A 1,122,517-nucleotide genomic window follows, 5' to 3' on the forward strand; every position below is an offset into this window, starting at 1 on the left:
AGACAAATATATTCCAAAGATCATCATTTGGGATGAAGTGTGCACAGTGTCGTTGGAAATATTGAAAACATTTCTCGATTGGTTGTTATTGAAAAATGCATTTGTGATCATGTGCGGTGATGACGGCCAACCACCACCATTTGTTGGACCATCTCCACATGATTGGTTGAAGAATTTTGTTGATTATTACTCGGAGATAACTGACGATCACAGATCTCTTGATACAGAATTAAAGGAATTAAAAAATCAATCAGATTACAACCGAACAAAATTCAACGTGAAATAGCGCGTAAAATAATTTCAGAAACTTCTATGAACGAATTTCTACAAACGTGGAGACCAAACGATTTGATAGTGGCAAGTAGAAAGATAGTCAGAGACACGCTTCAACAGCGGTTGTTTCAGTTACATAAAGAAAAATCTCCAACGTTCCCAGTGCCGCTGTGTTATCGACCAGCTCATACGCGACAGCAGAATATCGACGTTGATATACCATGACACATGACAAGTCAAGGACACAGAATCTTGTGTTGAATGATATTGTCGCAGTTGATGTCAGTGTTGTTGAGGATGCTCTGCACGCTGACCAATCTCCGTGGACGCAAGGATACGCGATGACGATTCACTCATCTCAAGGATTAACTATTACTGATACAGTTGTTTGGATCGTTGATGATCGTATCGAATGGTCAAACTTAGTTTATCTTGCAGTATCTCGAATTAGCAAAATATCTCAACTGCGGAGAATCGTCATGGACTCGACAGTGATCAATGATGATATTGACAACGATATAATAAGAAAAAAATTGGCTGGTTATAAACAAAGTGACAAAAAAACCCGCGACTTTGATCTCGACGTTGAATTTATTAACGCGCTGAAACAGCAGCAGAATAATCACTGTGCAAGTTGTAATTGTATAATGTTATGGCAGTACTCGAGTAATAATCCAAGACAATTTACTGTAGATAGAAAAGATAACAGCCACAGTCATACACGAGAAAATGTGATACTGACTTGTCTTGAGTGTAATCGACGTAGGGGTGCTAGTTAAGTGATTTGGGCGGTAATTGTGTCTTCGGAAATTACTTGTAATTGTTCACGTGTAAATCCACGTTGAGGAGCAGTTGAATTCAGTCTGTAGATTGCCGGTCTACCCGTGGATCTTGTTATGTTAGATATTTTGTGTGTCGTGATGCTCGAAATAGGATCAGTCGCTCTTTTTCACTGCCTTCAAGTTCACCCGGTTCATATAAATATCTTACAGTAACATTACTTAATACTGACTGCGCTGAAAAATCACGTCGTTGTACAGGTATATTTTTTTGTAATTGCATGAATGGGTTTCATGTTGGTTGTTCGAGTAATCTCATTATTTAACGCGGTTATCACATTTGGTAATCTTGCAACCCATTCGCGAGATCTCTTGTCTTGAATAAATTCCTTCGCATACTGATATCCAAATAACCGCTCAGCAAGTGTTCGATTAAATCGTTCAACAATTGCCTGATCACGATGAATTGCAGTATGTCCTCGTCTGATGGTTACGTTATGTTGTTTCATCAACGATGATTCTGCACCCTGAAATTCCTTGCCAGGATCAACCTGTAATAGTTGTGGCCATCGTAGAGGTCCACGTTGATAAATTCATTTAAACGCAGAAGCTACTTCAGTTGCTGTCTTTGTTGATAACGGCTCTGCTTCTTTATATCTACTTGCAACATCAACTACAGTTAGCGCGTACTTGTATGTTATTTGACGTCTACCAATTTTAATAGTATCATGTGGTAGAAATAATATATCAGCTTGATGAACTTCATCAGGAACTCAAACATCAAAATGTGCAAATTGAATTTGCTTAGGTGGTGGTAGGTAAATTTGCCATATTGCCTGTTTGGAAAACCACTTTTTAACAGCGGCACGTGTAACTTTTGTTGCTTCAGCGAGTTTACTAATCGCTGCGTTACTTTTCCAATATCCTGTTGGGGAATAATAAATCGATTCCATTATAATTAATTAGCAGCACCTAGAACTAATTTACCTTTCATCGCGGATCTTCCTAACCAATTAGCCAAAGATTCCTTGAAGGATTTATTCGTGATGGAATTTAGCGCGTGAATTAATTTTACATCTGCGATATGTCTTTGCTGCAGATAATTACTTTTATAAGCTACATCGTGAACATGACACGCTTTATAAATAGCAATTATCGGATACTCACCTGGTTTTGGTTGATCTTGGTTGTCAAGTCAGATATCAAGTCGGGTTCCAGGGCCACAGTAATTATATCCTGGAAGATGTTTTTCTCCCGGGTATTTAGCCCACGGAGTCCCTGGTAATTTTGTTAATTTTGCTGCAATATCACCTCATCGTTTTTTTTAAATAATATTATTTGACTGTGAGGTAATAAATTTAAATTTCTTTGTACCACACCGCGTACACTTACCCGTAACCGCTGATCTGTTATTTTTTATTGTAATGGTTGTTAGATCACCTGTTGAGGTACGTGTCCTGCATTTCACACAATATAAATCCATAATTATTTTATATATAACATGGATATAATTGATTTTTCCGCGACAAGAAAACAAGAACCGGTCAAGCATCATGCTGCACTACCAAATTCTATCCGAATGATTATCATAGGCCCATCTGGAAGTGGTAAGACGCAACTGTTACATAATTTGATAATGAGATGGTTAAAATGGGATAAGTTGTATTTAGTAGCTCCGTCTGTAGATGATCAATGATGTTATTATGTACTTAAGGATTTTAATGAAAACGCAAGATTGTTGGATGACGACGTCATTGAATTTATAACCGATATTGATGAAGCACAGTCCGTTGATGATTTAGACGGATTTATTAATAAGGTCTCGTGTATGATGATGTAATGCTCGATAAACAATCAAATCCAGCTAAGATATTTTCCAGAGGCAGGCACAAAAACACTTATGTTATTTATGCAACCCAGCGATATACACAAGTACCAAAAGTGATCAGGGATAATTGTAATATTCTTGCTGTGTTTAACGGAGTTGATACACACACGCTGAGAAATATTCACCTGGTGTAGCGGTGATATGGACATAAACAAGTTCAGAAATTTATTTAGTCAGGCTCAGTTATCTCCGCATGGATTTATAACAATAAATGTACATGATCCTCGAGCACGATATCGAATCGGACTTGATAACATTTTTGGATAAATTAATAGCAGCAGGGAGAGCGTAACTCCAACTTGGTACCCAGTCACTGTATCCATTTTTAGGAGGATTTTTTTTACAATTCCAGGAAAAGTCAATTTCTTCTTTCAATAGCAGCAGAGAAAGGCGCCTCCAAATAGACATCTAATCATCGCGATCCCATTTTTTTACAATTCCAGGGTATACCAATTAGAGTATGTTCGCCCTCCCTGCTGCTTAAGTAAGGAATGATAGCCAGATTGCAACATGTATATGCTAGACCCTGAGGCTAATTATTCGCTTCATAAATGTTGCGAGTGTAAGCCGACATCAAAAAGACGGGTGGGAAGCCAGTTGTATATAACATGGCCATGGGAACTTGTTACTGGCGCCTTATTTGGCTGCGTGCGATTCACAGGTAAGTGGCATGAATTGCCGGTGTTATGCTCAAAGGAACATCAAGTGGGGGTCGTAAATCCACCCTTGACAGACTGCCGGGGAGGGGGCAATGTCTACTAACTATGTAGACCATGGGGGAATCGACATCAACTCGGAATTGAGCAAGGTGTGGCCACCATTGGAATCGCAAGTTTAAATCTAGTGTCTTGAAACTAAACGTCAGTAGTCGCTAAACCATCTTGCAGGAATTACATAAGGAAGTTATAAGCTACTCCGACGTCATTCGAAATTGGCGGGAAACATTGTTATTCTGGGAATTACAAAGGAGCTTCAGACAAGATGCTTTTAGGGACCGGATGAGAGTTGTAGGAGACAAAGAAGGGAAATACCCTGGTACAGTTGGTCCCGAGTCTCTGGGGGACACGAAAAGGAGAGAACGGAAGTGTAGGAAGTGGAAGGGTGAAGGACGTGGTTGTTGGACTGAAGGGGTACTGGGTACCAGTCAAGAAATACTACAGATAAGTAGAAACAGAGGCCAGGAGGAAAATCTATCACACTAAGTCAGATTATGAAACAGGCCATCACTTGGTCGAGTGAAAAACGAGTGATAGGGTTTTGAATATTGAATTTCATTTGAGGAAGGACTATCTGTTATTGAATGGCATTAAATTTGTTGTTTACTTGAATTCCACCTTTTGTGTATTCAGTAATTGTCGGCATCGCTGACTGGGGGCTCGGAACTTTGCATATCTATCACTACTTCAATTTCTAACAAAAACGAGCCAGGGTGGGTCTTCTCTAATAATTAAAGATAATACTGGGAGCACCCCACCCCAACCTAAGATAGTCTACAAGACCTTTACAAGCGTAAAATTGTAGTTAGCTGCTTCTACTTGCTGCTAGAGTGAGTACTTCTTGTAGGCCTCTTGATAGAATTGTGTAATGATTCTGACACCATAGTGCCACTTGCTATTCATTTATTTTTGCTTTTATTTATGTTAAGTGTTTCACGCGTTGCACGCTTATTTGTGTCCGACTGAGGCAAAGGAAGTAGTGACCCAAAAGACAGGCGACCATCTGCAGGCAGGAGTCCGCTCATTGTTCTAAAGATGAGCTAGGTTGCATTGGATGGAAAACTCTGTGCTGCTTTAGTGTTAGTATGGTCTGTATCACATAATTAGGCCGCAGTATTACTTGGCTGTCTTTCATGTTAGGGTTAGGAAGAGAGCAGAGGATAAGATTTCTTTTATAAAATATTATTTTTGTTTATTTTTTAAGGATATATTTGGGATTTAAGAACACGGGAACCTTTGCTGAGTAATGAGGTCCCTAGGCACGTGTAAAAAGCGCCCGTCTGTTTATGTATATTTATCTGGTTTTAGAGAGTATTTGGGTGGGTTATGTATGTTTTACAGGTTACTTTTAAGCTAGAGGGACACCCTTGCTGAGTATTCAGGTCCCCCAGGACCTGTCAAAGGTGCCCATGTGCTAGTGGAAATTCATTTTTAAGTGAGGCATGGATTTTTATTTTATGATTTTAGGGTGTTTTATATTTTTTTTCTTTTAGCTTGGATGTGTCAAGGAATTTAAACATGTTTTGGTAGGTCATATTTAATTTGGGGTTGTTATTTTTAAGGAAATATGGTAAGTGGTAGGGGATCCAATTTTGTTTTGAGCTTTTTGAAATTCCATTCTAGCTTCCTAATAGTTTGAGCAGCTATTGAATATATGTGGCAGGTCTTATTCAACATAATTCGCACAACATACCAACACAATATAATGCACAAATACAACAGGACATAGCAGACTTCTTAATATATAAGCAAATCATTTTTAAAAGGCAGCCACTAAAGTCACTAAAAGTTATTACATTATTTAGGTCACTAAAATAAAGCACATACGCACAAGCAGCAGGGAGGGCGAATCCTACAAAATACTTTTCCGAGATACCCCTTCCACGGAAACTATTCCCGATAGAAGCATTATTTCGACGAAATAACACTTTTATTCAGAAAACGAGACAAAAAAAAATGTCCCTGAAAATTCGGAGAGTCTCTCCTCGAGAAATTTTTCGAATTTCCCCAGGGATGCAATACTTTTCCGCTGGCAACTTGGGTTACTTCAATAAATCTGAAACAGTTTCCGTGGCGGGGTCGTTATTGAAAAATCCATGATCGGTCCAGCCCCCCCTGCTGCTCTACGAAATGAGTTTCCAAGAAAACATTTTTATGTCGCAAATAGTGTATCAAGGCCGACGCGGTATCGTGTACGCGGGTCGTGTAAATTTATTGTCACAAATCCGTGCTGGTTTCTTTGAGCGTGACTAAAGAAATTCTTAAACTTATTAATATCCATATCGCCGCTACACCAGGTTTGATGAATATTTCTCAGCGTATGGACATCAACTCCATTAAACACAGCAAGAAGATTACAGTTATCCCTGATTACTTTTGGTATTTGTGTGTAACGTTGAGTAACATAAATCACATCAGTGTTTTTATGACGACCCCGGGAAAATATTCTTGCAGGATTTTTTTGCTTGTCCAGCATCACATCATCATACACTACTAGGTTATTTATTTCCCCGTCGAGGTCTTCCACGGACGGAGCTTCTTCAATATCAGTTATAAATTCAACAACATCCTCGCCGTCTTCACTCAGCGCTTTTGCACTCTCATTAAAATCTTTTATAACATCATAACAACGTTGATCATCCACAGACGGAGCTATCAAGTATAGTTTGTCCCATTTCATCCACTTCATTATCAAGTTCAGCAACAGCTGTGTTTTACCTGAACCGGATGGCCCAATTATAATCGCGCGGATAGAGTTTGGTAGCACTGAATTATGCTTAACTGGCTCCTTTCTTCGCGTCGCAGAAAAATCTGTAATTTCCATTTGTATATAAAGAATAATAATTATGGATCTATATTGTGTGAAGTGTAAGGCACGAACCCCTACAAACGACATAACAACCATTACAACAAAAAATAACAGACAAGCACTTTCTGGTAAGTGTACGCGATGTGGCACAAAAAAATTTAGATTTCAAAAAAAAAGCCTGACAAAGTCAGCGGAGGTGACATCGCAGCAACCCTCGGACGACTTCCAGGTACCCCTTGGGCTAAATATCCCGGAGAAAAGCATCTCCCAGGATACAATTACTGCGGTCCAGGGACACGACTAGATATCAGACTTGATGAACAATCTAAACCAAAACCGGGAGAGTATCCGATAAACGCTATCGACGCAGCGTGTCACATACATGATGTTGCTTATCGAAGTAAAGATCTACAAGACAGGCATATCGCGGATGTGAAATTAATTCATGCACTAAGCGCCATAAAAAATAAATCATTTAAGGAGTCACTCGCTAATTGGTTAGTAAGATCAGCGATGAAATCTAAATTAGCATTAGGCGCTGGATAATTAATAACAATGGAAGCGATTTATTATTCCCCAATCGGATACTGGAGAGGTAACTCAGCAATTAATAAACTCGCCAGCGCAGCAAAAGTAACACGCAAGGTTGCCAAAAAATGGCTGTCAAAACAAGCAATATGGCAAATCTACTTACCACCACCTCGACAAATCAACTTTGCACATTTTGATGTTAGTACCCCCAATGAAGTTCATCAGGCTGACATACTATTCCTGCCTCATGATACTGTCCGTAGAAAAACATACAAATACGCGCTAACAGTAGTTGATGTTGCTAGTAGATACAAAGAAGCAGAACCGTTAGCGACTAAAACAGCCGCTGAAGTCGCCTCTGCGTTTAAACGAATTTATCAGCGAGGACCTCTAAGCTGGCCCCGATTATTACAAGTTGATCCTGGCAAGGAATTTCAGGGCGCGGTATCATCACTGACAAAGCAGCATAACGTTGTTATACGACGAGGGCATACTGAAATTCATCGGGATCAGGCAATTGTTGAGCGATTTAATAGAACACTCGCTGAGAGATTATTCGGATACCAGTACGCGAGGGAATTCATTTACGATACGAGATCTCGTGAATGGGTTGCAAGACTGCCAAACGTGATAGCCGCACTGAATAATGAAATTACCAGAACAACAAACATGAGACCTGTAAATGCAATCACAAAAAAATATATACCCCGCGTCAGTGAACGTGTTTCAACGCAGCCAACGACGCTAGCGTCCCCACTGCTGGGTAATGTCACCGTTAGGTATTTATACGAACCCGGCGAACTCGAAGGAGGAAAAAAAAGGGCAACTGATCCTATATGGAGCGTTACAACACATAAGATATCTAGCATAACCAGATCAACTGGGAGAAACGCAATCTACAGATTAGATTCAACTGCTCCTCAGCGTGGATTCACACGCGAGCAACTTCAGGTGATTCCCACGGATACACAATTACCACCTCGATCACTTAAATAACTGCAGCAACACCTCTGCGTCGATTACACTCAAGACAGGTCAGCATTACATTTTTACGCGTATGACCGAGATTGCTGTCTATTCTATCCACGGTAAATTGTCTTGGGTCGTTTTTCGGATACTGCCATAATAATAAACAATTACAACTCGCACAGTGATTATTCTGACGCTCACGTAACGACAACACAGCGTTGATATCCAGGTTAAACTCTCTATTATTTTTCTTATCGCTTTGTCGGTAACTGTCTAATTTTTTTCTTATTTGATCTTTTTGCGTTAACTCAACAACGGCTGACTTCGTTGACGTATCTAATACAATTCTTCGTAACTGAGCCATCTTTCTTACTCTGGACACGGCTAAATAAACTAAATTTGACCATTCGATGCGGTCATCAACGATCCAAACAGTTGTATCAGAAATAGTTAATCCTTGTGCTGAATGAATCGTCATAGCATATCCTAGTGTCCACGGTGATTTATTTATTGCTAATGCATCTTCGACCGCATCGACGTTAACTGTTACTATATCATTCAATACTAAATTTTGTTTCTCTGGTTTTCCGGGAATATCAACATCAATATTCTGCAATCGTGTATCATCTGGTCTATAACATAACGGCACTTCCAACGTTGGAAATTTCTGCCGCTGTAACTGAAATAGTCGCCGCTGAAGTGTATCTCTGACTGATTTTCTACTTGCAACAATTAAATCATCTGGTTTCCACGCCGTTAAAAAGTTATCAAATGAAGTCTCTGGAATTATTTCACGCATTATTTCACATTGGACTTTATTGGTTTGTAGCCTAATTAGTTTTTTAAACTCCTTTAATGTGTCATCAAGCGCTCTGATGTCATCACGCATTTCCTCGTAATAATCAACAAACCCTCTCAACCATTCGTGGGGAGATTCGCCGACAAATGGTGGTGGTTGACCATGATCGCCGCACATCACAACTGCGGTATTTTTCGTTAACAACAACGTCAGGAACCGTTGTAATGTATCCAGCGGCACAGTGTCTATTTCATCCCAGATGATTTTCTCCGGGATATACTTCGTTCCCATTCGCTCAGGAGTCCATGTACCGCCGCTGTATTTGAAAAAGCCGTGATAAGTGCAGGCCTTTACTCCGCGTTGTATCATTTCTCTGGCAAGTCTGTGTGTTGGTGTTAGCACGACCAAATCAGAACCGGGGAATAGTTCGATTGCACGAGTTGTCTTACCACAGCCTCCAGGTCCGTTCAAATAAACTGTTCTGTGTCTAGCAATTGGATCGTACACAGAAGGCAACGACAAAGTTGTCCACGACAAGGTTGTTGATTTACGATATTCATCTTTAATTTCAACATCAGCTGATTCACAGTACGCGTGCAACTCTTCCTTTTTTACTCGCCATGTTCCCCATTGATCATCCGATGTTGGTAAATCTAACGCTGTTAAATCGTCTTCGTTAATATAAAACGAATCTGTTGCAACCCTTACCGCGAAGGGAACTCTATTCACCATCGACAATAAATTTATAGAAACATAAGCCAGCATAGAGGATCTCAAATGAGTGTACTGAGCTGAATCACCGTCGATATAACTAACAACTGTTCCTAATCGTTTTCCAGGCATCCCCGGCAATGATATTATTATATCCTCGCGGCTACAAAATGTATCTTTCGCAGTAGTATCAGCGATAATGAAATTTAATTCTTCTTCATCCATAATTAATCGACTGTGATGTCGTTTATGATCATATGCTCCACCTTGAGTAAATTTACCTATCAATCTTCGGCCGAGATCTTTACAGTTGAGCTCATCATGTTTATACGCCAGTGTGCGTAATTCTTCTTCAGACGCTGTAGGATAATTTAATTTTAAGTCAGAATAACACGCAGTATCAGTTGGAGTTGGTAACCAAACTGAGGTTTGTTTTGAGTAACAAATAATCCCCTCACTGACAACAACAGATGTTAGTATTGTTTTGTCAACCATAAACCGCAACAACGGAAACGGCACCCACTTCCTTTCGTGGAAATGTCTGCCAAACCAAGCATAATTAATAGGATGTAACCGTGTTGCAAATTCGAACGATTCCACGCGAGCAAATCCAGTCAGGTCAAAATCAGGTAAAGGTCCGTTAATAGCTACTCTTGTCATTAAATTTGTGGGATGTCCAAATCGTTTAAAGTATTCAGCGCATTCGCCATAGCCAAGAAAACTTCCTGGATAGCACGCAATCATATCCACCGATACCATATTATCACTAACAAATACACTATTCCATAAACCGCCGTGTCCGTATTCGATGCAACTCTGCTGAACATTCTCGAGAAAACTCTTCATGGTTGGTTTCCAATTATTTTTTTGTCGTGCTATATGTGCGGCAACACTTGGAACAGTAAAACAATTAGTTAGTAATTGATCAACTTGCTCAGTTGAATATTTTTCTGTGAGCGCTTTCATTTCATTTTGTAACTCCGCAGTTCTATATATTTCTCCGTTCGGGGTCACGAACTGGTCATAATCACCAACTTCAGAACTTCTAAACAACCATACCGATACCGGATCGGTTTTACTCATTTGATAAATACAATCAAACATACCCGCGGAATAATACCTTATAACACGATCGCGTGGAAATATTTTAACTGATTCCGTCCAGGCGTGGCTGTTATGATCAATAATTGTTATTGAAGCTCCACTACGGTTGTATTTCGATTTATACAATTCCTCGCCTGTTAGCGATAATACCGTTATAGGAAATCTTAATAATTTTTCTAGCGCGGCAACATCCTTAATTGACGCCCCTGTATCTTTGACTCGATTAGCCCATGTTGTTATTTTATTTTTTCTGATCTCAGTTAGACCATTTCCACGTGCTGCGTTTTTAAAATGTTCCATTACTCGCTCAGCTACACAATTTAACATTACTGATGTTTTCATTGGCGTGAGTTTATCTACACTTGGTTTCTTTATCGGATATATTCCGTAAACGACTGCAGTTACTGGATACGATCTGGCGTAATACGGTATATCAACCCCCGTCAACATTCCTGGTCTAGAATTATTGCTCAACAAAATAGTTTTCCTTTTAATGTCAAGGATAGGATCATTTTTATCACGGATAATCCACGTGTCATCGTCGTTTTCGTTGACCACTTTGACAATAAATTTTATCTGTATGAAATATCTTCTATCGTCGAGATACCCAATTATGTTACGCGCGATTGTATCGTTCATGGTAGCATCAATGATAACGCTCGCGTCGGGGATAATTTTATATGTCGACCACACATGTGCGGCACCATCACGACGAAACTCTTCCTTGGCATTCTTGATAACACCAAGCAGTTCCTTTAACTCTCTTCGTCGTGGATCAGCGGTTAACCGGTCAAGATCGAATCGAGAACCTGATACGGGTTTTATTCTGGATAGTCTTTCAAATTCCTCCATATTATAATTAAGACAAGTATTTAAATAGACAAAAATATTATATATAATGAACGGAAACTCAAAGAGTTTCTCTGGAAATGCAAAGCATTTCTCATGCAAGTGGATTAAACTAAATTCATCAGCGCCGTGTAGCAGACGTTGCAGAGGCGAATACTGTGGACAACATGCTCAACAGGTCCGCGGTGGGAGTCTAGGACCGATACCGTGTATCAGATGCGGCATTGGAGTACGAGGAAAAACGCAATTATGTTCAGCGTGTGGGGGGAAACGCTATCGAGAACTAAAACGGTATTATGATAAAAAAAATCCAGACTCGAACACTCTCTCGGAGCGTGATTACATAAATAAGTTTTCAGACAAATTATGAATTAGACAAATGATTTGCTTATAGTATAATGAATCAAGAATTCGTCCCCGAACAAGAATTTGTTCCTCATCCAACTATTCCAAATTATGAGGCAAACCGAGATGGCATAGTGAGAAACTACAGGCTGAGGAAACAAGTTGGTACAGTTGATAATGCTGGTTATTTAAGATTTACTGCCACGTGCTCAAAGAGGTATTTATGTCATCGTTTTATTTACGAATGTTTCTTTGGAGTGATCCCTAAGGGTTTTGTCATTGATCACATTAACGGTAACATACTTGATAACTCTATAAACAATCTTCGCGTGGTCACTCAGAGCAAGAACTGCCTACTGGGTAACACAGGGCGTTGTAAAACAGTTGCAAGAAGAGCTATTAAATCTATAAACGCAATTACAGGTGTATTCCAGTCAATAAACGCCGCCGGTAGGTATTTCGGTATTTGTTCACCTGTTGTACAGCGTGTCGCAGATGGGATCTACAAAACAGCATTTTCAAAGAAGCTCAAACAGAAGATTTCATTCTGTTATATAACTCTTATCGCTGACACAAACGACGATAACTCCTCCACGAGTGTGTAACGCTTTGCAGAGTTGTCGTTGGGTCAGAGGATTTGCTCCCCCTAAGAAAGCCACCTTGATAAAATATTTTATCGAGTTCATAACATGTAATCATTTATTTACCGTAGAATATATATTTTTTTACAAACAATATCCTCGTTTTACTGAATATATCCGACTGTTTTGCTCTTCTGTGCTTGTTATATGACCGCGCTTAAGAAAACATACAATTAAAATATTTTAAACAAGTCCCGCCCACTGCTAGAGCGAATTTCCAACTCGCAAGTAACAGTTGGGTTATATACGAAATCGCTCCCTAAGACCTTTGGGTCGATCGAAAGTCAGCAGCGCAAGCAAAACCATAAATTAAATCCGCCAATGGCGGGTGTTTTTACACCATCCAATGGTCGATTCAATGGATGGTTTTGCTCTGCTGCTGACCGTAGAAAATGACCCACCTGTGTATGTTTGTGTCGTCATAGGATAAGGTCTTAGGATAAGATTACATGTTCATTGTGCCTTTGCCTGCTATGACACTCGAATCAGAGGTTAAAGGTTGTTCTGTGTTGTATCGTCCCTCCCGAGCTTCTAGACCGTTATTTGACGATCTAGAAGTTCCTCATGGGGTGAGTGACCCCCAAAAATAAACAGATAGATGGATGCATAAAGCTCTACGTCACCTGGGTGCCCACCAATAGAAACATTCAGAAAGAGTGTTGGCCAAAAATAAACGGTAACATGAGGTGCCTAAGGGAAAAATCACAACACGAAGGTCTAATATAAGACCAAGAAAAAAAAATCCTAACAAAGGACTCATGAAAGAACCGTAGGCCGGTGAAGAGTACCCAGTAAGTGATAACCGCTCATCATCTATCTGTTTATTTTTGTTTTTGGTGATGCTAGCACGAGAAACTCTTCGAGTTTCCACGCTCATGCAAAGCATTTTTCATGCATTTAAAAATATAAAAATATATAATAATATGAATCACGAAAATATAAATACCATACTTGTTGAAATTAAAGAATTACAACAGCGAGGTTTTAATATTTTACTAGACACTGAAACAATTATGTCAGATTTTGAATCCTTGAATGAGCTATCACAATCGGGGAAGAACAATCTCCCCGCGTGTTATAGGTTCATTAAGGGTTTGCAAGATCGCATTTACAGATCACTTGCCGGGATAACTGAAAATCAGGTATCTGAATTTATTCCACTGTGCCGTGCAGTTGAGAAGATTCGTCTTGTATTGTCAAGCGAGTATGAGACTCGAAAATTAATTAGCACCAGGGTGAGACGGTTAAAAGGTTATATAAAGAATCTAGACACGGAAATGCCTTGCATTTCTGACGAAAATACTAGTATTTGTGACTACGAGGCCGACAAGGAAGTATAAACCGCATAGCGTGTGACTCACAGCACAAAGTGAAAGTAGAACCTGAGAAACGCTAGCCCCCCCGCTTAAGTGTAAAGCACATTTCCACGGGTAAAAAAAAGTGTATTATTTTTTTTGCCCGGGCGATGCTAGCATCGCCAGAAACTCAAAGCATTTCTCTGGAAGTCCAAAGGACTTCTCAAGGGCGTTTTCAGATTTGAAAATGTTTTACATGAGAAGTCCTTAGACTTCCAGGATTTGCTCGAGCGTTTCAACATCAATACAACAATGAGAATAGTTCATAATCTGTTCTCGTTGACACCAAGCTGTGATCATATGATTTTGCTGTAGCTGTGTTAATTGTGACGACGTTAACAAGAAGTCTTCGTCACCATACACGTCAATAACTATTTTAACGGGGAAATACTGTCCCGAGAAACTCCTTGAGTTTCCAAATGCGGTTTTTATTGCCTCGTGAAGAATTTGCTTATCATGAATATGAACTCGTGCGTGAATGTATTCACATTGATACATTATACACAACCGTTTTTTTTAAATGCGCGCCTGCGTGCTAAGCACTCGCACGAGAAACTCTTCGAGTTTCCAACGATGCTGGTTTTGATGGGGTATTTGCACGCGATGACGAAAGTGGACCACTGCAGAAAAAAAACTATTATTATGGATCCGTTGACTTGTCCTTGTCCTCGAAGAGTTTCTCATGCAGAGCATTTTAGGACTTCACCAGTAAGTTCACGGAGACAGTCTCGCCACGCAGGTCCAACAAATCCCCCCGTTGGTCGGTGAGTTTAAAATTTATCGTTGACAACCACGGATTATTACACCGCAGATAGACCACATTGATTGGTTCTTGCACAATCAGAAAACCAGGGGGGTCTTTTGGTGTGAACGTATACAGAATAAACCCCTGCGTCGCCGTAGTATTATCTGATGCGCTGTAACTGCCATCGATGACGTCACATACAAGATTGACCGCGATAACATCTGTGATATTTACGATCCCGGGTGAGATGTGTCTGCCATCGGATGCTGTACTGTTGTCGTGTCTTAAAATAACAGGTTGTGGTTTTGTTCGCGTGTACGTGGCAGAAATATCTTCGAAAGATTCCGCGACAAGATCAGAGACCGATTTTCTCAGCGAGTGCGCGTTATATCCAGGAAGTTTAAAATCTGGAATATCCTTCACCGGAATACCAAATCGGGCTGCAAACTCCGATCTTTTTTGGTTTCCATAATCATCTTTGTAATCCAGTAGATTCTGAATTATTTTTTGATTTATAATTTCCATCGCGGATGCGAGTTTGTTTAGTTTTTCTATGGCTGTGATAATTTTATCGCGCGAACTTGTTAAATCAGAAATATAATCTTGAAAATATACTCGCAACAGTTCTAGCTGTTGTTTATGTGCTTGTTTGATCGGATTAAAAAAATGAGCTTCTATATCTTCTATAAGGTAAAGACGGTATCCCCCCCCCCCGTGAAAGCTGCCCCTATATCAAAGGGGGGATTTGGTTTTGTAAACCAGGCTTCTCCTGATTGTAATTGATCTGAAAATAATAAATAATTGCCGTACACGAGGTCGTGTAGTTCTTGTTTATCGGTCATAAAATCCGATTTTTTAGGTTTTGGTGGACCCGGTTCGACCTCGGGTCGTTTTTGTGGCCATCCTAATACGGTCCGAATTGAGCTGTTGTAAATATCCACGGCGTATCCCGGTGTTGAGATTTCAATGACCGCAGACAGCGTTGGTTCGTGCGCGGTCACAGATATTATGGCTTCCTTGCCGGTGATTCGTTTTATTTGGCGTTGTATCTCATTGTTGATTTCTTCGATCTGATAACTCCCAGTGGGTAGCGTAATTGTATCCCAGTCGAATTCGTCAGAGTCGGCTTTGGTTTTCCACGAAAACACAAACGAATTATTTGGCTGCAGATCACCAAATGATGCCGCTCTGACATTAGGCCAGCTGTGATACGCACTGAGCTTCGACAACGCGATTTCGTTCACCCGAATTGGAGTTCGAAAATTAATGCTGAATTCTGGTGTCGTCGAGGACACTGAGATCATTGTGGTCCTTACCGGTGTTGTGTTTGTGACTATTTGCTGAAGCAGTTCTATTGACATTATTTATTTGTTTAGTTTTCAAATAGTCATTGTACGCATCTGACATTAGTTTGAATTCAGAATCTGATATCAACGCAGCATCGCTACTTTGCACGTCTAACGATGATGATATCAGCGATGATAATTTCTGATATGCGGTCGTGGCTGTATTTAATTTTGTCGTGTAATCGTGTAATTTTGTGTTAGCACACGAGGATATTTTTTTTGCTATGATGCCGAAAACTCCTGCCGCGGTAGTGGTCGTACAAACAGAGATTGTGGCCGCGACTGCAATTACCGGAGTGACCGCTGATAGTATTACTCCCGCGGATGCAACAACGGCAGATACTGAATAAACCATAATGTCTAACACTGTTATGCGTCTGCGGTATTTTTTTACCTTTCGACTGGTTACTTCGATGACAGTTTTTAACTCAGATTGCCACTCACGGACTTGATTGTATCTATACGCGGATGCTTCCATTATTACTTTACCCGGTGACCAATTAAGGTGTTTCGGCGACAAATTCCAGACAATACCAGTAATTGACTGTGGCTAATCCTTCCGGATTTTCGGCTTCCAGCGTAAAAGTTTCTTCGGTTCTTTTGTTTATCACCACAGACGCAACTCGGGAAAACTTGCTAGTTAAATCATGTCTGGTAGATATCTTAAATTCTACAGCAGAGAGTACTGTCAGTCTGTATATTCCAGTAACATCTGCAGTATGTGTAATAGTCTTGTTTTGTTGTGACCATGTTTCCCTTCCTGATTTTATCGTACACACAAGGTTTTTTGGGGTTACTCCGGCAGGAATTTTAATTAAATTAAATTTTTCCATTATCTGCGGAATTCCATTTACTACGTTATCTAATGTTTCCTTAATTTCGGTGAGTTTCATACTGACGGCATTAGGTTTCCCGAAGAACTCATCTACGGTGTTAAAAACGTTTCTGCGAAGTCTTCCAAACTGGGTCACATGAACATCATACTCAGCTCGTAACGTGGATAATTTGGTATCTATGACGCTGTCGGCTGTGTCCACATACTGTTTGTTTGCTGCATCGTCGTTCGAGGCTGGATCTCTGAGTACGGTTATTTTGTTTCCATTCATGCTGAGTTCGCCTGTCATCGTGTCACCGGCTTTTTTCACACATTTATCAACACCTTTATCAATACTGTCTTTGATGCTTGCGATTGATATGTTCGAGTCCTTGATCCGGCCGCCATCACTAAATGCAACGAAGTTATCCTTGGTAGCTCCAAGAACTCTGCGAATTATATCATTCCACTTAATGTTGCTCGTTCTTAGTTTTCCCTGCTTGTCCTGAAAAATAGCAACTTCATCTGGGTCAACTCCAGCTATATTCAAAAGATTATCGACTTCATCTCGGGTCGCATATTTTGAGAGATCAGCATCTGTGCTTGGTTTGACTTTTCTTGTGAAAGGTCTTCCGTAAATATCCACCATTATTCTTATTGCTGTTTTTCAAATGCGAGCATGAAAATGCTAAGCATTTCTCGATGCGGTATATTCATACACTACTCGATGCGGAGGAGTTGCTGGATTTCTTGAGATTGCATCAAGAACATTTAAAACCTCGTTTCCACAAATGGGCGGATCAACTAATGTTTGTGTTGGTAGCGTCGACTGCCACACTGGAATATTAAAAAATCTGCTGTTGAGAGTGCGAGGCACTCCGCGGACATACTTGAGAAACTCAACTGGCGGTGCTAAACCGTACGAATCAAAATAGATAATTCCACGTGGATCGATCGCGTAAGCAACCCAGTGAGTTCCAGGACCGTCTTTGTTGTCGAGATTGATAATGCCAGTTTCTGGATTATTTGGTCGTTGCGGTAATTGATCTCGCATGAATACACCTCTGAAATGTTTTATACGCAATTTTTTAACAGCATCGAGTAAATCAAAATTAGAAGCTGGAAGCGTCAACGGCGTTAGAATTTTTTTGGATACCATGATGCGGGAGTTCCCGGTAGTCTTAGCCCTGATCCGCGAGCGGATCTCCCCTTTTTTTTCTTATACCCGTGTCCGGTTGCTTTCTTTAGTGCCATTCCAGCTGCGGTTCCAACTGCACCAAGTGCTGCTGCCTTTGCTACGGCTGGTGCTGCCGCGGCAATCAACGCCGGTATTGCTGCGAGAAGAGGAAATATTCCACCGGTTTTGGTCATGTCCTTGATAGCTGCAGCAGAGAAATTAAGTCGGACACCGGTTTTTGCTGTTAGTGCCTTATTAAAATGTTTAATCTGAGTATTAGTCAACGACAATTTGTTTGGACCACCAACAAGTTGATCTCGTTTTAGTGTTATTGATGTCCCGCACGTGCTTGCGTTTTTCGATTGCAATTTTTTCGTTTGACCGGAAGTCAAGGTGACATTAACATGACTGTATGACATTATATTTCAGAAACTAATCTAATTGTTACATATTTTCTACTGGAGCGTCAATAACTCTCATTCGTCCGCCAACACCTTCAAGCAGCATGGCTTTATCGGAGAGTATGACAGCGACAGCTCTAAAACCACCAGCGGGAACACCTACACGAGCTCGGAAATGTAGGTCGACAACAGATTGTTTAACCAGATCAAGATGTTCCAGCGAAAAGTAATAAATCGGATATAAACTCATAAAGTCTCGCTGTGATATTTGCAGGCCAGTGTCTACATTAAGGTCGCGCCCCATAAATGACATCAGACGATGATACGCGCGTGCGACACGATGATGTTCGAAATCTATTAATATATCCTCAGATGGCTCCTGATGCCCATTTATTCTCAACGAAACTTCAGAAACTCCAAGTGTATCAAATACCATTGGAGTTCTTTCCTGATTATCTATTCTAGCACGGTATTGAAATGCAATGAAAATATGTCGTGGTGCTGATACTCCTTGTTGCGATGATATATGCCATGTAAACAACCCGCCGTGATCACCCTGAATAACGTCCGTGGTTGTTGTTTTCCAGGATAGCAGTGATTTACCGCCCGTGTCCATAAAAGACAACAGTCGTTGTTCTTCGGTGATTGACGGAGACAACACTGGCATCCACAACCACAGTTTAGTTAGTATTATTTGACCAGCGGCAACAGCAGCATCTCGCCAGATAGCGTCATTATCATCAGGTTTTCGCACAAGTACAACTGTGTGTTTGGCACCGAATATGACCTTGTGGACATCTCTGCAAAATCCAAAGATATGAGACAATGGAATCACACCTGAGAACTCTTCATCTCCACTTAACATCGATCTACGTGTTGCAAAACCCAAATTAAAATTTTCGTTCATCGATGCAACTTCGGTACCACCAGCATTCATTGTTACATTCCTGTTCTCGGGGCTGTCGGTTATATCCTTTGCAAACATCATTGATGGTCCGGCTGATCTGGTGTAATCATCCGAGTATCTCGCCAACCCGAGAATTGTTGTGGCAACGTCGACGTTATCATGAATTGTTTCAATTTCTTTTCCATCTATCATATAAATAGCGGATTTAAATAACGCCATGATCCCGTTGTTAACAAATCCAACTCGGTCGCCGATTCCGTAGTTAGTGTTATCATTCTTTAAAAGCCTACCTTCAACTTCGATGAAGGCCTCAGCGGGCAAGAAGTATCTACTTGTATCCTGGACCTGTAGTTCAATTCTTCCGCGTTGGTTAGGATCACGTGCTTCATAAGAATAATATTGAAAATCACGTACAGAATCATCTTTAAGTACTGGTTTGGACATATCAAACGCGTCATTGGATTTTCGTGCAAACATTATTATTATTTGTGATGGTCTAATTAAAATGTTATCGTCACCGGAAACCACTACCAGCTATCAAATTAGCAGTTACACTATCTTGCAACGCTTTGGAGGTAATTCCTGCTGTTGCGATCTCAGCTAATTTCTGATTTACGGCCTTATTTACTACGCTACTAACATTTGCCGGCATAGCTTCAGTGGATGGTAGTTTTACTGGCACCAACCTCTCGACTGGGTTTTTTTTTCGTATCAGCTGTGCTAGTCGATCCTTGATTGATTGAAATGCTTTCCCGGCAAGACTACCAACAGTGCCAATGGCTTTATCCTTGACAACATCAGCGGCTTTCATCGCGAATTGTTTTGCTAACGGTCCAGCTTTCGGAGCGATTCTTGTGACTAAATCCCTAACAACATCACCGACTCCATCTCCGTAAACAACCTCGTATACTGGTAATCGTGAGTTTACTACTCTGACACTTCTTGGTCTGCGAAAAGAATCGTGTAGTATCATTTTATTTAATTATTGTTTCTCTAACTAAATTTACTAGTCGCTGTGGTAACCATCCGTGAGTTCATCAATGAACCCCCGGTAGATGCCGATATCCATGATGCCACGCTGAAATAGTCTCTGACAGATATCTGCGGCTTCATTTATAATTTCCGGAGAGTTGTTTCCGGCACGTCTTCCTCCGATGAGAACTTCCAACCGTGATACGTCATTGACGATATTATCAGGGCAAGTAATGTGACCACCAAGACCACTACCTGTAGCTCCAAAGAGGCCAAGATCTCCGAGAACATCACTGCCTTCATCTGGACGCTTCTCTGGTGGCGGTGAATAGGGAGGAGGAGATCCTTGTTGTCTACTTTTGTCAATTTTCTTCATTGCGCCTATAAGTGCTGAAAATTTTGAATCGTTAGATTTAACCGTTTTCTTGTCGTAGTATATACGATACACCCACTTAACAAAATTGTAATCAGCCGTGGACTTATATTTCTTGTTTAAAACTTTTTCTTTGTTGCGTAAACCCCCTAATATCAATTCAGGTAATTTTTCTTCTGGCGTATTTTTAAGGAATTTAATAAAACCCGGATCAAATCTCGCAGTTAGTTCAACAATTTCCTTTGCTGGTTGGGGTGTAGCAGCTTCGGAGACTTCAGCGACTTCAGCGACGGGTGGAGGCTGAGCTGCAACTATCTCAGCCGGAAGATCTTGTAAAATCTTTTTTGTTTGCTTCGTTCTTTTTGCTATTTTTTGAGTCAACGGGATAATACCCAACTTTTCTCTCTCCTCCTCTTTAATATCGCCCCATATTGCCTTTTCAGCGGCTGTTGCGGCTTTTTTTGTAGCTGTTGTAACGGGCTTAAATAATTCTTCCGCGCCAGCTGCAAATTCGATTTTTGCTTCTTGTCTTGCTTGTAATTTTTCTCTGACACTATCACGGACAGGAATAAATTTTTTAATTGCTTCGAGTCGTTCTCGTGCTAGTCTAGTAGTAAGTGCTTCTCCGATATTTGCCATTATTTATTTGTCCATGATTTAATTCTCCCGAGCAGCAGCACACAGGGGGCTGGACCGATCATGGATTTTTCAATAACGACCCCGCCACGGAAACTGTTTCAGATTTATTGAAGTAACCCAAGTTGCCAACGGAAAAGTATTGCATCCCTGGGGAAATTCGAAAAATTTCTCGAGGAGAGACTCTCCGAATTTTCAGGGACATTTTTTTTTGTCTCGTTTTCTGAATAAAAGTGTTATTTCGTCGAAATAACGCTTCTATCGGGAATAGTTTCCGTGGAAGGGGTATCTCGGAAAAGTATTTTGTAGGATTCGCCCTCCCTGCTGCTGCACACCCATGCGTGCGCGCGTAAACACACACACACACACACTTGTATTTGGTGGATATAGAGGATTTGATTACGGAACCGTACCGAGGGCATTTGTTATGGCGATTTTGAAGTGAAAAGAAGTACAGTTTCTGGAAGTAAATTTATAGTAAATGGTGACTTATCGAGGAGGGAACTGTGTGATTAATTCAAAGGAAAATGAACTTTCGCAATGTTAGCAAGGACGCACACGTTTACACAAATAATTTGTACAATCCATTAAAATTAAGGACATATAGCATTGACTACAACATGGAAACTGTAGAAAATGTGTCGTCAAGAACACCTGAATAGTAAATGGGGATACCCTAGCCTCAATGGGAATTAGCATTACAGAGACCCCTGGGACACTCTAGCCTCAATGGAAATTTAACATGGAGAAAAATCGTGGGCCACTCTAGCCTCAAGGGGAATTTAACATGGGAAATAGTCTTGGGCTACTCTAGCCTCAAGGGGAATTGAACATGGAGAAAAAACCCTGGGACCACTCTAGCCTCAAGGGGAATTGAACATGGGATTTTTTTTTTTAATTTTTTTTAAATTTAAATTTAAATTTAAATTTAAAAAAGGGGTAGGCAATTGAATAAAGTCATTCTCTTTTCGAGAAATATGGCTGGCCCTGAAAAGGGCCTTTGGTTTTTCTTCTTCTTCTGCTTCTAATTTCTTCTTTTTCTCAACCAATTTCTTATTTTCTCTCCTACACTCTTTCTCTTCTTTTCTTTCTTTTTTTTCTCCTCCTCTTCTTTCTTCTTCTCTTCCTCCTCTTCTTTCTTCCTCTTCTCATTTTCTTCTTCTTTTTCAATTTTTTCGTTCCATTTGCGTATTCTTATCCTTTCCTCTTCATCCTCCTTCTCCTCCTTTATCTCTTTCATTACACCACTTATCTTATCCTTTACCTTTCTTAAGTTATTAATTTCCATCTTTACACGATGGGGACTATAGGAATAGTGGTCTTCAACGAGTCTTATTAACATCTGCTCCATCATTCCTAAATTGTCCAAAACGTCTTGCTATGTTTGCATTTTGTCAATTTGGTTAGAAGCCATCTTCTTTGTAGAATGGTTTGAACGACGAATACTGTGGGTTCTTATAGTGAAAGCGCGGACGTGATGGAAAACATCCCCCTAAAACATAAAATTGATATTACCTAGATCATGACCTAACATCGTGCGGACGTGAAAGAAAACATCCCCTACTTTTCTCATTTCATATAATATACTATCCACATAAGTGAAGCAACAACAAACAAACCCCAAATCTACTATTTACACACGCAAATCATTAAAACAGAATCCATAATCTACTATCCACACAATCGTACGTGAGCAGTTACAAAACCCAAACTATACTCTCCACATACGCTAAGAAACAATAAACAAAATCCATAATCTACTATCCACACAATCGTACGTGAGCGGTTACAAAACCCAAACTATACTCTTCACATACGCTAAGAAACAATAAAGAAACCCATAATCTACCATTCACACAAACTTACGTGAGCAGTTACAAACACAAACACATACCCTCGCACTATGAAAAAAGAGTTAGTGTTTATAATCACACTACTCTACCTACACACACACACACACACACACACACATTGGCAAATCGATAGTTATTTCTTTTCTAGAGTATTGGGTAGCCCTGAAAAGGGCTGTTTTTTTTTAACTCCAGATGCAACTATCTAATGATTGCACCTTCCTGGCCTGGCGCCACACACGCATCTTCTTCCCCAGTCTCCTTTCACCTTTCTTCTGGGGAGCGAAGAGGGAGGATGATTCGCTTCAGCACCCCAATCCTCTGTCTCGGGAATATTGAACGACATCCTCTCTTCTCTTTTCTTTTCCTCCTCTTCCCTCTGTCTTCTCTCCTCCTCTTCCTTCTTTATTCTTTCTTCTTCTATTATAGCCTCCGCAGCCAGTTCATTTACCAGGCGCCTGACATATTCCAGATGTATCTGGAGTTCAAGAAGTTTGCTTATTCTCCTACTATTCATTCTTGTGTTGATCAATCAACAAGGGTAGCTAGACTGCCGAAGGAGTTTCAATTTATAGTGAAAGCGCGTACGTGAAGGAAAACATCCCCCTAAAAACATAAAATTGATCTTACCTAGATCATGACCAAAAAAAAAACAACAACGCGCGGACCTAAAAGAAACACTCACTCACTTTTTTATTCTCCCCATCACTATTTTAAAAATTTTTATAAATCACTTCAATTGACTATCCACATACTCAAAGCAATCCAATCTAACCCCGAAATCTACACCTCAAACACCAAATAAAGACATCATTTTAATCTACTATCCACACCAACGTACTTGATCACTTACAAACACACAAACTCACAAACACATACCCTCACATTTTTTAAAAAGAGTTAGTGTTTATTTTCACACTACTCTACCTACACACATTGGCAAATGGATAGTTATTTCTTTTCTAGAGTATTGGGTAGCCCTGAAAAGGGCTGTTTTTTTGTTTGCTATGGCAATCTTTTAGTTTCTAAGAATGCGATGTCCTCTGAGGATAGACTTTCTGGCGATAGGTCTGCTTCTTCGGAAAGAGAAGAAGAACTCTTTGGTGTCGATACGACAATCGGCAAAGCCTCTGTCAGCTTCAGGTTCTTGTTGCTGCTGTTGTTGTTGTTGCTGCTGTTGCTGCTGTCTCTGAAGTCTGTACTTCTCTGTCCATTCTTCTTTTTCCCTGTTCATTTCTTCTCTGAAAAGCTCTTCTATCAGGTCTTCAGTGATTTTTAACATTCTCACATTCTCTATTTCTTCTGGCTTCGGTATCAGACTGTGTCTGACCCTATGCAAATTCACGTAGGCTTCGTTGAGCTTAGCTAGTTTGGAACACATCTTCTTAGGAGGATGAGTCGACAATGGATGGTTAGACTGGAAACAAACCGGTTCTTAAAGTTAAAGCGCGGACGTGAAGGAAAACATTTCCCACACGGTTTTCGAGTCGCAATGTCCAGTGAGTGTCATGAGAGGGATAGTAAGAAGTCAAAGAGCATCAATCCAACATTCTTATAGCTAAACAAAAGACAAAGGCATTTTTTTCAAAACACAACATTTTTATTCAAAAATCACTTAACACTAACCAACAACAACTCTAACATTTTTAACAATGATCCAACACTATAACATCAAACAATTTTTTCAAATCACCAACATTTTTTTCTCAATTCACAATCTACTTTAAACAGGGCTGACAACGTTGTGAATGAAATTGTGATTTCCACTGTTGGAAATCATTAGGCCATTGATGGACACTACGTTTCCTAGCTTGAGACAAAAGATAAGCATAATGGTCACAAAACCATCGATCTACTTTCACATCATTTCCTGAAGAAGAACGAGGATCAAAATGAGTCACTAAATGTTCTAAGGAATAGCCCAGGCTTCGATGATGCAGAAAATACACGCAATATTGTCCACACACCAAGGAATATGTGCCTTGTAATTTCACATTATTGAATCGGGTGGTCTGAGCATTTCTTCTCATAAAGTCGATGATATCGTCTTCCAAAGGGGGCAATCCGTACGAATCGAAATATTCCACACATCCTTCTTGAGGAAAGTAGACGGCTACCCAGTGGGTTCCTGGGAGATGACTGTCGTCCGTGTTGATGACGTAAGCTTGATGGTCTTGAGGTTTGCGATGAGGGAGTTCATCTTTAGCACAGACGACAGGATTCCAAGAAGCCGTATACGAACTGTGGTAATAAAGTTCCCAGGTATCCATTGATTTGTGTGTGTTTTTTTTTCTTTTTCTTCTTCACAGGTAATAATAAGTCGTCAATTCGATCCTGACTTTTTGCTTGAAAATGTCTGACGAATAAACGGTTATTCGTTCTGTTTCCTCACTCTGATTCAGGAGAGCTTCGATACGATGGATCTCTTGAGTGGTTAATGGTGGACAAGAATGTTTACGCAAGTCTTTATACCACTGATGCAACACGTCTTTGTTCGAGATGAGACTCCAAGCTTCGTCCAGATACTCGTCCAATTTTTCTTCTTGACTCAACATCAGGCATTTATCGTGTTGAATTTGACTGGGATGATCGTTTTGACATCCATAGCAATTTTTCTTGATCAATTCCGTCATTTTGTCGACCAAGTGTTTGGCAAAACAGGAGACTAAATGGGCTTCTTGTTCTGGCCATCTTGACTTCATCATGATCACTTCTTCTTTTTCCACGGTCTCCTCACATTTCATGTCCAAAGTTTCTCCACTAGGTAAAGAGGGATAACAGTCTTCCATGGTTTCTAGTAATCTAGGATGACTTCTCTGAAACCGTTGATTTCTATTGTATTATCGAATTCTGCATACAGGATGACGTTCACCGTTTCATCAGGGTCTCGGTCTTTAAACTGAATTTCCACACGAATCTGGCCGGATTTTATAGGGTGGAAATGTCCCTCGTCGCTGCCTTGGTCTGGAGTGAAATCGAAAGCCCACAAAGCATAGCCTCCTGCATAATCTTCGTACGTAATGCCGTGACTGGTGTTGGTTCCTAACTGTCCGGTGGCTTCGTACAGGGATAAGTACGATCTCAAGTAATTCTCCTTGGTAAAGTCAGGTTCGAAAGGTCGGGTACACAAGGTCTTGCCATCGCGACTGACTTCGATTTTGGACACGCCAAAGTGTTGAAAGTAGAAAGGATTTTTTTCGGCAGCTCCGTTGAAGGTTGTATTCTCGACGATACCAACGATCAAACGTTTGGGTAACTGTCCTTGGAACAGATGATCTTCGATCATGGATCGCTGTCCCTTGGGAATGGTGAAGGTTTTCACTTCCACGCGTCGTATGGGATACTTGGCAGTCGTTCTGCTCAACGTCTGACTGATGTCGTTTCCCACTTTAGGTAACACTTCCACACGGCGTACGTAGAGTCTGGCTTCTTGGATTTTGGTTTTGTAACCGTCACTATCAGCCATCAAATGGAAAGCGGCACTGCTACGATTCAGTCTCAGGCGGACATCCACCCCGTTCAGCAAATACTTTTCTTGCAACCACATGTCCAAATGCAAACGATCCATCAGTTCTAAATTTGTGTCGACTCCCGTGATTCTCTTTCTTCGTTCTACAAATCCATCATTGTTGTCTTTCTTTTCATCAGTTTCCAATATTTCAAACTTGGTAGGTTCGTCAGCTTCCCATACCACACAGGCATTGAGATGAGTGTTCTTGGCATCTATTCCGTACGTCAAGAGATTTTCCAGGTAGGCACGATAAGGGTAAGTATCCATGCTGCTACTGACCAGTTTGTTATTCAAGTACAAGTCCACTCCACTGAACAAGGAATGCATGAAATTGTTGACGGGAGCTACTGCTTCATCGTCTATAGGACTTCCAGTCTTATCTAGAATTTTGACTTTCAGGTACAAGTAACTGCTATTCAGATCGATGTAATCTTCGGGCTGTCCTTTGATTTCAAACTCGATGGGAGCGGAATCGGTCAGTGAGGAGACGGGGTGAAATTCCACCCATTGGGATTCTTGCATCGTCATCATCGTGGGGGGCATGGCAAACAGGTCCAGTTCCGTCTTGGAACAAGCGCAAGATTCTCGGTGCATCATTTTTTTGTCTCTTTTCTCAATAATCGAAAACGTCTAAGTCTCGAACGGTTCTTCTTTTCTTGGCCTTTCTCGCTTGAAGTCTGGTGAAAGGGTGTTTTCTTCGTCGTCTCTTTCTGCCTTGTCCTTGCTGAATGCCTGACTCGGTAGCGTGCAGGGCATTTATAGGTGTCTCTCGTTGGCCTAAAATGTCTTTGCCCGTTTGCAGCAAGATATTTTTGCCTGCCCTCATGAAGGCTTCTTTAGGGTTTTGTTTGTCGATGATGACATTTTGGAGAAATTCTTTGCCTTGCGTCAGTGCCGCATCTTTCAAGGCGTGCAATCCGCGTGTCACCATCGGTTTCAACACCGGGGCCACCGAACGAAAGGCCGATTTTAACATGTCTCCTAAGCCGTGTCCTCGCTGTCGAGCAACCCCTCGGTACACTGGATACATGACTTACTTACGAGTCGTGAGAGAACCGTTTTCGAAAATGGAGTTTCACCTTGACTTTTCCTTTGGTGAATGGAATATTTTGTCCCAAATCTCCTTTTATAGCAATGTTGACCGTGTCCAAATACGACTTGCTGACCGGCAAATAGTGAGGATGGACAAATTCGCGGTGGACGTTGTAATTGTTTCCACCTTCCTCGTCAGCGCCCGTGGCAGAATCTACTTTGAAAGGAATGACACGCAGTAACGGTACGGAGGTGTGTCCCACCACGTTGTACTCCACCACATCGGAATACACGAACATCAAATTCAGTCCTTGGTTCAGTTCTACCGGGGTACGAAATAACTTGCTAAAAGACTCGTTGTCGTAAACGATGGGTAATTCGTTTTTCTTGAGCATGGCCTTTCTCATGTCCATGTCTCCGCCCAACATGTCAAACAATTCAGGACAAAATAAAATGGACACGATTTTACTTCGTTCAAATTTCATCAAGAAGCGACGAGCTGCTTTGTGGTACTCCATGGTGACACTTTTGTTGACATGCTCCAAAGCTTTCAGAAACACGACATTAAACCTGGAGGCTATGGTGCTGACCAAATGTTGACCACTAAAATAATAGCCTGGGGGAATGAACAAGTGATAGGTGGTGGACTTTTGATTTTGTGTACGGGTTTTCTTGTCATACTTGACATTGCTATCCATCCACTGTTGCATTTGCTCGTCATGAACTTCCACATCAAAAAAATTTTGATTGGGAAGGACATTGAGGACTTGGGTCGGGTGAATCATTTCTACTAAAGCCACTTCCCAATGGGCTTCGTGATCTAACTGGATGGCCTGAGGTAATTTGGCCGTGTAACAGCACAACGTGTTCTTGGGAAACACCTCCATGGAACTGTCACTGGGTAAAGTTAAGTAAAATTGGTTTTGGTGACTCATAATTCCAGAGTTATGTGGCTGTCCGAGGGGTTACTGGACGTCAGAGGCGTGTCTCCGTCTAAAATGGGGTTCTGGTTGTGGTTGAAGTGGTGACTGGCACTGGCACTGGACACAAGGTTCCCGGGGTTCCCGTTCGAGGTGAATTTCAGGGAGGGATTAGGAAGCAGGTAACCGATGCAACTGCTCAATAAAATGCTCCACAATTGTTTGTCTCCTTGTTGCAAACTCAAATTGGCGATGGCTGCCCCGATGACACAATACACCACGAAGATTTGGCAGAAAAAGACGATTTGCGTTTTAGGCACACGTTCTCCACACCACACCCACAAGGGTTGTTTTTGTAAATCTTGCACAGAAGAACTAGGTGAAGGAGGAGTGGTCGACGTAGCTCCGTCTGCTGTGTGAAAGGGCATGATGGTCACTTCTTTTTATAGTCGATGACTTGCGAAGCGTCGAACAAAGAATCAAAACTGGGTGGATATCCTTTCCAACGTACTTTGACTTCTTTGACACGTCGTTTGCCCACTTTACGGGTTCTGCGTTCGAGAATGCTTTCGATGTCGTACACGTCGTCTTCTTTTTTGGTGACAGGTTGTAACTCGGGCAAATAAAACGTTCCTTTGAGCACTTCTCCGTTCATGTCTTCCAATTTATAGACGGCAGGATGACGGCCATGCACTCGTCCAGTGACGCGAAACAATTCGGTCGTCCAGTTAGGTAAGTAACCTTTGTCGAAAGTGCGTTTGGTTTTGCCAATGCGCACCCAATCTCCTACGGCCAACACTCCACTTTTCTTGGGGACAGCTCTCGTCGGGGACGTACCAAACAGACGCTCAAACACCAACACTTCGTTGTCGGGAGTCACGTCTTGCGGGGCACGTCCGATGCTTCGATGGTAAGATTGGTTGTACGCTTGCACCAGGTGCGGTAAGATGTCGATGTACTTCAGAGTGTGGTGATGCGTAAAATATTTCCACATGCGCTCTTTCAAAGTGCGTTGAAAACGTTCCACGATGCTGGCTTTGGTTTCGGGATTCTCGGTGGTAAAAAAATGAATGTCACGTTTCTTTAATTCTTTTTGGAAAGCTTGGTTCAGAAATTCGGTGGCTTTGTCCGTTTGCCATCGAAGAGGGTGACGACCGCTTTGTTTCAACACCCGTTGCAGGGCTCGCACTAACTCGCTGCTCGATTTGGAAGTCAAGGGCACGACCCAGGCAAATTTGGAAAAGACGTCGATGACACAAAACAAATATTTGTAGCCACGATTGTAGCTGGCCAAATGAGAGACATCGGCTAAATCGGCTTGCCATTGATGATCGATGCCTTCCACTCGGGTGCGACTTCTGGCAAGCTTGCGTCGAATGGGTTTGTGTAAAGTGTAGGTAGCTTGTTCTTGTAACCATCTTTGCACTTGAGGTAAACGGAGACTTTTCAGTCGAGTTTTGGCAGCACGATACAATTTTTGAACTCCTGCGTAACCTGCAGGATGGGAGGGATCGTAGTAAATGCTGGCTAAGACTTTTTCCATTTTTTTTTGTGTTGGTTGGTGTGTTAATAAGACACCCACTCTTGGAGGATGCTACTCTTTTTCTCTTGGGGTACTTTCTTGGATTGCAATGCTTTGCGTGTGCGGCCGGCAATAGGTGTTGATGAGGAGGATGTCTGAGCGGGGGATATCGGTTCTTGTTTCACTTCTGTCTTCACTTCTGTCTTCACTTTCTTTTTCTCTTGTGATGAAGAAGGGGTGGCCATTATCTTTTTAATCCATCCAATTCTGGAGGTAGGTGGTGTTGTTAACTTGCGTACTTTTTCTGGTGGAGTTTGAAACCCTTCTTCTTCTTCTCCTTTTTCTGTCTTGGTCACTGGTACTGGTGGTACTGGTACTGGTACTGGTACTGGTGATGGTGCTGGACTTTTCATCAAGGTCTTAAAATCTTTTAGAGTGGGTAGAGCTGTTTCGTCTAAAGCTTTCTGGTGAAAGAGTTGCAGTCGTTGCAAGAGTTGACCGTACTTTTGCGATTTTTCTGTTTCGGACAAATCTTGGCGATCCATCAAGGACTGCAATTCGTGTTGTAACTGGGACATTTCGCTCAAATTGGGATTGGGAGGTAAATGCGGGGTGCGTTGTTCTTGCCACCGATGGTATTCCATCCATCGTTTGTAAGGCACTAAAGCTAGTTTTCGTCCTTCCATGGGGTTGTCAGGGGTCGATTCTGAGATCTTGGGACTTCCGAAGGCCTTTTTATCTTGCTCCCACTAGTCCTCCCAACATGGTTCCCAAGACTCCTTTCAGTATGGGGCCTAACAAGAGAGGCACGATGCCTCCACGTTGGACCAACATCTTCTTTTTTTGACGAATGGGAATTTTCTTTTGAACCATTTGGCGAAGAACGTGACAATGTTTGCCTAAGCATTGTTTCTGGTGTTTGGACAAAGGGATCGTGCCTTTCAAAACGTTCAAACAACATTCGCACACGGTATCGATGACCTCTTTGGAGGCCGTTTGAATGAGTTTTTTTCGTATGGGTGGAGAAGCTTTGGACAGGACAGATAACATGTCCCCATGTTTGGCTAAACGTGGTGGCAGTCCTTTCCTTTTCTTTCCTTGGGGTTTTCTGGAGGGTGACATCTTTGAATCTTCAGGAGCACCAAAAAAAACATGATACCCTACTCGGTCACAGGCCTTTTTTATACTGGAACGCGTCGCCACTGATTGTCTTGACGTCGTATCAGTTTGAGGACAGGCATGACACGTCGTGCAGGGGTACGTAACGGACTAAATCGAGCCAGTTCTTGCTTGGACAAATCCAGTAAACTTTGTAACATACCCGATCTTTCATGGACTTTGATTTTGGGAGAAGGTACTTTGTGAGCAGCAGCCACTGCCACTAAATTGGAGGGTCCTGCCACTGGGGAAGTTCTTTTGGGGGTCATCAACGGAGAAGTTCTTGGTGTGATCAACGTCTCCAAGTACTCTTCAGTTCCTGGTGTCATTAACGGAGAAGTGGACAAACGTGAGGATGCCGGAGACGCAGTCACTGCCGTGGCAGATCGTGGTTTGCGAGTGTAAGGTTGCGTCCTGGCCGAAGTGCCAATCTTGCGACTAGTTTTCTTCTGTGGACTTTTCTTTTTCTGGGGACTTTTTTCTGTTTCTTTTTCTGGGGGTTTCTTTTCTTTTTCCGGGGTGGTGGTGGTGTCTGGTAAGAGGAGGGTCCTGCCACTGGAGAAGTTCTCCTTGGGGACCTGGTCTTTTTCTTCTTGGGGCTTCGTTGGACTTTTGTCTTGGGTATAACTTTGGGGGCATTAGGATCCCATCTTAAGAGTGAGCGAATGATGACCCGTCCTAGAGTACCGCTCCCTCCAGGTTTCAAAATGATTTGTTTTTTGGTTTGAGTGTCGGCCAGTTGGACCAAAGCGACTTTGTTTCGATCGAAAAAGCGTTTGGTTTGATGAGGAATCTGAATGATTCCTTGGAGTAATTGACGTGCCGTCACCGTGAACCATCGTAAGACTTCTTTGAGACTAGCTTCTAAGACACGAGCTCGTGTTTGTGGATTTTTTTCTCGACTGATGCCATGCAAGGCACGAATCAATTTGACGGGAAGATGCGACTGAAGGGACGTCATGTTCACACTGTGTGAGACAGACTAAAAAGGGTTTGAGGTTTTTATAGATTTTTTGATGGGGAGTGAAATGAAGTCGAGGACGGAGACGTGTACAGGGCAGGCCCTCCGTCTTGGCACCAGTGGTGAAACAAGTGGGTACGAAATCGCAAATCCTCGGGGGTCGTAGGTTTCAAATCGACGAGTAAATAGGCGTGTGGCGTTTGAGTGGCATCGTCGTACGCCTGAGTCAGCCAAGGCGTTCCTAACTGTTTGGCTAAGACTTGCACTTGCGATTTATCTCGAGGGCTTTTAAACAAGACCACGTAATGAGCATTGAGACTGATGGTGCGATGGGTTTTACTTTGTTGAAACAAATTTTGGGTGATGTAAACGACACTGGCATTACGGTGATGCCCTTTGCGCGTGAACCACAGTTTAATTTCTTCTTCGTCTTCTCCTAACATGTCGTCGAAAATGACCAAATGGGTTTGACGGGAGTCAGAGACGAAGCCGTCGTCTTCTTTAGGAATGCCTTCCACAAGCACGATGGAATCGCCTTGACTTTCTCGCAAGAGGCTGTACGCCGATTGCCACTCTTTTTAACACCACACGATCCGTTGAGGTGGCCGATCGATCAAATGATGTTTATGTTCGATCAAACGTTTGACGAATTCGGTTTTGCCTGAACCGCTAGGTCCAGCAATGAGCATGTTAAAGGGATGGCGAAGATACAAAGCCTCCCAACTGGCACGATCTAAGTGTTCGTCGATGACTTTGACAGTAGAGGAAGAGGGAGCAGAGACAGCAGAGGTAGCCATTGTGTGAGAAATGTCACTTGTGACACGAAAAACAAACAAGACAAGAGTTTATATACTTTTTCAGAACACGTTTATTGAATGTTTTTTTTTAAACATGAATACGAAAGACAAAAATACATAAAAGCCAAAGGCTTAAGTACAAGGATAAAAGGCACATGATAACCATGAACGTGGAATAAAAACAAGTGTCTGTACAACATGTTTTGGGTAATGTTCTAACCAGTTCTGTAGTAGGGGGTAAGGTCACACAAGTGTCCTCCCGAAAGGGTCTTTCAGGCCTGTCCACGACAGTCCCGTCCTGGGTGACGGGTTCTTCTGGCACCGTCACTAACACGGGTTGAAAAGTAACTTTTTTCCTTGAATAACTCTCGTGCATACTGGGCCACCTCTTGGGTCCAAGCCAAACCAATCTGGTTTCTTCTTCGTCAACGACATGGTAAGTTACTTCAATGAACAATGAACTATCGATCTTGCCTAGGGTTCCTTTTTATATACAGACCAATACCGACGTGACCGTACGGCAACGTAAAGTGATTGGGAAGTCGCACTCGCTTCTGGTATACAATTTGATAGACCTTTTCCAAGGGTCGACTGACGATGTGGTGAGTGGGTAAACGTACAATCTTGTTCGGTTGATAGGTGGTCATTTTAAAGTTTCCATCCTCTCCCGATTGCAAGGCTTCTTTCAATACCCCAAAGTTGACCACTCGACTGGTACGATGATTCAGAGTCAGTCCTTTCACTTTGCACGTCGTGTGCACTTCTCCTTGTTCGTCCCGGGATTCGTAGCCGTAATTTTTGGGGCCGCCACTGACGAAACTTAGAATCTTGTCGTCGGGATGCTCGTCTGTCCAGGCTCCTAAACGGTCTCCTTCGATGTCAGGGTGATGTTGAATCGGGTGATGGATGTAAATGCAACTGTCCGTGTCAAAGTACAGGACGCGTTCTTCTAACAGTTCTAAAGCTTCGAACAATTTTAAGCGAGCATGAGCTGTCACGTAAGCCGCAATGATGACATTTCCAAAAGGGTCGTCTTGTACAAAGTCCAGATCTTCTTCGTAATTGACCAAGATCAAATCCTCTCGAACGACGTCCACGTGTTTCATGTATTTGGTTTTGTCGTGAATCATCTGGAAGTAGCGGGAAGGTTCTGTCAAATATTCCGTCTTGGGTAAACACGGTCGTTGTGCCATTTTACCCCACAAGCAATTTAACATCACTTTGGCAAACGATCGCCTGCCTTCGTTTTTTCAATGTGGTCTAAAGAGATGCCTTCTTGTTCGTAGTATTTCTCTTTGAATTGTATTTGGTCTTCGGGAGTGTGACACCAGGAAGGATAGCCGCTGGCTTCTTGTTTCAGTTTCAAAAAGGCATCCACGTAGTCGGCGAAAATGCCTTTCTGAGTAGGGTCACCCTTGTGGTACTGTTGTGTCTTGGGAAAGTGGCAAATTTCGTACACTTCTAACAGTTGGTATCCCATGTCCAGAGCTTTGAACAATTCCACGCTGACCCAGGTTCCCGTCAAGGCCCGTTCTTCCTGGCTGTGATGGCAAGGTTGGTCCTGGTTGCACGTTTCGGCACAAGTACGGCACAAGGGAAGCATCAGTTTGCCTTGACAATGGTGAGGTAAGACGGGATGGTATAGGTTCGTGGGAGGCAAAACTTTACACTTGATCAAGCCTTCGTATTGTCGAATGTTTTTCAGGTCGATGTGTTCCGTCAGCAATTGCGGGTGCCCTACGGGAAAGCGACAATATTTGCACACGTAGGGATACAGCGAACACACGTCCAAGTATTTGATTTCTTCTCCTTTCTCTTCGTCGGCTTGGTACAGCAAACAGGTGGCATTGGTCCTTCCTCCGTACAAACTATCCCTCGGGTTCAACGGGTCCATGAACTGGTAACTTTCCACGAGGCGTTTAAACTCGGGATCGGTTTTCAAACGGTGATCGTACTCGTGTTCCCACATTTCCACCACTTGGTATCCTTGCTGTTCTAACTTTAGGCGTCGCTGACAAGTGTCCTGGTACAAGTCTTCCATGGTTCGTTGCAAAAACTGATTTTTTAGTGTCACGGTCAGGGTAACAGACGGGACATCCATGAAATAAGCAACCGTTAAACTCGTACACGATCTTGGGGTTTTCTATGTCCCAGCCATCGACCGAATACGTTCCGATGGTTTTTTCGCCTCCTCCGTTGCGTGCATGCTGAATCCATTTGTCTTCCTTGTCGCACAAGTAATGTAACCAGCGTAGGGCTTTGACCGAGTATTGACGCTTGACATAGTGGGTCGTTTGAGGGCTGATGACAGCCACGGTGTTTTCAGGAATGAATCGTTGTCGGTACACTAAGGAACACGCTTTGGCAATGGTGCAAGCTTCTTTCAAAGGATCGACCCCTCCGTGTTCCATGAACAGTTCTCGAAATTTTCCACAGCAACGCCGTAAAATGTCCACGTCGGAACGACAATACTTTAGCATTTCTTCCTGAAAGTCGAAAGGGTCCGAGGCGTGAGCCTGGTACCAAGCGTAGAAAGCTTCTCGTTGTTCGGTACGCATGTTGTCGGGGTCGTAATAGTGAGCCTCAGGCAAATGGGGTAGAACGGCATGTTGATTGGCTTCCGTATTGAAAAAGTGTGGTAAGTACCCTTTAGCCATTTCTGTCATTCCAAACGTTTTAGGCATTCGACTCAAAGGCATGGCCAAATAGCTCATCGAATCTTTAAACTGTACTTGTCCCACTTGCATGAAAATGATTTTACCTCCGTTCAAAGTGACTTTAGGACGCTCGGTGCCTTGTTCCGTATAGTACATCAAAAGAAACTGTCCATCGTATCCGGAGAAATTGTGAGCCATCACCGTGGCATGACGATGACAATCTCCGTAACGTTCGATGTCCTCTTGGCTCCACGTCTTGTCGATGGGGTCTAAGACCCATCGGGCAAAATCGGCTAACGTGTTCGGTCCCCGAAAGATTTTTTCACGCCCTCCAGGAATCTTGCTGCAGTGAGGGCAATGACTGAAGATAGGTTCTTGAATGCACTTCTCGCACGCTCGATGAGCCACGCAGAAATTAGGAATGTGAATGCCGGTCTCTTGCATGCATTCGAAATCGAAAAAGATGAAATTGCCTTTCTTCTTGTGACCGTCCTCTTCCTCTGGTGGGGGTTGGTATTTTTGCACGTAACATTCGTGTTCCAAGTCCACAATGTGGTGACAAATGTGACATTTTTTCTTTCCTCGACATACGTGTGCCTTGGTACTATTGGTACGTATGCCTTGTCCACACGTACGGCACAATCTCAGGAGTTGACAAGCACATTTCTTCTGTGAACCTTGTGTTTTCAAATGTTGCTGGTAACAGGTAGGGGTGACAAACGTGCGCAGACAAGTTGAACAAGGCACTGGTTCTTCGCTCAGACAGGGTGGAGAGGCCAAACATCCTGGGCATTTCCATCCACAAGACTTGTGTTGCTCTCGATTGTTATAACCATAATCACATTTCTCACAATAATAACCGTATCCCAGGAATCCAGTGATACTGGTAATGGTATCGAAATGTTCATCGTGATAATAGACATGAATGTATTTTCCGTCCTTAAAATCTTGGCCTCGAAACAGCAGAGACCCACGCATTTCTTGAGGGTGCACTTTCAAGGTGTAGCGTGGAGCTAGGGCATCTTGCAATTTTTGCATCTCAGGAATGCCACAGGGTGTGTCTTTGGACAGGCCAGCTTGTTGCAACAGGAGTTCTGCTTCGTTTCGTTGTTTGGCTCGGTCCGATTGTCGAATAGTTTTCCAGGCTCTTTTCCATTCTGTCGTGTCGTTCTTGTTGGCATAGGTTCGTCCCACCACGATGGCTCGAGCTAAACACATCTGGTCTTGAGGGTTGTTAATTCGGACGAGACTTGTTTTGGTGTTGCGAAGGTCGTCCACCAATAACATCTTTTTGCGTCCAGTCCCTTGAGGAGGAGAGACGTGGGCCATTTTCAGTGTGGCTTTACCATCGGTGATGTCAAACTGGTCATTAGATTGTTGTACGTGTTGAATCTTGTCCATGACTTTGGAAGGGGTTAGTTCTGCGGGTCTGCTAAACTCGATCCAAACAGGGGATTTCAAACCGTCGTGATCTATGGATAGTGTCAAGCGATCGTCTTCTTTGGCTTGACATTGTCGCTTAAGTGCGGTGAGCAAAGAATCCCACATCTCGGTGATAAACCCTTCTGCTTTCTCTAAGGGTACGTCGGACTTGAAATCTTTAAACTTCACCGTGTATTTGTAAGCCGTGGTTCTAAATTTTCTAGAGGAGCGCTTTTCCGTCTCTCGAATGGAATAGTACTTTTCAGGGTTGACACAGGGTGGTGAACTTGGTTTAGAGGGTTCTGATTCTGGTTCACTCATGTCCTCTTCAAAATCACTGGCATGAATTTGTGCCAAGATTTCAGCCCTGGTACGAGGCGATAGATCACGTTTCTGCCTCTTACTTCCTTCTTCTTATTCTTTCTTCTCGAATGAATAGGATCGTTTCATCTTGAGTGAAAAACGTCAAATGACTAAAGTTTAAACACCATAGACTAATTTATAGTCATGACAAACCAGCGTATATAAAAGGGTGTGTGTCTTGTCCTTTCACTATTCATTTCACTCTCAAACCGAGCACAACGATGGAAGAGACTACCCAGATGGAACGTTTCGTCAGAGCTTTGCGAGGGGTCATTAGAAAATTCTCTTCAGACCAGCCTACGGACTACTCTCCTTCCTTTCGAGATAAAAGTCAGGATACTTGCTATATCTGTCAGAAGAAAGGGCATTGGTCTTCAGAGTGTCCAGACCGTCAAAAAAGAAAAAAAACAGGGGCTAAAAAAGACAAAAGTCAAGATACCTGTTATTATTGTAAAGAAAAAGGACATTGGTCTCCAGATTGCCCAAAAAAGAAACAAGAGGAGTCAGAAGAAAAGAAGGATTCTTCAGAAGAAGAGAGGGATTCTTCGGAAGAAGAGAGGGATTCTTCGAAAGAAGAGAGGGATTCTTCAGAGGAAGAAGAGGAAGAAAGAAGACAATTCTATTTAAAAGAGGCAAAGAAACAGGAGAAGAAAAGAAGAAGGGAAGAAAATGAGGAAAAAACGGTGAAGAAATTCAAAAAACAGAGAGACTAAACAAGGAGAAAGAAGAAGTCAATGAACTTTTAATTAAAGTGTTCTGTTGTGAATTGTGAATTGGATTGTAACTATGGAGAAAAGAATACATTAATGATATAAGGTAAGTGTCTTTGAGTTTTGATTTTAAAATAAGAAGCTACACTCACGCACTCATACACAGACACGTACTATAAGGGAAAAATGGGTGGGGTTTATTTTTGAGTTATTGGCAAATTGAAATTGTATTTCTTTTCGAGAAATGTGGGTGGCCCTGAAAAGGGCCTTTTTTCTTTATGGTGTAGGAGTGAGTTTAACCAATCAACTTTAACTGCCTTAAGCCTTTGCCACGGCCAAGGCCTACTTCTGATGATTGGGTTGAAATCACTAAGGGTGGTACGATAGGCTTAGTCACAGGGTTGGCGTGTTTAGCTCGGGAAGGTCGTATTCTCTTCGGTCGTGATAAAGAAGTCTGATACATTTGTTTCAGACTTCTTAACTCCGCTAAAATGTCCAACAGTACCGTAGCCGTTTGATTTTCACCCTCTTGTTTCTTTGCTGCTACTTCTTCTTGCTGTTGTTGCTGTTGTTTTTTTCTTACCTCTTCTTGTTACTGTTGCTGTTGCTGTAGGAGAAAAGCTTGTTCCGCTTCCTTTTGTCGTTGCATAAATTTCTCCAATTCTTCTTTCTGTCTCTGTCTAAAATTCTCCACTTGCGGTAATGAAGAATGAGACGAAGGTTCCGGAACAAATTCTTGCGAGGTAAGAAAATCCACAAAATCCCAATGTACCTCTTCTGAAAGTAAGTCCGGGTTCCCTTGGGCGGTCTCCCCTGCTGGTGCACCCCAATGGATCGTTTTCTGAATTTCCGTCATGTTGAATCACTGTCGCATAGATTGACTGCACACAAGCGCTAGCGAATCTATATAGACCAACTGACGTCACAGACTAATCTCTTCGGATTGGATGCGGGCTGACTGAATTTTGTAACGCGTGTTTGGATTGGTGAATGAACTCAATCCGTTTCAATCCTACCTCTACCTATAAATAAGCGCAGTTCAGTGCATTGATTCACTTGTTCTCGTCGCTTCAAGATGTGGACCGATGTGCAATCTTCTACGCTTGTGTCTTCCATGATGTTCCGGACGGACATACCCATGTATGTCCGATCCAAGTGGACCGTTGTCCACAGGACAAACACCAGCCTGTGGATACGTAGGATCTACGTAGAAAGACAAGGATGCCTCAAAAGAGTCCTGATTTACGGTCCTACAGTGAAACGCAGCCTAAGGACAAGAAGAAGACCAATGCGGTGCCCTTTATGTTAATGGATACATTAACATAAACCCAAAGGCCCTTTTCAGGGCCAGCCATATTTCTCGAAAAGAGAATGACTTTATTCAATTGCCTACCCCTTTTTTAAATTTAAATTTAAATTTAAATTTAAAAAAAAATAAAAAAAAAATCCCATGTTCAATTCCCCTTGAGGCTAGAGTGGCCCAGGGTTTTTTCTCCATGTTCAATTCCCCTTGAGATTAGAGTAGCCCAAGACTATTTCCCATGTTAAATTCCCCTTGAGGCTAGAGTGGCCCACGATTTTTCTCCATGTTAAATTTCCATTGAGGCTAGAGTGTCCCAGTGGTCTCTGTAATGCTAATTCCCATTGAGGCTAGGGTATCCCCATTTACTGCTCACCTGGGCCTCCCATTATCTTGCAGAATGAAAATGCGGAGAAACGTTATGAAGCTGTACACGAACGTTTCATGCTCGGAGACTGTCCTCGTACGTAATTGTGGTTCGTACTTTCATCCCAGACAGATCTTTAACCGTTTCCAGATTCAATTGACGATAACATTATGAGTATCCCTTCCCGATGCAATTCATCAGTCGTTAATTATGAATTGTTACTTCATACAGCAATGTGGCAGCCTGGTGATTCCATTCAGTTCATAAATGTATTTGGACGGAAGCACATGACGGAGTTTGTAAAGAAGCTCATGTATCAAAACGTGCATTTATTGCTTAGCCAGTCTATTCCACAAAATCTGAAACCATCGTATAATTTACGAAATCTTAAGCGTTTTTAAATGCATTATTAACGAGCCTGATTTATTTGGATTCTATTATTATTTTCCTAGTAGTTACTCCATAGCTTGTTTGTTAAATTTTACCTAAGAATTTAACCCACTCTTATATATTGGTGGTCTCTACTATGCTTTAAGTGAAAGACAATAATAATTTCAAAAATCATAAAGACTGTGGACAATCACGCATCATCGTCGAAGAGGAAATTTTCATAAACACAGAATGAACTACAAATAGTATAGTGGGATCCATTAGCGACAATGGGAAAATACATTACGCACACACACACACACACGGAACGTTTAGCGACTATACTTTTTAGATCACCCTGGGAATGTTTAGCGACAAGGGGAATTTAACATGGGGTGAGGTGACGTCACGGTACTGGACATTGGCAACAATGTGGCAAAGGTTTGACCTGAATACGCGCTACTGTAGGTAAAGACAAATACAGTAGAGACATAGACATATAGAACACATACATATATTGATGAACATCAATCCATCACACTGTTACGTATATCTGATTTAATTCATATTTATTTTACTTTAATTGTTTGTCAGTTTTAAAAATTTTATTCTATTACAGGCTATTATAATGTAAAATTATTCACTAGAGATGATACTTTTTCAGAAAATTGTTTGACCTTGACTGTTAGTTTATAAACACCAGGTGTTGATCTAAATTCTGACATTGTTTCAGAACTTTTAGCTACTTTCATAAACAAGTTCTATTTTATTTTAAAATGATTGGCTGTTTCCAAGGTCATGATGGGATTACATTTAAGATGTAAACAATTTTTTTTCTTGGAGTAAAAATGATTGGTTTTCGTCAGGGTAATTTTTGGTGTACGTGACGATCACGTGACCCCTCTTCGATTTCGCAATTACGGTTTTTCCATTACGCGCATTTGTTAGTTTTAGTAGAGATGCTTTGAGAGAGATTTCTCAGTTTCTGGCTTTTTACACTGATGTCAAGTTATTTTGTTGTAGCCAGATTTATAGTGTTCTAATTTTCTTCAAATCAGTTGGATTTCAAAAGGATTAATTCTTTTTTCTCTGGAAATATTTTGAGGAGTGCTCAGAAATTGTGGAAAGACATTGCTTACAAATTTATTTTAGATTTTCAACACCGGAGTGCTATTATTTGTATTTCTACAAGGAACTGTAGATAAACACATTACTGACTACAGCACACGTCATCATCACACATCTTGGATTTACCATCACGATTCCAACTTGAAATTATTAGAACATTTATTACTAGGACTTTTGCAATTTAATTCGTGGATTGTGGGAAGGAATCTGAACCACATCCCCCATACATTAAATAGACCGTATTCAGTGACGTCAGAATTTCATGTGCACGCATTAGCGCTCGAAGAGTGTTGTTAATTTAGCCCACAGGTCGTGGGAACATAAGGCTCCATACGACCTGTATGTAAAGGTATATATGAGTGGGAATAGTACTAATATTAGTACCCTTACTCGTACCTCGTGGACAGGGTACTAACATGAGCATATACGTGTTAATGGAGCAAACCGGGTGTGATTCACACCCGGCGCTCTTTAAGCCTAATAATAACACTTTAAACATATTCCTTGCATATAATCCAATAAATTGAGTAGTCCTCTTATTTAATACCGGAAGTATCGAAAATCATTGTAGAAATAGTTGTAAAATCTCGTTTACCTTTTTCTAAGCCGGTATTTTCGTTTAGATTGTCCGCCATATTAGTTCAGATAATGATTACTTCCGTTCTCAGCCTCGTTTGTTTGTGTGCCATATAAGGACATTGACGCCTTATTTGGAAACGTAAACAAATCGTAGTAAAAATTTGGCGCCGTTTGAGTCAGAATTTCTGCGCATTAAAAGTAAATACGATTTATCGGCAACTTTGAAATTCCACCTGGAAGCGATTATTCGCCACTTGATTGATAATAACATAGCGTAGAATATCCAAATATGGTCTGGCAAGCCTTAGGTAGAAAAGGGGTCACGGCGAGAGTCTCGCGTTATCTGTCATGGCGGACAGGGTGAGGTTAGTGTAACCATGCCAATTTATTTTATCGTGTAAGGGCTTAATAAATTCAAAATAAGCCAAATTTCTTTAACAACATGATTATACTTATGTAGTAGATTTCTACACTGTTTGTTTTTCTGACTTTAGTGATGATTTTTTTTTGCTCCATTACATGATATGGGATCAGTTCGTAGCCTCAACCACAACAAAATCGAGTTGAGGCTACGACATCGTAGCTAGAGTGGGAATAGACCCAACTCACACTCATGTTAAAAAGTACCAGTGTGTTCTACTGAGATACCATGTGTCTACCAAGGCAGAATGAAACGTCATTCGCGATTGGTCACAACTATGACGTCACATTGGGATACCTGATGTTTTTTAGACGGGTGGAATTTGTTCCACATCTCCATCCTGGTACGAAATGTCTGAGATAGGCAAGGAGGCGAGGGACCCTGCAGAAGACGCAGGCGCAGAGGGCCCTGAAACGCCAGCTCGTACTTAATCAAATCTAGTCCAGTTTTTTTCTTCTTCTAATGGACAATATAAAATACCAATAATGTGTAAGCCACCTGTGCAGTTAATCAAATCAAATATAGTAAAACATTTTTTACTATTGTCCAATATTAAAATTCTGCATACTAAGCGTACATAAGTATTCTAAATGTATTCTACTCGATTTTAGTCAAAGTGACTATTATGAATTTCTATCAATATTAGGTTATAGGTTATAATTTTGAGCGGTCATCAAAAGATCAAATTCGTTGATTGGTTTTATCGAATTGGGATTCCAAGCCAAAATGAAATCCCTTACGTAATAGGCAGTTTTGGAGCCCAAAGAAGAGCTATTAGGTCCGCAGCCTGAAGGTTTAGCGGTGGTTATCCGTGTCCCATATCTCTGCCGCCGTTCGTAGTTCCTCATTTGACATAATCAATAAGGGTGGTGAGAGGATATTCCTGGTAGGTTTTGTCATAATGCTGAGAGAGGAGGCGCTCTGCAAATAACCATTGTTGTCTGCTAGGTTTTTCATTAGTCCTTAATGCTTAATGACCTACAAGCCATGTACTGCACAGAGCTAGCAAAGTTTTTAGCCTTGTTACGGCTGGTTAAGGTTTCCTCCATTCCTAATTCTTGATAGCGCTGCACAAGTTTTGTCTCTTCATTCTCATCTCCCACTTTCACCGTTTTTCTTCTGCGTTCTGTTCGTCTGTATTCCGGTCTTCTTCCTAGTCTATCTGTGTTGGTGTCTTAGTTTCTGTAGCAGCTTCCAATGTGATACGGTCCGATCGAGTTTCCATGTCCTTGAGAATATTCTGCCGAGTAGTAGTCTGGGTAAATATTGTTGTTCTAAGCATTTGTGGAGCCTGTATCTGGTGTGGGTGTCCATGTATGTTGCCAAAATTACTAGCCGATGTATTGAAGTGGATAGACACCTTGTCTTGAACAGGTTTCCTTCCCTTGATACGTTTTCTATTGCTTTTCTTTTAGCTATACCATAGTCTCCCAATCCCTCGATATTCAGGTCTTCGCCCACCGTTCCAGTCCGCAAACTCCAGTTCGAAGCTTGCTGTTTTCTAAGTGCCTTAATAGCCCTTAGGACTGTTGCAGGAATAACTGCAATAACTGGTAGCCATTTTGGTGCCACGCTTTGCACGCTTTGTGCTGCAGTATTAGCTTCCACAAATCACGATGTGCTGTTCTGGCTGGTTTCAACGTGAATGATGGCGTGAATGTTTTGTTTGTTTATTTATGCTAGAGTGGCGTGCGCACAATCGTGCATGTGCTACTGGTAATGCCTGGACAGCAGGCTGTAAATTCTTCCTGGGAAAAGGAATCAGTGTCACATCCCCCAGACGTTAATGCACTCAAAGTGTGCTGTTAATAAAGCCATCATGTAGCGAAACAAAGTGTTCCAGGCTACCTGAATGATAGGCTGTCATGAGTGGGAGTAGACCCAACATACACTCATGTTTCAGTCCGCCTCTCCCAAATTTAGTAGATGAGTGGGAGTAGTACCAGCACGCACCCAGGTATTTCGCTGTAGAGATTTGTTGGTATAATATTTATGCTCGCATTGCACGCTATTAAATTGTTGTCCGGCCCAGGCATGAGATGACGTATGGCAGGCAGGCGCCGATCCACCGTAAGATGCTCCTTGCATCTAGGGTTTTGGCCTTTAAAAAATTTCGTCTTGTACGAATTTTGAATTTTGAATACTGAATTTGAAAAATTGCCGAAAATTTCTTGACATTTCTGAATTTTTGAAAACCGCTATTTTGTATTTGTTAGTTTAAATGTGGTACCTTAGATGACAGCCATTTGTATGCTATTTACTTTCTGTTTGTCACCTTGTGTGACTGGCCCTGATGGTCCTGGGCTTAGACCACCTTGTGTGACTGGCCCTGATGGTCCTGGGCTTAGACCACCTTGTGTGACTGGCCCTGATGGTCCTGGGCTTAGACCACCTTGTGTGACTGGCCCTGATGGTCCTGGGTTTAGACCACCTTGTGTGACTGGCCCTGATGGTCCTGGGTTTAGACCACCTTGTGTGACTGGCCCTGATGGTCCTGGGTTTAGACCACCTTGTGTGACTGGCCCTGATGGTCCTGGGTTTTGGAACATCTTATATGAGCTAAAATGTTGGGATCTTACATAACCTACTTGATTATTTTCGGGGCCTATTGATCTTGGGGTATGTCAACCTGTAATTATTTGGGATCATAAGTAAATGCAAATTAGTTTTTGGCCGCCCTGTGCAGAGGGGCCTGATGGTCATAGGGCTTTTGAATACCTTATATAATGCTATTTGGGACCCTAATGTTTCTCTAATCTAGGTATACGTAATCGTCTTGTGTGGCGGGCACTGATGGTCATGGGTGTTTGGACCACCTTTTTACATTAAGGTTTTGGCATCAAAAAACTTCATAGTGAGGTGGCTGTCATCTTTTCTTTGAGAGATGGTAGTGTGGTAGGATTATTGGATGAATTAGTTTGCAGGTTAATTGATAGATAGTGGGAAAAGGGTGGGTGGGGGGAGAAATGTAAAAAAAATTGATAGAATTGTTTGTTGATACTGTTGTTTCGCTAGAACTTTAGCTTAGCTAAGGTCTATGTATGGTGCGTTTTATGAGGAGTTATTGTAGTGATTTTAAGTTTTAATTAAGTAGAGTTAACGTTGGGGAAGACGGACATCTTTGCTGAATAATCAGGTCCCAGGGTGACGTAACAAAGACATCCGTCTATAGGGTTGAGTCTTATGTTTTTCCCTATTTAGTAGGTTCTTGATAATTGTTACTCTGTTGGGAGGGATTCGTACACTGCTTCTTGGAATCCTGTCGTGTGTGCGGAAGATGAACTACCTCATCGCAAACCTCAAGACCATCAATCTTATGTCATCAACACGGACGACAGTCATCTCCCAGGAACCCACTGGGTAGCCGTCTACTTTCCTCAAGAAGGATGTGTGGAATATTTCGATTCCTATGGATTGCCTCCTTTGGAAGACGATATCATTGACTTTATGAGAAGAAATGCTCAGACAACACGATTCAATAATGTGAAATTACAAGACACAGATTCCATGGTGTGTGGACAATATTGTGTGTATTTTCTACATCAACGCAGTCTGGGATATTCTTTAGAACATTTAGTGACTTATTTTGATCGTCATTCTTCTAGAAACGATGAGAAAGTAGATCGTTGGTTTTGTGACCATTATGCTTATCTTTTGTCTTAAGCTAGGAAACGTAGTGTACATCAACGGCCCAGTGACTTTAAACAGTGGAAATCACAATTTAATTCACAACGTTGTGAACCTTGTCCAAAATAGATAGTTAACTGAAAAAATGTTTGTTAGTTGACTGAATGGTTAATTTTTTTAAAAAATTGTTAATTGTTAGTTGTTAGTTGTTTGAATAAAAAGTTGTGTTTTGAAAAAAATGCGTCTGTCGTTTGTTTGCCATGGGTATCATGAACCATGCTCTTTGACTTCTCTCTTTCCCTCACATCAAACTATTTTAGCGTTCCGACTCGAAACCGTGTAGGGATGTTTCCCTTCGCGTCTGCGCTTTTACCATAAAAGCGGGGGAGTCTCCAGTTTGACTCAGTAGGGACCAACCAGATTAGATGTCCTTGAACCCACTTAGAAGGTTCGAGTAATCGACAAGGATAACTATCTGGGACTAAAATAAATCTGATCAATTAACCTCAAATAGGGTACAAAGAAAACATATATTAAAACCTAAAAATAAATAACATACTAATAAACAACACGATAAGGAATCAGGATAATTCGATAGGGGCTACCCAGATTAGGAGTCCCTGAACGTCTCTTAAAGATAGGGAACCAGCCAAACAACCCATCTCCCTCTCCTCCTATCATAACACTCTCTAACAACATCCAGCTAACAACAAACGTCACTCTACCGAATAACTAACACCACCACCTATGTGACAGCCCCATAACATAGTCTTCATACCCGCAATACCCCAAATTAATACGTATAAGGTGGTCTAAAACCCAGACCATCAGGGCCGCCCGCAACACAAGATAGGACCCATGACTAGATTATATAAGGTAGTCTAAAAACCCAAAGACTATCAGGTCCGGCAGCACAAGGCTGCAAACAAACAAGAACTAGGCAGTAGGACCCCAAATTAGTATATATAAGGTAGTCTAAAAACCCAAAGACTATCAGGTCCGGCAGCACAAGGCTGCAAACTAAACCGAATTAGGAATTGAGACCCCAAATAACCAATTAACAATAACCACTACGCTTTTATCAGCAAAACGTGGACCAAAAACCCAATACCAGCAGGGCCCGCCACATCAAGTGGCAACATCACAACCATAGCTGTCAACCTAGACTCTAAAAAATACAACTCTAACCAGCTCTCTAACAACAACAGCACAGAGTTATTTATTCAAAATTCAAAAAGACGGAATTTAGACCATGTATACCCTGATGTCTAAAGCACTAACGACCTGTGCCATAGGCCCACCTCCCGAACCTCAGCCTGGCCTACTTTACCACGAACAGACACCAAAACCATACGTGCAGTGCACGCCCTAACAAGCAGCAAAGCGACCGTAGGCTGGGTCCATTCCCTCTAGTCGCAAAATCATAGCAACTGAAAAACGAGTGTGTGTTGGGTCCAATCCCACTCATCTTGGCCCTACACTCAGATCGACAGGCACTCAATGGTGCCTCGATCTGACGGCCAAATTAATAAGTGTTCTGTGAACACATTAAAACCTGGGGGAAGCGGCACTATACCTCCTCCTAGGAAAAATCAAAAAAACACGTGTGGTGGCATTAACCAGTGGTAAATGTCCAAGTTCGACGCACACCACTTTAATTATAGACAACAACAACAAGTCTGACCATCGCGAAAGCAGACCCAGTTATCACGTGACCCCAGCGTTACGACTCAACAATTAAACGACCTACAGCAGTCTATCTCTCCTACTATTAAAACACAAGGGGTCAGGATAGAGAATAAGACTGCCCATACAAATACGGACCACGAGCCGTTAGTAACTCAACAACACCTTGCTGAAAAATCGACCAAGCTAAACAAGATATTGCTACAACGATATTCAGCAAAATCGAGGCAATGCTGCAAGACGAACCCCAAGAAGTTGAAACTTCCACGCTGGCAGCGAACCTAGAGGTATCATCATCTAGCGGCGAAGAAGCTGAAGAAGCTAAGCCAACTGAACCGAGAGATACAAAGAAAGACACAAAATACCGGAAAATGGGATGGGATCTGCAACTGATGATATCAAAAAGGCGGGACATTACATCAGTGCAGTCCAATACATTAATTGGCGCTAATTGGATACCCCGAAACCACGACCGGCACAATGGCACTATATAGTTAGAATGTTGAGTCAATTCTATTATGAAGCCTACTCAGCATATTCACTTCACCAGCTGTCCATAGCGGCTAGACACATCGCATCACTCCATGGTTATGCCTTTCCTGACACACTTAAAGAAGAAAACAGGACAGCGCAGTTATACAGGGAAGCGGAAGACAAACGGGGAACGTTTGCCTAAACAAAAAGCCCTTTTTAGGGCTCCTAAATTGCCTTTTACTTATAGGGAACCATTTTGGCTTGGTATCCCTCCATGACAAAACTTTATTCACACTAATCCGATCCATTGGACCACCGCAAATTCTTTAAGCCTTTACAACCTAACAGTTACTAAACTTTTATATGTTGCTTAGACATATAGTTAAATGGGGCTATTAGGGCAAATGTTATGTACACTAAGTACTAGTATTAGATAGACCATTAGGAAATAGGAAAATTATTAGACTTGGATGATTTGAACTAATTGCACAGGTGGCTAACACACTATTGGTATTTTTTATTGTCCATTAGTAAAACTGGACTTCTAGAATTAAAAAGTACTTCTGTGAGTACGTTAAAGCTTGGGGGATGTGGCACTTTTCCTTCCCAGGAGTAATTAAAAATCACGCTATGCGTGAACTAACTAGTGATACATGTTCTTAACGAACGAACATCACTTTAATCCAAGTCAGTCAGTCAGTCAGTCTGACCATCCATTGTTGACTCATCCTCCTACGAAGATGTGCTCAAGACTAGCCAAGTTGAACGAAGCTTACGTGAATTTGCATCGGATCATGACAAGTCTGATACCGAGACCTGAAGAGATAGACAATGTTAGAATGTTGAAAGTCACTGAAGACCTGATAGAAGAGCTCTTCAGAGAAGAAATCAAGAAGGAGAAAGAAGAATGGACGGAGAAGTACAGACTTCAGAAGCAGCAAAGAGAGCAGCAGGAACAAGATAGAGGTTTTGTCGACTGCCGTGTCGACACCAAAGAGTTCTCCTTCTCATTCCGAAGAAGCAGATCCTATCCTGTAGGAAAGCCTGTCGCCAGACAAACCCACAATCTTAGATCATAAAAGATTGCCATAGCTCCTCGTTCACACAAAAAAACCACAGCCCTTTTCAGGGCTACCCAATACTCTATACAAGAAATACACATTCAATTGCCAATGGTACGTTAGTTAGTTAGAAAAAAAATAGAAGTGCGTCTATAAGCACATTATTTCTTTATCTTGGTTAGAAAGTGTGACTCTAAGCCCTTCGTTTCCGTCGCTTATCAAAAATTTTAAAATATTGATTGTCAATACAAAAAAGTGAGTGAGTGTTTCTTTTAGGTCCGCGCGTTTTTGGTGATAATATGGATAATGTAAGTTTTGGTATTAGGGGATGTTTTCCTTCACGTCCGTGCTTAAAGTATTTATAGGAAACACTCGTCAGTCTGGCTACCCATTGTCAACAAGACATCAGTGAAAATGAGTAGCAGAATCACAAAACTGTTGGAACTCCAGATGCACCTGGAATACGCCAGGCGCCTCCTGGACGAGCTGGCTATGGAGGCTGTAGCAGAGAAAGCCAGGATAGAGGAAGAGGAGGAGAAGAGGAAAAAGAAAGAAGAGGAGGAAAACAAAAGATCTATCCTGCCTCACGTAATTATGAGGCCTATGTGTGAGGCGAAGCCATTGCTACCTCCAGAGCCAATACCAGTGCCACAACCACAACGTCAACAACAACAACCACAACCAGTACAAAGACTAGTGGTTAACCAGAGAGAAAACTGGGAGGAGCTAGAGAGAGAACGGGAACAAACTCAAGGACAACATCCTAGACTACGGGATAGAAGAAGAAGACAGAGGGAAATCTTCCGAATCCCAGAAACTGAAGATTGGGGTGCTGAGGCTGACCATGATCCTCTGCACTCCCATCTGCTACAGTTAACTGGGATAATGACTTGAGCAGGAGATGTGTTTGCGGTGCTAGACCTGGGAGATGCCATCACTAACAGGTGCATGTGGAGTTAAAAAAACCCAGCCCTTTTCAGGGCAAACCAAAGCTCTAGAAAAGAAACACTATTCAATTTGCCAATTGTATGAGTGTGGAGTATTGTGATTATAAACACTCACTCCTTTCCTGGTGTAATTGTGTGTGTGTTTGTATGAGCTCAAGTTCGTTTGTGTGGATAGTAGATTATTGGGTTTTGTAAGCGTTCACGTACGTTTGTGTAGATAGTAGAGTGTGTGGATTTTTAACCTTCCCTTCTGTGTGGATGGTATGTTTGGGTTTTGTTTTTGCTTCTTCGTGTGTGGGGATAGTATAATTTGGTTTGATTTGTTGGCTTCTTCGCGTGCGTGGATAGTATATTTTGGTTATGTTTCTGCTTCTCGGCGTGTGTGGATAGTATATTTGGGTTTGATTTTGCTTCTTAACGTGTGTGGATAGGATATTTTGGGTTTGTTATGCTTCTCGGCGTGTGTGGATAGTATATTTTGGTTATGTTTCTGGTTCTTGGCGTGTGTGGATAGTAGATTATGGTTATCTTTGTTTGCTTCTTCGCGTGTGTGGATAGTAGATTTTGGGGTTTTATGCTTCTCGGCGTGTGTGGATAGTATATTTTGGTTAATTATTTGTCTCCTCACCTCTGTGTGGATAGTAGATAACATGAGAAGAGAAAAAATAGGGGATGTTTTCCTTCACGTCCGTGCTTGACAAATATAAACTCAAGTGTCTGTCATTCGCGCCATTCTACGGAATAACCAAAAAGAAGATGGTGGCAGTGACGGAGTTGTTTAATAATTTGGTAAATATATATTATTGATTAATGGATGCTACCTATGTAGTGAAAAGGTTAGAACAAGAATGGAAGTTACCAGAGTGCATGGACTATGCTAATAGCCTAAACGTAGCCAAAGACCTGGTAGAAGGGATGTTAGAAGAGGAGGAAGAGAGGTTGAGAGGTTTGATTAATCCCCCCTATGGCATAGTGAGAAGCTTAAAGCAATCACTTGACAATGTAAGCAAAGTCAGGTGCCTTCTGGAAGATATGTTGTATGGGACAGAGTGGTCTTATGTGAAGAGGGGTCTGGACAGGCTGAAGAAAGGAGATGAATTAATGAGGAAAGTGATGGAGGTATAGGTGAAGAAGATAAAAGAAAAATGGTCAAAAGAAAGAAAGGAAGAAGAGAATATAAAGAAGAAATTGAACTTTGAGCAACTAAATCAGAACTTGATGAAGGTATAAGACAAGTTTAGAGCGACTGGTCATCCAGACTGGATGCCGGACACGGAAAAGAAGAAGAAGAAAGGAATCATTGAAAAAGTCAGGCAATGGCCTAAGAAGTGGAGGAAATAGAAGAAGAAGAAGAAGAACCCAAAGGCCCTTTTCAGGGCCCCTCATAGGCCTCGAAAAGAAACGACTTTCTTGCCTCCCCCAAAAAAATTATTTTTTAAATGTTGTATAAGTGTTTGTCTCTTGTCTGTGTTCTCTCTGTACACCCGGCTCTTTTGCTCAGTCCTGTGACGTCACCTTCCCCTAGTTGCTACATTGTTACAAATCTTCCCTACCGTGACATCAGACGCTATCTTTCCCTTGTCCCTACAGGTCCAATACTTTTTTGTCCCTGTATAGTCCCACCCATGTTAAAATTTCCCATGTTAAATTTCCCATTGTCCCTATATCGTCGTCGGCGGGGGGGGGGGGGGACTGTAATGTATTCTTCCATTGTCCATATAAATCTTGTCCCTATATCGTCCCGGGTGGATGGGTGTCTGTAATGCATTTTCCCATTATCCCACTATCGTCCCACTTCACTACTATTGTTAAAGCTACATTAAAAATCCAAATCACACACAGACATACACATATACAGTCCCAATCCATTGTCACTATACATCCCTATGTTCAATTCCCCTTGTCCCTATACATTCCCAATCCATTGTCACTATACATCCCTATATTCAATTCCCCTTGTCCCTATACAGTCCCAATTCATTGTTACTCTACATTCCTATGCTCAATTCCCCTTGTTCCTATACAGTCCCAATCCATTCAATTTCCCTTGTCGATATACAGGCTCAACCTATTTTAATCTTTCCCCTATCCCTAGAGTTTATAAAAAAAATTCCCCATGTTAAATTCCCATTGATATTCTCACCAACTTTGATATACCAATTTTTAGCGCTGAAGTCCCATTGTCGCTAAAGTGACCCACCTTACTACTAATTAATCATTTTTCAAGTACACGACATGATAGAAAAAGCTAAGACATAACAGAACAGACAGATGTAGGTCAGTTTCCTCCCTCTGTAAAACATTCAAAGTTGTCGACATGTTTAGCGATTGCCCAGTGGAAAACTGATGTCCTAGACAAACATTAAAAAACATGCGTACCTCGATTAATAATTATCTGAATATTTAGTCTGTCCTCAAAGAGAAATATTAGCTTATGTTTTTTACGATATAGATCTCACTTGCCATGTACACCATTACCTTGATTTGTACAACATTTAAGTACAAAATACAGATATACATAACATCTGATCACGGAGAAAATGCGACAAACAATACAAATTAAATATAGATAAACATCATTCAAACGTGAATCTTTGGTGTTGGCAAGCTTACAGTCCAATTCGGTCTGTACGAGACGATACACCCATTTCTCGATTGCCACCTAATTTCAGTTTGAAATCAACACACATCAATGCTCGATTTATCCATTGTTTTCAAACATGATTATGGTTGCGTTGAGAGTTAGACTCGCTACTTAAACAATTTTATCACTATATTTAGCCAAGTGTGTTTCCTAAAAACATATGTCCTTTTGTCGCAGACTGAGAAAGGCATATAATACTTTAAAGGTGACAGAATATCAAATAGTAACAGTTCAAGTAAATTCAGTCACTAATAATTTGCGGAATTCATGTGGAAACTAATTTAAAAAAGTTAATACTTTAAGCTTACTTTTTGTTCTTTGAGGTTCGTTTTAATTGATGGCGCTTTCTTATTGATTAAATAAATGTATATCACAGGGTCCACAGTCTTGACACACTGAAAGATTTCGTTCATCGATTGATCGATGTGGCAATAGCATTTTTCTCTTATTGATATATTTAATTATCTCGTTATGAAATTTCAAAAATCGAGAGAGAGAGAGAAGTGAAATGTGCCCAAATATGGAAATACTGATTTGAATAACATACATAAAAGCAGGTATATTTCCTAAATGGGAAAGAAAGTATGTCTAAAAGTGATGTCGCCAGTGTGGCACAGCATTTTTCTCTTACTGATATATTTATTTATCTTATTATGAAATAAAAAATAAATACATTTATTACTTGATCGGTGAAAAGTTTACACTGAAAAAGAAATAATAATAAATAGCTTTATATGAAAATTTTCCACTTATCAGGGATTTAATTTGGTCAATGCATTGCTCCGTGTATTTTAATGACATTCTTTGATGCCTCCTATTATATAGTTGGTTCTTTTGGTTTTGATATTGAACTGAATATATCCCTTGCTTTTTCAACAATGGCTGAATCAAATAATTTTATCTTCTCTCATCTGTAGTTTTAACTCTGACACATCCTGGAGGTTATCTACGTCAATGACCGAGTTAGACAATTCCTAAAAACTTAACATCATGTTACAAAACGAAGCTTAGTAGGCCATCCAAGTATACATTGTTAACTGTTTACCAAGCGTACATGAATTATATTCAGTGAACTCTATTACTGCCTTGTCTTCTAAATTCTGTGGCCAGTCTGAATAGGGCAGATAATGTACAATCTCATTTTACTCAAACGAGATATAATAAATGTTCTGCAAACACATTTACTAAATAATTTTCATCCAAAACGCTTTTTATCTCATTAAATAATTTTGTTTCTTCCAAATTTCATTAAATTTGAATAAAGATCGCTAATAACTAATTGTTGATTTTTTATTAAAAAAATATTTTTTGTTCACATTCATCAGCTTTGTGTTCTTCATAGACTCTGTCGTTGTCGCTTGGCAACAATGTTTGTCCTACACGGACACTGCCATTATGCTTTACAGAATATATTTGTCACTCTCAGACACTCTGTCGATGAAATCATCCTTTTAATATTTTACGATATGCTTAATATTTACTGGATTATCAATTACAGTTTTATGAGTTACATAGTTAACCCGTCTTTTATTTCTTTTTTTTTTAAATCGACCTTTGCTTACTGTTTGCTTCCATCAGTGTCCCTCCGTACATCAACAGACTTTATACTTTTCTTATTTTCCGGTTATATATATATATATATATATATATATATATATATATATATATATATATATATATATATATATATACATACTTGTTTGGATACCTAAATGGAGATGGTATATCAAATTCTGTTATGATTTTGTAATAAGCAATCGAGGATTTCTGAAAGGCTTCCCTCTCCTCCTCAATGCACGGTCCTATCCTTCGATATATCGCGGTCTTATTGAGGAGTACCGCAATATTTACTATGGTATACCACAATTATATTAGGGGATAACAATTTAATATTCTGAGACATGGACCTTATACTATTCTGAAGAAAGTGTCTGTCTGTCAATAGTCTGATGAATGTCGAGCTCTGATTTATAGCAAAATAACACCATATTATATCCATTGTATTATTTGAAGAAGAAAAAAAGGTATCTTGAGATAAAAGAAAGAAGAAAATAAATATCAGGGCTCGAAAGAGGATCGCACCCCACCCCACGCGAAAATTAAATGGTTACAGTGCCGGATTATAAAATAAGCAGAGTAGGCATAGGCCCCACGCCTTTTAGGGGCTCCGCGACAACGGATTAAAATAATATTGATTTGATCTTGAAAGAAAATTACAACCAAGCTTTCTTAAAACTGTTTCCAAAAGATAGAGAGAAAAAAAATGAATAAAAGAAACGAAAACTTTACGTTAAAGACTCCTTAATGAAAATAATGTATTAATGTAGGGACTAAGGGCCCCCCAAGATTTTGACTGCCTTAGGGCCTCCACAGGGTTTAATCTGGGACTGAATTGTCAGAATCTTAAAGTAGATGAATTTGCGATGTGTAAATTGTATCTAAACACTGTAACTAAAGTGATTTGATTCAGCTACACTATAGTTGACACCCGGTAAAAGATAGTCTGCGAATATTAGAGAGCTTGTTTATTCCATATCACTTGTTGACAATAGCCTACAATTCACTAGCTACAACATTGATATAATAAATATGGACGGTAACTTTGAATGGGCAAGATCTTTATCAGAGAGGGCCACGTTCAACTTTACGGTCTTAAACTTTGTAATACAAAGAAAGCAAAACAAATAAGTGATGTAAAACCAACAAATTATTTATTGCCAATACACGGAAAGGGTACAAGCAAAATGTTGGCAAAGAACGTGAAAAGGTAAATTCATGTAAAGTTGAATTTGAAAGACAACCACTGAAACGTTTCCAGGAATTAAAAAAAAAACTAGAAGTCTTTTTTTTTGACTGTGCTTACATCTTGCTTATTTATACATCTTCATTCTTTTCCTGCTGAGACAAGTATCGAATGAGCTTGAATTATTTTCTTATTTGCTTTGACGTCAGTCAATCAAAGTAATGAAATTATCAGCATTGATTCATTTTACTAGCAATACTTCAAGATATATTCCACTGCTAATTATTTATATTGTGCAAATTATTTAAAATTATGCATGTGATCGTGCTTTGTATGGCCTGCGTCATTTTGCCATTCTGTTCAATGCACAGTACAAATTACTGTCTGGTTTAAACCTGTTTAATCTGCTTTAATCTGGTTGAGTGGCAGGGACGCGATAACATTTTGCTTTCAACATAATATGAATGGCCCAGTGTGTCGCGTGACATTTTGCTTTCAATATAATATGAATGGCCCAGGGTGTCGCATGACATTTTGCTTTCAATATAATATGAATGGCCCAGGGTGTCGCATGACATTTTGCTTTCAATATAAATATGAATGGCCCAGGGTGTCGCGTGTACTGACGCTAAAGACAAAACACAAAACATTCGAAGCTATGTATTCAATAAAACTATTCTTAAAAATTATTTTAAATTTTAATTCTTTCCTAGAACACCCGTATATGATCTATGCATTACCATATCGTCAAATTATTGAAGGTCATGGCCATTTGTGGTAAAATTATGGAGAGTTTTGCATTTGAATTACCTGCAGGAGGTGGGTGGACGAGAACAATCAGTCTTCTGGCGGTATTTTAAAGTCGTAACAAATCACAAACGTGCTTTTTGCATTTACGTCTCCGGTTCTTAGATATTAATGATTATTTATTGATTATGGGAGTAGGTGATGTGAATATATTTCTTAACCCTAGTAATTAGCCTTTTTCTAGCAGTAGACATCATAATGCACTACATTCACAAGACATTATAACAGCATGGATTGATTTCATGAAATGAACCCTCCATAATTTCTTAGTATAGAGAATCTCCAGATATTTTTAGATATGTGTGTTTAGTAATTTGATATAGAAATAATTCTTTGTATTGAGTGTTTGAGCTGTGTTTTGATTTGAAAGCCGTGAAGTACTAATATTCGGCTCGGAAAGGCTTACCGATGAATCATGCAAACGTGAAACCAGAGATATAAAGCAAATATAATATTGTTCGAGTTTCGCAATCTGAGGACATTAGTTGATTAGAAATACATTACTGTACTATGTTCACGTTTAAGAACCATTCAGTTGACAACGACTGTTGCCTTGAGGTCCTGGCAAATAGGGGAAACATTGAAGTTGTTTGATTTGGGGGGGGGGGAGATAGAGCCCTTGCTTGTAATAAAATAAATTCCATGAGGTGTGAAATTAGTCAGACATTATGTGAAAATGATTTACATTAAATTAAAGTATGATTGTCATGCATGAACGTTAAAACTTAAGATCGGTTACCAAAATTGTCCATCTGCAATGGTTGACGTGATCTAGAATACATTTCTCGTATGAGTTAGTACATGAAACTAAAGAAAAGAAACACAGGAGATGTGGCTTTTTTTACTACTGCGAATACAGTTTATTTGCTTATATATATATATATATATATATATATATATAATATATATATATATATATATATATATATATATATATATATATGTATGTATATACTTTTATGGTCCTCCTGTGTCTGCGTAACAAAGATTCAGGATATAACATTATTACTTCTGAACGGTGGTGTGTGGAGGGATTTATCTGGGAAGGAATCTGTTGTATATAAAGCTATGTGGGCAGTAGGAGAAAGTAATATTTTCCAGAATAAATGAGAGAGGATTCTTTTAAACGTCCTCTTCCTCGATCATAAGATTAAATGACTGGTACCTAAAACGACAAACATCTAAAAATTCATTGGGGTGAGTCAGCTTATTTTCTTAAGAGGCGGATGATTTATTTGTGCAAGCCTATATACATATATATATATATATATATATATATATATATATATATATATATATATATATATATATATATATATATATATATATATGGGGGGGGCATATCTGTACTTAAAAGGCCAAAGTACAATGACAATTAAAGTCTGCATTTTAGATGATGCAAGGAAGAAAATGATTACTACCTATAAATAAACATTTATTTTAAAATTAATTTAATTGATATAATAAAATTATTTGTGCTTTAAATCTGAGGCAAAATACTCTTTCAAACTATGTAAGAGCCGACGCCACCCTCCCCCGAAAAGTATTATGGCCGATCTCGAAGAGCATATTGGTACTTGAGAACTTTATGACCCCTTCGAACTTGGAAAATGAACTCACCCGCCTTATATAAACCAAACGGGCACCTTGAGATATTGTAGGTTGGAAAATTTACTATTTTTCATTTGATACATTTTGTTTCAGGACAGAGATACATTTTGTTACAGGGCAGGATATGGAAAGCATGGTAAGTGAGTACATGTAGGTATGAAACTGATTTTAACGCAACCCTTGTTTAAAATTTCGGGCTTCTAGCAAGTCCTAGAGACATCGCTGTCTGTTTGTCTGTCTGTCTCTCTGAAAATAAATTATAGGCTACTTTCCGATTTGACTAGATCTTACTATATTCAGAGCTCATCACTTTCTAAATAGTATGTGTCCAATACCGTTCTCTTCTTCCGCATTGACATTAACTTAACATCTAGAAGTAATCGTATTTCCAAGAACTTAATTTTAAAGAAAGTACGTTTCAGGAGCGGATCTAGTGTAATGAGATAGGTGAGATGCAGGACTTGTCGTGCTTCACCCCCACCCCCACCCCAAAAAATAATCCAAAACAAAAGAAACGTTTCCAATAGTACGTTTTCTTTACAGCTTAACGGTTACAGTGGTTTCCACATATACCTGTTTACAACCCTTTCCAACTTCCCCGGCCATTACTACGTATTGAAACATGCCTGCTGAAAGATAAACCCAGCCGGAGAAAATTACATCCCCACCGATTCACGATAACGTAAATTTATTCTATTCTTTTCACGTTCCATTTATCATTATTTTCTTAACAGTATTTCAGTGAATACGTATGGCGACAAATATTTAGTTTAGAAAATTTTGCTTCCCACCAACCGCACTCTAGAGAATCCACTACGTATGGCACGAAAGGTACAGTCACATCCCTTGACACAGAAGACGTGGGGAACTTGATCCCTCTCGCCCCCTCCCCAGTCCATCAATGTATTATACATCAGCATGTTCAAGAAACTTTCTTAGATTTAGCACATTGTTGAGGGAATTTGGACGTTGGCAGTGTTGTACATCATCAATTCAAGAAAATCTTTCTTAGGTTCAGCACATTATTGAGGGAATTGGGAAATTGGCAGTGGCGTAACTAGGATAGTTTGGCCCCTATGCAGGCCCAATGCAAAACTTACCGTTGGGTCCCTGCCAAATCTATAGTGTAAAAAAATAACTCCTCGGCCCTATGTTTTGCATACTCTGGTATCTAGGCCCCTGGACATTGGGTTTGAACAGCTGTCACTTTGTTTAAGTCAAGTAGAGACACCTCCATTTTGTTTTGACATGTTTTGCCTGCATAATGTGGCAGAGTGAACGAAGCATTGAAATTTATATCAAAACTATGATTTATTTGAAAATTTAAAAGGATTTTAATTTAAATCTGATACGTTTGAAAAAATTTCATTTTGCTTTTACGATTACATGTTTTGCACTTAAAAATTTCAGAACTGCTATGGCTTTCGTGCACGAGACTCCAAATAATCTCCACCTGGAGGAAACCACGACGTCAAAATTAATTATGCGTCATTATGTGTAGGATATCATTAGACAATAGGAAACATTGCTGGAATACTAGCTGAATGGACCTTCCGAAACTTGTAAAAGCATCGTAGCTAAAATAAATTAGAAGAGAAAAACGCTTGCTGGTATACTGAAAGTTTGACGCACTAGTCAGCAAAATGAGACCGTTATTTGCTTGTACCGGCTACGAACTACATCGGCGATTTAAACCTAACGCTCCACTAGTGGAGATGATTTTTGATTGTATCAAATTATTATTGAATGTTTTAAAGACACAAATATACTGTAATTATGTTTCCCAAAATAAGGAAGGATGTAAAATTAATCTAACATTACGAGAGAGAGAGAGAGTCAGCGCAAACAATTTGCAAACATTATGTCGTTTGAGGATTTGCGGAAGCAATATGCACACCTCCCCATCCCAGAATATGTATCGTTATTGATAAACAGGATGAGATAAATGTCAAATTAATTTATTGTTTAGTTGTTAAAAATGGAAACAACCGTTTGGTTTTGTTTGTTTTTGTTGTTCAGAGAATTGTAAGCTTTCGCGTGTCGGTTGAAAGTGTGTGCGTATAGCACTTAGTTTTATCGACACAGTTCGATGGTAACATTGTTAAAATTTTAGTTGTTTGTTTATTCTGTAACCTTGAAGAGAGAGAGAGAGAGAGAGAGAGAGAGAATTAAAAAATATAAAGTCATATCTCAAGTATATGAATAAAAAAATATTTAAAAAATATTTTTAAAAAAATGGTGCGAAAACTCTGGACCTATGTTCATTTGACCTTTGTGTACGAAAATCCAGTTAAAACTCGGAATTGAAAAAGAAAATTGTTCTCATTATGCAACTTCGATTAGAATAGGGTAGTCTTTCAGTTCGATTAGAATAGGGTAGTCTTTAAGTTTGATTAGAATAGGGTAGTCTTTAAGTTCGATTAGAATAGGGTAGTCTTTCAGTTCGATTAGAATAGGGTAGTCTTTAAGTTCGATTAGAACAGTGTAGTCTTTAAGTTTAACGTACATTTCCACACAGTCTGAGAGAGACTTAGCATTCGTCTGTACGGCTTGTAGAATCCCTTTAAAAAGTAGTCAGGTTTTCTTTTTTTTTTTTTTTTAATATTAGAAGCATTCAAAGATTAAGAAAATACAAGTGATGTTGTAATTTCAGGTGAAGGACTCAAATCGCCCAGCGAAAAGTTTGCCTTCCTTCGCCGAACTTGTCAGCGACCTAAAACTGAACAGGGTATGAACACACACACACACACACACGCACACGTCAGGACTTGAAGGTTGCTAAAAGAATAATGAAAAGGTCTAAGTAACACACACACACACACAGATATAAACGGAGACGTAAATACAGATGGCACATAAGTAAAAAGCTACACAAAAGGATCAACCTTCATAGATCTGATTGGATGACAAAGAAGCTGTATAGAAGCCCGGTCGCAGAACACTTCTCCTCCCAATGGCCACACGTTCAGTGACATAACACTTATTGCAATTGCTCACAATCCAAACTGGAGTTCCCAAACCAGGAAAGAAAAGGAATCTTACTGGATACGCCGTCTTAGAACATTAAAATCAAGCGGTTTAAACCAAGACTAGAAAAAGACAGCCATGCACAAATAAAATTATCTTTTGCAGCCGACAAATTTGCTTTTAAATAATTCTCTAAATTTGCTCAATAGCCTATAATGACCACTATAACAATAAATATCCGGGATATAATTTCGCTTACAAAAATTTACATAAAATAACAGATATCGTTATGGCTCATCGATTTCTAGGTCAGTACAAATATTTTACAGTATCAGCAACAAGTTGAAATAAACTAGTTGAAATATAATAAAGTTAAAGATTTATTTCCTGTTAAAACAGCCATGTAAAGTTTTGCAAACATAACCGTTTTTCTATTTTATTTGTCTTGCCTATGTTTTGTATTTGCCTTTGAACATGATTCATTAAAGAGTTGAAGCGCTCATGCCAGTTAGATATTAGTTTCGCACTGTTCGTCGTCAGTTTATTGCATATATATTTGTATTATGTATAATGCATACTTATTAAAGTTATAGAACAAAAAAGATTAATAAAAAATATAAAATAAAAAAATGTAAAACAATTAAATAAAAAAAAAAATTTCTTGATATATTCTTGACAAATCTTAAATACTTTATCAGAGCTCAATTTATATGATAAAAATTATTGTGTGCATAACGCTTACTATCAAGTATTTTATAAATAATTAATCATATTATATTGAGAATTAAGTTAGAAATGCATTTTCATTTTTAAAGAATTAGTAAACTTATTTTTATGATATTAGATTATACTTTTACCAATTAAGTTTTTCTGCAAAGTAGAATAATATAAAAATATTCTTATCTAATAGTAAACATGGGACATAATTCAGAGAAAATAAAATATAAAAAAAACTATTAAAAAAAAATTTTAAAAAAAGAAGAAAAATAAAAACAGAATTAATGAATGTCATATAGTGTTTTTTTGAATTTAGACCTTTTGGATATATCGTATTAAGACGGTGAATCCAATAGGTTTCCTTTAGCAGACGTTCCATTTCAGAATCAGCTTTAACAATATGTTGGAAGGAGAAATCTTGCAATGTATGGGAAATTTTGTTAAAATATGCGGCAACATGAGATGAAAATGATTGATCGATATAATTTTTTTATATCTGATCTATGTTGGTTCATACGTTTAGATATTTGTTGACTGGTTTGTCCAACATATTGGATGCCACATTTTTTGCATGTTATCAAATAAATAACATTTGATGTTACACAATTAGTACCACATCGCATATTAAAAGTTTCATTCTTATTATTACTATTGAAAGAAGTATTTTCATTAATAAATGAGTGTGAACATCTAGGTCTATTACATTTAGTTGATGAACCTATTTTATATGATTTTTTAAAATTTAGAATTAGTTAGGAAATCTTTAAGATTTTTAGTCCTTTTATAAGCAGGTGTGGGTTTGCTTTCGTATAGCGATTTAACACTTGCTTTACATGATAAGTTTAATAAATCCCAATATTTATTGATAATCTTACCTATATTAGGCAAACTTGGATTATATTCAATAACAAAAGGAACGCTATCTTCATTTCTCCTTTTGATTTTAAACTGTAAAGATTTAAGCTTTGTAAGAGAAGATACTTTTTGGAAAGCATTATTAATTATGTCAATAGGGTAATTTCTGTTTAAAAAATTCTGACCTAACTCTGTCAAAGATGATTTAAAAACAGCGTCATTTTTTAAAATTTATTTATTTATTTATTTTCTATATCTTTAATAAGTGTGCATTATACATAATACAAATATTGATAAAACTGTTTATCGCTATTTGGTAATAAATGTTATATATAGTCATCAGTAGAGATATATGTATCTTTAAGATCCAGTTTTATATATTTTTATGTATTAAGATATCATTAATCTTTGCTGTATATGCATTATTATTCGATCCAGAATCAAACACAAAATTTGTTCTCTGTGCTACGTTTCACTGTCGGACTCTAGTCCAACATACCTATCCGACCTCACCCATGTGTACACACCAGCAATATACTTACGCACCTCTTCTGTCAGTCGTATACTCATTATTCCCATTATGAAAACAAAGTCATATGGACAGCGTTCTTTTGCATTATTAGGGCTTTAAGTTTGTTCTTGCAGTCGAAATCAGATCCCTTTTCTGTCTCAAACAGAGTGAAACAGGGCTGTGTACTGGCACCAACACTTTTCAGTCTCATGTTCCCAGCCATGTTCACTGATGCCTTCAGAAATGGTGACATGGGAATCAGCATCAGGTACCGAATGGACTAAATAATGGTTTATTAATAATCCCTGTCTGTTATCCTTGAAACTTGTACTTTGTTATTCTGAGCAGCAGAGAGGGTGAACAGACCATAGAATTCCGACAAAAACAAATAAAACAAACAAATAAATCATCTCGTAGAAAGGTCCAGATTTTACAAATGAACTTTCCTTGAGATGTTTATTTTTGCAATGGACGATTGTGCTAATAAAACCTCAGTTCGAAATAGTATCTGAAAAAATAAAGTACTCTACGTGTTTATTTATTTCTTGTTTATTTTTTTGACGACCAATGTTGGTAGGCACCCTCTCTGCTGCTATTAATTTACCACCATACCAAGTTTGATGAATATTTTTCAACACGTTCTCGCTGTACTTTCTCCTCATCTGTTTCATCTTCATCTGAATCTTCGGAATTTGTTCTATGTTTCAAGTAATATTCAAGTTCTGATGGTGGTTTTTCTATTTTGGGATTTATGTTTTTTCTGTGTTTATAATATATCATCAAACTTGGATATCGATCTCCACCGCAATTTTTACAAATCTGATATAATCCTCTAACGCCGTTGTTACATCCAACACATCTTCGTGGACCAGCATGAGGATTTTTCTTTATAAGATAATTATGTTTCTTGCAATATTCTCCACGGCACCTTTTGTTGCATTTATCTGTTGTTCCTTGACGCAGCCACGCACAGTTGTTCATTATATTAATGATATCTATTTAATTAAATTTAATTTTATCATCACCCCTGTTACCCAAATATTTTATCAATACCCACACAATATCTTGTTCTTGGATCATGTAAATTTATTGTTATAAATCCATGCGGGGTAGCTTGCGCTCGTGAGAAGAAATTTTTGAATTTAATTATATCCATGTCACCACCACACCAGGTTTGATGAATATTTCGCAACGTGTGTGTGTCTACGCCATTAAACACAACTAAAATGTTGCAGTTGTCTCTGATCACTTTTGGTATTTGTGTATATCGTTGAGTAACATAGATCACGTCTGTATTTTTATGTCTACCTCGGGAAAATATTCTGGCTGGATTTGATTGTTTATCTAGCATCACATCGTCGTATACAACTAAATTATTAATAAATCCATCTATGGAATCTACGGATGGTGCTTCATCAATATCGGTTATAAACTCTATAACATCATTATCTTCATCCAGTAATCGCGCGTTTTCATTGAAATCTTTAAGTACATCATAACATCGTTGATCATCAACGGATGGTGCTACTAAATATAATTTATCCCATTTCAACCATCTCATTATCAGATTAAGTAATAATTGCGTCTTACCCGATCCAGATGGTCCTATGATAATCATTCTGATGGAGTTCGGTAGCGCAGGATGATGCTTAACTGGCTCTCGTTGCCGAGTTGCTGAGAAATCAATTATATCCATATATGTTATAACATGAATTTATATTGTTTACGCTGTAGAGTTAAAACTCCAACTATTGATTTAGCTACAGTTACAACAAAAAATAAAAAAATAGCGTACGGTGGAAAATGTTCTGTATGCTGTAGAAAGAAATTTTCATTTTTACCTAATAAGCGCGGTGGTGATATTGCTAATTTGATGTCAAAGTTTCCAGGTGCTCCATGGGCTAAATACAGCGGGGAAAAACATCTACCAGGATATAATTATTGCGGTCCTGGTACCAGACTCGATATCAGGCTCGATAATCAAGATCAACCAAAACCAGGCGAGGAACCAATAAATGCTATTGATCGAGCTTGTCATGCTCATGATGTAGCTTATAAAAGTCAAAATCTACAAGATAGGCATATTGCAGATGTAAAATTAATTCATTCATTAAATTCTATAAAAAATAAAAATATTAGAGAATCATTAGCTAATTGGTTAGTAAGATCCTCGATGAAAGGTAAATTAGCGATTGGGGCTGGTAATTAATAATGGAATCAATTTATTATTCACCGAGAGGATACTGGAGAGGCAAAGCAGCAATTGGTAAACTCGCTGATGCAGCATCGGTTAAACATTCTACTGCTAAAGCGTGGTTATCTAAACAAGCAATATGGCAAATTTATCTACCACGTCCTAAACACATTCAGTACTCGTATTTCGATGTCAGTGTTCCTAATGAAGTTCATCAAGCTGATATTCTGTTTTTACCGCATGATACTGTACGTGGAAAAACGTACAAATACGCGTTAACCGTAGTTGATGTTGCAAGTAGATATAAAGAAGCAGAACCGCTATCGGCGAAAACATCATCTGAAGTAGCCGATGCGTTTGAACGAATTTATCAACGAGGTGGTCTACGATGGCCACAGCTACTACAAGTTGATCCTGGTAAGGAATTTCTTGGTCCAGTATCATCGCTGATGAAACAACATAATACCAAAATACGACGAGGTCATACTGCAATTCACCGTGATCAAGCAATTGTTGAGCGATTTAATCGAACACTTGCTGAACGGTTATTTGGATATCAATACGCGAGGGAATTTATTCAGGATAAGAGATCTCGTGAATGGGTTGCAAGATTACCAATCGTGATAGCTGCATTAAATAATGAAATCACACGAACAACCAACATGAAACCCATTAGCGCGGTCACAAAAAAAAATATACCAACACAACGGAAAGATGCTGGAAAACAAAAAATATTAGGTGATGTCACAGTCAGATATTTATATGAGCCTGGTGAACTTGAAGGTGGTAAAGCGAGAGCGACTGATCCTATTTGGAGTGTTACCACACACAAAATATCTACCGTGACAAGATCCACTGGAAGAAATGTAGGCGTTTCCAGACCTGCAATCTACAGATTAGATTCTGCTGCTCCTCAACGTGGATTTACACGTGAACAACTACAAATAATTCCCGCGGATACACAACTACCACCGCGATCACTCCGGTGATTTCGATCACTTAACTAGCGCCAAGGGTGCCTGCACCCCGACGTCGATTACACTCAAGACAGGTTAACATGGTATTTTCTCGTGTATGACCGCGACTATTATCTTTTCTATCTACGGTAAATTGTCTTGAATCATTACTCGAATACCGCCATAACATTATACAATTACAACATGCGCAATGATTGTTCTGCTGCTGTTTTAACTCAATAATAAATTCAACATCAAGATCAAAGTCGCGTTTATTTTTTTTGTCAGATTGTTTGTATCCGATTAATTTTTTTCTTATTATATCATCATCGATGATGTTAAATTTATCAACGATTTCAGGAATTATAATTCTACGTAATTGAGATATATTTCTGACCCTCGATACCGCTAAATAAACTAAATTTGACCACTCGATGCGATCGTCTATAATCCAGACTCGTGTATCAGAAATAGTTAATCCCTGAGACGAGTGGATCGTCATAGCGTATCCTAACACCCATGGAGATTTGTCAGCGCGTAATGCATCTTCGACTACACTGATATCAACGGCGACAATATCATTTAATACGAGATTCTGTTTCCTTGACTCTGTCAAGGGTCCTGGAATATCAACATTAATATTCTGTTTTCGTGTATCTGATGGTCTATAACACAACGGTACGGGTAGTTCTGAATATTGTTCTTTATGTAGCTGAAATAACTGTTGTTGTAAAGCGTCTCTGATTATCTTTCTACTTGCTACGATCAAATCGTTGGGTCTCCATGAGTTCAAAAAATCACTCATTGATGTCTCTGAGATCACTCCACGTATTATTTCACACTGAATTTTGTTTGATTGTAATCTGATTAATTTTTTAAACTCCTTCAAATTTGCATCAAGAGCTCTATGATCATCATCTATTTCTTCGTAATAATCAACGAAATTTTTTAACCAATCATGTGGAGATGGTCCAACAAAGGGCGGCGGTTGACCATGATCGCCACACATTATTATGGCGGTATTTTTCGTCAACAACCAATCAAGAAACATTTTTAATGTATCCAATGAGACCGTGCATATCTCATCCCAAATAATTATTTTAGGTATATATTTTTCTCCCATCCGTTCAGGAGTCCATGTATCCCCGCGCCACCGAAAGAAACTATGATACGTGCACGATTGTACTTGCCGCTGTTTCATCTCACGTGCAAGTCTATGTGTGGGTGTCAGCACGATCATATCTGAATTTCTAAAAACATTAATCGTTCGAGTTGTTTTGCCGCATCCACCAGGTCCATTGAGATATACTGTCTTATATCTGGTTATTGGATCACTCAACGATGGTGCTTTCGACATTTCTGATATTTTATTACCCTTACGATAAAAATCTCTCACTGGAACATCTGCTGATTCTACATAATTGTGTAATAGTTCCTTTTTTATTCTCCACGAACCCCATCGTTCATCATTACTTGTAAATTTCATAACAGGTTCTAAATATTTACTTGAAATATAAAACGAATCTGTTGCGACTCTGACTGCGGTCTCAGGAAATCTATTAATCATCGATAATAAATTTATAGAAACATAAGCCAACATGGAAGATCTTAGATGAGTATATTGCGGGGATACGTCATTTATGTAACTAACGATCGTACCTAATTTTGTTCCGTCGGATAAATAAACACTCTCTCGATTTACAAATGTATTTTTCGCCGTTGTATCAGCGATTATAAAATCGTACTCGGCATCATCTAAAATTAATCGTGCGTGATGTCTTTTATAATCATATGCACCACCTTGAGTAAATTTACCTATAATTTTTCTACCGAGATCTTTTGCGGTTTTGAGTTTATTAGGAATATCATCTTCGGAAACTTCAGGATATTTTTCCTTAAACTCGCTGATAACTTCAGAATCTGACATGGGCAACCAAACTTTGGTCTGTGCATGATATGATATAATTGCCTCACTGACCACCAACGATGTCAGTATCGCACAATCTAGCATATATCGCAACAGAACTATAGGTGCCCAACGTTTTTCACAAAAATGTCTGCCAAACCAAACATAACAAATCTTGTGAAGATTTTCGTTAAACTCGAACGACTCAATACAGGCGAATCCAGTCAGATCAAAATCAGGTAATGGTCCATTAATTGCCACTCGCGTCATCTCGTTTGTAGGGTGACCAAATCTTTCAAAGTACGTAGAACAATCTCCGTATCCTAGAAAACTTCCCGGATAACATGCAACCATATCAACCGAAATAACATCATTGTAATTGTATTTGGTATTCCATAATCCGCCATGTCCATATTCGACGCAACTTGCGCGTACGTCCTCGAGTAAATCAAATCGTGTTGGTTTCCATGAATTTCGTTCTCTGGCGAAATGAGCCGCAACAGATGGAACGGTAAAACAATTAGTTAGTAATTTGTCAGTATTTTCCGCGTGCTTGCACTGTAAAAACGTCGCAAGATTTTTCATCTCGTCATGGAGGGATTCTGTGCGATATATTTCACCGTTCGGTTTGACAAACTGATCAAATTCACCCTCTTCATTACTTTTGAATAACCATACCGATACAGGATCGGTTTTACTTATTTCGTTGATAAAATCAAACATATCTGCCACAGAATTATCTGCCACAGCCATATCTGTGGGGTAAAATCTAACAGTTCGATCACGTGGAAATATTGTTACTGCGTTAGTCCATGCGTGCGCGTTATGATCGATAATATTTATTGGAGCTCCTTTCGATTTATATTTCGACTGGTACAGTACTTCTCCCGTTATTGTTGCTACGGTTATTGGAAATTTTAATATTTTTCCTAACTCAGCAACATCTTTTATTGTAGCACCAGTATCCCTAACTGAATCAGCCCACGAGTTTATTTTTTCACGCCTTAAATCAGTTAATCCATTTCCACGCATCGCGTTTGTAAAGTGTTCTATTACTCGTTCAGCCACACAATTTAACCTTGACAAGGTCAAGGATGATAATTTCATCGGCGCTAGTTTATCAACGTTAGGTTTTTTATTTATCTCATAAATTCCATAAATAACCGCTGTTACAGGATACGCTCGCTCATAATACGGTTTATCAATACCAGTCAATAGACCCGGTCTGGAATTTTTACTTAATATGATAGTTTTATTATTACCAAGGACAGGATCATATTTGTCACGGATAATCCAACTACCTGTTTCTGTTAATACAATAAATTTTACTCTGAAGAAATATTTTTGATTGCCCTCGTATTCAGCGATGTAGTTAATGATAGTTGCCGCTCGCTTGTCATTCATTGTAGCGTCCGTGACAGAGTCAGTGTCCTTGACTCCGTTAAGGCGTATAATCTTGAACGTTGACCATGTATGAGATGCACCATCCGTGTAAAATTCTTTCTTAGCGTCATGAATTTTCGAGATCAAACTTTTATTTTTCGGATCAACCAGATCTCGTACTGGCAAGTCAGAAGATAATCTGTCAAGGTTGAATTTATACTTAACAGGCCTAGTTTGGGATAATCTCTCAAACTCGTTCATATAATTAAAACAAATATTTAAATAAAGAAAATTATATATATATATACAATGTCCCAATGTAGATGGTTGATGATCGGCTCAGTAAATCGATGCAACAAATCCTGTAGAAAGGAATTTTGTTGGATGCACTCACAAAACATACGACGAGGAAGTCTAGGACCAATACCATGTCTAAGGTGTGGTATTGGAGTACGTGGAAAGACAAAATTATGTGGGAAGTGCGGCGGGAAACGGTTCAGAGAACTTAAAAGATATTATGACAAAAAAAATAATAGCGGTGAAAACGCTATAAAATCCGTGGAGGATTATATATCAAGATTTCAGACAAACAATGATTTAAACATATAATATTATTATAATGGAGCAAAATATATTTGTCCCACATCCTGTCATAACAAACTATGAATCAAATATTAATGGTATCATCAGACACTGTAGGTTAAAAAAACCAGTTGGTAATGTTTCTAATACTGGCTATCTTAGATTTACAGTTGGAAAGAGAAGATATCTATGTCATAGATTTACATACGAGTGTCACAAGGGTTTGATCAATGACGGTCTTGTTATTGATCATATTGATGGAAATCCTCAAAACAATAATTTATCCAACCTTCGTGTTGTCACTCGAAGCGTGAACTCTGCATGTGGTAATACAGGAAGATATAAGACAATCGGAAAGAGGGGGGTAATTTCTACAAACATAGAAACCGGTAAAGTAATTATGTTTCAGTCTATGAACGCGGCTGCGACATATTTTGATATTAACTCGCGTTCAGTACAAAATGTAGCAGATAATATAACCAGATCTGCTTTCTCGAAAAAATATAAGCAGAAAATTACATTTCAGTATCAATAACTATCATCACCACATTATTAACTATCATCACCACATTATTAACTATCATCACCACATTGAATTAATTTTTTTAATTTATGTCACAGTAGGTCCTCCATACACTACTGAATTTTTGATTTAAGGGGAGATTACTTTGTAATATATAGTTTTCTTCGTAGATGGTTGGTTTTTTATGATCGTAATTAGTCAGTTTAACTAATTACATCGTAACTAATTACATCGTAACTAATTACTCGTAGAAGTATTATTTATGGTTTTTAAATATTTTCCCATCATACAAAAGATAATATTATTGATCCGTAGGAAGCTGTGTGTAAACAGAAACCGTTACTCATTGTAATTGACCTGCAGTTGTGTGTTCACTGAACTTACAATTCTGGAAAGTTCTTTGACTGGTGCATTAATGATACTGTTATTATTGATTTTCGGTCTGCTACAAATACAGAAACTATTATTCAGAAACTGTTATTATTCAGAAACTGTTATAAATACAGAAACTGTTATTATTCAGAAACTGTTATAAATACAGAAACTGTTATAAATACAGAAACCGCTACAAATACAGAAACTGTTAAATACAGAAACCGTTATTATTCAGAAACCGCTGTTTAGTGTAAATATTGGTTCCTTAGCTATATATTAACTTCCGAAACATATGTTCGTAACAATGTTTGATAGCTCGATCAGTATGGTATTGGACTGTGGCGCTCGCGGTCCAGGATCGAATCCCCATGGCTGACAATTTGTCGGTGGTGCGCATAATTGTGATTTTTATAATAGTGGGGGGAACCGCAATAACCCCTCCGCTCAGCAAATTCACAAACCACAATATTGACTTGTGGTTGATACATATTTTCGTATCACCCACTGGATTAATTATTGTGGGTGTGATTTTGCTGAGCGTATATGTTTGTACTGTCCTTAGTTAAGTTATATGTTTGTACTTCATTCATAATCTGAGCTCGCTAATACACTCGATAGGGGCTCTTCATTCATTGTATATAACCATTTCATTGTATATATGTATACCTCTAAACTTGGTAGATTGCGGTGGCAAGCTACGAGTTTAATGAGGACTGTGCTGTCCTTGTGCCGTCCTTAGTTAGTTATATGTTATATGTATACCTCTAAACTTGGTAGATTGCGGTGGCAAGCTACGAGTTTAATGAGGACTGTGCTGTCCTTAGTTAGTTATATGTATATCCTCTAAACTTGGTAGATTGCGGTGGCAAGCTACGAGTTTAATGAGGACTGTGCTGTCCTTAGTTAGTTATATGTTATATGTATATCCTCTAAACTTGGTAGATTGCGGTGGCAAGCTACGAGTTTATGAGGGTTGTGCCGTCCTCCCTCTTGGGCCTCTAGACCGTTGTTTGGCGGGTTAGGGGCTCTCGTAGAGGGAATATTTGCCTAATGAACTTGGTAGATTGCGGTGGCAAGCTACGAGTTCTTGGCTGTGCTGTCCCTGAAACATCCCGACGAACTCGCTAATACACTCGATAGGTGTTCTAGGGATATTTTTTTTATTTTAAAGATTTATATATTATATAATGAACCATGAAAATATCAATGATGTAATTGTCGCTATTAAAAAATTAAAAAAAGATGGAATTAATATATCTGATGAACTTAATCCTGAAAAAATAGTTTCTGACTTTGAGATTTTACAAGAACGTAAAACCATGGGGACACACACACTATCATCTGAATACAGGCTCATGAAACGGATTCAATCGGCAATGTTTCAGTCGCTAGCTACCGTAGAAGATGATCATGTGAAGGAGTTCGTTCCTCTTTCTACCGCCGTAGAAAGAATTAAGTCGTTATTATCCCACGAGTATGAGGCAAAGAAAACGATTAGTACCCGCATAAGACAATTAAGAAAAATAATGTCAGCGAGTAACTTCGTTACTGGTGAAACGATCCAGAGTAACTTCGTTACTGATGAAACGATCCAAGGTAACCTCGTTACTGATGAAACGATCCAAGGTAACTTCGTTACTGATGATAATGAAAATGAAAGTTTTGGTAACTGGGGTCCATGTCAACGCTGACCACGTGTATTGGTAGTCAAAATCAAGAAAGTTCTAACCTTGTCAAATTTGTTCCTAATAAATTTTATTTATTATAAATTTTATTTTTACTGAGGATTTATTTTTTTTTTACTAAAATCAAGAAAAATGTACAAATTGCTTGATTCTGACGGGGTAGTTGGTAGTCAAAATCAAAGAAAAATGCACGAACTACTTGATTTCTGATGGGGTAGTTGGTAGTCAAAATCAGGAAAATTGAGCAATTTCGTTGTATTTTAGTAAAAAAAAAATAAAAATCTCAGTAAATAAATAAATAAAATTTATTAGGAACAAATTTGACAAGGTTAGAACTTTCTTGATTTTGATGGGGTAGTTGGTAGTCAAAATCAAGTAATTTGTACAATTTCAGTAAAATTAATAAATATTATTTTTTTTAAGTTGATCGAATTTGAGTCTGATCTCTGTTACAAATGTTCTTCTAACTGTTAAGAAATCCTCGCGTGTAAAACCCTCCTCCACATGAAGATCTACGATAAAAGTCCTTACGACAAAAGTCCTAGGACTTTACATACAGATTTATTACAAGCTCTTCTTCACGTATGTCAATCAAGCGATTAAGGTGGTCTGTGAGTTTAAAATTGATTCGCGTTAACATATTATTGTGACACCGCAAATACACGGGATTAGTTGGTTCTTGCACGATTAAATTTCCAGGGGGAACTTGTGGTGTGAACGTGTACAGGATGTATCCTTGTTGAGCCTGATTTGATCTTCCGAGATCTATTTGATAGCTGCCATCGATTACGTCACAAACCAGATTGACCGCGACCGTCGATGTTATATTAACGATCCGCGGGGATACGTGTCTTCCGCCGCCATGTGGATCATTATCATGTCTGAGAACAGTTGGAGGTGTTAGTTTTTTCCACGCATCGAGTATTTTAGGGAAGTTTTCGTTGATAAGATCGTTTAATAATTTTACTAGTTCTCTAGCATCAATCCCGGGTATTACAAATGTTGGTAATTGTTGTTCAGTTATTTTGTAATGATTGAGAAACCATGGTCCAGCTTTATAATTATCAATATTTAAATCTCCGTATTTAACCATGTTCACAATGATAGTTTTATTAGCGTATCTAATATCTGATATGACCTGATTTAGATGTTTTATCGTCTCAATGATTTTTTGTTTTACGTCATCGCTGTAGCTATCAGTAAAGAAATTTCGTAGTTTGTTGATTGATTGTTTAAATTCAAAATTAATAGGATCAGAATATGATTTAATAAATTTTTCATCAACGAGTGGATTTACTCTAGCATTTGTAAGATCATTAAATACATTACTTATTATTACAGGAATGGTTTCACCATCAGGAGCACTTGTAATAAGGGAAACCATGCCGCTCTCCTCCCATCTCCACGGATATTTACCTCTATATTCAGGAACTGTCATAAATTTTGCTTCATCTGTGATAAAATCAGCCCGAGTTGGTTCTGGTGGTCCTTTATGCACCGGGGGAATTTCAGGCCATCCTAGCACTGATCTGATTGAAGATTGATAAATATCAACGGCATAATCAGGCGAGTTTATTTCAACCGTCGAGGACAACGTCGGCTCATGAACGTTTATTGATATTTTTGATTCCTTTCCCGTTATTGATTTTATTCTACGTGCAAATTCCTCACTGATCTCTTCAATCTGGTAACTGCCAGTTGGTATTCCAACAACAACCCAGTCAGGTGTTCCATCGGATTTGTTCTTGTTAGCAAATACAAGCGAATTATTTGCTGGTGTACCATGAAACGATTTTGATCTGATATTGGGCCAGCTGTAATATACCCGTAATTGAGCTAGTGCTATTTCTTTTACTGGAATTGCAGTAGGAAAATTAACACTAAATTCAGGATTAGTTGAACTTACCGAGATCATCGTTATCTTTGGCGGAGTTGTGTTGGTCACGATCTGCTGGAGTAATTCTGTCATTATTAATACTTGTATCTTTAATACCTTCATCGTATATTTTGGTCATCATTGAAAATTCGAAATCAGATATAATTCCATCACTGAGACTCGCTGATAACAACGAGGATAATTTCGAGTATGCTACCGTCGCTGTATGTAATTTTATTTTGTAATCGGATAACTTTTCGTTCGTACAAGTACATATTTTTTTTGTGATGATACCAAGCACACCTGCAATAGTTGTTGCTGCTGAAATACAAACAGTTACAGCTACTGGTGCCATCGTTGTCAACGCTGATAATATTACACCGGTTCCAGCAACAACAGCGGATACTGAATAAACAATCACATCAACAATAACCAATCGTCGTCGATATTTTTTTACTTTTACTGTATATTGATCGACTTGATCTTTTAGCGCAGCCTGCCATTCACGCGCTTGATTGTATCTGTATTGCGCACCGTCCATATATATTTATGCAGTAAACAATTGAGGTGTTTCAGCTACAAATTCCAAACACCACCAGTAAGATGTTGCGGTTAATTCCTTATCAGTTGCTTCCAGCATAAATACTTCTTCGGTTCCGCTATTTAATACAACAGATACAACCCCGGGAAACCTGTCGGTGGAATGACGCCATGGAAACGTTGTAAATATGTAAAATTTTGCAGCACTAAACACAGACAGCCTGTACACGCCAGTGACTGTTGCGGTATATTTGATGGTATTATTTTGTTTTGACCATGTTGCGAATCCCGATGATACCGTGCATACGATGTTTGTGATATGCCCGGGAGTTATTTCAGCTGGAATTTTAATCAGATTGGTTTTATTGATAATCTCAGGAATTCCCGCTACGATGTCTAGTTGTGTTCGTTTGATCGTGTCTAGGTTACTTTTGATATCAGAAAGTTTCATGTCAATGACGGGAGGATTTCCAAAGAACTTATTTGTGGCATCATCGGTTTTTTGAAAATTTCTTCGAAGCCTTGTAAACGCGCCCGTGTGAACGTCATACTCGGCCCGTAGCGTGGATAATTTACCGTCTACGGTGCCATAGTTGACATCAACGTATTTTTTTGTTGCTGCGTCTTCGTCAGATGTTGGATCTTTTAAAACTACTATTTTGTTTCCGTTCATGCTGAGTTCACCCATCATTGTGTCACCGGTGTTTCTCACGCGATTAGCAACACTTTTTACAATTTCATCTCTGATGGTTTTAAGTGACATACTTGAATCTCTGATTTTGCCGCTATCAGTAAACACAGGAATATTATCCGTAACTGCACCAAGTACTCGCCGGACTATATCATTCCATCTGATATTGCTGGTTTTTAGTTTACCATATCGATCTTGAAAAATAACAACTTCATCTGGGTCAACTCCAGCAAGGTTCATAATATCAGCGAGGTCATCTTTAGTCGCATACTTTGACAGATCAACGTCGGATTTTATTTTCTTACCAGTAGAAGATCTTCCGTAAATATCAACCATTATAATAAGATCCGTTGTTTAAAATGCTTTACGCGCAACATATCGGTTGCTTGTATAATCGTGCACGACTTTATGTGGCGGCTTGGATGATTTTGATATTGCGTCGAGTACATTAATTACTTCACGGCCGCATATTGGCGGATCTGTCATTGTTTGTGTGGGTAGCGTTGAATACCAAACTTTATAACCGCTAGTTGTTGCGTGGAGTGGTGCGACATACTTGATAAATTCAACAGGTGGAGCTAACCCGTACGAGTCAAAATAAACAATTCCACGCGGATCAATCGCGTATGATACCCAATGAGTACCAGGTCCGGAACGTTCATCGAGATTAATAATACCTGTTTCTAGTTTGTTTGGTTGTTTCGGTAATTGATCTCGCATAAAAACACCTCTAAAGGCGGATATTTTTAATTTTTTAGCAGCATCAAGTAAATCAAAATTTGATGATGGAACATTTAACGAAGTGACCCTGGAAGTCTTAGGCCTCTCCCCCAACGAGATCCCGGTAATCTTAGACCGCGCCCCTTTTTTTTGTACCCCCGCCCTGTTGCTTTCTTTAGTGCCATTCCAGCGGCTGTTCCAACAGCACCTAACGCGGCCGCTTTTGCTACGGCTGGAGCAGCTGCAGCTATTAATGCCGGAATGGCCGCAAGAAGTGGAAATATACCACCGGTTTTAACCATGTCTTTGATGGCGCTCGAGGAGAGATGGAATTGAACTCCAGTTTTTGATTCTAGGGCTTTATTGAAATGTTTAATCTGATTATTTGTCAACGATAATTTGTTTGGACCACCACTAATCTGATCTCGTTTTAGTGATATTTTAGTTCCGCATTTGTTGGCGGTTTTTGATTGAAGCTTTTTTACCTGACCAGGAGTCAGAGTAACATTAACATGACCATACGACATTTTTATATAAAATATATTTTTCTAAATAACACGATTAAAGATTTTCCACCGGTGCATCAACGACCCTCATTCGACCACTACCACCTTCGAGTAACATGGCCTTGTCGCTAAGTATGACCGCGATCGCTCTGTAGAAGCCGGGAACAACTGGTGGACCGGGTATATCAGGAGGAGGGTTAGTAACATGGGCTCGAAAGTGTATATCAACAACAGATTGTTTGGATAAATCAAGATGTTCTAATGAAAAATAATAAATCGGATATAGACCTGTAAAATCTAGTTGTGATATTTGCAACCCGGTATCTATATTTTGATCACGTCCCATGAATGACATTAAACGATGATATGCGCGCGCTACATGATTTTGAACAAAATTTAGTTGTATATCCTCGGCTGGTTCTTGATGTCCATTTATCCGTAAAGAAACTTCATTAACTCCAAGGTTGTCAAATATCATATGTGAACGTTGTTGATTATTTATCCGGTTAATATTTTGTAATGCAATAAAAATATGTCGTGGTGCAGAAACACCCTGTTGTGATGCTATATGCCATGTAAATAAACCATTAATATTGCTTTGAGCAGCATCTGTGGTTACTGTTAACCATGATAGCAATGATTTACCGCCTTGATCCATAAAAGATAGTAATTTTTGTTCCTCAGTAATAGATGGAGTCATTACTGGCATCCACAATGAAAGTTTTGATATATTTACTTTACCATCGGCAATACCAGCACCTCGCCAGATTGCATCATTATCATCACCTTTTCTTACGAGCACAATTGTGTGTTTAGCTCCAAAGATGACTTTTCTAACATTTCTGCAGAATCCAAAGATGTGAGATAATGGAATTGCACACGAAAAATTTCTATTATTTCCTGACAGCGCTGTTTGGCGTGTTGCAAATCCTAAGTTGAAAGTCGCGCTATCACCTTTTACAATATCAAAATTAGCAGCTGGTCTGGTTGCGTGTTCAAAGTCAACTGGTTGTGGATCAACTGAAGTATCTCGTGTTGCCAGTATTTTAGCATACCTGATATGATCAGCGTTGTCAGTAATATCCTTAGCAAACATCATTGTTGGACCAGCCGATCTTGTAAAGTCGTCAGAATATCTGGCTAGACCAATTATTGTTGTAGCAACGTCGACATCCTTCTGAATTGATTCAATATTTTTTTCATCAATCATGTATGTGGCGCTATCAAACAGTGCCATAATCCCGTTGTTGACAAAACCAACACGCAAATTAGCATCATATGCCGTATCAGCTACAACATTCGTTACAAGTCTACCTTCTACTTCAATAAACGCCTCAGCGGGCAAGAAATATCTACTTGTATCATGAACCTGTAATTCGATTCTCCCCCGCTGATTTGGTAGTCTTGCGTCATAAGAATAAAATTGATAATCACGTACTGACTCGTACTTAAGGACAGGTGCATCCATATCAAATGCTGGGTCTGATTCGCGCCTGAACATTTTTATTATAGTTACCATTTTTCCAAATGATGATCATCGTCGACGAAGACCACTTCCTGCTATTAAATTTGATGTTATATTTTTTTCTGCTTCTTCAGATATCGCCGCTAGTTTTTGATTTGCAGCCTGATTTATTATTTTACTAACATCTGCAGGCATCACCTCAGTACTTGCCAGTTTCACCGGTGGTTGTTGTTTTCGTCGCAATAATCGTGCTAGTCTTTCTTTGATCGCCGAGAACGCCTTACCAGCAACATTGACAATTGCACCAGGAGCTTTATCACGAACAATATCAACAGCCTTCATCGATAATTGTTTTGCAACAGGTGCTACTTTGGGAGCTATCCTCGTGAATAATCCTCGAATGACATCACCAAGTCCATTTCCGTAAATTGCTTCATAGATTGGTAATCGTGAGTTTACCGCTCTAACCTGTGTGGGTTTACGATGATTATCATGCACGATCATCTTATTTTATTTACCATTTATCTAACAACTAGTCATCAACGAGCTCATCAATAAGTTCTCGGTAAACGCCAATATCCATGATACCACCTTGAAATAGTCGCCGACAAATATCAGCTGCTTCATTGGTTATTTCTGGTGAATTATTTCCAGCTCGTTTTCCTCCTATGAGAACTTCTAACCGTGATACGTCATTGATGATATTATCAGGACATAAACCAGATCCTGTTTTAGGATCATCTTGGGGTGGTGGTTGCGTTACCGGAGTAAGTACTTCAGTGGTGTCCGGGGGTGAACCTTCTCGAAATCCATGTGGTGAATCTGCCGGTGTAAATGTCATTTTCGGTGCAGGAATTTTCTTCAAGAAGGGTGATTTAAGTGACTTTTTAACCTTTTTAATTTCCGACATCAACCTTTGCTGCGGCGAAGAAGATTGTTGTTGTTCTATTTGTTGCAGAGGTGGAGGAAGCTGATACTGGGAGGACTCTCCTTGTCCTAGTTGTTCCCGTCTCCATCTAAGTCTTTCTACTTCTTCTTTAAGTCTTTTAAATTCTTGACCTCTAGCTTGTTTTCTGTTGTAATATACGCGATATATCCATTTAATGAAATTATCATCATTTGTTTTTTCATGACTGGGTTTTAAAATACTAGATTTATTAGATATACTATTTAATATTGCTTCAGGTAATCTCTCTCTTTCAGTGTTTCTAATTTCCTCAACAACTCCTTCTTTAAATCTTGCAATTAATCTTAAACTCTCTTCTGCTGTTTTGGGTTCAGATGCAAGTTTTTTTCTCACATCGGCGACTTCAGCACGAAGTTCTTCAATACCTTCAAGTATTTCCTCATCAACAGGTGGAGGCTGAGCTGCGGCTATGTCAGTTGGAAGGTCTCGTAAAATCTTCTTTGTTTGTTTGGTTCTTCTTGCTATTTTTTCAGCCTGAGCCGCAGTTTGTTTTGATACCGGAAGAAGATCTTCTTTGATGACAGTTGCAACTTGTTCAGTAGCTGCAGTGACGGGCTTAAACAGTTTTTTAGTGTCTTCTTCATACTCAACTTTTGCTTCTTGTTGCGCTTGTAGATTTTTTCTAAATGAGTCTCTGACAGGAAGAAATTTTTTAATTGTTTCTAATCGTTCTCGAGCTGTTCTTGCAGTATGAGATTCTGGATGTACCATTTTTTATTATAACATAATAATTTAATTAATATCAGCAGAAGAGGAGCAGCAGAGAGGGTGCCTACCAACATTGGTCGTCAAAAAAATAAACAAGAAATAAATAAACACGTAGAGTACTTTATTTTTTCAGATACTATTTCGAACTGAGGTTTTATTAGCACAATCGTCCATTGCAAAAATAAACATCTCAAGGAAAGTTCATTTGTAAAATCTGGACCTTTCTACGAGATGATTTATTTGTTTGTTTTATTTGTTTTTGTCGGAATTCTATGGTCTGTTCACCCTCTCTGCTGCTTTCTGGAAATATCAGTTAATTTGTATCAGTCTGATGTGGAACTAATTGTGTGCGCAGGTACACACAGCACAGCAGAACATGTACAGTAAACAGCTGACATTACCGTAAGAAATCTGCTAATTTACTGTGTCACAAACTTTTGGTAGCCAACTTATGTGAGCATAAAATAAAAAGAATATTTGCTTGAAACGAGTGAATAACGGATACATTTCATCTCGTGGGTGAAAAACTAGTATTTTCACTCGTGGCTTCGCCACTCGTGTAAGTACTGAGTTTTTCATCCACCCAATGAAATATATCCGATATTCACTCGTTTCAAGCAAATATCTCTATATATAATTAGGTTAAAAATATAAGCTATGACGTCATCTTGTTTATGTCATATTGTTTTTTTCATTGATCACTTAGAAACAACATATTTAATATGTAATGACGTAAGCAGTGATATTGATTTGAGTTTTAATTCAGTCTGATGAAGCATTAAAGCGAAACCGGTCACACATTCTACATGTTGGTGTTGTTTATTTTACAATATATATATATATATATATATATATATATATATATATATATATATATATATATATATAGAGAGAGAGAGAGAGAGAGAGAGAGAGAGAGAGAGAGAGAGAGAGAGAGAGAGAGAGAGAGTTTTAATTAAACTCTTTCATTTCCTAGGGGTATGCATATTCGCTAGCTAAAGTTCAGATGCGACAACTATATATCATTACTAAAAGCGAAGCCAACTGAACCGGGTTTTTAAAGGTGGGGGTGGGTCGGGTGCCTTGTATTTTACATCGAGCAGGCAAATATAATGATTACATTTCGTGGGGGTTGGGTTTGGGTAATTAGAACAACAAGTATGAGTTACTTGTTTTCCTGTTAGCAGGGATATATATATATATATATATATATATATATATATATATATATATATATATATATATATATATATATATATATATACGATGTTTTAATTGTGATTTTATAGTTTGCAATAAATTGCTAGTATATCGATTTGAAACACCGATTGGAAACGTCAGCAAATAAAAAATATATGTTTGTAAGAACAACTTTGTTATACAGAAAAGGAGATGGGTTGCAAATTTCTTTGATCGCCCCATTTTCCCCACACGCACAATTACATGGTTGATTTTGTATTTAAACTGATACAAAACTTGACAAATAAATATTGTTTGGAATGAAAAAGCGTTATATGTATTATCAAATGCCCTGTGGAAAAGATATTTTGGCTAGCAGGGCATTCAACTGAATTTTAAAGGAAATAGAACCGGATCTAATTCTGGTTTAGTTCGGAGTACAACCAACCAATCAAAATTGTATCTCCCAACAACCAACCAATCAAAATGGTATCTCCCAACAACCAACCAATCAAAATTGTATCTTTCATCTAATATTTGCACCGTAAAATTTTATTAAATATGCTGTCAACACATCTGCTCATTGTTATTGATTACTTTAATAATTACAGTCATCACAAATTATATATTCCTTGATTTGTAGAATCATCTGACTGATGTCTTGAAGGCCGCTAATTCGATGGAAGAGGAAGATCCTTCCAGAGGTAGTATGGCATATTCCACACCCTCAACCTTTACGTGCTAAATAAAATGTAATATGTATACCATCTTGGTGTTATTAATAATGATTCCGGATTCAAGAAATGATACAGAAGTAAATCAGACTCGTGAACACTTTTTTTTTGTGGTGCGCACGTTAGAAGAAAGCGAGACAAGTTTTTAGTCTCATTCGGACCACCTTGACTATTCTACGAGACAAAATTATGCATTAGATGTATGTTGGTGCCATAATGAAGTTAAAAACAAACAACTAATTTTGTTTGCCGTAAATGTCTTCGCAAAATGAAAACAGCAATCTTTTCGGACCACCTCAGCTATTTCTACGAAAGAAATGACTGTAGGATTGATCGAGAAGTTTATATGAATAAATAGCTCGATCCTTTCACAGACATTCGCTCAATCCTTGTTTCGTAAATAGGAGAGGCGGTCCGAATAGAAGATATCGGCACACATTTGAGGTTCGATCGGTTGGATTCATCTCAAAGCTGCGAATGATAGCAGTCAATATTACGTCGGCGATAGTATGTTCACGGTTTGGTCAGAATGTTTTATTTCCTTTTTTTTCCCTAAAACCCTTGATATTCTTATCAATCATATTAGGCCTGAATCATTATGAAGCTAAGAGAATTCATTCTATGACATGCTGTTATTTCCTTTTACCTTTTTTCAAGGTCACAATATAAAACTTACCTCAAGTTTTTGGTTAAAGTTTTTTCCTTTGCTAATATTTATGAAACCCATGGACAGATTCTCATTATGCTTTGTTGAATCGTGTGTGAAGCTAAGACAATTCATTCTTCAACATGCATGCAGCCATATTAATTTTTTCTCTGGTTTAAGCTATCTGTTTTTCTTTTTATTCGCTTAAATTACAGAAACTCCTTGATGGATTTAATACATGTACATTTGTCCCTATGACCTTAGGTCAATGTGAAGGTACTGATTAAAGTTTTTTCATTTTCTAATATTTCCTGAACCTCTTGAGAACTTTCCATCATACTTGGTAATATTTCTATTTTACTCTAAGACAATTCAATCTACGCCATGTTTGGCCCCCTGTATCACCTTATTGAACAAGTTCACAGTCATACAAAGTTTTGCTCAAGGCTTTGTGTTTAAGTATTTTTCTCTTTCATGTATTCTGTTTCCACGTCTCTATGATGGCCTTTCTTAAGACTTAGGATGACTCAATATGACGCCAAGACTATTCTTTCTATGAAATGCATCCTCATGATTCGATCTTTATGTCATTTAATGTTACATTCATAGAAAATTTGACTTTGGGTTTTGATTAAAGATTTTTCATTTGCTTATATTTACATAAGTCACAACCTGACTTGGTTCAAATATTGACTGAACCGTTATTAAGCTAAAATAAATAATTCTGTGACATTCTCACTCCAACTTTTGACCGTTATTTCAAGGTCACACATTTTACAACAATGCTTTGATCGTAAACTTGATGGAGGCCATATCCTTCTTTTATAGCATAGGTAATATCATTGATTCCCACCAAAATCGGAAATGATTTTTGTATTGATTATAATAAACTTAGAATAATAAAATATCAATATTTTAAAGGCTCTTTGCCTTTTGTATTTGGCACATATGCATACACATAGATCAAGATACTCTGTCTTACAACTCGTCTTATTATTTGACTATTATTGTTCGTTTAATATTTTGGAAATGAACAGTAACAGCCGCAACAAAAGTAACAAAGAAAACAATTTTCGAGACAGAGGAAACTTCGTCTAGCATACACAGAACTTTAAACACACACACACACACACACACACACACACACAGTGTAAGGAATCAGTATATCTTAATTTCTGATTGTTGTACCTGTGTTATTGTTCACATGGTACATTAAAATAGACTTTTGCGTTTCTGCATCTTTTTTTCCGTCTCTGCATCCACTCCACTTTAATATCAGAGCAATCCCTTAATTGTCCTTTCATCTCAACGTAATTTGGTATGGAGCGTAATACTGGTGACCCCTTGCTTGGCAGACTTCGATCGTCAGCATTCTAATCCATCGTTTTGCGGAGTTACAGCCTCTGAGGGCAATCCCCCGCACCCTTTTGTGTCTGTACAATAAGTTCCTTATTATTATTATTATTATTATTATTATTGGATTTCAACCAAAATATCGCGGGCACTTTGACATTGAAGAGGCCAAATTAAACTAAAAACCTCCACCTCCAACAAAAAGCAAAAAAGCAGGTGCCATCAGTTCCAGGAATTTACTTGTTCCAGATGTTATTATATGTAGCTTTAAATGTAAAACTTCACTAAAATTATATTTGATAAACTAAATGTTTCTAAAATGTAAATATGTCTTGAAGTTCCTCCTACTTTCTGCAAATGGTACTAGCAATCTTTTAAGTACATATTGAATCTTTCTTCTGCTCTTTATTGCAAAGTTTGGAACTTCGCTATTCGCCTGTTGAAGAAAGAAACCTATGCAATACCATCAGCGCCAAACTATGGTATTAAAAAATATTAAATAGATAAAAAAGTAAATTTTAAATTAGAAAGTAAAAGATAAAATGAAATAATCACGATTTTAAACAAAAAGTAGGTGAGCTCGAGAAAAAGATCAATATTCAGATAGTCAAGCTGAAAAGAAATCTGTATGATGAAAATTGCAGAATAAAACGAACTGATGTCAAATAAACAAAAAAATAATGACGATGACTGAAACTGACACATGTCAAACGAGGCAGACTAAAATAAAATCTGCATCGCTGGTGATGATGAGGCCTCTGCCTGTCGGTGACTCCACATGGATTAATGCCACGGATGTAGACATACATAAACATGTAAACTAGTGCGACAACAACAGCGACCAAGGATACTTTTTAAAACATTTACCCGGAGTATCCAGACGAGCTGTACAACACCCACAATAATTATCCGCTAACCCTGAAACGCTGTTAGTGCCTCATGAGTGTCTGTAACCGTAAGTGGAATCGTGGACGATTCCAGACGCAGGTTCATAGAATGCGCTGATAATAGTGTTACGATAATTGTGTATTCGTGTTAATGACTTGTAATTCCACTTGCACTAATGCTCTTCTTGGAGGTTGGACCGCATAGATGTCTCGCACATGTTCGTTTAATGGCGCTAAATGGTGACCCGATGTTATTATTTTTCTTCTGAATGTCGATTTTGTGTCTGAGATGACAAATGCGACACGGGACCACACTGGGCCAGTAGCACGATGTTGTCCGCCCTCCTGCTTCTCCCCCCTCCCCACCGCATACAGATTCCGAACAATTTTTTTTCGATTGGGTCTAACGTGGTTGACTCTGAAACCGCTTCGTAAGTGATGGTTTCAGTTTCCAGACGATTTGCATTAACCGGTTTTAACACGATCGTACATGCGGTTGCATTATTCAACACTGCCATGGTCGACCGAAACTTTGTCACCTACTCGCGAGATCGAGCTGTACTATTCATCAACAGTTTTGTACATACTGGTGCTTGAATAATCGTTCCATAAGTATTCGATTGAATTGTTTCACAATGGCTTGATTTCAATGTACGCCGACATGTCCACGACGCACCCGAACAGGATCGCTCGTTAACAACACAGTAACAGCTTCAAGAAATTATTTACGTGGGTGGACCTGCAGAAGATTTGGCCATTTTAGAGGCTAACGTGCATAGATATGTTTGAACGTGTCTGCAACGCTTCTTGAATCTTGGACATCAACGACTCGACTTTCTTTTATCAGCTGGCAATATCCACGGTAGTTAATGCATATCTGTACGTACGAGAACGTTCCTGATCACATGGAAGATACAAGATACGAACCTGATGAACTTTGTTAGGGGGGTTGAAACAAATTACTAACGGGTACTTTTCCATTGTCGCGGGTAAGTGGATTTTATCCATGAGGTTTTGCCTCCCAGTGTCATCGTGGCCTTCGTGCCTCCTACGATCCACCTGGCAATTCTATCTCCTAGTTTAGGATTAATTGCATTCAAGTCATAGATGAGATCCGCGTCAGCGTTTCGACGTACACAGTTATAATTTGGTGTTTTATACACAAGATCTTGTTGGTAACATACAGCATCGATTGGCTTACATTTCTTTTCCAGACTTCGATTGGCTATCATGCAGTCCTATATCCACACGTGTTGCAGGTTAGCAATAACGGTATCCAGGGATATGCATTTCACTAGGATATTTACTACACGGTACCCCAAGTAGCTTCTTTAACGCAGCGTCTATATCACCTCTAGCGACTTTGTTTTAGATCTCGCCCGTTTACGATCAGTGGAACTGGAATCTCCAAATAACGTAGTATGCTTTACCCCACATCCGAGTCCAGCGAATCCGGTTCTACTAGTACACGTTACACTACGAATTGGATTTGAGATACTAGTTTTCATGCGCAATAATATGAAGCATGATGATAGCTAATACAACAAATTGTGTAGTCCGTCCATCAAATCGATGAGGACCACTTTAGTCATCCAATATTTAAACGGGAACAAATCGGGAACAAATGGTATGTGGGTACGTATGTGGCCGACGAGGCCGATGTACGCCCTGAATATTCTGTGACATGTGATGGTAGCAACGCTGATCGTGGGGTTACTGGCTCGATATTTCCTGGCCTGCCTCCGTTATTCTTCTGCGGATGTCTTGCTGGACTCACAAGTGATGGAAGAGCGCCACACGATCCTGTCCTGGGCAGTATGCTCCCACGTGTCCTGCTAATGCAATAAGTTCTTCAATAAAGTCTTCAGGGTATTCTTATATCGTTTCTCTTGCCTCCTTTGTTGTGTTTTATATGTTCAAGCTCGCCATAAGGGACTTTTTGGAAGCCGGTGGTCTGGCATGCGAGCTACATGGCCTGTCTATCGCAACCTTGATTGAATCAAGATGGCATAGATGCTGGGAAGGCCTGCTTGGGTAAGGACCTCAGTATCCAGAATTATGTCTTGCCACTTGATGTTTAGAAGTCTTATGAGTCACGTAGTATGGACGTGGTTCAACTTCTTTGCATGGCACTGGAGAGCTATCCAGGTTTCGCAGGAGAATAATAACACACGGTGTAAAATCGCTATGTACACCTTCAACTTTGTCTGGAGACTAATGCCTCTTCTGTTCCAGACCTTGGCGTGTAGTCAGGCGAATACTGCACTGGCCTTTGAAATCCTGGCATTAACTTCGTCATCTATTAAGACATTCTGGGACAGAATGCTGCCAAGATAGGTGAAACTGTTCAATGCGCTCAGTTTGTATCCGTTGACTGTGATTTTAGGCTGAGCATACGGTTTTCCTGGAGATGGCTGATACATTATCTTCTTTGTGTTAATCGTAAGGCCGAAATTTGTGAAAGCATCAGATAACTAGTTGGCGTTTCTTTGCATGGCAGCTTCAGAGCCAGCGTTGAGGGCGCAGTCATCAGCAAATATAAACTCTCTGATGATGTCTGTTGTGACCTTAGTTTTTGATTGAAGCCTACTGAGCTTCAACAGTTTGCCGTCCATTCGGTACCTGATGCTGATTCCCATGTCACCATTTCTGAAGGCATCAGTGAACATGGCTGGGAACATGAGACTGAAAAGTGTTGGTGCCAGTACACAGCCCTGTTTCACTCTGTTTGAGACAGAAAAGGGATCTGATGTCTCACCATCGTTCCGGTCTCTAGCTTCCATACCATCGTGGAATTGATGCACCATGGTGATAACGTTCCTAGGGCATCCGTACTTGGCCATTGTCTTCCACAGACTCTCTCTAATAACAGTGTCGAAGGACTTGGTGAGGTTGACATAGGTAGAGAAAAGGTCATTATTCTGCTCTTGGCTTTTCAATTGCAACTGGCTATCAGCCAACGCCATGTCAATGGTTCCACGCTCCTTTTGAAATCCACATTGGCTTTATGGTAGGATTCCATGGTCAAGGTGTGATGTGAGACGGTTGAGGAGAATCCTGGCGAGTATCTTTCTTGCGATGGAGAGAAAAGAGTTACCTAGGTATTTGTCACAAGCCTGAGCATTTCCTTTTTTGCTTATACATGTATATAATAGTAGCATCCTTGAATTTCTGTGCGATCGTCTCTTTTTGCCACATGAGATGAAACAACTGATGAAGCTTTTCAGTCAGAGCTGCACTGTCTTCCGTGTATATCTCTGCTGAGATTGAGTCTGAGCCAGGCACGCTGCCACTAGAGATCAGACTTATTGCTTTCTGGGTCCCTTGGTTGGTGGGTCATTCAGTGATTCATTGACTGACACTTGGGTCAGCCGATCAATAGCTTCATCATTGTTGGATGTTGGGCGGTTCAGGACACAGTTGAATTGCTCAGCCCACATTTCAAGGATCTTCTCTTTGTCTATAGTCAGTGTTTTCCCATCCGCACTGAGGAGAGGGAATGATCCTGATGATGATGGGCCATAGACTTCATTCAGCGCATCATAAAACCTCTTCATGTCATGCTTGACGGCATGGATTTGGATCTCATCAGCTTTGTTACTCAGCCAAGAGCCCTGCATCTGCCGAATATTATTGAGGCATCTTTCTTTGAGGTGGACTTTAGATCATTTAGGTATGCTTTGTGGAGGCGATGTTTTTCATCCAATTGCTGCCTGATGTGTTCGCAATTCTCATCAAACCAGTCCTTGTGCTTTCTGGGGGACGGCTCTAAGATATCGGTGTTGTAGATCAGCTTTATAAGGGTCCCCCAGGCTGCCTCCATATCCTGGGTGTCCAGGTAGGGGGAATGAAGATGGTTTTCTAGAGCGCTGACAAAGGTAGATTTGGAGTTTGAGTTCTTCATCTTGAAGATGTTCAACCGTTTTTGGAATCTTCTTGCCTTACGGACGTCTTTTAGATTGGACACGGATGTTTAGCTTGGAGCCTACAAAGCAGTGGTCAGTCCAACGTCCTGCACCACATAAGGACACGCTCACCCGTACATTCTGCCTATCCCTCTTGCTGAATATCACTTAGTCAATGAGATGCCAGTGCTTAGATCGGGGATGCATCCACGTCGTCCTGTTGCGGGTAGGGAGGCAGAAGACTGTGTTGGTGATGAGCAGTTCCAGCTCTGCACAGGTCTGAAGCAAAAGAAGCCCATTGCTGTTTCAGCGACCGACACCATACTTTCCAATGACCCGTTCCCAGAGTCGACTCTTGTATTGAGGTCACCAAAGATGATGAGCTTGTCAGATTCGGGAACAGAGGTCATGACATAGTCGAGTTCTTCATAAAATTTGTTCTTTGTTTCATCTGGATTGGCCATGGTTAGAACGTAGGCACTGATGATCGTGACATGCTTTCCTCCACTCGACAGTGGGAGTTTCATGGTCATAAGGCTGTCATTCACACCCTTTGGAAGTCAACAAATTACATTCAGCATGGCATAACGAAAAAGAAAATATTGTACCATCACTGTCTTCTCTGCGTCTATGTTGACTCGACCACTCAAGCATAGTTCCGATGGAGCCAGTTCAGTGTTTCCAAACTCGGTTCGCTCGTTAATTATTGGCCTGGCCGGATCTGGGAAAACTTAAGTGTTTCTGAGTCTGATCATTCGATGGTTAACTTTGGACTGTATGTACATGATTATAGCATCCGCGAACGATCAACCATGTTATGAGATTTTGCGGGAGCGCATGAGTTGTCAAAGGCGTCTCGTATTGCGCCACTGATTTCTTTCCACGATTGACGAAGCATCTGCGATTGATGATCTTGACCCCAGTGCACAATAATCTTGTCGTGTACGACCATGTGATGCTTGACCGGCAAGACAACCCGTCTAGTTCATTTTCCCGAAGCTGTCACAAGAACACAGATGTGATCTATGTGACCCAACGATAAACCCGATGGCCTAAAATGATCCAGGACAACTTCAGAATGTTGATCTTCCTTAGTGGTTGCGCATGGCCTTGCCAGATTACATTAGATTTGGTGAGCCAGTGACCACTACTGAGATATGTTCGCGGAGGTAACCATGACCCCGTATGGTTTCCTCACAATCGAAGCTGGTATCGCCTGGGTTGGAAAACAGACTTAATCGCGACAGACCGGAAAAGAAGACCTCACAATTGGATTTGAAAAAAACGTTTTCACCACCGCTCAAACCCGCACGTAAAACTCCATAGCGCGTCCAAGATAACAAAGAAGACACAAGAACAACCGCAGCGACTATTGAACTCTTACCAGAGGATTCCACAACTACCACACCAGTACAAGTCGTAGTTGAAAGTTCAATTTTTTACTAACCCAGCTCGTCAAGAAGATCGGTAAGAATATAGCATATTTCGCTCAAAACAGTCACCTCTTATCCAACTGTAAGCAACACATGTTAAAACTAAAGTGGAAGACATGAATCATCATTTAATGAGATCGAACCGACAATGGACGTCACACTCTTAAAATAGAATTTTAAGTGCAGTACACGTTTAGACTATTTATTCCGTGTGAAGATTCATTGGAATTTGACGGAAAACCTGTATGTGACAATAGTGGTAACGATTACACCCGCGGTACCAATATTGGATTTGTGAATAAGGGCATATTGGTGATGTTCTACAGCGGACGATATCTCATCGATGGACAGGAAATCAAAGCTATTCTCGACAACGTTGACATTGCAAGGACGATTATCGAAATCGCTAGATTCAACAACAATTATGCGAGATCTGCCCGCCGTCTATGATCTTTATTTATCTATGGTACGCCCAGTCATGCTGATCATATACAGTATACCATTTTAAATGTCGATGGAAATGGCATCAGTGAAAATTTCAACGACGGGTCGTGGAGACCAATTATTGTTTTCGCTTGCGATTCCTCTCATGACGTATTTGGATTTTGCAGAGATGTCCTTAAGGGTTTTTTCCGGGGCCAAATGCAGTCATGTTAATCCGTAATGGTGTCGCTGATGGCAAAGTTGACTTCTCAACATTAAAATTATGGATGCCTGTGCTAAACCCATCACTGACCACACACTCATGTTTGTTGTCGTTTATGCAGTTTGGAGACGCATCAACTCGGTCTTTTCTTGCGTTCACCACCTACTCAAACGTAAGCCACGTTCTGCGACAGTTAACATGGCAAATAAGTACCCAACATGGTCTCGGCGCACCAAAGAAACACGTGTTTGTAGCGTTTCAAAATATAAATCATGTAAATGACGGGCAAGAGCGTAGTGTGATGATTTTTGAAGGTTATGAGAGTCTGGAGTTCCACTTCGGTTTCGACATTTCCGTTTAATTTGCTTTTGTATGTGGTGTGTAGGTTTTGCTTTCACGTGTATTCATTTTTGCTTAACATTTGTATGTCTCATTGTAATTTGCATGGTTTTTGTGTTATAATTTGTTTAATTTAACATTTGTCACTTTCAGTCCTCATCAGTTTGTTTTACTTATTTATTAGTTGATCTTGCTATTCTTCACATCATACAGCTAATATCTGTTTTGTTTCTGCCTCGTTCGTTTTATTTTAATATTGACTCATTTCCTGAACTTCAAACTTTTTAAAACCTAGCTTGTTTCTTTTTGCTTGTTCTTTGTTTATATTTGAAATTTACTTATTTTGTTTTAATGTTTCCATAGCAACCCCAATAAGATGTTATAATATTTGATGAAGTATATACACTAATATCAAATACTTTTATCTGCAGGAAGCATAATTGGTGAGAGGGACATAATTGGCAGAGTTGTCAAGAATATCGATAACGATGATACCGTATTAGTGCATCATCTGGCAGCTCCCTCAGACCAAACTGATACTGTATGGAAGTACCGGACGAGTGCTGAACCCCAGGGGTATAATGGCAGGAATATTGTCCAAGGCAAAGCAATCACTGGGGATGACGATAATAGAGATGTCAGCAAAAAGACTCCGATCAATGAATCTGTTCCTGCCTGGATAAAGGCCCCATTATTGTTAAACCAGGTATCGTTGGATTCAACGTATTGCAATGACGTCCACATGGTCCCGGCGAAAGACCATGTTACATGTTGGTTTGAAACTCGACAAGCGATGGCGAAAATTTCATCCAATTCTGTCTCTAACTCTGTGCCTGTTCAGTATCACAAGAAGATGATTCTAAACAGCTCTAAAGTTCCCAAAGGGTTAGGTAATGAGGCAGTTATAGAGCATGTTGATGGTATGGTGGGTTTTGATAGTAATGACAAAACTCCGAAACGGCAAGAAGCTGAAGATCGAATGCTGCAAAGTCAAATAAGCCCAACGTTTGATCAGGGAACTGGCCAACAATTTGCTGATGATTCGTGTAATGCTAAAGCGAAGGACATTAACGAGAGTAATGAACAGACACTTGCATGGCCAGAGAGTGGAAGCATACGCATTAAGATGGCAGGCCACACACATAGCAAACATCTGTGCAATAGTTTGGGCTTCGTGTATAAGCAATTACCAAGCCAGCAATTTGTCGACAGTACAACTGATTCTTTTGAAGCTGAAATATTCGATGGGAAAGAAATTATTTGGCCATCTTTTGGAGATAATGAAGTGAACAGTGAAGTAGACACTATGAACAACAATCGGCAGAGTTATAGCTTGGCAGCCTTCCCAGTGCAGCATGAACTTGGAAAGGGATTGACCCATGCTTATTGGGACAAGGTAAGTACGTGCTTGTGATTTATATATCGCATACCGAGCATGGATGATACGTAAATGTCACCTATCCTACAGAAGTTTTGTCTTGTCTTTGTTCAAAATTATGTATTGCGGGCACTGAGACGTAACTTGATTCACAGTTAGGGCATGTGTCCAGAACATTATCTCAGAGTTGGTTATTGCCTAGTAATAAATGAATAGAATCGATGGGTCAAAAAGTCAATGTTCCGACTGTCAAGGAATCTGAAACTAAGTCTGATGAAATATTTAAACAAAGGACAGGAACACTGAACCAGCCACTCTCTACTTCCTGAATACGAACACTTTCACTAGAAGAAGACTTTTCATACAAAGGCAAAGTACCTGATAATAAAAGACCCTGAGATGCTCCTGTGTCCCTTAAATATTTAATAGGGATGGGCTTGGCAGAATCGCCAATGACTGCTATAGACCCTTTCGACATGAATGGTTCATAACTCTCCACAACAAAAACAGACTGGAGATTGTTTGACGCAACATATGCATTTCTTTAAAAATATGACCTTGACCTCTTAGAAATAAAAGCATTCGGATTAGCACTGTCTTTCTCTGTTGCTTATTTTTCAATCTGTAGCAATCAGAATCAGCAATCAGAAATAACGTACCGTTTTTCATACAATAGGTGCAAGTAGGAAGATTTTTGATTTGCCTTATCAGAAGCTTGATTCCTAAAACATATGCCAGATTGAGGTTGGAAGTACTCGTATGACAATGAAATGAGGTGGGGTTATTTTTAATTTTAAAAAAAAAGAAAACCGCTGAGGAAGACTTATTGACAAATAAAACTTTGTAAGTTAAGAAGTAAGTATTTTATACGTTTTCGACCATTTGCTCTTCAAGTTAGGTCTTGACGTCACTTTGTCTAAATTCTTGAACTCTTCCAAGTCATCTGATCTTTCTGAGGTCATAGTAATTTTGATCAACCTTCTTGGCCGAGCACTACCTATCTAATAGCTGTTCTTTTTCCCTTGAAATTCTACATCGGTCTGTGCAGTTTCTTTTCTACAATTCCCAAACCTTTGTAGATATGCCTCGGGTACTAACTCATAACCCTTCAGGATACATTCTTTAACCACATCATAATTGGCACTTTTTACGTCGACATTGAAGTGCAAACTTCACGAGCTTTTCCAATAAGTACACTTTGTAATAACGAAGTCCAATGTAAAACAATTTTCTCAAAACGAATTTTCCTTAATTGGGAGTACTAAAGTAATATTGGTGACATCAAAACATAAACTTATGTGTAAAGCATGTTGCTTTCCCATGCCAGTTTTAATTCTTTTAATTTCAATATTGAATTTCCCTTCCTTGTCTCTTTTTCTCTGCATCTGTATTTCTCTCTGTCTCTGTCTGTCTGTCTGTATCTCTCTCTCTCTCACACACACACACTGTTTCGTTATTTAAAAAATTCGATTCCATACTTTCATTTCATTGCCAGAAAAAGACTTCCTAATCAGTCTCAAAGCACTTTTATCCAATCAAATCTTTTCCACCAAATATTGGACCAAAACATTTTTTATTTCTTGATTCTTTAAAGAAGAAGCATTTGGTTCAGAAAAACCATGTTGTCTAGAAAGCTGTAGCAAGTCGTCCTTTTTCAAGGATTCTAACACATCTTTGGCAAGATTTGAAACATATTTCTGTACTTTGGTTTCGCTCTCAAGATTTGCAAAATATATGAAACTGAAATATAAAAACCAAAATCAGAAACAAATTGAATTTAAAGTTAAAAAACAAAGGTATGTTTCCTTTCTTAAATATTTTAAAGACATTCGTATCTTTGATGAGCCCCGAATTTTTTATTACGATTCAGTGGTCTTAAACTAAGTCACAGCAAAGAGCGAGAGCCAGCACGTTTAGTAAAATTCAACAAATAATTTATTTCCATAGAATTGAAAGTGAAAATTAAAAATGAAATTCACAATAATGTGATTTAAATCACAAATGGTTCTAAAAGTTCTATTCGAAGACAAAAGGTAAAGATTATTCCAAATGGTGTTTGGAATGAATTCAAATCTTGAATGTCAAGATGTACAAATAACTTGAAACAATAATGATGTACTAAGAGTCTTGATGCATCACAATGATATAACCCCAAATGTCTCTAAATCACAATAATCCCAAATTGTGATTTTGTCCAAAAGTAATAATAGGCACTTTGTAAATCCAATGATAAATCTAAATAAATCAATCCTCTCACATATTAACTGAAACATAACTAAAATACTGATTCCAATTGACAGATGGCACAATAGGGATGAGTAATTCTTATGTAAACAACGTTGATATAAAATCCTAAGACACAATAAAAGGACCAGGATAAGGGTCTAAAGTTTATTATTATTACATTCTCTGAGTTGTGAACAAGGTCAGGTTCTTTATCAATCTTAGAAAGACCATGACAAATACCATGAATTCCCAAGGGGAAACGTAGTATCCTGAATCCAGAGCCAAGTAAACGTGTTTACCTATAAGTGATCCTTATCTTACAACATAATCTACACTCATACACTAAAGTTATCTGTGCAATTTGTTGTTTGCCAAAAAAAAAGATATCAGTGACGTAAACCCAAACTCTTACCCTCAGACAGCAGTCAATAACACAAAAAAATTAAGTATACATAGCACTTGACATGTCACCTTTTCGAAATCTACAAAATCTAATTGTTTGGAACGTGTCTTATTAATTACGTCTCATCTAAAATGTTCCTTTCAATCCACGTACATTTTTAATTCTTCATAACAATTGAAGAAACTGGCACATGCAACGGTATGTTATATTATTGACTCCTTTGTCATGACAATTTTTTAATGCAATTTTTTTGTCACCCTAACTAATAGTAATTGTACCCTAGTAGTACAGGCAGTAGTCACTATTATACTATGACTCCTACAAATGGTAGCATTAGTAATTCCAGTAGTACAATACCATAATTTCCTTCAAAGCAAAAGTATGATCTTACTTATGCGTAACATTTAATTCACTTTATGAAATTATGATGCAGTCTCTGCTCTGAACATAATGTTGTCTACCCATATTTCAGAATGTCTTTAATTAAATTTCAATTTAAAAAAAATCATCATTATCTGATCACAATTTTTACATTTCAGACATTTTGTGAGGAAAAGCAGAACGAGAAGATACATACAAGTTTGGAATCGATTCAGGTTTCTCCAAGCGACAACATATCAGAAGATACGAAGCTACGTAAGATGACTTCTCAGTGTGAGCAGAGAGTTGATATAGGAAAATTTGCGTGGAGTAGTCTTGGAACCCAGGTATACCCGAATGATGGTGCCAGTTGGCATCGGATGCCCTTACAACACGAGGCTTACTCACACAATATTTCAACAAACCCCACGTCTGCATGCTTCCTCTACCACCCGCTTATTTATCCAGACTGTCGCAATCAAGAAGGAAGGAGAGATATTTCCTTTTCTCAATTCGATAAAAGAACTCAAGAAAGTAAAATGTCGAATTCATCCCATGTTCAGCAGAAACTGAAGATGGTAACAATTGATACATATGACGAAATTTCTTCTGCTAAAGATCGATTGTCTTTCCACGAGCAGAATGGGCTTTGTGAAGATGATGATACACTGACCACCATGCATAGGCAGGCGTTGCTTACTAAATCTAACGCTGGTTTCCAAAGACAACAACAAACTGTGACGATGCTTCAACAAGATGCACCTCTTTCAGATATCGGGTCCATGGCAACCGAGACATCCACATTTGCAGGTCAGGTCGATCCTTTAACATGCGCCTACGCTATTTCCACGCCTTATTTTATGGACCAAAAATTTACGTCTGCAGAATCCAAGGCAAATCAAGACCAGAAGTCTTCAGTTTCTTCTTCTTCTGAGTATATTCTCGATGGAGCTCAACGCCAGGAATTGTGGCTGGGAGACTCTGGTTATTTTGGCCTACAAGCTTCTGTTCCAAGATTAAATAGTTTTGGACAAGACAATCAACTTTATTGGCGCGAGAGAATGGCACCTGTTGACCGATGGCAGCACAGTGATAACCCTATTTCGCCTATAAGGATATACGAAGACGGTGCCAGAACTTTCTCTTGGATGGATCCACAAGTAAGCGTCGAAAATTTTAGGCCAGTGAATCCAAATCTGATACATAATAACTGCATATCGACGGTTTCAAGAAGATATAACCAAATACAGACGCAGATGTCTTTTCCGAACTGTGAGGAATGTCCATATGGTGTTGATAGTTTCCCATTAGTGAACAGAAAATCCGATTGTAGTGACCGGCCGAGTTGTTCCTCGTCGCCAAGTAGTCATACAGAAGAATCTTCGCTATCAACATCCTCAGACTTTACAGTGCTGAAAAGTGTTCCAAGTACCAGACGAAAACAAAAGACATATAACGGTTCATATTTACTTCCAAGTTCCTTTGTTCAATACTTTTTTTCAGTTACCTGCTTGTTGTTCATATTTTGTCCTAAAGGATATTTATTTTATTTTTCAATCTGTTGTTGATATTTACAGCATGGTGTCATTTTGATTTATTCGTTGTGCTGTGCTCTTTGTTTGTTTGTTAACTACTTGTTGAATTTTGTTTTCAACTGGGCCGTTTTTTAACCGGCATATGTGTTGTTTGGTTACTATTATAAGTTTATTTCTTTTTCCCTTTCTCTCTTTTTTGTTCGCATCATCCATCATAAGCATTTCAATTACGGGCTAAAAATACAGCTACAGCACTTATTTCAGTTATTGAAATTTGATTCTCAAGTCTTTTTCCATTCCATTTTTACCGGTTACGCGGATATAATATTGATAATTAATGATTTTACAGTCCAATTTAAATCGTACACATGCGTGATAGGATATCTGGTAAAATGTATGGCAATAAAATATGCCCTTCAGCAGCAATCTCAAAATACTCGTACCTTTATGTTAAAAAGAGGCATCGGAAAGATACATCAAGAAACAAAATATGAGGACAGTTTTAAAACCAACCAGGCACAAAATACATCTATTAAAGAGAAGAGGACTAAAAATGTATATACATAAACATTACAAAGAGTTGATGTTTATGTCATGTGCAGTTTGCAAACTGGCACAGAGTACTTTCGGATCAGTGACATGAAACATCCTGGCACAGAGTACTCTCGGATCAGTAACACAAAACATCCATGACCTATTTATACCAATGAAAGAGCAACTTTTTGTTCAGTGACAGCCATACAGATGAAGAAGGTATGCGCGATTCAGGTCGCTATAAAAAAAAGTACTACTACTCACTGAAACACAATTATTTCTCAAAGAACTTTGTGTCTTTTAAAGATAACAGACTCAGACGCCCCAAGAATGGTTTCATTCGCTTTGCAAATGAAAAAAGAAAGGAGCTGGCGAAAAAGTATCCGAGACTTAATAACCGGCAAATATCAAGACTACTCGGAAATAGATGGAAACAGATGTCCGAAGAAGATAAAGAACCATATGAGTAATCTCTGTCTGTCTGTCTGTCTGTCTGTCTCTCTCTCTCTCTCTCTCTCTCTCGTGCTGAAACTTCGTGATGGTAAATTCTTACGTGAGCAATGTTCCAAGTTTCTTGAAATTTATTTCGTCATCTTTATTAGGTAGCTGCATGGAAACAGTGCAACATGCATGATAGGCAGGTATTATTAATACTTCCGTACCAGAGACAAATAAAGATTTGTCTGACCTTGGTCATATGCATTAAGGAGACCTTAACATGGTTGAAAGTAATACTTTTTGTGTGAAAAGGACAAAACCGTCAATGGGAAAACATTTATTTTCATATTTTCATGTTGAAATGGTACCTTTAAGCATTGTAGTTGCTGATTACTTGTGCAACTACTTTCATGATCAAATACGTATTTTTAGCCCTGGTGCACGTGCGTACATGAATGAAGTCTGTACATCCTTGCCTAGTGTGTCCGCTGCAAATATAGTTCTTTATCTTTTGTGGCTTTATGCAATCTTCTTTGCAGATTTATAAGTTGGTTCTTTTATTTGCTGAACTTTCATTTTCATTCATATTCATTAAATAAATATAAGACACACTTATGATTTAAACATGAAAGATGGTTTAAAGGAAGAAAGCAGTGTAATACAAGCACAGCTTGTTTAGATAAATGAATACTGATCACGCAGACATTCACTTACCGGATAGCATATTGAAACGGGTGAGAAATAAAAACTAAGCGAGATGACGAACCAAGTCGACTAGTTAGATGTCTTATCAACCAGTGAGAAAATGAGGCCTGGGTGGGCGAGAGGCCTTCGGACAGTTTAAAAAGTTAGATGTCTTATCAACCAGTGAGAAAATGAGGCCTGGGCGGGCGAGAGGCCTTCGGACAGTTTAAAAAGTTTAATATTCAATAATCTGTTTTTAGATTATTGTTATAATATTGATAGGTTATATGATATAGGATGAAAAAAATAAAGCATTAAATAGATTGCAGTGTGTTCCTCCTAAACAAGAAATGTACCTTAAGTCTGGATAGGCAATTGCAACTTTGTATCATTGGTATTGTGAACACTTTGTATCATTGGTATTGTGAACACTTTGTATCATTGGTATTGTGAACACTGCATTAAAATCCCATGCTACTTGTACACCTAGCCTTTACAAACATAATGGTTCTTGTAGGTCATTTGGTGTAAGCTCAGTCTGATTTTTCTCTCATTAGACAAATTTCCCTGTATATTGTCCTTTCAGTATTAGAGAGAGAAAGATGATCTCGATGAAATAATGTACCATATTTATTTTATTTAGAAAAAGGGTATTATTATTTTTTCTCGTTATTTTCTTACGTAACTAATGATCAAATAGTGGAAATTCAGCACTGATCAAGGGAGTATAGAAACGAAAGGATGCAGTGGATACATTCCTACTGTTGAAACAATATTTGTTGTTGTTGTTGTTCTAGGGTTTAAAGCCATTTTTCAGCACAAGATAGGCTATACATGGCGGCCAGTATAACTGGTGGAGGAAGAACCCTGGAAAACCTAGGGAAGAACCACCGACCCACGAGAAGCTACTGGCATGCTTTCCCACGTACCCACGCTAGCCGAGCTTTGGTCTCGAACCCACGCAGACAGAGGTGAGATGGCATGATCCGGAACCGTGAGCGCTTTAGACCACTCGGCCACTCGGGGCGCCGAAACAGTATTTGAACATGAGCATTAATGCGGCATGGGCGGATCTCAATTTGGTATACTAACAGTATTGGAATGTCAAATTGCTTTATACCAACAATTTAAAAGCCTTGTTATTTTTATGCAAGTAAGTGTTTTCCTGTCAACCAAAGTACTAAAAGGATTATTTACACCCAGAGTAACATTTCTTAAGGCTTTAAATGTTGAATTAAATGTGTCGGTGGACAATTTTTTTTTTTTCCGTGCTAGAGGACAGTGGTCTGGATAATGTCGGTTTTCAAACGGTGACTAGAAAACAAAGACCGGTAAATACACTTGGAAGTTTTGTAGGAGTCGAATATATTTAATACTGTTTCGATGTTGTATAAACTTGCTTTCATATATAAGGATTTACAGATGATTAAATCAGAACAACCGGTATTGTTTGAAGGTGTTTCGTCCTTTCAGTCTGTCGTGTTTTCCACTTGCAAATTTTGACCACGTTATTTAATTCCAAAATAAAACTGCTTGTGTTAAAGATTCCGGCATGCAAATCACTAGATGTCGAAACTCAAAGTAGAAGAAACAATATGGGTTGTGTGGTAGCATTGATGAAACTTAATAGAAAACTGTTTTGATGTGGTGCGAAATTTTATTTACAGACAGACAAGTTCGATGCAGACTCCATGTATATTGTTCGTGCGCACAGATTGGACGTAAATCGAGAGTTGCGTAACCTGTTATGTCGAGGAGTGAAGCGCCCGATTCCGCGACAATAATTGATATATGACGTAGTCTTCTCTGCTCATTGTACTAGATTTTTGAGCTTAAGGGTCACCAAAGAATTTTCGCAAAGTCGTCTTCACTGGAAGAAAATTGAAATGTTAGCATGACATTTTGCTTCTAACGCTGAGGTACTTATTACGGTGGGTCACTAGGTCAGTACACTTGAATGCTTTGCCGTGTCGCGATTTTTTATTTTTGGTTCAGATAGAGTTTCTTGCCATTAAAAACAATTTATTCAATGATAGACCCAGGATCTTGATGGAATCAATGTCCATCCACATTCCCCTTGATGCCAACCTTACTACAGTTAACAAATCCGAACCAAACAAGTTTGAAAATGTTTTTCACGGTCACTGCTATCGTGCATATCTCATAAAAAGTTCTCCTGCGGTCCGTATCTGCAAAGATCGAGGGTATTGCAAAGGTGTTACATATATATATATATATATATATATATATATATATATATATATATATATATAGTTACAGTAACACAAGAAAGAGTGAAAACAATAAGCTTTGAAAAATACAATAATTTATTTCCCTGGAAAGATTCTGTAAAAATGAAAAAATATGAACTTACGGTTTTAAGAATCAAATCCAAAAATAATGAACGAATACAATTTTAGTAGTCCCAATAATGAATTGTTCTAATTATTTCAAGTTCGAGTCCCGACGAAGAATCCAAGATGGATGACGATGACGTATTCTGTAATCTGTACTGTTGAAGTCTACAGTTCCTTGCAGAAACAAGAATTAAAACTCCGGTTTTGGAAATCTCAATAAATGTTTTATAAGAACTGTCTTTGATTAAGAATCTCACATGAGCACACGTATTTTCCAGAAAAAAATAATTAATCCTTTTGAATCCAAGTAATTTGAAATAACTCCAAACAGCACAATATACACCTTCCAGTGTAAAGAAAAAGCCCGACTGCTACTGAGAATATCTCTCCAAAACAAAGATTATATCGTATTCTAAAACGCAAAAAGGGGATCACGTAATCATGTTTAATAACCTCGTGGAAATTATGTAATTGTTAAAAATCACGCACACCCACTGTGGCCCTGACGAAAACCTATAATTTTACTCCAAGACATAATTTTTTTTATTAAAATGTCACATATTAAATCAGTAGTCTCATCATGACCTCGACAACAACCAATCATTTTAAAATAAAAATAGAACTTATTGACGTGGTTGCTACTAATTTTGAATCAAGGTCAGGATCTAGATCAACACCTGGTGTTTGCTTAAACAGTCATGGTCAAACTATTTTCTGAAAAAAGTATCATCTACAGTGAATAAATTTACATAACAATAGCATGTAATGAAATGAAAATTGAAAACTGACAAACAAGCAATTAAATTTAAATAAATATATATATATATATATATATATATATTAGATCAGATATTATTAAATCAAATATACATAACAATATATTGTTATTGAAATGATTACTGTAAATACAAAATATGTGTCTAATTAGGCTAAACTGTTTTTAGCACACAGAAACACTCATTTGATTTCTTGGATCATAGGCTGATTAACAGGAACGGTTTTCCTGCAGGGTGAGTTATTTTTCTTATGAACTAAATTTTTTGAACTGCTATGGTATAATAAGCCTTTTGATTTTATATAGGCTGAGCTTTTATGAAGAACTAAAGAAGATTCGTGATGAACAACCAGAGTGGAAATGGCGGAATGCCTCAGAACCGAAAGACGTGAACCAAATCATGACTACTAGGCTTCGTCCGAGAAACAAGCTTAAAGTTCAACACTCGGTAGATACTTCCTGTATCTGTTAAACAACGTGCGGAATAGAAATAGCCAGCACACATTTCAGATCCACCACTTACCAGTATACATATTCTCAATCCACATATTCCATTACTGAATATTAAGCTGTACAGCACTTTTAGCCTTCACATTTTTAAATATAGTTGACATTTAAAGCGATAAATGTAATTTTTAAAACTACGTCAGGTTTTCTTTTCTCCTCTCTCTGTCTCTCTCTCTCCGTAAAAGTGTTTTTATTTCCATTTTTATCTTTGTTCTTCGTGTTTTAGCTGTAATTGTCTTTTAATTATTCAATGAGCTCTTTGTACTGATAGGGAAAAGCCGTAAATGTGTTGTTATGACATGCATGCATTAGTATGTTATCTTTGATCTGTTTTTTAAAAAATACGTTTAACATTTTCAGTGTAAGTAGAGTACTGTATAGAACAAGAACAGAGATACACATAATGTAATCTAGGATAAAATTAGGACTATTTGCCAAATAATGAAGGAATTAAATTCATTATTGACAATACGCCACGCATTAATGTACACGTGTGGCCAATAAACATTTATGTACACATGTGGCCAATAAAAATGTATGTACACGTGTGGCCAATAAACATTTATGTACACGTGTGGCCAATAAACATCTATGTACACGTGTGGCCAATAAACATTAAAGTGCACGTGTGACCAATAAACATTAATGTACATGTGGCTCATTATGCGTTGCATTTTTGGTCCATTTTGTATCGTGTTTTTAGCTTGGTGTTTTTCATTACAGCTTAATGCAATTATTGGTCATTCTTCACGAAGTTCGGAGACGGAGCATGACAAAAGTGCGGAGCCTCTTTTTGGTAATAAAGACTGTTGGGTTCAGTGTGATCTCTGTCTAAAGTGGAGACAACTGCCAGAAGGAGTAATTATGGAAAACGAAATCCCAACATTTTGGTATGGAAATTACTAACGCTTGAAAAATCTTCAAAACGATGGTTACTAAAAATCGGTCAGAACCAACTTAATATTTGTTATATTGTAGTCGTTTAATTCTGACAGAGTTCATGAAATTAAATAACCATGCATTAATTTTAATCTTGCTAGCATAAATAAAGGATAATTAGGAACTTCTGGTATACAGTCCAACATTGATGCTAATCAATGAGTTTTGTTTCACCCGAAATACGTGCTCAACAATGATAAATGAAGCAGTCTTATTATTATCGTTGGCACATGCACTGTGGTCGTTGACATCTTTAGGTCAAGTAAATTTTTAAAAACTGTACATGTATTTCGATGTCGCATTGGTCAACTGCAATTCGCATTTATATAGATTTTTGTGCCTGCTTATAGGATCATCACAATATAGGAAGTTATTGTCTTTGTTTATCGTGTTTGTGGTGATTACCGGCATGGCTCGGAGATACATTGTTGGAATCTGCTTTCAGGTTTTGTTACATGAATCCGGACACTTCAAAAAGCGCCTGTTACGTGGAGGAAGAGCTTCCTGCCCCCAACAGTCGCTAGGGACAATTGGACATTGTGGGATCTTTTAATTCGAATCAAGCTTTATGAATAGAAACAAATGATCATATTTCGATGCCTACTTTTTCAAAACTCTCCTTCACTGCGACAAAGATCGTCTTTTAGCAGTGTTTTAGTTTATCAATGCTTTGGTGATATTTGGTCATGGTGGTGTGACATAATTTTTTCTTCAAATGTGTAACCGAGTAAGCAATATTTTCGTTTCCAATGTGTATGTACCGAAACAAGGTCACGGACATGAAGCAAAAAATATCATGTTTCTAGTTGACTTACTCTGGTCGCAACAGACATCGTTTGATAAAGCCTCTAAAGGCACCCCAGAGAAAACAATAGCTTCTCTTTAAACCAATACATGTTCTTTTTGCAGATAAATCGGTTCTGATCGAAAGAATATTTCAGTAAATATATTTTAATATTGTTCCTGTTGCTTTTTAACTTTTGTATTTTTCATTTTTATGTAAAATAAAAGGAAAGCAATTAACTCCGTTTTCTTCAAGCGAAATTTCTTCTTTCTGTCTTATTCTTTCATTATTGCAACGAGAGGTTTGTTTATGTGCTCTGATGTCCATTAGCTAACCACAAACATGATGCTATTTTTCCAAAACCGGAGTGATGATTATTGTTTCTGCAACTTCAACACTACAGATTACAGCATAAGTCATTGTCTTCCATCTTGGATTCTTTGTCGCGACTCGAAATTGAAATGATTAGAACATTTTATTATTAGGACTACTAAAGTTTCATTCGTCGATTATTTTTGGATTTGATTCTTAAAACCGTAAATTAATATTTTTTTTTCATTTTTACAGAATTTTCCCAGGGAAATAAATTATTGAATTTTTCAAAGCTTGTTGTTTTCACTCTTTCTTGTGTTACTGTTTATTCGAACCTAAACATGTAACATAAGAATTGGAGAGCTCGTCCTAAAGATAATTTTGAATTTTGGCTAGAATATTTCAGAAAAGTTTTGTTTTTGAAACTTTTAGTGAAATCGGCGAGCTTTTTCTAAAATGTCGTCAAAAGTGGAAGTCTTTCTTTCAAATCCTACCCAGGAACAATTAGATCTTTTCAAAAAAGATGAATTGATTCAACTTGCCAGAAAATACGATCTTTCTGAGGTAAAAGTAGTGAAGGGGGGCACCCTACGGACAATGGGAATTACCATTAAAAACACCCTTGGGGCACTCTACGGACAATGGAAATTTAACATGGAGAAAAATCGTGGGGCACTGTACGGACAAGGGGATTTAACATGGCAATAAATCGTGGGTCACTCTACGGACAAGGGGAATTTAACATGGCAATAAATCGTGGGTCACTCTACGGACAAGGGGAATTTAACATGGGATTTTTTTTCTTTAAATTTTTTTTAAAAAAGGGGTAGGCAATTCAAAAGGCTATCTCTTTTCGAGAAATATGGCTGGCCCTGAAAAGGGCCTTTGGGTTTTATGTTAATGTATTCATTAACATAAATGGCACCGCATTGGTCTTCTTCTTGTCCTTAGGCTGCGTCTTACTGTTGGTCCGTACATCAGCACTCTTTTCAGGCATCCTTGTCTTTCGACGTAGATCCTACGTATCCACAGGCTGGTGTTTGTCCTGTGGACAACGGTCCACTTCGATCGGACATACATGAGCAAGTCTGTCCGAAACATCATGGAAGACACAAGGGTGGATGACTCAACTGTAGTCCACATCTTGAAGCGACGAGAACAGGTGAATCAATGCAGTGAACGGCGCTTATTTATAGGCGGAGGAAGGATTGAAACGGATTGAGTTCATTTACCAATCCTAACACGCGTTACAGAATTCAGTCAGCTCGCATCCAATCCGAAGAGAGCAGTCTGTGACGTCACGTAGTCAATATAGATTCGCTAGCGCTTGTGTGCAGTCAATCTATGCGACAGTGATTCAACATGACGGAAACTCAGAAAACGATCCAGTGGGGTGCACCAGCAGGGGAGACTGCCCAAGGGAACCCGGACTTACTTTCAGAAGAGGTGAATTGGGATTTTGTGGATTTTCTCTTCTCGCAAGAATTTGTTCCGGAACCTTCGTTACTTTCTTCATTACCGCAAGTGGAGAATTTTAGACAGAGACAGAAAGAAGAATTGGAGAAATTTATACAACGACAAAAGGAAGCGGAACAGACTTTTCTCCTACAGCAACAGCAACAAGAAGAAGAGGTAAGAAAAAAACAACAGCAACAACAGCAAGAAGAAGTAGCAGCAAAGAAACAAGAGGGTGAAAATCAAACGGTCACGGTACTGTTGGACATTTTAGCGGAGTTAAGAAGTCTGAAACAAATGTATCAGACTTCTTTATCACGACCGAAGAGAATACGACCTTCCCGAGCCAAACATGTCAACCCTGTGACTAAGCCTACCGTACCACCCTTAGTGATTTCAACCCAATCATTATCATCATCAACATTACGCAGTCCAGAAGTAGGCCTCGGCCGTGGCAAAGGCTTAAGGCAGTTAAAATTGATTGCTTAAACTCACCCCTACACCATGAAGAAAAAAGGCCCTTTTCAGGGCCACCCACATTTCTCGAAAAGAAATACAATTTCAATTTGCCAATAACTCAAAAAAAACCTCACCCATGTTACCCTTTTAGTACGTGTCTGTGTATGAGTGCGTGAGTGTAGCTTCTTATTTTAAAATCACAACTCAAAGACACTTACCTTATATCATTCATTTATTCTTTTCTCCATTTCTTACAATCCAATTCACAATTTATAACACAAAACTTTAATAGAAAAGTTCATTAATTTCTTCTTTTCTCCTTGTTTAGTCTCTCTGTTTTTTGAATTTCTTCACCGTCACACTCTTTTCCTCTTCTTCCTCCTCGCTTTCTTCCCTTCTTCTTTTTTTCTCCTGTTTCTTTTTCTTGACCTGTCTTCTTTCTTCCTCAGAAGAATCCCTCTCTTCCTCTGAAGAATCCCTCTCTTCTTCTGAAGAATTCCTCTTTTCTTCTGACTCCTCTTGTTTCTTTTTTGGGCAATCTGGAGACCAATGTCCTTTTTCTTTACAATAATAACAGGTATCTTGACTTTTGTCTTTTTTATCCCCTGTTTTTTTTCTTTTTTGACGGTCTGGACACTCTGAAGACCAATGCCCTTTCTTCTGACAGATATAGCAAGTATCTTGACTTTTATCTCTAAAGGAAGGAGAGTAGTCCGTAGGCTGGTCTGAAGAGAATTTTCTAATGACCCCTCGCAAAGCTCTGACGAAACGTTCCATCTGGTCAGTCTCTTCCATCGTTGTGCTCGGCTTGAGAGTGAAATGAATAGTGAAAGGACAAGACACACACCCTTTTATATACGCTGGTCTGCTATGACTATAAAGTAGTTTATGATGTTTGAACTTGAGTCATTTGACTTTTTGCTTTCAAGATGAAACGAGCCCATTCATTCGAGAAGAAAGAAGAAGAAAGTAAGAGGCAGAAACGTGATCTATCGCCTCGTACCAGGGCTGAAATCTTGGCACAAATTCATGCCAGTGATTTTGAAGAGGACATGAGTGAACCAGAATCCGAACCCTCTAAACCAAGTTCATCACCCTTAGTTAACCCTGAAAATTACTATTCCATTCGAGAGACGGAAAAGCGCTCCTCTAGAAAATTTAGAACCACGGCTTACAAATACACGGTGAAGTTTAAAGATTTCAAGGCTGAAGTGCCGTTAGAGAAAGCAGAAGTGTTCATCACTGAGGTGTGGGATTCTTTGCTCACTGCACTCAAGCGACAATGTCAACCCAAAGAAGACGATCGCTTGAGACTTTCCATACAACACGACGGTTTGAAATCCCCTGTTTGGATCGAGTTTAGCACCCCTGCAGAATTAACTGCTTCCAAAGTCATGGACAAGATTCAACACGTACAACAATCTAATGATCAGTTTGACATCACCGATGGTAAAGCCACACTGGACATGACCCACGTCTCTCCTCCTCAAGGGACTGGACGCAAAAAGATGTTATTGGTGGACGACCTTCGCAACACCAAAACAAGTCTCGTCCGAATTAAGAACCCTCATGACCAGATGTGTTTAGCCCGTGCCATCGTGGTGGGACGAACCTATGCCAACAAGAACGACACGGTAGAATGGAAAAGAACCTGGGACACTATTCAACGTTCCGACCGAGCCAAACAACGAAACGAAGCAGAACTCCTGTTACAACAAGCCGGACTGTCCAAAGACACACCCTGTGGCATTCCTGAGATGCAAAAATTGCAAGATACCCTAGCTCCACGCTACACCTTGAAAGTGCACCCTCAAGAAGTGCGCGGACCTCTGTTGTTTCGAGGCCAAGACTTTAAGGACGGAAAATACATTCACCTTTATCATCACGATGAACATTTCGATACCATTACCAGTATCACCGGATTCCTGAAATACAGTTATTACTGTGAGAAATGTGACCATGGTTATAACAATCGAGAGCAACACAAGCATTGTGGATCGAAATGCACAGGATCTTTGGCCTCTTCACCCTGTCTGAGCGAAGAACCAGTGCCTTGTTCCACTTGTCTGCGCACGTTTGTCAGCCCTACCTGTTACCAACAACATCTGAAAACGCAAGGTTCACAGAAAAAATGCGCTTGTCAACTGCTGAGATTGTGCTCTACGTGTGAACAAGTCATACGTACCAATAATACCAAGGCACACGTATGTTCAGGAAAGAAAAAATGTCACATTTGTCACCACATCGTGGACTTGGAACACCAATGTTACGTGCAAAAATACCAGCCCCCACCAGAGAAAGAGGACGGTCACAAGAAGAAAGGCAATTTCATCTTTTTCGATTTCAAATGCATGCAAGAAACCGGCATTCACATTCCTAATTTCTGCGTGGCTCATCGAGCGTGCGAGAAGTGCATTCAAGAACCTATCTTCAGTCATTGCCATCACTGCAGCAAGATTCCCGGAGGGCGTGAAAAAATCTTTCGGGGACCAAACACGTTAGCCGATTTTGCCCAATGGGTCTTAGACCCCGTCGACAAGACGTGGAGCCAAGAGGACATCGAACGTTACGGAGATTGTCATCGTCATGCCACGGTGATGGCTCACAATTTCTCCGGATACGATGGACAGTTTCTTTTGAGGTACTATACGGAACAAGGCACCGAGCGTCCTAAAGTGACTTTGAACGGAGCCAAAATCATTTTCATGCAAGTGGGACAAGTGCAGTTTAAAGATTCGATGAGTTACTTGGCCATGCCTTTGAGTCGAATGCCTAAAACGTTTGGAATGACAGAAATGGCTAAAGGGTACTTTCCACACTTTTTCAATACGGAAGCCAATCAACACGCCGTTCTACCCCATTTGCCCGAGGCTCACTATTACGACCCCGACAACATGCGTACCGAACAACGAGAAGCTTTCTACGCTTGGTACCAGGCTCACGCCTCGGACCCTTTCGACTTTCAGGAAGAAATGTTAAAGTATTGTCGTTCCGACGTGGACATTTTACGACGTTGCTGTGGAAAATTTCGAGAACTGTTCATGGAACACGGAGGGGTCGATCCTTTGAAAGAAGCTTGCACCATTGCCAAAGCGTGTTCCTTAGTGTATCGACAACGATTCATGCCTGAAAACACCGTGGCTGTCATCAGTCCTCAAACGACCCACTTTGTCAAGCGTCAATACTCGGTCAAAGCCCTACGTTGGTTACATTACTTGTGCGACAAGGAAGACAAGTGGATTCAGCATGCTCGCAACGGAGGGGGCGAAAAGACCATCGGAACGTATTCGGTCGATGGCTGGGACTTAGAAAACCCCAAGATCGTGTACGAGTTTAACGGTTGCTTATTTCATGGATGTCCCGTCTGTTACCCTGACCGTGGCACTAAAAATCAGTTTTTGCAACGAACCATGGAAGACTTGTACCAGGACACTTGTCAGCGACGCCTAAAGTTAGAACAGCAAGGATACCAAGTGGTGGAAATGTGGGAACACGAGTACGATCACCGTATGAAAACCGATCCCGAGTTTAAACGCCTCGTGGAAAGTTACCAGTTCATGGACCCGCTGAACCCGAGGGATAGTTTGTACGGAGGAAGGACCAATGCCACCTGTTTGCTGTACCAAGCCGACGAAGAGAAAGGAGAAGAAATCAAATACTTGGACGTGTGTTCGCTGTATCCTTACGTGTGCAAATATTGTCGCTTTCCTGTAGGGCACCCGCAATTGCTGACGGAACACATCGACCTGGTCAACATTCGACAATACGAAGGCTTGATCAAGTGCAAAGTTTTGCCTCCCACGAACCTATACCATCCCGTCTTACCTCACCATTGTCAAGGCAAACTGATGTTTCCCTTGTGCCGTACTTGTGCCGAAACGTGCAACCAAGACCAACCTTGTCAGCACAGCCAGGAAGAACGTGCCTTGACGGGAACCTGGGTCAGCGTAGAATTGTTCAAAGCTATGGACATGGGATACCAACTGTTAGAAGTGTACGAAATTTGCCACTTTCCCAAGACACAACAATACCGCAAGGGTGACCCTACTCAGAAAGGCATTTTCGCAGACTACGTGGATGCCTTTTTGAAACTGAAGCAAGAAGCCAGCGGCTATCCTTCCTGGTGTCACACTCCCGAAGACCAAATACAATTCAAAGAGAAATACTACGAACAAGAAGGCATCTCTTTAGACCACATCGAGAAAAACGAAGGCAGGAGATCGTTTGCCAAAGTGATGTTAAATTGCTTGTGGGGTAAAATGGCACAACTACCGTGTTTACCCAAGACGGAATATTTGACAGAACCTTCCCGCTACTTCCAGATGATTCACGACAAAACCAAATACATGAAACACGTGGACGTCGTTCGAGAGAATTTGATCTTGGTCAATTACGAAGAAGATCTGGACTTTGTACAAGACGACCCTTTTGGAAATGTCATCATTGCGGCTTACGTGACAGCCCATGCTCGCTTAAAATTGTACGAAGCTTTAGAACTGTTAGAAGAACGCGTCCTGTACTTTGACACGGACAGTTGCATTTACATCCATCACCCGATTCAACATCACCCTAACATCGAAGGAGACCGTTTAGGAGCCTGGACAGACGAGCATCCCGACGACAAGATTCTAAGTTTCGTCAGTGGCGGTCCCAAAAATTACGGCTACGAATACCGGGACAAACAAGGAGAAGTGCACACGACGTGCAAAGTGAAAGGACTGACTCTGAATTATCGTACCAGTCGAGTGGTCAACTTTGGGGTATTGAAAGAAGCCTTGCAATCGGGAGAGGATGGAAACTTTAAAGTGACCACCTATCAACCGAACAAAATTGTACGTTTACCCACTCACCACATCGTCAGTCGACCCTTGGAAAAAGTCTATCAAATCGTGTACCAGAAGCGAGTTCGACTTCCCAATCATTTCACCTTACCGTATGGACACGTTGGTATAAAACATTGGTTGTAAGAGGATAGCCACCTACCAGAAAGATGACTTCGCCACAGCAAGAATCGAGTGAGAAACCCGATGAGAACTCCAAGTTCAAACCCTACCATTTTCCAGTCTTCTTACCTGACTATTGTGATTGTGCCCGTCGATTGGACACGTTTCAGAAATGGCCTACGGATAGGGAAGGATTACCTTCTTCGCATGTTTTAGCTAGAACAGGATTTGTCTACTTGGGACCTGAGTCAGGATTGGGATACGAGGTACAGTGTTTCGCTTGCGGACTGAAGTTACGAATGGATCTATGTATCTATAAAGATTCAGCTATTCTGGAACATACTCGATGGTCTCCGCACTGCCCTTACCTTTCTATGGCCTTTCCACTCATTACACTACGGTACAATGTTGACGGTACCTTAGAGACGGTACCTTCCGAAACAAGACATAAAAAACGTAAAAAAGGAAAGATGTACAAGCTGGAGACTGCATTGAGACTAGTATAAAAAGGGGGCTATGGTCAAGATCGATAGTTCATTGTGACTACCAAGACCGAGCGAACAAGATGAATACTTTGAAAAAGACATCGTTTCAGTTTGGGGATTGTAAAAAAGTTGTATCTTCCTCTAGTGTGACTAATACTGGATGGATAAGACCCATGCATTGCGACGGAAAATGTCCGGAAGGAAACTGCGATTGTCCATGTGGTTACCATTGTAATTGCGTAACGGAGTTTGCAGACGAGTGCGATTGTGAGCCTTGCGATGGGACCGATGCTGTACCTTGTGACCTGAGCGATGCCGTAAAGCATCATGGGAACTTTAGTGCCCCTACCCCTGTCATGGAAAGTGATGCTGTGCGTGTCAAACCTGTGGGATGCGAAAGCGATGCTGCTCGTCCTCTTGGACATTTTACTGGGTTTCGTTTTAAAGGGGAATGTCGACCTTCACGTTTACCTCCCTACGGATGTCATCCAGCCCTGAGCAAACTCCTGCCCATTTCACTCAACCCTCATCGAAACGAACCTGTGAAAAACGAATATTCGTTTCCTGTGCGTTTGTCGGAATACTGCGACTTTGAAAATCGTCTTCAATCGTTCAAAGGAAAATGGCCAAAGTATCTGGGAGGACCGACCCCCGAAGAATTAGCCAGAGCCGGATTTTTCTACTTGGGCGAAGGAGATAAAGTCAAGTGCTTCAGTTGCGGTGTGTCACTTCACCACTGGGAACCGCAAGATTCGGCCTTCGTTGAACATGCTCGATGGTCACCGAATTGTCATTACTTACCCTTAGTGGGACCGAGACATTGAAGTAACTTTTTACCATAATCATCTGTTCATGGATACTTTACAAGAGAACATTCGTGCTTTGCCTGTGGAGTTGAGAGAACGCATTTACCGAGAGCTGGTCAAAATACAAGTGAAACGTAAAGAACAATTGCATCCGATACGTCACCGGTGTTTGAACCACTGGTACCTGAAGGCTATACAAGGACTGATTCAATTGAAAGTGTTCCATTGGACAGACATTGATCAACGACCTCCTGGTTATAAAAAGGAATGGTTTGGTATTGACGATTCTATCTACTACATTGTAAACGTACTGCATCGAATTCCAGAGGAAGAGTTAACGTATTACCAACATCTTGAACACAATGTCAACTTGGTGAAAGAGGAAACTTCTGAACGAATTGTAATGTGTAGATTAGTGACTCAACGATTTAAATTCGACACTGAAGTGAAACCATGTTTGTGCAAAGAGTACATTTCTTGTGTCAGACCAAAGAGGATTTAGTATGACCTATTCATGGATACTTTACAAGAGAACATTCGTGCTTTGCCTGTGGAGTTGAGAGAACGCATTTACCGAGAGCTGGTCAAAATACAAGTGAAACGTAAAGAACAATTGCATCCGATACGTCACCAGATCTTTAACCACTGGTACCTGAAGGGTATAAGAGAACTGATTCGTCAGAAATTCTTTCAATGGTCAGACACTGTTCAAAACTTTGAGGTCGCTAATGATCGACATGTTCATGATTATGGTTACTTCGAGATTCACCTAGTGCAATGCATTGAGGAAGACAAGTTAAAGGATTACCAACATATTTTACGTGGAATCTACTTAGAGGAAGAGGAAACACCTAAACGAACTCTGACGTTTCGGTTACAGTATGCAAGATTTAGATTCCCTACTGGAGAACGAAGATCTCTGGCTAGAAAGTACGTCTATTGCATCCGAAAAAAAGAGAATATAAAAACAGGCTGCCATGCCACGGTTTATGTCACATGTCATCCAACAGATTCCGTGGAAGGAACTCAATGACCATATTCAAACCGTGGATCATTACCATCAATTATTACAAGAACTGTATCCATTAAATTTTGGACGACAAGTGGTGTGTGTCTTAGTGACTTGTTTTCTGGGATTTCGTTTACCAGCCGATTCTTTGTGGACTCTTTACGATCAGTACTTACCACCTCCATGGCCTTAAATGGTCACGAAAAACTCCTTTTGTTCAAAGCCTTGCGTTTTCATCTGGATACTTCTCGACCTCAACAGGAAAAAAAGATTCGTGAACTTTTAGCGACCCAAGACGTGTATGACGATGTGTGTGTAGCTTGTGACTTACACCCTCATTGGACAGATGTTCGTGATTGGAAAAAGGGGGGTTTTGAGGCTTGGACCCAAGAAGTGGCCCAGTATGCACAAGAGTTGTTCAAGGAAAAAAGTTACTTTTCAACCTGTGTTAGTGACGGTGCCAGAAGAACCCGTCACCCAGGACAGGACTGTCGTGGACAGGCCTGAAAGACCCTTTCGGGAGGACACTTGTGTGACCTTACCCCCTGTTGAACTGGTTAGAACATTACCCAAAACATGTGGTTGTTGTACAGACACTTGTGTTTATTCCACATTCATCGTTATCATGTGCTTTTATTCTTGTACTTAAGCCTTTGGCTTTTATGTATTTTTGCCTTTCGTATTCATGTTTGAAAAAAAAACATTCAATAAACGTGTTCTGAAAAAAGTATATAAACTCTTGTCTTGTTTGTTTTTCGTGTCACAAGTGACATTTCTCACACCATGGCTACCTCTACTGTCTCTGCTCCCTCTTCCTCTACTGTCAAAGTCATCGACGAACACTTAGATCGTGCCAGTTGGGAGGCTTTGTATCTTCGCCATCCCTTTAACATGCTCATTGCTGGACCTAGCGGTTCAGGCAAAACCGAATTCGTCAAACGTTTGATCGAACATAAACATCATTTGATCGATCGGCCCCCTCAACGGATCGTGTGGTGTTACAAAGAGTGGCAATCGGCATACAGCCTCTTGCGAGAAAGTCAAGGCGATTCCATCGTGTTTGTGGAAGGCATTCCTAAAGAAGACGACGGTATCGTCTCTGACTCCCGTCAAACCCATTTGGTCATTTTCGACGACATGTTAGGAGAAGACGAAGAAGAAATTAAATTGTGGTTCACGCGCAAAGGGCATCACCGTAATGCCAGTGTCGTTTACATCACCCAAAATTTGTTTCAACAAAGTAAAGCCCATCGCACCATCAGTCTCAATGCGCATTACGTGGTCTTGTTTAAAAGCCCTCGAGATAAATCGCAAGTGCAAGTTTTAGCCAAACAGTTAGGAACGCCTTGGCTGACTCAGGCGTACGACGATGCCACTCAAACTCCACACGCCTATTTACTCGTCGATTTGAAACCTACGACCCCCGAGGATTTGCGATTTCGTACCCACTTGTTTCACCACTGGTGCCAAGACGGAGGGCCTGTCCTGTACACGTCTCCGTCCTCGACTTCATTTCACTCCCCATGAAAAAAATCTATAAAAACCTCAGACCCTTTTTCGTCTGTCTCACACAGTGTGAACATGACGTCCCTTCAGTCGCATCTTCCCGTCAAATTGATTCGTGCCTTGTATGGCATCAGCCGAGAAAAAGATCCACAAACACGAGCTCGTGTCTTAGAAGCTAGTCTCAAAGAAGTCTTACGATGGTTCACGGTGACGGCACGTCAATTACTCCAAGGAATCATTCAGATTCCTCATCAAACCCAACGCTTTTTCGATCGAAACAAAGTCGCTTTGGTCCAACTGGCCGATCCCCGCATCGACACTCAAACCAAAAAACAAATCATTTTGAAACCTGGAGGGAGCGGTACTCTAGGAGGGGTCATCATTCGCTCACTCTTAAGATGGGATCCTAATGCCCCCAAAGTTATCCCTAAGACAAAAGTCCAACGAAGCCCCAAGAAGAAAAAGAAAAAGACCAAGTCCCCAAGAAGAACTTCTCCAGTGGCGGGACCCTCCTCTTACCAGACACCACCACCATCACCCCGGAAAAAGAAAAGAAGCCCCAAGAAAAAGAAACAGAGAAAAAGTCCTCAAAAAAAGAAAAGTCCACAGAAGAAAACTAGTCGCAAGAGAGGCACTTCGGCCAGGACGCAACCTTACACTCGCAAGCCACGACCTGCCACAACGTCTTCGGCAGCCTCACGTTTGTCCACTTCTCCGTTGATGTCACCAGGAACTGAAGAGTACTTGGAGACGTTGATTACACCAAGAACTTCTCCGTTGATGACCCCCAAAAGAACTTCCCCAGTGGCAGGACCTTCCAATTTAGCGGCAGTGGCTGCTGCTCACAAAGTACCTTCTCCCAAAATCAAAGTTCAAGAAAGATCGGGCATGTTACAAAGTTTACTGGATTTGTCCAAGCAAGAACTGGCTCGATTTAGTCCGTTACGTACCCCTGCACGACGTGTCATGCCTGTCCTCAAACTGATAAAACGTAAAGACAATCAGTGGCGACGCGTTCCAGTATAAAAAAGACCTGTGACCGAGTAGGGTATCAGTGTTTTTAGGTGCTCCTAAAGACTCAAAGATGTCACCCTCCAGAAAACCCCAAGGAAAGAAAAGAAAAGGACTACCACCACGTTTAGCCAAACATGGGGACCTGTTATCTGTCCTGTCCAAAGCTTCTCCACCCCTACGAAAAAAACTCATTCAAACGGCCTCCAAAGAGGTCATCGATACCGTGTGCGAATGTTGTTTGAACGTTTTGAAAGGCACGATCCCTTTGTCCAAACAGCAGAAACAATGCTTAGGCAAACATCGTCACGTTCTTCGGAAAATGGTTCAAAAGAAAATTCCCATTCGTCAAAAAAAGAAGATGTTGGTCCAACGTGGAGGCATTTTACCTCTCTTGTTAGGCCCCATACTGAAAGGAGTCTTGGGAACCATGTTGGGAGGACTGATGGGAGCAAGATAAAAAGGCCTTCGGAAGTCCCAAGATCTCAGAATTCACCCCTGACAACCCCATGGAAGGACGAAAACTAGCTTTAGTGCCTTACAAACGATGGATGGAATACCATCGGTGGCAAGAACAACGCACCCCGCATTTACCTCCCAATCCCAATTTGAGCGAGATGTCCCAGTTACAACACGAATTGCAATCCTTGCTGGATCGCCAAGATTTGTCCGAAACAGAAAAATCGCAAAAGTACGGTCAACTCTTGCAAAGACTGCAACTCTTTCACCAGAAAGCTTTAGACGAAACAGCTCTACCCACTTTGAAAGATTTTAAGACCTTGATGAAAAGTCCAGCACCATCACCAGTACCAGTACCAGTACCAGTACCACCAGTACCCGTGACCAAGACAGAAAAAGGAAAAGAAGAAGAAGAAGAAGGGTTTCAAACTCCACCAGAAAAAGTACGCAAGTTAACAACACCACCTACCTCCAGAATTGGATGGATTAAAAAGATGATGGCCACCCCTTCTTCCTCACAAGAGAAAAAGAAGGTGAAGACAGAAGTGAAGACAGAAGTGAAACAAGAACCGATATCCCCCGCTCAGACATCCTCCTCTTCGACACCTATTGCTGGCCGCACACGCAAAGCCTTGCAATCCAAGAAAATACCCCAAGAGAAAAAGAGTAGCCTCTTCCAAGAGTGGGTGCCTTATTAACACAGCAATCAACACAAAAAATGGAAAAAGTCTTAGCCAGCATTTACTACGATCCCTCCCATCCTGCAGGTTACGCAGGAGTTCAAAAATTGTATCGTGCTGCCAAAACACGACTGAAAAGTCTCCGTTTACCTCAAGTGCAACGATGGTTACAAGAACAAGCTACCTACACTTTACACAAACCCATTCGACGCAAGTTTGCCAGAAGTCGCACCCGAGTGGAAGGCATCGATCATCAATGGCAAGCCGATTTAGCCGATGTCTCTCATTTGGCCAGCTACAATCGTGGCTACAAATATTTGTTTTGTGTCATCGACGTCTTTTCCAAATTTGCCTGGGTCGTGCCCTTGACTTCCAAATCCAGCAGCGAGTTAGTGCGAGCCCTGCAACGGGTGTTGAAACAAAGCGGTCGTCGCCCTCTTCGATGGCAAACGGACAAAGGCACCGAATTTCTGAACCAAGCTTTCCAAAAAGAATTAAAGAAACGTGACATTCATTTTTTTACCACCGAGAATCCCGAAACCAAAGCCAGCATCGTGGAACGTTTTCAACGCACTTTGAAAGAACGCATGTGGAAATATTTTACGCATCACCACACTCTGAAGTACATCGACATCTTACCGCACCTGGTGCAAGCGTACAACCAATCTTACCATCGAAGCATCGGACGTGCCCCGCAAGACGTGACTCCCGAGAACGAAGTGCTGGTGTTTGAGCGCCTGTTCGGTACGTCCCCGACGAGGGCTGTCCCCAAGAAAAGTGGAGAGTTGGCCGTAGGAGATTGGGTGCGCATTGGCAAAACCAAACGCACTTTCGACAAAGGTTACTTACCTAACTGGACGACCGAATTGTTTCGCGTCACTGGACGAGTACATGGCCGTCATCCTGCCGTCTATAAATTGGAAGACATGAACGGAGAAGTACTCAAAGGAACGTTTTATTTGCCCGAGTTACAACGTGTCACCAAAAAAGAAGACGACGTGTACGACATCGAAAGCATTCTCGAACGCAGAACCCGTAAAGTGGGCAAACGGCGTGTCAAAGAAGTCAAAGTACGTTGGAAAGGATATCCACCCAGTTTCGATTCTTGGATCGACGCTTCGCAAGTCATCGACTATAAAAAGAAGAAGTGACCATCATGCCCTTTCACACATCAGACGCAGCTACGTCGACCAGTCCTTCTTCCCCTAGTTCTTCTGTGCAAGATTTACAAAAACAACCCTTGTGGGTGTGGTGTGGAGAACGTGTGCCTAAAACGCAAATCGTCTTTTTCTGCCAAATCTTCGTGGTGTATTGTGTCATCGGGGCAGCCATCGCCAATTTGAGTTTGCAACAAGGAGACAAACAATTGTGGACCATTTTATTGAGCAGTTGCATCGGTTACCTGCTTCCCAACCCCTCCCTGAAATTCTCCTCGAACGGGAACGTTGTGTCCAGTGCCAGTGCCAGTCACCACTCCAACATCCACAACCAAAACCCCATTTTGGGCGGAGACACGCCTCTGACATCCAGTAACCCCTCGGACAGCCACAGAACTCTGGAATTATGAGTCACCAAAACCAATTTTACTTAACCTTACCCAGTGACAGTTCCATGGAGGTGTTTCCCAACAACACGTTGTGCTGTTACACGGCCAAATTACCTCAAGCCATCCCCTTAGATCACGAAGCCCATTGGGAAGTGGCTTTGGTAGAAATGATTCACCCGACCCAAGTCCTCAATGTCATTGACGATCAAAGTAAATTTACGGTGGAAGTTTATGACGAACCATTGCAAAAGTGGATGAATGACAATAACAAATATCCCCATAAAACAAAAAACAAAGTCAATCCAAATTGGACCGACTATGAGTTGTTCATTCCCTCAGGCTATTATTTTAGTGGTCAACATTTGGTCAGCGCCATAGCCTCCAAGTTTAATGGTGTGTTTGGGGAAGCTTTTAAGACTTTCAAGTCCAAAGCTGTCACCCTGGAATACCACAAAACAGCTCGTCGCTTCCTGATGAAATTTCCTGAGGAAAAAATCATGGGTTTCTATTTTAATGATGAATTGTTTGACATGTTGGGTGGTGACGTAAAGATGAGGAAGAAAGTAGAACAAACACTAAAACAAAAAACCGTCATTTACAGCAACGAGTCTTTTGGCCAGTATTTTCGTGCCCCGGTAGAACTGAACCAAGGACTGAATTTGATCTTTGTGTATTCCGATGTGGTGGAATACAACGTGGTGGGACACACCTCCGTGCCGTTACTGCGTGTCATTCCTTTCAAAGTGGACTCTGCCACAATCGCTGACGAGGAAGGTGGAAACACTTACCACGTCCACCGCGAATTTGTCCATCCTCACTATTTGCCGGTCAGCAAGTCGTATTTGGACACGGTCAACATTACTATAAAAGGAGATTTGGGACAAAATATTCCATTCACCAAAGGAAAAGTCACGGTGAAACTCCATTTTCGAAAACGGTTCTCTCACGACTCGTAAGTAAGTAAGTCATGTATCCAGTGTACCGAGGGGTTGCTCGACAGCGAGGACACGGTTTAGGAGACATGTTAAAATCGGCCTTTCGTTCGGTGGCTCCAGTCTTGAAACCGATGGTGACACGAGGATTGCACGCCTTGAAAGATGCGGCACTGACACAAGGCAAAGAATTTCTCCAAAATGTCATCATCGACAAACAAAACCCTAAAGAAGCCTTCATGAGGGCAGGCAAAAATGTCTTGCTGCAAACGGGCAAAGACATTTTAGGCCGACGAGACACACCTATAAATGCCCTGCACGCTACCGAGTCAAGCATTCAGCAAGGACAAGGCAGAAAGAGACGACGAAGAAGAAAACACTCTTTCACCAGACTTCAAGCGAGAAAGGCCAAAAAAAGAAGAACCGTTCGAGACTTAGACGTTTTCGATTATTGAGACACAGCAACAACAAAAAATGATGCACCGAGAGTCTTGCGCCTGTTCCAAGACGGAACTGGATCTGTTTGCCATGCCCCCCACCATGATGACGATGCAAGAATCCCAATGGGTGGAATTTCATCCCGTCTCCTCATTGACAGCCTCAGCTCCCATCGAGTTTGAAATCAAAGGACAGCCCGAAGATTACATCGATCTGAATAGCAGTTACTTGTACTTGAAAGTCCAAGTTCTAGATAAGGATGATGGTGGAGTAGAAGACACTGAGATTAGAGCTCCCGTCAACAATTTCATGCATTCCTTGTTCAGCTCAGTGGACTTGTACTTGAACAACAAACTGGTCAGCAGCAGCATGGATACTTACCCTTACCGTGCCTACCTGGAAAATCTCTTGACGTACGGACCAGATGCCAAGACAAGTCATCTCAATGCCTGTGTGCTGTGGGTAGATGACGAAGCGGGCAAGTTTAAGATAGCTGACGCAGGTGACAATGACGGCTTTGTGGCAACTCATTGTCGACTCATCCTCCTAAGAAGATGTGCTCCAAACTAGCTAAGCTCAACGAAGCCTACGTGAATTTGCATAGGGTCAGACACAGTCTGATACCGAAGCCAGAAGAAATAGAGAATGTGAGAATGTTAAAAATCACTGAAGACCTGATAGAAGAGCTCTTCAGAGAAGAAATGAACAGGGAGAAAGAAGAATGGACAGAGAAGTACAGACTTCAGAGACAGCAGCAACAGCAGCAACAACAGCAACAGCAGCAGCAACCTGAAGCTGACAGAGGCTTTGTGGATTGTCGTATCGACACCAAAGAATTCTTCTTCTCTTTCCGAAGAAGCAGACCTATCGCCAGAAAGTCTATCCTCAGAGGACATCGCATTCTTAGAAACTAAAAAGAATGCCATAACAAACAAAAAAAACAAAAAAAAACAGCCCTTTTCAGGGCTACCCAATACTCTAGAAAAGAAATAACGATCGATTTGCCAATGTGTGAAGGTAGAGTAGTGTGAAAATAAACACTAACTCTTTCTTAAAAATTTTGAGGGTATGTGTTTGTGTGATTGTGTTTGTAAGTGATAAAGTAGGTTGGTGTGGATAGTAGATTAAAATGATGTTTGTTTTTTTTGGGGGGGGGCTGTTTGAGGTGTATATTTGGGGTTAGATTGGATTGCTTTGCGTATGTGGATAGTCTATTGAAGTGATGGGTAGCATAAAAAAGTGAGCGAGTGTTTCTTTTAGGTCCGCGCGTTGTTGTTTTTTTTGGTCATGATCTAGGTAAGATGAATTTTATGTTATTAGGGGGATGTTTTCCTTCACGTCCGCGCTTTCAGTATAAATTGAAACTCGTTCGGCAGTCCAGCTACCCTTGTTGATTGATCAACACAGCCAGAAAAATGACTAGCAGAATAGTGAAACTGTTAGAACTCCAGATGCACCTGGAATATGCCAGGCGGATAGTAAACGAACTATCAGCGGAGGCTATAGTAGAAGAAGCAAGAATAAAGAAGGAAGAAGAGGAGAAAAGACAGAGGGAAGAGGAGGAAAAGAAAAGAGAAGAGATGATGTCGTTTAATATTCCTGAAACAGAGGATTGGGGTGCTGAAGCGAATCATCCTCCCTCTGCGCTCCCCAGAAGAAAGGTGAAAGAAGACTGGGGAAGAAGATGCGTGTGCGGCGCCAGGCCAGGAAGGTGCAACCATTAGATAGGTGCATCTGGAGTTTAAAAAAACAGCCCTTTTCAGGGCTACCCAATAGTCTAGAAAAGAAATAACGATAGATTTGCCAATGTGTGTAGGTAGAGTAGTGTGTATATAAAAACTAACTCTTTTTTAAGATAGTGTGAGGGTATGAGTTTGTGTGTTTGTGTGTTTGTGTTTGTAAGAGCTAAGGTATGTTTGTGTGAATAGTAGATTATGGGTTTCTTAGCGTATGTGAAGAATAAAGTTAGGGTTTTATTACATGAAATGAGAAATTAGGGGGATGTTTTCCTTCACGTCCGCGCGTTGTTGGGTCATGATCTAGGTAAGATCAATTTTATGTTTTTAGGGGATGTTTTCCTTCACGTTCGCGCTTTGAGTATAAAACTAACAGTGTTGGCCATTGGAACCCATTCTACGGAATAAGCAAACAAGAAGATGCCAGCAGCTTCAGCTTTATACAATGATCTTATGGGAAGTTGGTATTGGATGGTAGATGGATTGAGTGTAGTAGAAAGGGTTGAACAGGAATGGAGGTATGCAGTGACAAAAGACTTCGTCTCAAGACAAGTAACCAGCCTCCACTTATCCGTAAATATTGTAAAAGAAATGATACAGGATGAGGAGAAGAGAATCAGAGGTTTAATTAACCCACCGTATGTCAAAGTGGGTAAGTTAAAAGAAGCGATAGATCATGTGACGAGTGCAAGGTGCTTTCTAGAAGACATTGTAGAATGGACAGATTGGTGTTTCGCGAAGTGGGGGTTAGAAAAACTTAAGAAAGCTGAAGAACTAATGAGGAATGTGTTGACCGAAGAGGTCAAGAAGATCAAAGAAAAGTGGTTAAAGGAAAGAAAAGAAGAAGAAAATAGAAAAAAAAGGGATGAATTCGAAAAACTGAACACAAACTGGATGAAAATCCAAGAGAAGTTCCGGGCCATGGGCCACCCGGACTGGTTGCCGGAAACAGAAAAGAAAAAGAAGAAAGGAATGATGGACAAAATAAGAGGATGGTGGAAGAAGTTAAGAAGTTAAAAGAAGAAGAAAAAACCCAAAGGCCCTTTTCAGGGCCCCCATATTTCTCGAAAAGAGATAGCCTTTCCATTGCCTACCCCTTTTTTAAAAAATTTAAAGAAAAAAAATCCCATGTTAAATTCCCCTTGTCCGTAGAGTGACCCACGATTTATTGCCATGTTAAATTCCCCTTGTCCGTAGAGTGACCCACGATTTATTGCCATGTTAAATCCCCTTGTCCGTACAGTGCCCCACGATTTTTCTCCATGTTAAATTTCCATTGTCCGTAGAGTGCCCCAAGGGTGTTTTTAATGGTAATTCCCATTGTCCGTAGGGTGCCCCCCTTCACTACTGGTAAAGGCTTCCTTAACGAAACAGGAAATAAGAAACATTTTGGTTCAGTATTTGGTAGAAAAGAATGTTTTGGATAAAAGTGCTTTGATTTCGATCAGTACGTCTGTATCAGACTCCGACATACAAATTAAGGAATTAGAATTAAAATACAAAATGGAATTGGAGTTGAGGAAGCTGTAACTTCAGAAATAAGAAAGAGAAAAACAAATGCAGTTACAATATGAGAAAGAGAGGAGAGAGAGAGAGAGAAACAGGAAGGATAGAAAGAAACAGGAAAGATAGAAAGAAAAACAAATGCATTTACAAGCGGAAGAAAAAGAGAGAGAGAAAGGCAAATGCAGTTACAAAAAGAACAAATGCATTTACAAGCGGAAGAAAGAGAAAAAGAAAAACAAATGCAATTACAAAAAGAACAAATGCAAAAGGAAGAAAGAGAAAGAAAGACAAATGCAGTTACATAAAGAACAAATACAGTTACAGAAAGAGCAAATGCATTTTCAGTTGGAGAAAGGGAAGCAAGAGAGAGAATATCAGTGTAAAATGAAAGAAATGGAACTGGCAGGTGAAAACACATTCATACTTCAAATCCAAATTTAAGTTTTGATCTCGCAAAGAGTATTAGAAATGTTGCACCCTTTCAGAGAAAAAAATGTAGACAAATACTTTGCTCGTTTTGAAAAAGTTGCTGAAAACAATGTGTACTCACTGGTAAGGCTAGTGATATTTCCAATTCACTGTCAGTTCACCAAAGTAACTATGATGTAGTTAAAGAATACATCCTAGGGGGTTATGAGATAGTCCCTGAAGCTTATCGGCAAAAATTCAGAAACTATAAAAAAGAATCTGGAGAAACTCATATTGAATTTGCTAGAGAAAAAGAGCCGTTGTTTGATTGATGCTGCTTAGCCAAGAAAGCTGAACGAGATCATGAAAGTCTCAAACAACTTATATTACTTGAAGATTTCAGAAACTGTGTCAATAGTGACATTAAGTCTTACCTTGACGAGCATCAGACTGAAACCTTGGAAAATACTGCTGATGAGTCTTCTTTAACTAATAAAGTTCCTTTTGTAAATAAGACTTATACTCAATAGTCTTCTGGCAAAAACGTATTTCAGCCTAATACAAGCCCTTCTAAAACCCAAATTGGCACAACTTCTAAAAATCAAACTTCAGAGAAGCTTGATTCAAGATCCTTGTCTCTTCCTACGTGTACCTATTGCAAGAAAAAGGACACGTTATTTCTGATTGCTACAAATTGAAACATAGGCATCAGAATCAAGACAGACCTATTCCAAACGCCCTTATTTCTAAGAGGTCGAGGTCACGGTCATGTATTGAAAGCAATACATTTGTTGGGTCTAATACACCTGTCTGATTGTATTATGGAGAATTATGAGCCATTCATATCGAAGGGTTTTATATCACTCTTGGGTGAGTCGGCCAATCCTATCCATATTAATATTTTAAGGGACACAGGAGCTTCTCCGAGTCTCTTATTGTCAGGTACTTTGCGTTTTTCTGAGAAATCTTCTTCTAATGAGTGTTCTTATTCAGGGAGTAGAGTGCGGCTTTGTCAATGTTCCTCTCCATTGTGTAAATTTGTCATCTGACTTAGTCTCAGGACCAGTGACAGTCGGAACAGTATTTTTTACCTGTTGAGGGCATTCATTTATTACTAGGCAAAGACCTAGCTTGAGACAAGGTTGTGTTTAATCCACTTGTAACTGACAAGCCTTGCTTGGATCAGAAAGTAGGTCCAATTGAAAAAGAATTCCCTGATTTATTTCCAGCTTGTGCAGTTACCAGAGCTATGGCAAAGAAAGCTCTTGAGAATGACGTAGATAAGGAAAGTATTCCTTTAGCTGACACATGTACTGGTCACTCTTTTCATGAGGTCACTTTCACTCTTTGTTTGGATCAATCAGAAGGTATTGATAACAGTGATCCGCTTTTAACGACTTATTCTCTTTATTCTAATCAGGGTGATAAACGACAATCACTTGTCGTCGAACAGGAAAAAGATTGTGGGATCTCCTGTTTGTATCAAAGGGCCATTAGTGAAACTGAAGCTACTGACGATCCTATGTTATTTCATTAAAAATGGAATTCTTATGAGAAAATAGAGACGACCCCAGGTACCTGCTGATAACGGATGGTCAGTGAACTATCAGATTTTAGTTCAAAAACCTTAACGACAGGAAATACTTAGTCTGGCCCATTAAACTCCATTGGCTGGTCATTTAGGAATCAATAAAACTTATCACAAGATTTTGAATCACATCTACTGGCCAAAAATCAAAAGTGATGTTGGTAAATACTGTAGATCTTGTTATACCTGTCAAATGGTAGGAAAACCAAATTAGAAAATTCCCAAGGCTCATCTACAACCTATTCCTGCCTTTGGCGAACCATTTAGTAGAATTATGGTAGATTATGTTGGTCCCTTATCTAAGACCAAGTCAGGTAACCAATACCTGTTGATCATTATGTGTGAGTCAACAAGCTTTCCAGAGGCAATTCCTTTGAGGAATATTAAAACTTTGATAAAGTTTTTTTAAAACTCAATTTGGCATTCACAAATCTGCCCAATCGGGTCATGGGTCAGATTTTATGTCTAGAACTTTCCAGCCTATTCTGCTTGAATTTGGCATTCCGCAATTGAAGTCAAAAGTGAAATTATGGTTTAACAGAACTATAATGGAGAACTTTTTGAGTCGGTAATAATGGAGTTCTGTCTCTCTCGCTTATTCTTCAAATTTTTCTTCAGAATAGATATCATGGCCCTTACAACGTTAGGAAGAAAATGAATGAGTTAAATAATAATATTAGTGCTCCTGTGACCTAAATAAATTATAGGAGTACCATTATATTGAAAGAGATAGCCAGGTTAAACATGCAATTAATTTAGTTGTACCTGTCCTACTCAGTGAAGATATAAGTGAAGGAATATCATCGGATTCTACTGACACTGGAGTGACAAATCTTCGGAATTCAGAAATTATGAAAGATCTGGACCAGAAACTTTCACATTTCCAAGAGCAAGAAAGAAATTGACTTAAACAGCTATTATTTGAATATGAGCATTTATTTCCAGACGTTCCTACAAGCATGAACAAAATTTTTCATGACGTTGAAAGTCTAAATTCCAAACCTGTGAAACAGCACCCGTACAGGATGAACCCTCTCAAACAGGAATACTTCAGAAAAGAAATTCAATATTTGCTGGAGAATGATTTTATACAGCCCAGTACAAATGACTGGAGTTCACCATGCATACTTGTTCCAAAACGAGATAAAACTTTCCATATGTGTACTGATTATAGGAAGGTGAATAGTGTGACAAAAACAGATTCATTCCCATTACCAAAAATCGATGACTGTATTGATAAGATCGGGAATGCCAAGTATGTCACCAATTTGACCTTTGATCTGAAAGGATTTTGGCAAATTCCACTAACGGAAAGAGCAAAGGAAATATCGGCATTCGTGACTCCCGATGGACTTTAGCAAACTATAAAGTAATTCCGTTTGGGATGAAAGGGTCGCCAAGTACATTTGAACGTCTCATGAATATGATTACCACTGGTCTAGACAATTGTGATGCTTACATCGATGATTTCATCATCTACAACGACACCTGGAAAGAACATTTAGCAACAATTCGGAAATTCTTTGACAGACTCGCTGATGCATGCTTGACAATTAATTTATCTAAAAGTGAGTTCTGCCGTGCTAGTGTAACTTTCTAGGACACATCGTGGGACATGGACAAGTTAAACCTATAGATGCTAAGGTCAAGGCTATCTCTGATGTTAATACTGTTTTAGAAAAGTGACCACATTGCAGCAAAAAGCATTGCATTGTGTATAATGTGTGCTAAGACTGCCTGCTTGAAAAAAAAAAAACTGTATGCAATTGAAGATGTTTTCTGTTTTTTCTTTTATCGTAATAGTCCTATGAGACACGCTCATAGTTACCAATCATAGAACTTCTCTAATTTGGAAGCATATGTGTGTTGATTTTTAAAAAAATAGAAAGTCCACAAGTTAAGAAAAATGTCATCAGACATTTACATTTCTAATGTTCTTTAAAAGTGATTTTACCCTGACACGAAATCCTGATCTAGTATCGTTGTTTTAGTGATGCTGATATAAAGGGGCTGAGGGGTTACACCATTGCCTAGCTTACTTAGAAATTGGGCAAAAAAGGACAAAGGAGGGAAATATAATGTGACTAATCTATAATAATTACTTGCATATGCATACAGAACCAGAAAATAATAACATGTGGTTCACTGCACCAATTAGGGGCCGTTCATTTAGTACGTACGCATGAAGGGGGAGGGGGTTAAACTCAAATGCACACGCTTGCGTAAGGCGGGGGGGGGGGGGTCTACTGATACTGTACGTACACATAGGAAATGGGGTGGTGGGTGGGGGTGAAACCTCGATAATAATTTGTCTAATACGTAACCTGTTTGACTGGGTTCAGTCTTCGCTTGAATTTTAGCGGACACTAGACAGACTTTTTAAAGTTACGTAGCTTATTTCTTTGATATTTCTCTAGCAATTATTTTTACCGCTCCGGCAGCTTAGTGGTTAGAGCGTCCGCCTCGAATGCGAGAGGTTGATGGTTCGATTCCAGGTCGAGCCATACCAAAGACTTCTAAAAATGGTACTAACAGCTGCCTCGCTCGTCGCTCAGCATTTAGAGGTTAGTGTTAGGGCTGGTCAAATGTGTCAGGATAATGTGACTGGGTAGGACATGATGCTACATGTCTGCGGCATGATGCCCCAGTGCTAGACATCACTTTCAACTGCCACACTGCAGACATCGTAGCGACATGACTGGCAGCTTGTTAAAGCTACGTTAAAAATCTAAATCACACACATCACATGCAATTATTTTTAATGCATTAACAATTTCGTTAGAATCTTAAGATACACATAGCTAATGCTGTAATTTCAGTATTTACAGTAGAACTTTAAATTTCTCTCATTATTCTAAAGTAACAATTTCTTCACTTATAATATTTCGTCTAGGATCCATTTTCATGAGTTTGAGACATTTATATATGCGACAGTTAGTTCCTGTTCTTTGAGAAGATTTGTTTGCAACTCCCATTTGTATAACAGTACAAGAGTTCGCCTTGACGTCAGGATACAGTGCAGTTAGAAAACTTCATTTGGGTTATCATTGGTGACGTTTTCTCACCACATATCGCCTCGTTCTAATTAATCGTGTGTGTTTATTGAATGAGTCCAATTTCTCTTCACATACCACACTATTGCTAATATTAATTGTGCGTGATCATTGAATGAGCCCATTTTCTCTTCACATCCTACGCTTTTACAAGTATACATTGTGTGATTATTGGATGAAAATAATTATCTCCTCATATCACTCCTATTAAGTTCCATAAATGTATGTGTGATCATTCACTGTATATACTTATCTTTAAATAAGACTGAAACTCTCGATCTGATGAACTTATGCGTTCGTCGGGCAAACACAATCTCCACCAACTCACCCAACTGCAAGTAGTCGTCAGTTCGGACGCAGTCTAAGGGAAACAACTCTTTTCTGTCGAGACAGTCATACGACAAGTTGTCTTCCTTGATTTATATGCAGTCCAATTAATTCAACATATCTACTAGAATCCTAAGTGATAAAAGTCGTTTTCTGCCCAAGATTGTGTACTATATGAATAAAGACAATCTTCTCAATAGTACCCCACCCTTTTTTCACAGCCAGTAAGCAATAATATGCTCAGTAGGAGTCAAGTCAGATACAGAAAGCTGGCAATATTTTCCCCTGTATACCAGTGACTGCAAGCAAGGATAAAGGTTAACCATGTGAGAAGGATACCCGAATGCCAGACCTGATGCCAAAGTTTGCATCTTCATCACTGTGATGTGTTTCTGGGAATCTAGGTGACTGCTGAATATTCAGTTTATTGCTGTATAATGTATATGAATCTTGCATCTTGAATAAATATGTTTAGTATGCATACAAAAGTCTGACTCTGTCATGCTTTCAATCAAGTTTATTGCATATGGTGTCTTTAATCAGGTTTATTGCATATGGTGTCTTTAATCAAGTTGATTGCATAAGGTGTCATTAATCAAATTTATTGCATATGGTGTCTTTAATCAAGTTTACTGCATATGGTGTCTTTAATCAAGTTTATTGCCTATGGTGTCTTTAATCCAGTCTATTGCATAAGGTGTATTTAATCCAGTTTATTGCATATGGTGTCTTTAATCAAGTTTATTGCATATGGTGTCTTTAATCAAGTTTATTGCATAAGGTGTCTTTAATCCAGTTAATTGCATATGGTGTCTTTAATCCAGTTTATTGCATAAGGTGTCTTTAATCCCATTTGCATAAGATGTCTTTAATCCAGTTTATTGCATATGGTGTCTTTAATCAAATTTATTGCATAAGGTGTCTTTAATCAAATTTATTGCATATGGTGTCTTTAATCAACTTTATTTCATAAGGTGTCTTTAATCCAGTTTATTGCACAAGGTGTCTTTAGCAAACAAAGTGTCAGTGGTGTCTATGGTGTGTGTGTGTGTGTGTGTGTGTGTGTTCAAAAAAAGTAATCAGATCTGGAATAATTCTTCAATTGCACCAATTGCTGGAAGTATAGATATCAGCACAATGTCTTTTATAGTATCAGCCATTGTGTAAGTTTAATCATCCCACTTTAGTTACAGTATTTAGATTACAACTTATAAAACAATTAGCAAGCAAACAGTAAACTCATCAACTATAAAGCACTGGCCATTAATATATTATCTGTATTATTACTTGGTACACTGCAGTTCAAAATTGTTCATGGTACCCAGCTCTAACATGGAGGGAATAAGTTCAGTGAAAAGTGTCTGTCTCGAAGGAAGCATCTCTAAGAAGGTTCTTACTGTGATCCAGTAAAATTTTTAGAAGTATACAGGGCAGTATCTATGCAGAGTTGGAGCAGCTGTACTGCCATGGATGTCAACATGTCATGCCTTGAGGCACAGGCAACTGCACCAAAAAGCATTGTAGTGTGGCTACAGATGGAGATCATTTCTCTCTCCAATAAGCGTTGTAGTGTGGCTAGAGACGGAGATCATTTCTCTCTCAGAAAACTGAATGAGGTTGTAAAAAAATACCAGCATGCAAGGCTATGGTGACCATGTATAAAGTCATAATTTATATGATGTCAAAAAGATGTTTAGAACTAAGTTGTTTTTCCAACAGTCTTCCTCACAGATATAATTGTACTTTTCTTTGCCTCAATGGTGTGAGTTGGTCAGTCAACAACACAACTGTGATTGAAATGGATTCCCACAGACTGACACAAAACATGTATAAATTATTTATGAAATCCCTATATATATTTATTTATTTTTATTTTTCCCACTTAATCTGTAATATAATAGAATGTGTAGCACTCCCATGGAAAAACCTAGTCTAACTGTAAACAAGGTTGGCCTTGAACTCAAATTCTATGTAAACATACTGTTTACAACTTACAATCATGGACAAATGTCAAGCACACAATGTATATTAAGTATACTGGGATACTTGTTCTGATGGATGTATAGATTATAGACAACAGGCCATCCCTTAATTCATCTAATCTATCATCAGAGAGTTACATATGTTTTTTTTCCCTTCAGAATAACTTTTATTCCCAAGTCAATTTCTTGACCAAACTTTGTGTATGGGTTGCACTTTGGGTAATAAAACAACTGATAGATTCTGGGATCTAGAGGTTAGAGGTCACCATAGTGATACTATGATTCAAAGTTTCTGCATAGTAATTTTAGTTCAAGACTGGATATGTTGACAAAAGGTCCCTGTCAATGAGACCCACTTACTGAGAGTCAACCATGCTCTACTAGTTTCAACAAAACATGGGATGACATATAATGTGACATTCACTGTACTCTAGGTGGAACTGTAGGCACTGCATTTAAATTAGTTGGGCTAAAATCAACTCCGATCACTGTTTAATTCTGGTAAAATTTTATTTCATTATTTCTTAATATACACTGGTATCAACAACACAATATACAAAAAAATACTTTCCTTCATTTCTCGATACACATTGCCTCAATGATGGTCAGTAAATTATGATGAATGAGCATGTATGAATACTGGTCTTAATCATTTATAACTGTCACACTGTACAAGGTGGCTGATGATTCTATCCTGGTATTAATCATTTATAACTGTCACACTGTACAAGGTGGCTGATGATTCTATCCTGGTATTAATCATTTGTAACTGTCACACTGTACAAGGTGGCTGATGATTATATCCTAGTATTAATCATTTATATGTGTAACTGTCACACTGTACAAGGTGGCTGATGATTCTATCCTGGTATTAATCATTTGTAACTGTCACACTGTACAAGGTGGCTGATGATTCTATCCTGACAGATGATAGGTTTTTCTGTGGAAATGATGTAGCACTGAATACATATGTACATCTGTTACACCACTTCTATGTATATTTAATTTCTCTGGTGAATATCTGCATTGATAAAGTCTTTCCCCACATCATCCCTGTGATAGGCAACCACAAAAGTGGACTAAGTTAAATCTGAGGTTACCTTATACTGAGGTTACCTTATACTGAGGTATATAAAAGACCAATATCAAAACTATAATGAAAACCATAACCATTCCAATGTAACAATATTGCCTGTGCCATTATGAGGCTCCATGCCAATGTAACAAGATGGTATAGGTTATTATGAGGATCCATACCAATGTAACATGATGGTATGAGTTATTATGAGGCTCCACACCACTGTAACAAGATGGTAGTTGTTATTATAACTCCATACCAGTGTAAAAAGATGGTGTGTGTTATTATGAGGCTGTACACCAATGTAACAAGATGGCATGTGTCATTATAAGACTTCGTACCAATGTAACAAGATGGTATGTGTCATTATAAGACTTCATACCAATGTAAGAAGATGGCATGTGTCATTATAAGACTTCATACCAATGTAACAAGATGGTATGTGCTATTATGAGGCTTCATACCAATATAACAAGATGTTATTATAAGACTTCATACCAATGTAACAAGATGGTATGTGCTATTATGAGGCTTCATACCAATGTAACAAGATGTTATTATGAGGCTCCACACCAATGTAACAAGATGGTATGTGTTATTATAAGGCTCCACACCAATGTAACAAGATGGTATGTGTTATGATAAGGCCTCACACCAATGTAACAAGATGGTATGTGTTATGATAAGGCTTCATACCAATGTAACAAGATGGTATGTGTTAATATGTAGATCCATACCAATGTAACAAGAAAGTATGTATTACTATGAGGCTCCATACCAATATAATAAGATGGTATGGGTGAAACAATACACTTGTGTTATGTATTGATACAATTCATAATACACAGCCTGCTATATGATACATATTGATACACATACAAACTTGATGGTCTTCCATCTTTGGAAGGTAGGCGTTGCTCTGTTATATATATTGGCATACTGGTTCTATTTCCAATATACAGATTACAGATAGACATAGAGTTATCATATATTTATATGCAATTCTCATTGATGAAAATATAACAAAAATACTTTCCAGCAGACTACCTGTAGGTTGTCAGTGAGTTTTATTCAATATTTTAGGCCTTTTAATGTAGGCTCCATTTAGCTCACTCTAGCCATCACACCCTTTGTTTTGCATGGCACGAATGCTTTGAAAATATCTTTTTACCAATTTCTTATATCTCACTTAAACTTAAAAGACATTACAATGTTATCTTCAAAACAGAAGAAAAAAAGAAATTTCCTCATGCAAAGAAAATCTCATCTAGAACAAACTAGGCATGGGAATGAGGATAAATACCCAAAAATCTATGACAGTGTAGTTCCTGCAGATGGCCACAGTACTTGTATTTGCTGGTGAAGAAGGAAAACTATTGACAACACCCAGTCGTTTTCTATAATTTAAAAAAAAAAAACAATTTTGCACAAAGTGATAAACTTGAGAGGTTTGAAGTCTGCACCCTTGTTGATTCTGTGCTAATTTTATTTATTCCATCAGAACCATCACTCACTGGTTAAATATCTCTGCATAGAAAGAGAAATTCCAATTCCATGTACAATTTATGGAGAGATGCTGCCAGGATTTTATCTTAAGGGAGACCTCCTCCTTTGTCACTGAAATATGGTGGGATTAGAAAAGATGGTTGGGGAAATGGCTATAGTTCAATATTTACCATATACTTCAATATCTGTATCTCTTCCTTCCTGATCTGCTTTCTTAAACATCCAATGAAATTAAAACCTTTAAAAGATGTCATCTTTAGATGTACATTTATAAGTGTTAATCTCTTAATTATTTCTGAGCAAATTACTCTGTTCCTTATCTGTGTATGAATATTGCTGTGTGTTCCTTCTGAAGGGGCATATACATAACTAGCTTTGTCAGCTTGAATATGTTGGGAAACTGATCTTTGTGACTGTTATGTACAATTTTCCAGAGCTCACAGATATTATCTTTTGGATACGTCTGCTCCAAATTAGGAATTTTCACTAACATAAACTTCCTTTGTTAAATCAGTAGTTTACTGACTACTATGCCAGATTTCTTCCATAATGCTATATTCGGGTTTTTAGCCAATCAAATCCATAGCCTGTTTGTGCAGACGTGAGTTATTCTGATAAATATCTTTGTTTCTTAATTTAAAAAAATTTCATTCTTATTTCTTCAATTTATTTTAACCATGATATGGATACATGGTTTTGTAGTATATGATATGTAGGGTTAAAATGATTCATAAAAGAAATGGAAACTGCATTCTACTTTTAAATTGTCTGTACCTGAATTAGGCTCAGTATTCTGCCCTTTCTACATATAATTTTCGAAATAAAGGGAGACTGACCATCATGACATATATATTTGTTTATCCTACATGTATATCTGACTTGTATTTAACACCATTTCAGGCTCAAAATCACTTTCTCCATTAACACTTTCCCAGCTCCAATAATTTCACATACTTAATAACTTTAAAAATGTTTGCCATCATCACTATCATTAGCCAGTATTTGCCAAACGAAATTGTAATGTGAAGATCAACCATGCCGGGAGTCAGACATTTTGATTTTTTTAGGTAGCCCATATCTTAAACATGCATTTACAAATCTTTTCTTATGGAAGGTACAAACTATGCCATAGTGGTTATTCCAGGGCACAATATGCAAATCAAATTAAGTTTATAAAACATTCATATCATGCTTGATGTGTAAACAGTTGCTGCTTGAAAAACAGATATTGTGACAAGAATGGTTAAATAAAAATTGTATACATCACTGAGCACATTTTCATATGCAGGACTTTCAACTAATTTGTGGGATTTCTTGTGCATCATTGTTCTCCAAGTGTGTGAATTGATACAAATTTTGTATGATTCATGCAATTGTTCACCCGAACAGTATCTCAGTTAACTACCTTACATTATCAATAAATGATTGGAGGTTAAACTGTACAGGAACAAGCAATAACCACCAAATGAGAGGTCAGTGTAACATATTTCACTGTGTGACAAGCCAGTAGTGTAGCCATCAAACTGACCAAAGCAGACAAGATACAATTCAACTTGGAAACTTCATGTAAAAGTAGTTATCAAACGATGAATAAAGTACTTCATTATGCATGTGAAGCACATTTAGAATGTATCCTTTATGCATGTGGAACACATTTAAAATGTATCCTTTATGCATGTGGAACACATTTAGAATGTATCCTTTATGCATGTGGAACACATTTAGAATGTATCCTTTATGCATGTGGAACACATTAAGAATGTATCCTTTATGTATGTGGAGCACATTTAGAATGTATCCTTTATGCATGTGGAACACATTTAGAATGTATCCTTTACGCTGAACATACTGCTGGGTTAAGATAATTAGCATTGAATGGGGGGGGGTGCAGATTATGAACTATATCACTTTTTGTTAATTTAACAGAGCGAGTATTCTCAAGTCATTTTAGTTTTCACTAACAAAAATGAGTGCCTGTAGCTGCAAATGCTGTTTCAGATGAATTCTAACTTTAAAGAATAAAAAGTCAAGGCAAACTAATAATAATTATTCATGATTGCTGAAGACTAAAATAACTTGCATATGGTAAGTTTTGTATCGATTCTCCATCTCTTGTATTGATATGAGTATCTTTACTGCAAAAGTATTAATTCAGCGATATATCAATGAATTGCTTTCACCCCAATAAGATGATCTATATTACTATGAGGCTATTTACTTATTGTACTATGAGGCTATTTATTTATGCTATGAGGCTATTTACTTATTGTACTATGAGGCTATTTACTTATTGCACTATGAGGCTATTTACTTATTGTACTATGAGGCTATTTATTTATGCTATGAGGCTATTTACTTATTGTACTATGAGGCTATTTATTTATGCTATGAGGCTATTTACTTACTGTACTATGAGGCTATTTACTTATTGTACTATGAGGCTATTTACTTATTGTACTATGAGGCTATTTACTTACTGTACTATGAGGCTATTTACTTATTGTACTATGAGGCTATTTACTTATTGTACTATGAGGCTATTTACTTTTTGTACTATGAGGCTATTTACTTACTGTACTATGAGGCTATTTACTTATTGTACTATGAGGCTATTTACTTATTGTACTATGAGGCTATTTACTTATTGTACTATGAGGCTATTTACTTATTGTACTTGTTTTCCAAATACTGTATATGACTCTCTGATTCATTTTCAAAATGCATGAAAGAAAATGCAATAAAGTGAGAATAATAAATGCATACCAATGATACAAAAATTAATAATAAAATGCACTAAAACAATTATTTACAAATTGCAAAGCTTAGTCTGAGAAACTGTGCTGAAAGCAAAACAAAAAAGCCTGAAACAAAACACAGTCCTTGTCTGAATGTGGTAGTGTTTTTCATGTCTTTACATGCACTATATGAAATAAAATGATTCTGCAGGCAAACAAGTGGAGTATTAAAAATTGGTAACAATTGCAGAATTTCTTTAAGCAGATCACACACACACACACACAAACATTCATTTGAACAAAAAAGAGAGAAAATTCTACTTTTCCAACTGCCGTTCCAATAAATAGTAAATGAACATATATATGCACCTTAATTGCTAAATATCAAGTGCAGAAAACAAATAATAACAATCCATGATGTCATTTAATCTAAGGTAACATTATTTCAGGAGACCCAGCATCAAATTGTTTATGGCACTTGTTTTCAACTGAATCTGACAAAAATCTGAGCCAATTTGAATATAACAAGACCAAATGAATCTTTGTACAACAAAGAGCAAACTTCTGTACTGAAATTCAGTTAAAATTTACTTTTATAGCACCTACTCCTGTAATTTATTTCTGTTAAGCAGCTTCGGAAAAAAAGTAAATTAAAGGTTTTTCTATCTTAAATCATGGTAGGCATCTTTGATTGTGGACCATTACTGCAAATTCTAAAGTTCATTTTAATGTCAAAATGAAACAAAACAGAATTTACTCACCGCAACAGTATATATTATATTGATATATCCAAACTGTGTGTTAAAGTATAAATTTCCAGGCAAGCTTTTAGAAGTACATGTAATTCTGACTGCATTGGAATTCATAACATTTATTTACTTTACAATGAGGAGTGGTGACAGCCTGTTAATACTGCATTTTGAGTTTTGAGTACAGTGCAGATGGTAAAGTTCTCTGAAATATTCTCTATGTATGTCAGTAAAGTGACGGTAACCATGAAATACTGTACTGAATCTAAGACATTGCATTATGCATGAATAATCATGAACTTTGACCATGTATAGTGCATTTTTTCATGCAATGCGTCAAAAGAAGCATGCATACATTTTTCTAGAGCTGTATATTAAGTTGCAGAAGCCATATTTATAATCTTTTCTATCCATCCATCTGTCCATTAATTAGTACCTCTTGCAACCTCCAAAAGGTATGCAATCCTTATCCATAATTCAATACCATGTGGTATGTGATTTGTATATTACAAGTAGATATGACTTTTAAAGTTTTTGTCTTTTTAGGTCCAGTTTTAATGGAGTTCTGCACATTTTTTTCAAAATTCATCTTCACTATAATACATCCTTGTAGCTTCATTGTTGCTCAGAACTTATTCAACATATTCTATGCAAATTGGTGTGTGTATTATCTCACAAACCTTAGAGTGTGCCTTTTAGTTGTTTTGCCTCCTTTGCAAACGTCACACCCCTTGACTGTGGAGCCTGGTATATTACATCCATTACTAATGACTCGTATTCCACCTTGTACTTCAAACTGGATAGTACCAATGATGAAAAAATTACTCTGAGTCATAATTTTTTTCAGAAAAAATGGAGGAAAGTTCATTTTCCTTGTAACATTAATACTGGACATGTTTCATCATGTGGTACAAAAATATATATTTTAGCAATATGAAACATATTCAGTATTTACACACAAGCAAAAATTTTCTTTTTGTTATATATCATGAATCAAAGTTTAGATAATTAAATTCATATTTTAGCCCACCTCCCCCCACCCGTTTTCATAAGTTCACCTCAGTGTCAACCATGTTAATTTGATGATCATTAAAAATATCACCAATTTCAGAGAACAGTAGGCTTAGGATTAACCTTTCCGTTTCAATAAAATAATTTTTTAACATTATGCAAAATATAACATGGTGTCTGACCCCATCCCTAAAACAAGCTATAGACATTGCTGACAAGACAGTGAAAGAGAGATAACTTTATCAAAAACAAACCGCATTACCTTTCAATTAAAAAATAAAATTGTCCCCGAAAGGTAATACAGTTTCCATTTGTTGTTCAAGTTAACAAAATATTTGTTTTTCTTGCTACAAGTGTAACTTCTATAGGCACATATATTCAAGTACTGAATGACGTTATGGGAGCTTGCATAGAAATCGAAAAATATGAAAAAATATTTCACCAATTAACTCTAGAAGAGAATACACACTATAAGAATGAAATTTTTCAGATGCTTCTGGTAGAAAAGGAAAAATAGAGGCAATATATCCAATATCATATACTGGCATACTTGCATGTAAGTAGAGAAAACTGCAAACTGGCTGATCTGGGTCTATGCAGTATGTTAGAAGAAATCAGTAGAAACGAAAAAAAAACCACAGATCCTGATCTCCCAGCACATAATGTGATGGCAGATTAGTGCCTATGCTGTTTGCAGTTTGACTTGATTAATAAGCAAGCATATATGGTGCCTATTTAAATAATGATCCCTATATTTATAAATATATCAACAACTTGAAACGTGTTCACAGTACAGGGATTCTCCACCACAATGTATGAAATTACATCAGCACAAAACTTAACCAATGTGTGCATAAAACTGACATTCATACAGCCAGGTCTAAGCCAGCTTATCTACAAAAACAATGTTCTGCAGAAAAATACTTAACTTAGTCTGATAGTCCTAGTTTGATTATCAATACACATGTCTTTCCTTTCAGAAATAAACATTAGTTTATATATTACCATAAAAAATCGATATCTGATTCTGAGACACACCACGAGCTCCGATCGCTCCATCTTTCAGCAAGGCCCATTGCCTCCTCATAACTAGGTGGTAACTCCCCTGGAAAGCCATTAGGGGGAGCCTCAATGACAGGTATGTATCCATCTGTGATGCTGATATTCTCCTCTTCCAAACTGATACTTGCTCCGCTTACTGTGTCCACATCACTTCCATTTGAGCTGGAATCATTTTGTCCTTCAATGAGAGGAGAACAGGTAGAATTCTCATTCTGACTTCCTGAGGATACATAGGTAAAATAATCCTCCACTCTGTTTCCCATAAGAAGGTCTGAGCAGCTAATTCTCCCAAGGCATTTGGGTATGTGAGGATGAAACATGGATACAGTTTCAGAAAACTTATTTCTGTAATTCATCGATACTGGAAGATACAAACCAGATGAGCCGTAAAATCTGAATTGATATTGAAAAGATGGTACAAACAAATCATGCTGGTCACATCCTCTTGAGTTATGTCTTTGCGATGTGCGCCTAGACCTTCTCTGACCTCGTTTTTTAAAGAAGTCCCACATCTTGCATGTTCTTTATTCAGTCATAACATGGTCTGCAAAGAGAACAAAGTCTGTTCAAATCCAAATCATGAAAGCATGTAAAAACTGATGAATCAGATGCAGCTATTCCTCAATACAACATGTTAGCCAGTAATTATACCTGAACACAACAGTAAATGATTCCAGACTGATACTGAAAGGAGGAATGAATAATTGTTTACTTAGTCTTCCTTATATGCAGACTGTCACCTGACTTATGACAAAACAAAATGCCATGGACTTGGATCATTTCCAATGGCATTTCCATCAAATTTGTAAACAAGGTTGGGTCTGTTTACTTAAATTCTAGCAAAGAACCTGAAAATATTGGGTAAACCATAGGAATTCCAATGGAACAACCAAGGTCCTGAATTCAAATCCAAGTAAACATGTTATTTACAAATGATCATTATGTTAAATTATAATCTACAATCATGGACAAAAGTTAGCTAAGTAATATGTTGTTTACAAATTACAGTTACAATCTACAATCATGGACAAAAATTAACACAATATATATTTGGAAAACACAGTAATCATGAAAGTTTCTAGAATAAGCTTGAGTATTAGACACATTTAATCTATCAACACAGCCAAGCCATTATTGTGGGTGGATAAGTGTTTACCAACCAAGATTTTTCTAACTGGACTTCACTGTACTCAACTGAGTGACTGATTGGTCTAAAGCACTCACCATTTCAGACCATTGCCATCTCACCTCTGTCTGTGTAGGTTCTCGTCTCGGGTTCAGCCAATGTGGATATGCGAGAAAGCTTGCCAGTAGCTTCTCGTTGGTCGGTGGTTCTTTCCGGTATCTTCCTGGGTTCTTCCTCCACCATTTACACTGGCCGCCATATAAATCTCGTGCTGAAAAATGGCATTAAACCACAACAACAACAACCACAACAACAACAACTGTACTCGATAACTTTATATTGAAAAATCCAAATACTGGTACCGGTACTTGAAGTCATATTTTTCTTGAAATATGTCTCAATTAATACCTGAAAACATCCAACATAAAGTACTCTACTATACTATGTTTATGTGTACCATATACACTCACATATATGAAACAAGTCAAACTGCAATAAAGAAATATCTTGATCTGCCATAGCATAATGTACCTTCAGATCAGGGTCTATGCCGTTTGTTCTACTGATTACAACTAACAAACTGCACAGACCTAGATCTGCTGGCACATAAGCAACTGCAGATCTGGGACTATGCAGTTTGCAGTGGACTCATCTTATAAGTGAGTATATACAGCATGTGCGAAATCAATTACCATGTCTGATTCAAATATACGCTGTTTCATAAATAAACTAAAACATGTTCCTTGCAGTTTTGATTTGTTAATCATAAGAACTATATACTATTCTATTCAAAACACTAATATCACTGAACACATGTAATACCTATTGCGGGTATATGGGAGAAATAACAAAGTTACGCCCCCATGGGTTCTTGGGGTTTAATCAGATGTGGTGATGAAGAAAAATAATCACCAGAAGACCTACAACATATACATATGAAATAATTAAAAGTTATCCAATCCATCACACATGATAAGACCTGGAATTATTAAAAAACTATCATAATGTAATTCCTAAAAACTTACCAGCACCATGTAGTATTCTGATGTACAAATGTTATTGTCTTTGATACCATTTGCAAAATATTGAGTAACTTACTGCACCCATAAATGTTGGAATTGACTCTTGGAGTCATTGGAGGAGTGAACAATGGAATATGGAACTTATTAATAGAAACTGGCAGGTGCTGCAAAGGAAGCAAGTCACATGCTACTCACTCACCATACATACAACAAAACAACTTGTGTATATGGACAATGGACATCACTGTACTGAATCTGTAACACATAAACACACAAAGACAATAACAATAACAAACACTGGTTTACACACATTTCATGCAAATAAATATCAGCTGAATAAACAAACAGCAAAAATCAATTCTCTTTTCTCAAAGCCCAAGTTTATTCATGTTAAATCTAAGTGGCAGTTTATTATCTGTGTCGATACTGTCTATAATTGCTTATAAGTTGAGTCAAACTGAAAACAAACAAAAATCCCAATCTGCCAATGTTGCATAATGCACCTGCAGATCGAGGTCTATGTTGTTTGTTCTACTGATTACTCCTAACAAACTCTACAGACCCAAATCTACCAGTGCATTATGTGATGGCAGATCTGGGTCTTTGCAGTTTGTAGTTGGGCTCATCGCTTAAGTAAGTTTATATGGCAATTCACTTCGTATAAACTGTCTTAAGGGTATACATCTTCTGGTCAACCAAGATATTATCTTTGAGTAATCTACACTGTCTACTATTTATTTAACCAAGCAATAACCTGGGCTGTGACATATAAATATGAAGGTTTCATTATCTTTGTAACTTGTCAGAGGGAATAGTTCTTGTTGATTTTTTTAACTAATCACTGTGTCTTATTTGTTAAGTTTATATATTCCTAGCTGATGGTGCCAATGCTTTTTGGGTCATGTGACATTAGATTCCCCCCTCCCATTTCCAGCAGGCGCTAGTATCACAACATTATATTTGTGGTTTGTTTAATGCAGCCAGGATTTAAGAAGTGTGTATTTTTATATGTTGGTCCTGATTTATGATACACAGTACCCCCCTCTCAGTCACGTGTCATAGCAATAAGTGTATACCATAGTCCTCAGCTCAGACAAGTCTGTTGCCTGCACCAACAACTGCATTTCTCAGTGCTCAGACAAATGTATCAACATCAGCTCAATCAGCTCACACAACTGAGACACCAATTTCAGCACCCCTTCCTCCAAGAGATGTGTCTAAAATACAAACCAGAGTCCAACACATGAAATCATAAGCCAGAAAAGATAGGACTCTAATAATTGGCTCCTCAATATTGAAAAGTATAATACCAAGGAGACTTCTTAAAACAAATGTACTGACTCTAAGAGGTGCAAAAATTGACAACATCATGGACAGAATAATGAATACTGACCTAACCAAATACAACCAAATTATTATTTTAGTAGGTGGAAATGATGCCAGTGATGGAAGGTCACTAAATCAAATCAGAACAGATTTTGAAAGTTTACTGTATGCTGCTAGGTATTGCAGCCCAAATACATGTAAAATAATGATATCAGGACTACTTCCTCATGTGGACACCAGGGTGAAAGAGTGTGTGTGATTTGGATTTTTAATGTAGCTTTAACAATTTTTCATCATTTTGCAATGATGTCTGCTGTGTAACAGTTTATAGTGATGTGTAGCACTGGGGCATCATGACACAGAAATGTAGCATGATGTCCCACCCAGTCATTATCCTGACACCAGGCCAACCAGTCCTAACACTAACCTCTTAATGCTGAGTGTCAAGCGAGGCAGCTGTTAGTACCATTTTAAAAAGTCTTTTGTATGACTCGGCCGTGGATTGAACCCATGACCTCCTGCATCCAAGGCGGACGCTCTAACCACTAGGCCACTGGTACAGTCACCAGGTTGAAAGAAATCAATGACCTGATAATTGACCTATGTGAAGACTTCAACCTATAGTACATTCCACAATACACATCTTTCTTTCTCCAGAACCAGGATGTTGACCTAAGCCTCTACCACAGAGACAAAATTCATTTAAATAGGAAAAGAACCTCTCAGCTACTGAGAAAAATTAACATGTATGCCTCCATTTTCAAGCACAATAATGATGAGTACTGTCTGGAGAAACTGGGCATGTTACACAGGTATGTCATCAAAAAATTGGGCATGTTACACAGGTATGTCATCAAAAAACTGGGCATGTTACACAGGTATGTCATCAAAAAATTGGGCATGTGACACAGGTATGTCATCATGGCAAACAGATTGAGTGCTTCAGATGCCATAAATTTTGACAAAAACAAAGACTCTGTCAATCAATGTATTATACATATTAGGAAGCTGGCAAAGAGGAGAATGCCAATGATTCATTTATAACAAATCAAAATGTACCTAGTGAGACTCTTGTCTCTAACTATTCAGTGGAAACTATTGAAAATGCAAAAGTTAATGGATTTTCAGGGTCTGTATGTGACTTTGAAGATGCTAATATATATGAACAATTAAATATAGAAATAGGGTGTCAGAATGATAAAAGTAGTATGGAGACAATTTCGGTGATTACCTCATTGCATGATGATATATATATAATTGATATGAAACTAAATACAAAAGGTTTTAACATAGGTCACTCAAATGTACAAGGTATAGTGGGAAAAATAGACCAGATTAAGTTAATGTTGTCTTCCAATGAAAATAATATACATGTTTTAGGACTCACTGAAACCAAATTAAATGCTAACCACAATGATAATCTATTTCACTGTCAAGGCTACAATAAACCATTACACAGGGACAGAGAGACAGCAGGCGGAGGTCTTGTCTACATTAGGAAAGATGTAAATGCAGAAAGGCAACTTGACTTGGAGTCACATGAAATAGAGAGTATCTGGGTGGAAATTTCTCAAAATAATGCAAGATCATTCCTAGTTGGTTTCATTTATAGGCCACCTTCCTCCAAAGCAATTTGGAATGAAAACTTTTTGAAACAAATGGAAAATGTTCTTGCATAGGAGAAAGAATCATATATACTCTGCGACATAAATAAGGACCTTCTCAATACTCAAATAAGGAACAACTGCATGGAATTTATTGAATTATTAGGCCTAGACCAGATGGTAAATGAGCCCACAAGGGTAACAGAAAATCAAGCACTCTTATTGATAACATTTATACCAACCTACCAGACAACGTGGCTTGTGTTAATGTTGGTCTTAGTGACCACTATCCTACTTTTTTGACAAAAAGGTTAAATGCAAGAGAAATAAGAAAAATACACACAAAACGATCACTTACAGATTGTTCAAAACTTTTAACGAAAAACAATTTCTCAATGACCTACATAAAGTTCCATGGAATATGATAAAAAATTTGGATGACATAGATGAAGCTCTGAGGGTGTGGATTGACTTATTTATGGATGTAGTCTCTAAGCTTGCACCACTGAAAGTATGTAAAGAATGAAATCCAACCTAATTGGCTTACTGCTGAAATCCTAGATGCTATGAAAACATGAGACCAATTCAATGCTATGGGAAACCATGCACAATATAAAGTATGGAGAAATAAAATAACAAGTATGAATAAAAAAGCTAAAAAAGTTTTATTATCAATCACTGCTTGAAAACAAAAACAGCAACACAAACTCCATTTGGAAAGTCTTCAGTGAACTCACTGGAGGAGCACACAAAGATCACACAAAAAAATTCACTCACTTCTGATAAATGACACCACAGTCACTGGTGACACTGACACTGCAAATGTTTTCAATGATTTTTTCACCAACATTACCAAAAAATTTAAAGAACCAGTGATAGAAAACAACTTTAATGAAATGAAAAAGTTCTGCAGCAGCAAAATCTCTAAAAAGGTATGTTTCTCTATCCCAGCAGTATCAAAAAACTTAGTTAAAATATGTCTCAGTGAACTTGATACCAAGAAAGCTATGGGACTTGATCAGATTGGTCCACGACTCATTAAATCTTCTGCCTCTGCTATTGTAGATAGCATAACATTCATAATTAATTTAAGTATTACAACCTCATCTGTCCCCAAAGTATGGAAAACTGCAAAAGTAACTCCTATTCACAAATCTGGTTCTAAGGATGATGCTGATAAATACAGACCAATCTCAATACTACCAAACATGTCAAAATTGATTGAAAAACATGTCCAGGACTCATTCACGTCATATTTAACCAAACACTTGCTGTTACACCCTAATCAATCAGGCTTTAGTCAGAAACATTCCTGTGAGACTGCCTTGATCTCCCTAACTGATAAATCATGCTTCAAGCACTTGACCAAGGTAGAATAATAGGATCTGTATTTGTAGATTTCAGGAAAGCTTTTGACATGGTGGATTATGAAATCCTTTTGAAGAAACTGAAAATCTACTAATGTGATGAAAACACAGCTGGTTTACTGCATACTTAAAAGAGAAAACATGTTTATATAAATAATGTTCTATATGAACCAGGAAGAATTAGATGTGGAGTCCCACAAGGCTCAATTCTAAGTCCATTACTATTTATTTTATTTATTAATGACCAACCACTTTTACTAAGGGACTCAATGTCATCTACAGATCTCTATGCATTCCAAACACAAAGCATGAACTCAAAATTTCTTTGCAGAATGCCCTTAACAAACTGGACAACTGGTGCACATGCAATCATATGGTGGTAAATACTGGTAAAACTAAAATATTAGGTATCTCAACACGGCAAAGAAGGACATTAATCTTGATAGTGATGAACTATGACTGACATTGAAGGATAAATATCTGCAAATGGTCTGTCATGATAGACTACTTGGTGTTTTGATAGATAATTACCTATCATGGACTGAACATATCAAACATATCGGTAAAAAAGTCAATTCAAGTTTATGGCTTCTCAGTAGGATAAGACATTTTCTCCCTGAAAGGCACAGAAAACTATTTTATAACAGTTACGTATAACACTGTTTAGACTACTGTAATACAGTATGAGGTAATTCAAATGACAAAAACAGTAAAGCTGGCACGTCTTCAAAAAAGAGCATTTGGGCTAATATCAATCAATCAAGAAAGCAAGGAAAATTTAGCTGGAAAGTTAAAAATATTACCTATTCATGACCTAATCCATTTGAGAAAAGCAAAATTAATGTACAGGATATCAAATAATAGTGCTCCTGAATATTTACAATCACTATTCCAGTATAGGCTACCTGGCAATACTCCCCACCTGCGATCCATGTCTACCAAAAAGTATAAAATTCCCAAACCAAATAAGGAATTATTTAAAATAAATTTTCAGTATACTGGAACTTTGCTCTGGAATATTATACCAGTTGAGATTAGAAATGCCCCCTCTATTTCCTTCTTACAAACCCAGTATATCCAGTGGCTTCAGAGATGCAGCTAAAATAAATACATTCTTTTGTATGAGGGCCTCAAGGTAGATTAGTTCTTAGCTAATTGTGTTACCCTCTTTAAATAAAGTCATTACTGTTATCATTATTATATAAATATACACCCTTCCTTAAATGTTACTGGGGGTGGCCTACTCCTTTTGGTTTATACGTGTAACACTAAAAGAAGTAGATCCATCTCAAGTGCGCCATAGCACATGATGTAATGAACTAGCTTTCTCATAAAAGGTCATCTGCTTATAAGCATCCAAACAAGGGTATGCGGAATATGTCACTGATATTTGATACAAATGCTTTACAAAAAAAGCTACTGTTTCAAATGAAATTATGCTATCATAATTGATTGTGAATTGAGTATATTTCTATAAAGGTAAAACTATTTGCTTAAATACAACAAAACTAAACTGAGGACTCTCGAATATATAATCATGTGTTCATCAGCCATCACTCACTTAGGTGGCAGGGTTCAGTTTCGTAAATTGGCCCCTGGCAAATTTCTTAACTTAAGGCTATAGTGTGATTGCTTACTATTTAAAGATATGGATATATTTGTGAACTAGGTGTTTCGGGCTTGTGTTGTTCTTGAAATTGATGTCAGGCATATACACCTTCCACAGTTACTCTGCATTATGTTGATAGTGAAATACCAACAGTCAGTTAGGAAGAAGAGCTAGCTTCCCATAGCAGTAAACACATGGGTTTGGGGCAAGTAGAATATCTCACAAACGGCTTGGATGACAACTATTTTCAACTGCATAAGCCTGTTTAGTACACACTGTTTTGCAGAAGTGTCATCGAGGAAAAGGGCTTGTATTTGCACTGTGAGCATCACATGTTGTCAAAAATGACCTTCGGACATGAAACTTGCAGGTAGAAATTTGGAGTTGGGGTGCATAAACTTTTGCTATGAACTGCCGTTGACTTCTTTGGTCAAGTGGATAAAATTCTTATGCTTTGTTTTAATATAGGTATCCCAAAAATATGGACCTTTTTGACCTCAGTTGTGTGTTTGATTTTTTACGATTTTTTTAATAGTAGGTCACTGATTGCGGCATTAAATTTTATTATACATAAAAACTGTCCCCTGCCCCTTTAACATATCCCTTGATTTACTTTTGCTGATACCCTGGACAATCACTCATTCAATTCGTTCAAAGTCTTTTCCTCAAGTAGAATAAATAATGCATATAATTTACATTAAAATCAACACAAAACTCTTGGTAACTTACATTCTCGTTTTCGTAGCCATTCTGTCAACAAGATTTGTTTACTTCCTGATTCAGGGATATTACAAACGGTTTTCAATATGTCGTAAACTTGACTTCTTTTTGTATCAATGTCATTTCTCATATATTAGAAAGAAGCCTATTGTTCTTGATTGCAATTACTGAAAACTAATTTTGGTTGTAAAAATGAGATTAAATGTTTGGAAAGTTTTACGATATCTGCACGGAAACCAATATGCGTTTATGGTACCAAAAAGCGGCATGTAAAAACTTGACCCTAGATGGACGTTTGCGTTTTGTTTCCAAAGTAACTATTAAAATATTTGGTTGGAGAAGAAAAACAGATAACGCATATATTTATTACACTCATAGTTTTTCAGTTGTTGAACGTAAACTTTGCGCAGTTGTATAAAAAGATGCATTTGCAGGGTCATGATAATGTGTTATCTAATTTCGAGATACACATCGACATACAGATATACGGTTGAGTCTTTCATATAAACTTATTTCTGTGCTATTGTAAGTCAACATGACTTGACTAAGAGCTATTTCAAACATTTTTTTTTTTGTTGTAAATTACTCAAACATAAATCCGCTTAAGTAGATTTCTGCTTGAAACTTTGAATGTGTAATAGGTCTATAACGGAACACAAGATTCACGTTTTTCAAAAATCGCGCTTAAATTTCAGCTAAGTTAAAAAATAATCATGCGTAATATTTTAAAGCTGGTCATTGTTGAGTTTGTTAAATCCCATTTATGTTAATAATATTCACACACTTTTAAAGAATTTCCCAACAAACTTTCAAGCTCTGTAGTGTGTTTATCTCCATGTTACTCTAAATCTTTTTGACTCTCTATTCTGGAGTGCGCAGTGACGTGTTTAAATTACCAAATTTAAGGGTGAACATCAGCGGTCTTGCTAGGATATTAAAACTAAGAGTCCCTTATTCCTATTTTGGTGAAAATAGGAGTCCCACCAATAAAAGCTGCAGTCCCCCCTGAGAAGTATGTTGGGCATAAATAAGTAGTTAAATGACCAGATTAGAAGAACCAGTGGTTTCCATTTAGTTTAATTTTTCCAAACTTTACACCACTGACAAAGCTCTTGTTTGTCCATCAGAGTGAGATTGAATTTTGTCAATCCAACAAAAGAACTTTTTCCAAACACTAAGCCAGGCATCATGCACTTCTTACTCTTGCTTACTGTCCCATCTGAACTATCAGTTCTAGCAACTTTAGCACATTCTGAATCTCATGTATACAGTGGAGAAGCATGGCTGGTAAGTCTTTGAATTTTTATGATGAGCTATTGCATGTGTAAAGAGGACTCCTGCATAAGTGATTTTCTTCATCCCAGATAAAACATTTGTGTCCAAATATGTGTGATAAACATTTCCGAGGCCTCTGAACATTATGAGAAAGCAAAATCACTTTAATATTTTCAGTAGGAAATTGTTATGATTGTTTTGAGTTGATGACTGCATGGACTACTTATTCAGTTATTAAAACAAAGAATACGAAGAAATGCAATGATTTTAACCCCAGTCACTTTTATGTTGTTTTCTTAATAGTTTCCCACAATGAAATATACATAATGCTATTGAAGATACAGTCTTTAGTCCAGCCTATTTTTAGTACTTCCAAAATGCATGTACATGTGACATTTTCTCAAGAATGAAGTATCAAGATACATGTGTTTAATTTTATGTTGCACTCACTGTTTGTACACAGATTTTACTAAGCACATGATTCTGTATTCTTTTGCCAATATACTTATGACTGTTGGTTTGGTCATTTGGTGAGTTCAGTATTTGCAAATATAAGTTGTTGAAGTAATAATTGGAATTAGAAGCAAACTTTTTGAAAAGTTACTGTACCTGTTTCAAACTTGCTGGTTAATTGGGCACGCTGCAATTTGAAACATTTAAATCAAAGTACTGAATTTGTTGAGTTAGTAAATGCCTCATTAAAAATTGTACTACATGCCTGTGTCAGTTTTATTAAAGGTCATTTTAAGATAAATCTTTAGATGTATTGAAATTGCACTTTAAAAAAATGTTACTTTTTGCACTTCATCTATCTCTTTTCAGTGGTTTTAATGGGTACCTTTCACTGTGAAACATCAGATGGAAAGATGACGTAGAAAAACTGGATCTCGTTGCCTAGTATTCAGAATGGATGGAATTGACTTGGATTCCAATGAGCTGTGCCTGATAGATTCAGGAATTCAGTCCATGAAAAATGTCCCACTTCGCTCACATCTCCAAGTTTTAAACCTTCACAGCAACTACATTACTAAAATTGAAAATCTCAGCCACTTAAGACTTCTAAAACATTTGGACTTGTCGTCAAATCATATTGCTTATATAGAGAATTTGGATGGTCTCGTTTCTCTAAGGACGTTGAACTTGTCATGCAATCTGATTTCAAGAGTGGAAGGGTTGTCAAATCTAAGGTATATTGGACAAGTTATTTAAATCCACATAAAATTAATGTGAATTCGCTATTTATTTTGGGCACTACAGTAGTTTTTTGTACTTGCTTATTAGTTCAGTCCAACTGCGAATTGCAGCAGATCTAGATGTGTGATCACATAATGTGCCAGCAGATCTGCATCTTTGCAGTTTGTTAGGAATAATCAGATGAACATGCAACATAGACTTTGATCTGCAGGTGCATTTTGCTACAGCTGATCAGGGTATATATTGTTTGCATTTTGGGCTTGATTTGTTGGTGAGTATAGATGGAACTTTTGTGGTTGCTACAGACCACAGAATTTAAGATCCAACAATTAGTGATCCTTTAGTTTAAACAATATGTTGCCTTATCCAATCTGAGTTCATGTACTGGCAAAAATGTAAGTTTTGGGAAAACTTCAGAAATTAATACAAATGAAAATATACAAGTCCACTATAACTATGCTGTTTTAGTGGTTTTTAATGATGTATAGATGTACCTTTCCTAATAGTGTCTTCATTTTGACATGTTTATGTTTTTGTATTGATATCCTTTGACACATCCTCAGAATACTTTGTATCCAACAAATTTGGCAAGGAGGATGAGTTGTAAAGTCTTATTTTCCATCACCACATTCATGTATTTAGACATCACCACATTCATGTATTTAGACATCACCACATTCATGTATTTACAGATCACCACATTCATGTATTTAGACATCACCACATTCATGTATTTAGACATCACCACATTCATGTATTTAGACATCACCACTTGCATGTATTTAGACATCACCACATTCATTTATTTAGGCATCACCACATTCATGTATTTAGAAATCACCACTTGCATGTATTTAGACATCACCACATTCATTTATTTAGACATCACATTCATGTATTTAGACATCACCACATTCATGTATTTAGACCACCACATTCATGTATTTAGACATCACCACATTCATGTATTTAGACATCACCACATTCATGTATTTAGACATCACCACTTGCATGTATTTAGACTTTAGCATTTTAGTAAAAACCCTTCAACTAGTGTTGGAGTAATTTCACAAAATACCCTTTTGAAAAATATAATTAAAAACTTATCCCATCCCAAAGATGGGGATTAGGAAAAAAGTAAAACCTTGTTGCACTTTTACACCAAATACACATAGCTTACAAAGCTTACATTAGCACTTTGTCTTAGTCATTATGCACATTATTTCTTTTCCAATTCATTCACGATTTTTCCACTGGACACCCAAAAGACTTATTTTTCAGTTACATATACATAACAATTTTAAACTCCTGTTATCACAGTAATTTGGAAAGTTAGCTTATCTCCATCACCAGAACCAGTTAAGTGTGTCTATTACAGTAATTGATTGACAATACCCAGTTAATTGTGTCTATTACAGTAATTGATTTACAGTACCCAGTTAATTGTGTCTATTACAGTAATTGATTGACAATACCCAGTTAATTGTGTCTATTACAGTAATTGATTTACAGTACCCAGTTAATTGTGTCTATTACAGTAAATGATTTACAATACCCAGTTAATTGTGTCTATTACAGTAATTGATTTACAATACCCAGTTAATTGTGTCTATTAAAGTAATTGATTTACAGTACCCAGTTAATTGTGTCTATTACAGTAATTGATTTACAATACCCAGTTAATTGTGTCTATTACATTAATTGATTTACAATACCCAGTTAATTGTGTCTATTACAGTAATTGATTTACAGTACCCAGTTAATTGTGTCTATTACAGTAATTGATTTACAATACCCAGTTAATTGTGTCTATTACAGTAATTGATTTACAGTACCCAGTTAATTGTGTCTATTACAGTAATTGATTTACAGTACCCAGTTAATTGTGTCTATTACAGTAATTGATTTACAGTACCCGGTTAATTGTGTCTATTACAGTAATTGATTTACAGTACCCAGTTAATTGTGTCTATTACAGTAATTGATTTACAGTACCCAGTTAATTGTGTCTATTACAGTAATTGATTTACAAGAGGGAAAATTATGCTGACTTACATATCAGTTCCTGCTTTCTTGCCATTACTGTGTCATCTTTATGTGGATGCTAGCAAGATTACAACTGAGTTTTGATGTGTTGGCATACCATAGCAAATTTTCCATACAAATTAGCAAGATTACAACTGATTTTTGATGTGTTGGCATACCATAGCAAATTTTCCTTACAAATTAGCAAGATTACAACTGAGTTTTGATGTGTTGGCATACCGTAACAAATTTTCCATACAAATTAGCAAGATTATAACTGAGTTTTGACGTGTTGGCGTACCGTAGCCAATTTTCCATACCAATTAGCAAGATTACAACTGACTTTTGATGTGTTGGCATACCATAGCAAATTTTCCATACCAGTTAGCAAGATTACAACTGAGTTTTGATGTGTTGGCATATTATAGCAAATTTTCCATACAAATTTTCAGCCAGACTATTTACTGCCACTAGCATTCAAACAGATTACTGCCACTAGCATTCAAACAGATTACTGCCACTAGCATTCAAACAGATTACTGCCACTTGCATTGAAACAGATTACTGCCACTTGCATTGAAACAGATTACTGCCACTTGCATTGAAACAGATTACTGCCACTAGCATTCAAACAGATTACTGCCACTAGCATTCAGACAGATTACTGCCACTTGCATTGAAACGGATTACTGCCACTTGCACTGAAACGGACTACTGCCACTTGCATTGAAACGGATTACTGCCACTTGCATTCAAATGGATTACTTCCCACATCCTGCTAACAGTATATACATACAAAATTTTATAAATATTTTCTAACTTTGTTAAAACACATCCCCTAAAACTGAACAAACTATCTTTTACGAAAACAGACTATTTGTTTTTGTTTTGGTTTGTTATGGTAATGATATATTTGTTATTAATGTCAGAGAGAGAGAGACAGAGACAGAGAGAAAGAGAGAGCTATTACTAAAATCTTGGTAAGCTTATACATTACTGGGTAAGTGCAATGATGTGACTGATTAGCTGGAATATCTTCAAAAAAGAGCATTTGGACTTAATATCAATCAATCAAGAAAGCAAGGAAAATTTAGCTGGTAAGCTTAAAATACTACCTATTCAAGACCGAATCCATTGAGAAAAGCAAACTTAATGTACAGGATATCCAATAATAGTGCTCCTGAATATTTACAATCACTATTCCAGTATAGGCTACCTGGCAATACTCCCCACCTGCGATCCATGTCTACCAAAAGGTATAAAATTCCTGAACCAGATAAGGAATTATTTAAAATAAGTTTCCAATACTCTGCAACTTTGCCCTGGAATATTATACCAGCTGAGATTAGAAATGCCCACTCTATTTCCTTCTTCGAAACCCAGTATATCCAGTGGCTTCAGAGATGCAGCTAAAATAATAAATTCCTTTGTATGAGGGCCTCAAGGTAGATTAGTTCTTAGCTAATTGTGTTACCCTTATTAAATAAAGTCATTATTATTAATATTATTATTGTTGTTGTTGTTGTTGTTGTTATTATTATTATCATTATTATTATTATTACTATGGCTCGAGGTATTCTCACCATGAAAATCCAAACTTTCAAAATGAAAACAATGGAACCCTCTCAGAAAAATTGCAGTTACAGGAGAGTCATGGACTAATGGATTTCAGTTACATGATTGTCAGGAACCAGTGGATGGACAGACAAACTGGTGACTGGTTCATAAATCTTTATTCAGTAGGGAAAGAAATTGATATAGAAAGAACCCAAACTAAAAATGAAATTAATATTTACATGTACCATTTTAGAATAATGTTTTATGTGTTTTTCAGGTCTCTAGTGAAGGTGAATTTCAGTTATAATCAGATAGAAGATCTCACAGGTTTCAAGGATCTAGCTGGGCCAGAGTTCAGACTATCTACACTTGATCTACATGGCAACAAATTGGCATCCTCATCACATGTCATTCAGTGTCTGGGTCTCTGTGACAACTTGAGAGAGCTTGTCTTGAGTCAGGATGGGTCAGCCAATCCCCTCTGCCACAGGCCTGGTATGTTTAAATAATTGAATTTCAGAATGCCTTAGAATTTATCGGATCTTTTTGGATTCCTGATATTCATTCCAGACTATTCTGATATAATCAGTGCATAGATAAATCACAATATTGTATCTGGCAATAGTATCGTTACAGATATAACCTGTTGATATAGGGGGTTTCACGGTTATTATCTCCCCTTGAAAATACCAGAGGGCATATCAGTGCAACTCACTTCCGGATAGTCAATTAAGATGGCAGAAAATCTGACAGACCGCTCACATTATGCAAGCAGGATCGATATCTCACTATCTTAAAAAGAAATTCTATCAATATTTGATTAACTATTTTTACATCTTTTATTTTTTTTCACTAACTTGCGCTGCTCCCAGCTTTCAAATAAATATTATCTGCCCATTTCAGAACTTCATTATCTTTCCATTACTACCTTATGCTCTAGTTTGTATTATTTGATTGTGCGAAAATGTATCACTGCGTAAAAAGTTATTGCTATTTATCTCGCTTGAAGAATAATGAAAATATATTTATTTTGTACAGCTTCAATCATAGCAATTAATGGAGGTTGAACGACAATGAGAAAAAAAATTCTAACTTCTTAAGGTTTTTATTATTGATTTAGACTGTTGCTTTTCTATTAATGTTCTTTTTATTTTTCATGAAATAACTTGAGTTTTTTCAAAATGCACAAATGTCAGCCACGCTTGAACAGACAGGTGCACATACGAGTCTCCTTGATGATTATTTTAAATTTATTTCCTTGGCTTTTCTATTATTGTTCATTATATTTTTCATGAAATAACTTGAGTTTTTTCAAAATGCACAAATATCAACCACGCTTGAACAGACAGGTGCACGTACGAGTCTCCTTGATGATTATTTTAATCTTATTTCCTTGAACGGTTGGAAATTTTAGAGTATGCAATTTGGAGAAATATGATGTTAGACACATTATGCATGTATAGGACATTTGTGGCTCTCACCTATCTGTCTGTCTGTCTGTATGTATGTCTGTCTTCTTTCATCTGGTGCATGGGTATGTATATCCTCGAATGAATATGTGTTCGCATACGTATAGTACATAAACATACTTCTGGTTAAAAACAAGTATAAAATGATGCTAAGTTAGAAAGAGTGACTGATACATAAAGACAACAACTATGAATATTTGTGAGTATTATTATTGACTTTTAGAGTATGTTCTTACAAGCAGTCTCTTTTTTAAATCATACTGTTTGCAATTTTACATTCGGTCACGTGGATCAATATTGATTTAAAAGGCGAACCAAAATAATATGACGGAATCTGTGAAATAATTGGATCTTTAAAAATTACGTATTTGATGCAAGGAAAGTTAAACAGAAATAAACTAATTTTAAGAAGTCTGTTCTAGATGAATTTGCTGGTGGCAATCAGAAATGTTGTCTAAAGACCCCAGCAAATTTGAGAGTTAGGCCTATTACACGTCAGCATAAGCAAAGAAAATCATGCTGAAAGTTACTGCATGTACCGTTTGATATTTGATGTTTAAAAAGTCAAAAAGAAAATGAAACAGAAAGAAAAAAACGTCATTGGGTATGTTATTTAATCTGAATATTGCACGATATTTACACCCAAATATGAATACATATTCCGTCTGCATTAATTACACTCATTTATCGTTATGACAGTTAATGTAATTATTGCTTTGTTAAGTTCTTCTGAATACATTAAAATACTATGTTCCATTTTTTTTATAGAAAACAAATGTTTCTGGCTTAAAATATTCAGCTTTAGAAATCAGCTGACGTATCGAATTCATATTATAATTTTCTTATCGAACTTGTGTTATAACTTTCTTAACTCGTATTATAAACAAACTATTAGCCTTGCGAAAATAACAGAGAAAGAAGGATATATCAACATATGAAAAATGCAATTATGTTGAGATAGTTTTTGTTAAAGTTATATAACAAACAATGTGCAATAAATGTTTAAAATCGGAGAACAGAGTAAAATGTTCCTACAAATGTATTTGAAATTATGGATAATCAATTTATATCATTAGGTATGGACAGTGTATTTAATTTAATTATTTGATATCATTTAAGTATGGAAAGTAAATATTATTTAATTATCTGATATAATGTAAGTATGGACACTGAATATAATTATCTGATTTAATGTCTATAATTATTCTCCTAGTATGAATAAAAGATGTTTGACAATATAACTGATTCATTGGTTTAACCATGATGATCTGTAGTACAGCTAAGATACCTTCCTTTGTTGACTTTATGTTTCGCTAACCAAGTGTAGACGGTGAACTATCCGGAACTGGAAATTTTTTGTGGGCATGCGCATTGGAGCTAAAGGAGGTAATTTTAGGCGCTACGATCAGTAACTCCTTTGTAACCGTGAAACCCCCTATAAGATGACAGTGGAAGGAAACAAGCCAAATGTTAATCCTCAGCTGTCTAGCTTTTGTTGGAAGTTTTGGGACATGTATTTCTTGATAATTATACAGATAATTTTGGATAATTGTGCTGTTCAGTGGTTATACACCAGGCAGTCTAGGTTTTGTTGGAAGTTTTGGGACATGTATTTCTTGATAATTATATAGATAATTTTGGATAATTGTGCTGTTCAGTGCTTATACACCAGGCTGTCTAGGTTTTGTTGGAAGTTTTGGGACATGTATTTCTTGATAATTATATAAATAATTTTGGATAATTGTGTTGTTCAGTGTTAATACACCAGGCTGTCTAGGTTTTCTTGGATGTTTTGGGACATGTATTTCTTGATAATTATACAGATATTTTTGGATAATTGTGCTGTTCAGTGCTTATACACCAGGCTGTCTAGGTTTTGTTGGAAGTTTTGGGACATGTTTTTCTTGATAATTATACAGATAATTTTGGATAGTTGTGCTGTTCAGTGCTTATACACCAGGCTGTCTAGGTTTTGTTGGAAGTTTTGGGACATGTATTTCTTGATAATTATATAGATAATTTTGGATAATTGTGCTGTTCAGTGCTTATACACCAGGCTATCTAGTTTTCATTGGAAGTTTTGGAACATGTATTTCTTGATAATTATATAAATAATTTTGGACAATTATGCTGTTCAATGTTAATACACCAGGCTGTCTAGATTTTCTTAAATGTTTTGGGACATGTATTTCTTGATAATTATACAGATAATTTTGGATAATTGTGCTGTTCAGTGTTAATACACCAGGTTGTCTAGGTTTTGTTGGAAGTTTTGGGACCTGTATTCTAGATAATTATATAGATAATTTTGGATAATTGTGCTGTTCAATGTTAATACACCAGGCTGTCTAGCTTTTGTTGGAAGTTTTGGGACATGTATTTCTAGATAATTGTACAGATAATTTTGGATAACTGTGCTGTTCAGTGCTTATACACCAGTAGTCAAGATCAGAATGCTCTCAGCAGAGTGCATGAAACAAATCATTGACATAAATACAGTTATGCTCTTAGATTGTATTGAAACTATTAAATAATAAAAAATGGAGTAATCCAAATGAAACATAATGCAATAATTGCATTCCCCAAAGTAAAATTTATCTCCAAAATCACTTGTACATCTGACAAAATCTCTAAAGCATCTGCATTTTCCTGTGTCCATTCATTTTTCTATCCATCCATTATAGAAACACCAGGAAGGTCCTACAAGTGATTCTCCAAATGATTCAAACAGTTTTTTTTTTCAACTTTTTTTTTGGGGGGTGTGTGACAACATAAAGCTGCCAACATAATTAATGTAATAAAATCTCTAGTAGCAGCAATTACTTATACTGCTGCTGTTACATAGCTAACCTATTTGCCTGCCGAAAGCTCACCATCCGTTTATGTGAATACATCCTCCCACAGATGGAGAAAATTCAGAATAACCTTTTGCACACCACTCGTTATGTGTTATGAGTCCATGCTCTTAAAATAAGCAACAGAAAAGAGTGAAGACAACAAGCTTTGTACAATTTAACAAATAATTTATTTTCCTTGAATACAAAGGGAAAAATTAGAAAAAAAAGAACTAATGGTATTGTGAATTAAATCCAAATTATAATCCAAGAATTAAAACCACAAGACCTAATAATAAAAAAAATCCTGAATGAAACTCAGTTCAAGTCCCAAAGAGGTCCAAAATTGAAGGCGACGACATGTCTGTTATGGTCAGCGAAGTTCTGATGTGTCAGTAGTCTCTTTTTGAATCACAGAAATATTATTCCAGGTATGTATTCAGTATAAATTCCAATGAACATCTTTACCTAAGAATTTTATCAGAGCACTTTTGTATTTCCAGAGCAAATAATCACATGAATTCAATAATTTGAAGAAAATGAAATTCAGCCCAAACTGGACACAACATGATACAACTTAAAGTGCTAGATGTTAAAGCAGGAATGGTAAAATCTTCACAGTCACAAGATAATGTAGTTTTCTGCTCGACCTCAGGTCACATTAGCATATTTTAAAAACAACTATTACCTAATGGAAAATAACCTTCCAGAATGGTCTAGTGAGCTTTGTTTACTTAAACACAATAACCTATAAAATGGGAATCTCCAAAACCCTGACCCTGATCAACATATTTACCACTTCTTGTTTACCTGATTAATAATTTGGTTAATAAGCTCATACACATAGAGTAGATTGAAGCTATTATTAGTTGTTTACATAAATGAAATTTAAAAAAATTAAAAGAAAGTCAGTCAGGTCAAGCAGAAATGAACTCAGTTTTGGACAAGGTCAAGTCCAGCAAAAAATGTTACATTACAATAACATGTAATGAAATAAAAATTTAAAAATAACAGACAAACAATTAAATTAATTATACATAACAGTATGTCACATGGTCATGTGCAGAAGTTAAATATTATCTGTCATCTTTTCCACAGATGCCATATTGTGTAGATGTCTGCCAAAGAAATTATGCCTGTGGCAACTTTCCGCAAAAATAAACCATCTTCTGCAGTTTTTAATTAGTCTTAGTGTTAAAACTCTCCCGTTGTATAAGAAACAGTATCATAGCCTTAGTTCTTCAAAGGGCATTAGTAAAGGGCATTAGTAGTAAAGGGCATTAGTAAAGGGCATATCAAAGGGCATTTGAGGCTACCTCATATCCCATCTTTAAGGTGAACACACATTCCTTACCTCATTATAAAAACACTGTAAATCCTTGTGTTCTAAGGAAAATAACAATAGACCATGCCTATCATTGAGGACATTGTTCCCTTCATCTTCATTTCATGTTGTATATGTTTTGTGTTGCTCACACTCTGATATTGCATATGTATTTGAATGTTGCTTTAATAAACAAAGTTCACAGGTGAATTGTTTTTTTTTTCAATTGGAAAAACTACAGGTAATTTCCATGGAGTCAGCTCTTTTGTTTACTTAATGCATTGAGTGTTCTTAGTGCATACACAGGTGTGTACAAGGTATGATACTGCATACAACCAGGTGAGTTTCAAGCATACAGTGTTCTTAGTGCATAGACAGGTGTGTACATGCTACTACACTGCATACACCCAGGTGAGTTTCGAGCCAACATCATACAGTATTCTTAGTGCATCGACAGGTGCGTACATGCTACTACACTGCATACACCCAGGTGAGTTATAGCAACAAGTGATTTAAGATGACATTCATTATTTCTTTATTGCAGGATAATATCGGAACAGTGTGTGGGACAGTGTGGCCACAAATGGGCCCTTGGGATACTCTCACAGACTGCATAAGTGCTTAAAGTGAGCAAGGAAAAATCATTGCACTTTTTGCAAATTATGGTTTTATATCAAGGCCAGAGGAACATTCCCTCCTCTTCTTTTTCAGAATTGTCTGGAATCTCTTCAAGGTCTCACATGTTGGGACAACTTCTTTGGCACTTCAGGTAGTGGGTTGCACACTCCCATTAGGGAGGCAGAGCACCACAATAGCAGGTTGTGCCTCTCATTAGGGAGGTAGAGCACCGTGATGGTGGGTTGCACCCTCCCATTAAGGAGTTGGAGCACTGTGATAGTAGGTTGCACCCTTCCTTGAAGGAGGTGGAGCGCTGCAACCAGGGGTTGCATCCTCCCTTAGGGAGGTTGAGCACTACATCAGCAGGTAGATTGGGCCATCTCCATCAACCTTCAGGATGCATATTTACACATCCCCATATTCCTCCAGACTGCAGATATTTTTGTTTTGCCTTGTGCTCACAGAGTCTTCACCTGAGTCATGGGAGTAGTAGCGGCCTACCTCCAAATACAGGGAATATTTATTCTCCTGTATTTCAGTGACTTGCTGATTCACCATGTCCAAGTTCAGTCCCTTCATAAGATATGTTCCGCTGTTGGTCCACTGTAACTCAGTTTGGTCTCCTACCCAACCTCGAGAAGTTGGAACTTGTTGCATCACAGGATTTTGTTATGTGGGGGATGAACTTCATCATCAACCAAAACTTGATTTGGGCTCCCTGGGTTGGGTAGATGGAATCCTGGCTCAGCTAGAGATGCTGTGAGCAGACACTGTGCTGTCTGCTTGCCTTTTTATCTTTCCCTACTGTTAACTTTGTATGCCCCTGCTGATTTGGTTCCTTTAAGACGTCTCCACATGTATTCTCTATAGTTCCTCATTCTTGAAGGGTGGAAACCTCACACAGATTCTCTATCAACCCTGATCTCTCTAGGGCCAGTTTTTCACCACCATTTGCTTTGGTAGATGAATTGAGATAGATTCTTGATGGGGATCCACATGCACACACCCAACCCCATTTCTTATCTCTTCGCTGATGTGTCAGATTCAGGCTGGGGAGCTCATTTAGAGCAGGAGAGCATAATTCTCCATCGTTCCTGCTATATTGTCCCTCCTCATCAGCAACCTAGAAATGAAAGAAGCAGTATTTCTAGCAATGGAAGGGTGCATCAACATGATAAGGGACCGATGTGTCATTGTATCCTCAGACAACATGTCCGTTGTAGCCTACCGATGATGTCAGGAGGCACACATGCCCCTTCTCTTTGCGTGGAGGTCTGGAACCTCATCATCTGGTCAGCCTCAGAGAATGTCTCAATCTGAGTTCACCACATTCATGGCAAGTTAACATATTAGCAGACAGTCTATCCAGAAAAGATAAGCCTTCCTCAACTGAACAGTTTCTTCACCATTAAGTAACAGAGTCCCTGTTTTTCCCTCTGGGAAGACCTCTAGTGGTTCTTTTTGCAACCAAGCTCAACAACTTCCCTTCTACTTGTCTGTCCTGGATCAGAGAGCACATTCAATCGATACATTCAGCTTCCAGTGGAATTGCTGATTCACATATGCCTTCCCATTCTTCTGACTTCTACCACAAGTTCTGCAATGAGTCAAAACTTCTCTCCTCAGATCATTCTCATTGCCATTTTGTGGCCCCATTGATCATGGTCCATTGATCTTGACCTCTTGATTGATCGACCCAGATCTCTACTTCACAGGAAGGATCTCAGTCGCTACACTGGGGAACCCCCTTGGAAACAGCCTGAACATTCTCCACCATCTTGCTTGGCTTATCTCTAGCATTCTCTCTGTCAGAACAGGTTATCGGGCCTAGTTGCCATTTGTGTCATTCAGGCCATGAGAGCTTCTGCTTCCAAAGTTTATGATGCCTGGTGGAGAATCTTCTGCATATTGTGTAGTAGGAACACTCTCTGCTCCCCCTTAACTTCATTGCTGATTTTCTTTTGTTCCTTTTTAAGACTAAGAGATGTTCAGTATCCACTTTCAATGGCTCTCGAGCTTCTTTCACCTTGATGCTCTTGTCTAGTGTTTTGGGTTCTAGAGACCTGTCTCCCACTTTCTTGTACCCAGAAGGAAAAACCTTGTTTCTTATGGTCATTAACCAAGCCCCACGTGAACCATTGAGTGAAGCTTCCTTCTGCAAGAAAAAGAAGTGAGATTCATGCCTTGCTTTTTGACACTGGCTGTCTCTGGTTTCTAGTGGGTTGCATCCTCCCATTAGGTGAGTTGCGCACCCTTCTCAGGGAGGTAGAACATGATTTCAGCAGGTCGCTCTCTCATTAGGAAGGTGGAGCACTGTACACATGATACATGTGTTTCTCTGGGGCCCATTGGTACAACCCAATATGGGGCTCAGAGAGACATTGATCTTCTATAGATGGACCTCTCCTTCTACTGTGAGTGCAACTCAGTTTCTGTTTTTGATCAGTGTGACTAAAGCATAAATTAAAATTAGTTTTACCTCCCCAATCCCTCCCATTTAGCTAACTGTGTGCTTGGCCAAAATTTGGCTAATGACTGTATGGACCATCACCAATTTGTCTGAAAAATTAAATTAAGGTTAAATTTATTATTAACCAGCTTTTGAAAAAAATTAAATGAAAATTAGGAGAGAAAAAATAGTGTTGTTCGTTTTTACAATGATTTATGTTATTTATGCATTTAAAAATGTTTATTCAGTAAACCCATATCAATAAAATACAGATGCTATATGGTGCCTATTTTATTGTAAGTGAAGTTTAGTGATAAACAGTAAAATCATTGTTTAGTAGCCACTTGACCACAGAGCTCATCATTTTGTTGATCCCTTTAACATTTCTTATACAGATTGCTTGATATTGATGACCACTCTGATCAATCTGACTTGTAACCACTGTTGCTATGCAACATCATGCACTGTGTAAAGAGACAATGAATATCCCATCAATAAATTTATCATCTGCATTTTAAAAGACACTAGTGATCTATCTTATTTGAACAATATGCCTAGTTACACTGGTCACATATTTGGTTGAGTTGAGCCTTTTGCAGTCAAGCAATGTACTATTTGTTGCCTTTTTTATCCATCCATCTGCCCAACAATCCATTTATCTATCAATCTACCCATCTGTACATGACCAGCTATTATTTCTTGTCTTTTTTCTTTCTGCTTGCCTTCGACCCCCCCCACCATTTTCTGTATCATACATTGCTTGTACAATCCTTATACACAGTACTTATTTGTACCTATGAAGAACACTTAAATGTGATCCTTTTGTGGGTTTTATTATAGATGTTTTACTTGTGTGGGGATGGGTGGGCAGGTGGGGACCAAACCCTGAAATTTGATATGATAAATTGTAAGCAATTCACATTGTTATTAAGTGGATTTACTGGTATGCAAGGATACAATTTTAGTTTATTAATAATTGAATACTGTTGTGATGCATATTGTATTAAAGATAATTTTTGGGATACAACATTGCTGGTGATACCCAGGTCCTTAATATTAAGTACCCATGACTAAAATCATAAAAATTAGATGCCCATGAAATTAAAGTGATCTCCACTATCTTAAATTGGATTGATGCAATGATACAGTTTTTGTTTTTATATGTATGCAATACTGTTGTGATGCATATTATATTAAAGTAAATTAATGTGATACAACATTGCTGACAAAACCTAGGTTGAAAATAAATGCCATATTGTATTAATGACAGTTATTGGGATAAAACATTGCTGGCAATACCCAGGTCTAAAATTATTGGGATACAACATTGCTGGCAATATTCAGGTCCAAAATTATTGGGATACAACATTGCTGGCAATACCCAGGTCTAAAATAAATGTGCCATATTGTATTAAAGATACTTATTGGGATACAACATTGCTGGCAATAAACAAGTCCAAAATTATTGGGATACAACATTGCTGGCAATAAACAAGTCCAAAATTATTGGGATATAACATTGCTGGCAATACCCAAGTCCAAAATTATTGGGATACAACATTGCTGGCAATAACCTGGTCTAAAATAAATGTGCCATATTGTATTAAAGATATTTATTGGCATACAACATTACTGGTAATAACCAACTCTGAAATTTATGTCATCTTTTTGTGTAAGGTTGATGTTTGATAAGTCTAAATTTACTTTAATGATGAAATTTGGTTTATATCCCAATACTTTCAATTTGAACATGGAGATAATGTGATATCTTTTATCCAATCAACCATCCTTCGGTCCATTACTATGTCTTCCCAAAAATTACTTTGTGTAGTACATCTTAAAAAATGCTAGTTATGTTGTCTGTCTATCTACAAGAGTGAATCAAAGGTCAAATGTGTAAAAATGTAAATTATATTTCTTGACTGAAGGTTGGTTATATCATTCAAAGCAACAAGACACATAAAACATATAAAGGATTTTAACTCATTACATTTGGGTCACAGTCCTCTACCCCACTGTCCTAGTAAGGTAAGAGACTGAAAGAGGGATAATTTATAACAAAAATAAATGTACAGTATACTTGCTTGTAAGTTGAGTCCAGATAAAATCAAGATAGAGCCTGAGCTGCCATTGTATAATGCACTAGCAGATCAGAGCTTTCGTTGTTTGTTTTACTAATTACTCAGAACAAGTGGCATAGCAGTTTTATTTGACTTATAAGTGGCTATATAAGGTATGTATACATTTTATTAAACTGAAGGGTAGTGAAACCATGCCTTGTTTTCTCCAAGCCTTTTGAGTACAATACTCATACTTGGGCTTAAACTCCTAAATATCAGATTTTGATACTTGGAAATATAATATCCAAAATGCAGACTCTTGGGTGGCTATTCATGTATAATTTTTTGACAAATCGAAGAGATAAACTTTAAAACATATTTTGTCGTGTGCTTTGTGGCTGTAGAGTGTTGAAAGAGTTAGCATAACATAAAGACAAAGAATCGCATAGGAAGATTAATGGCACCTAATGTTCAATGTCTGAATTGTAAAATTTCAATTGTCATTTGAGCTCATTTGTTGATCATGTTTGGTAGACACAGTTGTTTTGTGGTCTTTATGTATCTATAACAGTCTGATTACAGATAGACTGTATAACAATCTGGTGTTTATAAGAGTAGGCTGTTTTGGAATGAAGAAATTGTGGTCATTTTCAACAGTAAACAAGGTAAATATCAGCTTAATACAGCTGAAGTCTCAAAACACTAGAGGAGCTTAACTTAAGTATGGGTTACAAAGTGTTATTTAAAAATGTTTAAGATCACAAATATGTATAGAAATACCACCAAAATATTTTAGAACCCTGCAAAGAGCTTCAAGTGAGAAAAATGAGTATGATTTTTATTCACAGGCTACCAAAGGGAGATAATCACAGCCTTGCAACAGCTGCAGTATTTAGATGGCGTGGACAGAAGTGGACGGTTAGCAGCAGCAAGTGATGTTCTTGCAGATATTCCAGGTTGAACAAGCTAATAAGTTTTTCCATGAATATCAGGCTTTCTTATTTGTCAAGGATGTGTGTGTGTGTGTTTTGAGACAAAAATAAGATGTATGCATGTACATGTACTTCATTGCAGTTTTCTGTGTTTTTTTATACAGCAACTGTAACCACTTAAAATCAGCATAGACAATACCCTTGCGAAGATTAAAAATGCTCTGGAATTTGATACTGTATTAGTTTGTAGAAATTAACCAGTTATGACTGATAGTAAATAGTGTGTACATTACACAGATTTGACAAAGATGAAGTGAGACGTACCTTCATAATGTGTTTTACTGACACAGAAATCAAACCAAGTACTACACCAAAAATAGTACATACATTACACAGATTTGACAAAGATGAAGTGAGACGTACCCTCATAATATGTTTTATTGACACAGAAATCAAACCAAGTACTACACCAAAAATAGCACATACATTACACAGATTTGACAAAGACGAAGTGAGACATACCCTCATAATGTGTTTTATTGACACAGAAATCAAACCAAGTACTGCACCAAAAATAGTACATACATTACACAGATTTGACAAAGATGAAGTGAGACGTACCTTCATAATGTGTTTTATTGACACAGAAATCAAACCAAGTACTACACCAAAAATAGCACATACATTACACAGATTTGACAAAGACGAAGTGAGACATACCCTCATAATGTGTTTTATTGACACAGAAATCAAACCAAGTACTGCACCAAAAATAGTACATACATTACACAGATTTGACAAAGATGAAGTGAGACGTACCTTCATAATGTGTTTTACTGACACAGAAATCAAACCAAGTACTGCACCAAAAATAGTACATACATTACACAGATTTGACAAAGATGAAGTGAGACGTACCTTCATAATGTGTTTTACTGACACAGAAATCAAACCAAGTACTACACCAAAAATAGTACATGCATTACACAGATTTGACAAAGATGAAGTGAGACATACCTTCATAATGTGTTTCATTGACACAGAAATCAAACCAAGTACTACACCAAAAATAGTACATACATTACACAGATTTGACAAAGATGAAGTGAGACATACCTTCATGATGTGTTTTATTGACACAGAAATCAAACCAAGTACTACACCAAAAATAGTACATACATTACACAGATTTGACAAAGATGAAGTGAGACGTACCTTCATAATGTGTTTTATTGACACAGAAATCAAACCAAGTACTACACCAAAAATAGTACATACATTACACAGATTTGACAAAGATGAAGTGAGACGTACCTTCATAATGTGTTTTATTGACACAGAAATCAAACCAAGTACTACACCAAAAATAGTACATACATTACACAGATTTGACAAAGACGAAGTGAGACGTACCTTCATAATGTGTTTTACTGACACAGAAATCAAACCAAGTACTACACCAAAAATAGTACATACATTACACAGATTTGACAAAGATGAAGTGAGACGTACCTTCATAATGTGTTTTACTGACACAGAAATCAAACCAAGTACTACACCAAAAATAGTACATACGTTACACAGATTTGACAAAGACGAAGTGAGACATACCCTCATAATGTGTTTTATTGACACAGAAATCAAACCAAGTACTGCACCAAAAATAGTACATACATTACACAGATTTGACAAAGATGAAGTGAGACGTACCTTCATAATGTGTTTTACTGACACAGAAATCAAACCAAGTACTGCACCAAAAATAGTACATGCATTACACAGATTTGACAAAGACGAAGTGAGACGTACCTTCATAATGTGTTTTACTGACACAGAAATCAAACCAAGTACTACACCAAAAATAGTACATGCATTACACAGATTTGACAAAGATGAAGTGAGACGTACCTTCATAATGTGTTTTATTGACACAGAAATCAAACCAAGTACTACACCAAAAATAGTACATACATTACACAGATTTGACAAAGACGAAGTGAGACGTACCTTCATAATGTGTTTTATTGACACAGAAATCAAACCAAGTACTACACCAAAAATAGTACATACATTACACAGATTTGACAAAGATGAAGTGAGACGTACCTTCATAATGTGTTTTATTGACACAGAAATCAAACCATGGACTACACCAAAAATATATTGTTGACAAGAGCATAAAGTCTTTTCTAGCTTTGCCAATCTTCTTTTGCTTTTCTTGTGTTAATTTGATGATATCCCACAAGTCGAGTCTGTATACTACTGATATTTTTATAATTCACTCCATCGTATGACTGGTTTCATTGCCAATATCTCTCTTAGTGAGTACTGAAAAACACACTTCATAGTGATATTTTAATTACCCTGCTACAATGTTTGACTGTCAGTCAATTGCCATACCCCTCTGGATGAGTATTGAGGAAAGCCATGTGTTTTTGTACCATTTACTCAGATCATGCATCTGTGAACAGCATACTCAATGGTGCACACTTACAGATCAGGGTCTGATTTCTTTTTGTTATCTTGATGATTTGAAGTGAACCACATAGGTCAGTGCAGTACAATATCTTAGTTTTCTTGTTTTGTATATTTAATCAAGACAAACACATAACACTTTAAAATGATCCATATACAAAGTAACATATATGAAAAGAAACACCTAGAATAACAGTATGAAAGAAACACCTAGAATAACAGTATGAAAAGAAACACCTAGATTAACAGTATAAAAAGAAACACCTAGAATAACAGTATGAAAAGAAACGCCTAGAATAACAGTATGAAAAGAAACACCCAGAATAACAGTATGAAAAGAAACACCTAGATTAACAGTATGAAAAGAAATGCCTAGAATAACAGTATGAAAAGAAACACCCAGAATAACAGTATGAAAAGAAACACCTAGATTAACAGTATCAAAAGAAACACCTAGAATAACAGTATCAAAAGAAACACCTCAAATAACAGTATGAAAAGAAACACCTAGAATAACAGTATGAAAAGAAACACCTAGAATAACATATATGAAAAGAAACACCTATTTTAAACAGTGTAGAATAAGTGAGGCAGCATCATGTGTGCATCATTTTTTTCAGAATTTGTGGTAATAATGATTATTGATTTTTCCTATTTTCTGCTTTGGTTTTTTTTATAGTGTTTAGGAATTTAGTTCCAAGGTCAATCTTTTACAATGGGAAATGTTCTGACTATTATGTTATAACTTTTTGTTTCTTTGAACCTGTCATTAAATTATTGCCATCATGTACAATGTTGTGGATATCTGCAGATATATGCATCAGACATAACATAGTTAAATGACAGGGATGTTAAAATGTCAGAACAGAAACAGTCATGTTACTGAACAAAGAGCATACCATAAAATCCAGGCACTCTTACTGTATTCTCGAACAAATATTAAGGCTGGCATGGATAAAGATTTTAAGGATATAATTCTATGACCAATCCTACAGTTGTAAAGTAGTTTCATTGTTGTAAAGATAGTCATGGAACCATGGAAGAGGACCCTTGTTCTGGCAGACTAATATCTGCGATTGGTGAACAGGGAATGGCTGGTATTAAAGTGCAATTGATGAAGATACTCAATAACCAATTGAAGATGTTTTCTTTATCATGGGCAATAATTCAGCAGTTATGTTTTATTTGCTGAAGAATCATTTGAAGCTAAGAATGTTTTGTGCATTGTGTGTCCTGTATCTGTCAGTGGCTGATCAAGAACAGACTTGAGCTGAAAATCACCAGAAAATTACGTCAAATATGAAAAGACAGACCAGAGACAATTTAATGAGATTATAAAAAATGATGAAACATTGATTTAGTTTTTTGAATAAAGTTTAGATAGGAAAAACAAGTAGAGATCACAAGTGGACTGTCATTTTAGTTTCATATGCATTATTTTTCTAAGCTTAAATCTATTTGTCCTTATACCTGTGTCCGACTCATCTAGTGTCACTGGATATTCCTTTGCCTCCAGTGTTGCCAAATGTTGTCTAATACAACTGAACTAACTGTTTGTATTGTCTGTTTAGGGTCTTTCTGAAGTTGTCTAATACTACTGAACTAACTGTTTGTATGGTCTGTTTAGGGTCTTTCAAAAGTTGCCTAATACTACTGAATTGTTTGTATAGTCTGTATTGTATAGTCTGTTTGTATAGTCTGTTCTTTCAATACTCAAGGTTACCATCTACTTAATGACATTGCACAGGCACATAACAAATCTGCCATCTTGACAGACTTCCTGAAGGTGCACAACATTAGAACTTTGCCTAATCCTCGTATAGCCCTGATTTAGAACTTTGCCCATCCTCGTATAGCCCTGATTTAGCTCCAGATGATTTTGGTTGAATTCCATTATCAAATTTCATTATCAAAGATTTTCTGAGGTGCAGATGATTTCAAAGTTGGCATGCAGATCGAAGTTGTTTTCCCATTTATGAATAACATTTTAAAAAATGAATGCAAAGTGGTAAACAAATTTTTTCTGAGAAAGTGTGTAGAGGTGGTTAGGAAGTATTTAGAGGTACTGTTCACTAATAAAATCTTTGTCTTTCAGTGCAGTAATATTCATTGTTATATGCTCATTTGTTTCTCCGTTAACTTTACCATGTCAGAATCGTTCAGTATTTTATGATATTGCACTCGCACACAACTTCATATTGAACTCATGTGTACCCAATGGTGTATTAAGAACTACTTTGTAAACAAATCATGTACACTCTCGTAGTAGGCGCTTTACATTTTGGTTGATTAAATTTGTTTCTGAATGAACTAAACGAGATGTTTCATGGACTGCCACATACCAGCTGCTTTGGCACATTACGCGTTAACTTATTTGATACAGTGTTTTGGATTTAGGCTAGCTATACTGACAGTAGACGCCAGACAGGGTCCTTACAAAAAACATGCAAGTAACAATGCATAAACTGTCTTCTTTAGCTGGTAATAAGGATGGCAAAAAATATTCTTACAGTTTTACATCCTATATTTCCTCAAAATGTACTTTCTTAGTTCTGCAACTCCAAATTACATGAGCCATGTCATGGGTTCTCAAGCTAGATTACACATTTCGAAATTGTACTGTAATTTTGACTATATTCCAAGTACAATTAAATCCTCCTTACTACACTCAAAATGAAATAAACATTACATTTCATAGCATCTTTTTGATAATTGCAATTGAAAGACTTCATATTTTCTCCACATTCAATGACACTTGCAGATGTCAGCATGTTTTCCATCGCTGCTTCAATCTGATTTATTTCATGTAGAATTGGCAGATAAATCCAGTCCATAATCACAAAATTTTGTAGAATCTACAAAAGTACCAAAATCTATTCATTCCAGATCAAATGGAAAAGTTGTTGCAATGCGCATTCATTCACAATATGACTCCAAATTTCAATTTTAAGTAGACCAAAACACTGTTTTCTTTCAAATGTTATGTCTAGTGCACGACTAAGTTCAAATTTATCTGGGCAGAGTTATGTGCACATTAATAATGTTGTTTCGTAATGATGAATCTGTGCTTGTGTATTTAGTTTGGAAAACAGCATACATTTAGTTACTTTGTTTCGTGTATTGTAGTTTGTTTTCATAGTTAAGCCTTAGGTAGAATAAAAAAATGAGCATATAATAAAAAGGTTACTGCATTTGTGGTTAAATATGAACTTGTTTTGTTGGATGGATATACTGTACTCCAAAGGTCATGCAGTATTTCCATCCAAAAAACTCGTTCATATTTTTCCATACAAATGTAGTAATCTATAAACATTATTTAATGATATGCACATATTCTTTTATGCTGTATGTTTGATTCTTTTAAAAAAAATAACCTGGACTTATTCAGTTTGCACGACAATTATCTTTTTCTTTCAGGTTTAGATGATTTTATGGACTATCTTTTATCCGGTGGTGAAACTCCTGAAAAGGTGAAGACTTTAATCTATCCCTTGTAATCTAACCCTAACCCTTCTTGATGGAACTTAGAAATGTGTTTTTATCTATCCCTTGTAATTCTTGCAGGAACTTAGAAATGTGTTTTTATCTATCCCTTGTAATTGTTGCTGGAACTTAGAAATGTGTTTTTATCTATCCCTTGTAATTCTTGCTGGAACTTAGAATGTGTGTTTTTATCTATCCCTTGTAATTCTTGCTGGAACTTAGAATGTGTGTTTTTATCTATCCCTTGTAATTCTTGCTGGAACTTAGAATGTGTGTTTTTATCTATCCCTTGCAATTCTTGATGGAACTTAGAATGTATGTTTTTATCTATCCCTTGTAATTCTTGATGGAACTTAGAATGTGTGTTTTTATCCATTTATCAGTCAGTTTTTCTATAACTTTTGTGTTGACTCATAAACTTAAATAACTGTGTATGCTAATGGTAAAATCTGTACAGCATGAAGTTATTGACCCCCATTCAACTCTGATACAAGATATATAGAGTTATTCTTCAATTAATTGAGTTCCACACTCAGTGACAACTGAAAAAGTCCAGTCAGTATAGTCTCTTTAGGCTTTGTTTTATATAATGATTATTATTAATTTTAATGGTCTTAAGGTTTGGAATACAGGGTTATGATGTCATTTCTCTGAAATCACCTTATCATGAGCATATCATAACCTGTGTTTATTGGAATTGAACCAGATTTGGCATGTTGCTTAATGAGACCTTGAATTGAACCAAATTTGGCATGTTGCTTAATGAGACCTTGAATTGAACCAAATTTGGCATGTTGCTTAATGAGACCTTGAATTGAACCAAATTTGGCATGTTGCTAAATGAGACCTTGAATTGAACCAAATTTGGCATTTTGCTTAATGAGACCTTGAATTGAACCAAATTTGGCATGTTGCTTAATGAGACCTTGAATTGAACCAAATTTGGCATTTTGCTTAATGAGACCTTGAATTGAACAAAATTTGGCATGTTGCTTAATGAGACCTTGAATTGAACCAAATTTGGCATGTTGCTTAATGAGACCTTGAATTGAACCAAATTTGGCATGTTGCTAAATGAGACCTTGAATTGAACCAAATTTGGCATGTTGCTTAATGAGACCTTGAATTGAACCAAATTTGGCATGTTGCTTAATGAGACCTTGAATTGAACCAAATTTGGCATGTTGCTTAATGAGACCTTGAATTGAACCAAATTTGGCATGTTGCTTAATGAGACCTTGAATTGAACCAAATTTGGCATGTTGCTTAATGAGACCTTGAATAGTTTGAATTCTGGCAATCCATGACCTCATTTACAGTAGTTACAACCCCATATTTACCTTTCTCCACTACCTCCTGCCTTTGATATTAGCAGCATAACTGGTGCCATTCACTTTTGCTTTTGCAAAGGAGGCAATAAAATATCATCTTGTTTTGCTGGACAATGGGTGGATTGAATTTGTTTTGTGTTCACAGGATAAGCCTGAAAGAGATACTCCCAGGATTGCTCAAGCTCTTCAGATGTTCCAGCTGAGGCAAATGAAAAGCTCAGGGTCTCAGTCTTCTTTGCCAGGAACTGACACAGAAAGCAGTCCATCTTCAAACAAACAGAAAAAGGTATATATGTTTCTGTTTTGCATTTCTTTGAAGATAAGCTGGACTGTGTGGTATTGTTAATCCATGTGTGTTAACTTATGCATGTGTCTTTAATGTCAGACATTTCCTCCATCACAGTCCAGGTAGAAGTCAGGGGATAGTAAGGTGAACAACAATTAGATTTTTCATATTAACTGAAAAAATAGTAAATTCCAAGAAATTATGTCTCATCCCCTTTCTGATACGGATATGTTTTTATTTTGAATGACCCTGAGGGATGGTAAGGATGCTTGAATGTGGAAGGAAAAGGCTTAGTTATTTTATAGACTAAATATGATAGCATTCCCTCCAGGGATTTAGGACTTATGATCACACAAACTTTAACCAAAGACTAAACTAAGAATTTGAATGACCTTGAACTTACCCACAGGTCAGACGCAGAGTAGGGGTGCATGAGTATGAAAAGGCCATGCTTCCTGATTCCACAAAGTACACTTTTTCTTGGGTTCCCTATATGATTTTTAGACATATAACTAAACTAAAAGGCTTGAAGAAAGACATAAACTGTTAATGACAATAATATTGCTGGTCCTGCCAAAATAATGGATGCCTTAGTCTTTTTTATGCTAGAGCATGCAAGACATAAATGTAGAATACACATATTTAAAATTGACTTGTTAGTTGCTATTATATATTGGGTATCTTGAAAGTGAGCTATAATGATGATTGCTGTACTGTCATTGCAGGAAAAGCAGGCAGCAAACTCAGATCACAGTAATCGGCTTGAGAAGTTGGAAGAACAGATTTCAAATCTTCTTCTTGGTACAAAGGTATGTTTTGAGTATAATTTTCTTTCTGTTATTCTGTCCTCAAAAATTTGTACAATAAGAAAATGAAAATATTATGTTAACTTACTGTTGTACAAATGCCAGAACTTAAATTCATGAAGAAAATTATATTTTCTCATATGAGAGACATTTGTTGTAATTTGTTTCTCATATGAGAGACATTTTTGTTGTACCTTGTTTCTCATATGAGAGACGTTTTTGTTGTACCTTGTTTCTCATATGAGAGACATTTGTTGTACCTTGTTTCTTCTCATAAAATATAAATGCATGAAGTACTTAATTTTTTAAAAAAAATTTATGTTGGATTTGTTGAAACAAAAACTGGTTAAGAAACCTGGGTTAAACAAATAGGTTATATTGACGTTCATAATTTTAATTAAGTGGATCTTTTAAGTCTGAGTTCTTTGTTCAAGGCAAATGGGTTGCACAGAATAATATTGTGTACCGTTTGAAAGCATTAAATCACCTACATCATCTTAACTTGTAAATTTTTTTAAAAAGCTTTGGATAAGACTTTGTGCATGTAACTTTGAGGGTACAATCTTGCCGTTTGTCTTGGTAAGGACTTTAGATTCTGTTATTATGAGTGTAATTTAAAATTAAAGGTCTTGGTAAGGACTATAGATGCTGTTATTATGATTTAAAATTAAATGTCTTGTTGCTCTCATATAAAAATACCAAAACCTTTTTGAAGCTTTAAGGCTTTGCTCATGTTTAAGGGTAATTGAGGAAAGTTTAAAATTAGAAAGTGCCTCAGGAAACTGTAGAATGATGCACCTACTTATTGACGTTGCTATTCCTTGAAAAGGTATGTTTTAAATGTATACAGAACATTTTAAGAGTATGGTGAAAAGTTCTTAAAAATTGGTAAATGATGTATTTTGTTATATATTTTAAAGTGAGATAGTGAAATGTATCAGTGGGATACAAATGATACTGCCATAGTGGCAATACTGGCAATACCTGTTTTATCACCACAGTGGGATATAAATGATATTGCCATAGTGGCAATACCTGTTTTATCACCACAGTGGGATATAAATGATATTGCCATGGTGGCAATACCTGTTTTATCACCACAGTGGGATATAAATGATAATGCCATGGTGGCAATACCTGTTTTATCACCACAGTGGGATATAAATGATAATGCCATGGTGGCAATACCTGTTTTATCACCACAGTGATCACTATCAGAAATACTTTTGCCACATTCAGAAAATATAACTGCCCTTATGTATGTTAATTAGAACTGTATTTTCATAAATTGGTTTCCATTTTTCTACTTTTTCTGCTGCTTTTTTTTTCATTCCTTACTCTCTCTCCTTTCACATCTGGATGTACAGATCTTCAAATGTGTCATCTGTAGACCCTGTAGTCTACGCATGCAATCAATGAGGTGCCATAAAGAAATGCCTAAAAATGAAATCAAAACAGCAAAAGTTAGACTTCAGGTTTTTATAATTAGCTCTCTACATGAGTCATGGAAACTGTGTTACTGGACTTTCATGACCTGTTGCTACGTGTCACCCATACCGTTTTGTATACCTGTAATACTCTATGACTAATGATACACATTTTTAAGAAAATAAATTGATTAAATAGAGTTACATACTTTTGTATGTAGCAAGTTTAATTTTGCATCAAAGAAATGTTTGAAAATGATGGATAGATCAGGCATTGATTAGTGTTGATTGTAAACTGAAATTAAGTGACAATTGAAAATTGGATTCAGCTATTAAGCAACTGAACTAGACTATATCTGGTCAAGGCCACACAAAACTTTGCATTGTAATATAGAAATAAGCAAAATAAAGAATGAAAATCCTAACAAGCAAATTCACAGTCATTAAAATCTGTCAGATACATCAGTTATGTGCTGTTTCTTCATTAGGCCTACCCCACACAACATGAAATGTGCAAATAGAAAAGAAAAAAACTCTCTTCATTTTCGTACTAATAGTCATTATTTTGACAAAACACACAGCTTGATGCCTAATGTCAACTCTAAATTTGTAAAATGTCACTGTCCCAGACTTGTAAAATTTAGAAATTCTTTTTACCAGTGTACTAATGCACATTTGCACAAGCTGGAGGAAGCCATGCAGATTGCCATTTTTGCTTATTGAAAAATATATAATAAGAAGAAAATCTGTTTTTTTATATATATATATATATATATATATATATATATATATATATATATATATATATATATATATATATATATATATATGTGTATATATATATATATATATATATATATATATATATATATATATATATATATATATATATATATATATCACTGTTAAGTGGAAACATTTTGTATTGTCACTTGTGGCTTTACCACTTGTGACAATACCATGTTTCCACATGTGAGATATTTATGTCCCTCTGCTCAAAAAAACATTGATATCTGCTAAGTAAACAGTTAAAATTGTATATGATATCTGTTAAAAACTACCAGGTGATCTGTATGGAAGGACAAGATATTAAACAACTGAACACTACCAGTACAAAATTGACTGTTGTATGCATCAATTCGAATTCTGTGGTGATTTATTTTTTGTTTTCATTTGTAGTTAAACTTTGCTTTATTTTCACTGTGATTTGTAGTATGTTCATTAAATAAGCAGTGTGGTAAACTAATCAAAACAATTTGTTAACAGCTTTATTTACAAAGAAATACTGATAATATAAGCACATGGAAATTGATATTGTGAGCACATATGGACGTAAATTGATAATATGAGCACATGGATATAAATTGAGAATGAGAATACACATGGATATAAATTGGTAATTTGAGCACGTGTGGACATACATTAACAGGATGAGCACATATGAACATAAATTGTCAGTGTGAGCACATATGGACATAAATTGACAATGTGAACACATGTGGGCATAAATTGACAATGTGAACACATATGGGCATAAATTGACAATGTGAGCACGTATGAACATAAATTGATTAATAAATAATAAAATGCTTTTTTGATCATTTTGTAGATTTTATTAATCATTGTCATTCATGCAACAAATAATTAATTAGAGGGACTTCAATTTTTCTCACTGCTGTGGACAATATTTAGTCCTGTTCAAACTATGCACTTTAACTGGAAATTGTGAAATGCATTAGCCATCAAGCTCACAAAAGAAAGGACAAGGATTTGCTTTTCTTGATAATCCCAGACAATAACTCAGGGTAGTAAAATGCTGTATCAGATAGAAAAAAGACTGGTGAGTGAAGGAAATAAATGAAACTAATTACAAGAGTTTCATCTCCTGAATGATAAATGAAACATTTTGATCTCTTATTGATGGAGTTTGTGTAGCCATATGAAATTAAGAGTTCAGTAAATATACCACTTCATCCCCAGTAATTAAAGTTAAAATCTCCCTACATCTTAGCTGGGTCTAGATAGTTTCAAGTAGTTGCTAACATTTGTCTTGGAAAAATGTATGTGTTGATTGGGTGTAATAGAAACAGCGGCAATTTGGAAATTTCTATTTCAACTCTTTCTTTTAGTAAACTTAAGTATTCACTCATTAACAAATAGCTACTAGTGTTTTTTTCATAATTTTCCTCTATCTCTGAATTAGGTATTTTTTTAAAACTTGTAAATATGTTTTAAAGTGCTAAATGGTGCATTTCTTTAACTTATTTTCTCAAAAATGCCCCTGATTCCAATATACAGCTCAGAAAATATTACATTCCAGATTGTCAAGGAATATTTTAAAAGTTTTGTTATAACATTTTGTTTGAGCCTGTCAATAAATTTAGTGCCAATCAATAATGTTATATAAATTGATCTGCAGCTGCAACTGCTGCATGCTGGGTACAGATTATGCATTTGACAAAACATAGGTAAACAACACTGATTTAAAAATATCAAAGAAGGAGAACAAATGTTTTTCTGTGCAAACATATATTGTAAAATCTGGGTATCCTTAGGGTTCTCTTAAGTACACCAAATAAAAGCTGACTTGGATGAAGTTTACAGATGTAATTCTCTGCCATATCCAACAATTCTGAGCCAGTTGCATTGTTTTAAAGATGTTTTGTGATTCCATGGAAGAATACCCATGTTTTGGAAGACCATTATCTGTAATTGTTGAGTGGGAGGTGGCTGTGGTGAAGGGGACAATTGATGAAGATGTTCGTCACACTGTGGAAAATATTTTTGTTATTGTGGGTATTCATATGTAACCTGCTTTTAATATATTGAAAAATCATTCGAAGCTCAGAAAGTTTTGTAGAAGATGGGTTCAGCATTTGTATACAGTTGATCGAAAACCAACTCAGATTAAAATTGCTGAACAGTTACTCTCCAGTTATGAAAAAGTGATGAGAGACATTTTGAATGTCACTGTGATGAGAGGCATTTTGAATGTCTCTGTGATGAGAGGCATTTTGAATGTCACTGTGATGAGAGGCATTTTGAATGTCTCTGTGATGAGAGGCATTTTGAATGTCACTGTGATGAGAGACATTTTGAATGACACTGTGATGAGAGATGTTTTGAATGTCACTGTGATGAGAGGCATTTTGAATGTCTCTGTGATGAGAGGCATTTTGAATGTCACTGTGATGAAACATGGATTTCCTTTTATCAACCTGACTCAAGAGAAAATAATATAGTTTTGATTGGAGAAAACAAGCATAGACCACAAATTATTCAATGTAGTCAAACTGCTAAGAGGGTTTTATATGCAAAAACCTAGTTAGCTAAGTACCTGTGACTGACTCTGCTTTGATTGATTGATTACTTGGATATACATCGCATGCACCCAAAAGGGCATATGCAATGGACTGACTCTGCTTGTGTAAAGACATTTGTATGCCTGCTAATTGCTAATAAAAGTTGTGGAACTTTACCAAGCCACCTTTTCATGCAGTAGTACTCAAAGAATCTATCTACTTCATGTCAACACACTGGCACATAAATCTACCATCATGACAAACTTCTTCAAGGAGCACAGCATCCAAACTTTGCCACTTCCGCCATTCAGCCCTGATCTATCTCCAAGTTATTTTTTGGCTGAATAATGTTTTGAAAGACTTGCCGAGGTACATTTGGCTGGAAGTTCAGATATTTAGTATATGACCAACCCATCAAAATGGCATTGAATAGTGGCATAATCAGAGTGTGAAAGTGTGTAGAGGTGCATGCATAATGCTTTGAGGGGATGCCCTGACATACTGTTAATTAATAAAGAACTTTGTTGTACAGTGCACTAATATTCAGAACTTTTTAAATTTCCCTCATATACTGCAAAATGGGTACACAGCTGGACAAACTTCAAAGCTCTCAATCGCCAAAATGATTTTATTAAAAGAAACCACCATCTGAAACTTTTGATCCTCACTGCTGATTTTGTATTCTTAACACTTAAAAAGCAATAGATGTATCTGCAATCACTAGAATAGAAAACACGAAAATTCAGCACTCTTGTTTTGCATTAAAGTTATTAAGTTTTAGATCTCTGAAAATAACCTGCTTTAAAGTATTGTGTTTGTGGTTTTAGCATCCCATTGACTATCATTTAAAATACTGTGTAATAGAAATTATTTATAAGCTGGGATATCACAAATCAGTAGTCTTGTATTTAATACAGTAACTGTTATTTCCCTTTTTCCATTATACACAAAGACTGTGTCTCTAAAGTCATCATTCGGCTGAATTAGATATATACATTGCTTGTTGGTTTTACTAAACATGTTGTTTTCATTCCTTTTTTTTACTTAGTTTAAGACCTTTGGTTGTAACACTTAGAGTTTTGTCATGAAAAATTGTTGTTGGTCTTTAGTTCTTATGATGCTGCTTTGGCTTGTCACCCTTTGTATACAAATAATTATTCCCTCTTTTTTTCAATATACTGCAGCCATAGTTTATTAATCTGTCAAGAAAACGACATCAGTCTTTTCAAAAGAACTTTAAAAAAAGTCAGTAGTAAAACCATTTGAACCTGGAAAGCATCTTAATGCTTCCTCAAAAGATATTGGATCTTTTAATGATAGTTTTATATTACATAGCTTGTTACTTTTATCCCTTCTGTTTGATGTGATTACATCCTCCCAGAGAGGAGAATTGTCAACTATCCATCATGCCTGTGCAGAAATAGTCATCTTTTTGATGGTTCATTCGCTTAAATCGTGACCAGAAAAAATTGTCTTTTGTGGGTTTTAATCACATTTTGGATCTCCCTTCAGCTTTATTTCATCTAGTGTTACATTCATCCATCTTATCTTCTGTTATGTTGGTAACCCTTTTCAGGAATTAGTTCTGGAATGGTCGTTGAGGTCTTAAGGGTCAGGGTTCACTCTTATTTGTCAAAATAATACAACTGGTTCATGGGTAAGCAGTATTTATTGAGTTATAAAACAACACAAGTCCAACCTCAGTTAATAGGAATTCTTATTTGAACTAATGAATAATTGTTCAAGAATCATTTTAGGTGATTTTGGTCTATTACACCAGTGTGTTTTAATCCCTGTGTGATGTGTAACATTGTTATTGTATGTCTCTGCATTGCCGATAGAGTAAAATGAAGGTTAAACAAATGTCTTCCTTACTAAAAGGTCAGAAAGTTAGAAGATGATAAAATTATGAGGACCCTGCCATACATATCCTGCCTCTACCTGGTGTCCATATAGGTACTTCTCTTGACCTCTTTTCAGAGCCCTTGTCTTGCTTCACTGATGATGGTTGGGTTCATTCCATTGTGATCAAGGGTTGTCATCGCCAGTTGGGGAACAACATCTTCAAAGACTCCCATGTTCTTTCAAAATGTGTATCTTGTAAAAAAATACGTAGAAATTTCTTATCTTTTAAAAAAAACTTTTCTCACTGTAGGGTCCTTTAATCCATTACAATTGATTAAACAGATCTGGATTGCTTTATGAATTTTAGAATTTTCCCTTACACAGAGCATAAATATCTTAGATATCTTAGAGTTCAAATTTTTGGGCAATATCACACTGCCCTCTTCAGTGACTACTGTTGATCATGTGACTTATAATGGAGACATTATATCTGACATAATTATAACGCAGTCTCTACTCAACTGCTGAAAATATCCCGAAAGCTATATGGGTTACCTAAAATTCGCAAGTCGGATGCCCAGCTCTGACCTGTAGTATCTAGTTTGGACATGCTTTGGCCAGATATCTTATTTCTGTCATAGGGCCTCTAGTGGGCACAATTGAACACCATATGATCAACAGCATACAGTTTGTTCTAAAGATCAGGGATCTAGATGTACCACCATGTAGGAAACTGGTCTCTTATAATGTATCAGCACTTTTCACCAGTATTCCAGTTGATAACACTATGAACGTATTCAGAGCGAAATTAGAGTAGACAGTACTCTGAAATCTAGATGTCACCTCCCTGTTGAGCACATCTGTGCCTTATTGAAACTGTGTTTGGACAGCATATGCTTTATCTATAATGAATAATTTTACCACTAGCAGGTTTGTCTTTAGTGTTGATGCAGGTGAGCTTGTGATGTTTGAAGATCAGAATGGTAAACTTAAACTTAAAATATCAAATGTGCACATTCAAAATATTATTGTTAAGTTAAACGGTGCTGTCACGAAAACCTGGGTGAAATCATTGAAAATATGGGAATCAGAGACAGCGGTGTGTCATTTGTGTTTATTAAAGACTATTTTTATACAGAAAATGGTGGGATGAAATATTACATGGATGAACAGATCGCAGAGTGCCCATACCGCCAGATGTAGTAAGTTCACGGAGCACAATTACTGGAATATTAATCAAAGAAGGAAAGGAAAATCTGATGTAACCTTAGTAAATGGTTGACCTATTGTAGGTTCTCTTATTGAGATGGCTTTAATAGACCTAAAACTCACATCTTTAGGTGCGTGAGTCCTGATTATACTTGTTTATCGTAACTCAAAGTAAAGCTACATGGGTTGAATAGGAATGTTGATAAATATTAAGTGGCATAATGGTTTTGATTTTGTATCAGTAATATCACCTGTCACAAAATGAGACAATAATGAATGTTACACACATGACATATCAACATAATTAGAGAAGAAATTTAGTTTAAAGCATTGCACACTTATCTGGACTGGTAACTGTCTTCATCATTTTTATTTAAGACTAGATTTTGTCATTATATATGAGTAATGGAATGTGACTGCAGTGATTAGGTTGCAGAATTTGCTGAGGAGTTGTTAGATTGGCTGACCAATGATGCTAATATTGATAGCAATTTTTTCCCACCTCTTGATGAATATCCGCATCAAAACGTTGTTGATAATTTTTCATGAACTGTGATATAATTTTGTTAAGGGCAAGTAGAAATTGGCCATTGGAATGACCCTAATGTACCAAAACTAATTTGAGATCTTTGAATCATTGCATTAGCATGTGAAAATGCCCAAGTGTTGACTGCACCACTAGGTGCAGAAACACTCTGTGATTGTTTCTACAGTATTGAAGTAGTAAACACCAATGTATCTACCCCGGTTACATTCAGTGATGAATGTTATACACAAACACTGAATCAACTGAGACATAAATGAACTAGATTGTTATGTAACAAAAGATGCACTTGCTCGAGTAACAGTCATTGGGTAATGACGATCTTCAGATGTACATGGTATTGGCATAATCAGTGGGTTTTTTTATGAAAAGGGTGCCAAGCCACCAGAATGTGCAATTGCCAGAGATTTATATATTCTCCAAGAAGAGGCTTTCTATAATTGTATGACAACTGTGCCATTTAAATAGAATAATTTGTTAGAAGTCCATGTGTGTAACGCGCCTGGACTTGATGAGTCCAGACTGAGTCTGCCTGTTGTGCAATTATACTGCTCTAATGTATTATTAATAGAACTATGATGGACCCTCAGTGTTACTGACATGAAAAAATAATCACATTGGAGAAACAGCTGTGAGATGAAATCACCCAGGGAACCACATTTATTGTAAATTACAGACACACATGTTTAGTCAAGATCCTATATGTTATTATGCCACAGCAACCAGTGTACATATAGGTGCACCAATCAAAATTATTATTGGTGCTATACGATAGTCTCTGGTGATGCTAGCAAATGAATTTCGATCTGATTGCTTTCATGAGTATGTGTTTGTTCAGAGCTGCTTGCAACAGCACATAGCAGTCTTAACATGACCAGTAAACTGACTCATTGGCCTTCAAGGATACAATACAATAATTAGCAAGGCTGAGTTTGAAATTGTGATGGCAGAAATGGAAAATCACTGACAACTCTGAGCATAAATAAGGAACTGTGCAGTTGAGGATTTAAAGACAGTAAAAGTCAAGTAAAACAGTCTTTACTTTCGTGGGTCATTAATACTGATCATATAGGCTTGCTTGCCAAATCATGGGGGATAGAGACTGGGCTTTGGGTAAAGACCCGAAGGGGGGGGGGGAATAGGCAAAATGCCCAATCTGACACTACTATTGTATACATCATTGAGCTTTTGCATACAGAGATTTGCACATTTACATTTGAATTGAAATCATCATAAATAAGCATGAATAGTTCTATCATTAACTTTATTGGCTTGAAATCGTCATAAATTAACATGAATAGTTTTATCATTAACTGTATTGGCTTGAAATCATCATAAATTAACATGAATAGTTTTATCATTAACTGTATTGGCTTGAAATCATCATAAATAAGCATGAATAGTTTTATCATTAACTGTATTGGCTTGAAATCATCATAAATAAACATGAATAGTTTTATCATTATTAGCTTGAAATCATCATAAATTAACATGAATAGTTTTATCATTAACTGTATTGGCTTGAAATCATCATAAATTAACATGAATAGTTTTATCATTAACTGTATTGGCTTCAAATTATCATAAATAAACATGAATAGTTTTATCATTATTAGCTTGAAATCATCATAAATAAACATGAATAGTTTTATCATTAACTTTATTGGCTTGAAATCATAATAAATTAACATGAATAGTTTTATCATTAACTGTATTGGCTTGAAATCATCATAAATTAACATGAATAGTTTTATCATTAACTGTATTGGCTTGAAATTATCATAAATTAACATCAATAGTTTTATCATTAACTGTACTGGCTTGAAGTCATCATAGATAAACATGAATAGTTTTATCATTATTAGCTTGAAATTATCCTAAATTAACATCAGTAGTTTTATCATTAACTGTACTGGTTTGAAATCATCATAAATTAACATGAATAGTTTTATCATTAACTGTATTGGCTTGAAATCATCATAAATTAACATAAATAGTTTTATCATTAACTGTATTGGCTTGAAATCATCATAAATAAGCATGAATAGTTTTATCATTAACTGTATTGGCTTGAAATCATCATAAATAAACGTGAAAAGTTTTATCATTATTAGCTTGAAATCATCATAAATTAACATGAATAGTTTTATCATTAAGTGTATTGGCCTGAAATCATCATAAATTAACATGAATAGTTTTATCATTAACTGTATTGGCTTGAAATCATCATAAATAAACATGAATAGTTTTATCATTATTAGCTTGAAATCATCATAAATAAGCATGAATAGTTTTATCATTAACTTTATTGGCTTGAAATCATCATAAATTAACATGAATAGTTTTATCATTAACTGTATTGGCTTGAAATTATCATAAATTAACATCAATAGTTTTATCATTGACTGTACTGGCTTGAAATCATCATAGATAAACATGAATAGTTTTATTATTAGCTTGAAATTATCATAAATTAACATCAATAGTTTTATCATTAACTGTACTGGCTTGAAATCACCATAGATAAACATGAATAGTTTTATCATTATTAGATTGAAATCATCATAAATTAACATGAATAGTTTTATCATTAACTGTATTGGCTTGAAATCATCATAAATAAGCATTAATAATTTTATCATTAACTGTATTGGCTTGAAATCATCATAAATAAACATGAATAGTATTATCATTAACTGTATTGGCTTGAAATCATCATAAATAGACATGAATAGTTTTATCATTAACTCTATTGGCTTGAAATCATCATAGATAAACGTGAATAGCTTTATCGTTATTAGCTTGAAATCATCATAAATAAACATGAATAGTTTTATCATTAACTGTATTGGCTTGAAATCATCATAAATTAACATGAATAGTTTTATCATTAAGTGTATTGGCTTGAAATCATCATAAATAAACATGAAACGTTTTATCATTATTAGCTTGAAATCTTCATAAATAAAAATGAATAGTTTTATCATTAACTGTATTGGCTTGAAATCATAATAAATTAACATGAATAGTTTTATCATTAACTGTATTGGCTTGAAATCATCATAAATAAACATGAATAGTTTTATCATTAACTGTATTGGCTTGAAATCATCATAAATTAACATGAATAGTTTTATCATTAACTGTATTGGCTTGAAATCATCATAAATTAACATGAATAGTTTTATCATTATTAGCTTGAAATCATCATAAATAAACATGAATAGTTTTATCATTAACTGTATTGGCTTGAAATCATCATAAATTAACATGAATAGTTTTATCATTAACTTTATTGGCTTGAAATCATAATAAATTAACATGAATAGTTTTATCATTAACTGTATTGGCCTGAAATCATCATAAATAAACATGAATAGTTTTATCATTAACTGTATTGGCTTGAAATCATCATAAATTAACATGAATAGTTTTATCATTAACTTTATTGGCTTGAAATCATTATAAATTAACAGGAATAGTTTTATCATTAACTGTATTGGCTTGAAATCATCATAAATTAACATGAATAGTTTTATCGTTAACTGTATTGGCTTGAAATCATCATAAATTAACATGAATAGTTTTATCATTAACTGTATTGGCTTGAAATCATCATAAATTAACATGAATAGTTTTATCATTAACTGTATTGGCTTGAAATCATCATAAATTAAAATGAATAGTTTTATCATTAACTGTATTGGCTTGAAATCATCGTAAATAGACATGAATAGTTTTATCATTAACTGTATTGGCTTGAAATCATCATAAATTAACATGAATAGTTTTATCATTAACTGTATTGGCTTGAAATCATCATAAATAAACATGAATAGTTTTATCATTATTAGCTTGAAATCATCATAAATAAACATGAATAGTTTTATCATTAAGTGTATTGGCTTGAAATCATCATAAATAAACATGAATAGTTTTATCATTAACTGTATTGGCTTGAAATCATCATAAATAAGCATGAATAGTTTTATCATTAACTGTATTGGCTTGAAATCATCATAAATTAACATCAGTAGTTTTATCATTAAGTGTATTAGCTTGAAATCATCATAAATTAACATGAATAGTTTTATCATTAACTATATTGGCTTGAAATCATCATAAATAAACATGAATTGTTTTATCATTAACTGTATTGGCTTGAAATCATCATAAATTAACATGAATAGTTTTATCATTAACTGTATTGGCTTGAAATCATCATAAATTAACATGAATAGTTTTATCATTAAGTGTATTAGCTTGAAATCATCATATATAAACATGAATGGTTTTATCATTAACTGTATTGGCTTGAAATCATCATAAATAAACATGAATAGTTTTATCATTAACTGTATTAGCTTGAAATCATCATAAATAAACATTAATAGTTTTATCATTATTAGCTTGAAATCATCATAAATAAACATGAATAGTTTTATCATTATTAGCTTGAAATCATCATAAATTAACATGAATAGTTTTATCATTAACTGTATTAGCTTGAAATCATCATAAATAAACATGAATTGTTTTGTCATTAACTGAGTATGTAGATCTGAAGAACACCTTGAATGGCACCATTTCACTAACTTCCATTTTCTTTGTGTTATATTACTTACAGCTCGAATAAACTTAGCATGTGGTTATATCTTGACATTCTAAGGTTGGGTAATATCAGGTTCAAGGACATGATGAAGAATTTTGTTCCAGGTACAATAAAGATTGTTTATTACATATTTTGGATACAACGTTTTCTCTCTTAGAACATTTGACTTTAAGTTTGTCAGCTGAATTTCTAATTACTATGTATTCTAAAGGTTTTTTTGTTATAGTGTTCCTTTCTTACAATGTTTAATTGGTTATAACATTTGATCTGTGCTGTCCACCTGATAAAGTTAGCTCATTTATACATTTTTTGTTACCAACAGGCAGATACACAATGGTGGTCATTTAAATAACAAACTCATAACAACAAAGACACCAGTTAACAAAAGCGTGTTAATCACACTTCATTCATAATCACAGCCTTAGAATGACGGGTTACTGGTTCAATGAACTTAAAACAGAAAAAGGAATAATATCTAAAGACACCTAAAATATGATGAGGAATAGAAGTCAAGGTAGCAATCCATTACTAAATAAACATACTCAGAAATCAGAGTTATCATGCATGGCATGGTGTTTCCACAGGCTGTGTTGCAAATGTTTATTTAGGCATGGTGTTTCCACAGATTGTGTTGCAAATGTTTCTTTAGGCATGGTGTTTCCACAGGCTGTGTTGCAAATGTTTCTTTAGGCATAGTGTTTCCACAGACAGTGTTGAAAATGTTTCTTTAGGCAGGGACAAGATAGATGTTGTTATCAGTGATATGATGGTGATAATGATATTAACCCTTGCTAGGCATGTAATGGTGATATGATGGTGATAATGATATTAACCCTTGCTAGGCATGTAATGGTGATATGATGGTGATAATGATATTAACCCTTGCTAGGCATGTGATCGTGATATGCTGGTGATAATGATATTAACCCTTGCTAGGCATGTAATGGTGATATGATGGTGATAATGATATTAACCCTTGCTAGGCATGGGATGGTGATATGATGGTGATAATGATATTAACACTTGCTAGGCATGGGATGGTGATATGATGGTGATAATGATATTAACACTTGCTAGGCATGTGATGGTGATATGATGGTGATAATGATATTAACCCTTGCTAGGCATGTGATCGTGATATGCTGGTGATAATGATATTAACCCTTGCTAGGCATGTGATCGTGATATGCTGGTGATAATGATATTAACCCTTGCTAGGCATGGGATGGTGATATGATGGTGATAATGATATTAACCCTTGCTAGGCATGTGATCGTGATATGCTGGTGATAATGATATTAACCCTTGCTAGGCATGTGATCGTGATATGCTGGTGATAATGATATTAACCCTTGCTAGGCATGTGATCGTGATATGCTGGTGATAATGATATTAACCCTTGCTAGGCATGTGATCGTGATATGATGGTGATAATGATATTAACCCTTGCTAGGCATGGGATGGTGATATGCTGGTGATAATGATATTAACCCTTGCTAGGCATGGGATGGTGATATGATGGTGATAATGATATTAACCCTTTCTAGGCATGTGATGCCTACTTTTGGCCTGGCAGGCTATTGAGAATGTTGATTTCTTATATTTCCAATGTCATCAACATGGACAAATGCACAAGCATTTAAAAAAAATAAAAAAAACACCAAAAAACTGACAAAGAATTTGATGTAACATTTCTGTTCTAACATTCGAATAATACCAGTACCTTGTAAACCATTATAAACAGTCATCATTTCTGTATGTTGTGAACTAAAACATTAGATATTTTGTTGTGTTGGAATTTCTCCAGATGATTTCAGTACTCAGCAGTTCAAAAGAAGAAATGGTCTTATCTTTGATTCATTTAAATCGTTTTTGGCTGCTAGAGTATTAATCCCTTTCATGTTATCTTGTTTTACATAATGCTTTAACATACAACATATATCTGCTTTCTCATGAGTCAACATAATCATTTTTGACCATTGCTTGCATGAAATGTAGAATTTGTGTTAATTCAAGTTTGTAATATTTGCATTCAGTTGAAGTGGTATGATTTAATTATAGTCATAAGCACTACATGATGTAATATATTACATTAGACTGGTCAGTGTCTCCAACTACATTGTATAGTAGTTCTTTTTACTGTATTTACTATTTCACAATATCTGCAGAGCATGTTATGTTTGTATATTTGCAGAGGATAGAAGAGAAGGAGTCGACTTCAACGGCAGATGTGGGTAGCAGTTCCACAACCACAAATACTGGGCCACAACTACACAAATATAAACAGGAGGCAAGGAGAGGTAACCACAGCAAAATCTATCATTACAAAATAATAAAGGGAACGTGAAAGTTTGTCCATTATGGACGTACATTCTTTATGTAGCAGTTGAATTTGATAAATTAGGATAAGGGATTTGTAACTTTTAACCTGTTTGAACAATTGTTCTTTAAATGGAAGTACCCAATAAGGCAAGATTGTTTTTGCTGGAATCAATACAAGTCCAAATCTGAGATCAATTCATGTACTATGTACTACATTTTGTTGTGGACAGAACCATTAGGAGAAGGTCATGCTGTTTTTTAATGGCACTCTTAACACATTACTGGTTGTATCATGCAGAGGGAGTCTGAGCAAAGTGACTTTCCAAAGGAAACATCAAGGTAATAGACCCAGCTGGCTTTTTTGGTTATTGAACCCATGACCTATAGATTAAAGGTCTGAGCTGTATTGACTTTCTAAGGATTTAAGGACACAGCAGGGATATTTTAAGGGTCATAATAACCGAAGTCCAAATCCTCATGGAAGTGGGTTTTATCTGGAAATATGGTAAATATTTCTGTAGAGGTCATCCAGGGGATGAGACAGTATATGTCCTCTCTATAAAGGACACACAGGAAACAGGACTCAAATGTTTTGTCTATAAAGAACACTCTCATGGCAGGACACATATTCTCCATCTTTAAAGAAGTTGTAATTTTTTTTATTCATTACTTGCTATTGTAATGTAACATTATTTACTAGAATAGAGTTCAGTTCTGACTGATTTGTTTTATTTTTGATGTAAACAACTTTATAGAAACATTGTATCTAATGCTGGCCTAGACCCTGACCTTCATTCAGAACCAGTGATATTTTGTAGTAAACAACTTGTTTAATTTTTGTATTCTTTCTCAGAGTAAGATTCATAAAATGGGATCAAGGCCATACTTGAAGTATGTGACAAATAATGTGTGGCAATTTTTAAAAACTCTGATTTTTCCTGAGGACTGACCAACATCCGGGCATCTATTTTGCGTTGTTGTTAGATTTATTGCTGATATTTTGAGAAATAATAGTTATTGAAAAGTTAAAGTTTTTTATGTTGTGACCAGTTTTGGGCTAATTATTTTAATTTTCTTCAAATGATTTTTAAGAAAAGTGATTCTTTTCCTTGGAAATACTAGTGCTCTAATTGGACAAAGACATTTATGAAAATTAACACAGAATTCAAAAACTGGAATGTTATTTTCTGTGATTCAACAAAGAACTGTCAACACATCAGTACGACACTGACCACAGCATATGTCATCGCTTTCTGTTTTGGATTTCATCGGGATTCGAACTCAGTTTCATTAGAACTTTTTGTTTCTAGGACTTCTATTTTTTAGTTCTTGGATTACTTTTGGGATTTGATTCATAAAACCATAAGTTCTTTTTGTCATTTTTGACTAGTTTTTCTAGGAAAATAAATTGTTTGTTAAATTTTATAAAGCTTGTTGTCTTCTTGTTACATTTTGTAAGAGCCTAAACATGTAACACCCTTATATATTGATGTCCTTTAAATGAAAGGGTTTTACTTTCATATGGCTACTTTTAGAAGCAAAAGTACTAACACTGCCTTCTTTCACTTTGTGACTTGTTTTCCAGAAGCATAATTGGTACATCTTTGTGACTTATTTTCCAGATGCATGCTTGGTACATTAGTATGTTTGGATGTTTATTTGTGGATATGTAGATACAGTAGGTAGATAATTTTTGTGTAGTATCATATATTGAATTTTTATTCAAGAAAACTTGTGAAATGGAGCTCAGTGCAGTGTACTCCAAATATATCTTATTTAATAACACATGTACATAAAATATAAGATCAGTTTTGTGGCTACCATTTTGAGAGATGACTAATGGGAAATTTCTGGCAGGTCTTGTCTCATACCCATGATAGCTATGCTAAGACTAACCAATGCAGACAGAGGTGAAATGTGAGTGATTTGTGAAAGCGATCACCTTAGACCACTCTGCCACCCAGGGCCCTTCAACAGTTTAATGCTAGAACCATTATGACATCTCATGGCAAAATTAATGCAATATGTCTCCAGGCATAAATGTAAGCCTAGATCAATCTTAATCCACTACAGGAGCTTTACAGTGAACTCCCACACCCATAAGCTGAAATAATTATCAGTTGGAAAGTTATTTGATATTAACCTGGCTACTACATATCACTACAAATATCTGCCATTAAAGTACTGATAATTTCTACTGATTATATAATATGCTTACAGTCCAATGGAAAGTGTTGATTCCAAATAGCAACTATACAAATGGCTTTTACTAAAACTGGATATTAACATGTTTCTATTTGCCAGTCTATCTACATGAAGTTATGCATTGATATGTTATGTATGTTAAGTACATATGTCTGTTTGCAATGAGGCTTCATTGGGTCATCCCTCATGAACCTCGCAACATATAGTATCCCAGCTGTGTGTGTGCACCTATGTATATATGTATGTATGTATGTGTGTGTGTGTGTGTGTGTGTGTATGCATGTATGTATGTATGTACTATGGTTTCCTATTAGCTCACCCATATTTCATGCTTCACTGCCTTAGTTTCAGCTTCAAACACAATTTATGTTAGAATTCTAGCATTAACACTTTAATAATAAAAATTTTAAGGTGAAATTATTGAAATCATTGGAATATTTAATGTAGGAGTTAAACTTGTATACTTAGCTGAAGTTGACACAGATACAGCTTCAGTTGATGCAGTAGAGTCTCTCAGTTTATATGACACATACATTGGATAAGCACAGTTTCTTATTTCACATGACACAAACTTCATGTGATAATGTACAGTCTCTTGGTTCATATGACACATACTTCAAGTGATAATGTAGTCTCTTGGTTCATATGACACATACTTCAAGTGATAATGTACAGTCTCTTGGTTCATAAGACACATACTTCAAGTGATAATGTAGTCTTTTGGTTCATATGACACATACTTCAAGTGAAAATGTACAATCTCTTGGTTCATATGACACATATTTCAAGTGATAATGTACAGTCTCTTGGTTCATATGACACATACTTCAAGTGATAATGTACAGTCTATTGGTTCATATGATACATACTTCAAGTGATAATGTACAGTCTATTGGTTCATATGACACATACTTCAAGTGATAATGTACAGTCTCTTGGTTCATATGACACATACTTCAACTGATAATGTATAGTCTCTTGGTTCATATGACACATACTTCAAGTGAAAATGTACAGTCTATTGGTTCATATGACACATACTTCAAGTGATAATGTACAATCTCTTGGTTCATACGACACATACTTCAAGTGAAAATGTACAGTCTCTTGGTTCATATGACACATACTTCAAGTGAAAATGTACAGTCTATTGGTTCATATGACACATACTTCAAGTGATAATGTACAGTCTCTTGGTTCATACGACACATACTTCAAGTGAAAATGTACAGTCTCTTGGTTCATATGACACATACTTCAACTGATAATGTATAGTCTCTTGGTTCATATGACACATACTTCAAGTGAAAATGTACAGTCTATTGGTTCATATGACACATACTTCAAGTGATAATGTACAATCTCTTGGTTCATACGACACATACTTCAAGTGAAAATGTACAGTCTCTTGGTTCATATGACACATACTTCAAGTGAAAATGTACAGTCTATTGGTTCATATGACACATACTTCAAGTGATAATGTACAGTCTCTTGGTTCATACGACACATACTTCAAGTGAAAATGTACAGTCTCTTGGTTCATATGACACATACTTCAAGTGAAAATGTACAGTCTATTGGTTCATATGACACATACTTCATATGAAAATGTACAGTCTATTGGTTCATATGACACATACTTCAAGTGAAAATGTACAGTCTATTGGTTCATATGACACATATTACAAAACTATTCCTGAATGTCAAGGGAATATTTATTTATTATCAGCTGAGTTACTAACTTGTCACATTTTGACCTTTCAAAGAAGTTGTCATGAACAAAAAAAATCCTGGAGATTTTGTTACCAGAGAATGTGTGCAAAATGCATATTCAAATTGATATAGCAATTAGACCAACAGCAATGTGGAGTTAATGAAATTATGTCCCATAATTACCCAAATGACATTGAATTGCTGGGAATCATAAATTCAGTTTAAAGTCACTTTAACGAACTATGGACACCAAAAGTAGAATTAAAGCAGTATTAATCCAAGGCTGACTGTACACGTTACAGAAGAAAGAGTGGGGCCAGTTAGTATGTACCATACTCCCACTAGTCCAGCCTGATGGACCCCACCCCCACCATTTGTTTGCCATATTGTAGTAGAAGTTAATTTGTCCTTTACATGGATCCTCTTTTGACATTGAACTGAAATGCATACTATTATGCAGATGTCCTTTCTGTAGTAGATATGATTGTTATTTCTTAAAATATATAGCTGTAGTTTTTGTACATTGGTTCTAATTTAACTTGTATCACTCATAAGCTAAGACATTGTACATGTATCTATCAATAATGCCTTGTACATCACCCACAATTGCTAGGTCACATGTTTGCCAAGGCTATAAAATCTATCTGTAATTGTATTTGTAGCAACTGCTGCTCCTAATGCATGGCTTAATATGATTAATGGATTTAACATGTATGACACGGAAAACTTCTTTATCTAATCCGAACTGAAGGTCAAAAATGTTTGACTTCAGAGGCTGTAAAGCTAAATTATTTCCTGTTTTTTTGTGAATCTTCGATATTAATTTAAGATCTGTCACAGATATTGTCAGTGTTCATTTTGATTATGTTGGAAGTATTGGGTCATTTGACTTTCATTCTATTGAAATCGTGAAGATTTCAGTTTGTTTATGTTAATTATAACCAAGTTGGATTATAAAATGAAACTAGAAATAATAAGAAAATAAAAAAGCATTATATTAGTATGTTAATAATCCAGTAAATTACATACATTCTTTTTCAACTACATCAGCATTGCTAAGCAGCAATTTAGTAATTTATTATCCTAAAAAGATGAGTGATATAAAAAAATATATTTCTAAATTTTGTCAGTAGATGAAATCCAAAATGAACAGAATTGTAGCACATTTAAAAAATGTATGCTTCCTAACAATCACTGTTATTTTCCAAGTCTTTGGATAAAGCTGCAGGTTATGTTCATTGTGTTATGAAAGTCATGCATAATCTCTCCCCCCCCACCCCCGTCTCTCTGTCTGTCTCTCTTTTTATTTGCATTTAATTACCAAGATATGGAAGATATATTTTTAAATTTAAAAAAAAACTAGTGTAGTACAGCTTTTTTACATGTCATAGCCATGGGATTCTGTGATAGATGATAGATTAATGGGGAAAAATGTGTTGTTTGTGGTTTGCTTTATAGAAGTCTAATAGAAACCAATTTTACATGAGAACATCAAAACTGATTCTCATGGCATTTGTCAGACTGTGTTACAAGTCCAGATTATTTTTCACCAAGTGATATGCTATTAGTTTTATATAGTTGGATTTGTGACAATTGAATCTCATGGCATTTGTCAGACTGTGTTACAAGTCCAGATTATTTTTCACCAAGTGATATGCTATTAGCTTTATATAGTTGGATTTGTGACAATTGAATCTCATGGCATTTGTCAGACTGTGTTACAAGTCCAGATTATTTTTCACCAAGTGATATGCTATTAGCTTTATATAGTTGGATTTGTGACAACTGAATCTCATGGCATTTGTCGTCAGACTGTGTTACAAATCCAGATTATTTTTCACCAAGTGATATGCTATTAGCTTTATATAGTTGGATTTGTGACGATTGAATCTCATGGCATTTGTCGTCAGACTGTGTTACAAATCCAGATTATTTTTCACCAAGTGATATGCTATTAGCTTTATATTGTTGGATTTGTGACAATTGAATCTCATGGCATTTGTCAGACTGTGTTAAAAGTCCATATTATTTTTCACCAAGTGATATGCTATTAGTTTTATATAGTTGGATTTGTGACAAACAAGAAATATTTTCTTTCAGCAGTTAATGCTTCATTTGATACATTGGTACTAAATATAACATTGGTACTAAAACTAAATATAACATTGGTACTAAATATAACATTGGTACTGAATATAACATTGAAGCTCAGCACCTTTTTTAATGGCTGTTAGGAACTGTAAATACATATACTTTTGAGTTGGCAATGTTGACTTAAAAGGTTGGAAGCTGACATGCAGAGTTGTTGACTTCAAAAAGTAAGAATGTCATACCTACGCATTTGCTTGATGATCAAACTGATGAAGAAAGTAACATTTTTTAAAATCAAAATCACTGTCAATGATGTGAATTGATAAAGTGCAGCTGTCACTATGATGTCGATGAATTCTGTGCTTTTAAATATTCTCATACTGTCAAATAATCAGTCATTTTCTAAGACACTGCAACAATAAAACTACAGAAATACATTTTCTAAGACACTAAAAAAGTAAAACTACAGAAATACATTTTGTAAGACTCTACAAAAATAAAACTACGGCAGTCCTTTTTCTAAGACTCTACAAAAATAAAACTACAGAAATACATTTTCTAAGACACTACAAAAATAAAACTACAGAAGTACATTTTCTAAGACACTACAAAAATAAAACTACAGAAATAAATTTGTAGACACTACAAAATTAAACTATAGAAGTACATTTTGTAAGACTACAAAAATAAAACTACAGTAATACATTTTGTAAGACACTATAAAAATAAAACTACAGAAATACATTTTGTAAGACGCTACAAAAATGAAACTACAGAAGTACATTTTCTAAGACACTACAAAAATAAAACTACAGAAATAATTTTCTAAGACACTACAAAAATAAAACTACAGAAATACATTTTTTAAGACACTACAAAAATAAATCTACAAAAGTACATTTTGTAAGACACTACAAAAATAAAACTACAGAAATAAATTTTGTAAGACACTACAAAAATAAAACTACAGAAGTACATTTGTAAGACACTACAAAAATAAAACTACAAAAGTACATTTTGTAAGACACTATAAAAATAAAACTACAGAAATAAATTTTGTAAGACACTATAAAAATAAAACTACAGAAATACATTTTGTAAGACACTACAAAAATAAAACTACAGAAATACATTTTCTAAGACACTACAAAAATAAATCTACAGAAATACATTTTCTAAGACATTACAAAAATAAAACTACAGAAGTACAATTTCTAAGACACTACAAAAATAAAACTACAGAAATAAATTTTGTAAGACACTACAAAAATAAAACTACAGAAATAAATTTTGTAAGACACTACAAAAATGAAACTACAGAAGTACATTTTCTAACATACATGTAGCTGACATCAATTCTTACTATTTTATGTCACAGTATTCATATTTAAGAATCTTTACAAAGAATTATGATATGTCATTGTGTTCCATATACTTGTCATACATGTACAGTATAAATAGTATGGTGTTTATAATCTGTTTTTGTTTTTTTGTATATTGTTTTTAATAATTTGTTCAATGGAGATCTAGGAAACAGTATGGAAATTAAAGGGAAACTTTTGACAAATGTATAAGCAGTACAGCAAGCATATTTATTCATCATCCTTGATGGAGAAAGAACTTAAAAGGTAGCACCTGATGTGAAAAAGAAAGTAAATTTCTGAATGTATATATGCTAACAGGTACATATACATACAGTCGATCAACAAAGATGTAGAGAATATGTCTGCTGTATATTATGTTATGATTCAGAGGTTGGGGGATAGCCAAAAAGTACATTGTGCATGTTCATTTGTGCCAGTACCTAGCTAGGTTGCTGCTAAATTCCTCAAGAAATGCTACTACTGTATATTTTGTACAGGTAAAGATATGAAATTGACACTTGTCAGGGTTGGGATTATGGCAGAGGGGTTCTTCCATCTGTTTCTTTTAGTGTGTTGGCCTGCAGAATGATTGAAATAAAATCATCATGTGTTGCAATAAAATCTATGAGTTACACTAGAAGTGGACATCCAGTAGGCTTAGTTGACATCCATCAAATGTAGTGGACACCAACCATCCTTAGTGGATATTTAATCTCATGTCCCCAGTGTCCATGCTGATGGTTTTATGTGGGTAATGCAAAATCCTTGATGTGAGCACTGTACCTAACTTTAAACGTATTTGTTTGTTATACTTGTGTACTTTACCTATGTTAATTAGCCAAATGGGCTCTTGCACGGCAAGGTTACAAGTACTAGCAAACACAAAATCACCCAAGGAATTGTCTGTCTGTAAAGTCATTTATAGTGTGCTGGTTGTTTATATAGTTAACAACTGCCATGGCAACATTTTCCATGAACATTAAGCATGATGCTATGTGGGTCATGACTGGTTGCTGTTACAGGCATATGTTTCAGCATGAAGAAATGTATATCTCTCTTTGTTATTTCTTTATAAAATTTACTAGAAATCATATTTATTTTTGTCACCATGATCATGTCAGGGTTAGTGAGCAAATCAGTTGTTTCTTGTGTGACATATCCAGACTTAGCAAGTATACATTTCAAACAGGAGAACATGGTCCTTCATACATGGGAATGAAAGAACCATGGAGTCCTTTGGGTTCTCAGTTTATCCAGCAACCCTACCATTATTGCACATCATTAACATACTGAGGAGTGCAGGAGTAGTCCCAAGTTAAAACATTTGGTTCAAGTGCTTGGCCAGCTCTGTGGTGCAAAGCTGACATCTTGGTTTTAAATATCAGAAGTAAAATGGCAATATAATTTGTAAATATTTGACTTGGTCATTTCATCTGAGTACATTTTCTGTAAGTAATGACATTTATTTACTGCCAGTTTTTTATAAACTGGATTTAAGGCAAAACAATCAAAATACTGAAGAATAAGCAGATATGGATGTCCCTGATATTTTCATCATTACAAGGGATGCCAAATATTGTTCACCCACAGATGTAGATAAAACAGATGAAAGTCAAGAGGAATCAGAGCCCAGACCACAGAATATCAAGAAGTCTAGAAAATCCAGAATCCCAGGATTCAGAAAGACAACTGCTGCCTCAAGAGCAAGGAAAGAAGCATCAAGGTAAGTGATTGAAATAAGTGTGACAGAGAGATTGTAAATTTGATAAACTGTACAGTAAGCACTGATTGCAACAACATTTAGTACAAGGGGCAATTTGGGTTCAGAAAAACGATGGAAACATGTTTTCAGTTGTAATGGTGATCTTTAGAATAAAGTATTTAGAAGTCAGCATCAATTTCATGCTAACAAACATGCTGTATATTTCCTGGTAACAAACAGACTGTATATTGTCCGGCACCACAGGCTGTATATTTCCTGGTAACAAACAGACTGTATATTGTCCGGCACCACAGGCTGTATATTTCCTGGTAACAAACAGACTGTATATTGTCCGGCACCAAACAGGCATTATATTTTCTGGCAACAAACAGGCTGTATATTTCCTGGTTAAAAAAAACTATATATTTCCTCATAACAAACAGGCTGTATATTTCCTGGTAACAGATAAACTGTATATTGTCCAGCATCAAACAGGCTGTATATTTCTTGGTAACAAATAGACTGTATATTGTCTGGCACCAAACAGGCTGTATATTTCCTGATAACAAACAGACTGTATATTTCCTGGTAACAAACAGGCTGTATATTGTTTCCTGTATATATTGCTTTTTACATTGCAAGTGTGAACTGACTGGTTATGAAATACTGCATGTATTTGATTATAGGTCTCATCCAACATAGTGTCCAATCTACTGTCACATAAGGTACCAGCAGATCAGGTTTATATTGTTATGCTCTATTGATTGTTCCTAACAAACTGCATGGACCCAGATTGGCTGGTGCATGATGTAATGGCAGATCTTGGTCTATACAGTTTGCACTTGGATCCAGCTTATAAGCAGGTACATGCATTACTTATCACCAACAACAATCACATAGCTATCACTTCCATCCTGCTGTTTTCATGTTTTACATGTATTTACTGGCATATGATGTCATACAATTATGAAGTACCAGAATATGGTTTTACATATATTTACTTGCATATGATGTCATACAATTATGAAGTACCAGAATATGGTTTTACATGTATTTACTGGCATATGATGTCATACAATTATGAAGTACCAGAATATGGTTTTACATGTATTTACTTGCATATGATGTCATACAATTATGAAGTACCAGAATATGGTTTTACATGTATTTACTGGCATATGATGTCATACAATTATGAAGTACCAGAATATGGTTTTACATGTATTTACTGGCATATGATGTCATACAATTAGGAAGTACCAGAATATGGTTTTACATGTATTTACTTGCATATGATGTCATACAATTATGAAGTACCAGAATATGGTTTTACATGTATTTACTGGCATATGATGTCATACAATTATGAAGTACCAGAATATGGTTTTACATGTATTTACTTTCTTATGATGTCATACAGTTATGAAGTACCAGAATATGGTTTTACATGTATTTACTTGCATATGATGTCATACAATTATGAAGTACCAGAATATGGTTTTACATGTATTTACTGGCATATGATGTCATACAATTATGAAGTACCAGAATATGGTTTTACATGTATTTACTTTCTTATGATGTCATACAGTTATGAAGTACCAGAATATGGTTTTACATGTATTTACTGGCATATGATGTCATACAATTATGAAGTACCAGAATATGGTTTTACATGTATTATTATTTTACTCATTCATCACATTTACAGTCATTGTTTCACATAATAAAGATGAGGGATGTAACTATTCTAAAATTTAAGGCATTTTCATTGCAATGGCAGGATTGTTGCAATGACCAATGTAGCTGTAATTTAATGACTTGATTGTTGTAGCAAGGAGTTGTCTGTATCTCAGAAAGTTTCATACTCTGAAATGGTTTGTTCTTGAGCTTCACAGATATGACAGAATTAAATGTACACTTCAGCCGTCATTAAGCAGTCATAAAATAGTATCAAATGGGCTTCTAGGCATGAGTGACCTCTGAATGGAGGTTCAACTATTAAACCTGGTTCATGAACAAGATATCTTTTATTATTACTATTATTATTATTATTATTACTATTATTACTATTACTATTATTATTATTATTATTATTATTATTATTATTATTATCATTATTATTGTCTTTATTTTTATTGTTACTATTACTTTAGTAAGTTTCAGTTTTATTCCAAAATCTTCAATCAGTATTCTGAAAATTTTCACGCTTTTTAATTTTCTTTATTGGGGAATTTTTTTTCAGGCAGTTAAGATATATGTCGAAGAATTCACTGTACAATTTATCATTCATAAGTTCTGATGGTAAAGGGTCTCATTTGTAGATTGTTTCAAGCTTTCCCTCTATAGTACATTTCTGAGTTTTCACTGATATATGTGGTAAGGTGGCTTTCCCTCTATAGTACATTTCACTGATATATGTGGTAAGGTGGCTTTCCCTCTATAATACATTTCACTGATATATGTGGTAAGGTGGCTTTCCCTCTATAATACATTTCACTGATATATGTGGTAAGGTGGCTTTCCCTCTATAGTACATTTCACTGATCCATGTGGTAAGGTGGCAGTTAGCTCAGCTGCTTGTTATATTGCAGCTGGTATCATTTGTCTCAGAAATAACAGACCTAGGCTAAATATTGATAGTGTCCACCCAAGGATTAAAAGGTTTGCTTTGTTCAAAGACTTGTGATGCCTTTAACATACAAACTCTGGAAACTCTGGATAAAGCATAGGGCAGAAAGTGATTTTTTTCCAGATCTGGATAAAGTATGGAAAATACAGATTTTGGCCATTCGGTCTGAAGAAAGTATGTTATTTCAGGTTTTGTTTTGTTATTGCAACAAAACAAAAAACTCATTTACTTGACTCTGGTGATAATACTATGGAACGAACTCCCAGATCAAATAGATTATAAATAATCTAAATGTGTTCAAAACAAAAACAAATGACTACTATGTAGAAAGACAATTTTCCATGTAAACTTTGAAATACATTTATTGTGTTAATGCATTTCATGGACACTTTGTGATTTATCCTAAATTGTACAAAAAAAGAAATTTTAAAATGTTTTTTATCTCTTGTGTTTCCAATAATTTCTTCATCCTGAGAGTTTCAGGAGAGAATTGCATTATATACTGAGTTACTCTCATAAAATAAATTATTTATTATTATTATTATTATTATTATTATTATTATTATAACACATTCATGTGTTGCACCAGTGTTTAACACCACAGGGTTGGATATGATATCAGCTGATGCATATTAGTTTAGTGTGATTGGAGATACACACAGGACCTGTGAACCACTTGTTATTGGTAGATATTATTTTAGATAATGTGGGTACCACATACTCATTTATATGGACATAAACATTAAATACATGTGTGAGAAAGGGGTGGAATAAAGTGGAAACCAGTCTGAAAAAGGTCTAAAAAGAATTTTTAACGAACAGCTATATCAACCCTGCTTTAAATTTGAAACAGTCCCATCATTTATTTCCTATACAATGTGCACAACTTTTCGTCTTCATTTTAATGTACTTTAAAAATTAAATCTGGCCAGTTTTGTTTATGTACAGTAACTTGAGTTGTCCACATTCTAAAGTTTACCAAACATTGTGGATTGCTTCACTTCAGGTAAGGAAGAATTAATTTTGGGGTCAGAAAGTCACAATTCAAGGTCACTGTAGCTGAAACAATAATAATTTGTGTCCCCACAGTAAGATAAGTTATACGCTAGTTACTAGAACCAAAACTTTGTGGATGCCTTACACTTGGCGCTTGGCATCATGACAAGGGAGACAATCTGTTATGCTCCTTGATCACCCATTGCTGCGAGTGATGAAGTGTTTTTATGTGTATACAAAACTGCATTATCAACAACACAATGTAACAGTCTCCTACAATGAAAGTGCTTGTTCTATTGATCGATGAGTGACTGCTTTAAAGAGAAACTTTGATTGTCTCATTCAACTACATGATGGATCATTTTGGGTAACAGTGATGAGAAAAATTTACTCATGCTTGCAGCTTATTGTTTCTGAGATCAAAATTTCCAAGGTCAAGGTCATTGTGACTAAAAGAAGAAAAGTGGATACTTCACGTTTGTTTTTTCCTTGAATAATTACTATATACCTATACAACAGATATGAGCTCCGTTTGAAAGCTGAATTTGATTTGTCTCATTGTGAACAAATATAATGGAATATCATCTTGATCCCCAAACTATTAATATCAAGCAAAACACTGATATAGCTTCTTGAATAGGTCAAATTTTAGAAACGAAAGCAAATTCAGGGTAAACTTATTTCTCCATTAAACTCTTTCATGAATGCATTTAGTATAGCCATCAGTACCCCCCACCAAAAAAAATAAAGATTGTAGGGGGTATAAAGGAGACTTTACCTTGAGTGTTTATCCAATAAATTTTCTATCATAGCTTAGTTCAAATTTATAAAATAAAATTGGAGAAATCAGTCAGTTTTAAATTATACTGATAGATTAAGTTGAATATGGTGAATATAAAACAGACAATTTTACATATAACTCCTGATATGTCTTTACCTGAATAAAATCTTTTCTTGCAGAATAAATGTTTTTCATTTGCATACACATAGTCATAGTCAATATGCTTATTGTTAATGTAGTTTGATGTCACTGTTTGGTTTATGAATATATGGCCAGTGACATTGAAGGCTGTGACCATTTAGTACCTTACTTTTTTAGTGAAAATTCAAAGGGGTGGGGGTCCTAGCCAAGTTGTACCAAAGACTTATAAAATGGTTCTAACAGCTGCCTTGCTAGGTGCTCAGCATTAAGAGGTTAGTGTTAGGACTGGTCGGCCTGGTGTCAGGATAATGTGACTGGGTGGGACATCATGCTACATGTCTGTGGCATGATGCTCCAGTGTTAGACATCACTATAAACTGCCACACTGCAGTCATGGTAGTGATATGACTGGAAAATTGTTAAAGCTATGTTAAAAATCCAAATCACACACATGCATACACATACACACACACTCAAAATGGGGTTGGGGATGAAACTAATTGCTGAGACCAGGTGGCGGGTGTATTTTTTTATTTACTACCTCAATGCAATTTGTATGCTTTACCTTGGATAAGCATGGTTAATACAACCTTGAAAAATCCTTAAATTTGAGTGATTTCATAAATACCTGAATTTGAAAGAAGTTGGTTTTATCCTTGAAAAGTTCTTGAATATTTTTAAAATAAGTCCTCAGATTTTTCCCATAACTTCTTGAACATATCTGACAAAATACACATATTAAAACTGGATAAAACTGAGTGGTTCAGATGACACTTGATTCAAGTAGTTACCTGGTGGAGTAGTGTCCCTTTGCAGTTGCTGTTGTGGCACATTACTTAGGTGGCACTCTTCAGTTTTGTATTTTGCATGGTTTAGAAATTAAAAAAAAAAGAATTTCCCTGGCTTTCCTCGCTCATTATACTGGCTGTTTAAAAAAGACCTTGTATATCTTAGGTATAGTTCAAAGAACCTTTAATTTCCTTTATTTTGGTATATAATTGATGGGTGCAATATGGGTTATAGAGTATACAGCTTGGCCTTACTCCAGATGTGCACCTTTCAAAAAAGTGCTAGCCCTACTTGGTCATTTTCACTTCCTGAACTTCAGAGGTAAATTGTATAAAAAAGAGCCGATAACTTTTTTTACATTTTATATATTTGGTAATTCATTCATAATGCACTTTCAGAAGCTGGTATTATCTAGTCTGGCAAAATTCATTTTCCCTATTTTAATAGCTGCTATGGATAGTGCACTTTAGACTAATTCAGGCTGATTTTAATTTTGACCAATGAATTCCCCTATCTGTTCAATTTCATGGCATGAAGTACTATGTGGAGGGGGTCAAAATGCCAAGTCTTTAGTACAACTAGTTCCAGATCATTTCAAAGTAATTTACATGAAACTTGGTAAAAGTTATTGTCATCACTGAAGGTGTGCATATCACAATTAATTGCTCCTTCAATTTTTGTTAGAGTTATCACCCTTTTTGTCTTGTAGTAGTACATGTATATGACACAATTATACAACTACAATTATTCCCTATAATTTTTTATGCCTTGCCTTGGTAGATAATATGGGTATGTGATCACTTGAAGATGTGCATATCAACAAAACAATTTTCGTCAGAATTTTGTTTTGAGGTATTGCCCTTTTTGTCTTGTAGCCTAATCCAGTTTATGACACAATCTCACTGGAGCTCTCCCCCAGTTTTTTTAATAGATTACTCTGAAACATGGTAAACATTGTGATTATTACTTGCACATGTTGACAAATCATTGTGTTCCTGCAATTTTGTTTTAGTAACTGTTGACCATTTTGTCTTGGTAATGTGTTGAAAAAGGCCTGAATGAATCCTGAAGATACTCTGGTGCAGTTCTATGTAGACATTTATTTAAAAGAACTGCCTTGTCAAAATCTATCCTTTCATATGTTGTGAACCATTTTAGTTCTGCGAACTATGCTTTTGTTGGATGATCGATAACTGCATCTAAAATAATCCGCACTGCCTGTTTCTGAAGTTTATAAATCCATTTAAGCTGAGATTTGATACAATTTCCCCATACAGTTGAACAGTAATCCATTGTTGGAAGAATATATAAATGTAGTATAGATTGCGAGTTTGTATTGGAAAAAATTCCTCGATTCTGTTGAGTATGGCGATTTTAGATGACAGTGTTTTACAAAGCTTATTTCTATGGTCATCCTATCATAAATTATTATCTATAGACACACCTACAAGCTTTTTCATGTTTAACATTTTCTAACTGATGATTATTTATTGTAAGAGATAGCTCTGTATTCCCTGATTTGTGTAGTTTTTGTGATGTCCCTAAAAACATACATTTTGTTTTACCTTCATTAATTACCATACTATACTGTTGTGCCCAGTTTTGGACTCTAATAAGGTCTGATTTTCATCTCATTTGGATAACTTCAGTATCCGAACTAGATTTATACAAGGTTGCATCATCTGCAAACAAATCTGTATTTGTGGATTAATTATTTAATGGTAGATCATTGATATAGATAAAGAAGAGGATAGGGCCTAAAACTGAGCCTTGAGGGACCCCTGAATGAATAGTGCGAGTTTGAGAGCTAATATTGCCAATGCTTACTTGTTGAGACCTCTAGTTTAGATATGATCTAAACCAGTTTTGAACTCTAATAAATTATGATTCTAATCTTTTTGGATAGCTTCAGTGTCAGAACTAGATGTATATGAGGTTGCATCATCTGCAATCAGATTTGTATTGTTTTATTTGTTATTTAAAGGTCTACTAGAGTGTAATACACATTATATATCAGAATGTTCATTTTTTGCTAAATAACTCAGAAATGCATATTTTAACTCACAAAGAAGAAAATGAAGATAATGTGTGTATTTATTTATGTTTTACGGAAAATGCTTGGAAATATTTGTATACTTCTGGTGATAATACGATTTTTGGAAGTGACATACTGTCAGGAAGTCCCTAAAGTTTAGCGTATTTGGTGATGATGGCTGAATCTAGTGATGATTCAAGCGAATTTGCAGCAGATTTGACATGCTCATTTTTGTTGTGTGAGGAAGGTGAACTCGTAGAAGATGGCGAACATAATGAATCTTAAGAAGATTCTGCTTGCTGAGGTTAGACAGTACCAATTTAAGCCCGAACGAGATGAGAAACTGGATGAAGACCCTAAAGAGACCATAGGGCATAATGAGGCTGAGCAGTGCCTGGCCTATTCATTCTGGTAATTATTATATTCATTCTGGTAATTATTATTATCATTATGGCAATTATTATTATTATTCTTTTGTTAATGTTATTTCAGTTTCATAATGAAAAGAAAAGGGCACAAATTTGGACAAAACTTGGATGTCTTCAGAGCAGATTTTCATGTGGGTAGGGTTCATCAGTAACTAGTGGTGTTAAAAGTTAAACACTTAAGACTCAGACTATGAGAGGTGTAGAAATAAATACTTTATTAACTTGATGACTCGAGCTTGTTTTTTTCAACTGTGATGAAATGCAGACCCCAAATATACTTTGGGTTTGATTGTTTATTACCCTCCACAAATAGCAAAATTGAAGAATTTTATTTAAAAGAAAAAGTAATCATAGATCTGGTGTATCCAGATGTTTAGCAAGCATATATTTTCTCTTTGGGTCTTGGTGTATAATTTAGCAAGCATATATTTTCTCTTTGGGTCTTGGTGTATAATTTAGCAAGCATGTATTTTCTCTTTGGGTCTTGGTGTATAATTTAGCAAGCATATATTTTCTCTTTGGGTCTTGGTGTATAATTTAGCAAGCATATATTTTCTCTTTGGGTCTTGGTGTATAATTTAGCAAGCATATATTTTCTCTTTGGGTCTTGGTGTATAATTTAGCAAGCATATATTTTCTCTTTGGGTCTTGGTGTATAATTTAGCAAGCATATATTTTCTCTTTGGGTCTTGGTGTATAATTTAGCAAGCATATATTTTCTCTTTGGGTCTTGGTGTATAATTTAGCAAGCATATATTTTCTCTTTGGGCCTTGGTGTATAATTTAGCAAGCATATATTTTCTCTTTGGGCCTTGGTGTATAATTTAGCAAGCATATATTTTCTCTTTGGGTCTTGGTGTATAATTTAGCAAGCATATATTTTCTCTTTGGGTCTTGGTGTATAATTTAGCAAGCATATATTTTCTCTTTGGGTCTTGGTGTATAATTTAGCAAGCATATATTTTCTCTTTGGGTCTTGGTGTATAATTTAGCAAGCATATATTTTCTCTTTGGGTCTTGGTGTATAATTTAGCAAGCATATATTTTCTCTTTGGGTCTTGGTGTATAATTTAGCAAGCATATATTTTCTCTTTGGGTCTTGGTGTATAATTTAGCAAGCATATATTTTCTCTTTGGGTCTTGGTGTATAATTTAGCAAGCATATATTTTCTCTTTGGGTCTTGGTGTATAATTTAGCAAGCATATATTTTCTCTTTGGGTCTTGGTGTATAATTTAGCAAGCATATATTTTCTCTTTGGGTCTTGGTGTATAATTTAGCAAGCATATTTTTTTATCTTTGGGTCTTGGTGTATAATTTAGCAAGCATATATTTTCTCTTTGGGCCTGGGTGTATAATTTAGCAAGCATATATTTTCTCTTTGGGTCTTGGTGTATAATTTAGCAAGCATATATTTTCTCTTTGGGTCTTGGTGTATAATTTAGCAAGCATATATTTTCTCTTTGGGCCTGGGTGTATAATTTAGCAAGCATATATTTTCTCTTTGGGTCTTGGTGTATAATTTAGCAAGCATATATTTTCTCTTTGGATCTTGGTGTATAATTTAGCAAGCATATATTTTCTCTTTGGGTCTTGGTGTATAATTTAGCAAGCATATATTTTCTCTTTGGGCCTTGGTGTATAATTTAGCAAGCATATATTTTCTCTTTGGGTCTTGGTGTATAATTTAGCAAGCATATATTTTCTCTTTGGGTCTTGGTGTATAATTTAGCAAGCATATATTTTCTCTTTGGGTCTTGGTGTATAATTTAGCTAGCATATATTTTCTCTTTGGGTCTTGGTGTATAATTTAGCAAGCATATATTTTCTCTTTGGGTCTTGGTGTATAATTTAGCAAGCATATATTTTCTTTTTGGGTCTTGGTGTATAATTTAGCAAGCATATATTTTCTCTTTGGGTCTTGGTGTATAATTTAGCAAGCATATATTTTCTCTTTGGGTCTTGGTATATAATAATAGTTGCAGAGGAATTTATGGGGAAACAAATCTTGAGAATAATACATTGCTGATTAAATGTTCATTATTGTGGTACAGAAAATAGAGCAATGTCTAACCATGTATCACACACATACACACACACACACACACACACACACATCATGGTAAAGCAGAATTCATTTTGGGGGGTAAGGATGGAGCTATTATAGTTTGCAAACACCCTCCCACTAAAATCGCCCTCTTCCATTGATCATTCTTTTACTAGGTATATTTGTGGCAAGTGGTAGGGGTTGACAACCAATAATATAGCAAGATAAAGATGTATAAATATTTTACCCTTGCTAGCTCTCGCTTCTTTACAAGCTTCTCTTGGTCTACATGGTGTTAGCACTGCCATAACCCTTGGTTTTTGTTGATCTGGTGTTCACTGACTGAGTTATCTGACAAGAAAACATGCTCAGAGTTGTCTGATGGTTGTATTACCAAATGACTCTTTAATTTTATAGACAGTATAGAAATTGTTGTCTCTCAGATGGTCATTGCAGACTATCTCGCCTGTCACTGGTTGGGTAACGTGCAGTAACAGCTACTGAATGCAACTAACAACGAAAGTAGAAATGCACAGTTCCCTACAGCACATCATTTCTGCTTTGTCTTATGGAAAATCCTGAGCGCGAAATTGGCAAGGAGCGTTCTTCCTTGTGCGATAAAAATCGATCTTTTGTGGTCATTATTTTCATTAATGATGAGGTATTTGACATAATACCTTTCAAAATCACATCTAAAAGATTAAATTTATTGCATAAACGAAAGCTGTGTGAGCACACTAGTAGACCTTTAATGGTAGATTGTTTACATAGATAAGAAAGAGGAGAGGACCTAAAACAGCCTTGAGGGACCTCTGAATGAATAGTGCAAATCTGTGAGCTAATAATTCTAAATCTTATTTTTTGAGACCTTTGGTTTACTATGATCTAAACCAGTTTAAAGAAAGATTGTCAAATCTTTAACAGTTCAGTTTTTGTAGCAGAATTTCATGATCAGTGAGTTCAAAAGCTTTGTTGAAGTCAAGGAAAACAATCTGATGGATAGAACCATTATCCATTTCTTGCTGCCAAAGTGCTGTTAATTTGGTAAGTTCTGTTTGGCATAAGTAGTTCTTTCTAAATCCTGATTGTACTTTATGAAATATAGTGTAAGTTTTAAAAAAATCATACACTTGCTTTTCAAAAAATTCTGATAATATCGGTAGAATGGATAAAGGCCTGTAATTCCCAGTATCCTCCTTTTCTCCTTTCTTAAAGATAGGTGTAACCTTTGCACATTTCAGTGCTTCTGGAAAATCTCCACTCATACTTAAGTTTATGATATGTGTCAGTGACTTTCTTATTACTGGTGCGGCAATTTTAAGAATTCGTGGACCAATCCCATCTAGTCCAGAGGATTTATTAATACTCAACTTATTGAGCAAATTAAAAACATCAGCTTCACTAACATTAGCTATTGACAAATATTTATCATCAGGAATTTTATAAATGATAGAAGAGCATCACGTTCAATTGGGATGTTAGTCTGGTTCTGAATACTGTTACTGGAGATGCTTATGAAGAAATTATTGAACATTTCCACAATGTCTTGTACAGATGTTGCTATGTCATCATTTTGCTCAAGTCTAGGGGGAAGACAACTGTTCCTGGGTGGGTTCAGCTCTTTTAGATGCTTCCATAATGTCTTGGTACTCTTACTTTCATCAGTAGCCTGTTTATAGTAGTTCTCTTTTGCCTTACCTATCAGGTGCTTAGCTTTATTCCTCCACTTTCTATAGCTTTTCATGTCTTTTCTCTTATGGAAATTATCTCTTAGGTGCCTAGCCTCACTGATCTTGAGTGTAATCCACTTGGGTGTAATTTGGTGTTAACCCTTTTTTGTTTTAATTGGGGATGCTTGGCTAAAGCTGCATTGAACATCTGATACTATTTGTCCAAGGCAGTGTTGACATCAGCTATATTGCTAACTGAGTGGAAGGGTTTGAAAATTAAATCATTTAAGAGGTTTTCCTCATCAAACTGTTTAAAGTCTCTGTATTGTATTTCAGTGTGGCAACCATTTTTAGACAATTTGGGAACATGTCTAGTTATACAGACTAGATAGTGGTCACATAATGCGTAAACTGGCATATTAATTTCGCTTATGTTTTCAGGTTTATTAGTATAAATATGAACAATGATAGTAGCACTTTTATCTGTTACTCTAGCTGAGTGTTAATTATTTGCATAAAGTTGTACGTGTCAAAGTTTTGTATCCATGTTAATGGTGAAGTTTTCGTGTAATCAGTGTTAAAATCACCTAAACCTTGCTTTATTAAAGCTTTCTGAATTTGTTCCTCAGTCCAATCAGCTGTAGAACTAGCTGGCCTGTAAACTGAACATAATAGTATTGGCTTTGATTGGGCAAGGGTACTTTGATCTAGATACTCTCCACCCCAATAGTCTCTAGTTCAACACGTTTGTTATAACTAATGGAACTGTCTACATAGAGAAGAATACCCCCACCCCATGGATACCCTGTCTTTTCTTTCAAAGTTGAACCCCTGTATTTGGAGAGCCATTGATCATCAGTATCATCAGTTAGAAAGGTTTCACCTAGACCCAGAATATGATGGATCTAATCTCAGTCGGGTGGATATGTAAATTGGCTACTTGACAGATCCCTTTTGAGTATAGGCCAAACACAGGCCAGTTTTGATCAAAGAACTGATTTTAAGACATGGCACTATGGGATGTGTTGTTTTTAGACTTGACAGATTTCTTTTCATCACCTTGATTATTTACATAAACACACAAAGAAGATAACATACAAGACCCATCTGTTGTACCATGACCACATGTAGTGGATACATGAGAATGTTCAATATGAGACTGATTTACAAGAAGACATTGATATATTAGACACCTGAGGAGTTTCAGAGGGAGAAGTACCTTTGAAGTTATCACATAGTTGTTTACATGTGTGCAAATCAGATAGTGTTTCATCAGAATTATGCACAGCTGGATATTTGTTGAACAAATTTAGTTCCTGTCTTGTTACACTTTGTCTTTACTTTAGGGTGTGGATTTTGACAATTAAAATATTGGATTGGCTTTGTACATTTACACTTAGTTTCATGCATTCTGTGCATATTTATAATAAAACATTGAACATGGTATTAATTATTTTGTTAGTAAGATTGTAAAAAGTAACATCCCAACATGTAGTACAATTGACATTCTCTTCATCGCCATACCCCATAAGATGATTATTAGTTGAACAGAGTTTTTGCTTGTGTCCGAGTCCATTGCAAATATAACACCCGATGGCTTTGCCATGATGGCAGGTTTCTGTAACATGGCCTCTTTCACCATAAAAATGACATTTAGAGGATGTTTTCCTGAATATAGGGGTATAGCAGTTTAACTAGTTGATGTTTTCCTGAATACATGGTTTTCAGTTTAACTGGTGGATGTTTTCCTGAATATAGGGTTATAGTGGTTTAATTAGTGGATGTTTTCCTGACTACAGGGTTATAGCAGTTTAATTAGAGGATGTTTTCCTGAATACATGGTTTTCACAGTTTAACTAGTGGATGTTTTCTTGAATATAGGGTTATAACAGTTTGATTAGTGGATGTTTTCCTGAATACAGGGTTATAGCAGTTTAACTAGTGGATGTTTTCCTGAATACATGGTTTTCACAGTTTAACTAGTGGATGTTTTCCTGAATGTAGGGTTATAGCGGTTGAATTAGTGGATGTTTTCCTGACTACAGGGTTATAGCAGTTTAATTAGAGGATGTTTTCCTGAATACATGGTTTTCACAGTTTAACTAGTGGATGTTTTCCTGAATATAGGGTTATAGCAGTTTAATTAGTGGATGTTTTCCTGAATACATGGTTTTCACATTTTAACTAGTGAATGTTTTCCTGAATATAGGGTTATAACAGTTTGATAGTGGATGTTTTCCTGAATACAGGGTTTTTGCAGTTTAACTAGTGAATGTTTTCCTGAATATAGGGTTATAGCAGTTTAATTATTTTATGTTTTTCTGAATACAGGGGTATAGCAGTTTAATTATCAGATGTTTTCCTGACTACAGGGTTATAGCAGTTTAACTAGTGAATGCTTTCCTGAATATAGGGTTATATCAGTTTAGTTAGTGGATGTTTTCCAGAATACAGGGGTATAGCAGTTTTGGTACAATGTAGTGAGTATATTTGGTACAATGTAGTGAGTATATTTTTTACAATGTAGTGAGTCTATTTGGTACAATGTAGTGAGTATATTTGGTACAATGTAGTGAGTATATTTGGTAAAATGTAGTGAGTTTATTTGCTACAATGTTGTGAGTATATTTGGTACAATGTAGTGAGTATATTTGGTACAATGTAGCGAGTATATTTGGTACAATGTAATGAGTCTATTTGCTACAATGTAGTGAATCTGTTTGGTACAATGTAGTGAGTATATTTGCTACAATGTAGTGAGTATATTTGGTACAATGTAGTGAGTATATTTGCTACAATGTAGTGAGTTATTTGCTACAGTATAGTGAGTCTATTTGCTACAATGTAGTGAGTGTAGGTAGGTAGTTTTTTTCCCCCAGTTCCACGTCTGTTTCAGTAGATTTTAAATAGAACATTTGGAACTATGAATTTTAAAAATATGCTTCCATATGCTGGGGGAAACATGAGGACAGCAACGATTGTAGTGTGGGCACATTGTTGCATTATTCTTGTTTGTCAGAAGGCAATTATTTTTATCATAATTTTTTATGGAGTATGTTTATTTTCCCTCTAAACAAGTCATCAATTGAAAGTCAGCAGTGTTAAAGTGCTTTGTGTAAGTTTTTGGAAGTCACCTCTCATCTTCTTCTTATTGGCTATGTTCAACTATATCTATTGTAAAAATAATACCATGTCCAAATGTTTGTTCTTGTATAGCTTGAGTCAGAATGGTGCAAACAATTAATGCCTAATGAAGTCATAATGCTGAAGTGAAGGCAGGTAATTGAATCCATTTGCCCATTGTTCAAACACTAGTTAATATAGGACATATATACAGTATAATAAAACAAAATCAGTTTCCTCCATACACTATGATTTGTTGACTGTGTTGGGTATTAATAAATTGTTCCACCATTTTGACTTTGGCTATATGCAAGGAATTTCTTTCTCCCTGGGTGAGATGAATCATGACACCATTTACAGATATTAGATACAGTGTTCCTTGGAAAACACTTGTGTTAATTCAATTCTTGAGAGATTACCTACTTTATTCTATCCTAATTTTTATTTAGTTAGATATTCACAATGACAGCAATCAGAAGAGTGAAAGCTAACCATTAATAAAATGCAAAATGAAGCCCACCAAGCAGAAGATTGGTAACAGCAGTTTTGTGCTGTTAGAGTTGTCTTGGAATTATATTGTCATTACTGTGCTTATTCCTTCATAAACCACACTACAGACCCAGATTTGCTGTCATGTATTGCTGTTTGTCTACTTTCAATTTTCATGTAGACATTGTAAACCCAGATGTACAAGACAGTATGCAGTGACATATCCGGGTCTACAATGTTTGCAGGTAGGTGTGCATTATGAACTGGTAAATATGGTAATTGGTGTCCATAACAATCTTTAATGCATAGGCATCAGTACAAATGTTAGATGAGTACCATATGTACTTGCATACTGGTGACAGATAAAATGCAAATTGCATAGACCCATTTTGCATTCACACTGATAAAGTAATGTTTTTTCAACTGTACACAGACATGCAGTCATCTGCAACTGACACCAATTGTAGATTGGAAAAAAAGTTAATAACTGTTTACAAAGGTTTAAAAAACACTGCATAAATCTGCTACAATTTGACCAAATCAAAAAGAACTAGCTTGAATATACCCTCAAATTAACTACTGCTTGAATGGATAGTTATTAATTTAGTTGTTTGTTTTTCCCCCAAGAACCACACATAGATTTGTTTTAATATAGTTATTATTATAACAAATGCTGAATCGTTGCAAAATCAAATTGATGTGTTGTCAATATACTTAAATTTTTTCTGTTCTGTAATTCTGTCAATGTTAAGTGGTTTATTAACATTACTATGACATTGTTGTTGTTGTTGTTGTTGTGGGGTTTAACGCCATTTTTCAGCACATGATAGGCTATGTTCGGTGGTCAGTATTAATGGTGGAGGAAGAACCCGGGAAAACCCCGGGAAGAACCAACGACCCACGAGAAGCTACTGGCAAACTTTCTCTCATACCCACATTGGCCGAATCCTAGACTCGAACCCACGCAGACAGAGGTGAGATGGCAGTGATCTGTAATGGAGAGCGCTTTAGACCACTCAGCCACTCGGGGCCCCTGTTACTATGACATAGCACGGAACATATTAAGAGGACTGTACATGCCCAAGTTTGTAATTTTATACCTGAGAGGTTCATAAACAAATTAAAACAATCGGCCTCACTGGACTGAACATACATGTTAGAGACAGCCATTTTGTTCCAAGTTTGTAATTTTATACCTGAGAGGTTCATGAGCAAATTAAAACAATCAGCCTCACCAGACTGAACAAACATGTTAGTGACAGCCATTTTATTTTTCTGAGATAGGACAATGTGAGAAATAGAATGTCTGTAATTGGCCATCCAGTAAAAAGTAACAGCAGAGCAAGTCATCAGAGGAGACATAGTTACAGATTTTACCTAAATGATGATAGTATTTTTAAAATATATATGTATTTGCACAAAAAATGGGTCGGGCGTACACAAGATATCCTGCTTAGCCTTAAAAATATAATAGGCATTAGGCATGCCCTTGTCCACTATGTATTATCAGTACTACATGCATGACCACTAGTCAGTACTGGGCTACAGGCTAAACAGCTTGTCTGACATGGTCCAACAACACCATCTGTGGCACACATATGTCTCTGGATACAGGAATCAGTGTCAAAGCAAGCCTTGGATTTTTTTGGTTTCACATTTTGAAATTATTTTACATTTCAGATTATACATGTACATATATTTACATACTTTAAAGAGTTTTACTTATGATTTTGATGTATATCACTTGAAAATTGGGCACTAGCAAAAAAAATGTCTGTCTGAAATTTGTCACCAGCAAATGATGCAAAAACTTGAAATAACAACTAACATTCTCTTCATTTAACTCTAATTTTATTAGTGTGTAAGCATAAAATTTTAATCCCAAAAGAGACAAATCTCTCTCATACTTGACAACCCAGAGCCTGGAGCCAAGTCCAAGTATCCTAAAAGAGGTCAGAGAAATAGGAAGGATATTCTGTGTTGTGCTAAATAAGGAAATCCTCCAGATTGAGAGTGGTGAACCCAGCTTCTGTCTGCATCAATCTTCCAAGAGAAAATTAGGCCAGGCATTTTGTAGCATCCCTGTGTGTGTGGTGGGGAGAGACTTCAACACTTTGGCACAGAATGGGAGAGATGCTGCCCCAATGATCAATGGGTCTTGCAAATTGCCTTAGAGAACCTCCAGATCGTGTTCATCTACCCTTTCCCACTGTCAACGACTTCCATCACTACCTATATTCTTGGAGACCCATTCAAAGCTAACATTTTGTAGCCAAAAAAAACAAACAGTCTCATTATTTAAAGATTCGTAGAAATTATTCACATCACAGTGACATTGACATATGTTACACTTGTGAAACATGTAATTAAAAGATCATAAATATAATTATATTTGCAATATTCACCATTAATTTGTAATAGATAAAACAGTTTTGGAAAAAAAAACTTTTTTATGAATATTTTGTCAAGAGTAATGAAAACTTGTTGTTAATATCATTAAAGGAAATATTTGTTAGGATTATTCATTGGAATTGCAGAGTGCTCGTTTGACTACAACATTATTCTTGGACTATTATGAATTATTCAAAGGCATTCTGGACAGTGCCCTTGTAATATATACATTCAAGGACCTGAAATTCATTTCGAACATTCAGTTCTTTTGGACTTGAATAGAACCTTTCAGGATTAGTCTGGATTCACTTCATAATATTGTAAAATCCTCTTAAATTTCCATTTTATAACTTTGAATGTTAAATTATTTTTTAAGTTTTACAAAACTTGTTGGTTATGCTTCATTCTATTACTTCGTTTATGAACATAGAGTTGTAATACAAAGAAGGAGGGAGAAGGAGGCCAGCCCTAGGGACTCGAACCCTCTCCTGCCATGCATTCCTTTCCCCAATTTCCCCTTGGTCCTAATCCTGGCCTAAATTCAGAGGCTTAGTCAAACATCATAAGCAATCAGATTGGGGTTCCTTTCTATTGTTACCAAAGGTTAATGACTTCAGATTTGGGAACAACCCTATCTATCAAGTTCCCCAGTTCTATCACCAGTCCAATCTAGTGAAATTAACTAAAGCGATACACACCCTTTTGCAGAAAGGAGCAGTTGAGATGGTTCTTAATGATCAGTCTCCCACATTCTAAATCTTCCTTGTCACCAAGAAAAGTGATAAATTTTGTAGCATCAGTCTCTCCATATTAAACAGATTTTTTTGTGGAGGAACATCTCAAGATGGAGACCACTTCCTTAGTTCAGAACTAAGTGCAGTGAGTTGAGTATCAGATGGGACAGTCTCCATCGACCTTCAGGATGTCTATTCACACATCCTGTTTATTTTTCCACATAGAAAATAACTCTACTTTTGTTGGACCAAGAAGTGTTTAAATTTTGGATTCTGTCATTCAGAATCAATTCCGCTCTCCCAGTCTTCACCTGAATCATGGGAACCATAGTGTCCGATCTGTAATTATTGGAAAAAACCTATTCACCTGATTTTGATGACTGGCTGATCCAGTCCTTTCATCAGAATCTTTTCCTTTGTTGTTCCGTAAAACCAGAACTTAGACCAACTTCTACTGGATAGGATAGATCAAATTCTGGCCATTTTGGAAGAACTATGGAGTAAAAACATCATTGTGTGCTTATCTTTACCTATCTCTATTGGGAACCTTTACTGCTGCAGCTGATCTGTTTCCATGTGTGTCTCTTTCCATGTCTGTGTTCTCAACAGTTTCTCTATGGCTGGAAATGACACAGAGAGTCTGTATCAGCTCTAATTCCTCTCAGAACAGATTTTCATCACTATTAGGGTTGCTGGTTGAAGTTGGACAGATTCCTGACTGGGGACCCCATGCATGCCCCTGGCGTTGTTTACCAATTCATCAGATTCTACTTGGGATGCACATTTAGAACCTGATGGCATAATATACTGCAGAGTTTTTGGACTCAAGATGAAATCGTCCCTCCATCTCAACAACCTTGAAATGAATGCCATATTTTTCTAGCTTTGATCAACAAAGTAAGGGGCCAATGCATTATGGTCTTCTCAGACAATACTCCCTGTGTACTTCCTTTGTAGCACATATCCGACTTCAGAGGCATTCATACCCCTTCTGTTTGCATGGAGGTCTTGAAATTCTCAACTGGGCCACCTCAGAGAACATCGCACTTTGAGTTTGCCACATCATGGGAAAGTAGAATGTTTTAGCAGACAGTCTGTCCATGTCAGGCAAAACTATCCACATGGAACATTTGGCATATATTTTCATTGACATTCTACACTACATTAGTACATGTATTTGCTAAACGTAAATAAATATCTACACTATATTAGTATTTGCTAACCGTAAATAAATATCTACACTACATTAGTATTTGCTAACCGTAAATAAATATCTACACTACATTAGTATTTGCTAACCGTAAATAAATATCTGCACTACATTAGTATTTGCTAACCGTAAATAAATATCTACACTACATTAGTATTTGCTAACCTAAATAAATATCTACACTACATTAGTATTTGCTAACCATAAATAAATATCTACACTACATTAGTATTTGCTAACCATAAATAAATATCTACACTACATTAGTATTTGCTAACCGTAAATAAATATCTACACTACATTAGTATTTGCTAACCATAAATAAATATCTACACTACATTAGTATTTGCTAACCATAAATAAATAAGCTGGTGCAGTACTGTGTATTAGGAATCTAGCTAAAATACACTTCCAATGAGTTTCATTTTTATGGGTTTTTTTGTTTTTAAAGTGTAAAATTGAAATTTGGATTAAAAATTTGTTTTGGTTTTAAGAGGATTAGTGTTTTAGGGAAAATATTATGATATTAAAGAATTAAAAATTCAGAACTCCCCAAAACTATATTTCTTATGGGGATTCTGGTATAACAAGGGTTCAGTTTTAAAGGGTTGCACAGTATATGCCTGTTTATATACATGTTGAGAAAGACACTCTAGATCTATGGCCTTCAAATAGAAGCAACATATATTTTAATCTTTAAAGGAAAAACTAATAATACAGCAAGGTTATTGTATCATATATATGTGCTGTAAATCTTCTGTTTTAGCTTCATTACCTTTTCATGAATGCAGCTAATTTAGCGTGTGAGCAAAATAAAAAATTTCACAAGTTATGTGACGGTCAGTTTTGTATAGTACAGTGTTTAGCACTGTCCATGAACAATGTAAGGAATTTAGATTTGTCACAGTAATTTTAAAATTATTGAAATTATAATATGCCTTTCTTTAATCATTGATTAATTACACTGTTGTATGACTGGTTACAATCCGTTTGGATTTAAGAGGTCACATTGGTTGCTTGCTAAGCATTCTGGATTCAGAACCACAAGGGTACAGGTTTGAACCCTTCCATTGGACCAACCCGTATTAGCTATATATAGTACAGTGGAGTGTCCTAAGACAAGGTTTTTTTTATACCCCATTTGCACTACATAATCTACTTGTGTTTGTCTGTTATACCATAATGAAAATCAACAAGAAGAAAACAACATTTCTTTTGATTTTTGTCTCTTTATAAATATTTCCAGATAGAATCAGCAACCAAACTTACTTGATAATACAGGGATGATTGACGTATTAATACTTGACATACAGTTTATCTTAATCAAGCAAAAGCTTGGTGTTGCCATTAATTGCATTTAATTATTTTATATTAGGGTCCAAACTGAACCCCCATTCTCCAGCCCATATGGAGCGAAGTTGACAAAAGTATGGAGAAGCAAGTGCAATAAGTTCAAATTAGTAACTTTAAACTACTGTTTTTACTTACTTTTTATATATAATTAATAAGATACAATTGAAAAATTATTAAAAGTTTATTAAAATATTAAAACATTTCTTATGTTGCTTTACGACAAATGTTATATAATGTCAAACAACCTCAAAAATAGGTTACAGCAAAAAAATCTACAAATTTCCAAAGTACAAGTGCACTTTTAAATGTCTGATATGATGAAATATTGAATAAAATGATTCATTTTGTCATTAATGGATCAGGATTTTTACTCTAAGTCCTAATTGCCTTCACAATGGGCTACAAAAATTCAATTTTTCATTGTTTTCCCAAGCCCTAATTGCCTTCAAAATGGGCTACAAAAATTCAATTTTTCATTGTTTTCCCAAGCCCTAATTGCCTTCACAATGGGCTACAAAAATTCAATTTTTCATTGTTTTCCCAAGCTCTAATTGCCTTCACAATGGGCTACAAAAAATCAATTTTTCGTTGTTTTCCCAAGTCCTAATTGCCTTCACAATGGGCTACAAAAATTCAATTTTTCATTGTTTTCCCAAGCCCTAATTGCCTTCACAATGGGCTACAAAATTCAATTTTTCATTGTTTTCCCAAGGATCATGTATAAATTTCAGTGGGATTTTCATAGCTTATAAAATTTCATATTTATATAGGATTGTCAAATTAGCACCAAATTGGACTACAGATCATAAGACCTTTCTCTTTTTAGAAGCTAATATTGAAACAGAGATCAACGTTTTACTTAATTAGGGGGGTATAATTTGGTAACATTGTGAAGTCAATGATAAGTAAACTTTAGATTAAATGACAACTCTAAATTGATTATTTCACCTGAATCACCCTCTAGCATGGACCCAGTAGTAAGTATTTAGATCCTCCAACAGCTGACAGATCCCCATTTTCATAGTGAGAGATATTTCTTCCATAATTCTAAGTGCTCTTTTCTTACATTTTGGATAGTGATTATGGTCAGTACACACATTTTATGCTTTGATTCAACACATGGCCTAACCTTTGTCTGCATTGTTATGCTTGGAGTCCCATGGACCTGTGTGAGAGACATTTAATGACTTTTTGACTATTTCTAATGACACAAATGTTTTCTTTTAATGACATTCTATTTCATGCTTATTTTTGTGATAAATGGAATATTGTTTAGTATTCTAGCTTGTTGATTTGTGTCTGCTTGGTAAATATGCTGTGAAGATTCCTATCCTTAAAACAGGACTACAATACAATGTGAGTTTGCTATTTAAAACAAAAATTTCTCTAAAATACATGAACAATAGTATGTAACTAATTTTGGATTATGATGTTAATTGTTTAATCTGCTATGAATTAATGTCTGAAAATATCTTGCCCAAACAATATGTGGTCAGGGTTGGGGGGTTAGAAACCATAAACCTGCCTATGTGTTAAACATTCCCCAAAATATTTGTTTGACGATGGAAAATTTTCTGTTTTAGGGATGGGTTCCCAGTATTTTATTAATAGAATGATTCCAACAAGTCTTGTACTGTATGTATTTGCATATAAGTTGGTCAAGCTGCAAACAACATCGACTTTGATCTGCTATCTCATAATGCACTGATACATCAAATTTTATGTTACCTCAGTCCTAGCAAACTGTATCTACCAAGATATGCTTTTACATTATGTTATGGTTGATCTGGGTCCATACAGTTTGCAGTTTGATGTAACTTGTATTGGAGTACGTATAGTATCAGTAATAAGCTTGTAAATAATGGTATTCAGTCATTTGTGCCCGAGCATATTTACACGTTTTTAGGGTTTGCTATTAGCTTCAGGTTGTTTCCATTTTATAATGTACAGACAACCCACATGGTCTATTATGCCTTATTATCGTGGTATTTCTTGCCGACAATTACCAAAAGGAAAATGATCTAAGTTTATTATAGGGCCTTCTTTTACAATGAATAATAAGATAGACACTTGCAATATATTTTACGAGTGTACATCGTAATTAACTGAACATCAAATCAAGGATCTTCCTGTCACTAATTATACTTATGAAGAATGGGATAATTGATTGTGCAGGATGTGGTCTAACAGATTCATCATTAAAAGGGGCGACTCGTAGGTTGCATGGTAAATAAGTGACCAGTACAATCAATACATGTCCAGAATCTATAACTTTCTCATCCAATGAGGCTGTACATCAGTTACATTCTGTCCATTTTCACTATGGAAGTCCATCAGTTAAACATAGGGTCTGTCTTTTGTCATACCATGAAAGTCCATCAGTTAAACTTAGTGACCATCTTTTGTCATTGGTTTATGCCAAGGATGTTTGTCCATGGAGGGTCTGTATTTGACAATGATCATGATAAAATGTACCAAGCACAGACAGGCTTAGTTTGTCCATGGAGGGTCTGTATTTGATAATGATCATGATAAAATGTACCAAGCACAGACAGGCTTAGTTTGTCCATGGAGAGTCTGTATTTGACAATGATCATGATAAAATGTACCAAACACAGACAGGCTTAGTTTGTCCATGGAGGGTCTGTATTTGATAATGATCATGATAAAATGTACCAAGCACAGACAGGCCTAGTTTATCCATGGAGGGTCTGTATTTGATAATGATCATAATAAAATGTACCAAGCACAGACAGGCTTAGTTTGTCCATGGAGGGTCTGTATTTGACAATGATCATGATAAAATGTACCAAGCACAGACAGGCTTAGTTTGTCCATGAAGGGTCTGTATTTGACAAATATCATGATAAAATGTACCAAACACAGACAGGCTTAGTTTGTCCATGGAGGGTCTGTATTTGACAGTGATCATGATAAAATGTACCAAGGACAGACAGGCTTAGTTTGTCCATGAAGGGTCTGTATTTGACAAATATCATGATAAAATGTACCAAGCACAGACAGGCTTAGTTTGTCCATGGATGGTCTGTATTTGACAATGATCATGATAAAATGTACCAAACACAGACAGGCTTAGTTTGTCCATGGATGGTCTGTATTTGACAATGATCATGATAAAATGTACCAAGCACAGACAGGCTTAGTTTGTCCATGGAGGGTCTGTATTTGACAATGATCATGATAAAATGTACCAAGCACAGACAGGCTTAGTTTGTCCATGGAGGGTTTGTATTTGATAATGATCATGATAAAATGTACCAAGCACAGACAGGCTTAGTTTGTCCATGGAAGGTCTGTATTTGACAGTGATCATGATAAAATGTACCGAGCACAGACAGGCTTAGTTTGTCCATGGAGGGTCTGTATTTGACAATGATCATGGTAAAATGTACCAAGCACAGACAGGCTTAGTTTGTCCATGGAGGGTCTGTATTTGACAATGATCATGATAAAATGTACCAAGCACAGACAGGCTTAGTTTGTCCATGGAGGGTCTGTAATTGACAATGATCATGATAAAATGTACCAAGCACAGACAGGCTTAGTTTGTCCATGGAAGGTCTGTATTTGATATAGATCATGATAAAATGTACCAAACACAGACAGGCTTAGTTTGTCCATGGAGGATCTGTATTTGATAATGATCATGATAAAATGTACCAAGCACAGACAGGCTTAGTGTGTCCATGGAGGGTCTGTAATTGACAATGATCATGATAAAATGTACCAAGCACAGACAGGCTTAGTTTGTCCATGGAGGGTCTGTATTTGATAATGATCATGATAAAATGTACCAAACACAGACAGGCTTAGTTTGTCCATGGAGGGTCTGTATTTGATAATGATCATGATAAAATGTACCAAACACAGACAGGCTTAGTTTGTCCATGGAGGGTCTGTATTGGATAATGATCATGATAAAATGTACCAAACACAGACAGGCTTAGTTTGTCCATGGAGGGTCTGTATTTGATAATGATCATGATAAAATGTACCAAACACAGACAGGCTTAGTTTGTCAAGTTTATATTTGATAATGATCATGATAAAATGTACCAAGCACAGACAGGCTTAGTTTGTCAAGTTTATATTTGATAATGATCATGATAAAATGTACCAAGCACAGACAGGCTTAGTTTGTCAAGTTTATATTTGATAATGATCATGATAAAATGTACCAAGCACAGATAGGCTTAGTTTGTCAAGTTTATTGGTGAAAAACCATGAGTTTCAAATAAGGAAAGTTGTAGACAAACATAAAATATGGTCATACATGTATTGATATATACCAGTCCTTCCATGAGATGTAACTAATCAATTTTTATTTTTAAAAATGGATTTCTGATCATGTCCATCAGAGTAATGTCTTATATGTGAAATATGCCATAAAAACTAGTTCTTTTCCACACTAGTGGAAATCTGCTAAAGTCATACCTATCTCAAAGACAGGTGCAAGGGATGATAAATTATTGATCAAATTCTGTTCTTCCCATGCTACCAAAACTATTGAAATCACACTTTTACACCTGTAACCATTTTTTTCCTTTTTTTTTTGACTGATGATTTGTTATCCAAAATTTCCACTCCTGTCAAATGATAACAAACTATTGATTCGTGGTATCAGAAATTAAATACAAGAATCTTACCGGTGTATAACAGTAGGATTTTAGAAGAGGTTTGACCTCATCAGTCACAATATTCTTGGACAGAAATTAAGTTTTGATGGATGGTCAAATTTAACAGTATGGTTCTTTTACCTAACAGGACCCAGTATGCTGAGCTTTTAACTTGCAGAAAGGGGTCGCATACAAGCTTTATATTCTGCTGTGAGTTCAGTAATAATATGTACTGTCATTCTTTTAGTTACTAAGAATAGTATTTCTTTTATTATTTTATTTTTGCTGTTCTCCATCTCCAGTACTCAGGATTAAGTATTGTTGATGTCATTGTGATATTTGCCTTCAGAACTCATAAATAAGTATTGTTGATGTCATTGTGATTTTTGCCTTCAGAACTCATAAATAAGTATTGTTGATGTCATTGTGATTTTTGCCTTCAGAACTCATAAATAAGTATTGTTGATGTCATTGTGATTTTTGCCTTCAGAACTCATAAATAAGTATTGTTGATGTCATTGTGAGTTTTGCCTTCAGAACTCATAAATAAGTATTGTTGATGTCATTGTGAGTTTTGCCTTCAGAACTCATAAATAAGTTTTGTTGTTGTTTTATGAGTTTTACCTTCAGAACTCATAAATAAGTTTTGTTGTTGTTTTATGAGTTTTACCTTCAGAACTCATAAATAAGTATTGTTGTTGTTATTGTGAGTTTTGCCTTCAGAACTCATAAATAAGTATTGTTGATGTCATTGTGAGTTTTTCCTTCAGAACTCATAAATAAGTATTGTTGATGTCATTGTGATTTTTGCCTTCAGAACTCATAAATAAGTATTGTTGATGTCATTGTGATTTTTGCCTTCAGAACTCATAAATAAGTTTTGTTGTTGTTTTATGAGTTTTGCCTTCAGAACTCATAAATAAGTATTGTTGTTGTTATTGTGAGTTTTGCCTTCAGAACTCATAAATAAGTATTGTTGATGTCATTGTGAGTTTTGCCTTCAGAACTCATAAATAAGTTTTGTTGTTGTTTTATGAGTTTTACTTTCAGAACTCATAAATAAGTATTGTTGTTGTTATTGTGAGTTTTGCCTTCAGAACTCATAAATAAGTATTGTTGATGTCATTGTGAGTTTTTCCTTCAGAACTCATAAATAAGTATTGTTGATGTCATTGTGATTTTTGCCTTCAGAACTCATAAATAAGTATTGTTGATGTCATTGTGAGTTTTGCCTTCAGAACTCATAAATAAGTATTGTTGATGTCATTGTGAGTTTTGCCTTCAGAACTCATAAATAAGTATTGTTGATGTCATTGTGAGTTTTGCCTTCAGAACTCATAAATAAGTTTTGTTGTTGTTTTATGAGTTTTACCTTCAGAACTCATAAATAAGTTTTGTTGTTGTTTTATGAGTTTTACCTTCAGAACTCATAAATAAGTATTGTTGTTGTTATTGTGAGTTTTGCCTTCAGAACTCATAAATAAGTATTGTTGATGTCATTGTGAGTTTTTCCTTCAGAACTCATAAATAAGTATTGTTGATGTCATTGTGATTTTTGCCTTCAGAACTCATAAATAAGTATTGTTGATGTCATTGTGAGTTTTGCCTTCAGAACTCATAAATAAGTATTGTTGATGTCATTGTGAGTTTTGCCTTCAGAACTCATAAATAAGTTTTGTTGATGTCATTGTGAGTTTTGCCTTCAGAACTCATAAATAAGTTTTGTTGATGTCATTGTGAGTTTTGCCTTCAGAACTCATAAATAAGTTTTGTTGATGTCATTGTGAGTTTTGCCTTCAGAACTCATAAATAAGTTTTGTTGATGTCATTGTGAGTTTTGCCTTCAGAACTCATAAATAAGTTTTGTTGATGTCATTGTGAGTTTTGCCTTCAGAACTCATAAATAAGTTTTGTTGATGTCATTGTGATTTTTGCCTTCAGAACTCATAAATAAGTATTGTTGATGTCATTGTGAGTTTTGCCTTCAGAACTCATAAATAAGTATTGTTGATGTCATTGTGAGTTTTGCCTTCAGAACTCATAAATAAGTATTGTTGATGTCATTGTGAGTTTTGCCTTCAGAACTCATAAATAAGTATTGTTGATGTCATTGTGATTTTTGCCTTCAGAACTCATAAATAAGTATTGTTGATGTCATTGTGAGTTTTGCCTTCAGAACTCATAAATAAGTATTGTTGATGTCATTGTGAGTTTTGCCTTCAGAACTCATAAATAAGTATTGTTGATGTCATTGTGAGTTTTGCCTTCAGAACTCATAAATAAGTTTTGTTGTTGTTTTATGAGTTTTACCTTCAGAACTCATAAATAAGTATTGTTGTTGTTATTGTGAGTTTTGCCTTGAGAACTCATAAATAAGTATTGTTGATGTCATTGTGAGTTTTTCCTTCAGAACTCATAAATAAGTATTGTTGATGTCATTGTGAGTTTTGCCTTCAGAACTCATAAATAAGTATTGTTGATGTCATTGTGATTTTTGCCTTCAGAACTCATAAATAAGTATTGTTGATGTCATTGTGAGTTTTTCCTTCAGAACTCATAAATAAGTATTGTTGATGTCATTGTGAGTTTTGCCTTCAGAACTCATAAATAAGTATTGTTGATGTCATTGTGAGTTTTTCCATCAGAACTCATAAATAAGTATTGTTGATGTCATTGTGAGTTTTGCCTTCAGAACTCATAAATAAGTATTGTTGATGTCATTGTGAGTTTTGCCTTCAGAACTCATAAATAAGTATTGTTGATGTCATTGTGAGTTTTGCCTTCAGAACTCATAAATAAGTATTGTTGATGTCATTGTGAGTTTTGCCTTCAGAACTCATAAATAAGTATTGTTGATGTCATTGTGAGTTTTGCCTTCAGAACTCATAAATAAGTATTGTTGATGTCATTGTGAGTTTTGCCTTCAGAACTCATAAATAAGTTTTGTTGTTGTTTTATGAGTTTTACCTTCAGAACTCATAAATAAGTATTGTTGTTGTTATTGTGAGTTTTGCCTTCAGAACTCATAAATAAGTATTGTTGATGTCATTGTGAGTTTTGCCTTCAGAACTCATAAATAAGTTTTGTTGTTGTTTTATGAGTTTTACCTTCAGAACTCATAAATAAGTTTTGTTGTTGTTTTATGAGTTTTACCTTCAGAACTCATAAATAAGTATTGTTGTTGTTATTGTGAGTTTTGCCTTCAGAACTCATAAATAAGTATTGTTGATGTCATTGTGAGTTTTGCCTTCAGAACTCATAAATAAGTTTTGTTGATGTCATTGTGAGTTTTGCCTTCAGAACTCATAAATAAGTTTTGTTGATGTCATTGTGAGTTTTGCCTTCAGAACTCATAAATAAGTTTTGTTGATGTCATTGTGAGTTTTGCCTTCAGAACTCATAAATAAGTTTTGTTGATGTCATTGTGAGTTTTGCCTTCAGAACTCATAAATAAGGTTTGTTGATGTCATTGTGAGTTTTGCCTTCAGAACTCATAAATAAGTATTGTTGATGTCATTGTGAGTTTTGCCTTCAGAACTCATAAATAAGTATTGTTGATGTCATTGTGAGTTTTGCCTTCAGAACTCATAAATAAGTATTGTTGATGTCATTGTGAGTTTTGCCTTCAGAACTCATAAATAAGTATTGTTGATGTCATTGTGAGTTTTGCCTTCAGAACTCATAAATAAGTATTGTTGATGTCATTGTGAGTTTTGCCTTCAGAACTCATAAATAAGTATTGTTGATGTCATTGTGAGTTTTGCCTTCAGAACTCATAAATAAGTATTGTTGATGTCATTGTGAGTTTTGCCTTCAGAACTCATAAATAAGTTTTGTTGTTGTTTTATGAGTTTTACCTTCAGAACTCATAAATAAGTATTGTTGTTGTTATTGTGAGTTTTGCCTTCAGAACTCATAAATAAGTATTGTTGATGTCATTGTGAGTTTTTCCTTCAGAACTCATAAATAAGTATTGTTGATGTCATTGTGAGTTTTGCCTTCAGAACTCATAAATAAGTTTTGTTGATGTCATTGTGATTTTTGCCTTCAGAACTCATAAATAAGTATTGTTGATGTCATTGTGAGTTTTTCCTTCAGAACTCATAAATAAGTATTGTTGATGTCATTGTGAGTTTTGCCTTCAGAACTCATAAATAAGTATTGTTGATGTCATTGTGAGTTTTTCCATCAGAACTCATAAATAAGTATTGTTGATGTCATTGTGAGTTTTGCCTTCAGAACTCATAAATAAGTATTGTTGATGTCATTGTGAGTTTTGCCTTCAGAACTCATAAATAAGTATTGTTGATGTCATTGTGAGTTTTGCCTTCAGAACTCATAAATAAGTATTGTTGATGTCATTGTGAGTTTTGCCTTCAGAACTCATAAATAAGTATTGTTGATGTCATTGTGAGTTTTGCCTTCAGAACTCATAAATAAGTATTGTTGATGTCATTGTGAGTTTTGCCTTCAGAACTCATAAATAAGTTTTGTTGTTGTTTTATGAGTTTTACCTTCAGAACTCATAAATAAGTATTGTTGTTGTTATTGTGAGTTTTGCCTTCAGAACTCATAAATAAGTATTGTTGATGTCATTGTGAGTTTTTCCTTCAGAACTCATAAATAAGTATTGTTGATGTCATTGTGAGTTTTGCCTTCAGAACTCATAAATAAGTTTTGTTGATGTCATTGTGAGTTTTGCCTTCAGAACTCATAAATAAGTTTTGTTGATGTCATTGTGAGTTTTGCCTTCAGAACTCATAAATAAGTTTTGTTGATGTCATTGTGAGTTTTGCCTTCAGAACTCATAAATAAGTATTGTTGATGTCGTTGTGAGTTTTGCCTTCAGAACTCATAAATAAGTATTGTTGATGTCATTGTGAGTTTTGCCTTCAGAACTCATAAATAAGTATTGTTGATGTCATTGTGAGTTTTGCCTTCAGAACTCATAAATAAGTATTGTTGATGTCATTGTGAGTTTTGCCTTCAGAACTCATAAATAAGTATTGTTGATGTCATTGTGAGTTTTGCCTTCAGAACTCATAAATAAGTATTGTTGATGTCATTGTGAGTTTTGCCTTCAGAACTCATAAATAAGTATTGTTGATGTCATTGTGAGTTTTGCCTTCAGAACTCATAAATAAGTATTGTTGATGTCATTGTGAGTTTTGCCTTCAGAACTCATAAATAAGTATTGTTGATGTCATTGTGAGTTTTGCCTTCAGAACTCATAAATAAGTTTTGTTGATGTCATTGTGAGTTTTGCCTTCAGAACTCATAAATAAGTATTGTTGATGTCATTGTGATTATTGTTGTTATTTTTATTCATAAGACAGCTGGGGAGGTCAAGTGGTTTTATTCAACCCAAATTCTCACATTTAAATCATTTATACTTGTACTTGTTTTCTGAGAGTTTTTTTTTACAGCAAAGCCTAAGCAGAGTGTGGGGTGGTGTGGGCACAAGAAAACCCCTTGCCCAGTGTGTACCAAATGTCAAAGGACATATAGTCATTCTTGTTGCCTTTGGAAGGAGAGATCTGGGACCTTGCTGAAAACTGACATACATATAAGGGGAGGAGGAAGGGACAATTAATCACCAACTCATTGGTGGTAGAATACCATGAATCAAGAAGGATGAATACATGTATCTTCTGTCTATTTGGAACCTTCTTAGCCTGGCAACCTTGGAAGGGATTTCTCACGGGGTTCATCATATTCCAGGCAAGAAAACCATTTTGGCAGACAGTTTGTCAAGGAGAGGCAAGGTAGTTCTCAAAGAATGGTCTCTACATCAGTCCATAGCAGATTCCCTGTTAAAACAATGGGGAAGACCTTTGGTGGACTTGTTTGCAATGAGGCTAATTTTACATTCCCCACTCAGACAGCCTAAACCTTCTGACCCATCAGGATTATTTCACAAGTGCTTCAAAAGTCAGGACATGGACTGCTCAGATCATTTTGATAGTTCCTCTGTGGCCTCATTGATCGTGGTTCAACAATCTTCTCAACCAACTGGTAGACCAACCCATGACATTACTCTAGAGGAGGGACCTTTGTCATAGCAAAGGGGCTTTCTCAAGAAACAACAGCCTAGATTCTCAACCTTCTTGCTGGGCACATCTCAAGTGAATGACCCAAACAGGCAGTTCATTTTTTTAGCAAAGTTGCCAAGTACATTGCTTGGACCAGGAGATGCTCCTTGTCCAATGTCTATGATGCCAAGTGGAAAATCTTAATTGATGCAGTAGGAAACTTGTTCATGTTAGGTGTAGTGCTTTGAGCGCAGTGGCTGGTTTTCTTCTCTTTCCTTTGAAGAGAGATGTCACTCTGTTTCTACTATACTAGTTATAAGGCAGCCATATACAACAGACTCAAACTTTTTCAGGATCAGCTATTGGTTCAGATTCTCACATTGTTGATATTATTGGGTATTTCAAGATGGAAAAACCAGTGTCTCACCAACTAATGCCTACATGGAATCTTTTGTGTTTCTTATGGTCTTTAACTAAAAACCCAAATGAATCTATCTGTGGAGCTTCTTTTGAGAAGCTTACCTCAAAACTGTTTTCTTGCTGTGAGAGACAAAGGAGTGAGTTCCAGAATGAGACTGTCTCTGGTTCAATGACAGTTATAAGTCAGTGTCTCTCCTTTACCAATCAGAATTCTTGGTAATAAACAAGCCTCCATTGGTAGCTATAGATTTCCAGTCTCAGCCATGTACTTGGGGTGATCAAGATTGACTTTTATGCCAATGATGCTAGGATCTTTGTGGAAATCATCATACAGGAGTATGAATTCTTATTTTACGAGTGAGGGTAATTTCCATCCCAGAAAGTATAAGCTATGAAGTAGCAACAGATAGCATATTAGATCAATAAACCTAGTTCCTCCTATCCACCTCCCACTCCCTCCACCAAAAAAAGACCTTTTCTCTGGCTATCCATCTTAACATTCAAAATCTTTTGGACTGAAATTAATTTGATACAGGAGCTACTGGTATAGTTAAATAACCACCACAAATTTGTTGATTTTAGAATGCAGCAATTTTTTGTGGACAAGCTATGAGTGATATTTGTATAGGAATGAAATTTTTGTTATGATTTGGTGGTGGTAGGTTTTGTTGTTGACACTTTTGAATGCAGCTAGCAACTAAGCAGGCTGGAACAGCTGACCCTGGAAGTTTTTGTGTCTTCTCAGCTTGCTGCAATCAATACAGGGCATACTCTAAATTAAATGTGCTACTGTCATTAATGGCACTAGATACATCTCACATGTATTAATACATCATTCAGACTGATAAATCCTTCTTTTAATGTAATCAGAAGAGTGTGGTACTAACTCAGTTAATATTACAAATGATGAAGAATTAAGGAGCTTGAATTAACACAAAATGAAATTGTGTTTCCATTGAAGTGTAGCAACAATAAAGACATGAATTATGGATACAACAAAGTAGATCTGGTGGTCATGAGAAGTTGGGTATAAACTTGTTTGAGGTTTACTCTCAGTTCTACTCACTCTGCATTGTCAGCCTTAAAATATATTTTGGCTAGTTTATTGTGTTTTTGTAGTGGGTAGGTGGGGAATGGTCAAGTGACTAACCTTGTTCATACATGATACAGGTCTTTATTCATGGTCAAGACTTTATTGATAATCTGGCACATAAGACTAACGATGTGGTATTTTTTCAGTGATTTTAACCAGATACAAAATAGTAGTCCATTTTGCAGACACTTTTTGACTTTTTGCAGTTTGGAAGTAGAGGATGTGTGTGTTTTGATTCAAGTTGTTTTAGTTGTTTATTCTTCCTTAGTTAAAGGGCAATTAGTCAGCATAACCTCCATAACCCATTGTCATCTCTATCATGGTGGACTAAGATTAGTAAGCATAACCTCCATAACCCACTGTCAACTCTGTCACAGTGAACTAAGATTAGTCAGCATAACCTCCATAACCCATTGTCATCTCTATCATGGTGGACTAAGATTAGTAAGCATAACCTCCATAACCCACTGTCAACTCTGTCACAGTGAACTAAGATTAGTCAGCATAACCTCCATAACCCATTGTCATCTCTGTCATGGTGGACTAAGATTAGTCAGCATAACCTCCATAACCCACTGTCAACTCTAATCACAATGAACTAAGATTAGTCAGCATAACCTCCATAACCCACTGTCAACTCTGTCACAGTGAACTAAGATTAGTCAGCATAACCTCCATAACCCACTGTCAACTCTGTCACAGTGAACTAAGATTAGTCAGCATAACCTCCTTAACCCATTGTCAACTGTCACAGTGAACTAAGATTAGTCAGCATATCCTCCATAACCCATTGTTAACTCTGTCACAGTGAACTAAGATTAGTCAGCATAACCTCCATAACCCATTGTCAACTGTCACAGTGAACTAAGATTAGTCAGCATTTCCTCCATAACCCATTGTCAACTCTATCACAGTGAACTAAGATTAGTTAGCATAACCTCCATAACCCATTGTCAACTCTATCACAGTGAACTAAGATTAGTCAGCATAACCGACTGTCAACTCCGATCACAATGAATGTCTGTTCAGAAAAATTCCACTTCGCATAAATTATTTATCTTTCTTGGCATAAATTATTTATCTTTAAAATACCCAAAGAAAAAGTTCTGAAATTTTTGCAAATTATTACAACAATTAAATCAAGAAGTCTAGATAATATTGGACCACATCTTCTGAGAGCTGCTGTCTGACAGCATTGCTTACATATATAATCCTGGCATATGATTGTTTCCCAAGACCTGGAAATTGGCAAAATTATCCCCATTCACAAGTCTGGCAACAAAGATGTCAATATCTACAGACTGCTACAGACCCATATCTATCTTACCAACTCTGTCCAATCTACTTGAAAAACATGTTTAAGACAATCTTTTGATATACCTATCAGACTATAACTTAATTCATAATAACCATCAGACTTCCAAGAAAACCACTCCTGTGAGACAGCCTTGGTCTCCATGATAAATAGATGGATTACTGCTTTAAATTAAGGAAAATAACCTGGATATATACAAGCTTATCTTAGAAAAGAGATTGACGTTTTGATCATGTTATTCTTATCAACAAATTGAGCATTTATCAATGTGACAATTCAGTGATTGGTTGGTTTGCATCATATCTAACAACGAGCAATCAGTATGTCAAAATAAATGTTATTTTGTCTGAGGAAGAAGCAATTGCATGGGGAGTATACCAGGGATCAATCCAAGGCCCACTTCTATTTCTCGTTTTCATAAATGATTTGCCACTGAAAATAGGTAACTGTATTTCATTTACCAATTGTATGCAGAATATACCACATTATCAGATTTCAAAATAGCTAAATTCAGACCTAGAAGTCTCCCTTCAGATAGCTTTACTTAGAATAGATTCCTGGTGTATGGAAAACAGCATCAAAGTAAACACAAACAAGACTAAAGTATTATTTATTACTACCAAACAAAGAGAGCAAAATGTTTATAAAATAGCAATTGGAATCTTAAGTTGAATGAAATTTACCTACAAATGGTTACCCAGGACAGAATCCTTGGGGTGATGGTTGACAACAATTTGCAATGGGATAAACATATTCAAATCATAGAGTCAATTCATGTCTGTGGTTATTTATCAAGATAAAGCCATATCTATCAACTAAACATAGTTTACTGTAGTACAGGTGTTATAGAGAGCCATACCTATTATACTGTATTGTTTTCTGGGGAAATACTACTGACAAGAATATTTGCAAATTATTCTGCTTGCAAAAAAAAATCCTTGCAGATACATCTTAGATAATGCTGAAAGCATCCCAAATGCATCTTAGATAATACTGAAAGCATCCCAAATGAAGTGAATAGTATCAAAATGTTAACAGTAAGTGAGCAAATATTTTTGAGACACTTAATGTACACTGTTTCAAACAATATGACCCCATTATATCTTAATGAACTATTTCATGCTAGAAAACAAGGCAACAGTCCCAATTTAAGATCAGTTTCAGCTAATTGCCTTTCCATTCCAAAATGAAATAAACAACTCTTTAAGAAAACTTTTCAATTTTCAGGATCACTAATTTGGTACAGAATCCCAAAGGATATTAAAGAAAATATGAATATAAATGCATTCAATTATATTCTAATTCAGTGGATGAAAAGTGGAACCTGTTCATTTTGACAAATACATTACACTTAAAGTATAAATTCACTAACCTTCCACATATTGTCTCACTACTTTTGTACTGTATATACACAATGTACACAGATTGAGCATGTTCATTTTAATTTTCTGTTTATTATGTCCATGTATATAGCTTATTATCAGTGCAGTGTGAGAGAGAGAGAGAGAGAGAGACACAGAGAGAAAGAGAGAAACTATATAATATACTCTGCAATTGAATAGAGCATCCATCTCAGAAGTGGGAAGTCACTGGTTTGAACCCTGGCTGAGTCATATTAAAGACCTACAAATGGTACCAACAGCTGCCTAGCTACGTGCTAAGCATTAGGAGGTTAATGTTAGGACTGGTTGGCCTGGTGTCAGGATAATGCAACATGTCTGTGGCATGATGCTCCAGTGCTTGATATCACTATAAACTGCCACACTGCTGACATCACAGAGATATGACTGAAAAATTGTTAAAGCAGCATTAAAAATCCAAATCACACTCACTGTACTCAGAATGTAAATATGCATACACTAGAAGGTCACAAGATGGATTAGTTCCAAGCAACTAATTGTGTCACCCTCTTTAAATAAAAACATTATTATTATTATTATTATTATTATTATTATTATTATTATTATTATTATTACTCTTATGATTATCATTATCATTATTATTATTATTATTATTATTATTATTATTATTCATTGTAGTAACTCAAATTACTTTTGTCAAATGTGTACTTAATTCTGATTCCAGAGCTTAATTTTCCATCTTTATTCCATAGATGATGTAATTATCTTCAGCCAATGAAGGAAGTACCGTACGTACTCACTAATAAGGCGAGTCCAACAGCAAATTGCACAGACCCAGATCTGCCATTGCATAATGCACTAGCATGTCTGTGTTGATGCAGTTCAAGATGATATAAAGTTTTGGAGATAATTTACATGGATCACGGCCTTATAATAATCCCATGAAGTTAAATGATCAGCTGTTAAGTTACTGTATGTAGTAAGCCTCGTGAGTTATTTCAGGCCTTGGTGTCTTTTTAAATGAAAATAAAGTTTATCTTTCAAATGTTCAGAGCTTAAATAATTTGAATAGATGTATACCATTTAGGTGATACATGCTGTTATGATAGACAAGCTTTATGTTATTAAAAATCTTCATTATTAGAACTTGTTGCCATTGCGTACATTATTATATGTGGAGTCACAGTCGGATCATCACATCCTCTTGTACCTTAATCAACGGACTTTTTAAAATATAGCTGTGCCCATTGAAACATTAAGTCAAATGATATCTGCCATGGTTCATGACTTTGCTTATAAATTTACAGAAATTCCAGGGCATTTTTAGCTGGTCACTAAAAAGTTTGGTATTGTACACCAGTGGTACTATATGTATATGAACAGATTGACATAATTTACAAACAAAAAAAACAAAACAAACATTGGAACAACAATTAGAACCAAGATGTTTTGCTTTGTAAAATGCTAAAACGAAATTAAACACCAACACATTATGTTGTCATTGTTATTTATTGGTAGGCATGGTTATAATGGAACTTATTTTATCTGGACTACTTTCATACAGCAAATGAACTTGCTAGGCACTTCAGTACAGAATGTTTACAATAGAGACATGAATTTTTCACCAGCATTGAACTTGCTAGGCACTTCAGTACAGAATGCTTACAATAGAAATATGAAATTTTCAACCAGCATTGAACTTGCTTGGCACTTCAGTACAGAATGCTTACAACAGAGATGAATTTTTCAACCAGCATTGAACTTGCTATGCACATCAATATAGAATTAGAGTTATAAATTTTTAAGAAATTCTGGGAAAACTATCATTTTCATTAGTACATAAAATACCTACACAGAGAGAAAAATAATTTTTAATGTTCAGGTACTTGATGATAAATTTGGAATACACACAGAGAGAAAAATAATTTTTAATGTTCAGGTACTTGATGATAAATTTGGAATACACACAGAGAGAAAAATAATTTTTAATGTTCAGGTATTTGATGATAAATTTGGAATACACACAGAGAGAAAAATAATTTTTAATGTTCAGGTACTTGATGATAAATTTGGAATACACACAGAGAGAAAAATAATTTTTAATGTTCAGGTACTTGATGATAAATTTGGAATACACACAGAGAGAAAAATAATTTTTAATGTTCAGGTACTTGATGATAAATTTGGAATACACACAGAGAGAAAAATAATTTTTAATGTTCAGGTACTTGATGATAAATTTGGAATACACACAGAGAGAAAAATAATTTTTAATGTTCAGGTACTTGATGATAAATTTGGAATACACACAGAGAGAAAAATAATTTTTAATGTTCAGGTACTTGATGATAAATTTGGAATACACACAGAGAGAAAAATAATTTTTAATGTTCAGGTACTTGATGATAAATTTGGAATACACACAGAGAGAAAAATAATTTTTAATGTTCAGGTACTTGATGATAAATTTGGAATACACACAGAGAGAAAAATAATTTTTAATGTTCAGGTACTTGATGATAAATTTGGAATACACACAGAGAGAAAAATAATTTTTAATGTTCAGGTACTTGATGATAAATTTGGAATACACACAGAGAGAAAAATAATTTTTAATGTTCAGGTACTTGATGATAAATTTGGAATACACACAGAGAGAAAAATAATTTTTAATGTTCAGGTACTTGATGATAAATTTGGAATACACACAGAGAAAAATAATTTTTAATGTTCAGGTACTTGATGATAAATTTGGAATACACACAGAGAGAAAAATAATTTTTAATGTTCAGGTACTTAATGATAAATTTGGAATACACACAGAGAGAAAAATAATTTTTAATGTTCAGGTACTTGATGATAAATTTGGAATACACACAGAGAGAAAAATAATTTTTAATGTTCAGGTACTTGATGATAAATTTGGAATACACACAGAGAGAAAAATAATTTTTAATGTTCAGGTACTTGATGATAAATTTGGAATACACACAGAGAGAAAAATAATTTTTAATGTTCAGGTACTTGATGATAAATTTGGAATACACACAGAGAGAAAAATAATTTTTAATGTTCAGGTACTTGATGATAAATTTGGAATACACACAGAGAGAAAAATAATTTTTAATGTTCAGGTACTTGATGATAAATTTGGAATACACACAGAGAGAAAAATAATTTTTAATGTTCAGGTACTTAATGATAAATTTGGAATACACACAGAGAGAAAAATAATTTTTAATGTTCAGGTACTTGATGATAAATTTGGAATACACACAGAGAGAAAAATAATTTTTAATGTTCAGGTACTTGATGATAAATTTGGAATACTGGTATAACACTAATGATCTTATATTTCCATACTCTCATTAGCATCCCAGCTCTTGATTATGTCCATTGTTGGGGCACATGGGGTCATGAGGTTATGCCCTTTGATATGCTAACAGCTCATCCCTGAGCATACCTGTGTTTCAAGGAACACATTTCTTTTTTGGTCACCTGGCAATAAGACCAAGTGAGGTTAATTGGTAAAGGTTTTCACCCATCAGCAAATGCTATATTTTCACAAAATCACTGGACCAGTTTTGCCTAGATTTGGCAGAGAGCATCCTGAATTGAAGAGCTTTCTAATTTATGCAACTGATGGCAACCTGCTGTAATTAAAAAGAGAAAAAAAGTATATGGCTTCTCCTGATAAATCAGTAGCAGAATTGGATTAAATTTGAAAGAAAGCAACCTAGCTGGAAGACATTTGATATTTATATAAATTACGCCAACCTGCCTTCAGATCTTGCTGCCATTGCTAAAAATATAAGAAAAAAATCCATTGTCTCATCAAAGGTCACTATTTTCATCATCTTCTAGAAACCAACAAGAATGGTTTTGACCAAACCTGACAGAGAACATCCTGACCTAAATGCCCTTACAGTTTAAACAGGTTATGGCAATCCACCATCAAATATGGCCATCATCACACAAAAAAAAATAGATCAACCTTTCAGTCATGATATTTGGCAGAAAACATCCTGTCATGAAGACCTTTCAGTGATGATATTTGACAGAAAACATCCTGTCATGAAGACCTTTCAGTGATGATATTTGGCAGAAAACATCCTGTCATGAAGACCTTTCAGAATTATATAAAATAATATGTATCTGCAATCAAATATGGTTATCATTACTAAAAATAGAAAAACCTTGGAATGAATTCTTCAAAGCCACCGATGGAATATGATGAAACTCAATAGAAAGGGTCATGGTTTGAACACCTTTTATGTTTGTACAGATGATGCTGAGCCATCATCAAATGTAGCCATCATTACCAAAGAAAAGCCAAATCTTCTGAATGGCAAAATTGAATTGAACCAAAATTAATAGAAAGCATCCTGTCATGAAAGCCTTTTAAATTTATGCAAATGGTACCAATCTGCTGTCAGATATGGCCATAGATTAAAACAATGGAAAAACTTTAAATGATTTCCTCTCAAAAACCACTCTTTAGAATTTTACGAAATTGACAGAAAGCATTTTGCTATAAAGGGCTTCACATGTGTACATTTGATACCAATCTGCCATCAAATAAAGTTTCTTTTATTAAAAATATAAGAAACATTAATAGCCTTCTCAATAATGATTTAACAGACTTTGATCAAATTTGACAGAAAGTGTCTTAGTTTGAATGCCTTTCAGATTTATACCACTGATCCTGTTCATCATGAAAATATCGCTGCAGTTACCAAAATGAAAATATTTACACAGCTTTAAAAAAAATAAAAATAAACAGCATTCAACCTATGGCATTATGTACAACCTATAAACAGCATTCAACCTATGGCATTGTGTACAACCTATAAACAGCATTCAACCTATGGGATACAACCTATAAACAGCATTCTGCACTGTCTACAATTGCTCAAGCAATAGGTAAGTTCCATGCAATGTCCACTTTTACACAATTATACTGCTGCAACTAGGGCAGTAAAACTCAATTCATTCACTACAAGCCATGATATGGGCATCCATGTTGACTGCTGTATCCAGTCTATGATGGACAACAGCATGGATGGATTAATTTCCACTGGAAACCCAGTCTATGATGGACAACAGCATGAATGGATTAATTTCCACTGGAAACCCAGTCTATGATGGACAACAGCATGGATGGATTAATTTCCACTGGAAACCCAGTGTATGATGGACAACAGCATGAATGGATTAATTTCCACTGGAAACCCAGTCTATGATGGACAACAGCATGGATGGATTAATTTCAACTGGAAAACCCAGTGTATGATGGACAACAGCATGAATGGATTAATTTCCACTGGAAACCCAGTCTATGATGGACAACAGCATGGATGGATTAATTTCAACTGGAAAACCCAGTCTATGATGGACAACAGCATGAATGGATTAATTTCCACTGGAAACCCAGTCTATGATGGACAACAGCATGAATGGATTAATTTCCACTGGAAACCCAGTCTATGATGGACAGCAGCATGGATGGATTAATTTCCACTGGAAACACAAGTTTTCCATGATACAATAATACACATTGCTTGTACTGTATCCATGAAAACAAGAATTTACATGTAATTAGAAGCCTTGTTACAGATTTTATTACCTGGTGGGAACTTAATTTCAATCAGTATTGAACTAGAGCTATTCAAAACATAATGATCATGTACATCAGCTTTCCTGGTAATGAAGATAATACACAGGTCATGTGCTCTAAATGGGCAAATGCTGATGAAATAATTCTCAAAGCTGCAGGAGCTGGTTAAGTTCATTCTGATATGCCGATGGAGTTAATAAGCATGCATCAACATTTACATTTGTCTTAAGTGAAGACAAAGTTAGGTAACTTTTTGGTCGAAAAAGTTTATTTTTTCATTTTCTTAATACTAGAATTTCGCTATGAAAACACTGCAGTTGTGCAATTGACAGTTCATAACATTTATGGATTATACTTTTTTTAAACAATCTTTATATGTCAGAATTAATTATAAATATGTAAAAAGTGTCTTTAATGTAGAGACATAAAGATTAGACATTTATGTTTCTTTGATACTAACAAATCCTTGCAACAGAAAAGTTACTGTGACCTATTTTTCATGTTTTCAGTGACTGTTGGTTAAGTTTTTGTGTTCATTGTTTAGTTCTTGATGGTATAAGTTTTGCACACTGTATACATTAGCCTACCATAAATCTTTTTCTGGTGACACTGCATTGAAAGCTTGAATAAAAAGATTTATACAGTGATAAAATATGAATGTTAATGACTGAATATATATTGTTTTTTTTATGCTTGTCCATGATTTATTGGATTTTCCAGGAGAAATAATTTTGATTATTCACTTGAGTGAATTCTTAAAATATTGGTTCGTTGCAGTCAGTGTGTGTGTGATTTGGATTTTTAACATAGCTTTAACAATTTTTCAATCATATCACTACGATGTCTGCAGTTTTGCAGTTTATAATGATGTCTAGCACTGGGGCATCATGTCACAGACATGTAGCATGATGTTGCACCCAGTCACATTATCCAGACACCAGGCCATCCAGGCCTAACACTAACCTCTTAATGCTGAGCGCCAAGCAAGGCAGCTGTTAGTACCATTTTTGATAGTCTTTTCATTGCAGTCAGTAGACATTGATAACATTATGACCGAGAAATTTAATCTGCCCTTGTGTCACTTGCTCCATCTACTGTTTAACATTGCTACCATTTATGCAGATGTGCCATTTTCAGATTCCACAATGTGCTTACGATTTTTTCTTCATTTGTTTGGATTTATGTGTTTTTTACACTCTGAATGTGGAAAGAGAATTATGTGACTACTGATATTTTCTGTGCAAATAAAATAGAAGAATATAAACATCATCATACAGGATACCATCATCTACATCAGACTGTTATACATATTGCTAGCCAATAAGGATATCCTTGAGCTTAAAATAAACAGAAAATTTGCTTGGTCCAAGTGAGGAACAAATATATTTTATCCCATGGATATATATATATGTGTGTGTGTGTGTGTGTGTGTTTTGGATTTTTAACGTAGCTTTAACAATTTTTCAGATATTGCTATCATGTCTGCAATATATTTAATGTTACAGGTTACTCAGCATGTTTATTGCTTGCTGTGCATGTAGATTGGTATGTATGCAAATAAGAACAATGGATTGAATAATTTTCTCATGATGTCTCAGTGGTAGTGGCTAATCAAGGGGATTATTCATGCATGTAACAGTGATCATTGTGGTTGTTACCCATGAGATGTGCAAAGCTTGTTTCCTATAGCACTTGTAATTTGGCCCCAGTGTCACTAAACTTATCAAATTTTCTTTGAATTGGAGATAGTTTTCTTCCTTAAATTCAGAATTATTGAGTTTTGGGACAAACTCCAGGAGTTGGACTAGGACGTGAGTGGGCACATTGTCTGCAGTTCTTGTTTCCCATGAAACTCTACACGCCTATATCCCTTCATTGTGTGGTATGTTTGTGTACAAAAATGTGACATCTAAGGAAATAAGCAATGTATCTGGCAGTAATGGTTCACTTACTTTGCTTTGCCAGGCACAAATAAAATTATCTTTTTGCAGCCGATACATTTTCTTTTAAATAGTTCTCTAAATTTGCTTATTAGTCACCCAGTAGCCTATAATTAATACTATAGCAATGAAATATCCTGGATATAATTTGTGCTTACATAAATTTACATAAAATAACAGATGTTATGGCTCATTGATTTCTAGGTCAATATACAATATTTTCCAACATTAACAACAAGTTGAAATAAACTGGTTGAACATAATAAATTTAAAGGTTTCATTCCTGTAGAAATAGTCATGTAAAGTTTTTCAAACACAACAGGTTTTTCTGTTTTATTTGTTGGTCTTGTCTGTGTTTTGTATTTCCCTTTGATGAAAGACTCATTAAGAGTTGAAAGTGCTCAGGCTAATTAGATACTAGTTTTGCACTGTTCAATGTCAGTTTATTGCACACACACACATATATATATATAACTTTTATGTCCTGTCACAGGAACCAACAATGTGCCAGACTTTAAAATCATTTTAGTCTTAATTGCATGTCTGCATCATAATTAATGTTATTATTGGCATATGGAGACCACTGAAAGTTTTGCAGAAGCAAGATGTAATTGTCGACTGAATTCTGGGACTTTTTTGCTGATTGATTTTCAGCAACATTATACAATGGCACTGTTTAGTAGGTCAGGCTCTATCAAAATATTTTATATGATAACTTCAGCAGTAGGGCTTCTGTAGCAAACATGGAAGCCCTATTTTTGACATCTCTGGAATGTCTAAGCTAGTTTTGATATAAAATTTTGTTGGACTGTTTCTTAGGACATGCTGTATCAAAATTATTATTAGAGTTTATTTCCTAGCAGTGGTATGGCTTGCATAGCAACCAGGTAGATGACCTATTTTCAACTTCTTATTTAGAATGGTTGAACAAATTTGGATCAGACAAGGTAGAAGTGCTTATTTGGACATATTCTGTCAAAATTATGTCAGTAGAATCTCCCCCAGCATTGGTGTGGCTTTGACATCAAAGATGTGAAAAACCTATTTTGAATTTCTTCAGAAGGACTGATCCAGTTGGATCAAACTTTGTAATGTATGAATGTTTTTTGGACATGCTTCATCAAAGTTATGTCTTGGGTAGCTTCTCTAGCAAATGTGTAACTTCCAAAGCAGTTGAGTGAAAAAGATCTATAGTTAATACTTATCACCATCAAATGTGGATATTTTTTTATTTATGTATGAGGGAAAAAATGCCATCATATAAAACTTTTTTCTTCAAAACTGCCTTACTATATCAGACCAGATGTGATAGGTATATTTGTTACATGAATTCCATACACACTTATTTAAAAGATGCCATAGCACCATTTAGTCCAGCCAAAGTTACACAAAGTAACAATGCAGCTAAAATATATGTCATGTACCTACCAAGTAGTTGGCATTCATCTAGACAATGGTGTTTTTCAACCCTAGGTACTAGCGTTATGGCTACATTTGCCTTTTAAACCAATGTAAATCCAGGTGAGTGATATCAGACACTTGGGTCTCTAGCATTTAAAAGCCATCCTGTGTGTGTTCAACTATCTTTGTAGCCCTGGTGGTCTGCCAGCAGATTTTTTTAAATATTTGAAACCTGACTATTATGTCACAATTGATCAAGTTGTTTCCTCCACATCAAAGTACATAGTGTATTAATAGGTATAGTAAGTAATTTGAGCCATTTTGATACACATGTACCCGAAATCCATGTAAGAAAGGACACCTGATCCACCAGAGTGACACTCTAGCATACCTATGCAGAGTTTATATATTGTCTGATGTTGGTGTAGGCAGAGTTTGTATGGTTTTCTTGATGGCAGTTTCAGGGTTAGGGTTGTAATGATTAGTTGTAAACAGGTTCAAAATCAGATTGTTACAGATGTAATTGTTTTGGACACACTCTTGAGGCTTGTATGCCAGTATGCATATTACAGACCTATTTTGTCAGTCATTGTTGAATTTAGGAATTTCAAAAAGACTGATGTATTTTGATTCACAATGCCATTAAATCCACAGGATCTGCATTTGTGTGATTAACTGTAATGCAAGTGATTAGGCGTGTGACATTTGATAGACATATAATGGAGGCAGCATGTGATAGCACTAATCTGTCCAATTACAGTTCTCACCCAACTGTTTGAATTTACAGTCATATTACACTGAGCTATTTCAAATTTAGAAAATCAAAACATTTTTAAAAAATTCTTCTTGTACTTTTGCTTACAGATTTGTATTCCTAGAGACATAAAATGGCAAAGTGAAAAACATGCTATGCACTACTTTAATGAAGTTATGGTCATTGGTCACTATAAAAATGTTTGCAAGCATTGTAATATAAGTGACTTATCAAAAACTTTTGAAAAAAATCCACACCTTGTACTTAATATTCTGTCAGGTGAAGGTACTAAAGGAAGTAGAATAAAATCCACATGTTGTACTTAATATCCTGTCAAGTATGGTACCACAGGAAATCAGTATGAAATCTGCATTTTGTACTTAATAGCCTGTCAAGGATTATACCACAGGAAATCAGTATAAAACCAGCATTTTGTACTTAATAGCCTGTCAAGGATGGTACCACAGTAAAGCAGTATAAAACCTGCATTTTGTACTTAATAGCCTGTCAGATGATGGTACTACAGGAAATCAGTATAAAACCCACATGTTGTACTTAATAGCCTGTCAGATGATGGTACTACAGGAAATCAGTATAAAACCCACATGTTGTACTTAATAGCCTGTCAGGTGATGGAACCACAGGAAAGCAGTATAAAATCCACTTCTTATAGCAGTGCCAGTGCCAGACAAAAAATGAAAGCTCTTAGATTCATTCTAGAAACTTGTAGCATGCTGTAACCTACTCAGCTCCACCTACTCCCACCATGCAAGAAAATTATATACATGTACTAGATATTTTCTGTCTGTTATGTTTTGATGGTCATCCCATCAGGAACTGCACTGCATTAGTTCCACCTTACCAAAAACACATTTAGTGTGACTAGAGTTAGTGCTTAATAATGTATACTTTGCAGAATTTCCTGGTTGAGAGTTGAACCAATATGTGCACTTATATTTCACAATATCAGGATTTCCACAGCATTATGACTTTAGTTTTACTCAACAATGGCAAAAACAAACAAATGAATTTTTAAAGAACATCTCACATTTGCTCATCATGAAAAAATATTCTTACTTGAGACAGATTATTTGACCTACTAATGTAATATGCCCCTACATGTTTTAAAACTCTACGAGTCACAGATCAGAAGAGCCTATAGCGTGATCTTTTGTCTGTTGTCTGTCATCCATCGGTCCATTAGCACAAGCATTGTTATCGCTACTTCTCCTAAACTACTGGGAGGATTGCCATAAAACTTTACACACATATTTAACGCATAGTCTAATTGGTCATGACAGAAAATGGCACTGCTCAGATGTCCACTATAATCAGCACATTGGCCATCTTGAAAATCTCATTATTGCTACTCTTGAATGGATGGTCATATCAAAATGGGATTTTCACTCAAAGACTTCTTATAATGTCAGTTGTGTCTTAAATGAAAATGGCAATCTGGCTTTATTTCCTGATTAGAAAGTCATCCTGACTTAGGGTTTTCACCAAAAGACTTCATATCACATGACTTCTTATGATGTTTAGCTAGTCCTGTATGAAAATGGTGCCAGTCTGATGTGTAACATGGCACAGTCCTATATGAAAATGGTGAGTCTCATTTCTAATATGGCACAGTCCTATATGAAAATGGTGCCAGTCTGACGTAAATATGGCTGCCACAGTGGCCAGCTTGAAAATCTTGTCATCACTACTTCTAAATGAATTCTTCTCTCAGCATGTGTTTTTCACTAAAACACATTATGTAATGTTTTGTTGATCCTAAATTAAAATGGGGTGCTGTTCTGACATTCATTATGTGGCCATTTTCAAAATCTTGTTTTCACTATTCTTCTTAAATGAAAACTCAATTTGACATAGGATTTTCATTGGAAGAGTTCTTATGGTGTTTAGTTGGTCTTAAATGAAAATGGTTGCCATCTTGAAAATATTGTTATCTCACTCCTCTCAAATGGTGCCACATGTATATCCAGTATTTCTGTCATGATGACCATCTTGAAAATGTTGCCACTACTCCCTTGAATAAATGTTCATTATGACATTGGGATGTCACCATAAGATTTCTAATAGTGTCTTTTTTATCTTACATAAAAATTGTCCAGTCTGACGCACAACAGCAGCTTTAAATTTGAAAATCTTGCAATTGCTGAAGAATATCAGAGATAGTTTCAACACTCAGCAGTTAAAATGAAGAAATGATATAATATCTTGAATTACTGGAATGTCTTTCCAACCAGAACATCAGTCCCTTCCAGAGAATTTTGTTTAAGGAAGTTTCTTTCTTTCCAAACCAAACAATGAATTGAATATATAGCAGAGTGTTTGGTAGGTGTTAAAGTGGGTAGTAGGATAACAGTGATTGAGAGGTAGAGGATAACAATGCTATGGAAAACAAAAAAACAAAAAAACATAATTCTAAAAGCCTTGTGAGCAGCCCTGGTGATGGACAGCATGTACAATGCATGTGTGGTGTAATATAGGCAGTACTTGGTCATTGTGACAGGTCAGTTAAAAACATGATTAGAAAAACAAAGGCTAGAAGCTGTTTTGGATAAAAGCACATGCACCATGACTGATTGATCACAGTTATCAACAGTGACAGCTAATCATGCGTATCGAAAATACTACATAAAACCTTGATTTTCATCCTTTTAAACAGATCAAAACCTGAAATGAGTTGCAGGATAAATTAAGTCAGTCATCTCATCACAAGATTACCTAAGATTGAAGTGAATGAGTCAGATGTGCCCTCTTGATAAGTGCCCTATTACCTAATGATATTAATAAAGTACAGTAAATATGTGTAGGGTAATAACAATTAATAAATATGTGTAGGGTAATAACAATTAATAAATATGTGTAGGGTAATAACAATTAATATATACATGTTGCTGTTCATTAAGAAATTAGAATGAAAAGTTGTGTATATAAACCATAATTAATCAAAATTATTATTTTTATTGAGTTCAGCACATTTTATTTTATTGAGATGTAAATATTTTGGCTGATATGAAGCAGAGGCTAATATCTCTATTACACGGCTCTGCAAAACAACATTTTGAGTGAATCCTGTAATTATTATATGCCCACTATAAGATATGATGTTGTCTGTCCATCCATTTGTGAGTTTTTTTATATACTAATTTCTTCTCTGTACATTAGCTCATTTCTCCACCAGCTACACTAATCAGACTATGCACACAAGATAAAAAACAAAGTTTATTGATTTCAGAGCTAAACATTTAAAGCTCAAGGTCACATTGACTCAGAAGGAAATCATTTCTGTACAGTAATGTTAGTTCTACAAGACATACCTGGAACAAACTTGGCTTGTGGATGGCTTGATCTTTGCATATGTTAAGAGTCTGTTAATTTTGGGTTCAAAATGACAGACGTCAAGGACACTGTAACTGAAAGATGGAAAATGGTTTTTGCACAAATGTTTTAGTGCTTGACTATGTACCTTCATCAAAGATATTGGATGACTTATGCCCTGGGTAGAATGAAACCTTTTAACTTAGGTTTTAGTCAATGTGACTGATAGAAATGGTTTTTTTCTTCATAATAACATATCTTGATCAAACTTAATGGAGGGCTGGCATTTAAGGTATGGAAGAATCCTGTTTGCTTTTGATGGTCAGAAAGTAAAGAGCATTGTGCCTCAGGGAAAATTTGGTTTTAAAGTTATAAGGGCATTGTGCCTCAAAGAAAAATTGTTTTTATAGTTAAGGGCATTGCATCTCAAAGAAAAATTGGTTTCAGAGTTAATGGCATTGTGTCTCAAGGAAAAATTGTTTTAAGAGTTAATGGCATTGTGCCTCTAAGAAAAATTTGTTTCAGAGTTAAGGGCATTATGCCTCAAGGATTCTGAAAAAATGGCAGCTCAAGGACACGCAAATGCTAGGCCTAGACTAAAAGTTGGCGCTGTTCCAGACATAATGTTGAATATTTTAAATCCTGGGAAAAGTGTTAAACGTGCAAATTATGAAAATATTCAGAAGGCTGAGTAAGTGACCACAAAATGCAACAATCAATTCACAGTTATTTTATCTACACCAGCAGTGCTAAAAATAAATCTGATAGCCCGACCCCCTGGGCCCCTCTGGTTATAGTTCCGGCCCATCCTGTATTCAAAGTGAGGTGCCCGTCAGGCTTGTCGAAACAAAAATTGTTTGCCTGAGGAAACTTTAATCGCGCTGGTGAAATGAGTAAATGTATTTTCAAGATGTTGACATACATGCCTTAACACGGCACAATCTAAATCAAATCACTACTGTCCAAGGTGAAATTTAGATTTGATTTTAATCAAATGGAGGCTTTGCCAAAAATAAGATTCTAAACCATTTCATGTTTCAAGAAAACACAATTTTCAGTAATCTTATAAAAATTACAAATTAAAAAAAAAATCATTGTATACATGTAGTATGTATAAACGGTAATCTGTAATGATTGGAACTGATATAAAACTATTCCTTGGGCAGTTTAAATAGCAGCAATTAAAAGAAAAGAGGTCAAAGTTTCAAATTAAATGGCTGACAATAGAAACTGGGGGGGTGACTATTAACCCAACCCCCAACCCCTTGCTCCAATGTGCAAGCGCCCATGGGACGTACCTTTTCTCCATGTGATACGCCTTATTATTCCCCCAGGATAAGCCCATTTTGCATATTCTGGTCAGCTCTGACTAAATTGCAAAATAGCTGAAGTTTTGATTTAAGTACGCAAACAATGAAGCCTGTGTGACTAATGAACATACTCTTATCCTTGCATTGATCTTGTGAAAAGAACTGCTCTTCGGACATACTTCAAAGAAGCCATGTTCGACAGTGTGTGTATGTGTAAGCACCAGCAATTGATTGCCAAATAAACGTTGCCTATTTTGTTGTTACTTACGATGGCATGGACTTCAGGTTTAAGTCTTAATGCATGTAACACTGTTTGCTGAACAAAATATTTATTCAGAATTAGTTCTTTAGGGCCACATATACTGCATGGTATATTTTGTTTTATTTCTTGTAATTTAATCATGGTAATTAAACTTTACATATACGGTAGATGAATGTCAGGTGTTAACTGGCCGAGTTTCTTTGGCGGAAATGGAGATGCGATTTTGTTTGCAGAGAAAATTTCACAGTGATCATTCATTTAAGCTAATTGGTGACAATTTTATTCTTTTAATTTTTGTATGCTATAGTACTGTTGTAGTTGTTTAAAACATCTGAAATTTACTTGAATAATGTTTAATTTTCACGTTCTATTACTGAAGAAGAAAAAAAAAAACTTGTGTGATATTAATTATTTCGTCCAGTGCTGGATTTAGATGTGTGTGCGTGTGATTTGAATTTTTAACGTAGCTTTAACAATTTTTCAGTCATATCACTATGAAGTCTGCATTGTGGCAGTTTAGACTGTGCTTGCATACATTATATCTATTTATAAATGGTTTGGGGTTGTTTTTTTTTTCTTCTGACAAATGAAAATTGACAGACATAATGTAATAATCGGGACTTTGCTTTGAAAAATTTGGAGATATTACGAGATCAGGATGTAGATGAGGAAATACCCCCAAAATCGGGATGTTTTTCTCCCGGCTTGAGAGTTGACAGGTATGAACTGTCCGGGCTTGTGGAATTTCAGTCAGGGCTTGAGTTTATTTAAGTCACCAGCCTGGGGCCTGTCCCTAAAACATTTCTTTTAGCACTGACTAGTACAATACATAAACTATTATATCAGACTGCAGATTCAAGTTTTGAATGTGCAACCCAAATGTGGTCTCCTTCTGTCTGCCTCACTCGCCATTGTTTATGTTTGTATTCGAGGACTGGCTAGTATTGCGTCATGGTACCATGTGATTTGTCGTCTCATCAAAACTCGGAAAAACTTAGGAATTTACGGAATCGTGGTATTTTCCATGCAATAAAATCACTACCCGCTTGCGATATTTAATTTATAAACGTGACATTCAAATTAAAATCTGTAGAGAATTACATACGTAAAAGGAAAATTTTGATTTCTAGTCTCCTTTAAACAGATTTCTACGTTTTAGACCTCTCCAATCCTGATCTGTAATTTTACTGTAGATTTGCAAACCAGTACTATATATACCAGTGTATAATGTGCACCAGGTGGCACAGACCCATTCTCGTACAGTACATTATGCATATCAGGGAACCAGTACTATGTGTGTACCTGTGTATATTGTTGACCCAAATGACACAGACCTAGTCTAATATAATGCATTATGCACTGGCAGATCAGGGATCCACTTGTTATGACTCCTTTGTCTGAAACTATGCAACAGAAAGAAGCAAAACCAACAAGTTTAGTTTAATCAACAAATAGTTTATTTCCTTATGTTACACAGTGAAAATTTAAGAGGAACTTGCAATATTTTCAATTAAATATATACAAAAACTAAATGTTGTATCACAAGTCTAAAAATATAGAATTTTCTATTGAATTCAGTGTCTTGAATGTACTGATGTACCACTAGTGTTGACTGTCTTGATTCATACATGATGTCAGGTCTTGAACTTAAATTCAATCAATTATCATGACAGAAATCAGGTAGACAAAACCCTCAGCCATGACAATAGTCAAGGAGGCCAAAAGTCTACCCTCAACCATGGACAAAGGGCAATCACACAGTATAAATTAATAGGTGCTATAAGATCAGGGAATCAGTACTATTATATCCCTGTGTATATTATTGACCCAAATGGCATAGACCCAGTCTCATATAGTGCATTAAACACTGATAAATTTATAATTTGATAAATTTAAACCTCCACTGAAGCAGATCTTTGTGAGCAGTATAGCTGAGGAACCATTAAACATATTTTAATGCAATTTGGTTTGTAGATTCTATCATAAACCTGGATTACCTTTTATTGGTTTTGTCATTCAACATATTCTGATGCAAATGCAGTTTGTTATGAACAGTGTCTCATATACCCACCCTCATATGTCTTTTATGAATTTAGTCTCATTTAGTAAAAATCCGGCTACGTGATTATTCATCTTTCTGACTTGGGTTTCTGCAGGATATTTTCATAAAAATGTTGCAGAAAATTTTAGCCAGCTTTGACTTGTGCTTTTTAGATTGATGAAACTTTAAATTAATTCAGTTTTGATCATTCCACATTATCATTGAATGGAGTTATATACCCATATTGCCCAGCATCTTCATTTGGTTTCCATAGCACAAATTTACTGATATGTGTTGGATTTCAGCCAAATTTGGCATTTAGTTTACATTGTTGCATCCTTAACTGAGATCAGTTTGCAGCATTCCTCATCATCATTCACAGTAGTGATGATTTCATATTTCCATTCTTCCTTAATTTAATACTTAAGCTTTGATTGATTGATATTGATGAGATCTAGTGTTGATTGATATTGATGAGATCTTGATTGATACATGACACTGTTCTATATGATTTCCTGCCAGTTTTCCCGACTTTGTTTTATTTCCAGCATTACATAATGTACAAGAGTTATTACCCCTGATTGCCCATCCTTCTCCATTTTCTTTCCACAGCAATACTTCATTAAGGGGGCGCTCACCAGTTATTATGTACTTTTGAGAGAGTGATATATGTAAGGTGAAGTTGCTTGTGTTTAAAACAAGCACAGTGTAGAAAATATGGCATACCTCTATACTACTTTAATGTAATGTGGCTGACATTTCTTGGATATTGTACTTTTGAAAATTGTACATGATCTAAGCACACTGCTAACTAAAATGACTGCTCCCTTGTACTAAAAAAATCAGCCTGAATTAGTCTAAAGTACACTATCCGTAGCAGCTATTAAAATTGGGAAAATGAATTTTGCCAGACTAGACAATACCACCTTCTGAAAGCGCAATGAATGAATTATCAAATATGTAAAATGTAAAAAAGTTATAGGCTCTTTTTTTTAATACAATTTACCTCTAAGTTCAGGAAGTGAAAATGACCAAGTGGAGCTAGCACTTTTTTTGAAAGGTGCATATCTGGAGTAAGTCCAGGCTTTATACTCTATAACCCAAAGTACACCCATCAATCATACACCAAAATAAACGTAATTAAAGGTTCTTTGAACTGTACCTAAGATATACAAGGTCTTTTTTAAATAGCCAGTATAATGAGTGAGGAAAGCCAGGGAAATTCTTTTTCTTTAAAATTCTAATCTAACCCTATGCAAAATACGAAACTGTAGAGCGTCACCTTAAAACAAATATAAAAATGTATGCAATTTTTTTTTCTTATTTTCATATCATTATGTATGATGTTCTGCATAAAATGGTACATTAATATTGATGTTAAGCATGAAAATAAGCTAATTATGCTCTCTTTGCTCTTGCTTACATAATTTGCTATCAGGCATGTATGTGTGAGCAGTGACCTTAATTATGGGGACATTAGAAGTCTTAGAATATAGGAATAGAGTCAACATAAATTTAAAACTTTTGCATTAAGTAAAGGAAATATATACTGAAAATGTTTCTTTTCATTTATTTGCAATGAAATTAAAAAATAGATGATGACAAAGCAAATTTGCTTCTTCCTTATTAAACAATAGGCAATTTTTTACCCTTTGACCTTTGACCTTTATGAACCTTATCTGTTCCAACCCTTTTCAAAATGTAAAATGTATTGTTGACATCTCAGGAATAATTCTGGCTAGTTTCCTGTTCCTGTCTTTCAGCATAACATTGGTTTCTATGTTGAAAAAATGTAATTTGAATTTTTAAAATAGCTCCCTTTTTATCATGGGTGGGGTGCGGGCTGGACTTGTTAGAGGCTCTGACACTAATAAATATTGTTCTGTGGGGGTAAATACAGGAGAATTATTCAAAAGGAATGTTTTCATGCTTGCGACTTAAATGTTTCAGCCATACAATCAAAATTAAATCATCCAATAATACCACCTATGTTCTCTTTAAGGGGGCACTCACCAGTTATTATGTATTTTTGAGAGAGTGACGTATGTAAGGTGAAGTTGTTTGCATTTAAAACATGTATGTTGGAGAGAATGTTGGCATACCTCTGTGCTACTTTAATGTAATAAGGCTGACATTTTCTTTGGATATTGTACTTTTGGAAATTGTACATGATCTAAGCACACTGCTAACTAAAATGACTGCTCCCTTGTACTAAAAAAAAATCAGCCTGAATTAGTGTAAAGTACACTATTCATAGTCGCTATTAAAATAGGAAAAATGAATTTTGCCAGACTAGATAATACCAGCTTCTGAAAGTGCAATGAATGAATTACCAAATATGTAAAAGGTAAGAAAAGTTATCAGCTCTTTTTTATACAATTTACCTCTGAAGTTCAGGAAGTGAAAATGACCGAATGGAGCTAGCACTTTTTTGAAAGGTGCACATTTGGAGTAAGGCCAAGCTGTATACTCTATAATCCATATTGCACCCATCAATCATACACCAAAATAAAGGGAATTAAAGGTTCTTTGAACTATTTCTAGGATATACAAGGTCTTTTTTAAATAGCCAGTATAAACAGGAAAGCCGGGGAAATTTCTTAAGAATTCTTACCCTATGCAAAATATGAAACTGCAGAGCGCCACCTTAGAAATGTTGTTGTTGTGGGTTTAATGCCATTTTTCAGCACACGATAGGCTATGCATAGCGGCCAGTATTAATGATGGAGTAAGAACCTGGGAAAACCCCGGGAAGAACCACCAACCCACGAGAAGTTACTGGCAAGCTTTCTCACATACCCACTTTGGCCGAATCCTAGATTCAAACCCACGCAGACACAGGTGAGATGGTAGTGATCTGTAACGGATAGCGCTTTAGACCATTCGGCCACTTGGGGCCCCCCCACTTAGAAATATTGAACTTTGAACCAAATGTAGCATGTTGTACCACATTATCATTAAGAAGTTACGGCCCCTGATGGCTAAATTTACTATCTGAAGCGTTACTTTACAAAGAAATGTTGGATTTAAACAAGCTTAGCATGCACCATTTTGTGAAAAGACCTTGAATGAGCTGAGTTTCTAGCAATCAACATCATCATTTAGAAGAGTTATGGCCCCTGAATGTCCTTGTTCTTCAAAGTTAGGTTTTCCATCAGATAGTCCATTGTTAAAGGCCTCTCAAAGCAAATTGTGGGCACTGGGGCCCTTTATGATTCATCCAGTGCAAGTTTCATTTGGAACAAAGAATGAAAAATTAATGTTGCCAGTTCTCCACAACTTTTGGTATTCTGCAAGAATTATTGAGGTGTTGTCAGTTCTGTACAATGTTTGGTATACTGCAAGGCCATTATCATTACCTTATATACATATATATTCACTTATAAGTTGGGTCCAGCTGCAAACTGCAGACTCAGATCTGCCATCACATAATGTGCCAGCAGGTCTAGGTCTATACAATTTGTTAAGAGTAATCATTAGAACCAATAAATAGACCCTGGTCTGCCTGCACATTATCCAATGGCAGATCAGGGTCTATGTTGTTTGCAGTTGGAGCTGACTTATAACACAAACATCAATATACAGTGCTTTAAAAATATATAAACATCAAGATTTTAATGCAAATAAAAGAATGAGCCTGATAGGAGTTATCTTAGGCAATGATTGTAGCAAATATATTGAGCATTGTATAAGCTGCAAGCACACGCATGTCTCTAAACTGCTACTCTCTTTGCTCCTGACCCCCCCCACCAGTATAAATTAATTTACTGCTTTGCTAAAAAATGATGACATTGATTGTCTCTTTAAATGTGAAATACACTGGCTGAGGGAAATACACTGGCAAAGGGGAGAGATAACACTGGCTGAGAAGAGAGATAACACTTAACAGAAATATCTCTGGATATATTTTGTACCTAATAAAAAGCCAAGTTTGATAAGTAAAATTAATTATGATATTGGTTTACTACAAAATATATTATAAAAACTTTTTCATACACTTTAGATCAAATAAAAAATTTCTTCCAAAACATAAACACCAACATGCACAACATATATACTTGCTAATGAGTTGAATCGAACTGCAGACAGCAAAGATCCAAATCTGCCATTGTGTAGTGTGTCAGCAGATCAGGGTCTGTGTTCTTTGTTCTACTGATTACTATGAACAAAAAGCATAGACCCAGATAAGCCAGCACATTATGTCACGGCAGATCTGGGTCTGTGCATTTTGTCTTTGGGCTCAACTTATAATCTGGTATATATGGTACCAGATGTATATAGCCGCCCTTTTATGTGACATTTATTCATCTCACAATTACTTTTATCTGACAGAAATATTGGAAACCATTGTGTTGTATAAAATTGAGTCTAATCAATGCAATTTCCGAGTGTGACACTAAGTTAAGCACAACATTTACTAATCTAGTGCAAAATGTATTCTTTTAACCTGTAGTCAGGCAAGCAGAATATCATGCCATTTAACCATAGTGTGGGTCTAGCTGCCTTTAGTAAGGGATGCTTTGCCTATTCATGCCATTTAACCATAGTGTGGGTCTAACTAGTAAGGGATGCCTTGCCTATTCATGCCATTTAACCATAGTGTGGGTCTAGCTAGTGTGGGATGCCTTGCCTATTTATGCAATTTAACCATAATGTGGGTCTAGCTAGTGTGGGATGCCTTGCCTATTCATGCCATTTAACCATAGTGGAGGTCTAGCTAGTGTGGGATGCCTTGCCTATTCATGCCATTTAATCATAGTGCAGGTCTAGCTAGTAAGGGATGCCTTGCCTATTCATGCCATTTAACCAGTGTGGGTCTAGCTAGTGTGGGATACCTTGCCTATTCATGCCATTTAACCATAGTGCAGGTCTAGCTAGTAAGGGATGCCTTGCCTATTCATGCCATTTAACCATAGTGCAGGTCTAGCTAGCAAGGGATGCTTTGCCTATTCATGCCATTTAACCATAATGTTGGTCTAACTAGCAAGGGATGCCTTGCCTATTCATGCCATTTAACCATAGTGCAGGTCTAGCTAGCAAGGGATGCCTTGCCTATTCATGCCATTTAACCATAATGTTGGTCTAACTTCCTTTAGTAAGGGATGCTTGGCCTATTCATGCCATACAACACTCTTTGCTATCACTGGATCCCATGACCAAAATCATAAAAGTATATAACCAAATGGGTTGAAAGAAAACAATTTGAAGCTTAGTTTTTTAAAAATCTTATTTTACCTTTTCAAAACACCATTATTAAACAACTTTTGATAATTTATATATGCACAAATCTTGTTATCACGCAAGAAATAAGAGCATGTATATTAGGATAATTTAGCGTATTTTACATTTTGACACATTAAATACTTCCCCCCAAAATTTACTGACACATTGAAAAAAAACAATTACACAGATAATGCCGTATATACTTGCTTACATGTCTAGTCTAGATCTGCCATTCCATAATGCACCAACAGATATGGATCTATACATTTGTTTGGAGTTTATGAGTAGACTAAACAACATGACCCTGGTCTGCTAGCACATTATGCTTTGGTTGATCAGGTATTTGTTGTTTGCAGTTGGATTTGACTTTTAAGTGAGTATATACGGCACCTACAAGGCCATTACTACCGAAGTGAAAAACCACTCCGGTGGCCTAGTGGTTAGAGCATCCGCCTCAGATGCAGGAGGCTGTGGATTTGATCCATGGCTGAGTCATACCTAAAACTTACAAAAATGGTACTAACAGCTGTCTCGCTTAGTGCTCAGCATTAAGAGTTTAGTGTTAGGACTGGTTGGCCTGGTCTCAGGATAATGTGACTGGGTGGGACATCATGCTACATGTCTGCGGCATGATGCCCCAGTGTTAGACATCACTATAAACTGCCACACTGCAGACATCATAGCGATATGACTAAAAAATTGTCACAGCTGCGTCAAAAATTCAAGTCACACACACACACACTGAAGTGAAAAATATAGATGATGCAACTAAGTTAAATAAAAATGGTGTAAAATGAATTGCACAATCCTGATGCAGCACGTTGCTTACAGGCATCATTGTGTATTATCTGATACCATTAAAAGTCAAAATTTAAGCCTATCTACCTATGTAAAGCACTAAGAGGAATAACTTGTTACAGAACAGCATAGTTATTTTGCTCATCAATGAGATTCTTCTAACCCCTTCCCCACTCCATATGGTTAACCTTGACTTCAGATTTTTTATTCCGTCTCTGTTATCCAGGAAAATTGTGAATAATTCTGAACCTTAATGACATGGTATTCTTTTATCTTTCACTTTTATTTTATCTAGGGGCAATCTTCAAGACAAGCTTGTTACCTTGAGAAATGTATGCAGCCTTCAAGTACTAAATTAATAGTCAAAATATTGTTAGATTTTCTGATATTACTTATAAAGTGTATTACATATGATAAGTTATTTTTCTTGTGCAACATATTTGGTGATGGTCAGTCAAATTTTTTGTATTCCGCTGACTTATAAAAGTGAAGATGTGTAATCATAAACTCTTGTTCCGTAGCCATTTACTCTCTGGCGCAGATATAGTGAACTTTCATGTGTTGTGTACTTGAATCTTGGTTTTTGCTTCCTCAGATTAAATATTTTGAGAAACACATGTCGAAACCTCTTTCCAACAATGCAGTACAACATAAAATTGATGGCAGAGTTGACAACAACTAGCAAGTTACTGATTGTTGTAAATTCCACATAAGCTATGGAACACCGAAGCTTGTTTTGGTCTGACATGGTGAAAATTATATTGTCAAAAAGAGCTGGTAGCTGACATGCAAGAAAGGTATTAATCAAAACAATTAGCATGACTGTTAGGTTTTTCTCCTTTGAGACAGATGCACTTATCACATTTCTGTCTAGTCGAGCGTTATTGACAGCACGAATAAGAAGGATGTTTAAAATGGATATGATCCCAAATGGGAGAAGAAACATAAAGATGAGGTAAGAGTATACAAAATACACTCGCTGAAAAGTTTTGTTCATTCCAAGGTCAGTGTATGTTACTTCTGGAACTGTTACATTGGAAAAACTATCATACACTTGGATGGTTTTGTACTCTAGGAAGCGTGGAATATTATATGTAATGGAGCAAAAAAAAATAATAAATATGACTCGTTTGGTTCTTGATAATGTGCAGGTATTTGCAGCATGGAGAGGTCGGCATACTGCAATATATCGTTCCACAGTGCAAGCTAGCGTTGTGTAGACAGTCCCTGTCTGAGCAATTAGAGCCACTGGATAAACAAATGGATGCATGTACTTGTAAGCGAAAAAGTAGTTCTGCATCACATTCTTTTCCAAATAAATTGTTGGCAGAGACATAAAGAGCACCATCGATAGCAAGACCAATATATCGTAGATAGCCAGAGATATCAGATAGTAAGATGTAGAGTTACGCATTTGGCAGTGACGAAGAACAATTATGGACAGAATATTTCCGATAAGCCCATACACAGCAATTATGTTAGCCACAACACCCCAGGTGTAATATTGGAATGTAACCATAGAATGAGATGCACATGTTTCTGTGACAGTTGCACTGGAGTTAGTGTCCTCTGATACAGCACTAATATTGTCTTCCATCGTGAAATATCTGAAATAAAAGAAAAATAGATTTCACTATTTTGTATTCATGTTTAAAATCAATTATCAGAAAATTGTATTGAATAATGGAATATTAAGAAAATATACAGATACTTTGTTAAGAATGCTCATAATCAGCAGAAAGGAGTTGTCTGTGAAGCTTTCAGCCTAACAAGCTTCCCTTCTCTCTATCAGCATACAATTTAAGGTCTGTTAAACCATTCTAGAAGATCAGGTCATTTTGCAGTTTTTATTTGCTACTACATACTTATCAGTCAAGTCCAACAGCAAACAGCATAGACCCTGATCTGCCATCTCACAATGTGCTGGCAGATCAGGGTTTATGTTTGTTTGTTCTACTGATTATTCGTAACAAAGTGCAAGGACAAATCTGGATCTGTGCAGTTTTCAGTTGGACTTAAAAATTAAGAATATTTGCTGGTGATTCAGACATTCCTGTAGAGTCTTAGCTTGTACACTTCATCAGCTAATGACAAGTCAGTCTTCTCGTGAATACTAATTATGTATTATATTTAATCCCCATTTTTCCACATATCTGCATTTTCCCCATTTCTCCAAGTTTCCCTATTGTTCCCGTTTCCCAAAATTTCCCCATGGTTCTCTCTTTATAAAAATGTCCCCTTTGTGTGTGTGTGTGTGTATGTGATTTGGATTTTTAATGTAGCTTTAACAATGTTTCAGTCATATTGCTATGATGTCTGCAGTTTGACAGTTTATAGTGATGTCTAGCACTGGGGAATCATGCCGCAGACATGTAGCATGATGTCCAATCCAGTCACATTTAGGGCATAACCGACTTTTGATCCGGAAATCGGATTCCACCGGATAGTATGAACTTCCGATTAATCGGAGTCGGACAAGGCAGGAACGACCGATTCGGATAATAAAAATAATAGAGTTGAATTTCTATAGCACCGTGTCTAACACTGCGTGTCATTCGATAGTGCGTTAATAAAGTTAAATAAGAAGTCAGAAAAGTCCAATATGGTCAACACAACGGGGTGAAACGATAATACTTGAGTTAGACCGAAAGATTTAAATTTATTAAAATATATAATACAGTCCTACCCGTTTATGTCAACATCCTCAATAATGAAGGCATAATATTGAATACATTGACACATGCTAATGAGGTATTAAAAGAAAATGATTCCGCAAGAGGCCAACTTTATAGGACCAAACAAAAGCCTGTTTTATTTTTATTTGACCGCGACATTAAAGCATGGCGGCAAGATCAACTAATTGTTGAATAAAGTACAGGATGGAACTGGCCGCTTGCCGACATAAATGATTAAGGCGGGAAAATAAAAGCCTGGCGGCAAGATCAACTAATTGTTGAACAAAGAATGGGTCGGAACTGGCAAAAAAATAAAAAATTTCATGGATTCTTTGTGGCTTTGAACTTCGTTGCATTTTGCTATAGTCCTGCCATATCCTTCCCCTTGTGACATCGGTGTGAAATGCAAAACGTGTGTAACACGGTTTAAAAAGTTAATTTGAAAAACCTTTTAATTTAGCATTTCCGATTAATTGAATCGTATCCAGAATCAGAAAAATTTCATGCCCAAAATCTGGAATCGGAAATCAGTAGAAAAATGCTAATCGGTTGTGCCCTAGTCACATTATCCTGACACCAGGCTGACTAGTCCTAACACTAACCTCTTAATGCTGAGTGCCAAGCGAGGCAGCTGTAAGTACCATTTTTTCTGAGTCTTTTGTATGACTCGGCCAGTCATTATAGTCACGATATCCCACATCCGAGGCAGACACTCTAACCACTAGGCCACTGGAACAGTATTCCCCTTTGTTACTATGTCTTAAAAATGTTCTCACTGTTCCAGTTTCTCAAAATTTCCCCCATTGTTTGAGTTCCTCCATTGTTCCCATTTCTCAAACTTTCCCCATGGTTCCCATTTTTAAAAAATTCCATATTGTTCCAATTTCTGAAAATTTCAGATGTTGGACTTACTAAATCAAGATTTTGAAAGTGAAGGATCACAAACTTTAACATCTTCATGTTAATAAATCAGCTCTTTTCTGAAAGGTTCCTGCTGTTACAGTCACTCATTACTTCAAGTTATGAATTGGTTTTCCAGTTTTAATTGAAAAACAGATGTAGTTAAATCAGAGTAACTGTTGTGTAGGACTATGCTTTAAAAGCAAAATTTCCCTATTATTACTTCAAATGTAGGTAAGTTAAACTACAGTATTTAAGCTGATTAAACTTGGGGACAAATATGCACATGTTGATGTTGTTACATACAGTTATAAACATAAGGAACTTTGAGAGCAATAACTTATTCAAATTAATCCTCTGAAAAAGTAGTGAATTTCCTTTGAATTGAAAGTCTTGTTCTAAAGAACCTGCTTTGAATGTTATGAATTATGATACTACTCAGCATAGTAAAGAAACAAGAAATGTAGAGTGGAAATTCTCTGGATAAATGAGTCATGTGAAAACATTGGTAAATCATATTAATAACATCAGGAGATGCCACATCACATCCTATCCATTAATCTTGAAAACTATTTCCAGTTCTCCAGATCAGTTAGGGTAGTCATTGTTGCTTGCTGTCTTGTGGCAGGTGTGCTCTGTTTTGATTCAAAGGTTATATTTTTTGTACCCATTGTGGTTGCTGCACCATGTGTTTGGGCCATATGACTTGGAATGAAAAAAGTAGGACTATAAATTTGTATGAATTTTAACTGAAAGGAGAATCTAGATTACATTATGCTAATTGCCAGTAGGTAAACTATTTTATTAACTGTCATTTTCCACAGTCCCAAAAACTGTAAAGATATTTGAAACAACCACTATATAGAAGACTGCTATTAGTTTCAGATGATAGTGGTCGTCATGTGTTCAAACCATCATGGTGTTATGGCTGAGCAAACACACCTTTTAAACTATTCAAAACAGCATGTCAATGTTTGGGGCATAAAATTTCATAAAGTTTTGGAAACAAAATGGAAAATATTTTAGCTCTAGTGATAGTTAATTAAATCTTTTCAACTATTTATAATAACAAAAATACTATATTTCAGAAAAACTGTTTGTTCAAATGGCCAGTGAATAACTATTTTTTGTAGTTATTTGTAATTATAATTATGTAATCTAGGTATAAAAGATGCTATAAATTAGATTTTAACACTTGAAATGAGGCCAGTTGGCTGTCAGATGTGACCACCATTACAAAAAATGTAAAACTATTAGAATTTATATAAATTCACAGCAAGTGTTCAAATATAAATATCCTTTCATATTATAAATGAAAACATTCTCTAGATTGTTCATATTATAAATGTAAACATTCTCTTAGACTGAAATACATATCATGGATACAAATTTGTATTGATTTACTATGAAATACATTTCATGGATACAAATTTGTAATGATTTACTATGAAATACATATCATGGGTACAAATTGGTATTGATTTACTATGAGATACATGTCATGGGTACAAATTTGTAATGGTTTACTATGAAATACATGTCATGGGTACAACTTTGTATTGATTTACTATGAAATACATATCATGGGTACAAATTTGTAATGATTTACTATGAAATACATGTCATGGGTACAAATTTGTATTGATTTACTATGAAATACATGTCATGGGTACAAATTTATATCGATTTACTATGAAATACATGTCATGGGTACAAATTTATATCGATTTACTATGAAATACATGTCATGGGTACAAATTTATATTGATTTACTATGAAATACATGTCATGGGTACAAATTTATATTGATTTACTATGAAATACATGTCATGGGTACAAATTTATATTGATTTACTATGAAATACATGTCATGGGTACAAATTTGTATTGATTTACTATGAAATACATATCATGGGTACAAATTTGTATTGATTTACTATGAAATACATGTCATGGGTACAAATTTGTATTGATTTACTATGAAATACATATCATTGGTACAAATTTATATTGATTTACTATGAAATACATGTCATGGGTACAAATTTGTATTGATTTACTACGAAATACATGTCATTGGTACAAATTTGTATTGATTTTGCAGAAGCTACAAACTGAAGGAAGCAGCAAACATTTACTTTCTCTGTGGAAACAATAGGATCCCTTATGCAGTCCACCAAGTTAATTACCAATAAAAATTGAACATTTAAAAAAAATAATAAACCCTGAAAATGGATAACCACAGGAAGAATTCAGAGTATATATTATAATATGCATGATTTTATATACATCTGCTGGACATTGTAGCAATTATGAGTTTAAAATTTAAATATTCTTAGTCAGGTGCTCTGATATTTTGACTCACAATGAATATGGAGGGGGCTGTCAGGTATCTGAGTTATCTTAAGGGCTTCATAGTGAGTGACCTCCATGCCCAGACCCAGGTTATATTAGGCACTTCATAGTGAGTGACCTCCATGCCCAGACCTGGGTTATGTTAGGCACTTCATAGTGAGTGACCTCCATGCTCAGACCCAGGTTATATTAGGCACTTCATGGTGAGTGACCTACATGCCCAGACCCGGGTTACATTAGAATTTCATTATGTGAGGGACCTCCATACCCATACCTGGGTTACATTAGAATTTCATTGTGAGGGACCTCCATGCCCATACCTGGGTTACATTAGAATTTCATAGTGAGGGACCTCCATGCCCAGACCCGGGTTACATTAGAATTTCATAGTGAGGGACCTCCATGCCCATACCTGGGTTACATTAGAATTTCATAGTGAGGGACCTCCATTATTACCTGGGTTACATTAGAATTTCATTGTGAGGGACCTCCATGCCCAGAACTGGGTTACATTAGAATTTCATAGTGAGGGACCTCCATGCCCATACCTGGGTTACATTAGAATTTCATTGTGAGGGACCTCCATGCCACCTCCATGCCCATACCTGGGTTAATACATTAGAATTTCATAGTGAGGGACCTCCATGCCCATTAGAATTTCATTGTGAGGGACCTCCATGCCCATACCTTAGCTATACTTAGCATTTTATAGTGAGGTTTTTCATAGAGTCACCACACAGTTTAAACACTGGTACTTGAGATAGGGTGATGAAGGTGCAGTGATGACAACAATGATGATGACAGTACCATCTCAAGTCAAGAGCAGAATTGAAATTCAAGAAGGCTCAGGGCACAGTTCTACTTAACAAACATGATTATACTCTTTTTTTTGTCAGTGCCACAGAGGAAGTTCCACATTCTTATAATGTCATTTGTCATTTGAGGTTTAAAGGGTTATTTCTTGAAGGTTGCTAAAGTAGGTTCAAACATAAGACAATTCTGTGATTCCTACAGTAAATAGGTTAGACAGAGTCGGTAATAGATGCATTTTTAATTTGGGATTTCATTTTGAGTTCAATTATTGGGTTTCCAAACAGACATGTTCCAATTACTGTGCTTTTCCCTCAGGCTTTTGAAATCTGATACTTTGGAATAGTGGATTTGGAATCATCCAAAAATTTCTTTGGTTCCATGGACTAAGGACTGACAGTTTCTACCAGTGATCATTTTTTTTCCTACACTGGATGACATATTAAATTTGTGTATCACATACACCTACGTACTTACCTACTTACCGGTACCTATTTAGATCCAGATTTTGCTGTTACATTGTCAGCATCTAGGCTATTTATGCAGTTTATTACCTCAAAACAAATAAGGAAGGCCGTGTTCTACTGACATCATTTTACATCCCAGGCAGCCGGGTTGATGGTTCTATACCTTACACAAATATGGTTGACCCTGTTCTGTAGGTTTTTCATTTCATAGCAAATGTGTTCTGTTTAAGAGATACCAGACAAGTAGGGTAGATGTTTTACTAGTTTATCATTTGATGGCAATTCCAGGTCTAGGCTGCATGTTCTGTTTATTATTTCCAAAAATGGGTATACCCTGTTCTGCTGACACAGCAGATCCTGGGGCTTTGTTATTTGTTCTATTTATTATTTCCAAAAAGTAGGGTAGACCCTGACATATGATTAGACAATTTGACAGCATATTGGGGAGGGGAATAAGATTTTTGTTATTTACATATAGGATAGACCCATTTCTGCTGGAATATTATGTTTGTTTATCATCCATCAACATATGTCAGTTTTCAGTTCATTTTAAACAAATTGGATCAGTTTCAACTTTAAAATAGGGCAGAAAGCATCCTTACATGCAGAATTTTCTCCAGTGTGTGTAGTTGCACCTTCTTAGCACAGTATGATCAAAGGGATTTTAGTGTGAGAATAAAGATCAAAGGTTAGATAGGGCAGGATGAATGGAAATGATGGAATCAACAGTTTTTGACCAAATCAACAGTTTGACCGAATCAATAATTTGACTGAATCAACAGTTTGACTGCATCAACAGTTTCACAGAATCAGCATTTTGACCGAATCAACAGTTTGACTGAATGAACAGTTTTGCTTAATCAGCAGTTTGACCAATTCAACAAATTGACCGAATCAACAGTTACCATTATCAGGTTTCAGATTTTGAAAATCAGACATTTAGACTGGCATGGTCCTTGAGGATGATAGTAAAGATGTGAAATCTCTCCCATAAGCAATTTTAAAAAAGAAATCCATTTCCAGTTGAGCTAGAAACTCAGCTATCCAGAATGTTCTCCACCATGATGTCTGACCCATGATGTCTCCACCATGATGTATGACCCATGATGTCCCCACCATGATATCTGACCCATGATCTCTTCTTGTCCATATAACCCTATGTTTTGGGTGAGGTGACCTTAGTGTTATACATGTATAAGAAATCACTAATCATTAAGTAATTTTTGATAATTACTGTTTACTGCATACTAATTTCTTGTCTACTTCTTCAATTTTTTTATAAGACAATTTTAACTACATGGTTTCAGATGGGTAACACTACTCCACTTGGTTCCTTTTGTTTTCCTTCTTCCATTGTTTCTCATTCTCTCTCAAAATATCTATATATGACATACCAATACCAACTTCCTTTACGTGTAGAATATGTTTTGCTAACCCTTACTAATTGAAGGATGGGCCTTGAAAGCCACCAAGCAATTGAACGATGCTGATTCAGCATTTTAGAAGAATATAAGTCCTGTTCCCAAGATTGTCATTGATTTCCCGACTCCCACAAATTTTATCTTTTCTACTGTCCCTTATGTTGATATTCCTTGCAAATTTTTCCTCCCCAGACATGATAATGTTAACGGTTGATTCTGTTATTTCCATTCATCCTGCCCTTACAGAACAGCTTAACTGTTTCACACACTAGAATCCTTTTGTTCATAACAGTAAAATACCAAATACTGCATTTAACCTAAGTTGGTGTTTAAACAAGGCATTCAGAAATAACTATGTATCATTTGCAAGCTTGTGCATGATGTTCCTAACTAATGAACAAGTTCACCTAGTGATCAAGATGCTTTATTTTCTTACTCAGGCTTTGCATCAAGCTTCATGTTGACTAAGGATACCTCACCCAATAGACCCCTGGGGGAGTGAGTCATAGGGAATATCTTCTTTACTTACTACACAAGTTGGTGACTGTAATAATGATTAATGGCCTTACAACATAAACATAATTATAGTGTTTTCAGAGGCTGCACAAGCCCTTCAGGTGAAATTGATAATGATGACAAGGGGAACATTGCATCAGCTAACTGTAAAAAATAATATTTTGGCAGATCAAGTGTAAAGAATGCAGAGAGAGATTACCATATATCTGCAATGTTGGATCCAACTGCAAACTGCATAAATCCAGGTCTGCTGTTGCACAGTGCACTTGTAGATCTGGGTCTATGCATTTTGTTAGGAATAACATGTAGAACAAACATGATAGACCCTGATTTGCCTGTGCATCATGTGATTGTAAATCAGGGTCTATAATGCTTGCAGTTGGACCCAAAGTTATAGGCAAGTGTATCTGGTAAATACACTGCTAATAATCACCTCCCCACCCCAAACCAAAAAACAGATTAGCTTCAAAATGATCTACATCAAAAATAAAATATTTTTACAGCTGTGTAGCAATTTAAAAGAAAACATGTGTGATTGAGTTCTTGTCTGTTATTTCAGTTGTTATACATTTCAGTTCTTATTTTGAATAAGAACAGGTGAAAACAATTAGACAATCATTTTTTTTTATCAAGAAGAAAGAGTAAATTAATAAAAATATTCATAATTTGATGTTAAGTAATACATGTAAATCAAATGTGAAAAGGGCCCCGAAAATTGAACCTTTTGGGATGTAAGGTCCCTTTTTTTAAAATCAGAAAACACTGCATGAAGACCTTCATACTTGTACAATTAATGCTGATATACCACTAATATATAATAATAATAATAATAATAATAATAATAATAATAATGATAATAATAATAACAATAATGATAATAATAATAATAACAACAATAATGATAATAATAATAATGATGATAATTAAAATAATAATAATGATAATAATAATGATAATAATAATAACAATAATAATAATAATAATGATAATAATAATAATAATGATAATAATAATAATAATAATAATGATAATAATAATAATAAACACTGATATTCCATCAGGATGTGGTGATTACTAAATTCAGATAAACCTTCAAACATCAAAAACATTTCAAAATAATGTGATCTAGACAAATACAAAGTATCTCAGTTGATAAGGTCTGTTAAATTTCATGCCCATAATTCTGATCCACCCATAGATTTGGTGGCAATCATGCTTGCATGTTCTGATATGTCTAATAATTCAAAAGCTTCCACATGTGAATAAGTGGGATGACCTTTAGATTCCTGAGTAATTAAAGGAGACATTTTCATAACAGCAATTATATAGTGATGCCTGTATGTAGTCAAAGAGTGAGGACTTTACTGAGACTCTGGTTACATTGAATGTGATGTTGAAAAGAGTCATTAGTTATCTAGACAGGGGAAAGCACTGATGTATCGATTTCTCTTTTAGAAATATGAAGGTTTTATTCTGAAAATCCATTAAACAATGTCTCTGATTTGCTTCAGAAAAATTGGAATATTTACTATGAATTCCAAAGTTTTAATAGGAGTATCAATCTTCTTAGATTTTGTGGTTGGTACAGACAGTTTAAAAAAGCAGTGAACAATGATTTTCTGTAGATAGGACACTTACCGATTCCTTAGACTTTAATATCAACAGAAAAAGTCATTTTCAGCAGAAAGACAAACTCAGTAACCACAAAAATAAACAGGGCTGAAACAATAAACTCCTTTGCCAGTTAGTAGTAATATATTAATTGAACTGTAGCCATTTTAGCACAGTCTGAAACTCCATTTGTACAGTCTGAAACTCTGTACAGTATGAACTGAACTGTAGCCATTTTAGCAGTCTGAAACTCCATTTGTATTGTAAACTGAACTGTAGCCATTTTAGCACAGTCTGAAACTCCATTTGTACAGAGTGTAAACTGAACTGTAGCCACTTTAGGAGTCTGAAACTCCATTTTGTACAGAGTGTAAACTGAACTGTAGCCATTTTAGCACAGTCTGAAACTCCATTTGTACAGTGTGTAAACTGAACTGTAGCCATTTTAGTACATTCTGAAACTCCATTTGTACAGAGTGTAAAAACTGTTAGAATTGGAGCATAATCAAAGTTACATTTTCTCAACTTGCATGAAATTTACATGTAATGCTTGCTGCCACAAAGTTAATTGTCATTTGTTTTTGCATGACCTTCATGTTTATAATTCTTTTCTCATAATCTCTTCCATTTCATGCAGTAATTGGTACCAATCATGCTAACCATCAGGATCACTAAAATGCTATGTGTTGAAATTTTAAATTTTAATCTTTTACTTTCTGGTGAGGGTGGGGTATCTGAGTTTTAAAAAAAAATATTCAGGCCCACAACTGGAAAAAATAATCTTGCTGTGGTTTATGGAAGACAAGAACTGAACATTTTCATAATAGTATTTGACAAAAACAATCTTTCTATGATTTATGGAAGACAAGAACTGAACATTTTCATAATAGTAGTTGACAAAAATAATCTTGCTATGATTTATGGAAGACAAGAACTTAACATTTTCATAATAGTAGTTGACAAAAATAATCTTGCTATGATTTATGGAAGACAAGAACTTAACATTTTCATAATAGTAGTTGACAAAAATAATCTTTCTATGATTTATGGAAGACAAGAACTTAACATTTTCATAATAGTAGTTGACAAAAATAATCTTTCTATGATTTATGGAAGACAAGAACTGAACATTTTCCTAATAGTAGGTGACAAAAATAATCTTGCTATGATTTATGGAAGACAAGAACTTAACATTTTCATTATAGTAGTTGACAGAAATAATCTTGCTTTGATTTATGGAAGACAAGAACTGAACATTTTCATTATAGTAGTTGACAAAAATAATCTTGCTATGATTTATGGAAGACAAGAACTTAACATTTTCATTATAGTAGTTGACAAAAATAATCTTTCTATGATTTATGGAAGACAAGAACTGAACATTTTCATAATAGTAGTTGACAAAAATAATCTTGCTTTGATTTATGGAAGACAAGAACTGAACATTTTCCTAATAGTAGGTGACAAAAATAATCTTGCTATGATTTATGGAAGACAAGAACTTAACATTTTCATTATAGTAGTTGACAAAAATAATCTTGCTTTGATTTATGGAAGACAAGAACTTAACATTTTCATAATAGTAGTTGACAAAAATAATCTTGCTTTGATTTATGGAAGACAAGAACTTAACATTTTCATAATAATAGTTGACAAAAATAATCTTTCTATGATTTATGGAAGACAAGAACTTAACATTTTCATAATAGTAGTTGACAAAAATAATCTTTCTTTGATTTATGGAAGACAAGAACTGAACATTTTCCTAATAGTAGGTGACAAAAATAATCTTGCTATGATTTATGGAAGACAAGAACTTAACATTTTCATTATAGTAGTTGACAAAAATAATCTTGCTTTGATTTATGGAAGACAAGAACTGAATATTTTCATAATAGTAGTTGACAAAAATAATCTTGCTATGATTTATGGAAGACAAGAACTTAACATTTTCATAATAGTAGTTGACAAAAATAATCTTTCTATGATTTATGGAAGACAAGAACTTAACATTTTCATAATAGTAGTTGACAGAAATAATCTTGCTATGATTTATGGAAGACAAGAACTTAACATTTTCATTATAGTAGTTGACAAAAATAATCTTGCTATGATTTATGGAAGACAAGAACTTAACATTTTCGTTATAGTAGTTGACAAAAATAATCTTGCTATGATTTATGGAAGACAAGAACTGAACATTTTCATAATAGTAATTGACAAATATAATCTTTCTGTGATTTATGGAAGACAAGAACTTAACATTTTCCTAATAGTAGTTGACAAAAATAATCTTGCTATGATTTATGGAAGACAAGAACTTAACATTTTCATTATAGTAGTTGACAAAAATAATCTTGCTTTGATTTATGGAAGACAAGAACTGAATATTTTCATAATAGTAGTTGACAAAAATAATCTTGCTATGATTTATGGAAGACAAGAACTTAACATTTTCATAATAGTAGTTGACAAAAATAATCTTTCTATGATTTATGGAAGACAAGAACTTAACATTTTCATAATAGTAGTTGACAGAAATAATCTTGCTATGATTTATGGAAGACAAGAACTTAACATTTTCATTATAGTAGTTGACAAAAATAATCTTGCTATGATTTATGGAAGACAAGTACTTAATATTTTCATTATAGAAGTTGACAAAAATAATCTTGAGAAAAAAAAGGAAAATATATCTTGGCTTAAAGAAAATCACATCTCCCCCAACTACAATTTAAATGGTTGGTTTGTAAGAAACCTAAACTATGAAAGGAAGAAAACAATGTTTCTTTGTATGTGAACACTCGTGTATGTTTGTTTATGTAAATTATGAATAAAGATTATATAAATAAAATAAATTTTTATTTAAATTCTGTGTGTATGTCCAGCAGCTGTAATTGGAAATTGACTTTGTTAAAATTATTAGACCAATGACCAAGTTAGCAGATACAGTGTGAAACTGCTTCGATATGCTATCATTGGCTGAAGGCTCTTGTAAACTTCCAAATACAAGAAACCTTGTCATTATGTTGTTGTTTTGGATACATGGCAGCCAGTACAAACAATCTGATTAATATCAGATCTCCGCTGTCCTTCGTGAAGATCTGACGACTATCGCTTAGGGGTCATGTTCTGATCACCTTTGAATTAGCCAATTGAAATGCAGCTTTCAAATATCAGAAAGTGAATTGAATCGTTCAGTACACATTCATACTCTTAATCCACACTGCTTAGTCTCCAAAAGTGAAAATATAAGACTTCATCTGATTAGCTGATAAAATTAGTGATTATTGTAGTAACATAGGTTGCCAGAACATGATCCATAAGTGGTCTCTGTCAGATCTTCATGTATAAAAGTGAAAATTTCTTATATATCAATGGCTGCGACAAACCTTATCGAAAGGATAGGAAAACAGGTGGTGGTGGGCTCCTTATCTATGTTAGAACCGGTACTGTTCGTAAAAGATGGGAAGACCTAGAAATACAGGAAATAGAATCCATTTGGATACACATCACTCCAGAAAACGCTAAGCCCTATTTAGTAGGTTTTGTGTACAGACCCCCATCATCACATACTGATTGGTGTGAATATTTTGAACTTCAAGTAGATAAAATTTCAAAAGAAGAGAAAGAAGTTTACATTCTAGGCGATATAAATAGAGACCTCAATGATCAAATAAAAGTGAATTGGATGAATTTTATTGCTTCATTAGGTAATGAGCAACTAGTAAATGAACTCACCTGAGTACCATCTGCCTCTAAAACACTTATAGATCATATTTATACCAATACAAAAGAAAATGTTTTGGAAGTAATGGTTCCAAAGATTGGTATAAGTGACCACTTTGCAATTTTGCTGACACATAAAGTCAATGGCAAATGAACAAAAAATAATATCCATAAATCCATTACTTATAGATCCTTTCAAAACTAGTAAATGAACCCACGTGAGTACCATCTGCCTCTAAAACACTTATAGATCATATTTATACCAATACAAAAGAAAATGTTTTGGAAGTAATGGTTCCAAAGATTGGTATAAGTGACCACTTTGCAATTTTTCTAACACGTAAAGTCAATGGCATATCAACAAAAAATAATATCCATAAATCCATTACTTATAGATCCTTTGAAAACTTTGATACTGTTAAATTCCTAGAAGATCTGAATACATGGAATCCATGGAATACAAATCTTTGAAGATATTGATGATGTTTTAGATACTTGGACAGATCTGTTCATCAGTATAGTGAACAAGCATGCCCCTTTAAAAACACACAGGATAAAGAAAGACCACCAGCCAGGCTGGATCTCACCATAAATTTTAGAAGCAGTAAAGCAAAGAGACCAACTAAAATCAGTAGTAAATCAAACTGAATATAGAGTTTGGAGGAGTTTGGAGTAATAAAGTTAATAAAATGATACATGAAGCCAAACAAGCGCACTATAAAAAAGTGCTTGATGAAAATCAAAATAATCCCAAAGCTATCTGGAAAGTGTTTACAGGGTTTGGTGCAGGCAAATGTAAGAGTAAAGCTGAAATTTTATCCCTCAATCATGAGGGCATTTATACTGATAATCCAACTGACATCTCAAATATTTGTAACAACTTCTTTGATCAAATTGCTGAAAAATTTAAAGAACCCAGAACTTCATCTGATCATCTGGAACTCAAACATTTTTGTGCTAAAAAACTACCAAACAATATAAGTTTGAAATTCCTGAAATGAGTCCCAAATTTGTGTTGACATACATTTAAAAAATGGATGATTGTAAAGCTACAGGACTTGATATGGTTGGACCAAGGCTACAAAAGGTAGCTGCACCTGCAATTGTAGAGAGTATAGCTTTCATTTGCAATGAAAGTATTAGGTCTAATAAATTTCTACAAACATGGAAAACTGCCAATATTATACCATTGCATAAAGCAGGAACAAAAGATGATTTAAATAACTACAGATCCATCTCTGTCCTTCCTTAGGGGCCCCGAGTGGCTGAGTGGTCTAAAGCACTCTCCGTCTGCGCTTGTTTGAGTCTCGGATTCAGCCAGCATGGGTATGTGAGAAAGCTTGCCAGTAGCTTCTCATGGGTCGATGGTTTTTTCCGAGATTTTCCCGGGTTCTTCCTCTACCATTAATACTGGCCGCCATGTATAGCTTATTGTGTGCTGAAAAATGGCATTAAATCCCACAACAATAACAACAACTATCATTCCTTATCTCTCCAAGTTACTAGAAAAACATGTACATGATTCTTTTCTCAATTATTTGAACACTTATGATCTTATTCATGATAATCAGTCTGGCTTTCACCAGAATCACTCCTGTGAAACTGCACTTGTATCTTTGATTGATAAATGGCTGAAAGCATTAGATCAAGGAGAAATGGTAGGCACTGTTATGGTTGATTTTCGTAAAGCTTTTGATCTTGTAGACCATGAAATTTTGCTTGAAAAACTAAAAATCTATCAATGCAGTGAAAACTCCCTAAACTGGTTTACTTCTTACTTAACCAATAGAGTGCAGAAAAGTATCTTTAAATGGTCAACTTTCTGAAAGTAAAAATATTAATTGTGGAGTACCACAGGGCTCTATCCTTGGACCTCTGTTATTCATTCTATTTATCAACGATTTACCTCTTAAGATTGGAACTTCAATTTCTTCCACTGACATCTATGCAGATGATACTACACTGTCTGAGATTGGTATAACCAAAACAGTACTTGAAAATAACTTACAAGATGCTCTCAACAGACTTCAAGTATGGTGCAAGGAAAACAGTATGATCATAAATACAGAAAAAACGAAAGCCCTACTAGTTACAACACAACAAAAACGGGCAAGGCTAGATAGCGACAAACTCCAGGTTCTATTTCACAACATGAGCCTCAATATGACCTCTTAAGATAGAATTCTTGGTGTATTCATGGATAACAATCTTACTTGGTCTATTCACATTAAACTTATTTCAGAAAAGGTTAATTCTTACCTTTCACTACTGAGGAAAATCAAAACATACATTCCTCTTCAATATAGGGTCATCTTTTATAAAAGTTATACTCAGCCATATCTGGACTACTGTAATGTAATTTGGGGTAATACCTCTAATTCAAACATAACAACACTTTTAAGACTCCAAAAGAGGGCTTGCCATTTAATTCTATATCAAAGTATAGACAATTTTCAGGATGCAATGAATAATATAAAGATTTTAACAATACATGAAAGAATATTTCTTAGAAAGGCCAAATTGATGTATAAAGTATCCAGAAAAGACATTCCTGCATGTCTAAGCAATATCTTTCACCAAAGAGATGCTGATGGTACTCCAAATTTAAGGTCCATAAGAAGAAAAAATTACATTATACCAAGGCCAAAGAAGGAATTGTTTAAAAAAAAGTTTTCAGTATACTGGTCCACTGGTATGGAACAACATTCCCAGTGACAGGCTCCTAGCATTTCATCTTTTCACAATCAATGTCTTAAATGGATTAAATCTTTAGAAAATTGAACAGTTCTAGTACAAAAAATACCGTCCGCTTTTCTGTAATTTTGTCATTTTCATAGCTGAATTTTTCAATGCAGGAAGATATTTTATGTTTTATATATGTTTATGTTTTCACTGATGCCTGTGCATGTGTTCCACGCTTGATACTTTGAATTTTAAAATTACTTAATTATTTAGTGTCAAACCAGACTCTTCACATCATGTTGTATATACTGTATATATTGTACATAACAGATAGAATATCTGTAACTAATTGAGTTACCTTCTCTAAATAAAGTCTTTATTATTATTATTTATATTATTATTATTATTATTATTATTATTATTATTATTCTGTGCTGTTGATACACCAGTACACTTCAGGGAATAATTCAAAATAACATTGGAACTCATTTGGATTACTCAATACTTTAGGACTTGATAAAACATTTAAGACTGTTTAGGATTGCATTCACCATACTCTAATTCTTTTCCACTTGTATTTTAGGGAAATATATTTTCAATTATATAAAACTTTCTGGTTATTAATGCATTTTGTAACTTTTTTTAAGGCTATAGAGTTGTAACAATGGTGTATTTCTTGTTAAATATGAAAAGAATTAGTTAATCAATTAACTTGGAAATTAACATTTTTTCTCATTCTGTGATACTTCTTGTAAATAGGAATGTTTTATATCTGGTATTAATTTTTATAATAATGATTGGAATTATTATAGCCATAAATTCAATTTAATCATTATCATCATCATCATCTGCTGATGAAACTGTTGCTGCTGTTGATGGTGATGATTATTATTATTGTTGTTGTTATATAAAGGTGATGCTGAAATTATTTACTTATATAAATTCAAATTACAGAGCATTTATCTTATGAACAAGAAATAACAGTATTTGGTCAATGTATTGTGCAGGTTGTTTTGTCTGCAGTCAAAAATTGTTCATTAACAAGTATATTTATCCAAATTAATCTGAAAGTATTTTGTTAAAAGTTTTTCACTGTTAGCATAGTTTAATGAGACTGAATCTAATTCTGGAACAACAACAACAATAATAATAATAATAATAATGATAATAATAATAATGTTAATAATGCCATTAATCCTTGGTATTATAATATAAATTAAAAAATTGATACCATTACTTTTTAATCAATAATCAAACAATTTAAAAAATGATGGAAGGATATGCACCTGTCAGCATATATGATACAATGACTAATTAGAAAAATAAAGTAGCAAATTATCGCAAATATCTTTTCTTAAAAATCATTTCCACCAAAAACTAGTTCTACTGCCCTCAAGAAAATGTGATAAGTTGCAAAATTATTCTAAGAAGATTGTCATTTTTCATACAATGTGTAATTTTGTTTGGTATGATGGGAAAGAACTTGCTATCACTTGTTAACTTCTTACTGTCATTTTGCAGAATTTTGTTTTTATGATACTGAAATATGGTTTAACTAAAATACTGTCTGTAAAGGATTAACTTTTTCCTGAATATGGTTTGAATTCTTTGTAAATATTGTTTTGTAGTAATGTAGAAATAAATTGAAGTGCATTTTGAACAAAGGGGGAAATAAAATCAGACTGGAAGAAAAAATATTATTGATAAGAACTGTTGTAAATAATGTTAGCAAATAATCACTGGCAGAAACATACAAGTGAACAAGTGTTTGGTATTTTAAAATCGTTGGGAGGAGGTAGGATCAGACTTGATCCAACTTCTATGGACTGGACCAATTGAGCTACAGGACTCATTTCTCATAATAAAAGCAGAGATTGCTCCAATTGATGGAACATCTTTTCCAGTGGTGCAATCTAAATAAGAGATAAATAACAGGGTCATTTCCTTTTTATTATTATCTCTGATGATAGAGATGCTCTATGTCAGTATTAGACATTGATATGGTACTTAAACAGATTCATACACTAATTATACCTTATGTACTAGATGTGTGTGTGTGTGTGTGTGTGTGTATGTGTGTGTGTGAGAGAGAGTATGTGTATGTCAGTATGTGTGTGTGTGTCAGTAGGTGTGTGTGTATGTCAGTATGTGTGTGTGTGTCAGTATGTTTGTGTGTGTATGTCAGTATGTGTGTGTGTCTGTGTGTGTGTGTGTGTGTGTGTGTGTCAGTATGTGTGTGTGTATGTCAGTGTGTGTGTGTCAGTATGTGTGTGTGTATGTCAGTGTGTGTGTGTGTGTCTAGTGTGGTTACCCATACAAAGTTGACAGTGATAAGGACATAATTTTCACTTTTATAAAAAAGCAGAGAAGTGTTATTTTGCCACACCTTCCCCAAAGTTTGAAAATATTTATGAAAATATTAACATATCCATACATCAACCAAAAACTGACATATAAATTATATACCTTAGAGAAAATTCTGTATCCACTAACAACATTTAGGCACAGTATGAAATCTTGGTGAATTTTACTGTCTTACTCGGCACAGTATTTCCCACAATCAATAATGCCTGTCACTGGACAATTTCAGAACTCTTCGTCTCCACCCATTCACAATCAAATTGCCATGAATTGATTGTTGTTATTCATTTGATATCATATTCTTGGATTTTGGGTTGCTGTACAGAGAAGCAGTTTAACCCAAATTAAGAAATCTTTTCCAGAAATGTCATTTGTGTTGAAGGAATATATATATATATATATATATATATATATACACACACAACAATATACATTTGTTTTTTGTTTTTTTTTACAAAACCATGCAAAATGATAATTATAAAAAATTGTTAGTTCATTTTTTATGTATTATTGTCTGTTGTTTAATTTAGATTGTTCATAATAACAACAGAATTTGCATTTCTATACCATTTTTCAGGGCAAGTCTAAATTGAGTATCTGTTGATAGTTTTAGAAATAGTCCTTCAACAATGACATTCGGACAGTTAGATATTTAGAAATAGCCCTTCAGTAAATAACATTTAGACAGTTAGATATTTAGAAATAGCCTTTCAACAGTGGCATTTAGACAGATATTTAGAAATAGCCCTTCAGCAGTGGAATTTAGATAGATATTTAGAAATAGCTCTTCAGTTGTGACATTTGGACTGTTAAATATTTATAAATAAGCCTTCAACAATAACATTTGGACAGTTAGATATTTAGAAATAGCTTTTCAACAGTGGTATTTAGACATATATTTAGAAATAGCCTATCAGCAGTGGAATTTAGGTAGTTAAATATTTAGAAATAACCTTTCAAGAATAACATTTGTACAGTTAGACATTTAGAAACAGCCCTTCAAAAATGACCTTTTGACAGATATTTGAAATAAGCCATTCAGTAATGGCATTTAGTCAGATATTTAAAAATAGCTCTTCAACAATGGTATTTGAAATTTAGATATTTAAAAATAGCCCTTACATAATGACATTTATACAGTTAAATATTTAGAAATAGCCCCTCAGTAAAGGCATTTATACAGTTTGATATTTAGAAATAGCCCTTCAACAATGACTTTTGTACAATCATGTATTTAGAAATAGCCCTTCAAAAATGACATTTAGACAGTTAGATATTTAGAAATAGCCCTTCAGTAAATAACATTTAGACAGTTAGATATTTAGAAATAGCCTTTCAACAGTGGAATTTAGATAGATATTTAGAAATAGCTCTTCAGTTGTGACATTTGGACTGTTAAATATTTATAAATAAGCCTTCAACAATAACATTCGGACAGTTAGATATTTAGAAATAGCTTTTCAACAGTGGCATTTAGACAGATATTTAGAAATAGCCCTTCAACAGTGGCATTTAGACAGATATTTAGAAATAGCCCTTCAACAGTGGCATTTAGACAGATATTTAGAAATAGCCCTTCAACAGTGGCATTTAGATAGATATTTAGAAATAGCCCTTCAACAGTGGCATTTAGACAGATATTTAGAAATAGCCCTTCAACAGTGGCATTTAGACAGATATTTAGAAATAGCCCTTCAACAGTGGCATTTAGACAGATATTTAGAAATAGCCCTTCAGCAGTGGCATTTAGACAGATATTTAGAAATAGCCCTTCAACAGTGGCATTTAGACAGATATTTAGAAATAGCCCTTCAGCAGTGGCATTTAGACAGATATTTAGAAATAGCCCTTCAACAGTGGCATTTAGACAGATATTTAGAAATAGCCCTTCAACAGTGGCATTTAGACAGATATTTAGAAATAGCCCTTCAACAGTGGCATTTAGACAGATATTTAGAAATAGCCCTTCAGCAGTGGAATTTAGATAGATATTTAGAAATAGCTCTTCAGTTGTGACATTTGGACTGTTAAATATTTATAAATAAGCCTTCAACAATAACATTTGGACAGTTAGATATTTAGAAATAGCTTTTCAACAGTGGTATTTAGACATATATTTAGAAATAGCCTATCAGCAGTGGAATTTAGGTAGTTAAATATTTAGAAATAACCTTTCAAGAATAACATTTGTACAGTTAGACATTTAGAAACAGCCCTTCAAAAATGACCTTTTGACAGATATTTGAAATAAGCCATTCAATAATGGCATTTAGTCAGATATTTAAAAATAGCTCTTCAACAATGGTATTTGAAATTTAGATATTTAAAAATAGCCCTTACATAATGACATTTATACAGTTAAATATTTAGAAATAGCCCCTCAGTAAAGGCATTTATACAGTTTGATATTTAGAAATAGCCCTTCAACAATGACTTTTGTATAATCATGTATTTAGAAATAGCCCTTCAAAAATGACATTTAGACAGATATTTTGAAATAGCCCTTCAATAATGACATTAGACAGTTAAATATTTATAAATAGCCCTTCAGTAAAAATATTTAGACAGATATTTAGAAATTTTAGAAATAGCCCTTCAACAGTGGCATATGGACATTTAGATGTTTAGAAATAGCCCTTACATAATTACATTTAGACAGTTAAATATTTATAAATGACCCTTCAGTAATGGCATTTAGACAGTTAAATGTTTATAAATAGTCCTTCTGTAAAGGGATTTAGTCAGATATTTAGAAATAGCCCTTCAACAATGGCATTTGGACAGTTAGATATTTAGAAATAGCCATTCAAAAATGACATTTAGACAGATATTTAGAAATAGCGCTTTAATAATGGCATTTAGTCAGATATATAGAAATAGTCCTTACATAATGACCTTTAGACAGTTAAATATGTAGAAATAGCCCCTCAGTAAAGGCATTTATACAGTTTGATATTAAGAAATATCCCTTCAACAATGACTTTTGTACAATCATATATTAGAAATAGCCCTTCAAAAATGACATTTAGACAGTTGGATATTTCAAAATAGCCCTTCAAAAATGACATTTAGATAGTTAAATATTTATAAATAGCCCTTCAGTAAAAAATATTTAGACATATTTAGAAATAGCCCTTCAACAATGGCATTTGGACATTTAGATATTTAGAAATAGCCCTTACATAATGACATTTAGACATTTAGATATTTATAAATAGCCCTTCTCTAAAGGCATTCTGTCATATATTTAATAATAGCCTTTCAGCAATGACTTTTAGACCATTAAATATTTATTAATAGCTCTTCAATAATGGCATTTAGACAGTTAAATATTTATAAATAGTCCTTCTGTAAAGGCATTTAATCAGATATTTAGAAATAGCCCTTCAAGATTGGCATTTGAACAGTTCGATATTTAGAAATAGCCCTTCAGTAATGGCATTTAGACAGTTAAAAATAGCCCTTCTGTAAAGGCATTTAGTCAGATATTTAGAAATAGCCCTTCAACAATGGCATTTCGACAGTTAGATATTTAGAAATTGCCCTTCAGTAATGGCATTTAGACAGTTCGGTATTAGAAATAGTCCTTAAAAATGGCATTTATACAGTTTAATATTAGGAATAGCTGTTCACCAATGGCATTTAGACAGCTAGATATTTAGAAATAACCCTTCAACAATGATTTGGACAGTTCAGTATTTTTATAGTAATACTCAGGTGGGTATTGAGAAAACTGAAGCAAAGCTGTTTGATGTATTAATTATTGTGACTGAGATAAGATATCAATATTGACACAAATAGTATTGTAATAACTTATGGGGACAAAGTTGTTGATGCTATTACTTGCTGTTAATGTACACATAATTTTCATGAAGTAAAATAAATGCATTTTTGTTAATTTATAAAGATATCTTACCTCAAAAAATTGTGGTTTTCTTCTGTAGTTAAACTTAGGAAGCTTTGTATTTAGGAATGCAGCTTCTAATTCTAATGGCTAACCAGTGATTGCCAAGTTTGAGATTAGTCAATCTTATTAAGGCCATTGTCATTTTTTATGTATGCGATAATTTCCTGTGCTCTGGAAGTATTCCAGTTCTAATGTGAAAGACCTGTGGAATAATAAGGTAGTAATTTATAAACAGGAAGTGGAAGGGTTGATGTTGCTATGGGTTTCATGCAGTTTTTAAGGCTGTAATTGGCTACATATGGTGGCCAGTATATTTGATGAAGGAAGAACCTGGGAAGAAACACTGACCCATGTGAAGCTACTGGCATGCTTTCTCACACAGCCACATTGGCAGAGCCAAGACTCAAACCCATGTGGACAGAGGTGAAATGTCAGTGATCTGTAAAGGTGAACACCTTAGACCAATAGCCACTTGGGCTTCTGGAAGTGATATCTGTTCTTATTTTTTTTATCTTTCGGTTTGCTTTTTAAGCTCAATGAAAATACATGGAGAAATTTCATTGGATCCTCCATGATAAAAAATAATAAGCCTATTTCTGTAATTTACAAAGCCTAGATAAAAATAAATTTAAAGCTATTATTGATTATAAAACTATAAAACTATTCCTAATTTTGAAAACATTATGACAAAGAATAAAGTCCTTATTATTATGAGAGGAGAAATATTGTTACAGTATAAGTTGCTGTGATTAGGTCTTTTCTTGACAATATAGTTACAGTACAAGTTCCCACAATGAAGTCATCATTTGACAATAAAGTTACAGCACAAGTTGCTTTAATGAAGTTGTCATTTGACAATAAAGTTACTGTGAGCACAAGTTCCTATAATGAAGTTGTCATTTGACAATAAAGTTACTGTGAGCACAAGTTCCTATAATGAAGTTGTCATTTGACAATAAAGTTACAGCACAAGTTGCTTTAATGAAGTCTAAACTTCATAATACTGTTACTGTATGAGTTGCTGTTAAAAATGACGTTTTTAATAGACAGTTCAGTTAATGTGATGAAGTTTTCACATTATAATACAGTTGCAGTAAGAGCTACTGTAAGGAAGTCTTCACTTGACAGTACAGTTATAGTACAAGTTGCTGTAATGGAATCTTCACTTGACTGTACAGTTATAGTACGAGTTGCTGTAATGGAATCTTCACTTAAACAATACAGTTACAATATGAGTTGATATAAGGAAGTCTTCACCAGTCAATGCACTTGCAGTACAAGTTGATGTAAGGAAGTCTTGGCCAGTCAATACAGTTACAGCATGAGTTGCTGTAATGGAATCTTCACTTAATAATATGGTTAAAGTGCTAGTTGTTGTAATGGAGTCTTCCCTCAACAGTACAGTTATAGTGAGATTTGCTGTAATGGAATCTTCACCGAGCAGTATAGTTACAGTATGAGTTACCGTAATGAAGTCTTCACTTGACAAAACAGTTCTGCAGTATTTGTTGCTTTAAATATTCTTCACTTGACAGTACAGTTTGTGACTGAGTTGCTATAATGAAGTCTTCACTTGACAAAACAGTTCTGCAGTATTTGTTGCTTTAAATATTCTTCACTTGACAGTACAGTTTGTGACTGAGTTGCTATAATGAAGTCTTCACTTGACAAAACAGTTACAGTATGTGTTCTTTGATGGAGTCTTCACTTGACATAACAGTTACAGTATGTGTTCTTTGATGGAGTCTTCAGCTGACATAACAGTTACAGTATGTGTTCTGTGATGGAGTCTTCAGTTGACAAAACAGTTACAGTATGTGTTCTGTGATGGAATCTTCAGTTGACAAAACAGTTACAGCATGCGTTGCTGTAATAAAGCCTCCAGTGTGTTAAAACTTGATGGGCCGTGTATTATTCATGTAATAAAGCCTCCAGTGTGTTAAAACTTGATGGGCCGTGTATTATTCATGTAATAAAGCCGCCAGTGTGTTAAAACTTGATGGGCCGTGTATTATTCATGTAATAAAGCCTCCAGTGTGTTAAAACTTGATGGGCCGTGTATTATTCATGTAATAAAGCCTCCAGTGTGTTAAAACTTGATGGGCCGTGTATTATTCATGATAAATATCATGAGCTTGATTGGAGCTTTGTAAACGTCCAGAAAGAAATAAGTCTTTTTTTAGTTGAAAGCTCTCATGAATAATTTATTTTCATAGCATTTTCCATTTCTCATTTGTTTAAATTACATTTTTGACCATGTTGTCAAACATATGCACAATTCATAAGAAGCTGGCTTAGTTATGCAAATCGACTGCCATCACAGACACTAAATAAAACAAAAATGATGAGATGTTAAAAATGTAATTCTCGGGTTCATTTCACGGAATTGATATTGCCAGAAAATTTTATATCATTGGACCCATCTTTTGTTTAATGCAGTAAATGTCTGCAACTTATCAATGACCAGAAGTGAGACAGCCAAGTCTGCCCATTATCACTGCATTTCTGACAAGTTTCTTTTGAAAACTTTACCACTTAACACAAGACACTATTTTTTTAGATGATAGTGAAAATATCCCTCAAAAGATTGGATGAAAAAACTTTTGAGTTATTACAAATTAAATTTTAGGCATGTTGCATAGTAACTGGTGTTTAAAAATTATGGCTGCATGCATCCTAGACATACTTGGAACAACGTGTGTCATTATGTAATAATATTCACATTTGGTGTGAGACACGATTGGCTAGTGGCCCTTCGTAATTTCTGTTAAACAGCAATTGAGTGATAGTTAGTCCCCAATAAGAAGAATTAGCTGTTGACATGAAACTTGTGTAAGTATGTCTATTCCAAAATGAGGGAAAAATGTCAAGATAATGACTTGTTCTATGATATGTTGATGTCTAATGTCTCACTTAAATGGGATTGCATGTGTGTTACCTGTTCATTTGTAGTACCCATTGTCACAAGGCCAAGTGAGTTTAATACATGGTCCTTTGTCGATTACACATTATCCATTCACAGTTACTATTTGCATTTGTTTTTGAAAACCGGCTTGACCAGTTGTTACAGTGATTTTACTGAAATCATTCTGTCTTCACGACCTTACAAATTTTGTGATTTATTCAGTGAATGGTACTTTGTCATCCAGTATGACCGCTGTCACATAAAAAGGAGCTAATTCAGAAGAAAAAATACCTGAAAAGAATTTGACTAAATTTAACAGAAAGCATCCTGATACCAAGGCATTTCAAATTTGATTCAGATCTGCCATCAAATAAGGACACTGTTACTAAAAATTAGATTTTGTTTTGAAATGATTTCTTTTTGTTTAGAATTTGATCAAATTTGACAGAAGGCTTCTTGGTTTGAAGTTGTACAAAAATGATACCAGTCTCCCATCAAATATAGCAACCATTAAAAAGAATAGATAACTGCTTCTGTGCAAATGCTACTCTTCAGAATTTTAACCATTGTTGACAAAAAGCATCCTAGGATAAAATCCTGTCAGATTTTTACATACAACACCAATCAGTCATCAAATATATCTGCCATTATTGAAAAAAAACTGAAAAACATTGGCACAGCTTTATGTCAGAAAATCGCTCAACAGCCTTTTACCAATGTTGACAAAAGCCACATCCTGTTGAAGACAAATATTGTGGATGTGACATCAGATATGGCTGAAGATTAAAAAACAAAATCTTGAAACAATTAATTTCACTGATATGGAATCAGCAGCATTGGAAGAAATTTCTTTGGACACTATCATAGTGACTCAGATTTCCAGGTTGATTGCTCAGGACCGCTCTGGTGACCTAGTGGTTGGAAATCCACCTTGGATGCAAGAGGTCATGGGGTTGATCCTCGGATGAGTCATGCCAAAGACTTATAAGAAATGGTATATGCAGCTGCCTTGCTTGACACTCAGCATTATGAGGTTAGTGTTAGGACTGGTCGGCCTGGTGTCAGGATAATGTGACTGGGTGGGACATCATGCTACATGTCTGCAGCATGATGCCCCAGTGCTAAACATCACTATAAACTGCCACACTGCTGACATCGTAGCAATAATTTTCTCTCCTCTTTTCTTAAATTTGTTACAGATTAACACATCAGAATCAGAAAAGGTTAATAAAATCACTAATGCATAATATCAACAAAACAAACAAACAAACAAATAAAATAACCAAACACACATTGATGCATTGTTTTTAAATATATGGAATATCTGTGCAACATTTCTAGATTATACAAGCATATCACATCAAATTAGCAGAACGTAATTTTATGCACTAAATAAAATATAAGAAATGGTCATTTTACCACATCCACCCCTCCCTATCAAAAACATGAATCACAAATAAGAATACTTCATCGACATTATTTCAGGGGGGAGGGGGGGCTGGCAGTTCCCTTGGAAAATGTAATTGTACATTCTTTTAATTAAGGAAATGTATTACATATTCACATAGGATAAATATAATCAACTAGTACTGCTCCTTTCAACAGTATAACTCTAATGAACATAATGCATTATTGTATGTTCTAAACTGCTCTTTTCCACACCATAACTCTGATAAAATATAATGCATTATTATATGTTCTAAACTGTCATTCAGAATTAGGATTTGTTTGTAAAACATACATTGAAATAAACATATAAATTTTCTCTCCTCTTTTCTTAACTTTGTTACCGATTAACACATTAGAATCAGAAAAGGTAAATAAAATCACTAATGCATAATACAAACAAAACAAAACCCCAAAAAACCACCACCCCCCAACAAATATTGATACATTGTTTTTAGACTTATGGAATACATATGAAACAGTTCTAGATTCAACATGCATGTCGCAGCAACTAAGCAGAGTGTAATTTTGTGTGCTAAACAAAATATAAGAAATAGTCACTTTCCTACATGCATCCTTCTCTACGTGTATGTTAAAACATGAATCAAATATAATAATACTTCATCGGCATTATGTAATGAGGTTGGGTGGGGGTGGCAGTTCCTTTGGAATTTTTATCTAAGAATATTCAGGGTATATCTATCGGTGATGAAATGCAAGCAATTTGTGTATTATACTGTTCTAGAAAGATTCATAAAATTTGATTTAAACAGTGTTCAAGCTTAAGTACCACTGTAAGTAAATATTGCAATGCACATCTATATTTAGATGAACAAATTTATCGACTGGTACATGGTTTTCAAGTAAGAACAATAATACAAACAATAACACGGTAAAGAACACTGAACGCCATTACATCAGTTTGCCTTGTCTGAATGGCTAGTTTTAGAAACTGATATCACTGCATGTGACGTTTCACAGAGGTAAAAAGTACAAGTGCCATAGCATATCGTGGGCTGAAAAATGGTCTAATAATCTTTTGACAGTGATTGTTTACTATTTAGAAGGGCCTTTCTCAGAAAATATGGGTGATCGATTATTCATGACCTTTACCATATATACTCACTTATAAGTTGAGTCCAACTGTATAGACCCAGACCTGTCAGCACATTATGCACTAGCAGATCTTGGTCTATGCAGTTATCAGGAGCAGTCAGTAGAACAAACAATGCATTCTCTGATCTGCTAGTTTCTTTTGTTATTGACATTTGAACTGAATTATAAGTGACTATATATGGTACATTAAATTTGCTTAGTCATTTATTTTCAACACTATCATGACTGTCACAATGCTCTAAAGCAGTCGTTTTCAATTTTTTGAATCACAGAACTCCATCTTAACTTTAAAAATATTTGTGCAGACCCTCACATACTAATGGTTGTGTTTTTAGGCTCCCTTGGGATAACCCTGCACCCCCCACTAGGGATATGTGGCTGACAGTTTGACAGTTTGGGAACCATTTCTCTGGAGGACAACATTTGTCATAAAACAGAGAGCACATTAAATGGAAAATTGTGGACAGATTTTGACAACTGAGTGATCGGCAATTTCTTGAAAACGCAATTATGGAGTCAGGTCTTTGAGTGAGAGACTTAATTCAACTTGAACAAAATTAAAAATTTAGAAATGAGCTTTAGTTTAAAATTTATTTTGATTCAACTTCTCTGTGCACACTATGGCAGAAAGTGCTCTACTGATCAATGCTGTTGTGTATTATTCAGTTTCATATAGCTATTTAACTACTAAGAAACTTGCCTTGCAACTTTATACATGCATTCATCCCTTGGTCTAGTTGTGCCAAAATGAACATGGTGCTGTTCAGGCATCCAGTATTGGCCATAACAATGGCCATAATGGAGAATCTTCTTATTGCTACTCCTTGTAAATGATGGTCATATCAACATGGGAATTTTATTGAAATATTTCAGTACAATATGTGTATGTATCAATGTATGTATCAATGTATGTATGTATGTATGTATGTATGTATGTATGTATGTATGTATATGTATATGTATGTATGTATAATAGATATGATAATTTAATTATTTGTAAAAATCAGATGAGGAATATTTCTCAAGCTAGAATTTTTTCAAATCAATCCCAAGCCACTCCCCACCCTATCTCCCCACTGCCCACCCCCACCCAGAAATAAATGGTCAGTCCTTTATGGCCCATGTTTACAAGCACAGATGTTTAGAGTTCTCTTACATCAGCCTGAATGTAACAAACATATGTAGAGTTCTTTTACATCAGCCTGAATGTAACAAACATTTATATGCTACCTGGCCCCCTCGCACTAAATCAGAATTTATTGATTAGGATATGCCAGGATAATACTGTCACTTTATTCAATTTAGAAAGGCCAGTTCAGAATCCAGCTATGTAAGTTCTGTCTTCTTATGGTTTGTTGGTGCAATACAAGACATCTATAATATCCAGCAGTCAAGCCAGTAAATAGATCATAATGCAATCATTTTATTTTCCACTTGCAGACCATGACATTTAAAGATATTTTGTGTGGAGACAGTAACTTCAAATTGAAGTTATTCATTTGCTTATTATGTGCATCCAACCATTTGCATCATATTAGGCCCAGACTATTCTGTACATGGTACTGATTCATGTCAACAGTATAGACCCAGATCTGCTGTCACATAATTCCTTCCCAGATTACAGACTTAGTTGATTATGCTATTATTTTAGGTGAACATTATAGACCCAGATCTGCTTTTATTTAATGTACTCACTGATTACAGACCATTCTGGTCATTCTGCCATGGCTTAAAGTAAACATTGCAGACCCAGATCTGCTTTTATTTAATGTACTCACTGATTACAGACTATTCTGGTCATTCTGCCATGGCTTAAAGTAAACATTGCAGACCCAGATCTGCTTTTATTTAATGTACTCACTGATTACAGACCATTCTGGTCATTCTGCCATGGCTTAAAGTAAACATTGCAGACCCAGATCTGCTTTTATTTAATGTACTCACTGATTACAGACCATTCTGGTCATTCTGCCATGGCTTAAAGTAAACATTGCAGACCCAGATCTACTTTTATTTAATGTACTCACTGATTACAGACCATTCTGGTCATTCTGCTATGGCTTAAAGTAAACATTGCAGACCCAGATCTGCTTTTATTTAATGTACTCACTGATTACAGACCATTCTGGTCATTCTGCTATGGCTTAAAGTAAACATTGCAGACCCAGATCTGCAGTCACTGAATGTGCTGTCTGATTACAGACTACTCAGTTAATTCAGTGAATTCAAATGTAGACCCAGATATGCTGTTACATAGTTCACTGGCCAGTTATAGTCTGTTCTGTTCATTCTACCAGTTTCAAGTGAAGGGTATAGATGCAGGCCTGGTTTCCTTTGGTGCAAAAATATAATGAACTTGCTTGTTATGGTACAGTGTTTTCCTTCTACTCTGATTTCATATGAACATTTTCAACCCTGACCTAATGTTGTATAATGCCCTGGCTTATCATGGTCTGCTCTGTTCATTTTTACTATGGTTTCAAGTGAAAAATATACCCTCACCTTCTGGCACATTATGTGACTGCAGAATTAGTTCTGTGTTGTTGGCATTCATGATGGTACTTCAATTTAAATAACCATTGATAGGCATTAACATTAAAATACATTGTTCATGCATAAGTCTTACAAGTGTAAGTGTCAAAACCCATTCAAATGTAAGTGTCAAAACCCATTCAAATGTAAGTGTCAAAACCCATTCAAGTGTAAGTGTCAAAACCCATTCAAATGTAAGTGTCAAAACCCATTCAAATGTAAGTGTCAAAACCCATTCAAATGTAAGTGTCAAAACCCATTCAAGTGTAAGTGTCAAAATGGGTTGTGTCAAAATAGGTTGTCAAAATGGGTTGAAAGTACTTATGTTTTAAGTATTTAAAAGTGCAAAAATTCACTGTTAAGCTAAATTTATTCTATGTATATAAAAAAATCCAACATTCCCATAGTTCATTTAAATATAACTATTCTGGAAATGGAAGGTTATTCTTGTGATTTCATTTTCATTTATGAATAATTTCACATATTATATCTTTACACTTGAGTATGTTCCATGCCATAGATTATACTTTTTTATACTCTAAGCATTATTGATGTCCAGCAGCAGAAAAGTTAAACCTAATGACATAGCCAGTGCCATAAATTGTCAATGAGAAATAAAACCTTTTCGATTAAAGATAATTAATAAATAGATTACCATGCAAGCTTGCTTCAGATGAAGTTTATTTCGGAATCAGCAGTAATTATTTTACTTTAGTTTTCAAGAAATGATAGTGGGTTTTATGTATTGGTTCTATTAAGATAAACTTTCAGTGTTCTAAAGCCAACATGATGAAATCAATACAAGTGTATGCAGTCTAACACCATGTCTTTCATGTGAATCTTCATATGATGCAGAACACCATGTCTTTCATGTGAATCTTTTTATCATGAAGACAGCTTCAACTTTTCCGCACAAGACAAGAATTTTAGAATATATTGGAACAAACTTTGAAGGCATTTAATAATACTTTATTTAATTTATCGCTGAATATAGTAGCTGATGCAGAAGATATGTGACGTTTTGAAAAAGAAAAGTGATACATGATGTGTGTTTCTATTCACAGACAAATCAATCAATGCCTTTTTTGACAATATTTACAGAGTTTTGGACCATAAAGAAATGTAATCAAACTATTCTTTAACTTTTTTAAAGAAATACTGCTGAAATCCCCATTGCCTGTTTATTTTACTGAGTTATTATTCTGCCAGATGTTAAATTTGCAAAGAATGGGCATCGGAAGAACTCGTCTCACTTTGAAGCATTGGTGAGATTTAGCTGTTAAATTTGTGCTCAGCTACTCTGGAATTCAGGAGGTTCACCAACTAAAATTTACAATTTGATCAAAGTTTCTTCGGCATGGATCAGACAAATGGATTGCCATAATCTGGTAGCTTCCCTACTCTGAACAAAAAAAATGATTCTTGCAAGCAACATAATATTGAAAATGGTCTGAAATGTCTTGAATCACCATAGCTACAATGGAACCCTCATGTAGCATTCATTTTAGCTCCTTTTCCCAATGAATTTGCCAAGCTTTTACCAATCTGAAACAGTGTATCCTCTAGTGATGTAATTTTCAGGGTTAAAGAAACCCTTGGGGTCTGAACAGCAGGTCAAGTGGGGGTCAAGAATGTACTGAAGAATTTTCATCTCACGCCAGATATTTTCAGTTGAACAACTTGCATTGCTCTCTTTCTTTTATTTAAAAAAATAAAAATCAGCAAACATGCACTAAAATTAAACAAATGCATTGTCCAGTCATGCAGGTTATTTTTGTTGGAGTTTTGAGTTACACTTTTAACAGTCACTTTTTTCTTTTCTGTTGTAATCACATATAACTTTTATATGCCAAAAATATATATAAACTGTTTTAACTAAATGACAGCTAGTTTACTGCCTGTTATGAAATTTGTACTTTCATCAGTTTTATTTTACTTCTGCCTAAACACATTTATCCAAAAGTCATAGAGTTTAAAGGTTCATTGTCCTTTTTGTAAGTTGCACTTAAATTTGTCAGTCTTTCTTTTAGGCTGCAAAAGCTACAAACCAACAAATTATATATAAATCATTACAAAAACTACAATGACCCCCCTTTGTAATCCAAGTATGTGTAGCACATTTTTCTTTGTAAGCTTTAATGCCATGGGTGACAACGTGTTCTCTATGTACCTCTTGGCAAGGAAGGGTACATTTGTGAAAATTCTTAGACCCTGTCACAAAAGGTTTATACAGTCTTTGCAATTGCACGAACTTAAGTAACATGCTGGGTAATCCCAATGGATTTGCTGTATTCCAGCCAAGGAAATTAGTTACACTACATAGTTAGTCTGGTGAATGTTTTGCTTCTTTCACTTTTGGCGGGTGATTCAGAGTCATAGTCATCTGGAGATCTTTTTCTAATCAGAAAAGTATTGAGGTTTGTTTTTGAGGTTGAGATGCTGCTGAGCCTGATGAGGAAGTTACTCCATCAGAACAGTGCCTTGTCGTCTGCATTGGGAAGTTAACAAGTCCTGATCACAGTGCATGAATCCTTGGCATCAAAAATAATGCATGGCAACAAAAAGTTTGTCAGATATTGTAAACTTAGGTTTTTGACACACAAATATGTTCAAAGGAAACACTGTTGAAAGGTGATTTAGTCTGATCCCTGTTAGCTACCCGTCACAAACTCTGCCAGACTGTAGCCTAATCAGGGTGGGGTGGGGGTATTATCCCCAAGCTTGCCTTATACTGCCAAGTATGTGACTCCGTAAGAGAAACTTGTGTCAATAATAACAACATAACATCCTGGAGCTACCATTATTCCTGCCATCCATGCGATCATATGCCATGGGTCCATAGTTCTTTTCTGTGTTGTCTCAGTTGCTTCTTCCTCCAGTTTAAGTCTGACTGCCATGTTCAACCTATCATGTGCTGAAAAATCATTCAATCCAAAAACAACAACTCTGTAAAGAAATCTGTGAACAGTCAGTCACAGAAAGTTACCATTCATTGCATACTTAGTTACTAGAATTAGCATTATTTAGGCACCGCTCAAGTATTTTATTCTAAATCAACTGTAGCTTAGCTTTTCTATGATGTTTCTTCCACATCAGGCAATGTAGGAATGAATACAGCAATTTAAAATTTATATAAATATCAGGGCTAGCTGACTGGAAAATTGAAATTGTTTTTGGGAAATCTGAGCTGGTACCAAACATAATATCCAGACAGGAGTGAAACATTAAGATAAAATAAAGTATGGTGTATTTTAAGCAACTTGTTTGACACATAAAGTAAATCATGTTATATTTTTTAAAACTTTTATCCATATGCAGATAATTAAGGTTATCAAATATATATATATATATATATATATATATATATATATATATATATATATATATATATATATATATATATATATTATGTGAGCATAGATATGAATATTAGAAAGAGTTAGAATGCACACATAGTTAAAAGAGGATGACAAACGTATATGTATATAGACATATGAATGGATAGGTAGAAAAGTGTTTAAAAATAGCTAGATTTTTAAGAGAGAGAGAGAGAGAGAAAATGCTAGACTATTTATAATGTTTTATTTATACTTACAACTAAAGGATTTGTGTACGCTTATTTATTTAATAATTATCAACTAGTTGCTTTGAAATCAGCAGCATGCAACAAAATATTTGATAATGGTAATTTTTGAGAATAATTTGAGATTACTGATTTTTGTCCATTTTATTGTTTGCAGAGCAGTAAGGATGTATCTGTCTCCTGCAATTATCACAAAATCAATCAGTGATCAGGAATACTACTTGTGGGTGCTACATTTCCTAACCTCAGTCTTGTTTTGAACCAAATCCTCCTGGTGGTTAATCAATACCAAGGAGTGCCTTTTATTTACAAACACACATCTGAAAGAATTCTCCCTAGCAGTATTGTTAACAAATTAGCTTCTACTTGCCATAAAATCAGCAACATGCATGCAGTTTTTTTAAAAGCTGATGGTTTAGAGTCAGCGATTTTACAAGCTGTAAAAAGCTAACTTAGGATCTGAAAGTCGGATAGTCCTGGATATGAACAGATATTATATTTAAAATGTAACTGATAAGTTAAAATAAAAATATTTATTCCTTATTTGTCAAAACTAGTAAATATTTACATTATCACATCTGAGCAAGAAAATGCAAGTCTGACCTTGTCATTGACTACAAGATAGAAATGAAGAATACATTCAATGAAAGAAACTGTTGGTAAAATAAATCACACAGAGCTAGCATTTTATTTATTTTACCCAGACCACTGACTTGAATCAAATGTCTTGTATTCTGTATCTCATTTTTTTCAGGACATGTCTGTGGACATTGCCTTTTGCTTAACCAATTTTGAGCTTGTTCTGGGAATCAGGCAAGTGGATTTGCAAATCTCTGGAATAAAATGCCCAAATTGCATGTCATGTACCCAGCTACCTGAATTCTGTTGGTTATTCAAGCTTTGCTTTCAGTTGGCTGATGCATGACAAGTGGCAAAAATTTGTTTTGGAGAGAATTCATGTAACCTAATTGACAAACTCTAAAGAACAGTTTCAGTACCTTTCTGACAATCTGAAATAGGAAGAGATTGACTTGACTGATTCATAGAATTTAACTTTTGAAGCAGTATGTATCTGACATGATCTATGACATTACTCACACCTCCAGTTTCATGTGTTAAATTATGTAATAAAAAAAACCCCACAATAGTAGAATATCTGGTATCAAATTGCAGCAATGACAATGGGATCATCTGCATTGCAATAGTTTGTTTAAGCGGTAACTTTCATATCCTAGTGATTGGCTTCAAGAGGATTCAGTCTTGTAGCTAATGGCCACTGAATCTTCATAAACAGATCTGATCATTTAAGTAGGATAATCTACAATGCAGCAAGCATGTTTCCAATATATCAAAACTGCAGGTAGATTCTGCTTAGGGAACAAACATTTAGTTTTATGGGGATAGGTTACAGGTCTGTTATTTTCTTTCAGAGTCAGAATATTTTTCTTTTTTTGTGGCAAGATATTTATATTTTTCAACCAATATAATGGATATAAGTTCTTTTTGTTCTTCAGATCAGCGGAAGAATATTTTTCAAGCTATTTATGGGATGGACATTGTTAACCCCAAAAATCCTTGGCCCCTCAAGAAAATTAAATGGCTCCGTCCTTATCACAACGAAGCCAAGCCTGGTATTACCTAAATGAGTCTGTTCAAAATATTACTTAAGCTATACCAGCTTTCTTCCATTGAAACAACTCCATTGAATTCTGCAAGAATTACCAGATTTTTAATACCATCAATAAAAACTTGGCACTTTCACCCAAATAGAATGCAAGAAAAGCTTTGATCTCAGACAATGTCCATAGACATTCACTCAAATTAATAATCCTTGACTGCTGCAGCAGCTGAGCAAATCTACTTCACTTTATAGAGACTAATTCTAACCAAAATCATGAAAGCTGTCCTGAAGCCTCACAGGATCAAAGCTACCCAAGCCATGAATCCAATGCAATTGGCCGTAAAGACATAATTAAGTATGCACTCTTCTTCATATGGTAGGAACTAAAACGTTGGGCTAATTCCATCCACATAATGGGTACCTTTAATTCTGTCTGCAGCTGGTGGGTAATTCCATCCTTGTAATAGATACCAATAATTCCGTCTGCAGCTTATGGCTAATTTCAATCATGGGGGAGGGGGGAATAATTCAGACGATCTGAGTATCTTAAATCCTTTCAATTAAAAAATTTCATGTTTCAGAGAGGCAGCCAATTTTAATTTTATTTATGACAATAAATGTACTGTTTGAAAAGGTGACATTGTAAAACACTACGTCACTGTGTAAATAAAACTAGAGAATTGATTTTTTTAAAACATATATTCAAAAGCTACTTTTAATAAGTAATAATTAATTTAGCTTGATGATATTTAACTGACCTATTATTAAGTACTACTTGGTTGTGCAAGCATTTCCTGGAAATCAATCCAACATGCAAGTTTTTTTCTAGGCTTTACAGGAAAGTCTGCAGAAAAGTCAAAGGTTGCTTTGATTGGGTAATTCTAGTCAACATAACAGTGATTCCAACCAACATATAGGTAATACTGATGAACACCCATTGCACTTCTACTTTCTAGTATTTTATTATGTTTTGGACTAATAACTCAATATAGCACTTATCTTACCATTGTACCATTGTACCAGATAGTTATAGAAGCTTGTTCTGTTTGTATATCCCTCAGTGTAGCAAAGACAGTGTGTACTTTATATCCCTCAATGTAGCAAAGACAGTGTGTACTTTATATCCCTCAATGTAGCAAAGACAGTGTGTACTTTATATCCCTCAATGTAGCAAAGACAGTGTGTACTTTATATCCCTCAGTGTAGCAAAGACAGTGTGTACTTTATATCCCTCAATGTAGCAAAGACAGTGTGTACTTTATATCCCTCAATGTAGCAAAGACAGTGTGTACTTTATATCCCTCAATGTAGCAAAGACAGTGTATACTTTAAGTTCCACATTAGTCTTCAAGTACATTTAAACAATAGGTAAAGTAACATTTCTTTTCATACCAAGAAAGAAGGGAGATAAAAAGAATATTAAAAATAAATCATATGTTTCTTTTCTAAAGAGAAAAATGTGTTTATCATAAAAAAGACAATGATCATGATTGGTTAAAAGAAGATTTTAAGGTCTCTTATGATAGAAAACATGTGAAACTGTTGCACTTTTCAAATGAACAAAAACATGTGGAACAGTTGTACTTTTCAAATGAACAAGTGCTACATCATTAGAGAGAGAGAGAGAGAGAGAGAGAGAGAGAATGAAGGTGTTCAGTTAGAATTTATCCATTAATTAGATGGATGAATTTATTGTAACAAGCTCTGTCTTCCAAACAAATCTCAATTTAGGTACATTTTGTGAAGCAATTAATCTGTCATGAAGTGTTATTAATACATTGTAATTGAGATTCTTGTTCAGTGTTATGTTTCCTAATTGTGAATTTCACCCACATAAAAAGATACTGTGGGAAGAATTTATCAGTAATTCAATTTGCAATTTTCAGACAACACAAATTGCCAATACTATTGAACAGCAAGAACAACTACATAAATGTTTTCATCATCATTTTCGTCATCATCTAATGAAGATGATGTTTAGAATGAATTCATTATTATAAAATTCCAAGAATTGTTATAAAAATAAATATAATTTAAAATAATGAAAATGTTCCAACTTACCAATGTGTATCATAGAATGAGGAAAAAATAAGTACTGTATTTGTTTATTGTACATAGTTGTGTAAGTGTGTTGCTGTTTTCCCAGAAAGACACAATTAAGATGCTTTTAAGACTGTGTTGTCATGAAATCTAAAAAAGAACAGGAAAATGCATGCCATGATTCATTGTGAAAAACTTTGTTTTTATTTGTCATTTAAGGTAATGGATACATATTTTTTTTCCTACAAGATATTATGACAGGTTTTTGGGGCAATCAAAACATAACCGAGACAAAAACACAGACATGCATGGTAAGTTAGTTGCTGAACTAGATTTTCAGATTGCACTACCTATTGGATTCAGGTGGATGCAACTGAATTTGATCCCTTATTCACCTTTTTGCCCTTGACCTTTGACACCAGATGAGAAACAAATTACTTCAATCTCTTATTCACCCTGTGACCTTAATTATTGACCACCTAAATCTGTTATCTCCAAGGATGTAACTTGTACACTGGTGAATCTGGTAAGAAGTCAGACACCTACCAATTCATAGACCCATAATGCTGCAGGTGTTTTTGGATAAAATAAGGGACAGTAATTGCATAATTTTAAAATACTGCAGATGTTTTTGGATAAAATAAGACAGTAATTGCATAATTTTAAAATGCTGCAGGATTTTTGGATAAAATAAGGGACGGTAATTGCATAATTTTAAAATACTGCAGGTGTTTTTGGATAAAATAATAGACAGTAATTGCATAATTTTAAAATGCTGCAGGTGTTTGGGATAAAATAAGGGACAGTAATTGCATCATTTTAAAATACTGTAGGTGTTTGGGATAAAATAAGAGACAGTAATTGCATAATTTTAAAATGCTGTGGGTGTTTGGGATAAAATAAGGGACAGTAAGTGCATCATTTTAAAATACTACAGGTGTTTGGGATAAAATAAGAGACAATAATAACATAATTTTAAATGCTGGATTAGGATCATTATTTGGTAGACACTTTAAGTGAACTTTGCGAAATGTTTGTGAAGTTTTAAATAAAAGTGGCATTCCCATTAAATTGGTCCTGTTCTTCACTTCAAACCTTTGCTTAAATTAACTCTTTTTACTTTTAGTTTTTGGGAAAACTTCACTTTTACAGAAATTAAATGGATTTTATGTAGATAATTGTAAAGATTCAATTTGGCTTTTGGAAAAGAACTAAACTATAACTGGTACAAATTAAAACACAAGAAAATCATGCAGACAGAATAAATTTATGTCTCCTATATATGTACACATCAGAATTGTTCAGATTAGGATATTTTAGAAATTCAAACACAATCTGACATACTTACTATTTGTGTTTACTGTTTTCAGTGATGTTTAAAAAAACACAACAAAGTATAAATTATTATAATTAAAAATGGAAGTCAATCACAATAAGTCATTTCTTTTCAGCAGATATATATATATATATATATATATATATATATATAGATATAGATAGATAGAGAGATAGAGAGAGAGAGAGAGCATTATAAGTACATGACAGTACTATACTATTTTCAGGGTATTTATGACAAATTGAAAAGTATTTAGGAAGATTTCCCATGTAATCATTTCATGTAATACAATACATGAGCAGCATGTCTTTGAACAAGGTGAGTAACTTTTGAATATGCAGAGTGATTTGAATGATGAATACCATGTTCACAGCAATATCAAGAAATTCTAATACAGGAAAAATATTGTTTCATTCTTGCTTTTGTCATGACTATAGATATGCACACTTTTAGGTCTCAGAAGTATACAATGACTATTGATATGCACACTTTGAGGTCACAAGTACACATTGACTATTGATATGCACACTTTTAGGTCACAGAAGTACACTATGACTATTGATATGCACACTTAGGTCACAGAAGTACACTATGAACATTGATATGCACACTTTTCAGTCACAGAAGTACACAATGACTATTGATATGCATACTTTTAGGTAACAGAAGTACACAATGACTATTGATATGCACACTCTTAGGTCTCAGAAGTACACAGTGACTATTGATATGCACACTTTTCAGTCACAGAAGTACACAATGACTATTGATATGCACACTTTTCAGTCACAGAAGTACACAGTGACTATTGATATGCACACTTTTAGGTCTCCGAAGTACACAATGACTATTGATATGCACACTTTTAGGTCTCAGAAGTACACAATGACTATTGATATGCACACTTTTCAGTCACAGAAGTACACAATGACTATTGATATGCACACTTTTAGGCTACATGAGTAAAGAAGCAGGGACAGGTGGAAACACTCATGTTGCATATCAGATGATGACATTGGCAGATTAAATAGGTTGATCGAATGGAGAAATGGTATAAATTTACTAGTGTTGTTTGAATATCTAGATCTGTTATTAAATTGTTATTCCTAACATTTTACCACCTTGACCGCCGTCATTGCTGACTGGGGGCTCGGAGCTCTGTATCCGTCTATTTAAAAATTTCAAATTGTACATCCTCCTACAATATTATATCAGAATTTGCTCTGAGAATCCAGCAGGGAAGTTTGAACAACTCTACCATCTAGTCTCTAATGAGTGCAAAGATGGACACTAATGACACATGCATTACTTTCAAATCCCCTATTGAACTACTGAGAGCGGAAGACTGCATCAAGTTAAGCACGTTTTCCATCCAATGTATTTTAATGATAGAAACTTGATGTTTGTTTTCCTTTAAGGTCAGTGTGGTTGTGATTTTGTGAATGTCCACACATGAGTATGGCTTGCTATTTGACAGTGCTAAGTCTGCAAGTCAGTAAATATATTAAATGCTCTAAGAAAACAGGCAAGTCAATTTCTTTTATTCACGTTTGAATTTCCAGTCATTTTCTATAGTCTTATATGAAAAGATACAATATAGCTTATTTTCAGTTTGATGAAGTCAGTTTTTGGAAGCCATGCACACTGACCCCCCTCCCTTGGGACCTAAAAACACGCTTTTTTGTGTGTCCAAACTGAACCCCCCATACACACACACACACACACACTGTCTGGGAATATAGTAGGTATGCACTTGTAGGCAACAAAAGCACTCACTGTTAGGAATCATATGTACTTTGCTTGAAAAGTGCCCTAATGGAAAATATTCTATTTTGATGCAAAAACATAACAACAAAGCACTTGATGTTTTATGTTCTCAGTTTACCATTCCAGCAAGATTCCAGTGTTTGGTTGATAAAAAGATTCAGTTCACTTAATTTTTGTTTGTCATTCTGTTATAAACTCTTAAATGATTTATTCATAGAATTTCTAAATATTAGGCTTGGAAAATATTAGAAATATTTGTTATGTATTTTTGATTTAATTATATCTGATTTAATATATATATATATATATATATTTCAATTTAATTGTTTGTTTGTCAGTTTTAATTTTTTATATTTTTCATTGCATGCTATTGCAATGTAAATTCATTCACTGGAGAGGATACTTTTTCCAGAAAATAGTTTGATGTTGACTGTTTGTTTTAGTAAACACAAGGCGAGATCCTGACCTTGATTCAAAATTAGTAGCAACCACGTAAATAAGTTCTATTTTTATTTTAAAATGATTGGTTGTTGTTGCGGTCATGATGGGACTACTGATTTAAGATGAAGACAGTTTTTTTAATTTTAGTTCTTAGAGTAAAATAATTGGGTCTTATCAAGGAGATACAGGGGATACATGATTTTTTTAATATGTACACATGACCACGTGACCCCTATCCGGGGCATAAAATTCAAGTTTTAAACCATTGTATTGGAGAAGTAAACACAGTTGGGCTTTTTCTTTACACTGGAATGTGTTGTGTCATTTGGAGTTATTTCAAATTACTTGGATTGAAAAGGATTAATTCCTTTTTCCTGGAAAATATGTGTGTTCATGTGAGAATTTTTAACCAAGACAGCTCTTATAAAATATTTATTCAGATTTCCAAAACCGGAGTGATATTTCTTGTTTCTACAAGGAAATGTGGACTTCAACACTACATGGAAATGTGGACTTCAACACTACATTTTAATATGTCATCATCTTCCATCTTTGATTTTTTGTTGGGACTCAAAATCAGTAGAACATTTTTCATTAGGACTTTAAAAAATGTATTCGTGTATTATTCTTGGATTATTTTTGGATTTGATTCTATAAAACCATAAGTTCATATTTTTTCACTTTTACATAATTTTTTCAGGGAAATAAATTATATTTTTTTAAAGCTTGTTGTTTTCACTCTTTCTTGTGTTACGGTTTTATTCGAGATTTATAAGATATGAAAGTCTGTATTAAGATATTATTTACAATATTGTCTAGTCTAACCTTACACAGAAATGGCATCTTGAGAGGATTTTTCGTTTATAAAATATCAAAGATTATAAGTGGGATGGACACTGGTCAGATCACTTTTTTACTTGGACAACATAATGAAAATTTGGTTTCTGATTATGCAAGTGATTAAATCACAGTCAAATTATGGGTTGTTTAAAACATGAATGTCAGTTGGCAAAATTATCTCAATTAGACAATCAGAATAGTAGTGATGTTTCAGGAGGTGGTCACAGTGACTGGGAAAAAACCCATATAAGGTATATACCTTGCTGCCAACTCTTTCAGTTCTATACATGTTTTAATTTAATTTATTTTAGCAGTTCTCTACATGTTTCAAATAATACAATGGATATAATATGGTGTTATGTTGCTATAAATCAGAGCACGATATTTATCTGACTGTTGACAGACAGACGCTTTCTTTAGAATAGTGTAAGGTCCATGTCTCATAATATTAACTTGTTTGTCCCTAATATAATTGTGGTATATCGTTGTATGTATCGTGGTATTTCTCAATAAGACCGAGATATACCGAAGGATAGGACGATGCGTTGAGGGGGAGGTGGAAGCCTTTCAGAAATCCTCGATTGCTTACTACAAAATCATAACAAAATTTGATATACCATCTCCATTTAGGTATCCAAACAAGTGTGTATATATATATATATATATATATAACGGAAAATAAGAAAAGTATAAAATCTGTTGATGTACGGGAAGGACACTGATGGAAGCAAACAGTAAGCAGCGGTCGATTTAAAAAAAAAGAAATAAAAGACGGGTTAACTATGTAACTCATAAAAAAGTAATTGATCATCCAGTAAATATTAAGCATATCGTAAAATATTAAAAGGCTGACTTCATTGACAGAGTGTCTGAGAGTGACAAATATATTCTGTAAAGCATAATGGCAGTGTCCGTGTAAGACAAACATTGTTGCCAAGCAACAATGACAGAGCCTATGAAGAACACAAAGCCGATGAATGTGAAAAAAAAAATATTTATTAAAAAATCAACAACTGGTTATTAGCGATCTTTATTCAAATTTAATGAAATTTGGAAGAAACAAAATTATTTAATGAGATAAAAAGCGTTTTGGATGAAAATTATTTAGTCAGTGTGTTTGCAGAACATTTATTGTATCTCTTTTGAGTAAAATGAGATTGTACATTATCTGCCCTATTCAGACTGGCCACAGAATTTAGAAGACAAGGCAGTAATAGAGTTTACTGAATATAATTTTCTATGGACTTTAATGCATACAAATCAATCCCTGGGCCTTTTTATTTTTTTGCTTGGAAGTGCCATAGCCTAACTGCATCCAAAAATGTAAACTATGACCTGTTGAAGGGTAATGGGCTGACATATCTGCATCAATACTGTTGGTTTGAGATCCTGTATAAAACAAACAGTGATATTAGAAACTGTGATGTAATGACCTGTCAGATAAGCTGTGTCTTTATCATTGGATATATATTTTACATCAAAAAATAAATGACTTTGTAATTACACTGCGCAGACGAAGGCATGTCTTAGGTTTCATAATTAGTCTCGATTGGTAAAGGGAACATAAAATTGTAGAGATGTCAGACATGTTGTGAATGTAGAAACCAATTTAGAGAATATTCCTTTCTTCTTTGCACCTAAAAGTACACTGTGCTCCCGTTTTCTGTAAAATACCATTCAGTTGCCAATTTCAACTTTGCATAAATCTTACAACACATCTTGAACAATACCGCAAAATGTATTGACGTAAATTAATCTGTCAACTTCCATGAGATTTTTCTTTCTTTATTAGAAGACAGATTTTAAGTGAATAATTTTAATTTATTGGGTTCTTCGTGTGCATTTGTATGTTTATTTAGAAAATGTAAGACCAGCAGTTTTCTATTTACTACAGATTTATTCAGGATTGCTGACATGTGGTGTAGGTGCAAATTATCACTGCATTATTTAGTCCCCAGAATTGCTTGATGTTTTCTCCACCTCAACTACCTTATAAAACATTTGAGTCATGCCTTGAGAATTTTTAAAAGTTGACAACATAATCTAAATTATGACCATCAACAAACGATGTAGAAAAGGAAAAATTAAATAAATGTACCAAGATTTACTGAAGAGGCCATTCCCCATTAATTGCAGCTAAAACACTTGTACTGGAAATCACTTTGTTTCTGTTCAGCAGCCTCAGAATCACTGGGTGGATTTAGATCAAATTTTATCCCATTTTAGATTCTCTGCTCATCAGCAGAAGCCAACAAAAAAACAGGTCTGATGGAAAATTAAGTAAAGTTTCAAATGAAGGTGGATTGTGATTTTGAGTGCTTGATAATGTTTATAGCACAAGGAGGATTCAGTGGAAAACCAAGAAAACTTTATTTAAAAAAAAGAGAAAACTTTTTAGTTTGCCTGTCCATGTATGACCAAGTGAGCTAAAATGACCTTTCGTCCATTATCTGTTGTCTGTTGCTATTTGTTATTTACAATTTCTCAAAAACTGCTTGACCAATTTTTACGTGATTGTACACTGGTACATTCTGGCTCTAAGGCCTTTTTAATTTGTTCTGTTGATGCAGTATAGCCAATATGAAAAGGTTTGTGAATAAAACATAGATAAACATCAAAACAAAAACTACTCAACATAATTTTATCAGATTTTACAGAAAGCATCCAAACTGTATGTTTAGCAATCAGCTTTGTGAGCTGAATGATACTTGATTCACTTTTGAAAAGAGATATTTTATGTTTTTGCTTATATAGTTTCAACGAAGCAAGATATGTATAGTGACTTTAAATTACACAAGAATATTAATCTTTTGTGAGCTTAATAATGCTTACAGTAGTCCCTGTCAAGGAAATAACATGAATTAATTTCACAAGTCTCCTAAAAAATGCATCATTCTCCACAAGAAACCATTAGTTGTTAAAAGCAATTTCCTCACATTTTACCCCTTGACTAACATCTAATGATTTTTTTGTGTGTGAAACATTGCTAAACTTTTGATAATAGATTATTTTCAAGGTGACAAGTTCATCAACCTCACTCACACTAAAATGTCTCCCTTTGTGAAATTTGATTGATTACAAATTATGAATGACACCAAATTACACCAACACGCCATATTTTCAACTCCAAAGCAAATATGTATTTTCATTTATTGAATTTAAATTATGAACTGCCATTAATGTAGTGCACTGTAAATGGATGTAGATCTATTAATTGTTTCCTAAATTAGAAAAACAAATGGCTTATCTTACAACCAGTTTAACAAGGTTTGACCGGTTTTAACACAATCATTCGAGCATTGAGGACTTTCAATATCGGACCAGTAATTCTAATGAACCATCAGATATTTAAGAGAGCAAAAACTAGAAAAGCCTGAAATAATTGCAGTCAACATCGAAGGAAATTTCTCCCTCTTACTTACCCAGATGTCTTTTGCCAGCTTCTTGAACATTTGGGTATTAGATAGATGTCAGTCAGTTGACCATTCATAGGCCCACTTTGATCTCTTGTTTGTATATATCGTCATAGTATGCAGAATTAAAACATACAAAATATTTAATGTGAATTCAATTTCAGGTTTGTATGTCTTTGATAAAGTTATGTACTCCTTTGCATCATAAATTTCATAATGTTATCATTTACTATTTAACTGAATTACCAGCAGAATCTTTGGGCTGATTTAATATCATGTGGAATGTTATTTCAAACAAGTGAATCCAAAAAGTGAAAGTCATTTTTGAAAGCTTCATTTTTGGCTTGGTACTTAGAACTTTTGCCCTTTTAATAATCTTAAATTTGGGGTACCAGCAGATTCTTTCCTGGAAAGTGGTGTTTTAGGTAAGTGGAGGCAGATTTTGTAAATACCTTATAGTTTATTTTTGCCCTTCTCAAAAATATTCTTTTATGTATTGGTAATTCTTTATGTATTGGTAATTCTTTGAATGTAACATTTTGAGTTTGAACATTTTCTGTTTGCTGATCAAGAATTATTTTACATGCCCTTAGGAGTCTAGAAATTTTTCTCATTTTTGTAGCAGTTGTGTTCCCACAAATTATATTACAGTAGTCAAGATGTGGTTGAATGTAACAATTGTAAAAAGTAACTCTGTAATTGAATGAAAGCCTTGATTTTCTTTAGGAGCCAATAATAAGAGTTTATTTCCTTTGAAACATAATTTATATGATGAGACCATTGCAAGTTATTATCTAAAAATATTCCAAGGAGTCTTTCTAAACACGTCATTTTCAGATCAGTGTTATCATGCATCATATTAGTTTGCAATCTTACTCTTTTCTTCTGTGTATTAATCAACAAGATTTTTATTTTGTCTTTAATGAGGATCATACCATTTTTGTTGCACCATATTTGAAGTTTGTCGATAGCAGTTTAAAGTCATACCATTTTTGAAGTGTTTCGATAGCAGTTTGAAGGTTGTTTTTCTACTTCAGCTTGGTTGTGTTGAGCATCAGACAAAGTATTGTCGTTAGCATACATTTCAGCTCATCAGACTGCATCTTTATATTTAGGGGTAGGTAATTCATGAAGAGAAGAAATAAAAAGAGTCCCAAGATGAAACCTTGTGGCACTTCAAAACATATCATTTTATTTTTATATAGTTGTCTGTTTAAAGTTAAAGGTTGAGGCCTATTGCTCCAGTAGGATGTGAACTACATAAAAGTATCTTCACTACATTGATAGACTGTTAACTTTTCAAGAAGAATTCCATGGTCGACTAGGTCAAAACCCTTTCAAATATCAATCATTACAACTAACTGTCTTTAATCAGAGTCTTTCAACCACTTGTCTGCAGTCATAGAGATAGGCGTAGTTTTGCAAAAATGATCTTTTCGAAAGCCAGAATAATTTTCATGAAGTAGATTGTGATAAATGAACTGTGTACATAACTCTTCTAGTAATTTGGAAGGGGGATGGAAGAATTAATATTGGTCTATAACTAATTTAGAGATCTAATTCAGCACAGGTAATCTGTAATAATAAAGTTAAAATTATGTTTGCAAGCTATGGTCTGAAAAAGATTTATGGCCCTTTTTGGTTGATATTTTAAAAGAATTAAGTACATTTTCTTGGAGTTTTTGTTAATATGCCTGACAATGATATTTTCTTTCTTTTATGGTCCTTTCTTCCTTTCTTAATGATTTGTACTATCAAGATTTTGTACTGGACATAGACCAAGAAAATTTATGGGATAGCCTTTTGTCTGTCATCCATCATGCACATCTGTCCATCCATTAGCACATCTGTCCATCCATTAACACATCTGTCATCCATTAGCACATCTGTCCATCCATTAGCACATCTGTCATCCATCATGCACATCTGTCCATCCATTAGCACATCTGTCCATCCATTAGCACAAGTTTTTTTATTGCTGCTCCTGTTTAACTACCTTGAGGATTGTCATGAAACTTTGCAGACACATTCATTCCAACAGCCAGTTGATCTTAAATTAAAATTATGCTACTTAGGCATCCAGTATGGCCACCACAGCCACAATATTGAAAATCTTCTTATAACTACTTCTCCTAAATGGATGGTCATATCAGCATGGGGTTTTTACTTAAAGACTTTTTCTGATGCTTAGTTGATCTTAAATAATAAATGTTGTTGATCTTAAGTCAGTATGGCTGCCATGGCAACCATCTTGAAAAACTTCTTCTGGCTGCCCCGCCTGAATGGTCTATCCTTTAATAAATGTTTTCATGAGGGGCCATACATTTAGTACATATTCATGGAGGGGGAAGGGGGGGTTAACCCAAATGCATACACTTGCATATGGGGGGGGGGGTGTCTACTGATAATGTATGTACACATAGGAAATAAGGGGGGGTGTAACCTTGATAATAATTTGTCTAATACATAACCTGTTCGACTGGGTTCAGTCAGCGTATGAAATTTAGCGGACACTAGACAAACTTTTTAAAGTTACACAGCTTATTTCTTTGATGCGCCATTCAACATCAGTGGACTGTCTGTTTTATTAAACTCGCTAATATTGTTAATCCTTGATCGTTCTGCATGGATTAAATATAGGCCATTCTAGAGAATTCAGGTGTGTGTGCATCAAGAGTATGTGTGCAGGTGTGGTATGTGTAAAAAAAAGTATGCATGTATACGGGCGGGGTCATGCTTTGAAAGATTTTTGCGTACATACTAAATGGATTGCCCCTAAGCCACTCCTTCTATACTGCCATAAGACTTTACACACACGTTCATCCCAATGTCTAGTTGGGCCCAAATGAAAATTGTGTTGCTGAGACATTTATTATGGCTGCCACAACAAACATCAAATATGGTCACCAGAGTGACTGTTTTAAAATCTTGTTATTGCTACTCCTCCAGAATGGAAAGTCACGTCAGTATGGGGTTTACTCCAGAGGATTAAGGTTTTTAGTAGGTCATAAATGAAAATTTTAATGATCTGGTTACGAATATCATCACTTCAATGGCCTTTTTAAAATCATATCCCTACTCCTCGATGTAAAGTCATATCAACTTTGCAGCTTAAACAGAAGACCTCTTATGATGTCTAGTTGATACCACGTGGACACTGGTGCCAGTCTCACAGATACCAAGTGGACAATGGTGCCAGTCTGACAGCTACCAAGTGGACAATGGTACCAATCTGACAGCTACCAAGTGGACATTGGTACCAATCTGACAGCTACCAAGTGGACATTGGTGCCAATCTGACAGCTACCAAGTGGACAATGGTGCCAATCTGACAGCTACCAAGTGAACAGTGGTGCCAATCTGACAGCTACCAAGTGGACAATGGTACCAATCTGACAGCTACCAAGTGGACAATGGTACCAATCTGACAGCTACCAAGTGGACAGTGGTACCAATCTGACAGCTACCAAGTGGACAGTGGTACCAATCTGACAGCTACCAAGTGAACAATGGTGCCAATTTGACAGCTACCAAGTGGACAATGGTACCAATCTGATAGCTACCAAGTGAACACTGGTGCCAATCTGACAGCTACCAAGTGGACAATGGTACCAATCTGACAGCTACCAAGTGGACAGTGGTGCCAGTCTGACAGCCAATGTGGCACCATGATGGACATTTTGAAAATCTTGCTGTTGCTTCTTGCTCTAAATGGAAAGTCAAGTCATCAGGTGGTTTTCACCAGAAGACTCATTAAGATACCAAGGTGATGTTGAATTAAAATGGTGCCAATTTGACCTCATAAATGGCTGCTGCAATGAACATATTGAAAATTTTGCCACTAATTCTCCAGAATGAATATTCATATGGACATGGGGTTTCATGCAAACATGTTCTAATGGTTTGCAGTTTGTTTTGTTTGAAAATGGTGCCAATCTTTCATCCAGTGTGACTGCTACAGTGATTGATTTTAAAAACTTGTCAGTCAAGAACATCAGAGTTGGTTTCAACACTGAGCAATTAAAAAAATTCTTTTCAGCCAGTAGACAGTCAGTTTATGCACGACTTTTGTTTATTTTTCTCTCAGACACCCATTCACTCCTTCATCAAACTGTACTTGATATTTCAAGTTATAAAATATTATGTCAAACTTGGAAGTATTACTTGAAATGTGCAAATATTCCTGTTTGATTGGTCAGATATACCTGTTTTTTGATTGGTCAGATATTCCTGTTTGATTGGTCAGATATACCTGTTTTTTGATTGGTCAGATATTCCTGTCTGATTGGTCCGAATATTTTCAAGTAAGGTTTTGAGTTGAGTCAAATTTTATGTTGGAAAAAACAGACAACTTACTGTTAGCTGAGATATCGTTTCATAAACTGATAATGAAGTTGCTGTCATTTCATATTATAAATTGGCTCTTTTACTTTAAAATATAAGTACCTGATATAGAAAATAAGATCAGAAATAGACAATCCAGTTAGGGATTGTTGAGTCAGTAGCAAGTCAAGATCGGGCTTGAAGGATTGATTTGATTTCATTTTTGTTACCCACTCTGTGCTGTTCTCATGACCACAATTCATCACTGGATTTCTTTTTTAATCATTGATGCGTGTGTTAACGGCTTTAATAAGTTGTTAGACAAGGGAATTGCAGTAGATCTTTATTCATGACCAATTTTTACATCTTTGTTAACTTTCTGACTTTTAATATTGCTGTAAAATTACCAATGGAAAGAACTGATATGATATCTCAGACTGGAGACACAGGTTTTTAGCCTTGGTTCTTATTGTGTGAGATACCATGTTTTAATGTACAATGGTCCCTCACTATAAATCACCTTATTATAACACAGTATTATAACACAGTCCCTTTTCTAAATAGTCAATATAGTGGTAACATTACACACACCATACCTTAGTGTAAGGCCACCTCACAGGTCTGCCATTGCATATATGGACTAACTGATCTAGATTCTTGACTGGAGAGTAAGACAGAGTAGACCTTGTTATGTACTGCATAATGCATTAGTTGATATGTGTTTCATGCATAATGCATTAGTTGATATGTGTTTCATGCATAATGCATTGGTTGATATGTGTTTCGTGCATAATGCATTAGTTGATATGTGTTTCATGCATATTATACAGAAATACAGTAGCTTTTGCAAGGACAGCTATAACAGTTAAAGGTTTTGGTAGTCCGCTCATGCTTGCATGTTTTCAGGATCAAAAGTATATAAATATTGGAGCTCATATGATTGTTGAATCAGTGTACCAGTTAGTGTAATGCATGATTGCCTATCCCAACGTGTACATTAGGTCTACCAGATGTAGTTAGAATGTGTACCATGTGTAGCTAGAATGTAAACAAGGTTTAGTTAGAATTTTACCGGGTGCGGGCAGAATGTATACATTCTAGCTACACCTGGTAGACATTCTAACTACACCTGGTAGACAGTCTGGCTGTTATTGTTGTTTGTGTTGTTATAATGTCTACAAGGTATATTTAGAATGTCTACCAGGTGCAGCCAGAATGTTTACCAGGTATAGTTAGAATGTCTACCTGGTTTACCTGGAATGTCAACCAGGTGTAGCTATAATGTCTGCCAGGTGTTGTTAGAATGTCTGCCAAGTTTAGCTAGAATGTACACCTGGTGTAGTTAGAATGTCTACCAGGTGTTGCTACAATGTCTACCAGGTATAGCTAGAATGTCTACTAGGTGCAGCCAGAATGTTTACCTGGTGTAGTTAGAATGTCTACCAGGTGTAGCTAGAATGTCTACCAGGTATAGTTAGAATGTCCATGAGGTGTAGCTAGAATGGCTACCAGGTGTAGCTGGAATGTATACCATGTGTAGTTAGAATGTTTACCAGGTGCAGCCAGAATGTCTGCCAGGTGTAGCTAGAATGTCTGCCAGGTGTGGTTAGAATGTCTAGCAGGTATATCTGCTAGAATGTCTGCCTAGTGTATACCTGGACAATATCAAGGAATTGGTACTAATCACAGGCAACATAACTCTCACATGTATAGACAGGTATGTATGTGTAGTGGTGTATTTATTTGGTGTAGGACTTTGGTAAATAATGATGACTATATAGATTGGTTGACATTTAAGGCATGTATTCACATGACTTTTGTGTAGAAATTGTGGGTGTTTTTACATTGAATTAGTTAATTTCTCAGTATTCAGAACAATCATTGTTTCCTAGAAATTTACAATGTAAAATGGTAATGTGTGAGACTTAACCACTTTTTAAAATATATTTGTCAGTCAGTTAGGCTCTTCACGGCCTATTCACTGAAAATTACCTGTTTACGTGACAATTGCAGCAAAGAACGTTGTTTTCTCCATATGATTGAAGTTACTTAGGGATTAGAGACAGTGGATGTTAACAGCAGTCCAACGGAAATTAGGGCTGTAAATGGCACTGTGGTAGCATCTATATAGCTGATAATATCCATGATAACAGTGTGATGTCTAATTTGATCTGGGAATATTACTTGAAGGTACTAAGTGGAAAGAACAGTGAAAAAAGAAAAATACTGTCACATTGAACTGATGTGCACAAATGGAGGTAATAGTCAGATTGCATGCTGTACTCATGTATAAAAAGTATTAATTTATATAATCAGTTTTAAGTCAAGTCAAACTGCAAAACAATGATGATCCAGATCTGTTAATAAGCATAATGCACCTGCTGATCAGGGTCTATGTCTGCATAGACCTAAATCTTCCTGCACATTATTTGATGGCAGATCTGTGTCTGTACAGTTTGCAGTTGGTCTCATCTTTTGAGCAAATAGATATGATAATTCATGTAAGCATTAATAGGTTAAGTCCTTTGTTTCAGGCACTCAGGCTTGATTTGTATTCAGTGAACTGTCAGATTTTAACATCATAAATGTTTTTCTGCAAATAAAATTAGTTGATGGGGTAAATTTATCATGTGATGAATATTATATTATTTTAATTTTGTATTGTTCTAAAATTCAATTTATGGTGTCGTTGTTGTTGTTGTTAGGCATATCAGCACATAAATTAGAGTATAAAGTGCCTCTCCTAAGGACAGTGGCTGACCTAGTCTGGTCTGGATTTTGAACCTCCCTTTGAAGGGGTCTTGATTGCTGCCTATTGAACAATGCATTCCAGGAAATGTAGGAAACACATTGAATGAACAATGCATTCCAGGAAATGTAGGAAACACATTGAATGAACAATGCATTCCAGGAAATGCAGGAAACACATTGAATGAACAATAGATTCCAGGAAATGCAGGAAACACATTGAATGAACAATGCATTCCAGGAAATGTAGGAAACACATTGAATGAACAATGCATTCCAAGAAATGTAGGAAACACATTGAATACTCTCTGTATCTGCTTCTAAGTCAAGTTCAGCTGCAAACAGCATAGACCTGGACTTTTGGACCTGGACTTTTATACCCGGACTTTTCTTGTGTATTACACACTGTTAGTTCTGGGTCATTGCAATTTGCAGTTCTATTTAACTGTAAGGATTAGTTTGGTTTGGTGTCTTTAGCAACAGTTTTTTACCATCTGATGGGACATACATGGCGGTCAGTATATTGGTAGGAGGAAATACTCTGAAGATGTTGGGAAGAACCACCAACCCACTAGAAACTACTGATAAGAATTCTCACATACCCACTTTGATCAAGTTGAGACTTAATTCTACAATGACAAAGGTGAGATGTGATCTGTGTAGGCAATTGCTTTAGATCACTCTGCCACCATTGGCCCCTACTGATCTTATAAGTTAGTATATATGGTAATTTCAATCAGTTGCTTGCCAAGGCTCAAGGAAGAAATTGAAATGATTCAACTCAATTCATAAATTTTGTCTGAAAGGCTCTGCTGTGTTTATATATTTAAAGCATCCATTTTTGCTTTATCAATGAATATTTGGTCTTTGAAAAGGTTACAACTAAGTAGTGCTAAATGTTTCAGTTTTTGTAGAGCTGGAAACAGAACTCTCACATCTCCCTTGAATTCTATTTTTGTTCATCTGTCATTCTTTGTATTGATCCATCTTGGATGGGATATCAAGGCCTTAGCTCTATGAATATATGCATATTAACTAATCAGAAATCCATAAAAAATAGACCTGTCTCATTTGGTGATACTATCACACCAATATTTACACTCAAAATCCTTGTTGGTTCAACATGAAGTCTCTTTTGGTAATACTATGACACCAATATTTACATTCAAAATCCCTGTGGGTTCAACATGAAATCTTGTTTGGCAGCATTATCACACTCCAATATTTACGTGCAAATCCCCTTTGGGTTCAGTGATGACAATCCATTCGATAATATTGTTGCACACCATTATTCACATGCAGAAGTTCAGCATGAATTGGATTAGTAACTTTAATAGCAACAATGATTTCATAGTTTTACTTCTTCATGTCAAAAAACCAGCATCTTTGGATGTGATTATATCCTTCCACTGAGTGGAGAATTGTCAATATGACAATGTCCACTCATGCACCTGGCATATCAAATACAAAAAATGGTCATCTTTTTCAAGGATGCCATGCTGAATGACTGTTATGCCTTGACAGACACCGAAGAAAATTTAGTTATATCACGTGTTTACTGCATTAGCAGTCTCCCTTCTAAAGTTAATTCAAATCTCAGTGTTTACTGTCTGTTCCATGATTTAATTTCTGTGCCATTATCTTTGCTCCCTTTTAGAAATAAATTCTTTCAGGGACATAAGAATTACCTTCACTACTTTTCAAAATACCACTAAGGTACATGTGAGTCCTTGTGTTAAGGGATAACAACATAACCTGCCTAACATCAAAGGGCAGTGAAAAGCCAGTGGATTCCTGCCTAACATCAAAGGGCAGTGAAAAGCTAGTGGATTCCTGCCTAACATCAAAGGGCAGTGAAAAGCCAGTGGATTCTTGCCTGACATCAAAGAGCAATGAAACGCCAGTGGATTCCTGCCTAACGTCAAAAGGCAGTGAAAAGCCAGTGGATTCCAGCCTAACATCAAAGGGCAGTGAAAAGCCAGTGGATTCCTGCCTAACATCAAAGGGCAGTGAAAAGCCAGTGGATTCCTGCTTAATATAAAGGGCAGTGAAAAGCTAGTGGATTTCTGCCTAACATCAAAGTAGAGTAAAAAGCCAGTGGATTCCTGCCTAACATAAAGGGCAGTGAAAAGCTAGTGGATTTCTGCCTAACATCAAAGGGCAGTGAAAAGCAAGTGGATTTCTGCCTAACATCAAAGGGCAGTGTAAAGCCAGTGGATTTCTGCCTAACATCAAAGGGCAGTGAAAAGCCAGTGGATTCCTCTCTTTCTTCATTGAGAAAGTATATCAGCATGAAAAGATCATTGAAATTATGTTGTTGGTATGAATAATGTCTGTGCTATCACATCACAACTACTATTGCATGTTCGGATTTTTTCCTCAATACTAGGTTACAACAGTGAGAAAAATATCAGGTTAAACACGTCACTCATTTGTTTACCTTGTGCATACACAGAGAAGTACCTGCATATGACCAGATGAATTTATGTGTGACATTAAAGCATATTATCATTATTTCATTTTTCAGAATAATGTCAGGGCAGGCTGTGGGACAGTCTTGCCTTAAAATGGGCCCTTGGTAACACTCACCAGACTGCATTATTGCTCCAAGTGCACATGAAAAAAGCATGGTGCACTTTTGCAAATTATGGCCTTCTGAAACCTGGAATCAAGCTGATTTGCCAGCCTTACCTATGAGCAGCATACGAATCCCTGGCCCCCCTCCCCATTCATCAGAACGTTGAGGTTTTTCTCTTGCAAACCCCTGCAAGGCTCAATTCTCTGTTAGATGCTTAGTTCTTCAACTCGAATGAGCACTTCAGGGTCCCAGGAATTTATATTTGGCAGCCTGTTAGTCCACTTCAGAAGGAGGGACTGAATGCACGAGAAGTCAGACACTTGTCATGTTCAGGGCAGCATGTTGATCCATCCTGAGAGGGAGTTGGTATACATCTTACCTCATACCTCATGTAGCATGTTGCTCTCCTCTGATTGGGAGGTGGTTCACTGCACACCTCATATGCAAGTCAGTATGTTGCTCCCACCTGTTGGGATGTGGTGCACCATACACCTTGTGTAAATGGCATTGTGTTGCTCTCTCCCTTTAGGAATGTGGTGCAATTACAAAAAGTATAATGTGTAGAAAATTTGTATGCTTTTTTATACAATTAACTTCTGAAGTCTAGGAAATGAAAATGACCAATCAGAGCTGGCAGTTTGTTTTATAGGTCCACATCTGAAACAAGGCCAAGTTGTATACGCTATAACCCATATTACACCTTCAGTCATACACCAAACTAAATGGAGTTAAAAATTCTTTTAACAAGGCCTTAGATATAAAAAGTCTTTTTTTAAGTAGCCAGTATGACCAGTGAGGAAAACCTGGTAAATTCTTTTCATTTAAAAATCTAACCCTATGCAAAATACAAAACTGTAGAGCATCACCTTTATGGTATTAGAATAGGGTACAGACTAAGTTTCTCTTCTATCATCATGTGCATGACTGAGAGTCTGACCACTGACTAGGAAAGATGATGAGATTGGTATCCACTTCCTTATTATCACTGTGAATCCTTACATGATGTGTGGTCCTCCACCTCAGTGTACTTGGTCCTTTATGCCCCCATGGGCTAGACCCAGCCTTACAGTAGGGATGATGATGCAGTTCATGTCCCACCATCACCTCATCACAGGTGATGTCATCCTGGAAGGCTAGAGGCATCCAGGATAGACAGACAATCTCATCTCTCCTCTACAATTTATAGCACATAATGATGCCTAACCACTCTCCAGTTTAGAGTATGCTGGATGATAATGATTATGCCATCTCTGTCCTCATCAAGTCCAGTGAGTTTGAGGTAGAAGCAGTGCCATTAATGCCTCCTATCAGGCCCACTCCTTCCTCCCATTAGATGAGGAGGACAAGTTCTGGTCGTTCAGTAAGGTGGTAAATGAAGTCTCCCACCTTGTACCCCCAGACTTGTGCCTGAACCATATGGCACAATCCAAGAAGATCTCAGGGGTGCAACCACAGTCAGGCCTCTTGTTTCTTCCTCATTCCTTTGTGATCAAGGAAATTTCTCAGAGGTTCTTGGCAGGCAAAAACATTGCTCCTCATCAATGTGGCTGGGGGCCCCGAGTGGCCGAGTGGTCTAAAGCGCTCTCCGTTACGGATCACTGTCATCTCACCTCTGTCTGTGTGGGTTCAAGTCAGGGATTCGGCCAATGTGGGTATGTGAGAAAGCTTGCCAGTAGCTTCTCGTGGGTCGGTGGTTCTTCCCAGGGTTTTTCCGGGTTCTTCCTCCACCATTAATACTGGCCACCATGCATAGCCTATCATGTGCTGAAAAATGGCGATAAACCACACATCAGCAACAACATCAATGTGTCTGGTCCATCACTCCCTCAATGCTGAGACACCTGATTTTTACTGCCAATTATAGGTAAATTTTCTGAAGTAGCTTCCTATGCCTTCCCAGTTGGACACTGGTTCATTCAAAGTGGCTATTTCACCTGGAGTCTTTGCATGCATTCCCATCAAAACAATTGAAGCCATGGAACAGAAAGCCGGGTTACTCATCACCATAGCTTTGCATGCTGAAATCTTCTTGGCTGTTTCATTCAGTATGCTCAGCAAGGCCTCATTGAATCCAGCCACCTTACAATGCATGCTGTGATCAAGACATCCTGACATGCAATTTCTGTCAGAATGGCATTATTTGTGGAATTTCTGTAAATCCAAAATTACAGTGCATTGGACAGAATTTATTAGCATTTGTTTGTTAGTTTGTGTTAGCTGGAATAGTGGCAGACTTGACTGACATGGCCAGTTTGTGTTATAAAGAAAAAAGGCAGACTTGATTGACATGGCCAGTTTGTGTTATAAAGAAAAAAGGCAGAATTGATTGACATGGCCAGTTTGTGTTATAAAATTGATTGGCGTGGCAAGTTTGTATTGGACATAATAGTGGCAGAATTGATTGGCATGCACAGTTTGCTGTTATTATTGTTGGTGCATTTAGAATGTCTTCCAGGTGTAGCTAGTATGCCAACCAGATGCAGCTAGGGTGGTGCACACCCTTTTGCAGAAAGGAATAGTCAAAAGAGTCCTGAACACAAAGTTGCCCAGATTTTATTCCCAAGTCTTCCTCGTTACCAAGAAAGGTGGAAAATTTTGCATTTAATCAATCTATTCCTTTTAAACCATTTTCTTCTGATGGAGACCAACTCCTCAATCCAGAATGCACTTCATCTGTCAGACTGGGCAGTCTCAACTTCAGGAGGCCTATTTGCATATCCCAATATTTACTCCACACTACAGATATGTCTGATTTTGCTTAGACAGGAAGTTTTTTGAATTCTGGGTCTTGCTGTTTTGAATCTCTTCTACACCCAGTCTTCACCCAGGTTATGGGAGTTGTAGCAGCCCACCTATGATTAATTGGTACACCGATTCTCCAGTATTGGGATGATTGGCTGATCCACAGTGTTCAGGTTTAGTCCCTTCAGCAGAATCTGTCCCATTGTTGGTCCACAGTAACTCAGTTGGGTTTTTTACTCAGTCTCAGGAAGTTGGAACTTATTCCATCACAAGACTTCTTTACATGGAGGTAAACTTCCGCATGAATCATATGTTAGTTTGGGTTAAAACGTATTCTTAAAAGCACCATGAGCAAAATTGTCTGCTTGCCTTTTACCTATTCCTTTTGGGAACCTTAAACACCAATGCAGACTTAGTTCCCCTATGGACATCTAAACCTATTTGACCTCTACAGCTCTCCTTCTTGCAAGATGGAAACCACACAGATTCTCTATTATCCCCGATCACTCTAGGACCAGTTTTTCATTACCATTTGTGCTGGTGGATGAATTGGGACAGATTCATGACTGGTGTTCACATGCATGCACCTGACTCCCACTCCTATCTTATTCATTGATGCATTGGATTCTGGTTGGGGTGCTCATTTAGAGCTGGAGGGCATAATTCACCAGGTTTACTGGACCCTAGCCAAATCACTGGACCCTAGCCAGATCATCCCTCCATGTTATAAACCTAGAAATGTAAGCTTTATCTCGAGCATTGCAAGGTTGCATGGACAGGATAAGTGGTTGATATGTCATGGTCTCTTCAGACAACAAGTACGTCATAGCACATTTGTCTTTAGTACCCTCCCCTCATGGTCTCCTCAGACAAAACATAGCACATGTTTCTTTAGTACCCTCCCCTCATGCATACCCATCTCAGGGATTTACAAATCCACTTGTCTGACTCCTGAGACAAGCTTGAATTTAGTTCGGGCAAGTGCAAAAAACTGAAAGAGGGATACAAGAGACAAGAAATTTTATTTAATGTCAATGGTCTGGGTTAAATACAGTAATTGTGTTTGAGCAAATGTACTGACATAAGGGTCATATCCAGTTCCACTTTCTGTTCTTTAACTTTTCTGCCTGTAATCTCACTTAAATCAGCACCTTTATTTACTGTTTATATGTAGCGCATTCTTTTTCTGCATACCTGGCTACAGTTTCTTTCGTTTCCATGATGTAGTCAGTGTTTTGATCTTTCTCAGATCTTTTCATGTAGACATGATAATGTGAATATGTTTACTAATTAAGGCAGATTTTGACAAATAAGGAATAAATATTTATATTTTAACTTAACAGTTACATTGTATTTATTATATTTGTACATATCAGGGATTTGCCAACTTTCAGGTCCTAAGTTAGCCTCTGGCAGTTTACCATATTGCTACCTCTGAGCTATAAGTTTAGAAAAGAGTGTTTCCATGCATAGTACAACTTGAGAGACTTCTTTGATATGTGTGTGTTTGGAAATAAAATGCACTCATCTCTAACTTCTACCTACTCAGAGAATTTTGTTAAAACTTGATGTTAGGAAAATGTTGCACAAACAATCTGTGTTATTTGTTGTTTACAAAATAATTAAAGGAGACTTGATACATATACATACTGCTAGGCAAACAAATAAAAGTACAAAAATAAGCATTCTCAAAAGTTAGTTTGATGCATGTTGCTGATTTGGTAATTGTCAAGTAAATGTTCACAAATCCTTGAGTTGTGAGTAAGTTCTAGATTTGTAAATAAATCATTACAGTCTTATTTAATTCTCTCTCTCATAAAAATGTAGCTATTCCCAAAATCTTTTCCTTTTATATGTTTATTTACATGTACCTGTCTGATTTTGCTCTTCCAACTGTATCTGCATTCTAACTCTTTCTAATTAACATATCTACATGTATATTTACATGTACATTTTTGGATAACTTTCATTATTGGTGTATTGTTTAAGAAGCCAACTGAGATGCAAAGGAAACAAAAGATTCAATAAATATAATGTGATTTCCTTAAAATATATCACATTTTATCTTATTGTTTTACCGATGTTTGGATATTACATTTGGGGCAAGCTCAAATCTTTCAGGATGAAGTCCAGTTTTCCAATCAGCCCTGCTAAGCTGAAATGTATAGAATTTGTAAATCCCTGCCTCTGAAATTTGATTTTCACACAGTTTTGACTGTTCAGTTTTAACTTAGCCAGCGATTTAAGGAGATTCTTTTCATTACCCATGTCATTATCTCATGTGTGTCTCTCTCCCTTATTCTCTCTCTCTCTCTCTATACTCTATCTATCTATATATATATATATATATATATATATATATATATATATATATATATATATATACACACATATATGTGTGTATTCAAACTACTATCCGATCTTGAAATACAAATATTTATTTCAGCAACTGAAGCAAGTCAAGTTCTTTTTTCCTTTGACAACTGTCAATATTTTGTTTTTTGCTTTTTTAATCATGAAGTCAAAAGAGTTCATGGTGAATTATTTTCTGAATATGTTCTCTGACACACAAATTGTGCTTCCAGACAAACTCCAGAAACAGATTTCCAACAGTATCCTTCACACCTGCTTGAATATTAGTAATAATTCAGAGTTCAGTCTCTTTGCCAAAAGGTACTTTATTTTTATGAAGTTATTTTATACCCAAAACTTTTTATTTTATTTTGATCTTTACTATAAATTTATACACCTCTGTGCTCTATTAATCACTTGTATTGATGATAGAATTTTAAAACTTCATTTTGGTTGTACTGCCTTCTGACATTTTGAGTATGCATGTTTTTATATGGTTTATACATTGAAAACATTCTTACAAGACTGGAAGCTTGTCAATACTGCATACAGAAAGATCAAACGGAATAGTATACTCAAAGTGTCAATACTGCATACAGAAAGATCAAATGGAATAGTATACTCAAAGTGTCAATACTGCATACAGAAAGATCAAATGGAATAGTATACTCAAAGTGTCAATACTGCATACAGAAAGACCAAATGGAATAGTATACTCAGAGTGTCAATACTGCATACAGAAAGATCAAATGGAATAGTATACTCAAAGTGTCAATACTGCATACAGAAAGACAAATGGAATAGTATACTCAAAGTGTCAATACTGCATACAGAAAGACAAATGGAATAGTATACTCAAAGTGTCAATACTGCATACAGAAAGACAAATGGAATAGTATACTCAAAGTGTCAATACTGCATACAGAAAGATCAAACGGAATAGTATACTCAGAGTGTCAATACTGCATACAGAAAGATCAAATGGAATAGTATACTCAAAGTGTCAATACTGCATACAGAAAGATCAAATGGAATAGTATACTCAAAGTGTCAATACTGCATACAGAAAGATCAAATGGAATAGTATACTCAAAGTGTCAATACTGCATACAGAAAGACAAATGGAATAGTATACTCAAAGTGTCAATACTGCATACAGAAAGATCAAATGGAATAGTATACTCAAAGTGTCAATACTGCATACAGAAAGACAAATGGAATAGTATACTCAAAGTGTCAATACTGCATACAGAAAGACAAATGGAATAGTATACTCAAAGTGTCAATACTGCATACAGAAAGACAAATGGAATAGTATACTCAAAGTGTCAATACTGCATACAGAAAGACAAATGGAATAGTATACTCAAAGTGTCAATACTGCATACAGAAAGACAAATGGAATAGTATACTCAAAGTGTCAATACTGCATACAGAAAGACAAATGGAATAGTATACTCAAAGTGTCAATACTGCATACAGAAAGACAAATGGAATAGTATACTCAAAGTGTCAATACTGCATACAGAAAGATCAAATGGAATAGTATACTCAAAGTGTCAATACTGCATACAGAAAGACAAATGGAATAGTATACTCAAAGTGTCAATACTGCATACAGAAAGATCAAATGGAATAGTATACTCAAAGTGTCAATACTGCATACAGAAAGATCAAATGGAATAGTATACGCAAAGTGTCAATACTGCATACAGAAAGATCAAATGGAATAGTATACTCAGAGTGTCAATACTGCATACAGAAAGACAAATGGAATAGTATACTCAAAGTGTCAATACTGCATACAGAAAGATCAAACGGAATAGTATACTCGAAGTGTGTTGGGTTACATAGCACATTTATTTTGTAGTTTTTATGAATAAACAGTAGATTTAAAAGGAGAAAATGTGGAATTTGAGGATTGTTCAATAAATGTATTCTTTTTGCATGCAAACTTAAGACATTCACCATAAAAATAAACTTGCTTTGATGATGTAAAACAACAAATTCCTGATAGTATACAGTAATTCCAACTATTCTAAAATTTGCAGAAACAGTAAGATCTTATAACACATTTTTAAGCTTTATAAAAATAAAATTCAGGTCTTAGGGTACAAGAGCTTGGTTTATCATCAGTGGTCATTGTGGTATATTTGCAGGACATAAGTACATACTTATATATAGTATGTGAATAAATCTGCACAACTCATGCTACTTTTATCTTCATGTTCTGTATGAATTTTGTTTGTCATTCTTCTGCTTTTTCTTCAAGTTAATTTTGAACAGAATCATTCAAATTTGGGAGGTATGGTATAAAGACAGCTTTAATATCTTAAGATTGTTGCTGCACTTTTAATAGTTGCCATAGTAATCAACAATTTGATATAAATTTCAATAAATTAAATGTTAGAACAAAATATTTTTTTATATTTGAAATGTTTAAAATTATATGAGTACATTAAAGGAAAATACATTCACAGAGTATACAGCCAAAACTTGACTGACTTTAATTGTGCAGTCTTAACATTTCTCTCAAAGTAAAACACCTGTTGTGCCTATTTTATGAGTAACCAAGCCAAATAATTAGGAAATCTCACTTTTCTTAATCATAAATTAAACAAATTCAAACCTTGACTAATTAGCTTAATGTAAATGAATACTAAACAATATGTAATTTTGTCTTGGTTTTTAAACATTCAAGGCTGGACTTGATTGTCATGGCAACCGACCATTTAATTTGCTGCATGCTGAAATAAAGCATATCCAATACCAATCCAGTGTCCCAAACATTAGTTTCCCACTGTGAAGAAAATTATTATTGCACAAGAAGTAAACTCAAGAGGGTCGCCAAATTATTGAATTAATAGATAAATCCTGTGCAGTCAGACAGTCAAGCCTCCAGACTGATGTGCAGTAAAGGGTTAATGGAGAAATTTTGAGACTGGGATTTGCATTTAAGGTTTTGTTCATTGCTTATATGAAGGAACTGTGCAATTTCAGTTCTGTATGTTTAGTATGTGCCAGGTGTTAATCAGTACTTTTTTTTATTACCCAATTTTACTGACCTTATTTTATAGTTTTTGCAGGAAAAATTTATGTTACAGTTTCCTCTTAAGTTTTTTATTAGTATACAGCAGGTTAAAATTGTGTTACATGCATATGCAGGAACTGTGCATTTAAATGTCACTTCTTTCTGCTGATAAACACTTTCCTTACCTTTTTTAAAGTTATAAATAGAGTTTAAGAAACAATTTTTTATGCTGAAAAGTATCAGATTAAAAACTTTATTATAGTTGCTCAATCAGGTTTATGTGTTAAAATCCATTTTTTGTTAACCTGATGACAACTTTTTGGCATGCTTAGAAAGAAAGTGCCATTTTTGTTTGATCTGCAATAAATGTGGGAGGGGCCTATGGTGGTAACCTCACTTTCCTGTCCATCCGTTCTGTCCATTTCTTCAATATACATGTATCTTGGTCTAGTTTTGAGTCACTCTTGGTCACTTTTACAGATACTATCAGTTGTAGTGTTTTGTAGTTTAGTGTGTTGATCCAGCTTGGGAAGAATTGAACTGGCATGCCAAAAGTAGGTGGTAGTATATTGGATTTGGCTGGTGTTATCTAGAGGATGACCTCCCTCAGTATTATAGCCCGGTGTGAGTGGATAGATAGAATTTCAACAGAGAACTGAGCAAGACTCTTGGGAAGAAATAGTGCAATACGAGCCCACTTAGACAAGGAAAATAACAAATTTAATCAAAACAAATTAATAGCAGCAATTCCAATTCAGCTTAAGTTATGTCAATGGAATTTAATAGCAATATCTAAATTGGATTTATTTCATCATAATTACTATTGCATAATATTCACAAAATTCAAACAGTACAAAATCAGATATAAATATGCGATTATTGTTAACTCATGATAATAAAAATTATCCTAACAGACCAAGAAAATTGTTTCATATAACCCTATGAAATCCTACACATATGAAAACTTTGATAGCATGCAATCCTCAGTTTTATCAATAAACTAGTAACTGTAAAATTAAACAGATCCATTGCATAACAACTCAAGCATACACAGATTTCCATGAAATTAAATAAACAATACATAATATGGATCCTAGTCATATCAAACACATTTGCACAAAACAAAGAATCAAAATAGAAGATTACGTGGAAAAATTAAAAATGTGTACCTTAACGCTGTTCTCTTTCAGAAATTGTGAATATGTTTTGATCTTGTCGTTATTACAGGTAGTCCATTCTGTAATAACAGTTCAACACTGGCTCAACTTCCAAGTTTTCAATAGTTTCTCTTATTTTTTTCTCCATAGGGTATTATATTATTTTCTCTATAAAGTAATCTGATGTTATCCCAAGAAATAGTATGCCCCAATTCTTTGCAGTGTTCACCAACTGCTGTAGGGATTCTCTGTTAGTATATAAATGTTCTTTGACTCGTGTTGCAAGGCTCCTAGTAGTTTCCCCAATGTAGTCTTTTTCATGATCATCACACTGGAGTTTACAGACAGCAGTTGGTGAACATTACCTTCTGCATCTATTATGATAATTTTCTTAAATTAAAACTCACTTTTACGTCTGGATTGGCTCAGATTAGGCATTGAATAATGTGCTGGTAGATCTGGGTTTGTGGACTTTTTATGAGTAATCAGTACAACAAACAACATAGATCCTGATCTTCTGTCAGCACATTATGCTATGGTAGAATAGGGTCTACATGCTATGGTAGAATAGGGTCTATATACTATGGTAGAATAGGGTCTATATACTATGGTAGAATAGGGTCTATATACTATGGTAGAATAGGGTCTGTATGCTATGGTAGAATAGGGTCTTTATGCTATGGTAGAATAGGGTCTACATGCTATGGTAGAATAGGGTCTCCATGCTATGGTAGAATAGGGTCTACATGCTATGGTAGAATAGGGTCTACATGCTATGGTAGAATAGGGTCTACATGCTATGGTAGAATAGGGTCTATATACTATAGTAGAATAGGGTCTACATGCTATGGTAGAATAGGGTCTATATGCTATGGTAGAAGAGGGTCTACATGCTATGGTAGAATAGGGTCTATATACTATGGTAGAATAGGGTCTATATACTATGGTAGAATAGGGTCTTTATGCTATGGTAGAATAGGGTCTTTATGCTATGGTAAAATAGGGTCTACATGCTATGGTAGAATAGGGTCTATATGCTATGGTAGAATAGGGTCTATATGCTATGGTAGAATAGGGTCTTTATGCTATGGTAGAATAGGGTCTTTATGCTATGGTAGAATAGGGTCTATATACTATGGTAGAATAGGGACTACATGCTATGGTAGAATAGGGTCTTTATGCTATGGTAGAATAGGGTCTACATGCTATGGTAGAATAGGGTCTACATGCTATGGTAGAATAGGGTCTTTATGCTATGGTAGAATAGGGTCTATATACTATGGTAGAATAGGGTCTACATGCTATGGTAGAATAGGGTCTTTATGCTATGGTAGAATAGGGTCTACATGCTATGGTAGAATAGGGTCTATATATTATGGTAGAATAGGGTCTGCATGCTATGGTAGAATAGGGTCTATATACTATGGTAGAATAGGGTCTATATACTATGGTAGAATAGGGTCTATATACTATGGTAGAATAGGGTCTATATGCTATGGTAGAATAGGGTCTTTATGCTATGGTAGAATAGGGTCTACATGCTATGGTAGAATAGGGTCTATATGCTATGGTAGAATAGGGTCTGTATGCTATGGTAGAATAGGGTCTATATACTATGGTAGAATAGGGTCTATATACTATGGTAGAATAGGGTCTATATGCTATGGTAGAATAGGGTCTATTCTGTTTCCAGTTGGACCTGATGTTTAAGTAAGTATATACAGTCTATGAAACAAAGATAACAATACACGATGCATTAAGTCAGAAAAACTGGCCATGCACTTTTCAGATCTGTATATCCCTGTGTCAAGGAAGATGACACAAGCAATGAACAGCTGCAGAAACAAAACATAAAATATATATTTGCATGCTGTGTGAAAACAAGATCACAAAATCACAAGATCACAAAATCTAATAATAATATAATCTGCAACAAAAAAAGGACAGAAAACTTTAAACTATTTTTGGTAAATCTTTTATTAAACACAATAATCTTGATTGAATGTTTCCATTTGGCATTGGTGTACAGACAAGTTTTCTTGTCTTCTGACAGCACTACTCAATCATTCATTAATCAAACCAAAAGTCAAAATATATTTTCTTGATTTTTGTCTTTGCACATTATATTCAGACTAATTGATGAATTTTCAGACAAGCGTGATCCTTTCAGAATTTTTTCTTGCAGATAAGTATTCTAACAAACTTCAGAAATTTGTAGAAATTATTTTGACAAAATTCAGAACTGTTATAGATAATTGAGGATTTGTTTCATGGGGCAGACGACAAATTTGACAGGGATGATGTGCTACAAAATGAAGCCAAAGTTCAGCTGATTTATTCAGCCATAGTTTAGACAGAATTCAAGACTGATAATGATTGATATAAACTTCAATCAACACACTTTGAGATACTATTTAATAATCCATATTTCAATGTTCAGTGACATCTGGGATTATATTTTCATTGGATAGGAAGTCAGTCATGTTCCACTCATTAAAAATATATTGTCAAGGCTGCAGTTGCCAGAAGACATTTGGCTTTAAACCATGGAAATAAAATTGGTTTGAGAATTGTTTACAGATAGTGATAATAGTTTGTGGTATCCATGTATTTGACAGTCCAATTTACTCAATATGAATTTCTAAGCCAAATGCATGTAACTCCCAGTACTAATTGTTCAATTCTATGCATCTTAATTTGTCTATAACTCCCAGTACTAATTGTTCAATTCTGTGCATCTTAATTTGTATGTAACTCCCAGTACTACTTGTTCAGTTCTGTGTATCTTAATTTATATGTAACTCCCAGTACTAATTGTTCAGTTCTCTGCATCTTAATTTGTATGTGACTCCCAGTACTAATTGTTCAGTTCTATGCATCTTAATTTGTATGTAACTCTCAGTACTAATTGTTCAGTTCAATGCATCTTAATTTGCATGTAACTCCCAGTACTAATTGTTCAATTTTATGTATCTTAATTTTTTATGTAACTCCAATTCTAATTGTTCAGTTCTATTCATCTTAATTTGTATGTAACTCCCAGTACTAATTGTTCAGTTATATGCATCTTAATCTAGCTGTTATGGTTACAGTGGTATCCTAGAGACAAATACATAAACCTTTTGATCTATATATATATATACTTCTGTATGGGACAAGAATATAGTATCTATCTGGTATATGCAACGAAATACTGCTTTCATTGATTTTTGTTTTATAGGGTATTGAATTTTTAGTTTTAAATTTATTACAAATTAACATCTTTAACCCAGAACATACTTTTTCTTTTTTTTTGCTAAGCATTGGATGATGTACAACTTCACATTTTCATTCATAAAATTACTTTCTTCATGCATTTAATTTTTGCTATATAATGATCAATAAATAGTTCAAGCAAAGACCATATAAAGATACTTTCAGTCGGGTTTGTCCATAATATTTTAGTTACAAGTTAGTTATCCAATGACATTATATTGTTGCACATTTGCTGTGATAATGCAGCACAGATGTTACTTTGACATTACTGCAATAAATATTGTCATTAATAAACTGTGTGAACTTCCGGATCTATTATACTTAGTTGATGGACCAAGACTTTAAATGTTTACAACTTTAACTAAGTATTGAGATATCCTAAAATTGTGCATTCTGATATTGGAGCCAACGTACCCAAACCTCCACTTATACTTTTAATACTTAATAGATTTACTTATATTTCATCTTCACCTACTATTAGTATTTATGCTTAGGGAAATATGTTAAGTTCTCCCACTGAATTTTTATTTCATGAATGTGTAGCTTTCTTCATCACTGTGTACCATACTGAATATGGAACATGAATGTGTAGCTTTCTTCATCACTGTGTACCATACTGAATATGCAACATGAATGTGTAGCTTTCTTCATCACTGTGCACCATACTGAATATGGAACATGAATGTGTAGCTTTCTTCATCACTGTGTACCATACTGAATATGGAACATGAATGTGTAGCTTTCTTCATCACTGTGTACCATACTGAATATGGAACATGAATGTGTAGCTTTCATCATCACTGTGTACCATACTGAATATGGAACATGAATGTGTAGCTTTCTTCATCACTGTGTACCATACTGAATATGGAACATGAATGTGTAGCTTTCTTCATCACTGTGTACCATACTGAATATGGAACATGAATGTGTAGCTTTCTTCATCACTGTATACCATACTGAATAATTGGAACGCGAATGTGTAGCTTTCTTCATCACTGTGTACCATACCGAATATGAAAACAATTTTATACTTGCTTATAAGTTGAGGCAGACTGCAAACAACAAAGATCCTGATCTGCCCTGCATAATATGACTGCAGATCAAGGTCTTTGTTGTTCGTTCCACTAACTACTCCTCACAAACTGCACAGACCCAAAGCTGCCAGTGATTTATGCAATGGCAGATCTTGCTCTATGCTCTTTGCAGTTGTCTTGACTTCTAAGCAGTTATATATGGTATAAGTCAAGGTAGATGGCAGATACCTGTCCCTTCTGTAATTCCTTTTTTCTTTCACTTCTATCATACTCTTCCTTATGTGCATTTAAAACTTTGTTTTAAGAGTTAGGCTTTTCAGCCCTGTACTAAATAGTGCCATCACTTCATGTATAAAATAATGTGTTAGAAAAAACTTTCAAAAGTACAAACCATGCAATAAAAAATTCTGTGAAACAAAGTAAATTCCATACTTTTTACACATTTCATGAATTTTAACCTCAGTTACAACTTTGTTTCATGCAAATTGTTCTTGGAAACCTTCTAAAGTACCAATTTAATTCTGTTTTACTTAAGATTAGACCACACCAATGGCCTAGTGGCTAGACCGTCCACCTCAGATGTGGGAGGTTGTGGGTTCGAACCCTGGCCATGTAATACCAAAGATTTTTCAAAATGGTACTAACAGCTGCCTCGCTTGGCACTAAGCATTAAGAAGTTAGTGTTAGGACTGGTCAGCCTGGTGTCAGGATAATGTGACTGGGAGGGACATCATGCTACATGTCTGCGGCATGATGCCCCAGTGCTAGACATCACTGTAAAACTGCCACACAGCAAACATCATAACGATATGACTGAAAAATTGTTAAAGCCACATTAAAAATCCAAATCACACACACATACACACACACACACACACACACACTTAAGATTAGTTCTAGACTATTAAGAACCAGTTAAAACAACTTCATGTCATTTTGTTTTGTTATTGTGAACTGTTGTGTCAGAGATAATGTATATACTTCCTTCTGACTGCACACTGCAGACCCAGATCTTCTTTTGCATAATGCACTGGTGGATCTGGTTCTCTGCAGTTTGTTAGGAGTAGTCAGTAGAAGAAAACGTGGACACAGATCTGCCAGTGCATTATATGACAGCAGATCAGGGTCTATGTTGTTTGGAGTGGGACTCAAGTTACAAGTAAGTATATATGATACCCTGTATAAGTCTTCCTCATTTATAACATGGTTCTCCTTTCAATAATAATAATAATAATAAAAATAATAATAATGACCTTATTTAAAGAGGGTAACACAATTAGCTAAAAACTAATCTACCTTGAGGCCCTCAATAATGTCATTAAGAGGAATTTTAATGGAATATTACTTTGTATGCTAGTATAACTATAAAGCTTATATTATTATAAGCCATGATATTAAATTGTTGTTGATAATCACACAGTATCCTTCTCTGTTTTGAATGAGTCATTCTTGAAGTAAATAAAGACCTATGGTTTTATGCTAGATATTAATTGATATATAATTTTATTACCTATTATGAGATATATCTGAAAAACTATATATTTAAGAAACATACCCAAAGAAGTGATACAAATCTTTTGCAATAAATACACTTTTGGGGCTTTGCTTTTATAAAATTTATTAACAAAATTCACTGAAAGAATAATTTAGCTTTGATATCAGATATTGCATACAAGTGATAATTCTTCTTTTTAAACTTCAAATATGTGATTTGAAAATTTTCAGAACATTTAATTTTGAAATAATTTTAGGAAGAGTGAAGGAAGTATTATCTAAATATTCAGAATCCCATTTTATATTTTCTCTTTCCATATTAGAAGTATTATCTAATGTATTCAGAATCCCATTTCATATTTTCTCTTTCCATATTAGAAAGATTAACATAATATGCCAGCAACAAATAAAACCAGAATCACTCCAAAAGACTTCATTCCTTAGGTTTAATTCTGTGAATTTTGGAAGTAAAAAGAAAAAGAGATTGATTTATACATTATCTGACAAATGTTTTGGTTTTTAAGGAAATTAATGCATTTATAAATGAACATATTCAGAAATGAAAGCTAATGATAAAGAGAAAGATCAGAGGAATTAAAAAAAGGAATCTTAAAATTTAAAAACCTACCTCAATGCTATTTCAAAGTTCTTCACTTCCTCCAGCTTAAGTATACCAAAATTGTTGAAACCTTTTCAAATTCATGAAGGTCACGTTTGAATTAGGGGTTTAATGCTGTAACTATTAATACATTGTTCCAACTTAAGCTGGGACTGGCGTTATTGAATCTGTCCCTGCTGCAGCATCTGTCTTTTGTACCATTTCACCACACTATATTGGTCCAATCAGAAAATGACGAACTGAAGATGTATATTGATCAAAGTGTGTAGGTCACATATGTTGAAATGGTATCAAGAATGACATATATATGGATGTAATTGCAGCCCTGTCTATTTGAGGCCACTTGTTTAATACAGGAAGAAGGAGTATGGGGGCATTTCCTCCCATCTGCTTCTTGCCAGTACCCCCATCCCCACCTTGCCACCACAGTCCTTGATCTATCTCTTTATCCATGCAACATTCTTGTTGATTTAACTCTCTTTAAATGGAAGTACATGCATTTTATTTTCCACTTTTTTTAATACAGTTCATTCATTCAGAATGACAGAAACAAGACTATGTTTTCTATTTAGGTTTTTTAATGGGAAGAGTAAGAGTTGTTACCATATGGACAATCAAAGTTAGTTTATGGCCTAAAAATGTGATAGCTATAACTAAATTGGTCTAAAGCTCTCACCTTTATTGATCACTGCCGATTCAAACCTCTGTCTACTTGGGTTCAAGTCCTGGATTTGTCCAATGTGGGTTTTTGAGAAAGCTAATGCCACTTGCTTTCCATGGGTCAGTGTTTCTTACCAGGGATTTTCCCCAAGTTCCTTCTCCACTAGTTATACTGGCTGCCATGTATAACTCATCTTGAACTGAAAATGGCATTAACCAGCCCCCCACCCCCCAGTCATTCAGAATTTGTATATTGAGTGTCGTCAAAGTTGTTTCTACCTTCCACTCATAGCATCAGTTTATTTTTTCTAGGCCTATGCTGGCTCATTCAAGTTTACTTTTTAACATACCCATACAGTTCAATATGTTCTAATATTAGTTGTTGCAGTATTGTTATAATAGTAGTATTTATTCTAGAAATAAGGAAGATATACAACATGATAGATAATTTCATTCAGATATTTACAATAATAAGACATTGTTACATTTGTAATTAATGATCTAAAAGAATTACATCACCAGGATGTACAGTTCTTAACATTTAAAAAATTAACAGAATTACATCACCAGGATGTACAATTCTTAACATTTAAACAATTAATAGAATTACATCACCAGGATGTACAGTTCTTAACATTTAAACAATTAATAGAATTACATCACCAGGATGTACAGTTCTTAACATTTAAAAATAATAGAATTACATCACCAGGATGTACAGTTCTTAACATTTAAACAATTAATAGAATTACATCACCAGGATGTACAATTCTTAACATTTAAACAATTAATAGAATGACATCACCAGGATGTACAATTCTTAACATTTAAACAATTAATAGAATTACATCACCAGGATGTACAGTTCTTAACATTTAAACAATTAATAGAATTACATCACCAGGATGTACAATTCTTAACATTTAAACAATTAATAGAATTACATCACCAGGATGTACAATTCTTAACATTTAAACAATTAATAGAATTACATCACCAGGATGTACAGTTCCTAACATTTAAAAATAATAGAATTACATCACCAGGATGTACAGTTCTTAACATTTAAACAATTAATAGAATTACATCACCAGGATGTACAATTCTTAACATTTAAACAATTAATAGAATGACATCACCAGGATGTACAATTCTTAACATTTAAACAATTAATAGAATTACATCACCAGGATGTACAGTTCTTAACATTTAAACAATTATTAGAATGACATCACCAGGATGTACAGTTCTTAACATTTAAACAATTAATAGAATTACATCACCAGGATGTACAATTCTTAACATTTAAACAATTATTAGAATTACATCACCAGGATGTACAGTTCTTGACATTTAAAAAATTAATAGAATTACATCACCAGGATGTACAGTTCTTAACATTTAAACATTTATTAGAATTACATCACCAGGATGTACAATTCTTAACATTTAAACAATTAATAGAATTACATCACCAGGATGTACAGTTCTTAACATTTAAACAATTATTAGAATTACATCACCAGGATGTACAATTCTTAACATTTAAACAATTATTAGAATTACATCACCAGGATGTACAGTTCTTAACATTTAAACAATTAATAGAATTACATCACCAGGATGTACAATTCTTAACATTTAAACAATTAATAGAATTACATCACCAGGATGTACAGTTCCTAACATTTAAAAATAATAGAATTACATCACCAGGATGTACGGTTCTTAACATTTAAAAAATTAATAGAATTACATCATCAGGATGTACAATTCTTAACATTTAAACAATTATTAAAATGACATCACCAGGATGTACAATTCTTAACAGTTAAACAATTAATAGAATGACATCACCAGGATGTACAGTTCTTAACATTTAAACAATTATTAGAATGACATCACCAGGATGTACAATTCTTAACATTTAAACAATTAATAGAATGACATCACCAGGATGTACAGTTCTTAACATTTAAAAAATTAATACAATTACATCACCAGGATGTACAATTCTTAACATTTCAACAATTATTAGAATTACATCACCAGGATGTACAGTTCTTAACATTTCAACAATTAATAGAATGACATCACCAGGATGTACAGTTCTTAACATTTCAAAAATTAATAGAATTACATCACCAGGATGTACAGTTCTTAACATTTAAACTATTAATAGTATTACATCACCAGGATGTACAGTTCTTAACATTTAAACAATTATTAGAATGACATCACTAGGATGTACAATTCTTAACATTTAAACAATTATTAGAATTACATCACCAGGATGTACAATTCTTAACATTTAAACAATTAATAGAATTACATCACCAGGATGTACAATTCTCAAGATTTAAACAATTAATAGAATTACATCACCAGGATGTACAATTCTTAACATTTAAACAATTAATAGAATTACATCACCAGGATGTACAGTTCTTAACATTTAAAAAATTAATAGAAAGTGATAAAATGATTTTCTTAGTTGAAGACCATACTACTAATTTCTCATTGTATAAATATGTAATAATTTCATTTCAGGCACTTCCTTGTTATGTTATATAAAACAGAGTAACAAAGTGTAATAAATAGGAAATAAATATATTGACCTGTCCAAGGCAGACCTGTTTACATCTTACAGACTGAATTCTTGCAGGGTCCTTTATCTAATCAGGATGTTGGGGCTAGGACTTCATAAGTCTTAATTTTGTACTTTTGTTGTTGTAGATGAATGATATTAGGTGGAAAAAAGGAATTATTATATCAAATTACAGTAAACTACAGTATTATCTAGAGTGGAAAATAGGAATTATTATATCAAATTACAGTAAACTACAGTGTTATCTAGAGTGGAAAATAGGAATTATTATATGAAATTACAGTAAACTACAGTATTATCTAGAGTGGAAAATAGGAATTATTATATGAAATTACAGTAAACTACAGTATTATCTAGAGTGGAAAATAGGAATTTTTATATGAAATTACAATGAACTACAGTGTTATCTAGACTGGAAAATAGGAATTATTATATGAAATTACAGTAAACTACAGTGTTATCTAGACTGGAAAATAGGAATTATTATATGAAATTGCAATAAACTACAGTATTATCTAGAGTGGAAAATAGGAATTATTATATGAAATTGCAATGAACTACAGTATTATCTAGAGTGGAAAATAGGAATTATTATATGAAATTACAGTAAACTACAGTATTATCTAGTGCGGAAAATAGGAATTATTATATGAAATTACAATAAATAAACTACAGTATTATCTAGAGTGGAAAATAGGAATTATTATATGAAATTGCAATAAACCACATTATTATCATGAGTGGAAAATAGGAATTATATATGAAATTACAATAAATAAACTACAGTATTATCTAGAGTGGAAAATAGGAATTATTATATGAAATTACAATAAATAAACTACAGTATTATCTAGAGTGAAAAATAGGAATTATTATATGAAATTACAATAAATAAACTACAGTATTATCTAGAGTGGAAAATAGGAATTATTATATGAAATTGCAATAAACCACAGTATTATCTAGAGTGGAAAATATGAATTATTATATCAAATTGCAATAAACCACAGTATTATCTAGAGTGGAAAATAGGAATTATTATATCAAATTACAATAAACCACAGTATTATCTAGAGTGGAAAATAGGAATTATTATATCAAATTACAGTAAACCACAGTATTATCTAGAATGGAAAATAGGAATTAACAGTATTATCTAGAGTGGAAAATAGGAATTATTATATCAAATTACAATAAACTACAGTATTATCTAGAGTGGAAAGGTCATACATTAGCATAATGTGGGGTTGCATTCTTAATATAGCCAGATATCTAATACCGTATTTTTGAAGAAAAAAACCAAATCGTTTCAACATGAAATGTAATTATTTCAGTTACTGATAATTACATACAGAGATATCAATAGTACTTGTAGCAGAGATGATAAATAATAATAGAATGATGACAAGATCATCTTGCAAAGAATTAAAGATATATTACCAAAAATATTGTAACAGATCTTGGGTATATACTATTTGTATCTAGTATATACTACATGTATTTGTATCCAGTATATACTTAATATGTATCTAGTTGATGCTATTTATATCTAGTATATACTGTTTGTATCTAGTATATACTATTTGTGTCTAGTATATGCTATTTGTATCTAGTATATACTACTTGTATCTAGTATATACTTAATTTTTATACTATTTGTATCTAGTACATACTATTTGTATCTACATCTCCATTTAAAGATTCAATAGAGTTTAGCGATCATTTCTTTGCTTATTGGCAATTGACTGTGAGAAGATATTTCTCAAAGTATATGTAATTAGCCTTTGTTAGTTACAGTCATTTTAAACCATGTTTACCACAGATGGTGCTGGGTACCACAAAATATATTGTACTATGGTATGCTACAGTGTTTCTAAACATATCCCGATACATACCAATATAAACCACAATTATATTAGGGACTGACAATTTATTGTTCTGGAACAGGACCTGGCATCTTTTTTCCCATAAATTTCCATCTGTCAGAAACAAAATATCTAGCAAAAGAACACTGTATCATAGACCACTCTGGTGGTCTAGTGGTTTTAGCATCCACCTCGGATGCAGGAGGTTGTGGGTTAAATCCCCGGCCGAGTCTTACCAGAGACTTTTCAAAATGGTACAAACAGCTGCCTCGCTTGGTGCTAAGCATTAAGAAGTTAGTGTTAGGACTGGATGGCCTGGTGTCAGGATAATGTGACTGGGTGGAACATCATGCTACATGTCAGTGGCATGATGCCCCAGTACTAGACATCACTATAAACTGCCACACTGCAGACATTATAGTGATATGACTGAAGTTTTTTAAAGCTATGTTAAAAATCCAAATCAGAGAAACATACACACACACACACATACACCATATCATATCCATTATAATTATTATTTGAAAAAACTAATTAACCTGATATTAAAAAATATATCACAGCTGAAAAGAAAATCATAACCCCAAGGTCCCCCTCCTGAAAATTACATGGTCAACACCTTATAGTTGATGAATTTGCTATGTGTATGTTACAAGTGGTAATCTAAAAACTGACTAAAGTGGGATGATTACACTTAGCTGATACCCTGTGAAAGACATGCTGACATAGAGAGCTGGTTGATAAAAATTAGAAGTGTTGACAATGAAAGCTACATTTTGCAAGCTACACAATTAATATAATTGGCAGGGAAATTTTGAGTAGGATGTCAACCCCCAGGCAAGATATTTATCAGAGGGGGTCAGTAAACATAAAAACACACTTAAGAAGTAAATAAGAAAATAATACAGTTGATTGAAAAATGATGTAAAATTATAAGAGAAAAATATTGCTGACCTGATTTGGTGGATATGATCTGATTAATATATATTATTGTATAGTATAAGATATTTTTGTTAGATCTCTAGTTAAAGGTGGCAGATATATTTCTGTGTGAATGAATATCACTGTATTGGTACAAATGGGATATAATTTTGTGGTGGAGCTGAGTATATTTATTGTACAGTACTCAAGATGTTCTTAAAAGCAGGGTAATAGAAGACCGTCATCTTGTCTGTACACATACAAAGAGTAAATTTCTAAATTGGTGCAAGAAATGCATGGTTTCAGTTAGTTGGGGAAAACCTATCAGCTTCTCCGTAGACCACTGAGATGTTGTTAGTAAAGAAGAATGACAATGTCTTTTAACATAATAGCCCACTATAAGGTACAGCATGTTATGTTATGTCAGACTGTCCATCAACCTATTACCAATTTCATTTCTGCACGATAACTCCAGTTTTCCACCATCTACAATTACTAAACTTTGCAGATGGCTTGCAGTTGGGATAAGGAAAAACTTTAGAGATTTGGGGGTCTAAAGATCAAAGGTCAAGGTCACCATAAAAAAATAAAAATGGTTTAACCACACTATCTTGTGTTCTTCATTACAGACTTAGAGCAACATTTGTGAATGACTTACACACTGAGTACAGTAGAATCTTATTGATTTGGGGTCAAAAGTTTAAGGTCACTGATTGAAAGAAAATAGATTTTTTTGGGGCATAATAACTTAGACCTATTGATTTTAGTGTCTTATGGTCAGAGGTAAGGGCCATTGTGGCTTAAAGAGAAATGGTTTTTTTCAGAATAGCTTTTGATCAAGAGGAGGTTATTTTGCCAACCTTTGTGGATGGCTTACACTTTGCATAATACAGAAACCTGTTGTCAAGGCTCTAAAAATATATCCACGAAACTGAATTTTTTCCAAGTTGGCAGAAAGAACAAGTTGTAATGGTTAGGGATTTGCCACATCAAACAAGTTCTTTCCCCTGACTCACTACAAAACATGAATATGGTTTCATATTTAATACATATTAAATTTGTATGCTTTCTGAATATTTTTAGCTTGACTGTATAAACAGAATTGAAAATGAACTGTGAACAAAGAAGGCAACTAAGTATATAGTTCAAATCTGGGTGTGTGATGCAGAAAATATGGGTTAAACAGTTGTATTGAAGGCCAGAGAAATCATGTTTGATTGAAATGGATATGTAATAAAACACAGTACTGTTACTGACACTTTGACCAAACTTAAACCATTTCTCATTTGGAAAATAAATTGGTCTACAAAAACACATAACAGTATGGGAGAAAGGATACAACATAAACTTTAGTTTTATATCTTTAAATCCTTTTTACAACATTATTATTTGAAAATAATAAATGGACAGTTAATTTACATAAACTAGAATTATTACATACATTTGACTGGTATTTTGATTATTACTGCCTCGCCCCCAATATACTTGCACCATAGCAGCCAACCTACAGTGTGTATGTATGTGTTGGGAAAGGGGTTAAGCCTTAAAAAATGTTTTGTGGTCCCAAGGGGAATAAGTGCACATCACCCAAATAAGCATTATTTTACAGTTAAGAATTAGTTCACTACTCAATAAGCCTATAACTGGAAAGTTAAGTTTGAATAAAATATGGAAAAATTATATTTGGTTTGAAGCATTTAATATGTTTCCAAACAAAATATGTTTCAGAAATCATGATTGATGGAGTTTGACTTTGTGATGTACAACATTTTATACTTAGCAGGTACTGCATACATCTTATCAATGGTCACATACCACCCTACATAGACAGTCCAAAAATTAATCTCAACAGTATCTGACATTTATAAACAATTATCAACAGAACAAGTCAAATGATAGAGGTGTTTTGCTATTATACAGTACCATCCAGTCTCTAATCATTGCAAAGATGAACACTAATGCATCACCTTCTAATGAACTAATGAAATCAGCAAAGACCGTTTCCTCAAATTATACTGTAGTCTACTGTCAGGTGGATTTTAAAGGCAGAAACATTTTGTATTTTTTATTTGGTGTATTTGTGGGTGTGATTGTTAGTGTGTGCGGGTGTGGTGATGATAGGTGACTGCTCAGTCTAGTAACTGTTTTTTGAGTGTTAAATGCTTCAAAAGGAAACCTTTTATTTCCTTGTACTGAGATTTGAATTTCCATTCTTTTTCTGTAGGTTCATATGAGTAGATAACTTTTCTGGACTGTAAAATGTTGCTTATTTGGATCATATACACTGATTCCTCATTGGTACAAAAATAAACACTTTCTGAGACCCCACCCCAACCCCACTTTTAAAAAGTCATGTCTGGAAGGTTGGCAAGTACATTGTGTGGAATAATTCCTAATTCTAGATTTAATGTTATGTGTTTATCCTTGTATCCAGCCATTTGTCTGTTTATCCTTGTATCCATCCATTTGTCTGTTTATCCTTGTATCCATCCATTTCTCTGTTTATCCTTGTATCCATCCATCTCTCTGTTTATCCTTGTATCCATTTGTCTATTTATCCTTGTATCCATCCATTTGTCTGTTTATCCTTGTATCCATCCATTTCTCTGTTTATCCTTGTATCCATCCATTTGTCTGTTTATCCTTGTATCCAGCCATTTGTCTGTTTATCCTTGTATCCAGCCATTTGTCTGGTACAGTCTAATTAGCACAGGTAGTCCTGCAGCTGCTGATGGATTTCCATGAAACTTGGTAAATGTTATGGTCATCACATGAAGATGCATGTGTCAACAAACCACTTTGCTATCATTATTTTTAGATCTACTGGTCACAGACATGAAAAGCATATGAGATGGCCTGTTGTCCATTTTCCATTAGCACAGATTTGTTATTGCTACTCCTATATATATATATAGTCCATGATTGTAGGTTGTAGTTTAAACTAATGGTCATTTGTAAACAAATGTTTTGATAGCTAACTTTTGTCCATGCTTGTGGGTTGTACTTTAAGATAATATTTATAAACTTGTTGGAATGGCTTTTTGATCTTGGAAAATTCTAGAAGCGAACTTATGGCCAACATCATGGTTATATTATTGTATCCTAGGCTTTTTACATAAGGTTCTGATGAACAAAATATTCATTCCTATTTTAATATCAGTCTTTGTAGAATCACTTTTAGTTGTGTTCAGATACAATTTGAGAGGAATTATCTATAAAACTTATTCATTTTAATTACAAGGTGCTCATTAACTTTGCACTCAAATGCTGCTTTGGGATTACTCAGGACTCATTCAAAAACATTCTGGATTATATCAGTGTGTTATAGCAAGGCTGTTGGTACATCAACGCGTTCAAGACTACTGGTACATCAGCATATTCAAGGTTGGAATTCATTCTGAACACTGCTATAATTCATTTGGAACTTTCTGTTCTTTTGTATTTGGGATAGAACTTTTAGGATTATTTAGGATTTAATTCACAAAACTAAATTTTTCTTAAATGCTCATTGTATAACCAACATAATTAAATTATTTGTTGATTTTATTCAACTTGTTAGAACATAGAGTCAGAACAGCAGTCACAATGGCCATGTAGAAAATCTTGTTATTGCTACTCCTTATTAATGGATGGTCATATCAACTTCATTCAAAAAGGCCAATTGCTAAATTTCATTTGCATTGGCCAAGGGAGCTAAGAACAAATGTGCTGAACACAAACACAAAACTTAACTGGCATTTTGTTTATTATTCCCCCCCCCCCAATATACCATAGCAGCCAAAAATGTCTATCTATGCACATAAATGCACTTGACATTAATTAAACAAGATTTTACCAGCAAGCTTATAAATCCAACAATTATTTAAAGAATTTATATTCACTCAAATGGCATGAAAATGTAATTGGATTGTCTTAGCTGACCTACATATGGACAGAAACAATTGCCTACACATTTTATTTGCCTATGTGAAGTGTTTTTTGCATAATCATGCAATGGGACTGACCATATAATTGGGGTAGGGTGAGGTGGGTGGGGTAAGGGCATGGGATTTTTACAAAAAAATTACAGCCTACAAATATATTTTTGCTCATATTTCTAGGAAAAAACCTAATTACTTGTATATTTATTATATTAGTTGAATTATTTTTTATCCTGAGGTAAAAACAAAAAAAAGAAAATCACAATCTCCATCTCTATTATTAAATGGTCAGTCCCTAAAATGCTAGCTGAGGCAGACAGGAATTCCAACATTTCCAAATCAAGATTCTCTCACATCATCTAGGGCATAAAAATATACACCATTTAGAAACACATAGGTTGAGAAATTCAACATCTGTATATTTATATATAATAGTATATAAGAATTGACATCTTTATATTTAACAGCAAGGAAAGCACTTATCCACAGATCCCACATTAGCTGTCTTTTTATTATAATATGACAATATTCTTGACAAAGTAACACCACACACAGGACATCACATGGAAAAAATTATTTTATAGCAGACAAATCTGAATCACAAGGAATGTTTTAACAAACTCTAAGGTACGAGTCTCAAAAGACTAATCTCTTCAACTGTTAATTCTTTCCAATTTTGTTTCATTTACTCCCTTATTAGTATAAGTAATTTGTGTAAATTAGTAGAATTTGGCCTATGATCAACACGACAAAGATTTTCATGTGTTATCAGGTTCTTTGATTTGATAAGGGAATACAGATTTGTTAAATTATTATTACCAATATTATATCTGTCATCTCAGATAATTTATACTAATGGATAGTGTCTCTATTTTTCAGTGTAAAAGGCCAAGATGTGGAGTCGGGAAACCAGACTAATGCAGAAGACCAGCGCATGAGAAATGATATCCAGTCTACATATGTGGTTAGTCTTACTTGCTGCAAACTTACATTGAAATATGTCTTTCATAACTTGAAGTGATTACTGTATTTAATGTAATTTTTAAAACCCTTTTAATAATTGTTTACATTTAAAATGACTGTTGGTAAAGACATTATATTTTTGTTTAACCTGCATAAGGTTTGTGAAGATTAGAAAATGTCATTCTTGTGAGATTTATCACATGACAAGAATTTTTAGATCAGAAGGTCATAACTTGGTTCCAAATATGTTGTTTCATAGAATTTTCTCAACTCTGTTTTCAGTGAAATGAATCAGCCAGCCCATACACAACTTTGCCTTATTTCATTGAAAAGATTCAAGTTTCCATGATATTTACTCATAGAATGTTATGTTTGTATTTTAGCTCACCTGGTCATGAGGTATGGCCCAGTGTCTGTCAAGCATTGTTTGTACATCAGCAATAGATATTTTAAACTCAAAAGGCACCTGGACCAATTTTCACTAACTTTTGCAGAGCATCCTGACATGAAGGATTTCGAATTCATATAAATCAATTCAGTCCACAGTCAGATATTTGCTGCCATTTCTAGAAAAAGAAAAACATTAAATGACTTGTTTCTAAAGAAAATAAACTGAATTTGATGAAATTTTACAGAAAGCATTCTGATTTGAAGTTTTTGGAGTTTGTGCAGATGATATCTAAACTGCTGTCAAATATGACAATTATTTTTTTTTAAATATACCAATCCATTCTTCATCATCAATAAATGCTATTTTTTATTTTTTTATAAAACCCCACCAGACCAATTTGAACTAAACTTGCCAAAAATCACCCATGCATAAACGTTGTTCAGATCTATACAGCTGATGCTGTTGTGAAATCAGATATGGCCACCATAACAAAATGAAGAAAACCTTAACTTCTAAAAAAAGACCAAATATTTAATGGAAAGCATACTGGCATATTGTCAGCATTACACACCTGATGCTGATCCATTATCTGATGTGGCCACCTCCACTAAGAGTAAGGAAAAACAATCATTTTAATAGTAGCAGTAGCTTACCCATACCTATTGCTCAGCTTTCTTTTTTGTGCCAAAATAATGCAGCAGACATTTGATGTGCATACATCTTCCCTTAAAGTGAAGAATTGTCTGTATGATCCTCATGCAACTCACCTTGTTCTTGGTATGTTATGTGCGGAACAAGCACAGATAGTTCATCTCTTTCATATCAGAGCAGGTTAGGAGAAGGACTTTTGACAATGGCTATGGGTACGTATTGCATCCTTAAAATTAATTTTACCCTCCAGAAATATACAGCTATTATTTAGCTGAATTTGTCAGTATGGTGGCATTGGATGATGCTCCATAAAACTGATTTTAAAAAAAACAAACAGAAAATGGAAAGTACTCACCACTGGATGAGAACTGCATGTTCTGGAATATTACTATTTCTTGGGGCCATGTGCTGCAATGATGAGACCCAGAGAAAAATGCCTGCACTTTGTAGTCATAACAAGCAGAGGTAAAATGTGATCAAAAATTCCTGGAATTTAGTTGTTGTAGTTGTTGTTGTTGTAGGGTTTAACGCCATTTTTCAGCACACGATAGGCTATATACATGGCGGCCAGTATTAATGGTGGAGGAAGAACCGGGGAAATCCCCGGAAAGAACCACCGACCCTCGAGAAGCTACTGGCAAACTTTCTCACATACCCACATTAGCCGAATCTGAGACTCAAACCCAAGCAGACAGAGGTGAGATGGCAGTGGTCCGTAACGGAGAGCGCTTTAGACCACTCGGCCACTTGGGGCCCCCTGGAATTTAGTATTGTACCATGAAGATTTTATAAGCCAGTAGAAGTAGATCTGCTGTCAGATATGGCTGCCATTACCAAAAATTCCAAAGAAAACTAAACAACTTGTTAGAAACAGCTCAGAATTTGACAAATTATCCTGGTTATAAGGGTTTTTAAAAAAATGTATACAAATGATGTCAATATGGCCACATTGCTAAAAATAGAATATCATTTGACTTGCTTTTTCTAATTAAAAAAATCTCAGCATAATTTTATTGAATCTTACAGAAAGCACTGAACCACTATGGTGGCCTAAGTGGTTTGAGCGTCTGCCTCAGATGTGGGAGCTCATGGGTTCAGACTTGGCCAAATCTTACCAAAGACTTATAAAAATGGTACAAGCAGCTTCCTCGCTTTGTGCTCAGCATTAAGAAAGTTGTGCTAGGACTGGTCAGCCTGGTCTCAGATAATGTGACATGGTGGGACATGATGGTACATGTCTGGCATTAGCCCACATTGCTTGGCATTACTACAAACTGCGACATTGCAAACATCATAGCAAAATGGCTAAAACTGTTAAAGCTATGTTAAAAATCTAAATTACACACACAGAGAAAGCGGCATGCAGAGTCTTTCAATTTTTACAAATGCTGCCAAATTGTCATCAAACATGGCTCCTGTTACTAAAACCCAAAAACCTTTAGTAACTTATTTTCATTGACTGCATAACACCTAATTTAACAAAATGTGACCTAGTGTGAATGCTTTTCAAAGAGTTACACAGCTGATGCTTATAACCTTGCTCTTATTAAAGGTAGAAAAACATTTCACAACTTTATATAAAAAAATTAAAAAGAATTTGACCAACTTTGACACAAAGCATATTTTCATTGTTGGACAAATGATGCTAATGTGCATAGATAAAAGACGAAAACTTGAGAATCCTTGAAATAGTTGTTTCATACAGTCAACAGTATTGGAAAAATTTAACAGAAAGCATGGTATACCTTCAAGGACTCTTCTTCCAATGAACATACTGGCCACCATGTATGGCCTGTCATGAGCTATAATTCAGATTAAATTCCCAAAATGACAAATCACAAATGATAGTGCCCTGCCCATAGACTCGCCATCTCTGTCTGAACTGATTTGAATCTGTACCCATTCAGTTATGGTTGTAAGTCTGGCACACTAACCACTCAGTTTATGTGGCTCCAATTTCAAATTAGGACTAAGGCACTATAAACATGCAGCAGAACACATTTTGCATATTCCACATCCAAAACCTTGGCGCTATGGCATGCAGGGGAGCACATCAGGCATGCTTAGCATCGGTTCTCCAATTATTTGAAATATGTATCAGAACAATACAATAAAGCCTGATTGCTGTTCTGTAAAACAATCGTTTGCATAAGACCATATTTCTAATTCAAGAATCAATGGTTCTGTGTTACAGTGACCACTTGTTCTTTTGAGACTTTATTTAGTTGACACAAGGAATTGTATCTCAGGACAAGTTTTCTTTACTGGTATGTTGCAGAAAGTAAAAGCACAATTTCTGCAAACCAGTTAATGTTTATATAAATGTTTATTATTGTCCTTTAAGTAAAATAACAAAATGTAGTTGTATAGATGCTTAATGAAACTTATGTAGTATTATTGATATTTAATTTATGTTATGTGCTTTACTTGAATTTATTTTCAAGATCTGATATTGTTTATGAATTACCGGTAGTGAATTTTTCCATTGGAAATCATCAGTTTTGCATAACGTTATGTTGCATCCAATGTCAGGTGACAGTTTGTATAAAGATGGAGGTTTATAAAAAAAAAAGTATCCCCATGGAATCATTTTTAGTTGTGTTCAGATAATTTGAGAGAAATTATTTATTTAAACTGTTCATTAGAATTACAAAGTGCTTATTTATGTTTTGGACTAAAACACTACTTTGGAATTATTGAGGACTCATTCAAAGAAATTTTGGATTATATCACTGTGGTACATTAATACATTCAAGACTTTTAGAATATCATTTGGAACAATCTGTACTTTTGGATTTGTGATAGGACATTTATGATTATTCTGAATTTAATTCACAATACTATAAGTGTCTTTGAATTTTCACTTTGTATTCCTAGGAAATAAATTATTTGTTGATTTTATTAAACTTATTGCTTTCACTTTCTTTCTGTTGACCTAAATTCATAACAGCAGATGGTGATTATTGTGAATATAAAGAAATAAGCCAATAACCTATTCACCTTAAATTCATAAATAGATATTCAGACAAAGAGGAAGGTAATAAATGTTTCTCGTACATGCAATATACAGTTCTGAATAAAACTACAGCAGTAAAAAAATGGAAAAAATATTTGTCATGGGAAATTTAATAACCATAAAGTAGTTTCAGAGGAGACAGTTTGGAGTGATTTAGTTGTCTCTAAATTAGATCACCAGAATGAACCATAGCAAAATGTATTATGCACAGAAATGATTTAGTCCAGATTTAGTCATTTTTGTGAAACTTTTGCAAAATCATGAAACAAAATGGCTTCTTCAGTTTGTTAAATGACAATACACTGGTCGTCTTTGTTTTTTGCAATATACGTGATAAAAAAAATTCAGTAATGATCATTTGTTGCAACTGTTATCAATGTTGCTTTTCTCCTGAAATCACCACCAGTATTTTTAGCATTGGTATATAAATTAAATATTGGACTTCAAAATCATGTTCATGTATTAGAATTTATTAATCATTGCCATGGATTGTGTGAATAACATCCCATTGAGTGCTGTGAAAAATATTAAAGATTGATGCCTTTTTACTGGTAATTCTGGGGCCCTGAGTGACTGAGTGGTCTAAAGTGTTCACTTTTGGCAATGACTGCTTGTTTCTTGAGCTTGGCCAATGTGAGAGAACTGCCTGTAGCTTCCCGTGAGTCTTTTTCCAGGGTTCTTTGTACACGAGTGAAACTGGCGAGAGAGAGAGAGAGAGAGAGAGAGAGAGACACACACACACACACACACACACACACACACATCTTTGTATATGATTTATTTTTTAAACTGGTCAGCAGAACTGACCAAATTATACAGAAAGCCTCACAGACATTGCTGCTATATGACACTCTATGACCACCATTAGTAAAAATAAATTAAGTGACTTTTTGAAATAATTAAAAATACACTAAATTGTAAAGCAACAGTCAACTTCTACATGCTAATATTCATCTATAAGAAAAAGAATTGCATGAAAGAAGAATTTTAAATATAGTTCAATTATCATTTCAGTTTACTATATTTGACCTAAATTACCATAATCCCTCATTACACCACTGAACATTTTTACATGAGCTTTTAGTATAGATGACACAAACTTATCCAAAATATTTTAAAGCAGTTAAACACAGTGAATTTCACTACATCACCATTGTTAGTGGATGATCATTTAAACTTTTTCTCTGTAGCAAATCATGCAGGAGCTTGAACAAGAAAGAGAAAGGCGATGGAAAGCTGAACAAGCTGCTAAGAGATTAGCCACTTGCATTCAGGAGATGCATTCAAAAAGTAAGTATTTTAATGTTATACAATGTAAGCTAAGCTCTCAAAAACCAAACTCCCTTTCGACCAAATTAAGTTTTCAGTTTTGAGAGTAGATGTCCCTGCACATTAAGGTAATTATTTATGGTTGTATAATACATAAATAGTCAGTTAATTTATTGCACTACTGGTCATAGAACACATAATCTTATGAGATGACCTATTGCCCATGCGTGTGTAAGTTGGATTTTTAATATAGCTTTAACAATTATTCAGTCATATTGCTATGAAGTCTGCAGTGGAGCAGTTTATAGTGATGTCCAGCACTGTGGCATCATGCCACAGACATGTAGCATGATGTCCCACTCAGTTACATTATCCTGACACCAGGCCAACCTGTCCTAATTCTAACCTCTTAATGCTGAACACCAAGTGAGGCAGTTCTTAGTACCATGTTTATAAGTCTTTGGTATGACTCAGCTGGGGTTCGAAACTGCGACCTCCCAAATCCAAGGTGGACACTCTAACCATTAGGCCACCAGAGATGTCCCTATTGCCCATCATCCATTGTCCATCTGTACATACATACATACATAGATACATAGATACATACATACATACATACATACATACATACATACATACATACATACATACATACATATTGGCTTTACATACATACATACATACATACATACAACAGACAGACAGACAGACAGACATTACTCTACTTTACTTTTTACTTTACTTTACCATGCCTTACCTCACCTCACTCACCTCTTATCATAAGCTTTAGTTGGAACTATTTCAACCTGGTGCTATTCAGAGATCTATTATAACCTCTACAGTGGCCATCTTGATATTTTTTTTATCACTGCATCTTCAGAACAGATGGTCTTATTAATATTTAATTTTCACTAAAACACTTTTTATATCTTGTCGGTCCTTAATGAAAATGATGTTATTAATGAAAATGGTGTTATTAATGAAAATGGTGTTATTAATGAAAATGGTGTTATTAATGAAAATGATGTTATTAATGAAAATGGTGTTATTAATGATAATGAAAATGGTGTTATTAATGAAAATGGTGTTATTAATGAAAATGGTGTCATCATACCTTCCATATTGTTGTTGTGATGGTGATCTTAACTATCTTGTTTTTTCAACTCCTCTGGGAAGGATGGTCTTATCAAGATGGAGTCTTCACCAACAGACTTGGTAATTCTAGCTAGGTCTAAATAAAAATAGTGCTTTTCTAAAATCCAATATGGTCACCATTACAGTAATCCAATATGGCCACCATTACAGTAATCTTGAAAGAAATATTGTTATTTGTATACTTCTTAAACAGAAAATCATATTGATATGTGGTTTTATATGATAAAATCATATTGATATGGGGTTTGATATGATAAAATCATATTGATATGGGGTTTGATATTATAAATTCATATTGATATGGGGTTTGATATGATACAATCATATTAATATGGGGTTTGATATTATAAATTCATATTGATATGGGGTTTGATATGATAAAATCATATTGATATGGGGTTTGATATGATAAAATCATATTGATATGGGTTTGATATTATAAATTCATATTGATATGGGGTTTGATATGATACAATCATATTAATATGGGGTTTGATATTATAAATTCATATTGATATGGGGTTTGATATGATAAAATCATATTGATATGGGGTTTGATATTATAAATTCATATTGATATGGGGTTTGATATGATAAAATCATACTGATATGGGGTTTGATATGATAAAATCATATTGATATGTGGTTTGATATGATAAAATCTTATTGATGTGTGGTTTTATATGACACAATCATATTAATATGGGGTTTGATATTATAAATTCATATTGATATGGGGTTTGATATGATAAAATCATATTGATATGGGGTTTGATATGATAAAATCATATTGATATGTGGTTTGATATGATAAAATCTTATTGATATGTGGTTTTATATGACACAATCATATTAATATGGGGTTTGATATTATAAATTCATATTGATATGGGGTTTGATATGATAAAATCATATTGATATGTGGTTTGATATGATAAAATCATATTGATATGTGGTTTGATATGATAAAATCTTATTGATATGGGGTTTTATATGATAAAATCTTATTGATATGGTGTTTGATATGATAAAATCTTATTGATATGGGGTTTGATATGATAAAATCATATTGATATAGGGTTTGATATGATAAAATCATATTGATATGGGGTTTGATATGATAAATCATATTGATATGGGGTTTGATATGATAAATCATATTGATATGGGGTTTGATATGATAAAATCATATTGATATGGGGTTTGGGGTTTGATATGATAAAATCATATTGATATGGGGTTTGATATGATAAAATCATACTGATATGGGGTTTGATGTGGTAAAATCATATTGATTTAATGTAATTTTGTTTACAAGGAATTTGATATTTTCCAGAAAATTCAGTTTTACCTGAATGTTTCCATAAATATTTAATAATAGAAATACTTGTTTCTATTTTTGACTTAGTTCCTGGCCTTGATTGAGGGTCAAATAAACAACTTTTTTCTAGGAGTAAAATCATTGGTTCTTATCAAGGATATACAGGAGCTATGTGACTTTTACATGTAAACATGATCACATGATCCTCTATTTTGCAATTAGGCATTTCCAAAATTGTGAAATACTTAGTATTAATAGTGATGTTTAGAGAGATCTCAGAGTCCGGGCTTTTAAACAGTTGGTGTCAAGTTGTTTTCTTCTGTTGTGACCAGTATTGAAGTATTGAAATTTTTGAGTTTTTGAATTATATGTTAATTCTTCTTCTGATTACATGGACTCAAAAAGATTAATTCGTTTCTCTGGAAATATTATTGTATTCATACAGGACTCTTGAACAAGGACTTTTCTTGAAAATTTTATTTGGATTTCCAAAACCGGAGGATAAATCATTGTGTTTGTACAAGGAACTGTGGACTTCAACACAGTACAGGCTACAGCATATGTCATTGCCTTCCATTTTGGATTCTTCATTGGGACTTGAACTTAAAATCATTAGAACATTTCATTATTAGGACTTCTGAAATTTTATTCGTGGATTATTCTTGGGTTATTTTATGATATGATTCTTAAAACCGTAAGTTCATATTTTTTCATTTTTAAAGTATTTAAATAGGGAAATAAATTATTTATATTTTTCAAAGTTTGTTGTTTTCACTCTTTCTTGTATTGCTGTTTATTCGCGCTTAAACATAAGATTTGATATGATAAAATCATATTGATATGGGGTTTGATATGATAAAATCATATTGATATGGTGTTTGATATGATAAAATCATATTGATATGGGGTTTTCACCAAAACGCTTCTTATTCTGTCTTGTTGGTCTTAAAGGAAAAATACTGCCAGGGCAATTTTAACATCCATCTTGAAAATCTTTTTATTGCTACTTCTACCGGATGGATGGTCAAATGAAATGGGGTTTTCACCAACAGATTTGTTATGATATCTAGTTGGTCCTAGATAGAAGTGATGCTAATCTGAAGTCCAATATGGACACCATGGCAGCCATCTTGAAAATCTTGTTATTAGGGTGTGTTGTTGGTCCTAAATGAAATGGTGCTGATCTGACCTCAAATATGACCACTGATCTGACCTCCAATATGGCCACTGATCTGACCTCTAATATGGCCACTGATCTGACCTCCAATATAGCCAAAGTGTTGGCCACATTGCAAATCTTGTTGCTGTTACTCCTATTAAAGCAAAGGTCATATTGACATAGTGTCTATTTCAGGGACTCTTGTTTAAATAAATATACTGGTATGTGATAGATAAAATTTAACACTGTCTGTTTTTCCATGTTAGACTATTTTTCTCATTATGGCTTAGATTTTTCTCAGTATGGCTTAGATTTTTCTCAGTATGGCTTAGACTGTTTAAGACCATTGGCTGACCACATGCACTAAGTTGTAGTTTTACAGGGGTCATTTTAATTTTCAATTGAAATTTGGAATTGTAAATTTCTTTTTGTTTTTATAGTAGAGAGATTTCAGTTTGAAAAGTTAATGTTTATTGATATAAAGAAGGACAAAAATTGAGGACCAGAAATATGACCCAGATTTAAGAGGTTGTGGTCCTGCGATATTTCACAGTAACACCAAAAAAAAATATCTTCCTAGTTTTGTCTGTCATGCAAAGTATAGCTGAAATATATCTTATGTACAGATCACCTTTCTGACAACATTGTCACTGTTATTGTTGTTGGTTTTGGCATCAGTGTTAAGGTTCTGCATTTAGCCTAGCTCTTCAAAACATTTGTAATAAGCTGTCCCGAAATTTTAAGGGTAGATTCACATTGAAGGCACTTACCAGGGGCAAACATGGGTCACAGTGACTTATTTTGTTAAAACTGATCCATCTTGGCGGGTTCTATATACTGCTCACTGCTGGCAAAGTCTTAGTGACTATCTTTCTTGCTCAAAAGATTATTTAAAGTTTTTGGCATTGATCTCATTTTTGTTTGAAATTGTTGAATGTACATTAATGACACTTATTTGTTCAGGGTTCCGACACTAACAAGAAATTGGGGAAAAAAAATCCTGACTTGGATAAACCAAAATGTCACAAGCAGAAAGATGCATCAAGTACACTTTGCTTACAGGAGCAGAATATAAAGCTTCTCTGACTGATTTTTGTGGTAAAATCAGCATTTCCATTTGGGAATGGAAATACTTAAACCCAAATATTTATTTGTTTGTTTATTTATTTATTAAATAGAGTTGGTATTATACTTAAATTAATTAAAATTATTCTAAGTGGTTTAATTTTACGTTTGTAAGTGTACACTGACACAGTGTATGAATGAAGAAGCATAAACCCATAGATTTATTAATATTTTAACCTAAATTCTCATTTTTTTTGTTTAGTTTGCATTGGAAATGTATCATTTTCTGTTGCATTCAAAAGAGAAAAGAAAAACAAATATCTTTATTTTAATATGGAATGCATTTATGGCCCAGCATTGTTCATTATGCCCTGATTAACCTTTAGCATTATGCCCTGATTAACCTTTAACATTATGTCCTGATTAACCTTAACCTTATGCCCTGATTAACCTTTAACATTATGTCCTGATTAACCTTAACCTTATGCCCTGATTAACCTTTAACCTTATGCCCTGATTAACCTTTAACATTATGCCCTGATTAACCTTTAACATTATGTCCTGATTAACCTTTAACATTATGTTGCTGTTGTTGTTGTTGTGGGGTTTAACGCCATTTTTCAGCACAAGATAGGCTATGTATGGCGGCCAGTATTAATGGTGGAGGAAGAACCCGGGAAAACCCCGGGAAGAACCACCGACCCACGAGAAGCTACTGGCAAGCTTTCTCACATACCCACATTGGCTGAATCCTAGACTTGAACCCACTCAGACAGAGGTGAGATTTAACATTATGTCCTGATTAACCTTTAACATTATGCCCTGATTAACCTTTAACATTATGTCCTGATTAACCTTTAACATTATGCCCTGATTAATCTTTAACATTATGTCCTGATTAACCTTAACCTTAAACAAGATTGCAAATCTTGTTGCTGTTTCTCCTGTTAAATCAAACATTGAACATTATGCCCTGATTAACCTTTAACATTATGCCCTGATTACCTTTACTACAACTTGATAAAGTATTGTGATGGGCAATTCATGCTTGATATGTTAAAATATTGTCCAAAATGGAATCTTTGTAGGTCAAATTGCATTTTTCATTGTTCCACTACCAAATTGTCATGTGACACCATGACTGTGGCACATGCCTATGATGTCACAAAGGTACGAGATTGAACTATTATTGCTATTGTAACATTTTATGAGAGAGATAAGTCTATCCATGAAAATGTATCTTTTTTTAACTAGATTTTATGGGCATTCAGAGCAAACTAGTCCTTTGAGAAGAAGAAATATGATATAATGTCATAACAGTTATAAAAATATTATGCCAGTTCACCAGCAAATATGGCTGCTATGGAAAATCTTTTAAACAAATTCTCAAAAATCTTGCAGCAGAATTTGACCAATTTTTACTTAAAGCATTCTAGCATGAAAGACTTCTAAAAAGAACACTTAAGAGACTTTGATTAAATTTGATGGAAAGTGTTTGAACACTTTTGTCATATCTATACATACTGCATGATGCTGTTCCACCATTAAATATGGCTGCTGTTACTAAAAGTAGGCAAACCTTATGGCACAAAAAAATCCCACTGAACAGAATTTGACAAACTTTGACACAAAGGATACTAACATATGGGCCTGTCGGAATTGGACAAATGACATCCTGACATATGGGCCTGTCAGAATTGGACAAATGACGTCCTGACATAAGGGCCTGTTAAAGTAGAACAGATAATACCTGATGTACCATCAGGTATGGAGGATGTAAATTACAGGTACAGAGAAACCTTGAAACAATTATTTTCATGACACATGCAATCAACAGGACTGGAAATTTGTTATGCAGAAATTATCCCACTGACTCCCAATTTCTCCACCTACTGCTCATGCATTGGCCTATTTGGCAGATGTCAGTTGAGCAATTTCAGGGCCACTTGAGTCTCTTTTGTTTTACCTATAACTATTTAGCAACAAAATGAACAAAAATATATACCAAATAATTACAGACAATACAGTATAGAAGTAAGTTTTTCATATAGCACTATGTCTTGCCTCTTTTGGTCACGGTCACCATCTTTCTGTTGGTTAGACATAAAAAATATACAAACTGACATTAGCTTTGCTATGTCTTGCAATTTTGCTTTAAAAGTATTAAGGCAAGATAAAAATTAGCTTTACTAAGCAACTACCTGCCTAAGATTACCAATCACTGAATACAGTTTTTACTGCAGTTGTCATTGCTCTTGAATGGCAGTAAGTCATCTCTTGTTTCAACATTTTGACACAGCATAATTACACTTGGAATTTATTATCTAGGTAAACCAGACAATCTGATTCTTCTATATTATATAAATTTCTTTTCTTTTCAGCAAAAGAAGAAAGAGACATGAAAGAAACAGCAGTAGAAGCAATCACAAAACTAAAGCAAGCTTTAAGCAGTGAAAGAGAAGCCAAATTGCGGCTTTTAGATGATACAGAAAAATTAAAGGTAAGCATGTGGGATATGGATGCATTTCAGTCTTTTGAAGGCCTTGAAATATTTTATTAGATTTAATGAATATTCAAACAACACAAGACACAGGTTCAATTAAAAGTTTATTGTACGTATAAAATAATCTGTGGCATAATGGGGCTAATTTCATCACAGCACATTGTATCAGCCAAATTCTGAATTTGCCTATAAGAATATCTCAGGAACAAAGACTTGGGTGAGTTTATAGGGTTGTGAAGAGTGTCTAACACTTGTGTATGAAACTGCAAAGGGCTGTTATGAGGTATATAGGGACACTGATAAGCGAAACTCAGCAAGTCCGATCCTGAGGATTGCTATGTTATAAAACAGCAGCTAATACTCCATGCATGCTTCGAAGGAAAAAGGTGTGAAGTATATGTGCGTAATAGTAATTAAATTGATTTGTGTGGTGTTTTACACCAGTTGAGTACATTTAAGTACTGACAGAAGTTGGGGGGGGGGAGTGCAAAGAGAATTTCCACCTCAACCCAGATTTCCTACCTTGGTGCATATATTTTACGTCATTGTGTTGATCTGATATACAACACCAAATAAATCAATGTATTAATTTTTCTAGAAGGTGTCAGATGGAAGTTAAAATAAACTGGTCTTAAGAAGTTCCTTTACCAGTGATTTGTATGTACTCATTGCAATAACAGTGATTTGTATGTACTCATTGCAATAGCAGTCATTTGTATGTACTCACTGCAATAGCAGTGATTTGTATGTACTCATTGCAATAGCAGTGATTTGTATGCACTCATTGCAATAGCAGTGATTTGTATGCACTCATTTCAATAGCAGGGATTTGTATGTACTCATCGCAATAGCAGTGATTTGTATGTACTCAATGCAGTAGCATTGATTTGTATGTACTCATTGCAATAGCAGTCATTTGTATGTACTCATTGCAATAGCAGTCATTTGTATGTACTCATTGCAATAGCAGTCATTTGTATGTACTCATTTCAATAGCAGTGATTTGTATGCATTCTTTGCAATAGCAGTGATTTGTATGCACTCATTGCAATAGCAGTGATTTGTATGTACTCATTTCAATAGCAGTGATTTGTATGCATTCTTTGCAATAGCAGTGATTTATATGCACTCATTGCAAGAGCAGTTAATTTGTATGTACTCATTGCAATAGCAGAGATTTGTATGCACTCATTGCAGTAGCAGAGATTTGTATGCACTCATTGCAATAGCAGAGATTTGTATGCACTCATTGCAATAACAGTGATTTGTATGTACTCATTGCAATAGCAGTGATTTGTTTGCACTCATTGCAATAGCAGTGATTTGTATGCACTCATTGCAATAGCAGTGATTTGTATGTACTCATTGCAATAGCAGTGATTTGTATGTACTTATTGCAATAGCAGTGATTTGTATGCACTCATTGCAATAGCAGAAGGGCAGGATGTTGCCTTAATGCTGTCTGTCCATAAGTCTGTATGTCTGTAATCTTTAGATCCATTTTAGCCTGATTGCACAAAATCCTTTTTACTTAGCACATTGAAATTTTTACAGACTTCATCACGGTTATAAATAGATGACCTAATTCTTCATCATGGTCATGAATAGATGACCTAATTCTTCATCATGGTCATGAATAGATGACCTAATTCTTCATCATGGTCATGAATAGATGATCTAATTCTTCATCATGGTCATGAATAGATGACCTAATTCTTCATCATGGTCATAAATAGATGACCTAATTCTTCATCATGGTCATGAATAGATGACCTAATTCTTCATCATGGTCATGAATAGATGACCTAATTAGATTTGCAAGATATTACAGATATTTTCCAATTGTTTTACACATTTTAAAACTTATTCAGGTTACCCTCTATTTTTAGACCGAAAAATATTGTTGTTAAAATAATAAGCAAAAACTATTTGAGGTAGCCAAATGGGATTTTGTAAGCAAATTTATATTTTTTGATTATGTTTTCATATCACATCAGTGGTTCCATTTTGTCACACATTTGTGAAGTTTTGGGACTTTAAAAAAAAGTGAAGGTGGAACATCAAAATTTGGCATGCTTGACATGATTTTGTGCCATTATAGCAATTTGTCCAGTTTTTCTGGTTTTAATTTTTTTTTACTTTGACTTGTTTAATCGCCATTGGGGCATACACGTGTTACAAACACAAATCTAGTTATTTTATGATGCATTGACACCAAAGACCAATGTTCAAGGAGATTAAATTAAACATCTCGCTATTTCCTCACATCATGGTTTATTTCTGGTTCCACCATTTAGAATTAATTCTGTACCCAATGTATTCACTGGAATTGTGGGAGTAGTAGTGTCTTTCCTTCGATTACTGGGAAGACTGATTCTTCAGGACTTGGGTGACTTGCTGATCCACGATGTTTAGAGGGTCTGCTCCTTTGTTGGTCCACAGTAGTTTCGTTAGGGCTCTTACACAACCATGAAAAGTCAGAGCTCATTTAATCTCAGGACTTTGTTTACATGGGAATGATTTTCCACACAAACTACATCTTTGTATCATTCAGTCTCCTGGATTGTCCAGTAGTCTTTTGATTTTTGACCCCATCTTTTGATCTACTGATTTGCCAAGAAAAACTTGGAGAAATAAAAAATCTGCCAAAGATAGGTGTTTTTTTGCTAAAGCAACATCTTCCAAGCTTAGGTATTTCCAGCTTAAACAACATTCATTGGACTTTTACGGTTATTGTAATCCATCAGTTACGTGATTAACAACCTAACAACCATTCAGATTGCGCTTGCAAAACACGCTGATTCATTTATTGCTGATTCATTTATTGTAAAAACGTAAGTTATTTTGCTCATCAGTGTTTCATTATTGAGTAATGTGTCATATATAACAGTAATGTGTCATATACAACAGCTTGCAGGCAATCTGACTAGTTCATGATTTACGTGGAAATGTAATATTTTTGATATCATATTGAAATGAATGCTAAAAGATTCGCAGGAAAATACTTACTTCTAACCCTTCTCTGGTGTCTGGCATAATTGTTGTCTATGAAAAATATGTACTTCGCATGGGTGTGCAAGGTGAAAGGGTTGACCATGTCTTAATGACAGTTCTCTGCCATGTGGGAGGAGGTATTCGCACCGAGCAGACAAGATTATTTGAGATGAAAATGCAGAAGCTATGAAATAGCGATAGGTAAGTATTGCATAACTAAAATTAGTTTTACCTTCTCCCCCCCTCTAAATAAAAAACTTTTAACCCTATGGTTTGTTATGGGTTTCCCCACAAGTGTTTTTTTTTAAAAACAAGACATAATTTTCGCTGTTTATCCTATTACCAATCGGGATGTTGCCACATTTGTGCTGCATCCACTCACTTAAAATTAATCAGTTTCATGAAAGTATTCTCTTTGTGTTATTGGTACAAAAGTCTGTTTTGATTTCCCATCCACTTCCTGATTGCCAGCATTGACTCAAAGTCTTTTATATCACCATCAATATGATTTGCCATATTCTCGTAAGTTCATCAAACTATCAACACTCAGTCTCCATCACAAAATTGTTTTGGTCGAATTACGGCACAAACTCCTTGCTCACACTCCATGCTCTACGCTGGAAGTACTCCATTCTTGACACTGGAACTATTCCAGGCTTGACGCTAGAAGTACTCCATTCTTGACACTGGAAGTACTCCATGCTTGCCACTGGAAGTACTCCATTCTTGACACTGGAAGTACTCCATGCTTGCCACTGGAAGTACTTCATGCTTGCCACTGGAAGTACTCCATTCTTGCCACTGGAAGTACTCCATGCTTGCCACTGGAAGTACTCCATTCTTGCCACTGGAAGTACTCCATGCTTGCCACTGGAAGTACCTGTGAAATTTCCATCAGATAAATCACATTCAGGTTCTGACCTTTCACTGAAAATAGTTTTGACAGTCCATAAATTGCTGATGGTCCTCTGTAATTGTTACACAATGTGCATGAGAAACCATAAACTCCTTTACATTTTCCGACACTGACTGCCATGTCACTGTTCTCTCTTTCTCAACCAAAGTCAGCATTCATTGTGTCTGTGTGATCATTACAAACCATGATATGTTGCTACATTTTCAGGAAAAGTGTTTGACTCAAACACAACGAATGCATTAGAAATCTTTTGGCCCAGGAATCTGTCACATATGTTTCCATGAATAATCCTTAAAATAATAGAATAAAATAGAAACAAAAAGTCATACATATAATTATATTGTTATAAAGGATATACAATATATCAATTAAAAAAAGATTATATAATTTTATATAGTGCATTAGCATTAAGGCCATTAGGATACAACGTATCTAATTTATGAATCCAGTAAGTTACTTTTATGAGTCTATTGGCAGGAAAGAAAAATCGAGTAGAGAGTGATTATTGGTGTTAAAGTGTGTTGAAATATTAGAGGAAAACTGAGGATCTCTATAACTTTTTATATGAAAGCGATAATTTTTCATTCTCTTAGAAACTTGTTGAAGTATTTGTCCAACATATTGCATGCTACATTTTATACAGGTTAGCAAATAAATCACATCAATTGATATGCAGTTAGTTCAGGTTTCATTAGAGACTCATCTGTCTTATAGATCCTGTCATATATATATATATATATATATATATATATATATATATATATATATATATATATATATATATATATATATATATGTTATGACGATGCATATCATCTATGACAATACATAATTGTTATTTTAAAATAAATGATGTTAACAATTTCTTTCAAAATGTGAACTAGTTGCACAGAATTTTTGGCATTTGTCTTGTTTTTTTTATCTCAATTCATGAATAATACTTGCACACTGTATTGCTTTAATTGGCAAGTCACTGTCATGTAATGAGCCCTTCAGTTCTGTCACTTTAAAGTCACTGCTGTCACTTGTGACTAAGCAAATCAGTGCAATGAGGCCCAAAATGTATACCGGCCATATTCCCAGACAGTGTTAGGGGCCTTTTGAGACTCAAAATGTATACCGGCCATATTCCCAGACAGTGTTAGGGGCCTTTTGAGACTCAGAATGTATACCGGCCATATTCCCAGACAGTGTTTGGGGCCTTTTGAGACTCAAAATGTATACCGGCCATATTCCCAGACAGTGTTAGGGGCCTTTTGAGACTCAAAATGTATACCTGCCATATATTCCCAGATAGTGTTAGGGGCCTTTTGAGACTCAGAATGTGTTTTTTTGTGATTACAAGGGGAATCACTGTGCTTGACCAAAAAAGTGAGGTTATCCAATTGAGAATAAGCTATCTTTTCATATAAGCCTATAACAGATTTAAATCTTAACTAATTAAAATAACTTGTCGATTTTCTTCAAAGCTTTTAATACACTTATAAAGCAAAAACTAGTTGCTACACTTAGTATTGTCAAATATCAACACCATACACATATTTGCAAACACTCACATAATCACAATCACTGTGACATTGAAAAAAGCAGACACAAAATTTCTTTAAACTCATTGGATTGCAAACTATAGGATTTATTAGATGCAGTCATTACTGCTTTCAAAAGTTCAGTAGTGGTTTGAAGTACTGCATGTGTCACTAGTGTTCATCTCTGCATTCATTTAACACATTAACTTCTAGCGACGACTTAACGGGGCAGGAGGTAGTAGCCTACTGCCGAGCTCTGTAGTGTCATGGTCATGCATGATACACTAAAGTGGGTGGTATTATAGAAAGGTAGACAGATGTTGCTCTACAATGATACCAAATAATCTGGAATATCTAGTTGTACTACAAAATGCAGATAATAAAACCTCATTTTTTTGACCCAACTTTTTTCTACCTAATATTCGCCTGTGGTCGGAATCTGATTTTGTGTCCGGATTTTAGACTTTTTGGTCTCAGATCTAAGACAGACCGGTATGAACTGCAAACAGACAGATGAGCCTTTGCAAAAAGTAGGATAAGATGGGCATTTGGAATAAAGAGTGGTCTCAATACAAAAATAATGGCTCTGTTTAGCAAAAAAAATAAACAAAAAAAATCCAACTTGTACCCTTCTGCTCATGCACAAGTCAAATAGCCAATGAAAAACGATGTTTCCAACACAACTAGGCAGTATGTTATTGAAAGATCACTGGGGATTTGGTGTGTTTGGATCTATTCGGAAATAGCTTTCAAAATGTGTTTCCTACTCGATTTTCAGGCAAAAATGACAAAAACCTCCAGGGCTTAATGTGTTAAGACTGTTGTTCAAACTTCCCTTCCTTAATCACCTTGAAAAATGAATCACATTTGAACACTATCCTAAAACTTAAATAAGCAATTGTTGTGTTTTATGGATGGACTAAAATCTGCTTTCAATGCATAAACTTGCCAATAATCTGTAAGAGATGGCTCATTCAAGGCAATGATGTGTACTAACTTTTGCTTTTCATTGCACATCTAGCATCTCTTTGATTTATCTGTAACTTCAAACAAATTGGGTCATTCCATTTGTGAACTTTCCCAATCAAATAGCACAATGGATTCTCCCAACAGCAGTTTAAATGGAATGCCACAATAGCTATTCTTAGCCAAGTAAAAATAATATATGAAATGGCGGTTGCTAGTACATGACCTGTTTGTCATTTAATTGTGTCTGTGACAGTTTGCTATATAAACTGCCCCAAGGATAGTTTTTCCTTGAGATCAAAGCAGGGCTATAATCTTGGATACATTACACATATTATTGGCGTATACCGAAGCTGAGTTTGGGAGAGTTTTTTAGGTATATTTTTGATGAAGATTACTGAAAATCTTGTTTTTTGAAACATGGCATTGTCAGAGGGTTTTGGAGTAAAACATTGTGTTTTTAGCATAACACAATATGGCAGGTATGGGTTGTACATGTACCTCCAAGATATTTAGCTTACATTGTTGTCAAAAATTCATGAACATCTTGCTTAATTGTATTTTCAGGCATATCTCTTGACTGCAAACTGCAGCTAACAGTTTATTTTTCCAAAGATATCAAAAGGATGTGCAGCAAAAACATGAATTTGTATGTCAGGTTCCAATGAATCTGTCGTAAGGTCTTTGTTGGCCTGGTCACTGAACATGCTGATTATAGACACTACTGATTATAGACACTACTGATTATCAAAAATTGAAATGTTTTTTAAAAAATGGTTGACGTCTTTTATTTTAAAATAAAAATTATGTCATTACGTATTGTCATAAATGATATGCATCATCATAACAATCATATATATATATATGGCAGGATCTAAAAGAGACATGAGTCTCTAACGAAACCTGAATCAGTAAAATAATACAATAAAATAGACAAACATACATAAAATTATGCTGTTATAAAGGATATACAATATACCAAATCAAAAATAAAAAAACCAACTGCATATCAACTGATTATAGACACTACTGATTATCAAAAATTTTCAAAGCCTTTCCCCAAAAACAGCCAGTGTCCTCATTGAACCTCAAGGGAGCTCCATATGGGGTTTTCAGTGATTGTTTGCAAGACTTGCAGTTTGGAAGGATGAGTTAGGGATCTATTGTAGTAGATATGAAGAGAGTCAAAGCTATCTCTCCTTGTAGCTTATCTCTGACACTGTATCTACTCTCCTTGTAGCATATCTCTAACACTGTCTTTGCAGTATCTACTCTCCTTGTAGCATATCTCTGACACTGTCTTTGTAGTGTCTACTCTCCTTGTAGCATATCTCTGACACTGTCTTTGTAGTGTCTACTCTCCTTGTAGCATATCTCTGACACTGTGTTTGTAGTGTCTACTCTCCTTGTAGCATATCTCTGACACTGTCTTTGCAGTATCTACTCTCCTTGTAGCATATCTCTGACATTGACTTTGCAACATCTACTCTCCTTGTAGCATATCTCTGACACTGTCTTTGTAGTATCTACACTCCTTGTAGCATATATCTGACACTGTCTTTGTAGTGTCTACTCTCCTTGTAGCATATCTCTGACACTGTGTTTGTAGTGTCTACTCTCCTTGTTGCATATCTCTGACACTGTCTTTGCAGTATCTACTCTCCTTGTAGCATATCTCTGACACTGTCTTTGCAGTATCTACTCTCCTTGTAGCATATCTCTGACACTGTCTTTGCAGTATCTACTCTCCTTGTAGCATATCTCTGACACTGTCTTTGCAGTATCTACTCTCCTTGTAGCATATTTATGACACTGTCTTTGCAGTCTCTACTCTCCTTGTAGCATATCTCTGACACTGTGTTTGTAGTGTCTACTCTCTTTGTAGCATATCTCTGACACTGTCTTTGCAGTATCTACTCTCCTTGTAGCATATCTCTGACACTGTCTTTGCAGTATCTACTCTCCTTTTAGCATATTTATGACACTGTCTTTGCAGTCTCTACTCTCCTTGTAGCATATCTCTGACACTGTCTTTGCAGTATCTACTCTCCTTGTAGCATATCTCTGACACTGTCTTTGCAGTCTCTACTCTCCTTGTAGCATATCTCTGACACTGTCTTTGCAGTATCTACTCTCCTTGTAGCATATCTCTGACACTGTTTTTGCAGTATCTACTCTCCTTGTAGCATATCTCTGACACTGTCTTTGCAGTATCTACTCTCCTTGTAGCATATTTATGACACTGTCTTTGCAGTCTCTACTCTCCTTGTAGCATATCTCTGACACTGTGTTTGTAGTGTCTACTCTCTTTGTAGCATATCTCTGACACTGTCTTTGCAGTATCTACTCTCCTTGTAGCATATCTCTGACACTGTCTTTGCAGTATCTACTCTCCTTGTAGCATATCTCTGACACTGTCTTTGCAGTATCTACTCTCCTTTTAGCATATTTATGACACTGTCTTTGCAGTCTCTACTCTCCTTGTAGCATATCTCTGACACTGTGTTTGTAGTGTCTACTCTCTTTGTAGCATATCTCTGACACTGTCTTTGCAGTATCTACTCTCCTTGTAGCATATCTCTGACACTGTCTTTGCAGTATCTACTCTCCTTTTAGCATATTTATGACACTGTCTTTGCAGTCTCTACTCTCCTTGTAGCATATCTCTGACACTGTCTTTGCAGTATCTACTCTCCTTGTAGCATATCGCTGACACTGTCTTTGCAGTCTCTACTCTCCTTGTAGCATATCTCTGACACTGTCTTTGCAGTATCTACTCTCCTTGTAGCATATCTCTGACACTGTCTTTGCAGTATCTACTCTCCTTGTAGCATATCTCTGACACTGTCTTTGCAGTATCTACTCTCCTTGTAGCATATTTATGACACTGTCTTTGCAGTCTCTACTCTCCTTGTAGCATATCTCTGACACTGTGTTTGTAGTGTCTACTCTCTTTGTAGCATATCTCTGACACTGTCTTTGCAGTATCTACTCTCCTTGTAGCATATCTCTGACACTGTCTTTGCAGTATCTACTCTCCTTGTAACATATCTCTGACACTGTCTTTGCAGTATCTACTCTCCTTTTAGCATATTTATGACACTGTCTTTGCAGTCTCTACTCTCCTTGTAGCATATCTCTGACACTGTCTTTGCAGTATCTACTCTCCTTGTAGCATATCTCTGACACTGTCTTTGCAGTCTCTACTCTCCTTGTAGCATATCTCTGACACTGTCTTTGCAGTATCTACTCTCCTTGTAGCATATTTATGACACTGTCTTTGCAGTCTCTACTCTCCTTGTAGCATATCTCTGACACTGTGTTTGTAGTGTCTACTCTCTTTGTAGCATATCTCTGACACTGTCTTTGCAGTATCTACTCTCCTTGTAGCATATCTCTGACACTGTCTTTGCAGTATCTACTCTCCTTGTAGCATATCTCTGACACTGTCTTTGCAGTATCTACTCTCCTTTTAGCATATTTATGACACTGTCTTTGCAGTCTCTACTCTCCTTGTAGCATATCTCTGACACTGTCTTTGCAGTATCTACTCTCCTTGTAGCATATCTCTGACACTGTCTTTGCAGTATCTACTCTCCTTGTAGCATATCTCTGACACTGTCTTTGCAGTATCTAGTCTCCTTGTAGCATATTTATGACACTGTCTTTGCAGTGTCTACTCTCCTTGTAGCATATCTCTGACACTGTGTTTGTAGTGTCTACTCTCTTTGTAGCATATCTCTGACACTGTCTTTGCAGTATCTACTCTCCTTGTAGCATATCTCTGACACTGTCTTTGCAGTATCTACTCTCCTTGTAGCATATCTCTGACACTGTCTTTGCAGTATCTACTCTCCTTTTAGCATATTTATGACACTGTCTTTACAGTCTCTACTCTCCTTGTAGCATATCTCTGACACTGTCTTTGCAGTGTCTACTCTCCTTGTAGCATATCTCTGACACTGTCTTTGCAGTGTCTACTCTCTTTGTAGCATATATCTGACACTGTCTTTGCAGTGTCTACTCTCCTTGTAGCATATCTCTGACACTGTGTTTGTAGTGTCTACTCTCTTTGTAGCATATCTCTGACACTGTCTTTGCAGTATCTACTCTCCTTGTAGCATATCTCTGACACTGTCTTTGCAGTATCTACTCTCCTTGTAGCATATCTCTGACACTGTCTTTGCAGTGTCTACTCTCCTTGTAGCATATCTCTGACACTGTCTTTGCAGTGTCTACTCTCCTTGTAGCATATCTCTGACACAGTCTTTGCAGTGTCTACTCTCCTTGTAACGTATCTCTGACACTGTTATTGCAGTCTCTACTCTCCTTGTAACATATCTCTGACACTGTCTTTGCAGTATCTAAACGTGCAAGTGAAGTATCTCCACATGCAAATGAGAGTCTATGGCCATAAAAAACATTTCAACTAAACTGGAGCAAGTTTCTTTAAGTAACTGTGGTACACCTTCCATGTTTCCAAGCATCATGGGTACAGATCACATAGCCATAGATTTTTGTTTGATCTAATCCTTTAGATTTTAGATGTGGATGCAGTTTTATTGCAAATGCATCAGCTGATGTTAATTGATCCATTGTACATTTTGAGTATGCAGTTCCCCTTCTGCTAAATGTATATAATCAAGTGCTTATCTGTTGCAAGGTCAGTTGATTCATCAGCAATTGTTCCCAAAACAGGACTAGCTCTGACCTCATCAACCAAATATTCCTCCAGAAGTGCCTGCAAGATGCTAATGAATTCAGAACATGTGTTATCTACCAGATACAACTTTGTGTTGATCTCAGTGACTTAAGTGTGGGAACTTGTTGAAAACTTTTAATTTTTTAGTAGACAAGTTATCCTTTTTAATGAAGTATGCAGTTCTGAATAAGGTAAATACATTGGTTCAGCAGCTTTCTCTGAAACTTTATTTAACATTATCACATAGTAGGTATAGTTTTCCATTAGTATGGGCAATTTCATATTTTCTGTACTACCATATTTTTAAATATTATTTTGTGATTCAGATTGGTCCAAATAAGCCCATGAGATTATTGTGCAGTATTCTCTTTACTGATTGGCTGCGACTGTGGGATAACTTTTTAGGCTGGATTTCTGGAATTTTTTGTTTTTAATGAACATTTTTGGCTGCCATGTTTCAAATCAACTTGCGAAAGGAAATTGGGCAAAATGGTCTTGTCTGTTCAATAAGGCTAATTTATTTACCCCCCACAGGGATTTGTTATGTCATGTACTTCATATAATAACATGAAAATTGGCTAACACCACAAGTCAAAAACAATATCCACAACAAGTAAAACTACGGGTATTGCTTGTGTTGGGGGTGGGGTGGGGGAGGCTGTGTATCTGTAGAATGGAATCCACCCTATATACAAGCATGGTTTAAATGTTTAACAGAAGTAAATGAACTCACCTCTGTTAACAGAAGAATTTGGACATAAACCAGTCTCCAAACTGACAGAAGTTTATCCAACCACTGCATATTTACGCAGTAAATATGTGATGCAATTCAAAGTCAGAATGCAATTTGTTTGCATATTCTGTAGTCTACTGTTCCGATTCAAACATTGCAAATATCCAGTCATAAATACATTGCAGTAAATATGGGAATTTCTGCATCCAGTAAACCTTCTTTCACATGAATATTGCAGTATCAATGTAATGTTTAATTGTGAAAGTGACACTTGCAGTATCAATGTAATGTTTAGTTGTGAAAGTGACACTTGCAGTATCAATGTAATGTTTAGTTGTGAAAGTGACACTTGCAGTATCAATGTAATGTTTAGTTGTGAAAGTGACACTTGCAGTATCAATGTAATGTTTAGTTGTGAAAGTTACAATCAAGGTTACATAAACATGGATCATCAACTGTATGGGTAGTACATCAAACAATGCAACATCACACACACTGGACATTCTGTGCTGAAAAATAACTTTGTGTAAAATGTTCTCTTTATTCAGAAGGATGCTTGTTCTTTGATTTGTAGTTTGTAAGAAAAGTATAATTTACTTTTACATGTCATTGCTAGTTCACCTCTGGTTAGGACTATTTTTTACGCACAACAGATGAAAGGTGCAGCATCTGTCAGAATTAATGAAATTATTTGTTCTTTTTTCCATCTAAATAACTTTCACATAAATAAACTCTATGTGATAAAAAGAATCTCAAATAGATAATGATTCTGTATTAAATTAATAATGAAACTCGTTGAATAATGTCCAGCTTTTGCTTCCCAAGGCTTGCTAAAGCTGAACATTATTCAACGAGTTTCATAAATTCAATATTAAATCATTACTCATTTGAGATCATCTTTATTTGACCAGCTTGTTATCTTTAGCTGCATTTTTGGCTTTGACTGATCTTGCATGGTTATTGCATGCAGCGTTGCTCTACTTATGCCGATTTCATAAAGTTTGCAGATCCATGAAGTTTTTATTATCATGCTTTTGGCAGATTTAAAACAAAAAAACAGCACAGAGTCTGCTGTCATACCTGAACCAAGTGAATAATTCTGTCCACTTTCTTTTAAAGCTCTAGCTAGTCAGCTGGCAGTTTTCAGCAGTATTATGTTTCGGCTTTGACATGTTGAGTATTGATGACTCAAACAGAAAAAACCTGGGACTGATGCTTGTTATTGTCCTAACTAGGTGTGTATAAATAAACCTTCCAACATACGAAAAAAAACAACTTCAGTATAACATACAGATATTTTACTGGGAAGCTGATCATTGAAATATAATTCTCTCATGGATTAAGTTGCTCTTCTCTAACCCCATATGACCAGTTTAACTGTGAGCAATATAGCCCTCTAACCCATATGACCAGTTTAACTGTGAGCAATATAGTCCTCTAACCCCATATGACCAGTTTAACTGTGAGCAATATAGTCCTCTAACCCCGTATGACCAGTTTAACTGTGAGCAATATAGACCTCTAACCCCATATGACCAGTTTAACTGTGAGCAATATAGTCCTCTAACCCCGTATGACCAGTTTAACTGTGAGCAATATAGTCCTCTAACCCATATGACCAGTTTAACTGTGAGCAATATAGTTCTCTAACCCCATATGACCAGTTTAACTGTGAGCAATATAGTCCTCTAACCCCATATGACCAGTTTAACTGTGAGCAATATAGTCCTCTAACCCCGTATGACCAGTTTAACTGTGAGCAATATAGTCCTCTAACCCCATATGACCAGTTTAACTGTAAGCAATATAGTCTTCTAACCCCATATGACCAGTTTAACTGTAAGCAATATAGTCTTCTAACCCCATATGACCAGTTTAACTGTGAGCAATATAGTCCTCTAACCCAATATGACCAGTTTAACTGTGAGCAATATAGTCCTCTAACCCCGTATGACCAGTTTAACTGTGAGCAATATAGTCCTCTAACCCAATATGACCAGTTTAACTGTGAGCAATATAGTCCTCAGACTACTGAGCTATATCAAGCCGAATCAGAGAGGCCACTTTTGATTGTTCAACAAAGAAAAACTGTAAGTAAGATCTACTGACCTTAAATGAAGCTTACTTGATGACAACCTTACTCATTGTTCAGCAGAGACACCATCTTTGCAGATCGTAACCTTTGAAGTTGACTTCATTAAGGTGTTTGTTTCATACTTCATTGGATAAACAGATCAAAGGCAGTTTGATATAATTATAGTTGGGATTTCCAATTACTGATTTCTGGTTGCTTCAAGTATGTGCAAAAAGTCAAAACCTTTGAATTGGTGGTCATGTCCAGCAAATATAGGAATTGAATGAAGTTATATATATATATATATGTGTGTGTGTGTGTGTGTGTGTGTGTGTGTGTGTGTATGTGTGTATGTTAAGGAACAAGATAACCTATTTTAATATCAGCAATATGGCTTTTGTTGCTATTGCATAGCTAATATTCAATCTCCCATAGGGTGACTACTTTCTGGAAGTAACAGAAGCCTGCCCTATTGTAACGACCATGGGTAGAAAAATGCCATTTTCCACAGATCACATGGCTTTAAGGGTTACAAGCAAAATGTCATTTTCCACAGATCACATGGCTTTTCATCACAGGTTCAATGCAGACAATTTAAACCCTATGCACTCATTAGGTCTGTAGTCCAGAAAATACAATTTCTTGGTTACATTGATTATTCAATATAAATTCAGTACACGTATATCAATAAGCAGCAGTACAACTGACATAGACTTGTTATTCTTCTTTTTTATATCAAGGATCACATGTCATGTAGAAAAATATCACACAATACCAATCTAATCAAGGGACTTCACCTTTGCATCATTTTGGAATTACAAATATTCTACAGTTTGTGTATTTGAATAATATAGAGTGACTGACTCTCATCTTCATTAATAAATTGATTCAATAATATTTATCACTGAATCAAATTCTTCAACCTTAGAATAAATTCCAGGGAAATAACCCTATACAATTACTTGTTAGGACTTGGAAATTATACAACTTGTACAAGAAAGATGAGAATAAACTAACCAAATATGTCTCACTTGGACAGAGTTTCAATTACATTGATTGCAGTCATGCAATGAATGTTAAACTCAGTGAAAAAATATATTAATTCTGCAAAATGAAGAAAATGTGATTTTGCTAATAATCCTTGTTTTCTTCTCATAATAAACTCAAAGGAAATATTGTAGGATTTACTTAAGAACCTTTGAACATGCCCACTGGAAGCCTCCTCTCACCTCAAATAGCTGCTTTTCAACTAAAAATTATAAATATCACAATATCACTAGGTCATATGCAAATCAGTTGGACTGGGAGCAAATACATTTCATTGCCTCCTGGGCAGGGAACATCTCATAGAAGAAATTGAATATTTCCTTTAATTAAGAAATAATTACTATCTAGTCATATAAGTAAACAAAACAAATAAACTACAAAAGTTCTCGTGGTTTATTTTCTAAATGATGCTCATTTTTTTAGTTTTTCCAAGTTTATTTTATAGTGTCTTATGCCTACCATGGTAGCCATGGTAACTACTGGAAACAGAAGAGGTATCACATTGAGGCTGCAGCATATGAACATGTCGTAAAAATTGAATACACAAATGGATCTTATGAAATCAACGTGACTCATTATGAAGATTCTTCGAATCTGACAGTTAAATATGATGATATAAAGAGTAGAATTAGACTACTATTGGTCCATAAAGCATGTGGTTTGAAATTCCAATAACTTGTTCTAGTCATTGTGTAGCTTACATTACCGTATATACCCCCCCTCTTTTGTGTTTGATCATTAAAAGATCATAGGAAACATAAATATCACAATTATACAAAATGACCCAGCACATGCCCAGTAGTCTTCATCTTTTTTTTTCTTCAAATGACACCATTGGAGAATTATATTCTATGAAAAATTCTTTTGCTTTATATCTGATTACATGCATTGTGCATTTTAATTACACATATTATAATTCTTAGTGTATTTATCAGCAGTCAAAGTGTTTTTGGAATTAAGCTCCCTTGAGATTTCTTGACAATTTTGGGCTCAAGTTTTTCTTAACCTCACCATTAGCTTATCCCCACCCCAACACATACAGCATTTAGAGTTACTTTCTTAATCTCACCATTAGCTTACCCCTACCCCAACACATACAGTGTTTAGGGTTACTTTCTTAATCTCACCATTAGCTTACCCCTACCCCAACACATACAGTGTTTAGGGTTACTTTCTCAACCTCACCATTAGCTTACCCCTACCCCAACACATACAGCATTTAGAGTTACTTTCTTAATCTCACCATTAGCTTACCCCTACCCCAACACATACAGCATTTAGAGTTACTTTCTTAATCTCACCATTAGCTTACCCCCACCCCAACACATACAGCATTTAGGGTTACTTTCTTAACCTCTCCATTAGCTTACCCCTACCCCAACACATACAGTGTTTAGGGTTACTTTCTCAACATATCTTATTATACATAAGTTTATTTGATTCATTTTGTTTTCACTAGGGGGTAGGTGTTGTCTCCCTATCCCTACCAATGTGATTTCCCCATGCCTTAATTTGGTCGTGATGTGAATCTCCAAAAGTTTACATTATATGTTATATTGATTTTTGCAGAATACTGCTTATGGAAGTATATGTCACACCAGCTTGCATATCCTATTGTGTGTGTTGTCATTTGCACATTTTTTATTTTATGTTGCCTTTAAAGAATAGTATTTCTTTTTAAGTTGATTCAGTATACTTTGCTGGGGTCTTTTCGCCTTCTTTGTCACCAATTACATATTGCTAACATCTTTCAGTTGTTGTTTCGATTCATATTTAAAAGAGACTCACTGAGAAATATTGGTATTTTAACTTGCATTCATTTTGGTTCCTACTCAAATTCATAGACAGTCTTTGGGTATGCAAGATTTGTTCTTGTTTTCAGAATTTTTCTTCATGGAGATCTTTGAGAGATAAAGGTTAAGAACACTTAGTTGACCTATTTTGTTGTCTGTGGTCAAATGAGGCGTGGGACCATCACTGAACACAGTCAATTGTAAAAAGTCAGAAGAAATGCATCTTCCTCCTCCAGAATTTTCGTGATTTTTCCATCCCTGAGAACCTTGGGTCCCAAGGATTAATTCAGTCTCTTTGATACCTACAGGACCCCTACCAAGAGAGTTCGTGAAAAAAATCCATCACTGTTTCTCTCTTGGCTCAGATCAGAACTGGATCAGTCTCTTTTGGAGACTCATAAGGCCCATTAGGCCTTTCAAGGTAGTTTGTAAAGGATCCATGGCTGAGTCCCTACAAGCTCAGAACAGGATTAGGTCAGTCTCTTTGGAGACTCAAAAAGCCCATCCAAAGAGTTAGTAAAGGATCCATAGCTAAGACTATTGGGTCTCAGAGCACTTCTGGGTCAGATTCATAAGGCCTATGGTACCTCTCCATAGGGAGGTTATAAGCTGTTGAAGAGTGAATCATGCTCCCATGAAGGAGATACAGCACCCTCTCCACTCCCATAAGGAGAGAGAGAGAGAGTTGCACTCATTGATCTCATTCTAGAGAGGTCACTGTTCCAGTCCACAGACTGACTTTGCCCTTTCACATTGTGGAGGTTGAACAGAGGGAGGGACACAAGCTATGTTCTTCCTAATGACTCATGAGGATTGGGAGCTGATCTGGTTTTCCTGCAGAATCAGACACCAGGGGAACATGAATTTTTAAAAATCTATATCCTGTGTTAATATATGCACTAAATGGGCATATAAAGATTAATTCATATATGCAACTTGAATGACTTGCAGTCTATTCTTACCCCTGGGACTAAACCAGCAAAGCAATGATAGGTATTTTAATATATATATATATATAAAGTAAAATATGGCTTTTTTTACTTAAGTCAGAATTGTATCTGCTTTTTCACCTACTGTCATTGACCCAAATATCTGGACTCTAAAAATATTTACTTTTTTATCTGTCCAGATCAATAGTATACTAATGAAAATAATCAGTTTTCATGATTATTTTGTTTAATCAGTTTTCATGATTATTTTGTCCAGAAAATTACAGTAATATCTTTATTGTGATGATCATTTGTTAATGTTCAGTGTTAGTAAAAAGTGGTCTGGGTAGGTAAACTAGTTTGAATTACATCCTTGCTTGCCTGAATTATATCCTTGCTTGCCTGAAGAACGCTTGCCCTATTATATATCAATATTCTTTAATAATGAAATTCTTCTGATCGCAGTTCTGGTGTTTGTTTTTCTTTTTTTTTTTTTTGGTAAAAAAACTATAACCATCTGCAATACTCTTCTACCATTGGAGATAAGTCTCAAAAGAAACTGCCTACGAATTCTTGAAAATAATTTTTTTTTCTTCTTAATGACAACAGAATGTATCCCTTCATATTATCATCCCTCTGAGAAACTGAAATATAATCCATATTTTCCATCAGAACTTCTGCCTCAACACTAAAACTCCAAATATTTTGATGATTGCCTTGAACAAGTAATGAAGTCAATCACTTAGAATGCTTCAGAATTGTATTGCAGAATACCATTATTTTTTTAACTCCAATCATAAGCATGAGGACCAGACAATCTGTGTAAATTCAAAATGAAGTTAGCAAGGGATGTATGGTACTGAATAAAACTTTTACTTCAGAAACTTGTGACAGTCTGTGTGTCAGAGGTGTTTACCACTTTATCACAGATATATATAACCCATTTTATTGATTGGAAAAGAGAAAACAAAGATAATAACCCAAATGCAAGTAGTTTTATAACCAGATGGTTGAATACTCAGTTACCAGTTTTTAAGTACAGGTAATACATTCCTTAATTTAGGTGAATTTTTTGTGCTTTCCTGGCTTTAAACAAATGCACTCATTGTCTGTAATTTTTTTAAATAATATTTCAATTATCAAAAATTTGGAAAATATGATATCCAGAAAATTAAAAGGTCAATTTAATTAGGTTATTTATGGTAGCAAGTCTCGAATTTATTTTAATCTGCAGCTCTTGAAATTTTAGCAGTTTCTTTGAGTGCATGTGATTTCATGATTTTAGAATAATACAGTATTCCAGGAAAATTGAAATCACAGCATAATGTGTGGTTTTTATATGGTGAATATAATGAGACTTTTGTTCTGATGTAATATGAGAAATTGGATGAAAGCTTCAGAGTCCTTAGTGAAGATATTTTGTGCCCTTAACGTTACCAGGTTTTACTGTGTTTGAATTGTGAATTGATCTCATCCAATTCTGTCATGTTTCTTTCTTTGACACTTTGATTAAAGTTCTGCATTTCTTAGAAAAATCAATGCATTACTTTCTTGGATTCATTTCATCAGATGTTTTTTTTTTTAAAATGCAAATTTTTTCAGATACTAATTTCTCAAAATATTGCTTCCAGAATCTGATGAATGGAAGTAATTTTCTCATATGAAGCCTTGGAGTCATTTATCACAAATGATTGTTGTCTGCAATCTTTGGACAAAAATGTCCATCATCAGTGAGACACAATTACCTGTCTACACTGAGAATGATTGTTATGGACCAAAAAAGTAAATACCCCTAAAGGCCATCCTAGATGGGATATATATAATGTGTTGCCCTGCAAACACTTAGGTTATATCCTGCTGAAGCAACATTGCTAGATGAATCCTAATTAATACAATTTGTGATGACTCATCTGATTCACAGTAACTAATTAGCTGATGTTTAATTGTTTTCTTAAAGCCATTTTCTTCTACCTTTTTATATAATCCAGCCTTTCATGGAAGGTATTTTGTCCTTCTGTCCATCTGTTCATTAACTTACATTTTCTGCATGATAACTGCAGTTGTCCATCAGCTACATTTACTACATTTAAGTGTAAAGCATGAACTTGGGATCAGGAAGAAGCCTATTAGAGTTTAAAGACCAGCCACTAACTGAAAGAAACCAACAAAAATAGTTTTTTCACACATGTGCTTATTGTCCAGTATAGTTTTTTTTTTAGGCACATGCACTTTCTGTCCAGTATATACATATTTACACATCTGCACTTTCTGTCCAGTGTATACATATTTACACATATGCACTTTCTGTCCAGTGTATGCATATTTACACATCTGCACTTTCTGTCCAGTGTATACATATTTACACATCTGCACTTTCTGTCCAGTGTATGCATATTTACACATCTGCACTTTCTGTCCAGTATATACATATTTACACATCTGCACTTTCTGTCCAGTGTATGCATATTTACACATATGCACTTTCTGTCCAGTGTATACATATTTACACATATGCACTTTCTGTCCAGTATATACATATTTACACATCTGCACTTTCTGTCCAGTGTATGCATATTTACACATATGCACTTTCTGTCCAGTGTATGCATATTTACACATATGTACTTTCTGTCCAGTGTATGCATATTTACACATATGCACTTTCTGTCCAGTGTATGCATATTTACACATATGCACTTTCTGTCCAGTGTATGCATATTTACACATCTGCACTTTCTGTCCAGTGTATGCATATTTACACATATGCACTTTCTGTCCAGTGTATGCTTATTTGCACATATGCACTTTCTGTCCAGTGTATGCATATTTACACATGTGCACTTTCCGTCCAGTGTATGCATATTTACACATATGCACTTTCTGTCCAGTATATGCATATTTACACATATGCACTTTCTGTCCAGTATATGCATATTTACACATATGCACTTTCTGTCCAGTATATGCATATTTACACATATGCACTTTCTGTCCAGTATATATGTTTATTTTCACGTATGTGCTTATTGTCCAGATTTTACAGTATGACTGAGTGCCAGTTTTGAACATATTATACATGTTGATGCAGGCATTCCGTCACATGCAGTATTTAATGCATGACACCACTTGTATGATTATAATAAAATGACAGTTATCTGGATTGTTTGTTTATACTGACACCCAGCATATCCCCATAAAATGTAAAGTCCCCAGTTGAGTAAAATCGGCTATCCAGATGACTGGTTTTCCAGGCAGTATCACTGTCCCCCATTGCATCCAACATTTTACTGTATTGTGAGCGAGTCTTATCATAAGTGCATCTGGTGGAAAAAGAAAGGCAAGAAATGAGATGAAATCTACAAGATTACATGCTACGGTGAAGGACCGTATATATTCACATACAAGTTGCATCAAACTACAAATAATATAGACACTAATCTGCCATCAAATAATGTCTGTTACTTGGTTCTACTAAAGACTCATACAAACTACATAGATCCAGATCTGCTGGTGCCATTTATGTAGACAGCTCTGGGTTTATGCAGCTTATTGTTAGATCAACAACTTAACAGCAAGTATATGCAGTTCTACTGTTATGTATATCTATATTATGTGTATTATTTTCATAATAATGGTTTCTCTAAGATTTTTTTTCTTAATGACATTTTTAGTACTAATATTCCTATGATCAAAGTTGGCAATTTAAGTTATGTATATTGCATCTATTGTTTGTTCATGGGTTTCAAGATTGAGTTATACTGTTAGTACAATTAAACATTATGTGATCTAACAATGATAAGTGTTCTTGTAAGAGGCCAAGCTGTGTGTGTGTGTGATTAGGATCTTAACATAGCTTTAGCAATTTTTCAGTCATATCGCTACAATGTCTGCAGTGTGGCAGTTTATAGTGATGTCTAGCACTGGTGTATCATGCTGCAGACATGCAGCAGAATGTCCCACCCAGTCACATTATCCTGACACCAGGCTGACCAGGCCTAACACTAACCTCTTAATGCTGAGTGCCTAGCGAGGCAGCTGCTAGTACCATTTTTGTACGTCTTTGGTATGACTTGGCCGGGGTTCAAATCCACAACCTCCAGATTCCAAGGCAGACGCTCTAACCAAGAGGCCAAGCTGACCTAATTCCTTATTGATCAGTGTTATGTCTGTTTACTGATAAGAGTGATTTCAAAATGAAAAGATCATTCAGTCAAAGTCTGATGTTGAATTTATCTCTATTGCATGTTAATTGTTCTAATTGAGAGAATTATTACTTAGAAATAGGCATTCTTAGCAGTATTATGATTGAGAGGAATTAAATTATTTAATAAAATATTTGTGGGAATTGCAGTGCTTGAAATACATCAGAAATTGGAATGATAGCTGTTCAGAATTACTATGGAACATTCAAAGACATTTGGATTTATTGCTGAATTGGAATTCTTTTGTGATTATGTTTGAATGTGATTTCATCAGTACTGTTGACATATTTGAATGTGATTTCATCAGTTCTGTTGACATATTTGAATGTGATTTCATCAGTACTGTTGACAGATTTGAATGTGATTTCATCAGTACTGTTGACATTTTTGAATGTGATTTCATAAGTACTGTTGACATATTTGAATGTGATTTCATCAGTACTGTTGACACATTTGAATGTGATTTCATCAGTACTGTTGACACATTTGAATGTGATTTCATCAGTACTGTTGACACATTTGAATGTGATTTCATCTGTACTGTTGACATTTAAATCTGATTTCATCTGTACTGTTGACACATTTGAATGTGATTTCATCAGTACTGTTGACACATTTGAATGTGATTTCATCTGTATTGTTGACACATTTAAATGTGATTTCATCTGTATTGTTGACACATTTAAATGTGATTTCATCAGTACTGTTGACATATTTGAATGTGATTTCATCAGTACTGTTGACATATTTGAATGTGATTTCATCATTACTGTTGACACATTTAAATGTGATTTCTACTGTACTGTTGACATATTTGAATGTGATTTCATCAGTACTGTTGACACATTTAAATGTGATTTCATCTGTATTGTTGACATATTTGAATGTGATTTCATCAGTACTGTTGACACATTTGAATGTGATTTCATCAGTACTGTTGACACATTTAAATGTGATTTCATCTGTATTGTTGACACATTTAAATGTGTTTTCATCTGTATTGTTGACACATTTAAATGTGATTTAACCAGTACTATTGATATATTTGAATGTGATTTCATCAGTACTGTTGACATATTTGAATGTGATTTCATCAGTACTGTTGACACATTTGAATGTGATTTCATCAGTACTGTTGACACATTTGAAAGTGATTTCATCAGTATTGTTTGACACATTTAAATGTGATTTCATCTGTATTGTTGACATGTTTGAATGTAATTTCATCAGTACTGTTGACATATTTGAATGTGATTTCATCAGTAATATTGAGATATTTGAATGTGATTTCATCAGTACTGTTGACATATTTGAATGTGATTTCATCACAACTGTTGACACATTTGAATGTGATTTAATCAGTCCTGTTGACACATTTAAATGTGATTTCATCTGTACTGTTGACACATTTGAATGTGATTTAATCAGTACTGTTGACATATTTGAATGTGATTTAATCAGTACTGTTGACACATTTAAATGTGATTTCATCTGTACTGTTGACACATTTGAATGTGATTTCATCAGTACTGTTGACACATTTAAATGTGATTTCATCAGTACTGTTGACACATTTAAATGTGATTTCATCAGTACTGTTGACACATCAGAATATTACTGTCTATGGTCCAGAATTCCTTTGGAATTCATTCGGAATACTCAGAACTATTGGAATCAATAGAACATTTAGGATTTTAGGATTTCATTTACCATATTGTAAGTTATTCTTAATTCTCTCACTGAGAATTTAGGAACATACATTCACGATTTAAACTAAACAAAACTTGTTGGTTTTGCTCCTTCTTGTTACTTATTTTAAGACCACAGAATTGTAACACTACTGACAGTAAATTGTAGTGAAGCATGTGTTGTACACTATTTATCTCCCAAATCTGCACCAGCCTTCCATGTTTTTTGTCTCCCTTCCACCTACTTCCATGAGAGAAAAAAATTATGACCAACAAACTTTTAGAACTAAACACTGACTGACCGTGCAAATGAATGAAATAAAATCACGGTAAAAATGAACCTAAATATACTCATAGACAACCATGTCCCTATCTAAAAATACAGGTAGACAACCATGTCACTATCTCAAAATACAGGTAGACAACCATGTCACTATTTAAAACTACAGGCAGGCAACCTGGTCACTATTTCAAAATACAGGTAGACAACCATGTCACTATTTAAAACTACAGGCAGGCTACCTGGTCACTATTTCAAAATACAGGTAGACAACCATGTCACTATCTCAAAATACAGGGAGACAACCTTGTCACTATTTCAAAATACATGTAGAAAGCCATGTCACTATCTCAAAGTACAGGTAGACAACCCTGTTACTATCTCAGAATACAGGTAGACAACGTTGTCACTATCTCAAAATACAGGTAGACAGCCATATCACTGTCTCAAAATATAGGCAGTCAACCATGTTACAATCTAAAAATACAGGTAGACAATGTTGTCACTATCTCAAAATACAGGTAAACAACCATGTTACTCTCTCAGAATACAGGTAGACAACCTCGTCACTATTTGAAAATACAGGTAGATAACAATGTCACTATCTCAAAATACCGGTAGACAACCATGTCACTATTTCAAACTACAGGCAGACAACCATGTACTATATCAAAGTACAGGTAGACAACCCTGTTACTATCTCAGAATACAGGTAGGCAACATTGTCACTATCTCAAAATACAGGTAGACAGCCATGTCACTATCTCAAATGATATTGCATGTTGCACACACATGTCATGCTGAGTATTAAAATAGTTAACCATTCTTTTAAAAAGAAATAAATAATCATTCATCTTGAATATGATTTATATTAAAGTTTTACACTATCAGGAAGTTATTTTATTTAAACTTCATAAATACCATTTTGAGGTTACAGTATAACCTATATTAACAGACAGCTGTATACAATACCTATTATAATGGACACTCTATGGGATTCCCAGTAAAGATTATTTTTTTTAATGCCCTTTTTCATAGTGAATACCTGTCTGATGCAGACAGCAGTTGGTATTGTTTGGTGAAGAGCTGTGTGTAATAAACATCTTGACCATGACTGTGCATGGATTTTCTTATCATTCCAGCATTATTTCAGAATTAAGTGCACAGTGGACAATGGCCACATTCCACTAGATCTCAGTACATCACTTAACATGGATTTTGTAATGGATATGGCCTTGCTTTGTTTAGATCCAAAAAGAATATACTCATGGTGATTTGTACAATACTGATAAACAGAATGGCAGCTCTGAACATTGTGAAAATTAAGCCATTAATGAAAAAGGTATAGAGGACTAAATCAGGTTCCAATTTAATATAATTTTAATTGTGATCTCAGTTAAAATCCTTACATATCAATGTATGATGTACTTTGGTTTTGAAAATTTAATTTGAAGGTCAGTAATGCACACTTAATTGTCTTATTCAGGTTGATAAGCACTGCAAAGCCTATGTACTTTATGTTAGTGCAATCTTTTCTTTATAAGGGAAGATTGTTAGTTACAAAAGCAATTAGATATTATAAATGATAATATTACATTTAGAAATTACCTAAATCACTGTTGACAACACTGCCATGTATTGCAAAAAAGTAATGTGCTACTGACCTTTGACCCCCAATAAGGCAACCTGTTTGAATAAATGTTAATTTTGTTTAAAAATTATTATCAGGATTAAAAGTCCTAGTACATAGTAGTGCAATAAGTAATTCTTGGTTTTTTTTGTTAACTTACTGTGCATTTCATTGTTTAGTTTCACTGGTACTGGAATTGGACATTTTCATTGATGGATTTTTATTTTTATTGAACATAATAGTTCATTAAATTTTTCATACAGAATCCTATTATCCCTAAGAACCTCTACTCTCTTGCTTTTAATGCAACACTCAGAATCAACACCATACAAGTGGTAAAGCAAACCAGGATTAGTAAAAATTCTTCATGTCCCATGACTGTCCTTAATATACAGGTTCCACTGTTCTTAGAAAAATCATTTTCATTTTTTTATGTCTTACTCAGATACATCACAGTAACAAACTTGCTGGAAAATCATTTGGATCAAATATCTAAACAGTTTTTTAAAGAAAAGTGAAATTGAATATTACAGAACTTACCCATAACTTTGCCAAATTATTTTCATACATGCATGTATATGTATGTATGCAGTTATTTCTTGGGGCCCTGAGTGGCCGAGTGGTCTAAAGTGCTCACTGTTCCGGATCACTGCCATCTCACCTCTGTCTGCATGGGTTCGAGTCCAAGGCTCGGCTAGCGTGGGTACGTGGGAAAGCCTGGCAGTAGCTTCTCGTGGGTCAGTGGTTCTTCCCTGGGTTTTCCAGGGTTCTTCCTCCACCAGTTATACTGGCTGCCTTGTATAGCCTATCTTGTGCTGAAAAATGGCGTTAAACCCTAGAACAACAACAAGTTCTTTCTTATTTTTAATTGTGTTTTAATGATTCTTGTATAGTCTGATAATTCTGCCTCTAACAACAAACAGTCAGGTTATTTTGTTGTAATAAGTTCTCATTAAATATGTGCTATAAATGATATCAGTGTAGAAAATATATGTAACAGTATAGAAAATATATGTAACAGTATAGACAATATCTGTAACAGTATAGACAATATCTGTAACAGTATAGAAAATATCTGTAACAGTATAGAAAATATCTGTAACAGACTTCAGCTAGTGATGTAACAGCTGGTATGTCAGAGTGATGCAGAAATGCAGAAATTAGACATGAGACAGCAGATAGTTTGAACAGAGGGGATATTTGTCAAAAAAAAAGATTACGAGATTTTGTTAGACATTATGTTTAATTGCTCTTCTTTCTTTGTCTTTTGACTCATAAACAAAAATCAGCTTAGAAAATGCTGGTTAAAATTATATTCAAGAAAACATCTCCATCCTTTTTGTTCTGTCTGCAGAATATTTGGAGCAAAGCCCCCAGCATCTTGTTTTTGAGGTTATAGCATGTTTAGAAAAGGTATTGAAATTAGGATTTATGAGACTCTATATATATATATATATATATATATATATATATATATATATATATATATATATATATATATATATATATATATATATAATCATGATGAACTGTAGGCATTTCCGTATTCTTTTAAGAGTATATGATTTTTCAATCACAACCTGCCCAGTTTGAGTTTGAATATATGCAACCATATCAATTTCCAAACTAAAACAGGTGTTTCAAAAAATAAAACCCTTGGAAGCAATATCTGTCTTGATTTACACATATCCTCCATAACCTATTTTCTTGTACATATATTATGGGCATTTATTTTATAGGAGCAGTTACAAAAGGCACTTCATGACCTTTCCCTTGCCAAGGAAACAGAAGAAGTTCAGAAGAAGTCCTTAAGGTTGATGGAAGAAATGGCAGCTAAAAATGAGAGGGAAAAACTAGAACAACAGACACATCAAGTTAGTTCTCATTGTCAGCTTGTTTTTTTAATGTTTGCCATAACGTGGAGTGTATTATGTTATAATGTTTTTCATCTGTCTGTCTGTTATCAGTTTTGTTTCCACACAGTGACTAGAGTTGTCCATCATCAACCTTTACCAAACTTTATGACTGGCATGCAGTTGGGGTAAGGAAGAATCCTTTCTATTTCACGGTCAAAAGGTGATGGATTAAGGTCACTGTGATTGAAAGAAGAAAAAATGGTTTAAAAACAACAAATCCATTTCTCCACTGTCAACAGATGCCAAAGAATAAGGATAGCTTACACTTCAGGCAGGGAAGAACCCAATCAATTTTGTTTTCAAAAGATCAAAGATCAGTGTCACTGTGACTGAAAGAAGAAATTGGTTTCCACACAATAACTTCAGTTCACCATCATCTATGGTTTCCAATCTTGTGGATGGATTGCATTTGGTGTAAGAATGAAATGTATTGATTGGATTGTAGTGTCAAAAGGTAAAAGGTCATGGTGATGGTGACTGACAAAAGAAATATGGTTTTCACATAATAACATTAATTCTATATCACAGACATTGACCAAATTTTGTGGATGGCTGGGGGCAAGGAAAAAGCCTACTGATTTGGAGTCAAAAGCTTCAAGATCAAGGTCACTGTCATTGAAAGAAGAAAAGTATTTCAGCAGAAAAATTTAAGTTATCAACAAATACTACATTTTACACATGGGGTTGGTATACAGTGTGCCAACTATGATACTCTTGTTAATCTTACCTTAAGAAAATAAATTCTATTTTCCAAAAACAGACATTTTTAAAAGACATTTGATTTTAAAATCTTGTTGAAGTAATTTGGTTGAGAAAAATAATCATTCAACTTTAATAATAATGAAGTTTGTCACAGGATTTTACTTAATTTACTTGTACAGTATATTGGGGGAATTGTATAACCTTCATGAATTTGATGATTTAACCAGTGTTCTACACACACTACACACTATTATGCTTAGATTTTAGGACTGGTCTGTTTCAGAAAATATGGTGGCAGGTAATAAATGTATATCAAAACTGACAAACATGTTTATGTTAGCTCACCTGGCCAAAGGAGACTTAAGTGTATGGTTTTGCCTTGAGTGTATGATGTCATTGTCCTTCATCTATCAACATTGATATTCTTTGACTTCTTCTCACAAGCAGCTAAGCCAGTTTCAATCAAACTTGGTAGAATTGTTTATCAGGATGTGCTGCAACAAAGTTTTGTTCAGGGTTGCTCCACTAGCATCAATTTGGATTTCACCGGAACCAAAATGGAACCTATTTTCAACTTTATCTTAAGAACTGTTCAGCTTAAATTTGTTAAACATGGTAGGCATATGCTACATAAAAAAAATTCTAACTATGGTGGATCCCCTAGCAATGATGTGGCTTCCTTAGCAACCAGTTGGGAAGCCTATTTTCAACATTACTGAGCATATCAAATCCTCACAGTGTACTTATCTGTTACTGAATACACCAAATCCTCCTCACAGTGTACTTATCTGTTACTGAATGCATCAAATCCTCACAGTGTACTTATCTGTTACTGAATACACCAAATCGTCCTCGCAGTGTACTTATCTGTTACTGAATGCACCAAATCCTCACAGTGTACTTATCTGTTACTGAATACACCAAATCCTCACAGTGTACTTACCTGTTACTGAATACACCAAATCTTCAGTGTACTTATCTGTTACTGAATACACCAAATCCTCCTCACAGTGTACTTATCTGTTACTGAATACACCAAATCCTCATAGTGAACTTATCTGTTACTGAATACACCAAATCCTCCTCGCAGTGTACTTATCTGTTACCGAATACACCAAATCCTCACAGAGTACTTATCTGTTACTGAATACACAAAATCCTCAGTGTACTTTTCTGTTCCTGAATACACAAAATCCTCACAGTGTACTTATCTGTTACTGAATACACCAAATCCTCACAGTGAACTTATCTGTTACTGAATACACCAAATCCTCCTCTCAGTGTACTTATCTATTACTGAATACACCAAATCCTCACAGAGTACTTATCTATTACTGAATACACAAAATCCTCATAGTGTACTTATCTGCTCCTGAATACACAAAATCCTCACAGTGTACTTATCTGTTACTGAATACACCAAATCCTCACAGTGTACTTACCTGTTACTGAATACGCCAAATCTTCACAGTATACTTATCTGTTACTGAATACGCCAAATCCTCCTCACAGTGTACTTATCTGTTACTGAATATGCCAAATTTTCATAGTGAACATATCTGTTACTGAATACACCAAATCCTCCTCGCAGTGTACTTATCTGTTACTGAATATACCAAATCCTCACAGAGTACTTATCTGTTACTGAATACACAAAATCCTCATAGTGTACTTATCTGTTACTGAATGCACCAAATCCTCACAGTGTACTTATCTGTTACTGAATACACCAAATCCTCACAGTGTACTTATCTGTTACTGAATACACCAAATCCTCCTCACAGTGTACTTATCTGTTACTGAATACACCAAACCCACCTCACAGTGTACTTATCTTTTACTGAATGCATCAAATCCTCACAGTGTTTGTATCTGTTACTGAATACACCAAATCCTGCTCACAGCGTACTCCAAGAAGTAGATTTTCTTTTTGCAAAAGATTGTTTGGAGTGGGACAAGAGACCCATCTTAAAGAAAAGTTCTTAGTAAAGATTATCATGAAGGTGGCCTTATAATGATTGATATCAATATATTCATAGCTTTGATGATAAGAAGAATGAGTACTCATAAGCCTCTTCTCTCAAACAGAAAAAAAATGTCATATTAGAGAAAGATTTTCTTATAAGATGGAAGACTATGTTTTGGATAGATGTCTTATCAGCATAAAATAAATGTACAAGTTTGTTGTTGATAGCAAAGAATAATTCCTTCAAATGCATACCTTATGGATGAATCCTAGTATCATCGTTAAAAAATCAAGGTCGTGCAGTATTTCCATCTGAAAAACTGTTCATATTTTCCTGTACAAATGCAGTAACCTATAAATCCTAGTATCATCACTAAAAATCATAGTATACTGTTGTAAATGCATGAGTATATAGTGTATTTTTCTATGAGAATGACTTTGTAAATAAAGATGGTTGATGGATTAATTTGTAAATAATTCATTATGAATTTAGGTTCATTTAAATTTTTAGAATTTCACCTGGTTATCTTAATGCTCTAAATGTATGTGGAAGTGACATTGATATCAGTATTGATTTTATAGTTTGTTCAGCTAAGCATCTGAAATGATCTGCATCTGTTTCTCAGTGAATTTCACTGACTAAAATGGCAATAAAAATGCCAAATTTGTTTCATGCACCAATGATTTCAACACCAATTATATCAAAATGCATGGAAACACCATGCATTTCATACATTCTAAAAATGAGTGGTCTCTGCTTATGTAATCTGCCAGGCTGTTGGTCCTGGAGATATCGAAGAGTCAAAGTTTAATATAACACTGAGTAGTTATGGTATTTATGGGAACTGTTGTATGCCATAGCTAGATTAACAGATTAACATAATTAACCTTTTATGCAAGTGTCCAAAAACAGAATCGATCTTGATATATTTGTAGAGGAGATAAAGAGCAAGTACTCTCATCTATACATGTAGATTTTCTATGTACCTTCTGTCACCATTTAGAATTTCATGGCGACATCTGGCTGTTTTCAGATCCAGCAAGGAGTCAGTTGCAGCATTCCCTTATTCATATGTTTGAAAGTTTTGGTTACGTTAGTCATGTGCCTTAACTTCAGAGTCTGCAGATTTGTCAGGTGACTGTCATATGAGCTTAGTAAGCAAGCATATATACCTAACAGGTAAAAGTAGTTCAGATTACCCATTATAGTGGTAAGTATGCATCTATACATAACAGGTAAAAGTAGTTCAAATTACCACTATAGTGGTAAGTAAGCATCTATATGTAAGAGGTAAAAGTAGTTCAAATTACCCATTATAGTGCTAAGTAAGAATCTATACATAACAGGTAAAAATAGTTCAACTTACCCATTGTAGTGGTAAGCAAGCAGAAATATGTAACAGGCAAAAGTAGTTCAAATTACCCATTATAGTGGTAAGCAAGCATCTGTATGTAAGAGGTAAAAGTAGTTCAAATTACCCATTATAGTGGTAAGCAAGCAGTAATATGTAACAGGTAAAAATAGTTCAACTTACCCATTATAGTGGTAAGCAAGCAGTAATATGTAACAGGTAAAAGTAGTTCAAATTACCCATTATAGTGGTAAGTAAGCATCTATATGTAAGAGGTAAAAGTACTTCAAATTACCCATTATAGTGGTAAGCAAGCAATAATATGTAACAGGTAAAAGTAGTTCAAATTACCCATTATAGTGGTAAGCAAGCATCTGTATGTAAGAGGTAAAAGTACTTCAAATTACCCATTATAGTAGTAAGCAAGCAATAATATGTAACAGGTAAAAGTAGTTCAAATTAACCATTATATTGGTAAGCAAGCATCTGTATGTAAGAGGTAAAAGTAGTTCAAATTACCCATTATAGTGGTAAGCAAGCAGTAATATGTAACAGGTAAAAGTAGTTCAAATTACTCATTATAGTGGTAAACAAGCATCTATATGTAAGAGGTAAAAGTAGTTCAAATTACCCATTATAGTGGTAAGTAAGAATCTATACGTAACAGGTAAAAGTAGTTCAACTTACCCATTGTAGTGGTAAGCAAGCAGTAATATGTAGCAGGTAAAAGTAGTTCAAATTACCCATTATAGTGGTAACTAAGAATCTATACGTAACAGGTAAAAGTAGTTCAACTTACCCATTATAGTGGTAAGCAAGCAGAAATATGTAACAGGTAAAAGTAGTTCAAATTACCCATTATAGTGGTAAGCAAGCATCTATATGTAAGAGGTAAAAGTAGTTCAAATTACCCATTATAGTGGAAAGCAAGCAGTAATATGTAACAGGTAAAAATAGTTCAAATTACCCATTATTGTGGTAAGCAAACAGTAATATGTAACAGGTAAAAGTAGTTCAAATTACCCATTGGTAAGCAAGCATCTGTATGTAAGAGGTAAATGTAGTTCAAATTACCCATTATAGTGGTAAGCAAGCAGTAATATGTAACAGGTAAAAGTAGTTCAAATTACCCATTATAGTGGTAAGTAAGAATCTATACGTAACAGGTAAAAGTAGTTCAACTTACCCATTATAGTGGTAAGCAAGCGGAAATATGTAACAGGTAAAAGTAGTTCAAATTACCCATTATAGTGGTAAGCAAGCATCTGTATGTAAGAGGTAAAAAAGTAGTTCAAATTACCCATTATAATGGTAAGCAAGCAGTAATATGTAACAGGTAAAAATAGTTCAAACTACCCATTATAGTGGTAAGCAAGCAGTAATATGTAACAGGTAAAAGTAATTCAAATTACCCATTATATTGGTAAGCAAGCATCTGTATGTAACAGGTAAAAGTAGTTCAAATTACCCATTATAATGGTAAGCAAGCAGTAATATGTAAGAGGTAAAAGTAGTTCAAATTACCCATTATAGTGGTAAGTAAGAATCTATATGTAAGAGGTAAAAGTAGTTCAAATTACCCATTATAGTGGTAAGTAAGAATCTATACGTAACAGGTAAAAGTAGTTCAACTTACCCATTACAGTGGTAAGCAAGCATCTATATGTAAGAGGTAAAAATAGTTCAAATTACCCGTTATAGTGGTAAGCAAGCATCTCTATGTAAGAGGTAAAAGTAGTTCAAATTACCCATTATAGTGGCAAGTAAGAATCTATACGTAACAGGTAAAAGTAGTTCAACTTACCCATTATAGTGGTAAGCAAGCAGAAATATGTAACAGGTAAAAGTTGTTCAAATTACCCATTATAGTGGTAAGCAAGCATCTGTATGTAACAGGTAAAAGTAGTTCAAATTACCCATTATAGTGGTAAGTAAGCATTTGTATGTAAGAGGTAAAAATAGTTCAAATTACCCATTGTAGTGGTAAGCAGGCAGTATTATGTAACAGGTAAAAGTAGTTCAAATTACCCATTATAGTGGTAAGCAAGCAGTAATACGTAACAGGTAAAAGTAGTTCAAATTACTCATTATAGTAGTAAGCAAGCATCTATATGTAAGAGGTAAAAGTAGTTCAAATTACTTATTATACTGGTAGGTAAGCATCTATATGTAAGAGGTAAAAGTAGTTCAAATTACCCATTGTAGTGGTAAGCAAGCAGTATTATGTAACAGGTAAAAGTAGTTCAAATTACCCATTATAGTGGTAAGCAAGCAGTAATATGTAACAGGTAAAAGTAGTTCAAATTACTCATTATAGTAGTAAGCAAGCATCTATATGTAAGAGGTAAAAGTAGTTCAAATTACCCATTATAGTGGTAAGTAAGCATCTGTATGTAAGAGGTAAAACTAGTTCAAAATTACCCATTATAGTGGTAAGTAAGCATCTATATGTAAGAGGTAAAAGTAGTTCAAATTACCCATTATAGTGGTAAGCAAGCATCTATATGTAAGAGGTAAAAGTAGTTCAAATTACCCATTATAGTGGCAAGTAAGAATCTATACGTAACAGGTAAAAGTAGTTCAACTTACCCATTATAGTGGTAAGCAAGCAGAAATATGTAACAGGTAAAAGTAGTTCAAATTACCCATTATAGTGGTAAGCAAGCATCTGTATGTAACAGGTAAAAGTAGTTCAAATTACCCATTATAGTGGTAAGTAAGCATCTGTATGTAAGAGGTAAAAATAGTTCAAATTACCCATTGTAGTGGTAAGCAAGCAGTATTATGTAACAGGTAAAAGTAGTTCAAATTACCCATTATAGTGGTAAGCAAGCAGTAATAGGTAACAGGTAAAAGTAGTTCAAATTACTCATTATAGTAGTAAGCAAGCATCTGTATGTAAGAGGTAAAAGTAGTTCAAATTACTTGTTATAGTGGTAAGTAAGCATCTATATGTAAGAGGTAAAAGTAGTTCAAATTACTCATTATAGTGGTAAGCAAGCAGTAATACGTAACAGGTAAAAGTAGTTCAAATTACCCATTATAGTGGTAAGCAAGCATCTATATGTAAGAGGTAAAAGTAGTTCAAATTACTTATTATAGTGGTAAGTAAGCATCTATATGTAAGAGGTAAAAGTAGTTTAAATTACTCATTATAGTGGTAAGCAAGCAGTAATATGTTAAAGGTAAAAGTAGTTCAAATTACTCATTATAGTAGTAGGCAAGCATCTATATGTAAGAGGTAAAAGTAGTTCAAATTACCCATTACAGTGGTAAGCAAACATCTGTATGTAAGAGGTAAAAGTAGTTCAAATTACCCATTACAGTGGTAAGTAAGCATCTGTATGTAAGAGGTAAAAGTAGTTCAAATTACCCATTATAGTGGTAAGTAAGCATCTGTATGTAAGAGGTAAAAGTAGTTCAAATTACCCATTATAGTGGTAAGTAAGCATCTGTATGTAAGAGGTAAAAGTAGTTCAAATTACCCATTATAGTGGTAAGCAAGCAGTAATACGTAACAGGTAAAAGTAGTTCAAATTACCCATTATAGTGGTAAGTAAGCATCTGTATGTAAGAGGTAAAAGTAGTTCAAATTACCAATTATAGTGGTAAGCAAGCATCTGTATGTAACAGGTAAACGTAGTACAAATTACCCATTATAGTGGTAAGCAAGCAGTAATATGTAACAGGTAAAAATAGTTCAGACTACCCATTATAGTGGTAAGTAAGCATCTGTACGTAAGAGGTAAAAGTAGTTCAAATTACTTATTATAGTAGTAAGCAAGCATCTATATGTAAGAGGTAAAAGTAGTTCAAATTACCCATTATAGTGGTAAGCAAGCAGTAATATGTAACAGGTAAAAATAGTTCAAACTACCCATTATAGTGGTAAGCAAGCATCTGTATGTAAGAGGTAAAAGTAGTTCAAATTACTTATTATAGTGGTAAGTAAGCATCTGTATGTAAGAGGTAAAAGTAGTTCAAATTACTTATTATAGTGGTAAGCAAGCAGTAATATGTAACAGGTAAAAATAGTTCAAGCTACCCATTATAGTGGTAAGCAAGCATCTGTATGTAACAGGTAAGCGTAGTACCAAATTACCCATTATAGTGGTAAGCAAGCAGTAATATGTAACAGGTAAAAATAGTTCAAACTACCCATTATATTGGTAAGCAAGCATCTGTATATAAGAGGTAAAAGTAGTTCAAATTACCCATTACAGTGGTAAGTAAGAATCTATATGTAAGAGGTAAAAGTAGTTCAACTTACCCATTATAGTGGCAAGTAAAAATCTATACGTAACAGGTAAAAGTAGTTCAACTTACCCATTATAGTGGTAAGCAAGCAGAAATATGTAACAGGTAAAAGTAGTTCAAATTACCCATTATAGTGGTAAGCAAGCATCTGTATGTAACAGGTAAAAGTAGTTCAAATTACCCATTATAGTGGTAAGTAAGCATCTGTATGTAAGAGGTAAAAATAGTTCAAATTACCCATTGTAGTGGTAAGCAAGCAGTAATATGTAAGGGGTAAAAGTAGTTCAAATTACCCATTATAGTGGTAAGCAAGCAGTAATACGTAACAGGTAAAATTAGTTCAAATTACTCATTATAGTAGTAAGCAAGCATCTATATGTAAGAGGTAAAAGTAGTTCCAATTACCCATTATAGTGGTAAGTAAGAATCTATACATGACAGGTAAAAGTAGTTCAAATTACCTATTATAATGGTAAGCAAGCAATAATATGTAACAGGTAAAAGTATTTCAAATTACCCATTATAGTGGTAAGTAAGCATCTGTATGTAAGAGGTAAAGGTAGTTCAAATTACCCATTATAATGGTAAGCAAGCAGTAATATGTAACAGGTAAAAATAGTTCAAATTACCCATTATAGTAGTAAGCAAGCATCTGTATGTAAGAAGTAAAAGTAGTTCAAATTACCTTTTATAGTGGTAAGTAAGCATCTGTATGTAAGAGGTAAAAGTAGTTCAAATTACCCATTATAGTGGTAAGTAAGAATCTATACATGACAGGTAAAAGTAGTTCAAATTACCCATTATAGTGGTAAGCAAGCAATAATATGTAACAGGTAAAAGTAGTTCAAATTACCCATTATAGGGGTAAGTAAGCATCTGTATGTAAGAGGTAAAAGTTGTTTAAATTACCCATTATAGTAGTAAGCAAGCATCTATATGTAAGAAGTAAAAGTAGTTCAAATTACCTTTTATAGTGGTAAGTAAGCATCTGTATGTAAGAGGTAAAAGTAGTTCAAATTACCCATTATAGTGGTAAGTAAGAATCTATACATGACAGGTAAATGTAGTTCAAATTACCCATTATAGTGGTAAGCAAGCAATAATATGTAACAGGTAAAAGTAGTTCAAATTACCCATTATAGTGGTAAGTAAGCATCTATATGTAAGAGGTAAAAGTAGTTCAAATTACTCATTATAGTGGTAAGTAAGCATCTGTATGTAAGAGGTAAAAGTAGTTCAAATTACCCATAATAGTGGTAAGCAAGCAGTGATATGTAACAGGTGAAAGTAGTTGAAATTACCCATTATAGTAGTAAGCAAGCATCTATATGTAAGAAGTAAAAGTAGTTCAAATTACCTTTTATAGTGGTAAGTAAGCATCTGTATGTAAGAGGTAAAAGTAGTTCCAATTACCCATTATAGTGGTAAGTAAGAATCTATACATGACAGGTAAAAGTAGTTCAAATTACCCATTATAGTGGTAAGCAAGCAATAATATGTAACAGGTAAAAGTAGTTCAAATTACCCATTATAGTGGTAAGTAAGCATCTGTATGTAAGAGGTAAAAGTAGTTCAAATTACCCATAATAGTGGTAAGCAAGCAGTAATATGTAACAGGTAAAAGTAGATCAAATTACCCATTATAGTGGTAAGCAAGCAGTAATATGTATGAGGTAAAAGTAGTTCAAATTACCCATTATAGTGGAGTTCTTTTTCAGTTCATTTAATGCATGATCAGACAAAAACAAACACAGCCAATAATAACATTTGTCATGTTCATCCACTTGACCCAAGCAACCAAAATCCATAAAATAAAAAATGTAAAAACATGAATACACAATAAGTGATCAATATTATAGGTATTTGTAATGAGAGTAAAATATCTTCATATATCTGGGGACACAGATGGCCAAGTAGTCTAAAGCACTTGCCTTTGTCAATCACTGCTATCATCTTTATACCCATGGGTTCAAGTCTCAGGCTGAACCAATGTGGGTGTGTGAGAAAGTTTATCTGTTGCTTCCTGTGGGTTGGTGGTTCTTCCTCCCCTTTATAGGACAGTGGAGATCTGTATTTAATGAGATTGACAAATTATACCATATCTCAAGTATTGCTATTACTAATATGATTGTATGAAAAACAACTATCATAAAATGACTTTTCCAAGCTGTATTAACATGTCTACCAGATGTGATTGGTAGAGACCTGGCATGGACACTTTTTTCCTGTCATGCAAAAGATGCCAATGCACCATCTAGTCTAGCTGAAGTTACTCAAAGTAGAAACAGGGTTAAACAATGTGTCATGTACAACCAGATTTCCACCAAATGGCTGGAAATTATCAACACATTAGTGTCTTTCAACTCAAGACAGGTGTTTCTACTGCATGTGCCTTATAAATGAATGGATGCCAGGTGAGTGATATCAGGCCAATTTTTGGTCTATTATTATTTTTTTTTAAATTATATTATTTATTTATGTTTGGATGTTCATAAGTTTCAACTATCAAATTGACATGAGCAACACAGTGCCTGACAGAAGTTTGGTGTTTCTATCTGAGTTTGAGTTTCTGTTCAAAACATTATGGCTTGTCTTGTTACAAGTAGTACAATCCTTTTGCAGTGCCTAATTGTCATTGGAATGCTATAATTGGATCATCACTAACAAATTGATACAAGCAAATTGATATGCACTTCTTTTGCACCAGATGTTTTCTTCCAATTTTCAGTTTCTGTTGATAACATTCTTTTAACCCTATCATTGTAGTGCTGTAATTGTTTCATCCCTTCTTTTCTTCAGAATTCATTTAAATTCAGTTTGGTTCAGTTAAATTGTTTTTCTGTCTGCAGCCAAATTTAAAATTCAACAAAATGCTATTAATCCCTAATTCCATTAATCTATCCTTCATTGAAGATTCTATCTTTTTTTATTTTGTCCAAATTTTATATCAGTTCATTTCAGCGATATTATTTTGGTGCCCTCTCAATCATGACGCATTTTGCCATTATCACTGAAGCAAAGAAATTAATTTGTGTAAAAAAAAATGTTTGGCTTTTATAAATAGTTTTGATGAATTATGTAAAGGGACCTACCTGTATACCATATATACTCCCTTATAAGTCAAGCCCAACTGAAAACTGTAACGATCCAGATCTGCCATTGCAAAATGAACCAGCAGATCTAGGTCTCAGCAGTTTCTTAAGAGTAATCAATAGAACCATCAACATAGGCCATGTTCTGCCACTGCATTTTGGAACAGCAGATCTAGGTCTTTATTTTTTGCACTTACCTTGTAAATCAGTGTACTTTATATCTTCCTATTACACATGATCTTCATGGTCGCTCCAGTGGCCTAAGTAGTTACAGCATCCGCCTTGGATATGAGAAGTCGTGGGTTCTAACCTTGGCCAAGTCGTACCAAAGACTTATAAAAATGGTAATAACAGCTGCCTCGCTAGGTGCTCAGCATTAAGAGGTTAGTGTTAGGACTGGTGTCAGAATAAGGTGACTGGGTAATACTACATGTCTGTGGTATTATGCCCCAGTGCTAGGCATCACTATAAACTGCCACACTGCATACATCATAGCGATATGGCTAAAATTTGTTTAAAAGTATGTTAAAAATGTAAATCACATACACTTCATTAGAGGAGCTTATTATGTGTCATCAGATTAGACCCATTACATGTGTCTTTTGAAGGACTTCATGGATTAATACCAAAATGTGGTGTACATGTCTAGGTCAGGTTTTCATTGTCGCCCATGTCCATCAAAAATATACTGAATTACAGCTGTCTGACTTAGAAGCTCCCACAGAATAACTTTTAATGCCCATTTGAATTGAAACCATGTTTAGTATCAGATCTAAATTACCTTGTAAGTCATCTATGATTGTTACATTCCATATATACTCACTTATAAGTGAATTCCAACTCCAAGCTGCACTGACCCAGATCTGCCATCACATTATGCAGTGGAAAATCTGGGTCTGTGCAGTTTGTCAGGAGTAATCAGTAGTATAAACAGCATAGACCCTGATCTGCAGGCACATTATGCTACATAAGATAACGATATTTGTTGTTTGCAGTTTGACTTGACTTTTAAGAGAGCATATATGGTATTTCTGTCAGATCTTGACCAAATTTCAGCCCTAGTTTACATGGAGTTTACCTTTATTTGACAATGTCCATTTCCACTCAGTAACATTTGAATTTTGACATGAGTCAGAATCAGTTTACTGTTGGAGTTTGACATGAATCAGTTTACTGTTGGATTTTAACATGAATCAGTTTACTGTGGGAGTTTGACATGAATCAGTTTACTGTTGGAGTTTGACATGAATCAGTTTACTGTTGAGTTTGACATGAATCAGTTTACTGTTGGAGTTTGACATGAATCAGTTTACTGTTGGAGTTTGACATGAATCAGTTTACTGTTGGAGTTTGACATGAATCAGTTTGCTGTTGGAGTTTGACATGATGTAAATCAGGGTTGATATCTTGCATTCTAAGGAGTAGATGTAGATCAGGATTGATATCTTTCATTCTAAGGAGTAGATGTAGATCAGGGTTGATATCTTGCATTCTAAGGAGTAGATGTAGATCAGGGTTGATATCTTGCATTCTAAAGAGTAGATGTAGATCAGGGTTGATATCTTGCATTCTAAGGAGTAGATGTAGATCAGGTTGGATATCTTGCATTCTAAGGAGTAGATGTAAATCAAGGTTGATATCTTGCATTCTAAGGAGTAGATGTAGATCAGGGTTGATATCTTGCATTCTAAGGAATATATGTAGATCAGGGTTGATATCTTGCATTCTAAGGAGTAGATGTAGATCAGGGTTGATATCTTGCATTCTAAGGAGTAGATGTAGATCAGGGTTGATATCTTGCATTCTAAAGAGTAGATGTAGATCAGGGTTGATATCTTGCATTCTAAGGAGTAGATGTAGATCAGGGTTGATATCTTGCATTCTAAGGAGTAGATGTAAATCAGGGTTGATATCTTGCATTCTAAAGAGTAGATGTAGATCAGGGTTGATATCTTGCATTCTAAGGAGTAGATGTAGATCAGGGTTGATATCTTGCATTCTAAGGAGTAGATGTAGATCAGGGTTGATATCTTGCATTCTAAGGAATAGATGTAGATCAGGGTTGATATCTTGCATTCTAAAGAGTAGATGTAGACCAGGGTTGATATCTTGCATTCTAAGGAGTAGATGTAGATCAGGGTTGATATCTTGCATTCTAAGGAGTAGATGTAGATCAGGGTTGATATCTTGCATTCTAAGGAGTAGATGTAGATCAGGGTTGATATCTTGCATTCTAAGGAGTAGATGTAGATCAGGGTTGATATCTTGCATTCTAAGGAGTAGATGTAGATCAGGGTTGATATCTTGCATTCTAAGGAGTAGATGTAGATCAGGGTTGATATCTTGCATTCCAAGGAGTAGATGTAGATCAGGGTTCATATCTTGCATTCTAAGGAGTAGATGTAGATCAGGGTTGATATCTTGCATTCTAAGGAATAGATGTAGATCAAGGTTGATATCTTGCATTCTAAGGAGTAGATGTAGATCAGGGTCCATTGTTGCCAGTTTGCTTTAAAATTTTTAGTTAGCAGCAACAGTTTGACCTAGATTAGCTAAGAGTTTGACCTATATTAGCTAAGAGTTTGACCTAGATTAGCTAAGAGTTTGGCCTAGATTAGCTTGTTCTTGCATCTTGATGTCTTTTTCTGCTTAGTCACTTGTCATGGACTTCATGGATTGAAACTTGTAATGGACATTTGGTAATAGATTTTGGATCATATTAGATTTTCAGTCTTAAAACTCCTTTATGAATGAAATTTTGTCATTGCCTCACCAATGCCATTTATGCACCACCCCTCCACCCCAAAAATGTTTTTAGAAGTTCTCAGATTGAAACCAAATTTGACATAAGGTTTTAAGGTAAAGGTTCTTTTTTTCTTCTGTTTCCGTTAAAATTTGTCAAAGTAGTGGACATGATTTCCTAAGAAATGTTATGGCGTCGTGGCATTGCTAATCCATCCATTAACATTTGCTCATCTGGAAATAATTTTGTAATTTTTGTAGAGATTTTCATGAACCTTTGTTATATAATTTGTTATATAATGACTAGATGTAGTGTCATCTACCTCAAGGTCAAGGTCGGTATAAGGGAAAATGTAATTCTCTGACTTGTATCCATCTTGGGTCGAGAACTTGGGTAGTGGGTGGGGTGAGCAGAATTATTTCTATGCAGTATGAATTTAAGTGGAGCAGGTAAAATTCTGAATTACTTTCACTGAAAAATATAATATATTTCCTTAAAGATCAGAAAGTCAGATACCCCCTAAACCCTCTAAATCCAAAATTATATCCCTTGACTAATCATCAATAGGGACTTCAAAAGTCGTTACATGGGAACGAGCTGTTGCGATTCATGTGTGATAAACCTAATTTGTGGATCTTGCTCTGCTTGGAATTCAGATGACAGAAAAAACATGAATTAAATTAGCTTTTATATTTTTTAACAGGTATGTACAAAATTCAGGTTGTGTGTATAATAAGATGTATTTTTGTAGCACAAGAAGGTGCAGAATGCCCAGATGCATGCAGCAGCACTGAGCAGGGAGGTTGAACTCATAAGAAACACTGTGGAGACCCAAAAGGGACAAATACAGCAGCTTCAGGGCCTACTGGCCAGTAGGGAACAGGAACACAGGTAAATATTTTTATCCTTTTATCCTTCTGTTCTTTTTGGAAGTATACCAGAATTACTGAGAAGAGGGTAGAGTGAGGAAGAAAGTAATAAAGCCATCTGGGCATAGGAAGCCACTCGCTGCTCTGAAACTTTCAGTCTAAAGGTGTGTGTACCTTTAGTGCAAGAGGTCTTAAGTCAGATCCTAATCTGCAGGTGATAATTACAAAATGATTATTGTGGTTTTGTGAAATAAAAGTATTGAACACACTATCCTGAAGCATTTTGTGTGTGCATTATGCAGGTGATCTTTGTCAGCAGGTACTCTTATAATATCACTGCTTCAAGTTGCAAGCACAATGGTATGCACATTTGCAATGAGTACTTTCCAACAAAGACCTGTTGACACATCAGTAGGACACTGACCACAGCATACATCATCACCTTCCATTTTGGATTTCATCGGGATTCAGACTCAATTTCATTAGGACTTTTTATTATATAGGACTTTTAATTTTTAATTCTTGGATTATTCTAGGATTATTTTTGGATTTGATTCGTAAAACTAATTTTTTTTCTTAATTTTTACCTTGTTTTTCCAGGAATATAAATTATTTTTTAAATTTAACAAAGCTTGTTGTCTTCTTATTTCTTGTTGCTGTTTAAAAGAGCCTAAACACATAACAATATATATATATTGTTATGTGTATGTGTGCATGAATATATATATATATATATATATATATATATATATATATATATATATATATATATATATATATATATATATATATATATATATATATATATATATATATATATATACACATACATACATACCGTATTTGCCAGCCTGTAAGTCAATGCAGATTATAAGTCGAATGAGCAAATTTGGCAAATTTTCCATCCTTTATCCATATAAAAGTCGATGCCAGGTACAAGGCAAGGTGAGATCAATAACTTGGCTTTGGTTTTTTTCACTTCGTTCTACACAGCATTGCAAATTTTATCCAATCAACATATATTGCAAACAACGTACATTACTGGTGCATGCTGCTTTAGCGCAGTTACATCTAATCTGTATTAATTTTTAATACTGACAATCCTGTAATTGTTTAAAATACTCAATGTGGGATCCTATATTTTTTCATACATGATCTCTTCTTCAAGATGAAATATCTTTTCACATTATTTTTCATACTTTTGAAGAATTATTTTCCATATGAAAAGTACGATTAAGCAATTCGGATGACATAATCCAGATATACGTCGATTCAGAGTATAAGATGAAGCTAAGATTTTCTGGTAAAAAAGTATCATCTTATCGGCCAGCAAATACAATATATATATATATGTATGATTTGCTAAGACCTATTGGTTATATGCAGGTGTCTCTTAATGTAGAGCTTTTTATCAACATACACTGCAGATTTTAAATTTTGTGTAATGCTTTTGTGCATGATTATGGATGTTTCACTGACAAGAATTGCTTACATTTGAAAACAGGTGTAAATGCAAAGATTTTTGATATGTGAAAAGCAAGAGTGAAAGAGCAGGCTCTCTTGAGATGCTCCCTGACATTCCAGTAGATATCATATGGTGTGGCTTTCTCTTATAAAGATATTTTGTAACATATTTTTACATGTTTTACATAAATGAATAACATGAAAACATTTGTATGTGCAATGACACATTTTACTTTGAAACTGAAAAATATAAACAATTGCAACTTTAAATCACCAATTTTGCTGAATTTCCTTATAAACAAACATGGTAGAAAAATGACACCATGTTCAGTATGTCAGGGTCAGGAAGTGCTGATTTTCAGAGAGGCATTCCAAACAGTATAATATAGATGTTATTTATTAAATGTTTTAATAATGGCTAATGATAAGAATTATTTTATGCAGACTCTTTGGTCATTTGATACAAAATATGTCATATGAAACAAAAAAAGTAATATAATAGGGCCATCTTTGCTGTGGAAGCACGAGGGAGAAGGGGCAATTTTTACCCAGGGGCTAGGTTAAGGGGATGCCATAATTTGTTTTTCTGGCGGCTAAAAATTTCAAGAATTTCCCATTTACCATAGTGTAACTGAGACAATTCTTACTGTAGTATTACTGGGTCACTTCTTACTGTAGTGTAACTGGGGCAATTCTTACCATAGTGTAACTGGGGCAATTCTTACCATTGTGTAACTGAGGCAGATCTTAACATAGTGTAACTGGGGCAATTCTTACCATAGTGTAACTGGGGCAATTCTTACCATAGTGTAACTGGGGCAATTCTTACCATAGTGTAACTGGGGCAATTCTTACCATTGTGTAACTGGGGCAACTCTTACCATAGTGTAACTGGGGCAATTCTTACCGTAGTGTAACTGGGGCAGTTCTTCACAAAACTTATAATTATGAAGGTAGAGGCAGTGTAGTACCTGACATAAAAACTTTTCTGTAAATAATTAGGGGTGCCACTAAAGAACATTGATGCCAATGGGAAGTTTTGAAAAGACAATTTTGCAGGTAGTATCTACAATATCTGTACAGATTTTAAGTATGATTCATTTAGACTGAATAATTCCATCATGAAATTATTAAACTATCCTCACTTGTTTATATTCCTAATTCCACTGAAATTGCATATTTTTACAATAAACCTCAGATTTTGTGATTAAGAAACATTGCTGCATTATGTAAACCTGTTCAGCAAATTATAACCTGGCCCTGTGTACATCCAGCAAAATTTGATCATTTAGTGCACAGAGCATGGTGCCAAAATTCAATTGAAATAATTTAAATTGATCATTAAAATAACAGGGTCCACATTTATGCCGATACCTATTCACTCAACTGCACAGAATTCTGGTAATGCTCATTATCAAATAGCAGAACAATCACTTCAATAGCAGCCAAAATTTAGCGCCAAGTGAATGAATAAGATATAAACAAAAATTAAAAACTAATTAAATTTAAAGCTTAATTAAATTGAAAGCTTAATTACATTGTCTTCAAAAATCTATTTAAAGTTTGTAGCTTTCTGCAGAAGAATGTTGTTCTTTCCTTATAACTAAATGACTATCCTTCACTTAATGAAAAGATTTCAGTGATTTAGTACAAGTCTACATATTGTCTCTTTTTATAATTAATTGTACATTTTTTTTAAATCAGGGTGTTCAGGTAACTTGAAACAATAGCTTTTAACTCATTTCATAATGCCTTACTGTGACATTTTATGACTCCTTCTTTGTTTCATAGAGCCTTACTATGGTATTTTAGCTTAATCTGCATTTACCCTAAAGTATGCTGGTTTACAGAGATAATGTTTATGAAAAAAGCAATGAAAAGCAAAATAAACGTAAAAAATGAAAATTGAATCTTGCATGACGTCCAGGTGAACAGACTACAATGCCATCAATGGAAGGAATGGGCATATTTTGCAATATTGAAATGCTGTTCAAATGCTTTCTTGTCCATGCTTTACATAACCAATTTGTGTTTTGTTATACGTATGCTTCTTGCTGTGTGTTACATAGTCAGCTCATTTTATGATGGATGTCACATTTTTCCTCTAATAACCATTATCCAAAATGTCTACATTGTTTTAAGGTAAAATCTTCGTTAGGATGATGAAAGATTTTGTCATTTCTATCATTAAAAACAAGTGACATTTTTTTCTTCTTCTAACATTTCCTATGGATATATTTATGAAATGTACTTGTGAAATAGCGTATGATTTTCTTAACTGAAAACTTCAAAATTTTGTGCATAAACTTATAGTGCTTGTGAAACAGGGCCCATGTGTTTAACTGTACTGATGAGAATTCCTTTAAACAGGGCCCATGTGTTTAACTGTACTGATAAGAAGTCCATAAATGGGGCCTATGTGTTTAACTGTACTAATATGAAGTCCTTAAATGGGGACCATGTGTTTGACTGTACTGATAAGAAGTTCCTAAACAGGGAATATGTGTTTAACTGTACTGATACGAAGTCCCTTAACAGGGCCCATGTGTTTAACTGTACTGATGAGAATTCCTTTAAACAGGGCCCATGTGTTTAACTGTACTGATAAGAAGTCCCTAAATGGGGCCCATGTGTTTAACTGTACTAATAAGAACTCCTTAAATGGGGCCCATGTGTTTGACTGTACTGATAAGAAGTTCCTAAACAGGGCATATGTGTTTAACTGTACTGATACGAAGTCCCTTAACAGGGCCCATGTGTTTAACTGTACTGATGAGAATTCCTTTAAACAGGGCCCATGTGTTTAACTGTACTGATAAGAAGTCCCTAAATGGGCCCCATGTGTTTAACTGTACTAATAAGAAGTACTTAAATGGGGCCCATGTGTTTAACTGTACTGATAAGAAGTCCCTAAACAGAGCATATGTGTTTAACTGTACTGATAAGAAGTCCCTAAATGGGGCTCATGTGTTTTGGCATATGTGTTTAACTGTACTGATAAGAAGTCCCTAAATGGGACTCATGTGTTTAACTGTACTGATAAGAAGTACTTAAATGGGGCCCATGTGTTTAACTGTACTGATAAGAAGTCCCTAAATGGGGCTCATGTGTTTAACTGTACTGATAAGAAGTCCCTAAACAGGGCATATGTGTTTAACTGTACTGATAAGAAGTCCCTAAACAGGGCATACATGTTTAACTGTACTGATAAGAAGTCCCTAAATGGGACTCATGTGTTTAACTGTACTGATAAGAAGTCCCTAAGTATTATTATCTGACTCATTTAAACTATTTCTGATAGTTCTTGTGCTTTTAGTACTTGTAAAATAGAGTAGGTCTATATCATCAAAGAACAGTCACTTAAACTGATTCTGTTAGAGCATGATATTTGCAAAAACCATTATAAGTCTTCCAATTAGAATTCTTATTAAAGAAAGCCACAGGCAAGTATTCAGCCTCACCAAATTTGAGACCATTATGAATACTAGCTAAACCCAAAGGTGATATTTACCTGGTAAGGACCACTTTTAACCTTGCTTCAGTTTCTAGATTGACATTGAACATTTCAGGAGAAACAAATTAATTTATATTATGTAAGCTTGTCCTTCATTACATGTGGGGACTTTTGATTATCTCAACGTAGAGTTAAAGGAGTGGAATGTTTTAACTTGGGTATTTATTTTTAAGTGACGGGCTGGAGAGTCTAAGTAAAGGCACAGGTGTTTTATCATAAGATTTTTATATGCCTTTCATAATGAGGATTATGTTTTATGTGGAATATGCATTGCACCCATCTGTTTTGTTTCAGTGCAATAACTTGAGTTTTCTAAACTTACTGATCTTTGCGAGTAGCTTTAAGTTGGAGTAAGATATTTGGCTATTATTTTTGGGTCAAAGGTCAAGGTCAAAGTGATTATTTGAAGAAAAAGGGTCTCTGCACACTAAAATTAGTTCAGCATAACAGACTTCAACCTAGCTTTGTAGATGGCTTTTATTTGGGGTGAGAAAAAAGCCTGTTCATTTTAGGCTTGAAATGCAAAAGGTCGGGGTACTGCAACAGAAAGAAGAAATGTGGTTTCTGCACAGAAGTCAACTTTCTTGACCATGTACCTTTCAAGAAGTTAATGGATAATGTCATACACATTGGGTAAGGCAAAAGCAATTAATGTTTGGGTCAAGTGACAAAGTCACCAACTGAAAGAAGAAAAATCGTTTTTGTCCATATTTTTTGTTCTAGATCATGTATCTTAACCAAAATTTGTATATGTGTGTGTGGTATAGATTTTTAACTTAGTTTTAATAATTCAAGTCATATTGCTATGATGTTTGCAGTGTGGTAGTTTATAATGGTGTCTTGCACTGGGTCATCATGCCACCGACATGTAGCATCATATCCCACCCAGTAACATTATCCTGACCTCAGCCGACCAGCCCTAACACTAACCTCTTAATGCTGAGTGCCAAGCAAGGCTGCTGCTAATACCATTTTTAAAAGTTATTGGTATGACTGCTGTTTTGTATATTTGATTTAATTTATATTTGATTCAATTTAATTGTTTGTTTGTAGGTTTTAATTTATTTATTCCATTACATGGTATTGTAACTTTATGTACTGGAATAGAGTTCAGTTCTGACTGATTTTTTAAATTTTTGATGTAAACAACTTTATAGAAACATTGTATCTAATGCTGACCTAGTTCTGATCTTGATTCAAAACCAGTGATAGTTTGTAGTAAACAACTTTTGTTAAGTTTTTTTAATTCTTTCTCTGAGTAAGATTCATAAAGTGGAATCAAGGTCATACTTGGAGTATGTGACAAATAAGATTTAGCAGTTGTTATGAAGTCTGTTTTTTCCAGAGGATTGACCCACAACTGGGCATCTGTTTTGCATTGTAGTTAGATTTATTACTGATGTTTTTAGAAATAATAGTTATTCTTGCTTTAACACTTGAAAAGTTAAAGTGTTTTATGTTGTGACCAGTTTTGGGCTAATTATTTTGTTTTCTTCCATTTATTTGCATTTCAAGTTTCTTTTCCCTGGAAATATTAGTGGTCTAAATTAATTCTTGGAATATTATTTTCTGTGATTCAACAAAGACCTGTTGACACATCAGTATGACACTGACCACAACATACATCATCGCCTTTCATTTTAGATTTCATCGAGATTCAAACTCAGTTTCATTAGGACTTTTTATTACTAGGACTTCTATTGTTTTTAATTCTTGGATTATTTTTGGATTTTATTCGTGAAACTGTAAGTTCTTTTTCTGATTTTTACCTTGTTTTTCTAGGGAAATAAATTATTTGTTGAATTTTACAAAGCTTGTTGTCTTCACTTTTTAACCCATTTTATCCTGAATATGACTGCGGTCATAATACCTCATTCTATCCTGAATACGCCAGCAGGCGTAGTATCCCATTTTATCCTGAATATGACTACGGTTGTACTCTAATATGTATGTGTGCAGCTTCTCTAGAAATAACATGTTATACATCACAAATATTTGTGTACTTCTTCACCTACACAGGAAATGGTTAAAACACACATGCGCAGCGAAATTTTAAAAAAACACAGTTGGAAAAGAAATTGTTGACTTGAAAATCAATTGATAAAATGATGGACAACAACTCTGATGTAAACATGGATGTTGATAGCGAGGGTAGCAACATTGAAGTTGATGATTTGGATGATTCTGATGATAATATTGACTTAAATGATGGGTTAGAATTTAATAAAGTTGATGAAAGAGATGATGCATGGCTTCATGCACTTTTCGACAACAATTTCGAGAATGAAGCTGACTTTGAAGGCTTTCAAGAGGAATGGATCCAGGATGATTTTTCACTTCGGTACAAGCGGAGAAAAGGAGTGAAAGACAAATGCAGTTACAAAAAGAACAAACGAAGTTACAGAAGAGAGAGAAACAAATGTAACTACAATCGGAGAAAGAAGAGAGAGAGAGAGACAGATGCAAATGCAAAGAGAGAAGGAAGAGAGGGAATATCAGTTTAGAAAAAAAGAAATAGAACTGGCAAGTGAAATGCATGTACCCACTTCACAAACAGATTCAAGTTTTGATGTCACTAAGGATATTATGTTAATGTCCCTTTTTAGAGAAAATGAAGTCAAATATTTTCCTGAGTTTGAAAAAAACAAACGGAGCTTCTCAGAGTCTTTTATTATCAGGTACTTTGCCTTTTTCTGAGAAGTCTTCTGATGATGAGAGTGTTCTTATTCAGTCAGTAGAGTGTGGCTTTGTTAATGTCCCTCTCTATTGTGTAAATTTGTCATCAGACTTAGTCTCAGGACCCATGACAGTCAGAACAGTGTATGCTTTACCTGTCGAGGGCATTCATTTATTACTAGGCAACAACCTAGCCAGAGATAAGGTTGTGGTTAATCCACTTGTAACTGATAATCCTTGTTTGGATCAGAAAGTCAATTCCTTTGAAAAAGAATTCCCTGATTTATACCTAGCTTGTGCAGTTTTACTAGCCCTGTGGCAAAGAAAGCTCTTGAGAATGATGTTGATCAGAAAAGTGTTCCTTTAGCTGACACATGTATTGGTCAGGCTTTTGATGAGGTCACTTTCACTCCTTGTTTGGATCAATCAAAAGATATTGATCATGTTGATCCTCTTTTAACTACTCATTTTTTTTATTCTAATCAGGGTGACAAATGACAATCACTTGTCATCAAACAGGAAAAAGATCCTGAGATCTCCTGTTTGTTTCAAAGGGCCATTAGTGAAACTGAAGCCACTGAATTACCTGTCTGTTATTTCATTAAAAATGGAATTCTTATGAGAAAATGGAAACCTCCCGAGGTACCTGCTGGTGACAAGTGGTCAGTGAACTATCAAATTGTAGTTCAAAATCTTACAGGAAATTCTTATTGTGGCCCATGAAACTTCTTTTGCTGGTCATTTAGGAATTAATAAGACTTATCACAAGATCTTGCCTCACTCCTATTGGCAAAAAATCAAAAGTGATGTTTATAAATATTGCAGATCTTGTCATACTTGTTAAATGGTTGGAAAACCCAATCAGAAGATACCTAAGGCTCATCTGCAACCTATTCTTGCATTTGATGAACCATTTAGCAGAATAATGGGAGACTGTGTTCGTCCCTTACCTAAGACCAAGTCAGGTAACCAAAACTTCTTGACCATAATGTGTGCATCAACAAGTTTTCCAGAGGCAATTCCTTTGAGATATATTAAATCTAAAACAATAGTAAAAGCTTTAATACAGTTTTTTACTCATTTGGCCTTCCCAAATCTGTCTGTTCTGATCAAGGGTCAAATTTTACATCTGGAACTTTCCACCTGATCATGCTTGAATTTGGCATCTAGCAATTCAAGTCAAAAGTCAAATTACTGTTCAACAGAACTACAATGGAGAAAACTTTTTAGACTGGTAGTAGGGTTCTGTCTTTCTTGCTCATTCTTCAAAATTTTCTTCAGATTAGGTATTATGGCCCTTATAAAGTTAAGAAGAAAATGAATGAGTTAAATTATAATAATAGTACTCCTGGGATGTAAATAAATTAAAGGAGTACCAGTATGTTGAGAGAGATAGTCATGCAATTAATTTAGTTGTACCTGTCCCACTCATTGAAGAATTAAGTGAAGGAATACCATCAAACTCTACTGATATTGAAGTGACAAATTGTCAGAATTCAGAAATTATGGATAATCTGGACCAGAAACTTTCCCGTTTGCAACAAGAAAGGAAAGAACTTATACAGTTATTATTTGTATATGAGCACTTATTTCCAAATGTTCCTACAAGAACAAACAAAATTTTCTATGACATTGAAATTGTAAATTCCACACCTGTGAAACAACACCCATACAGGATGAACCCTCACAGACAGGAATACTTGAAAAAAGAAATTCAGTATTTGCTTGAAAATGATTTCATAGAGCCCAGTAAAAGTGACTGGAGTTCACCATGTATACTTGTTCCGAAACCAGATAAAACTTTCCATATGTGCCCTGATGATAGGAAGGTGAACAGTGTGACTAAAACAGATTCATTTCCATTACTAAGAATTGATGACTGCATTGATAAAATCGGAAATGCCAAGTATGTCACCAAATTTGACCTTCTGCAAGGATTTTGGCAAATTCCACTGATGGAAAGAGCAAAGGAAATTTCAGCATTCATGGCTCCAGATGGACTTTATCAGTATAAAGTGATGCCGTTTAGGATGAAGGGTTTGCCAAGTACTTTTCAATGTCTGATGAATATGACTACCTCTGGTCTAGATAATTATGATGCTTACATCGACAATGTCATCATCTACAACAAAACCTGGAAAGAACATTTAGCAACAATTTGGAAATTCTTTGACAGACTCACAGATGCATGCTTGACAATTAATTTATCCAAAAGTGAGTTCTGTCATGCTTGTGTAACATTTCTAGGACATATCATGGGACATGGACAAGTTAAACCTGTATATGCTAAGGTCAAGGCTATCTCTGAATTCCCTGTGCCTGTTAGTAAAAAGCAAATGTGATTTTTAGGCTTGATTGGATACTTGGACAAAAATAGGAAAATAAATACATCACTGTGTAGACAAATTCATTTGGAATAATTGGTGTCAATTTCATGGAGTTTTATTGTATATAAGAAGACAAATTAAGGTAAGAGTGAATGCATGTGCATGATGTTTGCAAAATTTTCCAAACAGGTAAAAGCTCTCTGGGGCACAAGCATCTAGACACAGCTCAGTGCTGCTGGGGCATATCAGCATTGATACTGATTAACAGTGCTGGGGCATATCAGCATTGATACTGATTAACAGTACTGGGGCATATCAGCATTGATACTGATTAACAGTGCTGGGGCATATCAGCATTGATACTGATTAACAGTGCTGGGGCATATCAGCATTGATACTGATAACAATGCTGGAGCATATCAGCATTGATACTGATTAACAGTGCTGGGGCATATCAGCATTGATACTGATAACAGTGCTGGGGCATATCAGCATTGATACTGATAACAGTGCTGGGGCATATCAGCATTGATACTGATAACAGTGCTGGGGCATATCAGCATTGATACTGATAACAGTGCTGGGGCATATCAGCATTGATATTGATAACAGTGCTGGGGCTGAATGAGTTAAGACTTGAGAAGTTAAAGTGTTTTATGTTGTGACCAGTTTTGGGCTAATTATTTTGTTTTCTTCCATTTATTTGGATTTCAAGTTTCTTTTCCCTGGAAATATTAGTGGTCTGAATTAATTCTTGGACAAAGACAGTTATCAAAATTTACACAGAATTCAAAAACTGGAATATTATTTTCTTTGATTCAGCAAAGAACTGTTGACACATCAGTATGACACTGACCATAGCATACGTCATCACCTACCATTTTGGATTTCATCAGGATTCAAAGTCAGTTTCATTAGGACTTTTTATTACTAGGACTTCTATTTTTTTAATTCTTGGATTATTTTTAGATTTGATTTGTAAAACTAAGTTTTTTTCTCATTTTTACCTTGTTTTTCTATGCAAATAAATTATTTGTTAAATTTTACAAAGCTTGTTGTCTTCACTTTTTTCTTGTTACATTTTGTAAGAGCCTAGATTTGTAATACTGCATTGTGATGATTGTTTTCCATAAGTATTAAGTGCAACTGTTTACTGTTGATACAGGATGCTGGTTGCAGGCATAGAAAGTCCTCTGTCTTTTATCGTTTCTTCATAAGTTGGCTGGAAGCTGTTTATAAGCACAACTCTGTCTTGGGGTTGGGGGTATTTTACATTTTGCATAACATGTCATGTTCTCACAGGTGAATCCCACATTGGGAACTTTTAAGGGATTAGACATTTAATTTTAGGGAATTTCTGACCACACATAGTTTGAACAAGAATACTCGTGCACTGATTTATGTGTTTGTTTTGTTTTTGTGGTTTAAATGTCATTTTTCAGCACATGACAACGAATTAAGAAGGGGATGCCAGCACCACTAGAAAAAGAGAAAACTGAATCATTAAAGAGCATTTTTTTCTTATGAAATTGTTCCTTTTTTTAAATCGATTTCTTTTCAGGATACCCAACATTTGTAAGGTTGTTAACAACATTACTCCAAGAGGTTTAAAAAACCGTCATATGTATGTAAAAACATTACTCCAAGAGGTTTAAAAATCCGTCATATATATGTAAAAACATTACTCCAAGAGGTTTAAAAAACCGTCATATATATGTAAAAACATTACTCCAAGAGGTTTAAAAAACCGTCATATGTATGTAAAAACATTACTCCATGAGGTTTAAAAAACCGTCATATATATGTAAAAACATTACTCCAAGAGGTTTAAAAAACCGTCATATATATGTAAAAACATTACTCCAAGAGGTTTAAAAAACCGTCATTTGTATGCAAAAGCATTGTATATTACTGCTTTTTTGTTTGTTCAAAATCTAGGGACTTATTAGATAAAACGACCATCAACACTGAAACTTGATTATTTTTTTAATTGTTTTGTTAGTGAAATATTGATGCTGTGTTCTTAATGCAAGTAGTAGTGACATTTCTTCTTGAGAAAATTTCAGGCATTTTAAACAAACTGTGGAACCCTGTCCTTCACAATGAACTATATCAGTGAATGAATTTTTTTTTGTTTACCAAATATGTAATGTGTTTGGTTGCCTTGCAATCTTTGATCATATTTGTGAACGAGTTGGCTGATATAAGGTAGTTGAATTATAATATAATAAATATAATTATATTTATAACAGTTTTGATTTATCAATTCAAATGAATTGACCTGTCAGGTGACCACTAGCTCCCATGCAGGTAGGATTTGCATGCCTTTTAACTTTTCTTTTACCCCACCCCTATATTTGATTTGGTACCAAAGACATAATTAACATAATAATACAAAATTGGGTCAGATATTAAAAGAGTGTAAAACTACAGCATATAGCATGGCCAGTACTTAATTAGGTCAGCATTGTCAGTACTTAATTAGGTCAGCATGGTCAGTACTTAATTATAGAATTGTATGTGGACATAGCTGTGATGGTAGAATACATTTGAATCCAAGAGGGCATATTACACTTAGAAATGAGTACACTAAAATCAGGTTTAGATGCAACTAAAACTTCACAGAACATATTTATTTGGTGTTTATTTATTAAAGTGTTGCTACCAGGGAAGTTTATCCCACGGACATGTTCACTGGTCAAAATTTCACCAAATATTGTTATTTATAGTATACCGAAAATGTTGTTTGTAACAAATATTGAACAAAAATATGACATCTTATTAAACATTTAGAATTTGATGATGTTGATTCTAATTTCTGGGCTCTAACCACTGTCTTCAGTTACTGCATACCATGTATCATTTACTAATTTTGATAGTGGTGTTTCAAATTTTAAAAACATGCCTGCCCCACATTATAAACAGTTTTTAAGTTACATGGAAGCAAGATATAAAAGGAATGGTGTAGTTGAAAAGGCAATTATCCTGAGATAACAGAAAACATTTTCATTGGAAATTAAATTCTATCCACACCCCGAATTAAGGGTTAGTCCCTAAACATAGGGTGGGCATATAACGTGCTTTCATGTTACTCTTGCTTTTGCAGGGAGGACTTAAAAAAGCGCTACACACTTGACAGTAAAGAATTGCAGGAGGTGATTCATACGGAGGTCAAACGCATTGAGAAGGAACACAATCAGGAGCTCAAAGTACAGCAGGCAAAGTAAGTTAACAATGTTTCTGGCAAGGAATCATTAGTTTGCTTAAAGGCTGAAAGCTACGTTTTGATAACTTACAAAATATAAAGCATGTAAGTCGCATGCATACATATATATATATATATATCTATATATATATATATATATATATATATATATATATATATATATATATATATATATATATATATATATATATATAACTGATAGGATAAATCAATATATCACTAATGATGACCTCATGTGGCCAAGTCTTAGACCTGTGCAGCATACACAGTCTGTATATGGCAGTCGGTGAGACATGTTCCCATTGTTTTTAGACCTTTATCCCATGAATGTAAATCATGCATACATAGTGATCAATGACATGAAATTTTTGCCTGCAGGTCTATGAGAAATGGGTTGTTTTTCTTGTTGCTTTTGCTTTTGTGAGTCTTCAAACCTGATTTCTAAAAAAGGACTTGGAAAAACCATTTGGGCTGGAAACATTGCTGTCATACGAAAGCACTCAATTTGGGCCACTGTAGGAACATGGCTAACAGTAAGCAGCTTCGCCAACTGTGATTATACAACATCTCAACAGTAAACATAACAAATAAAAGAAACAATCACTATCCTCAAAAGGATGAATGTGTAATATTCTATGAGCTTGGTATAACACTGTCATGTCTTGGTATAACACTGTCAAGTCTTGGTATAACACTGTCAAGTCTTGGTATAATACTTTCAAGTCTTGGTATAACACTGTCAAGTCTTGGTATAACACTGTCAAGTCTTGGTATAACACTGTCAAGTCTTGGTATAACACTGTCAAGTCTTGGTTCCTGTTCATCTTGGCCACATTTACCCTATTTGACACTTGTATATAATGCTGCCTGTTTGCTAACCGTTTAAAACTTTGCTGTAAAATGCAGACTTGAAAGCACTTAACACCTGTATATACAATAATAAACACATGTACAGCTAATAAAGAAATCAAACAGAATGGAAACAGAAATGTACAATCTAATGTAATGTTCATGCATTGAAGTCTCCAAGTTGCCACACAAATAGATGAGTGTCATGGTCAATCATATCTCTTGCAACATTTAAATTGGTATGGTTGGTAACCAGTCTGTTTATAGTGTACCATACACAAAACATTTAAATTGGTAAGGTTGGTAACCAGTCTGTTTATAGTGTACCATACACAAAACATTTAAATTGGTAAGGTTGGTAACCAGTCTGTTTATAGTGTTACTACATACCATACACAAAACATTTAAATTGTTAAGGTTGGTAACCAGTCTGTTTATAGTGTTACTACATACCATACACAAAACATTTAAATTGTTAAGGTTGGTAACCAGTCTGTTTATAGTGTTACTACATACCATACACAAAACATTTAAATTGTTAAGGTTGGTAACCAGTCTGTTTATAGTGTTACTACATACCATACACAAAACATTTAAATTGGTAAGGTTGGTAACCAGTCTGTTTATAGTGTACCATACACAAAACATTTAAATTGGTATGGTTGGTAACCAGTCTGTTTATAGTGTCACTACACACCATAAACAAAACATGGTTCCAATTTGGAAAAAAGACAAATAAGTCAGTTAGGGTATTGTGCAAGTTAAGATACTTCAGGTAATATATATAAAACCATTTTGTTAAAAATATTTCACTCATCCAAGGAAAAAGTCATATGCAGTATTGTACCTGTGTATGCACCAAGAACACTGTAGACATGAAGTAAACAATAATGTTGACCTTGGAAAAAAATACTGGTAGTTTTACAGATTGAAAAGCAAATTAATTCACCAGTGAATTTGTTTATTAAAGCAACATTCAAATACATAGGCATTGTCAATGTGTAGCATGGGCAGACAAAAGGAATACAATGTGTAGCATGGGCAGACAAAAGGAATCAATGTGTATCATGGGCAGACAAAAGGAATCAATGTGTAGCATGGGCAGACAAAAGGAATACAATGTGTAGCATGGGCAGACAAAAGGAATCAATGTGTAGCATGGGCAGACAAAAGGAATCAATGTGTAGCATGGGCAGACAAAAGGAATCAATGTGTAGCATGGGCAGACAAAAGGAATCAATGTGTAGCATGGGCAGACAAAAGGAATACAATGTGTAGTATGGGCAGACAAAAGGAATCAATGTGTAGCATGGGCAGACAAAAGGAATACAATGTGAATTTGAAGATAAAGAAAACATGTCTGCAACATTAAGCAGGCCTTTTGTTATTTTCCTTATAAAACAAAGACTTACCCTTACCACAGTGATTTGTATATATGTAAGGAATGCATGTCCACTAACAAGATGGAACACGAGGTAACCTTTGAATCCCTAAAATGAACTAAGTTCTTAAAGAGAAAAAGGTTCTGATATGGTTTTCTAGAAAATGGAACAGACAGTTGTAACACTAATTAAAAAACTGCAGAAGACTGCTTCAGATGTAATTTCTCTGGTGACAGTTACGGCAGACATAGAATGACATATCTGACTAATGCATATAACCATGTGACATATAGAATGGTGTGCAAAATAAGAGCTTGGAATGCAAAAGGTCATTCTAACTTTTTGTCCACTCTGCTAGGATTTATTCGCATTGATTGGATGGTTAGTTTTCAAGACTAAAAAAAAGATTAGCTACACAATAGCGGCAGGTAAGTATTGCATACTTAAAATTAGTTTTATCCCCAAATAAACTACATACCTCCTTGATGGAAAGCTGTCACTGTTTTATTTTCTTTCACTTTTATGAACTGAAGGTTCACTCTCAGATTTCCAGATTATACTCTCAGTTTTGGACACAATAAGGTCTTTCACCCAGGTACTGAAGTCATACAGAGAACCCTATCTGTTGTGGTGTATATTTAATTTATTTTGTGTACCTGGCTGTTATCATATCTATGACTATAAAAATGGAATATTTGCCTACCTGATTTTCTCATGAATCTAAGAAGCCAGCAAGATTTTGATAAAAATTGTATTTCAATCCCTAACTTTGTTATGAGCTTAAAGTTCTGGGAGTGAACTTGTTTACAATTTGGTGGGATTCTTCAGAAATTTCAGTTTTTTAGAACATTCTGTTGAATCATAGGTCAAATGACAGTTTGTATATAAAGGAATTTGGTAAACAATGATTTATTCCCACTTTATGATAAGTCTGTTGAATCATTTATAGTTTTGTTCAGATATGATTTGAGAGGAATTATTTATTTAAATTATTCATTAGAATTGCAAAGTGCCCTTTGGCATTTTGGACTAAAACACTATCTTGGACTTATTGAGAACTCATTCAAAGACATTCAGGATTACATCATTTTGGTACATTAGGACATTCAAGACTGTTTGAATTATTAGGAACATTAAATACTTTTGGACTTGTAATAATAATAATAATAAAAATAATAATAATAATAAAAATAATAATGCTTTATTTATAGAGGGTGACTCATTAGTCAAGGACTATTCTTCCTTGAGGCCCTCTTAAGGAGAGTATAACAATGCACATTATATGAAGATAGCAATAATTACTGTTTATTTTAAATGTTTAGTATTAAAATACTAAATTCCATTATCTGTTAGAAACACATACATGCTCATGATATCTCTTCTTAAATGCTCTAATATTTTCAGCATATTTTACATGTAGTGGAAGCTTGTTCCACAGAACCGTACCAGAGTATTGGAAGCTGTTTTTAAATTGCTCTGTTCTTGGTTTTGGTGCTAGAAGGTTTCCATGTGATATTGATCTCAACTAGTATTTTGTTGAAAAAGGCCTGAATAAGTCCTGAAGATACTCTGGTGCAGATTCATGTAGACATTTATATTAAAGAACTGCCTTGTGAAAATCAATCCTGTCATATATTGTGAACCATTGAGTTCTGTAAACAATGTTTTTGAGGGATGTTACGTGTTTAGGCTCGAATAAATAGTAACAAAAGAAAGAGTGAAAACAACAAGCTTTGAAAAAACATCATTATTTCCCTGCAAAATTCTATAAAAATGAAACAAATGAACTTACAGTTTGAAGAATCAAAATCAAAAATAATCATAGAATAATCAACGAATAAAATTTTAAAGTCCTAATAACAAAATGTTCTAATGATTTCAAGTTCGAGTCCCAACAAAGAATCCAAGATGGAAGATGATGATGTATGCTGTAATCTGTAGTATTGAAATATATAGTTTCTTGTAGAAACAAGAATTATCACTCTGGTTTTGGAAATTTGAATAATTTTTTTACAAAAACTGTCCTTGTTCAACAATTTCACATAAGCACATGTATTTTCCAGGAAAAAAAGAATTGATCCTTTTGAATCCAAGTAATTTGAAATAACTCTAATCCAAGTAATTTGAAATAACTCCAAACAGCACAACATACAACTTCCAATATAAGAGAAAGCCCAGCTGCAACTGAGAATAATTCTCCAAAACACAGGTTATATCATCTTCTAAAACATAAAAGGGGTCACGTCATCATGTTCTAGAAGGTTGTAGAAATTAGGTACTTGTTAAAGAACATGCACATCCAGTGTGTGGCCATGATGAAAACCAATCATTTTACTCTAAGAGTTAAAAAATTAAAAAATTGTTTACATCTTAAACACGTAGTCCCATCATGACCTTGACAACAACCAATCATTTTAAAATAAAAATAGAACTTATTTACGTGGTTGCTACTAATTTTGAATCAAGGTCATGATCTATATCAACATGTGGATATGTGAGAAAGCTTGCCAGTAGCTTCTTATGGGTCGGTGGTTCATTCCGGGGTTTTCCCGGGTTTTTCCTCCACCATTAATACTGGCCACCATGTATAACCTATCGTGTGCTGAAAAATGGCATTAAACCCTACAACAACAACAACAACAAAACTTATCAATATGGTCATCCCATAATAAATTATTATCTACAAGCTTTTTATGCTTGACCTTTTTCTAACAGATGATTATTTATTGCAAGAGATAGTTCTGGGTTCCCTGACTTGTGTAGCTTTTGTGATGTCCATAAAACCATACATTTTGTTTTACCTTCATTAATTACCATTCTATTTTGTTGTGCCCAACTTTGGACTCTAATAAGGTCTGAGTTTAATCTCATTTGGATAACTTCAGTATCAGAACTTGATGTGTACAAGGTTGCATCATCTGCAAACAAATCTGTATTTGTGGATTCGTTATTTAATGGTAGATCATTGATATAGATAAGGAAGAGGAGAGGGCCCAAAACTGAGCCTTGAGGGACTCCTGAATGAATAGTGTGAGTTTGAGAGCTAATATTGCCAATGCTTACTTGTTGACACCTTTGGTTTAGGTATGATCTAAACCAGTTTAAAGAAGGATTGTTGAACCTGTAATAGTTCAACTTTTGCAGCAGAGTTTCATGATCAAAAAGATCAAAGGCTTTCTTGAAGTCAAGGAAAACATTCCCAGTCATATGTCCATTATCCATTTCCTTCAGCCAAAGATCAATTAATTTAGTTAAGTTCTGTTTGGCACAAGTGGTACTTTCTCAATCCTGTTGTGCTTTATGAAAAAGAAAGTAGGTTTCAAAAAATGTATAGACCTGAATGGCTACATGCCTTGCAAATAATTTTGACAGTACAGGTAGAATTGATCTTGGTCTGTAATTCCCTGGGTCCTCTTTTCTCCTTTCTTAAAGATAGGTGTAACCTTTGCACATTTCAGTATTTCTGGAAAATTTCCACTTATACAGTTTATGATATGCATTAATGACTTTGTTATTACTGGTGCAGCAATTTTAAGAATTCATGGACCATTACCATCCAGACCAGAGGATTTATTAATACTCAACTTATTGAGCAAATCAAAAACATCAGCTTCACTAACATTAGCTATTGACAAATATTTATCATCAGGAATTTTAGCTCTTACTAATGAAAGAAGAGCATCAAGTTCAGTTGGGATGTTAGTCAGGTTCTGAATACTGTTACAGAGATGATTATGAAGAAATTGTTGAACATTTCCACAATGTATTGTACAAATGTTGCTGTATCATCATTTTGCTTAAGTCTAGGGGGAAAACAACTGTCCTAGGGTGGGTTCAGCTTTTAGATGCTTCCACAATATCTTGGTTACAACTCTTACTTTGAGCAAAATCTCTAAGGAGGTATGTTTCTCTATCCCACCAGTATCCAAAAACTTTGTTAAAAAATGTCTCAGTGAACTTGATACAAAGAAAGCTACAGGACTTGATCAGATTGGTCCACGACTCATTAAATCTTCATCCTCTGCTACTGTAGATAGTATAACATTCATAATCAATTTAAGTATTGCAACCTGATCTGTCCCCATAATATGGAAAACTGCAAAAGTAACTACTATTCACAAATCTGGTTCTAAGGATGATGCTGATAACTAACGACCAATCTCAATACTACCAAACTTGTCAAAATTGATTGAAAAACATGTCCATGACTCATTCATGTCATATTTAACCAAACACTTGCGGTTACACCCTAATCAATCAGGCTGTAGACAGAAACATTCATGTGAGACTGCCTTGATCTCCCTACCTGATAAATGGCTTCAAGCACTTGACCAGGTAGAATAATAAGATCTGTATTTGTAGATTTCAGGAAAGCTTTTGACATGGTGGATCATGAAATCCTCTTGAAGAAACTGAAAATCTACCAGTGTGATGAAAGAACAATTAGATGGTTTACTTCGTACTTAAATGAGAGAACACAACATGTTTACATAAATAATGTTCTGTCTGAACCTGGAACAGTTAGATATGGAGTACCACATGGCTCAATTCTAGGTCCATTGCTATTTATTTTATTTACCACTTTTACTCGGGGCCCCGAGTGGCTGAGTGGTCTAAAGCGCTCACCGTTACGGATCACTGCCATCTCACCTCTGTCTGCGTGAGTTCGAGTCTCAGCCTTGGCTAACGTTGGTACGTGAGAAAGCCTGCCAGTAGCTTCTCGTAGGTCGGTGGTTCTTCCCGGGGTTTTCCAGGGTTCTTCCTCCACCAATTATACTGGCCGCCATGTATAGCCTATCTTGTGCTGAAAAATGGTGTTAAAACCTACAATAACAACAATAATAACAACAACAACAACCACTTTTACTAAGAGACTCAATATCATCTACAGATCTCTATGCAGATGACACAACATTGTCAGACATCCAAAACGCAAAGCTTGAACTCAAAATTTCTTTATAGAATGCTCTAAACAAACTGGAAAACTGGTGCACATGCAATGGCATGGTGGTAAATACTGGTAAAACTAAAATATTACTTATCTCAACATGGCAAAAAAGGACAAATCTTGATAGTGATGAACTATGTCTGACATGGAAGGACAAAAATTTGCAAATGGTCTGTCATGATAGACTACTTGGTGTTCTGGTAGATAATAACCTATCAGGTTAGTTTTTAGCTAATTGTGTTACCCTCTTTAAATAAGGTCATTATTATTATTATTATTATTATCATTATAGCCTTTTTATCGTAGTTCTCTTTTACCTTGTCTATCAGGTGCTTAGTTTTATTCCTCCACTTTCTATAGCTTTTCATGTCTTTTTTCTTGTGGAAATTATCTCTTAGGTGCCTAGCTTCATTGATCTCAGGGGTAATCCACTTGGATGTAATTTGGTGTTTAACCCTTTTTGTTTTAATTTGGGCATGCTTGTCTAAGGCTGCATTGAACATCTGATACCATTTGTCTAAGGCAGTGTTGACATCAGCTGTATTGTGGACTGATTGGAAGGGTTTGCATACTAAATCATTTAACACATTAACCCATGGAGGTTTTTGTCGTTTTCACCTGAAATTCGAGTAGGAAACACATTTAGAAAGCTATTTCTAAATACATCCAAAAACACCAACTTCCAAGTGATCATCCAATAACATACTGCCTAGTTGTGTTAGAAACATTGTTTTTCATTGGCTATTTGGCTTGTGCATGAGCAACAGGGTAAAAGTTTTTTTTTGTGTGTTTTGTTTTGCTAAACGGAGCCATTATTTTTGTGTCGAGACCACTGTTTATTCCAAATGCCCATCTTATCCTACTTTTTGCAAAGGTTCATCTGTTTGTTTGCAGTTCATACCGGTCTGCCTTAGATCTGAGACTAAAAAGTCTCAAATCTGGACACAAAATCAGATTCCAACCACTGGCAAATTTTGGGTAGAAAAAAATCAGGTCCTAAAAGTGAGGTTTTTCCCTCTGTATTTTGTAGTGCAACTAGAAATCCCAGATTATTTGGTACCATTGTAGAGCTACATCTGTCTACCTTTCTATAATACCACCGACTTTAGTGTATCATGCATGACCATGACACTACAGAGCTAGATGTGTACAAGGTTGCATCATCTGCAAACAAATCTGTATTTGTGGATTCATTATTTAATTGTAGATCATTGATATAGATAAGGAAGAGGAAAGGGCTTAAAATTGACAGCCATTGGTTCAGCATGTTGCAAATTATTACAATACTCTATAAAGCAAATTATTACAAATACTCTATAAAGTAAATTATTACAAAATCTCTATAAAGCAAATTATTACAAATACTCTATGAAGCAGTGAGTTTTCGAATTAGCAAGCAGTTGAATTTATCGGTACATCACTTGACCTTAAATGAGTAACAATTTGTATATTATACCTATAATTCAGGTCTAACTGCAAACAACAAAGACCCTGATATGCCATCACATAATACATAGACCCTGATATGCCATCACATAATACATAGACCCTGATCTGCCATCACACAATGCATAGACCCTGATCTGCCATCACATAATGCATAGACCCTGATCTGCCATCACATAATGCATAGACCCTGATCTTCCATCACATAATGCATAGACCCTGGTCTGCCATCACATAATGCATAGACCCGCCATCACACAATGCATAGACCCTGATCTGCCATCACATAATGCATAGACCCTGATCTGCCATCACACAATGCATAGACCCTGACCTTCCATCACATAATGCATAGACCCTGATATGCCATCACATAATACATAAACCCTGATCTTCCATCACATAATGCATAGACCCTGATATGCCATCACATAATGCATAGACCCTGATCTTCCATCACATAATACATAGACCCTGATATGCCATCACATAATACATAGACCCTGATATGCCATCACATAATCCATAGACCCTGATCTGCCATCACATAATGCATAGACCCTGATCTGCCATCACACAATGCATAGACCCTGATCTTCCATCACATAATGCATAGACCCTGATATGCCATCACAATACATAAACCCTGATCTTCCATCACATAATGCATAGACCCTGATCTGCCATCACATAATGCATAGACCCTGATCTTCCATCACATAATGCGTAGACCCTGATCTGCCATCACATAATGCATAGACCCTGATCTGCCATCACATAATGCATAGACCCTGATCTTCCATCACATAATGCATAGACCCTGATTTTCCATCACATAATGCATAGACCCTGATCTGCCATCACATAAAACTGCATAGACCCTGGTCTGCTGATGCATTAGGTGACAGACCCAACTTATGTCTGTATAAACAGTAACTAACGTGCAGTATTTTGAATATTACAATCATTATTAGAGTTAAGAAAACAAAGTATCAGGTTGTGAAGCATTTACAAGACAGATTACACGTCATTACTTTTGCCAATGACAATAAAGGTGCAAGAAACAGTTTTTATGTACGAATTTAATGCCACATCCACACAACTAATATAAAAATTCATAAAAATATAGAACACACTGAGATCAAAAAGGTCAATATTTTTGGATGGCTATAATAAAGATAGCTATAATAAAACAAAACATAAGAATATCATTCTCTTGACAAGTCAGTGGAAGTTTATGTACATACATCCCAACCCTAAATTTGATACATGCATTTTTCACATCCGAAGGTCATTATTGACACAGAAGTTATTACTCTGTTAAAAAAAATTTCTTGTGGCAAAATGTATTGCATTGTGTATATTGTGAGTTATGACTGCCTTCAAGTATTTAAATATTTAAAATTATGTGCAATGTCAGATGCTTCTTGGCGTCTTTGTATACCTATATAGCATCAGGACGTTACCAAAATTCCTTTGCAATGCTGCTTGGATGCCAAGAAGGAATTTTAGAGCTAAATTATTTATGAACAAATGACAGAAATACTATAAGTTAATTGTCAATGTAAACTGAAAAGGTTGTTTAAAGTGTTCTAGCTGACTGTGCAGAAAGTCTACACACAGTTAAGTAAATAATGTTTTAGAAATAATTTTAGCCTGATATAAAATAACTATTGTTGTCAATAATGACCTTCGGATGTGAAAAATGCATGTAATCACCATAATATAGCTAATGGTGATCAAAGTTTAATCAAGAAACACATGCTAGAACATTGATTTACAGTTGTGTGAGACCCTGCAGAGTGACATGTCAAATAAATCCAATGATACTTTGCCACTGAAATCAACCATATATTGTCCATACAATTTAACAGAGAAAGTGCTTCTCAGACTTCAGTTCCCTTGCATTTGACCTTTAATGATTGTAGTTTACAAAATGATTGTAAATAGATAAGGTATAGAACAAATATCAACAGTGGAAAATTCAGTTCAAGATAGAAGTATTTCAGCTGCTTGGCTTCTAATGAGGTACCTACCACAAAATACAACTCTTGTGGAAGCCAAGTCTGACATGAAAGTCATTCACATTTAGATTGGTATCTGGATGAGGTTCAAGCTGTTGCTTCTATCAGCTTGATATGTAAATTAATCCTAACATTTTACCATGTAAATTGAGACCTGTAAAAGGGAAAGAAACAAATGATACTAATGCATGTTTAACATGAGATGTTCTTAAGAAGAAAAACTTTTTTTATTAACTCCAGTAACCTTTCAAAAATAAATAGAATGTTTGAATCCCATGAATGTGAAAATGTTGTTCCCTGTGGTGAAAATTTATGTAAAACATACTTTTACCTTCAGTTGATAAAGTCAGAGTAACTCTTATTATTTCTAGGGGAATCAGCATGCCAAAAGGAAAGAATGATCTGCTCCTTTGACAACTTGTATTCTTACCATCAAAAGAATTGTTGATACACTGCTTTCAGCATGATTTTCCAAATACTGCTTATTTTTAAATATTATTATTCCCCATAAAAAATTAGGATTGTATACAATAGGATTTCACCTTGGCATATTTAATTTTTAAACATGTTTCATTTAGTGGTGTTGTTACAATTGTTATCTTTCACAAAATGAAACTTGGTTCATTTTTGTTATTGACCAATGAAGTATCTACTCTCTATTATGTGACCTTTTAACCTCCATTTTTTGTCCCTTGTTTGAGGTATTCATGTTTTGTTTTATTGTGCATTCACATCATTTGTAGCTACCATAGAAGATATAGTAATACCAAGCCATTCTTCTCCTTGGAGTGCACAAAAGGATGATGCCCTCTCTCCCCACCCCCCTTAACTCCATTGAGTTTGAGGTAGAAGCAGAAGCCTTCTATCAGGTGCACAAGTTCTTCTCATTTGGATTAAGAGGAGGAGGTCTGGGAATTTGATACGGCAGTAAAAGAAGTCTACTGCCTTTTACCCACTGACTTGTGCCTGAAATCATTTGGCATACAGTCCAAGAAGATCTCCAGGGCTGAACCATGACCAGACCTGCTTCTTCCTCATTCCTTGATAAGTTTGAGGAAATATCATAGAGGTTTTTCACAGGCCAAGACATCACTTGGTGACAAAGAGGGTGGTTTGTTCCTCCCTCTACCTTGAGATCTGTGATTTCTGCTTCAAGTTACCAGGCACAATCCCTAAAGTGATCTGCTAAACATCCCCAGTTGGATACTGGTTTGTCCCAAGTAAGTATCCTTCCCATAAAAACAATTGAAGTAGATAGCCAGGCTATTAGTCACCATAACTTCTCATACTCACCTATTATGAGCTACTTCTTTTAGTATCCCAATGGAGGAAGGACACATTTTACCCAGCAGTTTACAATGTGGGCTGAAAGTGGTGGCCAAAATATCCCATTTCATTAGCCAGGATGCATACAAATGTGAGTCAACTCCTAGGGACCATCCACAAACTTCTTCAGACAGACATAGCCTCAGCCCAATATGCAACTTCAAATGAGACCTTCTCGACAATCGGATTCAAAGGACAGTTGCCAACAAACCACTAGGAGAAAATTTGCTAACCCACCTTTCACACATCTCCAGTCATGCATACCTCACCCAAATATCTCCATAGGTGCTTATATAAGCACTTTTCAGAGGCATGGTCAAGTATCAGGGTGATTGGTGGGTCCTTTCTATTGTGAGCAAGGGTTACCAACTTCTGTCAAGGACCCCCAAGGTCTTTCAACAGTCCAGTCTGGTGAAATTCTAGGAAGAGATGCACACCCTTTTGCAGAAAGGGACATTTGAGGATCCTGAATAATCAGTCTCCCTTATTATATTGCCAAATCATCCACTACCGGGTAATACCTCCAGTTTTTCTTGGACCAAATGTTTTTAATCCCTGGTTCTGCCCTTCATAATCTCTTCACCACTCAAAGTTGAAACCCAAGTTGCGGGAGTAGTAGCAGCATATCTCCAATTACTAAAACCCCAATTGTCCAGTCTTTTTATGATTGGCTGATCAGTGATGATAAATGTCTGTTCTGTTGTTGGTCCACTGTAACTCAGTTGGGTTTTTTTATCCAACCTTGAGAGGTCATTTACATGGGAATGAGCTTCAGATAGATCAATTCCAGGCACTATGAACACAAATATTGTTTATTATATTCTAGCATGCCTTTACCTATTCATATTGTGAACCTTGAATGCTGCTGGTGATCTGGTTCCTCACTCCAGTTCCTCCACATGAAGTGGAAACCACTGAGATTCTTAGTCAACTTTGATTCCTCTATGACCAGATTTGGGGTGCTCATTTAGAGCCAGTAACTCTCCAGAGTCATTGGACTTGAGATGAAGAGGGTGTAATCCTCCAGTTGGGGTGCTCATTTAGAGCCAGTAACTCTCCAGAGTCATTGGACTTGAGATGAAGAGGGTGTAATTCTCCAGTTGGGGTACTCATTTAGAGCCAATAACTCTCCAGAGTCATTGGACTTGAGATGAAGAGGGTGTAATTCTCCAGTTGGGGTACTCATTTAGAGCCAATAACTCTCCAGAGTCATTGGACTTGAGATGAAGAGGGTGTAATTCTCCAGAGTCATTGGACTTGAGATGAAGAGGGTGTAATTCTCCAGAGTCATTGGACTTGAGATGAAGAGGGTGTAATCCTCCAGTTGGGGTACTCATTTAGAGCCAATAACTCTCCAGAGTCATTGGACTTGAGATGAAGAGGGTGTAATTCTCCAGTTGGGGTACTCATTTAGAGCCAATAACTCTCCAGAGTCATTGGACTTGAGATGAAGAGGGTGTAATTCTCCAGTTGGGGTACTCATTTAGAGCCAATAACTCTCCAGAGTCATTGGACTTGAGATGAAGAGGGTGTAATTCTCCAGTTGGGGTGTCATTTAGAGCCAGAGGGTATAATTCTCCAGAGTCATTGGACTTGAGATAAAGTGTCCCTCCACATCAAAAATATTTTAAACATCATGACAATATAAGCTGACATTAAATAAGGAAAAGAAATTAAATATTTTCAATATTGTAATTTCAGGAAGTAATATTTCCCCAAAACAGTTTCACTTTATTTGCACATAATCAGCATAATTCATTCACAAATTGTCATATGAGGATGTCATCCTGACCTTTAGGGGAAGCAAGATCCAAACTAACACCTCCATATGAGGATGTCATCTTGACCTTTAGGGGAGGCAAGATCCAAACTAACACCTCCATATGAGGATGTCATCCTGACCTTTAGGGAAGCAAGATCCAAACTAACACCTCCATATGAGGATGTCATCCTGACCTTTAGGGAAGCAAGATCCAAACTAACACCTCCATATGAGGATGTCATCCTGACCTTTAGGGAAGCAAGATCCAAACTAACACCTCCATAAGAGGATGCCATCCTGACCTTTAGGGGAAGCAAGATCCAAACTAACACCTCCATATGAGGATGCCATCCTGACCTGTAGGGGAAGCAAGATCCAAACTAACACCTCCATATGAGGATGTCATCCTGACCTTTAGGGGAAGCAAGATCCAAACTAACACCTCAGTATGAGGATGTCATCCTGACCTTTAGGGGAAGCAAGATCCAAACTAACACCTCCATATGAGGATGTCATCCTGACCTTTAGGGGAAGCAAGATCCAAACTAACACCTCCATATGAGGATGTCATCCTGACCTTTAGGGGAAGCAAGATCCAAACTAACACCTCCATATGAGGATGTCATCCTGACCTTTAGGGGAAGCAAGATCCAAACTAACACTTCCATATGAGGATGTCATTCTGACCTTTAGGGGAAGCAAGATCCAAACTAACACCTCCATATGAGGATGTCATCCTGACCTTTAGGGGAAGCAAGATCCAAACTAACACCTCCATATGAGGATGTCATCCTGACCTTTAGGGGAAGCAAGGTCCAAACTAACACCTCCATATGAGGATGTCATCCTGACCTTTAGAGGAAGCAAGATCCAAACTAACACCTCCATATGAGGATGTCATCCTGACCTTTAGGGGAAGCAAGATCCAAACTAACACCTCCATATGAGGATGTCATCCTGACCTTTAGGGGAGGCAAGATCCAAACTAACACCTCCATTTGAGGATGTCATCCTGACCTTTAGGGGAGGCAAGATCCAAAATAACACCTCCATATGAGGATGTCATCCTGACCTTTAGGGGAGGCAAGATCCAAACTAACACCTCCATATGAGGATGCCATCCTGACCTTTAGGGGAAGCAAGATCCAAACTAACACCTCCATATGAGGATGTCATTCTGACCTTATGGGGAGGCAACACCTCAATCTCAATCGTTTCATACATGACTTTGAAATCTTTAAATTGTTCACCCTGAGTGTATGTAATGAATAGTTTTTTGCTGAATTAGGTTGCAACAGTTTAGTTATGTATGCAGGTATGTGTCCATTTATGGTTTTGTAATCAAGAACTGCTTTTTAAAAGTCAATTTTTGCACTTAATTGCATTTGCTTCTTGGGACAGATCTTTTAAAAGTTACGCCAAGTTGCACTTAAACAGTGGAATTGATCTCTTAAAAGTTATGCCAAGTTGCACTTAAACAGTGGAATTGATCTTTTAAAAGTTATGCCAGGTGGCATTTAAATACATTTGTTTCTTGTAATGGGTCTTTTAATTAAAAGTTACACAAAAATAGAATAATGTTTTCCTAATTTCCTTCATCAAAATAATTTTTTTTATAAAAATCTCTGTGTATTCAGAATCAGTGTCAATTGGCACTGCAATATGAGGTCTGTCTTCCTTCTCTATACCCATCATGGATTTGATACTGAATGTTCTTCACTGTCTAATTCAACATAAATTTATGGTCACATTTATGAGATGACACAGGCTCCACTGTATAATATATTATTGTGCAACCTGATTTGGAAGACATCTTCCTGTAAAGGACACCTTTCAAAGATAAATCATAATGGGTCCCTATTGTTAATTTTCATATTTTGACCTCTTTATAAAACTCATCTGCCATGATAAAACTCATCTGCCATTATAAAACTCGTCTGCCATTATAAAACTTGTCTACCATTGTAAAGACAGATTATTGTGATCCACAGAGTTTCCTTTATAAAAGGTTTTACTTGTACGTATTTCTCAGCTAAATGATGAATCTCCCATTCTTTATTCTCAACTTAGCATGGAGGGGTTATTCTGCCATTTGTCAAGGAGAATTCCAGTGATGAATACAATATTGGCAAACGGCAAAAATCTATACTGCCTGTAATCTTTACACTTGAGTTAAAATCTGTTTGACATGGTAATATAAACTCACTTCTCCCCAGCATGTTTGCAAGTTGGATTGAATTTATTTGGAATTATCCTTCCATCCAGATTAATGGCAAATATAAAAAGGGATTACACAGAGCTTTGAGCCCAAAGGAAATGTATGATGTCATCATCTTGATAGTGGGAGTCTTAATGCATTTTGAATTGTCTTTGCTCTGTATGGTGCTATTCTGGAAGGCTTGGCTGACAAGTCAAAGAAATTAATGGAACCAACCTTCCAGGAAGTACATGCATATTGAAAATGATAAATTTTCCAGACTTTCTTATTGACCAAGGTGTCAATATTATTTTTGTAATGATATTCTCCAGGCATCAGTCTTAGGTCTTGCAAATTATTCCAAAAGATTTCAACATTTTCTTTATGGTTTTTTTCTTCTTCAGTTTTTCCATCTGCATTGGTTTTTATTGCTCAGCATGTTACTTGGATTCACTTCTATATTGCATGAAGAAATTACAGATTGCATGATGTAAATAAATATATATGAGCCTGTTCACTGGAAAACCGACTTTATGACATAAAATTTTTATACCTACTTTTTTACTTCGTCAAAAAAACAACTTTATGACATAAAATTTTTATACCTACTATTTTACTTCATCAAAAAATGACTTTATGACATAAAAATTTTATACCTACTTTTTTGCCTTTGCTGATAGAGTAATATTTGAAATTATAATAATATACATTTTATGAATAAAATATTAATAATGTAAATAAATAGATAATATTTTTGACTACTTCTCATTTGATAGAAAAGATAATTAAAGATTGACATAATACAATTTACCTTAATGTGTTAACTAAAAGCGACTATTGAAAAAAATATGCAAACATCTTGTTATCAAGGAACTTGAAATATTTTGCACTACATTACAAAGTTACTTCAGTTTCCTATAGTTAAAATATAATTTGAAATTACATCTTTTCTGCTTCTTATAATTTTACTAATTAAACCTTCCAATTATTTTTATGATTCAGTGGACTTTTATAAACTTTCATTGCACAAAAAGCTTGACTATAATATCAAAGATAAACATCAAACATCCTTTTAAATTATGATTATCCTCAGCACAAGGGTCATGGAAAGTGTATGATTCACACAATATGCAATAGATGAGACCTTGAGTAGGTAGATTGAAAACTGAAATCACCAGTTTATTCAATATCAGTGTATGTGTTGCTAGTTGAACTGACAGACAGGTGAAATGAGGAAAAGACACCTTATTATACAAAATGTATATTCATCAACTATTATATGATTATTAACAGTATATATTTATATATATTTTTGGCATTCCTTAGATCTCATCCTCCACTGCATAAGATCAGTTGCAGTAATCTCTTCGAGAAGCATGCATTTTCTATCAGGCAGAATCACCAGTACTACTGAATGACAACTGTCAAAGCCCACTAACTGACATGCACTGTCTATCAGGCAGAATTGCCAGTACTACTAAATGACAACTGTCAAAGACCACTAACTGACAGGCACTGTCTATCAGGCAGAATTGCCAGTACTACTGAATGACAACTGTCAAAGCCCAATAACTGACAGGCACTGTCTATCAGGCAGAATCACCAGTACTACTGAATGACAACTGTCAAAGCCCACTAACTGACAGGCACTGTCTATCAGGCAGAATCACCAGTACTACTGAATGACAACTGTCAAAGCCCAATAACTGACAGGCACTGTCTATCAGGCAGAATCACCAGTACTACTGAATAACAACTGTCAAAGCCCACTATCTGACAGACACTGTCTATCAGGCAGAATTGCCAGTACTACTGAATGACAACTGTCAAAAGCCCAATAACTGACAGGCACTGTCTGTTAGGCAGAATTGCCAGTACTACTGAATGACAACTGTCAAAGCCCACTATCTGACAGGCAGTCTCTATCAGGCAGAATCGCCAGTACTACTGAATGACAACTGTCAAAAGCCCAATAACTGACAAGCACTGTCTGTTGGGCAGAATTGCCAGTACTACTGAATGACAACTATCAAAGCCCAATAACTGACAGGCACTGTCTGTTAGGCAGAATCGCCAGTACTACTGAATGACAACTGTCAAAGCCCAATAACTGACAGGCACTGTCTATCAGGCAGAATCACTAGTATGGCAGAATGGCATATTTTTCAAGGCAGAATAGCCAACATATACTAGAGGCAGAATTGCCAGTACTACTAAATAACAAAATTGTCCAAGCCAAATAGCTGACATGCACAATCTCCCAGGTAGGCTTGCCATTATGACTGACATAAACTGTTTAGGCAAAATTGCCGCAGTATTAAGGCTTAACTTGTTATGTCTGTCAGTTTAGTAGATTGAGGATTTTAAGCCCAAACGATGCTGTATGATAGGAAATAACTGGATTAGTATGCAGCAGAGAGCCCCAAGGAATGGACTTGCATTGAAGAAAACATAGGATCAGTGTTCATATTTGAACAACTTAATTTTGATTGGATGCAGTGGCTTGCCACCTCATCCAGTGAAATTCACAGACCCGAGGCACAGAAATATTTGCTCAATATGCCAAGGTGTAGATAGGGTTATTGGAAACTTGGCTAGTGAAGATGCCACAGAATCTGCACGATCACATCGTCAGAATCTAAACAGTCACATCCACAGAATCTGCATGATCACATCCACAGAATCTGCATAATGACATCAACAGAATCTGCGTGATCACATCCACAGAATCTGAATGATCACATCCACAGAATCTGCATAATGACATCCATAAAATCTGCATGATCACATCCACAGAATCTGAATGATCACATCCACAGAATCTGCATAATGACATCCATAAAATATGCATGATCACATCCACAGAATCTGCTTAATGACATCCACAGAATCTGCATATTGACATCCATAAAATCTGCATGATCACATCCACAGAATCTGCATGATCACATCCACAGAATCTGTATAATGACATCCACAGATTCTGCATGATCACATCCACAGAATCTGCATGACATCCACAGAAGCTGCATGATGACATCCATAAAATCTGCATGATCACATCCACAGAATCTGTATGACATCCACAGAATCTGCATAATGACATCCACAGAATCTGCATGATCACATCCACAGATTCTGCATGGTCACATCCATAGATTATGCATGATCACATCCACAGATTCTGCATGATCACATCCACAGAATCTGCATAATGACAGCCATAAAATCTGCATGATCACAGCTAAGAGGAGTACACTGTAAACTCACCATACACTTAACAAAATTTGTAGATCTACACATGGCCTGATGCGAGCATAGAATTTCAGCATCCAAGCCTAGTACATGTAGGAGCACATGTAACCCTCCATAAACATTAATGTAGAAAGTAAATTGATACCATCTGCAGTAAATAACGAATAAGAAGGCCTAAGACAACCCACATTGCTAAAGAACTCTAGATAAATGTGTTACATATATTAGATTTAATTTATATTTGATTTAAGTTGTATTTGATTGTTTGTAGGTTTTGGAATCTTTTTATTTTCTTTAAATGTCAATATAATGTAGTTTTGTTTACAAGGAATTTGATATTTTCCAGAAAATTCAGTTTGACCTGAATGTTTCTATAAATACCTAATATTTTTGGCTTAGTTCCTGGCCTTGATTGAGGGTCAAGTGAACAATTTTTTTCTAAAAGTAAAATGATTGGTTCTTGTCAAGAACATACAGGATCTATATGACTTTCACATGCAAACAGAATCATGTCATCCTCTTTTTCGCAATTTGGCATTTCTTAAATTGCAAAATACTTAGTATTACTAGTGATGTTTAGAGAGAGAGATCTCAGAGTCCGGGCTTTTAAACACTTGATGTGAAGTTTTTTTCTTCTGTTGTGACCAGCTGTGAAGTTTTGAGTTTTTAAGTTATATGTTAATTTTTCTTCAGATTATTTGGACTCTAGAAGATTAATTCATTTCTCTGGAAATATTATTATAATCATACAGCACTCTTGAACAAGGACATTTCTTGACAAATTTATTTGTATTTACAAAACCGGAGGATAAATTATTGTGTTTGTACAAGGAACTGTAGATGTCAACACAGTACAGGCTACAGCATATGTCATTGCCTTCCATCTTGGATTCTTCGTCAGGACTCAAACTTGGAATCATTAGAACATTTCAATATTAGGACTTCAAAAATTTTGTTCATGGATTATTCTTGTATTACTTTTGGATCTGATTCTGGAAACCTTAAGTTCTCATATTTTTTCATTTTTACAGTATTCTTCCAGGGAAATAAATTATTTGTTATATTTTTCAAAGCTTGTTATTTTCACTCTTTCTTGTGTTAATGTTTATTCAAGCTTAAACACGTAACAATTGTTTATAGTCCTCATGGGACAAGGACAGTTATCCACTGGGAAAAGACTAATCTGCATCCCATATTGGTATGGATCAGACTTTGATACCCTCAGAATTTAAGTACCACTTGACTTATCTCCAGCAATGATGAAGTCATGGATGCTCAAGTCCAGTCACAGATACTGCAAGTACTCCATATCTATGGTTGATCTAACAGTAAATTTGCCACAGCGTAATAAAGCTAATGAAGATGAGGCATTCAGTATGCCATCATCCAAGAGACCAAAAAATGCATTTTTAGGTACAGTTGACATGCGCACCAGTATATCGAAGGTGTATAAGTAAACTTGTGCTTGGATCATTTATTTGAGATTGTTGACATGCCTACATACTATTGGAAAATTATTGGGCCATGATTCTTGGAACCAACTGCCTTGGAAAAAAACACACCACTGAAACCAAGAGTTGGAGTTGCATCAGCGAAGACTTCAAACTATAGTGCAATGGTAACATTAGAGACAGGGAATAACAAAATTCTATTCCATTGAACCAAAAAGGAACTCCACATCTTTAGATTCAATCTACACACATTAGCCAATTTCACAAGATGATTAAATCAGTGACAGTTATTGACAAAGTCAAGGGATATGTCACTTGACATGCAAAATGAAATGGCCCAAAAAGACTCAGCATTCTCTCTTTGTGTGTGATTGCTGTAAAGTTCCCAAGTTTTCTTTATCATGAGGAGCAATTGTTCTTTTCCTAAGAATAATATTCTTTTCCGTCCTTGTCTATCCATTGTAGTCTGTCTATATACTGACATGCCTTGCCGTATTAGATTATTTGCTGTCTGTGGATTTCTATTGCACAGCACTGTATCTTGAACAAAACTGTGGCAGTGCTGGCATGCAATTTTTTTATAAACAGGATATTTTTGTAGCTTCTAATTCGTTCTGTTCCAATCTCCTTTAATGGTACTGCAGTAAATGGTTACTCTGCATGCAGATTCTTTTTGGTACTCATAAAAGGCAGGACTTCCTATGGTTGCTTTGCATGCAGATTCTTTATGGTACTCATAAAAGGCAGGACTTCCTATGGTTGCTTTGCATGCAGATTCTTTATGGTACTCATAAAAGGCAGGACTTCCAATGGTTGCTTTGCATGCAGATTCTTTATGGTACTCATAAAAGACAAGACTTCCTATGATTGCTTTGCATGCAGATTCTTTTATGGTACTCATAAAAGGCAGGACTTCCTATGGTTGTTTGATATGATTCCAATTCTTGCATTCTTTGTAGTGATGAAACCCAATATGAACTTGCTGATAGTCAAATTTCTGGAAAGTTTATGGTTGCTGACATGGATCATAGATGAATATTGACTGTGAAACTTCCACGCTAAATTCTAAACCCTACTGACCTTACAGGATGGATATTTGGTCTTTGAATTCACGAAGCATTATTAATAATGATAAGTTTATGTATTATACCTGCAATGGTCTCCTTCCGCAATTGTGGGTAGATGGTGTCAGCATCCTGCAACAAAAGAAATAGTTATGCATTTGTAGAAAAAACTAGGACATACATAGAAATGGTGATTGTAACATCGCCCTCTTAGTAAGAGGGGTGGTTAATTGGATTTGGCTGGTGTTATCTAGGGAATGGCCTCCCTCAATTTTTTAGCCCAGTCAGAGTGGATAGATAGAATATCAACAGAGAACTCAGTAAGACTATTAGGAAGAAATAATGCAATATGAGCCCCCTTAGACAAGAAAATTTAATCAATAACAATTAATAGCAGCAACTCCAATTCAATCTAAGTTATGTCAACAGAATTTAATAGCAGTATCTAATTTGGATTTATTTCATCATAATAATGAGTGGTGAAAAGAGCACAATGTCCATGACTGATTGCATCACCTTCCTCTCATGACCCTTGTATCATGTCTTCCTATTCTGAATGCTTCATCTATTCCTGGACCTCCTAGTCCTTTATTCTGAATACATCATCTATTTCCAGACTTATGACTTCCATCTTTGGACTGTCCTGTCTCTTCCAGAAAGCTGTTTCCTTCAAGGACAAAATTACCCCATAATCTCTATATGTGCCACTTTCTACACCTACATAAAATCCCTCACTTGCGTTACTCAGAAGTGTACTAGCTATCCACACTGCAAAAATTCTGAACTAATCTGATATAACATCTCCCCTGCTTCACAGCAATCGGCCATAATTAACACATTAGCGGTATATCTAACGTTACCGTATCTCTTTACCTACACTACCACATGCTCGATTACTATTGCATAAAACTCACAAAATTCTAGCTCACAGCAAGCCCTAACTTACAAGATCTCTAAAACATTATAAAATCAGATATAACATGCAATTATCATTAACTCACGATAATCAGTATCGTCCTACAGACAAAGAAATTATTTCATATAACCCTATGAAATCCTACACATATGAAAACTTGCAATCATCAGTTCTATCAATGAATTAGTAACTGTAAAATTAAAGAGATAAATTGCATAACAACTCTAGCATCAACAGATTTCCATAAAATTGAATAAACAATATATAATATGGATCCTAGTCATGTCAAACACATTTGCACAAAACAAATCAAAAATAGAAAATTACTTGAAATATTAAAATTGCATACCTTAATGCTGTTCTCTCTCAGAAATTGTGCATCCTAGCACTAAAACCTGTCTTTCTTACAAGACAGCCACCTGGTCCCCTTTTCTTGTTTAACAAGGAAAGCACTATTTCTTTTTAGGCTTCCATGGAGCCAAACTTCTCCTCTCTCACGATTTGGACTAAAGAATTTTGACCTAGGTCATCACTTTCAATTCATATTGCTTCCAAAGTGTACGCCTCAATTTAGTCTGACCAATGGTAAGCAGCAGTCGCTGAATTATCCTAAGATTTCTTTCATCAGATATTGGACAGCTTAGAATCTCTGAACTACGTTGCATATCAATTTCCCTTTGAAAACATTAATTTCACATGGGTTCCTAACAAACGGGTATGGTTGGTAGCTCAAATGTTTACTTTCTCAGGATAGCGTTGCTATGCCCTGATCAAATCTCAATGAGTCATAGAAGTTAGCCTTTAAAGTTTAACACTGATGGGGTGGGGAAATAAAGAAGAAAGGTTGAAGTGACCTTTCACAAAGACCTTTCTGACTTAAATGTGATAAAATTTTAATGCTCAATGCATTCAACTTTAAGGTTAAATTCAACACTTTACAGTGATGTTGGTTCTGGATTCGTTAACCAAAATGGCTGTTTGTGAGAGTGTGCAACTATCATTCAGTACCAACATTTAACTTGGCTTGCATTTGGATCACTGATCCTTAAAAGAGGGGGCACAGCTTCCAATAATATGGTATCCTTTTACTGTACATAGTGTTCTTGGTGTTGCTGAATTTATATAAATATATATACATTCGATTTGATTGACAACATAGTCTCTAGGTGGGTAGAGGTGCAATATAAAATTTTGTCCATTTTTTTAAATATATTGTTCACAAATCAGACCATGCTTACATTCTTGGCTTATTATCTGCCAGCCATATGACTGTACAGACAGTAGTTCCAGAGTAATCCCCAAAAAGCATTGTAAATTCAAAATGACACAAATTAAATCCAGCAAGACTGAAATTAAGTGTAATTCCATTACTAAGGTCAAGTCATGTTTTTTATATATTTTTAGCTCAACTGCTTATAGACCAGAAGATATTATGGGATAATCCATTGTCTGTCACTTTGGGATAATCCATTGTCTGTCATTATGGGATAATCCATTGTCTGTCATCCATCTGATTGTTAGCATAAGTTTGTTATCTCCTCCTTAATTTCTTAGAGGATTGCCATGAAGCTGCACACACATATTCATCCATCAGCGACATGGTCCTAAATGAAAATGGTGTCATGTAGACATCCAATTTGATCACCACAATGGCCATCTTGAAAATAGTATTATTGCTTTGAATGGATAGTCATATCAACATTGGATTTTCACAGAAAAGACTTCTAATGCTCTCTGGGTGGTCCTAAATGAAAATAGGATTATTGCTATGAATGGATAGTCAATGGATAGTCAAATCAACATTGGATTTTCACAGAAAAGACTTCTAATGCTATCTACTTGGTCCTAAATGAAAATGGTACTGATCTGATGTCCAGTATGGCCACTACAGTGGCCGGCTTGAAAATCTTATCATTTCTCCAGAACAAAACGTAATGTTTCCATCAGTTTTTCACCAGAAGACTTCTTATAATGTCTACTTGGTTCTACTTGAAAATGGTGCTTTTCTGGTGCCCACTTTTGTCCCTACAATTTCAAAATTTTTATCAGTAGTTTGGCTTCTGAACAAATGTACTTTTTATGACAGAAATGTTATGTGTTTTAAGGGAATTAAAAAGAAAACAAATGCATTTTTGCTCTAATATCTATTGTCAGTTATGACACTGAAATTCAGACTCTTCTACATATTGTAAACTTTTCTGTCCTGGAGGGGTTGGGGCCATGATAAGAGTGACAATGTATTTTGACTTCATATGCTGGCATGAAAATTTATCTGCAGCCTCAGAGCCTGGAAACAACATTAACCAGTTTAGTAAAGTGATATGCAGCAGGAAATGATCAATTGTGATCTGCCTCAAATTTTGCAAATAGAGTCTATGCAAGTTCTACTTTATTCACTTTTGAATGAATCCTAAACAAGGCCTTCAGAATGAGTGTCTTACAGAAGAATCATTGTTTTTGTTCATTGGTGTCTGCATATGTCTGGTGATATCATGTCAATGGTGTCTGCATATGTCTGGTGATATCATGTCAATGGTGTTTGCATGTGTCTGGTGATATCATTTCAATTGTGTCTGCATATGTCTGGTAATATCATTTTATCCACTTTGTACAAAACAGACTCAGGGCATTTGCTATTTGCCTACACACACCTAAACTCTAATTTGCAAACATTGCTGAACTTCTTGAAATATTCTTAGCTACTGTTTTTTTATTAGTGATATCAGGCACATGTTGCATCATTTTAATATTAATTGACCAAAAATAGTTTGAAGCTTTCCTTAAATATCCCTCTTTAAAAAGTTAAAATATCTAAGTGTTTCTGTGCTGCCAAAAAATATTTGTTATATGCATTTCTTTTTTATCTCACCTGTGCCAGAGTTGGCCAGTTTTTAATCAAAGATTCAAAGCTATCATGGGCTATCTTCGATCCTTTCACAATTTATAACACCTTGAAATGCATTCTACCTTTGGCTTTAAAATCCTAAAATTACAACTATAGGGTAATGAATACAAGTTCATTGTGTACACATCACTGCCTTTGTTTAATAATATTCCTCATCCGATTACACAGCAGACATCATCAGACTAGTGGAATAGTTCCCAGTCCCAAGTAGACTGGTTCTGGCTGGTTTCTATAATGTGTGGATATAACATGTAAAAATTCAGATGTATGGGTTCTTCTTTCAGTATAAAAAAAGTCTTTTGATTTTCAAAGGCAGCAGATTTAAAATATAAAATAGTATATGCAGTATACTGCCTTTTTGTACTACCACCAGTAGAATCACATGTATGAGAATGTAGCAAAATGGGAATGACAACATGGTTCTTATGATGAGATGGTCACATTATGGAGTTGGTTGGTTTACTGTATTTTCAACATGTCTTTGCAGGGTTGATGAACTGAGCAAGAGATATTCAGAACTGGAAGATGAGTTTAGGATGGCTCTGCAGATTGAGGCAAATAGATTTAAGGAGGTAAGATTCTTTCATAGTCTACAGGACCATAATATGCCTATGTAAGGAGGTAAGATTCTTTGATAGTGTACAGGACCATAATATACCTACGTAAGGAGGTAAGATTCTTTGATAGTCTACAGGACCATAATATACCTATGTAAGGAGGTAAGATTCTTTGATTGTCTACAGGACCATAATATACCTATGTAAAGAGGTAAGATTCTTTGATAGTGTACAGGACCATAATATACCTACGTAAGGAGGTAAGATTCTTTGATAGTGTACAGGACCATAATATACCTACGTAAGGAGGTAAGATTCTTTGATAGTGTACAGGACCATAATATACCTATGTAAGGAGGTAAGATTCTTTGATAGTCTACAGGACCATAATATACCTACATAAGGAGCATATTATGATGTCCATCCACCTGTTCTGTACAAAAACTCAATTTGTCCACCATCTACAGTTTCCGGACATTTTGGATGTTTGCCCTTGGGCTAAGAAAGAACCCTATTGAGTAAGTGGGAAAATGTAAATGGTTATGGTCACCTTAAAAGAAGAAAAATGGTTTCTTTCACATTAACTCAAATTTTATTTATCATTTACAATTATGCATCTATGGAGATGATTTGCACTTTGGGTAAGAAATAATTCTACCAATTTTGGGGTCAAAAGGTCAGGGTTACTGACTGGAAGGAAACAAATGGTTTATGTACAATAACTCAATTCTCCACTAGCTATAGTTACCAGAGTCAGTGGATGACCCATGCTTTGGGTAATCAATAACCCTTTCAATGTCAAATGCCTCAAGCCCAAGGTCATCATGACCAAGAATAAAAATGTTTTCAGCACAATAACATTGCTTCTACATAATGTACATTATGGATGGCTTACACTTTAGGGTAGAAATAAGCTTATCATTTTTGGCATCGGTGTAATTTTCACTGTAGGGATGACTGTCACTTTGGGTATTTTTGGTATCAGTTTTAGGGTCAAAAGATCAAAGATCAAACTTGAATTTAGTGAAAAAGTAAAACATGGCTTCTGTACATAAAATTAACTTATCAACAATATACTTTCACCAAAGTTTTGGATTACATACACCTTAGGTTGGAAAGGAACCTACTGATTTGGAGGTCAAAAGGTCATGTCTTACGGTCACTGACTGAAAAAAGAAAATTTGTTTTTTGATTATATGGTTAGTACTAGAGTAAGTTCACTTACCTAACTTTGGATGACTTGCACTTAGGGTTTTAATGAATGGTAGATCCAGAAATATTGAGAAGGGGGCTTAAACAACTAAACAAAAGGTCTGTGGGATGAAACCCACAGAGGTTCCAGAAGCTCCTGCATTTTCATCTTTTCCAGGGCATATTTTTAACTGACTATAAAGAAAACTTATTGCAGGAAATATACCACTTTTTAACAGTTATTTTTAGAGAGAAGGGGCTTACATATAGGTTGAGCCCCACCCTTGGAAATACCCCTAAAGCCTAAATATTCTGGGGTCTAAATTCAGCTATCATGGTCATTGTATGTCTAAGAAAATAATGGTTCTGCACCGTTAAGTTTAAATTAACAACCAGATATTGGTTGGTGATATTTAGAATTAACCATGCCCAATACAGCGGACATAAAGGACTATTAGACATGTAGCTGGTGTACAATAAACTGTTGACAGTACTCTTAATACAGTAGTCCTCTATTAGACATGAAGCTGGTGTACATTAAACTGTTGACAGTACTCTTAATACAGTAGTCCTAAATTAGATGTGTAGCTGGTGTACATTAAACTGTTGACAGTACTCTTAATACAGTAGTCCTCTATTAGATGTGTAGCTGGTGTACAGTAAACTGTTGACAGTACTCTTAATACAGTAGTCCTCTATTAGACAATATAGCTGGTTTGCATTAAACTGTTGACAGTACTCTTCATACAATAGTCCTCTATTAGATGTGTAGCTGGTGTACATTAAACTGTGGACTATTGTTAGTACAGTAGTCCTCTATTAGACGTGTAGCTGGTGTACATTAAACTGTTGACAGTACTCTTAATACAGTAGTCCTGTATTAGACGTGTAGCTGGTGTACATTAAACTGTTGACAGTACTCTTAATACAGTAGTCCTCTATTGGAAGTGAAGCTGGTGTACATTAAACTGTTGACAGTACTCTTAATACAGTAGTCCTCTATTAGACAATATAGCTGGTTTGCATTAAACTGTTGACAGTACTCTTCATACAGTAGTCCTCTATTAGATGTGTAGCTGGTGTACATTAAACTGTTGACTACTGTTAATACAGTAGTCCTCTATTAGATGTGTAGCTGGTGTACATTAAACTGTTGACAGTACTCTTAATACAGTAGTCCTCTATTAGACATGAAGCTGGTGTACATTAAACTGTTCACAGTACTCTTAATACAGTAGTCCTCAATTAGATGTGTAGCTGGTGTACATTAAACTGTTGACAGTACTCTTAATACAGTAGTCCTCTATTAGATGTGTAGCTGGTGTACAGTAAACTGTTGACAGTACTCTTAATACAGTAGTCCTCTATTAGACAATATAGCTGGTTTGCATTAAACTGTTGACAGTACTCTTCATACAATAGTCCTCTATTAGATGTGTAGCTGGTGTACATTAAACTGTGGACTACTGTTAGTACAGTAGTCCTCTATTAGACGTGTAGCTGGTGTACATTAAACTGTTGACAGTACTCTTAATACAGTAGTCCTGTATTAGACGTGTAGCTGGTGTACATTAAACTGTTGACAGTACTCTTAATACAGTAGTCCTCTATTAGAAGTGAAGCTGGTGTACATTAAACTGTTGACAGTACTCTTAATACAGTAGTCCTCTATTAGACAATATAGCTGGTTTGCATTAAACTGTTGACAGTACTCTTCATACAGTAGTCCTCTATTAGATGTGTAGCTGGTGTACATTAAACTGTTGACTACTGTTAATACAGTAGTCCTCTATTAGATGTGTAGCTGGTGTACATTAAACTGTTGACAGTACTCTTAATACAGTAGTCCTCTATTAGACATGAAGCTGGTGTACATTAAACTGTTGACAGTACTCTTAATACAGTAGTCCTCTATTAGATGTGTAGCTTGTGTACATTAAACTGTTGATTTTACTCTTCATACAGCAGTACTCTATTAGCTGCGTAGCTGGTGTACAGTAAACTGTTGACAGTACTCTTAATACAGTAGTCCTCTATTAGACAGTCTAGCTGGTTTGCATTAAACTGTTGACAGTACTCTTCATACAGTAGTACTCTATTAGATGTGTAGCTGGTGTACAGTAAACTGTTGACAGTACTCTTAATACAGTAGTCCTCTATTAGACAGTATAGCTGGTGTACATTAAACTGTAGACAGTACTCTTAATACAGTAGTCCTCTATTAAACGTGTAGCTGGTGTACATTAAACTGTTGACAGTACTCTTAATACAGTAGTCCTCTATTAGACCTTTAGCTGGTGTACATTAAACTGTTGACAGTACTCTTAATACAGTAATGCTGTATTAGACGTGTAGCTGGTGTACATTAAACTGTTGACAGTACTCTTAATACAGTAAGACTTTGATAGCTTGGAACACATAAATTGATTCAGATTACTAGCTCAGTGATGTTAAACATAGATTACCTCTCGGGTTGCCTAAGTGGTTAGTGCATCTGTGGATGCAGGAGGTGGCAGGTTTGAAATCCAGCCAACTTGTACCAAAGACATAAAAATGGTACTTGCAGGTGCCTCACTTGGCACTCAGCATTAAGAAGTTAGTGTTAGGACTGGTCAGCCTGGTGTCAGGATAATGTGACTGGGTGGGACATGATGCTACATGTATGTTGCATGATGCTCCAGTGCTAGACATCACTATAAACTGCCACACTGTAGACATCATAGTGATATGACTGCAAAATTGTTAAAGCTATGTTAAAAGTCCAAATCACACACACACACACACACACACACACACACACACACACACACACACACACAGATTACAAAATAGACTGATATTTCAGTCAAATACAGAATATTAAATATTACATATATTTTTACCACTGTCAGTTTATTTTTAATAGGTTAGGTCCAGATAATTTTATCTCTGTCAGTTTATTTTTAATAGGTTAGATCTGGATAAATTTACCTCTGTCAGTTTATTTTTAATAGGTTAGGTCCAGATAATTTAACTCTGTCAGATATTTTTAATAGGTTAGGTCCGGATAATTTACCTCTGTCAGTTTAATTTTAATGGGTTAGGTCCAGACAATTTTACCTCTGTCAGTTTATTTTTAATAGGTTAGGTCCAGATAATTTACCTCTGTCAGTTTGTTTTTGATAGGTTAGGTCCAGATAAGGATGTTTATGTGGCTCACATTGATGTCAAGGTGAACTACCATATTTACTCACTTATAAGTTGTGTCAAACTGCAAACAACAAAGATCCTATCTGCCAAAGTATAAATCATCTGCAGTTCAGAGTCTATATTGTTTGTTTGCTGATTAGTCCTAATAAACTGCATAGACCCAGATCTACTGGAGGCACAATATGTGACAGCAGATCTGGGTCTGTGCAGTTTGCAGTTGGACTTGACTTATTAGCGAGTATAGATGGTATCGAACAAATTCAATACATTTTTAAAACTTTATCCTCAGGGGCTAATTAATCTTGTTTTTCCACTATGATTATTTATGCACATTCATATTTGAAATTGCTTTCCAGTTACAAGTTGCCTTTGAAACAGTCAGTGAAGAAAATGCCAGCAATAAGCAAGCACTACTTGTTGCACATCAGAAAGATGGTCAGTCTTCAGCCATGCTGTCAGAGCTTACTTCAGTAAGTAACCTAGCATAAAGCCTCTATTCTTAATGATCAGTGTTTGGTTTTATATTGCCTGACCCCACAGCCCAAAGGTTTTAGTAGTTGGTAGACGGGGTGGTTGGCTGCATGGTTTTAAAGCAATTTTAAATGTTCAGCATTGGTATTTGTATGCAAAAGGTACCCAAAAATCGGGAAAAAGTTCAGTACCATTAATTTTCATTGGCCACTTAGAGAACATCTATCAAACATTTTTTTTAACAATTGAGTGTTTTTTTCCTCTCACAAATTTTTGCTGTTATAAACATCATTATCATCATCATCCATGTCTTTTTTTCATGCTACAGTAAACGGAAAATTTCTCTGTTAATAAGTTGTGATTTTTTCATTTTAATTTTTTTTAAATTTTATAGGAAAAGATATGAGACAGGGTTTCATTGGCTCAGACAATTGGTCAGTTGAGTTATGATAACCTGACTAAATTATACGTCACTGTTCTTCATTTGATACACTTTCTTGACTCACTGGTCAGTTTTGTGTCCACAGTTATCTTTTGATAATATAGGTCAGGGGTTTCAAAATGATTTTATCACACCTGCTCTTAATGCCAAGTGGGTATAGGGTATAACCCTGTGCCCATTATCCATGCATGAAAAGTTGCTCATGACACAGGAGGCATTGTTTGATCTGATTTTGATCAGACTTTGAATACAGGTTTATATCGTCAAGATTTCAGACAATATTTTTATATATTAATGAGGTGAATCTTGCATTAGATCGGCTGAGCTTGTTTCAATGCTGGAGACTGTGTCTGATCTGATATCTTCAGGATTTTTAGTAATGTGAAGGATCTACACATGTTAATGAGGCTGTCTTGCATCTGATTGGCTTGACTACAGGATCTACACATGTTGATGAGGCTGTCTTGCATCTGATTGGCTTGGCCATATTACAGATCCAATTTTTATCAAACTTTGAACATAGGCTTATGGTGTCAAGTCATTACTGGAGTTACATAATGCATACAATCCACAGATAAATAAAATGATCTGCTATGTGACTAGCAGTTTTTTTTTTCTTTCTAGAGGCTGTATTCCTGTTTAGATTTGGATCAGACTTGGTAAATAGGTTCTTACCATCAAGATGTTCAATGTATTTTATTATCATCAAGCTGTATGCATTTTGATGAGGTGATCGTGCATATGATTGGCTGAACTTCATACCTCTATATACTACAGCAGCCATCTTGAAAATCTTATTAGAACTGCTACTCAAGAATGACTGGTCCACTTGACATGGTATTTTTGCTAAAAGACTTGTCATGATGCCTAGTTAGTCAGAAACTGTGCAAATGTGACATCTAGTATGGTTTCCATGGAAGCCATCTTGCAAATCTTTGTATCATTGCTCCTCCCAAATGGATGGTCATGTTGGCATGGGGTTTTCACTAATAGACTTCACATCAGGTCAAGTTAGTTCTAAATTAGCATGGTGCCTTTCAGACATATCATGGGACAGCAATTATGTCCACGACAACTTCAAAACCCTGAATGGATGGATGTATTGACATTCGACTTTTCACTAAAAGGTCTAGTTGGTCCTGAATTCAAATCATACATGTGATATAATGATAGTTAGCTTAGAACAGATCAGGAGATATGCAAAATTTGGTCAGATTTTTTACATCAAAGAGGGGGGAATTTTCTTTGACCCAATTTTAGCATGCAAATGGGGAAAATTACTACTGTTGAACAAATTTCCATGTTTTTAATATTTAAATAATTTTTATGCACTTTTGTTCTTTCCCATTAACTATTTGCCTTTCATACACTCTATATATGTAACACAATCAGTTTTAGCATTTTTTTTTAGGATTATTGCCTGGATTATATTGGTAGCAGTCCTCATCATTGTTGATTCTAATACTCAAAAGATCACGTACTGTCACTTGATCCGGGCTTTCTCAGTAGTTAGCCTGAATTTTCCTGCGAATGGAAAATGTCCTTTCAGTGTCTGCATTGGAATGTGACGATATCAATACAACTCTGCTGAAGTTTAAATCATTTCCACCCTTTTTGTAGATTTTACCAGAACTGTTCAAGATTGGTACTGTCAGGGCCTGGGTCAAAGTTTGGAAGTTCTTCTTTGGGAGCCAGAATCTAGTCCTGACTTCCATCATACAGTGCAGTTCTCTCACTCTTGGTTAACGTCATGAGCCTCTCATTCAGCTTCACCACTGCGATGCAAAATTCCAAAATATTAGAACCATGAAATTTACTTGCCATGGGTATACAGTAGATAAATTCAAACCCTGTACTATACCTTTAAGCTATCAAGAAAGATTACATGTGTATGCTTTCTTGTTGTTACTGGCAGATACTCAGTATGGATCATTGGAGATCAGACAAGCTCCCTAACTGGATTATTATTAGTGTATTATTCCCAAGCATCTAATGTTGTTTTAATGTCGGATGATTGTCTGCATGATGCATATTTTAAACAATGACACCCTGTGACTTATGTATAATTTGCAGACGCCTTTGTCATCATCAATATCATCACTATCACCGTCCATTAACAATAACAATCAAAAATCTAGAAAACAATTCTCACTTACTAGTATTATAGATGAAGACAAAGAACTGCATTCCAGGCATTACAAATAAATTCCAGTACTCTGTCCATATTATCATTATTATTATTACTATTACTATTAATATTAATATTATTGTTATTATTATTGTTATTTTTATTATTATTATTATTATTATTATTATTATTATATAATGATCATGATTTCTATGAAAAATTAAATAATTAACACTTTGTAATATGTACATGAATATTTCATGCAAAAATAAGTTTTGCTGATCTGTGTAATATTACAAGTTGGAATTCCAAAAAATCTTCTCATAGTAACAAACTAAGACTGTTAATATTTTTATTATCATTTGATTTGTCTATGAGAATGGCAAATTTTTCATTGTGGCACATGTCTGTGACTTTCTCATCCCGATCAGGACTCAGAGCTTGGATTATAATGTGTGTAATTTTCGTCATGAGAACTTTTCTGCACTTTCCAAGTCCAGGAACATTATTTTGACTACATCTCAAAAATGATCTGCTGCCAGAAACATTAAGAATATGTTTAGCTTTAATCCTGCTGGCAAAAAGTGTTTGGATACTTGTTGCTTGATCCACATTTGATGTACAACCCATGAACATGGATTTCAATGTTTGCATATATATTGCCATGGTTGATGTGCTTTTATGTGATGTCATTCTTACCACTGTAACAGACTTAAAAATCAGTTCGGTGCAGAATCGTTATTCAGGTCCATTTGAACTTGATTGCAACATCTGAAATTCCCATTTCCATCCAGCATTGAATTTTGTGTGATATTTCAGTTGCTTGGATTTCAATGTTTTTGGTATTGAGAGATGATGCACACTTGGACATCATAACAAGCCTTAAACACCAAAGTCAAACCAACCAAGTTTTATGTGACTTGAGCTTCTGAGTAATCCTAAACATAATCAACAAACATCTTTAATCCTGCCCAAATTACTTTTGATCATGCATTGTATTGACTTCAATCCTTCTCAACAACTTTATGCACTGAAGCAAAATATACCTTCCAGAGAGAATCAAAGTAAAATGTGTAATATCAATTAACGTCTTTAATCCTTTTGGGATGACTTCTCATACATAGGATAAATTGCCTCAATAAACAATGAAGCCAGATTATGATGCTGACAAGATCAAAGGAAATTAGTAACTACATTGTGTTGCCATGCTTAAGCCAGTTTTTTTCACGTGATCACATGCAGTATTACCATAAACATGCTATCCTAGAAGCAAAATGTAAAGGAAAAAAAATGGATTTTTTTTCACTAAACATTTTGTATCGACATTTTGAGATTTCATGGAGGACTGGGAGCCATGTCTAAACTCATGGTTCTCATAGATGATGCCTGGGCAGGTATCAAACCCATAACTCTTGAATTATGAGTCTGACACTGTACCAAATGAGCTGCCACAGGTCCCATTAAAAATAAGAGATTAACTTATCTTAGAGTCAATAAAATTATTTTGGCCAGTAGAGCATCAATCCCTTTTAGGGTCTCTTGTTATGAAGAGTTTGACCACTGCATATGTATGAGGTAATTATGCATATGATTGGCTGTTGCTTTTTTTCAGATAGGATTTTGTCCAATCTTGGTAAGCAGACCTATATCTTCAAGATTTAGGTTGTGTATGATTGTGTTCAAAATTCTTGCATATTAATGAGGTGATCATGTATCTGATTGGCTGATCTTGTGAACACTGTTCGAATTAGATTTTGATGAAACATTTTACATAGTGTTATATTATCCAGATGTTGGATGAATTTGTTTAAATGTATATTATTGAGATAATCTTGTATGTATATTATTGAGATAATCTTGTATGTATATTATTGAAATAATCTTGTATGTATATTATTGAGATAATCTTGTATGTATATTATTGAGATAATCTTGTATGTATATTATTGAGATAATCTTGTATATATATTATTGAGATAATCTTTTAGGTACTTGGCTGAGCTAAGTGTTACCAATCTGAAGACTGAATTTTTTTTATTCAGATTATACTTCAACTTGGCATATATATATATATATATATATATATATATATATATATATATATATATATATATATATATATCATCATTGTCTTGGACAGGTGAGATCTGCAAATATTAATTGGATATCTTACATCTCATTGGCTGAGCTAATTGCTACCTCTTTAGAGACTATATTTCTCAACCAATTTTTGTTTTAAAAATTTTAATTGGTTGATATTATCAAAATCTTAGATGAGTTTAATTATGAGTAATAGACTATGCCTTTATCTTCGAAATAATATTTATCAGGTTTTAATAAAATAGGTTCCATATGTACTCATTTATAATTCAAGTCCAACTGCAAACTGCCCAGACCCATATCGGCCATTGCATAATGCATCAGCAGATCCGGGTCTGTGCAGTAAAGTAACCAGTAGAACAAACAACATAGACCCTGCAATGCAGGCGCATTATGCTATGGCAGATCATGACCTTTGTTTGTTGCAGTTTGACTCAACTTATCAGCAAGTATATACGGGAAAGTAAACATGATAATAAATTTAGGATCTTGTTTGAAAAGTAGCTCAGTCATTTGAGGTAGGGTCACTTTTGTATACTGAGTATGAGAAAGGGTCAGCCATTAAGACAGAAACATAATTAGAAACAGAAAAGGCTGACTTTGCCTTCCTGAATTGGAGACTTTTACAGGCTTTGATGTATGTACCCCATACATAAGTTATTTCATTTAAAAGAAAACATACTATATATACTTGCTTATCAGTCACATTTACTGTCAAACAACATAGACCTTGATACGCTGTCACATAATGCACCAGTCAGTACAGCTCTGTGTTGTTTATTCTTTTGATTAGACCTCATAGATCCAGATTTGCTGGCATTTTGCAAGTGCAGATCTGTGACTGATGTTTGTAGATGCACCTGACTTTTCAGCAACACATATAAGCAAGATGCAACAGAAAAATGTATGATTGTCAGCTGTCTATTTAGAAATTATGTGGAGTTGAAGAGCAACAGTATAATGACAAATTAAGTTGATTAGGATAATTACCAGTGTTTTCATAGATACACAAATATTTTTAATATTTTTTAGTTGGTAAAAGAGCAGAAAGGAAGGATAGCTGAACTGTCAAAAGCAAAGCTTGAGCAAAGCGTGGAACACAGGGTAAGAGTAGGCTGGTTTACTTTATTTAATAGAGCATGATTTAACATTCAGTTTGAAGTTTAAGGGCTTAACCGTTCATTGGATGGTTTGAACTTGAACTTTGATGTGTACTGTACTACTCAGTAGTTCATTGGAGGGTTTGATCTGAACATTGATGTATACTGTACTACTCAACAGTTCATTGGATGGTTTGAACTTGAACTTTGATGTGTACTGTACTACTCAGTAGTTCATTGGAGGGTTTGATCTGAACATTGATGTGTACTGTACTACTCAGTAGTTCATTGGAGGGTTTGAACTTGAACTTTGATGTGTACTGTACTACTCAACAGTTCATTGGAGGGTTTGAACTTGAACTTTGATGTGTACTGTACTACTCAGTAGTTCATTGGAGGGTTTGATCTGAACATTGATGTGTACTGTACTACTCAGTAGTTCATTGGAGGGTTTGAACTTGAACTTTGATGTGTACTGTACTACTCAACAGTTCATTGGAGGGTTTGAACTTGAACTTTGATGTGTACTGTACTACTCAGTAGTTCATTGGAGGGTTTGATCTGAACATTGATGTGTACTGTACTACTCAGTAGTTCATTGGAGGGTTTGAACTTGAACTTTGATGTGTACTGTACTACTCAACAGTTCATTGGAGGGTTTGAACTTGAACTTTGATGTGTACTGTACTACTCAATAGTTCATTGGAGGGTTTGATCTGAACATTGATGTGTACTGTACTACTCAGTAGTTCATTGGAGGGTTTGAACTTGAACTTTGATGTGTACTGTACTACTCAACAGTTCATTGGAGGGTTTGAACTTGAACATTGATGTGCACTGTACTACTCAACAGTTCATTGGAGGGTTTGAACTTGAACTTTGATGTGTACTGTACTACTCAACAGTTCATTGGAGGGTTTGAACTTGAACTTTGATGTGTACTGTACTACTCAGTAGTTCATTGGAGGGTTTGATCTGAACATTGATGTGTACTGTACTACTCAGTAGTTCATTGGAGGGTTTGAACTTGAACTTTGATGTGTACTGTACTACTCAACAGTTCATTGGAGGGTTTGAACTTGAACTTTGATGTGTACTGTACTACTCAGTAGTTCATTGGAGGGTTTGATCTGAACATTGATGTGTACTGTACTACTCAGTAGTTCATTGGAGGGTTTGAACTTGAACTTTGATGTGTACTGTACTACTCAACAGTTCATTGGAGGGTTTGAACTTGAACTTTGATGTGTACTGTACTACTCAATAGTTCATTGGAGGGTTTGATCTGAACATTGATGTGTACTGTACTACTCAGTAGTTCATTGGAGGGTTTGAACTTGAACTTTGATGTGTACTGTACTACTCAACAGTTCATTGGAGGGTTTGAACTTGAACTTTGATGTGTACTGTACTACTCAACAGTTCATTGGATGGTTTGAACTTGAACTTTGATGTGTACTGTACTACTCAATAGTTCATTGGAGGGTTTGAACTTGAACTTTGATGTGTACTGTACTACTCAACAGTTCATTGGAGGGTTTGATCTGAACATTGATGTGTACTGTACTACTCAACAGTTCATTGGAGGGTTTGAACTTGAACTTTGATGTGTACTGTACTACTCAACAGTTCATTGGAGGGTTTGATCTGAACATTGATGTGTACTTTACTGCTCAATAGTTCATTGGAGGGTTTGAACTTGAACATTGATGTGCACTGTACTACTCAACAGTTCATTGGAGGGTTTGATCTGAACATTGATGTGTACTGTACTACTCAACAGTTCATTGGAGGGTTTGAACTTGAACATTGATGTGTACTGTACTACTCAATAGTTCATTGGAGGGTTTGAACTTGAACATGAATGCATACTTTATTACTCAATAGTTAATTGGAGGAAGGTGATAGAAGTTTCATTTGTATTCATCTTTGAACTCAATAAAGACTGGATGATAGTCTGATAATGTTAAAGCTCCATGGAAGTCACATTTAATATTTGGATCAATGAAAATGATCTTTCTGTATCAGCATTGCAGTAAAAGAGTGTCAAACATATAGTGTCCACACTATCCATCATGTCAGATCTTCAAGCATTCTTGATGGTTGAAGGCATCGATGTTTTACATTGTGTTTTCAAACAATGGAATCCCACTTTCAGTTTGCTCCTAATTTGACTTTTCAACTACATGTATGTAGTAAAATTCAACTGAAAGAAATTTTGCTCTTGACCAATCCAATAATTGTTAAAAAGTCAAGTTTAAGTGTCTCATGTGATGCAAAAGAGTACAGTGGCAATTTTTTCCTTAACAATTATCACTGATTGAACTACCTTCCTACTAATTGGTTTTTTTCCTTTGATGTATCTTACAATGCCAATTAGTGTAATAGACTCTTCCACTGCAGTAGTCAGATGGACTTCCAATATAAATCACACTAACTATTGTCAGTACGTTAAGATCAATTGTAATTGTTTATCCCTGACTGACTTTACCTTTTAATGACCTCTTATGGAAAATAACCATGTAAACTGACTATAAATGCTTGTATTCCTTGAACATCAAGCATGAAGTTATATGACTGTTTATAGACAGTACAGCATGTACACATTATGGTCATATGTAAATGAAGCTCTCTCTCATAAGATTTATTGTGGATCATGCTTTTTATAAACAACACTGTGCCTGGGGGTGGGGGTCAGATATTGTGCTATTTGTTGGTGTAATAACACTCTGACATGTCAGGCATTGCTCTGTGTCAGGGATTTTCTATGTATCTTAAAGCATCACCATCACCTAATTTTTAACTGAATTTAAAATTTGGCAAAAATTTTGATGTACATGATTTTTTTTACTCCCAAACACCTTGACATTCTCAATACTAATAATCTTAGAATGAAAAAACATAATCAGGGAGAGAGAGAGAGAGAGAGAGAGAGAGAGAGAGAGAGAGAGAGAGAGAGAGAGATTTTGACCACCACTATAATTTCCCTAGCATGTAGGCTGTATAAATAGTAAAGAGATCTGATGAGAGCCAATTGGAAGGCTATTCTTGGGATCAGTTTATTTAATAGATCATCGTACAAGCAATTAAAAGATAAGGTGGTCACATATAAATAACCACGCTTTCACAGATTACTTAATTGGCTGAGGATAGCTAGGATGATGCTGTCTTAACTCCTTTGCTGACTGCTGTAGGAAATCTCATTAGACTAAATTGCATAGGTAAAGTGGAACAAACCAATTTGTTATGTAAATTAAGGAGATGCATGTTGAAGAACAAAAGTAATTATACATCATTGCCTTGAATGAGACTATTTAAGCCAGCTCTGTTAATGATTACTCATGATTTCATGACATGTTGTTCTTTTGGGGTTTAACACAATTTTTTTCAGCACATGAGAGGCTGTAAATGGCAATCAGCATGATTGGTGCAGGAAAAGCCTGGGAAAACCCCACTAAGAACTAATGACCCACAGTAAGCTTTCTCACAGACCCACAGCCTGAGACTCAAACTCATGCGGACAGAGTTGGCTGGCCAGCCTGAGACTCAAACTCATGTGGACAGAGTTGGCTGGCCAGCCTGAGACTCAAACTCATGCAGACAGAGTTGGCTGGCCAGCCTGAGACTCAAACTCATGTGGACAGAGTTGGCTGGCCAGCCTGAGACTCAAACTCATGCGGACACAGGTTAGATGGCCAGCCTGAGACTCAAACTCATGCAGACAGAGGTTGGCTGGCCAGCCTGAGACTCAAACTCATGCGGACAGAGGTTAGATGGCCAGCCTGAGACTCAAACTCATGCGGACAGAGGTTAGATGGCCAGCCTGAGACTCAAAGTCATGCAGACAGAGTTGGCTGGCCATGATCAGTTCATTCTGCATATAAAATGCAAAACATTATCATTTCATTAGTTGTAATGGTGTACAGGTTTAGTTCATATTTTAACTCGTTAACCCCTGGAGGTTTTTGTCGTTTTTGCCTGAAATGCAACTAGGAAACACACTTTGGGGGCTGTTTCTGAATGTATCCTAATACATCGACTTCCAAGAGACTTCCCATTAACCTAATGCCTAGTTGTGTTAGAAACATTGTTTTTCATTGGTTATTTTGCTCGCATATGAGCAGAAGGGTAAAAGTTTAATTAATTTTTTGGGGCTTTTATTTGTTTGATGGCTGGTTGTGATTATGTGAGTGTTAGCATGTGTATGTATGTGTTTGGTGATGCTGTTTGATAGTGCTAAATCTACCAGTTTTTGTTTGTTGAAGGTATATTTAATGCATCAAAGATAACAGATGCTATTTGCTTTTATTAATCAATTTTGAATTCCCAGTAATTTTCTATACACTTTTGTGAAAAAAAACCTATCCTAGATTGAACACTGTAGCTATTTTGGTTCATTCATGCTGACCTCCCCTTGGGACCTTAAAACACATATTTTGAGCCTCCCAAAAACTCCAACACTGAAAATATGCCAGGTTTACTATGGGTTTTAGGCCAAATAAAAAATATTTTGGTTCTGGTTACAATGAAAATATAAACTAAAGTCGTTAGGTCAGTACATACTTTTATTTTTGGTCTGGGCAGATTTAAATTAAGTATCAACTTGAAAATAAGCATCATTCACATCCAGAATTTAACATCAATCATAGCTATTTCATTTGTTAATTTTTTTCTACTAACACTTTCTTTCTTTTCTGAAAATCTTTTCAAAAAAAATGTAGGGTAAAGCAGGAAAAAAAATAGTGTCAGTTGGGTAACCAGAACCACACATACATTTTTATTTGGCCTTATCTACAGGGAAGGAAAATACAACTCTGGAATTAGAATAATTTACTTTCAGTAAAAGTTTCATTGCATTAGCAGGAGATAATTTTACTATCCTCCAGTTGTCCATCCATGTGTCCATAACTCTGTTTCATCCTACGTCACAGGATGGAAATTCACCAAACTTTATAGATATTGGAAGACCATCTATGAAAAGGGTTTAGATTTTGAGTGCCTCTTTCAGGTCTCCTGGTGTGAGTCATAGGTCAGATGTACAGGAAAAGGGCACAATTTTTAATATTTAGACAATCATCTTAGCTACTGTGTCAAACTATAAATCAGACTTTGTGAATAGCTTGCAATTGGAGTGAGAAAACCACCCATATATTTGTGACTTCAAAGGCCAAGGTTACAATAGGACTCAAATAAAAACACAATATTCTCTGAGTAAGTTTAGTTCAAGACTTCATGCACTGATTAAACTTTGTGAATGGATTGCACATGAGCCAAGAAAGAATCATATTGATTTTACTGTCAAATGGTCCCTGGTTATGGTCACTTTGACACAACATTGGGAAAAGGTTTCAGTAAATGACTTCAATTACATACATCATAATATCACCAAACTTTGAAGAGGGCTTCATAGTTTGGGAAGAATTAGGGTTAAACAGCTTAAAGGTCAAGGTCACAATAACTGAGAAGTTGGTTTTGACACCATCATCAGCAAATAGTTTGACTTTAGGAAAGATGGGAACCTACTAATTGTAAGGTTAAAAATTGTAGGTTAAAGTCACCGAGACCCATTGGTCAGTACTGTTTAGTGTCCATGAATGTAGCATTAACTAGGGGGTGAACATGCAGTAAACCATTCATGGCACTGTTTTGACTTTTTAGCAACAATAGCTGTTTTAATCATTAATAGATATTGATGTTTATATTACCTGCACAGGAACGGATCCAGACACTTGAAGCGCATGTAGAAGAGGCAAGAAAGCGAATGGTTCAGTTAGAATTGCTGAAAAAGGTAAATATCTGCCACAAAGTTATACTTCTTTTTTGCCAGATTAATCAAATAACAATAAGATTCTTGATACATAATATTTCAAACACTCTTCACCAAGGCTTAATTAATATTAATTTATTAGGTCTATAGTATGATTCTGTTTTCTACTTGAAAAGCTATCCTATACTTATATGTTCATCACCACCACTCTGACAGATGTACACCTCTCCCTTGATAACTTACGCACATCAGGGTCCAAAAACATCGACCACACTATAAGTGAGGCGTGAGTTATCAAGGGACCTATAGAAAAAGCCAAAACCAATAAAGGGATCGACGTAAAGGCAAAAGGGGGTGGGGTGGCAGGTTATAGTGTTGAATACTCAATTTATAATCGTGCTGAGATTAACTGTGAATAAATATCTCTTCATAACAGTGTACTTTGTTTATTTTTCCCTCATAGAACAACATTAATTTCAGGATAAATTACAGTATATTGAGGAGATCATCAAAAACATTATTCCATGTGGTTTCTGTTCACTTAACATGTGTACCAATTCACACATTGTGTAATACGTAACTAATTTGTGTGTTGAATTGGATACATTCTAGTTTTATTGTTTGATCCAAATTAGACGGGGTTTTTTAATACAAAAGATTGAAACTCTTTTCGAGAAACTTTGTCAAATAGTGGAGTGTCAGATAATCTCAATAACAGCCTATGCAAGCATATGTACCAGCATTAGTAAGAGTTGATGTGGAATGAAGTAGATTGTGGCCCTTGCATGGAAAGATGCTGGTTGTGCAGTTTTTAATGGAATGCTGTCAAACTATGTCAGTATGGTGGTCATTGGCACACTTCAATAAATCACTTTGCCATGGATGAAGTTCTCCGTCATACGACAGAAATTCCATCTCCAGATGTCCCACAGGTCAATTAAGTTCTTTGTCATATGACAGAGATTCCATCTTCACATGTCCCACAGATCGATGAAGTTCTCTGTCATACGACGGAGATTCCATCTTCAAATGTCCCACGGGTTCATCTTCCAAATCATGCAAATCTGTGGATTTTTTGGGGTGGATTGGGGGATAGGGTTAAAGTGGCTGGAAAGCATTTAATAGGAAAAAATCAATGCTTAGGTATACTAAATTTTAAATTTGTGATTTACTGTTAAGCAAGCAAACAGACCTTTTCATGTGGTATTCAATTAACTATAAGCATCCTTGGACATGTTCTGTTGAATCATGAAGTTCATACTTCACTCCATAATTCAGTGCCCTCTATATTCCACTGCTATTCAATTTTTACATTTGTCTCATAGGAACAATAGTAGATAGAGGGCCCTGAATGATTTGGGTGGGACACCTTGGCCATATTCTATACCTCCAAGTATATCAGTCTTTCATTGTTTTCTCAACCCCCCCCCCCCCATTGGCTTCATAGAATGATTTTTAAAAAAAATTAATTTGTTGTATTATTTGGCTTGATAGTCATCGGTCAGAAAGATTGGAATTTTGCCCATGCTGAATTTGAAAGCAATAACTGCATTTATTTTCTTCATCTCTCCAATTCAGTACAGTTACAAATGTGTAAATGGTTTAAAGAACAGCATGCTCCTTTTTCCCTGACTTTAAACTTCAAAAAGGAATAATCATCAACTTCTCCTGACTGTTGGTCCTGTATATAGGAAAATGCATGGTTATTTCAGCAGCTTTATATAATGTATATATACTGAGTGACTTTATACAATATATATATGCTGACTGACTTTATACAAGTATATATACTGACTGACTTTATACAATGTATATATGCTGACTGATTATATACAATGTATATATGCTAACTGATTTTATGCAGTGTATATATGCTGACTGACTTTATACAATGTATATATGCTGACTGACTTTATACAAGTATATATACTGACTGACTTTATACAATGTATATATGCTGACTGATTATATACAATGTATATATACTAACTGATTTTATGCAGTGTATATATGCTGACTGACTTTATACAATGTATATATGCTGACTGATTTTATACAATGCATATATGCTGACTGACTTTATACAATGTATATATGCTGACTGACTTTATACAATGTATGTATGCTGACTGATTTTATATAATGTATATTCTGACTGACTTTATACAATGTATGTATACTGACTGACTTTATAGAATGTATACATGCTGACTGACTTTATGCAATTTATATTCTGACTGACTATACAATGTATATATGCTGACTGACTTTATACAATGTATATATGCTGACTGACTTTATACAATGTATATATGCTGACTGACTTTATACAATTTATATATGCTGACTGATTTTATTTATACAGTGTATATTCTGAATGACTTTATACAATGTATATATACTGACTGACTTTATACAATGTATATATGCTGACTGACTTTATACAATGTATATATGCTGACTGACTTTATACATGACTTTATATATTGTATATATGCTGACTGACTTTATACAATGTATATATGCTGACTGACTTTATACATGACTTTATACAATGTGTATATGCTGACTGACTTTATACATGACTTTTGTAGATGCTGACTGACTTTATACACTGTATACATGCTGACTTACTTTATACAATGTATACATGCTGACTGACTTTATACAATGCATATATGCTGACCAACTTTCATTGTGAGAACAGTAGAATGACTTTGAAACATAAAGGCAGTAATTATGGAAAAGTACTGCATGCTAACAGATTTAAGACTGAGAAAATAGTATTTGTTGACTAAGTGAATGAAAATGAAATTGTTTAATATCAGCCTTTTGGAATAAGCAGTTGTGGTAATTTATTAACTGAAAGAGGATTTATGCAACAAACTAAATGTTTCACAAAACATTGAGACTGTATTTTGCAGTAAATCTTGTACTTGAGACAGTATTTTGTAATAAACCTTGGACTTAAAACTCTACTTTGCAGTCAATCATGTACTTGAGAATGTATTTTGTAATGAACCTTGGACCTGAGACTGTATTTTGCAGTAAATCTTGTACTTGAGGCTGTATATTGTAGTAAACCTTGGACTTAAAACTGTATTTTGCAGTAAATCTTGGACTTGAGACTGTATATTGTAGTAAACCTTAGACTTAAAACTGTATTTTGCAGTAAATCTTGTACTTGAGGCTGTATATTGTAGTAAACCTTGGATTTAAAACTGTATTTTGCAGTAAATCTTGTACTTGAGACTTATTTTGTAGTAAACCTTAGACTTAAAACTGTACTTTGCAGTAAATCTTGTACTTAAGACTGTATTTTGTAGTAAACCTTGGACTTAAAACTGTTTTTTGTAGTAAATCTTGTACTTGAAACTTATTTTATAGTAAACCTTAGACTTAAAACTGTACTTTGCAGTAAATCTTGTACTTGAGACTGTATATAGTAGTAAACCTTGGACTTAAAACTGTACTTTGCAGTAAATCTTGTACTTGAGACTTATTTTGTAGTAAACCTTAGACTTAAAACTCTAATTTTTTCAGTAAATCTTGTACTTGAGGCTGTATATTGTGGTAGACCTTGGATTTAAAACTGTATTTTGCAGTAAATCTTGTTCTTGAGACTTATTTTGTAGTAAATCTTAGACTTAAACTGTACTTTGTAGTAAAACTTGTATTTGAGACTGTATATTGTAATAAACATTGGACTTAAAGCTGTATTTTGCAGTAAATTATGTACTTGAGACTTATTTTGTAGTAAACCTTAGACTTGAGACAGCATTTTGTAATAAACCTTGGACTTAAAACTCTACTTTGCAGTCAGTCATGTACTTGAGACTGTATTTTGTAATGAACCTTGGACCTGAGACTGTATTTTGCAGTAAATCTTGTACTTGAGACTTTTTTTGTAGTAAACCTTGGACTTAAAATTGTATTTTGCAGTAAATCTTGTACTTGAGGCTGTATATTGTTGTAAACCTTGGATTTAAAACTGTATTTTGCAGTAAATCTTGTACTTGAGACTTATTTTGTAGTAAACCTTAGACTTAAAACTGTACTTTGCAGTAAATCTTGTACTTGAAACTTATTTTATAGTAAACCTTAGACTTAAAACTGTACTTTGCAGTAAATCTTGTACTTGAGACTGTATTTTGTAGTAAACCTTGGACTTAAAACTGTATTTTGTAGTAAATCTTGTACTTGAAACTTATTTTATAGTAAACATCAGACTTAAAACTGTACTTTGCAGTAAATCTTGTACTTGAGACTGTATTTTCTAGTAAACCTTGGACTTAAAACAGTATTTTGCAGTAAATCTTGTACTTGAGGCTGTATATTATAGTAAACCTTGGATTTAAAACTGTATTTTGCAGTAAATCTTGTTCTTGAGACTTATTTTGTAGTAAATCTTAGACTTAAAACTGTACTTTGCAGTAAGGCTTGTATTTGAGACTGTATATTGTAATAAACATTGGACTTAAAACTGTACTTTGCAGTAAATCTTGTACTTGAGACTGTATTTTCTAGTAAACCTTGGACTTAAAACAGTATTTTGCAGTAAATCTTGTACTTGAGGCTGTATATTGTAGTAAACCTTGGATTTAAAACTGTATTTTGCAGTAAATCTTGTTCTTGAGACTTATTTTGTAGTAAATCTTAGACTTAAAACTGTACTTTGCAGTAAGGCTTGTATTTGAGACTGTATATTGTAATAAACATTAGACTTAAAACTGTATTTTGCAGTAAATTATGTACTTGATACTTATTTTGTAGTAAACCTTAGACTTGAGACTGTATTTTGTAATAAACCTAGGACTTAAAACTGTATTTTGCATTAAATCTTGTGCTTGAGACTATATTTTGTAGTAAACCTTGGACTTAAAACTGTACTTTGCAGTAAATCTTGTACTTGAGACTGTATTTTGTAGTAAACCTTGGACTTAAAACTGTACTTTGCAGTAAATCTTGTACTTGAGACTGTATTTTGTAGTAAACCTTGGACTTAAAACTATATTTTGCAGTAAATCTTGTACTTGAGGCTTTATATTGTAGTAAACCTTGGACTTAAAATTGTATTTTGCAGCAAATCTTGTATTTAAGACTGTATTTTGTAGTAAACTTTGGACTTAAAACTGTATTTTGCAGTAAATCTTGTACTTGAGACTGTATTTTATAGAAAACCTATGACTTGAGACTGTATTTTGTAGCAAACCTTGGACTTAAAACTGTTTTTTGCAGTAAATCTTGTACTTGAGGCTTTATATTGTAGTAAACCTTGGACTTAAAACTGTATTTTGTAGTAAACCTTGGACTTGAGACTGTATTTTGCAGTAAATCTTGGACTTGAGACTGTATTTTGCAGTAACCTTTAAGCAGAAAATAACAGTGTTAATGAACTTTTAATTTACTCACTTATACTCCGCTGATAAAGGCTTGTACTGTGCAATTTCTTAATAACTTGTATGTTACATATAAGCAGATTTTAGCATGGATTAATATTTCTCTCACATAATACTTGTACTTCTGCTTACATGGACTGTTGTTTCACTTAACTTCACTACATATGTAGATTATGTTAATTTATAGGTGACCTATTAGTCAAGGTTATATGACTTATAAGTCAAAAGAAGTTATTTTCATAAAGGTGGCCATCTTATAATTGTGATAAATCTTCAAAAACAATTGGTCACTCCAGAACACTATTTGAAATCCATATATTTCAATTATGGATATTGGAAGATGCTCTCCCTGCTGCAGAATTGTCTGGTGAATTTGTGAATAATTATTTTATCTATTGACTCAGCTTATGATAATCTGATTCTTGCTGAGAATGTTAAATATCCTTTTTTCAAGTTCTTTGTATTTGTGTGACTTGTACATTTCACCAGTTTGCCTTGCAACATTTCTTTTGTTTAATGAATGTTGAATGGAATCGACCTCCTGAATGTTTGGACCCTTCTATTTGTTTGAAGTCTGTTTGGATATAACACATTCTTCATTCCAGTCTTATTGCAGATAGCACATACATTTTTATTTTCGTGGCCAAAATGCAAGTTATCACTAAACATATAGTTGGTCACCTTTTTTGTTTGATGGATGGCAAATACATTTGAACTTTCCTGTCATCACCACCCAGAAATTATTGAGGCATCAATGATCTTCTTAGCTTTGCAGTTTTGTGTCTTATTTTTCTTTCTGACAATTGAATTATCATGCCTTTAACCAAATGGATTGTGTGAGGAGTTTCTTTCATTTCAGTTACAGATATCATGCCTTTAACCAAATGGATTGTGTGAGAGTCTGTCTCATTTCAGTTTACAGGTATCATGCCTTTAACCAAATGGATTGTGTGAGAGTCTCTCTCATTTCAATATACAGGTATCATGCCTTTAACCAAATGGATTGTTTAAGAGTCTCTCTCATTTCAATTTCCAGGTATCATGCCTTTAACCAAATGGATTGTGTGAGAGTCTGTCTCATTTCAATTTACAGGTATCTTGCCTTTAACCAAATGGATTGTGTGATAGTCTCTCTCATTTCAATTTACATGTATCATGCCTTTAACTAATAGCCCCATTATTTTCAGAATTGCCCCAGAATGACTTTTTGTGTCATTAGGCATTTACATGACATGGCTTGTAGTATTGATCCTTAGTTGCTTTAAAGGTACTCTCTGCATTCACTGCATTTAGAGATGAATTCAGTTGGCAGATTGTTTAGAAAATACGAGGACCTGTTCTCTCATCATTATCTTGGTCATTGCCTCCAAAAAGAAAAGTAACATCGTGTATCATTGTTTAATAAAATATAAGATGCAGAATTTATATTTTCAAGTAAAGCAGAGAAATGTCCAGTATTTTCATTTTATTATACACTCTATGTAGGAAGAACTCTAGGGTCTAAAGATCAATGGTCAAGGTCACTGTGACTGACAATAACATTATATCAACACGACTGATATAGACCAAACTTTGTGAATGGATTGAACTTGAGGGTATGGAATAAGCCAGTTAATTTGGGAGTTATAATTCAGGGTCACTATAATTAAAAATAAAAATTGGCTTTTGCAGAAATATTTCAGTTATCAGTGATGTACATTAATCAGAGTTTGCTGATAACATTGTGCAAGAAGAGGTCTATTGATTTTGTTATGCCTTTTAACAGTCTGAGTCACTGTATAACAACTTTAAGTTCTAGGCCATGTGCCTTGACCAAAGTTTGCATAGGGCCTGCATTTAAGGTATGGAAGAGGTCTGTTGATTTTATTATGCAACGGTTAACAGTCTGACTCACTGTATAACAACTTTAAGTTCTAGACCATGTGCCTTGATCAAAGTTTGCATAGGGCCCGCATTTAAGGTATGGAAGAGGTCTGTTGATTTTGTTATGCGATGGTTAACAGTGTGAGTCACTGTATAACAACTTTAGTTCTAGACAATGTGCCTTGATCAAAGTTTGCATAGGGCCTGTATTTAAGGTATGGAAGAGGTTTGTTGATTTTATTATGCAACGGTTAACAGTCTGAGTCACTGTATAACAACTTTAGTTCTAGACAATGTGCCTTGACCAAAGTTTGCATAGGGCCTGTATTTAAGGTATGGAAGAGGTCTGTTGATTTGGAGGTCTAAATATAAAGGTTATTGCTTCTCGAAGAAAATTGGTTTTGCAGAACAACTCTATGTTCTAGAAAAATTTTTGACCAAACTTTGTGGCTGGCTTATGCTTTGGGTAATAAGAAAACCTTTAGATTCTGGGGTCTGGAAGCCAGAGGTTATATGTGTGGTATAGGAAAATAATGGTTTCTGTACAGATTAGTTCAGTACTATATACCTTGACCAATGGTCCAAGTCATTGAGACCTGTTGGTCACTGATCTCCAGATTTAACCATACCCTTCTATTGTGTGCATAGAGTACTGTTAATCATGGGGTGGATACATAATGTGCCAGTCATGGTACTCCTGTTTTATGCTGTATATTTAAAAGAATATGTGTTGTACATAATGATATATAATTAGAATGTGCTCAGGTTTCATTCTTAAAAATAAGAATGAAAAATGTTTGTAAAAAAAAATTGAATAAGTGTTTTTCACAAGTTTCATTATAATAGGTTCTTGGTACAGCAGTAGTATGTCTGCTGTTTATGCATGTAGTGAAAAGATTATTAAAGTTTGTTGTTCATCTATCCTTCGGATTTTAATAACAGATGTAAAAAAATAAACTGTTACTTTAATAGGATGTCTAGGCATGGACTGGGCACAGTAAACTCTTAATAGGATGCCTAGACATGGAATGGGCACAGTAAACTCTTAATTTAACAGGATGTCTAGACATGGATTGGGCACAGTAAACTCTTAATAGGATGTCTAGACATGGATTGGGCACAGTAAACTCTTAATTTAATATGATGTCTAGACATGGACTGGGGACAGTAAACTCTTAATAGGATGTCTAGACATGGATTGGCACGTTCAGCTCTTAATTTAATAGGATCTCTAGACATGGACTGGGCACTGTGAGCTCTTTATTTATTAGGATGGCTAGACATTGATTGGGCACATTAAACTCTTAATTTAATAAGATGTCTAGACATAAATTGTGTACAGTAAGCTCTTAATTTAATATGATGTCTAGACATGGACTGGGCACAGAAAACTCTTAATTTAATAGGATGTCTAGACATGGACTGGGCACAGTAAACACTTAATTTAATAGGATGTCTAGACATGGACTGGGCACAGTAAACTCTTAATAGAATGTCTAGACATTGACTGGACACAGTCAACTCTTAGCAGGATATCTAGACATGGACTGCGCACAGTAAACTCTTAACTTAAGAGGTTGTCTAGACATGTACTGGGCACAGTAAACTCTTAATAGGATGTCTAGACATGAACTGGGCACAGTAAACTTGTAATTTAATATGATGTCTAGAAATGGACTGGGCACAGTAAACTATTGATAGGATGTCTAGACATGAACTGTGCACAGTAAACTCATAATTTAATAGGATGTCTAGAAATGGACTGGGCACAGTAAAGTCTTAATTTAATGTTATGTCTAGACATAGACTGGGCACAGTAAACTCTTAATAGGATGTCTAGACATGGATTGGGCACAGTAAACTCTTAATTTAATAGGATGTCTAGACTGGATACAGTAAACTCTTAATAGGATGTCTAGACATCGATTGGCACATTCAACTCTTAATTTAATAGGATGTCTATTCATTAACTGGGCACAGTAAATTCTTAATTTAGTTGGATGTCTAGACATTGATTGGGCACATTAAATTCTTAATTTAATAGGATGTCTAGGCATGGACTGGGCACAGTAAACTCTTAATAGGATGCCTAGACATGGAATGGGCACAGTAAACTCTTAATTTAACAGGATGTCTAGACATGGATTGGGCACAGTAAACTCTTAATTTAATAGGATGTCTAGACATGGACTGGGCACAGTAAACTCTTAATAGGATGTCTAGGCATGGACTGGGCACAGTAAACTCTTAATTTAATAGGATGTCTAGACATGGATTGGGCACAGTAAACTCTTAATTTAATAGGATGTCTAGACATAGACTGGGCACAGTAAACTCTTAATAGGATGTCTAGACATGTACTGGGCACAGTAAACTAGTAATATAATTGATGTCTAGACATGGACTGGGCACAGTAAACTCTTAATAGGATCTCTGGACATTGATTGGGCAGATTCAACTCTTAATTTAATAGGATATCTAGACATGGACTGGGCACAGTAAACTCTTAATAGGATTTCTAGACATCGATTTGGCACAGTAAACTCTTAATTTAATGGATGTCTAGACATGAACTGGGCACAGTAAACTCTTAATTTAATAGGATGTCTAGACATGAATTGGGCACAATAAACTCTTAATTTAATAGGATGTCTAGACATGGACTGGGCACAGTAAACTCTCAACAGAACGTCTAGACATTGACTGGGCACAATAAACTCTTGATAGGATGTCTAGACATGGATTGGGCACAGTAAACTCTTAATTTAATAGGATGTCTAGACATGAATTGGGTACAGTAAACTCTTAATTTAATAGGATGTCTAGACATGGATTGGGCACAGTAAACTCTTAATTTAATAGGATGTCTAGACATGGACTGGGCACAGTAAACTCTTAACAGAATGTCTAGACATTGACTGGGCACAGTAAACTCTTAACAGAATGTCTAGACATGCACTGGGCACAGTAAACTCATAATTTAATATCATCTCTAGACATGGATTGGACACAGTAAACTCTTAATTTAATAGGATGTCTAGACATGGATTGGGCAGAGTAAACTTAATTTAATAGGATGTCTAGACGTGGACTGGGCACAGTAAACTCTTAACAGAATGTCTAGACATGAACTGGGCACAGTAAACTCATAATTTAATAGGATCTCTAGACATGGACTGGGCACAGTAAACTCTTAATTTAATAGGACATCTAGACAGGGACTTGGCACAGTAAACTCTTAATTTAATAGGATCTTTAGACTTGGACGGGATGCAGTAGTTATTATTTTTCATGCTGTGTATGTAAAGTCAGTTATTTGATTAGAATTCTACATTTGTACCATAACAAAGATTTAAATCTGAGACATGTTTTACAGTGGATACAAGAATTAGTCACTGACCGGTCTCACCAGATTCATTATTTTCTCTTCAATAACAACCTGAAATTGAAGAAAACTGCTAGAAACGCAAGAAGTTGATAAACTGATGTCTGATGGAAAATATGCAGAGACAGGGACATGATGCAAGTCTCACTAGATATGAGTTCCTGGCTTTCTGTGTATCATTAGAGGATTGGTCTAGATGGAACATTTGTGAATCACTGATTTGAGCCCACATGGGGCTTATATGCTTTCTTCTCCCCATGCGTCATTATTATCTTGAGTTTGAAGATTAATGATCAATGGTTCTCAGAGACATACATGTAATAAAATGGGATTGAATCTATTTGCCTTGATAGTACAGCAACTCTTCTAGCCATTCAAAAACAGCTCCTGTATTTCCATCTATATAATTCCAAAGTGAACACTAAAATGATCAACATTTACTGTGGCTTAATATACTGGCAGATTAAACCATTCATTCATTCATTCATTCATTCTATTATTCATTCATTCATTAACTCACTCACTTATTCGTTCATTCATTCGTGCATTCATTCATTCATTCATTCACTCATTCATCCATTCTTTCATCCATCCATCCATTCATTCATTCATTCATCCATCCATCCATCCATCCATTCATTCATTCACTCATTCATTCATTCATTCACTCATTCATCCATTCATTCATTCATCCATCCAACCATTCACTCATTCATCCATTCATTCATCCATCCATTCATCCATTCATTCACTCATTCATTCATTCATTCACTCATTCATTCACTCATTCATCCATTCATTCATCCATCCATCCATTCACTCATCCATTCATTCATCCATCCATTCATTCATTCATTTATCCATCCATCCATTCACTCATCCATTCATTCATCCATCCATTCATTCATCCATTCATTCATCCATCCATCCATCCATTCATTCATTCATCCATCCATCCATTCACTCATTCATCCATTCATTCATCCATCCATTCATTCATTCATTCATTCATTCATCCATCCATTCATCCATTCATTCATCCATCCACTCACTCATCCATTCATCCATCCATTCATTCATCCATCCACTCACTCATCCATTCATCCATCCATTCATTCATTCATTCACTCACTCATTCATCCATTCATTCATCCATCCATCCATCCACCCATCCATTCATTCATTCATCCATCCATCCATCCATCCATCCATTCATTCATTCATTCACTCATTCATTCAATCATTCATTCATCCATTCATTCATTCATTCATCCATCCATCCATCCATTCATTCATTCATTCATTCATTCATTCATTCATTCATTCATTCATCCATCCATCCATCCATTTACTCATCCGTCCATCCATCCATTCACTCATTCAGCCATTCATTCATCCATCCATTCATCCATTCATTCATTCATCCATTCATTCACTTATTCATTCATTCACTCATTCATTCATTCATTCATTCATTCACTCATTCATCCATTCATTCAGTGTAGAACAAAAAATAACCATTTAAGATTTGATTATGAAGATGAAATTTTGTACACTTACTGGACTAGTAGTGTTGGTGTACCCCAGCCTTGAATTTAACTTTTTATACTACTTACAGTTTTGGGGTGTAACTGAGAAAACAACTTTCAAAATCCTATTTCTACTATAAATTTTGTTTCTAAAATGACTTTTATGAATAAATACTTTAAACATGAGTTTTGGAGTATGGAGCTGTTATGTTTTTCAGTTGTAATTTTTATAATCATTTACTACATGGACAGCTTGGCCAATGTCGGTACATGAGAAAGTTGCCATTAGCTTCCCAGTGGTCAGTGGTTCATACCTGGGTTTTCTTCTCTTCTTCCTCCACCAATTATACTGGTCAACATGTATAGCCAGCCTATCTTACACTGAGAAATGACATTAATCAAAACAACAACAACTTTTTTAACAGTTCACAGAAGAGGAATTCTTATCAAATGTTCAGTCATCTGTCCATCCATTAGCACAAGTTTGTTATCATTGCTCCTCTTAAATTACTTGGAGGGTTGCCTTGAAATTTTACAAATACATTCATCCTAAGGTCTAGTTGATCCTGAATGAAGTGTTGCTGCTCAGACAGCCAACATAGCCACCAAAGCAGCTATCTTGAAAATCCTGTAATTGCTGATCCTTGAATGGATGGCCATATCAATATGGGATTTCGAATAAAAGACTTAAAATATCTAATTTGTCGTAAATGGAAATCATGCCTATCTAACATCGAGTGTGGCCACTACAGCAGCCAGCTTGAAAATCATGTTATTGTTTCTCCTCCTGAATACAATATCATGTTGAAAATCATGTCATTGTTTCTCCTCCTGAATACAACATCATCTTGCGGTTTTGGAGCAGATGACTTTTGTTGGTGTCTGGCTGGTCTTGAATGATAATTTTGCTGGTCAGATAGCCATTATGGTCACCATAGGCCATCCTGAAAATCTTACTGAATAATAATTTTGCTGGTCAGATAGTCATTATGGTCACCAAAGGGCCATCCTGAAAATCTTATTGGATAATAATTTTGCTGGTCAGATAGCCATTATGGTCACCAAAGGGCCATCCTGAAAATCTTATTGAATAATAATTTGCTGGTCAGATAGCCATTATGGTCACCAAAGGGCCATCCTGAAAATCTTATTGCTACTCCATCAAGATAGAAAGTCATATCAACATTGGGTTTTCACCAGAATGCTTCTTATGACATGTAGATGACACTAGATACAAATGGTTCCACCAGAATACTTCTTATGACATGTAGTTGACACTAGATGCAAATGGTGCCACCAGAATACTTCTTATGACATGTAGTTGACACTAGATACAAATGATGCCACCAGAATACTTCTTATGACATGTAGTTGACACTAGATGCAAATGATGCCACCAGAATACTTCTTATGACATGTAGTTGACACTAGATACAAATGATGCCACCAGAATACTTCTTATGACATGTAGTTGACACTAGATACAAATGGTGCCAGTCTGATATCCAGTATCACCAGCATGGCAGCAATCTTAAAAGCCATGTTTATTGCTGCTCCTCCTACATGGAAGGTCATATCATCATGGGGTTTTCTCACCAAGACTAATTATGGTGTCTAGTTAGTCCTGAAATGAAAATTATGCTGATCTGAAATCCACTATGGTCACTTTGGTGACCGTCTTGAAAAGCTTCCTGTAGCTACACCTTTAGAATTCATGGTTATAACTACATAGTGTTTTCACCAAAAGACTTTTTGTGATATCAATTAGGTCCTAAATGAAAATGGTGCTCCACAGACATCCAATGTAGGCTCCTTGATGGACATACTGAAAATCTTGTCACCAATGCTTCTGAATGGATGCTTCTATTGGCATGGGGTTTTCATTAAAAGTTATGTAAAATGTTCTGGTTTGTCTGAAATGAAAATGGTGCTGATCTTTCATTCAGCATGGCTGCCATGGCGATTGAATTTTTTTTAAATCTTATTGCTCACAAATATAAGAGATGGTATCAACACTAAGCAGTTATAAGGATGAAAATGATCTTTCCTTGAATCTTTTGGAAAGATTTTTTTGGGCAATTCCAACCCCAAAAATGCAAAAATAACGCAAATGACAAGAAGAAGGAAAAAAATCACAAAAATAAGTCATGTAAAATTAATACATGTATTTTATATTCCTTGGAAGGAACTTTTTTTAAATAAAAGCCCTCTCAACCAAATAAAATATTTTGACATCGCAAACATTAGTGGTCTTCAAGAAATATACACCAAGGCAAATCATAGTTTAGGCTATTTACGACCTAGCTGGTTATAAAAAAATGTAACAGAATTAGCTTTCAGAGGTTTTGTTCAACTTATTTGAAAATATGCTTGTAAAGTTTGGGACTTGCCTAATGGTGTTATATAATGAACTTTAAAAAATTAAAAAGAGTGTAGCCATATCTGTCAAATCCATTAGGACTACAAACATGATATATCTTAATTGCCAGTGCATTCTCATGTAACTGAGATAGATGGTCTTAAGCACCTTTTTAAGTTCCACTATGCTAACTATGCTATTTTCTAACTTATTATTTAAAATAGTTTTAAAATAGAAATTTAATTGTGATCAGCCACAGTTCAAATGTGTTTAAATTGCCTGATGATCATTTTCAGGAGAATTCCAAACTGGGTGCAGAAGTTCAGGCCCAGGAGTCGGTGATAGCAGGGCTGAGGGCTGAGAGAAAACTCTGGGGACAAGAACTGGCTAAGCAAGGTATTGTACCTTTAACCACAATCTGGGCCATGTTTTAGTAGCTGTGATTAGGAATATGCTTAACCTTGGGAGGGGAACGAGACCAATAACTTTGTACATGTACATTATGTACGTTAGTGTACGTTTTTGGTTAAGATTTTGCACTAAGCTCATGTTTTTATACTTGTGAAACTACTGTTATGACTCTATGTAACAAAAAGAAGCAAAACCAACAAGTATAATACAATCAACAAATAATTTATTTCCCCTTGAATATAAAGTGATAATTCAAAGATACTTATAGTATTTTGAATCAAATCCCAAATTATCCTAAATGTTTTATCACAGGTCCAGAAGTAAAGAATGTTCCAAATGAATTCAAAATGAACATTATGATATACAACAATGGTATAATCCAGAATGTCTTTGAATGAGTTCTCCATAATCCCAAAGTAGTGTTTTTATCCAAAACATTTATGAGCACTTTGTAAATCCAGTGAATAATTCAGATAAATTCTCTCAGATTAATATCTAAATACAGCTGTGATTCCAGACTGATCATAAAGCTGGAATGAATAAGTGTTTACCAGATCCTATATATACTAATTAAACTAGTTGATTTTATGCATCTGTGTTAAAATCACAACCATACAAAAGGAAATCAATTAGACTCAACATTTATTGACTTAAATTAAGCTTCTGCATTTTGCTTGTGACCAGATAGGTTTATGGCACCCTGTATGCATTGGTTTATGCATGGAATTATGAAACTAAGTCAGAGGATGCATCTTGATGCGAACAACTTCCACATCTTCGAAATAGGTTGCTGTGAACCATATTTCATGCTTAACTGACATCCATTTCAGTAGTAGATCCCATGTTTTGATGCTTCACTGGCTTGGGTTAAATGTTTGTGTTTGATGTTCATTTTTAAGGTGCTGTACATGCTAGAAGCATGACAATAATGATATGCATCTCAGTTGGTACCACATCCTTTCAATAAAAGAAGTTCATCATGACCTATATTTTAATCTTTTACTGGTTCTGGTTATGTTTGTAAACCTTTATTTCATACCACACAAATGTTGCCATGCGATTTGCATACTGACCTACTGCTATGTATATTTAATTTAAATTGTTTTTTAGTTTGGGGCTGGAGTTTAATTTATTATATGTTCTGGATAAATGTGGCTTGGACTTGACGTTGTCCAAAATCAAGTACATGTTGTTTCTGACTAGAAATAGTGAGGTAGTTTGCATTCTGTAAACAATAATACATAGCAAGTATTTGTATAGGAGATTGGGTTTAATATTAGGATCATTATCAATAGAAGTAAACATATTTATTAGTGTCAAGCTCATGGGTAAAAATACCTATTCTACCTGATGTTTACCACATTCTGTATGTTAATGTTTACAACAGCTGTTGGAGACAAATAAAAATTTTGTAACTGTGTAATCATGGATTATAATCTGCTTTTATATGATGCCATAATGTGGAACAGAATTTGTTACTCATCTCATTTCTCACACTCTAGCTCATCACAATCTACAGTTAGCAGATTTTGTGGATGGCTTTGCTTGAGATAAGGAAACCTGTATATTTTAGGTCAAAAGGTCAAGGTCACTGACTGAAAGAATTAAAATTGGTTCTGTCTTTTAGACCAGAACTACACTACATGGATGGTTTGCACTTGGGATATGGAAGAAGCTTATTGATTTGGGGGTAAAAATAACAGAGATCTCGGTCATTATGACTAAAATAAGAAAATTGGTTTCTGCACAAAAATATGTCATTAAACATGTATTTCAGTAAAGTTTGTGGTTGACATTTATGTTGCGTTAAAATAAGAAATGGTTGAGTTTGAGGTCAAAAGGTCCATGGGCATGGTCAGTATGACTGAAAGAAGAAAAATGTTGTTTTTTGTGTGGTACTGGTAATAGACCAGAAGAACTTAACAGGACAGCTTGTTGTCCATCATCCATTATTTGTCGTCTTATATCCGTCTTCTGATATCCATCCTTCTATTAGCATAAGTTTGCTCTCACTGCTGCTCCCAGCCTAATTGGAAGATTGACATGAAACTGTACATGCACATTTATCCCAAGGCCAAGTTGGACTTATGAAAATAGCTGTGCTCAGATATCAGTTGTGTATGGAGTTTTTTGCAAATCTAACTTTCTCATGATTGTATGTGGTAAACAGGATGCTACTAGAATTTGAGTTCAAGGCCTAAACTTATTTTCAAATTTGTTGAATTTTCCATTCTAGAACATTCTGTTGCGTTGAAGGTCAAGTTATCAAGTTATGATGTATGTGTGTGTGTGTATATATATATATATATATATATATATATATATATATATATATATATATATATATATATATATATATAAATAAAAAGAGATTAGGTAAAAAAATAATTTCTAATTTCTGTTTTGAGATCAGTCTGTGGAATCATTTACAGTTGTGTTCAAATATAATTTGAGAGGAATTATTTATTTCAGTTATTTATTGGAATTACAAAGTGTTCATTTGATTAACACATTATTTAGGAATTATTGTGAAATCATTTAAAAACATTCTGGATTATGTTATTGGTACATTGGGATAGTCAAGATTATTGGTACATCAAGACATTCATGATTATTGGAATTCATTCAGAACATTCTATTCTTATGGTCATCTGATAGGACATTTACAATTATCTGTGATTTAATTCACAATGCTGTAGCTGTCTCTTAAATTTTCATTTTGTAACTTAGAAATAAATTATTTGTTGATCTTACTAATATGTTTGGTTTCACTTCTTCTGTTACATAGTTTAAGACCTAGCCATTTTGAAAATCTTGTTATTGCTGCTTCTAAATGGAAAGTCATATCAAGATGGGGCTTTGACTAAAAAGATTTCATATGATGTCGAGTTGGTCCAAATGAAAATGTTCCACTTGGACATCTAGTATAGCCACTATAGTGGCCAATTTGAATATCTTATTGCACAAGAATATCAGACATAGTTTGAACATTCACTATTTAAAAGAAGAAATAGATTTCTCTTGAATTCTTGGACAGTAGAGCATCAATTCAGTAGAATGTTTTTGTGCAGTAACTTTAGTTATAGACCACACACCATGACCAAAGTTTATGGATGGCTTTCACATACAGTGTGGTAGAGGCCTATAGATTTGGAGATAAAACGGTGAATTTTCAAAGTCATTTTGGCTCAGATTAAAATGGAATTTGCAGAATAACTTTATTCAAGAGTTAAGTTCCTTGATCATGCATAATGAAATGTAAAGATTCTGGGTCTGATGGCAAACGATCGTTGTTATTGGAGGTCTAACAAATTTTTGTATGGTTTATGCAATGTAAGTTTTGTTGAAGACTGAATACCTAGACCAAAATTCCAGGTCACTGAGACCCATTAGTCAATAATCTTACAGAGTCAGCCATACCCTACTGGTGCTGAGAGGACTATTAAATGTTATTTGGATATGACTATTAAATGTTATTTGGATGTGACTATTAAAAGTTGTTTGGATGTGACTATTAAATGTTATTTGGATGTGACTATTAAATGTTATTTGGATGTGACTATTAAAAGTTGTTTGGATGTGACTATTAGATGTTGTTTGGATGTGATTATTAAATGTTATTTGGATGTGACTATTAAATGTTATTTGGATGTGACTATTAAATGTTATTTGGATGTGACTGTTAAATGTTGTTTGGATGTGACTATTAAATGTTGTTTTGGATGTGACTATTAAATGTTGTTTGGATGTGACTATTAAATGTTGTTTGGATGTGACTATTAAATGTTATTTGGATGTGACTATTAAATGTTATTTGAATGTGATACATGTCATTCATTACACTCTTGTTCTAAGATATTTTGAAAATGATTTTCTTGGCTTACCAGTCTGTAAGGCTGTGTGAGCTGATCATCCAGATGTTGAATGTTTATGAGTATATGAAAGATCTATACATATTTATGTAATAATCTTGTATCTAAATTGATGACCTTACCACTTTGGTGACAGATTTTATATTGGATTTTACCCAGATTTGATGACCTTACCACTTTGTTGACAGATTTTACATGGGACTTTACTCAAACTTGATGACCTTACCACTTTGTTGACAGATTTTACATTGGACTTTACTCAAACTTGATGACCTTACCACTTTGGTGACAGATTTTACATTGGATTTTACCCAGATTTGATGACCTTACCACTTTGTTGACAGATTCTACATGGGACTTTACTCAAACTTGATGACCTTACCACTTTGTTGACAGATTTTACATGGGACTTTACTCAAACTTGATGACCTTACCACTTTGTTGACAGATTTTACATTGGACTTTACTCAAACTTGATGACCTTACCACTTTGGTGACAGATTTTACATTGGATTTTACCCAGATTTGATGACCTTACCACTTTGTTGACAGATTCTACATGGGACTTTACTCAAACTTGATGACCTTACCACTTTGTTGACAGATTTTACATGGGACTTTACTCAAACTTGATGACCTTACCACTTTGTTGACAGATTTTACATGGGACTTTACTCAAACTTGATGACCTTACCACTTTGCTGACAGATTTTACATGGGACTTTACTCAAACTTGATGACCTTACCACTTTGCTGACAGATTTTACATTGGACTTTACTCAGACTTGATCAATAAATCAATAAATCAAGATTTTCCATCTCATTGTTTGTTACTTCTCTGAAACTGAATTTTCATTGGATATTGCTCTAGCTTGGTAAATAAGCCTATATCAGCATGATCTTAGGTTCTACACATCTGTTAAGCCTATATAAGCATAATCTTAGGTTCTACACATCTATTAAGCCTATATCAGCATAATCTTAGGTTCTACACATCTGTTAAGCCTATATCAGCATAATCTTCGGTTCTACACGTCTATTAAGCCTATATCAGCATAATCTTAGGTTCTACACATCTATTAAGCCTATATCAGCATAATCTTAGGTTCTACACGTCTGTTAAGCCTATATCAGCATAATCTTAGATTCTACATGTCTATTAAACCTATATCAGCATAATCTTAGGTTCTACACATCTGTTAAGCCTATATCAGCATAATCTTAGGTTCTACACATCTGTTAAGCCTATATCAGCATAATCTTAGGTTCTACATGTCTGTTAAGCCTATATCAGCATAATCTTAGGTTCTACACATCTATTAAGCCTATATCAGCATAATCTTAGGTTCTACATGTCTGTTAAGCCTATATCAGCATAATCTTAGGTTCTACACGTCTATTAAGCCTATATCAGCATAATCTTAGGTTCTACACATCTATTAAGCCTATATCAGCATAATCTTAGGTTCTACACGTCTGTTAAGCCTATATCAGCATAATTTTAGATTCTACATGTCTATTAAACCTATATCAGCATAATATTAGATTCTACATGTCTATTAAGCCTATATCAGCATAATCTTAGGTTCTACACATCTTTTAAGTACATAATAATGATGATTTGCACCTGATTATTGCCTTTCTAGAGACTATTGTATCCATCTGATTTTGAGAAATCTTGGTAAATAGGTTTATGTCATCATAATCTTGGAATGGTTTGATTGTGACCATTAGAGCTGATCATATTTATTATGTGTCTGTTGGGGGGGGGTGTTGATATAATTTTGAAAAGGTCTTACAAGAAAATGGGCTGAACATTGCAATTACATTACCATTTCTGTACTGTCTTGATGAACCTGTCATTTTAACAAGGGAAATATATAACCTAGGGCTGTATCAGTAATGTGTATGACAATTTGATCATCTTTAATGTGCAATAAAACAAACTGAATTGCTGGGAGAAATTAGTTCCTTGGTATGAGGGCCTCAAGGTAGATTAGTTATTAAGTTAATTGTGTTACCCACTTTAAATAAAGTTATTATTAGTATTATTATTAGTAATAATGTAACAGTCCAGCAATCTGGCTTCAAGAAAAAATTTGAGTCCATATATTTATGGGTAGTTTGATAGTGAGGATAGCCTACAGTAATAATTAGCTCACCATAGCCTGTAATAAATAAAAACTTTATTATGATAACTGTAAGGGGGTTTTATCCTTTGATTTGTTATATACACTGTTTTAGTTGATATTTCCTTTTGCAATTTGGAGTCTTTTTTTTAAATAACAAGACATAGTCAACTTTCTACAGCATTTACTGATATTAAAAATAAACCAGATACAGCCAGATGCCTCTAACATCAGCTTTGATACATTGTCTTAATAGCCCACCTGGCTGTAAGGTGAAGCGAGCTTTTGGTATTGTCCTGTGTTTATTGTCAGTCTTTTAACCCACCTGGCTGTAAGGTGAAGTGAGCTTTTGGTATTGTCCTGTGTTTATTGTCAGTCATGCATTTTTTCATCCATCAACAATTACTTGCTATCACTTTAATGCCAAATGGCATCAATCTTTGAATGTGGTATTGATACCACTCTAATCCCAATTGGCATCAATCTTTGAATGTGGCATTGATACCACTCTAATCCCAATTGGCATCAATCTTTGAATGTGGCATTGATACCACTCTAATCCCAATTGGCATCAATCTTTGAATGTGGCATTGATATCACACTAATCCCAATTGGCATCAATCTTTGAATGTGGCATTGCTACCTCTCTTATCCCAACTGGCATCAGTCTTTGAATGTTGGCATCAGTCTTTGAATGTTGGCATCAATCTTTGAATGTGGCATTGATATCACTCTAATCCCAATTGGCATCAATCTTTGAATGTGGCATTGCTACCACTCTAATCCCAATTGTCATCAATCTTTGAATATGGCATTGATAGCACTCTAATCCCAATTGGCATCAATATTCGAATGTGGCATTGCTACCACTCTAATCCCAATTGGCATCAATCTTTGAATGTGGCTTTGCTACCACTCTAATCCCAATTGGCATCAGTCTTTGACTGTGGCATTGATGTCACTCTAATCCCAACTGGCATCAATCTTTGACTGTGGCATTGATATCTCTCTAATCACAACTGGCATCAATCTTTGAATGTGGCATTGATATCACTCTAATCCCAATTGGCATCAGTCTTTGACTGTGGCATTGATATCTCTCTAATCCCAACTGGCATCAGTCTTTGAATGTGGCACTGATATCACTCTAATCCCAATTGGCATCAATCTTTGAATGTGGCATTGATATTTATAATCATGATCTTGGACAAGTTCAGTAATGAGCAAAGATTTGTCTTAATGGATTAATCCTGCATTCGCAGAGCTTGTTATTATCATAGAGGCCATATTTTTTGTATAATTGGAAGCAAATTTGGATTATACAGGTATGTTTATATCATCAAGAGCTTCGATGAGTTCAGTAATGAGTGGGATCTATGCATATTAACGAGGTGATCTTGCATCTGATTGGTTTAGTTTGTTATTACCTTGGATGTTATGTCGGTCAGATGATGAAGATATTACGAGAACAAACATGCTTCTACATAAATTTAGAAGTTGTCCTTAGAATATCAAATCTTATTGCTGCCAATGTATGGCATTTCCCTGTGGACAAACTTTAGTGAATATATGAAAAGAAAGCTTGTTATTGGTTAAAAGAATTGTCTTTGTTGTCTAATATAAGGCATATTGGAAGGCCCAAGATGGAACAGTGCCTCCAACATGTTTGTAAACTATAATGTATTCAGTTCTGAAGAAGTAATGAGAAAATGTGGGTTCTTGATGATGGCAAGAATTCTTGGCATCCGTCCGTCTACGAGAGATGATGGCATAGCTCCAAAGTACGCTTTTGCTTATCCTTCTTTTTAGCTCTCTTTTCAGCTTGCTTTATTCTTCTCTTTTCCTCTGCGTTTTGAACTCCCTGCCTGACAGCTAGACGCCAGCTGGAACGGTTGTTTGCACAGCTCTCCCAGTCATTGACATTGATGTTTGCTGTCTTCATATCCTTCTTGCAAATATCTTTGTAGCGCAGATGTGGTCGTCCAGTTGGTCGTGCACCTTCTGCTAACTCCCCATATAACAGGTCCTTGGGAATGCGACCTGGGTCCATTCTCTTGACATGGCCGAGCCAGCGAAGGCGCCTCTCGCTGAGTATGGAGAACATGCTGTTCATGTTGGCGCGTTCTAGAACCTCTGTGTTGGGTACTTTGTCCTGCCACTGGATGTGCAGAATGCACCGCAGACATCTCAGGTGGAAGCTGTTGAGTTTCCTCTCGTGTCCTGCATAGGTGGTCCATGTTTCGCTGCTGTAGAGAAGTGAGCTGAGCACGCACACTTGGTAGACACGCACTTTGGTCTTCTCTGTGAGGTTGGGGTTGTTCCAGACCCTCTGGTTAAGTCTGACCATCACTGCTGCTGCCTTGGCAATCCTGCTGCCCACCTCAGAATCAATGGAGAGTGAGCTGGAGATGTTAGACCCGAGGTATGTGAAGTTCTCGACAACTTCCAAATTGTACCCATCGATGGAGACAGAGGGAGGGGAGTCTGTGTCCTGTGCCATGACATTTGTTTTCTTCAAACTGATGGTCAGTCCAAATTCCTTACATGCATGGGAGAGGCAGCATACCAGCTGCTGAAGTCCATCTTCCGTGTGTGATGTCAAGGCTGCATCGTCGGCAAAGAGCAATTCACGGATGAGTACCTCTGTGACTTTAGTCTTAGCACGGAGACGGGCGATGTTGAACAGCTTGCCGTCAGCCCTGGTATGGATGTACACTCCCTCGCTGCAGTCCTTGAATGCGTACTGGAGAAGCATGGAGAAGAAGATGGCAAAGAGCGTCGGTGCAAGGACACAGCCTTGTTTGACTCCGCTAATGACTGGGAATGCTTCAGATGTTGCGCCATTGAAGCACACTGTGCTGTGCATGTTCTCGTGGAATGACATAATGACAGCAAGCAGACGTGGGGGGCAGCCGATCTTCTGCAGGAGTCTGAAGAGTCCACTCTGACTAACCATGTCAAACGCCTTCGTCAGGTCTATGAAGGCAATGTAGAGGGGCATCCGCTGCTCGCGACACTTCTCCTGCAGCTGACATAGTGAGAAGATCATGTCTACAGTTGACCTGCCGGCTTGAAATCCACACTGGGATTCTGGGTAGACGCAGGAGGCTGGGATCTGCAAGCGCGCCAAGGCAACACGGGCAAAGGCCTTTCCGACGATGCTGAGAAGGGAGATGCCCCAATAGTTGTTGCAGTCGCTATGGTCTCCTTTGTTTTTGTACAAAGTGACGATGTTGGCGTCACGCATGTCCTGTGGGATGTATCCCTGTTCCCAGCAAAGGCAGAGGAGTGTGTGTAGGGGCTGGAGCAGTGCTGGTTTTCCGCTCTTGAGGACTTCAGGCGGAATGCCGTCGCTTCCAGGAGCCTTCTCACAGGCAAGGCAGTCGATGGCTTTTCCGAGCTCTTCCAGGGTGGGCTGTGTGTCTAGCTCCTCCATGACAGGTAGGTCTGGAATGGCATCCAGGGCAGTTCCAGTGACATTGTTTTGGGTTGCATATAGCTCGAGATAGTGCTCAACCCATCGCTGCAGTTGTTTCCCCTGGTCTGTGATGACTTCGCCCGTCTTGGACTTGAGGGGGGCGGTCTTGTAGCTGGGGGGGCCTGTTGCCTTTTTGATACCCTCATACATTCCTCTTGTATCCCCGGTGTCAGCAGCTGTCTGTATACTGTTGCAAAGGTTCAGCCAGTAGGTGTTGGCACAGCGGCGGGCAGTCTTCTGGGCGTTATTCCTTGCAATCCTTAGGGCTTGTAGTGTTCTGGGGCTAGGTGCAGCCTTGTATGCCAGGAGGGCTTTCCTCTTTGCCTCAGTCACGGGCTCCATCTCCTCCCAGTTTGCCTCAAACCAGTCGACATTCTTTCGCTCCCTCTTCCCGTAAGCTGTGATGGCTGAATTGTACACAGAGTCACGGATATGGGACCACTTGGTCTTAGATGGCAAGAACATTCCCTAGTAATAATTATATCTTGAAATCTCTGCAGATGTATGACATTTCTTTAAATTCTTGTATTGTAGATAGATGGAACAAATTACGTTTTAAATGTCTTACTTAATTTTATTCTTAACAATGCTGGACAAAGTCCATTGTTGTAGATGTGTCTGTATCCTAGTACTTAAGATATCTATGTTGTTTTATGTTTAAAATATTTTTATTTTATATTTGTATTTCAGTTTAGGTGTATGGACCATGCTGTCTGAAATAAAGAATCCTTATCTTTTCTTTGATCCAGTATTGATCAAACCAGGAGTATATACCTAATGTAATGAGGATCATATTTTTGATACAGTATTGATCAAACCAGGAGTATATGCCTAATATAATGAGGATCATATTTTTTTATCAGTATTGATCAAACCTGGAGTATATGCCTAATATCATGAGGATCATAATTTTGATCCAGTATTGATCAAACCAGGAGTATATGCCTAATATAATGAGGATCATATTTTTGATCCAGTATTGATCAAACCTGGAGTATATGCCTAATATAATGAGGATCATATTTTTGATACAGTATTGATCAAACCTGGAGTATATGCCTAATATAATGAGGATCATATTTTTGATCAGTATTGATCAAACCTGGAGTATATGCCTAATATCATGAGGATCATAATTTTGATCCAGTATTGATCAAACCTGGAGTATACGCCTAATATAATGAGGATCATGGATAATAATAATAATAATATAATAATAACAATAATAATAATAATAATAATAATAATGACCTTATTTAAAGAAGGTAACACAATTAGCTATAAACTAATCTACCTTGAGGCCCTCATACAAAGGAATTCATTTATTTAAGCTGCATCTCTGAAGCCACTGGATATATTGGGTTTGGAAGAAGGAAATAGAGTGGACATTTCTAATCTCAACTGGAATACCATTCCAGAACAGAGTTCCAGAGTATTGGAAACTTTTTTTAAATAACTCCTTATTTGGTTTGGGAATTTTATAATGCTTGGTAGACATGGATCGCAGGTGGGGAGTATTACCAGGTAGCCTATGCTGGAAGAGTGATTGTAAATATTTAGGAGCACTATTATGAGATATCCTGTACATTAATTTGGCTTTTCTCAAACAGATTCGGTCTTTAATAGGTAATATTTTTAACTTATCAGCTAAATTTTCCTTGCTTTCTTTTTGGACTGATATTAGCCCTAATGCTCTTTTTTGAAGATGTGCCAGCTTTGTTATGTTTTATCATTTGAATTACCCCATACTGTATTATAGTAGTCTAAATAGGGTTGTATGTAACTGTTATAAAATAGTTTTCTGTGCCTTTCAGGGAGAAAATGTCTTATCCTACTGAGAAGCCATAAACTTGAATTTACTTTTTTACTGATATGTTTGATATGTTCAGTCCATGATAGGTTATTATCTTCCAGAACACCAAGTAGTCTATCATGACAGACCATTTGCACATTTTTGTCCTTCCATGTCAGACATAGTTCATCACTATCAAAATTTGTCCTTTTTTGCCATGTTGAGATAAGTAATATTTTAGTTTTACCAGCATTTACCACCATGCCATTGCATGTGCACCAGTTTTCCAGTTTGTTTAGAGCATTCTATAAAGAAATTTCGAGTTCAAGCTTTGTGTTTTGGATATCTGACAATGTTGTGTCATCTGCATAGAGATCTGTAGATGATATTGAATCTCTTAGTAAAAGTGGTAAATAAGATAAAATAGTAATGGACCTAGAATTGAGTCATGTGGTACTCCGTATCTAATTGTTTCAGGTTCAGACAGAACATTATTTATGTAAGCATGTTGTGTTCTCTCACTTATGTAAGAAGTAAACCATCTATTTGTTCTTTCATCACATTGGTAGATTTTCAGTTTCTTTATAAGGATTTCATGATCCACCATGTCAAAAGCTTTCCTGAAATCTACAAATACAGATCCTATTATTCTACCTTGGTCAAGTGCTTGAAGCCATTTATCAGGTAGGGAGATCAAGGCTGTCTCACAGGAATGTTTCTGTCTACAGCCTGATTGATTAGGGTGTAACAGCAAGTGTTTGGTTAAATATGACATGAATGAGTCCTGGACATGTTTTTCAATCAATTTTGACAAGTTTGGTAGTATTGAGATTGGTCCGTATTTATCAGCCTCATCCTTAGAACCAGATTTGTGAATGGGGGTTACTTTTGCAGTTTTCCATATTTTGGGGACAGATGAGGTTGCAATACTTAAATTAATTATGAATGTTATGCTATCTACAATAGCAAAGGCAGAAGATTTAATGAGTCATGGACCAATCTGATCAAGTCCTGTAGCTTTCTTGGTATCAAGTTCACTGAGACATTTTTTAACAAAGTTTTTTTGACACTGGTGGGATAGAGAAACATACCTCCTTAGAGATTTTTGTAGTAGCGCCTTTCTGATGTCACTGCGCTATGGGGAATTAGTCACAAGCAAGAGGGTTTCTTCTTTTTCTACCTTTAATGAAGTATGTTGCCCCTAGTTCTTCATGCTGACTCCCTGCACTATGTTTGACCTGGTTATTTAAACAATCCTAGCGGACTTCAGAGAAAACATTCCCTGAAGACCTATTCTAAACTGATATTCTGGTCTGATTGTGTTAGGTGCAGACCCTTTATCCAACTCTAATCTACATATCAAAATGCACAGAATCTAAATTTTGTAATCCAAAATAAAGCCATATGTGTACTCTCCATACACACTCTTTTCTCACTGATGCTGTGTGTTAGAATTTACAAAAATATTATTTTGAGTATGAAATTACTTGTAAACTTTATCCTTTTGAACAAATTACTTCAAAATTAAACTATAACTACCCAACTCTACTTTAAGCACTTTATACCTACTAAAAGAGATTCAAATTTCCCTTCAAATGGTCACTAATTTTAATGTTTAAGTATTATGGCAAACTTGCTATAATTGATTTTAATTAGCTTTACAAACACATCTTCCAACTGTCCTACTAACTACTTTGTTTCAATTTCTCTGGACTGTAACTTGACACCATAGCATCTGAACAGCTGCTGGTAACCTAGTATTGACCCCAAATCTCTGCCTCTAAATCTAACCGTGACTGTAGAGTTACTCCTCTATCATAGACATACTGTTATTAAATTTATGTAGAGAATTTAGAAAATTTATACACAAATATATCTTTCCTTCTAAAACTAAGATAAATACCATAGCACCTGAAATAACTAAATTTAGCCCTATAATATTTTGCTGCTGCAGAACTTTTTCAGTTCATTAAAGTTGTTTTCTATCACTGGTTCTTTTAACTTTGTAGTAATGTTGATGAAAAAATCATTGAAAACATTTGCAATGTCAGTTTCATCAGTGACTATGGTGTCATTTACCAGAAGTGAGTGAATTTTATTTGTCTGTTTTTTGTGCGTTCCTCCAGTGAGTTCATTGAAGACTTTCCAAATGGAGTTTGTGTTGCTCTTTTTGTATTCAAGCAATGATTGATAATAAGATTTTTTGAAGCTTTTTTAATCATGCTTGTTATTTTATTTCTCCATACTTTATGTTGTGCATGGTTTTCAATAGTCTTGAATTTGTCTCGTGTTTTCATAGCATCTAGAATTTCAGTAGTAAGCCAGTTAGGTTGAATTTCAGTCCTTACTCGATGTACTTTCAGTGGTGCATGCTTAGATACTGCATCCATGAATAAGTCAGTCCACACCCTCATGGCTTCATCTATGTCATCCAAATTTTGGATCATATTCCATGGAACTTTATATAGGTCATTGAGAAATTGTTCTTCAATAAAATTTTTGAACAATCTGTAAGTGATCGTTGTATGTGTATTTTTCTTATTTTTCTTGCATTTAACCATTCTTGTCAAAAAAGTAGGATAGTGGTCACTAAGACCAACATTCGATACATTAACACAAGCCACATTGTCTGGTAGGTTGGTATAAATGTGATCAATAAGAGTGCTTGATTTTTCTGTTACCCTTGTAGGCTCATTTGCAAGCTGGTCTAGGCCTAATGATTTGATAAATTCCATCCAGTTGTTCCTTCGTTGAGTATTGAGATGGTCCTTATTTATATATCCGAGTATATGTTTCTTTTTCCTGTGCTAGAACATATTCCATTTGTTTCAAAAAGTTATCATTCCAAAATGCTTTGGAGGAAGGTGGCCTATAAATGAAACCAGCTAGGAAAGATTTTGCATTATTTTGAAAAATTTCCACCCAGATACTCTCAGTTTCATGTGACTCCAAGTCAAGTCGCCTTTTTACATTTACATCTTCCCTAATGTATACAACAAGACCCCCACCAGCTGTCTCTCTGTCCTACATAATGGTTTATTGTAGCCTTGACAGTGAAATAGATCATCATTGTGGTTAGCATTTAATTTGGTTTCAGTGAGTCCTAAAACATGTATATTATTTTCCTTGGAAGACAACATTAACTTAATCTGGTCTATCTTTCCCACTATACCTTGTACATTTAAGTGACCTATGTTAAAACCTTTTGTATTTAGTTTCATATCAATTATATGTATGTCATCATGCAATGGGGTACTCGCTGAGATTGTCTCCGTACTACTTTTATCATTCTTACATCCTATTTCTATATTTAAATGTTCATATATATTAGCATCTTCAAAGTCACATACAAACCCTGAAAATCCATTTACATTTGCATCTACAATAGTGTCCATTGAATAGTTAGAGTCAAGAGTCCCACTGGGTACATTTAGATTTTTTGTAAATGTAGCGTTGGCATTCTCCTCTTTGCCAGCTTCCTAATATGTATATATTAATGGACAAAAAAGTCTTTGTTTGTGTCCATATTTATGGCACCTAAAACACTCGATCTGTTTGCCATGATGGCATACCTGTGTCATGTGCCCAGTTTCTCCACAGTAGAGACAGCACTCTTCATTAAAGTGCTTGAAAATGGGGCCATACATGTTAATATTTCTCAGTAGTTGAGAGGTTCCTTTTCTGCTTAGATGAATTTTGTCTCTGTGGTAGAGACTAAGGTTGACATCCTGATTCTGAAGAAAGAAAGATGTGTATTGTGGAATGTACTGTAGGTTGATTTTTTTTTTGTTGTTGTTGTGGGGTTTAACACCAGTTTTCAGCACACGATAGGCTATACATGGCGGCCAGTATTAATGGTGGAGGAAGAACTGTAGGTTGAAGGAATTCAATGAATGAATAGCAGAATAACTCAAGTCACTCAAACATGAATGTTATAACAAAATCAACATATAGTAATATACTATGATATATTGAGATCATCTTGCATCTGATTGGCCAAGCTTGCTACCTCTCTGGCAGTTATAGTTCTTGTCTGATTTTAATGAAACTTGGAATGTAGGCTTACTCAGCAAGATTTTACACAGGTTTTTTATTGAGTGAGAGTTGTACATGTTAATTAGGTGATCATTCATTTGATTGGGACTCATGTCTGGGATAGTTCTGCAATGAAATCGGTCTATAATGGACATTTAAGCCAAGAAACAAACTTGCCCAAAACACCATTTTAATCCTGGGATTGCAGATGTACAAAGTAAGTAGCATAAAATGTGTATGAATCAGTTAAGACTCCTTGTAAAATAAAGGCACAAAGGGTTACAGTAGTATGATACACTATTCAACCCTGTAAATTTTGCAGTGCAACTGATTGGCTTCTCTTGGGTATGGATCAGAAGCTTCAGAAATAGCAACTTGGCAGTTTATTTATATCCCTAAGATTGTGACTGAGGCATTGATATAATGTTTCTTCATTGCTTCTGGGTCCCTCAAAGGGGCAGCCCTACCCATGATCCTGTTTGCCACTATGGTCAGGTCACTGGCCATGGTGTTGCCAGCATTGGCCACCTAGAGAGTGACCTTTTTACATACAACATACCTTGATGCAGCCATTAGGTATGTCTGTGTTGTCATTTTTGCACCTGCATCTTGATCGTCTACCTACTTTTTACTTCCATGTTCTCAGCGTACTTTTACAGTTGACTTATCAGTTTGTGGTGGCTTTTTTGGCTCAGAGGTTGTCAGCCACATTGCAGCATCCTGTGGACCTGAAACACATCAAGGTGTTGATCATTAGTGAGGAGAGGCCCATGTCTGAGGTCTTGAGATTCCCAACAATGTCGGTGAATGTAACCGTATCATCTGGGTCAAAATCATCAGTGCAGATCCAGTACCCTACCATCTCCGCCTTGATGGCAAGTTGCCCCAGGTAGCACTCTATCTTTCTGCAAGCAATGAAAGATGTCTACCAGCAGGACAGATATTGCCATAGCCTGCTTATTTCTAAATGAACCAGTGGGTCAGTGACAGTGCTTTATTCAGCACCCTACCAGGCATAGGTTCATGATTCAGTGCCTTTGGACATGTGGCCACAGATTGTTCATCATCCTTTTTCAGTCAGTGGTATAGTCAATAGGTCACCACCGCAGGTATGGCGAAGGTACACAGGGAGCTCTGACAGCAGCACAAGGCTATACAAATCGATATAGAGGTGTCCTAATCCAGGCAGATATGACTGTTAGCTGTGCTTAGTGCCTAGAGACCATTGAGACACCACTGTGAAAACAGTGACCGTCTCCATGACTAAGCAAATTTTTTCCATTCACTTGTCCCAAAATTTAAATCACTTGTCAAGATTTGATGAGATGTAAGCTATGGAAAGAACAGACAAAATAGTGTACAACATTTATTTCTTAAAACTATTTACTTTTTCAAAAACATTTATTTTTCATTTTTCATTTTGTTACATCACATGTTTTAAGTTTCTGTTGTCCAGGTATTTTATTTGCACTGTTTCTTTCTCTGATAAAGTAGCATGAGTACTTTCATCGGAAGGGATGGAGAAAAAAATTTTAATTGAATTAAGACTTTCCATAACTTATCTTCAGGCTTGATCAATTGAGTCTCTTGCCATGAATTTGTTCTTATAATTAGCATAAAGTTCAGCACTATTCTTTTCCTGGAGTACACAGTCCATTTTGATATCGGAAAATGGTTTTCCATGGGCAGTGTTGTAGGCAGTGTTTTAAAGAGAGCTTTTATTTATTTTATGTCAGTCCCATTTTGTTTGGGAAGGGCCTTTCCAAGTGGATTGTCCACAATAATATAAGGGATTTTCTGCACATGTTGACTATCTTATGCATATATGGTGTTGCAGAGGCCTTGTGAGGTCCAGGACTGTCATGGGACTTAAATAGTCCATAAATTCAAGCCATCGATAACTACCAACCAAATGAAAACATTCTTCTTTCTGAATCCATAAATTCAGGCCTGGGATAACTATTAACCAAATGCAGATGAAAAATTTTGTTGTCTCTTGGTAGTGTTATTTTTTATATTGTTTGCTGCAAGGAGTCTGGCTTATAACTTTTAGCTAGACTAAAGTTATCTGACACTCAGTATGAGTCTTACCTTTTGCTTCTAAATTTCAGTGAATATTCATTCTCCAAATCTTTCTTACTAACATTCTTGTGAGATTATTTTAGTAAACTCATTTTATCCACATATTGAATATTACCATGCTTGATAGCTACTTCTAACATGTAATTGGTATTTCCATACAACTCAACTGAGATAGTTTTGCAATGTCTGCTATATAGATGCATGGAATCATAATCTGATTCAGTGGATGAAAACTGAAACCTGTTGAATTTGACAAATACATTACAATTTACTTATAAACTCACTACCCTTTTATTTTGGCATCTTACTACTTTTGTACTGTATATACACAATCAGTCTACCATGCATGTTCATTTGGATTTTCAGTTTATTTTGTCCATATATAACTATAGCTTATTATTCGTGCTCTGTGTGTGTGTGTGTGTGCACATGTGTGCATGCGTGTGTGTGTGTGCATGTGTGCGTGCGTGTGTGCATTCATGCCCATGTATACATGTGTGTGTGACTATGTACAGGTACTTTTAGTGTGAATATGCATATAATAGAGGCCACAAGGAGGATTACTTCCATGCAACTAATTGTGTCATCCTCTTTAAATAAAATCATTAATAATAATATTATTATTATTATTGCAAACTGATATATGGAGGTGACAGTTTTGCAGTGTCTGCCTTTAACAGTTCATATACTGAGTTGAGATAGTTTTATCTACCCTTGACAGTTCATATACAGCATTCAAAAGGACGTCTGTTCTTGATATTTCATATAATGATTTTGAGATATATTCTTGGTATCTGTAGAATGCAAAGGAAACAATCAGCTTAGGATAGGCTTCCATTGCATACATTTGGATAGGCTCCCATTACATACATTTGGATAGGCTTCCATTACATACATTTGGATAGGCTTCCATTTCATACATTTGGATAGGCTCCATTGCATACATTTGGATAGGCTCCCACTGCATACATTTGGATAGGCTTCCATTACATACATTTGGATAGGCTTCCATTTCATACATTTGGATAGGTTTCCATTACATACATTTGGATAGGCTCCCATTACATACAATTAGATAGGCTTCCATTACATATATTTGGATAGGCTCCCATTACATACAATTGGATAGGCTTCCATTTCATACATTTGGATAGGTTTCCATTACATACATTTGGATAGGCTCCCATTACATACACTTGGATAGGCTTCCATTACATACATTTGGATAGGCTCCCATTACATACAATTGGATAGGCTTCCATTTCATACATTTGGATAGGTTTCCATTACATACATTTGGATAGGCTCCCATTACATACAATTGGATAGGCTTCCATTTCATACATTTGGATAGGCTGCCATTACATACATTTGGATAGGCTTCCATTACATACATTTGGATAGGCTTCCATTACATACATTTGGATAGGCTCCCATTGCATATATTTGGATAGGCTCCCATTGCATACATTTGGATAGGCTCCCATTACATACATTTGGATAGGCTCCCATTACATACATTTGGATAGGCTTCCATTACATACATTTGGATAGGCTTCCATTACATACATTTGGATAGGCTCCCATTACATACATTTGGATAGGCTCCCATTACATACATTTGGATAGGCTTCCATTACATACATTTGGATAGGCTTCCATTACATGCATTTGCAGGAATTTAGAATCAAACTTATTGAGAGCATATTAGCATATAAACACATTTTATTTGCATCCTAAACCTTTCAGTCTGAACACAACACATTTGATTTCATTTGCATACATTGTCTGACCCTGCTTTTTTGGTCAGAACTGCACAGCTTCCACATTCAGGTCTATTTTTGGATCAATATAAAGACCATGAACTATATATAAAACATTGGTCTCTTTGTCAATAAAACCATTATGGAAGTATATTTCAAAGTTTATATGACAGATCCATCCCTCACCTCATTCCCAGTCCCAGTCACACACACACACACACACACACACACACACATACACACACAATATGGGTTTACCCATAACAGTGGGCAGTGGTTTGATTATAATATAATCCAGGTGTCTGCAGCCTATGGCACACAAGTCAATGGTTTTATGCCTAACTCTTTGAAAGGCACATGGTATGAGTTGTAGTGTTGTATTGTATGTACTAAAAACTAACTAAATTAAAGGGATGAATATGATTTGGGATGCAGTACTCTACAACTGAATGGACATGCATTTTATATATGAAGTAATCTGTAAATTGAAAGAAATTTTGCAGCTCAAAGGGTTCAGGTTTGAATACTGCCCAAAATAAACTGATTTATCTGTGAAAGGCACTTTGCTCTAATCAGCTCAGTGCAATTTAACCTTCCATGTGCTGATATGTGATATTAATGAGAAACAAAAGATCCCACTTTTTAATTACATACCTGCCAGGCAGGAACTTATCATGCCAAAAACATATTTTTACTCACAAACACTCTGACACATTCATGTTTCAAACAACATGATTTTCAATAATCTTTGAAACAAAATACCACCTCAGTATATGCCCCTTACATGTAGCATGTATAAAATGTACACAGTCCTCGTTGGAGCTGATGTAAAGCTATCCATGGAGCAATTGGAATAGCGGCAATTAAAAGCCACAGAGGTCAAGTATAAACCACCATTTCACATATTACTTAATTGGCTGATAATAGCTAAGGTAATGTGTTTGAAGACTGTAGTGGGTGAGGCCATTGTACTAATTTGGATAGGTAACAGTCATGAAGTGGAAGAACCCAGTATAGTGTGGACTGAATAGTGTGACCCATACCAAATTTCCCGTACCCTAAATGCATTATCCTAGATGAATCTGGTAATTGATCATTAACAAAATATTATATTTGTTAGGATTACCATTAAATAAGTAATATAAAAAAGTGTATCTTTTTTATTCAAATTTTGTTTTTGGAATTTTACCTTGAATAATGTGTTTTTTGATGACTAAAATGTGTAAACCAGACAAGACAATGTTAATGTCCAAGATTACAATATTATATAAGTTTGCTTTATTTCTATAAACATATTAAAGAAGAAGCAGTACATTGTCATTGGTCAATTTAATTGCCACTGTTTTGAAACATGGAAATATACACTGTGCTGAAGAAAAAAATTCTTATGATATTTTTGACTGTTTGAGTATTTGCTAATTTATCGTATATGAAACTTAGGAAAATTCACACAAAAAAGCATTTTTTTTTCAGTTTAATAATTTAAATGATAAATAACTTCAGTAAATAAGAAACTCATATTTTTTACAGAAAAATGAATAGTCACAAAAGAAAATGTCTTTAGCAACATTTCATGCTGTTGTCACTTGTAATTTGTCATCGTCAGAGTGTATATAGTACTCCTCCACTTTTAGGTCTATATGGCGTGGTGTGGATCATTTAATATTGAAGTGACTAATTTGTATGGTCTCACATTTTTGCAGATGTCGTATAAACAATTGCATTGTCGATAGCACTGGGTTTAGGTACAGACTGCTGGAAATCTGGTACAGGAGTTGATGCTGGCCTGATTTGTGTAACTGAATTATGGTACGATTATCCAGAATTAACTGATATAGGTTGATTGGTTCAGAGAAGTGGAAAGGAAATTGCGTCTGTAGGTACAGACTGCTGCATTTCTAGTACTGAGTTGATGCTGGCCTGATTTGTGAAACTGATGTGCCCTTGAAACTAAAACTTAGACCGTCCCTGCTGAGTAAATGGTGTTTTTAAGATACTTCACTCCGAAGAAATGATCACTAAAAAGAAATAATCATGGTGAATGTTCTGTCGTATTTGTCGAAGTACTTGGTCTGGGAATGTCGGGTCCTGAAAACAGAGTGAGACATGATCTTGTATTAAACTGTGTATCTGTGCTGAATGAATTCCAATGATCTTCATAAATTTATTGATTACTTTCAAACTTTATATCAGTTGCAACCAATATGATTTGAGATCACCCAGTTTGTTTATAGGATAATGTAGATTTCAGTCTACCAAAAATTATTATTGCAGTCCTTTGGAACAATAGCAAAATGAATAACTCATATTTCAGTCTACCAAAAATTATTATTGCAGTTCTTTGGAACAATAGCAAAATGAATAACTCATATTTCAGTCTACCAAAAATTATTATTGCAGTCCTTTGGAACAATAGCAAAATGAATAACTCATATTTCAGTCTACCAAAAATTATTATTGCAGTCCTTTGGAACAATAGCAAAATGAATAACTCATATTTCAGTCTACCAAAAATTATTATTGCAGTCCTTTGGAACAATAGCAAAATGAATAACTCATATTTCAGTCTACCAAACATTATTATTGCAGTCCTTTGGAACAATAGCAAAATGAATAACTCATATTTCAGTCTACCAAAAATTATTATTGCAGTCCTTTGGAACAAAAGCAAAATGAATAACTTATATTTCAGTCTACCAAAAATTATTATTGCAGTCCTTTGGAACAATAGCAAAATGAATAACTCAAAATATCTTATGAAGACTATAGCTTTGAAACAGTGGATTCTAGCATTTTCTTGTCTGCCAAAAAATACAGGCTTGACCAATTAAGCTCATGTTATTCTTTGAACTGATAATTTGGGTGTTCAAGGGATCAAAGAAGAGTAGTGTCATTTGAAAACAACAAAAAAACCATGAAACTTGTATATTGGAAAACCCAAGAAAAGATGTAATAAAATATGTCAGTGACTGCAATAAATGCAGTAGAGATAATCTAGGGCCAACACTAACAGCACCTGAATCCTATACCAGTGCAATCCAAAGTGTAGAGTTTAGTTGGAATCAATATTATCAGTCCTCTTCCGATGGCAGACAATATCTTCAATCCACCAACAGAAAAACAATGCAAAGACAGTTGCAGGAAAATGCAAGTCTTCTTTATGAAGTGACCAAAGTCTAATTTACATAAGACATCCTCAGCCCTAACAAAATTGCAAATTGTACAAGGTAATGGTAATTGTGTTTAGAACTATAAGCTTTGCAATTTCAGGTAGCAAAGAGAGCTACAACATATGCTATAATAGCAGGGGTGTACCTAAAGTATGTGGTACCTGGGATGGATCCTTCCTTTGGCACTCCCACAAATAATTTTAAAATATAAACACACAGAAAAATATATTATGTTTATCAGTATATTTTTCAACAGTACAATAAGCAAATTGGAAATAACTTTTACTTTGGTATATTTTTCATTTGGTTTGAAAACTTGCATTAGGTATTTCAACTCTCCCGATGGCACCGTTCCTTCTGGCTGTCACCTGGGGGGCGGGGAATGGCCCTCCTCGGACCCCACTTAGAACACCACTGCATGATAGTATTGTCAGGCATATACATGCCATAATGGCGTCTTAAAAGCTTAGCAATTACCTCATCAACAATGTAAATAAGTATTTACATGACAGTAATATGGCGTCAAATACTGTGTGAGCAACTGATGAGGAGATTATGAGTCACTCTTATCCACAGATATTTATACATGTGTATAGTGCTAGTGGTTCAAATTCCAAAAGAGTTAATTAAGCAGTATAATTTGTTGAGTCACCCAGCATCCTTTTCCTTGAACACTTTCATTCAGTCTAGAGTTTACTTTACAAAACCTTGCAAATGACCATTTTAATATTGTATTAGGTTACTAAGACGCATGAACATTAATTAAAAGTTAAGTCTTATTCTTGTAAGTGATTTTTGAAAGTTTATTAGTCTGAAATTGTAATCTGTATTAATGTAAAGGCTCAAATAAACCCTATGTGAGAGTTTGTCCAGTGAGCCATTACATGTATTATATGTCATATGTAGACCTTAAACAGATTAGGAAAGAATCCATTAATGAAAAAACCCAATTGGTTATAGTGGGGAAAAAAACAGCTAGCTGTATCTGTAAACCCCCCCACACACACACACACACAATTTGTTAAGTGAATGATATTTCACTTGTAGGTTTTAAGTGTATTACCAAATAGCACATCAATGACAAGAAATTACTTGGCTGTAGCGGCAAAAGAAACAGCTGATTCTGTATAAATAAAAAAAAGTTTATTTGTTAAGTGTATGATATTTCACATGTGAGCATTAAGCTTATTACTAAAGAGTCCATTAATGAAAATAAACTAATTGGTTGTCGGGGGTGGGGGTGGGGGGGAGAAGTAACTAGATGGGGAAACTAATATATTGTTGGGGTGGAAGAATCAGCTAGCCAGTTCTTTCCCCATTGAAAGAATCGGCTAGCAGGGGAAGATAATTGGCTGTTACATTGGAGCTTACTCCATATATAAATGCAAAGCATGATTATTTCAGTTGTTTGTTAGTACATGTACTGCTTCAGTGACCTAAGTGGTTAAGAGTGTCTGTCTTGGATACAGAAGGTTGTGGGTTCAAACCCCGACTGAGTCATACCAATGACTTACAAAAATGGTACTAACAGCTACCTTGCTAAGCGCTCAGCATTAAGAGGTTAGTGTTAAGACTGGTTGGCCTGGTGTTTGGATAGAGTAACTGGGTAGGACATCATGCTACATGTCTGCGGCATGATGCTCCAGTGCTAGACATCACTATAAACTGCCACACTGACATCATAGCAATATGACTGGAGATATTTTGAAGCTACACTAAAAATCCAAAACACACATACACACACTCAGAATAGTGTTCAAGTGTGAATCAGTTTTTAAGATGATTCAGGAAGCAATTAACTCTCAGCAAAGTCCACCAAAATTAAATTTCAGAACTTGATTGATGGAGTTTTACCATGTGAAGCACACCAGCAAAGGGTGGGGAAGAGACATTTAATTCTTTGCACATACTGAAAACAACATATTAATATATTTCTGTCCGCTGTGTTTGTCGAAATACTAGCACCATGGCCATGTAACATATTCACTACATTGAATCGAACATTAGTTCTCATTATTATTATTATTATTATTATTATTATTATTCGTTATCTTAATCTTATTAAAACACTGTCAATTAACTGACTCATGATTTTCAGGATGATTTTAGCCACAGGATAGATTGATTGTAAGACAGTCATAAGCACACATACCTGTTTGCACAGTTGATTTTGTTGATAAAGCATTACCACCCTTACTGGACAGAGGCATTTATTAATGCTGTATTACTTGTACAGCCCACATTAAACTTGAAAATATTATACCCCCTTCCCCCAATGAAATGGTCAGTCCCATATGTGATGTATAATTTGTTTTTCTATAGAAACATATAGCATATCTCATTATCAGACTGCATCAGATACAGTTTGGATAATGCTAACATTGTGGTTATCCAGAACAAGTTGGTTCTGACCAGGATTTGCTTAGTGAGACTCAGAATCCAGCAGAGAAGTTTGAACATCAGTACCATCTAGTCTCTAGAGAGTTTAGGGATGAACACTAATGACACTTACATTCCAGTTGAGATTCGAAATGCCCACTCTGTTTCCTTCTTCCAAACCCAATATATCCAGTGGCTTCAGAGATGCAGCTAAAATAAACAAATTCCTGTGTATGAGGGCCTCAAGGTAGATTAGTTCTTAGCTAATTGTGTTACCCTCTTTAAATAAGGTCATTATTATTATTATTATTATTATTACCTTCAAACCCCCTATTGAGCTATTGAGAGTAGCAAAGACTATCTAATTAAGCCCAGATTTTGCCATCTTATAGATTTTTAAGACAGACACTTAGTGTTTGTTTTAATTTAATGTCAGTGTGGTTTTGATTATGTAATTGTTTGCACATATGTATATGTGCATGTTGATATTTGATAATACTAAGTCTACCTACTTTTATTTTCTAAGTGTATTAACATTGCTTTAAACAAGACATTTTCTCTTGGGGTATGTGAAGAGATAGCTTATTCTCAGTTGGATGACATCACTGTTTGTTAGATCATGTGGACTTATCCAACCCCTCACCCTACCCCCAAACATCAAAACACTTTTTGAGTCTCAGGAAAAAACCAGTACTGTCTGGGACTATGGCAGGTATGTAAATAAGACCCTCCATTTAAGATTATTAGTATCCTCCCCAATTCTTTTAGCCCAAAGAGATAATATCCAGCCAACTGTTCAGATCAATATATGTATAGTTTTAGCTGAAACCATATCAAACATGCGGGTCACTTTGTAAACAAGTCTTCCGACAAAGTATCACTCTCCAGTTGACATTCACTAATTGAAACATTTGGCCTCATCCTTCCAGTCGAACTTTTTACATCTGTCAAGAGGCCATTAGTGACATCTGCATGAAGAAGGCTTCTTTGTATAAACACAAAAGGCAGGGCCAGTTCAGTATCTTTTGTATGATGGCAGTTGTAGGGCTTTTTATTGTATAATGACTGAAAAAGGAGTTTCAATTGATCCCCAAACCTTTAACACTGCAAGTTAAGCTTTCTGCCCTTATATAATTTGTGGCATGTCTTCATTACATACTGATCAAATGCTCATTTTTTTTCACCAGACCATAAGGCCATGTTATCTTATCATATGGTCCTGCACATGTAACTGTACATTGTGTGTCGACGTGTGCATCATCCTCATCAATCCGTCATATGTAACTGTAAATTGTGTATCAACATGTGCATCATCCTCATCAATCCACTATATGTAACTGTACATTGTGTGTCGACGTGTGCATCATCCCCGTCAATCCATCATATGTAACTGTACATTGTGTGTTGACGTGTGCATCATCCTCATCAATCCATCATATGGAACTGTACATTGTGTGTCGACGTGTGCATCATCCTCATCAATCCATCATATGTAACTGTACATTGTGTGTCGACGTGTGCATCATCCTCATCAATCCATCATATGGAACTGTACATTGTGTGTCAACGTGTGCATCATCCTCATCAATCCATCATATGTAACTGTACATTGTGTGTCGACATGTGCATTATCCTCATCAATCCATCATAGGTAACTGTACATTGTGTTGACGTGTGCATCATCCTCATCAATCCAAGATATGTAACTGTACTTTGTGTGTCGACATGTACATCATCCTCATCAATCCATCATATGTAACTGTACATTGTGTGCTGACGTGTGCATCATCCTCATCAATCCATCATATGTAACTGTACATTGTGTGTCGACGTGTGCATCATCCTCATCAATCCATCATATGTAACGGTACATTGTGTGTCGACGTGTGCATCATCCTCATCAATCCATCACATGTAACTGTACATTGTGTGTCGACGTGTGCATCATCCTCATCAATCCATCATATGGAACTGCACATTGTGTGTCGACGTGTGCATTATCCTCATCAATCCATCATATGTAACTGTACATTGTGTGTTGACATGTGCATCATCCTCATCAACCAATCACATGTAACTGTACATGTGTGTCGACGTGTGCATCATCCTCATCAATTTATCACATGTAACTGTACATTGTGTGTCGACGTGTGCATCATCCTCATCAGTCCATCACATGTAACTGTACATTGTGTGTCGACGTGTGCATTATCCTCATCAATCCATCATATGTAACTGTACATTGTGTGTCGACGTGTGCATCATCCTCATCAAACCATGATATGTAACTGTACATTGTGTGTTGACGTGTGCATCATCCTCGTCAATCTATCACATGTAACTGTACATTTTGGGTTTATGTTTCAGGTTCCTCCCTGTCACAGGATAGGAATACAAGTGATACATTTTGGGTTTATATTTCAGGTTCCTCCCTGTCACAGGATAGGAATACAAGTGATACATTTTGGGTTTATGTTTCAGGTTCCTCCCTGTCACAGGATAGGGGAAGGCTGGAGGCTCAGATAGAGACAGCTAAAAGTGAGCTAGTCATGGTCAGAAAACAGCTGGAGGTAGACTACATTTTCTTCCTTTGATTTTTTAAAATTCCTTCATCCATTTTTCATCCCATTTTTAATTCGTTTTGCCCTCCAATGCCCTCTACATGTGATAAGCTTAATAATAACCCAAATGCTGGAGATTGAACCAAAAAACAAGAAACAGATTTCAACTACCAATGCTTACCTTTATTGGGTTGAGCTGTAAATTTTAAATATTTTTTTCATATAGGTAAACCAAGACAGGACATGGGTGGAGACGTTTTTAGGTTAAGATGTATCCATTTTGAAGCTCATACAGATTGTACCCCAATTCAATTTCATACAGACATGTACCCTGAATAATACATAGACATATGCCCAAAAATCATGCATACAGATTAGTACCCTAAACCATACAGACATGTGCCCTAATTCATATATGCAAACAAATATCCTAAACCATACATACAGACATGTACCCTAAACCATACATACAGACATGTACCCTAATTCATATATGCAAACAAATACCCTTAGCCATACATACAGACATGTTCTCCACCAGAGGCAAATCACCACACCCATCAAATTGTTGTTTATTTGTACAACTACTTTCAGAAATATTTCTTGGCTTAAGTCAAAAAATGGAATGGCCAGGTGAGATTCGGATACTGAAAAATCTCAAGAGATGACTCATGTGATATTAATAATGGTGGTTGACAGCCTGACTAAATGCAACATCTTGAATTTTGACTACGGTTATGTTGTAAAACTTCAAAACTGATTAATATGGCCTTGATCTTTTAAACAGTTTTAAGTTAACAGAGATTTTTTAAAACTAAGCAAGCTTGTTTTCTTTTTGTCCAAGAGGCCCTACAATCATAGACCCTGTCAAATGTTCAAAACCTCTGCAGTTATATAGGTGAATGATAAGGATTTTATATGCCAGTAAGGAATTTCACTTGTAACTGAAGTATACAGTACTTCACTTATAAGTGAAATGTGACCCTTTCCCTTTCTACAATTAAAGTGAAATGTGAACCATTCCTTTACTACACTTTCAAGTGAAATGTGAACCATTCCTTTACTACACTTTCAAGTAAAGTGTGAACTATTCCTTTGCTACACTTACAAAGTGAAATGTAACTTCCTTTAGTACTGTCATAAGTGAAATCTGAACCATTCCTTTATTACACTTATAAGTGAATTGTAATTCACTTAGTGTACTTCTACATTTGAGAAGTGAATTGCTTCAAAATTTAAAAGATCACCCCCACTCCCATAAAATGTAATCACACCCAAACTCCCATATAATATAATCACACTCCAACTCCCATATAATGTAATCACTCCCCCACTCCCATATAATGTAATCACACCCCCACTCCCATATAATGTAATCACACTCCAACTCCCATATAATGTAATCACACCCCCACTCCCATATAATGTAATCACACACCCACTCCCATATAATGTAATCACACTCTAACTCCCATATAATGTAATCACACCCCAACTCCCATATAATGTAATCACACCCCAACTCCTATATAATGTAATCACACTCCAACTTCCATATAATGTAATCACACTCCAACTCCCATATAATGTAATCACACCCCAACTCCTATATAATGTAATCACACCCCCACTCCCATATAATGTAATCACACACCCACTCCCATATAATGTAATCACACTCTAACTCCCATATAATGTAATCACACCCCAACTCCCATATAATGTAATCACACCCCAACTCCTATATAATGTAATCACACTCCAACTTCCATATAATGTAATCACACTCCAACTCCCATATAATGTAATCACACCCCAACTCCTATATAATGTAATCACACTCCAACTCCTATATAATGTAATCACACTCCAACTCCCATATAATGTAATCACACTCCAACTCCCATATAATATAATCACACTCCAACTCCCGTATAATGTAATCACACCCCAACTCCTATATAATGTAATCACACTCCAACTCCCATATAATGTAATCACACTCCAACTCCCATATAATGTAATCACACCCCAACTCCTATATAATGTAATCACACTCCAACTCCTATATAATGTAATCACTAAGTTGCCACCTAAACAAATCTCTCACACTTCCATTTAAAGGAAAATTCATGAAATGATTCCAACACATTAGCCTCTCTGTTTGAGTCACCAGTTTGCTCAATATGTCATCTTTAGATGCATTAAAACAAAAGACTGACAGCCATAATTAATTCTGTGAGTAATAAATCCAAAAATGTGTTCACTCGACTTGAAAAAAAAACCTGAAGATTGGTATTTCCAAAAATGACATGCATGCACAGAGAAATCAAACAAAATGTATGCCAATAAAAACTTTACAATGACAGGCATACAAAGAGAAATTAAACAAAATATATGCCGATAAAAACTTTACCATGACAGGCATACAAAGAAAAATTGAACAAAATGTATACTGATAAAAACTTTACAATGGCATGCATTAGATTGGTCCACGACTCATTAAATCTTCTGCCTATGCTATTGTAGATAGCCTAACATTCATAATCAATTCAAGTATTGCAACCTCATCTGTCCCCAGAATATGGAAAACTGCAAAAGTAACTCCTATTCACAAATCTGGTTCTAAGGATGATGCTGATAACTACCGACCAATCTCAGTACTACCAAACTTATCAAAATTGTTTGAAAAACATCTCCATGACAGGCATACACAGAGATATCAAACAAAATGTATGCCAATAAAAATTTTACAATGACATCACATACACAGAGAAATCAAACAAAATGTATGCCAATAAAAACTTTTCAATGACATCACATACAAGGAGAAATCAAACAAAATGTATGCCAGTAAAATCTTTACAATGACATCACATACACGGAGAAATCAAACAAAATGTATGCCAATAAAAACTTTACAATGACATCACATACACGGAGAAATCAAACAAAATGTATGCCAATAAAAACTTTACAATGACATCACATACATGGAGAAATCAAACAAAATGTATGCCAATAAAAACTTTACAATGACAGGCACAATTAGTCCAAACACATTAGATTTAATCATGAAAGGGCGTAAGATCGAGAATATAGTTTTAAGTGTTCATGTGGACAGATTTCTATGGTGGAATGATCAAGTAGACAAAGCATATCAAGTTGTAAACTCAAAACTTACATTACTTTCGAAGATAAAGAAATATCTTCCATGAAACAAGGGTTCTCTACTATAATGCACATATTTTGCCACTTTTTGACTCTTTCTGTTTGGGGGAATTGTTCCAAAGACAATATTGACAGAATTTCAAAACTGCAAGATAGAGGACACCAAATTATACTTAGAAAATCAAGCAAGCCTCTCCTCCATGAATTCAAATGACTGGATGCACCAAATCAAGCCTCTCTTCCATGATTTGAAATGACTGGATATATCTGGAAGGATTTATTGCCAAGTATATTCTCACTCATTTCCCCAATGTCCCCAATAATTGGTGTGTATTTTCACTCATGTTCCCAGTGTACAGGTGTGTATTCTCGTGGATGTCCCAATGTGTATGTGTGCATTCTCAGTCATGTCACCAATGTGTGTTTGTGTATTCTCATTTTTATCCCCATTGTGCAACACACCTGACCTGCATATTGCTTTTTTCATAATTTGATACCCAGGGTCCATCAGCGCTGGAAGATTTCTTTCAATGGTATTTTAAATTGTTAAACACTTTAAATAAAACATGATAAAATTCTCTTAATTTTGAAATATCTTTTGTTGAAATTGGTAAATCTGATGGGAATTAAGGAATTGTGTTTTAAAAAATTCATACTAGTACCAATTGTTGGACTTCTTAGAGTAAACCTTGGACTTGAGACTATATATTGCAGTAAACCATGGACTTGAGGCTATATTTTGCAGTAAACCATCGACTTGAGACTTTAGTTTGCTGTAAACCTTGGACTTGAGACCATATTCTGCAGCTACCTTGGACTTAAAACTATATTTTGCAGTAACCCACATACTTGAGACTATATTCTGCAATAAACCATGGACTTGATGCAATATTTTAAAGTAAACCTTGGTCTTAAGATCATTTTGCAGTAAATCTTGGACTTGAGATTATATTTTGCAACAAACCTTGAACTTTAGATTATATTTTGCAGTAAACCTTGGACTTGAGACTATAGTTTGCAGTAAACCATGGGCTTGAGATTGTATTTTACAGTAACCTTGGACTTGAGTAAACTTTGGACTACAAACTATATTCTGCAATAAACCTTGGACTTTAGGACTATATTTGCAGTAAACATTGGACTTCAGACTATATTCTGCAGTAACCCTTGGACTTGAGACTTTATTCTGCAATAAACCTTAGACTTGAGATGATGTTTTGCAGTAAACCTAGGGCTTGGGATTATATTTTACAGTAACCATTGACTTGAGATTATATTTTACAGTAGCCATAGACTTGAGATTATATTTTACAATAACCATTGACTTGAGATTATATTTTACAGTAACCATTGACTTGAGATTATATTTTACAGTAACCATTGACTTGAGATTATATTTTACAGTAACCATTGACTTGAGATTATATTTTACAGGAACCATTGACTTGAGATTATATTTTGCAGCAAACCTTGGACTTAAGACTTTATTTTGCAATAAACCTTGGACTTGAGATTATATTTTACAGTAAACCTAGGGCTTGGGATTATATTTTACAGTAACCATAGACTTGAGATTATATTTTACAGTAACCATAGACTTGAGATTATATTTTACAGTAACCACAGACTTGAGATTATATTTTGCAGCAAACCTTGGACTTGAGACTTTATTTTGCAATAAACCTTGGATGTGAGATTATATTTTGCAGTAACCATGGATTTGTATTTAGTATTTCCAGTATTTCTTATAGTCTACACACAGTCATTTCAGATGTAATTTATGAAACCCATGGAGTTTCATTAATTTCATTCCAAATGAGACAAATGTAAGATTCAATTTCACAGTTGGGAAAATTACTGATTTTATTATAATAAAACCACAAATTATTGGATTAAAATAATTTTGAAATACATGTACATTTAACTATCCCTTTGACATTACACCATTTGCCAATAGTTTCTGTCAACTTTATGGTTTGATAGGAAAAATGGTGGTTGATGTGAGAAGGGAGGGATTCCATCAATGAGTGTAAAATCATTAGGTGTTAGATGGATTTATAAATGTTTACTGTAATGACTCTAATTATTACTACCATTTAGTTTGGTTGTTATCTTCTTAACTTTTGTCAATACTAGAATTCTTAATTTGTGTTGGTGCACTTAATTTCTTGCCCATTGGGATTGTTACCTTTTAGGGAAAAGGACATTATTTGGATTCAGAACTTTTGTGTGTGTGTGTATGTGCATGTGTATGTGCATGCGTGCATGCATGCGTGCACGCACACGCTTTGCATTTTTATCGTAGCTTTAACAATTTTTCAGTCATATTGCTATGATGTCTGCAGGGGCCCCGAGTGGTCTAAAGCGCTCTCCATTATGGATCACTGCCATCTCACCTCTATCTGTGTGGGTTCAAGTCTCAGATTCGGCCAATGTGGGTATATGAGAAAGCTTGCCAGTAGTGTCTCGTGGGTTGGTGGTTCTTTTCAGGGTTTTCCCGGGTTCTTCCTCCACCATTAATACTGGCCGCCATGTATAGCCGTGTGCTGAAAAATGGCGCTAAACCCTACAACAACAATAACAACAACAACAATGATATCTGCATTGTGGCAGTTTATTGTGATGCCTAGCATTGAAGCGTCATGTCACAGACATGTAGCATGATGTCCCACCCTGTCACATTATCATGACACCAGGCCGACCAGTCCTAACTCTAACCTCTTAATGCTGAGCACCAAGCAAGATAGCTGTTAGTACCATTTTTGTAAGTCTTTGGTATGACTCAGCTGGGGATCAAACCCACAACCTACTGTATCCAAGGCAGGTGCTCTAACCACTCAGAATTTTAGAATCCTGAGGGTCCAAGCCTGAATATTAAGGGATGACAATAAGGACAGTTGAATGCTGCACGTCCAAGACTAGCATTTGAAAGTCCAGAATGTACTAAAAACACTTACAGAGAGCTGTTATTGCCTTACATGATGTCATTACTTCATTTAACATATACTGTCTACACTTGCTTACAAGTCAACTCAAAGTACAAACTGCACATACCCAGATATACTGTCCCATACTGCAATGCTTCATTATAATATGAATATGAATATAACACAATCATGGCATGGCTCCCAAAATTTCAGACATGTATTTTTCTTGTACATGAAAAAAATTCTTTCTTAAAAGTACAAAAAAATAAGCTGTCAAAAGTTTATAATCATTTTGGGGCAGATATCACAAATGAATTTTAATTTAGACAATCATGGCAGATATCACAAATGAATTTTAATTTAGACAATCATGGCAGATATCACAAATGAATTTTAATTTAGACAATCATGGCAGATATCACAAATGAATTTTAATTTAGACAATCATGGCAGATATCACAAATGATATTTAATTTAGACAATCATGGCAGATATCACAAATGAATTTTAATTTAGTCAATCATGGCAGATATCACAAATGAATTTTAATTTAGACAATAATGGCAGATATCACAAATGAATTTTAATTTAGTCACTCATGGCAGATATCATATGAATTTTAATTTAGACAATCATGGCAGATATCACAAATGAATTTTAATTCAGACAATCATGGCAGATATCACAAATGAATTTTTATTTAGACAATCATGGCAGATATCACAAATGAATTTTAATTTAGACAATCATAGCAGATATCACAAATGAATTTTTATTTAGACAATCATGGCAGATATCAAAAATGAATTTTAATTTAGACAATCATGGCAGATATCACAAATGAATTTTAATTTAGACAATCATGGCAGATATCACAAATGAATTTTAATTTAGTCAATCATGGCAGATATCACAAATGAATTTTAATTTAAACAATCATGGCAGATATCAAAAATGAATTTTAATTTAGACAATCATGGCAGATATCACAAATGAATTTTAATTTAGACAATCATGGCTCATATCACAAATGAATTTTAATTTAGTCAATTATGGCAGATATCACAAATGAATTTTAATTTAGTCAATCATGGCAGATATGACAAATGAATTTTAATTTAGTCAATCATTGCACAGCTCCTGAAATTTCACATGTATTTTTCTTGTACGTAAAAAAAATTGTTTTTTGAAGAATGAAAAAAAAACATAAAATGTTTATTTAGGGATTGTGCTAGGCTTCACCAATGTCGCACATTCTGATTTTTTTTCTTATTAGCAATAAAATTTACCATCTGATGTTTTTTTTTGTGTGACGTTGCTGGCTGTTTAAACTTGTAGATAAAATCTTGTGTTTGGAATGGAGAAAGTCAGAGGCACAATGTAAGGAAGCTGAAACATGATATGAAATGCGCTGGAATCTACCTATTGTTATATAAACAAATCCTTTGTTCACATTGACTAATCATCTTAAACATGCATTGTTATATCATAATCCATTTATGCTGTCATCAGACCTATGTACCCTATGCTGTGATACACTCCAACAGTAATGCTACCAGGACACTCTACAGTTGACCAGCTTTGAAGACAGGAACAGTAACTGCTACAGTCGGCCACATGATGCTAGTTTACAGTCAGCCAAATGATGCTAGTTTATAGTCAGCCAAACGATGTAGTTCACAGACAGCCAGATGATGAAGTTTACAGTCAGCCAAATTATGCTACTTTACAGTCAGGCAAATGATGCTAGTTTATAGTCAGCCAAATGATGTAGTTTACAGTCAGGCAAATGATGCTAGCTTATAGTCAGCCAAATGATGTAGTTTACAATCAGCCAAACGATACAGTTTATAGTAAGCCAAATGATCTAGTGTACAGTCAGCCAAATGATGTAGTGTACAGTCAGCCAATGTTGTAGTTTACAGTCAGCCAAATGATGTAGTTTACAGTCAGCCAAATGATGTAGTTTACAGTCAGCCAAATGATGTAGTGTACAGTCAGCCAAATGATGTAGTGTACAGTCAGCCAAATGATGTAGTTTACAGTCAGCCAAATGATGTCGTTTACAGTCAACCAAATGATGCTAGTTTATAGTCAGCCAAATAATGTAGTGTACAGTCAGCCAAATGATGTAGTTTACAGTCAGTCAAATGATGTAGTTTACAGTCAGCCAAATCATGTACTGTACACAGTCAGCCAAATGATGTAGTTTACAGTCAGCCAAACGATGTAGTTTATAATCAACCAAATGATGTAGTTTATAGTCACCCAAATGATGCTAGTTTACCATCAGGCAAATGATGCTAGTTTATAGTCAGCCAATGATGTAGTTTACAGTCAGCCAAATGATGTAGTTTACAGTCAGGCAAATGATGTACTTTACAGTCAGCCAAATGATGTAGTTTACAGTCAGCCAAATGATGTAGTTTATAGTCAGCCAAATGATGTAGTTTACAGTCAGCCAGATTATATAGTGTACAGTCAGCCAAATGATGTAGTTTACAGTCAGCCAAATGATCTAGTGTAAAGTCAGCCAATGATATAGTCTACATTCAGCCAAATGATGTAGTTTATAGTCAGCCAAATGATGTAGTTTATAGTCAGCTAAATGATGTAGTTTACAGTCAGCCAAATGATGTAGGTTACAGTCAGCCAAATGATGCTAGTTTACAGTCAGCCAAAAGATGTAGTTTACAGTCAGCCAAATGATGCAGTTTACAGTCAGCCAAGTAATGTAGTTTATAGTCAGCCAAATGATGTAGTGTACAGTCAGCCAAATGATGTAGTTTACAATCAGCCAAACGATGTAGTTTATAGTCAGCCAAATGATGTAGTTTATACTTAGCCAAATGATGCCTCTTTATCGTCAGGCAAATGCTGCTAGTTTACAGTCATCCAAATGATGTAGTTTACAGTCAGCCAGATGATGTAGTTTACAGTCAGCCAAATGATGTAGTGTACATTCAGCCAAATGATGTAGTTTATAGTCAGCCAAATGATGCTAGTTTACAGTCAGCCAAATGATGTAGTTTTCAGTCAGCCAAATGATGCTAGTTTACAATCAGCCAAATGATGTATTTTACGGTCAGCCAAATGATGTAGTTTACAGTCAGCCAAATGATGTAGTTTACAGTCAGCCAAATGATGTAGCTTACAGTCAGCCAAATGATGTAGTTTTCAGTCAGCCAAATGATGTAGCTTACAGTCAGCCAAATGATGTAGTTTTCAGTCATCCAGATGATATAGTGTACAGTCAGCCAAATGATGTAGTTTACAGTCAGCCAAATGATGTAGTTTTCAGTCAGCCAAATGATGTAGTTTAGTCAGCCAAATGATGTAGTTTTCAGTCAGCCAAATGATGTAGTGTACATTCAGCCAAATGATGTAGTGTACATTCAGCCAAATGATGTAGTTTACAGTCAGCCAAATGACCAAATGATGCTAGTTTACAGTCAGCCAAATGATACTAGTTTACAATCAGCCAAATGATGTATTTTACGGTCAGCCAAATGATGTAGTTTACAGTCAGCCAAATGTTGTAGCTTACAGTCAGCCAAATGATGTAGTTTACAGTCAGCCAAATGATGTAGTTTTCAGTCAGCCAAATGATGTAGTTTACAGTCAGCCAGATGATATAGTGTACAGTCAGCCAAATGATGTAGTTTACAGTCAGCCAAATGATGTAGCTTACAGTCAGCCAAATGACGTAGTTTACAGTCAGCCAAATGATGTAGTTTTCAGTCAGCCAAATGATGTAGTTTATAGTCACCCAAATGATGCTAGTTTACCATCAGGCAAATGATGCTAGTTTATAGTCAGCCAATGATGTAGTTTACAGTCATCCAGATGATATAGTGTACAGTCAGCCAAATGATGTAGTTTTCAGTCAGCCAAATGATGTAGTTTACAGTCAGCCAAATGATGTTGGTTACAGTCAGCCAAATGATGTAGTTTACAGTGAGTCAAATGATGCTAGTTTAGTCAGCCAAATGATGTAGTTTACAGTCAGCCAAATGATACTAGTTTACAGTCAGCCAAATGATGTAGTTTACAGTCAGCCAGATTATATAGTGTACAGTCAGCCAAATGATGTAGCTTACAGTCAGCCAAATGATGTAGTTTACAGTCAGCCAAATGATGTAGTTTTCAGTCAGCCAAATGATGTAGTTTACTGTCAGCCAGATGATATAGTGTACAGTCAGCCAAATGATGTAGTTTACAGTCAGCCAAATGATGTAGTTTACAGTCAGCCAAATGATGTATTTTACGGTCAGCCAAATGATGTAGTTTACAGTCAGCCAAATGATGTAGCTTACAGTCAGCCAAATGATGTAGTTTACAGTCAGCCAAATGATGTAGTTTTCAGTCAGCCAAATGATGTAGTTTATAGTCACCCAAATGATGCTAGTTTACCATCAGGCAAATGATGCTAGTTTATAGTCAGCCAATGATGTAGTTTACAGTCATCCAGATGATATAGTGTACAGTCAGCCAAATGATGTAGTTTTCAGTCAGCCAAATGATGTAGTTTACAGTCAGCCAAATGATGTTGGTTACAGTCAGCCAAATGATGTAGTTTACAGTGAGTCAAATGATGCTAGTTTAGTCAGCCAAATGATGTAGTTTACAGTCAGCCAAATGATACTAGTTTACAGTCAGCCAAATGATGTAGTTTACAGTCAGCCAGATTATATAGTGTACAGTCAGCCAAATGATGTAGTTTACAGTCAGCCAAATGATCTAGTGTAAAGTCAGCCAATGATGTAGTCTACAGTCAGCCAAATGATGTAGTTTACAATCAGCCAAACGATGTAGTTTATAGTCAGCCAAATGATGTAGTTTATACTTAGCCAAATGATGCCTCTTTATCGTCAGGCAAATGCTGCTAGTTTACAGTCATCCAAATGATGTAGTTTACAGTCAGCCAGATGATATAGTGTACAGTCAGCCAAATGATGTAGTTTACAGTCAGCCAAATGATGTAGTGTACATTCAGCCAAGTGATGTAGTTTACAGTCAGCCAAATGATGTAGTTTTCAGTCAGCCAAATGATACTAGTTTACAATCAGCCAAATGATGTATTTTACGGTCAGCCAAATGATGTAGTTTACAGTCAGCCAAATGATGTAGTTTACAGTCAGCCAAATGATGTAGCTTACAGTCAGCCACATGATGTAGTTTTCAGTCATCCAGATGATATAGTGTACAGTCAGCCAAATGATGTAGTTTACAGTCAGCCAAATGATGTAGTTTTCAGTCAGCCAAATGATGTAGTTTAGTCAGCCAAATGATGTAGTGTACATTCAGCCAAATGATGTAGTGTACATTCAGCCAAATGATGTAGTTTACAGTCAGCCAAATGATGCTAGTTTACAGTCAGCCAAATGATGTAGTTTTCAGTCAGCCAAATGATACTAGTTTACAATCAGCCAAATGATGTATTTTACGGTCAGCCAAATGATGTAGTTTACAGTCAGCCAAATGATGTACCTTACAGTCAGCCAAATGATGTAGTTTACAGTCAGCCAGATGATATAGTGTACAGTCAGCCAAATGATGTAGTTTACAGTCAGCCAAATGATGTAGTTTACAGTCAGCCAAATGATGTATTTTACGGTCAGCCAAATGATGTAGTTTGCAGTCAGCCAAATGATGTAGCTTACAGTCAGCCAAATGATGTAGTTTACAGTCAGCCAAATGATGTAGTTTACAGTCAGCCAAATGATGTAGTTTACAGTCAGCCAAATGATGTAGTTTACAGTCAGCCAAATGATGTAGTTTTCAGTCAGCCAAATGATGTAGTTTATAGTCACCCAAATGATGCTAGTTTACCATCAGGCAAATGATGCTAGTTTATAGTCAGCCAATGATGTAGTTTACAGTCATCCAGATGATATAGTGTACAGTCAGCCAAATGATGTAGTTTACAGTCAGCCAAATGATGTAGTGTACATTCAGCCAAATGATGTAGTTTTCAGTCAGCCAAATGATGTAGTTTACAGTCAGCCAAATGATGTAGTTTACAGTCAGCCAAATGATATAGTTTTCAGTCAGCCAAATGATGTAGTTTACAGTCAGCCAAATGATGTTGGTTACAGTCAGCCAAATGATGTAGTTTACAGTGAGTCAAATGATGCTAGTTTAGTCAGCCAAATGATGTAGTTTACAGTCAGCCAAATGATACTAGTTTACAGTCAGCCAAATGATGTATTTTACGGTCAGCCAAATGATACTAGTTTACACTCAGCCAAATGATATAGTTTACATTCAGCCAGATGATTCTAGTTTAGAGAACGTCAAAAGCTAATCAGTAACTGTAAGCTTTTGCTCTCTTAAAATGCTGATATTTTTTATGATAGCATAGGAATATAGTTGAAAGTGGGGTGAAGTTACAATAAAGATGGTGGTGGGTTGGATGCTAAAGCATGGATTTAATCATCTAAGCTTCAGTTTAGGAGCAGTTTTGGTATATAATAAAATATTTTGATTTTCATACATAAATACTGTAAATATTTCATCTTGTAGGAAAACTGATATATTTTAAAACATGACTTCATCGTTCATTAAAATATCAATTTTTTTTGACACATGGGGAAATATGTCTGGTAACAGTGTAGGAAATTTTTTTATTAGATTGCTCTTACCTTGACACAGTGAGTACCATTTACAATTTTACAGTATACTCACAAGTCAAGTCCAGCAGTAAACAACATCAGCCCTGATGGGTTGTCACTTTATGTGCCAACAGATCAGTGTCTTTGTTGCTTGGTCTAAGGAATATTCCTAACAGACTACAAAGATCCACATTAGGTAGCTCTTGATCTGTGCAGTTTGCAGTTAAACTCATCTTATAAACAAGTGGAAATGTTTTTTATCATTTTCCAAAGCGACTACAGGACAAGCAGTTACTTAATTGTTTTGACATAACTAATTGCAGTTGTCATGCATTCAAGTCACCAACACTGTGTTTCATCTCCCATAATGTGACACAGACATTTCAGTTATTGACTGACTCCACGTGTAAATCCTTTGTAAAGAGTGCTGTTAGAGAATGACGCCAACAACAGGCAAATTTTCTTTTTAAAAAAAAATACACTGTACAAGTTCTCATTGAGATTGACAATTGCTTTTAAAGAGCCTCTTGTTAATATGGCAAGTTAAACCCTGCTGTGATATAATTATCTGTGAGAAGTCATTAAAAAGCCACTTGTTAATATGGCAAATTAAACCCTTCTGTGATATAATTATCGGTGAGAAGTCATTAAAAAGCCACTTGTTAATATGGTAGATTAAACCCTGCTGTGATATAATTATCGGTGAGAAGTCATTAAAAAGCCACTTGTTAATATGGCAAATTAAACTCTGCTGTGATATAATTATCGGTGAGAAGTCATTAAAAAGCCACTTGTTAATATGGCAAATTAAACTCTGCTGTGATATAATTATCGGTGAGAAGTCATTAAAAAGCCACTTGTTAATATGGCAAATTAAACTCTGCTGTGATATAATTATCAGTGAGAAGTCATTAAAAAGCCACTTGTTAATTTGGCAAATTAAACCCTGCTGTGATATAATTATCAGTGAGAAGTCATTAAAAAGCCACTTGTTAATATGGCAAATTAAACCCTGCTGTGATATAATTATCAGTGAGAAGTCATTAAAAAGCCACTTGTTAATATGGCAAATTAAACTCTGCTGTGATATAATTATCAGTGAGAAGTCATTAAAAAGCCACTTGTTAATATGGCAAATTAAACTCTGCTGTGATATAATTATCGGTGAGAAGTCATATTAAATACAAGCTGACTGGGGAATTAAATGGCTGTCAGCCTTTGTATGACCTTGCATTGGATTGTTGACCCAGCTGTGTACTTCACAGCTTAAGCCTACCATTTCAAAATGTAGATAAGCTGGCTGTCTATAGATGCTGTGTTGGCTAGTGCTCTTCCTTTCTGTCAATCAGTCTGTCTTTATCCTTTCATCCAATACTATGAATGGTAACATTTTTTGGGGATGAATTACCATGAAAACGGGGTAATTATTATGGGAATCACCAGAAGATGTTTGTCAGATACTTTGCTTGTATATTTTTTTTATAGTTATTGCCCTTTTTTTCTTATAATATTGTTTGATACAATCTCATTAACACAATTAGTTCCAGTTTTGATGGCTTGCTATCAAACTTGGTGAATGTTGTATATTGACAGAGCAGCAGAGGGGGCAAACAGACCACTGTGGGGAATGGTCACCCTTTTTTTTACAAAAAAAAAATGATTAATATATATTGACAAAAAAATGAGGTCCCTGCCCCCTCTGCTGCTATAATTAAATCATTATGAATATCTTCCTGAAGTTTATCTTCATCTGTTTCATCTTCATCTTTATTTGTTTTATGTTTCAAGCAATACTCCATTTCTGATGGTGGTTTTTCTATTTTTGGATTTATGTTCTTTCTGTGTTTATAATATATAATTAAACTTCGATATCGATCTCCACTGCAATTTGCACAAATCTGATATAATCCTCTAACGCCGTTGTTACAACCAACACAACTTTGTGGACCAGCATGAGGGTTTTTCTTTAAAATATAATTGTGTTTTTTGCAAAATTCTCCACGGCATCTTTTATCACATTTGTTAGTGGTTCCTTGACGCAGCCACGAACAGTTATTCATTATATTAATGATATCTTTTTAATTAAATTTAATTTTATCATCACCCCTCTATCCAAAAATTTTATCAAGTCCAATACGATATCTTGTTCTATGATCATGCAAATTTATTGTTATAAACCCGTTCTGGGTTGATTGTGCATGTGAAAAGAAATTTCTGAATTTTATTATATTCATGTCACCGCTACACCAAGTTTGATGAATATTTTGCAACGTATGCGTATCAACTCCATTAAACATAACTAAAATATTACAGTTATCTCTGATCACTTTTGGTATTTGAGTGTATCGCTGAGTAATATAAATCACATCAGTGTTTTTATGTCTGCCACGTGAAAAAATTCTGGCAGGATTTGATTATTTGTCCAGCATCACATCATCATATACAACTAAATTATTAATAAATCCATCTATGTCATCCACGGACGGTGCTTCATCAATATCGGTTATGAACTCTATAACATCCTTATCTTCATCTAGCAATCTTGCGTTTTCATTGAAATCTTTAAGTACATCATAACAGGTTGTAATTACCATTAGCACTTTTTATAATATCAAAAGCAGCACCTGGTCTGGCTTCATACCCAAGGTTAGCTGCTGGTTGTGGATCATCTGCAGTATCTTGTGGTATCCGTGATTTAATATACAGATTATGGTTGGCGTTGTCGGTGGTATCCTTAGCAAACATCATTGTTGGACCAGCTGATCTTGTGTAATCATCAGAATATCTCGCCAGACCAATTATTGTTGTAGCAACATCAACATCCTTCTGAATTGATTCAATATTTCTTCCATCAATCATGTATGTGGCACTGTCAAACAACGCCATAATACCGTTGTTGACAAAACCAACTCGCAAATTGTTACCATAGTTAGTATTATCCGCCTTTACAAGTTCACCTTCTACTTCAATAAACGCCTCAGCAGGCAAGAAATATCTACTTGTATCCTGAACTTGTAATTCGATTCTCCCCCGCTGATTTGGTTATCTTGCATCATAGGAATAAAATTGATAATCACATACTGATTCATCTTTGAGGACCGGTGCATCCATGTTAAATGCTGGGTCAGACATATGCTTGAACATTTTATTATAATTATCAATTTTTCAAATGGTGATCTAAAGACCGCTTCCTGCTATTAAATTTGCTGTTATATTTCTTTCTGCATCAGATAATTCTGCTAGTTTTTGATTTGTGGCCTGATTTATTATTTTACTGACATTTGCGGGCATTTCATTGCTGGCCAGTTTAATTGGTTGCTGTTGGTTTTTTCGTACTAATCGAGCTAGTCTGTCCTTGACAGTCGAGAAAGCTTTACTAGCAAGATTACCAATAGCGCCAGGAATTTTATCACGAACAGCCTCAATAGCCTTCATCCCTAATTGTTTTGCAATCGGTATTGCTTTTGGAGCCATCCTTCTAAATAAACCCTGAACAACATCACCAAGTCCATCTCCGTAAATTGTTTTGTAATTTGGCAGTCGTGAGTTTACTACCCTGACCATGATCGGTCGATGTTGAGCAGTGTGTACAATCATTTTTATATACTAATTAATTAATTGTTTAGTTGCTGTGATAATCATCAGCAATTTCATCAATGAGAGAATGATAAATACTGCGATCCATAATACCGCCTTGAAATAATCTTTGGCAAATATCAGATATTTCATTAATAATTTCTGAAGAATTGTTTTCAGCTCGTTTTCCTCCAATCAGTATTTCTAGTCGTTCTACGTCAGAAAGAACATTGTTAGGACAGGCAATAAGACCACTTCCCAGACCGCTTCCAGCGGCACCTGGTGCATCATAAAATTCTTCTGGAGGTTTTGATGGTCTTACCTTTTTATTTACATCCTGTAGAAAATCATTATAATCTGGATCATTAGTATTAATACTTGATTTCGTAGACGCAAAAAATACCGTAGGAATCCAAAGTTTAGGAGATATTGATCTAACATATTCAGGTTTCACATATTTTTCTCTGTTTTTATATTGAAACGCAGCAATATTAACTAATTTATCTTGGTCAGTAAAAGTTTTGAGAGCTTCATCGGTAAATACATCTACAGGTTGAATATCTTTTTTTGGTTTTTCTGTCTGTAGAAGTGAAGAAGGTTGCGCTTGTGGTTGCTGTATTTTTTCAAAATATTTATCTATTGCATTAATAAATGCAATATATCTAGGACTACTACTTCTAGCTTGAACAACTCCATGGTGTATACGATAAATCCATTTGAACCAATTTTCGCGACTTATAGCATCATTGGCATACTCGGATTTTAAAACTCTATCTCATTGATCATAACTTTGCATGGCAAACTCAGCTAATTCATCTATTTTTTTTAAGTTGCTTTATACGATTAATACTTTTGTCTGTAAATTTATTTTTTATATCAACTTTAGCCCTTGCTTGCTCCGTTTCTGGTGTACGATCCTCCTCATCACCTATTTCAGTAATATCCTCAGATATTTCTTCGCCGACGGGTTGAGGTTGAGCTGCAGCTATTTCAGCTGGAAGATCTCATAAAATCTTTTTTGTTTTCTTGGTTCTTTCTGCTATTTTTTCAGTTTGCGCAGCAGTTTGTTTTAATACTTGAAGAATACCCTTCTTCTTCTCCTCATCGTCGTCATCCTCATCATCCTTAAAATCTCCCCATACAGCTTTTTTAGTAATTGTTGTGATGGGTTTAAATAACTGTTCTGTACCTTCTGTAAATTCAACTTGGGCTTCCTGACGTTCTTGCAATTTTTGTCTAACAGAATCTCTAACAGGAAGAAATTTCTTTATTGCTTCTAATCTTTCTTGAGGTAATCTAGCAGTGTGTGATTCCTTGGCTGGTGGCATTTATTAATATGATAATTTTTAATTGATAGCAGCAGAGGGGGCGGGGACCTCATTTTTTGGTCAATCTATATTAATCATTTTTTTTGTAAAAAAAAGGGTGACCATTCCCCACAGTGGTCTGTTCACCCCCTCTGCTGCTGACAGTTTTAATAACGGCATCAACTGAAGATATGCACTATTTCATGCCCACAATTATTTTTAGAGTTCCTACTTTTTTTGTCCTTTAGCATTGTATGATAAAATCTCATTAGTGCAACTAGTCCTTAGCTCACCTTTCTGTAAAGCCATGTGAGATTATTGTATATCCTTCAAAAATCAAGCATGATCCAGTGTTTGTCATCCATCCATCATCCATTAACAGTTGCTATTTTTAGCTTCTTAAAAACTGTCAGGCTAGTTTTGATCAACTATAGCACAGATCATCCTGGCATAAAGGCCTTTCAACTTTATGCCAATGATGCTGATCTGCCATTATATATGGTGTCTGTTACTTAAAATATAAAATCTTTTATACAGCTTCTTCTGCAAACCGTTTAGCTGATTTTGATCAGGTATGAAATAAATCATCCTGGCATAAAGATCCAGTAAGTTTGTACAAATGATGCCAATCTGCTGTGATCATTCCTAACAATCATTTTACAAGAGTATTTGAAACAACATCTCCAAAACCAATGAATCAAATTTGACTAAACATGACAGAAAGCATCCTGGCAAGAAGACCTTTCAGATTTGTACTAATGATACCAGTCTGTTGTCAAACATGGCTGCTATTTAAAAAAAGGCTAGAAAACATTGAGTTACATTTCTTGTAAATAATAACTTGGCATAATTTTACAAAATTTGACAGAAAGTGTCCTAGCTTGAACACCTTCAGATTTATACAAAAGATGCTGCTCTGAATTCAGATGATACTGATTCCTTTCAGATGTATAAATGATACTGACACATTTCAGATGTATAAATGATACTGACACATTTCAGATGTATAAATGATACTGACACCTTTCAGATGCATAAATGATACTGACACCTTTCAGATGTATAAATGATACTGACACCTTTCAGATGTAGAAAAGATACTGACACATTTCAGATGTATAAATGATACTGACACCTTTCAGACTTTCAGATGTATAAATGATACTGACACATTTCAGATGTATAAATGATAGTGACACCTTTCAGATGTATAAATGATACTGACACATTTCAGATGTATGAATGATACTGACACATTTCAGATGTATAAATGACACTGACACATTTCAGATGTATAAATGATACTGACACCATTCATAATTTTACAAGTTCCACCATCTCATGCCAATACTATATTGCAGAAAAACATTCTGGCAATAAGCTGTTTCAGATTGGACAAAAAGTGATGATCCATGATCAAATATGGCACCATTACTAAAATCAGACAAACCTATAAACAACTTCTTGCTGCAAAGTGAATAAGGTTTCATCTAGTTCTACAAAAAGCACCATGACATGATGGTGTTTATTTACCCTCCAACAGAGGACAGATGGTGGACTCTTTTGAGAGGCTTTATAACAATAATTGTACAAAATGTCCACCTTCTGTTAATTTTATAAAATACTTCTAAGATATCCTGAATTTGAAACAAAAGAATCAAAGCTCACGAGAAAAATTGTCTTCTTAATTTTTCCACCACTGATAATTTTAAAAAGTTTTTTTTGTCACAGGCAACATTTTATTTTATGAGCCACAAAACCAGCTATAGACTGTGTTGTATATATTAAGTATCATATTTAAAAGACTGAAGATTGCTGATTGGCTGACAAGAAAAGTGAACATAGTTTTCCTGAAGAAGCTTGAGTCAGTTGTGCTGGTCAGTCATGGGCTGAAATCTAAAAGCCAATTTTCTTTTATAGCTTTTGGTGCAGAGCTACTAATTGGTTGATCACATGGGGCCATATTTTTTATTGTGGGCACCTACTAGGGAATTTGTCTAAAATAAGTGAGCCATACACTTTATCACTTTCATCATTTTTTTTAAAAAACTTTCCTCATAGATTGATCATGTATAATAGATAAACTTAATTTGCCAGCCTTACAAAAAAAGCTTAGTAATTTAGCCCAGACATTTACGGTATGGTCTATGGATTGAATTAGATGTATATGCCCTGTAGCAACAGAGACATCCAGTTGAAAATAATCTGGATAAAGCAATATGCCCAGCTTCTTTCTCATTTGTTTTATCAGTCATGAATTTTGTAAGTTTAGAAATAAGATGTATTTTATGTTAGTTTTATAGGTTTCAACTTACAATTAAAGCTGGATTTTTAAAAAAGAAAACATATGAGGGATAGTTTCATAAAATGCTGTATAATGCATTTTCTTAGCAGCTCCGTTACCAACACATGTCCCTAATAATCAGTCCATTGTAATTTTTAGCAATTCCATTACCAACACCTGTCCCCAATAATCATTCCATTGTAATTTTTAGCAACTCCATTACCAACACCTGTCCCCAATAACCAGTCCATTGTAATTTTTAGCAACTCCATTACCAACACCTGTCCCCAAAAATCAGTTTATTGTAATTTTAGCAACTCCAGTACCAACACCTGTTCCCAATAATCAGCCCATTGTAATTTTTAGCAATTCCATTACCAACACCTGTCCCCAATAATTAGTCCATTGTAATTTTTAGCAACTCCATTACCAACACCTGTCCCCAGTAATCAGTCCATTGTAATTTTTAGCAATTCCATTACCAACTCCTGTCCCCAATAATCAGTCCATTGTAATTTTTATCAACTCCATTACCAACACCTGTCCCCAATAATCAGTCCATTGTAATTTTTAGCAATTCCATTACCAATACCTGTCCCCAAAAATCAGTATATTGTAATTTTAGCAACTCCAGTACCAACACCTGTCCCCAATAATCAGCCCGTTGTAATTTTTAGCAATTCCATTACCAACACCTGTCCCCAATAATCAGTCCATTGTAATTTTTAGCAACTTCATTACCAACACCTGTCCCCAATAATCAGTCTATTGTAATTTCTAGCTGCTCCATTACCAACACCTGTCCCTCATAATCAGTCCATTGTAATTTTTAGCAACTCCATTACCAACACCTGTCCCCAATAATCAATCCATTGTAATTTTTAGCAGCTCCATTACCAACACCTGTTCCCACTAATTAGTCCATTGTAATGTTTAGCAACTCCATTACCAACACCTGTCCCACTAATCAGTCTATTGTCATTTTAGCAGCTCCATTACCAACACCTGTCCCCAATAATCAGTCCATTGTAATTTTCGCACGTAAATGTATGATGAAAAATTCCAGACTTTAAAAGTGGAACTAAATGAGAGAAAAATGTATAGTTCTTTGTATAAAGTTTGTATAAAAGTATATTTGTCAGACTAGATACACTGAACCTGTTAAGCTGGTCCACTCAGGGAGATGACACCATCACTGTCAATTTTCTTGTTTGGCTTCTGGAACTTGGCAATTGTTTATGATAATTTCTTTTCTGCTTTTCCATACTGTTACTCCATTTTCCAAAATTTTTGACAATTTTTTTCATACAGTTCATCCATTTTACTAATGTTTTGGTTGATTTTACCATAATGTCCATCCATTTTTCCCAATATTAGACTGATTTTATGGTGAATCTCCTCTGCATCAGCACAATGACAAACAGTCGAGGTAACAATTTTTTTTGATAATAAAATATTTACCTTTTCACTAATGAATTGAATTCATGTGCACCTTTTGCAAGCTGTATACAGACTGTTATTCTTGGAATCATGAAACCTGATGGATGCATCTTCACAAGTATGACATACATGGGACAGAAAGACAGGTCAGGAGATTTCCAAAATTTGTTCAGGAATTTTGACCTTAATTTTTATCATACAAATGGAGAAAACTTACAACTATTGAACAAATGTATACTTTTTTAAATAGTAACATATGCACCTCATCTAAGTCTTTTCACAAGGACTTGGTGCTATTGATACTCACAAGTATTTTTAGCATTTCCTATAGTAGATCATTGCTGGATTATATTGGTGGCAGTCTTTGTTGATCTCAATGCTTATGAGATGATGTACTGTTACTGAATCCAGGTGTCCTCTAGAGTCAGCCTGAAATTTCATCAGAATGGAAATGTCCTTCTTGGTGTCTGCATTGGAATATGGCAGTGTCAGTACAACTCAGTGAATCCACCAAAAAGTTTAAATTATTTCTGGCATGTGTAGATTCCGATTGCTGTATGCCAGCTAGTCAAGATGAGTACTTTCTGGGTCTAACTCTGATATTGTTTTAATGTCAGTAAAATTCTTCAATTGTAGCACAAACACATGCTCTACACCATCTCACCATTGTGACGTTAAGCCTAATTTGCAGGCACCTTTGTTGTCACCATGACACCTTCTCACTGTTGTAACTTTAAGCCTAATTTACAGACACCTTTGTTGTCACCATGACCATCACTAACATCACTCTCATTAACAATGTCAGTAAAATCTGGAAAACAATTATCACTTGCTTGTATTATAGACAAAGACAAAGACCCATTTCATCCTAGACATTACCAATTACAATGGCAATTAGTGACATGTAATTTAATCTGGTTTGCATTCCTGATTCAAAGGTTTAAATCAAAGTCATTGGTGTTTATTTTAGATTTTGTGATGCAAGCCATTCATAGAAATGTTGAAGGCATATTTTGCCCAAAAAATTGTGGCTGATTGTTGCATTCTGCAGATAGTCATTTATGACATCACAGTGAGTTTATATAATACATTATTATCATTATTCTTATTATATGGAATTAAAAATAATGATTTTTTATGAGCAAAAAAACGTCACTAAGTGCATAACTTTTATCTGCTTGTAGGAGAACCTCTGGATGATTTATGAGTCAGGAGCATTATTTTGACTACATCTGAAAAATAATCTTCTTCCAGAAATGGAAGACATTTTTCCAGCTATAAAGCTCTTGAGTAATCCAACTATAATCAGTTGTCATCTTTAATCTGTTCAAAATACATTTGATCATGCATAGTATAGAGTCTAATCCATCTTGACAACTTTTAAGCACTGAAAGAAAACATGCCTTGGGGAGAGAATCATCATAATGTGTATTGTTTATGCTGATTGAAATTTTTAGTTACTATCCATAATCAATTAATGTCTTTCTTCAGAATTACTTCTGCTCATACATAGTACAATTGACCTCGACATACTTCAAACATTAAAGCCAGCTGGCCATGCCAATATGATCAAATGGTGAAATGAAAAACAACATTGTCTTTTTCTGCTTAAACTAGTTCACAGCCACATCATCACAATCACTATTGCTCTAAATATACTACACTGGAATCCAACTGTGAGGGAAAAAAAAATGGACAAAATTAAATTTGTCACCAATACTTTGGTATACACAGGATATTTCAGTGAGTGAGGAAGGGACAAAAGACACCCCTACACTTGAGGAACTTGGGGAAAAAACCTTTCATATGGGAGGTTCACAAGCATCACTATACTCTCATCACAAAAGTAGATCTTTGTGACCCATATTTCACATTTCACTGACTGGTTATTTTGTGTGTAAGTGTAAATGTTAATATTAGAGTCATTAAACTTGATGATAGTATACAGCTCTGTTAGTAATATACAAAAAGGTCACTGTAACCTAGGTTTCACATTTACTAGCATAAAACTCATGACTACATTAGATTTTTGCATACATTGGAAATACTGCCCTATAATCTAAAATCATCAAACTGAAGGGATATAATCCAATACCACATCAACAGAGTAACTTAAGGGATATAATCCAATACCACATCAACAGAGTAACTTAAGAATATAATCCAATACCACATCAACAGAGTAATGGCTATATGAAGCCAGCTAAAAGCACAGCTCTAAAAATGTAAAGATACAAAAAATCTAAAATAACATCATTAAATAGCTTTCATTAGAACCTGGGGCAACATTTTGTTGTCAAGATCACTTTAGTCTGAATTCATTTTCTGTGTAGTGTTTATGATATGTGATGAAAATCACTAAAAGCTTTGTAGCTATGTAATCAGTGATTACACTCTCACTTCTCCAAGAATGCTTCAGTTTAAAACATTCTCAAAAAACATTGATTTATATAAGAAATAAGAATATTTTTGCTAATGGGATTTTAACATCAGCCTGCTGGAGACTGCTAAAAAAAGTTTTGTAATCATTAATTACATTGTTTTTTTTTGTTTTATTTTTTTCCTCAGAAAGAGACTGATGCACTGAAAATTAAAACAAAAATACTGGAGGACCAGACAGAGACCATTAGGAAGCTGAAGGAGGTAATAATAAAATAATATCACAGAGAACACTGTAGTTATATAGTATACTGTAGTATCATCAATTTTCATGGGGGACCAATTTTCGGGATTTTCGTTGTTGCCCTGAGCCACGAACTTAAAACCCCAACAAAAAATGAGCCACGTAGGATGTGACCCCCCCATTTTCTTACAGTGTTTCATTCCTCGAGATTAACACAGCTCTAGTATTTGATAAATCAAGGTCAATACTGTAATCTGGTAATTAATTATTAGCTTTTACATGTGTTTGCTTTATTTTTTATTTTAACCTTTTAAAACAACAATTCTAAATTATTTTATATTGTTTCAATGCACACGTTTGATAATGTATCCAATAGCTGTAGTTTTACACTCACTGCCTTAAATCAATATATGAGGTAAGTAAGGATAGAGAGAAAATAGAGAAAAAGCATAAGGTATTCAAACAATAGTAATGCTGAAAATAAAGAAAAAAGTATTACAAAATAACAGTATATGAAAATTAAATTTAATACTTATTTTAAATTGATCCTTCAATTGAGTACAACTGTTTTTGAAACATTTAAATCCTTCTGAAAGCACACTTCATTTTATCCATGCATTTTTATTCCAAAAGAACAACAATCCTGTAAAATAATATAACTATTTCTTGAAACACCATTATTAATGAAACACTATGTACAATGTGACCCCCGCTATAACATGGTAGTTGGGAGCCATAGAACCTGACCGTGTTATAGACCGAACTGTGTTTTAAGCAACCAGGTCAGTTAGCTGACGAAAATTATGCATGTACCCCCCAAGAAATGGAGGGAGGGTAGGTAATAAATGCGCTTGGTAAATACGTGCTTCATCGGCACAGTTACCATCTTAAATCGATGCATATTAAATGAGAAATACACCTGTATTGAAAACAGAGAAGGCATATATAATAGCTTACTTTATTTAGAAAGCCACGAATTGGTATACACATATGAATACTGTTTATATATACATGTCTGATGTATAGCATGAATACAGTATCAACACCGTGTACTCACCCGCGAATCTTATCATATTCATTGAATCCACAATACAAACAATTCCATCGAAAATATGCACACACACAGATTTAAAATATTCAGTAATTTTGTCAGAGGTCATATAGGTCTGAATTCAGTGGAAAAACATAGCACAATCATGTAACAAATGATGAAGCACATTTACTTTTCAGTACATCCCAAGTTGGTAGAAGTTAGTTAGCATTTTAAGCTGCCGTTGGTAGCATTTTAAGCTGCCGTTGGTAGCATTCATAAGCATAAACTTTTTCCCTGCAAAAAGGAAACTTTCATGGCACAGTTAACCAGTCACGTTAGAAAATGCTAGTGCTTCCATTACTTTTATTTAAGTTTGGTACTGGCTTCCTTTGAAGAAAAGTTTTTTGTTTTTATTGAAGATTGTAGTCAGCATTCTTTGATGAAAAGTGTAAGCATTTTTGAAGAAATGCTAAAGGACAGATTTGGAGAACAAAACAAATGCCAATTTCATATTGTGGCGGCAACATCAAATGTATTCCATGATTTTCCCCATTTGCCGAGTACGTTTTCATAACAATCAATGCTTCAAAGGTAATCTGTTTCCTTTGAAATTTCTGCAAACTATTTTATCTGGGTACATTTTTAAAAAGGAATTGGCTGTCATTTGGTCTATTCTAGTTATATTTGTGGTAGCAACGTGATGCTGCCTTCCATGCATGCGTCAGAAATTTAACAAAGTGGTGTTCTGAAGGATTTAATTCTGAGTGGAAAGAAGAGGAATTTTACTTACCATCCACATACAAATGTCAGTCTATGTGTGTGTGTGTGTGTATATATATATGTGTGTGTGTGTGTGTGTGTGTATATATATGTGTGTGTGTGTGTGTATATATATATATATATATATATATATATATATATATATTACTAGTGAGTGGCCAAAATTCTGACAAAAGATAGATTACAAGATAATGACTCGTCCGGTTGATCTCCATTACTGGAAATGTCAACAAAAAATGCAGATATCTCACAACATACAGTAGTGGCCGAGTAGTCTAAAGCGCTGTCCATTACGGATCACTGCCATCTCACCTCTGTCTGTGTGGGTTCGAGTCTCGGATTCGGCTAATGTGGATATGTGAGAAAGCTTACCAGTAGCTTCTCATGGGTCGGTGGTTCTTTCGGGGCTTTTCTGGGTTCTTCCTCCACCATTAATACCGGCCGCCATGTATAGCCTATCGTGTGCTGAAAAATGGCGTTAAACCATACAACAACAACATACAGTACTCATGCTAGATGTCAAGATAAGCCGATTATGATATAATGATGCACTGTTTAGATGGTTTGTCAGTATGGACAAAGAATTTGTTTATGCAACAATAAATAAATTTCAGTACATTGTATATCCAGTTTGTGGCTTCCTTTCATGGGGCCTCTGAATTTCTCCACTCCAAACCATGGTTGTATATACATGTTTAAAACAGCCAACAATGTCACCAATAAATAAAATTCACCAGATGGTATATTTTGCCACCAATAAGGAAAAAATCCAGGTTTGCAACATTGGCACAGCCAAACTCAAGAAGAAAAAAACTACTTTTTCATATGCGAGAAATATGCATATAAAATTGCAGGAGCCATGCCATCATCATCTTGTATTATTCAAACGTGATCTCTTCCCCAAAATGATGATAAACTTTTAACATTTTTTTCGTACTTTTAAGATAGAATTTGTTTTTCATGTACAAGAAAAATACATGTATATGAAATTTCATGAGCCACACCACGACAGTGTTATATCCAAATTTGTGTTATAATGGAGCATGCTATAGTGGTGTCACACTGTATATACACTAATTACAGCAGAGTATAAAAACTCACACTTCACAGAGTTTTGGACAAAGCCACTTTATCAATGTCGTGTCAATCAAGTCACATGGCACTCACAAATGCTTCTCAGGTAAATAATCCCCAAATTGCTGAATTAAACAAGTCCAGCTTTCTCAAAACCACTGATAATTAGGTCCCGTATTTCACTCATTGTTGTGTGAGCTGAAATTATCCATTCAGCATGAATTTGTTTGATTAATGAGGTTGCAATGTTTACTAATACTGTGCACTGATCATCACCAGTAACATCTTTTTCCTAATGGCATCCGTGACCTGTTTAGCATACCACTGGTGGAAGTGTGACTTTAATTCTTTGTACTCTTTATTTACTGTCAAGTCTAGTGGCTGAAGTCAGTCTGTACAAGAGGCAGGCACAAAAAAAGGAGTGACTCTACCGCCTTTCAATTAGTTAGCATCTTTGCACTTTGATGGGCTTTAAGCACATCAGATATTGATGGTATAACTTGATGGACAGTGGTTTAAGTAAGAGATCATTCATATGTACTTTAATAACTGATTGGCCTAGTGTTGTTGGTGCGTTGGCTTCCTTTGATGTTGAGCACTCAAACAAAAACATAGCGAAAGTGATTAATCTTAACAGGTGTTTTATTTGTGCTCAGAGAGATGGAAGTACTGTTTTAGTGTTGTTGGCTGTGTCAGCTTCGACTGATGTTATTCACTTGGTCAAAAATATGGTTAAGTATTGAACTTGTCAGGTCTTTGATTTGTGCTCATACAGGTTGTAGTATTCTTTAAACATTAAAGTGACCGCAGTTTGCGTCGGCATAGTTTTATTCCTTTGAATTCTTTATTTTGGGTATTTGTAGAGGTTAAACCATGAAATTAATGTGCAAACTTTGACAGGAAAAACCACGAATTTAATTACCCATAAAAATGCCCTTTTTTACAAAACCACGAAAATTGAGCCAAACGAAAATAAATGATACTACAGTATCAGAAAATATATATTACATTAATAAATATTACTTTATGCAAGTTTCAATTAAATGACAATTTTTATATATGTTAAATGTAGATAATATTTCATTGATTTTCAAAGAATTTAGAATTTATTCCATATGTATGCAAGTAGGTACAAGTATCTGCCATACTAGAAAAGTAGTGTTCAATGAATGGTTTCAAATGTGTGCCACATTACCATATATACTTGCTTATAAGTCAAATCCAGCTGCAAACTACACAGACCCAGATCTAACATCACATAATATGCAATCAGATCTAGGTCACTGCAGTTTGTTAGTCATTTGAATAAAAAATATATACTCAGATCTGCTGTCACATTATCTTTGTGCTCAACTTACAAATGCATACATTAATTAAAAGCCTGTTTTAATTACATTTAATTACACATACATACAGTAATTAAAGAGCCAGTTTTAATTACATTTAATTATAATTACATACAGTAATTAAAAGCCTGTTTTAATTACATTTAATTACAATTACATACAGTAATTAAAAAGCCTGTTTTAATTATATTTAATTATAATTCCATACAGTAATTAAAAGCCTGTTTTAATTATATTTAATTACAATTCCATACAGTAATTAAAGAGCCTGTTTTAATTATATTTAATTACAATTACATACAGTAATTAAAAGCCTGTTTTAATTACATTTAATTATAATTACATGCAGTAATTAAAGAGCCTGTTTTAATTATATTTAATTACAATTACATACAGTATTTAAAAGCCTGTTTTAATTACATTTAATTATAATTACATATAGTAATTAAAGAGCCTGTTTTAATTACATTTAATTACATTTACATACATTAATTAAAAGCCTATTTTAATTACATTTAATTATAATTACAGTAAGTAAAGAGCCTGTTTTAATTATATTTAATTACAATTACATACAGTAATTAAGAGCCTGTTTTAATTATATTTAATTACAATTACATACAGTAATTAAAGAGCCTGTTTTAATAGCAGCAGTATATTACCTGTCACTACTATGGATCTGATTAGTTTTTTGTGTTGTAAAATCCCATCTGTTCAATGTGAATATATCCTCCCAGAGTGGAGAATATTGACTGACACTGCTAGACGTAAAATCCCAACTGTTCAATGTGAATATATCCTCCCAGAGTGGAGAATATTGACTGACACTGCTAGACGTAAAATCCCATCTGTTCAATGTGAATATATCATCCCAGAGTGGAGAATATTGACTGACACTGCTAGACGTAAAATCCCATCTGTTCAATGTGAATATATCGTCCCAGAGTGGAGAATATTGACTGACACTGCTAGACTCAGTAGACTGCCATGCCTTTTTAATGGATGCCATTATGATGGTTCTGTCATTTAAATCATGACCAGAGAAAATTGTCTGTTACAAGTTTAAACCACGTTTGGCGCCTGCCCCCCCCCCCCATCAGCTATATTTCATCTAGTGTTACATTCATCCATCTTGTCTTCTGTTCTTATGTCAGTAACCCTGGCAGTTTTTCAGTTATAGTTCTGGAATGGTCATTGTGGGGTTATTATGTCCCACCCTTTAGGTATCAGGGTACACTTCTCTTATTAGTCAAAAAACATAAAAATAATCAGTGGGTAAGTGTCATGTGTTGAGTTATAACATTGCTTAAGTCCAACCACAATTCATAATTTAGTTAATGAATAATTGCTCAAGCATCATTTTAGGTGTTTGTGGTCTATTACATCGCTGTATTTTAACTGAAATATTTTGCGCCTTACATTGTTGTTTTATGTCACCGTATTGCCTTTAGAGTTCAATAAAGGTTAAACAAACGTATTCCTTATTAAAAGGTAGAGGAGTTAGAAGACAGTAAATTTCTGATTGTTTACCATTGTGCTTACACTGGTTTGTATATAGCACATTGCAAACAGGTAAGGTACAAACAAACAGAGTGTATATAGCACATGGTAATTGAACAGGTGAGTTTCACATGTGCCAGTAATAAAACATTGTTTTTATTATTTTAGTTTATTATTATTGTTCTCTTTCAGTCAACTTTATTTCACACATTTTACCTTGTGCAAATACACTGGGGTGCATATAACACATTTCATACAAACAAGTGACCTTCATTTGGAACAAATAATACAGTTCTTATTATTATTATTCTCTTTTAGATAGAACATTTATGTAAGAAAAGAACACTGTTGGGTCAATCTTTTGGGAATCATGGCCTCAAAAAGTGCTCTTCTGCACTTACCCAGACTGCCTCACATGTTTAAAGTGTCCCTGTCAGGTGTAGCACAGAGGAAAAGAAAAAACGGAGCACTGCACAAGTATGTTGCTTCCTTCTTTTAAGGAGGTGGAGCACCACACAAATGTGTTGCTTTCTGCTCTTATGTTACGTGTTTAGGCTCTAATAAACAGTAGCAAAAGAAAGAGTGAAAACAACAAGCTTTGGAAAAACACTATAAAAATGAAAAAAATATGAACTTACAGTTTTAAGAATAAAAATAATCCAAGAATAATCCAAGAATTAAATTTTAGAAGTCCTAGTAATGAAATGTTCTAATGAAATTTGAGTTCGAGTCCCAACAAGATATCCAAAATGGAAAACGTTGACATATATTGTAGTCAGTGTTGTGCGGTTTTCTAGTTCTTTGTTGATTCGCAAACAATAATATTCTGGTGTTTGAATTTCTGAATAAAATTTAGAGAAATGTCTTTGTCCAAGAATTCTGTATGAGCACTTAAATATTTCCAGGAAAAAGAGTTAATCTTTTAGAATCCAAATAATTTGAATAAAAATTAAAATATAACTCCAAACTAGTCACAAACAAACACTTTCCAGTGTAAAAGCCCAACTGAGAAAAATCTTAAAGATTTTACAGTAACTTAGATGCAAAACAGATTCCCAGATGAGGGGGTCACATGATCACATTCTAGAATGATTTAGAAGGTATCTACTAGTTTAATGGCATGTAGTCCAGTACAGTCTCGATTTCAACATTATCATTCACACATTAAAAATGAATTAAAACAAAGAAGTTGGTTGCTTGATTTTTAGTCGAGGCCAGGAACTATTATTAGGTGTCCATGAAAAGAGTTAGGTCAAACTGAATTTTCTGGAAAATATCAAATTCCTAGTAAACAAAATTACATTACTTTGATATGTAATTAAAATAAAAAGATTTTAAAACTTACAAACAATTAAACTAAATCAAATATAAATTAAATCAAATATACATAACACTCCAGATAAGGTGGTGTTGCACTGCACAAAAGGTTGCTCTCCAGATAAGGAGGTGGAGCACCACACATGTCCATTGCTCCCTCCCATTAGATAGGTGGAGCACCACACATGCCTATTTCTCCCTCCCATTAGATAGGCAGAGCAAGACACATGCCTATTTCTCCCTACCATTAGATAGGTAGAGCACCACACTTGCCTATTTCTCCCTCCCATTAGATAGGTGGAACACTACACATGCCTATTTCTCCCTCCCATTAGATAGATGGAGCACCACACATGCCTATTTCTCCCTCCCATTAGATAGGTGGAGCACCACACATGCCTATTGCTTCCTCCCATTAGATAGATGGAGCACCACACATGCCTATTGCTCCCTCCCATTAGATAGGCAGAGCACCACACATGCCTATTTCTCCCTCCCATTAGATAGGTGGAGCACCACACATGCCTATTTCTCCCTCCCATTAGATAGATGGAGCACCACACATGCCTATTTCTCCCTCCCATTAGATAGGTGGAGCACCACACATGCCTATTGCTTCCTCCCATTAGATAGGTGGAGCACCACACATGCCTATTGCTCCCTCCCATTAGATAGGCAGAGCACCACACATGCCTATTTCTCCCTCCCATTAGATAGGTGGAGCACCACACATGCCTATTTCTCCCTCCCATTAGATAGGTGGAACACCACACATGCCTATTGCTCCCACCCAGCAGCAGGGAGGGCGAACAGACTCTAATAGATTTACCCTGGAATTGTGATACCCTGGAATTGTAAAAAAATAATCAGCATTGATTGGTACCAAGTCAGAGTCACGCCCCCCTGCTGCTGTTCATTTTATCCAAATATTTTATCAAGACCAATTAGATATCTTGTTCGAGGATCATATAAATTTATCATTATAAATCCATGCAGAGATAACTGAGCCTGACTAAATAGATTTCTGAATTTAATTATATCCATGTCACCACTGCACCAAGTTTGATGAATATTTCTCAGCGCGTGTGTCAACTCCATTAAATACAGCTAAAATATTACAATTATCCCTGATCACTTTCGGAATCTGTGTGTATCACTGAGTAACATAAATAACGTCAGTATTTTTATGTCTTCCTCGAGAAAATATTCTTGCTGCATTTGATTGTTTGTCTAACATCACATCATCATACACGACTAAATTATTAATAACTCCATCAATAGAATCAACTGATGGCACTTCATTAATAGCAGTAATAAATTCGATAATATCATCACCGTTATCATTTCACAATCTTGCATTTTCATTAAAATCCTTAAGTACTTCATAGCATCGTTGATCATCAACTGATGGTGCTACTAAATACAATTTATCCCATTTTAACCATCTCATTATCAAATTAAGCAACAACTGTGTCTTTCCACTACCAGATGGACCTATTTGAATCATTCTAATAGAATTTGGTAACGCGGCATGATGTTTAACTGGTTCTCGTTTTTTGGTGGCAGAAAAATCAATTACATTAATGATATAATTATATTATGGATTTATATTGTCCAACAACTGGTCTAACTACGGTTACAACTCGCAATAACAGATCAGCTGCTATGGGTACGCGGTGTGGTACAAAGAAATTTAGATTTATTTCTACCAAGTTAGGGGCAAAGTCAGTGACAAAGTCAGTGTTAAAAAAAAAGAGAAAAAAATACGGGGATGATATTGCCACAAAATTAGCAAAATTACCAGGAATTCCCTGGGCTAAATATCCAGGAGAAAAACATCTTGGTCGTCTTGTATCATACGGTCTATGATCATCATGGTCAGAATTATCCTTGGTAAACATCATAGTTGGACCAGCTGATCTAGTATAATCATCTGAATACCTCGCTAGGCCCATAATTGTTGTAGCAACATCAACATTATCATGAACTGACTCAATCTCTTTCCCATCAATCATGTATATTGCACTTTTAAATAATGCCATAATACCATTGTTAACAAAACCAACTCTGAAATCGGCTCCATATGCTGTATTGTCTGCTTTTACAATTTCACCTACAAAATCAATAAATGCTTCACAGGGTAGAAAAAATCTGCTTGTATCATGAACTCATAGATCAATTCATCCATGTTGATCTGGTATCACTGCATCATATGAATAATATTGATAATCGCACATTGATTCATCTTTATATACCAGTGCATCCATGTCAAAAGCTGAGTCAGACATTCACTTAAACATTTTATTATAAATTTGTTATCTTCTAAAATGAAGACCACTTCCTGATATTAGACTCGTGTTTATTTGTTCGGTTCCTTGATTTATCAACTCTGTTAATTTTTTATTTGCTGCCTCATTTATCACCTTACTAACATCACTAGGCATCACCTCAGTGCTTGGCAATTTGACCGGTTGTTTTCGCCGACGTATTAATTTTTCTATTCTATCTTTGACCGTATGAACGCTTTACTAGCAATATCACCAATAACAGCAGGGGCTTTATCATGAACAAAATCCATTGCCTTCATTGATAATTGTTTTGCAATAGGTGCTGCTTTAGGAGCTATCCTCGTGATAAAACCTTTAATATCATCACCGATTCCACTTCCGTAAGTAATCCTATATACTGGTAACCACGAGTTCATTACTCGAACAGGTGTGGATTTATGATGGTTTTTGTGTGCAATCATTTTATTTAATTATTTATTTATTTAACAACTAGTCACTATAATCATCAACAATTTCATCAATGAGATTTCAATAAACACTAATACCCATGATACTGCCTTGAAATAATCGTCGACAAATAGCAGCTGCTTCATTGATTATTTCTGATGAGTTATTTCCAGCTCGTTTTCCTCCACTAAGAACTTCCAACCGCGATACATCATTGAAAATATTATCAGGACAAACAGAATTATTTCCTAAACCACTACCAGTAAAACCAGTAGCACCAGGTTCATCATCTTCTGGAGATTGTGGTCATTGAGGTTGTTTCTTTATTTTTTCCACATCACTTTTAAATTTTTTAAACCCTAAATCTTTTAAATCAACCCTCATATTTTTAGAAGCAAAATATAATACAGGAATCCAATTACCATATATTACTTTATCAACAAATTTTGGTTTTAGATATTCCTCTCTATCATTATAACCAAACACAGCAATTTTAATTAATTTATCCCTATCTTCAAAAGTATCAGGAGCACCATTGGTAAATATCATCACAGGTGGTGGTAATATTACATGTAGTTCTGATTGTTGAGGAGGTTGTTGTTGAGGAGGTTGCTGCTGTGGTAAAGAAAGTTGTACTTGTGGTTTCTGTTTTTGTAAAATATATCTATCTATTGCGTCAGAAAATGCATTGTATCTGGTATCAGTTGATCTAGCCTAATTTTCATCATAATAAATACTAAATATCCACCTGTACCATTTTTCATGATCTATAGTATCATTATGATACTCTGATTTTAAAAATTTCTTTCGTTGATAATAACTCCTCATGGCAAACTCAGCAAAATAATTTATGTCTTCAAATTTTTTTATGGTCGTAATAATATCTTTGTTAAATTTTTTGTTTATATAAACCTTAGCCCTAGCTTGTTTTGTTTCTGGTGTGAGATCTGTATCATCATCCTCAAGTATTTCTTCTGAACTTGAGCTTGAGGTTGAGCTGGAAGATCTTGTAAAAATCTTTTTTGTTTGGTTGGTTCTTCTTGCTATTTTTTCAGCTTGTTCTGTGGTTTGTTTTAATACTGGAAGAATACCCTTCTTTCTTTCCTCAGGATCTTTAATATCTCCCAATATAACTCTTTCAGTAGTTGCTGCAACTTTTTCAGTAGCTGTAGTTATGGGTTTAAATAATAATTCAGATGATTCTGCGAAATCTTCACGTGCTTCATCTCTCGCTTGTATTTTTCGTCTGACAGAATCTCTTACAGGAAGATATTTCTTTATTGCTTCTAGTTGCTCTCGTGCTAATCTAACAGAATGTGCTTCTCCAATATCTGTCATTATTGATATAATAATAATTTTAATTTATAGAAGACGATAAATTTACACGATCCTTGAACAAGATATCAAATTGGTTTTGATAAAATATTTGGATAAAATGAACAGCAGCAGGGGGGTGCGACTCCGACTTGGTACCAATCAATGCTGATTATTTTTTTACAATTCCAGGGTATCACAATTCCAGGGTAAACCTATTAGAGTCTGTTCGCCCTCCCTGCTGCTCCCTCCCATTAGATAGGTGGAGCACCACACATGCCTATTGCTCTCTCCCATTAGATAGGCAGAGCACCACACATTCCTATTTCTCCCTCCCATTAGATAGGTGGAGCACCACACATGCCTATTTCTCCGTCCCATTAGATAGGTGGAACACTACACATGCCTATTTCTCCCACCCATTAGATAGGCAGAGCACCACACATGCCTATTGCTCCCTCCCATTAGATAGGTGGAGCACCACACATGCCTATTGCTCCCTCCCACACATGCCTAGATAGAAGCAGTGCCACTGACATCTTCTACCAGACTCAAACCTTCCTCTCAGTTGGAATATGAAGTATTGGTCTGGTCCTTTAACAGGCAGTAAATAGTCTACTGCATCTTAACCCTGGACTTCAATCTGGCACACAATTCAAGAAGATCCTTTCTGTTATGTTTCCTCCCCATTTTTGTACCCAAACAATCTGGCACACAATTCAGGAAGATCCTTTCTGTTATGTTTCCTCCCCATTTTTGTACCCAAACAATCTGGCACACAATTCAGGAAGATCCTTTCTGTTATGTTTCCTCCCCATTTTTGTACCCAAACAATCTGGCACACAATTCAAGAAGATCCTTTCTGTTATGTTTCCTCCCCATTTTTGTACCCAAACAATCTGGCACACAATTCAAGAAGATCCTTTCTGTTATGTTTCCTCCCCATTTTTGTACCCAAACAATCTGGCACACAATTCAAGAAGATCCTTTCTGTTATGTTTCCTCCCTATTTTTGTACCCAAACAATCTGGCATACAATCCAAGAAGATCCTCTCTGTTATGTTTCTCCCTATTTTTGTACCCAAACAATCTAACACATTGTCCAAGAAGATCCTTTAAGTTACGTTTCCTCCCAAGTTTTGTACCCAAACAATCTGACACACAGCCCAAGAAGATCCTTTCTGTCTTGTTTCTTCCTAATTTTGGACCCAAACAATCTGGCACACAAAGAAGATCCTTCTCATTATGTTTCTTCCTCATTCTTTCATTATCAAGGAAATTTCTCAGAGATTTGCCACAGGCCAATATGTCACTCAGCAATTTCGAGGCTAATCCGACCAGCCACCTAAACACATGTGCTGGTAGCTGTAGTCAAGACCTTTAGATATGAGCATTATCTTGCAATTGAATCATCCCAGGAAATTCAACATCTCTGCTGTGACATTGTTTGGACTTTTAAAAGGTCTTGCTTAACCATGGTCATGACCTAGGGCTGCTCTATTTTAAACCAAGACCATCTGTGGGGGATTCATCCCTTCATTGGCTTCTATAGACTTGCTGGATCATTAACTTTGATCCTTCACAATCATTCCTGGCCCATTTCAAATCAACCTGTAATGTGAAATATGTAAATCACCCTCATGGCCCATTTACCAGGTTTTTAAAACACTGCAGCCCCTTTGAAACACACAGCCTCAAACTAGACCTCCTCTTCACTGCACTCAGGAATTAAATGCCACAGATACCAAAGAGGAGGTTGTTAAACCCACCTCCCATTCCTACCATGGGAATTTAGGGTAACCTAAGCGACCCAAACCCTCTCCTGCCATAGATCCCACTATCTAACATCCCCATAGGCTCATCTAGACATCGTCAAGCATCATGGATAATGGTTGGGTCCCTCCATCATCATCAGAGGTTATCGACTCCAATTCAGGAACAACCTCCTCAATGACCCACATGTTCATTCTTGAGTCCAATCTGTTGAAATTAAGGGAGGAAGTGCACACCCTTTTACAGATGGGGGCAGTTGAGATGGTCATGAACAATGTGTCCCACATTATGTTCCCATATCTTCCTAGTTACAAAAAATTCAGAATGTTTTGCATCATAACTGATCTCTCCCCTTTTAACCCTGTTCTTCTAGAGGAACTTTCAAGATGCAACCACTTCTTCAATCCAGAATGCTTTTTGTTTTTAAGATTAGGATGCCTATTTACACATCACAATAGTTCTTCTGTATTACAAATACCTCCAGTTTTGCTTTGTCCAGGAAGTTTTCAAATCTGGGTTTTGCCATTCAGAGTCTCTAACGCATCCATAGTCTTCACCCATGTTATGGGATTAATAGTGTAAAACCTCGAGATTCTTCCATATTTTGATTGGCTGATCCACAATACACAGATTCAGTTCCTTTATCAGGTGGAAACCAATCAGATTCTTTATCAACCGCAATCACTCTTGGGTCAATGTTTCATCAAAATTTGCATAGGTGGATGAGTAGGGACCGATACCTGACTGGGTCCCCATGCATGCACCTGAGCCCCATTCATACCTTTTCACTGATGTGTCCTTTTCACTGATGTGTCCAGATCCAGTTGACACACTCTCTTAGACCGAATGCATAATTCTCCATGGACTCCATCTGAATCGTCTGTTCTGCCATCCCTCCAGATCAACAACCTGGGAAGACAGTATCTCTAGTGTTGCATGGGTACATCGGGCGAGAAAGAGGTAAATGCAACTCATCCATTGTAGCAAATCTTGGATGTCAGTGAGACACAAATGCTCCTTCTCATTGCATGGCGGTCTGGAACATCCTCTGCTGGGCTGCCTCAGAGAACATCACCTTCTGAGACTGCTGCTTTTGGAGAAGAAGAAAATGTTAGCAGACAGCCTAACGTTTTCCAGGAATGGTAGAACCATCTTAATGAAATGGTGTCTTCACCACTACGTAACATAGTCCCTTTTCACCTCTGGTAAACAATTTTGTGATGAGGCTCAACAACAGGCTTCACTTTTATGTATCTCCTGTTTTAGATCAGGAGCATTGGCAATAGATGCTTTCAACCTTCATTGAGATCGACTCTTTATACAATTTCCCCCATTCCATTTGCTACCTTAAGTTCAACAAGAGTAGAACTTCAATTCTCAGATAATTTTCATTGCCCTCTATGGCCCCAATAATTGTGGTTCAATGACATTCTAGACCTGTTGTTTGGTCTACCAAGATATATAGTAACAGGAGGGATCTTCTCTCAAAACACCGGATATCCCTCCACCACAGTAAACGAGATTCACCACTTTCTTGATTAGCCCATTACAAGCGATCTGTCTGCCAGAACAAGTTTTTCTGGCTTGGTTGCTATCTGCATCATTCAGACCTAGCGGACTTCTACATCCAAGGTTTATGGTATAGGTGGAAAATCTTCTTTACAGTAGGAAAAATATTATTCATAACTGGCCCTCTGTAATCCTACTGCTGATTTCCTTTTGTTCCAGTGAAAAAACAAATCATTTTCAGCATACACTATGAAGGGCTATAGATCTGTAATTTCCAACATACTTCAGTTCTTACAGGGAATGGCAATGGGTTCTGATGCACATATTAAGTATTTTGAATAACAGAGACCTGTGTCATGCTGTCTTATGCCCAGATGGAATCTTTCTTGTTTTTTATGCTATTAGAGCAAATCCCCCAAGAAACATTTGAGTAAAGCCTTCTTTCAGGAGCTCACAGTGAACTTATTTACTCACTCTAGCATCAGCCTACACACAGGCTGTCTCTGATTTCATGGGAATTATGAATCCATTTCTCTGCTTGTCAACTGGAATCTTGAGACAAAATCAGTAGATCTACCACCTATACAGATTCCCAGTCTCAGCTGAATCTGTGCTGGAAATTATCAAAATAAGCTGTTATACCTAATTAGGGCACTGCATTCCTATTTGAATGAAGCCCATGATGTTTGAACCGTTGCTGCCTCATGGGCCTTTTTCGGTTGCTTTTCTAGGGGGACATCATAAAAGCAGCATTAGTGATCTCATATTACCTTTAACCCCCTTCTACCTCCACTCGTCAGCTCAGCAAGTGCAGGAGCTTTGTCTCAGGGACTCGTAGTTGCACAACAACATATGGCAAAGAGAGACACCAAAAACTTGTAAAGTGGATCTCTCCCTCTGATGGTAAGCATGTTCCATTTTTCTCTTTTGCTCAGCTTAAACATCACCCTACCCGCCTAACTGACAAATTCAGCTAGGTAATAGCAATGTATTGCTGCTATTTAAATGTAGTTTGGGGAGAGGCAAAACTAATTTTAATTATGCAATACTTTCACTGTTGCTAAGACCGAATGCACACCTCTCACCCAGCTATTCAAGATACACATAAAAATAGTAGTGTATGATGGGGCTACTTTAGTTCCCATAGTGGTTCCACCAATTTGTAGATAAGGGTAAAGTTATTGTAGTATAATGCTAATTTAGTAAGATACTCGATATGATTCACATTACACAGCCTATGATATGATACATATCGATACACTTGATGGTGATGATTTCATCTTTGAAAGGTAGGTGGTGCCCCGTTAAGTATGTTGACATTTTCCACTATGCAGATTACAGATAGAGATATAGTTATCATATATTTATTTGCAATTCTCATTGATGACAAGAAAACAAAAATACTTTCAAACAGACTGCCTATTGGTTGTCAGTGAGTTTTATTCAGTATTTTTGGCAATTTAATGGTGGCTCCATTTAACTCACTTTATCCACCAGGCCCTTTGTTTTTCACTGCATGAATGCTTTGAAAACCACTTATTACCAATTTCATATCTAATAGGAGCTTGGAAGACATTACAATGTTATCTTCAAAACAGAAGCAATAATGCAATTTCCTAGTGCAAAGAAAATCTCACCTAGAACAAATACAGGCATGGGAATGAAGATGAATACCAACAAAATATATAACATTGTACTTCCTGCAGATGCAAAAGACTGCAGTGGCCACATATATTTGTATTTATTAGTAAAGAAGGAAAACTACTGACAACACCCAGTCATATTCTACATTTTTTTATAAAACTTACACAAGGGGATAAACTTCAGCTGTTTGAAATGTGCTCCCTTGCTGATTCTATGCTAATTGTATTATTCCATCAGTACATTCATTCACTGGTTAAATATCTCTGCATAGAAAGAGAAATTCCAAATTTGTTCCCATGTACAGTTTAAGGAGAGAGACTGCATAGAAAGAGAAATTCCAAATGTGTTTCCCATGTACAGTTTAAGGAAAGAGACTGTATAGAAAGAGAAATTCCAAATGTGTTTCCCATGTGCAGTTTAAGGAGAGAGACTGCATAGAAAGAGAAATTCCAAATGTGTTCCCCATGTACAGTTTAAGGAGAGAGACTGCAAGGATTATATCTTAAGAGGGACTTAAAGAAAAGGAGAGTAGAAAAGAAGGAGGAGGAAGAGGAAACAGTCATGGTTAAATATTACCTCACACTTCAATACTCCACTTTTTTAGAGCTCTGTTGAAAACAAAATCTTTAAAATATGTCACCTCTTGTTGAAGAAGTATTAATCTGTTAAGTATTTCTGAGCATTTGTGTATGAATACCTTTGTGTGCTTCCTTCTGAAAGGGCATAGCTAGCATTTGTGTATGAATACCTTTCTGTGCTTCCTTCTGAAAGGACATAGCTAGCATTTGTGTATGAATACCTTTGTGTGCTTCCTTCTGAAAGGGCATAGCTAGCATTTGTGTATGAATACCTTTCTGTGCTTCCTTCTGAAAGGACATAGCTAGCATTTGTGTATGAATACCTTTCTGTGCTTCCTTCTGAAAGGACATAGCTAGCATTTGTGAATGAATACCTTTCTGTGCTTCCTTCTGAAAGGACATAGCTAGCATTTGTGTATGAATACCTTTCTGTGCTTCCTTCTGAAAGGACATAGCTAGCATTTGTGTATGAATACCTTTCTGTGCTTCCTTCTGAAAGGACATAGCTAGCATTTGTGTATGAATACCTTTCTGTGCTTCCTTCTGAAAGGGCATAGCTAGCATTTGTGTATGAATACCTTTCTGTGCTTCCTTCTGAAAGGACATAGCTAGCATTTGTGTATGAATACCTTTCTGTGCTTCCTTCTGAAAGGACATAGCTAGCATTTGTGTATGAATACCTTTCTGTGCTTCCTTCTGAAAGGACATAGCTAGCATTTGTGTATGAATACCTTTCTGTGCTTCCTTCTGAAAGGGCATAGCTAGCATTTGTGTATGAATACCTTTGTGTGCTTCCTTCTGAAAGGGCATAGCTAGCATTTGTGTATGAATACCTTTGTGTGCTTCCTTCTGAAAGGGCATAGCTAGCATTTGTGTATGAATACCTTTCTGTGCTTCCTTCTGAAAGGACATGGCTAGCATTTGTGTATGAATACCTTTCTGTGCTTCCTTCTGAAAGGACATAGCTAGCATTTGTGTATGAATACCTTTGTGTGCTTCCTTCTGAAAGGGCATAGCTAGCATTTGTGTATGAATACCTTTCTGTGCTTCCTTCTGAAAGGACATAGCTAGCATTTGTGTATGAATACCTTTCTGTGCTTCCTTCTGAAAGGGCATAGCTAGCATTTGTGTATGAATACCTTTCTGTGCTTCCTTCTGAAAGGACATAGCTAGCATTTGTGTATGAATACCTTTCTGTGCTTCCTTCTGAAAGGACATAGCTAGCATTTGTGTATGAATACCTTTCTGTGCTTCCTTCTGAAAGGGCATAGCTAGCATTTGTGTATGAATACCTTTCTGTGCTTCCTTCTGAAAGGACATAGCTAGCATTTGTGTATGAATACCTTTGTGTGCTTCCTTCTGAAAGGGCATAGCTAGCATTTGTGTATGAATACCTTTCTGTGTTTCCTTCTGAAAGGACATAGCTAGCATTTGTGTATGAATACCTTTCTGTGCTTCCTTCTGAAAGGACATAGCTAGCATTTGTGTATGAATACCTTTCTGTGCTTCCTTCTGAAAGGGCATAGCTAGCATTTGTGTATGAATACCTTTCTGTGCTTCCTTCTGAAAGGGCATAGCTAGCATTTGTGTATGAATACCTTTGTGTGCTTCCTTCTGAAAGGGCATAGCTAGCATTTGTGTATGAATACCTTTCTGTGCTTCCTTCTGAAAGGACATAGCTAGCATTTGTGTATGAATACCTTTCTGTGCTTCCTTCTGAAAGGACATAGCTAGCATTTGTGTATGAATACCTTTGTGTGCTTCCTTCTGAAAGGGCATAGCTAGCATTTGTGTATGAATACCTTTCTGTGCTTCCTTCTGAAAGGACATAGCTAGCATTTGTGTATGAATACCTTTCTGTGCTTCCTTCTGAAAGGGCATAGCTAGCATTTGTGTATGAATACCTTTCTGTGCTTCCTTCTGAAAGGACATAGCTAGCATTTGTGTATGAATACCTTTCTGTGCTTCCTTCTGAAAGGGCATAGCTAGCATTTGTGTATGAATACCTTTCTGTGCTTCCTTCTGAAAGGACATAGCTAGCATTTGTGTATGAATACCTTTGTGTGCTTCCTTCTGAAAGGGCATAGCTAGCATTTGTGTATGAATACCTTTCTGTGTTTCCTTCTGAAAGGACATAGCTAGCATTTGTGTATGAATACCTTTCTGTGCTTCCTTCTGAAAGGACATAGCTAGCTTTGTCAGCTTGAAGATGTTAGGAAACTGATCTTTTCGACTGTTATGTACAATTTTCCAGAGCTCACAGATATTAAGTCTTGGATATGTCTGCTCCAAAATAGGATTTTTCGCTAACACAAACTTACTTGTTGAATCAGTAGATTTCTTATCCATTCTATAATGCTGTGTTAAGATTTTTAGTCAATCAAATCCATAGCCTGTTTGTGCAGACAGAGGTATTCAAAATAAATATCTAATAAATAAAATAAATAATAAGACAGTAACTAATAATAATTATTCATAACCGCTGATAACTAAAATAACTTATATGCGGTAAGTATCATTTTGCATAGATTCTCCTTCTCTTGTATTGATATGTGTATTGTTCCAGCAAAAGTATCGATGAATCAGTATATCAATGAATCATTTCACCCCTACAAGTTTGAGAGACAATTATTAGGTTTATTTAAAGCCAGAATTCTAGTGTGTTAAACTTTTATGGTTTGGTTATATTAGCGTACGGAGTGGTGACATCCATTGTAACCAAAAAGAATTCATCCAGTAAATCATGAATTGTTTGAATTTTATTGATATAATCGGCCATGTCCTTGATATATGAAGGTCTCATCTTGACATGTCCTTGATATATGAAGGTCTCATCTTGACATGTCCTTGATATATGAAGGTCTCATCTTGACATGTCCTTGATATATGAAGGTCTCATCTTGCCATGTCCTTGATATATGAAGGTCTCATCTTGCCATATGTCCTTGATATATGAAGGTCTCATCTTGACATGTCCTTGATATAAGAAGGTCTCATCTTGCCATGGCCTTGATATATGAAGGTCTCATCTTGACATGTCCTTGATATATGAAGGTCTCATCTTGCCATATGTCCTTGATATATGAAGGTCTCATCTTGACATGTCCTTGATATATGAAGGTCTCATCTTGACATGTCCTAGATATATGAAGGTCTCATCTTGCCATGTCCTTGATATATGAAGGTCTCATCTTGACATGTCCTTGATATATGAAGGTCTCATCTTGCCATATGTCCTTGATATATGAAGGTCTCATCTTGACATGTCCTTGATATAAGAAGGTCTCATCTTGCCATGGCCTTGATATATGAAGGTCTCATCTTGACATGTCCTTGATATATGAAGGTCTCATCTTGCCATATGTCCTTGATATATGAAGGTCTCATCTTGCCATGTCCTTGATATAAGAAGGTCTCATCTTGCCATGTCCTTGATATATGAAGGTCTCATCTTGACATATCCTTGATATAAGAAGGTCTCATCTTGACATGTCCCTGATATATGAAGGTCTCATCTTGCCATGTCCTTGATATAAGAAGGTCTCATCTTGACATGTCCTTGATATATGAAGGTCTCATCTTGACTAACAGTTTAATATGTTCATCTACAAGACTACTGGTTTTTTTCTGTGGGTGAATTGTTTCCGCTAATATTAGGTCTTCCAGAATTTTTTTCTTGGAATAGGGCTTTTATGTATTTTAGGAAGGAGATAGAATCTGGGAGTATGGATTTTGTCATTAATAAGATTAAAATAAATATTATCATCTACTTCCCCTTTGTAATGAATTTGTATCACAAGGTTTTTCACCATGTTGTAGTGTGTTCTTGTAAGATCTTTCATTAATTGGGTACAATAATTCTAATCATTAATTGGGTACAATAATTCTTGTCATTAATTTGGTACAATAATTCTTGTCATTTTTGCAACAAGAATTATTGTCATTCATTTGGTGCAAGAATTCTTGTCATTAATTTGCTACAATAATTCTTGTCATTTTTGCTACAAGAATCCTTGTCATTCTTTTGGTACAATAATTCTTGTCATTCATTTGGTACAATAATTCTTGTCATTAATTTGCTACAATAATTCTTGTCATTAATTTGCTACAATAATTCTTGTCATTAATTTGCTACAATAATTCTTGTCATTCATTTGGTACAATAATTCTTGTCATTAATTTGCGACAATAATTCTTGTCATTCATTTGGTACAATAATTCTTGTCATTAATTTGCTACAATAATTCTTGTCATTCATTTGGTACAATAATTCTTGCCATTAATTTGGTACAATAATTCTTGTCATTAATTTGCGACAATAATTCTTGTCATTAATTTGCGACAATAATTCTTGTCATTAATTTGGTACAGTAATTCTTGTCCTTCATTTGGTACAATAATTCTTGTCATTAATTTGCTACAATAATTCTTGTCATTAATTTGATACAATAATTCTTGTCATTAGATGTCTTAGGGCTTCTTTGATGTAATCATCAGCGTTCATGATTACAATCATTGATCTTATATCAGCTTTTTTAATGACAATATTTTTGTTGCTCCTTGATTCATGGAGGACCTGGTTTTCATCTTTTTTGATATTCAGACAGTATCTCATATTTTTCAGATGTAATTCCAAAAGGATTGGAGACTAATTGATTTTGGCTCGATTAAATAGCTCAGTCAGTATAAAACAGGATTGGTTTAGCTTTGGTATTTGAAGTTTGTTGAGTCTAGGAATGCATTATCAAAGCTAAAACACCTGAAGCTAGCAACCAAAATAAAGAATTCTAGTGGTTGGAATCAATTTCAAAGTACATAAATATGTATTCAGTCCTTCCCATAATGCTGAATTTAAAATCTGCTACAGTGGTAAATGTAAAAGCTGAGAGCAGCATAATGCCATATTTCCCAGACAAACGGTTTTTAATCACAGGTTCAGTGCAGACAATTTGAACCATCCACACTCATTTAGGTTTGCAGTCCAAAAAAGAAACATTTCTTTGTTGCATTGATTCAGGATAATGAATAATGAATTCAAGAACAATTCATTACATATTTATTAATAATACAACTGGACATAGTACACAATTAATTTTACTATATGTTCTATACATTTGTTTCTCAGTACTGACCTTTCCACTGTGTGACAATCAATGCAAATCATAGTTAATCTAAAATACCTTCAAAGATGACTTCATGGTGAAGTTCTTGTCAAAGGTTGACCTGCTCTTTTTTTAGATGATTGACTGTCAACATAACAGCATGTAAACAGAACACATATTTCACTTCCAGATCATCACCAAGGCCTTATTACTCACTGTGCACTGTCGCCAAAATGCATACAGACAACAACACCCTGAGCTCATATTATCAAGAATAAACAGTTACCTTTAAATCCCTACCAAAAATGCATAAATAAAACTCTTCTATCACCACCAAAATGAGAGAGGAAAAAATGTTCTAAAAATAGACTAGAACTACATTCATGAGTACTGAACTGGAAGTATTAATTGTGATGTAATTCCAGCTGTGTCAGACAGAGACTTGTTATTCTTCTAATATCAAGGATCACAAATTGTGTAGAACAATATCACACAGTACCAGTCTCAACAAGGGACTTCACCCTTGCTTTATTTCAGAATTTCAAATATCCACCAGTTTGATTGGCACTCAAGAGTTTCGTATTTTGCTTAGGGTTAGAATTTTAAAGGAAAAGAATTTTCCCAGTTTTCCTCACTGGTTATACTGGCTAATTAAAAAAGACCTTGTATATCTTAGGTATCAAAGAACCTTTAATTTCCTTTATTTTGGTGTATGACTGATGGGTGTAATATGGGTTATAGAATATAGAGCTTGGCCTTACTCCAGATGTGCAACTCTCAAAATAACTGCTAGCTCCACTTGGTCATTTTCACTTCCTAGACTTTAGAGGTAAATTGTCAAAAACAAAAGAGCCAACAACTTTTTCATGTTTTATGAATTTAGTAATTCAGTTATTTCAGAAGCTGTTATTGTCTAGTCTGGCAAAATTCATTTTCCCTATTTTAATAACTGCTAAAGATAGTGTACTTTAAACTAATTCAGGCTGAGTTTTTTAGCATAAGGGAGCATTCATTCTCTCCATTGTGTATATTGCAAATGTAAATAACACTACCTTACACACATCACTCTCTCAGAAGTTCATATTATCAGTAGAGATCCATTGTATATTTGAACAATACAGACTGACTGACAATTAAATATCAAATCGACTCAATAATATATGTCACTGAATCAAATACTTGAACTGTATAGTGAATTCCAGGGAAATAACCCTATACACTCAATTGTTGGAACTTAAAATATACACTTGTACAAAAATGAGAATAAACTTACCAGAAACATGTCTCACTGAGAAACATGTCTCACAGAGAAAAGATTTATATCACATAGATTACAGTCATGCAATCAATGATGAACTCAGCAAACAAATATATTAAAAAATTTCCAAAATGATAAACGTGTAATTTTGCTTCTTTTCCTCGTTTTTCTTAACTGAATTTTGAGTTCAAAGGAATTATTGTTTATAAACAATATCACAGTATAGGTCATTTGCTAATCAGCCAGGCTGGGAACAAATCAGTTGCACTGGCAGGGGGACAGGGAGTCTTACTTAGACTAAATTGACTATTTCCTTTCATTAAACAATACTTGTTATTGATCTAATCATAAAAATAAACATAAGAAATATAACTACAAAATTTCTCATGGTATATTTTCTGAACAATGCAAATTCCAGTCCAGTAAATAGTAACTAAATAAATACTATTCATTTTATTTATTAATGACCTACCACTTTTACTAAGAGACTCAATATCATATACAGATCTCTATGCAGATGACACAACATTGTCAGACATCCAAAACACAAAGCATGAACTCAAAATTTCTTTACAGAATGCCCTAAACAAACTGGAAAACTGGTGCACATGTAATGGCATGGTGGTAAATACTGGTAAAACTAAAATATTACTTATCTCAGCACGGCAAAGAAGGACAAATCTTGATAGTGATGAACTATGTCTGACATGGAAGGATACAAATCTGCAAATGGTCTGTCATGATAGACTACTTGGTGTTCTGGTAGATAATAACCTATCATGGACTGAACATATCAAACATATCAGTAAAAAAGTCAATTCAGGTTTATGGCTTCTCAGTAGGATAAGACAATATCTCCCTGAAAGGCACAGGAAACTATTTTATAACAGTTACATACAACCCTATTTAGACTACTGTAATACAGTATGGGGTAATTCAAATGATAAAAACATAGCAAAGCTGGCACATCTTCAAAAAAGAACATTTGGGCTAATTAATATCAATCCAGAATGAAAGCAAGGAAAGTTTAGCTGGTAGGTTAAAAATATTACCTATTAAAGACCGAATCTGTTTGAGAAAAGCCAAATTAATGTACAGGATATCTCATAATAGTGCTCCTGAATATTTACAATCACTATTCCAGTATAGGCTACCTGGTAATACTCCCCACCTGCGATCCATGTCTACCAAACAGTATAAAATTCCCAAACCAAATAAGGAGTTATTTAAAAAAAGTTTCCAATACTCTGGAACTCAGCGCTGGAATAGTATTCCAGTTGAGATTAGAAATGCCCACTCTATTTCCTTCTTCCAAGCCCAATATATCCAGTGGCTTCAGAGATGCAGCTTAAATAAATGAATTCCTTTGTATGAGGGCCTCAAGGTAAATTAGTTTTTAGCTAATTGTGTTACCCTCTTTAAATAAGGTCATTATTATTATTACTAAAATATTTTTTTTAAAGATCCTTTAACGCTCTCTCTATAGCATACTAATGTAATGAGTCTATCACAAACAGGTCGTGAATATTGAATACACAAATAAATCTGACAGGTAAATATAATCATGACAAGAGTAGAATTAAATACTACTGTTGGTCAATGAAACATGTAATTTGAATTCCCATAACTTAAACTAGTCTACATTATTTGACAGTCATGTATACTCCCCACCACTTGTGTTTTTGATTAAGATTGGGATGAACACAAAAAACATAAATATCACAGTTTATGCACAACATAATAATTTTATTGACACTAACCATGGCCTGACATCACATAAGAATGACATCATGAAGCACGATAAAATATATTAAATGCACGTACACCATCACTGAAATATATTTTCGCAGACTCTGTATCAGATGTGGATAAAGATATACCTAAATACTGAGACACTAGTTGCCAACTTTGTAGTTGAACATAATCAACCATTTGAAATAGCAGATCTTTTCAGATTAAGTCCAAATAATATTCCCTGGCTTGGAAACCAAACAAAAGTTCTCTTACAAACAAAGATAAATTAATTGCATTGTGACACAAGCCTTGGGTCATTATTGGAATAAGAAACTCGACATGCGATGCAGTGAAATATTTGCCATTCTCATTGAAAATTGTCCATCTTCTGAAGACAAAACTTCCAACCAGATTTTGAAAACCTCCAACCAGATTTTGAGAACCTCCCAATTTGTCAGGAAATGACTTCTCAGTTCTGACACTTGTATGCCAATTTAAACCATAGTTCATGGTCAGATTGGGTTGAAAACTAGTATTTATCAGTTCATGGTCAGATTGGGTTGAAAACTAGTATTTATCAGTTCATGATCAGATTGGGTTGAAAACTAGTATTTATCAGTTCATGGTCAGATTGGGTTGACTAGTATTTATCAGTTCATGGTCAGATTGGGTTGACTAGTATTTATCAGTTCATGGTCAGATTGGGTTGACTAGTATTTATCAGTTCATGGTCAGATTGGGTTGAAAACTAGTATTTATCAGTTCATGGTCAGATTGGGTTGAAAACTAGTATTTATCAGTTCATGGTCAGATTGGGTTGAAAACTAGTATTTATCAGTTCATGGTCAGATTGGGTTGAAAGCTAGTATTTATCAGTTCATGGTCAGATTGGGTTGACTAGTATTTATCAGTTCATGGTCAGATTGGGTTGAAAACTAGTATTTATCAGTTCATGGTCAGATTGGGTTGAAAACTAGTATTTATCAGTTCATGGTCAGATTGGGTTGAAAGCTAGTATTTATCAGTTCATGGTCAGATTGGGTTGACTAGTATTTATCAGTTCATGGTCAGATTGGGTTGAAAGCTAGTATTTATCAGTTCATGGTCTGATTGGGTTGACTAGTATTTATCAGTTCATGGTCAGATTGGGTTGAAAGCTAGTATTTATCAGTTCATGGTCAGATTGGGTTGAAAGCTAGTATTTATCAGTTCATGGTCAGATTGGGTTGAAAACTAGTATTTATTAGTTTATGGTCAGATTGAGTTGAAAGCTATTACCAATTTTATCAGTTCATGGTCAGATTGGGTTGAAAGCTAGTATTTATCAGTTCATGGTCAGATTGGGTTGAAAGCTAGTATTTATCAGTTCATGGTCTGATTGGTTTCACTAGTATTTATCAGTTCATGGTCAGATTGGGTTGAAAGCTATTACCAGTTTTATCAGTTCATGGTCAGATTGGGTTGAAAGCTAGTATTTATCAGTTCATGGTCAGATTGGGTTGACTAGTATTTATTAGTTCATGGTCAGATTGGGTTGAAAGCTAGTATTTATCAGGTCATGGTCAGATTGGGTTGAAAGCTAGTATTTATCAGTTCATGGTCAGATTGGGTTGAAAGCTAGTATTTATCAGTTCATGGTCAGATTGGGTTGACTAGTATTTATCAGTTCATGGTCAGATTGGGTTGAAAGCTAGTATTTATCAGTTCATGGTCAGATTGGGTTGAAAGCTAGTATTATCAGTTCATGGTCAGATTGGGTTGAAAGCTAGTATTTATCAGTTCATGGTCAGATTGGGTTGAAAACTAGTATTTATTAGTTTATGGTCAGATTGAGTTGAAAGCTAGTACCAGTTTTATCAGTTCATGGTCAGATTGGGTTGAAAGCTAGTATTTATCAGTTTATGGTCAGATTGAGTTGAAAGCTAGTATTTATCAGTCCATGGTCAGATAATGGGTTGAAATTGTAGAAAATAATGCATATATGCTGGCAGATTGCTAACACACAAAAGTCAGCTTGATGTGTTTTTGTGGTTACCTTAGCAACTCAATAGGAAATTTGGACAAATATTTGTTTTTTAAAAAATCAAGTATAATTTATACTTTTCCATAAGACATATTTTTCCAAAATGTGCGTATGGATACTTAAATTTTTGTTTACATCACTTATATTGTTACTGATACCTCCATGTTCCCAAAGTCCTAATCATCTTCATTTAATAGCAGCAATATGTTACTGTGGGTACATGGGAAAGCCTGCCAGCAGCAATATGTTACCCATGCTATTACACAGCTTATAATTTTTTCATGTCAAAAATTCTAATCCATTACATGTGAATACATCCTCCCCTAGAGTGAAGAATTGTCAGTAAGACACAGTTCACTGTACATCCACTGAGCCTTTGCAAAAACAGTCGTCTTTTTTAAGGATACCATAGTAATGGTCATGTCATTAAAATTGTGATCAGAGGAAAATTGCCTGTTATAAGTTTAACCACGTGGCATGATTCAGTTATGGCATTATAAATAATACTGCAGCAGATGTGCATAATAACAAATTTAGAGACCCCAGTCCATAAAGCTGACAACCTAAATACATATATCAATTCAAGATTCAGTAGATAACAATTTTTATAAAAATGTAAAGAAATTAATAAATATATTTAACATAAAAGCTTCAATTTCTGCTCAATTACAAATACAAGTCATAACTTGCTTAAACATAATAATAGTAATTGAAGGTAAGACAATCTGATTAACTCAATCCAGTACAAAATTCAGCCAAGATCTTATCTAACCATTTGAAGCTATAAATCCAATTCCAATTCCCCTTTATGAGATAAGTCACAACAACTCTCGGAATGGCCTTTCCTTTGAAACCAAACAGTTTCTTTTCCTAGGGCAGACTCTAGTCTTCCAGAATCCTTAGCACATCTTAATTTTCCTGTACAAATGATGCCTTTCTTGCAAAATTTTTTTTACCACACCCCCATTGTGTTTGAGCCATCTAGTCCACTGTATTTTATTGGCCCATTTAAATTTAACTTGGCATCAACCATCTCACTCTTCTACACATGAGACGTATGAGCCGACTATGCCTGCAATAGTCAAATCAGATCAAAGGACTCTGCTTCGTTGTTGCAATCTTGGTAGTTCCAAATTGCATACCTGACAGGTAGAACTTCTTTGTTCTTGGATATGTGTGAATTAAAATTCTTTATTGTTTACAAAATGCAAATTTACTGCACTGACTGCCACAGATTAGGTCATCCAATCCTACCCCTCTGAACCCTTTACCTCATGCAAGCGTCTTTGGATGCCTCTACTCCATTCGCATGGAAGCGCCTTTTGATGCCTCTACTCCATTCGCATGGAATCACCTTTTGACGCCTCTACTCCATTCGCATGGAAGCACCTTTTGACGCCTGCTGTAAACATCAGCCATTTTGAGCTGGTTTTCATAGTGCCACCTTCGGGGAAAACCCCCCCATATTAGATACTACATTCATTTCTGCGAATGACAATTACGTCAGATCACGTGGTTGCTGTTTATACACTGGTCAATATCTGCTATTTAAAGTAACTGGGTCATAATCTCTACTCTCCAAAATGACGGTCGCGGATTTCATTCAGTACTTACAAAGTTTTCACGATTAGAATCACAACAATGAAAGATTCAATAACTTAGGTAAAGGCTCTGATATTGATGTAGGCAGCAATTAGTTTTTATAAATTATCAAATTCGGATGACTTAGTGATGTAGACGCAGACGAAAAACGTAAATTTCAAGTATGAGAAATGGCATCTGTGGTTAGTCACACGGCCTCACTGACATGACGGTGAACGAGTTCTCTCAAGATTTTAAAGCACATAAAAAATTCTTCCATGAAAAATAATTACACAGCTATAATAATCAGACTTTACTCTTAAATTTGTCCACATATTATAGATGTGTACCAAAAATGTAAAATGGTTAAAATTGCCGTTAAACATAACATTCACTGCATTGCTTAACAGTTCACAGGCAGGCCTATACATATGCGGTCGACTAGGTAACAGGTATTCTATTTATAGCTCGCTGCACTTTGTAACTATGCTCTATGAGGTAAAGGGTTAAGTTGTTTTCTATTTATATGATCAATTCAGGGGCAAGTTGGCTCTATAATACAAAGAAAGTATTTCCAGAGTATTTAATGGATCAAAGTTTGAAAAATGATATCTTGTAACTCGTGGCTTGTTATAAAATATCAAAGTTTTGTACCACGCTAAGAAATTGTTGTGGTATTAAAGTAATAAAATAAAACCTCCTCTCTTTGTTGTGCAGATTATAATATCAGCCTTCAGTCTAAACATTAATTATTACTTGCCTAATTACTTAATTAGCTAGTGATGACAAAAAAAGGTTTTGAACAATATTTTTCTTGAAGAATGTTTAAATGCAAGTCTTTAAACAGTCATGTTCAATAATTTTATTCATAACTATCAAGTTACTGCATGCAAGAAAAGATGGAAATTTAAGTAGGACATTCTGGAATTGATGCTAAATCAAAAACAGCATCTCAGTAACAGAAGTTTTGTCATTGTCCTTTTTATAATTTCCTATGTTAAAGGAATACAATGTCTGTAAATAAATCTTTACATCGGATCTATGCTACAATTTTCCTTTTGTAAATACCCAAATAGAATACTATTAACAATGTGTAAAATATTAATGTATATACTTGTTTTTAAGTCAAATTCAACTGCAAACTGCACAGACCCAGATCTGCTGGCGCAGTATGCAACAGCAGATCTGGGTTGGTGCAGTTTGTTTAGAGTAATCAATAGAGCAAACAATATACACCTTGATCTGCAGGGGCATTATGCTATTGCAAGTCAGGGTCTTTGTTGTTTGCAGTCTGACTTGTCCTATAAGCGAGCATATATGGTATTACTTTACCCATAATACTGTAGAATGATCAACTTTTTTAAAGATTTCCAAGTTTCACTAGAGGTTTTACTGATACACTTTCCATGTCAGTTGATCAAGACTAGTAATTCTCCATTCCATTGTAGAGGATGACATGCTTTTTCAAAAACATCATTTTATAACTTTGATTAGAGTAATTATTAACATTAAAAAAAAGAACTTGGAATGTTTTTTAACTCATTATCTCCAGTTCTTAATTTCACTACCTTAACCATACTGTATATACTCACGTATAAGTTGAGTCAAACTTGAAACAACATAGACCCTGATTTGCCATCATATAAAGTGCCAGCAGATCTGGGTATAAGCAGTTTGCAGTTGGACTCAACTTATAAGCAAATATATGTGATAATATAAGTATCAAATAATATTTCTAGGCTTTGAGTTTTGGTTTAAGTTCCATCCCCCCAACAGTTTGGAGAATTCTTGTCTAGGCCTTGTATTCTCTAAACTGTTTGAGCAAAAATTGAACAATACTTATCCAGACCCTGTAATACATGCCAGACCGCCCTGTATTTTCTTACATGTTTGAAACTCAGCAAAACTTGTCCAAGCCATATATTTTCTAAGCTGTTAGAGTGTGAAACTTAAAAATACAAGTTCAGGCCCTGTATTCTCAAAAATGTTTGAAATTGAAACTTGTTCTTTGGGCTCAAAGTCTAAAATCCTTGATATTCTGTACAAAGTTATAAAGTCAGAATCACATGAAATTCATTCTCACATCCGAATTTTAAAAAATGGAACAAACTGTGAAGTAATTGTGAATAAAGTCCAAATTACATGAAACTCAATCTCAGACTCAATGTCTTAAAAAAGCCAGACAGTATGTGACATAAATATGAGTAGAGTGTAAATCATGTTATAAAAGCCAGACAGTATGTGACATAAATATGAGTAGAGTGTAAATCATGTTATAAAAGCCAGACAGTATGTGACATAAATATGAGTAGAGTGTAAATCATGTTATAAAAGCCAGACAGTATGTGACATAAATATGAGTAGAGTGTAAATCATGTTATAAAAGCAGGAGAGTATATGACATAAATATGAGTAGAGTGTAAATCATGTTATAAAAGCCAGACAGTATGTGACATAAATATGAGTAGAGTGTAAATCATGTTTTAAAAGCTAAACAGTATGTGACATAAATATGAGTAGAGTGTAAATCATGTTATAAAAGCAGGAGAGTATATGACATAAATATGAGTAGAGTGTAAATCATGTTATAAAAGCAGGAGAGTATATGACATAAATATGAGTAGAGTGTAAATCATGTTATAAAAGCAGGAGAGTATATGACATAAATATGAGTAGAGTGTAAATCATGTTATAAAAGCCAGACAGTATGTGACATAAATATGTGTAGAGTGTAAATCATGTTATAAAAGCCAGACAGTATGTGACATAAATATGAGTAGAGTGTAAATCATGTTATAAAAGCAGGACAGCATGTGACATAAATATGAGTAGAGTGTAAATCATGTTATAAAAGCCAGACAGTATGTGACATAAATATGAGTAGAGTGTAAATCATGTTATAAAAGCCAGACAGTATGTGACATAAATATGAGTAGAGTGTAAATCATGTTATAAAAGCAGGAGAGTATATGACATAAATATGAGTAGAGTGTAAATCATGTTATAAAAGCCAGACAGTATGTGACATAAATATGAGTAGAGTGTAAATCATGTTATAAAAGCCAGACAGTATGTGACATAAATATGAGTAGAGTGTAAATCATGTTATAAAAGCCAGACAGTATGTGACATAAATATGAGTAGAGTGTAAATCATGTTTTAAAAGCTAGACAGTATGTGACATAAATATGAGTAGAGTGTAAATCATGTTATAAAAACCAGACAGTATGTGACATAAATATGAGTAGAGTGTAAATCATGTTATAAAAGCCAGACAGTATGTGACATAAATATGAGTAGAGTGTAAATCATGTTATAAAAGCAGGACAGTATGTGACATAAATATGAGTAGAGTGTAAATCATGTTATAAAAGCAGGACAGTATGTGACATAAATATGAGTAGAGTGTAAATCATGTTATAAAAGCAGGACAGTATGTGACATAAATATGTGTAGAGTGTAAATCATGTTATAAAAGCAGGACAGTATGTGACATAAATATGTGTAAATCATATAATCTGTTATAGATTTCCTTACCTGCAGTTTCATTGATAGACTGCAGAATATCAGAGATATTTTATTTTATTTTGGCTTGATCCTCATGAAGAAAGTCCAGGCCTGCATATTTAACAATGTCCATCACAACTTTATTCCACAAATAGGTTTTGATGAACATAGTTGTGCTCTATTAACATCACAATATATTCGTAATTTTAGGGTCTTGTTGAAAGAGATGAGGAAATAAAGAAAACACGCCAGGAATCGCTGAAGATCCAGCAATCTCTTGAAGACCAGCTAGCTGAGGAGAGAGGAGCCAATCAAGAAACTCAGGTGAGGCCAAAATGCTCAAATGAAAGGATTTTATGCAAGTGGAAGCAGCAAAATAAATATAACTATATAATAAAATGAGCTGTTACCTAAATTGATGAAGAAAAATCAAAAGTTGTATATTTACTGATGAATCAGAAGATAATCATTTTAAAAGTTTGAAAATGGAATTCTACATGTGGTATTAAAATGTTGTTTCTAACCCTTTGAAAAACACCTTTAGGGCAGGAAATATGTTCATAAAATGGGTCATTAAGGCAATAATTAAATTTGAAAGGTAAATAGGTAATTAAATTTGATAGGTAAATAGTATGAACAGAAATATTTGCATCCCATATCCAGTCAGTGTTTGATTTTGCCTCCTGGTCTATCTTTCACCAGCAAAACTTAAGTCTGGACTTAACTTCAGTTTATTGTCCACCCCTATGAAATGATCATGAATAATTCATGAACTGGCATAAACTGTTCTTGAACGGTTCATGAACCAATCATGAAAGTTAATCAAAAGGTTCATGTACTATTCATGAATGTGGTTGAACTGAAAATGGTCAGTTCATGAAATTATGAATTCATCAACTGTTCATCAACCAACACTTCACAAACTGGTCTTGAACAGTTAATGAACTATGATGAACAAAGTTTCTCAATAATAATTCATGACTTCATGAACAGTTCCTACAGAAGAAATTTGATTATCTGACAAACTCACAAATACCTATTTCATCCTGAATCATAAAATAACCTTAGATATGGGGGTTTAAAACATTATAAAATGAAACATGTTATCTTAAAAAAGGTATTTCATTTTAGATAAATTTCTAATATGCAACAAGAACATGTAAACTGACAAGAGGTATTCTTTTTTTTATTCTTAGCAACACTTTTTGTATGTTTTGTAATTTTTCTTCGAAACTTTTTAAAGAGATATTGGGGCAGTTGTATGCAATCAACTGTTGAAGCATAATTCATCGTCAAGGGGCTGTCTTTCCACTGGGGTTTCTCCTGACTTGACCAATCTTTTTCCCGGAGACTGACCTGTCAGATAACTCTTTTGTGAATATGTTCAGGGCCTATAATTTAATCAAATCCTGTCCATTGTCACTAATGAATGTCTCCATCTGCAACTTAAGCTGTTCCATCCGATTACTGTTTGGATCTTTAACATTGCTGCATCACTCACACTTTAATGTCTCTTCCATCTTGGTCATAAGATCCTCCAGTTTTCAAATTTTCATCCTTAACCTACAGATAATGGTTACTTCATGCTTTCAAAAAAATTTGCCCTTTTCTATTGATAAAACATTAGATTTGTGTGGTATAGGCCCTAATGTCACTAATGCATCCACCCCGACTCCACATGTTGTGTATAGCTGCTTCTGGTTTCATCACGTTATTTGCACCTGTATTGTGTACAATTTGACACATTAACTATTTTAGTTTTTTTTTTGTTTTAAATTACCAAATTACATCAGATCATAGAAATAGTGATGTCATTGAAAAGAAAATGATATCGAACATCTTAGATGTAGTACTGCGTCTGGTATCGAGATCGAAGGGGGAGTATAATAACGTTTAGTGATTTTCAAAAATTTGAAGAGCAAGTTTAAATTAGGTCTGAACAAAATCAGGTGTCATTAGTTTGGTTAAAACTAGTATGATGACATATAAAAACCAATAAATATCTATATAACTTCCACTTAAATAATCACGAATGACCAAGAAAAAGATACTGTAATTTTGAGGATCCTAGTTGGGTATGCTTTTCCACCTAATTTTGCTCTCACCAAATCATTTCTTTCATATTCTTCTTAATCACTTCTCTGCACTTCTACTTACTAAAAAACATGATAATGAAAATATTCTCATCGGTCCATTCCACGGGAGTCCACGGTTTTTGTTCGAGGTTTTTACTTAACCATTTGCATGCTCTTTCGTTTCTGGGGAAAAGGATGCTCAGCTGTTGAAATCTCATGTGTATATTAACCAATCATATCACGTCTTCTTTCACAATCATCCAATCAGGATAATCATTGTTTACGTATTTCGGTTTTTACGGCAAATTGGCAACCAGTGACTAAGTCAATAGAATATGCAGTTTATGACAGTAATGGACAAAATCTTTAGAACAAAGTCATTGAAAGCGTTTTTAAAGCAAGTACATTTTGTTCATGCTGGCCAGAAAATATTTTCCCATATTAATCCAGAACTACTGAGGTTAAGTACACAAGTATTGAATAAAAGATCTCTATGAACATTTATACAGTATCATATCATTTAAAAAAAGAAAAATATTCACCTTTACTTATATTTCACTAATATTGTGAGAAGTTTGTATGATGAATTTTCATGAACATTTTATGAATATAATGATATAGATATTTAATATACATTTTTTAGAAATATCTTGGTGGTGCATCAAAGTACTTGAATTTTTCATGAACCAAGTTCCTGACATCTAAGGAACTTCAAAGACATTATAATAGTTCATAAAAGTTTTCAGTGTGTTCATGAACTTTAAGTACATGATTCATTGAATTTCTTGAAGTGTTCATGAACTTAGTTGAGGAACTTTCATGAATATTTGTTCATGAACTCAAATAAAGAACTGATGAGGAACATTTCAAGAACGTTCATGAACAGTTCATGATCATTCATGAAGTCATGAATTTGTTTTCATAGGGGTGGCAATCTAATTGGGAAAAATTAATTCTTACTTACAATTGACCAATCAAATGTCTTCAGTCGAGACGTAAGTTTTAATCACATAATGGTGAAATTGTGGGCTGGAAGTATTTTATCTTTATACTTTATCTGTATTAAACAAGTGAATGTATTCCATTAGGAAGCTGCCTCTTAATGAGTACAGTGTGTGCACAATCTGATGGCAGTGTTTACGTTCAAGGAAGAGGCTACTGGATGGAATTGGGTGTGCTGTCCTACTCGACACCAAACTGATATTGATACTCTCACTGCTGTATAGTATGCTCTTTAAGCAGCCTTAGTACCATAACATAATAAGGTATAAATCAGTGCAAAGAATACATCTTGGATTGTGTCAGGCTGAAATCAACAGACCTTCCACCCCTATATGTAACAGTAGACCATATCCATGCCCTACAAAATCATCCTTCACCTTACTATGTATATTAATGCTTCAAAAATACACTCCATACAAAATCATAGTTTGCCTTAATATGTATCCCCTGCTTCAAAAACCCACTCCATACAAAATCATTGTTTGCCTTAATATGTATCCCCTGCTTCAAAAACCCACTCCATACAAAATCATTGTTTGCCCTCATATGTATGTTAATCATTATTAATAAACATTGGGAAAAAATTAATTATGATTTTGATGGATTGATGGTGCTTGCAGAATTAGAGGGGAGAAGTTGTACGGTCAAATCAGTGGTTGACAAATGAAGGTTTAAGAGTTTTCCACATAAAATTGTAGGCCATTTAAATATGTCTATCTTTTTATGTTAAATCCAGCAGAAAAAGACCAAAATAAGTTTGATTCATTGAGGAATTATCAATCTATGTTGTGTACTTGCCAAAAAATGATTTTGTTTAGTTCTGTTCACATAAACTGTAGAATTGTTTATGACACTTTGAAAAATCAGCCTGGATCTGCCCCATCCACTAATTGTCATTCGAGCAATTAAAATATTTATTAACTTTAAGGTTTCACTTGCCAAAAATAGCAGAAAATAAAATTATTATGAATGCCTTTAGTTTCAACCAGAAATTATCAGCTTGAATTTTTATATTTAAAAGATTTATGTGAAGATTAGTGTATAAACTGTGTAGTAAAAAAAACATGAAAGTAAATTTATCTCTCCTGTCTCACAATAATTATATAAACTGTTTGGATGCATTTTATGCTTGGTCTGTGGTTGAATTTATTATCATGTTAGTCCTATGGATAATATTTTAATGTAACTATAAACTAATCATAAACACAGAGCCATCTCACTATGAGGTACCACAGTATGGCATGATGTCTCTAATCATAAACACAACGCCATCTCAATATGAGGTACCACAGTATGGCATGATGTCTCTAATCATAAACACAGAGCCATCTCACTGTGAGGTACCACAGTATGGCATGATGTCTCTAATCATAAACACAGAGCCATCTCACTGTGAGGTACCACAGTATGGCATGATGTCTCTAATCATAAACACAGAGCCATCTCAATATGAGGTACCACAGTATGGCATGATGTCTCTAATCATAAACACAGAGCCATCTCACTGCGAGGTACCACAGTATGGCATGATGTCTCTAATCATAAACACAGAGCCATCTCACTGTGAGGTACCACAGTATGACATGATGTCTCTAATCATAAACACAGAGCCATCTCACTGTGAGGTACCACAGTATGGCATGATGTCTCTAATCATAAACACAGAGCCATCTCACTGTGAGGTACCACAGTATGGCATGATGTCTCTAATCATAAACACAGAGCCATCTCGCTATGAGGTACCACAGTATGGCATGATGTCTCTAATCATAAACACAGAGCTATCTCACTGTGAGGTACCATAGTATGGCATGATGTCTCTAATCCTAAACACAGAGCTATCTCACTGTGAGGTACCACAGTAAGGCATGATGTCTCTAATAAACACAGAGCCATCTCACTGTGAGGTACCACAGTATGGCATGATGTCTCTAATCATAAACACAGAGCCATCTCACTGTGAGGTACCACAGTATGGCATGATGTCTCTAATCATAAACACAGAGCCATCTCACTGTGAGGTACCACAGTATGGCATGATGTCTCTAATCATTAACACAGAGCCATCTCACTGTGAGGTACCACAGTATGGCTTGATGTCTCTAATCAGATACACACAGCCATCTCACTGTGAGGTACCACAGTATGGCATGATGTCTCTAATCATAAACACAGAGCCATTTCACTGTGAGGTACTACAGTATGGCATGATGTCTCTAATCATAAACACAGAGCCATCTCACTGTGAGGTACCACAGTAAGGCATGATGTCTCAAATCATAAACACAGAGCCATCTCACTGTGAGGTACCACAGTATGGCATGATGTCTCTAATCATAAACACAGAGCCATCTCACTGTGAGGTACCACAGTATGGCATGATGTCTCTAATCATTAACACAGAGCCATCTCACTGTGAGGTACCACAGTATGGCATGATGTCTCTAATCATAAACACAGAGCCATCTCACTGTGAGGTACCACAGTATGGCATGATGTCTCTAATCATATACACAGAGCCATCTCGCTATGAGGTACCACAGTATGGCATGATGTCTCTAATCATAAACACAGAGCCATCTCGCTATGAGGTACCACAGTATGGCATGATGTCTCTAATCATATACACACAGCCATCTCACTGTGAGGTACCACAGTATGGCATGATGTCTCTAATCATAAACACAGAGCCATCTCACTGTGAGGTACCACAGTATGGCATGATGTCTCTAATCATAAACACAGAGCCATCTCACTGTGAGGTACCACAGTATGGCATGATGTCTCTAATCATAAACACAGAGCCATCTCACTGTGAGGTACCACAGTATGGCATGATGTCTCTAATCATAAACACAGAGCCATCTCACTATGAGGTACCACAGTAAGGCATGATGTCTCTAATCATAAACACAGAGCCATCTCACTGTGAGATACCACAGTAAAGCATGATGTCTCTAATCATAAACACAGAGCCATCTCACTATGATGTACCACAGTAAGGCATGATGTCTCTAATCATAAACACAGAGCCATCTCACTGTGAGATACCACAGTAAGGCATGATGTCTCTAATCATTAACACAGAGCCATCTCACTGTGAGGTACCACAGTATGGCATGATGTCTCTAATCATAAACACAGAGCCATCTCGCTATGAGGTACCACAGTATGGCATGATGTCTCATATAACACCTTCAACATCATGGGCCACATGGACCAAGAACCTAAAGTTTGTGGGCCATATATATATATAATTCTGGAAATGACTTTTTCTATGAGCACCGGCCACAAAAATGACCTGTGGGCCTGTAGTTAGACCACTGTCATATAACATGAATTGAGAGTGTTAGAGTGACAACACGATAAAGTATCACAGTTCGGCATGGTCTTCCATTGAAAATGCTGCCATATTTTCTCACTTATAAAATGTCATATATATATAATGATTTTAATGATTTTTATTCCATTTTCCAAGTGTTACTGAAAATACTGTCAAATGATATATACGTCATGAAATTTTGCAGATTTAGTAGATAAATAATTTCTTTTGAATATGTCCATTTACAAGATACATTTGTATGAATGCTGATATTACATTGTAGATTGAATTAAACCGACTATACCTTGTATTCAGCTTCATGTGCAATGAAGATATTTGATAAAAGTATCTGAAATTCAATGGGCCAAGAGATTTTGGTCAGGGTCAATGGGATATTGTGAATAAGACTTCAAATTTACAGGGTTTTTGTCTTTTAATAATAGGAAAACCTTGAAAGATTGAGGGAAAGGAAACAAGAGCTGAAACAGCATGTGGCTGAACTTGAGAAGGAATTAGAAGAGTCAAGAAAGGCACATACGTATGTCTGTCTGTCTGTAGATTTGCACACACACACACACACACACACACACATACACACACACACACACACACACACACACACACACACACACACACATATATATATATATATATATAAATTCATGCATATCAGTTAGACATATGCACAGCCTCACATTGCAGTCACTCCGAATGTAAAATAGACATGACTTAAAATTATATACATGTAGTCATAAATCTTTTTTCGTTTTTGCCATCACAAAATTCAAAGGAGGTAAAAAATACATTAGGCAATTACAGTTTATCTTGTTTCTAAGCAAGCTGATGTTAGTCACTAGCCTATTGCATTATGAACATTCGCATAAACCACTGACTGATCACCCAGATTGTTGTTGTGGGTTTAACACCATTTTTCAACACATGAAAGGCTATACATGGTGGCAAATGTATATAGAGGAGGAAAAACCTGGAAAACCCCATGAAGAACCACCAACCCACAAGAAACTACTGTCAAACTTTCTCATGTACCTACGTTAGGCAAGCCCAAGACTCGAACACATGTTAACAGAGTTTAGATATAAGTGATCTGTAAAGGTGAATACTTTAAACCACTTAGCCACCCAGGCCCCACACCCCCACCCACCCTGGATTGGTGTGAATGTGTATAGTCAAGTGGGATACCTTTGTAGCATTTGCTGTGACATATTCAGTCTTTATAAATTCAGTACTTAACATTCAATTTTCATGAAATTTTGGCAATTTACTCAGACATCTTCCATCTGTAGACACTTTTCTATACCTCCAAGGCCAGTTTTATCTTCCATCAGTAGACACTTTTCTATACCTCCAAGGCCAGTTTTATCTTCATCAGTTGACACTTTTCTATACCTCCATCATTAGACAATTTCTATACCTCCAAGACCAGTTTTATCTTCCATTAGTAGACAATTTTCTATACCTCCAAGACCAGTTTTATCTTCCATCAGTAGACACTTTTCTATACCTCCAAGGCCAGTTTTATCTTCATCAGTTGACACTTTTCTATACCTCCATCATTAGACAATTTCTATACCTCCAAGGCCAGTTTTATCTTCCATCAGTAGACATTTTTCTTTACCTCCAAGGCCAGTTTTGTCTTCCATCAGTAGACAATTTTCTATACCTCCAAGACCAGTTTTATCCTCCATCATTAGACAATTTTCTATACCTCCAAGGCCAGTTTTATCTTCCATCATTAGACAATTTTCTATACCTCCAAGGCCAGTTTTATCTTCATCAGTTGACACTTTTCTATACCTCCATCAGTTGACACTTTTCTGTACCTCCAAGACCAGTTTTATACTCCATCATTAAACACTTTTCTATACTCCAAGGCCAGTTTTATCTTCCATCAGTAGACAATTTTCTATACTCCAAGGCCAGTTTTATCTTCCATCATTAGACACTTTTCTACACCTCCAAGGCCAGTTTTATCCTCCATCATTAGACACTTTTCTATACCTCCAAGGCCAGTTTTATCTTCCATCTGTAGACACTTTTCTATACCTCCATCAGTAGACACTTTTTTATACCTCCATCAGTAGACACTTTTCTATACCTCCCTCAGTTGACACATTTCTATACCTCCATCACTTGACAATTTTCTATACCTCCAAGACCAATTTTATATTCCATCGTTGACACTTATCTATACCTCCAAGGCCAGTTTTATCTTCCATCTGTAGACACTTTTCTATACCTCCATCAGTAGACACTTTTTTATATCTCCATCAGTAGACACTTTTCTATACCTCCCTCAGTTGACACTTTTCTATACCTCCATCAGTTGACAATTTTCTATACCTCTAAGGCCAGTTTTATCCTCCATCATTAGACACTTTTCTATACCTCCAAGGCCAGTTTTATCCTCCATCATTAGACACTTTTCTATACCTCCAAGGCCAGTTTTATCTTCCATCTGTAGACACTTTTCTATACCTCCATCAGTAGACACTTTTTTATACCTCCATCAGTAGACACTTTTCTATACCTCCCTCAGTTGACACTTTTCTATACCTCCATCAGTTGACAATTTTCTATACCTCCAAGGCCAGTTTTATCTTCCATCGTTGACACTTTTCTATACCTCCATCAGTTGACAATTTTCTATACCTCCAAGGCCAGTTTAATCCTCCATCAGTAGACATTTTTCTATACCTCCATCAGTAGACACTTTTCTATACCTCCAAGGTCAGTTTTATCTTCCATCAGTACACAATTTTCTATACCTCCAAGGCCAGTTTTATCTTCCATCTGTAGACACTTTTCTATGCCATCAGTAGACACTTTTCTATACCTCCATCTGTAGACACTTTTCTATACCTCCAAGACCAATTTTATTTAATTATGGCCCCAGTTTGACTTTAAACTTTGACATCAAGCACAATGTTTGGGTTGTATGCTTGTGTGTTGTCATGCCAGTACAAAACTTTGGTTAAAGATTTTTTTCTTCCTTTTTTATCCAGTACAGTACTTGTCTCTCAGTTATGGCATCATATTTTTGCAATACAACATCATGACATACTCCCTTGGTTCAACTCCTGTTGTTTCTGGGCCCTGCCTGTGTTTGGGGCCATGGAGTAAAGAATTAAACTGGGAACATATATTTGTTAAAGTATTTTAAGTTCTTTTTCTTCATTTGGAACATAACATCATCAAACATTCACCCATCTAAGTACCACTCCTGCCCAGGACTTTATATTTGGAATATGCATCAGCAAGCACTGAACTTGTGCATATGATCACTGTTGTGGATGCATCTTGTTCATGGATGGTGCTTGAGAGTAGGGGATGAGGGGAAGTAATGTGGACAGATTCAATCAAAGTTATTTTCGTCACTTGCTTCCATAACCCACTGCCATGTTCATTTCATATTTTAATGATAACATCATCACATGTTCCCTTTTTATCGTTACAGCTGGGCGGAATCATGGGGTCAAAAATTACAACTGGATCACATTTTAGTTAAACTGTTATCATGTATACATTTTTGTAATCCCTTACTCAGTTCAATCATTATATCTGAATCATCACATTTTTGCTTCTCTCAGCACAATTCTTGCCACTGGGAGTTTACCCAGGGTCCATTTTTTGCTTCTCTCAGTACAACTCATGCCACTGGGATTTTAAATCAGTTCATTTCATAATTGGAATTTACACAACCAGAGTCATCACACACTGTATGCATTTTAAGATTCCTATCTATGTATCATGTATCGGGGAAGATGGAGGAAAGGTAGTTGTCGACTGCTTCTTCATAAGAGTCAAATGGCCTTCTGTCCATTACATCATGACTCAGGGTTAAGGGTTACGATGTAGACTTGAATTTGTATGCATCAAGCATTTCAGTTGTTCTTTCGAGTCTTGATGTGAGGGTGTATGTATGTAAAGATTTGGTTATAGGCTTTTTTTAATCACATTTTTTAAAATCTCAGTAACAGATTAGCCAGGGATTTACAAATCCACTTGCCCAAGGTAAAGTCCAAAACATTGAGAGGGATGCAAGGTAAAGTCCAAAACATTGAGAGGTAAAGTCCTAAACATTGAGAGGGGTGAAAGGTAAAGTCCAAAACAATGAGAGGGATGCCAGATACAAGAAATTTTATTTAACATCAATCTCAGCACAATACAACAATCAGTACCTTTTCCTAGTTCTTACTAATTTCCAAATCCATGCTGTCTATTAAAAAAAATCGAGAGAACCAAAGAAAAATCAAAATTAATTACCTCTGAGTTTTGAAATAAAGAATTTTGAGAATACCAATTTTTTTCTATTGAAAACCCTTTACATTTAAAAAGAAATGATAAATGTTTTCCCCGTGGGAAGGTCAAATCGAGCCGTCTTCCACATCATCTAATTACAGCTGTTGCAGTAATAATAGTAATGAAGCTGTGATATTATCCTTTCCAAAAACAGAATGAAGTCTATCCCACCTTTTGAAGCACAAAGCTCAGTCCCGAAGCCATTAAATTTTGGTGTTCTGTCACTTTGAGTATATTAAAGTTAGTCAAAAACATGCAGGATTTTCTTAAGTTCCATTATCTTTATGATAGATATCTATTTTATTATAAACCCTCGGTGAAAGACCCCATGAACCTGGGTTGAAATTGGAAGTGTTTAAGCAAAAATGAAATATTGTTGAACTTTTTTTCATTTCAAGATAACACTTTAAAAGTTATTCCCAATCCCCAGATTTAAGCTTGTAGAATCCTGCAATGTCTAAATACTGCCAGCTCTCAATATTGCATAGGCATAAGCCGATAAGAAAATTAACATTTTTATAACAAAAATAACTGTAAGATTGTGTCAAAAGAAACTACACATAAAATTTGCTCGTCTAATTTCAGCTGAAGGGTGTAATATGATTATTATTTCCAATTTTGAATCATAATTTACTTCCTTTTTATTTACAGGTTCTTTACCTAGCATCTGTGTGTAATGTGTCTTACAGTATGATGGATAGCGTACATATTGTAACATTGTAAACAATTACATTGTGATACATTTCATTGTCAAAAAGTATCAACATGTCACTCTTACTAATTTCAAAACTAAGATTATTTGCTCATTATCCTGATTTAACAGACTTCACTCAGCCTGCCCCACCCTACCCCACCACACCCCACCCTACCCTGCCTCACCCCACCCCCATCCAAACCCTATCCCAGGTGTGGCATCTAAACCCGTATTCAAGGTGTGACACATTGTATTGTGCAATAAGGTTTATGGGCCTATTTTAGAACTAAATATTTCAAGGGGAGATTTGCCTCTCTGTTTGAAACAAAGTGGAAATTATCTAAATTTAAGAGGGAAGAAAAAAGGTTGGACTTAAAAATATGAGATACAGTTTTCATATACCATATATATATTTGCTTATAAGATGAGTCCATCTGCAAACTGCACAGACCCAGATCTGTCATTGCATAATGTGCTAGCAGTTCTGGGTCAGTGTAGTTTGTTAGGAGTAATAACTGTTCAAAGTTTACTTTTTCTTTAGAAAGGTTTTCCTAGCAATACACTAAGCTAGACATAGGCAACCTTTTAAAACTTCCACTCAGTTGTAGTGTCCTGCATGCCAGGTCATATTTGTCCCCAAATTTAATTATCATTTTTTGTAGGTTACAATACAAAATTACAGCTTGTACTGTGTGTAACAAGCCTGACATGCCATTGTAGGCACTCATGTCATGGGCTGTCAGGTCTAAACAAATCTCATGTCATGGGCTGTCAGGTCTAAACAAATCTCATGTCATGGGCTGTCAGGTCTAAACAAATCATGAACAACTGTATTAGAACTTATAAATTTACATATCTGTTTAAATTGACACTTATCATAGTGATGTCTTTTGCTTGGCATCCTTCTGATTTGCAAAATAAGAATCTAATTGTTTAATTGTTTATGCTGTCTTCATCTATAAAATTATTCAAATATGCTGAATATATTAGTGATGTCAGCCTTGAATCTATCTTGGCCATCAGATAAACTGGTTTTAAGTCTCAGATGACACAACCTGCAATGTATAAATAAATGATGACATTTCATACATGTATATACAAAATATACTTTTACACATTTACATAATAAAGTTTAAATATTTCTGAGATATAAAACCATTAAAATTTAAATATTTCAAAGATATGAAACTATTAACATCCTTTAATTGTTTTCTTTTGAGAGAGAGAGGGGGAGAGAGACTAATATAGAAGCATAGTCTTTCAGTTTGAGAGAACTCCAAGAAGTGAAGAACACAACTATATATAGATGTGTGTGTGTGTGTGTGTGTGTGTGTGTGTGCACATGCATGTGCATGTGTGTGTTTTTCTCTAAATAATGGATTGAAACAGTTTTATGCCTTGGAGAAAAATCTCTGCATTAACTCATTATTGGAGACTCCATTATTAAATATGTTAATGAAATTGGTCTGAAACCCAGTTAAGCATTTCCCTGGGACAAAAACTGGTTATATATTTGATGCCATGGGAATAAGTGACCTTTCTCAATATGACACCATGCCAGTAGGTTCTCATGCGTCGATGATTCTACCTGGGGTTTTCCAGGGTGTCTTCCTCCACCAGTTATACTGACCACCATGTATAGCCTATCCTGTGCTGAAAAATGGTGTTAGACACTACAACAACAACAACAATATCAATATGACACCATCATCATCATCAGTTTTGGTGGCAATGGTGTAAGTAAAAATGTTCATATTGTGCAGATTGAAACCAATTTTTAAAACAACCTAAACAACATGCAGTTGGATAATTCTAACTGCTCATTCTTTCTATGCCCAAGAATTGGATAATTGTAACTGCTCATTCTTTCTATGCCCAAGAATTGGATAATTGTAGCTGCTCAGTCTTTCAATGCCCAAGAGTTGGATAATTGTAACTGCTCAGTCTTTCTGTGCCCAAGAGTTGGATAAATCAAATGCTCAGTCTTTCTATGCCCAAGAATTGGATAATTGTAACTGCTCAGTCTTTCAGTGCCCAAGAATTGGATAATTCTAACTGCTCAGTCTTTCTATGCCCAAGAATTGGATAATTGTGACTGCTCAGTCTTTCAATGCCCAAGAATTGGATAATTGTAACTGCTCAGTCTTTCAATGCCCAAGAATTGGATAATTGTAACTGCTCAGTCTTTCAATGCCCAAGAATTGGATAATTGTAACTGCTCAGTCTTTCAATGGCCAAGAATTGGATAATTCTAACTGCTCAGTCTTTCTATGCCCAAGAATTGGATAATTCTAACTGCTCAGTCTTTCTATGCCCAAGAATTGGATAATTCTAACTGCTCAGTCTTTCTATGTCCAAGAATTGGATAATTCTAACTGCTCAGTCTTTCTATGCCCAAGAATTGGATAATTCTAACTGCTCAGTCTTTCTATGCCCAAGAATTGGATAATTCTAACTGCTCAGTCTTTCTATGCCCAAGAATTGACACAGACATGAATGAATAGGCTGATCTAACATCCATGGAATTACAGAATGATAGAACATGCATTTGTGACAAGGTCTCAGTTAGTTTTGGAGCACCTAATGACAAAAGACAGAACCTATTCGAATTTTGAAGACAGGTTTATCCCACTTTCTCAATGCCGTAAATGAGATTTTAACAATGCCAAAGGACAACTATGACTCCTAAAATTGCATAGAAACCATGATCACAGATATAATTGGAACCATTCTAACTGTTCTAACCATTATCTGAAATCAAAAAAAGGTTTCTACTGTTTTGAATGAGGGTATAATGTGCAAACTTGAGGACATATGTACCAGCAAAATTCAGTGTCCTGACTGCCTACAATATGGACAGCAGGTAAAACACTGTGAAATGCTTCACTCAGATATGCAGTTATTAGGATTAGGACAGTGAAAATGGGACCATAAGTTTAAAATCAAACACAATTTTCCAGAAACTAGAAAACAAGCTAAAAGATCTGCTCTCCTTGACAGGAAACAAACTTCAGATACCCCACTGAGTGATGATGCCCATGGAATTACCAATCCCATTCAGCGCCTCCATCAATCAAACTAACCATAATGTGTCAACTGCTATTGTGGTAACTGCTGAATGTGCTAATATTTGTGATTTAGGACACTATTTAGAAGAGAAATTAGAGGAATATCATGGTTGATATATAGATTCAGAAATTTCATGCCATTCATCTTAAGACCATAAAAACCTAAAATTTTCTCAAAATCAGTGGCTTCAGCATGGTCTTAAAGTTTGGAATTTGATTATCTTTTACAAAAAATTAGATGAAATCAAATTACTGTTTTCAGGAAATAATTCAGAAATTTATACTTTTGCATTCAGTGAAACCTTCTTATTTTAACTTTTTCATGACAATGAACTTAAAATTCTAAATGACAGTTTTCAAAGAAAAGACAAACTTTCTGAAAAGGATTGTGGACTTACTGTTTACATTAACTCATTAACCCCCTGGCGCCAAGTTTACGTGGCTGGAGGTAGTAGCCTACTGCCAAACTCTGTAGCATCAAGGTCGTGTACGATACACTAAAGTGGGTGGTATTATAGAAAGGTAGACAGATGTAGCTCTACAATGATACCAAATAATGTGGAAGTTCTAGTTGCACTACAAAATACAGAGGGAAAAACCTCATTTTTTGGACCCAATTTTTTTCCACCCAAAATTTGGTCATGGTTGGAATTCGATTTTGTGTCTGGATTTTAGACATTTTGACCTCAGGTGTAGGACAGACCAGTATGAACTGCAAACAGACAGATGAACCTTTGCAAAAAGTAGGATAAGATGGGCATTTGGAATAATGAGTGGTCTCGATATGAAAATGACGGGTCCGTTAAGCAAATAAAAAGAAGAAAAAAAGAATTCCAACTTTTACCCTTCTGCTAATGCACGAGCAAAATAGCCAGTGAAAAATGATGTTTATAACACAACTAGGCATTAGGTTTTGGAAAATCACCTGGAAGTTGATGTATTAGGATGTATTCAGAAATAGCCCACAACATGTGTTTCCTACTTGCATTGCAGGCGAAAATGAGAAAATCCTCCAGGGGTTAATGAGTTACAGATAACATTCCTTACAAACAATGATGTGATCTTGAGGAAGATGGTATAGAAATAATTTGGTTAGAAATGGGACGAAATATCCAAAACCATTTGTTTTAGGCTCTCTCTACAGACCACCAAATACTGAAAATTCTTGGCATACTATATTTCAAAATAAGCTTGAAACTTTGTATAAGTCTGCTTCAATTACAATTTGCTATATGACACCAAACAAAGCTGGATTAAATCCTTGAATTCCCTGAATTGTCAACAGCTAGTTCATGTACTGACCAGGATAACAGAGATGTCTGAAACACTAATTGATCACATCTATACTAATAAATACTAATTAATCATATTTATACTAACAATGCTGACAATATTCTAGAAGTTAGTTCCCCAGTATTCCATAAGTGATCAATATCCTATATGCTGTACAAGAAAATTAGGTCCAAAAAGTGAACCTTGTTATCGCAGACATATCAAGTACTGAATAATGAAGATTCAATTCACTAATATTCCTTAGAGAACTGAAAGACATCCCTTGGACAGTAATTGAATCTTTTGATGACCCATCAGACATGCTTGACATCTGGATAGGTATGTTTACTGACACCCTGAACACTCCTATTAATTTCAAGAGAGAGAGTCAAGCAACAAAATCAACCCGATTTGACTATAGGTGATATACTCAATGATATCGAGACAAGGGATGGATTTCATAAATTACAAGATACCAACAATTACAGATTATGGGCAGAGTCAAGTGAGTGATTCAAAAGGCAAGGAAAACTATTTCACTGAAGTATCAGATAGTATTACGAAAAACAATCCTAGAATACTCTGGAAAACCTTCAATGATTTGACAGTCAAAACCATTTATATTAAAATAGTATTATTCAGCAAAAACCTCTAGAAATTGCAAATGCACTCAATGATTACTTTGTGAATATAATTGAAAAACTTGTGGATCTCATAAGAGACAAATTAAATGAGTATATTTCCTCAAAGAAGAGTGTTTCAAAATATCTAAAATATGTCTTGAATTCATTTTAAATAAATAGATAATATAAGTGCTGAATTCCTAAAACTCTCATCTCAAGTGAATGTACCATCACTTGTGTATATCTTCAATCTAAGTATTTCCACAGGTATTCATCCAAACAGTCTAAAACTGGCAAATGTAACTCCAATACACTTTATATGGCTGTCTCTACAGGAATTAAACCTTTAAATTTATTATGTTTCATCCAGCTTATTTCAACTTGTTGAGTATGCTGGAAAATATTTTTATTGACCTAGAAATTGAGAAGCCATAATGACATCTGTTATTTTATGTAAATTTATGTAAGCACAAATTATATCCTGGATATTTAATTGTTATAGTAGTAGTTATAGACTACTAAGCAAATTTAGAGAATTATTTAAAAGAAAATGTGTAGGCTGCAAAAGAAAATTTTATTTGTGCATGGTTGTCTTTTTTCTTGTCTTCTTGGTTTAAACCGCATGGTTTCAGTGTTCTAAGGCTGCGTATCCAGTACGATTCTTTTTCTTTCCCGGTTTCAGAACTCCATTTCGGGTTGTGAGTATATGCAATAAGTGTTATATCACTGAAAGTGTAGCCAGGGGAGAAGAAGCTTCTTTGTCATCCAGTCAGATCTATGAAGGTTGATCCTTTTGTGTAGATTTTCAGTTTCTCCGACATACTGAAGGCAACAGATCTTACATATGATGAGATAAAGTACATTCTATGTTTTGCACGTTTTGTTTGGATCATGTACGTTTAGCTTTTCTCTAGTTGCAGTGCTAGAAAATGCCCTGGTCTCTATCATATGTTGACAGGTTTTGCACCTTTTATCGCCACAGGGGCCAAATTGACTAGGGTGGTCTTGATTAGTGATTGGCATTAGCTTTGTCCTGACTATGATGTCACTGAGTTTTTTTGGTCTCTGATAGGCTACTACAGGCTTGTTCGGGAGGATTATCTTTAGTGTGCCTGATGATTCCTTGATGGACCAGTGTTTCCCGATGATTTTACCTACTTTGGGTTTGTCTGGATGGTAGGTGAGGATAAATTTTGGAATACTATCAGCCTTTTCCTTCTTTCCACATTTTAGTAGGTAAATGTGGTTTATTTCTTTAGCCCTTTTGGCTGCCTCCACAATCAGGTCTTTGTCGTAGCCTCAGTAAATTAAATGTTTAGATAGCTCTTCAGACCTTTTTAGGAATGTTTCATCTTCGGAGCAAATTCTGCATATCCTCTGTGCCTGGCTATATGGGATGTTCCTTATGCACTGTTTTGGATGACAGCTGGTTGGAAGGAGATGCTGGTGTTTGTCGGTTAGTTTCAAGTAGATGTCTGTATGGAGTTTGTTTTCTACCAGTCTAGTAGTTGTGTCCAGGAAGACATAGTTTGAGTTGGAGACTTCTACCGTGAATTTTATCGAGGGATGGAAGTTGTTTGCCTTTGATATGAAATCATCCAAACTTACTCTTCCATGTTGCCACTTCATTTTTATATCATCAATAAAGCGTACCCACTGATATGGTGTAACTTCAACTGATGCTAAAAGTTGACCCTCCAGTTTACCCATAAAAATATTAGCATACGATGGGGCCATTTTTGTGTATATATATATATATATATATATATATATATATATATATATATATATATATAAACATACAAATGTAACAGTAGAAGGCCTCATTGAAGATTGGTCATTTGACCAAATAAATAAAATTAAATAAAGTCATTATTATTATTATTATTATTATTATTGTTAAAACTGTTTCATTCTATTGGCAACAGCAGTAAATAGCCTCTTATTATAACAGAAATTAATGTAAAAGCATCAGCATGTGTTCGTACAAGGCCTGCCTGCCTTTGTGCCATGGACTATGCTTCTGAGGTGATTAATGTTCATTTCTTTAACTGTGTTTATAGAAGAGGAAAACCTAGCATATGGCTAAATGTGTTTATAGAAGAGGAAAACCTAGCATATGGTTAAATGTGTTTATAGAAGAGGAAAACCTAGCATATGGCTAAATGTGACCCTCATTAAACTCAATTTTCAGTTTCTTTACTATGAACACAAATTTAATTTCATGATTTTTCATCATGTTGAACTGGGGGAAAAAAACTGCAAAACATTTTGGAGTAAAATTTCTTTAAATAACTATTTATGCTAATTATTAGACAGAGTATTCTTTTTTTTCCACAAAAGGTCCAGTTTAAATTTAGGCTTCTGTTTACTGCTGCAGTATAAGGCATAATGACCATACACAGGGACATCTCTCCAGTTTTCCTACCAAATGTTTTCATTTTATGGGATGTAATAATGACCTATCATTTTATGAAATGTAATAATGACCTATCATTTTATGGAATATAATAATGACCTATAATTTTCTGGAATGTAATAATGACCTATCATTTTATGGAATGTAATAATGACCTATCATTTTATGGAATGTAATAATGACCTATCATTTTATGGAATGTAATAATGACCTATCATTTTATGGAATATAATAATGACCTATCATTTTATGGAATGTAATAATGACCTATCATTTTATGGAATGTAATAATGACCTATCATAACAAGAGCCACATTCAGTTATTTTTGCCAAGAGAATCTATCATACTTAAAACAGATATTTAAAAAAAACTATTCATGAAATTCATTACATATCGTTGCCATTTTATGTCGTTATGGTAATCAGACTATTAAATAGCTAATTTGTAACAGGTTTTCCAAACTTTTCAGTCATCAGCTGTCAGCTTTATGCTCTACAGTGAATGTGGAAGTGATATAGCATACTATAATTTCTGATCCACCATTCATTTTTAATTACCAGTCCATCATCATTTAAATTCTTAATTTTTAATTACCAGTCCATCATCATTTAAATTCCTAATTTTTAATTACCAGTCCATCATCATTTAAATTCTTAATTTTTAATCACCAGTCTATCATCATTTGAATTCCTAATTTTTAATTACCAGTCCATCATTTAAATTCTTAATTTTTAATTACCAGTCCATCATCATTTAAATTCCTAATCTTTAATTACCAGTCTATCATCATTTAAATTCTTAATTTATAATTACCAGTCTATCATCATTTAAATTCCTAATTTTTAATTACCAGTCTATCATTTAAATTCTTAATTTTTAATTACCAGTCCGTCATCATTTAAATTCCTAATCTTTAATTACCAGTCTATCATCATTTAAATTCTTAATTTTTAATTACCAGTCTATCATCATTTAAATTCCTAATTTTTAATTACCAGTCTATCATCATTTAAATTCCTAATTTTTAATTACCAGTCTATCATTTAAATTCTTAATTTTTAATTACCAGTCTATCATCATTTAAATTCTTAATTTTTAATTACCAGTCCATCATCATTTAAATTCCTAATTTTTAATTACCAGTCTATCATCATTTAAATTCCTAATTTTTAATTACCAGTCCATCATCATTTAAATCCCTAATGTTTAACCACCAGTCCTTCATCATTTAAATTCCTAATTTTTAATTACCAGTCTATCATCATTTAAATTCCTAATTTTTAATTACCAGTCTATCATCATTTAAATTCCTAATGTTTAACTACCATGTTCTTTGTGATAGGATCCTGAACAACAAGTGGAAGGAGAAGTCAAACTTGATTGGTCAGTTGGAGCTACAGGTCAGAGACATGAAAGACAACTGGGAAGCCAAAGATAAAAAGTTGACATCAGAGAGGGACAAAGCTTTGGCAGCTGCCAAGTATGTGTTTGTTTTTTTATTTACCTTCCATTTTTGTAGAGGAATCTTATAGTGTTACCTATGTCTGTCTCATCGCATATCATCCCATCCCATAATGTTACATCCCTCACACTTTATTTTTCCACTAAGTAATTTTTTAAGGACGTTTCAGATTGAGGCTTTATGTTAACAAGATCAGTTTACATTTTTACTGTTCTGGCCCCCTGTTTTCCCTTTATTTTTCACTCAATAAGTTTACAAGTACTTCATGGAGTGAAATTTAGTTTGTTGCAGTTTTACATGGAGACAACTTGCCATAAGTCGTATCTGATTTTCCTATTTTCAGCAGAATTCGCATAGCTATGGCCAGTTTGCATAGCTATGGCCAAAGCTTAGCTTAGCCATTTAATTTAATTTCTGCTCCATCAGCAACTTGTCTTGAACTTCAAGCACTGTAGTCAAATTTGACATGAGGCTTTACAGTGGAAAGATCTAGAAAACCATTTGTAATATATTTGTGTCTCAAAGTTTGTAATATATTTGTGTCACAAAGTTCAAATAAAGTTAACAAAACTCCAAGTAACTATAAATTTATTGCATGACTTGATGTGCAATATAGATATGTAAACAAGGCTATTTTTTGTCAAAGCAAAATCTAACATCTTCATTATTACATGGCTGAATGGCAAGTACACAGTACATGTTTTTAGACAGAAAAATATGTACTGAATGGTTAAAAGAAGAAAATTATGTGAGAATTATGAATTTACATGTTAAGCAATGAATTTACATGTTAAGCAATGAATTTACATATTAAGCAATGAAATTACATGTTAAGCAATGAATTTAAATGTTAAGCAATGAATTTAAATGTTAAGCCATGAATTTAAATGTTAAGCAATGAAATTACATGTTAAGCATTGAATTTAAATATTAAGCAATGAATTTAAATGTTAAGCAATGAATTTACATGTTAAGCAATGAATTTAAATGTTAAGCAATGAATTTAAATGTTAAGCCGTGAAATTACATGTTAAGCAATGAAATTACATGTTAAGCAATGAATATACATGTTAAGCAATGAAATTACATGTTAAGCAATGAATTTACATGTTAAGCAATGAATTTAAATGTTAAGCAATGAATTTAAATGTTAAGCAATGAATTTACATGTTAAGCAATGAATTTAAATGTTAAGCAATGAATTTAAATGTTAAGCCATGAAATTACATGTTAAGCAATGAAATTACATGTTAAGCAATGAATTTAAATGTTAAGCAATGAAATTCCAAGCTGAGGCAGTGTTCTTCAAATATATACATGTTCTCTTTTGACAAATATTAAATATGTGATTGATATTCATAAGACAATTAGTTGAAATATTACAAAAATGATATATTCTTTTATCATATTTACAATAAAATTAATAAGTTAAACATCATTTGTAGCAAGGAAAACTATAATAAAAAAGTATCTGCAATATAGAATTTAAAAAAAAGATGTTTTCATCACAGAAAAAACAACATCATTCTAAAATAACTGAATGACAAAAAAATAACAATTTCCCATGTGCTTATGTACATGAGAGGTTAAAGTTCATGGACAAGATACATGCGATTTACAGGGTAATTCGTACCAATCATTTCTATTCCTAATTGTTCTGGCTAATGTGTGTGTGGATTATACATATATCAATAAATCAGAAGAGTATTAAGTTAAACCATATAAAATTATTAGTTTTATCAAAGATTTGTGTGCATATGATTGTATTTGGTTTATTGGGGGAATAATTAAAAAAGTCAGAATGTTATTCTGTAATACATTTAAAACCTGGTAAAAACATCAGACTAAAAGACCAAAATATACCTTTTCATTTTTTTAGAATTTTAATTCCTCATTGTCACTGCAGTTTATGTTGCCATGATTTCCAGAACATAAATAAAAAATTATTGGAAATACAGTCAAACCTGCCATGTTGTCATATTTATTTAGATGTCACCTGGTCTCAGCAGCCATTCCTATTCCTCCCAAGTAAAATTTCCTCTGTAGAAATCATGTAGCATCTTTATCCTTTGTTTTTGGATGCCAAAAAATAATTATTGTACAAAATCTTGTGATAATGCGATTAGTCATGCATCTAGATCTCTGTATGAAGAATCAACGCCAGAATCTATTACCTTGATTTGTGAAAATTGTTTGTTAGCTGATTTCATTTAACCAGTTGATCTGAGAGTTAAGCAGTGATGTATTACAGACATCTTATGATCAATTAAAAGTATGAAAATTAATATGTAAAAATATAATTATCATTTTGGGGGATGAGATCATTCATGAAATAATAAAAAGACACAAGATTGAGAACTCCAAAAAAGTGAACATGATTGTCACTATTAAATTCATGACATCATAAATTAACGCAGTATAGAGTGCACTAGTACAGTATGTTGCTTGAGTTTCCTTACATAAATGTGCACTAAAATAAGCTCATTAGAAATTGGGTTAGTATAACATGGACATATTATGACATTTTTATTCTTACACCTTGTGATCCAAATAAAATACGCCCTGCAATATGAGAGAGAGAGAGAGAGAGAGAGGGAGAGAGAGATTTCAGCACGTTTTTATGCCATTTTGTTCAGCATACCTTACTGTCGTGCATTTAGCTGAGGCTTCTGTCCAAGAAAACAGTACTTATATAGTAGATGTAAATTGGAAAAATTGGATCCATACTCCTTCAGTTATATAATTTGTATTTAAATATTCACAATATTTATACATGTATCCATATCAATTACATTTAGTTTAAATCCCAAAAATGAGCATTTAAAAAGCTGCCATATTGTTTTCTCTGCATGTATGATGTCCACATTTTGTATGTACACTTCCTGTCATTGGTGGTATTTGGTCTGATCCCACTTCCTGTCATTGGTGGTATTTGGTCTGATCACACTTCCTGTCATTGGTGGTATTTGGTCTGATCATACTTCATGTCAAGCAAAGTTGTTACATTTATTCCATGTTTGACAATTCTGGCATCAAGTACAAATGTGTTACTGGTTAAGACACTTAGCATTAGCCTTTACCACATACCAGATAAACATTGCTAAATGAAAGATTGATAAAATATAGCATGCAGCACATGTCCAACAAATTTTATTGAAAATAACATTTATTTGTAAAAACTATTAATTTCCATAAGGGTTAGACCTAGGAAAGTAGGTGGGATGTGATGTGCCTCTATAAGGTGGATGTGATGTGGCTTTATAAGGTGGGATGTGATGTGGCTTTATAAGGTGGGATGTGATGTGGCTTTATAAGGTGGGATGTGATGAGGCTTTATAAGGTGGGATGTAATGTGACTTTATAAGGTGGGATGTGATGTGGCTTTGTGAGGTGGGATGTGATGTGGCTTTATAAGGTGGGATGTGATGAGGCTTTTTAAGGTGGGATGTGATGTGGCTTTATAAGGTGGGATGTGATGTGACTTTATAAAGTGGGATGTAATGTGGCTCTAATGTTTGGACATGTACAGTAATTTAAGCTGGAATCTTGAGATGGCAGACATAGCTGTTGTCAAGATGAATTTACATATATTCATTAGTTTAAATCACCACTCAGATGGAAAGTTCATTTGGTCCCAGTTGTTTCCATCACTGTTTTCACTTAAAGTGACTTTGATTTCTATAACACAAAGTTTATATGTACAGGATAATCATGTCTTGTGCTAAAGAGACTTATACTTACCAAGACTATGACCAATTTTCCATAAAGATTTGCTTTATTTTTGTCGCTTTGGGTAAAATATTTGTATGTACACATACATTTTCAAACATGCTGATCTTTAGATTCTAAACTTCATATGTAGGAAAAATTAAAAAATGTTTAATTATGAAACAAACTTCAATTGAATACATTTTTTTAGTACAAAGAAATAATTATTAGTTTAATGAATCATCTGTTTATGAAAAATGAAATGGTAGGAAAAATTACAAGAGTAATGGTAAAATTAGTTTCTGTATAACATTTGCTGATTTGACTGATCTGACTGCAGTTTTGCATTCAAGATATTACCAAACCAAAAGGCGACCTGAGTGATTGAGTGGTATAAAGCGCTCACCATTATGGATCACTGCCATCTCACCTCTGTCTGCATGGGTTCGAGTCTCAGATTCGACCAATGTGAGTACATAAGAAAGCTTGTCAGTAGCTTCTCATGGGTCGGTGGTTCTTTGCACGGTTTTCCCAGGTTCTTCCTCCACCATTTATACTGGCTGCCATGTATAGCCTATCCTGTGCTGAAAAATGGTGTTAAATCCAACAACAACAACAACGAGAACCAAACCAAACATGAAAAGATCTATAGATGTCTACAATTCATAAAGAAGCTTGTGTAATCACAGCACAGGATGTTATTCAAAAATGCTATCATTTGTTTATTTTGCCTTTTTTTTTCTTCTGTCCCGTAATTTGAACAAAATCAACATGTTGCGCTAAAGGCAGCTTTAAAACACTGATTAACGTGTCAAGATGAAAAGCTGATTGTGCTGGAGATGCCTTGTAAAAGCATATGGAGCGACATATATTTAGCAAATCTTGCGTTAGTTCTAAGACTTCCATTCACCTAATTAAGAACATTACATGCCAGTCTTTTTTCAGGTGTACAACAAAGACCTCTTCAGGCAAAATCTGAACCTGACTAATCCCCTCACTCACACACACACACAATCCCCCCATGACATAATCCCCCAGGTAAAATGAAAGGTATGGCATAACCACCTTTAGTAATTTGTTTTTAGTAGCTTATCATTATAGAATCCAGTTCAAAGAGTTTGCATTCCTCCAAGAAACAAAGTCCCAAAATCTTGGTGCTATTTTTGTAAATACGATAAAATACAAGTGTTAAACACACTGCAGAATGATTTAATATAATGGATTTAAAGTGTGTGGATTGGTGCCTATGAAGGTGAGGTGACAAAACACATGCATGTGGAATAAGGTTTTGATTCAAGGTGAGGTGACAAAACACATGCATGTGGAATTAGGCTTTGATTCAAACACTCATCTTAATCTCCTTCTCTGTTAAGGTCTAAGATATACAACTTCACCTAGACAACTCACTCTTTGCTGAAGGCCATAATAAACTTCACCTAGCCCACTCACTCTGTGCTGAAGGCCATAATAAACTTCACCTAGCCCACTCACTCTGTGCTGAAGGCCATAATAAACTTCACCTAGCCCACTCACTCTGTGCTGAAGGCCATAATAAACTTCACCTAGCCCACTCACTCTATGCTGAAGACCATAATAAAGTCAGTCTTTTTTTATGTACTCAAGGGAAGCTGAACAAAGTTTCAGAGGGCCGACAGTCACATCTATTTCTTCAAAGCAAGCCAACACAAAACTTCAGAGTGCCAACAAAGACATATATTTATACAAAACAAGCTGAAACACAAAATTTTTAAAATTTTAAAAGTTTATGAAAGGGCTAAACTGAGACTAATGTTGAACTAGCCATCCTTTCAGGAGAACTAGCCATAACAAATTTTCAAGATGACCTCTGTAAACTACACCATTTTCATGTAGCACCACCAAGACCATGGGATAAATGTATAAACTTGAAACCAATTCTCAAAGTAAGAAGACTTTGCCAAGAAATGGATGGATGGACAACAGACAAAAGTTCTTCTGGTCTATGAGCATCAGATCTAAGAATTAGACCATGTGTACTCTTTAGAAGTTGTTTCTAACTGCAAACAAGAAAGATCTGATCTGCCATAGCTTAATGCACCTGCAGATCAGGGTCTTTGTTGTTTGTTCTACTGATAAGTCCCAACAAACTGCACAGACCCAGATCTGCCAGTGCATTATGCAGTGGCAGATCTGAGTCTGTGCAGATGCAGTACTGGTGTTCTAAGCCAGTATATACAATATGTACTGCCAGTATATGGCACATACACGTTACTTCCACATTGCAGAGTTTGGAATGCTGATGAGACTTTAATATATATATAAAGAAATGACTCCTATTTGTACTAGGCCTATTACAGAATTTCCTGAAAATAGTGACAAGCTGAAATCAGCTGCCTATGCAATTGTTCCTAACTGTGCAACTTCATCTCTGGCAGAAGAAACTGATTCACCCCTAATCTACTGAAATATCAATACCAAACTTTTCCATAACTGTCATTATTTAACTTTATAGCTCTTTGGTAACAACTTCCTGATACGGAGATTGTGTGCTGATGGATAATTGCATTGCACAGTTATGTAAAACCATAGTCCATTGCAAGTAACATTGTAAACTCTACTAACTGCTCCAAAATTTGTCCTTGTATGGGAATAATTATAAATGAGCTCTACATGGTGTCTTGGTTTCATTTTTTAGCAATGAAGGAATATGTAACACTGTTAGCACTAAAACTTATATTATTTGTCTGCATATAATGAATAGTCTGATACCTCCATACAGAATAAATGCCTTATTTCATATTAAATTCCTTCAGTAGTAACTGTTCATTTGTCTCGTAAAGACGGAAAGTAATGAAACATGATTGACATCCTACAAATGCTGGGGTATTTGGCAATGGACAAACCTCATAAATGTCTTAAATATAGTATTATTGAAGTACAAGTAATGTCTATTAATTCAGTAAAGAACTTCAAAAGAAAAAGAACATACATTAATCTATATTTGATTTGAAATAACATTGATTTCTGAAGATGATCTCAGTGTTGTTTTTGGGTGGCTGTTCTCCATGATACAGTAGTACCTCAAGAACAACACACACACCCGTTACACCCCCTTGGACCAGCAGCCACCTGCTTTATACAGCCACAATCCATTAACATGACCTAATTTACCCCTAAAAATCACCAACATAATGGCATATGTGGATTGAAATCTCACAAATATGGGTTGGTTTCTAAATTTAAGTCATTGACATTTGTTCAAGCATACAATTTACTTCCCAACTTTTAGTTAGATAATCTGATTTTAGATGTCTTGTCATTTGATAATTACATATTATAATAATAATAATAATAATGATAATAATAATAATAATAATGCTTTATTTTTAGAGGGTGACTCATTACTCAAGGACTATTCTCTCTTGAGGCCCTCTTAAAGAGAGTATAACAATGCACATTATATGAAGATTGCAATAATTACTGTTTATTTTAACATGTTTACTATTAAAATACTAAATTCCATTATCTATTAGAAACACATACATGCTCATGATATCTCTTCTTAAATACAGAGTTTACATAAAATGGAAGCTTGTTCCATAGAACTGTACCAGAGTATTGGAAGCTCTTTTTAAATTTCTCTGTTCTTGGTTTTGTGCTAGAATGTCTCCATGTGATATTGATCTCAACTGATATTGTGTTGAAAAAGGCCTGAATGGAGCCCTGAAGATACTCTAGTGCAGTTAGTTCCATGTAGACATTTATATAAAAGAACTGCCTTGTGAAAATCTATCCTGTCATATGTTGTGAACCATTTGCATTCTGTAAACAATGCATTTGATGGGTGATCAATAGCTGCATCTAAAATTAATTGTGCTGCTCATTTCTGAAGTTTATAAATCCTGTCAAGCTCAGATGTAGCATAGTTCCCCCATACATTTGAACAATAATCCATTGTTTGAAAAATACATGACTTGTATAGATTGCGAGTTTCCATAGGTAAATATTTCTTGATTCTGCTGAGTAGGGTAATTTTTGATGACAGTGTTTTACTAATTTATCATTATGGTCATTCAATAAAAAAAATTATTATCTATGGACACACCTACAAGCCTTTATGTTTGACATTTTCTAATGGATGATTATTTATTGCAAGAGATAGTTATGGGTTCCCTGACTTGTGTAGTTTTTATAATGTCCCTAAAATTATTCATTTTGTTTTACCTTCATTAAGTATCATCCTATTTTGTTGTGCCCTACTTTGGACTCTAATAAGGTCTGAGTTTAATCTCATTTGGATAACTTCAGTATCAGAATTAGATGTATACAAGGTTGCATCATCTGCAAACAAATCTGTATTTGTGGATTCATTATTTAATGGTAGATCATTGATATAGATAAGGAAGAGGAGAGGGCCCAAAACTGAGCTTTGAGGGACTCCTGAATGAATAGTACGAGTTTGAGAGCTAATATTGCCAATGCTTACTTGTTGAGACCTTTGGTTTAGGTATGATCTAAACCAGTTTAAAGAAGGATTGTCAAATCTGTAACAGTTCAACTTTTGCAGCAGAATTTCATGATCAAAAAGATCAAAGGCTTTCTTGAACTCAAGGAAAACAATCCCAGTCATATGTCCATTATCCATTTCCTTCAGCCAAAGATCAATTAATTTGGTAAGTTCTGTTTGGCATGAGTGGTACTTTCTAAATCCTGATTGCGCTTTATGAAATAGAGAGTATGTTTCAAAAAATATATAGACCCGAATGGCTACATGCTTTTCAAATGATTTTGACAATTTTGGTAGAATTGATATTTGTCTTTAATTCCCTGGATCCTCTTTTCTCCTTTCTTAAAGATAGTTGTAACCTTTGCACATTTCAGTGTTTCTGGAAAATTACCACTGATTATGCTTAAGTTTATGATATGTATTAATGACTTTGTTATTACTGGTGCAGCAGTTTTAAGAACTCAAAAAAGACCACTACCATCCAATCCAGAGGATTTATTCATATTCATCTTAATTAGCAAATCAACAACATCAGATCTTTCAGTTTAAGGAGGATATGTTGAATATTTAGGTTGATTATTTGCAGACCTCTTTTGAGGAGGTCAAAGACATGACAATTTTGAACACAGTAATGATTTTCAGACAAGGTAGTATGTAATGTATTGTTTTTAGACTTGACAGATTTCTTTACATTGCCTTATTTACATAAACACATGAAGAAGATAACATACAAGATCCATCTTTTGTACCATGACCACATGTAGTGGATACATGAGAATGTTCAATATGAGACTGATTTACATCCATACAAGAAGACACTGACATATTAGACACTTGGGGGGCCTCAGAGGGAGAAGTAACTTGAACATTATCACATAGTTGTTTACATGTTAACAAGTTGCACTTTGTACACAAATCAGATAGTGCCTGAAATCTGTTTATAGAATTATACTTATTACATTGAAAAGTATACACATATTCTAATGCATTTTGTTGCATAGGCCTGTACATCATAGCCTTCTACCTATTGGTATGTGCACAACTTTTGCACGTGTCCTAGTTCGTTACAAAGATGGCTCTCCACAATACAAGCGATTTTCTGACTCATGCCTAATCCCTTTTATAAGTCTTATGTACTGGTCAGTATTCTTAACAACCAAGGCAGTACCTCTGTTAGACCATTTGATTCAGTCTCGCTGGTATCATTGTTGGTTCACTTGATTGTCTTTGAAGAAGGTCTTGTATTGTGGAACAAAGAGTATTTGGACATTTTCACACAACGTACTTAGGGTATCATTTTGTGGAGTCATAAGTACATCCCTTCTCGGTGGTAGACCTGAGATGATTATTTTACACTCTGTGTTTTTGGACATGATGGCATAAAACAAGCTTTCATAATCATCCTCAATGCCCTTTAAAGATTGGCCATTACTGAAATCATTGCCACCAATGAGAAGAATTACAGTATGATATGGTGACATATCCATTTCCAATATTTTTTCTGCAATAGTATTAATAGTTCCACCTCTGTGGGTTTTTACATCAGTTTTATATAATCATCTTGTTCTTAATCCTTTGATTATTGATGATCTTATGACAAGAGATCTGTCTTTAACTATGTTGCTGATTTTGACAAGTGGGGGATTCAGATCCATTGCTTGGACTTCTTGATTTCCATGACTAGACTGACTGAAAGTTTGGTGATTGCTGTATTTAGTATTTGTATTTAATTTAGCTTGTTGCTGTGGGTAATTGAAGGTTGTCTTTAGGATACACGGTACTAATGATATGGAAAAATGGGAACCAGCCTAGAAATGGGTGAACATTAGTAGAATATATATGGGTTTGGCTGACCAGGATTGGTTAATAATGTAAGTTATGTTTTAGGGAAAAGATTCTTTTGAGAGCTTATCCTATTTGGAGATGAAAAAAATATAGACATTGTTTTATTGATGGAATTTCAGTCTTTTAACAGTCCTGAGTTTGGAACACTCATTACTAAAATTAACACCTGACTCTTTGGTGCGGAATTGAAAGCACATGTTTCAAACACATGCACATCCAAAAATCTGTGGCTCATATCCTTTTCTACACACAGAAGCTGACATCCAGGTTTCATCTATACTGATAAATATAGGTTTGATCATGAGCACACAAAAAGTTGAAGTTACTGAATTTTTAATATCAGATTGTTTGCGTAGGTTTACTGTGGGAACTGAATTAGTACCATGAGTCCTATAGACAGCCACAGCAATATTAACTCCACATATGCAAGTGTAATTAACTTTATTATACATGCAATCACATGGTTCTGTTTGTGGATAACAAGCAAAATTAATACCTTTTGTAAACCAAAGAGTGACTTTCAGTGGGATATTAAACACATATTCAGATGTATCAACTGTTGCCAGTATTAGGGTGGGATGGGAAAAAGTGTGTAGATTTGACTATGTTAGGTGTAGTCTTTTGCACTTTTGTTTTTATATAAGCATTCATATATAAAATTTATACAATTTACCATCTATAGAGTAATTACAGTAAGTAATATGATATTTCCTAGTTGTGTTTTGAAACATAATGCTTCAAATATGATCACTTAGGTCTCTTCCACCATGCTTAATGGTGATGATCTCTCACGATTTTGCATTCTACTAATTTCTTTCAGTGAATGTTTTGAAAGTTCATATTCTGCATTTTAATGGACTTACGTCTACCTTACTTTACTTTTAAATTATATGTCTTCTGGGGGAAATTTAGGTAATTTTTGTCATTTAAATATCTTTTTCTGTAATAATACATGTACATATAGATGGTCACCTTGACCTTTTCTTATTAATTACATAATATGACAAGGCTGGTAATATATTTCAGTATTAAATTGAAGAGTGATAAATGGTGATATTAAAAAAGATGATTCTTATTCAACAGCTTTATTTTAATATTTATTTCTGATTTTCTTAAATAAAGCTCAAATATTTAAATGTTGCCTGAAATGCACCATTGCTCTTTAGGTGAACATGAACTTGCAATATAATTTAATATTGTTCAGATGTTGGCTTCAAGAGCTTACACATGGTACAGATGAAAATAAAATATGACAAGCAAGTAAACTTGTATATTTTCCAAGCTACAGTAATAGAGTAATGGGAATCCTTTCAGTCAACCGTTGCAGATGGTATTAACACTTTAAAGCTTCTATTTTGAAATGTATTTTCTCAACATTTTCATTGAAATGTCATCAATTCAGAAGATTGTTTTATTAGACTGAATGAAGAAGTTTGAAATGTTATCATCTATTTCCTCATTAGATTAAGAGAATTGAATTTACTTATGCATATATGTCTGTACAGGTTGCAGTTCTCTCTATTTCCTAACCTTGAACAGTATTTAGAATCCAAGAATCGTATATGTACTTTGCTATCAGCTCATGCTTGAAAGCACTGATTCACCTGCCCATAAAAGGCCATGATATAGTAAAAGCATATCCATGATTAAAAAGGGCCCACTGCCTCTATTTCTCATGCCTGGTGTTTCTCTTGATTTCTTCCTGATGTTTCTGGTATCATTGTTGGTTCACTTGATTGTCTTTGAAGAAGGTCTTGTATTGTGGAACAAAGAGTATTTAGACATTTTCACACAACGTACTTAGGGTATCATTTTGTAGAGTCATAAGTACATCCCTTCTCGGCAGTAGACCTGAGATGATTATTTTACACTCTGTGTTTTTGGACATGATGGCATAAAACAAGCTTTCATAATCATCCTCAATGCCCTTTAAAGACTAGCCATTACTGAAATCATTGCCACCAATGAGAAGAATTACAGTATGATATGGTGATATATCCATTTCCAATATTTTTTCTGCAATAGTATTAATAGTTCCACCTCTATGGGTTTTTACATCAGTTTTATATAATCATCTTGTTCTTAATCCTTTGATTATTGATGATCTTATGACAAGCGAGATCTGTCTTTAATTATGTTGCTGATTTTGACAAGTGGGGGATTCAGATCCATTGCTTGGACTTCTTGATTTCCATGACTAGACTGACTGAAAGTTTGGTGATTGCTGTATTTAGTATTTGTATTTAATTTAGCTTGTTGCTGTTGGTAATTGGAGGTTGTCTTTAGGATACACGGTACTAATGATATGGAAAAATGGAAACCAGCCTAGAAATGGGTGAACATATAATAGAATATATATGGGTTTGGCTGACCAGGATTGGTTAATAATGTATGTTATGTTTTAGGAAATAATTCTTGTATGAGCTTATCCTATTTGGTAATGAAAAAAAATATAGACATTGTTTTATTGATGGAATTTCAGTCTTTTAACAGTCCTGAGTTTGGAACACTCATTACTAAAATTAACACCTGACTCATTGGTGCGGAATTGAAAGCACATGTTTCAAACACATGCACGTCCAGAAATCTGTGGCTCATATCCTTTTCTACACACAGAAGCTGACATCCAGGTTTCATCTGTACTGATATAGGTTTGATCATGAGCACACAAAAAGTTGAAGTTACTGAATTTTTAATATCAGAGTGTTTGCGTAGGTTTACTACGGGAACTGAATTAGTACCATGAGTCCTATAGACAGCCACAGCAATATTAACTCCACATATGAAGTGTAATTAACTTTACTATAAATGCAATCATATGGTTCTGTTTGTGGATAACAAGCAAAATTAATACCTTTTGTAAACCACAGAGTGACTTTCAGTGGGATATTAAACACATATTCAGATGTATCAACTGTTGCCAGTAAGGGTGGGATGGGAAAAAGTGTGTAGATTTGACTATGTTAGGTGTAGTCTTTTGCACTTTCGTTTATATCTAAGCAATACATATGTAAAATTTATACAATTTACCATCTATAGAGTAATTTCAGTAAGCAATATGATATTTCCTAGTTGTGTTTTGAAACATAATGCTTCAAATATGATCACTTAGGTCTCTTCCACCATGCTTAATGGTGATGACCTCTCATGATTTTGCATCCTACTAATTTCTTCAATTGAATGTTTTTGAAAGTTCATATTTTGCATTTTAATGGACTTATGTCTACCTTACTTTACTTTTAAATTATATGTCTTCTGGGAGGAATTTTAGGTAATTTTTGTTGTTTAAATCTCATTTTCTATAATAATACACGTACATATAGATGGTCACCTTGACCTTTTACTCATTAATTACATAATATGACAAGGCTGGTAATATATTTCAGTATTAAATTGAAGAGCGATAAATGGTGATATTAAAAAAGATGATTCTTATTCAACAGCTTTATTTTAATATTTATTTCTGATTTTCTTAAATAAAGCTCAAATATTTAAATGTTGCCTGAAATGCACCATTGCTCTTTAGGTGAACATGAACTTGCAATAAAATATGACAAGCAAGTAAACTTGTATATATTCCAAGCTACGGTAGTAGAGTAATGGGAATCCTTTCAGTCAACCGTTGCCAAGAAGCACTTATTGCAGATGGTATTAACACTTCAAAGCTTCTATTTTGAAATGTATTTTCTCAACATTTTCATTGAAATGTCATCAATTCAGAACCTTGTTTTTTGAGACTGAATGAAGACATTTGAAATGTTATCATCTATTTCCTCATTAGATTAAGAGAATTGAATTTACTTATGCATATATGTCTGTACAGGTTGCTGTTCTCTCTATTTCCTAACCTTGAACAGTATTTAGAATCCAAGAATCGTATGTGTATTTTTCTATCAGCTCATGCTTGAAAGCACTGAATCCATGCCCATGAAAGGCCCTGATATAGTAATAGCATCTCCATGATTAAAAAGGGCCCACTGCCTCTATTTCTCATGCCAGGCAGTGAGTTCTTTTGACTCATTAAGCTTGGTGATATCCCCACTGAGATCGTCAACATGAGCCAGTTGCTGACAGGTTTGTAGAATGACACATATGGCACATCTTTTTACCCAATCAGACCCAACTATACCTAATTACAGTATAAGAGCACTCAGATTGTGGGAGAGCTTGTTTTAAAAAGCTATAGGTAAGGATGCAAACTTCTGTCGATCTATGAAGGGCACATTAATTTGGGCCAGAGAACAATTAGTTAGATGATTTCTAATGTCTGTCATGAGAGGAAGTGATTCTTAATTAAGCCTTCGTTTACTTAACCATTAGATGACTAGAAAAGGGAAAGTTAACTTTGATTTTATATCGGAACTGTCAGAAGCTGTCAGATCTGTTTGGAATTCTGTAAGTCATGCTGACCACCATTTTGGCACCTAGTTATAAAAGGCGGTAAATATATTTATAAAAGGCAGTAAATATATTTAATCCTGATTGGTCACGCTAAATAAGGCATGTGGTTCCCACACAAAAATTCTTGGGGTTAAATTGCCCTCAACGAAATAATCTAGTCAGTCTGCAATTATCCTGCAAGAGTGAAAATATAAGGGACTCTGAGACTGAATTTGAAAGAAACTCTCTCGTAAAACATTGGTCAAAGGGACAGGATGTCTGAAAAGTCAACGGACACAATTTTGGCAGTAGAAGTGAACGAAGCTCAAAATCACAAGGGGAAATAGCTCCATGGACATATCCACTGACATATCCACATACCTACTTATCCAAGTATCTACGTATCTACGTACTTACGTATCCAACTACCCACACAAAGTTTAAGGGCCAAAAAGAAGCAAGACAGCAGAGAGGTTGGAAAAGGGAAAAAGAAAAAAGGACCTAGAGGAACCACAATAGTGAAGTATGAGTGGACCGGAATAAGCAGGTTGAAGTTGTACAAGGCAATGATTTCGATCGTTCACTTGATTATATGATGAACTAATTCTTTCAATTAAAACAGATCAGTTATTTTTATAAATATATTTGTGTTTGAAATTCAATGAAAGATTTATTTAAAAAAGAAGTGTATCTTCCTAACGTAATGTATTATCACAGTTGTTTATGTAATTGATTAATTTCTTTTGTTGTATTTTTCCATGTATGGGGGCTCGTGTGATTCTGTTCTTTATATCTGCTCAGATCTTTATTTATTCCATCTATAATTTCACACTTTATTTTAATATTTACTTGATCCGGGCAACAATACCAAGGGCAGTCACCCTCTAGATAATGATATCCATATAAAGTGGACACCTTGTAACAAGGTACAACCTCACAACACCACCACCTGTAGCAACCGCTACACTGTTGATTATTATGAACAACTGTAGTGATATACAATATATTATCTAACCAGTCAACTGTAGTGATATACAATATATTATCTAACCAGTCAACTGTAGTGATATACAATATATTATCTAACCAATCATCTGACACTTTGAGCTGCTCATTATGACAGTTTCAGTAGCAGGTAATTAATTTATATATTTCTAATAAGTACCCATTAACTAAAACCCAATTATGATAAATATGTAATTATGTATTATCAAAGCATTGATAATAGTGTAATGTGAAATGCTTGCATGCTTTTATTTGCATTTACTTGACTATGGGTCAATATGTGTAATATGCACGTAATGATTTTATCCATTAATTAGACCTGTTTACTTTGTTTATTATTGAATAAATGGAAGAAAACAGGTATCTCTCATACTCTTTTTACATTATCTACGTGTTTAAAATATAAACTAATATAACATGAAAACGTGAACATAAACCTATCATTAGTTTTATTGTTGGGAAGAGGTTTGGTTTTTGATACCGTTCTCTCATGATCTGCATGTACTGCATGCATTTGACTCAGAAGCATAATTTCTGTGGCATTCTCCACAAGGCTGAATGACTAACCTTTTCAAATACATTTAGGCATTGTCAAAGTTCTACTAAATACAATTAATTGTGGAGAGGTATGATTTTATGGAAAGACTGTCAGAGAATTTATTTGGAAAAAAAGACAAAAAATGTATTTATCCAATGAAATTTTCAGGGAAACAAATCTCCAATAAGAATCTTTAGAAGCCAACAATGGCTCAGACTTCCCCTGCATCAGACTAAATTGTTTCTGTATTGTGTGGGCTGTTTTAACACCATCCTGTCTGTCTTTGAGATGTTAGGGAAAACATACTAAGCAATATAAATATGGCTTCCATTGTGAAGCATGATGAGTTACAATGAATAAACTTATTAACACAATACTGGCAAATATTTATGATGTTTCTAATCACAAAGTATGTTCATTTTTATATCCTTGTTGTTTTGTTTTTTTTCACTCAAGCATTGTGTACAAATTAAATAGTCCTGGAAAGTTATAACAGTATAACTATATAATTGGGTAATAAGACATGCCGGTACTGGCACACTGTATATAAATGGGTAATAAGACAGACCTGTACAGTGTATATAATTGGGTAATAAGACATACCTGTACAGTGTATATAATTGGGTAATAAGACATACCTGTACACTGTATATAATTGGGTAAAAAGACATACCTGCACACTGTATATAAATGGGTAAAAAGACATACCTGCACACTGTATATAAATGGGTAATAAGACATACCTGTACAGTGTATATAATTGGGTAATAAGACATACCTGTACAGTGTATATAATTGGGTAAAAAGACATACCTGTACACTGTATATAAATGGGATAAAAGACATACCTGCACACTGTATATAATTGGGTAAAAAGACATACCTGCACACTGTATATAATTGGGTAATAAGACATACCTGTACAGTGTATATAATTGGGTAATAAGACATACCTGTACAGTGTATATAATTGGGTAATAAGACATACCTGTACACTGTATATAATTGGGTAATAAGACATACCTGCACACTGTATATAATTGGGTAAAAAGACATACCTGCACACTGTATATAATTGGGTAAAAAGACATACCTGCACACTGTATATAATTGGGTAAAAAGACATGCACACTGTATATAATTGGGTAATAAGACATACCGGCACACTGTATATAATTGGGCAATAAGACATACCGGCACACTGTATATAATTGGGTAATAAGACTTACCGGCACACTGTCTATAACTGGGTAATAAGACATACCTGTGCAGTGTATATAATTGGGTAATAGGACAAACCTGAACAGACAAAAATCACTTGGAGCTACATCTGTGATGTATGAAAGATGTGGCAAAGTTTGGACATTGTACTCCTTCAAGAAGTCTGTCACAATGGTGGATTTATGTACTAGTGTATTGTCATTGAGAGACCTGGATGATTTTGACTTTTTGCATTGAAAAATAATGCATTCTCATTAGTCTGACTACATCAAGTAATTTGTGGTCTCTTCTCATTTTCTCTGATCCAAACTATATTATTTTCTCTTGAATTGAACTCAAGACATAATACATCTATGTTTCTTCACCTGTGACAATATCACTGAAATGTTCACTCTTTTCATATTTGGTGATCAGCTGTTTGGCAGTTAAACCTGACTTGGTTTTTTTTATCAGCCATCAATTAATGTGGAACCCATCTTACACTTATCAGCCATCAATTAATGTGGAACCCATCTTACACTTATCAGCCATCAATTAATGTGGAACCCATCTTACACTTATCAGCCATCAATTAATGTGGAACCCATCTTACATTTATCAGCCATCAATTAATGTGGAACCCATCTTACATTTATCAGCCATCAATCAATGTGGAACCCATCTTACATTTATCAGCCATCAGTTAATGTGGAACCCATCTTACATTTATCAGCCATCAATTAATGTGGAATCCATCTTACACTTATCAGCCATCAATTAATGTGGAACCCATCTTACATTTATCAGCCATCAATTAATGTGGAACCCATCTTACACTTATCAGCCATCAATTAATGTGGAACCCATCTGACACTTATCAGCCATCAATTAATGTGGAACCCATCTGACATTTATCAGCCATCAATTAATGTGGAACCCATCTTACACTTATCAGCCATCAATTAATGTGGAACCCATCTTACACTTATCAGCCATCAATTAATGTGGAACCCATCTGACACTTATCAGCCATCAATTAATGTGGAACCCATCTGACATTTATCAGCCATCAATTAATGTGGAACCCATCTTACACTTATCAGCCATCAATTAATGTGGAACCCATCTTACACTTATCAGCCATCAATTAATGTGGAACCCATCTTACATTTATCAGCCATCAATTAATGTGGAACCCATCTTACATTTATCAGCCATCAATTAATGTGGAATCCATCTTACACTTATCAGCCATCAATTAATGTGGAATCCATCTTACACTTATCAGCCATCAATTAATGTGGAACCCATCTTACACTTATCAGCCATCAATTAATGTGGAATCCATCTTACACTTATCAGCCATCAATTAATGTGGAACCCATCTTACACTTATCAGCCATCAATTAATGTGGAACCCATCTTACATTTATCAGCCATCAATTAATGTGGAACCCATCTTACATTTATCAGCCATCAATTAATGTGGAACCCATCTTACATTTATCAGCCATCAATCAATGTGGAACCCATCTTACATTTATCAGCCATCAATTAATGTGGAATCCATCTTACATTTATCAGCCATCAATTAATGTGAAACCCATCTTACATTTATCAGCCATCAATTAATGTGGAATCCATCTTACATTTATCAGCCATCAATTAATGTGGAACCCATCTTACACTTATCAGCCATCAATTAATGTGGAACCCATCTTACACTTATCAGCCATCAATTAATGTGGAACCCATCTTACATTTATCAGCCATCAATTAATGTGGAACCCATCTTACATTTATCAGCCATCAATCAATGTGGAACCCATCTTACATTTATCAGCCATCAGTGAATGTGGAACCCATCTTACATTTATCAGCCATCAATTAATGTGGAATCCATCTTACACTTATCAGCCATCAATTAATGTGGAACCCATCTTACATTTATCAGCCATCAATTAATGTGGAACCCATCTGACACTTATCAGCCATCAATTAATGTGGAACCCATCTGACATTTATCAGCCATCAATTAATGTGGAACCCATCTTACACTTATCAGCCATCAATTAATGTGGAACCCATCTTACACTTATCAGCCATCAATTAATGTGGAACCCATCTGACACTTATCAGCCATCAATTAATGTGGAACCCATCTGACATTTATCAGCCATCAATTAATGTGGAACCCATCTTACACTTATCAGCCATCAATTAATGTGGAACCCATCTTACACTTATCAGCCATCAATTAATGTGGAACCCATCTTACATTTATCAGCCATCAATTAATGTGGAACCCATCTTACATTTATCAGCCATCAATTAATGTGGAATCCATCTTACACTTATCAGCCATCAATTAATGTGGAATCCATCTTACACTTATCAGCCATCAATTAATGTGGAACCCATCTTACACTTATCAGCCATCAATTAATGTGGAATCCATCTTACACTTATCAGCCATCAATTAATGTGGAACCCATCTTACACTTATCAGCCATCAATTAATGTGGAACCCATCTTACATTTATCAGCCATCAATTAATGTGGAACCCATCTTACATTTATCAGCCATCAATTAATGTGGAACCCATCTTACATTTATCAGCCATCAATCAATGTGGAACCCATCTTACATTTATCAGCCATCAATTAATGTGGAATCCATCTTACATTTATCAGCCATCAATTAATGTGAAACCCATCTTACATTTATCAGCCATCAATTAATGTGGAACCCATCTTACATTTATCAGCCATCAATTAATGTGGAACCCATCTTACACTTATCAGCCATCAATTAATGTGGAACCCATCTTACACTTATCAGCCATCAATTAATGTGGAACCCATCTTACATTTATCAGCCATCAATTAATGTGGAACCCATCTTACATTTATCAGCCATCAATCAATGTGGAACCCATCTTACATTTATCAGCCATCAGTGAATGTGGAACCCATCTTACATTTATCAGCCATCAATTAATGTGGAATCCATCTTACACTTATCAGCCATCAATTAATGTGGAACCCACCTTACATTTATCAGCCATCAATTAATGTGGAACCCATCTTACACTTATCAGCCATCAATTAATGTGGAACCCATCTGACACTTATCAGCCATCAATTAATGTGGAACCCATCTGACATTTATCAGCCATCAATTAATGTGGAACCCATCTTACACTTATCAGCCATCAATTAATGTGGAACCCATCTTACACTTATCAGCCATCAATTAATGTGGAACCCATCTGACACTTATCAGCCATCAATTAATGTGGAACCCATCTGACATTTATCAGCCATCAATTAATGTGGAACCCATCTTACATTTATCAGCCATCAATTAATGTGGAACCCATCTTACACTTATCAGCCATCAATTAATGTGGAACCCATCTTAAATTTATCAGCCATCAATTAATGTGGAACCCATCTTACATTTATCAGCCATCAATTAATGTGGAACCCATCTTACACTTATCAGCCATCAATTAATGTGGAATCCATCTTACACTTATCAGCCATCAATTAATGTGGAACCCATCTTACACTTATCAGCCATCAATTAATGTGGAACCCATCTTACATTTATCAGCCATCAATTAATGTGGAACCCATCTTACGTTTATCAGCCATCAATTAATGTGGAACCCATCTTACATTTATCAGCCATCAATTAATGTGGAACCCATCTTACATTTATCAGCCATCAATTAATGTGGAACCCATCTTACATTTATCAGCCATCAATCAATGTGGAACCCATCTTACATTTATCAGCCATCAATTAATGTGGAATCCATCTTACATTTATCAGCCATCAATTAATGTGAAACCCATCTTACATTTATCAGCCATCAATTAATGTGGAATCCATCTTACATTTATCAGCCATCAATTAATGTGGAACCCATCTTACATTTATCAGCCATCAATCAATGTGGAACCCATCTTACATTTATCAGCCATCAATTAATGTGGAACCCATCTTACACTTATCAGCCATCAATTAATGTGGAATCCATCTTACACTTATCAGCCATCAATTAATGTGGAACCCATCTTACACTTATCAGCCATCAATTAATGTGGAACCCATCTTACATTTATCAGCCATCAATTAATGTGGAACCCATCTTACATTTATCAGCCATCAATTAATGTGGAACCCATCTTACATTTATCAGCCATCAATTAATGTGGAACCCATCTTACATTTATCAGCCATCAATCAATGTGGAACCCATCTTACATTTATCAGCCATCAATTAATGTGGAATCCATCTTACATTTATCAGCCATCAATTAATGTGAAACCCATCTTACATTTATCAGCCATCAATTAATGTGGAACCCATCTTACACTTATCAGCCATCAATTAATGTGGAACCCATCTTACACTTATCAGCCATCAATTAATGTGGAACCCATCTTACATTTATCAGCCATCAATTAATGTGGAACCCATCTTACATTTATCAGCCATCAATCAATGTGGAACCCATCTTACATTTATCAGCCATCAGTGAATGTGGAACCCATCTTACATTTATCAGCCATCAATTAATGTGGAATCCATCTTACATTTATCAGCCATCAATTAATGTGGAACCCATCTTACACTTATCAGCCATCAATTAATGTGGAACCCATCTGACACTTATCAGCCATCAATTAATGTGGAACCCATCTGACATTTATCAGCCATCAATTAATGTGGAACCCATCTTACACTTATCAGCCATCAATTAATGTGGAACCCATCTTACACTTATCAGCCATCAATTAATGTGGAACCCATCTGACACTTATCAGCCATCAATTAATGTGGAACCCATCTGACATTTATCAGCCATCAATTAATGTGGAACCCATCTTACACTTATCAGCCATCAATTAATGTGGAACCCATCTTACACTTATCAGCCATCAATTAATGTGGAACCCATCTTAAATTTATCAGCCATCAATTAATGTGGAACCCATCTTACATTTATCAGCCATCAATTAATGTGGAACCCATCTTACACTTATCAGCCATCAATTAATGTGGAATCCATCTTACACTTATCAGCCATCAATTAATGTGGAACCCATCTTACACTTATCAGCCATCAATTAATGTGGAACCCATCTTACAGTTATCAGCCATCAATTAATGTGGAACCCATCTTACATTTATCAGCCATCAATTAATGTGGAACCCATCTTACATTTATCAGCCATCAATTAATGTGGAACCCATCTTACATTTATCAGCCATCAATTAATGTGGAACCCATCTTACATTTATCAGCCATCAATCAATGTGGAACCCATCTTACATTTATCAGCCATCAATTAATGTGGAATCCATCTTACATTTATCAGCCATCAATTAATGTGAAACCCATCTTACATTTATCAGCCATCAATTAATGTGGAATCCATCTTACATTTATCAGCCATCAATTAATGTGGAACCCATCTTACATTTATCAGCCATCAATTAATGTATAACCCATCTTACATTTATCAGCCATCAATCAATGTGGAACCCATCTTACATTTATCAGCCATTAATTAATGTATAACCCATTTTACATTTATTAGCCATCAATCAATGTGGAACCCATCTTACATTTATCAGCCATCAATTAATGTGGAATCCATCTTACATTTATCAGCCATCAATTAATGTGGAATCCATCTTACATTTATCAGCCATCAATTAATGTGGAACCCATCTTACACAAACCTTTATCAGCTTCATATGATTCTTCAATGTGTAAGAAACAGGTGATGAAAGATAATATAGATATCTTCCACTGTATTTTCATGCCTAATCCCTTTTATAAGTCTTATGTACTGGTCAGTATTCTTAACAACCAAGGCAGTACCTCTGTTAGACCATTTGATTCAGTCTCGCTGGTATCATTGTTGGTTCACTTGATTGTCTTTGAAGAAGGTCTTGTATTATGGAACAAAGAGTATTTGGACATTTTCACACAACGTACTTAGGGTATCATTTTGTGGAGTCATAAGTACATCCCTTCTCGGTGGTAGACCTGAGATGATTATTTTACACTCTGTGTTTTTGGACATGATGGCATAAAACAAGCTTTCATAATCATCCTCAATGCCCTTTAAAGATTGGCCATTACTGAAATCATTGCCACCAATGAGAAGAATTACAGTATGATATGGTGACATATCCATTTCCAATATTTTTTCTGCAATAGTATTAATAGTTCCACCTCTGTGGGTTTTTACATCAGTTTTATATAATCATCTTGTTCTTAATCCTTTGATTATTGATGATCTTATGACAAGAGATCTGTCTTTAACTATGTTGCTGATTTTGACAAGTGGGGGATTCAGATCCATTGCTTGGACTTCTTGATTTCCATGACTAGACTGACTGAAAGTTTGGTGATTGCTGTATTTAGTATTTGTATTTAATTTAGCTTGTTGCTGTGGGTAATTGAAGGTTGTCTTTAGGATACACGGTACTAATGATATGGAAAAATGGGAACCAGCCTAGAAATGGGTGAACATTAGTAGAATATATATGGGTTTGGCTGACCAGGATTGGTTAATAATGTAAGTTATGTTTTAGGGAAAAGATTCTTTTGAGAGCTTATCCTATTTGGAGATGAAAAAAATATAGACATTGTTTTATTGATGGAATTTCAGTCTTTTAACAGTCCTGAGTTTGGAACACTCATTACTAAAATTAACACCTGACTCATTGGTGCGGAATTGAAAGCACATGTTTCAAACACATGCACATCCAAAAATCTGTGGCTCATATCCTTTTCTACACACAGAAGCTGACATCCAGGTTTCATCTGTACTGATAAATATAGGTTTGATCATGAGCACACAAAAAGTTGAAGTTACTGAATTTTTAATATCAGATTGTTTGCGTAGGTTTACTGTGGGAACTGAATTAGTACCATGAGTCCTATAGACAGCCACAGCAATATTAACTCCACATATGCAAGTGTAATTAACTTTATTATACATGCAATCACATGGTTCTGTTTGTGGATAACAAGAAAAATTAATACCTTTTGTAAACCAAAGAGTGACTTTCAGTGGGATATTAAACACATATTCAGATGTATCAACTGTTGCCAGTATTAGGGTGGGATGGGAAAAAGTGTGTAGATTTGACTATGTTAGGTGTAGTCTTTTGCACTTTTGTTTTTATATAAGCATTCATATATAAAATTTATACAATTTACCATCTATAGAGTAATTACAGTAAGTAATATGATATTTCCTAGTTGTGTTTTGAAACATAATGCTTCAAATATGATCACTTAGGTCTCTTCCACCATGCTTAATGGTGATGACCTCTCACGATTTTGCATTCTACTAATTTCTTTCAGTGAATGTTTTGAAAGTTCATATTCTGCATTTTAATGGACTTATGTCTACCTTACTTTACTTTTAAATTATATGTCTTCTGGGGGAAATTTAGGTAATTTTTGTCATTTAAATATCTTTTTCTGTAATAATACATGTACATATAGATGGTCACTTTGACCTTTTACTTATTAATTACATAATATGACAAGGCTGGTAATATATTTCAGTATTAAATTGAAGAGTGATAAATGGTGATATTAAAAAAGATGATTCTTATTCAACAGCTTTATTTTAATATTTATTTCTGATTTTCTTAAATAAAGCTCAAATATTTAAATGTTGCCTGAAATGCACCATTGCTCTTTAGGTGAACATGAACTTGCAATATAATTTAATATTGTTCAGATGTTGGCTTCAAGAGCTTACACATGGTACAGATGAAAATAAAATATGACAAGCAAGTAAACTTGTATATATTCCAAGCTACAGTAATAGAGTAATGGGAATCCTTTCAGTCAACCGTTGCAAATGGTATTAACACTTTAAAGCTTCTATTTTGAAATGTATTTTCTCAACATTTTCATTGAAATGTCATCAATTCAGAAGATTGTTTTATTAGACTGAATGAAGAAGTTTGAAATGTTATCATCTATTTCCTCATTAGATTAAGAGAATTGAATTTACTTATGCATATATGTCTGTACAGGTTGCTGTTCTGTCTATTTCCTAACCTTGAACAGTATTTAGAATCCAAGAATCGTATGTGTATTTTGCTATCAGCTCATGCTTGAAAGCACTGATTCACCTGCCCATGAAAGGCCCTGATATAGTAATAGCATCTCCATGATTAAAAGGGCCCACTGCCTCTATTTCTCATGCCTGGTGTTTCTCTTGATTTTTTCCTGATGTTTCTGGTATCATTGTTGGTTCACTTGATTGTCTTTGAAGAAGGTCTTGTATTGTGGAACAAAGAGTATTTAGACATTTTCACACAACGTACTTAGGGTATCATTTTGTGGAGTCATAAGTACATCCCTTCTCAGCAGTAGACCTGAGATGATTATTTTACACTCTGTGTTTTTGGACATGATGGCATAAAACAAGCTTTCATAATCATCCTCAATGCCCTTTAAAGATTGGCCATTACTGAAATCATTGCCACCAATGAGAAGAATTACAGTATGATATGGTGACATGTCCATTTCCAATATTTTTTCTGCAATAGTATTAATAGTTCCACCTCTATCGGATTTTACATCAGTTTTATATAATCATCTTGTTCTTAATCCTTTGATTATTGATGATCTTATGACAAGCGAGATCTGTCTTTAACTATGTTGCTGATTTTGACAAGTGGGGGATTCAGATCCATTGCTTGGACTTCTTGATTTCCATGACTAGACTGACTGAAAGTTTGGTGATTGCTGTATTTAGTATTTGTATTTAATTTAGCTTGTTGCTGTGGGTAATTGGAGGTTGTCTTTAGGATACACGGTACTAATGATATGGAAAAATGGGAACCAGCCTAGAAATGGGTGAACATATAATAGAATATATATGGGTTTGGCTGACCAGGATTGGTTAATAATGTATGTTATGTTTTAGGAAATAATTCTTGTACGAGCTTATCCTATTTGGTAATGAAAAAAAATATAGACATTGTTTTATTGATGGAATTTCAGTCTTTTAACAGTCCTGAGTTTGGAACACTCATTACTAAAATTAACACCTGACTCATTGGTGCGGAATTGAAAGCACATGTTTCAAACACATGCACGTCCAGAAATCTGTGGCTCATATCCTTTTCTACACACAGAAGCTGACATCCAGGTTTCATCTGTACTGATAAATATAGGTTTGATCATGAGCACACAAAAAGTTGAAGTTACTGAATTTTTAATATCAGATTGTTTGCGTAGGTTTACTATGGGAACTGAATTAGTACCATGAGTCCTATAGACAGCCACAGCAATATTAACTCCACATATGAAGTGTAATTAACTTTACTATAAATGCAATCACATGGTTCTGTTTGTGGATAACAAGCAAAATTAATACCTTTTGTAAACCACAGAGTGACTTTCAGTGGGATATTAAACACATATTCAGATGTATCAACTGTTGCCAGTAAGGGTGGGATGGGAAAAAGTGTGTAGATTTGACTATGTTAGGTGTAGTCTTTTGCACTTTCGTTTATATCTAAGCAATACATATATAAAATTTATACAATTTACCATCTATAGAGTAATTTCAGTAAGCAATATTATATTTCATAGTTGTGTTTTGAAACATAATGTTTCAGATATGATCACTTAGGTCTCTTCCACCATGCTTAATGGTGATGACCTCTCATGATTTTGCATCCTACTAATTTCTTTCATTGAATGTTTTTGAAAGTTCATATTTTGCATTTTAATGGACTTATGTCTACCTTACTTTACTTTTAAATTATATGTCTTCTGGGAGGAATTTTAGGTAATTTTTGTCGTTTAAATCTCATTTTCTGTAATAATACATGTACATATAGATGGTCACCTTGACCTTTTACTCATTAGTTACATAATATGACAAGGCTGGTAATATATTTCAGTATTAAATTGAAGAGCGATAAATGGTGATATTAAAAAAGATGATTCTTATTCAACAGCTTTATTTTAATATTTATTTCTGATTTTCTTAAATAAAGCTCAAATATTTAAATGTTGCCTGAAATGCACCATTGCTCTTTAGGTGAACATGAACTTGCAATATAATTTAATATTGTTCAGATGTTGGCTTCAAGAGCTTACACATGGTACAGATGAAAATAAAATATGACAAGCAAGTAAACTTGTATATATTCCAAGCTACGGTAGTAGAGTAATGGGAATCCTTTCAGTCAACCGTTGCAGATGGTATTAACACTTTAAAGCTTCTATTTTGAAATGTATTTTCTCAACATTTTCATTGAAATGTCATCAATTCAGAAGATTGTTTTATTAGACTGAATGAAGAAGTTTGAAATGTTATCATCTATTTCCACATTAGATTAAGAGAATTGAATTTACTTATGCATATCTGTCTGTACAGGTTGCAGTTCTCTCTATTTCCTAACCTTGAACAGTATTTAGAATCCAAGAATCGTATATGTACTTTGCTATCAGCTCATGCTTGAAAGCACTGATTCACCTGCCCATGAAAGGCCCTGATATAGTAAAAGCATATCCATGATTAAAAAGGGCCCACTGCCTCTATTTCTCATGCCTGGTGTTTCTCTTGATTTCTTCCTGATGTTTCTGGTATCATTGTTGGTTCACTTGATTGTCTTTGAAGAAGGTCTTGTATTGTGGAACAAAGAGTATTTAGACATTTTCACACAACGTACTTAGGGTATCATTTTGTAGAGTCATAAGTACATCCCTTCTCGGCAGTAGACCTGAGATGATTATTTTACACTCTGTGTTTTTGGACATGATGGCATAAAACAAGCTTTCATAATCATCCTCAGTGCCCTTTAAAGATTGGCCATTACTGAAATCATTGCCACCAATGAGAAGAATTACAGTATGATATGGTGACATATCCATTTCCAATATTTTTTCTGCAATAGTATTAATAGTTACACCTCTGTGGGTTTTTACATCAGTTTTATATAATCATCTTGTTCTTAATCCTTTGATTATTGATGATCTTATGACAAGAGATCTGACTTTAACTATGTTGCTGATTTTGACAAGTGGGGGATTCAGATCCATTGCTTGGACTTCTTGATTTCCATGACTAGACTTACTGAAAGTTTGGTGATTGCTGTATTTAGTATTTGTATTTAATTTAGCTTGTTGCTGTTGGTAATTGGAGGTTGTCTTTAGGATACACGGTACTAATGATATGGAAAAATGGGAACCAGCCTAGAAATGGGTGAACATATAATAGAATATATATGGGTTTGGCTGACCAGGATTGGTTAATAATGTATGTTATGTTTTAGGAAATAATTCTTGTACGAGCTTATCCTATTTGGTAATGAAAAAAAATATAGACATTGTTTTATTGATGGAATTTCAGTCTTTTAACAGTCCTGAGTTTGGAACACTCATTACTAAAATTAACACCTGACTCATTGGTGCGGAATTGAAAGCACATGTTTCAAACACATGCACGTCCAAAAATCTGTGGCTCATATCCTTTTCTACACACAGAAGCTGACATCCAGGTTTCATCTGTACTGATAAATATAGGTTTGATCATGAGCACACAAAAAGTTGAAGTTACTGAATTTTTAATATCAGATTGTTTGCGTAGGTTTACTATGGGAACTGAATTAGTACCATGAGTCCTATAGACAGCCACAGCAATATTAACTCCACATATGAAGTGTAATTAACTTTACTATAAATGCAATCATATGGTTCTGTTTGTGGATAACAAGCAAAATTAATACCTTTTGTAAACCAAAGAGTGACTTTCAGTGGGATATTAAACACATATTCAGATGTATCAACTGTTGCCAGTAAGGGTGGGATGGGGAAAAGTGTGTAGATTTGACTATGTTAGGTGTAGTCTTTTGCACTTTTGTTTATATCTAAGCAATACATATATAAAATTTATACAATTTACCATCTATAGAGTAATTTCAGTAAGCAATATGATATTTCCTAGTTGTGTTTTGAAACATAATGTTTCAGATATGATCACTTAGGTCTCTTCCACCATGCTTAATGGTGATGACCTCTCATGATTTTGCATCCTACTAATTTCTTTCATTGAATGTTTTTGAAAGTTCATATTTTGCATTTTAATGGACTTATGTCTACCTTACTTTACTTTTAAATTATATGTCTTCTGGGAGGAATTTTAGGTAATTTTTGTCGTTTAAATCTCATTTTCTGTAATAATACATGTACATATAGATGGTCACCTTGACCTTTTACTCATTAGTTACATAATATGACAAGGCTGGTAACATATTTCAGTATTAAATTGAAGAGTGATAAATGGTGATATTAAAAAAGATGATTCTTATTCAACAGCTTTATTTTAATATTTATTTCTGATTTTCTTAAATAAAGCTCAAATATTTAAATGTTGCCTGAAATGCACCATTGCTCTTTAGGTGAACATGAACTTGCAATATAATTTAATATTGTTCAGATGTTGGCTTCAAGAGCTTACACATGGTACAGATGAGAATAAAATATGACAAGCAAGTAAACTTGTATATATTCCAAGCTACGGTAGTAGAGTAATGGGAATCCTTTCAGTCAACCGTTGCAGATGGTATTAACACTTTAAAGCTTCTATTTTGAAATGTATTTTCTCAACATTTTCATTGAAATGTCATAAATTCAGAAGATTGTTTTATTAGACTGAATGAAGAAGTTTGAAATGTTATCATCTATTTCCACATTAGATTAAGAGAATTGAATTTACTTATGCATATCTGTCTGTACAGGTTGCAGTTCTCTCTATTTCCTAACCTTGAACAGTATTTAGAATCCAAGAATCGTATATGTACTTTGCTATCAGCTCATGCTTGAAAGCACTGATTCACCTGCCCATGAAAGGCCCTGATATAGTAAAAGCATATCCATGATTAAAAAGGGCCCACTGCCTCTATTTCTCATGCCTGGTGTTTCTCTTGATTTCTTCCTGATGTTTCTGGTATCATTGTTGGTTCACTTGATTGTCTTTGAAGAAGGTCTTGTATTGTGGAACAAAGAGTATTTAGACATTTTCACACAACGTACTTAGGGTATCATTTTGTAGAGTCATAAGTACATCCCTTCTCGGCCGTAGACCTGAGATGACTATTTTACACTCTGTGTTTTTGGACATGATGGCATAAAACAAGCTTTCATAATCATCCTCAGTGCCCTTTAAAGATTGGCCATTACTGAAATCATTGCCACCAATGAGAAGAATTACAGTATGATATGGTGACATATCCATTTCCAATATTTTTTCTGCAATAGTATTAATAGTTACACCTCTGTGGGTTTTTACATCAGTTTTATATAATCATCTTGTTCTTAATCCTTTGATTATTGATGATCTTATGACAAGAGATCTGACTTTAACTATGTTGCTGATTTTGACAAGTGGGGGATTCAGATCCATTGCTTGGACTTCTTGATTTCCATGACTAGACTTACTGAAAGTTTGGTGATTGCTGTATTTAGTATTTGTATTTAATTTAGCTTGTTGCTTTTGGTAATTGGAGGTTGTCTTTAGGATACACGGTACTAATGATATGGAAAAATGGGAACCAGCCTAGAAATGGGTGAACATATAATAGAATATATATGGGTTTGGCTGACCAGGATTGGTTAATAATGTATGTTATGTTTTAGGAAATAATTCTTGTACGAGCTTATCCTATTTGGTAATGAAAAAAAATATAGACATTGTTTTATTGATGGAATTTCAGTCTTTTAACAGTCCTGAGTTTGGAACACTCATTACTAAAATTAACACCTGACTCATTGGTGCGGAATTGAAAGCACATGTTTCAAACACATGCACGTCCAAAAATCTGTGGCTCATATCCTTTTCTACACACAGAAGCTGACATCCAGGTTTCATCTGTACTGATAAATATAGGTTTGATCATGAGCACACAAAAAGTTGAAGTTACTGAATTTTTAATATCAGATTGTTTGCGTAGGTTTACTATGGGAACTGAATTAGTACCATGAGTCCTACAGAGAGCCACAGCAATATTAACTCCTCATATGAAGTGTAATTAATTTTGCTATAAATGCAATCATATGGTTCTGTTTGTGGATAACAAGCAAAATTAATACCTTTTGTAAACCACAGAGTGACTTTCAGTGGGATATTAAACACATATTCAGACTATCAACTGTTGCCAGTAAGGGTGGGATGGGAAAAAGTGTGTAGATTTGACTATGTTAGGTGTAGTCTTTTGCACTTTCATTTATATCTAAGCAATACATATATAAAATTTATACAATTTACCATCTATAGAGTAATTTCAGTAAGCAATATGATATTTCCTGGTTGTGTTTTGAAACATAATGCTTCAAATATGATCACTTAGGTCTCTTCCACCATGCTTAATGTTGATGACCTCTCATGATTTTGCATCCTACTAATTTCTTTCATTGAATGTTTTTGAAAGTTCATATTTTGCATTTTAATGGACTTATGTCTACCTTACTTTACTTTTAAATTATTTGTCTTCTGGGAAGAATTTTAGGTAATTTTTGTTGTTTAAATCTCATTTTCTATAATAATACATGTACATATAGATGGTCACCTTGACCTTTTACTTATTAATTACATAATATGACAAGGCTGGTAATATATTTCAGTATTAAATTGAAGAGTGATAAATGGTGATATTAAAAAAGATGATTCTTATTCAACAGCTTTATTTTAATATTTATTTCTGATTTTCTTAAATAAAGCTCAAATATTTAAATGTTGCCTGAAATGCACCATTGCTCTTTAGGTGAACATGAACTTGCAATATAATTTAATATTGTTAAGATGTTGGCTTCAAGAGCTTACACATGGTACAGATGAAAATAAAATATGACAAGCAAGTAAACTTGTATATATTCCAAGTTACGGTAATAGAGTAATGGGAATCCTTTCAGTCAACCGTTGCAAATGGTATTAACACTTTAAAGCTTCTATTTTGAAATGTATTTTCTCAACATTTTCATTGAAATGTCATCAATTCAGAAGATTGTTTTATTAGACTGAATGAAGAAGTTTGAAATGTTATCATCTATTTCCTCATTAGATTAAGAGAATTGAATTTACTTATGCATATATGTCTGTACAGGTTGCTGTTCTGTCTATTTCCTAACCTTGAACAGTATTTAGAATCCAAGAATCGTATGTGTATTTTGCTATCAGCTCATGCTTGAAAGCACTGATTCACCTGCCCATGAAAGGCCCTGATATAGTAATAGCATCTCCATGATTAAAAGGGCCCACTGCCTCTATTTCTCATGCCTGGTGTTTCTCTTGATTTCTTCCTGATGTTTCTGGCAAGGCAGTGAGTTCTTTTGACTCATTAAGCTTGGTGATATCCCCATTGAGATCGTCAACATGAGCCAGTTGCTGACAGGTTTGTAGAATGACACATATGGCACATCTTTTTACCCAATCAGATCCAACTATACCTAATTACAGTATAAGAGCACTCAGATTGTGTGAGAGCTTGTTTTAAAAAGCTTTAGGTAAGGATGCAAACTTCTGTCGATCTATGAAGGGCACATTAATTTGGGCCAGAGAACAATTAGTTAGATGATTTCTAATGTCTGTCATGAGAGGAAGTGATTCTTAATTAAGCCTTCATTTACTTAACCATTAGATGACTAGAAAAGGGAAAGTTAACTTTGATTTTATATCGGAACTGTCAGAAGCTGTCAGATCTGTTGTTTGGAATTCTATAAGTCATGCTGACCACCATTTTGACATCTAGTTATAAAAGGCGGTAAATATATTTATAAAAGGTGGTAAATATATTTAATCCTGATTGGTCACGCTAAATAAGGCATGTGGTTCCCACACAAAAATTCTTGGGGTTAAATTGCCCTCAACGAAATAATCTAGTCAGTCTGCAATTTTCCTGCAAGAGTGAAAATATAAGGGACTCCGAGACTGAATTTGAAAGAAACTCTCTAGTAAAACATTGGTCAAAGGGACAGGATGTCTGAAAAGTCAACGGACACAATTTTGGCGGTAGAAGTGAACAAAGCTCAAAATCACAAGGGGAAACAGCTCCATGGACGTATCCACTGATATATCCACATACCTACTTATCCAAGTATCTACGTACTTACGTATCCATCTACCCACACAAAGTTTAAGGGCCAAAAAGAAGCAAGACAGCAGAGAGGTTGGAAAAGGGAAAAAGAAAAAAGGACCTAGAGGAACCACAGTAGTGAAGTATGAGTGAACCGGAATAAGCAGGTTGAAGTTGTACAAGGCAATGACTTCGATCGTTCACTTGATTATATGATGAACTAATTCTATCAATTAAAACAGATCAGTTATTTTTATAAATATATTTGTGTTTGAAATTCAGTCAAAGATTTATTTAAAAAAGAAGTGTATCTTCCTAATGTAATGTATTATCACAGTTGTTTATGTAATTGATTAATTTCTTTTGTTGTATTTTTCCATGTGTGGGGGCTCGTGTGATTCTTTTCTTTATATCTGCTCAGATCTCTATTTATTCCATCTATAATTTCACACTTTATTTCAATATTTACTTGATCCAGGCAACAATACCAAGGGCAATCACCCTCTAGATAATGATATCCATATAAAGTGGACACCTTGTAACAAGGTACAACCTCACAACACCACCACCTGTAGCAACCGCTACATGGTTGATTATTATGAACAACTGTAGTGATATACAATATATTATCTAACCGTCAACTGTAGTGATATACAATATATTATATAACCAATCATCTGACACTTTGAGCTGCTCATTATGACAGTTTCAGTAGCAGGTAATTAATTTATATATTTCTAATAAGTACCCATTAACTAAAACCCAATTATGGTCAATATGTAATTATGTATTATCAAAGCATTGATACTAGTGTAATGTGAAATGCTTGCATGCTTTTATTTGCATTTACTTGACTATGGGTCAGTATGTGTAATATGCACGTAATGATTTTATCCATTAATTAGACCTGTTTACTTTGTTTGTTATTGAATAAATGGAAGAAAACATGTATCTCTCATACTCTTTTTACATTATCTACGTGTTTAAAATATATACTAATATAACATGAAAACATGAACATAAACCTCTCATTAGTTTTATTGTTGGGAAGAGGTTTGGTTTTTGATACCGTTCTCTCATGATCTGCATGTACTGCATGCATTTGACTCAGAAGCATAATTTCTGTGGCATTCTCCACAAGGCTGAATGACTAACCTTTTCAAATACATTTAGGCATTGTCAAAGTTCTAGTAAATACAATTAATTGTGGAGAGGTATGATTTTATGGAAAGACTGTCAGAGAATTTATTTGGAAAAAAAGACAAAAAATGTATTTATCCAATGAAATTTTCAGGGAAACAAATCTCCAGTAAGAATCTTTAGAAGCCAACAATGGCTCAGACTTCCCCTGCATCAGACTAAATTGTTTCTGTATTGTGTGGGCTGTTTTAACACCATCCTGTCTGTCTTTGAGATGTTAGGGAAAACATACTAAGCAATGTAAATATGGCTTCTATTGTGAAGCATGATGAGTTACAATGAATAAACTTATTAACACAATACTGGCAAATATTTATGATGTTTCTAATCACAAAGTATGTTCATTTTTATATCCTTGTTGTGTTGTTTTTTTTCTTCACTCAAGCATTGTGTACAAATTAAATAGTCCTGGAAAGTTATAACAGTATAACTATATAATTGGGTAATAAGACATGCCGGTACTGGCACACTGTATATAAATGGGTAATAAGACATACCTGTACAGTGTATATAATTGGGTAATAAGACATACCTGTACAGTGTATATAATTGGATAATAATACATACCTGCACACTGTATATAAATGGGTAATAAGACATACCTGTACAGTGTATATAATTGGGTAATAAGACATACCTGCACACTGTATATAATTGGGTTATAAGACATACCTGCACACTGTATATGATTGTGTAATAAAACATACCTGTACAGTGTATATAATTGGGTAATAAGACATACTTGTACAGTGTATATAATTGGGTAATAAGACATACCTGTACACTGTATATAATTGGGTAAAAAGACATACCTGCACACTGTATATAATTGGGTAATAAGACATACCTGCACACTGTATATATATGGGTAATAAGACGTACCGGCACACTGTATATAATTGGGTAATAAGACATACCGGCACACTGTATATAATTGGGTAATAAGACATACTGGTACACTGTATATAATTGGGTAATAAGACATACTGGCACACTGTATATAATTGGGTAATAAGACATACCGGCACACTGTATATAATTGGGTAATAAGACATACCGGCACACTGTATATAACTGGGTAATAAGACGTACCAGCACACTGTATATAATTGGGTAATAAGACATACCGGCACACTGTATATAATTGGGTAATAAGACATACCGGCACACTGTATATAAATGGGTAATAAGACGTACCGGCACACTGTATATAATTGGGTAATAAGACGTACCGGCACACTGTATATAATTGGGTAATAAGACATACCGGCACACTGTATATAATTGGGTAATAAGACATACCTGCACACTGTATATAATTGGGTAATAAGATGTACCGGCACACTGTATATAATTGGGTAATAAGACATACCGGCACACTGTATATAATTGGGTAATAAGACATACCGGCACACTGTATATAATTGGGTAATAAGACGTACCGGCACACTGTATATAATTGGGTAATAAGACGTACCGGCACACTGTATATAATTGGGTAATAAGACATACCGGCACACTGTATATAATTGGGTAATAAGACATGCCGGCACACTGTATATAATTGGGTAATAAGACGTACCGACACACTGTATATAATTGGGTAATAAGACATATCGGCACACTGTATATAAATGGGTAATAAGACGTACCGGCACACTGTATATAATTGGGTAAAAAGACATACCTGCACACTGTATATAAATGGGTAATAAGACGTACCGGCACACTGTATATAATTGGGTAAAAAGACATACCTGCACACTGTATATAAATGGGTAATAAGACGTACCGGCACACTGTATATAATTGGGTAATAGGACATACAGGCACACTGTCTATAACTGGGTAATAAGACATACCGGCACACTGTCTATAACTGGGTAATAAGACATACCTGTGCACTGTATATAATTGGGTAATAAGACATACCGGCACACTGTATATAATTGGGTAATAAGACATACCAGCACATTGTATATAATTGGGTAATAAGACATACCGGCATACTGTATATAATTGGGTAATAAGACATACTGGCACACTGTCTATAACTGGGTAATAAGACATACCTGTGCACTGTATATAATTGGGTAATAAGACAAACCTGAACAGACAAAAATCACTTGGAGCTACATCTGTGATGTATGAAAGATGTGTCAAAGTTTGGACATTGTACTCTTTCAGGAAGTCTGTCACAATGATGGATTTATGTACTAGTGTATTGTCATTGAGATACCTGGATGATTTTGGCTTTTTGCATTGAAAAATAATGCATTCTCATTAGTCTGACTACATCAAGTAATTTGTGGTCTCTTCTCATTTTCTCTGATCCAAGCTATATTATTTTCTCTTGAATTGAACTCAAGACATAATACACCCATGTTTCTTCACCTGTGACAATCTAATTGAAATGTTCACTCTTTTCATATTTGGTGATCAGCTGTTTGGCAGTTAAACCTGACTTGGGTTTTTTTTTATCAGCCATCAATTAATGTGGAACCCATCTTACACTTACCAGCCATCAATTAATGTGGAACCCATCTTACATTTATCAGCCATCAATTAATGTATAACCCATCTTACATTTATCAGCCATCAATCAGTGTGGAACCCATCTTACATTTATCAGCCATCAATTAATGTGGAACCCATCTTACATTTATCAGCCATCAATTAATGTGGAACCCATCTTACATTTATCAGCTATCAATTAATGTGGAACCCATCTTACATTTATCAGCCATCAATTAATGTGGAACCCATCTTACATTTATCAGCCATCAATTAATATATAACCCATCTTACATTTATCAGCCATCAATTAATGTGGAACCCATCTTACATTTATCAGCCATCAATTAATGTGGAACCCATCTTACATTTATCAGCTATCAATTAATGTGGAACCCATCTTACATTTATCAGCCATCAATTAATGTGGAACCCATCTTACATTTATCAGCCATCAATTAATGTATAACCCATCTTACATTTATCAGCCATCAATCAATGTGGAACCCATCTTACATTTATCAGCCATCAATTAATGTGGAACCCATCTTACATTTATCAGCCATCAATTAATGTGGAACCCATCTTACATTTATCAGCCATCAATTAATGTGGAACCCATCTTACATTTATCAGCCATCAATTAATGTGGAACCCATCTTACATTTATCAGCCATCAATTAATGTGGAACCCATCTTACATTTATCAGCCATCAATTAATGTGGAACCCATCTTACATTTATCAGCCATCAATTAATGTGTAACCCATCTTACATTTATCAGCCATCAATCAATGTGGAACCCATCTTACATTTATCAGCGGGGCCCCGAGTGGCCGAGTGGTCTAAAGCGCTCACTGTTCCGGATCACTGCCATCTCACCTCTGTCTGTGTGGGTTCGAGTCTCGGGCTCTGCCAATGTGGATATGTGAGAAAGCTTGCCGGTAGCTTCTCGTGGGTCGGTGGTTTTTTCAGGGGTTTTCCCGGGTTCTTCCTCCACCATTAATACTGGCTGCCATGTATAGCCTATCTTGTGCTGAAAAATGGCGTTAAACCCTATAACAACAACAACAACAACATTTATCAGCCATCAATCAATGTGGAACCCATCTTACATTTATCAGCCATCAATTAATGTGGAACTCATCTTACATTTATCAGCCATCAATTAATGTGGAACCCATCTTACACAAACCTTTATCAGCTTCATATGATTCTTCAATATGTGAGAAACAGGTGATGAAAGATGATATAGATATCTTCCACTGTATTTTCATTTATTGCTCCCTTTACTTCTGCCTCTCTTTAAAACAATGAAACCACCTTAGACTTGTATGGTATGACAGAGCATTCCTTCTGTAAACTTGATCCAGTTGGCTTTGTTATCAGTCCAATAGTATCTAATGAGTGCCCAAATTTTAGAGTATGCTGTTTGCACAGTAGCAGGATTGTAACTGTCCTTCTCTGACATTTTTAGGTCACTGTCATTTACTGTTATATCACATGCATATATACATGTGCACCTCCAATGTGGGTATGTGAGAAAGCTTGCCAGTAGCTTCTTGTGGGTTGGTGGTTCTTTCCGAGGTTCTTTCTCCACCATTAATACTGGCTGCCATGCATAACCTATCGTGTGCTGAAAAATGGCATTAAACTCCACAACAACAACAACAACAACATGTGCACCTGTCATTTATCATGTTATGTCACATGCATATATACATGTGCAGCTGTCATTTACCATGTTATGTCACATGCATATATACATGTGCAGCTGTCATTTATCATGTTATGTCACATGCATATATACATGTGCAGCTGTCATTTACCATGTTATGTCACATGCATATATACATGTGCAGCTGTCAAGTTTGCTATATGTGCAGCTACAGATGTTTTTATAGAATGTTATTTTGTTGATTGATCTGCTTTAAATTTATTGATGGGTTCAAAGAAACCAAAAGTTGTCACACTTGTCCTCAGACCATATATAATGGCCTATAACCCTTGTCATCAGACCATATATACTGGCTTATAACCCTTGTCATCAGACCATATATACTGGGCTATAACCCTTGTCATCAGACTATATATACTGGCCTGTAACCCTTGTCATTAGACCATATATACTGGCCTATAACCCTTGTCATCAGACCATATATACTGGCCTATAACTCTTGTCATCAGACCATATATACTGGCCTATAACCTTTGTCATCAGACCATATAAACTGGCATATAAGTCAAATCCAGCTGCAGATTGCACAGACTCAGATCTGCTGTCCCATAATGTTGGCAGACCTGGATCTATGCAGCTTGTTAGGAACAATTAGCAGAACAAAAAAATATAGACCATGATCTGCCAGTGTATTAATGTGCCAACAGATTGGGGTCTGTGCTGTTTGCAGTTGAACTGGACTTACAAGCAAGTACACATGGTAGATGAAATACACAGATAATATGTGTAGTTGGGCTTATCAACAAATTCAGATAACACCATTATCAGATTTAAAGTCAGTTTGTCAAAATAAACGAAGAAGAACTGATTAATTACATGTGAGATAAACCAGAAATCAAACCAGGAACCCACTCCTTATCATAAATAATCTGCCTCTGAACATTGGCACCTGTATTTCATCTACCGAGAACCTGTATTTCATCTACCGAGGACCTGCATTTTATCTACCGAGGACCTGTATTTCATACACTGAAAACCTGTATTTCATCCACCAAGAACCTGTATTTCATCAACCGAGGACCTGTATTTCATCTACCGAGGACCTGTATTTCATCTACTGAGGACCTGTATTTCATCCACCAAGAACCTGTATTTCATCAACCGAGGACCTGTATTTCATCTACAGAGGACCTGTATGCTGATCTCACTGCTCTATCAGATTTAAAATGGCTACAGTCTGACCTTGAGGTGTCCCATCAGATAGCCTTACTCAGATGGCATGAAAGTAAACACAGATAAGACTAAAGTGTTAATGATTACTGATAATACCCAACAAATGAAAACAAAACTGGAAGATATAAATTTTAATCTAAGTTGAAAGAATTTTGTCTACAAATGGTTACTCATGACATAGTCCTTTGGATGATAGTTGACAACAATTTGCAATGGAAGGAACATATTTAAGTCATGTCATAGAGTCAATTCATGTGTGTGGTTATTAAACATGATAAGGCCATATCTATCAACTAAACATAAGTTAATGTATTACAAAAGCTATATACATCCGTGCCTAAACTTATATAATGTTCTTTGGGAAACACTTCTGACAAGAATATTTGCAAATTATTCTACTTGCAACAAAGAACTTGCACATTCATTCTAGATAATGTAGAACCCATCCCAAATGCAATGAGTGATAGAATGCAAATATTAAGTGAACAAATATTTATGTGATAGGCTAAACATATGCAAAATGTTTTAAACAATATGGCTCCATTATAACTCAAAGAACTATTTCAGCTAGAAACAAGGCAATACTCCCAATGTATAATCAATTTCAGTTAACCATCCTTCCAAATTAAATAAAGAACTCTAAGAAAAGTTTTCAATATTTGGTGATACTAATTTAGAACAGAATTCCAAATGAAATTAACAAAAGTACAAATATAAATGATTTAATTATAATTTCATTAAGTGGATGAAAAGTGGAACCTGTTCAAGTTGACAAATATATTACAACTTAAAGTACAAATTCTCAAACCTTCCACTTTGTTGTCTCACTACTTTTGTACTGTATATAAACAATGTACCTAGTTGGAGTTCATTCTATTTTGTTTTGTTCATATACAGTTATGGCTTATTATCAATACATTTTTATTTTTGATTGTTTTGATTGTGCTATGTACTATGTATAAAAGAGGGCCACAGGGAGGATTAGTTCCTTGCAACTAATTGTGTCACCATCTTAATAAAAGTTACTATCATCTTTATTATTATTATTATTATTAGTAGTAGTAGTAGTAGTAGTATTCTCAAGTTAGAATCAGATTGTCAAGAAATGGTTGTAATATTTTTCACTACAAATAAGACTGCCGAATCTTCAGATGTTGGAACTGATAGAAATCAATTCAGGCCTCATAATGGCATCTTTAATAGCACAGCTGGAAACACATTCTACATCCCTATCAGAACAGTTAGAGATTTACAGGTGGAATTCCCATTTGGAATATAACCTATCTCACATGATGTAACAATAACATTTTGTTGGGTGTATCACTTCTAGGACTTTACTTTCAAGATGTCATCACAGACATGTCTCAAGGTTGGATGCTATTTTCCTATCAGTCTATTTTCAGATACATGTGTTTGTGTTTTTATCAAAACTTTTATTTGCACTCAATTCATCAAAAATTATTCAATGTAAACTCAATCCTGCAAACTCAAAAGAGCCCTAAATTTTCAATGGATATTTTGTCTTTTTAGTGCTTTAAATGTACCATATGGATATTTTGTCTTTTAGTGCTTCAGATGTACCATATGGGTACCATTCTGTTTAAGTCCATTATTTTTGGACCTGTGAATGTTGAGAAAAAATTATTAACTATATTACCTATAGTATGTCACTCACATTGCACCTTTGTCCACATATGTTTGAGTCTCTGCTCAGCCAACATAGGTATGTGAATAAGCTTGCCAGTTGTTTCCCAGGGTCATTGGTTCTTCCTGGGGTCTTCCCAGGTTCATCCCCCACAAATATGCTGGTCACTATGTATAGCCTGTCATGTGCTGAAAAATAGGTTATACTTGCAAAACCAAACCAAACCATTATCATTAAATCATGCCCACAAATTTGACGCTTTGGTTAGGAATTTTTATCCCACACCAATGCACACAGTTCTTTTTAATCTGCCTTGGATGAGAAGCCAGACCATCACAGGTTATTGTTCGGTGGACACTAGTATATAAGTCTGTCTGCTTCACCTTTACTGCCATTATAATTGAAACAGTGTGAAAATAACAGGACAGATTGGAACATGATGTCCCTATGCTAGACATCACTATAAATTGATACACTGCAAACATCATAGCGAAACAACTGAAAAATTGTTAAAGCTATGTTAAAATTCCAATTTACACACACACACACTCACACACAATATTTTAAAGTTGTATATTTAAATGTACACAAAAATTCATGCATGCTGCAGTTTAAAGTTGTTTTTCTGTTACCATCACATTTATCTGTCTCTAATACAACAGGCACTTCATATGGTGATTAGCTAATAACAGAGCCTACTCAGCTCTAGCAATAGTGGAATTGATGCACTGGCAAGGGCCAACACTACAACCCCATGCTCATCATCACAGGTTCATCTTGGGTGGCAGCCAATCAAATTTTAGTCATGTGATATCAAATCTTTTGACTACTAACCTTGGGCAATTACCTCCACAGTGCTTATTCATAAACTATTAAAGTACATGCAGTCAGTAACACTTTTAACAGAACTAAAACTTCTTATGGACAATTAAATCAGAGTATGACCATTAATTAATTAATGACTAAAATTAATTAATGACTAAAAATTAAATCAGCCTGACTGTTACAAATTTGAAGGGAATTGAATTTTATGTCCAGTCAAGGAACAGCAACTAAACAGGTGGTGTACCCATTTTACCACTGATTTGACAGGATCAGGATTGGTCAAATACCTGACACATGTCCAGAAAATGAGCCTTAAACTGCGTACTTTTCATACTGACTCCAGAGTAACAACCACAGGTCTGCATTGTATGTACTCATTTATAAATTTTGCCCAACTGCAAACAACACAGGTCCTGATCTGCCATCCCATAGTGCACCAGCAATTCAAAAGAGAGTTAATGAAGTTAGGTCTGTTGATTATTCCTAACAAAATTGCATGGACTCAGATCTACCAGCACATTCTGCAACAGCACATCTTGGTCAGTCTAGTTTGCATTTGTGCCTGCCTTCTAATTGCTGTATTTATTTAATAATATGACCAGAGGGATGTATCAGCCTCACCTGACCTCTCTGCCTTCTAATTGCTGTATTTATTTAATAATACGACCAGAGGGATGTATCAGCCTCACCTGACCTTTTTGCCTTCTAATTACTGTATTTATTTAATAATACGACCAGAGGGATGTATCAGCCTCACCTGACCTCACTGCCTTCTAATTACTGTTGTTGTTGTTGTTGTTGTTTTAGGATTTAATGCCATTTTTCAGCACATGATAGGCTATACATGGCAGCCAGTATTAATGGTGGAGGAAGAACCTCTAATTACTGTATTTATTTAATAATATGACCAGAGGGATGTATCAGCCTCACCTGACCTCTCTGCCTTCTAATTACTGTATTTATTTAATAATACGACCAGAGGGATGTATCAGCTTCACCTGACCTCTCTGCCTTCTAATTACTGTATTTATTTAATAATACAACCAGAGGGATGTATCAGCCTCACCTGACCTCACTGCCTTCTAATTACTGTATTTATTTAATAATACGACCAGAGGGATGTATCAGCCTCACCTGACCTCACTGCCTTCTAATTACTGTATTTATTTAATAATATGACCAGAGGGATGTATCAGCTTCACCTGACCTCTCTGCCTTCTAATTACTGTATTTATTTAATAATACGACCAGATGGATGTATCAGCCTCATATCTATTGGAAAGGTTGGATATTGCCTTTACCTTGTTTGAGTTACATGTAAATCCTTAAACTTGATGTATGACGCTTCAGGCACATTGGCACTGGTTTAAAAACAATGAACATTTGTATACTTGACATTATTAACTTCACAATAAATCTCATCAGCATAGTTTTGTTATCAATGAAATTTGTCTTGAAACTTTGCCAAACTGTCAGGACCGACATTTCTTGTCTTTTAATGAAGGTAGACTTCTTGTGGAGGTTCAGTTAGTCTCAAGAGGAGGCTTCATTACAAAGGGTTCACTTTACAGACACTTCAATCCTACCAAAACAGGCTTCATTACAAAGGGTTCACTTTACAGACACTTCAATCCTACCAAAACAGGCTTCATTACAAAGGGTTCACTTTACAGACACTTCAATCCTACCAAAACAGGCTTCATTACAAAGGGTTCACTTTACAGATATTTCAATCCTACCAAAATAGGCTTCATTACAAAGGGGTCACTTTACAGACACTTCAATCCTACCAAAATAGGCTTCATTACAAAGGGGTCACTTTACAGACACTTCAATCCTACCAAAATAGGCTTCATTACAAAGGGGTCACTTTACAGACACTTCAATCCTACCAAAATAGGCTTCATTACAAAGGGGTCACTTTACAGACACTTCAATCCTACCAAAATAGGCTTCATTACAAAGGGGTCACTTTACAGACACTTCAATCCTACCAAAATAGGCTTCATTACAAAGGGGTCACTTTACAGACACTTCAATCCTACCAAAATAGGCTTCATTACAAAGGGGTCACTTTACAGACACTTCAATCCTACCAAAATAGGCTTCATTACAAAGGGGTCACTTTACAGACACTTCAATCCTATCAAAATAGGCTTCATTACAAAGGGGTCACTTTACAGACACTTCAATCCTACCAAAATAGGCTTCATTACAAAGGGGTCACTTTACAGACACTTCAATCCTACCAAAATAGGCTTCATTACAAAGGGGTCACTTTACAGACACTTCAATCCTACCAAAATAGGCTTCATTACAAAGGGGTCACTTTACAGACACTTCAATCCTACCAAAATAGGCTTCATTACAAAGGGGTCACTTTACAGACACTTCAATCCTACCAAAATAGGCTTCATTACAAAGGGGTCACTTTACAGACACTTCAATCCTACCAAAATAGGCTTCATTACAAAGGGGTCACTTTACAGACACTTCATTCCTACCAAAATAGGCTTCATTACAAAGGGGTCACTTTACAGACACTTCAATCCTACCAAAATAGGCTTCATTACAAAGGGGTCACTTTACAGACACTTCAATCCTACCAAAATAGGCTTCATTACAAAGGGGTCACTTTACAGACACTTCAATCCTACCAAAATAGGCTTCATTACAAAGGGGTCACTTTACAGACACTTCAATCCTACCAAAATAGGCTTCATTACAAAGGGGTCACTTTACAGACACTTCAATCCTACCAAAATAGGCTTCATTACAAAGGGGTCACTTTACAGACACTTCAATCCTATCAAAATAGGCTTCATTACAAAGGGGTCACTTTACAGACACTTCAATCCTACCAAAATAGGCTCCATTACAAAGGGGTCACTTTACAGACACTTCAATCCTACCAAAATAGGCTTCATTACAAAGGGGTCACTTTACAGACACTTCAATCCTACCAAAATAGGCTTCATTACAAAGGGGTCACTTTACAGACACTTCAATCCTACCAAAATAGGCTTCATTACAAAGGGGTCACTTTACAGACACTTCAGTCCTACCAAAATAGGCTTCATTACAAAGGGGTCACTTTACAGACACTTCAGTCCTACCAAAATAGGCTTCATTACAAAGGGGTCACTTTACAGACACTTCAGTCCTACCAAAATAGGCTTCATTACAAAGGGGTCACTTTACAGACACTTCAGTCCTACCAAAATAGGCTTCATTACAAAGGGGTCACTTTACAGACACTTCAGTCCTACCAAAATAGGCTTCATTACAAAGGGGTCACTTTACAGACACTTCAATTCTACCAAAATAGGCTTCATTACAAAGGGGTCACTTTACAGACACTTCAATCCTACCAAAATAGGCTTCATTACAAAGGGGTCACTTTACAGACACTTCAATCCTACCAAAATAGGCTTCATTACAAAGGGGTCACTTTACAGACACTTCAATCCTACCAAAATAGGCTTCATTACAAAGGGGTCACTTTACAGACACTTCAATCCTACCAAAATAGGCTTCATTACAAAGGGGTCACTTTACAGACACTTCAATCCTACCAAAATAGGCTTCATTACAAAGGGGTCACTTTACAGATACTTCAATCCTACCAAAATAGGCTTCATTACAAAGGGGTCACTTTACAGACACTTCAATCCTACCAAAATAGGCTTCATTACAAAGGGGTCACTTTACAGACACTTCAATCCTACCAAAATAGGCTTCATTACAAAGGGGTCACTTTACAGATACTTCATTCCTACCAAAATGCTTTCAATGAAAAGTGTCAGAAAGGTTTTGAGAAGAAATTTCTTTTACAGTATTGCCATTGAGAGACTGCGAACTGCCGATGATGCATTCCGTAATCAGCTTGACCAGAAGGTGCAGGGTTTTCAGGCGGAGATAGCACGGTTAGAGCAGGAAAAAAACATGGAGATTGAGCAAGCCAATCAAAGGGTAAGTTATCTGAGAATAATGCTTTATTTAAGTTTTTAGTTTTGTACTGTGCATGCACCTTGAATGATTATTCAGTTTATTCACAGATGAGGTCAGATCCACTTGGAAGAGAAAAATATTCATGATCTTGAGGGGGAATGATGGGAAGAGGTCAGTTCATTTCCCATTAAAAAAAACACTTCAGAAAAAATAAATACAAAGAAAGTTGAATAGTAAAGCTGCTTACAGTCACTGGAATAAAATACATCTCATTGTCTGGACCCCAGTGTATCCCTTGAATTTGTTTTTAAAATCATCTAATGATTTACCATACAGCTACATTGTCATGGTTGTACTACTAATACTTCTTTACAGGGCAGTTTGAACACTTTATGTATTTATTGAGGCACATTTTTAAAAAAAGGCAGACCAAAAAAACTTTTAGAAATTGTGAAGTCACTTGCAGGTTAGTCTTTTTCTCTTTTAATGTACTTCATTTTCTTCTTGCCTTAGAAAATTAGGTTATAGAGGGACTCCTTAAGGCTGATATCGGACATGTCTAGTCACCAGATATGAAACAAAATGAGCAAAAGTGGAGAAAATCAAGCAGAAATAAATTCAAGTGGACCACAAATAAATGAATTGCAAAGAATTATTAACTTAAATGGTAATTAACTGTTACTGATTTTTTTTATAATATTCAAATAAATTTTAATGAGTAGTACTAAAAATAACTTTACATGCTATTTTTAGCTCATTTTCATTTTTTTCTTGCTCATTTTCATTTATATATTTTTTGTTATTCAGTAATTGTGTTTGTTTTGCTTATTTATATTTATTTTTAGAATTTAGGCATGTGTCCGAAGTATGGCAGCTACAGTTACTGGATATTATTATAAATAATGCAAGCAAAGTAATCAAGATGTTGTGTGTAAAAGAAAATACTTTAAATGCATTTTACTGTGAAATATTGTGAAGGAACTGACAGGATTTTTTAAATTAAAACTTGCAAATTAATCAGGGCCTCTCTCAATAGATTGAATTTCACAAGATGCATTGAACTTTGGGTGATTTTTGGAAAGGATCTACATGACGATATGGTTATTTGTTATACACAACACTAAATATGATACAGTGTGCTAATTTTTTTCTAGCACCTATAATAAGTTTGATCATGTGACCACAATTTGCTTCTATTTACTGTGAATTCAGTATTTGTTGTGGGGGTAGGTGGCACCAGTTTTGATAGATTTTGTAGTTTCTGCAAAGCATGAATTTAAAGACCCATTAAACAATGATCCTTCAGTGGAAACAGTTTATTTAAATCCATCTGTGGAAACAGTTGAATTCTTCAGTGGAAACACTCAAAACCCTTCAGTGGAAACAGTTGAAACCCATCTGTGGAAACACTCAAAACCCTTCAGTGGAAACAGTTGAAACCCATCTGTGGAAACACTCAAAACCCTTCAGTGGAAACAGTTGAAACCCTCCTACAGAAATACTCAAAACCCTTCTGTGGAAACAGTTGAAACCCTCCTACAGAAATACTCAAAACCCTTCTGTGGAAACAGTAGAAATCATTCAGTGAAAAGATTACAAAAATACAAAACTGTAGAGCGCCACCTATAAGGGGACTGGAAACAACACAAGTTCATTTTTCCCATTATTATTGTTATAAGGGGACTGGAAACAACACAGGTGCGCTCTACAGTTTCGTATTTTGCATAGGTTTAGGATTTTAAAGAAAAAGAATTTCCCCAGCTTTCCTCACTGGTTATACTGGCTATTTAAAAAAGACCTTGTATATCTTAGGTATAATGCAAAGAACCTTTAATTCCCTTTATTTTGGTGTATGATTGATAGGTGTACTATGGGTTATAGAATATACAGCTTGGCCTTACTTCAGATGTGCACCTTTCAAAAAAGTGCTAGCTCTACTTGGTCATTTTCACCTCCTGAACTTCAGAGGTAAATTGTATAAAAAAGAGCCGATAACTTTTTTTACATTTTATATATTTGGTAATTCATTCATTGCACTTTCAGAAGCTGGTATTGTCTAGTCTGGCAAAATTCATTTTCCCTATTTCAATAGCTGCTATGTATAGTGTACTTTAGACTAATTCAGGCTGATTTTTTAACACAAAGGAGCAGTCATTTTAGTTAGCAGTGTGCTTAAATTATGTAAAATTTCCAAAAGTACAATATCCAAAAGAAATATCATCCACATTACATTAATGTAGCATAGAGGTATGCCAACATTCTCTCCACTGTGCATGTTTTAAATGCGAACTACTTCACCTTACATACGTCACTCTCTCAAAAATACATATTATCTGGTGAGCGCCCCCACAAGTTCATTTTTCCCATTATTATTGTTATAAGGGGACTGGAAACAACACAAGTTCATTTTTCCCATTATTATTGTTATAAGGGGACTGGAAACAACACAGGTTCATTTTTCCCATTATTATATATTTTCTTCCTATTAGATGATCTATCAGATTCAAATTCTGATGGAAAATGTCACAATAATAATTTCTTAATAGTATATTGTGAGTTAATAAAAAGGTAGTATTGTATATTTAACAGTTTATAAAATCCACAAGCATTGTTAGCTTCTCTGACAAGATCACTGTCTGGTGACCGGTAATGACATTCATTGTGACTATTAAGCTTTCATGCTGAACAGGCCGTCAATAGTTTTGGGGCCAGATTTCCCCTTGAATCCCTCTGAATCAATTTGTATTTTGCAAAGAATAGGCAGTATCCTGTCTGTATCAGCATTAGAATGTGGCAAGGACAGGACAACCACATTCAGCCCGAGAACAAGTTTCAACTTGAGTTGTCGTGTTAAAGCATTTATAAGGTTGCAGCTCTCCAGTAATGCTTTAACCTCTGTTCACTTTAAGGATGAAATTCCTGTCTTTGACTTTACATGTATTCCTAATCCACAATGGCTATATGATATGAAAAATTTATCCCAAAATTAAAATTAATTATCTTGTACGTGTAATATATATTTAACTCACTGCTTTATTTAATCTAGGACTTGAACTTAACTACTGTGCATGAAAACATAAATTAGTTTATGAATTACAAAAGATGTATGGAAAATTTAAGGAAGTGTCAGTTTATCCACTTCTGATCTAGTTGCGATACCTTGTGTTTGTTAGAGAAGAATTATTGCTCCTATGCAATGGTGTCATAAAGCTTTTTCAGCTATTTATTCATGACTCCATCTGTATGTTAAAGTTTTTTCAGCTATTTATTCATGACTCCATCCATATCTTAAAGCTTTTTCAGCTATTTATTCATGACTCCATCCATATCTGAAAGTTTTTTCAGCTATTTATTCATGACTCCATCCACATCTGAAAGCTTTTTCAGCTATTTATTCATGACACCATCCATATCTGAAAGCTTTTTCAGCTATTTATTCATGACACCATCCGTATCTGAAAGCTTTTTCAGCTATTTATTCATGACACCATCCATATCTGAAAGCTTTTTCAGCTATTTATTCATGACACCATCCGTATCTTAAAGCTTTTTCAGCTATTTATTCATGACACCATGCATATTGTAAAGCTTTTTCAGCTATTTATTCATGACTCCATCTGTATCTGAAAGCTTTTTCAGCTATTTTTTCATGACACCATCCGTATTGTAAAGCTTTTTCAGCTATTTATTCATGACTCCATCCGTATCTTAAAGCTTTTTCAGCTATTTATTCATGACACCATCCATATTGTAAAGCTTTTTCAGCTATTTATTCATGATTCCATCCACATCTGAAAGCTTTTTCAGCTATTTATTCATGACACCATCCGTATCTGAAAGCTTTTTCAGCTATTTATTCACGACACCATCCATATCTGAAAGCTTTTTCAGCTATTTATTCATGACACCATCCATATCTGAAAGCTTTTTCAGCTATTTATTCATGACTCCATCTGTATCTGAAAGCTTTTTCAGCTATTTATTCATGACACCATCCAGATCTGAAAGCTTTTTCAGCTATTTATTCATGACACCATCCAGATCTGAAAGCTTTTTCAGCTATTTATTCATGACACCATCCGTATCTGAAAGCTTTTTCAGCTATTTATTCATGACACCATCCATATCTGAAAGCTTTTTCAGCTATTTATTCATGACTCCATCCACATCTGAAAGCTTTTTCAGCTATTTATTCATGACTCCATCCACATCTGAAAGCTTTTTCAGCTATTTATTCATGACACCATCCATATCTGAAAGCTTTTTCAGCTATTTATTCATGACTCCATCCACATCTGAAAGCTTTTCAGCTATTTATTCATGACACCATCCGTATCTGAAAGCTTTTTCAGCTATTTATTCATGATGCCATCCATATCTTAAAGCTTTTTCAGCTATTTATTCATGACTCCATCCATATCTGAAAGCTTTTTCAGCTATTTATTCATGACTCCATCCAGATCTGAAAGCTTTTTCAGCTATTTATTCATGACACCATCTGTATCTGAAAGCTTTTTCAGCTATTTATTCATGACACCATCCATATCTTAAAGCTTTTTCAGCTATTTATTCATGACACCATCCATATCTGAAAGCTTTTTCAGCTATTTATTCATGACACCATCCATATCTTAAAGCTTTTTCAGCTATTTATTCATGACACCATCCGTATCTGAAAGCTTTTTCAGCTATTTATTCATGACTCCATCCACATCTGAAAGCTTTTAAAGCTATTTATTCATGACACCATCCATATCTGAAAGCTTTTTCAGCTATTTATTCATGACACCATCCATATTGTAAAGCTTTTTCAGCTATTTATTCATGACTCCATCCACATCTGAAAGCTTTTTCAGCTATTTATTCATGACTCCATCCATATCTGAAAGTTTTTTCAGCTATTTATTCATGATTCCGTCTGTATCTGAAAGCTTTTTCAGCTATTTATTCATGACTCCATCCATATCTGAAAGTTTTTTCAGCTATTTATTCATGATTCCGTCTGTATCTGAAAGCTTTTTCAGCTATTTATTCATGACACCATCCGTATTGTAAAGCTTTTTCAGCTATTTATTCATGACTCCATCCGTATCTTAAAGCTTTTTCAGCTATTTATTCATGACACCATCCATATTGTAAAGCTTTTTCAGCTATTTATTCATGACTCCATCCACATCTGAAAGCTTTTAAAGCTATTTATTCATGACACCATCCATATCTGAAAGCTTTTTCAGCTATTTATTCATGACACCATCCATATTGTAAAGCTTTTTCAGCTATTTATTCATGACTCCATCCACATCTGAAAGCTTTTTCAGCTATTTATTCATGACTCCATCCATATCTGAAAGTTTTTTCAGCTATTTATTCATGATTCCGTCTGTATCTGAAAGCTTTTTCAGCTATTTATTCATGACACCATCCATATCTGAAAGCTTTTTCAGCTATTTATTCATGACACCATCCATATTGTAAAGCTTTTTCAGCTATTTATTCATGACTCCATCTTGAGCTCTGTTTTACCTAAACGTGCAAATTTTATGAATGGAGAGTAGTAGCAGTAGGATAAGACATTTTCTCCCTGAAAGGCACAGAAAACTATTTCATAACAGTTACATAAAACCCTATTTAGACTACTGTAGTACAGTATGGGGTAATTGAAATTATAAAAACATAGCAAAGCTGGCACATCTTCAAAAAAGAGCATTTGGGCTAATATCAATCCAGAAAGAAAGCAAGGCTACCTGTCATCACTCCCCACCTACGATCCATATCTACCAAACAGCATAAAATTCCCCAACCAGATGAGGAATTATTTTTTAAAGTGTCCAATACTCTGGAACTGTGCTCTTGATAGTATTCCAGTTGAGATTAGAAATGCCCACTCTATTTTCTTCTCCCAAACCCAAATTATCCAGTGGCTTCAGAGATGCAGCTAAAATAAATAAATTCCTTTGTATGAGGGCCTTAAGGTAGATTAGTTCTTAGCTAATTGTGATATCCTCCTTGTGTTATCCTCTTTAGATAAAGTCATTATAATTATTATTATTATTATTACAGTAGCAATGCAAACAAAATGTCACACCAAACTGATTTGCACATTTTTAGTGACATGCATTTTTAGCTCTTTGTTCATTATACCCTCAATATCATGGACCATCACTAGGTTATAACATTCATGTTTGAGTGACTTGAGTTTTTGTGCTATTCATTCATTGGACCCTCAATATCTTGCACACTATTTCATCTATGCTCATAAAAATTGATACGTGGATGTATCTTTGACAGAATAACTTAATCGTACTAAAAGTGGGTCACTGTGATCTAATTCTCTTACTTGAATGAAGCAGAAGAGATGGTGAACAGACCACTTGCTTTAAAGTCCATTTATAAAAAATAAAACTATATACGATAAAAAAAAAAAATATAAGCATAATAGCATCAAACCGAAGCCTCTAACCAAAACTGAGAGTTTCTCTAATTGGGTTAGTTTATTTTGTTACTCTATTTTTGTTGATCGTGTTTTTCAAAAATTTGTATATGTTTTGTTTACCCACCGTGACACTCATTTGTGGTCATATGGTCATACCCTCTCTGCTGCTATAATGTGTGAGTAATTAAATCATTATGATATCAGTAATGGAATCTCACACAGCTAGATTAGCTCGAGAGCGAGTAGAGTCAATTAAAAAATTATATCCCCGTTCGTACTATGATGTACTTAAAGATTTTAATAAAAATGAAAAGTTATTGGATGAGGAAGGCAATGATATTAATGTTATCACCAATATTGATGAGGCCCCATCTGTAGATGACCTCGATGGATTTATTAATAATCTCGTAGTATATGATGATGTGATGCTGAACAAACAATCAAATCCAGCTCAGATATTTTCTCAAGGCAGACTTAGAAATACAGATGTTTTATATGTTATTCAGCAATATACACAAATACCTAAAGTGATCAGAGATAATTGTAATATTTTAGTTGTGTTTAATGGAGTCGATACACACTCTGTGAAATATTCATCAGACTTGGTGTAGTGGGGACATGGACATGATTAAGTCAAAAACTTCTTTTCAAAAGCACAATCTGCTCCACACGGATTTATAACAATAAATTTACATGAACTTCAATCATGATATCGTATAGGTCTTGACAAAATCTTTGGTTGAGAGACTGATATAATAATGATTTCATTGCTCACACATTGCAGCAGCACTGAGGTTGCAACCACAAATGAATGTCACAGTGGGTAAACAAAGCATATACAAATTTTTGAAAAACACGAACGACAAAGATAGAGTAACAAAATAAACTAACCCAATTAGAGAAACTCTTGGTTTTAGTTAGAGGCTTCGGTTTGACGTTACAGACCTTATATTTTTCATTTTTGTAGGAAGTTTTATTTTTCATAAATGGACCTTCCAGCAAGTGGTCTGTTCACCATCTCTGCTGCTAGTGGCTTTTGTATTTTCAGCCATTGTGTCCTTTATATCTTAGATCCTATTTCACTTCACACAAAAATTAGTATGCTGATGAGGGAGAGTAACTTGACTCAAAACTGTGTCACTCTAACCTAATTAGTACTCTTTGAGTAACTTGCTCATTATTTATTACACCTTCAGTATATTGAACTCTTTTACCTCACATCAAAAAATTGGTATGTTGATGTATCTAAGGAAGATTAACTCAACCTTTCTAAAAGTAGGTAACTGTGGAGTGACTTGTATTATGAGGTATCCATTCTTCAGACTCTCAATCATATTGAGACTTATTTCTCCATCAATCATGAAAGCTAGTTTGAATGAATTGTATATTTCACTGATTCGTTTATGACTCCCTCAGTGTACTGGACCATATTTTACCTAAACATAAATTTAGGTGTGGATGCATCTCAAATGCAAGAAGTCACCTGTGCTAAACTAGATCAGTGGGATCTAATTATCGCATGTGAATGATGTTTATAATTTTAGACGGTTGTTTGTTTTACCCTCCATATTCAGTCTTTGTTCAAATTCTAAATTGATGAAACTTGGTATATGGCTGCATCTTTATTTTTATAAGTATATTTTCAGTAATATTTCCTCTTTGACTTTTATATAATGGTTTAGTTAATAGTTTAGCCTCATAACCAATGGGTAACAGATTCAAATCCTGCCTGAATCAGCTGTCGCTTTGCATGGCTCTTAACTCCCATTCACAATCTTTGAAACCTGTCAATACTGTGGCCAACTCCAGATTTGCTCTTGGGCTTGTATTTAGTTCTGAATTCAGTTTATGTCATTTCATTTTCAAAGACTATGCCTAAAATCTGATACAAAAGTTATCTATTTCATAATATAGTTTCATAATAATACTATTTCTGGAATTTTCTGTGATTCTTATTTTCCAGATAAATGTTCTAAATTGCTTTTAAATACAATCTGCCAAATACTTACCATGTGTCTTGCTTCCAGGTAGATATCACTTCAGCTGCATCAAAGGTGCATTCTTATGGATTAATTGTGTGATAAAACATGTTGCCTTGCTGGAGGTGGGAATAAGCTTTAAAAACTTACCACTATCATGAGATTTGTTTGAATGAGCCAGCTGTTGGAGCATTTAAGAATGCACCACACCACCCCCACTCTTTCTTTTGCTGTGGATGCATTTATGGAAAAGTCAAGTTTTTCCCAAGAAGATCATGTTGGGGAAGTGGGTGGGTGGGTAATAGTTAAAAATCATGTTTCATGCACCATGCTTTCATTTGATGTCTTCATTTCTTGCATTCCTCATGCTGTACATGTAACAAGTGCTCATGCAATGATGCAGTGTGTACATGCATCATGTATCTGTTTGAACCCTTATTTCATTTTAATTTAATTTGTAGGTGCTTGCAGTGGAAGAAGAGATGAGAGAACTACTTCAGGAGAACCAGGCCAGTAAACGGGCAATGGAGGAAAAGATTAAACGACTAACTCATGTTCTGGGAGACTTACAGTCTGATCTCTTTTGAGATAGCATTTTCTCCAGAAATATTAGACAATGTATTTAATTCTAAAATTCTGTTAATGCTAGGAATCCAGAAGCTTATTAGTGGAATGGTTCTTGCTGAACACTACACCTCATCAAAAAATAGGTCACTGTCACCCATATTTGATGTTTTACTGACTTAAGTTAAATTCTGTGTTATATGATTGTTTCTCAAGCATTGTTCATGCTAGGATCATTAAACTAGATGATTGCATGCATCTCTGTTTGTATCGCTCCTTATGGGAAAAGGTCACTGTGACTTAGATTTCACATTTTACTGGACTAGGTTAGGGTTTTTCATTTAGTTCATGACCAAATATGTATGGTGCAGCCTGTAATATTCTGTTATACCATTATAATGAAACTTGGCAAGAGGATGCATCTTTGGGAGTACTGCACCATATTTAATGTTTCGTGTTTCACCAACTTTCATTAACTTTTGCATTTTAACTGTTCAGTCTTAAGTCATTAAAGCTATATGTATCTCTATTAGTACAATACCTATATACAAAACAGAAGGTCACTGTCACTTAAATTTCACATTTTAATGATTTAGGTTAAGTTTTTGTATCGATCTCATGACCCTGGTTAGGAGATGCATATCTATAAACACTGCAGAAGTAGGTCACTATGATCGATATTTTTTGCACTGTATTGAATTGCCCCAGGTTTTGTATGTTCATTTCTCAGGCACATTTAATGCTAGAATTATGAAATTGATGATAATATCCATCTCTGTTAGTGCCATAACATTGCCAAGAAAATGAAATTCATTTTTGTGACCTGCATTTTATCTTTTACTGGCTTTGGTTAAGTACTGAAGTCTGTCCTACCTTGTAACATGAAACATGATGAAGCAATGCATCTTAATAAGTACAGTGCCTTTATTGCAAAAAACAAGTCTCTGTAGCCTATATTTTATGCTTCAGTGACCTTTTTTTTGAAAGTTAGGCTGTTTATGTTGAAATCATGAAACTTGAAAATGTGATACATTGTTGTTAGTACTATACACAATGAAATGTCACCATGTCCTGAATTTAATGCTTTACTGACATAAGTTGAATAACTATTTAGGTCATGACAACAATGATTGTTTCATGCTATGACCACCAGTACATTGAGAAAGATAAATAAATATGTTTGTTCATTGGTTTGTGTTTTGCTTTTGTTGGTTCTCACAGCTCTTTTGTTACATTATTGGCTTCATAATGCAGAGGAAAATTGGAGCATGTACCATATGATAGGTTTACCTTCAGCAGTTTAACTTTGTATTGTACATGAGAATGGATAAAGGAATTATATGTGTGAATTGCATGTATTTCCCTCATCTGTAGTAATGGATATAGGAATTAGATGTGTGAACTGCATGAATTTCCCTCAGCTATGGTAACGGATAAAAGGAATTAGATGTGTGAACTGCATGCATTTCCCTCAGCTATGGTAATGGATAAAGGAATTAGATGTGTGAACTGTATGCATTTCCTTCTGCTATAGTAATGGATATAGGAATTAGATGTGTGAACTGCATGCATTTCCCTCAGCTGTGGTAATGGATAAAGGAATTAGATGTGTGAACTGCATGCATTTCACTCAGCTATAGTAATGGATACAGGAATTAAATAAGAGACTGCATGCATTTCCCTCAGCTGTGGTAATGGATAAAGGAATTAGATGTGTGAACTGCATGCATTTCCCTCAGCTATGGTAATGGATAAAGGAATTAGATGTGTGAACTGTATGCATTTCCCACAGCTGTGGTAATGGATAAAGGAATTAGATGTGTGAACTGCATGCATTTCCCTCAGCTATGGTAATGGATAAAGGAATTAGATGTGTGAACTGCATGTATTTCCCTCAGCTGTGGTAATGGATAGAGGAATTAGATAAGAGACTGCATGCATTTCCCTCAGCTGTGGTAATGGATAAAGGAATTAGATGTGTGAACTGTATGCATTTCCCACAGCTGTGGTAATGGATAAAGGAATTAGATGTGTGAACTATATGCATTTCCTTCAGCTATGGTAATGGATATAGGAATTAGATGTGTGAACTGCATGCATTTCCCTCAGCTGTGGTAATGGATATAGGAATTAGATGTGTGAACTGTATGTATTTCCCTCAGCTGTGGTAATGGATATAGGAATTAGATGTGTGAACTGCATGCATTTCCCTCAGCTGTGGTAATGGATATAGGAATTAGATTCATGGACAAAATGCATTTCCTTCAGCTGTGGTAATGGATATAGGAATTAGATGTGTGAACTGTATGCATTTCCCTCAGCTGTGGTAATGGATATAGGATTTAGATTCATGGACAAAATGTATTTCCCTCAGCTGTGGTGGCTTATCACAGGAATTACTGATACATGAGCTTTGCTTCATGTATTATGTTATTAATCTTGGTTATTTTATGTGCAAATATTTAAAAATGTGGTCTTCAGTTGGTAATATTGGCAGTCATTATCATAATACTTTTTATGATTTCCCTACAAAATCCTTTTATGGGGGGGGGTATATGGATCAAATGCTCTTTAAAATCCCAACAATTTTATTTTAAATACGCTGGGAGACCTCCATTTGCCTCAGAGAGAAAGTTAAGGATGTTTTAACACTTTACTTAAAGAGACACTGTAGTATAAAATTAAGCAGGTTGGCCTGTGTCAGGATAATGTGACTGGGTGGGACATCATGCTACATATCTATGGCATCATGCCCCAGTGCTAGACATCACTATAAACTGCCATACTGCAGACATCATAGTGATATGACTGAAACAGTTTTAAAGCTACATTAAAAATCAAAATCACACACTTTGTTTACTTCATAAAATTAGTTGTTTTTGATCAAGTAAATTTAAATTTTAAATTCTCAATTAATTTTAATATCTTTTGCATTTCAAATCTTAAACATATTTATTAAAACCTGGATATAATATAGAGAACTTGGACATAAAAATGAAAGATTAATTTTGCTTCAAAAATACTGAGAAAATTATTATATTTTTCCTCATCTGTGATGTCAAAATTGAGGTCATCACTTTGCTTTGAATTATAATCCTTCAAACAGTTTTAATGCTTATAACTATGATTTGACTGATTTCATTTTTAATGCTTATAACTATGATTTGACTGATTTCATTTTAATGCTTATAACTATGATTTGACTGATTTCATTTTAATGCTTATAACTATGATTTGACTGATTTCATTTTAATGCTTATAACTATGATTTGACTGATTTCATTTTAATGCTTATAACTATGATTTGACTGATTTCATTTTAATGCTTATAACTATGATTTGACTGATTTCATTTTAATGCTTATAACTATGATTTGACTGATTTCATTTTAATGCTTATAACTGTGATTTGACTGATTTCATTTTTAATGCTTATAACTGTGATTTGACTGATTTCATTTTAATGCTTATAACTTTGATTTGACTGATTTCATTTTTAATGCTTATAACTATGATTTAACTGATTTCATTTTAATGCTTATAACTTTGATTTGACTGATTTTGACCAAATGTTCTATTCTTTGTACAGATTTTTATCAGTATTATCTAAACTTGTTTACAAGTCAGGTCTTGCTTAAAAACAACAATGACCCTGATCTACCATTGCATAATGTAATCACAGATCAGGGTCTATTTTGTTTGATCTTCTGATTTCTCCTAACAAAGTACACTGACCCAGGTCTGATTGAACATTACGAGATTGCAGATCTGGGTTGGACTTGACTTATAAGTATGTATAGATGGTATATGACACAATTTTAAACTTCAGCACCAATTTAAATTTTAAATTAAATTTTTCTTTAAAAAATGGTCACAGGCTTTATGTCCACCTGTACAAATGTATTACATTCAGTTTGTAAAAGCTTGATAAAATAGATTTGAACAGCATAAATAATTGGTACAAATAAGGGGCTTGTTGATGGTCCTTTGCTGACACAGTTCCCCTCAGATTTTACAACCAAGTAGTCCAAACTGTCTTGAGTTCTTTGCTGACACAGTTCCCCACAGATTTCACAACTAATTAGTCCAAACTGTCGTGAGTTTTTTAATGACACAGTTCGCCTCAGATTTCATAACCAATTAGTCCAAACTGTCTTGAGTTCACTGCTGACACAGTTCCCCTCAGATTTTACAACCAAGTAGTCCAAACTGTCTTGAGTTCACTGCTGACACAGCTCCCCTCAGATTTCACAACCAAGTAGTCCAAACTGTCTTGAGTTCTTTGCTGACACAGTTCCCCTCAGATTTCACAACCAATTAGTCCAAACTGTCTTGAGTTCTTTGCTGACACAGCTCCCCTCAGATTTCACAACCAATTAGTCCAAACTGTCGTGAGTTTTTTAATGACACAGTTCCCCTCAGATTTTACAACCAAGTAGTCCAAACTGTCTTGAGTTCACTGCTGACACAGCTCCCCTCAGATTTCACAACCAATTAGTCCAAACTGTCTTGAGTTCTTTGCTGACACAGTTCCCCTCAGATTTCACAACCAATTAGTCCAAACTGTCGTGAGTTTTTTAATGACACAGTTCTCCTCAGATTCCACAGCCAATTAGTCCAAACTGTCTTGAGTTCATTGCTGACACAGTTCCCCTCAGATTTCATAACCAATTAGTCCAAACTGTCGTGAGTTTTTTAATGACACAGTTCCCCTCAGATTTCATAACCAATTAGTCCAAACTGTCTTGAGTTCACTGCTGACACAGTTCCCCTCAGATTTCATAACCAATTAGTCCAAACTGTCTTGAGTTCACTGCTGACACAGTTCCCCTCAGATTTCATAACCAATTAGTCCAAACTGTCTTGAGTTCACTGCTGACACAGTTCCCCTCAGATTTCATAACCAATTAGTCCAAACTGTCTTGAGTTCACTGCTGACACAGTTCCCCTCAGATTTCACAACCAATTAGTCCAAACTGTCGTGAGTTTTTTAATGACACAGTTCTCCTCAGATTCCACAGCCAATTAGTCCAAACTGTCTTGAGTTCATTGCTGACAAGTTCCATTCAGATTTCACATCTGATGACTAAACTGTGTAGAATTCCATGCTGACAGTTCCTCGCAGATTTCATGACTACTGAGATAAAGTTCTGTAGAATTCTTGGCTGACAGTTTCCCACAGATTTCATGACTAATGAGACAAAATTATGTAGAATTCTTGGCTGACAGTTCCCTGCAGATTTCATGACTACTGAGACAAAATTCTGTAGAATTCTTGGCTGACAGTTCTCTGCAGATTTCATGACTACTGAGACAAAGTTTTATAGAATTCTTGGCTGAAAGTTCCACTCAGATTTCTCATCTAATGAGTCTCAACTGCATAGAATGCTTTGCTGACAGTTCCATTCAAATTTTGCATCTAATGACTCTAGACTTTCTGGAGTTCTTTGCTGACAGTTCCCCTCATATTTCACAACTAATGAATCTAAACTGTCAAGAGTACTTTGCTGACACAGTTTTCTTCAGAATTCACATATAATGAGTCTAACTTGTGTAGAATTCTTTGCTAACACAGTTCCAATGAGATTTCACATCTAATGAGTCCAAACTGTCTCGAGTTCTTTGCTGGCACAGTTCCCTTCAGATTTCTTATCGAATGAGTCCAAACTGAGTAGAATTCTTTGCTGACACAGTTCCATTCCGATTTTAAAGTATTTAGTCGTTTGATTTAGAGATGAAGAAAATATTATTAATTTAATTGATTAAATACACCGAATAAAAGATTTATATTTGTAAACCATTCTAAATCTGATTGTACTCCATGGCCTGAAATGTTATACTGATTGTACTCCATGGCCTGAAATGTTATACTGATTTTACTCCATGGCCTGAAATGTTATACTGACTGTACTCCATGGCCTGAAATGTTATAGTGCTTTTGCTGTTGGGTTACAGTACATCTTGTCTGCAAATTTCAGGCATGCTTATTAACAGATGACTAATATTAATTATGTTGATATTTTTTTTAATTTATATACAGATTTTTTGTTGTTTCAGAAACTTATTAAAATGGATTAAAAGGAAATTGGGCATATTATTTGATAAGAGGTGATGTGAGTTTAATCATTCCTTGATGGAAGAAAAAGTTTTCCCTAGCATTGTTTTTTGCCAATCAAGAATGACACTAATGGCAGTAGATTTTACTCAGCATACACCTGATAATCTTATATTGGGGACTCTCTCTCTTTTATTGACAACCAATACTATCATTTTTTGTCAATGAACAAAAATGTAATTTGTCTTCAGCACAGTCATTGTTGATGATATGTTCAGAACATGTTACCCTCATTACCATCAAATATAATGTTACCCTCATTACCATCAAATATAATGTTACCCTCATTACCATCAAATATAATGTTACCCTCATTACCATCAAATATAATGTTACCCTCATTACCATCAAATATAATGTTACCCTCATTACCATCTAATATAATGTTACCCTCATTACCATCAAATATAATGTTACCCTCATTACCATCAAATATAATGTTACCCTCATTACCATCAAATATAATGTTACCCTCATTACCATCAAATATAATGTTACCCTCATTACCATCTAATATAATGTTACCCTCATTACCATCAAATATAATGTTACCCTCATTACCATCTAATATATGTATAAGGCTTATCCTTTAATTAGTTTATTGTACAAGAGAGAGAGAGAGAGAGAGAAACTAATATTATAATGTGAACATTCACTCGGTAACACTTTGAGGTGCCTGCCACAACCCTGTTACATGACAAATAATTTCCTTTATCTAATACACATAAATGGAAAATGAAAACTGATTTACTCAATGGAGAATAAATTGCCAAGCATTGAACTATTTTATTCCCTTAACAACAGCAGAACAGAGTCTTTTATTATCACAGACATAAAAGTGAAAGCATAAATATACACTCAAACAAGGTGTATCTGTCATATGCACCTCAGACAACAACTGGGATGCATCACATGACCATTTTAGGTACATTCATTTTCTTTTTTAAAAAAGAAAAGTAGACACCCTACATGCATCTAAACTTGATCCTCTTTAAGAACAAATTTTGGCCTTTTTACATTTGTGTACAATTTTAATTTTATGATATTTTTGACATCCTGAATTATCCAAAAAAAAACAAACAAATGCAAAGTAAAATTTATTACATTTTTTAGATCAGTGCTCATTTAATAGTAGTTAATGAGAAGAAATTTCTATGCTGTTAAATAATATAATATTTAATTGTACTAAAAGAATCTCTAATAAATCCTGACAATTGCATATTACAGTTGAGGTGGTAATTAGCCTGTTGGCCAGATGAATCTCAAAATACACTCTAAAAAAGATGTCAAACTTGAAACTGATGTCATAATGGAGGAATTAACAGAATCTGAGATTACAACCCAAAGATAATTACTTGCAAATGTGAAGGAAAAAATGTTAAAAAGAGCTCAGCATTTAATACTAATAAAAGTAAATTTCATACTGATGATTTGTTTGATAATAATTATTCTATCATAAATGGTTTTAAATATTTGCTTGAAACCAAAGTATTGAAATTTGAATGAAGAGAATTGCAGGCCCCTCTAATTTACAAACAGGCAATGTTGAAATTTGAATGAAGAGAATTGCTCTAATTTACAAACAGGCAATGTTGAAATTTGAATGAAGAGAATTGCTCTAATTTACAAACAGTTGAAATAAAATCACCATGAGAAGGCTCCATTAAAAACATGAAACAAATTTCAATTAATAAACATGAAACAAATTTCAATTAATAAACATGAAACAAATTTCAATTAAAAAACATGAAACAAATTTCAATTAATAAACATGAAACAAATTTCAATTAAAAGACACGAAACAAATTTCAATTAAAAAACATGAAACAAATTTCAATTAAAAAACATGAAACAAATTTCAATTAATAAACATGAAACAAGTTTCAATTCAAAGCAGGAAAAAATTAAATAACTTGGATTTATTATTTTTTAAAAACATTAACCACATTTGTGAAAAATATAAAGTTGGAAAAAGTAAAAAGTTGGGTTCAGTAAAAATCCAACTAGATTTTCTGATTAAACTCCAAATAATTAAAAGAGATAAATTATATTTTTGCACATGAGTATAACGAACATTGCCTATAAACAGAATGAACAAATAATAAAGTGGAAATTAAAGGTCAAATGGTCTGTACACAATGACTAGAAGCAAAAGCAAGGGAAGAGAAGCAAACCATTGAAACCCATACGTCATGTAATTTACAGAAAAGCAGACGGCATAAATAAATGTTGCAGTTATCTGCATTCAACTGCAAGAACAAAGACAATGCTAAATGATGATAACTAATGAAGATAAGAAAAGCATTTCAATTCCACTGACAATGTGTAATATTTAAGATAATGAGATTACTGGTGCCAAAGTTAAGGATCAAGATGCATTTACCACTGTTACCAGACTACAAAATAAGAGATCTGGATGAATTAAATAGAAATACAGAAGCCATGAACATAATAAATGTGACTTAAACTACAAAGCATCCCAAATGCGTGCCACTCTTTGCTCATAATTTGACTGGAGATGGGTCTAATATGATTATCAAGACATTTTAGAAACAATTTCCACATCAAGAAGTAGCAATTACACCAAACAAAATGGCAAAAAATAAATTTTGTTTGGTATTAATTATGGTAGGTTTGAAAAAGATGTTAAAGAAATTTTCATTTAAAAAAAAAGTAGCAGATTTCTACCTGCAAGTAGTAGTGTGTTTATCTAACAATCACCAGAACAACTTGCAAACAATATAAGTGATGAAAGACATACACTTTGGGGAGGAATGGAACTAAAATATTTGAGAAAAGTTTATCTATATGAATACGTGGATGTTTTTGAATGGTTTAAATGAAGCTAAATTACCAGTTAAATACATGTATTTGTATTCAAACCTAGGAGGATTATGAAGAATGAATGAATATGTAACAGATGTCATGAAACATTTCGAATGAAATTCTCTTGGTGACTTAAATGATGACCTCATAAAGAAAGATGCTTTAATGTCATGTGACATTTTTAAAGAATTCAGTAATGTGCATGGTTAGTTATAAACTAGATCCGCCATATTTCACTGCACCTGGACTAGCTCTCGATGCTCATTTGAAACTAAGATAAAATTTTCATTGCTTACTGATTACAAGTTCCTTAAATGAGTTAATATGGAATTTTAGAAGGAATTCATGATAATACCAACAAGATGGACTGAAGCAAATCATATAACAGATAGAGAATATGACATGTCAGTTTCAAGGCCACACAGTATGTATGCAGACAACAATAAAATTAATTCAGTCACATTCAAAATGTTTAGATGGGTAACCAAATGGCAAATAAAACACACTGAAGAATGTTTAACATTTTAGAGTTATGAACAAAGTTTAGGTGGAAGTTTATAAGTACCAACACCTTTACAAGAATACTCTCAAGACTAATTCATAAAGAGTCTAATTTATCTCAATTACAAACAAAATTGATTCAAAATGTAATCAGAATCAGTATTGTTGTGCATATTAAAAAAAACAAGATATGTTATGTGCTGTTATAATTTATGTATATTCAGTCACAATTAAAACTAAAAAAGATGCATAGAGCAGTCTTATTGGGTACAGAGATGTTATATTGAATTGAATACATCTTCATTCAAAAAGTATCCAATGGCTTTGAAAAGGATAAACTGATGATTAATGTTACTGTCATTAAACAAATGGAAAAAGTGAGAATGAAAATGAATGTAAATTATGTACAAGCAAACAGAACTCTTTTAACTTTTTAAAAAAATATTTTTTTGCAAGGAGAACAATAACAGACAAATACAAGGTATTAGTCAGTTTAAGGAACAGAGAAAGTGTATCCAATTTATGTTGGTATTACAGTGCTATAAGTAATTGGCTATGTATTACTAAATCAAGCAAAGAGCAATAATGGTGATAGATTGAAACTATTATTGGCAGATACCGATTTTTTTATGCATTCATGTAAAAACAGAGATTTTGCAATACCTTTAAAGAGATTGTTCATTTTTATGATAGAAGTGACTGCATGATATAAATTTGGTGTTCCTCAGATGAATACAATGATAGAAGTGACTGCATGATTGTATATTTGGTGTTCCTCAGATGAATACAGTGATAGAAGTGACTGCATGATTGTATATTTGGTGTTCCTCAGATGAATACAATGATAGAAGTGACTGCATGATTGTATATTTGGTGTTCCTCAGATGAATACAGTGATAGAAGTGACTGCATGATTGTATATTTGGTGTTCCTCAGGTGAATACAATGAGAGATAATTTTTTGAAGATGAGATGAAAGATGTGCCAAATCATGAATTGTGTAAGCTGTACTTTTATAGAACTGATAAAGATGAAAGGGTACAAGAGTATTCAAATATTTTTAAAAGTCTGTAATCAGTAAAAGTTTTACATTAAATAGACAGTAAACAGAACAAAATTTAACATTAAAGTATACACAGAATGAAATCAGAAAGAATTTAACATTAGTATGTATATAGATTGAAACCAGAATGCATTTAACATTATCAGTATAATGTGAATCAATTGTGTATTGAACCAAACTATAATTCACCAAGAAATGAATGTAATTAGACCATTTTATAGCCAGATATATATAATATTATGTTAAATGAGGTTGCATTAAATTGCAATGATAGCGATTTATATTTAATGGGTAACATAAAAATATGGCTTGTCCTAACTTCCCAATTCTATTATCTAGAAATCAGATGGATTATCCAATCTCGTTTAAATTATTTGTACCGCACGCAAACAGAAAATTAAAGAAATAAATTTGCCGTGGTTTAGAAAATTTATTTATATAACTCCTTACGTTGCCTTTTTGTTTTGATTACATGACAATATGGCACTGGCATTCACCTGACTTTGTATAGCATATAGCAGAGTCCAAAGCAGGGAGTGTACAAAGCATGGAACCAGACAACACTAGAATAAGGGACATTTAGCATTACCATAACTTGACAAATTTAGCAACCCATATGTGGAGAACCCACCTAAGTTTGATCTTTGTCAATCAAGTGTTTGTCTTTCCTCCCACCTAAGTTTGATCTTTGTCAATCAAGTGTTTGTCTTTCCTCCCACCTAAGTTTGATCTTTGTCAATCAAGTGTTTGTCTTTCCTCCCACCTAAGTTTGATCTTTGTTAATCAAGTGTTTGTCTTTCCTCCCACCTAAGTTTGATCTTTGTCAATCAAGTGTTTGTCTTTCTTCATGACAGAACTCAGATCACAATTGTTTTTCTATCAAGTCCCTACATTTGTAATGTCAGTACTAAACTTAACAGTGTGTCCCTACATTTGTAATGTCAGTACTAAACTTAACAGTGCGTCCAATGTCAGTACTAAACTTAACAGTGTGTCCAATGTCAGTACTAAACTTAACAGTGTGTCCAATGTCAGTACTAAACTTAACAGTGTGTCCCTACATTTGTAATGTCAGTACTAAACTTAACAGTGCGTCCAGTGTCAGTACTAAACTTAACAGTGTGTCCCTACATTTGTAATGTCAGTACTAAACTTAACAGTGTGTCCAATGTCAGTACTGAACTTAACAGTGTGTCCAATGTCAGTACTAAACTTAACAGTGTGTCCAGTGTCAGTACTAAACTTAACAGTGTGTCCCTACATTTGTAATGTCAGTACTAAACTTAACAGTGTGTCCCTACATTTGTAATGTCAGTACTAAACTTAACAGTGTGTCCAATGTCAGTACTGAACTTAACAGTGTGTCCAGTGTCAGTACTAAACTTAACAGTGTGTCCCTACATTTGTAATGTCAGTACTAAACTTAACACTGTGTCCCTACATTTGTAATGTCAGTACTAAACTTAACACTGTGTCCCTACATTTGTAATGTCAGTACTAAACTTAACAGTGTGTCCAATGTCAGTACTAAACTTAACAGTGTATCCAATGTCAGTACTAAACTTAACAGTGTGTCCAATGTCAGTACTAAACTTAACAGTGTGTCCAATGTCAGTACTAAACTTAACACTGTGTCCAAATCCTATTAAATCATATGTTAATCTCAAGTTTCTTCAACGATGAACCCTTGGTGTCATTCATCTGCATTTCTGAGAGTCTGAACTGTGAAGTAGACAATGAGCAGTGTGAAGTAGACAATGAACTGTGAAGTAGACAATGAGCAGTGTGAAGTAGACAATGAACTGTGTGAAGTAGACAATGAACTGTGTGAAGTAGACAATGAGCAGTGTGAAGTAGACAATGAACTGTGTGAAGTAGACAATGAACTGTGTGAAGTAGACATTGAACTGTGTAAAGTGGACAATGAGCAGTGTGAAGTAGACAATGAGCAGTGTGAAGTAGACAATGAACTGTGAAGTAGACAATGTGCAGTGTGAAGTAGACAATGAACTGTGTGAAGTAGACAATGAGCAGTGTGAAGTAGACAATGAACTGTGTGAAGTAGACAATGAACTGTGTGAAGAAGACAATGTGCAGTGTGTCACCTATTTCATTTCCGGACCAGCAACTATGCCTCATTACTCAATGCACTGTTGCCAAAATAGACACCGACAGCCACACATTAATGTTACTATTCAAAACAATAAATAATTTACTTCAAAATGATACCAAGAATGCCTAGCTTGTGAGTTTGGGATTGTATCATATGGCGAGTCTGTATTTGCTACATATCGTAAGAGGCAACTAAGTGGAGGGAACTCAATTGCTATCAGTTGTATCCTGTAATGTTGAATGATACGTCCCGGTAGTTTAGTAGAAAAGCAGCCTATGGCTGGCACTCCAATGCAGAATTCTACTTTGGCCTTAGATTCATGGACCAGTTTAATTAATCAGCTAGTCTCACCAAGCTTCATGGACCAGTCTCATTAATAATCAAAACCACCAGTTTAGGACTAGAAGCATGCTGAGATGCAAATGAAGCCTTACTGAAATGGAGAGAATCTAACAGTAGGGCACTTGATGGTAAATATGACAAGGACAGTAAAATAACGGTAAGACACAAGAGTTGGTATTCGGGAGGATGCTATTTGCAGGTTTTGCATTTACAGTCTTAACCATTCCAGGAAAGGAATTAATGATCTTAATGAATTAAAATTTGTTTGGTCTCTAAAGTGATCAGGTAATTTGTTCCATTGAACTACAGCTGCATATTTTTTTTTTAAATTGCCAAAATGGCGATGTTTCAGTTATTGGGACATCTAAAAAAATATATGGATATCTAAAATCGTATTTATTGTGTTTAACACATATCAAGTCATCAATGTATTGGGAGCAAATTTATTCAGAATTTGAAATAAATGTCTTCAGAGCCATGGCTCTTTAAGTCTGCACACCATTAGGGTTTGCATTTTTGCCTTAAGGGGACTTTATTGGAGTAGTCATTGTACACAAAATCGCAGAGCCTGCTCTTGTATTTTTTCAAGTTAGTAGTGTTCATGTCACTGCAGAAATGCCAGGCTAAGGGACAGAATTTCAAAATGGAAAAGATACATGTATATAATATTGTCAGTTTGTTGGTTCTAGTTAATTTCCTGCCTTGAAACTTAACTCATTGTTTGCATGTGAATCGAATTGCAGTTGATGGCCAATGTCAGTTCCTAACAGTTTGACAATTTCTTCAGTCTGTGAAAGCACTGTATATGTTAAGTAAAGGTTTTGTATTGAATGTCTTTTTACCCACAGCTAATGCTGGAAATTGTTCAGGTCTGTCTTGCATTCTGTTTCCATTCAGCTAGTCAGAATGTTTAACTGTTTCAAGTGTGTCAGTCAGTATTGAAGTCCAGTGATGAAATGAAAATGTCTTGTCAGCAGTATTGGAGTCCAGTGAGGAAATTAAAACGTCTTGTCAGACAGTATTGTTATATAAAGAGACATTAAAATTAAAAATATTATTGATAATAACATTAAAGATTAATATCTGAGAATTGACCCTTGAGCAACCCCTATTTGAATTTCACTCCAGCAGCTCGAGACACTCTGCAGAATAAATTGCTGATTTCGATTTGACAGACCTACTGAGACCTCTGACATACCATCAGCCCTCAGCTTGCAAATGAGACTATTATGAGGGTGACAGTCAAATGCTTCAAATAAATCCACGAGAAATGCAGCTTCATGTTTGTTTTCATAACGAGCTTTCTTCTAGTCTTAATGTAAACGTAACAGAGTGATAAAACAATCTGCTTTGCTCTAATCGATTTCTGGAAATACCCATTAAGGTATTTCCACACAAATCTCTTAATTCTTACAGAGATGTTGTTCCATCAAGAGATTTTGGTGAATGTAATGAGAATGAGATCAATAGCGTACTAAGCGGTGGGGACGGGGGCGAAAAGGGGCGGTAGCCGTGGGTGCCAAAAACAAAGGGAGCCAGAGGTATTAGGGCGCCAAAACCCAATTGGGACATAATCGCCGCCCCGAGCACCATTTACCCTTAGTACGCCACTGAATGAGATGCTCGAAAATCTCAGATCCCACAACGAATCACAAGTGAAACGATTCAATATAGACAAGCTGATTTCCCAAAACACCCATATTCTCACTTTCAAGTGCGCCCCCTTTTGTTTGTACGGGTCAAAGCTGAGTTCTTGAATATCAGTACCTGCCGTTCATCCCGAATCCATTTGAGTGCATTAACTGTTTGAAATATGCACACCAAAACAATGACTACCAAAGGAAACCAGTCTGACCCCAAATGTTCAAAGGAGAGTTACGATAGATAGTCGTTCATCATAAAAAAAAATTAAAAAAAAGTTTCTTGCCAGGGAGAAGCTGTTTCATGATCCAGAGACAAAACTCGAGAAGGAGACCCAACGCGTGAGACAGGAGGAAGGCATGCCATTTTCTGAGACTACGAAATGTGTGGAAGTCACATTTCCACTTAGCACAGTTGACAAAACCTATGCCAACGTGGCTTAAGTGGAGAAGAAACCTTCCACAAATACCATCTATACTCAGACTTACATTGTATGGCAAGAAGGTAAAGCCAAAATCAGTTATAACATGACCAAAACCCCTGCTTGACGCCACACAGAGAGTGAAGCAATCAAGCAAACATACAACGTGAGAGTTAAGCACACAAAACATAATACAGACGAAATGTCACTTGAATCCAGCCCAAATAACAACAAATCACTGGCCACAGTGTAAACAGAAAAACAGAATCAGTATGACACTAAATTTTCCAACTCTACTACAGTGAAGCCAGTTAAATCCAGCCCACCTGAAGTGCAGCCGTTTCAAATGCATGCTTTCAACCAAATAAGGAGACTTCCCATAGGACCTTACGGGCTAATCAAGCTTGTTAATACGTTTGGGAGTTTGGAGAGCACGGACCCGGAGAGCTGTCTGATATCGCACCAGGGAAAGCTCCACAACATTTATAAATACGTCTAACGCCAAAATGCAATTGAAACTGCCTAACTTTAAAAGCAAATATTGATGCAATTAGGCTTCTATTCGAAAGAACATAATCAAATATCTGTCTGCATTCAGGAGACCTTTTATACAGGAAAACAAGAAAGCGGTAGAGTTACGCTTAAAAAGTTCACGTGTATCAGCTTTTTCCAGAAATAATGGGATGGCTTCTAGAAGAGTGTCTATCATCATATGTAATAAAGAACCGCCACAGCCAAATTAATCCCAAAACTACTTGACAGGCCGCATGCGTTCGTGTCTCGTTACCTAAAACTCTTTCACTTTGTTGAGTGTATCTCCGTCCTAGCACTCCAATCAATCAACATTATCTTATTGAGCAGTCGATAGCGCCGTTTATTCTGCTTCGCGACCTTATTGGCCACCATAAATTTTGAGAATGTAAAGATATCAACGAGGGAGGAAGAAATTAGAAGACATTATTTCTTTGTTTTATTAATAAGTAGTATGCATCCCGCATCCTGCCATAATATTCTTTTCGTCGTGAGATCTATCTGCAATTAAACCATATATATATATATATATATATATATATATATATATATATATATATAGTGACTTAGTATCCAACATTACAGAAAACGTTTCCCAGGGTACCTTTTTTTTCTAATATCTGGAATCATACCTTGTCAGATATAAGGTTTTGCATGGCGTTCAAAGTGGCAAAGGAATCAAATAAATATTGTGGGGATTTTAGAGGTTTCAATGCATTTCAAAGTTTTTTAGTATGGTTGTAATTTCTGCAGTAACGGATCATGATGGTGCCATGGGATGCTGCAATGGCAGCTAGAACTATCTCCACCTTTTGAACCATCTGTATACGGGGCGTACAGCCACAATTGGAGTCTCTTATTTCTTTAAATTTAAACTGAAAAAAGGAAATAATTTATTTATGACTTTTTTAATTGGCAACATAATTTTTGGAGGTATTAACAATCAAGGTGGTGATTTTGGAACGCATACATTTCTAGTATTTCGAACATTGAATTTTGCTGTCTCCAAGTGATGATGATGAGTTCATATGCTAAACGGTGGGTTCAAGTTGGCATTTGTGCCTCGAGACTGCAGCTTTTGCAGGTGAGATTGATTAGAAGACAGTCTGGTAGCATATAGCACATTTTGTACGTCTAAGAAAAAGTTATGGTTTCTTTGCCTCGGCATAGAAGCGTTCTGTAAGTTCTAAACTTCACCAAGAGTACGAAATCCTGAATGAGTATCAGGTCAAGCTGACACATACACAATCTAGCCGTAATCAAATTTAAATTTACTATTGACGTGTATAACGGGAGCAAAACCTTCAAATCTGTTACATAATTTATGTTCGCCACGACTAGTAATAAATCATGGACTTGTCTACATGTGTCCATGATGTATCAAATATATAGGTGAATAATTAAATATTTGGTCGATAAAAAGCCATAAAACCTTTGTCTTCTCAACAACAGGAATAAGACAAACATGAAGACAGAGCTAAGGCTCATCATAAATACGATGCAATCCACAGAAGAGGATACAGTTTTAAGTTTCGAAAATTTGAACCCGTTTTCTTCTGCCCATTTCTGAACTCTTTAAGCTTATATGTAGTTGACGTTCAATAGTATAATACACTTGAATCTATAGATCAAACCCGATTCAACTGTATTATGGTGTTAGACATGTTTACAATTGTAGCGGAGCTTTCTCTAATGCGGTATCAGACAAATCTCCGGTGTCCAGGCTTGCAATATACAGGGGCGGATTAAGGCTCACTGGTGCCCTAAGCACTGACAAATCTTGGTGCCCCCCTCCTTTCCATGTGCACCTGGGAAGATAACCCTAGGGTGCACCATGATCTAAAAACAGAACATTATGATCAATTTGCACTAGTTTTATCAATTTTTTTTTACAAATCTTCATTCGTCTTTTTTCTTTTCACCCTTTTCTCAACTTTTTGGTGCCCCCTTTGGCCCTGGTGCCCTAAGCACGTGCTTAGTCTGCTTAATGGTTAAAATACGCCCCTGGCAATATACCTTTCCCTCTCAGGGAGTTTTTAGGCTCTTTGATCGAGCCCATGACATTTGTAAACTACACAAGCACGGATGGTCATCAAAATCACCATACATACATCGTCAGATGAATGGTAATTACGTCTCGGTTGCCTACGTGACTCTAAAACAGCAACAGGATAATACAGTGTGCATTGACATCATCTGAATTATTCAACACTTTACTAATCAAACCTCCCTTGTTCATTTAATCTTTCATTCAGATAATCGAGGGACTTACCTGTTTCCGTAGAATTCATTGGTTTTGGTCTGCGGTTATTCATCATTTGCATCATTAGGATTAAATAACAGAAACAGATAATTACTTCCTGTGAATTGTTAACCGTTATCAGCTGTTTCTCGGATTATTACTACTGGTGTTGCCATGTTTGCATTACATATTGAGAACAAATTTGAATGTTTTTATTGTATATGAGTTGTATTTTAAAAGATTTTTTAATATCAGTCAATAAAATGGTATCCTCAGATAATATGAACGTGATTTTTTCCTAATGTGAAGATATGCATCAATTGTTTCATCATCAGATTCCTTTCTCTCTCTCTCTCTCTCTCTCTTTTAAAACTTTGATGAGTAGGCAGAATTAGTGTTGAGTTTTATTCCTGGATCGAATTCAATTAAAAAAAAAACCATCATGCGACGCTAGGATGTTGGGCTAGATACAAACTGTTTATAAGCCTGGGTTTTTTCTAACCATTTTTTCATTGGCATATTGATGTATGGATTTTACTGTGCGTAACTTGCATTCGTCAAAATGTAATATGTTTCTTATCGTTTCACCCTTTTCTCTAATACGGCGATACTTTCTTGTACGACACCGATATTTTGTTGACCATTTCTCGATCAAAGCATTCTTGACTGTTAAATTTTTCTGTTCCATCAATTAGGGCCTTGAGTGGCCGAGTGGTCTAAAGCGCTCTCCATTATGGATCACTGCCATCTCACCTCTGTCTGCGTGGGTTCGAGTCTCGGATTCGGCTAATGTGTGTATGTGAGAAAGCTTGCCAGTAGCTTCTCGTGGGTCGGAGGTTCTTTCTGGGCTTTTCCCGGGTTCTTCCTCCACCATTAATACTGGCCGCCATGTATAACCTATCTTATGCTGAAAAATGGCGTTAAACCATACAACAACAACAATAACAACTGTTCCATCATTTAGTGAATTTTTATAAAGTTGTTAAATCCTGATCTCTTATTGATTTTATTTCTTATTTTAAATCAGTAATATATAATCGAACGGTGTTCTCATAGAGATCAAATCGTACTTTCGATCACATTTATTTTGTTTTATTTTTCATCCATCTGTCTGGAATTTCTGTTAAACGATTATGTTTTCTGTAAGTGCGACATACTATTAGTGTTAACAGTTATTTTACCTTCCAGTTTTATTTGGCACCATTTCAATCAGTAAAAATGTTCTATTTGGCACCATTAAATCAGTAACAATGTTCTATTTGGTACCATTTAAAGCAGTGATAATGTTCTATTTGGCACCTTTTCAATCGGTAAGAATGTTCCATTGGGCACCATTTCAATCGGTAAAGAATGTTCTATTTGGCACCATTTTAATCGGTAAGAATGTTCCATTGGGCACCATTTCAATCGGTAAGAATGTTCTATTTGGCACCATTTCAATCAGTAATAATGTTCTATTGGGCACCATTTTAATCGGTAACAATGTTCTATTTGGCACCATTTCAATCGGTAACAATGTTCTATTGGGCACCATTTCAATCAGTAACAATGTTCTATTTGGCACCGTTTCAATCGGTAAGAATGTTCTATTTGGCACCGTTTCAATCACTAACCATGTTCTATTTGGCACCATTTCAATCAGTAATAATATTCTATTTGGCACCATTTCAATCAGTAACAATGTTTTTAATTTCTTTATCGTGTAGTTTTATTTAATTATTTAAATCATTGTTTACCTGTTCTAACTGTGATTGTAAAGAGTGATGATCTTCTATTTTTTTTTCTTCTTCAATCAGCCTGCAATGTACCTATCTCCCACTTTATCTTTTATTCACTGAGTTGCAGGTATTTATCTGTGCTTCAATTGCATACCTGTTTGCGGCCTGTTTGCATTTTATAAATATTTGTATAGCGTTCGACAAAGTATTTTTCTTAAACAAGTCTTATGCATCTATATGATATTTTTTTTTTATACCCAGTCTGTTTTGGTAACTCTTCAATCTTATCCACAAATGTTTATTGTTTACTTGTCCTTCCATGTTTCAAAACATATTGTTTCTTCTGATTTAATATTCTGTAATAACTAACTACAAAATCTATTCTCTGTAATTAAACGGATATTTGGCCATTTCTGTTATAAATAGGATTTGTGAACTATATTCATTTTCAGGCTTACCTGATACAGTAATATAACTTTACGTTTAAATCGCATAAATTAAAACGTTTATCATTCAAACAACAGATGGTGGACATCTATTTATATTATTTCTATTGGCATGCTTCGCTTCGTTTTTCAAAAGTTAATTCTCCTTTATTTCTTTTCATCCGCAGTTTTTCTTTACTCTTGAATATTTTGGCTTTTCTCTGTTTTTTTTTTTTTCTTTCTCAGTGCATTCTTTATTGTCTCATATCTGTTACTCGGAGACTATCATGTTAAATTCCTCGTGGCGTATTTCATTTATCACTTATTGCTCTACTCACCATCTCACCAATATTGTTCAGCTTATTTATAGCAAGGTTAGTCTCATCATGTTTTAAATTTCCTGTATACTAACTAGCCTTTGAAAGCTTTGGTAACAAATTCAAGTAATGGTGTACCAAACCCTCTGAAAGACAGATGGATCATAATTTCTCTTGCTATTAACCAGGGTCTACAACATCCCTGCCACCTGAATTAGTCGCCATGAAGAGGTGACTCTACCCACTTTTAAAACTCGCAGGCTGCATTGTACTTCTTATGCGACATAGCTGTAATGTTCGATCTCTTTTTTCAGATCATTTTTAGTCTTTTTTATCAATCTAAAATTCCTGTAACAGACTGATGGTTTCGTAGCTAAAGACAATATTATATACATTGATGGTTTCTTAGCTAAAGACAGTATTATATACATTGATAGTAGTGGTTTCGTAGCTAAAGACAATTTTATATACATTGATGGTTTCGTAGCTACAGGCAGTATTAGATACATTGATGGTTTCTTAGCTGCAGACAGTATTAGATACATTTTATGGTTTTGTAGCTAAAGACAGTAGTATATGCATTGATGGTTTCGTAGCTAAAGACAGTATTATATACATTGATAGTTTCGTAGGTAGAGACAGTATTATATACATTGATAGTAGTGGTTTCGTAGCTAAAGACAATATTATATACATTGATGGTTTCGTAGCTACAGACAGTATTAGATACATTGATGATTTCTTAGTTACAGACAATATTATATACATTGATGGTTTTGTAGCTAAAGACACTATTAGATACATTGATGGTTTCGTAGCTAAAGACACTATTAGATACATTGATGGTACCCGTGCTATTTTTCTCCCATTCATAAGTAACAAAAACTGTCTTTGCTCTACTTCAGGTTTTGAAATTACATCAGAATTATTTTCAGGATTACTCGCTTTACTCACTTCCTATCATTGCTCATCTTAGCTTCTCTCTTGTTTTATTTATGTGTGTTCCTTTATGCTTTTTTTTTGGGGGGGGGGGCGGGGAGGCGAGTTGCTGAGATTGTAGTGTCTGAAAACATTTATGTGATGTACGTCCATTATCACTCAATTTTGGCTTAGGCTAATTCATTTTACTTGACTGTCTCGTTTGGTACCATCCCTTATGCTCTCAAATAATCAGTTGTAAACTTACTCAACGAACTCAGAATCACCAACTTATGAGCTATTTTTGCTGGCAAATATATTGACATCTTAGACTTCTTCTTTAAAAGCATTATATAACGAACTGTAAGAGCTGAACGTTCAGCTGAATGGTATAAAGCTAATTAAGTTGTCAGTTTCACGATCCGAGTATTGCTGTCTAATTTAGCTTTAATAACAGCACAAATGAAAATGAATTTGCCAAGCTTTTACCTAATATATATTGTTTACGAATCAATGGTCTTAAACTGAGTAACAGAAAAAGCAAAACCAACAACTTTTTGAAACTTAAATAATTTAATTCTCTAAGTTCTAAAAATGATAATTTAAGAGTAACTTACAGTATTATGAACTAAATGCAAAATAATCACAAAAGTTCTATCAAGAAGCCCAGAAGGATAGAGTGTTCCTAATTAATTCTAAGTCCTAAATGTGCTAATGTACCAATATCCTTGAATATGCTGAAGTTCTGTCACAAGTCCGAAATTGTCAACAGCCTTGAACATGCCAAAAGTCTTGATATCTCACAATGACATTGTCCAAAACGTCTTTGAATGCATTCACAATAGTCCCAAAATGTTTCCTTAGTCGTATGAACACTTTACAATTCGTATAGCTTAAACAGATAATTCCTCTCAAACAAAATCAAAACATAACGTTAAATACATCTGCAGACTGATATTAAAATAATAACATAAGAATGATAAATCCTAATTAGAGATGAAAACAACTGCACACTTATCTCGATCGATCGATGCCACAATGACTGTATTTCCCAATATTGATTACGCGATAAACCTCACAACTTCACGTTGCAGTACTCTACCACATTACTTAATTATCCAACCAGAACTTTCCCCTAACTCGTACACAGGTTTATTGTTAATATTGATATTAAAGATTGTAACACCTCAATCTACATTTTCCAAAAAGTTACAATATAGCAATACATATATTTTCACAAGTATTACGCATCAATAACTGACTGCCACATCTGTTGAAAGGTAGATCACAGGTATAAAAAGTTAAAGAATGATTTCTTGTAAGTTTATTGCTATTCACCAAAGATGTTATAAAATTTCAAAATTGCGTAGGGTAACACATTCCATTGGTGACGCTTGGAATAAGACAAAATAGCAATTTCTTCAGAGTTTGGGTGTTGGGGATCACACATTTTAAATCTGTCAAAATCATTAATTCCTTCCAAGTAGTTGCTGCTGATTAGATGATATTCGTGTTTCTGTTTCATTGTTTTGAAAGCTGCTGTACATTCCACGACGAAGAAACACATTTGTTCAGAATATGTTGTTTTAACTTTTAAATTTTTTAACATGTCAGTAAATTTAATGACGTTCCATAGACAAAACAACTTTCTATGAAACGATCTCCGGCCACGTGTGCAAAACTCTGGACACCTGCTAATACACGTGTGTGACGTAATATAGATAAATGTCAGTGACCTAAAAATGTCAGTGAATAAGTCTGCTACTGTGCGAAGATCATACCGTAAAATCCGGATGCTCTTATGTACTCGCTGACTGATATCCACAGAGAGTTGGATAAAATTTGCTAACGCATTTTTCTGGCATATCCTACGATTTGGGGGTGGTTTCATCGCTTTAATGGTTGTCAAATTGCATGGACGACTACCCACATTTTGGAAGACATTTTTCTGGGATTGGTGAGAGCGAAGTGACTGCTGTGAAGTGAGCAATTGATGAAGACGTAGGATAGACAGTGGAAGATCTTTATATTATCACGAGTATTAATTCGTCAGCTGTTTTAACACACTGAAGAATTGTTTAAATTTTAAAGGTTTGTCCTTTTAAATTTCCGCGACTGTTGACGGCTGATAAAAAATAGACTCGGACTTAAATCGCCAAACAACTATTTGCCAAGTATGAAAAGGGTGACCTGAGAATTTTATATGAGATTGTCACAAGTGATGAAACATGTATATATATTTTTTTTTAACTAAGAGGAAAGTAATAAAGTTGGATTGGAGAAAATGAATAGAGGCCACAAATCACTGGACGTCGTGAGTCTTTCAAGAGAGTTTTGCACGCATTTTTTTCGATGCAAAAGCCACAGTCCTTCACATATATGTGAATGGCTCTGCTAGTTGCACTGGACATTGTTATGTCTCCATTGTACTGCCAAAAACTGTGGTGGAATATTACCGATCAACCCGTCCGCGCAACTGTACTGGGCGTATACCTCTGCTCGTGGCGAGTGGATGGATGCAAATTTTATAGTCAGTGGATGGATGCAAATTTTATAGTCAGGTATAGAATATATTCTAAATGCGTCTAAACTGTTATAACAATTTCTGTTTAAATAGAAGAAAAAGTGCTATGCCTAGAATATTTTTTAAAAAAGTGCAATAAAGGCTTTTCAAATGGTCTTCTGGGCGTTTCTTTACTAAAAAGGACAGTTTTATGTGAATAATTGATGTTGGCTTATAATTGTGATAAATATAACAAAAATATTTCAGGGGTGTATAGTCTATCTTAATCGAAGTATATTTGATGAAATCTATTTGAATTCAAAAGCGTCTGAAATACGAAGACCTATTCCCAGCGTAAGCAATGGAACGCATTATGGATAGCTAATTGACGATTGGGGTTAGTTTCCATTTAGTATTATATTTCATTCTCTGTCTTTAATGGATTTGCATGTCACATGCTGCTTCTCAATTATAAATGGTGCTCAAAACGTAGAAAAACTACTTTGTTAATTTAGAACGAGTTCGACGTTATGCCCTTTCTTAAATAAGGACGAGTTTGATACAATGCCCTTTGTTATTTTTGGATGAGTTTGATGTAATCTCCTTTGTTAATTTATGGCGAGTTTGATGCAGTGCTCTTTGCTATTTTTGGACGAGTTTGATGCAATACCATGATTCACCCTCTCCAATAAATCCAAAGTCATCAAATTAGACCAAGGTCATCAGATGTCGAACAGCTGTATTGTTTGGCAAAGAACGTATAAATAATTATATCCACACCTAAATACTGATCAATATTTCTTTGCTTTTATCGTAGTTTGCTGTAGTTTAAAACTCAAGACAGAATATCCACAAAATAACCAAATTATTAGATAAATCCGCCATACGAGCATTATTTTGTTTGAACAAAAATTATTTGCTGAGATTTTACCGTCACTTTTTTATTTATTTGATATGTAGCTGTTTGCTGATCAAAGGAAATGTTTCACATATTAATTCTAACATTTGTCTGCATTTACTTCTGATAATGCCTCCTGTACGATCGATCGATAGCAAGTGAACCCCGTGCAAGTACAGGATCGATAGCAAGTGAAGCCCGTGCAAGTCCAGGATCGATAGCAAGTGAAGCCCGTGCAAGTCCAGACGGGTAAACGGTTGAGTGATGAACAGCAAAAGCGTGGACTATGGGGAAAAGCGTGATAAAATAATTCATTGCTGACACAAATGTGATGTCACGAGAACGAATTAACAAAAGTTACCACCTGAGCCCGATGGCTTTAAGCTGAATAAACACGCAAGTACATGGTGTACGTGAAGTCTGAGTGTGCTGCTTCATCCATTGCAATTATAGATTAAGCAAGAGATTTAGATTTTCATATACACTGGCCTTGCGTACAATGCATACACCACGATGCCATGTAATGGGGGCTGCCACATTGGTCTTCATCCAGCCAATCCGGTCCCTTGTCAGCCAAATTACACGTATACCTCTAAGCCAATGGCTATCAAACTTTCCATATAGAAAGTACATTTATGGAAGGTAGTAATAATGGCAAAGAGAATTCCTAAACATTCCTGAAACACATACTATAAAATGACCTATTTGCTTGTTTACATTTTACTTCTTTTCCTCTCTTATTTCACCGCATGTAGTTCTCTAAATATTAAGGCACCAAAGTACTCGACATTAATGAACGCTATATTTGTGCATAAATGGGATATATATTGAATGGGATATATATTGAATGTCCCTTTAAGTAAGAGATCTATTGTAGCAGTGGAACGTGTTTCTGCTAGTGTGTGAGAAGGCACTTCCCGTAAAGTAAGATTTTGATTCAAATTAAGAAAACGACTAATTTTTACAAAATTGCAGACTCATTAGATAAGATATGTGTTGCTGTATATTTTTAAGGCACTTCGTTCAGCTCTATTGGATTTTACGATTGGCGCTAATTGCGATTGTTACAATATAGAGACTATTTGTGACATCTGAAAATAATTGTCATAAAATGAAATTTCCTGAAATAGTTATTAATGTAGGTGGAATAGAAAGAATTATTTTGGCTTCGATGGGCGTGTCACATTTTTTTGCGGTTAGAGAAAGTCATCCTGATTGGCTAAGCTAAAGGAGAGGATGTGTTTCAATTCAATTTTTTAAAGTAATTTCGCTTGCGAACTTCGTCAGTCCAAGTTTTTCTGCGAAAGGGAATTTTGAGGAAATATACAAGTAATTTATTTTATCTCGTTAAATAAACTATCCAAGGGAAGGGGTCTGGAAGAATTTTGAGAGAAATGGGACGAGAGAGAGAGAGAGAGAGAAGCACCGACAGTGATTTAAAAAAGACACCTGGTTGTGCTGATATGCCGGCAATTTGAGTTCGAACATTCACTCTATTCTATGACGAAATTTGTTTTATCGGTATAAATGAACAGCTAGCTGCATTTCACAGAAATTTTGTATTTCTGTTTCTAAGAGTGTATCATTCAAATGGCATCCTCAGTTTCATTTTGTTTATGTAATTGAGCAGCTGGGAGGGTGAACAGACCACTTGCTTGAAAGTCCATTTATGAAAAATAAAACGTCATACGAAAAAAAAAAGAAAAACACAAGATCAATACGTCAAACCGAAGCTTCTAACAAAAAACAGAGAGTTTCTGTCATTGGGTTAGCTCATTTTGTTACTTCATCTTTGTCGTTCGTGTTTTCAAATTTGTATACGTGTTCGTTTACCCGTTGGACACTCATTTTAGATCGCACCCTCCCTGCTTCTGTAATGTATGAGCAATTAAATCATTAGTATATCAATAGTGAAATCTCGCACAGCTAAATTAGCTCGAGAGCGACTAGAGTCAATTTAGAAATCTATCCCTGTCAGTGATGCTGTCAAGCAGCAACTACAAGCACGCCAGGAATCTCAGGTGGAATTTGCAGAAGGTACAGAAGAGTTATTCAAACCAATTATCGAATCAACCAAGAAAATTGTTACAGCAACTGAGGCTGCTCAAAAAGCCCTTGAAACATTGCCTGTTGATATTGCTGGCCGTCTTCAAGCAGCTCAACCAACACCCCAGCAACCTCCTCAACCATCATCCCAGCGACCTCCTCAACCACAACCTGAAGATGAGCATCAACCTCTGCCAAGAGTTATAGCTAACATTACAGATAAATGTAAACCTGAAGTTACTGCCGCTATCAAGGACAAAGACCAAATACTTGATATTGCTGTGTTTGGATATCGTAATAGCGATAAATATGTAAAACTCGAATATGTTAAAACTGTAAAAGCTGCCGATTGGGTAAGGGATGTATATCGCATAGCTACTGATACTCCGCAGATCAGATGTGAGGAAGATCTTAATAATTTTAATATTTTTAAACAGGCAGTAGATGAGTATAGTGAACAAGTAAGACAAGAAAGGAGACAAAAAGAAGAAGAAATGAAGTTGCAACTTGAAAAAGCAGAAAGGAAATCAGCCTCAAGAACATGGAAGAAAAAAGCAGATAAAAGAAGTGAGGAAGAACGAGAACTTATAGCAGAAGAAATAATTGATGAAGCTTATTATAACTATTTTGGTCCAAAAACTGGAAGTGGTCTTATTAATCCATATCCTAATAATGTCATTGCCAGTGTTGATCGATTAGAAATTCTGATTGGCGGAAAACGAGCTGGTAATAATTCCCCAGAAATCATTAATGAAGCAGCTGATATTTGTCAACGATTATTTACAGGCCGTATCATGGACATTAATGTTTATCAGTCCCTCATCGATGAAATCGTTGGTGATTATCACAGTGATTGAGGATATACAGTTATATCAGTGACAAGAAAATGCTCAACATGGACCTGTAATGATCAGGGTGATAAATTCCCGATTACCAATATATAAAGTTACCTGTGGAGATGGACTCGGCGATGTTGTTCAGGGTCTATTTAGAAGGATACCAGCATTAATAGCCGCTGCGGCTCGAGCTGTTGCAAACGCAGCTGCACATGATACTGTTGGAACTGCTGCTGGAATGGCTTTAAGGAAAGCAACAGGAAAAGGAATAAAGAATTCTAAAATAAAGGAAAAGTTCTAAGATTACTAGGAACCCCTCACTGGTACGGAAAAGGTCTGTGACTTCCAGGAACACTTTGCTGATTTTTCCTATGTCAAATTTTGATTTACTTAATGCTGCTAAAAATAAATAGAAAAAATTTAAGAGATGTTTTTATGCGTCATCAATTACCGAAACAACTAAACAATATTGAAACCGGTATCATTAATCTTGATAAAAGTTCTGGTCCAGGTACTCATTGGGTTGCATACGTAATTGATCCACGTAGAATTTTTTATTTTGATTCGTATGGATTGGCACCACCAAAAGAATTTTTAAAATATGTCGGCAGAGTGCAAAACACTCGTCTTCAAAATATTCCAGTCTGGTATTCAACATTACTAACACAAGCAATAATTGATCCGCCAATATGTGGCCGTGAAGTAATTCCTGTGCTCGACGCTGTGTCATCATCAACAACACCACTTCACAAAGTTGTGAACGATTATACAAGTAGACGGTATAGCCGTACACCGTCGTTTTAAACAGATCTTAAAGTATAATGGTAGATATTTACGGACGATCTACTCTGAGTAAGACTCGGGCAAACCTCATGGCGACTTATCTAAATATGCAACCATTGACGAGGTCAAGGATGAACTCGCTAATCTTTTGAGTCTTGCAAATGTGGACAAAAATCAAGTCGTTGTTTTCAGGATAAACAAGGACGATTAAAAACGAGTAATATCCCATTTAAGATATTATTCTGCGGGTTCCAGATGCGACCGAAAATAATTTAGTGATATTACTAAAAATGGTAAAATTAAAAAATCAGAGGAATCAGTTCTATCAATCATGGGAGAAATTGCTGGACGCATCAGAAGAATTTGGGATAATATGTGTGGTGATCTCAATATGAGTAAAAATACAATTATTAATGTGAGAGAACCAAAATCACATGACAACAAAAATATATGTAGACAGCAAGAACAACACGATCCGAACTGAGGTCAATGATCGTTTATTAACCACAGATGATACAATGACTGGTTCTCTCAATATGACTAATAATTATACTGCTGGTCTTGGAGAACCAGAATCAAGCGATGACGCTGCAACGCGTTTGTAAATTTTCCTAGAAACAAAACTAGAACCATTAATGAATTTTTTGGAAATCCAGCGATTATTGATATTAAACTCTGTGACATAAAAACAAATTACCGACAGTGTATTATGTACGGTAGCATCCGGATCAACATTATGGTCACCACTTAATAAATCCATTAAACATCACGCTGAGGTTACCGGGTTGTACAGATTATCAGTACTTGGTACTACGACATTTATAATATCCACCACATTACCACAGCGTTATTCAATTAACGAGTTTACTAGATGTGTGTTGGTTATATTGAATTAAAACGTCGAGGGAACATTCGTGGTGAAACCTGAAGAAAAAGGCAACCCTGTTATATTATCGATGTCTTGAATTAGTCGTTAAACTACCATCTACTTAAAATATAATGAACTCCCCAATCGACGTCCAACTTTTAAGATTCAATCAAACAAGTGAATGGCAAACAAAACTAAAATATATTGTTGACGAGTATACAGTAAAAGTAAAAAAAAACCTCGAAGACGTGTAGTTGTCGTTGACATAATTGTATATTCGGCATCCACTGTTATTGCTGGAACAGGCGTATTGCTATCAACAATATCAACAATAACAATGACATCACCAGCAATTATAACAATTTTTGCTTCAGCTGCAACAACAATCTCTGGTGTTCTTAATATCATCGCAAAAAATGTACATGTGTGCAAATGCAAAACTACATGAGTATACTTAAAGTTGCATGCAGAGACGCTAGCATACTCCAAATTATCTTCGTTGATATCATCAGGTCTTAATGATGGAATAATATCAGATTCTAATCCTGATTTAAAATCAGGGGTTATAAATAATTTCACCGAACGAGTTTATACAGCAGATTGTTGTAAATACAACTCAGTCAAAAACTACGATGATATCAGTAAGCTCAACCAATCTTGAATTTAGTGTTAACTTTCCAACTGCAATTCCAGTGATAGAAATAGCGCTAGCACAATTACGAGTATATCATAGCTGGCCAAATATTAGATCAAATTCATTCGGTGGATTACCAGCAAATATATATTTGGTATTTTCGTATAAAAATAAACCCGATGGAACTCCCGATTGGCAAGTTATTGGAATTCCCACAAGCAGTTCTAAAATGAACAAATCAACGATGAACTCCAGCGCAGAAGAATTAAATCTATGAATGGAAGAGAATAAAAAATCGCTATCACTATTCACGAACGAACGTTATCAGCTGTGATAGAAACAAACTCTCTAGATTATGCTGTATATATATATATATATATATATATATATATATATATATATATATATATATATATATATATATATATATATATATATATATATATATATATATCAATCAATCATCGATCCGAAGTGTAACAGGATGACGAGATTTACAACCTGTTTATCAAGGGCCACCCGAACCAAAACAAGATGATTTCCTCACGGATAAGAAAATATTTATAAAACCTCCAGAGTATCGAAAAACTAATCCATGGAAATAGCAGATATATCTTATTATATTACTAAGTTTGATGGCACAAGATATCATAGGCTATTATATATTAACGAGTTACAAGAGATAGATGAGGAGAATACATTTTTCATCGACGAAAAAAACTCAAATCATTTTCCGACGTCATTAACTCTGAATATGAACAAGTAAGTAATAAATTACAAAATGTATTTTCCAGTGTCGTACCACGATGATATAAAGCAACAGATCATTGAGTCAATACAACATATAAACCAGGTTGGATCAGACCTCCAGTTTATCAATAAACAGATCGTTGTATTTGTGATTGACTCGGGTGATAATGTAACGTATCAAATTCCTCCAAACCCAAACGTAAAAACATTTAACCAGCTATTACTAAGACACTACGAGATCAATGAAGAACAATTACCAAATTTTGAAGTAACAGGAGTTAATACCGACGAATTAAAAAAAAATCACTCAACGATGTCATCAGTGAAAACTTTCCAAAAATATTAGCCGTATGGAAAACAATAGCTAAAATTCCCAATAATAGCAAACACTATAACCGGAGAGACTTTGTACGAATCAAATTATAAATCGAAAGGAGCTTCGATAAATAGTGTTGATGATAATGAGCATGCCTTGGTGGTGACAATATTATCTCGAGATAAAACAGTAAAATTTTATCAATGAAATAATTTCGATTTTATTAATCAGATTAGCAAAAGTGATCCTGTATCTGTATGGTTGTTCCAAAGCTCTGAAGATAATGGTGATCTGATAAGGTCTGATGGAAATATTTATATCAAAGAAAAAAGCAGATTTGATCAGTTTGAAAGACATAATGGTGATATTTATCGAACAGGGTCTCTTCGTACGAAAATAAAAGATCTTGCGTTAAAATATATCAGCGACTATGAACAGTTACTCTATAATTGTTTTACTGTTCCATCTGTCGCAGCTCGTTTCGCCAGAGAGAAAAATTCGTGGAAGCCGACTTGGTTTGAATTTCTCGATGATGTAATATCAAGTTGTGTCGAATATGGACATGGTGGAGTATGGAATACCAAATACGATTTAAAAATATGATATCATTTGATATAGCAGCGTGTTATCCTGGAAGTTATATTGGAATGGGAGAATGTTCAGAATATTTTAATAGATTTGGACATCCAACCCATGAAACGATTCGATTTTCTGTAAATGGCCCTCTTCCAGATTTTGACGTAACGGGTTTCGCACGAATTACATCATTTAAGTATGATGAAAATCTTCATCTGATTTGTTTTGTCTGGTTTGGTAAATAATTTTTAGAAAAAATGTGGGCACCAACAGTATTGTTACGATGTATGCTTGGTTCAGGAGTTTATTATTGTTAACAGTGAGTGAAATATTAATGTCGTATCGTCCACAAAAACAAGTTTAGTTAACATATTTTTTTTCGATCCACTTGAGGATCCAGACCATGAAAATAAATAAACAAAGGATCACGGTGCAAAGATAATTGGAAAGTTTATGCAAGGTGGTTTACATAATCTTAAATGAAGCTGTTAATTACTGACGATGCTGAATTAGATTTTACCATCGCCGATACAATAAATAAAAGTATATGTATTAACCGAGAAACAGCTTTCTTGTAAAATGGAACTAAGTTAGGTGAGTTACATTGATGGCGACTCACCAGTCTACTCATTTAAGATCTTCAATGCTCGCTATGTTTCAATAAGTCTATTGTCGATGGTGAACAGATTCCAAACATTAGCCGTTAGAGTAGCGATGGGTTCATTTTATATCGATAAGAAACATGGAAAAAAGAACAACTACACGGTTATGATGAAAAAGCTGATGTCGAGTATAACACTATTTATTGTGAAAATATCCAAGAAACAATATCGACATCACCATCGGTATATGATCCTGTTGCCAGACATAAAACAGTTTATCTTAACGGACGAGGTTGTTCAGGAAAGACAACACGTGTAATCGAACTATTTCGTCAGAGTTCTACAAACTCTGTTGATATGGTTGTATTAACACTTACAAATAGACTCACCAGAGAAATGAAAGAGCGAGGGGTAAAATCTAATGCTCATCATAGCTTCTTTCGATGGAAGTGTGATAAATGGACTCCTTAACGAATCGGTGAAAAGTATATTCCAAGGATTATTATGTACCGTTTCATTAGAAATGTTAAAATATTTCTTGATTGGTTGTTGAGAAAAATACTGCTGTAATAATGTGTGGCGATCATGGTCAATCGCCACCTTTTGTTGGATTGTCTCCAATTGAATGGCTGAGGAATTTTGTACATTATTATGAGGAAATAACTGACGATCGTTGAGCGCTTGATCCAGAATTAAGAGAGTTTAAGAAATTAATCAGACTACAACCAAATAAAATTCAGTGTGAAATAATTCTTGAAGTAATTTCAGAAACTCCCATGAACAATTTTCGGAATTTATGGAGACCAGATAATTTGATAGTTGCAAGTAGAAAGATAGTTCGTGACACATTTCAACAACAATTATTTCTGTTACATAAACAAAACATTTTAAATCTACCTTTATCATTGTGTTATCGACCAGCAGATACTCAACGGCAAAAATATCGACATTGAAATTCCAGGTTGTGGTAGTAAAAAAATCTTGTACTAAATGATATTGTTTTAGTTCCTGTCAGTGTTGTTGAGAGCGCGTTAACGATGGGCAAAACTCCATGGACTCTGGGATATGCTATAACGATTCATTCGTCACAAGGATTAACTATTTCTGATACCAATATCTGGACTGTTGATGATCGTATCGAATGGTCAACTTTGGTTTATCTCGCAGTGTCTCGAATCAGCTACGGAGGGTTATTATAGACTTCACAGAAAAAAACAATCAAGCTGCTAGCAATAGCGATGATGTAGTAAGGTATTTTTTACTGGTTATAAACAGTGTGACAAACAAAATAAGCGCGACTTTGATCTCGACGCTGAATTTATCATGACATTAAAACAACGACAGAATAATCATTGTGCGAGCTGTAACACAGTAATGTTGTTGCAGTATTCGAATCATAATCCAAGACAGTTTACCGAAGATAGAATTTATAGTAGTCTTGGTCGCACACGCGAAAATGTGATACTGTCCTGAGTGTAATCGACGTCGACGCGTTAGTTCACAAAAGCGAATGCGGTGGTAATTGTGTGTCTTCGAGAATTAATTACTTGTAATTGTTCACGTACAAATCCACGTTGAGGAGCAGTTTAATCTGATCTGTAGATTGCAGGTCTACCCGTGGATCTTACCACACTGGAAGTTTTATGTGTCGTCACACTCCAAATAGTATCAGTCGCCCATTTTTGCCACCTTCAAGTTCGCCAGGTTCATATAAATACCTCACACTCATATTACCTAGTACTGGTTGTTTTGAAAGGTCATGTCGTTGTGTTGGTATATGTTTTTTGTGATCGCATTGGTAGGTTTCATAGAAATTGCACGAGTAATTTCATTATTTAACGAAGCTATCACACTTGATAGTCTTGCAACCCATTCACGAGATCTGTCTTTCTGAATTTTTTTCCTTCCCATACTGATATCCAAAAAATCTCTCAGCACGTGTTCCATTAAATTGTTCAACAGTTGCCTGATCCCGATGAATAACGATATGTCCTCGTCTGATTTTGGTTGATCATCTCCTAGATAATGATAACCAAAGCACCATAACAGATACACCGTGGTTAATCATCTCCTAGATAACGATAACCAAAGCACCATAACAGTTACACCGTGGTTAATCATATCCTAGATAACTATAACCATAGCCACATAACAGTTACACCTTGGTTGATCATCTCCTAGATAACGATAACCAAAGCACCATAACAGTTGGGGTATCACTCGCTCCCACCATGTACAATGTAGTCATTTACAAAGATATGCGGCGCTTCAGAAAGCTGTATACAAGAAGTCATCTAAATGTGGCTTGTAGTCTACATAAAGGGAAATATTAGCCCTGTTTTAAATTTGTACATTTTACTTTAAACTCAATATTCATTAATCAACAAAGTATAGAAAACAAATAATTAGTTGTGGTAGAATAGATAGATTACAACATGTACGGAAAGATATGTGAGCAGAGAATATGAAATGATTCACGACTGTTTATTTTGAGGATCATCATAATGTTCGGGATTAAAAAATGTGTCATTATTATCGAAAAATGTGTCATTATTATCGAAAATTGTGTCATTATTATTATCATACCAAATTACATGGATAAGTGTTTTCGTCTTCTTCATACGATGCTGCTTATGGCCAGTACGGGCCGTCCTACATTTTTGTTGGAACCACTGTCAAGGTTGTTTCCGACTGGGTAGAATCCATTTTATTGCGGGCAGTAGGTTAAAAAAAATAGCTCATGATCACTTTATCCAAATTCTATTGAAATCAAGTGCTTCTTGCCATAGTGTTAATGCCATTTCTTTTTCACTACAAACATATCCATATTGCATTACATTGCATCAACATAAGCAGACAAAATGGTATGAATTTTTTTTTAAAAAAGTTCATTCTCAAACTCACTACTTAATATTGCAGGATACTAAAGTATAGAAATGGAAAATAACTATTATCATTAATTTTTTTTTAGCCATTTCACAGCAAATTACCATTCCACCCACCTGTACTAAAGTGTACTTTATCAATAGCCTTTAACGGCGGGTACGCAAGTAGTGAAGGGGGACACTTTACGGACAATGGGAATTAGCATTAAAAACACCCTTGGGACACTTTACGGACAATGGAAATTTAACATGGCGAAAAATCGTGGGACACTTTACGGACAAGGGGAATTAACATGGGAATAAATCGTGGGACACTTTACGTACAAGGGAATTTAACATGGGAATAAATCGTGGGATACTATACGTACAAGGGGAATTTAACATGGGATTTTTTTTTTTTTTTAAAAGTTTTTTTTAAAATTTAAATTTAAATTTAAATTTAAAAAAGGGGTAGGCAATTCAAAAGACTATCTCTTTTCGAGAAATATGGCTGGCCCTGAAAAGGGCCTTTGGGTTTTCTTCTTCTTCTGCTTCTAATTTCTTCTTTTCCTCCACCAACTTCTTATTTTATCTCCAACACTCTTTCTCTTCTTTTTTTTCTCCTTCTCTTCTTTCTTCTCTTCCTCCTCTTCTTCTTTCTTCCTCTTCTCATTTTCCTCTTCTTTTTCAATTTTTTCGTTCCATGTTCTTATTCTTATCTTTTCCTCTTCATCCTCCTTCTCCTCCTTGATCTCTTTCATTACACCACTAATCTTGTCCTTTGCTTTCCTTAAATTGTTAATTTCCATCTTTACACGATGGGGACTATAGGAATAATGGTCTTCAACCAGTCTTATTAGCATCTGTTCCATTATTCCTAAGTTGTCTAAAACGTCTTGCAAGGTTTGTAATTTGTCCATTTGGTTTGACGCCATCTTCTTTGTATTCTTTGCAGAATGGTTTGAACGACGAATACTGTGGGTTCTTATACGAAAAGCGCGAACGTGAAGGAAAACATCCCCTAAAACATAAAATGGATCTTACCTAGATGATGACCGAACATCGCGCGTACGTGAAGGAAAACATCCCACTTTTCTCATTTCATATAATATAACCCTAACTATACTCTCCACATTTGCTAAGAAACCCATAATCTACTATTCACACCAACATACCTGAGCTCTTACAAACACACAAACACATACACTTCCACTATTAATAAAGAGTTAGTGTTTATTTTCACACTACTCTACCTACATACATTGGCAAATTAATAGTTATTTCTTTTCTAGAGTATTGGGTAGCCCTGAAAAGGGCTGTTTTGTTTGGAACTTCATGGGCACCTGGTTAATGGTGGCACCTTCCAGGCCTGGCGCCACATACACATCTTATCCCCCAGTTACTTTTTACCTTTTGAGGGGAGAGAGCAGAGGCAGGATATGTTGCTTCAGAATCCCAATTTTCACTCTCTGGGATTTTGAAATTTCTTCTCTCCTTTTCCTCCTCCTCTTCTTTGTTTCTTCTTTCCTCTTTATATCTTCTTTCTTCTTCTTCTTTGTTTCTTCTTTCCTCCTCTCTTATCCTTCCCTCCTCGACAATGGCTTCCGCGGCCAGTTCATTTAATATGCGCCTGGCATATTCCAGATGCACATGAAGCTCCAACAGTTTCTCAAGTCTCGTGTTCATTTTTGGCGTTGATCAATCAACAAGGGTAGCTCGACTGCCGAACGAGTTTCAATTTATAGTGAAAGCGCGTACGTGATGGAAAACATCCCCCTAAAAACATAAAATTCATCTTACCTAGATCATGACCAAAAACAACAACAACGCGCGGACCTAAAAGAAACACTCTCTCACTTTTTTATGCTACCCATCACTTCAATAGACTATCCACATACGCAAAGCAATCCAATCTAACCCCTAATATACACCTCAAGCAGCCCAAAAAAAACAAACATCATTTTAATCTACTATCCACACCAACCTACTTTATGACTTACAAACACAATCACACAAACTCATACGCTCACATTTTTAAAAGCTAGAGTTAGTGTTTATTTTCACACTACTCTACCTACATACATTGGCAAATCGATCGTTATTTCTTTTCTAGAGTATTGGCTAGCCCTGAAAAGGGCTGTTTTTTGTTTTGCTATGGCATTCTTTTTTAGTTTCTAAGAATGCGATGTCCTCTGAGGATAGACTTTCTGGCGATAGGTCTGCTTCTTCGGAAAGAGAAGAAGAATTCTTTGGTGTCGATACGACAATCGACAAAGCCTCTGTCAGCTTCAGGTTGCTGCTGTTGCTGCTGCTGTTGCTGTTGTTGCTGTTGCTGTTGTTGCTGTTGCTGCTGTCTCTGAAGTCTGTACTTCTCTGTCCATTCTTCTTTTTCCCTGTTCATTTCTTCTCTGAAGAGCTCTTCTATCAGGTCTTCAGTGATTTTTAACATTCTCACATTCTCTATTTCTTCTGGCTTCGGTATCAGACTGTGTCTGACCCTATGCAGATTCACGTAGGCTTCGTTGAGCTTAGCTAGTTTGGAGCACATCTTCTTAGGAGGATGAGTCGACAATGGATGGCTAGACTGGGAACAACCCGGTTCTTAAAGTGAAAGCGCGGACGTGAAGGAAAACATCCCCCACACGGTTTTCGAGCCGCAACGTTCATGAGAGGGATAGTAAGAAATGAAAGAGCATCAATCCAACATTCTTATAGCTAAACAAAAGACAAAGGCATTTTTTTCTAAACACAACATTTTTTTATTCAAAAATCACTTAACACTAAACAACAACATTTTTAACAATAATCCAACTCTGTAACATCAAACAATTTTTTTCAAATCACAAACATTTTTTTCTTCAAATACAATCTACTTTAAACAAGGCTGACAACGTTGTGAATGAAATTGTGATTTCCACTGTTGGAAATCATTAGGCCATTGATGGACACTACGTTTCCTAGCTTGAGACAAAAGATAAGCATAATGGTCACAAAACCATCGATCTACTTTCACATCATTTCTAGCAGAAGAACGAGGATCAAAATGAGTCACTAAATGTTCTAAGGAATAGCCCAGGCTGCGATGATGCAGAAAATACACACAGTACTGTCCACACACCAAGGAATCTGTGCCTTGTAATTTCACGTTATTGAATCGGGTGGTTTGAGCATTTCTTCTCATAAAGTCGATGATATCGTCTTCCAAAGGGGGCAATCCGTACGAATCGAAATATTCCACACATCCTTCTTGAGGAAAGTAGACGGCTACCCAGTGGGTTCCTGGGAGATGACTATCGTCCGTGTTGATCACGTAAGCTTGATGGTCTTTAGGTTTGCGATGAGGGAGTTCATCTTTAGCACAGACGACAGGATTCCAAGAAGACGTATACGAACTGTGGTTCAAAAGGTAATAAAGTTCCCAGGTATCCATTGTTTTTGTGTTTGTTTTCTTCTTCACAGGTAATAATACGTCGTCAATTCGATCCTGACTTTTTGCTTGAAAATGTCTGACGAATAAACGGTTATTCGTTCTGTTTCCTCACTCTGATTCAGGAGAGCTTCGATACGATGGATCTCTTGAGTGGTTAATGCTGGACAAGAATGTTCACGCAAGTCTTTATACCACTGGTGCAACACGTCTTTGTTCGAGATGAGACTCCAAGCTTCGTCCAGATACTCGTCCAATTTTTCTTCTTGACTCAACATCAGGCATTTATCGTGTTGAATTTGACTGGGATGATCGTTTTGACATCCATAGCAATTTTTCTTGATCAATTCCGTCATTTTGTCAACCAAGTGTTTGGCAAAACAGGAGACTAAATGGGCTTCTTGTTCTGGCCATCTCGACTTCATCATGATATCTTCTTCTCCTTCCACGGTCTCCTTACATTCCATCTCCAAAGTTTCTTCACTAGGTAAAGAGGGACAACAGTCTTCCATGGCTTTCTAGTAATCTAGGATGACTTCTCTCAAACTGTTGATTTCTATGGTATTATCGAATTCTGCATACAGGATGACGTTCACCGTTACATCAGGGTCTCGGTTTGCAAACTGAATTTCCACACGAATCTGGCCTGATTTTATAGGGTGGAAATGTCCCTCGTCGCTGCCTTGGTCTGGAGTGAAATCGAAAGCCCACAAAGCATAGCCTCCTACATAATCCTCGTACGTAATACCGTGACTGGTGTTGGTTCCTAACTGACCGGTGGCTTCGTACAGGGACAAGTACGATCTCAAGTAATTCTTCTTCTCAAAGTCAGGCTCAAAGGGTCGGGTACACAAGGTCTTGCCATCGCGACTGACTTCGATCTTGGACACACCAAAGTGTTGAAAGTAGAAAGGATTTTTATTCAAAGCTCCGTTGAAGGCTTCATTTTCGACGATACCAACGATCAAACGCTTGGGTAGCTGTCCTTGGAACAGATGATCTTCGATCATGGATCGTTGTCCCTTGGGAATGGTGAAGGTTTTCACTTCCACATGTCGTATGGGATACTTGGCTGTCGTTCTGCTCAACGTTTGACTGATGTCGTTACCCACTTTAGGTAACACTTCCACACGACGTACGTAGAGCCTGGCTTCCTCGATGACAGTTTTGCAAACAGTATTACCTATCAAATGGAAAGCGGCACTGCTCCGATTCAGTCTCAGGCGGACATTGACCCCGTTTAGTAAATATTTCTCTTGCAACCACATGTCCAGATGTAAACGATCCATCAGTTCTAAACTCTGTCCATCTTTGATTCTCTTTCTTCGTTCTATAAATCCGTCATTGTTTTCTTTCTTTTCATCAGTTTCCAATGTTTCAAACTGGCCTGCTTCGTCAGCTTCCCATAGCACACAGGCATTGAGATGAGTGTTCTTGGCGTCTATTCCGTACGTCAAGAGATTTTCCAGGTACGCTCGATAAGGGTAAGTATCCATGCTGCTACTGACCAGTTTGTTATTCAAGTACAAGTCCACTCCACTGAACAAGGAATGCATGAAATTGTTGACGGGAGCTATTACCTCATCGCCATCTAGGGTCGAATTGTCCTCATCGACAAGTTTGACTTTCAAGTACAAGTAACTGCTATTCAGATCGATGTAATCTTCGGGCTGTCCTTTGATTTCAAACTCGATGGGAGCTGAGGCTGTCAATGAGGAGACGGGGTGAAATTCCACCCATTGGGATTCTTGCATGGTCATCATGGTGGGGGGCATGGCAAACAGATCCAGTTCCGTCTTGGAACAGGCGCAAGATTCTCGGTGCATCATTTTTTGTCTCTTTTCTCAATAATCGAAAACGTCTAAGTCTCGTACGGTTCTTCTTTTCTTGGCCTTTCTCGCTTGAAGTCTGGTGAAGGGGTGTTTTCTTCTTCGTCTCTTTCTGCCTTGTCCTTGCTGAATGCTTGACTCGGTATCGTGCAGGGCATTTATAGGTGTGTCTCGTCGGCCCAAAATGTCTTTACCCGTTTGCAGCAAGACATTTTTGCCTGCCCTCATGAAGGCTTCTTTAGGGTTTTGTTTGTCGATGATGACATTTTGGAGAAATTCTTTGCCTTGCGTCAGTGCCGCATCTTTCAAGGCGTGCAATCCGCGTGTCACCATCGGTTTCAACACCGGGGCCACCGAACGAAAGGCCGATTTTAACATGTCTCCTAAACCGTGTCCTCGCTGTCGAGCCACCCCTCGGTACACTGGATACATGACTTACTTACGAATCGTGAGAGAACCGTTTTCGAAAATGGAGTTTCACCGTGACTTTTCCTTTGGTGAATGGAATATTTTGTCCCAAATCTCCTTTTATAGCAATGTTGACCGTGTCCAAATACGACTTGCTGACAGGCAAATAGTGAGGATGGACAAATTCGCGGTGGACGTGGTAAGTGTTTCCACCTTCTTCGTCAGCGTTCGTGGCAGAATCCACTTTGAAAGGAATGACACGCAGTAACGGTACGGAGGTGTGTCCCACTACGTTGTACTCCACCACATCGGAATACACGAACATCAAATTCAGTCCTTGGTTCAGTTCTACCGGGGCACGAAATAACTTGCTAAAAGACTCGTTGTCGTAAACGATGGGTAATTCGTTTTTCTTGAGCATGGCCTTTCTCATGTCCATGTCTCCGCCCAACATGTCAAACAATTCAGGACAAAATAAAATGGACAGGATTTTACTTCGTTCAAATTTCATCAAGAAGCGACGAGCTGCTTTGTGGTACTCCAGGGTGACACTTTTGTTGACATGCTCTAAAGCTTTCAGAAACACGACATTAAACCTGGAGGTTATGGTGCTGACCAAATGTTGACCACTAAAATAATAGCCTGGGGGAATGAACAAGTGATAGATGGTGTACTTTTGTGCACGGGTTTTCTTGTCATATTTGACATTGCTATCCATCCACTGTTGCATTTGCTCGTCATGAACTTCCACATCAAAAACATTTTCATTGGGAAGGACATTGAGGACTTGGGTCGGGTGAATCATTTCTACTAAAGCCACTTCCCAATGGGCTTCGTGATCTAAGGGAATGGCTTGAGGTAATTTGGCCGTGTAACAGCACAACGTGTTGTTGGGAAACACCTCCATGGAACTGTCACTGGGTAAGGTTAAGTAAAATTGGTTTTGGTGACTCATAATTCCAGAGTTCTGTGGCTGTCCGAGGGAATATTAGTGGATGTCAGAGGTGTGTCTCCGCCCAAAATGGGGTTCTGATTGTGGTTGGAGTGGTGACTGGCACTGGCACTGGACACAACGTTCCCGTTCGAGGAGAATTTCAGGGAGGGATTGGGAAGTAGGTAACCGATGCAACTGCTCAATAAAATGGTCCACAATTGTTTGTCTCCTTGTTGCAAACTCAAATTGGCGATGGCTGCCCCGATGACACAATACACCACGAAGATTTGGCAGAAAAAGACGATTTGCGTTTTAGGCACACGTTCTCCACACCACACCCACAAGGGTTGTTTTTGTAAATCTTGCACAGAAGAACTAGGGGAAGAAGGACTGGTCGACGTAGCTGCGTCTGCTGCTGTGTGAAAGGGCATGATGGTCACTTCTTCTTTTTATAGTCGATGACTTGCGAAGCGTCGATCCAAGAATCGAAACTGGGTGGATATCCTTTCCAACGTACTTTGACTTCTTTGACACGTCGTTTGCCCACTTTACGGGTTCTGCGTTCCAGAATGCTTTCGATGTCGTACACGTCGTCTTCTTTTTTGGTGACACGTTGTAACTCGGGCAAATAAAACGTTCCTTTGAGTACTTCTCCGTTCATGTCTTCCAATTTATAGACGGCAGGATGACGGCCATGCACTCGTCCAGTGACGCGAAACAATTCGGTCGTCCAGTTAGGTAAGTAACCTTTGTCGAAAGTGCGTTTGGTTTTGCCAATGCGCACCCAATCTCCTACGGTCAACTCTCCACTTTTCTTGGGGACAGCCCTCGTCGGGGACGTACCAAACAGGCGCTCAAACACCAGCACTTCGTTCTCGGGAGTCACGTCTTGCGGGGCACGTCCGATGCTTCGATGGTAAGATTGGTTGTACGCTTGCACCAGGTGAGGTAAGATGTCGATGTACTTCAGAGTGTGGTGATGCGTAAAATATTTCCACATGCGTTCTTTCAAAGTGCGTTGAAAACGTTCCACGATGCTGGCTTTGGTTTCGGGATTCTCGGTGGTAAAAAAATGAATGTCACGTTTCTTTAATTCTTTTTGGAAAGCTTGGTTCAGAAATTCGGTGCCTTTGTCCGTTTGCCATCGAAGAGGGCGACGACCGCTTTGTTTCAACACCCGTTGCAGGGCTCGCACTAACTCGCTGCTCGATTTGGAAGTCAAGGGCACGACCCAGGCAAATTTGGAAAAGATGTCGATGACACAAAACAAATATTTGTAGCCGCGATTGTAGCTGGCTAAATGAGAGACATCGGCTAAATCGGCTTGCCATTGATGATCGATGCCTTCCACTCGGGTGCGACTTCTGGCAAACTTGCGTCGAATGGGTTTGTGTAAAGTGTAGGTAGCTTGTTCTTGTAACCATCGTTGCACTTGAGGTAAACGGAGACTTTTCAGTCGAGTTTTGGCAGCACGATACAATTTTTGAACTCCTGCGTAACCTGCAGGATGGGAGGGATCGTAGTAAATGCTAGCTAAGACTTTTTCCATTTTTTTTTTTTGTGTTGATTGGTGTCTTAATAAGGCACCCACTCTTGGAAGAGGCTACTCTTTTTCTCTTGGGGTATTTTCTTGGATTGCAAGGCTTTGCGTGTGCGACCAGCAATAGGTGTCGAAGAGGAGGAGGAGGATGTCTGAGCAGGGGATATCGGTTCTTGTTTCACTTCTGTCTTCACTTCTGTCTTCACTTTCTTTTTCTCTTGTGAGGAAGAAGGGGTCGCCATCATCTTTTTAATCCATCCAATTCTGGAGGTAGGTGGTGTTGTTAACTTGCGTACTTTTTCTGGTGGAGTTTGAAACCCTTCTTCTTCTTCTTCTTTTCCTTTTTCTGTCTTGGTCACGGGTACTGGTGGTACTGGTACTGGTACTGGTACTGGTGATGGTGCTGGACTTTTCATCAAGGTCTTAAAATCTTTCAGAGTGGGTAGAGCTGTTTCGTCTAAAGCTTTCTGGTGAAAGAGTTGCAGTCGTTGCAAGAGTTGACCGTACTTTTGCGATTTTTCTGTTTCGGACAAATCTTGGCGATCCAGCAAGGATTGCAATTCGTGTTGTAACTGGGACATTTCGCTCAAATTGGGATTGGGAGGTAAATGCGGGGTGCGTTGTTCTTGCCACCGATGGTATTCCATCCATCGTTTGTAAGGCACTAAAGCTAGTTTTCGTCCTTCCATGGGGTTGTCAGGGGTGAATTCTGAGATCTTGGGACTTCCGAAGGCCTTTTTATCTTGCTCCCATCAGTCCTCCCAACATGGTTCCCAAGACTCCTTTCAGTATGGGGCCTAACAAGAGGGGTAAAATGCCTCCACGTTGGACCAACATCTTCTTTTTTTGACGAATGGGAATTTTCTTTTGAACCATTTTCCGAAGAACGTGACGATGTTTGCCTAAGCATTGTTTCTGGTGTTTGGACAAAGGGATCGTGCCTTTCAAAACGTTCAAACAACATTCGCACACGGTATCGATGACCTCTTTGGAGGCCGTTTGAATGAGTTTTTTTCGTAGGGGTGGAGAAGCTTTGGACAGGACAGATAACAGGTCCCCATGTTTGGCTAAACGTGGTGGTAGTCCTTTTCTTTTCTTTCCTTGGGGTTTTCTGGAGGGTGACATCTTTGAGTCTTTAGGAGCACCTAAAAACACTGATACCCTACTCGGTCACAGGCCTTTTTTATACTGGAACTCGTCGCCACTGATTGTCTTTACGTTTTATCAGTTTGAGGACAGGCATGACACGTCGTGCAGGGGTACGTAACGGATTAAATCGAGCCAGTTCTTGCTTGGACAAATCCAGTAAACTTTGTAACATGCCCGATCTTTCTTGAACTTTGATTTTGGGAGAAGGTACTTTGTGAGCAGCAGCCACTGCCGCTAAATTGGAAGGTCCTGCCACTGGGGAAGTTCTTTTGGGGGTCATCAACGGAGAAGTTCTTGGTGTAATCAACGTCTCCAAGTACTCTTCAGTTCCTGGTGACATCAACGGAGAAGTGGACAAACGTGAGGCTGCCGGAGACGTTGTGGCAGGTCGTGGCTTGCGAGTGTAAGGTTGCGTCCTGGCCGAAGTGCCTCTCTTGCGACTAGTTTTCTTCTGTGGACTTTTCTTTTTTTGAGGACTTTTTCTCTGTTTCTTTTTCTTGGGGCTTCTTTTCTTTTTCCGGGGTGATGGTGGTGGTGTCTGGTAAGAGGAGGGTCCTGCCACTGGAGAAGTTATTCTTCTTGGGGACTTGGTCTTTTTCTTTTTCTTCTTGGGACTTCGTTGGACTTTTGTCTTAGGGATAACTTTGGGGGCATTAGGATCCCATCTTAAGAGTGAGCGAATGATGACCCCTCCTAGAGTACCGCTCCCTCCAGGTTTCAAAATGATTTGTTTTTTGGTTTGAGTGTCGATGCGGGGATCGGCCAGTTGGACCAAAGCGACTTTGTTTCGATCGAAAAAGCGTTGGGTTTGATGAGGAATCTGAATGATTCCTTGGAGTAATTGACGTGCCGTCACCGTGAACCATCGTAAGACTTCTTTGAGACTAGCTTCTAAGACACGAGCTCGTGTTTGTGGATCTTTTTCTCGACTGATGCCATACAAGGCACGAATCAATTTGACGGGAAGATGCGACTGAAGGGACGTCATGTTCACACTGTGTGAGACAGACGAAAAAGGGTCTGAGGTTTTTATAGATTTTTTTCATGGGAGGAGTGAAATGAAGTCGAGGACGGAGACGTGTACAGGACAGGCCCTCCGTCTTGGCACCAGTGGTGAAACAAGTGGGTACGAAATCGCAAATCCTCGGGGGTCGTAGGTTTCAAATCGACGAGTAAATAGGCGTGTGGAGTTTGAGTGGCATCGTCGTACGCCTGAGTCAGCCAAGGCGTTCCTAACTGTTTGGCTAAGACTTGCACTTGCGATTTATCTCGAGGGCTTTTAAACAAGACCACGTAATGCGCATTGAGACTGATGGTGCGATGGGCTTTACTTTGTTGAAACAAATTTTGGGTGATGTAAACGACACTGGCATTACGGTGATGCCCTTTGCGCGTGAACCACAATTTAATTTCTTCTTCGTCTTCTCCTAACATATCGTCGAAAATGACCAAATGGGTTAGACGGGAGTCAGAGACGATGCCATCGTCTTCTTTAGGAATGCCTTCCACAAACACGATGGAATCGCCTTGACTTTCTCGCAAGAGGTTGTACGCCGATTGCCACTCTTTGTAACACCACACGATCCGTTGAGGGGGCCGATCGATCAAATGATGTTTATGTTCGATCAAACGTTTGACGAATTCGGTTTTGCCTGAACCGCTAGGTCCAGCAATGAGCATGTTAAAGGGATGGCGAAGATACAAAGCCTCCCAACTGGCACGATCTAAGTGTTCGTCGATGACTTTGACAGTAGAGGAAGAGGGAGCAGAGACAGCAGAGGTAGCCATGGTATGAGAAATGTCACTTGTGACACGAAAAAACAAACAAGACAAGAGTTTATATACTTTTTCAGAACACGTTTATTGAATGTTTTTTTCAAATATGAACACGAAAGACAAAAATACATACAACCCAAATAGTGATGTACAGGAATATAAAACACAGCAAAGCGATCAAAGTGAAATATAAACAAGTGTCTGTACAACATGTTTTGGGTAACGAAGATGTCCTAGGGACAGTGTGTAATGTTCTTACAGTCTCTACATGAGGTATTGTCACACAAGTGTCCTCCCGGAATGACCTTTCAGGCATGTCCATGACAGTCCTGTCCTGAAGCGAGTGGTTGTTCTCGGTGACGGGTTCTTCTGGCACCGTCACTAACACGGGTTGAAAAGTAACTTTTTTCCTTGAACAACTCTTGTGCATACTGGGCCACTTCTTGGGTCCAAACCTCAAAACCCCCCTTTTTCCAATCACGAACATCTGTCCAATGAGGGTGTAAGTCACAAGCTACACACACATCGTCATACACGTCTTGGGTCGCTAAAAGTTGACGAATCTTTTTTTCCTGTTGAGGTCGAGAAGTATCCAGATGAAAACGCAAGGCTTTGAGCAAAAGGAGTTTTTCGTGACCATTTAAGGCCATGGAGGTGGTAAGTACTGATCGTAAAGAGTCCACAATGAATCGGCTGGTAAACGAAATCCCAGAAAACAAGTCACTAAGACACACACCACTTGTCGTCCCAAATTGAATGGATATAGTTCTTGTAATAATTGATGGTAATGATCCACGGTTTGAATATGGTCATTGAGTTCCTTCCACGGAATCTGTTGAATGATATGTGACATAATCCGTGGCATGGCAACTTGATTTTATAGTGTCTTTGTTTCGGAAGCAATAAAGGTAATTTCTAACCAAACACGTTCGTTCTCCAGTAGGGAATTTAAATGTTACATACTGTAACTGAAACGCCAGAGTTTGTCTAGATGTTTCGTCTTTTTCTAAGCAGATTCCATGTAACAAATGTTGGTAATCCTTTAACTCGTCTTCCTCAATACGTTGCAGTAAGTGAATCTCCAAGTAACCAAAATTACGAACGTCTAGCCCATCATCATTCATATACTGAAAGTATTCAACAAGGTCTGACCAGTGAAAAAATTTCTGACGAATCAGTCCTCTTATACCATTCAGGTACCAGTGGTTAAAGATCTGGTGACGTAACGGATGCAATTGTTCTTTACGTTTCACTTGTATTTTCACCAACTCTCGATAAATCCTTTCTCTCAACTCCTCAGGCAAGCCCAAAATGTACTCTTGTAAAGTATCCATAAGTATATACACTGTTTTTGGAATCGCTGGGTGGTAGCCAATAGCCTCGTTTAACTTTGTGCCTAATGTAATATCCACTCATAATCAGTCTTCTTGTACTTTGGAACAGAGCATAATTTAAAAACGGATGAATCACTTTGAGTTTGCGTTTCACTTGTATTTTGATCAGTTCTCGGTAAATGCGTTCTCTCAACTCCACAGGCAAAGCACGAATGTTCTCTAGCAAAGTATCCATGAATAGGTCATACTAAATCCTCTTTGGTCTGACACAAGAAATGTACTCTTTGCACAAACATGGTTTCACTTCAGTGTCGAATTTAAATCGTTGAGTCACTAATCTACACATTACAATTCGTTCAGAAGTTTCCTCTTTCACCAAGTTGACATTGTGTTCAAGATGTTGGTAATTCGTTAACTCTTCCTCTGGAATTCGATGCAGTACGTTTACAATGATGTAACTACAATCGTCCATACCAAACCAATCCTTTTTAAAACTAGAGGATCGTTGATCAATGTCTGTCCGATGGAACACTTTCAATTGAATCAATCCTTGTATAGCCTTCAGGTACCAGTGGTTCAAACACCGGTGACGTAACGGATGCAATTGTTCTTTACGTTTCACTTGTATTTTGACCAGCTCTCGGTAAATGCGTTCTCTCAACTCCACAGGCAAAGCACGAATGTTCTCTTGTAAAGTATCCATGAACAAATTATTATGGTAAGAAGTTACTTCAATGTCTCGGTCCCACTAAGGGTAAGTAATGACAATTCGGTGACCATCGAGCATGTTCAACGTAGGCCGAATCTTGCGGTTCCCAGTGGTGAAGTGACACACCGCAACTGAAGCACTTGACTTTATCTCCTTCGCCCAAGTAGAAAAATCCGGCTCTGGCTAATTCTTCGGGGGTCGGTCCTCCCAGATACTTTGGCCATTTTCCTTTGAACGATTGAAGACGATTTTCAAAGTCGCAGTATTCCGACAAACGCACAGGAAACGAATATTCGTCTTTCACAGGTTCGTTTCGATGAGGGTTGGGTGACATGAACAGGAGTTTGCTCAGGGCTGGATGACATCCGTAGGGGGGTAGACGTGAAGGTGAACATTCCCCTTTAAAACGAAACCCAGTAAAATGTCCAAGAGGACGAGCAGCATCGCTTTCGCACCCCACAGGTTTGACACGCACAGCATCACTTTCCATGATAGGGGTAGGGGCACTAAAGTTCCCATGATGCTTTACGGCATCGCTCAGGTCACAACGTACAGCATCGGTCCCATCGCAAGGCTCACAATCGCACTCGTCTGCAAACTCCGTTACGCAATTACAATGGTAACCACATGGACAATCGCAGTTTCCTTCCGGACATTTTCCGTCGCAATGCCTGGGTCTTATCCATCCAGTATTAGTCACACTAGAGAAAGATACAGCTTTTTTACAATCCCCAAACTGGAACGATGTCTCTTTCAAAGTATTCATCTTGTTCGCTCGGTCTTGGTAGTCACAATGAACTATCGATCTTGACCATAGCCCCCTTTTTATACTAGTCGCAATGCAGTCTCCAGCTTGTACATCTTTCCTTTTTTACGTTTTTTATGTCTTGTTTCGGAAGGTACCGTCTCTAAGGTACCGTCAACATTGTACCGTAGTGTGATGGGTGGAAAGGCCATAGAAAGGTAAGGGCAGTGCGGAGACCATCGAGTATGTTCCAGAATAGCTGAATCTTTATAGATACATAGATCCATTCGTAACTTCAGTCCGCAAGCGAAACACTGCACCTCGTATCCCAATCCTGACTCAGGTCCCAAGTAGACAAATCCTGTTCTAGCTAAAACATGCGAAGAAGGTAATCCTTCCCTATCCGTAGGCCATTTCTGAAACGTGTCCAATCGACGGGCACAATCACAATAGTCAGGTAAGAAGACTGGAAAATGGTAGGGTTTGAACTTGGAGTTCTCATCGGGTTTCTCACTCGATTCTTGCTGTGGCGAAGTCATCTTTCTGGTGGGGTAACTATCCTCTTACAACCAATGTTTTATACCAACGTGTCCATACGGTAAGGTGAAATGATTGGGAAGTCGAACTCGCTTCTGGTACACGATTTGATAAACTTTTTCCAAAGGTCGACTGACGATGTGGTGAGTGGGTAAACGTACAATCTTGTTCGGTTGGTGAGTGGTCACTTTAAAGTTTCCATCCTCTCCCGATTGCAAGGCTTCTTTCAATACCCCAAAGTTGACCACTCGACTGGTACGATAATTCAGAGTCAGTCCTTTCACTTTGCACGTCGTGTGCACTTCTCCTTGTTTGTCCCGGTATTCGTAGCCGTAATTTTTGGGACCGCCACTGACGAAACTTAGAATCTTGTCGTCGGGATGTTCGTCTGTCCAGGCTCCTAAACGGTCTCCTTCGATGTTAGGGTGATGTTGAATCGGGTGATGGATGTAAATGCAACTGTCCGTGTCAAAGTACAGGACGCGTTCTTCTAACAGTTCTAAAGCTTCGTACAATTTTAAGCGAGCATGGGCTGTCACGTAAGCCGCAATGATGACATTTCCAAAAGGGTCGTCTTGCACAAAGTCCAGATCTTCTTCGTAATTGACCAAGATCAAATTCTCTCGAACGACGTCCACGTGTTTCATGTATTTGGTTTTGTCGTGAATCATCTGGAAGTAGCGGGAAGGTTCTGTCAAATATTCCGTCTTGGGTAAACACGGTCGTTGTGCCATTTTGCCCCACAAGCAATTTAACATCACTTTGGCAAACGATCGCCTGCCTTCGTTTTTCTCGATGTGGTCTAAAGTGATACCTTCTTGTTCGTAATATTTCTCTTTGAATTGTATTTGGTCTTCGGGAGTGTGACACCAGGAAGGATAGCCGCTGGCTTCTTGTTTCAGTTTCAAAAAGGCATCCACGTAGTCGGCGAAAATGCCTTTCTGCGTGGGGTCACCCTTGCGGTATTGTTGTGTCTTGGGAAAGTGGCAAATTTCATACACTTCTAACAGTTGGTATCCCATGTCCAGAGCTTTGAACAATTCTACGCTGACCCAGGTTCCCGTCAAGGCACGTTCTTCCTGGCTGTGCTGACAAGGTTGGTCTTGGTTGCACGTTTCGGCACAAGTACGGCACAAGGGAAACATCAGTTTGCCTTGACAATGGTGAGGTAAGACGGGATGGTATAGGTTCGTGGGAGGCAAAACTTTACACTTGATCAAGCCTTCGTATTGTCGAATGTTTTTCAGGTCGATGTGTTCCGTCAGCAATTGCGGGTGCCCTACAGGAAAACGACAATATTTGCACACGTAGGGATACAGCGAACACACGTCCAAGTATTTGATTTCTTCTCCTTTCTCTTCGTCGGCTTGGTACAGCAAACAGGTGGCATTGGTCCTTCCTCCGTACAAACTATCCCTCGGGTTCAGCGGGTCCACGAACTGGTAACTTTCCACGAGGCGTTTAAACTCGGGATCGGTTTTCAAACGGTGATCGTACTCGTGTTCCCACATTTCCACCACTTGGTATCCTTGCTGTTCCAACTTTAGGCGCCGCTGACAAGTGTCCTGGTACAAGTATTCCATGGTTCGTTGCAAAAACTGATTTTTAGTGCCACGGTCAGGGTAACAGACGGGACATCCGTGAAATAAGCAACCGTTAAACTCGTACACGATCTTGGGGTTTTCTAAGTCCCAGCCATCGACCGAATACGTTCCGATGGTCTTTTCGCCCCCTCCGTTGCGGGCATGCTGAATCCACTTGTCTTCCTTGTCGCACAAGTAATGTAACCAACGTAGGGCTTTGACCGAGTATTGACGTTTGACAAAGTGGGTCGTTTGAGGACTGATGACAGCCACGGTCTTTTCAGGCATGAATCGTTGTCGATACACTAAGGAACACGCTTTGGCAATGGTGCAAGCTTCTTTCAAAGGATCGACCCCTCCGTGTTCCATGAACAGTTCTCGAAATTTTCCACAGCAACGCCGTAAAATGTCCACGTCGGAACGACAATACTTTAGCATTTCTTCCTGAAAGTCGAAAGGGTCCGAGGCGTGAGCCTGGTACCAAGCGTAGAAAGCTTCTCGTTGTTCGGTACGCATGTTGTCGGGGTCGTAATAGTGAGCCTCAGGCAAATGGGGTAGAACGGCATGTTGATTGGCTTCCGTACTGAAAAAGTGTGGAAAGTACCCTTTAGCCATTTCTGTCATTCCAAACGTTTTAGGCATTCGACTCAAAGGCATGGCCAAGTAACTCATCGAATCTTTAAACTGCACTTGTCCCACTTGCATGAAAATGATTTTGGCTCCGTTCAAAGTCACTTTAGGACGTTCGGTGCCTTGTTCCGTATAGTACCTCAAAAGAAACTGTCCATCGTATCCGGAGAAATTGTGAGCCATCACCGTGGCATGACGATGACAATCTCCGTAACGTTCGATGTCCTCTTGGCTCCACGTCTTGTCGACGGGGTCTAAGGCCCATTGGGCAAAATCGGCTAACGTGTTCGGTCCCCGAAAGATTTTTTCACGCCCTCCGGGTATCTTGCTGCAGTGAGGGCAATGACTGAAGATAGGTTCTTGAATGCACTTCTCGCACGCTCGATGAGCCACGCAGAAATTAGGAATGTGAATGCCAGTTTCTTGCATGCATTCGAAATCGAAAAAGATGAAATTGCCTTTCTTCTTGTGACCGTCCTCTTTCTCTGGTGGGGGTTGGTATTTTTGCACGTAACATTGGTGTTCCAAGTCCACGATGTGGTGACAAATGTGACATTTTTTCTTTCCTCGACATACGTGTGCCTTGGTATTATTGGTACGTATGACTTGTTCACACGTAGAGCACAATCTCAGCAGTTGACAAGCGCATTTCTTCTGTGAACCTTGCGTTTTCAGATGTTGTTGGTAACAGGTAGGGCTGACAAACGTGCGCAGACAAGTGGAACAAGGCACTGGTTCTTCGCTCAGACAGGGTGAAGAGGCCAAACATCCTGTGCATTTCGATCCACAATGCTTGTGTTGCTCTCGATTGTTATAACCATGGTCACATTTCTCACAGTAATAACCGTATTTCAGGAATCCGGTGATACTGGTAATGGTATCGAAATGTTCATCGTGATAATAGACATGAATGTATTTTCCGTCCTTAAAGTCTTGGCCTCGAAACAACAGAGGTCCGCGCACTTCTTGAGGGTGCACTTTCAAGGTGTAGCGTGGAGCTAGGGCATCTTGCAATTTTTGCATCTCAGGAATGCCACAGGGTGTGTCTTTGGACAGGCCAGCTTGTTGCAACAGGAGTTCTGCTTCGTTTCGTTGCTTGGCTCGATGGGAACGTTGAATAGTGTCCCAGGTTCTTTTCCATTCTACCGTGTCGTTCTTGTCGGCATAGGTTCGTCCCACCACGATGGCACGGGCTAAACACATCTGGTCATGAGAGTTGTTAATTCGGACGAGACTCTTTTTGGTGTTGCGAAGGTCGTCCACCAATAACATCTTTTTGCGTCCTGTCCCTTGAGGAGGAGAGACGTGGGTCATGTCCAGTGTGGCTTTACCATCGGTGATGTCAAACTGATCATTAGATTGTTGTACGTGTTGAATCTTGTCCATGACTTTGGAAGCAGTCAATTCTGCAGGGGTGCTAAACTCGATCCAAACAGGGGATTTCAAACCGTCGTGTTGTATGGAAAGTCTCAAACGATCGTCTTCTTTGGGTTGACATTGTCGCTTGAGTGCAGTGAGCAAAGAATCCCACACCTCAGTGATGAACACTTCTGCTTTCTCTAACGGCACTTCAGCCTTGAAATCTTTAAACTTCACCGTGTATTTGTAAGCCGTGGTTCTAAATTTTCTAGAGGAGCGCTTTTCCGTCTCTCGAATGTGATAGTACTTTTCAGGGTTGACAAAGGGTGGTGAACTTGGTTTAGAGGGTTTGGATTCTGGTTCACTCATGTCCTCTTCAAAATCACTGGCATGAATTTGTGCCAAGATTTCAGCCCTGGTACGAGGCGATAGATCACGTTTCTGCCTCTTACTTTCTTCTTCTTCTTTCTTCTCGAATGAATGGGATCGTTTCATCTTGAAAGCAAAAAGTCAAATGACTCAAGTTCAAACACCATAAACTACTTTATAGTCCTGGCAGACCAGCGTATATAAAAGGGTGTGTGTCTTGTCCTTTCACTATTCATTTCACTCTCAAGCCGAGCACAACGATGGAAGAGACTGACCAGATGGAACGTTTCGTCAGAGCTTTGCGAGGGGTCATTAGAAAATTCTCTTCAGACCAGCCTACGGACTACTCTCCTTCCTTTAGAGATAAAAGTCAAGATACCTGCTATATCTGTCAGAAGAAAGGGCATTGGTCTTCAGAGTGTCCAGACCGTCAAAAAAGAAAAAAAACAGGGACTAAAAGAGACAAAAGTCAAGATACCTGTTATTATTGTCAAGAAAAAGGACATTGGTCTCCAGATTGCCCCAAAAAGAAACAAGAGGAGTCAGAAGAAAAGAGGAATTCTTCAGAAGAAGAGAGGGATTCTTCAGAGGAAGAGAGGGATTCTTCTGAGGAAGAAAGAAGACAGGTGAAGAAAAAGAAACAGGAGAAAAAAAGAAGAAGGGAAGAAAGCGAGGAGGAAGAAGAGGAAAAGAGTGTGACGGTGAAGAAATTCAAAAAACAGAGAGACTAAACAAGGAGAAAAGAAGAAATCAATGAACTTATTATTAAAGTGTTGTGTTATAAATTGTGAATTGGATTGTAAAAAAATGGAGAAAAGAATAAATGAATGATATAAGGTAAGTGTCTTTGAGTTGTGATTTTAAAATAAGAAGCTACACTCACGCACTCATACACAGACACGTACTATAAGGGTAACATGGGTGAGTTTTTTTGAGTTATTGGCAAATTGAAATTGTATTTCTTTTCGAGAAATGTGGGTGGCCCTGAAAAGGGCCTTTTTTCTTCATGGTGTAGGGGTGAGTTTAAGCAATCAATTTTAACTGCCTTAAGCCTTTGCCACGGCCAAGGCCTACTTCTGGACTGCGTAATGTTGATGATGATTGGGTTGAAATCACTAAGGGTGGTACGGTAGGCTTAGTCACAGGGTTGACATGTTTGGCTCGGGAAGGTCGTATTCTCTTCGGTCGTGATAAAGAAGTCTGATACATTTGTTTCAGACTTCTTAACTCCGCTAAAATGTCCAACAGTACCGTGACCGTTTGATTTTCACCCTCTTGTTTCTTTGCTGCTACTTCTTCTTGCTGTTGTTTTTTTCTTACCTCTTCTTCTTGTTGCTGTTGCTGTAGGAGAAAAGCCTGTTCCGCTTCCTTTTGTCGTTGTATAAATTTCTCCAATTCTTCTTTCTGTCTCTGTCTAAAATTCTCCACTTGCGGTAATGAAGAAAGTAACGAAGGTTCCGGAACAAATTCTTGCGAGGAGAGAAAATCCACAAAATCCCAATTCACCTCTTCTGAAAGTAAGTCCGGGTTCCCTTGGGCAGTCTCCCCTGCTGGTGCACCCCACTGGATCGTTTTCTGAGTTTCCGTCATGTTGAATCACTGTCGCATAGATTGACTGCACACAAGCGCTAGCGAATCTATATTGACTACGTGACGTCACAGACTGCTCTCTTCGGATTGGATGCGAGCTGACTGAATTCTGTAACGCGTGTTAGGATTGGTAAATGAACTCAATCCGTTTCAATCCTTCCTCCGCCTATAAATAAGCGCCGTTCAATGCATTGATTCACCTGTTCTCGTCGCTTCAAGATGTGGACTACAGTTGAGTCATCCACCCTTGTGTCTTCCATGATGTTTCGGACAGACTTGCTCATGTATGTCCGATCGAAGTGGACCGTTGTCCACAGGACAAACACCAGCCTGTGGATACGTAGGATCTACGTCGAAAGACAAGGATGCCTGAAAAGAGTGCTGATGTACGGACCAACAGTAAGACGCAGCCTAAGGACAAGAAGAAGACCAATGCGGTGCCATTTATGTTAATGAATACATTAACATAAAACCCAAAGGCCCTTTTCAGGGCCAGCCATATTTCTCGAAAAGAGATAGTCTTTTGAATTGCCTACCCCTTTTTTAAATTTAAATTTAAATTTAAATTTTAAAAAAAACTTTTTAAAAAAAAAAAATCCCATGTTAAATTCCCCTTGTACGTATAGTATCCCACGATTTATTCCCATGTTAAATTCCCTTGTACGTAAAGTGTCCCACGATTTATTCCCATGTTAATTCCCCTTGTCCGTAAAGTGTCCCACGATTTTTCGCCATGTTAAATTTCCATTGTCCGTAAAGTGTCCCAAGGGTGTTTTTAATGCTAATTCCCATTGTCCGTAAAGTGTCCCCCTTCACTACTTACGCACAATATGTTGTGGCAGTCAATAGCAAAGTACCAGAAATGAAATTAAAGAGAAAAACAATACATGGATCCTCAGCCAACGAGTTTAATCAAGAGCGATTCAGACCAAGTGTTGGTGCATATCATGCAATTAAAATCGATCAATCTTTCTATTAGCCCAATTAGCGTTGTGTATTGAACAGAAGCCCCTCGCAAAATTGAGAAATTATCGGAAAATGGAGAAGAAAAAAAAACGCAAACCTAGCATACATGTGAAAACGCACTTATAGTCCAAGATTTTCTTTGAAAGTTATACAGTTTGTGACAGATATGTTTTGATAAGTAGCGCATGGAACCTCCAAATACGTTTATCGTATAGACCTTGATAACACTGAGTCTATTTTTATTCGCGCTTTATAGAGGGGATAGTGTAATACCCTCTATATGTCCGTCCCTCCGTTTGTTCGTCGTAACATCAATTAAACTGCTTGGTAGTAGTTCATGTTGGAACATCTGTATGCAATATGGTGACCATTTTTTGCAAAAAGGGGTATGGATTTGGGGATTCTGCTTTGCGATTCATGGGAAAGATTCAAAAGGGAAAAAAATAAAACATGCATTTACGGTGACATTTTTGTCATTTTTAAACGTTTTTAAACAAAATATGTACATGTCATAATATGAAGAGGAAACAGCACATGTAAACAGTTTGGGGGTCAGACATGTAATAAAACATGTGTGGGATTAAACATGTCTAGCATAGAAGTAGCTCTAGTTACCCATTTCTTATTAAATATAAATAAATCATCTATACAGAGCTGTCATGTAGTTTTAAATTCAACTGATCTTGCTTGAATTCTCAAGACCGCTACCGTGGCTTAAGCGGTTAGTGCGTCCGCCTTGGATGCGAGAGGTGGCGGGTTAGAATCCCGGCCAAATCATACCAAAGATTTATACAAATGGTACTAGCAATTGCCTCGCTTGGCGCTCAAGAGGTTAATGTTACGACTTGTCGGCCTGATGTCAGGATCATGTGACTGGGCGGGACATGATGGCATATGTCTGCGGCATGATGCCGCAATGCTAGACATCACTATAAATTGTAACACTACACACACTGTAGCGAAATGACTCATATTGTTAAACCTCGATGAAAAAACCCAACACCCACCGCACACACAACCACAGACGCAGGTGCGCACGCACACAAATCGAATTCTTGTGTATTTATTGCCATTACGTTCAGATCTAATAGCAAGTAACTGTTTTAAGATAGAATAGGAGGCAAGAACGGGAACAATACGTAAAATATCGTAGAATGTAACTGAGCTATCAAAAGTATCAATTAAACCGCTGACATAATTATTTTCCACATTTTTACTGGACAGAAAATCACACTCCAAGTACACGTGTGTACTTAGTCTGAAGGCACTACGACTGCAACTGTGATACATCATTTGCTACATGCAGATCTATATCCTACTTGTGTACAGGAGTTTACTTTCAGTTGCTCTTGGGAGTTATAGATGACATTTCAAAACATGGAGTCATATGCTATGTGAAATAAAATTGTCAGTGACTTTCGGGATCTTTCTCGCCATGTTCATTACCTTGAAAAATATGCTGTCCAATTCTCCTTGACCTTTTAGTATTGCATCACAATCTCTGAGTACGTCAGTTTGATAGGAGTTTTATTTCTGTTCTGTCGTCAAAAAATGTTATTACTTTGTTCCTCTCTCTCTTGTTTCTAGCTGCCATCTGAATTTTTATTACAAGCTTTCATGGCTGCTTTAACATTTTTGTGACCATATATGCGATGACGAAGTCCAATACGATTGAGTCCAAGGTCACAGCGGCAAGACAGCGTGAATTGGAAGGAATTGTTTGGATTTTATAATGATTGATGCCAGACAGAATCAGGCTCTATCAAGTCTATAGGAGCTATCATAAAATGCAAAAACTGTAATCGAAACTTAAGGAACTGTGAATGATAATGCAATCACTATTGATCCAGCTGGAAAAGTGACTATATTTTGTTCCCACTAACGTAGATTTGCACAAACAGGACATGTACTTGGCTTCAAATGTGTTCAAAACGGAACGATCTACACAAAAAATAATATGAATGTATATAATTAGTCTTAACAACTTTTAATTCATGATGCACGTCCTTGGATACAGTAGGAACCATTTATCGTGAATGAAAATAGGCATTAGACCCAATCAATAACGTAGAAATTGTCCGCGTTCTCCCAGAAGTTTGGGGATCCCTTTTGTATGTGCTTAATTTGAACTGGATTCCCACAAACTTGAGTGGCAACCTATGAAAAGAAAGTAGAAAAATATTAAAATGAAGTATTTGGTTCTAGGTATAGATTTATTCAAAATAATTTTCACAATCCATACCAAGCATTGGCTAAAACTATTCGTAGTGGGGTCAAGCGGTTCAAACAGTACATTTCATGTCCAGGTTATAGCACATACAAAAACTGTCCACATGGAGTAAAGATGGCTGACAATACGTAATAGCATGTCTAGATATGTATTTATGTATTAAACTTTTTTTAAATTAGAGTTTAACATAGCAGCTATTGCATAGAATATGTCACTTTGCAGAAATACACTTTGAATTAAGAAAAATGTGTATTAAATTTACAATTGTTTCACTGTGTATACATTTTTCCGCTTAAATATTTGTTTATATGTAATCTATATATCTAACTTTTGTTAAAAGACAAATTAACCTTTAATTCATTTTATGCAAAACCGTACTCTTTCTTTTTCGAATTTCTAATAGACTGAATGAAAACATATAAATTCTGTCGTAAATTTATCACAATACGCACTCCTCTAAGCACGGAGAAACTATGGAGACGTCATCTGGGTGATTAATTTTCACGCCGGATTTAAAAGAGCACTACTGCTTAATATGAAAAGAAAATATAAAATTCCATGAAACTAAACAGGAGTGTTGTCCCTGTTGTTATGTATATTTAACTTAATTGTTTGTTTGTTTGTTAGTTTAAATATTTTTTTTTAGTTCATTACATGCTATTGTAACGTAACACTGTATGCTGGACATGAACTTGTCCAAAATGTAGTCATTTCTGCCTGACCTGATTGACTTTTTCTTAAATTTCATTTTATGTAAATAACTTATATATATATATATATATATATATATATATATATATATATATATATATATATATATATATATATATATATATATATATATATATAAATTACTCTCTCTATTTATGGGCTTAATATCAGGATCTTTATTAATATAATAAGTAAATGTTTATTTGGGTCAGGGTTTTGGACTTTCTAAGTGAATTTTACAGGTTATGGTTTTGATTTTGTAAACATCAGGATCATTCTAGTAGATTATTTTCCATTAGGTAATTCATTTTTTTAAAAATAGAAAATGCTAATTGTGACCTGAGGTCAAGTAGAGAACTATACAATCTTGTAATTGTGAGGACTTGGTCATTCGTGCTTTAACATCTAGCACTTTCAAGTTGTAACATTTTGTGACCATTTGAGCTGAATTATGCTTTTTCAAATTATTGAATTCAAGTGATTATTTTCTCCGGAAATAAAGAGTGCTCTGATAAAATTCTTTGATGAAGACATTCACGGGAACTTATATTGAATTCAAACCTGGAATTACATTTCTGGGATTCAATAAAAAGACCGTTGACACATAAACACTTCAATAGCTACCACAGACACGTCATCGACTTCAGTTTTGGGATTTCTTCGGGACTTTTACTGAATTTATTCAGGACTTTAAATTACTAGTACTTGTGTCTGTAATTCTTAGATTATTTTGGGATTTAATTCGCAATACTGTAAGTTCTTTTTTCCCCTTTTCACTGTGTATTCTAGGGAAATAAATTATTTGTTGAATTTTACAAAGCTTGTTGCTTTTCACTCTTTTTTGTTACTTATTTTAAAAGTTCAGGCTCGTAACACATCTTCTTGCCCATTATCTAAGTGTATGACTGCAGTGCATGCTATCCACATATTCAGAAACTGTTTCCTATGTCATTAAAATTGCTTAATTCAAAGAACTGTTGCTGTTAAACCACAATTTAGTTGATTTATTCATCATGTCCTATTTTAGCAGGGTTTCATAATATGAATTTGTTTATATTCCTTATTCGTTTGATTGTTTCAGGTATCACATCACATAAAGGACCTTTAAAACCATAGTTTAACAGACTTAGTCAAGTCTGCTTAGCAGAGGCCTACCAATGATCCTCCCATATTCGAATCCAAACCGTTTTATCTGTTTAGACCCATTGTCAACATATGAAAGAAATTTTATGGTGAAGGATTCTATTTATATTGCTATCCTGATCAGATACATTCTTTATCTACAGTGTTTCCAAAGAAAGGCGTTAGTTTATGTTTGCAAAATACATTTAAATTTGTGTTATTGGAAAGAGCAAAGTGATGTTTTTGTACGAATATTTGCAAGTAAAATACATTTAAATTTGTGTTATTGGAAAGAGCAAAGTGATGCTTTTGTACGAATATTTGCAAGTAAAATAGCGTTGCTAGTAGTGAAGGGGGGCACTCTACGGACAATGGGAATTAGCATTACAAGACCCCTTGGGGCACTCTACGGACAATGGAAAATTAACATGGAGAAAAATCGTGGGGCACTCTACGGACAAGGGGAATTAACATGGCAATAAATCGTGGGCCACTTTACGGACAAGGGGAATTTAACATGGCAATAAATCGTGGGTCACTCTACGGACAAGGGGAATTGAACATGGGATTTTTTTTTAAAAAAAGGGTAGGCAATTCAAAGACTATCTCTTTTCGAGAAATATGGCTGGCCCTGAAAAGGGCCTTTGGGTTTATGTTAATGTATTCATAAACATAAATGGCACCGCATTGGTCTTCTTCTTCTCCTTAGGCTGCGTCTTACTGTTGGTCCGTACATCAGCACTCTTTTCAGACATCCTTGTCTTTCGACGTAGATCCTACGTATCCACAGGCTGGTGTTTGTCCTGTGGACAACGGTCCACTTCGATCGGACATACATGAGCAAGTCTGTCCGAAACATCATGGAAGACACAAGGGTGGATGACTCAACTGTAGTCCACATCTTGAAGCGACGAGAACAGGTGAATCAATGCATTGAACGGCGCTTATTTATAGGGACAGGAAGGATTGAAACGGATTGAGTTCATTCACCAATCCGAACACGCGTTACAGAATTCAGTCAGCCCGCATCCAATCCGAAGAGAGCAGTCTGTGACGTCACGTAGTCAATATAGATTCGCTAGCGCTTGTGTTCAGTCAATCTATGCGACAGTGATTCAACATGACGGAAACTCAGAAAACGATCCATTGGGGTGCACCAGCAGGGGAGACTGCCCAAGGGAACTCGGACTTACTTTCAGAAGAAGTGAATTGGGATTTTGTGGATTTTCTCTCCTCGCAAGAATTTGTTCCGGAACCTTCGTTACCTTCTTCATTACCGCAAGTGGAGAATTTTAGACAGAGACAGAAAGAAGAATTGGAGAAATTTATGCAACGACAAAAGGAAGCGGAACAAGCTTTTCTCCTACAGCAACAGCAACAAGAAGAAGAGGTAAGAAAAAAAACAACAGCAGCAACAGCAAGAAGAAGTAGCAGCAAAGAAACAAGAGGGTGAAAATCAAACGGCCACGGTACTGTTGGACATTTTAGCGGAGTTAAGAAGTCTGAAACAAATGTATCAGACTTCTTTATCACGACCGAAGAGAATACGACCTTCCCGAGCTAAACACGTTAACCCTGTGACTAAGCCTACCGTACCACCCTTAGTGATTTCAACCCAATCATCATCAACATTACGCAGTCCAGAAGTAGGCCTTGGCCGTGGCAAAGGCATAAGGCAGTTAAAGTTGATTGCTTAAACTCACCCCTACACCATGAAGAAAAAAGGCCCTTTTCAGGGCCACCCACATTTCTCGAAAAGAAATACAATTTCAATTTGCCAATAACTCAAAAAAACCCCACCCATTTTACCCTTATAGTACGTGTCTGTGTATGAGTGCGTGAGTGTACGTTCTTATTTTAAAATCACAACTCAAAGACTCTTACCTTATATCATTCATTTATTCTTTTCTCCATTTTTTATAATCCAATTCACAATTCACAACACATCACTTTAATTAAAAGTCCATTGACTTCTTCTTTCTCCTTGTTTACTCTCTCTGTTTTTTAAATTTCTTCACCGTCTTTTCCTCATTTTCTTCCCTTCTTCTTTTCTTCTTCTCCTCTTTCTTTGCCTCTTGTAAACAGAATTGTCTTTTTTCTTCCTCTTCTTTCTCTGAAGAATCCCTCTCTTCTTCTGAAGAATCCCTCTTTTCTTCTGACTCCTCTTGTTTCTTTTTTGGGCAATCTGGAGACCAATGTCCTTTTTCTTGACAATAATAACAGGTATCTTGACTTTTGTCTTTTTTAGTCCCTGTTTTTGTTCGTTTTTGACGGTCTGGACACTCTGAAGACCAATGCCCTTTCTTCTGACAGATATAGCAAGTATCTTGACTTTTATCTCTAAAGGAAGGAGAGTAGTCCGTAGGCTGGTCTGAAGAGAATTTTCTAATGACCCCTCGCAAAGCTCTGACGAAACGTTCCATCTGGTTAGTCTCTTCCATCGTTGTGCTCGGCTTGAGAGTGAAATGAATAGTGAAAGGACAAGACACACACCCTTTTATATACGCTGGTCTGCTATGACTATAAAGTAGTTTATGGTGTTTGAACTTGAGTCATTTGACTTTTTGCTTTCAAGATGAAACGATCCCATTCATTCGAGAAGAAAGAAGAAGAAAGAAGTAAGAGGCAGAAACGTGATCTATCGCCTCGTACCAGGGCTGAAATCTTGGCACAAATTCATGCCAGTGATTTTGAAGAGGACATGAGTGAACCAGAATTTGAAACCTCTAAACCAAGTTCACCACCCTTAGTCAACCCTGAAAAGTACTATTCCATTCGAGAGACTGAAAAGCGCTCCTCTAGAAAATTTAGAACCACGGCTTACAAATACACGGTGAAGTTTAAAGATTTCAAGGCTGAAGTGCCGTTAGAGAAAGCAGAAGTGTTCATCACCGAGGTGTGGGATTCTTTGCTCACTGCACTCAAGCGACAATGTCAACCCAAAGAAGACGATCGCTTGAGACTTTCCATACAACACGACGGTTTGAAATCCCCTGTTTGGATCGAGTTTAGCACCCCTGCAGAATTGACTGCTTCCAAAGTCATGGACAAGATTCAACACGTACAACAATCTAATGATCAGTTTGACATCACCGATGGTAAAGCCACACTGGACATGACCCACGTCTCTCCTCCTCAAGGGACAGGACGCAAAAAGATGTTATTGGTGGACGACCTTCGCAACACCAAAACGAGTCTCGTCCGAATTAACAACCCTCATGACCAGATATGTTTAGCCCGTGCCATCGTGGTGGGACGAACCTATGCCAACAAGAACGACACGGTAGAATGGAAAAGAACCTGGGACACTATTCAACGTTCCGACCGAGCCAAACAACGAAACGAAGCAGAACTCCTGTTACAACAAGCTGGCCTGCCCAAAGACACACCCTGTGGCATTCCTGAGATGCAAAAATTGCAAGATGCCCTAGCTCCACGATACACCTTGAAAGTGCACCCTCAAGAAGTGCGCGGACCTCTGTTGTTTCGAGGGCAAGATTTTAAGGACGGAAAATACATTCATGTTTATCATCACGATGACCATTTCGATACCATTACCAGTATCACTGGATTCCTGAAATACAGTTATTACTGTGAGAAATGTGACCATGGTTATAACAATCGAGAGCAACACAAGCATTGTGGATCGAAATGCACAGGATGTTTGGCCTCTTCACCCTGTCTGAGCGAAGAACCAGTGCCTTGTTCCACTTGTCTGCGCACGTTTGTCAGCCCTACCTGTTACCAACAACATCTGAAAACGCAAGGTTCACAGCAGAAATGTGCTTGTCAACTGCTGAGATTGTGCTCTACGTGTGAACAAGTCATACGTACCAATAATACCAAGGCACACGTATGTTCAGGAAAGAAAAAATGTCACATTTGTCACCACATCGTGGACTTGGAACACCAATGTTACGTGCAAAAATACCAACCCCCACCAGAGAAAGAGGACGGTCACAAGAAGAAAGGCAATTTCATCTTTTTCGATTTCGAATGCATGCAAGAGACTGGCATTCACATTCCTAATTTCTGCGTGGCTCATCGAGCGTGCGAGAAGTGCATTCAAGAACCTATCTTCAGTCATTGCCCTCACTGCAGCAAGATACCCGGAGGGCGTGAAAAAATCTTTCGGGGACCCAACACGTTAGCCGATTTTGCCCAATGGGTCTTAGACCCCGTCGACAAGACGTGGAGCCAAGAGGACATCGAACGTTACGGAGATTGTCATCGTCATGCCACGGTGATGGCTCACAATTTCTCCGGATACGATGGACAGTTTCTTTTGAGGTACTATACGGAACAAGGCACCGAGCGTCCTAAAGTGACTTTGAACGGAGCCAAAATCATTTTCATGCAAGTGGGACAAGTACAGTTTAAAGATTCGATGAGCTATTTGGCCATGCCTTTGAGTCGAATGCCTAAAACGTTTGGAATGACAGAAATGGCTAAAGGGTACTTTCCACACTTTTTCAATACGGAAGCCAATCAACACGCCGTTCTACCCCATTTACCTGAGGCTCACTATTACGACCCCGACAACATGCGTACCGAACAACGAGAAGCTTTCTACGCTTGGTACCAGATTCACGCCTCGGACCCTTTCGACTTTCAGGAAGAAATGCTAAAGTATTGTCGTTCCGACGTGGACATTTTACGGCGTTGCTGTGGAAAATTTCGAGAACTGTTCATGGAACACGGAGGGGTGGATCCTTTGAAAGAAGCTTGCACCATTGCCAAAGCGTGTTGCCTAGTGTATCGACAACGATTCATGCCTGAAAACACCGTGGCTGTCATCAGCCCTCAAACGACCCACTTTGTCAAACGTCAATACTCGGTCAAAGCCCTACGTTGGTTACATTACTTGTGCGACAAGGAAGACAAGTGGATTCAGCATGCCCGCAACGGAGGGGGCGAAAAGACCATCGGAACGTATTCGGTCGATGGCTGGGACTTAGAAAACCCCAAGATCGTGTACGAGTTTAACGGTTGCTTATTTCACGGATGTCCTGTTTGTTACCCTGACCGTGGCACTAAAAATCAGTTTTTGCAACGAACCATGGAAGACTTGTACCAGGACACTTGTCAGCGACGCCTAAAGTTAGAACAGCAAGGATACCAAGTGGTGGAAATGTGGGAACACGAGTACGAACACCGTATGAAAACCGATCCCGAGTTTAAACGCCTCGTGGAAAGTTACCAGTTCATGGACCCGCTGAACCCGAGGGATAGTTTGTACGGAGGAAGGACCAATGCCACCTGTTTGCTGTACCAAGCCGACGAAGAGAAAGGAGAAGAAATCAAATACTTGGACGTGTGTTCGCTGTATCCCTACGTGTGCAAATATTGTCGCTTTCCTGTAGGGCACCCGCAATTGCTGACGGAACACATCGACCTGGTCAACCTTCGACAATACGAAGGCTTGATCAAGTGCAAAGTTTTGCCTCCCACGAACCTCTACCATCCCGTCTTACCTCACCATTGTCAAGGCAAACTGATGTTTCCCTTGTGCCGTACTTGTGCCGAAACGTGCAACCAGGACCAACCTTGCCATCACAGCCAGGAAGAACGGTCCTTGACGGGAACCTGGGTCAGCGTGGAATTGTTCAAAGCTCTGGACATGGGATACCAACTGTTAGAAGTGTACGAAATTTGCCACTTTCCCAAGACACAACAGTACCGCAAGGGTGACCCCACGCAGAAAGGCATTTTCGCCGACTACGTGGATGCCTTTTTGAAACTGAAGCAAGAAGCCAGCGGCTATCCTTCCTGGTGTCACACTCCCGAAGACCAAATACAATTCAAAGAGAAATACTACGAACAAGAAGGCATCACTTTAGACCACATCGAGAAAAACGAAGGCAGGCGATCGTTTGCCAAAGTGATGTTAAATTGCTTGTGGGGTAAAATGGCACAACGACCGTGTTTACCCAAGACGGAATATTTGACAGAACCTTCCCGCTACTTCCAGATGATTCACGACAAAACCAAATACATGAAACACGTGGACGTCGTTCGAGAGAATTTGATCTTGGTCAATTACGAAGAAGATCTGGACTTTGTACAAGACGACCCTTTTGGAAATGTCATCATTGCGGCTTACGTGACAGCCCATGCTCGCTTAAAATTGTACGAAGCTTTAGAACTGTTAGGGGAACGCGTCCTGTACTTTGACACGGACAGTTGCATTTACATCCATCACCCGATTCAACATCACCCTGACATCGAAGGAGACCGTTTAGGAGCCTGGACAGACGAGCATCCCGACGACAAGATTCTAAGTTTCGTCAGTGGCGGTCCCAAAAATTACGGCTACGAATACCGGGACAAACAAGGAGAAGTGCACACGACGTGCAAAGTGAAAGGACTGACTCTGAATTATCGTACCAGTCGAGTGGTCAACTTTGGGGTATTGAAAGAAGCCTTGCAATCGGGAGAGGATGGAAACTTTAAAGTGACCACTCACCAACCGAACAAGATTGTACGTTTACCCACTCACCACATCGTCAGTCGACCCTTGGAAAAAGTCTATCAAATTGTATACCAGAAGCGAGTGCGACTTCCCAATCACTTTACCTTACCGTACGGTCACGTCGGTATTGGTCTGTATATAAAAAGGAACCCTAGGCAAGATCGATAGTTCATTGGGACTACCAAGACCGAGCGAACAAGATGAATACTTTGAAAGAGGCATCGTTCCAGTTTGGGGATTGTAAAAAAGTTGTATCTTCCTCTAGTGTGACTAATATTGGATGGATAAGACCCATGCATTGCGACGGAAAATGTCCGGAAGGAAACTGCGATTGTCCATGTGGTTACCATTGTAATTGCGTAACGGAGTTTGCAGACGAGTGCGATTGTGAGCCTTGCGATGGATACGATGCTGTACGTTGTGACCTGAGCGATGCCGTAAAGCATCATGGGAACTTTAGTGCCCCTACCCCTATCATGGAAAGTGATGCTGTGCGTGTCAAACCTGTCGGATGCGAAAGTGATGCCGCTTGTCCTCTTGGACATTTTACTGGGTTTCGTTTTAAAGGGGAATGTTCACCTTCACGTCTACCCCCCTACGGATGTCATCCAGCCTTGAGCAAACTCCTACCCATGTCACTCAACCCTCATCGAAACGAACCTGTGAAAAACGAATATTCGTTTCCTGTGCGTTTGTCGGAATACTGCGACTTTGAAAATCGTCTTCAATCGTTCAAAGGAAAATGGCCAAAGTATCTGGGAGGACCGACCCCCGAAGAATTAGCCAGAGCCGGATTTTTCTACTTGGGCGAAGGAGATAAAGTCAGGTGCTTCAGTTGCGATGTGACACTTCACCACTGGGAACCGCAAGATTCGGCCTACGTAGAACATGCTCGATGGTCACCGAATTGTCATTACTTACCCTTAGTGGGACCGAGACATTGAAGTAACTTCTTACCATAATAATCTGTTCATGGATACTTTACAAGAGAACATTCGTGCTTTGCCTGTGGAGTTGAGAGAACGCATTTACCGAGAGCTGGTCAAAATACAAGTGAAACGTAAAGAACAATTGCATCCGATACGTCACCGGTGTTTGAACCACTGGTACCTGAAGGCTATACAAGGACTGATTCAATTGAAAGTGTTCCATCGGACAGACATTGATCAACGATCCTCTAGTTTTCAAAAGGATTGGTTTGTTATGGACGATTCTACCTACATCATTGTAAACGTACTGCATCAAATTCCAGAGGAAGAGTTAACGAATTACCAACATCTTGAACGCAATGTCAACTTAGTGAAAGAGGAAACTTCTGAACGAATTGTAATGTGTAGATTAGTGACTCAACGATTTAAATTCGACACTGAAGTGAAACCATGTTTGTGCAAAGAGTACATTTATTGTGTCAGACCAAAGAGGATTTAGTATGACCTATTCATGGATACTTTGCTAGAGAACATTCGTGCTTTGCCTGTGGAGTTGAGAGAACGCATTTACCGAGAGCTGGTGAAAATACAAGTCAAACGTAAAGAACAATTGCATCGGTTACGTCACCAGATCTTTAACCACTGGTACCTGAATGGTATAAGAGAACTGATTCGTCAGAAATTGTTTCAGTGGTCAGACCTTGTTCAACACTTTGAGTTAGTGAATGATCGAAATGTTCATTATTTTGGTTACTTCGAGATTCACCTACAGCAATACATTGAGGAAGACAAGTTAAAGGATTATCAACATATTTTACGTGGAATCTACTTAGAGGAAGAGGAAACTTCTAAACGAACTCTGAAGTTTCGGTTACAGTATGCAAGATTTAGATTCCCTACTGGAGAACGAAGATCTCTGGCTAGAAAGTACGTGTATTGTTTCCGAAACAAAGAGACTATAAAAACAGGCTGCCATGCCACGACTTATGTCACATGTCATCCAACAGATTCCGTGGAAGGAACTCAATGACCATATTCAAACCGTGGATCATTACCATCGATTATTACAAGAACTGTATCCATTCAATTTGGGACGACAAGTGGTGTGTGTCTTAGTGACTTGTTTTTTGGGATTTCGTTTACCAGCCGATTCTTTGTGGACTCTTTACGATCAGTACTTACCACCTCCATGGCCTTAAATGGTCACGAAAAACTCCTTTTGCTCAAAGCCTTGCGGTTTCATCTGGATACTTCTCGACCTCAACAGGAAAAAAAGATTCGTCAACTTTTAGCTACCCAAGACGTGTATGACGATGTGTGTGTAGCTTGTGACTTACACCCTCATTGGACAGATGTTCGTGACTGGAAAAAGGGGGGTTTTGAGGCTTGGACCCAAGAAGTGGCCCAGTATGCACAAGAGTTGTTCAAGGAAAAAAGTTACTTTTCAACCTGTGTTAGTGACGGTGGCAGAAGAACCCGTCACCGAGAACAACCACTCGCTTCAGGACAGGACTGTCATGGACATTCCTGAAAGGTCATTCCGGGAGGACACTTGTGTGACAATACCTCATGTAGAGACTGTAAGAACATTACACACTGTCCCTAGGACATCTTGGTTAACCAAAACATGTTGTACAGACACTTGTTTATATTCCACTTTGATCGCTTTGATGTGTTTTATATTCCTGTACATCACTATTTGGGTTGTATGTATTTTTGTCTTTCGTGTTCATATTTGAAACATTCAATAAACGTGTTCTGAAAAAAGTATATAAACTCTTGTCTTGTTTGTTTTTCGTGTCACAAGTGACATTTCTCACACCATGGCTACCTCTGCTGTCTCTGCTCCCTCTTCCTCTACTGTCAAAGTTATCGACGAACACTTAGATCGTGCCAGTTGGGAGGCTTTGTATCTTCGCCATCCCTTTAACATGCTCATTGCTGGACCTAGCGGTTCTGGCAAAACCGAATTCGTCAAACGTTTGATCGAACATAAACATCATTTGATCGATCGGCCCCCTCAACGGATCGTGTGGTGTTACAAAGAGTGGCAATCGGCGTACAGCCTCTTGCGAGAAAGTCAAGGCGATTCCATCGTGTTTGTGGAAGGCATTCCTAAAGAAGACGACGGCATCGTCTCTGACTCCCCTCAAACCCATTTGGTCATTTTCGACGACATGTTAGGAGAAGACGAAGAAGAAATTAAATTGTGGTTCACGCGCAAAGGGCATCACCGTAATGCCAGTGTCATTTACATCACCCAAAATTTGTTTCAACAAAGTAAAGCCCATCGCACCATCAGTCTCAATGCGCATTACGTGGTCTTGTTTAAAAGCCCTCGAGATAAATCGCAAGTGCAAGTCTTAGCCAAACAGTTAGGAACGCCTTGGCTGACTCAGGCGTACGACGATGCCACTCAAACACCACACGCCTATTTGCTCGTCGATTTGAAACCTACCACTCCTGAGGATTTGCGATTTCGTACCCACTTGTTTCACCACTGGTGCCAAGACGGAGGGCCTGTCCTGTACACGTCTCCGTCCTCGACTTCATTTCACTCCCCATCAAAAAATCTATAAAAACCTCAGACCCTTTTTCGTCTGTCTCACACTCAGTGCGAACATGACGTCCCTTCAGTCGCATCTTCCTGTCAAATTGATTCGTGCCTTGTATGGCATCAGTCGAGAAAAAGATCCACAAACACGAGCCCGTGTCTTAGAAGCTAGTCTCAAAGAAGTCTTACGATGGTTTACGGTGACGGCACGTCAATTACTCCAAGGAATCATTCAGATTCCTCATCAAACCCAACGCTTTTTCGATCGAAACAAAGTCGCTTTGGTCCAACTGGCCGATCCCCGCATCGACACTCAAACCAAAAAACAAATCATTTTGAAACCTGGAGGGAGCGGTACTCTAGGAGGGGTCATCATTCGCTCACTCTTAAGATGGGATCCTAATGCCCCCAAAGTTATCCCCAAGACAAAAATCCAACGAAGCCCCAAGAAGAAAAAGACCAGGTCCCCAAAGAGAAGAACTTCTCCAGTGGCGGGACCCTCCTCTTACCAGACACCACCCCGAAAAAAGAAAAGAAGCCCCCAGAAAAAGAAACAGAGAAAAAGTCCCCAGAAAAAGAAAAGTCCACAGAAGAAAACTAGTCGCAAGAGAGGCACTGCGGCCAGGACGCAACCTTACACTCGCAAACCACGACCTGCCACAGCAGTGACTGTGTCTCCGGCATCCTCACGTTCATCCACTTCTCCGTTAATGTCACCCAGAACTGAAGAGTACTTGGAGACGTTGATCACACCAAGAACATCTCCGTTGATGACCCCCAAAAGAACTTCCCCAGTGGCAGGACCCTCCAATTTAGTGGCAGTGGCTGCTGCTCACAAAGTACCTTCTCCCAAAATCAAAGTCCAAGAAAGATCGGGCATGTTACAAAGTTTACTGGATTTGTCCAAGCAAGAACTGGCTCGATTTAGTCCGTTGCGTACCCCTGCACGACGTGTCATGCCTGTCCTCAAACTGATAAAACGTAAAGACAATCAGTGGCGACGCGTTCCAGTATAAAAAAGGCCTGTGACCAAGTAGGGTATCAGTGTTCTTTTGGTGCTCCTAAAGACTCAAAGATGTCACCCTCCAGAAAACCCCAAGGAAAGAAAAGGAAAGGACTGCCACCACGTTTAGCCAAACATGGGGACCTGTTATCTGTCCTGTCCAAAGCTTCTTCACCCCTACGAAAAAAACTCATTCAAACGGCCTCCAAAGAGGTCATCGATACCGTGTGCGAATGTTGTTTGAACGTTTTGAAAGGCACGATCCCTTTGTCCAAACACCAGAAACAATGCTTAGGCAAACATCGTCACGTTCTTCGCCAAATGGTTCAAAAGAAAATTCCCATTCGTCAAAAAAAGAAGATGTTGGTCCAACGTGGAGGTATTTTGCCTCTCTTGTTAGGCCCCATACTGAAAGGAGTCTTGGGAACCATGTTGGGAGGACTGATGGGAGCAAGATAAAAAGGCCTTCGAAAGTCCCAAGATCTCAGAATCGACCCCTGACAACCCCATGGAAGGACGAAAACTAGCTTTAGTGCCTTACAAACGATGGATGGAATACCATCGGTGGCAAGAACAACGCACCCCGCATTTACCTCCCAATCCCCATTTGAGCGAGATGTCCCAGTTACAACACGAATTGCAATCCTTGATGGATCGCCAAGATTTGTCCGAAACAGAAAAATCGCAAAAGTACGGTCAACTCTTGCAACGACTGCAACTCTTTCACCAGAAAGCTTTAGACGAAACAGCTTTACCCACTCTAAAAGATTTTAAGACCTTGATGAAAAGTCCAGCACCATCATCATCATTACCACCACTACCATCCCCAAGGGTCACCAGAGATGCTACCCATCAAAGACCTGAGGAAGAAGAGATGCGCGAAGTGTTTCAAACACCGTCAGCAGCTCCCATTTCGAGTAAGATTGCAGCATCCTTGTTGACCCCGTCCCCCACACCCCAACGAGAAGAAATGAAAGCTTGGGTTAAAAAGATGATGTCCACACCTCCTTCGACAGAAGTGAAAAAGAAAGAAGGGAAACCAGAAGCGAAAAAAGAAAAGAAAACCAAAGCCATTCCATTGCCACCACCACCACCACCACTACCTTCGACTTCTACTCCCGTAGCCCATCGGACACGTAAATCCGTTTCCAAACCACCCTTTCGACCCACCCAAAGTAGCATCACCGAAGAGTGGGTGACTTATTAACACGCCAACACAAAATAAAAAATGGAAAAAGTCTTAGCCAGCATTTACTACGATCCCTCCCATCCTGCAGGTTACGCAGGAGTTCAAAAATTGTATCGTGCTGCCAAAACTCGACTGAAAAGTCTCCGTTTACCTCAAGTGCAACGATGGTTACAAGAACAAGCTACCTACACTTTACACAAACCCATTCGACGCAAGTTTGCCAGAAGTCGCACCCGAGTGGAAGGCATCGATCATCAATGGCAAGCCGATTTAGCCGATGTCTCTCATTTAGCCAGCTACAATCGTGGCTACAAATATTTGTTTTGTGTCATCGACGTCTTTTCCAAATTTGCTTGGGTCGTGCCCTTGACTTCCAAATCGAGCAGCGAGTTAGTGCGAGCCCTGCAACGGGTGTTGAAACAAAGCGGTCGTCACCCTCTTCGATGGCAAACGGACAAAGGTACCGAATTTCTGAACCAAGCTTTCCAAAAAGAATTAAAGAAACGTGACATTCATTTTTTTACCACCGAGAATCCCGAAACCAAAGCCAGCATCGTGGAACGTTTTCAACGCACTTTGAAAGAACGCATGTGGAAATATTTTACGCATCACCACACTCTGAAGTACATCGACATCTTACCGCACCTGGTGCAAGCGTACAACCAATCTTACCATCGAAGCATCGGACGTGCCCCGCAAGACGTGACTCCCGACAACGAAGTGCTGGTGTTTGAGCGCCTGTTCGGTACGTCCCCGACGAGGGCTGTCCCCAAGAAAAGTGGAGAGTTGACCGTAGGAGATTGGGTGCGCATTGGCAAAACCAAACGCACTTTCGACAAAGGTTACTTACCTAACTGGACGACCGAATTGTTTCGCGTCACTGGACGAGTGCATGGCCGTCATCCTGCCGTCTATAAATTGGAAGACATGAACGGAGAAGTACTCAAAGGAACGTTTTATTTGCCCGAGTTACAACGTGTCACCAAAAAAGAAGACGACGTGTACGACATCGAAAGCATTCTCGAACGCAGAACCCGTAAAGTGGGCAAACGACGTGTCAAAGAAGTCAAAGTACGTTGGAAAGGATATCCACCCAGTTTCGATTCTTGGATCGACGCTTCGCAAGTCATCGACTATAAAAAGAAGAAGTGACCATCATGCCCTTTCACACATCAGACGCAGCTACGTCGACCAGTCCTTCTTCCCCTAGTTCTTCTGTGCAAGATTTACAAAAACAACCCTTGTGGGTGTGGTGTGGAGAACGTGTGCCTAAAACGCAAATCGTCTTTTTCTGCCAAATCTTCGTGGTGTATTGTGTCATCGGGGCAGCCATCGCCAATTTGAGTTTGCAACAAGGAGACAAACAATTGTGGACCATTTTATTGAGCAGTTGCATCGGTTACCTGCTTCCCAATCCCTCCCTGAAATTCTCCTCGAACGGAAACGTTGTGTCCAGTGCCAGTGCCAGTCACCACTCCAACAACAACCAGAACCCCATTTTGGGCGGAGACACGCCTCTGACATCCAGTAATATCCCCTCGGACAGCCACAGAACTCTGGAATTATGAGTCACGAAAACCAATTTTACTTAACCTTACCCAGTGACAGTTCCATGGAGGTGTTTCCCCACAACACGTTGTGCTGTTACACGGCTAAATTACCTCAAGCCATCCCCTTAGATCACGAAGCCCATTGGGAAGTGGCTTTAGTAGAAATGATTCACCCGACCCAAGTCCTCAATGTCCTTCCCAATCAAAATAAATTTGATGTGGAAGTTTATGACGAGCAAGTGCAAAAGTGGATGGATGACCATAGCAAATATGACAAGAAAACCCGTACACAAAAGTACACCACCTATCACTTGTTCATTCCCCCAGGCTATTATTTTAGTGGTCAACATTTGGTCAGCACCATAGCCACCAGGTTTAATGGCGTGTTTCTGAAAGCTTTGGAAAGTGCCAATAAAGGTATCGTCACCCTGGAGTACCACAAAACAGCTCGTCGCTTCCTGATAAAATTTCCTGAGGGGCGTAAAATGATGTCTTTCTTATTTTGTTCTGAATTGTTTGACATGTTGGGCGGAGACATGGAGCTGAGGAAGAAAGTAGAACAAAAACCCGAATTACCAATCATTGCCGACAACGAGACCTTTGCCAAGTATTTTCGTACCCCGGTAGAACTGAACCAAGGACTGAATTTGATGTTTGTGTACTCCGATGTGGTGGAGTACAACGTGGTGGGACACACCTCCGTGCCGTTACTGCGTGTCATTCCTTTCAAAGTGGATTCTGCCGCAAACGCTGACGAGGAAGGTGGAAACACTTACCACGTCCACCGCGAATTTGTCCATCCTCACTATTTGCCGGTCAGCAAGTCGTATTTGGACACGGTCAACATTACTATAAAAGGAGATTTGGGACAAAATATTCCATTCACCAAAGGAAAAGTCACGGTGAAACTCCATTTTCGAAAACGGTTTTCTCACGACTCGTAAGTAAGTCATGTATCCAGTGTACCGAGGGGTTGCACGACAGCGAGGACACGGTTTAGGAGACATGTTAAAATCAGCCTTTCGTTCGGTGGCCCCGGTGTTGAAACCGATGGTGACACGCGGATTGCACGCCTTGAAAGATGCGGCACTGACGCAAGGCAAAGAATTTCTCCAAAATGTCATCATCGACAAACAAAACCCTAAAGAAGCCTTCATGAGGGCAGGCAAAAATGTCTTGCTGCAAACGGGTAAAGACATTTTAGGCCGACGAGACACACCTATAAATGCCCTGCACGCTACCGAATCAGGCATTCAGCAAGGACAAGGTAGAAAGAGACGACGACGAAGAAAACACCCTTTCACCAGACTTCAAGCGAGAAAGGCCAAGAAAAGAAGAACCGTTCGAGACTTAGACGTTTTCGATTATTGAGACACAGAACAAAAAAATGATGCACCGAGAGTCTTGCGCTTGTTCCAAGACGGAACTGGATCTGTTTGCCATGCCCCCCACCATGATGACGATGCAAGAATCCCAATGGGTGGAATTTCACCCCGTCTCCTCATTGACCGATTCCGCTCCCATCGAGTTTGAAATCAAAGGACAGCCCGAAGATTACATCGATCTGAATAGCAGTTACTTGTACCTGAAAGTCAAAGTTGTAGATAAGACAGGAGGTGATATAGACACTGAAGCAGTAGCCCCCGTCAACAATTTCATGCATTCCTTGTTCAGTGGAGTGGACTTGTACTTGAATAACAAACTGGTCAGCAGCAGCATGGATACTTACCCTTATCGGGCTTACCTGGAAAATCTCTTGACGTACGGAATAGATGCCAAGAACACTCATCTCAATGCCTGTGTGGTATGGGAAGCTGACGATGAAGATCAGTTTGAATTATTTGAAATTGATACAGCCAAAGAACACAATGCGGGATTTGTAGAACGAAGAGACAGAATCAAAGGAGTCAACAAAAGTTTAGAACTGATGGACCGTTTACATTTGGACATGTGGTTGCAAGAGAAATATTTGCTGAACGGGGTGAATGTTCGCCTGAGACTGAATCGGAGCAGTACCGCTTTCCATTTATTGGCTAATGATGACGAGTACAAAACCAAAATCCAAGAAGCCAGACTCTACGTGCGACGTGTGGAAGTGCTACCTAAAGTAGGTAACGACATCAGTCAGACGTTGAGCAGAACGACCGCCAAGTATCCCATACGACGCGTGGAAGTGAAAACGTTCACCATTCCCAAGGGACAGCGATCCATGATCGAAGATCATTTGTTCCAAGGACAGCTACCCAAACGTTTAATCATTGGTATCGTCGAGAATGAAGCCTTCAACGGAACTATCACTAAAAATCCTTTCTACTTTAAACACTTTGACGTGTCTAAGATTGAAGTCAGTCGCGATGGCAAGACCTTGTGTACCCGACCTTTCGAACCTGACTTTACCAAGAAGAATTACTTGAGATCGTACTTGTCCCTGTACGAAGCCACCGGACAGTTAGGAACCAACACCAGTCACGGCATTACGTACGAAGATTATGCAAAAGGCTACGCTTTGTGGGCTTTCGATTTCACTCCAGACCAAGGCAGCGACGAGGGACATTTCCACCCTATAAAATCCGGCCAGATTCGTGTGGAAATTCAGTTTGCAATCAAAGCCCTCGGTGCTGAAGATAATCCAACGTTGAACGTCATCCTGTATGCAGAATTCGATAACACCATAGAAATCAACAGTTTGAGAGAAGTCATTCTAGATTACTAGAAACCATGGAAGACTGTTATCCCTCTTTACCTAGTGGAGAAACTTTGGACATGGAATGTGAGGAGACCCTGGAAAAAGAAGAAGAAGTACTCATGATGAAGTCGAGATGGCCAGAACAAGAAGCCCATTTAGTCTCCTGTTTTGCCAAACACTTGGTCGACAAAATGACGGAATTGATCAAGAAAAATTGCTATGGATGTCAAAACGATCATCCCAGTCAAATTCAACACGATAAATGCCTGATGTTAAGTCAAGAAGAAAAATTGGACGAGTATCTGGACGAAGCTTGGAGTCTCATCTCGAACAAAGACGTGTTGCATCAGTGGTATAAAGACTTGCGTGCACATTCTTGTCCACCATTAACCACTCAAGAGATCCATCGTATCGAAGCTCTCCTGAATCAGAGTGAAGAAACAGAACGAATAACCGTTTATTCGTCAGACATTTTCAAGCAAAAAGTCAGAATCGAATTGACGACTTATTATTACCTGTGAAGAAGAAGAAGAAAAAAACAACACAGAAAACAATGGATACCTGGGAACTTTATTACCTTTTGAACCACAGTTCGTATACAGCTTCTTGGAATCCTGTCGTCTGTGCTAAAGATGAACTCCCTCATCGCAAACCTAAAGACCATCAAGCTTACGTGATCAACACGGACGACAGTCATCTCCCAGGAACCCACTGGGTAGCCGTCTACTTTCCTCAAGAAGGATGTGTGGAATATTTCGATTCGTACGGATTGCCCCCTTTGGAAGACGATATCATCGACTTTATGAGAAGAAATGCTCAAACCACCCGATTCAATAACGTGAAATTACAAGGCACAGATTCCTTGGTGTGTGGACAGTACTGTGTGTATTTTCTGCATCATCGCAGCCTGGGCTATTCCTTAGAACATTTAGTGACTCATTTCGATCCTCGTTCTTCTGCTAGAAACGATGTGAAAGTAAATCGATGGTTTTGTGACCATTATGCTTATCTTTTGTCTCAAGCTAGGAAACGTAGTGTCCATCAATGGCCTAATGATTTCCAACAGTGGAAATCACAATTTCATTCACAACGTTGTCAGCCCTGTTCAAAGTAGTTAGTGATTGAAGAAGAAAATGTTTGATGTTATAGTGTTGGATTATTGTTAAAAATGTTGTTGTTTAGTGTTAAGTGATTTTTGAATAAAAAATGTTGTGTTTTGAAAAAAATGCCTTTGTCTTTTGTTTAGCTAGAAGAATGTTGGATTGATGCTCTTTCATTTCTTACTATCTCTCTCATGACATTTACTGAACGTTGCGGATCGAAAACCGTGTGGGGGATGTTTTCCTTCACGTCCGCGCTTTGACTTTAAGAACCGGTTTGTTCCCAGTCTAACCATCCATTGTCGACTCATCCTCCTACGAAGATGTGCTCCAAACTAGCTAAGCTCAACGAAGCCTACGTGAATTTGCATAGGGTCAGACACAATCTGATACCGAAGCCAGAAGAAATAGAGAATGTGAGAATGTTAAAAATCACTGAAGACCTAATAGAAGAGCTCTTCAGAGAAGAAGTGAACAGGGAAAAAGAAGAATGGACAGAGAAGTACAGACTTCAGAGACAGCAGCAACAACAGCAACAAGAACAACAACAGCAGCAGCAACCTGAAGCTGACAGAGGCTTTGTCGATTGCCGTATCGACACCAAAGAGTTCTTCTTCTCTTTCCGAAGAAGCAGACCTATTGCCAGAAAGTCTATAATCAGAGGACATCGCATTCTTAGAAACTAAAGAAAGAATGCCATAGCAAACAAAAAAAACAGCCCTTTTCAGGGCTACCCAATACTCTAGAAAAGAAATAACGATTAATTTGCCAATGTATGTGTGTGTGTGTGTGTGTGTGTGTGTGTGTGTGTGTGTGTGTGTGTGTGTGTGTGTGTGTGTGTCTATGTGTAGGTAGAGTAGTGTGAAAATAAACACTAACTCTTTATTAATAGTGGAAGTGTATGTGTTGGTGTGTTTGTGTTGGTAAGAGCTCAAGTAAGTTGGTGGAGATAGTAGATTAAAATGATATCATTTCTTAGTGTTTGGGGTGTATATTAGGGGTTAGATTGGATTGATTTGAGTATGTGGATAGTCTATTGAAGTGATTTATAAAAAAATTTTAAAATAGTGATGGGTAACATAAAAAGTGAGTGAGTGTTTCTTTTAGGTCCGCGCGTTATTGTTGATTTTGGTCATGATCTAGGTAAGATGAATTTTATGTTATTAGGGGATGTTTTCCTTCACGTCCGCGCTTTCATTATAAATTAAAAACTAATCGTCAGTTGGGCCCATCGTCGACCTGTTAACAGCAAGACAATGAATACAAGGATTGTGAAGCTGCTAGAACTCCAGATGCACCTGGAATATGCCAGGCGCATAGTAAACGATCTGTCCGCGGAGGCTATCGTAGAAGAAGCAAAAATAAAGAAGGAAGAGGAGGAGAGAAGAGAGAGGGAAGAAGAGGAAAAGAAAATAGGAGAGAGGATGACTTATAAGATACAAGAGACAGAGGATTGGGGTGCTGAAGCAAATCATCCCGCCTCTGCATTCCCCAGAAGAAAGGTGAAAGAAGACTGGGGAAGAAGATGTGTGTGTGGCGCCAGACCTGGAAGGTGCAACCATTAGATAGGTGCATCTGGAGTTGAAAAAAACAGCCCTTTTCAGGGCTACCCAATACTCTAGAAAAGAAATAACGATCCATTTGCCAATGTGAGTAAGTAGAGTAGTGTGAATATAAACACTAACTCTTTTTATGTTTCTAAGCGTATGTGTTTGTGTGTTTGTGTTTGTGTGTTTGTGTTTGTAAGAGCTCAGGTATGTTTCTGTGAATAGTAGATTATAGGTTTTTTTAGTGTTTCTTAGCGCATGTGGAGAGTATAGTTGGGGTTATATTATATGAAATGAAAAAGTAGGGGATGTTTTCCTTCAAGTCCGCGCGTTGTTGGGTCATGATCTAGGTAAGATGAATTTTATGTTTTTAGGGGGATGTTTTCCATCACGTCCGCGCTTTCACTATAATAACCCACAGTATTCGTCGTTCAAACCATTCTTCATAGAAGATGGCTTCAAATCACCTGGATAAATTTCAGTCATTGCAAGACGTCTTTGACAATTTGGGAATGATAGAACAAATGCTCGTACGATTAGTTGAAGATCACTATTCTTATAGTCCGCATAGAGTAAAAATGGAAATTAATAATTTAAGAAAAGCAAAGGATATGATAAGTGGTGTAATGAAGGAAATAAAGGAGGAGAAGGAGGATGAAGAGGAAAGGACAAGGATGACAGCATGGAATGAAAAAATTGAAAAAGAAGAACAAAATGAGAAGAGGAAGAAAGAAGAAGAGGAGGAAGAGAAGAAAGAAGAGGAGGAGAAAAAAAAGAAGAAAGAGAAGAAGAGTGTAGGTGAGAAAATAAGAAGTTGGTGGAGGAAAAGAAGAAATTAGAAGAAGAAGAAGAAGAAAACCCAAAGGCCCTTTTCAGGGCCAGCCATATTTCTCGAAAAGAGATAGTCTTTGAATTGCCTACCCTTTTTTTTAAAAAAAATCCCATGTTCAATTCCCCTTGTCCGTAGAGTGACCCACGATTTATTGCCATGTTAAATTCCCCTTGTCCGTAAAGTGGCCCACGATTTATTGCCATGTTAATTCCCCTTGTCCGTAGAGTGCCCCACGATTTTTCTCCATGTTAATTTTCCATTGTCCGTAGAGTGCCCCAAGGGGTCTTGTAATGCTAATTCCCATTGTCCGTAGAGTGCCCCCCTTCACTACTGTTGCTGATCAGTACCATACTATGGATTATAATTCAGTATCTTAAACAAATTATCATCTGAAGGGAAAAAATCCGATTTTCTTGTTTGCCAACATTTTTATACTTTGAATACATAGTAATCCAAGGAACTCAGCTATCTCAAGCACCATGCGATCACATACAAACAGTTTTATATAAAAGACCACAAACTTTAAAAGCTTCCTCTTTTTCCGCTTATAAACCTGGTGGAAATAATAATAATAATAATAATAATAATAATAATAATAATAATAAACTGCAATGTGCTTAGCTTGCTAAATGTAGTTTACTTTTTCATGTTCAGTACATGTACCTCACAACCGTTCTTTCTACATTTCCATCTTTTATATAACGTATTTATTTGTATGATTCTAAAAGATACATAATACATAGGATTTTCTGGGTTACAGGATCAAGAAGGTCATGGAGTGGGTCTTCATGTTGACGTTTAGAAATCACATTTTCATATGCATTTCGAGGTGAAATGTGGGATTTTTTAAGCACTTTATGAATATCACTTTTCTTAATTAAGTACGAAAAAATAACACGTGATCCAATGTTTACAGACAGTGGAATGGAAAATAAACATGTTATGAAATATTGGAAGAAAATTGGATTTTCATATTAATAGGGTAGATGAGAAAATAAGGTTTTGGCGGGAGTTTATATTGTTTATAGTTGTTATAAAGGTATATTTAGTATTGATCAGTCTTCTTAATTTAATAATTTGTGGTTTTTAGTTATATCATTATATTCAAATGTATGTAATTTTTTGTGTTTCTCATCTGATTCATATGTTGTGTATATTTAATTTGTTAGCTTTTCTTAATGATTATGTTATGCATATCTGTGGTTTTTACTCGACCTTGTCCAAAATCAAGTTAAAGGTGTACCTGATGTAATTTTTTTTAATCTTAACGTCAAAACAGCTGCTGCTCTCTGTGATACGTCAACCTTTATGATGCAACTGTTTGTTTGTTTTATTTTACAATTTAGTAAACAAATTCGATTCCACATGAATATTAATGGACAAATTGAAAGTTCGTACTTGCGCCTTAAAATGTATATGCACCAATTTAAGTGTTTAATTAAACAGTGGTAAAGTTTTCTCCGAATCCAAAATTACATCAGCAGTAAAGTACTCTCTCTCTCTCTCTCTCTCTGTGCACACCAGCTTCATCTGAGAAGTCATTGTCTTATGTTCTGTCCAAGTGCTCGTCGCTCCTTATCGTACTCTCCCATTATCCACAGCGACAAAAGCGTCCATTTTAACAAAATTTTACTGCATTTCTTAACATAACATACATGTGTATGCATTTTTTGATAATTTAAAAATGTATAGCAATAAAACATTCCGGATAGGTGGACTATTATTTAATATTTCAGGTTGTAAAATTAGTTCCAGACTGTGTGTGCGATACGGAATTTTAGGTATGCGATACGGAATTTTAGGTGTGCGATACGGAATCACAGACTGACTATCGCACGCCAGAACAGCCATTTAATATTAACGCCAGATCAGACATGTAATATTAAATGGGTAAGTAGACAAATTATGATTGTAATATTCACCGTTAATTTTGTCACAGATACAACCGGTTTGTAAAATTAAGTTGCTCTGTTGAACTATTTTGTCAGGAATAATGAAAACACGATGTTAATATCATCCACTCGTAACACTAGTCCCTTGGAATAGAATTTCGGTACATTACCTACTGACGGAAACTACCCACGTACCGTTACAGTGAAAAAGTACAGTGTTAAAGCGTCAACAGCCACTCACACGCTGTTTACGCAGTATATTACTAATTTTATGTCACGTGATCACGTTAGCGTAGTCTAACTATTTTTTAGACGAGGAAACCCCTACGTACGTCTAAGTTTGCCCGCCTTTGAATGCGATTTTCAGTCTTGTTAGATCGAATATATGCTTAATTTAATTTTTTTCGACATTTCGAATTAAGGAAAGAAAATGAGAGCAAAGTTATTTTTTTTAATGAATGCAGTAGAGCCTCTTTAAGGAAGAACAAATAGAGCCGTTGCTACAAGGACCCCGCCTGCTGGTACTGAATAGGGTAATTAGATAAACAACTTACACAAATACCTTACAATGTGGATGATGAAAAGACATATATATGCGTTAAAATGGTCAGATTACTAACCTTTATTCCGCTCGGTTCGCATCCCAAAAATATTGCCGATATTCCATTGATGTCACGTGGATAGTTCCCCAATACAAATGTGGAAATAGGTATGTACATTGGCAAGCTAGAGCAGTTGTCAGTCACCTTAATGATAAATACGAATATATATATATATATATATATATATATATATATATATATATATATATATATATATATATATGCATGCGTGCATGCATGTATACATACATACATACACACACACACACACACGCAAACATACATACATACATACATACATACATACATACAACGTTGTCGAGCATTTCTGCGCACCTAAGGTTTCCGTCACCAATATTGAAGCAAAATGCATACCGAATTCGTCCGATTGGCGAAAATAAAATACTGCAATGCTTAACATTTGAAAAGAGGCAATTGTCACCAGAATATTCTGTTAAAAGAATATTAATCTTGTACATACCGGATACCGCCCTTGTGTTTTCGTGACTCGCGATATGTCGGCCTATTCTGTGCGTAGCTTTTAATAGATGTAATGTTTATTAATCGGGCTATGGAAATGAAAGACATTACTTTTGACTGTTTCTGTCAGCATTTCGGTCGAACAATTAGCTCAGGTTTATAGCTGGTTTTACAAAAGTCAACGTGACAATGCCAATAAATGGCAAGAGATATAAGCAGACTAAACAGATCTTGTAAAAATATTAGTAAAGTTCAATGTTTTATAATATATTAAAAAAAACATTATGTGGAAGAGAAACAACAATGAATAGGGTCTAATATGTTTACAACGTTTTGTTTATGAGGAATTAAGAAACAGACTATACATCGGGGAATTTCTTGAGAATCCCGTTCTAGAGGCAATTTGGTACGTTGGGTAGCAGACGATTTTGTACGTGTGGAACAACTTTTTGCAACATTGGAAACTTGAATTAAGATGCAGAATTTTTTAAGGAAAACATTTCCATCTTTTATATAACGTATTTATTTGTATGATTCTAAAAGATACATAATACATAGGATTTTCTGGGTTACAGGATCAAGAAGGTCATGGAGTGGGTCTTCATGTTGACGTTTAGAAATCACATTTTCATATGCATTTCGAGGTGAAATGTGGGATTTTTTAAGCACTTTATGAATATCACTTTTCTTAATTAAGTACGAAAAAATAACACGTGATCCAATGTTTACAGAAATGACGTATCGTTGCGCAGAATTACCCGACGCGTAGAATTGGCCCACATACATACATACATACATACATATATATATATATATATATATATATATATATATATATATATATATATATATATATATATATATATATATATATATATATATATATATATATATATATATATATATAATGCATGTAATGGTGAACTGAGGTAAAAGAAATTAAAATATAAAAGTAGTCACATTACCAAAAGCAAACAAGTACATTGTTTAGAACCACTTATTTATTTCTGGTCCAAAATTGGCTTGTACAAACTTAAACAAGTAAACTAAATAAGGGCTATCCTGTATAGCCCTCTGGCCGTGTTAACAGTATACAGTCATACTGCGAGTCGGTAGATGGCCGTGTTAACAGTATACAGTCATACTGCGAGTCGGTAGATGGCGTGTTAACAGTATACAGTCATACTGCGAGTCGGTAGATGGCCGCGTTAACAGTATACAGTCATACTGCGAGTCGGTAGATGGCGTGTTAACAGTATACAGTCATACTGCGAGTCGGTAGATGGCCGTGTTAACAGTATACAGTCATACTGCGAGTCGGTAGATGGCCGTGTTAACAGTATACAGTCATACTGCGAGTAGGTAGATCCAAAGTAATCCAGAATTAAAATAATTAAAAAAATCATTGTAGATCCAACTTGACAATACTTAAGTGTGTTGTGACTCCATTTCCAAAGTCAAGGTTCAGTTTTCATTATCAGCATAATAGTCAAAATGTTTTCTTTTCTTAGCTCAGCTCTACCAGTACCCCCACCCCCGGGTCGGTGTCCGCAAATGTAAAATCATTTCGATATCCACAACCTCGCCCCATCTTAACCATTCATTCTTCAGACAAGGGAACAGAGTGGGTTTCACAGCACCTACATCCGGGCACTGGGCTAAGAGAGCTAAATTGGTACAAACATGCATTAGTTTCACAATGTTTGTAAAAAAAAATTGCATTCTGCCCCATGTTTCTGCAGCCTGTATATATACTTATATATCTGAAATCATGAAACTTGGCGAGGGAATGCATCGTAATGAGCATTACACACATGTCCAAAAATAAGTCACTAAGATCCCATATTTACCTCTTAAAGACCAAATGCCGCCGTTTATCATACATCTCACTATGCTTCCAATCAAAGTTTGGAAGAAAGGAACATGATTTTTTTTTAAACTAGCTACCATACACCGTTCTTTGAAATAATCAAGTTGTTGTAGTGTTTAACGCCATTTTTCAGCACAAGATAGGCTATACATGGCGGCCAGTATAAATGGTGGAGGAAGAACCCGGGAAAACCCCGGAAAGAACCACCCACTCACCCATCCACTCACATAACCACATTAGCCGAATGCAAAACTCGAACCCACGCAGACAGAGGTGAGATGGCAGTGATCCGTAACGGTGAGCGCTTTAGACCACTCGGCCCCTCGGGGCCCCTTGAAATAATCAAGATGTTAGGTTTAAACTACGTTCAGACATTCAGTTTCGAATTAAGAGGTACTATCCCATAATTCAGTCAATTTCGTTAGTGACTAATTTAATAACAACAACATTCGCACGTGGTACACATATTATTCTTGAGGGAATGATAGATGCAAGCTTGCTTTTTTAAATCAGATCTGTGAAGAAAAAGCGCACATTAGATACAAATAAGACTCGGGTGAATACTGATGATCAGCTGAGGCGATGGAATACTTTGAAGGGAAAATTGGGCTGAAGACATTGCTCAGATGTTTTGGCATATACAACCTTTTTGCACGTAACGGTGGCGTTGGGGCTTAAAAAGAACGGGTTAAGTTTTGTTTTGTTTATATTTCTCAGTCTCTTTTTATGGCAGAATAATCAACATAGATAAAAATTGTATACATCTATTAGTACCGAATCCATACAACAAAAGAAAATCACTTTGGCCAATATTTCACATTTAAATGCTTTGGTTATTTTTTTTAGTGTAGCTCATGGCCATGGAGGATTTTGTTTTGGCATCCTGTATGAACACCGCTCTTCCAATGATCATGAAATTTGCTGTGGCGATGCATATTCACGAGAAATAAACTATCATTACAAAAGTAAGCCAATTTGACCCACATTTCATGCTTAACTGACTTGTATTCAATTGACGATTTTTTAAAGTTTATTTCTCTAACACCGTTTGTGCTATTATCATAAAATGAAATGAGTGTATACTGAAATCAAGTTAGTTACTTATTACTTATTCCCCATTCAATAAGGAATAAGCAATCAAGTTAGCGATTCTATAAGGAATAAGCAATCAAGTTACCGATTCTATAAGGAATAAGCAATCAAGTTACCGATTCTATAAGGAATAAGCAATCAAGTTACCGATTCAATTAGGAATAAGCAGTCAAGTTACCGATTCAATAAGGAATAAGCAGTCACGTTACCAATTCAATAAGGAATAAGCAGTCAAGTTACCGATTCAATAAAGAATAAGCAATCAAGTTACCGATTCTATAAAGAATAAGCAATCAAGTTACCGGTTCAAAAAGGAATAAGCAGTCAAGTTACCTATTCAATAAAGAATAAGCAGTCAAGTTGCTAATTCAATAAGGATAAAGCAGTCAAGTTACCAATTCAATAAGGAATAAGCAATAAAGTTACCGGTTCAATAAGGAATAAGCAGTCAAGTTACCGATTCAATAAAGAATAAGCAAACAAGTTACCGGTTCAATAAGGAATAAGCAATCAAGTTACCGATTCAATAAAGAATAAGCAATCAAGTTACCGGTTCAATAAGGAATAAGCAGTCAAGTTACCGATTCAATAAAGAATAAGCAGTCAAGTTACCGATTCTATAAGGAATAAGCAGTCAAGTTACCGATTCAATAAAGAATAAGCAATCAAGTTACCAATTCAATAAGGATAAAGCAGTCAAGTTACCGATTCAATAAGGAATAAGCAATCAAGTTACCGATTCAATAAGGAATAAGCAATCAAGTTACCGATTCAATAAGGAATAAGCAATCAAGTTACCGATTCTATAAGGAATAAGCAATCAAGCTACCGATTCAATAAGGAACAAGCAATCAAGTTACCGATTCAATAAGGAATAAGCAATCAAGTTACCGATTCAATTAGGAATAAACAATCAAGTTACCGATTCAATACGGAATAAGCAATCAAGTTACCGATTCAATAAGGAATAAGCAATCAAGTTACCGATTCAATAAGGAATAAGCAATCAAGTTACCGATTCTATAAGGAATAAGCAATCAAGCTACCGATTCAATAAGGAACAAGCAATCAAGTTACCGATTCAATAAGGAATAAACAATCAAGTTACCGATTCAAAAAGAAATAAGCAATCAAGTTACCGATTCAGTAAGGAATAAGCAATCAAGTTACCGATTCAATTAGGAATACATTTAACAGTATGAAGATTTGGAGATTTTATGGTCATATAAATGTGTGAACATTTCAGGGTCAGCGTGACAAGTAACAAATTATATAGACGAACGTGTCTGGGTACCGTGTTAAATAGCTAGATTGCGACTAGAAGACCAAATATGAGTTGATGTCCAGAAGTTGATATCCATAGAAAGGTGGGAGAGGGAAAAAAGAGAGAAAGGAATACGTCCATTTTTACCGGTTACAATGTTACGCTGGCATGCTGGACAATTGAGTTCGATCGCTCAATCGATTTCATTATGAAATTTGTCTTATCGGTATAAACATAAGGGTAATTGCATTTTGATAAACTTGACAATTATTTCTAAGAAAGTGTATCATTTAAATGTCATGTTCAGTGTTATTTTGTTTACATAATTGATTAAATTCTTATATTCTGCATACGGGTGCTCGTATTATTATTCTATATCTCTGCTGAAACTTCCAATTATTCCACTATAAATTTCATATTTTATTTTATTATTTATTCGATCTGGGCAATAACAACGTAGTCCATCATCCTCTAGGATAAAGATAATTAAACTACCAAGTAACATACAGTTGGCTTCTTATTCCTGATTTCCAGTTCAGTGAGTAATTGTTATTATTCTAACCCAACTGGAGAAACACGAGTGGTCTTTTGGTGCCAGCTATATAAAGCTGAATTTGAGATAGGATTAGTTGTTGAGTTAGTATCTTGCTGTGCAAGGCCTGATGTATTGGCATTCGTCCTCGAAAAGTTTACTAATGACTCGTGCAAACATGAAAACAGAACAAAAGGAAAAGCAATACAAGTATGAAATTGGAGATTTCTCTTGTATAGTCATAATATTCTTAGAGGAGAATTATTTTGAGCATGTACGAGTTTAAGAGGCCTCCAGTTTGCATCGACTGTTGTTTTAACGTCCTTGGAAACGGTAAAATAAGCATCGACTGTTGTTTTAACGTCCTTGGAAACGGTAAAATAAGCATCGACTGTTGTTTTGACGTCCTTGGAAACGGTAAAATAAGCATCGACTGTTGTTTTGATGTCCTTGGAAACGGTAAAATAAGCATCGACTGTTGTTTTGACGTCCTTGGAAACGGTAAAATAAGCATCGACTGTTGTTTTGATGTCCTTGGAAACGGTAAAATAAGCATCGACTGTTGTTTTGACGTCCTTGGAAACGGTAAAATAAGCATATGGGTATCGGGTATGAAAACACGCAGAATCTGGATGGATTCTAGCAATATTTTGTACAGACTAAACCCCTAACTAGATTCTGTTTTGTACAGACTAAACCCCTAACTAGATTCTGTTTTGTACAGACTAAACCCCTAACTAGATTCTGTTTTAAACGTCTCTTGGGCAGTTTAAATCGGGAATAAGTAACTGGTTACTTATTTTTGTTTGAATCGGTAAGTGGTTACTTATTTCTTATTTAATTGTGAGTAAGGAATAAATAACCAACTTGATGTCAGTTAGATTGTATGCATTCCAATCAGTATCACTCCATTACGGCTAAAGAAAGTCGCCGTGTGACCAAGATTTCACATTTTGTTTAGGTTCAGTTTTTGCGTCCAGCTCGCGGCCAAAGCCTATATAGATACTCTTGTACTGAAATCATGAAATTTCGTGAGGCGATGCATCTTAGCGAGTACTACACCCTCATCCGTAAAGCAAGTCACTGTGACACATATTTCACGCTTCATTGATTATTTTTAAACTGTATTTTAATTATTCATGCTTGAATCATTAAACTAGACGATTGTATCCATCTCTATTAGTACAACACATGTACCAGAAAAAAATACTACTGCGACATTTTTTCAGATCTAGGTCAATATTTTTTATGTAGCTCATTACAACGCGGATTCTATATTTCATCTAGAATCATAAAACAGGATGCATCATAAAGAGCACTATTCTCTGATGGTTGACGTTGGATTATTATGGCCCCTTTCTTATGGCCCCCTGATGGTTGACGTTGGATTATTATGGCCCGTTTCTTATGGCCCCCTGATGGTTGACGTTGGATTATTATGGTCCCTTTCTTATGGCCCCCTGATGGTTGACGTTGGATTATTATGGCCCCTTTTTATGCTTATGGTTGACGTTATATTAGTAGGGCCCCTTTCTTATGCTTCAATGACTTAGGTTAAAATTTGGCGTTTCATGTTCATTTCTCAGGTACTGATCTTGCTAGAATAGTGAATTGATAATGGTGTGTATCTCTTCTAGCACCATGCCATGAGTGACGAAAGAAGTAATTCATTGTGACCTACATTTAACTTTTTACTGAGCTTAAAGACGCGTTTAACTCCAGTAGCGCGTGGACATTACTTTCTTCTTGTTTTCGATAAAAGTCGTAGGAGTAACTTGGAACCTTCAGCGACTAACATCATTATCTTACGAAAGTCACCAAAGATAGCTACGTATTAAATTTTCTTTAATAACAGTTGGCTAATAAGTCCACTGCTGCGATATGGGTGCTTGATTTTTAAGATCTCAGTCTGGCACAACTTTTAGGAATCAAACTTTCTGGTAAGACTGCACAGAACTCCTTATATCTTCCTATGTGCACTTTTCGTAAGAAAAAAGGGCACGTTGTTTTTGATTGCTTCAGATTGAAATAAGCAACAGAATAAAGACAGCACTAGTACAAGTGCTCTTATTTCTAAGATGTTAATGTCATGGTTTTTTTTTTTTTACAAATTGAAAACAATACATTGGTTGAGTCAAACAAACACCGGTCTGATTTTATTATGGAGAATTATAAACCATTTATGTCGAAAGGTTTCATATGACTTATTGGTGATCATACCAAGCCTATCCATGTCAAAATATTAAGTGACACAGCTTCTCAGAGTTTGTATTATCAGGTACTTTGCCATTATCTGAGAAGTCTTCTAGTGATAGTGTTCTTATTCAGAGAGTAGAGTGTGGCGTTGTTAGTGCTCCTCTGCATTATGTAGATTTGGCATCAGACTTGGTCTCAGAACCCGTGACCGTCAGTGCTATTACTTCTCTACTCTTGGCAATTGCCTAGCTGGAGATATGTGCGTGATGTGTGTGAGTGATTGGATTAACGTAGCTTTAACAATGTTTCAGTCATATCGATACGATGTCTGCAGTGTGACAATATATAGTGATGTCTAGCATTGTGATGCCGAAGACATGTAGCATGATGTCCCACCCATTCACATTATTCTGACCCCAGGCCGACCAGTCCTATCACTAACCTCTTAATGCTGAACGCCAAGCGAAGCAGCTGCTAGTACCATTTTTAAAAGTCTTTGGTATGACTCGGCCGGGGATCGAACCCACGACCTCCCTCATCCGAGGCTGACGCTCTAACCACTAGACCACCGGAACGGCCAGCTGGAGATAAGATTGTGGTAATCTGATTGTAAATGACGAGCCTCGATTGGATAAAAAAAGTCGATTCTGTTGAGAATGAAATCCCTAATTTATATCATGCCCGTGCGGTTACCAGGAAATTATTTCTTTATCTGACACACATTTATTGGTGAGGATATTGATGCGGTAATTTATTTTCCTGGTATTGATCACTCAAGCGGCATCGATCACAGTTATCCTCTTTTTACTATTCATCGTCTATTCTAATTAGGGTGAGAAATGACAACAATTCATTGTCAAACAGGAACAAGATTCTTAGATCTCCACTTTGTTTCAGGGGGCTATTACTGAAACTGAAGCCACACAAATAACATTTTTTTTTATTTTGTAAAAACAATGGGGTCCTTGTGAGATAATGGCGATCACATGAGGTAATCGCTGGTGATGAGTTGTCATTGAGCTATCACATTATTTTTCCAGAGTCATATCGACAGGAAATTCATAGTATAGCAATTTGGCAGATCATTTATGAGTTAGTAAGACTTATCACATGACCTTGAATAATTTGTCCGAAACTTAAAAATGACGTTTCTAAATACTGGATATTTTATCACACTTATTAAATGGTAGGAAAGCCCAGTCAGAAGGCTCATCTGCAACATATTTCTGCATTTGATGAACCTTTTAGTAGAATAATGGTAGACTATGTTGGTGTTACATAGGACCAAGTTAGGCGGCCAACAGCTGTTGACCATAATGTGTGCGTACACAAGATTTTCAGTGGCAATTCTTTTGAGGAATATTAAAATTCAAAACCATTGTAAAAGCTTTGATTCATTACACTGGACAACAAATTTTTACAAAAGTCATGTTACTGAAATAAAATTAGTCAATTCTTATCAATTTTTATGTGCTGAACACGAATATGACAGTCAAATTGCAAAATTGGCTCTAGTTTTTTTGTAATCTGCAAGAAATTAATGTTTACATAACGAAATGCATTCCAATAGTAAAAGGTCAACTGTAATAGCCTACCTATAAAAAATCAAGTCATTGACTAAATCTTAGATTTCTTCGCCTGTCTCTTGTACAGCTGTTCGGGAGCATCTCTGAGGAGTGTCCAGCAGTAGTCAGCCAGCATTGTAGTGGACCATTTTCTCTGGTATCTTTGTTCCATTGTTGCGATATCTTGATGAAAACGTTCGCCGTGTTCATCACTAACAATACCACAGTTGCTAGGAAAGAAATCCAAATGGGAATGAAGGAAGTGAATCTTTAGAGACATATTGCAGCCAAGTTTCTTATACTTCATCAACATGTCTTCTACTAGTTCCTTATAGTTTTCTGCCCTAACATTTCCGAGGAAGTTTGTAGAAACTAGGCGAAAAGCATTCCATGCTTGTTTCGCGTCACCTTCCAGCAAGTTGTTGAACCGGTCATCTTTGAAAAGCTCTCGAATCTGAGGACCCACAAAAACTCCCTCTTTAATCTTTGCTTCGCTGAGTCGAGGGAATTTTTCATGCAGGTATCGGAATGCTGGCAAAGTCCGGTCAATGGCTTTCACGAAGTTCTTCATCAAACCTAGTTTGATGTGAAGGGGTGGTAGCAAGATTTTCTGAGCCTCAACCAGAGCTGGGTGTTGGATATTCTTCTCTCCAATGGCTACATTCTGCCTGTGAGTCCATTCCTTCCTCATGTAGTGCATTTCCCTTGCTCGGCTATCCCACTCGCATAAGAAACACATGTATTTTGTATATCCTTGCTGCAGTCCCATTAAAAGGGCAACTACCTTCAAATCACCACAGAGGTGCCAGCTGTACTTGTTATACTCAATGGAATTCAGTAGCTGCCTTAAGTTATCGTATGTCTCTTTCATGTGGACAGCATACGCTACTGGAATAGATGGAAGAATGTTTCCATTGTGCAAAAGCACAGCCTTGAGACTCAGTTTCGAAGAGTCCACAAATAGTCTCCATTCTTGTGGGTCATGAGTGATTTTTAAAGCAATCATGAGGCCCTCAATATCGGAACAGAATATCAGATTACTTTCCTTTCTGAAGAAAGGCTCCAATTGCTGGTGGCGCTTTCGATATGCAGTAATTGTGACATCTTCTAGAAGATTCCATTGTTGGAGTCTTGATCCTAGCAATTCTGCCTTGTTCTTTGATAAGTCCAAATCACGAATCAGGTCATTTAGTTCTTCCTGTGTTATTCTGTGTGGGGTTGATGATGCACCACAGTGAAAATCTGGATCACTGCATGCTGATGGACCAGGAGAAGAACAGGTCGACTCACCTTTGTCTTCGTCAGATGAATCAAGAGAATATTCTGCTGGAGGTTCTGGAATAGGAAGTCCCTCACCATGTGGAACTGGTCTCAATGCAGACGGAATGTTTGGGTAGACTATTCTCGACTTCTTTCGCTTCGTTATTCCGCCGGAAAGAGGAGGAACCAAGCAGAAGTAACAGTCATTTAGGTGGTTGCTTGGCTCCCTCCACACCATTGGGACTGCAAACGGCATTGATGACCTTTTGCAATTCAACCACTGTGAAAGCTGTGTTGTACATGTAGCACAGCATATATGCGGAGCCCAAGGCTTGTCTTGGTCACCAACCTTGCATCCGAAGTAAAGATGATATGCCTTCTTCACTTGAGAATTGATACTTTTCTTCTGGTTGGCAAATGTCACTTCCCCACAAATATAGCAAAAATTGTCCGCGGTATTAACACACTTTCGAGGCATTACTGTTCTTTATTGCACGTAAATGGATAAAATAATAAGTTTTATGTAACAGTAGCTTGAACTGTCTCGCACAACGTCTAAAATATTTTAAATGCTGAACCTATCTGATTGGGCTTTATATAGTACACTGCTTACGTCAGCTTCAGCAGCCGCCTGGCATTAGTATAATAGGCCTACACATGTATAGTACACTGCTGACGTCAGCTTACTTCAGCAGCCGCATGGCATTAGTATTGCATTGCATCAGAAAATGATGCAATCAACTGTGGATGATGTGAGCATGATGGTATTATGCAATGTTACATCATTATTCCGGATGTTGCTGCAGTCCTACTGGAGAAATTTACACAGTGAAACATAGAAAATGAGGTATATGAATATCTTCAAAACGAGAGCCAATACAAATTTTTCACGGTTATATTCGTGTTCGGCACACCAAAATACTACAGATTAGGGCCTTTTCAAGTCAGTAATGATTTCACTGTTGACCAGTGTTATTGCTTTTTACACTTTTTGGCCTTCCCAAATCTGTACAAACTGATCCAGGGTCATATTCTATATTTGGATTTTTCCAACAATTAATGCATAAATTAGGCGTTCAACAGTTTACATCTTCCGTCCATCACCCTAAAAATCAAGGGACTTTGGAAAGATTTCATCAAACTACAAGAATATGATTCGCTCATATTTGCACTGAGACACGAAAAGATTGGCACGAGGGTGTTCATTTAATGATGTTTGCTGTTAAGCAATCAGCTAAGAATCAACAGGTTTTGGTACCTTTCAGCTAGATTTTGGACATGTCCACTGACTATTTAAATTGTTAAAATATAAACTTCTTTCGGATGAACGTTCCATGATTAATCGGTCGTAACATTTTGCTACTGTAATATTGGTTCTGAAATTTTGTTAGAAACAGGTCGATACTGTAGCAGCTGAAATCGAAATTCACAAAACTTCAAGTAATGTATATTTACCTCTGATCAACCTAGTTTCATTGGCAGATATATATATATATATATATATATATATATATATATATATATATATATATATATATATATATATATTACTCGACACTAATTCGTATTACAAAGAGGAAATTATAATTGGCATTCATTGCGAATGTATTTTTATTTTTTGAAAAAATCTCATTATCGGATGCAAAATGATATAGTTACCTCAGAAAAACCGTGTACATCGAACAGGAATATGTCTATTGCCTGACACTAATTCGTATTATCTGCAGTAAATAATCTAGTACCAATATGCTTTGTGAATTTCATGACAGGTATGTGTTACGTTCAGTGAATTAAGTTTCAGGATCTGATATTAATTACAATTACAATGTACGGGAATTATCTGCCTGATACCCACCCACCCACCCATAATCTGATAACAAATAGTAATTTTCCTCAAACCTCAGTGTGTATGTGTGAGATTTTTATTTTTAACGTAGCTTTAACAATTTTCCACTCGTATCTAGCACTGGGGCATCTTGCAGAATGATATTTGACCCAGTCCCATTATCCTGCCACAAGGCCGACCAGTCCTAACACTAATTACTTAATGTTGAGCGCCTAGCGAGGCTGCTGTTAGTACATTTTTATAATTCTTTGGTATGACTCGGCCGGAGTTCAAACCCACGACCTCCCGCACCCGGGGCGGACGCTCTAACAATTTGACCTCTCCGGTCCCGCAAACCACTCATATTCAAATAGGAAATACAGTGGCGTCACTCGGGTTGGTGTCACCCAGTGCGGTAGCTCATGGTGTCACCCCCATCGTCCTCCTTCCGTAACAGACCATACAGAATCCTTAGTAATGTCATTTTGGTGTCACCCCCTCTGATGGTGCCACCCGGTGCAGTCCGCACCCCCTGTATCCCACTAGCGACGCCACTGCCGTGCCTGCTAGTCATGTATTTAACTATGATCGGTTATCCGCTTATGAAATCCGACTAGAGCGAGCAGTGTGTGCTCTGTAAAATTTGCAATTTTTCATTTTGGTGTCACCCCTCTGAGATGGTGTCACCCGGTGCGGTCCGCAACCCCCGCACCCCCCTAGCGACGCCACTGAGTAAATACATTGTAAACTGTAATTTTATACGGTATTTCCTTTAGCTTAAGAGCGTTAATTCCTGACGACACCCATCACTGTAATGATACTTGCCCGATAAACTAGGTTTATCTGAGGTGGATTATACATTATCCAGTTATGTTGCGAATTTCAATGGCGATACGAACGATTAGCGAAATTTCACAAATCTGAGTCTTGGTCAATATGCATCTAGGTTGTTGTCTTAATCTTTCTGCTAAGTTGGCATTGATTAATGGATGTAACTCAAATATGGTAGATAGCCCTTATCAAACTCTCGCCTCCCCAGCGACAATATCAGTAGGGAAAGTCTCTGGTAACTCTCGTCTCCCCAGCTGGCAAAGGTTCCAATATGTTAAGCCAATCTACACCTTGGCAGATCGTTCCGATATTTCGGTGCTTCGGGTCTGTAAATTTCATTCGATCCGTGGCAAGCCACCGCATCCAATCAAAATCAAGTTGTTCAAATTTGAACGGTGTTCCTACAAGATCGAGACAAGCTGAGCACGCAGCTGGAATGGCCTCATAAATAAGTAATTTTCCACTGCCGGTCCGTGTTTGTACAAATGCAACCTTTCACTCAAATACACATGCAATGGCTTCTCTCTGGTATATAGTCATACTTTTGATGTTAAACATACAAAGTATCCTTTCGAAGTCAGTTGCCTCCACTATTTTCAGTAAACGTACAACGCACCGCTGTTACACGCTATTGGTTAGTTGGCATTACATACTAAGGGAGACAACTCAGAAAAATCCAATAGATGTCACTAGGACAAATCTCTGAAATATCTGTACGATCCGCCAATGTGTAGATAGGGTTAACCTTGGCTAGAGAAGATGCATCGTGGTTAAGTTCTGTGTTAAATTCAGTTTAGCCTATACTGTTGGCTCATTGATCATATAAAAAGGTGGCGGGGCAATCGCATTCTATTAATATTGTCTAACTTGTGAATTCAAATAAGTCTATTGACAATGTCCAAAACCAAACTGTTCAGTAATTTGTTTGGACGATATTTTGTTGATAATGGCTCGGGAAAATGTGTCGAAAAGTTGAATAAAATATCACTTTTTCAACCAAGCAGTAGTGTTTTATATATATATATATATATATATATATATATATATATATATATATATATATATATATATATATATATATATATATATATATATATATGTGTGTGTGTGTGTGTGTGTGTGTGTGTGTGTGTGTGTGTGTGTGTATTTGCCGTGTTTGTTAATATATAACGCAGGATAAACTGAGAAAAATCTAATCCTGATCGAAATATTGCAGGTTCTACGTTGTTCATCTTACGGTAATAACTGGGCCTCTCCGGAATAAAAATGTACTCGACATTTCGACTGGATACAAGTTTTGAAAGAGCAATACCAAACAGGCCGCAATTTTATCATTGAAGTTGAAACCAATAATGAGCGACATTTTAAATTGTCAAACAATATTTACATCAGACATTCAATCATGTAACCTATTGCAACTCTCGGCATTATTTTGCCTTTATGGTTTGTTTTGCAAGACTCTATTGTAATTACACTCCACACAAAAGTTCAGTTGGTCGAATTAAGCTAGTTAGAAACTTGTTTTGCACTCGACGTGAATTGGGTGATTAGAAGAGACGGTCATCATGTTACCTTCAGCCCTGGCTTCCATTTCGAGGGATCTGGAGTTGCACAGAGTTTCAGAGGTACAGCTTCTGAGGCCGCATGCGTACCGTCAAGGCACATGCCCGCTCTCGAGTCTGTTACGCTAGTTTCCATCCCCAAGAGGCGCAAAACATTAAGATAGGGACACTGCCTAAATACTAGGGGTGGGCGTGTTGAAACTTGAAATAAAATGAAATAAAATTCAGTTACATATACACGGAGTCTTTTAACATACAATATTCTTGCCCATAAAGAAAAATAGCAAAACAACTTGCATTCATACTTTCTTGCCTACATTTAAACTTCTAGCATGCTTGCAAACCTATCGATAACGTTGAACATTCAAAATGTATATAATTAGTTTTCAACATAGGCTCGCTTCGTTCTTATATAATAAAAATCAGGCAATAATATTTCAGAAATCATAGATAGGGGTGGAGTGTGGTGGGACGGGGGAGGCAAAATCAAAATTACCAAAATTTCCTGGAGCTGTGACAGCTGATGATGAATTAGTCACAGAGTTATTGTGGAAAAAGATATCTCCAGCTGAAAAAGAACAGAGCTGATTGAAAAGATTATAAAGTGTTAAGTAATACCAACACTATTACTACCACGACCCACTTTTTGAAGCACTCTTCTATATGGGCCATAATTATCCGAATCAATAGCGAAGAAAAACAAAATCCCATAATGGTTCGGCATTTCCTCACCATAGGTTCACCTCAGAGCTTCTCGCAGAAAACGTCTTTCTTTTCTTTTCTTTTGGTGAAAAGCCTCAGGAATGCCGAGTTGTATGGCGGTGACCGTGACGTAATATGATACTTAAAATGCGCCATATTTTTAAAACTTCAGTGAAGCTGCTTATTCTGCGATGGAAGCCCTAACAATTTATGTTTACCCGTACATAATATTTCTTTCAGTAACTGTTAAACTCTTGCGAACTTCGTTAATTTTTTTTACAAAACATGTTCAACCAAATCTTTTTCCATTTTATAATCGACAACATGCTCATATTGTATTCAAACTGCTAACAATATACTTGTTTATTATTTCTGGAAATTTTGCAACGAAACAAAGTCACCGAGAAGTATATGAATGTGAAATCTTTTTATTTGCTGTATGTTGTAGAACAAGTCTTCGTCTCGTGTAGAATAATTTTTTTCCGATTTTAAATATTGCATATAAGGATAATAGCGGTTTTCTAAATAGTAAGTAATGAAAAGAACGTAAAACAATCGATCAACACAGGATTTTTACGTACAGAAGATCCATTAGATGTTCGATTAGGACAGTTGCATACAATGTATGCTTACTGCAGTAGTTGCATAACTTGTGACAGTATGTTTGATTAGGACAGTTGCATAAAATGTGTACTTACTGCAGTAGTTGCATAACTTGGGACAGTATGTTTGATTAGGACAGCTGCATAAAATGTGTACTTACTGCAGTAGTTGCATAACTTGGGACAGTATGCTTGATTAGGACAGTTGCATAAAATGTGTACTTACTGCAGTAGTTGCATAACTTGGGACAGTATGTTTGATTAGGACAGCTGCATAAAATGTGTACTTACTGCAGTAGTTGCATAACTTGGGACAGTATGCTTGATTAGGACAGTTGCATAAAATGTGTACTTACTGCAGTAGTTGCATAACTTGGGACAGTATGCTTGATTAGGACAGCTGCATAAAATGTGTACTTACTGCAGTAGTTGCATAACTTGGGACAGTATGCTTGATTAGGACAGTTGCATAAAATGTGTACTTACTGCAGTAGTTGCATAACTTGGGACAGTATGCTTGATTAGGACAGTTACATAAAATGTGTACTTACTGCAGTAGTTGCATAACTTGGGACAGTATGCTTGTGCGAAATTCGTGTCAGCTGTACAGATGGATTCGTGGAACGTTTTGCAAGCCGGATCGTCTTCGCAAGCTTCTGCAGTAAGGAAAATGCATGCAAATGCAGGGGCGTCGTGCTCTTTTCGAGGAGACAATATTTAATTACAATATGTGAGATGGATATAAATACGTCAATATAAAATTTGGCCAAATTCTCAACATCTTGAATCTTTACGCGAGTGGAATACCTCTCGAATGTAAAACAAATATATCCAGAATGAGTACACTCGCTTTACGTCCGGCCATTCACTCATGCAACAACAAACACAATCTACCACCATCGCCGCTAAGTGAACGCTTCTGCCATCAATCGATTTACTATTCTATTATGGATATTATCCCTTAGCCGAACAGCTTGGCGGACACGCACAAATTTCAAGAGTCTAACAAATAGTTTCAGACACTTGTCCCTTTACCTTGTTTTGCTGCAATGAATTGCTACGGTCAATCTACTATATGTCTTGATTGTAATTTAAAGAACAATATAAGCGTGCATGCAAGGCGATAGTTGCTTCAAGAAGCGGACCTTGGTTCGAGTCTCGGTAGGGAACAAATTGAAACCATCTAACCTACACGATAATATTCCTTCTTAATATATAATAAGTTCATTTTATATTATCATGCATCCTCTTGTAGGATCCACGGGAAAGCATTGTCCGCTCTGTCTATCGTATATTTGTATCTCTCTCTCTCTCTCTCTCTCTCTCTCTCTCTCTCTCGGGGGATGAGGATATAAAAAAGGTAAATGGTATGTAGATGATAATGAAGATATTACTCACTGCAGTATCCACAAGTCTTTTTGCAGAAATCTCGTGAAAAGTTTACGAAGGTATCACATGTGAAATGTAGAAAACTACAGTTGCCCTTATCCTGGCAAACTTCTGAAAATTGAAGTAAACAATGCATAAGGATATAGAGAAAGACCATCTTCAGTTTGGTTTGCATTAAAACACATTATGTCATGAATCGGCATTTTTGTGGGAAAAGAACATTCCTATTAGGTTCCAGTGTGTAGAACGAATTGCCTGCAATTCCTTGCAATTATTGAAAGATCAGGAGTATTTTAAATGGTTTGAGGGTGGCTGTATGACGTCAGCCGTTTTCAAGCATCAAAATAACACATTCTGCCACAGTGTTTGTTTTCCCATTATAAAATGCCTTCTTTCTTTATGTATTTTGGTGTATGATTCGTATCCTTGGTGATCATTTATATAAAACTAAGGATCAAGTACAGTTTAATATGTGAAACTCGAAAAAAGAGATTGAACCTTCGAGTTTCGAACTGTTTTTTGGGTTTTTTTGCGCCTTCAAACGTTTGTCGAGCTTAATATCTTCCCTCGTGCTATGGTAAACATTTGCAGAGATCGATATTCTCCCTTGTAATCCGGTAAAGATTTGATGAAATCGATGCCTTCCCCATCTTGAGCAATCGATATGTTTAATTCCAAAGTTTTAAGTCGTAATTCTAGATTATGTGATTCTAAAGCCGTGCATTGATTCATCAAATTGTCCTTGACATTTATAAAGGTCCTCTGATGTTTCCCATCCATTTGTTACTTCAGTTCTTTTCTTGAAGACGAATTGTATTGTGTGGCGTCTGTAAGCATAATTAAATATTGTAGCACAACAGATTTCTCAGCCAAAAACTGTTCAGTCCGTGCCTTTTTTTAAAAGACTAAAATCTCGTATACATTGGATGTCACAAAAATAAATACGATATCGTAAAATAGCAACCAAGCTTGATGGATAAAAAGTCTAAAATTTAGACAATAAGCAATCATTAATTATGAAAATGGAACGCTTGTGTTTATTCGGTTACGGTTTTATTCTGCGTTTGTAAAACATGTACTCGTATGTTAGTTAAGAACACGTGTGCATACATTACCAGTCTTAGGGGTAGCTGGTGGTGGTTTTGTAATCAGGGAAAGTTTTCCACAGTCATTTCTTATCAAGTCTGGCAGATGTACAGTGTAGTAAGTCTGAAAAGATTGAAATTATATATATATATATATATATATATATATATATATATATATATATATATATATATATATATATATATATATATATATATTACCATTCATTAATACCGCAACGGTGGCCTAAGTGACCTAAGTGGTTGGAGTGTCTGCCTCGATGCGGGAGGTCGCGGGTTCTAACCCCAGTTGATGCCCCAGTGCTAGACATCACTATAACTTGCCGATATGACTAAAAAATTTCTAAACCTACTTTAAAAATCCAAAACACACACACACACACACACACACACACACACACATTAATACTACACTAGATTACAAAAAGACATAGCAAGCTGGAATTCCATGAGAAAGATAGTAACAAGCTAACAGTAGAGTACCAAATTTTGTTCATAGACACAAAATAACCCACACGCCTGAACTTACTGGTAGCGTTGAAGTATTGGACCAGCCCTAATCCCCCACTGATTGGTCGAAATGCGTTTTGTTCAGCCGACAGTCTCGTATTGGGAGTTTAGTCTTGTCACCCTGTCACTATGATATGATTTCTTCGATTCTTTTTCAACACGCGGCGTCACATATAGACGTACTTATAACGCGCGTGACATAACAGCCGAATATTTTTTTTTGAGAGAGAGAGAGAGACAGAGAGAGTTGAAAGACCAAGCACCACAGTATATACAAGGCAAACATTTTTTGATCTAATGATTACATCGGCGGAAAATTTGCTGATCAAGACTTTTTACTCACTCATGCTTGTCTCAGATAAAGTACTAGTAAAGTGATGGTAAAGTACCGTCGCACATGCCCTTCTGGACGCACGCGACGTAAATCCAATCAATCAGTCAACTAGTAAAGCGGTGGTTTGGCCTAATCCACTCAAAACCTGCCAATCCTTTCATTTGAAATAAAAATGTAACGGAAGATATACTAGTGTTTCATCAGACACAACAATGTATGGATCCTATAATTGCGAGTGGCGTCTACATGGTAGGCATTATGAGTCGGAGGCCTCAATAGAACGGGTATTGCTAATTTATTGGACAAATAACGAGAAGAGACAGAATTCCGCTAGTGTCACGCGGTCGTTATGGAATGGAGACACAGTCAGAAACGGGTCTTTACCACGGACGAGGAGGTAACTGGGCAAATCATATGTTGAGAACCATAACAAGAAGGCCAAAAAGGTGTTTTAGCTGGCAATAGAGGTGGAGGGACGAACGCCACATCTGGGACAAGCACGTGCCACAATATCTGCCAAAACTAGAATACGATGAAACTCTTAACATGTCTGGATTCGATTAGCAGACACCCAACTCATTATCTTCGTCGAGGGAACGTTTCAGGTGCACACGTATTGATGCTGATTAAAGACAGCCGGGTGCAAACACACTAATGCACAGCTTAGGAAGAAGAATAGTGGGTAATGGTTATAGGCCTTAAGTAATGACCATTATTGATCGAGCTGCTCCAAGGTGGACAGTGTACGAGTGATGAATATGTTGACATACTGGACACAATGTAGGCGAAAGAGGCTCGTTAGCCAACTCAGCGGCCTGTTTTGGCTCGCAAGCATAGGTCCGTGAGTCCAGCACCATGTCGCTGGTTGAGCCTTCTTGAGCAGTAGGACGGCCAGTTTAAGCTCTTGGGTGCAGTGTTGTGACTCTCTTCTGGCTTTTAGGCGTAAGCTTGAGCCTCTTCTTCTGGCTTTGCCTGCCTTTGTAAAACAGCAAGGCAGAGTCGACGCAATTGTGACAAACTACCGAACCAATGTGTCCAAAAAGTACCGGTAAAAAGCAGATGCTTTGGCACTCCTCAGTGCCATAGCACTTAGTGCGTCGGATATCATCGGCAGGGAACCAGAGAACTCGGCAGTCTGAGGTTTAGCTTCGTGCTGACAGTACAGCTACAGAACATTACATCAAGCCAGCAGAACGTCTACAGCTTGTTTCATAAACAGCGCCACTGTAGCCATTCGCACTAATGAGGTCGATTGACTTCTCGCAAAGTCAGCGACAAAATTGAAAGGCGTATCAAAGAGGAGTATATGCTCGAGGGGTCCGGATGGTATTTCCTGAGCACTCGATCTTGTCGTGCAGAAGTGCCGCCCATTTCGATGCCGGAACTACATTCCAACGCCAAGGGGCATTCCACTACAGACTGCTCCGGTGGCCTAATGGTTAGAGCATCCGCCTTGGATGCGGGAGGTCGTGGGTTCAATCCCCGACCGAGTCATACCAAAGACTTTAAAAATGGTACTAACAATTGCTTAGCTTGGTGCTCAGCATTAAGAGGTTAGTGTTAGGACTGGTCGGCCTGGTGTCAGGATAATGTGACTGGGTGGGACATCATGCTACATGTGTGTGGCATGATGCCCTAGTGCTAGACGTAACTATAAACTGCCACACTGCAGACTTCGTAGCGATATGACTGAGCAATTGTTTATGCTACGTTAAAAATACAAATCACACACACACACACACACACAAACACACACGCACGCACTCACACGAATACAGACGTGGAAAATAACGACAATAGTTCTTTCAAGTTGTCTATTATATAGGCCCTAGACACAGTTAATTATGGCACTGGCAGCTAGGCAAGAATTGTCAGTACCTGGGTGAGCTTGACTTAACTGGCATCGACAGTTTTAATTCTCATGGAATAAGTTGGAATACACTTATATATATAAAAAAAAAACACAAGCGCCAAGTTAGAGCTGCCGATTGATATCGGCATGCACCTGATTCATGGTCAGTCGATGCCACGCGAAAGCGAATAATGCAATATGCATGGGCTACGACAGCAAAAAGCCAAGGGCTTCATACTTTGAAAGAGATTGCCACTCTGGCTATGCCATGATGCAGAGTCTACCAAACTGCGATTTAAAGTGGGTTGCCCGCTAGTTTTTGAATTAGTTGTTGGAGATTCACATACGGGCAACAACTTGAAGTCGACCTCAAGTACCACAAGGAGCTCCATTAGACTCACAGAGATTACCCGCTAGCACCAGAACCGCCACGAGTTCAATAAGATAGCTGAAAGAGTACCTGCGCGGTCAGGCAAAACAGCTGAAAATCGATTTTCTGAATGAACAAAACGTTTTCTGAACCTCCAAAGCATAGCGCGTTAGGTAGTTTATTTTAGAAATATCCAGCTCTACACCAAGCATGGAATGCATGTCTCAAAAGCACACCGAATGTTAAAGTTGGTAAGAGTCCTTATATATCACCTTGCATGTAACTAATCACCGGCTTTACGACTAGGGATACGAAAAAGTGTGAGAAAGAACTTTTTCAAGCTGACGAACAACTTCTTATTCCGGAAGCCATATAAAACCTCGGAAAACTGATGCGCGTGGACCAGGTCAGAACAAAGGCAAGGAAGACAAGCTGAGCTGCTGATTGCTGACACAGTCAAAGAAAATCTTTTCATAGAAACCTTTTCACTGTACACAAGACGAAGCTAACTCTCAACCCAATAGGCAGTTTATGTCGGAATTATCGATCTTGGATCTAAGCAAGTTACTAAAGAATATCTTCTATTACAACCACGTAAAAGCACGGTACGGCGAAAGGGTGATCCTAATATACACAGTTACTAATACACTGCTGATGACAGTTGAAATAGGTGGCTTTAACATCTTTATGATAGAAGATGCCAATCTGTATAACACCAACAACTACACCGCCGGCGATCCCTTGTTTAGTTTCGCAAAAAGAACAGTCAAAAGCAAGTTTAAGGACAAATGCAACGGGACACCTATTGCAGAATTTGTTGGACTTGGCCCGATGTACAGCATTAGATTCATAACATCAAAGCGTGGCACCGACCAATTATCATCTTTGACTGATATACTCTTGAAAGTCGAGGAGCTTGAATGCAGCGTCGCGCATATGACGCATATGGCGTCTACAGTGATCACCAACAACGACGTTAGCAAAATGCTTGAGAAATTTGTGGGTTTTCCGCCACTCTTCCAGACACCTGTTAACAGTATGTCCAATGTATTACAGCGGACCTTTCATCTTATGGTTTGTGGTGGCAAATGTAACTTCATACTGCTCACTCCACACGTTGAGTTCCGTCGCTTTCTGAAGAACTTTTGCCGTAAATATATGTAAGCTGATTCAAGGGTGTATTTAAACAGGCTATTTTCGCTAAGTACGAACCCGCTGTAGCCCATTTTAAGGATAAGCACTACAACGAGCTATTTTGACCTCTGCCGAGAATGTTCTTGCGTTTTAGAAGATTACCTTAAAGCACAATCTGTAACTCGTCACGGGCGAAGCTTAGATGCGGCGAACCACTGCCCGAAAGATTTTATATAGACTGCTACCCTGGATGTCAAACCTGTCTACCAGATTGGACACCCAAGAGACCACACAGTGTCGATAGCATGGCGTTGCTCATCCTTCTAGCTCTCCAGGTGCATATAGATATCGTACCAGGATATCTGAGGTCAGACGGTGCTCTTTTAGACAAGCCGCTCGCGTCACACATGCTACAGACGTCGTTAACCTCACTGGCGTAGAACGAATGGCATCAATAGCTTTTTTTACATGTGAGCTGTGTTATCTCTCAGTTTAGGACTGCCACAACGGCAGGCAGCAACCTAAACAACTCATTTCTATGTTTTGTTGTCTTGTTCACGGCAAGCAACATTTCGTAGGCGTATGGTGTCCAAACAGCCTCTCTTCCAGATTACACTTGAACCGCTCCAACAATGCCCTGCGTACGGTGACCGCTGGATTTTCCGCGCCTTTCACGCATTTCTTAATTAGCCAAGAGCTGCGACATAACTACCATAAACTCTCTGCAGAGGTTAATCTACAAACTGGCGCACTTTAGCCGTGCCAGCCTGTACATACATCACAATGCATTGGCGACACTGGAAGCCTTTATGGTGATCAAAGGCTCGGCCTCCCTATCACGTCAGGCTACATCCACAACTGTCAACGCATAATTGTACGTGTGTTTCCCAACCATGTCATGTAGCAAAAACAAGACATATGCCTCGTGCAGCTATCTATCGGTTAAAACCTCAAGCTTCGGCCGAAGAATTTTACGTGTTGCCAATAGTCACATCCGTCACATGGGTTGCTTTCTGAGTTGCGCCCTGGCAATATTTTGACCGCTCCCACCCACTTCCATTAATATCACGGGCTATAGTCTACCGATGCACTTTGAATATAAATGGCGCTTGTTGAGCACATTGTAAAACACAATAATCATTTATAAAAGAGATCAATTCATTTTCAGAACATCCAACATAAGCAATTCTTTTAGCAGCGTTGGTGTGTTCACACGTGCCCGCTCAAAACCAGTTTTGCTATCATGCCCCCTTTTACAAGCAAGCAACGAATTAAGCTCACCTTTGTTTCCTGGATAGCGAATAGGTCATGGATCAAGTCCAGATAAGCCTTTTGATGGTCACGGCTGTGCTAGTGCGACAGGTCGTGTCTGGAGCACGCGACATCTGCACAGCTTATTCAAAATTTGTTGTGCGGCGGTTGCTTTTCACCTGGATGCTTCATGCAAAGCAGCCGAGCGAGATTTAAGAGGCTGACTGCGATGTCGCCGTCTTGCTTGCGTTTGCGTACCGAGATCAGATCGTCTATCAGCTGCACGTGTGACGATTGACTTTTTGACACTGTATGCAGCACAAGTTCTTTGGAACGCATGTTTATCATTGGTGATTTATACGTTCAGGCTGCCTTTAGTTTCAATCTTCAGTATACATCACTGGTAATACTTAGTCATTTTAAGCATCTTGGCGTCTCTCCAATAACTAGATGCTATCGACTTCTCAGCCACAAAAAGAGCCAAAATCGTGAGTCGTAATAGACACTAAGCAGAAAAGAAAGATGTCTTAGAAAGTACGCCAGGGAGATTGATGAATACCCTAGCTCTTATTTCTGGAAAACGTTTGTGTCAATGAATGCATTCCGGTAAAGAAATCAAGAAGAGGAAACATTAGAATAGAAAGCGCTATGCATTGACAGCAAACAGAACAGTAAAGTCATTCAGGGTACCTGGCGATGTCTCCTACTAGAAGAACAAAAGCAAGAAACATGGTGTATATGATGAAACCAAGTCTACAAATTCAAGACATCGCATTATTGTTTACAATATGCACAAGTACGAATAAGACAGTCACCGTGTGTGTGTGTGTGTGTGTGTGTGTGTGTGTGTGTGTGTGTGTGTAAACTATTACAGAGTTTGGACAATATTGGCACGACTCACTAGCCCAAGCGGTATCTCAGCAGATTTCTCAGAAATTAGGACTCAGGGACACATACTAATAAAACTGCATTACTGAGACCACTAAGACGAAAGTCATTTTGGATTTCAACAGCCACAATGGCCACAAGATCTTTTAGAGGAGGCCAGAGATAGTATTAGTCGATGAGGAGAAGTACCTGGCCTACACCAATTTGTAGCAGTGCTGACTTTTCCCAGTAACTAAAAAGGTAGTAATCTCAAAACAAACTCGTACAAGATTTACTGGAAGCACTAGAGGTAATACCGCACAGACTAGGAGACAGCCGGAAGAAGATTGGGGTAACGCTAAAGCTAGAGCTCGACCTATTACAGAATGCGGCACTCCGTACAACAGCAAGAATGCGGTGGAATACAAGGCCAAAAAAAGCATCCAAATTTCGGTGAAACGACCAGCACACTACCATGAAAAATGTATGGATGCAATAATAATAATAATAATAATAATAATATCAATAAATATATATAGAATAAACTAATCAAAAATAAAATACACATAGCTGGATTATTATTATTATTATTATCTTATTATTATTACGTTCATGTGAATTGTGACTGGACATTATATGTAACGATTCAAACCATGTTCAAAACCAAAACGATAACTTATGATGTCAGTTGTGCTTAACAGCAATGTCAGGGTGAGACAAAGAATGAATACCTTGTTTCCATAGAGTACTTTGTCGAAGGAAAGAGATTCGGATTGGTTCAATGTGATTGGCCGCTCGTTGATGATTTGTGCACATTCTCCTACCTGCATCGGCCAAGAATTATTTCCCGTTTCATCCAACAGAACTATAACGGAAATGTCAGCCGTCAGCCTACAGATGCACTCTGAAGAATATAATTTAAAAAAATAAACATTTTGTTGGTGGAATCATGTATAATCATATATCCAAATATGCATTGTGGAATGTGGGGTTAAGTACTTTCTACTCTGTTTCTTATACAAAGCGTAAAATTAGAATCATTAATTTCAGCGGCGTACTACGGGAAGGGGTGCGAGGTGGGCGGTCCGCACCAGGAGACAGCCAGAAAAAAAAGGGGGGGGGGGGGGCATCGGGAGAGTTGAAATATCAGTACAAGTTTTCAAACCAAATGAAAAATTCGCCAAAGTAAAAATTATTTCCAATTTGCGTATGATAGCACTGTACTGTTTAAAACTCTACTTGCAAATATATTTTTCTGTGTGTTTTCATTTTAAAATAATTATTTGTGGGGGTGCTAAAGGAAGGATCAGCCTCGGGTGCCAAATACTTTAGGTACGTCCTTGATTATTTTATATTATCTTAAATTCCTTCATAGACATCCAATGGACTTTCACACGTAGCTGAATGTTCAATTGCCCAGTGACTGAATTCTCGTGCACCTCGAGTTCTTACCTTCGACTTTCATCCATTTGTTTTTTATTGTATCTGTTTGGTTTTCTTCATTTTTTTTTATGTTGGTTCGGGGGGTGGGGTAGCGAGGATGTGGTGGGAGGAAAAATGAGCGTATGGACGTGTGATCAGGGCGATGCGGCATTACAGCGATACAATAGGTTATGTAACCCGCGGCACGGATTGGATTTCACTCTTGGAACGAATTATAATTTTCTAACTTATTTGGTTATATCGGTGCTATTCGGTTTTTTGTGGGGTTTTTTTTATTGGTTAGAATTACAATGATAAAAAGGGGTGATATCCAAATATTTGAAATAATGCTTCTATTAGACCTATATTTATGTAAAGTCGTATAGTGAACTCTTTCGTTTGTGTTTACTGTTTCTTTTAAGCGCTTTCTTTTGTGTTTACCGTTTGACTTTGTTTCGTAATTTTGCCTGTAAAAGAGATTCGTGAGATTCTAAAGCACTTATGCTAGTTTATAAAAACAAAGTAGTTCTTGCAAGTGGTCCGCAATCCGACTATGCCTAAATGGAAATAATCGGTTTTGAAAACCTCCCAAAATTTTTAAGTTTGGTATTGAGTTTGATTAGAACGGCTTAGCAATATTCATGATTAATTACTGTATGCAATAAAAATTTGTAATATGAACATGTGTGAACAATTAGATCACTGGATTAACATCATATGTGTGCATGAGAATGGACACCGCATAAACATATCACCAACGTATGACTTAATTGTTTTTCAGGCGTTGCATTTTACTTCACTTTATTATGGCCAAGTAATAATGTGGCCAAGCGGAATGGGTAAACGTTCCTCATTTAGATTCCCAGCTAAACGGATTGCTGATGGGAGACTAGTACACATGTTCCCAGCCTAGAACGAAGTGATGAAATATAGCCGCTGCAGATTTGAGGTCCTGGATCTTGTGAATGACGCTAGTGACGCTTAGGAGACAGCGTTTTGCACTCACCAAGATCGTTCTGCAAAGGGCGATGATCCATTTGCCTCTACTCAGAAATTTAATGACTTGGATTATGTTCTCCAAGGTCATATAAACTGTTTAGATGCGTTTTATCCCGTTGTTGACGCAAATGTTGGACCAGATCAGGAGATGGACGACGAAAAGACAACATATACTGATCCTATCAGTGATTCAGAATGACTTGCTTTATTGCAGTCTTAAGAAGCCCAGATCTTTTACTGCGACTTGGACAATGAATTTTCAGAAGTGTCTGTTGTGAATTTTAGCGTTTTTGCATTGCATCGAGTTAAAATAAAACAGCTAAGAGGGATTCTGGGGGATTACTATTTTATTTCAGGAATTAGATTGCACAAGCTATAGAATTAATAAATTCGACTCTGATGATTTGCGTTAAATTAAGATCTTATATATGCTCAAGTCGTCAAGACTTGATCTTTATTAGTGTATTTGAAAGATGGAATGAACATTCAACACATATTGATGATTCGATGATCAGAAATTGCTAGCATTTAGTGTGCGGGACTTTAACGCTAAGTCTAACACAATGCTCGAGTTTTGAAGCAGAATATAACAATTTTACAGGTATAACGTTACCTGACGATTGAAAGCCCGGTCGTTTCATGCATTGAGACTCTCGGAACTACAGTCAAGTTAACGCATGGTGTTGTGCACATTTTGAGCGTTGTAAGAAAACATCACTTAGAAAGATAACGTAGGAGTATCTCATGATTCAAATATAGGTGGATGTGCTTTTGAAAAAATGAGAGGCATAGGTATTGTCGTATTATGTAATCAGTGTGTAACGTCGCCCTCATTGTAAGAGGGGTGGTTGATTGGTTTTGCTGGCGTTATCTAGAGGATAAACTTCCTCGATTTTATGGCCCGGTGTGAGTGGATAGATAGAATATCAACAGAGAAATGAGCAAGGCTATTGGCGAGAAATATAGCAATACGAGCCCCCTTAGACAAGAAAAATAAAAAATTTAATCAATAACAATTAATAACGGCAACTCCAATTCAATCTAAGTTATGTCAACAGAATTTAATAGCACTCTAATTTGGATTTATTTCATCATAATAACGAGTGGTGAAAAGAGCGTAATGTCCAAGACTGATTGCATCATCTTCCTCTCTTGACCCGTGTATCACGTCTTCCTATTCTCTAGTCATCCTATTCTGAAAGCTTCAACTCCTCCTGGACCTTCTAGTCCTTTATTCTGAACACGTCATCTATTTACGGAATTCCGCCTTTAGAGAGTACTGTCTCCCCCAGAAAGCTGTTTCCTTAAAGGACAAAATTACCCCTAAATCTCTATACGTATCACTTTCTATACGTACATACAATTTTCTCACCTACGTTACTCGGAAGCATAACTAGCTATCCAAACACTGCATCATTTCTGACTTAATTCGAAAATTATCACTCTCGCTTCACAGCGACCGACCATAAATTAACACGTGAGCGGTGTATCTAACATTACCATATCTCTTTACCTACGCTACCACATGCTCGATTACTATCGCATAAAATTCACAAAATTCTAGCTCACAGCAATCACTAACCTACAAGATTATTTAAAGATTACAAAATCAGATATAACATGCAATTGGTATCGTCCTAACAAACAAAGGAAATTATTTCATATAACCCTGTGAAATCATACACATATGAAAATTTGGATCGCATGCAATCCGTCCATTCTATCAATGAACTAGTAACTGTAAAATTAAAGAGATAAATTGCATAGCAACTCTTATATTAACAGATTTCCATGAAATTGAATAAACAATGCATAATATGGATTCTAGTCTTATCAAACACATTTGTATAAAACAAACAACAACAAAAATTAGAAAATTACGTGAAAAATTAAAATTGTGTACCTTAATGATGTTCTCTTTCAGAAAGAGTCCGTCCTAGCACTAAACCCTGTCTTTTCTTACAAGACAGCCACCTGGTCCCCTTTTCTTGTTTAACGAGGAAAGCACAATTCTTTTTAGTCGTCCTCTGAGCCAAACTTCTCCTCTCTAAGGAAATTTCGGACTAAAGAATTTTAACGGAGGTCGTCACTTTAAATTGACATTTCTTCCAAAGTGTACGCCTTAATTTATTCTGACCAACCGTATGCAGCGGTTCCTACATTTTTCCCAAGATAATCATTTCTTTCGTCAGATTTTGGACAGCCTAGAATCTCTGACCTAAGTTGCAATCAACTTCTCTTTGAAAATGACTATTTGACATGGGTTCTTATCAAACGGTTATGTTGGTAGCTCAAATTTTTACTTTCTCAGGAACAGCGTTGCCATGCCCTGTCATATCTCAATGAGTCGTAGATGTTGGCCTTTCAATTTTGATTCAAAATATACTCGGAAGCCTGATATATTGATTGAATTTATTGATAAATTAATCTCATTATCAATCAGAAACAATTTAGATGAAACAATGAAAAGATGTCTGATATTAACGTAAATTATGAAATTATTATTGAATTGAGTACAGGTAATTAGTTCGTTAGCAAACGGTCTACTTCGAAAACACCAAACGCCTGAAAGCTGTAAATATATAATAGGATTATACTTCTTAATTGGGCGGAGGATTATAGAAACTCAGACTGGTTGTAGGAAAAATATGTCCACAACTAATACAATATTTGCATTTCATGGATTGATAGCTCGTTCTTTTAATTCAGTTTAAAAAAGACACAAAAAAAGATTTGTAATGTTCTTCATTTTGCTTAAGCGTTCGATTCTATTGTATGGGATATTGTAAGGCAACAATTGCTTAAATTGGGGATAAGATGTAAACTGTTTGATACTGTACAGTCAATATGTGAAATTGTCGAAAGCAAAGGAGGGAGATTCGCTAATACCTTGTCGGACGAATTTGCAAATGTAACTAGCATGTGTCAAGGGGACTGCTTGTCGCCCTTTTGTTTGTATTAGTGATACTGAAGATAAATTTATTAATGGAGGTGTTCAATGTGTTGACATAGGTATGCTGCAACATTTATGATTTGCTTATATTCTGCGAGTCAAAACAAGGTCTGCAAAAGTGACTAAGTGCTCTGAGCACATATTGTGATTAGTGTAAAACAATAAAAAAATTGTAGTTTTCCTTAAGAGAGAAAGTAAAGCAGATGATAATTTATTCTTCGATAAAGGTTTAAAGTTAGAGGTTTTGAATATTTTTTTTCTTTCTTGGAATTGTTTTTACAACAGGGGATTCTTTCCCATTTGTTTAACAAACTTCAGCCGCTGAAGCTTAAAATACATTATTTGCAACAGATGAATATTTATACAAGTTTGGAAATATGTCCCCAAAGGTAAAATGTGACATTCTGAAACAAGAAATTCGCAAATCCTTTTTTATGTATTAGAAATATGATGATGTATTGAATAAACTGATGTTCGACAGCTGCAAATTAATTTTTGTGTAAACTGTTTGGGGGTTAAAATTAATACTCAAAATGATTTTGTATATGGTGAATTGAGGAGGATAACCTTGCAGATCTCTCTCTCTCTCTCTCTCTCTCTCTCTCTCTCTCTCTCTCTCTCTATATATATATATATATATATATATATATATATATATATATATATATATATATATATATATATATATATATATATATATATATATATTGTACATAATCTAAGCCTTACTGACAGAAAAAGCTGTCCTGGAAATTACAATTGGCCATCGCTATTCCAGGATTATTAAAAAGTCTTCGTCAGGGGCAAGTGTGAACAAATCAAACTGTTGGGAACGTAAAGGTTTTCTATTTGGTCAAACAATGGCTAGCTGACCAGTTATACGTAATTGGCAATCTAGAATCAGAGAATCTTCAAGAACTAGATAATACAGAAAGTTGTCATCACATTTTGTTTTAGGTAGTATTGGATTCAATAACAAAATTTACAAAATCCTTTTTTAAAAAAAGGATGTCTACCCATACTTAACATCAGGAGCGTCCAACCTTTTAAGGCTGGGGGCCAAAATAGATCAAATGATTCAGCTCGCGGGCCGCTTGATCAAGAACAGTTGATTATCACTAATGATATGTAGTAATTAAGATGCATATTTTCAAAAGGACTACATACACAATGTGACGGGTCTGTGCCGCTGGTTTGACACACTTGCTTGACATATTGACTCGGGGAAATGGAAAACAACTTTACCCACCCCACTAGATCAAAGGAATTGCATTTTCTGCAGTGAACTAGAAGATGGGCATATGAGAACGCCAAACTTATTTGTCGCTAAGAAAGAAGTATATAAACTCTTTTTTTCGAAAGGGGTCAGATTATGGTGAAATTTAATAAGTTACTAAATTCCACTAAATCTGCAGGAGTTAGAAACCAGGGAAATTATATCCATAAAACACTGACTGAAAGTAATACTGATGAATGCTACTTAAAATGACATATCACTCTATTTCATTGATTTGTTATTATATTATTGTCATTATTAGCATTATTAGGATTATTTATTTTGTTCATACATTCGCTGTTCATTTCATCTAATCTCCATTTTATTGTTTACTATACGCATTACTATCTATCATATTTCATATATAATGTTTCAATGATAAGACAAAGAAAAGCCATTTTCAAACTGCTTATATATTAATGTAAATTTTTGCACTTACGTTAGCGAAAGCATGCGCTTCACCAAGCATATTCAGGTGTATTTTATAGGACACACGCTAACGTGTTGCTTACTTACATACCCATTTAATTTTTCATGCTTCAATCCGTATTTTCGAATAACACATCCAGATTCGAACTGCTTATAGCATTCGCATACCATTCTGTTTGTTTGTACCCACTCACCGTATTTAAATATAAAAAACATCAAGGTTATATGCACAACCCTAAGTCATTTTGTTCATCAATTTATCATTTCTAACCTGATTATTGCCAGGGGGTCCCTAACACAGTCAACTTGTTGGTGTTTCAAACCAAACGAAGCTGTATATATGAATAAACAGACAGACTGATCTCTGTCCTTTTCTGGTTTCTAGAATAGTCCGTTTCAGTAAAAACTAATGTCTGCGTCTAATATTTGCAATGTCGATTTCTAATGTTTCTAAAACAAGTTGAACAAATAAAAAGAAGGAACTCTTGTATATAAGTGTTCAAAGAGACGTTGCTCCAAAATTTTAGGAATTATTGAGATTGTCAAAGACGGTAAACTTTATCAAATCTGTTGCTTCAAAACAAAACTAAGCCCACGCAAATATGGCGACCGTGTTACAAAAAAAAAACTCGCGTCTGATTCTGAACGCCAACACGGGAGGATGCGCGAATACTATATGTATCTTCTTTGGCGTTCACGCTTATGTATTTTAGATGCAGTAAAATGAACTTGCATAAATTCGTTTTGAAGTTTATTCATACAGTAAAGTTAAAAATGTTAGAAATCGTAATAGAGGGTGTATGTAGTAAAGAGTCGGGGAAAAGAATTTGCTTGATGCCGCTTATGAATACGTCTCGACCAGTTGTTCACCCTTTGAGTTTCGAAGATGACCATGTAATCACTAACTAGTTTGTCTGACTGGGTCAATTTGTGCTTATAACCCTCTGTGTCACAACTGACGGGAGATACTGCTTGGATTAGCTTCATCAACAGAGGACGTATTTGTAAGTTTTAAGTTGCTCGCGCTTCTGCACTGCCTACGCAGCTCTACTCCGTTCAAAGTCTGCAGCCCCAGTATGGACGAGACTGTGCCGGGTGGAGTGATCCTGTGCGAGATGTTCCCAAAATTCCTGGTCAGTGTTGAAGTTAGTCCTTCACCTCGCCATGGAATATCCTCATTGTAGTTGCATTCCGATAAATTAGCTCCGAAATCTACATTAGCACTGATTGACGATTTGGGGGATAATCTCACCTATTCTTGAAAATGCGAGATCCCATACATGCACTCTCTTGTTCGCACACATCTGTATACATTTAGACAATTGACGAAAACATGCAATCATAGAATTGCTTTATCATCACGATGAATTTCTATGGGCAACTATAATTTGCCATGATTTTTCAAAGGCCCCCTCGACTGATTGTGTCAACCGCTTTTGAAAGGTAGACGAATGTCGCACACATGTTAGAGAGTTCTGTTCCTGATATTTTTACTGGAGTTAACGAGCTGCAAATACCATGTCTGTAGCCGCACTGACTCTCTGGCAGGATCGATGTGATGCACAAGAAAATGTATATATAATTTGATATCTCTTGTATGGCATTCTTAATACGTTGTATAAAATCTTACAAAAATAAATTTTTATCACCTAAATCTTGAGCAATCCAAATATAGCCATATTTATATAAAATATCAAATGTTCATTAATTTTACTTGCCTCGTTGTTCTAATAACTTCGACCAGCCCTTCTAAGACGATATAACACTGCTGAATATTGCACCTTATTCATTCTAGTTAATTCACACATTTTATTGCATACAAAGAAAAGCTGATATCGTCCATATTCAGTTTGAAGCATTATAGACTGGTGTATTTTGTTGTCATTTCAATATCTTTCTGAAGAAGCGAATTCAAAGGGACTCATTTTCAGGTACGTACTCCTATTTGCATATTTCTGCTCCAAAGATCGAGATTGGTGTTACCGTGGCGTGAAACAGTTTAAAAGAATATACCACGCAAAATGCAAGTAATTTTCGTATTGTTGATTAAATGAACTGTTTTCATCACATTTCGTCAGACATGGTTCTGTGGACCGCATGGAATAATAGCCTAAAGGATAAAAAAAAACCTAAAATATATGTGCTTATTTAGTCAAAGTATGCGTCCTCGACACAAACTTCTGCCATAGCATAAAACTGTCACAAACTCACATATAATTATGATTTCTTAAGGATGCGACTAACCATGAGTTACCACAACAATGTTTGGCACCAGGCACTAACCTAAACAATGAGTCGAAAGCATTATCCTCCCATTTACACAACCTGGCTATTTAGATAACCCTAACAACTGCAAGATAATATTATCCCCTTCAAGCAATGGCTCAGTAATATTTAAATAAAAACGGAGATCGTTTTTATCTTTTTTCCAAAGCTTTTGACTATCGGTCACGTAAAATTTATGTCTTTCTTAGTCAGCAAAGGTACCAGCAGAAAGCTTTTAAAGTTTTAGATTCGAGGTACAAAAATCTACGTTCATGTGTACAGATGAAGGGATAATATACAAAATTCTTCACCTGTAATATTTACACCAGACAAGGCTGCGTATTAAGCCACTTCTGTCCATTCTGTTTTATAAATAATTTAGTGTCAGTCCTCAGACAAAATCATAATGGTATCTTTATTACACAAGAAATATATGTTATTATTGCGCCGTTGTATGCTGCTGTGCTGATACAGTCAGTTCTTTACAAAGGCTAATTAATATTGTGGAGACATTTTGTGAAAACAGTGGAATGTGTGTTAATTTAGATAAAACTAAAATTATTGTATTCAGAAACGGTGGATTTCTAATGAGTAACGAAAAGTAGTATTATAGGTGTAAACAAATGCAAACCGTATCTGGGTATAAATTCTTGTGATTATATTTCACCCCTAAACATTATCTGGACGAAAGCGAAGCAAGAATTCGCAATTCAAGCAACAAGTCCCTACATACAATGAGTATTATTAAAAAAACCTTTGGGCAAATTTTCCGTGACAGAAGCTTTCAAACTATTTTATAGTATGACCACACCTATATTATTAACAAACACTGCTGAAATTTGGGGGTGGGTGTATTCATATTCACATACAATGGAAAAAGTACATGATATATTCTGCACTATATATATATATATATATATATATATATATATATATATATATATATAATTCTAGTTTAGTTTCATCTTCTGTATTATTCAAATTTTTCTTTCGTTTTTCACCTCATTGTGTTAAATCTATTTGTAATTTGGCTTTCTAAACCATTGCAATAACCGTAGTATTATGGGAATATGGCCTTCATTACCAATAAAATATTGTCATTGTCACTGCCAGACACGGTTTAGAAATGGGCAAATTCATTTTCGGGGTTACAGACAAATGCATGCGTTGATGAAAAAGATACAGTGTCCAGAGAACTATCATTGTGATATCATCTTTCACTCTGTTGCAAAAGACATCCATTTTTGAAAAACGATAATTTTGGTTTCATCTGGATTGACTTGCAAGCCTGATTTTTCCAAAATATCTTAAACCTTCCGCTGTGACTGCAGGTATCAGACCGTGTCTGTGCAATCTGCTGCATCGTCAGCATAAAGTAAATCGTATTTTTACGAAATATCCTCGTAGCAAATATACCACGCCTTCATTTGGTTCGGACATCAGGTTATTCACGAATAAACTAAAGATTATGTAACTCAAAATACACACCTGTCACTCTCCATGTTGCATTCAAAGAAAGAAGTATATTCGGACACATGAGAAAAAAGATCAAAATTATTCATTGGTGCAAGAATATGTATTAAGTTGCCGCCAATTTTTTTCTTTCATATCAGACTCCGTAAGATTTTCGCATGACTAATCGTGTGAAAGGCTGGTATAAAGTCTACGATGAGCGGCATAATATACCGCCTAATTTATACCTGAACTACCTCTTGAAGAATAAAGTATTATTGTTTGGGGAATAACCCTTCCGAAATCCTGCCTGAGCGTTGTTCATTAATTTTCTTCACCAGATATGGACACTATTGCATACAAAACCCCAGTGTAAATTTTTATTCAAAACATGAATTAGTGATATCAGTCTATAGTGTTTGGATCATTACTAGAGTCCTTCTGTTGGGACACGTAGTGTTCTCGCAAAAAAATCATATCACAGAAGGAGGATGAAACGTTTGTGTGGGATTGTCTGAAATGTGTGTGTGTGTGTGTGTGTGTGTGTGTGTGTTAGAAGAGAGAGAGAGAGAGAGAGAGAGAGAGAGAGGAAGAGAGCTTTGTCAAGTTCTTAAGTTCTTGTGGTAACTCGGCATGGTTAGTCGCATCCTTAAGAAATCAAAATTAAATGTGAGTCTGTGACAGTTTTATGCTAGGACAGAATTTTTTGTCGAGGACGCACACTGGGTTGAAATGTCCGATGAGTTGAATTGCACAATACACATAAGTAGTGATGGGGGATGGTTTAGCGTCAAGGGGTTTAATGTTAAAAATGGGGTATATCGAGATTGGCGTCAATAGGAATTTAACATGGGAAATTTTTAACATGGAGTGAACGGTATATCGAGATTGGCATCAATGGGGATTTAACATGGAACAATTTTAACATGCAGTGAATGGTATATCCAAACTGCCGTCAGCGGGAAATAAAGAGCTAGAACGATTGGCGGGACGGGACATAGAAATGGACATACATACATACATACATACATACATACATACATACATACATACATTAATGAAATATCAATCTATCACACATAAAATAAAAAATCGACCAAACAAATTTTTAGGCAAGAGAGCAAACCTTGATGTGAAATTTCATTCTTACTTCTAAAAGTGAATAGACCAGAAGAAACGTGAGTGTCTCCTGGTCTTGAATTGTTATAATAAGGATGGTTTGTGTTGTTTTTATTCACACTGCATGAATATGTGCTCTTTTACCTCTCTCTATCCCTCTGGGTCATTTTTAGTTAGAATTGGAAGGGATGTTTTTCCTTCATGCACGCACTTTAAGCATGCAAGTGGTCAAAAAATAGTCTGTTCATCCAGCATTTTGTGTCTTGATGTTTTATAAAATCACACACTGACGCCATATAATAACGGGCTAAATGGGTTTTGGAGTGTACGCGTGGGTGTGGGTGTTTGGTAGAGTTGGTCATTGTAGGTGAGGGCTTAGGTGCTTTAAAAAAACATTTTCTTCTTCTGTGTTGATAGTATATAACGGGTTATTTTCTTCACTGTGTTGATAGTACATTATGTTTTATTCTTCTTTCCTCTGTGTTGATAGTGTATATTGGGTTACTTTTTCCTCTTCCCTCTGTGTGGATCGTAGATATGAGGTTTGTTTTTACTTCTCACCTTTGTGGATAGTAGATATGGGATTTGTTTGTTTTTTTTCCTCTTCCCCTGTGTAGAAAGTATATTTGGGGTTTGTTTTCCTTTCCTTCTGTGTTGATATTATATTTGGGATTTATTTTGTTTTTCCTTCCCGTGTGCGTATAGTATATTTGGGGTTAATTTTTTTCCTTCTTCTTCACTCTGTGTGGATAGTAGATTTGGGGTTTGTTTCTTCCTCTTCCCCTATGTGGATAGTATATTTGGGGTTTGTTTTCCCTCCCTTCTGTGCGGATAGCAGATTTTGGGTTTGTTTTCTTTTCTTCTTCCCTCTGTGTGGATATTAGATATGGGGTTTGTTTTTACTTCTCACCTCTGTGTGGATAGTAGATATTGTATTTATTTTTGTTTTCCCTCTTACCCTGTGTAGATAGTATGTATAATTGGGGTTTGTTTTCCCTCCCTTCTGTGTTGATATTTTATTTGGGGTTTGTATTTTTCCTCTTCCCCTGTGTAGATTGTATTTTTGGAGTTTGTTTTCCTTCCCTTCTGTGTTGATATTATATTTTTTCGGTTTCTTTTTTCTCCTTCTCGTGTGTGGATAGTATATTTTGGGTTTATATTTTTCTTCTTCCATCTCTGTGGATAGTAAATATGGGGTTTGTTTTTTCCTCTTCCCCTGTGTAGATAATATATTTGGGTTTTTTCCCTCCCTTCTGTGGGGATAGTAGATTTTAGTTTTTTATTTCTTCTTCCCTTTGTGTGGATAGTAGATATGGTTTTTTTTTCTTTCTTCCCGTGTGTGGATAGTATATTTGGGATTTGTTTTTTCTCCTTCCCCTGTGCGGATAATATATTTTGGGTTTGTTTTTTGCTCCTTCCTGTGTGTGGATAGTAGATAATGGTTGGGTTTTTTTTCCTCTACTTGTGTGTGGATATTATATCTGGCGTTTGTTTTTTCTCCTTCTCTTGTGTGGATAGAAGATTTGGGGTTTATTTTTTACTCTTCCCGTGTGCGAATAGTATATTTGGGGTTTGTGGATAGCATATAATAGTTTTTGTTCTTCGTTTCTGGGTGGATAGTAAATAATATGTGAAGTTAGTGTAAGGGATGTTTTCGTTCACGTACGTGCTCGACAAATTTAAAGTCAAGCGTTCGTCATTCGCGCCATTGTCTTTAAGCGTCTAATAAGACCCGAAAGCTCGGCAAAGACACCTATCTAAAACAACATCCAGCCTGAAATAATAATAATATGAACTCAAAGTCCAAAGACTATCAGGCCCAGCAGCACAAGGCTGCAAGTAAAACTTGACCTAGGAAATAAGACCCCAAATTAAGACATATAACGTGGTCTAGCTCCAAAGACCATCACGACCAGAGGCACAAGGCTGCAACATAAAAACACTTATAGAATACATCATTAAGACCCCAAACACTCATGCTAGCTAAAGTGGTCTCAAAAGCCCAAGACCATCAGGGCCCGCCACATAAGGTGGCAACATCAATAACCATCGCTGTCAACCTAGGTTTCTAACTCTAACTCTAACCGACTCTTAAAAAACAGCTATAGTTATAGTAAAAATTATGCAAGACGACATTTAGACCTCACATACCATGGAGTCTGAAAGCACTGATGACCTGTACCATGGAACCGCCTCCCATGCCATAAACCACTCCTCCTCTACCACGACCGGACACCAAATACGATACGTGCAGAGCACGGCCAAATTAGCAGTATAAGCGAGTGTGAGCTGGGTCCAATCCCACTCGTCGCAAACATAGCTACTGAAAACAATGAGAGTGTGTTGGGTCCAATCCCACTCAACACGGCCCTACACTCAGATCGTTAGGAACTTAATAGTACCTCGATCTGACGGCCTAATTAATAAGTGTTCTGTGAAAGATAAAAGCCTGTGGGATGTGGCTCTCCTTTCTTCCCCCAGGAGCAATTAAAAAGCCAGCTGTGCTGGCACAAACTAGTGATACATGCTCCGAGTGAGCGCACATCACTATAATTCAATTTCCATTCCATTCCATTCACGCCATCATTTATTCCGTTCAGGACAGAGACTTCAAACGGAGTACAGCGTACTTGCTTCAAAGAGACAAAGGGTCGAAGCAGAAAAGCGGGATAAACGTGCTCCCACGTGCAGCCAGTGACTTACCATAAAGAATAATAGAGTATAGCACCAGCCCTACATGGACAGTAGATTGCCGTGGACAGCATACTGCAGATTAAGTTGACCACCTCACAAAAAAGCAAGTACTTTACGTCCAATTATCAGTTGGAACAACAATAGCCTGAACTGGTGAAGCCACTTTGACAAACTTCAGAGGGAAACCAGACCAGGGGAGCTGGAGGAATAACTGACTGAAAAAAGAATTGGGTCGAGAGATAGCTACATGGCCGGGCCTGCGGAATTTCCTATGGTTGGACGGGAAGGCGTTGCTCCATGACAATGTGAGAACATCCACCGGGGAAACCCTGGGATAGAGCCGGCCCAGAAGTGTAGCTCAGATCTACCACCAAAGAACAAAGAAGATCCTGGCCAGATATGCGAGTGTGAAAATGCCCGATACACTACCAGTATTGCCTGAATGTAATGACATGCGGTTTCTACTTTGACTTGGAAACTGCTTTTGATTATATCTTTATCTATGATTCAAATTTGATTATTTCGATACCGCCATTACATTTTTACATTGGTTTAATTCAAATGCGTGCTATTAAATATTATTGAGTCATTTTGACTTAACTGATAGGTATTTTTTTCAGAGAATAGAAGTACATTTTGTACACAAAATTTTAAATTTTTTTAATGAATCATTATAAAATTTATTGACTTATTTGATTTGATTAATTGCACAGGTAGCTTACACATTATTGGTATTTTAGTATTGTCCATTAGAAATAACTGGACCAAATTTGGCGTTTCATGGCTCTGTGCGCTTGCGCCTTCTGCCGGGTCCCTTGCCTCCCTGCATCTCTCGACCCATCTAAATTCACAGGTGCTTGACGCGAGCTTGATGTTGAGAAAAAAAAATAATCTCAAGGAAAAAAGTCGTACAGAGTGACAAAAATATCTTAGATTACCCCCATGACCCGTTCTGACATAGGACTCTCTCTATCATACCATATAAAAGAGAAGGTACGTAACTTCCAAATACTTGGTTCCACCCATGACCTTCGATTTCATAATGAACACACATACATCAGATATCCGTTTCACGATGTAGACTATTTGTACCCAGGCAAAAGAAGGTAATACCATGATCGCATCGTGTTAAAAATCAGTTGAATCTGTTAAATTAATGAGAGTATACATTAAAGTATAACCTTTTGAGCTAATCATATTTCGCCGTTCACGTGTGTGCCCCATAGTGTACATGTTTTGAATATGAGAGTCGCTTGTATACGATGTTTGCAGTGAAGAAGACAGACAATGTCTAATTTTCCCATGGAACAGGATTCCTTAATTTTGAATCGAGTTAATGGTAAGTAAAAACCTACTTTTGCATATACCACTGTTCTGTAATTAAAGAACGGATGTATCGTACAGTCGCAAGCATGGTATATTTAGCTCTTTTCACCGGTTGTCACATGAGCACGGCGTTGTCCCGGCAGGCAAAATTTGCGAAAATCGCACGTTTCGGAGCCCGTAACTTCAGTTTGGTTCAACGAAGAAAAGTCAATGATGGCTTGATGAATAGAAACAGATTTCAGGAGTAAAAGAAGCCATAGCGTATGGTCGTATATTTTTAAAGACGGAAAGAGCAGAAGAAAATCGAGGGTCATGGGTGGAACCAAGTATTTGGAAGTTATGTACCTTCTCTATTATATAGTATCATAGGAGAGTCCTATCTCAGAACAGGTCATGAGAGTAACATAAAGTATTTTTTTTAATAATGTATGATATTTTTTCCTTCAGATTTTTTATTTTGTTTTCTCAACATCAACCTCGAGTCGAACACGTGTGTCTAAATTTTCAGGTGCCCCAAAGAGCGTGTTCACACGGAACCGGGTGATGTCATCAAAACTGTGTCTAATAACGACTAACGTCTCATTCTACTATGGTAGACAACTGATTTGCAGTAAACACAGACTGTTACATAATTTTTACACGAGTGCGTGTTGGGTCTATTCCCACTCGTGATAGCCTTACATACAGGTCGTATGTGACTTTATTGTCTTACGACCTGTTGGCGAAATTAAATATCCCTCTTTGAGGGAATAAATGCGTGGGGGATGTTGGACAATTCCTTCCCCCACGCTTAATTAAATAGTCCGCTTTGCGGACATTAACCAGACGTACATGCCCTGATGGGCGAACACGTCTATAATTTAAATAAACAAACAAACAAAATTCGCACCATTCAACATTGAATACAAAATGGTTTCGAACCACCTTTACAAAATGAAGAGGTTGGAGGATGTTATGGACAATTTAGGAATCATAGAAGAAATGCTAATGAAACTAGATGATTTTTTTTACAGTCCCCACAGAGTGAAGATGGAGATAAAGAATCTGAGAAAATCAAAGGATATGTTGAGGGAAATGATAAAGAAGAAAAAGAGGAAAAGGAGGAAGTAAAGGATAGAATAAGAATGAGGTAATGGAATGAAAAGATAGAAAAGGAAGAAGAAAATGAAAAGAGGAAGAAAGAGGAAGAGGAGGAAAAGGAAAAATAGGAGGAGGAAAAGAACGAGAAGAAGAAGACAAAAAGTGTAGGACAGAAAATAATAAGCTTGTGGAGGAAAAGTGGGAATTAGAAGAAAAAAGAAGAAAACCAATGGCCCTTTTGAGGGTCACTCATATGTCTCGAAAAGATATGCTCTCTTACCTACAATTTTTTAGTCAATTTTATATTTTATATGTGATATATTGATGTTCATCAATGTATGTATGTATGTATGTATGTATGTATGTGTGTATGCATGTGTGTGTGTGTGTTTGTGTGCGTGCGTGCGTGCGTGCATGCATGCATGCATGTATGTATGTATGTATGTATATATGTATGTCCAGTTATACGTCCCGTCCCGCCAAGCGTTCTAGCTTTTCTTCCGCTAACACCAATTTGGATATACCATTCACTCCATGTTAAAAATTTCCCATGTTGAATCCCATTGACGCTAATCTCGATATACCATTCACTCCATGTTAAAAATTTCCCATGTTAAATTCCCTTTGACGCTAATCTCGATATATTCCTTTTTAACATTAAACCCCATGACGCTAAACCGTCCCCCTTCACTACTCACATGCACGGACGGATGTTATCATCAACTAGTTCCTTCATTGCTTTCGGGAATCTCGGGAATAAAAAGTAAGTAAATAGTGCCCCATATTTAATATGCAGACATGATTTTTTTCTACGACGCATATGTTACACTAAGCTCTTGACCTACTTGTCTGATACTCGTACACATTGGCGTGGTCACTAAACAATATTCTTCGTGATCGTGGTGTTCCGCCTGCAAAGTAAAAATGAATGACAATCAGAAAAAGAAATATAAGATGGAGGTGGATGTTGTTGTTGTTGCAGGGTTTAACGCCATTTTTCAGCGCACGATAGGCTTTACATGGCGGCCAGTATTAATGGTGGAGGAAGAACCCAAGAAATCCCCAGAAAGAACCACCGACCCTCGAGAAGCTACTGGCAAGCTTTCTCATATACCCACATTGGCCGAATCCGAGACTCGAACCTACGCAGACAGAGGTGAGATGGCAGTAATCCGTAACGGAGAGTGCTTTAGACCACTCGGCCACTCGGGGCCCCCAAGATGGAGGTGGAGGAGAGAACATGTATCAGATCGTATTTGAGTTTCCATCAATAGAACAAGCGGCCGTTGGTTTTACGAGAGGAGATGATGTGGAAGAAGGGAAGAGACCAACGGAGAAACGATGAGTGTACTTCAATATATTGTCAGACTCCAAAGAGTTGCAGACCTGTCCAGATGATTTTGATTCGGACATGAAGATGCAAATAACATTCTTCAGACGTTTGATTACTCACACAACCCACCAATTCATTATACAAAAAGGCAACAAAGTAGGAAAGAAAGAAAAAGAAAGAAATATTCAATTAATGAATAAACAATGTATAATGCGTTTGTTAATCAATTGCTAGAGTATGTAACTGCTAAGAAACCAATACAAAAATGATTGATTTGTTTGGTGAGTAATTTATTTGTAATAAATCAGATCATGCATTAAACTATAAAATGCTTCATGTATATAAATATAAATATTATATTTGTTTATCACTTCATCACAGTTTTTGTATTAAACATTATCAAACGAGTAATTATTACACATTCCGTACGAATCCGTATAAAGACATGTGCAACGTATTTTAGTTCTCATTGCACGTAAAGCAAAACTGCGCATTTCTCACAACCACACGTTGACACATCGTATATTTTAACTGCATATACAAGAGAACACAGAATTAACTAAAACGCAAACCTCACCTTCACAAGTGGTGATCTTAGTTTCCTCAGATGATTGTAAATATCCTGTCTAAATGAAGAAGTTAAAAAACAAGCATTAGATTAATCATTTTTATCTTTTTCACCCCGACATCTGGTTAGGACGATATTTTGTTAAACATCAACTTTGAAAAATGATTTATTGATCAGAATTTTACATCAAACCTAAGATTTACTGGACGGGTCAGACTATGAAGACGGGAGCAAAAAACAACAAAAGCAACAAGGAAATAAGTAAATAAATAAAATTTTCCTCTATATATCATGGCGCAAAGCTAATTCCAATTGAATTTCACAGCTTGAGAAAGGTGATAAAAATATTCCACAAGTCTAACATGAAAGTAACATTGCTTGTATCAAGAGATAATGTCTAGCAATCTACACGTTTGGGGCTCATACTAATGTTCACAAATCTTTTTGTGTGTGTTGAATAATTGAAGAAATAAAAGTTATTAATTTTAACGACATCCAACATAAAAACATATACCCCAATATTTTATAAATGATGTAGATTTCCAGACCAGACTTAGTGGTGATAGCATTGAAGTAAGCAGTACCAGCCTTGTGTTTACAGCAATGCAGAATGAGGGGGTGATAAAGTATTCATTTGATATAAACTTGCATTCGGTTAAACTGACAGTGCTACTGACAGTCTTGTTAAGTTTACAAACTGAATCAACAACAATTTATTAAAGAAAGATATAAGATTTATGAAGAACAAGCTGATTAAAAATAACGAATGGTTATCCATTGTCATTTTAGAATGATTTAAAGAAATGGCAACATCTGACATAAATCGGAAACCATTCACACTGTAAAAGGATTACAAAACATTGCAAATTGTTAAAACAAAATTACTTGAAGTGGATGGATTTCCTGCTGACTTTCAGACGACACATGAAGATTTTTTAAGCATGAAATATTCTTCGGATGTTTTTACTGCTTTGAAAGACACACAAAGGATAGTATTTGCATCGATCCTGAGTTAAGGTGCTTGTACTCATATAAATTAATTGCAAAACTAAATCAAACAGGGCGAAAGAAAGAAAAAGAAATGACCTGGATTGAAAGAAGGGTCAACTGAACACTACACTACAAAGCAAGAAATTTTGTCCTGCAAACAAGTTTATGTTAACTAGTGAAAAAGTAAAGACGAAAAAAATGAGTGATATTCACGACACCTTTAAGAAAGTCTTCAGATATCGTAAGGTAAAGTATTTTACATTTCATTTGTGTATGGTTTCTTGGAGAAGGAACTCATTTAACAGTTTTCATCTTATTCTAATAAAAATCGTTTTGTAGTGGAAAGGTTTAACATAACCTTAAAGACTTGCGTGTAGAAGTATTTGACTCAAAATAATGCAGAAAATGGGTTCTCTTTTGATCCAGTCTAATTGGGAGATATACTAGTACTCGTTTGATCCAGTCTAATTGGGAGATATACTAACACTCGTTTGATCCAGTCTAATTGGGTGATATACTAATACTCGTCACGGATAATTAAACATGACTTCCTTTGAAGCAAGCTAATAAGAAAACGGGTCAAATTTATGGACCAATATATTTGGTCACTTAAAAACTGAATTTTTGCAACTAATTTTTATAACGGTGAAATGATTCCAATTTGAAATAGAAGACGATCTTTGCTGTCAGCTATCTGCCTAACTTTTGCAAGAAGTAATTTTAGATTATCACATAGTTTAGAACTGGAAAATTTGAAGAGAGAGGATACAGAAGCCATGGTTTACGAAAAAAGTTATCTCTTAGATGACGTGTACAAAGTTAAACAAGATTTTTAAAACAAAGGGAATGAATCCGAAAAGGTACGTACTGGTAAAGTGAAAATCATATGATGAGTTTGAGGACACAATTGTTTTAGGAAGTGTTATGTATATCAATATTTTTTTTGACTTCTAGTACATTATTTTGTCTAACTTTGTTATTTTTATTCATGACTGTAAATTGTATTTATTTTCTATAGCTGTATTTGGTGTACATACAAGTCGGTCAGGCGGTATCTTAGAAGAATTAAATTAATTCTATTGTATGGGTTCGGTCACATAAGTAAAATTAAAACAATAAATTCGGATCCAAAATTAAGTAGTGGAACAGCATATCTTTGTCCACCGATTCAGTTTAATACAATAAATTGGTTAACAAACTTTAACCAAGTTAATTAGCATAGTAGGTAAAATACTATACTGAAGCCATTAACTACAATTTAAAATCAGATAGTCATGACTTTATAAAAGGAGGTCAGTGCGACATAAAATTTTGTCAGAATCAACTAAACTGATTAGCGTGGGTAGCGACATATGACTGCGGGTAGTCGTGGTAACTCATTTGGAAGAGCTTCCGAATCGTAATCCAAAGGTAGCTGGTTCTATACCTGCTTCCGCAAGCCATGACGAACTGTCTCTGTGTGTCCTTGACAAACGCACTTAGCTCTCATTTTCTCGGCATGATGTAGGCAATAATGTTTTAAAAATGACGTTAATAACATGAAAACAAACCAGTTGTGGGATTTCGTTTTTGCACTTTGAAACATACAATAGTATTCTAACTTGTCAAATCAGTGTACATATTTAATGTTTATTTTCTGATGGAGAACTTTTCTATAGGGTCGATAAACTTTGAACTTTAGAAACTTACCCATATCGGGTATTATATCTCTATATCAACAGTCTTTTGTTTTATGTCATTTTTCTTCTGGTGTAATACATGCAACCAGGCATTATTTGAGGATATGTTTCTGTCCGTGACGTCTGTATATCAGCTGTTTACCCCCGAACATAGTATAGCTGAGCTCTGAGAAGGGTTTACTGTTCATACCTCACTTACTGCAGATTACAAGCATAGATCAGACTGGTCAAGAGAAAAAAAGGGTTTTTGTTCTTAAAAAATGGGGTTAAATTTCGGGAAAATTCAGGGTTGCTTTTGTCTTTTTTTTTTTTTAATAGGACCATGTTGGGGTTGGGGCTGGTGGAGTCTAAAATCGTGTTTATCGTGTGACACTACGTGTTATGGTGTGTATGCAGATGTGATATTGTTGCTTGGCTTTCGCGACACTTGTGACGTGTCCTTTTTGCTGTAACATGCTAAGGAAATGGGAGCTAATTGCCTTTCCCAAGGACACAGTGAGGCAGTCGACCTTGGCCTGGACGGGGTAATTAAACCAAGGACACAGTGCGGCAGTCGACCTGGGCCTGGACGGGGTAATTAAACCAAGGACACAGTGAGGCAGTCGACCTTAGCCTGGACGGGGTAATTAAACCAGCTCATTTGGAATGTTAGATTAATTTTTTTTATTACATCCGCTTAAAAAGCACATCCAACGCAACGTATGTAATGCAGTTTTCAAAATATGACCTAACTATAATTATATCGTCTAGCTTTTGTCTTTAGGACACAAACATCGAATAATTTTATTCCAGTTTGAGGGGACGGAGGTGGCAGGGTGGGGTGTTTTAATTCATATACCAGTTGTTGTTGTTTTTTTTAAATATAATATTTCTCTGTTCGGTTTTCATAATTTGATGATAATTCCAGTAAACTGATCGCACAAATCGGTCTGATGTTTGACGGCACCGGAACACAAGTACGTTATTTAGCGCAGCGGCAATTTAAGTAAAGTGCCTTGCCTAAGAAATGCCACAGTAGCAGACCGGAGTTGATTCGATGTTAAGATTCCAACCACTGTGGCTTCTTTTCGTTGCATTCATTTACATATTAAGAAGACACTGACCTGCATCAAAATTCGATGAAAGAAGAACTGAATGAAACTGGAAATGGTCATTGTCATAATTTCTTCACGTCAGTGTAAATAGATTTTGAAGCGTGCACAAAAAAATATTTAAATAAAAATGTTATTATGCAATTCCCAGTTCTTACCCTTCTAAGTTCATCTGTGTGTTTGAATCATGCGCAAAAACAGAAACACGGAGATAAGAATGTCTATACTCAAAATATCTAACATGACGTGAAAAAGGTGACATTTTTATCGGATGAAAGCATTTGATGGTACGCAGAAATAAGAAAGTCATTAGGTCGATCAATAAATCAATCAAACAAGCATCCGACTAACCAATCAGCGAGTCGACCAACTAATGAATCATTTGAACCTGCTTCATTCTTCAGAGGGATATATATGTATTTTTCGTTGGTAATCAGTTTACCTAATTATCCAGATATGGTCTTTAAAATTCCACTCTCAGAAACACTATTATTCTTTTAATCTCAACGACTTTTAACTTTTACTTGTCACAAAGCAGAGAACGTAACAAATAACATTTCCATCATTCACGTCATTCATATCTCTTTAGGGGTTGTTGAACTTCACTCGTAATCTAATCGTGCGCACACACATACCGTGAAGTAGAACATTTACTGTATAAATGATGTAGATGAGTGTGTTCTATTTTGTTCTCATTTCCCCGGGGGGGGGGGGGGGGGCTAATAGCAATTTAATCAAGATTTTTAACATAATTAAGCTTAGGACACACTTATGCAAAGGCTGTGGTGTTCAAATTCAAAAATAAATACATCATGCTCCTTTCACATAGCTTTGTAGGTTTCCAGATTTCCTGGGATAAATCTGTTTAGGGTACATGAATCGTCATAATTTCTATTTGGGTCAGATTACGCAAGGCTGTATCTCCATCAACGTTTACGAATGGTACTAAATACGTTACCTCTCCAGAGGCGGTGAATACTCCATACCAAACTGATTCAGATGTTACTCCTTCAAATAAGTCCTTAAGAAGTAAACAAGTCCCATTTTCGAAGGTATCCATGAAGTTAGAGCCGGGATAAGGACTCTCCAAAATGTGGGTTTTCGTCCCTTGGTTGCAGACGCAAATGTCGTCTGTTTCGCAGGATGAATATATCCATGCCAATAATATCAAAATGTGCTCAAGTTTGACTTTTATGTGAAGCTTCATACTTATTGTCGTTCCTGTCTGTAAATTAAACATAAAAATGATAACTAACAAAATCAAACAAGCAAATATTAGCAGACAACCATACTTTTCCACTTTTGAAAGATCTTGTCAGGTTTGAGTTTATTGTAGAAACCTTTGCATCAGGCCACGTAGTCACTACACTATATGACAAGACATAAACACAGTCTCAGATCATCAGACTTAGAAACCATACTGTCGGGTTCATTGACAACTACATATTCATAAATATTTTGACTACTCAAACTTTTGCACTAAGCATGGCAAATATTAACATAAAAATTGTGAGTTTAGCCAATATTCACTGTAAAAATGTGTATAAAATGTTTTACATTTTCGTTGGAGTTCTGTGCTAACTGTAATTCATTGGCTATGGAAGTATTTTCGAATTTTTAACGGCGAGTAAAAAACGAAAGTTGACAAAAATAATACGAAATTATTATATTGTGCCTTATTCCTTGATGTTGACAGAAATTATGACGAAGTAGGTGATCAAGTTTGGAAAGGCCGAAAATGCGATATTATAATGCTTTCGTTCAATCAGGACGTGTCATCGTTGTGAGAAAATCGTGATTTACATGAAAAAAGCCACAAGATATCACAGTGGGAAATAAAACAAGCTGTGCCTAATGAATAGAAAAACTTGTAAGTTTTCTCATTGTTTGATGATATGTAGTCATCAGCAATTCAAACATGTTGAAATTATATGAAAATAACAAAAGCGATTACTTAACCTGTAAAGTCAGCTCATCGGAATTTCCGCAAATGTCACACTGATATCGGTCGTTATCAAGGCTTGTAACAGATAAGAACAGAAATAGGCCAGTTCCCAAGCTTGTGTGTCCTCAACCTTGATTAACGTTTTCTGTGTCATCCCTCATGGGAAATGAGATTTCTTTACAAAATTAAAAGATCTTGAGATGAAAATATACTTTTGTGAATGCGAAATTCCCTGGAACGATAAAAAAATTTAACATCGATTCTCGCACCTGTGCATGCTGAACATAAATACTTTAGATGTCAAATACATATAAAACTTACCTAAATTCTACACGTGTATCTTCACGTGAATAAGTTTCCTGCTGTTTTGTATTTAAAATTGTCTTTTACTCCAAGGACATGTAAACTTAAGATATGGATTTGTGTCGATCCTGCATCAGCCATCCACTGTTCTTTAATATGAGCTATTATTAACTTCTTCTCACAAACCGTCTTTTCTTATTTTGTCTCTGAGAATTCTGATTAAAACAGAATTAATGAGAATTCTGATTAAGACACGATTAATGAGAATTCTGATTAAGACACAATTAATGAGAATTTTGATTAAAACAGTTAATGAGAATTCTGATTAAGACACAATTAATGAGAATTCTGATTAAGACACAATTAATGAGAATTCTGATTAAGACACAATTAATGAGAATTCTGATTAAGACACAATGTTTGTCTTTATATATGTATGCCTATAGTCAGATAAAAATAAAAACCTTTTAGCGACTTTTTTCAAATATAAAAGTCGATTCGTTTTTATGAATTCTATTGAAAATAATTAAGCATTGAACCCAGTCCATCATAGCTACTGAAAATATAATAAAAATACTCTAAAAGAAGGAAGAAATCACATTAGTTGCGTTATACTAACTCCGAAAGCATCCCAGATTTAATGGCCTTGAAAACATGTACTAATGATGCATAACATTTTTCATGTCTGGACCTATACACCCTCTCCCAGCCCCCTTCCTCACAGAAACAAACGACAAGCAGCAGCATAAAAAAAACAAAAAAAAAAACAAAAAAAAACAACAAAAAAAACCCGCAACAACTGCAGGAATTTTCAAACCGCCAAAACCATTGTGCTGCATATGAATATAAACACCGTCCCACTGCGGACTATTGCCCAGAGACTTTTTGTGTATTCTTGTTTCTAAAAAAATGGGAGTGGTTCTACATATCAATGTAAAAATAGCACCAATATATTTTAATGTCCTGGAACTTGAGAATATTTTTGTTTGGTCCTTGTGCAACTCAGTATCCTTCTAATCTTAACTCCATCAACACCGAAGGAAGGTGGATGACCATGTTTAGTATGATGATTAAGGAGAGAGGTTATGAAAATAAAGGTTTCTCATACCAAATGCTATCCTTAGTAGAAACAACTATCACATTCTCATATGTAATCCGTATTCTTCCCTGTAACCAGAACTCTATCAACACCAAATTAAAGGAAGAAGACCATATCTGGCTGGATGTTTATAAGGATTAGTAGATGACGAGGAAAGTTCAAAGTTTCGAATGCAGACCTGAGGATGGGGTGGTCTGTGTGTGTGTGTGTGAAAATGATCTCATATAGGTATACGTAATGGCTTCTATCTACTTCCTTTTTTTATCGAAACCAACGCACTACGTGTATTTATTGATTTATTTATATTGCATTTATTTGGTCCTACAGTCTCTCAATGTGGCTTTCTTTCTTTCCTGCATCATTCCCTTCTTTTTCCTTGATCCTGTTTTGTTTAGTGCCGGTCGGGGGATAGAATGCCCCCCCCCCCACCTCTCTCTCTCTCTCTCTCTCTCTCTCTCTCTCTCACACACACACACACACATACACACACACAGACCGCGTCTCTATGTGCCTTATTTGTGGACACCTCGCAATCACGTCCGAACACATATAACTGGTTAGAGCCTTAGAGATGTCTCTGACTGTTTCGAATACTAAAAGCTTTTATGAGTGTTATTCCCCATAGCAGCAGGAAGGGCGAACAGACCACTTGGTTGAAATATAATTTGCTTAAAACAAAGCATCATACGAAAAAAGCAGGAAGGGCGAACATACCACATGGTTGAAATATAATTTACTTAAAACAAAACATCATACGAAAAAAAGTATGTACTTTGTTTACAAATATGAGGTCGCGCCCTTCCTGCTGCTATTAATTTATCCAAATATTTTATCAAGTCCGATTCGATATCGTGTTCTGGGATCATGTAAATTTATTGTTATAAATCCATGCAGAGTAGCTTGCGCTCGTGAAAAAAAAGTTTTTAAATTTATTTATATCCATGTCACCGCCACACCAAGTTTGATGAATATTTCGCAACGTATGTGTATCAACTCCATTAAACACAACTAAAATATTACAGTTGTCTCTGATTACTTTTGGTATTTGTACATATCGTTGAGTAACATAAATCACATCTGTGTTTTTATGCCTACCTCGAGAAAAAATTCTAGCTGGATTTGATTGTTTATCAAGCATCACATCATCATATACAACCAAATTATTAATAAATCCATCAATAGAATCAACAGATGGTGCTTCATCAATATCGGTTATAAACTCGATAACATCGTTATCTTTGTCCAGTAATCTTGCGTTTTCATTAAAATCTTTAAACACATCATAACATTGTTGATCATCTACAGACGGGGCTACCAAATACAACTTATCCCATTTTAGCCATCTCATTATAAGATTAAGTAAGAACTGTGTCTTTCCACTTCCAGATGGTCCTATTATTATCATCCTAATCGAGTTCGGTAACGCAGGATGATGTTTGACAGGTTCTCGTTTTCGAGTTGCTGAGAAATCAATTATATCCATATTATATAAACATATGAATCTATATTGTTTACGCTGTAGAACTAAAACCCCAACTAATGATCTATCCACGGTTACAACAAAAAATGCGACAATAGCATATGGTGGAAAATGTGCAGTATGTAACAGAAAAAAAGTTTTATTTTCTACCTAAGAAAGATGGTGGTGATATTACTAAATTAATGTTAAAGTTTCCAGGCACTCCCTGGGCTAAATACTCTGGAGAAAAACATCTACCAGGATATAATTATTGCGGTCCTGGTACTCGACTTGATATCAGGCTTGATAATCAGGATCAACCAAAACCAGGCGAGGAACCAATAAACGCTGTTGATAAAGCGTATCATGTTCATGATGTAGCTTATAAAAGCAAAAACCTACAAGACAGACATATTGCAGATGTGAAGTTGATTCATTCCTTAAATTTCGTAAAAAATAAAAATATAAGAGAATCATTAGCTAATTGGTTAGTAAGATCCACGATGAAAGGTACATTAGCGCTAGGTGCTGGTAATGTATAAATGGAATCGATTTATTATTCCCCAATTGGATACTGGAGGGGTAAAGCAGCAATTAGTAAACTTGCTGATGCAGCAAAAGTCAAGTACTCTACAGCCGCAAAATGGTTATCCAAACAAGCAATATGGCAAATTTATCTACCGCCACCTAAGCAAATTCGATTTGCACATTTCGATGTTAGTGTTCCTAATGAAGTTCATCAGGCTGATATATTATTTTTACCACATGATACCGTTAAAATTGGTCGACGTCAAATAACATACAAATACGCGCTAACTGTTGTTGCTGTTGCAAGTAGATATAAAGATGCAGAACCATTATCAGCAAAGACATCATCTGAAGTAGCCGATGCGTTTGAAAGAATTTATCAACGAGGTGGTCTACGATGGCCACAACTATTACAGGTTGATCCTGGTAAAGAATTTCTTGGTCCAGTATCATCGTTGATGAAACAACACAATGTCAAAATACGACGAGGACATACTGCAATTCATCGTGATCAGGCAATTGTTGAACGATTTAATCGAACACTCGCTGAGCGGTTATTTGGATATCACTACGCGAAGGAATTTATTCAGGATACGAGATCTCGCGAATGGGTGGCAAGATTACAAAATGTGATAACTGCATTAAATAATGAGATTACTCGAACAACCAATATGAAACCTATTCATGCAATTACAAAAGCGCATATACCTACACAACGACGTGATTTTTCAACACAGCCAGTATTAGGTAATACCACTGTCAGGTATTTATATGAACCGGGTGAACTTGAAGGCGGTAAAAAAAGAGCGACTGATCCTATTTGGAGTATTACGACGCACAAGATATCCACCGTAACAAGATCCACTGGTAGACCAGCAATCTACAGACTGGATTCAACTGCTCCTCAACGTGGATTTATACGTGAACAATTACAAATAATTCCCGATGACACACAATTACCACCCAAATCACTTAACTAGCACTGGTGCCAGCACCCTGACGTCGATTACACTCAAGACAGGTCAACATAGTATTTTCTTGTGTATGACCAAGATTGTTATTTTTTCTATCTACGGTAAATTGTCTTGGATTATTTTTCAGATACCGCCATAACATTATACAATTACAACTTGCACAATGATTATTCTGTTGTTGTTTCAGTGCATTAATAAATTCAACATCAAGATCAAAATCGCGTTGTTTTTTGTCACTTTGTTTATGACCAGCCAATTTTTTCTTATTATATCATTATCGAGGTCATCATTGATCACTGACGAGTCCATGACGATTCTCCGCAGTTGAGATATTTTTCTAACTCGAGATACTGCAAGATAAGCTAAGTTCGACCATTCGATACGATCATCAACGATCCAAACAACTGTATCAGTAATAGTTAATCCCTGAGATGAATGAATCGTCATCGCGTATCCAAGCGTCCACAGGGATTTATCAGCACGTAGAGCATCTTCAACAACATCGACATCAACTGCAACAATATCATTCAACACAAGATTCTGTTTCCCCTGTTCTGGTATATCAACGTCAATATTTTGCCGTCGCGTATCGTCTGGTCGATAACATAACGGAACTGGCAACGTTGGAAATTTCTCTCGTTGTAACTGAAACAACTCCCGTTGAAGTGTATCACGAACTATCTTTCTACTTGCAACTATCAAATCGTTTGGTCTCCACATTTGTAGAAAGTCGTTCATGGGTGTTTCTGAGATCACTTCACACATTACTTCACATTGAATTTTATTCGGTTGTAGTCTGATTAATTTTTTAAATTCTCTTAATTCTGCATCAAGTGCTATATGATCATCAGTTATTTCTTCATAGTAATCAACGAAATGTTTTAGCCAATCTTGTGGAGATGGTCCATCTATAGGTGGTGGTTGACCGTGATCGCCGCACATTATCACAGCAATATTTCTTGTTAATAACCAATCGAGAAATGTTTTTAATACTTCCAACGACACAGTACATATTTCATCCCAAACGATAATCCTCGGAATATATTTTTCTCCTATTCGAACAGGAGTCCATGCGTCACCCTTGTATCGAAAAAAGCTGTGATAAGTACATGATTGTACTCCTCGTTGTTTCATTTCTCGCGCGAGTCTGTGTGTAGGTGTTAGCACGATCATATCTGAATTCTGAAATACTTCGATCGCTCGAGTGGTTTTACCAGAACCTCTAGGTCCGTTTAGATAAACCGTTTTATTTCTGGTTATTGGATCGTATACTGATGGTGCAGAAGATATCTGATTATTTCTGCCTGATTTTATCAGGTAAATATCTTTAACTGTAACATCAGCGGATTCGGAATAATTATGTATATTTTCTTTTTTTATTCTCCACGAACCCCACGATGCACAAGTGTCTATATTCAATTTTTCTAACAGTTCTGAATATTTTTTATTGATATAAAACGAATCTGTAGCGACTCTGACAGCAAACTCAGAAACCTTATTTATCATCGATAATAAATTTATCGAAACGTACACTAACACTGATGATCTTAAATGAGTATATTGAGGTGACTCACCGTCCATATAGCTCACAATTGTACCTAGCTTATTTCCGTTTGGCAAGAAAGCTATTTCTCGACTTATAAACGTGTTTTTATTCGTTGTATCAGCGATTATGAAATCTAACTCAGCATCGTCCATGATCAATCTTGTACAATGTCGTTTATGATCATATGATCCTCCTTGGGTGAATTTGCCAATTATTTTTCTGCCAAGATCTTTTGCGATTTTATTCTCGTATTCTGTTTTATCGGGGTTTTCATCATCGGAATATTTCTTTTGTTGTGGTAACCAAACTTCGGTTTGTTTTCGATATGATATAATTGCTTTACTTACAATCAGCGATATTAATATCGCACAATCAAGCATATACCGTAATAGTACTATTGGTGCCCACATTTTTTCTGAAAAATGCCTACCGAACCAAACATAACAAATCGTATGAAGATTTTTAGCAAACTCGAATGATTCGACACAAGCAAATCCAGTCAGGTCAAAATCCGGTAATGGTCCATTTATCGATACTCGCGTCATTTCGTGTGTCGGATGACCGAATCTTTTAAAGTATACAGAACAATCTCCGTATCCGAGAAAACTTCCTGGATAACATGCAACCATATCAACTGAAATAACATCTTTATGATCGTATTTAGTATTCCATAGTCCACCGTACCCGTATTCGACACAACTCGATATTATATCATTGAGAAAATCAAATCTAGTTGGTTTCCACGAATTTTTCTTTCTAGCAAAATGAGCCGCAACTGACGGAACAGTAAAACAGTTACTTAATAGTTCGTCAGTATCATCAGTATATTGCAGCGCAAGATTTTTCATTTTCTCGTGGAGAAGATCTGTTCGATAAATAACACCATTCGGTCTTACAAATTGATTAGATTTACTTTTTTCTTCCATATCTGATTCGTCGTTTTCAGAACTTTGAAACAACCATACTGACACAGGATCGTTTTTACTTATTTCGTTAATAAAATCAAAATATCTCCGCGGTAAAATTTAACAGTTCGATCTCGTGGAAATATTGTTACTGCGCTAGTCCACACGTGCGCGTTATGATCAATGATTTTAATCGAAGCTCCTTTTGATTTATATTTTGATTCATATAAAATCTCTCCTGTTATCGTCGCTACGGTTATTGGGAATTTTAATTTTTTTCCTAACTCAGCGACATCTTTGATAGACGCTCCGGTATCTTTAACCATTTCTCCCCACTCTTTTATTATTTTACGTCTTTTATGTGTTAAACCGTTTCCACGAGTCGAAACGGTAAAATGTTCTGTTACTCGTTCAGCTACACAGTTTATTTTTGAAACTTTCATCGGCTTCAGATTATCAACGCTGGGTTTTTCATTTATCGGATAGATTCCATAAATAACTGCTGTTACAGTGTATGCTCGTTCATAATATGGTTTGTCAATACCGGTCAATAGACCTGGTTTGAAATCTTTACTTAGTACGACAATTTTTTTATTAGCATGAACAGGATGATATTTGTCACGGATAATCCAAACATCTGTTTCCGTTCGCACCACAAATTTTTTTCTGAAAAGATATTTGCGATTATCCAGGTATTTAACGATAATTGCTGCTCGCTTGTCGTTCATCATAGCGTCCATGATATCTTTGCTGGGTATAATCTTGAACGTTGACCAGACATAAGATGCACCATCTGCGTGAAATTCTTTCTTGGCGTCGTGAATTTTATTAATCAAACTTTTATTTTTCGGATCAACCAGATCTTGCATCGGTAGGTCAGGAGATATTCTGTCGAGATTAAATTTATCTGCTTTCCAAGGTTTTATTCGGGATAATCTATCGAATTCGTTCATATTATATTTCAAACAAATATTTAAATTAAAATATTATATCTACAATGTCTCGATGCAAATGGTTGATGATCGGTTCATTGACTCCTTGTAATAAATCCTGTAAAAAGAAATTATGCGCACAACACTTGTAAAGCGTTCATACAGGTTGTTTAGGCCAATACCGTGTCTGCGATGTGGTGTTGGAGTACGAGAAAAAAACACAGTTGTGCGCAAGTTGTGGTGGAAAAAATATCGCGAGCTTAAAAGATATTATGACAAAAAAATAATGACAGTAACAACGCTATAAAATCCGTGGAGGATTATCTAACTAAGTTTTCAGACAAATTATGATTTAAACAAATAATATTATTATATAAATGGAGCAAAATATGAGTGTTTCTTCGGAGTGATCAAAGATGGTCTTGTGATCGATGACATCAACGGCGTCAAAACCTACAATAATTTATCCAACCTTCAGGCTATTACACAAAGCGAAAACTCTGCACGGGGAGGGACCGGTAAGTTCGCAAAGATTCCTAGAGCGATCAAATCCCTCAACACAGAGACTGGTGGAGAGAGAAGTTTTCAATCAATGTGTTCTGCTGCGAAATATTTTGATGTTAACCAGCGTGCGGTAAAATAAGTCGCAGAAAATATAACCAAATCTATCTTCTCAAAAAGAATATAAACAAAATTATTTTCTATTATTGTTAAGTACAAACTGTCATCTTTAGCAAGTAATTACCTCTGATTATATTTTATTAACTATTTATTTAATTTTTTCTTTAAATTTCAGTGTATTCAAGGGAGATAATTCCGTTGAGTATATTCATGTAATGAAGTTACCTCTCTTTGACCATGTCACAGGCCCGCAGATGTATTTACGATAAAATACCAGACTTGTAAATACATTTTTGTTGTGTGTTAATTATCCTTGTTATGTCAGGCGAAAACCCGTAATATTGTATCATAAATTTCATAAATTGTTCTTTTTTATTTGTATTCTAAGTTAAAAATATAAATTTCAGTGTATTTAAGGGAGATAATTCCGTTGAGTATATTCATGTAATGAAGTTACTTCCCCTTGACCAAGACACTCGCAAAGCACTCTGTGTAAGCGGAAAGTTGTTGTACATAAATATAAATAATATTTTTTCTGTGTGTTTCTAAAGTCAGTTGAGAAACCGTTAATTCGACAAATTTCGATTTGTCGAGAGTGGCTTGCAGGAAGAATATCAGTTATGCTTGCAGGAATAATATCAGTTATGCTTGCAGGAAGAATGTCAGTTATGCATGCAGGAAGAATATCAGTTATCTTTCTTATATTTTCCGTATGCTTGCAGGAAGTATATGAGTTATCTCCCTTATATTTTCCGTTATTTTGTATCAATAACTATCATTATGGTACATGTGCTCTTTTTATTAACTACAAACAATATATTTTTAAGAAACAATATTTTTATTTTATTAAATTCGTTTGGTTTCGTGGTTCATCTGTAATTTCTTTCTGTGATAATAATTAATAAAACAAACAACAAGTAGCCAGAACGTTTCTGTAATTATTTTCGGGTACATATATTATCGAAAAAATACTAATTTTATAAATCTGACTTGTTAAACAGAAATACCTTTATATGATGTATTTCTGCTGAATTTATGTGTTTCGGAACGAAAATTCAGTTGTATTGTAGGAGAAAATACTAAATACTGATTTCTTTAGCAATGGTTAGTTAAACTATATAATGATTTCTGAAACATATGCAACCATTAGCACAATGCTAGCGCAGCCGACTCTTGTTCTCGGGGTCAGCGGTTCGAGTTTGGTAACGGGCATATTGTCGACGGTACCAATCGATAGGAAATTTTCTATATAAGTGGGAGCGGCAGCCCGAAAGCATTCATGTACACCTCTCTCCATGCAAGCCGCCTGGCGAATGCGTTTTGCATTCACCCCGGGGTTTGTCCGGGGGGGAGGTGTGCATGAATGAAGTGCATAGACAATCTTCTGAAGATTCTAACATTTCGTTTCGGTTAGAAAATTCGCTGGAGATATGTTTATGAAAGAAATATGACGCCCTCAAAATAAACAGTGGCGTGGATGTGTAAGCTCTAAGTCACATGGGTACCACAAAATAAACATTCAGAAAGAATGTTGGCTAAAAGAAACGATCATGGGGATGCCGAGAAGACCATAAGAAAGGTCTCTAGAAAAGACACATGTCTCAACAAACAAAAAAAAAAAAAATCTCAAACAAGGACCCCATGGAGACACAAGCCAGTGCAGGAACCCATGAAATTGATAACCGCTCATCATGCTACTGTTTATTTTTGTTACAATTTATTTTAAAGATATATGTATATATATATATATATATATATATATATATATATATATATATATATATATATATATATATATATATATATATATATATATATATATATATATATATATATATATATATATATACTAAATAATGAACCATGAAAATATTAATGATGTAATTGTTGCTATTAAAAAATTAGAAAAAGACGGTATTAATATATTTGATGAACTGAATCCTAAAAAGATTATTTGTGATTTTGATATTTTAGAACAACGTAAAATTGATGGTGGTTTTACACTGTCGTCTGAATACAATTTTATAAAACGAATTCAGGCGGCGATGTTCCAGTTACTAGCTGATGATCAGGTCAAGAAATTCGTCCCTCTCTCTGCCGCAGTAGAAAAAATTAGATTGAATTTATCTCGTGAATACGAGGCAAAGAAAACAATTAATGCTCGTGTAAGACAATTAAGAAAAATTATGTTAGATCGTGAAACAATCCAAAGTAACTTCGTTACCGGACATGAGTACGTGTAATATTTTATTTATTCTGAAATATTTTTTTAATTCTGAAATATTTTTTTATTCTGAAATATTTTATATTTTATTCTGAAATATTTTATTATTTTGAAATATTTTATTTTTTATTTTTCTAAAATATTTTATTTTTCTGAAATATTTTATTTATTCTGAAATATTTTATATTTTATTTTTCTGAAATATTTTTTCTCTATAAAATCTGATCGATTTGTATAATTCTGAGTACCAGCCACCCCATCAGAATTACAAAATTGATTGATTTTGTTAATTTTGAGTAACAACCATCCCATTAGAATCACAAAATTGATTGATTTTGTTAACTTTGAGTATCAACCACCCTATCAGAATTACAAAATTGATTGATTTTGTTAATTTTGAGTACCAACCACCACATCAGAATTACAAAACTGATCGATTTGTATAATTTTGAGTACCAACCACCCCATCAATTTCAGAATAATAATAAGATATTTCTAATAAAATAAAATATTTCTGATAAAATAAAAAATATTTCAGAATAATAATAAGATATTTTTTGTAGTATTGTTTGCAAAACTGATCGATTTGTATAATTTTGAGTACCAACCACCCCATCAGAATTAACAAACTGATCGATTTGTATAATTTTGACTACCTGACTAACCATCAGAATTAACAAACTGATCGATTTGTGTAATTTTGAGTACCAACCACCCCATGAGAATCACAAAAGTGATTGATTTTGTTAATCTTGACTACCTAACTACCCATCAGTTTCAGAATAAAAAAAAATATTTCTAATAATATAAAATATTTCTGATAAAATAAAATATTTCAGAATAATAATAAAATATTTCTGATCAAAGATCATTACGATAAAAATCTAAGATAAATGTCTTACGACTTTACATACAGATTCACAATTAATACCTCTCCCGGTAGGTCAATTAAGCGTCCAAGGTGGTCGGTGAGTTTAAAATTTATTCGTGTTAACATATTAGTATGACACCGCAGATAAACATGATTGGTTGGTACATGCACGATCAAATCCCCAGGGGAAACTTGTGGTGTGAATGTGTATAAGATATATCCTTGTTGAGCCTGATTTGATTTTCCAAGATCTATTTGATAACTGCCATCGATCACATCACAAACTAGATTAACCGTGATTGTCGATGTTATATTAACGATTCCGGGGGGTACATGTCTACCGCCTCCGTATGGATCATTATTGTACCCAAGAACAGTTGTCGTTGGTAGTGTTTTTCTCCACGCAGCTAGTATATCATTGAACTTTTCCTCGATTACATCATTGACTGATTTTTTTAGTTCGGGTGCGTTATACCCGGGAAATTTATAATTTACCAGTGTACCTTCTGTCCACGAGTATTCAGTAAAAAATCGTTGTTTACCGTCTATGTTTAACCTTTTGGTATCAATTATTACTTGAAATGCTAGCTGGTTAATATATTCCATGTCGGATATGAGCTGATTTAGTATTTATATGTGTTTAATGATTTCGCTGCGTGGTGATGACAAGACAAAAATATGTTCTTGGAAACTGTGTCGTAGCCGCTGTAGTTGTGTTTTATGTTCTTGATTAATTTCCTTAAAATATTCAATAATTTGACTTAGTTTAATAGATATATTTTTTTCCATCCCCTCCTTCTTCGGGAGGTAGATAAATAATAAAAATCCACCCCCCAATAACGTCCTTGATGATAAGGAAAGAATCACTACCCAACGTTACATTCTTTATCCTAAGTAATTGTTCTTTGTATGATGGGGTAATTTCGTGGTATGATTGTTTGTCCGTGACATAATCAGACTTTTTTGGTTCTAGTAACGGTGGTGGTATCTGTGGTGGGATTTCAGGCCATCCTAACACCGTTCTTGTCGTGGACTGATAAATATCGACGACAAAATCAGGAGAGTTTATTTCGATTGCAGAAGACAGTGTTGGTTCATGAACGTTAATTGATATTTTTTATTCTTTTCCGGTGATATTTTTTTATTCTGAGCTGAAATTCTTCATTGATATCTTCAATCTCATAACTGCCAGTGGGTATCCCAACAACGTTCCAGTCAGGTGTTCCATCGGGTTTATTTTTATTAGCAAATACAAGCGAATTATTTGCTGGTGTACCATTAAATGATTTCGATCTGATATTTGGCCAACTATAATATACTCGTAATTGCGCTAGTGCAATTTCTTTTACTGGAATTGCAGTTGGAAAGTTTATGCTAAATTCAGGATTAGTCGAGCCTACTGAGATCATCGTGGTCTTGTGCGGGGTTGTGTTTGTCACGATCTGCTGGAGTAGCTCTACTGATGTCATTATTAATACTCGTACCTTTAATACCAGCGCAGTTGTATATTTTAATCATCTCTGAAAACTCGAAATCAGATATAATTCCATCACTGAGACTCGCTGATAACAACGAAGATAATCTGGAATATGCGACAGTTGCTGTGTGTAATTTTATCATGTAATCGGATAATTTTTCATTCGTGCAAGTACATATTTTTTTTGCGATGATATTAAGAACACCTGCAATCGTTGTTGTAGCTGAAATACAGATTATCACAGCTACTGGTGCCATCATTGTCATTGTTGATAATATCACACCGGTTTCAGCAACAACAGCGGATACTGAATAAACAATCACGTCGACGATAACTAGTCGTCGTCGATATTTTTTAATTTTTTGCTGTATATTGTTCGACGATATATTTTAATTTTACTTGCCATTCACGTGGTTGATTGTACCTGAATTTTTTAATGTCGATTGGGGTACTCATTATTATTTTATGCAGTATATAATTGAGGTGTTTCAGCTACAAATTCCAAACACCACCAGTAAGATGTTGATGTTAATGTCTTATCAGCTGCTTCCAATGTAAATATTTATTCGGTTCCTTTATTTAATACAACAGTCACAAGCCCGGAAAACCTATTGGTGGAATGTCGCCAGGGATATGTTGTGAATATCTCAAATTTTGCAGCACTGAACACAGACAACCTGTACACACCATTGACTGTTGCGGTATATTTGAAAGTATTATTCTGCGTTGACCATGTTGCGAATCCAGATACTACTGTGCACACGATGTTGGTAATATGTCCGGGAGTTATTCCCGCTGAAAGTTTAATCAAACTAGTTTTATTAACGATATCTTGCTGTGTTTGTTTGATCGTATCTAATATTTTTTTGATATCAGATAGTTTTGCGTAAACGGTCAACGGATTACCAAAAAATTTATCTGCGGTTTCGTTAAGTTTTCTAAAATTTCCACGGAGATTTGTAAACGCGTTTACGTGAACGTCATACTCGGCCCGCAACTTGGATAATTTACCGTCAACTGTGTTGTAGTTGACGTCAGTAGTGAAGGGGGGCACTCTACGGACAATGGGAATTAGCATTACAAGACCCCTTGGGGCACTCTACGGACAATGGAAAATTAACATGGAGAAAAATCGTGGGGCACTCTACGGACAAGGGGAATTAACATGGCAATAAATCGTGGGCCACTTTACGGACAAGGGGAATTTAACATGGCAATAAATCGTGGGTCACTCTACGGACAAGGGGAATTTAACATGGCAATAAATCGTGGGTCACTCTACGGACAAGGGGAATTTAACATGGGATTTTTTTTAAAAAAAAGGGGTAGGCAATTCAAAGACTATCTCTTTTCGAGAAATATGGCTGGCCCTGAAAAGGGCCTTTGGGTTTATGTTAATGTATTCATAAACATAAATGGCACCGCATTGGTCTTCTTCTTCTCCTTAGGCTGCGTCTTACTGTTGGTCCGTACATCAGCACTCTTTTCAGGCATCCTTGTCTTTCGACGTAGATCCTACGTATCCACAGGCTGGTGTTTGTCCTGTGGACAACGGTCCACTTCGATCGGACATACATAAGCAAGTCTGTCCGAAACATCATGGAAGACACAAGGGTGGATGACTCAACTGTAGTCCACATCTTGAAGCGACGAGAATAGGTGAATCAATGCAGTGAACGGCGCTTATTTATAGGGACAGGAGGGATTGAAATGGATTGAGTTCATTCACCAATCCGAACACGCGTTACAGAATTCAGTCAGCCCGCATCCAATCCGAAGAGAGCAGTCTGTGACGTCACGTAGTCAATATAGATTCGCTAACGCTTGTGTGCAGTCAATCTATGCGACAGTGATTCAACATGACGGAAACTCAGAAAACGATCCATTGGGCTGCACCAGCAGGGGAGACTGCCCAAGGGAACTCGGACTTACTTTCAGAAGAAGTGAATTGGGATTTTGTGGATTTTCTCTCCTCGCAAGAATTTGTTCCGGAACCTTCGTTACCTTCTTCATTACCGCAAGTGGAGAATTTTAGACAGAGACAGAAAGAAGAATTGGAGAAATTTATGCAACGACAAAAGGAAGCGGAACAAGCTTTTCTCCTACAGCAACAGCAACAAGAAGAAGAGGTAAGAAAAAAACAACAGCAGCAACAGCAAGAAGAAGTAGCAGCAAAGAAACAAGAGGGTGAAAATCAAACGGCCACGGTACTGTTGGACATTTTAGCGGAGTTAAGAAGTCTGAAACAAATGTATCAGACTTCTTTATCACGACCGAAGAGAATACGACCTTCCCGAGCTAAACACGTTAACCCTGTGACTAAGCCTACCGTACCACCCTTAGTGATTTCAACCCAATCATTATATCATCATCAACATTACGCAGTCCAGAAGTAGGCCTTGGCCGTGGCAAAGGCATAAGGCAGTTAAAGTTGATTGCTTAAACTCACCCTTTCACCATGAAGAAAAAAGGCCCTTTTCAGGGCCACCCAATACTCTAGAAAAGAAATACAATTTCAATTTGCCAATAACTCAAAAAAAAAATAAACCCCACTCATTTTACCCTTATAGTACGTGTCTGTGTATGAGTGCGTGAGTGTACGTTCTTATTTTAAAATCACAACTCAAAGACACTTACCTTATATCATTCATTTATTCTTTTCTCCATTTTTTTACAATTCAATTCACAATTCACAACACAACACTTTAATTAAAAGTTCATTGACTTCTTCTTTCTCCTTGTTTAGTCTCTCTCTTTTTTGAATTTCTTCACCTTCTTTTCCTCATTTTCTTCCCTTCTTCTTTTCTTCTTCTCCTCTTTCTTTGCCTCTTGTAAACAGAATTGTCTTTTTTCTTCCTCTTCTTTCTCTGAATAATCCCTCTCTTCTTGTGAAGAATCCCTCTTTTCTTCTGACTCCTCTTGTTTCTTTTTTGGGCAATCTGGAGACCAATGTCCTTTTTCTTGACAATAATAACAGGTATCTTGACTTTTGTCTTTTTTAGTCCCTGTTTTTGTTCTTTTTTCACGGTCTGGACACTCTGAAGACCAATGCCCTTTCTTCTGACAGATATAGCAAGTATCTTGACTTTTATCTCTAAAGGAAGGAGAGTAGTCCGTAGGCTGGTCTGAAGAGAATTTTCTAATGACCCCTCGCAAAGCTCTGACGAAACGTTCCATCTGGTTAGTCTCTTCCATCGTTGTGCTCGGCTTGAGAGTGAAATGAATAGTGAAAGGACAAGACACACACCCTTTTATATACGCTGGTCTGCTATGACTATAAAGTAGCTTATGGTGTTTGAACTTGAGTCATTTGACTTTTTGCTTTCAAGATGAAACGATCCCATTCATTCGAGAAGAAAGAAGAAAGAAGTAAGAGGCAGAAACGTGATCTATCGCCTCGTACCAGGGCTGAAATCTTGGCACAAATTCATGCCAGTGATTTTGAAGAGGACATGAGTGAACCAGAATTTGAAACCTCTAAACCAAGTTCACCACCCTTAGTCAACCCTGAAAAGTACTATTCCATTCGAGAGACTGAAAAGCGCTCCTCTAGAAAATTTAGAACCACGGCTTACAAATACACGGTGAAGTTTAAAGATTTCAAGGCTGAAGTGCCGTTAGAGAAAGCAGAAGTGTTCATCACCGAGGTGTGGGATTCTTTGCTCACTGCACTCAAGCGACAATGTCAACCCAAAGAAGACGATCGCTTGACACTTTCCATACAACACGACGGTTTGAAATCCCCTGTTTGGATCGAGTTTAGCACCCCTGCAGAATTGACTGCTTCCAAAGTCATGGACAAGATTCAACACGTACAACAATCTAATGATCAGTTTGACATCACCGATGGTAAAGCCACACTGGACATGACCCACGTCTCTCCTCCTCAAGGGACAGGACGCAAAAAGATGTTATTGGTGGACGACCTTCGCAACACCAAAACGAGTCTCGTCCGAATTCACAACCCTCATGACCAGATGTGTTTAGCCCGTGCCATCGTGGTGGGACGAACCTATGCCAACAAGAACGACACGGTAGAATGGAAAAGAACCTGGGACACTATTCAACGATCCGATCGAGCCAAACAACGAAACGAAGCAGAACTCCTGTTACAACAAGCTGGCCTGCCCAAAGACACACCCTGTGGCATTCCTGAGATGCAAAAATTGCAAGATGCCCTAGCTCCACGATACACCTTGAAAGTGCACCCTCAAGAAGTGCGCGGACCTCTATTGTTTCGAGGGCAAGATTTTAAGGACGGAAAATACATTCATGTTTATCATCACGATGACCATTTCGATACCATTACCAGTATCACTGGATTCCTGAAATACAGTTATTACTGTGAGAAATGTGACCATGGTTATAACAATCGAGAGCAACACAAGCATTGTGGATCGAAATGCACAGGATGTTTGGCCTCTTCACCCTGTCTGAGCGAAGAACCAGTGCCTTGTTCCACTTGTCTGCGCACGTTTGTCAGCCCTACCTGTTACCAACAACATCTGAAAACGCAAGGATCACAGAAGAAATGCGCTTGTCAACTGCTGAGATTGTGCTCTACGTGTGAACTAGTCATACGTACCAATAATACCAAGGCACACGTATGTTCAGGAAAGAAAAAATGTCACATTTGTCACCACATCGTGGACTTGGAACACCAATGTTACGTGCAAAAATACCAACCCCCACCAGAGAAAGACGACGGTCACAAGAAGAAAGGCAATTTCATCTTTTTCGATTTCGAATGCATGCAAGAAACCGGCATTCACATTCCTAATTTCTGCGTGGCTCATCGAGCGTGCGAGAAGTGCATTCAAGAACCTATCTTCAGTCATTGCCCTCACTGCAGCAAGATACCCGGAGGGCGTGAAAAAATCTTTCGGGGACCCAACACGTTAGCCGATTTTGCCCAATGGGTCTTAGACCCCATCGACAAGACGTGGAGCCAAGAGGACATCGAACGTTACGGAGATTGTCATCGTCATGCCACGGTGATGGTTCACAATTTCTCCGGATACGATGGACAGTTTCTTTTGAGGCACTATACGGAACAAGGCACCGAGCGTCCTAAAGTGACTTTGAACGGAGCCAAAATCATTTTCATGCAAGTGGGACAAGTACAGTTTAAAGATTCGATGAGTTACTTGGCCATGCCTTTGAGTCGAATGCCTAAAACGTTTGGAATGACAGAAATGGCTAAAGGGTACTTTCCACACTTTTTCAATACGGAAGCCAATCAACACGCCGTTCTACCCCATTTGCCTGAGGCTCACTATTACGACCCCGACAACATGCGTACCAAACAACGAGAAGCTTTTACGCTTGGTACCAGATTCACGCCTCGGACCCTTTCGACTTTCAGGAAGAAATGCTAAAGTATTGTCGTTCCGACGTGGACATTTTACGGCGTTGCTGTGGAAAATTTCGAGAACTGTTCATGGAACACGGAGGGGTCGATCCTTTGAAAGAAGCTTGCACCATTGCCAAAGCGTGTTCCTTAGTGTATCGACAACGATTCATGCCTGAAAACACCGTGGCTGTCATCAGTCCTCAAACGACCCACTTTGTCAAACGTCAATACTCGGTCAAAGCCCTACGTTGGTTACATTACTTGTGCGACAAGGAAGACAAGTGGATTCAGCATGCCCGCAACGGAGGAGGCGAAAAGACCATCGGAACGTATTCGGTCGATGGTTGGGACTTAGAAAACCCCAAGATCGTGTACGAGTTTAACGGTTGCTTATTTCACGGATGTCCCGTCTGTTACCCTGATCGTGGCACTAAAAATCAGTTTTTGCAACGAACCATGGAAGACTTGTACCAGGACACTTGTCAGCGGCGCCTAAAGTTAGAACAGCAAGGATACCAAGTATGAAAACCGATCCCGAGTTTAAACGCCTCGTGGAAAGTTACCAGTTCATGGACCCGCTGAACCCGAGGGATAGTTTGTACGGAGGAAGGACCAATGCCACCTGTTTGCTGTACCAAGCCGACGAAGAGAAAGGAGAAGAAATCAAATACTTGGACGTGTGTTCGCTGTATCCCTACGTGTGCAAATATTGTCGCTTTCCTGTAGGGCACCCGCAATTGTTAACTGAACACATCGACCTGAAAAACATTCGACAATACGAAGGCTTGATCAAGTGCAAAGTTTTGCCTCCCACGAACCTATACCATCCCGTCTTACCTCACCATTGTCAAGGCAAACTGATGTTTCCCTTGTGCCGTACTTGTGCCGAAACGTGCAACCAAGACCAACCTTGTCAGCACACCCAGGAAGAACGGGCCTTGACGGGAACCTGGGTCAGCGTAGAATTGTTCAAAGCTCTGGACATGGGATACCAACTGTTAGAAGTGTACGAAATTTGCCATTTTCCCAAGACACAACAATACCACAAGGGTGACCCTACTCAGAAAGGCATTTTCGCCGACTACGTGGATGCCTTTTTGAAACTGAAGCAAGAAGCCAGCGGATATCCGTCCTGGTGTCACACTCCCGAAGACCAAATACAATTCAAAGAGAAATACTACGAACAAGAAGGCATCACTTTAGACCACATCGAAAAAAACGAAGGCAGGCGATCGTTTGCCAAAGTGATGTTAAATTGCTTGTGGGGTAAAATGGCACAACGACCGTGTTTACCCAAGACGGAATATTTGACAGAACCTTCCCGCTACTTCCAGATGATTCACGACAAAACCAAATACATGAAACACGTGGACGTCGTTCGAGAGAATTTGATCTTGGTCAATTACGAAGAAGATCTGGACTTTGTACAAGACGACCCTTTTGGAAATGTCATCATTGCGGCTTACGTGACAGCTCATGCTCGCTTAAAATTGTACGAAGCTTTAGAACTGTTAGGGGAACGTGTCCTGTACTTTGACACGGACAGTTGCATTTACATCCATCACCCGATTCAACATCACCCTGACATCGAAGGAGACCGTTTAGGAGCCTGGACAGACGAGCATCCCGACGACAAGATTCTAAGTTTCGTCAGTGGCGGTCCCAAAAATTACGGCTACGAATACCGGGACAAACAAGGAGAAGTGCACACGACGTGCAAAGTGAAAGGACTGACTCTGAAGTATCGTACCAGTCGAGTGGTCAACTTTGGGGTATTGAAAGAAGCCTTGCAATCGGGAGAGGATGGAAACTTTAAAGTGACCACTCACCAACCGAACAAGATTGTACGTTTACCCACTCACCACATCGTCAGTCGACCCTTGGAAAAAGTCTATCAAATTGTATACCAGAAGCGAGTGCGACTTCCCAATCACTTTACCTTACCGTACGGTCACGTCGGTATTGGTCTGTATATAAAAAGGAACCCTAGGCAAGATCGATAGTTCATTGGGACTACCAAGACCGAGCGAACAAGATGAATACTTTGAAAGAGGCATCGTTCCAGTTTGGGGATTGTAAAAAAGTTGTATCTTCCTCTAGTGTGACTAATATTGGATGGATAAGACCCATGCATTGCGACGGAAAATGTCCGGAAGGAAACTGCGATTGTCCATGTGGTTACCATTGTAATTGCGTAACGGAGTTTGCAGACGAGTGCGATTGTGAGCCTTGCGATGTGTACGATGCTGTACGTTGTGACCTGAGCGATGCCGTAAAGCATCATGGGAACTTTAGTGTCCCTACCCCTATCATGGAAAGCGATGCTGTGCGTGTCAAACCTGTGGGATGCGAAAGTGATGCTGCTCGTCCTCTTGGACATTTTACTGGGTTTCGTTTTAAAGGGGAATGTTCACCTCCACGTCTACCCCCCTACGGATGTCATCCAGCCCTGAGCAAACTCCTACCCATGTCACTCAACCCTCATCGAAACGAACCTGTGAAAAACGAATATTCGTTTCCTGTGCGTTTGTCGGAATACTGCGACTTTGAAAATCGTCTTCAATCGTTCAAAGGAAAATGGCCTAAGTATCTGGGAGGACCGACCCCCGAAGAATTAGCCAGAGCCGGATTTTTCTACTTGGGCGAAGGAGATAAAGTCAGGTGCTTCAGTTGCGATGTGACACTTCACCACTGGGAACCGCAAGATTCGGCCTACGTAGAACATGCTCGATGGTCACCGAATTGTCATTACTTACCCTTAGTGGGACCGAGACATTGAAGTAACTTCTTACCATAATAATCTGTTCATGGATACTTTACAAGAGAACATTTGTGCTTTGCCTGTGGAGTTGAGAGAACGCATTTATCGAGAACTGGTCAAAATACAAGTGAAACGTAAAGAACAATTGCATCCGTTACGTCACCGGTGTTTGAACCACTGGTACCTGAAAGCTATACAAGGATTGATTCAATTGAAAGTGTTCCATCGGACAGACATTGATCAACGATCCTCTAGTTTTAAAAAGGATTGGTTTGGTATGGACGATTGCAGTTACATCATTGTAAACGTACTGCATCGAATTCCAGAGGAAGAGTTAACGAATTACCAACATCTTGAACACAATGTCAACTTAGTGAAAGAGGAAACTTCTGAACGAATTGTAATGTGTAGATTAGTGACTCAACGATTTAAATTCGACACTGAAGTGAAACCATGTTTGTGCAAAGAGTACATTTCTTGTGTCAGACCAAAGAGGATTTAGTATGACCTATTCATGGATACTTTACAAGAGAACATTCGTGCTTTGCCTGTGGAGTTGAGAGAACGCATTTACCGAGAGCTGGTGAAAATACAAGTCAAACGTAAAGAACAATTGCATCCGTTACGTCACCAGATCTTTAACCACTGGTACCTGAATGGTATAAGAGAACTGATTCGTCAGAAATTGTTTCAGTGGTCAGACCTTGTTCAACACTTTGAGTTAGTGAATGATCGAAATGTTCATTATTTTGGTTACTTCGAGATTCACCTACAGCAATACATTGAGGAAGACAAGTTAAAGGATTATCAACATATTTTACGTGGAATCTACTTAGAGGAAGAGGAAACTTCTAAACGAACTCTGAAGTTTCGGTTACAGTATGCAAGATTTAGATTCCCTACTGGAGAACGAAGATCTCTGGCTAGAAAGTACGTGTATTGTTTCCGAAACAAAGAGACTATAAAAACAGGCTGCCATGCCACGACTTATGTCACATGTCATCCAACAGATTCCGTGGAAGGAACTCAATGACCATATTCAAACCGTGGATCATTACCATCGATTATTACAAGAACTGTATCCATTCAATTTGGGACGACAAGTGGTGTGTGTCTTAGTGACTTGTTTTTTGGGATTTCGTTTACCAGCCGATTCTTTGTGGACTCTTTACGATCAGTACTTACCACCTCCATGGCCTTAAATGGTCACGAAAAACTCCTTTTGCTCAAAGCCTTGCGGTTTCATCTGGATACTTCTCGACCTCAACAGGAAAAAAAGATTCGTCAACTTTTAGCTACCCAAGACGTGTATGACGATGTGTGTGTAGCTTGTGACTTACACCCTCATTGGACAGATGTTCGTGACTGGAAAAAGGGGGGTTTTGAGGCTTGGACCCAAGAAGTGGTCCAGTATGCACAAGAGTTGTTCAAGGAAAAAAGTTACTTTTCAAACTGTGTTAGTGACGGTGCCAGAAGAACCCGTCACCGAGAACAACCACTCGCTTCAGGACAGGACTGTCATGGACATTCCTGAAAGGTCATTCCGGGAGGACACTTGTGTGACAATACCTCATGTAGAGACTGTAAGAACATTACACACTGTCCCTAGGACATCTTGGTTAACCAAAACATGTTGTACAGACACTTGTTTATATTCCACTTTGATCGCTTTGATGTGTTTTATATTCCTGTACATCACTATTTGGGTTGTATGTATTTTTGTCTTTCGTGTTCATATTTGAAACATTCAATAAACGTGTTCTGAAAAAAGTATATAAACTCTTGTCTTGTTTGTTTTTCGTGTCACAAGTGACATTTCTCACACCATGGCTACCTCTGCTGTCTCTGCTCCCTCTTCCTCTACTGTCAAAGTCATCGACGAACACTTAGATCGTGCCAGTTGGGAGGCTTTGTATCTTCGCCATCCCTTTAACATGCTCATTGCTGGACCTAGCGGTTCTGGCAAAACCGAATTCGTCAAACGTTTGATCGAACATAAACATCATTTGATCGATCGGCCCCCTCAACGGATCGTGTGGTGTTACAAAGAGTGGCAATCGGCGTACAGCCTCTTGCGAGAAAGTCAAGGCGATTCCATCGTGTTTGTGGAAGGCATTCCTAAAGAAGACGACGGCATCGTCTCTGACTCCCGTCAAACCCATTTGGTCATTTTCGACGACATGTTAGGAGAAGACGAAGAAGAAATTAAATTGTGGTTCACGCGCAAAGGGCATCACCGTAATGCCAGTGTCATTTACATCACCCAAAATTTGTTTCAACAAAGTAAAGCCCATCGCACCATCAGTCTCAATGCGCATTACGCGGTCTTGTTTAAAAGCCCTCGAGATAAATCGCAAGTGCAAGTCTTAGCCAAACAGTTAGGAACACCTTGGCTGACTCAGGCGTACGACGATGCCACTCAAACACCACACGCCTATTTGCTCGTCGATTTGAAACCTACCACTCCTGAGGATTTGCGATTTCGTACCCACTTGTTTCACCACTGGTGCCAAGACGGAGGACCTGTCCTGTACACGTCTCCGTCCTCGACTTCATTTCACTCCCCATCAAAAAATCTATAAAAACCTCAGACCCTTTTTCGTCTGTCTCACACTCAGTGCGAACATGACGTCCCTTCAGTCGCATCTTCCTGTCAAATTGATTCGTGCCTTGTATGGCATCAGTCGAGAAAAAGATCCACAAACACGAGCCCGTGTCTTAGAAGCTAGCCTCAAAGAAGTCTTACGATGGTTTACGGTGACGGCACGTCAATTACTCCAAGGAATCATTCAGATTCCTCATCAAACCCAACGCTTTTTCGATCGAAACAAAGTCGCTTTGGTCCAACTGGCCGATCCCCGCATCGACACTCAAACCAAAAAACAAATCATTTTGAAACCTGGAGGGAGCGGTACTCTAGGAGGGGTCATCATTCGCTCACTCTTAAGATGGGATCCTAATGCCCCCAAAGTTATCCCCAAGACAAAAGTCCAACGAAGCCCCAAGAAGAAAAAGACCAGGTCCCCAAAGAGAAGAACTTCTCCAGTGGCGGGACCCTCCTCTTACCAGACACCACCCCGAAAAAAGAAAAGAAGCCCCCAGAAAAAGAAAAAGAGAAAAAGTCCCCAGAAAAAGAAAAGTCCACAGAAGAAAACTAGTCGCAAGAGAGGCACTGCGGCCAGGACGCAACCTTACACTCGCAAACCACGACCTGCCACAGCAGTGACTGCGTCTCCGGCATCCTCACGTTCATCCACTTCTCCGTTAATGTCACCCAGAACTGAAGAGTACTTGGAGACGTTGATCACACCAAGAACATCTCCGTTGATGACTCCCAAAAGAACTTCCCCAGTGGCAGGACCCTCCAATTTAGTGGCAGTGGCTGCTGCTCACAAAGTACCTTCTCCCAAAATCAAAGTCCAAGAAAGATCGGGCATGTTACAAAGTTTACTGGATTTGTCCAAGCAAGAACTGACTCGATTTAGTCCGTTACGTACCCCTGCACGACGTGTCATGCCTGTCCTCAAACTGATAAAACGTAAAGACAATCAGTGGCGACGCGTTCCAGTATAAAAAAGGCCTGTGACCAAGTAGGGTATCAGTGTTCTTTTGGTGCTCCTAAAGACTCAAAGATGTCACCCTCCAGAAAACCCCAAGGAAAGAAAAGGAAAGGACTGCCACCACGTTTAGCCAAACATGGGGACCTGTTATCTGTCCTGTCCAAAGCTTCTCCACCCCTACGAAAAAAACTCATTCAAACGGCCTCCAAAGAGGTCATCGATACCGTGTGCGAATGTTGTTTGAACGTTTTGAAAGGCACGATCCCTTTGTCCAAACACCAGAAACAATGCTTAGGCAAACATCGTCACGTTCTTCGCCAAATGGTTCAAAAGAAAATTCCCATTCGTCAAAAAAAGAAGATGTTGGTTCAACGTGGAGGTATTTTGCCTCTCTTGTTAGGCCCCATACTGAAAGGAGTCTTGGGAACCATGTTGGGAGGACTGATGGGAGCAAGATAAAAAGGCCTTCGAAAGTCCCAAGATCTCAGAATTGACCCCTGACAACCCTATGGAAGGACGAAAACTAGCTTTAGTGCCTTACAAACGATGGATGGAATACCATCGGTGGCAAGAACAACGCACCCCGCATTTACCTCCCAATCCCAATTTGAGCGAGATGTCCCAGTTACAACACGAATTGCAGTCCTTGATGGATCGCCAAGATTTGTCCGAAACAGAAAAATCGCAAAAGTACGGTCAACTCTTGCAACGATTGCAACTCTTTCACCAGAAAGCTTTAGACGAAACAGCTTTACCCACTCTAAAAGATTTTAAGACCTTGATGAAAAGTCCAGCACCATCACCAGTACCAGTACCACCAGTACCCGTGACCAAGACAGAAAAAGGAAAAGAAGAAGAAGAAGAAGGGTTTCAAACTCCACCAGAAAAAGTACGCAAGTTAACAACACCACCTACCTCCAGAATTGGATGGATTAAAAAGATGATGGCCACCCCTTCTTCCTCACAAGAGAAAAAGAAAGTGAAGACAGAAGTGAAGACAGAAGTGAAACAAGAACCGATATCCCCTGCTCAGACATCCTCCTCCTCTTCGACACCTATTGCTGGCCGCACACGCAAAGCATTGCAATCCAAGAAAATACCCCAAGAGAAAAAGAGTAGCCTCTTCCAAGAGTGGGTGCCTTATTAAGACACCAATCAACACAAAAAAATGGAAAAAGTCTTAGCTAGCATTTACTACGATCCCTCCCATCCTGCAGGTTACGCAGGAGTTCAAAAATTGTATCGTGCTGCCAAAACGCGACTGAAACGTCTCCGTTTACCTCAAGTGCAACGATGGTTACAAGAACAAGCTACCTACACTTTACACAAACCCATTCGACGCAAGTTTGCCAGAAGTCGCACCCGAGTGGAAGGCATCGATCATCAATGGCAAGCCGATTTAGCCGATGTCTCTCATTTGGCCAGCTACAATCGTGGTTACAAATATTTGTTTTGTGTCATCGACGTCTTTTCCAAATTTGCCTGGGTCGTGCCTTTGACTTCCAAATCCAGCAGCGAGTTAGTGCGAGCCCTGCAACGGGTGTTGAAACAAAGCGGTCGTCGCCCTCTTCGATGGCAAACGGGCAAAGGCACCGAATTTCTGAACCAAGCTTTCCAAAAAGAATTAAAGAAACGTGACATTCATTTTTTTACCACCGAGAATCCCGAAACCAAAGCCAGCATCGTGGAACGTTTTCAACGCACTTTGAAAGAACGCATGTGGAAATATTTTACGCATCACCACACTCTGAAGTACATCGACATCTTACCGCACCTGGTGCAAGCGTACAACCAATCTTACCATCGAAGCATCGGACGTGCCCCGCAAAACGTGACTCCCGACAACGAAGTGCTGGTGTTTGAGTGCCTGTTCGGTACGTCCCCGACGAGGGCTGTCCCCAAGAAAAGTGGAGAGTTGACCGTAGGAGATTGGGTGCGCATTGGCAAAACCAAACGCACTTTCGACAAAGGTTACTTACCTAACTGGACGACCGAATTGTTTCGCGTCACTGGACGAGTGCATGGCCGTCATCCTGCCGTCTATAAATTGGAAGACATGAACGGAGAAGTACTCAAAGGAACGTTTTATTTGCCCGAGTTACAACGTGTGACCAAAAAAGAAGACGACGTGTACGACATCGAAAGCATTCTCGAACACAGAACCCGTAAAGTGGGCAAACGACGTGTCAAAGAAGTCAAAGTACGTTGGAAAGGATATCCACCCAGTTTCGATTCTTGGATCGACGCTTCGCAAGTCATCGACTATAAAAAGAAGAAGTGACCATCATGCCCTTTCACACAGCAGCAGACGCAGCTACGTCGACCAGTCCTTCTTCCCCTAGTTCTTCTGTGCAAGATTTACAAAAACAACCCTTGTGGGTGTGGTGTGGAGAACGTGTGCCTAAAACGCAAATCGTCTTTTTCTGCCAAATCTTCGTGGTGTATTGTGTCATCGGGGCAGCCATCGCCAATTTGAGTTTGCAACAAGGAGACAAACAATTGTGGACCATTTTATTGAGCAGTTGCATCGGTTACCTGCTTCCCAATCCCTCCCTGAAATTCTCCTCAAACGGGAACGTTGTGTCCAGTGTCAGTGCCACTCACCACTCCAGCAACCACAACCAGAACCCCATTTTGGGCGGAGACACGCCTCTGACGTCCACTAACCCCTCGGACAGCCACAGAACTCTGGAATTATGAGTCACCAAAACCAATTTTACTTAACCTTACCCAGTGACAGTTCCATGGAGGTGTTTCCCAACAACACGTTGTGCTGTTACACGGCCAAATTACCTCAAGCCATCCCCTTAGATCACGAAGCCCATTGGGAAGTGGCTTTAGTGGAAATGATTCACCCGACCCAAGTCCACAATGTCATTGCCCAGCAAAATAAATTTGATGTGGAAGTTCATGACGAGCCATTGCAAGAGTACTTGGATAAGAATGTCAAATATGACAATAAAATCTATGATGAGAAAACTAAAACGTGGACCTACCACTTCTTCATTTCCCCAGGCTATTATTTCAGTGGTCATCATTTGGTCAGCGCCATAGCCTCCAAGTTTAATGTCGTGTTTGGGAAAGCTTTTGAGATTGTCAAGAACAAAAGTGTCACCATGGAGTACCACAAAGTAGCTCGTCGCTTCTTGATGAAATTTGAGCGAAGTAAAATCGTGTCCATTAAATTTTGTCCTGAATTGTTTGACATGTTGGGCGGTAACATGGAGCTGAGGAAGAGCTTAGAACAAAAACAAAAACCCCAATTACCCATCATTTACGACAACGTGACTTTTGGCCAGTATTTTAATAGCCCGGTAGAACTGAACCAAGGACTGAATTTGATCTTTGTGTATTCCGATGTGGTGGAATACAACGTGGTGGGACACACCTCCGTACCGTTACTGCGTGTCATTCCTTTCAAAGTGGATTCTGCCACAATCGCTGACGAGGAAGGTGGAAACACTTACCACGTCCACCGCGAATTTGTCCATCCTCACTATTTGCCGGTCAGCAAGTCGTATTTGGACACGGTCAACATTACTATAAAAGGAGATCTGGGACAAAATATTCCATTCACCAAAGGAAAAGTCACGGTGAAACTCCATTTTCGAAAACGGTTCTCTCACGATTAGTAAGTAAGTCATGTAGCCAGTGTACCAAGGGGTGGCTCGACAGCGAGGACACGGTTTAGGAGACATGTTAAAATCGGCCTTTCGTTCGGTGGCCCCGGTGTTGAAACCGATGGTGACACGCGGATTGCACGCCTTGAAAGATGCGGCACTGACGCAAGGCAAAGAATTTCTCCAAAATGTCATCATCGACAAACAAAACCCTAAAGAAGCCTTCATGAGGGCAGGCAAAAATGTCTTGCTGCAAACGGGAAAAGACATTTTGGGCCGACGAGAGACACCTATAAATGCCCTGCACGCTACCGAGTCAAGCATTCAGCAAGGACAAGGAAGAAAGAGACGACGAAGAAAACACCATTTCACCAGACTTCAAGCGAGAAAGGCCAAGAAAAGAAGAACCGTTCGAGACTTAGACGTTTTCGATTATTGAAACACAGTACAAAATGATGCACCGAGAGTCTTGCGCTTGTTCCAAGACGGAACTGGATCTGTTTGCCATGCCCCCCACCATGATGACGATGCAAGAATCCCAGTGGGTGGAATTTCACCCCGTCTCCTCACTGACCGATTCCGCTCCCATCGAGTTTGAAATCAAGGGACAGCCCGAAGATTACATCGATCTGAATAGCAGTTACTTGTACTTGAAAGTCCAAGTTCTAGAAAAAGATAATAGTGGAGTAGATGACGCTGACGAAATAGCTCCCGTCAACAATTTCATGCATTCCTTGTTCAGCTCAGTGGATTTGTACTTGAATAACAAACTAGTCAGCAGCAGCATGGATACATACCCTTACCGTGCCTACTTGGAAAATCTCTTGACGTACGGAATAGATGCCAAGGATAGTCATCTCAATGCCTGCGTGCTGTGGGTAGCTGACGAAGCGGGCAAGTTCGACAAAACAGATGGAAGCAATTCCGGCTTTGAGGCAAGAGAAGACAAAATCTTAAACAAGAAAAGTTTAGAACTGATGGATCGTTTGCATTTGGACATGTGGTTGCAAGAGAAATATTTGCTGAACGGGGTGAATGTCCGCTTGAGACTGAATCGCAGCAGTGCCGCTTTCCATTTGATAGCTGCTGATGCTACTAAGGTTCCTAAAAGCATAATCCAAGAAGCCAAACTCTACGTACGACGCGTGGAAGTGTTACCTAAAGTGGGAAACGACATCAGTCAGACGTTGAGCAGAACGACCGCCAAGTATCCCATACGACGTGTGGAAGTGAAAACGTTCACCATTTCTGCTGGACTGCAATCCATAACCGAAGATCATCTGTTCCAAGGACAGTTACCCAAACGTTTAATCCTTGGTATGGTCTCGAATTCAGCCTTCAACGGAGCCTTCAAAGAAAATCCTTTCAACTTTCAACACTTTTTAGTGAAGAAAATCGAAGTCAGTCGCGATGGCAAGACCTTGTGTACCCGACCTTTCGAACCTGACTTTGGTGACGCGAAGAATTACTTGAGATCGTACTTGTCCCTGTACGAAGCCACCGGCCAGTTAGGAACCAACACCAGTCACGGCATTGAGTACGACGATTATGCAGGAGGCTATGCTTTGTGGGCTTTCGATTTCACTCCAGACCAAGGCAGCGACGAGGGACATTTCCACCCTATAAAATCTGGCCAGATTCGTGTGGAACTTCAGTTTGCAAAAGAACTACCAGCAACAGTGAACGTCATCCTGTATGCAGAATTCGATAACACCATAGAAATCAACAGTTTGAGAGAAGTCATTCTAGATTACTAGAAACCATGGAAGACTGTTATCCCTCTTTACCTAGTGGAGAAACTTTGGACATGGAATGTGAGGAGACCCTGGAAAAAGAAGAAGAAGTACTCATGATGAAGTCGAGATGGCCAGAACAAGAAGCCCATTTAGTCTCCTGTTTTGCCAAACACTTGGTCGACAAAATGACGGAATTGATCAAGAAAAATTGCTATGGATGTCAAAACGATCATCCCAGTCAAATTCAACACGATAAATGCCTGATGTTAAGTCAAGAAGAAAAATTGGACGAGTATCTGGACGAAGCTTGGAGTCTCATCTCGAACAAAGACGTGTTGCATCAGTGGTATAAAGACTTGCGTGCACATTCTTGTCCACCATTAACCACTCAAGAGATCCATCGTATCGAAGCTCTCCTGAATCAGAGTGAAGAAACAGAACGAATAACCGTTTATTCGTCAGACATTTTCAAGCAAAAAGTCAGAATCGAATTGACGACTTATTATTACCTGTGAAGAAGAAGAAAAAAAAACAACACAGAAAACAATGGATACCTGGGAACTTTATTACCTTTTGAACCACAGTTCGTATACGGCTTCTTGGAATCCTGTCGTCTGTGCTAAAGATGAACTCCCTCATCGCAAACCTAAAGACCATCAAGCTTACGTGATCAACACGGACGACAGTCATCTCCCAGGAACCCACTGGGTAGCCGTCTACTTTCCTCAAGAAGGATGTGTGGAATATTTCGATTCGTACGGATTGCCCCCTTTGGAAGACGATATCATCGACTTTATGAGAAGAAATGCTCAAACCACCCGATTCAATAACGTGAAATTACAAGGCACAGATTCCTTGGTGTGTGGACAGTACTGTGTGTATTTTCTGCATCATCGCAGCCTGGGCTATTCCTTAGAACATTTAGTGACTCATTTCGATCCTCGTTCTTCTGCTAGAAACGATGTGAAAGTAGATCGATGGTTTTGTGACCATTATGCTTATCTTTTGTCTCAAGCTAGGAAACGTAGTGTCCATCAATGGCCTAATGATTTCCAACAGTGGAAATCACAATTTCATTCACAACGTTGTCAGCCTTGTTTAAAGTAGATTGTATTTGAAGAAAAAAATGTTTGTGATGTGAAAAAAATTGTTTGATGTTATAGTGTTGGATTATTGTTAAAAATGTTGTTGTTTAGTGTTAAGTGATTTTTGAATAAAAAATGTTGTGTTTTGAAAAAAATGCCTTTGTCTTTTGTTTAGCTATAAGAATGTTGGATTGATGCTCTTTCATTTCTTACTATCCCTCTCATGAACATTGCGGCTCGAAAACCGTGTGGGGGATGTTTTCCTTCACGTCCGCGCTTTAACTTTAAGAACCGGGTTGTTCCCAGTCTAGCCATCCATTGTCGACTCATCCTCCTAAGAAGATGTGCTCCAAACTAGCTAAGCTCAACGAAGCCTACGTGAATTTGCATAGGGTCAGACACAGTCTGATACCGAAGCCAGAAGAAATAGAGAATGTGAGAATGTTAAAAATCACTGAAGACCTGATAGAAGAGCTCTTCAGAGAAGAAATGAACAGGGAGAAAGAAGAATGGACAGAGAAGTACAGACTTCAGAGACAGCAGCAACAGCAGCAACAACAGCAGCAACAGCAGCAACCTGAAGCTGACAGAGGCTTTGTGGATTGTCGTATCGACACCAAAGAATTCTTCTTCTCTTTCCGAAGAAGCAGACCTATCGCCAGAAAGTCTATCCTCAGAGGACATCGCATTCTTAGAAACTAAAAAGAATGCCATAACAAAAAACAAAAAAAACAGCCCTTTTCAGGGCTACCCAATACTCTAGAAAAGAAATAACGATCGATTTGCCAATGTGTGAAGGTAGAGTAGTGTGAAAATAAACACTAACTCTTTCTTAAAAAATGTGAGGGTATGTGTTTGTGTGATTGTGTTTGTAAGTGATAAAGTAGGTTGGTGTGGATAGTAGATTAAAATGATGTTTGTTTTTTTTGGGCTGTTTGAGGTGTATATTTGGGGTTAGATTGGATTGCTTTGCGTATGTGGATAGTCTATTGAAGTGATGGGTAGCATAAAAAAGTGAGCGAGTGTTTCTTTTAGGTCCGCGCGTTGTTGTTTTTTTTTGGTCATGATCTAGGTAAGATGAATTTTATGTTATTAGGGGGATGTTTTCCTTCACGTCCGCGCTTTCAGTATAAATTGAAACTCGTTCGGCAGTCCAGCTACCCTTGTTGATTGATCAACACAGCCAGAAAAATGACTAGCAGAATAGTGAAACTGTTAGAACTCCAGATGCACCTGGAATATGCCAGGCGGATAGTAAACGAACTATCAGCGGAGGCTATAGTAGAAGAAGCAAGAATAAAGAAGGAAGAAGAGGAGAAAAGACAGAGGGAAGAGGAGGAAAAGAAAAGAGAAGAGATGATGTCGTATAATATTCCTGAAACAGAGGATTGGGGTGCTGAAGCGAATCATCCTCCCTCTGCGCTCCCCAGAAGAAAGGTGAAAGAAGACTGGGGAAGAAGATGCGTGTGCGGCGCCAGGCCAGGAAGGTGCAACCATTAGATAGGTGCATCTGGAGTTTAAAAAAACAGCCCTTTTCAGGGCTACCCAATAGTCTAGAAAAGAAATAACGATAGATTTGCCAATGTGTGTAGGTAGAGTAGTGTGTATATAAACACTAACTCTTTTTTAAGATAGTGTGAGGGTATGAGTTTGTGTGTTTGTGTGTTTGTGTTTGTAAGAGCTAAGGTATGTTTGTGTGAATAGTAGATTATGGGTTTCTTAGCGTATGTGAAGAATAAAGTTAGGGTTTTATTACATGAAATGAGAAAGTAGGGGGATGTTTTCCTTCACGTCCGCGCGTTGTTGGGTCATGATCTAGGTAAGATCAATTTTATGTTTTTAGGGGATGTTTTCCTTCACGTTCGCGCTTTGAGTATAAAACTAACAGTGTTGGCCATTGGAACCCATTCTACGGAATAAGCAAACAAGAAGATGCCAGCAGCTTCAGCTTTATACAACGATCTTATGGGAAGTTGGTATTGGATGGTAGATGGATTGAGTGTAGTAGAAAGGGTTGAACAGGAATGGAGGTATGCAGTGACAAAAGACTTCGTCTCAAGACAAGTAACCAGCCTCCACTTATCCGTAAATATTGTAAAAGAAATGATACAGGATGAGGAGAAGAGAATCAGAGGTTTAATTAACCCACCGTATGTCAAAGTGGGTAAGTTAAAAGAAGCGATAGATCATGTGACGAGTGCAAGGTGCTTTCTAGAAGACATTGTAGAATGGACAGATTGGTGTTTCGCGAAGTGGGGGTTAGAAAAACTTAAGAAAGCTGAAGAACTAATGAGGAATGTGCTGACCGAAGAGGTCAAGAAGATCAAAGAAAAGTGGTTAAAGGAAAGAAAAGAAGAAGAAAATAGAAAAAAAAGGGATGAATTCGAAAAACTGAACACAAACTGGATGAAAATCCAAGAGAAGTTCCGGGCCATGGGCCACCCGGACTGGTTGCCGGAAACAGAAAAGAAAAAGAAGAAAGGAATGATGGACAAAATAAGAGGATGGTGGAAGAAGTTAAGAAGTTAAAAGAAGAAGAAAAAACCCAAAGGCCCTTTTCAGGGCCAGCCATATTTCTCGAAAAGAGATAGTCTTTGAATTGCCTACCCCTTTTTTTTAAAAAAAATCCCATGTTAAATTCCCCTTGTCCGTAGAGTGACCCACGATTTATTGCCATGTTAAATTCCCCTTGTCCGTAAAGTGGCCCACGATTTATTGCCATGTTAATTCCCCTTGTCCGTAGAGTGCCCCACGATTTTTCTCCATGTTAATTTTCCATTGTCCGTAGAGTGCCCCAAGGGGTCTTGTAATGCTAATTCCCATTGTCCGTAGAGTGCCCCCCTTCACTACTGACGTCAACAGATTTTTTCGTTGCGGCATCTTCGTCGGATGTTGGATCTCTCAAAACCACTATTTTATTCCCGTTCATGCTGAGTTCTCCCGTCATTGTGTCACCGGTATTTTTCACGCGATTAGCAACGCTTTTTGCAATTTCATCTCTGATAGTTGTAAACGATACACTTGAATCCCTGATTTTTCCGCTGTCAGTAAACACAGGGATATTATCCGTGACCGCACCGAGTACTCGTTGAACTATATCATTCCATTTGATATTGCTAGTTTTTAGTTTACCATATCGATCTTGAAAAATAACAACCTCATCTGGGTCAACTCCAGCAAGATTCATAATATCAGCGAATTCATCTTTAGTCGCGTATTTCGACAGATCAATGTCATCTTTCTTTTTTTAACGCCGGTAGAAGAAGATCTTCTTCCGTAAATATCAACCATTATAATTTAAGATCTGTTTAAAACGAATCGGTTGCTTGTTTAATCATGCACGACTTTATGTGGCGGTTTGGATGATTTTGATATAGTGTTAAGTACATTAATTACTTCACGGCCGCATATTGGCGGATCTGTCATTGTTTGTGTGGGTAGCGTTGAATACCAAACTTGCGCGTGAAGTGGTGCAACATACTTGATAAACTCACGCGGTGGAGCTAACCCGTATGAATCGAAATAAACGATTCCTCGTGGATCAACCGCGTATGATACCCAGTGAGTACCGGGTCCTGAATTCGAGTCGAGATTAATAATACCTGTTTCAACACTGTTTGGTTGTTTCGGTAATTGATCTCGCATAAAAACACCTCTGAAGTTTTTTTATTTTTAACCGTTTAGCAGCATCGAGTAAATCAAAATTTGATGCTGGAGCGTCTAACGAAGTGATCCTGGAAGCCTCAGACCTCTTCCCAAACGAGGTCCTGGTAATCTTAGACCCCTTCCCTTTTTTATATCCTTTTCCTGTTGCTTTCTTTAGAGCCATACCAGCAGCGGTTCCAACATCACCTAACGCGGCTACTTTTGCTACTGCTGGAGCGGCAGCAGCTATTAACTCTGGTATTACTGCAAGAAGTGGAAAAATACCACCTGTTTTAACCATGTCTTTAATGGCACTCGGAGAAAGAACAAGTTGAACTCCAGTTTTTGATTTCAGTGCTTTACTAAAGTGTTTAATCTGATTTTGTTGTTAGTGACAGTTTATTTGGACCACCACTAGAAATCTGATATCGTTTTAACGTTATTTTTGTTCCGCAGTTTTTTGTTGAATTTGATTGAAGTTTTTTCACCTGACCGGGAGTCAGATTGACATTAACGTGACTGTATGACATTTTTATGATAAATACTTGCCATGCTCCAAATAATGATTATAGATTTTCCACTGGTGCATCAACGATTCTCATTCGACCACTACCACCTTCAAGTAACATGGTTTTGTCACTAAGTATAACCGCGATTGCTCTGTAAGGACAATAAACAACTGGTGGACCAGGAGCGAGTACTGGCGGGGTATTAACATGAGCTCGGAAGTGTATATCGACGACAGATTGTTTGGATAAATCAAGATGCTCCAGCGAAAAGTAATAAATTGGATACAGTCTTGTAAAATCTAACTGTGATATTTGCAGCCCTGTGTCTATGTTTAGATCACGTCCCATAAATGTCATCAAACGATGATATGCGCGTGCCACATGATTTATGGTATAATTTAACGATATATCTTCGGATGGTTCTTGTTGTCCGTTTATCCTCAACGAAACCTCGCTAACACCGAAATTGTCAAATATCATATGTGAACGTTCCTGACTATTTAACCGATCATTATTTTGCAGCGCAATAAAAATATGTCGTGGCGCGGAAACACTTTGCTGTGATGCTATATGCCATGTAAATATACCTTTAATGGTACTTTGAACAACATCTGTGGTTACCGTTAACCATGATAGTAATGATTTACCGCCTTGATCCATAAAAGACAATACTTTCTGTTCTTCTGTGACCGATGGAGTTAATACCGGCATTCACAATGAGAGTTTCGTTATATTTACTCTACCAGCATCAGCAACAACATTACTTCGCCAGATCGCATCATTATCATCACCTTTTCTTACAAGTACAACTGTGTGTCTAACTCCAAAGATGACTTTTCTAACATCTCTGCAAAATCCGAAGATGTGAGACAGAAGAATCGCACACGAAAAATTTCTGTTTTCTAACAACATTGCTCGGCGTGTTGAAAATCCCAAGTTGAAATCTTCATTAATACCTTTTATAATATCAAAAGCAGCACCTGGTCTGTCTTCATGTTGAAAATCAACTGGTTGTGGATCAGATGCAGTACCTCGTGGTGTTTGTACTTTAATATATTGAACATGATCAGCGTGGTTGGTAATATCTTTAGCAAACATCATTGATGGACCGGCTGATCTTGTATAATCATCAGAATATCTTGCTAGACCAATTATTGTTGTAGCAACATCGACATCCTTCTGAATCGATTCGATATTTCTTCCATTAGTCATGCTTGTGGCGCTATCAAATAATGCCATGATCCCGTTGTTGACAAAACCAACTCGTGCATTGGCATCGTATGCAGTATCATCCACCTTTACAAGTTCACCTTCTACTTCAATAAATGCCTCAGCGCGTAAGAAATATCTACTTGTATCATGAACTTGAAGTTCGATACGCCCCCGTTGATTTGGTTGTCTTGCATCATAGGAATAAAACTGATAATCACGTACCGATTCATCTTTGAGGACCGGTTCATCCATTTTAAATGCTGAGTCGGATATACGTTTAAACATTTTATTATATATCTTCGATTTAAATCAATTATCGACGAACACGAAGTCCACTTCCTGCTATAAAATTTGCAGTAATATTTCTTTGTACTTCATCAGATTCTTGATCCATCAGGGCTGCTAGTTTTTTTTTATTTGCGGCTTGATTTATTATTTTGCTGACATCTGCAGGCATATCTGTAGTGCTTGGTAATTTTACTGGTTGTGATTTTCGTCGCATTAATCGTGCTAGTCTATCTTTGATCGCCGAGAACGCCTTACCAGCAACATTGACAACTGCACTAGGAGCTTTTTCACGAACAACATCAATAGCTTTCATAGATAATTGTTTTGCAACAGGTGCTACTTTTGGAGCTAATCTTCTAAATAACCCTTGAACAACATCACCAAGTCCATCTCCGTAAGTTGCTCTATAGATTGGTAATCGTGAGTTTACCGCTCTGACCTGTACGGGTCTATAATGTCTATTGTACATGATCATTTTTATTTTAATAGCCATTTATTTAACAACTAGTCACTGTAATCATTAACAAGTTCATCGATAAGTTCTCGGTAAACACCAATATCCATGATACCACCTTGAAATAATCGCCGACAAATATCAGCTGCTTCATTAATTTTTTCTGGTGAGTTATTTCCGGCACGTTTTCCTCCAATAAGAACTTCTAACCGTGACACGTCATTGATGATATTATCAGGACAAACAGAAATATTTTCTCCTGATGTAGTCAGGAAACCACTTCCTATAGCACTTGGAGGATCATCATCATCCTTTCCTGCTAACGTCTGTTCCCTTTCTCTTTTAAACTCCTCAATTGTTTCCCTCAATATAGTAAGCCGTCGGGTGTTTGCTGGCTGCAGGGGTAAAGGTTTTTGCTGCGGTGGAGGAAGTTGATATGAAGGTTCCTGCTGTTGTTCTATTTGTTCCAGTCTCTCTCTATCAAGTCTTTTTATTTCTTTAACAAGTGCATCGTATCTATAATCATTATTTTTTACTTGTTTTATGTTGTAATATATACGATATACCCATTTAATAAAATTTTCATTGTTTGTTTTTTCATAACCGGGTTTTAAAATATCAGATTTATTAAATATACCAAATAATATTTTTTCGGGTAATTTTTCTTCTTTAGTATTTCTAATATCTTCGATAAACCATTCGTTAAATTTTGCAATCAATTTAACATTTCCTCTTCCTGTTTTAGGTTTAGGTGCAAGTTCTTTTTTCAGGTCGGCGACTTCAGTATGAAGTTTTCCAATATCTTCAAGTATTTCTTCACCGACAGGTGGAGGTTGAGCTGCTGCTATATTAGTTGGAAGATCTTTTAAAATCCCTTTTATTTTTTTAGTTCTTCCTGCTATTTTTTCAGTTTGTTCTGCGGTTTGTTTTAATACTGGAAAAATACCCTTTTTCCTCTCATCCTCCTCCTCCTTTATATCTCCCCATATGGTTTTTTTCAGCAGCCGCTGCAACTTTTTCAGTAGCTGTAGTGACGGGTTTAAATAGTTTTTTAGTGTCTTCTTCGTACTCAACTTGTGCTTCCTGCTGCACTCGTAAGTTTTTTCTAAATGAGTCTCTAACAGGAAGAAATTTCTTGATTGCTTCTAATCGTTCTCGAGCTATCCTTGCAGTATGAGATTCCGGATGTACCATTATTTATTACAATAATTTTTTAAATTAATAACAGCAGGAAGGGCGCGACCTCATATATGTAAACAAAGTACATACTTTTTTCGTACGATGTTTTGTTTTAAGCAAATTATATTTCAACTAAGTGGTCTGTTCGCCCTTCCTGCTGCACCCATCCTTCCCATTTTTGTGTTTTGTTTATTTTCCTTTTTTTTATTAAAAAAAAAAAACGGAACAATAAATAATCGTGTTAGAATTTATAATGAGGTTTGCATGTTGTTGTTTTTTAAATTCCATTTTGTTGTGCTTGTTCCCTTCTTTTGTAACTAGCGATTCCAAACGTTTTCCAAAGTTGGGCTTCTAGATTTGTAACCCACCACCATTTCGGGCATAGTATCCCATTGGACGAGATTCCTTGCCTTTGTTTCCCATGTTTAATTTTAAAATGATTAGTGCCCGTTGCCCAATATGTCTGTTTCTATTGAATCACCCATATTGTAGAGCCCTTTAAGATGTGGTGTACTTTTTATGTATGCATATACACTGTAATTGCTATATCCTTTGTTGATGTCGGGAGACTAGATTTAAGTTGATGAAATTGCTTCATATTTCATTCCATCTACATTGATACGTGTTTTATAAACAGTCTTAGGGTATTTTTCTTTTTTTCGTATGATTTTTGTTGTTGTTTTTAAATTAATTTTTTATACATATACCCGTTTACACCCACCCACCCACTCAATAACGAAGACTTTTCCTGCGTGTGAGAGGGAAGTACTCCCCAGTAAAGCGTACTAACTCCCGTGGTGGAAGTGATATCCCCGCAGTAGCTGTACTTTATCTCTCTAAGAGGCCATCACATATAACATCACTATCTCTTTTCCCCTTTCTCTTGTATCTCCTTCCCTACGCACACGCATGCACCAATGTGTGCCCCTCAACCCCTGTGCCCGAGTGTTAGTGTGATGCAGCCAGCTATGCGAGTGTTTTCATATTCTTTATCAAAGTAATTAGCGCGTTTTCGTTTGTTTTGTTTTGTGTTTTTGTTGTTGTATTTTTTTGGTTGTTGTTTTTTTGTGCAAATCTGTTAGTATGCTGGCTGTGTTCTGTGTTGGTATGCGTAACATTTACTCTAGCAGCACAGAGGGCGAACAGACCCAAGAATTCCGACAAAAAAATAAACAAAAAAAAATAAAATCATCTCGTAGAAAGGTCCAGATTTTTACAAATAAACGTTTCCTGGGAGGTTTTTATTTTTGTTGAAACCCACCCCATCAATAAAACCTTAGTTCGAAAAGGTAGCTGAAAAATAAAGTACTCTACGTGTTTATTTATTTATTTGTTTAATTTCCACGGACGACCAACATTGGTGGGCGCCCTCTCTGCTGCTATATTAATTAAAAAATTGTTTTATCAAAATAATGATACATCCAGAATCTCATACTGCAAGAATAGCACGACAACGATTAGAAGCAATTAAAAAATTTCTTCCTGTCAGAGACTCATTTAGAAAAAAACTTGCAAGCGCAGCAAGAAGCACAAGTTGAGTATGAAGAGGACACTAAAAAACTGTTTAAACCCGTCACCGCAGCTACTGAGAAAGTTTCAGTGGCTGTTGAAAAAGCTATATGGGGGGATATTGCGGAGGAAGATGAGAGGAGGAAAAAGGGTATTTTTCCTGTATTAGAACAAACTGCGGCACAAACCGAAAAAATAGCAAGAAGAACTAAACAGACAAAGAAGATTTTACGAGATCTTCCAGTTGATATAGCTGCGGCTCAACCTCCACCTGTTGGTGAGGAAATACTTGAAAGTATTGGAAAACTTCGTACTGAAGTCACAGGCGTAGAAAAAGAACATACACCTGAACCCTGGCCAATAAAAGAAAATATAAAATTAATTACAAATTTCAAAAAAGGGGTTGTTGAAGAAATTAGAAATACTGAAAAAGATAAATTACCCGAAAAAATATTAGATTATGTATCTGGCAAATCTGGTGTTTTAAACCCCCCTTATCAAAAAACAAATAATGAAAAATTTATTAAATGGATATATCGCATATATGCAAACAAAAAACAGGCTAGAAATAATGATATGGAATACAACGTTCTTCGTGAAAAAGTAGAAATACTTCATAGAGAGAGAATAAGACAACAAAAACAAGAACTCTCCCAGTATCAGCTTCCTCCACCTTTACAACGTAAAAAAATTTCTGCGCCGGCAATGACATATTCACCGGTAGATTCACCACATGGATTTCGAAGAAGTGACTCACCTGACATATATCCGGTCACCACTGAAGTACGTTCTCCGGTAATGCAACCACCAGTATTTAAAACACCTCAAGATGAACCTAAAACAGGATCTGGTTTATGTCCTGATAATATCATTAATGATGTATCACGGTTAGAAGTTCTCATAGGAGGAAAACGAGCTGGAAATAATTCACCAGAAATAATTAATGAAGCATCTGATATTTGTCGGCGATTATTTCAAGGCGGTATTATGGATATCGGAGTTTACCGAGAACTTATCGATGAACTTGTTGATGACTAGTTGTTAGATAAATAACAAATAAAATAAGATGATCATACATAATAATCATCGTAAACCTGTACAGGTCAGAGCGGTAAACTCACGATTACCAATTTATAGAGCTACTTACGGAGATGGACTTGGTGATGTTATACAGGGATTGTTTACAAGGATAGCTCCAAAAGTAGCACCCGTTGCAAAACAATTGTCAATGAAAGCTATTGATATTGTTCGTGATAAAGCCCCTGGAGCAATTGTCAATGTTGCTGGTAAGGCGTTTTCGGCAATCAAAGAAAGACTAGCACGATTATTGCGACGAAAACAACAACCAGTAAAATTACCAAGTACTGAGGTGATGCCAGCAGACGTCAGTAAAATAATAAATCAGGCTGCAAATAAAAAATTAGCAGAATTATCTGAAGAAGCAGAAAAAAATATAACAGCAAATTTAATAGCAGGAAGCGGTCTTCGTCGACGATGATTTAGATCATCATTTGGAAAAATGGTAATTATAATAAAATGTTCAAGCGCAAATCAGACACAGCATTTGATATGGAAGCACCTGTCCTTAAAGGAGACCAGAAACCAATGGAAATATAGAATAATAATAAAAGTACTATAGCAGAAAACCTTATTCTGAACTATCATCTGCGACCGTAATGCCAATATTTAAATATTGGCCTATCTTCTAGGAGCTGAATTTCCGTGACCTCGTATGCAAAATTTCCGCCCCTATTCGGTTACTTTCGGGATGTGACGTCATAGTAGCGACTCCAGCAGCCCAAGTGGGAGTTGCCAGAGTAAAAGACAATACCGTTTTGCGTTGCTTACGGGTGTAATAGAACATTAAGAAAAGCCTGTGGACATGTTTTTTTTTTCCGAAAGATATAGGCATCATGAAAGAATGGGTACATTATTACAAACGAGTCGATTTCAGAGCAACACCATACAGCACTATGTGCTCGTTACATTTCTCAAAGGAATGTTACGAGAGGGATCATGAAAAAATAGCAGCTCAAAGATACGCAAATGCTAGGCCTAGACTAAAAGTTAGCGCTGTTCCAGACATACCTTTGGACATTTTAAATCCTGGGAAAAGAGTTAAACGTGTGAGTTACGAAAATAGACAGAAGGACGAGTAAGTGACCACAAAATGCAACAATCAATCCACATATCTTTTATCTAAAACAGCAGTGCTAAAAACAAATCTGATAGCCCGACACCCTGGGCCCCTTCTGGTTTTAGTTTCGGCCCATCCTGTATTCAAAGTGAGGTGCCCGTCAGGCTTGTCGAAACAAAAATTGTTTGCCTGAGGAAACTTTGATCGCGCTGGTGAAATGAGTAAATGTATTTTCAAGATGTTGACATACATGCCTTAACACGGCACAATCTAAATCAAATCACCACTGTCCTAGGCGAAATTTAGATTTGATTTTAATCAAATGGAAGCTTTGCTAAAAATAAGATTCTAAACCTGTCGTGTTTCGAGAAAACACAATTTTCATAATCTTATAAAAATTAAATTTTTAAAAAAAAAATGCATTGTATACATGTAATATGCATAAACGGTAATCTGTATCAATTGGAACTGATATAAAAATATTCCTTGTGCAGTTTAAAAAGCAGCGATTAAAACAAAAGGTCAAAGTTTCACATTAACTGTCTGACAATAGAACGGGGGGGGGACTATTGACACCTCCCCCCTTGCCCCAATGTGCGACCGCCCATTTGACGTGCCTTTTCTCGCTGTGATGCACCTTATTATTCCCCCATGACAAGCCCCTTTTGCATATTCTGGTCAGTTCTGGCTAAATTGCAAAATAGCTAAAGTTTTGATTTAAGTACGCAAACAATAAAGCCGGTGTGACTAATGAACAGAATCCTTATCCTTGCATTGATCTTGTGAAAAGGACTGCCCTTCGGACATACTTCAAAGAAACCATGTTCGACAGTGTGTGTATGTGTAAGCACCAGCAATTGATTACCAAATAAACGATGCCTATTTTGTTGTTACTTACGATGCCATGGACTTCATTTTAACAGTTCAAATCTGCAGTCACAAGTTACCGTACATGTGGCAACTGTTTTTCTCAAGTTTTATGCCCCACCTTATTTCCTTAGGTTTAAATCTTAATGCATGTAACACTGTTTGCTGATTAAAATATTTATTCAGAATTAGTTCTTTAGGGCCACATATACTGCATGGTATATTTTGTTTTATTCCTTGTAATTTAATCATGGTAATTAAACTTTTCATATGCGGTAGAGGAATGTCAGGTGTTAACTGGCCTTGTTTCTTTGACGGAAATGGAGATGCGATTTTGTTTGCAGAGAAAATTTCAACGTGATCATTCATTTAAGCTAATTGGTGACAATTTTATTCTTTTAATTATTTTTTTTACTATAGTACTGTTGTAGTTGTTTAAAAAATCTGAAATTGAATAATGTTTAATCTTCACGTTCTATTTACTGAAGAATAAAAAAAGAAGAAGAAAACTGTTGTATGATATTAATTATTTCGTCCAGTGCCGGGTTTAGACGTGTGTGCGTGTGATTTGAATTTTTAACGTAGCTTTAACAATTTTTCAGTCATATCGCTACGATGTCAGCAGTGTGGCAGTTTAGACTGTGGATTGCATACGTTATATTTAAAAATGGTTTGGGGTTGGGTTTTTTCTTCTGACAAATGAAAATTGACAGATATAATGTAATAATCGGGACTTCGCTGCGCAAAATTGAGAGATATTACGAGATCGGGATGTAGATGAGGAAATACCCCCAAAATGGGGAGGTTTTTCTCCCGGCTTGAGAGTTGACAGGTATGAATTGTCCGGGCTTCTGGAATTTCATTCAGGACTTTAGTTTATTTAAGTCACCAGCCCGGGGCCTGTGCCTAACAAATTTCTTTTAGCACTTACCAGTACAGTACATAAACTATTATATCAGACTGCAGATTCAACTTTTGAATGTGCAACCCAAATGTGGTCTCATGTCTGCCTCGCTCGCCAATGTTTATGTTTGTATTCGAGGACTGGCTAGTATAGCGTCACGGTACCACGTGATCTGTCGTCTGATTAAAACTCGGAAAAACTCGGCAATTTACGGAATCGTGGTATCTTCCACGCAATATAATCACTACCCGCTTACGATATTTAATTTATAAACATTGCAGTCGAACTAAAATCTGTGGAGAATTACATACGTAAAAGGAAAATTTTGATTTCTAGTCTCCTTTAAGTATGAATCGGTACGTGATTATCAATGTTATTCCTATGACGCAAGACAACCAAATCAGCGGGGGAGAATCGAATTACAGGTTCAGGATACAAGTAGATATTTCTTGCCCGCTGAGGCGTTTATTGAAGTAGAAGGTAGACTTGTAACGAATGTTGTAGCTAATACACCATATGGTATCAATGCACATGTTGGTTTTGTCAACAACGGGATTATGGCGTTGTTTGATAGCGCCACATACATGATTGACGGAAAAAATATTGAATTAGTTCAGAAGGATGTTGATGTTGCCACAACAATAATTGGTCTAGCGAGATATTCTGACGACTTTACAAGATCAGCCGGTCCAACAATGATGTTTGCCAAGGATATTACTGACCACGCTGATCATATCAGGTATGCTAAAATACGAACACCACAACATACTGCAGTTGATCCACAACCAGTTGCTGATGGTCCTGAATACGCAGGCAGACCAGGTGCTGCTTTTGATATTGTACGAGGTGATAACGATAATTACAACTTAGGGTTTGCAGCACGTCGAGCGGTGTTGTCAGGGGATAATAGAAATTTTTCGTGTGCAATTCCATTATCTCACATCCTTGGATTTTGCAGAAATGTTAGAAAGGTCATCTTTGGAGCTAAGCACACAGTTGTGCTCGTAAGAAAAGGTGATGATAATGATGCAATCTGGCGAGGTGCTGGTGTTGCTGATGGTGAAGTAAATATATCAAAACTTTCGTTGTGGATGCCAGTAATGGCTCCATCAATTACTGAGGAACAAAAATTACTCTCTTTTATGGATCAAGGCGGTAAATCATTGCTATCATGGTTGACAGTAACCACAGATGCTGTTCAAAGTAATGTTAATGGTTTATTTACATGGCATATAGCATCACAACAAGGTGTTTCTGCACCACGACATATTTTTATTGCGCTACAAGATAATGCTAGGATAAGTAATCAAGAACGTTCACATATGATATTTGACAACCTTGGAGTTAATGAAGTTTCCTTGCGGATAAATGGACATCAAGAACCAGCTGAAGATATATTGTTAAATTTTGATCAAAATCACGTAGCGCGTGTATATCATCGTTTAATTTCATTCATGGGACGTGATCAAAAAGGCGATACTGGGCTGCAAATATCACAATTAGATTTTACAACATTATATCCGATTCATTATTTTTCACTAGAGCATCTTGATTTGTCCAAACAGTCTGTCGTTGATATACACTTTCGAGCTCGTGTTATTAACCCGCCAGGTGGTGGTGCCTTCTACAGAGCAATCGCGGTCATACTCAGCGATAAAGCGATGTTACTTGAAGGTGGTAGTGGTCGGACGAGGGTCGTTGATGCACCAGTGGAAAATCTTTAATTATTCAGAAAAAATATATTTTATATAAAAATGTCGTATGGTCTTGTTAATATTACTCTGACTCCTGGTCAGGTCAAAAAGCTTCAAACAAAAACCGCCAACAAATGCGGGACTGAAATATAATTAAAACGAGATCAGATTGGTGGTGGTCCAAACAAATTATCTTTGACAAATAATCAGATTAAACATTTCAATAAAGCCCTAGAATCAAAAACCGGAGTTCAATTACATCTTTCTCCGAGCGCCATCAAGGACATGGTTAAAATAGGTGGCATATTTCCACTTCTCGCGGCTATTCCAGCGTTAATAGCTGCTGCTGCTCCAGCTGTAGCAAAAGCAGCCGCATTAGGTGCTATTGGAACAGCTGCTGGAATGGCTCTAAAGAAAGCAACTGGAAATGGATACAAAAAAGGGACGCGGTCTAAGATTACCGGGATCTCGTTGGGGAAGAGGTCTGAGGCTTCCACGTTAGATGTTCCAGCATCAAATTTTGATTTACTTGAGGCTGCTAAACGATTAAAAATAAAAAACTTAAGAGGTGTTTTTATGCGAGATCAATTGCCGGACCGACCAAACAAACTCGAAACAGATATTATTAATCTCGACTCAAATTCAGGACCCGGTACTCATTGGGTATCATACGCGGTTGATCCACGAGGAATCGTTTATTTTGATTCATACGGGTTGGCTCCACCGGTTGAATTTATCAAGTACGTCGCACCTCTCCACGCAAGAACCTCTGGTTGTAAAGTTTGGTATTCAACGCTACCCACACAAACAATGACAGATCCGCCAATATGTGGCCGTGAAGTAATTAATGTACTGAACGCTATATCAGAATCATCCAAACCGCCACATAAAGTCGTGCATGATTATACAAGCAACCGATTCGTTGCGCGTAAAGCGTTTTAAACAACAGGTCTTATTATAATGGTTGATATTTACGGAAGAAGATCTTCACGCGTTGAGAAAAAACCCGACGACGTTGATCTGTCAAAGTACGCAACTAAAGATGAACTCGCTGATATTATGAACCTGGCTGGAGTTGACCCAGATGAGGTTGTTATTTTTCAAGATCGATATGGTAAACTAAAAACGAGCAACATCAGATGGAATGATATAGTTCGACGAGTACTCGGTGCAGTTACGGATAATATTCCCGTGTTTACTGACAGCGGCAAAATCAGAGATTCAAGTATGTCGTTTGCAACCATCAGAAATGAAATTGCAAGAAGCGTTGTTAATCGTGTGAAAAATACCGGTGACACAAAGACGGGTGAACTCAGCATGAACGGAAATAAAATAGTAGTTTTAAGAGATCCAACATCCGACGAAGACGCAGCAACAAAAAAATACGTCGACAACGTAGATGGTAAATTATCCACGCTGCGGGCTGAGTATGACGTTCACGTGGGCGCTTTTGCAAGATTTCGAAGAAACCATCAAAAAACCGCAGAAGAATTCTTCGGCGCTCCGCACACCATTGACATAAAACTTTCTGATATCAAAACTAACCTAGACACGATCAAACGAACACAGCAAGACATCGTAGCGGGGATTCCTGAGATCGTTAATAAAACCAATTTGATTAAAATTCCAGCCGGAATAACTCCCGGACATATCACAAGCATCGTATACACAGTATCATCTGGATTCGCAACATGGTCGCAGCAAAATAAAACTATCAAATATACCGCAACAGTCACTGGCGTGTACAGGTTGTCTGTGTTTAGTGCTGCAAAATTTGAAATATTTACAACGTTTCCATGGCGTCATTCAACGGATAGGTTTTCCGGGGTTGTATCTGTTATATTAAATAGCGGAACCGAAGAAATATTTATTTTGGAAGCAGCTGATGAGAAATTAACACCAATATCTTACTGGTGGTGTTTGGAATTTGTAGCTGAAACACCTCAGTTATTTACTACATAAAAATATATGGACTGTGCACAATACAGGTACAATCAAGCGCGTGAATGGCAGGCAGCGTTGAAAGATCGGGTCGAACAATATACAGTAAAAGTAAAAAAATATCGACGACGATTAGTTATCGTGTACGTGATTGTTTATTCAGTATACGCTGTTGTTGCTGGAACCGGTGTTATATTATCAGCGGTGACAATGATGGCACCAGTAGCCGTAACTATTTGTATTTCAGCAGCAACAACTATTGCAGGTGTGTTTAATATTATCGCAAAAGAAATATGTACTTGCACGAACGAAAAATTATCCGATTACATAATAAAATTACACACAGCGACGGTAGCATACTCGAAATTATCCTCGTTGTTATCAGCGAGTCTCAGTGATGGAATTATATCTGATTTCGAGTTTTCAATGATGACTAAAATATACGAAGAGGGTATCGGTATTAAAGATACAAGTATTAATAATGACAGAATTACTCCAGCAGATCGTGACTAATACAACTCCGCCAAAGATAACGATGATCTCGGTAAGTTCAACTAATCCTGAATTTAGTACTAACTTTCCTACTGCAATTCCAGTAAAGGAAATAGCACTAGCTCAATTACGGGTATATTACAGCTGGCCAAATATCAGATCAAAATCATTTAATGGTACACCAGCAAATAATTTACTTGTAAATAATTTGCTAGCAAGAACAAACCAGATGGTACTCCTGACTGGATAGATGTTGGAATACCAACTGGTAGTTATGAGATTGAGGATATCAATGAGGAATTTCAACGTAGAGTAAAATCAATAACCGGAAAAGAAGCAAAAATATCGATTAATGTTCATGAGCCGACGTTATCCTCGACGGTTGAGATACATTCTCCCGATTATGCCGTTGATATTTATCAATCCACGATAAGATCCGTACTAGGTTGGCCTGATGTTCCCCCTGTGTATGAAGCACCACCAGAATCGAAATTATTTGAATTTCTCGCGGACGATGTCAAGTTTATAACAACTCCACAATACCGAAATTTGTATCCATGGGTCAGAAGTGAGGATAATACTTATATTATTGATGATGGTAAAAGATATCCTATAACACCGTTTTCTATCACTGATTTTGATACAAAAACTTTAACTGAAATTGTTTATGAAAGAGAATTCAGATCAAAGACTGACGAAATTAAAACTGAATACACAACTATATTAACGACACTAGCACAGTTGTTTAAAAACTATATCCTGGAATATCTTAAAGACTATCTAAGACATCAGATCATTGCAACGATACAGCATTTAAATCAAATTGTATTAGATCTTAAGTATTTTAATCAGACCATTATCGAGATAATAAATGCTAGTACTTATAATGTTGGAGTGAGAGATAAAATAACAACCATCAGGCAGATATACCTCAATCATTATAAAATAGCTGAAGGAGATTTATTAAATTTTACACTACCAGTATTTAAAACTGGCGAATTAATAAAATCACTCAATGATCTTGTCGCGAAAAACTTTTCTGAAATACTAGCTGTGTGGAGAAAATTAGCACCAATAGCAACTGTTTTAAGATATAATAATGATCCACATGGCGGCGGCAGACACGTATCTCCGGGAATCGTTAATATAACCAGCACGATAGTGGTCAATCTGGTTTGTGACGTAGTCGATGGCAGCTATCAAATAGATCTCGGAAAATCAAATGAGGCTCAACAAGGATATATTTTATATACATTTACACCACAAGTTCCCCCTGGAAGTTTAATCGTGCAAGAACCAACTAATCCTGTGTACCTGCGGTGTCACAATAATATGTTAACACGAATAAATTTTAAGCTCACAGATCACCTTAATCGCTTAATTGACATACGTGGAGAAGAGCTTGTGATAAATCTGTATGTGAAATCTTAATTGATCAAGTAAATATTATATAATGTACCAGCACGTGAGGGTTTTTATACATGACAAAGAAGTACTTGAAAACGCCATCAGAACAGCGTTTTCACAAAACATGGAGCAATTTAGCGTTAATTTAGTTATTGATGAATACGGAAGCGAGGATTTCTTATTAACACAAGAATAGTTAGATGAGCTCCGTCAAAAACATATTATCGAGATCATTTGTAGCAGAGATCAGATTCTAAATTATGCACACTCCTGTATTAAAGTCGATCAACTTAAAAAAAATAATATTCCAGAATAAATAAAATAAGGGGTGGATCAGAAATATCTTACTTTATTTTATTTTATCAGAAATATTTTATTTATTTTATTTTATTTTATTTTATTTTATCAGAAATATTTTCTTTCATCAGAAATATTTTATTTTATTTTATTTTATTTTATCAGAAATATTTTATTTTATCAGAAATATTTTTTTTTTTAATTTCAGTGAAAAATCAACAAATTTCGTGTTTTTGACGGGTATTTTACCCATCTTGGGTGATTTTGTCTATTAGATCGTCGGGTAAAGTTGCCTGATTCTCTAATTGATTTTAACTGAATAAAATACCAAAACCAGTAAAAACCAGCAAATCAGTAAAAAATTATATATTTTTTGAGCTACTTTTACTGATATTTGAGTTAATTTTACTGATATTTGAGCTAATTTTACTGATTTTTGTCATTTTTACTGGTTTTGATATTTTATTCAATTAAAATCAATTAGAGAATCAAGCAACTTTACACTACGATCTAATAGACAATTCAGAAAATAAAATAAAATATTCAGAATAAATAAATAATAAATCTGAGTACCAATTAACCCATCAGAGTTATAAATTTGATCATTTTACATAAATCTGAGTACCAATTAACCCATCAGAGTTATAAATTATATCATTTTACATAAATCTGAGTACCAACTAACCCATCAAAATTGCAAATTTGATCATTTTACATAAATCTGAGTACCAACTAACCCATCAATTTCAGAAAAAATAAAATATTTCAGAATAAATATAATCTCAGAATAAATAAATATAATTTCAGAAAAAATATAATCTCAGAATAAATAAATATAATCTCAGAAAAAATAAAATATTTCAGAAAAAATAAAATATTTCAGAACAAATATAATCTCAGAAAAAATAAAATATTTCAGAAAAAATAAAATATTTCAGAATAAATATAATCTCAGAATAAATAAATATAATCTCAGAAAAAATAATAACAGAATAAATATAATCTCAGAAAAAATATAATCTCAGAAAAAATAAAATATTTCAGAATAAATAAATATAATCTCAGAATAAATAAATATAATCTCAGAATAAATATAATCCCAGAATAAATAAATAATAATTCAGACAGGGTTGCTTTGGTCGTTACCTGCTGATAATTTTTCTTAAGTATCTTATGCGGGTACTGATTGTTTTTTTCGTTTGATAATCCCGATCTGACCTTTTCTACTGTGACAGAAAGAGGAATAAATTCATTTACTTGATCATCGTTCACCACAGCTAGTGACTGAAACATAGCTGCCTGAATCCGCTTTATGATAAAATAAAAATAATTAAATTAAAATAAAAAATAAATTATCATTATAGAACCCCTATCGAGTGTTTAGCTAGTTCGTCGGGATGATTCAAGGACGGCAAAACATATACAATGAATGAAGAGCCCCTATTCGAGTGTCTTAGCGAGCTCAGATTATGCATGGGACGGCACAACATATATTATGAAATGAATATATACAATGAATAAAGGACAATACAAACATATACGCTCAGCAAAACCCCACCCACAATAATCAATCCCGTGGGTGATACGAAAATATGTATCAACCACCGGTCGATATGGTGGTTGAGTTTTGCTGAGCGGTGGTTTTGCGGTTCCCCAATTATTATAAAAATCGCAATTATGCGTACACCACCGACCAGTTGTCAGCCATGGGGATTCGATCCTGGACCGCAAGCGTCACAGTCCAATACGATACCGATTGAGCCATCGAATCTTGTTACAAACATATGTTTCGGAAGTTAATATATAGCTGAAAAGGAACTAATTTCAAATATATTTGCACTAAAATAACGGTTTCTGAATAATAATACTTTCTACATTTAAATAACTGTTTCTGCATTAAAATTACGGTTTTTGTATTATAACAGCGTTTTTCGTAATAGACTGCAAATACAAACCTGCGAAATCAATAACGGATTGTGAAATACACCTGTGCACCATAACAACGGTTTCTAAGCTGATTGTGAATGCAGCATATACAGCTACCTGCGGATCAATAACAGCGGTTGTAAAATTGCCCTGATTTCTCGTAATGGATCCGCTATGCTGTATGATGGGAAAATACGTTTATATATTTAAAAACCATAAATATACTTCTACGAGTAATTAATTACGACGTAATTAGTTAAACTGACTAATTACGATCATAAAAAATCAGATATCTACGAAGAAAACTATATATTACAAAGTAATCTCCCTTTTGTATAGTAGTATACGATTATACAGTACTGGGTCTCCACAAATAATAATATAATTTAAGGTAGTGATGATAATTATTGATATTGGAATGTAATTTTCTGTTTATATTTTTTTGAGAAAGCAGTTTTATATATATTTTCTGCTACTTTTTGTACTGAATATGGGTGAATATTAAAGAATTTCGCAGCAGAAAATATCGAACGAAATATAATTTCTTCGCCAGTTTCTGTGTTTGTAGCCTTGATCACCCTTCTAGAAACTGTCTTACATCTTCCAGTATTACCACGCATACTCTTCTCACTCTGTGAGATAGCTTGTAAATTGGATAGGGAGTTATTTTGAGGATTCCCGTCAGCATGATCAATAACAAGATCATCTTTGATCACTCCGAAGAAACACTCATACATAAATCGATGACAGAGATATCTTTTCTTCCCAACAGTAAATCTAAGATAGCCAGTATTATCAACAGTACCAACCGGTCTCTTCAACATGCAATTTCTAATCCTGCCATTACGATCTGATTCGTAATTCTTAATGACAGGATGTGGGACAAATATATTTTGCTCCATTTATACAATAATATTATTTGTTTAAATCATTGTTTGTCTGAAATCTTGATATATAATCCTCCACGGATTTTATAGCGTTTTCACTATTATTATTTTTTTTGTCATAATATCTCTTAAGTTCTCTGAACCGTTTTCCACCGCACTTTCCACATAATTCTGTTTTTCCTCGCACCCCAATACCACACCGCAGACATGGTATTTGTCCTAGACTTCCTCGCCGTATATTTTGTAAGTGCATCCAACAAAATTCCTTTCTGCAGGATTTATTGCATCGATTTACTGAAGCGATCATCAACCATCTGCATTGAGACATCGTATATATAATATTTTTTATTTAAATATTTGTTTTAATTATATGAACGAATTCGAGAAATTATCCCAAACTAGGCCTTCTAAATATAAATTTAATCTCGACAGATTATCTTCTGACTTACCAGTACGAGATCTGGTTGATCCGAAAAATAAAAGTTTGATCTCGAAAATTCACGACGCCAAGAAAGAATTTTACACGGATGGTGCATCTCATACATGGTCAACGTTCAAGATTATACGTAGTACTGTCAAGGACGCCACAGTGAATGACAAGCCAGCGGTAACTATCATTAACTACATCACTGAGTACGAGGGCAATCAAAAATATTTCTTCAGAGTAAAATTTATTGTATTAACAGAAACAGGTAGTTGGATTATCCGTGACAAATATGATCCTGTCCTTGGTAATAATAAAATTGCCATATTAAGTAAAAATTCCAGACCGGGTCTATTGACGGGTATTGACAAACCGTATTATGAGCGAGCGTACCCTGTAACAGCGGTTATTTATGGAATCTATGAGATAAATAACAAACCCAACGTTCATAAACTGGCACCAATGAAATTTTCAAGGTTAAATTGTGTAGCCGAACGAGTAATAGAACACTTTACAAATGCGATGCGTGGAAATGGATTAACTGATTTAAGGCGTGAAAAAATAAACTCATGGGCTGATTCAGTTAAGGATACCGGTGCTACAATAAAGGATGTTGCTGAATTAGGAAAAATATTAAAATTTCCAATAAAAGTATCAACAATAACGGGAGAAGTACTGTATGAATCGAAATATAAATCGAAAGGAGCTTCAATAAATATCATTGATCATAACGCGCACGCATGGACCAGCGCAGTAACAATATTTCCACGTGATCGAACTATTAGATTTTACTCCTCAGATATGTTTGATTTTATGAATGAAATAAGTAAAAATGATCCTGTATCAGTATGGTTATTTAAAAGTAATGAGGAAGGTGGATTTGATCAGTTTGTCAGACCAAATGGTGAAATATATCGCACAGAATATCTCCACGACGAAATGAAAAATCTTGCGGAGAAGTTTTTAGAGTGCAAACACTCCACGGAAAGTACTGACAAATTACTAACTAATTGCTTTACCGTTCCATCTGATGCGGCTCATTTCGCTAGAGAAAGAAATTCATTGAAACCAACACGATTTGATTTACTCGAGGACGTACGCGCAAGTTGTGTCGAATACGGACATGGCGGATTGTGGAATACCAAGTATAATTACAATGATGTCATTTCGGTTGATATGGTTGCATGTTATCCAGGAAGTTTTCTAGGATACGGAGATTGTTCTGTGTACTTTAAAAGATTTGGTCACGCTACAAACGAGATGACGCGAGTGGCAATTAATGGACCATTACCTGATTTTGATCTGACTGGATTCGCTTGTGTTGAATCATTCAAGTTTAACGAAAATCTTCACAAGAATTGTTATGTTTGGTTTGGCAGACATTTCTGTGAAAAACGTTGGGTACCTATAGTTTTATTACTATATATGCTAGATTGTGCGATACTGAGATCGTTGGTGGTTAGTGAGGCAATTATATCATATCACGCGCAGACCGAAGTTTGGTTGCCCATGCCAGATTCTATCAATCTCGATGAAGTTATTAAGGAATTTAAGGAAAAATGTCCTGATGTTTCCGAAGATGACATTATCAAAGAAGCTCCTAAAATTCTCGAGATTAAACTTAAAACCGCAAAAGATCTCGGTAGAAAAATTATAGGTAAATTTACTCAAGGTGGTGCATATGATCATAAAAGACATCACGCACGATTAATTCTAGATGATGCCGAGTACGATTTTATAATTGCTGATACAACAGCGAGAAATATATTTGTAAATCGAGAAAGTGTTTATTTATCCGACGGAACAAAATTGGGTACGATCGTTAGTTACATAAATGATGTCTCCCCACAGTATACTCATCAAAGATCTTCCATGTTGGCTTATGTTTCTATAAATTTATTATCGATGATTAATAAATTTCCTGAGACCGCAGTCAGAGTCGCAACAGATTCGTTTTATATTTATAGTAAATATTTAGAATCTGTTATGAAATTCACAAGTAATGATGAACGATGGGGTTCGTGGAGAATAAAAAAGGAAATATTACACAATTATACAGAATCAGCAGATGTTCCAATGAGAGATTTTCATCGTGAGGGTAATAAAATATCAGAAATGTCGAAAGCGCCGCCGGTGAGTGATCCAATAACTAGATATAAGACAGTATATCTCAATGGACCTGGTGGATGCGGCAAAACGACTCGAGCAATTAATATTTTTAGAAATTCAGATATGATCGTGCTGACACCCACACATAGACTTGCACGCGAGATGAAACAACGGCAAGTACAATCGTGCACGTATCATAGTTTCTTTCGGTGGCGCGGGGATACATGGACTCCTGAACGAATGGGAGAAAAATACATACCTAAGATAATTATTTGAGACGAGATATGCACGGTGTCATTGGATACATTAAAAACGTTTCTCGATTGGTTGTTGACGAAAAATACCGCTATAATAACGTGTGGCGATCAAGGTCAACCGCCGCCTTTTGTTGGACCATCTCCACATGATTGGTTAAAAAATTTCGTTGATTATTACGAAGAAATAGGTGATGATCATAGAGCTCTCGATGCAAATTTAAAGGAGTTTAAAAAATTAATCAGATTACAATCAAACAAAATTCAGTGTGAAATGATACGCGGAGTAATCCAGAGACCTCAATGAGTGATTTTTTAAATTTATGGAGACCCAACGATTTGATAGTAGCAAGCAGAAAAATAATCAGAGACGCTTTACAACAGCAGTTATTTCAACTACATAAAGAAAAATATTCAGAATTACCCGTACCGTTATGTTATAGACCATCAGATACACGAAAACAGAATATTAATGTTGATATTCCAGGACAGACTGGAAAACAGAATCTCGTATTAAATGATATTGTCGCCGTTGATATCAATGTGGTCGAAGATGCATTACACGCTGACAAATCTCCATGGGTGCTGGGATACGCTGTGACGATCCACTTGTCTCAGGGATTAACTATTTCTGATACACGAGTTTGGATTGTGGACGATCGCATCGATTGGTCAAATTTAGTTTATTTAGCGGTATCGAGGGTCAGAAAAATATCTCAATTACGGAGAATTATAATTCCTGAAATTGTTAATAAATTTAACATCATCGATGATGATATAATAAGAAAAAAATTAACCGGATACAAACAATCTGATAAAAAAAATAAACGCGACTTTGATCTTGATGCTGAATTTATTATTGAGTTAAAACAGCAGCAGAATAATCATTGTGCAAGTTGTAATTGTATAATGTTATGGCGGTATTCGAGTAATGATTCAAGACAATTTACCGTAGACAGAAAAGATAATAGTCGCGGTCATACACGAGAAAATACCATGTTGACCTGTCTCGAATGTAATCGACGTCGGGGTGCTGGTACCCTTGGCGCTAGTTAAGTGATCGCGGTGGTAGTTGTGTATCTGTGGGAATTATTTGAAGTTGTTCACGTACAAATCCACGCTGAGGAGCAGCCGAATCTAATCTGTAGATTGCAGGTCTACCTGAGGATCTTGTCACGGTGGATATTTTTTGTGTCGTAACACTCCAAATAGGATCAGTCGCTCTCGCTTTACCACCTTCAAGTTCACCCAGTTCATATAAATATCTAACTGTAACATCACCCAATATTTTTTGTTTTTCAATATCTTTTCGTTGTGTTGGTATATTTTTTTTGTAATTGCATTAATGGGTTTCATGTTCGTTCGTGTAATCTCATTATTTAATGCAGCTATCACGCTTGGTAATCTTGCAACCCATTCGCGAGATCTTTTATCTTGAATAAATTCCCTCGCGTACTGATATCCAAATAACCGCTCAGCAAGTTTTCGATTAAATCGCTCAACAATTGCCTGATCACGATGAATTGCAGTATGCCCTCGTCGTATTTTGGTATTATGTTGTTTCATCAACGATGATACTGGACCAAGAAATTCCTTACCAGGATCAACTTGTAATAATTGTGGCCATCGCAGACCGCCTTGTGGTCCGGGTCCTAGTTGATAAATTCGTTCAAACGCATCGGCTACTTCAGATGCTGTTTTCGTTGATAGCGGCTCTGCCTCTTTATATCTACTTGCAACATCAACTACAGTTAACGCGTATTTGTACGTTTTTCTGCGTACAGTATCATGTGGTAAAAATAAAATATCAGCTTGATGAACTTCATTAGGAACACTAACATAGAAATACGCGTACTGAATTCGTTTTGGCGGTGGTATGTAAATTTGCCATATTGCTTGTTTGGATAACCACGCTTTAGCAGTAGAATGTTTAACCGTTACTGCATCAGCAAGTTTACTAATTGCTGCTTTGCCTCTCCAGTATCCTCTTGGTGAATAATAAATTAATTCCATTATATATTACCAGCCCCTAATACGAGTTTACCTTTCATCGCAGATCTTATCAACCATTTAGCTAATTTTTCTTTGACATTTTTATTTTTTATAGAATCTAGCGCGTGAATTAATTTCACATCTGCAATATGCCTATGTTGTAGATTTTTACTCTTATACGCAACATCATGAACATGACAAGCTTTATCAATAGCGTTTACTGGTTCCTCGGCTGGTTTTGGTTGATCTTGATTATCAAGTCTGATATCAAGTCTGGTACCAGGACCGCAATAATTATATCCTGGTAGATGTTTTTCTCCGTTGTATTTAGCCCATGGGGCACCTGGAAACTTTGACATCAAATTAGCAATATCACCACCGCGTTTATTAGGTAAAAATGAAAAAAAATTTCTACCGCACATACAACATTTTCCACCATACGCTATTTTTTTATTTTTTGTCGTAACCGTAGCTAAATTAGTAGTTGGAGTTTTAACTTTACAGCGTAAACATAAATTCAAGTTATAAAATATATGGATATAATTGATTTCTCAGCGACAAGAAAACGAGAACCTGTTAAGCATCATCCTGCGCTACCCAATTCCATCAGAATGATTATCATAGGACCATCTGGATCGGGTAAGACGCAGTTATTACTTAATCTGATAATGAGATTTTGAAATGGGATAAATTGTATTTAGTAGCACCATCCGCTGATGATCAACGATGTTATGATGTACTTAAAGATTTCAATGAAAACGCAAGATTACTGGACGAAGGTAATGATGTTACAGAGTTTATAACCGATATTGATGAAGCACCGTTCGTTGATGTTTTAAACGGATTTATCAATAATTTAGTTGTATACGACTATGTGATGCTAGATAAACAATCAAATCCAGCCAGAATATTTTCTCGCGGCAGACATAAAAATACAGATGTGATCTATGTTACTCAACGGTATACACAAATTCCGAAAGTGATCAGAGACAACTGCAATATTTTAGTTGTGTTTAATGGTGTAGACACACATACACTTAGAAATATTCATCAAACTTGGTGTGGTGGTGACATGGATTATAATAAATTCAGAAATTTCTTCTCACGAGCGCAAGCTACTCCGCATGGATTTATAACAATAAATTTACATGATCCAAGAACAAGATATCGTGTGGGTCTTGATAAAGTCTTTTAACGTTTCTGATTTTTAAAATTAATAGCAGCAGAGAGGGCACCTACCAATGTTGGTCGTCCATGGAAATTAAACAAAAAATAAATAAACACGTAGAGTACTTTATTTTTCAGCTCCTTTTCGAACTAAGGTTTTATTGATGGGGTTGGTTTCAACAAAAATAAAAACCTCCCAGGAAACGTTTTATTTGCAAAAATCTGGACCTTTCTAAGAGATGATTTTATTTTTTTGTTTATTTTTTTGTCGGAATTCATGGGTCTGTTCGCCCTCTCTGCTGCTACTCTAACGTGAACATCGTCAACATGCATTAATTACATGGTTTCTCTTTGTATTTTTTAAAAGTGCAACCAGACTAAAAGTGAATTTAATCCGAACATGATTGAAAACATGTTGGACTCTTTGCTTCGTTATAGTTACAAATCAGACTTAAATTCTCTCTTGTTCGGTCGTGATTGAAAGGGTGCTGTGGCTTCTATAATGAATGGAAATATGTAGACTTTTTTTAAAAATTTTATATAATTAAAAACGGACTTAATTGAAACATTTCGAGTCTTAATTATATCTTTAGAGTATAAGGCAAATTGAAATTCTATCATATGTGAAAGATGTTTTCATGAAATAGTTTTGTTTAAAATGCGAAAATTTAAGTAGGCTGTAGTTTTTATTTAACGAATTTCAAGTATTGTTTAATTTGGACTTAAATTCTTTTATTGACGGTCTTGTTTTCACTTATTTTTTCGTTATTAACATTACCGTGCTTACAATATTTAATACTGATTGGATGGTTTGGCTTCTGTTGTTTCCATTTCTTCTTCCATGTCCAATTAGGAATCGGGATCGTCTGAGTCTATTTCATCTTCTGACGCTTTTCCATTTTATTTGGTCTTTTATTCCGTCCTTTCTTCTATTTGTGTCCTGGGTTTCGTTTCACTCTTTTTTCTGTTTGTTTCCTTCGTCAGCATTTCTAGTGTTATTTCGCTCAATATTTTCCCTAGGTGAAGGGACGGAAGGTGTTTACAACATGGCAAGGGATTTGAAGGATGTCCGAAAACTTCTGATACTAGCCGATTGGCCAAAGCCCCCGGAAGCTCGTGTAATTTAAGAGCTTCCAGGGGATAGATTTAACAATTAACCATCTAACTGTAAAGAAAACGTACTTTAGGAAACATTTCGGTTAATTTCTACATCCGCCACCCCAAACCGATCCGCCCCAGCCAAGATTATTGACTGAAACCTAACATAGTTTCTTTACAACTGTTTTATACTTGTATTTTTATTTTAAAGATTATTTTATACTACAGCAATGTCATTTCAAGACTGTACTTCTATAAATGAAGTAATCTAACGAATTTATTATTATACATACATACATACATACATACATACATACATACATCCATCCATCCATCCATCCGTCCGTCCGTCCGTGCGTGCGTGCGTGCGTACATACATACATACATACGTACGTACTTGCGTACATACATACATATATACGTACGTACGTGCTTGCGTACGTACACACACACACACACACACACACACACACATACATACATACAAAGAATGACCTTGACAGTAATTTGGGTTTCTTTGATATTGATGCATTTCCAGTTCTTCTCAACCAGATTTCTTCTTGACGTGTGCTAACTGACGTGAACACAAAATGTCGATGTCAAAGATTCATCCTTTTATACATGGCTTGTCACTATATAGCCACTATTGTGCTGAAGTGCAGGAAAACACTATTACATATACTGGTATAAACAAATCAGTATTATAGCTTTTCTTAGTTATTTAAGTGAATTTCGTATAAATTTGAACCGAAATATTATGCCATAAAAGTATTGGCGTCCAACGTTCCGGTATTATTAAGAATAAAAGATAATCTAATTTTGAGATACATTTTTTTTTACTGGAAAATGTTGAAAGAAAACATACTTTAATAAACTTAACAGAACTTGCATCCTAACATCCTTTTTAGGTCCACCAAAACCAAAATATGCTAGAACATTTAGTTTAATACATAACGTACTTATTGCCAGTAATTATGCTTGCTACAGAATTTCATGCAACTTATATGAAGCTCATTGGTTTATATTGTCCCAGCATGTGGGGCCATCACGTTGTCCCATTGAGACAGTTAGCAAATTAACGTTGGGCCAACTTGATTTAGCCATGCTGGGCCAATGTTGGAAACAAGTTCGCATCTATCCTGGCTGAAGCAAGATACAACAATTAAAAAAGCAAAAATAACCGGTGTTAGAGATAACTATAAAACTATTATATAAACGGTCAGTATTAACCATCCTAGTCATGTTAATGTTTGAAACGACAAACAAACAAACATGCCTCATGGGTTTACTTACATTATTTGGTCAATTTCTTTGCCAAATGTACGTAAATATCAAAATCTTAAAATTCATGAAAACAAGTCTACTCACATGAGACAATATGAAAAATAATCAAATAAATGTAGAGTCAAATTAAAGTACTAAACCGGCCAAACAAGTACTCTGCTACACGAGATTTATTTTATAGGTACAAACGTACTGAGCTTGGAAACACTAGACCCAAAGCATATATTCCAACGTCGATAATACAACCACTGAACAATGCTGTCCCAACTAGTGTTTTTTCCCCCCTTTTTTTTACAGCTTCAGAATTACAACATCTGAACAACGTTGACTAGTGCTTTTCCGATGTCGGCATGTTTTGAAGAATGGGCCGACTTAGGCCTAACGTAATATACCCAACGCCGACCGTGTGATTATCTGTCAACGCCTGACCATGCGAAAACCTGCCAACGCGTGACCAGCGTAGGTGTGATATCTGGGTACAACGTAAAATGACTGATTTAAAACCAATGCACTTTAATGGTTTGTGATAGAAGTATCTAGGTTACTTAATTGTAATTACAAACAAGTACAAATATTTCATATCGGTCATTAGAACAAACATTAAGTGATGTGTGGTTTCCAAAATGTAAAAGAAAGAAAGAAAACTTTTTAAAAAAAAATAAAAAAAAAAGATTGAAATGACCTGGTCAAAATATTTGAGAGTTGGAAAAATATACAGGAGAGGGCACATGTGAATCGGTTGACGAAGAAGACATAAAATACATACGACCAAAAGTCAAATGGTTTTTGTTCATGGATTGCGCTGATAGGACGACAGAAAATAGGATATTTTAACTTTTAAGAATAAGATGATAATGGTTACAAATCGAGGTGTAAATTTCATTTAATTATTAGTGTTATCCATCTGAGTGTTTACGTTAGTTTCATAGGTAAAATGTACTCTTCGAGAAATACAGAAAAATAATTTCATCCTATAATAAACCCAACATTAGGCTCGCTAGCCAGTGATTTCCCCTGATAAACATTGCAAGAGTAATCTCCCTCAATGCATGTGATGGGGAAGTAGACAATCATCCTTCAAAGTATGATTCAAATGGCCTTAAAAGTAAGTCAGTAGGACATAACATGACACATGACAAATAATTATAGATGTTATTTTTGTCTTATTCTGTGCACAACATTGATACATTATGCACAACAAGATATTATTTGCCACTTATTATTAGATACAAGCGCATGAGTGACGTTTTATCAATACATTTTTTAAGTACGACGAAATCTTTAACAACATGAACTCATATGTACTGTAACTATACACTTAGTAAACGTCAGACTCCTATGGATGCCCCCAACCCCACCCACCCCAGACTTATCGAAACAACACAAAACAACAATGAATGGAAAGAAAATCCCAGGTCCCAACAAGACAATGTAATGGTCCGATCATACAGTAGTCCTACAATGTAAGATATCGACCCCGAAGTTAATGTTTTGGGGGTCAAAACATAAATATTATTGTCTTACATTGTAGGACTAGCCATAGAGTTTCGATTGAAAAAAAAAATCTAAATGTGATAGATCAAGTTGATTTTGTTCTGATTTCAGCTAGAAATTTGCTAATAACTGTCTTAACAGCTGTAACTTAAAAAATAAATAACTTTTGTGTGTTCCATTGTTTTTCATATAATAACTCACATGGTCTGTGTCAGTGAAATTTGGTCCAGATCAGTTAGCATTCATATTGGTCAGACTGCACATGTTGGGAACACAGACTGAAGGTCTACATGGTCATTGTGAACTTATTGACCCTGCTGTATGGATATGAAACCTGCATGGTGTTACAGATGCCATTTGGACAAGCTGTATCCATTTTCACATGAGCTCTCTGGTGAGGTTATGATGTCATGACGGGTTCCCAAACAGTGAGGTTCTCACAGGCAGGCATTCCATGCATCTACAGTTTGCTTGTGACATAGATGAGATGGGTAGTTTGTGTCATCAGGATGGCAGAACAGTAACTACCAAAGAAGATCTTCTCGACAAGGATAGAAAACAATGTCATAGTGGTCAGAAGAAATGCTTCAAAGATTCCTCCATAGAGTCATCCTTGAAACACTTCAACACTGACATTGAATCTTGGGAATATCTCACAAAGGATCATGGATCCTGATGCAGTCTCATCCGTTCTGGAGTTACACACATTGAATTGAGGATAACTGCAGAGGTAGAGCAGAAGCTTCAGCATGTTAAATCTTAGAACTGCAGCACATGCTCTATTGATCAAATAGTCCCAAGTGGCATCTCCGGTCCAGAGTGCCGCAGACAGTTAAGAGCACAAATTGGCCTGATCAGCAATTCACGTATTCACAGAAACCAAACCATTTAGTGATATCATGGTCATCTTTGAACTTGAAGGATGAGCAACCCAGATAGGCCAAACCGGAGCAGTCGAATGTAAATAATGATGTGCATTGGCATAATGGGCTCACTGAGGTATAAAAAAAGATAATGCCTTGATGCATAAATATATATATACAACATGAATATAGCCTCCACTACAATGACTACACTAATGTGGGTATGTGAGAAAGCTTGCCAGTAGCTTCTTGTGGGTTGGTGGTTCTTTCCAGGGTTTTCCCGGGTTTTTCTTCCACCATTAATACTGGCCGCCATGTATAGCCTATCATGTACTGAAAAATGGCGTTAAACCCTGCAACAACAACAACAATAACTACAGTTAAAATGGAAAAGAAACCAAAATTCATTAAATCTTAAATATGTTCAGTAGTAAGTTGAGTCTAAATTTTTTTCTATTTTTTAAATGCAGAAGATTCCACAATTCAGTTTGAATAAATTTGGCTTTATGCCAGATTTGTTGTGATTGGTAGTATTTAGAATGTTAGTGGTTAAACTAACATTTTCGAAAGACATGCAAGCAGTTTATTATTATTATTATTGTTATGAATTAAAAGACTTTGTTCATGATCCCTAATCTAGTAAAGTTTTTAGAACTCTACAGATAATAAGTCTATAAGACTGTGAATATCCATTGCTTACTGTTGACAAGTGTATTGTACTCAGTTTATTTTAACTGCTGTCTAATTTATTGATAGAGTGGAAATTGTCATAGTTTCAGCAATAGCAGTAAATAAAAGTAATGATTAAAAACATTACATCAAATCCTTAGTTTATTTCTTTGGAAACAAATGCTTAGAACCCCTTGTTATCTTACTGAAATCGAACTTGACAAATAGAGGAAGAAAAGAAGGATTTACATGTCAGATATCTATTGGACTATATAATTTCCTTTTTATGTTTTTTCAGGCTCTGGTTTGTTTTTGTTTGCTGAGCTGTGTGTCCAGTCATCTGTTGAAGACCTCAGATGAAGATATAAAATATGTCCACATTATTTTTATGAACCATCTAGGTTAGAAATTGGTATTAAAATTAAATTGTAACATCATACTTCAATAATACCTTATCAGTACACTGTATTTACAATCCTTCTAACTATAATTAGTTTCTTTTGGAAAATATATTTGGATAATGAACTTTTGTAAACTGCAAACTCTCTTCTGAATATACAACCTGTTGTACCTAAATTTAGTTTACATTGCATTTTGTGAGTTGACTGTTCTTTGTTAACATGGTGATTTATTATCTTGAATGGAGTTTCAGACAGTTAAAAATATGAAATAAGTAGTTATTTTCTGTAAACATGACTCTTATTGTTGTGTGTGTGCATGTGTGTGTGTATCCTCACAGTAATGGCTGTATGGCACCAATCAGTTGCCATGGACTTCTTATATACATGCTTAAAAGAGTAGTCCAATTGCAGATAGCACATACCCCGATCTGCCATTGCATATGTGCTTGCAGATCTGGGTCTGTGCATTTTGTTATTGGTAATCAGTAGAACAAACAACATAGATCCTGATCTGTGGGCACATTATGCTTCTGCAGATCAGGATCTTTGTTGTTTGCAGTTTGCCTTGACTTCTAAGTGAGTATAGATGGTCAATGTCACTTTGTTACCATGGCAGTATGTATAAAATTACAGTTTCAGAACTGTTGGTACTGAATAGTTGAGATGAAACAAGCAAATCCTACTGCTAAATTGTAATTATTTGATCACAGACTGAACTCATTCGGAGGTAATAATAAACACACTATTATATAAACTCATAATATTTGACTTGTACAGGTTAGTGACCCTGTAAATATTAACTTATCTACATAGGGAACTGCAAAACAATGGGCACATTCTTATTTATTAAACCTGATTTTAAAAAATTCAGCATATTTGTACAAATGTTGCAATTCTTTGTTTTTCAGATGTTGGATATTCACTGTATGATGAGCCTGGATACTTGGTTGCTGTATTAAACAGATATTTTACAGAATACTTCCCACGTGCAATTACGGTGGCACTTCAGCTTGTGACTTACGGGTTTAGTGAGAACTTCATCTACACTACTCACCCATGGCTGGTTAGCATGTATCTGGACTGTCCACCTAATCTAATTCTAGATGGCATAAAACTACAGGTGTGTTTAATATGCCAGTCAGTTGTTTTCTGCAATGCAGATTTAGATTCATTATGTTGGTTTTATTGGGGTTCTTTTTAGCTCCAATTACAGTTCAGTCAAGTGGGTTCATGGCATTGCGCTGTGCGTGTGTGTCACCTGTCTGTCAACATTTGCTTTTTACCAATATGGAGGTCATGTTTTTGATCAGATTTTAATCGAACATGGAATATAGGTTTATATTGTCAATATCGTTTTTGGGATCAAATATGCATTTGATTGGCTGAGCTTATTGCCACTCATGAGGCCATATTTTGCATTGAGTTTTTCTTGGACTTGTAATATATGTTTATTTTTTCGAGATCTCATCAGGTTCAGTAATGAGCAAGAACAATGCATATTGGGTGATCTTACATCTGATTGGCTGAGTTTATCAGCACTTGAGTCCATGTTTCTGATCTGTACTGGATGAAACTGGGAATGTTGGCTTAAGATCACCATCAGATTTTCTGAGCTTGTTACCACTCCAAGTCATGTTTTGATCAACTTTGAGTATAGGATAATATAATCATAATCTTGATGAACTGATCTTGCATATTATTGGGTGACTTAATTACTTAGCTCCAGTGTAGATCAGGCTAGGTAACTACACTTAAATCACAAGGATGAGTACAGCTTTTAGTAAAATCATTGGATATTACTGACATGACTTTGCATTTGATTCACTTAACTTGCAGACACTTTAGCAACTTTTGATGATATTTTTAGCTAGTGTGATTAATCAGCTTATATCCTAAAGATATATATGGTGTTTTTTTATGAGCAAGATTTATGCATATTAATGAGGTGATCTTGTATATGATTGGCTGGTCTACTTAATTGCTTTAGAGACTGAATTTCTGACCCAACTTAATCACACTGGGAAATAAGTTCATATTGACAAGATGTTGGATGTTTATTTATTATGGACAAGACCTATGCAAATTTATGAGGTGATCTCGCTGAACCCTGTTGATTTAAGGTTAAAAAGAATCAAATGTCAAGGTCACTGACTTAAACAAGAAAAGTTGTTTACACAAACCCACATGGGACTCTTGTTTTCTTAAAGTTGGCTATTATTGTGATTATTAAAAATAATGTAAATTTAATATTTAATGAGCAGTTGTTACATCATTCATGTCCAATCTCTCATGACTTCATTACACTATGATCCATGAAGAGTGACACTGTATAGTCATAATCTTGTAATAATCACATCACTCCAAACTGTGCATTGATTTTGCAAAAGTGAAAATCATTATTGCAGATAAAGAGCAATTTCACAGTTCATTTTCACTCGTTTTTTTTTCTCTCAGCATTTAAGAGAACTTTACAAGATGGTGTGCACATTTTCTCAGGAACAAAATACGTAGTTTATACATGAAAAGTGTTTAAAAATAAACATTGGAAGTAATAAAAGTGCACATCATTTTATGCGCGTTTGTTGTGACAATTTTCTTTCTCATTTAGATTACTGTTTCATTGTGATGGATTTCAGTTTACGCTTTTATAACCTTGCAGGCAAACTATTTTGTGTGACAGATCAATTGTTTAAATAATTTTGTTGATCTTCATTTGCCCTAAATTGTTACATAAGGTCCGATGAGTCATGGAATGATTCAGACACAACAGGCTCTTGTATTTTTTAATTTTACCTCAGTTTCTCAAAGGTCATTTCAGAACCTGCAACTGACAATAAAATTATAAAGTATTCATCTAATTCCAGTGTCCCTCTGCAACAGATGTCTCATCTTTTGAGTACGCAGTTAGAAATGGATTCATAACATGGCATGCAGGGCCTATGAACATGCAGAATGAAGTGTTGGATGAATGGATGATGGAGTTCTCTGTCAGACTTAGTATGGATCTGGACAAACGCTTTGGCTTAACCAGACAACACCGAACTGTCAGCCAGAGAGATGTTCCAGGTATGGTTGTAGGCTGTTTTACTTTTCACTATTTGGGTTTGCTGGTAATAGGTCTTGTTTGGAACTTGTCTCCATGCATCCTTTGCATGTGACTTTTGATTACTAGTGAGAAGTTTAAATTGTGAAGAAACTTTGCATGAATATTGCAAGAAATGACAATTGCAACCAAAGTACTCGCCAATATTGCTATAATGCACTTGGCAGCATCAGGGTCTTGAGGGACATGAACTATTTCTTAGTTATGAGGATAGTAACAAATTGAAGCCATCTTTGACCATCTGGAAACAAGCATGTTGAATTAAATCTCAGTACCAGAAATTGTGACATATTGCGGTAATAAAAATATGACATGTGATTCTAATAGGAATGCTAGGTTCTTTTTTTGAAAGATTCTTCAGAAAAATCTGTCTCTTGATCTGTGACTGCTACTTTCCTGCAGTCGGAATGACTGCTACTTTCCTGCAGTCGGAATGAACTCAAGGGTTTCTGGCAATGATTTTGATTGAAAAGCCATGAGGTGTTCTGATTGTACTTTCCAGATGCTGGATTGTGAACTTGACAGGATTTTTAATGAAGTAAAAAGTTCTCTGGATGTTTTTGTGGCAGTTATGTTTTATATCAAAGGTAAACAACATGATTTATATGAATGCTCACTCTAACATGATTTATATGAATGCTCACTCTAACATGATTTATGGGAATGCTCACTCTAACATGATTTACAGGAATAGCTCTCGCTCTTCTATCATCACTTGGTATGTAATGGATAATGATGTGTGACTTGAGGCACCCAGTTTTTGACCATTTGTAATATGACAAGTCTGTATCTAAAACTAAGCCCATTTGTAATGTGACAAGTCTGTATCTGAAACTAAGACCATTTGCAGTATGACAAGTCTGTATATTAAACTAAGCCCATTTGTAATGTGACAAGTCTGTATCTAAAACTAAGCCCATTTGTAATGTGACAAGTCTGTATCTGAAACTAAGACCATTTGCAATATGATAAGTCTGTATATTAAACTAAGCCCATTTGTAATGTGACAAGTCTGTATCTGAAACTAAGACCATTTGCATTATGACAAGTCTTTATTTGAAACCAAGCCCATTATGAACAAACCATGCCTCTGGTTTCATTGCAGAGAATATAGTATGGCAGGTTGCTTTGTTATTTAACCAAAACATTAAAGTTGCTCTGAATTTATTTTCTTGGCTTTCAGTTTTTCGTGTTTTGCAAACAATGATGTTTTCATTGACTGTTTTTTGAAAAACCTGCAATTTAACAGCTGACTGAGATTAAGCAATGAAATCTGGTATATTTACACATAATTATCAGGTGTGTCGCACACATTTGGTGTCCTGTCTTATATTCAGTGTCATGGGTTAATATTTTACGTTTTCCTGCATGTTTTCATTTCCATTGTATAACATTAGAGCCACTTAAGATTAAGTGACAAAACTTGCTTTATTTGTGATATATCACATTGGTGGTCCTGTCTTCAAGGTCAAGGCCACATGCCATTATTTTAGGTTTCTGTACTGTTTTCCTGTCCACTCTATGACTTATGAACTATTTAAGGTAAATGAGTGAAACTATACCATTCGTATATTGGCACTAGAGGATATGTTGATTCCATTTTTGAAGAATCTGCATTGATTCAGTTTTTAGCATGATTTTTTTAATACTTTTATTCTAATAACTCTTGTACTTTTTACAGTGTTATACCATAGGATACTGTTATAAGTAGTATATAAATTGACAATGTTATACTATCAGGTACTGTTATAAGTAGTATATAAATTGACTGTTATACTATCAGGTACTGTTATAAGTAGTATATAAATTGACAGTGTTATACCATCAGTACAGCTATAAGTAGTATGTAAATTGACAGTGTTATCCCATTGGGTACTGCTATAAGTAGTATATAAATTGACAGTGTTATACCATCAGTACTGCTATAAGTAGTATATAAATTGACAGTGTTATACCATCAGTACTGCTATAAGTAGTATATAAATTGACAGTGTTATACCATCAGTACTGCTATAAGTAGTATATAAATTGACAGTGTTATACCATCAGTACTGCTATAAGTAGTATATAAATTGACAGTGTTATACCATCAGTACTGCTATAAGTAGTATATAAATTGACAGTGTTATACCATCAGTTACTGTTATAAGTAGTATATAAATTGACAGTGTTATACCATCAATACAGCTATAAGTAGTATATAAATTGACAGTGTTATATCATCAGTTACTGTTATAAGTAGTATATAAATTGACAGTGTTATACTATCAGTTACTGTTATAAGTAGTATATAAATTGACAGTGTTATACCATCAGTACAGCTATAAGTAGTATATAAATTGACAGTGTTATACCATCAGTACTGCTATAAGTAGTATTTAAATTGACTGTTATACCATCAGTTACTGTTATAAGTAGTATATAAATTGACAGTTATACCATCAGTACAGCTATAAGTAGTATATAAATTGACAGTGTTATACCATCAGTACTGCTATAAGTAGTATATAAATTGAGTGTTATCCCATTTGGTACTGCTATAGGTAGTATATAAATTGACAGTGTTATACCATCAGTACAGCTATAAGTAGTATGTAAATTGACAGTGTTATCCCATTGGGTACTGCCATAAGTAGTATATAAATTGACAGTGTTATACCATCAGTACAGCTATAAGTAGTATATAAATTGACAGTGTTATCCCATTTGGTACTGCTATAGGTAGTATATAAATTGACAGTGTTATACCATCAGTACAGCTATAAGTAGTATATAAATTGATAGTGTTACACCATCAATACCACTATAAGTAGTATATAAATTGACAGTGTTATACCATCAGTTACTGTTATAAGTAGTATATAAATTGACAGTGTTATCCCATTTGGTACTGCTATAGGTAGTATATAAATTGACAGTGTTATACCATCAGTACAGCTATAAGTAGTATATAAATTGACAGTGTTATCCCATTTGGTACTGCTATAGGTAGTATATAAATTGACAGTGTTATACCATCAGTACAGCTATAAGTAGTATATAAATTGACAGTGTTATCCCATTGGGTACTGCAATAAGTAGTATATAAATTGACAGTGTTATACTATCAGTACTGCTATAAGTAGTATATAAATTGACAATGTTATCCCATTGGGTACTGCTATAAGTAGTATATAAATTGACAGTGTTATACCATCAGTTACTGTTATAAGTAGTATATAAATTGACAGTGTTATCCCATTTGGTACTGCTATAGGTAGTATATAAATTGACAGTGTTATACCATCAGTACAGCTATAAGTAGTATATAAATTGACAGTGTTATCCCATTTGGTACTGCTATAGGTAGTATATAAATTGACAGTGTTATACCATCAGTTACTGTTATAAGTAGTATATAAATTTACAATGTTATCCCATTTGGTACTGCTATAGGTAGTATATAAATTGACAGTGTTATACCATCAGTACAGCTATAAGTAGTATATAAATTGACAGTGTTATCCCATTGGGTACTGCTATAAGTAGTATATAAATTGACAGTGTTATACTATCAGTACAGCTATAAGTAGTATATAAATTGACAGTGTTATCCCATTGGGTACTGCTATAAGTAGTATATAAATTGACAGTGTTATACCATCAGTTACTGTTATAAGTAGTATATAAATTGACAATGTTATACCATTGGGTACTGCTATAAGTAGTATATAAATTTACAGTGTTATACCATCAGTACTGCTATTAGTAGTATATAAATTGACAGTGTTATACCATCAGTTACTGTTATAAGTAGTATATAAATTTACAGTGTTATCCCATTTGGTACTGCTATAAGTAGTATATAGATTGACAGTGTTATCCCATTTGGTACTGCTATAGGTAGTATATAAATTGACAGTGTTATACCATCAGTACAGCTATAAGTAGTATATAAATTGATAGTGTTACACCATCAATACCACTATAAGTAGTATATAAATTGACAGTGTTATCCCATTGGGTACTGCTATAAGTACATGTAGTATTTAAATTGACAGTGTTATACCATTGGGTACTGTTATAAGTAGTATATAAATTGACAATGTTATACCATAGGGTACTGCTATAAGTAGTATATAAATTGACAGTGTTATACCATCAGTACTGCTGTTAGTAGTATATAAATTGACAGTGTTCTACCATCAGTTACTGTTATAAGTAGTATATAAATTTGCAGTGTTATCCCATTTGGTACTGTTATAAGTAGTATATAAATTGACAATGTTATACCATAGGGTACTGCTATAAGTAGTATATAAATTGACAGTGTTATACCATCAGTACTGCTGTTAGTAGTATATAAATTGACAGTGTTCTACCATCAGTTACTGTTATAAGTAGTATATAAATTTACAGTGTTATCCCATTTGGTACTGCTATAGGTAGTATATAAATTGACAGTGTTATACCATTTGGTACTGCTATAGGTAGTATATAAATTGACAGTGTTCTACCATCAGTTACTGTTATAAGTAGTATATAAATTTACAGTGTTATCCCATTTGGTACTGCTATAAGTAGTATATAAATTGACAGTGTTATACCATCAGTTACTGTTATAAGTAGTATATAAATTGACAATGTTATACCATAGGGTACTGCTATAAGTAGTATATAAATTGACAGTGTTATGCCATCAGTACTGCTGTTAGTAGTATATAAATTGACAGTGTTCTACCATCAGTTACTGTTATAAGTAGTATATAAATTTACAGTGTTATCCCATTTGGCACTGCTATAGGTAGTATATAAATTTACAGTGTTATCCCATTTGGTACTGCTATAAGTAGTATATAAATTGACAGTGTTATACCATCAGTTACTGTTATAAGTAGTATATAAATTGACAATGTTATACCATAGGGTACTGCTATAAGTAATATTTAAATTGACAGTGTTTTATCATCAGGTGCTGTTCTAAGTAGTATTTAAATTTACAGTGTTGTGCCATATTATACTGTTATAAGTAATATATAAATTGATAATGTTATACCATAGGGTACTGTTATAAGTAGTGTATAAATTGACAGTGTTATACAATAGGTTACTGTTATAAGAGTATATAAATTGACAGTGTTATACATTATGGTACTGTTAAAAGTAGTACATAAATTGAGAGTACTAGATAGGAATTGGCTGAAATTTGTGTTTTTTGCCTGTATTTACTTGTATTTATGAATTGCATGAAAATATAATTTTTACCTACTTATTTGAACACACAAAAACAATTAGTAAGAAGTGTAACATGTACACTAAGTTGAAGACAATTTGGCAAAATGTAACTTGCAGGTACAACTCAAGCAGTAATTCCAATTCTTGAGAGGCTTGGTGTGGAAGCAATCAGTGTTGGTGTGAATGGAGCCACATCCCCTCCTGATGTGCCACCTGTTTTTCTGTGGCAGTTTCAGAACTCCAGCATCATTGGTCTCTGGCATCCAGGTATCTAATCAAATGGAAAGTTAGTGATGAGTGGGGAACAGCTTTTCTTTCTTTCAAAGAACAGAAGTGCAGTCCTAATGGAAATATCAGTATTTGAACTCTTCTGTGATTTTATCCATTTTGAAGATAACTTTAAAAAAGATACTTGTAAAAAATTCAAATAGAAAGCACTTTGATTGAATGAACCTAGTCGTAAACGTGTTGTCAATCTCTTCATCCATCCATCCATCCTCCCTCCCTCTCTCCACCCATCCATCTATCCAGAAAGACAGACAAAGAGACTGAACCAGAACCAGATTTGGTATGAATCTTTATTACAGATGAGACTTCAGAAGAATTTTTTTTCAGTCTTCTGGTATCATCATTTAGAGAAGTTATAGCCCCTTATTGTTCAGCCTGCTAACTTTCATTTCTGTACCTGAATCTTAACAAGGATCACTGTATTTCAGTTAAGTTTTGCTGCAGTTTTAAATTGACAAAATTGTGAGAAAGTTTAATTTCAGGGTTCTGTGACATCGTTTACAGTGTCATGTGTTTAGGCTCGAATAAACAGTAACACAGAAAGAGTGAAAACAACAAGCTTTTTAAAATTTAACAAATAATTTATTTTCCTGGAAATTTCTGTAAAAAATGAAAAAAAGAGAACTTACTATTTCAAGAATCAAATCCAAAATTAATCCAAGAAAAATCCATGAATTAAATTGCAAAAGTCCTAGTAATAAATGTTCTAATAATTTCAAATTCGAATCCTGATGTAAAATCCAAGATGGATGACGATGATGTATGCTGCAGTCAGTACTGTGCTTATCTACAGTTCCTTGTAGAAATACAAATAATGGCACTCCGGTGTTGGAAATCCAAATTAAATTTGTAAGCAATGGCTTTGCCTGTGTGAGCGCTCTTCAAAATATTTCCAGACAAATAACATAATTAATCCATTTTGAATCCAAGTGATTTGAAATAACTCCAAACAGATAATTTGAAATAACTCTAAACAGCACAACATAACACTTTAACTGCCCAGCTTCTACTAAAAATTATTTCTCTCAAACATTGAGTTATGTGGGCTTTTTAAAACATCAACAAGGGTCATGTGATCATGTTTATATCACGTACACAGAATATGGCCTTGATTAGACCAATGATTTTATTCCCAGAATAAAAATTTAAAAAGTATTTACTTCTTAACCCACATAGTTTCATCATGACATTGATAACAACCGATCATTTTAAAATAAAATAGAACTTTGTTTACTAATTATGGACCCACGCCAGAATTTAGATCAACACCTGTTGTTTATAAACTAACAGTCAAGGTCAAACCATTTCCTGAAAAAAAAGTATCATCTATAGTGAAAAAATTTACATTATACTAGCATATAATAGAACACAATTTTTAAAACTGACAAATTAAATTAAATATATATATTAAATCAGATATACGTAACAACAATAGTTATTTCCCCCTGATTGCCCAACCTCTTGGTTCAACATCTTTATTTACCAAGCATTCTTGGATTTCAACCAAATGTTGGATGCAGCTTTATAATACCGTGATAGAGTTTGATTTCCAATCTTTTGAGTCATTGTTTATAGGATTTATGGCCCTTGATTGCTGAGTTTTGCTTTATTGCAGCATTCCTTTATCTAGGATGGGTGAATTTCATCCAGATTATATTTATGATATCTTAGATGAGTTTGATATTTGGATGTCTACTTAAACTTTAATTGTAATTGTAATTGAGATTAATTGTAAAAATGCAATATCCATTATGACTCTGAGTCATGTAATAGCCTAATATATTTCAAGCTTTGGTTGTTGTACCCTAATAATTATGGGCTGACAACTTACTGTTGTATATACCCCCCCCCTTTTTTTTTTTTAAGTACATCACCCTCTCATAATATATTTGGTGTCAAACTACTGCCTCCCATATGGGGCTCTTCCAAGTGATAAATGATGTTATGCATTGTAACAGGATCATAACCAAATGGATTTTTGAACCGAGGGAAAAGACAACACAGTGTGAGTGAATGGAAGGTTTTGAAATGAAAAATAAATATTTACGACAACACATACACAAGTAGACTTGAAACCCCACCCTTTACATATGATATACTGAACATGTCATGAAAAGAAAGATTCATATATATGAAAGATAAGAATATGGTACAATATAAAGAAATGAGCATGGTTCACACATGTACAATATATATAATGAAATGAGTATGATTCACAGAATCATATGATACAAAGAAGTAAGCATGGTTCATACAACCATATGATAAAAAAAACAAGCATGGCTCATGCAACCATATACCCTGGAGAAATAAGCATGGTTCTTACAACCAGAATCCAGAATTCACATCCTACCCGTCCTGTCACGTTAAAACGTATACACTGTTGGTTCAATTTAGGTCAATGGCTACGCTGCCACCCTGCAGGTAATGCTGTCACCATTCTAGTTCTTCAGCCCATCCATCCAGCTACAAACGGTCATAATAGGAAATAAACTAAATGCAGAGAGGAAATCCATAAATACATGCTACCATATGTTTTACATCAAAATAAAATTCTCAGCAATGAATTATGACAGACCAATAATTTTCTAGAGTTTTAAATCAGAAGAATGAAAAATAAAGATGGTATATTGATGGGAGGCATTTAAAATATGTATATACGCTTACAAATTTGAGTTGTATATTATTTATCACATACACCTATGGCTGTAGTAAGTTGTAAGAGTATTGGCACTCCTTGACAAGATCCAAGTAATCACTGTAGTAAGTCGTAAGAGTATTGGCACTCCTTGACAAGATCCAAGTAATCACTGTAGTAAGTCATAAGAGTATTGGCACTCCTTGACAAGATCCAAGTAATCACTGTAGTAAGTCATAAGAGTATTGGCACTCCTTGACAAGATCCAAGTAATCACTGTAGCAAGTCGTAAGAGTATTGGCACTCCTTGACAAGATCCAAGTAATCACTGTAGTAAGTCATAAGAGTATTGGCACTCCTTGACAAGATCCAAGTAATCACTGTAGTAAGTCATAAGAGTATTGGCACTCCTTGACAAGATCCAAGTAATCACTGTAGTAAGTCATAAGAGTATTGGCACTCCTTGACAAGATCCAAGTAATCACTGTAGTAAGTCATAAGAGTATTGGCACTCCTTGACAAGATCCAAGTAATCACTGTAGTAAGTCATAAGAGTATTGGCACTCCTTGACAAGATCCAAGTAATCACTGTAGTAAGTCATAAGAGTATTGGCACTCCTTGACAAGATCCAAGTAATCACTGTGATGCATAAGACAATATGTCTCCTATAAATTCAAAAAAAGAAAATGTACACAACCAGGGGTAAAGTACCCGTGTACATCATGCTATATGGGTATCTCGCCACAAGCGACCTACTGAGATGCATGTATTGCCCAACTTGTTCTAGGGTATTACCAAGTTATTTTCTTGCCTTATTCCATGACATTTATGTCTTTTGGCTTGTTTTAGTGCCAAAGTCAAATACTTGATGAGATGTGAATCAGAGTGATTTTCCACTGTATAGATTTGACACCAGATTCTATTGTTAATTAGTTTCTACTTCCACTCTTGCCTTGTTAGCATGCTCATTCAGAGACACTGCAAATACCCATCACTTGCACTCTGATTTGATTGGTTGAAGGAGTTTTCTCATTGTAAATGAATATTTTGTATCACAGAAGCAGTTAGCCAGATTTGGATCAACGGCTACCATTCCAAGACTTCAGTGCATTTCATCATCATGGCCATAGGCCAGAATAATATCCTGTCTGACCTTTCTGCTAGTTTTGATGTATCATGACTGAAGGCCTTTACCCTGGTTCAACAAATCATTTCTTAACCATTGTTCAAAAGTCTCAGTGATTCAACTTTCATATAAAACCTACTTCCTAAAATGCTCTAGCTTCAGCCAGCAGAATCAATGAAATTCATGCCATATTAGTCAACCAAGAACTTCTTGCAGTTCTCCCACAATGGTTCAGATTCCTCGTGATGGTCCTTAATTTTATTGCCAAGAACAGGCTCCTATCAGTAGGAAAACCATTCTTTCATTTTGAAACCTATATCTGTATTAGACCCTTCTTCACAGTGGCATCGAGGGTGACATGATATCTGAAATGTGCCGAGTTCATCAGAAAAGATAGATCTCAATTGTTTGTATGGAATAGACAGTATTTTAACTTGGCTCTTAAGCCTACAAATAGGAAACCATTTTGGTTGATGAGGTCAGTGCAGTTGCTACCAGCCTGGCATTCAATGGATACTGTTCTCTGACCAACATTATTCATACATGGTCAATTCTAGAGTAAGGGGATATAACTCCCTCATCTTATCCATTGTAATGGATTTAAAGGAATAAAATTGTTTTGAAGTAAGATGTATTTCTTTAGTAATACCTACCTGTTCATACTTTGGACAGACCTTTCCCATAGAGTTTGTATTTTTCACAGTAACTGATAAATGATGGGTTAGGGCACCATGACCACTGTTCAAAGGGAAACCACTCTTGTCTTTTTCACTGTTCAAAGGGAAACCACTCTTGTCTTTGTTCTTAATAAGCAAATGACCTTTGTTTTTATAGAACTGAACCAAATCATTGTTAATATCTATTTTTGACTTGGAAGGGCTGGATTTGTGAGGTCATGGATGGACTATGAATGTATTATGATCAAATAAGTATTATCATGGAAACATATTTTTCTTTTAAAAAATTGTTTTCTCTAAGGTTTGTCTGTTGTAGTAAATGGGATCTTTTTTTATCCACTGTTTGCTGATATTACTGACAATTCAATTTTTAATTGAATTTAGTTTGCTTTCTTGCCTTCAGTTTTTCTTCTTTGTCATTTTGTTATGTAATGAAAATGTCCAGAAATCATACTAAAATGTAGTGACACAGTCAATTGGTCCAGCCTTACTTTGAGTTTTGCCAACTTTAAGATTGTGTGTGTAATGACTGGCAGAGGTTCCATATATTTTATATTTTGCACAAGCTACATTTTTAAAGCCACAATATTTAATCTTTGGGTCATATATAGCATAGGATCTGGGATTTCTTATGTTGGTGTAAATCATTTTAATTTTAGCATTGAATTTTGTACCAAATGTTGCTGGTATCTATCTCAGTGAGATTATCATGGTATATAATTGAAAAATTAACTGCTCACAGTGCATGCTCTGTTTTAGGAAACAGAAATGAGTACCAGAAGTTCACGATGAAATTATCAAAGTTTAGCCAATCAGATTTTTGTCCAGTTTTGTGTTAGAGAAAGGCAAATAAGGTACTTCATTGGCTAGTTCAAAAGCTCAATTTAAATGGGCACAAAAAAGCAGAACTTAAAAATATATTATAAAATCACAAGTATGAGTGACGGGGAATTTTATTTAGTATTGTATGAGATGAAAATTGTCCTGGTTTTGAAAAGTTCTCCCAGCAAATATTAAACCTCAAGCAGACATGCCAGTAAGTGAATTGTTTTTTTCAAAGCAGGAACACAGTTCATATTAATATGTTCAAATGACACCAAAACTTTCCATCAGATGAATAGAAAAAGATTAATAAAGTTTGATATGCAGATCTGTGTAACACCACTACTTCAACAACATAGTTTGTATCAGTGCAAACACAATATGCTAATTTTTATATGAACAACTCACAATGAGTTTAACGTTGTTTTCACATTTAAGTACTGTTGTCATTGCTTGATCTCTTGTGATTTGAATTCCATTGGTGCATAGATAGCATTACTTCATTTACCACATGGAACACATTAACAACAACAACAACAACAACAGTATCTGCAATCTTGACTCATCTCCCCCAATTTCCAAACTGTTTGCATACATAAAACTTCATTATTTGTGGGCACATTTAAAATGGAAGTTATTTATCAGGCAGATTTGTGTTGCTGTGAAAGAAGATTTAGTTGTAGAGGTTAATTTACAATGTATTGCATTGACAAAACTTGCCATAGAATGACATTAAAAGTGTTAAAAATAACACAGTATGTGAAAAAAATAAAGTCATTATGCAGATCCAAAACCTTTATGAAATTGCAACAGTATTATTGTATCATGTTATATAATATAGTAATCAATACTTTCTACTAAAAATTTTCATCTGCACTTACGGCAGAAAAACATATCTGACATGACCTCTGGCTTGCAGTCAAAATTGGTTTGGGCAGTATACTGTAAAATATATTTAAAAAAATAAGTACAAATATTAAATGGTCATATATGAACAAATATGTACATGAAAATAGGCATGTATGAATAAATATATACATGAAAATAGGCATGTATGAATAAATATATACATGAAAATAGGCATTTATGAATAAATATATACATGAAAATAGGCATGTATGAATAAATGTATACATGAAAATAGGCATGTATGAATAAATATATACATGAAAATAGGCATATATGAATAAATATATACATGAAAATAGGCATATATGAATAAATATATACATAAAATAGGCATATATAAATAAATATATACATGAAAATCGGCATGTATGAATAAATATATATACATGAAAATAGGCATGTATGAATAAATATATACATGAAAAAAGGCATGTATGAATAAATATATACATGAAAATAGGCATCTATGAATAAATATATACATGAAAATAGGGATGTATGGATAAATATAAATATGAAAATAGGCAAATATGGAAGACAAGTATACAATGACCTTCCGGTATTTTGAAAGCAAAAATAAGTAATACATTTATGTAAAAGAAATATACTTTATGACCTAAGCATTGTTCTTCTTCTGCTAACTTTGCTTTTAATGAGGCTAGTTACTAGCATGACTATCAGTCTATGAATTAATTAGCATGCCTATCAGTCTATGAATTAATTAGCATGACTGTCAGTCTATGAATTAATTAGCATGACTGTCAGTCTATGAATTTAATGAGGCTTGTAATTAGCATGACTGTCAGTCTATGAATTAATTAGCATGACTGTCAGTCTATGAATTTAATGAGGCTTGTAATTAGCATGACTATCAGTCTGTGAATTAATTAGCATGACTGTCAGTCTATGAATTAATTAGCATGACTGTCAGTCTATGAATCACATTCTGATTCTGCCTTCTTGCTATCAGTCCATTCTTTAATCAAACTTCATTGTATAATATAATGTTAAATTTGTTAAATATGAGATCAGTTAATTGCATTTGAAATAAAAATCACTATATAAGCACATATAAAAAGATACAGCCTTCACTTATTTAAAATAAATATGAATGTACAGTAATTATCAATATTCAACATGATATTAAAAGCATTGGGATTGGTTATTGTGATTGATCAAGATGCTTTAGTTTCTGAATGTTTTACAGGAGGATATCCCAATGAACCTGGGAAGCTCCCATTTACACCAGGAGGTATGTCCAGGAAGGACTGTGCCATTGTTGCAGGGCTTCCTCATGCCCTGTGCTTTGCCTTTAGAACAGACAATACAGGACCACCCATGGATTATACGGTATTGTAATTGACATAATTTTAAGCTCTAACGTTTTGGGAAATTAAATGAGGAAGCGTTATTGGCAAACATTTTCTTTAAATATGATAAATGATATAATAATGACAAAGTACAAGTTACTGACATAAGCGTATGCTGCTAACAATTGGCTGTATTTGTTAACATATAATGATGCTAAAATGTTATGATTGACATTACTTGTCACTTTGTTATATTTACTAATAGCAGTCAACAACGTACATTTCTTCTGCCAGTATATGTCAGTGGGACAGCATTTTATGTCTTTGTAAATTTGTACATAAAACACCTGTGATCTTTTATGTTTAAAGTATACTTATATTTTAATTTTTGTTGTGTGGACTGTGGAGTCAAAAATGAAGAATTGTTATATTACCTTATCTTATTTGATCTCATTAAACAAAAGATCAAAGAGTTGGAGAACTGGTATTGTTTGGTAAATTCAAAGGAATAAAGCCATAAAACAAACAGGAATGATTGTTGACATCATTATGTACCATGGATTAAAGGTATAACTGTTGACATCATAATGTACCATGTATTAAAAATATAATTGTTGTCAGCATTGTGTACCATGGATTAAAGGTATAATTGTTGACATCATTATGTACCATGGATTAAATGTATAATTGTTGTCAGCATTATGTACCATGGATTAAAGGTATAATTGTTGTCAGCATTATGTACCATGGATTAAAGGTATAATTGTTGTCAGCATTATGTACCATGGATTAAAGGTATAACTGTTGACATAATGTACCATGTATTAAAAATATAATTGTTGTCAGCATTGTGTACCATGGATTAAAGGTATATATGTTGACATCATTATGTACCATGGATTAAAGGTATAATTGTTGTTAGCATTATGTACCATGGCTTAAAGATATAATTGTTGACAGCATTATGTACCATGGATTAAAAGTATAACTGTTGACATCATAATGTACCATGGACTAAAGGTATAATTGTTGTCAGCATTATGTACCATGGATTAAAGGTATAATTGTTGTCAGCATTATGTACCATGGATTAAAGGTATAATTGTTGTCAGCATTATGTACCATGGATTAAAGGTATAATTGTTGTCAGCATTATGTACCATGGATTAAAGGTATAATTGTTGACATCATTATGTGCCATGGACTAAAGGTATAATTGTTGTCAGCATTGTGTACCATGGATTAAAGGTATAACTGTTAACATCATAATGTGCCATGGACTAAAGGTATAATTGTTGTCAGCATTATGTACCATGGATTGAAGGTATAATTGTTGTCAGCATTATGTACCATGGATTAAAGGTATAATTGTTGTCAGCATTATGTACCATGGATTGAAGGTATAATTGTTGTCAGCATTATGTACCATGGATTAAAGGTATAATTGTTGACATCATTATGTACCATGGATTAAAGGTATAATTGTTGTCAGCATTATGTACCATGGATTAAAGGTATAATTGTTGTCAGCATTATGTACCATGGATTAAAGGTATAATTGTTGTCAGCATTATGTACCATGGATTAAAGGTATAATTGTTGTCAGCATTATGTACCATGGATTAAAGGTATAATTGTTGACATAATGTGCCATGGACTAAAGGTATAATTGTTGTCAGCATTGTGTACCATGGATTAAAGGTATAGCTGTTGTCAGCATTATGTACCATGGATTAAAGGTATAATTGTTGTCAGCATTATGTACCATGGATTAAAGGTATAATTGTTGTCAGCATTGTGTACCATGGATTAAAGGTATAACTGTTGACATCATAATGTGCCATGGACTAAAGGTATAATTGTTGTCAGCATTATGTACCATGGATTGAAGGTATAATTGTTGTCAGCATTATGTACCATGGATTAAAGGTACAATTGTTGTCAGCATTATGTACCATGGATTAAAGGTATAATTGTTGACATCATTATGTGCCATGGACTAAAGGTATAATTGTTGTCAGCATTATGTACCATGGATTGAAGGTATAATTGTTGTCAGCATTATGTACCATGGATTAAAGGTATAATTGTTGATATCATTATGTACCATGGATTAAAGGTATAATTGTTGTCAGCATTATGTACCATGGATTAAAGGTATATTGTTGTCAGCATTATGTACCATGGATTGAAGGTATAATTGTTGTCAGCATTATGTACCATGGATTAAAGGTATAATTGTTGTCAGCATTATGTACCATGGATTAAAGGTATAACTGTTGACAGCATTGTGTACCATGGATTAAAGGTATAATTGTTGACAGCATTATGTACCATGGATTAAAGGTATAACTGTTGACATCATAATGTACCATGTATTAAAAATATAATTGTTGTCAGCATTGTGTACTATGGATTAAAGGTATAATTGTTGTCAGCATTGTGTACCATGGATTAAAGGTATAATTGTTGACATCATTATGTACCATGGATTAAAGGTATAATTGTTGTCAGCATTTAGTGCCACGGATTAAAGGTATAATTTTTGTCAGCATTATGTACCATGGATTGAAGGTATAATTGTTGTCAGCATTATGTACCATGGATTAAAGATATAATTGTTGACAGCATTGTGTACCACAGATTAAAGGTATAATTGTTGACAGCATTGTGTACCACAGATTAAAGGTATAACTGTTGACAGCATTGGGTACCATGGATTAAAGGTATAATTGTTGACAGCATTGTGTACCATGGATTAAAGGTATAATTGTTGACAGCATTGTGTACCATGGATTAAAGGTATAATTGTTGACAGCATTGTGTACCATGGATTAAAGGTATAATTGTTGACAGCATTGTGTACCACAGATTAAAGGTATAACTGTTGACAGCATTGGGTACCATGGATTAAAGGTATAATTGTTGACAGCATTGTGTACCACAGATTAAAGGTATAACTGTTGACAGCATTGTTCACCTTGGATTAAGGGTATAATTGTTGACAGCATTGTGTACCACGGATAGTACTGGCTTGTGGCATTTAGCTGTCCTCACCCCCTATACTAAGTATATGCTAGTGCTGGATTGTGGTATTTAGCTGTCCTCAACCCCTATACTGAATATATAGCAGTACTGGCTAGTGGTATTTAGCTGTCCTCATCCCCTATACTGAATATATTATAGTACTGGCTTGTGGTATTTAGCTGTCCTCAACCCCTATACTGAATATATAGTAGTTCTGATTATGGTATTTAGCTGTCCTCAACCCCTATACTTAATATATAGTAGGACTGGCTTGTGGTATTTAGCTGTCTTCAACCCCTATACTGAATATACAGTAGTACTGGCTTGTGTTATTTAGCTGTCCTCAACCCCTATACCGAATATATAGTAGTACTGGATTGTGGTACTTAGCTGTCCTCAACCCCTATACTGAATATATAGTAGGACTGGCTTGTGGTATTTAGCTGTCCTCAACCCCTATACTGAATATACAGTAGTACTGGCTTGTGGTATTTAGCTGTCCTCAACCCCTATACTGAATATATAGTAGTACTGGATTGTGGTATTTAGCTGTTCTCAACCCCTATACTGAATATATAGTAGTACTGGATTGTGGTATTTAGCTGTCCTCAACCCCTATACTGAATGTATAGTAGTACTGATTGTGGTATTTAGCTGTTCTCAACCCCTATACTGAATATATAGTAGTACTGGATTGTGGTATTTAGCTGTCCTCACTCATAATACTGAATATATAGTAGTACTGGCTTGTGGTATTTAGCTGTCCTCACCCCCTATACTGAATATATAGCAGTACTGGCTAGTGGTATTTAGCTGTCCTCACCCCCTATACTGAATATATTATAGTACTGGCTTGTGGTATTTAGCTGTCCTCAACCCCTATACTGAATATATAGTAGTTCTGATTGTGGTATTTAGCTGTCCTCAACCCCTATACTGAATATATAGTAGGACTGACTTGTGGTATTTAGCTGTCCTCAACCCCTATACTGAATATACAGTAGTACTGGCTTGTGGTATTTAGCTGTCCTCAACCCCTATACTGAATATATAGTAGTACTGGCTTGTGGTATTTAGCTGTCCTCAACCCCTATACTGAATATATAGTAGGACTGGCTTGTGGTATTTAGCTGTCCTCAACCCCTATACTGAATATACAGTAGTACGGGCTTGTGGTATTTAGCTGTCCTCAACCCCTATACTGAATATATAGTAGTACTGGCTTATGGTATTTAGCTGTCCTCAACCACTATAAAGCCTTCCAATCTTTGTTGCCAAATAACTGACTGTCATACATGTAATTCTATCGACTGTCATGAGTGGCTTCAAAATCATAAGTAATTGTGACATCTTTTTATTTACTTGTCTTCCTTTCTTATAAATAAAATGATAATATATTGGTAGAGCAGATTTTAATGATTAACTATGCAACGGAGGGTTAAAAAATAGATTGAAAGATTACTAACATGGTGATTCTCTTTGCAAATACATAGAAATTCATGGTGCAAGCATATGTATCTTTCCTGCTTTATGGACATGTATCGGGTACAGAACAATAGGCTAGCAAAGTCTAGTTTTTCATACAATACCCTACACATATATAGATAGAGAATTTTTGTTTGTTTTTCTTGTGCTACAATATCATTATTGATTTTAACTGCATTGTGGAGTTGGGTATTGGTTGGGTGGGTGTTTTCTTCCACTGTTTGGTTTTGTACGCCAATGAAATAATCTCCTATGTTTTCAGACAAAAAAAATATTTTTTGCTATTTGAAAACAAGCAGAAAAATTAGGTAGGCCTGAATCTGTTGTCAGTCATGCATCTGTCAACATTTGCTATTTTCAACTTTTCTTCAATACAGCTTGAGCAATTTCAAATTTCTGATAATTTTTTTGAAAATCAAAACTAAGTTTTTATTTGCAGGAGGTTCTGATGGCTTATGAAATAGCCAGGTCCCAATTTCCAGGTGCTGTGGTTCAAGCTTCAACTTTTGAGAATTTCACAGGACTCCTTCAAGGTTTCAGGTCCCAGCTTCCTGTGGTAACCAAGGAGATAGGTGATCTGTGGATACAGGGAATTGCATCTGACCCCAGAAAACTTGCAGAGACTAGAACATTGTTCAAGGCAATGGCTGAATGCATGAAATCAGGTATACATTGTGAATATGACTTGCACCTATCTAGCTCTGAACAACTTACACCCAGTTGTGTTGTTGAGATTGCTTTAAACCAGGCTGAATATGCTACCTTGCTTTGGTTTGGTTTGGTTTTGTGGGTTTCCTGGCATATTTTGGCACATGATGGGCTATGCATTGTGGCATGTATATTTGATGGAGGAAGAAACTAGGAAGAACCGGGATAAACCACCAACCCATGGGAATCTACTGGCAAGCTTTGTCAAACACTCATGTTGGTCATGCCGAGACTCAAACTCACATAGAGTTTAGATGTACGAGTGATCTGCAGGGGTGAGTACCTTAGACCTCCTGATCACCCCAAGTCCGCAAATAAACATTATATTATGGTTATGCTGCATTATATCATCTGTCAATGAGCCATACAATTGGCTTTTGAAATAGACAAGGCAGCATTATACAAAATACTTGGATATGCATAAAGCAAGGTGGGAGCCATGGTAGGTCAGCTGTTAGAGCATCAGACTCATAATCCAAAGGTTTTAGGTTTGATACCTGCCCATACCAACCTGGAGCGGTTGCCTCAGTATGTCCTTATCAAGTCAAAATCTTCCATTTCCTCTCTATCATATAGTTAGTAATGTTATAAAAGTCTGTTAAAACTCAAAAACAAACATTGTGTTGTATTGTGGATGATGTTGTGACAAAATCGCATCATAAGATGTTTTTATTTTGATTACATGCTGTAATGAATAATTGTTAGGCAGCGTTTGATGGCAAATGAAGTGAAATAATGAGCAATGACAAAACTAAATTTATGTTAAACTCAAGTCATGACCTGATTCATTTGAATTTAGGGAGTGCAATATAGTTTTTTGTTGCATAGTTTTATAGTTCTGTTGTTTTATAGCTTCTTGATAGTGAGTGACCACATCATTACATGCACACTTTGTCTTGATAGTACACTGCTTCCTTGTTCTGTCATGTTCAAGGGGCCCTGGGTGGCTGAACAGTCTTAAGTGCTCACCTTTATGGATCATTGCCATTCACCTCTTTGTGGGTTTGAGTCTCAGGTTCGGCCAATGTGGGTATGTGAGAAAGCTTGCCAGTATCTTCTCATGGGTGGGTGGTTCTTTCTGGGGTTTTCCTGGGTTCTTCCTTCACTGTCTGCCATGTAAAGCCCATCTTGTGCTTAAAAATGGCATTAAACCCAAGAACAATAACAACAACAATCATATTAATGAGGGACAGGTACATGTCTTTCATTTACCTTGTCTGTTTGATAAAAGAGGAAACAGACTAGATTCTGATTAGCTGACACATTAGGCATTGTCAATAAATGTCTGCACTTTGTGCTATAGGATGCTCATAGTAACATAAAAGTAATTATGGCAATGTTGTTCTTTCAGGGGCCTGTACTCTTGCAGACCAGAGGGTGTACAATGCCAGTAGATTGATGCTGAAGCTGGGAGAACACACATGGGGTTTGGATGGTCGCTTTATTGACAACATTCACTGGACAAATGAAGAGTTCTACAAGATCTTACAGGATAAAAGTATAAGCTAGTTAATACATATACTGTGTAACCTGTTAAAATCAGCCACCCATGGAAAAAGACAAACTGGCCTTTCTACCTCTGTACACAGGTTTAGCTTTCAAAATTGTCTTTAGAACAAACTGTCTGCAATTAATATTATTAAAATTATTATTATTATTGTTTTGAGTGTCTAAAATATAAAATATACTCAACTAACATTTGTTTTATTTGAGATGGATCATTTCAGCTTGGTCTTATTCTGAATTTTCATTCATGCTAGCTTTTCTCTGTTCAATCAACCGTTTCCATTGCATGATAAATTTGATACGAGAGTATTCTCTGAGCATGCATATGGAAAATTTCAATACTGAAGTATGGTAATATATTGTACCATTGATAAGCATGCATATGGAAAATTTCAATATTGAAGTATGGTAATATATTGTACCATTGATAAGCATGCATATGGTAAATTTCAATACTGAAGTATGGTAATATATTGTACCATTGATAAGCATTCATATGGAAAATTTCAATATTGAAGTACGGTAATATATTGTACCATTGATAAGCATGCATATGGAAAATTTCAATACTGAAGTATGGTAATATATTGTACCATTGATAAGCATGCATTAAAAAAAAATGCACATGACCGTTCACCATTTAAAAATAATTGTACATGACTTTACAATGTTCAAAATAATTGCACATGACCCTTTACCGATTTCAAAATAATTGTATATGACCCGTTGCCTACGACCTTTACCAGTGTCAAAATAAGTGCACATTACCCCATACCAATTTCAAATAATTGCAAATGGTCCTTCACCAATTTCAAAATAATTGCACATGACCATTTACCAATGTTAAAATAATTGCACATGACTTTTACCAATATAAAAAAAATTACATACAAACTTTTACCAATTTCATAATAATTGCACACTACCCTTTACTCATGACCCTTTACCAATTTCAAAATAATTGCATATGACCCTTTCTTTACCTATGATCCTTTGCCAGTTTCAAAATAAGTGCATATGATCCTTTCTTTACTTATGATCCTTTGCCAGTTTCAAAATAAGTGCATATGACCCTTTGTTGATTTCAAAATGAGTGAATGTGACCTATTACCAATTTCAAAATGAGTGAATATGACCCATTACCAATTTAAAAATGAGTGAATATGACCCATTACCAATTTCAAAATGAGTGAATTTGACCCATTACCAATTTAAAAATGAGTGAATATGACCTATTACCAATTTCAAAATGAGTGTATATGACCTATTACCAATTTAAAAATGAGTGAATATGACCCATTACCAATTTCAAAATGAGTGAATATGACCCATTACCAATTTAAAAATGAGTGAATATGACCCATTACCAATTTAAAAATAAGCTTTTCATGCAGATTTTTAAGCACAGACAAATTAATAAAATTTGTATATGCTTGGTCAGAAAGATTTAAACCGATTACTGTATAATGTTGATCATAAGTCAAGTCCAACTAAAAGTTGCACAGATCCAATTCTGCTATAACATAATGTGCCAGCAGATCTGGGTCTATGCATTTTTTTGAAGTGATCAGTAGAAGTAGAACACAGATCCAGATCTGTCAGTACATGATATGAAAACAGATCAAGGTCTGTGTTGTTTACTAGACGATAAGGAGTATACACAATACATTCCTTAATCTTTGAGTAGCACTGAAAAGCAGCGATCAAATCATGTCCCTGATTTCCTTTTTGAATCAGGCTTTCGTTTAATATAATTGAATTTCTGTACAACAACATTGAAAGGGAGTTAGTTGTTGATATCACGTGACTATTGGACTTCTGATGTCATAGTTTGAGGTTTGTGAAGTCATGTGACTAGTAATGCAACTGGCGAGTACAGGGTCAGGATTCATCTATGCCGTAGTTTCATCTAGTCTGTCAGCGGATTAAAGACATGACAATTATAATACTTGCCATTTCTAAGAAAATAAATCATTTTCCTATCGATTTCATACAGGTATAAGTCAATATTACATACATTTAAATTTTCTAGTCCCGCTGGTAAGTGACTACCATATGTCGCTACCACACAGTGGCAGCAAATTCCAAATTTTTTATATGCATTTGCAGTGACACCACACACAAATGTCCAAATATGAAAAATGGGATGGGAATATTCAGAGGAAACCCGGATCAGAAAACAGACTACTATATGTTTTAAGCCAGATTTGTATTCCAAATTGTTGAATCTCATAGCTGAAATGAGAAATTGTTGTCCATTGTATTATATATTAAAAGCGATATGAGCCTCTGGATCAATACAGGTTTGCTAACTGGTTTAATGAATTACAAGTAGACAAGTTGATTTTACAGAAAATTCAGTTCTTGTTTATACAACAGTATATAATTTTGAAGACCTTTTGTCAAAAATTAAATCAACCCTTTTGAAAATGTTTTTTAAATGATGGATTTTTAACAGGGTCATCTTAAGGAGATTAGGTTGTTTGAAAAATCTTGTTTGGGATTTTATTGGCACAGATAAATTCAGGGTTAAACTCTTTTCTTTACACGACAAGATTCTAATTATTTGTGTTTATCACTTTTTTTTATACTGTAATAGGAAATCATTACTTTCTATAAGATGCATAATATATATTGCTAAAGAATTCTTTAAACTTAAAGGTTTCAAAAAAAACGATACTAATTTATGTTCATTATGTTGTTCCCACTTAGCAACATAATGCAGGTCAGCAAAATAAAGTTAGAATTTTTATTCTTTACATTGAAATGACTTTACCTGCCAATTTATAGGAATAAAATCAAACTTGTTTTATGTGATTCATTTTGTGATTTTGTACATGATCATATTTTCTGACTTGGAGAATCTTGAAAGAGAAACATCTTTAGATTTGGAAAATGCATGTTTTATAATCTAAAATGTTCTTTAATTCCATTCAGTAATGGTCATATGTGAACCTTGAAAAATTAATTGCATCCTTGAAAAACCCTGGAAAAACCCTAGAAATGTATCTTTAGAAAAGTGTGGGAACCATGCAGTTACTACTTCTGCTTGTGCTGAGAAGCATGCTCTCACCACGAGAAACCTGCAAAATTCAGAATCAATGTTGATACAACTTGGGGACGACTTCTCTATTCACAAAGAAAGTATACTCCAGCTATATTTCCAGCTTGTTTTTCTTTTCATGTTGACAGAGTTCTACCTTTACAATTTTAGCCACACTTTGCCATCTGTACACATTTAATTGGACTTAGGTACTTGCATGGGTAGCCTTTGCAACTTCACAATGAGTTTGGACTATACTTTTAATTATATTAACATGAAAGTCCCTGGGGCCTATAGAAAACTGTTAATATAATTCCACAATGACTGGCTACATACAGGTGACTTTTCTCTGCCAGATGCTATGCTTCACAGCATTTACTAGTATGGGTCATCCTTGAACCTCTCACAGGTAGTATGGTGAATTATTTCAGTTTTTACCTGGACACTTCATATTAAATTTGTGTGCTGCTTTCCAGGTAACATTATAAGACATATCTCTGTACTGCATTTGTGTTCATGTGCCTTAACAGCAATACCAATACAGGGACAGGTTGGGAAACCAAGAAAAGGAACCAAAGGAAACAACTTGAACACAAACCTCTGACAAGTTGTCCTTTTGTAGTTCCTCATGTCATAAACCATGGTTCTTGTGGACAAAAGTCAGAGAAGTCTCTCATGCCAAAGTTTCTCTTTACGACTACCTGCATAGCTCAAGAAACGAAATCATGTCCATAGCCCCCTTCTCACACATTTTGGTGGGAGGAAGGCTTCAGTTCTTTGCCTCCAAATGGGTCTAAATTTGCCACGATGATCATTGGACCAGACAAGTTGTTTTCGAGGGACTCTGCATCACCTCCTCCTCTGTCCTGTGTCATATTAGCTACAATCATTCCAACATACCCATTCAAAGCTACCACCATGCAGCGAGAAGTAAATGACCTTCGGCAGAAAAGGGCAGTAGAAATTATTCAAAATATAAATTCCCCAGGATTTTATTTCAGACATTTCATGGTCCCAAAGGCAAATGGCACTCTACACACTGTCATTGGTCTAAGTGCCCTCAATCATTTCATTCAGGCTCCTTGATTCTCGATAGAAACACTGTGCATTTTGAATGCTGTTCAAGAGGGAGACCTCTTATTCAGTGTGGACTTAAAAGACATATATTCACATCCCTATTCACAAGGCTTCCAGGAAGTTTCTGCATTTTGCCTGCAACAACATTTGTCAATTTCAAGTGCTCCTATTTGGACTCAGCATCAGTCTCTGAGACTTCACTTGTCTGATTAACCATGTTATGACTTATGACTGGACCATCTCCAAAGTGGCAACATCAAGTTATCTGGATGACATCCTGCAAAAACATCAGGTGAGTTAAATATTAGAACACAATATGGTAACCCTTGTCACACTGCTTACAATCTGGGTTTCCTCATCAGCAAGGAAAAAAATCTGACTTAATTTCCCTCATCTACTCAAACAACCACAATGGCAATTGTTTCACACCAAACGTAGACCTACTGAACTGACATGTCTGGATCATATTGCACAGGCCCTTGGAAATAAACCGTTCTCTCAACTGGTCATTCTGAGAATCGCTTAAGTAAGAAGGTTCACCACTCTGTAAGCGTACGAAGGCAAATGGAAAACTTTTACACAGTGGTCTACACAAGAACACATTCTACCATTACAGGCATCTATACATGGATTAGCTAACTTCCTCTTCTGGCTCTCCGATGAGAAAAGTTAGCATCTGACATAATCAAAGGCTGATGCTCCATGATCACTGACACCTTTTTCATCGTCATGAAAGAGAAGATATTGGACAAGGCAAAGACTTAAACCTACCTCTTATCCATCTTTGATTATACAGGGCCAAAAAACTTTCGCGCTGTGCTCGAAGTGGAACCTGTCATGGATATAAACCTGGTTGAACAAGACACCTTTTGAACTGTTTTCAAGGGCATCTTTGGCTCACCTTTCAAACCTGCTTCATGCTCACATTGGCATGAAGAATCAGCAAAATACATGCCCCATTGTTGGACCTGAATTACTTGCAATTCTGACAAGATAGGTCAGATTCACTAAGATGGTTCCCTCTTTCATTGCCAAGAACAGGCTTCCATCTGTGAGAACCAGACCTTTGTACTGAAATCAGGGTCTACTCTGGACACTTTCTCCCAAGGCCACCTATGTACTGAAATCATTGTCTACTCTGGACACTTCCTCCCGAGACCACCTATGTACTGAAATCATTGTCTACTCTGGACACTTCCTCCCAAGGCCACCTATGTAATGAAATCATGGTCTACTCTGCACACTTCCTCCCAAGGCCACCTATGTACTGAAATCATGGTCTACTCTGAACACTGCCTCCCAAAGCCACCTATGTACTGAAATCATGGTCTACTCTGAACACTGCCTCCCAAGGCCACCTATGTACTGAAATCATTGTCTACTCTGGACACTTCCTCCCAAGGCCACCTATGTACTGAAATCATTGTCTACTCTGGACACTTCCTCCCAAGGCCACCTATGTACTGAAATCATGGACTACTCTGCACACTTCCTCCCAAGGCTACCTACAGGATCCAGCATGAGCCTTGAAGTGGTATCTTAAAACTACAGAGCAGTTGTGTCATGGAATATCACACCTATATTTAAATCTCAAACAGGGACAGGATGATTTAACCATAGAGATTTGTTCGTCTCAGATTAAGTGGGCTATTTGCTCAGCATATCAAGAAATAACTTAGATGAAATTGTTACGCATTAGGATCACAAGGTTAGAGGAATTGCCAGAAGCATCACCTTAGACTTCTTGAACTGATAATATCCATGCTGTGTGATGGAGATCTAAGTTGACATTCTCCAGTTTTCAATTCAGAGATTCTTTATCCCAACGGGCTCAGCTTTGTCTAGTGGGACCTATAGCCATGTTGCAACAGCTCACCTTTCCAGATTGCTCGACAGCTTCATGAGATGTGAATTCATGACTTTCACTTAATTTGTGGGAGTGAAAATTTTGTTTTTCATTCAGTGTTTTGATAATACAGGTACTATAAATGGAGGCTGTCAGTTGATATTAATGTAGTATAAATAATGGTTGAAAAAAACTGAAAATACTCTTATATCACAATACTGAAATAATGGCATACTTTGATAATAATGTAGTTTTTTTAAAAAAAATATGAGAATACCAACAAAAGGGCAATTCAAACTTGGACCAACCTTTGTGGATCACATCCTGTTGTTTTGGGGATCAAAAGGTCAGTGCCACTGACTCAAAGAAGAAAAATGGCTTGCACATAATAGCATTGGTTCTACATCATGAACATTGATAGAACTTTGTGGATGGCTTGTACTTGGGATAAGGAACAAACATGTTAATATTTGTATCTAAGGTCAAGGTCATGATGGATCGTGGGGTCTGAAGATTAGGGTCACTGTAGCTGAGGGAAGAAAAAAATAGTTTCTGGGATAATATCTTTTGTTCAAAACCATGTACCATTGCCAGAGTTTATGGAGGACTTGCACTTAACACCTGTTGATTTTGAGGTCAAAAGATTCAAGGTCAGGGTCACTGTGGCTTAAAGAAAAATGAGTTTTATAGAATGACTTTAGTTCTAGAGTAAGCTTAGGGTAACACAAAATCTGTTGTCAAAATGTAGAGGTTTCAGTAATGTGTATGAGTAAATAATCATTCTGCACAGTCGGATTAGTTGAAGACCACATATCTTCATCAAGGTCTTTATAGTCAGCCATGTTATTAAAAAAAAGGAAAGCAGTAATTCATAACAAAATTTTCCTCTTTCATTTTTTAATAAATCAACATGAAGAGCAGAAATTGGAGTGTCTTATGAGAGACCCAGTCTTGAATGGTTACTTTACACAATGAAAAGTACCAGCCAATACTGTGCTAACCTTTGCTTGAAAAGTACATTTGTTTGCAGGAATTGTTTTAGATTTTTGCTAACAAAATAATATCTTAAACAATCACAAAAGTTAAGTATCATTTGTATTACAGACCTATGAGGGAGTCATGGTTGCTCAGTTGATTGAGTGTCAGACTTGTAATCCAAAGGTTGCAGGTTCAATACCCTCCTAGGTCCACCGTGATCAGCTGCCTCAGTTTGTCCTTGGCACTTAGATCCCATTTCCTTGGCATAATATAGTCAAGAATTTGTTAAAACCACACAAACACAACAGAACATTGATTTCAGACAAGAATTCATTAAAATTGATTGCCTAATTATTTGTCTACTTCCCCAGGTAGTTTGTTCTGGAACACTTCCCGTTCCTGGCAAGCACACAGAAATATCAGTCTCATTGCTTTAGAAGCACTAGAAGATCATCCACTGGGCGAGGTGATCCGATCTAGGTTTTCAGAGCTTCAGGCTACACTGCCAGATCTGACAGGTAATGAAAATACCATATTTATACATGGGTTATAAAGTTGTCTGCCTTGTATAAGACCACCTCTACTGCAGCAGTTAAGTGGCTTTATGACGGGAGAGTTTACGAGTGTGATAAATAATTTTAAATATTTAATATTTACATTTATATATCCCATGCATGTTTTGAAATTGGTGTGATAAACTTGTAATAATGTTATTTAAAATTATCATGAAGAATCATGAAAGACCGCTCTGTTGGTCCAGTGGTTAGAGCGTCCACCTTGGATGCAGGAGGTCACAGGTTTAACCCCGGCTGAGTCATAACAGCTGCCTTGCTAGGTGCTCAGCATTAAGAGGTTAGAGTTAGGACTGTTCAACCTGGTGTCAGGATAATGTGACTGGGTGGGACATCATACTTCATGTCTGCAGCATGATACTACAGTGCTAGACATCACTATAAACTGCCATACTAATGACATTGTAGCGATATGACTGATTTTTTTTAAAAGTCACATTAAAACTCCAAATCACACACACAAGAATCGTCAAACATGGTGCAAAACTGCTATGCAAATAAAATGAGGTTACAGACATCTGGTTGTAAATCTCATTGTCCATCCATTCCATTTTTCAACTGCATGGAATGTATTTCTGATGTTTATTTGAATTGTGCTGACATAAAAATTTCTAAGCAATGATCAAAGGACTCACCCTCATTTCAGTTAGACATATTGCTTTAACTTTCCCTCTAGACTGAGAATGTTTGAAGACATTGTTCACTTTTCACAACAATTTGTTCCATGATTGGCAATTTGTATTTATTGCATGAAATGCTGAGTGTTTAAAAAGGGAATGAGCTTGTCTTATGATTGACTGGTTTTAGTCTGGTACCTTTTCAGATACATTTTGTAATCTGTGAGGGAAAAACTACTTAATAGTAACAGCATATCATGCTGACTTGAGCAGATCAATGCTGTGTATCATAGTGATTACTTTGTGTCATCTTGATAATTATCAGTGGTAATGATTGCCAGCAATTATCAAAGTGACAGAACCCAACAGGTGAGAAACACACACCATTAAGAATAAATGGATTACAAGTTACTTTATTGGTATGTTGGAACAAATGTCAGTGTTTTATATTTAGAAATAAAAAAATATTCATATGATTCTGATCTGTAAATCTCATTATGTGTCTGATGATGAGGGACAAATTAGATAGTGTTTGCACTAGTATGCCAGCTGCTGGAAGCATTTGATGGGTGACCATCCTAGAGGGGTACTTTTGAGTACAAACTCATTGGTGTCAAGAGATTCTGGCCATATAGAGCTGGTCAGTGTGGCTGTTCAAGAGGGGACCACTGTAATGGGTACCCAAGACCCAGATCTGCCTTGGCATGTAGATCATGGATACCCAAGACGTTGATCAGCTTTGGCATGTAGATCATGGAAACCCAAGACCCTGATCTGCCTTGGCATGTGTATCACTAGTACCCTAGACCCTGATCTGCCTTGGCATGTGTATCATGGGTACCCAAGTCCCAGATCTGCCTTGGCATGTGTGCCATGGGTACCCAAGACCCAGATCTGCCTTGGCATGTGTATCATGGGTACCCAAGACCCTGATCTGCCTTGGCATGTGTATCATGGGTACCCAAGTCCCAGATCTGCCTTGGCATGTGTGCCATGGGTACCCAAGACCCTGATCTGCCTTGGCATGTGTATCATGGGTACCCAAGACCCTGATCTGCCTTGGCATGTGTATCATGGGTACCCAAGTCCCAGATCTGCCTTGGCATGTGTGCCATGGGTACCCAAGACCCAGATCTGCCTTGGCATGTGTGTCATGGGTATGCAAGACCCAGATGTGCCTTGGCATGTGTGTCATGGGTACGCAAGACCCACATCTGCCTTGGCATGTGTGTTATGGGTACCCAAGACCCAGATCTGCCTTGGCATGTGTGTCATGGGTATCCAAAACCCAGATCTGCCTTGGCATGTATGTATCATCGGTACCCAAGACCCAGCTGTGCCTTGGATTATGTGTCATGGGCAACCAAGACCCAGATCTGCCTTGGCATGTGTATCATGGGTACCCAAAGCTATGTGTTGTTACTTCATTTATTAGCATATTTGTAAAAATGTTGAATACTGGAGCCAAAGGTGAATATATTTTTATTCACCTTTTCTGCATTTAGTGAATACAGTACAGCAGTTAAGTTTATAAATCTGTATGCCCTAGAATGTCAGAAAAATTAATAAAACTTGTAAAATTAATTTAAACTCACAGAAAGTTAATCATGTCATCCATATATGAAGATAAACATGCTGGGCAATTTCTTTTAGTGGCTGACTAGTTTATGAGCAATTATGCATACAAGGTTGTTTTTCTTTTTCTAATTAGAAAAGTTAAGTTTAAAAAGTGCAAATGGCCCTTTGGATGTAAATAATTCCTTACCTTTAAAAAAAAAGTCTAATCTATGACTGGTATTAAATATATATATATATATATATATATATATATATATATATATATATATATATATATATATATATATATATGGGCCATTTTTGGCATCAAATACTTTTTTTTGCAAGATTTGATTAATTATGCCATGTCCATTTTTCATGATTAGCAATATACTCAAGAAGGCTTCGTTTGTTGTTCAATTCCTGTGCTAAAAATATCCTTTTTCCAAAAGTGAAAACTGACTGCACCTCGCTTTGATTGGTCCTATGGAACTCTGGTTGTATTACATACTTGTGATCATAGTCACATGCTTTGTTGATTGACTGCAGGGTGATCTTGTGGCTTATTAGAAGACTTACCTTCAAGAGAGAGACAATTCAGATTTATTAAAAATTACTTTTGATCATATATTCAAAGAGATCCAAGACTACGCTTCTTAGGAATGGGGTATCATTAAGGGATGTTATTAACATTTTTATATTCCTCTGGGTTCATGCAGAGTGTTTGATTACTCCTATACTTGGTTACTTATGTTTCATGCAGAATTCATTGCTTACATTTTTACGACTGTTTACTATGCTAAACACACACACACACACACACACACACACAAACCACTTGAAAATCTAATTTGCTCATTGACTTGTTTACCTAGGTCTCATGGTTTGTGTATAATCATGCTTAGAAGCTTCATACTACATTTCACCGGATGATCCTAACAGTAGGAGAGAGTACATGAACCTGCTGAAAATATTTGAAAATCTGTTTAAATTTTAATGATACCTTTCTATTGCATTTGGCCAGATTATGTTAATGTTGTACAAAGCTTAGCATTTATGCATTTCAGGTTTTCAGAAGGTCACTCAGATTGATATTCCTTTCAAGTGTGGAGGCTTCACGTTTCAGTTCAGTACTGATGGATATTTAGTACAGCTGACGGATCCATTTCAAAGGGTATTGGAGCTTTTATATTGTGTGTTTATTTTGCCCATCATGAATCAAAATATGTGAATGCCTTTCTTTTTCACATGTAACAGAACACTCTGCGCTTGTGGAGCCTTTCTTTTTGGATACTCTTCTTGTAGGACTCTTTCAAGAAAATTCATTGAAAAATCCACATTTTATGTTGCATTTCACGAGTCTGTGATGACTTGATGACACTTTTTAAGTTCTTGATGTCCATGTTAGCTAATTATAAAATGCAATGCACTTTGTTATGAAATGGATGTTTGTTATAATAGTTTTATAATATATACTAGTTTATATATAGTTTTTAGATATTTATTTTCACCTACATATTCACTGCTAAAAGTATGTATCATTGGATAAATGCATACAGCTCATTTGTCCCTAAGTTTTAGTTTGATTATTGGTGTGAGCTGAAATAACATTCAGCCATAAGCTTGTGTAGTATTGTCCTCCAAGCTGGAGACTTATTATGAGTGCTTTCTTCTGTTCAACTCTTTCCTATAACTTTTAAAGCTGTTTGAGATTAAGGTTTGAAAATGTGTATGTTAACTTACCACTAGAAGGTTAAGGTTTGAAAATGTGTATGTTAACTTACCACTAGAAGGTGTAGGTTTGAAAATGTGTATGTTAACTTACCACTAGAAGGTTAAGGTTTGAAAATGTGTATGTTAACTTACCACTAGAAGGTGTAGGTTTGAAAATGTGTGTGTTAACTTACCACTAGAAGGTGTAGGTTTGAAAATGTGTATGTTAACTTACCACTAGAAGGTGTAGGTTTGAAAATGTGTATGTTAACTTACCACTAGAAGGTGTAGGTTTGAAAATGTGTATGTTAACTTACCACTAGAAGGTGTAGGTTTGAAAATGTGTATGTTAACTTACCACTAGAAGGTGTAGGTTTGAAAATGTGTATGTTAACTTACCACTAGAAGATTAAGGTTTGAAAATGTGTATGTTAACTTACCACTAGAAGATTAAGGTTTGAAAATGTGTATGTTAACTTACCACTAGAAGATTAAGGTTTGAAAATGTGTATGTTAACTTACCACTAGAAGGTGTAGGTTTGAAAATGTGTATGTTAACTTACCACTAGAAGGTGTAGGTTTGAAAATGTGTATGTTAACTTACCACTAGAAGGTGTAGGTTTGAAAATGTGTATGTTAACTTACCACTAGAAGATTAAGGTTTGAAAATGTGTATGTTAACTTACCACTAGAAGGTGTAGGTTTGAAAATGTGTATGTTAACTTACCACTAGAAGGTGTAGGTTTGAAAATGTGTATGTTAACTTACCACTAGAAGGTGTAGGTTTGAAAATGTGTATGTTAACTTACCACTAGAAGGTGTAGGTTTGAAAATGTGTATGTTAACTTACCACTAGAAGGTGTAGGTTTGAAAATGTTTATGTTAACTTACTACTAGAAGGTGTGTCACATTTTGGTGAATCATATCTTTAAGGTCAAGGCTAAAAAGTTTACTGTTCCATCACACTTCCCTTTCAATTCTGTAACTTTAAAAATATTGGTGGTTAAGGAATGAAACTTGGTAAACTTACACATCATTGCTAGATTTTGCACTGCATATGAATTTGGGTTCCTCTTCATAGTCAGGGCTCATTAATTTACATTTCCTCAAACTTATCCTTCAACTCTTTAGCTTTAGAGCCATTTCAGATTAAGGAATGAAACTTGATACACTTGTGCAGCATAAATAGAAGGCATGCTGTGTACCATATTGGGGGTCCAAGCTTCAGGGTCAAGACCATGGCATATTTTTATACATATTCCATCGCACTTTCTCTTTTTTGCTGTATAAGTTTTAAGCCATTTGAGATTAGGGCATGACATTTGATATACTTCTACATTGCACATTTTCACTAGAAGGCATGCCACATATTGCATTGGGGGAGGGTCTAACTTCAAGGTCAGGGTCATGGTTAAATATTTTTCATTTCCATCACACCTTTCTTATTGTCATAATCCATGTGCATAATTTGCCTTGTTATCATTTCACCATTAGCTGCCTGCAATCAGATTTCATCATTTCTAATGATTATGCAAGAACTTCCTTAGCCAGTCATTATGAGCCTGGGTAAAAGTTCTTAGTAGATTGACCCAACATAATCTTTTTATGCTGACTGAGTGAGCCAATCAGATTTTCTCTTCCCAACATGGTCACTTATTGACCAATCCAAAGACACGTTCTTGATATATAAGTTTATTTTATTGGCTCATTGATGATGTATTTTTGTTGTTTTTAATCTCTTACACTAAGTACACTAACTACTTCCCCTTACACTAAGTACACTAAGTACTTCCCCTTACACTAAGTACACTAAGTACTTCCCCTTACACTAAGTACACTAACTACTGCCCCTTACACTAAATACACTAAGTACTTCCCCTTACACTAAGTACACTAAGTACTTCCCCTTCCACTAAGTAATTTGTTTTAATTCGGGTAACTTGGGCTTCACCTTACACTAAGTACACTAACTACTTCCCCTTACACTAAGTACACTAAGTACTTGCCCTTACACTAAGTACACTAACTACTTCCCCTTACACTAAATACACTAAGTACTTGCCCTTACACTAAGTACACTAACTACTTCCCCTTATACTAAGTACACTAAGTACTTCCCCTTACACTAAGTACACTAAGTACTTTCCCTTTCACTAAGTGTACACTAACTACTTCCCCTTACACAAAGTACACTAAGTACTTCCCCTTACACTAAGTACACTAAGTACTTCCTCTTCCACTAAGTAATTTGTTTTAATTCGGGTAACTTGGGCTTCACCTTACACTAAGTACACTAAATACGTCCCCTTACACTAAGTACACTAAGTACTTTCCCTTACACTAAGTACACTGACTACTTCCCCTTACACTAAGTAACTTGTTTTAATTCTGGTAACTTGGGCTTCCCCTTACAATAAGTAAACTAAGTACTTCCCCTTACACTAAGTAACTTGTTTTAATTTGGGTAACTTGGGCTTCCCCTTACACTACGTACTTCCCCTTACACTAAGTAACTTTAAAGCCATTTTAAGATTAAGGCATGAAACTTATTTATATCATCACTAGAAGTCATGCTCCACACCACACCGGGGGGGGGGGGTCATATCTTCAAGGTCAAGTTCATAGGTCAACATTGTATGTTTTCCATCACTTCTATAACTAAAGAGCTGGTTGAGGTCAGGGAGTGCAGTTTTTTTATACACATATACCAACATCACTAGGCATGTTGTTGCAATGTTAAGGTCATTGTCATGGCATTATATGCTTAAATTTTATATTTCCTTTGCTTTGTAAAATTTTTGTTATAGCTGTAGTATAACTAGACATTGTCATTAAGGGGTGTGATGCATACCACATTTGTGGTTCTATCTTCAGTATCAAAGTCACATATCAGTAGTTTATGGTTTCAGTCCTTTCTGCTTTCTAAATTAACAGGTATTTAAAACAAATGGATGAAACTTGGTATATTGTCACTATCTCTAATATTCATCTCTTTATCCAAGTAATTAGTATTATCAATACTTTGATGTATTTACTCTTTTTCTGTTCTTGATGAACTCGTGTCATTGTCAGTGTACTGTATCAAACAGTGTGAGTCACTTGGCTTGTTCTAATGGTTCCATTTAAATATACAGTGTCTGTGACTTGTATGTATCACATTTAATTCTTTTGAGTAAAATCAATTTACCGAAAGCAATTCTGATGGGCTTTGGAACTTATAACTTTGAACTATGAAGTTATGGCAATAACATGTACTAGCGATATTGGGAAATGGCAGTTTGCTTGGGGCTATTGGAACATGGTGGTCTGTGGAGGTTGTTGGGACATTTTGTCTGTGGGGGCTGTTGGAACATTGTTGTCTGTGGAGGCAGTTGGGACATGGTCCTTTTGTTGGGTTAGTTGGGACATGGTAGTCAGGAGAGGGGCTGTTGGGACATGGTTGTCTGTGGGGTCTGTTGGTATATAGTATTTTGTGGGATCTGTTGGGACATTGTAGTCTGTGGAGGCTGTTGGGACATGGTACTGTTGGGACATGGTAGTCAGGGGAGGGGCTTTTTGGGAGATATGGTAGTCTGTGGGGCTGAGGGGACATGGTAGTCTTTGGAAAATTTATACAAAATCTTCAGTTACTGTTTGTTTTAAGTAACAATTCTAATTCATTCTAAATGGAGCTTGATCTTTATTTCAAGAAGTTTATTTACAATTTGACTTTGGTAGGTATAAACAACTTTTTTACTTATTACCATTTTTCAGGATTGGGCCTCCAAGAAGAATCCAGTAGGACGTTTTGTGTACCAGACATATGATGAAAATGATTTTGATGCATTCTTTAATGCCACCACACCCTACAGCAAATTCTTCTTCCTGGGAATAGGGAAGCCAAATATGTCCAAAAATGCCAAAGTTGAGAGCAAAATCTGGGAAACAGAACTCAAAGCTTTATATATGAAAAATGGTAAAAATCAATTCCCCATAATTTTAATTTGGTTTCCCAGTGAAAATACATTTCTCCATCATATGAGCTAATTAACCAATTACCGGCCTTCTCTATTTACCTGCCAGTCATATATTGGATATTAAAAATGTCAACTTTGAGCTTTTTGGATGGTAAAGCTTTTGCAGGATGATGTGGATTGTAAGATATCGTTCCAAATTTACCTTGTGTTTGATGATATAGTATTGTATGGGTTGAAAACAATTTTGTTTTTATATGCCTGCCAAATTTTGGAGTGTATAATGATATTGATGTGTCTGTTCATCTGTTATTGTTTTGTTTCCACACAGTAGTATTGGTTTTAAACCATCTGTGTGACTGGCTTGCATTTTGGGTCCTATGTCATGGCATGGTGACTAAAGACAACAAACGATTTTCCACACAAAAGTGTTAATTCTGCATCACACCTGGACCAGACTTTGTGGATGACTTGAACTTGGGTGAGTAAAGAAGGCTGTTGATTTTAGGTTCAAAAGGTCAAAGATCATAGTCATCTGACTGACAGAAAAATGGTTTATATAATAACTTCATTTCTACATCACAGATCTGGACCAAACATTGTGGATGACTTGTACTAAAGGGAAGAAACCTGTTGATTTTGGAGGGGAAAAAAATCAGAGTCACTGTGACTGAAAATGAAAAGGTACATTTGTAAAAACTTAAGTCATTGACATGTACCTTCACTAATTTTTGTGGTTAACTTGCACTTTGGATAAGAAGAAACCTATTAATTCTACATCAAAGGTCAAGGTTGATGACTGGGAGAATAAAGAATGTTTTTTTGTCCATTAACTTTGTTTTAGACCATGTCTCAAGGCCAAAGTCTATGGAGTGTTTGCATGTAAGGCAATGAAGAAGCCTATTTTTTTTTGGTGTCATAAGGTCAAAGGTCATTGTGACTCAAAAACAAATATTGGTTTTACAACTTTTGTTCTAGTGTAAGTTTCTTGATTGGCACTTAGGGTAAGAAAGAAACCTTTAGATTTTTAGTCTGAAGGCAATGTTCAAGGTCAAGGTCTGATGACAGAAATGGATTATGTACATTAAGTTTAGTTCAAGATCATGTACCTTGCCCAGAGTTCCAGCTCACTGGTCAGCAATCTCCAGATTTAGTCATGCTCAGCTATTGCATACAGAAATGTTAAACATGGGTTAGGCGCATTAATATACTCTTGTAGCTATATAGTGTAATGAAAATTTGAGCTACTATAACTGCAATTCATCAACTTTATTTAATCTTTTGGATCTGTTAAAGAATATTCTTTTTTTATTTTTTATTTTTTATTTGTTGCTATTTTAAAGATGCTTAATTGATACCAGTTGCTTGCAAGCAAGTGGTAATGGTTTGAACTACAGTGTATACTCACTTGTAAGTCAAATCCAACTGCAATCAACATAGACCTTGATCTGCTGTCACATAATGTATCTGCTAGTCAAGGTTTATGTTCTTTGTTCTACTGAATACAACTAACAAGCTGCACAGACCCAGATCTACCAGTGCATAATTTCATGGCAGATCTGGGTCTGTGCAGTTTGCAGTTGGACCAGATTCAAATGTGAGAATCATAATCGTAGATTATTATGGTATTCTGAAGCAGAAGTACTACATGGTCTGTATCTTGTTTTTATTTTGTATGCAAATAAATAAAGTATGAGTTACCAAATCTTCAGACAAAAAGCTGGAAAAAACTTACTATTACAACTATCCTAGGATAGAAAATTACAAGACAAAATTCAGTATTGATTGTAACTAATTGATGATATATTGTTATGGGCTGTTAACAAAAAAGAGTGAAAAGCAACAAGCTTTGTAAAATTAAACAGATAATTTATTTCCCTAGAATACAAAGTAAAAATGTAATAAAAAGGAACTTACTGTATTATGAATCAGATCCCAAATAATTCTAAAATTACAGACTCGAGTCCTAATAATTTAAAGTCCTAAATAAAATTTAGTAAAAGTACAAATTAAATCTAAAACTGCAGGTAATGATGTGTCTGTGATAGCTTATAGTGTGTTGATCTGCCAACAGTTTTTGTTGATTCACAGTAATATAATTCCATGTTTGAATTCACTTTAATTTCCAATGAATGTCTCTGTCCAAGAATTTTATCAGAGCACTTTTGTATTTCCAGAGAAATAAATCACTTGAACTTATTAATTTGAAGAAAATAGATTCCAGTCTGAAAGAATACTGGACACCACATATAATACAACTTGATTGTGCTTAAAACAAGAATGAAAAGTCCTCTCAGTTAGAAAATTATATAGTTCTCCCCTTGACTATTGGTTACAATTAGTATTTATGTTAATAAAACTATTAATTAATGGAAAATAACCTTCTAGAATGATCCTGATGTTTACAAAATAAACATATTAGTTATTATTAGAAACCAGAACCTGGACTATGTCAAATATACCAAGAAAATTCCAAAACCTAAACCTAGACCCAAATAAACATATTTACTTCTATTAATAATAATTCTGATTTTAAACCCATACACCTAGAGAATAATTTAGCTATGTATTAGTAGTTTAGAGAATAAAATTAAAGAGTCCTTTCAGGTCAGGCAGAAATTAACTCAATTTTGACAAGGTCAAGTGCAACATACAGTATTACTTAACAATAGCATGTAAATAAAAAACCTAAACAAAAACAGTTTAGGATTTCTTTTCTTAAATAAAAGTTTATATTTATATCCAACCCACCATGACTCCTAGTAATTGAGAAAACTGCTAGAATCTTCATAACATATTTGGATCATCATCTGTTATCACTAACACTTAAAAGCTGATTGTTATTAAGTTTATTTACTTTGTTGTGAAATAATAATAATAATAATTGTTTCTGTATACAATAGATTGTGAGGTAATTTCATTAATATAGTAGAAATGTGTGGCCCATAATGACCTAATAAATTCATGGATTGGCCCCACCTTCAAAAATTATTTACTACCCTTTCCTTAAAACATTATTGATATTGCCAAGAACATGAACATTGATATCATTATGGCAGTACAATACAATGTATCATATTGTCATTTCCATATTGAATAGACATGATACAACAAGTGAAATAAATATAATTTTATTTTACATCTTTAAATAGATCAAGTTGTTTGAGGTGCAGATTGATTTCCGTTATGCATTGTTATAGCAGAACTATAGCAGGGCTAGTTTTTCCATTGCAGACTGATATACTTTATATAATTGCTATAGAAGACCTAGTTTTTACATTGCAGACTGATAGACCTAATATAATTATAGTAGAGCTACCTTTGACTCTGCATACTTATCTACTTTAAGCATTGCTATAGCAGGGTTAGTTTTGATATTAGTAATTAATTTTCATGACAAAGTTAAGTTTATCTTAATATTGAAACTGGAACATTGTGACAATGTATACATAATGATCCATTTTATTGTTATCAATATTGTGACACTCAGGGTAAATAGCACATAGTGATAATGTATACATAATGATCCATTATATAGTTATCAATATTGTGACACTCAGGGTAAATAGCACACAGTGACAATGTATACATAATGATCCATTTTATAGTTATCAACATTGTGACACTCGGGGTAAATAGCACAGTGTGACAATGTATACATAATGATCCATTTTATAGTTATCAATATTGTGACACTCAGGGTAAATAGCACATTGTGACAATGTATACATAATGATCCATTTTATAGTTATCAACATTGTGACACTCAGGGTAAATAGCACAGCGTGACAATGTATACATAATGATTCATTTTATAGTTATCAATATTGTGACACTCAGGGTAAATAGCACATTGTGACAATGTATACATAATGATCCATTTTATAGTTATCAACATTGTGACACTCAGGGTAAATAGCACAGTGCGACAATGTATACATAATGATCCATTTTATAGTTATCAATATTGTGACACTCAGGGTAAATAGCACATTGTGACAATGTATACATAATGATCCATTATATAGTTATCAATATTGTGACACTCAGGGTAAATAGCACATTGTGACAATGTATACATAATGATCCATTTTATAGTTATCAGTATTGTGACACTCAGGGTAAATAGCACATTGTGATAAAGCATGTATGATGATGCGTGTTATTTTTGTTATGTATATTTTTAAATTCTAGATAATACACACCTATAATCTCCAATGTCAGTAAGCTAGATTGGAGATTATAGGTGTGTATTATCTTGATATTATTTTAATTTGATGAAAAATTTCATTCTCCAAAGGTGGTTGTGTTGTGCTTGCCATGCTGCAGGTAAAAGATCCCCAGGCACAGAGTTATTATGGAGCTCCTCAAGAGGTCTGGTTGAATTACACTATTGGAGATGACCAGAAGTTGCCAGGTAGTTTTGTTTCAGTCAGATTTACCTCCCCTGGACATTGTATTTCCATCTTTTCAGTCGACCTTACCTCCCTGGGATATTGTATTTCCATCTTTTCAGTCAGATTTACCTCTCCTGGATATCGTATTTCCATCTTTTCAGTCAGATTTACCTCCCCTGGACATTGTATTTCCATCATTTCAGTCGGATTTACCTCCCCATAACATTGTATTTCCATCTTTTCAGTCGACCTTACCTCCCCATAACATTGTATTTCCATCTTTTCAGTCGACCTTACCTCCCCATAACATTGTATTTCCATCTTTTCAGTCAACCTTACCTCCCTGGAATATTGTATTTCCATCTTTTCAGTCAGATTTACCTCTCCTGGATATCGTATTTCCATCTTTTCAGTCAGATTTACCTCCCCTGGACATTGTATTTCCATCTTTTCAGTCGGATTTACCTCCCCTGGACATTGTATTTCCATCATTTCAGTTAGATTTACCTCCCCATAACATTGTATTTCCATCTTTTCAGTCGACCTTACCTCCCCATAACATTGTATTTCCATCTTTTCAGTCGACCTTACCTCCCTATAACATTGTATTTCCATCTTTTCAGTCGACCTTACCTCCCCATAACATTGTATTTCCATCTTTTCAGTCGACCTTACCTCCCCTGGACATTGTATTTCCATCTTTTCAGTCAACCTTCCTAATACTACAGCTCGCAACCTTATGAATATTATATCAATATAGTATATCTTTCATGTATGTAATTAGTAATATAAATACAAAATTGAAGATAACTTTTCACTGGCTACATAAAATCCATTAGGTTTTCATGGAATGTAACTCTCCATATAGATTTTATATGGGAAGAAGACCAGAATGATCGTGAACTGGGATTTCAATGGCAGTCAGTATGAAAGGTTAGCTGTCATGAAAACTATTTATATTGAATAGACGTTTTAAATGTGATACCCTGAAAAAGAAAACTGGAGATAAACAAATGGATTTATTTCTTAGTTGATGGATCACTGACCCTGCCAACAAACACATGGTTGCTGCTAATATGGACTAAAATTTGATGAGTGGTGGGTGTATTTAAAAAGTGTCTTTGAACCCCTGCCATGTCTTTAGTTGTTAAATTACCCTTAACTTTTCTTCTCGAGCAACAATAGTGGGTCTGTTAATTAAATTAATATTAAAATTGTTGTTGTTGTTGTTGTTCTAGGGTTTAACGAAATTTTTCAGCACAAGATAGGCTATACATGGCGGCCAGTATAACTGCTGGAGGAAGAACCCTGGAAAACACAGGGAAGAACCACCAACCCATGAGAAGCTACTGGCAGGCTTTACCACGTACCTACTATTAAAATTGTATGTAATTGTCTCTCTTCATGCCATATAGAACAAAAATTGAATAATATTTAAAATATAGAATATGGGTCATATGTTGTTGTAAAAGCGTTAACCTTGACCATGGTGCATACTCAGCCAGTGTAAACTTTGACCAGGGTGCATACCCAGCCAGTGTGAACCTTGACCAGGGTGCATACCCAGCCAGTGTGAACCATGACTAGGGTGCATACCCAGCCAGTGTGAACCTTGACCAGGGTGCGTACCCAGCCAGTGTGTACTTTGACCAGGGTGTATACCCAGCCAGTGTGAACCTTGACCAGGGTGCATACCCAGCCAGTGTGAACCTTGACCAGGGTGCATACCCAGCCAGTGTGAACCTTGACTAGGGTGCATACCCAGCCAGTGTGAACCATGACCAGGGTGCATACCCAGCCAGTGTGAACCTTGACCCGGGTGCATACCCAGCCAGTGTGAACCTTGACTAGGGTGCATACCCAGCCAGTGTGAACCTTGACCAGGGTGCATACCCAGCCAGTGTGAACCTTGACCTGGGTGCATACCCAGCCAGTGTGAACCTTGACCAGGGTGCATACCCAGCCAGTGTCCACTGATAGAGAAACACATTCTTGTTGTATGCAGTCATCCTGTAAGGCAGAAGTTTTTTGGACAACTTAGTTGTGTATACTGGACAGCATGACCCAACACCACTGTGGATTTGTCTTCCTTGCAGCTCAGCACAGGTGCTATAGATTGTATACATATTTGTTAAGCCTAGCATTTTTGACAGTTAACTATCCAGTGGACATAAGCCCATTTTCCACTAGGTGTCATTTCATAATAAGTTTGTTTAGCATTGAGCTCATAACCATAAAATCTTGAGTTGGCTTGAAAAGAAAACATCTGAAATGATGGGCACCCAGTTGGCAAGCATAATGGGGGCTTGAAATATTTTGTAAACTGAAAGGTTCAGAAGTGACTAGATACACCACCCAGTCACAGGTGTATGTTCTGAAATGCATGTAAAGAGTACTGACCCAGTATATTAAGGCCATACGTTTATAACGGACACTTGTGTTACATTGTATTCTCTGACTATCCATTATATACAGGTTTTATTGTGCCTGTAAAGTTTGCTTAAATTCTCAGTAAAGATAAGTTGCCATTGCTAAGGCTAGGAAGATAGGCAGCCATAGAATCTTTCAAATCAAACTCATGTAAGGGTTTATCTTTCCAATGCCGTTAGTAAAATCTGGTTGAAATCAATGTATTCTATGTACATTATATTGGTGAGCAGTCAAAGTCAGTTGATCCAATTGTGGACAACTGAAAAAAAATCTTGAGCAATTGAGGCTCATTGTCATTGGTATGAAGCAGTGAGCTAAATTTGGTTGAAGTCAAAGAATATTCAATACAGTTATACATGCATTGTGGAAATTGAGTTAGATAGGCAGGTAATAAGGGGCCTTAACACCTCTAAGTAATCAGAGGCCCTAACACCTCCAAGTAATCAGAGGCCTTAACACCTCTAAGTAATTATCAGGGGCCTTAACACCTCTAAGTAATCAGGGGGCCTTAACACCTCTAAGTAATCAGGGGCCTTAACACTTCTAAGTAATCAGAGGCCTTAACATCTCTAAGTAATCAGGGGCCTTAACACCTCTAAGTAATCATAGGCCTTAACACCTCTAAATAAAATGGCTCAGGATGCTGAACGTTAAACGTCTTTAACACCTCATCAGTTTAAAGCTGAGATCAAATTTGTTTAAAATCTCGATGATTTCCAGTAAAGCTATTTTGCAGAAAACAATTTGGATAAACAGAACAGATCTGATTACTATACAGCTGTTCTGACTTTGTAGAATATTTTAAAATCTTCATAGTGGGGTATGTAGTTAGTACAAAAGTGTTTGATATGGTACTTGAATATGCCTTAACCTGATTACCCAGGGGCCCCGAGTGGCCGAGTGGTCTAAAGCGCTCACCATTCCGGATCACTGCCATCTCACCTCTGTCTGCGTGGGTTCGAGTCCAAGGCTTGGCTAGCATGGGTACATGGGAAAGCCTGCCAGTAGCTTCCCGTGGGTCAGTGGTTCTTCCCTGGGTTTTCCAGGGTTCTTCCTCCACCAGTTATACTGGCCGCCATGTATAGCCTATCTTATGCTGAGAAATGGCGTTAAACCCTACAAAACAACAACAACAACAACCTGATCACCTTTCTGTATTCATATACTATATCACCCTCACGCATTCCACCTGTGAATGCAGTTTTGTATATGTATCTTTCCTATTCCTTTTCAGAGATAAATATTGAAGTCCAGTGGTTTAAAAAAGCACCAACACGGCTGCCAGAAGCACTGTTCTTTGAGTTTTCACCTTTGGGTAAACCAGGCTACAGATGGCAACTACGAAAGACAGGATCCATTATTGATCCACTGAATGTTGTACAAAATGGCAGTCAGAGACTGCATGGTAAAAAGTCATATCTCACATATGCGCACAAATACACTCTTTCATGACTGGTACTACTTTTTACTTCCTATCTCCTCAGATACTTTACAGCATTTCATTTTGTCTTTTGAGTATAAGTCATAAAAATAGTCCATTCATTCATTTTTATCAGCATCAAATTTTGGGGTTTGGGGAAGAAAAACATTTCTCTTTGTACTTAAATTCATGGCTTCGGGAAAGGGTCCTGTTGCATCCAAAGAAGAATCATTGTTCACCAGGTCTTTAAATTCATGATTTGTGCTAACCACCAAAGCCATGAAAATTGATACCCCATGAAAAATTGCTTTCTGATGAAAAATAATGAATTCACTGAACTGGATTTCATTCTGATGCCAGAGAAGCACCATTGACCATCTAGTCAGACATTGACCATCTAGTCAGACATTGACCATCTAGTCAGACTCAAACATTTATTAGAAAAGCTTTCTTAAAGAAGTACAAAGAGTAGCCATTATTTTTAATTGGAATAAGCTTTTGACACCATGTGGAAGTATCATTCTAAATGACCTATTCAACCTAGGTACAAGGGTCCACCTATCTATCATCATATGCTGGATTGCGATAGGTAAAACTCACCTTTTATTAAAATAATGGATGTACTTCAGGGCAGCATACTGTCAACTATTCTTTACAACTGTATCTGTTGGGATACTGTGATTTGACTAGGAATAAATCCCCAGTCTGGAGAAGTTAGATATTATCTCTTTTCAGAAATTCCTTTATCTTGGGGTTGAATTGTTTCATCTGTCAAAAAAATAATCTGTATTCCACCAGACAGAATCTAATTAATACTTGCATTCTTTGCAAAACTGAACAGGAAGACATTGTTGTCTGCTCATCTCTGTGCTTTTCTCCTGAGAACTCTGAAGGAATTAGTGGAATTAATTCCACATGCAATGCTTCACATGTGACTCCACCAATTCTTGCTTCAAGCAAACTGGAGACCTCACTAGGACCACCTGTCTGCTTACATACTGTTACAATCCAAGTTCCATCACCATCTGAGTTCTGATTCACACTCTGCAACATCACTTCTTCCTTTTCACTGACATCGCAAATTCTGGCTGTTTGGGCTCACATATACAGTTCATTATGGAGAAACAAGTTCCAAAGTTTGTAGTTAACATAAAATTCCTGAATTGGTATTCAGAGGATTGCCGAAGGATGAGCATAAATTTAACTATTACTTTCAATGAAATTTTAGCATCAATAGTTTACTAATAAAAACAATGTTTTAAAAAAATTTAGTTTTGGTGTCAGTTGTCGTTTCATGAATAAAATGTCCCAAGTTTTTTAAAAAAGAAAATTTTGTTTTGTTGTGAATCACCTATAACACTCAGGTATTGCTTCAATTAGCAAAAAGCAGTGACATAAAATACAGAATGTTGTTGGAGGTACACGAGTTGAGTCTCAAAACCTGATGGGGTAATGTTTTTAACAACCTTTCAAAGAATGGATATCTTGAAAATGCAGGTAAATTATTCTGAAAAGGGAACAACTTCATTAGGGCTGTTCAGTTTAAACATACATGGTACCCAGGGAAGGCAGTTAAAAAAAAAATATATGCCAGGGTACTTTGATGTGACAGAGTTCGTATTAAAATGATAAGAAATTATAAATTGCAGCTGTGGGTGAACACCCCACTTGAAAAGTGCCTTCCCTGTTATTCTTAACACTAATATAAAATGAGTATCAAATCAGTCACCTACCTCACCATTTCCTCATTGTCAGTGTCTAGCTTGGATGGCATTCCCTTCTTAAATTTTCAGAGGTCCCTCATTAATTCTTGCCCTCACTCGTACTGTTGTCTGTGTATTTTTGGACCCCATATTGTGCAAGTTATTGAGGGAGAGGTGTTGTAATACTTAGCACAGCATGTGGAATGAAAACTCCACATACAAGAATGTCAAGCCCATTAATGTAGAATGGCATCCATCATGTAGAACAAATTCTATCGATTAGATGTCTTGTACCATTCATGTATGGACACACGTACCAGACTTGTGTATACTTTCTGAATCTCCATCATCTCCACTAAAGTGCAAACTTTTATCAGTGTCCACTGATGATGGAACACATTCTCTTTGAATATTGGCTTTCATCTTGTGATAAGGAAGTTTTTTATGTGAACTCAGTTAAGAAGCTTAATAAGAAAATCTTTGATTTGTGGGGAGGGGAACGCAGTTTTCATAGCAAATTTTGAACCTTTGTCTTTAGGATTTTATCTTTTTATTTTTTAACTTTTACAGCATTTTAACAGCTTTACCGTTCATCTCTTTGCATTTTTATTTGGAAGATTCATCATCCTAAAGTTTTTTTTGTTTTGCATTTCTTCTTTACATTTTAGTTGGCACCATAATGCCAACATTGTGCTGATGTGTCATTATACATACATACATACATACATAAAATTTATTGTGATGGTGCTTATTTTTCTCTCATGTATCTATTTTATTGAACATTACCCCAAAGCAGTAGTTATACACAATCTTTAATAATAAGTTTTTTATGTATTCTAGGAGAAATGAGGAAAATTTTCCTAAAGATTTGACTATGCATGTTCATATTACTGTTGGCTCTTGGTATTTCAGCAATAGACGAAAGTTTGTACTACACAGACAACGCTATGGCTGGCCTTGAGATCCTATCTAATGATGCACCTCTAGTGAACCTGTTGACTCCAAGCCTGTATGTCTCCACCATTCCCCTTCCTCTGGCTCCAATCAGTAACATTACAGGAATTGCGTTTAATTTATATAATAATGTATGGGAGACAAATTGGATTTTCTGGTATCCATATGACAATATGGATATAGGGCAAAAGTTTAGGTTTGGTTTAAATTTTTCATAGAGAAACTGGAGACCAGGATATTAATTGGTCTCTTGGTTTAACATAGTGCCGATAATTGATTGCATTATAGTCTGTAAACTTTATTATCAATTATAATGTACATCAAAACTAAGGGGACCTAACCTATGACATGGTCTTTTTCTTTTTTGAATCCTTGAAAAGGTTTTATAGTGGGAGATAACTCTTTGTTACGTGGAAACAAAACTACAAACATCAGCATCATTCATACAACCTTGACAAATCCTTAAATTTTAAGGGTTGCCTTGAAAACACTTACTTGGTATTTCCTTGAAATGTCATTGAATTTACTGGAAAACACTGAATAATGAAAAATTAGTGAAGTCTCAGGATGTTGTCCAAAACATTCCATATCTATTCAATAAAAGTTCATATATTTAATGGCATATATTTACTATATATTATCACAGTCGGTACACATTGCCTATAGTGTGTGCAGTTTCATATTTTTTGTATTATAACATGTGAACATAACATTTTATGTGATTCTGATTGGTCAAATAAGCCCATGAAATTATTGTGCAGTGTTCTTCATACTGATTGGCTGTGATAATGGGAAAACTTTATTGACCTTGTCTTCTGGAATGCTTTGTTTGCAATGAAAATTTTCGGCGCCATTTTTTTAAATTCGATTCACAAAAGGAATTGGGGAAAAAAATGGTCTTGTTTGTCTGATTGTGGCCAATTTACCACCACAGGGGCATGTTATATCATGTATAACATAACATGAAAAATGGATAAAACCCCAAGACAAGAACAACAACAAGAAGTAAAACTAAGGGTATTGCTCAGGTCATAGCAAATGTTTATGTTGGGGTTGGAGGGGATAGTAAATCTGAAGCATGGAATTTACCCTATATACAAGAGTGGTTTAAATGTTAGCTTACAATAGTAAATAAACTCACCTCTGTTCACAGAAGAATGTGGACATGATCTCCAAACTGACAAAAGTTTATCCAACTATTGCAATTTATGTGGTAAATATGTGATGCAATTTTGATTCGAATTGAAATTTGTTTACATATTCTGTGGACTGATGTTCCAAGTCAAATACCACAAAAATCCGGTCACAGATACATTACAGTAAATATGGGAATTTCTGCATCCAGGAAGCTTTCTTTCAAATGAATATTACAACAATGTAATGTTTAGTCGTAAAAGTGACAGGTTATGTAAACATGGACCGTCTACTGCATTCTAACTGGTACTGCATTAAACAATGTGACATCACAAGCATTGGGCATTTTGTTGGAAAACGATTTTATCTGTGTAAAATGTTCTGTTTATTTGGAAGGATGCTTGTTCTCCGACTTAAAGATTGTAAGAAAAGAATAATCTACTTTTAAATGTTAATACTAGTTCAGCTTTGTTTGGGACTATTATTTATAAACAACAAATGAAATGTGCAATGTCTGTATGAACTAAATTATTTATTCTTCTATCTAAATAATACCCACTGAAATAAAAAGTGGTAAAAAGAACCTCAAATGGGTAATGGTTTAATATTAAATTTATGAAACTCACTGAATAATGTCCAGCTTTTGGAAGCCAAGTTTTGCAAAAGCTGGAAATTTTTCAACTCGTTTCATAAATTCATTATTAGATCATTATCCATTTGAGATTCTCTATTACTCAATTAAAAGTTGAGGCAAACTGCAAACTACAAAGATCATGATATGCTGTATCATAATGTACCTGCAGATCAGTGTCTTTGTTGTTTGTTCTACTGATTACTCCTAATGAATTGCACAGATCCAGATCTGCGGTTGCACTTTGCAATGGCAGATCTGGGTCAGTGCAGTTTGCAGTTTGTCCTGTCTTATAGGTGAGTATATATGGTAATTCCATGTCATGACAATGATGCAGGTGTTTAAAATAGGTTTTTTCTTACTGTAAAGTTTTAATATCAAGCATTGTCTCAGTACAGTATGTATTTATGTTTTATTGATATATTTATGTGCATATTTTTTCCAGAGTTTGTCATATTGCATTTACAGTCAACATTGACTCAAAATCATGGATATCGGATCAACTGTCTATAATCAAATATACACTGCATAGACTCAGATATGCTGTTGCATAATGCACTAGCAGATATGGGTCGATGTCATTTATTAGGAGTAATCAGTGGAATAAATGACATTGATCCTTACCTGTCTGTCTGTGAATAATGCAGATCAGTGTCTTTGTTGTCTTGCAGTTGGACCCGACTTATAAGCAAGTAAATATGGTTAAATGAGTCTTTTGGATTTGTTGAGTTAGGGAAAGGATATGGTTCATTTTGCACCTTGTATAGTGATTGTTTTATTCTTGTAAAGGACTGTCTACAAACACGATATGAAAGTTTTTATGAAGCTTATTATCCAATTTTATGGTTATTTCTTTTTATTTAGCATTTTGTTAGATGGATGCATACATGTGAGAGTTGATATCAGTTTGATAGTCCTGTGTGTGATATCCATTATTCATCAACAATCACTATTTCAACTTTTTCTGATAAATTATAAGCAGGCTTGGCACAGAGAATCCTGGCACTTGATATTTGTACAGTTATGTTATTCCACCATCAAACATGGCCACCCATACTAAAAAATTTTTTAATTTCTTCTCCAGAACAGATGAATTGAATTTTATATTTGACAAAAAGTATTCTGGCATGAAGATCTTTTATGTTTGTACAATGATGCCAATCAACCATCAAGTATATAGCTGCGGTTACAAAAAGAAAATAAACAAATCTATCCACTGTATTAAGCAAATGCCACTTTCAACTGAGCTTGGCATAAAGGCGTGTAAACTTTGTACAAATTATGCCTAGTCACCAGTACTGAATCTAGAAAAACTTTAAATATGAAAACCTTTAAATATGAAAACCTTTAAATATAGAAAACCTTTAAATATGAAAACCTTTAAATGTGATCAAATTTGGCATTAAGACCTTTTAGATTTTTGCACAAAAAATATTGATCTACTATCAGATACTAACAAAATAAACATTTAATCACTTTTCCCAAATTGTGGAATATAAAAATATAAAGCAGGTGGCATGAAGGTTTTTATAAATGATTAGAGCTGGACATCATTAGCCATGTTTTATTAGAATACATATTCTGATAATATGTAATATATGGGTGCCCTTAGTGGTCTACAGCACTTGCCTTTATCGATTGCTGTCCATGTGGGTTTGAGTCTTGGGCTCAGCCATTGTGGGTATGTGAGAAAGCTTCCAGTAGTCTCATGGGTCAGTGGTTCTTACCTGGGTTCTTCATCCAGCAGTTATACTGGCTGCAATGTAAAGCCTACCTTGCACGAGAAATGTTGTTTAGATTTGTGGTTTAGATTCTTTTAATATAGCTTTAACAATTTTCCAGTCATATCACTACGATGTCTGCAGTGTGGCAGTTTAAAGTGATTTCTAGCACTGGGGCATCATGCTACAGACATGTAGCATCATGTCCCACCCAGTCACATTATCCTGACACCAGGCTGACCAGCCCTAACACTAACCTCTTAATGCTGAGCACCTAGCGAGGCAGCTGTTAGTACCATTTTTAGAAGTCTTTGGTATGACTGCAGGGGTACAAACCCACAACTTCCTGCATCCAGGGCGGACACTCTAACCACTAGGCCACCGAAGCGGTCGGGAAATTGTGTTAAAACCGGAACAAGAAGATACAGTATGTAACATGATAGTATTACATACATAAACTGATAATTACAAGCCAGTTCAAATTTTTAAAACAAGCATTACTTGTTATCATTGCATAAATCCAAGCTGAATGTTAACTAAAATTGATCACACGAGACAACAGAATATGGTATGCACTTTCATGGGAGGTAGATTCAGAGTGAATCTGTAATATTGTGCAAGTGTGCAAATGCAGAAAATACAAATGTGGCATAGACAAAAATTTATTTTAGAAAGTGAAGCAGTTTATTTGGTAGATAATACATGAAGACAGTTTGTTTGCATTTAGTAAGTGTTGTTTATGTCATTAAAAGGGATAGAATATAAGATAATGTTAATTTACATGTATTTTTCATTATTCTATTGTGCTGTTTTGAAATTTTGAGCTGTTATTACCATAGTAAAATATTGCAGTGATATTGAATAAAAACTGAAACCAGGTACCATCAAATATAGCCATCATTACTTCTCCAAAACCATATAATCAGATTTGACAGATAAAATATATACAATGATGCCAGTCATGGCCACCATTACTAAAATATATTTTTTTCATCAAAACCACTGAATAGAATTTGACCCGTTTGGACAGAAAGCATCCTGGTATGTAAATCTTGAAATCTTGTGCACTAAATGATGCCATTCAAAAGTGGCTGATGTTGCTTAAAAAATTTAAAAAAAACCTTTAAGAACTTCTAATAACCACTTAACAAATTAGTGTCCAAGCCAAAATGCCTTTTTGAGTTGTACAAAAGATGACATTCCACCATTAAATATGACTGCCACTTCTAAAAGTAGGAAAACATCAACACAGCTTTATCAAATTACATGCTGAACAGAAATTGATCTTTGATACAAAGCATCCTGGTGTCAATATAAGATGAACAAAGGTACAAAATCTACCTGGAGATATTAGTTGTCATATCATGTGGAATAAAGAACACTTGAAGTAGTTATACAGAAACCATCCAAATAACTGCTCTTGCATTTGGCTTTGATGCATATGTTATACATTTCGTTATATATACCCATAACCTTGGCATTGTTTTTATAAGAGCAAATAAGAATGTGTAGTTTTTGTTATCTCACCTGTCCTTGGGCCATGTGAGATTTTTTTATGGTCCTGTATTATTTTCTTTCTATCTGCTGAAAAAAGATATTAAAGATATTCTTAAATTCTTAAGTAGTTTTTTTGTTTTCACTTTGTGACCACTAATAATGTACTTGCAGAGTATATAGGACTCCTCGTGTCTATCCATCCATCTGGCAAATAGTAGCTTAGGAGAGCTTATGGGATGGTCTGTTTTCCATCATCTTTGTGTCGATTAATTAGCACAATTTTGTTTTCGCTTATCCTCCTTAAGTACTTGCAGAATTGATCAGTGGTGGCCTTCTTGTATCATTTCTTTCAAAAGGATAGTTTTATCAACATGGGGTTTTCTGTTACTATTCCTAAGCTGATGGTTGTACCAAAATTTTAAAAACTCCACCATTTTGGGGGGTAATACATATGCAATGTTTGTTTAGTATTGAAAAATATTTCTTCTGAGATACCACATGAATGAGGGCCCAACATTTCATACTTCTCAGTCAATGACCTTTGTATTATATTCCTAAAAACAAGCATATTAACCATTCTGTTATGTTACAGGAATAACATAATTGAAACAAAAAATTATTTCAGCATTCCATTGAATATTTTACTTGTCTTCATTTGATGAACACCACAGGGTAATACATGCTACTTTACTGCTTGGGGTGATTGTCATTCAGCAGGGAACAAAAGAGAGTTAAAAAAAGATGGATGCCATGTAGCCAAAGAAATGCAACAAAAAATATAAGAAAAATAATGATGCAATTGAGCAATGAAAAATAAAGATACCGTGATGAAAAGATGAACTTGAATAATTCCATCTGAGGTTAATGTCATCTTTGTTGCAAGTTTGAAACTTCAGTGTGCATCTTGCTTGTTGTCAGTGTATTGCCATCCATTAGTCTTGGATAATCTTGTGTCATTAAATTCTTAAGACAGGATAAATTGATGCTTTCCTGAGTGAATAAAGTGCACTGTTTATTTGAAAAAGAAATTGACAAAGGTCAGTTTCTTTTTTCTATCTCTCTTGTACAGCATCAACCAGTGACCACTGTCTCCATTTTCAGTAATTGTATACTTTATTTTTTTCCGTCCATTTTAAATCTTTGGAAAGTGTTCTGATTTTCTTTAATTTAGATGTTATTTTTCTTTGTATGAGAGCTAGATCTACTGTAAGCAGTGAATAATTTTACAGAACTATTGACCAGTAGCAACATTAAACAAATGGGACTGTTTATAAATTATATAATAATATTCATAGATTAAAATGATGATATATCCATTATGGCTGCTGCAATGGCCATCTGATTTGTACGCGAGTGCTTGTTCTGAATGGATGGTTTCACTGACATAAGGTTTTCACTAAACTACTTATACAGCAATCTACAGGTAATTCTGAATGAAGATGGTTCCCATCTGACCTCCACCATGGCATCACAGTGGCCATCTTGAAAATCTCCATCTGACCTCCAACATGGCATCACAGTGGCCATCTTGAAAATCTCCATCTGACCTCCACCATGGCATCACAGTGGCCATCTTGAAAATCTCCATCTGACCTCCACCATGGCATCACAGTGGCCATCTTGAAAATCTCCATCTGACCTCCACCATGGCATCACAGTGGCCATCTTGAAAATCTCCATCTGACCTCCAACATGGCATCACAGTGGCCATTTTGAAAATCTCCATCTGACCTCCAACATGGCCATCTTGAAGATCTTATTATCACTATTCCTCTTGCATAAGTACAACACATTATTTTTTTATGTCGAAATTCCCGTTCGTCTTAGAACTGGAGGTTTGAAACATGATACTAGTCTGATTCGTTTATGTTTGCCGTTATTCAGAATAATGTCCTTCTTTTCTTTGGACATGATGTGCAAATAGGTTACTGTGCACATGATATTTATCATTCACTGTCTTTTTGAATCATCCTGTCACTTGTCGGTTTTGAGGGTTTTAGCACACTCTTGTGAAGCAGTGCTTTTCATATAATTTATCCTCTCACAAATATCCGGTGTTATTTTAATTATTGCCAATCCCAAATTCTGGGGTTTTTAAAAATAATTTTATTAATTTTATCAACATGACACAAGGAATTGGCAAATGCTGCCATAAAATGGCAGCTTGGAACATTCACCCCACTTGCTTGGTGTGCACTAGGTGTGCTCACATGGATAGATATCTTTTCCTTAAGGTCAGATGAGGTATGGGATTTGGTTGAAATCTGCTACTCTTATAGAAGCAGGACGTAGCGACCTGCTTCCATCTCTTCTGCACAGGAAGATATCTCCATTCCTGGATTAGGGACATCATCAGGTCTTGTAAGGCAGTTGTACATTGCACCCTCCAGTGCAATGACACTTCCTGGTAGTTCAAAGTTGTTTCCTCCCGTTAAGAAGGGATCAGTGGCACTTACTGGTGTAGGGCAGTCACCAACACCCAAGTGCAAGTCCAGCCTTCCTGGTGCAAGGAAAGTATGGTCTTCTTCTTACTTGGGTAGACCTGCATTGAAATTGAGATCTCATTCATCAGATTCAAGTTTCCTGAATGGAAACTCCTTGACTAGATTGCCATCAACTGACTGGTCATTGGTTATTTACTATCATTGCCATCAACTGACTGGTCATTAGTTGTTTACTATCACTGCCATCAACTGACTGGTTATTGGTTATTTACCATCACTGCCATCAACTGACTGGTCATTGGTTGTTTACTATTACTGCCATCAACTGACTGGCCATTGGTTGTTTACTATCACTGCCATCAACCGACTGGTCATTGGTTGTTTACTATCACCAGTAATAGCAGTCACAGGTAAAATGATAGGCTATACATGGCAGTCAATATATTTGGTTGAGTTTTGTCTTGTGATTTTAGGAATTTTAATGTAGATTTAACAATTTTAGTCATATTGCTAGGATGTCTGCAGCGTGGCAGTTTATAGCATAGGGGCATCATGCTACAGACATAGCATCATGTGCAACCTGGTCACATTATCTTGACACCAGGCTCACCAGTCTTAATGCTAATGCTGAGAGCCAAGCGAGGCAGCTGCTAGTACCATTTTTATAAGTCTTTGGTATGACTCAGCTGGGTTCGAACCTGCAACCTCCCACAATCAATCCTATCCTATTAATCATGTTTGGCGGAAGAAGACCATGCGAAGAACCACCGACCCATGGGAAACTACTGCAGACTTTCTCACATACTCAGTGACTCGAAGCCACACTGACAAAGGCGAGATGTGAGTGATCAGCCACCTGGGGCTCCCTGGTAGGTAGATATCCCCATGGAATTATCACAAAGGAGGGATCTGCTATCAACGATGGTCCCTCTTGCACAACAATCAACAAATTCTTTACTTTCATGCTGGACTATTATAAAATGATCTATCCACCATGTTCAATTTTTGAGCAAGGTTTCCAAATACATTGCCATGGCCATAAGGCAATCAACTTCCAATATTAACAAAGCCAAGTTGAGAATTTTCTGTAAATGGAATACAAGGACAAGAATGATTTTATCTTGTGTTCCTAGAGATTCTGATCAGACACTAGACTGAAAGTTCCTTAAATGGAATTGCTCAACTACAGACTCATCTCCATCATGGTGGGATGCAAGAGAGGTAGGGGTATAATTACACAAGCAAACTGCTCACCATTCCTTTATCCAAGTTTCTGACTCGGTACTTAATCTCTATAATTGAATTGTGACATCTTTTGTACATTACCAATGCTGGTTGGTTCCTTTGCATGAACTTGAAATCATTTTCTATCTGGTGACATTGTATATACCACTGTAACCACATCTACTCATTGTATATACCACTGTAACCACATCCACTCATCATATATACCACTAACCACATCCACTCTATTTGTATACACCAATGTAACCACATCCACTCTATTTGTATATACCACTGTAACCACATCCACTCATTGTATATACCACTGTAACCACATCCACTCATCGTATATACCACTAACCACATCCACTCTATTTGTATATACCAATGTAACCACATCCACTCTATTTGTATATACCACTGTAACCACATCCACTCATTGTATATACCACTGTAACCACATCCACTCTATTTGATGAGAAAGCTAATAACATACATGTATAATAGATGTCTTAAGATGTTGATGGTGGTGTGAGAAAAACAATCTCTTGTGCATAGATTTGCCAATAGGCCTTTTATGAAACTGGGATACTCCCTTTGAATTTGAACTCTTTGTCCACTCCGTGCACATGCCCATCTTGGCACCTCAACTTCCAGGGCCTATTAATACCTTATTGTCACATTGTAAACGTGAGCAGTTGCAAAAACCCAAAATATGCAAATTAAAGCAAGCCCAACATGTGGAGTTTCAGACATTGATTATTTTAGTTCCATATATCAGCAGATACTATTTCTCCACACGATGTGAATAGGTAAGTCTGATTTTTGATTGATTTTCTTTCATGTGTTTGCAAAAGATCGACTGAGTAATGTGAAATCTTGTCTGCAGAAATTTCCTTTGATATGAAGAAGCATTTTAAACAATTGTCAGTCAGTACACTTTGTTATGATAATTAATCTTCTCAGAAAGAAGAAAGGAGTGCACATTAAGTTATGATATTGACAAGACGATGTATATGTGGCTCAGATACTGTGACAGCTGCTCATAATCAGATGTTGCTGAAAAGAATGAAAACAAAAAGTGCTACAAGTAAGATTTATGTGAATTTACAGAGGTGTTTTATAGTTCTCCCGTTCACTTGTTGCTAAGTGCTAATCAGATTTGTTAAAAATCTGTAGAACTATCTAATAGAACAGAACAAGACTTAATGGAAAATCATAATCTGGCCATACATACATAGCATATGAGTCAAGTACAATTATATATTACATACAAAGCCATCATGGTGTAACAAGAGGAAGAGGTGAGAACACACTAGGAGACCGACAATGCGAGAGAGAATGGATTATTTAGATATTACAAGCCCATGAAGTACCTGATTGATTAATCGATTGATTGATTGATTGATTGTGGATTTTACAGTGCAGCATCATTGTAAGGCTATATAGTGTAAAAAGGCTAATAAAATAATACAAGAGAAATTAGGGTGATTAACGGCATGAATGTTGATTAAAAATACTTGGAGGAAATATAGTTACACATGAGCTATATTTTAAAATAATGTTAAGTATGCAATAAAAAGTGATCAGTGATTTGTTGTAATGAAAGCGTTATTGATACGTTTCACTTACTATTTAAAACAGTCACAAATGGTTGGAATGTGAAATCAGATACTAGCTATTAAATCTTTTCAGTTTCTAATTTGTTCATGACTTTGCCAATATGCTTACATTTTTCATTAGTATTTTGTTATTATTTTTTTATCTATATTTTAAAATATTTAGTCATATGTGTAATACTATTTCTTAATCAAATTCCGTCTAGCATCCTTGAATAATTCACACTCAAATATTTAATGGAATTCTTCATCCAAAACATTATTGTAAAATTTGTACAACTTCTTTCTTTAAACGGAATTTTATTCCATTCCAGAGTTTCACCAGGTAATTTATGTGATGTGATGTGATTTGGATTTTTAACATAGCTTTTAACAATTTTTCAGTCATATCGCTACGATGTCTGCAATGTGGCAGTTTATAGCGATGTCTAGCACTGGGGCATCATACCGCAGACATGTAGAATGATGTCCCACCCAGTCACATTATCCTGACACCAGGCCAACCAGTCCTAACACTAACCTCTTAATGCTGAGCACCAAGCGAGGCAGCTTTAGTACCATTTTTGTAAGTCTTTGGTATGACTCGGCCAGGGATCGAACCCATGACCTCCTGCATCCGAGGCAGATGCTCTAACCACTAAGCCTCTGGAGTGGTAGGTAATTTATGTATGGTTTGACATCCTAAATTAAGATAGTTAAGTGGATTTTATTAGGGTAATTTTTAAAAAATATTCTTCCAATTAGATAACCCAGTTTATAATTTTAAAACTTTGTCCTTTGGAGGAATTTGCTATAACAGATAACCATTTGTACTAGTTTTAATCACATACAACATTTAACTAGACATCATATCATTCTAACTTTGGAATAGCTGTCTTTATATGCATTATCTATTTTAAAGATTCCTTTATACACAAACACTATTGTTGTTTACATAGGTGGTGCTCTACAGTTTCGCATTTTGCATAGGGTTAGAATTTTAAAGAAAAAGAATTTCCCCGGCTTTCCTCATTGGTTATACTGGCTATTTAAAAAAGACCTTGTATATCGTAGGTATAATTCAAAGAACCTTTAATTCCCTTTATTTTGGTGTATGATTGATGGGTGTAATATGGGTTATAGAGTATACAGCTTGGCCTTACTCCTGAAGTGCACCTTTCAAAAAAGTGCTAGCTCCACTTGGTCATTTTCACGTCCTGAACTTCAGAGGTAAATTGGATAAAAAAGAGCCGATAACATTTTTTACATCTGATATATTTGATAATTCATTCATTGCACTTTCAGAAGCTGGTATTGTCTAGTCTGGCAAAATTCATTTTCCCTATTTTAATAGCTGCTATGGATAGTGTACTTTAGACCAATTCAGACTGATTTTTTAGCACAAGGGAGCAGTCATTTTAGTTAGCAGTGTGCTTAGATCATGTACAATTTCCAAAAGTACAATATCCAAAGAAATATCATCCACATTACATTAATGTAGCATAGAGGTATGCCAACATTCTCTCCACTGTGAATGTTTTAAATGCAAACAACTTCACCTTACATACACCACTCTCTCAAAAGTACATAATAACTGGCAAGTGCCCCCATAGTTCCTGGATGTAATTGTTGGCAATGAAGAGCTTCCTCTCAATGGAGATAAATCAGTTTCTGAAAAGGCCTATGTATGTTCATTTTGGAAGGTTTACCACAACATAAATACCACACTGGCTGCATTTGCTTTGTACAGATTTGTACTTATTAGTTAAATGAACAATAATTCTGATGCAATAGACAAGTGCATGGACCTAATCCTGTTCTGCAATACAGCCCTATACTGAAACAGGCAAGTACATGGATGTCTTCCATATTGGGTTTGGGCATAATGGTCAACATTCCTAATGTCTGTAATTATTTAAACCACCTTATTTTTCGATCATCAATCCATTTTTTTAAAATACAAAGAACTTTTCTTATTTGAAATTTGAACATTTTAGGAATCTTTTTAAAAGACGATGATAGTTATTCATGTATACAAATAATAAAAGACATTACAGAACTTGATGTAATATATACAGTTAAACGAAATATCCTAACACTGCATATGTTACATATACAATTAGACTGGCCATGTATCTAAGGCACAGTTTTGTAACACTTTTTTAAAGCTATATATGCTAGATATACAATTAGGGCATGTATCTAAGGCACAGTTTCATAACACTGTTTTAAAGCTATATATGCTAGATACACAATTAGGACATGTATCTAAGGCACAGTTTTGTAACACTGTTTTAAAGGTATATATGCTAGATACACAATTAGGACATGTATCTAACGCACAGTTTTGTAACACTGTTTTAAAGCCATATATGCTAGATACACAATTAGGACATGTATCTAAGGCACAGTTTTATAACACTGTTTTAAAGGTATATATGCTAGATACACAATTAGGACATGTATCTAAGGCACAGTTTTATAACACAGTTTTAAAGTTATATATGCTAGATACACAATTAGGGCATGTATCTAAGGCACAGTTTTATAACATTGTCTTAAAAACATGTTAAAGATACAAATATATTTTTATTTTATAAACATCAGAACCATTGTAGAAGGTTATTTTCCATTAGGTAATAGTGGTTTTTAGAAAATGCAAATTTTGTGACCTGAGCTCAAGTAGAGAACTATATAATCTTGTAACTGAGAGGAAGTTATCAGTCATGCCTTAAATTATAGCACTTCCAAGTTGTATTACTTCAAATTACTGAATTCAAGTGATTGTTTTCTCTGGAAACACAAAAGTGCTCTGATAGAATTCTTGGATAGAGACATTCACTGGAATATATAGTGAATTCAAACCTGGAATTATGTTACTGTGATGTGATGTGATTTTTGATTTTTAACGTAGCTTTAACAATTTTTCAGTCATATCGCTACGATGTCTGCAGTGTGGCAGTTTATAGTGATGTCTAGCACTGGGGCATCATGCCGCAGACATGTAGCATGATGTCCCACCTAGTCGCATTATCCTGACACCAGGCCGACCAGTCCTAACACTAACCTCTTAATGCTGAACGCCAAGCGAGGCAGCTGTTAGTACCATTTTTTAAGTCTCTGGTATGACTCGGCCAGGGATCGAACCCACAACCTCCTGCATCTGAGGCGGACGCTCTAACCACTAGGCCACCGGAGCGGTCGGAATTATGTTACTGTGATTCAACAAAAGACTGTTGGCACATCAAAATTCTAGGAGCTACCACTGACACATCATCATCTTCAGCTTTGGAGTTAATAATTTGGACTAAATTTTATTCAGGACTGTAAATTATTAAGACTTGTGTCTGTAATTCTTGGATTATTTTGGAATTTACAATACCAGAAGTTCTTTTTTCTCATTTTCACTTTGTATTCTAGGGAAATAAATTGTTGAATTTTACAAAGCTTGTTGCTTGTCACTCTTTTCTTATTTTAAGAGCATAGACTTGTAACGCTAATCTAATAACATCTGCACATGCACACATATTGATTCAAGAGAGAATGCAGACAGGCAATCCCACTATTTTAAAGTGGATAGGAGAAAAAAGCAGTGTATGTGAGCCTTAGCATTGAAACATTGTCTTAAATTTGCATTCCCTCACAAAAAAGGTAAAACAGCGATAATTGCATTACATGAATTTGTGCCTCTCCCAATGAAGAATAATGAAAAATATTTGGCAAGATGTACCCACCTATACTTTAATGCCTTTTTTTCAGCACATGATAGGATGTGCATGATGGCCAGATTATATAGTGGAGGAAGAACCCAGGAGAACCACCAACCCACTAGAAGCAAGCTTTCTCACATACCCACATTAGCAGAGCCCCAGACACAAACCCATATAGACAGAGATGAGATGGCAGTGATTGGTACAGGAGAGTGCCTTTGACCACTCCACCACCTGCAAAATGTACATCATAGACAAGAAAATAGGGTAATGTGGAAGGCCAATTAACCCTTGGGCAGATCTGTTTCCATGTTAAAAAGCTGGGGTGATTTCCAAAATGTTCTTAATGTACTTATGATGTAAATAAACTGACAAAATAGTCAGTATGACAACTGTAAATACCCTACCCATAATTAACTGGAACAATGGCAAAATAAGTTGTAGAGAATATGCTCTTACTGTCTCAGTAATTGCCCATTTGTTCTTGTCCCAGTGATTGCGGAGCATGTGCTTTTGCTGTCTCATTGGCTGAGAAGCATGTGCTCTTGTTGTCTCAGTGGCTAAGGAGCATGTGCTCTTGTCCCAGTAATTGCAGAGTATGTTCTCTTGCTGTCACAGTGGCTGAGGAGCTTGTGCTTTTGCTGTCTCAGTGGCTGATGAGCATGTGCTCATGTCCCAGTAATTGCAGTGCATGTGCTCTTGCTGTCTCAGTGGCTGAGGAGCATGTGCTCTTGTCCCAGTAACTGCAGAGCATGTGCTCTTGCTGTCTCAGTGGTTGAGGAGCATGTACTCTTGTCTCACTGATTGCAGAGCATCTGCTCTTGATGTCTCAGTGGTTGAGGAGCATGTACTCTTGTCTCACTGATTGCAGAGCATTTGCTCTTGCTATCTCCGTGGCTGAGCATCTGCTCTTGATGTCTCAGTGGCTGAGGAGCATGTGCTCTTGCAGTCTCAGTGATTATAGTGTATGTGCTCTTACTGTCCCAGTGATTGGCATAATTATCAAAGCAGACCTCAAACCTGTTTGACCTAAATTGTCCAAAACCTCCAACAAACATAGAAACACAGTGCATGTTAATAATATGGCCCTTATACACACAAGAAACTCTTCCACATCACTGAGTATAATCAATACTCCTTCAGTCAGCCACACTGGGGTTAGCATAAATCAAACTGTATGATCTGGGCAAGAAAATCATTATATATGGCTAGGAGCTACAAAGAACACAATTGTTATGTTGATTTAAATTGCAATCTTCTTTATAACTGATTTTATCTCAATGATTTTGACTATATATTTATTTACAAATGTCTTGTGTCATTGGTAACCTTATTCCAAGGATTCCATGTGTGATACCCACCCAGGTCATCTCTGGTCAACTGCCTCAGTGTGCCCTTGGAAAAGGCACTTAATTCATATTTCCTTGGCATCATGCAGCCATTACCAATGAAATTGCTCTTAAAAAGCAACCAACCAACATGCCAGTAATATATAGCCACTCCATCAACTGGCAAATGGCATACACTTCATTTAAAACATGAGCTGTCCATATATTTTTCATAATCTTGGTTTACCTTCCCATATTTACCCAATGAAACTGATACCTTCAGATACTGTATTAGGTACTGTCATAGAAAGATATTGTATTTAGGTACTGTCATAGAAAGATATTGTATTTAGGTACTGTCAAAGATATTGTATTTAGGTACTGTCATACAAAGATATTGTATAGGTACTGTCATACAAAGATATTGTATTTAGATATTGTCATACAAAGATACTGTATTTAGGTACTGTCATACAAAGATATTAGGTACTGTCATACAAAGATAATGTATTTAGGTATTGTCATACAATGATATTGTATTTAGGTACTGTCATACAAAGGTACTGTACTTAGGTACTGTCAAAGATATTGTATTTAGGTACTGTCATACAAGTGAATACATTTTCTTCTGTCTATTCCTTGGTAATCTATCCTTTTAAAAAAAGTCCATGAATGAAAGAATTTAATTGAAAGTTAAAGATTGAACTGTGAGGATAATCTGGAAAACAAATACATTACTATGTTTATATACGGTATATACTTGCTCATATGTTTAATCCAACTGCAAACATAGAGCCTGATCTGCTGTCACATAATGCGCTGGCAGGTCAGGGTCTATGTTGTTTGTCATGCTGATTACTCCTAACAAACTGCATTGATCCAAATCCTTTGGCACTTTATGCCATGAATGATCTAGGACTGTGCAGTTTGCCACTGGAATCATCATATAAGCAAATATATATACTGCCTTGGCGAGTTATCAGCTGATGAACCTTTTTTGTAGTCAACACACAAATGTATTTAGTCTTTCTAAATGTTATCACGGCAGATATGAAATCATTTAAAGTACAAGAAACTTACTTTTTAGTGAAATTATTCCATTGTTTTCATGTTTTCCATTAGGAAATTCTTGTTCATTGAAAATCTTTGTAAACAACTGGAGCTGATAAAATATAAAATGACTTCATATATTCTTTATATTTTATTTCAATTCCCGAGATTGATTTTTACCTTTGTACATTGTACATACTGATACTATCTTCCATAATGATGTACAAGTGGATAAGAAATGGTAAAATATCTCATGACATTGTTTTTTACACAATGAGAACATTCTACAGATGCCACTTCACCTCTCAAGGATTCCTTTTTGAGAGTTAATTCCGAAGAAGTATTTGTTCATCCATATCTCATAAAATTCTTTGAAAGTGCCATTACCTCCAGCAGCCCAAACATGCATAAACGGCATCAGACTACTTTTCCAAACTAATACAGTTTGCATTGGAGACTATATTTAAAAATGATTTCCTAACTTCCAGGAATAATTACATGCTGTTACCCTGACAAAAGCCAAGATTTTGGTAGCTAGACTTTAAATAGTCTGTACAACATGTAATCACTGACACGTTCACTTATTATGAATTCACTAATTTGTGTGGGCAATTATTTTTGTGGTTTCGTGAAATATGGTATTTTTGTTGGTATTGAAATTCATGGATTTGAGAAAGGGCACCATGTGTACTCAGTTAAAAAAATTCTAGTCTAACGGCAAACAGCAAGATGCAATGGCAAATCAGAATCTCTGCTGTTTGCGGTTGGATTTGTAAGTGAGTAAAGACAATACCACAGACTGTATTATTTCTTCATAAGAAGGATTATTGTTCTGTGAATTTTTAAATTTATGGTTTGTAGTAAACACGATATTGCTCTAACTTAAAATATCTTTCCTTCATGGAAAGCAGAGATAGCATTTTCCAAAGACATTATAGTACTGTAAAAGGCACTGAATGAATCAGTATGTTCCACAGACACTGTTTCACTGTCACAACTTTGTTGTAAAATGGGGTGCAGTTCATTCATCAGGGGGAATAATTTGCTGGAAACATCTACTGTAAGATTGTCTCCCTTTCATATTCCAAACTTGGATCTCCTGGACGTGGCTAATGGAGTACCAGGTTCTCTTCTGCCTGGTGTCACAATCTGTGATCTGACAAGACAAAAAAAAAAAAAAAAAAAATTTTAATTTAAAAAACATGGTATGCTTTTGAGATGAGCTGTTGATATACTGAAGGGCATAACTAAGAGAATGAATGCCACAGTAAGTATGGGAAATATGACATATTTCAAATAGGGTGTATACTGGATACAAAAAGACCATAACCAAATAAATAAATTTGTGACTTTAATTGTGCATCCAGGACAATCTGAGAGCTTGAGTGGTACAAACTGATAGGAAAGAATACATGATGTCATATTCATATTGTACACTTAATTCCATTGAGCAATGGTGGCATAAGAGAAAAGGGAGTAAATACTCACAATATTCCATCTATGAAGTGAACTGAGTGAGGAGTTGTTCAAATATCAGAAGAAAAAACCCAAAATACTGTGAAAAGCACATTATACACCCACCCTGTGTGAAGGCACTAGATGACCTTTGGTCATAATCTGTGGTCTTGAGAATCTAGCTTACTGTGCAGAAACCATTATTGTTCCACAATGTTTCCATCTATATGTGAACCATAACCATCTGTTCTGTAACTTTAATGTATTCAAGATGATGTGATGAAACCTGATCACACTGAGGGTGCTATCATCAAAGTAATGGCTTAATATTTTACATTTTCATCACACTTTCCCATTCTGCTCGTGTTTGAAAGCTGTTTGAGATTAACGGATTAAACTTCTTATATTTAAACATCACTATAAGGTGTCTTGTGTATGAACACTTTGAGGGGCCCTGAGTGGCCGAGTGGTCTAAAGTGCTCACTGTTATGGATCACTATGATCTCACCTCAGTCTATATGGGTTCGAGTCTCAGGCTCGGCTAATGTGGGTACATGAGAAAGCCTGCCAGTGGCTTCTCGTGAATCGGTGGTTCTTCCCAGGGTTTTCCAGGGTTCTTCCTCCACCAGTTATACTGGCTGCCATGTATAGCCTATCTTGTGCTGAAAAATGGCATTAAACCCTACAACAACAACAACGAACACTGTGGGTGCTATCAATACCAAGGCTCAATATTTTTTGTTTTCCATCAGATTTTCCTTTCCAATCTAGAAATTGAAATCCATTGGGGGAACATTGGGGGGATCTATCTGTAAGGTCAAGGCCACAGCTCAATCTTATACATTTTCATCATACAATGGTACTCTATTTTAAAGCAGTTTGAGATTGGTATGTTTATGCTTCATCACTTGAAGGTATGTCATGTACCTGGGGTTCCTGTCTTTAAATTAAAGGTCATGGCTTGTGATTTTTCAGCAAACATTCTTATCCTCTCTGTAATATTAATGACATTTGAGATTCAGTACTAAACTTGGTAGATCATCACTAGAAGCTGTTGGCAATTCCACAGTGATACCTTCAAGGTCAATGTCACGACTCAACATTTTACATTTCCATCACGTTTTCCTCTTACGCTCTATAATTTTAAAGCCGCCGGAGATGAAACAACGTATACTTATATATCATCACAAGATGATGTGACGTGTACTACCTTGGTGACTAATATCTTCATGGGTCAAGGTCAAGGCTCAATATTATATACTTTTCGTCACACTTTCTCTTCTGCTGTATAAGGCCAAGAAAAAAAGGTGTATCTCCTATTGCACTGATTTTAAAACTAGGGTCAGCAGGTCTCTTTTCAAAATTGCTTTAAACATTATATAAATTTAATGTGGTTTTTCATGATTTTTTTTATACCTTGTGGGGAGAAAGTGCTAGGGTAGGCAGAGAAACAGGGACAGTCGGCTGAACGTAAACACACATATGTAGTTACTGAAAAAGGAGGTTCAGCTTTTCCTTACTGATCAGGGTCCGTGCCTTCTATACCTGATGACTTTATGCTTTTTCAAACATTATGAATCTATGATGAAACGCCATGGACACACAAATGCAGTGCATGATTGCTGATCTGGGCCTGTGTGCATTACCCCTTGCATGTACCCTTACCCTGACTGTGATTGCTGATCTGGGTATGTGTGCATTACTCCTTGCATGTGCCCTTACCACCTGATTGTGATTGCTGATCTGGGTCTGTGTGCATTACCCCTTGCATGTGCCCTTATCACCTGACTGTGATTGCTGATCTGGGTTTGTGTGCATCACCTCTTGCATGTGCCCTTACCACCTGACTGCTCTGTGGTCCAGCTGCTAATGAACTGATAGCAAATTTCAGCTCACAAGACACCAACAGATGCACACAAATGAAACATGGCTGCACAAGAACAGTATAAAGTTCTTTAGCTGACATACCTGCATTGGTCCAGACACATGCATACACATGCCTGCATTGGTCCAGACATATGCATACACATGCCTGCATTAGTCCAGACACATGCATACATATGCCTGCATTGGTCCAGACACATGCATACACATGCCTGCATTGGTCCAGACACATGCATACACATGCCTGCATTAGTCCAGACACATGCATACACATGCTTGCATTAGTCCAGACACATGTATACACATGCCTGCATTGGTCCAGACACATGCATACACATGCCTATATTGGTCCAGACACATGCATACACATGCCTGCATTAGTCCAGACACATGCATACATGTGCCTGCCTTAGTCCAGAGACATGTATACACATGCCTGCCTTAGTCCAGACACATGCATACATATGCCTACATTGGTCCAGGCACATGCATACATGTGCCTGCCTTAGTCCAGAGACATGCATACACATGCCGGCCTTAGTCCAGACACATGCATACATTGCCTACATTGGTCCAGACACATGCATACACATACCTGCATTAGTCCAGACACAGGCATACACATGCCTGCATTGGTCCAGACACATGCATACACATGCCTGCATTAGTCCAGACACATGCATACACATGCCTGCCTTAGTCCAGACACATGCATACACATACCTACACTGGTCCAGACACATGCATACACATGCCTGCATTGGTCCAGACACATGCATACACATGCTTGCGTTAGTCTAGACACATGCATACACATGCCTGCATTGGTCCAGACACATGCATACACATGCCTGCATTAGTCCAGACACATGCATACACATGCCTGCATTAGTCCAGACACGTGCATAAACATGCCTGCATTGGTCCAGACACATGCATATACATGCCTGCATTAGTCCAGACACATGCATACATATGCCTGCATTAGTCCAGAATGGTCATCAATTGGGTGCATATAGCTTGTGATAACTGAATGTTTGAACTATTAACTCAGTTTATACTGCATGCTAATCTAATCCCTGTTTGGTTCCATATCTGTACACCAAGTTAGAAGTTTCCCATATCTGCCAACATGCTCCTCAACTGTAATGGATTTGATATTTTAACATTTTCTTAGATGAATGTTCACTGTCCAAATTAAGTTTTTCATTAGAATATTTTTATCCATTATAGTAAACTGAACACAGAGCAAACCAAAACACGTCTCAAATCAACTTCACAATGGCAGCTGTTGATAACAGAAATAAATAAATCTAACTGCTGAATATTACCCCCAAAAATAGAATTTGACTGAAAATGATTTAAAATGACTCAGTGAACATGGAATTCACAAAAATACACATTTTGGTATATTTTCCTTTTTTTTCTTCATGCAAATCTGGGACGGTCCCAAATAAATCATGACAGTTGGCAATCTGCATTTATAACTAATTCCTTTTCTTCAATTCAAACTACCAGGCAATCACAGAAAATACATTCTTGGGAAGTATTTTTGTCTCCAGTGGATGTGCATTCCGGGGACTTGCCACCACATTCAATTAGAACCACAGTGAGAGTACCCTTAACTGGTGTCAGCAATAATTGTTCTCATTTTTTCCCAAGAATTGTTACATGGACAAGTAGGTCCTTGTTGAATAAACAATCAAGATCTTCTTTTATTTTAGTCAATATTGGTTCAATGAATTTTATCATGGTAGATCTGTTAGTTAGGTATTTTCAATGGTGCAAGTAGAGACCAGACTTTTTGGATGATTTCGGGCTGGCATACCACGCTAGCTGGTAATGGTACATCAGGGTGGTCCCAATGGTCAATTTCAATCTAGCTCTCTCATACTTGCGTGTACATGTGGGTTTGGTAACACAACTCTTGTGCATTGACAACAAAAATACTATCAATATTAGCATTTGCTATTAGCTGATCCCATAATAAATCATGCAACACAGTCCTCAAGTGGCTGTTCAGAAAACATCACATATATGATGAATCTAAATGCGAATGCCAATGACAGCAAGTACCTATCAGGATAACTGATGAGTCGTTCAAACTGAATTTCATCTCTGGCAATCAATGATACTGATGCTGCACGTGTTCAAGGTTTTCAGATGTATTTAATTTCAAACTCTAATGATGGTTTATAATGCTGTTAATCATTTATCAATAGTCATTGTATCCCACTCATCATAAAAACCTATATGATCCAGAATCATGCATCTTTATGAAGTAACCCCGAGTCACAAAATTCAATGAATCTGAAAGGTTTGCTCCATAACTACCACTGATGCATCACAGGTCAGATTAACCTGAATAGTTGAGGTGATCCTGACAATCCCTAGTGCAGTATGGTATCTTGAGCAAAAGATTCATTTGTATTTGGAATTCTCTGATGCCAACCAAGAACCTTTTTAGCAAAGACTGTGCAATGTCAACTATGTACTGTTGAGATTCAATTGTCATGGCAAAGCTGAGTGCGGGCTCATGTATGTCTATGAAAATGTTTAAGTGATTGCCAGTCACCAATGAAATCCTCCATTTGATTTCATCATTGGGTATCCCTATTTTAAGTTGTCAACTCAGTCATGTCCCTAGAACATGGGGGATTTGGGTATCCCTATTCTAAGTTGTCAACTCAGTCATGTCCCTGGAATATGGGGGATCTGGGTATCCCTATTCTAAGTTGTCAACTCAGTCATGTCCCTGGAACATGGGGGATTTGGGTATCCCTATTCTAAGTTGTCAACTCAGTCATGTCCCTAGAACATGGGGGATCTGGGTATCCCTATTCTAAGTTGTCAACTCAGTCATGTCCCTGGAACATGGGGGATTTGGGTGTCCCTATTCTAAGTTGTCAACTCAGTCATGTCCCTGGAACATGGGGGATTTGGGTAATTGTTTTACTGCCTCACCATGACTTGGCAGCATATAATGTTACCATTGTCCCTCCATCCATCTTTCCAATCACCACATCTTGGTTAAATTTTGCATTTTGGTCATTTTGGGCACTTTTGTTTCAAGAAAACTTATCTAGTTTTCATACATTTGAATAAACCCTCACTCAGTTCACTTTACAGTTAACATCATTTTATCCTATACTTCCCTTTCTCTCTACACCAACCATATCTGAGGTTTATGTCCCTCATGGCACCATGGGTTCAAGAAGGGCATTTTGGATTAATTTCATTATTATTATTTTTTATTATTATTGGGAAAGCTGAATTTATGAGGTGACTGAAGGACTCCTAATGCATTATGATTGGGTAAGTATTATTATCAAAGAAACATATTCTACTCCAAGAAATGTTTTCAATAAAGCTTTATCCAGTTCAATGCATATTCTGCATATAACACCATCACATTCTTTTCCATCACTTTGTATGGGTTATGTTCCTTATAGTTATATTTGTATATGTAATTTGCATCCAACTTATTGCCTTTCTGCAAAACATAGTAACATAATATACTTCCCTTTCTTCTTGTGGCACTCCTACCCTTGGATGATGCCACTTGTTGGCGCCATGAGTTTATGCCCTAGTCAAAAACTTTCAAAGTTGCTAGAACATCAAAAACCAAAAAACATTTATAGTCGTGTCATATGTCGTACCTGATGGAGGCATGTATTTATAGTGGTGTCATATGTCGTACCTGATGGAGGCATGTATTTATAGTGGTGTCATATGTCGTACCTGATGGAGGCATGTATTTATAGTGGTGTCATATGTCGTACCTGATGGAGGCATGTATTTATAGTGGTGTCATATGTCGTACCTGATGGAGGCATGTATTTATAGTGGTGTCATATGTCGTACCTGATGGAGGCATGTATTTATAGTGGTGTCATATGTCGTACCTGATGGAGGCATGTATTTGTTCTTGCTGCTCCTTCCTTGCTTTAATCAGATCTTCTGCCCTCTTCATCTCTTCCTCCATGGCCTGCATCTCCACTAAAGTCTGCTTCTTCCTCTCCTAAAATTTGAATATTTTATCAAATAATTTATCGGGGGATGATACTTGATACAACATCATGTCATACAAAACCAGTTCAACACTACAGACCAACATCAAATACCAACCAAAATGAATAATGCAAGGTCAACAGAATTGCTCTTCAGATGACATAAATGTATGAAACTCGCTGACTATGCCACTTGTTGCAAGCAATTACATTATTGCAGTGGCTAAGTGGTTAAGGCATTGGACAAATGACCAGAAGTGTGCTTGTTTGGTTGTCATATTTGACAAGTCCAGATTGGCTACCATGGTCTGTTGTCAGGCAAGACATTTTAATCTACTTGACTCTGCAGGATATAACCTTCAAAGTATTGCTGTGCCATAACATATCTCATGAACATGGGTACATGACTTCTGTTTTCTCTATAAGTTTTATATCCCCATGGCTTTCTTTGGAGGGGATTATACAGTGATCTATCCATCTCCTTTTGTTTCCTTTTTAACTTGAGTACAAAAGATGCAAGACAGCCTGATACTGTTCATCTGAGTAGTTGATGTATTGAGACTGAGAGGGGAAATGAAAGCTTGGAGCACATAGCTGCTATATCTTATATATAAGACCCCACAATGTAGGTCCCCCAACCCACCCCCACCAAACATGAGGTTGCAAGTTTGAATCTGGCAGCAGAATCCCCGTTTTGAAATACTTTTTTTGTATTTTTTTCTTCAAACTTTCTTTCACACATGTTCACCCCAATCTGAATTTGTTTGTTTGCTTTTTACTTTTGTTTTTATTCTCATTGTAAGATGGGCAATTAACCTAGTTCTGTAATAATGTTTTTTACTTTGTTTTTATCCTCATTGTAAGATGGGCAATTAACCTAGTTCTGTAATAATGTTTTTTACTTTGTTTTTATTCTCATTGTAAGATGGGCAATTAACCTAGTTCTGTAATAATGTTTTTTACTTTTGTTTTTATTCTCATTGTAAGATGGGCAATTAACCTAGTTCTGTAATAATGTTTTTTACTTTGTTTTTATTCTCATTGTAAGACGGGCAATTAACCTAGTTCTGTAATAATGTTTTTTACTTTTGTTTTTATTCTCATTGTAAGACGGGCAATTAACCTAGTTCTGTAATAATGTTTTTTACTTTGTTTTTATTCTCATTGTAAGACGGGCAATTAACCTAGTTCTGTAATAATGTTTTTTACTTTGTTTTTATTCTCATTGTAAGATGGGCAATTAACCCAGTTCTGTAATAATGTTTTTTACTTTGTTTTTATTCTCATTGTAAGATGGGCAATTAACCTAGTTCTGTAATAATGTTTTTTACTTTGTTTTTATTCTCATTGTAAGATGGGCAATTAACCTAGTTCTGTAATAATGTTTTTCACTTTTGTTTTTATTCTCATTGTAAGACGGGCAATTAACCTAGTTCTGTAATAATGTTTTTTACTTTGTTTTTATTCTCATTGTAAGACGGGCAATTAACCTAGTTCTGTAATAATGTTTTTTACTTTTGTTTTTATTCTCATTGTAAGACGGGCAATTAACCTAGTTCTGTAATAATGTTTTTTACTTTGTTTTTATTCTCATTGTAAGACGGGCAATTAACCTAGTTCTGTAATAATGTTTTTTACTTTGTTTTTATTCTCATTGTAAGACGGGCAATTAACCTAGTTCTGTAATAATGTTTTTTACTTTGTTTTTATTCTCATTGTAAGACGGGCAATTAACCTAGTTCTGTAATAATGTTTTTTACTTTGTTTTTATTCTCATTGTAAGACGGGCAATTAACCTAGTTCTGTAATAATGTTTTTTACTTTTATTTTTATTCTCATTGTAAGATGGGCAATTAACCTAGTTCTGTAATAATGTTTTTTGTTTTTATTCTCATTGTAAGATGGGCAATTAACCTAGTTCTGTAATAATGTTTTTTACTTTGTTTTTATTCTCATTGTAAGATGGGCAATTAACCTAGTTCTGTAATAATGTTTTTTACTTTGTTTTTATTCTCATTGTAAGATGGGCAATTAACCTAGTTCTGTAATAATGTTTTTTACTTTGTTTTTATTCTCATTGTAAGATGGGCAATTAACCTAGTTCTGTAATAATGTTTTTTACTTTGTTTTTATTCTCATTGTAAGATGGGCAATTAACCTAGTTCTGTAATAATGTTTTTTACTTTGTTTTTATCCTCATTGTAAGATGGGCAATTAACCTAGTTCTGTAATAATGTTTTTTACTTTGTTTTTATTCTCATTGTAAGACGGGCAATTAACCTAGTTCTGTAATAATGTTTGCATCATTAATCTTTCCCTGACCCTATATAGGATCACATTCTTGGAATAAATATGATGTCATTTATACAAGCAGTGTTGTCCACTGGATCTCTTCCAGCTCCTGGGGACTTGGCCCTATGTCATAACTTAGAAACTCTTGATAGCTCCACCCATAAAGTATATACCGGTACACTAACTTGGCATTAGAAGAAGAGTTAATCTGTGAAATAAGCATATATTCCTGGGTCTGTCCTCAAAAACCGGGGAGATAACTTGAAAACCATCAAGATCTGTACCTTAGGGAGTTGCAGTGGGTTACTGTTTAAGGCATGGGATTCATGACCAGAAGGATAAAAGTTAATATCCTACTAACTGATCAGCCTGGATCAAATACCAAATTTCTATAAAAAAATTAAAATGAAAATGGGCTTTTTTGTTGCTATCTGAAGGTGTTTCGGAAGGGAAGTATACTGAGTTCTTGTATTTCTTTTTTATTAAGCTGAAATATAAAAAATATAAATTTAAATAATGTGTGAGTTATGGAAATGAATACATAAAATGCCTTTAACAATGCACAATACATCTAATACCATATAAACAAGAAATGTTTCAGGCACTTTAATATGGCAATACTAGCAGCTGTCAAGCTCTTTTTTAATCAAACTTATTGAACTTTCTTAAAAATTTTCAAGAATTATAAATCAAGTACAGATCTTAGCAAAAATTCTTTGCAATATAAAAACTTGGACATGGTTTTCTAATAAAATACGTTTTTAAAGCAACATCATTTTCATGCACATGATTAATATATTTCAGGAAATTCTTGTACATACTGGTGTGCATCAGAGATGATTTTAGTTCTTAGGCCTAGATGCTAAACTGCATTATTAGTAAATTCCAATACAGCCTTCTTCCTTTGTAAAAAATAAATTACCGCTGTGCATCAGATATGTGGCACAGCCTTGTTGGTATGATTGGGCTGGGTCCACTTTAAGATATTCTGCCAAGAGGCTTTAGTTAGCTTTTGTTGGGAAACGAATATAAAGTGTCATGGCACAACATGGCAGCTGATCTGAGAATCAAACCTGGTAATCCTTAGTAAGAGACCAGCACACTAACCACTGGTATTTAAAAACCAGTCTTATAAATATCATGATATTATCAAAATATTATTGGATTTGAGTGTTACTTGTTATATTAATATTTTCTATTTTTTTCTCCTGAACAGATTATGATCTAATTTGTTTTATAACTTCTATTGAAATGTATGTATCTTGTATTCCAAATATTATTTGTTTTAAACTTTTTCCCCTAAATAACTCTGCATAACCCAAACTTGTGATTTGAAATAGTCCTAGTCCAAATTATAATATTCCCATGCCATCAAAAGATGTCCCATATTAAGTAAATTCAGCATCATTGTCATAAAAAGGACATATATTAAGTAAATTCATCATCTTTTCATCAAAAACAATGCCCCATATTACATAAATTCAGCATCTTTGTCAAAAAAATTTGAGTGGAATGTTTGTGTCCATAAACTTTTGGGAAACTCAATTGTCTTGCTAAATATACAAAGTACAAAATAGTACTTCTAAAAAGATTCTGAGCATGCATGGCTGAGGCAATTAACTGAACAATCTATATAGTTTTTTAAAAAACAAATGGCTAACTGATGTTGTAGGAAGAAATTTTACCACCAATAAAATTATTCTATATTAAATTTTGAACTACAATTCACTCAGTCTCAACCACGAGAGCCTGATGCGACAAATGTAACTGATAACTGTTTTATGTTCTTGAGAGCAATATGAGCTCTAGTTTCCATTCAGTTCTGACCAGGCACAGACATACTGTAAACTTACATCTCACCATTTCACTAAAGTTGTGTCACAGCCATGGTGATACAAACATTAAAAATTGACAAAACTGTCTAATATTCATAACAAACTAATAAAATGAAGTGGACGTTTGGGCCCATTTCATTTCACTGAAATTTTCAAGTAGTTAAGAACTGTCTGATTCTTCCACAAAGGAACAAAGCCGGCATCTGGCTGATCTAGTTCTTCTTACCATTCAATAATGTGGCATCATATTTAAAAAAATTGAATGTAAAATATGAATGATCATCTGAACCAAAATTACTGTAGTAAATAGATGGCATGGTGTTTTGTAGTGGCCCACACTCTCAATTATTGTCATGCTCCTAAGAATTCTTATTTCGTACTTGCAGAAAAAACATTAGAAACTGATTTATTTCTCAATAAAACAATCATTGATACAGACTTTGGCTCTGATCTGCCAGCCCTAACAGCAGCATACCTCTCTAGATTTGCTGGCATCCTTGATGCTATAGAACATGGGACCAAGTTCTGCTAACCACTGGCCATCCACTGCAGTCACACACTGCATGTATTCCTATGAAAGAGAAAAATAAGTAATGTTGGAAATCATAAAAGTTATATATATATATATATATATATATATATACACACACACACACAGTGTGACCCTGCTATAATACCATAGTTGGGTTCCATAAAACCTGACAGTGCTATGTACTGAACCATGTTACAACCAATCAAGTCAGCTGAGGAAAATTATGCATGTACCAAAGAAATGTGGGGGAGGTTAGGTAATAAAAGTGGGTGCAAAAGTAAATGCTTCATTGGTACAGTTACCATCTTAAATCATAGCATATTAAATAAGAAATACACATATAGTGAAAAAAGAAATTGCTTATATATAATTTACATATTTTACTTTATTCAAAGAACTACACATTGTTACATATATGTGTAAACTGTTTATTTATACATGTCTAATGTATAGCTTGAGTAGAGTATCAATAATGTCACATGCACTCAATCCACACAATACATGTAATTCCATCGAAAATATGAACACGGGCTTAAAATATGCAATAATTTTGTCACCTATCATTGTATATCTAAATTCAATGGAAAATAATAGCATAATTACGTAACTTACGATGAAGCACATTGACTATTCAGTACTTCTCAAGGTCAATGAACAAATGAACAGTGTCTATATAATTTTCATACTGCTAAAAGGTTTTCATTTATGAATCATAATACTTTATTGTTTTCTTAAAAACTGACTGATCTCAGCTGCTTTCTGTTACTGTCACATTTACTCTTTTGCAAAGTCAATCATATTCCTCAAATGAAGAATTCAAACATTGCAAACTGTGACTGCTTAATGCCAACCTTAATCCTGTTCTTTTTAACAATAAAAGCTATATGTTTCCATGTACTGTCATCCATTGCAAATGTCCATTAATTAACACTTTTACACCTAAAATAACTGTCAATCAACAATGGGGGCATTTTTATAGGGAGTGGCCAAAATTATTAACTCGACAACAGATTTCATCTAACAACACTGCCAAGCCATGCTAATCAAACACATCCATCACACTTATGAATGGGCAATGTATATCTCTAATAGGTATTAAATGCACATGTAAAGTATTATAATGAATTTTAGTCTTACAGCATCTTAACACTTTTTCTTCAAATGCTCATGCTAAATGCTAACAAAATTTTAATATTTACTTGGTTACTGACACAATTACAAACATCGAAATATCTGACCCATTTACATAAGACACTTCCATTCACAGTTCTACTTTTTCACCAAAAATTAAACATTCTGATGTCTGATTTTATCCGAATGAAATCTACGTCCCCAATTAGTCTGAATAATCAATGTTTTATGATATATAGAGTCAAAAATTTTGTCAATTTTACAAAACGTGTGATCATTATTTAGGAAGTTGAAAAATCCATGTTACCCAGATAACCTGGGGAAACTAAAAATGAAAGTTGGGTGACCAAGTGACACAAAGATAAAGCCTATCTGGGCAACCAGCTTTCAGTATTAAGGGTTGAAAATAAGTATGATGCTAAGTCAATAAAATGGGCTGTCCACGTAAACTGAAAATTAAAAATGGGAAATTTAGCCATCATTCTGAGATAATCTGCAAGAAATACGTTTAATTTTAAATATTTGATTTTTGTTGTAATGAAATAGTATATATTATTAGATATTCATATAATCTTGCTTGATATGACATTTGATATGACATTTGATATGACACTTGATATGACATTTGATATGACATTTGATATGACACTTGATATGACATTTGATATGACACTTGATATGACACTTGATATGACATTTGATATGACACTTGATATGACATTTGATATGACATTTGATATGACACTTGATATGACATTTGATATGACATTTGATATGACACTTGATATGACATTTGATATGACACTTGATATGACATTTGATATGACACTTGATATGACATTTGATATGACATTTGATATGACACTTGATATGACACTTGATATGACATTTGATATGACACTTGATATGACATTTGATATACATGTTCACTTCAAATTTCCATATCAGTAATCACATGCTCAGACTGGAATTACACATAGTTGTGTTTTCAATAATAACCATGCTTGGATATTCTTAGATGCAAACTCTTGTACAGTAAATCCTTTAGTGCTTTGAATCTAATTCAAATTCTTTGTTTACAAACATGATGAAAATGTCTGCTTTGGTTCAGGTTTGCTATTCAATAGAATATGCTTTCATTCTGGTTTGCTATCTGAGAGAATATGCTTTGGTTCTGGTTTGCTATTCAATAGAATATCAAGACATAAAAGGTTACAGCATGCCTAGGCAAGTGCCTTGCCCTGCAATATACCACAGAAGCTGGCCAGGCATGGTCTTGGAAGAATTTGGGCCTGCATCATCCTGGTAGCAGATCCAGTATGCTAGCCATCAAGTAGTGTGGCTCATTGATGAAAATGTAAAATAAAGCTCAGTGATGTAATAAATACAAAACATATTCATGTTGTGTTCTATGTTGGGGGAAAGGACTTTTTTGACATGGCATAAGAATATATCCAGCTCTCATTTTAAGATATACCTTTATCACATATCAAACTCACAGTTTCAAGCAAAAAGGAACACAAATATAAAGCCATTTGTGTAATCTGTAATTGTACTGAGAATGATATTTCACTGTGTACAACATGATGTAGCTCCTGCTCACTATCCAGTTCCATTCACAAGGTAATGCAAGAGAACTGTTCATTCCCTTTACTTAAGTGATGTTGTTATGCATATTTCATTTGTACTGAGTGATCGACCTTTGTCCATAATTGATGGTAGGAGTTTGGACCTACCTGACTGATTTCTTTAGTTTGTAACCAAGATATTACATTACTAATTTTTTTTATGATTGTAGATTATATATGATGATTAGTATTAGTAAGTAAATTAAAGATACATGCTTGATTCTGACCCTAGAAGATTCCAGAAACAAATTTTGTTTACAGTTTGATGGAAATTGCCATTAAGATGATCCTCATCTGGGTCCTCTTATAGTGAATTTGGATTTTATGTTAGGGTGATTTATAAAAGAATTACTCATTCCATATCAAAACATCAGTCTTATTGGAATTAATTTAAGTTGTGTTTCAGTTAATAGTTGAGAGAATTATTTATTTAAATTATTTATTTTTTTTAATTACAAAGTGCTACTTGACTTTTGGACTAAATCAATATTTTGGGATTATTGTGAATTAATTTAGAGACATTTTGGATTATATCACTGTGATACATCAAGATTTGTAGCATATCAACACTATTCCAGGCTACTGGTACATCAGCATTTTCAGGATTAATTCAAATACTCTAAACTTCTGAACTGGTGATAAAACCTTTAGGATTATTTGGTATTTAATTAACAATATTGTATGTTATTTTTAAGTTTTCATTATGTATTCTATGAAGATACATTATTTGTTGAATTTTACAATTTTCACTCTTTTATGTTACTTGACTGCTCTGGTGGCCTAGTGGTTAGAATATCCGCCTCGGATGTGGGAGGCTGCATGCTTGAGCCCCAGCTGAGTCATACCAAAGACTTATAAAAATGGTACTAAAAGCTGCCTTGCTTGGTGCACAGCATTAACAGTTTGTGTTAGGTCTAGTCTACATGTTTGCGGCATGATGCCCCAGAGCTAGACAACACTATAAACTGCCACACTGCAGATATCATAGCAGTATGACAGAAAAAAGCTATGTTAAAAATCCAAACCACACACACACACATACCCAAATCAAATATTTCTGTTACTTGGTTTAAGACCATAGAGTCATAACAATGTTGCTACTGATTACTGTTTCATTCATATTGCAATACATGAGCACTATTCAGTCCCGTAGCTCAAGCAATGAAATTTAATAACAATTAATGAATTTGTGCATGTCAATTAAAGCTAGATTTGTTAATCCCACAGCTGGTTTAATCTAGCATTTATATTGGCAATGATCTGAATTTGATTAAGATGTGATTAAATTTTGAGAAGGGTTGAATTTGTTATTTTCATCACTGATCATACCTTACTTGTCATGACCAATTCATGGTACACAATGTAATCTGGAGTGTAACCCATTCCAAACAGTGCACTGGTTGGATGCAAGTGGCACGGCATTCCAGTTCGACAATTCACATATTCTCCTATTCCCTGAAATTAAAAAAGATATGCTGACTGACATAAAATTAGTTGTAACCCTCATAAGCAATTATAGCATTGTTGTATGAACATTTTTGGCCTCCACTTTTTTTTTTTGGGGGGGGGAATTGGTGGTAATTGTAAATTACTCTGTTTTGAAAACTGTAATATGAAAGAAAAACTTCTAATAAATAAATTGCTCTATTTTCTACAAATCATCATGAAAGAGTAGGTTAAGTACTATTATTAAAAATGAAGCAAAATTTCAACTACATGTAAATTTAAATCAATAGCTGAAATCAAAGCAAATATTCTTGAGGTTACCTGTTTAAAAAATTCTTGTTAAAGGCTTACTGAAACTATGTAGTATGGTGTAGAATGAATAAATTAGGTTGTGCTATTCCAAGCATCACTAAATTACCAGTTAAATATTTTTTATGGATGACTCTTCCCTTCAAAAATTTCAAGCAGCCAAATTACCTTTAGTCTTGCAGCTTGATGGAAGTATGAAGAGCAGATACACTTTCGCACGATATCCCAATCACTACTGCATGACACCAGCTCCATTTTCTGTTGGTCCATTATCTCTTTCAACTGCTGCCGCACCTCTCTAACCTATGAAAGAAAGGGCAGAATTTACTATTAGTTGGATCATGTAGATGTAAAGATGGGGAAAGGTGATAAGCTGTTCACCTTCCACTGAAAATAATAATAATGATATAGTTGTTCTTCCTCAACATAAACTTCTCTATAATGAATTCACTTATATGACAAGTGCCAAATTTGCCCCCATATCTCCCCCCAATTTAAATGAAGAGTAATTTGTAATAATGGAATATTTTGTTATTAGAAGCACTGTTTGTTACATATGTTCTGATAGACCACTGTATCAATAATAATAATAATAATAATATCATTATTATTAATGTTGTTGTTGTTATTATTATTATTATTTAAGGGGCCCTCTGTATCTCAGTTTGTAGAGCATGTTACTTGTAATCCAAGATCTTAATGACGCAGGCCTACTTATCATGTTTGATCAAAATCCTATTAAAAATCCAGCCAATGAGATGCAAGATTACAGGTCTCACTCATAATAACAAAGAGTTCATTGAAGAGACTGATGCTTTACTGCCCAAAAGCAATTTCCAGGAATCCAAGACCATTTCTTTTTGATTGCTGAGTATTGAAACCATCTTTGATAATCTTCAGCAAAAACAAGAATTTCAAATTAGCAGCCATGGATGTCAGATGGGTAGCATTTTCAGTCAGGACCAATAAGTTTTGTCAAGGAAACCCCATGTTGATATCACTATCTGTTTCGGAGAAGAATGAAGAAGACTGCCATAGATATTAGGTATCAGACTGACACCATTTCCATCTAGGACTTAACTAGACTTTATAAAAAGTCTTTGGTGAGAGAATAATACATGTACTGATATCACCATTTCCATCTTGGACTAACTAGACCTTATAAGAAGTCTTTGGTGAGGGAATAATACATGTATTGATACCACCATTTCCATCTTGGACTAACTAGACTTTATAAGAAGTCTTTGGTGAAAGAACAATACACGTATTGATATCACCAGCCATCTAGGAGAAGCAGTCATGACAATATCTTCCAAACAGAAATTGTGGTGGTAGTACTGGAAATCAGAATGATACCATTTACATTAATGATCAATTAGACACGACACAAGTTTACATTAATGACTAATTAGACACGACACAAGTTTACATTAATGACCAATTAGACACGACACAAGTTTACATTAATGACCAATTAGACACGACACAAGTTTACATTAATGACCAATTAGACACGACACAAGTTTACACCAATGACCAAATAGACACGACACAAGTTTACATTAATGACCAATTAGACATGAAACAAGTTTACATTAATGACCATTTAGACACGACACAAGTTTACATTAATGACCAATTAGACACAACACAAGTTTACATTAATGACCAATTAGACATGAAACAAGTCTACATTAATGACCAATTAGACACGACACAAGTTTACATTAATGACCACTTAGACACGACACAAGTTTACATTAATGACCAATTAGACATAACACAAGTTTACATTAATGACCAATTAGACACGACACAAGTTTACATTTATGACCAATTAGACATGACACAAGTTTATATTAATGACCAATTAGACACGACACAAGTTTACATTAATGACCATTTAGACACGACACAAGTTTACATTAATGACCAATTAGACACGACACAAGTTTACATTAATGACCAATTAGAAACGACACAAGTTTACATTAATGACCAATTAGATACGACACAAGTTTACATTAATGACCAATTAGACACGACACAAGTTTACATTAATGACCAATTAGACACGACACAAGTTTACATTAATGACCACTTAGACACGACACAAGTTTACATTAATGACCAATTAGACATGACACAAGTTTACATTAATGACCAATTAGACATGACACAAGTTTACATTTATGACTAATTAGACATGACAAGTTTACATTAATGACCAATTAGACACAAATTTACATTTATGACCAATTAGACACAAGTTTACATTAATGACCAATTAGACACAACACAAGTTTACATTAATGACCAATTAGACACAACACAAGTTTACACTAATGACCAACAAGTTTACATTGATGACCAATTAGACACAACACAAGTTTACACTAATGACCAATTACACACAACACAAGTCTACGTCAATGACCAATTAGACACAAGTCTGACATGACCGTTTAAATTTTTGTAATGGCCATAGTATTAGCCATACTGGACACCTTTTCATTCTGGACCAACTATACATTACAATTAATCTTCTGCTGGCCTAGTGGTTAGAGCATCTGCCTCTGATGTGGGAGGCTGTGGATTCGATCCCCAGCCAAGTCGTACCAAAGACTTACAAAAATGGTACTAACAGCTGCCTCGCTTGGAGCTCAGCATTAAGAGGTTAGTGTTAGGACTGGTTGGCCTGGTGTCAGGATAATGTCACCGGGTGGGACATCATGCTACATGTCTGCGACATGATGCCCCAGTGCTAGACATCATCAAAAACTGCCACACTGCAGACATTGTAGTGATATGACTGAAAAACTGTTAAAGCTACGTTAAAAATCCAAATCACACACTCTGGTGAAAGCCTTGTGTTGATATGACCACATCAGCACAAGAAGGAGTAGTAGAAAGAAAATTTCCAAGTCTCTAAATGTTACAGCCAGTTGAACAAAAAATGATATAATTATAGGGTGTTAATCTCTATAGTTTCCAGTTATGTTCTAGGCACCAAGTTTCTGGGGGTAAGGGATGAAACTTGGGCCGAATATTGTCTGCATGAATAAACTGCCTTTCCATGCTCAGCAACTGCACACCCTGGTTCCATAAACAATTCTACAATCATTGTACATATCTACATATCAGCCCCAAAGTTTGAAGTATCTTCAGCCATGTAGGAGGAGCCATGTGACCTCCAATCATGTCACTTGCCTTTAAGCATGTAGGAGTTGTGTAACCACCAATCATATCCCAAGTCTTGAAGCATCTTGAGACATGTTGAAAGAGTAATGACTGCCCAATCATATCCAAATATTCTAAGCATCTTGAACTGTGTGGAAGGAATTGTGTGACATTATGCATCGAGGGACTGAATCATGTAGTCCATGGACATGTATTCCAATAAAAAAATAACAGCATAAAATCATCATAATTTTTTAAAATCGGTATACTAAAACAAAGCCAATAACAATCAAAACCAGTAATAATGGCTGGTCTTTTGTTATACTGGTATTTCGACTTATAAGAGTGTAAAATTAACCCATCAGTTTAATGCTTTCATGGAAACCATAAATGGAAACCCTCATTTTAATGCTTTTATGGAAGCCCTAAAAAAGAAATTGTATGTGAGGGTATCTGATATCTAGAGATAAGCTACAATCAAGTCTTAGTGATGACTGCATCCGTAAATGTAACACATAAAACCATCCAAATTCAAAATTACTGATAGTTCGGAGATTTGAAATGATACTAAGATTATTTGGAAAAACTTAAGTCCTCAAATATTGGTATTCATTTGAAAACTTGCGAAAGCATTATTTAAATTGTGCTGTAATAATTTAATGTTTGCTAAAAATGTTGAAAAATATTCTAAATATTATTAAAATGTACTCTAAATAATCTAATGTTTGCTAAAAGTTTTAAAAAATACTGCAAAAATTTAAAATATGCTGTAAAAAATTTTTATATTTGTTTCTAAATTATCATTTTATATGTCACTAGAGAATTTATATTAATATTTGAAATATTATTTGAGGAACTATTGTGATGATTTCTTTTAGAGCATTCTGTAATGCTTTATCAAGTACTGCTATCAACTAACGATGACCACTATCAGGTCTTATTATTTGTCTAAATTTGACTTTCTTTCTTTGACAAAACAGGCCAGTGTTACTAACATATTTTGTTACTTTGGTAAGATATAAAGTTTTCGTTTGCATCATTAGGGTTCTTTTTTATTTGTATTATTAGTATTGTTAGTTTGTTTCCTATTATTCTATGTTTGTTTGTAATATTATTCTTGTTAGTTTGTTTTTACTATTGATAGTTGTATTATGTTATGTATATTTAATTTGTATTGTTTATTCCTGATGAATTCATGTTATGTATTTCTGCATTTTGTACCTAGCCTTGTCCAAAATCAAGTTAATAGTGTACATAACCAGTGATATTCATTTTGTAAACGACATAATACATAGCTAATATTTCCTTATCATTGAGAATTAAATATTCAGATCATCGACACAAAACAGCAATTATAAATGGTTCACAACAGCCAAGAATACATATCAAGTAGAGTGAAATAAATGGCAACAATAGAACAAAATTATTAATCCAATTTCATGGCATTCATGTCTATGCCCACATCAAATAATGGGCAGCATTACATGGGGGGAGTGTATGAGCATTATAGTGAGGGATCAGTGTTAATATTTATTCTTACCTTTCTCATGGCCTTGATGTGAATGAAGTGTTCATTACACCAGCTGGCTGAATAGCTGAAATTATACAATAAAAATCATCAGTTCTTAATTCCGTCCCAAAAATGAGATACTCCTAATAATCTAATTTACCCCCAAATTACAGTCAAGTCTTCTGATGACTGCTTGGATTTTTATAACACTCTGAGAACAGTCTTCTGAATCCCACTTAAATTGTCCTCGTGTCTATTAAAATGACAGGAACAGCTTATCTTCCCCCAGGTAAAAGAAAAACCTGCAATCCTTGTTGGTCGCATTTTGGCCTGATTGCAATCCTTGTTGGTCGCATTTTGGTCTGATTGCAATCCTTGTTGGTTGCATTTTGGTCTGATTGGCTTAGATCAGTTATCATGTGATGTTTTGATGGTACGGAAATACACATTTGATGGAATGGAAATACACATTTTGACAGTATGGAAATACACATTTTGATGGTATGGAAATAAACATTTTGATGGAATGGAAATACACATTTGATGGAATGGAAATACACATTTTGATGGTATGGAAATACACATTTTGATGGTATGGAAATACATATTTTGATGGTATGGAAATACACATTTTGATGGAATGGAAATACACATTTGATGGAATGGAAATACACATTTTGATGGTATGGAAATACACATGTTGATGGTATGGAAATACACATTTGATGGAATGGAAATACACATTTTGATGGTATGGAAATACACATTTTGATGGAATGGAAATACACATTTTGATGGTATGGAAATACACATTTGATGGAATGGAAATACACATTCGATGGTATGGAAATACAAATTTGATGGTATGGAAATACACATTTGATGGAATGGAAATACACATTTTGATGGAATGGAAATACACATTTTGATGGAATGGAAATACACATTTTGATGGAATGGAAATACACATTTGATGGTATGGAAATACAAATTTTGATGGAATGGAAATACACATTTTGATGGTATGGAAATACACATTTTGATGGTATGGAAATACATATTTGATGGAATGGAAATACACATTTTGATGGCATGGAAATACACATTTTGATGGTATGGAAATACACATTTTGATGGAATGGAAATACACATTTGATGGAATGGAAATACAAATTTTGATGGTATGGAAATACACATTTTGATGGAATGGAAATACACATTTTGATGGTATGGAAATACACATTTTGATGGAATGGAAATACACATTTTGATGGTATGGAAATACAAATTTTGATGGTATGGAAATAAACATTTTCTCAAATATATAAAACTGGAAGGATACAGGTTCACTTAACCATGAGATATACTGAAATGGACATGCTCTAGTGTTTGAACTGATCGGAATACAACATTTTTTATTTCCAACACACAGTCGTAAGTTTTGTATTCTTTTGTTGCTGTCACAATGTCCCTTAAGTCACTAAGTGCCAGTATGAATGATGGATGAAATAGTGTACTTTGATAATTTCATTAATATTTTGACTGATATGTTAAGATTCTATCTACTGTAGTACACTCTACACATAAGCACAGGAAAATGGGTTAAACTGTTTAACTCAAGAAACACAACAGGAAGATTTTAGAGATATGCAGTAAAAATGTTTTAGAGATACACAATAGACAGATTTTAGATTGCAGTAATGGTGTGAAAGTTGATATGCAATATAGGAGATCAATATGAAGGTTAGAGGCTGCATGTTCCAATATCATTTTCTCCCAAGCAAGTTAATGAAACCTATTGCTGTCATAAGGAATGGTATCATTTTTTATTTTTTCAATTTATTGTGCTCATATATTTTTCTATGAATTGCCCAAAAATTTTAAACAATTTTAGCAGACATTTTGGCACTTATCCAGGACCTTATGAACTTTGTCATAAAATTTTGACTTGTTAAAATGCAGTAGCATGGGTACATGCTGCAAACCATGTATGTGTATGTTGTAGTGAGAACAGTGTTATGTACCAAAAACCACAGTATAGTGAGAAAAACTCATGTACTGAACCATGGTACAGAAGTAATGATTGAAAGATAAATTAATAATGTTTAAAATGGAAATAAAGATATAATACTAGGCTTCATGTTGTTTTATTCTGACCCATACTGTCGCCCATTTGAAAGACCAGTTAAAATATTTAATTTTGTCATGGGGTCCATAGTGGTACTGCATTATAATATCCAAAACTGTTATAATGAAGCATTTTAAAGGTAGCTGTACTTGTTTTGCCAAAAATAAATGGGGTATGTCCTTGCTTTATTCACATATAAACAGGAGACTAAAAATTCAATGAATATACAAAAATCATGAAAATCTGATGCTAATTTTAGAAAACTGATTTGTTGATTTCTTGAATAACTCTCAATTGAAGGTGTTCACTGCCTTGATTTCTTGAATAACTTCCATTGTTTTTCTCAACAGAAGGTATTTACTGCCTTGATTTCTTGAATAACTTCCATTGTTTTTCTCAACAGAAGGTATTTACTGCCTTGATTTCTTGAATAACTTCCATTGTTTTTCTCAACAGAAGGTATTTACTGCCTTGATTTCTTAAATAACTTTCATTGTTTTTCTCAATGGAAGGTGTTTACTGCCTTGATTTCTTGAATAACTTCCATTCTTTTTCTCAACAGAAGGTATTTACTGCCTTGATTTCTTGAATAACTTCCATTCTTTTTCTCAACAGAAGGTATTTACTGCCTTGATTTCTTGAATAACTTTCCTTGTTTTTCTCAATGGAAGGTGTTTACTGCCTTGATTTCTTGAATAACTTTCATTGTTTTTCTCAATGGAAGGTGTTTACTGCCTTGATTTCTTGAATAACTTTCATTGTTTTTCTCAATGGAAGGTGTTTACTGCCTTGATTTCTTAAATAACTTTCCTTGTTTTTCTCAATGGAAGGTGTTTACTGCCTTGATTTCTTGAATAACTTTCATTGTTTTTCTCAATGGAAGGTGTTTACTGCCTTGATTTCTTAAATAACTTTCATTGTTTTTCTCAATGGAAGGTGTTTACTGCCTTGATTTCTTGAATAACTTCCATTCTTTTTCTCAACAGAAGGTATTTACTGCCTTGATTTCTTGAATAACTTCCATTCTTTTTCTCAACAGAAGGTATTTACTGCCTTGATTTCTTGAATAACTTTCCTTGTTTTTCTCAATGGAAGGTGTTTACTGCCTTGATTTCTTGAATAACTTCCATTCTTTTTCTCAACAGAAGGTATTTACTGCCTTGATTTCTTGAATAACTTTCATTGTTTTTCTCAATGGAAGGTGTTTACTGCCTTGATTTCTTGAATAACTTTCATTGTTTTTCTCAACAGAAGGTATTTACTGCCTTGATTTCTTGAATAACTGCCATTCTTTTTCTCAACAGAAGGTATTTACTGCCTTGATTTCTTGAATAACTTTCATTGTTTTTCTCAATGGAAGGTGTTTACTGCCTTGATTTCTTGAATAACTTTCCTTGTTTTTCTCAATGGAAGGTGTTTACTGCCTTGATTTCTTAAATAAGTTTCATTGTTTTTCTCAATGGAAGGTGTTTACTGCCTTGATTTCTTGAATAACTTTCCTTGTTTTTCTCAACAGAAGGTATTTACTGCCTTGATTTCTTGAATAACTTCCATTCTTTTTCTCAACAGAAGGTATTTACTGCCTTGATTTCTTGAATAACTTTCCTTGTTTTTCTCAATGGAAGGTGTTTACTGCCTTGATTTCTTGAATAACTTTCATTGTTTTTCTCAATGGAAGGTGTTTACTGCCTTGATTTCTTGAATAACTTTCATTGTTTTTCTCAATGGAAGGTGTTTACTGCCTTGATTTCTTAAATAACTTTCATTGTTTTTCTCAATGGAAGGTGTTTACTGCCTTGATTTCTTGAATAACTTCCATTCTTTTTCTCAACAGAAGGTATTTACTGCCTTGATTTCTTGAATAACTTCCATTCTTTTTCTCAACAGAAGGTATTTACTGCCTTGATTTCTTGAATAACTTTCCTTGTTTTTCTCAATGGAAGGTGTTTACTGCCTTGATTTCTTGAATAACTTTCATTGTTTTTCTCAATGGAAGGTGTTTACTGCCTTGATTTCTTAAATAACTTTCATTGTTTTTCTCAATGGAAGGTGTTTACTGCCTTGATTTCTTGAATAACTTTCATTGTTTTTCTCAATGGAAGGTGTTTACTGCCTTGATTTCTTGAATAACTTCCATTCTTTTTCTCAACAGAAGGTATTTACTGCCTTGATTTCTTGAATAACTTCCATTCTTTTTCTCAACAGAAGGTATTTACTGCCTTGATTTCTTGAATAACTTTCCTTGTTTTTCTCAATGGAAGGTGTTTACTGCCTTGATTTCTTGAATAACTTTCCTTGTTTTTCTCAATGGAAGGTGTTTACTGCCTTGATTTCTTGAATAACTTTCATTGTTTTTCTCAATGGAAGGTGTTTACTGCCTTGATTTCTTAAATAACTTTCCTTGTTTTTCTCAATAGAAGGTGTTTACTGCCTTGATTTCTTGAATAACTTCCATTCTTTTTCTCAACAGAAGGTATTTACTGCCTTGACTTCTTGAATAACTTCCATTCTTTTTCTCAACAGAAGGTATTTACTGCCTTGATTTCTTGAATAACTTTCATTGTTTTTCTCAATGGAAGGTGTTTACTGCCTTGATTTCTTGAATAACTTTCCTTGTTTTTCTCAATGGAAGGTGTTTACTGCCTTGATTTCTTGAATAACTTTCCTTGTTTTTCTCAATGGAAGGTGTTTACTGCCTTGATTTCTTAAATAACTTTCATTGTTTTTCTCAATGGAAGGTGTTTACTGCCTTGATTTCTTGAATAACTTTCATTGTTTTTCTCAATGGAAGGTGTTTACTGCCTTGATTTCTTAAATAACTTTCATTGTTTTTCTCAATGGAAGGTGTTTACTGCCTTGATTTCTTGAATAACTTCCATTCTTTTTCTCAACAGAAGGTATTTACTGCCTTGATTTCTTGAATAACTTCCATTCTTTTTCTCAACAGAAGGTATTTACTGCCTTGATTTCTTGAATAACTTTCCTTGTTTTTCTCAATGGAAGGTATTTACTGCCTTGATTTCTTGAATAACTTTCATTGTTTTTCTCAATGGAAGGTGTTTACTGCCTTGATTTCTTGAATAACTTTCATTGTTTTTCTCAATGGAAGGTGTTTACTGCCTTGATTTCTTGAATAACTTTCATTGTTTTTCTCAATGGAAGGTGTTTACTGCCTTGATTTCTTGAATAACTTCCATTCTTTTTCTCAACAGAAGGTATTTACTGCCTTGATTTCTTGAATAACTTCCATTCTTTTTCTCAACAGAAGGTATTTACTGCCTTGATTTCTTGAATAACTTTCCTTGTTTTTCTCAATGGAAGGTGTTTACTGCCTTGATTTCTTGAATAACTTTCATTGTTTTTCTCAATGGAAGGTGTTTACTGCCTTGATTTCTTAAATAACTTTCCTTGTTTTTCTCAATGGAAGGTGTTTACTGCCTTGATTTCTTGAATAACTTCCATTCTTTTTCTCAACAGAAGGTATTTACTGCCTTGATTTCTTGAATAACTTCCATTCTTTTTCTCAACAGAAGGTATTTACTGCCTTGATTTCTTGAATAACTTTCCTTGTTTTTCTCAATGGAAGGTATTTACTGCCTTGATTTCTTGAATAACTTCCATTCTTTTTCTCAACAGAAGGTATTTACTGCCTTGATTTCTTGAATAACTTTCCTTGTTTTTCTCAATGGAAGGTGTTTACTGCCTTGATTTCTTAAATAACTTTCATTGTTTTTCTCAATGGAAGGTGTTTGCTGCCTTGATTTCTTGAATAACTTTCATTGTTTTTCTCAATGGAAGGTGTTTACTGCCTTGATTTCTTGAATAACTTTCCTTGTTTTTCTCAATGGAAGGTGTTTACTGCCTTGATTTCTTAAATAAGTTTCATTGTTTTTCTCAATGGAAGGTGTTTACTGCCTTGATTTCTTGAATAACTTTCCTTGTTTTTCTCAACAGAAGGTATTTACTGCCTTGATTTCTTGAATAACTTCCATTCTTTTTCTCAACAGAAGGTATTTACTGCCTTGATTTCTTGAATAACTTTCCTTGTTTTTCTCAATGGAAGGTGTTTACTGCCTTGATTTCTTGAATAACTTTCATTGTTTTTCTCAATGGAAGGTGTTTACTGCCTTGATTTCTTGAATAACTTTCATTGTTTTTCTCAATGGAAGGTGTTTACTGCCTTGATTTCTTAAATAACTTTCATTGTTTTTCTCAATGGAAGGTGTTTACTGCCTTGATTTCTTGAATAACTTCCATTCTTTTTCTCAACAGAAGGTATTTACTGCCTTGATTTCTTGAATAACTTCCATTCTTTTTCTCAACAGAAGGTATTTACTGCCTTGATTTCTTGAATAACTTTCCTTGTTTTTCTCAATGGAAGGTGTTTACTGCCTTGATTTCTTGAATAACTTTCATTGTTTTTCTCAATGGAAGGTGTTTACTGCCTTGATTTCTTAAATAACTTTCATTGTTTTTCTCAATGGAAGGTGTTTACTGCCTTGATTTCTTGAATAACTTTCATTGTTTTTCTCAATGGAAGGTGTTTACTGCCTTGATTTCTTGAATAACTTCCATTCTTTTTCTCAACAGAAGGTATTTACTGCCTTGATTTCTTGAATAACTTCCATTCTTTTTCTCAACAGAAGGTATTTACTGCCTTGATTTCTTGAATAACTTTCCTTGTTTTTCTCAATGGAAGGTGTTTACTGCCTTGATTTCTTGAATAACTTTCCTTGTTTTTCTCAATGGAAGGTGTTTACTGCCTTGATTTCTTGAATAACTTTCATTGTTTTTCTCAATGGAAGGTGTTTACTGCCTTGATTTCTTAAATAACTTTCCTTGTTTTTCTCAATAGAAGGTGTTTACTGCCTTGATTTCTTGAATAACTTCCATTCTTTTTCTCAACAGAAGGTATTTACTGCCTTGACTTCTTGAATAACTTCCATTCTTTTTCTCAACAGAAGGTATTTACTGCCTTGATTTCTTGAATAACTTTCATTGTTTTTCTCAATGGAAGGTGTTTACTGCCTTGATTTCTTGAATAACTTTCCTTGTTTTTCTCAATGGAAGGTGTTTACTGCCTTGATTTCTTGAATAACTTTCCTTGTTTTTCTCAATGGAAGGTGTTTACTGCCTTGATTTCTTAAATAACTTTCATTGTTTTTCTCAATGGAAGGTGTTTACTGCCTTGATTTCTTGAATAACTTTCATTGTTTTTCTCAATGGAAGGTGTTTACTGCCTTGATTTCTTAAATAACTTTCATTGTTTTTCTCAATGGAAGGTGTTTACTGCCTTGATTTCTTGAATAACTTCCATTCTTTTTCTCAACAGAAGGTATTTACTGCCTTGATTTCTTGAATAACTTCCATTCTTTTTCTCAACAGAAGGTATTTACTGCCTTGATTTCTTGAATAACTTTCCTTGTTTTTCTCAATGGAAGGTATTTACTGCCTTGATTTCTTGAATAACTTTCATTGTTTTTCTCAATGGAAGGTGTTTACTGCCTTGATTTCTTGAATAACTTTCATTGTTTTTCTCAATGGAAGGTGTTTACTGCCTTGATTTCTTGAATAACTTTCATTGTTTTTCTCAATGGAAGGTGTTTACTGCCTTGATTTCTTGAATAACTTCCATTCTTTTTCTCAACAGAAGGTATTTACTGCCTTGATTTCTTGAATAACTTCCATTCTTTTTCTCAACAGAAGGTATTTACTGCCTTGATTTCTTGAATAACTTTCCTTGTTTTTCTCAATGGAAGGTGTTTACTGCCTTGATTTCTTGAATAACTTTCATTGTTTTTCTCAATGGAAGGTGTTTACTGCCTTGATTTCTTAAATAACTTTCCTTGTTTTTCTCAATGGAAGGTGTTTACTGCCTTGATTTCTTGAATAACTTCCATTCTTTTTCTCAACAGAAGGTATTTACTGCCTTGATTTCTTGAATAACTTCCATTCTTTTTCTCAACAGAAGGTATTTACTGCCTTGATTTCTTGAATAACTTTCCTTGTTTTTCTCAATGGAAGGTATTTACTGCCTTGATTTCTTGAATAACTTCCATTCTTTTTCTCAACAGAAGGTATTTACTGCCTTGATTTCTTGAATAACTTTCCTTGTTTTTCTCAATGGAAGGTGTTTACTGCCTTGATTTCTTAAATAACTTTCATTGTTTTTCTCAATGGAAGGTGTTTGCTGCCTTGATTTCTTGAATAACTTCCATTCTTTTTCTCAATGGAAGGTGTTTGCTGCCTTGATTTCTTGAATAACTTTCATTGTTTTTCTCAATGGAAGGTGTTTGCTGCCTTGATTTCTTGAATAACTTCAATTCTTTTTCTCAATGGAAGGTGTTTACTGCGATAATACCTTAATTATACTGATAGGATTTGAAAACAGAGAGGCAGTCACCCAGTTTGGCTTGATTCCCTCTAGATACAGACGACAAAGGCAAGGGAGTCTATGGTATATATTGCCCTTCTCAACAAGCAAACCAATTAATGATCAGCAAATAGTTTGTGGGAAATATGGTGGAATATACTTAAGTGGTCAGATTAAAAAAAAAATGCTGCTTTCTCTTTGGTCAAAATGATGATTTTGACCAATAAAATGAAATGACATTATTTCTATAACATGCCTAGTGTGCTCATGATATTAATGAAAAAATCACTAATATTGCTGACCTCAGTGTCTCTCAAAAAAGGAAGACATGAATAATGTCGTTCACCTTGTTAGATTGTCAGACTATTGAGATTTGAAACAAAGCTGCTCTCCCTATCCGGGTTCAAAAGAGCAGACTGAAAACAAGAACAAATACAAAAACACATGGTACAAATACTGTAAGCAAGCTATACCAGCCGTGTTTACAATCTGCCTCTCATGTCTTGTGTGAACAGTTATACCCAAGAAGATTTATGTGCTCATCTTACAACACCCGATGATCCTAGAATTGTAAATGTGACATAATCCACAATATGGACTGCTGATATTTATTTAGTGAGAGAGAGTTTCTAGGTCCTTAAGATCTGACTATTATTTTATTTGGACGCAAACTTAACTCCAAGATGGTATATCATGTAGAAAATCAACATTGTTCACAATGACAATGCATCTACATACTGTTCAGCAGGTGGTCTCCGCCAAAATAAACTTTTAGCAATTTTGGTATCTCATGCTGACATCATGAAAATAAAATCCCACCAGAATTTACTCTCCAATAAAATAATGTCGCCAAAACTTAGCAAAAAATGCAGTGAAACAGTCTTCAATTTTGCTCATGATGTTGTTGTTGTTGTTGTAGGGTTTAACACCATTTTTCAGCACAAGATAGGCTATACATGGCGGCCAGTATAACTGGTGGAGGAAGAACCCTGGAAAACCCCGGGAAGAACCACCGACCCACGATAAGCTACTGGCAGGCTTTCTCACGTACCAATGTTAGCCGAGGCTGAGACTCGAACTCATGCAGACAGAGGTGAGATGGCAGTGATCCATAACGGTGAGCGCTTTAGACCACTCGGCCACTCGGGGCCCCAATTTTGCTCATGAAAATGCTTCTGAAAATCTTCATGCATACAATGTATACTCACTTCTAAGTCACCTTTAACTACAAACAATATAGATCCTAATCTTCTTGAGCATAATGCTCTGGCAGATCAAGGTTGGTTGTTCTTCTGATTAGTCTAAGGAAACTGGGTCTACGCAGTTTGCAGCTGAACTCAACTTATAACCAAGTATAGATAGTATATGGTTATAAGATTACTTAGAACAATGCCATGCATGAGTCACCTGCTCCATTGTGCCATAATCCAACAGAGGCCCAAGTGGGCCTGATATGACTCATGCTGACCATTTAATTAAAAAGGCTTATGTAGTATCGTAAAAATACAATTATCGTAAATTAACTTCTAAACTTTATATCGTATTGATTTCATCTATTTAACTACGTCCTGATCAAAATTAGCTCAAAAGGTCTCCTGCTCAAAGCACAGCCTCCAGCTCAAAAGGCCTCCAGCTCGAAAGTGAAGTCATCAAAGGTCTTGACCAATTTACCAAGTTTTATTGAAACTGGATGAGAAATATCATCTTTAGGTCTAAGGATGTAACAAGTCCAGCTAATAATGAGATGATAGGTTTCTTATTAATATAACCTATATCTGAAGTCTGTTCAAAATCAGATAAAAAAAACATATGGCTTCTTGAATGGCAGCAAGCTTAGAAAGATCACCATAATTAATATGCATAGGTTCTGTTCACTGTCCAAAGATCTTGATGATACAAGACTTAATTCTGATCAAAATTTATCTAAATTACAGCTTTTAGAATGATATTAGTCTCTGCTAATCAGGTACAAGATCACTTCACTAACAAATGGATCTGGGGCCCCAAGTGGCCGAGTGGTCTAAAGCGCTCTCTGTTACGGATCACTGCTATCTCATCTCTGTCTGCGTGGGTTAGAGTCTAGGATTTGGCCTATGTGGGTATGTGAGAAAGCTTGCCAGTAGCTTCTCGTGGGTCAGTGGTTCTTCCCGGGGTTTTCCCGGGTTCTTCCTCTACCATTAATACTGGCCGCTATACATAGCCTATCGTGTGCTGAAAAATGGTATTAAACCCCAGAACAACACCAACAACAACAACAAATGGATCTTGCCCATTAACAAGGATGTCAAAGATTTGGATAAAGTGTATATTCCAAGTTTTATCAAAATCAGATCAGAAACATGACCTCAGAGTGGTCACAATCTCACCAGAATCAAGATTACCTCATTAATATGATTACCTCATTAATATGTATGGATCTCAGTCATTATCAAAATCATCCAAAATTGTTGTTGTTGTTGTTGTTGTAGGGTTTAACACCATTTTTCAGCACAAGATAGGCTATACATGGCGGCCAGTATAACTGGTGGAGGAAGAACCCTGGAAAACCCCGGGAAGAACCACCGACCCACGAGAAGCTACTGGCAAGCTTTCTCACGTACCAGCGTTAGCCGAGCCTGAGACTCGAACCCACGTAGACAGCTCCAAAATTATAATGATACAAATCCATGTATCAAATTAAATCAGAAATATGATTTCCAGAAATGCAGAAAGCTCAACCAAATAGATCAAACATCACCTAATAAATATGTGTGGATCTCACTCATTATCAACTTAGTCTGAGCTCTTCAGGATATAAGCATATATTTCAAGTCCAACTGAAAACAACATAGACCTCGATCTGCCATCTTTTGATACATTAACAGATTGGGATACGTGTTCTTTGTTCTACTGATAACTCTTAACAAACGTCATAGATCCAGATCTGTTGGTGTATTATGCAACAGCAGATCTGAGTGTGCAGTTTGCAGCTTGCAGTTGGACTTCTAAGTGAGTACAGGCGGTAACTAATCAGGTAAAGTCTTCCTTGTTTGTAAACATGTCTGAAAGCATACATGTAAACGTGTCTGAAAGCAAACAGCACTGGCTACCTGCAATGAAGATTGTTGATCTCCATTTAGTATGCAATAAATTCATTGATTGCCTATTGAGTTAACTGTTCAGATCCTTCCTAAACATTTCTAGAATGATCCTTGGTGTAAACAAATGAATAACCACTTATGAAAAGGACCAGGTAAAAACAAGTACAGCCATTACTTGCAGGTAAGTGGGGTACAATTGCAAACAACATAGACCCTTATCTAACATGCATAATGCGTTGATAGACCAGGGTCTATGTTGACTGTCAGCACATTATGCAACATCAGATCTGGTTTTTTGCAGTTTATAGTTTTACCCAATTGATAAGAATATATACAGCAGGAGAATAAAGATATCTCAGTCATGTGACTGAGAAATCTAGCTGATTTGCTAATCATACTTTTCTTATCTCAGTCTTATTGTCTCAGCCATATTGTCTCTATTGTGGTATCCATGCACTAGGAACTAATTTTAAAAAAGAAGAAACCCTTGTTGTCTCCTGCTGAGTATGACAGAATTATTATAAAATCAAAGAACATCAACAAATATATAACAAAAAGAACTTCACTCATAAAGGTCTCTCCAGCTTTGATAACATATCCTAAAAAACATTTTGACACACACACACACACACACACACACACACACATACACACACACACAGAGTCCAGCTATTTGGGCAGAGATCATAAATGAAAGCATATCATATAACCCGAAACTGCAGAGACATCAGATCTGGTTTTTTGCAGTTTATAGTTTTACCCAATTGATAAGAATATATACAGCAGGAGAATAAAGATAATCTCAGTCATGTGACTGAGAAATCTAGCTGATTTGCTAATCTTACTTTTCTTATCTCAGTCTTATTGTCTCAGCCATATTGTCTCTATTGTGGTATCCATGCACTAGGAACTAATTTTAAAAAAGAAGAAACCCTTGTTGTCTCCTGCTGTGTCTGACAGAATTATTATAAAATCAAAGAACATCAACAAATATATAACAAAAAGAACTTCACTCATAAAGGTCTCTCCAGCTTTGATAACATATCCTAAAAAACATTTTGACACACACACACACACACACACACACACACACACACACACACAGAGTCCAGCTATTTGGGCAGAGATCATAAATGAAAGCATATCATATAACCCGAAACTGCAGAGACCATCAGTGCTTAATAAACTACTTAAATTCTCAAAATCCTCAATGTTGGTCATAACACATCATCAACTTAAATCCTCCCTGTTGGAGATAACACACCATCAAATTTATACTTAAATCCTCCCTGTTGGCCATAACACACCATCAACTTTATACTTAAATCCTCCCTGTTGGCCATAACACACCATCAACTTTATACTTAAATCCTCCCTGTTGGCCATAACACATCATCAACTTTATACTTAAATCCTCCCTGTTGGCCATAACACATCATCAACTTTATACTTAAATCCTCCCTGCTGGAGATAACACGCCATCAACTTTATACTTGAATCCTCCCTGTTGGCCATAACACATCATCAACTTTATACTTAAATACTCCCTATTGGCCATAACATACCATCAACTTTATACTTAAATCCTCCCTGTTGGCCATAACACACCATCAACTTAGATCCTATCTGTTGGCCATAACACACCATCAACTTTATACTTTATGGTATAAAAATATTATGCACTTTGGAGTACAGGGAAGGGGTTGAAGAACACAGAAATATCAAGTGGCGTAATATTTCTTCAAAGCAAGAGTGTGAACTAAATTTAGAATATTTTGAGTTTAACAAGAGACAGATGAAGAGTGTGTGTGTGTGTGATTTGGACTTTTAATGTAGCTTTAACAATTTTTCAGTCATATCACTACGATGTCTGCAGTGTGGCAGTTTATAGTGATGTCTAGCACTGGAGCATCAAGCCACAGACATGTAGCATCCTGATACCAGGCCGACCAGTCCTAACACTAACCTCTTAATGCTAAGCGCCAAGCAAGGCAGCTGTTAGTACCATTTTTGTAAGTCTTAGACAGATGAAGATAATGATATGGGCAGACATAAGAAACAAGAGCAATGATAAACCAAGAATGCACGCTAACCCCATATTTCCATATTGGTATCCTGTATCTAAGAACATGTCCTAGTGATTTTTGTGACCTGTCCAGAAAACACTGATCCAGATACACGGGTTATACATATGACTGGCTACAAAAGTCCAAACTATCAGCACAAGAGCTACTGCAAAGCCTGGAACAACTAGAAATGTGTTATGTCAGACCAGTGTTCGTCAAACTTTGTCAAACACCCCCAATCTGCCCCAGTTCAATCAAACATAATAATGCAATGGCAGATGAAAACTGCACATACCAATCAGAGTGATCAAGCCATCAGTCCAAATTCTATTGCACAAGATTTCCATGTAGCATATTATTGCACTATTAATTAATAGCAACAATTGGTATGTTTTCAGGACAACATATAAATTTCCAAGAAAATCATGAATTAGCCATCTTATCACAGCTATTACACACTTCATTAGGCTGTGTACCCATTATTTTATCATCTTATCACAGCTATTACACACTTCATTAGGCTGTGTACCCATTATTTTATCATCTTATCACAGCTATTACACACTTCATTAGGCTGTGTACCCATTATTTTATCATCTTATCACAGCTATTACACACTTCATTAGGCTGTGTACCCATTATTTTATCATCTTATCACAGCTATTACACACTTCATTAGGCTGTGTACCCATTATTTTATCATCTTATCACAGCTATTACACACTTCATTAGGCTGTGTACCCATTATTTTATCATCTTATCACAGCTATTACACACTTCATTAGGCTGTGTACCCATTATTTTATCATCTTATCACAGCTATTACACACTTCATTAGGCTGTGTACCCATTATTTTATCATCTTATCACAGCTATTACACACTTCATTAGGCTGTGTACCCATTATTTTATCATCTTATCACAGCTATTACACACTTCATTAGGCTGTGTACCCATTATTTTATCATACCATTACCTATCAAAGAACTTTTTTCCAAATTAGAACTGAAAAGTTAAAAGTTATCCATATAAAAGTAATTAATTATTCATTGTTATTTCCATGCGACATCCATTGATTAAATTTGATAATACAGTAATAATATCAAATGTTCATGTTTCTATTTTCTCGTGTCTAACTTGCGTCTTCACAGTAGACAGGTCACCCTACTGCCATCATGAACATATTCTCATCATCATATTTATATGAATGTGTGGTGTTACAAATGATAGCACATATTTATATGAATGTGTGGTGTTACAAATGATAGCACATATTTATATGAATGTGTGGTGTTACAAATGATAGCACATATTTATATGAATGTGTGGTGTTACAAATGATAGCACATATTTATATGAATGTGTGGTGTTACAAATGATAGCACATATTTATAAGAATGTGTGGTGTTACAAATGATAGCACATATTTATATGAATGTGTGGTGTTACAAATGATAGCACATATTTATATGAATGTGTGGTGTTATGACTGATAGCACATATTTATATGAATGTGTGGTGTTATGACTGATAGCACATATTTATATGAATGTGTGGTGTTACAAATGATAGCACATATTTATATGAATGTGTGGTGTTACAAATGATAGCACATATTTATATGAATGTGTGGTGTTATGACTGATAGCACATATTTATATGAATGTGTGGTGTTATGATTGATAGCACATATTTATAAGAATGTGTGGTTATGACTGATAGCACATATAAGAATGTGTGGTGTTATGACTGATAGCACATATTTATATGAATGTGTGGTGTTACAAATGAAAGCACATATTTATATCAATGTGTGGTGTTACAAATGATAGCACATATTTATATGAATGTGTAGTTATGACTGATAGCACTTATTTATATGAATGTGTGGTGTTACAAATGATAGCACATATTTATATGAATGTGTGGTGTTACAAATGATAGCACATATTTATATGAATGTGTGGTGTTACAAATGATAGCACATATTTATATGAATGTGTGGTGTTACAAATGATAGCACATATTTATAAGAATGTGTGGTGTTACAAATGATAGCACATATTTATATGAATGTGTGGTGTTACAAATGATAGCACATATTTATATGAATGTGTGGTGTTATGACTGATAGCACATATTTATATGAATGTGTGGTGTTATGACTGATAGCACATATTTATATGAATGTGTGGTGTTACAAATGATAGCACATATTTATATGAATGTGTGGTGTTACAAATGATAGCACATATTTATATGAATGTGTGGTGTTATGACTGATAGCACATATTTATATGAATGTGTGGTGTTATGATTGATAGCACATATTTATAAGAATGTGTGGTTATGACTGATAGCACATATAAGAATGTGTGGTGTTATGACTGATAGCACATATTTATATGAATGTGTGGTGTTACAAATGAAAGCACATATTTATATCAATGTGTGGTGTTACAAATGATAGCACATATTTATATGAATGTGTAGTTATGACTGATAGCACTTATTTATATGAATGTGTGGTGTTACAAATGATAGCACATATTTATATGAATGTGTGGTGTTACAAATGATAGCACTTATTTATATGAATGTGTGGTGTTATGACTGATAGTACATATTTATATGAATGTGTGGTGTTACAAATGATAGCACATATTTATACGAATGTGTGGTGTTATGAATGATAGCACATATTTATATGAATGTGTGGTGTTTTGAATGATAGCACATATTTATATGAATGTGTGGTGTTACAAATGATAGCACATATTTATATGAATGTGTGGTGTTATAAATGATAGCACATATTTATATGAATGTGTGGTGTTACAAATGATAGCACATATTTATATAAATGTGTGATGTTACAAATGATAGCACATATTTATATGAATGTGTGGTGTTACAAATGATAGCATATATTTATATGAATGTGTGGTGTTACAAACGATAGCATATATTTATATGAATGTGTGGTGTTATGACTGATAGCACATATTTATATGAATGTGTGGTGTTACAAATGATAGCACATATTTATATGAATGTGTGGTGTTACAAATGATAGCACATATTTATATGACTGTGTGGTGTTACAAATGATAGCACATATTTATATGAATGTGTGGTGTTATGAATGATAGCACATATTTATATGACTGTGTGGTGTTACAAATGATAGCACATATTTATATGAATGTGTGGTGTTATAAATGATAGCACATATTTATATGAATGCATCGTGTTACAAATGATAGCACATCGATCCAGATACTCATGCTGCAATACTTTCAACATGAAACAATTAAAACATTTTTTCTCTCAGTTTTTTTTTTCTAAGCTAGGCATTTATAGTTAGATTCTACTGGGATAATTATTCAGATTTTCATAAAATAGTAAAAGACCTTTAGATAAAATGAGAGGTAATAACAGTATATGATTAATACTGTATGTGTTGAATTTGCTAACTACATATTGCAAAAGTGCGGAGTTACTTTAATTTGAATGGAAAAACTGGGTGAGAAAAATAATCTGTCAGTGTTTGTACCAAGGCAAGGTAATCTCACTTGTGGGATTTTGTTATTTGTCCCCTCAGTCAGAGCCTCCTGAGAAGTCAATGATTTAACCACATGGCTGGGATTTCCATTAATTTCATGTATCTTGATCGATTAATGGCAATAAATCAGACATTATACAGAGCCAGAACTCTGTTCAAGGTATCCGTCAAACAACATAATTACTTGATAAAACCATCTGATATTTTCCCCCTGTTAATTTCCCATTTAGTGTATAAACCTGAACACAAGGAGTTTGGTTCATTTAATGTGAGGCATATGAAAGAAAAGCTGGAACTGGTAAGGATCTTCATCAAATATTGTATTGTCACTGCATGTGTTCTAACAATTGGAGAGGTCCAAAAAAAGTGAATATGTATGCTTAATTTCCATTTTAAATTTACAGAACTTTATTGAGATGAATATGAAGTTGCATGAACCAGTAAGTTTCATACTGACCAAAGTGATAGAAAGGTCAAGCAATATGACTGGTTTCATACTGACCAAAGTGATGGAAAGGTCATGCAATATGACTGGTTTCATACTGACCAAAGCGATGGAAAGGTCATGCAATATGACTGGTTTCATGCTGACCAAAGTGATGGAAAGGTCATGCAATATGACCGGTTTCATACTGACCAAAGTGACAGAAAGGTCAAGCAATATGACTGGTTTCATACTGACCAAAGTGACAGAAAGGTCAAGCAATATGACTGGCTTTATACTGACCAAATTGAAGTAAAGGTCAAGCAATATGACTGGTTTCATACTGACCAAAGTGATGGAAAGGTCATGCAATATGACTGGTTTCATATTGACCAAGTGAAGTAAAGGTCAAGCAATGTGCTTGGTTTCACGGTTCATATCGCTTCATACTCGTGTGAACTAAGGTCTATAATTGCTACATTACAGTGAAAATGTTTTAAATTTACATTTTCTCACAACTGTGACAATGCAATTTTAGCATAATGATGCCACAAATAATGTTATGACATCATGTACAAGACAATGAAGCCAATGAGCTGAAAGATGGCCCATCAAAAAGTAAAATGTTAACAAATATTTTTCAGTACAAATCCAATAGCCTAGTCATTATATACCTTAAACCAAATATAGATTTCTAAAAATGTTTAAATACTACTGTCACTGAAATTTCTACTGAAACAATGTAATCACATATAACAACTGTCCTCCAAAAGGATTGATGCTCCACTACTCCCCACCCAAAACAATTTCCGAGTCCACTACTCAACACCCAAAACAATTTCCGAGTCCACTACTCAACACCCAAAACAATTTCCAGAGACCACTACTCCCCAGCCAAAACAATTTCCAGAATCCACTACTCCCCACCCAAAACAATTTCCAGAGACCACTACTCCCCACCCAAAACAATTTCCAGAGACCACTACTCCCCACCCAAAACAATTTCCAGAATCCACTACTCCCCACCCAAAACAATTTCCAGAGTCCTCCTATTCTAACAGCAATGAAAGCAACATGGTCAAACAAGATATTCTCATTTTTGTAGCTCTATGCATAATCATGACCACTCTTCCTCTAAAATGGTTTATGTTCCCCAGATCTAGATAGAGTAGTGTCCCTTGTCCTTGAGATCTTAACCAAAAAAGTTTCTTTTTTTCATTTGTCTCACCTACTGAAGAATGGAATCACTGAGTTTGTACAGGTGTCTTTGCATGCTAATCTGTACAAGTACAGGTGTCTTTGCATGCTTAATCTGTACAAGTACAGGTGTCTTTGCATGCTAATCTGTACAACTATTTTGCTAAATATAATTCTTCTCATTTCCTTGCGATATTTGATAATTTCTTGTACATATGTTTAAATGAAGGCCATAAGGGAAATTAGTTTTTGTATTAACTATGTTACCCTCAGATGGGTTCAATACCTGCCTAGGCTGGTCCAGTTTGGCTGCCTCTGTGTGCCCTTGGGAAAGGAACTTATTTCCCATTTCCCTGGCATACTATAGCAAATAACGCATTAAAAGTATTGTTGAATCAACAACAAAAACAAAAACCCTTGATAGATAAAATCTTCATTATTATTATTATTATTATTATTATTACTATTATTATTATTATACTATCCATTAGTGTATCATATAACAGACACCATGCTACTATTAAATATTGAAAAGAAAATATTTAAATACAAACAATCTAAAGAGAAAAGCATTTTTTAAAGAAAACAAAAAAGACATCTTAAAGCATACACAACTTGTTGAAATTAGCAGAAATTTACAACTTCTTACTAACTGGCTTCACTGTCTTTCTGCATGAGGTTACCATTTTAAGTATGTTACATATATTTGATTTAATTTATATTTTATTTAAGTTGTGTTTGATTTGATTTGATTGTTTGTGGGTTATGGAGTCTTTTTATTTTCTTTACATGTCAATATAATGTAATTTTGTTTACTAAGAATTTGATATTTTCCAGAAAATTCAGTTTGACCTGAGTTTTCCTTAGATACCTAATAATAGAAACACTTGTTTTTATTTTTGACTTAGTTCCTGGTCTTGACTGAGGGTCCAGTAAATAACTTTTATCTAGGAGTAAAATAATTGGTTCTTATCAAGGACATACAGGAGCTATGTGACTTTTACATGTAAACATGATCACGTCATTCTCTATCTTGTAATATATATTCAATTAGGCATTTCCGAGATTGCAAAATACGTAGTATTAATAGTGATGTATAGAGAAAGTGATCTCAGAGTCTGGGGCTTTTAAACACTTGATATCAAGTTGTTTTCTTCTGTTGTGACCAGTACTGAAGTTTTGAGTTTCTGAGTTATATGTTAATTTTTCTTCAGATTACTTGGACTCTAGAAGAGTAATTCATTTCTAAAAATAACCTGGCAACATACACTTGTCTTAATATGTGAAAGTGAATAAATACAAATCTTCAATAACAAATCTATTGCTGATATCACAGGACAGATATAGGACAGCAAGGTATAATTTCCAATACTCGGCCATGCAGTTGTCTATGCTATAAGGCACACATTTTGCAGAACCAAGTGCAATAAAACACAGCAATACTCAATTTTCTCTGCAGTGCAATAAAACACAGCAATACTCAATTTTCTCTGCAGTGCAATAAAACATAGCAATACTCAAGTTTCTCTGCATTGTTAGACTGTCTGGGCTTTTTTGAGAATGTCAAACTCAAAGATTATGTAAAAATTAAATCGTCTTGGCTTCCAAAAGTGATAAACCTCAATGACAAACTTTTGCTAATGCTGCCTTCAGCTTTGGGTTTAAAGCCAGGCCACATCATTTCACTAGAAACATGCTATCTCAAAACAAACATAAACTTACTGTATGTACCTGCATGTAAGTCAGGTCAACCTGTAAACAACACAAACTGTAATCTGCCATTGCATATCATCCTGGCAGACCAGGATCTATCTATCTTTGTTCTACTGATTTCACTTTACGAACTGCACAGTACCAGGTCTGATGCTGCATTAGGCATCTATGCAGTTTACAGCTGCATTGTTTGATGCACCCTGATTGACAACAAATTTGAAACAAATCAAAACAATCTGTAATCTTACTTGAGCTGAAATACAAGTAGGAACTCAGGTATGTTCATTTTTCAAGTTTTAACTTCAAAACTTAAAAATTTTGTTTCTTCTTATTGTCATTCTTGTACACATCTAACACAACGGTTTGAACAGAAAGAACAGCTAATAACTGGGATTAATTCACAGCCGCCCATATCTCCCTTTCAATTTTAAGTATAATCATTTCTTAATTGTACTGGTTTGTTACATGTTTACAGTTATAAATGTGTAATTTTGCATTAACTGTACTATCTTTTTAAGGCTGACAGGCTAGCACAACAGATAACAGTTGTGCTCCAAACAGAGAGAAATAGTGTGAGAGAGACAGAGAAACAGAGAGAGAAAATTACAACAAATAGTTCGTAGAAGTAACCCAATTTATGTTGTCCTAGTTTCTTTTTTTATGATCTTCGAATGAAAAGCATAATTTGGCCTTAAATTACAATTGTAAAATTGATCTTACTATGAGTCTATTTATCATAAATATTACTGTAAGTTCCTAATATGGGAGACAGCAATTTATAGTCAATGAAAAATTGTCAGATCTTGCCCAGCTAAAGTCATTCACTGCTGTATTATTAGCATTGGTTAAATGATGATACTTAGATATACATGGCTGTCACTCTTTTGACATTTTAGCTGCAACACAGTATTCAAACATTTCCAAATTCTCCACACCAGGAACATTTAAAATGTATGAAATATCTCTGTTCAACTTTCTGTCTATCCACGTGAGAATCACTAGTGTCCTCCAATAATTTTTTAATGCTTTCTAAAACATCAAAAGTCTTGAACTGGTAAATCTTGTACATGGTAAGTTTCCATGGTTTGTGATAAGATAAAATACTTCACATTTCCAAAATCCTCAAAAGCATTGCCTATCGAGATAAAGTTATGGGGTCTATTTAATTGGTATACCATATCATTTTGTTTTCTATCTTGGCTCTACAACTTTACATCATCACCATTCCATATATTAACCAGTTATAATTATTTGTGGATGGCTCCAAGACCTTCCCCACATATATGGTTGGCAAGAGATTTAGAGCTCTCCTCTCACAAAGCTTCAAAATATCTAAAGGCTTAATATTTAAATTTTATTGACCAGTTATCATATACTCTGCAACATTCTCTTTATAGCTTAGTGGCATATTGATCTGGGCTACTTGGTCATGTGATTCAAACAGCCAGTGCAATTATAACATTACAATGTCATTTTCACCATGGTTAAGGCAGTTGACCTTGGCCTCTTGGTCATGTGATAATGAATCACCCAAAGGATGTAAGAATGATAAGGTGATATTTCTTCAGGGCAGTCAGAAAAAGTACGTGTTGGAATGGTCCATTGTCTTTAGAGGCAGTAAGTTTGTGTGTGTGTGTGTGTATGTGTGTATGTGTGTGTGTGTGTGATTTGGATTTTTAATAATTTTACAGTCATATCACTATGATGTCTGCAGTGTGGCAGTTTATGGTGATGTCCAGCACTGGGGCATCATGCCACAGACATGTAGCACGATGTCCCACCCAGTCACATTATCCTGAAACCAGGCCAACCAGTCCTAACACTAACCTCTTAATGCTGAGTGCCAAGCGAGGCAGCTGTTAGTACCATTTTTATAAGTCTTTGGTATGACTCAGCAGGGGATTGAACCCACGACCTCCCGCAACAGAGGCAGACACTCTAACCACTAAGCCACTGGAGCGGTAGAGGCAGTAAGAATGATACACAATTCCAAATGTTACTGTTTATCTAACATCTCCAAAAATGCATTTTAACATTATAAAAATAAATGTAATGTAGATTAACACAGATATATGCATACTTTTCTAACTGTATGGAAAAATAATTGTACAGTTTTAAAAAATACTACTATCTTCTGGACTTGTCAGATATAACAGTACATCTGAAAAACTGTACAATTATTTCCTCACATAGCTAAAAATGTATGGATATACCTATTACTAAGTTTAATAACAGTAACTTAGTAACATGCTTTCTGTGCATGAACTGGTATAAAGACATAGGCCAGCACTAAAATTACCATGTAGTTAGGACAGGTCAACTTCAGGTGGCCAATAATATTTTATCCTGCTGTTAAATCTACCAAGTAACTCATATGATTATTTCTCCAAATTGCCCACTTGTGAGCTACTGAAATACACATTAAAAAGTTTTCATCTTGAAAAATTCTGGCAAAATTATAGAGGCATGTCCAAAAATAAATAAAAAAGTGTAACGATATATGTAATTGACTAAACATTATAAATTTGGATAAAATTTTATTTTAGGGCCAGTCATAGGACAACAAAAGGACTATACGGCAAGTAAGGTTTTGCTGTTGCTGCTTCTCCTCCTATCCCTTTAGTCAACTAGTATGTAGTATATTAGTAGTTACTATTATTGTATAACCATCAACAACCACCAATACCATTCAGTTTCTCCTTCAACAACCATAACTTATAAAACAATTCACAAACACTTTACTTTTTTTCAATGCATGAAACATAATATGTAAATGAAATAATACATTTTGGGCAGAGATTGTACAGAAGGAATTAATAAAACTGAATTTAACTTCAAAATTGTGATGAAAAAGAGTTGTAAAAAAAGACAGAGCCTTGAATAAATATCCCTTTTAACCATTGCAATGTGTTAAAAAAATTAAAAGGAACAAAATTTAAGCAGACGATGGGAACTGTTTATACTACTACTATTATCGTTTTAATGACTTCTCCAGCCCCACCCAACTACACCCCCTATAACTAGTTCTGTACTAATACCAGACCTGCCACATGTCAAATCTACAAATACTGGTTAAGGTTTGTGTTCAATGTTGACAGCAAACAATGCTGTGTCAAAGTCCTTGGGATTGAATTTCACCATCTTAAAATTATCTCAAACAAATCTAGTTTTAGCCAGGTATAAACTCCAATCTTTAAATACGCAAGTAATCACTGAGAGAGAGAGAGAGAGAGAGAGAGAGAGAGAGAGAGAGAGAGAGATCATGATATATGGGCATGATATTGCTCACCTAGCCTACAAAATCTGAACATTTCACAAAGCATACTTATGTTGTATTGTAAAAAATGACCCTATGTATTCAATCACCCAATGTTAGTCAACTTTTGCAACTTTACTATAGTCTGATAAAAATTATTTCCAACTATCAAAAGGCATAACTAACATCTAAAATTCTTGATTGTAATCTAACTGATCCCAAAAAATTGTTATAAACCTATTTACAAATTTATACTGGAATCAGATGAGAAACAGAAAGATAAAAATTTCAGTCAATCAGATGTAAGATTACCTAATTAATACACAAAAAATATGACCTTAACAATGTAAGCCTATTTACCAAGTTTGATAAAAATTCTATAAAATCTACAATCTTTAAAAGTGATACAAGATTAGTCAAACCAAACTGCAAGATCACTTCATTAACATGCATTGGTATCACTCATAATAAAACTCATCCAACATCTAAATGATAAAGCACCAGCACCCATCCATTCATCTCTTGGATAGTATATCAGCATAATTTTCATTTAGAAGCAACTAGATATCAGAAGTCTTTAAATAAAAAATCTGTATCATTAAATCATTCACTTAGGATAAGTGGCAACAAGATTTTCAAGATTGCCATTATGATGGCCATATTGTATGTCAGATTGGCACAGTTTTCATTTTTCAGAGATGATAGTGAAAATACCATTTTGTTCAGAAGTTTATGACAGTCACCATAGTGACCCTGTTGGAGATCGCTTTGGCTCCATTCTTATTTAGTACCAACTGGATGTGATAAGACTTAGTGATAAACCCATGCTGATATGACCATCCATTTAGGAAGTATAGCAAGATTTCCAAGATGGACCCTATGTCGATATGACTTTACATTTGGGAGTAGCAATAACAAGATTCTCAAAATGGCTGCCATGGTGGCCATACTGGTTATCAGATCAGCATTGATTTTCCATTCAGGATTAGCAGTGATAAGGTTTTAAAGATGGCCACTGTTGTTTCCTTAATGGACAGCAGCCATTTCATTTAGGAAAAACTTTATACCAAGAGAAGTCTTCTGGTGAAAAACCAATGCCAATAAGACTTTCCATTTAGTAGGTGTAGCAATACAATTTCAGGATGGCAGCTGTGATGGCCATATTGAATTTCAGATCAGCATTAACTTCATTTAGGACCAATTAGACATCATAAGAAGTTGTTCAGTGAAAACCTCATGTTGATATAATCATTCATTCCGGAGTAGAGACAAAAAAAGTCAAAATGGATGCTGTGGTAGCCATTTTGGATATCTAAGAAGAACTATTTTCATTTATGATGAAACCAATATCACATGACGTCTTCTGGTAAAAAAACAAACATGTTGATGAGAAGTTGCAGTACAATTTACAAGCAAGCTACTGTGGTGGCCATATTGGTAGTCTTTGGCATCATTTTTACTTAGGACCAAATAGACATCTGCAGAAGTCTTTCACTGAAAACCCTATGCTGAGATCACCATCCATGCAGGAGGAGAAGCAAAATCAAGATACAGTCAAACCCGGTTATCTCGATTACGTCGGGGGTGTAAAAAAATCGTCGACATAACCGGGTCCCGAGATATCCGGGTTCATAAAAACCGGTAATTTTAAAAATGTCCTTGAGCATTACTCCTGTCTCTTGCTGGTGTTTACTGGAATCCCCTCCCACTGCATGTTACAATAAAATAAACAAAACGCTTAATTGATAATAAAATGAAATGAACTAACCTGGTGTTGTTATCATTTATTCCTTTTTTATCATCATAAGTAATTTATTAAAGAAAAAATATATCTATGAACTCCTTATATCACATGTAGCGTATGCATCCATTACTGTAGTGTGCATCACTTATGTCAGATAACACACGACGCATTTTTATAATTGATGTGAATATTGAAAAACAAATCATGTTTGGTTGTACTCAGAGGTTTGAATATGTTATCAGATTGAAAAATGGATCAAAGAAAATCACAAACGAGAGAGTGAGAGAGAAACATCCACCGATTGCTTTCAGGCACCCGCCATTCACGCATAACGCGGTGTTAGGTGCAAAATAACCAAGATTGTATTATATCCAGGTTAATATATGACAGTATCTCGCAGATAAAGATCAATAAATGTTTTTGAAAATACATGTACATGTACATGTACATTGACTGTGAGTGCAAATGACACTCCTTTCGCTAGCATGGGTTACAAAGAGTATTTATTAAAGCAAGTTAATGTTGAGTAGACTACTTACCCCGCAGGCATCAATGCGAGTTTGTATCAATTATGATTCCAGATGGCAAATAAATAGATGCGCGGGTGGTGAATAAACACATCCGGTAGCGAGCAGTAAACTAATTCTTTGAACTTATCATGCAAGCAAGATGATGATGATGATGATGATGATGATCAGCCTATCACTATCCCAAGCTACAGTAAAATGGCTGAATGCATTAAAAAAATGAAATTGTTTGTGGCAAGTGTCGACGGTGCCGAGCATATGTATGAAAACGTAAGTGCTTTTGAATCGTTCGTTACAAATCAGCACCGGAGTAAACAAAAGCAGACTGATATTACTTCATATTTTCTACAAAAATAATGTAGTGCACATTATGATATGTTTATGTACTTGTGTGTTTTATAGATGTATAGATTCAAAATGAAAAAAGTATTCATTTTTTTATTCATATATAGTATGCGTTTATTGTACATGTACGTGTAGGTAATTTTACCGTATATTTTTGTATTTCCACTACATTATGTTCAGTTTATAATTCCTAGATATTTTGAAAATATTGCTGACATGTTTGGCTATTTTGTCATAAAATGCTATACAATAAATCGTCATGATATTACATGCATATGGAGCAATTTCATGACCTGAATATTCAGCCGATCAGCACTTTTCCGTCTGCACATTGATTATTAATGTGTACATGTACATAATATTTCATTACTTGTATCTCCTTGATTGTTGTTTCTTGTATACATGTACTTCGGAACATAATTCATATCTGAAATGTACCTTAAGAAATAAAAGGGAAATGATAAAATACACATGTAGCTGACATCTAAGATTCTGCGTTTTCGTAAAATAAAGTTACATTGTAATTTGTACACACTCTTGTCTTTGTGAATCCTTGAATATTTTATGTAGTGAACATGATATATTCTTAATAAACTAATCGATTAAGCTACTCTTACGAACCAAAAATAGAAAGAATATGAAATAAACATGTGACTAATGCCGTAACGGACCAAAATTGTGCCTGAAAATCGATCGCTTTTGCTATTTCTTGTACAATTTCTGTGAGATTGACGTTAAAAAGTTGCATTTCGTCGAATTAAGCGGGTCCACATGTTACTTCGGACCGAAACTTATGCCCGACATAACCGGGTTATCGACTTAACAGAGGTCGAGATAAGCGGGTAAAAAATAGCATAACAAAGAAGAATTTTTTCGGGACCGGACCAAAACGCTCGACATAAGCGGGTTGTCGAGATAACCGAGGTCGAGATAAGTGGGTTTGACTGTATTCAGGACGGCTGTTATGATAGCAACAATGGATGTCTGAACAGTATCAATTTCATTTAGAACTTACTAAGATATTAGGATGAATGTGTGTGTAAAGTTTTGTGGCAATTGTCTGCAAAGTTTAGGAGAACAAACAATAACAAACAAACTTCAAAATGAATGGACTGGCAATAGATGAAGAACAACAGGCCATCCCTAAGCTGTTCTGGTCTATGGACCAAACCTAACTTAACACATACATATGAGGGTCTTGTAAGCAATTCTCAGGGCACCAACTTGGACTTAACTCTGCTTTAAATGGCCCCAAAATTCCACACACTGAAAATTTCTTATCCAAAATGATTACAATGATCATTTCCAATCACCTTACAAAAATCCCTAAAGCAAAAAGAGATCAAATGAAATGATTACATTGTTCCCATTGAATCTTAAATACATGTAACAACAATAATTTTCGTAAAAAATGGATAATAATTGATAAACAAAAGATATCAATTGGCATTCAATGAAAGACTATTTATGACTGATACAATGAGATATAACAAAAAAACAGTCACAACCAGCTGGTCAAGACATGAATGAAACCTGTAACCCAATAACTGTGAATTTGGCAAGCTAACAAATCAACTAAAACAAACTTGGCCATTTCCATTGTATGCTAGAAAAAAATCTCAACTGTAAATAATGTCCATTCTTAACTGCCCTCAAGCTACTGGTTTTTATTATACCAATATAAGAAGTCATAACGTTCTAGATGTCAAGTCATTACATGTACTAAGAGCTATGTAAGGATACTGAAATCAGTTTATTTCTTCATATTTTAATTTCAAAGTTGCAGAATATTAAAAATTAAAACTGCACATATTTCAATGATTGTCGAAACATTAAATATTATTTTCAACATGTTTCAAATTACAAGAATCTGTTCTTCGCACATCTTGCCAGAGGTTCATTCGATTTTGGAAGGATCAGTATGATAACCTGAGTCTCTTTCAGGGAATTTAAGTATTTCAATTCACATCAGAAAGAGATGAGGATTTTCAAAATTGCTAACCAATGAACTACCATGGCTCCAACTGAGAGGTAATTTTAGCAGTTTAAAAGTGAATTATTAGAAAAATTGTGAAATGTATTTAAATACAAAAATAATATGCAGACCAGTTAATATGGTTACTGACCCACTTTTCTTCCACTGCAGGTAGACATTAAGGTAGGTAAGATGGTCACTTTCTGGGACCTGAAACTTTTCTCTTGCCCCATCAGAATCCTCTTCACGTCCTTTTGGTCGGTAGAAGATGGCTGGTACTGATAACATGGACACAATTATCTGAAAGAAGGCAAATGAAAACTCGTTTAGTACAATCAGGAAAATCAGAAACAAGTTATGGTGCAGTAAAGTCTGACCAAAGTGACCTATATGCAAAACTTAATGGAATAAATGTAAGGACAATGGTAACAATAATTGAATATGGTAATATATTAGTAACAACATTAATTGTATATGGTAATATATTAGTAACAACAATAATTGAATATGGTAATATATTAGTAACAACATTAATTGTATATGGTAATATATTAGTAACAACAATAATTGAATATGGTAATATATTAGTAACAACATTAATTGTATATGGTAATATATGTTGTTGTTGTTGTTGTTGGGTTTAATGCCATTTTTCAGCACACGATAGGCTATACATGGCGGCCAGTATTAATGGTGGAGGAAGAACCCGGGAAAACCCAGGAAAGAACCACCGACCCACAAGAAGCTACTGGCAAGCTTTCTCACATACCAATAATATATGAGTAATACCAATTAATTGTATACGGTAATATATTAGTAACAACATTAATTGTATATGGTAATGTATGAGTAATAACATTAATTGTATATGGCAATATGAATAATAACATTGTATATGGCATAATAATAATAATAATAATAATAATAATAATAAAGACTTTATTTAGAAAAGGTAACTCAATTAGTTACCGAACTAATCTACCTTGAGGCCTTCTATCTGTTATGTACAATATATACAAAATGATGTGAAGAATCTGGCTCTAGACTAAATAATTAAGTAATTTTAAGAATCAAAGTATCAAGCCTGGAACACATGCACAGGCATATGTTAAAACATAAACATACATAAAACATAAAATATCATCCTGCATTGAAAAATTCAACTATGAAAATGATGCAAAATTACAGAAAAGCAGGCTGTATTTTTTGTACTAGAACTGTTCAATTTTCTAAAGATTTCATCCATTCAAGACATTGATTATGAAAAGAAGAAATACTAGGAGCCATCAGTTATAACATGAATTTTGTATGTGGTAATACATGAGTAATAACATTAATTGTATATGGTTATGCATAGGTAATTATTTTAGGAGCTATGTGCTGTGGAATATTAAATATTGCATTTAAAAGAATGAAGTTCTGTGACTGAATGGAAATGTGACTTCAATTTAAAACATAATTTGCTCAGAAAAAAGCTGTCTATGGGTAAATTTTATCCAGTAGTTGTCCACTCAATGATGGATCATGCAAGCATGCTTTTCCAGTCTTACCAAGAAAGTATAGTAATTTTACAAAACATTAACATTATTGTCTTCTATGGGAACTGGATTAGTTAAACAAGTCCATGTGCCCTTTCCACAATTGTTGTGGGTATAACAAAATATCCAGTGGTTGATTCTGCTGATAAAATAACTGTTAAAGCTTTGTCTATGATTTTTTTGAAATTATGACAACTTTATAAGTTAAAAGTATCCTGACTGTGACATCATCAGAAATCTGATGTTTGATAAATTTTTCCTCCCTGTGATATGTAATATTCAAAGCAACTGGACATGCCTTTTACGTATAGTGTTGCATATCTGACAAACAGTGACCATGACCTTTCATCCATTGGTGATAAAAAAAACAAATGAGGAAAAACTGCACCAACCAAAAGTAACCCACCTTAATATGATAAAATATTTTCACCAATTCTGAGAGAAAATTTTGAAACCTAACATAAAATTTTACCTAAGATGACTTTGATTTCTGACCTTTAGACATAAATACAAACTAACCAACCTTTGTACTGCATTAAGTGTAAATGTATGTTTTGCCTATACAGTACTGCTGCTGTGGTATTCTCATTTTAAACAGTCACTAAAGCAACAGAAGTAGGTTACAATGACCTTCTTTACTTGTGTGTAAATATAAGTTTTCAAAATCTAGTTTGATGGTGGGGTGGGAGATTATTTTAAATTTGTTACACTTACACCTGGACTTTGGGCTAGGAGTCTCGGAAAAGGAAACCATTGCAGTAATAGCAGATAATGTACTACAGCTATTAAAATAATATTCCAACAGTGGATCATCAACCTACAGACTATTTCAAATATATAGGTTTATATTAAAACCTGGAACAATTATAACTTTTGCACACACACCCTAATTCAAGGAAATCTGGGATGCACACCTCTCTCTTCCTGCACACCATACTAAACTTCCAGTTAAATTATTTTTACATCGTAGCTGAACAATTTTCTTGGCTGATTGATTTAAATTGTTTCTGTTAAGAGAATTTACTGAATCTTTAAAACAAGGTTATACATTTGTGAAGATATCCTTTCAATTGTCCAGCTATCCAAGTAACAGTGTATTACATGTAATATTATGGAGCAACACTGTGCTGACTGTACTGGTTGATAGCAAGTACAATTAAGGTGAGTATAATCTACACAGGTACAATGATACCCTATAGTTACTAATGTGCATACACATCCAACTGTACAAACAAAGACCCAGATCTGCTTTGGTACAGTATGCCTACTGATAAGAAATACAAGTAAAATTATCAGAATAGATTTGAATCTTTCTATTTAGGCATGATAAACGAGCCATTTTAAACAATTTATTGAAGAGACCATCAATAAAATTTTATGTTTTTGCAGCAGAACAGTCATATTTTAACTTGCTACACAGAGGCTTCATTGAGAAATAAATTTAGTTTAAGTGTATGTCATACGTCTCCTTCTTTGGGGGTTCGAGTCTTGGCTTGGCCAATGTGGATATGTGAGAAAGCTTGCCAATAGCTTCATGTGGGCTGGAGATTTTTCCTGGGGTTTTCAATGGGCTTTTCCTCCACTCAGTATACTGGTGCCATGTACAGCCAATAATGTGCTGAAAAATTGCAATGAACCCAGAGCAACAACAACAAAATACAACTTCTGCAAGCAGCCATGTCATCAGTCGATCTAAGAATATCCCGATAGACCCTCATCTGCTAGTGTATTTAGTGTGACAGTTGAAAGTGATCTATTCCCCAAATATATTCAGAAGATCTGACAGCAAACAATGGGAGTTTAGTGGTGACCTATTCTCCCAAATAATTTTAACAAATCAGTGCGACCTAAAAGAATTGTACTTGTAATTTTTCCCAATATCCAAAATGGATCTGATAATATGTGTTAAAGTATATGGAAATCTTTATTTCAAAATGCAGGTTAATTACACACAATCATGTAACAAATCAATAATATGGATATTTGATTTTTTGGGGTCAAAAGAGGAATGTGTAGACAATTGCATTTTTCTACATGTTGTTGTTGTTACAGGGTTTAACGCCATTTTTCAGCACACAATAGGCTATACATGGCAGCCAGTATTAATGGTGGAGGAAGAACCCGGGAAAACCCTGGAAAGAACCACCGACCCACGAGAAGCTACTGGCAAGCTTTCTCACATACCTACATTGGCTGAATCCGAGACTCGAACCCACGCAGACAGAGGTGAGATGGTAATGATCTGTAACGGAGAGCGCTTTAAACCACCCAGCCACTCGGGGCCCCCCGCATTTTTCTATATATATATTAAATAGCTATATCACTCATCAAGACAAGTTTACTTCACATGTTTACCACAATATTTATCCTTGCTCAAAAATGGTAGTTCACTTCATTTGAACAGTTTTGTATACAAGACAGATTGCAGATGAATGGAACAATGACCAACCTACATTAGAGGCTTCACCAGAAACTTCAGACTTCTTTTATAACCAGGATGTGATGCCTGTCTATAAAGGACAATAGATCATACAATTGTTATCCTTTAGGGACATAAGTGATTTCTTGTACAGGTGAACATTGTTCTCTCCAGACCTTTTAAGAATGCTTAGAAAAATTACTGTCATTCAGCAACATGCCTTTGATCCCCTGTGATACCCTGCTTTCAAAAGTGACATCTTTCAAAACATTACAAAACTATGGTAAATTACCTTTTGGGCATTATATCTTGCTGGTTTGGTTTTAACAAAATTTTCAGCAGATGATAGACTATACATTGTGGCCAGTATATCTGGTGGAGAAAGAACTGGGAAACCCTAGAAGATCGATAATACATGGGAAGCTGCTGACAAGCTTTCTCACAAACACACCATGGCCAAGCATGAGACTTGAACCCATATGGATACAGGTGAGATGTGAGGCAAGCGCCTTATACCACTCTGTCACCTGGGGTCACTGGGCATTTTATGTTGTTGTTGTTGTAGGGTTTAGCACCATTTTTCAGCACACGATAGGCTATACATGGTAGCCAGTATTGATGGTGGAGGAAGAACCCGGTAAAACCCCGGAAAGAACCACCAACCCACAAGAAGCTACTGGCAAGTGACATTTTATGTACCACTGTTTGATATTATCATCAATATTACTCTTATAACATGAGGCCCAAGTGGGTTTGATATCAATCTGTTGGCTTAACAGTTTACCATTCCACTAAGCAGGATTCTGTAGTTGTGTAAAACTGTCATCCTATGCAAACCATCTCAAAACTTTTATATCATATAAATTTTATCAATTTGACATTTGATTAGTCTGAGATAAAACATAATATACATAGTTTTAGTTCTCATTTGAACTCATCTGAGATCTTGATTATATAAACCTATTTACCAAATCTTTTCACAAATGGATGAGAAATAACAATCTGACCCAATCATTTCATTAACTAACAGATCTTGCCTCATTTAAAATCTAAGACCATGATTGCTGTTGTTGTTGTTGTTGCTGTAGGGTTTAACACCATTTTTCAGCACACGATAGGCTATACAAAGCAGCCAGTATTAATGGTGGAGGAAGAAACCAGGAAAATGTTGGAAAGAACCACCGACACACAAGAAGCTACTGGCAAGCTTTCTCACACACCCACATTGGCTGAGCCCGAGACTCAAACCCATGCAGACAGAGTTGAGATCTGTAACGGTGAGAGCTTTAGACCACTCGGCCACTCAGGGCTCCTAAGACCATGATGGTATAAGCCTATTGACCAAGTTTCTGCAAAATCCTATTGAAATTTCGTCTTTAGCAACTCAGCAAATCACTCCAATATGTGTCGATCCTGCTCATAATCTAACTCATTCAATGTACAGTTTGATAATGTAAGACCAGGTAGATTGGATCAAACTCGATCACAAATAGATTCAATAGATTATTGACAATCATAGCCAATCAGATGAAAGATCACCTCATTAATATGCATGATTCTAGCTCATTATCAAATTTGTCAGAGATCATAATGATGCATGCCTGTATTACAAGTTTCATCAAAATCAGATAAAAAATGTGGCCTTCAGAATGGTAACAAGCTCAATGAATCAGATGCAAGATGACTTCATCAGTATGTGTGGATTTTGCTTGTTGTAAGTCCATATTCCCACAGTAATATTCTGTAAGATGGTACTATTATATATTTCATGTAGGAGAGTTTCCAATGAAAATAAATAAATTCTTGAGTGAGAAAATTTCAACTTAATACTATTATTATCTAAATTGTACTATACTAACTCTGAGCCTAACTATTACACAAAACCCAACTTTTGGAAGGATCAAACTGACTTGCATTATTACATCATCAATCATTTTTCTCGGGTCAATTTATTCAAAGACAAAAATAACGTCTACCTGTCAAAAGTTACAAAATGTACTGGTATTTTAACTGCACATTACCAATTAATAAGTTACAATGAAATGCAAACATCATATACACAGCTAGGGCATCGCATAATGTATTAGCAAATTAGGGTCTCTGGTGCTTGCATGAAATCACAAGTGCTTTAGAATCTGTAATTTTACCTCCACTTTTAATTAAACATTTTTGGAAGTAAAGAAATAATTATAGACAAAATATTATTTATCATTATCTTAGGTAAAGCTGATGTAAATATATTCCTAAATATATGAAACTTTGATTTAATTCTTATTAAAAATAAATTCTGCTGTTGAAAAATTTAAATCTTTGTGAAAGCATGTCACATTTTATCCAGGCCTGCTTAATCTCGATGAACATCATGGCTGTATAATACCAGAACTATTGTATGAAGCACATTTATATATTAATCCCTGCAGAGTAATGAAGCTCACTTTTTCACTGATTTTTTTACAAAAGCACTATATCAACATCATATCAAAGTCTGCTGGTACATACAAATGTTAGTTGGTAGAATGTTGACATGCTTAGCCAATCAGATGAAAGATCGCCTCATAAATATGCATGATTCCAGCTCATTATCAAACTTGTCAGAGATCATGATGTTATATGACTATATTAATGCATTAATGTTGACATGCTTAGCCAATAAGATGAAAGATCACCTCATTAATATGCATGATTCTAGCTCATTATTAAACTTGTCAGAGATCATAATGATGCATGCGTGTATTACAACTTTCATCAAAATCAGATAAAAAATGTGGCCTTCAGAATGGCAACAAGTTCAATGAATCAGATGCAAGATCACTGCATGGTTGTTGTTGTTGTTGTTGTTCTAGGGTTTAACACCATTTCTCAGCACAAGATAGGCTATACATGGCGGCCAGTATAACTGGTGGAGGAAGAACCCTGGAAAACCCAGGGAAGAACCACCGACCCACGAGAAGCTACTGGCAGGCTTTCCCACGTACCCACGCTAGCCGAGCCTTGGACTCGAACCCTCGCAGACAGAGGTGAGATGGTAGTGATTCAGAACGGTGAGCGCTCTAGACCACTCGGCCACTCGGGGCCCCTAGGTATGCATGGATTTTGCTAATTACTGAATTCATACTGGTCACTGAAAATAAAAGTCTATGTCCCACATTTGATCAAAACTGGACCAGAACTATGACCTTCAGAGTTCAGCCCATCAGACACAAGATTACGTCATTAATGTGTGAGTATTTTGCTTAACTATCAAATCCATCAAAGGTCTCGATGACATAAAACAACATTCCAAGATTAATCAAAATCTGATCAGAAATATGGCCTCCATACTGGTCACAATCAGATGCAATGGTTCTCATCAGATGCAATGGTTCTCACTACTGTGAAACTCATCCGTGATCATGATGACAAGTTTATACATGTATTCCTTATAGTATAAGTTTCATAAAACTGGATCAGAAATATGTCATTCAGAGTCAGGGTGGACTTCACATTAAAACCTTAATAGATGCTAAAAAATGAAACCATCAGTAATGTTCTGTAAGATGGTACTATTATATATTTGACATATAAGATTTTCCAGTGAAAATAAATGTATTCTTGAGTGAGAAAATTTCCATTTCGCATTATGATCTAATCAAATATTTCTCTTCTAATCTGTGTTATACTGCCTTTGAGCCTAATTATTTCACAAAACCCAACTTTTGGAAGGATCAAATTGACTTGCATTATTACATCATCAATCATTTTTCTCTGGTCAATTTATTCAACGACAAAAAAAACATCTACCTGTCAAAAGTTACAAAATGTACTGATATTTTAACTGCACATACCAATGTATAACTAAAACTGAACTGCAGACATCATATACACAGCTAGGACATCGCATATTGCATTAGCAAATTAGGGTCTCTGGTGCTCGAATGAAATCACAAGTGCTTATGAATCTGTAATTTTACCTCCACTTTTAATGAAACATTTTTGGATTTAAAAAAGAAATTATTACAGGTAAAAAAATTATTTAACATTATCTTAGGTATAGCTGATGTAAATATATTCCTGCCTCCCCTGGTATCCCACCCCTGCACCATGAATCTATAACAAAAAAAGTGTACAACTCTTCTAAAACAATGGCAGTAAAATGATTGATCAACATACTTCTACTTAAGTATGCAATAATATGTATTGGGTTTTACAGCATACCACTAAGAACTCAAACTACATTCACAAAATTCTGTCACACATTATCATCCAACTGCAAGTCAGAAAGTGCAAAAATACTTTTTAACAAACTTTGCAACAGAAAATAGACACCCCCACCCCTCTCGTTACTGGGTTTCGTTTCCTTGAGACTAATAAAGCTGTTTGATAAATCAATGTTATTTCTGTAATCTGGCAACAAATAGCTTTAACATGTGTTTGTTTTATTTTAATCCTTTAAAAAAGAGAATTATAATTTATTTTATGTTGTTTCAATGCAAATGTATCTTTATAGCTTTGGTAGATGTCATTTCCACTTACTGACTAAAACTGGTATGTACTGACATAAGGCTGGAAAGAAGCAAGAAAAAGCATAATGAATTCAAAACACTAGTATTAATAAAATGAAATAAAGAATAATAAATGATACTTGAGTATGAAATTTAGATTTAATACTTGTTAAAATTGATACTTCATTCAAGTGAAAATGTTGTCCAAAAATTTAAACCCTTGTGAAATCATGTCTTATTTTATCCAGGCATGCTTAATCCCATTGAATTACATGACTAAAATACTAAAACTATTGGATGAAACACAATTACTAATGAAACACTAGGTATGTACACTAATCACTGCATTCTACTCAAGCCCACACTTAATCCCAATGAACTAGATCACTATAAAATACTGTAACTATTGTACAAAGCACAATTACTAATGAAACACTAGGTATATACACTAATTACTGCAGTCTGCTCAAGCCCACACTTAATCCCAATGAACTACATTGCTATAAAATACAGCAACTATTGTATAAAATACAGTAACTATTGTATTGTGCATGTGCCACTTTTTTCTGACTGCACCGCAGCCTGCTAGTTGTTCCTGGGGAAGGGGATGGTGCCACCTCCCCCAGGCTTTTATGGATTCAAGGAACCCTGATAGTTTGGCCTCAATCTGTGGGTCCATAAAGGTCCCTACAGTTGAATGGTTGGCTGTCATTAGTGGGAAGGAGAGCTCGGAAACGGTCCTGCTTGCTTTACATTGCTGGTTTCTTGTTGCATTTGCCTGGTGGTGTTTTTTTTTTTTTTTTCCTTCTTCAAAATGTTCTAAAAGAAGGGGGGATGTTCTGTGCTGTTTATAGAGGTTCTTAGTAGATATCATGTACGAAGAGAGATTTTCAAGGTTATTATGGGATTACAAGTCGAGGTGTTTAGGGTGTGTTTCCTACGTTATGTTATTTATAAGTTTTTAGATATTACCTCTTTAAGTTATTTATTTATTGATGTTTTTAGAGATTGAATGTTATTTATACTTTATTTAGCAAGAGACCGGAGTCCTAGCCGATTACACGGTTCGTTAAGGACATCTAGGACCGGAATCCTAGCTGATTACTCGGTTCATTAAGGACATCTAGGACATCCGATTTTGCGGTTTCCTTAGTTTTTTATAGGTGCTTCGTAAGTGAATTATTTATTAATACTTTTATAAAATTAATGATATGTTATGGTTTTTTAAGTGGTGGCTTCTAAATTTATTTAGCTAGTTACTGGGTCTTTTGGTTTTGTGGGGATAGTAATTATATTTTGTTCCTAAGTCCTGCTGAGTCTATGAATTGATTTATATTTTTATATGCTGATTGTTTATTTTTATTAGAGTCCATAAGTAACTCTGGGTATGTGTGTGGTGATCCAATCTCTTTTTGATTTTTGATAAATATTTTCCAAGCGGGTTGATATTTTGGGCATATATTGAATACGTGGTGTAGATCTTCGGTGGTGTGGCAGTTAAAGCAGTTAATGGTTGCTGGTTTGGGTCCTATAAACCTTCCAAAACTGCTTGCTAGTTTTGTTTTTCCAGTTATTATCCTGTTTATGGTTTTCTGTTCTAAACAGGTACCCTTAGGTAGCTGTATGTTCCTATCTACGTTTTTTTGGGTTTCATGCTGCTTTTTACCTTTTGTGGAGGAGTTCCAAAAATCTTGCCATGTTTGGTCTAATATATGTTTGTGCGAAGCTTATTGCTTCTGTAGAGCTATAGTTAAGCTTGATAGAGTTTTGATCTCCTAGTTTGGTTTTTGCAACTCTGTCTGCTGTTTCGTTGCCAGAGATTCCAATGTGCGACGGTATCCACATGAGCTTGACTAATTGATGTGCTGTGGTGATATCATCGATTAATTGGCATGCTCTGTCGAGGAATTGTTCCCTAGAGTGTGTATTGCAATTTTGGATCGATTTGATAACGCTTAGGGAATCGCTTATAATGACTGCTTTAGGTATTTGGTTGTCTTTGATCCACTGTAGTGATTCAAGTATAGCCCAGAATTCAGTGGTGTAAATGGAGCAATAGTCAAGTAATCTGGATCCCGTTTGTATATTGAATTCAGGGATGACTATTGCTGCTGCTGTTCTTGGTGGGTTGTTCGTTTTTGATCCATCGGTATATATTTTAACATAGTCCGGGTATTTTTGGTTGATTTCGTTTACCAGTACAGGTTTGAGTAAGTTTTCTTGTCCTTCTTTATTGCCTAATTTGGTAGCTTCAATGTTAATCCTTGGTGGTTTTTGTAACCATGGTGATTTGTTCTGGTCTGTATTGTTTGTTACCTGTTTTTTTAGTAGAGGTATCTTTTCTCTTAGCTCAAGGATTACTTTGCCACTTGGTGTGATAGGTATGATTTTGGGTTTGAAGACAACTTTACATTTATTTATAGCTATTTTGGTGGGATGGTTGTCTGGGTGGGTATCTAATCGAATGGAGTATCGGAGAAGCAGTTCTTGCTTGCGTAATTTTAAGGGTAGTTCTCCTGTTAGTGTTTGTAGTTCTTCTAATGATGTTGAGGGGAGTGTTCCTGTGCATAACAGCAAGGCTTTTCTCTGGATAGTGTCAAGTTTTTGTAGTACAGGCTGCTTAGCCAAGTTATATGCTTGGCAACCGTAATCCAGTTTTGATCTAATTAGGCTTTTATATATCGTGAGGAGGGTTTCCTGGTTGGATCCCCAGTCAGTCCCTGTGATGTTCCTGAGTAAATTGAGATCTTTGTTACAATTCTGGGTGAGTTGTTCAATGTGCTGTTTCCATGTGAGGTGGTTGTCAAAGAACATTCCTAGGAAGTTTACTACTGTTACGTATTTGATTAATTCATTTTGTATATAGAAGTTTGGATAGACTAGGTTGTTATTTCGTTTGGGGGTGAATATGATTGCCACAGTTTTTTCATGAGATATTTTGAAACCCCATTTGTCCGCCCATCTCCCTATGTTGTCCAGGCTCTGCTGGATTTCTTTAACTACTGTAATATTGGCAGGATTTCCATTCCTCCATATGCCACTATCATCTGCAAATTGTGACAAGTTTATTTTTGTGGAGGCTACATTGAGGTCAAGGTCGTTTACCATTAGGTTAAATAGTAACGGACTTATTACACTGCCTTGCGGTGTTCCATTTTCAAGCGAAAATTCTTCCGAATGGGTGTTGCCTATTCTTGTGGTAATTTTCCGGCCTGTGAGGAAATCGCCAATCCAGTTGAACAAGCGTCCAGTTATTCCAAATATTACTAATGAAACACTAGGTATATACACTAATTACTGCAGTCTACTCAAGCCCACACTTAATCCCAATGAACTACATTGCTATAAAATACAGTAACTATTGTATGAAGCACAATTACTAATGAAACACTGGGTATATACACTAATTACTGCAGTCTACTCAAGCCCACACTTAATCCCAATGAACTACATCACTATAAAATACTGTAACTATTGTATGAAGCACAAATACTAATGAAACACTAGGTATATACAAGGTATATACACTAATTACTGCAGTATACTCAAGCCCACACCTAATCCCAATGAACTACATCACTATAAAATACTGTAACTATTGTACGAAGCACAATTACTAATGAAACACTAGGTATATACACTAATTACTGCAGTCTACTCAATCTCACACTTAATCCCAATGAACTACATCACTATAAAATACTGTAACTACTGTATGAAACACAATTACTAATGAAACACTAGGTATATACACTAATTACTGATTAACACTAGGTATATACACTAATTACTGCAGTATACTCAAGCTCAAGCTTTTTCACTTATTTCTGGATAAAAGCATTATATCACAACAGATCAAAGTTTGTTGGTACATGCAAATGTTTATCAGATAAATGATCCTGAAATTGTTGAATTAAACAAGTCCAGAATTCTCAAATTTAGTTATAATTAGGTCCAATCCTTCACACATTTTTGCATGAGCCACAATTGTCCAATGAGCATGAATCAGCTTGATTGACAAAGTTGTAAGTCAAGTTTAGTGGATGAAGTATACAAGGCAGGCTCAAAGACATCAGCAATTCCATGTTTTTCAATTACGTTGGCATCTTTGCAATTTGATGGGCTTTAAACACATCAAATATTCAATTTCTTATGTTCCCACTGCTTACTAACTGCAGTGAGCAAGGGGCAGCTGGTCACATGGTATTTGGGTCACATGTGGAATGATGACATTATCTTAAATGAGATCTACCCAAAGTTAAATTGTACCCTTCTTAAACTACTTTGTTAATGTCAAGGTCATCAGAAAGTAATTTAAGATGCAACTTTGTGGAGTGTTTTAAGAGAGAAATCATTCACATGAACTTAAATAGCCAATTAGCTTCGTTTTGTTGGCTGTGATGGCTCCCTTTTATCTTGCACAGAAGTGATTGATCTTGATGTGTTTGATTTGTGCTCAGATGAGCCATAGTGTTGTCTTAATCATTAAAACAACTGCCGTTTGTTGTCCACATAGTTTTATTCTTTTGTATTCTTTATTATGGGTATCTGTTGATGTAAACTCACAAAATTAAATTAAATACTTGCAAATATGCAAACTTTGACTGGCAGAACCTTGAATTTAAGTACTCACAAAAGCATCTTTTTTTTTATTATATAGAACCATGAAAACTGAGACCCATGAAAATAAATCATTCGTCTGTATTTACCAAGTTTCCCAGCTCCATTAAAGCTGCACGATTATTTGTGCTAATGAGATTGAGTCATACATTACATTAAGCTGCATGACTAGTTGTGCTAATGAGACTGCCATACATTGCATTAAGATGCAAGCCAAAAAGGGAAATAACTAGAGGAAGAAACTGATTTGTTGATATACACATCTTCAGATGATGACCATAATATTTACCAAGTTTGGCAAATGATCAAAAACTGCACTACTAGTTTCACTACTGATATTCTGATCATGAAATGCATCAAAACGTAACTACTAGGTATTTGTAAAATTTCGGTATTTAAGCTTATTGCAAGGAAAATAAATTATTTTTTGAATTTTACAAAACTTGCTGGATGTTGCTTTTTATCTCTACTTGGTTTATGACCATAGAGTTGTAACAACATAATTCTGTAAATAAATACATACACAGTAACAACACTAAGTACTTGAGGTGGCCTTAGGTGGCAGAGTGGTCTCAATTGCTTGCCTTTATCCATCACTGCCACCTCACCTCTGTGCATGTAGGTTTGAGTCTTGTGCTTGGCCAATGTGGGTATGTGAGAAAGCTGGTGATTTTACTGGGTTCTCCCTCCACCAGTTACTCTGGCTATTATGCATAGCATATCATGTGTTGTTAACACATTAACCCTAGTGACGACTTAACGGGGCAGGAGGTAGTAGCCTACTGCTGAGCTCTGTAGCATCATGGTCATGCAAGATACACTAAAGTGGGTGGTATTATAGGAAGATAGACAGATGTAGCTCTACAATGATACCAAATAATCTGGAATATCTAGTTGCACTACAAAATACAGGAGAAAAAACCTCATTTTTTGGACCTGACTTTTACCCTTCTGCTCATGCACAAGTCAAATAGCCAATGAAAAACAATGTTTCTAAAGCAACTAGGCAGCATGTTATTGAAAGATCACCGGGGATTTGGTGTTTTCGGATCTATTCAGAAATAGCTTTCAAAATGTGTTTCCTACTCAACTTTCAGGCGAAAATGACAAAAACCTCCAGGGGTTAATGTGTTAAATGGCATTAAACTCAAAACAACAACAACAACAACAACAGTAACTAGGTACTATAAACTGATACAAAGTAACATCACTAAGTACTGTAAATATAATAACACTGCTAGGTACTGTAAATAAACACACAGTAACATTACTAGGTGCTGTAAATAAATACATTGCATCATCATAGGTATTATAGATAAATACATAGTAACATCACTAAGTTCTGCAAATAAAATAGATAGCAACCACTAGATACTGTAAATAAATAGTAAATAAATACACAGTAACATCACTAGGCACTGTAATAAAATACACATTAATATCTCTAAGTACAACAAATAAACACACAGTAACATTACTAGGTGCTGTAAATAAATACATTGCATCATCATAGGTATTATAGATAAATACATAGTAACATCACTAAGTTCTGTAAATAAAATAGATAGCAACCACTAGATACTGTAAATAAATAGTAAATAAATACACAGTAACATCACTAGGCACTGTAATAAAATACACATTAATATCTCTAAGTACAACAAATAAATACACAGTAACATCACTAAGTACTGTAAATAAATACATTGCATCATCATAGGTATTATAGATAAATACATAGTAACATCACTAAGTTCTGTAAATAAAATAGATAGCAAGCACTAGATACTGTAAATAAATAAACAGTAACATTACTAGGTACTGTAAATAAATACATTGCATCATCATAGGTATTATAGATAAATACATAGTAACATCACTAAGTTCTGTAAATAAAATAGATAGCAACCACTAGATACTGTAAATAAATACACAGTAACATCACTACGCACTGTAATAAAATACACATTAACATCTCTAAGTACAACAAATAAATACACAGTAACATCACTAAGTCCTGTAAATAAATACACAGTAACATCACTAGTACTCTAATAAAAAACACAGTAAAATCACTAAGTACAACAAATAAATACACAGTAACATCACTAAGTAATACAAATAAATACACAGTAACATCACTAAGTACTTTATATAAAAACCATAGTAACATCACTAAGTACTGTAAATAAATATATAGTAGCATCTATAAGTGATATGTAAGAAATATTACTAAGTTCTGTAAATAACTACTCGGTCTCTCTACCAACATAATTATGGCTCAATAATTGTCTGAAAAGTCAATTTCTGTCTTAGACATTGAGTTTCTTGCAGGCACATGTTTATTTTTGCCACAAAAATGTTGGAGGTCCAGTGTGCTTATTTTCTATATGCACTAATTTTTGTATGTGCCTACTTTTGTACAGGTTTATTTTCACATACTTATAGTTTCTATACAAGTTTACATACTTCTGTAGATTTACTGTAAAAGATTATACTCACCTACTTCTATACACTTTCTGTACAAGTTTATTTTATGATACACAGGTACATTTTCTGTACAAGTTTATTTTATGATACATAGGTACATTTTCTGTACAAGTTTATTTTATGATACATAGGTACATTTTCTGTACAAGTTTATTTTATGATACATAGGTATATTTTCTGTACAAGTTTATTTTATGATACATAGGTATATTTTCTGTACAAGTTTATTTTATGATACATAGGTATATTTTCTGTACAAGTTTATTTTATGATACATAGGTATATTTTCTGTACAAGTTTATTTTATGATACATAGGTATATTTTCTGTACAAGTTTATTTTATGATACATAGGTACATTTTCTGTACAAGTTTATTTTATGATACATAGGTATATTTTCTGTACAAGTTTATTTTATGATACATAGGTACATTTTCTGTACGAGTTTATTTTATGATACATAGGTACATTTTCTGTACGAGTTTATTTTATGATACATAGGTACATTTTCTGTACGAGTTTATTTTATGATACATAGGTACATTTTCTGTACAAGTTTATTTTATGATACATAGGTACATTTTCTGTACGTGTTTATTTTATGATACATAGGTACATTTTCTGTACAAGTTTATTTTATGATACATAGGTATATTTTCTGTATAAGTTTATTTTTATACATTTCCATTTATTTTCTGCAAAAGCTTATTTTTACATACTTGTTTTGTTATTCAAATCATACACTATACAATTATGCTTAGAGGTGAATTCCCTAAATCCACTCATATATTGTGATTTTACTCTGTGGAAATTGAAAGACTCATCAAATTTTGGAGGATTTTAAAAAAAGAAAAATCCCCCAAAACATTGCTATAAGTTAGGGAAATTGCACTTTAATGCAGTTCAAGGTCTTTTTTTTTTAGCAAAGTAGCATCAAATACAGAATCAACCTGGTTGCTTTCAGCAAAAAAGTGGTCTCAAGAAGTAGTGTGTATGTGTATGAAGCTACAGACATTTAAACTTTCTGCACACATGTCTTCTGAAACAAACCAACAATTGCACACTTCCCTCTTTAAAAACATAAAGATCCTGCACACATCCCTAGTCATTACACACCACCCCAATCATTCCACACCCTACTTAACCTTCATTCTTCAAGAACTTTTCAGTGTCATTTTGTATTTATATATGATAGTTACTTTCATATATTTGGGAACATTAAGGATATTCACTCAGTCAAAGCTATTCTTCATGGTAGACGACATTCCATAATACTGATTGTGTGACGATATCCAAGGTAAGTAAAAACAGGTCATTTAATATCTGACACCTCAATCCAATTACAAGTCAAAAGGTTTGTGTACCTTTCTTCCATGAATAGCTGTAAATAAGCTTAGATGCCATACATGGAGGCTATACCTCCATTTCTGTATTTTCACATCTGTGGTACTGGCCTTAGCAAAATGTGCATATTTTTTTAATGATTTAAATAACTTTACAAATTCAAATGAAGGAACAATTTAAAATGAATATCATATATATTCATATGAAAGTCAAGTTCAAATGCAAACAGCACATTCCAATAATTGCATGGTGTGCTGGCAGAGCTATGTCTATGAAGTTATGAGTAATTAGTAGAACAAACAACATAGACCTTGATCTGCTGATGCATTATATGCTGGTATGTCAGGGTCTGTATTGTTTGTAGTTTCCAAATTCTTAAGTCCAATTTTATTCTTGTTGTTTTTTTAATGGTTCTCATTCTAGTATAACTACCCCAAATAAATTCTACAGAACTTAATAAATATAAGGATAATGTTATCTTAAAATGAAAATCCAACCTTAAAACTTGTTATCAATATAACACTGGGATCACCCCCTTATAAGACCATCCATCTGCAGTACGAAACTGGTCTTATAAGGGGGGTGGTCTTTATAGAGAAGGATTACACGTGTGTAAGTAATATATACATAAATATATACATATAAAGTACTGAAGGCTTAACTTATTTTAAAATATTTAATATTTTCATTTAAAAATCAAGATACGTTATGGAACAAATGTGATGAAAGTTTCATTATTTAAAATAATTATAAATACCTGTACAATATTATGTATACTTGATGGCAAATGACCATATTGTCATGATCTAAGTGCAAAAATTTAACCAAAGCTTGTAAAGTGTTAAATGTACATCACAGTGACAAAATGAAGCAAATCAAGTCAAATTTACTGCAAAGCTTGAACAAAATTTGGTATCTCACCTGTGTCTGTGCCCTGATGCACCCATACCTTTATCGCAATTGCCAACACTTTAGCATAAAACTTGAACAGAAAATCTTAACAAGGATGCTAACACAAATGCCATCACTGTCAAAATGGTTTAAGATGTGTCACACCATGTTTAAGCAGGTGAGACAAAAAAGTGATAGCTATGTCTTACCATGTTTATGCAGTTGAGACAAAAGGTGACAGCTACATTTTCAACAAGTTTATGCAAGTGAGAAAAAGGCTATAGCTATGTCTCATCAAGTTTATGCAGGTGAGAAAAAGGCTATAGCTATGTCTCACCAAGTTTATGCAGGTGAGAAAAAGGCTATAGCTAAGTCTCACCAAGTTTATGCTCATAAGCCAAAAAGCTACATTTCACAATGTTTATGCAGGTGTGACAAAAAGTAACTTTCAATCTTCATCATCAGATGCATTTAATAGGTCTTTAATAGGTCTTTAATAGGTCCACAGACTTAACTACATCATCAAATGCATTGTATAGGTCTTTACTTCTTGCATAGCCTTACCCACATCATCAAATGCATTGTATAGGTATTTCCTTCTTGCATAGCCTTACCCACATCATCAAATGCATTGTATAGGTCTTTACTTCTTACAGAGCCTTACCCACATCATCAAATGCATTGTATAGGTCTTTACTTCTTCCATAGCCATACCCACATCATCAAATGCATTGTATAGGTCTTTACTTCTTGCATAGCCTTACCCACATCATCAAATGCATTGTATAGGTCTTTACTTCTTGCACAGCCTTACCCACATCATCAAATGCATTGTATAGGTCTTTACTTCTTCCATAGCCATACCCACATCATCAAATGCATTGTATAGGTCTTTACTTCTTGCATAGCCTTACCCACATCATCAAATGCATTGTATAGGTCTTTACTTCTTGCATAGCCATACCCACATCATCAAATGCATTTAATAGGTCTTTACTTCTTCCATAGCCTTACCCACATCATCAAATGCATTGTATAGGTCTTTACTTCTTCCATAGCCTTACCCACATCATCAAATGCATTGTATAGGTCTTTACTTCTTCCATAGCCTTACCCACATCATCAAATGCATTGTATAGGTCTTTACTTCTTTCATAGCCTTACCCACATCATCAAATGCATTGTATAGGTCTTTACTTCTTCCATAGCCTTACCCACATCATCAAATGCATTGTATAGGTCTTCACTTCTTCCATAGCCTTACCCACATCATCAAATGCATTGTATAGGTCTTTACTTCTTCCATAGCCTTACCCACATCATCAAATGCATTGTATAGGTCTCTACTTCTTCTATAGCCTTAAACACATCATCAAATGCATTGTATAGGTCTTTACTTCTTCTATAGCCTTACCCACATCATCAAATGCATTGTATAGGTCTTTACTTCTTTCATAGCCATACCCACATCATCAAATGCATTTCATAGGTCTTTACTTCTTCCATAGCCTTACCCACATCATCAAATGCATTTAATAGGTCTTTACTTCTTGCATAGCCTTACCCACATCATCAAATGCATTTAATAGGTCTTTACTTCTTTCATAGCCATACCCACATCATCAAATGCATTGTATAGGTCTTTACTTCTTCCATAGCCTTACCCACATCATCAAATGCATTGTATAGGTCTTTACTTCTTGCATAGCCTTACCCACATCATCAAATGCATTGTATAGGTCTTTACTTCTTGCATAGCCTTACCCACATCATCAAATGCATTGTATAGGTCTTTACTTCTTGCATAGCCATACCCACATCATCAAATGCATTTCATAGGTCTTTACTTCTTGCATAGCCTTACCCACATCATCAAATGCATTGTATAGGTCTTTACTTCTTGCATAGCCTTACCCACATCATCAAATGCATTTAATAGGTCTTTACTTCTTCCATAGCCTTACCCACATCATCAAATGCATTTAATAGGTCTTTACTTCTTGCATAGCCTTACCCACATCATCAAATGCATTGTATAGGTCTTTAATTCTTGCATAGCCTTACCCACATCATCAAATGCATTGTATAGGTCTTTACTTCTTGCATAGCCTTACCCACATCATCAAATGCATTGTATAGGTCTTTACTTCTTGCATAGCCATACCCACATCATCAAATGCATTTAATAGGTCTTTACTTCTTCCATAGCCATACCCACATCATCAAATGCATTGTATAGGTCTTTACTTCTTGCATAGCCTTACCCACATCATCAAATGCATTGTATAGGTCTTTACTTCTTGCATAGCCTTACCCACATCATCAAATGCACTGTATAGGTCTTTACTTCTTGCATAGCCATACCCACATCACCAAATGCATTGTATAGGTCTTTACTTCTTCCATAGCCTTACCCACATCATCAAATGCATTGTATAGGTCTTTACTTCTTCCATAGCCTTACCCACATCATCAAATGCATTGTATAGGTCTTTACTTCTTGCATAGCCATACCCACATCATCAAATGCATTTAATAGGTCTTTACTTCTTCCATAGCCTTACCCACATCATCAAATGCATTTAATAGGTCTTTACTTCTTGCATAGCCATACCCACATCATCAAATGCATTGTATAGGTCTTTACTTCTTGCATAGCCATACCCACATCATCAAATGCATTTAATAGGTCTTTACTTCTTCCATAGCCTTACCCACATCATCAAATGCATTGTATAGGTCTTTACTTCTTGCATAGCCATACCCACATCATCAAATGCATTGTATAGGTCTTTACTTCTTGCATAGCCTTACCCACATCATCAAATGCATTGTATAGGTCTTTACTTCTTTCATAGCCATACCCACATCATCAAATGCATTGTATAGGTCTTTACTTCTTCCATAGCCATACCCACATCATCAAATGCATTTAATAGGTCTTTACTTCCTCCATAGCCTTACCCACATCATCAAATGCATTGTATAGGTCTTTACTTCTTCCATAGCCTTACCCACATCATCAAATGCATTTAATAGGTCTTTACTTCTTGCATAGCCATACTCACATCATCAAATGCATTTAATAGGTCTTTACTTCTTCCATAGCCTTACCCACATCATCAAATGCATTGTATAGGTCTTTACTTCTTTCATAGCCATACCCACATCATCAAATGCATTGTATAGGTCTTTACTTCTTGCATAGCCATACCCACATCATCAAATGCATTGTATAGGTCTTTACTTCTTGCATAGCCTTACCCACATCATCAAATGCATTTAATAGGTCTTTACTTCTTGCATAGCCTTACCCACATCATCAAATGCATCTAATAGGATTTTACTTCTTGCATAGCCATACCCACATCATCAAATGCATTGTATAGGTCTTTACTTCTTGCATAGCCTTACACACATCATCAAATGCATTGTATAGTCTTTACTTCTTGCATAGCCTTACCCACATCATCAAATGCATTGTATAGGTCTTTACTTCTTGCATAGCCTTACCCACATCATCAAATGCATTTAATAGGTCTTTACTTCTTGCATAGCCATACCCACATCATCAAATGCATTGTATAGGTCTTTACTTCTTCCATAGCCTTACCCACATCATCAAATGCATTGTATAGGTCTTTACTTCTTGCATAGCCATACCCACATCATCAAATGCATTGTATAGGTCTTTACTTCTTGCATAGCCTTATCCACATCATCAAATGCATTTCATAGGTCTTTACTTCTTGCATAGCCTTACCCACATCATCAAATGCATTGTATAGGTCTTTACTTCTTGCATAGCCTTATCCACATCATCAAATGCATTGTATAGGTCTTTACTTCTTGCATAGCCTTACCCACATCATCAAATGCATTTAATAGGTCTTTACTTCCTCCATAGCCTTACCCACATCATCAAATGCATTTAATAGGTCTTTACTTCTTGCATAGCCATACCCACATCATCAAATGCATTGTATAGGTCTTTACTTCTTGCACAGCCTTACCCACATCATCAAATGCATTGTATAGGTCTTTACTTCTTGCATAGCCTTACCCACATCATCAAATGCATTGTATAGGTCTTTACTTCTTGCATAGCCTTACCCACATCATCAAATGCATTGTATAGGTCTTTACTTCTTGCATAGCCATACCCACATCATCAAATGCATTGTATAGGTCTTTACTTCTTGCATAGCCTTACCCACATCATCAAATGCATTGTATAGGTCTTTACTTCTTGCATAGCCTTACCCACATCATCAAATGCATTGTATAGGTCTTTACTTCTTCCACAGCCTTACCCACATCATCAAATGCATTGTATAGGTGTTTACTTCTTGCATAGCCATACCCACATCATCAAATGTATTGTATAGGTCTTTACTTCTTTCATAGCCTTACCCACATCATCAAATGCATTGTATACGTCTTTACTTCTTGCATAGCCTTACCCACATCATAAAATGCATTGTATAGGTCTTTACTTCTTCCATAGCCTTACCCACATCATCAAATGCATTGTATAGGTCTTTACTTCTTGCATAGCCATACCCACATCATCAAATGCATTGTATAGGTCTTTACTTCTTCCAAAGCCTTACCCACATCATCAAATGCATTGTATAGGTCTTTACTTCTTGCATAGCCATACCCACATCATCAAATGCATTGTATTGGTCTTTACTTCTTGCATAGCCTTACCCACATCATCAAATGCATTTCATAAGTCTTTACTTCTTGCATAGCCTTACCCACATCATCAAATGCATTGTATAGGTCTTTACTTCTTGCATAGCCTTACCCACATCATCAAATGCATTGTATAGGTCTTTACTTCTTGCATAGCCTTACCCACATCATCAAATGCATTTAATAGGTCTTTACTTCTTCCATAGCCTTACCCACATCATCAAATGCATTTAATAGGTCTTTACTTCTTGCATAGCCATACCCACATCATCAAATGCATTGTATAGATCTTTACTTCTTGCACAGCCTTACCCACATCATCAAATGCATCGTATAGGTCTTCACTTCTTGCATAGCCTTACCCACATCATCAAATGCATTTCATAAGTCTTTACTTCTTGCATAGCCTTACCCACATCATCAAATGCATTGTAGAGGTCTTTACTTCTTGCATAGCCTTACCCACATCATCAAATGCATTTCATAAGTCTTTACTTCTTGCATAGCCATACCCACATCATCAAATGCATTGTATAGGTCTTTACTTCTTGCATAGCCTTACCCACATCATCAAATGCATTTCATAAGTCTTTACTTCTTGCATAGCCTTACCCACATCATCAAATGCATTGTATAGGTCTTTACTTCTTGCATAGCCTTACCCACATCATCAAATGCATTTCATAAGTCTTTACTTCTTTCATAGCCTTACCCACATCATCAAATGCATTGTATAGGTCTTTACTTCTTTCATAGCCATACACACATCATCACATGCATTGTATAGGTCTTTACTTCTTGCATAGCCTTACCCACATCATCAAATGCATTGTATAGGTCTTTACTTCTTGCATAGCCATACCCACATCATCAAATGCATTGTATAGGTCTTTACTTCTTGCATAGCCTTACCCACATCATCAAATGCATTGTATAGGTCTTTACTTCTTGCATAGCCTTACCCACATCATCAAATGCATTGTATAGGTCTTTACTTCTTGCATAGCCATACCCACATCATCAAATGCATTGTATAGGTCTTTACTTCTTGCATAGCCTTACCCACATCATCAAATGCATTGTATAGTCTTTACTTCTTGCATAGCCTTACCCACATCATCAAATGCATTGTATAGGTCTTTACTTCTTGCATAGCCTTACCCACATCATCAAATGCATTTAATAGGTCTTTACTTCTTGCATAGCCATACCCACATCATCAAATGCATTGTATAGGTCTTTACTTCTTCCAAAGCCTTACCCACATCATCAAATGCATTGTATAGGTCTTTACTTCTTGCATAGCCATACCCACATCATCAAATGCATTGTATTGGTCTTTACTTCTTGCATAGCCTTACCCACATCATCAAATGCATTTCATAAGTCTTTACTTCTTGCATAGCCTTACCCACATCATCAAATGCATTGTATAGGTGTTTACTTCTTGCATAGCCTTACCCACATCATCAAATGCATTGTATAGGTCTTTACTTCTTGCATAGCCTTACCCACATCATCAAATGCATTGTATAGGTCTTTACTTCTTCCATAGCCTTACCCACATCATCAAATGCATTTCATAAGTCTTTACTTCTTTCATAGCCTTACCAACATCATCAAATGCATTGTATAGGTCTTTACTTCTTTCATAGCCATACCCACATCATCACATGCATTGTATAGGTCTTTACTTCTTCCATAGCCTTACCCACATCATCAAATGCATTGTATAGGTCTTTACTTCTTGCATAGCCATACCCACATCATCAAATGCATTGTATAGGTCTTTACTTCTTGTATAGCCTTACCGACATCATCAAATGCATTTAATAGGTCTTTACTTCTTGCATAGCCTTACCCACATCATCAAATGCATTGTATAGGTCTTTACTTCTTGCATAGCCATACCCACATCATCAAATGCATTGTATAGGTCTTTACTTCTTGCATAGCCTTACCCACATCATCAAATGCATTTCATAGGTCTTTACTTCTTGCATAGCCTTACCCACATCATCAAATGCATTGTATAGGTCTTTACTTCTTGCATAGCCATACCCACATCATGAAATGCATTGTATAGGTCTTTACTTCTTGCATAGCCATACCCACATCATCAAATGCATTGTATAGGTCTTTACTTCTTGCATAGCCTTACCCACATCATCAAATGCATTGTATAGGTCTTTACTTCTTGCATAGCCATACCCACATCTTCAAATGCATTTAATAGGTCTTTACTTCTTGCATAGCCATACCCACATCATCAAATGCATTGTATAGGTCTTTACTTCTTGCATAGCCTTACCCACATCATCAAATGCATTGTATAGTCTTTACTTCTTGCATAGCCTTACCCACATCATCAAATGCATTGTATAGGTCTTTACTTCTTGCATAGCCTTACCCACATCATCAAATGCATTGTATAGGTCTTTACTTCTTGCATAGCCATACCCACATCATCAAATGCATTGTATAGGTCTTTACTTCTTCCATAGCCTTACCCACATCATCAAATGCATTGTATAGGTCTTTACTTCTTGCATAGCCATACCCACATCATCAAATGCATTTCATAGGTCTTTACTTCTTGCATAGCCTTACCCACATCATCAAATGCATTTCATAGGTCTTTACTTCTTGCATAGCCTTACCCACATCATCAAATGCATTTCATAGGTCTTTACTTCTTGCATAGCCTTACCCACATCATCAAATGCATTGTATAGGTCTTTACTTCTTTCATAGCCATACCCACATCATCAAATGCATTGTATAGGTCTTTACTTCTTGCATAGCCTTACCCACATCATCAAATGTATTGTATAGGTCTTTACTTCTTGCATAGCCATACCCACATCATCAAATGCATTGTATAGGTCTTTACTTCTTGCATAGCCTTACCCACATCATCAAATGCATTTAATAGGTCTTTACTTCTTGCATAGCCTTACCCACATCATCAAATGCATTGTATAGGTCTTTACTTCTTCCATAGCCATACCCACATCATCAAATGCATTGTATAGGTCTTTACTTCTTGCATAGCCTTACCCACATCATCAAATGCATTGTATAGTCTTTACTTCTTGCATAGCCTTACCCACATCATCAAATGCATTGTATAGGTCTTTACTTCTTGCATAGCCTTACCCACATCATCAAATGCATTTAATAGGTCTTTACTTCTTGCACAGCCATACCCACATCATCAAATGCATTGTATAGGTCTTTACTTCTTCCATAGCCTTACCCACATCATCAAATGCATTTTATAGGTCTTTACTTCTTGCATAGCCATACCCACATCATCAAATGCATTGTATAGGTCTTTACTTCTTGCATAGCCTTACCCACATCATCAAATGCATTTCATAGGTCTTTACTTCTTGCATAGCCTTACCCACATCATCAAATGCATTGTATAGGTCTTTACTTCTTGCATAGCCTTACCCACATCATCAAATGCATTTCATAGGTCTTTACTTCTTCCATAGCCTTACCCACTAAGGATCATTTGTCTCCCACCAAACACTGTACAACTATAGACTACCTAAATAAATGTCATTGTTTCAAGTCTGTACCTTTAATTATATGCAAGGAGTTAGTTACCTGTCACTGTACATGAATGTGTACACACACACACACACACACACACACACACACACACACGCATTCAGATTGGTATCATGAACATTTTTAAAGGCTCATATTAACCTTTTTAATCACTTTAATTTTTTGGAAGTGGAGAAAATATTAACTTGCCCAATCTAATTTTTACTAGCTTATTTTTATCATATTCATTAATGGAAACCATAAGCCTGAAGAAAGAAGATGCTGTGATTCTTTGCCAGCAGTTTTAAAATAGCAACTCATTGTAATCAAAAACTACAGGAGAATTGTTTTTTTTATCGTTCTTAACTCAAACCAGAATTTTAGCAGGCACAAAAATAGGTGTGCAGTTCCAGCCCCAAAACTGCAAAATAATGCAAATGACAAAAAAATAAATTAATGCATCATATTCTCTGAAAGAAATTTTTTGGAAAAAATCTCAATGAGAATTAATATTTAGATTTAACAATTATTAGCAATCTGCAATGCAACCTTTACATTCAAGAAAAATGCACAAAACCAGTCATGGTTTATGCTTTGTAAGACTTAATTTACCATCCTGAATACAAAATGTTAAAGAATGACTTTTTAAAGGTTAAGTTTGACAATGTTTTAGAACATGCTTGCAGTCTGGGATCCCCACTTCCAAGCATTACAAGATTAACTTGACAAAATCCAAAACCAAGTATCCCAAAAAATTACACACAATTTCAACTACACACCATGAAGCATGGCATCAATTTTTAATAAGTAAAGTCCTTACACTAATGTGGATTAAAAAACAGACTAATTACTTTTTTTTACAAAGGTTTAAAAATCAATGTTAAATGTCAATTACAATTTAAACAAATCAAAAAGATAAACATAAGTATACCCACATCTCAAATGCATACATCCACATTTTAGTTTTTCCTGAACACGAAAGATTGGAATTTTGTAACAATTACGTATTAATAATAACTGCTCCATCTTCACAAGTCAAAGGTATTGCAATTTCAAAATTAACACAGTTCATATAAGCCAGACTGAACAAGAACATATTTAGGACAACCATTTCATTTCTAAGTGAAAGTAAGGATAATGTCACACAAAATGACTATAAATCTCAATATCGGCTCCAGAAAATTCAAAAAGTTCCAAACACAGCTGCTCGGATCATACATAGAGTACCACGATCAGAGCACACCTCCCCGCTGCTCTGTACCCTACACTGGCTATCCATTCGATCCAGAATCAAACAGAAAATTTGTTCTCTGTGCTGTTTCACTGACGGACTCTAGTTCAACATACCTATCCGACCTCATCCATGTGTACACACCAGCAAGATACTTACACTCCTCTTTCGACAATAGTATACTCATTATTCCAAGTATGAAAACAAAGTCATATGGACAGTGTTCTTTTGCGTACCAGGGCCCAGCAACGTGGAATGAATTGCCCACTGAACTTAGACACAAATACACAGTGATCACATTCTAGAGGGCTCTCAAAACTCACTTATTTTGACTGAAAGAACAAACTTAAAGACCTAATAATGTTTCCTACCTTAAATATTCTCAGCATATTTTTTAATGTTTTCTAATTTCATGGTGTTTGTTTTTGTAATCATATCATTATATGTTTTTTATCTTATAGGTGTTGTCTAATGTTGTAAAGCGCTTAGAGCTTCTAAAGATTAGGCACTATAGAAAGTCCTCATTATTATTATTATTATAAATGGCCATCCTACAAAATATACTATGAGAGCAAGTGATAACAGGAAACATAGTAACACATTTTACCTAAATGAAGATGATAATGGCAAAATATTTCCATATTTATGACTAAAAAGGTCTGTCATCAAAGAGATATCCTGCTTCCACTAGAAAATATAATGGTTGTTTCCTAGTCTGCCATGCATTTTAAGCAGGTACAGGTATAGTCATAGAATAAGTCTACATGCTAAACAGTTTATCTCATGGTAATGAAATCTATAGCACACAGAAAAATAAATGCCAGTGCTAGCTTCCTTCACGTTTTGTAACTATACTGCTGTAATTTGCTGAATTTATATATCTTAAGAAATTTTATGAATGATTTCCTATATAACACTGGAAAATTTAGCACTGCAGAAAACTATAAATGCTTGAGATCTCAATTTGCATTTTCTTTTTCTACATTTAACTTGCATTTTTACAAGCATGCATTAAATTTTAACTCTGCAATTTCTCTAAAAAACATGGAAAAAGCAAATAGGATGGAATGAACCTTCTCTTAAATAAACTCTAAGTATTTAAGAGTTAAATGTACTCGTGAAAGTAGTTTAACAAAATTGTGGGAAGAGTACAAATGTTTAGAAAATTAAAATTTACAAGGTAAAAAAAGATATCCCTTCCTCCTTGTTCTAGATTTCCAGATTTAAACAAGGAGAAAATAAACAGAATGTAATTTAACTGAAATAAATTTTGCAAAAAAGAAATATCCTACAATTTTGAAAATACATTCTGCAGCGCCATAAGTTTTGAATTTTGTATCATATCAAACTGTTGATAATTTATATTGCAGATTATACCATCATGATGCATTCCAACCTTGCTGTTATAAATAGAATTGTTTGTGTCATCCTACTGGTCATTCAGTCTGCATCTAGCCAATCATGTACTTGGAACATATTTTCAAAGTCATGTACCTGCACATCGGAGCAATCAAGACTTGGCTTGAAATGCAACTATACCAGCAATACAGCTATTGAGAGACTTCTTCCTGGCAACCAAAGCCTTCTGACCTTGCATAAAGTTGATCTGTCCTCGAATCATTTATCCAATCTCCCTCAGGATTACTTTTTAGGAATAAGCGTGATTTCAACTATTGATCTGAGCATAAACAATTTCAGGAAAATTCCAAGTGTAATTTTTACACTGAACAACATATCAAAACTTGATATTTCCAAGAACAACCTTCAGCATGTGACCTTATCAGTGCTATCAGATATCTCCGAGAATGGTACACTGGTTGTTTCTGAGAATAATATTCAAGAAATTTTAGAACCGATATATAGCATAACAGCTGGAAAATATTTGTATCTTATTGATATATCACACAATGCTATATCAGTTTTAAATGATACATCATCTCTTTGGAACTCATGCATAAAACTAGATATCTCATACAACAAACTAGAACAATTCCACCCTAAATTAGTTTCACATATTCAAATCCTAGACCTTTCGTTCAACTCTTTGAAAGAACTATATGCAGATAGCTTTTCAAGTTTTGTGAATTTAAAACATTTAAATTTGTCTCACAATCAGATTTATAAAATCAGTGAGACAACTTTTCAACCTCTAACAAGTCTAATATCTCTGGAGTTATCTCACAATAAGCTTGCTATCCTTCATACAGAGAGCTTTAGTAATGCTCCGAGGCTTGAAGTGCTTGACATTTCAAACAATGTATTGCAGAGTTTAGAATCTGAATCATTTAGAGGCTTGGACTATTCCCTTATAGACTTGAACCTGTCAGATAATAATCTGTCTATAATTGAAATGAAATCCTTTATGAATCTTCAAGATCTTAGAGTAATCACTCTTTCCAATAATAAGGATCTAAAGAAAGTAAATTTTGACCTCCCAACACATCTAAAACAAATAGACCTGAAAAACAGTTCTCTCCAAGAAATTGATGAGTGCAAATTTATACAACTACTTGATATTGAAGTTTTAAACGTTGAAGACAATGCATTGAAATGTAGCTGTCATCTATCATGGCTTTATTCAAAGTATGAAATTTTAAGAAAGTCCAATTCTCCAACCTCTGAAAACTTATCTCCCATGTCTCCATGGAAATGCATTGATTCTGATGGAAACAGTCGATCTATTAGTGACTCTGGAGATTGCCCTGACCACAACAGCACACCAGAACATTGTGCCACAACATTCAGCATTATGTCAGTGGAGAATAGAAACTTCAGCTTACATATAGAAAAATATGATGACAACATGGTAGTGAAGTGGACACTAGATGACAGTATGGGCATTTATGGATTCATAGTAGTTGTAAAGAACGACATAACATTAACTTCTCCTATGATTCATAGCAATGTGAGAGAATATACTATATATCAGAGTTTTGACAATTCTGCTACCATCTGTGTCCAAGTGATGGGCAACTCTACAGCGATACTGATGGAAAAATGTGACAACATCAGTACATTTGACATGAAGATGATAATTGGTGTATTGGCTGGGGCTATTTTCCTGGTCCCTGCCATACTTATATTTGCTTACATTGCATGCAAGGATAAAAAAGCTATGGCCAAAGCATATTATCAACCTCTTCAAGAGTCAAATGCAGAAAAAAATGGTCACAAAACTGCAGAAAAGATTGAGATTGCTGAAGAGCCAGAAATGAAGAGCGTAAGTAATGGGAGACAATCAAATGTGGCATCAGTAACAACCTCTTCTCTGAAAGAAACAGAATATGTTGTACATGCCAAGCCAAGTTTTACTTTTGAGAATAAATCTTATATGCCTGATGCTGGGGGAGAAGAAAGTAACAACATTGGAAGGAAGAATGGTATTGTGTTTGAAAAGACGGATGCTACTTTGCATACAGACCATGGGGATTCTGATCAATATTCCAGTAAACTTTGAAACAAAAAATGAAGCTTCAAAAACATTCAGTGTGGGTAAAACAATACTCTCAGAAAATTTCAAAATAAAAGATTTTAATATTTTCATAAAGGAAAACAAAAAAATAACAAGAAACTGTATTATAGATTATATGCATGAAAGCATATAGTTATTCTATTCAAGACTTGTTTAGATTTACTTGATATAAACTTGTCTTATTTAACGTGAACTGTCGGCTGCATATGTAGTGGGTTGAAAATGGATTATTTGGCACACCTTGATTTATCAGTGAGCCACAACTGTTAAAGACTGATATTGGTTTACAAAAGCAAAGGAAACTGATTTAATGTGTGTTATTTATAGCCCTGTAACATCCAAAACACCACATTTTTTAAAACCAATATGTGAGGATGAACAAGTAATTTGTTGGCAGTGGTATCTAAACTAGCATATATAACTGATTACAAGTCCAACTGCAAACAATAAAAGACTCCAATCTGTTGTTGCAAAATGTGCTGGCAGATCAAGGTTTATATTGTTTGTTCTGCTTTAGGCATCTTTTGTAGAATGTCTTTAAGTCAGGATTATCTGTGCCAAGTTTGGTTGTAATTATGGTTAGGTGAACTAAAAACTGAAAATTATTGAAATTTTGCATTTATTCATGCATTTTTTTATTGTTACCTTTAAAATATTACTTAGAATATGTTAGCCAAATGAACATACAAGAATTCACACACACACACACACACACACACACAAAATCCTCAAATTGGACATTTTTTCATGAAAATTTAATATGACCATATAAATATAAGCACATTCCTAGGAGTTATAACAAGTTGTGTTATAAGGAAAATATTGACATACCTATCTTTTATTTTCTGGTTGTGATTTTATGTTTAGTATCAGTATAACACTTTCATTATTCACCATTTTCCTCTTAAAATAATTATTTATAAAAAAAATCATTGTTTGTTTTAAAAGAAACTATACCACTGAATTTCAACCAAGGACTTTTCTGTTTTAAAGATTTATTATCAATAAAGACTTAATACCCTGAAATTATATAACACCTAATCGATGGATAAATAGTGTAAATATAAGTCCGATGGTAAATTCCATTAGATCTGGTCCCAAACAAGTCTTGGAGGATGGTAAAAGTAGCTTGTTGTTGCTAGTATATATTGTATAAATTGGTCCTAATGTGAATGTACTGATACAAAGTAGCACAATATAGCTTTTATTAAAAACATTATAATCTACCTATGTAATGTCTATAGTAGAGACTCTGGAGTAATCATTAGGGTGTTTGACAAGTCCAGAACATGGGCTTACACACTTCTTGCATTTTGTGCATTGTGGCTTTAGAGTGTTTCAATAACTGGGAAAACATAATGACCAAACAAATGCAAGGGTTAATTATGGACACCTCAAACACCTGTATGTCAAGTTAGCAAATGGGCAATTGTATGTCATCTACTGACCTATAGGCTGATGACACCATGCTATCATCATGCTATCATATTTGAAACAGGTCAAGTCAGACCTAGAGTGGTTCCATCGGATAACCTTACATAGATTAGATTCCTAGTGTACGGAAAATAGCATGAAGGTGAACACAAGACTAAAGTATTCATGATTTCAACCCAATAAAAGTGTACAAAATAACAGATTGAATCTTGAAGTTCAATGAAATTTGTCTCCAGATGGTTATGAAGCAGGATAAGGCCAAATAACATAGGTTAATATATTACAAACGCTAAATAAAACCATTGACTTCTGTTAAGTTATTTGGGGAAGCACTTCCAAGAAAAATATTTGCAAATTTTTTCACTTGCAAAAAATTAAAATTGCTGACTCATTTTAGATAATGCTGAAAATACCCCAAATGCAATGATAGATACTAAAATGTTAACGGTTTCAAGCAAATAATGTTGAGAAAAGTTAAACTTATACACAAAGTTCCAAAGAACAGAGCCTCATATAACAAGGAACTATTTTGTGCCAGAAAACAGGCAGCACTGCCAGTTAGGATCAATTTCAGCTAACCATCATTCCATTATAAAACAACCCAAAATATTTAAGAAAGTTTCCAATATTCAGGGCCATAAAATTGGAAAAAAACATCCATAAAGAAATTTGAGAAAGTTCAAATATATATGCATTTAATTATAATCTAATTCAGTTGATACTGAACCTGTTTGATTTGACAAATACATTACAACTTAAAGCATAAATTCTAAAACCTTCCATTTTAATGTCTCATTTGTTGGATCATGCTGTTATAAAAAAAAATCTGTTTATTATGTCCATATATAAATGTACATATTTTTTTCCTCTTAAGTTATGTATTGCTGTTTTTGTTGTTCATTTTCTCTGTAAAAAGAATCAAGAGTTTAAGTGCCTTTTTTGACTGTGTGTGCAACAATGTAGTAGGTATGTAAATTTGCATATAATATACAGCCACAAGGGAGATTACCAATTTGTATATAATATATAGCCAGAAGAGAGATTACTAATATGCATATAATATAAAGCCAGAAGAGAGATTACTACCATCAAGCTAAATTATCAACCTCTTTACAAAAAGTCATTATGATTATTATTGTTAATACTGGAATTGAATGGCTAATATTCAAGTTAGGCTTGTTTTCATGGCTAGATGTATTATTGTATATACTTGCTTATAAGTCAAGTAAAACTGCAGCAAATATCTTGATCTGCTGTAGCATAATGTGCTCGCAGATCAGGGTCTGTGTTGTTTATTCTATTGATCATCCTAACAAACTACAGAGAGCCAGATCTGCTGGCTCTGGGTTTGCAGTTGGGTTCATCTTATAGGTGAGTAGATATGGTAGTTAGATTGAACAAACAAAATTATAATGAATGATATGTTATAAAAATTTGTTTTCCAACAGAAAAGATTAGAATGAATTATCAACATGTTTTAATATTTTTTTTCAACTAAATTATTTTATGTGCTTTTTTTGCCTTGAATTAGTAAAGAGAATTATGTTTTATATTTTCCATGTGAATATACACAAAACAGAGCAAACATAAATGGTAAACAACTGACATTATTGCTAGGGATGTCATAAGAAATCTGCATCTTCATTCTATTGAGCATTTAAAAAAAGATTTGCTTGATCCAAGTGAATAATGGCTATATTTCATATTGTGGGAGAAAAACTGTATATCCATTGTTCACTTGATATCCTCCATATATTCTCTCTTTATATATAAGTGATCTCCAGGGTTCAATGTGAGTTCTCCTTATATGAAGTTCATTATAGTGAGGGTTTATTGGATGTACAGTAGAACCTCGTTAATCTGGAGACATTCATTCCCAGTGAATATGTCTGGATTAACGAGTTTTCTGGATAATTGAATGATGCACATTTTTATTTTATGATGTCATCACACCATATACATGTATATGTATATGCTAGCTGTAAATGTATATTCAACGGTTGAAATAAATTAATGAATACATCTATTGATGTGATTTTTTCACATTATTATAACATGCACTTGTACATACATGTACAGTAAAAATAAGTTTAGACAATTAAAACATCGAACACATCACACTATGTACATGTACACGTATGTACTGTACATACATTTATTATGTCAATTTCCTGAAGAAATCTGTAATCTTTTTTATGCTGGCCGGTATCTCTACATGTCTACGCTTGCTTGATGGTGTCACCATAATATATGTAAAAAGTACAACGAATACAAACCGATATCTCGCAGTTAAATGCGTTACGGTAAACTAATAAAATACAGTCATTTTTATGTCATATTTTACAGCTGTTATAGCTGCTAATGAGCTGATATTTACATCCCCATTTTATTCGGAAATGAAGCCCTATACTGTCCACAGCTTCAATCAATCAACTGTATTTGTACAGACATCATTAAGCTGTGATTGTTACATACAATTGGTAAACAACCAAGAGGCCTAACGACAAAACTTATTTATTTACCATATGTTATGTCAAAAAGCGTGGAAGATTTGATCCCAGTTGTCTATTTAACTATTAACACCCCCGTCGGCGAATAGCTCAAACAGACATTGTTTATACAATCACTGGTTACAATATGGTCATGTTACTTAGTTTTTCCACACACATGATCACGTGATCAATTGATAACTTTAACATACCACTAGAATTTGACCAATCGGAGATTAATACATTGACACACCTCAAAATTTGTGTAGGTGAATCTGTGTTATCAGACTGACTGTATTTTCATGTTTGATTTTTTCGAATTTTCTTATTTTTGGACAGATTATTTCCAGATTATCGATAAAAGTTTTAAAGTAATTTTACACTTTGGTCCCCAATTTTGATTTCTGGATCCCGAACGCGGATTTCTTGATTAACGGAGCAAAATAACTTTTACGAATTCCATTCCCATTGAATTATGTCTGGATAGTGAGGTTTCCGGAAAAACAGAGTCTGGATTAACAAGGCTCCACTGTCTATGTTTCCTTTAGTCTCAAGTTGATTCCATGGTAACTGAAAATACTGTGAATACCTATGTGAATTCTTTATGAGAACATATTTTCATTATTTGCAGAAAATGCCATTATTTTTGGTACATGTACTTCATGCATATGTTACTGAGGGTTTGGGGCAACTGATGCAAACTCCATAAAAACAGATACCCTCACAGCAAATAGTTCAATATGAGTGTTTGGGGCAATTGATGCAAACTCCATAAAAACAGATACCCTCACAGCAAATAGTTCAATATGAGTGCATGCTTAAGTTAAGAAGCTATGAAAGTATTGAGCATCACAATTTGTTGTTATCATATTTACCAAAGTCTCGGCACTGCAGCCCATTTCAAGGGAAACAATCAACATTTTGGATAGGGCTGGATCCAAGGGAAATTCCACCATTTTTCTTCCTAAAGGGGTCAGGGCTCCTGTGTTGTCAAAGGCTCCCAAGGTCCATAACTGGTACATAGAATTCAGAATGTTGTCCTGAAAAGGATTGACAATACTGTATGAAGTTTTCATAATTTTAACACAACCTAACTTGAATCTAAAGAATGCAATAAAAGCATTTATTTGTTGTTGTTGTTGTTGATGTTGCTGTTGTGGGGTTTAACACCATTTTTCAGCACACGATAGGCTATATATTGCAGCCAGTATTAATGGTGGAGGATGAACCCGGGAAAACCCCAGAAAGAACCAACGACCCACGAGAAGCTACTGGCAAGCTTTCTCACATACCCACATTTGCCGAATCCGAGACTCGAACCCACGCAGACAGTGGTGAGATGGCAGTAATCCATAACGGAGAGCACATCAGGCCACTTGGCCACTTGGGGCCCCCATTTACTTGTATAAATGTTTTAATCTACTATGTTATTATGTATCACACATTAATTTGGTAGGAATATTACCTCATATAAGTATAAACTACACTTATCAAAGAACTTATTGCTTAAAAGAAAGAAGGCATTTTATATAACAATTAGTTAATAACAAAGAAATTTCCAGTGCATGATGCAAAGCAGCTTTTTATATCTCAAAGACAAAGCAAAAAAGCAAGAAATCTGAAACAAAGCTACTTGTCTTTGCTCTTTCTGACAGTTTAAAGAAGATGGGCATTCAAGGGCCATTACTTTTCAAAATGATGACATGGAAGCCAGAATACCATCTCATTCAAGGGCCATAACTTTTTAAAATGATGACATGGAAGCTGGAATACCATCTCATTCAAGGGCCATAACTTTTTAAAACTATGACATGGAAGCTGGAATACCATCTCGTTCAAGGGCCATAACTTTTTAAAATGATGACATGGAAGCCGGAATACCATATCATTCAAGGGCCATAACTTTTTGAAACGATGACATGGAAGCTGGAATACCATCTCATTCAAGGGCCATAACTTTTTAAAATGATGACATGGAAGCTGGAATACCATCTCATTCAAGGGCCATAACTTTTTGAAACGATGACATGGAAGCTGGAATACCATCTCATTCAAGGGCCATAACTTTTTAAAATGATGACATGGAAGCTGGAATACCATCTCATTCAAGGGCCATAACTTTTTAAAATGATGACATGGAAGCTGGAATGCCATCTCATTCAAGGGCCATAACTTTTTAAAACGATGAAATGGAAGCCAGAATACCATCTCATTCAAGGTATCATAATTATAAAGGTTCATGATCTTTTGGCTGAGATTCAACATTCCCAAGAAAAGTTATGTGGTGCAAAGCAAATTTATGAGAATGGACAATCAGAGACCATAATATTTTTTAAAGAAAATATCTGAAATTAAAAGGAATTCTCTGTGAATGTCAAAAATCAAACATAGGGTTGTAGTAAATGTATCAGAATTTTGTGATATTTTGTATGCACTGGGAATTACTCATGAACAAATCAAAAAGGACTGAGAACATGTGAAATATGTCCACTACAAAAGAAACATAAAAAATATCATATCTAACAATGTCTTTTTATATAACCAAAATCATAAAATTGACCTTTTCACTGTATTTCTTAATGCTGATTTTTGACTTAATGCATAACTACTTCATATTTTTTAACTGTTTACAGATACAACAGAAAGAAAATCTTCGTTACGGATCACTGCCATCTCACCTCTGTCTGCGGCAGTTCGAGTCTAAGATTCAACCTTTGTGGGCATGTGAGAAAGATTGCCAGTAGCTTCTCGTGGGTCAGTGGTTCTTTCCGGGGTTTTCCAGGTTCTTCCTCCACCATTAATACTGGCCGCCATGTATAGCCTATCGTGCTGAAAAATGGCGTTAAACCCCACAACAACAACAACAACAACAGAAAGAAAAGAAAACCCCATATTAAGAAACATGGAGGAGTTTCTGATAGTTGCATCAAATCCATTATTGGCATCTTGTCAATATATATGACATACAAACTTTTGCACTGCCATATCAGCCAATGTGCTCACTGCTTTCAAATCAGTCCTAATAATAGCACTGCCATATCAGCCAATGTGCTCACTGCCTTCAAATCAGTCCTAATAATAGCACTGCCATATCAGCCAATGCGCTCACTGCCTTCAAATCAGTCCTAATAATAGCACTGCCATATCAGCCAATGTGCTCACTGCCTTCAGATCAGTCCTAATAATAGCACTGCCATATCAGCCAATGTGCTCACTGCCTTCAAATCAGTCCTAATAATAGCACTGCCATATCAGCCAATGTGCTCACTGCCTTCAAATCAGTCCTAATAATAGTACTGCCATATCAGTCAATGTACTCACTGCCTTCAAATCAGTCCTAATAATAGCACTGCCATATCAGCCAATGTGCTCACTGCCTTCAATTCAGTCCTAATAATAGCAGAATTTGGAACAAAAGGTTTCATGGAATATGTGAACAAAGACCAAACATAAAAAAATCACAAAATTTGCAAATATAAAGAGAATTTGTTATACTTCAGTGAGGTAATTACCTCTTCTGGCTGAAAAATTTCCAGGAATCCATGTCCATTTCATCATTTTAACTGCTGAGTACCAAAACCATCTTATAAATTTGAGAAATTCCAACATACCAAATTTGCTATTTTCTTGCATTTGAGTTAACATGTTCACAAGATACCTGTGAGTGCAGTACATAATTATTTGTCATGGTTTTTTGACCTACAACCTATCACTAACAGAAAATTAATGACCTTGTTGCTCACAATGTCAAAATATAACCACATGTAAAGTTTAATATATAAGAAACTCTGCTATAACATGATTTGTTATAACATGAATTCAGATGTAACATTTGTTATAACATGAACTCAGATATAACATGATTTGTTATAACATGAACTCAGATATAACATGATTTGTTATAACATGAATTCAGATATAACATGGTCATGATATGGCTCCTGGATGTTTAACCTCCACAAAAACTTCTCCAAATGATTTTAAATTAGTACGACGTTTTATTGCCACACAAATAAGGGTTATTTTTTGTTTATCTGGTGACATGTATTCTATTCTTGAAGAAATATGATTGTTTTGCTTTTACTGATTACATGTTACAAGTTTCTAATACTGAAGAACTGTCCATAAGATGTAACTGGAATTTGCTGTATGCCATTTTAAGAAAGATGTCAGAAGTTAAAAAAGGTGATAATTGTTAATCTAATTTGCAATGAATTATCAATAATAAAGTTTATAATTCTCCACTGTGTTTGTTTTCAATGCACTGTATACAAATGTTCAATCCTGGGCAAACTATTGACAAATTAATCTTGTTCAATCAACTATCATGCAAATCCATAGAATGACAGAATTATAATTGCAGCTAAATAAATTAACAGATAAAAAGCTGAAGAGACTAAGACTCTACTGACCAAAAGAAGTTTTCAGGAATTAAAGAGACTAAGACTCTACTGGCCAAATAGAGTTTTCAGGAAATGAAGAGACTAAGACTCTACTGGCCAAATAGAGTTTTCAGGAAATGAAGAGACTAAGACTCTACTTGTCAAAATGAGACTAAGACTCTACTGGTCAAAAGGAGTTTTTAGGAATTGAAGAAGACTAAGTCTCCACTGGCCAAAAGGAGTTTTCAGGAATTGAAGAGACTAAGACTCTACTGGTCAAAAAGAGTTTTCAGGAATTGAAGAGACTATGACTCTACTTGTCAAAAAGAGACTAAGACTCTACTGGTCAAAAGGAGTTTTTAGGAATTGAAGAAGACTAAGTCTCCACTGGCCAAAAAGAGACTAAGACTCTACTGGTCAAAAAGAGACTAAGACTACGGGCCAAAAAAAGACTAAGACTCTACTGGCCAAAAGAAGTTTTCAGGAATTGAAGAGACTAAGACTCTACTGGCCAAAAGAAGTTTTCAGGAATTGAAGAGACTAAGACTCTACTGGCCAAAAGGAGTTTTCAGGAATTGAAGAGACTAAGACTCTACTGGTCAAAAAGAATTTTCAGGAATTGAAGAGACTATGACTCTACTTGTCAAAAAGAGACTAAGACTCTACTGGTCAAAAGGAGTTTTCAGGAATTGAAGAAGACTAAGTCTCCACTGGCCAAAAAGAGACTAAGACTCTACTGGTCAAAAAGAGGCTAAGACTACGGGCCAAAAAAAGACTAAGACTCTACTGGCCAAAAGAAGTTTTCAGGAATTGAAGAGACTAAGACTCTAACAATATTGACCCTGAACTGAAAGTGCATTATGCTACAGCAGATCTGGATCTTTGTTGTTTTCAGTTTGACTTGACTTATATGCAAGTACATATGGTACACATGCTAACTGTCATTGTGGGAATTGGATAGAATTCTAATTGCAGCTAAATAAATTAACAGGTAAAAAGCTGAAGAGACTAAGACTACTGGCCAAAAGAAGTTTTCAGGAATTGAAGATGACTAAGACTCTACTTGCCAAATGGAGTTTTCAGGAATTGAAGAGACTAAGACTCTACTGGTCAAATAGAGTTTTCAGGAATTGAAGAAGGCTAAGACTCTGCTGGCCAAATAGAGTTTTCAGGAATTTAAGAGACTAAGACTCTACTGGTCAAATAGAGTTTTCAGGAATTGAAGAGACTAAGACTCTACTTGTCAAAATGAGACTAAGACTCTACTGGTCAAAAGGGGTTTTCAGGAACTGAAGAAGACTAAGTCTCTACTGGCCAAAAAGAGACTAAGACTCTACTGGCCAAAAGGAGTTTTCAGGAATTGAAGAAGACTAAGAATCTACTGTTCAAAAAGAGTTTTCAGGAATTGAAGAGACTAAGACTCTACTGGCCAAAAAGAGACTAAGACTCTACTGGCCAAAAAGAAACTAAGACTCTACTGGCCAAATAGAGTTTTCAGGAATTGAAGAGACTAAGACTCTACTGGCTGAATAGTTTTCAGGAATTGAAGAAGACTAATACTTTACTGGCCAAAAAGAGTTTTCAGGAATTGAAGAGACTAGGACTCTACTGGCCAAAAAGAAACTAAGACTCTACTGGCCAAATAGAGTTTTCAGGAATTGAAGAGACTGAAACTAATGGCCAAATAGAGTTTTCAGGAATTGAAGAAGACTAAGACTCTACTTGCCAAATGGAGTTTTCAGGAATTGAAGAGACTAAGACTCTACTGGTCAAATAGAGTTTTCAGGAATTGAAAAAGACAGACTCTACTGGCCAAAAGAGTTTTCAGGAATCAGAGAGACTAAGAGTCTACTGGCCAAAAAGAGACTATGACTCTACTGGCCAAAAAGAGACTATGATTCTACAGGACAAAAATGGACTAAGACTCCACTGGCCAAAAAAGAGTTTTCAGGAATTGAAGAAAAGAATATTTCTTCTTCTTAAGTGCTGAGAGCTGAAATCATTTCCAATATAGTTTAGTCTTCATTTTGGAAAAAAAAAATCACATAACTTGTGGTGAAAACCCCAGGTGAATATGACAACCAATTCAAGATGAGTAGTGATATCAAGGTTTTCAAAACACTGCTGTGGTAGTCATACTGGATGTCAGATCTTTTAGAACCAAGCAAACATTATATGAGGTTTTTTATGACAATCCCATAAACTAGATTTTCATAATGACCACCATAGTGGCCATATTGGAGGTCAGATTGGCAACCCATTAATTTGGACCAACTATATATCATAAAACGTCTTCTGGTGAAACTCCATGTCAATATGAATTTCTTTTAAAGAAGAGTAGTGATAACAATATTTTCAAGATGGCTACCATGGAGGCAATATATGAAGCCATATCAGCACCATTTCATTAAGGTCTAACTAGAAAACACAAGAAGTCTTTTGGGGAAAATAATCATTAATCTTGGGGTAAGTGAGAACAATGTTTTTAAGATGGACATACTGGTGGTCAGATTGGCACCAATTTTCATTTTGGTCCAACTAGGCATCATTGGAAGTCTTTGAGTGAAAATCCCATGTTGATATGACCATCCATTCAGGAGGAATAGCAAGAACATGCTTTTCAAGATGGCAATTGAAAGCCATCATGGTTGTCCCATTTAGGACCAGCTGGACATTTAGCAAAAAACCCATGTTGATGTGACATTACATGCATAGGGGCCACTAGGTGGCCAAGTGGTCTAAGGTGCTCACCTTTATAGATCATCCACATCTCACCTCACATGTATTCAAGTCTTGGCTTAGCCATCATGGATATGTGACAAAGCTCGCCAGTAGCTTCCATTGGGTCAGTGATTATTCCTGGTTCTTACTCCATGAAATATACTGGTTGCTGTGTATAGTCTATCATGTGCTGACAGCATAAGGATTACTAGATACCCCACAAAACTAATCCAAACCATCCATGTAGAAGGACAAGCTACAACAGGAAATTCCAAATGGCCACTAAAATGATGATATTATATATCTGACCATTTCAGTTTAGGACCAACTTGTCCTTGGGATGAATGTCTGCATACAAAGTTTCCAAGTATTCCTCCAAGAAGTGTAGAAATAGTCATAAACTTGTGGATTCTCTTTAAAAAAAGTAGTCATGCAATCACCATGTTTTATGTATTTCTAACTTAACATGTATCATTCAAGTGAGTAACTGCATCACTGTGCACCCTAATTTTGTACAGTCTACATGCTACAGTTTATTCAGTTCACTGACTTGTTTAGATATTGCATGGTTATGTAATATGATGGCACCATGGACCCCAACCATTGTGTTATATAGCAAGATTTCCCTGTACAAGTAATATTTTATTTGGAGTTATTTAAGTACCATTCAAGGTATTCTAAATACATATCCATAAAATCAGTTAAATGATAACAAAGTCCCATTAAGTGACTAATGGCCTACTGGATTATATGGAAAAAATCTATTCATATATGTTTGTTTTATCATGTTACAAGCCAATACAGCTAAAAACTTAATATCAATGTCAAAGTGCTGACCATCAACTTGTTCACTGGAATACAGCTAAATACAAAGTTGGGTCAGAATTTATGCATGCAAGTCAACATATTCACAAGCTCAAAGAAGTAAAAATTATAAGCAATGAACTCTGACAGGATTCCAAGGTCAATTACATCTGGTTTTCAAAACTTACTCACAAAAGTGCGGATCTGTTGGTAGTCAGGTCTGTACCATCTTCATTTAAAACCAATTAAATACTGCAGTAAGTGTTTCAGCTAATGTCAATGTGATGCAAGCTGACTAGTGATAACAAGGATTTAGAGAATTTCAGGATGACTATCAAGAGTCATTTTGGAGGTTCTATTATGCAGATGTTGTGCAGAAGTAGCTTTCAAAAAGTAAAAATATGGAGGCATTCACTTGGAGAAATATCTGGTACAAAGGTCTCATCAGGACCATTTTAGAACCAACTAGATATCATAAGAAAAGTCTTGTAGTGAATTGCCATGTTAATATTGCTATCTGTTCTGACTTTCAAGATGGCTACCAAGGTGGCCATACTGGATGTCTGATTGGCACCATTCTTATTTAGGACCAACTACACTGTGTAAGAAGTCTTTTAGCAAAACCTCCATGTCACTATGACTATCCATTCAGCAGAATTAGCTAAACAAGGTTTTTAAATTGGCCTCCAAGACCATCATGTTGGAAGTCTGTTCAGCACCATTTTAATATAGCACTAACCTATCATAATGTGCCTCCTTATAAAATTATTTCAGATATAATGCAGTAAAACTATGGACTCCAACATCATACCAATGTAGAACACAAGCGTTAAAAGAAAACACTGAAAGTTAGTATTTTATATTTATTTTCTTTGCAAAAAAACATATTTTTTTAAACAATTCCTGCAATACCATGGTTTCTGTATTATACAGTCAGCGGTAATGGATCCCTACCAGTGTGTTATAACAAGTGAGAGCAGTATGTCATATAAAGCCTTTTAATGAACACTCCATGTCATAGCAAACTTTTAATGATGGTTACCATGGTGGCCATATTGGAGTTCCAATTGGCATAATGTTTATTTAGGAACAATTAACATCAGAAGAAGTACTTCTGGTGAAAACCCCAAGTAACTATAACTACCCACTCAAAACAACAATATTTTCAAGATGGCCAGCAAGTGCGCCATATTGGATGGCAAGTTTTTTGTTTGATACAAACTAGATATTAAAAAAACTGCAAGACTTTTAAGATATGGAACTATGCCAGCCTTACTGTATGTCAGATCAATCTCATTTTCATTTAGAACCAACAAAACAAGATAAGAAGTCTTTTGTTGAAAACCCAATGTACATATGGCCATCGATTCTGGAGAAGCATGTGTGAGTGTGTGTAATTTGGATTTTTAACGTAGCTTTAACAATTTTTCAGTCATATCACTATGATGTCTGCAGTGTGGCAGTTTATGGTGATATCTAGCACTGGGGCATCATGCCACAGACATGCAGCATGATGTCCCACCCAGTCACATTATCCTGAAACCAGGTCTAACAGTCCAAACACTAACCTCTTAATGCTGAGCTCCAAGTGAGGCAGCTGTTAGTACCATTTTATAAGTCTTTTGTATGACTTGGCCAGGGATTGAACACACGACCTCCCGCATTTGAGGCAGACACTCCAACCACTAGGCCACAATTTAGGAGAAGCAGCAATAACAAAATTTGGTGGCAATATCAGATTGACACCAATAGCAATTAGTACCAATAGATATCTTAAGTCTTTTGTTGAAAATGCATGCAGGTACTAACTTCCATTCAGCAGTGATAAGATTTTCAAGATGGACAGCATGGTAGCTGTATGGATGTCTGAGTGGCACCATTTTTATTGAAGAGCACATAGACATCAAAAAAAATGTTTTAGAAAAACCCCAATTCAGAAGGAGTTGGCTGTCATGATGACCCTATTATATGTCTGACTTTCATTTAGAACCAACTAGATCTTGGGATTCATAAAGTTTTGCTGCAATACTCCATGTAGTTTAAAACAAGCGGTAATACAAAAAATGTCGAATGGATGCTGGATGACAGCTAAAGCATAAGTTCTTATGACCAGTGAGCTAAAAATTAATAAGAGAGCAAACTCTTGATTTACAACCTGCCATAAACTGGCCATGCAGATGCAGAAAACTAATCTGATATCAATAAATGTATTATACTGAAAATATTAACTAACATACTCTTTTCTTTCTATATCTGATATCAATAAATGTATGATACTGAAAATATTAACCAACATACTCTTTTCTTTCTATATCTGATAAGGAGTCTATAATCATTGAGAGTGATAACAAACAAAGCCAATCAGTTGAAAGATTAATTCATTAATTTGGTTAGATCTCCTTCATTACTGAATTTATAGATGTAACATATCTCATGTTAAATGCAAAATCAGATCAGAAATATGGCTTCCAGAGTGGTAACATGCTCAGTCAACCAGATGCAAGATTATCTCATTATTATGCATGTATCTCACCCATTACTGAATCTATTCAATATCTTGATGATATAAAACCATATTGCAACTTTGACAAAAATCAGACCAGAAGTATGGTTTCCCAACAGGTAACAAAACTGTTTCAAGACCACCTCATACTATGCATGGATCTCAGTAATTATCGATATTGTTTAAGATCTTAATGATATAAGTATCTATTCCAGGTCTGATACAAATTGGACGAGAAACACAGCCTACAGAATGGTAACAAGTTTAACCAATCAGGTTGTTGTTGTTGCCACTCAGGGGCCCCTAACCAATCAGGCACAAGATCACCTCTCTGATATGAATTGATCATCTGAGATTTTGATGATATAAACAGATATTCCAAGTTTAATTGAAATTGGATCCAAAATATAGACTTCAATGAGGTAACAAGCAACTGATGATGGACAGATGTATGACAGACATATGCTCATACCATAAGCTCCATAGGCTTGATGGCCAAATGAACTAAAAATGTGCGACTAGTTGTGCTGAGATTGTGTTGCAAGGAAGAATGGACAGATTGACAGATAGGCATGAGGAAAAAAGTATCCATGTATTACATATTTTTAACTAATAATAATTACTACTTATTTGTCTAGTTAAAATAATTTAAACTAAAAGTATAACTCATTGTTTTACAAATTATTTCAATCATTTAGTTTTTAAAATGTGATGAATGTTTTTTTATTTTAGAATGATTTTATTAAAGTAATATAACAGTAATACAAACATATCTATTACCATAGCAATAGTGCATTATGCCAATATTTATGATCTTTTTCTGCTACCTGTGTGCACTGAGAAATAATTATAATGTAAGAAAACAGTTAAGTAACACCAAACTCAGTATAAAAATGCTGGAAGAATTTGTTTAAATCCAATATAAAGGCTGTGGAGACCAGAGTAAGAAGTACAGGCACTCAGGGGACATAACTTCTATAAACATTCTTATGGAATGCTGGAAACTAAAACCTGGTCAAGGTCTCATCAATATAAAGATGCATGAAATCCAACAAAGTTTAGTAAAGCTATGGTTTGGAAACCAGAGTAAGAAGGACGGGCACTCAAGGGCCATAACTCCTACAAACAATGATGTGGTATGTGAAATCCGAACATAGCTTTGAAAAGTTACTGCTGCAGAAAAAGGCCAGAAGAACAACCAATCAAGGGCCATAACTTCTATAATGATATCATGAAATACTGGAAATTGAATTCATTCAAGGTCTCATCAATCAGAATGTGATTGATGCCAAATCTGATTGAAATCTAAAATATTTTAAGGAAGTTATCTTGTGGAAACCAAAAAAGTCATTTAGACAAGCAATCAGGAAGCCATAATTCCTAAAAAATTATGTTGTGAAATGCTGAAAACTTAACAAATTATGGACTCCTTAATAAAAGCTGTCTGCATAATATGTCTGAAATCCTTTAATGCTTAGTGGAGTTATGCTGCTGAAATCAATGAAAGGGCAATAAATAATCTGGGAGCAAGAACTGCTATAAAATACAACTTCATAAAAGCACATGCAAGATTATTAATATTCATGCAAAACTTCTTTATAATATGTTGAATGGTCCTACAGCAATGCCAGTTAGACACAAACTGCATAAGATACAAAGATAATTATAAAGGGCCATTGAATTCTAGAATGGAAGTGACAAGGCAAAATCCATAAATGGCATGTCTAGGTCTAGGAGACAAGTGACAATTGCATCAGAATATGTTACTGTGCTACATTAGTTATAGGATCTGCTTTAGGACAGATTCAAAACTGATGGAAGAGCAATTAACTTCAAAATCTAACAAAAGATAAAACATTTACAAGGAACATCCACATGTAATAGGCAATTCACTTATCAAATGACTTACAATCATTGTATAGGGGATAGCTAAGGTGGTTACAAGAAGTATGAATAGATGAACAGACAAATGGACAGACAGATAAGCAGTCGACAGATGGATGAGGTAATTACTATATGGCTTCTGCGTTTCAGTGAAAAGTGTCAACAACTGCCAAAATCACAATAGCTATATAAAATGTATGGCTCTTACTAACCCAAAACATCAACCTGACATCTACCAAGTGGCAGAAAATTTTAATCTCAACTGTAAAAAAGTCACAATACACAACACAGAGGAAAACCTGAACAAGAATCAAGCTAGAATCACAAAATTTTCAGATTTGCAGGACCAGTGCCCCACTTTTTGTCTGCACAATTTCAGAACACTCCAAGTTTCTTATCTAAAGAAGCCCTGACATATGGGAATCTCCTTGCAAGCTTACATACATTGCTAATGGAATATCACAGCTAATGTTTAAAGGTTAAACAAGGAGTTTTCTGTTTAAACTTATTTTTTGAATCTTCAGAACCTGACAACCCCCAAGTTCATTCTTAGTATGCCATTGCTCATAAATAATTATGTTTAAAAGTATGACCTTCATAAAAGTTGGTGTCAGTATTACCTCCCCGTGTGAAGCATCATTAGAACAAAGAACTCGCTAACAGACATTACAGTGTGGGGAATATGCAATAGAATGTGAAATCTTGTGTAAATTTGAGAAATTCAAATGACTAATGCCATATTTATGGTCTATATGGTCATAGAGAAAAAGGAAAACAAATGATTACAATTATTAGGAAGAACTATGAAGATAGTGTGCATTCAAATAAAGCATGACCTTTGCTATCTTCTAACTTTTATATTATATAAACCACACTGAAAGAACAAATACTCGTGATTCTTAACTGTACTCTTCCAAAATAAACTGGAGTTCTTTGAACTGGGACATGTGCAATCCAGCCCCCCCCCCTTCCAAAATGTTTCACATTTCAAATTTGCTAATATTCTTTCTCCATCATAAATAAGATGATATGTGTTTGTGATTATAATATCAGTACCCTTTGAAATGGATGACTTATTTTTAAATAATGTTCTTCCTCTCTCTCATTTGTTTACTGTCTCATTTTCCTTGAGAAATTTTAAATGATATATCTAATTATTTTCTTCATCGTTTGTAATGATTTGTGACCGCTCTGGTGGCCTAGTGGTTAAAGCTATGTTAAAAAATCCAAATCAAACATATACAATGATTTGTGATGATCTGGTCACTAGCAATATGCATGAAACAAAATAAGAATAAACAGTAAGGCCGATAAGCAAATAGGAAATCTTTTAATAATACATTTTGGTTTGAAAAGTATATTGGTAGATCCATATTTTCTGTGTCTTTCTTAATTACAAAATTATCAGAAGAAGGACATACAGATTAAAGCATTGCTTTAAAATGTGACTTGACTGCTAGGTTAAAGAGATATCACAGAAATGGATCTTAGCAATTCTGAACAAAATCCATCAAGAAGTTAAGGAAAAAGATTCAAATAAAAAACATTCAGGAAAATTTTAATGCAAATATTCTGTGCCTGTGACCTTGTTTTTCAAGTTCAAAGAGGTAAGAGCATTAATTTATCTTTTCTTTATAAGAATTCGTCCTAAATAAGAAGGAAATCCATCCAGCAACATAGGAAATGTAAGAATTCATCCTAAATAAGAAGGAAATCCATCCAGGGACATAGGAAATGTAAGAATTCATCCTAAATAAGAAGGAAATCCATCCAGGGACATAGGAAATGTAAGAATTCATCCTAAATAAGAAGGAAATCCATCCAGGGACATAGGAAATGTAAGAATTCATCCTAAATAAGAAGGAAATCCATCCAGCAACATAGGAAATGTAAGAATTCATCCTAAATAAGAAGGAAATCCATCCAGCGACTAAGGAAATATAAGCAAATTAAGATGAAAAAAAGAAAACAACAACACACATTTTCTTTGACTGTAGCCTTGAATTCAAGGTCAAAAGTGTCCAGCATGCATGTCACCAAACAAACTGTCTTAGCTTCATATTAACTCGCCCATTTATGGAGAAATTCCATCAATGGGTTTAGGAAATATAAGTAAATAAAAATACCTAAACCAAAACCCTAATGCATATTATCTATTATTGGCACCTTGACCTATGTAAAAGGGGTGAGTGAGCATTTCATAGAATGAATTGTCTTAGCTTCATATTGATTCATGCCAAGTATAATGAAAATCTATTAAGGAAATGAATGCAAATGAAAACCTTATTAACTGTTTATTTTGCAGTTAGCACCATCACCAGAAAATATCATCTTAAGTATTGCTTTCTACTAACTCTGGATCCAAAAAAAAAAGAAAAACAGCCCATTTCAGGTTTTTTATTACAATTTGCGACTATACTGCAAAAAATCCACCATGTGAAATTGAAATGATCAAGCAATCAATACACTTTCTATATTAGCTGACATGCTTGTTCTATAACAACATCACACAAAGTGGCAAAAAAGTCTATGTCAAGGGAGGTAACACAGTCAATAATTTTGGACAATCTCTTTCTTAATTTTAACAGTAAATTTCAGGAATTCAGTTGGAATAAATTTTACCAGAGAGAGGAATTTTAATTTACACAGAATGTTCCACAAAAAGCATAACAGTTTGCATTTTGAAGATTTTCTCCATAACTGACTATTCAGATTTTAATTTCTATAAATATTATTTCATGTGATCTGGACTCCAATGAATCAACAGATCATCAAAACTCTGGAGTCTGGAGGCTTAATACATGTTGACATAGACGGCTTCACTTATGGACACAGAGATCCTTGAAAATGAAACAGCATAAATCACTTTAGTATCTTTGGAGCTTGATCAAGCTGGGTAAATATACGAAACAGTATAAATCACTTTAGTGTCTTTGGAATTTGATCAAACTGAGTAAATACAGGGAGAGAACTCTGTGTATTAATACTTTATAAACTGTTGAAAAGTACCTGTATGTAACATCATTTGCTTCAACTGTAAGCAATATTTTTGGAGATATTTGTAGTAAACATAGATAAGTAACTCTAGTTAGTAGAGCTGGAAGCAACCACAAATATCTGCATTTTTTATATTTGTCCCCTACTCCACCCCCATCACAAAAAATGACTGCATCCAGGAGCCAAAACTCATTATCATCTATAGTAAAACATCATCTCAGATATGATCATAACTGCTCAACTGGTGTAGACTGAGTTCAGGTTACATGAGGAGTCAATGCCACTCACTGACATTTGACCATCACCACCACCTAATCCCACTGGCATTCATCCTGGATTCGATTTGGTTTGAAGTCTTGTAGCAAAGCAACATAGCTGTAATATAGTGCACAGACAATATGATTAAAGTTCCTTGCCCAAAGATATGCCACAGTAGCAGATATCTGATGGTAGGATTTGAACCCATTCCTTTTAGGTCATCAGTCTGGAACACTAACCATTTAGTCACAACAGCCCTTTGAAATCTTTACCAACTCATTCTGTGATCATGCTCCCTCTATCAGTGTATATGGAGTTTTGGTTACAAGGAAAATAGTGACAGACAAAACTGACAGAAAACTGGTCAGATTAATGGTCACAGTGGCACAAAGACAGACATGAACAAAGTTCAGATGTAAAAAGTGCTGCAGTAAATTGCTTCCAAATATATGATATTTGTCATTTTTTACCTGAGGAGGTGGGTCCATGAAATGGAACTGAAGCAGGTCCTGAACTCCCAGAGATTTTAGCAGTAACACCACATTTGCCAGATTGGTTCTCTGTATTTCTGGAACAGTGGCCACCAACAGCTCGTCCTTGTACTGCCTGTTGGTGTACAGTCTGTAGCAGTGCCTGTTGTCAGGGAAAGTGAAAATTTTATATATATATATATATAAGAATGTTTACAAGGATATGTTTATTTTCTGGTGTAGTTTATACTGAATGTTTACATGAATATGTTAGTTTGCTGGTACAATTCAGACTGTAAATTTTTAGTATGTACTACCTCAAGGATTTTGGTGTTAGAATGAAAATGTTTAAATTAAAATAATATGTCAAACAAGCCATGGATCTGTAACCAGTAACTGACAGAGTCTAGTGTACCACCTGCTTACCACAAATGTAATACAGTAGATATGAACCCGTTTTCTTGATGCAACTAAAACTGAAACAATAAAATTCTTCAGACTGTCTTACCCTGGTCCAGTTCTTCCTGCTCTGCCAGATCTCTGGTTGGCATTAGCCTGAAGCAGAAAAAAGGTTTCACTAACATACAGTTTACATTTACTGAGGTGAAAGGTGCATACAATAAGCATCACACAGGTCAGACATGGACTGGGTTTCATTCAAATAATTTCTATTCTCATACTTGTGGGTCCAAAATTACATTTTTCTCAAGCTTCTTAGATGATCTTCAATTCTGAGATCTCTGCCAAACAAGGGTGTGGCAAAGAATTTTGGAGATTACTCAACTAGCTGACATGTAACTAAAAGCCAAATCCAGGAACAGTTGGCAGAGAAATCTGGACTAGTAGAATGCTTTTATGTCAAAATTTCATAAAATCCTACTGACTGGCTATGAAAACAAAAGTTGTTTGAAGCTTTCTCAACTTGTTCTATTATCTGCCATATTTGTCTGAAGACCAAGTGATCTTACAGTATGGTCCCAATACTGATATGTGTTGTCATCTGTTAACATTTGCTATTGTCAACTTCTTCAAAAAAACACTGGAATAGTTTAAATCAAACTTGGCAGACAGCATTCTGGCATAAAGACCTTTCATATGTGTACAAATGATACCAACCTGCCATTAGATATGGCCAGAGTCAATAAAAATAGAAAAACCTTGAAACAACGTCTCAAACACTGATAAAGAGAATTTGACCAACGGGCACAATAAAATAGTGGTTCTAATCAATCCCCAATTTTTCACCTTTTCTAAAGAGGTATTCTACCTGATATTTGTTTTCATTATAATTTGTAATTAAAAAAATACATGGTCTCATCGTGATGAATTTTTTCAAACTGTCAAAAATACTGGGTTAATTGGGTATTATTGGATGTTTGAAATACATGTAGTGGGTTATGAAGTACAACCAAAACAAACAGAATAAAAACAAGTGATATTCATGTCTTAATGTTAAACTACATGATATCATAATCTAAGGGAAATTAACTAATAATTTGAAGGCTTAAGCCCAGTCCAAGTGTAAACTGCACAGAATCAGATCTGCCCTTGCATAATGTGATGTCAGCATCTACGACACCTGAACATCTAGCAACGATTTGGAAATTCTTTGACAGACTCACTGATGCATGTTTGACAATTAATTTATCTATAAGTGAGTTCGCCGTGCAAGTGTAACTTTTACAGGACATATTATGGGACATGGACTAGTTAACGTCAAGGCTATCTCTGAATTTCCCGTGCCTGTTAATAAAAAGCAACTGATGCGATTTTTAGGTATGGCCAGATAATATCAAAACTTTTGTTCCAATTTTTCTATAATTGCTGAACCCCTGACAAATTTATTGAGTAAGAAGAACAAGTTTCTTTGGACTGAAAATGTCAGGAGGCTTTTGACAAATTGAAAGCCATACTTAAAAGTGCGCCAGTTCTTACAGCTCCAAATTTCAGCCAATCATTTAAATTGTCTGTTGATACAAGTGATGTTGGGGTTGAGCAGTTTTGATTCAAGAAGATGAAAATGGTATTGATCATCCACTGTGCTATTTTTCTAAGAAATTAAATAAGCACCAAAGAAATTATTCAAGAATCGGAAAGGAATGTTTGGCTTTGATATTGGAATTACAACATTTTTAAGTTTACCTTAGCTCAGCTCCTTCTTTGATTATTGTGTTTAGTAACCACAACCCCCTTACTTTCATCGGCAAGATGAAAAATAAAAATCAAAGATTACAAAGGTGGAGTTTGTTGTTACAGGAATATAATCTTGACATCAGATACATTAAGGGAAAAGAAAATTTAATAGCAGACACACTTCCCCTATGTATAACAATGTATTATTTCATGTACACTGTGTGTAATTTATATGAATTCTTTTTAACCTCATGTATAATTATTCTATGGCAAAAAAAAAGCTTTATCATATAAATCTTTTCTTTTCTTTATGGGGGGAAGTGTTACGTATATTTGATTTAGTTTATACCTGATTTAAATGTTTACAAGTTTAAATTTTTATATATTTTTAAATTTCATTATATGTCAAAATAATGTAGTTCTGTTTACTAGAAACTCGATACTTTTCCAGAAAATAGTTTGACTTGACTATTCATTTTAGTAAACACATAAGGCTGACCTGGTTCCAGACCTTAATTTGAAATTAGTAACAGCCACCTGAACAAGTTATTTTTAATTTACTTTTATTGTGGGAATAATGAATGAGATTGAGGCTGTATTGAATATGTGACCCTAGGCTTGTAAATAGTTTTTTAGTGAAGTAAACAACTTTTATTCTAGGAGTAAAATGAGTGGTTCTTATCAAGGTCATACAGGGGCTACATGATTTTTCATATGTAAACATGATCACATGACCCTTATCTGAGCATCTGCTTTACACATTATACAAGTTTTAAACCACTGCTTAGAGAGAGAACTCACAGTCTGGGTTTAAAAATGCTTGATGTCAAGTCATTTCCTTCTGTTGTAGCCAGTTTTCGCATTATATGTTAATTTTTCTTCAGATTCTAAAAGATTAATTTGTTTCTCTGGAAATATTTTTGTGCTCATATATAATTCTTGAACAAAAACATTTCTTACAAGTTTTATTTGGCTTTCAAACACTGGATTACTTCTTGTGTTTCTACAAGGAACTGTAGACAACCACACTATACAGGATACAGCATATGTCATTGCCTTCCTTCTTGGATTCTTTGTCGGGACTCAAACTTGAAATCATTAGAACATTTCAATATTAGGACTTCTAAAATTTTATTTGTGGATTATTCTTAGATTATTTTTGAATTTGATTCTTAAAACGTAAGTTCTTTTTTTAATATTTTTACAGTATTTTTCCAGGAAAATAAATAATTTGTTAAATTTTTCAAAGCTTGCTGTTTTCAATCTTGTGTTACTGTTTATTCAAGCCTAAACACTTAACGTAAGAGTGTCAGGACTGGTTGGACTGGTGTCGGGATGTGACTGGGTGGGACATCATGTCAACAACATGATGCCTCAGTGCTAGACATTGCTATGAACTGCCACAGTGCAGACACTGTGATCTTATGAGTCTATGCTGAGTGCTTACAAAAGAAACTTTATGAGCTAAGGAATACTCGTCAGCAGTATGAGCAACATTTTCCAAGTTTTCAACCTTATGCTCATCAGGATAAGTCTAAACGTCACTATGGACACAATTCTTGAACACTTCAAGTAATATGAATTGTCTGAGATTTTCATAATCTTGGTCAACTTTCTTGGCTAAGCACAACCTATCAAATAACTGCTCTTTTTATCTTGCAAATTCAACTTTTCTGGTGTGTTAACATTGTGTCATTTTCTTGTGATAACCGTGTTCTACAAACAATCCACTGGTTTTGTCTGCAATTGATGGGTATCTTCTACCACACGAGTCTGATGTTCTATCAATAAAATACAACCAAATCTGTGACAACACGAAATAACCTTATTGTACTGATAAGATTATTTTGTGTTGTCACAGATTTTGTTGTACTTTACTGAATAAATGTCAGACTCCTGTACTCTTATGTATATTATAAGATGCGATTTTATTTGATCTTCGTTGGCCTAAAGCCAAAGAAACTCCTTCAACCAAGAATCTTTGAACTCCCATTTTCTCTTTTAACTGTATTCCCTGTCAAAGCCAAGTTTAGTTTTTACCTATTTTGCTAACTTTTCATACAAATTTTCACCATTTGGATAAAACTATAAGAAAACAATCCTGATTCATTCCTAGGAAGATTCATCATAGTTGCATATAATGGTTTAAAGGAGTAAAGCGATTGGTTCAAAACAACAGATCCTCATGGAAGCTCTCTCCTCCAGCCAATGAAATTAGTTCTGATATAGCCATTAAAAGATATTGCCTAAACTGGTACTGTCTGCTTCCATTGGTTATATCCATGGTTGGTTTCAGTCACAATCAATAAATTTCAGAATACACTACCTAAATATACAATGCACTCATATGGTATTAGTATGAATGACAATTATGTAAACACTGATTAGACAAAATGGTAACTGCTGCCCTTTCAAGTTACAGGCTACAGTTTACTTGTTCACAGACAAGTAACCTAGGAAAGTTGCTCATCCGTAAGAAATAATTTCCAACTCAGGCAATATGGACAATGGATTTCTGTTCCTAAGGTTAGGGAACAGTTTTGCTCAGATGCAATTCTTGTGGCAACTGCCCTAACATTGCAAGCTGAAATGTGTTGCAAATTCATTTGACTGGGGTTACTTCTCTATAAGCAGAGCAAATAACCCATTTTTTTCAGAAGGAATGTGCCCGTAGTGATAAGTTGTCTTTTCCCTCTCTGAGAGGTAAGACGAGGCAGGATCTCTCTTGAAGCACTGACTTATTCCTCTTCAAGTATCACTTCCAAGCTCACTCTGGGTCCCATAGAAGACCTTGCGATGAAGTGTCATGAGTAGACAGGGATTTCGGTACATAAGTCTAATTCCCCATAGAAGACCTTGAGATGAAGTGTCATGAGTAGACAGGGATTTCGGTACATAAGTCTAATTCCCCATAGAAGACCTTGAGATGAAGTGTCATGAGTAGACAGGAATTTGGGTACATAAGTCTAATTCCCCATAGAAGACCATGAGATGAAGTGTCATGAGTAGACAGGGATTTCGGTACATAAGTCTAATTCCCCATAGAAGACCTTGAGATGAAGTGTCATGAGTAGACAGGAATTTCGGTACATAAGTCTAATTCCCCATAGAAGACCTTGAGATGAAGTGTCATGAGTAGACAGGGATTTCGGTACATAAGTCTAATTCCCCATAGAAGACCTTGAGATGAAGTGTCATGAGTAGACAGGGATTTCGGTACACAAGTCTAATTCCCCATAGAAGACCTTGAGATGAAGTGTCATGAGTAGACAGGGATTTCGGTACATAAGTCTAATTCCCCATAGAAGACCTTGAGATGAAGTGTCATGAGCAGACAGGAATTTCGGTACATAAGTCTAATTCCCCATAGAAGACCTTGAGATGAAGTGTCATGAGCAGACAGGAATTTCGGTACATAAGTCTAATTCCCCATAGAAGACCTTGAGATGAAGTGTCATGAGTAGACAGGGATTTCGGTACATAAGTCTAATTCCCCATAGAAGACCTTGAGATGAAGTGTCATGAGTAGACAGGGATTTTGGTACATAAGTCTAATTCCCCATAGAAGACCATGAGATGAAGTGTCATGAGTAGACAGGGATTTCGTTACACAAGTCTAATTCCCCATAGAAGACCATGAGATGAAGTGTCATGAGTAGACAGGGATTTCGGTACATAAGTCTAATTCCCCATAGAAGACCTTGAGATGAAGTGTCATGAGTAGACAGGGATTTCGGTACATAAGTCTAATTCCCCATAGAAGACCTTGAGATGAAGTGTCATGAGTAGACAGGGATTTCGGTACATAAGTCTAATTCCCCACAGAAGACCTTGAGATGAAGTGTCATGAGTAGACAGGGATTTCGGTACATAAGTCTAATTCCCCATGAAATGGAGCCTTGAAAGCAGGGGCTGTCATGAGGGACACTGACCCAATGACCCAGCATGTAGAAATTGCAAATAATTCAGGTCAAATGATTATGCATGTATCTTGCTGATTCTGACTGCCATTGCTAATGTGAGTAGAAAGCAGGTCTTATATGATAGGTGAATCAATGAAGCCATTAAAAATGGTTCAAACTGTGTGTTATTCAGCCTGGTTAGTACCTATGATAGATTCCACTTTGGGCACAAAGTCAAGGCCTTTAGATCTGCAAACTTGAAATTGACAGCAAGTTGGAAAGATCTCATTTGATATCGTATCTTCCAAAATGATGCAGCATGCCCGAGATCGAGGAATGGTCACCTTTTATTATGAGCGATTCTGTTTCTCATCAAAGAGCCAAAGCAGAAAGTTAGCTATCTGAGGTACTGATGCATTCCCAAATAGTCTAAAAAGTTCTATCGCAAGTCCAAATCTATGAAGTTCCAACTGAATTCCAGTGGTATTCGAAATTAGCTTGATCATGTTCACTTGTGGACTTCAGAGATAAATTGGAGCAAACAAACAAAACAAAGTAGCTGATAACCTTTATCAGTTTTTTAAATATTTTATTATTCATTTCAAAAGTTAGTATTGTCTAATCTGGCAAAAATCATTTTCCCTATTTTAATAACTACTAAAGTTAGTGCATGTAGAAATATTTCAATTTCATTTCTCAAGTAAATAAGATCTGCCATTTGAATCATCTGTCTGCATAAGGCAGTACTGGGGTATGTTGTTTCTCTAATATCACATATAAAGAAATTTCAGTTACAGTACATGAAAGTAGTAGAGAGGTATAATAATAATAATAATGAGGACTTTGAATAGCGTCTAATCTTTAGAAGCTCTAAGCGCTTTACAACATTCGAGAATACCTATCAGATAAAATAACATATATAATGATACAATTACAAAAACAAACACCATGAAATTAGAAAACATAGAAAAACATGCTGAGAATATTTAGGGAGGAAACATTATTAGGTCTTTAAGTTTGTTCTTGCAGTCGAAATAAGTGAGTTTTGAGAGCACTCTTGAAAGGTATCACTGTGTCTTTGTGTCTAAGTTCAGTGGGCAATTCATTCCACGTTGATGGGCCCTTGTATGCAAAAGAACGCTGTCCATATGACTTTGTTTTCATAGTGGGAATAATGAGTCTACAATTGTCAGAAGAGGAGCGTAAGTATCTTGCTGGTGTGTACACATGGGTGAGGTCAAATAGGTATGTTGGACTAGAGCCCGTCAATGAAACGTAGCACAGAGAACAAATTTTGTGTTTGATTCTGGATCGAATGGATAGCCAGTGTAGGGTACAGAGCAGCGGGGAGGTGTGCTCTGATCGTGGTACTCTAAGTATGATCCGAGCAGCTGTGTTTTGAACTTTTTGAAGTTTCTGGAGTAGATATTGAGATGAACCAGACAGAATTGAGTTACAATAGTCCAGTCTTGAAAGTACTAATGAACACACAAGTGTTTTAGTGGCATCAATTGAAAGATATTTGCAAATGGAGCTGATGCATCTCAGCTCAAGATATGCAGCCTTGCATATGTTCATGACATGTTGGTGCAATGTGAGAGTACTGTCCAGAGTAACACCTAGGTTTCCTACTGATTGTGTGAATTTAATGTTGGTGTTGCTGATATTTATTGTTTGAGGTAAAGGATGTGAATGAGAAAGTCTTTGTGTTGTGATCAGATTGGCCTCAGTTTTATCATCATTCATCTGCAGCTTGTTACATGTCATCCATGATTTCACATCAGAAATGCACCTCTCTACACCTTGGATGGTAGCATCAACTTCAGCTGGGTGGCTAGATTTGTATATTTGGGTGTCATCAGCATACAATTGGTGAGACACTGGATGATGATCTATGACACTTGAGAGCAGCTGAGTGTATAGAATGAAGAGAACAGGTCCAAGAACAGACCCCTGTGGAACACCACAACATAGATCAACTGGGCTGGAGTGTATTCCATTTGCAGACACAATTTGTGTCCTGTTGACCAAGTAGGACTTGAACCACAGTAAGGCTGTATCATGAATGCCAAATACATGCTGGAGACGGTGAAGTAATATATCATGGTCTATTGTGTCAAATGCTGCAGACAAATCAAGGAGGGTGAGGACTGTAATCTTTCCGCTATCCAAAGCAGAGAGAATGTCATTAACTACTTTTAGAAGAGTAGTTTCAGTACTGTGGCAAAAGCGATATGCAGACTGTACATTGCTAAAAAGACTGTTTGAATTCAGATAAGACACAAACTGGGATAAAACAACCTTTTCTAAGATTTCTGATATGAATGGGAGATTAGAAACTGGGCAGTAGTTCTTTAAATCGTTATGGTCTAGTGTTGGTTCTTCAGCAGAGGCCTTACAATGGCAGTTTTGAAAAATGATGTGAATTCCCCTGATGAGAGAGAGGTATTAATAACATCAGTTAGTGAAGGCAATACTGGATCTAAAAGCAGCAGTGATGTTGGAATTGGATCAAGTTCACATGACTTTGGTGCACTCCTCATCAGGATTGTACGTACGAAATCCATAGTGAAAGGTTCAAATGCTGCTAATGGTTGCCGCTCAAATTCTGTATCCCATCTGTATGGTGATGACGAGTCAACTGAAATTGTGGTATCAAGCTTATCTCTAATGGTTTGTACTTTGTCACAGAAGAAATTTGCAAACATGTCCGGAAGGTCGACTGGAGAGAAGGTAGTTGGAAGTGGTGTAGATTTGTTCCTTGACATTAGCTTGTTAGTAATCTCGAAGAGCTCTTTGCAGCTGGAACTTTCCATGATCTTAGTAGTGTAGTGGGCTGATTTCACTGCATGGACTATATTTGTGACAATCTTCTTAACGGCTTCATAGATTTGCTTAATAATAGTGAGTCTGGTGGAAAGCCAAAGCCTCTCAGCTTTACAGCGGTCTCTTTTAGAAGTGTGCAGCTGGTCCCTAACACTGCTATACCATAGAGAATACTTTTGAATTGATACTCTGCACTTGGTAGCTGGGGCATGTTTGTCGAGCAATGAATGCAGGCAGTTATCGAGTTGTTCTGCTGTAGGAGGTAAGCAAGTTGTTAGGTTTGCTTGGATGTCATGCATTAGTTTGGTTGACATTAGTATGTCCAAAACCTCTCTAGTGTGCTTGTTACAAATGCACAAAACTTCGCTTTAGACCAAACAGGTGTTACTGCTGTAAAATTAAATTAGTTGTATAACTTAAACATTTAAGCTGCAAGAATCTTAACAGTCCTATTGAATAACATGCATTTCTTCCATATGATCAAAGTTACAAACACCCCCTCCCCATAAACCATAATGAAAAATTAGCCATTTTAAAAATGCACCATAACAAAACTCCTGTTGTCCAAAAACAATGGGTCAGCATTTTACTTTCTGCATTGGATAGATGTCAAATGTAATTTGTGCCTTGGGTGTACATGATCATTTTAATTAGATTCAATCTCTGCATTGACTTTACTTGATTAATAATGTTAAATATAATTTGCGCATTGGTATATTTGATCTTGGGGGCTCTCATTTGATATATTTTAATATAAAATTCAATTTGGCATTTTCCCTCCAATTGGATGCTCATATGCTATATTAATAACATAAAGGTTATGCCCATTTAATACATTTCTTTTACAGTTTAAACAGGAAAAAAATAAGAATACTTTCTTCATGCTGGTATCAGTCTACCTCAACTCCACTAATCTGAGATCAACCAAGACTACCATCTTTTGAAGGGATCAGCCTAGTATAGAATTAGTTAAGATGGGATCAGCCCAGAATAAACTAGTATGCTGGGATCAGCTGAGCACTTAGTCTACTTAAGCTGGGATCAGCTCAGAATAGACTTAAATGCTGGGATCGGGCTAGCACTAATTCTACTTGAGCTGGGATCAGCCCAGAGTACACTTTAATGCTGGGATCAGCCTAGCACCAATTCTACTTGAGTTGGGATCAGCCCAGAGTACACTTTAATGCTGGGATCAGCCTAGCACCAATTCTACTTGAGTTGGGATCAGCCCAGAGTACACTTTAATGCTGGGATCAGCCTAGCACTTAGTCTACTTAAGCTGGGATCAGCTCAGAATAGACTTAAATGCTGGGATCAGCCTAGCACCAATTCTACTTGAGCTGGGATCAGCCCAGAGTACACTTTAATGCTGGGATCAGCCTAGCACCAATTCTACTTGAGTTGAGATCAGCCCAGAATACATTGTAATGCTGGATCAGCCTAGCAATGATTGAGAATCATAGTCTTGTACATTCAGATTTTACAATGGGTTCAATTTTGATCATTTACGTTAAATTTAATTCTACACTGGGTTCATTTTTGATCATTTACGTTAAATTCTACACTGGGTTCAATTTTGATCATTTACATTAAATTTAGTTCTACACTGGGTTCATTTTTGATCATTTACGTTAAATTTAATTCTACATTGGGTTCAATTTTGATCATTTATATTAAATTTAATTCAAAACTGGGTTCATTTTTGATCATTTACATTAAATTTAATTCTACACTGGGTTCATTTTTGATCATTTACGTTAAATTTAATTCTACATTGGGTTCAATTTTGATCATTTATATTAAATTTAATTCAAAACTGGGTTCATTTTTGATCATTTACATTAAATTTAGTTCTACACTGGGTTCATTTTTGATCATTTATATTAAATTTAGTTCTACACTGGGTTCATTTTTGATCATTTATATTAAATTTAATTCAAAACTGGGTTCATTTTTGATCATTTACATTAAATTTAATTCTACACTGGGTTCATTTTTGATCATTTACGTTAAATTTAATTCTACACTGGGTTCAATTTTGATCATTTACATTAAATTTAATGCTACACTGGGTTCATTTTTGATCATTTACATTAAATTTAATTCTACATTGGGTTCATTTTTGATCATTTACATTAAATTTAATTCTACACTGGATTCATTTTTGATCATTTACATTAAATTTAATTCTACATTGGGTTCATTTTTGATCATTTACATTAAATTTAATTCTACATTGGGTTAATTTTTGATCATTTATATTAAATTTAATCATTACACTTGGTGCATTGATCATAAACATTAAATCATCATTAAATTTAATCTCTGTGTTTGGTGTAATTGATAAAATTACATTAAATCTGCTTGCATCTGCACTATCTTCTGGCTAAACTAAATATCGTTCCCTCATTTTCAAAATAGTATCTTTAGCTAAATCCATATAGCTTGCATTTCTTATAATTAAAAGGAATTAATGAATTTCCAAAAACTCTTTTCCTTTACAAAATTTTGACATTTTTGTCCAATTTTAATAACTGATTGATCTGTTCTGAACTTGGCCTAATATCATCTGCATTAGTACCACATATACACCTCTCCCTCAATAACTCGTGCACAACGGGGTCCACAAACATAGACCGCACTATAAGCTAGGTGCAAGTTACCAAGGAACCTCCAAAAATTGAAAAGAATTGCTTTGACAATGAGAAAACCTTGGGGGGGGGGGCAGAGCGGTGTTAGGGAACTTGGCTGTTTATTGACTCAATCCTCATTTTACAATCACGTCGATAATAATTTTTAATAATGCACTTTTTCTAACGCAGCTGTTGATTATTCTGTTTAAATAACATTTATTTTCAAAATGTCCAACATATGAGAGATCATTCCAACTAGTTTCAACAACCATCACGTGTACGCAAAAAAAATCTGTGTATTACGTCACTGCTTTTTGTTTTCTTGATGAGTCTGGTTCCCGTACTGGTGTTTAATATTATCCTGCCAACTCGGGAGTCTGTTAGCAGGGAACTAGACTAACTGTTGATACACCACCAAACAAGATTCCTTTTTTCCAAAAACATGCGACATTTATTTCGTGAGATAATTGGCTACGTTGAAACTCAATTTTTGCATAGTACAATATTGACGTCATGATTTCATTGGAGGTAATAATGAAACTTCTCATCATCTAAGTGCCAGTTCAAAAATTCTCTGAAACTCACTTGCCCACAATGGTCCGTATCTGTGAAATCAAGCTCTTTATTTTATTAAGTATTTATTTTGCTTGGCTGCCTTCTTATCTTTGATCACAGTTATGAAAGAGTCAGTTAATTTTAAGGTAGTTTATGTTACATACACAATAACATTTATAGCTGTTTGATTGATCAAATGAAGTGATTTCACCTGAACATGACCGAGACTGCTAGATTTTAAGTTTGTAGGATTTTCGTGCCTTTTAAATTGTCTTTTATTCCACCTCCTTTATTTTATTCAAAAGACACAATTAACATGATAATACAAAGGAGGCCAGCTTTTAATTCAGTGCAACAATACAACAAATACTTCTGGATATCAGTTATCAAAACAAAGTCACCACTTAATTAGGTTCTCAGAAAATGCTTGCAGACATAGTTGTTATGGTAGACCGACGCATTTTACGTTTAATTACAAGAGGACGCATTGCATTTATGATGATTACACTTAAAAGGAACTAAAAGATAGAACAAAAATTTCAACAGATACAAAAAGTATTTAATTTGTATTTATTTATTAAAGTACTCCCTCCACTCGGCGTAAGTGACATTTTCATTGATTGAAATATCCTTACATATTGTTAATTGTGGTGTATAGGAATGTCATTTGGAAAGAAAATGTAAAAAATTGTATGACCTATTTTTAAATTTGATGTTTCAAAGTGTTGATTAAAATTTCCAGGTCCTATCTACCGTTTTTGACGATAAAATGAGCAATACATCAAAGTTTCCGTTACCAATTTTGATCATGATTTTCTTTAAGTTCAACAAATAGAGATCAATTTTGAGGGTATTTTCTGGTTTAAAAAATGGGATCCATGAGTGACCCCGCACTATAAGCAGGTTCGTGAGTTATCAGGGTGCGAGTTATCAAGGGAGTGGTGTACTCGCTTTCAAGATGAGTACAACTGCAAACTGCACAAGCAGATCTGGGTCTGTGCAGCTTGTTAGGAGTAATCAGTAGAACAGACAACATAGATCTTGATCTGTTGGTGTAATATGTTAAGGTAGATCAGGATCTTTGTTGTTTGCAGTTGCACTCACCAAAACTCAAAAAGCAAATTCAATTATTCCAGTCCACTAGTGCCAATATCTGTTGATATTACTTGTCTATTCTCTACTGTCTATGCATTTCTCAGTATATGGACACAAGGAAAAAGAACTACATTAACTAACCTCACACCTATTAATCTACAATGCATTTAGCTTATAGAATTAAAAAATGGTACACTAGTTAAACTGCCATATGTATTCAGTAGTATGTCTATACTGTCATATGTATTCAGTAGTATGTCTTTACTGTCATATGTATTCAACAGCATTTCTATACTGCCATATGTATTCAATAGGATGTCTATACTGCTATATTTATTCAATAGCATTTCTATACTGTTATATGTATTCAGTAATATGTCTATACTGTTATATGTATTCAGTAGTATGTCTATACTGTCATATGTATTCAGTAGTATGTCTTTACTGTCATGTATTCAGTAGTATGTCTATACTGTTAAATGTATTCAGTAGTATGTCTGTACTGTCATATATATTCAGTAGTATGTCTATATGGCCATATGTATTCAGTAGTATGTCTATACTGTTATATGTACTCAGTAGTATGTCTATACTGTCAAATGTATTCAGTAATATGTCTATACTGTCATGTGCATTCAGTAGTATGTCTATACTGTTATATGTATTCAGTAGCATGTCTATATTGTCATATGTATTCAGTACTGTCTTTACTGTCATATATATTCAGTAGTATGTCCATACTGTCATGTATTCAGTAGTATGTCTATACTGTTATATGTATTCAGTAATATGTCTGTACTGTCATATATATTCAGTATTATGTCTGTACTGCCATATGTATTCAGTAGTATGTCTATACTGTCATATGTATTCAACAGCATTTCTATACTGCCATATGTATTCAATAGTATGTCTATACTGCTATATTTATTCAATAGCATTTCTATACTGCCACACATATTCAACAGCATCTCTATATTGCCATATGTATTCAACAGCATCTTTATTGCCATATGTATTCAATAGTATGCCTATACTGCTATATGTATTCAATAGCATCTCTATACTGCTACATGTATTCAATAGCATCTCTGTATTGCCATATGTATTCAACAGCATCTCTGTATTGCCATACATATTCAACTCCATCTCTGTTGCCACATGTATCCAGTAGCATCTCTGTATTTCCATCTGTGTTCAATAGCATCTCTATACTGCCACGTATTTTCAATAGCATCTCTATATACTGCCATATGTATTCAATTGCAACTCTGAACTGCCATATCTATACAATAACATTTCTTGACTGCCATATGTATTCAACAGCATCTTTATATTGCCATATGTATTCAACAGCATCTTTATATTGCCATATGTATTTAATAGCATCTCTATACTGCCACGTATTTTCAATAGCATCTCTATATACTGCCATATGTATTCAATTGCAACTCTGAACTGCCATATCTATACAATAACATTTCTTGACTGCCATATGTATTCAACAGCATCTTTATATTGCCATATGTATTCAACAGCATCTTTATATTGCCATATGTATTTAATAGCATCTCTATACTGCCATATGTATTTAATAGCATCTCTATACTGCCATATGTATTTAATAGCATCTCTATAATGGATTCTGTATTAAATAGCACCACTATATTGCCATTGTGTATTCAAATGACAGTGTAAAAAATCTGTTTAGGAATTGTCATAATAAAGTCATACTGATATTTAGAGGAAAATAACTGACATAAAATTTATTCATGAAGTGCATTCATGTTTTGTTCTGTTTTTGTTTATCATTCTTCATAATGAATTTTGTATTTGCACAATCTATTTGTTGCTAAATGCATTTGGTTTTCATTAATTCTGCATTTTGTTTTGTTCCTTCTACATTTCATTTGCATTAATTCAACACTCCATTTTTTTCAAAACTACAAGTACTCACTTGCAGGTCTGTAGTATGCATATCATATCATGTGGATAAATAATAGCATTAATAACGAAAAAAAGGAAGCCATCTTTTTTTACCTGACTGATTGGGAAGACCTGCAATGCATCCATACCAATCTTGGGGTTGTAAACCTTTAACTTGCAGTATCCTGAATCTATTACAAACATTATTCCATCCACTGAAATTAAAATAGAAAATCAGTTCCATTGGTTTCACAATACGGTCAAACCCGTCCAACAGTTACCATTACATAGCAGTCACCCAGTTAGAATAACCTTTCTAATTTTGCCCTTGCAAATCTACTTAAGTCATGTGTGGAATGTTCACCTGCTATCCACAGTCAACAGTCATGTTTTTCTTAACCATATAATGGTCTCTTCCTCTAACCCTAACCCTAACCATATAATGGTCTCTTCAACTATCTCTAACCCTAACCATATAATGGTCTCTTCCTCTAACCCTAACCATATAACAGTCTCCTCCTCTAACCCTAACCCTATAATAGTCTCTTTTTCTAACCCTAACCCATACCATATAATGGTCTCTTCCTCTAACCGTAATCCTAACCATATAATGGTCTCTTCCTGCTTAAATGGTCACTGCAGCACACTGATTGTGACTATTGATGTACGAAATTAAAATTTTGTTGGATGAGGTATGTGATTTTTAGATAAAGGAATATCATATGAACTGACATGTAAACATATCTTACCTTGCTTGTGCTTACCAAACACCAGTCATACAGTCAATTTAACTTGTAGGCATCAATACATGAAATTCAAAAATGAGGCAGTTTTTATCATAGAAAAAAGGATCAAAGGAACTTGTTTGCGGGATAGTGGGAAATGTAGTCATAAATATGTAGTAGAAATGGTTGATGCATTCTGTGTAACAGTTAAATTTTGATATCTTTATCTTTGCCAATGAATTAAATTTATCTCTGATGAAAAAGAACATCTATTAAGTACAAGTTACATCCCTTTTCAATGGGGGTGGGGACCATTCGATATTTTCAAATTTGTAAAGAAAGGCAAAGTTTTCATGTGTTACAGATAACATTAATCTTGTTTTCATATTTAAAGAAGGCCTTTCACACAAGCTGAAGGTCTTTTTTCTTGGCTATATCATGAACAGCTGTTTCTAAGCCTAATAATACAGACTGGTGAACAAAAAGTCAGTCCTCTGTTTTAGTCGTATGTAAGGTGTCTATTAGTAGTTAAATTAGTGTTTTGTCATTGTGCATGAAGCAAACAAAGATTGGTGATTTCTTTTTTTCATACAAGTCAGTGATGGTTTATATGACTTATTAAAGTGAGTAGGATATTGTCATCTTGCGAGGAACATAAAATCGCCAGAAAACATGGGCATGTACTTTATGATTTTGCTGAACTGCGCACTAACCATAATTCCTTGATAACAGCAATAAAATAATAATAATAATAACAATAATAATAATAATAATGGTATTCACTGCATTATATTTGTTTAAAAACCAGGTCTGAAAGGTGAAAATGCATAAAGAAGTCACCTGTATATAAGCAAATGTAAGCCATATAGAAAATGTGTAGCTTATAACAAGTCAGCTACTAAATAATTTAGACTTTTCAAAGTAAATGAATGTTCTGAAAGAACAACTTCATAATCAGCACAGTGCCTTACTTTGAACACTCTAGTGAATTTGCTAAAGCATATGAATTGAGCAAAATAAAAATGCGGAACACTTCTGAAATCAATTTTTCACGTAAAAGTCATTAATTGTTGTGGGTTTTTTTCAAAAACAACTAAACATTGAAGATTCCATTTACAACTGTGATTACAACTGTTCTAGAAAAACATACCTGGAAGCCTTTTAATGTGGAATAGGTAGCCACTAACACAATTTTGTATCATTTTATTCTTTGAATAATCAGGACTCTGGCATATACTTTTTTAAAAACTGCTGAACTAAAATGGTCACCATGAAATGTAAATTGAAAAGTTTGATAACTGAATTTGTTTCTTCTTAAGATGACTCTCTTACTAAGATTCAACATTTTTTTTAAAATTCTCAGACAATGCATACTTTGTTATTAATCTGAAACCAGTATAAAATCAAAGAACAAAGCAAGGAACCAGAATACCTGTCAACATTTTTAACCATTGTAAAAATCTTTAGAATGAGAAGGAAACCAAGATGCAAACAGTCTAAAGAATTCAGCAATCGCCTTTAATTCATGATCAACCCAAATTTCACCAACAGAAGTTACCACATATACTTGCTTATAAGTCAAGTCCAATTGTAAACTATACAGATCCAGATCTAACATCACATAATGCACCAGCAAAACTGGGTCTTATAAATTTACTAGAAGTAATCAGCTGAACAAACAACACAGACCCTGACTGGCTGACTCTATAGTTTTAATTAGAATAGATACTGCATATAAAGGCTTAAGTTTCAGATTTGTGTTGGTAAAAGGTAGGGTCAGATAACAGACTGGTTTGACAATAGCAATTCAAAGGAATCAACCGTGTTAAAAATAGAAATAGCATGCATATTTGATGTTTTGATTTTGTTTTTGTTATTGTTAAAGAAATTCTTTTTAATAACTGATAATACATTTTTGTTGGAGTTGGCTACGTAAGAATAATGAACATACATGGATTTTCCAAAACAATTTTAAAAATCTGAAGAAAATGTATATTGCCTGTAAGTGAAGTTTCTGCAATATTAGTGGCCACTACACACTTTCTGACTCCATCTGGGGCCTTCTGGAAAATCCTGGCCTGCAGATCACTGGGAAGCTGAGAGTAAATTGGCAAAATGGCTAGGGGTGGTGCTTCATCAAGTTCTCCTAGCCTCTCTGTCAGAAAACACCATAAAACATTTAATTGTATCAAAAGTATGGTGGTCTCTCATGATAAAGCAGCTATACATACAACAATAAACATACACTACAATAAAGACTGTACATGTACATATAACTTGGGCAAGGGCATGAAGTCCATTTCCATATACAGCTTCCCCCCACCCATTATAATGTGCCTTGTTATAACATGATTCTGGATATAGCGTGTTACTATGGACACCATGATCAAAACCATACCAATGCAAAAGAGTTGAAAGAAAATGCAATGAAAAGTTAATCTTATATCTTCATTTCTTTTTCAAAACACCAATATTTAACTAATTTTTATAGTGCCCACTATAATACACTTTAACTATTTTCAATATACTGTGGTTCCATATAATGCAGTTCAGTACTTACTACAGTTGGTGGTTATGGAATCCAAATACCGTGTTATAATGAGGAAGAGCTGTACTGTGTGTGTGTGATTTGGATTTTTAACATAGCTTTAACAATTTTTCAGTCATATCACTACAATGTACAGTGTGACAGTTTATAGTGTCTAACACTGGGGCATCATGCCGAAGACATGTAGCATGATGTCCCAAGCAGTCACATTATCCTGACACCAGGCCAACCAGTCCTAACACTAACCTCTTAATGCTGAGCAACTAGCGAGGCAGCTGTTAGTACCATTTTTATAAGTCTTTGGTATGACTCAGCTGGGGTTCAAAACTGCGACCGCCCACATCCAAGGCGGACGCTCTAACCACTAGGCCACCGAAGTCGTCAAGAGCTGTACTACAAGGTTGCATATTGTAAATTTAACGAAGGTAAGGTCAGGAATTCCATCTCAATATACTACAATAAAGACTGTCCATAAAACACGGATCAAGTCAGGAATTCCGTGTTTGCTATAAACAAGACACTGTACATATAGCATAACTAACACCAGGAGCTCCAGTATATTTGGTGAAATTAGTTTTATAAGTGAATTTATTACTAAATTTTAGTTAAATTCTGATAATAACCCACTATGAAATAGTTTCAGCTTAAAACTACTCAATCATAATATAGTAATGTACACTACATACTCATTAACATGGTTATGTACACTACATACTCATTAACATGGTTATATACACTACATACTCATTAACACATTTATGTACACTACATACTCATTAATATAGTTATGTACACTACATACTCATTAATATAATTATGCACACTACATACTCATTAACACATTTATGTACACTACATACTCATTAACATAGTTATGTACACTACATACTCATTAATATAGTTATGTACACTACATAGACATCAAAACAATGCTTTACACTTAACCTGCACATAAGAATTTTGACGTGAAGAAACTATATGACGCCATACCACCCAAGAAAATCTTGAACATTTTTAAGGAAATGTAAATTATTCCAAAATTTGTGATAATGTTTTAAGGAATTTACATTTGCTACCTTTACCTTTTATTTTATGTGCATTTTAGAGAATTTTAATATTGTTACAGTTTATATTTTATCTTGATGTACTTCACATGTACATTTTTGTGAAGGGTTTGGTGCAGTTAATTTTTAAATTTAAATCTACCTTTGGCTGGCACCATATAGCCACTGTTGTGCTGGTTGCCATAAATCACAACTACATACATGCATATCTTAACCTGTAACTACCCAATCCTGATGTAGTTTTGAATAAACTATGCTATGTAAACAGTATACTAAAACTCTGTCTATAGTCCTGTAAACTGTCTATAGTATACTAAAACTCTGTCTATAGTATTGTAAACAGTATACTAAAACTCTGTCTACAGTATACTAAAACTCTGTCTATAGTACTGTAAACAGTATAATAAAACTCTGTCCACAGTATACTAAAACTCTGTCTATAGTACTGTAAACAGTATACTAAAACTCTGTCTATAGTCCTGTAAACAGTATACTAAAACTCTGTCTATAGTCCTGTAAACAGTATACTAAAACTCTGTCTATAGTACTGTAAACAGTATACTAAAACACTGTCTATAGTACTGTAAACAGTATACTAAAACTGTCTATAGTACTGTAAACAGTATACTAAAACTCTGTCTATAGTACTGTAAACAGTATACTAAAACTGTCTATAGTACTGTAAACAGTATACTAAAACACTGTCTATAGTACTGTAAACAGTATACTAAAACTCTGTCTATAGTCCTGTAAATAGTATACTAAAACTCTGCGTATAGTCCTGTAAACAGTATACTAAAACTCTATCTACAGTACTGTAAACAACATACTAAAACTGTCTATAGTACTGTAAACAGTATACTAAAACTCTGTCTATAGTACTGTAAACAGTATACTAAAACTCTGTCTATAGTACTGTAAACAGTATACTAAAACTCTGTCTATAGTACTGTAAACTTGTATAGCTCCCAAGTACCATATAGGCACTTATAAATCAAATCCAACTGCAAACTGAACAGACACATATCTGCCATTATAAACTGCACTGGCAGATCTGGACCTATGCAGTTTGCTGAAGTATATGTCAATGTGGTTGCATTTACTCACCTTGAATCAAATATGAAATGCTATTATAAAATTGAATACTAATACAGTATAACCAAAGTCTATTCAATTCTGATTGTTGAATGCTCTGCACCTGAAATGTCATCAAAAAACTTCCAGACAAAAATAATTGATCACTTTGAACTTTTACAATAGTGTCCTAGTACAAAACTTGGTTAAAAAAAGAGGATGTTGGGTCTTATCACAACAAAATAACAGGGTAGTCAGATTTTTTTCCAAACACACAGATATCATTGCAACATCATAGTGTTATGATACTCTATCTAGTTTGTACTGTATCAAATCTTTAGACTGACCTTGCCCAAAAATGTCTGACGTAATTAAGCATTCATTTTACTGCATTTATTTCTCCAGTTGTGTAGAACGAGGGTAAAAATAACTTGAACAACTGCAAATGCAATTTAATTTTTAATTTCTTTTTAAGTCTATTACTGATTTAATTGGTATTGAAATGCCTACATGACCTGTGTGACTTGTACTTTAGGAGTAATTAGCAGAACATACAACACAGACGTTGATCTGCCCATGCACAGTGCACTGGAAAATTAGGGTTTATGTTGTTTTGAAGTTGGACTCAACTTATAAGCAAGTGTACATGATACTGCATTTTAAAGACAAATTACCATATGAATTATACACTGGTACTGAATATCTCTTATTCATTTCAAACCAATGACTTCCAGAGTTTTCAAAATCTTTACAACTTCATTAGCTTAACGAATCTATGAAACTTGGAACTCTGATGGAGGACTCAATGACAGTGCATGGGCAACTCAAAAACTGTACATGTGTTTTCACTGTGACATTGTAGTGCGATATTCAATCTGGTTTACAATGGATCACACCTATTCCAAAGAATAATGATCAATGAGGAGTAAAAGAAGAAACATAAAGTATTACTTAAAGGTATGTGTAAATAAATTTGCAAAGATGACACCTATAGCTAAAACAGTCAGTACAGAATACCTACATGACCTGTATGACTTGTACTTTGGAACAAAAAAATCCAAACATATTGCTGCTGAAGAGAATTGTTTTCCAAAGTGATACAAAATACTGGATCACATCTTGGTTCAGGTTGTTGAGCTCTCACTGGCAGCAAAGATTTTTACTAGCTCAGCATCAATACCCAGAAAATCATTCATATAAAAGGAATAAGACAAGACAGGGCAAGTACCGACAAGACAGGGCAAGAAAAGCTGCTTTACTCTACCTGCTAGTAACTCACAGGTGACCTCAATATCTTCCTGGCCAGGCATGAAAACAAGCATATCCCCTACAAAAGATCACATTTTGGGATAATGAGCGATATATTCCATACAACTTCTAAATCGAATATGATACAGAAATACAATTAAACATGTGTGGCAATCTTCCTATGACTAAGGAAATCAGTTAAAGCATTGTAAAAAACCCTAGGTTCATTGTAGAAAGTCTCTTATGAATTTTATAATCATTTAAAATAGATTATCTCTTTATTCAACTGATACCATAAAAATATCCTTGTAAAGGCATCTGGAAATAAAGTCAAAGCAATTCTTAAGTCTTAAATGTAATTATAAAATGAGATTTCTTTCAATTCAGATTTTTACCTAAAAATTATGTAGACACACTCCTGGTATCTACAGTCCTATTAAACAATTCTTTCTGAAAAAGCAGACTGTACTAACCTTCCATCCCCTGTAGATGGATCTGAAGAGACAGTTTAACAGCTGAAAATGCAGACTGTACTAACCTTGTCCCCTGCAGATGGATCTGAAGAGACTGTTTAACAGCTGAAAAAGCAGACTGTACTAACCTTCCATCCCCTGCAGATGGATCTGAAGAGACTGTTTAACAGCTGAAAAAGCAGACTGTACTAACCTTGTCCCCTGCAGATGGATCTGAAGAGACTGTTTAATAACTGAAAAAGCAGACTGTACTAACCTTCTGTCCCCTGCAGATGGATCTGAAGAGACTGTTTAACAGCTGAAAAAGCAGACTGTACTAACCTTGTCCCCTGCAGATGGATCTGAAAAGACTGTTTAACAGCTGAAAAAGCAGACTGTACTAACCTTCCATCCCTGCAGATGGATCTGAAGAGACTGTTTAATAGCTGAAAAAGCAGACTGTACTAACCTTCTGTCCCCTGCAGATGGATCTGAAGAGACTGTTTAACAGCTGAAAAAAGCAGACTGTACTAACCTTCTATCCCCTGTAGATGGATCTGAAGAAGCTGTTTAACAGCTGAAAAAGCAGACTGTACTAACCTTCTGTTCCCTGCAGATGGATCTGAAGAGACTGTTTAATAGCTGAAAAAGCAGACTGTACTAACCTTGTCCCCTGCAGATGGATCTGAAAAGACTGTTTAACAGCTGAAAAAGCAGACTGTACTAACCTTCCATCCCTGCAGATGGATCTGAAGAGACTGTTTAATAGCTGAAAAAGCAGACTGTACTAACCTTCTGTCCCCTGCAGATGGATCTGAAGAGCCTTTTTAACAGCTGAAAAAAGCAGACTGTACTAACCTTCTGTCCCCTGCAGATGGATCTGAAGAGACTGTTTAACAGCTGAAAAAAAACAGACTGTACTAACCTTCTATCCTCTTTAGATGGATCTGAAGAAGCTGTTTAACAGCTGAAAAAGCAGACTGTACAAACCTTCTGTCCCCTGCAGATGGATCTGAAGAAACTGTTTAACAGCTGAAAAAGCAGACTGTACTAACCTTCCATCCCATGTAGATGGATCTGAAGAAACTGTTTAACAGCTGAAAAAGCAGACTGTACTAACCTTCCATCCCCTGCAGATGGATCTGAAGAGACTGTTTAACAGCTGCATCTACATAATCTTCTACCACATTTTTGCTATAGAAAATTTCAACAGGAAATGTGCGCCCTGGAATTATGAAGACTGGAACATTTCCAAAGAAAGTAGCAAACTTGGTGGCATCCATGGTGGCAGATGTTACTATCAGCTTTAAATCATGACGGCGAGTTATCACCTGAAAATGGAGTGGAATATCAACTGAGTGAAACTGTATATCAACTGACTCTTCTGCAAATGCAATGCCCGATCTGATTGACGAATTGCCCAAATGCAATGCCCTATTTGACTGACGAATTGTCCAAATGCAATGCCCCATTTGATTGACGAACTGTCCAAATGCAATGCCATATTTGACTGACGAATTGTCCAAATGCAATGCTCCATTTGATTATGCAATGCCATATTTGACTGACGAATTGTCCAAATGCAATGCTCCATTTGACTGACGAACTGTCCAAATGCAATGTTCTCTGTTTTGATTGTTGGATGATCCAAATGCAATGTCCTATTTGATTGGTGGACTGTCCAAATGCAATGTCCTATTTGATTGGTGGACTGTCCAAATGCAATGTCCTATTTGACTGGTGAACTGTCCAAATGCAATGTCCTATTTGATTGGTGGATTATCAAAAAGCAATTACCTACTGGTATTTAATTGACGGATTGTCACCATAAACCATTTGGCACTGTTGTGGCACAATGACTCTACTTTTCATAACATGTTAGAATTGATTATTTGAGGATGTGACTATATATACTTGCTCAGAAATCAAGTCCAATTGCATATTGCTCAAAGATCTGCAGTCCTATATTGCACTGGCAGATCTGGGTCTATGCAATTTGTAAGTTGTAAACAGTACAACAAACACACAGATCCTGATCGGCAGGTTCATTAGGTGAAGGCATGACAGGGTATATGTTGTTTGCTGTTGAACACAACTTATAAGCAAATATATATGGATGTCTGATGGTTGTAAACATCCAGTTTAATAGTTCTATGATTGAATCACTCATAAAAATTCAATCAGTGACAGTAAAATTACTATTTGAGTCCTTAAATCTTCAACTACAAGACTGATAACCCTATTATTGTTTTAAAATTTAAAACAAAATATTTGAAAAAACTGACTCTTTAATGTCAGCTGCTTTCACCTCTATCCCATGGCAAATATACCCCCCCATTACATTTTTTTTATTCTACGGACCTCTTCCAAATAATGTCAGTAAAAGCCACATTGGAAGATGGCTATTAATAACTTTTCATTGAAATGTATGGTGTGTATTAATAATTATGAAAATTCACCAAGAGAAGGAGCAAACCCACAATCTCCTGCATTCAAAGCAGACTCTCTAACCACTTAGGTCACCAGTTGTCCCTTTCACTCTGGTACATCAAACATAAAAAGGTAAAAGGATGAAAAATGTTGAGTGCGATCACCTTAAAGCATCTCACACAACATCATCCAACCTAACTGGATTTAATTTTCATGAAAGTAAGGTCACTCTTGGTGAAGGACTAATAAACTATTGTGAAGAAAATCCACCTGGATATGCTGGCCTCCAAAATATCGCAGGAGCCCCGAAGAGGAAGAAGAGATAATTCCAACCTTTCCTTCTCCTTTCAGAGGAAGCCAAATAAAACCTTAATGCCCTAAATGAGTGAAGGAGCTTATCTTTATCCTCCCCAGCACAGGTATGACTGAAACCGGGAAGCTCAATAGAAGAAGGAGCTACTTACGGTAGCTTATTCTTAGCCACTAACACAGGTTTGCAAAGAAGCTGAGTGAATCACAGGTACCAATGAACCATAAACAAATCTTTTCCATGGATGAGGCATGCATTTCACTTCCCTCATTGCTGCTTAGAAAAGCAAGAAACTGTCGTAAAGGTAACATTCTTGAAGGAAGCTTCACTCAAACATTCATAAGATGGTTTAGATAACACCCATTGAAAATACAATAGGTTCTATCTAGGAACTAATGAGCAAGAAAATGGTCTCTGAAGCTCCAAATAACTTCTAAGATCTGACAGGCGAGGATCTGCCCAAGACATATGGATTACTTAGGAGTATTAGTTGCCTTAAAAGCTAATGGCAGATACAGAACCTTCTCTTTCCTTAAAAAAGGAAGAGAAGAAAAGTCTGTAACTGCAGATGAGGGGACCTATAGGATCATCAAATTTCCTACTGCATCACTTAGAGATAATCCTCCACTTTGCATCATAAACTTGGAAGTAGACTTCCTCCAAGTTGAGCAATGCAGTCGGAAATCTTGCTGGAAAAAAACTGACCTTGGTTAGGGTTGTTTGATTGGAGCCAACTGTGAAAATGGCAACTCTCTGGACTGTTGTGCAGGAGAGACTCCATAGGCTTCAACATCAGGTCTCTCCTTTATGATAATCTCTTGGGCTTATCTACCAATGGGTCAAGTGGATTATTGACCGATGGGACCACTGGTGCCACAGGATGAGACAAGACGTGGATAGATTCTGACCTGAAGAACTTACAGAATTAATGAATGGTATAAAGACATAAGCATACAGATGCCCTCACTTCAGACTGAAAGAGACCACCACCTAGGTGGTCTGATGCTGGAGAGACATAAAGATGGAGCTTGTTAATAAATTCACTATTGATCTTCCTCACCATTAAAAAAGTGATTCAGATACTGTTTGATGCACATGGATCATATAGATAGCTTACTCATGAAGACATTCCTTTGCCCGAAAATGACAGACCTTGAAAGTGATCTCCCTGAGACTGCAAACTGGAAATGGTTCTAAATTACCTTGCAATGTTCTGATGAAAAAGGAGCATGTGTTCCTTCTTGACACCAAAGGTATGCTACCATTGTCCACAGTGATCATAACACAATGCCTTTATGAGACTGACACGTTATGTTAGGTCTATGAACACTGCCCACATTTTTCAATTATTATTGATGTGATGGGTCATTTTGTCCTAAGACCACAGACCACATTTCCTTAAGAACTGGTTCCAGGTGAGCATCCCACCCCAAATCTGATGTGTCTGTGTACAACAGCATGGTGTTTGGGATAGTGAAGCAGGACTCTGGTCAGGAACTAGTTCCGATCTAGCCACCAACTCAGGTGGTGAAAAAAAATTGGATCCCAGGGGAATCTAAGCTGAGGAAAAGGCAAGCCAATACTGAAGACTTGGCCATAAAACTGCTTTAAGGGACAGAATATGTGCAATCCTGTCTGGTGGAATACATACCCTCCCTTGACTTGTGAGGAATTCACACCCATGTGCACAAAGTCCTGAAAAGGGATGAGATCCAACTTCTCTATCTTGGGGATGAAATCTACACAAGTCGTCATCAACCAACAGGGTCTTATGGCATTCCTGATCAAGGTGATGGTCTCCATCTCAAGTGTTTTTCCCAAAGAAATTTGTTCATGGCAGAATGGTCAATAATGAGTTGAAACTTTCTGCCTTTTCCTCAATAAGAAAAAGATCCAGAAATGGAAATCCAGCTTTTGGTCATTTGCCACCCTTCCATACCTCTACCCTAAGATGAACCAGCTGGGACTAGTGAAACAAGATGGGGTCTGCAAAAACTGGGGAGGTTCCTGGTAATGCAGTTTGTTCTTTAAAGTGGAAAGGACTTGCATTGTCCATGATATCTTATCAAGCCTCTGAAAAGTAGGCTAGTCAGGCACCTAGTGGGATGCTGGGAAGAAGTAGATGATGCAGGAAAGGGTACAATTCCCTAAGGCTGTCTAGTGTAGCAAGAGGAATCAAAAGACTTTCTCCCTTTGACCCTATGACTCCATTGCCTAGCAAAAGTTGAGTGGGAGTTAGTTTAAGCTGAGCCTGGCTGTGTGATTGTTGAAGATGACCTTGGCTGAAAAACTTGGGAGGAGATCCCATCAGCCAATCAGGGTGGTCATGATTCTCAACTGGTCTGGAGTTGTGGCAGCCCTCAAATTTTGTGATGCTCTTAAGGGGATGAGATCTCCAAAAAGTATTTCCATATCAAGTGGTGCAGACCTTGACAGGTTCTTGTTGTGGTCAAATAAGATATCAGGCATCACCAAGGCAACATCTCTCTGAAAAGTGAGAAGCTCTGCAGAGTGTGCCATGGACAATGACAGAGCATGCCTTCATGTCTTAGCCACAACCTCCAGCAAGCACTAATGAGCTGCTGGAAATAAAAAAAATTCCTATAATGGACAGAGAGACAGATGAAAGAGACTGTCAAGAGATGCTATTATCAGATGGATTCAAGCCTTCAAGGTTTTCACTGGGAGACTAGGCAATATATAAGCCCCTTTATCAACACTTCGGAAAAACCCCCCGAGTCAAAGGATGTGTGTATGGTAGTGATGGTGTGTGTTGAAAGGGGCTAAAACAAGGGAATTGTGTGGTGTTTACCGCCATAACTCAGCAACAGTATATTTAGTAAGGCAAAACACCAGGAAATACAACTGACCCACCGGAAGCTACAGGCAAGCGTTCTCATAAACCCATGTTGGTCAAGCCAAGACTTGTACCATCGCAGAGGTGAGATGGGAGTGATCTGTAAAGGCAAGTGCCTTAGACCACTTGGCTACCTCCCTTAGACCACTTGGCTACCCCCCTTAGACCACTAGGCCACCACTCCTTAGACCACTAGGCTACCCCCCCCCCCCAATCAATCCTGATAACTATAGGCAGCCAAAGCATAGAAAGGGGACACACCACCTCTTCTGCTGTCTGGTGGTCTCTGACCCCAGCAAATAAATCTGTGTTATGTACCAAACCATTGCTGAGTGTGGGAGAAGCTGAAGATCTAATGAGAGAAGGCATCTGAATCCTCTCCAAATGAGAGAAAATTCTGGTGTCACCAGTGCTCAAAAGCTTTAGGCCCAAGTCTGGGGGTAGAAGGTACTGTTCATCAAAAGTCCATACTACCTCCAATTCCACCTGACCCAAGAGGTATGAAGCTTTTCTCCTTGGCAAATAGGATCAATGATCTTTCTCAACAACACTGAAGAAGAGTGGTGGCCTCCATCTTCTTTGTTGGACAAGGCCAGAGGGGACAAAGTCCACTAACTGTTGTGTCTGACATACCCTGAAAGCACGGCAAATTGTTGTTGTTATAGGGTTTAACGCCATTTTTCAGCACAATATAAGCTATACATGGCAGCCAGTATAACTGGTGGAGGAAGAACCCTGGAAAACCCCGGGAAGAACCACCAACCCATGAGAAGCTACTGGCAGGCTTGCTCACATACGCACATTAGGCAAGCCTGAGACTAAAATCCACACAGACAGAGGTGAGATGGCAGTGATCTGGAACAGTGAGCACTTTAGACCACTCAGCCATTCAGGGTCCCAAAACCAAGACAAGGACAACCATGATGTTACCATGGGTAAAGAATATTCTGTATGATATTCACACATCATCCTGTTTGTACCCGCCACTGATTTTAAAAACAGATGGCATCAAGGAGTGCACAAGGCTTAGTCATTTCACTGACTGATTTATAATTACTAACTTGACTGTTGCCAGTGGGGCCCCACACTTTCAACTTGCTGGCATTTTTAATCAAATGGGAGTTTCTTTAGCAACATGGTTACCATATTTTTATGAGTTAGTCTATGTTTTCAAACAACAGATGTGATGTAGTTTGCCATCTATGATAATCTCAGTTATTCTGTAAATTCTGAAGTTACATCTCTTTGAACACATGCATAAAAGAGTTACTCCTATTTATTTGTTCAACTTCTTTAAGAAATATTATTCCCAACTGGGATTGTTCCTCTCCCCTGACCCATTGCCTGATGCTCATTGATTGGCATCCAGAAATCAATGTGTTTGTGCGATTTGGATTTTTAACATGGCTTTAACAATTTTTCAGTCATATCACTATGATGTCTGCATTGTGGCAGTTTATAGTGATGTCTAGCACTGGGGCATCATGCCGCAGACATGTAGCATTATGTCCCACCCAGTCATATTATCCTGACACCAGGCTGACCAGTCCTAACACTAACCTCTTAATGCTGAGCGCCAAGCGAGGCAGCTGTTAGTACCATTTCTGTAAGTCTCTGGTATGACTCGGCCGGGGGTTGAACCCACAACCTCCCACATCCGAGGCAGACACTCTAACCACTAGGCCACCGGAGCGGTCCAGAAATCAATGAATAGTGACTGAGTGTGCTGCTCTCCCTGTCTCAGGACTTTGCTCTTATTGGTCATCAACACTTTACCTCCCTCAAGAGGATGATGCTCATCCATGCTGGGAAGGTGGTCCTCTGAGGCAATATCACTTTTCCTCCCTTAGGAGGAACCAAAAATCTAATTGTAGCAGGCACTTACAACATTGGAATGAGTATTACAGATCAAGACCTTTTGGTTATCTATGAACCACAGAAATCACTCCTTTTCTTGACCCACTGGGGGTGGAGACTTCCTTAAGACATCCAGACCCACTTTAAAATACAGGGGATCATTCTGAGATAAAAAGGAGGTAAAGGGACTTTCCTTCCTCTCATGATATGTGTGGTGATTTTCTGCCAAGTCCCATACTGCCTCTGTTCACAGGCAACAATATAGGGCATTCCAGAAATTGAAGAAGAGACCATTTCTTCCTGTTAGCTGCTAAGTGCTGAAACCAAGATTTTTAACACTGGATCTCAGATTGGCACCATTTTCATTTAAGACTAACTGGATGTAACATAAGTCTTTTGGTGAAAACCCCACATCAATCAGACTTTCTGTTCAAGGGAACTGTGAAAACCAAATTTTTAAGTTTGATGCCATGGCAGCCACACTGGATGTCAGATCAGCACCATTTTTATTTAGGACAAGCTAGACATCACAAGTCTTTTAGGTGGCGCTATACAGTTTCGCATTTTGCATAGGGTTAGGAATTTAAAGAAAAAGAATGTCCCCGGCTTTCCTCACTGGTTATACTGGCTATTTAAAAAAGACCTTGTATATCTTAGGTATAATGCAAAGAACCTTTAATTCCCTTTATTTTGGTGTATGATTGATGGGTGTACTATGGGTTATAGAGTATACAGCTTGGCCTTACTTCAAATGTGCACCTTTCAAAAAAGTGCTAGCTCTACTTGGTCATTTTCACTTCCTGAACTTCTGAGGTAAATTGTATAAAAAAGAGCCGATAACTTTTTTTACATTTTATATATTTGGTAATTCATTCATTGCACTTTCAGAAGCTGGTATTGTCTAGTCTGGCAAAATTCATTTTCCCTATTTTAATAGCTGCTATGTATAGTGTACTTTAGACTAATTCAGACTGATTTTTTAACACAAGGGAGCAGTCATTTTAGTTAGCAATGTGCTTAAATCATGTAAAATTTCCAAAAGTACAATATCCAAAAGAAATATCATCCACATTACATTAATGTAGCATAGAGGTATGCAAACATTCTCTCCACTGTGCATGTTTTAAATGCAAACTACTTCACCTTACATATGTCACTCTCTCAAAAGTACATATTATCTGGTGAGCGCCACCTTAGTGAGAACTCCATGTTGATATTACCATCCATGCTGGGGGAGTGATGATACAATTTTTAGATGGTGGCCATACTGGATGTCAGATTGGTATGATTTTCACTGGGATAAAACTAGACAATATAAGAACGAGTGAAAACCCCATACTGATATGGCCAACCAAGTAGGGGGAGCAATGATGACAAGAATTTCAAGATGGCAGCCATACCAGATGTTAGATCAGAATGAATTTCATTTAGGAACAACTAGATATTTTAAGAAATCTTTAAGTGAAAATCCCATGTTGATATGACCATCAATGTAGGAATACTAGCAATAACAAGATTTTTAAGATGACTGCTGTGGTGGCCATATTGGATGTGAGAGCAACACCATTTTTATTTAGGACCAACTAGACCATGGGATCAGGATCAAATAGCTTGGCAATTAATGAGGATGCCCCAAGAATGGAAGGACAAGGTAGCCCTCAGACACCAGCAGATAAGCATAAATGTGGACAGCAAAAGAGAACATGGTAAAGAACAGTGATGACTGAGTTGGAGGAGACGGGACTTTCCTGGGGTGAGGCACAAGCCATTGCTCAAGACCAATCTGGATGGCAGAAGATAGCTGCAGGCTTATGTCCCAGATGGGATGAAGAGGACTAACTAAAGACCATAGGATGAATGTGTGTGTGTAAAGTTTCAGTTCAATCCTAGAAGTAATTTAGGCAGAGAAGCTATAACAATCTCGTGCTAACTGACAAAGACAACAGATAAAAGACCATCCCATAAGCTATTTTGGTCCATAATTAGTACAGCTAAGAAATAGGTAGGTGGACACTGGTATTAAGAAGTGAGAACAATTCATAGGAAACAGTGAGAATAATTCATAGAAAGAAATGAGAACAATTCATAGAAAGAAGTAAAAACAATTCATAGAAAGAAGTGAGAATAATTTATAGAAAGAAGTGAGAATAATTCATAGAAAGAAGTGAGTATAATTCACAGAAAGAAGTGAGAACAATTCATAGAAAGAAGTGAGAATAATTCATAGAAAGAAGTGAGAATAATTCATAGAAAGAAGTGAGAATAATTCATAGAAGCTAAGCTGAAATGAGCAAGGTGCAAAAGCATTTCAAATTGAGTAAAAGGTCAGAAACAAACACACAAAGCAATGACTGGGGTGAAAATGAATCAATACAAAAATATATATGACTGGTCGAAGGAAAAAAGGTTAAATGTATGTACTAGTCCTTTATGGCGTTTCAGCACAAAAGTTGCTATGCAGTGCCAATGAAAAGGAAAAGGAAAAAGATTGTAAAAATGAATTACACAAAATTAAGACAAAAACTTTCAAATAAATACAAATGTTAAGAACAAAATAAAATATAAAGATGTTAAATTCTGTCAAATGTAAAATAGATTAACAGATTGAGGTAAATTATGTAAAATCCTTAAATTGGTTAATAACAGCAAAGAAAGTGAAATTTGTTGAGCATCCTGACACACGTAAAATTTGTCCAAAGAAAAAGAGGAAGATAATTGTTATGAGGGCTATGATTAAGGAATCAGACTGGGATCATGTTCTTTTTAATTCTTAGCCTCCAATTATTCACTGGATGAAATATTGAGCATGGACTGGGGAATTCGTATCCCTGAACAAAAGGTAAGCAATACAACAGTAGTAGGTAATTTATTACTGATAGTAAATAGTAATTTCATTGTTCTGAAAGAGATCTTGTAAACTCATTCACACCAATTGCAAATGCATAAACAAAGCAGCTGTTTGGTGAGCTGGGGAGAATATATGAATGAATATATAGGATAACATTTAAAGAATATTGTTTTTCTAAACAATCTGCAGAGTAAACTATGAGAGAATTTTAATTTAGAGCTTTTACAGTGGCTGCCATTCACAGATTTATAGGGGGTATGGATACACTGAATGTTTTCTGTGGAATAGATTTTCTAGAGTACTATATCATACAATGCAAACTAGAATAAAAATATGTAATGGAAAATCATAGCTTGCTATAAATGCCATTAGAAAAAGGTTAGAGAGGGAAATCAAAATATGTTCTAAGCATGAAAGTCAAAAGATGTTTCAGAAAAAAAAAATATCTATGACTTTTAATAAGTAATTCATGCAAAAATCTTATTCTATAAATTTTCTACAAATTATAACTGCTATAGCTGACTTTGATGTAATAAATGTCTGTAAATGTAATAAATGTCTGTAAATGTGATTAAATGTAATAAATGTGATTAAATGTAATAACATGATTAAACGTGATTAAATGTGATTAAACATGATTAAACGTAATAAACATGATTAAACATGATTAAATGTGATTAAACATGATTAAATGTGATTAAATGTAATAAACATGATTAAACGTGATTAAATGTGATTAAACATGATTAAATGTGATTAATGTGATTAAACATGATTAAATGTGATTAATGTGATTAAATGTGATTAAACATGATTAAATGTGATTAATGTGATTAAATATGATTAAATGTGATTAACGTGATTAATGTGATTAAATGTGATTAAACATGATTAATGTGATTAAACATGATTAAATGTGAATAAATGTGATTAAATGTGATTAAACATGATTAAATGTGATTAAACATGATTAAATGTGATTAATGTGATTAAACGTGATTAAACATGATTAAATGTGATTAAATGTGAATAAATGTGATTCAATTCTTGTTAAAGAAAAATGAGAAAATAATCTTGCCTCTCTAAGAAGACCAAAAAGAACATCTGTGTTCAAAGATCGCTCATGAGCCTCATCCATAATTATCGCACTGTAGTGGTCCAGATCTGGTTCTCTAAGCGATTCTCGAAGTAAGATACCATCTGTCATGTATTTAATCAGGGTTTTCTGTGGAAAGGAATCGTACATTCTTAGATCGTAAAACCTATTTTCAAAATAAGATTATTAAGAAATGTCATGTCTACGGTAATATTAGCCAGAACTTTACACAAAATTTGACCTTTGCAGTGATGAAAATTATTCATGCAGAATATGGAAGATGAAATAAGCATACACAAAACAACAATTCAATTTCATCTAAGACTGAGGAAAAGTAAAACCTAGTGAATGGTCAATATAAATATGCAATAGTGAACACTTAATGCAGGGAGAAACAATGTTTGGTTAGGAAACACCATTACGCCCCTTGTAGGAGGCAGGTGACCATTACTGACTGGACTTTTATATAGGAAATTTGCAGAGAGGAAATTAACATGGCAATTATGAATGTGTGACCATAGAGTATAACATTTTTCATAATTTCAATACAGACTTGTAAAAGTCTTGCACCTTAGTCTTTATTGTGAGAAATATTTTATTTCCTCATTTCCTTCCAATATTTTAAATAATCTGTATGAACATATAAATCTCTGTGATTTCAGTAGGCATGGAAAAATGCAATATTTGCTCATTAATTTAATATTATTTTTATTTCAGTTAAATATTTTCTACCTCAGTATTTTCACTACTGATCAAAGCACATATCTGATATGATATCAAACAACTTTTAGAAAAGGCAATATCTTACTTTGCTTGTACAATATCTGAGATGACATCAAAACATATTTAGAAAAGGCAACATCTTACTTCACTTGTACAATACTGTAGTATCATCAATTTTCATGGGGGACCAATTTTCATGGTTTTTGTTCTTGCCACGAACCATGAATTTAAATCCCCAATGAAAAATGAGCCATGTAAGTTGACCCCGCCCCCCATTTTCTTACAGTGTTTCATTCCTAGAGATTAGCACAGCTACTAGTATTTGATAAATCAAGGTCAATACTGTAATCTGGTAATTAAATATTAGGTTTTACATGTGTTTTTATTTTTTTTAATTTTAACCTTTTGAAACAAGAATTATAAATCGTTTTATATTGTTTCAAATGCACACATTTGATAAGGTATCCGACAGCTATAATTTTACACTCACTGCCTTAAATCGCTGTGTGAGGTAAGTAAGGATAGAGAGAAAATAGAGAAAAAACATAAGGTGTTCAAACAATAGTAATACTGAAAATGAAAGAAAAAAATAATACAAAATAACAGTACATGAAAATTAAATTGAATACTTATTCAAATTGATCTTTCATTTGAGTACAACTATTGTTGAAACATTTAAATCCTTCTGAAAGCACATTTCATTTTATTGATGCATTTTTTATCCAAAAAAAACAAAACAATCCTGTAAAATACTATTTCTTGAAACACTATTATTAATGAAACACTATTTATATACCCTAATTACAGCAGAGTATTAAAGTTTACACTTCACAGATTTTTTGACAAAGTCACTGTATCAACATCATGTCAATCAAGTCTCATGGTGCTCACCAATGCTTCTCATGTAAATAATCCCCAAATTGCTGAATTAAACAAGTCCAGCTTTCTCAAAACCACTGATAATTAGGTCCGATCTTCCACTCACTGTCACGTGAGCTGCAATTATACATTTATCATGAACTGGCTTTATTAATGAGGTTGCAAGGTTTACTAATACTGTGCACTGATCGTCACCAGTAACATCTTCTTTCATGATGGCGTTGTTATAACTGTTATACTCTCCTTGCTTTCTTTTCCTATTCAGTGACTGAAGTAGGGGCTCTTCTGCATCATTAGCTGCCTGGTAAGCAAGCACCTGCACCATGTTTGCAGCTTCTGACAGGTTAGGAAGTCCAGGAATCGAGGGGGTTCTAAGTTGAATTTTACCACTCATTAGCCAGTGTTAATGCCATGATCGTCAGAAAGTACTGATGGTGCAACCTGATGGACAGTGGTTTAAGTAAGAGAACATTCATATGTACTTTAATAACTGATTGGTGATGTGTTGTTGGCTGTGTTTGTTTCCTTTGATGTTGAGCACTCAAACAAAAACATGGCAAAAGTGATTAATCTTGACAGGTGTGTTTTTTGTGCTCACAGAGATGGAAGTAATGTTTTAGTGTTGTTGGCAGCACTGGCTTCGACTGACGTTATACACTTGGTCAAAAACACAGTGTAAGTATTGAGCTTGTCAGGTCTTTGATTTGTGCTCATACAGGTGGTAGTATTGTTTTAAAAAATAAAGTGACCACTGTTTGCATCGGCATAGTTTTATTCTTTTGAATTCTTTATTTTGGGTATTTGTAGAGGTTAAATCATGAAATTAAACACCTACTAATATGCAAACTTTGACAGGCAAAACCACAAATTTAAGAAACCATGGAAATTGAGCCCAATGAAAATAAATGACACTACAGTATCTGATATGACATCAAACATATTTAGAAATTTAGAAAAGGCAAATATCTTACTTCACTTGTACAATCTTCAAATCGAATAGCATATCCAATTTCATCCCCTAGTTTGACATTCATTTCCTCTGACACACGCTTTGCAACTGACATGGCAGCCACTCTCCTTGGCTGTGTGCAACCCACCATGCCATACTTTGTGTACCCGTCTTCATGTAAATACTGGACATAGAAAGCATTGAGATTTTTGTTTTTAGGACCATTATTTTTACATTATACTATTTCAGCACCAACACTATAAAGATTAAATCAGTAAAATGTGGGAGATTTAAGTAAAGAGAAAATAGCTGAATTTATTATATAACTTAACACTTTTTTGGGGAGGGAATTCCCTCCTCCATCTGAAACAAGGAAAAAATCTTCTCTATATGGCAGAAATTTAATGAAGTGAAAGTTTGAAAATATGATGTGCACTGCTCATACTATGTTAAATATTTTTATGTCATTGCTTAGAAATTAGTATAGATCACACAATCACATATCCTAGCACAGATACTGACACAAGGGCAATGCAAGTTTTAGAGGCATTAAAAGAAATGATTGAATTGTGAAGAAATAAAGACTAAGCTGTGAGGTAAATCTTGAAAACATGATTATTGATGACTGTGTGGTATTAATTTTTTGTGATCATTTAAAAATTAGTGTGAAGTAGACAATCGTACATCCTAGACCCTGAAATAGCAAATAAATTTTTTAGAAGCATTTTTAAAAAAAAATGAATTGGTTGTAAATCACCAAGACAACACTCAATGTTCTGATCCACTTTCAAGGAATGGAGTTTAATTTTATGACTGAATTGAAAATAAATATGGTTAATTACCTGTGTCAGCTGAGTTGTCTTTCCTGATCCTGTTTCTCCCACAATGATAATTACACTGTTATCTCTGATAATTCTAAGCAACTGAAATATAAGTGATGTCATGCACTGAATATATGTAATGCATGGATATTCAAAACAATGTTTAGTACCTGATGCAAGGATTGTGGTCATAAAAATGTCTGGAGACAGTTTAGGATTCTTTTAATAAACTGTCTCATGAATCTAAGACAATACTGTGTCTTGATTCCTTACTTCACAAGACTGGTTTAATAGTCTCTGCTAGGGCCAGTCTAATTAAAGGAAGAAGAACCAGTCAATTAACACTAACAAAAAAGAATTAGCAATGGCAAAATCTAAAACATTATCATCTATACTAACTTACAAGTCGAGTCCACCTGCAAACAACCTAGACCCTGATTTGCCATTGCATAATGCACCTGCCAATCAGTGTCTGTTGTTTTTGTTCTACTAATTACTCCTGACAAAATGCATACACCCAGATTTGCTGGAGCATGAAGCACAGCAGGTCTAGGTCTGTGCAGTTTGCAGATGGACTTGACTTATATATGAGTAAAGGTGGTAATAGTCTGCATCTGATTCAACATATTTCCAATATATATTCTTTAGTGTGCAAATATGATTATAGGACACTTCTAAATGATAAGGTATGATAAAATATTTTTGAGCAAAATCTTGACTGCTAAATACTGTATGGCCATTTATATTTGCAATGCTTTAGTTAGGTGGTTTTATCAAATGCACATCTTGCAGGGGGGTCAATGTTGGCAACAACTTAGCTGAAAGTTTATGAAGCTTTATTTACATGTATATCTTACAAAAGAGTCTGATAGAATTTAATGGTTGCTTTGCATTCCTTTTTTTGTTTATTGAGCTAAAATTAAATTCATGCCAAATATAAGGACTATTCCAGAAATAAAGGAAACAGAGACGATCAGAAGGCATCTTTTCAAAGACTTCAACAACCATCAAATTTTAACTAATTGACATAAAAGACTTGAAATAGTCTGGAACCCATTGTACAAATTAAAAATAAGTGCCTTCTAAATGTCTGACCTCCCACTTTTTTTTCTACAATTGTTTAATGAACACTTGTGAAAGATTCTCTACATCCATTACTACCAATGTCAGTGACAAGGCCAAGGCATCAATACACGGTGTAACTCCATTATTACCAATGTCAGTGACAAGGCCAAGGCATCAATACACGGTGTAACTCCATTACTACCAATGTCAGTGACAAGGCCAAGGCATCAATACACGGTGTAACTCCATTACTACCAATGTCAGTGACAAGGCCAAGGCATCAATACACGGTGTAACTCCATTATTACCAATGTCAGTGACAAGGCCAAGGCATCAATACACGGTGTAACTCCATTACTACCAATGTCAGTGACAAGGCCAAGGTATCAATACACGGTGTAACTCCATTATTACCAATGTCAGTGACAAGGCCAAGGTATCGATACATAGGGTGTAACTCCATTACTACCAATGTCAGTGACAAGGCCAAGGCATCCATAAATAGGGTGTAACTCCATTACTACCATGTCAGTGACAAGGCCAAGGTATCGATACATAGGGTGTAACTCCATTACTACCAATGTCAGTGACAAGGCCAAGGCATCCATAAATAGGGTGTAACTCCATTACTACCATGTCAGTGACAAGGCCAAGGCATCGATACATAGGGTGTAACTCCATTACTACCAATGTCAGTGACAAGGCCAAGGCATCGATACATAGAGTGCAACTCCAACAGAATCAGAACAAATAATATCAACCATAAAAAAAGTCTATTCAAGTAAAATCTAACAAACCTCATTCCTGACAGCAAATGTAGGTAGGTATTGTCTTTGCTGAGCGAAGCTTTTTTTCTTGGCAAACTCACTCACAGCCTCTGTCTTCTCTTGCATAAGGTCGGCAAACTTGTGGTCAGCCTTGTAATCACGTTCTACAAGCTCCTTGTCACCTTCCTGAAACCAAAACAAAGTTAAAAGCTGGGTTTCATAAAGGACCAGTTGGGGATCACAACTATTATTACCAATTACAATTAATATCATTACTACCAACTAATATGGTGCCATGGGTGGTTGTGTGATCTACAGCACTCACCTTTACAGATCACTGCCATCTCACCTCTGTCCGTGTGGGTTCAAATCTCAGACTTTGCCCATGTGGGTATGTGAGAAAGCTTACCAATAGCTTCCTAGATCAGAAACTAAGGGTTGGGATGAGACAGACATCATGGTTGCTTGTAGCTGAGGGTACCCTGGATAACAGAGGAGTTGTGCTGAAAGTGATATAGATACCCTCGGAAACCACTCGTTAGATTCATAGGTCATCATGGCATATCATGCCCCATTTGAAAAATTGGAGCCTTTCCCCAACTAGGATCTGTTATAATGTTGGCATAAAGATCATTTTTTACTGGAGGCTGTCAAAAATTACTGCACTCTCTCTGTCCTCTTGTTGGGGAGAACTGTGGTTTTCAATGGTTGTCGATTTGGTAGGAATATTTCCTGGTGGGTTGCGTCCTAAGGGCTTCCCTGTAACCTTTTTGTGGATTGCCTTGAAAATCCAGCTACTGTAGCTAAGACTATGAGGGACAGAAATTGGTTTCCTTGGTGGATTTTTTGCATATTTTGATCAGCATGATTATTAGAGAGGAGATAAAGTTTGTGAGCAGAGCCTAGCCTTATGATGTCATTAAAAAAGGTGGCAATAGAGAGCACTGCATCTCATTCCACCAGATGAAAGTTCATAGCTTCTGTTATGGCATTGGCCAGGGTAAATTTAAGATGTGGACAATTCTGGAAACAGATGCAAATACACGTCCTGTGGGATTCGGGGTGGGAGAAGATACGCTGTGTTCTCCCTGTTGAAAGATCACCATAGATACTAAATCAAACATAGAACCCAAGGCCACAATATTATGCACCCACAGTTGTGCATTTGTTTCTTGATTTTTTTTTTAAAGACTTCCCATCCATGTGTAAAGAGGATGGCTTTACCATCCCCAAAGCTGCAATATCTAGGATGGCTGCTGGAGTATCCAATCCAAATGGAAAACTGTTGTGTGGAAATTACAGAACTGTTGACTAAAGTTCTAGAGAAGGCGTCTTTGAAAGAAAAAGAGTCCGTTGACACTTGGATCTATAAATGGATGAATATATAGCACAGACTGTCAATAAACCTGCCAGGCTGTGAAAATAATTTGAAAGCAGATTCTTATATTTTTGTCAATAATCAACAGATGCCAGAGCTTTACATCAGGCAGTTCTTGTAGAGGAAGGAGAAGAAAATAACTCTGGTGGCAGCAGGCACAAAACTTTTTCAATCAAAGCCTATAAGGCTGAGTCTTTACACAATCTAATAATGATGATGTACTTGCAAGAAAGTTTCATTATCTTTGGATGTGCTGAAGCCGATGTCTCTCGTACCACTGCAAAATAGCTGGAAAAGAATGTTGAGGATGGTTACTAACTAAACTCACAGAATATCTTGAGTTAGATATGGTGACTTCCACACTGTTGCTAAGAACAGGCTCCATTTGAGTGATAAAGGTTGGAAAGCAAAGTAAAGCAACAGCTACCATATATGAGGCACTAAGCTGGACATCATACTCAGACAGTGCCCAGCAGAACTATGTGGGTTAGACTGATCAATCATACTGATAGAGTGCCCAGAAGAACTACGTGGGTTAGACTGATCCATCATACTCACACAGTGCCCAGCAGAACTATGTGGGTTAGACTGATCAATCATACTCAGAGACTGCCCAGCAGAACTATGTGGGTTAGACTGATCAATCATACTGATAGAGTGCCCAGAAGAACTATGTGGGTTAGACTGATCCATCATACTCACACAGTGCCCAGCAGAACTATGTGGGTTAGACTGATCAATCATACTCAGAGACTGCCCAGCAGAACTATGTGGGTTAGACTGATCCATCATACTCAGAAAGTGCCCAGCAGAACTACGTGGGTTAGATTGATCCATCATACTCATAGAGTGCCCAGCAGAACTATGTTTGTTATACTGATCCATCATACTCAGAGAGTGCCCAGAAGAACTAAGTGGGTTAGACTGATCCATCATACTCAGAGAGTGTCCAGCAGAACTACATGGGTTGGATTGATCCATCATACTCAGAGAGTGCCCAGAAGAACTATGTGGGTTAGACTGATCCATCATACTCAGAGACTGCCCAGCAGAACTACATTTGTTATACTGATCCATCATACTCATAGAGTGCCCAGCAGAACTATGTGGGTTAGATTGATCCATCATACTCAGAGAGTGCCCAGCAGAACTATGTGGGTTAGACTGATCCATCATACTCAGACAGTGCCCAGCAGAACTATGTGGGTTAGATTGATCCATCATACTCACACAGTGCCCAGCAGAACTATGTGTGTTAGACTGATCCACCATACTCAGAGTGCCTAGCAGAACTATGTGGGTTAGACTGATCCATCATACTCAGAGAGTGCCCAGCAGAACTATGTGTGTTAGATTGATCCATCATACTCAGAGAGTGCCCAGCAGAACTATGTGGGTTAGACTGATCCATCATACTCAGAGAGTGCCCAGCAGAACTATGTGGGTTAGACTGATACATCATACTCAGAGAGTGCCCAGCAGAACTATGTGGGTTAGATTGACCCATGTGAGTGCTTGTGTAAACCGGGTTCATGAAACTGGACAAAGCTCATTATTCTGGTGGCTCATACTGCATGATCCATTGTAGTCATGACCCATTATGATCAGAAGTATATGACAGAGTCTCGTCATTACGGAACAGGGCTGACATGATGCTGTCCAGTTCTATGGACTGGATGGGGGTTGGGATGCTGATCTACATAGCCGGTCTATAATTCTGATATGTCAGATGATAACTGATACTCTTTATCTGCCCTCTATCTCACTTCCCAGCAAGATGTCCTTGTCCCTCATTGTTTGCTTCTATTCCTTTAGAACACCTAGTACTGACATCCATTTACTTCTGTCCATAATATGCATGTCATATATTCATAGATTAACAACTGGAGTAAGCTTCAAATGTAGAGTGTTGTCAGTCTGGTCTTGGCCATGGTCTAAATATGTAAGACAAAACTGTAGTGTGGCATGTGTCCTGCTTTATGAACTTCAGAGTGTATGTGCAGAGCTACACATTATAACAATTACCTGTAAAAGGTCCCATGGCCACAGGTAGAGTAGTAGTAGAGTGTCATTATTAATACTTATGAAGTGGTTACTCAGTATCAATTCTAATAAAAGTTACCTGTAGGAAAGGTCAACTGACTGCCTATACAAGTAAAATCAAAGAAGAGTCACTTAGTAACTATGAAGTGTACGGTATGACAAAACTATGCATAGAAAACTTACAGAAATATAACTGAATTCGTCTATAGTACACACGATACATATACATTACTCATACTTACGATGTGGAAGATAAAACAATCTAACTAAAGGCCAAGATTTTAAAGTAAATCTGGCCAATTATACTGCTGCCTGATCAAACAACCTAAAAAAATAGATAATGCATGATTGGTCACTGTTACGTACAATATATGAGTGAACGGAATCTAAGTCATCAAAGTGAATGTGCTTAACAAGTTCAAATAAATGTATATGCCACCATTTTACAGCAATGGAGCTAAATGAAAAAATCTCATTCTGTACTGTTGACAATCATGGAAACCTATGTCTCACTTAAAGTACATGTACATAAAATATCAACTGTAAGACAATGCAACCTTTAGGAAAGGCCAAATAATGGCCTATATATGTACAATCAGTCATGTGTTACATATATAACTATAAGGTGGATGCTAAGATTAAATAAATCAAGAAAACTTACCTGCATGTATCATGCCATAGCAGAAATTATACAGTAATATTTCTTTATCAGATACCAGACCTATTTAAATGCAACTACAGCTATGTGAGGGGAGGAAATTACAACCCATGCTGGTATATAAGTGTGTGAGGACAGCAAACTAATGACACTGAAAAGCCAGAAACTTTGTCATCAAAGAAAGAAATAAAATTTAAAAATTTAATTTGGAGCTAACCCCTGTATCAAGGGGAAATAACTTTTGGGCCAAAAACTTTTGGCTTTTAGCTGAAATGTTTTGGCCTGGGAAACTGGATTAAGTTCTTCTAAGGTATCATGATCAGGAAATGTATTTTAAAAAGAAGCAAAGAACTTTAGCACTCAGCATCTTTGCATAAAATGACTAAACCTGGTCCAGTAAAATCAATATATCTCCCTCAATTGGGAATTCACTCAAATTTGATGTCACTAATTTGGGTGAAATAAAAAATTTGGATGAATAATTTGGGTGAAATTAAAGATTCAAAAAATTTTAATAAATATTTTGAATTTACAGTTACTGTACCTCATCTGCTTTCTTTTTAATGCCCATAATTTCACCAATTCTGGTCCCTGCTAACTCCCATTCTTTCTTCTGTGCTTTTTTCCTCTCCTTCTGTTCTCTGTAATTTCTTACTACAGCACTGCCTTTACGTGACACAATCGCCATATCTGATGTTGGATCCTGTAAAATTTGAGGGACATTTCATAACATGATACTGTTTGCCTTGATATGACATATTCTTTCCAAAAATAATCTATAAAGCTGTTTCAAATACATTTTTACAGTTTTGACATTCAAGAACATAAAATTTCCTTAGTGATGCTTCAGAAGATACAGTGAGTAGCGTATGATTTTGTGTTCAATGTAATGAGTAGATTATCATAGCTAAAACAATTCCATGGTTTGGATATTCATAATATGCAATTTTAAGAGACAAAATCACCTTCTACTGATGTGCAAACTATCAATCTAATGAAACACAAACAAATATCAAAGAAAAAAGCTGGACCACTCCAGTGGCCTAGTGGCTAGAGTATCCGCCTCGGATGCAGGGGGTCGCAGATTCAAACCCCAGCCAAGTCATACTAAAGACTTATAAAAAGTGTACCAACAGCTGCCTGACGAGGCACTCAGCATTAGGAGGTTAGTGTTAGGACTGGTCTGCCTGGTGTCAGGATAATGTGACTGGGTGGGACATCATTCTACATGTTTCAAATAAGGCACAGATATGTTCAGTAGGGAGGTCACATCTAGATTTCAGAGTATTGTCTGTCTCTTATTTCTCTCTGATCACACTCACAGCTTTATCCACTAAAGCCAGTCTCAACATGCCACATGAACATCATAGGTCCCGTGATCAACATGAGTCGCTGATGAAGGTAGTGTGATATTGATGAAAATTTCAAACTCTGAAGATATTTATGCTCTGAGTATTGGAAATTACTAATGATCATGAATTATCCAGAGCAAGGAAAAAACCTATTCAGTTGTAAAAACTTTAGTCATGGGTTGTTGATTGGTATGCTCAAGACAAAAATAAGAACAACATTCAAGGTCTGGAAACTAACAAAACTAACAAAACATGTACAAAGGTCAAGTTTGGTAGGTTCCTCAAAGGTCAAATTCAGAGAAAAATTTATCATCTGACCGTCAACAACTTTCAATTTTCGGATATAGATTTTCATACCAATGTTGAAAGTAGTTCAATATTAATTTGGTCAAGTGCACGAAATTCTCCTTAACACTTTATTAAAACCTGCAAATGGATTTAAATGAAATGGATTTAAATGAAAGCAAAGAACAAAAATCCATTAAAAAGAAAAACTCAGTCCATAAAGTTATTCATTTATTGTAAGGGTCCTTGTTATTTACTTTATTCAACTGGATAGAAAGTCAACAAGAAAATGAGGGGCCCCGAGTGGCCGAGTGGTCTAAAGCGCTCTCCGTTACGGATCACTGCCATCTCACCTCTGTCTGCGGCGGTTCGAGCCTAGGATTCAGCCAATGTGGGTATGTGAGAAAGCTTGCCAGTAGCTTCTCGTGGGTTGGTGGTTCTTTCCGGGGTTTTCCCGGGTTCTTCCTCCACCATTAATACTGGCCGCCATGTATAGCCTATCGTGTGCTGAAAAATGGCGTTAAGCCCCAAAACAACAACAACAACAACAAGAAAATGTTAATTTAAAATGGTTCATATCATTTCATTCTTCTATCATCTTGCATCAATGCTTCCGGTCTGTATTGTAATACACTATTGCCTGAGTAGATATTACGATAAATCGATGCATGGATGACATCAAACCTGCTCCATTATTACGACGGGTATTCATTTGAATAAATACTACAAGGGATTTGTTTTTGAAAGCAAAATGTATTACTTCCCCTCCCAAACCCACCTACTAATGACAACTAACATCGTTCTTTGACAAAGGTACTTTACAGAACAGAAGGAACTTTTGTCAGGAATGTGATGAAGAAAATTGCTGATCATTATAAGTCTCTTCCTCATCTGATCAGAATAGTTCAGTCAATTTTAACAGCATACAGAAAGTGTCACCTTTGCAAAACCTTGAAAAAGTCAGACATTTGTCAAAAAATGTGATAGGAAGCAAAAAACTTGGACTCAGCCTGCTCCATAATAGATTGTGTTGGTAAAATCACTACAGTACAAAACTGTACAACAATTACTATAGTGGCGTGAAAATCTAATCAAGTCATTTACATGTACCTTCAAAAATGCAAGCCAAATTTCATCATCTACCTCAAATGGTTTTGCTAACTTGTTAAAAAGGTTGTCAATATGTCAAAGTTTGAAAAAGCTAAACTAATGTTAACAAATTCAGTATTGCGAAATGGCACAAACACCTAATCAAATCATCTAGCTTTAAAAATGAAAATATTTCAAAATCTAAGTCTGAGGAAATAAATTTGAGATGTTTAGTGAAGTTGATGCCTTATAAGACATTACCAGGCTCAGAGAAACTTGTACCCTCTCCGTTAACAAGGCAGACTAACCTTAATAGGTATCACAGGCTCTGGCTGCTTAGTGAACACAATCCGTCCATCCAGGAAAGGTGGGACAATGTTGTGGACTTGAACATGAACTCTGGCTTCATTGTCCTCCTCAAAGTCTTCGTCAAAGTCGATCCTCTCCACAGCACCACTCCGTAACATTCGATTAGTCTCCCACAATTCAATGTCCTAATAACAAGAATGACAAATATGGATAAGACATATATTTGACATGTATAAACCAGATCTACAGTGAAATCTTTATATAATGGACGGACAAGAGACACGACATACTTGTCCAGTCTAAATACATGTTCTTTATATACAGGAAAAATGCAGAAAGCAGAAGTGACTTGGGGATAATAAGATGCCTTCTGAAAAAAATGTACTGCACAATTATATTCAATACTAATGAAGACCACAAATGCCAGAATTCAGATGCAGGGAAAGTAAACAATGAAATGCACAATATATTAAAGATGGGTTGTAGTGAAATTGTTAATGCATTAACATGCAATGTTACTTTAAACCATGGACATCAACAAAAACTGTACAATAAAATTACATAAAGCTAATTTAAAGACAGTTAGCTAAATATCAAAGGTCAGCAATTCTAACATTTAGTAGTATCATAAAATAGTGACTTTAGGTGAAATCTAAGTTTAGAATTGTCATAATTTGTATTATATCCTATTTAAGCAAAGACTGCACTGATATAAAAAACATGAGGCCCGTACTGCTCACTGACCTGAAATGGAACTAGATTTCTTTGTATTTATTACTAACTTTAAAATAAAATTTCTTCACTAAGTCAGCATTATACATTCTACCTTAATATCAAAGGATTTTAATTTAGAACTCTATTAACATTATACTATATTCAAGCCAGATCAAGTCATCCATATCTGTTATATGCAACTTTTTTAAAACTAAAAAGACAGTATCCACATTAGACAGGTGTCAGCTATAAAACATAAGGATTTTTCATTGCAGATTCCCAAAATGTCTGTTGTGAACAAGTGTCTGCTATATAAAGGTCTCACTAAAGCAGATTACAATGTACATTCAGTCATAGAAATGCTTCCCCGCAGTTCAGGCCTATTCTTCTGAACAGATTTTTCTTACACATCTAACAACACACATTCCACCTCTCTTAATACCTTGGAAGCGGTGAAAGATTTGAATATTTTCTACACAACTGTTCTGTTAATGTCCAGCAGTAATATTGCACAGGGGTTTCATAATGCCATATAAACAATCCAAATTCAAAATTTTTTTCAAATTTCAACAATGTTTCAAGCCATTTACCAACGTACAGGCCAGAGGAAAATTTAAGCCTTATTCCCCATCTACACTAACCACATATCTCGTTCACAAAGTTTCAATAAAATCCTCTAAGCAATGTGGCAGGACAAGTGATGACAAGCTAAACACTCATGAATACCCATTTTAAAAACGTTTTTAAGAAATTTCACCCAAACGTGACCAGTGGACATGAGTAATACCTTGCTGTACATTATATGCCTGCACCATATTTAATAACCCACCCACCCCTCTATGTTGGCACAGGTAAGGCATGCACGACTATGGGGATCATTGGATAATGGGCTTTAATGACCCAGACTTTTGGTAAACATATGTAGTCTTAAACTAAACTTACTGTACAGAAGCTATTATTTTCATGTTAGACTTACCATGACCTTGACATCTGACCTTTAGAATTTAGACTCCAAAATTGAAAGGTTTCTTTCTTACTTTAATTGCAAGACAGTCATGAAGTTTGGTCAAGAAACTTACTCTAGAACAAAAACTTTTCTGTAAAACTCATTTTACTTTGAGTTGCAATGACCCTTTCCTCTGCCCTTTTGACCACAAATCAACTGACCTCATCCTTACCTTAAGTGTAAGTCCTTCACAAAATCTGGTTAATGTACATCATCTAGAAGTTAATATGGAAAAAATAAATGTCTTCTTTCAGTATGGGCCCTTGAATTTTGACCTTTTGACCCCAAAATTATTAGGCTTCTTTTTTAACTGACTTGTAAGCTAGCTACAAATGGGTGAAGGTATATGGTTGAGAATATAAATTCTTTTATAGAATCCATATTTTATTTTTCAGCCACTGTGACCTTGATCTATGAGCTTTTGATCCCAAATTTATAGGTTTCTTACTTCTCTAAGTGCAAGCCATTCACAACGGTCTGAGGTTTAGAACTAACAGTATTCTTCTTGTTCCAAATACAAACCATCCACAAAGTTTGATAAAGGCAGAAAATGTAATGCGACAAAAATTGTTCTTACAATGAAAAAATTCTGAGATGGACAGAAATAGCAAAGTGAAAAGAAGTATATATTTTGACAGATCAATGCCTGCTTTCAATGTTGCAACTTCTAATTATAAAGTGTTTTCAATTTGCCTTTTGAAACAGACGCCTCCTTCCAAGTCTTTACTTCAACTCAACATGAAAAACAGACCAAGATTCAACTAGTTTAAACTGACTGGACTCTGTGTAGAAAAGCTGCAAGCATCTTTATCAAATTTTGGCTGCACACTCCTGTGACGATGTGACAAGGTAATAAATGACACTTTTTCACCACACAAGATAAATACTGCCTTTTCACGATGTATGGGAGACAAAATGTGTCATAAAGAAAGATTTCAATTCTTAACTATTACATGCATTCGACAATATTTCAAGCATGTTATACGAGATAATGTGACAAATGAGTAAAAAAAGGGTAAAATTTTAAACTCTTCTACATCACTGCAGAAAAATTCAAAACCAATGAAAATGCACAGCAATACATAACTGGATGCAATCTGGATCACTTTCAAGTATTAGAGTGATAATATTAAATTTTGCAGACCTTATTTATTTGTCGCTGCCTTGCTGTCATCCTTTTCTTCTTTTTCTGTTCCATTTCCTGTTCTTTTTTTTTAGTGTATTCAGCAGACGTGCCAGAAAAGGGGTTATGTTCCTCATCATAGCCTTCATCCATTCCATACCACTCACGGTCCAGTCTCTTCTGTTCTTTCTCCCACTCTTCTTTGTCCATTTCATCCGCAAACTCTAAGTCAACTCGCTCTGGAGCACAATATAAAAAAATTCAGTTTAACACAGTTTGGATTTATTTGTCTTTCCAAACCAGCTGACATGAGGTAATAAGTCGAATTCTCAACTTTTGTAGTTTTGGATTTGTAAGATTTGACAATAAATAATTAACAGTTTATTCCAAATAATGACATTCATATTGGGCCAACCTGGACATGTGTGAAAGCTTTCCAGTAGCTTCCCAGGGGTCGGTGGTTCCTCCTGGGGTTATTCCAGGTTCTTCCTCCACCAGCCATTGTGGCCACTATGTACAGCCTATCATGTGATGAAAACTTGCATTTAACCAACAACAATAACAGCAACAACAAGAGTTTTGTGTTTATAAAATGCATACTGTAAATACTTGCTTACAAGCCGAGTCCAAATGCAAACTGCACAAAGATCTGCCTTAGCATGATGTGCCAGAAGATCTGAGTCTATGCAGTTTGTGAAGAATAATCAGTAGAACGCACATAGACTCTAACATGCCAATGCATTACGTGAAAGCAGATCAGGGTCTGTGTTGTTTGCAGTTGGATTCAATTGCATATAGGTTTTGAACTCTACATCAAGATTTGAGCCTCCTGGGTATGTCCCTCCCTAAGAGAATGGACTGCCCCAAGGGCAAACATCAATTGGGTATGTCCCTAAGAGTATCGACTCCCCCAAGGCCAAACATCAATTGGGTATATCTCTAAGAGTATGGACTGCCCCAAGGGCAAACATCAATTGGGTATGTCCCTAAGAGTATGGGCTGCCCCAAGGGCAAATATCATTGCCATTATTTATGTTCAGTTAAGTATGTAAATGGGTAATGGGAGGGGTTCTCAATAGATTTCAAGCTATGACCGAGAGGTTAAGTCCCCTGGAGTGTAAGGCCCAACTATGGCATCAATGCCAGTTTATATAATAAATCTATCTATTAATGTCCAATAAGGGTTGATATGGTAACAGGGTGGGGATCTCAGTAATTTCCAAGGTAGAGATAGACTCTTTTTATAAGCATGGGAATAATAATCAAGGAAAGTTCTGCAAGGTCAAGACGGATTGTATAAAAGTTTATGCTGATATGTGTTCAACATTTCATGTTCCTAACCTATACTCTTGCAATTCCAAATGTTTTCTTTAAAAAAAAAACATGCTTCCTAATGAAGAATCATAGTACAGGATTATCTTTAGTAGTAAAATTTTAATGAAGCATTCCAGAAAACTATTTTTAAAAAGTCTCAAAACTTGGGATCTGTCTTTAACTTGTCAATCTTTCCTCTTGTCCCCAGGAATATTTCATGCAGTGAACTATCTTTATATCTGTAATCATACTATGGAATAAATTATTACATGAAGTAACAAAAGAAAAATAGGAGTCATACCTTTCCTGGAGGAATCTTTGGGTGTGTACTGAATCTTCTTTTTGTCATCCATCCAGTCATTGTACTTATATGAGGGTGTGGGAATTGGGGTCCCTGTTGGTGGTTGCTTGTGCCTGCACATATAACAAAATGTTGTTATATAATATGACTAATAATTATCTTTGAACTTCAGCAAAAACCAAATGCAGACGTCTATCTGTTTCTGTCCATGTATCCAACCCCAAAATTTAAAGAATATTACTTTTTCTCTTTCTCTTTCATTTGTAATACATTTTAACAGAATTTTAACATCTTTGCCTTTTATATTTAATCTTGTCACACCTCATATTAGGAAGGTTTTATCTTCCTAAGGTTTTTGGCAATTCTTCATGCTTACATTATTAGAACTTTAAATTTCATCAACAACACAGAGCCATTATCATGTTGACATGCCGTAAAACCCTAACACATACATAAGATCTATCCAGATAACTGTCAATCTGTCCATAAGTCATAAAGCCTAACATCATTGCTTCTTAGAGTATTTCAGTGAAATGTTGTACACTGGAATAAAGTTCCACTCTCTTCCTCATGCCAATTTTGAAAAAAAAATTCTTGAAAAATTGCAAAACCAAGGGGTATTCTGAAAATTTACCTCATTATTTCTCCTCACACACCACTAGAATTATTGAAATGACACTCTGTAGGATAGATATGTAACTGGTGTAGATTGACAGCAAGTCTTTACTTTCCTCTTCTGGCCTAATTTTGATGAAAATTCTTAAAAACGGTTTTAAAAAATGTATTTTGTGAATTTAATTCATCATTGCTACTCCTTCCACATAACTTGGTGGACTATATTGAAACTCTGCAGACTAGATGCATTTTGGTGTAAATGGGCAATTAGATTTTACTTTGTTCTTTTGCCTATTTTTGGGTTGTTAACTGAAAAAAAACTCCAAAGAAGAGGGAATGTGGAAATTGAGTTAGTCACTGCTTCTCCCTCACAGCTTGAGAGGATCTTACTGAAACTTTATTGGCTAGATATATTATTTGTTGTAGAGGAACAAAAAGGTTTTGTGTTTTTTCTCTCACCAATTTGTGAGGAAATTTGAACATTGTCAGATATGGGTTATTTTGAGAACCGAGTTTGTCATTGCTTCTCCTTCAAGTTACACAGAGCATTCTTTTGTGACTCTGTCGGCTACATACATGGTTGGTGCAGATGCACAATAAAGTTTAATTTTTTTCCTCTGGTCTATTTTTTCTTGCATTCTTGAAAATTTGTTCAAACGGGGGCACTTTGAGAATTCTGATTGTCGTTGCTTTTCTTTGCGCACCATTTGGAGGAATTTATTCAAACTTAATAGTTTGGATATGCAGTTAGTGTAGATGGGCAACAAGGTTTTACTTTTTCTCCTGTGGCCCATTTTTGGGGAAGTTTACTGAAAAGCAGACAAACAAGGGGTATTATGAGAATTCATCTTGGTATTCAGCACCAGAAAAATCCATTGCCCAAAATCCTGGGACAAGTTGACAAATCACCTGTACAAATCCATTGCCCAAAATCCTAGGACAAGTTGACAAATTGCCAGTAAAAATCCATTGCCCAAAATCCTGGGACAAGTTGACAAATCACCAGTAACTGTACTTTACCATGAACATAGAAAGCATCTGTCAGTGTCAGTAATCTGAATTCATATGTTTTAATCATGGCAACTACTGTAATCAACAAGAATGTGTTCATTACAAAGACTAAGCTGGTGCATTCAATTATTTCACCGATTATCACATTGACAGGACTGAAAAAAACTGATGGATATTTGTTTAAAATGCATTATGCATTCTGAGAAGATATTCTGATCAATTAAACATTTATCAACCAATCTTTCATCTAGTAGAAAACTCATTTCAATCATGAAAATGATCATTGTCATAATTCCTAATATCAGGCCCTATTATCATAAGTATAAAGATACCTAGATTTTATCACAGGTATAAAGACACCTAGATATTATCATAAGTATAAAGATACCTAGATTTTATTATAAGTATAAAGATACCTAGATTTTATCATAAGTATAAAGATACCTAGATTTTATCATAAGTATAAAGACACCTAGATATTATCATAAGTATAAAGACACCTAGATATTATCATAAGTATAAAGACACCTAGATATCAATATCTAAATGATGTGGTTGACACCAATTTTAGTAACTAGACAGTGCAGAATAGGACTGGTTGATTAGTGAAACAATATTTAGGTTATCTTGAAACTTACTTTTTGCCAATATACATTGTTTCAAGCAAAAAGTGAACACCTTCAAGCAGTGTTGGCAATTTACACTTAGGAATTCAATCAATGAATGGATAACATGAAATCTGTCAGACTGATCCTTCAATTAAGGCAGAGATAACTTTTGCCTGATTTTTTCCACAGTTAATTACATTGGTAGCACCAGGTTTTTTCAACCCAACCCCTTCAAAATGCGTTGCTCTATTTCAGGAACACAAACAAACCTGTTCCCAATGCCTTGTTCGGTTTTAGTAACACACACAAACGTATTCCCAATGCTTTTCTTCGGTTTTAGTAACACAAACAAACCTATTCCCAATGCCTTGATTGGTTTTAGTAACACAAACAAATCTGTTCCCATTGCTTGTTCTGTTTCAGGAACACAAACAAACCTGTTCCCACTGCCTGTTCAGTTTAAGTAACACAAACAAACCTATTCACAATGCCCTGATTGGTTTTAGTAACACAAACAAACCTGTTCCCACTGCTTGTTCTGTTTCAGGAACACAAACAAACCTGTTCCCATTGCCTTGTTCAGTTTTAGTAACACAAACAAACCTATTCCCAATGCTTTGATAGGTTTTCGTGACACAAACAAACCTGTTCCCAATTCCTTGTTCGGTTTTAGTAACACAAACAAACCTGTTCCCAATGCCTTGTTCTGTTTCAGGAACACAAACAAACCTATTCCTAATGCCTTGTTTGGTTTAGTAACACAAACAGAACTGTTTCCAATGCCTTGTTCGGTTTCTGTAACACAACAAACCTATTCCCAATGCTTGTTCTGTTTCAGGAATACAAACAAACCTGTTCCCAATGCATGTTCTGTTTCAGGAACACAAACAAACCTATTCCCAATGCATGTTCTGTTTTAGGAACACAAACAAACCTATTCCCACTGCCTTGTTCTGTTTCAGGAACACAAAAAACCTATTCCCACTGCCTTGTTTTGTTTCAGAAACACAAACCTATTCCCACTGTCATGTTCTATTTCAGAACACAAACCTATTCCCACTGCCTTGTTCTGTTTCAGGAACACAAACCTATTCCCACTGCCTTGTTCTATTTCAGGAACACAAACCTATTCCCACTGCCTTGTTCTGTTTCAGGAACAAAAACCTATTCCCAGTGCCTTGTTCTGTTTCAGGAACACAAGCCTATTCCCACTGCCTTGTTCTGTTTCAGGAACACAAACCTATTCCCACTGCCTTGTTCTATTTCAGGAACACAAACCTATTCCCACTGCCTTGTTCTATTTCAGGAACAGAAACAAAGATCTGTGCATAAATCCAATGAATTCTCTAAATCCAGTGAGGATGATGCAGTTGTGTTGTGGAGTCTGATGATTATCTAGACTGTTATGAATACCCCCAACAGGTTAAGTTCCTTCTCTGTAATGCGAGATAACAAAGACAGAGGAATATGAATGCGAACTGCACATCAATTGACAGCTTCAACAATGTCTCAAATCAAAATATTGCATTTGAAAGTGAGGCATGCATAGATGGCTCTAATCTCATTAACAAAAATTCTCATAAGGCAATCCTGTGAGATATTAGATCATGCTGAATGGATCACTCATTAGAGCCATGGGGTCATGGCTTCATGAGTTATGTCTCACTTCCCTGCCTTTACATGGAGGATGAGTCAATGTCAGGATCCACAAATGCTTTCTGCGAATTTCAAGTAACACCTAACAGCAAATATGATCTCTCCTCAGTAACAAGTCAGCTTTGCATGTGATTGGATATATTCCCCATGCAAGGAAATAGGCATAGGTAATGTCAAAACTAATTGCAAACTCATAGAAAACCATACTAACCCTGCAGTCTCAGTCTTGAACCTTGGCACAGTCATGTACTTGTTCAACTGGCTCAAATTGATAAAGAGTCAGAACTTCCCACTAGATTTTGGCACTAAGAAATGTAGAGTTCATGATGCAAACTATCTCTACTGCCGGCTTGTTCAGCAAAGATTTTATCTCCTTCTGCAAAACCTCTGCCCTGTCATGATTGGATGGGATGCCCATAATAGATAAGGAAAACAGAATGGGTGCAAGCTTAACAAAGAAATCTGAAACTGCTATGAAAAACAATTTTGATCACCCCTTTGTTTATAGGTAAAAGGTCAATCCATGCCTGGTGAAAGTGAAACAGCATAGTGCCTGAAGGCAAATTGTTGGCAGAAAGCTTGGACCTCTAGTCCTTGCTATGGATTTGGTGGTTTGTGATAGAATATACAAGGCTTCCTGTACCTTTACTAGTTTGTTTCCATGAAATGAGAGGGTTACCGCTGTTTCAATATTTGACTGGACAAAATGACTGATCAGGTTTCTATGTCTGTATCTTCTCCTTCAAGAAGGAATGGGCAAGGCAAGTTGAAGGGGGTCATTCTAGTGTGGACTGCTTCCTACTTCCTCTATGCAAATGCCAAGCAACAATGAAGAGCCAACAGTTAATGAATGAAGAGCCATTTACTTATTTTTTTTGGTGCATTTATTTGCATTGTATTTAGGTCAACATGCAAAATATTTCTTTCTTTCCAATTAAGATGTTGATCTTATAATCTGTAGTATCCAGGTATATTTATCAAATGATTATAGGGAGAAGAAAAAAAAGAGTCCCTCGAGGGGACTAATGCTCTGCTGACCAAAAAGAATTTCTAGGGATTCATGATAAGACCATTTCTTCCATTTAACGTTTTAGAATTGACACACTTGAGCAATAACAAGAATTTAAAGATGACTGCCATGGCAGACATAATAGAGATCAGTTATTCACTATTTTCAGTCATAAGATGTCTTTTGCTGAAAATCCCATGTTGATATAACTTTCTCTTCAGGAGGAGTAGCTACAATATGATTTTTAAAGTGGCTGTCAAAATGATCATATTTGATGTCAGATCAGCAGCATGTTTTTTTTTAGTGAAAACCCCAATGCTGATATTACTCTCAACTCTGGAGGAACAAAAGGGACAACAAGATTTTCAAGACAGCCACTGTAGCACTGTGTGGCACCATCTTCATTTAGAACCAACTAGATCTTAGAGTGATTATGTGTGTCAAGTCTCATGGAAATCCTCAAAATAGTTTAGGGACAGTAGCAATACCTTGTGCTAACAGACAACAGGCCATTTCATAAACACTTCTGATCTACAACCAGTAAACCTCAAAAGCTGATGTCTATTGTTGGCAAGAAAAACTGCATGCAACAATACACTTGTTTCTGGTGAATAATTTATGCATTGCTAAGCTTAAATAATTTGAATGAAACAAAAGTAGCAAATGCAATTTAAGTCTAAAGAACAGCCTTTTATGCATGTATTATTTAATAATTTACATGATGTTCAGATATCCAATCAAGAATTCTGAATGACATATCACTATATTAAGAATTATCTCTAGACAGTGAACCTTCTGCTATCTTTGTCTTTGTAGTCTCGAAAGCTGCGTTCACTTCTTTGACTTTGGTCACTACGATCACTGCCACTCTCACCAGGCCTAGTTGGGGTTGGCAGATCCCAGCTTGATTTTTTGGGTGGTGTAATTTCATCATCGTCCTCCCAACCTGACTTTGATGGAGTATCTAAAGCAATGTAAATGAAATCAATGAGCATTAATCCTTACAAGCATGACATATTTATTGATTTAAAAACAAAACCTAATTCCAATAGAAAATCATTTATGTTAATAGTAATTAATTCAATCAAGTGAAAATATAGGCAAAAATGGCATGTCTAAAGAGAAATAAAATCTAATGTTACAAACAAGACCATCAGCTTATTTTGTCTCTTTCGATATCTTAATATCCTTAATGTGTTTTTTAAATTATTGGGTCTTAGATTGTGTCTTTTGGGGAAAACACAAATTATAACATTTCTTATAATAATAATATCACATTGAGACAATTGTTTAAGTAATGTCACTTTTATTACAGTATTCTTTTTTCTGACAATTGCTTTTATCTGGCAGATATTCTCAATGACGTGATAAATTCATGACAACACAGACACTACCACAACAGTAATATAAGAATTCATTTAACATTCATGTAAAAGGTAGTAAACATCCTTTAGTCTGTTTTACTAATAAAAGTAGGGTTCCTGCATGACCAAGTGGTCTAAAGCACTAGCTTTTACCAATCACTGCCATCTCACCTCTGTCCATGTGGTTCAAGTCTCGGGTTCAACCAATGTGGGAATGTGGCTGTACCTCAGATTCCTTATCAGCAACAAAAGACCTAATAACTTTTTATCTTAACCTTTCATTCATCACATCATGGAGTTCCAGATCTCTCTAAATTCAGTTCGCCTCTGTCAAGAATGTGCCATGAAAATCATCTACATGTTCCATCCACTTGGAGAGTTGAATTTCAGCACCAGAATTTCTTGGGTCTTCTCAATAAAGTCATGGACCTCCTCGCTTTCATGCGACCTCAGCAGATGATTCCTCAATCCCAGAGGTGGCCAGTTTTGAGCTACATGATGTCCCACTACAGCAAATTAGATGTCTCTTGGTTTAACACTGAGCTTGCAGATTCAGGATCCACCACAACAAATCGCATTTGCATGGACATGGATTACTGGCTAGGGTTCCAACCAACTACCTTTCATTTGAGAAGTCACTAATCAGTGCAAATCAACCTCCTGGAGATGAATGCCTTCTGATCATGGCAGGATATGTTACATAGACAGGGTGTTGCGATCCTTTCCAACATTTCTACTATCATCAATTATCTCCAAAGGCAATGGAAAACCAGGTCCCCAGATCTTGCCTTCTGATCTGGATTTATTCAAATGATGTCATCATTCACAAATCCACATTTCCTGCCACATTCCAGGTAGGTTTAGTGTTCTGATGGACTTGCTGCCCATTTGGAATCAACCAAATGAGATATGAATGGTTCATGTACCTCTTGGTCATGAACTAAATCTCCACATCATTGGGTTTGACCTTAGTGGACCTCTCTGTGATGAGGTTGAAGGTTGAGGGTTGAGTTCCCATCCTTCATCTCACCAGTTCCAGATCCAGTTGATGCCTTTTTCTGAACTGAAATGGTCTTGAAGCATGCACCATACCCACAACTCTTAGGATTCCCAAGTTCATTGAGAAAGCCAATGAGTCTTGAGTTCAGACTAACCCTTATTGCCAACATCAAGTTTGAGAAATAATGGATTAGCGACCTACTGAGTCTAGTGGTGGTAATTCTCAGAAAAATGCAGCCTCCTCCTCGACTGGCTCAAATCTGACAATCCCCAAGAAAGAAAAGTTTCTGTGAACAAGTGGTACACAGAATTGCTTGGCAAGAAGGTCCACCACTTTGAAAGCCAATGAGGGAAGATTGGAAAGTCTTCTCCCAGTAGTGGAAACAGAATGGGTTTTCCAGAAGTTAGTCCCAACCACAGTAAACGCTTATCATACCATGATTTCTGACACATTCTGCCACCATGGAAGGTAGGACATATACCAGCACAAAGACTTGTCACACCTGATTGCCAATTTCCATTTGTCTTGACCGAAGGCATTGTCCCATTGTCCTAAATGAACCTCCTATCGGTTCTGATGAGGCTTAGCAAGTTACCATTTAAACAAGTCTTAAGCCTTGCTCACTCATTGCATGTACAAGACTCTCTACATAGTCACCCTACCCTTAACTGGCAAAATCCTTGAAATTCATACCTTATTAGTCAACCCAGACTATGTGCAGTTGTACCAGAATAGTTTGGTCTCTATCATAATTGCCCCGACTTTCCTTGTAAAAAGCAGACGACTGTTCATGTTTAAGTGGCAATGTACTAAATGAGGTCACGCTTATTCTTACCATTTAAAATAGGATCAGGCTGAGAATAGTCCAGAAAAGGAGGGTATGACACTGTTTGAGAGACATGGATTGCAGACATGCAACATGTTTTATCAGGAGTACATTGGTCAAACACATCAAAGTATTGGCCATGGTATGGTGAGAAGCCCTGGTCAATGATCTTAGCAATCCAGGCCATTGCCTCCCAAACACGGCTACTGATGGGTGTCCAATGAGGCCATAGATCTGTGAAGGACGTGAATGATGGTAGATTTGAAAGAGCACTCACTGTATGCCAAGGCCCAGTCTAGGTCTACGGGCAGCTCTGGAGAAACATATCAGGTGGTATGAAGACTCTATTCCATCCCTATAAAAATGTGAGATATATGGAAGTCTGGCACTGCCATCTGGTTTATTGGTGAATGGTCAGGCTGGAAGCTGGCTGTATAGAAGACAGTCTGGTAATCACCTATACTGGCCTGCCCATGAGCCTGGCAGGACAGACATATTTTTCACTGAAATCTGTCATAGAATGGGCATGTTGCTCATGATACAGTTAGACGGACAGATCTGTCACTAATATCCCCATAAATCACAGTTGGCTGGACTGATTCAACAAAAAAAGTCCCCATGTTGGAACAGCTGGATGGCCAGTGATAGCTGGACAGTTGGCAACAGTGCAGATATAGTATGCATTGGATCATAGAATCCGGTACCCATCTGAACTTACAGTCCTGCAGACCATGCATGAGACTATCTAAAATTGGGGAACACTGCACCAGTGAGTTGGAAATGGAAGCAAAGAATTCATTGGCAGGGCCACCTTCTCAAGAGGTCTTTGGTGCTGGACGGTTCATGATGGCTGGACAGTTGGTGACAGCTCTACGGCCGGTAATGGCACAGTGATATATGGAGGTGGATACAATCGATCCTGTATGAAGCATGAGCCCCATGTCCCTAGACTTACAGGCCTGAAGACCTTGATTCGACATGTGGGAGGGGGACTTACACCCTTTTGAACCAAAAAATATTGTCTTTTACTATCTGATATACACAAAGAGCAATAATTCTTGCCCATTATCTCCCCTTGCCACCACCAGGCGCCACTAGTTTTTTAGCTGAGTAATATACCAGTGAGGCTGCAGGGTGCATGGGAGGGTTTTCAAATGATGTGATTGGGTAAGTATTCTCAGACCAAAACAATTTACTTAAAAATTTGCTTTCTCCTTCAAATATATTCCACAATCACAGTACATTAGGAGAATAGGCAATAGTAGAAGGAAATGCTGAGCATCTGACCTCTACATCGGGTATCCTTCTAGGGAATGATGACTGTATTCCCCATGCAAACAATCACCCGTTCTCCTAAACATAAGCAACACAACCTAGGATCACTGGATCTGTGACCCCTACATATCGTTAAGATATTTACTGAAATCTTCTTACCTACAAAATTTCACTGACCAATGCCAGTCAAGCTCTTTTGCGGCTTTAGCAAAGATTTCTTTAGCCTTTCATTTTTACTGACTTTTTTTGGCTCAATGTGCAATCATTTCTTTTCCTTCTCAATGAGAGCCTTTTTCCTTTCAAACTGGTGCTTGTATTGGCAACATGCATTATGCATATTCTGACAGAGAGCTACAACTGCTCTCTCTCAAGCAAGAAATCTTTCTTTTTATAGTAATTAATTGCACTTTTTCCAGATGCCTTCTGAGCTTCAATTTTTCTGTATGCAGCTTCTTTTGTAGGTGCTGTTCCAACCACAATTACCGTAAAGAAGAGGTCACAAAATGCCAGTCCTCTAGCATTCAGTTTTCTTATAAACTGACCAACTAAATTTCCATTGACTTTTCGCTCCAGCCATTGCCATTTCCATACATTTTTTAAACCTTTATCTAAACTTCTTGTCTCATGGTCTCTCTCAACAACTCAGGACACCATTTTTTGCAAACAGGCTTCTTCTTTCCATTGCCATCAGTTTCCATAACATGAAGATTCATTGGATGAATTTAAACTTTTTGACCAATCAGAATACTTTTTATAAGAGTCTTGGGCTAACTAATATATGGAACAAATAAAACTGAGGCCATTCAACACAAAGACTCTCTCAGTCACATCCTTTACCTCAAACAATAAATATCAGTAACACCAACATTTAATTCACACAGTCAGTACAAAACCTAGGTGTCACTCTGGACAGTAGTCTCACGTTGCACCAACATGTCATGAACATATGCAAGGCTGCATATCTTGAGCTGAGATGCATCAGCTCCATTTGCAAATATCTTTCAGATGATGCCACTAAAACACTTGAATGTTCGTTAGTACTTTCAAGACTGGACTATTGTAACTCAGTTCTGTCTGGTTTATCTCAATATCTACTTCAGAAAGTTCAAAACACTACTGCTTGGATCATACTTAGAGTACCACGATCAAAGCACACCACCCTGCTGCTCTGTACCCTACACTGGCTATCCATTCGATCCAGAATCAAACACAAAATTTTTTCTCTGTGCTACATTTCACTGATGGACTCCAGTCCAACATACCTTTCTGACCTCACCCATGTGTACACACCAGCAAGATACTTATGCTCCTCTTCTAACAATCATATACTCATTATTCCCACTATGAAAACGAAGTCATATGGACAACGTTCTTTTGCATACCGGGTCCCAGCAACGTGGAATGAATTGCCCACTGACACAAAGACACAGTGATCCCATTCAAGAGTGCTCTTAAAACTCACTTATTTCGACTGCAAGAACAAACTTAAAGACCTAATAATGTTCCCTACCTTAAATATTTACAGCATGTTTTTTTGTTTTCTGATTTCATGGTGTTTGTTTTCTGTAATAATATCATTATGTTTTTTTATGTTATAGTGTTGTCTAATGTTGTAAAGTGCTTAGAGCTTCTAAAGATTAGGCACTATACAAAGTCCTCATTATTATTATTATTATTACAAGGATCGTTGCGGAATGGGACCGAACAGACCATTTTTTAAAAACTGTATCAGAAATGATTAAAAAAATGGACTATATCAGGAAAAATCGGATTCAAGGCAGGAGAAAAGTGGCATTCTGCTTTAAAACAGAGAAAAATCATGTCTGCAGAATGATCTAATATCATCGAATGGTAGCATTTGATAGTAATTGGGGGCAACTGTTTCCAGTTGGGGGATTCAGGCACTCAGAGGTATAATGTTATTGCTATGACACCTGTCCCTGGAAATACGATACTTCCCCTCATAAGATTTCTGCATGGAGGGCCTTCTTGCTCTCAACAAACAAAGGTTTAAATTATCTAGCAAGGCTGTCCAGACAAGAGCCATGCATGAAGAAAGTGGTATGGACAGTGATGGAACATGCATGACCGTGGATGTTTGAGAAGATTCAGGTTAGCGAGAATCATCCTGGATAGATATATTGCTAAACTGAGTAGGATTTGTCCCATCTGAGAAGGCTATCAGACTCATCTTGCACTTCTGGATTATTTTTGGTTCCAAGGCTGTGGCAAAATGACCACAACCCCTCCCAACTGATTGACAGAGCATCCTTGGCCCAAGCTTCTGGGTCTGAAACTGGAGAGACAAAAGGTCGGCAACTTGTGATTCCACCTTGTTGCAAAAAGATCTATCACTGGATGCCCATAAATGATACAGATCCAAGCAAAGACTGGTTGATGGAGAGACCAGGACGTGAAATTTCCTGGATAAAGTGTCGGCCAAGACAATGAGTGGAGTATGCTGGGAATGTGTCTGATTTGTATGTTGACATGGTGATTGTTGCATCAGCAAAGAAACTGCCAAACCAGAACACACAGATCAGATGATTTGGTCCCTCCCTGTTTGAGAGGGTAGATCATCACCAGAGTTGTTAGACAGAAAGAGGACTGTTTTGCCTGAGAGTCAATCCTTCCAGGAGTTGATGACAGCCTTCATTTCTAAAAGGTTGATGTGCAGAGGCCACTCCCCTGGCTCCCACATGCAATGGATGGAAGTGAAGTCTGAAAGGAAGATGGACACCCCAACCATACATACTGGTATCGGAACATACAACTTTTCCCTCTTGGGTTTTCTACAGCATGATCCCCAAGGTCAGCCAACCTGTGTGGCCCTAATGATGCAGGAATGATAACATCTCAGGCATGATCATGACTGTTTCATTGAGGGGACTTGAAAACGGGTGCCACTGTGTTAGCAATATCATAAGTAAGGGGCACATAAAGAGAACCAGGCAGGATCAAGTCCATTGCTGCATCAAATAATCTGCTGAGCTGCAAGAACTCTTTTGCTGAAATCCATGCCCTGTTGGAAAAAGACTCAATGAGCTCGATGATCCTGATTACGCAAACATGAGGATACCATACTAGTCCCAGGTTGGTGATAAACTTCGTACCAAGATGGACAAAAGCTAGGATGGGTGTAGGTTGGACTTTACCTAGTTCACTAGAAAGTCTAGATGATCTAAAAGTGAAAGATCACTTCTGCCTTGGAGAAGAATAGAATTTACCATATTTTTCTGGAGGATGTCATCCAGGTCAAGGTATGCTGTGTATGTTTCTGGAGGATGTCATCCAGGTCTAGGTTTGCTGTGTATGTGTCTGGAGGATGTCATCCAGGTCTAGGTATGCTGTGTATGTTTCTGGAGGATGTCATCCAGGTCTAGGTATGCTGTGTATGTTTCTGGAGGATGTCATCCAGGTCTAGGTTTGCTGTGTATGTGTCTGGAGGATGTCATCCAGGTCTAGGTATGCTGTGTATGTTTCTGGAGGATGTCATCCAGGTCTAGGTTTGCTGTGTGTTTCTGGAGGATGTCATCCAGGTCTAGGTTTGCTGTGTATGTTTCTGGAGGATGTCATCCAGGTCTAGGTTTGCTGTGTATGTTTCTGGAGGATGTCATCCAGGTCTATGTATGCTGTGTATGTTTCTGGAGGATGCCATCCAGGTCTAGGTATGCTGCCATCATTGTAGCGGAAGGGTGATGATGCAATCCACAACCTTGGTAAAAACTCAAGGGCTGATGTTAAGACCAAAGGGTATGACTTTGAACTGATAAACCATACCACAGAAAGAAAAATGGAGAAATTTCTGTGATGTGGGATATGCATCAGTCAGATTGAGACTAATGGCATACTCCTACCATCTGATCAGATTGATCTCGCCATCTCCATCTTGAATTTCAGTAGTGCAACAAATTGGTTGAGTCAGCACAGGTCAACGATTGGCTTTAACTTGCCGTTTGCCTTCCAAATATGAAACAGCCTTGAATTAAACCCTGGAGATTGTGGTCTTTTCACAATCTCGACCACCTGTTTTTTGACAAGTGATCATATCTCCTGTTGCAGAAAGCCATCCTTCTCCCAAATGATGGTACATCAATGCAAAGGGTATAGGAGGAAATGGGAGGGGTTGGATAAATGGAACCTGAAGAAAATCAGAAATGACCTGGCTCACCCAATCTTTCTGAAGGAATAGGGAGATCTAGTGAGAATGAAACTGCAGGGGTTTGTCTCCCACAGGTAGGCTGTCTGCAGGCTGTGGGAGGATAGTTCAATGTCTGAAGTTTGTCTCCGACAGGCAGGCTGTCTGCATGCTGTGGGAGGGTAGTTCAATGTCTGGAGTTTGTCTCCCACAGGTAGGCTGTCTGCAGGCTGTGGGAGGGTAGTTCAATGTCAGAAGTTTATCTCTCATAGGTAGGCTGTCTGCAGGCTGTGGGAGGGTAGTTCAATGTCTGGAGTTAGGAGGCATAAAGGTGGAGAAACTTGTTTTCTTGCCACATCTGTATGATTGCCTCATGGCTCAGTAAGACTGTTGTTTCGTAGCATTTGGCTGGGATCTATACTGCACATCTGACTGAAAAGATCCCTTGTCTTTAGCTTAGTCTGCTTATTGTCCCTCCTCACTGATTGGAGCTGATTGTTTTGAAATGCCTGTTTGGGTTGAGCAGCAAGTTCGAGGGGCAGTTCCTGAGCTGCCTGCCTCTGAACTTCTTCAATTCCTTCTCAAAAAACAATGATGACCAAAACAGGGTCATCCATAGAGCAAGAGTATGATAAGGTTTGCGTGACCTGGACCACAGAATGCATCATATTATATCAGGTCTAAGTTGGTCGTAGCAGTCAATGTATTGGCAATGACTCTAGCAATCCTGGCCATCATCTCCCAAGTATGGCTATTGCCAAATTTCACCGCAAGTCATAAAATTGCCAAATCTAACACTGAAGAAGTAGTGACTATGTTACAGACTAGCTTTGATGTGGCACAGAACACATTTTGTCCACTTTATAAACCCAAGTAAAATATGTTTCTTCAAGAATACTTACAAAGTAGGTGTGACAATATCCAAAATGAGGCAATTACCTATAGGGAAAAAGGCCCAAAGACCAGCTGTACAAGTAAAAAGACTGAAGTTGGCATCCAGACACTATATATGCCATGGAATAGAAACTGACCAATATGTACCCATTCGTAATGGAATTACACATATGATGGTAGTTTTATAATCTCTGGAGACTTGCAAGTACATAAAGCAATTAAAGTCCAAATTTAATGTGAAGTCGCTTAGGCTCCTTGTGAAAGTACTTAAATGTCTGACAACGACAAAGTGTTAGCAAATTGTAAAGGCTGAACTTTGTCGGGACAGGAAGAGAAAAAGTTGGAAATATTGATGGAGTATACTTTCCATAGATTGAAGTGAAAAACTTGTAATGGTATATCTTACATGTAGATTCTGGCTTTTGCAAGGTCTCTCATGATAAGAGCGTGGTTCTTGGCACCAAGCTGAATACTTAAGGGGAGATCACATTCCCCAACTGCCACATAGGTCAGTAGACAACTTTTAGCTCCCTTAAGCTAAAAGTAGTATCTGGGATGGCTGGATTTGTGAGTAGTTCTATGGCATTATGATTGGGTAACATATTTAAAGAATAAACAGTGGACCAGACATATAAATAGCTGCTAGAATTTTGTCATGGGCCGGGAGATCACTACTAAGGCGCCAGAGTGAGTTTTGTACAAGCAAGATGAGAATGTTGCTTGAAATTGACTTTCTGAAAACAAAGCCTTTGAATTCCCTGGGTCACCAATTCCACCTGATTTCTTGATTTTTAGCTGATTGGGTCGGTGATTCTACCTCCTCCATGTTGATTCAACTTAATACACTCCATGTTATGGTAAGTATATGAAAACCATACAAGAAAGGATATTATATCACGAACCTCAAAAGGAAAGCATAGTTAACAGTGATAGATTTTCATACGGAAAGCAAAAGGATGCACACAAAAAAAAAAAAACAAGCATCATGTTTTTGATGTTTTGTATTATCGGACCTACTATAAGTGCCTTTAAAAATATTTGCATGACATTGCACCCTTATCATTGTATGTCACTGTTCTCTGTATTCCTCAATTTGTTGTTGAGGTTTAGTGCCATTTTCAGCACAAGATAGGCTATAAATGACGGCCAGTATAAATGGCGGAATAAGAACCTGGGAAAACCCCGGAAAGAACCACTGATCCACAGGAAGCTACTGACAAGCTTCCTCATGTACACACATTGGCTGAGCCTGAGACTCGAACCCATGAAGACAGAATTGGGATGGCAGTGATCTGTAATGGTGAGTGCTTTAGATAACTCAAGGCCCCTGTAATCCTTATTACACCTAGTTGATCTATGCATCATGAAGGAAGGCCCCTGTAGTCTTTATTACACCTAGTTGATCTATGCATCATGAAGAAAGGCCCCTGTAATCCGTATTACACCTAGCTGATCTATGCATCATGAAGGAAGGCCCATGTAATCCTTATTACACCTAGCTGATCTATGCATCATGAAGGAAGGCCCCTGTAATCCTTATTACACCTAGTTGATCTAAGCATCATGAAGGAAGGCCCCTGTAATCCTTATTACACCTAGTTGATCTAAGCATCATGAAAGAAGGCCCCTGTAATCCTTATTACACCTAGTTGATATATGCATCATGAAGGAAGGCCCCTGCAATCCTTATTACACCTAGTTGATCTAAGCATCATGAAGGAAGGCCCCTGTAATCCTTATTACACCTAGTTGATCTATGCATCATGAAGGAAGGCCCCTGTAATTCTTATTACACCTAGTTGATCTAAGCATCATGAAGGAAGGCCCCTGTAATCCTTATTACACCTAGCTGATATATGCATCATGAAGGACACATAAGAGATTAGATGGTGATTATCTAAATGAGCTGTACCCTCTGTGAATAAAGTATTGGTATTGTTATTATTATTAAAGCTGATATTGCCACTAGCATATAAGTGATAGCTCTATCTCACCATGCTTGCATAGACTGAGAGCTCTATCTCACCATGCTTGCATAGACTGATAGCTCTATTTCACCATGCTTGCATAAACTGATAGCTCTATCTCACCATGCTTGCATAAACTGATAGCTCTATCTCACCATGCTTGCATAGGCTGATAGCTCTATCTCACCATGCTTGCATAGACTGATAGCTCTATCTCACCATGCTTGCATAGATTATACTAAAAATATCCCCATGCAAAGTACAAAGTGTTTATTACATCAACCTTTTACTCTAATATCTGGTGTTCTAGGCTCACTGCTGCGATGATTTGGTGTTTCTTCCCATTCCCTTTCACTTCTGCTACTTCTCTCTGAACCTCTTCTCCTGTGACTGTAGTCATCCTCTCTTCTATTATCTGATAAAGAAAAATGATAGGAAAATTATTATAATATAACCAAAATTAGTAAGTTAAATTGTTTCAAAAATTAGTATCATATAACTTGCTACATTAAATTTTGGTCAAAAATACAAACCAAATTTCAAAGTCATAATTGTAAAGAGAAAGGAAAGAAGAATGGTCTTATTTGGTTAAGAGATTCACGAATGCGTGAATTATGTATGATGCCACTGATACAGTCAGTGATGGCAGACAGAATTCTAAATGCAGATAATGGAAGACTTCTTCAAGAGATGTATACAAGGCCGAGTCTTCCCTGGACATGGAAATACATAATAATGATTGGTAACTTCTTGTTCTAAAGCTGTGCAAAGTACCACATTGCAGCGAAACAAACTGTGTATTAAATACAGCTTTCTGCATTTATTTTTGGTTGATTTGAAATATAATATTGTGAATTCAAGCAGTGTTAATGTTCTTGTCAGAGGCACATTTAAGAAACATACTTTTGGTGACTAGAGTTAGTCTTTTACATATTGTGAAACAAAAATAATCAATTAATGAAGAAGATCTGAAAACATTTTTCTTCTGCAATGGAAAACATACTTGGTTCTTATTTTTATTTCTCATCTTAAATCAGTGCTGTCCAACCTGCGGCCAGTGGGCCAATTTTAAATGGTCCGCCAGAGCTTGAGCAGCTATATAGTCGCTGCTTTTCAGTTTTCTGCTGTGGCCCTTGGCTCGAGGAAAAACATTTTTCAGTGGCCCATGGTGTCAAAAAGTTTGAACATCACTGTCTTAAATGACTGTATTTGGTATATCTTTGCGACTATACAGTGATTAAATGTCATTGACAGTTTGGTCTTTTCATTGTAATCAGTGCCAGGAAAGCTTTTATGTGATACAGTTACATAGAATCTGTCTAGGTAAATTTGCAATTTATTAACTTTCTTTGGATCTTTCTTTCTGTAGAGTGAGCAATATTTAATTGAGAGCACAGATTTTTAAAGGTGGACAGCACTTCATTGACTCAGCATGGTGTTTCAAGGTAGCCGGTGCCTGATAAAGCTTGGATATGCTAAAAAATACTGGTAGTCACTTTGCCAACTGTTGTTACAATATGAAAATGGAGCAAATTTATCAAGATTTTAAAATGTATTACATCATATGCACATTATATGGCAGAACATCTTCTGAACTCATTCTGAGTCTGAGTCCAAAATCAGGGTGTGTGTTACACATTGGTGTATCATATACACAACAAATTAAAGCAGTTCAAAGAGCTGTTTGCCAATGATTCTGTTGATAAATAGGGTCGGTGGTCTCTGAAACTGTGAAGCATCCACTGATTGTATCTTGCCATAAACTAATTACAAAACTTGATGTTACTGTTTTTACTGAAATAAAAATAATACCCATGGATCTCTGACTTCAGTCGAGCAAGAAGTGGAGATTTTTGCACAGCATACAGAAAATTAAACACCCCAGGTCCTGTGAATACTCTTCCCCATAGATCAGCATGAAATACACAGAGAGTACATTGAAAAACTGAAGCTGTACAATAAGACCCCAAGAACAGAAGAGTGTGCCACAATTATTATACATGCAGAAATTGTGAAATTATTTAGCTGTAAATCCCTCTACTGCAGAATGTGAACAAGGTTTAAGAACCAAAGAATAAAAAGAAACTGTTTAAAGTATAATACACTTTAAGTGCTTATGAACATTAACTCTGCTGATCGAATTAGTCTATAGGACATTAATGGAGCAATTGGATGCCAATTCACATTAGGACCTGGAGGAAATAATTAATACTACACAAAATAGGGCATTTTGGGGGCAAATGGGATTTGTTTCTGGGCAAGTCAATTTTTTAAAAGTCACTTGCTAGAGCCTATCTCTGATAGCAAATTTCTTTCAACACTAATCTGTAGTCAATTAGTGACTTTTATGCAATCAGCAGCAATTGTTAATCAAACAGTTCTGACGCAAATAAAGGCAAGTCGGAAATATCCTGCAATCAGGATTGCCTTCTGATTACTACAAGATCATATTTTTCATGAACATATTATACATGCAACTTTAACCAAATATTTAAACTTCATATACATGAACAGATGAAAGTAAGAGAAAATGAGTATGGTATATACTAAAATAACATGAAGATATGTGGAATTACAACTGCCTTGATGAATGTTTTTTTCTTATATATAAAACACAATTTTACAAAGAAAGAGATATAATTTTTAAACGATTAAAGAACAGATTGAATAATATTTTCAATATTTGTTCTGAGGACATATAATAAAAAGTCTGATAATAATTGTATTAATTAAATAATCACATACTCTAACTAAAAACACTCCAGGATGAGGATGTAGAATAGATCTCATGTACAAACAAATCACAAGAGGCAACTAGTGGAGGCAGGAGACGTGAAAGCTAAGTGGTCAGCATACAGGATGTAAGAAAGGGTGAGGGTTCAAATCCTACCACAGGGTCAGCTACCATTGTGCATCCTTGGGCAAGGGACTTAACTCAAACTGCCTCAGTTCTACATAACTTACTTTTTAATGCTGTGCCATAAAATACCACTCTAACCATTAGTGAGCATTGGTAATTATAACACAATTTTTTAAAATATGATTGTAATTTAACTGATTGCAAGTAACTGGCCCCATCTCAAGCAATAGCTTTCTAACTACACTGTAACAAAGGACAATAACAACTGGCCCCATGTCAGGCAATAGCTTTCTAGCTACACAGTAACAAAGGACACTAACAACTGACCCCATGTCAGGCAATAGCTTTCTAACTACACTGTAACAACGGACACTAACAACTGGCCCCATGTCAGGTAATAGATTTCTAGCTACACTGTAACAAAGGACAAACAAGAGGCCTAAGTGTGACTGCCTGAGATTGCTCACATGGTGATCAAAGTTAAATGCAAAAGCACTGGGTCAGGAAAACAAAGTTAATATGATGCCTTCTGGCATTTAAAGACTTTTCAGTTTTTGTTAGAAATGGGAAACATACTGATCAGCACAATTTTGGAAACTTAAAATTGCATTATGTGAGGATGCTTTTGTTTCATTGATCAACTTCTTTTGACAGAAATATGAAAAGCAGTCATTTAAAATGCATTTCAATACTGGATCAGCATCTGGACAAAACTGACAAACTTTCAAATAAAGGAGTCGAGTACATTAATTGCCATTTCTGCAATTTGCCAACAACAACAAAACTCTGGCTAAAAGCATACATTTGGCAACTATTTATGATGAGAGAAAATAAAAACCAAGTTTGCTGCACAACATTTCTGCTAATTCACGTATTTTCAAGACAGAAATACATCAAACTGTATCCAGTTTGTTATCCCAACATAAATACTACAAAAATAAATCTAGTTTAAATCTCTTTTTTGGAACACTTATTACTTTCAATAATTAGAACCATTCACTTGGGTGTAAAAAATTCCCACTATTAGGAACTGATTACAAGGTGACAAACCCAGTGTAATCTTGCATGCCAACTCTACAATATGTAATGCTTTGTTATGAAATGAAAAGTTGGTGTATGTAGGTTCTGTCTTTAAAAAATTTCACCTTCAATAGACAATTTCCTAATTACTTCCCTTTGGCAGCAAACAAATGAATCACACATGCCACTTTCCTATTAATTCTGTTTCAGTTAATATTTTGAACAGGAATGTTATCATGAATCTATTATTTCTTTTCTCATATTTTTGTGAGATAAGTAACTCCATTGTTTAACAGGTGTCATTACACAGTATTATGGGTTAGTCCATTCAGAATGAAGGGTACATAAGACATGGACGCATTATGCCCATCTCCAGTTAAGAGAAATATAGATAAATATAAAATGTAAACAGCCAAGCTATGACAAAACATTCCAATCTCTGGCCCTATAACATACAATCTCTTTCTCTCTCTCTCCTTCTTCATTAGTCCTTGAAATAAAACATACTTTTCACATCTGTGAAACCTCAATAAACCAAGAATTTCTCAAAAAATTTTGTGGGGGTCCCAAGGATTTTCAATTTTGTGTGTGTGTGTGTGTGTGTGTTTGTGTCTTTGTGTGTAATATATATTTAGTTTATACTGTTTGTTAGTTTCTTATTGTTTTCTTTATTTCATTACATGCTATTGTAATGTAACATTGTATGTTGGATTTGATCGTGTCCAAAATTGTGTTAATTTCTGCTTGAACCAAATTCACTTTTTAAAAATTTTATTCTGTGTAAACAACTAATATACAGCTAAATTATTCTCTATGTGTATGGGTTTAAAATCAGAATTATTATTAACATAAGTAAATATGTTTATCTGGGTCTAGGTCTAGGTTTTGGAATTTCCTTGGTGTATTTTACATAATCCAGGTTATGGTTTTTATTTTGTAAACATCAGGATCATTCTGGAAAGGTATTTTCCATTATGTAATAGGGTTTTAGGGTTTTGTTTTAGAAAATGCTAATTGTGACCTGAGGTCAAGTAGAAAACTGTATAATCTTATAACTGAGAGGATTTTTTTCAGTTGTGCTTTAAGATCTACCACTTCAAATTGTATTATATGTTGTGTCCAGTATTTCATTTTTGGGCTGGAAATCTTATTTCTTCAAATTGTTGAATTCAAGTTATTATTTTCTCTGAAAATACAAACGTAATCTGATATAATTCTTGGATAGAGGCATTCACTGAAATTTATAGTGAATTCAAACCTGGATTTATATCACTGTGATTAAAGGAAATACTGCTGACACATCAACACTATATAAGCTACCAGACACTTCATCGCCATCAGTTTTTGGATTTATTCTGGACTTCTACTGAATTTTATTTAGAACTTTATATTATTAGGACCTATGGTTGTAATTCTCTGATTATTTTGGAATTCACAATACTGTAAGTTCTTTTTTCTCATTTTCACTTTGTGTTCTAGGAAAATAAATTATTTGTTGAATTTTACAAACCTTGTTGCCTTTCACTCTTTTCGGTTACTTATTTTAAGAGCATAGACTCATAACACACACACACATTTAATAACTTGGTAAAAGAAATGAAGTATTTCCATTTGTGACCATGAAACTTCAGTTGCCTCCTGTCAAACTGTTATGTGGTTTTTAAATTTCATTAATGTGCAACAACTTGAATTTAAAACTTGTGTTATTTATGATTTCACAACCATATAATTTCTAAATATTCTGTCCATAAACATTTAATAAATTAATACCACTTGAATATAAAGTAAATATGTTTACAGTATACAAAAATTAGACATAACAACAACCTCTTTTTTTGTTTTTTGATCTGTGATGTTCTTTGTCATCTCTGTCTCTATGCTTGTTTTTTGATGATGCATATACTCCTTTCTCCTTCTCTCTTTCCTGTCGACTGTGAAATTTTTCCCTTGCTTCCAAACTAACTCCCCCAGGGTGAGATGGTGTTTCCACTCTTGCTTGTCTGTAATGTCTATAATAAAAAAAAAGAAGCACATTGTCAATGGCCAAAAGTGAAGACCAGAGAATTAATATTAAGATCATTTTTTCCCCCGAAGATGTTGTAGAATTCACAACTGCAAATGGTTTTAAGATTGTTATATATATGCATGACAATCTACTTGCTAAAGCTAGCATTATAAAAAAAAAGACTGAGTCACATTCAGAGATTCAGTTGAAGACCAATATTTGGTTAGGGACATTAAAAATCCATGTCCATTCATGACCCCAAGTGTTATAACAAATACCTCTGTCTGTCTATCTGTATGTATGTATGTATTTTAGAGGGCAATCCGATTAGTTTACAAAACTAATCTCTCATTAGGACCTCTACTCAATACATATATTTTTAAGTAAATGTAGAAAGATGCATTACAGAATGGTTATTTACAATTTCATAAAAAGATAAATTGAAGAAGGAAAAGAAAAAAGTGAATTATCACAGTGTCTAGAGAAAAGAAATGGGAAGAAATTGGAGGATTTATTATGTATCCATTTCCTTAATTTTTGATAAATAACATTTAACTGGGTGCTTCTTCACACCACCAGGTAATTCATTCCAAATCAATGAGCCTGAATATGCAAAACATTTTTAAAATAACTCTTTTTGTGGTTTAAGAATTTCATAAGTATTACTTGATGAAGATCATATAAAGGCATGCTGTGATTTCACCATATAAAGGCTGACTTTTGGATCCACTTGCTGTGATTCCACCATATAAAGGCTGACTTTTGGATCCGCTTGATATGATTTCACCATATAAAGGCTGACTTTTGGATCTACTTGCTGTGATTGCACCATATAAAGGCTGACTTTTGGATCCGCTTGCTATGATTTCACCATACAAAGGTTGACTTACGGATCCGCTTGCTGTGATTTCACCATATAAAGGCTGACTTTTGGATCCATTTGATATGATTTCACCACATAAAGGCTGACTTTTGGATCCGCTTGCTCTGATTTCACCATACAATGGCTGACTTTTGGATCTGCTTGATGTGATTTCATCATAGTTAGTAGGTACTGAGGACCCAGTTGGTTTGGAGAAGTTTTTTTCAATGTAGTTCAAATATTTTAATATGGCTGTAAAGGTAAAAATGGAGGCTTGTTGCTACAAAAGCTTCAACCTTGCCTCCATCTTTCATACCACCTGTATACAATGACATATGGCGATGATGTAAGCTTCTGATTTACTTTGATAAACAAAAGGATTTGCTGAGGACTTTTTTGAATCGTCAATGATCAACTATTATTTGGGTTTTTTTATTAATCAAGATGGTTTATTAGGAAACAGAATTTTGCAGTAATTGTAGCATTGATTTTTACTACTTCTAGGCCAAATATGAACAAAACAATAATTAGGGATCACATTAATATCAGTCCTGGCATATTGTATGCCAACTTCTCCATAACAACCTGAATTCTACCACTGTACAGTTTAAGTACATCTCCTTTCTTTACTTACATTCCCAAATTTAAAAAAAATCCTTAATATTCTAAAATACAGCTTATTTTCTTAAACAATTAAATAATGATCAATGCACAATAAAATAAACAATACTAACTCAAGTTTCAGTTTCTGTTTATGTTGCCAATACCATGTCCATACATGCCAACCCCAGGCGAGGACAAAATGTAATCCAAGTTGACAAAAAGAGTAATCCAAGCAGAAAAAGAGTAATCTACATATGACATAATAAAAATTCAAGGAGCATATGTACAAAATGATTGATTTACCCCTCTGGTCTTATAACATTAATTACTGCTTCAAGTTTTCATATGTAGCACTTTTAGCTTTAAAAAGCAACAGACTCTCATGTTGCATTTCAGAACACTTTGTACCAGCTGAGACTATGAATGTTTTGCACACCAGAAAAGAAACAAATGCCGGATTACAGAGTCTGGATCTAAATTCAGTTTTACTTTTGTTAACAATACTGAACAATCTCTAATAGTCAGCATTAGAATGGTAAAGAACCAATATTCCTTTCATAACCTGACAAAGAAGGGGAAATTTTATATCTTCCAGTTATTGGGTCTTTTAGCTGGGAAATAAGGTGCCATTGCACATCAACTCTGTCCTCACGAAGTCCACTGTCAGGTAGAATGCCAACTTGATACTTCAGTTCTCCTTTTAATTTATCAGCAGCCTTTCCTGCAGCAAGGTGCATGAAATGACAGGGTGAACCTGATATGTACACTGATAGAGACATATTTCAAAATATAGAATGCAAATCCTTTATGAATTCCAGTCATCACTGATGCATTATCAGCCGAAAACCCCTTACAGTTCTGCCAACTTATGTTTATTCAAAGCATTATCAAGCAAATCAAAAATGTTTTCTCCAGTGGAATCTACTGTTAATTCTGGTAATGAAAGAAGAACACTACGACTTTGATCTTTTTGTTGTCAAAGTCTCTTACACAAACTTAGTACAACTTTTTTTCATCATAATCACTACTCCTGTCTGTGGCAATAGTAAACAGCCCAATATTCATGGCTTCTGCAATTTTAAGTGAAGTATTTTCTGCTTAACACCTAACAATATTAGATGATTTTGTTCTTGCACATGCATATTTTTGTCCAATTTTGTAATCAGAAAACAGCGTTTTGAACAAAGGACCAACATAGTCTTCTACTGTTAGGGGTAGTCCGTGTTCTAATAAGAACTTGGTAAACAACCCTCTGGATTTATAAAATACCTGTCCACAAATGAATTCTGCTGAAAAAAAGAAGTTACCTTAGTACTGGAGTTAGTTAAACAAGCTAATTCAAGGTTAATTTGTTTTACCACCATGACCAATATTAAAATCCTTTCCACACAGCCTGCAATTGGCACGTAACTGCCCTAGAATGGAATGCTGTATTATGTAATTCATGTGTTCATCTTTGATTGGTTTTTCGTCTTTTTCTAATCCATCTGTGAAATTATTTGAAAAACATTTTTGCTCTAACACATGCATCAACTAGAATAAATCTGACTTGACTTTTAGTGCCAATAACTACAGACTGGTTCTGTGCCAGATATGAATTAGAACAAAGAATCTGCGAGCAAAGATTACAAATTAGAAAACCAGTCTATTCTCTCCTAACTAAGCCATATAACTGCTATCAATATAAACCAAGATCAAAAGTTTGAAAGTAGAAACCAGCATGTTTCTTGGAAATAGGGCAGCTGCTATAAATATAACATAATAATGTTAGGAAAGTGCATGCAAGTCTATGGACAAGTGTACTCTTATGTCCTAGTTATGTAGAAGCCTTCTTGTCTAGAACATGGTCTGTGGGATTAATGAGATGTTAATAAAAATGAGAAAACAAATTAATTTTTTTTGAGGGGGGATATACCAAAAACACATAAGCTGAATACATTTAAGCATATGGCTTAATTCAGTGAAAAAAGCGTAATGATTATTCCAAAAGCTTAATCGTATGCATGTATGCATATCTAGTATCCAGATTGATAAAGAGTATAACAGAGTTAAAAGTATTAGTCATTCATTTAGGCATATCTCAGCACACTGTATGCAGAAATTTGCTTTAGCTCCAACCAGCCTATCTACTGCCACTAGTGCTATTTATAAAGTCTTCAAAGATTACACTGGTCCTTTATAGCTCTAATAGCACTGCTAAGCCTGGCTGAATATCAGAGATATCCTTGATGGACAAACTCACAAATTTCATAAAAGAGTTAATCTTAACTGTATCAGCTGTGCTCCATAACTGTAAATAACTTCCATAACTGCAGAGACTTCATGATGAAAAACAACGAACAGACTCAACAGATCTTGAAAAATTATCCAAGGTTGGCTAGAGACAGAAGTCATTTTGCCTAAATTATACATTTTACTTTGATTATTAATGAGTTTTATTGAAATAAAAAGCTGTGGGGAATGGTTGAAATGAAGACAGGATGAAATGACATTGCTTTTTGTGTCTTTCAAGCCAACATAATGGATACATGGTTGATTATTTCATTTTAATGCTCACCTAAATCCATCCACCACACTGACCTTAATGATGTATGACAAATAACTCGTAAAACTCCTTTTAGTATATATTTCAGCAAAAACTTTTAAAAAATCTGCTCTGATACTGATTCCCTGGACATGTGATCAGTGTGGTCATTACTTACTGATAATGCACAGTGGACAAGGGTGCAACCATTGTGTTTTCAAGGTGTGGCAGTATTTCTTCAGTACCTTGAAGCTATTACATTAAACAAATATGGAAATCTGGGTTAAATCTGTTACTATGTCTCTTCTTAAGAACTGTAAAGCTTGTATGTTTGTGTAATGGAAACCTCAGATACTTGAGGCATATTTGATTCCGGTCACACCTTAAAAGCTAAATGGTTGTTCCCAATATGATGCTAAAACTGAAAGTAGAGTAATACATTATGAATTTTTTATTTCTAATGATCCTTCAAAGTCAGAAGATACAAACTTGTACATGAATATTCATACTTAACTACAAAAGGAACAAGTCAGATGCACATGCAGCATTTTGTTCATTAAAACAATTTACAAGTGAAACTGAAAAGAAAACTATTCTAAACTTTCAGGATTACAGACAAGATATTATGTATTCTAAAAAAAATAATAGGTTTAAAAAATAGTCTTTTGCAAGTAGATTTTTTTCTCCACACATAAAAAATGTATGTAAGAAAAATTAAATTCTAGCCCAGTCACAATAATATTAAGAAACTAAGATAATCCATCAATTCCAATGTATCAGAGTATAAACAACCATTATCATACACATATCACCTTTATTATTACTATACTTTTATAGCAAGTGCAAACATTATCATTCAGAAAATAAATTCTGACTAAAGTGATCTTCAGCTAAAGGTTTGTTTTTCTATTAACTTTACATTTAAAATCTCAAATCTGAACTTTTAATTGGCACTATATATGTACCGACATTTTGAAACCAGCTACCTATCCATCCACCCATCTACTGTAACAGAGTATAAAAACCATATAAAATGATCTAGAACTTTTTCAATCATCTCAAAGCAGAGGTAACAAGCTGACAAAAAAGAAGTCATGTTCTTTTGTATTCATTTCTTTTAAAATTAACTTTACATTTAAAATCTCAAATCTGAACTTTTAATTGGCACTATATATGTACCAACATTTTGAAACCAGCTACCTATCCATCCACCCATCTACTGTAACAGAGTATAAAAACCATATAAAATGATCTAGAACTTTTTCAATCATCTCAAAGCAGAGGTAACAAGCTGACAAAAAAGAAGTCATGTTCTTTTGTATTCATTTCTTTTAAAATCATCATTCTTAAAATCTCTATAAGCAAGTACACATATCATTGTCCACCCACCCACCCTAGAAGCCAGATTTTGATGGGTTAAAGTCACAGACTTTGAAAAACCTTGGAATAACAGCCAGCAATAGAGATTTCATGCATGAATAACTGCCTTGATTAACCAATACAATATCAATAAAAGCATTTAACTGATAGTAAACATTCCTATATTCATTCATATGTACAATAAATACTTAACTTGCATGGGTAACATATCACGATAGACAATGTACAGTATTTTATATAGAAAGCCAGCTATTTAATAAACATATATACAAACACACAGAGGGTTTAAAAAAATTGGTTCTGAGCTGAACACAAAAACTTAACATAAACTAGCAACATGTGAACTAAAGGTCACAGTCACCTTCTTTAATGATAGTGTGGTACTAAGAAACATGTACATAGTTTGCGTGTTTGGGATTTGGATTTTTTAATGCAGCTTTAATAATTTTTCAGTCATATTGCTATGCTGCAGTGTGGCAGTTTATAGTGATGTCTAGCAATGGGACATCATGCAGCAGACATGTAGCATCATGTCCCACCCAGTCACATTATCCTGATACCAGGCCAACCAGTCCTAACACTAACCTCTTAATGCTGAGTGCCAAGCGAGGCAGCTGTTGGTACCATTTTTATAAGTCTTAGGTATGGCTTGGTCAGGATTCAAACCTGTGACCTCCTGCATCTGAGACTGGACGCTTGAACCATTAGGCCACTGGAGCAGTGAATACACAGTTAAATAGTATGATGATTTTATCATAAATAGCATTTGACAAATAAACTGCAAAATTTAACCAGTTGGTGGAACATTAAATATAGCTCACAGTAACCTACATCTGTGATGAGGGCATAGTATTCATTATCCTGGATCCCCTCCCAAATTTTCATGATTCCTGGTAATACACAGCATTTTTATACTGTGCAAAAAACCAGAGCTAAACTCAAAAACATAACCAATTAGGTACAACTAATGTATGTGTACATATTTAAACCCATCCCCTCGAGGTAGGTGCTATGAAACCTGTTCCACACTGCTGCCTAAGATCTAGTTACAGTTTTGAAACCTCAATTCTGGTATTAAATAAGGGGACTATTTAATTTCTTTCTGTATATGTAAGGAAGATATTCAAAATTTTGAATAGTAGACTGAAAAATCATCGAGTGTGAATCACATGCGTCTGCTCCATTAATACACATAGGCTCATGTTAGTACCATGTCCACGCAGTACAGACACTAATATTATTATTACCAAAGACCTAGGAAAAAAGAATGGTTAACATTCGTTTAGGGTGTACATATGTGCATGCTTTTATATGTGTGGATGCCAATAATGGTGCTGGGAATAGTACTGTAGCTTACGTCTACATTGCACATAGGAGGTAGAAAAAGTGTCTGAAATTTTATTATTTTAAAAAGTTGTAAAATGTTGTTTAACCTGTCCTTGTAACTTTTATCTTTGCTTTTCTTGTGATCATCATCCTCATTTTCACACTCCTCATCACCGTCATCCTTGTAAGATGATATTTTTGACTTCTTTCTTCCAGCTTCTGTTTCTAAACTGGACTTGCGTTTTGCTGCTGCTAGCTTATCCAGTCCAAACAAGGAAGGTTTTGGTGCCAATGGTTTCTTGAAGCTATGTCCATCACTTTCATTAGAGGGGCCTTTCTTCATCAAAATAAGTCCCCCTTTCTCTTTTCGATGAAAAGATGGATCGTCATCGGATTCAATAAAAGAAGTCATCATGTAAGCAATGAATCAACTTTGTAAAACAAACAAACTACTTAAGAGTCATTGTCTTGAAGCCTGCAAAGCATATATATAGTTTACCATAGTTTATATGGTACGTAATATAAAACAAGTTAATCATTCAGCTCCTGTATTAACTGAGTCTGCCACGATGAATTTTATTAAAACTCACGCACAATACGGTTTAAATCCAGTTCGATGAACACTGACGATACATGAAGCGTGACAGATCCTGCAAACAGGATACATTAAGCTTGCATGCTAAAGGTTGTTATGTATCGAGCTTACTGAAACAAAACCGTCGAGAATCCGCAGAATATAAGACGAAGAGCAATGCCATTCAAAATATAATCTAAATTTGGAAAAATAATGATAAAAGGTCTACGGATTTTCGTATTTCGTATGAAGTGATACACTCTCTACTCTTCTGACAAAAAAGTTAGAAAAGTCATAAATGTAAAGCTGCTTCACAACATTTAGCCGCAACAAGAATTATTAAAACCCGTGATTCTTAATTCCGATATTAACAATTTGTTTTACATGCTTGTTCCGTTATATGGGTGTGAAAACATTTGTTATGTCGGTGTTGATCATGTCACTGGATTAATTCCAAGTGATTGATTTTTAACTGAATTAAATAAACGTATTCAAGTTTATTTTTGTTTCGTCAGATTGTTACACAAATTGAGAAAGATTAACATCGGGGGTTATAAAAAAAAAAGGATTATTAGACTTACCGGAATAAAGATTTTTACGGGAATTAAATACACTGAATAAAAGTTATTACCGGAATAATTGTGCAATAACAAAATAATACGAATATGAGTTAAATTTTATGCATTTGTAAGCGAAATTGGAGGGTTGTTTTTTTTCCAGCTCAAACATTTACAGTAAATTGTGACATCGATATTTAGGCCTAACGTAAATTATGCGTTGATAAAAGTTGGTACTGTCCAAACAATTGCATTTAAAAAATCAGACATTTAGTGTTTGACGGGAAAGATGAAGTATGCGAGAAAATTACACATGTAAAAAAAACATGTAAATTAAAACTGAACCTGAATTGTTCACAAAAGCGTGGTCACATTCTAGGTATGTGTCTAGTGAGTTTCATTTTATTGGCATCCAATTTCTTTTGCAACTTCGTGTTCAATAGTGTTGATTGATAAGGTAGCCTGCAGAAGCGATGTCTTAATGAGTACCCTTCTGGTCAGTAGTGTTGATTGATAAGGTGGACTACAGATGTCTTAAAATGAGTACCCTTCTGGTCAGTAGTGTTGATTGATAAGGTGGCCTGCAGAAGCGATGTCTTAAAATGAGTACCCATCTGGTCAGTAGTGTTGATTGATAAGGTGGACTATAGATGAGTGCTCTTCTGATCAGTAGTGTTGATTGATAAGGTGGACTACAGATGAGCACCCTTCTGGTCAGTAGTGTTGATTGATAAGGTGGACTACAGATGTCTTAAAATGAGTACCCTTCTGGTCAGTAGTGTTGATTGATAAGGTGGCCTGCAGAAGCGATGTCTTAAAATGAGTACCCATCTGGTCAGTAGTGTTGATTGATAAGGTGGACTATAGATGAGTGCTCTTCTGATCAGTAGTGTTGATTGATAAGGTGGACTACAGATGAGCACCCTTCTGGTCAGTAGTGTTGATTGATAAGGTGGACTACAGATGTCTTAAAATGAGTACCCTTCTGGTCAGTAGTGTTGATTGATAAGGTGGCCTGCAGAAGCGATGTCTTAAAATGAGTACTCTTCTGGTCAGTAGTGTTGATTGATAAGGTGGACTACAGATGAGTACCCTTCTGATCAGTAGTGTTGATTGATAAGGTGGACTATAGATGTCTTAAAATGAGTACCCTTCCGGTCAGTAGTGTTGATTGATAAGGTGGACTACAGATGAGTACCCTTCTGGTCATTAGTGTTGATTGATAAAGTGGACTACAGATGAGTACCCTTCTGGTCAGTAGTGTTGATTGATAAGGTCGACTAAAGATGTCTTAAAATGAGTACACTTCTGGTCAGTAGTGTTGATTGATAAGGTGGCCTGCAGAAGCGATGTCTTAAAATGAGTACCCTTCTGGTCAGTATGTTGATTGATAAGGTGGACTACAGATAAGTACCCTTCTGGTCAGTAGTGTTGATTGATAAGGTGGACTACAGATGAGTACTCTTCTGGTCAGTAGTGTTGATTGATAAAGTGGACTACAGATGAGTACCCTTCTGGTCAGTAGTGTTGATTGATAAGGTGGACTACAGATGAGTACTCTTCTGGTCAGTAGTGTTGATTGATAAAGTGGACTACATATGAGTACCCTTCTGGTCAGTAGTGTTGATTGATAAGGTGGCCTGCAGAAGCGATGTCTTAAAATGAGTACCCTTCTGGTCAGTAGTGTTGATTGATAAGGTGGACTACAGATGAGTACCCTTCTGGTCAGTAGTGTTGATTGATAAGGTGGACTACAGATGTCTTAAAATGAGTACCCTTCTGGTCAGTAGTATTAGTAGTAAATGGGGGCACCCTAGCGACAATGGGAATTAGCATTACAAGACCCCTTGAGCAACTCTAGCGACAATGGAAAATTAACATTGAGAAAAATTGTGGGACAATCTGGCGACAAGGGAAATTAACATGGAGAAAAATCGTGGGTCGCTCTAGCGACAAGGGGAATTTAACATGGAACTATAGTATGGGTCTGTCTAGCGACAAGGGGAAATTAACATGGGAATAGAGTTTGGGTCTGTCTAGGGACAAGGGGAATTGAACATATGGAAATTGAACATGGTGGGTCTGTATAGCGTCAAGGGGAATTGAACATGGTGGGATTGTCTAGGGACAATGATGGTAGAGGGTCTAACACAACAGAGACAGAAACATACATACATTAGTACAAGCGTGAGATTTATATATAAAGCATTACCAAGACCTGAAATCTTGCTGGGGTGTTCAAAAATTTGCATAATTGTAATGATGCTATAAATAGCTATACTCAAGGAAATGCTCAACGACAAAATGGATGTGACTAAAAGTAACGCTAAAATGACGAAATTGTCCCAGAATTTAAAGAAAAATAAACATATCCCCGAAAATTAAGTTACAATGGTTTAGACTAAAATGGATAAAATTAGTAACTACTTACAATATCAACTTCTGTGACGATCGTGAATAAATACCTATGTATCTATAATCAGCTGAAATTCCTATGAAATCCCACTATCTATTTATAGCTCCAACTTGTGGGATTTCCCTTTGGAAAATCCCACTATCTTTTTATAGCCTCAGCTTGAGTGACGTTCCTGTTTATGAATTCTAGTATATATGTATAGCTACAAAATGTGGAAATCCCCAAGTCGATATTTATAGTCTCAAAATTTCCAGCGTCAGTGACGTCACTGTACTGAACACTAGGGGATAAATGTCAACAGTGTTGCAAGTGGCTGACCTGAATACACGCTACTGCAGGTAGGTAGGTAGAGTGTATCTGATAGGGATAAAGTGAGTTTTTATAGGGACAAACAGAGACCAATACACACACACACACACACACACACAGAGGGAAGAGGAAAAAACAAACCCCAAATATACTATCAATACAGAAGGGAGATAACACAAACCCAAATAAACTATCAACACAAACGTACGCGAACGCATACAAACCCCAAATATACTATTCACACAACGTCGCTAACGCATACAAACCCCAAATATGCTATCCACACTCGGGAGGAAGAAGAAAAAACAACCAAATATACGATATACACAACGTACGCGAACACACACACACACACACACACACACACACACAGAGGGAAGAGGAAAAAACAAGCCCCAAATATACTACCAACACAGAAGGGAGATAATACAAACCCCAAATAAACTATCCACACAAACGTACGCGAACGCATACAAACCACAAATATACTATCAACACAGAAGGGAGATAATACAAACCCCAAATAAACTATCCACACAAACGTACGCGAACGCATACAAACCCCAAATATACTATCAACACAGAAGGGAGATAATACAAACCCCAAATAAACTATCCACACAAACGTACGCGAACGCATACAAACCCCAAATATGCTATCCACACTCGGGAGGAAGAAGAAAAAAACAACCAAATATACGATCTACACAACGTACGCGAACAAACACACACACACACATACACACACACACAGAGGGAAGAGTCAAAAACAAACCCCAAATATACTATCAACACAGAAGGGAGATAATACAAACCCCAAATAAACTATCCACACAAACGTACGCGAACGCATACAAACCCCAAATATACTATTCACACAACGTCGCTAACGCATACAAACCCCAAATATGCTATCCACACTCGGGAGGAAGAAGAAAAAAAACAACCAAATATACGATCTACACAACGTACGCGAACAAACACACACACACACACACATACACACACACAGAGGGAAGAGGCAAAAACAAACCCCAAATATACTATCAACACAGAAGGGAGATAATACAAACCCCAAATAAACTATCCACACAAACGTACGCGAACGCATGCAAAGCCCAAATATACTATCAACACAGAGTGAAGAAGAAAAAGTTTTTTGAAAGCACCTAAGCCCTCACCTGCAATGACCAACTCCGCCAAACACCTACACCCCACCCCCACTCCCAACACTACAAAACCCATTTAACCCGTTATTTTATGGCATCAGTGTGTGATTTAGGAAACATCAAGACACAAAATGATGGATGAATAGACTGACTATTGTTTACCGACTTGCATGCCTAAAGAGCGTGCGTGAAGGAAAACATCCTTCCATTTCAATTCTAACTAAAACATGATCCAGAGGGATAGAGAGAGGTGAAAGAGCACAATTTCATAAAGTGTGAGTAAAAACAAAACACGCCATCCTTATTATACAATGTCAAGACCAAGAGACACTTACGTTTTCTTTCTGGTCTATTCTCTTTTAGAAGGTAGTATGAAATTTCACATCAGGGCCAACGCATCGGCTCACATTGTCAATTTTTCCATTTCCATGTCTTTACTGGCACAAGTTCTTCATCATCTTCAATTTCTTCTTCTTCTGAATCCCTCTTCTCTGTTTCGTCTTGTTTTTGTTTCTTCTCTTTTCTCGTAGGGCACTCTGAATTCCAGTGTCCTTTCTCCTGACAACGATATTAGGTATCTTGACTTTTGTCTCTCTTTCTTAGACGAAGCAGGTATTCTGGAGACAAATACCCATTTACCTTTGCAGATATAGCAAACTTCATTAGCACTTACACACTTTCGTATGACTCTCATCAAATCAACGATCAAAAGAGTAAGTTTTGTTGCCACTTTCGCATGTGAATCATGCTTTCGTATGACTTTTAGCAAATATTTGACCAGCAGGTCGATCTGTGCTGACTCTTCCATCTTCTTGATCGTTTGAGAGCGGAATGAATACTCTGACGCTAAGACACTCTCCTTATATACAGGGACCTGCTGCATATGAAACCCAGTCAAATGTAATTTTGCAATAAGATGAAACGATTTCATTGAGGAAGTAAAAAGCAATGATGTACCGTATCGCCTCACACAAAACCTGAAGTGTTAGTTCAAATCCGTGTCAGCGATTTCGAAGACGACATAACTGAGCTTTAATCAATGCTCTCCAATTAGGCCACAAAACCACGAGTCCTGATTCACGCCAAAAGAAATTTCGTTCGGTCCATAAAAAATAGTATCATATCTGAGAAACGCAAAAAGGAACTTCCAGAAAACTGAGAAAGACGGCTTACACCTACAACGTAAATGTATGAGTTCAAGTAGTGCGTAAAACTTAGTCAAATTAAATTTTTATAGTCAAGACGAAACGATCTCTTTTCGAACAAGAAAGCAGACACCAAGCGACAATGGCGATCCGTGCCACACAACACTTTTCAAAATGTATATTATCAGAGGTTTGTTCTAGCGATCTGCACGGTTAAATTAAATGTTGATGTATTTTGCAATAAGACGGACACAATTTCCATGGGATCGCCCATGGTACGAATGTTCGTGCATTAGTTTAATTTTTAAAAATATTTTTTTTATATAAATCGCCTATAGGATAGACCCAGTAAAGCATGGCCATTCTCGTCACTGTCTGAATAGCTACTCAAGTCAATTCGAAGCGAACGCGGTAAGAAAATAAGTATAGCCAATGAAATGGCTTACAACGGGTGATGCATTGTTTTGTTCTAGGACTGTGTGGCATAATAATCCCTATGTTCTTGCGTTGTTACCATTACAGTACAGACAGACTGAAATGTGAACTCTTTGTGTGTGTTGTACCATTTCCTCTTACCACATCAAAATACTGAGCGTCACAGTATTGGTTCGCGTTTTCAAACTGACCATTTTTTTTATATCTCACTTAAACATTTCGACATAAACACTCACACTCACATCGGTAGAGTCAGAACAGACGTGTTACAGTATTGAGGGGCATGTTATCTTTTCGTTTTCAAACTAATAAATTTGGGGCTTGTATGAAGTAAAGAACCGAAAGTACAGTGAAACTCAGAGATGATGACCCAATCTGTCTGTCTATTGATGCGTGTATTTACTTAAGAAGAAATATGACCTCTAAAACACAAAGAGATACGGCAAGCATGATTAGATCAAACACAACGATGTTTTCCTTCACGCCCGTGTTTCAATCGTCTTTGAAGACAAACTTGGTCTCCTTTTGTAGGGCTTGAAATAATAAAAGAAACTGAAAAATCTTAGGCACTTTGCTATAGATAATTTCATCAACAGACTAAACAACATAAATACCGTTACAACAATAGAAAGCCTTAAATCTTCTATCAAAAAGAAATGCATGAAAAAAATTAAAGATTAACGATAACTAACCAATGAAACCGAATTTAACAAAGGCAATGACATGTGAAGAAATGCCTCTCACTTTAGAAAGGTAGGCGAATGTACTCTGTCATGCACCATCAACTTGAAAAAAATTATAAACAGAGAGAAACCTGAATTCAAAATTCAGTTGTTTCTTTTTCTTCAAAATTGTTTCGTTTCTTTTTTCTTTTTTTTTTTTTGGAACAAATCTAAGCACTAATATAGAGTGGAAAAGGGAAAATGCACATACAAGCTTTGATATTTCTGAAAAAATGAGGGGATATTCCTAACGTTCATAACCACCTATATATGCTTGGACTTGTCTGTGACTTATCCACAAAACAAGATGTACATATTTCTGGTCAAGCTGCAAGTGTGTGCGTGTTTTTGAAAATGGTAAAAATGGGATATACAATTTTCTCGTGACACTTATAAAGTGAAGAGTCTGTGCAAGTGTCAAAAGCCAAAGTCATATAAGTTTTGTATTTTGTACGGCTTGTAAAGATTTCCACTTTAGAAAATGTGAAGTATCACAAGTTATTATCACAAACAGAAGTGGAACATAGGGGCTTGCAAGAAAGAAAATAACCCAGACAGTTGGTGTCATCAAGAGTGCTAGAGACGGTACCCGAACTTGCTTGCTTGCTTACTTGAATTAAAGTGATTTTCGCTCTAATGGAGCATATATCACTGGTTTAATAACGCACCGCGTGATTTTTAATTACTCCTGGGGAAGGAAAGAGAGCCTCATCCCCCCCCCAGGCTTTTATGTACTCACAGACTACTTTTAAATTTAGCCAATCAGGTGTAGGACTAACTAGTCCTTAACAACCTGACTGAAAGGCTTTAAACATGAGTGGGAATTGTCTCACCACACACTCATTTTTCTGTCCGAGCGTGGTAAAGGAGGAAAAAGGTGCTCAGCAAGACAGCCATGGATGTTAAGTACTCACCAAAACGATAGCCCGTACTTATTTCAAATCAAGTCGTGTCACCAAAAAAGACGACGTGTACGACATCAAAGGCATTGTCAAACGCAGAATGCCTCAGTGCTAACTAGCTAGGTCTGCATTTCTTGCTCCCGCTGCTGTTGCGTATATTTCTTCCCTCCACACCGAGTTCTGGGCCTAATTCTTTAAATTTCGTTGTACCCGAACTTACATTATCCATATTATCACCAACAAAAAAAACAAAAAAAAAAAACGCACAGACCTAAAAGAAACACTCACTCACTTTTTACAGAACATTACTATTTTTAAAATTTTGATAAGCGACGGAAACGAACAACTTAGAGTCACACTTTCTAACCAAGATAAAGAAATCATGTGCTGATAGACTCACTTCTGTATTTTTTCTTCTAACTGACTAACATATCATAGTCAATGGAATGTTATTTCTTTTCGAGAGTATGGGGTAGCCCTAAAAATTTTTTAGGGAAATTGAAGCAATGGCGATCGCTTCAAGTTCCCCAAACAAATTTCAGGGCTACCCCATACTCTCGTGGTTTTGTGGCATAATTGGAGAGCATTGATTAACGCTCAGTTATGTCGTCTTCGAAATCGCTGACACGGATTTGAACTAAAACTTCAGGTTTTGTGTGAGGCGATACGGTACATCATTGCTTTTTACTTCCTCAAAGAAATCGTTTCATCTTATTGCAAAATTACATTTGACTAGGTTTCATACTCAGCAGGTCCCTGTATATAAGGAGAGTGTCTTAGCGTCAGAGTATTCATTCCGCTCTCAAACGATCAAGAAGATGGAAGAGTCAGCACAGATCGACCTGCTGGTCAAATATTTGCTAAAAGTCATACGAAAGCATAATTCACATGCGAAAGTGGCAACAAAACTTACTCTTTTGGTCGTTGATTTGATAAGAGTCATACGAAAGTGTGTAAGTGCTAATGAAGTTTGCTATATCTGCAAAGGTAAATGGGTATTTGTCTCCAGAATACCTGCTTCGTCTAAGAAAGAGAGACAAAAGTCAAGATACCTAATATCGTTGTCAGGAGAAAGGACACTGGAATTCAGAGTGCCCTACGAGAAAAGAGAAGAAACAAAAACAAGACGAAGCAGAGAAGAGGGATTCAGAAGAAGAAGAAATTGAAGATGATGAAGAACTTGTGCCAGTAAAGACATGGAAATGGAAAAATTGACAATGTGAGCCGATGCGTTGGCCCTGATGTGAAATTTCATACTACCTTCTAAAAGAGAATAGACCAGAAAGAAAACGTAAGTGTCTCTTGGTCTTGACATTGTATAATAAGGATGGCGTGTTTTGTTTTTACTCACACTTTATGAAATTGTGCTCTTTCACCTCTCTCTATCCCTCTGGATCATGTTTTAGTTAGAATTGAAATGGAAGGATGTTTTCCTTCACGCACGCTCTTTAGGCATGCAAGTCCGTAAACAATAGTCAGTCTATTCGTCCATCATTTTGTGTCTTGATGTTTCCTAAATCACACACTGATGCCATAAAATAACGGGTTAAATGGGTTTTGTAGTGTTGGGAGTGGGGGTGGGTGGGGTGTAGGTGTTTGGCAGAGTTGGTCATTGCAGGTGAGGGCTTAGGTGCTTTCAAAAAACTTTTTCTTCTTCACTCTGTGTTGATGGAATATAATGGGTTATTTTCTTCACTCTCTGTTGATAGTATATATAAAGGGTTATTTCTTCACTCCGTGTGGATAGTGAATAATGGTTTTCTTCTTCTTCCCTCTGTGGTGCGCGCGCGCGCGCGCGTGTGTGTGTGTGTGTGTGTGTGTGTTCGCGTACGTTGTGTAGATCGTATATTTGGTTGTTTTTTTCTTCTTCCTCCCGAGTGTGGATAGTATATTTGCGGTTTCTATGCGTTAGCAACGTTGTGTGGATAGTATATTTGGGGTTTGTATGCGTTCGCGTACGTTTGTGTGGATAGTTTATTTGGGGTTTGTATTATCTCCCTTCTGTGTTGATAGTATATTTGGGGTTTGTTTTTTCCTCTTCCCTCTGTGTGTGTGTGTGTGTGTGTGTGTGTGTGTGTGTGTGTGTTCGCGTACGTTGTGTAGATCGTATATTTGGTTGTTTTTTTCTTCTTCCTCCCGAGTGTGGATAGCATATTTGGAGTTTGTATGCGTTAGCGACGTTGTGTGGATAGTATATTTGGGGTTTGTATGCGTTCGCGTACGTTTGTGTGGATAGTTTATTTGGGGTTTGTATTATCTCCTTCTGTGTTGATAGTATATTTGGGGTTTGTATGCGTTCGCGTACGTTTGTGTGGATAGTTTATTTGGGGTTTGTATTATCTCCCTTCTTTGTTGATAGTATATTTGGGGTTTGTATGCGTTCGCGTACGTTTGTGTGGATAGTTTATTTGGGGTTTGTATTATCTCCCTTCTGTGTTGATAGTATATTTGGGGTTTGTATGCGTTCGCGTACGTTTGTGTGGATAGTTTATTTGGGGTTTGTATTATCTCCCTTCTGTGTTGATAGTATATTTGGGGTTTGTTTTTTCCTCTTCCCTCTGTGTGTGTGTGTGTGTGTGTGTGTGTGTGTATGTCTGCGCGCGTACGTTGTGTGTTTGTGTGTGTGTGTGTGAGAGAGTATGTCTGCGCGCGTACGTTGTGTGTGTGTGTGTTTGTGTGTTTGTGTGTGTGTGTGTATGTCTGCGCGCGTACGTTGTGTGTGTGTTTGTGTGTTTGTGTGTGTGTGTCTATTGGTCTCTGTTTGACCGTATAAAACTCCCTTTATCCCTATCAAATACACTCTACCTACTTACCTGCAGTAGCGTGTATTCAGGTCAGCCACTTGCAACACTGTTGACATTTATCCCCTAATGTTCAGTACAGTGACGTCACTGACGCTGGAAATTTCGAGACTATAAATATGGACTTGGGGATTTCCACAGGTTGTAGCTATACATATATACTAGAGTTCATAAACAGGAACGTCACTCAAGCTGAGGCTATAAAAAGATAGTGGGATTTTCCAAAGGAATAACCCACAAGTTGTAGCATAAATAGATAGTGAGATTTCAAAGGAATTTTAGCTGATTATAGCTATAAATAGATACATTGGTGTTTATCCTTGATCGTCACACAAGTTGATATTGTAAGTAGTTTTATCCATTTTATTCTAAACCATTGTAACCTAATTTTCGGGGATATGTTTATTTTCCTTTAAATTCTGGGACAATTTCGTCATTTTAGCGTTACTTTTAGTCACATCCATTTTGTGGTTGACCATTTCCTTGATTATAGCTATTTATAGCATCATTACAATTATTCAAATTTTTGAACACCCCAGCAAGATTTCAGGTCTTGGTAATGCTTTATATATAAATCTCACGCTTGTACTAGTGCATGTATGTCTCTGTCTCTGTTGTGTTTGACCCTCTACCATCATTGTCCCTAGACAATCCCACCATGTTCAATTCCCCTTGACGCTATACAGACCCACCATGTTCAATTTCCATATGTTAAATTCCCCTAGTCCCTAGACAGACCCACACTCTATTCCCATGTTCAATTCCCCTTGTCGCTAGAGTGGCCCAGGGTTTTTTCTCTATGCTCAATTTCCCTTGAGGCTAGAGTGGCCCAGGGTTTTTTCTCCATGTTCAATTTTCCTTGAGGCATGAGTGGCCCATGAGTTTTTCTCCATGTTCAATTTCCCTTGAGGCTATAGTGGCCCAGGGTTTTTCTCCATGTTAAATTTCCATTGAGGCTATAGTGGCCCAGGGGGTCTTGTAATGCTAATTCCCATTGAGGCTATAGTGGCCCCCTATACTACTTTCAACACTTTAGAATGCCTTTGATGAGATTCAACTTCTGCATAGTTCATGTTGCTGGCAAAAATATATTAACTGCCGATGCTCTATCCAGAGCACCTTTAATGTATCACTTTGAGAGTGACAGAGAATTTCAGGCTGAAACTAACGCCTATATTGATTTCTTAGTTAGTAATTTGCCTGCATCAAATATTCGACTTGAGCAAATAAAGTCTGAATATCGAAATGATTCGATTTGCAAACAACTTGCACAGTTCTGTGAGAAGGGGTGGCCAGAGAAATCAGCTATTGACGGAAAACTTCAATCGTACTGGGCAGATAGAGGGTTAATTAACAATTCAAAATGGTCTTTTAATGAATGGTACACGCCTAGTCGTACCAAAATCACTTCAAAGAGAAATCTAGAGAGAATTGACGATGGTCACCAAGGCATAGTTAAATGCTGAGAACGCGCCAAAACGTCAGTTTGGTGGAAAGGACTAAGTACTCAGCTAGAACTCTTCGTAAAGTCTTGCCAAAACTGCATCGAAAACTCAAGAGATCAAGCTGAACAAATGATACCAAACGAATTTCCGGCAAAGAGTCGCTTCAGATTTGTTTGAAATGAATGGTCAAACATATCTCTTGGTGATTGATTCTTTCTCACGATACATCGAAATAGCAAGGCACAGGTTCAAAAGCAATTGTCAGTCATCTCAAATCAATATTTGCGCGACATGGGATACCAGAAGTATTAGTTTCAGATAATGGCCTGTAATACACATCCACAATACTCAAAGAATTTGCGACAAATTATGGATTCAGACATATTACAAGTAGTCCAAAATATCCACGGAGCAATGGTCTCGCCGAAAGAGCTGTTCAAACAATTAAAAGAATGCTTAAGAAAGCAAACGATCCTTACATAGCTTTTTTAAGATATCGTGCAACACCATTACCAAATGGATATAGCCCTGCCGAATTACTGATGGGAAGAAAATTACAAACTACTTTGCCAATGGCACCAAACAACTTAAAGCCGAAATGGCCAGATTTAATGAAACTGAAGAACTCGGAAAACTATCAGAAGCAAACTCAAAAGAGAAATTATGATCGTCGACATCGCGCCCGAAATATGAAAAACTTAAGGTAGGGAATAAAATATGGATTAAAGATCATTTTCCTTCATGAATTATTAAATCTGAGGCATCTACACCTCGTTCATACATGGTAGTAACTGACGAGGGAGAGATACGGCGTAATAGGAGAAATTTAATTCCTATGCCTACTACATTATCGGAGCCTCTAAGAATGACTTTTTTAGACCCTGATACTTTGACTCAGATAAAAGCAAAGCAGTACCAACCAGTCAAAACTGATATTTCACACGTTCGGGACGATTGTCAAAACCACCTGAGAGACTAAACTTGTAAAAATGAAGCTGATGTAGCTTGTTTAGACATCAGACCACGTTTCGTTTTAATATAAACTTCTCAGGAAGAGAGATGTAATGTAAGCCTTAATCTAATTAGCTTTGAAATATCACTTGACAGTTAAAGTAATCAGATATTCCAAACTGGATTAGAGCTGATACAAACCAACAGCTGGTTTATGTTACACATTCACTAAGGTTTAAGTTCCATGGGAAATATACTCTCAGGGCAGTCTTTACTCCCCTTCCAAGCTGTATTGATGCCTTGTATTTAATAAATAGTATAGAACGTCTTCTGCAGCTATTCTTCAATAACAAATAACATTACAATTGCTGGGATGAAAGAGGTGTTTGTGTTGATTTTATTTATTTACTGATGACCGAGATGCCACCTTGTATCATTTGTTCGGTGAATATGAACGTGTCCGGATCGGTGAAGAGTTTTAAGGTCATTTCGGTGTGCTTGAGCATAGCGTCCCAGGATAGTACAGGTGAAGCAGAAGAGAGGGCGAATCCCACAAGGTATTTCGCTTAACAGAGCCTTCTATCGAGAACATTTTAGATAGAGATATTATTTTTCACAAAATAAACCCTTCTAGTCAGAAAACATGACAAAATAAGTCTTTTCTGCTGACTTTGAAGAGTTATCTCATGAAAATAACTACCTATACAACTATTTCTGTCCGCAAGGGGGTATCTTGCGAAAACACTCGGGGGTGTTTAGCCCTCTCTGCTGCTAAAACACAAAGTGTTTTAAACACAAATTAAAAATTACTTATACCAAATAATGGTACACTCAGAATCTTACACAGCCAGGTTGTCTAGGGAGCGAGCAAAAGCACTTAAAAAATATATACCGGTGAAGGAAAAGTTTAAAAAGGATGTGCAATTACAACAACAAACACAAGTTGAATATGCAACTGAAGCAAAGGAATTATTTAAGCCTGTTACTGCAATCACTGAAAAAGTTTTAACTGCTATTGGAGGGCCAGAAGAGGGAAAAAGTCTTATTCAAGTATTGCGAGAAGAATCCGCGATGCAACCTGCTAGACGAAAAATAATTGATCTCAAATCGAGATTTACTCCCGAGGGTATAAAGCGAATTGAGGAATTTTCCTCGACAGATGCTCATAGTAGTTATGATTTTGGTAAGTTTGCTGCCGAAAAGTTTCAGCGACGAGATCAATATTTAAAACCCGAGTATGTTAAAAGTGCAAGAAAAGATACTTGGGGTGATTGGTTGTATAAAATAGCTACAAACGACTACACCATAGACAGAACAGATGTTGGTTATCTATTTTTTGCTAATGGAATAAGCGACTACAATAAAGAACAATAAGAACAGAAAAAACAGCAAAAAATAACGCGTCAACAGCAACTGGCGGAAAAACGAGAACAGCAAAAAATAATACGAGAGCAAAAACAACAAGCAAAACGACGTCAACCTTTCCCTGTGCGACAGCCTGAAATAGACCTTTCACTTCCTGCGCCGTTGCAACAGACAGAAAAAAAACGAGGAAGACCCAGGAAACCATCACGGTCGATAACAGTGTCACATGCAGATGTGTCCGATTCATCTCCGCCGCCAACATCTGATGTTTTGGGAGTAGCTTCTGCTAATCCTGAACTGGATGAATCTATTGAACAATTACTTGCTGAGATTGGTGAACAATCTCAGCAACCACCCACTGGCAGTGGTTATGGAATTCCTTGCCCTGATAATATTTTCAATGATGTGTCTCGGCTAGAAGTTCTCATTGGAGGAAGACGTGCCGGAAACAACTCGCCGGAAATAACCAATGAGGCCTCTGATATTTGCCGGAGATTATTTCAAGGTGGCATCATGGATGCTCATATGTATCAAGAACTTATTGATGAGCTCGTCGACAGTGATTAAGTTTACCGCGATTAGACATATGGCAATAGCATAACATGGTCATATATAACAGACATACACCTGTGCAGGTCAGAGCAGTAAACTCACGATTACCAATCTATAGAGAAACTTACGGAGATGGACTTGGCGATACAGCTCAGCGGTTATTTGCAGGATTGGTACCAAAGTTGGGTCCTCTTGCAAAACAGCTATCTATGAAAGCTATTAATATCGTTGGCGAAAAAGCCCCTGGTGCAATTGTTGGCGCTGCTGGCAAAGCACTGTCGGCAATCAGAGAAAGAATAGCGCGACTAATGAGACGCAAACCGGTGAAATTACCAACCACCGAAACCATGCCCGCGAATGTTAGTAAAATAATAAATCAAGCTGCAAATCAAAAACTAGCGGCGATGGAACCCGATGTGCAAAAAAATATTACAGCAAATTTAATAGCGGGATCGTCCATTTGAAATCACACGCAGTAGTATAAAATGTTCAAACTGATATCCGATACAGCATTCAATATAGATGAGCCGGTCGAGCGAGACAAATCGGTGCGTGATTATCAATTTTATTCCTATGATGCACGAGATCCAAATCAGCGAGGGCGTGTTGAACTTCAAGTTCACGATACAAGTAGATATTTCTTGCCATCTGAGGCGTTTATTGAAGTAGAAGGCAATCTTGTAAGGGCGGATGATAATAACTACGGTGTCAACAACCGAGTTGGGTTTGTCAACAACGGGATCATGGCATTGTTTAGCAGCGCCGCGTACATGATTGATGGAAAAAATATCGAAATAATTCAAAACGATCTCGATGTTGCCACAACAATAATTGGTTTAGCGAGATATTCTGACGATTTTACAAAATCATCCGGTCCATCGATGATGTTTGCCAAGGATATTACCGATAACGCCGATCATATTCAGTATATTAAGTTGCGAACACCTCAAAATACCGCAACTAATCCACAAGCAGCTGATTTCGAACATGAAGTTAGACCAGGTGATAATTTTGACGTTATAAAAGGCGTTAGCGCGACTTACAACTTAGGATTTGCAACACGCCGAGTAATGTTGTCAGGAGATAATAAAAGTTTTTCATGCTCAATTCCACTAAATCACATTTTTGGATTTTGCAGAGATGTCCGAAAAGTCATCTTCGGAGCTAAACACACAGTTATGCTTCATAGAAAAGCCGATGACAATGATGCGATTTGGCGAACAGCTGGTCATGCTGGTCATGCTGGTAAAGTAGCCATAACAAAACTTTCACTGTGGATGCCAGTGCTAACTCCATCAGTCACAGAGGAACCCCAACTACTCTCTTTTATGAATCAAGGCGGTAAGTCATTGCTATCGTGGCTTACGGTAACTACAGACTCCGTCCAAAGTCAAGTCAGAGATGTGTTTACTTGGCATATAGCATCACAACAGGGAGTTTCTGCGCCACGACATATCTTTATTGCGCTGCAAGATATGCGTCGGAATGGTAATCAGAACGGTCTCATACTCGACGTTACTGAGGTTTCGTTGAGAATAAACGGTCAACAAGAACCATCCAAAGATATATCACTGAGTTATACAAATAATCACGTGGCGCGCGCATATCATCGTTGGCTGACATTCCTCGCGTGTAACCTAAATATAGGTACTGGTACACAAATATCACAACTTGATTTCATAAGTTTGTACCCGATTTATTACTTTTCACTAGAGCATCTTGACTTGTCCAAGCAGTCTGTTGTTGATATTCACTTCCGAGCTCGTGTCGGCGCGTTACCAAAAATCGCAGCTGGTCCTCCAGTTGTTCATGGTCCCTACAGAGCAATCGCGGTCATACTTTCTGATAAAGCAATGTTGCTTGAAGGTATCAGTGGTCGAATGAGAATCGTTGATGTACCAGTAGAAAACATGTAACATTGTTTTAACAATGTGTAGACAATTAGATCAATCGCAAAGTTATAAGAAATGTCATACAGTCACGTTAATGTCACTCTGACTCCTGGTCAGGACAAGAAATTACAATCGAAAAAAGCGAGCACATGTGGGACAACGATAACACTAAAAAATGATCAGATTACTGGCGGTACAAATAAGTTATCGCTGACTAAAACCCAACTAAAACATTTTAATAAAGCAAAACAATCAGCGACTGGAGTTCGACTTGATTTCTCTCCAGCCGCGGTGAAGGACATGGTTAAAACCGGTGGTATATTTCCTCTTCTCGCAGCAATACCAGCGTTGATAGCTGCTGCTGCCCCAGCTGTTGCTAAAGCAGCTGCGTTAGGAGCAGTTGGAACCGCTGCTTGAATGGCACTAAAGAAAGCCACAGGAGGATCCAAAGGATCTGGATACAAAAAAAGGGATGCGGCCTAAGACTCCCAGGAACTCCGCCATCATGGTACCCAAAAAGGTTCTGAAAACCGCTGGTTTTCTACCGATGTCAAATTTTGATTTGCTCGATGCTGTTAAACAATTAAATATAAAAAATTTAAGAGGCGTCTTTATGCCAGATCAATTACCACAACAACCGAATAATCCAGAAACCGGAATTATTAATCTTGATAACAGCGATGGTCCAGGAACTCACTGGGTTGCTTACGCGATCGATCCACGTGGAATTATCTATTTTGATTCGTATGGGTTAGCACCGCCAGTTGAATTTCTTCGATATACAAAAAACATCCCTCTGGCAAAGTCAGGGACAAAGACAGGGACAAAGTCAGGGTCAACGACAAAGGTTTGGTACTCAACGTTACCAACACAAACACTGACCGATCCTCCGATATGTGGCCGTGAAGTATTAAATGTTCTTGATGCGATCTCGAAATCAAAGATTTCTCCTCACAAAATTGTGCACGAGTATACCATAGGTCGATTTAAACAGTTTCCTATCAAATAATGGTTGATATTTACGGAAGATCTCTCATCGAAACAAAGACAAAAAAAACGCGCCGATGTGGATTTATCAAAATATGAGACCAAAGATGAAATTGATAATCTTTTAAGTCTGACCGGGATAGACCCAGATGAGGTTGTTATTTTTCAGGACCGGCACGGAAAACTAAAAACCAGCGATATCAAATGGCATGAAATAATTCGTAGGGTTATTGGAGCTACTCCGGGTAACATCCCTGTGTTCACCGAACAGCGGAAAAATCAGAGATTCGCTGATATCAATCGCGTCGCTTCGAGATGATATGCAAAAAGCTGCAGGGGAACGTGTAGCGAAGACCGGTGATACAGTGACAGATGAACTCGATCTTGGTGGGTTCAAAATAACAACGCTGGCAGATCCAACCTCACCAACCGACGCCACTAACAAACAGTATGTTGACGCAAGCGCTTGCGCCGTTGACGGTAAACTAACAACGTTGCGGGCTGAGTATGATGTTCATGTAAACGCGTTTACAAGACTTCGAAGAAACTTTCAAAAAATCGATGATGCCATGGATAAGTTCTTTGGAACTCCTCCCGTCATCGACATGAAACTTTCTGATATCAAACAAAAACTTACCAGTAACGCCAGCGACGTCAACGTGATTAATACCCGGTTAGGTGTAATCCGAACAGATAGAAGTATTTCAGATCAAATCTTGATGATACAAAATAACATTGACACGATCAAACAAACACAGCAAGATATCGTAAGTGGGATTCCTGAGATCATTAACAAAACCAGTTTGATTAAAGTCCCCACTGGAGTTACTCCCGGGCATATTACCAACATAGTATACACCGTATCATCTGGATTCGCAACATGGTCCAAACAAAATAATACTATCAAATATACAACAACAGCCACTGGCGTGTATAGACTGTCTGTGTTCAGTGCCGCTAAATTTGAAATCTTCACAACATATCCCTGGAGACATTCCACCGACAAGTAGTCCGGGGTTGTGACTATCATATTAAATAGCGGTACCGAAGAAACATTTATACTGGAAGCCACCGACAAGAAATTAACCGCAACATCTTACTGGTGGTGTTTGGAATTTGTAGCTGAAACGCCTCAACTGGTTACCGCGTAAAATAATAAAATGGCATTAGATGCTCAGCAATATAGATACGATCAAGTACGCGAATGGCAATCAACGCTAAAATATACTATTGACAAATGCACAACAAAGATAAAAAAATACAAACGGCGTGTAACCGTGTTAGACACAATAGTGTATTCGGTATCCGCGGTAGTTGCATCTACTGGGATGCTATTGTCTGCGTTAACTCCAGTGACAACGGCAATTACAATTGTAGTTGTGATTACAATCACAATTTCAACATCAACGACAAATGCGGGAGTTGCTAATATAATTGCAAAACAAATATCCTCGTGTGCACTAACAAAATTGCACGAATATGAAAAGTTAAACAGCGCGGCCACAAGCACCTACTCGAAATTGTCGTCGTTGATATCATCCAGCCTTGACGATACAACAATATCAGATTCCGAATTCACGCAGATGGTAGACGCGTACAACGATTACACAAAGAACTTCGATTTGAAACGACGGCAGATAAATAATGACGGAATTATTTCAGCAGATAGTCGCAAATATAAGCCCGGCGCGAACATCTTTGTTAACAGTAACATCAACTAAGCCAGAATTCAGTATTAATTTTCCAACTGCGATTCCAGTAAGCGAAATCGCGTTAGCACAATTACGAGTATATCACAGTTGGCCCAATATCAGAGAGAGGTCGTTCGGAAAATTGGCAAATAATTCGTTTGTGTTTGCATATAAAAATAAACCCGATGGCACCCCAGACTGGAACGTCATTGTGTTACCAACCGGGAGCTATCAAGTCGAAGAAATCAATGAGGAATTACAACGTCGAATAAAAAACATCACCGGGAAGGAATCAAAGATAAAACTTGACGTTCACGAGCCAACTCTTTCGTCCGCGATCGAAATAAACACCCCAGACTACGCCGTGGATATCTATTATAGTTCAGTCAGAACAGTATTGGGATGGCCTGAATCTCCACCCGAGGCGCCACCAATACCACGTACACCTGAACCTAAAAAGTCTGATTATGTCACTGACAAAAAGTCATATCATGAAATTACACCGCCATACAAAGACCATCTGGATATTATAAAAAACGCAGTATTGACTGATTTTGTTTTTTTTTGGATAAAGATAGTATTTCATGGCGTTTTAATTATGTAGCATCACCTGAAGAAGAAAGTAAATTCCATGTTATTCACCTATCTGGAATCATTAAGTATTTTAAAAACATTAAGGAGTTACATAAAACACAACTAACGCAGCTACGGCGGTTCTTCCAAGAACATCTTTTTGATATAACAAGTTCACGCAGCGAAATCATTTCACGAATCGAAATATTAAATCAGCTTGCCGCAGACATGGAATATATTAACCAGCGATTAATTCAGGTAATAACTAACAATACCGATAGCAGAATTATTCACAATAAACAACAATTTCTAGCCCATTATCACTCACAGAAGCAACTCTGCCGAATTTTAAATTTCTCGGATATAACGTGCCCGAGATGAGAAAATCCGTCACCGACCTCATCAATGAGTCCTTCGACGACATACTCGCACAACACAGACAAACACTACCGGAGCCAACTGTCCTCAGACATAACAATAACACTGAAGGGCAAGGCCGACATGTATCCCCGGGCATCGTAAATATAACTAATGTGGTCGCCGTCAATCTTGTGTGTGATGTCATCGATGGCAGTTACAGCACAGTCACGACAGTATCAAAATCAAGCCCAACAAGGATTTATTCTTTATTCATTTACTTCGAAAGAACCACCTGGATTTCAGATTGTGCAAGAGCCGATCAATTCGGTCTATCTACAATGTCATAATCCATTGCTGACCAGAATAAATTTCACGCTGACAGACCAGTCTGGGAATCCCCTTGATTTGCAAAATGAAACACTACATATTAATCTCATGGTAAAGTCTTAAGACTTTCAATCCTAAGGATTTCCAATCCTAAAAATCTTCGATTTTCGGGACTTTCAATTAATAATATTATATTATAATAATGTCCCTGAAGAAAAAATGTGATGATGATAGCAGTGATGTCACTGACATCACCGACGACGATGATATGACACCAGTGATGTCACTGACAACGATGATGATAGAAGTGATGTCACTGATAACGATGATGATAGAAGTGATAACGATGATGATCACCGTCAACATAAAAAATATAACATGACTCATGCATTTCACTTTACTAGTAAAAATCGATTTTCGGGACTTTCATCGTAAAACGATTTTCAATTAATAATATTATATTATAATAATGTCCCTGAAGAAAAAATGTGATGATGATTTCATTGATGATGTAACTGACAACGATGATGATAGCACTGATGTAACTGACAACGATGATGATAGCACTGATGTAACTGACAACGATGATGATAGCACTGATGTAACTGACAACGATGATGATGATAGCAGTAATGTCACCGTCAACATAAAAAATATTTCAATAAATTATTTTAAACAATAAAAAAATATATTGAAAATCGCGGACTTCTGAGATTTCCACAATTAATCATATAATGTATCACCGCGTGAAATGTTTCATACATAATAAAGAACTTCTTGATAGCGCTGTCAGAACCAGAAAAGTTACCCCGGTAAAAATAATAGTTGATATATACGGTCATGGCGATTTTATACTGACTGATGCACAACTGCAAGTATTGTGTTATGATTGCGCATTGCGATACATATCAAATCCTCGAGTATATACGCGTATTTAGATCGTTAGATAGATTTATATGTACCACCACGTAGATGTTTTTGTGTATGACAAACAAGCACTCGAGGAAGCAGTCAAGGCTGCATTTGCACAAGAAGAAATTAATGTTAAATTGCTTATTGATGAATACGGAGACGAAGAATTCTTACTAACACAGCAACAGTTAGATAGTCTCAGACGCGAGCATATTACCGCAATAGTATGTGACAGAGATCAAATCCTCAATTATGCACACTCCTGCATTGAACCCAACCAACTAATCACCCTGACAAAGTCAGGGATTTCGTCATCTTGATTTTGTTGTCCCGGGACTTTGTCAAGAGGGAAGTAAAAGAAAAGTAATATATTTTTTTTACTTTCGATTTCATTTCCAAGTACTTGATGAAATCAAGGTGATTTCCAAGTAAAATCAAGGTGAGGTATTTACTTCCTTGTTTTCATCAAGGATGAAATCAGCGTTGACTTTGCCAGCGGACATACAATGTTTCAATTTTCTAACGCGAGTATTTATTATCTTTTTTGTTTCATACTCGGCTGCCAGTGCCAACCTAATCTTTTCAATTGCACGAGATAGTGAAACAAATTCATTTACTTGTGCTTCTTCTACTGTGGCCAGCGATTTATACAAATTATTTTGAATTGTTTTTATGAATCGATATTGAGCAGGAAGAATATAACACCCTGCACATTTAGCTTCATACAATGATTCAAAATCAGACAGAATTGTTTCAGGATTTAGTGATAAATTAAATCCTTGTTCTTCTAATTTTTTAATAGCATCAATCACATTATTGATATTTTCGTAAATCATATATATAGTATTATATATTCAAAAGAAAAAACATCACATCTCCTTGAGTCCCTAGGGTTTTTTATGAAACTCAGGAGCGGAAACACGACTCCATGTGAGCCCCTAACCTGTCAAATAACAGTCTAGAAGGCCCAGAGGGTGTTTTTGCGAGAGACGAGACATTCCACGTATTGAACCCCTAGCTTACCTGAATGATATGCTAGCAAGGTTCATAAAGGGACAACACACAACATGTAGTATTTACATCTGTAAAGCTTCTAAATTGCCACCGCATTTTAGCAAGCTTACACAGTAGTATAACTTAGTTCTAACTTATCCTAGGACAGTAGTATTTACATCTGTAAAGCTTCGAAATTGCCACCGCATTTTAGCAAGCTTACACAGACATATAGTAGTAACTAAGGACAGCACAACATATATTAACTAAGGACGGCACAGACAGATAACTTATCCTAACGGAGTCATTTTCTACACTCAACAGCGGACAATACCATCCCGAAAATCAACCCCTGGATGGACGCAAAATGCATCCGCCATGCGCGGATATGACAGGATGGTATTGATTGCTGCTGAACTTCGAAGACTCCGTCTTCTAATAGGATCGTATCGTATATAAACCGACTAATACCTAAAGGATCAAAAATAGCTCAGCGTGATTTGTTTAAAATGTTTTTTCTTAAATATGATCGCGTGGAAAATACAGATGTACCATAACCCCGAACAAGTGTAATAAAATAAAGATTTCATTTGTGAAAAAAAGATAAATAGACAATTACGCCTTTATCAAGGATAAAATCATTCTTGACTTTGTTAAGGAATAAAGGGAAGTTATTTACTTCCTTGTACACAGAAAACCGTCTGCTCGCTGTGTTACCTGTAAATGATAAACCGCTCGCTGAATAAATTTACCTGCAATGACATTGCACAAAGGGAGGGAACTAATTGCATGAGATATACCTAACGTAGTTATCTCCGTTTGGAAATCCTAGGATTTTAGTGATAATTAAAAATAATCTTCTGCTTGTATGTTTTTGACAGAGCTGATTTATATATTTTTTCTGCGACTTTTCGTACTGAGGGTATACAAATATGAAAATACTTGGCAGCTGAGTTCAAAGATGGAAATATTATTTCTTCATTAGTATCTAAATTTATGGAAACAACCTTCTTGGCGTATTTACTATAACAACCAGTATTACCAGCCCTGCAATTTTGGCTTTGCATCACAACCCTCAGATTGAATAAAGAATTATTGGTTTTTACACCATTGATGTGATCAATCACAAGACCTTCTTTGATCTCTCCATGGAAACACTCGTGCACGACCCTGTGATTATAATAGCTTTTATTCCCAATGCTGAATTTAAGATAACCAGAATTATTAACAACACCAACTGGTTTTTTCAGCCTACAGTGTCTGACTATTCCCTCGCGAGATGCTTCGTAATTTTTAATGATAGGATGTGGAACAAATTCTTGGCTCATTTATATAATAATATATTTGTCTAATTTATAATTTGTCTGAAAACTTAGTTATATAATCGCTTTCGGATTTCAGCGCATCTCCATTATTTTTTTCATTGTTTGAGTTCACTGTATCGCTTTCCTCCGCATCCCGCACACAACTGCGTTTCATCTCTGACCCCAATACCACATCGAAGGCATGGTATTGGTCCTGTGCTTCCTCGTTTGATGCTTTGTAGGTGTTCACCGCAGAATTCCTTCCTGCAGGACGTATTTCAGACTGTTACAGATCCAACTTTTAACCACTTGCAATGATTCATATATATAATATTTCTTATTTAAATATTTGTCTTAAATATAAAATGGAGGAAATTTCGAGGTTATCTGCAGTTGGCGCCGGGAGATTCGATCTTGACAGACTAACCGGGGACTTACGACGACAATCCCTGACTGATCTATTTAATATTATCAGGAATGCCAAAAAAGAATTCCGCGACGACGGCGCATCTCACGTGTGGTCGTCATTTAAATCATTTAAAATTATCCGCAACACCGAAGGTGTCGTTGACAGAGTCAATGTCATTGACAGAGTCAATGTTGATGCTACAATGAATGATGCACGAGCAAAAACAATTATTGATTATCTCTCCGCTGGTGGTCGGAAATATTTTTTCACAATAAAATTTATTGTGCTGGCGGATTCTGATACTTGGATTATCCGTGACAAACTCGACCCTGTCCTTGCTAGCGAAAAGACCATTCTGTTAAGTAAAGACTCCAAACCAGGAATGCTGACCGGGATTGATAAACCATATTACACTCGAGCGTATCCTGTGACCGCAGTAATTTATGGAATCTATCCAATAAGAAAAAACAAAATTGATAAACTCACCCCGATGAGAACGTCATTGGCGCTGAATTGTGTAGCGAGCGAGTAATGGAACATTTTAAAAATGCGATGCGGAGAAACGGTTTGACTGCGTTAAGACAGTCCAAGAGAGCAGCATGGGCTGAGCGGGTCAAACACACAGGAGCATCAATAAACGATGTTGCCAAACTAGAAAGCACATTAAGATTTCCCATAACCGTAACAACGATAACAAAGGAAGTATTATACAAATTGAAATATAATCGATATGGGGCTCCAATAAATATCATTGATCATAACGCTCATGCTTGGACTAACGCAGTTACGATATTTCCGCGGGATCGTGTTGTGAAATATTATCAGGGAAATATATTCGATGCTATCAAGCAGATAAGCAAAACCGACCCTGTGTCGATGTGGTTGTTTAAAAGCTCCGAAGATTCCGTGCATGACCAATTTGTAAAACCCAACGGTGAATTATACCGGACGGAGTGGTTGCAACAACAAATGAAAAAACTCGCAGAGAAATATTCAGAAAACACCGAGCACTTATTAACTAATTGTTTTACAGTTTCTTTCGGATATACAATTAAGTTGTGTCGAGTATGGGCATGGCGGTCTGTGGAATACCCGGTATGACTACCGGGATATGATTTCCGTGGATATGATTGCGTGCTATCCGGGAAGCTTTCTCGGGATGGGCGATTGCCGCGAATATTTTAAGCGATTTGGACATCCCACGAACTCGATGACACGAGTTGCTATAAACGGTCCTTTACCCGACTTTGATTTGACAGGATTTGCACGTGTAACTTCGTTTGAATTTGCCGCGGGACTTCATCCGTGCTGTTATGTTTGATTTGGCAGACACTTCAGTGAAAAACGCTGGGTACCAATAGTGTTATTGCGATATATGCTTGACAGCCGAATGCTGGTATCGTTGACTGTCAGTGAAGCAATCATATCATATCGACCGCAGACTTCAGTTTGGTTACCAACACCGAAGCATATCAGTGTAGATGATGTTATTAGCGAGTATGCACGAGAGAGTCCAAATACTCCCATGGATGTCATTATCGGTGAAGCTCCTAAAGTTCTCAAGATCAAACTTAGCAATAGTGAAAAAATAGCAAAAGATCTCGGACGAAGAATAATCGGTAAATTTACTCAAGGTGCCGCATATGATCATAAACTACATCACTCGCGTCTGATTATCGATGATGCTGAATTAGATTTTATAATTGCTGACGCCGTTGCGAGAAATATATTTTGTAATCGGGAGGATGTTTACTTGTCCAACGGGGAAAAGTTGGGCACAATTGTAAGCTAAATCGACGGAGAATCGCCTCAATACACACATTTATGATCTTCGATGCTGGCTTACGTTTCTATAAATTTACTATCAATGATAAATCGATTTCCTGACACCGCAGTTAGAGTTGCAACGGATTCATTTCATATCAATTAAAGATATTTAGAATCACTGGCTCGTTTTACAAAGAAAGTCGAAGACTTTTACGATGAATCATGGAGTTCGTGGAGAATAAAAGCGGAGATGTTACATGAATATTGTGAATCCGCTGATGTTACAATTAAGGATAATTATTGGAAATCAGAATTATCAGAAATGTCGAACGCACCATCTGTGTATGATCCAATCACCAGACACAAAACTGTTTATTTGAACGGGCCGGGTGGGTCTGGTAAGACAACTCGAGCGATTGAATTATTTGGAAAATCAGATATGATTGTGCTAACACCTACACACAGGCTTGCCAGGGAGATGAAACAACGAGGAGTCAATTCTTGTACTTATCACAGCTTTTTCAAATACAGCGGCGGTGTGTGGACGTCAGATCGAATGGGAACAAAATATATTCCCGAGAAAATAATTTGGGATGAGATATGTACGGTACCGTTGGAAACGTTAAAAACATTTCTTGATTGGCTGCTAACAGCGAATACTGCAGTGATAATGTGTGGCGATCACGGTCAGCCACCTCCGTTTGTCGACGCATCCCCACATGATTGGTTAAAAGATTTTGTTGATTATTATGAACAAGTGTCTGATGATCATAGAGCACTTGATGCAACGTTGAAGGAATTTAAAACATTAATCAGATTACAACGACTAAAATTCAATGTGAAATTATGCGCGAGATGATTCCTGAAATTTCAATGAGCGACTTTTGGAGCACGTGGAAACCAGACGATTTGATAGTAGCAAGTAGAAAGATAGTCAGAGACACACTTCAACAACAGCTATTTCAATTACAACAAGAAAAGTTTCCAATGCTGCCAACGCAGTTATGTTATAGACCACCTGATACGCGGTTACAGAATATAGATGTTGATATTCCTGGGACAGAGTCAAGGAAACAGAATTTAGTATTGAATGATATTGTTAGTTGATATTAATGCTGTCAAAGATGCACTAGAAATGAATAAATCCCCGCGAACGCTAGGATACGCAATGACAATTCATTCATCTCAAGGACTAACTATCAGTGATACAACTGTCTGGATTGTTGATGATCGAATCGAATGGTCAAACCTAGTTTACTTAGCTGTGTCCAGAGTCAGAAGAATATCTCAACTGCGAAGAATTGTCTTGGAAGATTCAATAGCTGATAAAATTAATAAAGAAAACAACAGCGACATAATAAGAAAAAAACTCGCCGGTTACAAACAGAGTGACAAAAAAAATAATCGCGATTTTGACCTCGACGATGACTTCGTTGTTGCGCTGAAACAACAGCAGAATAATCACTGTGCGAGCTGTAATTGTATAATGCTATGGCAGTATTCGAGTAATAATCCAAGACAATTCATCGTAGATAGAAAAGATAACAGTCGCGGTCATACACGTAATAATATCATGCCGACCTGTCTTGAGTGTAATCGACGTCGGGGTGCTGGCACCCTTGGCGCTAGTTAAGCGATCGGGGTGGTAATTGTGTGTCCTCGGGAATTACTTGTAATTGCTCACGTGTGAATCCACGTTGAGGAGCAGTTGAATCCAACCTGTAGATTACTGGTCTACCAGTGGATCTTGTTATGTTAGATATCTTGTGTGTGGTAACACTCCAAATAGGATCAGTTGCTCTTTTTTTACCACCTTCAAGTTCACCTGGTTCATATAAATATCTTACAGTGACATTACCCAGTATTGGTTGTGCTGAAGAATCACGTCGTACGGGTATATGTCTTTTTGTGATCGCAATGGCAGGTTTCATGTTGGTTGTTCGAGTTATTTCATTATTTAGCGCAGCTATCACACTTAGTAATCTTGCAACCCATTCACGCGATCTCGTATCCTGAATGAATTCCTTCGCGTATTGATATCCAAATAACCGCTCAGCTACCGTTCGATTGAATCGCTCAACAATTGCCTGATCACGGTGAATTTCAGTATGCCCTCGTCTGATGGTGACATTATGTTGTTTCATCAGCGATGATACTGCACCCTGAAATTCTTTGCCAGGATCAACTTGTAATAAATGCGGCCATCGCAGACCACCCCGTTGATAAATTCGTTCAAACGCAGAAGCAACCTCAGATGCTGTTTTAGTTGATAGCGGTTCTGCATCATTGTATCTACCTGCAACATCAACTACAGTTAACGCGTACTTGTATGTTCGGCGACGAATGGTATCGTGTGGCAGAAATAATATATCAGCCTGATGAACTTCATTTGGTATACTAACATTGAAATGCGCAAAGTGAATTTGTTTAGGACGCGGCAGATAAATTTGCCATATTGCCTGTCGGGATAACCACTTTTTAGCAGTAGCTCGCGTAACTTTTGCTGCTGCAGCGAGTTTACTAATTGCTGCGTTACCTCTCAAGTATCCTCTTGGGGAATAATAAATCGACTCCATTATATACCAGCACCTAGCGCTAATTTACCTTTCATTGCGGATTTTATTAACCAGCTAGCTAACTTTTCTTTGAAAGATTTATCAGTGATGGCATTTAACACGTGAATTAATTTCACATCCGCGAGATGGCGCTGTTGCAAATCCTTACTTCGGTAAGCTACATCATGCGCATGACACGCCTTATTGATAGCGTTTATCGGATACTCACCTGGTTTTGGTTGATCTAGGGCATCAAGTCTGATATCAAGTCGGGTTCCAGGACCACAGTAATTATATCCTGGAAGATGTTTTTCTCCTGGCTATTTAGCCCACGGAGTTCCTAGTAATTTTCCTAACTTGGCTGCGATATCACCGCCTCGCTTTTTTAAATAAACTTAAACTTTTTTGTACCGCATCGTTCACACTTGCCTGTAAGCGCAGATCGATTATTTTTTGTTGTAATCGTTGTTATGTCCGCAGTTTGGGTACGTGTTCTACATTTCACACAATATAAGTCCATATTATTTTATAATATATCTAATGGAGATTACTGACTTTTCTGCTACAAAACGACGAGAGCCAATCAAACATAACTCAGTGCTACCAAACTCAATTCGAATGATTATTATAGGTCCATCTGGGTCGGGTAAGGCGCAGTTGTTACTTAATTCAAAAATGAAGTGGATGATGTGGGATAAATTATATTTGGTAGCTCCATCTGTGGACGATCAGCGATGCTACAGCGTGCTAAAAGATTTTAACGAAAGTGCAAAAGTTATAAGTGAGGACGATAAAGACGTCGTTGAATTTATTACTGATATCGATGAAGCGCCGAGTATTGATGAGATAGATGGAAGTGTAAATAATTTAGTCGTGTACGACGATGTTATGTTGGACAAACAATCAAAGCCTGCCAGGATATTCTCACGCGGCAGACATAAAAATACTGATGTGATTTATGTAATACAGCGATATACACAAATCCCGAAAGTGATCAGGGACAACTGTAATATTCTTGCGGTGTTCAACGGAGTCGACATACACACGTTACGAAATATACATCAGACTTGGTGCAGCGGCGACATGGACATAAATAAATTTAGACATTTCTCTAGTCGTGCTCAGACAAAGCCACACGGATTTGTAACAATAAATTTACATGATCCTCGAACACGATATCGAGTTGGGTTAGATACAATTTTTAACTAGACAGACGACTACAAGCAAACCCTACCAGGGACAGAAACGCTAGCGTTTAAAACACTTTGTGTTTAAAACACTTTGTGTTTTAGCAGCAGAGATGGCTAAACACCCCCGAGTGTTTTCGCAAGATACCCCCTTGCGGACAGAAATAGTTGTATAGGTAGTTATTTTCATGAGATAACTCTTCAAAGTCAGCAGAAAAGACTTATTTTGTCATGTTTTCTGACTAGAAGGGTTTATTTTGTGAAAAATAATATCTCTATCTAAAATGTTCTCGATAGAAGGCTCTGTTAAGCGAAATACCTTGTGGGATTCGCCCTCTCTGCTGCTGGTGAGGGGAAATACCAGAGTGGGTCTAGATGGTAATGATTGAAGCATGGGTGTCTGAAATTTTTTAAGTTAGTCGCGAGCAGGAGCACATCCGTTTTTAGATAAACATCGTGATAGTCTCAGAGAGTGCGACAGTCAAATGCGTTCCATATCTTGCACGCGTATTGGTATTCTTTATGGGTGACTCCGGTCAAGCTGAGATGAGAATAAAAGTCTTTCTGAGGTGGTAGTGACGTTTCGTCGAATCGTGAGGAGGCATCTATTTACTTGTAGAGATAGACTCCTTTTTGTTTGACAAGATTAGCCTGCTGTCGAACGAAATTCCTCATCGAGGTGGGTAATTTGGGACAGTGTTCAGCGAGTTCTTCCAGCGACGTGGACATAAACTGAAAAGAGTTAATGAATTGGAAAGGTCCAATGGTGATCGACATGTACTTTTAAAAACTGTTGGGGATACATTTGATCTTAGTTCCCAACGTGGCGAGAATCGGTTTGACTCTTGGATGACTGAGAGCTGCCACGATGAAATGACCGTCATACTCACGTAGATTATGAGCAATGACCGGAAGGAAGTCTGGGTCTTGAAGCGTAAGTTACAGTCCGCGTGAGCAGCTCCTCGTTAGTGGCCAGTGACATGGCAGTGGCTCCTCACTTTACTGTAATGCGGATTAAAGTACTCTTCGCAGATGTGGCGTTGTTGAGCTTCCTTATGTTGTCGCAGCTGTTGTGAGGTGAGTGAAATGATCGGTGTTGTATTTCTCGTATCTCTTGAATGCGTTTCCATTCCATTGCGAGTCGCTCAAAAAACCATGGAATGCAGCCTTCACCACGATGCTGACGATACTCCGTCGACAGAGATTCATCGACGAAACAGCATGCCATAAAACCAATCGAGCATGGGACGTGTTTATGTTCCACCTCAGTCAAATAGCGGCTAGGATCTGGTGAGGGTCATTTTACCTTTTTCACTGTGGCATCACAGTCGAAGGCGATGTAAAATGTATGAGCCTGTTTTTGTGATGATGTTTGAATTTGAGCATGTCATAATGTGGCATCTGCACAGTCTGTAATTCTTGGCAGTATCCCGAAGAGATGTGTTCGTGAAGTTCTGCGGATTGTGGAAAGCACTGTAAGCAACAGTAACAGAAATAACCATGATTCTTGTGCTGGGTGTACTGAGAACGACATAATCGGCTGAAGAATTTGATGTACACGAAATGGTCTTGGTAATAAAGCAAGTTGATGTTGAGTTGTGAAGCTGTTTTGGAGATCAGAGGTAGATAGACCACGAACTGCTTATCGTCTGCCTTATTGCCATCGAGCCCAAAGACATTGTTGGAAAGACCTTCGTTGAGCGATTCTAGTTTAGGTACGTCTTTGACCGCTGCTGGAAAGGTAATTCCGGTGGTTTTAAGTGTATCCAAATACGGCTTGTACTTGGAGACGCGATCGGCATTATCCTCAGCGGAACATAGCGCAGAAAGTGTAGTCCAAGCAAGACAGTAGTCAGCGTTGTTTTTTTACGTTGATACGGGCTTTGGTGGTCAAGATGGATTTGGGACGTGTCTCTTACACGTACTTAATTCCACGCAAGGGTGTGAATTTGGAAGCTTGAAACGAGAAGGAATTGACTCCGGTGACGATCCATGCAGATCCTGGCTCGTGATAATCTTCTATGCGACGCTGAATAAACGAGTAGGCGATGTCGACGATGTGGCTAAAATCATCACTGCGATACACGATGAGCGATTTGGATCTGATCCACATATGGACGCTTTTGAATTCCTTGACCAGATGAATGTTGAAGGCGAATCAGATCTTGATGGCGGTGTGGATACGCAGTTCTTCTTGGATGGTTAGATGTAGAATTCGCTGCAGGAGTGGTTTGTCGACTCCACGTTGAAGCATGTTGGAATAATCGTAAATAAATCCTTTGTCAACACCTCCCTACGCTTTTTCAACGTGTCGGGGGGGGGGGGGGTAGAAGACGTGCAAATTGATCACGTTGTCGTTGAAGTGCATGTGGATCGATTGTGAGTAGTTTCTTCTCGATAGTAGCTCGTCGTGATCGAGCAAGGATTTCATGCTGAAGTTGAGCGGTTTTTCCCGTGAGTGCATTGTATTGGTCTCGCAGCTGCTTCTTGTACTGCTGCGCTGTGATGATCTCTCGTCTTCGATCGCTTTGTACTCGTTGATGAACTTACGATGTGCAGGATCCTTTCCGACATCGCGATGATATCTCTTGGGACGCTCTAGATGCATTCATACAGAGCTGCATTGCATTCGACCTTGGATAGGGTATCGGAGGCCCTGACAACGAAGGATAAAATCTCTTCCTGGATCGGCGATAACCCGATTCAGAATTCTGCTTCTTATTGTTACCTAGGACAAGATTTTGGTCTATCCATGTACCAATGGAGGTGCTATATAATAGTCTGTTCTTTTATTTCTCTAATTGTTCGTTCATTTTTTACTCAGGACAAGGTTTTGGTTATCCCTGCACCATGTGTAGATGCTATATAACAGTCCTGTATTCATTTCTTTAACTGCTTGTTCATTTTCCCGTTTCTTTAATTGTTTGTGGAAATAAAGTTTAATGTATATTAAATAGCACAATGCCTATACGTGGTACACAGAAGTGTGTGTGGCTTCCTCAGGGTAGCACGGAAAAGTGTACCAGGTCTTGCACGAGAGAGTATTGCACTCAGCATTATGCATTGATCAAGCGTGCAAGTCCAGGAATGAAACCCTGCTTGGGATGTCAGGAAGGTGTTCTAGGTCAACTCCAAATGTATCGGCATTGTGATGGTAAAAACATCCAAGCGATTAAATGTTACTCTGAAAAAACTCCAGAAAAACTCTGAACTCAAAAATCATTCAGAGATTTTCAACGTGTTTTTGGCTAAGGTCAAGCATGACGTGGTAAGTACATCCAGTGTTTAGTCGTTACGAAGCGAACGAAGAAGGAGAGGTAAGGAACATACGCACGAAAATTAGGCAAGCGGTTAGGTTTAACATGAGTGGCTTTCCCATCGTGTTCGTGTTTGTCAACGGAGTGAGAGCGCCGATGTACCTTCATGCCGATGTTTGTTTGAAGCTCACAGTGGAGCAGTTCCCATTGGCTATTCCATCTTTCACCTTAAGAGAGATGCCTCGGATAATCGGTTGTGCAATTTGGACATAAAATAGAACGGATAACAAAAAATATGTGCAGAACAATGTTTTCAATTCTTTTTTAATGAGGATCGATACAGAAACTGGAGGAGGTCTTCTCGATGCATGCAGGAGATGCAGTGTTTGAACAAGAGGTCTTAATCATAGGTCATGTTGAGCTTTCCTGTATCGCAGAGCCGTTTTTGCTACGCCGCCGTGAGCAAGATGAGATCGCCTCCTGTGCCTACTACATTTGTCACAGTGAGATTGGCTCTGATATTGATTTTGAGATGAAACGCGTTGATGATAGCCTTCTCGAGATCTTCCTTGTTTTCCACGATGACTTAGGTCATGTATCTCGTATTGTATAGGTTCATCTCCACACCCTTATCCACACACATATAGCATAGCATCATGTATTCGAAATTCACTCCCGATTATCTCCTTTTCAACGACGTTAATCCCGTGGACGACTCCACCACCGAGTACGAGTACTTGGTGTAAAAAGACACCAACATCACCAATCTCAGTGCGAGCACCCATCGAAAAATCGAGACACGCAACGAAGATATATACCCGCTTCCCCATAAGGTTTTTCTTCAAGTTCGAGGAAAAATACAGACTACCGCAGGTGCAAACCATCTAGCCAACGTAGTAAGGTGGGATACCCTAGCCTCAATGGGAATTAGCATTACAGGACCCCCTGGGACAATCTAGCCTCAATGGAAATTTAACATGGGGAAAAATCATAGAACAATCTAGCCTCAAGGGGAATTTAACATCGGGAAAAATCATGGGACACTCTAGCCTCAAGTGGAATTGAACATGGGAAAAAGTCTTGGGACACTCTAGCCTCAAGGGGAATTGAACATGGAAAAAATAATCTTGTGTCTGTTGAGAGATAAGGGAAAATGGAACAGGGTCGGGACCCTATTTTAATAGGGTCCCGACCTGATGGGTCTGTGGAAATGGAACATACGAAAATTGAAACAGGGAGGGGTCTCTATCTTTTAAAAAAAATAAAATAAATAAAAATGGGGTAGGCAATTGAAAGTCTATCTCTTTTCGAGAGACTGGAGTGGCCCTGAAAAGGGCCTTTGGGTTTATGTTAATATGCCCTTAGCATAAAGGGCATCTGCAACATCTTCTTCGTCTTAGGCTTCGTCTAATGGTAGGTCCATAGACTAACACTCTTTTCAGGCATCCTTGTCTTTCTACGTAGATCCAACGTATCCACATGGTGGAAGAGTGCACATCGGTCCACATCTTGAGGCGCCTAGAACAGGTGAATGAATGCAGTGAACTGCGTTTATTTATAGGTAGAGGAAGGATTGAAACGGATTGAGTTCATTCACCAATCCAAACACGGGTTACAAAATTCAGTCAGCCATCGTTCAATCGGAAGAGAGTAGTCTGTGACGTCACGTGGTCTATATAGATTCACTAGCGCCTGTGTGCAGTCAATATATGCGACAGTTATTCAACATGACGGAAACTCAGAAAACGATCAATTGGGGTGCACCAGCAATAGAGACCACCCAAGGGAACCCGGACTTACTTTAAGAAGAGGTAAATTGGGATTTTGTGGATTTTCTTACCTCGCAAGAATTTGTTCCGGAACTTTCGTCACCTTCATTACCGAACGTGGAGAATTTTAGACAGAGACAGAAAGAAGAATTGGAGAAATTTATACAACAGCAAAGGAAGCGGAACAAGATTTTCTCCTACAGCAACAACAGCAAGAAGAAGAGGTAAGAAAAAAACAACAAGAAGAAGCAGTAGCAGCAAAGAAACAAGGGTGTGAAAATCAAACGGTCACAGTACTGTTAGACATTTTAGCGGAGTTAAGAAGTCTGAAACAAATGTATCAGACTTGTTTATCACGACCGAAGAGAATACGACCTTCCCGAGCTAAACACTCCAACCCTGTGACTAAGCCTACCGTACCACCCTTAGTAATTTCAACCAAATCATCATCATCAACAGTAGACAGTCCAGAAGTACGACTCGGCCCTGGCAATGGCTTAAGACAGTTAAAGTTGATTGCTTAAACTCACCCCTACACCAAAAAAGGCCCTTTTCAGGGCCACCCACGTCTCTCGAAAAGAGACAGACTTTCAATTGCCAATAACTCAACAAAAAAAAAAACATTTTACCCTATAGTACGTGTCTGTGTATGAGTGCGTGAGTGTACGTTCTTATTTTAAAATCAAAACCCAAAGACACTTACCTTTTAATACTTAATTTATTCTTTTATAAATATTAACAATCCAATTCACAATTCACAACAGAACACTTTGAAAAGTTCATACACTTCTTCTGTCTCATTGTTTAGTCTCTCTGTTTTTTAAATTTCTTCACCTTCACATTTTTTCCTCCTCTTCCTCCTCACTTTCTTTCCTTCTTCTTTTCTTCTCCTGCTTCTTTTTCTTTTCCTGGCTGCTTTCGTCCTCTGAAGAATCCCTCTCTTCTGAAGAATCCCTCTTTTCTTCTGACTTCTCTTGTTTCCTTTTTGGGCAATCTGGAGACCAATGTCCTTTTTCTTTACAATAATAACAGGTATCTTGACTTTTGTCTTTTCTAGCCCCTTTTTTTCTTTTTTGACTGTCTGGACACTCTGAAGACCAATGCCCTTTCTTCTGACAGATATAGCAAGTATCTTCACTTTTATCTCGAAAGGAAGGAGAGTAGTCCGAAGGCTGGTCTGAAGAAAATTTTCTAATGACCCCTAGCAAAGCTCTGATGAAATGTTCGATTTCTGTAGTCTCTTCCATCGCTGTGCTCGGTTTGAGAGTGAAATGAATAGTGAACGGACAAGACACATACCCTTTTATATACGCTTGTCTGCCATGCCTATAAATTAGTCCATGGTGTTTTACCTTTAGTCATTTGACATTTTGCTATCAAGATGAAACGATCCAATTCATTTGAGAAGAAAGAAGAAGAAAGTAAGAGGCAGAAACGTGATCTATCGCCTCGTACCAGGGCTGAAGTCTTGACACAAATTCATGCCAGTGATTTTGAAGAGGACAAGAGTGAACCAGAATCAAAACACTCTAAACGAACTTCACCACCCTTAGTCAACCCTGAAAAGTACTATTCCATTCAAGAGACGGAAAAGCGTCCCTCTAGAAAATTTAGAACCATGGCTTACAAATAAACGGTGAAGTTTAAAGATTTCAAGGCTGAAGTACCGTTGGAGAAAGCAGAAGGGTTCATCACCGGGGTGTGGGATTCTTTGCTCACCACACTCAAGCGACAATGTCAACCCAAAGAAGACGATCGCTTGAGACTTTCCATACAACACGACGGTTTGAAATCCCCTGTTTGGATCGAGTTTAGCAGCCCTGCAGAGTTGACTGCTTCCAAAGTCAAGGACAAAATTCAACACGTACAACAATCCAATGACCAGTTTGACATCACCGATGGAAAAGCCACACTCTCCATGACCCACGTCTCTCCTCCTCAAGGGACTGGACGCAAAAAGATGTTATTGGTGGACGAGCTTCGCAGCACCAAAACAAGTCTCGTCCGAATTCACAACCCTCAAGACCAGATGTGTTTAGCCAGGGTCATCGTGGTGGGACGAACCTATGTCAACAAGAACGACACGGCAGAATGGAAAAGAGTCTGGAAAACTATTCGACAATCGGACCGAGCCAAACAACGAAACGAAGCAGAACTCCTGTTACAACAAGCGGGCTTGCCCAAAGACAAACCCTGTGGCATTCCTGAAATGCAAAAATTGCAAGATGCCCTAGCTCCACGATACACCTTGAAAGTGCACCCTCAAGAAGTGCGCGGACCTCTGTTCTTTCGAGGCCAAGATTTTAACGATGGAAAATACATTCACCTTTATCATCACGATGACCATTTCGATACCATTACCAGTATCACCGGATTCCTGGGATACGGTTATTACTGTGAGAAATGTTACCATGGCTATAACAATCGAGAGCAACACAAGCATTGTGGCTCGAAATGCTCAGGATGTTTGGCCTCTCCACTCTGTCTGAAGGAAGGATAGGAACCAGTGCAATGTCCAGCTTGTCAGCGCACGTTTGTCAGCCCTGCTTGTTACCATACAACATTTGAAGACGCAATTTTCACAGCAGAAATGTGCTTGTCAACTGCTGAGATTGTGCCCTACGTGTGGACAAGGCATACTTACCAATAATACCAAGGCACACGTATGTCGAGGAAAAAAAAAATGTCACATTTGTCATCACATCGTGGACTTGGAACACCAATGCTACGTGCAAAAATACCAACCCCAACCAGAGAAAGAGGATGGACACAAGAAGAAAGGCAATTTCATCTTTTTCGATTTCGAATGCATGCAAGAGACTGGCATTCACATTCCTAATTTCTGCGTGGCTCATCGAGCGTGCGAAAAGTGCATTCAAGAACCTACCTTCAGTCATTGCCCTCACTGCAGCAAGATTCCTGGAGGTCGGGAAAAAATGTTTCGAGGACCGAACACGCTAGCCGATTTCGCACAATGGGTCTTAGACCCCATCGACAAGACGTGGAGCCAAGAGGACATCGAACGTTACGGAAATTGTCATCGCCAGGCCACAGTGATGGCTCACAATTTCTCCGGATACGATGGACAGTGTCTTTTGAGATACTACACGGAACATGGCACCGAACGTCCTAAAGTCACTTTGAACGGAGCCAAAATCATTTTCATGCAAGTGGGACAAGTACAGTTTAAAGATTCGATGAGCTATTTGGCCATGCCTTTGAGTCGAATGCCTAAAACGTTTGGAATGACAGAAATGGCTAAAGGGTACTTTTCACACTTTTTCAATACGGAAGCCAATCAACATGCCGTTCTACCCCATTTGCCTGAGGCTCACTATTACGACCGCGACAACATGCGTACAGAACAACGAGAAGCTTTCTACGCTTGGTACCAGGCTCACGCCTCGGACCCTTTCGACTTTTAGGAAGAAATGTTAAAGTATTGAGATTCCGACGTGGACATTTTACGACGTTGCTGTGGCAAATTTCGAGAACTGTTCTTGGAACACGGAGGGGTCGATCCTTTGAAAGAAGCTTGCATCATTGCCAAAGCGTGTTCCTTAGTGTACCGGCAACGATTCATTCCTGAAAACACCGTGGCAGTCATCAGTCCTCAAACGACCAACTATGTCAAACGTCAATACTCGGTCAAGGCCCTACGCTGGTTACGTTACTTGTGCGACAAGGAAGACAAATAGATTCAGCATGCCTGCAATGGAGGGGGCGAAAAGACCATCGGAAGGCATTCGGTCGATGGCTGGGACTTAGAAAACCCAAAGATCGTGTACGAGTTTAACGGTTGCTTATTTCACGGATGTCCCGTCTGTTACCCTGACCGTGGCACTAAAAATCAGTTTTTACAACGAACCATGGAAGACTTGTACCAGGACACTTGTCAGCGACGCCTAAAGTTAGAACAGCAAGGATACCAAGTGGTGGAAATGTGGGAACACGAATACGATCACTGTTTGAAAACCGATCCCGAGTTTAAACGTCTCGTGTAAAGTTAGCAGTTCATGGACCCCCTGAACCCGAGGGATAGTTTGTACGGAGGAAGGACCAATGCCACCTGTTTGCTGTACCAAGCCGACGAAGAGAAAGGAGAAGAAATCAACTACTTGGACGTGTGTTCGCTGTATCCCTACGTGTGCAAATATTGTCGATTTCCCGCAATTGCTAACGGAACAGATTGACCTGAAAAACATTCGACAATACGAAGGCTTGATCAAGTGCAAAGTTTTGCCTCCCACGAACCTATACCATCCCGTGCTACCTCACCATTGCCAAGGCAAACTGATGTTTCCTTTGTGCCGTACTTGTGCCGAAACGTGCAACCAAGACCAACCTTGTCAGCACACCCAGGAAGAACGGGCCTTGACGGGGACGTGGGTCAGCGTAGAATTGTTCAAAGCTCTGGACATGGGATACCAACTGTTAGAAGTGTACGAAATTTGCCACTTTCCCAAGACACAACAATACCACAAGGGTGACCCCACGCAGAAAGGCATTTTCGCAGACTACGTGGATGCCTTTTTGAAACTGAAACAAGAAGCCAGCGGCTATCCGTCCTGGTGTCATACTCCCGAAGACGAAAAGACATTCAAAGAGAAATACTATGAACAAGAAGACATCACTTTAGATCACATCGAGAGAAACGAAGGCAGGCGATCGTTTGCCAAAGTGATGTTAAATTGCTTGTGGGAAAAAATGGCACAACGACCGTGTTTACCCAAGACGGAATATTTGACCGAACCTTCCAGCTACTTCCAGATGATTCACGACAAAACCAAATACATGAAACACGTGGACGTCGTTCGTGAGGATTTGATCTTGGTCAATTACGAAGAAGATCTAGACTATGTACATGACGACCCCTTTGGCAATGTCATCATTGCGGCTTACGTGACAGCTCGTGCTCGCTTAAAATTGTACGAAGCTTTAGAACTGTTAGGGGAACGTGTCCTGTACTTTTACACGGACAGTTGCATTTACATGCATCACCCGAGGCAACATCACCCTGACATCGAAGGAGACCGTTTAGGAACCTGGGCAGACGAGCACCCCCGACGACAAGATTCTAAGTTTCGCAAGTGGTGGTCCTAAAAATTACGGCTACGAATACCGGGACAAACAAGGAGAAGTGCACACGACGTGCAAAGTGAAAGGATTGACACTGAATTATCGTACCAGTCGAGTGGTGAACTTTGGGGTATGGAAAGAAGCCTTGCAGTCGAGAGAAGATGAACACTTTAAAGTGACCACCTATCAACCCAACACGATTGTACGTTTACCCACTCACCACATCGTCAGTCGACCCTTGGAAAAAGTCTATCAAATCGTGTACCAGAAGCGAGTCCGACTTCCCAACCACTTTACTTTGCCTATGGACACGTTGGTATTGGTCTGTATATAAAAAGGAACCCTAGGCAAGATCGATAGTTCATTGTGACTACCAAGACCAAGCGAACAAGGTGAATACTTTCAGAGAAACACAAAACAGGTTCAGAAAGACACAATTCAAGTGTGGGGTCTCTGAAATGGAATGCGATTGTAACCTTTGCGATGGGAACGATGCTGTACGCTGTGACCTTAGCGATGCCGTAAAGCATCATGGGAACTTTGTTCTCACTACCCTTATCATGGAAAGTGATGCTGTGCGTGTCAAACCTGAGGGATGCGAAAGCGATGCCGCTCGTCCTCTTGGACACTTTACTGGGTTTCGTTTTAAAGGTGAATGTCTACCTTCACGTCTACCCCCCTACGGATGTCATCCAGCCCTGAGCAAACTCCTGTCCATGTCACCCTACCCTCATCGAAACGAACCTGTGAAAGACGAATGATTTGTTCCCTGTACGTATGTCGGAATACTGCGACTTTGAAAATCGTCTTCAATCGTTCAAAGGAAAATATCCTAAGTATCTGGGAGGACCGACCCCCGAAGAATTAGCCAGAGCCGGATTTTTCTACTTGGGCGAAGGGGATAAAGTCAAGTGCTTCAGTTGCGGTGTGTCACTTCACCACTGGGAACCGCAAGATTCGGCCTACGTAGAACATGCTCGATGGTCACCGAATCGTCATCACTTACCCTTAGTGGGACCGAGACATTGAAGTAACTTACCATAATCTGTTTATGGATACTTTACAAGAGAACATTCGCACTTTGCCTGTGGAGTTGAGAGAAAGGATTTACCGAGAGCTGGTGAAAATACAAGTCAAACGTAAAGAGCAATTGCATCCGTTATGTCACGGTGTTTGAACCACTGGTACCTGAATGTTATACAAGGACTGATTCAGTTGAAAGCGTTCCATTGGACAGGCATTCATCAACGATCCCCTAGTTTTAAAAAGGATTGGTTTGCTATTGATGATTCTATCTACTACATTGCAAACTTACTGCATCGAATTCCAGAGGAAGAGTTAACGAATTACAAACATCTTGTGCACAATGTCAACTTACTGAAAGAGGAAACTTCTGAACGAATTCTAATGTGTAAATTAGTAACTAAACGATTTAAATTCGACACTGAAGTAAAACCATGTCTATGCAAACGGTACATTTCTTGTGTCAGAGAAAAGAGGATTTAGTATGACCTATTCATGGATACTTTACAAGAGACCATTCGTGTTTTGCCTGTGGGGTTGAGAGAACGCAAAATACAAGTCAGACGTAAAGAACAATTGCATCCGTTACGTCACCAGATCTTTTACCACTGGTACCTGAATGGTATAAAAGAACTGATTCGTCAGAAATTGTTTCAGTGGTCAGACCTTGTTCAATACTTCCAGGGCCCCGATGATCCACGTGTTGATCATTTTGGTTACTTCGAGATTCACCTAGTGCAACGCATTGAGGAAGACAAGTTAAAGGATTACCAACATATTTTACGTGGAATCTACTTAGCGGAAGAGGAAACTTCTAAAAAAATTCTGACGTTTAGGTTACAGTTTGCAACATTTAGATTCCCCACTGGAGAACGAAGATCTCTGGGAAGAAAGTACGTGTATTGTTTCCGAAAGAAAGAGAGTATAAAAACAGGCTGCCATGCCACGACTTATGTCACATGTAATTGAACAGATTCCGTGGAAGGAACTCAATGACCATATTCCAACCGTGGATCATTACCATCGATTATTATAAGAACTGTATCCATTCAATTTGGATCGACAAGTGGTGTGTGTCTTAGTGACTTGTTTTCTGGGATTTCGTTTACCAGCCAATTCATTGTGGACTCTTTACGAACAGTACCTACCACCATAATGGCCTTAAATGGTCACGAAAGACTCCTTTTGCTCAAAGCCTTGCGTTTTCATCTGGATAGTTCTCGACCTCAACAGGAAAAAAGATTCGTCAACTTTTAGCTACTGAAGACGTGTATGACGATGTGTGTGTAGCTTGTGACTTACACCCCCATTGGACAGATGTCCATGATTGGAAAAAGGGGGTTTTGAGGCTTGGACCCAAGAAGTGGCCCAGTATGCACGAGAGTTGTTCAAGGAAAATAGTTACTTTTCAACCTGTGTTAGTGACGGTGCCAGAAGATCCCGTCACCCAGGACAGGACTGTCGTGGACATGCCTGAAAGATCCTTTCGGGAGGACACTTTGTGACCTTACCCCCTATAGAACTGGTCAGAACATTACCCAAAACATGTTGTACAGACATTTGTGTTTATTCCACGTTGATGGTTATTATGTGCCTTTTATCGTTGTACTTAAGCCTTTGGCTTTATGTATTTTTATCTTTCGTGTTCATGTTTAAAACATTCAATAAACGTGTCCTGAAAAAAGTCTATAAACTCTTGTCTTGTCTGTTTTTGTGTCACAAGTGACATTCCTAACACTATGGCTACTTCTGCTGTCTCTGCTACCTCTTCCTCTACTGTCAAAGTCATCGACGAACACTTAGATCGTGCCAGTTGGGAGGCTTTGTATCTTCGCCATCCCTTTAACATGCTCATTGCTGGACCTAGCGGTTCAGGCAAAACCGAATTCGTCAAACGTTTGATCGAACATAAACATCATTTGATCGATCATCCACGTCAACGCATCGTGTGGTGTTACAAAGAGTGGCAATCGACGTACAGCCTCTTGCGAGAAAGTCAAGGCGATTCCATCGTGTTTGTGGAAGGCATTCCTAAAGAAGACGACGGCATCGTCTCTGACTCCCGTCAAACCCATTTGGTCATTTTCGACGACATGTTAGGAGACGACGAAGAAGAAATTAAACTGTAGTTCACGCGCAAAGGGCATCATCGTAATGCCAGTGTCGTTTACATCACCCAAAATTTGTTTCAACAAAGTAAAGCCCATCGCACCATCAGTCTCAATGCACATTACGTGGTCTTGTTTAAAAGCCCTCGAGATAAATCGCAAGTGCAAGTCTTAGCCAAACAGTTAGGATGCCTTGGCTGACTCAGGCGTACGACGATGCCACTCAAACTCCACACGCCTATTTACTTGTCGATTTGAAACCTACGACCCCCGATGATTTGCGATTTCGTACCCACTTGTTTCACCACTGGTGCCAAGACGGAGGGCCTGTCCTGTACACGTTTCCGTCGAGTTAATTTCACTCCACAAAAAGATCTATAAAAACCTCAGACACTTTTCATCTGTTTCACACAGTGTGAACATGACGTCCCTTCAGTCGCATCTTCCCATCAAATTGATTCGTGCCTTGTATGGCATCAGTCGAGAAAAAAAATCCACAAACACGAGCTCGTGTCTTAGAAGCTAGTCTCAAAGAAGTCTTACGATGGTTCACGGTGACAGCACGTCAATTACTACAAGGGATCATTCAGATTCCTCATCAAACAAAACGCTTTTTTGATCGAAACAAAGTCGCTTTGACCCAACTGGCCGATACCCGCATCGACACTCAAACCAAAAAACAAATCATTTTGAAACCTGGAGGGAGCGGTACTCTAGGAGGGGTCATCATTCGCTCTCTCTTAAGATGGGATCCTAATGCCCCCAAAGTTCTCCCCAAGAAAAAAGTCAAACGAAGCTCCAAGAAGAAGAAAAAGACCAGGTCCCCAAGGAGACTCGTGTCTCAAAGAACTTCTCCAGTGGCTGGACCCTCCTCTTACCAGACACCACCCCGGAAAAAGAAAAGAAGCCCCCAGAAAAAGAAACAGAAAAAGTCCCCAGAAAAAGAAAAGTCCACAGAAGAAAACTAGTCGCAAGAAAGGCACTTCTGCCACTACGCAACTTTACACTCGCAAACCACGACCTGCCACGGCGGTGACTGCGTCTCCGGCAGCCTCAATTTCATTCACTTCTCCGTTTATGACACCAAGAACTGAAGAGTACTTGGAGACGTTGATCACACCAAGAACTTCTCCGTTGATGACCCCAAGAACTTCCCCTGTGGCAGGACCCTCCAATTTAGTGGCAGTGGCTGCTGCTCACAAAGTACCTTCTCCCAAAATCAAAGTTCAAGAAAGATCGGGCATGTTACAAAGTTTACTGGATTTGTCCAAGCAAGAACTGGTTCGATTTAGTCCGTTGCGTACCCCTGCACGACGTGTCATGCCTGTCCTGAAGTTGATACGACGTAAAGACAATCAGTGGCGACGCGTTCCAGTATAAAAACAGGTGTGTGACCAAGTAGGGTATCAGTATTTTTTGGTGCTGAAGACTCAAAGATGTCACCCTCCAGAAAACATCCCTTTTCTAAACAACCCCAAGGAAAGAAAAGGAAAGGACTGCCTCCTCGTTTAGTCAAACATGGGGATATGTTATCTGTCCTATCCAAAGCTTCTCCACCCCTACGAAAAAAACTCATTCAATCAGCTTCCAAAGAGGTCATCGATACCGTGTGCGAATGTTGCTTGAACGATGGATGGAATTCCATCATTGGCAAGAACAACGCACCCCGCATTTACCTCCCAATCCACATTTGAGCGAGATGTCCCAGTTACAACACGAATTGAAGTCCTTGATAGATCGCCAAGATTTGTCCGAAACAGAAAAATCGCAAAAGTACGGTCAACTCTTGCAACGACTGCAACTCTTTCACCAGAAATCCTCAGACGAAACAGCTCTTCCCACTCTGAAAGATTTTAAGATCTTGATGAAAAGTCTAGCACCATCACCAGTACCACCACCACCACTACCAGTGACCAAGACAAAAAAAGGAGAAGAAGAAGAAGGGTTTCAGACTCCACCAGAAAAAGTACGCAAGTTAACAACACCACCTACCTCCAGAATTGGATGGATTAAAAAGACGATGACCATCCCTTCTTCATCACAAGAGAAAAAGAAAGTGAAGACAGAAGTGAAGACAGAAGTGAAACAAGAACCGATATCCCCTGTGCCGACATCCTCCTCTTCGACATCTATTGCCGGTCGCACACGCAAAGCATTGCAATCCAGGAAAGTACCCCAAAAGAAAAAGAGTAGCATCTTCCAAGAGTGGGTGCCTTATTAACACACAAACCAACAAATGGAAAAAGTCTTAGTCAGCATTTACTACGATCCCTCCCATCCTGCAGGTTACGCAGGAGTTCAAACATTCTATCGTGCTGCCAAAACTCGACTGAAAAGTCTCCGTTTACCTCAAGTACAACGATGGTTACAAGAACAAGCCACCTACACTTTACACAAACCCATTCGACGCAAGTTTTCCAGAAGTCGCACCCGAGTGGAAGGCATCGATCATCAATGGCAAGCCGATTTAGCCGATGTCTCTCATTTGGCCAGCTACAATCGCGGCTACAAATATTTGTTTTGTGTCATCGACGTGTTTTCTAAATTTGCTGGGTCGTACCCTTGACTTCCAAATCGAGCGGCGAGTTAGTGCGAGCCCTGCAACGGGTGTTGAAACAAAGTGGTCGTCACCCTCTTCGATGGCAAACGGACAAAGGTACCGAATTTCTGAACCAAGCTTTCCAAAAAGAATTAAATAAACGTGACATTCATTTTTTTACCACCGAGAATCTCGAAACCAAAGCCAGCATCGTGGAACGTTTTCAACGCACTTTGAAAGAACGCATGTGGAAATATTTTACGCATCACCACACTCTGAAGTACATGGACATCTTACCGCACATGGTACAAGCGTTCAACCAGTCTTACGGTCGAAGCATCGGACGGGCCCCGCAAGAGGTGACTCCCGAAAACGAGGGCTGCCCCCAAGAAAAGTGGAGTGTTGACCACAGGAGATTGGGTGCGCATTGGCAAAACCAAACGCACTTTCGACGAAGGTTACTTACCTAACTGGACTACCGAATTGTTTCGTGTCACTCAACGAGTGCATGGCCGTCATCCTGCCGTCTATAAATTGGAAGACATGAAAGGAGAAGTGCTCAAAGGAACGTTTTACTTACCCGAGTTATAACGTGTCACCAAAAAAGAAGACGACGTGTACGACATCGAAAGCATTCTCGAATGCAGAACCCGTAAAGTGGGCAAACGACGTGTCAAAGAAGTCAAAGTATGTTGGAAAGGATATCCACCCAGTTTTGATTCTTAGATCGACGCTCCGCAAGTCATCGACTATAAAAAGAAGTGGCCATCATGCCCTTTCACACAGACGCTTCTACGTCGACCACTCCTTCACCCAGTTCTTCTCTGCAAGATTTACAGAAACAACCCCTGTGGGTGTGGTGTGGAGAACGTGTGCCTAAAACGCAAATCGTCTTTTTCTGCCAAATCTTCGTGGTGTATTGTGTCATCGGGGCAGCCATCGCCAATTTGAGTTTGCAACAAGAAGACAAACAATTGTGGACCATTTTATTGAGCAGTTGCATCGGTTACCTGCTTCCCAATCCCTCCCTGAAATTCTCCTCGAACGGGAACCAGGGGAACCTTGTGTCCAGTGCCAGTGTCAGTCACCACTCCAACAACAATAACAACCCCATTTTGGGCGGAGACACTCCTCTGACGTCCAGTAACCCCTCGGACAGTCACAGAACTCTGGAATTATGAGTCACCAAAACCAATTTGCTTAACCTTACCCAGTGACAGTTCCATAGAGGTGTTTCTCAAGAACACGTTGTGCTGTTACACGGCCAAATTACCTCAGGCCATCCAATTAGATCACGAAGCTCATTGGGAAGTGGCTTTAGTAGAAATCATTCACCCGACCCAAGTCCTCAATGTCCTTCCCAATCAAAATTTTTTTGATATGGAAGTTCATGACGAACCATTGCAATAGTACTTGGATGCCTTTGGCAAATATGACAAGAAAATCCCTGGCACAAAAAATCAAAAGTACACCACCTATCACTTGTTCGTTCCACCAGGCTATTATTTTAGTGGTCAACATTTGGTCAGCACCATAGCCTCCAGGTTTAATGTCTTGTTTATGAAAGCTTTGGAAAGTGTAAAAAAAAGTGTCACCATGGAATACCACAAAGCAGCTCGTCGCTTCTTGATGAAATTTGACGGGAGTAAAATCGTGTTCATTTTATTTTGTCCTGAACTGTTTGACATGTTGGGCGGAGACATGGACATGAGAATGGCCATGATCAAGAAAAAGGAATTACCAATCATTTACGACAACGAGTCTTTTACCAAGTTATTTCGTGCCCCGGTAGAACTGAACCAAGGACTGAATTTGATGTTTGTGTACTCCGATGTGGTGGAATATAACGTGGTGGGACAGACCTCTGTGCCGTTACTGCGTGTCATTGCTTTCAAAGTGGATTCTGCCACGACCGCTGACGAGGAAGGTGGAAACACTTACCACGTTCACCGCCAATTTGTACATCCTCACTATTTACATGTCAGTAAGTCGTATTTGGACACGGTCAACATTGCTATAAAAGGAGATCTGGGACAAAATATTCCATTCACCAAAGGAAAAGTCACGGTGAAACTCCATTTTCGAAAACGGTTCTCTCACGATTCGTAAGTCATGTATCCAGTGTACCGAGGGGTTGCTCGACAGCGAGGACACGGTTTAGGAGATATGTTAAAATCGGCCTTTCGTTCGGTGGCCCCGGGATTGAAACCGATGGTGACACGCGGATTGCACGCCTTGAAAGATGCGGCACTGACGCAAGGCAAAGAATTTCTCCAAAATGTCAGCATCGACAAACAAAACCCCAAAGAAGCCTTCATGAGGGCAGGCAAAAGTGTCTTGCTGCAAACGGGTAAAGACCTTTTGGGTCGACGAGACACACCTATAAATGCTCTGCACGCTACCGAGTGAGGCATTCAGCAAGGACAAGGCAGAAAGAGACGATGAAGAAAATACCCTTTCACCAGACTTCACACGTCTAAAGCTAACAAGGCAAGGTAAAGAAGAACGTTCGAGACTGAGACGTTTTTGATTATTGAAAAAACAGAAAAAAATTATGCACCGAGAGTCTTGCGCCTGTTCCAAGTCGGAACTGGATCTGTTTGCCATGCCCCCCACCATGATGACCATGCAAGAATCCCAGTGGGTGGAATTTAATCCCGTCTCCTCTTTGACGGATTCCGCTCCCATCGAGTTTGAAATCAAAGGACAGCCCGAAGATTACATCGATCTGAATAGCAGTCACCTGTATTTGAAAGTGAAAGTGATCAAAACGGACAACACCAATCCAGGAGGCGATGCTAGAGTAGATCCCGTTAACAACTTCATGCATTCCTTGTTCAGCGAAGTGGACTTGTACTTGAATAACAAACTGGTCATCAGCAGCATGGATACTTACCCATATCGTGCCTACCTGGAAAATCTCTTGACGTACGGAAAAGAAGCCAAGAATACTCATCTGGATGCTTGCGTGCTATGGAAACCTGACACGGCAGGTGTAGCCACGTTTAACGACACAGTCCTAACAGAAGATGACAATCCTCACAATGTGGGGTTTAACGACCGTCGTAAGAAAATTCTGCAAGGGCGATGTTTAGAACTGATGGATCGTTTGCATTTGGACATGTGGTTACAAGAAAAGTATTTGCTCAACGTGGTGGATATCCGTCTGAGACTGAATCGTAGCAGTGCCGCTTTTCATTTGATGACCCATGCCAATGAATACAAAACTATCATTCAAGAAGCCCGACTTTACGTGCGTCGTGTGGAAGTGTTGCCTAAAGTGGGAAACGACGTCAGTCACACGTTGAGCAGAACGACCGCCAAGTATCTGATACGATGCGTAGAAGTGAAAACGTTCACCATTCCCGCTGGACAGCGATATATGATCGAAGATCATCTGTTCCAAGGACAGTTACCCAAGCGTTTGATTGTTGGTATCGTCAGGAATTCAGCCTTCAACGGAACCCACGATCAAAATCCTTTTGAGTTTCAACATTACAATGTGTCCAAGATCGAAGTCAGTCGCGACGGCAAGACCTTGTGTACCCGACCCTTTCAGCCTAAGTTTGGTGTCGCGAGGAATTATTTGAGATCGTACTTGTCCCTGTACGAAGCCACCGGACAGTTAGGAACCAACACCAGTCACGGTATTTCGTACGACGATTATGCAGGAGGCTATGCTTTGTGGGGTTTTGATTTCACTCCAGACCAAGGCAGCGACGAGGGACATTTCCACCCTATAAAATCCGGTCAGATTCGTGTGGAACTTCAGTTTGCAAATCCACCTCCAGATCACACAGTTAACGTCCTCCTGTATGCAGAATTTGACAATACCATAGAAATCAACAGTTTGAGAGAAGTCATTCTAGACTATTAGAAGCCATGGAAGACTGTTATCCCTCTTTGCCTAGTGGAGAAACTTTGGAGATGGAATGTGAGGAGCCCGGGGAAGAAGAATCTCAAGACAAAGACGAAGAAGTTATCATGATGAAGTCAAGATGGCCAGAACAAGAAGCCCATTTAGTCTCCTGTTTTGTTACATTCCTGGCAGATATAATGAAAGAATTGATCAAGGAAGAGTGTTATGGATGTCACAACGATCATCCCAGTCAAATTCAACACGACAAATGTCTGATGTTAAGTCAACAAGAAAAATTGGACGAATATCTGGACAAAGCTTGGAATCACATCGAAATAGAATTCGTGTTGAACGAGTGGTATAAAGGCCTGGATAAACATTCTTCTCCTCCATTAACGTCTCTGGACTGCCGTCGCATCGAATCTCTCTTGGACCAGAGTAAGAAGTCAGAGCTAAACGCCTTTTACTTGTCAGACATTTTCAAGCAAAAAGTCAGGATCGAATTGATCACTTATCATTACCTGTGAAGAAAAAAACACACAAATCAATGGATACCTGGGAACTTTATTATCTTTTGAACCACAGCTCGTACACGGCTTCTTGGAATCCTGTCGTCTGTGCTAAAGATGAACTCCCTCATCGCAAACCTCACGACCATCTAGCTTATGTGATCAACACGGACGACAGTCATCTCCCAGGAACCCACTGGATAGCCGTCTACTTTCCTCAAGAAGGATGTGTGGAATATTTCGATTCGTATGGATTGCACCTTTTGGAAGACGATATCATTGACTTTATGAGAAGAAATGCTCAGACCACCCGATTCAATAATGTGAAATTACAAGGCACAGATTCCTTGGTGTGTGGACAATATTGTGTGTATTTTCTGCATCATCGCAGCCTGGGTTATTCCTTAGAACATTTAGTGACTCATTTTGATCCTCGTTCTTCTTCTAGAAACAATGTGAAAGTAGATCGATGGTTTTGTGGACATTATGCTTATCTTTTGTCTCAAGCTAGGAAATGTAGAGTCCATCAATGGCCTAATGACTTCCAACAGTGGAAATCACAATTTCATTCACAACGTTGTCAGCCTTGTCCAAAATAATGTGTGAGTTGGAAAAAATGTTTGTCATTTGAAAAAAATGTTTGATGTTATATTGTTGGATTATTGTTAAAAATGTTAGAGTTGTTGGTTAGTGTTAAGTGATTTTGAATTAAAAAAATGTCGTTTTGAAAAAAATGCCTTTGTCTTTTTGTTTGGTTATAAGAATTTTGATTCATGCTCTTTGACTTCTTACTATCCCTCTCATGACACTCATTGAACGTTCCGACTCTAAAACAGTGTAGGGATGTTTTCCTTCACGTCCGCGCTTTGACTTTAAAAAAACCGGGGAAGTTTCCAGTCTAACCATCCATTGTACTCCAAACTAGCTAAGCTAAACGAAGCCTACGTGAGTTTGCATAGGGTCAGACACAGTCTGATACCGAAGCCAGAGGAGATAGAGAATGTGAGAATGTTAAAAGTCACTGAAGACCTGATAGAAGAGCTCTTCAGAGAAGAAGTGAACAGGGAGAAAGAAGAATGGACAGATAAGTACAGACTCCAGAAACAGCAGAGAGAGCAGAAACAGCAGCAGCAGCAGCAACCTGAACCTGACAGAGGCTTTGTCGATTGTCGTATCGACACCAAAGAGTTCTTCTTCTCTTTCCGAAGAAGCAGACCTATCGTCAGAAAGTCTATCGTCAGAGGACGTTGCATTCTTAGAAACTAAAGATTGCCATAGCAAACGAAAAAAAAAACAGCCCTTTTCAGGGCTACCTCAATTTCTAGAAAAGAAATAACAATCGATTTGCCAATGTGTGTATTTAGAGTAGTGTGAATATAAACACTGACTCTTTTCTGGTGTGATTGTATGTGTTTGTGTTTGTAAGCACTCAAGTACGTTTGTGTGAATAGTAGATAATGTTTTTTGATGTTTGACGTGTGGGAATAGTAGATTTGGGGTTTGTTTATTGCTGCTCCGCGTATGTGAATAGTATATTATTTTTAATGAAAATTTTTAAAATAGTAATGGGTAGTAAAAAAAAGTGAGTGTTTCTTTTATGTCCGCGTGTTGTTTGGTTATAATCTAGATAATATAACTTTTGTTTTAGGGGATGCTTTCCTTCACGTCCGCGCTTTTAGTATAAATTGAAAACTAATCGTCAGTTGGCTACCCATCGTCGACCTGTTAATAGCAAGACAATGAATACAAGAATTGTAAAGCTTCTAGAACTCCAGATGCACCTGGAATATGCCAGACGTATAGTGAATGAGCTGGCTACAGAGGCCATAGTAGAAGAGGCAAGGATAAAGAAAGAAGAGGAGGAGAGAAGACAGAGGGAAGTGGAGGAAAAGAAAATAGGAAAGAGGATGTCGTACAATATTCCAGAGACAGAGGATTGGGGTGCTGACGCCAATCATCCTCCCTCTGCGCTCCCAGTCAAAAGAAGAGTGAAAGGAGATTGGGGAAGAAGATGTGTGTCTGGTGCCAGGCCTGGAAGGTGCCATCATTAAGCAGGTGCCCTGGAGTTAAAAAATAAACAGACCTTTTCAGGGCTACCCCAATCTCTAGAAAAGAAATATTAATCCATTTACCAATGTGTGTATGCAGAGTAGTGTGAACATAAACACTGACTCTTTTGTGGTGTGAGTGTATGTGTTTGTAAGAGCTGACGTACGTTTGTGTGGATAGTAGATTATTGGGCTTTGTAAATGATCACGTATGTTTGTGTGGATAGTAAATTTGGGGTTTCATTTTAATGCTTTGCGTGTGTGGATAGTAGATTTTGGGTTTGTTTATTATTGCTTCAGGTATATGGATAGTAGATCATATGAAATGAGAAAAGTAGGGGATGTTTTCCTTCACGTCCGCGCGTTGTTTGGTTATGATCTAGGTAATATTAATTTTGTTTTGGGGATGTTTTCCATCACGTCCGCGCTTTACTATAAGAACCCACAAAGTTCGTCGTTCGCACCATTCTAAGGAATAAAAAAGAAAGATGGAAGTGTCCCAACTGTTTAATGATTTAATGCATGTTTATTTTTGGATGGTGGATGGTGAATATGGAGTTGAAAGGATTGAAAGAGATTGGAAGTTAAGAAGAAGTCTGCACTACGTGAACGAACTAAAATTAGCCAGGGAGATGATAGAGGGATTAATTGAAGAAGAAGTAAAGAGATTGAGAGGGCTGATAAATCCCCCTTATGTCAGAGTGGGGACAATAAAAGAGGCCATGGAGAAGGTAAAAGAAGTAAGAAGGTTCTTGGAAGAGATAGAATAAAGATCAGAGTGGCCCTTTGTCAAAAGAAGTGTTGAACAATTGAAAAAAGGGGAAGAAAAGATGAGAAAGGTGATAGATGAAGAAGTGGAGAAAATAAAGGACAGGTGGGCAAAAGATAGAAAAGAAGAAGAAAATAGAAAGAAAAAGGAAGAACTAGAGAAACTTAACGCTAACTGGATGAAAATCCGACAGAAGTTCCGAGCCATGGGTCACCCGGCTGGATACCGGAAACAGAAAAGAAGAAGAAGAAAGGAATGATGGAAAAAATAAGGGGATGGATAAAGAAGTTAAGGAGTTAGAAGAAGAAGAAGAAGAAACCCAAAGGCCCTTTTCAGGGCCACTTCAATCTCACGACAAAAGATAGACTTTCAATTGCCTACCCCATTTTTTTTTTGTTTAAAAAAAATAGAGACCCCTCCCCGTTTCAATTTTCGTATGTTCCATTTCCATAGACCCATCAGGCCGGGACCCTATTTTAATAGGGTCCCGACCCTGTTCCATTTTCCCTTATCTCTCAACTGTCCCAAGATTTTCTTTTCCATGTTCAATTCCCCTTGAGGCTAGAGTGTCCCAAGACTTTTTCCCATGTTCAATTCCCCTTGAGGCTAGAGTGTCCCATGATTTTTCCCCATGTTAAATTCCCCTTGAGGCTAGATTGTCCCATGATTTTTCCCCATGTTAAATTTCCATTGAGGTTAGATTGTCCCAGGGGGTCCTGTAATGCTAATTCCCATTGAGGCTAGGGTATCCCACCTTACTACTAGCCAATGCGCAGATAACACTTCAAAATAACGGATGGTCGTGACTCAAATCGGCACAATCCCAACTGGACAATCAGACTGTCGAAGAAATCAATGGATACTTACCTCAGGCTAGCACCATCCAAAACTTGTTCATGTACAGTGATGACTACATGAGATTGCGTGCTACCAATATGTGGTGGTTCAGAGATACCAACATAAGAGCGACGATTGACAACGAATTTCGTACAGGTGCAGCCGATGCTGCTCAGCCATCAGACAAAAGCAGCTAACTATATCGTCTCCAGACCTGCTGGTTCAGCAGCGTAAAGAAACACTATAGCTGATCTAGCTACTAAAGCGGCAGCTACAACGGCGAGTGTCTTACTCTCCCTTTTAACACAACTGTGTACTACTAACTACAACATGGAATGCATTTTTTGATGAGCTCTGACCGATAGTGGACGCGAGATCTGCATGTTTCTTCCGCTCAGCAGGATCTTTGGGGTATGTATAGATATCCGCACCATCTTCCGATGAGCGAAACACATACTGATCTTGGAAAGAGATTCCCCAGCTCAGTAGATGCACAAAGCATCATCATCAGCAGACGGTCAATTTAACATGACATGGTTGTTTCTTTAGATGCCCAAAAATCACACTCTCTACCGAACACATGCTCGAATCGGAAACAACGTTAATTCGATTTACTAAGAAACTCTACTTCGAACAACACCGCATCTACATTCAACAGTTCACTGCAGCTCAAATGAATACTTCATGGAGAATCTCCACCAATCCAGGCAGCGAACTTCCGAGCCACATCATCGTCGCCTTTGAACTAGCGGAGGAGCTTTATGATGTTCAAACATAAACTGTCTCGCCTTTACGTCCGTATCAACTCCAGGCAATACCCCGAACGAGAACTCGAACGCAACTTCAATGATGATACCAGAAAGTATTATCGCGCGTACATGATGCTGATAGACGCCATGCAGAAGTAACAAGACGTGGACACAGGAACGCAAGTCTCCATAGACGATTACTTTAAGCTGTTTCCCATCTTCCACTTCGATGCCTCCAAACATACCGAGCGTCTCAAAGACTCTCCTGCTAACATCAAAATCCGATGGACGGTTACTCCAGGCGCAGATTACCTCCGCTACGCTATGGCGACCATAGACCGATTCATGATACTGGATGTCCTCAATGCAAAAATGACTGTCCTTGTATAGACAACTCTGTTGTTGGCCAACTATATTGTCAGACGACTCTATTGTTCAAACATGCCTAGAAAAAGACACCTCAGCGACGACGACGTGATTGATGGTCCATTGCTACCACAATGATTTCCTTCGTCAAAACCACGCTCCCCAAGTTATTCAGAAACGTCCTGGCCCCGTTAGGAATGGCTGCGGCTGCGGAATCCATCACCGGGTCTTCTAGAAAGGCCACCATAGGAAACGGCATGTGTCAAAAACGAGCCATCGTTACCTTATCAACTGGCTATGACACTCGTGGATATCAAAATGTTACACCAAAGCGACGAAAAAAATAATAAGATCATTTTATATAACGTCATCATGTCGTACATTCCAGTAGACGTCATGATGTCTCCACAGCAGAAAAAAAAGTATCTTTGTGGCGGACACTCACATATTGGTAATATGCGTTCGCTTAAAAGCCTTATCACTTGTCGGACCTGACAGTCTGATTCTGACCCAACGACAAGTCAACGCCATTGCTAAACATAAGGCAAATCGAAAAGGTGTCGTCATAGACTTATCTACGTCTCAGCTGTCCAAACAAGGACGATTTATCAGTCCTCTCCTCGCTGGGCTCGCTAAAACCTTACTGCCACGATTACTGGGTATCGGTAAGGGACTTCAACTGCCAGGCACCACACGTGGGAAAGGCATGATCTCGCGTAACATTTTGCCTCTTCTACCTTCCGAGGGTCGATTCCAAAAATCAACTTCCTGAACAAATCAAATCCGACGAGAGCTGCTAGTTAATCTTCAAACTTATTACGATGGACATGGTACCCACCGGATTGTCGTAGTCAACGATCCTCATTCGGGCGACGTAGAATATTTCGATTCGTTTGGTTTACCTCCTCACTCATGCGATATACACGCCTGGCACAATAAGAAGCAGTCTATAATTGGCTGCAACTTCAAAACGTCGTCGATAGCACATGTGGATGGTACTGCGTCGATTACATACATAATAGACGCAGAGGAAAATCCCCAGTCGAGACACTTTAAAATTTTAAAATATAAAGTATATAGTATCCATGGATTCGTGGTGTCTCAAGTTTAAAACCAAGACGGAGAGTGTGTACCCCTCGAGGTGGTCACCCAAAATAAATTACGCCTGCTCAAATCCAGGTGTACCGTTTGTAGATCCAAATATTTTTCAAAGCCACTAAAAATGTGGCTCCAGTTGTATAAAAGCATGTATCATTCTAGACATTGTGAGCTCGATGCAAGCTGCGAGGACATCCAAGTGGAAAGAAATCTGTGTGTGGGAGACTGTAAAGGATGTGACATCTACAGATTCTCGAAGGAGCTTTGGATGTTAATGCCCTCATCGGAAAACTTCCCAGACAAAGCATCGGATAGACATTGCCAGGATCTAAGTACACAGGGCCGTGGAATCACTTAAATTAACAACTGAATGAGTACGATCAACCCCTTACAGGTCAGGAGCCCTACAACGGCGTCGATGTCATCGCTATGCACCATTATATATTTTACAGCGATCATCCCGACGACAAAACGGGGTACGATCGAGTCATGCTTAGGAGCGTAAAAGAACTTAAGTCTAAAACTTTCAGAGAATGTGTCGACAGAACTCTCATCCGAGGCATCATCGGCGCCAAATATAAGCTCGGTATAGGTGTAAAAACGCCTAGCATCAATAGTGTAATTGGTGATCTGACAGACGAAGTGCATAAACTCGCAGGCAAACAATTTCCTCGACGAAGAGTCATCGCCGTAGACATGGACAACATATGGTCACCATACCTCGTCGACATGAGAGATTACAGCGCGTACAACGATGGTTTCTATTTTATCGTGACTGTCATCAATACCTTCAGTAAATATGCTTAGGTCATTCCTCTCAAAAACAAAAAAGGAGCTTCTATCGTACAGGCGCGGGATCACATCACAGACACACGAAACACGAAAACCACATAAACACTGGGCAGATCATTGTAGAGAATTTTATACCAAAACCGTCTCGGACTGGCTTTCAGAAAAATAATATTACTTTGTACAACACTCATAATCCACTCGAGGCCTCGGTCATCGATTGCTTACTCGTAATCTCAAAAATTGCATGTGGAAGAGATTCAGCAGCGATAATACCAACCGGTACTTAGATTTCCTTCCAGACCTCGCTGACCGCTACAATCACACATACCATTCGAATGACTCCCGCAGAAGCCTTCTCGATAACACCAGATGGTGTTCACATTCAACAACAACAGGTCGCAGAGGCCTTATTTTTTGAGCCAAATTCAAAGCGAGGGATTGTGTCAGAATCAGCCGACAAAAATCCACGTTCGAAAAAGGATGCACTCCTAACTGGACCGAAGAGGCCTTCGTCGTCGATGTCATTCAAAAAAACCATTTCCATCACCTACACCCTTAAAAATTCTTCAGGCGAACTCATCCAATGTTCGTTTTACGAGCAGGAATTACAAAAGACAGACCAAGAAGTGTTCCGAATTGAAAAAGTCATCTCTACTCGAGGTAAAAAAAAAAATCGCTCGTCAAGTGGTTTGGTTATCACGAACAGTTCAACAGGTGGACTCCCACCGCTTCTCTGACCAGTTTGACAATGCCTCCCAAATAATCTTATCATACTGTTCCATCAAGTTCTTTCGAGAGACAGCTTTACATTTCCCGCGTGCTCGACCAGACCCGTTTTCTAAAAAATACATTTAAACACATACTCAAATTTGATAAATTTTTCACGAGTAGCATTGCACTCGAGTAGCTTTGCTCAACCAATAATCAAACTCGTGTCGCTGTGGCTCTTTCAAATGAAAACGTTTCACCTTATTGCGGATGTAATACCTCTGAGTGTACTGCTGCACTGAACGTTGATGACGATAACTACATTTCACCCCCTCCTCCTCATCCTCACTCTCCTCACAATAAATCATCTCTGGCACATAAATTAGATCATTATTCGCGTAGGCTATCATGTCCTTCGCACGCTTCAACAATGCACTGGACTCCTCCTCACTTAATTCTAACTTTGGTGCATGGCTCTTATTTCTTGTCTACGTGCCAGGGATAACACGGAAGAGACATCTTTACTATAGTACTAACACACCTCTAATACGAAAACCACAGTGGCGGTTAAGTCTATAACACAGTGATCCATCCACGACAAGTGAGCCCAAACCACTCTTCACAAAGACAAGTAAGCCAAAAAAATAAAAAAATAAAAACCTTCACATGGACAAGTGCGTCAGAACCCCCATTTCTCCCTATGTAGAAAGCATAGGTAAGCCATTACCCCCATTTTTACTACTCATAAATGATTTGTTTTAATAAATTAGTATTAAGTTAATTTTTTTTCAATACCAAACTGCTTTGTATACTCTAAACATTTCATCGTGAAACAAAATGCTGTTGATATCATTTAGTGCAGAATTTAACCAAATCGTGCCTTCAATAATTCCTTTAACGTTTGAGGTGAAAATTTTGAAATATCAACAAAGTACCAATCAAAGTAAACAGCAGTTGAACGGCATG

At 36.2% G+C, this 1,122,517-nt stretch overlaps 8 protein-coding genes across 13 annotated transcripts; 4 read left to right on the plus strand and 4 right to left on the minus strand.

Moving 5' to 3' along the window:
• The first annotated feature begins 97,807 nt into the window (after positions 1 to 97,807).
• On the plus strand, positions 97,808 to 104,094 carry LOC149779941 (MORC family CW-type zinc finger protein 4-like). Its single transcript, XM_089936299.1, has 4 exons — positions 97,808 to 97,958; positions 102,053 to 102,194; positions 102,977 to 103,143; positions 103,638 to 104,094. The coding sequence occupies exons 1-4, from the start codon at positions 97,930 to 97,932 to the stop codon at positions 103,714 to 103,716; spliced, it is 417 nt and encodes a 138-aa protein (XP_089792425.1). The 5' UTR covers positions 97,808 to 97,929; the 3' UTR covers positions 103,717 to 104,094.
• Positions 104,095 to 131,108: 27,014 nt separating this feature from the next.
• LOC149779942 (uncharacterized) lies at positions 131,109 to 147,602 on the minus strand. Of its 4 annotated transcripts, XM_089936637.1 has the most exons (3): positions 147,542 to 147,600; positions 141,983 to 142,123; positions 131,109 to 139,302 (listed from the first exon to the last, which is right to left on the minus strand). In XM_089936637.1, exon 3 carries the CDS (start codon positions 139,268 to 139,270, stop codon positions 138,698 to 138,700), a length of 573 nt encoding a protein of 190 aa, XP_089792763.1. In that variant the 5' UTR covers positions 139,271 to 139,302; positions 141,983 to 142,123; positions 147,542 to 147,600; the 3' UTR covers positions 131,109 to 138,697. The 4 variants fall into 4 exon arrangements, with proteins under 4 accessions (XP_089792763.1, XP_089792762.1, XP_089792765.1 ...); XM_089936636.1 differs by lacking the exon at positions 141,983 to 142,123 and having other exon boundaries at positions 147,542 to 147,602; XM_089936639.1 differs by lacking the exons at positions 141,983 to 142,123; positions 147,542 to 147,600 and adding an exon at positions 140,007 to 141,976.
• Positions 147,603 to 147,774: 172 nt separating this feature from the next.
• Positions 147,775 to 624,403, plus strand: LOC149779943 (leucine-rich repeat and coiled-coil domain-containing protein 1-like). Its single transcript, XM_089936640.1, has 27 exons — positions 147,775 to 147,845; positions 149,630 to 149,994; positions 153,861 to 154,078; positions 165,186 to 165,293; positions 171,162 to 171,214; positions 172,704 to 172,844; positions 173,570 to 173,653; positions 188,784 to 188,889; positions 197,878 to 198,010; positions 339,005 to 339,089; positions 344,337 to 344,436; positions 351,497 to 351,615; positions 378,838 to 378,972; positions 393,878 to 394,017; positions 407,083 to 407,199; positions 433,215 to 433,299; positions 438,021 to 438,134; positions 443,838 to 443,909; positions 449,619 to 449,693; positions 464,504 to 464,603; positions 491,800 to 491,888; positions 515,767 to 515,841; positions 547,840 to 547,953; positions 554,472 to 554,566; positions 567,768 to 567,905; positions 614,123 to 614,258; positions 623,111 to 624,403. Exons 2-27 carry the CDS (start codon positions 149,714 to 149,716, stop codon positions 623,234 to 623,236), a joined length of 3,039 nt encoding a protein of 1,012 aa, XP_089792766.1. The 5' UTR covers positions 147,775 to 147,845; positions 149,630 to 149,713; the 3' UTR covers positions 623,237 to 624,403.
• On the minus strand, positions 254,025 to 257,938 carry LOC149779944 (FMRFamide receptor-like). Its single transcript, XM_089936641.1, has one exon. The coding sequence runs from the start codon at positions 257,936 to 257,938 to the stop codon at positions 256,820 to 256,822; it is 1,119 nt and encodes a 372-aa protein (XP_089792767.1). The 3' UTR covers positions 254,025 to 256,819.
• A 55,590-nt stretch (positions 624,404 to 679,993) lies between the features above and the next one.
• LOC149779945 (uncharacterized) lies at positions 679,994 to 754,639 on the minus strand. Its single transcript, XM_089936300.1, has 12 exons — positions 754,595 to 754,639; positions 753,594 to 753,860; positions 748,885 to 748,933; positions 747,820 to 747,885; positions 730,691 to 730,863; positions 723,651 to 723,744; positions 722,545 to 722,646; positions 721,698 to 721,802; positions 720,339 to 720,410; positions 719,853 to 720,043; positions 705,384 to 705,509; positions 679,994 to 681,103 (listed from the first exon to the last, which is right to left on the minus strand). The coding sequence occupies exons 2-12, from the start codon at positions 753,840 to 753,842 to the stop codon at positions 680,996 to 680,998; spliced, it is 1,335 nt and encodes a 444-aa protein (XP_089792426.1). The 5' UTR covers positions 753,843 to 753,860; positions 754,595 to 754,639; the 3' UTR covers positions 679,994 to 680,995.
• A 61,706-nt stretch (positions 754,640 to 816,345) lies between these two features.
• LOC149779946 (uncharacterized) lies at positions 816,346 to 872,918 on the plus strand. Its single transcript, XM_089936643.1, has 14 exons — positions 816,346 to 816,415; positions 818,635 to 818,737; positions 819,646 to 819,857; positions 821,602 to 821,803; positions 827,172 to 827,321; positions 834,723 to 834,865; positions 839,777 to 840,002; positions 841,397 to 841,543; positions 848,867 to 849,013; positions 852,309 to 852,415; positions 856,708 to 856,909; positions 861,208 to 861,324; positions 864,969 to 865,139; positions 867,770 to 872,918. Exons 1-14 carry the CDS (start codon positions 816,395 to 816,397, stop codon positions 868,027 to 868,029), a joined length of 2,208 nt encoding a protein of 735 aa, XP_089792769.1. The 5' UTR covers positions 816,346 to 816,394; the 3' UTR covers positions 868,030 to 872,918.
• An 11,368-nt stretch (positions 872,919 to 884,286) lies between these two features.
• Positions 884,287 to 1,064,600, minus strand: LOC149779947 (pre-mRNA-splicing factor ATP-dependent RNA helicase PRP16-like). Its single transcript, XM_089936642.1, has 26 exons — positions 1,063,849 to 1,064,600; positions 1,056,869 to 1,057,050; positions 1,051,445 to 1,051,576; positions 1,040,490 to 1,040,661; positions 1,034,799 to 1,034,911; positions 1,033,205 to 1,033,422; positions 1,030,340 to 1,030,525; positions 1,027,850 to 1,028,008; positions 1,023,257 to 1,023,412; positions 1,021,416 to 1,021,496; positions 1,020,596 to 1,020,757; positions 1,018,005 to 1,018,151; positions 1,007,745 to 1,007,955; positions 1,006,189 to 1,006,251; positions 1,002,238 to 1,002,393; positions 999,628 to 999,728; positions 984,952 to 984,998; positions 984,444 to 984,606; positions 969,300 to 969,464; positions 933,905 to 934,053; positions 905,391 to 905,445; positions 900,839 to 900,973; positions 900,245 to 900,370; positions 896,100 to 896,195; positions 891,393 to 891,508; positions 884,287 to 885,304 (listed from the first exon to the last, which is right to left on the minus strand). Exons 1-26 carry the CDS (start codon positions 1,064,154 to 1,064,156, stop codon positions 885,226 to 885,228), a joined length of 3,678 nt encoding a protein of 1,225 aa, XP_089792768.1. The 5' UTR covers positions 1,064,157 to 1,064,600; the 3' UTR covers positions 884,287 to 885,225.
• Positions 916,994 to 967,961, plus strand: LOC149779948 (uncharacterized). Of its 3 annotated transcripts, none has more exons than XM_089936646.1 (2): positions 916,994 to 917,122; positions 962,400 to 967,961. In XM_089936646.1, exon 2 carries the CDS (start codon positions 962,411 to 962,413, stop codon positions 964,484 to 964,486), a length of 2,076 nt encoding a protein of 691 aa, XP_089792772.1. In that variant the 5' UTR covers positions 916,994 to 917,122; positions 962,400 to 962,410; the 3' UTR covers positions 964,487 to 967,961. The 3 variants fall into 3 exon arrangements, with proteins under 3 accessions (XP_089792772.1, XP_089792771.1, XP_089792770.1); XM_089936645.1 differs by lacking the exon at positions 916,994 to 917,122 and adding an exon at positions 936,276 to 936,452; XM_089936644.1 differs by lacking the exon at positions 916,994 to 917,122 and adding an exon at positions 950,437 to 950,598.
• Positions 1,064,601 to 1,122,517: the final 57,917 nt, after the last annotated feature.

Source organism: Sinohyriopsis cumingii, chromosome 16 (genome assembly GCF_028554795.1).
Source record: "Sinohyriopsis cumingii isolate HCF-2022 chromosome 16, ASM2855479v2, whole genome shotgun sequence".
NCBI classification, from domain to species: domain Eukaryota; kingdom Metazoa; phylum Mollusca; class Bivalvia; order Unionida; family Unionidae; genus Sinohyriopsis; species Sinohyriopsis cumingii.

Coding starts and splice junctions, on each gene's coding strand:
- LOC149779942 (XM_089936636.1), bottom strand. CDS start 139,270: ATGTGGGACTTCTTTAAAAAACGAGGTCAGAGAAGGTCTAGGCGCACA.
- LOC149779941 (XM_089936299.1), top strand. CDS start 97,930: ATGTCCGAAGAAGATAAAGAACCATATGA. Junction 102,195..102,976: donor AGCTTAAAGTTCAACACTCG/GTAGATACTTCC, acceptor TTTTCATTACAG/CTTAATGCAATTATTGGTCA. Junction 103,144..103,637: donor AACGAAATCCCAACATTTTG/GTATGGAAATTA, acceptor ATCTGCTTTCAG/GTTTTGTTACATGAATCCGG.
- LOC149779947 (XM_089936642.1), bottom strand. CDS start 1,064,156: ATGATGACTTCTTTTATTGAATCCGATGACGATCCATCTTTTCATCGA. Junction 984,999..999,627: donor AGGTCTTCCCAATCAGTCAG/GTAAAAAAAGAT, acceptor TTTCTGCTTCAG/GCTAATGCCAACCAGAGATC. Junction 896,196..900,244: donor AATTGGTCATGACAAGTAAG/GTATGATCAGTG, acceptor TCTCTTTCATAG/GAATACATGCAGTGTGTGAC.
- LOC149779946 (XM_089936643.1), top strand. CDS start 816,395: ATGATTCAAATGGCCTTAAAA. Junction 818,738..819,645: donor TATTTTTATGAACCATCTAG/GTTAGAAATTGG, acceptor TTTGTTTTTCAG/ATGTTGGATATTCACTGTAT. Junction 865,140..867,769: donor TGGCAGTCAGAGACTGCATG/GTAAAAAGTCAT, acceptor TTGGTATTTCAG/CAATAGACGAAAGTTTGTAC.
- LOC149779948 (XM_089936646.1), top strand. CDS start 962,411: ATGATGCATTCCAACCTTGCTGTTATAAATAGAATTGTTTGTGTCATC.
- LOC149779944 (XM_089936641.1), bottom strand. CDS start 257,938: ATGGAAGACAATATTAGTGCTGTATCAGAGGACACTAACTCCAGTGCA.
- LOC149779945 (XM_089936300.1), bottom strand. CDS start 753,842: ATGAAGCTTCACATAAAAGTCAAACTTGAGCACATTTTGATATTATTG. Junction 747,886..748,884: donor TAAGATCACCACTTGTGAAG/GTGAGGTTTGCG, acceptor TTTACTTTGCAG/GCGGAACACCACGATCACGA. Junction 720,411..721,697: donor CAAGTTATGCAACTACTGCA/GTAAGTACACAT, acceptor GTTCTTTTTCAG/CTGGAGATATCTTTTTCCAC.
- LOC149779943 (XM_089936640.1), top strand. CDS start 149,714: ATGGATGGAATTGACTTGGATTCCAATGAGCTGTGCCTGATAGATTCA. Junction 171,215..172,703: donor GTGGTGAAACTCCTGAAAAG/GTGAAGACTTTA, acceptor TTGTGTTCACAG/GATAAGCCTGAAAGAGATAC. Junction 188,890..197,877: donor TAAACAGGAGGCAAGGAGAG/GTAACCACAGCA, acceptor GTTCACCCACAG/ATGTAGATAAAACAGATGAA.